This window comes from Chlorocebus sabaeus, chromosome 27, assembly GCF_047675955.1.
Source record: "Chlorocebus sabaeus isolate Y175 chromosome 27, mChlSab1.0.hap1, whole genome shotgun sequence".
In the NCBI taxonomy this organism is placed as follows: domain Eukaryota; kingdom Metazoa; phylum Chordata; class Mammalia; order Primates; family Cercopithecidae; genus Chlorocebus; species Chlorocebus sabaeus.
Genome location: NC_132930.1, coordinates 43685624 through 44822831, shown reverse-complemented (window position 1 = coordinate 44822831; position 1137208 = coordinate 43685624). Strand labels below are relative to the sequence as shown.

The window sequence follows — 1137208 nt, the reverse complement described above, 5'->3', positions numbered from 1 at the left end:
GATGGTGGATATGCTAATTATGCTGATCACATACATTACATATATTATAACATCACTGTGTGTACTCCATACATATGTACAGTACACAATTACGTGTCAATTAAAAAAGAAAAAGCTGAACTTAGATTGGAATGGCTATGAAGTAGCTAGCTTTTTCATATTTTTGATATAGACCCTAGGTATTTATTTTAAGTAAACTACCCTTGGCTTCAGGAGATGTGTAGTATTTGAATTTTAGCCTTGCATTTTATAATACAGAGAAGTAAAACTGTAGGCTTGCTTTAGATACAGTCACAGGGGTTTGCAGTGATGACTTTTTTATGTAATAAGGGGGAAATATACCTTAATTAATAGGCATACATGCTCATTTTTCTTCCTCTTACACATTTTTAGTTGTTGTCCAGGCATTGTGATACTTATGTAAACAGTATGCGATATCTTAGGTAGGAATCAGAATTTTAAGGTAAGAATACTTAGTGTTACATATTTTTCAGACTTTCAAACTGGACATTTTACGTGTCCATTATATAATTGTAATTAAAGTTTCACAAAGACAATACCTGTCTTAATATGGGTGATGCGCTAGCATTTTTTTTTTCTTTCTTTTTTTTTTTTTGGAGACAGGGTCTCACTGTATCCCAGGCTGGAGTGTAGTGGTGCGATCATGGCTCACTGCAGCCTCAGCCTCATAGGCTTAAGAGATCCTCCCACCTCAGCCTCCCAAGTAGCTGGGACCACAGGTGTACAACACCATGCCCAGCTAATGTTTAAAATTTTTTGCAGAGACAGGGCCTCCCTCTGTTGCTCAGGCTGGTCTGGAATTCCTGGGTTCAAGTGATTCTCTTGCTTCATCCTCCCAAAGTGCTGTGATTAGAGGCATGTGCCACTGCCTGGCCCCATATAAGTGGGATGATGACTTGAGCCTAGGAGTTCCAGACCAGCCTGGGTAACATGGCACAAGACCCTGTCTCGACAAAAACTAAAAAAATTAACGGGGCATGGTGGCACCTGCCTGTGGTCCCAGCTACTCCAGGAGGCTGAGGCAGGAGGATAACTTGAGCCCAGGAGTCGAGGCTGCAGTGAGCTCTGATCTTGTCATTGCGTTCCAACCTGGGTGACAGAGTGAGACCTTGTCTCTTAAAAAAATTACTGGCTACCTGATTATTCATAGAAAAAAAAACCTGAACTCTGATCTAAACCTCATACCTCATACAAAAATTAACTCAAAATGGATCAGGACTAAAATGTAAAATGCAAAATAAAGATGAAAAGAGGAGCTAGAGACTGGGAGAAACTATTTGCAAACCACATGTCTGATAAAGGACTCATATCTATAATTTATAAAGAACTATCAAAATTCAGCAGTGAAACCAAACCATCTACTTTGAAAAGACCTGAAGAGACATTTCAGATAACATATAAGCACATGAAAAGATGTTCAACATCATGAGCCATCAGAAAAATGCACACTAAAGCCATGTCACTATACACCTATCAGAATGGCTAAAATAAAAAGTAGTAACAAGACCAATGCTGGTGAGGATGCGGGGAAATGGGATCACTCACACTTGGCTGGTGGGAATGGAAGATGGCACAGCCATTCTGGAAAACAGTTTGACAGTTTCTTAAGAAACTAAACGTGCAATTGCCATAGGACGCAGCACTCACATTCATGGGCAGTTATCCCAGAGAAATGAAGACTTATGTTCACACAAAAGCCTATATGTATCTGTTCATAGCAGCATTATTTATAAAGGCTAGAAACTGGACACTGCCCGGAGACTGCTGAGCAGGTGAATGGTTAAACAAACTGGTGCACCCAGGCCCCAGACACCACTCTGCAGTAGTTAATGACATCCTCGTTCATCAGTCTTTCAAACTAGAAACCACCATCATGCTTACTCCCCTTTTTTCCATCCTGGGTCTGAGTGGACTTCATTTTGCATTTCTTTCCAATGCATTTTCCCTCTGTCCTTTCTGGTTGCGCCTCATGCCTCATTTGAACTGTTGTAAGAGCCCCCGAATTGTTTCTCTGCCTCATCATGGAATCCTTTCTACACTTCATGCCCTGCATTGCCATTGGAACAATCTTTCCAAAATATGAGCAAACTAGCTTAAAAGAAATATCCCAGGTAGCCTTCCAGATAAGAACAAGCTTTCTGTTAGAAGTTCTACTTCTTGTCTATAGGGAACCCCAGGACTGTAGAGAGACGGATTTGCTGTCTGCATTTTCAGATCAGGCAGAAATCCCTGGAGGGGCCTATGTGGAATAGTGGCATAAATACTGGTTCTAGAATCAGAAGTCTCATATCCTGGTTCTAACACTAGCTGGATGTTCTTGGGAAAGTTTTGGTTTCATAACCTCAGAAACTCCATTTCTTAAGAAATGGAGATGAGGACGCATACTCAACGGATCACACAAGGCTGCTGGGAGGAGCGGATGAGGGGCATGGTGAACATGCTGTGTAATCCGTGAAGCACGTCGCATGTGTGAGAAGTGGAGCTGTGTGGATAGCGGTTCTGGAATCATTGTATGAAAACGATGGAAAGGACATTCGTAGTTCTGCCTGATGATACCACTGGGCGCTTGTGCTGTACATGCCAGCCACAGGGGCGTGGCCCGGGTCAGTACAGCTCACAGTTTGGTTTTCATGCAGTTTGAAAGGCCCGAGAGGACCCTTCCCCCCTCCAGCTGTAGGAAGGAGGTGGCTGTCTCCTGCCTATATTTGGTGGGATTGTCTGTGGCTCCTTAGGGACAGGAATGCAGGGAGTGGGGGAAGAAAGGCGGCCTGACTGCTCGCTAGTCAGCCTTCCCCCAGGAGGAGTGGAGGGGTCATTTAATGGTAACTTGCCAAGTCTTTCTTCACCCATCTGCTTTTAGAAATGACCAGCATGACAAGTAAAAGACCCGTTATTGACAGATGGGCTGTGTGTCCTGTGCGTTTATGGCTTTGTGGCCTCAGAGCTGCCAGGACTCGTTAGCTTTCTGGGGAATGCTGGGTCAGCCAAGGGGCTGAAAATAGTGAGAGGAAGAAAATTCCCTCTCGCTGCTCTGGTCTGGGAGTGATTACTGAGGAGAGCGGCCTGGAGGGCCCAGCCATGGGGTCCCCTCTCAAGCACGCCCTCACCGCAGTGGGAATGCGGGTCTCAACCTCCCTAGGCCTCCGTGATTTTCGTCTGTCACGTACTCACCTCCAGCAGGGACGTCTATGGTGATGAGATGAGGGAGCATCCTAGCACATGTGGCACTTAGTAGGCTTGCTGTGAGTGGACGCTGGCGCCAGTGGAACAGGAGACTGGGCGCTGCGTGTGGACGCACTCACGTGCTGGTGGCATGGGTGGAGAGAGGAGAAAGGGACACTCTGCAGTTCTCCTGTTGGTCTGTCACCCCCGCTGTTGTGAACAGAATCCGTGAGTGTATTCTGTTGCCCCAGTCAACTTGGTAGGCTGATTGTTCAATTTTCTGCTTCCACTTTTGATTTCGTAAGAATGGGAAAAGGAATACTTCAGTTACTTTTCTGGTTGATGGCATACGTTCCTTGATATCACCTTAATGCTTTTTTAATGTCTCTATATTTTGGATGCTGGAGCTTGCCTAACATCTGTGTTTTTATGCCTTACCCTCTTGCGTAACTGTTGACCACACCAGGACCAGAGAGAAGTGACCAGACCGATTGGTAGCAGGGCTAGGACTGGAATTCCCCAGCCTTTTGGCGCCCAGCAGGCTCTGTTTTCTGCATTGCACTGCTCTTCTCTATTTCGGCCCCTGTTAGGACAGTGGATGTGAAATGTAGCTGGGCTTTTGGGGGTGTGCTAGGAGTGTGGCAGATGCCTCAGACTGGCATTTTCCCCTGATTCTGAATTCTCATGGCTCAGAGTCAGTCCCTACGCTACTGACCGGGAAGATACAGGAAGTTGTTTTGTATGGCAAACTATACCAGGGCATTTTTTTCACCCGGCAATTTATTTGGTTTGGACTGGAATAAATCTCTGATATTGGTTTCTTTGCCAATATTATTGGGGAGTGGAGCCTGACTTCCTGACTTGTCTTAGCCCGATTCGTAGTGCTTACAATCTCAGCGAGTGTGTGTTGAACTGAGCGGAAGTGTGAGAGCGTCTTGGACAGTGGTTTGCAAACCTAGCTGCATCTGGGGGGCTGTGAAAAAAGCATGCGTGCTTACTCTCGACTAGTTGAAATAGAATCTGCAGGAATGGAGCCTGGACAACTGTAGTGCTGTTAAAAACCCCCAGGTGGTTCTGATATACAGTAAAGGTTGAGATCCACTGATGCACAGTGAATTGGAGTTCTCGATCACAGACATGCCTTATGCTTTCACCAGCTTAGAATGGCCTTTGCGCTTCAGAACCATGAAAACTATGTTATGCAAACAAATGTGGAAATAGCCGAAGTGCCACATCCTGTTACTACCTGCCATGAAGTATATTTCCCAGTTATTCACTCTTTTTTGATCTCTACCCTTTCCACCTTTCCTTCATGGAACAATAATTTGACAGTTGGTTATGCAGAACCAGAGTAAGTCTAGTTTGATTGGCGGGAAACGATTTTGGGTATGAAGTACTCTTTAGGCATTTATTGAACTCTTGTTTGTACTACTGCTGTGCTGGACAGTTTATGAATATTTTTTAAGCAAGGCTTATGGAGTCAGGCTGCCTGGGTTTTGCTAACTAGCTGTGTCATTTGGGGCAAGGTTTTAGCCTATGTACACCTGACTTTCATCTATGAAATAGGATGACAAGGGGTCATTATCATCTCACAGGACTGTGCAAATGTGTGTGTAAAGTGCTTAGTTTGGTGCCTAACACATAGTAACTACTCAGTAAAGTTATTATTACACCATCATCATCATATTTAAATGTAAATATTAAGAGCTAATAAATTTGCAAAAGGTAGTATACCCTTGAACCAAAGACTACTTTTAATTTTAAGTGTTTGGGTTAATTTATCACTTAAATATTGGCTTCTTGAATACCTTGAATTTCAATTGAACGTAGCCAGAGGATTTCATAATTGGACCGTTGCAGCTAGAAGTTGGAGATTTGTTTGTTTGTTTGGTTTCACTTCCTACACTAAGCATGTGGCTGTGCGCACCTTTGCGGTGACTTGTGGTACTGGGGAATCAAAGCTTCATTAGCTTCTTTGGAGGAGATGATCTTACGCTATACGAAGCACTCAGACTTCGTTAACTATGTACCATCCAGGCAAGACCAGGTGCTTCCCACGGCAGCCTGTCCTTTTCTTAGCTCTCTCATCAGTCTAGCCTGTTCCTTCTATTCCTCTTTATACTAGAACTTCTCTTTGAACAAGGAATGTTGTTTTGTCACTGCTAGGTCCCCAGCAATTAGTAATGCCTAGCACATACTAGGTGCCTCCTAAATGTTAATAGGTGATAATCTAGCAGAACACAAGATAAATCTGCAGGTTGAGATCTAAGCTGTGTGGTATGAACACTGCATTGGCAAACTTATTAAATCAATTCTGTTAATACAAGTTTAACATGTCTTAGTAACTGACTTAGTTCAGTAGTCATTTACTGAGTGTCTTCTAGGCCAGACATTGGGGACAGAAAGGTAATAATATATGATCCCTGCCTCGTGTGCGGGAAGTCTAGTGTGATGGACAAACACGTGCCAATGGCTGCCATGAAATATGATGAGCATTAAGATAAAGGGGCACCCTGTGTGCCCTTGGAGCATAGAGCAGGGCTTGTGTTCTGGGAATATGGGCTCCATGTGAAAACACAATTTAAATTAATTTTTTTTTTTGGAGACAGAGTCTTGCTCTGTCATCCAGGCTAGAGTACAGTGCTGTGATCTCGGCTCACTGCAACGTGCTCCCCCCAGGTTCAAGCGATTCTCGTGTCTCAGCCTTCCGAGTAGCTGGGATTACAGGCATGCGCCACCACGCCCGGCTAATTTTTGCATTTTTAGTAGACATGGAGTTTCACCATGTTGGCCGGGCTGGTCTTGAACTCCTGACATCAGGTGATCCTCCTGCCTTGGCCTTCCAAAGTTCTGTGATTATAGGCATGTATGTATTCATCCTTTTAAATATCTGTGGGTAGCACTTAACTTTAAATGGGTACTAATTAAACTATTGAATGGCTTTAGTATAGATTGAATGGCTTTGCTGGGCCTTGTTTTTAATTTCCTTCATTAGAGGGAAAAAAAAATGCAGGTTAAATATCCGTTATCCAAACTGCTTGGAACCAGAAGTGTCTCAGATTTTTTTACATTTTTGGATTTTTGAATATTTGTATTGTACTTGCTGGTTGAGCATCCTGAATTCAAAAATCCAGAGTCTGAGCTGCTCCAATGAACATTTCGTTGAGCGTCACATCGGCACTCAAAAGTTGTGGATTTCGGAGTTTCTGGTTAGGGAGACTCATCCTGTATGGGTGCTGGGTTGTCGCAGGAGTTCCAGACCAGAGGTTAGGTGACGAGGCTTTGGTTTTCGCTTTGTTACTAAACAGGCTGTTTTCTTCCATAATCTCGGCTTTAGATCCCCCGGTTGTCAAAGAAGGGCCATCTGATGTTTAAGGCCTCTGTTAGTTCTGACTTGGAGACACCTGGCTTCAGTTCATCTTCCTTAGGAGTGGACAAAGAACATGGGAATTTTGAAATTGTTAGTCAACATTTACGGGGTCGTTGCAGGCTGGTTTTGGGTAAAGGTCATCTTTAGTGAGCCCAGGGAGAAACAGTGGTTTAGCTGTCAGCTGAGAGGGGTAAGTGGTCCTATTAATTTTCCTCTGTGTTAGTGAAAGCATTGTTAAGGGTCACAGCGTTAGTGGAGCTGGCTGGAAAGAGGAGGGGAACTCACTGTTACAGGTTAAATTGAATGTCTTTTCAGTCACTAAATGCTTTTTATGATGTGTTTTTCAGGATTTCAGTGTTGTATGATTTCTCTGTCTTAAGCACAGGAAATTTAACATCAGCAAAAAAGAATGCTCTTTTTTTTTTTTTTTTTTTTTTGAGATGGAGTTTCGCTCTTGTTGCCCAGCTGGAGTGCAGTGGCGTGATCTCAGCTCACTGCAACCTCGGCCTCCTGAGTTCAAGTGATTCTCCTGCCTCAGCCTCCCGAGTAGCTGGGATTACAGGTGCCCGCCAGCATGCCCAGCTAATTTTTGTATTTCTAGTAGAGACGGGGCTTCGCCATATTGGCCAGGCTGTTCTTGAACTTCTGACCACGGGTGATCCCCCCACCTCGGCTTCCCAAAGTGCTGGGATTACAGGCATGAGCCGCCATGCCTGGCCTTGAATGTTCTTTCTATGGGAATCTACAAAAGCCAGCTTTTGAGTCTAGTGGCAGAAAACCTCTTCTTCATTGTTGAGCTGTGCTGTGAGCTTGGAGGGCTTCAAGTCCGGCTGAAAAAGCTGTAGTGTTTTCTGTCAGTGGCTGTCTTGGAGAACTTCATGAGCACTGGGCTGGAGTGATACTGTCAGAGTTCATGAGCTGTTTGAGGCTCTCAAATCCTAGATACTGGGGTTGCCCGAATACATCGGCTGGTCTCACTATTTCTCTCGGGAGTCGGGGGTGGAAAATGCTGTGGTCTTAACTCTGCTCTTAATTTTACAGTGCTGTTATTAATGGTAAGAATGATTTCATACGTTTGTATTTTGCTTCATAATTCACAGAGAATTTTAAAATCCATTATCTGGTTTTATTCCCTCAGCAGTTCTGTGAAAAAGGCAGAGCAGTTGTCGTATCTTCTGTTTTCCCGTGATTCTCTTGTGGCTCACAGAAGCTAAGAACCTTCACCAAGCTCATAGGGTGAATGAGTCGCAGAGCTGGGAGTAGAGGCTCAGGCTTCTAGTGACCCTGTTTCTTCCTTGATAGCTTGCTCTGGTGGCCCTATGCTCAGATAACTGCGCATGCTCGGTTTGGTCTTTTGTAAATCCCTGCCTCATTTCGGGGGAGGTTCTTGGGAGGCCTCTATTCATTTTGGAGCATTTGGTATCTTGTCGTCTTTCCCTCCTCCCAGATATATGGGCATTTCTGCAGGCCCCAGGCTGGCCTTTGTGCATGGGGGCGTCTCCTGCCTCCATGTTGCGGGCATGCCCCCTTCTGAAGGTGCTCTTCCCCGCATGGAGCCCCCTCGTGCCTATCTCCACACTGCAGACTGTTTGGTAAATGTTACTGACTCAGCATCGTTGTGTTCTAGAAATGGGACGGGGTATGGATGCCAAGTTCTTTTCTGTGTGAAGGCTGCGATTGTATCATCTTGCCTTCCCCATGTGTGCTCCTTGAGGGTGTTGCTGTGCTGCAGTCATCTATGTTCCCTAGGGTGCCTCCTTTGGAGTCCTGGCCATAGCAGACATGCAGTCAGTGCTCATGGCCTAAATGAGAGGAAGGCCAACAGAGCCATTAAATCTGGAAAATGACAAGTGAGGGAAAGGAATTTTTATTTAAGGCATGTGAAAAAGAAATCTTTTTAGAAAAGTTGACTTGTTTCTCAACTGGAGTTGAATTTCAGCTCAGAAAAGCAGCTGTGTGCCCAGAGGGCTTTGGGATTTCAGTTTGTGACAGATGAATTTAATTTGTTGTTGTATGAATGTATTATCCTTTTGTGGTTTTATTAGACCTTTCTCCCAAATGGAATCGATTTTTCTATAAAAGTCACACTTCCTTTTTGAGAAGTGTAACACTAATTGTATGGGATGGTCTCCCAAAAGATTACCTGCCAGGAACCAAACGCACTGCCTCAGACTCACGGCCCCTGGTTTCTGCCTGTGCAGCTGCAGGGCAGAGAGGCACGCTGAGCTGAAATCAAGACGCATGTCTGCATCTTCTCTTTCTTGACTGCTGTTTCGTCTCTGAGCTGGCCTGCCTTCAACGTCTAGGAGCTTGGTGGGTGTAGACACATTACGGTATGGAGGAGGGATATGGTGTTGCCACAACCAGGAGACTCGCTGAAGTCTCTGTTCTCTTCCTGCTCACTGCTCTGACTTTGTATAAGTCACATTTGTAGGGCTGTGCACAGTGGCTCACACCTGTAATCCCAGGACTTCAGGAGGCCAACCTGGGAGGATCTCTTGAGCCCAGAGTTCGGAACCAGTCTGGGCAACGTGGTGAAACCCCATCCCTACAAAAAATAAAAATTAAAAAATTAGCCAGGTGTGGTGGCTCATGCCTGTAATCCCAGCTACTGGAGAGGCTGAGGTACGAGAATCACTGCAGTGAACCACCATCACGCCACTGCACTCCAGCCTGGTCAGAGCAAGACCCTGTCTCAAAAAAACCAAAAACAAACAAAAACCCATTTGTAATAGTGGCAGTCGTTAACTTTTGAAAGTTTGGAGAAAAGTTCCTAAACAACCTGTGACCATGGACAACTTACTTAGCCTTTCTATGCCTCAGTTTCCTCATCTATGAAAAATGAGAGAATATGGTACTGATCTTACAGGACTTCAACGAGAACTAAACGAGATCAAACTCAGAGCCTGGCACCTCGTAAGTGCACACTCAATGTTATTATTTCAACATTTTAGAGGAAAAAGAATGCTAATGGGTCATTATGGCTAAACACAGTCTATCACTGGCGTTACTCATGGTATTGGAAGGAACTTGAATTCCATATAGATAGTGTGATGGAGAAAGTATTTTGGGCATTGGCAGCATTTATTCAAAGAACAAAGGACGTGTCTGTCCTGTGTGGAGAGCCGTTTCCACTTGTTTCTTTAAATGCTATGGGAAAAGCAGTGGACCCTGTGCTCTCTGCCGGACAGCTTCAGTCTCCACATATTGATTTGGCCAGTTGTCGCTCGTTGTCATCATGGCAGCAGCAGTTGAAGGGACAGCTTGTCTTGATTTGCATTTTTGGGCGTTTGTGCTATTTATAGACAATTAAGAAAAGACATGGAAGCCTGTTTATGGCAAGCTGGCAAATTCAGCAAAACATGGAAAAATCTGTTAGCACAGTTTGCACGTGTGCAGGCACAGAGCAGCCAAATAAACACACATGTTTTCCTGTATTTTAAAAACTCTCTAAAAAAAAAAAAAAAAAAAAAGACATTAAACCATTGCCCAGATGGCTTATAGAGCTTTTTCCTTGAAGTACATGAGTATGGCTGTCAGACATCTGAAACCCGAAGCCATCTTAAAACAGCACCATCATTTTGATGCTACCCCCTACTCCCCCGCCTTTTTTCCATTTGTAAGTGACAAGGATCCAGGAAGGAAAGTATCAGCTTACAAAGGCTTTTGTTACAATTAATCTTTCATGTTCTTTCTTTTGGTATCTTATTCTCTGTTTACGTTTTATTTTTATTTTTACTTTTTTTTTTTTTGAGACAGAGTCTTCCTCTGTCTCCCAGGCTGGAGTGCAGTGGCGCGATCTCGGCTAACTCCAACCTCTGCCTCCCAGGTTCAAGTGATTCTTGTGCCTCAGCTTCCTGAGTAACTGGGATTACAGGTGTGCGCCACCACGCCCAGCTAATTTTTGTGTTTTTAGTAGAGACAGGGTTTTGCCGTGTTGGTCAGGCTGATCTTGAACTCCTGAACTCAGGTGATCTGCCTGCCTCAGCCTCCCAAAGAGCTGAGAGTACAGGTGTGAGCCACCGCGCCCGGCCGCTGTTTCCATTTTGTAACACTAGCATCACCCCAGTGTAGGGTGGCTAGGGGTATTCTTCTTTCCTGTTTCCTGGTGTATTTTCCTCTGCAGCATTGATGACTCTTTAACATACTTTTTGGTTGTCTGTCTCTACCTACAAAAATATATGTTCCCTGTTATATCACCAGTGCCTGGCACGTAGTCAGTCAATATTTGTTGAATGAATGAATGAATGGATGAATGAATGGGCTGAAAGAACCTTATTCTTCTGTCACTTCACACCAAATGCTTTTGGAAAATGCTATGTGAACAGGGATTGTAAGCAGGAGAGGTTACACGCATTGCTGTGGGATAGCCCATCATCCTCAGATACTTACTTGTCTGGAAGGAGGTGGAGTACTTGAGTAGAAATGATACAAGGTAACTTCTTCAGGAAATCAGACCCAGTGTCACAGCTTTTCAGATAGGCGTGTGATGTTTGCGTATGTGTGTATGAAGAGCTGTTGTGGCCTAGAATCACAGGCCTTTAGATCCCTTGTACAGATAGAAAAGTAAAGGCCGAGGCTCAGGAGCACTGCAGGCCACTGACGTAGAGTCCCTGTCTGCCCTTCTCAGTGCCCGGTCCCTTCTCACTGCACTCCCCTCTTTACTGCTAAAGCCACCTTCCCTGACTCTGAATGTGTAACCACGAGGGAGAAAATGTACTCCAGCCTCACAGTTTGTGGAGAAAAAGCCCAGCACCTAAAAATAATGTTCACAAAGTTGGTACCTAGAAAAAGTGGCCATTTCTATCATGTCTTTGAATTTCCCTGTTTCTCATACATTTTATAAACAAGACAGTAGAAGGAGATTCAGGAACAGCAACTTTAGAACAAGAGGGAAAAAATCAAACCTAGAGCATTCCAGTTTCTGTTTTCTTCTCAGTTTAGGGCTGAGGCACTTTAGCTTCCTGTCTAAGGGACTACTCAAATCTGATTAGAAGCCATTGTGGGCTGGTAATTATCCGTAATTTTAGGAAGACAGATGCAGCACCAACTCTGTTCTCTAATAGCAGGCTTATTAATTTTAAATTTGCATGGCAGGAGAAGCAGATGGCGAGGTGGGATAAGCGTTCAGATGTTTGGTCATTGATAGCTTTTTACTTCCACGGATCGCATGGGGATTTGGGACCCGGGAAGCCCACTGAGAACTGATGATTGTCTGTCCCCTAAGCAGCTGGGTTCTTTTTCATCCTGAGCTCAGAAAGATTGCTCCTACTGCAGCCAGGGAAGACAGGTTGTTGACTGGTTAGAAATCATGGCAGGTTATTTTCTCCACCTGCAGTTCGCAGTTGGAAAGCAGAGCTATCAAAAAGTTGTCTTCTCTATTGTATTTCAAATCTGGGTGTTTAAAAAATTATGTAAGTAAATTAAGCATTTCTTTAATGGTAGTTGTGTGTGTTCTTGATGCGAATGAGAGGTGCATTCCCTTGTAAAATCCCTGGGACTTAATAGGAAGATGTGAGCCTTAGAACAGAAGTTGGTTTTCTAGATGATCATGTAGACGTGATGCTGAGCACCAGACAAAGATGTTGATTGAAGCGATTTAAAAACATTTTGTCTGAGTTCAGATTTTACATCAATATTTAGAAAATCAGCAAAAGAACTTGGAAGAATGTTCTCAGGCATCCAGTTCAGCCCCCCACCCACATTGTCATAAAATCCGAGTGTGCGTACAGGGAGGTGCATTCCTTTCTGTTCTCATCACAGGTCCTTCCCTGGCTCTGCGCCTGCCCTCTTCCCTACCTTCCCTACCTTTTCCCTCCTGTGTGGTTCTCTCACAGAGTGAATGGCCTCAGCCACAGCTTCTCTGCAGCTGCATCAGACTGTGGCGACAGGAGTGGTGGCTGCTGCAGGGCCTGCTGTCCCCACGGAGCCCAGTCTTGCTTGCCGCTGCAGCCTGGGGATCATTTTGCACCGAAAGTATGTAATTCTACAGAACGAGAGCCCACATGCTGGGGATGGAGGCGTCTTTATCACGGTGCTCTGCATATTTTAATCTTGGGTGCAAAGGATGGAAAAGTATGGGATACATGTGGTTTGATGTCAGAAGGACGTTGTGAACTTGACGTGGACTGAGGATGTTCAGGTACAACGGGCACCCCTGGCTTCATTAAATGAGACTTCCCCATCTCCCTGCCAGGCACGCACAGGCATATGGCCACATCTTATGTGTTATCCTTACCTAGAGTGCGCCTTGGCGTCATGCTTAAAGTTACATGATGATATTCTTCCTCATAGAGTAGGTCCCAGACTGCATTCAACACAGAAATGTACTCTTGGTATTATACACAGAAAGTGCTTTCATATACCAAGTGGGAGAGCAGTCCTAAAACCTGGGCTGGAATCACAGAAGGAAGGCTTTGAGAAGCAACAGGTTCCCTAGTCCAAAGCTGGTTTTTGATGAGCCTAGAAACAGGACCAAGAGAAGTGAATTTGCCTAAGACCCTGACAGTGTCTCACCGTAGCATTTGAACCTAGCAGTTTCTTGACCTATTTCTTTAAATGATTAGCCATGCTTCCTCTGATTCCTATATAAACGTATTCCTCATTCATTCTTTTGTTTCAGTGAATTATCACAGTGCTACCACGTAACAGTATTTGAGTCAAAATGTGACAGTGTTTATCCCTTTCCAAGGTTTTTAGTTGCACAGTTTTTCTTTCTTTCTTTCTTTTTTTTTTTTGAGACAGAGTCTCTGTCACCCAGGCTGGAGTGCAGTGGCCGGATCTCAGCTCACTGCAAGCTCCGCCTCCCGGGTTCACGCCATTCTCCTTCCTCAGCTTCCCGAATAGCTGGGACTACAGGTGCCTGCCACCTTGCCCGGCTAGTTTTTTGTATTTTTTTTTAGTAGAGACGGGGTTTCACCGTGTTAGCCAGGATGGTCTCGATCTCCTGACCTCGTGATTCACCCGTCTTGGCCTCCCAAAGTGCTGGGATTACAGGCTTGAGCCACCGCGCCCAGCCTAGTTGCACAGTTTTTCAAAAAGTTGTGCTTACAGTTTCTTGTTGGTTGCAAGGTGTCCTTTCAGAAGCCAATTGTGTGGTGTATTTACGTTGATTGTTGGAGGTAGTTTGATTAGAACCTACTTTGAGTGGCTGGCGTGGGCCTGGGGGACAGTGACAGCTGCCTGCTTCGTGGGCAGAGATGAAGTAATTGCTTCCTAGGAAGTACCATCCTCCTGGCCACACTCTCCAGCCCATTTCGTTTGTGTTGGTTTCCTCACATCTGCATGTTTCTGGCTTCATGTGAGTCTCATTTATTTTAGCATATGACTTCAGGCTGTGGGGAAGAATGGCCATTTTAGCACAGAGATGCACAAATGAACAACTGGCTAAATGTGAGCGAAGACATTCTTGGGGGGGGGGGTTTCATTTCTTTAATTCTGTAACAGGCAGTCTGGGAAGCATTCTGGACATGTAGCCTGCACTGTCACAGTTCCTCCTTGCAGGATCGCAGATGTTTGGAGATTGTAGTGATAACTGTTATCATTGAGAATGTCATTCTTGCAGGCTCTAATAAGTCAGGGTTTATTCAGTGTTAATTTGTTAAAGACAACTGTATTTCTAGCCAAATCCATGTGAACTGTTTCTCCTGGCAGAGTTGCTGGGGGTATTCGCCGTGGCTTAGTCTCAGGGGAGCACACGCCTTTGAATACTGCTGAAGCTGTGAGTACCCAAAGCGCACCGGAGTACTTTTGCCATATGTGGTGTTAGTCACTGATACACGTCTCAGTCAGACCTGATGGATCCTTGACCCCTTCCTTTTTTACTTTTTTAGTTTTTATTTTTTAAGAGCACAACCCCTCAGGTGGCCACCGTGAATCTCTGGTGTTTTCAGTTGGCTGCAGCCTATTTGCCATCTCTGGTTCAAACATGTTCGAAGCCTGATGATGCTTCCCTCTGTTGTTCTGCTGTGTGACGTCCGCGCCTGCAGGGTTCAAGACGATCAGAGCTGGGAGCCACCTTCACAACTACCAGGGTTTCTGGAACCTCCTTTATCTAGCCCTGGGGATGGAAGAGATGTCATCAGAAACGGAGGCTTATTAGGTTTACATGCCATTGATAACGAACGAGGAGGTTTTCTTTTATATAAGGGGAGCTTCTTATAACGTGCTTTAGTAGGGTAAAGAAGCTTTTGAGGTTTGCTTTCTCTGGAAAGACAATTTGTGATCCTGCCCTTGCTTTCAACAAAAATATAATTTGCATACCAGTGCATGTTGTGTTACTGAGCACTGGCTGACAAACGGCTCTTAACCCGTCCTTCACTCCGCCACTGTTTCTTGAATGGCATATGTGTGCCAGCTGTAGTAGGAACTTGCTAGGCTCTAGGACTAACCCTTATGAAACGGGGGTCCTGGGGGAAGCAAATGCACATAACTATAAAAGTTCGTGAGGATATCAGTGGGGGTGCCTATAGCTGCAAAACTTAGTTCATTCATTATCCCATCTAGGAGGTTTTGTGTCTTAGCAGCGTGTTCCATAGCAACGCATCCCTCTGTCAAAATATTCATCATATTATTTTGAAATTCTCTGCTTAGGTATGTTTTTTTCCCACTAAGTTTAGAACTGGTTAAGGACAGGCTATGGGGTATGTATTATATATATACACACACACATATATTTTTATATATATATTTGTATATATACAATACCTTTGTAAATATACAATATATATTTACATATATACACACATATATATTTCTCTCTATACACACACCACACACACATATACACACACACACACATATATACATGAAATACACACACACACTGTTCTGCTGCCAAGCACAGAAAGACAAAACTAGGCAAGGGTTCTTTTTGTGTTCATGAAAAAATAGATGTGCTTAATTGAGAGCGTCCTTCAGTTCCCAGGGGAAAGACAGGATGGATTCACAAAGGGAGATGGAGAGAGTGTTTTTTGTTTTTTCTTTTTCTTTGTTTAACTCTTGAATTCCAAATAATTCAGACTTATGGAAAAGTTGCAAAAATAGTACAGAGAATTCCCGTATGCTCTTCCCTCAGATTCCCCAAACATGTCACCCCATTTGTACTTTCTCTTTCTCTCTCTGTGGATTAATTTTTTTTTTTCTGAAATGTTTGAGAGTGGAAGGTAGAATACAGGGCAGGGTGAAAGGCGGAAGGAGAGAGGTGGGTTGGGAGGTTTTTTTTTTTTGTTTTTTTCCTTCTGAGATGGAGTTTCACTCTTGTCACCCAGGCTGGAGTGCAATGGCATGATCTCGACTCACTGCAACCTCTGCCTTCTGAGTTCAAGTGATTCTCCTGCTTCAGCCTCCCAAATAGCTGGGATTACAGGTGCCCACCACCATGCTCGGTAATTTTTTGTATTTTTAGTAGAGGGGTTTCACCGTGTTGGCCAGGCTGGTCTCGAACTCCTGACCTCTGATGATCCACCCGCCTTGGCCTACAAAAGTACTGGGATTACAGGCGTGAGCCACTGTGCCTGGCGATTGGGAGGCTTTTGCAGTAACCCAGAGCGCTATGATGAGGGCTGGACCTGGTTGGAAATGATGAGGAAGGTGAGAAGTGGTTAGGTCTGGCACGTATTTTGAAAGGAGAGTTTAAATGGGTTGGATGAAAAGAGAGAGAAAAAGAAGTTTTAAGGATGATGTCAAGGATTTTGGCCTGAGTAACTGGAAGACTAGAGATGCTGTTATTGGGATGGGGAAGACTATGGGAGGAGTGGGTTATAGCAGGGGGAATCAAAAGTGTGTTTTGGGCATGCTAAATTTGAGGTCCAAAAAGAGATGTCAAGAAGTGTTGGCCGGGTGCGGTGGCTCACGCCTGTAATTCCAGCACTTTGGGAGGCCGAGGCAGGCAGATCACCTGAGGTCAAGAGTTCGAGACCAGCCTGGCCAACATGGTGAAACCCCATCTCCACTAAAAATACAAACATTGTACGTGGCAGCACACGCCTGTGGTCCCAGCTCCTCTGGAGGCTGAGATAGGCGAATCGCTTGAACCTAGGAGGCTGAGGTGCAGTGAGCCGAGATCACGCCACTACACTCCAGCCTGGGTGACAGAGTGAGACTCCATCTCAAAAAAACCCACAAAAACAAACAAACAAAACAAGTGTTGGGAAGAAAAAGCAGAATGCAAGAGACTCCAAAGAAGATGAGCAGTTTCCAAGATAGGACTCCGGATTCTATCATCAAGGAAAGCAGCATCTGAATGCACACAGGGCTAGCAAGAGGCTGCAGCTGTAGTTGTGTGTTCAGCTCCATTTATGTGGAATTGAGCCTGCAGTTCTTAACATGTTTTCCTACCGTTTGTTGGTAAACAGCAGATCCTCAGTTTGCATAACTGAATTTACTCTGATGTCCTGTTTTTCAAAATTCATCATCAGTAGCTTCCTTGGAGGTATATGTTCATTATTTTTCGTCACCTCTTTGACCCTCTGTAACATGAGATTGAGCTCAGCCTCCCCAAAGAAGGCAGTTGGAAATGGTTTAGAGTTGAGGGTAGAGGGCCAAACTGAAGATAAACATCATGGGATTAGAGGAAATCACCTTGGGAGTGGATAGAATTAGGAGAGGAAAAGTCTCTAGACCAGACTCCTTCAGAGGTTGGGAAGAGAAGGGGAGCCAGCAGAGACCAGCGGCATAGGTGACAAAACCACAGGAACTGTTTCCAGAAGAATGGGCGGTAGATACGCCGTGTCACACCGTGTCACATGCTTCCAGGCGTCATGTGCTGCCGGGCGCCTGGGGGCCTGGGCGGGGAGTGAGGACTGAGCCCTGGGTGTGGGGCGGGGAGTGAGGACTGAGCCCTGGGTGTGGGGCGGGGAGTGAGGACTGAGCCCTGGGTGTGGGGGGAGTGAGGACTGAGCCCTGGGTGTGGGGGGAGTGAGGACTGAGCCCTGGGTGTGGGGGGAGTGAGGACTGAGCCCTGGGTGTGGGGCGGGGAGTGAGGACTGAGCCCTGGGTGTGGGGGGAGTGAGGACTGAGCCCTGGGTGTGGGGCGGGGAGTGAGGACTGAGCCTTGGGAGTTGGAATGAGGACTGAGCCCTGGGTGTGGAGGGAGTGAGGACTGAGCCCTGGGTGTGGGGGGAGTGAGGACTGAGCCCTGGGTGTGGGGCGGGGAGTGAGGACTGAGCCCTGGGTGTTGGGGGGAGTGAGGACTGAGCCCTGGGTGTGGGGTGGGGAGTGAGGACTGAGCCCTGGGTGTGGGGCGGGGAGTGAGGACTGAGCCCTGGGTGTGGGGGGAGTGAGGACTGAGCCCTGGGAGTTGGGGGGAGTGAGGACTGAGCCCTGGGTGTTGGAGGGAGTGAGGACTGAGCCCTGGGTGTGGAGGGAGTGAGGACTGAGCCCTGGGTGTGGGGCGGGGAGTGAGGACTGAGCCCTGGGTGTTGGGGGGAGTGAGGACTGAGCCCTGGGTGTGGGGTGGGGAGTGAGGACTGAGCCCTGGGTGTGGGGCGGGGAGTGAGGACTGAGCCCTGGGTGTTGGGGGGAGTGAGGACTGAGCCCTGGGTGTTGGAGGGAGTGAGGACTGAGCCCTGGGTGTGGAGGGAGTGAGGACTGAGCCCTGGGTGTGGGGCGGGGAGTGAGGACTGAGCCCTGGGTGTTGGGGGGAGTGAGGACTGAGCCCTGGGTGTGGGGTGGGGAGTGAGGACTGAGCCCTGGGTGTGGGGCGGGGAGTGAGGACTGAGCCCTGGGTGTGGGGGGAGTGAGGACTGAGCCCTGGGTGTGGGGCGGGGAGTGAGGACTGAGCCTTGGGAGTTGGAATGAAGACTGAGCCCTGGGTGTGGAGGGAGTGAGGACTGAGCCCTGGGTGTGGGGGGAGTGAGGACTGAGCCCTGGGTGTTGGGGGAGTGAGGACTGAGCCCTGGGTGTGGGGCAGGGAGTGAGGACTGAGCCTTGGGAGTTGGAATGAGGACTGAGCTCTGGGTGTGGAGGGAGTGAGGACTGAGCCCTGGGTGTGGGGCGAGGAGTGAGGACTGAGCCTTGGGAGTTGGAATGAGGACTGAGCTCTGGGTGTGGAGGGAGTGAGGACTGAGCCCTGGGTGTTGGGGGGAGTGAGGACTGAGCCCTGGGTGTTGGGGGGAGTGAGGACTGAGCTTTGGGTGTGGGGGGAGTGAGGACTGAGCCCTGGGTGTGGGGGTAGTGAGGACTGAGCCCTGGGTGTGGGGCGGGGAGTGAGGACTGAGCCTTGGGAGTTGGAATGAGGACTGAGCTCTGGGTGTGGGGCGGGGAGTGAGGACTGAGCCCTGGGTGTTGGGGGGAGTGAGGACTGAGCCCTGGGTGTTGGGGGGAGTGAGGACTGAGCTTTGGGTGTGGGGGGAGTGAGGACTGAGCCCTGGGTATGGGGGTAGTGAGGACTGAGCCCTGGGTGTGGGGCGGGGAGTGAGGACTGAGCCTTGGGAGTTGGAATGAGGACTGAGCTCTGGGTGTGGAGGGAGTGAGGACTGAGCCCTGGGTGTGGGTGGAATGAGGACTGAGCCTTGATAGCTGGACTTGGCAACAGGGATGTCATCAAGTGACTTGAGAAGAGCTGTTTTACAGACCATGGGGAGGAGGAAGGAGTGGGCAGAGGTGGGAGGAAGGAAGTCAAGAGTGATCAGACCCCTCGTTGCAGGTGCTTGCTTTATTTTAGAAGGTTCATCGTGGTGGCGTTCAGTATTTAGTTTATCTTGTAACTTCTAAGTCCTCATTCTGGGGAGCACATTGACATTCCTTAGCTGGGCCAAAGGTGTATGTAAAAAGCCTCTTTTAATGGTGGGTTACACTGTGTTTTAGGCATGACAAAGAAAATTTTATCCATAGAAATTGGACCCTTTGGATTAGTTCTATAAAAAAATACTCCCTGGGCCAGGCATGGTGGCTCACGCCTGTAATCCCAGCACTTTGGGAGGCCGAGGCGGGCAGATCACCTGAAGTCGGGAGTTTGAGACCAGCCTGACCAATGTGGAGAAACCCTGTCTCTACTAAAAATACAAAAATTAGCCGGGTGTGGTGGCGCACGCCTGTAATACTCGGGAGGCTGAGGCAGGAGAATCACTTGAACCTGGGAGGCACAGAGGTTGCGGTGAGCCAAGATAGCGCCAGTGCACTCCAGCCTGGGCAACAAGAGTGAAACTCCCATCTTAAAAAAAAAAAACAAGAAACAACTTTCTGGAGAACACACGCTTTCATGTAGAAGTGGTAAAGTGAGAATGTGGTGTTTTTGCTTTTTTGAAGCAAAGATCATTGAGCTGCTAATTCCTAAAACTGCTGACATTTTTGGGTGGCGGCTGTCATTCACTGAGAAGACCTCGGTCTGTCATTCATTAGATTTGTGTCCTTGAGTCCTGAGAGTTAGTTTTCTCACCTATAAAATCATAGTATCTACACTGGGGACATTATTATTTTAAAAAAACTCGAGTGACTTGTTTGGAAAGTTGATTGGTATTGCTTGGAACAGGTAAGGGAGACTAGATTCGGTTTCTTTGGGGTGGGGAATAGCTGCAGGTTTTGTGTGTCTTGCTTGGGAGTAGGCAGAGTTACAGATTGTGTTTGGTTAATCCTCAGAACCACTCTTTAAGGAGGAGATTATCCTTTAAAACCTTGTTTTAAAAAAATTTTAACAGATAATAATTATACTGATAATGACTGTAGTAGTCAAAATTTACTGGCGACTTCTTATGAGCTAAGGACTGTGCTACATTTAAATTCTTCACATAATGACATTAAAAGAACCGACCGACAAGCCTCTGATCATCTTCATTTTGAGAGAGAGGTGAGGTAGCACAGCACTGTACTCAAGGCCATGCCTGGCGAGTGGTGGAGCAGAGTTCCAACCCCAACCCTTCACCACCGAAGTCTGTGTTCATTCATGGTGTCCATACAGTTCTATCATCACATCCTCCTGGAGTCTGGATCTCATCCATTCCCCGTGGCAGCCCCAGCCCTGCGAAGCTGGTGTGTGAGACCAACCATGCTCTTAATTTGCTTCCATTAGCACACTGACATATGTTACCCAGAGCTTGGTGCCACCTGCCCCTCCGCCTGTACCCACATGCATAGTGGTGGAGCCATCTGCCCGGGGAGCCAGGGGCAGAGAGGCAGCTGGCCTTTCAGCATCCCCCTCCCTGGAGATCAGCCCACGGCCCTTCCTTCCCCTCGTGGTTGGAGCTTCAATCCTAGGCCTCCTGTCGGGAGCCCTCGAGGCTTTTCCTCTTTGGCAGCAGAGCCTAGGGCCCCGCCTTTCCAGAGATGATGGCAGCCAGGTAACGCCAGAGCCTCTCTTCAGACCTCTTCATTGGTGGGTGGTGATGCGAAGGGTGGACGAAGAGAAGGGTGGTGACGCGGGTGTATAGAAGGAGCCGACACAGTTGTGGTGGTTGGAGGGGCAGACACAGATGGACCAGGCCGCCTCTGTCTCCCTGATTCTGCATTCTGAAAGGAGCGTGGTCACCCTTCACAAAGCGGGCTGGCCTCTCATGGCTAACGGAGTCCCTGGGTTGCCACCGTCACCAGGCTTGCCTTGACATGGACGTCTCTTCTGCCTCAGAATTCACGCTCCTCTGTTTGAATGCTTCTTCTGTGTTAGCATTCTATCCTTTGTCTTCAGGTTTTCCTTTTTCAAGTTTTGTCCCCTAAACTCGAAAGCCCCAGAACAGAGGTAAGCAAACTTTTTCTCTAACAGAGCAGAGAGTGCATACTGTAGGCTTTAGGCTCTTGCTGTGACACTCATCCCTGCTGTTGGAGCGTGAACACAGCCGTAGGTGATACGTAAATGAATGGACGTGGCTGTGTTCCAATAAAACATTGACAGAAATAGGCTTTGGGCCAGGCGTGGGCTGCAGTCTCCCCTGCTGTGGATGGTTGAGGATATGGGTGAACCTGTGCACCTTTTTAACCCCCACTGTTCCCAAGTCATTTCAGATCTGCTTGAACTTGACAGTGTGAACGTCAGCCAGAGGCCAAGCGCAGCGTTTGGGGGCGTTGTTCTGACTGCGCTGTCTCCCTTCTTGAGGGCTTTGCTGGTGATTTGAACTCAGCCTCTGTTGAAGCCTCCAGTGCTCGCTGAGGCTGTGGGTGGGAGGCGAGGGAGGCAGCAGCATTTGCGTTATTTCCTGAAGGAGCATTCTTGCTGGTCCCCTTCTGCACTGGAAACACCCTGCCACTGGTGCACTAAAGTCAGTGTGGCTTAGGACCTGGCTTCTCAAAGTGCGACCCATGGCCAGCAGTGTTGACACCACCCGGGAGCATGTTAGAACACAGATGATCAGGCTCGTCCCAGATCGAGTGAGTCACAGTCTGCCTCTCACAAGACCCCCGGTGGTGAGCTGTGTCCCCGGGAAAGGTTGAGAAGCACTGGTTTAGGTTTAGGGTGTTCCAAGCTGGAGGACAGAAAGTACTCTTTAAAAATCCTTTAATCCTTAGCTTTTTTGCGTTAAAAGTATAATGTAACTTTAGAGCGTGAAGGCAGTTTCATGTCTTTTTAGACATCTTACAAGAGTCATGATTCAACATGATTTTCCTGATGGAACGGGGATATTGCCGGTCACCGATTTGGAATAGCGTAAAAAGCCGTAGAGCAGTGAGAAGAGACCAGGCGAAACGGGGTGGCTTCTGCCACCCCTCGCCGTGGGACTGGGACAATCCCTGGATCTCCTTGGGTCTTCTTCATTTGCTCATGTAGAATATTAGATATCCTGAGAGGTAAGAGTTGAAGTTCTTATGGTTGAAATGCTCCAGTGTATCTTTTTCAGGCTGTGTGTTTTGATGTTCTCTTGATGGTCTTTTTCTTCATCTGCCCTCTGCCATCTCAAGGAGGGTATTTTCATCCACCTTTTTCCTATAGGGTCCCCCACCCTACTGCCCCCCACCACATCCCGCTTTTGACTCCTGGGCTGCAATTTCCTCCCAGCTGGCTGGGGTCAGGCTGCAGTCTCAGATGAGCTATGGAATAGTTTGGGGTGTTACCGATGATGGTGATTTGTTCGGTGGGAAAGGCTGAGTCTTGGGGGTTCGTGTTCTCAGCACCCTGGAAGCTGCTGTCTCCACTCCACCCACCAGATCCTGTATTATACTTCCGATGCCTTAATCAGGTTCAGTTTTTTATGTAAATCATGGCTGAGAGATGCCTATAATCAAGTTCAAGTGCGAAAAGATGGAGGTGAATGGGGAATATCTGTTCTCTCCGTTGCTGGACATGTGGCATCTCACAGCTGGCAGCATGCACGTCCAATGATTCCCACCTCCCCGTTTCTCTGGGCCCCCTCCCCCAGTGTCTCCTTGGGGAATGCAGAGGTCTGTGAACTGCCCTCAGTCTGGAACCTCCCGCGGCTCCTCTGCAGAGCCTGCTGTCCCTGTAGACCCCATCTGTCACTCTGGGCATCTGCAGAGCCTTAGGTGTTCTGACGGGGCAGCTGGCGGCTGGCCGGGTCGTCTTTCATTCCATGTCGAGAGGCCTGCGTAGTTCTTAAGTGATGCTTTTCTACTTAGAGATGGTGCTGGAGCCTCTTTTGTCCCCTGCTTCTTAAATTTGCCCATCCGTGCAGTGATTCAGGAGAAGTTTGCTCCTGACCTTCCTAGCCTGTGGTCTCTTCACCTCTAAACTTCGTTTACTTCACCCGTAAAGTAGCGTTGTCTGCTTTCTTTCTTTCTTTTTTTTTTTTTGAGTCGGAGTTTTGTTCTTGCTGCCCAGGCTAGAGTGCAATGGCACCGTCTCGGCTCACTGGAACCTCTGCCTCCCGGGTTCAAGCGATTCTTCTGCCTCAGCCTCCCGAGTAGCTGGGATTACAGGTGCCCGCCACCACACGTGGGTAATTTATTTTGTATTTTTAGTACAAATGGGGTTTCACCATGTTGGCCAGACTGGTCTTGTGAACTCCTAACTGCAGGTGATCCTCCCATCTTGGCATCCCAAAGTGCTGGGATTATAGGTGTAAGCCACCATGCCCGGCCCTTTTTTTTTTTTTTAAATAAGACCACCTTCCTTTTCTTTCCCCTTTGTTTGTTTTTATTCCTTCCCTTGGATTAGAAGACTTATTCATGAACATCAAGATGTAACACAGCTTTATGGTAATGAAGATAACACAATTCATTACAGCCTGTGATTAGGAATCCTGCTGTCCTCCTTATGAAAAACAGAATTAGCTCTTAATATGCTCAGCCCGTCTGATGCTGTTACTACCTAAGTTTAATACTGTTGTGTAGCAAAATCTCTTAAAATTTTATTTACCTAGGTCTAGTATTATCAGTTAGAATATACAGCGTTTCCTGTTGAATTTTACTTGACCTTGACCAGTTAGGTTTTCTCTCTGATCCTTGGTTCTCTACCTTTGATGTGCTTCCTCAGCCCACAGAATCCCAGTCCGTGAAGACGGAGAACATTCCCCACCCCGAATTCACTCACAGCCGCTGCTGTCAGTCCTCCCCTGGGACACAGATCCGGGCAACAGCTCCTCTGCTTCCTGGTCCTGCAGATTCCTTCGCTGGTTCTAGAATTTCACCAAAACGGGGTCACATAGCATGCCTTTTGGGTTGTGTTAGCTTCTTTTGCACGGCTTCTTTTGAGATTAATCTGGTTATGTGTGTGGGTGGTTTGTTTGTTTGTTTTTGGTAGTTTATGTTTCTTGCTGAAAAATATTCCATTGTGTGAACATACTGCAATCTGTTTATCCACATGCTTATTAATGGCTGCTTAGGCTGTGCTCAGTTTTGGGCTGTTATGAAGAAAGCTGCCACTATTTTTGTGTGGACACATGCAGTGATGTCTCGTGGGTAAATAGCCAGGAGTGGCATTGCTGGATCCCATGGTACGTGTACATTTAACTTGATAAAAAACTGCCAAACTGTGCCCTCCCACTAGGAAAGCAGGAGGATTCTAGTTGCTCTTCAGTTTTGCTAAGGCTTGAGATGATGAGTCATTTGAATTTTAATCATTCTGGTGGATGTATCAGGGCATCTTATTGTGATTTTAATTTGCATTCACCTAATGACTCATGATATTAGCATATTTTTATGTGCTTTTTGGCCATTCTTTCTTTTTTGTGTGAAATGTCTGCAACTACTTTGCCCATTTTTTATTAGATTGTTTGTCTTCATATGTTTTTGGTATTCAGTGTATTGTTACAAGTGCTATGTCATGAAATGTGTATTGCAGATATTTTTTTCTGATTTTCTTAAAGATTTCTTTAAAAAACTCAATTTATTTTCTTCTTATATATTAGTACTTCTGCTGTAAGAAATCTCAGCCTACTTCCAGAGTCATAAATATTTTTGCCTATGTTTTCTTTTTTTTTTTTTTTGAGACGGAGTCTCGCTCTGTCGCCCAGGCTGGAGTGCAGTGGCACGATCTCGGCTCACTGCAAGCTCCGCCTCCCGGGTTCACACCATTCTTCTGCCTCAGCCTCCCGAGAAGCTGGGACTACAGGTGCCCGCCACCAAGCCTGGCTAATTTTTTGTATTTTTAGTAGAGATGGGGTTTCATCGTGTTAGCCAGGATGGTCTCAATCTCCTGACCTCGTGATCCACCTGCCTTGGCCTCCCAAAGTGCTGGGATTACAGGCGTGAGCCACCACGCCCGGCCCTGAATATAGTATCTTTCTTTTTATTTATGGTCCTCCCACCAGACATAGACTGGTGTTTTCTTAACAACATCTCATAGTTGTCAGTTTATAGATCTTTTACATACTTTGTTAAATTTATCCTAATATATTTCACATATTTTAATACTACTGGAAGTGGTACTAGGTTGTTTTTTTCCTTTTCTTTCATTTTTCAGTTGTTCTTTTTTTAAAAAAGAAACACTTCATTAAGGTACAATTGATGTACAATAAACTTGACATATTTAAAGAATACAGTTTGAGTTGTAATTGTGAAATAATATGAAAAACTTTAGTTTTTATACATATGCCTTATTTTTATTATTATTTTTTTTTGAGGTGGAGTTTCACTCTGTTGCCCAGGCTGGAGTACAGTGGCGTGATCTCGGCTCACTGCAACCTCCGCCTCCTGGGTTCAAGCAATTCTCCTGCCTCAGCCTCCTCTCCCAAGTAGCTGGGACCACAGGCACGTGCCACCGTGCCTGGCTAATTTTTTGTAATTTTAGTAGAGATGGGGGTTTCACCATGTTAGCCAGGGTGGTCTCGATCTCCTGACCTCGTGATCCGCCCCTTTCGGCCTCCCAAAGTGCTGGGATTTTACAGACAGATGCCTTTTATTATATTTACTAGAAGACATTCCCCCATATTCCTCATTTTCATATCTGTTAATATGGTGAATTATACTTAATGATTTTCCAGTATTAAACCAACCTTGAATTCCAAGGGTAAACTCCACTTGGTCTTAATGTGTTATCCTTTTTGGATATTATTTAATTTAATTTGCTAAAGATTTTGTTAATGGCAGGCACAGTGGCTCATGCCTGTAATCCCAGCACGTTGGGAGTTGGAAGGCTGAGGCGGGCAGATCACCTGAGGTCAGGAGTTCGAGACCAGTCTGGACAACATGGCGAAACCCATCTCTACTAAAAAATACAAACATTAGATGAGTGTGGTGATGGGCACCTGTAATCCCAGCTACTTGGGAGGCTGAGTCTGGAGAATCTCTTGAACTTGGGAGGCGGAGGTTGCAGTGAGCCATCATGCCACTGCACTCTAGCCTGAGCAACAGACTGAGACTCTGTCTTAAAAAAAAAAAAAAAAAAAAAAAAAAATTAACGATTTTTCTGTCTGTGTTCATGAGGTGTGTTGGTCTGTTTTGGTTCCTTGTAATGTCTTTTTTCTGAGTTATTTGCTGGCCCTTCGCTTTAATTTTCTGCAAGAGTTTGTAGAAAATTGGTATTACCTCTCCTGAAATATTTGCTAGAATTCACTAGTGAAGCTGTCTGGGGCTGGAGTTTTCTTTAATATAGAGCTATTCAGATAGTCTGTTTCTTCTTTTCTGTTTCTGAAAGTTTGCATCTTTTAAGGAATTTGCCCATTTCATCTATGTTGTTGAATTTGTGGGCATAAAGCTCTTCATAATATTTCCTTATGGTCATGTTAATGTCTGTACCTGTGTAACCATGTCCCCTCTCTCGTTACTGATCCTTGTAAGAGGAGGAGTTCAGGATTTATTGGTGAGTAGCCTCCGAGCCACACATTCAGAGCAGGTGGAAACGTCTTTATAACAGAAGGAGGGAGGAGAGTTGCTGGGGAAGGAATAGCAGGTAAGAGACTTTGTGTTTTGGTGCATTTAGGTGAATCATAATGTCAGTCCTTTCTGTATATTAAATAATTTGTTTTTCTAAAATGTCACAATTTCATTCTGGAAAATCCAAGTTTTTGTGTCAAAGCATTCCTGAAATTAATAATTGTTCTTTACGGGGCTGGGCGCGGTGGCTCATGCCTGTAATCCCAGCACTTTGGGAGGCCGAGGTGGGCAGATCACTTGAGGCCAGGACTGAGAGACCAGCCTGGCCAACATGGTGACCCTGTCACTACCAAAAATACGAAACTTAGCCGGGCATGGTGGCACGTGCCTGTAATCCCAGCTACTCGGGAGGCTGAGGCAGGAGTATCGTTTGAACCTGTGAGACAGAGGTTACAGTGAACCGAGATTGTGCCATTGCACTCTAGCCTGGGCAATGGAGCGAGACTCCATCCCCAAAAAAAAAAAAAAAAAAAAATTATTCTTTATGAAATAAAAACAAATAGTATGACAATTTAAAAAACTATAATAGCATAATAGTACTGAGCCAGAAAAAAGACAGATTCCTCCTTTGTGTCTAAGAAAATACTGAAACCATGTGTTGCCCAGTAAGAGTATATGCATACGTGAATATTCTGAGTAAGTTTGCAGTGCTGGCAGCACTGATCCTTAAAATAGTAATATAAAATGATTTAAAGCCTCATAAATGCTCATTCCAAATGATTACATCATTATCCTATTTTTGGTTCAATTGGTTTTACATTTGAATACTTTTTAACAGTATTTTGGTGGCTTTGTTCCAACTTTGATTTATTTAAGCTTAATTGATTTGTAAGAGTAGAAAATCAAGGAATTTAAAAATTTGACATAACATTGTTGGTTAGATGCATTTTCCTATAACACCCATCATCATTTCTGCCTGTTTTTATTTATTCGCATACTGTTTGTCTCTAACTTGGGATCACGTTTGCTTTGCTTATTATTGGATACCCCACACTTAGATACCCAAATATTTTGCAGTGACTTCATTGTTCTTGTTTTTAGTGAATGTTCGAAATATCTGACAATAAATAGAATGTAAATTTGCATTTCCTCTTTCCGTTCTCCTGTTCCTATCATTCTTTGCCTTCTCTTGACTGGTGTGCCCCTTCCTACTCCAGTCTCCCACTCCACCAGTTGGCATCTTTAAAGCTGCCTCTGGAAGGATCTTTTCAAAAGTAGAGCTCCATCAATGCCATTTTTTCTAGAAACCTTTTGTGATTCTTCCTTTCCTAGAATAAGGGTTCTGTGAGTCCAGGTATGTGTCTGCTGTTCTAGGTTGTGAGTCCCTGGATGTCAGGGATAGCATCTCGCTTGTCTTTAAATTTTGAGTTCAGCGTCGTGAACATAGTGTTTAATAACTTGTTACTGAACTAAATTGACCTTGTCTAAATGGAATGGAAACACTGTGCTTTCAATAGCGTATTTAAAGCTTTTGTTAGCAACCAGCTTGGTTTATGTCAATAACCTTCTCCCAGCCTAGGCATCAGGATGTCTGGCTTCCGTAACCCATTATCAGGTTCTGTATAATTATTATGATGAGCAAAAGCATACCCAGATCTAGGTCCTGATTTTTGCCTTCTACGGAACAATAGAAGGATATTTTCCATCAGGGCTTGTATGTCCATCCGTTAATTAATCTGACTGTTAAGGGTCATGCTGATTTCCCGAAGTAATGTGTTCTGTGGAGTTCACACCAGCTCCTTTGAAGACTCTTTGCTGGCTCCTTATAATTCAGAAGGGAGCGTTCTCGGGACCCGGAATATACACACATGCACATATCCCTTTTATAAACACAGACTTTCCTTCGGGATATTGAGAAATCTTTCAAAGATCCAGCTTTCAGAGTCAGTGCTGAAACTGACTCAGTGTCAGTGATTGTCATAGGTTCTGTTCAGACACTGGAGAGCTATAAATAGATTTGATTTGCTTTCCCTTTTTAGATGCAAATTAAACTACTTAAATTGAGTGTCCCCAAAGTCAGAGGTTTTTATTTACAGCAGTCCTTGGATCTTCATTGCAGCCTTGGTAGGCACATAACTGTTATTATCCCCACATTATACATTAAGGAACTCGGAATCAAAGAAGTTTAATGACTTGTGTTTAGAGTCATCCAGTCGTTCAAATAATGGTCATCAAAAAGAATTTTAGATGCAGTCCAGCAGAGGGAAGCTTTCCAACCAGACAGTGCCTAAGGCTGTGCTGCTTTTTCTGAGATTTCTTAGATCTACCTTCAAGCAGCCCATTTGGATGATCTGTGGAGGCCTGTGGAAATAATTGGAAGAGTCTGCATGGAGAGTCTGAGCTGTAACCCTATAAGGGAAAATATGCAAGGACCATGCTCGAGCACAGCTCCTTTGCTTCAGTGCCACACAAGTTCTGATTCCCTTAGGATCACCGAGTATTCTCATACAGAGAGGGCCCTGAACAGGTGGTGATCAACTTGCTCGAGAAAAGGAACTCGTCAGAATTAGTCTTTCATCACTAATTTTTGTATGTTCTGAGACCGTCGCAAAAGACGTAGTTACTAAGTATGAGAGGACAATCCATGGCATCTTTCTCTGCAGTTTTCTCTTGAAAGCAGATCTCAGGAATGTTGTCTGTTACGGAGAACTGGAAACATAAAAGTGAATCAATTCACCAAACATATACTGAGTGTCGTGTTCTTGTTTCCACATAAGGCGTCGTGCTTGACATTCTGGGCAGAGAGAGAAGTCACACAGTGGTTCCTGCCTTCCAGCTGTCTACTGGCTAGTGGAGGAGATAGACAGATTGGCCCATGATTACAGCATAGTGGAAGAAATGTGATGGTCGGCCTGAGGTGGGGGTGACGCAGCTGAGTCTTAAAGAGTAGCACCTCCGTGAGACAGCCAGTTGAAGGAAGGTGTGGTAGTGATGTGTGTGAGGGACAAGGCAGGGACACACAGGGTTAAGCAGACCAGGCAGAGAGCAGTGGCACATGCAGAGACCTGGGGCAGAAGCAGGTGTGATATTTGTGGGAAACTGAGGGATTGAGAAGGGCTGAAGTGTGACACTTATTTATAAGCAGAGTGGAAAGAGACAATCTAGAAAATAAGCAGAGTCTAGGTGAATTAAGATTTTGATACAGGATCCGGAGAAGTCACTGAAAAGAATGTAGCAAACCAGGGTGATTTTTCTGAAAAGCAGGTTGGTCATGGTTTGGGAACTGTTTCTTAACTGGAGCCTGAAATCTAACAGTTCTCCAGCGTCCTGCCTTTGTCAAAGAAAGGTCTAACCATTGACCCAGCTTCTCCTCTGAAAGGAGTCAGCGTAAAGCACAGAGGTGTGGTGGGCCAAGAAGTTTAGGGAATGCACCGTGTGTATGAGTTCGGTGCTAGTCGGGGTGGGGGATAGGAGTCCGTAATCCATGTTTGTCATTCTCCAGGAGCTCATACTTTATGTAGGCACATTGATCTGACTTTTCTTTTTACATCTGATTTTGAGTCAGAATTAGAAAATCTTTTTCCACACCCAGGTTATAAAAGGATTCATCTGTTTCTTCCAGAACTTGAGTTGTTTCATTTTTTTCTGTTTCGATTCTCAAATATCTTTAGAGTTGTTCTGGTATATGTAAGGTAAGTATTGAGTTTCATCTTTTCTTTTTCCCAAATAGTTACCAGTTGTCCCAACTCCAGTTATTAAGACAACCATTTTTCTTATATTTCTGTGTGTATTTGGGTCTATTACTGGACTTTTTATTCTGTTCTGTGGGATCTGACCGGGAATGTAAATGTGTTAGTATCAAATTGTTTTAATGATGAGACTTTATATTATTTTTAAATAGTTGTCAGCGCTGGCTATTCTGTCTTCATTGTTCTTAGACATCTCTGCATTCTTATTTTTTCCATATGAAATCTAGAATCAATTTGTTTAGTTCAGAAACAAAACAAAACAAAATTTGTTGGCATATGGGTTAGGCCTGTCGTGCATTCCTATAAAGAAATACCTGAACTTGGGTAATTTCTAAAGAAAAGAAGTTTAATTGACTCATAGTTCTGCAGGCTTTGCAAGTATGGTGCCAACATTTGCTCGGCTTTTGGGAAGGCCTCAGGAAGCTTCCAATCGTGGTGGAAGGTGAAGGGGGAGCAGGCGTCTCACATGACAGAGCCGGAGCTAGAGAGGGAGTGGGGGAGGTGCCCCACACTTAAACAACCAGATCTCCTGAGTGGAACCCACTAACGATTGCAGGGACAGCACCAAGCCATGAGGGATCCGCCCCCATGACCCAGTACCTCCCACCAGGCCCCACCCCCAACACGGGGGGTTACATCTCAACATGAGATTTGGAGGGGACATCCCAACGATTTCAGTATATTATTGCTTTTGTCCTAAATATATTTGTTAACTTGGGGAGAATTGACATCTTTTTGATGTTAAGTTGTCCTGTCTAAAGGCAAGGGGACATCTTTGCATTTGTTCACATTTACTTCTTCATCTTTCAATCAAGTTTTCAGTTTTCCCTGTGTAAGTTTTGCACATTTCTTGCTAAATTATTTAAAGTAGTTTACTTTTTTATTGTTTTGTAAATGGGTGCTAGTCTTCCACGATGTCTTCTAGCTATTTATTGTTTGATATAAAATAAGCATGCAGAAAGCTATAGTTTTCATATGTCTTGCTTTGCCAAGTTTACTTTCACATCAGCTGCCAATAGAAATAATTTTTTTTTAAGTTTCTAATTGTTTTCTCTTTTCTTACTGTTTTGACTAACACTTCTCCTACAGTGTTAAAAGTAGTGGAGGAAATGGGCCTCTTTGATTTGATTCTGACCCTACTGGGAATTCTTGAAGTGTTTCCTCATTAAATAAGATGCTGGTTTTTGTGTGTGTGGGTGTTTTAATCTTAGTACATGTATTTTATCAAGTTAAGTGCCTATCAATTCCAAGTGTATTGACTTAAACATATCAGGAATGATTATTAAATTTTGTTGAAGGCTTTTTCATGACCTGTGGAACAGTTGCATTATTTTCTCATTAGATGTATTAATATGGTGAATATATCAGGAGATTTTCTTTCTGTCTTTTCTCCTTCTTCTTCTTCTTTTTTTTTTTTTTTTGAGATAGGGTCTCACTCTGTTGTCCAGGCTGTAGTGCAGTGATGTGATCATGGCTCACTGTACCTCAACCTCCCTGGGCTCAGGTGATCCTCCCACCTCAGCCTCCTAAGTAGCTGAGGCTACAGGTGTGGGCCGTCACATCTGGCTAATTTTTGTATTTTTTGTAGAGATGGAGTTTTACTGTGTTGTCCAGGCTGGTCTCAATCTCCCTGGCTCAAGCAATCTGCCTGACTAGGTCTCCCAGAGTGCTGGGATTACAGGTGTGAGTCACTGCGCCTGGCCTGTTAGTAGATTTTCTAGTATTGAATCAGCTTTGCATTTCTTTTTGAGATGGAGTTTCGCTGTGTCACCAGGCTGGAATACAGTGGCTCTATCTCGGCTCATTGCAGCCTCCGCCTCCCAAGTTCAAGAGATTCTCCTGCCTCAGACTCCTGAGTAGTTGGGATTACAAGCACGCGCCACCATGCCCAGCTAATTTTTGTATTTTTAGTAGAGATGGGGTTTTGCCATGTTGGCCAGGATGGTCTTGATCTCCTGACCTCGTGATCCGCCTGCCTCGGCCTCGGAAAGTGGTGAGATGACAGGCATGAGCCACCACGCCTGGCCTGCATTTCTAGAGTGAATCTCATTTGGTAAGGACATGGTATTAATGTGTTGGCTTCTGTTTGCTAATATTTTATTTAGGATATTTGCACTGATATAAGAAAAGTGGTCTTTGGTTTTCTTTTTTGTGCTATCTCTATTCAGTTTAGATATCACATTTATATTTGCTTCAAAAAAAAAGAAAGAATGTGGTTATTTTCTATGTATTTTATCCTCTGAAACAATTTATGCAGTAGCCTTGGTGTTTAAGGTTTGGTAGAATCCTCTTGTAAAACTACCTGGGTCTGGTGTTTTTTTTTTGTTTTTTTGTTTTTTTTTGTGAGGGTAATTCTGGTAAATTATTTTTTTCTTACAAAATTTCTTATGAAATTATCTATTTAACGTAGTTTCAAGCGTATCTGCATCGAGCTGCACAGAAGAGTCTGTCATGACTTTTCTTGTGGAGGGTGTGGGACTTACTTGAGGACTTCATAGTTTCATAGTTTTAGAGGACAAGAGGTATGGGGTCGTGTTTATTGACTGCATTCGTGGATCCCGTGTCTTAAAGTGAAGTTCTAACAAGATGAACATGTGCTAATAATGACGTTTGTAGTTACCACTGATGAAATGCTTGGCTATGCATGCGTGTTAGCTCATTTAGTCCTCCTGATGATACTGAGATATATAATATCCAGCTCGCTTTAAGGATAAGATAATTTGGTGGGGGCTACTTACCCAAGGTCACACAACTAGGAAGAATCAGCTGGGATGTGGATCCAGGTTTATGTGGTGACAGAGTCCAGGCTTCTTTTACGTTTTCTTTTTTTTTTTTTGAGATGGAGTCTCACTCTGTCACCCAGGCTGAAGTGCAGTGGCGTGATCTTGGCTCACTGCAGTCCACCACCCGGATTAAAGTGATTCTCCTGCCTCGGCCTCCCGAGTAGCTGGGACTACAGGTGTGTGCCACCACGACTGGCTAATTTTTGTATTTTTAGTAGAGATGGAGTTTTGCCGTCTTAGCCAGGCTGGTCTCGAACTCCTGACCTCAGGTGATCTGCCCACCTCGGCCTTCCAAAGTGTCGGGATTACAGGTGCGAGCCACCGTGCCTGGCCCAGAGTCCGGGTTTCTAAGGAGCCGCGGAGGATGAGGGCCACATGAGTGGCGTTGGCAGGGACAGAATGATCAGGGATGGCTTCACCAAGAGATGGGATGTGAGCTGTGCTCATTGGCATTGGCAGAATTCAGAGGGGTGAGGGGAGGTCAGGGAGGTGATGCCATGTGGGGGTGCCTGGCAGGAGAGGTGGCCTTGACTTAAGTGGAGGGCACTGTCAGAGGGTCACCCCATGAGGGCCAGCGGGTTGAAGTGCTGGGGGATGAGTGGTGTAGACTAGACAGGGGAGCGGGGACGTACAGAGGGCGCAGGAAAATTGGGAAAATGCAGATACTGTTCCCACCCTCCAGTTTAGATTAGATAATGGGGAGTTGCCTAGGTCTAGGTCCTGGGAGTTTCTGTCGTGCATTAGGAATTTGAAGGGAAGAACCATATGGGAAGGATCACAGATAAAAATAGAAAGGAAATAAAAAGGCCACCGGCAGCTGTCTTGGTTGTAGCAAGGCCCTTGAGTGTAATTCAGGATGCAAACAGCAGTATGTGTTCGCACATCAGCGCAGTGTGGAGACTGCGGGGAATATGGATGTGGCAGCCTCTGCAGAGCCTGTCGCCCGTGGCCACTTTCCCTGCGTTTCTCAGATGCAGCAGGAAGTGACGGGTGGTTAAGAGTGTTTTCTCAGAGCCAGTAACAGCAGACATTTCTTTCTCGGGTTTGTAGGAGAGCAGAGACAGAGGGTGCTTTAGGCTCCTCACTCTTGCAGTTCCTATGTGAGGAAGACAGTTCCGTGAACAGCAAGGAACCCTTTGACTGGCAGTCTGGTCACCCCATTCCCGACTCTTACCCCTTTACCAATGCTTTGTGACTTCAGGCCGCCTTTCTTCTCTGGGCCTCAGTTACCGCACTTGTGAAATAAAGGCATTTGGGGCCAGGCGTGGTGGCTCACACCTGGAATCCCAGCACTTTGGGGAGGCCTAGGTGGGCAGATCATCAGGTCAGGAGTTCCAGACCAGCCTGACCAATGTGGAGAAACCCCATCTCTACTAAAAATACAAAAATTAGCTGGGTGTGGTGGCAGGTGCCTGTAATCTCAGCTACTCAGGAGGCTGAGACAGGAGAATCGATTGAACCCGGGAGGCGGAGGTTGCGGTGAGCCGAGATTGCGCCACTGCACTCCAGCCTGGGAGACAGAGTGGAACTCCATCCCCCCGCCCAAAAAAAAAAAAAAAAAAGGCATTTGGGCTCCAGGGTCCCTCCTAGTTTTCAAATCCATGATTGAGTCATGAAGGTAAATAAAGAAAATTCCTTTAAAGTAGTTTTGGTTCCCACAAACCATAAGCCATTTCTTTGATTTTGTTGAACTCAATGAACTCACTGCCCAGCCTGAGCCAGAGATTTGCTGTAAATCGTGAAGGGATTGGTTAAGCAGGAAGTATGTTTGCTTTGTTGGATTCTTTGTCTCCTGGGATGTCTAGTTCTACTTCTTGTTTCCCTTGCTTATTTAGGGTTGTGGGGTACACTGCTTGAGTGAGAGAAAGCAGAAAGGCTGCGCGGCGCGGCGCACGCCTGGAATCCCAGCACTTTGGGAGGCCGAGGTAGGCGGATCAATGTAGCCCAGGAGTTCAAGACCAGTCTGGCAAATAGTGAGACCCTGTCTCTACAAAAAATTTAAAAAGTTAGCTGGGCGTGGTGGTGCGTGCCTGCAGTCCCAGCTGTTTGGGAGGGAGAGTGTGATATGTGATCACATCACTGTACTCCAGGCTGGGCAACAGAGAGGACCCTGTCTCACAAAAGGAAAAAAAGCAAGCAAGCAGAGATGATTAATTAGTCCAAAGAGGGCTTTTGCTAGGAGGAAGAGAGTTTTGCTTTTCAAATGCGTAAAATATATCCAGAAATGCCTCCAGGTAATTTTGCCGTTGCTTTGGGAATGCTACATTCTGTGGTGAGATCTTTTGTTTGGTGTGGGTGTTTGCGGAAAAACATTTATTTTCTGGAATTCAGTGATTTATTCCTGTGTCCATGGTGCCAGTCTGTGTTGGTGACCTCCCCATTCTGTCCAGAACAGGACAGCAGGTGTCAGGGCTGGGGTGTGGAACAGAGGAGGTGGTTTAAGTGTAGATATGGCTCTTGTTAGCTTGCTGCTTTGGGCCAGCCACATCACCTCTCTTCATTTGATTCCTACCGTCTGTAATATCTCAGCGATGATAAGATTGTGACGCTCAGCTGAGATAAAATGCAGACAGTTATTTTGGATATGGGAATGTGACTGCTTATTGTCCTGTGTGCAGAACCCTGTGGCCAGTCTCTGGGCTGTGTAGATGGGAGAGTTGAGTGGGCTGGGCCCTTGCTTCAGTCTTTCCAGTTCCCTGAGCCTCAGTTTCTCCTCAGTACATTGAGGAAGTTGGGTGAACGATCTACAGCTGTTCTTCCAATTCAGAGATTTCATTTTTTAATGTAAGAACTCTTAGTAAAATAATCATGTCAAACACCATTTGAGTAATGACCTTGAGGGATGTAGTGTGTGTAGCTCGCCTGTCCTGTGTGGTGGGAGATAGGTTATTTGAATGTAACCTATGAGGGATGTAACCTAAGAGGCATTAGGAGCTTCTTCCACTGAGAGTAAAATGGAGAGAGTCAGTGTTATGGTATAAAAAGTAATGACAGCTGGTGCTGATTTCCATTCTAGCTCTTATTTTTAACTGTGTGACCCTAGGCAAAAATGTAACCTTTCTTAGTACCAATTTTTCCACTTGTAAAATGGTGAAAACTGTCTATCTTGAAAAGTTACTATGAAGATGAGTCAAGACATCTGTAAAGCACTTAGCCTGTTGCCTGGTACACGGTCAGTACTTAACGGTAGCCAGAGCTTTCTGTTAAACATCGGTAAGGAGCTTCAGAGGCCACAGTACTTTCTAGGGGAAAATAGGAGAGCCTGTATTGTAAAGGGAGATTTGGCTGGAGGCCCTGGAGGAAAACAAGGGCACGTGTTGTACTTGATCTTGGAGAAGCAGCTCCTCCTCTTGATGGAAGGTTAGAGCCTGTGTCGGGCAGTGGAAGGTGGATGGTGAAGAGAAGTCTGGGGTGTCATAAGGGGAAGGCCACTCTCGGAGTACATCCACGGAAACTGGATCCGAATGCCTGGACTCCTGGATCTTCCAGAGAGCAGAGCTGGTAAGCAACAGCAATAGCTCTGGAGGGTGGAGAGGAGACGTGGGTGTCCCACACCTGCTGCGTGTCCACAGACCGGAGTACTACGATGCCACCCCCTGCTCAGGCACACATATTTCACCAGACCTTTATTTATAGGAAAATCTCCAGAGCGTGTGTTGGTTATTACCCTTAGATCTTAAGGGGAAACACACGTTTGTATTAACAGTTTAAAATGGAGAATTGGTTGCAAGAACTTCTTCCCTTCTTGCTTTGGCGCCGGAGTGAGCTTTTGGTACGCCATGCCCACCAGCCATGCGTGTTTGTGCTCACTGCTTCCATGTATGTCTTCTGAGCTCTTGGTTTATGTTGAACATTGTCAGGCACCGGCACGGATACAGAGATGCACCAGGAGCTGCACCTGCGTCCTGGGAACTGGCGATGTGGGGGAGCCAGGCAGCTCAACAAAGAATTGTGCTACTCTCTAAGGTTACTCTGTAGCCTATGTTGATATTACTTGTTCATTTTCCTAATTTTTTTGAGAACTAAATTTTATTTGGTCACACTATTGCTCTTTTTAAATACAAAATGGGTATAACAGCTCACCAGACTAGGGTTATCTCTGAACACAATCTGTGGAATTATTATTATGAAATGGTCAAAGCAGGACTTTTGGACTCAGGTTTGAGTTCAGATTCTTTTACTGTGTTATTGATGTTCTAGCTATATTATCACCTGGAGAGGCTTGGTGACCGTAGGCAACCTTTCTGTGTCTGCTTCCTCACCTGCAACATGGGATTAATAACAGTACCTGCCTTCTAGCAATGTTGTGAAGAGCACGTGAGTTCGTATGTGTAACGGGCTTAGAACAGTGCCTGGCACTTGTAATTGCTGTGTGAGGATTCACTTAAAGAAAAGCGAGCTAAAAGCTGACACTGGAGTTCTTATTCCTCTGCTGTAGATGGGGGTGCAGTGTGTCTTCGCCGTGTTCTTGTGAGAATCAAATGAGGTATCATATGTAGATGGCAGCACAATGCCTTTCACAGGATCGGTTGTCAGAAAATGGTCATTCTCCTCCTCTAGAAGTCACTGATTCGGAAACCTTTGCATGCTTTCAGTGTATAGTGTACTGCTAGGCTGCTGTCAGGTGTTTGGAGATAAACATAGGATGACACCTGCCTTTAACCAGTTGACTAGCTGCCTTGAGGGGGAAAAAAAAAAACCCCACAAAAACCCAAATAAACCTTAAGGTCACTAAGTATCCAGTAATCAGTGCAGCTGCTCAAAGAGGAATGGATTTTGGTAATTTAAGGAAGACTTCAGTGAGGGGCAGCCAACTGGGGTGTTTAATTAGAGAAGGCTGGAAGAAAGAGGGATGAGCATTAAGTATTTGGAAAAAGACTGTCAAGTAGAAAATATGGTTTATTTAGTCTGTGAAGATCCCAAAAAGGAGGAGCTTTTCTAACCATTACAACTCTGCTGTGGGAGCGTTTCGCTTTCTGAGGCGCTGGAGCTGTGTTTGGAGAATCTTTTGGTTACAGTTTCAGGTGAACAGAAAACCACACAGATTAGCTTAACAACAACACAGTGAAATGAAAATTTATTAGAAGGTACAAATATTTCTTGGAATTCAAGTGCAGTCCAGTTTTCCGAGTAGCTAACAACAGGCCCGGGAAAGCCTCAGGAGCATGGTCGGTGTCTGAGATACTTTCTCTTTCGCGGGGCTGCCTGCCTCTGAGTGTGCCAGCTTCTGAGGGTGTCACCTCTGTTTGTTTGTCCTCTGGTGCTGGCTTCTGTCCTTTGCACCTGTGTACTTGCAGTTGCCCTGGTTGCTGCCTTTCTACATTTTCAGTTCAAGAGACCACCCCAACCAAATCCTATTTCTTAGTCTTGAGGCAAAAGATAGAGGAATGGAAGATGTGACTGACCAGCTTGGAATTGGTCGGTCCAATGAACCATAACCTAGTAGTGGGCGGCGGTGTGCAGGGCCTTGCAGTATAGCAGTGCTTGCTGAGAGTCCCCCTTGTGGTTGAGGCTGCTGTTCTCATAGGAGAGGATGGGCAGGTACCTTGGCCGGGGCCATGACAAACCCCCAGGCTCTGGAGGGTTTTGCGCAGAGGCCTCATGGTCGCACTGTAGGGGGAGCTCAGGTTTTAGGTGGCGCGTTAGGATCTCTGGAGGGTTTGCCTCATGGTCGCACTGTAGGGGGAGCTCAGGTTTTAGGTGGCGGTTAGGATCGATGCATCCCTAGGTTCTTTTCACATATTTCCATGCTGTTAGGTGGAACCCAAGCGAAATCTCTTTCCTTTTTAAATTAAATATGCATAGCCTACATTTTACCTTTTGAACCCTTTTTGAGTCTAAAATGTAGTGTCATTAGGTATATTCACCATCCATTTCCAGAACATTTTCATCATCCCAAACTGTTAACCCTGAACCCGATTAAATAACCCTACCTTCTCCCCACCACTAGCCCCTGGTAATCACTGTTCTACTTTCTGTCTCTATGAATTTGACTACTCTAAGTACTTCATGTAAGCAGACTCGTAATATTTGCCTCTTTTTGTCTATTTTAACATAATATTTTCAAGGTTTGTTCGTGTTGCAGCATGTATCTGAATTTTATTCCTTTTAGTGGATAAATCGTATTTCACTGTATGTATATACCACATTTCATTTATCCATTCATTTGTTATTCATTTTCTACCTTTTGACTATTTTGAATAATGCTATCAGCCCCTCGTCCCAGCCCCCCGCCCCCATTTTTTTTGAGAGTCAGGGTCTGTATCATCCAGGCTGTAGTGCATTGACTCAGTCTTGGCTCATTGCAGCCTCGAACTCCTGGGCTCAAGTGATCCTCCCGCCTCAGCCTCTCAAAGTGCTGGGATTACAGGTGTGAGCCAACATGCCTGGTTCATTTTTAAAGTATAGATGAGATTGCTTAGAATCAAGAAATTGTTTGGTTAATGAAAAAGACCTTAATGAAAGGCGTACTCAGTCCAACTTCTTCATTTCAGAGAAGGGAAAATTGCCCAGCTGGGAAGAGTGAACTGCTGGTGCCACATCCACCTACTTTAAGCTCATTTATCATTTCTCTCCCCCTTACCTAAAATGATGAGAGTTTTGGCGGTAGACGGCAGCCTCAGTATGGATATTTAATCCTGAAGGATGTTACAGACTTACAGAATGTGGATTTGGCTGCTCTCAAACTTTTTTGCTTAGGTTTTTTGCATGAATCATTTTCATTATGCTTTTGTCGGTTGAGATGCATAACCTGTATGACTGACAATAGCTAAGTGATGAATACATGAATGAGGAGCTTAAAGTCATTGCCTACATCAGCAGATCTCAAACTTTTTGGTCCCAAAATATATTTTGAAGACCTTAAAGACCTTTATTTATATGATTATATCTGTAGGTACTTACCATACTAGAATTAAAATTGGCAAATTTTAAGATATTTATTCATTAAAAATATCAATAAACCTATTATATTAACATAAATAATATATATTTATGAAAAGTAACTGCATTTACCAAAACACGATAATTAGAAGAGTAGCATTGTTTTAGACTTTTGCAAGTATCTTTAGTATCTGGCTTAGAAGATAGCCGATTCTCATATTTACTTCTTCACTCAGACTGTGAGATATTACAGTGGAAGTACATGAAGAAAATCTGGGCTGGGCGCGGTGGCTCACGCCTGTATTCCCAGCACTTTAGGAGGCTGAGGCGGGCACATCACGAGGTCAGGAGATCGAGGCCATCCTGGCTAAAAATACAAAAAAAAAAAAAAAAAGAAAAAAAAAATTAGCCGGGCGTGGTGGCGGGTGCCTGTAGTCCCAGCTGCTCAGGAGGCTGAGGCAGGAGAATGGCGTAAACCCGGGAGGCGGAGCTCGCAGTGAGCCAAGATCACACCACTGCACTCTAGCCTGGGTGACAGAGCGAGACTCTGTCTCAAAAAAAAAAAAAAAAAAAGGAAAAAAGAAGAAAATCTGACCTCCCACAGATAGGCAGTTGGGAAATTTTTCAGTAGCCTTTTTAGAAAATTGTAGATGCTCTTCTTTGATATTACACCAAAACTTGACAAATGGCAGTTTCCTAACGGTTACTTGTGATGTGGCATCTGAAGCTGTGCCATCCTCTGTTACATTAGAATATTTTAGTTTATTTTGCACTTTAGGTGGATCTTTTACCCATATATGATTTCGTAACATCATGGTTCACTGAGTTGTGCAGATCTTCCAAATAAATGTCAGCATATGACATCATGCAATATAAATCACACTCCTTCATGTCACTGCTGATCTCATTAGAAAAACCTCAAGTATGAGGAGGCAGTAAGCGCCTATGGGGTGGATACAAAGTTTCAAAAATTCTTTTTTTTGCTTGGACACTCAACTTCTATTCTTGGCCACAAGTGCTGTCAGTTGTTTACCTTGAAGTGATGAGCTCATGTGTTCATTCTTGAGAACATGTCTGCCAGGTACTCAGGTCTCAGTCACTGCAGTTTGCAGTAAAGATAGTACTGAGTACAACAGGTGGCTTCGGGTAGCTTGGAACTCAAACACTCACAGAGTGATTTTTCTCTGGACGGCCGTGGGACTCCGTATGCAGGAGGGCTTCATGTGTGCTTCCCATGTCATTCAGTGGGACGTTAAAAAGGTGTGTCTTGGCCGGTGCGGTGGCTCATGCTTGTAATCCCAGCACTTTGGGAGGCCGAGGCGGGCGGATCACGAGGTCAGGAGATCAAGACCATCCTGGCTAACATGGTAAAACACCCCATCTCTACTAAAAATACAAAATATTAGCCGGGCGTGGTGGCGGGCGTCTGTAGTCCCAGCTACTTGGGAGGCTGAGGCAGGAGAGTGGCATGAACCCAGGAGGCAGACCTTGCAGTAAGCTAAGATTGCGCCACTGCACTCCAGCCTGGGCGACAGAGAAAGACTCCGTCTCAAAAAAAAAAAAAAAGGTGTGTCTTCAAAGGTTGAGATTTAAGAAGAGCGATGATTTTTTATTGCTTCGTCAAAGACGAAGGAGTTTTTTTTTTTTTTGGAAGGAGTCTCACTCTGTCTTCCAAGCTGGAGTGCAGTGGCGCGATCTCAGCTTACTACAACCTCTGCCACCTGAGTTCAAGTGATTCTTGTGCCCCAGCCTCCTGAGTAGCTGGGATTATAGGCACATGCCACCACGCCCGGCTAATATTTTGTATTTTTAGTAGAGATGGGGTGTTTCACCATGTTGGCCAGGGTGGTCTCGAACTCCTGACCTCAGGTGATCCACCTGCCTGGGTCTCCCAAAGTGCTGGGATTACAGACGTGAGCCACTGCACCCAGCCCAAGTAGTTTTTTTTTTACCAGAACAAAACTGTTATGGTGAAGGATATCATGACCACTAGGATAGTTTGGTGTCACTGCCTTGATTCGTGCTAAGATGCTAGCAGTTTTACCCTGGCATTTACACCATTAATGCAGAAAAAGGTGAATAATATCTTAGCATTCTGAAAATAGTTTGGGCCTTGCACCTTGGGCCTTGTGCCTTGGGCTTTGTGGGCTCCCTGAAAGGAGGAGTTTACATCCCCAGAGGCTAAGATCATCATCTACAAACTGCTGACCTAAGCCAGTATTCCAGTCTTGCGGGTATCAGAGGAAAAATCAAGTCGACCATCATCCTAGAAGGAAAAGTCATGGTGGGAAGTCAGCACCTGAATTTGTATTTACACCGGCCTGGCCTTGGCATCTGGCGTCCTTTATACTAACAGCATAAACATGCTCACAGTTGTCCTGGGCTGGAGCCAGCTTTACAAAAGCAGAGAGCTGGGTGTTGACTTTCTGAAGCCATGCCCTACTGGTTATTAGAAAACTCTTTGGCATTTTAAACTCCCTTCTCCTTCTTGACATTGAAATTTAATATCATGGAATTGACACCAAATGATGATGTCAGGCCTTTGGGTTGTGACACCATCTGTTGGCAGCCTGGCTTTGGAGCTTCTCCCAGTTGAATTTTGCTGCCTTAAAGCAGAAGGGAAGGCGTAGTGCATTTGTTAAGAAGAAGATGCTTGAATCTTTTAGTGGACCTGCTTTCAGCAAACTTGTTTTTCAGGTCAGAATACTATATCCAGTGATCAAGCCAAACATGAAATGCTTCGAGTAGGACTCAACATTCGTACTTAGATATTTGCAAATCACTGGGTCTAATAATACCCTTCTTCTCTTTTGTTGTCAGCAATGGAAGAGTTAATAGTTGAACTTCGTCTCTTTCTTGAACTCCTGGACCATGAATATCTAACCTCGACTGTCAGGGAGAAAAAGGCAGTGATAACCAACATTCTGCTGAGGATACAGTCATCCAAAGGTGAGTCTCATTCTGACGCCTGCTTTTTCTTCTTACAGTGTCTTGGCTTCTAAACCGTCTTTAATTTTACCATCTTTCTAAAATATATTTATTTGTTCTTTAACTTACAAACTTATTTCTTCATCAAGTTTTCATTGAGGGTTTACACTTGTGCCAAGTTCTTTGTTGGCCTCGAGGTGTAGAAAGATAAAGCTTTGAAGGAGCTAATGGAATCGTGTGTTGGGAGTCCCCAGGGCAACCCCAGCGTTTGGAGATTACCTGGAAGGACTCACCGGACGGGTTGTTCTTTCTCACGTGCAGGATGCACTGCAGCCGTAGTGAGGATGCACAGCCCGACGGGCAGATCGGAAGGGAGAAGACACAGGTGGAACGTGCAGGAACCTATAGGCCACAGCTTCTGTGTGTTCCGTCCCTCCCACGAGGGTCACACAGAGCACACTCTCTCTTCAGCAATAAAAACGCAGCAAGCTCTGAGTGACGTTTTTGTTCAGGCTTGTCAGAGACTCAGTGCCCAGGGTGTGTACTTGGGTCTGGTCCTCTAGGCACCCTCTGCCTAGCACACGCCAGAATTCCAGGACAGGCGGGGTTTCAGCACAACCGTGCTGTTTACATAAACAGTACAGGCACAGTGAACCACCCTTGTCCATCAGGGAATGGTGGGAGCACTTCAGAAATCCACGTTCCCAGAGGCCAGCCAGGGCCAGCCTTGCAAGCAGGCCCCTCGAGAGAGCAGCCTTGGGCCTGCTGTGTTAACTCTTTCATGCACAGTGAGTAGGACAAAAAAAACAGGCAATAAGAAATCCTGCTAAGTACTGCTGTGGAGAGCCCAGAGCCTCATGAGAGCGCCTGAGAAGTGAGTCCACAGCAGTTGAGTGAGAGACTGGGGTGTCGGAGGGTCCGAGGGGCAGTTCCTGGATGATGTGATGTGAGAATCTTGAGGACTCTGAGGGGATAATCTGCTGGATGAGATGGAGGATTTTTCTTTTCAGCCTCTTTATTGAGATGTGATTCACAGGCCATACACGTCACCATTTACAGTGTACCATTCATTTATACTTTTATATGAATTCTCTTAGTATATGAAGCCATGTATGACATGATTAGATTTGCATTCTGGAAAGCTCGCCTGGCCAGTCTGGAAGATGGGCTGAAGGATTTGGTAGAAGTTTGAACGTAGGTGGCTTGGGGAAACCTGGGTGGGCGATGGGGCCTGTTACTCAGATGAGAAAGCAGGATAGGGACCCTATTCTGAGGCAATATGAAATATTAACTTCTTTTTTTTCTTTGAGACAGGGTCTCACTGTCACGCAGGCTGGAGTGCAGTGGTGTGATCACTGCTCACTGCAGCATTGACCTCCCAGGCTCAGGTGATCCTCCCACTGCAGCCTCCCTAGTAGCTGGGACTACATGTGTGCACACCACAACACCCAGCTAGGTTATTTTTTTAGCTGAGTGTTTGCCATGTTGTCCACGCTGGTCTTGAACTCCTGGGCTCAAGCAGTCTGCCCGCCTTGGCCTCCAAAAGTGCTGGGATTATAGGCATGAGCCACTGCGCCTGGCCTGAAATGTTCACTTCTGAAGTAATTTTGTTACTTCCCTGCTCAGACTCTTTCATCTGTCAGCCTTTGCCTCTGGTCACAGTCAGACTCCTTCGGCCATCCTGCAAGGTCCTTTGTCATAGGTGGTTATGAGTATGAACTCCAAAGTTAAACTGGCTTTTTGATTCTGTCCCTACCTGTTACCAAACATGCAACCTTTCACAGGTTACTTACGCTTTTTTTTACTTTAGTTTCCTCCTTGTAGAAAAAGTGCTAATGGTATTGACCTTATGGGATGTTGTGCGGATTGAATGAGATGGTATCAAATATTTCAAAACAGTGCCTGATGCATAGTACATATGTCAGCTATTGATGACCATTTGCTTTCCCCTGATTTCCTGTCCTCTCTTCCCCTGCCAAGTGAGCTCCGGCACTGGTCTCTTCACGCTTCCTTCTGGATGAATCTCCTGATATCTTTCAATTCATGAATTCTTTCTTCAGCTCTTTAATTTGCTTTAAACTGATCTATTGATTTTGTGTATGCATGTGTCATTTATCCTTTTCCTTTCTTGCTTTTGTTTGCTTGTTTGTTTGCAGTTCTCTACCAAAGTTCTTTTCTCCATTGCAGCTCCTGGGGCTCAGACACTGGGTCTTTCCGTGTTTCAATTCCTGGCCTCTAGTGTAGTACTGAACCCATTATAAGTGGTCGTTGTTAAGTCAGTATTTTTACAGGCCTTTCCAAGTGAGTGTTAGGCGTATAAAGAGTACTGTGCCCAGATTAAAACTTGCTTCTCCCTTCTTCTTACCTGCACTGGTGTCGTGTTCATCACCTTTCCTAGTAGTTCATTGTGTATGTATTTGTCTTTCTAACTTGAATATGAGTGCCCAAGAGGTGTGAGCTTGTATCAGTCATGTCTTCCATAAAGTATGGCTGTTACAGTATCTGACTTTAAGAAGATACTTAATAAAAATTTATTGATTCCCAGGAAAGTGTCTATTCTGTTACTACATGGGTGAGTCCTGCCTGCCCTGAGCAGAAGCTGAGAGGGAGCAGCTTTCCCTTTGAGACGCAGCACGGCGCTGAGGGACATGTCCCCCATTTCCATCTATGAGTGCTTTCATTCGTTTCTTAGCTTCCCTTCCCCTTCCCTTTCCCTTTTCCCCTTCCCCTTCCCTTTCCCCTTCCCCTTCCCTTTCCCCTTCCCCTTCCCCTTCCCTTTCCCCTTCCCCTTCCCTTTCCCCTTCCCCTTCCCTTTCCCCTTCCCCTTCCCCCTTCCCCCTTCCCTTTCCCCTTCCCCTTCCCCTTCCCCCTTCCCCCTTCCCCTTCCCCCTTCCCCCCTTCCCCCTTCCCCGCTCCCCCCTTCCCTTTCCCCTTCCCCCTTCCCCCCTTTCCCCCTTCTCCCCTTTCCCCCTTCCCCCTTTCCTTTTCCCTTTCCCCTTCCCCCTTCCCCCCTTCCCTTTCCCCTTCCCCCTTCCCCCCTTCCCCTCTTCCCTTTCCCCTTCCCCTTCCCCCCTCCCCCCTTCCCTTTCCCCTTCCCCCTTCCCCCTTCCCCCCTTCCATTTCCCCTTCCCCCTTTCCCCTGTTCCCCTCCTCTCCTCTCCTCTCTTTTCTTTTCTTTTCGTTTTCTTTTCTTTCACTTTGTTTAAGCTGTCAGTTCTTTACCTGTAAAATGGAGAAGAATGATACCTAACCCTGCAAGACTGTTGTAAAGGATTAGAAAAAATAAATATTTGCAAAGTGTTCAACACAGGGTTCAGGAACTGATAGATGCTAGTGATACCATTCTCATCCCTATTCTCATCCCATTTTGTGGTTCTGGTTAATTCTTACAGGTTTCGATGTGAAAGACCATGCTCAGAAGCAGGAGACCGCTAGCAGCCTGCCGGCCCCTCCTCAGATGCCCCTGCCGGAGATCCCTCAGCCCTGGCTGGTGAGTCAAGGCCCCACCATCTCAGCGGTCTGTGCTGGAGGCCTGGGGGTACTTATGGGCTCCAGGGGCCTGTGATGGAAGCCCAGTGTGGAAGAATGGAGCTCTTATTTTGCTTGAGGCACTCCTTTGAGTCTGTTTCTAGGGCTGAGAAGCTGTTAGTGATAGCTAGTTGGTAGACTAAGTGTAGCCTCCCCTTAGGAAGCTAGCATTTCTTTGCACTGCCTCACACCACCATAAATTGTGTATAGCAGGAGCTACAAATCCATAGACATCTTATGTCAGATTAAGAAAAACAAAAATGAGGGATTTAACAGATCAAAGTATCTGTAGACCTTGTGGACTTGACCCTCTTCTGAGTTAATTCTGAAGTTGAATACCTTATTCTGAAACTTTAATAGTCATTGTTAGACTTCTGGGGTTAACTATCCATATTTTTTCCAAGAGAGAAAAATATGTACATATTTCAGGAATGTATACTTTAGTTTTATGCATTCAAATTCAAAATTTGTGTTTTCAAAAAGTCTGGCGACGCCCACAAACGCAAACTTTTATGTATCATTCAACTTTTTCTACATTTGGCCGTTTTCTAACTTGTTTACTCAGGGAATTCAGAGTGTCATTCAAAGTTAGGGCAAAATCAGTAGCAATTGTCATCCTGTGTTTGCTTTCAGTGTGAATCATCTGATGATCTCTCTGCCAGGATAGGAACGGTGGGAAGGCAGGGCTGTTTCTGTTCACCTCCGCTCTGCCTGGGGCTGGCGCAGTGCTCAGGAGTCTTGGAGGGACTCAGGGATTCTCACTGCAGTGGGTACAGAGGGAAACGAGCACTTACGGAGTGCCTGCCACACACCACCGTAAATTACAACTCATTAACTCCCACAACTCGGCCTCGAAGAACCCCTAGCACTTCTTACCAGGGGAAGCATATGTATACCCAATTTTTTTTTTTTTTTTTTTTTTTGAGACGGAGTCTCGCTCTGTCACTCAGGCTGGAGTGCAGGGGCCGGATCTCAGCTCACTGCAAGCTCCGCCTCCCGGGTTTACGCCATTCTCCTGCCTCAGCCTCCCGAGTAGCTGGGACTACAGGCGCCCGCCACCACGCCCAGCTAATTTTTTGTATTTTTAGTAGAGACGGGGTTTCACCATGTTCGCCAGGATGGTCTCGATCTCCTGACCTTGTGATCCGCCCACCTCTGCCTCCCAAAGTGCTGGGATTACAGGCGTGAGCCACCGCGCCCGGCCTTGAGGCTCAGTGAAGGTGTGTGGTTTACTTAACATCATAAAATAAGTAGAGAGGGCAGAGTTTGCAACATTTGTTTCAAATTCATGCTTTTCTCAGCAATACTAGTTCAGAGGTGTGGCCGCGAATCCGATGCAAGCGTGCTTCAGACAGGAAAGACTCTGAGCGTTGAGCCTGTCCACCGAAGCGGAGTCCAGGGAGGCCACAGGCCGCAGGGGCAGTTCAGGAGCAAGGCCGCCTGCTTCCCACTCCCACGCTGCCTCAGACTTCTCGTATGATTTGGGGAGATTAATGTAACCTCTGTGCCTCAGGATTGTCCAGGAGATGGAAAGAGCAAATATATCTCAAGTGCTTAGGATTTCTTTGTTTATTTATTTATTTATTTAGAGACAAGAGTTTTGCTCTGTCGCCCAAGCTGGAGTGCAGTGGCACATCTCGGCTCACTGCAAGCTCCACCTCCCGGGTTCACGCCATTCTGCTGCCTCAGCCTCCCAAGTAGCTGGGATTACAGGCGCCCGCCACCTCCCCTGGCTAATTTTTTATATTTTTAGTAGAGACGGGTTTTCACCGTGTTAGCCAGGAGGGTCCCGATCTCCTGACCTCGTGATCCACCTGCCTCGGCCTCCCAAAGTGCTGGGATTACAGGCGTGAGCCACCGCGCCCGGCCGCTTAGGATATATTTAAGTCCTGGACTCTAACCACTCCTTAGAGCAGCGCTTTTCAAACTTTAGCCTTCAGCTAACCAGCAGCCATCTTAAAGTGCAGATTCTGGTTCACCAGGTGTGGATGGGGCCTTTGATGCTGCCCTTTTCTCTTCCCTCCTCTCCCCTTTGCTACCCCCCTCCCCGCCTCCCCTCCCCTTCCCTTCCCCCTCCCCGCCTCCCCTCCCCTTCCCTTCCCCCTCCCCGCCTCCCCTCCCCTTCCCTTCCCCCTCCCCGCCTCCCCTCCCCTTCCCTTCCCCCTCCCCGCCTCCCCTCCCCTTCCCTTCCCCCTCCCCGCCTCCCCTCCCCTTCCCTTCCCCCTCCCCGCCTCCCCTCCCCTTCCCTTCCCCCTCCCCGCCTCCCCTCCCCTTCCCTTCCCCCTCCCCGCCTCCCCTCCCCTTCCCTTCCCCCCTCCCCTCCCCTTCCCTTCCCCCCTCCCCTCCCCTTCCCTTCCCCCCTCCCCTCTCCTCTCCTCCCCTCTCCTCCCCTCCCCGCCCCCCCCAACTCCCCTCCTCCCCTCCCCTCTTTCCTCTTTCCTCCACAGGATCTTGCCCTGTCACCCAGGCTGGAGTGCAGTGGCGCATCCATAGCTCACTGCAGCCTCAACATCTTGGACTCAAGCAATCCTCTCTCCTCAGCCTCCCAAGTAGCTGGGATTGCAGGTGTGAGCCACCATGCCCAGCCAAATGTTTAATTTTTTTTTTTTTTTAATTGAAAAAGGGTCTCACTGTGTTACTGTCTTGAACTCCAGGCCTTCAGTGATCCTCCTGCCTTGGTCTCCCAAAATGCTAGGATTACAGGTGTGACCCACCCCACCTGGCCACATTTGCTGTTTTTAGATATAATGTGATATTAAAGTCCAGAAATATGTAGTTGTTAATTTAAAAGATGAAGAGCTAGATGGGAAATCAGTAGTTCTTCCATTTTCTGGCTTCATCTTCTGGTTTATTTTCATTTTTTCTTTGTGAGATTGTCTGGAATCTCTGGCTCCCCTGTGATGGGTCTTATATTTCATGATCACATGTCATATTGGGAAAGATGTTCTGAGATGGAGCGGGAACTGAGAACAGTTAGAAGCAGCCGGGGCTGGGTGCGCTGGCTCACGCCTGTCATCCCAGCACTTTGGGAGGCCGAGGCGGGTGGATCGCCTGAGCTCAGGAGTTCAAGACTAGCCTGGGCAACACAGCAAAACTCCACCTCTACAAGAAATACAAAAATTTGCCAGGTGTGGTGGTGTGCAGCTGTGTGTGGTCCCAGCTACTTGGGAGGCTGAGGTGGGAGGATCACTTGAACCCAGGAGGTGGAGGTTGCCATAAGCCAAGATGGCACCACTGCACTCCAGCCTGGGAGACCGGGCGAGACTCCGTCTCAAACAAAAACCTGCTGGGCGTGGTGGCTCACACCTGTAATCCCAGCACTTTGGGAGGCCAAGGTGGGCGGATCACCTAAGGTCAGGAGTTTGAGACCAGCCTGGCCACCATGGTGAAACCCCGTCTCTACTAAAACCAAAAAATTAGCTGGACGTGGTGTTGGGTGCTTGTAGTCCCATCTACTTGGGAGGCTGAGGCAGGAGAATCGCTTGAACCCAGAAGGCGGAGGTTGCATTGAGTCGAGATCAAGCCACTGCACTCCAGCCTGCATAACAAGACCGAGACTCCATCTCAAAAAACAAAACAACACAAAACAAGACCACAAAACCAAAACAAAAGAAGCAGCTGGAAGAGTAGCAGTGGTCCTGTGACTGTCGTGGACTCTTCTCTAGTGCTGCTGCAGTACCCTCCCACCTGCTGCGGACCAAACTGCATGTCCCTGACATGCCAGCTGGGTGGAGCGGAGGGATGCCAGTTTCAGATGAAGAGTTCTCATGACTGCTCAGCATTTTCTACCATTTTCAACCATCAAATGATCGATTCGTTTCTGTGTTGTCTTCTTCCAATATAGTTTATTACTTATTCATTCATTCATCCTCTTTCTCCCTCTCTCATCTTCTCTCCTTATCTCTTGCTGTCCCCTGGCTTGTGATCTGCTCCTGCCTTTGGCAGGAAAATGGTTGTGGCAAACTAGCCTGGGTTAAGGTATTTATGAGGCCCTTCTGTTATAATCATAACTGATCATTCACAAATGTTGGTTAAGGTAAGAAAATTTTAAAAAGATATACATTACATGTGCTTTAAATATGTTAAGTTTAAATGAATGATTTAAATGTTGGAATTACAGGTGTGAGCTGGAGTGCAGTAGTGCGATCTCAGCTTACTGCAAGCTCCGCCTCCCAGATTCAGACCCTTCTCCTGCCTCAGCCTCTCAAGTAGCTGGGACTACAGGCACGCACCACCCTGCCCAGCTAATGTTTTGTATTTTTAGTAGAGACAGGGTTTTCACCATGTTGCCCAGGCTGGTTTCAAACTCCTGGGCTCAGGCAGTCCACACGCCCCGGCCTCCCAAAGTGTTAGGATTACAGGCGTGAGCCATCGCTCCTGGCCTGTGCTTTTCAAAAGATTCTCGTCCTTGTTTCAAGGGAGAGCTGTGCAGCTATCAGACTGATTGCATTTCATTTGCAGCAAGTGCTAAAAGAGCATTTGAAAAGGTGAGCCCCAGGTCCTGGGAAACAGATCCCATCTGTGCAGATGTCAGCTGCCTTCACCCACTGCCCAGCTTGCAAGCAGCCGGCTTGCTAAAGGGGTCTAACCGGATAAGCACCATTTCTGCTGCTCCCCCACCCTTCTTCAGCATAGCATATTGCACCTAAACATAGGGGTATCTCAGATCTTCACGGCTCAGGAGAAAAAAGAGCAAGCTAGGCTCCTTTTGGGGCTATGATGCAGTACATACAATTCTAGATCAAGGCATTTTCTGGACATATTTTCATTTGGTAAACAGCCTGAGGTTATATCATGTTTCAAGGGGTAGCAGGGAGCAACTTAATTCATTGGTATTTTAGGACCAGAGCTTATGTAAACGTGATACCTTTTTATGCCAGCAGATTATAGCGAAGTTTCCTTTTATTGTGGTAAAATACCCATAACATAACATTTACCATTTTAACCATTTTAAGTGTACAGTTCAATACACTTAAAATGACAGTTAAGTATCATGAAGTACATTCATAATATTGTGGAGCCATCACCACCATCCAGCTCCCTATTTTATCTCAAATGGAAACTCTGTCCTCCTTACACACTAACTTCCCATTCTCCCTTCACCCCCTACCTCCTGCCCCTGGCATCCACCGTCTCTAGGACACGGTGAAGTTTTTTGTTTGTTTTTTTGAGACAGGGTCTCATTCTGTTGCTCAGACTGGAGTGCAGTGGCATGATCACAGCTCACTGCAGCCTTGACTCCCAGGCTCAAGCGATCCTCTTACCTCAGCCTCCCTAGTAGCTGGGACTACAGAGGTACACTATCACACCTGGCTAATTTTTGTATTTTTTTTGTGGAGACGGGGTTTTGCCATGTTTCCCAGGCTAGTCTTGAACTTCTGGGCTTAAGTGATCCTCCGACCTCACCCTCCTGAGTAGCGGGTACTACAGATGTGAGCCACCACACTCGAAACAGTGAAGTTTTGATACCAGGCGTTACCATCTTCCCATCTATGCATTTCGCCCTTTCTCAGGTACTTTCACAGCAACCTTGTTATCTCTGTTTGACAGATGATATTATGAGGCTCTTTGAGATTATGTGACAAAGTTGGCTTTTTTACCAGTTGCAGAGTTGGGGCTAAAGCCCATGATTTAAAACAAGAAAATCATTCGTTTTCCCGTGGCGTAAGATGTGACCCTTTGGTGGATGTGAGCCATCTTGTTTGCCTTTTCCACCCGTCTTTCAGGAACCTCGGAGTTTTGGCTCCTGTATAATCCCAGTGGCATCTTTGTTTTCAATTCACTTTATGGCTGGATTCCACTCTATCCTGTTTCCGCCCCTGGTGGGCCGCCTCGCCTTCCATCTGGATGCCTGCCTGCTGGTGGAAAAGGGAGCGGAGATGACATGGCCCCACAGGGCTTTCATTCTTTGTCATGCATAAGTAAAAGGAGAGAAACTTGAAGAAAATATGTGAGACAATCTTCCCAGTGTTTACTCAAGCGCTGTGTGGAATGCAGACTTAACAGTGATCACAACGGATTGGCGTGTAATTTGGATAAAGACTTGCATTTTGCCAAGAAGAGTGTGTACTCAGAATTCTTAGTGTTAGGATTGAAACCATTTTTTCAGCATAAACTATAACATTTTATTATCCTCAGTTTCCCTCAGCAGCATGGATTCCTTCCTGCAGAGGAGCAGCGACACAGGAAGTTTAGATTATGGCACGAATGCCGTAGAGTGCTGCTAAAATACTCACGTCGGTGAGAAAAGGGTTTCGTCAATATGTGATAGAATTGGAACTTGAGCCCTGATTTTCTTATTTCAGATTGGCTGTTACTCTTAACAGATTGTAATCCCTTTTAGCAGAAAAACAGAATCTGGAGGTGTCACTGTATATTTAAAATTAAAGTCAGAAAGGGATTTCAAATGCTAGGTGTATATATTTCTCAGCTAAGATCAGCTCTTGTCATTTATTGGTGTTTTCCTGGAAAGGACTAAGCAACAGATCGGGGCAGGGGTAGGGAAGAAGGTGGGGAGCAGCAGACAGAGGGTGGAGTGCCTGCCACGCAGCAGGTGAGGCAAGCGGCAGCGGAAAGCGTGAAGGTGCTGGGTCTGCCTTGGGCGGGGAGGGGAGTCTTCCTTAGAAATGACGCCTCTGCTTGTGTTGTGTGATATGGGAGCAAAAGGTCTGGACCTGTGCAGTCTTGGTTGTTCGGGTTGTTGGTTCCTTCCTTACGTCTTGTCCGCTCGGCCCCCGCGGGGTAGGTGCTGAGGCTGCAGGAGCGCCGCGCTGTTGTGCCACAGCTTCCAGGTCAGCAGACTGACTTCTGTGGATGAGCATGTCCAGCCCCGGGCAGGGTCTTTAATCTCTTGAGTCTCGGTGTCCTCCTCTGTGAAATCACAGTTGACATGCTGACATCTGAGTGTTATTTTCTGAACGAGAGAAAATGTGTATCAAGCATCCCAGGACAGTGGCTGACACCTTGTAGGCGAGTGGTCAGTACAGGTTGAGCATCCTGAATCTGGAAATTTGAAATGGTCCAATGAACATATCCTTTGAGCATCATGTCAGTGCTAAAAAAAAGTTTTAGATTTTGGAGCATTCTGGATTTTGGATTTTTGGATTTGGGATGCTTAAGCAGTAAGTACATAATGCAAATATTCCAAAATCCCCCCTTCCCCCCAAAAAAATCAAAATCAGAAACATTTCTGGTCCCAAGCGTTTTGGAAAAGAGATCCTCAACCTGTAGTAATAACAGTAATAATTATTACTATATTTATAACATATCATTTTACAAACAATTATTTATTTACTTGAGATAGCATCTCACTCTGTCACCCAGGCTGGAGTGCAATGGCATGATCATGGCTCACTACAGCCTCAACCTCCCGGATTTGAGCAATCCTCCCACCTCAGCCTCCCTAGCAGCTGGGACTATAGGTGTGCACCGTCATGCCTGGCTAATTTTTGTATTTTTTTTTGTAAAGATGGGATTTTTGCCATGTTGCCCAGGCTGGTCTTGAACTCCTGGCTTCAAGCAATCCTCCTACCATGGCTATTATTATTATTATTGGAAAGATAATTCTCTGTGAATTCTTTTTTGTTTAAAGAATTTGCTTTTCCTTAAAGTAGCAAAGACAGATATCAATGGGCTTTCCTTTCTAAAAGATGGGAATTAAAGTTACGGCCAGTACTATAAGCCCACAAGCCTAGGTTATATTACCGTGCTGTTGTGTAAGTACTAGTTTTCTCTAATGCCAGATGGAGACCTTACAGCAGAAATTTACAATACCTGAAGGTAGATAAGATTTTCTGAACTAACAGGTTTGGGAGGTTTTACTTAAGTATTAATTTGAGGGAGAAATATTTTAGTGAATTTGAGAGTTACCTAGTCACTGGCACAGTGCCGGTTCTGTCTTATTTCTAGGGCACAGCAGGGGTGAAGATCAGTCCTTCTCTAAGGAAGGTAGTTTCTCATACTTCTTTTTAAGTGTCAAAAGATGCCATGGTAGTTAGAATTTGGACCCTTGTTTTCTTTTTTTTCGAGACGGAGTCTTGCTCTGTTACCCAGGCTGGAGTGCAGCGCAGCAATGTTGACTCACTGCAACCTCCACCTCCCAGGTTCAAGCAATTCTCTTGCCTCAGCCTCCTGAGTAGCTGGGATTACAGGAGCCCTGCCACCACGCCCAGCTAATTTTTGTATTTTTAGTAGAGACAGGATTTCATCATGTTGGCCAGGCTGGTCTCGAACTCTTGACCTCGTGATCTGCCCACCTAGGTCTCCCAAAGTGCTGGGATTACAGGCGTGAGCCACCGCGCCCGGCCCAAGGATCCTTGTTGCCGTAGCTTGTGTTTTGTGAGTGGCAGCCCAGGAAACAGTGGGGCCAGATGCAAGCCGTGTTAGGGGCATGTGCACGAACTGAGTCTCTCCTGATAGTGGAGGAGAGTTGAGTGACTCCACAGTGGTGTGTGGGGCTGCCACTCAATTGTACATTTGAGGGACTTGCTCTGCCCAGAGATTCACATGTCCTTTATCCTTTGAGAAGACACAGGGTAGGCTGCCAATGGAATTTTGGAAGAGGTAAAGTTGGCTTTGTTGTCTGTGGACCTGTAACTTTATAAGAATGCTGGAATTGGACTCTCAGAGCTGGGGTGGGCCCTGGAGGTTGTTCTGACACGATACCCTTGTTTTAGGTGAGGGAATGGGGACGTGGAGTCTTGGCAAGGTTGCAGAGGTGCAGGAACAAGCCGGCCTTGGATGTGAGTGGCTGTGCGCCTGCGTCTTCCTCCCTTCGCCAGACTCTCTTACTTCCTGCCTGGCTTCTGCTTCCCCGTGGCCCCTGTGGGAAACCTGCCTTCCCTGCTGTGTACTTTTTAGAATTCTGTTAATTGTGCTTTCAGTGAGTTCTTATATATTGGAAAGTATTGGAAAGACTTGATCCTCTGAAAGCAGTGGCGGTGACAGTTTGCTCATCTTTTCGCCCCTTCTCCTGTTTGACTTTAACAAGCCTGATGTGTCTGAAACCCCTGTGGTCGATTTCAAGGATAAGTGGTATTTGAGAGTGGAGCGACTCTTTAGCAGTATTATTTTCTGAGGGGGTATTATTTCAAAATGAAAGTGGTTTTATTTTTTAAAATGATTTTAAAAATGTCATCCTAGGCAGAAAAGGCAAGCGTTCCAGATTGCATATAGAAATTCCTAGAAAGAGCAACCACTAGGAGCACTCTTGGTGAAGGACCTTCTGCCTTTGTGCGTATGTAAGCACAGACGCTCACCTCTTATGTAGAGAGGTCATAGTACACCTGTGTTCTTTCATTCAGCAGTATCTCTTAGAGGTTAATAAAGTCAATGGCCATACACATGCGCTGGCCTTTTAAATGTCTATCTGGATGTAGCAGTACATCTAAGCATTCTTCTCTTGAACATTTAGATTGTTTTTAGATTTTACTAAACAAACTTTTTTTTTTTAAGGGCTTTTTTTTAATGTGATGTTTCTTTTTTTTTTAATACTTTAAGTTCTAGGGTACATGTGCACAATGTGCAGGTTTGTTACATATGTATACTTGTGCCATGTTGGTGTGCTGCACCCATCAACTCGTCAGCACCCATCAACTCGTCATTTACATCGGGTATAACTCCCAATGCCATCCCTCTCCCCCTCCCCTTCCCCATAATAGGCCCCGGTGTGTGATGTTCCCCTTCCCGAGTCCAAATGATCTCATTGTTCAGTTCCCACCTATGAGTGAGAACATACGGTGTTTGGTTTTCTGTTCTTGTGATAGTTTGCTGAGAATGATGGTTTCCAGCTGCATCCATGTCCCTACAAAGGACACAAACTCATCCTTTTTTATGGCTGCATAGTATTCCATGGTGTATACGTGCCACATTTTCTTAATCCAGTCACTGATGGACATTTGGGTTGATTCCAAGTCTTTGCTATTGTGAATAGTGCTGCAATAAACATACGTGTGCGTGTGTCTTTATAGCAGCATGATTTATAATCCTTTGGGTATATACCCAGTAATGGGATGGCTGGGTCATATGGTATTTCTAGTTCTAGATCCTTGAGGAATCACCATACTGTTTTCTACAATGGTTGAACCAGTTTACAATCCCACCAACAGTGTAAAAGTGTTCCTATTTCTCCACATCCTCCCCAGCACCTGTTGTTTCCTGACTTTTTAATGATTGCCATTCTAACTGGTGTGAGATGGTATCTCATTGTGGTTTTGATTTGCATTTCTCTGATGGCCAGTGATGACGAGCATTTTTTCATGTATCTGTTGGCCAACAAACTTCTATTGAACATCCTTATGTGGTTTTTTTCTCATGTGACCAATTGACTCTTTTGACATACGTTTCTAGAAGTGGAGTTATCGGATCTACTCAAAAGGCTGTGCCAAGTACATGACCCCCAATAGGGTTTGAAAGTGTCTACTCAGAACCCCATCGATTCAGAGAGTAAGTTCCTTGGGGCACTGAGGAAAGGAGTCTGACCTGTACTAGTTCACAAACGTTTGTTTGATTCAGCTATTTGTCATGCTTTTCCAGGACATGAGTGGTTTGATTGTTTGCCCATGCTAAAAGGAAGTTGGAATACGTGGCGTCTCAGGAATAAAAGATACTCAGTGAATCAAGCAGCTCTTTTCCAAAAGCAGCCAGCAGAGATTTTAACTTGGACGTGGACTCCTGTACAGACCTTGCCTGGTGCTGGGCCCCATGTGTCAGGTTCTGTTGCCTCTGTAGGAAGATATGAAGGACCTGGAGATGGTCCAGCCTAACGCCACACTATGATGACAGTTTGGGAAGCCAGCCTTCTGATAGGAGTGCAAAGGAATTGGAGTTCTTTAGCCTCGGGAACAAGGACTGGGAGCGGGAGGGAGGTAACTGTCTGTAAGTCCCTGAAGAAATGTTGTGCAGATGGTCTGGAGTGAGTTCTCTTCTTCATCTGGTGAGAGGAAGGAGTGGGTTGAGTCTGCAGTGGGTGATTAGTCATTCACAAAGGACTTCTTGGCTTCAGAGATGAGTTACATGGAAAGCGATGGAGTTGCACTTTCTGGAGAGTTTACGTTAAAAAAACACAACAGCCCCATACTTTCAATAGAACCTTGTTCTACTTGGAACTGTAACTGAGTAGATTTCAATTTGGGGCCTCTGCTCTGTTCCATTCCTTGTGACATACCTCTTCCCAGCTTGTTTACAGAATCTAGGTAGTGGGAAATTGTTGCATGCTGTTCATACGAAAAAGGGGGAGAGAGAGAATATGAATATTAAAAAGGTCTCTAACAGACAGACCTGGTGTTTGAAAACTCCAGCAGGCAGTTACTAGTGTCTGAGCAGATTTAGATTCTGAGCCGCAACGTCTGTATCTGTAAAATATAGTGTGATAGAATGCGTTGCCTGAAGGATTCCTGCATGGATAGATTGACGTTCCTGTGGCCATTGCAGAAGTGTCTAGCACAGTGCTGGGCAGATCGCAGATGCTGGGCGAATGCTGGCTTTCCTGCCATTCAGCCGCCTCTGTTGGCAGAAGAACCAGTGAGAGACACACCAACAAGTCCTGTAGATGGTCTTAGGAGGGAGAGGCCGGAGTGGTTCAGAGCCGTCAGGAACATTTAAGAAAAGAGGGGACCCGAGCAGAGTCCTAAAGGCCAGGTGGGATGTAGGTTGTCCCGAGGCATGGAGTGAGCCCCCAGCTTGTCCATATTCTAAGGCTGTGGCTTCACAACCAGAGAGTGTTTCAGTCTCTGAGTTTGTTAAAAAATTGTGATGGGCCAGGCACGGTGGCTCACGCCTGTAATCCCGGTACTTTGGGAGACTGAGGCAGACAGATCACGAGGTCAGGAGTTCAAGACCATCCTGGCTAACACTGTGAAACCCCGTCTCTACTAAAAATACAAAACTTAGTCGGGCGTGGTGGCGGGCGCCTGTAGTCCCAGCTACTCGGGAGGCTGAGGCAGGAGAATGGTGTGAACCCGGGAGGTGGAGCTTGCAGTGAGCCGAGATCGTGCCACTGCACTCCAGCCTGGGTGACAGAGCGAGACTCCAACTCAAAAAAAAAAAGAAAAAAAAAAGAAAAAAAAGTGACATGATTGGGTTTTAATAAGGAGTAGATTCCGTCTCTGGAGAATAACTTCTACTTTGTTTTAGAGAGTGGCTCCCAGGTGACTTTTTTTTTTTTTTGAAGTTTTCCTAGCACACAGTAGGGATATAGTGAGAATGTGGGCAGGCCTCACTCATGCACTCAGCCAGTGTGGCTCACCAGCTCACTCTGTGATGAGTGCTGGGTGCACCTGAGCATCTGTGTCCCAGGAGCCCACCGCCTGTGGCAGGGCCATGGAGTCCCAGAGTCTGCGTCTGAGGCCTGCGAGGGTTGGTGTGTGTGGAGTGTGTGGGGATAAAGGGGAATGCAGACACTGTCTCAGACCTCTGGGGCAGCTGCATCTGAACAGGCCCAGTCCTACGTGGGGGAAGGGGAATTCCGTGTCGTGGACACTCCAGTGAGACTGCTGCGCACGCTGAACCCGGAGATTTGGTGTGAACCGGACGGCATGTGGCCGGGGCTGGGGCATGAATGCACGCAGGAAAGTAAGAGAGACACATCAGGACCGGCCTTACAAGCCTCTTCGTAGGACGAGGTTCTCTTTTGCCGAAGACTTTACAAAGGAAAGAGGAAAAGACTGGCCACGTTCATTAATTGGAAATCCAGAAGTTCCTTCTGTCACGCTAATTTCTGTGTCGCTTTTCCTTTCTTCCTCAGCCTCCTGACAGTGGGCCTCCACCATTGCCAACGTCCTCCCTCCCAGAAGGTTATTATGAGGAAGCTGTGCCGCTGAGCCCCGGAAAAGCTCCGGAATACATCACATCAAGTGAGTGGCCAGCCCTGCCCAGCACGCTGCCTTTGTGATTGGCAGGACTGTTGCAGAGCCTGTCCCCTTTCTGGGTAGGAAGGGGAACAGGGCATTATAAACCACCATGGGCCAAGTACTTTTTGAACCCAGAGATTGTCAGTACAGGAAAGGTTTTGAGAAGGACACAGAGACTAAGGAAGGACACTCACATACAAGCCTCTGTTCCAATTGCTGTCTTCCTTGTGACTCAAAGGTAGTGAACGCTTATTGCTCTGGCAACAGGCATCATCTTTGCAGAAGAGAAATGGCAATTTGTGGTATATTTTTTGGTGTGTGCTACAGCCCCCACTTCCTTAGTCTTTGACCTTCTTGGGCTGCACCCATCCTGCCACAATTAGAGCAGTTTCCACCAGGCTGGCTATCGGGCTGGAAATAATTGGGTACAACACAAACAGGCATCTTGGTCATAGACTTTTGGTTTTTTCTTTTTTTGGGGTACAGATTCTATTAGATGATTTTTGCCTAAGCCCTGGTTCTCCTGGCCCCTGTTAGTGGCCTGTTGGTAGCACTCAGAAGTACCTGTTTGTTAGTACCCAGCTTCAAGTTCAGATGAAGCGTGACGTGCTGATGTTGAATCTCCGGAATTCATTTTTGAATTGGTGGCTCCGTGTCTCCTTTCAGTATCTGTCAGGCAGGGAGCTACCATCTCATAAGAAAGTTGAATACCTGAATGTATGTCAACTTTCGGAATCCAGCTTGCCTTTTAAAAACGAAAGGTAGGTAAGTGGAAAGTGACAGACTGATTGTACTCAGGAGGCTTCTGTGCGTGGTCTCCAGCCTTATCTGTCTCCCAAGGGAAATGCTCTCCTTTTCCCCAACGTTGTTATACTGTTACCCGCCACATAGAAACTTTGCATTTCAGATCTTTCTCTCCTCGGCAGTCTACGAGCGCAGCTATTCCACCAAAGCAGGATCTGTCTTGATGACTGGAAGGAGGTTGTTACAGGAGATTCCCCCGTTGGCATGCTTCTCTGAGTGTGGAGAAGGGCTGTGGAGAAGCCAGGCCAGCTGGACTGCGTGCGCCTGAGAGCGCCGGCTGCTCCTCCTCGCCTGTCTCCTTAGCTTCTGGAGCAGTCGAGGCATAGACTGGGCCGAGCGTCAATACATAGTTATTGTGCTCTGCATGAGAAGAGGGATAGTTCTGATAAGGCGGTCATGGATTTTTCGGTTTTGAGAATAATTTATCAACTCTTTAAGAAGACAGTAGCTTAATGAGAAAACAAATTAAATGTCTTGATACAACTCAGAACTTCACTGGGTTCCTTTCTTTGTAATGGCAGTGAGTAAAGACAAGTATGTTTTCTTCTTGAGGGTATTTTCTAGCATTTGGAACGTTTGTCTCTGGCCCTCCCCCTGCAGGGTACTTTCAAGGCTGGAAACAGGGATTGTTTGATTTTGGGGGCTGTTGGTCATTTTCATTCTGAGGAGCTGCACGTAGCTGGCGGATCACGGCCCCTTCAGGGGTGCTGTTCCTCAGCCGCTGAGTCCGGAAGAAGAGGGGACCGGGGAACTCAGGCCTGGGGAATGAGGAGACAGCAGTGATGGCGCACAGTGGCTTCTCCAATCACACGTCTGCCGTGGGACGCTCAGTTGATGGCCCCAGGACACAGCCGCCCCTCCCTTGCAGAGCAACAGCCAGGGGTTGACTTGTCAGCTCAGTTCAGGATCGTACGGCCCTCGGTTAGATATGAACTTTGAGATGGTTTTGTCGAACCTATGTGGGTTGTGGTCTCATCGGAGAAGCCAATCCGTTTCAAATGTCACGGAGGGAGGAGTGTATTGAAGGAAAGAGGCCGTGTGCAGCTGTGAGAACTTCTTCCTTGGAAGAAGCACAGGCAGTTTCTGCTGTGTCTGGTCAGGCTGGCAGCTGGGAAGAAAGCTGGATGAGGATTGGGGAAGAGGAGGGACAGACAGACGGGAGCCTGCGTCTCTCCTGATGGCACGGGTGACTGGCAACAGCCCACGTGAGCTGCAGCAGTCCCTGTCCCCGTGCCAACCTGCAGAATCTGGGGCCACTGCTTCCCTCTGCCCTCCACATCATTCCCAGATTTCTCTCAGGGCCACCCTAGCCCAGAATCATCTAAGAAAGGGAATTTTGGGAAGTGTGATTCCAGCCTTGCTAGGTTGATACAGTAGAAAACCACCACAGTTTATCTTTGGTCAGCTTGGTACCCATGCATACCTCTTTTAGCCACATTGAATTTCCAAGTAGAGACGAGCAGCGCATGCTTGAGCCTAACATAATTCACCATCACCCAGGTGACAGAAAATCCCCAACTCCCCACAGAGGAGACAGAGCCCCTTTGTCCAACATTTGGATGACATCCATTCTCTTCTAGAGCCTGTAAACCAGATTCCAAGATATTAATACAAGGTTGACTCCTGTTAGCGCTTCTTATGTGAGATGGTAGGGGCCTGGGAGAAGGAGGAAGAATAATTCATTTCTGTGTACACAGTTATATTCTTATGAAAACAAGGAAGAAAAGCCTAGAACAGGTTAAGTCTCCACACCTGGTCAGTGTTCATGGCTAGAATTGACCACTTCCTTCTACTGCCCCTTTCATATTCCCGCTGCCCTCAGCAAACCTCTTGGTTGGTCATGGTTTTTTTCTTGGTGGGTGATCTGACTTCCTTTCCTGAAAGGTCTGGACCTTCAGTAGCACTTCTGTATTGGATGGTCATGACTTTTCATTAACTTTAATCAGAGGGTGTGAGAACACAGAGGGGGCACTCAGGGGGTCTTCCAGGTCCCATGCATGTTCTTCCTTACTCCCACGGTGGGGTAATCCCACTGTGGGGTAACGGCTCCTCACGGTTGGGGTCCGTCACCTCAGCCACTGCCGGAGTCGCTTCTTTGCCTGTTGCTGACATGAGGAGCCCAGTGTGGCCAGGTAGCAGCTTCTGCTTCCAGTTTAATGGAACCATTGCCCTGTCTTGCCCTTAGACCAGTGCAGTCCAGCATTTTAGGGAAGGAAAGCAAACATTTTGTTAGTGGGTCACTGGGGGTGATAGGGAGAGGAGGCTCCTCGCGTTTCACCCCTCGATTCTTGGGCTGTGAATCTGGGCTGTGGGAGAAACAGTACCACCAAGTCAAAACCTATAGTGCCAGAAGATACTCTGAAGTCTGTTGCCCCCAAGCCCACAAGGTGTCACCAATTGGTTGGCACTCTAACTGGATATTAAAAATATATGTATTTTGACCTATTGGGCAAGCGACTTCAGGGTGCTGGAGACTGTGGCAAGATCAGTCAGTTTCCTGAGTACAGAGCCATTGTCGTGTACTTCGTTTGCTGTAAATGAGTTCCCTGGTCAGAAGCAATGGTGTGGGGATCCCATCGTGGAGAACAGGACATTCCCTAAGGCCCTGTGGACCCAGAAGGCAAATTTATTTTAATGATCTCTTCATGATGGCAGTGGACCAGTGATAACAACCTGCCATGAGGTGCCAGCCGATATCCCAGGGATGGTGTCAGGGCATGAGGGTGAGGTGGGGAGGTTGATGTTGGCATCTGCTGTTGGCAGGGAGGATACTCGGAAGTCCCTGGAGTCGGATTAATTTCCAGGAGTGAAGTCCATGTTGCTGAGTTCATGCATAACCTCTATTCCTGCCATCATGTCCACATGGACATGAGCCCATTTGGATAAGAAGACTGGGGAATGAGGCTGACCGATGTAGAAACAGTGGGTGGTGGTATTTACCCGAGTATGGAGAATGAGGCTGACCGATGTAGATACAGTGGGTGATGGTATTCACCTGAGTATGGAGAATGAGGCTGACTGATGTAGAAACAGTGGGTGATGGTATTCACCTGAGTATGGAGAATGAGGCTGACCGATGTAGATACAGTAGGTGGTGGTATTTACCCGAGTATGGAGAATGAGGCTGACTGATGTAGAAACAGTGGGTGGTGGTATTTACCCGAGTATGGGGAATGAGGCTGACTGATGTAGAAACAGTGGGTGGTGGTATTTACCCGAGTATGGGGAATGAGGCTGACTGATGTAGAAACAGTGGGTGATGGTATTTACCCGAGTATGGGGAATGAGGCTGACCGATGTAGATACAGTGGGTGGTGGTATTTACCTGAGTATCAAGATCCTCTTCTGCTGAGGTCTGTTTACATCATGTGCCCATTTGTGAAGGTCTGTTGACAGCATCTTCTGCAGACCAATTGTTTGTTACCTGTTTTTTAGTCATGTTTCTCTCCATTGTCAGTCATCCAACTAAACCATTGGGCAGCGTTCGTGAATGGTTGTTGAGGGAGGAGGCAGCTCTCAGGACTAAGGGCTCCTTGCTCGCTGGCGTCTTCTGGCGTGGATGGAGCCTGCTCTCACACACCGGCTTTGATTTGAGGCTGGAGTGCCCCTTCATGGGTCAGACAGCCTGTGGGCCATGCAGGGCGGCTTAGGTTTCCTCTTCTCTTGGTGCCCCATGGTGAAGCCTGACGTCTCTGCCAGGGCTTCGCTAGCCGAAAGTAGTTCCTCAGAACTAAGGTGGTTCTCTGTAAAGGATGGTGTAGCCGTGCTCCAAACGCCCAGAGGTCCACACTCACCTCCGCTGGGTGAGCCTGCCAGAGTGTCCATTACCAGCCTGCGGAGCGGTTAGGGTTCATCAGAAAGGCAGAACCATTACAATGTGGATAGAAGACTTATTCTAGATGAGCCTTGCACACTTGCAGAAGCTGTTGAAGTCTGTGGGTGACTGTGGCCTGAGCACCTGGTAGGACCCACCCTCTGGAAGGAAAGCTGGCCGTGAAGCACAGGAGGTCAAGGGTAAATGGAAACCCATGGGTCAAACTGCAACTCATCTATGAGTTCCTCCAGACTCAGTGACACGAGTGACCCACACAAGATGCAGGTACCCTTGGCTCTGGAGTTGTCCAAATCACCGAAGCAGGAGAGCCTGCAGCAAGCAGCGGGGGGACCTGAGCCCATGGCTGCCCCACACCAGCAGGGTGTGCAGCGTACCAGAGCTTCCGCAGGGCCTGGCGCCCTGTGCTGGCCTCAGAGATGGGCCTACTTGTTTCCTTCTTTCCTCCCAGGTCCCTCACAGCTTCTCTTGAGGCCAACCCTACCCCAGACCATACAGAGCAATGGAAGTGGCGTTCCAGTTAGCTACGCTGACATAGCATAAACTCACTACAACACTCGTTGGGTGTTTTGGTTTCAGATGTAGATTTCAGTTTTATTTTCAGCTTTCTGATTCCTCTGTTTTGCCCTCTTCCCTCTCCCTCCTCCAGGGGGATTGGTTGAAATGGCATGTCTGATGTTTTGGGGTGTGTGTGTGTGTGTGTGTGTGTGTGTATGTGTGTGAAATACATTGTGTAATGCCGCTGGTTTTTGGAGATGAGCACCCACTTCCTCAGGCCCCGATGTTGGATGGGCATGTGCACAAGTACGTGACACCTGCTTCTGGAGTTTTGGGTTCACAGGGAGCTATCCTGTGTCCCTCATTTTATCCTCACAATAACTCTCAGAGAGACAAGATTATCTTAAAGACACTGAGTTTCATATAAGTTAAATGACTTACTCTATTCCTCTAGAGTGAGATCTTGGACTTAGACTGGCCATTATCAAACATAAGTCAGATCTCTGCTCTATTCACAGCCTTCTCGTGGCTTCCCATCCCACTCAAAAGTTAAAGCCAGAGTTCTTCTAAGGGCTTCTCTCCTCATCCCTTTACCTACCACCCCTGCTCACTGCCCTCCACCGCCAACCCCAGCCCCTTTTATACCGTCCCAGCAGCATGAAAGAGCAGAACATCTGTAATGCAGAAGGATAGTCATTGTTCAAAACTTCGTGGCCCTTAAATAGCTCTTGTATTTTGATCCTGTAAGAATCTCAAGTAGAAAAGTGTTTAATGATATTGCCAAAGTGAGGATGTGGGATGGAGAACTTTTCTCTGCACTCCAAATGCCTTACCTTCCACAGAGTTGTGTGGGGCAGCTGGAAGGATCGAGGGGAAAGCCCTCTGTGAGTCTGAAAACGCTAGACACAGCTGCCAAGCACCGCCATCGTTCTCACGAAACGACATTGAGACCTGATGGAGCAGCTCCAGAAAGGAGCCGGACTTCAGCGTTGTGTTATTTGGACACATCCCTACTCTCCCATAGCCCGTTTGTCCTCTCTTTCCCCCTCACCCAAGTGTGAGAACAAAGAGGGCCAAGGCTTTTGTCTGCTTTGCATCTGGCAGGTAATATGTGCTCAATAAACACTTACTGATAGATGAAGGGCTGTGCTTTTTCCACTCCTTTCCTTTGTTCTGTTGATTTTTCTATGCTGAATTTCAATTCAAGTTTTTTTTTTTTTTTTTTTTTTTTAATTGTGAAACATCTAATATTGTGCTTGCTCAGCCTTGTGCCCAGAACTAGAACTCCAAGAGAAATGAGGGCCACAGCTCCTGCCCCAGAGGAGCCGTGTTTTCTGCCAGCCTCTCTCCGCTGCCTCTGAAAAGTGAGGTCAGAAACCAAGACAGAGGCCTGATGGGTCTCCTGCTTATGGCCTCAGCAAAACCAGTGCATTGAAACGAAAAGGCAGGGTCTCCATCCAGTCCCCTTGAGAACACCTGCTCATCACTTAACCTTTGTCTGTGGTTCGTGTGCCTTTTAAAGATAAATTCTTATGTAATTTGGGTGGAGAGAAGGCATGGCCCCTTAGAAAGCCGTGACACCCTAACCGCCTTCTCAGGGCACCGTTCCTGGCACTGATGTGCAGTGTGTATGGGATTGCCATTGCTTTTATGCAGGTTTTTTCTGGAATGAACATTTTATAGTTAAAAATAGTAGTTTACTGGAGTGTTCCTTAATTTCATCAGCACGACACTATGATAGCAATTCCTGCCCATGAAGCTAGTTTCTGGTGAAGAGTGTGGTGGTGCATTTGAGGTGTGAAGTTGACTAGATTAGGAGGACCTAGGGAACTGGTGAAGCATTATTTTTGGGTGGATCTGTGAGGTGTTTCCAGGGATCACTGGCGTGTGGGTCTGAGTGGCCCACACGGGGAAGACCAACCTCAGTGTGGACAGCACCGTCTGATAGGCTGGAGGCCCAGAGAGGACAGACACAGGAAAGCCGATGGGCCTCTCTTTTCCCTGAGCTGGGAGACATCTTTCTCCCTTGGACGTCAGAACTTCAGGCGTCCCGGCCTTGGGACCCCAGGACTTATACCAGCACCGCTGCCCTCCCCCACTTCCCCTCCTCCTGGATTCTCAGACCTTCATCTCAGACTGAGAGTTTCACCATCTGCCTCCCTGATGCTGAGGTTTTTGGACTCGGACTGAGCCATGCTACGAGCATCCTAGGGTCTCCAGCTGGTAGACGTCTTGTTATGGGATTTCTCAGTCTCTGTAATTACGTGAGCCATGCCCCCTAATAAATCACCTGCCTGCCTTCCTTCCTTCCTTCCTTCCTTCCTTCCTTCCTTCCTTCCCTCCCTCCCTCCCTCCCTCCCTCCCTCCCTCCCTCCCTCCCTTCTCTCCCTCGCTCCTTCCACCCACTCACCCATCACCTGTCCATCCATTCATAGATCCATCCATCTATCCACCTGAGCATCTGTCTATCCATCCATCTGTCTAATCTATCTATCTATCTCCTATGGCTTCTATTTCCCTGGAGAGTCCTGACTGCTTTCAACAGAGTTCACACGCTTCTGTTGTTGGCCCTTTGGTCTGCTGCCTTACTCTACACGAAGTGTAGACATCTGAATGGGATGGACCTGATGGTGTCTAATCAATGTCCCCTCTGAGTACCCCTGAAATAAGACCTTCCTGTTCATCTCTGTGAATACCTGTACCACTTACTACAAGACTAGAAGGCAATCAGGAATTCTTTTCCCTGCTCCCCATTTCTGAGTTTTTCATAATTTTTCACAAAGCGTTCATTACCTCTTAATGTAATCCAAAACCCCAGTCCCCCAGACGGTGAACTTCTCAAAGTCCTAGACTACAGCTCTGGCTGGTGGAGCTACCAAGCGATATCCTGAGTGAGAATCTCTTCTCTTGATTGGGTCATCGCTAAGCATACTTTCTGGAGAGTTCTCTTGATTGGGTCCTCGCTAAGCATACTTTCCAGAGAGTTCTCTTGACTGGTTCATCGCTAAGCATAGTTTCCGGAGAGTTCATTATCCTTTAGGCTCGGTGACTTCTGGCTGTTCCTTGTTTGCTGCTAAGTTGGCTGGTTTTTCTAAAAATCGGTCTGTTGTTTCTACACTTTTAGAAGAAGGCAAGACAATGAACTTAATTGTCTTTTTCATAGCTGTAGACCTCAACTCATTCCCAAGGATGAAAGGGCTGCTAGAACATAGTTTACTTTTTCCATTTAAAATCAGAAGGCCTGGGTTCACGTTTCAGTCCTGTCATTCACCAAGCCTGTGATCCTGGATGACTCTTGCAGTCTTTGAGCATTATTCTTCCTTTTCTCGGAGTAAGACTAATGTCTTATGTGCCCATCTCCAAGTGGCTGGGAGGTCCAGTGAGATGGTGGATGTGAGAAACCTTTGTAAATTTGGAGCAGGCCTGACTTTTCATGGCTTTATCCTGGCACCTGCTATGTAAATAGAGATCATTTTTAAAAAGTGCCTGGCATAGAGTAGAGCTCACAACATATTTGTCGAATGAGTGAAATAAAAGGTAGTTTTCCCATTTATAACTAATTGACTCATTAAATCTTTACTTCATTATTTACTGAACTTGATGTTCCAGCAAGTGGCCGAGCCCTGAGGGCTGTGTGGTCCTCCACGCCACGATGAGAATCTTTCTGAAATAAAGCTAGGATGATGTCCATGGCCCCTCCAGAACCCCTCAGTTTACGTTGGATCGTAGCACAGCACGCGATCTGCGGTCTGGCCTCTGCCCGTCTTCTCATTTCATGTTCCATCGTTTCCTTCCACATACCCTTGTTCTAGCCATGCTCGCTGTTTTAAAAACCCTGTTGTTGTAAAATCCATTTACCAGAAAGTGTATAAAATATGAGTATATGGTCAATGATTTATCATAAAGAAGCCATGTGTGTAACCACCATACACGTCAGGGGTAGAACCCCGTCAGCCCCAGAAGCCCCCTGCCCCTTCCTAGCACAGCCAAGGGTAACCATGGTAACCATGGACTTTGCTCTGTGGCCTCGCTCACGTCCTGTCCAGAAGCTGAGAGGGACCCACTGTGCCTTGGCAGCATCTAATGCTTGTCAGTGCCTTTGCTCATTGCGTTTCTCCTCAGACCTTTTCCTCTGGTTGGCAACAGCTTGTCTTGAGGCCTGGCTCTAAAGTGACATCTTCTCTGCCTGTGCCCCTGCGTGTGCTGCCCCTCGTTCCCGGCTCCATGACAGCTTGCATTTTGCCCTAGACTGTAAAGATCTTGCCCCTCCACCCCCATCCAGCAGAGCTTTGGCAGCAGGGGGAGCGTTTTTCCCCCGGGCCCCCAGTATCCACTTGACATGTGGGACTTGAATGAAAATTGAAATGTGAGTAGCCACCTGTGGCTGCCGTGTGAAGCGGGGGTGCTGGGTGGGTGTAGGTGCTGATGGGTGTGTGGGGTGAGTTGGAGGGGGATGTGGAGCCAGTGAGAACGACCCACCTGTGGGCGGAGGGGTGATGTGAAGCAGGGGGAGAATCGGGGAAGAGACCTGTGACCCAGACCAGGACGTTCTGTTTGCCTCCAACCTTTGAGTCAGCCCTCACTGCGTCCCTCATGGCCTCTGAGCTGCTCCTGTCTCTTACCTCGTCCCTTCTTCAGCCCATTCCTATTGCTGTTGCCAAAGTTACCTCTTCAGTCTCCTTAGTTTTTGCTTAAAATCCTTCCTGGACTTAAAAAAAAAAAGAGTCTTGTTCTGTTGCCCAGGCTGGAGTGCAGTGGCAGGATCCAGCTCACTGCAACCTCGGACTCCTGGGCTCAGATGATCCTCCTGCCTCAGCCTCTTGAGTAGCTGGGACCACAGGCGGGCCCTGCCATGCCCGGCCAGCTTTTTACTCTTTATAGAGATGGAGTCTCGCTATGTTGCCCAGGCTTGGTCTTGAAATCCTGGGCTCAAGCAATCCGCCCGCCTTGGCCTCCTAAAGTGCTGGGATTACAGGTGTGAGCCACCACACCTGGCCTCCTGGATGACTTTTCATTGTGGAAAATTCAATTTAAACCTTAAATCTTTCCATTCCTCCCTGTTCGTATTGAATCTTTGCAAGGAAATTATAAAACAAACATGATTACTGAGTACAACTTAAACTCCAGTTTCCAGCAAGTAAAGATATGTGTTCTCTTCTGTGTAGACTCTGCCCTTTTTGGCACTTGTGCTGCATTGCACAGCCAGCCGCATTGGCCATTGTTTTCCTTATCTCTCATTCATTTATCATTTAGGTGTTCATCCCTGAAGTATGTTTTGAAAAAGAAACGTGTTCCAGATGATTCTGGGGCCTGAGGGGAATTCAGAGATGAATCGGATCCTGTCTCAGGGAGCTTATCACCCAGCACAGCTGAAAGTAACGAGAGGAAAGACGGTCGCTGGTATTTAGGAAGCACTTTTACTATGCCATTCACCCTACCGAGGGCTTTGCCAGTATATTTTAAATACATTTAACAGTGCTTCCTTCTACAGTTACTTGGGTACTTGCCCTGTACTTTGTTAGGTGCTGGGGAGATCACCTCCAACGAGATGGTCTCCTTTTCTTCAGGAGGCTTACAGCCTGCAGTGGGGGTCAGTGTTGAGGTGTGCTGCCATCTGCTCTGTGGTGGGCCATGTGGAGACTCAGACTCGGGGCTTCCACAGCAGAAGCTCGTCAGTCCTGGAGTCTAGGTTAGACCGCCAGCACGGTTCGGTTCTGGTGAGGCCTCTTCCTGGCTTTTAGATGGCTAAATTCTCACTGTGTCCTCACATGGTGGGGACAGAGGTCTCTCTCTCTTCTTATAAGACCACCAGACCTGTGGGATTAGGACCCCACCCTTAAGACCTCATTTAACTTTAGTAACCTCCTAAAAGCCCTATCTCTACATACAGTCATTGAGGTTAGAGCTGCAACACTTGAATTTCCGGGGGGACACAGGTCAGTCCATAGCACCCAGCTTTGGTGATTCAGGGAGGGTTTGCTGGAGGAGGTATCAGGAAGTTAAACCCCGAAAGATGAGAGCACTTACCAGGCAAGGGCAGGAGGGCAAGTGGATGGACAGGAAGCTTGCTAGGGGGCGTGGCACATGCAGAGACCCTGAGGTGACGGAGGGGCGATATGTTTGGGAAACTGTCAGTCACAGCAGTATACATGCCAGTGTGTCACGGAGTGAGATGGGCATCATTAGAAGGACAGGCGTACATTTCTGTGAAAGTTCCCAGGATGCCCCAGAAGGGAGAGGTGGCCGTTGGTGGCATCTTGAGTGTCAGAGATGTTGTGCGTGTGGGGATGCCAGCAGGGAGAGGCAGATTGCAGCCTCAGGAGGACTGTGACATAAAGGTATGGACGCAGGAGGGCAAGGGACGTCCATGGGCAAGAGTTCCGTGTGGCGGAACACACTGCAGAATGAGGATGGCGCTCGTCCGGCAAGAATGTGGGGAGGAGTCTGTCAAGCCAGTGTCGCGTCAGCGTAGGGTCCGGTCCATATGAAACAGTCTAGAAACAGTTTTTATAAACACAGAATTTGTAGGCACTTCAACTTTTCGTTGAGTTTCCACTGCCCAAGTCTTAGCATTGTGGTTTTGTTATTACTGTTTTATCCCTTAAGGAGCAGAAGTCCCTTTTTCATTCAGTTACTTGGTGATTAAAAACATGATGCTGTGCTCTTGAGCCCAGGGGTAAACTTCAAGGTAAAAAAGTCCTTTTACCAGTGTATGTTTATTTTTTACAGATTATGATTCTGATGCGATGAGCAGCTCTTATGAATCGTATGATGAAGAGGAGGAGGATGGGAAGGGGAAGAAAACCCGGCACCAGTGGCCCTCCGAGGAGGCCTCCATGGACCTGGTCAAGGACGCCAAAATCTGCGCCTTCTTGTTGCGGAAGAAGCGGTTCGGCCAGTGGACCAAGTTGCTCTGCGTCATCAAAGACACCAAGCTGCTGGTAAGACATTTGGAATCACTTGCATTTTTGTAAGATTGCTACACTCAAAAGCCATGGAGTTTATATCCAGTCACCATTAACATCAACTGTGCAGGAAGGGCAGCACTCAGACCTCAGCCAGGTACCCTGAGCTCGCCGCAGTCCCACGCCGGGGGCTCCCACGCCGGGGGCCCCCACGCACTGTCAGGGAGCACCCACCCATGTTGTGTGTTCAAGGTTGCTGGTTTCCCAGCTCCAAAAGCAGCCAGCAGACAAAATCATTCCCATTCCCGGGCAGTGCCTGTGGTTTGCGTCTGTGGAAATGCACAAGATTTTAACTTGCCAGGAGTTGCAAGATGGATTTTCTCATTTGTAATGAGTCAGTGGATTCCTCAAAGCCAGCTCATAGAAGTGGGACGGGGAGCAGCCAGAAAGGAAATTCTTTTGGAAAGCTTGGGGCCAATTCTTTTTTTTTTAATCTGAGAGGCAGAACAGGAAGACAAGTAAGGAACAGAGAAGCAGGGAAGGGGAGAACCTGGACCTTGCTGTGGGGTTATTCTAGTGGAGGTCCCAGCAGGGAGGCTGCAGCCCAGGAGGACGCTGTGTGGCATCCCTCCCTCCTCCCTCCTCCCCACTCCCTCTCCACCTTGCCTTTTTGCCTCCTGCCTTTTTTTAGAAACCGTGGTTGGTTATTGGAATTATGAACTTTAAGAGTATGTTTTTGCCTTTTGTTCTTCCTTCAGATTAACCTTGGGGGAAACTTTGCTCAAGATTATATCATTAATTAGAAAACGAGAATTTATGTTTCTGTAGAGCACTCTAGTGGAACAGATAGTCCTTTTTTTTTTTTTTTTTTTTTTTTTTGGTAAATCCAGGCTTCGTCTTCAAATTGTGGGAATCTTTTTTTTTTTTTTTTTTAAACTAGGTTCCTAGGATATTATATATTTTTTAATGTTTTTGTTCAGTTTTTTAAACAGAGTACATATTTTTTCCACAAGTGTGGCCTGAATTTCTCCCAGATTTAGAATGTGCCAAAAATGATGCCATAGGGAATATTAAAAAATGAGAAAAAGAAGATTAATGTGGTCCTTATTTACAGTCTGATATAATGGCTACAAGATGTGGATATATTATATAAATGTTTTAGAAATGCATAATCAACTTTCATTTAAAAGAGAAGCTTCCAAATCCAGTGAGGGAAGCTTCGTGCTTGTGCGTAGGGATTAACGGTTTGGGGTTCTGAGTCCCTGGTCCCTCTCCCCTGCCTTCCTCTCCCTCATACCCTGACTTCTTCCCCCATCCCCTGCTTTGTCTTCTATTTGGGCTCCTACCAGCTTTCCCCTTCAAAACCAGGATGATAATACCTACGACTTAGAGTAGTTGTGAATATTTGAGAAGAAATTAGTGGACAAGCAGGTTAAAGCACTGTCTTTGGTCAAATGCAGAATCAAAGTTGTTTTTATGATGAAGCTTTTTTCCTTTCAAAAGTGACCTGTCATTCAGGGCCCAGATGACCCCCATCGGCATAAAAAATAATGAACAGTGATAAAAGCAAATGCTTTCCAAGTTTAAACAGCACAGAAAAGAAAAAGCCGTGTTCTTCCCCTAAACGTTCCCAGTCTGTCTTCCCACAAGTTACCGCCATTAACAGCTTTTTTTGTATCTCCTTCTGGAACTTGTTCCTTCTGTGCTCAGGTAGCTCTGGGGTGGGTACTGTGATGTACCCAGATTCCCGCTTCAGGACTGAAGGTCTCATTTCCTTGGCAGGACTGGTGAACCCACCTCGGGGACTGTCTGCATTGAAGAGGGGCCTAGAGACCAAGGCCAAGCTCCCTCCCCAGGGGTCTGCATTCAGTGTGTGTGTGTGGGAGGTACAGACCCAGACTCACTGGGCAGCTCTGATGGGGCCTTCCAGCCCCAGAGCTGTCATGGTGGTATCCATCCCTGAGGCCACTCAAACTGGGCATCTTTGCCCACCCCACTCCTCCCTCTCCTTGCTCCTGGTGTTGTCTTCAGGACGCCGGTTCATGAACCTCCTGCATGCTGCTGTCTGCTGTAGAGGCGGCTTCCCAGGAAATCCAGCCTGCTGGGACTGCCAGATTGCAGCTTGTCCTATTGCTTATAGCATATCTCTTGTGAGACGTTTAACTTAAGGAGGAATATGTTATAAAGTTCCCTTTCTGAAATAAGTGTTCGAGATGGTGGGCATGCTAATTACCCTAATCTGATCGCTAAACATTTTATGTATCAAAACGTCTCTCTGTACCCCATGGATACGTGCAGTTATTATGTGTCGATTACAAAGGTTTACACAATTCAAAATAAAAAAATAAAATTCCCTTTCCGATTCCTTCCATTGTACGATTAGTTGCCTTTCACCTTTCTTTTTATATGTACTCAAAATGCAAAAAATCTGAGGTTAGTTGAGGTATTTTTTTCTTCCTTTTCAGATCAGTTGAGTTTTTAAAAAGGAGATATATTTCTTATCTGTGTACTTCAAAGTACTGGATTTAGAACAGCAAAAGAGGAAGGCCAGGCACTGTGGCTCACCTGTAATCCCAGCACTTTGGGATGCTGAGGCAGGCGGATCATGAGGTTAGAAGTTTGAGACCAGCCTGGCCAATCTGCTGAAACCCTGTCTCTACTAAAAATACAAAAATTAGCCAGGTGTGGTGGCGCACGCCTGTAGTCCCAGTTACTCAGGAAGCTGAGGCAGGATAATTGCTTGAACCCCGGAGGCGGAGGTTGCAGTGAGCCAAGATTGTGCCACTGAACTCCAGTCTGGGCAACATAGTGAGACTCCGTCTCAACAAACAAACAAAAAAACAAAACACACACACACACGAAACAAACCAGGAAAGGACTCTAGAAATCCCTTCTGAAAATAGCTGTCTATTCATCATTCCTTCCTTCATCAGTGAATGTTTAGAGTCAAGATGCAGGCTCTGCACGTGCACAGTTGGGGCTGGAGTCCTGGTCTGTCGCTTTTCAGGTTGCCTGACTCTTCAGGCAGGTGACTTAACCAGCTGCACCCGGTTTCATAATCTGCAGAATGAGCCACCGTGCCGACTGAGGTGCTTGAAATGCCTCATATGATGTTGAAACTCAGCACTTGGTAGCAGATGTTATTGTTGCTGATGATTTAATAAAATAATAATAACAATAACTGCAAAACACGTTTTGCAAATGAGGAAACAGAAGTTTAAGAAACTCCCTGGGCCAGGCATGGTGGCTCACACCTGTAATCCCAGCACTTTGGGAGGCTGAGGCAGGTGGGTGGATCACGAGGTCAGGAGATCGAGACCATTCTGGCTAACACGGTGAAACCCTGTTTCTACTAAAAATACAAAAAATTAGCCGGGCATGGTGGCGTCGCCTGTAGTCCCAGCTACTCGGGAGGCTGAGGCAGGAGAATGGTGTGAACCCAGGAGGCGGAGCTTGCAGTGAGCCGAGATTGTGCCACTGCACTCCAGGACCCAGATCTGCCCTCTTGGACTGTTAGGAGGTATGCTTTGGCCCCAAGTAGTACAGGTAAACAAACGGGGGTAGGGAAAGCTTTGGGCAAGGATTTGATTTTCAGTTTTACAGATAAAGATTAAGCAAGACCCATTTAAGTCTCAGTTCTAATCTTACCAATCAAAATCTTTAGAGTGAATGTCCGTTGTGTAGATAGATCAGCTTTGTATACTATGTATTGATGTTATCCTCTTACTAAAATAATTTAAGTCTTTCAGAAAGAAGATGAGATAGGCAGATACCAAGCAATATCAGTTATTAAATAAAGTACCCGAATGATTACATTATCTCTCATTAGGGCTGTGGAGTTGCAACAAATCTAATAGTATATTTTATATATTATTCACATAAATATAAATGTATTCTACATATACATTTAAATAAACATGTTAAATATAGATTTATGTGTGCATGTTGGGTGTTTTGTTTTGTTTTGTTTTGTTTGTTTGAGACAGTCTCTCTCTGTCACCCAGGCTGGAGTGCAGTGGTGCCATTATGGCTCACTACAGCCTCAGGCTCCCAGGCTCAAGGGATCCTCCTGCCTCAGCCTCTCAAGCAGCTGGGAGTACAGGACCGCGCCACCATGCCTGGCTGATTTTTTGTGGTTTTGGTATAGATGGGGTTTCTTCATGTGGCCTAGGCTGATCTCGAATCCCTGGACTCAAGTGATCCACCTGCCTCAGCCTCCCAAAGTGTTGGGATTACAGGCGTGAGCCATCGTGCCCAGCCTATGTTTTTAGTTATGTAAATACATTCCTGTAATTCAATGGAGAAGCTCCACTGGATCATAAATGTATCAGAGGAGGGACTTTTGGTGTTTGTTGAATCCAGCGTTAGATGCTCAGTAAGCTTTTGTGAGTCAGTGAATGGGTGTGCTTCTTCACACTTGGAGGCGAAGTGTTGGTGAAGAGCACTGTGTGTGTGAACCTGCTCATCTGCAGATTCAGACCTTACGATGCCATGCCCACACTTACGTTTTCATGATGCTAGAGTTTCTTCAGCGTTTCTGTTTGAACTCCCTTGTAATATCAGTTGATTTGTTGTGTTGAATGCAGTGCTATAAAAGTTCCAAGGACCAGCAGCCTCAGATGGAACTGCCGCTGCAAGGCTGCAATATTACGTACATCCCGAAAGACAGCAAAAAGAAGAAGCACGAGCTGAAGATAACTCAGCAGGGCACGGACCCGCTGGTGCTTGCCGTCCAGAGCAAGGAGCAGGCCGAGCAGTGGCTGAAGGTAGGTTGTCTGCTGTGTTTCGCAGCCATTTCAGTACCACCTGCCTTTCTGAGATCCATTTTAATTATAATTTTTATTTTGTTCAAGCATAGGCAAGATGGATTAACTCAAAGAGTTTCATCTTTAATAGCTAAATATTCGGATGATGTGGAGGTTAATCAGAAACCCGTGTCACTTTCACTCTTATATTTAAAAGGCAGCTTGTCTCTGTAGGCTGCTTCTACGACTTTCTCTTTTACTTTTATTTTCTACAGCGTCACTTTATTGTGTCTGCATATGGATTCTTTTAAAATTTGATTCTGCTTGGGATTGGCTGGGCTTCTGAAATGTTGTGGATTGTTATCTTTCAAGTTTTGGGAAAAATTTTCAGCCATTTTCTTAAAATACAGCTTTTCCCCATTTCTCCTTCTTCCCTGAGAATACATTTAAATATATGTTAGACTTTCTCACTATATTTACTTCTATTCTCTTTTTGTATTTACCAACGTCTTTTCTTTGTTGAAACAAGGCTTGGCTCTGTTGCCCAGGCTGGAATGCAGTGGTATGATCTTGGATCACTACAACCTCTGCCTCCTGGGCTCAATCAATCCTCCCACCTCAGCCTCCTAAGTTAGGTTGGGTTACGTGCCACCATGCCTAGCTAATTTTTGTATCTTTTCTAGAGACAGCATTTCTGCATGTGGCCCAGGCTGGTCTCGAACTCATGAGCTCAAGCGATCCACTCACCTTGACCTCCCAAAGTGCTGGGATTACAAGCGTGAGCCATCGTGTCCAGCCCTACCATTCTTTTTTCTTCTTTAGCCTGGTTTATTTTTCTTGTTACTTTCCAGCCCATTATTTCTCTCTTTGGCTGCTTCTAATCTGCCATTAAATTTGTTCCTGTTCACTGGGTTCTTAATTTTGGTGATGGTAGTTGTCTTAGTCTATTTCGATTGCTCTGATGCATATGATAAACTGAGTTTATTTACATTATTTACATTACATTACAGAAATACATTATTTCATTATTACATTACATTACAGAAATACATTATTTACAACAAATGTATTTCTCACAGTTCTGGAGGCTGGGAAGTCCAAGATCAAGGGACCGTTCCATTCAGTGTCTGGTGAGGGCCTGCTTCCTGGTCCACAGATGGCACCTTCCATCTGTGTCCTCATGTGGTGGACGGGACAAGGCAGGTCTCTAGGGCCTCTTTTATAAGGGCACCAATCCCATTTGTGGGGGCTCTGCCCTCATGACCTATCACTTCCCAGAGGTTCTGCCTCGTAACACCATCCTCCTGAGGGTTAGGATTTCAGGATATGAATTTGGGGGAACACATTCCGTCCATGGCAGTAGTGTGCAGTCCTGGAATCTCTAATCTTTTTGGTTTTTTTTTTTTAGAGTTCGTTTTGGCTTTTATCTAGAATTTGTAGTTGTTTCTTCTTCAAGCCAGAAATACTATTTGTGCAGTTTTAAATTTCTTTTAGAAACGTTGACTTTTGTCTTCATGAATGTCATCATCATGGTGGTTTGACAGTGGTTGTGGTGGAGTTTGAACCTGGTTCTGTTGTCTGTTGTGGTGTTCTTGTTCAGGTCATGTTTGTCATCCTTGTGCCAGGTTATCGCAAGTTCACGCTAGGCATTATATTAGGGGAAAAATTATTGAAATAATTTTTTTATAATAGCTTTATTGAGGTATAATTCACATACCGTAAATTCACCCTTTTCAAGTCCAATTCAGTGTTTTTTTTGGGTGTATTCCCTGAGTTATGCAGCCATCACTATAATCTAGATTCTGAATTTCATCGCTCCCAAAAGAACGTTGTACTGGCTGGGCGCAGCAGCTCATGCCTGTAATCCCAGCCCTTTGGGAGCCAAGGTGGGCCGATTGCTTGAGCCTGGGAGTTTGAGACCAGCCTAGACAACATGCAGAAACCCTGTCTCTACTAAAAGATACAGAAAATCAGCCGGGCGTGGTGGCATGTGCCTGTAGTCCCAGCTACTCGGGGGACTGAGGTGGGAGAATCACCTGAGCTTGGGAGGTTGTGGCTGCAGTGAGCTGTGACTACACCACTGTACTCCAGCCTGGGTGATAGGAGTGAGACCCTGTCTCAACAACAAAGAACGCTGTACCCATTAGCAGTCACTGCCCTTTTACCACCGCCCCTGTCCATCTTAGGCAGCCACTTACCTGCTTCCTGTGCTGCCTGTTGTCAGCATTTCACAGAAGTGGCTCTTACAGTGCATGGGCTTCTGCGCCTGGCTTCTTTCACTTAGTGTCGTGTTTTCAAGGTCCGTCCATGTGGAAGCAGATTTCAGTTCTTCCTTGCTCTTTATTGCTTCTTGGGTCATATGTAAGAAATGATTACTTGATTCAGGGTCCTGAAGGTTTACATGTATACTTTATTCTGTTTACATGTATACTTTATTCTGAAAAGTTTACAGCGTTAGCTCTTACGTTTAGACTTTTGATCCACTTGGATTTAATATTTTGCCTACAGTGTGAAGTAGGGGTCCAACTTCATTCTTTTTCATGTGCGTCCCCAGTTGTTCCTATGGAAATAACTTGATTCCTAGAACTCTGCTTTCCATTACCAAGGAGCATTTTCCGTTGCCTCGCCCACATGCTTGGGGGTGTTAGCACTCCAGAATCAGTTTATTCTAAATTCAGGGTTTGAGGTTTTCAGAGCCACCCAGGTAACTTTAAGGCAGCCTGCAGTCTATTCAAGAGCCACCCAGGTAACTTCAAGGCAGCCTGCGGCCCATTCAAAGGTAGGTTTATATTTCTTTCAGTTCACTCTTAACTCCAAGTTACATTCCGTTGGGGTCTCCATCCTGCTTGTGGGTGTTTCGCCAGGGACCCCGTCCGTCCTTGGCATGCCCTGGACCACAACTTGGATCTCTCTTCCCACTCTACCTTGCCCCTCAGCTGCCCCCTTGGGATGGCAAGGCAGCCCCAGCTACCAGGCTTCCCTTCTGAATTTCCATCTTCTTCTGGATTTCGGCCCAGGCATTGCTCACTATCAGGCATTTGGGTTGGTTCCACATTTTTGCAGTTGTGGATTGTGCTGTTATAAACGTGTGTGCAAGTGTATTTTTCATATAATGCCTTCTTTTACTCTGGGTAGATACCCAGTAGTGGGATTGCTGAATCGAATGGTGGTTCTACTTTTAGTTCTTTTAAGAAACCTCCAGGTCGGGTGCGGTGGCTCATGCCTGTAATCCCAGCACTTTGGGAGGCCGAGGCAGGCAGATCACAAAGTCAGGAGATCGAGACCATCCTGGCTAACATGGTGAAACCCTGTCTCTACTAAAAATACAAAAATTAGCCAGGTGTAGTGGCAGGTGCCTGTAGTCCCAGCTGCTTGGGTGACTGAGGCAGGAGAATCGCTTGAACCTGAGAGGAGGAGGTTGCAGTGAGCCAAGATTGCACCACTGCACTCTGGCCTGGGTGACAGGGGGAGACTCCATCTCAAAAAAAAAAAAAAAAAAAAAAAAAGACATCTCCACACTGTTTTCCATAGTAGTTGTACTAGTTTACATTCCCACCAGCAGTGTAGAAGTGTTCCCTGCTCACCGCATGTACACCAGCATCTATTATTTTTTGATTCTGGTCATTCTTGCAGGAGTAAGGTGGTATCACATTGTGGTTTTGATTTGCTTCCCTGATCATTAGTGATATTGAGCATTTTTTTGTATGTTTGTTGGCCATTTGTGTAACTTCTTCTGAGAATTGTCTGTTCATGTTTTTAGCCCACTTTTGATGGGATTGTTTGGTTTCTTCTTGCTAATTTGAGTTTGTTGTAGATTCTGGATATTGGTCCTTTATCGGATGTATCAATGGTGAAGATTTTCTCTCACTCTGTTGGTTTTCTGTTTACTCGGCTGACTGGTTTTGCCGTGGAAAAGCTCTTTAGTTTAATTAAGTCCCAGCTATTTATCTTTGTTTTTAATCGCATTTGCTTTTGGGTTCTTGGTCATGAAGTCCTTGCCTAAGCCAATGTCTAGAAGGGTTTTTCTGATGTTATCTTCCAGAATTTTTATAGTTTCAGGTCTTAGGTTTAAGTCCTTCATCCATCTTGAGGTGATTCTTGTACAAGGTGAGACACGAGGATCCAGTCTTACTCTCCCACATGAGGCTAGCCAATGATCTCAGCACCATTTGTTGTACGGGGTGTCCTTTCCCCACTTTACGTTTTTGTTGGCTTTGTTGAAGGTCAGTTGACTGTAAGTATTTGGGTTTATTTCTGGGTTCTCTATTCTGTTCCCTTGGCCTATGTGCCTATTTTTATACCAGTACCATGCTGTTTTGGTAACTATGACCTTATAGTATAGTTTGAAATCAGGTGATGTGATGTCTTCTTTTGTTTGTTCTTTTTGCTTAGTGTTGCTTTGGCTATGTGGGCTCTTTTTTTTTTGGTACGAATTTTAGGATTGTTTTTTCTAGTTCTGTGAAGAATGATGGTTATCTTGCTTTTCTAAATTGTCTTCTTCAGGAAGATTGGCCCAACCCACCTAGTCCATCATTGCCGGCAAGTACCTGTTGTGAGAGAAGGGCTCAGGAGTGGGGTGGCGAAACACTTCATAGCAGCGGGTCTTATACCACACAGGTCTCCCTCCATCAACCTTCAGTCTCTTTCGCTGTCATCTGCAGGAAAGCATGTGGTTCAGACCCCATGATAAGACCAGTAGCTTCCACCACTGTCTTCCAGCTGCTCAGGACACACACATGCTTTCTTTTTCATGTTGTTGGCAGTGGCTGTGACTCTTCCCACATCTGTATCATATGGGAGATTGAGAAGAGCTTTTTTCCCCTCTGGACGATCCTTCTGGAAGTCCTGTGATCAGGAGTTTTTACTGTCGAGTTTACTTAGCCTTCCCAGCATAGAGCTTTAATATGTTATACATCAGCCACCACCATTACCAATTTCACTAAAGCTCTTTACACTCACAAGGAACTTCTCTGCCATCATTGTCTCTTAATCTCAGAACAGGTGTGTGTAGTGTCATTTATCAACTGACAGCCTGAGTCTCAGGTGGGCGAAGTGCTACCATGATCGATAAGTGATCAAGCAGGGGGTCCAAGTCAGATTTTCCTGGCTTCACATTTCATTCTCATTGTGTTGGGCCATCTGACAGTTTGCCATTCCCTCTTTTATTCCACATTTCTATGACCATAGTGCCATCCCTTCCGTAAGGTGGGAACGGCAATTATGGAATTCAGTGCGAAGCTTTCTGTATGGTTCTGTTTTCTTCGCCTGATCCCAGCTTTTGGTCACCTGTACCCATCCTTCTGCATTCCGTGCTTAGCTGTTCCTCAGTGGAAACCCAAGAAAGGCCGCTCTGAAACTTCAACTTTCTTCTTTTTCTCCTCTGTCCTTACAGTTAGTTAAGTATTTCCTGCCCACTGAAGAGCAGCTTCCTTCTTGCTGGTGCTGGTCTGACATGAAGTCATCTGGAGTGTCACTGGGAGAGGGGGTAGAGCCGACAGTGTACTGACAAACAGACCAGTAAAAACAAAAGTTTCTCAAGATGTCAGATGCTGATGGAGTGAAATAATCTTCTGTCACGTTTCACCAGATGGGAGCTACTTATAGATCAGAGGCACTTAGCTAATTAAAGAATGATGACTCTATTTATGAATGGAAGTAATTGCAAGATTTTTTTTTTTTTTTTTTTTTTTTAAGCATTTGCTGATTTTTCTTAAAAGGAAAGTAAATAATACAGGGTAAAGTATCTTTTCTAAAGAGTTTAAATTGTTCAGTTACTCTGTTTTTCATGTCTGTGCTGTTACTTCCATTACGTATAATGGTGCAGGAACCTAAGAAGTCTTGATTAGAAAGGAAAGTCAGATGACAAAACTAGTTTCAAGCCGTTACAGAATTATCTTAGGCCAGCAGAGACCTGAGATGGGCTAGTGTCGTTTCGTCCAGATACTGTCATTAGATCAGAAACACTTGGAGATGTAAAAAAACGTAGATTTCCAGTGATTCAGATTCATTAGGGACTTAAGAATATTTTTTCCCTTTTTATTTTGTGTCATTTTTATATCCTCTTAAGGTCTAAAATGCTGCAGATAGAATTGAAACATGCCTCCCCTAGTTAAGTCTCTCCCTCTTCCCAAAGGCGACTTTTGTCTGAATTTGACCTTTATTATTATCATCTTGGTATGCTTTTAAAAAAATACTTTCACTTCTGTAATCCCAGTGCTTTGGGAGGGCGAGGCGGGAGGATCACTTGAGGCCAGTTCACGACCAGCCTGGGAAAAAATAACAAGATGCCATCTCTATAAAACATTAAAAAATTAGCCAAGCATGGTGGCACAGCCTGTAGTCCCAGCTGCTTGGGAGGCTGAGGCAGGAGGATCGCTGAAGTCCCAGGAGTTTGAGGTTTCAGTGAGCCGTGATTGGGCCACTGTACTCCAGCCTGGGTGACAGAATGAGACCCTGTCTCTACAGATAAATAACAATAAAAAAACCTTTCACTTATATGTGTATACATCCATTCATAGTAAATGATACTTTATTCACGTTTATAGAATTTCTTTGTAAATGGCTTCAAACTCCACAGACCCTGCAACCGGTTTTTTTTTTTTTCCCCCACTCAGAATTGTTCTGCTTCCTTGTGTGCTCACGGGTGTTGCTGCTGCAGGCTGAGTTGCCGTGAGATCTTCCAGCACGCGTCCCACAGCCGCACGTTTTGTGTCTTGTCTGGGACACACCTGTTACATTGGAATTGCTGTAGTTAGTATGTGCACAGCTTCAGCATCACCAGACTCTGCCAGATTGTCTTCCAAGGTTATTTGTACAATTCTCCTCCCAGCAGTGCAGGAGAGGACTATTTTGTATGTATTGTTTCAGAGTTTCCTTGTACATAGGCAAGCAAATAGCAGTGCAGATTTCATCTGCCCCCCCCCCCCCCCCCCACCATAGAAAGGGTGCAGCATTTTGGACTTTTTTTTTTTTTTTTTTTTCACCTAAACAAAGTATCTTGGAGATTTTTTGCAATTTAGAGAATAGAGCACTTCCTCTTTCTTTGTTATAGGCTATGACATTTTATTGTGTGAATAGACCATACTTCAAAAAAATAGTCTGTCTCCCATTTATGGACGTTGGGTTGCTTTCAGTCTTTTGATATGACAGACAATTCTGTGTTAGATAACGTTATGCTTATCTCATCTCACACTTTTGCTGGTCTGTAGGCTAAATTCTCGGAAAGAGTAATCACTTGCATGAAGGTTATCGGCATTCGTATTATAATTCTGGTGTATAGCTAAGGCACTCTCCTAGGAGGTTTACCAATTTTCCCTCCCACCAACAATATATCGAGTGCCTTTTCTTCCTGCAGCCTTGCCAATAGAGTGTGTTAGCCAACATGTGTATTTTTGCTAGTCTGATGTAGAAGGATGACATCTCAGTCTAGTTTTAATGTGCACTTCTCTTATTATGAATGACATTGAGTATTTTTTTAATAGGGTTTAAGAGCCTACAGTTGTATTAGTATTTCTGTGAACTGTGTTTATATCCTTTGCTGTTTTTGTCTGTATTCTTTGCATATACTTCTCTGTTTAAGGAGTTCCCAGATGACTGAGGCAAAGCCAGGTTTGGTAATCACTACCCTTGCTCAGCGCCCCCATTTCCCTTTAAGAGGAGGCCTCCAGGAAGTGGTAGGATATCAGAGAAAATAAGTCTTTTTGTAGTCAGATAGGCAGTTAGGGTAAATGGCATTCCGCAACCCCTTTGAATAAAGTTTGACTTGATTTTTATAATTGCTTCTTAAGTTCAGCATAATATAACACAGCCAGGAAAAGGACTTGGGAGCCAGTATTGTGTTGAGAGATAGTGTATTAGTCTTCTCGTGCTGCTATGAAGAAATATCCGAGACTGGGTAATTTATAAAGGAAAGAGGTTACGTTGACTCACAGTTTCGTATGGCTGGGGAGGCCTCAGGAAACTTACAATCATGGCGGAAGAGGAAGCAAACACATCCTCCTTCACATGGCAGCAGGAGAGAAGTGCGGAGCAAAAGAGGGGGAAGCTCCTTATAAAACCATCAGGTCTCCTGAGAACGCAGTCACTATCATGGGAAGAGCATGAAGGTAACTGCCCCCGTGATTCAGTTACCTCCCACTTGGTCCCTCCCATGAGACATGGGGATTATGGGAACTACAATCCAAGATGAGATTTGGGGGTAGACACAGCTAAACCGTATCAGACAGTACAGGTAGAGCACAGACTGGAGTCAGACTCTTAGGACTGTGACCTGAGTCCCAGTCGTTAAGCACTATGTTTTTTGGACAAGCGACGTGACTTCTCAGTGCCTGTGTTTCCTCATCTGTAAAGGGGGGCATAATAATGGTATCTGCTTTCTAGAGCTATTGTAAGGACGAGATACTAAGACCCAGAGTGTTCGGAATGGCAGAAAGCATGTTATGAACCTTACATAAGTATAAGCTGCTGTTACCACTGTTGCTTTTCCTCTGCCACCACCTCTGCATCTCAGCAGGCTCTGCACACGCCCGCAGAGAACAGGCTGGACAGCTGATGACAGCAGGATGTTTCTGGGGTCAAGAACTGGACTTACATCACCACTTCCCACACTCCTTTGGCCAAACTGGGGGAGGTTGAGAGACAGACTCTTCCTGTGTCCGCTGAAAGAAGAAACAACGTGGTGAATAAGCTGCTCTCTCCTATTTCAAAATAAACCAAAACACCCTAAGACAACCATCTTAGGCAGTTTTGAAGAGGCTGCTTTCCTTTTCTTACCAGAATGTAGCAGAGTCCTGGTGCTGGTGGATCCCACACTCATGTAGCCAGCCGGGGGGTGTGGGAGCGACACTGTAGGGGTTTCTTAGCATCTTGTGGTTTCAAGCAGCCCTAGGTGAACACAGAGTGGCTTTAATTTGCTATGCCGGTACCATAGTGGCTTTGCCAAAGTTCTCTAGGAAGATCTCAATACGTTTACTATATCCATTGTCCTTGCAGAACCTGAATCCTGTGGACACACACGTTTGAAGCCACGTCTTTAATATTCACCTGGGTGAATTCACCTTCCATGTGCCCTTCCTTTCCTCCTGAAGATCTGGGCATTCAGTCAGTTTTATTTCCTTTTACCCCAAAGAAGTTATTAAAACAACATTTAAGAAAACCTTTTTTAATACAGCGAATCTTCTGGAAGTCAACTCTTGGGGCCTTGGCTGTCTGGAAGGGTGTTCATTTCTCCCTCACTCGGATGAGACGTCACCCTCCCTTTGTGCCCGCTGGTCCTCCGGGTGTGGAGTGTCCTTCCCCCCTCCCCGCCTCCTCTTAAGATTTGTTCTCCACATCTGGTTTTCAGCAGCGGATGTGATGTGTCTCGGTGCAGTGGTGTGGGGTTTTTTTTGTCTTTCTTGGGGTTGGTTATGCTTCTTTGTTTCATGGGTTGATGTCTCTCAAAAGCTTCACTTTGGGAAGCTTTTGGTTGTTCTCTCTTCACACAATTTTTTTGCCTTACTTCTTTTTCTCTCCTCTCTCTCTTTTTTTTTTTTTTGGAGACGGAGTTTCACTTTTGTTGTTCAGGCTGGAGTGCAATGGCACCATCTCGGCTCACCTCAACCTCCACCTCTGGGTTCAAGCGATTCTCCTGCCTCAGCCTCCTGAGTAGCTGGGATTACAGGCATGCACCACCACGTGTGGCTAATTTTGTATTTTTAGTAGAGAGGGGGTTTCTCCATGTTGGTCAGGCTGGTCTCAAACTCCTGGCCTAAGGTGGTCCGCCCACCTCAGCCTCCCAGAGTGCTGGGATGACAGGTGTGAGCCACCGTGCCCGGCCTCTCCTCTCCTTTTGAAGTTGCATCTGTAGGTGTGTTGGGTCCTTCCCGTAGATTGTGGATGCTCCGTTGTGGTTTCCTTCAGTCCTTCTGTGGCTCAGCCTGGGTGGACACTTCTGTTTACCTGTCCTCGGGCTTTTGGGTCCTCTCCTCTCCTGTGGGCTCTTCAGCCCACCTGATGAAGTCATCTTTTCTGAGATCCATTTTTCACTTCTGGCATTTCTTTCTTTCTTTTTAAAATCATTTCTGTCTCTGCTGAAACTCCCCATCTCTTTATGTCGCCTGCCTTTTCATGAGCTATTTCGGCATTTTTATTTTAGTTATTTTAACATCTTTGGTCATTCCAATGTCGGGCCCACCTCTTGGCCTGCCTCTGTTGAATTTATCTCAGCAGTTTCTATGACATTCCGTGCATTTTGTGTAGAAGAACAGCAGAGACTGACGAGAGTCGTATTTCCCTGGAGAAAGGTGTGCCCCCCCCCCCCCCCCCCCCCCCGTCCTGCTCCCCACTGGCAGCCTGTATCCGGCTCTCAGGTGGGGAGGGGCTGCACCTTGTTGCAGCCTCACCTTGCCTCACTCCACTACTGCCTTCCACACCGTTGATGTGTCGGATCAGGAGTTTCCTGTCGGCATGGCATGGCTTGGGACCCGAGACCCGTGGTGAAAATCTGAAGATCTCTTTTGTGTGCTACCGACAAGTGCCAGCTTTCTAAACCAGCGTGATTTTGTTTTTGGTTTTGGCCTACCAGCCAGCTTTGTGGCTTGCTAAGGTGGTCTCTTTTCTCTGCAGTCTTGCCTCTGGCTTTTTGTGCCTTGGGCGAAATCCCGCTGTGCTGTGCTCTGTCTCCAGCTGTGGATGCTCTGGAAACCCTGGGCCTCCTGGGCAGGGCTTCTCTCCACGGCCCTGCCTTCCCCTGTAGGGGGACTGCCTTGCACCTGGGAGAAGGGCTGTGTCTCTGGGGGCGGTGGGGCGGGGCAGGGAATCTCTGAACTCTGTTTCTTGGCGCCAGCTTCTGTGCTGTACCTGCATACCCAGTAAAGACCCTGGAGAGAGTTGGCAGGTGACTGCGGATTCATTCCGCCATCGGGGTGCCTTGAATGTCAACAGCTATGCCAGCCCACACAGTGAGAACTTGGCTGGCTTCTTCCCTGTCCCATATGTGGTAGGTTCCCACCTCACCCACCACCTACCAGTTACAAGGGGGCCTGTGGGTTACTGTTTTCCTACGAAGGACCCTTCACTGTTAGGATTTAGTTTGTTTTCATTTAGGGTTTTCGCATCTTCATTGCTCAGAGGGGTTCAGATGTACCAGAACTTTTTTTTAGCATATCTACTTGTTTTATTTGTCAGAGTGGGAGCGATGGTTTTGTGTGCTCTTCTGTGTGGTAACTGGAGGTGAAAATGCCCTGTGCCGCCTTTTCTTCTTCACAGTCTTGCCAGAAGTTATCACTTTTATTAGTTCTCTCAAAAAATATTTTTCTGGGCTATGTTAATTTTTTTTCCTGTAGTATGATTATTTTCTACTTTATTTAGTTCTCTTCTTTATTATTTTACTTCTACTTTTTTGGGGCTTAATTTGCTGTAATTATTGCAACTTCTTGAAATGTACACTTAGATAATTGAGTTTTTAGCCTTTTTTCCATATACATGCATTGAAGGCCTCATGTCTTATTCTACACAGTGTCAACGGCACCCTCTGTGTTTTGATATTTTGTACTTTTATTATTCAGCTCAAAATATTTTTAAATTTGTCTTGATTTCTTCTTTGACTAATGATTTATTTGGGAATATAGTGCTTATTTTCCAAATATTTGATGATTTTAAAATTATCCGTTGGTTTTTAATTTGAATGAAGTCAGCGTTATTATAACTCTTTATTTCACCTTGTAAAGGCCACATCTTTATGACCGAAGTAGATTTTTTTAAAAAACCAAAGAGCTGCAGCGTAAAGGGAACAACCCCCGGTGAGCTGGAAGGCAGCGCTGGAAGGCAGCGTGCTAGAGTGACGGAAAAGTGGGTAGAGAGTCTGGAAGCGTAGGGTACATTCCTGGAATACCATTAACTCGTTATGATATTTTGAGGCAATAAACCCTTTCCCATTTATCTATCAAGTGGAAATAATTATCAGAATTTACAAAGAGGTAGAAAGAGCATGATATAAATGCATTCTTAAAACTATAATAAACAGCAAAAATATGAATGATAATATTTGTGTTATCCCTTACAATGAACAAGTCTCTAACATGAATTGTTTTATCATACAAATGTCTTTTATTAATATAAACTGCTGTTATCCCATATTGTTCAAAACTAATGAACCAGACTTTCAGTCTTTTGAAACACAGCTTTGGAAAAAATCTGTATAAATTTTATATTCATAGATTGCATAGTGGTCAAATCAGGGATTTCAGGGTATCCGTCACGCAAATAATGTACACTGTAACCATTCCCCAGTTCCTCACCATCCTTCCTCCCCTTCCCTCAGTGTCCATTAACCAATTTCTCACCATCCTTCCTCCCGTTCCCTCAGTGTCCATTAACCAATTTCTCACCATCCCCCTTCCTCCCGTTCCCTCAGCCTTCCCGGCCTCCATTGCTGTCATTCTCCACTCTCCACTCATGTGTAGACATTATTCAGCACCCACATGAGTGAGAACATGTGAGATTTGACTTTCTGTGAAACATAATTTTAATGTAACCATTAAAAATCTTTAATGAAGTTGCACACGCCCTTTGTCAAGTCTAAAAAAAACATGAGAACTGTGTTTAACGGTGCATGACTTTGCACATACTCATGCAAGAATTACTGCCAAATTTGTTTCTGCTCTCTGTCTGCAATTTCCATTACTAGCAGTTCTTGACAGAATTAACTGACTCTCTCTGTGTGTGTGTGTGTGTGTGTGTGTGTGTGTGTGTGTACACAAATGCTGAAAACATGAGCCTTTGTGTAGGGGTCAAACAGAAGACAGGAGCCAATATTCCCAGAAACGGAGTGGTCAGATTTCCTTAAAAAATGTGCAGAGATTGTGTTTCTGGAGTTGAGGGCTCAAGTTAAAAGCAAACAAAATACCACAAAATATATAACAATTTGTTTTTTTGGAGGATTTGCGATTCTGAATTTGGATCCAGTTCTCTTAAATACACATTGAACCTCTCATAGGACATGACTCTTCAAGTTGAAATGTATTAATAGAAACCTCATTTATAGCTGTTCAAAGAATTGGATTGATCAGTGCTTTGCTTGTTACTTCTGACTTAACTCTGCAGGTGTAACTTGGCAATCAACAGAGATCCAAAGTAGAAAGACAGTTTCATGAAAAGAACCTGACCTCTCCAAGTGGTTGAAAAAAATTCGTGGGAATAAAGACTGGTTTATGCTGATGGATGTTTTTAGCAATGTCTTTTTTCGTACCTTGGACATAATTATTATGCCTAGGGGAAGATAGTTCCATGAAGCTGGGATGCCATGAGCGACCCACTTGCTGGGCCCCAGGTTGATCCTGGGCCTGCTCTGGGTTGCTGAATGCGATCCTCCCAAGTGCTGCTGGAGATGCTGTTATTTTCCCGGGGCAGTGTGAGTTCTAGCTGGGAGAGAAATTAATGATCAGAGAGCAAACGTGGATCATTTGTCTGTGTTCCCCATTCTAAGCAGAGTATATGGTTGGGTGTACCAGGAAAGGCTTCTTGGAAAGGCGATTCCGTGAGTTGCTTTGATGCTAGGCAGCCTCGTCTGTCTGCTAGAAAGTAGGAGCTGATGGGAGCAGGAGAGGGATGGGGACACTCCAGGGACCAGGCGAGTCTGCCAGGAGCTTAGGGTGTGTGTGTTAGGGTAGGGCTGAGTGGGGACGTGTATATGTGCCAGATGGCTTTTATCTACTTGCCTTTAAAAAACACTACACTTTTTCCTCTTGAGGATCTTAGAAGCCAGTGCCGAGGACTGGGGAAGTTTGGTCATGAGGCTACTTATTTTAGTAATGGCCTAAGTTTCTTTCCTTCTGTTTTTCTTTCCTTCTTTTTTTTTTCTTCATAGAAATCTTAATTCCAGTTTCTTTCTTCATTCCCGCATTGTTTTCCCTTTAATCAAACTTTTGGTTGCTATTTTGAAGGAGGCATTGGGAACAGTGACAAAAGCAAGGCCCAGCCCCTCCTATGAACACAAGCACAGCTTAGTAGGAGACACAGGCTTCTGTGGGCATGTGTGGAGCCGGAGCCGTGCCTCATGGACCACACAGAAGGGCCAGCGCAGGCTTCCTGAGACCTCAGCTGAATCTTGAAAGATGAGTTCTATTTAGCTGTGTAAAAAAAAGCACAACTCCTCCAGAAGACACCATTCACACAGCCAGCCTCTCCGCCCCGCCCGAGAGGCTGCTGGGAATAATTGGAGCGGTGCTGCCAAAGACGTTTGTAGATCCTTCCCCTGCTGGAAAAAAAAGAAGACAACCGTTTTTTTGTTTTTTTAAATAAAAACATTTGCCAGAGATCATGGGTTTTGGCAGGTTGTGTTTTATAGGGTACAGCCTTTTAGTGTAAAATGAAGAACATGTCGAGTTCAGGTGTGTTTGTATAATTGAAGCACATTTTCATTGATTTAACACTATTAAATAGAATCGTGGGAAGAGTTCAGGCTTCCTTAGTGCCTGTTAGGGGAGAAATGCTGGGCTGGATACTTCACATTTGTTTTAACGTTTAGTTTTCACAGTGAGCCCCTGAGGTATTATTCTGTGCGCGTTATTGAGGAAGGAAGCAAAGCTCTGAGAATAAATTGCTCAGCTTCACATAAACAGCAAGTGGTCCACCTGGGGTTTGAACCCAGGTGGGTTTGACGCAGAAGCTTAGGAGTTTTCCATTGTATGAACCTGCCTTCCCTAGGGAAAAGAAAAGGTCTTGTTCTCAAATCAAATAAAAATTTACCTTGTCATTTGGAGACCTAATAATCACCTTAGGGTAGATGAGGGAGTAAAGCCCAAAAAAGCAATCAGCATGAAAGCGAGAGAAACAAGAGAGATCCGACACACAGGTCACTGCACCGAGGCTCAGGCTTGCTCAGTGCTCCCACACCTCGGCATTAGCAGAGAGGGGAGAGGGGACCTGACAGCGAGCTCTCTGGGTTTCTTCTTTCATTTCTTTTTCTCTTTTGTAGTCTCAACTGTGGACATCACTCTGTTGTATAAAACCGCTGAGGAGCAAAATGGCTGGAAACACTATCCTGGTCTCTTGTCAGGCCTTGGATTTCGTCCCAGCGCCAGCACAAGCTGAGGGAATTTGGATCTGTCTGTGGGGGCCCAATTGCAAAATGACTACACACATATCTGGGACTTGGGTGTTTCTTCTTTGCCCAGAAGCAGCTTTCGTTTAACTGAAATTGCAGCTTAGTCCTAGAAAGAATAGAAGACATTTTGAAAAATCTGCCTGCTAACTTTTCAGTTTTAAGAATGTAAGTTTCGCAAGCGCTGGAACCTTGTCTGTCTGATTTGCTGCACATCCCCCCTGACCACAGTGGGCCTGGACGCTGAGGAGCTCAGTAGGAGTTGGAGAAACACGTAGTGACTGCACGCAGGGGACAGCTGGGAAAGCTCTCGTGCACGGAATTCTGACCTGCAGGCTCACCATCCCTGCGTCTGAAAGTCTGGTCCAGAATCATTTTCTGAGCTCTTATCATAGGTCATCAAAACGCTCACAGTAATAACAGTGTTGCTTTCATGGTTTGAACGTGCACCTGCCACATGCTGGCTTAGACTTCTTCCATAGCAGATCTCACTGTCTCAGTTTAACCATAGTCCTGCAAGACAGGTAATCCTGACACTCGTTCCCTTGCTAGGGAGGAAACTGAAGCTCCGAGAGATATTAAATACTTTCCCCCAAGGCCACACAACTGATAACAGATATATATATATATATTTTTGGAGATGGCGTTTCGCTCTTGTCGCCCAGGCTGCGGTGCAATGGTGCGATCTTGGCTCACCACAACCTCCGCCTCTCGGGTTCAAGCGATTCTCCTGCCTCAGCCTCCTGAGTTGCTGGGATTACAGGCTTGCACTACCACACCCGGCTAATTTTGTATTTTTAGTAGAGACAGGGCTTCTCCATGTTGGTCAGACAGGTCTCGAACTCCTGACCTCAGGTGATCCGCCCACCTCAGTCTCCCAAAGTGTTGGGATTACAGGTGTGAGCCAGTGCGCCTGGCCTGGTAACAGATAGTCTTACTGAGAAAGTGGATTCTCTCAGACAGGATGTGCTGGCCTCTCTGCCTTCTCCTTCTTCCCTCCACATCCTCACTCTGCCTTTTGTTAAAATGGAAGCATCCTTCAGCAGGAGAAGGAACACTTTGGAAACGCCTTCCTTTGCTCATCTCCTCCTCCACCCGGTTCCCCACTCCCAGTCTCTCCCAGTCTCTCTGCTTCCCTTAGGGAGTCACAGCTGTCTCTGTCTGTCTGTCTGTCTGTCTATCTCTCTCTCTGGGCTCATCTCCCTCCATGGAGCCGTCTTCTCCCTCTCCTTGGAGACTGTGCTCTCCTGGTTTTCTGCCTGCTTTCCCATGCCTTCCAGCTCAGTATCTTTTACCAGCTTCTCTCCTTTAACTCTACTCCTTAACGCCAGTGGGCTCCGGGTCCTTCTCCCTGATCTCTGTTCTTCTCTGTCTTGCCATCTTCCCTGGTAAACTCATCCAGTCCAAGGCTGTGAGCATCATCTTTTTGCCAGTGGTTCCCAGTTTTCTAGCCCTGACTAGAAGTTTGCTATTGACTTCAAACTGGCTTCTTTCCACCCAGCCTATTTCTCTGTCCAGTCTTCCTCTGAGTAAATAGTACCACCCGGTTGCTAAGAATCCAGGAGTCACCTTGGAGTCAGCTCTTTCCTTCAAGCCCCGTGTCCAATCCAACTGGGCCTGGCGATTCTCCCTCGGGTACCTCCTGACTCCCTTTCCTTCCTTCCGTCTTCACTGTGGTCACTCCAGCCCCTGCTGCCGCCTGCACAGCTACAGCAACGGCCTCTCACGGATTTCCCTATGCTTTTTTGTTGTTGTTCCTGTATAATTATTTCTTCTCACAGCAACTAGAGTGCTTTCTACAGCCTTTTAACAATTGAGTGCTGGTTATGCTTTAGGCCCCGTCTTGGCGCATTTAACCTTCAGAAGGTAGGCACTATTGCACCTGCACTTTTCAGATGAGGAAGCTGAAGCACAGAGCAGTTAATTGATTTGTTCAAGGTTAAAGCCAGGATGAATCCCAGGTGGCAGGTCCTAGTCAGTGCTGTTGAATCCAGTCCCTCCTTTCCTTGAAATGCTCCCAGGGCCTGTCTTCTCCTGGGCCTGAAGGCTCCTCCTGGCCTCCCGCCTCATCTCCTACCACATTCTCTCTCTCTCCTCCTGCCAGTTTGCACTCTGGGTTATTCCCAGACTCTTCACATCCACCGCAGGGCTTTTTCACCAGCTGTTCCTGCTGCCCAGAGCCCTTCCCCACCGCTTGTTCACAGGCTGGACCCTTCAATGTCATTGCATAAGGCCCCCCGGTCTCTTGATTTAAAGTAACCACCCACCATCTTGTATTCTTGGTGGCACTTACTGCTGCCTCATGTTGCCATCATTCTTTTGGTGACCCTTATTTTTCATGGTGATAAATAAATTACATGGAATGAAACTCCACACCAGCAGGAAACATAGATGCATGTTCCACGCCCTGTGTCGGTGCCAGCGTTGATAGACTTTGGGTGAATGAATGCGTGGGTAACTGAACAAATGCATACCTAGCATCCTGGAACTCAGAGCCGGGTGCTTTGAGCCCATCAGTTCCCCTACCGTGCCCTGTGGCTCTGTGTGTACAACTCACAGTTCAAGCTTTTAAGTGTCTCTGCCCTTGGTCATACTCACAAAGTGTCTCTGCTTTTTATAGGTGATCAAAGAAGCCTATAGTGGTTGTAGTGGCCCTGTGGATTCAGAGTGTCCTCCTCCACCGAGCTCCCCGGTGCACAAGGCAGAACTGGAGAAGGTAAGGGCATTGCTCTTGCTGGGTGGGGACAGTGACCTCGCAGTGGATTGGGGTCTCCTTCAGAGTTCGATAACATTCTCTGAGAATTTCAGCACTTCCACTTAAAAAAGAAAGAAAGAAAGAAAAAATGCAATTGTGCTTCCCATATTCGTAACTGCCTGCTTTGTGTAAGCTTGAATTAGTCGTTTTACAGACTGTGTAGTTAGTATTGTTATTCCCAGCTGCAGGTGAAGAAATGGATTTAAAGGCATGAGGGCCTTGTTCAAAGTCACATAGCTAGTAAATGGCAGAGCTGAAGTCTGAAGGCATTCCTGTCTACTTCTGGAATACAGCAGGTGCTTCATAAATGTACCTTCACAAAGGTCTCTTCCCAGCAGACCAGGATGTGTCTCCATCTCCCTTTGCTTTGCACTCTTGTTGCTTGTTGGAAGGCAGAGGAGCACCGCCGTGGGCGGGAATGACCTGTCATCTGTACACCTCTTTTTGCCAGAAATGTATGGAGCCCATCACCGTTATGCCACAGGCCCTGCTCTGCTTGCACTTTGTTTGTCTAAATCTAACTGATATTGTTTCCTTGGAGAACCCTGACTTCCTGCCATGAAACCTTCTGTTGGCAGCTTGTGTTCCCGGGGCTTTCTGAGCCCTCCCTCTCTAGCCTCCTGCCAGTGAAGAGACAGATCCCTTCTTGCCTGTCCTCATATGAGTCAGGATTCTCCAGAGGAACAGAATTAATGGGATGTATGTACGTAGAAGCATATTTCTTAGAAGGCATTGGTTCACGTAATGATGGAGGCTGCAAGTCTGAAACCTGCAGTGTGGCCCACAGGTGGAGACCCAGGAGAGCCGATGGTGCAGGTGAAGTGTGAAGGCGTCCACAGGAATTTAGGGAGATTTCACTGGCTCAGGGAGGATAGTGTTTTTGTTCCATTGAGGGCCCCAACTGATTGGATGAGGCCCACCCACATTACAGAGGGCAGGCTGCTTACTCAGAGCTCCCTAATTTAAACGTTAATCTAATCCCCAGATGCCCCCCACACTGACACATAAAATTAAACATCACAGTCCTCATCCTCACACCGTAATGGAACAGGCTGTTTTTTCCCCTGACTATAAAACCAATATCTGCTCACTTTAGAAAATTCAGAAAGCTCATAGAAACATAAACGGGATGAAAAAAGTCACTCATTACAACCGCACATAGAGGATACAGCTCCTCTTAACACTACTGATATATTAACCACTCTTTCCTGAGTTCAAGGGTTTCTCTTATGGCTTGGATAAGCTTATGTGTAAAATTTCTTATACTGCTTTTTTTTCCACTGAACCTTTATATTATTAGAAAATTTCCAGGTTTTTAACAACTCTTAAGCCACAAGCGTTTTTACATTTTCACATTATCATTAGCTTTAATGTCAAATTTGTATGACTCCACTATCACTTAGGTAACTGCCCCCTAGTACGTGTTTTGTCTTTTTTTAAAAATTATTTTGTGAAATGGAGTTTTGCTCTTGTCACCCAGGCTGGAGTGCAATGGTGCGATCCTGGCTCACTGCAACCTCCATCTCCTGGGTTCAAGCGATTCTCCTCTCTCAGCCTCCTGAGTAGCTAGGATTACAGGCACACACCACCAAGCCCAGCTAATTTTTGTATTTTTAGTAGAGATGGGGTTTCACCATGTTGGTCAGGCTGGTCTCGAATTCCTGACCTCGTGATCCACCCACCTCGGCCTCCCAAAGTGTTGGGATTACAGGCGTGAGCCACCGCACCTGGCCCGTTTTGCCCTTTTTTAGGCCATCTAAAATAAAATAGTACTTGACATATTTTGCATAATTTTTGCTGATTCTCTGCCTATTACCTGAGAATAGATTTCTGGAAGCTGAATTACTAGACCAAAGGATAGACCTCTTTTTCTTTTTTAAGATTTTGATTCATATTGAAAATCAAATTGCTTTCCCAAAAGGTTGATGCGATTTCATTTCCCATCAGACTGCATCCAAGTTCCTCATCCACACACTCACACCAGAATTGGCAATTCCGTTTTACTCATGTTGGTTTTTAAGGCAGTACCATGAGCACTTGGCTAGACCTGTTGCCCTGGATTCCCCGGGCTGTTCCTGGTGTGAGAGCCAGGGCGGTACCAGCTCTAGGTCATTGTATCCCTGGAACTCAGCTTCCCACTAAGTGGCACTCATTCCTTCACTGCAGCTCTTAGGGGATTGCCCCTCGAATTCCAGGTTGAACACATGTGTTCCTTTGTGCCTGGGAACTGCCCACACATCTCAAACGTGTCCCAGTCTCCCAGGCCCCCAGGCCCTGGTGGAAGGCACGGGATATGAGGACAGTGTTTGGACGCCACTCCCTCCACTGTGACCCCACAGGTTCTTGGGTGGCAATGGAAGGGGTCTAGCTGTAAACACTCTACCTCATTCAGAAACTAACGTGGAATCCTAATTACGCTCATTAAAGCCAGAGGTTAGGACTGAGATAGTGACAGTACTACCCCATCTGCCTCCAAGGGTTTTGATGGTAACCTTGCCTTCACTCTGTGTACATTCTGAGTGTATTTGTTACAAGCACGTACTAGACACTCACCCAATTAATTATTAGTGAATGACAGGAAGAAATTAAATGGACTATGGAATATTTACTTCAGCAAGGATAATATGGCTTGGTGAGGGAAATATTTTTTTGTAATCATAATATTTTTTCAAAATCATTTACAAGAAGTGATTCGAATGAAATAGGCATGAGACAGTATATATATAGGTTAGTATAATTATAGCCTCAGTGAGGTTCCCCCCCGACCCTCCCTCCCCACTCTGGATGTTTTTAAAGCGGCTATAGCCACCTAACCAGCCAGTCTTTGTTATAGTTAAGCTCTAACTACTTCTGGATTGCTATGAATTCGGCCCATGTTTTCTTTCACTTTCGAGATAACTTTTGGTTGATCCATCACACATCACTTGGTCCAAGTGACCACTGTAAGAATAACTTAATCCTTTTTCTCCTTACAGAAACTGTCTTCAGAGAGACCCAGCTCAGATGGGGAGGGCGTGGTAGAAAATGGAATTACCACATGTAATGGAAAGGAGCAAGGTAAGTTCCGCTTGTGCCAAAGATATATACACTTAAAAAAAAACCCACAGCCAGGTCTATAAAGTCCGATTGTACGAAACATGTGCTGGGTGATTCAGATGTGTAGATATCATCACCACTGCTGAGGATACCGACGGGAGTGCCTGGAAAACCCTTTGGTTAACATCAACCCTGCAGGTCTTCCTTTTCCATCCTGCCAGACCTTGGCCGAGGTTGCCATCTGTTGTCTTTTTCTGCCCTGCATATGTTTCGAACTTATGACTCCCAGCTGGTTATTTCTTCACTCGATCTATCACTGAGACAAATTTGCATTGGTGAACCGCTGGCGTGTTGCTTAGGGACCTGGTGTCCAGTGAAAAGAACTTTGGATAATGAGGCAAGAAACCCACTTTCTCATTCAAGCTCTGCCTTTGCTTAGCCCCATGATCTTGAGCAAGTACTCCCTCTTGATGAGCCTCAGTTTCCCCATCTTTAAAATGAGGAGGCCAGACCTGCAGATTTCTGAGATTCTTAAAATAGATTTTCTGAAAATGTCTTTATTTTGCCTTCATTTGAAACATTTTTAAAAAGTACATAATATAAAATACACCATATTAACCATGTCACAGCGTACAGTTCAGTGTGTTAAGTATATTTACGTTGTACTGTCATCACTGCCGTCAGTCTCCAGAACTCTTTTCATCTTGCGAGAGTGAAGCTCTGTCCCCTTTAAACACTGACTCCCCGTTCCCTCCCCCAACCCCTGGCACCCCCATTCTGCTTCCCGTCTCATGAATCTGACTCCTCTAGGGACCTCATCGAAGTGGAGTCCTGCAGGCCATGTCCTTCTGTAAGTGCTTATTCCACTTAGTTCCATGTGCTCAGGGTTCATCTGTAATGTGGCCTGGGTCAGAATTTCTTTCCTTTTTAAGGCTGCATAATATTCCATTGGATGGATGGACCACATTTTGTTTTCCCATTTATCTGTTGATGAATACGTGGGCGGCTTCCACCTTTTGGCTAGTGTGAATAATGCTGCCGTGAACGTGGGTGTGCAAATAACGAAGCCTCGATCTCTCTAGAGATAGAAATTAAATGCCGTAAAATTCACCCTGTGTGGCATACTGTTGGTGAGTTTTGACGAACGCTGGCAGGCACGTAACCATCACCACAATCAAGATCTGCAGATATTAGAGCATGGCTCTAACCCCGCAGCCCCCACCATGTTCCCTCTGCTCTTTCTCTTCCGTCTGCCTCTGCCTCTGCCTCTGCCTCAGGCCCTGGCAGCTGCTGATCCATTTCCTGTCCTTTACCAGAATGTCATAACGTGGAAGCATCTCGTTTGCAGACTTCTGAGTGTGGTGTCTTTCACTCAGCTGCGTTGGAGAGCCGTCCGTGTTTGTGGCTGGTGTCCGTCATTGGTTCTCGGCGCGCTGCATTGGAGAGCCGTCCGTGTTTGTGGCTGGTGTCCGTCGTTGGTTCTTTGCTGCTGCTGGCGGCATTATGTTGTGTGGAAGGACCACAGTCAGCCCATTCACTGCTTGAAGAACATTTGAGCTGTTTCCACTTTGGGGCGATTGCTTAAAAAAATCTGTTCTGTGCATTCAGAGACATATGGACATATGTTTGCGTGGACATATGTTTTCATTTTCCTTGGGTAAATACCTAGGAGTTTGTTTGGATTGTTTGGTCATAGCCTTCTCTCCAGCCTCGGTATTGTCACTTTTGTTTTGTTCTTTCTATTTGAGCCATTTTAATAGGGGTGTAGTGTATGCAGTTGTGTTTTAATTTGCATTTCCCTAATAACTAACAATGTTGAACATTTTTTAATATGCTTATGTGCCATCAGGGTATCCTCTTTGGTGAAATGTCTCTGGATCTTTTGCTCATATTTTTATTGGATTATTCGTGCTTATTGAGTTTTGAGAGTTCATTGTATTTTCTGAATACAAGTCCTTTATCAGATATGTTCTGTATGTATATTCTCCCAATCTGTGGCTGGACTTTAATTTCCGTAGCAGTGTGTGGACTGAGGTGAAGGGCAGGACTTGTGGTGGGAACGGAGAGCTCCCTCTGCAAAGCCAGACCGCCTGTGTGCTCATTGAACCTGTGACCTTGGCTGCTCAGCTGAGTAATCCGACCACCCGGGCCCACCTGCCCACTCCTGGAGGGAGCCAAGTCTTTCCCGTCTGTGGTGAAGTCACCTTAAACCAAGGAGCAATCCAGCCCACTGAGAGTCTCGGAGCTCAGAGAATCGGGACGGTTATGACATTACAAAGTTCACTCTCAGAGGTCATGATACCCACTTTTTCCATATGTGGTTTTTTGAGTCTGTCCTATCTGAGTGTAATTTTGGTTCTGTCCCTCGGAAGTTATTCAGTGGAAAGTATTATCTGTGTCTTCCACAGGGCACACATTATGTGTAATCAAAACCAGGAATGCTATCTTTAAGTTTTGCCCTGAAATAAAATCACATACAATCTCAATGTTCCTGCTTAGAAGCTGAGGCGCAGCAGACGTTGGTTTGGTTGGTTCATTTTCTGGTTTGCTATTTCTTCTCCCAATGCACCTATTAGGTTCTACAGAATAATATGTGTGTCTGGATGCACTTTTGAGCAAGTATATCTATATTTAAAATTCTCCTGTTTCCTCTTAACAAGAACAACCTTCTATACTTTGGAATTAAATGGTGGTGACCTTGGTTTACACATTTTCTTTTTGTCTGGCATGGTGCTTTGCAGATACAGACACTCAGTAGTTACTGGAGAAAGTTAAGGCTGAAGCACATTCTAACCTTCTCTCTTAGCTTTTGTCCTTGCCTCTCACTCTTGACCAATTTGCAACTGAGAGATTTCAGTTAAGCTCCTTTATCCCAGCTATATGGTAACTCAGCCACATTTCTCTGCGGGCTGCATAGAGAAAATCCTGAACTCATACAGGTTTTTCTTAGTGTTAGAATCTCAGATGAAGAAAGAGACAGTCCAGGCTCCATGCGGTCAAAGCCACAGAGAGTGACTCTGGAACACCTGTTTCTTCCCTCAGGGCGGAATCCCTCCTGTCTGATAAACTGACACAGTACGGTTGGTCCTGCAGCAGGTGCGAGGAGTGCGGGCTCAGGAGGTCCTGGGACCTTCTGTCTGGGAGCTGTGAGGCTTCTCAGCCCCACTTCACATCTGTAAGACGTGATCATTTGTGAATGTGTCTGTTGGTAGAAGTCACTGAGTACAAAGTCTGATGGTATTAATTCTCATGCCCCTATTCCTCCCGGTAGCCTAAATAATAAAAAGCGCCTGGATTCCCATTTCCATTGGTTACTGGGAGACTCTCTGGGTTTATGATACCTGTGGTTTTAGAGAGTGCCCTGTGTTAGCCTTGCTCCAGTGGCCTATGCCAGTGTGCCCACCTCACCGGCCAGTGTGTGCCCGGACTCTCCAGCTCTTCTACTCTCTGGCGGCAGAGGGTTGAGCGTTCTGCGTGTTGAGGTTTTCTTCCCGGTTCTGTGATCTGTGCTCATCTCTGCCTTTTGTTTGATACGTAGCAACAAGTAGTTCTTGATGCTTTTCTCCTCATGTTCCCATGTACTTGGACTTTTTCTCCCCAGGATTACCGTACATCTGCCTTTGTAAAAAACGAATCAGGGAGTATACAAGGAATTCCCAGTTTTAATTATAATCTCATTTCTTTGTAGTCAGAGTCGAGCAAACACTTTGTCGGTCAAGTTGGGCGTTCATCTGACACCCCAGCTCGCCACGATGGGCCGCATTGTGGGGGGGGTGGCGCATTGTCAGGGGGGCCGCATTGTGGGGGGCCCGCATTGTCAGGAGGAGGGGGGATGCCTCTTGCTCCTCCAGCCTTGCTCAGGGTGCCCCGGGCACTCGGACTGTCCTGGCAGCAGGTTATTCTTTGTGAAGCTCACGGGAATGGGGCTGTGGTGAAACATTGTCTTCTGGGTCTTCAGAAACAGCTGGGAGGGGCCGTCCACTGTTGCTGTGGCTCTTGGTTTGGTTGAAGTGACACTGAAGTGGTAACAGCTGTCCCAGCCGCACGCTCCCTGTCTGATGGTAGCTGGGAGGAGCGGCGTCCTCAGGCTCAGGGATCGAAAGCGAGTCTCGGCGCTTTGCTTTATTTTAAAACAGGGTGTGTACGTGTTGGGAGAGTGGAAGGAGGGGTGGGGGTGGCATTCCCGGGTTCTTTGTTTCTAATATCACATGAGGCCTAAGTCTGATTTGTTTAAAATAACACAGAAATGCTGGGCCTGTGTTGTTAGTCAGTTTGGGCTGCGATCACAGAATACCACAGACTGGGTGGCTGAAACAACATGCGTTCAGATGGTCCTGGAGGCTGCAAGTCCAAGACCCAGGTGTCGCCAGGGTTGGTGCCTGGTGAGGGCTGTCTTCTCCCACGGCCTTCACACAGCCTTTCTTCTGTGCCGTGCAGTCTCTTCTTATCTTCTGTGCCCGTGCAGTCTCTTCTTATCTTCTGTGCCGTGCAGTCTCTTCTTATCTTCTGTGCCCGTGCAGTCTCTTCTTATCTTCTGTGCCGTGCAGTCTCCTCTTAGAAGGACACTAGCGCTGTGGGACCAGGACCTGAGCGGGAGGGTGGAGCATGGGAGGGCAAGGCCCGGGGCAGGAGACACAGGGGTATGTTCTGCCGCCCTCATGTGTTTGGCTGTGGTGGGGCAGCAGGGTGGAGGTGGAAGGAGGACCACTGCCCGTTCCCCAGCAGAGAGAGACGGAGATTGGGAAGGATGAGGGGACTGCCTGTGTGAGTGTGTGTGTCTTTAGAGGAAGGGTTTAGGAGTTAGGCCAAGGTGTGTCGTCTGTGTCCCTGGCCGCTCTTCCTCTGCATTTCTCCCGCGGGATGTGTGTGGGTTCATTTGTCCCTGGGGTAGGAGGGTGGGAAGGAGTCCTTGACTCTCATCACCTTCTGAAAGGGTTTGTGATCTCCAAAGGATTACAGACAGTAGGTTGAGGGATTCATGTTGGAGATGAAGGGGAAAGGGTCTGGGCGCTGGGGTTTTGCCTGTGACACTGAGGGTCTCTCTGTCCCCTCAGCTCCAGTGAGCCCTGCAGTGCAGCTGAGTGCCAAGTGTCTCACTGGCCTCCCCTGAGCTCCAGTGCCGTGCACATAATGGCCCTCAGATGAGACGGGCAGACAGCTCACCTTCTCCGAGGGTCGCTCTCTGGCCAAAGAGTCTTGTCACTCAGTTCTGGTGCTGTCTCACATGCACGTTCTGGTTTCTTGTCTGATCCCTGCCCCTGTGATTCTGTCGGAGGTCACGGACAGAGCCCTTGGCAGTGGAGAGAGGTGCCAGTGATGGGATGGGGCAGACAAAGGATGCCGGCTGGCAGCCGACCCTGGACCTCCATGGTGGGAGACGGTGGGGAGTGATGAGAACCGCCCCGTGTTGTGCCTTGCTGGCCCATCTGCGTGGAGACTGCTTCTGTGGTCCTGCCGCTGTTGCTTGCCCACATGCAAGTCCAGAGTTGCTAGATCTTTCCATCTTTCAAAGGAAGCCAGGCATCAATTTTATGCAGAATGTGTATGAGTTTTATACATGAGGGGCTAGAAGGCAGGCCCCTGGTCTGAGAGCTCTGGACGGTGCCGAGCCGACTGAGTGTCTCACAGATAGACGAGGGGCTCCTGAAGAAGAACCAATCCCCTTCCCTTCCTGGGCCTCCCCTTGCCAGCCAGGCCGGAGCTGCACTAGCTGCCTTCTGTTCCTCAGACACTTGGGGCTGGCTTTTGCGTCAATGATGTTTTTCTTGCCTGGACGGTTCTTCTCTCTGAGATGTGCATGGCTAGTTATTAATTTAAGTCAACCCCTGGACAGGCTTTCTCTGCCTGCCCAGCTGCTCTTCCACATAACCCTATCTTAGATCTCCATGTGGTCTTTGTTACAAGCTTTCTACCAGCAGCCCTGTGTTCTGCTGGAATCTCAGCATCTAGACCGACAGCCAGCACACGGCAAGTGCTCGTTAAGTACAAGTTGAGGGAAAGCCTAAGTGCAGTGGCTCACACCTATAATCCTAGCACTTGGGGAGGCCAAGGTGTGTGGATCATTTGAGCCCGGGAGTTTGAGACCAGCCTGGGCAACATGGCGAAACCCCATTTCTACAAAAAGTACAAAAATTAACCAGGCGTGGTGGCACTCACCTGTGGTCCCAGCTACTCCCGAGGCCAAGATGGGAGGATCAGTTGTGCCCAGGAGCTCAAGGCTGTGATGAGCTGTGATCACAACACAGCACTCCAGCCAGGGGACAGAGTGAGACCCTGTCTTTAAAACAAGAAAAAAATGCCCAGGGAAAGAAGAAATGGGTTGTGATTTATGTTTTATTTTTTCAATTAATATCTACAATTAAAACATGCTTTTTTGCTGTTGTTATTCTCGACAGTGAAGAGGAAGAAAAGTTCCAAATCCGAGGCCAAGGGCACTGTGTCGAAAGTCACTGGGAAAAAAATCACCAAGATCATCAGTCTGGGAAAGAAGAAGCCATCCACAGACGAGCAGACCTCGTCGGCTGAGGAAGATGTTCCCACGTGCGGTAAGACTGTGCTTCCCAGAGACGAGCAGTGTGCACCCAAGCAGGTTTCCTTTTCTCCTGCAGTGTCGGTACCCCCAGTTCCTCCAAGGCTCATTAATTGGAGCTCTTTTGCATTGGACTTGAAATCGGAAAAAATTCAAATTTCAGTGTATTCAATGTATTCAATGTTTGCATTTTTACCTCTTATTCATACAAGACTTTGTAGGCGTTTGAGATGATCTCTAAGGTTCTTTCAAGGAAAGCAAATATTTCCCTTTGATCCTCTGAAGTTCCCCCAAATCCCCTGGAAGTGTTTTTAAAGGACAACATACGCAGGGGCTGCTGGTAAACAAAGGATTATGGGAAAACCTTTACAGAACTAAGGCCAGTCCTTTCCCTTGGGCAAAGTGATAAAACTAAGCTTCTTTATGACGTCACCAAGTTAGTCACTTTCCTGTTGCTGCCAAAGGAATGCCTGAGGCTGGGTAATTTATAAAGAGAGAGGTTTATCCGGCTCATGGTTCTGCAGGCTGTACAAGTATGGTGCCAGTGTCTGCACGGCTTGCGATGAGACCTCAGGAAGCTTTTACTCATGGCAGGGGCAGAGGCGACGCTGGTGTGTCACATGGCAGGAGAGAGAGGAGCAGGTGCCAGGATCCTTCAAACCATCAGATCTCGCAGGAACTACTGGTTTGAGAACTCCCTCATGACTACAGGGAAGGCAGCAAACCATTCATGCAGGATCCGCTGCCATGGTCCAAGCACCTCCCACCAGGCCGGCCCCCCACACTGGGGATCACATTTCAACATGAGATTTGGAGGGGAGAAATATCCAAACTATACCAATTACATTTCTCAAACCGAAGTTTCAAATCCAGTCTAACACACTGACCATCTCCGCGGTCCGTCTTTCATCCAATAAGTAAGATTTGAGCAGCTGCCTTTTGGTGACCACAACAGCCCTGGCCCCCCATGGCTTCCAGTCTGATAGCAAAAGATAAGTACAAGACCGGTTATCACAGAAACGTGTGTAATAACTGGCTCTGGTCAGCGATAGGAGGGAAAACCCAAGAGGCCATGAGAGGATCATAGGAACCTCAGTGGGCCAGGGGGAGCCAGCATTGTGGGGTGGTCTCCATGAAGACATGGGTGAGAGTTTCCATCCAGAATGCTTTCTAGACTGTCAGGTTCAGAAAAACCGTGCAGCTCTTCCTAGAAGGTGAACTTGATGAGCTACGTTTTTGAAGAATTAGGAATGTACCGACATTTTCCTTGTGTACTATTGCAGCTCACTCAGCTCCCCGCAGTGTGAGCCCATCATTCCTTCTATTTGAATAGTCATTCTAGTCACCCCCACCCCTTATCGAGCACCCGTTACGTCCAACGTGTTGGGTTTTATTTTGAGATGCCAAAAGATACCTCGTTCAGTTCCTGCCCCACAGCGCCTAAATGGCGCTGTACACACAAATGTATTCAACAGATCTCACGTCCCAGCGGTGTGAGCTCATGCTACGAGGATAGTACAGAGGGTGGGCCACGGTGGTCGGGAGGAGGAATGGATTGCAGGGGCAGATGAGAGGCGCTGCAGCGTGCACTGTCTTGAAGGAAAGATGGGCATAGTCTCCACTCCTCAGCAGCTTTCACAGTGTGAGCCAGGAAGTTCATGATACCGATTTCTGGGGGACACAGCGAAATTGTCTGGGCAGACAGCAGTGAAGGCCTCATGTGCTTGAAGGAGTCTTGCAGAGGGGTCCTGTTGAAACAGCTGCCTATGGGGTTGAGTTAGGAGGGAAGGCCATCACCATAAGGGAACCCGTGACCGAGGAGCCTGGCACATTCCAAGCTCCCTGAACTTGGTCAAATGGCAGTTGAGTCACAGAAGCAGGCCAGTTGGTACTGATGTTTTTCTACTACCCTCCCTTCCCTCCCTAAATAAGGCGAGAGCTGAAAGGGCAGCCACCCTGCTGAAATGCTGTCAGAGGAAACAGCTGTAGCACGGAATGGGGCGAGGGAATGTGTTGGTGCCCCAGTGCCGGGCCCCGTTGGCCTCTGCCTTTCTTGGAGCGCATGCAAGGTGGGACTGCCTCACATCAGCCCTTGAGAGTCAGCGATTAAAAACAGAAAGTGGGAATTAGGGATTAAATACAGGAGTTAGGGATTAAAAATAGAAATGGGGAATTAGGGATTAAGTACAGGAGTTAGGGATTAAAAACAGAAAGCGGGAATTAGGGATTAAGTACAGGAGTTAGGGATTAAAAACAGAAAGCGGGAATTAGGGATTAAATACAGGAGTTAGGGATTAAAAACAGAAAGCGGGAATTAGGGATTAAGTACAGGAGTTAGGGATTAAAAATAGCGGGAATTAGGGATTAAGTACAGGGATTAGGGATTAAAAATAGAAAGTGGGAATTAGCCGACAAGAAGGGAACTATTCTTTTTTTTTTTTTTTTTTTTAATGCTGTAGGTCAGTGGAGGAAATAGAAATTCTTCCTTGTAAAACAATTAAACATTAACATGAAAGGCAATTGCGAGACGTTGGCCCACACCCCTCCATTTACGAAGGAGAGCACTGAAGCTCAGAGAGCTTGTGTGGCTTGCTCGGAGCCACACAGCACGCTAGGAGCAGAGACAGCCTCTGACCCAACTCTGCTAGTTCCCCGTCCCACAGGCCTTCCCCTATCCCTTCCCCCAAAGATCTGAACCCTCCCGTGGCTCCTGATAAATAGCTGCGATTGTGCTCGTGATTAGACGCTGCGGTAAACCCTCCTCCTGGGCACTTTCTTGGAAGCCCAGTTGGTCACTCAGGGAGCAGCAGGAATACTGGATCCATAGCATCTCATTAGACGCATGGATTCCTATCAAACTGCTTAGTGGACGACTTTTGCTTCAATATTAACAGAACATCCTCTGTCCACAAGATTTTAAAGCTGTCATCCAGTTCTTTGCAGGGGAAAGGGGAGAGGGGAGGAGCTCTTACAAAAATAAAGGGGCAACAGTGACCATTTTCAGTTATTTTAGTACAGCTGCAAAGTTTCAGGCAGAAAAAAGGAGCTGGACAAAGGCCCGAGAGACTGAGCCTGCCAAGCTGAGTCTCTGCAGCTGCTGCTCTCTGCTCCAGGGAGTGAAGGGCCAAGCTGGACTGGCCGGAAGTGCAGTGCTGCTGAGCCCACAGGACAGAGCTCCCGGGAGCCACTGAAAGCGGAGTTCAAATCCCAGCCCCTCCACACAGTGCAGCTGGGTCAGCTGTGCCCCAAAATGCAGGAGCTGCTGTGAGGGCCTTGCTTGTGGAGGCAGGGGAGGGAAGGCCCTCTGCAGGTGCTTGCCAGCTGGAAAGGTTTTGGGGTGGTTTTGGGCCAAAGTCTCTCAATTGCCTTTCATATTAATATGACAAGGATTGCAGCCTGGCTGGCTGGGTCCGCCTGCCTAACCCTGCAATGCCTATTGAGTGGCGTTGAGTGACGCGTTTAGCATTGGGCAAGTCAGCTCAGCCCACAGCCACGTAAGTAATGTGATCTGAGACACGCGCAAAGGCCCCTGACCAAAATGTATCTCTTTTTTTTTTTTTGAGACAGAGTCTTGCTCTGTCGCCCAGACTGGAGTGCAGTGGCGCGATCTCAGCTCACTGCAAGCTCCACCTCCCAGGTTCACGCCATTCTCCTGCCTTAGCCTCCCAAGTAGCTGGGACTACAGACACCTGCCACCACGCCCGGCTAATTTGTTGTATTTTAGTAGAGACGGGGTTTCACCATGTTAGTCAGGATGGTCTCGATCTCCTGACTCTTGAGCCACCCGCTTCGGCCTCCCAAAGAGCTGGGATTACAGGTGTGAGCCACTGCGCCCGGCCCCAAAATGTATCTCTTATTTGTCCTTCTCCTGTGCTTACAAGTCCTGGAATTATTGTCATTTTATGAATTAAGCTGTCGTTACCAGGAAATGCATTTCCATCTTTCTCTCTCTTCCCCATCCCTATTTCCGCCTGTGGCTGGGACTGTGGCATCTTTTGACTGGCTCACCTCGTTCTACTCTGCGTCCCCCACCAGGCCACCAGATGGAAGTTTTGAAACGTTAAACTAATCGTATCACATTCTGTGTTGAGAAAAACCAAAAGTGCCTCCGTTGTTGCCAGTTCAGGGCCTCTAACAATGCCGTCCCCACTTCACTCTTCTACCTTCTACATGACTGGCGTAAGAACAGGGGCTGACTGGCTCACTGCCCGTGTCCACAGCACCATGCGGAGCTTGGCAGACGATATCAGCTCAGTACATACTTGTTGAATGCATGCATTCCTTTAAGCAAATTGCTTCACCTCTGGGAATCTCAGGCTCCTCCATCTATGAAATCACTCAATACTTCAATTCCTTGTTTTTCATAAAAACTGAGGATAAAATACATGAAACACTGAGCTCAGTGCCCAGCCCATCATTTATGCTCAGTACATGGTCACTGTGATTATCCATGTGTTCATCTGACATGTTTTTTTAAAAACATCACCTGAGCACACCGGACCTACCCAAGGCTCGGTAAATGCGACGTCAGACGAGTGAATCATGAGAAACGGAGAGGCTGAGAGAAAGGAAAGGCCACAGGGTGCAAGTTGGAGGCTTCCTGGAGCCTGGCTGTGTAGCCATTCCCAGGGTCCCTTTCACCTGAAATGTTCTGTGACTTTATGAAGCTCTTTCTTTTTCTTTTTTTTTTTTTTTTTTGAGACGGAGTCTCGCTCTGTCGCCCAGGCTGGAGTGCAGTGGCCCGATCTCAGCTCACTGCAAGCTCCGCCTCCCGGGTTCACGCCATTCTCCTGCCTCAGCCTCCCAAGTAGCTGGGACTACAGGCGCCCGCCACCTCGCCTGGCTAGTTTTTTGTATTTTTAAGTAGAGACGGGGTTTCACCGTGTTAGCCAGGATGGTCTCGATCTCCTGACCTCGTGATCTGCCCGTCTCGGCCTCCCAAAGTGCTGGGATTACAGGCTTGAGCTGCCGCGCCCGGCCTATGAAGCTCTTTCAATGGCAGGTTTTTTTCAGCAGACATTCAGGAAAGTTAGATACGTCTCAGTTGGTATCATAATCCACCTCCATGAAAACTAGACGAAGCCAGGCACTGTAGCATGCGGCTGGAATCCCCGCTACTCGGGAGGCCGAGGTGAGAGGATCGCTTGATGCCAGGAGTTTAAGACCAGCTTCAGCAACATAGCAAGGCCCCACTTTAACAAAAGAAATTAGACGAAGTCTGATAAAAGGGCAGGAAGGCATTCTTAGTCCAAGAGCCACCATGACAGGCTGTAGGTGTACCAGCTCCTCTGCCCCTGGCCTCGTAGAGGACACACTGCGAAGAGCAGGAAGGAGGCTTTGGCTTCGGCAGGCCCGTGATCAGCTGCCAGCAGTTTCCTGACATTTGGTTTCTCTAAAAGCTGCTTCTTGATGCCCCTCTTGCAGGCCCATCTCCTCCTGGCTGATCAAAAACAAATACTTGCCAAGATACAACGAACAGTTACATTGGGATGAAACGTCTCTCAAAAGTGTTGAACGTTTTGTCCACATGTAACCAAAGCACAGTAGCCCCTGGGGTGGGCAGGCACTATCATTTCCCTTCCTAAAGAGAATAAATCAATGGAAACTTGGCCACACTTCTAAAAGCCTTCGCCTGCCTGCTCTTCTGCAGCTGCCGGAATTTGAGAGCCACCTGGCACTGAGACCCGCGACGCCCCGTATCCGGAACAGCTGACCGGGAGGGTTTATATCTGTTCCCCTCCATCTGTATTTATTGTTTGTTTAATCTTCAGGCTGTAAAGTTAGTTTTATATTTTTAGTGAAATCTCCTCATACACTCTTGCCACAGTGTTGCAAGAAACTGCTCTTTCCTTCGAATTTGGTGCAGAAATCAGCTGAAAACATGAAACTCACAGATTTTTAAAGTTCAGTAACACCCTACCATAATATGGTAAGTGGGATTCAAAAATAAAATGACTTCTGTCTGGACCTACCTTGTTAAGTAGTTGAATCTTAAGACGCCCTGGGTGAGCCTTGAAGCTCCCGCCTGCAGTTCTTGCTGCAGGAGCCAAGTTGGCCCCATCCTGGCTGCACTCTAGCACCACCTGGTGGTGGATGTCGCTCCAGCGTAAATATTCCTGGAGATGACGGGGTCCTAGGCAGCACTGATTTCATCAGCCAGGCTAATATTGGGGGGTCCAGAGGACCCCCTGACTCTAGACTCCTTAGATGAGGTTGTCTGTCATTTCCTGTGTGGCCTCTTCATGTTCCCTACCCAGAAAGTAGGAACTTTGGGCCTCCCTATTTTGAGAAATGGGGGCAGGGGGCTGGACTGGGTAGGAGCAGGGGGTTGGACCAGGTAGGGGCAGTCCCTCAACACAGGTGATGGTGGAGCCACCTGCTGCTGTGAACAAGTCTGTTATCCCAGGGGATTTTTTTTGGAGGGGAAATTTGGGGGCATTATAACAATTTCATATAAAGTCATGTTCTAAATAAAATGTGATCTGTCCAATATAATCATCCCTTTTATGGCTGGAATGTCAAGAAATTCATAGTATCTGGTGGCTTTGGGCCAGATTCTGTCAGGGAAGGAGACACCATGAGAGTCCATGTTCCTCTTTGGGACCAGGTGCCCTGTGGCTGGGGATCGGGGCTGGGCCACCTGTGTTTGAGGATCGGGACCAGGCGCCCTGTGGTTGGGGATCGGGGCCGGGTCCCCTGTGGCTGGGGATCGGGGCCGGGCCACCTGTGGTTGGGGATCGGGACCAGGTGCCCTGTGACTGGGGATCGGGGCCGGGCCCCCTGTGGTTGGGAATTGCTGCCCCACTGCAGAGTCCATGCCCTCTTGGGGACTGGGTCCTCTGTGGTTGGGAATTGCTGCCCTGCTGCAGAGTCCGTGCCCTCTTGGGGACTGGGTCCTCTGTGGTTGGGAATCGGACTGGGTCCTCTGTGGTTGGGAATCGGACTGGGTCCTCTGTGTTTGGGAATTGCTGCCCCGCTGCACTGTACAGTCTCTGTCATTGAGGTCACTGGCATTTCAATTCTCGGTTTCTTCCACTCCTTCTCCGGGCCCCGTGGAGGGGTGCCTGGGCCCTGACCACACCAGAGCACGGGCTGTTTTCCTTGCTCTGTAGCTTACTACTCCTTTTCAGAAACCGTTTTGGGGCATGTTATCTTAATGCACTCAGTATGCGAAGTGATTTGAGGGGAATCCTTGCTCCCTTTTCCTTTTAGATACACCTTTACGTTTGTCAACTCATGCTCAAAACATACTTATGACAGTTGGCTGTCATTGTGTGAAAGTCTAAAAATGTAAAAATGTTGGCTTTCAGCATGAGTGGTTACTCTAGATGGTATCAGAGCCATGGCGAGCACGTGGTTCCCAGCGCTGGCACTCGGATGCTCAGATATGATAGTTGACCTCTCTTTAAGTAGAGGTTTCTTTTTTCTTTTTAAAGAATAAATGTATTGGCCGGTAATCCCAGCACTTTGGGAGGCCGAGGCGGGCGGATCACAAAGTCAGGAGATCGAGACCATCCTGGCTAACACGGTGAAACCCCGTCTCTACTAAAAATACAGAAAATTAGCTGGGCGTGGTGGCGGGCGCCTGTAGTCCCAGCTATTCAGGAGGCGGAGGCAGGAGAAGGGCCTGAACCCGGGAGGCGGAGCTTGCAGTGAGCCGAGATGGCACCACTGCACTCCAGCCTGGGCGACAGAGCGAGACTCCGTCTCAAAAAAAAAAAAGAAAAGAAAGAATAAATGTATTGAAACTGTGTCATTTACAAATAGCATTTTACAGAGCAAAAATAGTGATATAAGGCCTCCCATTGTATGCCTATTAACAGCTCTTTATCTGCCGTCTTTGACTCCCAACAGGGGTTCAGGTCTGGCTTTGCTGTGTGATCTTGGACAAGATACTTCACATTATCTGGGAGTTAACATCCTCCTTCAAGAAGTAAAGCCTCTGAGACTCTTTCCTACTTTGATTCTAGAGCCTGTTCACCTCCCTGCAGCCCTAAGTGTCCGAAGTACAAGGAGCTTGGATCGAGTGTAGTTTGCTCTCTGAACACAAGAGGGCGGCCACGGCACAGGCCTTGGAGCCTCAGCCTGGCGCCTCCTTTCTCTGTCACTCCCTAAGGACAGCAGCCCACACACCCCAGATGAAAGTTTTAGTTGCAGAAGAAGCAGTGTGCATTTCTCTTCAGTGTGTGTTGGTAGAAATGACGTCACATTCAGCCAATGAAAATTTAGACTTTATAAGTGTGTACCTAGTAAGCCACTGAACCAATATTTGTAAGTTATAAAGCATCATTCTGAGTCCTGAACATACCTCTCTCTCTTTTTTTTTTTTGGTCTTTATAGCATTTATCCATTGCTAATAAGGTGTGTAAGACTGAGAACATAAAAGCAGTAAGAAACATCCTCCAAAACCCTTTTGGAAAGGCATTTTAATTGATTTTTTTTTTTCTTTTTCTTTTTCTTTTTTTTTTTTTTTAGCAACAGGGTCTTACTGTGTTGCCCAGGCTGATCTTGAACTCCTAATCTCAGGTGATCTTACTACCCTGGCCTCACAAGTAGCTGGGACTACTATTGGCTGGAAAAGGAATCTAAAAAATCAGAATTGGAAAGGATGTATCTTGTTTTGTTTCTTAACGTTTTTGAGGCAGGGGTGTGTGTGTGTGTGCATGTGTGAACTAAAGGAGTAGCTGAACTTCAGTTGGGAGTCTGGTACTTCCTTTTCTCCCACTATCAACATTTTATATGCTATTTAACTCGCTTTCTAAATCTTAAAGGGGGCAGTGATTTACTAGCAATATGGTGTGGTCGGAAGGTACAGCCACCCTGATATCTATTTTTTCATGCCTTGTTATTTCTAGAAGAATCCATTTTATGTTTGTAACAAGTGAAAATGGTCCATTTCCTGTATTTGAGAAGGTTTTTTTTTTTTTTTTTTTTTTTTTAAATGAGGATAATAATTTTTCCTGTCACTCTGCCACTCCTGTCTCTGTGGTATACTGAAGATGTTGTGCCGTAGCAGAGACACAGATCACAAACTTTCATGTACATTCAGACTTTAGATTTCCTCCGGGCAGCTTCACCAGTCGCTTTGCAGTTTCAGGAGCCGAAAGGCGGCAGGTGCGTCCTCAGCCTTGGGTGGGAACCTGCTCCCGGGGCCTCTGCCATCGGTAGGCTTCTTCCAGCGCTGGGGATCTTAGTGCCTCCCAGGGCCTCCTATTTCTTGGAAAGTTTTCATTTTTAGATAGTTTTTGTTTCTTCATGTTAAGCCAAAAATCTGCCTGCCTGTGACTCTTACCCTACTTGTATCATTTGCAGCTCCTCAAAATAAATGAAATCCTTTTCCAGTTTGAAGGCAGCTGTTGTGCCCCCATCCCAGCCATCCGAAACCCGATGGCTTGTTCACTTCTCACGTGCTCTAGGTGAATTCCATAGTCCCACATCAACTAGACGTCCAGTAACTGGTTCTTCGCACGTGTTGAATTAGGGGCTTCCAGATACGGTCTATTGGTGCAATGAAAAGCCCCCAAAACTTGTGATGCTATAGCTCTCCTAGTTGATGTGAATTTGCATTTAAAGCTTGATCGATCATGTGAGGGACTTGTTTTATCCACACTCCCGTCCCTGGGCCTCCTCATTGCGACTCTAGACGTCTTCACCCCGCCTGGTCTTGTCCGAGGCGGCTGACGTGTGGCTTGTCTCCCCGCAGGCTATCTGAACGTGCTCTCCAACAGCCGCTGGCGGGAGCGCTGGTGCCGAGTGAAGGATAACAAACTCATTTTCCACAAGGACAGGACCGACCTGAAGACCCACATCGTGTCTATTCCCCTCCGTGGCTGCGAGGTGATCCCAGGTTTGGATTCTAAACATCCCCTGACGTTCCGGCTGCTGCGCAATGGCCAGGAGGTTGCAGTATTGGAGGTAGGGTGTTTCCCAGGGGCTACACTCCACAGAGGGACACACGCAGTGATTCTCCTTCCAAAAGCTGAACGCTGACTCCTCTGTCAAAATTCCTCCCATCTTGCTGACTGCAGCTCTTTTCGGCCCACCCCCTTTTCTCTTGCTGCCCAGTCTGGGAGTCTTTGCTTTGCTTCTTGCCTCAGTTTTTTTTCTGGGAGATACGACAATGCCGGGACCCCAGCACCACTTTCTCCCCATTTGCACACATCGAATTGGTTTGCCTCCTTGTCTGAGTTCCTCTTTATGCCTGTTTGCAGAGAAATTACATGCACAATCCCACAGAGGACATTGCTTCTCTAAAGCACCTGGAAAGTAACTTGTTTTAAAATTTCCAAGAAGGCTCTTTCCGCCATGTGAGCTCTTTGAAGTGGTGGTAAATGTTTCCTTTGCAATGTTCTTGACTTCTTTACAGATGGAAGACTTTTTGGGGCCATCTGAATGCCTTGTAGATGGCGGCCAGTGAGCCACATGACACAGAAACCGAAAGAGCACCTTTGCTGTTTCAGAGCCCCGGGCTTGGTGCACGCTTTGTTATTTGTTTGGCTGCTTCACTAGATTTCTTATTCATGAAAGCAGAAAAGACAGTTAAAACTTATAGCTACATCCTCAAAACTTTCATTATTGAAAGTTTTTAGTTTTTCATCATAGAAAACGTTCTGTTGATGTTTTCTGCCCTGTTTTAGACCTTTTTTTCCTGTGATTTTTCCCTTTATTTCTGAGTCTCCCCCCTCTTAGTGTTATTATGACCAAGATGCAAAGATACACACACACACACACACACACAGATAGATCCATGCATTCACATGTCAGATGGTCGCGTCCGTGTCAATGCACCTCATGCTGCAGAATCGATAGAAACCAGTTCACGTGAGGTGTGGTGGGTGGCTGGTGTGTGGCAGAAACTCACCTGGTGTGGAGCCTGCTCTAAATGCCTGCGCAGTGACGCTCATCGGCAGAGGGGAGAGTGCCAGGGGCTGCCGCCTAAACCTTGACGGCCCAGTCAGGCAATCTTTCCGAAGATCTTGAATTTCACACATAGGAGTTCATTGCAGGGACTATTTTCACAGAGGCTGCTTTTTTTGGTGGGGATGAAAAATAGATGAACACCATCTTTTTCCTGCAGGGCTCAGGAGGTAAGGGAAGGTCAGAAGCACGCACAGCTGCCCCCGTGGCTGGTTTTGCAGCAGTGTGATCTAACAGAGAGGGCTGGGCTCAGATGGGCTTGAGACAGCTGGGTTCCAGTCTCAGCTCTGTGCAGACCCTGACCATGGCCAAAGCTTTCGTTCTCTCTTGGCTTCTTTACCCACCGTAAAACATGAGTGCTGAGCTAGAGTCAGTGTACCTTGTAAACATTGATGTGGGCTGAAAACTGTAGGGTGGATGGCAGTGGAAAAAAGCTGAAGACTTAAACGAAGAAACTGTACTCTTGATGTCACAATGCGGGTCTCCCATGAGAGCTCTGGCAGCAGATCTGAGAAGGGTTGCCAGGAAAAGGAGGCATGAATTGGCACAGGTTAGATGCAGGAATGAAGAGGGAGACGCTGGGCTGAGTGCCGAGACAGAGAAGCTCAGGGTGGGGTGGGGTTGGGTGGAAGTTAGGAGCTGTTTGGTGAAGAAGTCACCTGCCCCGCCATTGCTGGGGGCACAGTAGCTGAGTGCCCCAAGTGCTGGAGAGAAAGTGGTAGCATTTCATACCTTCACCAATGCTTGGACCACTGAGGAAGGTGCTTATTCCTTGAGAGAGCTGAAGTAAGTAGACTCGGTTTCCTGAATGTCACGACAGCAAGAATTGGAAGTTTACCCAGTATCTCTTCATGTATGACCACTATTTTTACAGCTGAAAAGTGATTTTACTTACAAGTGACACATAAAACATCTACAGCCTTCCAACTTAAGCAAGAAGCCTGTCCTCATCAGTGGCGAAATGCCACGAGCCAGTCAGTAGAGGAGTTGCCATCTATACTTTTTCCAAGATCCTTTTATTTTAACTTTTGTTTTGAGATATCTTCAGAGTTACTGAAAAGTTGCAAGGATAGCACAAAGGGTGCCTGTGCACCCTTCATCCTTATCCGTCAAAGACCAATGTGCCCTGTGCTTGCTGTGCTGTTTCTTGCACAGCCCTGTGTGTGCACTCTCCCCGCCGCCCCTTTCTCTCTATATGTCTGTATGTCTTTGTGTAGGATTTTTTTTTTTTTTTTTTTTTTTTTTTTTGAGACAGAGTCTCGCTCTGTCACCCAGGCTGGAGTGCAGTGGCGTGATCTCGGCTCACTGCAAGCTCCGCCTCCTGGCTTCACGCCATTCTCCTGCCTCAGCCTCCCAAGTAGCTGGGACTACAGGCGCCCACCACCACGCCTGGCTAATTTTTTTGTATTTTTAGTAGAGATGGGGTTTCACCGTGTTAGCCAGGATGGTCTCGATCTCCTGACCTCATGGTACTCCCGCCTCAGCCTCCCAAAGTGCTGGGATTACAGGCGTGAGCTACCGCGCCCAGTCTAACCCATAGATTTTTAATCAGTGATTATATCCTTCAATGTTGTGACTTATTTTGATCAAACTCTCACAGATCTGGTCCGCAGGAGGCCCTCGGAGCTGGTTTTTTGTCCTTTGCCATGTCCCTGTAATAGAGAGATCACAGTCCATCATGCTTGGAGCACTTTCCTTACTCTATGGCACAAGGAGATGCCCCAGGCTCATCCTGTACTTTTCCCTGCTCCAGACCTGGAGTCAGCCTTTCCTCCAAAGCGTGCTGTTCCTTTTAGAGGAGAATGGCAGAGAACTGAGAAGCCAGGATCTGGGGGCCAGATGTGCTCACTTCTGCCAGCGGACCAGAGCGCCTGGGTCTTTTCAGTAGACAGACGCTAGAAACTGATGTGTGGATGTGGATCTGGATACATACACACACATTCACATATTTATATGTTATACATGCGACAGATACTTAACAAGTGTATGTATACATGTACATGCATATACACATACACGCACCCACACACGTCTCTCTGTCTACACCTATGTATTAACAGCTGTGAGAACTAATACCTCCAACACCACAGGATTATTTTTAAAAGCCTATGAGGAAATTTCATACAATGAACTATGAAGAAAGCAATTGGTAAACTCTAATGTAATAATATCAGTGACATCTTAGATATTAATTGTATGAAAACATTTAAAAAATGCTTTGATGCAATGGTTATACTGACATAGGAATAGACTAATCATGGATACATTCTCAATATAGATTTCGTTTTAGGAAGGACATGAGACCTGTGAAGAGAACACATTTGTGATTTTTTTTTAATCCAGGTATTCAAATCAATTTATTTTAATTTGGCAAACATAGATTCTGTTTTTACTCTCTGTAAGGTACTTAATGGGAATTCCTTCCCTTTGTCCTCATGGCCTCATTGTGTATGGTTAGTAATGATTTGCAGTACGGAAGATATCCCTAGCCAATTTCTCAACATAAAAAAATAGCTGCTTCTTTGTTAACAACCCTTCCTTTAAAGAAGCCTTTCTACATGGCGTGGACTATTTACAATTACTTATATTTTGATCGGTGTAAAACTTGCCAAGGTTATAATTATAAAACCCAATTTTCTTTAAGCTCAACTTAGAAAATCTTTATTTAAATTAGTAATTTTTATAAGCAATGAATTTGTTTTCTTCAACATTCAGTTAACTCATAAATTTGATAGCTTAATTTCTCCTAAACTTTTAACCATTATTTACTTATTTGATTAATCAAAATTTTTAAAGATTTCAAATACCATTAAAAATATAACTGATTTTCTAAATCACTTTAAAACAATGACGTAAAACTGGGCATGGTGGCTCGCACCTGTAATCCTAGCACTTTGGGAGGCTGAGGTAGGAGAATTGCTTGAGCCCGGGAGTTCGAGACCAGCCTGGGCAAGATGGCAAGACCCTGTCTCTACAAATAAAAAATTTAAAAAAATTAGCTAGGCTTGGTGGTGCGCACCTGTAGTCCCAGCTGCTTGGGTGGCTTAGGCAGGAGGATTGCTTGAGCCCAGGAGATGGAGGCTGCAGTGAGCTATGATCACACCACTGCACTCCAGCCTGGGTGACAGAGCGAGACCTTGTCTCAGAGAGAAAAAAAAAAAAAAGGATGACTTAAAAATTGAATGAACATAATCTTAAAGACATACTTCAGACTTGCAAATTAAGCAGACCAAATGGAGGAGATATCAGACATCTTAAAAAGTGGTGTGTCCAAAGCAGCCCAGTGATTACAGAGCATCGTTCCCCCATGGAAACACAATTAATATCAAAGGAAATTAGTTTTTATATCATCTAATCAAGAAACTAAGTGACCATTTCAGGCCCATGTAGGGGGGCTCACCCCAGGCTCCTGGATAAAAAAGTTGGAGACCAGTAAGGACCTAGCGCTTGGTCACGCTTTCCAAGTCAGGCAGCAGCAGCTGGGACGTGCTCCTTCTCTTGGTCAGGCGGTGTCGCCAGAGGTTCCTCAGCAAGTTCCTTCAGCTGGAATGTAATTAGTCCCATTAACTTTCCTGTCTTACACCTAGTGCCTTTCCCCATGATAATTGGAAGGCATTTTAGGACCTCAGAGTTTCATTCACCTTTGGTATAATTGGGATGCCGCTTCTTAAGACCTGCTGTGGGCCAGGCACGGTGGCTCAAGCCTGTAATCCCAGCACTTTGGGAGGCTGAGACGGGCGGATCACGAGGTCAGGAGATCGAGACCATCCTGGCTAACCCGGTGAAACCCCGTCTCTACTAAAAATACAAAAAATTAGCCAGGCGAGGTGGCGGGCACCTGTAGTCCCAGCTACTGGGGAGGCCAAGGCAGGAGAATGGCGTGAACCCAGGAGGCGGAGCTTGCAGTGAGCTGAGATCCGGCCACTGCACTCCAGCCTGGGTGACAGAGTGAGACTCTGTCTCAAAAAAAAAAAAAAAAAAAAAAAAAAAAAAAAGACCTGCTGTGAACGTGACGTTAATCCCATCGCTCAGCTAGTGGCTGCGTCTTCCTTCTCGTTTCTTCTTTGGGACATCACGTTCCATCGCCTTTCCTATTATATGGTCTCTTTATTGGATACATTTACGAAAACGTAAAAATCTTTAGTTAAATACAACCTACCCTTTTTCCCACTTCCACAGGCATCTTCTTCTGAGGACATGGGCAGGTGGATTGGGATTTTACTCGCAGAGACGGGGTCGTCCACAGACCCGGGGGCCCTGCACTATGACTACATCGATGTGGAGATGTCTGCCAGTGTCATTCAGACAGCCAAACAAACCTTCTGGTAAGACCCACTGCCGTGTGAAATGGCACCACAGTTCAAGAATTGTCTTTTCGCTAACTTAGTTTCACTTAGTTTTTGTGTGAGGATATAGTCTCCGAAGAAAAACGAAAGGCTTTCCCTTTTGCATTATCTTAATCCAAATTTTGCAGCAATGTTTTTGTCATGTCAAACCACTGGGTTTTCTATTCGAGCAGCATATGGCAAACTTGCATAAAGGACTAGATAGTAAATATTTTTTGTTTTATGGGCCAGACGATTCCTGTTAATAACCACTCAGCTCCCTTTCCAGCCAGACACCATACGTAAATGATGGGTGTGCCCGTGTTCTAATAAAACTTTATTTGTGAAAACAGGCAGTGGCCTGGATTTGGCCCATAGTTTGCTGACCCCTGTATTAGATGAACGGTTCTATGAAGCAGAAATGATTCTACATATTGCCGTAATGAGGACTGAGTTTTCAAAGGTATCCATCAAGTACTTTGTAAATTTAAATTGTGATTTTTTTAAAAAAATGCTGCAATCATGTATAAAAACGTCCTTTTGAACTGTGAACATTTCTTTAACATAATGATGGCAGACATATTTATAGCAGCAGTTCTTGGTATGGTCCAGAGATCCCCTGGGGATATTCCAGACCCTTTCTGGCAGTCTGTGGGGTTAAATTATTTTCATAAGACATTGTTTCCGTCTCCCACCGTTTGGACATCTGCATTAGTACCATTGGCTGGCAGCTTCGCACCAACAGTCGTCCTTCTCTGTATTAATAATCATTGTCACTGCCAGTGTAAATAGTCAAAGAATTTTACCATTTGCGATAGTAAAAGAAAATGCTGGTTTCACTTCAGATGTCCTTGAGGAAGCAATAAAAACGATGACTTTTTCTATAAAGGATCAGATAGTAGATATTTGCACAAAGGCTCTGAAGCCCGTGTGCTTTTCCTGTTCCGCGTGGCGTGATGAGAGGCCACGGAGAGCACGCAGGCATGTACAATGACAGTGGTCCTATTGAGGAACAGCTCAGACACGTGAGGTGCTCAGAGAACTAACTGCGTTAAATTTTGTTTCATTTTTACTTGAAAAAGCAACAGACAAACTGTGGTTATTCGCACGTAGGCATTTGCAGATGTTTCCTTGAGAATGAGCTAGCTACACCCATCATCATCTCTAGGCAAACAGTTGGCAGTATTTGTTGCTTACGCTACATTTAAGCTTTCCTTAGAAATTAGAATGCTGGAAAATTTGCATCTGCCATGGTGAGCTTGCCAGCTTCTCAGCACCCACAGACTCTTGCTGGGATCTGTAGTCATGTCAGTGAGCAGTTCTGTTGATGTCGTATAATGAAGGGTGTCAACGTTGGAAAGATCTGCAGAAGCCGTGCTTGGGAAAAGATCTATTCCTAGTGCAAGATAAACGACTGGATTTTAATGTGAGTCGATAGATCTGCTTTCCGACTCCATTGCAGTTGGCGGTAAGAGGCCACCACTTGCCGCGTTTTGGTGTAGTACTAAAGAAGCGCGGCTACAACTCGGAAAAAGCAATTAAAATGTGCCCCACTTGTCCAGCTTACATCTGTTTGAGGCTGGATTTTCTTCGCATACTTCAACCAAAAGCGCATTTGGTGACAGATTGAATGCAGAAGCAGGTGTGAGAATCCAGCTACCTTCTATTAAGCTGGACACTAACTAGGTTTACAGACGTGTGAACAGTGCCACTTGTTTGTTTGTTATTGGGGTTTTGTTGTTGTTGTTGTTGGTGGTGGTGGTGGTTTTTTTTTTGATTAAGGGTCTTGCTCGGTTGCCCAGGCTGGAGTGCAGTGGCACAATTATGACTCATTGCAGCCTCGACCTCCTGGGCTCAAGGGATCCTCCCATCCCAGCCTCCCAAGCAGTTGGGACTACAGGCATGTGCCACCATGCCTGGCTAATTTTTGTTGTTGTTGTTGGTAGAGACGGTGTCTTGTTATGTTGCCCGGGCTGGTCTCAAACTCCTGGACTCCTGGGCTCAGGTGATCTTCCTACCTTGGCCTCCCAAAGTGCTAGGATTACAGGCATGGCCCACGGTGGCACTTTTAAGTGAATAACAATGAACACATTTCTCAGATTTTCATTTCAAATACAGCAGGTAGTAGGTAGGGCATCTTGGCTTGGGTCCTGCTTTGGTACTTACTAATTAGAACAATTTGGACAAGCCATTCATTACCTGTTAGTACCTCTGCTGCCTTCTGTAGAACATAGAGAGGGTGGGCGACTTCATCTCTGAAACCTGCAGCTCCGGCGTCTTTCACCCCTTGACAGCTGCACATGTCTCTCTCCTCCTTAGAGAGTGGGGACTGGGGTGAGGGAGCGAATGAAAACAAAGCTGGTCATGAATTCCATCATCAGCAAGTGAGGGGAAACAGAGACAGCTGCTGGCGGACCCGCCAGTGCTGAGATGACGCGACCTTTCCAGTGTGGAGAAGATGGGCTCAGATGCCGGTGCTGTTGTGTCGTGCCTGTGTAATGTGAACACCACCCTCTAGTTTTTCCACACAGGTGCTCTCTGTGGGGAATTGGAGCAGTCTTCCTTTGCGTCTTCAGTGGTGAATGGACGTTCATTTAATGCTTAGCTAGGACATTCTGGGGCTAAGAAATAGTTTCCAAAGTGAAGATAACTTGGTCCATTTTAGGACTCAAACCACATGTTACATACACCCAACTAAGGTCAATAGCCTTGACAAGTGGAATTAGTTTTGCACAGATTGTCCATGAAATCCCCAGTAACACTGGAGGGTTTCTACAGTGCAGACTGGTCTCACCACTGTCCTTTTGTGTGGAAATCGGGATAGATGTAGTCTAGTACTTACCATTCTATTTGTACTCATTATTGTTTAATTATATTCTTTCTAATCAGCAAAATGTAGGTAAATTGTAATGATTCTATTTGTTAAGTACTATGCAGTAAATAAAGCACATTTAAAGTTTTTTAAAGAGTATAATATCCTTAAATCTAGTTTGGCAAAATCTGCCCAACTAGACTGACATAAAAGTGGTTATGGATGTTCACTATATTTGTTTAGCAGATACTAAATTTCCATAAAAACCTATCCTACGGCCACATGTAATTGCAAGTATAATCAGCAAACCAATAACCACATTTAAGAGAAATCCTGAATTAAAATAGTTGCCCTAGAATACAACTTGGCCTTTACTCTATAAATGACGAGAGTATTAATCTAAACCAAATGTGGCAAGGTCACATTTTTGAGAAAGGAATGTAGATTATAATACTAAAAATATTTATTAAAAATATGCATGTAATGAATTTATGGCTGCAGGCATCTTTTCTTCCTCATTAAAGTCTTTATAGGAGGTGTCAGTTAGCAACAAAGCTTATTTTCAAGTTTTCTGGCCAAACATTCCTGTAACAGTTAAGAGAGATGAGATGTGACAAGGAAGCAGTGTTCAAAATATGGTTGCTTGCCAGTGTGATGAATATTCTAAGATTAAATGTTTTGCTTTTATATAAACTGGCAGCCAGTTAATGAATCTTTTCAGGGTTCTTAGGAGAATTCTTTGTGCATTGTGTGTGACTGAGGAAGAGACAGCAGTAATATATTTTGAAAAGGGGAAAGTGTAAGATAATAATGGAGATTCTCCCAAGAAAAATAGGATATTTAGGAACTTTAGTTAATGGTAAACAATGAAAACGTATTTTCCTGAAAACCTATTTACAATGAGGTACATAGATTGTATAACACAGGAAAATACTCCAGAGTCTTCCTGAAACTCTCTTCAGGTCACACTCAGCTGGGAGCCCCTCAGGAAGCAGTGGTGAGGATGAAGAGGATGGAAAGCAGGGGTTGGTGCGGAGCGTGGGGAGATGCACGGATGGGGTGGTGAGGATGAAGAGGATGGAAAGCAGGGACTCGTGTGGGGAGTGGAGTGTGGGGAGATGCACGGATGGGAGGCAGTCCTCTTGGCCACCCTTTCCCCGGAGTCCCGGGAGGTTATTGTGAAATAGCTCCCCATGACTGTCTCCTAGTTTTGGTGTAACGAGTGGCATGTGGCCTCTTACTTCATTTCCACTTCTGTCTTTGGCTGCAAATCCTATTGTGTAGAGACACCCAGCGGAAGACTGAGGCCTCGTGTTTAGTCGGGTCCCCAGGCCCTGCCCTCTTGGGGGCCAGGCAGAGTTGTCCTCACTGGGCCAGGTCCCTCTCTATGGGGTGAAGGGTGACGAGCTCCTGGCTGAGGCCTCCTCCACCTAGGACATTCTGTGTGCCTATGACCCATAATCCCCATGCTCCCAGGTCCTGACAGGTGAGCCCGTCAGAGGCCTCCTGCAGTGACTCTTCCCAGCACAGAAGCAGGAGTGGAGCCACCAGGGCCTCTGTTCTGACCCCATCCTTTGTCCCTGCTGCAGCAGGGCGAGTGCAGGGCACATGCTCGAAACCGAAGATGCAAGCCCACGAGAGCCGTGCCTGCCGTTGGAAGAAGGACTGAAGGCAGTACGACCCAGGGCACAGGCGAGGGGGTGGTCCCCGTGGCCGGGCTTTATTCATTCCTCCATTTACTGCCTCTCACTGACAAAAAGTATACATAGCACTGTCTCCCCAAAAGCCCTCCAATGAGGCATTTAATTGGAAAACCTTAAATATGTATTTTTAAAAATCAAAATCTATTACTGCGAAACAAATGTTCAAGTTTTGCTGTGCCTTTCTTTCTTGTATGTTTTCTTCTTATTCATCTTATTTTCCTACATATACCTGTATGTATTTTAAGTTTAGTATAATTGTATTAATTTTTTATAAGCAAAGGAGAAAGTTTTAAAATTATAATTGAAGAATGTGTCCAGGCAGCAAGCCGCGCATGGCGTCCCTCCCCAGCAGGGGGCACACGCGCGCTCTGTGCGGAGCCATTTCCGCGGCCCGCGCTGCTGAAGCCCAGCCCCGATCCCCAAGCCGAGTTCCTCCCGCCACTCCCGAGGCTATGCTGCCGGACTTCTTATCAAAGAGGCAGGCTTCACTTGCCCCTGTGTTTCTCTCCCCAGTTTTCACCTACCCTGTGTTTTCCTCATCTGGTGATCACAGAAGCCCAGGATCCTGTGAAATACCCCTATTAGCAGGAAATGCTGTCGGGTAGTCCCTTCCCTGGGATTTACATTGTTAGTCCTGACCCGTGGCTTCGGAAGCCGGCCGAGCCTCTAGGCACCTGCACCTGCACCTGCACCTGCACCTGCGTGTGCCCGCGTGGTCCCCGCGCTCCTGAGGCCAACCCTCCAGAGGGGAGAGCAGGCAGATGACAGATGCAGAGCAGTGGCCCTGGGCCCGGAGGGGAGGGAGAGGCCGCTGTGGGGCTGCGGGGCGGGCCGCCTTCTAGGGGGCAGCACCCACACCCACGCGGAGACCGGGGTGCGAGGGGTGTCAGGAGAGGAGTTTGGCAGGCAGAGGGGCTGGGGAAGCTGAAAGAGCCAGGGGAGTGCCGGGGCACCCAGGAGACTGACGGAGCGCAGGAAGTCACGGCGCAGTGACGGAGCAGGAACCCAGTCCCTAGGAGCCCCGCGGCCCTGGGCAGCACCTTGCGACTTCAGAAGCCCCTGGGGGTGTTGGGTGGAGGCTGGCGTGGCCCGGCCTGCCCTCCTTAAAGGGGAGGGGGCCGTTCCCTCACCACAGGCTCCACACTGTTGGCCTCACCCCTGGCCACTAAATGGGCAGGTCTTTCCCGCGCCAAGCGCTTCTCTAGGTTTCTGTGGGCACCAGCTCGGTGTCCTCATACATGAACTCAATCCTCAGTGGTCTTCCAGGAGGCAGCATCAGGCCCTCCCAGTGCAGGGCCCAGTCCACAAAGCTGACTCCACTTCAGATGCCAGTCACAGGTCCAGGATGTCACCTGTGCATCTGACCAATGGGATGTGAGTTGGAGGTTCCCACGACCCCTCCCCTCCAGTTCAGTGATTGCTAGAACCCTCACAGAACATAGGAGGAGCTTGCTTACTGAATTAGCAGTTTACTGTAAAAGGACACAGCTCAGAAGCAGTGAGGGAAGAGGTGTGCCAGGCAAGGCATGTGGGGCACAGCACTCCTGTGCCCTCGCTGGGCACACCACACTCCCAGCACCGCCGCATGCACACAGCCCAGAAGCTCCGGGAACCCCATCCTTTTGGGTTTTTATGGAAAGTTCCAGCCCTAATCACAGGGTTGATTTCCCTGGCAACCAACCCTCATCCTGCTCTTCATGTAGGAAATTCCGAGAGTTTTAGGAGCCTTGACCAGGAACTTGGGACAAATACCAAAATATATATTTATTATGCCACAATAACACACCTTCTAAAGGATTTCTCAGGCCGCTGTCAGTGGCTCTTGGAAGTTGAGGAAATTTCAGGGAAGAGGTGAAGATGTGTGGGGTGGCAGTGGTGCTGATTGAGTACTAAGAACTCCATAAATACTTGGTGAATGAGTGTCCCAGAAAGCTTATAGAACAGAGATCCACGAACTTTTTCCAAGAAAAACCAGACAGTAACTTTCAGCTCTGCAGGCCATGTTGTCCTCTTGGAAGTAACACACTTGTGAAAGAGGCGTATGTTCCAGTAAAGCATTATTATGAACACAGGCTGTGAGAGGAGCTGGCCACTGTGAGAGACGGATGATAATCAAAACGCTTGGTATTTCTGAACACCTGTTATTTGCAGGCTTTGCTGTGTGTACCTAGCATTGGTTATTGGCGTTCTGTGCCGCGGTTCTGCAAATTATTTGCCGTCCTAATTTTATAGGACAGTCCTTCCAATGCATCTTCTCATTTCCGCCTATATTCTGTCTAGTATTTCTTCTCTGCCCCTGTGACCTCTGACATAGCCTTGGGAATAAAGTCAGAACTCATTAAAGACTTGACTCGTTGGAGTAAAAGGTGGTCAGGTTATGGATTTTAATGCATTTCCTTTCTTTCAGTTTCATGAACAGGCGTGTTATATCTGCTAACCCATATCTGGGGGGCACCTCCAATGGCTACGCCCACCCCAGCGGGACGGCGCTTCATTACGACGATGTCCCGTGCATCAACGGCTCGGTGAGTGCCCTTTTGCTGGAGTAATGGTTGGTTTTGTTAGACAGCTGTGAAAATTCTATGCTTCAGTTCCCCTGGTTTCAGGTCTGAATAAGGTCAGCTTTTTAATGCTCTGAAGCAGAGACTCCATCTCATCTCTGTTCTCCTGGTTTCTGACATGCTGTTCATCTGAATCTGCATTTGGACAAGTGGATAGTTTGAGACTAGTAGACAGTTTGTCATTTAATGTCACTGTCATTTTCCTGTTGGTGTTGAGGTAGGGTCCTCATCTGTTGCCCAGGCTGGAGCACAGTGGTGCAGTCACAACTTACTATAGCTCAACCTCCCCAGCTCAATCGATCCTCCTACCTCAGCCTCCCAAGTACCTGGGACCATAGGTGCACACCACCACATCCCACTCATTTGTTGGTTTTTAGTAGAGGCGGGATCTCCCTATATTGGCCAGGCCAGTCTTGAACTCCTGGGCTCAAGTGATCCTCCCACCTCAGACTTTCAAAGTGCTGGGATTACAGACGTGAGCCACTGTGCCTGGCCTAATGTCACTGTCACTAATTAAACGTGTCAGCCCACTAAAATAATGACTAAAGGAGAGCATGTTAGAGTAATACTTGGATAACTTATTAAATCAAAACATAACACAGTATAAGTTATCAATGAATAGTTATTTCCCGATGGGATTAAAATGCTGAGAAATCCCCTCAGGAAGGAAATGATAACATAGAGGAATGATCACATTACAAATTCGACAGCTTCCCTTGGGGTGGATTTGGAGCGGCCAGGCTCCTGGCTCCCGGCACAGCGCTATCTGTATATCCATATGTCCATCTAGCCATGCAGGAGTCTCCAGTCACAGCTTTGTGCTACACTGGCCTCCAGGGTGTGCCTGGCCTTAGGAGTTCTGAAGTCTGTTCTCAGCGTGTTATGTTATATGTGTCATCAGCAGGCCTCATCAACAAGTGCTGGTTCTACAGTGTCTGCCTGCTACTCATCTCACAACCACGTGTTGAGCATCCTGTCTGATCCAGGCACGGTGCCCGGCCCTGGGCGTTCAGAGATGAGGCCTTCACAGTTAGTGGATGAATGAAGGAGGCTTGTGAGAAACCACTATGCCATTTGTCTCCCAGTACTGGAAGGGTTTGAAATTGGCATCTATGTTAAGATAATTTTCAAAGGTAGACATAAAGTAAATGTATTGTTATGTTTTCCAGCCTTGGAAGGTATGTCAGACTTTTTTCTTACTGTTTTGCTTCTCCAGTCTTTTCCCTGATGTTCTGATGAATGTCCTCAATCAGCCCTGGCACCGTAAATTCATAGCTGCCTCACAGCAGGAACCAGGAGACAACAGCCTCCTTGAGGGAAGAGAGGGCCTGAGGACCCCCAGTGCTCAGGAGCATAAACAAACTGAAAGCAGGTTCTCGTGGCCGGGGTCAGAAGCGGGTGGCCCATCCCTCAGGAGCCACGATGAACGCGGTGTGTGTCCCTGGGGCTCGGTTGCCTTCCCATTGGCCACCGCCTCCTTTCTGCCGCTCTGGACCTGCCCTGGGGTTCCTGTCGGGGAGGCTGCCCTTGCTGTGCGAGGCCCCACCTGATTCTAAAAAGGGATCTTTTCGTCACTTCGTCTGTCCCCTTCCCTCCTCAGTCCTCTCTCCCTTGCCTCATTGGCTGGGTGTCTCCCAGGGGCCAGACTCTGTGCCAGTTGAAGAAGAAATGGCGAAGCGATTATCTTTGTCCTGAAAGGGCCTCTGAGTCTCGTGGGAGTGAGTGGACCTGGGAGGGAAACAGACATAGGAGCGGGGAGAGCTTCCTGGGCCCTGGGCAGCGCAGGGCCTGCTTGTAGGTCCCATGTTAGGATAGGGTGGCATGGGGCAAACAGAGCCACTTTTGGATCCCATCCTAGCTTCAGAGTCCATCCAGTAGAGCCCCCCATCTTAGGCAGAGGGGTATCAGGTCCAGTGAATCTCCTCCTCTCCCCCTCAGCCAATCCTCCCTGGGGTGTCTCTGGGTGTCCAGTCACCACAGCGCTCCACCCCTGGGCAGGTCTTGTGGCAAGTTCTTCCTGCTTAAGATGGTACCACAGTACCCTGTGAAGTAGGGCTCTCAGGCTAGTCCCTGCCCTCTATTCTGGCCTCTGAGTCCTTCTTGAGGTGGGACCCGCTCTTCTGCCTCCATTTGCCCTGTGTCACTCCAGCGTCTCTTGATAGCAGTCTTATCACTGGGTTTAGACTCCAGTTACCACAGTCATCTGCATCCTGAGAACCATCCACTTCTCTGAGCCTACATCTAGCCCGTCCCACCCAAAGACCCTTTCACACGCCTTTTCCTCAGATACGTTTCTTCCGTGTGCGCCTTACACACGTACCTGTGACTGTGAGCTGGATGCTGTCATCATCTGTGGAACCACGCACGTGATCGTCTGGCTCCACCCAGCACCTTGTTTTCAGACTATTAGGACACTCAACAGGCCAGCCCCAGGAGCGAGTGTTCCTTAAGTTATTCGCAGCTTAATCTGTTGTAGAAACAAAGGTCTGCCATTCCTAAAGGGCTCTGCACGTAGGAATTGTTTGTGTGTGTGTATTGCTGGGCTGGAGATAGCCACCTTTGCATAATATGCTGTATGTGTTTGTGGCTTCCTTGCTTATTAGGCCTTCCTCTGCTCAGGCCCTTCCTGAAACTGTTTTCTGTGTGTTCGGCTCTGTTACCAGCTCTTCTCTTTTTGGAGGGCCTCATTTCTAGGTTTTTAGAAGTTCATATTTATAGCCAGGCGTGATGGCTCAGGCCTGTAATCCCAGCACTTTGGGAGGCAGAGGTGGGCAGATCGCTTGAGCCCAGGAGTTCAAGACCATCCTGGCCAACATGGTGAAACCCCATCTCTACTAAAAATACAAAAATTAGCCGGGCATGGTGGTAGACGCCTGTAATCCCAGCTACTCAGGAGGCTGAGGCAGGAGAATTGCTTGAGCCTTGGAGGTGGAGGCTGTAGTGAGCTGAGATTGCACCACTGCACTGTAACCTGGGCAACAGAGCAAGACTGTGTCTCAAAAAAAAAAAAAAAAAAAAAAAAGTTCATTTTTATGACCTAATATCTGGGATCATAGCACTGTTTCAGCTTTAGTTATGTTTACCCATTCAGTGTTACCCCATGATGCTTAGACTGAGATGAAAGTATGTACACTCACACTTTAGAAACTTCTATGAGGTCGCTGTAGGTGTTTTTCTGAGTCTTCCATGTGACTTAATCTTTGATATTTTAGGAAAATGATAGTCTCGTCTAGACCGTTTTAATAACTCTGGACAAATATATGCTAGGTCGTCATTATGAAACTCTCATATCCGAGTTTATCTGCAGGGACCGTTATTTTTAGATCACAAAAATAGACACATTGAAGTGATTGCGGAGGAATACAGACACTCCTACTGCAGAATTTTAAGTCTTTTCTATTTTTATAACAAAAGGTTGTAATTACCGTCTGGCAGAAAGGACTGTGCAGGAAGACTAAACCGGGTAAAATGAATATAAGAGAGGAATTAATATTGCCTTTCTTGTCATGCCAGGCAATTTATAAAGACCTTTAACCCTGAAAAGGCCGTGGCTGTGGTTATCAGTTTTTGAGTTAACACTTTAATGCCCATGTTCTCAGATTCCTCTGTCCCATGCAGTGGCACGTAACTATTTTAGTCGTTGGTTAGAGATTTTCTGCTAAAATAATACCATTGTATCAGTTAGATTTGGAAGCATCTAATTTTCTATGAGGATTTGATTTCTCTTTTCACAGACCGTTTTGGTTGTGTTGGTTGTGGCACTTTCTTCAGTACAGAGTAGGGGACAGAGGATGTGTGTTGACAGTTCCCGTAAGACTTGGGTCACTGACTCCTGCACAGGGGCTTGGAGGAGCCTGCAGATGGTCTCACGTCCCCAGAAGGAGCGCGAGGCTTAGTGGCAGTACTGTGCTGGGATGAGCGCGCCCTTCCCTCCGCTCTGCCACTCACCGGCTCTAGGGCCTGTCTCTGCTTCCATTTCCCCCTCTATCCCCGGGTGACTGTGAGATGAAGTCAGCACCCAGGACGTGGAAAGTGCTGTGAAAAGCATCGAGTGCTCTGCTTGGCCCTCGTGTGTCTTCGTATAGACCCCAGAGCACCAGGACCCTAGTCCCGTGCTCGTTCCTCCCCTCACATCCACGTCCTGCACTGGGGGAATTTCTGAACCCCAGGTTCTCTAAAGAAGAAAATGCCAAATCAACATTGCTTCTTCTCTTTAAAAGACAGGACAAAACAAAAACTTCATAATCCGAGGGTTCTGGGAATGGTTTAAGGAAAAAAAGAAATTTTTCCATAAGGCTTCAGAAGTCCAGTCCTTTTGAATCAATCTGCAGGCTTGTGTTGGGTTTGTGTATGTGTGTGTATTGGGGGGTGCATGCCTCGTTGATAACAACTGCAGTCTGTGTGCAGAATGTTGGGGTACCATGCTATGCTAAATGCTATACTATTAATGAATGACATCTCACTGTGCTAAAAGCTGCTGTTTTCTGTGTCTGAGTCACTAACCACAAAGCTGTGTGTGTTGCAGTGGGAACCGGAAGACGGCTTTCCTGCTTCCTGCGGCAGAGGCTTGGGAGAAGAGGTGCTTTATGATAACGCAGGCCTGTACGATAACTTGCCGCCTCCGCAAATCTTTGCCCGCTACTCTTCTGCTGACAGAAAGGCCTCTAGGCTGTCTGCTGACAAGCTGTCCTCTAACCATTACAAATACCCTGCCTCCGCTCAGTCTGTCACTAATACCTCTTCTGTGGGGAGGGCGTCTCTCGGGCTCAACTCGCAGGTACGGCATCTTCTTCTGTAAGATTCTAGAACCACCTTCAAGTCACATTGCTCCAACAGAGTTTTGCAGCTTGTAGTAAATGGGACTCATCAAAGGCAAAGCGTAATGGTTTTTTTTTTTCCTCAACTAGGATATAATTTGCAGCCTGACTACCAAGGAACTGATGAGATATTTCTAACGAGCTCATGGTTTATCGGAGCGCTGTGTTTCTTTGCCCACATCTGGCTCTCTTTCTGTTCTTGGAAAATTCCCCAGTGAAATTTTGTGAATTATGTCAACTAAAGGAATAGAATTTAAAAGAAACGGGTAATAAAACCTTCCAGAAGATTCTTGAACGGCCAGTTTCTTTAGTATGTTTCCGTTACACGTAATGAGGAAGGGTTGACTCTGTGTAGTCATTGCTTTTGATCTTTAACCATGAAATAGATTATTCAGAGTATGGTAGTGTTTCTCCATGACAAGTCTAAAGGTATACTCCCCAAAACTAGACGATGATAATAAGGACTTTTGATGACCATTGAACAATAATAACCATGAGGTTGAACTGTTGTCCATTGCACACCCTGTATTTATGGCAAACAGTAACATTTCAGAGTAATTTTGTCGTGTTAGGCCTTTAAAAAAAAAAAAAAAAAAAGATGAAGTCTCACTATGTTGCCCAGGCAGGACTTGAACTGTGGGCTCAAGTGATCCTCCTGCCTTCGCCTCCCAAGTAGCTGGGACAGCAGGCACATGCCACTGTGCCCGGCTTATACATGTTAAACCTAAGAATTTTTTATGCTTTGCCTAAAGACCTAAGCCCATATGTAAGAATATGAACATACAGCAGATGGGCATGTTTTAAGTCTTTGTTTTTTTCTCCATTCTTTGGATAGTCTTAAGAAAATAATGAACCAGATAAAATTGTAGAATTGTAGATAGTAGTGACTGAGAACACTAACTCCCAATAGGTCGGCTTCATCAAAAGTCAAATGCGCGGGTTGGTGTTGGTTTTTGATTTTTCATGATGGTTGTTCAGATCCCATCCCTGGGGATTCCCGTTCAGTGAGTCTGAGGGGCCCTGAGCCAAGTGTAGTTGGGGGGCAGGGGTAGGGGAGCCGTTGGCCTCTTTTGAGGACTTAACGCCAAAAAGTTGGCAGGTTATGTGTTGTATTTACTGAGGGAATGTGTATCTGTCTACGTTTCTACCTATCTTTTTATTGGCATTAGAGTCGCCTTAGGTAAAACCCTGCCACAGTTGGCCATCTTGCACACTTGGATTGTCCCCCACATGGGTTGGGAATCATTCGATGTATGGTTCCCATGTGGAGTTTTTGTTATTATTGCTCCCTTTTGTTTTTGTTGAAATAGGAAACACTTTTGCAAGTTAAATTCCATGACCTCTGGGTTTCCTGTCCTCATTTGGTCATTTTAATGGGAGCCTATTGCTTAATGGCGAGACCTTGCACTTTTCTGAGCACTTACGTGCCATATGCTTCATCCATGTATGGCACACCATCTGATCTTTTTAGGAACCCTGTGGGGAGATATCTCTTTACGTTTTTAAATGATCAAATGGGAGCTCAGAAAGTTTAAAGAACTTGCTCAACATCTCCTAAATGATAGAGCCAGAATTTGGAGCTAGATCTCTCTGCCTCCCAAAAATTGAGGCCTGCAACAGAAGGAAACGTATCATGGAAAAAAGCATGGCGTGGATACTGGAGTGAGCCTTTGCCGTCATGCTGAATTAATCACACAACTAAGCTACACGTAAGGTCACTTCAGCAAAATGCAAAACGTGTTGGCCTGTATCAATCTCAGGGGTAGAGTACTGTTTCCCTGTTTCAGAAACCTGTGGTTAGTGGAAGTTTAGTTTCCCTATTATTGCTGCCGCGTCTGTGTTATGCTTCTTTTGCTTCCTTCCATGGACTCCGTCAGCAAGTAAGGCGGTCACTTACCCCATTAGGATGTCACTCAGTGTCAAAGCACTTGGAGCAGCAGAACTCACACTGCAGGGTCGTGCTCCTCTCCTAAAAAGCATCCCACTGAAATAAAAGCTGTTTATCCTCAGAAACACAAACTCCTCCTCTGAGCTGAGTGCTCTGGGGTCGTCAGCTGCCTGTGCCAGCTTGGTTAGCATTTGCGATCTGCCAGTAGAAAGGGGTCACGTCCGCAGCATTCCAGCGGAACGCATCCTACAGAGCCTCTGCCACACCCTCCTTAGCCATTCCCCAGAATCCCAGCAGCCCAGTGTTTGGAAACCATCTTGTTTTTTTTGTTTTTTTTTTTTTTTTTTTTGAGACGAAGTCTCGCTCTGTCACCCAGGCTGGAGTGCAGTGGCCGGATCTCAGCTCACTGCAAGCTCCACCTCCCGGGTTTACGTCATTCTCCTGCCTCAGCCTCCCGAGTAGCTGGGACTACAGGCACCCGCCACCTCGCCCGGGTTAGGCGCCCGCCACCTCGCCCGGCTAGTTTTTTTTTGTATTTTTTAGTAGAGACGGGGTTTCACCGGGTTAGCCAGGATGGTCTCGATCTCCTGACCTCATGATCCGCCCGTCTCAGCCTCCCAAAGTGCTGGGATTACAGGCTTGAGCCACCACGCCCGGCCTACCATCTTGGTTTTCTTTCACATTCATTTTTTTCCGCGTCGATACTAGTTTCTCTAATACTTAGAGTCAGAGACTGAAAGAAATGACTGCAGGAAAAAAAAAAAAAGACCAAGATTTGTTCGACTGTGTGTTTATTTTTCATGTTCTTATATGTGTATTTCAACAGCTCAAGGGTAAGAAGCCCCCCGTGGCATCTAATGGGGTCACAGGAAAAGGGAAGACTCTGAGCAGTCAGCCAAAAAAAGCGGATCCTGCGGCTGGTGTGAAAAGGACAGCTTCGAGTAAGTATACCGTCGGATGTCTTGCATTCTGGCTTCAAGTGCACTTGGTGGAGCCAGGCCTGTCTGAGCCTGCCCACTGGTGAGTGCCAGCTTGGGGTCAGCTGGAGAGACGGAGCAATGCGCACTGTCACCCTTCCTCATCGGCCACGTGGAAGGACAGTGGTGAATTCAACCCAGCTTTTCTGACTGTGCTTGTAAATTGAAGCCCAGAACTGGTTTGCTGCCTGGGGGATTGACTCAGCATTTTAAAATAGGAGGCAGTTGTGAGTGCAGGCTGCTTGCAGCTCCAGGTAGCCCTGGACTCCAGGTCAGGAGACCTCAACTCTGGTCCCTGATCTGTGGTTGACAAGCCGTGCAAACTCTAAACTCAGCATCTTTTTCTGTCAGACATAGACACGTGGCTCCTGTGGTTGGTGCAGCTGGGATAACTGAGGTAGTACACGGACCTCAAAGTACCAGAGCAGTACGAGGAGTTCTTTGGGATAACCGAGGTAGTACACGGACCTCAAGGTACCAGAGCAGTACGAGGAGTTCTGAGGAATGGTTAGTCCTGCGGTGCCTGTGTCCACAGCAAGCCATTCTTACGCAATCCGGTTTACTAAACACAGCCACTTTGTAAGCGTAGGCATTATCCTTTACCCCATCGTAGAAATGAGAAAAGAATAATCAAGAGAGTAAGCAGCTCTCCCGAGGGCTCGCAGCTGGTACATCACAGAGCCAGAGTGGGTGCCAGGCTTTCAGACTCCACATCCAGCTGAAAATAGATTGGGCAGAGAAGCATTAAGATATGAGAGAGACAGCCTGCCTGGACCCAGCACCCTCTTCCCTTGCCTCCACTAGATCCATCTGGGGTGATATGGCATCTCTTAAGTGTTTGTATTTGCATTAGTCCTCATGATGTTGGATGTCTAATCAGGGAGCCGGCCAAGCAGCATTTTTTCACTCAAGGGACTCAAAGATACACTAAAGTAGTTGCTGTCTAGCGGCTTCAGTCCAACAGACCCACACATGCAGACAAGCAAGTGGTAGGGCTGCAGTGTGGGGATTTACAGGTGAGGGCCTTCTGAGTCCATCTGGGCATGTCCAGGAAGATTTCTCAGAGGAAGAAGGTGGGAGTTAGGTGCAGATGTTGAGTTTGATGCGGTTACACGCCATCGCCCCTTGGGATTTGTACCTGAGATTTTCGAATCTGGATCTGTGCAACTGGTAGACCAGTCTCAGTGCTAATGAAGATGAGTCCGGCTAGCCCCAGCTGGTAACCCCCACGCCAGCTGCTGGAGAGAGAGACTCTCATACCGGCACGTGCCGACATCCCTTTGCCCTGTGGTTCTGTTTTTGGAGTCAGAGCATCCACATAGGGGAATGGAGAGGCTGGCAGTGTCCTTGGCCATGTTTGTGGACGAGGCTTGGAATCGCTCCGCAGGACCAGGCGGCGTCTGCCCCGAGGAAGTGTGTACATCCCTGACCTAAGCTTTTCTCCACCTCTGTTCACATGTTGACCAGATAGGTTGGAGCCATTTGGGCCAAATCCTCCCTCCTACCACCATTTGTTTAATGTACTAACTTCCTTTGACCTTATCTGGCAAATCTTATTTCCCGAATGTGTTGGGTGTTTTTACTTTCACCTCTTTTTGTGTTGTTTCTTTGGGGAGGGGCAGATGGGGGAGAGGAGCAGCTCACACCTGGAAAGGTTTATTAAAAGCAAAATCCGAATCCCACGGAATCTCATTCGCCATGGTGTTTCTCTGTCAGTACCTGTGCTGACTTTATTTTTTAGATGATTTATTCCTTTATTTTATGAGACCTTCTGTAGGGAGTTTTTATTAACTTTGGTGACATCTAATGGTGACAAAAGAGAAAAATAATGGCATTCCGTGTTTTTGCTGAATCCAGCCACTTGCATTATAGATTAGATGAGATTTATTACATGGGGACCAAAAGATGTGGAGATTTATAGGTTATTGCATTGCATTTGTTGGGAAAACAGCTTAGTTTAGAAATAAGTGAGTAGAGTTTGGACTTGGCCTTGTTTGCAAAATATGTCGTGATTTTAGCTGCGAACAGTGATCCTTTCGTTTCAGGTTGTTGAGTGCTTTGCCTCTCCTCGGGCTGCTGACCCTTTTGCTGTCATTCTGTGTGTTTCTTTTGGTTAGGGGAAAATTGACTGGGGAGTGATCACTTTTTATACCTTCATAAATGCAGTATTTCATTGAAATCATGATGGCTTACATTGCAAGAATTGGCAAATCCAGCATTTAGGACAGGTGCTAGAAATGGCTCCCTGCTATCCCTGAGAGGACAAGGCTCTGGGAATCACTTATCGCCGATATGGTAAGAATTGTCAGTCAGTGTCCACTACGTCAGGCATCATGTTATTTTGTTAGATTTTTTTCAGGTATATGTTTCTGATTTAAAACACACACACACTCACGTCTCATTTAAAACATGCACATGTGCACATGCATGCACACACACAGGATTCCTTCTCATTTCTGCTTTAGAGAGGGTGAAGCTGAGCTTCTCCAGAGGTTGCTTGCAGAGTCATGTAGCAAGAGAGGGTGGAGTGTGGGTTTCTAGCCACCTCCCTGAGTCCAGTGTTTTTATTCTTAACCATTATGCCACCCCTGTGGCTTCTACCTGAAGTAGTTTCTAGCCTTGCGAGGGAGTCAGACGCGTGGGGTGTGCGGTCAGGAAGGCCTGGGAGTTGCCATCAGGGTGATTGTTAGAAGCGACTGGGAGATCACGGAAGCTTTGAAATCGGTGATCCTCCATCTGAGTTTTGTTAGAACCTTCATTTCTTCCATGTGTCTTAACAAAGAGGTGTTGTCCTAAATTACTGTTATTAAAAGGCCAACATAATAAGAGGAAGAGAGCATGGGGTCAGGTTTTAAAAGCTGTTTTCACGGGTGGTGTGATGTTGCCAAGTCTATAAATTTTCCCTTCAGCTAGTTTCCTCTTCATTTATTCATTTTATGAAATAAGCATTTATGTATTGACCATTATTTTTGTGTTTGTTCTAAGTGCCTTATAAATATTTAATCCTCGCAACCACTCAGTGAATTACTATCCCCATTTCACAGATAAGGGAAACTGAGGCACAGAGGGCTTTCATGCCCTGTTCCAGGTCATGCAGCTACACGTACAAGCTGGGACTCCTTCCTAGACGGTCAGGCTCCAGATACTGCTCCTGGCTGCCTCTTCATGTATCTGCTGTTCATTTATTCACTGAACAAGCATTTATTGTGCCACACTCCGTGCCAGGTGCTGATCTCAGTGCTGGGGGTGTAGCAGCAATTCAGATGAATTCAGAGCCAGGCAGATGACGTGACCGTAAGGAACGGATACTTCAGGGTTATGGAGGTGTTTGAAGACGTAGAGAAGGAAGCAGATTTCAGACATTATTTTTGATAGTAACAGACTCCTGTGCCTATTATAGAATGTTCAGACTCCACCTTGTTGAGATTAATTATAAGCCATGTGCCTCAAAGGGAAGTGAGTTAAAGGAATCTCCTAATATTCTGTTTTTGTTTTTAAAAATTTGATTCAAAGAATATTGGAGAATTTGAACTAGTCGCTTTTCTGCTTAGTTCAAACCAGCCCTGTCGTTTTTCTTACTGAATTAGCACAGTAACTGGCTTTGTGTTTGTTTACTGAGTTGGCTGATTAAACAGGCTTTTTGAGTTCCCCCATTGTCTGCTTGAATAAACCTAATGTTTTTTTGACATGGGGTCTCACTGTCATCCAGGCTGGAGCACAGTGGCAGAATCACAGCTCACTGCAGCCTCAAACTCCCAGGCTCAAGCGATTCTCCCACCTCAGCCTCCTGAGTAGCTGGGACTACAGGCATGTGCCGCCACGCCTGGCTAATTTTGTATTTTTTGTAGAGAAGGGATTGTCCCATGTTTCCCAGGCTAGTAAACCTAATTTTTAATTGCTTTTTTTTCTTCTCGAGATGCTGCCCAGTACAAGTACGGCAAGAACCGGGTAGAAGCAGATGCCAAGCGGCTACAGACCAAAGAAGAGGAGCTGCTGAAGAGGAAAGAGGCCCTGCGGAATAGGCTGGCCCAGCTCCGCAAGGAAAGAAAGGACCTTCGAGCGGCCATTGAAGTGAACGCAGGTATGAAGGATGCGGGTGACTGCCCAGGGTGCATGTTTGTATTGGGAGACTGGAGATTTCATTCTGCTTTGCCCAAAGGACCTGTTGCTCACCAAGGCTGCCATTTTATTTAGTAAGAGTAGGTTATTTATTTGGTAAGAGTGAGTTATTTGGTAAGAATGGGTGGGTTGGTGAGAGTTAGTTGGTAAGAGTGGGTTAGTAAGTGCGTTAGTGGGTTAGTAAGTGGGTTGGTGAGAATGGGTAAGAGTGGGTGATTTGGTGAGAGTGAGTTGGTAAGAGTGGGTTAGTTGGTGAGAGTGGGTTAGTTAGAGTGGGTTATTTGGTGAGAGTGGGTTAGTTGGTGAGTGGGTGAGCGTGGGTTAGTGGGTTAGTTGGTGAGAGTGGGTTATTTAGTGAGAGTGGGTTAGTTGGTGAGAATGGGTTAGTTGGTGAGAGTGGGTTAGTGGGTGAGAGTAAGAATGGGTAAGAGTGGGTGAGTTGGTAAGAGTGGGTTAGTTGGTGAGAGTGGGTTATTTGGTAAGAGTGGGTTAGTGGGTGAGAGTGGGTTAGTTGGAGAGAGTGGGTTAGTAAGTGGGTTAGTTGGTGAGAGTGGGTTAGTGGGTGAGAGTGGGTTAGTTGGAGAGAGTGGGTTAGTAAGTGGGTTAGTTGGTGAGAGTGGGTTAGTGGGTGAGAGTGGGTTAGTTGGAGAGAGTGGGTTAGTAAGTGGGTTAGTTGGTGAGAGTGGGTTAGTGGGTGAGAGTAAGAGTGGGTGATTGGTGAGTGTGAGTTGGTAAGAGTGGGTTAGTTGGTGAGTGTGGGTTATTTGGTAAGAGTGGGTTAGAGTGGGTTATTTGGTGAGAGTGGGTGAGAGTGGGTGAGTGGGTTAGTGGGTGAAAGTGGGTTGGAGAGTGGGTTAGTTGGTGAGAGTGGGTTAGTGGGTGAGAGTAAGAGTGGGTGATTTGGTGAGTGTGAGTTGGTAAGAGTGGGTTAGTTGGTGAGTGTGGATTATTTGGTAAGAGTGGGTTAGTTAGAATGGGTTAGTTGGTGAGAGTGGGTTATTTGTGAGAGTGGGTTAGTTGGTGAGTGGGTTAGCAAGAGTGGGTTAGTTGGTGAGTGGGCTAGTGGGTGAGAGTGGGTGAGAGTGGGTTAGTTGGTGAGTGGGTTAGTGGGTGAGAGTGGGTTAGCGGGTAAGAGTGGGTTAGTAAGAGTGGGTTAGTGGGTGAGAGTGGATTAGTTAGTAAGAGTGGGTTAGTTGGTATGAGTGGGTTATTTGGTGACAGCAAGTTAGTAAGAGTGGGTTAGTCAGTGTGAGTGGGTGAGTGGGTTAGTAAGAGTGGGTTAGTTGGTGAAAGTGGGTTAATTAGTAAGAGTGGGTTAGTTGGTGTGAGTGGGTGAGAGTGGGTTAGTAAGAGTAGGTTAGTTGGTGAAAGTGGGTTAATTAGTAAGAATGGGTTAGTAAGAGTGGGTTAGTTGGTGTTAGTTGGGTTAGTGGGTGAGAGTGGGTTAGCGGGTGAGAGTGGGTAAGAGTGGGTTAGTAAGAGTGGGTTAGTGTGAGTGGGTTAGTTGGTGAGAGTGGGTTAATTAGTAAGAGTGGGTTAGTTGGTAAAAGTGGGTTAATTAGTAAGAGTGGGTTAGTAAGAGTGGATTAGTTGTGAGTGGGTTAGTGGGTGAGAGTGGATTATTTGGTGAGAGTTAAGAGTGGGTTAGTTGGTGTGAGTGGGTGAGTGGGTTAGTGGGTGAGAGTGGGTTAGTGGTTTATTTGTTGAGAGTGGGCTAGTTGAAGTGGGTTAATTAGTAAGAGTGGCTTAGTAAGAGTGGGTTAATTGGTGTGAGTGGGTCAGTGGGTGAGAGTGGGTTACTGGGTGAGAGTGGGTTAGTGGTTTATTTGGTGAGAGTGGGCTAGTAAAAGTGGGTTAGTTGGTGAAAGTGGGTTAATTAGTAAGAGTGGCTTAGTAAGAGTGGGTCAGTGGGTGAGAGTGGGTTAGTAAGAGTGGGTTGGTGTGAGTGCTTTAGTTGGTGAGAGTGGGTTAGTGGGTTATTTGGTGTGAGTGGGTTAGTTGGTAAGAGTGGGTTACTTGGTGTGAGTGGGAGTGGGTTAGTGGGTTATTTGGTAAGAGTGGGTTAGTAAGAGCAGGTTAGTTGGTGAGAGTGGGTGAGTTGGTGTGAGTGGGTTAGTGGATGAGAGTGGGTTATTTGGTGAGAGTGGATTAGTAAGAGTGGGTTAGTTGGTGTGAGTGGGAGTGGGTTAGTGGGTTATTTGGTAAGAGTGGGTTAGTAAGAGCAGGTTAGTTGGTGTGAGTGGGTGAGTTGGTGAGAGTGGGTGAGTTGGTGTGAGTGGGTTAGTGGATGAGAGTGGGTTATTTGGTGAGAGTGGATTAGTAAGAGTGGGTTAGTTGGTGTGAGTGGGAGTGGGTTAGTGGGTTATTTGGTAAGAGTGGGTTAGTAAGAGCAGGTTAGTTGGTGAGAGTGGGTGAGTTGGTGTGAGTGGGTTAGTGGATGAGAGTGGGTTATTTGGTGAGAGTGGATTAGTAAGAGTGGGTTAGTTGGTGTGAGTGGGAGTGGGTTAGTGGGTTATTTGGTAAGAGTGGGTTAGTAAGAGCAGGTTAGTTGGTGTGAGTGGGTGAGTTGGTGAGAGTGGGTGAGTTGGTGTGAGTGGGTTAGTGGATGAGAGTGGGTTATTTGGTGAGAGTGGATTAGTAAGAGTGGGTTAGTTGGTGTGAGTGGGAGTGGGTTAGTGGGTTATTTGGTAAGAGTGGGTTAGTAAGAGCAGGTTAGTTGGTGTGAGTGGGTGAGTTGGTGAGAGTGGGTGAGTTGGTGTGAGTGGGTTAGTGGATGAGAGTGGGTTATTTGGTGAGAGTGGATTAGTAAGAGTGGGTTAGTTGGTGTGAGTGGGTGGGAGTGCGTGAGAGTGGGTGAGTGGGTAGCAGTGGGTGAGTTGGTGAGAGTGGGTTAGTTGATGTGAATGGGTTAGTGGGTTATTTGGTGAGAGTGGGTTAATAAGAGTGGGTGAGAGTGGGTGAGTGGGTGGGAGTGGGTCAGTTGGTGAGAGTGGGTTAGTGGGTTATTTGGTAAGAGTGGGTTAGTAAGAGTGGGCTAGTGGGTGAGAGTGGGTGGGAGTGGGTCAGTTGGTGAGAGTGGGTTAGTGGGTTATTTGGTAAGAGTGGGTTAGTAAGAGTGGGCTAGTGGGTGAGAGTGGGTTAGTGGGTAAGAGTGGGTTAGTTGGTGAAAGTGGGTTAATAAGAGTGGGTTAGTAAGAGTGGGTTAGTTGGTGTGAGTGGGTTAGTGGGTTATTTGGTGAGAGTAAGAGTGGGTTAGTGGGTGAGAGTGGGCGAGAGTGGGTTAGTAAGAGTGGGTTATTTGGTGAGAGTGGGTTAGTGGATGAGAGTGGGTTAGTGGATGAGAGTGGGCTTGTAAGAGTGGGTTAGTTGGTGAAAGTGGGTTAATTAGTAAGAGTGGCTTAGTAAGAGTGGGTTAGTTGGTGTGAGTGGGTGAGAGTGGGTTAGTAAGAGTGGGTTAGTTGGTGTGAGTGGGTTAGTAAGAGTGGGTTACTTGGTGTGAGTGGGTTAGTGGGTGAGAGTGGGTTAGTGGGTGAGAGTGGGTAAGTGCGTGGGAGTGGGTTAGGCGGTGAGAGTTGGTGAGAGTGGGTGTGAGTGGGTCAATTGGTGAGAGTGGGTTAGTTGGTGTGAGTGGGTTAGTGGGTTATTTGGTGAGAGTGGGTTAGTTGGTGAAAGTGGGTTAGTAAGGGTGGGTTAGGGGGTGAGGGTGGGTTAGTAGGTGGGAGTGGGTTAGTAAGAGTGAGTTAGTGGGTGAGAGTGGGTTAGTAAGAGTGGGTTAGTGGATGAGCGTGGGTTATTTGGTGAGAGTAAGAGTGGGTTAGTGGGTGAGAGTGGGTTAGTGGGTTGAGAGTGGGTTAGTAAGAGTGGGTTAGTTGATGTGAGTGGGTTAGTGGGTGAGAGTGGGTTAGTGGGTGAGGGTGGGTAAGAGTGGGTTAGTGGGTGAGAGTGGGTTAGTAAGAGTGGGTTAGTTGATATGAGTGGGTTAGTGGGTGAGAGTGGGTTAGTGGGTGAGGGTGGGTTAGTAAGAGTGGGTTAGTGGGTGAGAGTGGGTTAGTGGGTGAGAGTGGGTAAGAGTGGGTTAGTAGGTGAGAGTGGGTTAGTGGGTGAGGGCGGGTTAGTAAGAGTGGATTAGTGTTCCAAGCTTGCAGGATAGTGAAGATGCAGGAAGGCCAGGGGTGCTTTTGGCTTTGAAAAAGAGAACCTCGCCTGCTGGCAGCACCGGCCCAGGCCCTGGGCACAAGTCCGTTCACCTCTTGGGATTGATGTTCTCATCTGTCCAGTGGGTGTGTCTTAGGTCACTGCAGCAAACCTCAAATAAAATAAGTGAACGTTCCTTAAAGAAATGTGTGCCATGTCTAGTAGAGATGCAAGCTGTGCTACTGTTCATTGCCTTGGGGGCAAATAAGATGACTGAGGGATCGGTGGAGCGTTAGGGAAGGACGGGGTTCACACCCCAATGCAGTGGCAGCTTCAGGAACTGTGGAGTTTAGGGTCCACATTTCAAAATGAGTACATTGAGTCCCAGAGCCAGGAGCTCCCAGCCTTGGTGAGAATCAGCGTCTCCCGTTGCCTGGTCCGAGTCCTCACAGCTACAGCAAAGGGAAGTGGTTGGAGAAGGACGCTGGTCCCTTAGAGAACTGCTGAATTTAAGTTTTGCAATGAGGACCTAAGTCAGGGGAGCTCAACCTCAAACGTTTTGTGGAAGTTCTTTTCGGGGACCAGGTGCCTTCTGTGTTGTTTGGAGAGCCTGTGCCGGCCGCGGGAGTAAGGGCGTTTCTGGGAATTCCAGGCAGGAAGCCACAGGCGATTCTGGAGGAGAAGCTGAAGCAGCTGGAGGAGGAGTGCCGGCAGAAGGAGGCGGAGCGCGTCAGCCTGGAGCTGGAGCTGACGGAGGTCAAGGAGAGCCTGAAGAAGGCACTGGCGGGCGGAGTCACCCTGGGGCTGGCCATCGAGCCCAAGTCAGGAACATCAAATCCACAGGTGTGTGTCCTGGCTCACGTTGGAGGCTGGCGCGGCCTTGTGTGACCAAGAGCCAGTGCACCCAGAGAGAATGTGGAGTGGCTCTGGGGCGTAGCTTGCTTGTGGCCCCTTAGCGTGCCCAGCAGAAGATAGTTCATGTGTTAGCATCAGACACTTTCATCAGCCAGGCCTATGTTCCCGACATGCTTTCTTACCTCTTGCTGAAATGTTAAAAGGCATGGAAACACTGAGTCTGTGCCTTTCCTCTTTGCACCATCTGTTTAGAACAGATCCAGTCCTCATGTCTCTTCTGAACCAGGTCCTAATTTGCCACCGCTTCATCAGATAGCCAGTCCTTATAGACCGTCGAGCATGTCTGAGAGTTCAGCCAGGTGCTGGGGAAACTGAAGTGAATGGCGCGGTCTGTGTCCTCTTAGAATCGAACAGAACAAAGCGGTCCCCTCTTCCCTCATGAGTCTTCCCCGTCCCTGGTTCCTCTTCACTCATTCGGCGCGGTCGCTGAGAACTTAGATGTCTTCTCCATTTGGTCATTCTGCTGAGTCTCCTGTCTTGTGAGTTGGATGCCGTCACTTCCACTGAGTGAGGGAGGCACTGGGCCCAGAGGAGTAAACACGCCTGCAGGGCAGACAGAACAGGCAGCCGGTGAGAGACGGCTGGACTTCAGCCCCTGTCCCAGCCGAAACACCGCGGGCGCCCCTGGGTCCCCACCCACTGCGTCCTGAATGCTTCCCTTCTAGGTCCTTCTTTCCCAACCCCTTGGTAAAACGCTGAACCTGGTTGAGCCCACCGCTGCTCCACGTGAGCCTTGGGCGGGTTTGTGGGGAAGACTGACACGCTTATGGGTTGACAACAGCCCTGAGTTTCAGTCACCTGCTGGCCCCTGCCAGGCACCCCCGTACGGCCTGCTGTTCCTTACTCTCCCCTTCTCTTCCGAGCCCCCCATCCCTGCACCAGGCTTCTGTGGCACCCCAGCCATCACCTCCAACCCAGAGGACAACCTCCCTCCTGCCTGCAGAGCTGAGCAAGCAGCGAGGTCACTGCTCTGTCCTCAAACCACAAACCCAGCCACTCGTGCACAGTTCTTTCGGGTGTTCAAGAGGCGGCTCTGGGGTCACACAGACCAGGGCTTAAAATCACTGGACTTCTCTAGGCCCTGAGTTTTTCATCTGTAAAATGGAGAAAATAATAATGGCCGCCGCACAGGACTGTGTGTGCAGAGGCTTTTGGAACAGCACTCACCGAAGCACCTGTGTTCGATCCCATCTTCCCAAACGTGCACATGCCTGCATTCATTCATTCCGCTCACCCGGCAATCGCTTGCTGATATCATCACATACATTATGTATTACATAAAATCATACAAATTCAACATTTATCTATTATATATAAAAATAGTTATTTATGCGAGATACATACTATTTCATATATAAAGGTGTGTGTGTACACACATATGTATATGCTGTGATCCTTCTTGAACTCCTGGGCTCAAGTGCTCCTCCCACCTCACCTCTTGAGTCGCTGTGGTTACCGGCGGGGGCCACCGTGCCCAGCCCATGTTCTGTTCTCCCTCTGTGTGCTACAAACGACTCCAGGCCTGCAGTTGTGAACAAGATAGGTGAGAATCCCCGTTTCATGGAGCTTATATTCTCGTGAGGGAGGCAAACCAATAAAATACGCTGGTGTCAGATGCGGACAGATCTGTGGCAACAGTGAAGCAGGGCTGAGGAGGAGGGGTGCAGGGGGAATTGGAATCCAAGGTGGGTGTCCCTAGCCCCTCAGCCAGCAGAAATGGGGACAAGAGCATGGTGGGGTCAGGTGCAGTGAGAGTGGCAGTGAAGCTGTGGGCATTGGCTGGGGTAGGGCAGGGGTCTTTGCCTGCTTCATGGAGCCCTGTGCCCCTCCGTCTGTGGTGATCTGAGGCAGGAGTACACACAGTCCCCTGTGCTGCTTGTCCTGTGTCCTGCGTGGAGGGTGGTGGCAGTGCAGGATGCTCTGAGGAGCTGTCCCGCCCCTGTCCTCTGGTCCTGTTTGAGTGGAGGGCTGGGCTTCCTGGACTCTGGTCAGTGCCTCGATCCGACCCTTCCTGACTTCCAGACACCTGGGAGGAGCCTTCTCCTGTATCTTCAGCTTTTCTGTCAGCTTTTGCCAAGCATTTCAGGATTCTCTAGTTGAATCCATCCTTACAAAAAGAAGGTTCCGCCTGGCCTGCTGCTCCTCCTGGTGACTGTCCCCTTGCCCTGTGTTCTTGCCTTTCCTTCCAAGGTGAGCTTCAGAAGTAGTTGTCCATGCTTGCAGTGTCCTCTGCCCCCTGACACCTCCACTTTCCGAGTGTGGCTTATTGCACCTGCTTTCGTCGTGGGGACCCCCAGCATTCCCCTCCAGCAGACATGTTAGTCCTCACTCCCCGATCCGGTGCCCTTTGGCACAGCTGCCCATTCTCTTCTGTGGTGGCTCCACGTTCTTCCACCCCCATCACCCGAGCTTCCCTCAGGCCCCTTTTCCAGCTCCTGCCTCGCCACCCCCCTCACTTTTCCTTTGGCCCAAGTATCCTTTGGGGGCCTGGGCCTGGCTTGCCGCCTCCGCTTCCCCTGTCCCAGTCCACCGTGCTTTGTGACTTCCCCTCTCTTTTGAGGGCGGATGTCCTTGGTGCCATCTTCTGTCCCAGCACCTGGGGAAGCACTCTGCACCGCTGCTGCCCAGACCGTGTCCTCGGGAGAGTGGCTTGTTCGGTGGACCCCTCTCAAGATGCAGGTCTTCGGGTCACCTGCCCCTTTTACTCACAGCCTGGCCTGGCCTCTGCCAGACAGAGATGTCCTCATCATCATTCCATTGTGTTCACTCACCACTACCCAGGCTTCCTCCCTGGCAGCCAGGGACTGCCACCGCGTAAGTCAAGTTGGCTGCCTGGGGGTTGTGGTCAGTAAAGCCCACAGGGGACCCTGAGCTGCCCATTTTCACGGTAATTGAAACACTGTTCTAAAACAGCATGCCATATACCCTGAGCAATATTTTTTACATAACACATTTTGGCAGGAATCCTAGGAAGCATCTCTTCCTTGGAGACTTCATTTGAGAGAAGGCTCAGCAGACTGTGGCATTTTTTTCCCAGAGAGCGGTTTGGGATCCCATATGGAAGAGCCAGCGATGGGGGCCTTGGCAGCTCAGGACACACGTTGTTCTATTTTGAGTCTTCCTGAACACCTCCTCCTTTGGCATATGTAAGCTGCCGTAAACACTCGGAAGGCCTCTGTGCTTATGGAGCCTGCTTTTCTCCCGCGAGCCCCACTCCGTGGGGCTGCCTCCCGGGAGCCAGTTCTGCCCCAAGTGATGGCGCTTTCTGCTACTTCAACATCTCTAGGACACTCACCCCAGAAAAACTCTGAAAACCATAAAGCCCTGCACAAAGGGACTGACTAGCCTGTGTGGAAGAGCCTCACTTTGAGTGCAAAAGATTCAGGCAGGAATCCCACCCTCACCGCTTCCCAGACATGGCTGGGAGTCGGAGCACCCCTTGGAGCCTCCACCAGCCCCTCAGAGCCTCTGCCCCCTGGCTGTGAATGTTGGGAGGCGCTCTGGGGGTGAGGCACTGACTGCCTAGCAGTCCTTCCTGCCGCTGCGATTTTTGCCCATTTCCAGAACTTACTTCTTCCTTGAAATAAATCATTTTCCTGCTGGATAATACCAGTGGCCTAGAAACCACTCCTCACATGGGGTTCTCTCTCTGTTAAGTCTCCAGTGTTCAGGCACCGGACCCTGGAGAACTCGCCTATCTCCAGCTGTGACACCAGTGACACCGAGGGCCCCGTGCCGGTGAACAGCGCGGCTGTCCTGAAGAAGAGCCAGGTGGCCCCGGGCAGCTCCCCCTGCCGAGGACATGTGCTGCGGAAGGCCAAGGTGAGCCCTGATTTCTGGGGGCACTGGTCTGGGGGTGTCGGGGATCTTTAACCTCCCAGCATTCTCAGGTGTGAATAGGGAGCCTATTCTTCTTCTGCTCCATCCACTTGGCACTCAGCCTTCAGTAGACATCTTGGAATGGGTGCTTATCGAGCTCTCACCACCCCGCAGATCCTGTTAGGAAGCGGGTTCTCAAAGGTGAACAGTGACCCAAAGGTGCTGACCATTTAGCCCCAGTGCCAACAGTCGGCTCCAGGGTCATCTCAGACGCAGGCAAGCCCTGGACTCCTCTGGACTAGTTTTCTCATTGGTGGGGTGGAGATTAGACCAGGCGACCCCTGAAGTCCTCTTCAGCACTTAGATGTGTTTCTTTAGAAAAACAAAGAAAAAGATCTACCAAGCAAATAGAAAACAAAAAAAAAGCAAGAGTTGCAATCCTAGTCTCTGATAAAACAAACTTTAAACCATCAAAGATCAAAAGAGACAAAGAAGGCCATTACATAATGGTAAAGGGATCAATTCATCAGGAAGAGCTAACTATCCTAAATATATATTCACCCAACACAGGAGCACCCAGATTCATAAAGCAAGTCCTTAGAGACTTACAAAGAGACTTAGGTTCCCATACAATAATAATGGGAGACTTTATTGTCAACATTAGACAGATAAACAAGACAGAAAGTCAACAAGGATATCTGGGAATTGAACTCAGCTCTGCTCCAAGTGGAACTAATAGACATCTACAGAACTCTCCACCCCAAATCAACAGAATATACATTCTTCTCAGCACCACATCGCACTTATTCCAAAATTGACCACATAGTTGGAAGTAAAGCACTCATCAGCAAATGTAAAAGAACAGAAATGATAACAAACTGTCTCTCAGACCACAGTGCAATCAAACTAGAACTCAGGACTAAGAAACTCAATCAAAACCACTCAACTACATGGAAACTGCACAACCTGCTCCTGAATGACTACTGGGTACATAACGAAATGAAGGCAGAAATAAAGATGTTCTTTGAAACCAGTGAGAACAAAGATACAACATACCAGAATCTCTGGGACACATTTAAAGCAGTGTGTAGAGGGAAATTTTTATAGCACTAAATGCCCATAGGAGAAAGCAGGAGAGATCTAAAATTGACACCCTAGCATCACAATTAAAAGAACCAGAGAAGCAAGAGCAAACACATTCAAAAGCTAGCAGAAGGCAAGAAATACCTAAGATCAGAGCAGAACTGAAGGAGATAGAGACACAAAAAACCCTCCAAAAAATCAGTGAATCCAGGAGCTGATTTTTTGAAAGGATCAACAAATTTGATAGACTGCTAGCAAGACTAATAAAGAATTAAAGAGAGAAGAATCAAATAGACGCAGTAAAAAATGATAAAGGGGATATCACGACCGACCCCACAGAAATACAAACTACCATCAGAGAATACTATAAACACCTCTACACAAATAAACTAGAAAACCTAGAAGAAATGGATAAATTCCTGGACACATACACTCTCCCAAGACTAAACCAGGAAGAAGTTGAGTCCCTGAATAGACCAATAGCGGGCTCTGAAATTGAGGCAATAATTAATAGCCTACCAACCAAAAAAAGTCCAGGACCAGACGGATTCACAGCCGAATTCTACCAGAGGTACAAGGAGGAGTTGGTACCATTTCTTCTGAAACTATTCCAATCAATAGAAAAAGAGGGAATCCTCCCTAACTCATTTTACGAGGCCAACATCATCCTGATACCAAAGCCTGACAGAGATACAACAAAAAAAGAGAATTTTAGACCAATATCCCTGATGAACATCGATGCAAAAATTCTCAATAAAATACTGGCAAACCGAATCCAGCAGCACATCAAAAAGCTTATCCACCATGATCAAGTGGGCTTCATCCCTGGGATGCAAGGCTGGTTCAACATATGCAAATCAATAAACGCAATCCAGCATATAAACAGAACCAAAGACAAAAACCACATGATTATCTCAATAGATGCAGAAAAGGCCTTTGACAAAGTTCAACAGTCCTTCATGCTAAAAACTCTCAATAAATTCGTTATTGATGGAACATATCTCAAAAGAATAAGAGCTATTTATGACAAAGCCAATATCATACTGAATGGGCAAAAACTGGAGGCATTCCCTTTGAAAACTAGCACAAGACAGGGATGCCCTTTCTCACCACTCCTATTCAACATAGTGTTGGAAGTTCTGACTAGGGCAGTCAGGCAAGAGAAAGAAATAAAGGGTATTCAGTTAGGAAAAGAAGAAATCAAATTGTCCCTGTTTGCAGATGACATGATTGTATATTTAGAAAACCCCATTGTCTCAGCCCAAAATCTCCTTAAGCTGATAAGCAACTTCAGCAAAGTCTCAGGATACAAAATCAATGTGCAAAAATCGCAAGCATTCGTATACACCAATAACAGACAGAGAGCCAAATCATCAATGAACTCCCATTCACAATAGCTTCAAAGAGAATAAAATACCTAGGAATCCAACTTACAAGGATGTAAAGGACCTCTTCAAGGAGAACTACAAACCTTGAAGTTTGTAGTGAAGTTTGAAGCTCAGTGAAGTAAAAGAGGACACAAACCATCCTCCTGGGTAGGAAGAATCAGTATTGTGAAAATGGACATACTGCCCAAGGAAATTTATAGATTCAATGCTATCCCCATTAAGCTACCAATGACTTTCTTCACAGAATTGGAAAAAACTGCTTTAAAGTTCATATGGAACCAAAAAAGACCCTGCATTGCCAAGACAATCCTAAGCCAAAAGAACAAAGCTGGAGGCATCACGTTACCTGACTTCAAACTATACTACAAGGCTACAGTAACCAAAACAGCATGGTACTGGTACCAAAACAGAGATATAGACCAATGGAACAGAACAGAAACCTCAGAAATAATACCACACATCTACAGCCATCTGGTCTTTGACAAACCTGAGAAAAACAAGAAATGGGGAAAGGATTCCCTATTTAATAAATGGTGCTGGGAAAATTGGCTAGCCATAAGTAGAAAGCTGAAACTGGATCCTTTCCTTACTCCTTATACGAAAATTAACTCGAGATGGATTAGAGACTTAAATGTTAGACCTAAAACCATAAAAACCCTAGAAGAAAACCTAGGTAATACCATTCAGGACATAGGCATGGGCAAAGACTTCATGTCTAAAACACCAAAAGCAACAACAACAAAAGCCAAAATTGACAAATGGGATCTAATTAAACTAAAGAGCTGCTGTACAGCAACAGAAACTACCATCAGAGTGAACAGGCTACCTACAGAATGAGAGAAAATTTTTGCAATCTACTCATCTGACAGAGGGCTAATATCCAGAACCTACAAAGAACTCAAACAAATTTACAAGAAAAAAGCAAACAACCCTATCAAAAAGTAGGCAAAGGATATGAACAGACACTTCTCAAAAGAAGACATTCATACAGCCAACAGACACATGAAAAAATGCTCATCATCACTCGCCGTCAGAGAAATGCAAATCAAAACCACAATGAGATGCCATCTCACACCAGTTAGAATGGCAGTCATTAAAAAATCAGGAAACAGGTGCTGGAGAGGATGTGGAGAAATAGGAACACTCTTACACTGTTGGTGGGACTGTAAGCTAGTTCAACCATTGTGGAAAACAGTATGGCGATTCCTCAAGGATCTAGAACTAGAAATACCATTTGACCCAGCCATCCCATTACTGGGGATATACCCAAAGGATTATAAGTCATGCTGCTATAAAGACACATGCACACGTATGTTTATTGCGGCACTATTCACAATAGCAAAGACTTGGAGTCAACCCAACTGTCCATCAATGACAGACTGGATTAAGAAAATGTGGCACATATACACCATGGAATACTATGCAGCCATAAAAAAGAATGAGTTTGTGTCCTTTGTAGGGACAGGGATGCAGCTAGAAACCATCATTCTCAGCAAACTGTCGTAAGAACAGAAAACCAAACACCGCATGTTCTCACTCATAGGTGGGAATTGAACAATGAGATCACTTGGACACAGGAAGGGGAACATCACACACCGGGTCCTATTGTGGGGAGGGGGGAGGGGGGAGGGATAGCATTAGGAGATACACCTAATGTAAATGACAAGTTAATGGGTGCAGCAAACCAACATGGCACATGTATACCTATGTAACAAACCTGCACATTGTACACATGTACCCTAGAACTTAAAGTATTATAAAAAAATAAAAAATTAGACAAAAAAAAAAAAGAAGAGAGCCCAGGAATAAACTTGCCTCCAGCCCCCTCCCCAGCACCGCCAGCTGCGTGAGTCAGGCTCTGAGGGCCTCGGAGGAACTTCTTTAGTCCCTCCTGAGGCAGCATCCAGTCTTCTCATGGGATTAGCCACTGGCACGTTTTGATGCTAAACTTTAAAACCTCAGAAATTTTTAAAACAGTCGTTGATCAAAGCAAACGGGTCCTGGCTGCAGCCGCAGAAAGTGCTGCGTGTGTGAAAGCGCACGGCTTATGATGGCATGAGCTGGGGAGCCGTAGGAGTGTGGTTTGCCCACCCCGAGGGGCTGGAACGCGGGAGCCCTCCCTGTACCGGCTCTGTGGGTTCCTCTCACTGCCGGAATTAACTTTTCTTTCTTTTTTTTTGAGGCAGGGCCTCACTCTGTGGCCCAGGCTGAATACAGTGGTGCCATCACAGCTCACCACAGCCTTGACCTCCTGGGCTCAGTTGATCCTCCCACCTCAGCCTCCCAAGTAGCTGGGACTACGGGTGTACACCAATATGCCCAGCTAATTTATTGTATTTTTTGTAGAGATGAGGTTTGGCAGTATCGCCCAGGCTGGTGTCGAACTCCTGGGCTCGGGTGATCCTCCTACCTCCCGAAGTGCTGGATTACAGGCGTGAGCCGCTGCGCCCAGCCGGGCATTCTTTGCGGCTTTTGGAGCGCACTCTGAGTTGGCAGGAATAGGTGCTTCCTGCGAGATGGGAATATGAGTACCGCCCACCTGCTGTGCTCTTTGGGGTGCTCACAGGAGGGCCCCTAAGAAACTTGGCTGTCCCCAGCTGTCCCCCAGAACAGCAGTCCTCCATGGCAGATCCATGTACTGAAGACCGTGTGTGTTGGTGAGTCTGGGGAAGGGAGGAATGACTGTCATCCCCGTTGCTTTTCTTCGTATTTGCCAAGTGTTCTCAGCTGGTGACCACTGGGCTCGCTGATGGAGGAATATGTTTTGCCTGGGGGGTGTTTAGACCTGAGCTGCCTGATGACATCCCGCTAAGGACCTGCAGATGAGAGATGCTGTAAATGGACTTCATCTATTTAGTTTCTTTATCATCGAAGAAATTGGACTGAAAATTCTGTGGTCCCGACCCTCGAAAGGGCTCCTGTCACTGTGTGCGCTTCCGTCGCGCAGAGGTTCAGGCGCCCCCTCCCTTCTGCTCCCTCTCGGTGAATGGGAAGCGGGTGATCCTGGGCCACCTCAGATGCACAGCCAGCTGTCCAGACGGGTCCCCACTGACAGGTCCAGAAAACAGCGGAAGCCCCTCTCGTCCCTCCAGCTGAGAATCTTGTTGCAGAAGTCGGAAGGGGACAGACTGAGCAGGGTTTCCCAGGATTTCTGAGAACAGTGACAAGGGACCCCTGGTTGGAGGTGGGGATTGTGGCGGAGCCCGTAGACGCTGAGAACTGAATGCATTTGGGTATCGTAAACTTGTCATCTGCCTCCTGCCTTTTTCTGAGGACCAAGGGGTCTGACGTATTCTGGCTGTGGGAAGCACTACTCAGCTGCGGTATTCCTGAAATACCTTCCAACTCTCGGTGCGGAGCACTGAGCACGAGAGAGGGTTCTAGAAAGTCAGACGGCTTCCAGTCCCATGCCCCAGGGCTTCCTGGCTCAGAACCACCCACCAAGCACAGCTGCGGCCAGGTGTCCCTTCCCTTCATCTGGGCAGGCCATGTGCCAAGGGACATCCAGGCATGGAAACTGTGGCTCCGCTCTGGGAGGTGCCTGAGGGGCAGGTGCTGAGCTGCTCCAGATTTCGTGCCACTCCCTCTAGTGACACATTCACCTGGAGATTCTGTTTCCTGCCCTGCTCTGAGTTGAGTGGAGTCTACAGGTTCTCATCCTTTCACTTATTCTGTGGCCAGTGTGACCTGGGCTTGGAAATGTCACTGTTTCCTAGACTTGTTTGTTAAACATATGTGGCACCATGTGGAGGTAACATGGGGTCTTCCCTCTCTCAAACCCCCACTGCCTGGGAGGAAATGGGGGATGTGTACGACAGAGGACTGCCCTTGAGCGCCGACCTCGTGACCTTGTCCCCTGGGCATCTTCTCTGCTTACAACAGCCCACATAGCTATCCCAGGGAGGCTGCTGAAGGGGCAAGAAGGCATGAGGCGTACCCAGCTAACCATCCTCCCCTCTGCAGAATACTTCCGCCAAGAGTCAGAGTGCCTCAGCATGGTTTTATCATCGCTGCGGTTTGGTGTTTATATCTGACAGATTTGCTAGCATTGTGCATTTAACCATGAGTTGAACTTGAGCTCTTGATTGAGAAAAGGTGAGAAATTGTTCAGTGTATGCAGCATGCAGAGACGTGCAGTGTACTCATGACCCAGTTAATGAGCTCCTGGAAAGAGAGTGGGAGTCAGGCATCTGCATCGCGGCACAGGGTCACTGGGCACAGAGAAGAAAGCCCGTGTTTGGTGGCCAGGCTCATGGTGTGCCGGCTGCTATGGGCGGGGCTTTCACAGAGCCTTTCTCCTTTGATCTTCCCAATCACGCTTTGAAGTCTTTGGTGGGACTCACATTGTACCAAGGCTCAGAGAGATGAAGCAACTTCTCCAACCCACCCCCCCCCCAGTGGCTGAGGCACAGAAAGTCTGGCCCTGGCATCTGTGCCTTCTGCTGTCTTCCTCCAGAGCCATCCATGCCAGGGAACTGAGGGCTTCTGTCCTGCATGGTGCTGCTGCTGCTCTGACCTGCGTCTGCTCTTCCGCCTCCTCTTTCTGGAACTCAATCCCATGACCAAACCCCATTTCAGATCCCCCCATTTCAAATCCACATAGCTCCAGAGACCAGGAGTAGCCCAGGCGTCTGCCTCTGTGCAGCTGCACTGGGTGTTGAGGACCCAAAGATGAGTGGCTGGAAAGGAAGAAGCGAGGAAGAACATGGAGGGTGTGTATCCGGTAGGGAGGGGCAGGTGCATTTATTGCTGTGACATGGCTTGTTGAAAAGCACAGAAACTGCACAGAAGATGGGAGCATTGCCTCCCTGAGTCAGGGCAGGAAGGGGCACAGGGTAGGGGGAAATCACTGAAGCCTAGTCCTCAGGATACATGAGGCTGGCCAGGTGACGTCAGGAGGAGAACGGGCATGGGTGTGTGTAGAGAGAAGCAGATATGAAAGCCAGAGTGTGGCCTGTTGGGAGGCAGCAGGGCAAAGTGGAGATGGGAGGCCTTTGCTGTGGAACAGTGGTTTGGGGGCCCAGCTTCATCACTTTGGACCTAAGGCAAGTCACTAAGCCTCTGTCTCCTTATCGATCGATTGAGACAGGGTCTTGCTCTGTTGACCAGGCTCGAGTGCAGTGACGGTCGTGGCTCACTGCAACCTCAAACTCCCGGGCTCAAGCAATCCTCTCGCCTCAGCCTACTGAGTAGCTGCGACTACGGGTGTGCGCCACCACACCCAGCTAATTTTTGTATTTTTTGTAGAGTTGGGGTCTCCCCGTGTTGCTCAGGCTGGTCTCACGCAATCCTCCCACCTCGCTCAGCCCCTCCAAGTGCTGGGGTTCCAGGCATGAGCCCCGCAGCTACCTGTCTCCTCACTTAGGAAGTGGGAGTACTGTCCACCTTGCAGGACTGTCATCAGACCAGACACAGCCGTGCCCAGTGCATAGCACAGTGCCTGCCCGGTGCCCACTGTCCCTGCTCTCGCTTTGCTGGCACTGCGTAGACCACAGCCATCCGCAACCAGCACGCAGGGCCTGTGGATGGAACAAGTCCAGCTGCTCCGCTGACTGGATTTAAGCATCCACGTATTTTTTAAAAAAACATTTTTCTATTATGGTAAAATAAACACAATGTAAAATTGACCATTTTAAGCATGTTTAAGTCTATAGTTCAGTGGCATTAAGCACATTCCCATTGTTGCACAGCCATCGCCACCATCCTTCTCCAGAACTTTCTCATCTTCCCAAACCGAAGCTCTGTCTCCATTAAACACTAACTCCCCAGTCCCCCCACCCCAGCCCTCCATACCCACTATTCCACTTCCTTTTTTGTTTTTATATTTTTTGAAATAGAGATGAGGTCTTGCCATGTTGCCCAGGCGGGTCTCAAAACTCCTAGCCTCATGCCATCCTCCTGTCTGTGCCTCCCGCAGTACTGGGATTCCAGGTGTGAGCCACTGCACGCGGCCCACTTTCTGTCCTGGTTAGACCTTTCCAGGTCCCTCATGTGAGTGAAATCATTACAGGATTTCTCCTTTTGTCACTGGCTTGTTTCTGATCATGTCCTCAAGGTCCATCCAGGCTGCAGCATGTGTGAGAAGCCCTTCCTTTTTAAGGCTGAATATGTGGCGGTGTCTGTACTCGCCATGTCTTATGTGTCTATCCATCGGTGGGTATTGGGCTGCCTCCGCCTCCTGTCTGGTGTGAGTCATGCGGCTGTGAACGGGGTGTGTGGTATCTGCTGGAGACCATGCTCTCCATTCTGATGGTAAATACCTAGCAGTGGAATTGCCGGGTCATTGGTCATTGATTGTGTTTAGTTTTCTGCAGTAGCCAAGCACCCACCTGCTCTGAGTCGAATGTGGATGGTGGGCGTGGCTTGTCCCAGCCTGATCCTCTTGCCCTGTCAACTTACAAGACTTTCCTTTTCTCTAGGAATGGGAATTGAAGAACGGGACATAGGGGACAGCAGGACTGCTCCAGCCTCAGAGACTGCACACCCCCTTGCCCGTGTCCTCATCTGTGTGACGGCAGGAAGCTCTGCCCAGAGTGGCCTCAGCTGCGCGACTCCAGAGGCTTCATGGCCGAACTCTGAGGCCAGCGCCTCTCACCCAGGCCCACTTGCATTCCTTCTACTGTATACTGGCGCCTTTAGAAAAGATGTAAGACTTTGGTCCCCAACTTTGTTAAAAAACAAAAACAGTGATGGAAAGGTGTTTGAAAGGATGCTATTAGGCAAAGTGACATCTTTCTGACCAGTTAAGCCATTGCTTTCACCGATTCCAGCCCAGCCCTGGACTGAGGATGGATGGTTCTGTGAGCCCCCAAGTGAAACCTTTCGACGGGGAAGAGCTTGGATCCTCGGCTGCCCTGGGCATGAGTGTGGCTGGCGCGTGGGCACTGGGCTCGCCTCGCACACCACCAGGAGGGCCAGGGGCTTACACAGCCCTGACGTGGACTCTGTGTCTCGGCATACCCTCCCCACGTGCCCGTCCCCCTTGTCATCAGAGGTAAAGGCATGAGAAAATCACGCTGTGAAACATTTTTTTGCTTTTTATTATTTTTTGGACAGATGCTTTTGTCACCAAGACATGAAAAGCTGCCATTCTTCTTAACCTGTTTTTTAAGAATCTTTTTTGTTGTGTGTCACACTTAGATCTAAGGATTTTTCAGAGGTTCCTTATTTTATTATTTGTGCTACTTTTGACAGGTAGCAGAGGGTTTTAATACTTCACTAACAGTGTGCCCTCCTCCCCCTTGGGCTGGCATCCCCAGCCCTTAGTCCACATCGGAGCCGGCAGGTGCTCCTCCCACCAGGAGCCTCTGGCTGCTTGCCACTGTACAGGACGTTTACTGCTGCGTGGGGCCAGGGCAGTCCTTTGAAAGGGAAGCAAGTTCTGGAACTTGTTCCCTCATGGAGCTATAACACCTTAGAGCACGAGGCAGGAATTCCAGGGCCTCCTGCCCCTCCCTCTCCCTTCCTCCAGCTTGTCAAGTTAAACCACTAATGCATGGTGGGTCTGGCCGTGCTGCCTCTCCTGAGTGGGGTGGGTGCGGGCAGGGCCCCTGTCCCAGCTTTCTTACTTGCCTTCTGTGCAATACCGCTTGGAGAATTCAGATGCCTAAGGCATAAAGGAAAAAAAGAGTTCGTGGTTTGAGCTGGTATCTACTCCCTGGGTTTAAAAGTCAGATTTAACTTCTTGGTCTCCCGGAGGCCACTGTCAGGAATTCTCCATTATGGGAAGATGCAGGCACTGATGACAAAATAAGTCGCCCCTGAAAGCCTCCGCAGGCGGATTCACGGAGACCAGTCCCAGCAGCGACCGCCCCTTCCCTGAGCAGAGAATAGAGAGGTGTCACACTTGGTGCAAGCCTTCTGCCCAGTGTCCAGAATGTCCTTTATCACGCAGAGGAAGAGACGGCAGGAAAACACTGACAACGAGTTTCCCCCAGACATGCTATCAGAGCGCCAGCCACGGGACTGTACGGTTAGGATTCATGTTGAAGGTCGTGGCGCCTGAGGACTGCAGGGGCCACGCTGGATTACTCGAGCGGAAAAGTGGTCTCCCCTGTATAAGAAAGTTTTACGAGAACTGGAAGCTGCTGGAGTCCACCTGAAACTTGAATTGATCGCAGAGCCATCTGCCGGGAGCGTGTTGGGTTCCTGAGCCGTCAGCCGGCGTTCCCCCCCGACGCACGTTCCTCCTGGGTAGTCCGTGGAGGCCCATTACACCAGCATCCGTGATGCCATCTTCCCACTAGGACATCCAGGCAGGTCGGGCGGGGACGCCACAGTCTCAGGGCCGGTCCGCTGCGTTGCCATAGAGGAGCCCTCCCTCCGGTGGGGACTTCCCACCGTTGCAGGCAGCTGGGACCAGTTCGTATCACACAAAATGCATTTTCTATAAAGGGGGAAAAGTTGGCTCCTCCAAAAGTTTTTGCTGCATTCGGGTCAGGTAGTTTCCCTGGTTGAGGCTCTTGGGCCATTCTGATTGGCAGCCTGCTTTGCCGAAGAGAACTGTGCGAGGTTTTGGTGGTTAGGAGGAAAAGCGGGAGATGGCCAGCCTGAAGTCTCAGTCCTGGCCCAGCACGGGTGGGGGGCAGCGGCCAGCCAGCAGGTGAAGCGCGAGCGGCACACGGTGTGTCCCGCGGGCCTGAGCTGTCACCCGCCAGCTTCCTCACCAGGTAAGGAGGCCCCAGAGCCTTAGCAGGGACTTGCCCAAGGGCACAGCTGATTGGTGCTCGACTCCCAGCATGCATATTTTGTTTTAAAAACCCAGGTTTGTAATTCACTGCCACAACCATAAGCCTTTTAAAGAGGAGGCAAACTTTCACGAATCCTATTGTGGTCCATGGAGCCTTTCAAAATGGGTGCCCTGGAAGGGGGCCCTGACATTGGATTCCCTCGATGCCAGATACTCCCTTGAAATTTCGCATTTGATCAGAAAGTTTAAAGCATTTACTTCAGAATAAGTTATTTATTTGTATATGTTCAATAAATAGTTTTTAATTTATATCTGTACATATTAGACACACACGAGCCATCTTGCCAGAATTCTGACAGTGATCTCATTTTATCACCCTCCCAAAACATGCCCCAGGAACAAGCACCCCTTGCCTCTGTGGCAGCTGCGTGTGTCTGATTTCATAATGAAGCCAGGCTGTGGGGGCAAGAGGCCCGACAGGCAGGGCAGGGTCCCCGGAGAAGCCAGAATAAGGGGTGCAGAGGCCCGACAGGCAGGCCAGGGTCCCCGGAGAAGCCAGGATGAGGGGTGCAGAGGCCCAACAGGCAGGCCATGGCTCCCTCTTCCCAGAATCTGGGGGGAACTAGGGCAAGGCCCATCTGTCTGCAAGGCCGGTAGCTCCCTCCCTCGGCTTCCAGAGTCCACAGCCGGTGCAAGGTAACCAGTGTGGGTCTGCTGAGTCACCCCAGGCACCAGACTTGACCCAGGAGCACGGGCCACTGTCCATGGGGCCTTCCTTGAGACCTTCCCTTGGGGCTGGCAGGTGGCCATTTACCAGCTGGGTCAGTCCCGTCTTGCCCTCTGTGCCTGTGCCCTGGCGTGGCCAGGCCTAACCTTCCCCTGTATCTTACTCGTCCCAAAGTTATTATTGGCCATTTCTAAATAGACAAAACTACCCTAAAAGGTGGAGATTTACTCCTTTTGAAAAGTCTGTTTCAAAAAGTATGTCCTCGGCTCTGGAGGCCACCCCCAGGAAGGAGTTTGAGATTCATTATCATTATGGCCACAATTTGGCGCTTGTGCACGGGATTCAAAGGGCAGTGTTGAAGCCAGGGTTAGATATAGGGTTGTGGGCAAAGCTCCCTTGTTTGTGGCCACCCCTTACCTTTCCAAAGAGGCTGTTAACTCTACTCACCCACTATTTGGGGGGATGTAAATTTTGCCCACAGACTTTGCTACCCAGGTGAGGTGCTCTGTTCATGCACCAAACTCTTGTCATTTGACACCATCCAAGGATGGGTAGCCTGTCGTGTGGCCGGTGACCCGCACCTAGAGAAAAGGCACCTCATGCCGCAGGGAAGGGCCGACACCCTGAGCTCACAGGTGGCCCCTGCAGTCAGGTGGATGTCCATCCTTGAAACAGCCACTTCTGGGAGCACAGCACTGGAGGTCTCAGGCGTCAGGGTTGCCTGGCAGGGCGCCCTGCAGCTTACATAAAGGTCGTGGCAATACTTCAATGTTAAATTATTGCCTTCCTCTTACTAAAATAATTTTCTAATGGGAACGGTAACTTCAAGTTCATGACATAGTTTGAAGGAGGATAATTCATTTTTTCCTGGTTGTCACTGTCTTGTCCCCATGATGGGCTGGGTTCATACTGTGAAATAAACTGAAGTGAAACCAAAACATTCATGCCGTAAACACATGGCACAGCACCGTGGAAAAAGCAAAGCCACCTCCTATTCGTGAGTCCCCAAGCCATAGCAGGCCACTCCATCGTCTGTAAAGGGAAGGAAACTGCGCCTGGGAAGTGGTGGGCTTCAGACGCATCCTTTTGCCCACAGTTCATGAAATAGTTCCAGCTTTGGTCTTCCAAAAAATCTCAACTTCACCGTGCACAAGTGTTACCCAGTCTTTTTAGTGTAGCCATGGAAGATACTTTCAAAAGGAGATCTTCAGATCATAATTCTTAGGGACCAAAGGTGTTTTTAATGAGATAATCTTTTTGATTTTCTAACAAGAAAGGAAATATTCACTTTAAATTTTAACATCAACTTTTAAATGATACTCAGAATTAATTGACCATGGCGATAGGTTGTAAAATGTTTTCATATTAAGAATGTAATTATTTCCTTATTGTATTTTTTAAAAGCTAAAGTCATATTTAAAATTCTCTTTGAAAGAAACAGGCAAAGAAACAGCAAAGATTTTTTTTAAATTAAATATGTTGGTAGTGCCCATTTTAAATGACTGTAAATATATTTTCACTGTTATTCAATGTATTTAATTCATAAAGTAAAAATTTTATGAAAAGCAACTTGCAAGGAAAATCCTAGTTTTCAGTCCGCTCGCCCCGTTTTGTAGCAGCTTCACTGAATTTCCTGCTTTCCTGGTTGATTTTTCTACTGTTTCACGTGGTGTAACCCTAGACTGGCGCCCTTGGCGTGCACCTTTGTGTATGAATAAACTTCTCTCCGCGAGCCCCGGTGTCTTGACTGCCCTTGGTGTGTGCTGCAGACTGAGAAGTGGCTGCATTTCCTGAAGTCCTTGCTGTCAGGTGGGTGGAGGGGGGGTCTCTCGCTGGCCTTGGGCCACCTACGGAGGGGAGAGGGGTCAGGAGTGACACGTGGAGGGAGGAAGTAGGCAGATGAAGGAACTGTGGTTTGTATTAAAAAGTAGTTTTGAGTCCACAGACCTGAACGTCCAGTTCAAGAGACGTTTTGTGCACCCACGGTGAGGCCGACTCTGTACCAGGTGCTGGAACTAGAAATGGGTCAGCTACAACTCCTGCCCTCAGGGAGCTTGCTCTGGGCAAGACGATACGGAAAGAGATCCCGGATGTGTCTTTTGTGTAGAGGACTGTATGAAGATTTCTGGAATCACAGAGCTGCTAAGTTTGAGGCTGTTGGGTAGGGTTTTTACAAAGGAGTGGGGGTTATTGGAGCTAGGCTGTTGTGTTTAAATAGGAGTTCTGCAAGGAGAGAAGTCATTTTCCAAGCACCCTCGGCCTGCCCTTTGACGCTGTGAGCGGCGTGTCCTCCCAGGCAGCGTCCAAGAAGGCTGAGCATCCCCTGCTGCACTGTTAATTATTCTGTGGTGGGCGGTTCATCATGCGGGCAGAGTCCGGTTAAAGCTTTTAATAGGCCATTTTTAAAGTAACGCTCCTTGCTGGCTTTTGAACAGAGGCCGTGCCCTGGTAGGCTGCCAAATGGAAAGGAAGGGCCTCTAATTTCCTTTCAAACTTAGCGAGAGGACACTGGGACTCCTGGCTTTGCTTTTTAACACCATGGAGAGTGCTCAGGGATATCCATGTGAGTTATAATTTCGGGAGCAGGCGACACGAAGCCCCGAGAATATAAATCAGGAGCCCAGCTCCTTAATGGGAAGCAGGGAAAACATGACCTGACGTCTGTGATTCAGAAATTTTATGATGGAAACTTCATCTGTTTTATGAGGCTGTTAAAAGTGGCTCTCCCTTCCTACAAAGGGACCGATCGGAAAGTAGGGCAGGAGACCTGGCAGGGTTGAAGGAAGGGGTGAGGCGTACCCACCTCCTGCACAGGGGGCGGAGACGGGGGCACATTCGACCCTGCCCTGCACTCGGAGGGTCTAGTGCATCTGGAACCCTCCCTGAGGGCAGGGTCTCCTCACAGCTGAGCCACTGCCCCCCTTCTTGGGGCATCGACCTCTGCCTCGGAGGGCTGCCCATAACATCGATTTTTCCTGATGCTCTAACATTGGACACCTTGCTGACCCTGGAGGGACAGCCCTCCCAGGGCTGGCCAATTCCTAGACGTAGTGACCCCTACCCTGGAACACACCTTATTCAAAACCCAGGCAGTCTAGAGCCACACCTGCCCACCTCACTAAGGGGGGCTTGGGGCTCTCACTCTGCAGCCAACTACACCCTGGCCCTAATCAGCCCAGGGCCAGGCAACAGACCACAAGACACAGCCAATGCCAGGAGCCCACAGAAGTGATTCAGGCTACTCAGCCCCAAGCCCTCTTCCCTGGCCTCAGCTGTTCCTTCCCGCAGAAACCACAGCAAAGGTTCCTGGCTTTGCCCACGCTTTCCCCTTGCTCCCTCGGCCTCTCAGCTGGCCTGCACTTCCCTGTGTGGCCTGGCATGGCCTGGTGTGGTGTGGTATGGCATGGCATGGCCAGTCCTCCTGAGAACCTTCACAGACTAGCTTGTCAGCGACTGTAGGGCCTCGCCATACCTGAAGGTTATTTGAACGGATGTTTCCAAATATCCCAGTCCTGTGGAAAGGGCACAGACCTTGGCACCAGCCTGTCTCAGGCCTGCATCCTGCCTGCTTTCCCACAGGACAGATAATGACAGCTCACAGGCTGTTCTGAGAATTCAGGGAGCTGTGTGAAATACCCAAAATGAGCCTGGCCCCGACAGGCAGGTGGAAGTCACCCCACGAGGGATGTGGCCTGGCTCCTCGGCGCAGTCCCCAAAGACACTGGGATGACAGTCCTGCCGCCACCCTGCTCTCAGGCACAGCGCTCGGGGCCTTCCTGAGTGTGCACAGGCCAAGCTAACCTTCTGGCCCTCGGGTCAGATCCTAAGTCGCAGCAGGAGGGCAGCACACAGCCGGCTGCCGTCATTTTTCAAACGAGACCCCAGGGAAAGTGACTGCCTCAGAGCAAGACCAAGAATGAGCGTGGCTGCCTCTTCCCACTGCCCCACTCCTCCCAGGGCAACTTCGTGCAGGACCTACTGCCTGGGACAGCTGCGACAGACAAGTTTGACAGCAAAGAGCAGGCAGAAAGCTGATGGGGCCTCCTGTGGAAAGCAGCAGAGCCACCGATGCCGTGGGTGCCACGGCCCCTGGGGTCACCGGGCTCCCTCCCTCCACAGGTCCTGACCTGCCAGCCCCAGAAGAGGGAGCAGCTGGGGCAGCAGGTGCTACATTTTGCTGTTATAGTTTTAGGCCCTGACATTATGCTGAAAATCACTACACAAATTATTCCCAAGCCCCTTCTCTCTGTCAGGCCCTAGAACACAAAAATGAATTCCACCTGCTCTGCCCTTGAGTTCACAGCCAGGCAATGGCCATTTAGAGCGAGAGAGCACATTTATTCACTCAGCAAACATTTACGGAGCACCTTCTCTGTGCTGAGAACGTTCTAGTGTGATCGTCACGTGTGTAAAACAGCGCTCTGGCTGCTGCTCCCCAGAGGAGGTGCAGGGGTGCAGGAAGTCAGCGCGGCCCAGGCACCCCCCCAGGCAGAGCCCCCGCTCTCCCAGCCCCTACCCTCTGACACCCTGAGCATGGCTTCCCGACCCCGACTCCTGGACCCCCACCCTGCCCGCCGCCAGGACGGTCTCATGCATTCCCAGGACTTCACTGTGTGGCTTCTGCCGAACCACGCAGGGGACGGAGCCCATCCAGAGCCACGCACCAATTGCCCCTTCCCAGGAAGGTGACTGCAGGGTGCAGCTCCTCCTCCAAGCCCTGAGGCTGAGCTGGGAAGCAGCCCTGGGCTGTGTAAGCCTGAGCTTCCATCAGGGCGCTGCCCAACGCGAGGGAAGGCGTTTGGGAACTGGGGTGGCTGCTGAAGGCAGGAAGCCAAGGCTGTGGGCAGGGGGCAGAGAGAAAGAGCAGGAGCTGGCGAAGCAGGGGTGAGGCCTGCGGGGCGGGCATAAGCCGGCCTGGGATGGGAGCTGCTGTGGGGCCTGGGCTGTTGGCTTTGGTGGGTTTTCCCAACTCCCAGGTATAACCTCAAAGTTTCAAAACCCTATTCTTAGGCACAACCCAAGAAGTCCAGTGAGGCCAGGCTCTGGCTCGTGTCCACCCAGACCTCTCTCTTCCTTCACCCAAGCATCTGCAGGTGCCCTCCACAGAGCTCATCAGGAGTCCCCTCCCCTCGCGACTGCCCAACGCAGAACTCCCCATCGACCTGCCCCTCCAGCCCCCACCCTGCTGCCCCGGCTAGCCTTGCTGCCACCCCCAGCCAGGCCCTGGCCACCTGAGAATCAGCCTTCAACGTCCTCTCCCTCAGCACAGTCGGCTGCGTCCCATTCAGCCCGCCTCCTCCTCATCTCTGGCCTCTGTCCACTCCCATCCCCACCGCCATTCCCGGGTTCAGGCTCCTGGTCCCCTACCCACCTCACTGCCCCAGTCTCTCCAGGGTGACCCAGCCTCGCAGGGAAGCCCATGGCAGTTTCTAAAACACAAATCTGACCATGTTCCTGGCATGCCCCGCACTCCTGGGAATGAGGGCCACGTCCGCAGCTGCATTCACCAGCCCAGCTTTACCTCCCTCCTTCCACCCTCCATACCTGCCTCTCCTCCTGTCTTACGTCTGTCAGCAGATCTAGACGCCTTGGGGACGGTTCTGGTGCTACCAGCCCTGTGCCTCCCCCGAGAGGTGTCTGGGCCTTTACAGTGGGTGGGACTCACTGCGCTGCGCGGACCCACTGCTCCCAGGGCGCCCCTGGGCCTTTGCATCCCACCTTAATGAGGCACCTTGGGGACGACCAGACCAGGTGGTCCTCCATGTTAAAGAAACAGTGGAAAGAGTGACACTGCCCCTCCCAACCTCCTCACCTTCCTCTTGGGCCTGACAGTTTTCCTGCCCAGGGCCCTGCGCAGAGCAGCTTCCCTCCTGCACTGTCTCGGAGCTCTCTGAACACTGCCCGTGAAACGGGGACAATGCACCTGGTTGGTATTACCCTCGGGGGATGCATTGCCAGGATTCACTGTGTGTCCCCTTCCTTTTTCCCTTTGACCAAGAATCAGCCGGGACAGCCCTGCTTCCCAGGTGTGCTGCGCAACTGCCTGCCCCGATTCCTCCTGTGTTAGCTTGTTTTCACGCTGCTGATAAAGACATACCCCAGACGTGGAAGAAAATAAAGGTTTAACTGGACTTACAGTTCCACATGGCTGGGGAGGCCTCAGAATCATGGCGGGAGGCGAGACACACGTTCTATATGGCAGCAGCAAGAGAAAATGAGGAAGAAGCAAACGTGGGAACCCTTGATAAACCCTCCAGATATCGTGAGACTTATTCACTATCATGAGAGCGACGGGAAAGACCAGCCCCCATGATTCAATCACCTCCCCCTGGGTCCCTCCCACAGTGCATGGGAATTCTGGGAGATATAATTCAAGTTGAGATTTGGATGGGGACACAGCCAAACCGTATCACCGCCTTCCCTGCACAGGTGCGTGTTCCCAGGCTGCTCTCCCTGCACAGGTGTGTGTCCCAACGCCCGTCTCCCTGCACAGGTGTGTGTTCTGATGCTGCTCTCCCTGCACAGGTGTGTGTCCCAACGCCAATCTCCCTGCACAGGTGTGTGTTCTGATGCTTCTCTCCCTGCACAGGTCTGCTTCTTCTGCAATCAATATGCACGATGCTTTCAGGTCCTATCGCTCTGGATGAATCCATCAGGAAAACCCTTCCCTTGCACTTTTCCTATGATATTACCCCTGGTTTTAAGCCTGTGTCACATTCCCAGAGACTGGGAGCTCTTTGGGGGCAGGCGCTGGCTGCCTGTTTCTGCATTGTTGCTGTCTAGCACTGGCTTGGCCCAGGAAGCTTTTCAGAAACACTAATTTAACCACAGCAGCAGCGCCGGATCCTCTCACGGCATCCTGTGCTCTGTGCCAGGCTTTGTTCCAGGTGCTTTCCATGAGTCAGCTCACCAGCCGAGCGTTCAAGGTCTGTTTTACACTCGTCAAGCAGGCACATACTGATCGTGACATATCCCACGACACCTGTAAGACTTGAATCGAGCTGACATCCTCTCTGTGGGTTATCTTTTCAGCTTTAGAGACTGTCCCATTTTCTGTGACTAATCATTCATTCACTTATTAATCCAGGAAATATTCATTGAACACCTACCAAGACTGAGGTGCTGGAGACACCATGGGAAAGAGAACAGTCAGCCCTGCCTGGTCGGGGTAGCTGGAGAAGGCTGGCTGTGGATGGAGGTGGATGTGAAGCCAGCGGCCTTGCTAATGAACATGTAATTATAAGTCATGGAGAGGACATGGAGAAGGACTTGGGCTTCTGGCTGTGGCCGATTGGGAAGTGAAGCAGGCCTCCCATGGACACATGGGGAGGAAACCGTCAGGCGCAGGGGGATGGGCGTGTCACGTGGGTCTGGTGGGCATGTGCTGCAGCCTCACCCTCTCTGTCATCATGCACTTGGAGGGCCCAGAGACACTCCCTTGGCTAAGGTGTTGGGAGACGTCCACTGGTTCTGGGATCTTTCTTGAAAAGCTCTGTGGTGACTGCTTTTTCAAGTCAGAGCAGAGAGCAGGAGCCGTCACCACTGAAACTGGGTTCTGGCATTCCATTGGGATAATGGCAACTCTTAATTTCCAGAGACAAAGTAGGCTTGTGTATTGGGATGGGAGACAAGAGCTTAGCCATAATCATCATGGTTGAACCCAGAGAGATGTCAGCGGTGATGAAGGGATCAAGGTGTCTCTGGGATGGAGGTCCCCACACAGGCCACTAAGGTCTTCCCTTGATCTGCACAAAGCAAACGGAGAAACAAACACACTCTGTCTGGATCTGGGAATTAGAGACCCTGCTTGAGTCACCACAAAACTTAGGGTCTTTATCAATCCATCCCCAGACCTGAGCCGGGTTGCAGACATGAAGGCCCTTGAATACAGGGGACTTATAGCCCCTTAGGCATGGTCCCGCCATGCATTTATAACAGAGATTTCCTCCTAACCTTCGGGTCTCCATCGGCAGACCCAAAGGCCCTTCAATACAGGGGATGTGACAGCCCGTTAGGCATGGTCCCCCCATGCATTTATAACAAAGATTTCCTCCTAACCTTCAGGTATCCATCTGCAGACCCAAAGGCCCTTCAATACAGGGGATGTGATAGCCTGTTAGGCGTGGTCCCCCCATGCATTTATAACAAAGATTTCCTCCTATCCTTCCCCAAAGACACTTACTGGAGTGACGTGCACCAAGGAAGACTCCTCACAGTTTGGGAGAATGAATGGACGCTATCTCTTACCTCGAGCAAATTCCTTGGGATCAACCAGACCATGTGGCTCACCAGTCAGAGTAAGGGTTTGTGGTGGTCAGGATATTGATGGGTTTTGGCCCCTGTCTGAGTTCCAGTGGGCCTGGCATGTTACTGAACCACCCTGTGATCATTCCCTCCACCTGAATGTGTAGGTGAGACACACACATGGCAACAGGCAGAATCCTCACATGACTTCCAGACACAATGGCTCAACGTGGTAGGAAGGGCCAAGTGGAAGGCCCCTGTGAATTCTTCTACCTACTAAAACAGTAAACAAAAGCAATATTGCAAGATCAGGAGAACTGCAGAGATTAGTGCCATGATCCAAGCAAGGCCTGAAGGATGCAGGGGTGGTGATATGGTTTGGATCTGTGTCCCCACCCAAATCTCATGTTCAGTTGTAATCTCCCGTGTTGGAGGTGGGGCCTGGTAGGAGGTGACTGGATTTGGTACATCCTCGTGATAATGAGTGAGTTCTTGTGAAATCTGGTTGTTTAAAAGTGTGCAGCACCTCCCCACCCCCTCTCTCTTGCTTTTTTTTCCTCCATGTGATGTGCCTGGTCCCCCTTTAACTTCTGCCATGATTAGAAGCTTCCTGAGGCCTCCCCAGAAGCAGATGCCACCATGAGTTCTGTACAGCCTGCTGAACCGTGAGCCCATTAAACCTCTTTCTTATAAATCACACAGTCTCAGATATTTCTTTATAGTAATGTGAGCACAGCCTAATACAGGTGGTGATTTCTATTGCATCTCCATAAACACTTGTTTCTCCTAGGTAAAAGACTGAGCTTGTGAACTTTGAAGGTGGTGATTGCAATGGCAGCTTCAGTTCCAGATGTGGTCAGTTTCACTGAAATAAACACAGTGCCTCGTGCCTGGTGTGCAGATCATCTGGTGAACACCTTTCAAGGTGTTCGGTGGTGATGAAGTATGATTCTCTACCGATTAGTAAGAACACCATAAGCAAGTTGCTTTCACCTGTCAAGAATAGCAGTGCACCTTTACGGCTGCTGCTCAGGTCAACATCAACGCTCCAGCTCTCTCAGTCTCCAGGGATGCCTGTCTCACTGTTACATAGAACACGATGCTGACCCACTACCTCCATAATATAACATCAATTGGGCCTGGTGAGGAGAAAACTGCCGATTCTCTAGAAGCCTTGGTAAGAGACAAATGTGCTAAATCCCAAATACTAAGTCAGCTTTGGTCAGGAATCTAGAAGCTGCTGTGGTTATTCCAACTAGGAACGACTTAATAAAGGGAATTCAAGGCTTACGCAACCATTGCAAGGGCTGGTGAAGGGAAGGGCTGGAGCGCTGCCATGAAGATCCTGTTCACTCACGAGGGTGCTCCCAACAACTTCACCAGAAGGGGCTGCAAATCTCAGGAACCGCTCGGAAATTTCCAGGAGACAGTTCAGTTTGTAACGGCAAAGTAAATGGTTCACAAGGGCTCTCCTGGAAGCTACATCCACCCTTGCTCCTGCCCACACGCCTATTTGTAACTGCCTCTGTGTACAGTGACCTCTCCTTCCTGTCTGCTGTTGGCATCGACATCGACGCCTCTGATTTGGCTGATTTTACTCCTGAAACACGGGGAAGTCGGTTCTGAGAAATAAAATTCTCAGGGTCTCCTTTGCATGAAGAGAACTTCAGTGGACACATAAGTAATGCTGAGTTGACAACAGACACAGCAGCATGCACGGTGAGAAATAAATGACCAGCAATCCTGCAGTCATCATTTGGGGATTTCTGGTCAGAAGCCATGTGGAATCCATATAATTACCTAAATCTCATCTTGCAGTTGTCTCAAAACAAGTATCAAACCTCTCTTTGGTTTTCAGAGCCGTGCACAGGGATTTTTCACTTTTGCTATATTTTACTCACACATTTATTTAGGTGAACACTGTTTAGCAGTGTTTATGCTACTACAATCCTTTCATACCCTCCAAATGCCCTATTACTGAAGTGCTTGCATTTGAATCACCCCTTGATGGATAAGAGGATATCTTTGAGGTTTTTTTTTCCTTTCTTGGGAGGTGCATGAATCATACATTTTTAAATGCATACAAATCCTTCTGTTTCCCTTACAAATGAGTAACAGAGACTGAAACTGAGCCACAGACTTTTCCTCTCCATATCCCTCTACAGTGGTCTTCTGGTAATTCAGAACAATGGAGGACCCTCAGCCCTACCTGCTATTCCCTCGTAAGCACTCTGTTTATTCTGCTTAGAAGCCTGTAGATTTTTAAATCTTTATCTTTCAAATTCTGGAATGTTTATAGGATGGACTTTCGCCTATTACCGTGTAAGCCTCTTTGATCTGCAAGCAGATATTTTTCAGCTCAGTTTATGTTGACTTATTCCCAAGGAATGCCTGGTTTTTACTGCTGAGCTCATGCAGTCTTTTACATATCTTTTGCTTTCTCTATTCTTCACTCCTCTGCTTGTCTTAGAGATATTTCATCAGTCTTACTTGATGGTGACACAGTTTTGCCTCGTCCTCTGTGCCGTCTCTTTCATGCACATTTTAATTCTGCTCCTACATTAGTGCTTTCCTTGCTCCTCTTGCTTCAATGACTTTCCTTTCTACTCAGCCTGCAGATTTGTACTATCTTGTTTCAAAGAGGGCATATTTTCTTACATTTTACATCAAGGCAAAATGCATATAATTTCCGAAATTCTCCCCAGCTGCCTTCAATGCACTCTTTTCCACACAGCGTGTCTTTTCTCCAGATCCACGGGGCAGACTTCCGGCTGCCTTAGACTGTAGGGTTATTTTCCGGGCCCCCCGGTACTGTGGTTGTTTTTCGTTCGAGCTGCTTATCCCCGAATGAGGAGGGCTCCCTTCAGACCTGGTGTTTTCCAGTTCACAGGCTGTGTCCTGTCTCCTGCCTGCTGCATTCGTAGAGCTGATCAAACCCTCTTTTCTGCTCTCATCTTGAAAGCAGCCTGGCATGCAAGGTCCCCGGACAAACCTCTGTATGCAGCAGGCTATGGCCCTGCATCTACCTCTGGGATTGAGACGGGGTCGTCCCCGATCCCACTATCTGATTTTAAACCCATGCCGCCTGAGATCCCTGGGATTGAGACAGGGCCATCCCTGATCCCACCATCTGATTTTAAACCCATGCCACCTGCGATCCCTGGGATTGAGACGGGGGGTCCCTGATCCCACCGTCTGGTTTTAAACCCATGTCACCGGAGCATGTATTTCTGGCTGCATTTTGTAGTTGTTCCTTGTCCCAAGTGCAGAGCCATGTGGTAGCCGTCTGTCACCTGGGCGCTGGCTGTCTTGCCTTCCTAGTCTATGTGTGGAAGCACTCTTCCTGTTTCTCAGCTGCCAGGGTGAGGCCCTACCTGTGGCTTAGAGGGTTGGGGGAGCATGTGATTTTAGAGTAAGACAGTGAGCCACAGGGATTCTTTCTGGGACGGCCATGTGACCTGATCAGTGTCTCTTTATGAGAAGATGATGTTGAGTCTGGAGCTGCTGCCGCGGTTCTGGGACCTGAGGACACCCACCTGCCCCTGTACCCGAGTGGTGGACTGTGGCTGGGAGAAACAGCCACACTGAAGGCTTTGCATTAAACCCTGTGACCCAAATCTCCAGTGGGGGCTTCACCCTGCGGCAATTTTATTACCTCCCTTGGTCTATCCATTTTCTCACTTTTCCTAATGACAATTTCACACCTCCTCCTGCTTCCTCAGGCCCCTCCCGCCTCACTTTCAGCAACGCTGGTGCTTCTCACTTTCCTGAGAACACAAGAGCCGTCTGAAGAGAAACCACTGACTCAGTGCTTCCTGGGCCACTGTTCTGAGGGATGCGGCCTCTGCTTGCACCTTCCTGGGCCTGTTCCGAGGGGTGCGGCCCTTGCCTCCACCTACCTGGGCCGGTTCCCAGGGATGCGGCCTCTGCTTCTGCCTTCCTGGGCCTGTTCCGAGGGATGCAGCTCCTGCTTCTGCCTTGGCCAGCCCCTCTGCTTGTTTGTGGGCTCTGTGCCACTGGCGCCTCCAGGACCTGCTCTGGGATAGGCCCGCCGCCTCCCGCACCACCTGTCTCTCCATGTCTACTGGGTCAGTCTCCTCCAACTCACCACTCTCTTCCCAAAACCATCCACATCCACACACTCCCAGCCGCTGCCCCAATTCTCTGCTCCTGAGTTATGAGAAACTTCTAGATAGTGTTATCATGTATGCTGGCTGTCTTCTCCCCCGCCTTCCCGATTCCCTCCACCCGCCCTGAGCCGTCTCTGTCCTCGTGCCCCCTGAAGGCCTCGTCTGGCCGGCTCATTCACGCAGCTTCTCTGCAGCCTGTGAACACCCCTCACTCAGCAGTGTGGCTTCACCGCCCCCTGGATGCCACATTCTCCCCTGGGCGCCCTCTCTGCAGGGTAGCTGCTCCTTCTCAGCTCGGACTTCTCCCCACCGAGGGCCACACTCACGCAGCCAATGGCTCTGGAGAACGTAGGCATCCGACAGCAGGTGCCCCCAGCTTAACGACTCCAAAAGAGAAGTTTTAATTTCTCACCCAGGCCTGCTCCTTCCCTGTTCTTGCCCGTGTCAGTTCACGGGGCCTCTGACCGCCCGGTTTCTCAGGCCCTGGACCAGGCAGTATGGCCCCAGGGGAGAATTGGCCTTGGGTCCTGGGCACACATTATTAAATGTCTGGGCTGGTGCCACTGAGAGCCTGGAACTGGCAAGTCTGAACTCACTCAACTGCAAAAAGCCCCCAGGCTGTGCGGGCTGCAGCAGATGTCCTGGTGGATGGGAACATGCCAGGCCCAGCAGAGGCTGGGGACAGCTGTGAAGTGCCATCGCCACCAAGCCCTGTTGGAAATGACAGTGCTTGGCAATCATTCCAGCAGCCCCAGGCTCATGCCACGTTTTCCTGCCTAAGGACTCTGGGTGTGGCTAGGATGGGTGGGGAAGTCAGGGACCCCCCTCCCCAAACCCACGTGTGCAGAGGTGGCTGCGTCTCCCCGGCTTTCCTTAGAGCTGCGCTTGGGCTGGCGTGGGCTTCCATCCGGCTGCTCCTGCTGCGTGGGTCTGCACTGCCCACGTACAGACACTGGCTCCTCCCCAGTGCCACCCCACCCCACTGAAAGAGGACTCTGTCAGTGCCTCCCAGCCTGGGACCCCCGGAGCTCACCTGTAGCAGAGCAAGCTGGGTTATCACTCAGTGCAGCGAGGAGAACCTGGGCGTGTCAGCGGGGTTAGAAGGGCCTGATGATTGTCAGGTGTGGGCAGTGGGAGGCGATTTGGCAGGGGACTCAAGGAAGCCGGGCTTGGCTCTGGATTGGGGGCTGTGAGGAGGCGGGGTCATGCTGGGATCTGGTGTCTCAATCAATCTTCTCTAGCTAGAGGGAGGGGTGACTCAGGGGAGGCAGGAGCCAGGCCAGTGGCACAGCAGCCTTCGCCCATCTCAGCAGGGAGCGGTGTCTACACATTTCTGAGGGGCTGGACGATGTTCCTGTGTGGTCTGATTGCACCGTGGTCTCACTTTTGTCTTGACTCATCTTCATCCTGGAGCGGCCTTGTCTTACGTTGGTGCTCGGTGACACTGTGTGTGTGGGATGGGGAAAAAGCCCAGGCACCGCTGGGAGTGCCCAGTGGCTCTGGATGCCAGCGGCCACTTCCTCTTGGCCACCAATCCTGATTTTGCACAAATCCCCGTGGAAATGGGTGCCGGTCTTGACAGCAGCCTCAGAAGCAGCGTCCTCACAGGGCCTTCTGGGGGCACATCCCTGCGTGCTGGGGCTGGAACTGCTGGGGGGTCCTCTGGAGAGGTCACGGGTGTGCCACAGAAAGGGGCCTCTGGGACCATGTGACTGAGAAATGAGGATGTTCATCCATCTCTCTCTCTCTCTCTCTCTCTCTCTCTCTCTAATCATGTAAGACAAGAGTGAGAAGAAAGAGTGTTCTTTTCCAGCTATTACAGTTGAAGTTTCAGAGAAGGTGTGGACACTCAGTCGCTAGCTATGGTGAACGCACAGTTTTTGAGGCTGAAGCATCAATTGGGATAGACAAGTCCCTGCCTCCTTCTGTCAACTCAAAGACTAAAGCAAACGGTATTTCAGAAATAAAGGAGTCCCATCAGATGTGGGACTGTGCTGCACCACCTCCAGGCCCTCAGCCTCTGGGGGTCTCTGCTTCTCTTCTGGAAAATTGGCCGACACTTCTGGTTCCCCTTCTGCTGGCTGCTGGCCTTGAGTGACAGAATGAGCCCATATGTGTGAAAGTGCTTGAGAGCCGACCAGGGAGATCATTACTTTGAAGGCCACTGCCATGTGCAGCCTCCCCCAACATCCCAACGTGTAGGGCCTGGTCCTTGTCCCTCGCACGAGGTCCTCAGCCACCTCACCTCTGGGACTATGATCCTAGGGGCCTGTGTGTGCGCCCACGTGCATTTTGGGAAGTGAGGAAAGTATCTTCACAATAAGGCAAAAGCTGATCAAATTCATTTAATCTTTGTTAAAAGCATCACAAATGATTCATCGATTTTTAAAAAGGGAAAATAAGAAGGAATGCATTGTCTTTTTGTTATGTGCATGGCAGCTGATGGCCTTGCTCCCAGGTGCCTGTGTCTACCTGAATGTCAAATATGCAGACCCTTGAATTTACAACCAAGGACAGCCACGGGCCCACGCCGCGATCTCCATGGGTACACAGACGGGAGCATATCAGACTGTATCAGATGCCACCTCCTTCCCAGGTGCTTGGGTCCACATGCCCAAAATGTTCTTAATAGAAATATTAACATAAAATACAGGAAAACCACAAATAACTAAGGGGAAAAACCCTACCCAAACAGCTGAGAGAATTAAACAAGTGGTCAAGGAAGGCCAGAGACCTAGAGTGGCTACCGCAGGCACTGTGAGCTAAGGGGGAGGGCGGTTCCCAGGGTTCCATGTTGCCTGTGGGCCCCAGGCCTGCGCTGTGCTCGCCATGGCTGTCCCTGTGTGCCTGACGCTAGCAGGCAGCCTGCTGGCCAGGGACAGGTGTGAGTGGGGTGGCCAGCAGGATGAAAGTCCCTGCAAAGGCGTCCTTGCAGACTGCAAGCAGGGGAGTGGGGGCTGTGGCAAGGTCCCAGAGAGTCATGGCCCATGTCCTGGATCCCATCTCCAGGAGGACCTTGAGGACAACTTGCAGGGCCACCTCTGGCGGGGGCGGGGGAGGTGGAGGGGGTGCAAGACCCCCAGGTGGGCAGGCAGGATGGGGAGAGAGCTTTGGGTCTGGGGGGCAGGTAGCATGGTTGGGGACACCTCCATGCCTGTGTAGCCCAGGGTGCTCCCCTTGTCCTGTGGCCTTGGACGTCCCCCAACCCAGGGACATGAGGCTCCAGTCTCCACAGGTGGTTTACTCAACAAGGAGCGGGCGCCTCCTCCCCACCGGGCACTGTTTGGGGCGTGAAGATTCAGCCCTGGGCTTTCCCCTCTAATGGAGCATGTTTCTTTTCTAGGGAAAATGGGGTAAAGCCCCCGAGCTCAGACATGGTACATGGGAGAACGTCTGCACCTTCATTCGGATTCACCCCCGGCCAGCGCGTGCCAGCCTGGGCTCTGGCGTTCTCCCCTTCTGAAGGGGAGGCCACGGTCATCTGAGAGCCCTGCCAGAGAGGAGGGGGAGGAGGGGGAGGAGGAAGGGGCTACTGACTTCTCATTTCAAGGCAAAAGGTGACCCCCCACCCCCCATATTCCTATGTGTAGACTTACACTAACATCCCTGATTCTAGGAAACTGAGGGGGCGGGGTATGGAGACCGCACGGCACTGGGGAGCAGAGAGCTGGGTTCAGGGCCACCTCTGCTGTGACCCTGCTGTGACCTTCAGTCACTCTCCTCCCTGGGCCTCAGTTTCCCCTTCTTGAAAATGAGGGGCACCCTGATGGCCCTTCCAACCCTGCCATCCTCAGCCTCTCCCAGCTGGGTTTCCACCGGGGTCCCTTCGCCTACAAGGAACTGCAGAAAACTCGTGCATCCAGAGCTGTCTCCACCACCCACCTTTCTGGGGGCTTCTGGCTCCTTCCAGAGCCCAGAACGGTGGGAGAAGAGCCATCAGGTGGGAGAAGCCTGCAGGATGGTGCTGCTTGCTGGCAGGAGTGAGGAACCATGGGCACAGGGCCCTGAGCCCACCCCACCCCATCTGCCCTGGGGAGAACCAGGGAGAGAGCTGCTGCCCCTCTGGGCAGAGGAGGTGCCCTGGGCACACAGGGAAAGGGGCTCCCGAGTACGGGGCTCTGACAGAGCAACCCCCGTGGCTACCACAGGCTATAAAGACAGAGAGTGAGACACCCCCACCACCGCCAACAGCTACCTAGAGAGGCATTTACACAGCTGCAGCTTCCAGCCGGAGGGCAGTGTGGTGGTAGGAGGGACTGGGCAGCCGCACAGGTGAGAGTGAAAAGCAAAGTCAGGAAGGCCCCGGCCTGTGCGGGGAAGGAGCCCGCAACACAGTGTGTGAACGGGTCCACAGCTCTTGCAGCCCGAGGTACTGGGCGGGGTCCAGGATGACCAGCCTCAGCCAAGAGAAGTCAGGCCTCGGCCTGAGTGACAGCACGTGGGGCGGCCGTGTGTGGGGTCTGGGGGCAGAACCTGCCCGAGTCAGGCCTGGTGTCCCATAGGGGCAGGGCCATGTCCGGGGGGTCCCGTGGGCCCCCGTGGGCCTGGGCGGGCTTCGACTTATCAGAGGGGGTGGTGCCTGTCGCCTGGTGTGGGGACGACTCAGGGAGGGGGCTTTCCGCAGGTCTCTGAGGGGCGCCGGTCCAGCCGCCGGCTTCACTGGTGGTTCTGTGCCCTCCGTGGGTGAAACGACGGATGCTGGGGCGGCATCAGCTCACCAGGTAGCTGTGCATCTCTCGGGAGTTGATGCTCAGGACCACGCCCGAGTGGTTGCCTAGGAAACAGAAGAGACGCAGGTCCAGTGAGCACAAGCCCTTGGCCGGGGCTGGAGATGGGGCCACGGGGGCCACGGTGGTGGCCTCAGCCAGCGCCTCGAGCCAACGTGCAGTGGGGCCTCCCTGGGTTCCTTCAGCCCGTGCAGGTGCAGGCGGGTCTCCGCGGTTCCTAGGTGGGTGCCTGAGGAATGGACTCTCTCGGTGCCATCACAAGCAGTGGGCCCCAGAGGGCCTGAGAGGTGAGGCCCAGGCCGGCCCCAGCCCGCCACAGCCACTGACCTGCGTGGGGGTCGCCCCCGGCATCGGCAGCAAGGGGGTGCGAGAAGGGCTGAGGCTCCGCCCCCTCCTGGCAGTGGGCGCTGCAGGGCGTAGAGTGGCGAGGCTCCCGGAGGCGAGAGTGGGAGAGAGGGGGGCATAGGGATGTCAGCGCCAAGGGGTGGTCTGGGCATCCCGGGTGGGGGCTGGTTAGGAGACAAGGGGATGGGTCGAGGACCCAGGACCCAGAGCTGCTCTGCCTCAAGGGCACCGGGAGACACGGCTGGGAGCACCCTCGGCACAGCCCGGCCACGCCTGAGTCCTCGTCTGAGTCCTCGCCCATCCTTCACCTGCCTGGCCCTTGACTTCGTCATCTCTAATGTGAGGGTCAACCGCACCCCTCAAAGGACTGTCGTGGGTTAGACGGGGAAGTGTGGCTGCTGCACTGGCAAGGGCGGCGTGGATCAAGGGCTTGGCTGCATGAATCTTACTACCCCACTAGCATTACTCTTTAGGGGCTTGGAAGCAAACAGCCGTCGGGGGCTGGGGAGCCGAGCCCTGTCTTCCTGAGACCCTGTGCCCTCTGTCCACTTGAGAAGGCCTGGGTTCTCTCAGGACCTCACAGCTGCCTCCATCACAGGGGTGAGCGTGGGGGTGACGCCGCCTGCAGGAGGGGGAGCTCCAAGACCACCTCCTGCCCTGGCAGGAGCAAGACCAGTGGAGGGGTCTTTAGAGTCGTAGGCCACTCACCCATGGCCTGGGGCCTTTGCGGGGCACACAGCTGTACAGCTACTGAGTCAGGCTTGAGCCCGGCTCCACCTCCTGTCACTAAGTGACCTGGGGAGGTTGAGTAACAGCTCTGAGCCTCAGCTTTCTCATCTGTGCAGTGGACGCAGTGTCGACGTCTGCCTCAGGGAAGTCAGATGGTGTCTAGGAGGCGCTGAGGTGGGGCCTGACACAGAGCGAGCCCTCAGTGAAGTACACGGTTCCTGTGATGTTTCCAAGGCTACAGATGCATCGCACCAAGAGGAACCCACCTGGGCTGGCGATGCTGGAGACAAGAGACCACCACCGAGGTTGGAGCAGACAGTCCTGGGGAGGGGCTGGAGACAGCGCAGGGGAGGCAGAGAGGGACCGTGGCCAGTCCATTCGGCTGCCCTGAGCCCTCTCAGGAGTGTGTGAAGGTCACAGGCTTTGGAGTCTGACTGGCCAGGATCTGGCTCCAAGGTCAGCCAGTGGTTGGCTGAGGCCGGGGTGAGCGACTTCTCCTTTTTGAGCCTCACTTTCAATAATTTGCACAGTAGGGACAGTGGTTTCCGCCGCTCACGTTCTGAGGACGTCCTGGATGCAGGGTGTGAGTGATGCTCCAAGCCGGATCATCAGAACAGCAGTGGCAGCAGCTGGGGGTGCCGAGACCTCTGTGGCTTCCTGTGTGTCGTCCTCTGCTCCGGAAGCTACCGCAGAACCCCCCAGCAATGGTGAGAGGTGTGTGCCGACATCATCATAAAATCAGGCCCAGACGGGGATTGTTAAAAGAGAATAGGAACCATAGGGGAGAAGCCGGGTCCCTGGGGTCTGCCAAGACGTGAGTTCCAGCTCTGTTCCCCACTAGCTGTGACCTTGGGCAAGGACAGTGCCTGTCCTCAGCCCTAGGGAAAAGCCCGCCTCCTTGGCTGCTCAGCTGAGACAGGCATGGAAAGTGCCCACACTGTCCGGCTGGACTTGACACGGCACACAGGGCTGGTGCCATGGCTCTAGCATAGGCTCCCAGGCCTCTGGCAAGTCTCAGAGCCTCCTGGGCCTCAGTTTACCCCCTCATCCAGAGGAACAGCTGTAGTGCCTGTTGTGCTGGATGGCATCATGCTCTGACTACAGCTGAGGGGTGGAGTCCGTGCCCCCTCCCCTCAAACGTGGACAGGGCAAGACACAAGTGACAGGGTATGACTTCAAGGCCAGGCCCTGAAGCGGGTGTGGCTCCTGCCTGGCCACCTCACTCCACATGCTCTTGGAAGTCAGCCGCCACGCTGGGAGGAAGCCCAAGCCACACGGCGAGACCATGTGCAGGTGTCCCGCTCGATGGCCCAGGTGAGGGATTAGCTGACTGCCTGCATGAATTGCCGGCCATCTGAGTGAGGCAGCCTTTGAAATGATCGCTGTACCAGCTACTGACTGCAGCCTCATGAGAGACCCTGACAGCGAGCAGCCGGGCTGAGCCCACTCAGCTCCCAGACACCAGAAGAGAAAACGGCCATAAACGATGCTACGGCTGAGGTGGGTGGTGTGTCATGCAGCCGTAGATGACTTGACTGGTCTTCTCGCCCTGGGCATGATCACATCCGTGGAAATGCTTCGTAAACTGTAAAGTGCGGTGCCGCAGGTCCAGGTGTGGGATGTTCCCTAAATCACCACCGCAGTGAAGGGGAGGACTGGGAGTGCTGAGGGAGCGGCTGTCTGGGAAAAGGCCTCCCACACCCTAGGGCCAGAGTCAGGCTTCCTTTCAAAGCCAGCCCTGTTTCCCGTCCTTTCCCTGCCTCGACTGGGCTGTCGGGGGCTGTTTGGTCATTGCCAGGCATGGGGCCCTCAGCGTCCACAGGTCTTGGATTTCATCTCTGGGGGCAGCCCTGAGAGGTCGCGTCATCCCCTCATCAGACGGAGGGACACAGTGGGCCCGACTGACCCAGCAAGGTCTGCTGGACTGGGGTCCTGTGCGTTTCGCTGGCCGCAGTGGCCCAGCGGGGTGGCCTGCAGGAGGGTGGGGTGGGTTTGGGGCGGACGTTACCTAGAGTCTGCGAGTCGAGATCATCATCTATAAACTCCTCACCCTGGACAGCGCCCTGGACGTCCTCACTGTGGCTCACAGGGCTGGTCATCTCCTGCTCCTTCTCGTTGTGCATTTGAGCGTACACGGTCCTGCCCGGCCGTTTCCTGCTGGACAGAGGTGAGGGTGGCTCAGATTGGGGCGGCTTCCCAGGCCGCCTGTCCCTGGGGCCTTCTGCTGGCTGCCTGGCCACATCGAGTGTGGTGCACGGTGCCCACAGCACTCCAGAGGTGCCTATCCCAGCCCCAAGTCTTGCCTCCTGCCCCATCTCTGCTCAAAGCCACTTCCTCCAGGAAGCCCTCCCTCCTGTGTGTTCCCTGGGCCCTGGGATTCCCTCTGCCCTGACACACTGGGTGATCACTGTGTATCTGTCGTCTCCCCTGAGAAGCGAAGCACCGGCGTGTTGCAGGGAAAGGGCCTTATATCCCCTTTCCCCCCAACCCCGACGCCTGGCCACCCTGCCACTGGACTGGGCACACATTCCCACAGGAGGCACGAGCCAGCCCAACTCTGAGAGGCACTTACTGAGCCCCGTCCAGGCGTCCTGGGGAAGTGCTGTCCTCGATTTCCCAGGGAGGAAAGGGAGAGGGTGGGCAGAGCCCCGCTGCCTCCACTGGGACCAGGCTCAGGACCCGCCGTGGGCCAGGCTCCTTCATGCACAGCACCCCACTTAGTCCAATCAAAACCCAGGGCCAGGGTCCCATTTCACAGATGAGGGGACTGAGACCCAGTGGGAGAGGGGACTTTCTCAGATGCAGTTGATGAACACCGCCAGCCCTCTGGAAACACTTTGACGGCAGGATGGGGCGGGGCGGGACCTGTGACTAGCTCTGAGGGTGACAGAAGGTGGCCAGTATCACCTACAGGCTGCAACACTTCACCACTGGATTAAAATGCTCAAAGCAGCCCTGCTCCCTCAGTCTAGAGCCTGGAGACACGAGGGCCCAGCCCCTGCTGGGCCCCAGGGACAGGTGGCTGACAGCTTTGACTGGGTTGTCAGTGCTGCCCAGCCCAGCCCGTGAGTAAGCCAGGAGCTCCGGGGGGTGCAGGCTGCACCAGAGCCTAAAGCCTCTGGCCGCTGGGGCTAAATGGGGTGTTGCTCTGTTGTGAGATGGAGCCTCGAAGTATATTGGGCACTTCTGCCTATGCCCAATACATTCAAGCTCCCAGAGCTTGGAGTCACAGCCCTGGGGCTTGTCAGCATCAACTTTCAGCTGCTTTTGTTTCCAGGGCAGTGAGGGGCCTGGCTTCAGGACCTGAAAGCCCGGGCTCAAAGGCCGCCCCTGCCACCTCCTTGCTGTGACAAACCCCACTTGCAGTGGCCATGGGATACAGGTTAGGGAGAGAGCACACGGGAAGGAGGTGGGATCCTGGCCTGGGCACCTGGCAGAGGACAGTGTCATTTGCTCAGCACCAGCTTTAGGGGAAGAGGATGCTGAGTTTGATTTGAATTTGCAGTGCCTATGGAACCGCTGCATACACCTGTTGGGAAGCCAGTGCCTCTCTGAGTTTGGAATTTGGGAAAGACCACAGGACAGACCTTATTCTACTTCTTTGCCCCACAAACTCCTATTCATCCTTCAGGATCCCCACCAGAACTCACTTCCTCAGGGAAGTCCTCCCCGATTCTCCAGTTCAGCTTTGAGTGCTGCAGGCTAACCCTTTGGGTGGAACTGAGTAATAAGGTGGGTAAGGAGCTCCTGGATGTGCTCCTAGACAGTCAGTGCTGTGTCCCAGTGCCTGGGTTAGCCTGTGGGGGGTACACATGAAACTACTACTTGAAAGACCCGCAGTACATAAAACAGTGAGACCCAGGGCAGGAGGAGGGGTTGGGGGAGTCCAGGGCCCATGAAAGCCTGGGGTTTGGTGTCGGGGAAGGGCTCAAGCCTCCAAATAAGCCAAAAGGAAGGGGTGAGCTGTAGCCTTTGATGGTCCTCAAGGGTGACCCCGATGGGGAGACTGAGGCCCCCGGAGCTGAACCATCAGGCAGGGGAGAAACAACAGGGCCAAATCTGGGAGCCATGTTTGCAGGGAAGGAGTCTGGGGATGCCGCTGTGTCACTTTGCTCATTCCAGGTTTATCGTCCAGGGAACTTCAGGTTGTACAGCCCCTGTAGGGTGGCCATGACATGTCCCAACGTGGGGGGATCACACCCATTTCACAGCCAGGGAACAGGCTCAGAAGGAAAGAGAGGTACGAAAGCCCCTCCCAATAAACACACACTGTTCTTGCCACCTCACCCCAGCGTTGGCACAAGCAGCTCCCTCATGGGGACAGCCAGAGCCCTACCCTACAGGAGCGCCTGGCAGGAAGCTCAGCAGCTCTCAAGCGCTCTCGAGGTGGGGGAAGGGATGGTTGGGCGGCCGGGGAAGCCTGGGATGCGGGCAGGCCTGGGTCAGGTCCCAGCTCTGAGACTGGCCGTCTGTGTGACCTTGGGCACACTGCTTAACCTCTCTGAGCTCAGTTTCCTCATCTGTGAGATGGGCAGTGTCCTCCCTTTGAGGTTGGTGGAGCTGAACGGGACGATGGCCGGGATGTCCCGGGCAGAGTGGAGGAGTAGGTGCGCGATACTCTCTGGGTTGCGAGTGGCTGCCGTCTCTTCCAGAGACCCCACAGGTGGTACAGAGCCAGGCAAGCACTTCCCACTGTAGCCCATCACAGGCACAAACTGTCACCACTCCCTTCTGAAGCCCTGCTGGGGCCTTTTCTAGATCTGCCTGAGTGAGTTGGGCCTGGCAGCCTAAGCCCCATGGTCAGAGCTCAGCAGATGAGGGCAGCCAAAGGCCTTGCCTTTTGAACTTGTAGAGGATGAATGCTCCTGCCGCGAAGAGCCCGATGACAAACAGCACCACTACCGCCCAGTAGCCACCGCTGCCGCCCAGCTGCTCAGCACCTGCAAGCAAAGCAGTTGTCAGTGGAGGGCCATGGGCACCACCCATCCTTGTCCCATCCCCAGCCCATCCCGTCTGTCCCCCGCCCTTCCCCAGCCTGTCCCCCGCCCATCCCCAGCTTGTCCCCTGCCTGTCCCTGGCCCCTTTCCTGCCTGTCTTCAGCCCATTCCCATTCCCTCCCCAGCCCTTCCCCAGCCCGTTCCCGGCTCAACCCCTGCCCATCCCCTGCCTGTCCCTGCCCGTCCCCTGCCTGTCCCTGCCTCTCCCTTGCCTGTCCCTGCCCCAGCCTCTTTGGTGTGGAGGCTGCTCCATGCCTGTGACCAGCACTCCTGATGTGGCTGAGAGGGGCCAGAGGCCATAAAAGACCAGGAGTGCGTCCTGTGTGGCCTTGGAGAAGTCCCTGCCTCTCGACCTGGCTCCCACTGGGGACGGAGGCTGTGGGCAGAGCTCCCCGGCCACGCTGATGCTGGTGTGGGGTGAACCTGCCAAGTTTCAAGGGCACGGTGTCTTTACAAAGCAGAGAAAAGCTCATCAGCTTCTGCAAAGGCTGTTGCCCCAAAGGGGAAAGGATGACTGACGGCCGAGGAGATAGCTCTGTGGGTCAGGAAAGGGGCAGAGATTATCTGAGACCCGAGGCGTGGGTGTCAGGTAAGAGCAGTGCTCCATGGGACATCCGCGGAGGAGAGTGGGGCCCTGGGTCTGACCTGGGTGGGTTCTCAGTTCCATCAGAGGCGAACACCCACCAGGAGGGGGATACGGGCCATCTGCCTGAGGGCCCTGCAGGGACATGCCTTCTCCAGGGCCTGGATGCCTCCTCCACCTGTTCTGCAGGGGAGCTCCCAGTGGCTCACCTGTGCCTGCGTCCCTCAGGGCCACCAGGACCCGGACCCCGCCTCGCAGGAGGAAGCTGATCTTCTGTGCATTCAGCACCTGCTGGATGGCGGCGAGCCTCTGCAAGCACAGAGGGGACAGTGAGGGGGGCCTCCATGAGGGGGTCCTCCGCCAAAAGGGGAGGGGTATGGGGTCCTCCTCCAGGAGGGGAGTGAGGGGTCTCCACGTGTTGGGGGGGTCTTCTACCGGGAGAAGAGTGAGGGAGTCCTCCATGGGGGGTGGGGGAGGGGTTTGCCATAGGTGTAAGGGGAAGAAGGGCCCTTCTCTGGTGGAGAGAGTGAGGGGGTGTCCTCCACCAGCGGGGAGGGGAGCAAGGTCTGCTGGGATCTACCAGAGGGGTGGGGAAAGGGAGGGGGATCTGGTGGGATCTATCAGAGGTAGGGGAGAGTTGGGGGGTGGCTCTGGGATCCACCAGAGGGAGATGGGAGAGCTGGGTGGACAGGTGTGAGTCCTGCTTGGACTCTCTGGAGCCATGGCGCTGGGTGAGCCACCTGGCCTCACTGAGCCTCGGTGTCCTCCTTTGTACCATGGGAATAATCACCCACAAGGGAACTTTCATCAAGAACCATGGACGGGACACAAAGGTGACCCAGACATGGCTCTGCCCTTCACGAGCTCTTGTTTTAGTTGGGAATGTAAAAGAGATACAGGCCACGGAGTGTGCCAAGTTGGGGAAACGCAGGGGTGCTCCAGGAGGCTCCATCCCCCAGTGGTGGTCAGGGGAAGGCTTCCTGGAGGTGGAAGACCAAGAAGAGAGTGAGACAGGGCAGGACAGGAGAATCAGCCCCCCTGTCTGAGGGAGGGATACCCCAGGAGGTGGTGCTGGGTTGTGGGGTGAGGGATGTAGGGTCAGGAGCACCTATAGCTGGAGAGGGCAGTGGCCAAAAGACAGTCAGCCTTGTGGGCCACCGGCATCCTCCTCCGGGGTCTGCGTGACGTGACAAATGTGTGAGGTGCCCGGCGCAGAGGAGCGCTCCCTCCTTGCCCCTCTCACTTCCTCCTGGCCCCCTCACTACCTCCTGGGTCTGAGTCATCACCCAGGGCTGGGTGGGCTCGGAGACCCGGCCGCCTTTCACAGCACTGGTCAGCTCTGCTATTTTGACAATAGCCATTCTAACAGGTGTGAGGCCATGTCTCACTGTGGCTTTAATGAACATTTCCCTGATGATTCGAGATGGTGAGCATGTTTTTCACATACCTGTTGGTCATTTGTGTGTCTCCCTTTGAGAAATATCTACTTGGCTCCTTTGCCTGTTTTTTAATCGGGTCACTTGTTTTCTGGCTATGGAGTTGCGTTTCTTACGTATTCTGGATGTGAACCCCTTGTCAGAGGTATGCTTCATGAATCTTTTCTCCGATTCTGTGGGTCATCTCTTCACTCTGCTGATAGTTTCTCTGGCTGTGCACGGGTCTCTTGGTTTGACATCCCGTTTGTCTGTTTTTGCCTTTGTTGCATGTACTTTTGGGATCATCTGCAAAACAGCATTGCTCAAACTGATGCATAGTTTTTCACTATGTTTTCTTTTGGTGTTTTTCCAGATTCAGGTCTTACATTTGTCTTTAATCCACTCTGAGCTGGATTTTGTAGAGGGTGTAAGAATCTAATTGCATTCTTCTCCATGTGGATATTCAGTATCCCAACAATATTTATGGAAGACATTCTCTTTTCTCCATTGTGTCTTCTTGACAGCTTTATTGGAAATCAATTGACTGTACATGTATGGATTTATTTCTGGGCTCTCTATTCTGTTCCATGGGTCTATGTGTCTGTTTTTATGCCAGTACCATGCTGTTTGGATTACTGTAATTTTGTAGTGCATTTTGAGGCCAGGGACTGTGATGCTTCCAGCTTTTTTCTTTTTGCTCAAAATGGCTTTGGCTATTTCCGGCCTTTTGTGGTTTCATACAAATTTTAGGATTTTTTTTTTTCTATTTCTGTGAAAAATCTCATTGAAATTTTGATAGATCTTGCATTAAATCTGTACATCAGTTTATGCAGTACGAACATCTTAATGATATAAATTCTTCTAATCCATGAACACAGGATATCTTTCCATCGATTTGTGTCTTCTTCAAATTCTTTCACTGGTGTTTTATGGTTTTTAGTGCACAAGCTTTTCACTTCCTTGGTTTAATTTGTTCCTAAGTTTTTCACAAGTTTTTCATGTCCTTGGTTCAATTTGTTCCTAAGTAGTTTATTTTACTTTTAATTTTTGATGCTATTGTTAGTGGGATTGTTTTCTTGATTTCTTTTCCAGGTAGCTTGCTGTTAGTGTGTAGAAGCGCTTCTGCTGTTTGATCGCCTCTGGTCCTTTCTGACAGTGGCCCTCACCAAGCCACACTTCTTGTGTCTGTAAAATGGGACGTGGCACCACGTGGCATGCTGGAGTGTGCACTGTCCTTCCCCTGCACTGGCCACGCCTTCCAGATCACCTGAGGGAGCGTCGGTCTCCATGATCAGTGCAGGCTATGTGAGCTTCTGGTTCATTTTTAGAAACTGATAGTAACATTTACTCTTTTAAAGTGTACAATTTAATGCATTTTAGTATATTCCCTAAGTTGTGCAAGCATTACCACTATCTAATTCCTGCACATTTTCATCCTCTCCCAAAGAATCCCCTAGCCTTAGCAGCAACTCCCCATGCACTCTCCCCCAGCCCCTGGCAACCATTCATCTATTTCTGTCTCTATGGATTTGCCTGTTCTGGGCATTTAATGTGAACGGAATCGCACACTACGTGGTCTTTTGCAACTGGCCTCTTTCACTTAGCATCATGTTTTCAAGGTTCGTTCATGCTGTCAGAGGTGTCAAGGGCTTCATTCCTTTTGGTGGTCAAAGAATATTCCATTGTAAGGTTGGACCACAATTTGTTTCTTCCGCAGCTGATGGGCACTTTTTGGCTGCGATGAGTAATGCTGCTGTGAATCCATGTACTGTGGATGTATGTTTCTGCTTCTCTTGGGTATATACCCACAAGTGGACTTGCTGGGTCATGTAGTAACTTAGGTATAACTTATTGAGGAACTTCCAGCCTGTTTTGTCCAGCAGCTGAACCCTTTCCACCAGCAACGTGAGAGGTTCCAAGTTCTCTGCTTCCTTGTCAATACTTGAAATTGTCTGCTTTTTAATTTTAGCCACCCTAGTGGGCGTGAAGGGATTCTGGTTCATCTTTGAGTCCCCTTCCCACACCTGTCACATGGGAGGTCTTTTATCCCCTCCATGAGGGCTATTTGGAAGCTGTCCTTTGCAATAAAGACATTTGCTAACTGCATGGGGGCTGACTTCTGCTTGGCCCTGAAACCCACATCCTCAGGTGTCTCCCTGACAGTGCTTACCCTCATTTCCCAGTGCCCCTGGCAGTCAGGTTGGGGCCATGTGACCATCTCCAGCCAATGACACGGGAAAGGAAGTGAGCGAGGCCCCCTGGGAGGTGGTGCAGCCTGTGCCCTCCCCCCAGCTACCACTGCTGCAGTGACCTTAGAGGCTGTGAGACTTCCAGAGGGTGTAGCCACAGGTGGACGAGGTCTAGCCACCCTGAGTCAGACTGTGATGCAGCGAGAAAGACACCTTTATGCCATGAGCCACTGAGACGTCCCTGCTTGTTGTAAATGGCCCGAGCCCTGGGCTGCGCAGGGAGGACCTGGGAGTCCAATGGCCACAGGACATACCTTATCACTCGAAAGGCTCCTCTTTCTCGTGGGCCTGGGAGGGGGCAGGAGCACGTAAAGGTCGGCCAAAGTGGGCAGCCCCGGCTTCAGCACGGTCACCAGCAGCTCCTGAGGGATGCTCGTCTCCTGCGGGGAGAGTTCAGCCACTTTGGTCCGCTTGTCTTCCTCATCCCCTGCCTCACCCTGGGGCCTCCAGGAACACCCTTTCTCCCTTCGTGGCCTGAGTCCTGGACAGCTGTCCCGCAGGCCATTCCTGACCCCTGCATGGCATGGGGATCGTTCCAGGGTCCCAGGGTGCCCTGAGCTACCTCCTGCACCCAGCTGCCCAGGGCCCTCAGCCCTGCTCTTCAGGCCCTGTGCCCTCACACTGGCCTACCCTCGGCCAGGCCTGGCCCTCAGTCCATTCTTCAGACCATGACTAGGGTGAGCCAGCACCTTCCTCCCTGGCTGATGTCCTCCATGACAAGGCTCTTGACCACACCATTCCAGGTCTATGACCTGGCCCCATTGACTCCGGCCACCTCCCCCTTCCCACTCCCCAACACCCCAGGCCCAGCCAGGGCCGCACACCCACAGAGAACGCTCTCAACCCATAGGCACTGCTCATGTAGGTGCCTCTGCCTCCTGGAAGTCCCGTTCCACACACTTCCATCTGGCAAACCCCTATTCATCCTTCAGTGCCCAGGACCCTTTTACCGGCATTCTTCACAGCGGGGAGTCTAGTTAGAGTAGGCCTCAGCCTGTGACAGCCTCAGATGGCTCTAGAGGACTGTTCCTCTCTCACAGCGGGGCCAAGGGCTGTGGGTGTGCTACAGCCCGCCCTGATGTCTGCCGCCCGGGAGCTCCCTGAGGGCAGTGAGCACACTGGGTCTCTGTTTCGTGTCTAGCCCAGAAGAGAAGTTCAGTGAATGAAGGAAAATTGCTTTAAAGAGACTCTGGGGCACTGGAGGATAGCAGTGGGGTCTCCCGCAAACGGCAGGTGATCCCTGGACTGTGTGTGTGGAGGGTGCCTGTGGTCCCTCTCCTGTGAGGTGGCGCTCCAGCTGCAGGTCCCCCTGAACGAGGGCAGTGCTGCCCGCCCCCCACCCACAGCTTTCAACACCCCCAGCTAGCCCAAAGGCCAGAGCATCGTGTGCGGGGGCAGTGCCACCCGCCTCTCCTTGCCCTGGGTGCCCCGGCGCCCTTGGGCTTCTCTGGATGCCAGAAGTGCTGCAGGGCTGGGGAGGCTCCAAGCTCTGGGTAGACACCTTGGAGAGCAGCCGGGTGACCACCAGGCCCACGTCTTCCCTCCACTCAGGCGTGTTGGGGTTGTAGGCATCCAGCTCCTTGGAAAACTGCAGAGGCATGACCTGAAATTGATCTGGAAAGAGGCAGAGAAGGGAGACTGTTCAGTCCTGAACAGCCTGGCTCAGACGGCTCCAGGGTGGGGGTCAGGGGCAGCCACATGCCCTGGATGGTCCCAGGAGGCCCTTGATTCAGATCCCAGGGCCCAGCAGCCCCATCATCTTCTCAAGCAGGCTGAGAGCAGCCCTGATTTTGTATTTGGAAACCAACTCCTTCCCTGGATGCCAGCAGTGGTGGTCTGTCCCAGACAGGACCCATGCCACTGGCTGCCATCTTATAACAGCAGCGACAAAGATGCCAGTGACGATGACAAAGACGCGCTGACCCAGGAGGGAGGCCTGGCGTGCGCCCAGCCTGCTCTGTGAGATTTGCCTCCTTGACTCACAAGGATGAACACACCCTATGTGGTCAACCTCTCATCCATCAGGGATCCATGGACTTCAACTGGCTGGTCCCTCCACCAGATTAAGAGTCCCTTGAGAGCAGGGGCCCTGTCTTCTTCTCCTTCTCCCACATTTCCCATGGTCCATGGCTCAGAGCCCATTTTTAAAGTCACCAGGGGCCTCAGAGCTAAATTTTAACCTCTCTACTTCTCAGGCCTCAGTTTTCTCACATGTAAAGTGGGAGGAGGCTGTGCAGGGCTGAGGCACTCAAGGGACAAGTGCTTTCAGAACTGCAAATCCAACATCTTACAGTGAGGGTGGTGATGGCCTTTGCAAAGCTCCCAGCCCAGCAATGAATGAAGAATAGCCAAGGGCAGCCTCCTCCAGGGTATGAGGGGCCTGTGTAGGCAGCCCAACCCTCTGTACACTTGTCCAACTAAATATTTAACTGATGGCTGCTGTCCACAGTAGAGGCTGTTCTTAAAGCAAAATGAGGGTTTATTGCTGTGATGATGGTGGCAATGAGATCTGCCTCCCTGACAAGGGTGGGGGGGGTCTCCTTCAGTCTTAGGACCAATTGGTATTGTAAATATCTCCCACAGATAAATAAGGATGCAGATTCAGAAAAGGAGGCTCAGTGCTTCTACAGACAGGAGTCCTCTTTATGCTGCATTCATGAGACAATGCTCAGGCTTGGCCGGAGGTGCCAAGAGGACAGAGGCCCTGGAGGCAGGCAGAGCCCGTGCCCAAAACTGGCTGTCTTGCTGCTGGGTGACCTTGTCCCTGGTGTGTTGTGTCCCATGAATGTCTTGGGACACAGGATTTATCAGTATTTATTTTACAGACGGGGAAACTGAGGCCAGAGAGACCGGGAGACTTTGCCCAGGCCACATAGCCAGGGCAGGGCTGTGTTTATCCAGCCCCTCCCTCCCCACCCCAGGGCCACCCAGGGTGACCAGCAAATTCATGGCTTATGAGAGCCACGTGGCCTGGCCTCCTGGACTGCAGCAGAGATGCAGAGGCCGTGCTGCCAGACCTCGGGAAGGACTCACCCAGCACACGGAGGACCCTGGAGTCCTGCAACACCGAGTTCCCACAGGCGGCCTGCACCGTCACACGCACGTCGCCCGTGTCCGAAAACCGCGTTGTCACAGAATTATCCAGGGAAAGGAGGGGCTGCAGGGACACAGCAGGGCTCAGGGGTGTGGCTGAGTGAGGCAGCGGCCATGGGGGACGCTGGCCTATGGTCGCTGCCTCACTGAGAGCATTGCTGTCCCCTTGTTCCCATCAGCAAATGGGCCTGTTATGGACGTCCTGTGGTGGCAGCACCCAGGGAGGTACGGGATGGGCAGCTGGTTCTTTTTTTTTTTTTTTTTTTTTTTGAGACGGAGTCTTGTTGTGTTGCCCAGGCTGGAGGGCAGTGGCACAATCTTGGCTCACTGCAACCTCCACCTCCTGGGTTCAAGTGTTCTCTCATCTCAGCCTCCCATGTAGCTGGGCCTACAGACATATGCACCACCATGCCCAGTTAATTTTTGTATTTTTAGTAGAGATAGGGTTTCACCATGTTAGCCAGGTTTGTCTCGAAACCCCGACCCCGTGGGCACCTGGTTGTAAGCCAACACAGCACGAACATGAGATCCCAGCACCCCCCTTCCTTCTCGACAGCTCTCCAGGCCCGCCCCCCGCAGGCATTTAGGAGGCCTGATGTGGCTGCGGGGCTGGGCCTTCACTCGCTGACCATGTGATCTTCCCATCCCCACATATGGCCACAGCTGTGTGGATGAGCCATGGCTCCGTCATCCATGGCACCAAGCCAGTGCCCAGCTCAGGACCCAGCTGTGGGGATGGCGCACACTCAGTGGGGGCGGGGGGGGCGCCATGTTGACGCAGAGACAGGAGAGTCCACCCCCATAGGTGTGGATGTGGAGGCGGAGGCTCTGCCAGGTGAAGTGACATGTATGGAGCATTCAGCTGGAAGTGGCAGAGCCGAGACTTGAACCCAGACCCTGAGCTCCTTCTCAGACCCTCCCCAGTCTAGAGAAACATAATCCAGAGCCCACAGCCCCTCCCCTTGCTGGGCCTCTGTGTCAGGGTGGTCAGTTGCTGGTAAGGGGCTTCCTGCCTGGTGGTGCTGGGCTGTTTGCTGAATGAGTGGAAGATGCCCCTCACTGGGTCTTGCCCCCAGTCCAGGCATTCTGCTAATTTGGACTCTCTCCTGCTCAAGGACTATCTGTGGCTCCCCACTGCAGACACGGTATAACCCAGGCCTCTCAGTGAGGCTTCTGAGCCCCCTTGACCTCTTCTTCTGTAAAGCTTTCCCTGAGCCTCTCACTGCAAATGCTCTCCTTTCCAGGAGCTCTCATGCAGCCCACCTACCCATCCGCATGACTTCTACCACCCCCAACTCAAGTCAGCCACCGTGTTCCCATCTCTTTCCCAGGAAAAGGCAGGGTCTAGTCTGACTCATCTGGCACCATTGAGCAGATGGGCCCTGAACAGGCACCCACAGGCGGTGTGTCCCTCTCAATTGCCCCAGGAGGGGCCCAAGGGTGAGGAGTGCACCCTACACTGGTTCCTTCTGCTGAAAACCCGGGGCCGTACTCTGCTTTACTGTGCACCTTGTGGGGAGCCGGCGGGAAGGAGGGCTGAGTGAGGGCAAAGCCAGCGCACCTGCAGGCTATGGCCGATCCACCAGTAGAAGACGGTGAGGTTGGGGTTCAAGGGAAGCAGCACAGCTGTGAGGTTCACCTCCTGGTTGATGCCAATGACAGGAACCACCTCCAGGTAGAGGGCCTGCAGGGGGGCTGTGGGGACCCAAAAAGGCCAGAGTTATTTCATTTCAGAGGCTGCTTAGTGATCACTGTCACCAGCAACTTCATTGCTACCACCACCGTCACCACCACCACTATCACCACCACCACCAACACCACCAGCATCACTACCACCACCATCACCATAACTACCACCACTGTCACCATTATCACCACCACCTCCACCACCATAATCACTGCCATCACCACCACCATAATCACTGCCATCACCACCACCAGTACCATCACCACCATCACCATCACCAGCACCATCACCACCATCACCATCCATCCTACCATTACTATCACCACCACCACCACCTATCCCAACCACTACTGTTACCATCATCACCACCACCCTATCACCACCATCATCACCATCACCACCATCACCATCACCAACACCACTACCATTATCACCATCACCACCACCACTGCCGCCATTATCACCACCACCTCCACCATCATCATCATCACCATCACCACCACCATCACCATCCTCACCACAATTATCACCACCATCATCACCAACACCACCACCATCACCACCACCACTGCCACCATTATCACCACCACAATCATCACCATCACCATCACCACTGCCACCATTATCACCACCACCTCCACCATCATCATCACTGCCATCACCACCATCACCACCACTATCACCATCATTATCACCATCCTCACCACAATTATCACCACCATCACCAACACCACCACCAATGTCACCATCATCACTACCACCTCCACTATAATCATCATGACTACCATCACCACCACCACCAGCACTGCTATCACCATCATCACCATCACCACCACCGTCACCACCATCACCACCTGTATCACCACTACCACCATCACCACCACCACTGCCACCGCTATCATCAACATCACCGCCAGCTCCCAGCACTGCCCTACTATTGTATGGGTCATTGGGGTGCGGGTTTGAGCCCAGCCTCCCTGCCTCCCTGCCCTTGGGCTCACCGTCCTGAGTACCAGGGACCTAGAGCAGTCCCGAGGGAGTCCCTGTGTTTCCCCCAAAGCCAGGTTCTCTGTCTCAAAGTGAGTGACCCTTGGCCTCAAAGGGGCGATAAACTTACAGTTGACCTGGACAAAGAGCACTGCCTCATCGTGGCCCGCCGTGTTCTCTGCTCTGACGGACACGCGGTAGATGCCGGGGCTCTCATAGCGGTGCCGGATGGGCTCCCCGGTCAGTGTAAGGTTCACATACATGGCCTTGAAGCCGTCCCCAAGGTCCACCTGGTACTTGGTGGTCAGGATGTCGCCCTGCAGGGGAACACCACGTAGCCACTCAGGAGTGGGCCTAGAAGCTGAGGGACCAGAGTGGTTCATTCACTCACTCACTTATTCATTCATTCCCGCCCTCCTTTCCTTGAAATGAGTGGGCTCTGGGGACCCACAGGGGAGCGGGCCTGGTTCTGCCCTGGAGATTCTGCCTGGAGTGTGGGGCTGGCCAAGGCAGTTGGTTTAACCAGGGGCTGTGGCCCAGGGGCATTTCAGAACAATCACCCAGTGGCAGAGAGGGAGAGGGAGAGGCCCAAGGGGGTCATCAGAGAGCAGCAAGGGGGCAGCCAGGGCCCCGGGGAGACCCTCTGAGGCCCATGCCAGCGATGGAGCCAGGGGGGTGAGGGGCCTCCCACAGCGTGGAGAGTTCCAGCAGGGGAGAGGTACACATCTGGAAGTGCCTAAGTGGCCTGCCTGGAAACCAAGCAGGATTTTCCCTTCTGGGAGACTGCGGTTCCTAATTTTCTCTTTCTCAGACCATGCAGTACCAGGGGTGATGCTGAGATGGGGCAGGGTGGGTGCAGAGAAGAGCTCCCACCAACTGCCATCTCTGTGTGGCACCGAGTCACCCACAGAGGCCTCTCCACCATCTCCTTCCACCTTCCAATGACCGCGTTTTCCTTGCCGAGTGGGAGATTGAGTGAAGGAAACAGGAACTTCTTCGACTTTACGGCTCATGATCACATTCTCCCTCCCTCCCTTCCTCCTCTCCTCCCCTTCCCTCTTCCTCCCTCATCAGTACCAGGGACACGAGGAAACCATTTCCTAGTGGTGATGATGGAACAGCATGATTACTACCACTTAGCCATCTTCTCAGTTTATACCAGCCAAATGTTGAAAGTTGACAGAAAACTTTTACGTAAATTCTGTTCACTTAACTTTCTCCAGACATGGTAAATTGGGTTGCTCAGTGTCTCCCCAAAATTCACGTCTACCAGGAACCTCAGAATGTGACCTCATTCGGAAATAGGGTCTTCACAGGTGTCATTAGCTAAGATGAGGTCATACTGGATTAGGGTGGGCCCTAAATCCAATGACAGGCATCTGTGTAAGAGAAAGGAGAGGGAGATTTGGGCACAGACGGAGGCTGTGTGGAGGTGGAGGCAAAGGCAGGAGTGACTCTGCCAGGGGTCAAGGAGTGCTGGGAGCCCCGGAAGATGGAGGAGGTGCAAATGGATTGTCCTTTGGAGCTTTGCATTGGTTCAGGCCACCCGGCATGAGGTCATTTGTTATGGGGTCCCCAGGAAAGAGGCTGCAGGGTGCTCTGTTCTCCCCATTTGACAGGTTAGAAGACTGAGGCTCTCCAAAGTCCAGGAGCCAGGAGGCTGCTCGCTGTTTAAGAGAGAACCAGGAGGTTCTCTCTGTTTAAAGGCAGCCTCTCGGGATGGGGCGGGGAATGAGGGGAAGTGCTCCAGTTTGAGCTGCTTCCACGGAGGGAGGGGTTTACTGTGCTAATCCTGGGAAGGAGAAGGCATGTGTGACCCAGAGTCAGGACCCGTGATCCGCTCACCCTGGGTGAGGCGCCAGCTCTCGGGGCCTTGCGTTTTTGCCTTTAAGTGCTGCACTGATGCACATTTAACTACTTAAACATTTTCCTTGGTTAAAATAACTTGTCCTTTTTCCTCCTCACCACACATTCTCAAGGTAGAAAAGAATATACCATAATAATATACTATAATACAAGGTAGTATATTCTCAAGGTAGAAAATAATATAAAATACAAATAGCAAATAAAAGAAAAAGAAAAAAACGAAATCTCACCATAATACCTGCCATTCACATCTTGGTATATTTCATTTAGATCCATCATTATTACTGGTGCTTAAAAAAATTAAGCATTTTCTTCTGAGATAATGGTAGGTTTCCACGTAGTTGTACGGAATGATACAGATCCACCCCGTGTGCCCCGTGCCCGGCTCTCCCCAAGGCTAACATCTTGCCAAACGATAGTATCACAACTAGGAGGTTGACATTGATACAGGAAGGAGACAGGACAATTCAGCGGCCACTAGGACCCCACCGGGTGCCCTTCGCAGACACACCCACTTCCCTGCATTAGCCCAACTCCATGGTAACCACTAATCTTTCTCCATGTCTATAATTTTGATGATAATTTCTATTCTCTTTCTCCATTTCTGTATTTGAAGAGTGTTATGTGAACGCATTGCACAGCAGGGGATCACGTGGGAGTGGCTTTTTTCACTTGGCATAATCCACCTGAGGCTCATCCAGGTTGTTGCACTTTTTTTTTTTTTTTTTTTTTTTTGAGATGGAGTCTCGCTCTGTCGCCCAGGCTGGAATGCAGTGGTGCGTTCTCGGCTCACTGCAAGCTCCACCTCCCGGGTTCACACCATTCTCCTGCCTCAGCCTCCCGAGTAGCTGGGACTACAGGCACCCGCCACCACGTCTGGCTAATTTTTTTGTATTTTTAGTAGAGACGGGGTTTCACCATGTTAGTCAGGAGGGTCTCGATCTCCTGACCTCGTAATCCGCCCGCCTCGGCCACCCAGAGTGTTGGGATTATAGGCACGAGCCACCACGCCTGGCCTTTTTTTTTTTTTTTAAGATAGTGTCTCACTCTGTTGCCCAGGCTGGAGTACAGTGGTGGAATCTTGGCTCACTGCAACTTCCAACTCCCAGGTTCAAGTGATTCTCGAGCCTCAGCCTCCCAAGTAGCTGGGATTACAGGCATGCACCACCACACCTGGCTAAGTTTTGTATTTTTAGTAGAGACAGGGTTTCGCCATGTTGGCCAGGCTGGTCTCGAACTCCTGACCTCAGCTGTTCCACCCACCTCGGCCTCCCAAACTGCTGTGATCACAGGCGTGAGCCACCGTGCTTGACCCTGCTGCAGGTATTAATAATGGATTCCTTCTCATTGCAGTGTGGTATCTCAGCATGGGTGCACCCCAGCCTGTGCAAACATTCGCCCATTGCAGGGCGTCTGGGTGGTTTGAGTTTCTGGCCTTTATGAATAACACTGCTATGAACAGACACATACAGGTTTTTGGGTGAAGAGAAGTCTTCATTTCTCTGGTATGACCGCCACGAGTGCAAGTGCTCAGTCCTCTGCTCCTTGCATGTTGAGTTCGTTAAGAAACTGCTGAAGTGTTTTCCAGAATACCTGTGGCATTCTCCAGTCTCCCCAGCCATGTGTGAGTGATCCAGTGCCCTTCCCTGCATCCTCACCAGTACTTCGTGTTGGCGCTGTTTTTAATGTCAGTCATTCTGATAGGTGTGCAGTGATGTCTGGCTGTGGGCTTCCCTGGTGGCTGATGGTGTTGACCCTCTTTTCGTGTGCTTACCTGTCATGTGTCCATTCTCCTGGTGAAACGTCTTTTCGGTTCTTCTGTTCATTTTCTAACTGGATGCTTTGTTTCCTTGCTGTTGAGTGTTCTTACTCTAGTCTAGGTACTGGTCCTTGTTGGATACGTGGTTTGCAAGTATTTTCTCTCACTCTGTAGCTTGCCTTTCATCTTCTTAACATGGCCGTTCCACAGAGCAAAAGTGGCTAATCCTGAGGAAGCCCAATTTATCAACTTTCCTTTTGACTGGCTTTGAGTGTGAAGTCTGAGGACTCTTCTTCCAGCCCTAGATATTCTCTCCTGTGGTTTTTCTAAAAGGTTTATGATTTTTACATGCCACATTTAAATCTAGGCAATTTTGAGTTCATTTTTCTGTTGGGCGTGAGGTTGAGGTTGAGGTTCATTATTATTGGATGAATAAGCCCTCCCCTCAGTGAGTTGTTTTCGCACCAACATCAAACATCCCTCGGACATATTTACATGGGTTTATTCCTGGGGCCTCTATCAGACCTTCTTTTTAATTCTTAAGATATTTACAAAAACTCAGACTCCCCTAAACCCAGTGCTGTTTGCAAGAGTAGGTTGGCCTGTGTGACAGAGTGTGTTTGAATGTGTACAAATCTGTCTGCGAGTTTGAGAGTGAATACATGAGCGTGTAAGCGTATGTGTGTCTGTGTGTGAGTTTGTGTGTATGTGTGAGCGTGTGTACCAGTGAGTGTGTATGTCCACCCTGGATTCCACACTCCCACCCGTTTCCCTAGCGTAGCGGGTGGCCTCTTCCTGACAGTAGGTGCACGGTGGGGTGGGGGTTGGCTCTCCCCACCAGGAGCATCTTTTGATCACTTTCCTCGCTTCCACCAACTCCAGTTCCTGCCCGCAGAACATCCCAGCAAGGGTCCGGGCCCCCTGGGCAGGTGGTAGACTGGCTCCCATAGAGACTGCAGATGCGACTGCACTGTGGAGACGCCAGGCTCTAGGGGGCAGCAGAGGGCCATTTTTCCTGGATGTCGGCCCTGGAGGGGCAGCCTCAGCGGAGTCCACTCTGAGGGTCCAGGCGGGGCAGCAGCTCTGTTCTCCTGCCTACCCGAGATGCTGCTGGGAACAGAGGCGCCCCAGGGCTGCCCCTGGCTCCGAGGAGTGTGGGTCCCAGGGCCCATCTCCATCAGCAGCCGCACTAGCACCAGGGAACGGCTCAGGTCTGGGGGCCCCCAGACTCGGTCTCTGTCCACGTAGAGTCTCAGGGCCAGGGACCCCAATGCCAGCCCTGCCACTCATTCCCGTGTGGCCTTGGGAGAGTGACTGCGCTGTCCGAGCCTCAGTTTCCCTAGCTATAAAGCAGGTTGGCAAGAGGATGCCACTTGAGGTGGTGCCAGGAGTACAGGCAGTGGCTGGTGCCCAGCGCCCGCCATGGAGGCACTTGGCAAGCACCGCTCTGCGTCCTCTTGGGCCTCAGTTTGCCTGTTTGCATTAGACCAGGCTCCCTGCTTTCCAGCTCCAAAGACCTTTGTCACCAACATCCCACCCCACCTATTTTGAAGGACATTTAAACAGGACACACATCATTGTGAAGCTACACTTGCTTCATCCCCCGTACCGTTCACCAAAGAACCAAGTGCCCAGGAAAGCTGCGTGCCAGGAGAGCGCCCAGGGTCCTAGGCACTCATCCTCCGGGTGCGACACGGAGGCATCGAACTCTCCTTTGCTCTTTTCTGTCATCTTGAATTTTCTGCAATGCTTGTAAATTTTTCTAGGTTTTGTTTTTGAATTTGCTACAATGAGCATCAGTTTATTCAACCATCAGAAAAATAAGCACGTTACAAATTAATTTAAAAAGACTAGAAGGAAATACAAAAAACTAACAGTTGTTACCATGGAGGACTGGGGGGCTTTTGGAGAGATATTTATACTCTTGATATTTTGTGTGTGTTTTCCAAATGTTCTACAATGAACATTCATTATTTTTAATGCCAGAAGAAAATATAACACTTGTTCTAAAGCAAAAAAAGCAAGCCTGGGAGGCTAGGAGGAAATTTCTATCTGTGTTTGTGTGAGTATTTATATCTGTATCTGTCCATGCACACACAGGATTTATTTTTGGTTGTGTAATTATAAGTAATAGTGTTTTTAACTTTCTGTTTTTCATAAGATCCCAAATTAACTAAATCGATATAATTACAGGCTTAAAAAATGTATTGCCACCCACAGGAATGAATACATTTTATACCAAGGCCAGTAACCACACACGCTCCCCCGATGTGTGAAACCACGTCTCCTTCTGCTCTATGGAGACCCTGATACCCCCTACATCCTGCTCTATTCTCCTCCATGTCTCTTTCACTGGTAAATGCTGGTCTGGACCCAGGAAGTAGATTTCCAACCCCCTGCTGCCTCCTGCAGTCTGGACAGCCTGGCTGATGGCGATGCCCTGAGCCATTCCTAGGCGGAGGAGACACCCTTCACCATGCCCTCTGCGTGCCCAGTTGGAGCCGCCCCTGCCCGACAGTCCTGGGAGCCCGCTGGGAGGTGCTCACTCACCTGCTCCTGCCGCACCACAAACAGGACGTCCTCTCCAGGCCGCACGGCCACCGCCTCGCCTTGGATGCTGACCTGCAGGCCCCGGGGCGGCGTGAGGGGGCACTGCAGCTGCGCCGGACTCTGCTGCAGGTCCACCCCACCCTCACACACGTTGGATACCACTTTCCGGTACCTGGATTGACAAGAGAGGGTCAGGGTCCACTTCAGACAGGTGGCGAAGGGTGGGGCCCCATAATCTGGGGAGGGACGTGCTTGCCACCCACAGGTGGCACTTGGCTTCCCACCCCTAGGGCTCTACTTGCTGACTCCCAGCCACCTCCTGACTCCACCTGATTGCTGTTACAGCCCCGTTTCAGAGATGAGAACACTGAGGCTCAGAGGAGGAGGGACCGATGGTGGCAGGATGTGCTTTGGTGGTGCTGGCATCTCTGTGGTCTGATCACATTACTCACAGTGATAGTAACGGCCCTGTTAGTGCTGCAGAGCGGGTGTTTAAGCAGCAGCTGGAATTTCATGGTCTTTCCGAGAAAGGTGGAGGACAGAGTGCCCGAGAGGGGCTGGGGTCCTACTTCCACTTGCCACCATTTCACAGTGTGGCCATGACCATGGGCACACACACCCCTCCTCCTGGGCTCCGTCTCCCTATTCTCTTGAGAGACCTGGATTGGGCGATTCATGACTCATCGCTGCATTCATGAGACACCTATTTACTGAGCATCTGTTATGGGCCAGGTACTGGGAATGGGGGAGTTTGCATGCAGCCCCTAGATGCTATGCAGAGCAGACCCTGTAGTGGAGAGGCAGAGGCGGACCTGAGCTGATCACGTCAGAGTGAAACCATAGCTGTGATGGCGCTGGCTAGGGCACCCCTGGGGACCTGGTTCCTAACAAAGGGGCTTTCAGCTGAGACTGGGAGGGTGAGCAGGAGAAGAAAGAGCATCCCAAGCCATTGAAACAGCATGTGCAAAGGCGCTAGGGTGGGTGCTGAGCCTGGAGGGGGAGCAGGTGTGGCATGAGGCTGGAGAGGGGCCCTGGGCAACCTTTTAGGAGACCGCTAAAAGGGGTGGCCTCATCCAGCTACTTGTGAAGCTCCCTCAGGCTACACTATGAGCCTGTGAAAGCGACGTTGCTGCCAAGGTGCTGGGGGTACCTGTCTCCCCAAGGCAGATCCCCCTCTTGCCCTCAGGGTCAAATTCTCCCAGATGGCTCAGCCGTTAAATAAGCATTCAGAAGTTGATCATGTACAAGCCCATTTGATTAGTGCTTTGAAAGAAAATACCCTTCTCTAAGGGCTACCCACCCATGGCACCTACAGTGTGCAGATGGTATGAGGTGAAATCCTTTGCCTTGATCAAGGTCCTGGCTCTGACACTTCAGACAAGAGTACCTGTTGTCAAGCCCTGGTGGATGTGCAACTGCTGAAGCTTCATGATACATGGGTGCATGGGTAGATAGATGGATAGATAAGTAGATTGATGGATTGATGTACGGTGAGTGAATGAATGGATACATGGTGGATGGATAGATGGATGGGTAGATGGATGAATGGATGATGGATGGATAGATAGGTGGGTGGATAGTGGATGAACTGATGGGTAGATAGAGGGATAGGTGAATGGATGGATGGATGGATTGATGGATGGTGAATGAATAGATGGATGGTAGATGGATAGATGAATGGATGGATGGGTACATGGATGGATAGATGGATGCATGGACAGTGGTTGAATGCCTGGGAGAATGGAAGGATGAATGGAAAGATGGATGGATGAATGAATGGATGGATGGATGGATGAATGGATGGATGAATGGATGGATGGATGGATGGATGAATGGATGAATGAATGGATGGATGGATGAATGGATGGATGAATGAATGGATGGATGAATGAATGGCTGGATGGATGAATGAATGGATGGATGGATGAATGAATGGATGGATGGATGAATGGATGGATGAATGAATGGATGGATGGATGGATGAATGGATGGATGAATGGATGGATGGATGGATGAATGAATGGATGGATGAATGAATGGATGGATGGATGAATGAATGGATGGATGAATGAATGGATGAATGAACAGATGATGGCTAACTGGATGATGGGTGGATAAATGGGTAGATGGGGGATGAATGAGTGATGCATGGATGGGTGGGTGGACGGCAGCAGATATGCTGGTGAGGCCAAAGCCTGCAATTTCTGGTCCTACCTCCTGTTTCCTAATGTTCCCTCAGGGGAAGTAATGGGGATTTTCTGACAAGCCCATGGGCTTTTCTCTTCGTCTCTGAAAATGTTCTCAAAGAGAAATGGGGAAATTGGGACTTCTGGATGGAGCATGTTTGGGACCTCCTAAAGATGAAGACTCACAGCTCTTATGTACCTAACATTTTACATGAACTGAATCCTTCATAGCAATATGCCCAGCCTCTGGTGGAGGAAAAGTATCGTAACTGCTTGCATTTGGTGATGCTGTCCCTTCATGAACAGCTTGTACTCAGTATACCACAGACTGAAGGAACACCTACTGTGTGTTGTGGAGCTTACAGTTCAGCAAGGAGGACAATTAGGTGAGTGATGACAATAACTGGGATTTGTGCTGTGACAGAGGCAAGCTTGGGGTCAGGGGTGGGTGGTCAGGGAAGGCTTCCTGGAGGAAGTGCCATTTAAGCTGAGACCTGCAGACAGCAGGAGCACCTCCAGCACCCAAGCCTTGGTGAATGTGGAGGGCCTGGTTTACTGGGCACTGGTAAATGGGGAAGGGTCCTAGCACTGCAGAGGCTCAGAAAGGCCAGGGGAAGACGTGCTGCAGCAGATGTGAGCCACGGGTGCCTTGGACCTTTTCTGTCTATTGTTCTCTGTCCGGAGCCAACTCAAGGCAGCTTTCTCCTGGCACTGGCCCACATGGGCTCAGATGGGACAACCCTATGGGCTCCTTTGGCCTGGGAGCTAAGGTCATTCACTCATGACGTCTGGTGACTCACATGAGCCCTGCGGCCAGGTTCTGTGCTGTGAGTGCGGGGTAACCTCAACTTTGACCTCTCTTTCCCCGACTCCACTTGGGAGCTGCAGGCACCAGCATGGTTTCGGGACTGTACCGCAGCTCTGCCCCCGGATTTAGGCAGGGAGAGGCCCGCACCCACACTCACCCAAGGCTGCTGGTGTAGGTCTGGCCCAGGGCACAGTCGTCAGGCGGGGACAATGGATTAAACCAGAAGTTGGCAGAGCACTTGTTGGTGTTGGACTCTGAGGAGGGGGAGCGCTCAAATCCGTAGTCGCTGGGAGGAGGGAAGAACAGTGGTAGGTGACAGGCACAGGTGGGAACAGGAGTCAGCCAGGGTTGGGGTGGAATCTGGGGGAGCTGGGAAGGGAACCTCATGCCAAGGGCCTGCTATGCACCCATCTGTGAGGACAGGAAGGAGCACCCACAGCCCCATCCCACAGGGCAACACAGGGTAACAAGGGAGGCAAAGGGATGCTGGGAACTCAGAGAAACCTGGAGGGCTGCCTGCAGGAGGTAAGCAAATCTCAAAGGATGGACAAAGACAGGTAGGGAAAGAGAGGGAGAGGCACTGCTGGCAGGGCCCAGCCTGAGCAGCACCAGTACAGGTGGAGGAGGCTGGAATGCCAGGGGGCAGGATGAGGAGGGGTGAGGTGGGTGGCAGGTGGGTGAGCTGTCAGCCAAATTGTCCTGTGGGCACTGGGCAGTCATAGGCAGCTTTTGAGAACAACAGGGGACAGGTCAGGTGGCTTTCAGCAGAGTCCTTGGATGGAGAAGGGCCGGGGTGGGTGCAGCATGTCCCCAAAACACCCTGACCTGTTCCTCACTTTCTCCTCCTGCCCGTGAGCAGCCACTGAGAGGGTTTAAAAATGCACCACAAATTCCTTAACGCTCCTTCCTGGAGTGAGGGCTGGTGTTGGTGACTCGGTTCTAACAGATAGAACGAGGCAGACGTGGCGGTGTGCGACTCTCACGCCAGGTTATAGAAGGCGCTGAGGCTTCCTCCCTCACTCTGGGGGAAGCGGCCGCCATACTGTGAGGATGCTCAAGCAGCACCTGAGGCCCCGCAGCGAGGAGTCCCTCGCTCACCACAGGAAGTCCGAGTCCCGGCACTCGCACACGCGGGACGTGAGCGCCGAGGTGAAGCTCCTCCCCTTGATGCACCAGGACGTGGACTTTCTCTTCCGGAAACTTCTCTGCTGGCCCATGATGCAGCGGTCGCCCTGCAGCAGGAACATCAGGGTGAGGAGTTGCCAGAGACAGGTCAACTGCTCTGCGCGGGCTTGTGCCGCTGAGCCCCCCAGAGCCTGAAGATGGCTGAGGGCTCAGGTTACAGATGGGGAAACTGAGGCCCCGAATGAGGCATGGCATGTCTGCGGTCAAGTTGGGGAAGCCTCCCTCTCATCCCAACCCACGGGCATTCACTGAGCCCCTCCTGTGTGCAGCCCTGGCTGGGCCCAAAGGGTCGCAGAGCTGCTGGAAGTACAGCCCCTTTGAGGTTCCCCTTGTCCCCTCAGGTGCTGTGCGGGAGCTGGGCTGAGCCACGGCCTTGAGGGCTCACAGCACACAGTGGGCCCTCAGGGGACAATGAGAACAGGACAGGCCCACCCCATCTCCCTGCAACAGCTGCTGTGGCAGTAATAGGGGCGGGGCCGGTGAGGATGCCCGGTGGCCTGTATTCAGGCTCCTAAACCTCCTCCTGGGCCCATCTGAGCACTTCCTTGTGAAATCCAGCTTCAGCAATGCACCCTGCTAAGGCAGTCTGGCAAGCACCGCCCACCCTCAATACCTGATCACCCTCCCTAGCCGACAGGCTTCCTCATCCCCTGCTGCCCCCCAGGTGATGTCAAATCCTCTGATGCCTGCTGTTTCCTCTTAGTCAGTTTCCACCCACTGACCTTGGCTCTGAACTCCCATTTGCCCACGCTGAATTCAAGTTGAGCCCAGTCTCTCCTTTGAGAGGGTCCCTGTACCCACCGTGATGGCCCTGAGTAAAGTCTTCCACCGCGTGCTTTAACAAGTGCCATTAAGTCATTTCTTCATCAGGGCCACCCACCCCCCAGCAGTTCCGGGCCCCCGCACTCTGAAATCCCAGGCTTCCCCACCACACCGCCAGCAGCACAGCCTGATTGGAACCACAGAGGCAGCACTGATGGCCTTTATACTCAGCTTAGTGTCCATATTACACATTTGCTGTAGAAACAGTTGTGTGTCTCGATTACAGGGTGGGCTCGGCCCAGACCCCACTCCACGCCCAGACCCCACTCCACGCCCAGACCCCACTGTCGTGTATGGGACAGGCCTGTGTTACCTTCCTAAGATCTGAACATCCTGAACCCCAAGCACACTGAACTCCACGGGCTGGGGTAGAGCCTGTGGCCCCACACTCCCCGAGTGTGGCTGAGGACCCTCAGCCCAGGTAGCTCCATGACCGAGAAGGGTCTAGAAAAGCCCACAGGAGGCCTGGATATCTAAAGGTGCTGGGGATTCCCGGAAGACTTCTTGGAGGCGGGGAGGTGCCCTGCGGCCTTGCCGGGGAGGACTTTGGCAGGCAGAGTGAGCCTGCACTTGCAGTGTGCACCCCACCTGCCCGATCCCAGCCTCATCCGGGCCCACCTGCAGGTTGGAGAGGTCCCAGGAGCTGTAGTCTTCCTCGCCACACTGCCTGGAGAATGAGGGCCGGAAGTCCACCTTGACCAGCTCCCAGTCGGAGCGGAAGCTGATGTGGCCAAAGACCCTGTGGTGGGAAGAGGAGGGAAGGGAGAGAAAACCACCTTCATTAGGCCTCGTCTACTGTGCAAATCATGTCCCCTCTGGACTCTATTCCTACCTGTACCATGAGCACAGAGACCCCTCTCCTGCCCTTGCTGGGGATCAGAGCGAGGCTGCCCCGGGCACCGAGCCTGGCCCTGCACAGGTACTCCGTGGGCTTTGGCGCGAATATTCCCACAACTATCACATGTGATCTATGACTTGTCAGCTGCACTGCCTGAGTCGCTGCGGTTGACCCACCATGGCCCATGTTGATGGACAGGGAAGGAGGCCCAGGTCCACAGCAGGGTTGGGAGCCCTTCCACAGCCCCCACACTGGTCCTTGCATTATGTTTTGCGGAATGATCTGTGGTCAGGTGGCTGCATCTGCGGCTGTCTGGCTTCTCCCTGGTTTTCCCCCAGCCTGACTGTGTGAGGGTTCCGCGCTACAGAAACCCAGCTTTTCATCCCTGGGCCACAGGGCGTTTGCTCCCTAGTACAGGTGACAACTCAGAAATAACGAGTCAGCAGGCCCAGCTCAGAGCCCACGGGATGAGCAAGGTTGGCCCGTCACAGCCTAGGTGGGTGGGGGAAGTGGCGGAAGAGAGAATAGGGAGGCTGGCCACTTAGGGCGCACCCATGTGTGCTGGAAGCTATGCATGCACAGCCTGGTAGGCCAGGTCCAACCCATTTTACAGAATGGAAAGCCAAGGCACAGGGAGGTTCAGTAACTTTCCCAAGGTCACACAGCTTGTTTGTGCTGTTCCTTCTCCCTCCTTGCAGTCAGCAGTCATTGCTGTGTGCCCATCACTCAGAATGGCACTCAGGTGCCCCACTTTCTCCCTCTCTGGGAGGGCTGCTGCCTGAGTGCCTTCAACTCCATCCCTCAGTACCACACACTTAGGCGCCAAAGACCACCCAGAAGGTGGGCCCAGCCTGCTCTTCCCTGGGCCTTCTCCAGTCCAGCTTGTGGTGCTCTGGCCATGTTACCAGAGGCCAAGCATCTGGGTGGGGGAGGTGATGCACGCTGCTCCAGTCTGGTCCCCGTCTGAGCACCCCCAACTGGGGCTGGATACTTGGGGGTGGCCCATCATGAGCTGAAAGGACAATCCCATTCTAGGGCGGTGTTGAGAAAGGTTTTGTAGGGTATTTCTGAGGACATGACAGCTGGGTCTGAGTGTCTGAGGCTGATATCTGAAGATTCGGCTCCACGGGGCACCTCTGAGCCAGGCGAGCCTGCGGTGGTCCATGCTTGAATTACATCTGTGACCTCGCGTTTGCCTCCACTCTCCGGAACAGTCCCAAGAGGCGGACACTATTGTCTTTGTTTGATGAAACCCTAAGCCTCTGCAGGCTGAGCATGGGGCCTCCCTCTGTCTGCCTGGACCTTCCCCCAGGGACCCTGCCTCCCTGTGCTCCCATAAGGCCCGCTCCTTGAGGGAGCAGCCAGGCCGGTTCCATCCTGCATTCCTGCCACGTCGCTGCCAGGCCTTCGTTCCAGCCAGGCCCCTGGTTCTGAGTTCACAATCCCATCTGCTTTCTTCTCTGCGCATGGGGGTCAGGAGCCCCAGGCCGTTCTTTCTCAGAGGAGTGGGGAAATGGGGCTTGAGCTCTCGGCCTGAGACCCCTCCTAGCTGCTAGTGGCAACACCCACCAAGGACAGGGGAAGGTCCCCAGGTACGACTGTGACTCTGCTGCGTCCGTCCACTTCTGCAGGCGCTGTTTCCAACAGAGGAATCTTGTGGGCCTGCATGGTGGCCCCGGCTGTGAGAGGTCTTGGCTCCAGGGCACCTGTGATTGGGATGAGGGTCTCACTTGCCGTCTGTCTCCTGATGGATGCCACTTGGACGGCCTCAACACTGGAGAGCTCCAACTCAACACACTGGGATCTTCCTTCAGCATCACTGTCCAGACTATGCCTGGTGCATTGTTCTCTTCAACAGCGGGTCTTCTCTCACTTAAGAAATGCCTTTTTAGGGGAAACTTCTGGATCCCTGAGAGCATCCTCACTCTCTCCTGTGACCTGTGGCATCATGAAAGGCACGGCAGCAGCAGCCACTGGTGTATACGGAGCACCCACTGCAGGCCAGGCCCAGGTGCGACCTTGTATTCCCCCATTTCCTCCTCGCCAAAGCCCCCTTTCACAGACAAGGAAACTGAGGCTGAGGCAAGGGACTCGCCTAGGGCAGCACAGCTTCAGGCCACCTCCTGGAGGGGCCGGCGTTGGAACCCGGGCTGGCGGCTCCGGAGCTGTGAGACTCTGCACAGAAACATGGCACTGGGGCTCCGTTGGCTGCAGAGACCCCTGGGAGGCCTCAGTCTCCCCGCTGTTCTGAGCTGGGGCAGAGCAGAGAGGCTGGTTTGGTTGATTAATTAACCCCCTCCATGTCCCTGAAGCCCTGCCTTTTATGAAACCTAAACCCTCAGCTGATACTACGAGAAATAGCTGCCATCTAGTTAATTCTGGGTCTTAGGAAAGACGTGCCAAAGGGGCCTAGATATTACTTTGCGGGTAATGAGGAAAAAATGGGCCATGCTGTGAGGGTGGAACCATGCAGCCGGGGAGCCCCCACTCCACCTCTCGCCCAAGCCCAGGACCTGGGGACCCCTCCCTGCTCTGAGGCTGCACTGTGGGGAAAGGGAGGCAAGTGAAAGTGACCTGGGGCCAGGAAAGTGTCCCAAAAGGTGCCTCTGGCTAGGTTAGAGGTGTCCTTTGGGCAGATTTGGACAAAACAGTTATCTGGGAAGGACAGGGTGGCCGACAGCTGAGCCTGTGGCTGTGGGACACTCCGGCAGGGCAGCTCCCGCACAGACCCCTGCAGTGGGACTTTGATTCTGACCTGCCGGCGTGCTCCCTCTCCTGCAGTTTCAATTATTTGTATGCCACTGGGATTGGGCAGCTGTCTGAAGATGCAGCACTGTGAACCAGGGGGGCTGGAGGAACTGTTCTGATGCTTTAAAAATAACTTAAAAGGTTATAGCACCTGGCTGTGAATTCTGCCATTATCCTTCTGGGATAAAATGCCCCACCTGTGGCCGGGGGTGGGGATGAAGGCTGGGTCATCTCTGGGGCCTAACCAAAGCTCGTGACAGCCGGGGTGAAGGGCTTGACACCCTGCAGAGAGAGGCTCGTTCAAGGCTCCCGGATGGACAGCGCTCCTATCTCTCGGCCGCGCAAGCTGAGGCCTGGAGAAGGCGCTTAACCTCTGTGTTAGGAGTAAGGGCCGCCCTCACCCCTGCACTGCTGCTCCCCCACTGCTCTGTGGGTTCTGGCCACATGCACACAAAGTGTCCAAACCACAAACAGAGTGCAGGCAGCATGCATGGTGGCCGGACTCCCTTCCTCCCTCGCTCCCCCTCCCCGTAAAGGCCACAGGAGGTCCTGCAGCTGTAGGAAAAGGCAGGACCATCCTGTTCTGTCCCAGACCACGGTCTCCGGGGGCATGAAAGTGGGCAAAAGTCATGAAGGATTTTATGCGTCCAGGGCCCAGCCGGAGCAGGAATCAACTGTGCAGGGAAAGCTGCAAACATCAGGACACTGAGAGAATAGGAAGGGTCATTCTCCCCACCCAATTTTTACAGGACAGGCTCCCAGGGTCCCCACCCTCCCACCACTCCCTCAGGGATGAATTCTTTGAGACATGTTGGCACCTCCAAAAATGGGGGAATAAATCAATCTGTCTGGATTTCTTATGAGAATGGCCTGAGGTCATGTATGAAAACAGCCCGTAGCATGCAGTGGGGCGCTCGCTAAAGTTGCATTGCAGCCCCTGTCGCAGGAGGCCATATTGGTAAAGACGGAGGGAGGACTTGGGGCAGAGGGTCCAGGAAGGGGAGGACGCCCCCTAGACTGCGGGAGGGGAAGGGGCTCACTGTTCTCCGGGGGTGCTGAAGGACAAGATCACCCAGGAGCGCCATCGCATGCCATCGAAAACACACGGATGCACGATCAAAGGTCGGCCGGCCGGTGGGACCCATCTGCAGCGGGTACTGGATATTCAGGAAGACCCGTGAAGGGGACCCTCGCCTTCTTGGGAATAATGCTCCCCCTCGCCCAGGACCCCAGGTGGGACGCAGAGCTGTCCAAGCATCCCCTCAATCCCACCACAGTGCACGGCCTGGGAAGGCCAGCCGGGATCTCTGTCTGCTGGGGAGCGGGCGGAAGCCGGGCGTCTATACTAGAATCAGAGTCTAAGCAGGCGATTTCTTGCTCATCACCCAGGAAGTGAGAAGGCCCCAAGCATCACTGGTGAGCATCAGTTGAGGGCTCGTTTGCGGCGACCTCGTGGGGTTTAAGTCCCCGCGTTACAGACAAGGAAGCCAAGGCCTCTGGAAGGGAAGTATCATTTTCCGAGCACAGACGTTCTGCTTCCCTGAATCCTCCTGACACCTCCTCAAGCCGACTCATTTCCCTATTTCAGGGCTGCGGAAGCCGAGGTGCAGCATGTGCGGTCCATTGTCCAGGGACACCGGCCTGGAGAGAAGCATCCTGATTTGGCACATAATAGGTGCTCAATAAATGCATGTTGGATGAAGGCAGAGCAGAGGCGCATCCTCGAAGGGGGTCCCATCTCTGCTCTGCCCGGAGAGGACAGGCTGCTGCCCACAGAGCTGCCCAGGAGAGCCTGTCTGAGTTGGACTAGGCCACAGTTGTTTCCTCCTGCAGCAAGGGCCAAGGTACCTCTCCTCTCCGAGCCTCGGTTTAATTGTTAAGCAGCAGAGTTGGTTGAGGGTGGGTGGGTGTGACGGGTGGTGGGCATGAAAGCAGCAGGGGTCAGTGGTGGTGTCTTCCAAGGCTGTGCTGCCAGTCCCAGCCACAGCAGCCAGGGGAGCTCAGGGGCGGCGTCTGCCCAAACTCCCTGACAAACGAGGGGACATGCTGGCCTTGCAGAGTCAAACCTCAACCCTGCCTGGGCAGAGCCCAGCCTCATCCCTGCCCAGGAGGAGCCCAGCTCATCCCTGCCCGGGCGGAGCCCAGCCTCATCCCTGCCCAGGAGGAGCTCAGCCTCATCCGTGTCCAGGCAGAGCCCAGCCTCATCCCTGCCCAGGCAGAGCCCAGCCTCATCCCTGCCCAGGAGGAGCCCAGACTCATCCCCGTCCAGGAGGAGCCCAGCCTCATCCCTGCCCGGGCGGAGCCCAGCCTCATCCCTGCCCAGGAGGAGCTCAGCCTCATCCGTGTCCAGGCGGAGCCCAGCCTCATCCCTGCCTGGGCGGAGCTCAGCCTCATCCCCGTCCAGGAGGAGCTCAGCCTCATCCGTGTCCAGGCAGAGCCCAGCCTCATCCCTGCCCAGGCAGAGCCCAGCCTCATCCCTGCCCAGGCAGAGCCCAGCCTCATCCCTGTCCAGGCAGAGCCCAGCCTGGACGGGGTTGGCAGCATCGTCCCAGCTGGGCAATTCTTTCCAAAACCAGGCCTGCTCCCCACAGCCTGGAGCTGTCCCCCCGTGGCCTCCTGGGAGCTGTGCTTGCCGGGTAGGGTGGCGCACACAGAGGGAGACAGAGGCTGGGGTCAGGCAATCTTGGGGGCCTATCCGTGTGGGCCCCTCTGGGGCATTCAGGGGCCAGTGGAAGAGCCAGTCAGGGTCGAGGGCGTGAAGGGCCATGGCCAGCTGGAAGGGAAAACTCAGGGTGTGAACTGGTGAATGAGCCAGGCCAGCACTTCGTGCTGAAGCCAGCCAGAGTCAGTCCCAGACCATAGATCCACACCTGCCACAGAGCACATGCCTACTCCAGCCAAGTGGGCAAAGGTGAGGGGCACAGTGCCCGGCTCTTCTGTGGGAAATGGGTAGGGCAGGGCCTGCCGGCTCTAGAAGGGACAGAGCAGAGGACAAGGTGTACAAAGTCCAGGTGTCCAATCTCCCTGTGCCTGGGCCTCGAGGTGGAGGAGCTGTGGCCTGTTGCGGCAGCTTCGTGGGGCTACTGTGGCCAATTACCATGAACTCTGCCGGCTTCAGTCAACACTCAGGTGCTCTCCCACACTGAAGCATTGTGCACGTGCTCTCTTAGTGCGCTGGAGGCCGGAAGACTGAAATCCAGGGGTTGGCAGGGCTGAGCTCCCTCCAGAGGCTCTAGAGGAGGAGGCTTCCTGCCCCTTCCAGCTCCTGGGGGCCCCGGGTGTTCCTGGGCTTGTAGCTGCACGGCTCTACTCCATGCCTCCTCCCTCCCCAGCCTCCTCCCCACAGGCCTCCTCCCCCCCCAGGCTCCTCCCTCCCCAGCCTCCTCCCCACAGGCCTCCTCCCCCCCCAGGCCTCCTCCCTCCCCGGCCTCCTCCCCACAGGCCTCCTCCCCTCCCAGGCCTCCTCCCCCGGGCCTGTGTCTCTGTGTCCTCTTATAAGGACAGTCATTGGATCAGGGTCTGCCCTGCTCCCTGGCCTCATCTTGGCTTGATTACACTGACAATGACTCTATTTCCAAATAAGGTCCCATCCATGGTTCCGGGGAAACGTGAATTTGGGACACACTATCCAGATATCTCAGGCATCGCCATGAGAGGCGGGAAGAGGGCGCGGGGGCCTCGCCGTGCGCTGCGCGGATCGCCATGAGAAGCGGGAAGAGGGCGCAGGGGGCCTCGCCGTGCGCTGCACGGATCGCCATGAGAGGGGGAAAGAGGGCGCGGGGGCCTCGCCATGCGCTGCGCGGATCGCCATGAGAAGCGGGAAGAGGGCGCAGGGGGCCTCGCCGTGCGCGGCGCGGGGTCGCCATGAAAGGCAGGAAGAGGGCGCGGTGGCCTCGCCATGCGCAGCGCAGGGTCGCAGGAGCCGTTAGACACGCAGGCCTCGCCCAACCTGTGAATCAGCTGGGCTGTCACAGGGGCCCATGTTCGAAGGCGCCCAGAGGGGCCTTCACTTACTGGTTTCTGGGGATGGCCTTCTCCCCCACCGTGGCTGCAGCGGTGCAGTCAAACCCTGCATGTCCCCGCTGTCCCCGCTCTCCTCTGCATCTCTGCTCCTGGGCCAGGCAGACTCTGAACGACAGAGGCTCCTGAGGCCCCTTTGCCCCTCATGATGCCTTGTTTGGCCCAAGCTGGGGCTGAGCAGAAGGAAGCCGGGCAGGGCCAGTGCTGCAGCCTCAGCCCCCCGAATGGGTGACAAGCAGTTCACAGCCAGCTCTGCCCTATGATGACCTGTCTGGGTGTCAGGCCTTAAGCCCTAAGACCTTCATGCCGTATGGCTGAGAAAGGTGCCAGTAGATAGTAATACTCATGATATCATCACCGGCTCAAGAGGTGCTGTGGCCGTGGTGGAGCTGGCCTGGAGCCTGTGTCCTGCCCTCACCAGCCAGGGGACCTGGGGCAGGTGGCAGATGTCCCTGATTCCCAGGTGGCAGCGGGGGTGAAGGACATAGCGGGCCCAGGGAGGCCCAGCATGGCCTACCTGGGGGAGGGCTCTGCCCTGCCACCCAGCGACTGCTCCCCGGTCCCAGCACTCACGTCATGACCAGCGTCTCGTCCCCCGGCTCGCTTAGCAGTCCGTCCACAAACACCGAGGTGCTGGTGAAGTTGTGCGTGCTCCAAGTGAGGCCCTCGTCCACACTGAACCTGCCGGGAGAAGGTCGTCAGCGTCTCCAGGGTGGGCTGGAGAGCTCCCTGTGTCTGGGACTCTGCCCCGCGGGTCCTGCTGGAGGGCTGGGTGCTGCACCAGCCGCCTTGCCAGCACAGGTGGCGTCACATCTGCTTATGTCACATCTGCTTATCCACATCGTGCTGCAAGTCCTGGGGGTGTTTTCTGGGGACCACACAGACACTTTGCATCCCCTGAATGGCCCCGCCCACGGCCTGAGCCTGGCCTAGGGGTTGCCAGGCCCATGGCAGGGCTGGTGTTGTAGTGCCACCATCTGGCAGTTGAGTAAGCTCTTTTTCAGACTACAGTGATACTGGCTTCCTGGCAGCTGCTCTGGCTGTGCCTTCTGGGTCCCGAGTTCCTGCCTGCCCTCTCTTCCCCATGAGGGCTTTCAGCTGCCAACCCTCTCACCTGGGCACATGCTGGCTTCCTTGTCTGGATTACCTGGTGCCAATCCCTGCACTTTACTAATTCCTCACCTCCTCAGGGAAGACCCTCTGTGCTCCCCAGCCTGCTCCCTCTGTGCCTGTCTCCTGAAGGCAGGACAAAGTCCACCTCGATGACTGTTCCGGAAGGGTTTTTGAGGTGTGCCCCAGCCCTAGTCTTTAGGATTTAGTGCTGTTGCCCTGTGATCTCGTGTCCCCGAGGGGAGGACATTCTGGGAAAGAGTCTGAGAGGGTTCCCAGGTGGAAAGAAAGAGCCCCAGCCGCCCCACAGCCTGCCCGCCCCACAGCCTGCCTGCCCCACAGCCTGCCTGCCCCACAGCCAGCCCGCCCAGCCCCCTGCCCACCCAGCCCTGGGGCTAGCAGATGCCATTACTTGAGGATCTTCAAGGGGATGGAGGTGTCTTTGATGGCCACGATCACGCCACCATGGTCCAGGTACAGGATGTGATGCTCTTCCTCGAACACCTGCAGGGGAGAGTGGTGTGGCTGAGGGCAGGGCCCTGAGAAGGTTGGAGGTCGTTCCAGGCTGAGCAGCTCCTGGGAGGCGGGTCATCAATGTGCAGCTGGGGGACCCTGGCAGAGGCCAGGGCCAGTCTGCGGGTTCCCTGCATGTCCCGGGCCATCCCCAAGCTTTCTCAGCCCACGAGGACTCAGCGCACCCTGGATGATTGAATGGCGGACAGCAACTTCTACCCTATCGACCTGAACAAGGAAACTCCAAATGAGCACGGCATGCAGCTCTCTTTATGTGAAAACCCAGGCACAAAGAGTGCAAGCAACACGAAGATGAGAAAGAAACAGAAAAACATTTACGATACTCAGCCTCGGTCAAAGCAAACCCCAATTTGATATGAAGACTCAGCTCAAGTGCCATTTCCTCCAGGAAGCCCTCCCTGATGCCAGGCTGAGTGGGGAATGGCCTCTGGGCTCCAAACCCCTGACCTAACACTTACTACGCTAATCTGTCATTGTCTCTTCCAGCCAAAGCTCCTCAAAGACAGGGCCGCTGTGAGCCTTCTGTACCCCACAGAGCTCAGCTCAGACCTTGGTGCCCAGGGAGTGTGTGTGGAATGAATAAGTGAACAAGTGAATGAATGACCGACCACCAGATCCCCAAGGGACAAAGGCTGAGTGGCCTGGACAGGCCTCACCCGGGAGGGGATATGGAGGTGGTCTTGCTTGTTGGCCGACAGCCTCAGGGTGGGGTCCCATTGTATACATGAGGACGCTGAGGCTCTGAGGGGTGGAGGGTACGCCAAGCCCTCACAACTGGAAGGTGGCAGAGTGGGGGATGGCTGCAAAGTCACACCAGGACACATGGGGCCTGCCCCGAATCTCCAGTGAACATGCATGTGTGGGCGGCCAGTACCTGTCTCAACATGCCCAGCAAGGGCACTGCCATCTCCGCCACATTGCTCTCGCCCCATACCGCCCCTCCTCGAAGGAGGCCCCCCTCGCCGTCCCATCCTCATCCATCTGTCTCCCAGGCCTGTGGCCCACAGCAGGACACAGGGAAGCCCAGGAGGGGACAGAGGACAGCCATCCCAGGCAGCCCCGACTAGGGCCAGCACGCTCATCCGTCTCAGTGTGCTCAGGGTCTCGTCGAGCCCTTGGGGACTATGGACATGTCCACCTGAACCAGGCTCCTGGGCCTCCCAGGAAGGTGCAGCTGTGCAGAGCTTCCAGGGACACGCATGCAGCAACTTCGTGCCATGTGGGGCGGGATAAGTAAGGAGGCTTGGCTGACCCCTTCCTAGCAGGTGCGGAGCCTAACAGGGCTGCATGTGCACTGTCCCCAGGGGGGCTGAGCTGGGGACACCCCAGGCTCCAGGGGGACATTCAAGGGCAGCTGGGGAACAATCACGGGGACGCTGGAAAGAGAACCATCTGCCTCTATCTTTGCTCTGCGCCTCCATGTGGAGTCTCCCTTGGAGTTTGAATGCTGGGTTTTCCAGGAGCCAGCAGAAGGCCCTGGGGAGGACACGGACTGAGGCCCCACATCACAGGAACATGAACCCCAGCAGACCTGGGTGGGGGCCAGCAGACCACACCCTTGGCCCTGGTGTCCAGCAGGTCTCCTGACCCCCATGCTCCTCAATCCCACCAGAACTTTCCAATGCTTCCGTGACCCTTAGAGTCGAGCCCAAATCCTACCATGGCCTCAGGGCCCTGAAGGAGGGGCCCCTGCCCACATTGCTTCCTTTCCCTGAACACACCCAGGCCCTCGGCACATGCCGTTACCCTCCCTGCAAAGCCCTTCCCCAGGCGTTTCTTCCTGGTTATCACAATCTGCTGGCAATTCCAACCATCCTAGGAATTCTCCAGGAAGCACTTTTGCCTTGGATAAAGAAGAGAGGCTCCTTATGAAAAACGATGGAGGGCGAGCAGCTGTGTCCCAAAACCTGCCCTCTCTCTTCCCGTCTCCCTCCCTCCCTCTTCTCTCCCCTCCCTTCCTCCCTCCCTCCTCTCTCTTTTTTTCTCTCTTTCCCTTCCCCTTTCTCTCCCTCTTCCCCTCTCCCTCCCTTCCTCCTTTCTCCTTCCTGTTTAGAGTGGGGGTCTGTCAGGTGAGGCCAAATGACACAGAAGGGTGGAGCCTCCAGGACCAAGCAGGACTGAGCCCCTCCCTGGTGGGGATGCTGCTGCCCGTCAGGGACTTGCAGGATCCAGGCAGCCACCTTGTGCCCGTGAGGTGTCCTGCACACAGGATGTCACTGAAGAGCAGCCAGGCTCACAGGTTATTTCCCCACTTTCCAGAGACACTGAGGCTCAGAGACACAGTGACTTGCCTGAGGCCACACAGCTGGTGACTGCCAGACACCAACCCCTGCCCCTTCCATGGGGACTGCCTCTGTGGGCATCTTGCCTCCACACAGGTGGGTACACACTCTCATGGGTGGTGGGGTCGCAGGCTGGAGTGGGGACTCAGAGTTAACCTGGGGGCTCCCCAGATGTCCCCCGACATTCTGTGCTCCCTCTGGGGTTCACAGTCCTGTCTGCCAGAGGGCGGAGCGGGGGCAGGGGAGTTGCCATGCCCAGATCCTCTGTCCTGACGCTAGCTCAGGAAAGTGCTTGGAGAAGCACATTGCCTATGGCTACATTCATAGAAATTGTTTCCTGGACAAGGGAGCTGACAGCCTGTAGGTTTTACGGTGTCACAGGCACAGATTTTAGGGGACTAGGAAGAAGAACTTTCCACAATTCTCCTCCCCATTGATCTACCCATCCGACAGACCCATTGGTCTGGGTCCTCTCTGTTGGGGGTGCCAGCATAGATGCAGGCCTGGCCCCGAGGGATTCATAGCCTAGGGAGAGACCCCCAAGGAAGCAGACCATCCCCACACAGGGACAGTGACTTGCCCACGGGGTACCAGCAACTAGAGAGGGGGCCCTGTCATCTTCACCCTTCAGGCCCTGCCACAGGACGAGGGGCTCAGCCATTGTTTTGTGGACAAATGACATCTTGTTTTAAGGAGAGTCCAGAGTTGAATCAGTGGGTAGCCCAGGGAGGGGTTCACAGGGCAAGTGGAGCTTGGGGAAACCTTCAGAGGCACAAGGGCATCACAGGCGGGAAACGGAGGGGCAAAGGCCTGGAGGTCAGGAGGGCAGCTGTGTCCAGGGAGCAGGAAGCATGTGGCTGGGGCGGGAGCCCTGGGGGCACACGGAGAGGCCCCAGGACAGATGGGCAGCTTGGAGGCCGGTGTGACACGCAAGGCTTGATCAGGGAGTGACAAGAGCACATTCCCTTTCAGAAGATTCCTTGGTTGCTGGGGGAGATGGACCAGAGGGGCAGGGGCTCGTGAGAGGCTCCCACAATGATTTAGGAGGAAAATGAATCCCCAAGCAACGGGCTCCCCTCCAGGAAGGAGGAAAATCCGAGGAGAAGCAAGGCTCCCTCACTAGGACAGCAATGGAACCCTTGCGTGGCCAGGCAGGTGGCGGAGACCACGCTGGGTCCTGTGAGGCTGGAGGAGAGGGGCCTCGTGGATAAGCGCACCCGCCATGCCTGAGCACGATTCCCCACCCTTCGAAGGTGTGGCTGCAGCCCCCTTCCCTGGCTCCACCGGGAGCCTAATCGGCTGCTTTGGGGGTCCCCTGAGGGAGATGGGGGTTGCTGAACAGCAGGGGGTGGTGCAGTGAGAGGACAGTGGGCTTCCCAGAGCCTGACAGTCCTGGAGTGCAGTTTCCCTTTGGTACCGAGCTGGCCCCCTGAGCTGGTGCGTGCCAGGGCTCTGCACTGGGACACCCGGATGCCTGCCCGGCCACCCTCCTCTCCAAGCGTGGGCAGGTAGGTGTTGCTGCATCCACCCACAGGGAGACGAACAGGGTGCCTCCCGGCCATCCTGGGAATGACATCTGCTCCCATTAGCTTGGGGCTCTGGGAAAAGGTGACTCCAGGGTTTTCCAAACTCCACCAGCAGGCTGCAGGGTCTTCAGACGTCCATTGCTGTGGTTTCCTGTGCCCTGAGCAAACAGCAGGGCCGGGTGGGGAGAGCAGAGTCCCTGTCTCCACTTCACCCTTTCCCTGCCTCCCCCACACACTGGGTTTCAGCCAGGGGCTCTGTAACGTTTTCTGGCTTTAAACAAAACATCCTAGGAAACTCGTGTTTTTGAAAGGTGATGTCGATTAAACCAGATGCACTCTGGCATTCCACATTCGTATTCTGAGTTCTCTCTCAGATGCATCTCACTGCATCCCTGACAACCTGGGCACGAGAGGAAGCCATGGAGACCGCCCTGGGCTCACCACCCTGCCCTCTCTGCCTCTGTCCCACTCTGCCCCTGCCTGGGCATTCTTCCTCCCCAGCCCACCCTAATAAACTAAGAAAAAAAATACCCACAGGAGCATCCCTCCCTCCCCTGCCACATGCATGCACAGGCCTGCCCCCTTGGGCTCCTGTCCCCCACCGCCAGCCAGGCAAATCCCTCTCCTTCCCTGCACCCCGCCGTCCTTTGGGAGGCACCAAGCACAGACCTGGCCAGGCCTCAGCTCAGCACTTTCCTAGATGCTCTCCCATTTAATTCTGATATTCCCAAGTTTGAAATCTAAGCAAATTGCTCAGCAAAAACGACGGCTACGACTATCTTGCAATCCGTTTCTATGAAATTAGAAAACCTTCTATTTCACCCTGTCTATTGAATCTCATACGGGGGAACCTTCTCTAACAAATAGACAGACGTGACCTTTAAGAAGCTTCAGACATGTTTCACTAGTTTTAGTGAAATAGAAATATTAAAATACAATAAATCGCCTTTGCCCTTTTGAAAATTCCATGTTTCTTGCATATTTTTAAAAAACGTCAAGGCCTTCAACCCAGGCTGCAGGTGAAGTCTGCACTTTGGGATTACCACGCGTGCCCAGAGCACTGCTGTGTGGGAGGGGGGCCGTGGCTGGGGTACTCGGGCGTGTAAAACACTGACCTCAAACAGAACGTCTTGTCTGGAAGGAGAGAGTCATATGTAAGTTTGATTGATTTCCCCAGTATGTAAAGCAGACACTGCCACTCCATGAGGTTGGCAGGCCAACTTCAGCTAGAAAGACCATGCTCCGCCTCCCAGAAAGAAACAACCAGTGTACAATGAGGCAGGGCCCCCTCCTGGGCTGGGGAGCTCAGGCTTGGATCCTAGAGCTGCCTGGACCACACAGGACACATGGCACCGGCTGGCATCCCTCCCTCAGCCTCGCTGTCTCTACACTCTGAGGGCCACCAGCACCATCGCCTCTAGTCTGAATATCTGAGGTCCGCGTAGAGCTGCACAGAGCACAGAAGGACCCTGCCCAGGCCGTCCTGTGCTGGTGGGAGTGGCTGCGTCCTACATAAGCGTGCACTTCCTCTCCACTCCTCACTTCCTTTCTCTTCTCGGGACCTGGGATAGCCTCCAGACACCCCAACCCAGACTCATGATGACCCCCACAACCTGTTCCTCCCCCTGTATTCTCTTCCACTGCTGTGTCCACAGCCCCTGCCAGGAACCTGGAGTCCCCTTTACTCCCCTCCTGGCCTCTCTCTAGGCTCCCGAAAGAGCCCAAGTCAAGCCCCAGAAGCGCCATGTGGCTTCCTGGCCGGGACTTCCTCCCTGTTCTGTTCCCTGGCATTTATCCCCATTTCTCAGATGTTTGCAGTGACATGTCCAACTGTGTGGAGACATTTCTCGCATCTGTCACTCCCCATCAGTGACCATGGGAAGAGCAGCTGGGTGGTCCAAGCCATCTGCCTGGACTTGCTTTTCAAATGCAGCAGATGCACATCTGCTGAAGTGAGCCCTGGCTCCAGCCACTTGGGCTGCAAGATGGGAGACATGGCTCAGAGCTTCTCCCACGGAGCCTCTGGAATGAATGGGATGACAGAAATGTCTACAGAGGGTCCTGGCTGGACGGGGTGGGGGTGCCAGGCACCTCCCGGCCAGCTTACCTGCCGCCAGGTGTGACCGCAGTCTGACGTGATGTACATTTCTTCTTTATATTCCACCAGCTGTGAGCCCAGGTTACCTGGTCCAAAAGAAAAGGGGCAGCACCACCCTTAGGATTGTCCAGCTTTCCCCCTTTAATAAGTCTGAGCCTGGAAAAATCCTCAAGCAACAGTGCCCTGGGTCTCCATCTCCCACACAGGCCTGCTGTGGCTGCTGGGCTGGGGCCCTGGGTCTGGTTCTCTGCAGTGAAGGGTCAGCCCTGCCCAAAGACAGCCGCATTGAGGGGACTCCAGCAGAGGCCCAGGGCAGGCAGAGCTCGGGCACCTCAGAGAATCCACTGGTGTGGTCCACAAATAAGCAGCATGGAGTGTGGTTAGGGACGGGTTGGAGAGGAACGTGGGCCGGGTGGGCCAATGTGGGCTCACGGGCAGCCCCTGTGGGGCTTGAAAGCAGGGCAGGACATGGCCAAGTTTGTGTTTAGAGACAGCTCCTAGGGACTGGGTGCAGGGGAGCCAGAGGCAGGAGAGAAGGCAGGTGGGCACACAGCAGGGTCTCACTAGCTGCTGGGTGGATATTTGGGAGGAAGGTGAGGTGGGCACCAAACCAACTGGGGGCGCAGAATGTGGTTTGGGTTTACTGGAGCCACAGCACTGGGCTGATTGGGTCCATCTCCAGCCTTGATGTCCACTCAGAGGGGCTCAGACTTAATGCTGTGGGCAGTGTCAGAATGGGAAGAACTCATGCCCAGCATCCAAGCCAATCTCATGTTACAGATGAGGCAGGTGAACCCACATGAGGCTCCTATAGAAAGAACAATGGCCATGCATAACAGCACGAGCACCAGGAAAATCATAGCAGCCTCTGGTGTTGTGTCCGGCCCACCCTAAACAGTATCCTGAAATGGTTCGAACAAACAGATTTCTGATGAGACAGATTTGGGGCTCCCACTGCACCCCATGGCTGTGGCAGAGAGAGGGGTCCAAATCTCCAGGATGATGGGGACCCTGATGATGGCATTGAAGCTGTTCTGGGGCCCCAGAACAGCTGAGTGACTTGTATATCACTTGCCCTTTGAAGCTTTATTTAGGTGGCACTTTCAGAAGTACTTTATCCAGGATCAAGTTTAGAAGTCACTGGAAAATTCCAAAGGGGATGGATTGTCCTCAAATAGATAAATTAAAAGTGAGTTCTAAGATTGGCAGGGTGTTTGTGTGCCTGTCTTCTCTGTTGAAATTCATTTACCTACCTACTCGTAAATCCACCCATCTACCGACTCATCCACCCATCTATTCATCCATCCATCCACCCATCTGCCCACCCACCCACCCGCCCACAAACCCGCCCATCCACTCACCCATTCACTCACCCATCCATCCATCCACCCACCCACCTACCAATCCATCCATCCATCCATCCATCCATCCATCCATCCATCCATCCACCCACCCATCCATCCATGCATCTATCCACCCACCCACCCACCCACCCATCCACTTACCCATCCGCTCACCCATCTACTCACCCATCCATCTATCCACCCACCCACCCATCCACCCATCCATCTATCCACCCACCCACCCACCCACCCATCCACCCATCCATCCATCCACCCACCCACTCACCCATCCATCCATCCACCAACCCATCCATCTAACCATCCACCCATCCACTCATCCATCCATCTATTCATCCTCCCATCCATCTTTTATTAATCTATTATCCATCCAGTTGATCATCCCTCTATCTACCTATTCTCTCAGCTCCACCACTCACTCTCTCCTGCAGGTATTCAATGGCATTTGCTAAGTGTCTACTCTCTGCTCAGTCCTGTGCTGAGCTCTGGGGAGCCTGAGCTGAATGAGCTGTGGCCTTGCTCCCCGAGGGCTCTGAATCTAGCAGACGAGGGCAGCTGCGCAGGTGCACACAGAGCCAGGACAGTGGACCCGTGAGGAGAGTCTCAAGGAGAGACTCAGGCAGGAAAGAGCCTCCGAGTGGAGCCTGGAGACCTGAACATGGTTGGCCCAGGGAAAGGGGGCCGGGTGTCCAAGGAAGAGGGAGCAGCCTGGGAAGAAACATGGACCTGGGCAGGTGCAAGACAGATAGGATGGATGAGGCAGAGGGGTAGGTGTGGAATCGGTACCGCTAGACCTGTCCCTTCTGTGCAGTGTGGTGCCTGGCAAACAAAAAGTGCTGAGCGATGGCTGCTGAATGAATGAAGTGAGTGAGGTGAATGAATGAACAGAACAAGCAGCAGGGAGGAGAGAAAGAAGGGGTGCCTTTTATGTTTCTGCTATCCCAGACACCAGCAGCTGCTCCAGGACACACACATCACAGGCAGAGCCGGGCGGGGAGTGTTGCTGCGTCAGCACACCGCACGGGCCAATTTGCAGTTTGTAATTTCAACCGCGCACACGTCTGTCTTTTAAGAAATGCTATCTGTTTTCCTTGCTCTGTCTACCAAAGCTGTCAGGCTGCCAGTCACCTAACAGTCTCGGGGGAAAGAAGGAGGGATTCACGGAACACATTGCAGGCTGTCAGAGTGGAAGGGCCTGCGGAAAGCTGAGGCTGACACCCTCATTTTGCGGATGGGAAACTGAGGTCCAGGGTGGCGGGAGGTGATGAGGGGAGAAGCTTCCCTGCTGCCTCCCTGCCTGGGTGTTCTGGTGTCTCCTTGGGCCTCCTCTCCCCAGGCCCAGGACCCCTGCCCTTCCTTGGTGCCAGCAGAGTCTGGTAGGAGTTAGTGCTCACTGAATGAAGGCATGCTTCCTCTCCATCCTTCCTCTGCCCCTGCAGCCAGAAAAATAGCAAAGCCACACACCAAAGTCTACCCCCACCCACACTTCACCAAGGAGGACTGCGGGGCAGTGCAAGAGAGAGGGAGCATCGGCGATCACTGAGACACAGCTGGGGCCCAAGTGAGTGGGCTGCCCCGTGGTCCTCCAGTTTCTGCTGATGCTCCCACCTTCAGAAGGGTCTGTTGAGCGTTCACAGGTCTGGTGGGGCTCAGGTCAGCTCCCAACCCCACCCAGGCCCCTCAGCCAGGCCAAGGGCTTCTCGCCCTCACATCTAGACACATCCTGACATTGATGGGCCCTTGACCGGCCAAGTCGCCAAAAAAGGGACTGCACTGGGGAGGGCTGGGCCTGCAAATGGCTCTGAGACTCAGTTCCCTGAGCCAAGCCAGCAGCACAGAGCAGGCTGTGGGGCTCCCAGCTCCCAAACAGCCCCCTCAAGGTTTTCTTGGCTAAATGCTACCATCACCTCTGCCAGGGCTAGGGACGGAGAAGTGTTCACCGGCCTCTGCTCTGTGTCGGGTCCTGAGGACGTCTGGATGATCAGCTGGGACACAGACCAGTGACCAGGATGGGGCAAAGGGCAGTACAGGGAGCGGACTCCATAACCACCTGGGGCACCCATGGTATCTGAGGAGCAGGTAGGGTTGGCACCCACTCTGCACTCTTTGGCTTTCTGGGGGAGGCACATGAGCTGGAGCAGGAACCCAGGGACCTGCCCTGGGCATGGAGAGTAGCCTCGGTGATGGGGGTGGTAGGAAGCAGCTGGCCACAGACCGTGCAGGGTCCGGGAACACTGGCTCGCTGGGAGCCCCGAAGGTGTGGAGCAGGAAGCATTGACCTCATAGGGTATAACTCAGCGTGAGGATTCCTGTCCTAGCCTATGGAAAGGAAGAAAGGATGAAGATGAGGAAGAAATGATGAAGATGAGGAAGAAAGGGTGAAGATGAGGAAGAAATGATGAAGATGAAGAAATGATGAAGATGAGGAAGAAAGGGTGAAGATGAGGAAGAACGGATGAAGATGATGTATCCTTCAGATGCCACTCAGTCCACCACAGGAGCACTCGGAAGGGAGCCAGCCCTTCAGTCGTGCGACATGCCCAGTCGGGAAGAACCCGCCACCAGCACCCTCAGCCACAGCTGGGTTGATTTCTGGGCTCAACATGGCTGATTCTCTACCGGGGGGTCAGAAGTCAAGTTTCTGTCTTTGCTTCTCAAATCCATCCTTTTAATAGTTGGAGCCACAGCCCTACTTTCTGGGTCCCTCTGCAGTCTGATCTCTGCAGGCTGGACCTGAGGATGGTCCCCAGAGACTAGAATGCATCTCCTTGAGCTTGAGACCCCAGCGTGGCACTCCCCCACCTCCACCCTGCCCACGTGGTGCCCTCTGCCTCAAGCGTCCTCCTCCCTGTGGGTCAGCTTGGCAGATGCCCATTTGTCCAGCAGGCTTAATCCAAACCCCAGGGCAGAATCGACTGCCCATACCCTACGTCCCTCTGGACCACCTTGTAGGAACTTGGCATCAGGATGCATCTGGCCCTGTGGTCATCATCCCTTTGCTCCTCTGCTCACCCCTGAGTGACGGAGTCTTAACTCCCTCATTCCCAGCACCCAGTGCGGTGCCTGGCATGCGGGCGGGAGTGTCCAGCGTCCCCTTGGATGAGAGGACAGCCTGGCAGAGCACAACTGCCTTGAAGGTTTCCTGTCTTACCCTGTCTCATTCTTACAGTGGAGGTTTTGTCGTCTCATTTTGCAGATGAGGAAACAGGCTCAGAGAAGTGCAGTGAAATCTCAGAGTCCTACAGCTGAGAGGCGTAGAGCCTGGGGCTTATCCCTCTTATCTGCCTGGCTCGGGGATGGAATTCAGGAATGAATGACAGGGCAGGCAGGGGAGCGACCCTGTGGAAACAGGTAGCCATCATCCCCAGCCACCTCCAACAGTACGGCCACATGGCCTCGGGACCTGTGCCAGGGCAGGCGGCCATGTCGGGCCAGCAGATGTGCAGCCAGCCCACACGCCTTTTCCTCCTGCTCTCAGCAGATGCTCAGGGCTGGAGAGGAGGATGGAAACAATGGACACATCAATTGGCCCACATTGCACAGCTGGCTCCATCTTCCAGGAAAGCCCTGCCCAAGACTGAACAGAAGTGGAATAAAATAGAAGTGTAGCCTCCTGCCCTTGTAGGGACAGTGTGTGGGGGGGCAGGCAGGGAGGGAGGAAGGCTGTGACTGGCTGTGACTGATACCCCCACAGAGTGAGGGGGGCTGCTCTCAGTGCTCTGTGTGACTCCTGCACAATTCAGGGATGCACTGAGAGATGGGGGGGGACCGGGATGCTCATTCTGGGCTCTCAGGGCCTTTGAGCGGCGGAAACATTGGAAATTATGCCTTTTGTATTTTGGTCAAGAATTTGGGGTTTCAGCCAATCGAGATAGTGCATTTTAAATACCCTGTCACTGAGAAGCCCAGGAAACCAAGTCCACAGGACTGGGGGCGTCTAACGTGGCTGGTGAGCCTGTCTGTGCGTGGAAGCTGATAGGCAGTGAGCGGCTTCACATTGACGCTGACGGGTCGCATTTTCATTGGTCATTGTGGGGGCAGACAGAGGCTGTCCAGATGGGCTGTCACTGCCTAGGACCCCGGGCATACAGAGCACACAGAGGAACTCCAGAAGCTGAAGGGCTTTGTTCACAATCCCCTCTCTTCCCAGCTGCAAAGCCCCAGCCTCCCCAGACAGGCCAGGTCTCTGCCGTCAGACCCAGCCCTGCACGTAGGCTTCACCTCCAGCCACTCCATTCACTCTGGTCTGGTCCTTTGGGGTCCCCATGTTCCCCCTTCCACCCAGAAGGCCATTCCTGCCATCACAACATGGCCACTCATTCACTTGTCCCGTCACTCACTCATTCACAAACAGCCTTGGAGGGCCCACCCTGGGCCAGGCCCCAGCTTGGTCCTGGGATATGGTGAAGGGCCAGATGTGTCCAGCTCAGAGTCTGGGGTCCACATCCATATGATCCTTGGCTGTTGGCCATACGGCCAACCCCTCTCTGTGGCAGATGGTACTGGGGGAAATGGAGGGAAGGGGTCCTGGGCTCAGGAAGTGTGAGCTTTGGGCCTGTGCCTCTGCTGTCCAGTGTCTGCAGGAGACGTTGCCTCTCTGACTGTCACAGATTCCATGTGCAAAGTCTTGCCCGGCTCTCCCACACACCAGCTGAGTGACCCCAGACAGGTGGCTCTACTTTGTATTTTGAATGGTTCTTCTAAAGCAAATCAACCTCATTTTATGGTATTATTTGATCAGCATACCAGGATTCTTGGATGTTCTAGTTTAGTGGAAGAGACAGACACAAAAATTATAATTTTGGGTTTTCAAAAAGTGCTAGTTGTATACTTGTTTTTCTCCCCCTACTAAACTAGAACTTTTTTCAGGGGCCAATAAATATCAACCATGATACAAATCATCCATCCATTTATCCACCTACCCATCTATCCATTTTTCTATCCATTTGTCATTCATTCATCATCCATCTATCCATTCACCCATCATCCATCACCCATCATCCATCCATCATCCACCCATCCACTCATCCATCCACTCACCCATCCACCTATCCACCAACCATCCACCATCATCCATTCATCATGCATCATCCATTCATTCATCTATCCATCCATCCATTCAGCATCTATCTATCATCCATCATCCACCCACCCACCCACCAACATCCATCCATCATGCATCATCCATCTATCAATTCAGCATCTATCCATCATCCATCCATCCACTCATCCATCTATCCCACACCCATCCACCCACCCATCCACCTATCCACCACCCATCCACCATCATCCATACATTCATCTATCCATCCATCCATTCAGCAACTATCCATCATCCATCATCCATCCATCAACTCAGCATCTATCCATCATCCATCCACCCACTCATCCATCCATCCACACACCAATCCACCCATCCATCCACCTATCCACCACCCATCCACCATCATCCATCCATCATGCATCATGCATCCATTCATCTATCCATCCATCTATTCAGCATCTATCCATCATGCATCATCCATCCATCAACTCAGCATCTATCCATCATCCATCCACCCACTCATCCATCCATCCACACACCAATCCACCCATCCATCCACCTATCCACCACCCATCCACCATCATCCATCCATCATGCATCATCCATCCATTCATCTATCCATCCATCCATTCAGCATCTATCCATCATCCATCATCCATTCACCCACTTGTCCATTCATCCACTCATCCATCCATCCACTCATCCATCTACCCACACACCCATCCATCCACCCACCCACCATCATCCATCCATCATGCATCATCCATCCATCATCCATCATCCATCCACCCATCCAACCATCCACACACCCATCTACCCACCCATCCACCTATCCACCACCCATCCACCATCATCCATCCATCCATCATGCATCATTCATCCATTCATCTATCCATCCATCAATTCAGGATCTATCCATCATCCATCATCCACCCACCCACCCACTCATCCATCCATTCACTCATCCATCCACCCACCCACCCATCTACCACCCATCTACCACCCATCCACCATCATCCATCCATCCATCATCCATCCATTCACCTATCCATCCTCCATCCATCCATTCACCATCTGTCCATCATCCAGCCAGCCATCATTCATCCAACATCTACCCATCCATCATCCATCATCTATCACTTCATCTATCCATCCATCCATTGATCAACTCTTCCATCTGTTCATCTTTCCATTCTGCTGACACATATCATATGCCCACCCTGGGCCATGCACTCACTTCTCAGAATTTGCCATGAGAGCTCAGCTTCCTGGAGATGCAGTGGTACTGCTTCCTAAGGGACATACTATGCCCTCAGGCCCATGACCATCCATTTTGACCCTTGAGATTGGAGGTACTCGTGGGCTGTAACGGCACCTGTCAGCTGCCCGTGATGGAAGTCACCTACCTGCCCCCATGATGAGGCCTGGGGCGGTGTCCTTGGTGTGCACGGTGCCTGATACATAGGGGTTGTCTGCCCAGCGCAGGTGCAGGTGCAGGTGACAGTCTGGCTGCAAGGAAGAGAAAGGAAGCAATTGTCAATACATGAGTAGGAGCATCCTTAGGAAAACTAGGCCCAATGACAAACCTGCCCCTGTGGCTTTTTGGGAGAGAAGGCTGGGCCAGGAGTGCCTTGGAGGAATGGATGGAGGATGGGAAGCAGGTGTGAGGCTGACCTCTAGGGAAAGGGTGGGAAGGACAAGGGAAGCTTCAGCAGATCCTGTGCTGACAGCCTGGGAGGTGGAAGCGGGCACAAGTGAGGCACCTGGAAGGATCTGTTGGTTCCCTGGTCTAGATTAGGGACCCCCACAGCATCTAGGTATGGTGAGACACCCAGGAGGATCTGTTGGTTCCCTGGTCTAGATTAGGGACCCCTGCAGCCCCTGGGTGTGGTGCCTCTGCTCACAGATGCAGCTGCTGGGGCTTCTCCCACTGAGGGCTCTTGGGAATGGGTCCCGGCAGGTGGGTTCACCAACACAGGTCCTGTGTGCAGTGCTGGGTTGTGGGATGTGATTCCTGGAGCCTGCATGGCCCAAGCTCATATTCATTCATTCACCTATGCAGAACTTTTATTGGGAGCCTCTTATGTGACCACAGTACCCCTGGCATCAGAGGATGTCACCCCGTAAGACTCTCCCACTTTGAGATACAGAGGAGTGGGTTAAGTGTGCAAGAGCCCCAGGGGGCTGGCTCCAGAGACCCCATTTCTCCTGATCTCCCTCTGGCAGCCTGAGATACTGGGTCTCAGAGGTCTGGCTGGCCGAGTCCTCCTTGGTGACATAGGTGCACCACCAGAGACCCCACTGAACCGACAGATGCCGAAAGGCTTTGTGGGGGAATGACTCTGGGCTCAGCCTTCCTAATTTCCCCAAGTCAGGGAACTCCACAGGGTGAAGTGAGGCAGGGCAGTCCTCAGGCTGGTCACAGAAAGGGCAGGGCTTGTACTCCTCGTACCTCCTCTAAATGGAGGTGTGGCCTTAGGAAAAATGCTTAGCTTCCCTGTGCCTTTCTTTCTTCTCTGTGAGATGGGACAATAACCTCTGCTTCACAGGATATTGGATTAATATGACACACCTCTGGGGTCCAGCCCTTCCCCTGGGCAAGGTACTGCCTAATTGTTTACTTATAAGAATGGTAAACATTGTATTTGCCACCTTAAAATTATTTTTCTTTTCTGTCAAAAATCTCCAGCTTAAAAATATCCTAGAACTGGGTGCCCAGAGATCCAAATTGTAACTTAAGAGGCACCACTAATTTTCTGGGCAGCCTCAGGGCTCAGTTTCCTCATCTGCAAAATGGAGACAGTGACGGTGAGGCCTGCTGACCCGCTCTGCAGGGCTCATTCCAGAATCCCCTCGTCATTGCGGTGTCATATCATCTACTAACATCCACGTCAGAGATAACCTCTCTCTTCATTTCATGTTATAATAACACTTTCTTCTGGCCCATGAATTGCTTACGTTTTACACAGGTGACCCTAACTTAAATGTTAAACCGTTCAGGAAATTGGATATTGACTTGGATAAGATGCGACCGGGTGGCGGCTGCAGTCGGCAGATGGCCTTTATTTGTCTGCTCTAGGATTTAACAGATGTACGGGCTGCACTATATGTTGTACGATTCATCCATGAGCCATGCCCGGAGCAGGGAATCTATAGAGCCAGGAATGGACAGGTGGTTGCCAGGGGCTGGAGGCTGATGGGGGATAGGGAGGTGACAGCTAAGGATCAGGGGCTTCTTTTTTGGGCGGTGAAAATGTCCTAAAAGGGACAGTGGTGATGGTGGCCTAACTCTGTGAATAGACTAAAAGCCACTGAACTTGCCCTTGAAAGGTGAACTATGTGGATGAGAGATCTCAACAAAGCTGTTTAAAAAAAAAAAAAAAAGAAAGGTTGCAAATTCAGCTGAAAGGTGCCCCATGACCATTGCAGACGCACATCCTGAAGATGTCTGAGGGACTGAGACCATCCCCAGGGGAACCCAGGGAGTCCGAGCTGAAGACCACAGGGCCCCGGGTGGCAGGAGCCTGGGCACTATGTCACCCCTGGAGAGCCACCTGAGGGTTCCAGAAACACCTGGATCGAATGGTGACAAATAGGCCCCACTGAACACCTGTGAGATGTTAAGACGTTGCCCGCTGCAATAGATTCTTCCGATTTCTTACAACGGAAAAGCAGGTCTGGCACCTTTCAGTCCTACCCTCCTGCTCCCCCAGATAGCTCAGGAAGGAAGACAGAGGCGGCTTGCTGGGGAAGGAGGCCGCTGTGATCCTGGTAGGCAGGGTTTGGCTTCCGCACTGCAGAAGGCAGCTCTAATCAGGAGAAGGAGCTCAGCAGGGGTGTGGTGCGGGAGTCCCCAGCAGCAGCATGCCTGGCAGAGGCCGCCCTGGCTCTGCCATGCTTTGATATTCTAGGTTTTCTAGAAGGCCAGAGCTCATGGGCTGGTCTCCATCAACCTCTCCCATTCCCCTGATGAGCTGTGCACATCTGGTCACTTGCTGCATGCACAGTGGGCAGAGTTGAATTAGAGGGTGCTGCTTCACAAACCCTAGCTACCTCTCCCCACCCCTCACCACTAGTGGCCTATCCTGGTTGCCTGGCACTCAGGCCAGAGAAGTGGAACCCTCCTCAGGGTTCCCTGTGGGGTGGCCAGTTATGGCCTGCAGGTCACTGGTGAACACAGGCAGCACTACGAACCCCTTTGCATTCACCTTGGGGCCTGCTGATGGCCAAACAGACGTCTCCCCCAGCTCCTGAGGCAGCTGCAGGCACCGTGCTGGTGTCTGACACACTCACTCCCACCCGAGCCTGGGCCACCAGGTGAAAGGAAGGGCAATGCCAGCAGGCCTGGAGGAGCCTGCCCACAGGGCACCAGGATGCCCTGCACAGGTGGCAGGCCAGTGTGCATCAGGAGCCCCAGAACTAGCCTTGGGTGCGTGTCGTCAGAGATGGGGCTTCTTCCGAGGCCACCCAGGACAAGGACAGGAGACCCCCAGGACAGGCTGTGGCCCTGGGAGTCTGTGCAGAATGCTGCAGTGTTGACTGAAGTGTGCCTGGGTTCCTGCAGGGCTGGAGGCAAGCCAAGCTGGGGGCTGATGCTGTCCCAGGACTCTCCCTTCTCTGCCTGTTTGGCACATAGGGGCCAGAGGGTGCCCTAAAGAAGTGTCTAGCAAATCATCAAAGACTACCAGATGGATCAGGACTGGGAGATGCAGCACCAGCCACCTGGATGCCTAGCACTCATCACAGCCTCACGCCTCAGAAGAGTGACCATGCACTGTGCAGTGAATGAAGTTTTATGCTGAATTCAAGATGCAAACAGATTCAAAACCACCTTCCAATGAAGCTGGATCATCCTAAAACATATCTGATCATGCCACTCCTCTGTTAAAGCCATCCCTGCATTTCCCCATTGAGGGAAGGAGGTATCCCCAGATAGGGCACAGGTCAAGTGGCCTGGGCAAAGATTTGTGACCCAGAGTCAAGAGAAAAACAGAGGGCTGAAAAATCACGCACATGCGTGATCCCCATGACGACTTCGTAACGTGTGTATGAGTGAAAAGATTGTAAAGAACAAAAATACCCAGTTACTAATTTTCTGGATGGTGTGATTCTGGTTATACCTTATTTCCCTTTTTATAACTTTCTGTATCTTCCAAGAATTCTGCAATAATCAGGCATCACTTTTATGAGTACTAAGTCCTCAGGTACAGTTTGCCTATTCATTGAGAGGCTGTGTGGCTGTAGGAGGGACATAGTCAGGAGGTCCTGTGAGTGGCCCAGTTTGTCCTGGCTCTGCACTTTCACCCTTGGAGATGCCATGGCCACACATACAGGATAGCCCAGGCCTTCTGAGCCATGCGGGTGTTTTTTATATATATATATGTATAATTTTTATTTATTTTTTTGAAACGGAATCTCACTCTGTTGCCTAGGCTGGAGTACAATGGCACGATCTTGGCTCACTGGAACCTCCACCTCCCAGGTTCAAGCGATTCTCCTGCCTCAGCCTTCCAAGTAGCTGGGATCACAGGCATGTGACACCATGCCTGGCTAATTTTTGTATTTTTAGTAGAGATGGGGTTTCGCCATGTTGGTCTGGTTGGTCTCAAACTCCCAATCTCAGGTGATCCGCCTGCCTCAGCCTCCCAAAATGCTGGGATTCCAGGTGTGAGCCACCGTGCCCAGCCCGTGAGGCTGTAGTTTGATGTCTGTTATGCCCCCGCGGGCTCCGTGCACTTGGCTCTACTTTCTCCCGTGCCCAGTCGGGTTCCCACTTGCCTGCCTGGGGCTGCACGCTCACCAGTTTGCTCCTATTTCATTGTTTCAAGGCCAAGACATAAATCTCACCGAGGTTATCTCCTCACTGAGCTGCATAATCGCAGACAAGAATCTATTCTTAGCAAAAACTTGCTTTGACAGATTAACATGGCTTAACTTTGCCGACGATGATACAAAAATTAGCCCTTTCACAGCAACTCTGTTCTGGGAAGCATTTTTACAAAGGGCAGGTAATTAATTCTCCACACAGGTCGACAGGTGTTATCAGCAGGAGTTGGGGGCTTAAGCAGAGGCGGACAGCAGGCTTCTGAGAGGTGAGTGTTCCCAAGTCAGAGCTCAAGCCTCAGCTTAGAGCGACGGGCTGCCCTGGGGGCCAGAGTCCCGCCCTGGCTCTGGGGTGAGGGCTGTCTGGGAGGAGGAACTGCTCGCCTCTTGGTGCCATGGCCTCCATGGGCCAACACTGGGGCCGGTGGCGGCAGCGGCTCACCATTTTCTAAGCCCTGCTGTGTGCCTGTGTGCCAGGTGGAATCCCAGGAAGACAGGGAATGTCTTTCGTTTTGTTGGTTTGTGTGTTCTGAGCCCGCAGAACAGTGCCTGGCACATAGCAAGTGTTCACGCAGATTTGCTGAATATAACCCTGTCAAACAGGTACTTTTGTTCTTTCTATTTTATACATGAGGAAGCTGAGGCAGAGAGATGGGTGGTTTCAGGTGTCCCCAGTGTGTAGTGTCTAAGAGATGCTTCTGGGTGGGAAACAGAAGCAGTGGGAAACAGAGAAGCAGTATGCCCAGGGAAGGCTCCTCAGTGGAGGGAACATGTGGGCAAGGTTTTCAGGTGTTAGTAGGAGCTTGCTAGATGAGGAAAAGGGAGGGGGCATTCTAGGCCTTGGGGACAGTGTAGAAAGAGGGAGAGCTTGGAAGGGACGAGATTCACTCTTCCTTGCAGCTTGCTCCATGCCAGGCATAGGCCGGTCTCTGCATTCTTTGATCTCATCCTCACCCCAGTGCCACAGGGATGTTTATCATCTTCCTCCCTTTTCAACAGAGGCTCAGAGTCACTGGTTGATGTAACCAAGATCACACAGTCAGGGGGCTAAGACAGCAGCTCTGTGCAGCTCCAACACTAGACCCTTCTCCCACCCTGAGTCGCCCAGCACCCAGAAAGGGGCAGGGATGCTGGTGGTGGTGAGCTCCCTGTGGTATGCAAGGAGAGAGGCCCCGGGAGAGGCCAGGTCTCATGGGGGTGTTGGAAGGGGAGTGAGAAGCTGGTCAGATTCTCTTGGCCCATTCAGCCTCTTCCTCCCTTGCATCCACTGGACCCTGGCAGCTGAGTGCTCACTTTAGCTAGGATCAGGGCTCCTTACAGCTCTATCTTTCCTTCCTCACCAGCATGGGCCTGTGCACCACCTGGATCCCTGGTAGCCACATCACAGCTGGCAAGAGTCCCAGCTACTTTGAGAGATCCCTCCCAACTCTAGGCAACCAAGGACTCAGGCAGTCGACACTTCTATTCACGTAGAAAGGTGTCCCTGGGATAGTGGGCCAGCTTTGGGGCTCATGATGTCTGAGCTCTGGCCCAACTCCATCACTTACTGACAGTATGATGGTACACTGCCTTCCATGGCAAATTAGAAGCAAGTGTCTGCTCTCCAGCCCTCATTCCCCTGGGCAGAGCACACTTCCCAGATCCTTGATGTTGACCAGTAAGCTTTAGCAGACTTTACCAGCAGGCTTGAAATGTACTTGCCTGTTTCTGTTTATCCTCTTGTACTTCTGGTATCACCATGAGAATTAAGCTGATTCCAGAAGAAGGATGCAAGATGTGCAGAGTGGAGACCAGCCTAAATCAGTCAATTCCCTGACATATGAGCAAGCCCAGACAAGATCAGCAGAGCTGCCCAGCTGAGCCCAGCCAAGATCAGCAGAACCACTCAGCTGAGCCCAGCCAAGGTCAGCAGAGCTGCCCAGCTGAGCCCAGGCAAGATCAGCAAAGCTACTCAGCTGAGCCCAGCCAAGGTCAGCAGAGCCGCCCAGCTGAGCCCAGACAAGATCAGTAGAGCTGCCCAGCTGAGCCCAGACAAGATCAGCAGAGCTGCCCAGCCAAGGTTGGCAAAGCCACTCAGCTGAGCCCACCTGTAGATCTGGGAAATAAATGTTGTTGTTTTGGGGTGGCTTATTGCACAGCAATTCTGTGTGAAAAACTGATGCACTTCCCTCTCTGACCTCCAATTAACTTTTCTGTAAAACAAGGAGTTTCATTTGACCCTCTCTACCACGCCCAGCAGAAATAGGTGGTTCATGTGTCTCAGATGGTCCTTCTCAGACATACCACCTCTGACCTTTTTGATTACTGAAGCTATATCTAGCATCCACCCCATGGATGGTATGTGATGTGAGCCGAGGTACTTACAGGCTTGCAGTTGGTTGGTTTTCCATTCATGTCCATGCTGGGTGGCCTCAGGTAATCCCAGTCGCGGCCCTTGTTGTAGGTTATAAGTGTCATCACTTTCCCATCAATTTTTTGGTTTGCCAGGAAGACTCCTTTCACCCCTCTGACCTGGGACAAAAATACAAGAAGGACTGCAACCTTACACTGGAGCACTCTGATGACCATGTATCCACCGTGCTCCAGCCCACATGTGGCCTCATTTCACACTCACAATGGCCAGCAGCTGAGACACATTCTAGAGGTGAGTGAGGTTTAGAGGGACCAGGGATCCAAGACTCCAGCCCCAGCTTTAATGGGAAGCTAGTTTGGTCTAGCTCTGAAGCCTGAATGATCTTCATGGTGCTGAGCTGTTCTCCCAGGTCCAGACACCAACCATCAGATGGCAAGTGGGGTTCTGGACCCCTGACCTGCCTGTCCCTCAAACTCACCCCATCCTTGCCTCAGAGGTCCTGATTCAGAGCTCAGATCCCCCCAGTGCCTCTTGTTTCTATTGGACCATGCATCCTGGACCAATAGAATTGCCCCTGGGCTTGCCTCTGGGGACCCCCAGCTCAATCCACATACAAACATGCCAAGGAATGAAGACAGGAGGGTCCATGCTTCCACTAGAACACCCAGGACAGGGCTCCACTTGCCTTCAGTGCTCAGAGCTAACCTGGTCCCTTTCTCAAGGTTTCCTAAGAGGCCCATGGCAGTGACCCAAACGTCCAAGAGTGGTTACTAAGTTGACCTATAAGAAACGTGCAACTGTCAGCAACTTCACATAGTTCAACCGAATGGTTTGCTCCCAGAGAGGGTCTTTTCCTGCAAGTTCCTTATTTCATGGAGGGTTTTGACTCATATTTATCAAGATCCACTAGTGTGGTGTGAAGAGGCACAAGAATGCCCACCACTTGTCAAGGCCTCCTGTGTTCCAGGTCAGAAACTATTTCTACACCTGTATATGCAGCCTGCACCATGGGAAACTGAGGCTCAGAGGGGGTGCCACCTGCCCAAAGGCCCATAGCCAAAGATTCTAGTTAGGATAGTAATGGCATACAGTTATTAAGTGCTTCTATGTTACAGGCACTGAGCTTAATACATGTCCTCTCACTGAATTCTCACAACTCCAGCAGGTCCTCAAGGGGAGAAGAACAGCAGCCATGATGATGATGAAACCAGAGGACCGGGGTCTGAGCTTCCTGCAGCTGCTATAAGAGATGGTCACAAACCCAGTGGCTTCAGACAACACACATGTATTCTCCCACAGCTCTGGAGGGCAGAAGCCTAGCATGTGGCCACAGTCAAGTGTCAGTAGAATCACATTCCTTTCTGGAGGCTCCAAAGGAGCATCCCTTTCCTTGTCTTTTCCAGCTTCTAGAGGCACCGGCATTCCTTGGCTAATGGCTCCTTCTTTTGTCTTCAAAGCCAGCAATGCTGCATCTCTCTGACCATGTTTCCACCATCACATCTTCTCTATCTCCTGCCTACCTCTTCCAAGGTTAAGGACCTGTGTGCTGACCCTAGGCCCCTCCAGATAACCCAGGTCATCTTCCTGTCTGCTGACAAGCAGCCTTAATTCCATCTGCAACCTCATTCCTCCTCTACCACATAAGGTAACATACATGCATGTTCTGGGGCTCGTGATGTGGCCATCTTTGAGGGGGCACTATTCTCTCTAGCACAGTCCCTCCTCTGACCCCCAAGGACACACATCAGTCTTCAAGCAAAATACATTCACCCCATCAAGGTTCCCAAAGTTCTCATCTCATTACAGCATTAATTCAAAGTCAAAAGTCTCCTCTAAATATCACCAGATCAAAAGCTCCAAATCTTCCCATCTAAGTCATCTAAACCAGATGTGGGTGAGCTCTGGGTAAAATCCATCTGTGGAGCTGGGAAACTAGCAAACGAGTTGTCTGTTTCAAAGTGCAAGGTTGGGGCAGGCATAGGGTGGTAGCTACAGATCTTTTGCCTCCCACTGATGGCTGTGGCTGGTTTAGGTTACCCTCGGAGTTGGCTCTCAGAGACTCAGGGCTGCCTTCACTGGATGTGGGAGTTGGGGGGCAGGACAGGCTCTTTGCCTTGGGACCCACCGGGTCTTATCAACACAGGCAGGCAGAGTTAGGAGCCAAGTGGATCACACTGTGAGTATCTTCCCAGAATTTCTAGGGAACGTCATACATGTGGCAAATCCACGCACAGAGCATTCAGCTGCCAGTATTATCTGCATAGGATGCTGTGGTCTAGGGGGTAGCCTTCCTCTCTGCAGAGGAAGCTTCATCAATGGTCCTGCTGGGCGGACAGTCTCAGAGGCTAGGATGAGCCAGCTCCTTCTTGCCCATGTGGCATCACTCTGTCTCCTGTTCACTCGACTTGATGACTGCAGATGGGGTCCCTGGCCCAGAGTCCAGCTTCTTTGTGAGATGCGGTACCAACTGCAGGCCCTGCAGAAACCCAGGACTCCATGTCACAGGCGTCTTGAGTTCCCTCCAGACTCTGGGCTTGGTCTGCAGGAGATGAGCTGCCGGGGGCTGGGAGAGGGCAGAGCGTGTGCATGTGTGTGAGCCTGTGTCTGTGTGTGTGAGTGTGAGTGTTGGCTATAGATTGGCCGCAGACAGGTCCCTCTGTGCTAGACTTCGGACCAGCCGCACACCCACCAAATGGCTGCACATCCTTTGCTGTGTGGTCTGGTGCTGAAGGGAGGCCCGGGGAACGTGCCGCAAGTCTTTGTGTCTTACAAGCTCATAGAACCCCGACAAGGCAGGCAGGACGGGGACCCAGGGACATCACCCAGAGGGCTTCTGCCCTGCCCATTGCTTGGTGGAAATGCTTTTCTGCTGTCCTCCGGGCAGGTAGAAGGCTGATTTGCCCATGATGGTTTTTGTTATTGGGTAATTGCCATTTTATATCCCAGCTGGGTGTCCATGAAAACGCTCAGCAATAAAGAACGTGGATCCAGATATAGGCCAAGGCCCCTGGGTGGGTCTGACTGGCGGAGCATTAGCTCAGAATATCAGTGTGTCGTTGCATAACTGCCCATATCACAGCTGTATTCATTCCTGTGTCTGCTGTGAAAAAAAGTCCCACAAGTTGTTTGGCTTCAAACAACAGAAATTCATTCTCTTGGAGGCCAGAGTCCAAAGTCAAGGCATGGGCAGGGCTGTGCTCCCTCTGCAGACCCCAGGGAAGGATCCTTCCTGCCTCTTCCAGCTCCGCGCCTCTAGCCCTCCCTGGCCTGCGGCTGCAGTCTCTGCTTCTGTCCCCACGGGGCCACTCTGTGAGCCTGTGGCTCCTCTCCTGTCTCAGATAAGGACACTTGTGATTGCATTTAGGGCCCCTTGGATAATTCGGGATGATGTCTGCTTGAGTCTTTCACTTCATGACGCTGCAAAAATCTCTTTTTCAAATAAGGTCACATTGCAGGGCCTGGGTATTAGGATGTGGGCCACCATTTCCATGCCTATTTCGGGGTTGCCATTCAGCCCATTGAGATGCCTGCTGCCAGGGCTCCTTGGGGGTAGGGGACAGGGCTATGTTCCCTAAGTCCCCATTCATAACCCAAGCTCCAGCACAAGAGGAGTCCAGGAAAGATCTGCTGTCTTGCCTCGAACCTAGGTTGTGCCCTGCAGGGGAAGAGATCCCCACAGCCTTCTGAGGCAGTACCTGGCTGTGTCATCTGCACCAAACATTTTTCCTGGATGTGCTGCTGGGTGCACAACAACCACGACAGCAACAGTACTGGCTGTGTGCAGTGAGACTCAGGGGTCAGCCCCCACTCATTAATTATCCCTGATCCCCAGAAAGGGCAAATGCTTGGCAAACAAAGTGAGTCCTCACTTGGAACCAGGCGCTGCTCTGCCTATTCATAGGAATGACAGCCGTAAAACTCACGGCAACCCTGTGAGGAAGGTGCTGCTACCATCCCTGTTGTACATAGGGAAGCACAGAGAGGTTAAGAAACCCACCTACGGCCACAGAGCAAATACATACCAGTTCATGGACCTGACCCCAGGCAGTCAGGCTCCAGAGTTGTGCTTGTAACAACCAGCTGTGACCCATGTTTGATGGTTTTCAGAGAAAGGATATCCCTTGGGAGGGCACCCAGGTGGTGGAGAGTGGGAGTCACCTTTGGACCGGGCCACTGCAAACCTCTTCTGGCTCCTTGCTTCCTCTTGCCTTGAGGTTTCTGTGTGTGGCCCTGAGCTCCTTCTGCACCTGGCTAACTCCTGCTCAGCCTCTTCCAGGAAGCACTCCCTGACTTCTGCCCCAGGCTGGCCAACTGCCTCTGTGCTATGTCTTCAGGCCCCGGCACTCTCAGTCAGAACTACAGCTGGGAGCCGTCTTCCTGCTTCATGAGGGGTAAATGGTGCATGTCATATCCAGCCTGCGTCCCAAGGGCAGGGCCCAGAACATGGCATGCGGTGGTGCAGGCATCACAGATGCCTATGGACAGGACAACTGTGGAGCCCCACCCCACCCTGTTCTTGGCCCCCTTCCCATCCCATCATCACCTACCCACTGCCTTCCAGAGCCACGTTTGTGCTGGACCCAGTCCCCTCCTAGAGGCTCACAGGGCAAGGCCTTTGGGACACTAGGGGTGGGGATGGGCGCTGCCTGCAGGGGGCTTTTGGCAGCGAGGCTGTATCTGCATCGTCCGCTGGGGAGGTAAACCCTGACAAATGGGTTATCATTGCAAACAAATGATTCCATTTGTGACTTTCCTGAGGACCACAGTTCTGCTACTTCTGGCAAGGGAGGGATGAATGCTGAGCCTGGTGCCTCCCACTCACAAGCCCATCAATGCCACTGCCTGCCCAGGGTCTACTGGCCACCCACAGGACACTCCCCCAGCCTGCGTCAATGGGCCATTTGGGGGTGTCCCCACAGGCAAGAGGAAGGAGCTTGGAGGTGAACAACTGAGAGGTGTCCCAAGAGGAGGGCACCAGGCTCAGAGCAGACAGGCCTGGGCTGGTCCTGGTTTTCCTGCTTACGTCTGGGTCTGCCTGGGCGGGCCATTTGCCTTCTCTGAGCCTCAGTTTTCTGACCTGTAAATGGGCCTGGCCGGAGCAGGGCTGTTGCAGGGATCCAGGTGGAAATGGAGCAACAGTGGTGCGATGTACGGGGCATTCTCTGGGGTCAGTGGAGGCTTATGCTGGAGGCCCAGCGGGAACCCAGGAGGGCAGCAAGGAAGGCTCCCATCCAAGCTCGGATGGCAACCCAGCAGGGGAGGCCAGAGCTTCATATGTGGTGAGAGAAGTGACAGGAGGGAGGCTGGAGGGCTGGATTCCAGGGAGACAGAGAGAGCGAGAGCGAGAGAGAGGAAGCAAGAGAGAGCAAGCGAGACAGAGAGAGAGAGAGAGAGAGAGGAAAGGCCAACTTCAGACACAGAGAGGGAGAGGAAGAAGAAGATGAAGGGGCTGGGGTAGGGAGAGAGAGAAAGAGAGAGAGAGGAAGGCAGACTTCAGACACAGAGAGGGAAAAGGAGATGAAAGGGCTGGGGTAGAGAGAGAGAGGGAGAGAGGGAGAGAGAGACGGGGCACTCAGAGAGAAGCGCTGCCCTCAGGGGTGACCCCAGCCCAGGACTTCTGATGAGGGCTTGTGAGGGAGTTGGCAGAGAACACTCAGGCTGAACGGAAGTCAGTAAAATGTTATTCCCTCAAAGAATTCCATTCTTCTCATGACAAAAACTTGTACTCGATGATCATTGTACTTCAAATTTCCTCAAGAAGGAAATTCTCTTCCTCTAAAAATACTTATATAATAGCCTCTTGGCCTACAAAGCTTAAAATATTTGGCTGTTTACAGAAGACGTGTGCAGACCCTTAAGACAGCATTAGAGACAGGCAGGAGGGGAGGGAGGAGGAGGAGGTGGGGCGAGAGGGCAGGGGGTTGGCGGCAGACCCCGCCCACAGCCACACCAGACCCACCTCCAGGATGTCGATGAGCACGCTCTCCTCCGCCTGCCGCGAACTGCGCACGTCCTGCAGGACCAGTGCGTAGCGCACGCCGCGCGGGTCCGACTGGTACAGGTTGTAGGTGTCCATCTGGTACCACTCCTGCACCGCCACGAACACCTGACTCTCGTCCGTGCTGATGATCTGCAGATCCTGCGGGGATGTGCGGGGAACGCAGGGTCAGGGCCAGGCTGGGGGCTGCGCGTGGGAGGAAGAAGGCAGCTGCACAAGCCTTGAGGGTGGGGAAGGCCTCGGGCTCTCCTGGAGCCAGTCTGGCCTGGATTTGCCTCCTGGCTCGGCTGCTCTGGGGTCTGTGGCCTTGGATAAGTCTCCTCACCTCCCTGGGCCTCCATTTCCCCATCTCTAATATGGGGATGGCGTTGGGATGCTCTAAGCTGGGTTATGGGAGGGTGGCCTGGGGACACCTCCTCCTGGTCCCACATCAGGCTGTCCATCCATCCATCCAACAGTGGGGAGGCGGAGTTCTTCCTCCATGCACCCCCAGATGGTTGATTCTGGGGGTGAGGGCTGGAGCCCCTCCCTCTCTTCCTATCCACAGGAACAGGTGAGTCTCTGCTCCCTCCTTCATTCAACACACATTTGGGAAGCACCCACTCCATACCAGAAACTTTCCGGCCACTGGATACCTGGAAAGGCCCTGAGTGCAGTGGGGAGCCAGGTGTGGCCCTGTCCTCTGCGACCCGCAGGGAGGTATCTGTGGGTTCATCCACTAAAGCTTCGCTGTCCAGGGACACTATCCCCACCTGTACACGCTCCAGCCTTCCTCCTGGTCCCTCTGTGCTGGTCCCTGCCAGCCCTGAGCCCTGGGGGCACAGTCTGGAGGGGGAGGCAGAGAAGGAGCCCCACCAGGACCCCATAAGGTGGTCTCAGAAGGTGAAAGGGCAGCCAGGGCAAAGTGCCTCGCCTCAGTTTCCATTCGGAAGCAGGTGTGTTGGGCAGCTCTGGAGTGGGCCCAGGGCAGTGGTCTTTGGGTTCAGTCCCAGGTTTTTAAACTCAGAAAGCAGCCAAAACCCAATGGAATAAAAAGGAAAACCAGGAATACCTCAGTTTCTTGTTTTCTTTTCTTGCCCAGCCAGCACCAAATGCATGTGGGAGACATGAGTAAAGGGGTCTGGACAGGCCCATTTTGAAGCCCTAAACAGCTTCCCTCCCACCGCTGTTCCTTTGCCTTCTCTCACTCTGGAACTTTATTGCCCTCTGAGAAGACATTGCCAAGTTCCAGGGGCAGAGGACAGGTGACAGAGGGGCCTCGGCTGGCCCCACCTATGGAGTCACCCCTCCCAACTATGGTGTGGCTGTGGCTGGGACGCTTGGGGATGTCTCCCTTCACATGTTCTCATCTAATGGGAGGGCCTAGGAAAGGAGTTTATTTATTTATTTTTTTTCTGAATAATAGATCAAATCCAGATTCTGCCTAGTGGAGCTCAGTTTTCAGTGGAGAGTGAGGAAGAAGCTGCCTTAGCAGGTGGCTCAGGGTCGGGCTGGACTCCTGAACGCTGAGGCCTAGCCCCTTCCCCTCACTGCCCTGCCTGTTCCCTGTGCTGTGCAGCCCCAAGGACTGTGCAGAAAAGGAGAGTAATGCTATTTTGCAGCTACCATGCAGCCCACAGGCAGAGAGGACCCCACAGTGGCAGGAGCTGTAGTCCTGTGTCTATGGACTGAAATTCAACACACAGAAATGACTGGCACCGAGAGACACAGAACCAGGGAAGGATGATAGGGCAAGGTGCCAGGGCCTGGCTGTCCCCACGTGTGAAGTGGGACCATAGGTGATGCAGCGCCCACGGAGGCACGCGAAGTGCCCGGAGGCAGCAGGCTTGTGGCTGCTCTGTCCTCCTCACGTCAGCTCCCTGTTCCTCCCCACTCAGGACCATGGGCCAAAATGCACTCTGTCATCCAGGCATTGGTCATTCTGCTGCCCAACTAGGGGAAGCCTTGTCCACCAGCCCGGGCTGTGGCAGGGAATTAGACTGTGCAGTCAGATTGTCAGGTAGCATGTGAGACTCCTGCAGGGGTGGCGGGCGGGACTGCGATTATGGGTGCTTTGAGCTCAGGGGACTTGACGTCAACCATGTCATCAGGATTCAGTATTTACCATGATTGCAGCAACTTACAGTGTGCCTCCTATGCCCCTGGGTAAATGTTTACATAACCTGGGTAAATGCATTGGGTAAATGTTTTCCACATCTAGGAAACAAAGAAAAATGCATGAAGTGACTCGAGGTTACGAGCAGTGCCCCCTAGAGAGACCTGACACCAGCGTGTTCAAATGTTTACGTTTGGGCTTTCTCTCAAGTGTGATGCACATATTTTTTTCATGTGTAGTGTATAGTTTGCCCCTTTACGTCACAGGCAGAGCACTGTGTCTGCCATTAAAATGATCTATAAACAGCACTTTTAATGACTGCATGATATTCCATTTTGTGGACGGGCCGTATTCCACTGAGCTGCTTCCCTACTGGGAAACCATCCGCATTCTCAACATAACAGGGAGATGGTCCTGAACGTTTCTAGACACAGATCTCTGGCTCTCTCGTTATTTCCTTGACATAAACTCCTAAGAAGGGAAATTGCCCCATCGCAACATTTCGAAAGCTCTTGTTACCTGTTGTTAAATTGCTATCCTGAAAGTTTACATTAGTTCCTTCCCCACCAGCAGGAGTAGAGAGCACTTATTTTGTTTTACATATGCCAGTATTGAGAGTGGTCTTTTTAAAATATTTGCTGATTAGAGATTTATAAATAACAGGCAATTTTTGCTTCCTATTGCATTTACTGTCTTCTCTGAGAAAAGATAGTAGAGACATTTTGATATTTTTAAAGGAAGGATGTGAGACACATTCAAATATACATCTAGTATGTATGATTGTACATATTTGTATGACCTGGAGAAATATGCGGAAGGAAACACCAACCTTGCCAATATTTGTTATTAGGTAGAATTAGGTTCGCTTGTGAGTAACAGAAACAGGAAAAAACTCTCTTTATTAGAGAGCTCTAAGAAGCCACACAGGACAACTCCACTAGCATCTCACTGGCTAGATTTTAGAAGCATTGACCACATGTAGTTGCAAAGGAAGCTGGGAAATGCAGTCTTTTAGCTGGAAAGCAATGTACTAGCCAAAGTCTGTGGTTTGTTGAACTAAGATGAAGGGGCAGAATGGATATGAGGGGTATCCAGGACTTTCAACAATACCTCCTTGAGGAATGAGGAAATGAGACGGTCAGGGAAGGGAGGACTGGAGAGGCAAGCAGGTAGAAAGGGTATCTATGCATATACATAGTATTGTTAATTATGTACATAGTATTGTCTATTATGTTGTATTATAAGGTAAATAAATGTATTCTTCCATTAGTTGTAGTGAATGCATTTTAAATAAGTAATTTTGGAAAAGTTTAAAAACATTTTTAATAGACATGATGGGAAATTTCTCCATAGATGTTTATATGAAATTCATGAAACAGTCTAATGAACCAACACCTTCATCAAATTCTTACAGCACTTTGAATGTATCAGCTCACTGCCTGCTGAACTCTGGGGTTCCTGATGAGACATCTGTTGATAATCATATTGATTATTGCTTATATGTAACAAGTCATTTTTCTCTTGCTACTTTCAAGATTCTCTCTTAAGAGTTTCGATTTTTGGCCAGGCATGGTGGATCACGGCTGTAATCCTAGCACTTTGGGAGGCCAAGGCAGGTAGATCACTTGAGGTCAGGAGTTCTAGACCAGCCTAGCCAATATGGTGAAACCCTGTCTCTATTAAAAATATAAAATTAGCTGGGTGTGGTGGCAGACACTTGTAATCCCAATTACTCAGGAGGCTGAGGCAGGATAATTGCTTGAACACAGAAGGTGGGGGTTGCAGTGAGCTGAGATTGTACCACTGAACTCTACCCTGGGCAACAGAGGGAGATTCTGTCTCAAAAAAAAAAAAAAAAAAAAAAAAGGGTTTCCGTCTTTTGACAATTTGGTTATGTGTCTTGGTGTGGATCTCTTTGTGTTTATCCTTCTTAGAGTTTGAATTTTTAGGTATTTATATTCATGTTTTTCATCAATATAAATTGATGGGGGAGTTTTGGGCCATTATTTCTTCAAATAGTCTCTCTGCCTTTATCTCTCTTCTGTTCCTTCTGGGACTCCCACAATCATATGTTGGTTTGCTTGATGATGTCCAAAAGCTCCCATAGACTGTGTTCACTTTCAATCCTTATTCTTTCTGCTCCTCAGCTTGATAATTTTAATTGTCTTATCTTTAAGTTCTCAGATTCCTTCTTCTGCCTTTCAGTTCTGTTTTCAAATCTCTTTAGTATTCTTTTCAATTATTCTTTTTAGCTCCAGAATTTTTTTTGGTTCCTTTTTATTTTTTCTATCTCTTTATTGCTATTTCCATTTTGTCCATACATCATTTTCTTGTTTTTCTCTATTTTTCCCTTCAGTTATTTGAGCCTCTGTAAGACACTCATATTAAAGTCTTTGTCTAGTAGATCTGCCATCTGGTCTTTCTCAGGGAAGGTTTCTGTTTATTTATTTTTTTCCTTTGAATGAATCATACTTTCCTGTTTCTTTGGATACCTCGTAACTTTTTTATGTCAAAAACTGGACAATTGAGTCTAACGTCCAATTAGATTGGACAATAATATGGTAACTCTGGAAATTAGCTTGTCCCCTTTCCATAGAGCTTGCCATGTTTTGTTCTTATTTTTGATGGTTGTAGGCTATATCTTTACCAAGGATCAGCTATACATGTAAGCTTAACATCTTCCTAGGCCTTTTCTGAGCCTCTGCTTTTCCCTGGGCATGCATAGTGATTTTCTAAATTCTCCCATATATACAGTTGCTTTTGAATGTCTGACTCCCAAAAGGGAAAAGGGGGAAAAATAAAAGAGAGTAAAACAGGCTGTGACCCTTTAAATCTCCTGGAAGCTGTTTCAACTCATGGTGGTTGCAACAGTGGTTGCCGTCTGGGTATCTGCACGTCTGTCGTCAGAAGCAGTCAGTAGTCAGAGCACAGATCCTCAGTATTTGGAAGACAAGGTCCTTATAGCACCCCTGCGCCCTCCAGCTCCTTCAAGCTCTGTGCCTGCTGCTCTGGGGATACATGCACATTTGCCTGCCATGAGGCTGGAGGAGTGGGGGATGGGAAGCCTCTACCAGGCTAAGAGCTGACATTATCCAAATTGACTTTGATATGCCATCCATGCCTTGCCCTGGAAAATGCAGGCTCTAAAATACACTTGAGAATTCCAAAGCAGTTACACTGGATGGGTTCTGCCAGTGCCATTGCTGTCTAGGTGGGAAGATGGATTCCTGGGGCGTCCTGCTCTGCCATCTTATCTGATGTCACTTCTTTCTTTATTAATATGGTTTCAAAATTTTATTTTACTTTAAATACATTTATGGCAAATACAGGAATATTTCCCTTTAAATTTGCATTTACTCATTGTTATGAATGCCTTTATATAATTGATAGTGATTTGGATTTTTCTTCTCTTTTGTCTGTTTATAGCTTTGGCCTATTGTTTACCTCTGTTAGGGAAACTGAATATTTTTTTTTTAAAAATGATGACACATAAATAAGCAAAGGATATTGACAAATATAAAAATGGCCCACCCTTTACAGTTTTCATAGACAGGTAAATTAAAACAGCAGGATGGTATCATTTATACCCTTTAACATAGAAGGAAAATAGAAAACAATGGTAAAGCTATGTTGAAGCTGATCTGTTCCAACTTTGTTGGTGACAGCAGCCCAGCTTGCCCAAGCAACTAAGCTACACAAATATTTATATCCTTTGTTCTGAAGTTCTTCTTAGACTTTAACTTGAGAAAATTAAAAAGAAGTACCTGTGGGCACACAGAGATTCATTGCAGCACTGTTTATAATTATAAAAAAATGGAAACAACCCAAATCTCCAAGCAACAAGAATCTGGCTTAGCTCAACGAAGTACAGTCTCCTCAGTAGAAAGCTTCACAGTCATTTAAAGTAGATATCGTACATCATTCAAGAAATAGTCTCATGTGAGACTTTCACAGTCTATAGTGTCCTGTGAAAGCAGGCTGGAGACCCAGGACTACAGCTACGTAAAAAGCTACGTAAAAGCCCTTTTGCATAGGGCTGAGGAATGCGGGGAGACCAAGAATTGGTGGGGGAGACATCGGGTGCAGGGGGTGAGAGGTTTGCAGGTGAGCCCCCTGCTCCAATGTCTATGATTTTCATAATGTTAATTAAGCAATTAAAAATATATATATATAAAAAAGAGGGGGGTTGAGTCTGTGGGAAGAGGAAACAGGCAAGTTACAAATTCACCATAAAACAACAACATCTGATGAGGAAATTCAATTAGCCACTTCTACAAGTTGTTGATAGGAAACACTGGGCAGGCTGCTGTCCTGACCTGGGTGGAGAGGAAGCAGGCTGGCTGGCTGGGCAAAGGTCTCAGCTACATGAGATGTGGTCTTGAAGACCCTGGAGGGCTCTGGGGGCCCCGTTCTCCTGACAGCAGCCCAGCTTGCCCACTTCTTGATGAGGAAGTGACCATTATCTTCAACTGCTGGTTACTGGGTCCTGTGTATGGACCCCTGAGGGAGGACACTGACAGTCACAGCACATGCCACCTGCCCTGGATGAGTCCCTGGTCTTCCCTTGAAACTTAATGACATGAGGCTGGGTGTGTGCCTGTCACTGCTGTGAGAGCCTCTTGATTCTTTTCAATGACCTCCAATTTCCGTAGAAATGGAGGAAGAAGAAAATCAGGGTAAAATGCACACCGTTAAGGGTCCACAGCAGGAGACACGACCTGATGCTTCCTGCAGATCTCACTGACATCACATCTGCAGATCTAGGGAGCAGAGGTCCAGGGAGCCATCGCTCAAGGTCACAGAGGTCATGACTTACAGCCATAGGCTCCTGAGAGCACCCTTGGCAGCAGGCTGACTTCTGGCCCAGCCACCCCAGCCTCCAATGCTAGAGGGGAGCAGAGAGGGTCCCTGTATGGGCCTAATTCTGGGCTGTGCACTTTCCTCTCCCCAACACCAGGACAAAGAGCCCAGGACACAGGAGCTTCTAATGCTGTAGCCCTCAAAAATCAAAGGAAGGCTTCTCAGATGCTGAAAAGGTCCCTCACTCCAGAGGGACAGACACCTAGTGCCTTTGCCTGAAATGAAACCATTAGCTTTTAATTTACATACTCAGCCAAGCCTGGCGTTCAGTCTATTAAACTCACTCCTTTTTTCCTTTTCTTTATTTTCCTTTTATTTTTTTTCTTGTTTTTTTTTTTTTTTTTTTTTTTTTTTTTTTTGAGGCGGAGTCTCGCTCTGTCGCCCAGGCTGGAGTGCAGTGGCCGGATCTCAGCTCACTGCAAGCTCCGCTTCCCGGGTTTACGCCATTCTCCTGCCTCAGCCTCCCGAGTAGCTGGGACTACAGGCGCCCGCCACCTCGCCCGGCTAGTTTTTTGTATTTCTTAGTAGAGACGGGGTTTCACCGGGTTAGCCAGGATGGTCTCGATCTCCTGACCTTGTGATCCGCCTGTCTCGGCCTCCCAAAGTGCTGGGATTACAGGCGTGAGCCACCGCGCCTGGCCTTTTTTCTTGTTTTTTAAAGAGAAGTTTTTAAAAGCCCTCCTAGACTTTTCCCATTTCTGGCTCAGGAGAGGTCTGAGGGTGCCCAGCGCAGAAGCTCCCATGGCCAAGCACTTTACAACAAGCCACAGCCTGGGCTTGGGGGGCCCAGAGCCATCAGCCCCCTCCCACTCCACTCTCACTCTCTACCCCAGGGTCTTAGCTCCTGCTCTGCCCTCCTCCCGAATGACTTTCTCCCTTGCTGTCCTCAGAGCTGCCTTGGAGCTTCGGATAAAGAGTCCCTCCCACTCCCAGCCCCAGAGGGGCCTCCATAGCTGCCTGGCCTAAATCAGTCACACACATGAGCACGCCCACACCCACAAACACGTGAGGATACACACACACACGCACATACACACTCATACACATGCCCTCCATCACTCTCTGTCTCTCCCTCTTGTTCCCTTCTTAGCACAAACCACAACCTGCAATTATTTTATGCATTTGTCTGTCTACGGGATCTCCTGCCTGTTCTCTGTCTGCAAAGCCCACGGGAGCAGGAGCCTGGGGCTTCCGATTCACAGCATGGCCTCCTGGCACACATCCTGGTTTATATTTGGTGCTCAGTAAATACATGTGGAGGAAGGGAAGGTTCATCTGCTTCTCAGCTATGCATGTGGGACAGAGACCTTCAGAAGGTGTCATCCCAGTGTCCTCAGGAGGGAGGTGTGGCATGAGGCTGGGCTGGCTCACCCGGACCTCAGTTTGAGATCTGCCTTTGTTTCTAACTAGCTGTGTGATCTCAGACAGGTTACTGACTCTCTGAACTTCCATCACCTCCTCTGGTAGGTGGGAATAATATATTAACAGCAGGGAGAGAGGCCTCAAGGCAGGGGCAGGGGCAGAGTTGGGCAGTTCCCAGCTCCCCTGGTCCCCCTTCTTTGCCTTCCGAAGCAAGGGAAAGGCAATAGCATTAACTGAGCACCTACTGTATGCCAGGCAGCATACTAGGTGGCTGGAATGCAGAGGTGAGTACAGCAGAGATCATCTCCACCCCAGCAATGTCAGAGGAGAGCAGGAGATGGACACGGGATGGAGGCGTCCCTGGCACCCTGGGCACCAGCAAGGAGAAGAGTGGGATGGGACCAGAAGACAGAGGCCTGGGCTTGCCTGGGGGGCCATTAGCAAGCAATATTTCTCCTGAAATACCACATGTGCAAGAGTTCCGGGGAAAGATGAACCAGGCAGAGGGAAGAAGCTGGCAGAGGCCTAGGATGAAGCTGGGCACAGCTGAGTCTGGAAGGGCTGGGTGGGCTGGAATGGAGCGTGTGAGGGGCGAGTGGCTGGAGGAAGCGTGGCCACACTGTTCTTGTCCATCCTGACCTGGAACCGCCAAGCACCTGTGTGTGAGTCCTACTGCCCCACAAGTCAGGATAGGCTTAGGGCCTGGCACAGGGCCAGGCAGAGTGGGGAGCACCTTACCTTTGGCAATGCATACTTCGGCAGCTTCATCAGGACAAATTCATTGCGGCGATAAGAGACATAGTATTTTGTCCGGTTTGCTGATGTTACCTAACCAGGGGAAGAAACACATTTTTGAGAGGCTTGATTCCCTCTCCAGCCAGAGTCTCATGAATGAAAAACTACATATTATATTCAGCAAGTGAAAATGCCCTTTTACTTTGCTTATACCTGTTCTGCTTGAAATGAGCAGACTCCTATTCATCCTTCAAAGCCCCACATTAATACCCCTCCTCTGGGAAGTCATCCTCTGCTTCCTTCAGTCAGAACTAACTTCTTTCCCCATGCTCTCTCTTTGCCTTGTTTCTCTGCATCCAACTTATGGAACAAGGTGGAAAAAGTTCCGATGGAGAAGGAGACAGGCCAAAGATGAGCTCATCACCAAAGGTGACCACTGAACTTCGAGGCATGACAAACAAAGCCGGCACCATCCTGAGTGCTTTTCCCGGGCAGCTCATTTGATCCCATAACAATCAACCCCATTAACTGTGGCCGTGGACGTCTGTTCCCAGAGACAGAAAGGCCCTTCAGGACAGGACTGTGGCAGGTCTCTGATCACAGAGGCCACGGATCCTCACTGCCACAGAACCGGAGGTGCAGCCTCCTGAGCCACCAGCACTGCCACCTTGTTGGTGGTGAGGTGGGGCTGGAATGGCTGAGGTTTCTCGCATCCTAGCACAGGCTCCTGGATCCTCTGAGAAGCAGGGTGGGAGGAGGGAGGAAGGGAGAGAGCAGGGGAGGCTGGGGCTGGGGCAGGGAGAGCTTTCCTCTGCAGTTGTTGAGAAAGATGGAAACCAGGGTAGAAACTGGATGGAGCCAGTGGCCCCCCTTCTCCTGCTCCTCACAAACAATGTCACGAGCACCAACACCAGACAAGCTCACTGTGACCTTGTGCAGAATGAGACCACCTGAGACTACCCCACGATCGAGTCCGAACACAGACCAGACGTGAATGTCATTTAAACCTCCAAGATGCCCAGACACCCACCCTGGCTGAGACAAGCGAGGGCTGCTGCTCCACAGCCCAGCTCCTGCCTCCCCTGAGGCTCCCGCTCCCCCGAGTCTCCCGCCCCTCCGAGTCTCCTGCCTCCCCTGAGTCACCCCTCCCTCTAGAGAAGACTGAGACGCCCAATCCTAGCAGGACCTCATGTCCTCACATCCCCCAATCCAGAGTCACACCCGGCTTCCTTGCAGCCCCCACAAATCACCTCCTGCAGCCCACACCTGACAATCAGGCCCTTCTACCCCCTTGGAGACGCTCAGGTTCCCGAGGGCATGTGTTCCCCCTTGCTGCACTGAGTGACAACCAAGCCTGCTCCTCCATAGGTGACCTCCGGGGGTCTCAGGCTGCAGGGCTTTGACAGGTCAGCGGGTCTAATGTTTAGAAACCACTCAACATGGGAGATGGTTGCCCAGAGAACCAACACTGTCCTTGCTCTAGTACTTAGTGAACATCCGCAGAAATGTAATGCTAGGCGCTGGGAAAGCAGGTGGTGGGTTCGGACCTAGAAGCCAGCCTCAGCTTGCCTGAGTCAGGTGTAGGGACAAAAGGAGTAAATGGTACGGAATGACACAGTGGGGCCTGGGCTGTGACGGAGGAAGGCACAGGGCTGGGGGTCCTCAGAGGAGGCACCAGTGAGCCTGAAGTGGAGGCAGAAGACTTCCTGGAGGAGGAAATGCATGACTGAGTCTTCGAGAAGGAGCAGGAATCAGCCCGCGGAGAAGCAAGGCACAGCACAGGGAACAGTGCAAGCAAACGCACAGACTGAGGATCAAAAGCCAGGGGCTGGGCTCAGCAGAGAGCAGTGGAGACGGGGCAGGGCTGGAGGTCAGTGCTGGTGGCGGCAGAAGCCTCTTGTCTGGCCTGCTTTAACGGTGGGGGCTGGGATGCCCATGCCTGCCCTGGCACCTAAGTCCATGGTGGCCCTTGGCACAGAGCGTAGAGTGGGGAGCTAGGGTGATCAAGTGTGGCTGAGACAGGGCAAGGAGGTGGCTGGGGAGCACGCCACAAATCACCTCCTGCAGCCCACACCTGACAATCAGGCCCTTCTAACCCCTCTGAGATGCTCAGGTTCCCCAGGGCACGTGTTCCCCCTTGCTGCACTGAGTGATAACCCAGCCTGCTCCTCCATAGGTGGAGGGCCTTCTGGGGAGAGGGCACCCAGCAGCTGCCCTCAAGGGGCTTTCTTTGGGGAAACTTTGGACTTGTTTTTACAGGATCCCAGAGGGCAGAACTGACCCAGTGGATGGGAGTCCGATGAAGCAGACTCTGTCTCAGGGCCAGAAGAAACAGGCCAGTGACTGGGGCTACTCAGCAGAGGGCTAGGCTGTTTCAGGGATGCTGAGTTGCGCATCCATGAAGGTGAAGAAAAGCTGGATGGATTGGTTGTGTGCTAGAGTTTCTGAATTAGCTGGGACCACGTGGCTGCTGAGGGTGGGCCCACTTGTGACCTGAGGGCACAGGCAGCAGGGTCCTGGTCACAGGGCTGTGGACAGCCGGTGCCTGGCGGCCAAGAGCCGGGACCAGAAGCAGTCCTGGTCAGTTCCAAAGTCACTGATAAAGCCAAATGGGGCTAAATGGGCTTAGGTTTGGGGACCCCGAGTGGCTGGGAGGTTCATGGTGGCCAGAAGGAAGGTGGAGCCTCCGTGTCCCTGAGCCCCATTGCTGGGTTTGTGGGGGCTTCTGTGGATGCCTGTAGCCACAGCTATGGTCAGAAATCGTGACCTGCAAAGTAGCACTCGAAAGAGAAATACCCATTTTATTGCCTCTTTTCTGAGCGATTCCATTTTGGCTGCAGGCGGCTCATCCGCCACGTCGCCTATTGCCAATTTCCCAAAGTTCCGGAAGCAACCTTACCTTAAAGAAGATGTAATCGTCCTGCACGGTCAGAGACCCGTGGTCAATGGGGCCTGCGAACGGGGCTGCCGGCAGCTTCTCGGAGCAGTTGTGGATCGGGCAGGTGACGTACCGAAAACCTACAGGAGAGAGGCGCCGGCCCAGGCAGTCAGACTCCAGCCGGAGCCAGAGACAGCCTGAGACATGTGCTGGGCTCCATCCTCCTCCAGCACCACTGCGGTGCGGCTTCGTGGGTTGAATTCTAAAGGCCACGGCGATGACACCTGCGGCCGAGGGTGTCATCCTGGACTGTGGGCCACCTGCACTCTGACATGAGCTCCTTCAACCCTCAGGAAGGTGTTCGTGCTACTCTGGAGCCTGCCGTCCCCTGCAGGAGGGGTCAGCACAGCTGACGGTGGGCACCTCACCATGCCCAGACATGCACGGCCCCCACACCCTCCCGGTCTCTCACACCTGAGCAGGGGTGAGGGTGGGTGGGGCTCAAGGGTTCTTTTCCCCAAAATTTTAAGCACATGCTTCTACCCTTTTCCACATGTTTATGGTTGAGCAATACTGAATGCATGCTTTGCCAGGGAGCTGCTGATTTTAAGTCCTTCTGTTTCCCCAGGGCAAATTTATGTGGAGGGGCTGGAGCCTGGAGGCCTCAGGAAACTCTGCGTTCCAGCTTGTGAGCCAGGAGCAAGATTTATCGAAAGGGACCAAGGGAAGGGCACCTCCTCCTCCTCTTCTCCGTTTTCCTCCCCCTCCTCCTCTACCTCTTCCTCCTCCTCCTGACTCTGGCCCTGGGTGATCCGGCAGCATGGAGAATGGTTAAGGGAAGGGGTTTAGGAACCAGAAAGGCCTACCCCTAAGCTCAGCCTCAGGTTTCTGCACTGAACAATGGGGTAGGCCTACCTGTTTAGGCTGTTCCAAGGAGGCGGAAGGCAGTGTACACAGAGGGTACGTGGGCAGCAGCGCTAGGCCACTGCCAAGCCCTCCTGAGCCATGCCCATGTTCCCTTGAAACTGCCTGGTGTGCCCTGCGCTCAACACTGAACTTCCTACAGCTGGAGATGCAGCGAAATGACTAGCTCAGGGACATGCTCAGTTGACAATCTACTCACTCACTCACTCATTCACCTGCTCACTCACTCATTCACTCGCTCACTCATTTACCCACTCACTCAATCACCTACTCACTCATTCACCCACTCACTCACTCATTCACCTACTCACTCACTCACTCATTCACCCACTCACTCATTCACCTACTCACTCACTCACTCATTCACCTACTCACTCACTCACTCATTCACCTACTCACTCACTCACTCATTCACCTACTCACTCACTCATTCACCCACTCACTCATTCACCTGCTCACTCACTCACTCATTCACTCACTCATTCACCCGCTCACTCACTCATTCACCTGCTCACTCATTCATTCATGTGCTCACTCTCACTCATTCACTTGCTTACTCACTCGTTTGCTCACTCATTCACTCATTCAATCACTCCTTCACTCACTCATTCACTCACTCACTCATTCACTCATTCACCCGCTCACTCACTCACTCATTCACTCGCTCACTCATTCACCCACTCACTCACTCATTCACCTACTCACTCACTCATTCACTCACTCATTCACCCACTCACTCACTCATTCACCTACTCACTCACTCATTCACTCATTCACCCACTCACTCACTCATTCACCTACTCACTCACTCATTCACCTGCTCACTCATTCATTCACACACTCACTCATTCACTCACTTACTCGCTTGCTCACTCACTCGCTCACTCACTCATTCAATCACTCCTTCGCTCATTTACTAACTCATTCACTCACTCATTCACTCACTCATTCACTTGCTCACTCACTCACTCACTCATTCACCCACTCACTCATTCACCTACTCACTCACTCACTCACTCATTCACCTGCTCACTCATTCACCTACTCACTCACTCACTCATTCACTCACTCATTCATCTGCTCACTCATTCACCTGCTCACTCACTCATTCACCTGCTCACTCATTCATTCACCTGCTCACTCACTCATTCACTCGCTTACTCACTCACTTGCTCACTCATTCACTCACTCATTCAATCACTCCTTCACTCATTTACTAACTCATTCACTCACTCACTCATTCACCCACTCACTCATTCACTCATCCTTTCAATTACTCACTTATTCAACTACTCATTCAATCACTCATTCACTCACTCACTCATTCACTCAATCATTCCTCACTCACTCACCTATTCACTCACTCGCTCCTCCCTTCACTCACTCACTCACCTATTCTTTCATTCATTCCCTCACTCACTCACTCATTCATCCATCCCACCATGGTTAGGCTCTCAGTGTTCCAGGCCTAGAGCCAACACAACAAACTAGGGCCACCTCTCAGGCTGATGGGTTGTATGCTGGGTATAGTAGCCCTGATGATAGTGCTTGCCAATTTCTGTGGTATAAACACTCCCACATGGGCATTCAGGAGCCACTTAGATGAAATTGGTGAACATGGAGTTGAAAAGAGCTGTGAACAGTGGGCCAGCTGAAGCTCTGGAAAGGGCAGATAGCTAACCCTGACAATGTGGTGTGATGCGGGCAGTGAGTCCTTCTCTCTGTAGCACATGTTATTTTGCAACATTTTGCCCAGTGGGCTACTCAGGGGCAACCCTGGCATCTGGCTTATTCATTCAGCAGCCTTACTGGGGAGACAGGTGATCAGTAGCCCCAACTGGTACTCAAGGAGCTCCAGGCCCTGGAGAGTGTGCAGAGCTGGGATGATGGAGCCCAGCAGAGGTGGCTGGCAGAGTGTGTGAGGTCAAAAGTAAGAAATTCCAAAAGGAAGAAGCATTCCCAGTAGGGATGGAGAGAGGTGCACCAGCCAGGACCTTGTGACCCCAGGCAAACCTGGACTGCCTCTGAGCTGTGTTGTCCTGGTTATCAACACAGAACAGTAATAGTACTGGCCCCGCCTGCCTGAGTGTGGCAGGGTGGGGGTGGGGAGGGGTGAAGGCCATGCCTAGCAGCTGACCCTGCCCCTGAAAGCTTAGCCATGGGGATCACACCCAGCAGCTGACCCTGCCCCCAAAAGCTTGGCCGTGATGACCCCGTGTTGAGAACTCTGCATTCACTTATTTCATATCACAATTTATTTCACAGGCCAGGAGACTGGGGTGACTGGCCTTGGGCCCTGAGGTTGGCCAGTCGCAGGACTGAGAGCTGACGCCTGCATTTCTGTTCTAATGGTGACACATCCTGGCTCAGGTGATCCTGCACAGAGGATGTCTCTGCGGGGACTCAGCTGCTCTGCCCTCCTCAGAGCACCCTCCTGTCACACAGCATGCACGGCCCTGGGCAGGAAGTTGGCTGGGTCCAGGTGGGCAGGCCCGTACCCCCACCCCTGCTCCCGACCTCCACACTTTGCACTTGCCAGGGGTCAGGGGCTGAGTGAGTGGGAAACACTCAATGCTCAGGAGCCAGAACAAATTGCCCTCTTAATAGACTTTTCCACTGGAGTGGAGCTCCTTGACTTCCATTCATCCCCAGCTGGAAAACAAGCACATTTAAAATCATGCCACATCGAGACGCAGTGAGGCCGGCTGTGTAGGGCCAGCCACTGGGGACAAGCGACTGAACACAGGCGCTGCCGAGCTGTGTCGGGCGCGAGGTGACTCAGGGATACCTGGTGCCCGTGCACTGCCCGACTTACCTCCACCGAGGTCCTGGGCTTCCATGTGGACCAAGTCAGGGTCAGCGTCCACCCCAGACACAGCCCTGGAAAAGAAGAGCCGAGACTGGGGTCGGGAATGGAGTCACTGTGCCCACCCCCCAACGGCTCCCCACACCCCATGCAGCCACGTGGCCTCCCTGGTTCTGAAGCCACACTTGCTGTTTGGGTCCGGAGGGCGTCACCTCCCCGGGACCCCACCTGCTCCTGGGATGCTTGGAGTCTCTGTGTCTTCCTTGCATGAGCTGAGGGGGTTGGGTTTCTTCCTGTCATGGAAGTGTTTGTAAAAGGCTTTCTCCTTCATAAAAGATTTTCACATTGCCTTTTCATTGTTGTTTGTTTTATTTTGATCATCTAAAATGACTGCAGGAGGCAGGTAGGCCTGGGACTCCCATCCTATCCTAATTTTATAAATACGGAAATTGTGGCTCAGAGAAGCAAAATGACTCTCCCAAAGCCATGCAGTGGTAAGGGCTGACCTGGGATTCAAGCCAGGCTCACCTGAGCTGTTGCTCCGTCTCCTGCTTCCCATGACCTGGTCAAGTGTGCCCTTGGGAAGATTCCTCTCTCAGCCATCGGCTCTCCCCTAGTGCTGCCTCCAGGGACTGGCCTGAATCCTTTCATGAGGGGGCAAAGGCTCCAGCAAGAGGAACGCACTCCCTACCCCGTCACTTGACAGTTTGCACCAGGCTGTCCCCACACACGGGCCTGGACCATGCGTTGTGAGGCAGGTGCCTTCATCTGCATTCATAGGTGACCCCACTAGGGCCAGGATGGGCCTCTGACTTGCCTGAGGCAACATGGCTCAGACCAGGGCAGTCCCAGGCTCCTGCTCAGGTCTGCTTGATCCCAAAATACATGCTCTCCTCAGACCCCACACACTGCCCTGCTCACAACTAAGGCCTTCTCCTAATGCCACGAGTCCAGATGTCCCATCAGTTATGGGACTCTGCCTCCTTTGGGGGTGGTCCCAGCTTCAGAGAAGTCGTGATGGAAATGTGGGAGTTTTGCCAAGTGGCTGAGTTCCATAGACATCTCTAAGAGCCCGGTGGGACAAACCTACTGTGTAAAAGGCCCGCTGCAGGCCCTGGGGACAGAGATAAAGGAGACACTGCGGTTGCTCTGTGAGCTCCTGGGTCAGGATACTCAGGCTGGGGCTGTGGTTCTCCCACTCCACCCTCAATCCACCCACACCTCATCCCTGCCCGACTCCTCTCCCCACTTCACTGCCCTGCTGGGTGAAGTCTTTAACTGGGTGGGAGGGGAGGGAGGAAGCTTCTGTCTTTAGAGGCAAAAGTCAGGTCCTGAGTCTGTGCTGCACACAGCATGTCACTTGAACTCATTTAATAGCTCCATTTAGTGGCAGGTGCTCAGGTACAGGGAATGTCCTAAGTGCCGTAGTTGCCTTATCTCACTTACCTTGAATCATCTCAAATGGTTTGGTTATACCCATTTTACAGATGAGGAAACCAAGGCCCAGACAGGTGAAAACAGATCAAAGCTCATACAGCTAGCAGAGCAAGAGCCACTACCCCGGTGCTACCACTCCCAAAGCAACATCTTTTCATCACACAGGTTGCTTCCTGGCTTTATACAGCATTGTGCACGAAATAATGCAGTGAAGGGATAGTGGTGGGGAGGAGGAGTACAGTTGCCCCACCCTCAGTCCAGAATCTCAGCTGGAGTCTACACCTGCCCTGGCCCCTTTGTCCAAGGCCCTCCCCTGTGCTGTCACAGACTGTCCACTGCATGGGACTGGTTGGAGGTGGACAGCCTCACTTGCCCTCTTGGACACTCTCCCCTGGCTGTTCCAGTCATTACTCTGGCAGCAATTCTGCCTTGAATTTATACAGTACTTGTCCTCTCAGTGCTGAAGAGCCAGGACAAGGCCGGGTTGGCAAGTCTGAAAGCCTCGCCTTTGAGGGACATCCAGCCATCCATTCACCACCTGGCTCACAGGAGTTCTGTGAGGGGCCAAGCCTATGAAGCACCTGGAATGAGGCCTGAGAAGGGACAGAAGACATGTCCCATGGTCGCAGCTCCACAGGCTGGTCCTCCAGGGAAGGCAGGGATGGGGTCCAATTTTGGTGCCACATCCAGCATATGCCTGGCTTCCAGGAGGGGAGTGCAGATTTTTTTTTTTTTTTAAATGAAAGGAACTTTAGTGAGGATCTAGATGGTCCAGGGTTTCTCAAACCAAGCATCACATCCCATCTCCCAGATTTCACCATCTCCATGTGCCCACTGAACTGTCATCTACCTGCCACTTTCTTCATACTAAAAACTGCCACCTGCTTTAGCCTTCTGCGAAGCAAGACTCCCTGGGATCTCCTGGATTTGGCGGCTGGTTATGTTTGTTATCACACACATTCCAACTAATATGACTGTTAAAGTCGCTTACCCATTTACCACACCAGTCCCTCTCATGGACCCTTTGCCCAAGAGCAAACTGAGCCTCAAGATGAGGAAGTCACTTCCTGGTGTCAGTGGCCACTCAGCGCTGGGGGCAGGAGCACCCTCATAACTGGCTTGCAAGTCGTGGAGATGTCTCAGGCAGAGTGCCCAGTGCCCCCATGGCCTCTCCCCATCACTGACAGTTTCCCACCCAGACTTGGCCCCATTTGCTTCCCAAACTTGCTCCCAACCTGCCTGGCACCAGGATCCCCATTTGCTTCACCTTCTCCAGGGACCAGGTCCACCCAAGTGGCCCCAGGTGGACAGGGGACATCCATAAATGGGTTTGAATGGTACGGACCCCACAGATGTGCCATGTGGCGGGAGCCAGCTAGGACTCCCCCGTAGTCTCTTGAGATTTCAAACACAGGGGCACCAGCATCAATCATTCTGACCCTAGGTAAAGAGATCTCCCTTTCAAGGCGGAGTGTTGATTTCGGCTTTTGTGAATAGACCGTTTGTAAGCTCCTTGGAAAGGAGGTCTCAGGCCTGACATTGCTCTCTCCTGAATACAGACAGGCATTGTTCCCTTCAGCAGCAGACCCTCCACCAGCAATATGGAATTTTAGCCTCATCATCCATCATCTGTGAAGCAGGGCAATGACACCTGGGGCACAGGCTCCCTCTGCCCTCACTCATTCACTCACCCACTCACCCAATCACAGACTCACTCACTCACCCGCTCACTCATTCAGTCATTCACTCACCCAATCATAGACTCACTCACCCGCTCACTCATTCACTCAGTCACTCACTCAGTCACTCAATCACAGACTCGCTCAGTCACCCACTCACTCATTCACTCACTCACTCATTCACTTACTCACTCAATCACAGACTCACTCATTCACTCACTCAGTCACAGACTCATTCACTCACCCACTCACTCATTCACTTACTCAGTCACAGACTCACTCATTCATTTAACCACTCAGTCACAGACTTACTCACTCACCCACTCACTCATTCACTTACTCACTCACTCACTCACTCACTCACTCATTTGCTCAATCACAGACTCACTCATTCACTCAGTCAGTCACAGACTCATTCACTCACCCACTCACTCATTCACTCAGTCAGTCACTCACTCACCCAATCATAGACTCACTCGCTCACCCGCTTACTCATTCACTCAGTCAGTCACTCACTCAGTCACTCAATCACAGACTCACTCACTCACTCACTCACTCATTCACTCAGTCACATTCACTTACTCAGTCACGGACTCACTCATTCCAACTACTCAGTCACAGACACACTCACTCACCCACTCACTCATTCACTCACACACTCACTCACCCACTCACTCAGTCACTCACTGAGTCACTCACTCATTCACTCAGTCACTCACTCAGTCACAGACTCACTCACCCAGTCACTCATTCACTCACCCAGTCACAGACTCACTCACTCAGCCACTCACTCATTCACTCAATCAGACTCACTCAGTCACTCATTCACTCACTCATTCAGTGACTCACTCATGCACCCACCCACTCATTCACTCACTCATTCATTCACTCACTCATTCAGTCACTCACTCATTCAGTCACTCTTTCATTCTCTCAGTCACACACTCAGCTATTTACTCATTTATTTACTCATTTACTCATTCATTCATTCTCTCACCTACTCATTTATTCACTCACTCATTTATTACTTCACTAACTCATCACTCACTCAGTCACTCATTCATTCCCTCACACTCAGTTATTTACTCATTCATTTACTCACTCAGTTGTTACTCATTCACTCATTCATTCATTCATTACCTCACTAACTCATCATTCACTCAGTCATTTACTCATTCATTTCCTCAGCCACTCACCCTATACATTCATTCATTTACCATGTTTGTTCCTTTAGTCTTTGCTCTGAGCACTTCCCACAGCCATTTCTCAGTGTACTGGCGAAGGCCCTGGGCTAGACACTGGTGTACAGGTGGCCTGAGGCCTGGTCCCTGCTCCAGGCCCTTCAGTCATGGGTTTTGAAGACTCTCTTAGACTCTGTACTTACAACATCTCAGATAGAGCCCCACTCCCCGCAGGAAATGGCGAGCCTGACACACAGGCCTTCTTGCTCATCAAGGTCTCCACTGCTTAGAAACAGCAGGCCTGTGAGATGGCCCGGGGCAGGCAGTCCTCAGAGAGTGAGTGTTTTGGGGGAGGTGGGAACTGACTTTCACCCCATTTGTGCTGAGGGCAGCTCCAGTGCAAATAGTTCTGTTAAGCCCTGAAAGGTGTGATAACCACGGCTGTAGTGGGGAGACCTCCACCTCTTCCTTCTATAGACAGAGGCCCTGCCACCCCCGTGCCCTGCACCAGGGCCAGGCTCTGGAGCTAACGGAGAGGGAAGCTGAGGCTTCCCCTGGGTGAGTGTGGGGCTGAGCAAGGAGGCAGATGCAGGAACACCCGGTGAAGCCCAGGCAGCCAGACCACCCAGTAGAGTGGGTAAGGGCCACAGGCCACAGCCAGAGGTGGACCGAGGCTCAGGGCTGCAGCTTGGGGGCAGCAGGACCTAGAATGTGGGCCCGAGCCTATCCGAGCCTCACTTCCCTGCTGTGACATGAGACCTAGATGCGTGCCTGAGCCTCAGTTCTTCCCTGTGACATGAGGGGGACCCTCACGGGCTGCTGTGGGGATGCCATGGAACGGTGCGTTCAGAGCCTCCATGCGCTGCCCAGGGGACACTCAGTATTCAAAGCAGGGTGGCTGCGGGACAGCTGCTGTTATGATTCTGTTCTGGGGCGTGGAGAGACTGAGGGCGGGTTCGGTGGTGGGGAGCAGGCGCCCGAAGCCCTATTCAGAAGGCAGCAGGTATCAGGGCACCTGGAGCTGCTCCCTCCCGCTTGCAGGCCCCTCTAATGAGCTTGCTGTATAGCCTCGCAAAACGTTAATGAGGCTGAGCTCAGACAGAACACGGGGCTTTGGCAATTCCCGCTGTCAGTTCAAGGACAAAGAGCTCCTTGGAAATGCTGTCCAAAACAGCATTATCCACCGCTTACAAGGGGAGGGGGGCATCCCCACCACTGTCACCACGCTCCAGGAGAGATCCCGGGGCCATAGCGGCCAGTGTCTGCTGGGATTCCCTCGAATAACAGCAGGGAAACTTGGGGGAGGAAACAATTGGATTTGCCTGAGATAATAACACGTTTGAATTATCGCCAGTTTCCCTCTGGGCGCCGTGGGTCGGTGACTTTCTCTGGCTGGAGAGCTGTCCATGAACCCGGCCTGGCCTGGGAGTGAACAGAGCTCTGCCAATTCCCCAGAGCGACCCGGCTCCGAAGTCCCCCCTCCTGGCTCTGCTCCCCACCTCTGTGAGTGCTTAGGCCCAGGCATCCCACCGCAGGGCAGCTCTGGCTCCTGACAGTTGACAGCAATGACAAGGCCAGTGATGGATGGCGGTGCTCTGGTTTCCAAGGGAAGAACCAGGCCCTCCTGTGGGGAGCCCGCAGACAGACAGCCGTCGCCTCTCCCCATGAGCCAATGGTGTATACACCAGCAGTTGGCATTCCAGAGGAAAAAGCCTTCTTTCAGCCTGTGGGGTGGCCAGGATGCCAGTCTCCTGCCACGGTCTACATGACATTATAAACAGCCCTTGCCCACTCTGCAGCCAGCAACTTGAACTTCTTAATAATTCTGTCTTTAATTGGAGCTTTGGAAGGGAAGGCTGAGGGGCAAGAGAGCATATATAGGGCTGATAGCCCGGGTTCCCTCTCCAGCCCTGTGCCCTCGGGACAGGTAGGAAGCCCTTTCCATGTGTTTTCCTGTTGGAGAGACTGGGCTGTGGCCTGCGCAGGAGCCTGTGCAATGGTCTGTTCCACACGTGGAATAAGAGAAAGGCTAGCACTGTGTGTGTGTGTGTGTGTGTGTGTGTGTGTGTGTGTACACACACAAGAAAGAGGGATGCCATGGAATCAGCACATGAAGGAGCAGCGTGTGTCTGGAAAGGCAGTGTGACCAAAAGGACGGGCCGTGGCCCCAGCAGGAGAGGGGCGAGCTTGACCTCTGAGCAGCTGCACTGGCTCCTGGCCCCGCGCTGCCACCTGTGACCTCGGGCAAGCCCTCCTCTTCCGCAGCCCTCATGAACACATCCCACAGACATTTCTCAAGGAAAGCCGAGTGCCCCCCGTGCAGTGAGGCTAGGGTGCTGCCCAGGTGGCACACTGAGGCTCCCCTGAGGATGCACTCAAGAGGCCAGTACCCACCGTCTGAACTCAGAGGTCCCAGTGGCCCTTTGCCTGGGATGGGAGTCTCCTTTCTCTGGTCTGGCTCCCCGGGGTGGGGGCTTGTCTGGGGTACGACCCCAAACTTATCCTGCTCATTGGCACCCAGCAGGCGCCAGGAAGGGTGACAGGTTCAGCAATGGGAGGGAGCCCAGGCGTGGATAAACAGGAGAGCAGAGCCGAGGCAGGCCGGGTCAGCACCCACGGGGTCTGTTAGTCAGGGGCTGAGTTGGGGCCTGGGGTTGGGTGGGGAGCACAGAGCGGTGGGCCGGGAACATGTGTATGTTAGCACCTCTCTCCACTGGGGAGGCTGTGAGGCTCAGGGAGGGAACAGCAGTGGCACAGGGCCACATAGTTGGTTCGTGAGTAAAAACGTGGCCTGAGGGACACCAACCCCTGGACTCTACCATTTCTGATACCACCCACTGCAGAGCAGGAAGAATGACTAGGGGGGTCCCCTGGGAGGAGGAGGCTATGGGGCTGCAGAAAGAGGCAGTGGATGGCGGGGACCCAGTCCCGGGCTGGGGAGGATCCAGAGGAGGAAAGGGAGCTGCAGACCTCTGTGGGGCTCCCAAGGATTTGGGGGCAGTGCTCTCACGGGAGCTGCGGGCCCCATGGGTTCAGGGTGGGGCAGTGCTCTCACCGGAGCTACGGGCCCCAGGGGTTCGGGGTGGGGCAGTGCTCTCACTGGAGCTGCGGGCCCCACGGGTTCAGGGTGGGGCAGTGCTCCCACGGGAGCTGCGGGCCCCATGGGTTCAGGGTGGGGCAGTGCTCTCACCGAAGCCATGGGCCCCATGAGTTCGGGGTGGGGCAGTGCTCTCACCAGAGCCGCGGGCCCCACGGGTTTGGGGTGGGGCAGTGCTCTCACCAGAACACGTGGTCTTTGGTCACTCGCTCTTGCAGAAGTGTCCACTTTTTCCCCAAGTCAGATGACACGTAGAGCTTTAGGGCAGAAAAAGGAGAAACAAAAACTTGGTCAGGACGTCAGGAATAAGCTGCTTTTGAGAGACGGAGATGTCCCTGACACAGTGCATCCCCCAGGAGAAGTCAGCCTTGTCCAGCGGACACGCGGAGGCGCTGTGCTCATGTTGGGGGTACAGACCGAACCCCACTGCCTCCAGGAGGAACCATTCCTGTCCCCAGCCCAGCTGGCAGGACCCGGGAGATGAGGCTCCCCAGGATGAAATCCAGAGCGGTCTCACGGAGGAGGTGTGTCTGAGCCTCGAAGCTGGGAGGGGCTTTATAATCCTGTGTGAGGATACGAGGAAGGGCGTTTGGGAGGAAGGAGCCACGTGTCGCCAGGGCTGGAGCAGTGAACGGACGGCAGAACAGGACACAGCAGTGGCCCCGGGCAGGGGTGTGGCATCTGCTGCAGGGGTCAGTGCAGGTGCAGGTGGGCTGGGGCCTGACACCAGGGCCGGCCTCACAGCGTGTGACCAGTGCCACAGCCCAGGGACCTTGCTCAGAAGGGCCCCACACCTGGGGCTTAATTCTCTGCAGCCGCCGACTTGAACTTCTTAATAATTGTGTCTTTAATTGGAGCTTTGGAAGTGAAGGCTGAGGGGGCAACAGAGCGTGTGTAGCGCTGATGGCCTGGGCTTCCTCTCTAGCCCTGTGCCCTCGGGATGAGTTCTCAGCCGCCTGTGCCCATGGTCCTATCTCCACACAGTGACCACCACGGTCCTTGTCCCTGGTGAGTGCCAGGGCCAGGCCTGGGCCCAGGAAGGGGCAGGGGTGGGTGCCCTGAGCACTGTCTTGAGGCCAGCCCTGGGGGCCTGGGAGGGTGTCCCTGTGAGCCGGGGAGCACCATGTTAAATGGCTCATAAAGAATATGGTGACAGGCCCAGAAAGAGAGCACAGAAGAAAGGAAAAGCACTTTACCTGATAGTCAACATTTTTCACTTTACACTGTACCCCGCAAATGACACAGCTGGCCCTGCCCAAAACCACTGGCCAAGGCTGTATAAGATGAGGCGCTCAGGAGCTCTGTGGCCAGACAGTGTTTCAGAGAGCCCACACCAGAGGCCGTGGGTGGAGGCAGGGAGCCCTGAGGAGGCCAGGCCTGGGCCCAGCTGGGGGCGGCGGGAGGATGGAGAGGAGGACAGGGCTTGAGAGAGGCCTGTGCAGGCCGCTTGACAGGTCCTCTGAGGGTGAGCAGAGCAAAGAGGGTGAGAAGGTCCTTGGATCTGTGCCCTGGAACCTGGGAGGAGTGAATGGGGTCAGGGGTACTCAGGTCTGTGCCCTAGACCTGGGAGGAGTGGACAGGGCCAGGGATACTCAGGGAGCCTACTCTTAGACCTGGGAGGAGTGAGCAGGGACAGGGGCGTCCTCGGGTCAGTGTCCCAGGCCTGGGAGGAGTGAATGGAGTCAGGGGGTCCTCGGGTCAGTGCCCCAGGCCTGGGGAGAAGGGAAGGGGCCAGCTGGTCCTCGGGTTCACAGCCAGGGCTCTGGTCTGGGGATCTCAGGTGGAGACAGGACCTTGATCAAGCTATGAGTTTTGGAAATGCCAGGTGAAGTTGCCAGGGCCACGGGCAAGGCCCAGAGCTTCTCCCCTTTCCATGACGGCCCTTGGGAAAGGGCCTCCCCCTCCTTCATGGAACAGACAGTCCTGGAGGGAGCCGAGATCTGCTCTGGCAGGAGGGAAGCCAGCTCTCCGGCATAGCGGCGTGCGGGGTGGCGAGGACATCTCTATCAGGGCGCTCCTCTTGGCCACACCAAGCCCCACCATGCCAGGGGGGTGGGACTTCATAGCTCCATTCTCCATAGGAGAAACTGGCTATGGGTGCTGGAAGTGCTACCCCAAATGTGAGATCTTGGAAACTGAGAAAACAGCAGAAGCAGGAAGCCTATTCTCCGTTCCCTCCCCTTTCTTCCCTGAAACAGCCCCTAAACCGAGGAAGGGCATCCCCCGACCTTCTCCCACCCTCTCCCAGAAGACCCTCACGTGACAGGTGTCCTGCTCGAGGCCCAGGGAAGGAATGCCGCACCAGGATGCTGAGAAGACGCTAGACACACAGCTTTGCTAAGCCCCACTCCCTTCCCCGCTGCCGCTCATCTGATCACACCCCTTTCCCTCCCATTGCACTTCTCCAGGACCAGCCCCTGTCCATCAAACCTAAGCATAAAGCATGAACTTCCTGTCTCTTTGGGTCTTCATTTCGAACACTGCCATGTCACAGGAGACGTAAATTACATGAATGTGTTGTGCTTCTGTCTGGCTCCTGTCTTTTGCAATGGAGGCCTCAGCCATGAACCTTGAGATGGGTAGGAAAGGAGCTTCCTTTTCTCCCTCCACTGGAGCTCAGCGAGCAGGGGTGCTCTCTGAGGCGGTGGTGCTGGGTGCGTAGCTGCCCATGACCATGATGGGCGCCATAGGCAGCTGCCACACTCCGGAGGCCAAGAGGAGGCAGGGTCCTATGTGTCATCTGACACAGGAGAGCCGGGGCGGGTCCAGCAGGACAGGCAGGGGCCCAGGGGTCAGGAGCTGTGACTGTGCCCGGGCCACCTGGGCACTTGGGCCCTGCAGCCTGGGCTGGCAGCTGCTGTGTGTGCAGCCACTCCTGGTGGACCTGCCTGCCTTGCGTGCTGCTCCAGCCCTTCCAGTGCCTCCTGTGTTCAACTCCCCCAGTGGAAGTTCTGGATGGGCCCCTGGTTTCTTCCCCCACTGACTCACTGTCTGGCATCAGGCCAGCATCTGAGGGTTGTGGGGGTTTCGGCAGCCGCAGGAAGCCAGAGGCCGTTCCAGGAGGAGGGATCAACCGAACACAGGCCCTGCAGCCGGAGGTGCTGAGCACACAGTGGGACTGGCTTCAGGGTGCCGGCCCCCTATGGTGCCAAGGCCAGTGTCACCAGCAGGCTGGGCTGATGCTGGGGGAGGGGACAGAGCTCTGACTTCATCCCTTAGGGCTAGGGAGTTAGAGAAGGGTTTTAAGCAGGCGGCAAGAGCTTCCCTCCCTGGTGTATGGCAGAGGCACGTGACAGCTGTCACCGAAGCACGCCTGAGAGTGATCCCACCGCCTAAGAAGAATGTGCCTTCCGAATTCCCAGCTAAGGAATCCGGGAGTGGCCAACCCCAAGACTCAGCCTTACCCATGAGGAACAGGCCCCGGCCCATCCCTTGGAATGCAGGCCCTGCGGGGGGTCGAGTTCCTCTGTTCTGGGTTGGGTGGAGGTTGCTAGGGGGAGAGTGCGGAGGGAAAAAGCTACATAAGCTGCAGGCTTCTTACAAACGAGAGCAGCTCTCCTGTCCAGCCCACTGCCACCAGACTGTCCCTGCATGTAACTTCCTCCAACAAACCTGTGTCTCATTCGCTGTTTCTGGGTCCCTTCTGTGGCCTCTTGGGCACAGTGCCATCCCTGCTGGAGTCAACAGGGGCCTGGCACAGCAACTGGGAAAGGCCTCTGCCCACTCCGGAGGAGATGAACGGGACGGCAGAGGGGCCTCCTGGAGCCAGTCTGACCTCCTCTTCTCTCTCCAGAGTGGCCAGGACAATCTCCTAACAGCAATGCCAGGAAGCCTGGGCTCCCGTCCTCACCTGGAACCAGCTACCTGGGCAGGCCTAAACTGGCTGACAATCCTCATCCTCACTCAGAAGGTTGGGATGATTCAACTGGATCACATGCTTTGGAAGAGTCCAGCCCGTGTCTGACACGCAGTCCATCCACAACATGCATTTGCCTTTCCCCCGTCCCGGACAACAGGAGACTCTGTTCCCTTTCCCTTGCCTCTCCTCTGACTCCGGCTCAGTGTTCATTTGCATTTCAATACGTTTCATCCCTAACTCCCAGGTGATGAGTGATCACAGACATTGGGGCTGGGCCAGCGATTCTATAACTGATGTCCCCAGTTCATCTTTGATTTGCGTTATGTTTTTGCCAGCTGCCTCTCTGGGGGTAGGGGCTGTATTGGTGCAATACGGCCCACACTGCATTTATCAGGGGAGGATGGACCACGTGGGGTTTAGGGGATCCTTTGCACCCCAGTAGCATCTTACGCTGAAATCCTTGTTATTGAAGCAAAGCTCAGAGCCCACCGTGTTTTGTTGCAGATTCAGGCTGGACCAGGAGAGGGCGTTGGCCGCCGCACAGCTGTGGCTGATGGACGAGGCGGGCAGGGCTGGGCTGGGCTGGGCTGGGCTGGGAGGGGAGAGAGGGCTGGACAGGGAAGTGGGGACCCGGGTCTGCGGAGCTGGCATCTGCCTCCGTGTCATGGCTGCTGAGTCAGTTCCTTGCCTCAGTTTCCCCATCTATAAAATGATGCCCCAGCTGTAGCGTTTCAAAGGGGAGAGTCTGTGAGTCTAGGGTTCTTGGGCTCCAGCGGGCCTGGCTCCACTAGCACCCACCGTACACAGTGGGAGACCTTGCGTGCGTTCCAACGCTGTTCCGAGCCTCAGTTTCACCACTTCTTAAAACGAGAATCGGCCTCCTGCTTTGAGGGATGTTGTGGGATCATCCAGGCACGTGGCAAAGCAGTTGCACTTGCCACGCACACAGCACGTTCTGTCGTGATCACTGCCTGATAACACCCGTAATAGCAGGATCCGCTCCACGTGCGAGCACCAGCCGGGCCCTTTGCCTCTTGAGGCGCCCCTACAACATGGCTAGGAAGTAGATGCTTCTAAAAATACCTCGTGCAGACGGAAGATGGAGGCTCGCAGCAATTGAGTGATTCGCCCAGGGTCACCCCTGTCAGACCTGCACTTGAATTATCTGTGGTTTGAACACACTTCTCTTTATTCCTTCTGTGATCAGGGTCTGTCTAGAATGAATCGTTTGAGCACAGCAATTTCCATCACTGGCCCAGGAAGGAAGGCAGGCTCAAGTCAACCACTCTACCCAGATTCTCCATCTGCATAACGGGTACAACATTCACATTAATAGCGGCCACATCTGCTGGATCAGATGCCGGCATGACTGACTTCTTCTGTGCCACGTGCTCCTTTTCTGTGTCCACGTGTCCTTGTCATGGATGCTGTGTTATGAGGAACAAATGACATCACGGATGTCACTGCTGCTGCAGACACCGCTGCTGCCACTGCTGTTCATCAAAGAAGGATGTGCAGAATCTCAGAAGGGAAACGGGTGATCAAGCCCAACCCTGTGCAGCCCTGCCTCTCAGCACAGGCAGGTGTGCCCCCTCCTCCTGGAAGCCCACCTGGGCCTAATCACCCTCTGCTCCTGACCCAGCCTCCAAGCCCAGTGCCCAGGGCCTTTTCCTCTCTGGGTTCCTGTCCTCGCCTTCCTGCAGCCATGTCTAATAAGTCACCATGCTTCAGACGCAGTTGTGTACCCTGCACCAGCTGCACGCTGCACCCCTCTCCACCCAGGGCCATGGCCCCGCTGGGCCACACTGTCTCCAGGGACCCCTGCTCCCAGCCCTTGGTCCTGCAGCTGCAGAGTACACCTGGTCCGCCACTCTCCACACAGACCTTCCAGGAGAGGCGTGGCCTCCAAAAAAGCCCACGCCCTCACGTGATCACACAGCTCTCCCGAGGCCATCGGACCCCCCTCTGGCTGCCATCCTGCTCACTCCCTGCATGCCCCCACCCCAGGCACACTCGGCTCGGGGCTCACTCCCACTTGTGGCGCTAATGTGTGCACAGGGTCCTCTGAGCATCTGCACCTGCTGTGCCCTCTGCCTGGAATGCCCTTCCTCATCCCCGGCCGGTGTTCAAGACGCAGTTTAAAGTCACCCTCTGGATCAGGCATTGCTAAGGCCACTGGCTCAGAGGCCCTGCTCCTTCTATTGCAAAGCCAGGGTTAGAGCTCTGTCTGTGAAGTCAGAGTCTGTGCCTAGGGCCCAGGTGCCAGAGAGGACGGGGCTGCAGTGCCTTTGTCTACCCCACCCTCATGTCCTGGTGCCAGCGCCAGCGCCAAGTGGGACTCGGGGAGGGATCCCCAGGCGTGTCCCCTCGTGCTATGCTCAGAACCCTGGCTCTCTGGCCTCCAGCTCCTCAGATCCAGGACATCCTGTGTCTCCCAGTCCACTCCCATTGCTCCCCAGGGCTGCCCTGGTGCCTGTCCCTGGTTTCTAGCCTCTCTTCCTCCACCATGGCAGACCCAAGCTCACATTCTGGGCTCTCCCACCATGCAGAGGCAAGTCCCTTGGCAGCCCCCTCACTCCCCGCTTGCCCTCAGTAGACTCAGCAGTTTCTAACCCGTCCCTCATCACCTGCTCTGCGCCCCCGTCTTCATCTAGGAAGGAGACCCCGCGAGGGCAGGAGCTGGTCTGTTTTGTTCTCAGCGGTTGCCCCAGCTCCTGAAACCTAGGAGGCCCTCTACAAATTCTCCCAGGCAGAGGAAGGCGGGGTCTCAGTTCCGAGGTCACTGCTGCCTGGGGGCGGCATCAGGCCCACTTTGAGGCTCATGCCACACATCCCCCTTCCAGGATCCTCTCCTGCCAGGAAGTCTCAGGCCCCATTTCTGCCCTGATGACCCCTGATTCCTTGACACCCTCTCCACGTCACTTCCTGCCTGCACCACCCCCAGCTTAGCAGGGCCCAGCAGGAACTGGCTCCTGTCTCAACCAGCCCTGCTCTCCCAGCCTCCATGTCTTCCTCCTCCTCCTCTTTGGTCTCAATAAATGGCCTCCCTCCTTCCCACCATCCACCAGGTCCTCCAACCATAATCCCAGAAGTGCCCACCACCCCACCTGCCCCACCGTAAGCAGAGCCCTCAGGGGCTGGAACCCATCCCATCTCAGGCCACCCCACTTCCCCACCCCACCTCGACTGCTCCTGCCTCCCCCAGTCTCCCATCTCGGAAACTTCGGCGATGAGACACTATGCAAGCTACCGCAGTGAAGCTCAAATGCTCAAGCTGCCAATTAGCCGGTCCTGTAGCAGCAAGGCTTTGCCACGGTTCACGCTTCAGAGCCAAGATGAACACACCCGGAGCGCTCATGCAGGCTGCCCATGGCAGGGTCCCCACGGATGAGCAGATCAGAAGAGCCAGCCGAGGGCTGAGCCCACTGTAAGACTGGCCAGGATGTTGCCCAAGGAACCACGGCCAGGAGAATGCAGGTGTGAAACATAGCAAACCCTGGGTGGCCGGCGACCCCCCGTCCTCGTCACATCAGAACTGGATCTTCCTCACACAGCCTTTATTCTCTTACCAACAGTGGATGAATTCCTGAGCTCGCCTTGAAAACTACAGACCCCACCACTGTCGCAAGTGCAATTGCAGCAAATGTCCCCTCCCACCCTCTTCCCCGCAGCTGGAGAAAAGCAGACAGGGCCCTGTATCATGGAACTGTCCCGGCAAAGGTGCCTCCACAGTGTCTTCAGGGATGAAGGCTGCGCCCGTGACCCTGACCATGAGTGATGAGAAAGGCGGCTGTCTGTGTGGTTGTCTGGCAATACTTTGCGTTCCGGGTACCACGAGTGAAATCATCTCTGTCTTCAACAAGCCTGGGAGTTCACTTTGTTAGGCCACCCTCCTTTGCCGCCACCCACTTGGAGAAAGCACCCACGATTGCTAAATTGTCCTAAAGAAAGAGGTTGAGAGTCTGTCTTGCTCAGCCCATCTAAACCCCAGCTAACCCGACTCCCACGGTTGCCCAAGCCCAGCCATTTGGATTGGGGGCCCCTTCCCCAGATTCCTCCCACCCTGGGCTTTGGCTCTATTGAACTATGCACTGTGATCTAAATCTGCTTTTTCGCTCTCTCGCCTCCAGGCCTTTGTGCAAACCATGCCCTCTGCCTGGAACATCCCTACATCCCTCTCATCCCCTGACTACCTCCTGTTTTTCAGGGCAGCCTCATTCCTAGCTTCACATCTCTACAGGTAAGAGTCTGGGTCACCCAGCCTGATAGCTGAGGCCCTGAGTGATTGCCCTGGGCCCTGTTCCCACCAAACCCCCTCTGGTGTAGCATAAGTCACACTCCCCCAACAGGATGCACCCTGATCCCGAAACACACATGTGCCTCCTGCCCTGGGTTTTTGTCCAGAATGTTCTCTTCACACGGGATACTGTATTAGCCGATGCGGGCTTCCATAACAACATGCCCCAGAGGGTGCGGCTTAAACCACAGAAACAGATTCGCACACCGTTCTGAGGCCAGAAGTCCAAGATCAAGGTATCGGCAGGGTTGGTTTCTCCCTCCTTGGCTTGCAAATGCCACGTTCTCCCTCGTCTTTATGTGGTCTTCCCTCTGCCTGTCTTTTTTTCTGTGTAGTTTTTGATTTTTTGAAAGAGTCTTGCTCCGTCACCCAGGCTGGAACGCAGTGGTGCAACTGTATCTCTCTGCAGCCCTGAAACTCCTGGGCTCAATCGATCTTCCTGCCTGGGAGTATCGGTGTGCGACAGCACTCATGGCTGTCTGTCCTGATCTCTTCTTATAAGGACACCAGTCAAATGGATTGGAGCCCACCCTAATAGTCTAATGTTTACTTAAGGGCCCTATCTCCAAATATGGCCACATTCTTTCGTACCAGGGGTTAGAACTTCAACACAGGAATTTTGGGGGACACAATCCAGCCATATGGAGGCACATCTTTCACCCCCACCCCTAAAGTCCTCCCAGCCCAGTTCCAGCTCCAGCTCAGCTGCCTACATCTTGGGGGCGCTGTCCCCAGCCTTCCAGCCCTGTGTGCACTGTGGGGAGCTCATGCCTGCATGGCTGTTTGCTGACTTCCTTGCGTCCTGGGTGTTTATCTCCTGCTGCTCTGCTAAGCCACTCACAGCTCGTGGGCACACACCTGCCTTGCTCACCTGAGGCCCCAGCGGTAGCCCAGAATCCATGGCAAGGCCCATTTGCTGACTGAATGATCACGTTTGACTCTAGGGCAGGGGCTGGTAAATGCGCTCTGTAAAGGGCCAGGTAGTAAATATTTTCAGCCACAGGGGCCGTGTGGTCTCTGTAGCAACCACTCACCGTGGCCTTGGGAGCAGGAAGGCAGCCAGAGACAGTGGTACACAGAAACGGTGTGCCATACACCCTGCAGCAGGTGTCAGCAAACCATGGGCTGTCACCTGGGTTTGTAAATGGAGCATCACTGGCACACAGCTGTGGTAAGAAGCCATCACCTTTCCTATTCAGAAAGGACTTTTTAAAGAACGTGTTCATCCCCTAGAACATAAGCTTCATGAGGGCAAGGAGTCTTTACTAAGCTTGTGGGGCAATGCCTGCATGCAGTATGTGTTCAGTAAATACCTGCAGCTCCAGCCATTGGTTGTACTTCTTTTTCTATCTGGGCCTCAGTGAGAGAGGCTGGAAGCAGCTGTGGCCTTTCATGGAGCCGGGCACTGAGCTGTGCTTGTTGAATGCCGCCTCACTTCACACTCCACACACACACACACACACACGAACACATACACACATGTACACACACACATGCATGTACACATTCACAAACACACCCATAAGATAGCAATTTTCCCTTTTGACAAATGAACTAACTGAAGCTCAGAGAGGTTAGGTAAGTTACTCAAGGTAACACAGTACTCCCTTATGTCAGCAATTCCCATCTCACAGACTTGAGCTCACAGGACTGTACCAGGGGCTGAGGAGTCACCCCTGCCTTCAAGAAGGATGGCCGGTCACCTCCAGCCCTTTCTCTGTGTCATCTGAGTGACTCAGGCCAGGCACCCTTCTATCTCATGGCTCAGTTTACCCATCTGCAAATCGGGAGGGCACTGCTCATACCCACAGTCAATACGTGCATAAAAAGCCATGGGTTCCTGTGAACAAGGCAATAAAGCCTCCACATTAACGGATGGCATTATCATTGTCATCATTGCCTCATGCACTTGCGTTTATAACACCCGCCCTGGAGCTTTATGAAGCCTTTCCAACTCACTCTCCTGGGAGGCACTTTTACTATCCACCATCAATTGCTGCAGAAATAGAACATTTCTGCTTAATAAAAGACAAACACCAGCAAATAAACAAGAATAAACACATCCAGGACAGCCCAGTCACTGCAGCTGAAACCTGCATGGGTACATCCTGTGGAAGGGTGAATTTCATCCCTTGACACCTCAGAAAGCAGTGGAGGTGGTAAGCAAGGACACGCCTCCTACTCTCATATAAAGATAAAAAGATAAAAAGTCAGAGTGAAGCAGGACAGGAGGGAGGGAAAAGAGCAGCTTGAGGGCCCAGGAAGGGCACACAGAAGAGTGTGCCAGTGTCTCCCATGGTTTCTGGAGGTGCTTCAAGTCTGCCCTGGACTGTTAGTGGGAGTTGGATGTGATTGGTGGCACTCAACATGCTTTCATCCCTCACTCCAGGGTGCCTTGTTGTACTGCAGAGGCCTGAAAGCTGCAGCCCAGCATTGCATGGACTCCCTTGCAGCTAGATTTCTGGGTCAGGTGGGTGCACTCGTGCCAGGTTTGGAAGGTGAATGTGAGGCAGAGGCTTTTTCTTGCCCCACTGGGTCCTGTCTGCTGCCAGCAAGGTCACAGGACATGCTGCTATGTCCACCCTCCAGCTCTGGAGGGTGGAGAGGTGGGGTGGTGAAGGCAGCAGCTGGACTCCACATTCTGGTGTCCAGTCGCTGGCTTTGTGGAAGTTACCAGGTGCAGGCTGTGGCAATGACAACATCAGCTGCACCAATCACATGTTTTTGAGCTTGATAAGTCTGGGAGGTTCTGGTCCCCACATTCCTGATAGGCAGAGGTAGAAGCTTCCTAGTGGGTCTACACTGCAGGCTTTCAGGAGGCATCCTGGGGAGGGGGGTCCAGTCTAAAACCCCCTCCCTATCTCCCAACAATTTAGAAAGCACTGATCCCTCCTGTTAAATCCCTTTTCTTGCTTACATATCCAGAGGGGAGTAGTGTTCCTGCCCTGAGCCCCAGCAGATGAAAATTCTTAGAGCAAAATGAACACATGCTGAGTGAGGGCTTCTCATTGCTGAGAGAATTGTTCTGTTACTCAAGAGACGCCCAATCTCCTCCCTGTTCTGAAGTCTGAGGTCAGAGTGAGCCATCAACGTGGTGTCGAAGCTTGTAGCTCTGCTGGGCAGCTCATGAACCTGCGGATATTCACAGCAGCCACTGTGAAGGCTGCACCTCTGTTCACTCCATATTAGGGCTCTCCTCACACCCACTGCCAGCACTTTCTACTATTTCTTTAATATGGATCGATGCAAACACTGCTTTACTTAAGGCTGGGGGACTGTGAAGGTTTTTCTTTTTCTTGTCATAGGTGATCATCTTTATTGCTCTGAAGATGTATTAAAAAATAAAGATACATTCTGTGTATTAAAAAATAAAGATACATCCTGATCCATTTTTTAAGACCCTGTTTGAACATTCCTCCTCCAGGAAGTCTTCCCTGATTGCCTACCCAAAGGTGTCTTCTCTGCCTTACTAAGTTTCTGAAAGGCAATCCTGGGCTCAGATCAATTTCTCACAGTGCTGGGAAGCAGAAGTGCTTGACGGGGAATAAAATTCAAGAAAATATAAAAGTGAGTTTATGCTTTTAGAAGTAAGTGCCCAGGGTTCTGCTTCGGCAAGCAGGTCTGAGGACCAAGCACGGAGGAAACAGGCTGGTCAGTTTCATGTCAGCACTCCCCAGGGAAGCTGGCATGGGAAGGGACTACTGGGCTCTCACGTCCTACCAATCCCAAGGACCTACTGCAGTTGGCTGAGCCTTGGAAGAAATGCATACTATGCTGTCACCCAGGAAGGCTGCTCAGGCTCCAAGTAAAGTAGCCTCAGAGTGACCCAAATTATAATGAGGATAAGGGAAGCATCGTAAAGTCATGGAACAGGGCACTCTGAGGGTAGGTGGATAGGTGTTTTCCGGAGGCAGGGCTGGCATCTGGGAAGGAAGAGGTAGGGAAGGAAAGGGAGGCAAGCCTGTGGCTTTGCACAAATCTGCAACCCTTAGAATGGAGCAATTGTGTCCACTCGATTGACTCTGAGCTTGGCATGTGACTTGCTTTGGCCGATGCTGTGTGAGCAGATGTGATGTTTTCCAGGTCAAAGCTGTTACGCTAAAGTTGCTCATGTGGTTTGCTCTGCAACCCCTGGAGCCTCTGCTCCCCCATCATGAGAATAGCCTGCTCTCAGCATAAGAGTCCTATGGGGACGTGAACTCCACCAGTAACCAGGAGCCTCATATAGCCAATCCCAGCAAAGCCCAGCAGAGCCGCCGGGCAACCCACAGAGCCCCAGGAAAAATAAATAATGCTTGTTTCTGTAAGCCATTGAGGCTCGGGGCTGTGTGTTACTCAGTATGATTGTTGCAGATACCTGCCTAACACACCAGATTTGTTGGAGTCAAGGCTCGTGTTGTTCCACCACACCACCCTACTTCTTCGGAATTAGAGCTTTGAAAAACCTCATAGCCCCTCAAAAACTAAAGCCCTGTTGTCATTGTTATTAATTTACTCAAATTCCTCATTCCTTTTACAATTGCAACTAAGCCTTTTTCTTCCCCTTTTCTTTCCTTATCGTCACAGAAAAGAACCAAAGCAAATAACTGAGATTTCAGCTCCATTAATTTTTCAGGGCACCATAAATTAAAGAGCAATTGCAATGCAGTCAATTTCTGCGGGAAAATAAGTCTCCGTGATTGTGCTTTAGTCTAATTACATGGAAGGCTAAGTAGCGCTATTAATACCCAGAAGCACAAACTATTACCAAGGAAGGTACCAGGAGCAAAGAGGCAGCCCAGGAGGCTGAGAAATGCAGGGACGCCAGTCAGGGAAGACCAGACCTTGGCAAAGAGGCCAGGTCCTGTCGACAACCATGGCAAAGGACAGCCAGGAATCTCCATTTGGAGGTCCCTGACCTGGACAGTCCCTGATGGTAGAAATTTATCATTTATTCATCTAACCAACAGTCTGCCATCCATCCATCACCCATCCATCCACCATCCACCCATCCATCCACCATTCATCCATCCATCATCTATCCATCCACCCATCTATCTGTCCACCCATCTGTCTACCCATCCATCCATCACCCATCTGTCCACCATCCACCCATCCATCCACCATCCATCCATCCATCCATCCATCCATCATCTATCCATCCACCCATCTATCTGTCCATCCACCCATCTATCTGTCCACCCATCTGTCTACCCATCTATCTATCACCCATCCATCTACCATCCACCCATCCATCCACCATCCATCCATACATCCATCCATCAACTGTCTATCCACTCATCTATCTGTCTACCCATCCATCTGTCCACCCATCCATCCATCCCCATCCATCCACCCACCCACCTTTCCATCCATTCATCCCCATCCACCCATCCACCTATCCATCCATCCATCCATCCATCCATCCATCCACTCATCCATCCATCCATTCTTCCATCATCCATTCATCCATCATCCATCCATCCATCTACCCATCATCCATCATCAATACATCCATCCATCCACCCACCATCCATCCATCCACCCATTCATCTATCCACCCATCCATCATTCATCCATCCATCCATCCATCCATCCATCCATCCATCATCCATTTATCTATCCATCATCTACCCACCCATCCACCCATCCATCTATCCATCTATCCATCTATCCATCCCCATTCATCCATTTATCCATTCATCCATCCATCCCTATCCATCCATTTATCCATCCATCCATCCATCTACCCATCATCTATACATCTATTCATCCATTCATTCATGTGTCCATCCCTCCTCACCCATCCATCCACCCACTCATCCTCGATCTGTCCATCTAACTAATATTTTCAGCCAGGCAGGCACTTTAGATTAAAATGGTGAAAAAGACCAGACACCTTCCCTGCCCTCAAGGAACTTACCCCAAGTGTATGTATTGTGTGTAGGCAATAACTAAATGACTGCACAAATATATAGTTACCTGACATGGTTTGGCTCTGTGTTCTCACCCAAATCTCATCTCAAATTGTAATCCCCACATGTGGAGGGAGGAACCTGGTGGGAGGTGATTGGATCACGGGGGCAGTTTCCCCCATGCCGTTGTTGTGTGATAATGAGTGAATTCTCATGAGATCTGATGGTTTAAAAGTATTTTGCATTTCCCGACTTGTGCTCTCTCTCTCCTGATGCCTTGTGAAGATGACGCCTGCTTCCCCTTCGCCTCCCACCGTGACTGTAAGTTTCCTGAGGCCTCCCCATCCATGCAGAACTTTGAGTCAATTAAACCTCTTTCTTTATAAATTAATCAGTTTCAGGTAGTTCTTTAGAGCAGTGTGAAAACGGACTAATAGATACCCATTGTGATCAGTGTTGAGAAAGAGAAGCACAGGAATATGGAAGAGTGTGAAATACTGGGGCTCAAGCTGACCTGGGGTGGCACAGGGAAGGCTGCTGACTTGGGCAGCTTGTGTTTGCCTTCCAGGTCCATGATGTCTCTTTCCAACCCTTCTCTGATCCTGGGAGCTGACCTATGTAGACAGATCCTCCCTTCTCTGGCCCTGAGACTGACGTGTGTAGACAGATCCACAGCCTCTTTCCTTTAGCCTCTGATTGGATTCTGCCTGTGGGAAGCCTCAGTGCATTGGAGAGAGAGAGCCATGTGCTATTCCTCTCGTTCCCTGACTGTTCAGCCACAGTTTGGTTCAGTTGCTCTTCTCAGAGCCAGGCCTCCTACTGGGACCCTTCCTGCACCTGTGGAGCCCACACCTCCTGTTGGGCAGAGGTGCTAGGTTCAGAGTGGCCTCTAAAACGTACCCACGTCCTAATCCTTAGAACCTGGGACCATTACCTCACAGGGCAGGAAGGGAGCCTGCAGATGGGATTGCTGAGGTCTCCAGATGTGAAGATCACCCCAGGCTATCTGTGTGGGCCCTAAACGAAAGCCCCTGAGTCCTTACAGAAAGCAGGGGCAGAGGAAGATTCACACACACCCACACACGTCCACATACACTCACACACTCACGCTCACACACACCCACATATGCTCATGTACACTCACACAAACACACACTCACATAGGCTCTCACACACACCCACACACACTCACACCCTCACACACACACACGTTCACATAGGTTCTCACACCCACACACGCGCATACCCCCCCACTCATCTACACTCACACAAACACACATGTTCCCATAGCTTCTCTCACACACAACCTCCACACACGCACACGCTGACATGCTCACAGTTTCACACTCATAAACACCCACACACTCACATACACTCTCACAATGCACATTTACGTACACACCTCCCCACACATGCACTTTCACACTCACACGCACATGTGCTAACACCCACACCCACACTCACATTCACACCTACACTCACACATTCTCACAAACACACCCACACACCCACGAACTCACATACACCCTACACACACTCATACAATCACACACACCCCCTAACTCACACCCACAATTTACACACTCAAATACACCCTCACACCCACTCACACTCAAACACCTCACCCACACACATACCCACACACTCACATACACTCTCACAATGCACATTTACGTACACACCTCCCCACACATGCACTTTCACACTCACACGCACATGTGCTAACACCCACACCCACACTCACATTCACACCTACACTCACACATTCTCACAAACACACCCACACACCCACGAACTCACATACACCCTACACACACTCATACAATCACACATACCCCCAACTCACACCCACAATTTACACACTCAAATACACCCTCACACCCACTCACACTCAAACACCTCACCCACACACATACCCACACACTCACATACACTCTCACAATGCACATTTACGTACACACCTCCCCACACATGCACTTTCACACTCACATGCACATGCGCTAACACCCACACCCACACTCACATTCACACCTACACTCACACATTCTCACAAACACACCCACACACCCACGAACTCACATACACCCTACACACACTCATACAATCACACACACCCCCTAACTCACACCCACAATTTACACACTCAAATACACCCTCACACCCACTCACACTCAAACACCTCACCCACACACATACCCACACATTCACATACACGTTCACATCCACATACACTCATACATTCACACTCACAGTCTCACACCCACCCACACACTCACATGCACTCACATACATGTGTACACACACACACAGACACACACACACACACACACACACACACACAGTAGGCAGTGTGGAGATGGGGCAGTGGAGATTTGAAGCCTGAAGGTATGGAGATGCGGCCACAACCAGGAGATACTGGCAGCTGGAAGAGGCAGGGTTGGACTCCTCCCTAGAGTCCAGGTGGAACACGGCCCCACTGACACCTTGATCTTGGCCCAGCGATGCTGGTTTTGGAATGTGGACCTCCAGAATTGTGGGAGAATAAGTTTCTGTTGCTTAAACCATAGCCTGTGGCCATCTGTTCCCACGGCTGCAGGAAAGGAACAAAGTCCTTTCCTCCAGTCCTTTCCTACTGGGCCCTTCCCAGCCCCCGGGCCCTCTCCCTCCCCAGCCTCAGAACCCAGGTGGACCCCTCCCTGCAGATGCAGCCCAGTGCTCCCCACCAGGCTGGACCCCCGCTCTCCCACTCACCCAGGGACAAGGCCTCAGTTCCCTACTGAGCCCCACAGACACAGTTCCCAGAGGAGGAGATGCTGATTTGGGGAAGAACAAGTCTCTGCTCTCAGCGAGGGTAGAAGAGCATTCCAGACTGAGGGAAAGGCCTAGTGAGGTGTGATGAGAGTGTGGGGAATGTTCCGGAAGTGGAGAAAGGCCCTTGTGACTGGTGTGCAGAGAGGGATGGCGAGTGGCATGATCCTAATCGCCTGGTACTCACTGGTTCCTCTCTTGAGCCTCCGAGCCCGGTGCACTGCCCACCTGACCACTTCACTCAGCTCCCACACCACGGCCAAGTGAGTGCGGTCCCTTGAGGGGGCACTAAGGAGAGGGCAATGGCGGGGTCCGGCATCCCAGCCCCCAGCCCCGGGAGGCTCCTCTGCAGCCAGCCCAGGGGTTCCGGGTCCGCTCCACGTGGGCACTCGCCTCCAGGTGGGTCAAGCAGACCCCAGCCCCACACGTCAGGCGAGAGGCATCCATACAGCTTACCTTGCTCTCCTTTGTGTAGGCGAGCACCTTGTCCTCCTCCTTAGGGTGGAAAATCAGAGTATCCACGAAGAAGGGAATGGGCTGCTTCTGAAAGGTGGCGCCTTCGTCCACACTGAGGAATAGGCTCTGGTCCCGGTCACTGAGTGAGGAGCTGACAAGGATGACCTGAAACACAAAGCGGGTTGTGAGGCCCGGGCCAGGTGCGCCTCTCCCCCAACATCTGAAAGGGGGTTGTGAGGCCTGGGCTGGGTGTGCCTCTCCCCTCTAACCCCTGACACCAGGGAGGAGTGCCCAGAAATGACGGGCCCGCCCCCAGCCCAACCAGCTCAGCCTAACTATAGCCATCCATTCATGGAGTCTCGGGACCAGCCCCTCACCCCTGCACACCAGGGAGGAGATGTCCAGAAACGGCGGGTCCACCCCCAACCTGACCGGTTCAGCATGAATCACAGCCATTCACTCATCTCTCTACTCATTCATGGGGTGCCTGGGCTGGGTGTCTCCACACACCAGGGAGGGGTGCCCAGAAATGGTGGGTCCACCCTCAACCTGGCCGGCTCAATGCAAATCATAGCCATTCACTCATTCATTTATTCATTCATGGAGTGCCTGGGTCAAGTTTCTCCTTACACCAGGGAGGGGTGCCCAGAAATGGCGGGTCCACCCCCAACTCAGCCGTCTCAGCCTAACTGTAGCCACACATTTAGGCATTTATTCATTCACTCATTCATTCATTCATGAGTGCCTGGGCTGGGGCCCCCACACGCCAGGGAGGGGGTGCTGCAGAAATGGCAGGTTTCCCCCAAACCCAGGTGGCTCAGCGCTAATCATAGCCATTCATTCATTCGTTCATTCAGTCATGGAGTGCAGGTCACTGTTCTGGGCCCCGAGGCTCCACTGTAAATGCAGGGTTCACAGCTTCTGCCATGAATTCGAATCCATTCCTGAGAGCCAAGACAGGTGAGCACTCGAAAACCCTGTCTAAAATTCCGTTTCAGGGAAAACTGCCCCAAAGCAGGACCAGGGATGGACGGGGAGGGAGTGACTGAGTGGGGCCCACTATCTTCAGCAGAGGAGATCCCTGAGCTGGGGGTGCCCGGGGAACTCAGGGGCAGGCCTGAGGGGCTGATGAAGGGAACTGAGCGGGAGGCAGACATGGGGCTGGAGCAGCAGCCGGGGGGTTGGGTCTGCAAAGCCTTGGACAGTGGCACAGTGGATTGTATGGTGACCCCACAAAGATCCGTCAACATCCCTACGCCCAGCACCTGGGACTGTGATCTTACTTGGAAATAGGGTGTTTGGAGATGTGGCTAAGCATCTCAGGATGAAGCCACCTGGATTTAGGGTAAACCCTAAATTCAACAACTGGTGTCCTTACCTGGAGAGGGTAGGCAGGGACGCAGAGAGAAGGTGACACACAGGCAGAGACAGGGGACGCACCTGGACGTCACCACGGCCATGAACTGCCGGCAGCCCGGGACGCTGAGAGAGGTACAGAGACGGGGGACGTACCTGGACGTCACCACGGCCATGAACTGCCGGCAGCCCGGGACGCTGGGAGAGGTACAGAGACGGGGGACGCACCTGGACGTCACCACGGCCATGAACTGCTGGCAGCCTGGGACGCTGGGAGAGGTACAGAGACGGGGGACGCACCTGGACGTCACCATGGCCATGAACTGCCGGCAGCCCGGGATGCTGGGAGTGGCACAGAATGAAGAGTCCTTCTGAGCCCCTAGAAGTTACCAGCCCGGCCAACACCTTGGACTCCCGGTATCCATACTGTCAGAGGATACATTGCTGCTGCTTTCAGCCCCCTGGTTTGTGGGTCTTTGCAATAGCAACCCCAGGAAACACACACAAGAGCTCTGCCAACCGGGGATCCTGTTATTTGGGGTGGGAGGTCTCTAGAGAGGCATGATGAAGGGATGGGTGGCCTGGTTTAGGTTTTCAAAGGGGCCCACACAGGAGTGGGTCATTTAGGAGGAGATCCCCTTATCCCAGCTGGGTTTGGTGGCTTGGTCAGATTCGGGACATCGCATCTCTACATTCAGAATGACAGACACCCAGACACTCACAGGTGGCCCCGGGGCCATTTTGTTTTGCAATTAGCAGACAAGGAGGCAGACAAAACTTACCTGAGGTCACACAGCCATGGAATTTGAACCAGGTTACCCAGAGACTGAGTGTGCACCCCTCGCTCTGATCCTACAAGCACACAGTGTTCGTTTGTTTTTTCGTTTGTTCCTTCCTTCCTTCATTCATTCCCTCATTCATTCACTCATTCATTCCCTCATTCATTCATTCATTCCCTCATTCATTCATTCCCTCATTCTTTCATTCATTCATTCCCTCATTCAACAAACATGTACAGTCCTGGCTTACCCAGGCACTGGGTACTGCAGGGATGGGGGTGAGGCACGGGAGCAGTTGTGGCTGTGTTGGACATGGTTCGCATCCTAACAGGGGACCCAAAGCCAGTCCCAAAGGAAGTCTCCCTTTGGAGCCAAGCGTTTGACTCCAGAGCCCTGTTCTTAGCCACACACTGCAGGGTGCGCCCATGTAGGATGGGGTGTTTAAGCTGGGCCTCGTGTGGGGCTGGGTAGGACCAGCCCTGCTGAAGATGAGCACAGCTTTCTTCCTGGGGAGGGCAGTGGGCAATGGCACGAGGTGACTATGGTGGCCTTGCCAGACCCCAGAATATCTCCAGAAGACAATTAAACTCATGGAGCCAAAATCAATAGGCTGCCTGGGGTGCCTGCCTTTAAGTGAATGAATGATCCCATAGATCCTTTCTTTCCAGGGAAGACTTCATGAACTTCCCCGCTATGGTCACTAATCTCCACTAACACAAAACCCTGCTCTCCCAGCACACCAAGGGCCTGACGGAGAACGACGTGGCCTCCATGGAGAGCGATTCCTTGGACGACTTTGGTCCCCAAAATGCAGACGAAAGTGTGTACTCAGAGCTGTGCCTCTTGGTGTGGTTTATCCGTAAGAAAAAAAAAAAAAAAAACAAGGAAGAACTGAGGGGAGCCTTCGATTACATAAGAACACATAACGACTGGGGAGCTTATGTACTCATGAAAAACAGCAGGGTGCAAAATTACAAGGAAGTACGCTTACTGTACACACCACATTGACACGGTGATAACGCGGTCTGTTAGGATTCTGTTAATGACGAGTGAGTGGGTAAGCAGGTATATTTTTATCAATGGGAAATGGCCAGAAATCAGAATGGAAGGCAGCTTGGTGGGATGTAAGAATGATTGGTCTTAAGTGGTAGAGCTAGAAGGAATTTACTTTTTTACTTTGATAGAATAGTTTCAGATTTACGGAAAAGTTGCAGAGATAGCCGAGCGAGTTCCTGCTTGCTAGACGGGGACAGTGAGGCACAGGGAAGTCACACAGATGGTCAGGATAGAGCCGAGGTCAGGAGCCGAGTGTTTGACTCCAGAGCCCTGTTCTTAGCCACACCCTGCAGGATGCTTCCATACAGGATGGGGCATTTTAGCTGAGCCTCACGGTTCCTGTCTACGCTATGTGCAGTTCCCGTTATTAACACCTTGCGTTAGCCTGGGACATTCACCACAAGGAGGATGCCAGCATCAGCACGTTAGTGTTCTCCAAACGCCATGCTTTGTTCAGCTTCCACCAGTATTTCCTTTTCCTGTCCCAGGATCCCACCAGGACACCACAGTACATCTTAGGCTGGGACAGTGTGGTCACTTTGCTTGTGTTGGATGACCTTGTGAGCTCTGAGGAGGGCTGGCCAGGCATGCTGGAGGATGCCTCTGAACGTGGGTCTGTCGGATGATTTTCTGGGCACCAGACGGGGTTGTGGGTTCTTGGGAGGAGGGCTGCAGGGGTGAGTGACGGACATCAGACCAAGCACAGACTTGTCACCGATGGCACTGCCCTTCCTTCCCAGCCAGGGTCCTGCATGTCAGACCCTCCCTGGTGGAGTCACTCTTCTCCTTTCTGCACTGTTCTCTTGGAAGGAAATCACCGCGCACAGCCCACGCTTGAGGGGTGGAAGTTACCCTCCTCCAAGATGGAAGAGCCACATCTATGATTTGGAATTCATTAGCATGGGAGACGTTTGTCTCTTCCCCTTCATTATTTACTCATTCAATCATTTATTTATATCACTGTGAGCTTATAAATATTTATTTTATACTTCAGTTGTAATTGCAGACTGTTCTGATATTTTGTTGCTCAAATAGCTCCAGCTCTGGCCTCAGGGAACCCTTTCAGCTGGGACTTGTGTCTCTATGACATGCCCTCATCATCCTTCTCCCTCCCAAGGTTCTTCTTGGTTTTTTTTTGTTTTTGTTTTTTTTTTTGAGACAGAGTCTCGCTCTGTTGCCCAGGCTGGAGTGCAGCAGCACGATCTCGGCTCACCATAACCTCTGCCTCCCGGGTTGAAGCGATTCTTTTGCCTCAGCCTCCTGAGTAGCAGGAATTACAGGCGCCCGCCACCACACCTGGCTAATTTTTGTATTTTTAGTACAGATGGGGTTTCACCATGTCAGCCAGGCTGGTCAAGAACTCCTGACCTCAGGTGATCCACACACCTTGGCCTCCCAAAGTGCTGGGATTAAGGCGTAAGCCACCGTGCCTGGCCTGCCCCTCCCAAAGTTCTGCACACACTGCACGTGGATTCCCTGGATAACCAGGAAAAGGGAAGGAAGTCCTCAGGACTTCTTGGCTCATCCATCATCCTTTCAACGTTGACCCACACGTCTGTGCCATTTGGCCAGGGAAGCCCAAATTCCCCTCATTAAAGCACTTTTTCCATGATACAGTTCTTCAAATGTTCTTATGAGGCAACTATGTGTCCACCATCCTCACTGGCCCGTGTGCCATTTTTGTACCTCGAGCAAAACAGGACTGACACGGAGCTGGCTGTTAATCCCACCCGATGGACACATGAAGGAGTGCATGCAGGAATGAGCGAATGAGCAATGCCATCTCAGTCTGCGACCCCTGTGTGTTTGCTTTTCGCCTCTGGGAGGAAAACAGCCCTTATGAACATTTAAGTAACCTAGAGAGCAAATCTCATAGAAAAAAGCTCATCCCCTTATTCATCTTCGCCACTCAAAGCTTTGCACATGAATGAAGGCTCATTCATTCATTCATTCATTCTTCCACATCGCAAGACCACATGGTCCAAGCAAGGATTCAGGTAAACGTGGGGCACTGCGGGAGCACAGAAGAAGGAAAATGGCACCCAGGTGTTGGGCAGGTACAAAGGCAGGTAGGAGGACTTCCTGGAGGTGGTGACACCCAGATGAGCCCTGAAAAATGGACGGAAATTTGACTGGTAGACCTGGGGGATGGGGCTTCAGGCAGAGAGGACAGCACGACCCCAGAGGTAAGTAGGTGGGGGTCCCTGCCCTGCCTCTCCTCCAGTCTCACCTCCCACCATTCAGGCTCCTGGCATCAGCCACGGCAAACTCCTTGTGTGTCTCCAGTTAGTAGAGGCCATTTACATCCTGACAACCACTTCTGTGTGTACTGTTCCCTCTGCGTGGAATGCACAGTGGGACCAAGACACCCCCACCCCTGCCACTGGTGACTCAGAACCAAACCTTCAGTTTTCAAAATGACACAAAATCCACGAGTGATCAAATCAAAATAGCTTCTTTCAGATTTTCTGAGTACAAAATTCTGAACATCGTCAACCAACCTAAATGTTTCTCCTTTACACATGTGAGCCTGTTTTGATGATAAGATGCCCTTCCCCTTGTTATCTGCTTGTTATCACCCTGTTCTGCAAGACTCATTTGAAAGCTCGCCTCTTCCGGGAAGCCCTCTATGATAGGGAGTTATTCCACTCCTTCCTCTGCCCCCTCCAGCATCTTGTGCATACACAGGCTACAGCCTGGTGACCCTGGTGTCCTCTTGGTGGGTCTGCTTCTGCGGCCAGCCTCCCAGCCTGGCAGTGCTCATGTCTTCAGCACTGCCACTCCCCCCAGCACTGTGATCCCAATGAGTGGGCACTGGCATTATTCACACACAGCCAGGGGGGCTCTGGGTACAGGCCTTGCTTCTCCATCACAGCCCCTTTCTGCACAGTCCACACCCTCCCTTAGGCCCAAGGCTCTCACAGAGGCAAGCGGAGAAAAAGCCGGAGGAAGTGATTCCAACCTGGGGCCCGGCAATCTGGGCCGGGGTTATTTTTGGTGCGGAGTTGGGAGAGTGAGCCAGGAAAGAAGGGGGAGAAGAAGGTGCTGACAGGAAAGGATTATTGGAGCAAAGAAAACAAATCAATTAGCATCATGCCAGGCGGAGCTGGCAGTGGTTCCTCCAAATTGGGAACCAGCCTCTATTTTAAATGGTGTATTTTTACCACTTATATTCTGGGGGAGACATATGGTACCTGCACTGGGTTCTGGGGGCTCAGGAGGCTGGTTTTTTCAAATTAGAGGCGACATTCTAAAACATGGTAAAGAGAAATGCTTGACAGAGTCATATGACTAACGGCCAGTTATTCGAAGACTAATTCTAAGAAATGGGTGCACAGCTTACCAGGCCCAGCACATGGTCGGGGGCAGACACAGGGTCAGGCGAGTCCCTTATTTTATTAAATATCCACAGCATACCTGCTAGGTAGGTGCGATTATGCCCATTTCTCAGGTGGGAAAACTGAGGCCAGAGAGCCTGTGTGCCCAGTAGGAGATCGCACAGACCGCTTTTTCTCCCCTGATGTCTGTGTCACCTCTATAAGCACCTCGGCCAATGGTATCCTTGCACCTGCCCAGAAGGCAGCTGGTCAACACGGGGGTCCTGATGCAACAGGCTTGGAAGAGTCTAGAGAGATCCCTCCTACCCTCAAAGACTGGAAATGGCTTCCAGAAGTCTGCAGCGGCAGGTCCGTCCAGGGCTTTCGCGATGGATTTCCAACCCTGTGAAGAGGGAAGTGGGTGGGGGCTGGGAGGGAGGGACTCCCATTCCTTCTTCCCTCTTGGCCCCTCAGCCCATTCTGGAGGGGACTGACTGACTCATTCAGTCCATCTGTGCGGAACCCTGGGCTAGGAGCTGAACCCCATGGGATTCCTGCCCCCCCGGGGGGATCACAGCAGAGAGAAACATCACCGAGTAGGTCTGAGAGGTGTACTAATCAGGGCAGCCCCGGGCAGAGAGGGCCCCTCACCCAGGCTGGGCCAAAGTGGAGGAAAGGCTGTCCATCAGGAGCATTTCTGCAGATGAGACACAGCTCACACAGGGTGGGCCAGAGTCGACACTGTGCAAAAAGATGCCCCAGAGAGACCAAGGGCAGACACTGGGAGACGCTGAGCTGGCCCTGCCATCCCCTCCCTGCCTGGCCAGGGGGTCCGCCTGAAGCCGAGGCCTGAATACCCTTCTCTGGCTCTTCACAATGAGTCCACACCTCCTGCCTCCCTGACCTGCATCCCACCTGGTTTCCTGCTTGGACCTGCTTGTCAGAAGCACCCCTGTGACTGAGCCCTGCAGAAGCCAGCGGTGACTCTACCCCAGCCCACAGGATGCTGCCAAGTTCCCTTCCCTGGTCTGCATTATCTTCCTCCAGCAGGGCTCCAACCCATCTCCTCCAAAAGGTGGTGCCAATGTCCCAGTCTGCCTGGCAGCTAAGCTCATCACATCCTAACTCTCAACTCTCCAAGTTAAAAAAAAAAAAAAAAGGAAAACAAACAGCATCCAGAAACTACTTCTCGCCTCTGCTAGAGCTCTGGTTCACACTCGCCTCTGCAGAACTCTGGTTTCCATTCACAAATCTCTGTCCCAGGGAGTATACTTTTAATCTGCCCTTTACCAAGTTTAGCCCTAAAGATTGGTGTCATTTGGGTTTGCCTTTCTATTTAAAACCCAGTTGCCCGGTCTACTTCTGGCCAGACAGATGCGCCCAGCTCAGGGTACACAATTTGGCTTTGACGCTGAGAGAGGCAAACAGTGGAGGCGAACAAACACTGCAGCCTCCACCCCGGATCTGAAATTAGAACCTTCCCAGAGTGTCTCATCCAAGCCTGTGTGAGTCAGAACGAGCAGAAAGCATTCTCCCACCCAGTGCTTCCCCTGTGGCTGAACGCACACAGCTCGCTGGATGTTCAGCACACACTCCAGCGGCTAGTTTGGTGTTTTAGGAGAAAGTCACTCCCGTGATGGTCGTGTTTGGCTGACCCTGAGGGCTGTAGAGGTCCCAGGATACAGAGTCCAACTGAGATGTGGCCTTGGCCAAGTCCGTCTCCTCACCTTCAAATTGGAGATAATCTCTTCTGTGCTGAGGTTCCCAATGAGGCAAAACATTTGCAAGTGTTGTAGAAATATGGAGGGTCTTCATTCTACTTGTTGCTTTCTTCAACCAGAAAGAAAGATCTACTCTTGAAGAAATCACAGGTGGTCTGCAGGTTCATTCCTGCTGGGGCCCTTCAGGGTCTCCCAGGTGCTCCTGGGATTCAAGACTCATTCCTATCCTCACCTGCGGACGTGGCTCCCACGCATCCTGAGCTCCAGTAGTCCTGGGCTGTGTCCAGGTCCCGGAGGCCTATCATACCCTCGTAGTCTGCGTATGAACGGGTCTTACTTTGTTGGATGCCTTGGCCAACTTCTGACTGCCTGCAGGGTAGGGCCCAGGGGGGCATGCCGGTGGCTGCTGTGGTGGTTAACCAGGTGAGATAACATGGTGACCTGGCCTTGGGCAGAGGGTAGGAGAACTGGAGGGGAGAGGGCAGATGTCAAGGACATCTTGGAGGTACAATTCAGAGGCTTTGCTGGGGAATAAATGAAATGGGGAAATGCTAAGTTTTTTCCCTAAATAAATGAAATGGGGAAAGAGCATGCTAAGTTTCAGGCTTGGGTCAAAGGGTGGCTGACGGTGCTTTGCAGAGATGGGGATGCAAGAGGAAGAACTGGTTTGGGGGAGATGAAGCTGAGGTCAGTTTGAGCTGCGGAGGTTCCTGAGGTACCCCTGATTGGAGGGACGGATGGGGTTTGATATATGGGGCTGGGATCGGAGAGGAAATCTGCATGGTGGGTAGGCATTCGGAAGCTCTGTGCACAGACTCCTGGCTGGGGTCCCCGGAGAGGATGAGCTCATCCAGGCATGGCAGGAAGTGGGAAAAAGAACTGGCCTGGGATGGAGATCAGAGGGACCCTGCAGAGATAGCCGGTGGGGAGCGAGGGGCGGCGGGAGGGGCCGCTGGAGAGTGGTGATGGGTGAGGGGCTTCAGCAGGCCAGGAGGAGAGAGCTCGGCCTTCCCACCTCCTGACTCCCAGCTCCTCCTTCCCTCACCTCTCAGCTGGGGCTGCCCTGCCACAGCCTCTCTGACTTGTTTCATACCCGTTTGTTCCACATCCATGGTCCCTCTCAAGTGGCTCTGGCCATCCCAGCCTCAGGCTCACTCTATGTTCTGGCTCCGGGGAGCCCCTTCCCAGAGGCTGTGTGGCTGGCTCCCTCTTTTTAAAAATTTATTTTTATTTTTATTAATATCATTTCTAACGGACCAATCATAATTGTATACATTTGTGGGTACGATGTGCTATTTTGATACATGTGTGTGACACACACACACACACACAAATACACAACATGCAATGATTAAATCAAGCTAATCAACACAGCTGTCGCCTCACCCACTTGCTTTCTGAGATGAGACATTTGAAATTTTGAAACAGAGAGAGAAGCGAACTCCAGATGACCGGCTCCTCCTAACCCACAGCTGGCAGCTCCAAGACCACGTCTCAGAGGCCCTTCCTGAGCACACCATCTAAATGGGCCCTGCCTCCTGGTTATCCTTTGTCTTAAAAAGCAATTATTAAGCCTCTCTGAAAACATCCTTTTATACTATTATTTCTGATTGTGGCAAAATAGACATACCATAAAATTTCCTTTGTGAGCCCTTCTCGAGTGTACAGTTCGGTGGTGTTAGGCTTCCACACTGCCCTAGAACCATCACCACCGTCCTTCTCCGGAGCTTTTCCATCACCCCAAACTGCAGCTCCCCCAGCAGGAAGCCCAGCTCCCGACCCCCTCCCTTCGTGTTATTGTGCTCACTTCCTGGCCGATCCCCCACGAGGCCGCGTGGTCGGGGAACAGGGTTGTCTTGTTCGCTGTCGAATCCCAAGCCCCACCTGGCACGTAGTCGGTGCTCAGGCCACGAGTTCAGTGCTGCTGAGCATGCTGATGGGATGTATTTAACTCTCACTTCCGGTGAACTTTTAACATTTAAGGGAGGTGGTGTTCTGTTCTGTTCCGTTCCGTTGTGTTCTGTTTTGTTGTGCGCTGATGTCTCAAACCTTCCAAGCCCCACCTGAAACCCAGGAGCCTGGAAGCCTGGATACCACATGCCCCCGCCTCCCTTAGACTCTACCCCCAAGCTGCCTTCACATGAACGCTGACAGGTACAAGAGTGGAGGCACCTTGTTCTCCAGCAGCTGCTGCAGGCAGGTCCAGGGCTGTGCCAGGGTCTCCAGCATCCTCTCCAGGCCCACCCGCTTGGGTGCAGCAGGAGCTGAGAATTGGCAGCTGTTTTTCGAGGTTCCTGCGCGCCTGACCTCCTGATATTTTCAGTGTCTACTGTGTAAGGAAGCCTCTAAGTCCTTGTGTCAGACCCCTTCCTCCCCTAGATACCGAAACTGGTTTCTAACCAGCGCCTGTGAATCACTGGATCTAGAACTATTTTACCAAATAAAATGAGTTGATCTGAAACCTTCTCTTGTGTGGACCGAGGGCATGCCTTCATGCCAGCCTGCCCGAGGTCTTGAGACTGCCTATCCTCTTCCCTGCCAAGACCCAGGAATTTTGCTAGGGCATTTTTCGTGGCTCCTCAGCCCAACAGAGGCACATCATGAGTTAATGAGAGCTTTGCCCCTCAAATAAAAGCTCTCGGCCAAATGGGAATCGGGGCAGGGCCAAGGTGGAGAGATCTGTCAGCATTCATGGTTTCTAACTAGGTGGGCGAGGGCCCCATTTGCCCCCCATGGCATGGGAGTTCATGCACAATTCTGAGAAACATGTTGGGAGCCAAGCAGATGTTGCCAGGGCTTGGGCAGCAGTATCACCCATCCCTCCTGAGTAGGGATATGTAAGGCCTGGCATACTCAGCAGGACGCCTCCCACTGTCCTCTGCTTAGCTGAGGGAATTTTGAAAAACCCATGAAAAGGCTGGGTGCAGAGGCACACACCTGTAATCCCAGCATTTTGAGAGGCCAAGGTGGGTGGATCGCTTGAGTCCAGGAGTTTGAGACCAGCCTGGGCATCAAGGTGAAACTCTCTCTCTCCAAGTACAGAAAAATTAGCCTGGCATGGTGGCATGCACCTGTAGTCCCAGCTACTTGAGGGGCTGAGGCAGGAGGATCTCTTGAGCCTTGGAGGCAGAGTTTGCAGTGAGCTGAGATCGTGCCACTGCGCTCCAGCCTGGATGAAAGAACCAGACCCTGTCTCAAAAAATAAAATAAAATAAAATAAATGAATAAATAAAAAATAAATAAAATCCTACAAAGGAGAAAAGTCAAGAGAAAAATTTTCATCGAGGATGAGGACGAGGAATAGTAACATAGGTGGGACTCGAATTTTTCATTCATTAAGCCAGCACCTAGGCACTGAGCACCAGGGACTGTATTACTTGTTGGGTTATGACTGTGGATAGGACAGGGCAGGACAGGACAGAACAGGACAGGACAAAATCACCCTCCCATGGGCTTATAGCTGAGTGCAAAAGACAGGAAAACAAATGCAGGAACATGATCATTTCAGATGGTAGTGGGTTCCATGAACAAGAGAGAATCAGGTAATTCAATGACTAATGTGCATGTGTATATGTGTACATGCATTCATACACAAATACATACACACATATGATACACACAAATGTATGTATGTGCTATAGAAAGAGATGTACATATGTAGGAACAAACCTATAGTGACAGAGGCATGAAGCAGGCCAGAAGGTTAACAGCACTGTTTGTTTCTGGGTGATGAGACGATGGTACTTTTTTGTTTCTTCGGAGAATGTTTCTGGCTACACTTCCTAGTCTGTACCGCATAGCCTAGTGTGAAACACCTATGGCATGATTAAATACACTTTTGTAAGTCAGTATTTTAAAATGAATGTGTTACATTTGTAATTAGGAAAAAATCCAATAAGTAACAGACTTTTATGAAAGAGGAATGTGTTTATAAGCAAAAGCCTAAGAAAGTCTGTTAGCAAGACTCTTGCTACGAACTAAGATTTCCTGCTAGGTCATCTGTGAATGGTCAGTATTCGATACTTTATTTATTTATTTATTTATTTATTTTGAGACAGGGTCTTGCCCTGTCACCCAGGCTGGAGTGCAGTGGTGTGATCTCGGCTCACTGCAGCCTCTGCCTCCCGGACTTAAGCCACCCTCCCGCCTCAGACTTCCGAGTAGCTGGGAACCACAGGCGCGTGTGTACCACCATGCCTGGCTAATGTTGTTTAATTTTTTTGTAGCGACAGGGTCTCTCTCTATTGCCCAGGCTGGTCTTGAACTCCTGGGCCCAAGCGATCCGCCTGCCTTGGCCTCCCACAGTGCTGGGATCACAGATGTGAGCCACCGCGCCCAGCCTATCAATACTTTCAATCCAACTGTCTTTCTTTTCCACTCTCCTCCCCTCCTCCCTCCCTTCCTCTTTTCCTCCCTTCCTCCCTCATTTCCTCCTTCCCTCCTTTCTTTCTTCCTTCTCTCCTTCCTTTATCTCACCCCTCCATCCGTCCTTCCATCCATCCATCCACTGGGGAGTGACTGTAAGGTGCATGAAGAGAGTAGTGCTGGGTGCTTTGAGTCCAGTGACCATTGTGGCCACCTGCTGTAACCATCTCCATGCAACCCAGCTCCTGCACCTACCTCCTTGGCATGGGTGCCAGTGGCTTCTGGCTCCCGGGCTCATCTCTGCTTGAACTTGAACTCCTTCTAGTGGGGTGAGAGACGCTGACTGTTCCTGGCTCTGTGCTAGGCACTAGCTCCCACAGTCCTCATTTTATTCTCACAATGGCTACACGTGGGAGATATTCTTGTCTCTCTTTTACAGACAAAGAAACAGAAGCTTGGAACGGTGAGATGACCCACTTAAGACCACACAACTTGTGAGCCACGATGCTGGCACGAGACCCAGCTCTCTCTGACTCGGAGCCGGCGTCCAGCCTCTGCACCGAGGCTTGAGCTGACAAGCATCCAACATAATTTAGTAAAACACCCACTCAAACACGATTACAGAATTGACTGTCAGGAAAGGGCTGGTTCTGTTTTAATTACTGACCTGACAATTGCTAAAATGCCAGGAAACATCCTTGAGAACATTTGTAAATGTAATGGCAAGGCAAACCTTTTCTCTTTGGCCAGAAGGCTGACTTGGAAAATCTCGGATTTGATCGATAATAACTAAATAAGGCAAACACATTTCAGAGCATAAAAAAAAACTCATCATCGATACTTTGTAGCCTTGATTTATTAATCATCTTGTGTGTAGCATTTGTGAGAACCAGAGCCCCTGCCGTGCTCCTCCTCCATGATCATTGATGATCTCAGTTCTCTTAAGGGGCTTTGCACTGAGGCTCTGGAGTGAATACAGTTTAATCGTGTTTTGTTTGCCTGTCTGAGGACATTTTGCAGACAATGCTAAAAGCCTGTTTGCTTGGGCAAAGTGCGGTGGATGGCTAATTCTCTGGAGTGATGGTGTTTTGGAAGATTGTCTTTTATCAGGACGGTTGCGTTAACTATGTATGGTTGGACATGTGAACAATTTGTTCATTTATCTGCCCCCTAATTGAACAGTGGAAGGCAAGGGAATGTATCTTGGTAGCTTTGTGTTAGGCCTTTTCAACAGCGGTGCTGGCAGCCTCCTGGGTGAAGACGACAGCTTTCGGAAATAACTGTGGAATCTCCTAAGACTTTCTTTTCAAATATTTGTGACAAGAAGCCAAGATAGTATTGTGGCTGCTGGTCAAATTGGTTAAAATCTTGCATCAGCTTCAACTAGAAGCCATTCTTAGCATTTTCTTATCATTTCCTTATCGTTCCCATGAAGCAGATGTCTGAAGCCAAAAAGTGAGCCAAGGTCTGCGTTGAATGGCCAAGGTCATGGTCATCCATTTAGGGACCAATTTGTATTCCATGGTCATAGACTCCCATAAGGACAGAGCTGAAAAGCCCGTGAATGTAAGCTCCTCATAGTTGGGAGCGGAAGCTACACTTCTGTCTGGAGAAGCCCCAGTCAGGGTCTGCAGGTGATAGCAGCTTGAATCATGGTCGGCATGAATGAAGAACTTCTGCATTGCATGGAGTATACAGCAATACTGGTAACAGATAGTTGTGCATAGCATTTATTGAGCACTTCTGTATGCTGGACACGAGACCAAATGCTTTCTTCATATTTTCAACCACCCTCTGATGAAGTCGTTGTTATTATTATCCTCGTTGAATGACCCCAAGCAAGTGAGCCCCAGAGAGGGCAGTCACCAGGTCACTGCTCAGTGGCTTAGGGGTTGATGGGGTGGAGCCCTGACCGCTGCTGCAAAGGTGGATATGGGACGCACGCCGCTCTTCCTCCGCTCTTGATTTCAGCCTCCATTGAACCTGTGTGAACCAGTGCTGGGGGTGGAGGACGGAACAACCTTGTCGTCTTTGGCTCCATGGAGCACACAGTCTAGTGAAGAGGCAAAGACTGACAAAACATGTAAGCGGCAGCTATGCACCCCAGCAAGGGCTCGGTCACTGAACAAGAGGGGAAGTGGGGCAAGACCACAGAGATAGCGAGGTGGGCCAGGTGACCCATCCAGCAGGAAGGGAACGAGGAGGCCATGGGATGGAGAGGAGGAGATGACTGCAGGAGATGTGAAAAGGTGGAAGGAGCAGGACTGGATGCCACGGGTGGGGCAACAGGGAGTTTGGAAGGCCCCAGCTCCTATCTTGGGCACTGGGGGAAAAACAGTGAACCAAAGACACCTGGTGCCTTCCTCGTGGCTGAGAAGAGACTGAGAAGGAGTGACCGGAGAGGTAGGAGGAAGACCAGAGAGCACAGTGCTGCAGAAGTCATGGGACAGTCACCGAGAGCTCAAGCATGGTGCGCTTTCAAAGCCCCACTGATTGACAAAGACGGGGTACTGGTGTCTCTGAGTGCCACTGATTGTCGATGGTGGGAAATAGATGTCCCCAGACATCAGTAATCGCCAATGGCAGGAATACTGGTGTCTCCCCAAGGTACTATTGATTGTCAAAGGTGGGGTATCAGTGTCTCTCAGTGTCACTGATTGTAAAAGGCAGGGCACTGGTGTACCTGAGTACTACTGATTGTCAGCGATGGGGTATCACTGTCCCCAGGCACCACTGGCTGCCAATGGGGGGCTAATGGTCCCTAGGAAGGGATGGGGTGGGAGGTAGCACCATCTTCTGTCCTTCATCTGCCCTCTAACCATATGCCATCGGTCATCAGTCAGTCCTAGCGTTTCCACTCCTCAGTGGCAGGGAGTGGCTTTTGGTCTGGGCAGGGCTGACCCCAGAGCAGATGCATCATGAGCGGTGGGTGAACCCAACAAAGGCATAGCGGGAAAGATGAGTATCTCTTTTGTCAAGTTACTCTCCTCCTTCCTACCACAGATGAAGGATGATTTAATTAAGGTTCTTGGGGAAAGAGCTCTGGAATGGGAGATTTCCCAGGGGCTCTCTGCAATCTTGTGGAGGCCAATGTGACCCAAAGCTCTGGTTTCCTGTGAGAAGCATCAGTGCTGGTGCTTCCAGATCTGGAAGAACGGACATCCATCCTGCATGAAGCCTCCTGGGACCCTGTGCCAGAGCACTCACGACAGAGGCCGGCAGGGCCCCCTCCCACAGGCAAAGAGCAAGGTGGGCAGGGAAGGCAGGGCACTGCAGTCCAGCCCCTTCCTGAGACTCCAGACATGGTGACACCTGGAAGCAGGAGGCAGCAGCAGAGGGGCCGGCTGGACCAGCACACCTTCTGATGCTGGATTCACTGCAGTTGTGCCCCGGCCTCTCTGCTTGGATACCTCCGGTGGCAACAGACTCCCTATCTCACTGCCTGTGCAAGTGTTTTCTTTATAACAAGTTCAACCCTGGAAGACACAGAAGAAAAGGCTTCAGAATTCACCTACAATGAATTTTGGCCATGCACACATAGTGGCGAGACCGCGAGTCAGTTCTGCAGTCTCTGGGATCCTCGATCCTGCCCCTTTTGAAGTGGGTCACCCTCCTCCTTCTTGCTCCCTCTCTTCCTTCCACCCGAGCTACAGGTTGGAGTAGGGGCTGGGTGAGGGGAGGAAGAGGTGCCTCGGGCCTGCTGAGGAACGCGGGGATCCTGGCTTTTCTGAGGCTGCTTTGTAGCATCTCCGCCGGGGGCCGTGCTCTGGAGCAGGATGCGGGCATTACTCAGACCAGAATGTCATTAAAGTCACAGATGGACATCAGTCCTGAGAGTACTGATTAATAACTCATAGCGCTGTCGTGACAAGCAGATAGAGCTCACCAAGCCAGGCAGCGATCATCGCAACCACTATAGCTGGGCAGCAGCACCAGCAGGCTCTTGCCAGGCCAGACACCACCCCAGAGGCCGGGCTGCTGCCAGCCCCGCTTTTCAGAGAGGTGAATGTCTCACCCAGAGGTCGCCTGGTTCAAACAGAGCCAAGCAGGTGACAGGGAAGCTCGATGGACAGCGTGCCACACCCCACCAGTCCGTAGCCCTGGCAGCCTGTCTTTGATTAGATTTATTGACTGGGTTTCTGTGTAGGATTTTGTTCAGCAAAAGTGTTTTCATGTTTAAAAAAAAATGTTTCACCACCTTTGATTTCGTCTGATCAGCACCACCCCAAATATACACACACATAGACACACACACATAGACATACCCATAGACACACACACTTGCAGATGCAGGGAAGGGCGTGAGATGCCAGGAGGGAGTGGGAGAGCAAGGCTTCAGAACCCAGGAAAGACCCCTGTGCCCCTAGTTCCCGCATGCCACCCCAGGCAGGGCTCAGGGCTTGGCAGGCTGCCACATCTCCGCCGGGCCTGGTCACACTGCCCAGGATGGACATGACCTACCCCCAGCAGGGGCGGTGCCTGAGGTCAAGAGGCCCTGGGAAGTCCCTCCTTGTGGTCAGCAGTCATGGGTCTCAGAGCCGGCTGGGACCCCATGGCCGGTGACCTCCCATGCCTGCCAGTCGCTGCCTCCCTGGGCCTCTTGGTGGTGGGTTAACATGGGGATCACAGCAGGAGAAGGGCACCTGGGGGACATTCGGGGGCCTGGAATACACAGGGCTGGCCTCGTGGCTGAGGGGCAGGAGAACAGAGGAGACTGATGCCCACCTGCCCAGGTCAGAGAAAATGCCCTGAGTGCAGGGAAGACCCCCCACTGTGAGACCCTCAGCACCTCCCCCACTGGCCCCGGCCTCAGCTTCAGCTTCAGTTTCTAGTCTGCAAGAAGAAGGCAAAGAGTTCCTGCCCCGTAGCCTTCCAGGCCAACCTATGGGGAGCTGCACAAACCCAGCTTTGTCAGGGGCATGGAGTGTGTGTACCCAACCCCCACCGCCTCCATAGTGACGGTGCCTGGAGCCTGGCATTGTGGCCGCTGGACACCCTGCTACTGTTTTTGTTGGTTGCCCAGAACTCAGCTGCCCGCTTCCCCAGGAATCTGCTTCGGTTGACAGGAGCCCCTTGCCTGGGAAGTTGACCCTCCCCCAGGCAGTCCAGAGATGGACAGATGCCCAATGGATGTGGGAGTGAAGGACCAGGGCTGTATCTCCAGGGTTTGGTACACAGCAGGGTGGGACTCCATAGCATGGGCTGCAGGCAGGAGTGGGATATCTTGTGAAAGCCGGGACCCTACAAAGCTGAGAGATTGCCACAGACTCACAGCCACACATGGGCCACATCCACGTAACACAGCAAGATGCCTTGTTCCCAACAAAGCCCGACTGTGGGTCTCCTATTTTTAGACCAAAGAAAACAATACATGGTGATATTGTGGGAGGGATGGCTGATTAGGGAAACCTGTAAGAACCCCGTATTGTTCTGCTCCAACAAGATCACAGTCTGCAGAAGAGGTGCTGCAGGTGTGCAGGAGAAACGTCCAGCGGTCCCCAGCCCAGCAGATGAAGGAAGAAGAGGAGGAAGAGGAAGAAGGAGGAGAAGGAGGAGGAGGAAGAGAACGATGAGGACGAGGAGGATGAGGAGGAGGAGGAGGAGGAGGAGGAGGAGAAAAAAGAGGCATAACTAGATGCTGCTGTTTCCAGAGTGGGAGAGACCAGGTGCCTGGGGACGGGGCAGGGGCAGGGGCTGACGAATCTGCTGAGACCCTCTTTATTCCTCATGGTAACATCCTGGCGTTTCACGTCACACACACATGAACACGTGCATAGATGAGCACATGCCTGTGCTCCTAGAGGCTGTCCCTTCCCACCTGGGCACTATGCCATGTGAGTATCAGCCTGATACCTGTGTGCTGGGCTCATGGCAGAGCCTCCAGGCCCCCTTGAGAGGGAAGGCAGGAAACCCACTGATGCTGGGCTCATGGCAAGAGCCTCCAGGCCCCCTTGAGAGGGAAGGCAGGAAACCCACTGATGCTGGGCTCATGGCAGAGCCTCCAGGCCCCCTTGAGAAGGAAGGCAGGGAAACCCACTGAAGGCTCTTGTCATAAGGACTTGGGAGAGGGAGGGCACATCAAGTCCAACCTCCGTCAGGACACTAGCACCCAAGGAGGCGAGGCCGCTTCTCCAGGGCCCACACTCCTTGGGGACCAAGCTGGGACCCCTGGCTGCCTGATGCCAATTCCAGGGCAGAAGACCCCGCACATCTGGAAACTGTCCCTCATGTTCCTGAGTGTGGACTGAAGAGGTGGCCAGCGTGGAGTGGGCAGGGTAGAGTGAGGTTTTACTGGCCAGAAGCTTCCGGGCTACTTTAAGGGAAATGTCTGGGGAGGCCATGCTCCTCACAGAGGACGTACCAGCCTTCCGCTCCCTGGACTTACTGGATAAACTTCCCAGTAAAAATGCTCCAAGATGCCTTGCCCTGATGGAGGGAAACAAAGTTGGATTTTCCCAGACTGGCCAGATGAATCCCTTACACCTGGCTGTCGTTAGCTGCCACTGGCTTAAGGGTAGCTACTAAGTATTGGGCAGCCTCTATTAGCCAGGTGCTGAGTGGCACATGCATCTTGTCTCATGAATCCCCACAGCTGATCCTCTAGAGGGGTGGTGGCTTCCTAGAGCTCTGAGAGGCTCACCAACTTGCCCAGAGACACATAGCACAGGTGCAGGACCTGGGTGCACATCACAGATTGTGTATCTGTCACCTGTACCTTTCAGAGAAAAGCATCTACTCTCACATTTGCCGGTTAGAAACTTCAGGTGCTTCTGAGGACCTGTGGGTGCCAGCAGTCTCCCCCCCACTGTGCACACAGGCATGGATGGCACAGGTGAGCTTTCTGCCACCTGAGGCTTCCAGGACAGTGGTGTGTGTGTGTGTGTGGCTCAGACAATAAGAAAAAGCAATAATATACTCTCAAATAGAGAAAAAAGTCACTGCAAATATAAAGCAAGGTAAGAAGATACAAGTCCTAGGGTGGGGTGGAGGTTGTGACTTGGGAAAGGAGGGTAAGGAAACATTCCTGAGGCAGAAAAGCCTCCTAGGCACAGGGGAGGGCACATGCTAGGGAGAGTGGCAGCACGCACAAAGGTCCTGAGGCACCAAACTTGGCATTTGGAAGAACCACAGGAGTCCTGAAGCTGGAGGCATGAGAGAGCAAGCGGAACGTGCTGTGGGCGGAGAGGCAGCCAGCGTGCGGGCCTGGGAGCCCCACGAGGAGTCTGATTGCAACGTGGGCCGGGGAACCTTGGGGGCCTTGAGCAGAGGAGATATAACCTGATTTCCCTGGTGAACACCCCTACGGGTGCAGCATGGAGTGCAGACAGACGGGCCGGGGTCCTGGAAAAAGCCCTGGAAGATGGGCATGACTTGGGCCCTGGGCTGAAATGTGGACAAAGGTCTCGTGGTTTGGAGAACTCACTTGCAGCACAGAACTCACTAGTGCATCTGAGGTGGAGTGAGGGGATAGAGGGGGAAAGGATGGCCCCTGAGCTTTCAGCGTGAGGGGGAATGGGACCACTTCCTGAGAGAAGCCTAAGGAGGAGGCTTCTGTGAAGCAGGTGGAAGAGTTCTGACAGCAATGTGATGAATCAGGGATGCCTGTCCACCCTCTGAGGCGGGTGTCATGGAGCAGCAGGAGATCTGAGTTTGGACTTTGACTGAGGCATCAGGGCTGGGGAGTAGTGGGGGTGCAGACATGATATCTGAAGCCATGACACTGGGTAGGATCACGGAGGAAGAGGGAAAAACTGAGGGGTGGATGAGCATCCCACTCCTGACTGCAAATCCCAGAGAGAAAGCCCCAGCTGGAAGGTGAGGTAGAGCTGGGGGGCCCCGGTAGGTGGCTCAGAGGAAGAACACTTCTCCCCACTTCTCCGCCTTTCTCAGAAGAGGAAACTGAGCTCCAAAGACACCAAGCCTTGTCCCTATAAACACAGCCTATGACGGGCAAGCCAGATTCTGAGCTTCAGGATTTTGAACTTGAACTAAAAGTTGCTCAGAATGTCTGACCCTTCTTCCACATGACCAACTCCTGTACATTCTCCAAAGGCCAACTCAAATGTCTCCTCCTCTATGAAGCACTCCTTGCTCCATGCTTGTGTCCAATCCCCCACCATGGTTCCATGGCCGTTTCTACACACCTCCACTTAGAACCTTTTCTATGTCAGGATAGTAGTTTCACAATCTCACTGGCTGTGAACTCCTTGACGTCAGAGAGAGGAGTCTACACACCCTACACCCCTGCTTGCCCAGAAACTAGGCATATGAGGAGCTCTATAAAGCCTTTCTGGATGGATGGAAGGAAAGGGTATATGCATGCACCAGTGGGTGAGTGGATGGGTAGGTGCTTATAATGATGGATAACCAATGGAGAGATGAATACCATATAGATAAATGGCACATGGATGGGTGGGTGGATGGATAATTGGGTGAGTGGGTGTATGTATAGATAGATGGATGGATGGGTGAGTAGGTGGATGGATAGATGAGATAACCAATGGATAGATAAATATATAGATCAATGGCACTTGACTAGATGGATAGTGGGTGGTGGATGGATGGATAGAAGGTGACAGGATTTGTAGTCAAAATATTCAGAATTCTGCCCTGGCCACACTTTGGACTAGCTGCTGGACCAGGCACCACGAGGTCCATATTGCTGAGCCCTGGGCTCCTCACCTTTGATTTGGAGAGAAGGGTAACTAATTGTCCACCTGCTGGAGCCCTGCAAAGCTCAGAAGGGCCAAGAGATGGCTCAGGGGCCTTGTGGGGCTGTGTAAATGTCAGGCAGCCCCAGGGAGCCTGGAGCAATCTGCACCATCGCAGAGTTCTCTGCCAGGAATCACCTCCAAATGTCCATCGAGGGAACATAATTTCCACATGGCTGGTTTTAAAATGAAGTAATTAAATAGTTTTATAGTCAGTTTTTAAAACAAGCTCTTTAAGTTATGAGTATAAAGCATGTCTCTGTAATAATCAAGTTGTTCTGTTTTGTGATTTCTATTGCAATGTATTTCTATAATTAGGCAGAAAAAACGTCCATTCGGGGCTGAGGCCACTTTATTTCACTCACTTTTGAGCTTGTTGTGACCCAACCAACCCACAGAGATCAGGGCTCCTCAGGGTCTGTCTGTCTGGGTCCTTGTGGGAGGAGATCACTTTGAGGGAGGCGGTTGTCTGACAAGGACACATGACGACCCCACTTGGATGAAGGGAAGCCCAGGGGCTAGAGGATGGATGAATGGATGGTAGATGGGTGGATGGATGGATGGTGGATAAGTGGATGGGTGGATGGGTAGATGGATTATGGATGAGCGGATGGTGAATGGGTAGATAGGTGGATGAATAGGTGGATGGTGGATGGGTGAATGGATAGATGACAGATGGATAGATGGATGGATGGATGGGTGGGTGGGTGGGCGGATGGATGGATGGATGGGTGGGTGGGTGGGTGGATGGATGGATGGATGGATGGGTGGGTGGGTGGATGGATGGATGGATAGATGGATGGATGGATGGATGATGGATGGATGGATGGATGGATGGATGGGTGGATGGATGGATGGATGGATGGATGGATGAATGGATGGGTGGATGGATGGGTGGATGGATGGGTGGATGGATGGATGGATGGATGGAAGGATGGATGGGTGGATAGATGTGTGTATATGTATATGTGAGTGGGTTGGCTGGGGGCACTCAGAGGAGGCACCTTTTTCAGCCAGGAGTGAGAGGATCAAAGAAGCCTCCAGATGAAGGTAATTCTTTGGCTAGGTGTGAGATGTGGGGGGCTCAGGGAGATTCCAGCTATATTGGCTTTGGGGCCACCTGCCAGGTTCCATCCCTTATTAAAAACCTGTTCCTAGAGGCTAGAGTCCAGCTGAAGCTAGGGATGCCAGAAAATATAGGACATCCAGTTACATTTGAATTTCCATTAAGTGAGTAACTTTTTAAAGTAAGTATTATGCCCCAAACATCACATAATTTTAGTATAAGTATGCAATATTTGTGATACACTAAAATAACTGGTTGATATATGAAATTCACATTTAACTGTGCGTCTGTTAAAAAGTTCTTTGTTTAAGCTGGCAGCCCTATGAGGGAATGGAGCCACTGAAGCGGGTTTGGAGGCTGCTGGTCACCTCTGGTCAGCAGTGAGGCCAGCAGAGGCTCCTTGCTCTCTACTGTAAGTGATGAGCACCGTGAAGAGGGAAGCTCAGGTCTGCGGGAGCACAGAGGAGCCGACTAGTCCCCAGGGATCTGTAGTTTCCTGAAAGTGTCACCGGAAGGATGAAGAATAGTTGGGGAAAGCTACTGTGGGAGGAAGTTATTTCAGGTGATGGAAAAGCAAGAGCAGGCACAGGAACACCTGATATGGCAAGAGTGGAGGTGAAGGTGGTGGGACTGGAGAGGGGGCAGGTATATAACTATATCCCTCTTAGATCACCCCAGAGTGCAACAGAGCTGCTGCTCTCCTGGTCGAAGACTTTACCTACATTTTAAAAGGCACCCCTCTCTCCCTGGCACATGCCTGGAGAATGGTTAACCCCTTCATACCAGGAAAAAGACTTTTCTTTCTCCAGGCCAAGGCAGCTCACTCCATAGCCCCATTTGTCCTCAGCTAATTGCTCCTGTGCAATGTACAATTTGCCTAATGCTCTTACTTCAAGCTTAAATTCCAGATAGGAGGGTCATTGTCTTTCTCGCTCACTTCTATATCTCCAGAACCTACAGCAGTGCCAGGTAAATCTCTGATAAATCAGTATGGAGTGAAGGATGAATAAATGAGTGAATGGATGGCAGATGGATGAATAGATGAATGGACAATGGATGAGTGGATGAATGGATGGATGGATGGATGGATGGGTAGATGGAGAGATGGTAGATGGATGAATAGGTAGATGGATGAGTAAATTGATGGATGAATGAATAAGCAGATGAACAGATACATGGAGCACTGGCCTGAGAGCCAGTCCCTGGATTATGGGTAAATGGACGGTGAATGGGTAGATAGGTGGATGAACAGGTGGATGGATGAATGGATTGATGGGTGGATGGTGGATGGGTAGATGGATGGATGGGATGAACGGACAGTAGATAAGAGGATGGATGAATGGATGTTGATGGGTGGGTGGATGAATGGATGGTGGTTGGTGGATAGGTAGATGGATAAATGGATTATGGGTGAATGATGGTGAATGGGTGTATGGTTGATGAATAGATGGATGGATAGATGGATTAGATGGGTGGGTGGTAGATGGGTGGATAATGAATGAATGAATGGATGTTGGATGAGTGGATAGGAGGATGGATGGATGGTGAATGAATGGATGGTGAACGGATATATGGGTAGATGGCAGATGAATGAGTGGATGGGTGGATGGATAAATGGATGGAAAGATGGATTGGTGGATGCGTGGTAGATGGGTGGATGGATGAACTGCAAGTGTAAGGATGGTAGGGCTTAGGCTGGCCATCCAGGACCTCATACCTGGGCATTCAGTAGCAGCTTACACTAGGAAATCGATGACAGAGTGTGGAATCGGTTGTCCAGTGCAGGAGATATCTCCACAAGCAGTGTCTCTGTGGGTCATTTTTGGTGATCCATGTGAGGTGCATGTGTTTCTTTGGTCGTTAGTGGGCCACTTTTTCCGAGGCTAACTTTGGAGTTATCCTCACATAGGGCCCAGAGGGCTCCTTAGTTACTAGTCATGCCTTATTACACACCAGTGAGTGGGGACTTATTGCCTCTGGGTGGAGGGCGGCCCAGGCCTACCCTGCTGCACTTGACATTCTCAGCTGGGTCCCTGCAGTGCTAGCAGCTTCCTGGAACCTGAGCTACCAGGGGCTACAAGGGACAGTGCTCAGGGAACCACTGGGCCACGCAGAGCCCCGCTGAACAGACAGTACCCGCGACTCTTCCTCACTCTCCCATCCTTTGTCTCATTCATTGGTTTATTGGGCCTCCTTACATTTCCTTTCTGCAGATGTAGAGTATCAATAAACGTATTTTAATTTCTCAGTGGGAACCAGAAAGACCTATTTTGAGGCAGCAGACCCAGGCTGGGATGTTCTGATGCTTGTTCAGCCCTTCACCAAACGCTCCCTCTGCCTGGAAGGCTGTCACCTCCTTCAGAGGAGAGATGTCTGCAAGCTCCGCAGGTCTACAGACCTGGGAACTCAAATTCCTGGTAGGCAGAGCCTGTGGCTCCTCCCCGCAGAAAGAGGTGGAGAGAGAGGGGCTTGCAGCCAGCTGGGGCGAGCAGTGGCCTGAAGGCCAGTCCCTGCGGTTGGCCTTGTCCCTCACCCAGCTTGAAGAATGGCATCTCCTCCCCCAACCCTTCTCCTTGTTCCCCTCCCATCTCCTCCCGCTCCCTGTCCCCTCCAAAGCTAAGCAGTCACTTTTCAGGTGCCTGCCATGGGCCAGGCTTTGTAGCAGGCCTTACGTTCGTTCTCTCCCGTGTCCTGGAATCTCCCGTGGGGTGGGATTATACAGCATAATGGAGTGCACATGGATTGGAATTCTCTGCGGCAACATGAACGGTTGTTATTGACATTGATCCCTTCCAGCAGAGCGGGTCCTGGACAGAAGGCTGAGGCAGGTGGCAAGAGCTCCTGCAGGAGCTGAGCACACCCAGCTGAGTCACTGCATGGGGCCCGGGGGAGCAGGGCAGGCTGGGGTCTTAGTGGGTTCAAGTAAAGGCTCCTGGTGGGCTGGGGACTTGTTCCTCCAGCCCAAGCCTGGCCATACCCCATGCAGTGGCACCAGTGAATCAGGCAGAGGCCTGTCCTTGAGGAGATGGAGATGAACCAGATCCCTGTCCCCCATCATGGCCAGGACGGAGGGAGCAGGCAGCCGGAGGGCACAGCAGGGTGCCCGGATGTGGCAGAGGCATGTATCCTCGCCCTGCTGGGAGAGTTGTCCCACACTGTCTCCGTGCCCTTCTCCTTCCTCCCAGACCCAAGCCACCTTCCTTTCACCCCTGTGGCCTCCATAAAACCATTTTGGATTCCTGTTGTGTCCTGTCTAGGTGACCTCATCGTTTTCAGGATGAAACTCCCATATCCTGGCCAGTGACGCTCAGTTTTAACTCCCCAGCCTTCTGAGCTCTGGAAACTCGGCCTGTCAGCCTCCAGCACCTCCACCCACACACCATAACTCCTCCCACAGCCCCTGCAAAGCTACACGTGTCACCTTCCGCTGTCCTCTTCTGTCCCACGCCACATTCCCTATCACATCAGATGAAAGCAGAACCTAGGGCAGAGCCCAGAGCTGGGCACGGGGCCGACCCTTCCTCCTGCCTCACTGGCATCTCAGCATGGATCCACAGAGCCTGAGGCCAGGGCTCAGCAAGCCTGTCTGGAGAGGACCAGCTTTGCAGGCCGTATGGCCTCTGTCCTAACAGCACCGGTGCAGCCCCTGGCAATGTGTAAGCAAGTGCACGAGGCTGTGCCAGCAAGAGGCATTCATGGGCACTGAAACTGAGTTCCACGTCGTTTTCATGTGCCATGAAGGATTCCTCTTCTTCTCATTTTTTCAACCATTGAATTTTTTCCCAACCATTTAAAAACCTAGCAACCAGTTTTACCTGTGGCTACACAGAAACAAACCCTGATGTACTGGAAAGTGGACAAAGCCATGAGGGCCCCCGCTTCCTGGGGCTCACCTTCTAGGGGGCCCTGAAGGCTGACGCCTTGGGTGATGTTTTAGATAGACATGAACAATGGATGACAAACCAGAGACCTGCTCCCAACAGCTCCTGGGCTGAGCACCGTGCTGGGCAGTCTCAGGGTGCTGGCCAGCTGGTTTCCCTTGGGGCTGAGAGGGTGGAAGGAATCTGTGTGCAGGCAGGTCCCATGACTGTCCAGCTGCAGCCAACCCCACTCATCTCAGCCAGGACTTGAGCCCGGTTCTCTGGCTTCATGGTCTACACTCCTTGGATTTTGCTAACTTCCAAGCTACAGCTTCATCCAACACTCAAAAGAAGGCCAGGAAGCCCCATGGTTTTTGCCTTTATCAAAGAGCTGTCACTCACTCCACGTGGGCTTCTGTTTTTCACAGCCTCAGTAGCTGCAGTGGCGCCCATGTAGGCGTGTCGGTGCTGGGCTGCATGGTGGCTGCAGGCCATCCTGCTTAGTTCTGTGGTGCCAGATGGGCAGTGCCACCCTCCTTTCTCAGTGTCTCTGTGTCTGCACATGTGCGAGAGTGGGCTGATGCCTGGAGATGTTGAATGGCCAGTAACTAAATGAATGAATCTGAAAGTCCCTGGCACCAAGACCTGCCCATCACGGGGAGCCCCTGCTTGGAAATCCTCCCTGCCTTCCCCTTCCCCATCCCTGTCCACAGGACCGGGGCTGCTCTTCCGCCCGCCCTGGCTCCCAGGACTTTGTCAATCATAGCACTGACTGCACCGGACTGTCCTCTACTCACCTGTTGGCTCCTTTGTTAGATCAATCGCTCTTGACTCTTTTGGTTCTAAACCCTTTAAGAATCTGATGGAACCAACAGATTTACTGCCTAGAAAAACTGAGCACTGAATATGCCCCTTCCACACCACTCTGGCTACATTTTTAAGGCACTTAAGGACCCCCCCACCCCACTCCCCACCTCCAGTGGAAAGACCTTAGCTATGGCCCGGCTGTTTCTTGAGACAAGGGCAGGTCTGCTCATCTGCATCCCTGGCCCGGTGTTGGCTCTGCCAACGTGCCATGCAATGAACCCGGGGGCCTGGTGCAAGCTCCGCTGGAGTGACAGTGGAGGTGTGCAGAGACAGAGGTGGGCTGGGGGCCCTGGTGGAGGACAGGCTCCCACGGAGATAAGGAAACACCAGTCCTCTGGAGCTCAGCCCACGTCCTCATCCCCCACGAGTGTCCTCATTTAACTGGCAACTTGGCACCAGCATCTCTCATGTGGGGAGGGCACGTGTGGTGGGGAGGGGTGGGCGTGACTCCCACAGAGTCCCGTTCCAACAATTTCCCATCCCAACCATGGCTAATTGCATCTTCTGAACGCATTTACCATTCAGTAATTTCAGAGCTGGTAAGATTTCCCCTCAATTCCCTGGCACTGTGAACTTTACTCAGTGCGTCTTGCAGTAATTAGTCTGGGGGCCCCAAGGAGACTGTCCGGGGAGAAGGTGTTAGTGAGCTAATCATCCACCTCATGATTGAAAACTGGCCTGTGGATGATTACGGTCAGACATTCACCGGCGCTGTCCGCCCCGAGCACAACTGCCAAGGAATGAAGGAAAACAGGGTGCTCGGCTGCATTTGCTAAAAATAAAATGCAAAGTGCAGGGCAGATGGCGTTGGAGTTTGGGGTCAGGCAGACTCCATGTGCTGGGCAGACGGGCTGACCAGTGATACACAAGAGACAAGTCACCATGAGAGAGTGCAGCGGAGACCCGTGTCATCCCAAGGCCCATCCTGAGCTCTCAGGTCACGGGGGTGGTGGGGGTGGGTGGCATGAATAGTTCCTGAACCGCTCTCTGGAGCTCACGTCCATCTTCCCCGTCACCCTGGCCCTGGGACCCTTCCATTCTTGTCATTTATGTGCCAGGCCCTAGGCCAAGGACACACAGCAGGATGTGTCCCCTGCCTTCCGCGAGACTCAGTCTGGAGGAGGAGGAAACCCTTTCTCACATGGCAGGGAGAGGACTGACCAAGAAGAAACCACAGGGGCTGGGCGGGGGAGGGCACAGAGGAGGGTCTGAGTTGGCAGCGAGTCCAGGAAGGCTTCCTGAGGAGGTGACGCCTGAGCTGCATCTTAAAGGGCAGACCTTCCCAGGGAAGGTGGAGGAGGCAGAGGGCCTGATGGTGACGGGCACATGGGCGACGCAGGGCATGGCAGGGGTGTTCTCCAGGAGGCCTTGGACCAACCCGGTCTCCTCTCTTTCTCCCTTGTGATTCCCACACAGAACCGTGGAATGTGCTGGGAATGCAGCATCATGAGATGAGGGGGGACTGTCCCAGGCCTGCCCTAGAAACACGCCGAACCTCAGTGCTTTTGCTTAGTGAATCACATTGTCCCCGGGGCATAAAACCAGGGTCGGACTGCTTCTCGGGGTCCCTTGTCCACAGTGCACATGGCGCACGTACAGTTAGACTTGGGTAGCTTTCATGGGCCTCGGGGGTTCGGCCCATATGAATCCTCAGCTTCTGTTGTCCCTCGCTGCCCGTCTGCGAGTACCAAACCCGCTCGTGTGACCCACTGCGTGTGAGTGCGTCCTGTCACCTGGACTCAGACAGGACGGTAACCAGTGCACAGCGAGCCACCTCCATGCCTCCGCAGGCACACGGGCAGGTCTGCAGGGCTGGAGAGGGACCCTGCTCCCCGGCTTTGAGACTTCGCGGTATAGTGATCACCATTGACAAAATTATAAATGTGAGATCCACACCAGATTACTGCCTTTTATTTTTCCAAGGGAGATTAGTAAAAGAAAAGAATCAGAACCTTCAACCACCAATTCATAAAGAAAGGATGCTTTAATTATCTCAAAGGAGGAAGGTCCCACCCTCAAAGGAACGGACAGATTTTTCCAGGGAAAGGCCAGTGACAGCCCTCAGATGCACCAGTTCCCACCCAGCAGCCTCGTTTGGAAAGCACCAGCGAGGGGGGTCAGTCCAGTGTGCTCCACAATTAGGAGTGACTGCTATGTTCTGGAGTTCTGAATACATGGAGACCTGGATGTGTGTCGCCTGATGCTTTATGAGGGGCCACCACCTTCAGAGACCCAAGGCCGGACAGAGGCCTAAGCCAGCCCCGCTCACCGGTCTCTTGGCTGGCTGGAAAAAAAACCAGGTTGCACGGCAGAGGCAGTTAAAGGGAAGCGAGAACAAGCCCCTCCTGTGCCCTCGGCCGCTGTGGTCAGCCTGCAGCTGCTCGCTGCTTCGAGGGTACGGGACAGGGCGCTGGCAGTAGCAGAGAGGAAGAACCACATAGTTGTGGTTCTGGAACCTTCTCCAGATTTGCGGCTCTGGTTGAGCATGGGATGCCTGGTCCCAAAACCACCCCTAGAATGTGTTTGTTTCATGCAAGTTTGAGTGCTGGGCCAGGGCCCGCTATGAGTCACTGTGGAGATGGGGCAGGCTGGGCACACAGAGCCTGGCAAGGGCAGCCTGTGCTCCCCTCCCCTCCCCTCGCCTCCTCTTCCCTCCCCTCTCCCCCTCCCTTTCCCTCCCCTGCCCTCTTCCCCTCCACTCCCCTCCCCTCCCCACTCTTCCCTGCTGAGCCATATTGGAGCCTCAGGCCAAAGGAAACACACACACGTTGCTATACACTTATCAAAATATCCATCCAGGCTCTGAACCAAGTGAAAAAGTTAATAAGAGCACAATCAAACCCATGCCCCCCTGTGCAGCCTGCCCCACCAGACCTGTTCTCAGCCATCCTCAGCCCTCGTAAACTGCCTGCTGGGACGCGAGGTCTGCGTGGCCGGGACTGTTCCTGGCACACTGTGAGACAGGGCCATAAAACAGCAGCCTAGCTCTACTTAAAATGTTGATACTTTGTTCATCCTGACCTTTTTCGCATTAACTTTGCTTTTTTAAAGTGCCTTAAAATAATATTTACCTCGATGACTGTGGTTTTTGGCACCCCCTTCCATTTTGCACCCAAAATGAGATCCTTGCTCTCCTCATTTTAATCGGGGCCTGGCCTCCTCCTTCCTTCTGCAGACACTCAGGGCCCACTGCTCCTTGACTGCCACACTGATCCACAGGGCAGTGCCTCCAGGAAGTATGGAGCTATTAGGCAGAGAAACAGTGCTAGCAGAAACCTTGGCTGGTTTAGAACTTACTGTGTGTAAGGCACTGAAAGATTTTAACCAATGTATTCCTTTCAAAGCCCTGCAAGGCAAGGATTGTTACTCACCTTGAAAAGGAAAAACAAACAAACAAACACAAAGCCAAGTTCAGAGAAGTTAAGTATCAGAGCACAAGCCCACACAGCCAGTGAGTAGAGTCTGACCCCACACCTGTGCCCTTAACCCTTCACCAGCCCCTTATGCAGCCTGAGTGTTAGTGCTTTTAGTGGGACTGCCTGGGACTCCCTGGGACTGCTCCGAACCTCATGTTCACCCCTATTGTCCACTGCAGGCCTGGGCATAGAGGGATTTGGGAAGTGACTTTGGAAAGGATGACTAGTGCTTGGCTGGTGCCTGATGCTGGCCCTGGTGTGTTCATATATGAGCGGCTCCCTTTGAGTGGAAGCTCCTTAAGGGTAGCACTGTGACAAATCCTGCCCAGCCCCAGGCAGAATCTGGTACAGATCAGGTGCTCAGTAAATGCTGAGCGACAGACAACAGAAGGTGTGCAAGCCCAGTTGAGATGATGTCCCTGGAGCAGGGAGCCTGTGGGCATGACCAGAGGGCAGCCCACAGACAGCACAGAAGCCTGGTGTCAGGCCCTGGGGACTGGAGCTGCCAGTGGGCACCTCCAGGTGCTGGCTGCCTCTGTCCCAATCACTGAGTGCCCTGTCCCTGGCTGGCAAGCATCTCGAACACCTCTTTCTGGGAACCCTCATGGGATGCCCACTTCCCTCATGTTTGTCAGGAAGGATCTGGGCTTCTGCTGAACTGGTATTTTTCAGTGACAGCTACATGCCAGGTGTTGTCCAGGGAAACAAGGGGCTCAGCAAGTAAGTGACAGAGATGGCCCCTGGTGTGTGGAGCTTGAGTTCTCTGTCAATAAGCCAGGACACGGTAATGAGCAAGGTAGCTTCAGGAGGTCAAAGGTCTCCAATGATGATGAAACTGAGTGGCATGGTCTGGAGATCCTGGGGTATGCAATCTGGCAGCCTTCTCTGAGGAGTGACGATTGAACTTTATCATTTCCATTTCCTGCCAGCCCCAGTGCCATCTGCCAGGTGGCAGTTCTGCCAGGGAGCATGGCAGGCAGGAAGTGACAAGGGAGTCTGGTGTGTAAACACCCCCACTCCCCGCTCTGGTGGGACAACCACGTGTGCCATACACTGGCTCCCAGGGGTGCCCAGAGGGACTGAGTGCTGGGTATTGGCCACTGTGGAGGCCTCGTTCTCTTCTCGGTGCCACTTCCAACTCCCTTGCCATGCCATGCCCTGGGAGTCTTCTCCTAAACATGATACTTGTCTGCACATCCTCGTTTCAGGGTCTGCTTCTGTGAGAGCCCAAACCAAAGCCCAGGGGAACCCCAACAAACTCACGGCCAGCCGGGGACTGTGACTTTGAGGATGCCACCAAGACACTCTGGGGTGCAGGCTGATGTGGTAGAGAGCCCTGGGGCTGGGGGCTGAGGAGCACCCATCTCTGCTACTCATTGGCCATGTGATCCTGGGAACGCAACTTTCCTCTTGAACCCTGACCCCCTCATCAACAAGCATGGGAGCTATGCTGCTCTGAGATTCCATCTGCTCTGAAATCCTGGGTGGCCCAGGGAAGAGAGCCAGAGAGACTTGGCAGGATTCTCAGGACCACCCCTGATTGGATGCAGTTGCCTTGGGGAAAAAGCTGCTTCCTTCTATGAACCCCAATCTTGTCCGTGAGATGGACAAAATTGTTATTAATGATTGACACACAGGGCTGTTGTAAGGATGAGATGGGCCATTGCTGTAACACCAGGCACCCAGGAAGCGCTCAGTGACAAGCAGGTGGGGCGGCAGGTCAGAGAGGGCTCATGAGAGCTTCACGGAGGAAGAGTGGTAGGTGTTGAATCTGGAAGGCGGCGGGGCAGGCTGCAGAATAAAAATTCCCCAATGCGCCCTCTCCATCTCCCCAGGAGGATCCACATGACTTCAGGACAGAGTAAGTCTCCAGAAGTGTCTGTGTGGAGCATCTGTCTCAGATCCAAGTATTGAAATGCTGGACACATTTTTATTTTCATGATTAAAAGGCCAAGGAGAGACAAATGATATCACAAGAAAGACAGAGAGATCAATTTTGAAGGTGGGAACCTGCAGCTTCATAAGCATAAGTCTTGTGGCCAGACCATGAAGTCAATGAAATACTAAAAGTTGATATCCATCGTCAGGGTTTTATGTCGGCAAACAGGTGACAGAAAAATTGATGGGGGCTTTCTGCCTCTGAGCTGAAGGCTGGTAGTGAAATCGCTTCAGAGAAAAAGCTTCATATAAAGTGTTGGACTTGGCAGGTGACAAATTCAGAAATAGCTGTTGTCCCCGCCCTGTTTATCCAGGAATGAAGTCAAAGGATCCTCAACAGCTCGGGGCCCCGTGACACTATTAGGTTGGTGCAAAAGTAATTATGGGTACATTATTATAATAATTGCATGTCCACGGGTGCTACCCCTGGGGTCATCCACAGGGGCTCTGCCCTCGCTTCCTGATGACATCACCACCTGCCCTCCTCTCCTTGAAGAACAGAACTCCCAATACAGCCACACGCAATAGAGACCACACCGTCTAGCCTCCCCTGAAGCTCAGGGTGAACATATGTCCAAGTGCACAGGATGGTACAGACCCAAATGGGGCAAGTCCAGCCAGAACACACAGAGGTGGCCCTCGAGGCCACAGGACGCACCTCCCTGTTCCTGAGGAGGTTCAGGAGCTACATGTTCTTAGCAGCCTGACATCTGATAGAGGAGCTCTCAGAACTTCTGAGAGGAACAAGTGAATCTTACAGGTCTGGGAGGTGACCATTTCCAGCAAAAAGCGAAGGATGAGGAGTCGGAATGAGAAGCCAGGAGACTGTGCAACTGTTTCAACAGTGGAATCAAAGCTGCAGGAGTCTGACGGCCACAGAGACGATCGTTTCATAGGTATTTAAGAATGCAATCCACAGTCACATGGGCTTGAGTGCATATTCTCCATCGCTAAAAACAACTCTAGCTCTATTCTCTAGCAGGTTGTAAAGAGCAAATTGTTATTTACAGCAGCTCCTCACCGCAATAACTCTCCTGCAGCTCACCTTCAAAGAGCTGTCAGGTAAGATATTTCCATCTAAGGCACTGAAACTCAGTCTTAAAGAGTAAATTATGATCAAGAAGGGACGGTTCATGGGAGCAGAAATGTTCAATGATCAGAATTCAAGGAGTCCCCATCCCCACTCATGCAACCGGCCAGAGCACCTATCCCTGACTTGGTGTCCCCACACTCTGGCGGCTCTTCTGTTTCCCCATGTGGTTGCACGTGCATCTTTTCAGCATTTGTTACTTCACTGGTGCAGGTCCTGGGGGTCACCTTCACAGAGACCACCACCTGGGGGACTGTCTGTGGGCTTTGGAGGGTGTTCTCTGCTGCAGCCTCCACTGGGGTGGGTCTCTGCAATCCAGCTGTTCTCCCTGCTCCCCACCCCCAAGACCCACCCCCCCAGGACCAGCACCGAGCCACAGGTGTGTGACCAATGTGTGGGGGAATGAAATGGAACAGAGAGCAGAGGCAGATGTGAAACAGCAAGGGATCCCAAAACATCCACCAGGGAGACGGCCTCTTTCTGGCAATATGGTGGCCTAAATACCATGCAGATCCTTCCCATGGGAAACAACAATAAAGCTGAATTAAACACACCTTAAGATACTTCAAGGTGCACTGTTAAGCTTGCAAGAAAACAGGATTCTTTGGAGGCCAAAACCCCAAGTGGATGCGGAAATCCAGAGAGCTGAGCTAGCCCTGGGCCAATGTCCTCTCCCTGTACCCCTGGAGTGGCAGGTGGCAGTTGTCTCCCAACACCCATCCTCTCTTTGAAGAACAGAGCTCCCAATACAGCCACGCAGAATAGAGACTACACCATCTAACCTCCCCCAAAGCTCGGGGTGAACATACACTCAATGTGACCGAAGAATGCAAGCAGGAGTTGTGTGTGAAACACCTGAGAAGCGTCCTCAAAACCACTATACTCAATGTGACCGAAGAATGCAAGCAGGAGTTGTGTGTGAAACACCTGAGAAGCGTCCTCAAAACCACTATACTCAATGTGACCGAAGAATGCAACCAGGAGTTGTGTGTGAAACACCTGAGAAGTGTCCTCAAAACCACCACCATGCCTTTCTTCACCTCTTTTCCCCCCTTCCAACAACTAGGATATGTAGACAATGGCTGGCATAGCTGCAGCTACTCTGGACCTTGTTGGAAGTGGAAGCCAGGCAGAGTGAAGTATAAAGAAGAAACGTGGCCGGGCGCGGTGGCTCAAGCCTGTAATCCCAGCACTTTGGGAGGCCGAGACGGGCAGATCACGAGGTCAGGAGATCGAGACCATCCTGGCTAGCATGGCGAAACCCCGTCTCTATTAAAAATATAAAAAAATTAGCCGGGCGAGGTGGTGGGCGCCTGTAGTCCCAGCTACTCGGGAGGCTGAGACATGGCGTAAACCCAGGAGGCAGAGCTTGCAGTGAGCCGAGATTTCACCACTGTACTCCAGAATGGGCGACAGAGCGAGACTCCGTCTCAAAAAAAAAAAAAAAAAAAAAAAAGAAGAAACGTGGATCCCTCACATGGAGGAACATCATCAAACCAGTTCTACGCTGACCTCCTCCAGATTTCTGGATCCTGAGAGAGAAACACGCTTCTATCCTGATTAAGTCACTCTAGTTTGGGATTTTACGTTATTCGTGGCTGAAATGAATCCTAACTCAGCGGGATATCTTGAACCTCTGTTTTGACATCTGCATGAGGCGTAGGGGTCAAGAGACAAGTCCAAGGAGAGGAGCCAGCTAAGAAGAATCCCTCTGCCTGAAGCTGGGACCCCAGAGGATGACATCTTTGTTGTAAGGATGAACTGGCCTTGTATTAGTCTGTTCTCACACTGCTGTAAAGAAATACCCTTGACTGAGTAATTTACAAAGGAAAAAGTTTTAATTGACTCACAGCTCTGCACGGCTGGGAAGGCCTCAGGAAACTTACAGTCACAGTAGGAGGGGAAGCAGGCACCTTATTCACAAGGCAACAGGAGAGAGAATGAATTCGAGCACAGGAACAATGGTTGCTTTTAAAACCACCACCATAGTGATCTCATGAGACTCACTACCACGGGGGGGGAACCACCCACCCCCACGATCCAATCACTTCCCTCCCTCGACACGTGGGGATTCCAGGTTGAGATGAGATTTGGGTGGGGACCCAGAGCCAAACCATAGCAATCCCTAAAGCCACCCTGTGGCTGAAGACCTGCCCATCTCTGCCTTGTTCGTGGTAGGAGGAGAAAAGTACACACGACACACACACAGCGGTCACACACACCGTACAAGTCACACACAACACACAACATAGACACAACAGAGTCACACGCAACATAGTCGCACGTACGAATTTTACTAAAACTTAATACATTTTTATTTATTAAAACTAAAAATATCTCCCAGAGATGTGTAAACTCAAGGCAGCCTTCTTACAGCTGCATGTGAGATCTAAAAACACCAGGTTAGGAATTCTGCCTACCGGACCCCTGGTTAGCAATGCTCCCAGACTTCCCCAGAGGAGCATAGGTGTGACCCAGGCCTCAGAGAATCCCCGCAGATCAGGTTTCAAACAGCATGATGACTTCACTATGAAAAATGACAAAATATACCGAGAAATGAGGCTCTGTAAGCAAGAAGCACAGAAACAATAGAGAGAGGAATTAATTAGGCCCCGAAAGACTTTAAATATTGGAATTATCAGATAAAGATAATGATGTTCACATGTTTAAAGAAATAAAGATGAGAATAAAATATGAATAGGAACCAAAGACTTGAAAATAAACAGCTCTGAAAAAGAGTCAAATATTGTTTCTAAAAATTAAGGACATCATAATTGCGGTTGAAAACGAAGGACACTAGGGAGAATTCTTGAGTGATATCATACGGCTGAAGACGTAACCAAGAATCACAGCACAGAAAACAGACTGAGAAAATCGGTCCACAAATCAGAACAGAGGATTTACCATTTCAGAACCTCATTACAATCAATTTCAAACATTAAAGGAAACTTTAACAGAAAGATATCTGCATACAAGAAGGAACAGGGAGAAAAGGTGTTAGGAAATATGGAGTGATCTAAACAAACACTGAGTTACGCATCAATAACAATGAGTTTTAATTTGGGAAGTTTAAAAAAAGATACAACTAAAATCCTAGGCAAAACAACATCTAAATCAAGACCAGTTATTCGGAGTTAAAATATTCTAAGGGAGGTCTTTGCATTATTTAAGAGGAAGATAAAGATATGTATTCACTCCAAACGTCATTAAGCAGTCTGTTAAAACTTCTAGGATAAAACTAAAAGACTAGGTCGGGAGTTCAAGACCAGCCTGGCCAACATGGTGAAACCCTGTCTCTGCTAAAAATACAAAAATTAGCCAGGTATGGTGGTGGGCACCTGTAATCCCAGTTACTCAGGAGGCTAGGGCAGGAGGATCTCTTGAACCTGGAAAGTGGAGGTTGCAGTGAGCCAAGACTGCGCCACTGCCCTCCAGCCTAGGCAACAAGAAGGAAACGCAAAAAAAACAAAAACAAAAACAAAAAACCTGTTAATTAGAGCAAACCTGAAATATAAGGACAGAGGAACATTAAAAATAAAGATAGGGAAAGTTATACCAGGCAGAAACTAACCAAAGTAAGCTAGCATATCTCCATAAGTCTCATACGAGATTTGAAGGCAAAATATTTGCTAGGGAGATAAAGGTTACTAATATAATGATAAAAGATTCCATTTACAAGAAAAAAATAATAAATAGCATTCTAATCTTGTGTGTGTACATGTGTATATGTACATATATACACATACATATATATACATATATGAAAATCGGTCCACAAATCAGAACAGAGAATTTACCATTTCAGAACCTCATTACAATCAATTTCAAAAGTTACATATATTTATATATCTCATCCTAATCTAAAAACTCCAGACTAGGAATTCCCTCTATTGGACCCCCGGTTCGCAATGTTCCCAGGCTTCCCCAGAGGAGCACAGCTGTGACCCGGGCCTCTGCTTCCCCTGCCAGCTGCGACTGGGAGCTGACTGGTGTGGCCCCTCCTCAACCTGTGTCCCAAGATCAACATCCGCGCAGAGCACAGCGGGCTTGGGCGGGGAGGTGCTATTTCTGGGGCGCACAGAAGCACTCATGCCAAGTGCCTGGCACGTGGATCATTGCCACTTCAGATTAGTATAATATATAACACCCTGATCTCCTAAAAGATAGCCTCAAAATAAAAGCTGATAGAACTACAAGTAAAAATATGATGTATCAGCTATTCAATAGAAATGTTCTTATACCTCTCTCAGCAACTCATGGTCAAGCATGCACAAATCAGTGAGAAAACAGAAGATTTGAACAACAGTCTCAACAAGCTTGATTCAGTGACCTCCTTGGGGCATTTTGGCCAGTGACTGAGAACACAGGGTTCGTTCGAGCACTCACAGAACGTTCAGAATGATTCAGGATGCACTCTGTCACAAAGCAAGTTTCTATTGATTTCAAAGGGCTTGTATTGGACCGGTCACATCCTCTGGCTACCTGTGAGGTGTCCAGAATCATGGCCCCCTAAAGCTGTCCACGTCCCAATTCCCAGAACCTGCAACTGCCACCTCATGTGGCATAAGGGTCTTGGTAGATGGGATGAAGCAGAGGACCCAGATAGGGGTAGGTGGTCGTGGATTACCTGGGTAGGTCTGATGAGAGCACAGAGGTCGTTAGGAGAGGCAGGCAGGGGGGTCTGTCTGTCAGAGAAAGAGGCATGACGATGGAAGCAGAAAGAGGGGTTGAGAATGTGGACCTGCTGGCTTTGAAGATGGGCAAGGGGTGCCCAGCCAAGGACTGCAACTTGAGAAGCTGGAAAAGGTGGGGCCACAGGTTCTGCCCAAGGGCTTTTAGACGGAAGCCTCCACGCTGTGGGGGCTCCACGTGCTGTAGCAGTGACACCTTGATTTTGGCCCAGTGACACCCATTTTGGACAATTGACTCCAGCATGGTAAGATAAATGCGTGTTGTTTCAAGCCCCTAAGCTTGTGGTAAGCTGTGACAGCAACTGGTTCAACCTTTGATCCAATCAGAAGCTAAAGAAAGAGGGTTACACAAACACCCCTCATGCTTGTAAACCTTTAGAAAACCTACCCCACAGGGCGAGGTGTGGTGGCTCATGGCTGTAATTCCAGCACTTTGGGAGGCCGAGATGGGTGGATCACTTGAGGTCAGGAGTTCAAGACCAGCCTGGTCAACATGATGAAACCATCTCTACTAAATACAAAAATTAGCTGGTTATGGTTGCACAGACCTGTAACTCCAGCTACTTGGGAGACTAAGGCACGAGAATTGCTTGAACTCAGGAGGCAGAGGCTGCAGTGAGCCAATATGCTACTTCACTCCAGCCTGGGTGACACAGCAAGACTCTGTCTCAATAACAAAAAAAAAAGAGAAAATCCACCACACAGTTCTTAGGATGAAGCTCTGGGCAAAGATCCCACACCAGGCACACCCAGCCCACACCTGCCCTCCGATGTCACCTCTACAGCCCCTCGTCATCCATGCTCTGTTCCAGGGACACTCAGAGGGAGGCGAGACCTGCCCCCAGGCTGTGCCAGAATCACAGGGAGAGACGCCTGAATGGAACCGGGCATGTAGGACACGTGTACAGTTTGCAGGGAAGCAGGGACAGACGTCAACAGCAGCCAAGGGGTCTGTGGTGTCAGGAGCTGGCTTCGTGATCCAGGCGTGGGGCCTGGGGTTATCCAACTTCCCCTTTGAAGGCACCAGCGGCCACCTGTGTCTGCACGACAGTACCACCTCCTAAACCTGTCTCCCAAGGTCAACGTCTGCACGGAGCACGGCGGCCTTGGGTGGGGATGGTGCTGTTTCTGAGGCTGCACAGAACCACTTGTGCCAAGCACCTGGCATGTGGATCACTGCCACTTCAGTCCTCAGGCGTGCTCCAGGGGAAACCACACCAATCGGCTCCCAGTACCGGCTGGCAGGGGAGCAGAGGCTGAAGGGCAGAAGGGACCTTGTGGAGTCAGGCTGACTCCACTCAGCAACTCAAGAGCTGTGTAGGCCTCGGGTGAGCCGGGGCCGCCATCTTGCAGGGCGGCCGTGAGAAGTCTGCGGAAGGAAGGCCTTATTCCCTCTTGACTTAACAGGCCTTGTTCCCTCTTGACTTAACAGCCCTTGTGTTCTTGGAGGATGGGTCTCAACAAGGCTCCACTCAAGCAAGGAACCTCTCGTCGCCCCACTTCTCCTGGCTGCCTCCTCAAGAGCCCTTGCTTCAACCCTGCTGCCTGCAAGGACACTGGCACCGTGCAATGGAAAACAACAGCCAGGCTATGGCCAGCAAGGCCCCCATGGCACGCTGCAGGGCCCCTTGTGCTGCAGCAGAGACACCTTAACCACAGGACACAGAGCTCAGCATGAGCACGGCCTAGGGGAGAACGCAGCTCCTGTCCCCACCCCCAACACCGTCACCTACGTGTGGATTATGGTGGCCTTCACACTCCACTCCTGGAGGCTGAAGAACAATTGTGTCTATTGGAAGACAGAAGCCATTGCGTGAGGTTTTCACGGGGAAAGCTTAGGTAAGATTGGCAAGAAGGAGGTTTCTATGGCAGAAAAGCACAAGCGAGGGGCACACAAGCACCACCCTTTCCCTGTGCCTCCCGCATTGCCCCACACAGCCACCGTGCCCTGCCCACGGTAGGAGTTTTCCATGCATGTCTATCCATCCACCCACAGGTGGAGTTTCCCACATGTGGAGTTTGTGACGCATGACCACAGCGGGGGGAGGAGGGGCTCATCAGCTCCTCCATCAATGCAGGGAGGAGATAAAGACATGACCCCACTGTGACCTTACTGCTTTGGCAGCAAGGTGAGCCCCTCAGAAGCTCCTTCCTCTCAGAAGGACAGAACCTCTCTGGGACATTTTTGGGCAGCCTAGGACAAGGCCAGCCCCAGCCCTCCACCTCCTCACTCTATTTCATAAAAGATTAGCTGGCCTGGCACGGCGGCTCATGCCTGTAATCCCAGCACTTCAGGAGGCCGAGGTGGGCAGATCATGAGGTCAGGAGTCCGAGACCAGCCTGGCCAACATGGTGAAACCCTGTCTCTTCTAAAAATACAAAAATTAGCCAGGCAGGGTGGCTTACACCTGTAATCCCAGCTACGCAGAAGGCTGAGGCAGGAGAATCATCTGAACCTGGGAGGCAGAGGTTGCAGTGAGCCAAGATCGCGCCATTGCACTCTAGCCTGGGCAACAGGGCGAGACTCCATCTCAAAAAAAGAAAAAGATTGGCTGAACTGTCATCCCCACTGACCAGTCTGGACACCAGTTCCCCTCCTCAATGGCCCTTCCTGGGAATCCGCTGACCACAGAGCAGAACACAGCTCTCACCCCTCCTCCCTCACCAGCTCCATGGAGCTTTCTGTTCCTGAGCAAAGAAAATCCCTTTCTGCCTGACCATTGAGCTGCTTACAGATCTCAATGTCGAATGTTCCTCATATTGCAATAGCCCCCTCTTCCATTGCAGTAGCTTCTCCCTCCTTGCAGTCTCCTCCTTCCCATTGTGTAGCCCCTCCCTCTATGGCATAGCCCCTTCCCATTGCAATAGCTCTCTTCCCTGTTACAATAACCCCCTGCCCCAGTTGCAAAAGCCCCTCCCCTATTGCAATAGCCCTCTCTTTCTGTTGCAATAGCCCCCCCATTGTGTAGCCTCTCCTATTGCCTATCCTCCTCCCCTATTGCAATAGCCCCCTCTTCTATTGTAATAGTCCTCTTCCCTGTAGCAGTAACCTCCTCCCCATTGCAATAGCCCTCTCCTGTTGCAATAGCCCCTCCTCTTGTGTATAGCCTCTCCTATTGCACAGCCCCCTCTCTCATTGCAATAGTCCCCTTCCCTATTACAATAGTCCCTTCCCCATTGCAAGAGCCCCCTCTCCGATTGCAATTGCGCCCCCTCTATTGCATAGTCCCTCCCCCTAACGCATAGCCTCCTTCCCTATTGCAATAGGTCCCTCTCCCATTGTAATAGCCCCTCCCCTACTATAATAACCTCCACCCCTGTTGCAGTAGCCTCCTCCCTTATTGCAACAGTTCTTTCAAGTCCTTCCTTACCTAAGCCTGCATTGATTTTTTTATCTCACAGAGGAAACCAGCCCCTGGGCACAGAGAAGTGGCACTTTCACCAGTGCACAACCACATCATGGCTCTTGGTGGTTTTCTAATCAGCAGCTTTTTCCAGATTCAAAGAGCTGAGCCCCTCACTCTTTCGCCCCCCACCCCAGGGTTTCCTGTGAGACCTTCATGATCTGAATGTGGCTGCTTTCTAGGTCTCTCCACTGAAATCCCCCACCTGTTCACTGTGTGGCCTGAACAGTCCAAGCCCCTCCTAGGCTCCATTTCCTGAAACATGAAAGCCCCTTGCACCTTGAGGGTACCTGGTGGGTGCTCAGAGAATGGAGAGGTGCTAAAGGAAGCTGGCTCTTGACCGATTTCCAAAGGAATGCAGATTTCTCCCGGAACGTCCTTTGCAAATTACATTAAAAGACATTAACTAGCTTGTCTGAGGGGGATGGAAATGGGTTTTAGCACAAAAGAAGAGAAAATTTGAAAGAATAGTTTCTTCTAGCCCAATTTCACTCATAATTGGGTATCTTTTTGAGCCTGCTAATTAAACAGCGTTTTCTCCGAGTCAAAAAAATGGAGTCTTGGCACCCGAAGGGCACTCTGCAGACAGAATCTGACATGCAGGTCTAGCAAGTCCCTATAAAAAGCAACATGAGTCAAAAGCACACTGTCTGCACTTCAACCAGAAAATGAAGCTCTCTTTGCAGAGGGGAGCCGCTAACCACACCGTCTACCGTGCCAGCCAAGCTGGCCATTGTGAATCTCACCGGAATCTTCAAAGCTCTCTTCCCTATTTTTGGACATCCTAGATTGCATGTCTCTGTACACGACTCACAAATCTATTCTATCATGTACTTATTTCTGCCTCACACCGTGTGACATTGTCTTATGTCTTCCGACAGCAGCAGACACTGGATCAAAAGACACAACAGGATGCTGAGTCAGGTTTGTGAGGATGAGTGCTGCCTCATGCCAGCTAGAACCACGGTTTGTGAGGATCCAGTCTTAATGAGAAACTGCGGGTTGCTGCAGCAGGAATGCAGGATGGGGAAAGGGCAAGGGCAGCTGTCAGGCATTTTCACATTCCCCATGGGGCCAGGGAAATGTGGATCCCAGACCATGAGCCCTGCTGAGATCAGAGTCTGCGTCAGGCTTGTCCACCATGGAATACTCAGGTGATGGTGCCTGGCGCCTAGAAAGTGCTTGAGAAACATTCTTAATGCGTTAATACTAGAGTCAGAACCACTGTCCCTACCCATCCAGGTCAATGAAATCACAGAACCAGGGTAGCAAATCTGAACTGAACACTGAGTAGGTGGCAGGCCCTGTGCGCAGGACATTCCTGTCCTGAGGCAAAAGAAGAAATAGATATTTGGTATCTGTCCCGGTTCCTGGCACACAGCTCCTAAGACCCTTGGAATATCCAGAATGACAAGAATGTCTTTCGTATGGTAATAAAGTGGCTGGTGCAGGGCGGGGATGGGGAGTGGCGTAGACAGCTTTGGCATGGGGATTGGTAGCCAGAAGGACCAAGGCAGGGTTCGAGTTTTGGGGCTTTCAGCCCTAACCCCTGACCTCTGGGGAGGGAAGAGGGGCTGGAGATGGAGTTAGTCACCAATGGCCAGTGATTTAATCCACCGTGCCTACGTAGTGAAGCCCCCACAAACCCCCTAGGTGATGGGGTTGGAGAGCTTCTGGGTTGGTGAACACAGACGTGCTTCGAGGGTGGCACAGCTGGAGAGGGTGTGGAAGCTGTCACCCCACGCCCTGCCTCGTGCCTCTCTTCCTCTGTTCCTGAGTTGTATCCATAATAAACCGGTAATAGCAAGGAAACTGCTCTCCTGAGTTCTGTGTGGCAAATTACCATACACGACGAGGCCGTGAAACCCCCTGAGTTTCTACCCAATCCAGCAGAAGTGCCAGTCTGGACTCGTGGCTGGCATCTGCAGTGGGAACAGTTGTGGGAGACCAAGCCTCGATCTGATGGTAACTCCAGGTGGATGGCGTTAGAATTGAACTGAGCTGTGGGACACCCAGCTGGCATTGCAGAGGCGGAGACGTGTTGCAAAAGACATTTTGGTATCAGAGTGCTGTGAGTAAAAACAGTGCAGGTACCACCTCCTTTCAAGTTCAGAGCAGATCAGTGGATTTGCTACTACTGTTATGCTGGTTTACAGATGAGGAAATTGAGGCACACCGAGGCTGTGACCCTCGCCCCATTGTGGATGAGCATTGAACAGCATTGGAAGCATGGTGTGGACCCAGATGCTGAACTCCAAGACACCCACTCGTAGACATGAAGACTCTGCCCCAAACACCTATGTGTGGCCAGAGTTGAAGCCCCTCTTGATGCTGTAAATTAGGGGTTTCCTAAATTAGGGAGGGAGGAAGAGAAGGAGGGAGGGCGCTGAGCCCAGAGTCCTAGAGCCAGGGTGCACCCTGGGCAGGTCTGTTTGCTGTGGGTCCCATCCTATGGGTCTCTGATCTCACACCCACCCTGGAGCAGGCAGGACAGTGCCAAGGAGGAGAGCAGGCCCACCTGGGGCTTCCAGCCAAGCAAGAAGCCTGCCCTTCCTTGGGCGGCAGCTGCCTGCTGGCTATGTGTGTGTGCTGAGGGAGACGGGAAGACCTCCATCCATTCTGTAATTTCCAAAAATTGTATTCCCATTTATTTCCCACTCCAGGCCACTTGCAGACACTGTGGCACACACTGTGGCAGGTGACAAGCTTTTACGATCGCGGGCCTTGCCACAGCCACAGAGGTAGATGATGGCCCTTATCCCATAGACAGGGATACTCTGAGGCCAGAGCACTTCCAGAGTCCAGGAATTGGGTGTTTTCACTTTGGTATCACCAGACCTAGCCCAGGTCCTGGCAGACAGACGTGCTCAAGAGAGTCTGAATAAATGAACTAACTAAAAATGTCCTCCCAGTGGAGGCTGTCAGGATGGATTTCAATAAATGCCCATTTGGTCTTCATTTCCCATAACAAGAGCACTTTGGTTGATGAGTAATGAGTCTCCGAGTGGCGACTTCTTCTGCCGGGGCTCCCGAGAGGGGCAGAGGTATCGCTGGAGTTGATGAGTCTAACCATAATGACAATATTATTCATTCGAAATTGGGCAATTTCTGTAAAATAAGTTACAGCCGTTCAGCTACAGTGCTCCTGTGCTAGCTGGCAAGTGACACCCCTGCCTGTAACTGCCAACATCTGCTCTGGCTTCCCATTACCTGCCTGGGGCCACCCCCGCCCCGGCCCCCAGGTTGGCCAGGTTTTCGGCTGGGCTCTGAGCAGCAGCAGCACCGCTTGGAATACAGCGGCCACTGAGGTTCAGCCAGGCACGAAGATGGAAGAGCCACTGCCTGGAGCATGAAAGTGTGGGGACAGAGGAGGAAGAGCCTTGGAAGGGGAGCAGGACACTCGGGTCTCTCATGGCCCTTGTTGGACGAAGAGTCCCTCTGCCAGGAGGCAGTCCTGTCCTTTGACTGCAGGCACCTGTCACAGCCTGCTTTCCAATGAACACTGCAACAGTATGTCCCGCCTCATCTGCTCTGCTGCACGTGACCTCGCTGCTCCTGTTAAATGGCGGAGTCTATATTTCCATTCCAGATTCTAGGCTGGTCTTAGCTACTTCCTTGGCCAAAGGATCGCAGCAGAAAGTGATGCCCTGGGACTCCCAAGGCTCCACTGGCCATAAGAAACCTTGCACTTCTACCTGACCCTCTTGGTTTTCTTTGTTTTTTGAAATGGGGCCTTGCTCTGTTGCCCAGGCTGGAGTGCAGGGGTGCAATCATGGCTCACTGAAACCTCAACCTCCTGACTGCCACCATATGTAAGACCCCAAGCAAAAGCTTTCCAGCTGAGCCCTATCAATCCATAAGTTATATAGGCTTTAACAACAAATTGGTGTTTCAAGCCAGTAGGGTTTGGGGTGTTTGCCACACACACAGCAGATCAACCCAAGCAGCACCTCCCTGGCATGCACCTTCAGGTGGAGAAATTATTAGCATTTGCTTTACACCTACTATGAGCTAGGCATTCTGGTTGGTGGTTTATGCCATTCATTCATTCATCCATTCATTCATTCAACAAACCTCAATGTTGTGAGGTAGGGATTACATTTTAGAATGCATAGGATAGGTTTTGCTGCCAATCCACCCTGAAGTCTCAGTAACCCATCACCACAATGGCTTCTGTCTCACTCATGCTATTTGTCCATAGTGGGTTGGTACAGCCCTGCTCCACACAGTCATTCTGGGACCCCATGTAACAGAAGCTCCATCTCAAATGTTGAGATGGGGAGAGAGACCGCAGATTTGCACGTGGACTTTTCATGGTCCTAGCCTGAAGTGACTCTCACCACTTGCTCCCCCATGGCACTGGCCAGAGCTAGCCACATGGCTATGCCTGACTGTAAGGGGGCTGGGGAGGACAGTTGTTCAGATAGCCAGAAAGAAGGGAGCTGGGTGCTGGGAGGCACTGGTCGTGCTCTCCAGTGAGCCCTTCTCCCGTTTTTTGAATGAGGACACCCACACTCAGAGCCTAAGCCTAAGCTCATTACTGTAATCACCAGGGGTAGTAAGGAAACTGTAGAACCGGCCTGTTTGGTTCCAAAATACCAGTGTGCCCAGATCCAGCCTGGATTTGTTTAAAAAAAAAAAAAATAGAGCAGCAGCTGTGGATGAAAATGGGTAGTTGGGGGAGCCTCCAAAAATAATGACCAGGCAAGGCCTCTGTAAACAACGGAGCCTTGAATAAAATGAAAGGGGCTTTGTTGAGAGGGATAAACTCGAAGCGTATCTTTTTCAAGTATAAAGGGGAGAAGCTCAGGGCTGCATGCGGTGCTTAAAAGCCCCCAAATGAAAGCCTCAGCGCTTTCCTAGCTGCTCTGCCAATTTAAAGGGAGATTTTTTTTTTCCTCATCTGCAACCTGCTGGGATTTTCTGTTGGTCCGCTGAAATGGCCCCATATAATCCTTTGAGGAGGTCCCCAATGTCCCCTGGAGTCTGACACACAAGCACTGAAAAGCGTAATCCCAGATAAGCACAGACACTGCAGAGCGTAGGCAACGGGGCTCAAGGAAACCCGTCCATCCGTGCGGCGGGCACCCCTGATGACAGCCCTGCCGGGGTCAGAGGCCTCCGCCAGGATTCATCACTGCCATGGGGCAGTTTAGAAAGCTCTCCGGGGCTCTACGGGGGCGATGGGGAAGGATCGGGATTTTCTTCAAAGCGAACACCCCCCTCGTCATCTTTAATCCTCGTGAGCCGGAATTCCAAAGAGCTACTGCCAAGAGCCGGAGAGAGTGCCCAGGGTTGAGCGTGCTGGGTGTCTGACCCCGTGACCGCCTGAGACAGCACGAGCATCGGCTCTGCCACGGCCAGAAGCCCACACTTCCCATTTAGTGGATCAGGCTCCACCTGTCTCCCCAAAACCCTTCCCAGGGCCCCCTTGGTCCACCCTGGATGGCCTGATGGAGCTGGCAGGGGGTAGCACCAGGCTTGGAGGGAGGCAGCCCTGGCTCTGGCCCTAATCCAACCCCTCCCAGCCCTGGGATTCTGGCAGGGCAGCTGGTAGGTTTCAGCTGTAAAACGGGACCATAACTGATGGGAGGGGTGAGACACCTCCTTAGGAAGGAGAGAGGAGGCGGCAGCAGGTGGAGGGGAGAGCCTGAGGAGGCTGAGCATGAGAGAAGAAGGAAGAGAAGGCGGGAGGAGGAAGGGGAAATGGAAGGAGAAGGACACAGAAAGAAGCAGGAAGAGTGAGCCAAGGATGCACGCGCTGGCCCGGCGCCCGCTTCATCCCATCTGCTAGGCACTGTGAGCGTCAGTTTCCTCAACTGAGACCCGTGGAGTGTGCTGTGGGGAGATGACAGTCGTACAGCCACATGGCCACCACACCTGCAAATCCCTTTCCTGACTGGAAGCTGCCAGCAAACCTACAAAGAAGGTGTTTTCTACATTTTAAGGACAAGAAAGCTCAACCCTATATAGATATGGTGATGCGTGGTTTTCTATGGTTTCTGTAACAAATTACCACAACCCCCGTGGTCTAACACAAGACACATCTGTCCTCTTACAATTCTGGAGGCCAGAATTCTCACATGGATCTTACTGGGCTAAAATCAAGGTGTCAGCAGTAGCCGACGCGGTGGCTCACGCCTGAACTTTATGACTCTTAGGAATGAAGTATCCCAGGAGCAGGGATGGGACCATGGGTGGGCCCAGCCCCATTCCCTATTAGCCATTGTGACCTTGCCCCTTTGTCTCTGGGCCTCAGTTTCCACATCTCAAAAATGGAGACATCTACCTCCATCCTCACCCACAGAGCTTTTGAGGCTTGGATTTGACAAAGCACGTGAGAATGCTTCCTGACACCCAACATCCCAGCCCAGCTCCCGAGGGGAGAAGTCCACTGCTAGGCTCTCCAGCCAGAGCTCATTCTTGCCCTGGAGGCGTTTCTCCCCCCCACCCTGGGAGAGGACCTGAGAAGCCAGGCCACCTTCACAGTCTACACAAACCCTTTCCCTCTTCAAGTCAGCAAATAACTGAGGACCCGATTGTCAAGATGAAAGCGCAGCTATGAATATGCATGACTCATTCAGTCATCAAACACCCCAACCCTTTCCAGAGGAAGGGATCGGAGCCATCATTTTCCGCCACATACTTAAATTCAAACTAGTCATTATTTAATGTTGGGACAAATCGCCGGAGGTCATGTTTTCAGTTTACTGTTTCTTCTTCGTAAACAAGGCAGGTCCCTGGCACCGTGTCTGTGCTGCCGGAACACACTAGCTTCCTTCTCTTATTCGACTCAGGTTTTAAGAGACAGACCTTTGCAACAGCAATAAATAGCCATTCCCCTTCTCGGTTGTCTTTTATAAATGCCTCCTCCAGCCCTTTCTCTTTCATGTCTCCTTGCTGCTCCAAGAGCCCCGCCATTCCATGCCCCAGGCAGTCACCTTGGTTCACACACAGACCTGCTGAGTCTCCATATTTGTGCTGCTCTAGATATCAGACAGATGTAGGTGTCTAGGTTTAAATTTGGCTCTGCTGTTTCCCCTGCTGTGTGACCTCAGACATGTTACTTAACCTCTCTGAGCCTCAGGTTCCTCTCTGTAGAATGGGGATTAAAATAGTTCCTACCGCATATATCCTCATGTGTATTACTACACACAGGGCACTTAGAACGGGGCTTAGCTGGCAGAGTGCGGTGGCTCATGCCTATAATTCCAACACTTTGGGAGGCTCAGGTGGGCAGATCACAAGGTCAGGAGGTCGAGAACAGCCTGACCAATATGGTGAAACCCCTTCTCTACTAAAAATACAAAAGTTAGTTGGGCGTGGTGGCAGGCACCTATAGTCCCAGCTACTTGGGAGGCTGAGGCAGAAGAATCGCTTGAACCCAGGAGGCAGAGGTTGCAGTAAGTTGAGATCATGCCACTGCACTCCAGCCTGGGCCACAGAGCAAGACTCCATTTCAAAAAAAAAAAAAAAAAAAAAAAGCAAAAAAAACAAAAAGAAAAAAACAAAAACAAAAACAACCAAAACACAGGTCTCAGCCAAGAGGGCACGCCCATAAAGGTCATTATTATTCTCACTACTGCTGCTGTTGGTATCGCTAACAACCAACCACCAAATACCCTATGTTCTTTGCCTGAAGTCTCTCCCAAACCTGACCTCTCCTTCCATTCTCACTGTTGATGCCGTTTTTCACCTCTGGGTTGCTGCAAGGGTCTCCTAACTGGCCTCCCAGATAGACTTCGCAGGCTCCTACCAGGAAAAGCCAAACTCTTGGCACTGCATCTGAGAGCACTCAGAACCAAATCCGAGCCTGCTGAACCCCTTCCCCCACACCTCCTGTGCACCAGGGCCACCCGGCGGCTTGCTGTGTCCCCAGTAGGCTGTGCTCTCTCTCAGTCCACTGTGTCTATGCACGTGCTGTTCCCCGGGCCCGCAGCCCTTATCCACTTTTCTCTGAATTGCCCAAAATCCCTATAAAATCAACTTGATGTCCATGTCTTCTGGAAAGTGGTTCCAATAGTAGCCACCTGCTCTGTGCTTAGAAAAATAACCAAACCACCGGGCGCAGTGACTCAAGTCTGTAATCCCAGCACTTTGGGAGGCCGAGACAGGTGGATCACGAGGTCAGGAGATCGGGACCATCCTGGCTAACACAGTGAAACCCTATCTCTACTAAAAAATACAAAAAAACTAGCCGGGCGTGGTGGCGGGCGCCTGTAGTCCCAGCTACTCCGGAGGCTGAGGCAGGAGAATGGCGTGAATCCGGGAGGCGGAGCTTGCAGTGAGCCAAGGTCACACCACTGCACTCCAACTTGGGTGACAGAGCCAGACTCTGTCTCAAAAAATAATAATAATAATAATAATAACCAAACCAAATCAAAGCAAAAAAGCAAAATATACCAAAAATGTCTTGCTCATACCGTGATATGAGCATTCACTGCACTATATTGTGAATGAATGAATGAATGAATGAATGAATGTCAGTGTTCTCTCCCAGTTCCCTTCCTCTTCCAGGACAGGAACCCCAACTAGTTTTCCCTTGAAAGTATGTCCAACTCGTTTTCCAGGAAGGATACAAAATGCCTTTACAAGGACGCTTAGATCCCAGTTGCCACAGTGCGTCTGCTGGTAAGTCCAGCCAACGCGATTCCCCTGAACTGAGGTCAGAACGGGGCTCTTTAACCTCAGAGGGAACTTGATTCTCCTAGTGCCATTCAGCAGATTCAAAACTGGGTCTCTGGCTGTGGCTTCCCTGACCTTCAATGCTCCAAAGGCCGGTTCCCCAGGTCCTCCTCCAATGTGGCCTTGGCAGAAGCCCAGCCCCCCAGGACAAATGCAGGGATTTCCACTTACAAGAGGACACCTACCCAGACACCAGGTGAAAATACAGCCTTTCCTCCTCATCCAAAACAAAACCAACAGCCGCATGTTCCGTCAGCCTCAAGAAAACCAAGGGCAGCTTCGTGGGAGACATTTCACAGCCCAAAGCCGGCTCCAATGTGACACTTGAGAAATGGGCTCTCAATGCGGTTTGGCGGCGGAGAGGAAAGAAAGGATTTGCCGACCGCAGAAGATGTTCTGGTTAACAAGCCATTTGCTTATTCAGAGGGACTCAGACGGGTGTTTCTCACTTTAATGCCCGCTGATCTCCTCTCTCCAGGGACCCAGGGACTGGAGGACCAAGGACACTGTGGGCTGTCAAACAGACAAAAAACTCTGCCCCCAGGCACTGATGAATCCTCTGAGACCACTTTTTACAGTTAGAGAAACTGGTTTTAAAGGCCCGATAAGTGCATTCTGTTGTCACAGGAAAGCAATCTATCCTTTTGTTGTTGCTACAGAGAAGACAAATGGAGTCTGAAAACAAATTCCCTGGATGGGCCGGCCTAGCAGGGCGCTCCAGAGGCAGGGCCAGGACTGGGGAGGCGGCTGGCATCCTGGCAGACCCTGCGGCTGGAAGGACGGGGCAAACAGTCCCTGACAGGCCAGTTGATATTTTTCAAGTGAAGGGAGGTGGGCAGACATGCCTGGGCCAAGCCTGCAGCTGTGCCCCCTACCTCCCCTGGGAGGTGAAGACACTGCCGTGGGTGCCAGGGTTGTGGACTACAGAGGCAACTCCAGGTGGCCTGGTCTCTACGGAAACCCCATGGGCCTTTCTGCTACCAGACCCTGGGCCCTCCTTGGGCCTAATCAAGGCTCTGCCCAGAACCAAGCACAATCATCGGTCTCATCTCCAACCCTGACGACAGTCTCCTGCCAGAATGCAAACTCCTAGGAGCCTGGTTCTTCTCTGGCCTGTCTCACTGTATTCCCAGGACAGGGTGGCAGGTGTGCGAGGACCAATGAAAAAGCCAGCCTGGCCATGTAGGCACTACGGTCCCCGACTGTCAGAAGAGGGGACTCAGGCTCGGCCGACGTCACAGAGCTGCAGAGCAGAGTGGTAGCCAGGCTGTGGCTCAGCGCAGGATCTGAGTGGCCAGATATTACCTAAAACTCCTCAACTCTCCTCCTCTTCTAATCCAGACTGGCACCAAGATCTAGAAACTCCACATCGGAGAACTGAAGGGCATCCAAGGCAGGACAGACTGCAATTATGTTCTTCCTGCTGGTTGTCTGGCTCCTGCTTGCACACCTCTCACGACAGGGAGCTCACTACCTCCCAGGGCAGCCCTGCCCATCTCCGATCAACTGTAGCTGCTACGAGGTTGTTCTTAAGTTTTAGCTGAAGTCTGCTTCTCTGTCACTCCCCTGTATTTACTCTGAGTTCTACAGTCCAACACAGAGCATCTAAGCAGAAAAGAACAGTATCCCAAAGACTCAGCGAAAGATGTCATCTCTGGAAAGGACTTGCCTCCAGCACCTGGAGAAGATGTAAACTCTGGCTGATCTCCTGAGGAGTATGTAAGAAGATACAGGTTTCAAGGACAAAAGATTGAAAGAAAAATATCAGAGTAAAAGTGGCATTAAAATTGTCATTGGCATGGAATCAAACCAAATGCCCATCCATGATAGACTGGGTAAAGAAAATGTGGTACATATATACCATGGAATACTATGCAGCCATAAAAAAGGAATGAGTTAATGTCCTTTGCAGGGACATGGATGGAGTTGGAAGCCATTATCCTCAGCAAACTAACACAGGAACAGAAAACCAAACACCACATGTTCTCACTTACAAGGAGGAGCTGAATCATGAGAACACATGGACACAGTGTGGGGGAAACAACACACACTAAGGCCTGTTGGGGGTATGGGGACAGGGAGAGCATCAGGAAAAATAGCTAATGGATGCTGGGCTTAATACCTGGGTGATGGGTTCATTTGTGCTGCAAACCACTATGGCACACATTTACCCATGTAACAAACCTGTACATCTTGCACATGTACCTTGGAATTTAAAATAAATATTGAAGAAGAAACATCGTCACTGGGGGCAGTGAAAGGCAGAATGAAAATGTAGAAACAGAATCTGGGACCGGACAGACAGACTTGCAAAGCTCTCCCAGAAAGTGGCAGAAGGAGGCAAATCAGTCAATTAATAGGTGTGAAAAAATGGCCCTGAAGATGAGAGCACAGATATCCAGCCCCAAGTCATAGGAGTTGCCAACAGAGAAGCCAGAACAATTGGAACAGAGTAGCCACCAAAGACAGAGTGATGCCTTCAGAGTGAGGCAGCTCAGCATGTCCAAGACTGAAGGTCAACATGAAAAAGAGGCAAACATCAGACCCACCCCAATGAAAATATTTAACTATAAGGAGGAAGAAAACCAGGCGAGATAAATGAACTCTCAGATTAGCACAGGTCCCTCTATAAGGCTAAGCATTAAGCAAACAGAGCAACCCCTTCGGATGTCTGTGAGGAAGAGAGATGACTCAGAAAGCTCACCTTCACTCAAGCTGTCCTTCAACAGGGATGGAGTCAATAAAAGGAAAATCCTAGGGGCGAGGCCGCTCCCCCACATGCATCCTCCCAGACAGTCCTTGGAGATGTACCCTAGCCAGCTGAGAGGTGAATCAGAATTACTAACGCAAGGATGGAGCAGGCTGTGAGCATTGAAACCATCCTCATAAAACAATGAAAATGGTGCAGTTAGTTCATGAACACAAAAGGTACAGGATGAAACGGTGGTAAGTTAGTAAGTAGTCTGTAAGTTGTTTCTACAATACCTTGAAGTGGTAGACGAGAGACATCCCAGTCCCCTGATAGTCCTGTGATTTGTTCTGCGGTTTCAGCAAGGTGAGGCCACAGGTGGATTTCAGAAATGTGGCAGGAGGGACTTGCCTGACGTAGGGGACCAGGCCGCCTCCTGAGGGCCCCAGAGACAGCCTCAGGCTGGGTTCCCTTTTTTGGTGTACTTCAGTGATCCACACTCCCCTCCTACACCGCGGCCCAAACCACCCCTTTGAAGTCCGGCGGGTTTTGAGATACTGGTGCAGGAATGCAGGCCACACTAGAGCTGACGGTTCTAGCCCAACTCATTCTTCCTGAGATAGCTCAGGCCCCGATGGACCTGCTTCAGGGAGATACAAGAGCCTTCCCCGACCATCATGCCCATTCCCCACTATAGAAAATAAGTCCCAGAGAGGAAATCATATCTTCAGTTTTATATGCTTGTCTCAGATCTTTTCTCCTTCCCCCTCTTCCTCCTGTCCATCCAACATAGCAATTTCTGAGACCCTCTGACATGTCAGACAGGACGGCTGCTGTTTCTCTCCCTCTCAGGGCATGCATGTTGAGAAATGCAGTCACGCCAGGAATCACAACAAGAGATTCCCATCACCCGCTGCAACCCCCTTCGTGTTTTGCAATGTGCTTGCTTTGTTTTGACATCCCCCAGAGCCTAGCATGGGAGTCTATAAACACAGCCCACATAATTAGGCTAATGACATCGATATTCTCAGTTCAACTGGGTAATGGGAGCATTTATTTCACTTTGGAAATCTTACACACAGTCTGGTGAGGGCTGCAGAATTATGACGCTCTTGGAACTGTGCCTGCAAAACTGCTCAATCTCAGATGCAACTTTCCCCCAGCCGAGCCCTGCTATGGTTTAGGCTCTGAATTGGGAGGGGATGAAGGTGCAAGACCTCCTCTGCACATGTTTATCTACTGTGGAGGCAGCCTGGTTTCTTAGAGTGAGAGTAGTAGAGAGACTTGTCACTCAGAAAAACCTTTGTCCCTATTTCTGTCATGGTGCTACCTTGGGCAAGTTCCTTGCATTCACCAGACCTCAGGTGTCTTCCCTGTGAGGTGGAGGAGTCTCACTAGAGAGTGTCTGAGTTCCTTTCCAGACCTAAATGTCTACTAAGTATCTGTGCCTTCAGCCCATCATGGAAGCAACTTTTTCTTAAATGTACTCTTTCAGTTTCCAAAGCACAGCCAGTACTGGGCACAGACCCAACTGTAGAGTCAAGAAACTGGGCCTCTGGGGTTCCCAACTCTCTGTTCTACCCACATTTCCTCCCTGCCCCAATTCAGAGGCCACTGGGATTCCCATGTGCTTGGACTCTTTTCCTCTTACCCATGACAATTATTTGTTACTATTAATAATAATGGTTTAGCAAACCAGCATTTATGGAACACCTGCTATGCAACAGATTCTATATTAGGATCCAACATGTGGACTGTGAATGAAGATGAAGATGCTGTCCTCATATAAAACCTTATGTTAGTATCCGCAAGACACAGCCACATGCATCATCTCAGTCTTCAAAGGGTCTAGCCTCTGGGAGCAGGTCTTATTCATCCTATTTTACAGATGAAGAAATTGAGACAACAAGGGGTAAAGGCTGCATATAAGACATAGCATATTAGAGGCAGAACTCTGGTCTTCCTGGCCCCAGACCTAAGTGCTCTGTGCTATGCTGAAGCTGGGAATAAAACTGAACCACATTTGAGCTTCATGGGTGTAAAGAGCTCATATGTATTAAGTCTGTTTTCGTGCTGCTGATAAAGACATGCTAGAGACTGGGTAATTTATAAAGAAAAAGAGATTTAATGGACTCACAGTTCTGCATGGCTGGGGAGGCCTCCCAATCATGGCAGAAGTTGAAAAGTACATTTTACATGGCAGCAGATGAGAGAATGAGAGCCAAGTGAAAGGGGTTTCCACTTATCAAACCATCAGATCTTGTGAGACTTATTCACTACCACGAGAACAGTATGGGGAAACCGCCCCCATGATTCAGTTCTCTCCCACTGGGTCCCTCCCACAACATGAGGGAATTATGGGAGCTACAATTAAAGATGAGATTTGGGTGGGGACACAGCCACACCACATCTGAGGATAAACCTGGGTGGGAGGCCTACTTTGTTATTAGGAGGTAGTATGACTTGGGTAAGCTGAGTTCCTGTTTTAGCTCCAGGGTATTTTTCTAGAGACTGTAGAGGGGTTGGAATACATGATCCTTAAGGTCTTTTCTGGAGCAAACCATCAGTGACGTCTGCCCTCTCTCAAAAGCGGGCATGCCTTCTAATGGTGCCTTTAAGGTCATGAGAAAAGGAACACTGGATGCTTGGCAATTTTTTCAAGCACTAGAAGGCACCTGAAATGGGGTCAGAAAGACAAAGGCAGGTGCAGTAGAACTTTTCTGCAACCCCCACTTCCTCCCACAGAGGTGGCTGCTGTCCCAGGCTGACCTGGGCAGGGCCTTTTCTGGGCAATTTTCTAGAGTTGGGTTTCAGCCAGTTCACCAAAGTCCTCAGGAACACTGACCCAATTTTCTTCTTTTCAACAAATGTGAATTGAACAGCTACTATGTGCCAAGTCCTGGGAAGCCACAGCCCTGTGTTCAAGGAATAAGCCCATGATGGGTGGGGACCTGACCCAAGAGAAGCCAATCAGTAGGGAGGGCAGTGATGAGTGACATGATGGGCATGGCCAGCTGGGCCAATCAGGCTGCCGGCAGGTTAAAACTGCTACAGCGGCTGCTAAGGGAACTGGTGACCCAGGTGGAAGGAGGCATTCAAGTAGAGGCAGATGCTCTTGCTGGATGTGGTGTGGCCAAAGAGAAAGACGTTGCAAGACACTGATTATGTCTCAGGGGTCTCCCAATCTCCATTTTTAAAATATCCTTTAATTGTTAACAACCTTGTATTTGACAATGTAAAATCATCTAGACGTTCAACTACCTGGTGAAGGGTCAGTGAAGTGTGAGATAACTGTGATGTATTTAATCATTTCACACAAAGGTCTTTGGGAGACAGTGCAGTGGTGAGATCATGGTCTTTGTCATCAGACATCCATTGATTCAAAACCATCTTTGCCCCTATTGTCCTGTATGGCTTTGGGCAACTTAACCTCGCTGAGTTTCGGTTTCAGCATCTGTGAAACTGGCAATAATAACACTTTCATTTCTTAGTTCTTTTGCATATTGGAATTACTGGAGATAAATGGCATAAAATTCTCAGAATATCATATGTCTCCCAAAAGTGGTAGGTGACCACAAAAATGGTCAAATCATCATTATCTAAATCATAGACTATTTTGAAGCCACTAAAATGATGCTTACAAACCACTCATGATAATGTGGGTAGATACTTATATGACAAAAATTCAGAGTATAAAAATGTCTCGACTCTATAAGAAAGATATATAGAAAAAGACAAGAAGGAGCTATATTAAGACATTTAAAAAGAGCATTTCCAGGTAGTAAATTTACAGGTGAGTAACCTGCTTTTTGATATTTTAGTTGGCTGTAATGAGCAAGCACTGGGGCAGAGCTAGGGCCCAGCATCCAGACTCTGGATGGGTTTCTGGCAGCAAGAGTACACACTGTGTACCGGACGGCTGAAATAGAGCTATGGAGGACACTAAGCAACCTGAGAGGCATAGCTAGGTCAGCACCACGGACAGCACCCACAGCAGCCAAGACCCAAACCTGTATGAGCGCTCTTGGCCTGGATGGAGTTTGCCGGGCCTCAAGCGACCAGGCCTGGCTACAAGTAGGTGCCCCCGCCCCCACCACCATACTTGCAATGGGGGGCTCCTCCATCCCAGATGTCATTGCAGGCACATGCATAACATATGCTTTCATTTTTTTCTAGGATGGGGTCTACTGTGGTCTGTGATCGAAAGGACATGGACTTTTTGTTTTAAAAATAACAGCAATATATGCAATAAGATGAATAGAAGCATGCTCATTTCCTTATATCCTCACCAAACTGGATACTGTTATTATCGTTATCTTAGTATTTTTTGCCAATGTAAGAAGTAAAAATGACATATAGTTGTTTTTCATTCAGAGTGAGGCTGAGCCTCTTTTCATGTGTTAATTAGAATGTATATTATAATTTATATTTTTCTGTACATAGTTTTAATACCCTTTGCCATTAAAAAACTTACTGTGGTTTTTTTTTTTTTAAATTAAGGGCATATACAGGTTTTTGAATTAGACATATCAGCTTCCAATTCTCAGGTCCACCATTTCTAGCTTGATAAACGTGGGCAAATCGCTTTTCTTCTCTGAGCCTCAGTTTCCTCATCTGTAAAATGATGACATCATATCTTCCTTATAAGATTGTTGAAAGGATTTTAGAAAATGTATATAAAACAAAGAATAAACACCCTAGGGCATATCTATAATGTGGGGGAGGCCTCCCAGTAACTTTTGTCAGACTCTTACTCCTCCTTTGATTTTCACCCCCTAAAACTTAGATGCACATTCTGACTAGTCTAACTGTTACACGGTGGAAGAAATTCTCCCTACTCAAGGGTTCAGGATTCATATTCTTGCCACACCTGGTTCCTGCACAACTCTTCCCACATCTCCCCTAAGGACAGCTCCACTGTTCTCGGGGGATGCTTGCTGCTGCCCATAGTAGCTCCCAAACAGGTAGACGTGAAACACTGTTTGTGGAGTGTTGTTACTGTAAGAATATTGTTACCATTAATACATCCCTGAAACTTTCTGTGAGAGGAATTTTAAATGGCCAAGAAATACTTTCTAGAAAAGTAGATAACTATGCAAAGCAACTTCTTTTCTTTTCTTTTTTTTTTTTTTTTTTTTGAGTCTTGCTGTGTCACCCAGGTTGGAGTGTGGTGGCATGATCTCTGCTCATTGCAACCTCTGCCTCCCAGGTTCAAGCGATTCTCATGACTCAGCCTCCTGAGTAGCTAGGATTACAGGCCTGCGCCGCCATGCCTGGCTATTTTTTAGTTTTTAGTAGAGATGGGATTTCACCACATTGGCCAGGCTGGTCTCAAACTCCTGGCCTCAAGTTATCTGTCCCCCTTGGCCTCCCAAAGTGCTGCAGTTACAGGCATGAGCCACCACACCCATTTGTGGGAAGTAATTTCTATCAGTTAATAAAAGTATTGTATCATCTATTCGTGTAGAAAATGACAAGCTACTATAGGAATTGGAAAGGTTTTGCAGAAAGCCTGGGTTTTGCCTACATAGCCTGTACGGTGATTGCTTTAGCCAAATACCCATTTACAATTTATATACCCTCATAAACACACACATCTACTTGCAGACTCCAAGCACGTCCCCACTTCCTTGCCTCTGCTCACATGCTTGCCTCTGCCTGGGTTCATTCCACTCTGCTCCTGCATGAACACATCATGCCCAGCTCTTAACTGTGAGCACGGTTGCCTCTTCTTCCAGGAAGCCTTCCTGGATCCCTCTAGGTACATTTATTTCTATGTCTATAATTTCCTGGCATTTTGTGTCTTCACGTGCTAGGAGCCCCAGATGTGCATAGGATTTTTTTTTTTTTTTTTTTTTTTTTTTTTATCTCTGACAGAAGTCGAGCTCCTTAACACAGGACAGAACTCATCCACCTCTGCACATCGAATGCTTCACACAAGGCCCAGAGCAGAACAAGCACTTGCTGAAAGTACATTCAGTGTCAGTGTTAAAGAAGACAGCACAAGAGGCTTGATTCCATGTCTTACTGGCCCTGAGGCCTCAGAGATACTTGAATCAGGCCCTACAAGATGAGTAGAATCCAGGAGAGCAGCCAAAGGAGGTTGGAGGACCAAGGGGAGGGCTCCAGTCCTGGTTGCTCCACTTGATGTGCATGGAACCTTGGGGAGAATCAGTTCTCTGAGCCTCAGTTTGCTCAGCTATACATGGATTTAATAACACCTACCTGCTAATATTGTCAGAATACAGTGAAATTGCACACACGTGCACGCACACAGACACACACAGGTGGGTGTGGCCTAGCCCAGTGCATGGGATTTTGTAGGTACTCAGCTACTCAGTATATGGTTACTATGAAATAGAATTAAAATAATCATCATAATACAAATATATATTAAAATGATCCATGCATCATTATTTATGGATGGGAAAAATAACAACAGATTAAGAGACTTCCTCATTGAAGAAACACACAAGTATGTGATATATAGCCTAGGATCCAAGGCAGCCCCATGTGTGAGTCTGCGGATTGATGGGTTTGTGTTGGGGGTAACTAGAAAGAGGACATGTGGGCATTACCAGGCTCCATAAAAACTGAAATGAGATTATAGCCATCTGCCCATTCACTCATCCCAGCCTGTGTGGAGGGGGCATCATGGGAAGGCAAGTGGAGGCTTCCTGACATCCACCCACAGCCAGACTTTGGAAGTAGTGAGAAGTAGTAAACTTAGGGATAAGGTGGGCTTCTATCCAGCAAACAGAAAGCTTTAAATCACTCACATTTTGCAGAAATGAAATTGAGTCAAATTCCAAAACTGGGAGAAACTGTAAGATCAAATCCTCCAGGTGTTTTATTTTATAGATGGGGAAACTGAGTCCCAGAGAGGTCATGTGACCTGTCAAAGCCATCAAGTCGGGGTGGGAATAAGCCTGTCATGAAACTGGAACTGCAGTCCAGGCACTCAACACTCATTCTCGGCTCTGTTTGCTGTTAGACACACTTCACATGTAAAAGAAGTAAATGTTCCCTTGAGCATATGATCAAAATTAAGGAAACTCATCAACCAGCTCAGGCTTAGCAGGACAAATTAACTGGAAGTAATTGTGATGGATAATTTGGTTGTAATTCACAGGGACAGACACAAGCTGCTGGCAGGTTACCAGAAAAACTTTCAAAGGACTTCAGGTCAAGAGTCCCTTCATTTGCCCACCTGACTTCACCTGTCTACCCAACTGTCTCAGTCCATTTTGTGTTGCCATAAATAGAGTATCTGAGACTGGGTAATTTATTAAGGAAAGAGATTTATTTGGCTCATGATTATGGTGACTGGAAAATCCAAAATCAGGCAGCCCATCTGGTAAGGGTCTCATGCTACTTCAACTCATGGTGGAAACAGAAGTAGAAATGATTGTTCACAAACGGACCAAACATGAAAGGTACAACCTGCTCTCATGGTAACCAATCCAGTTCTGAGAGAGCGAGAACTCAATCCTGAGAGGGCGTTAATCTATTCAGAAGGGATCCACCCTCATGAGTCAAACATCTCCCACTAGGCCTCCCTCCCAACATGGCCACTTTGGTCACCAAATGTCAACACGAGTTTTGGCAGGGACAAATCATCTCCAAGCCATAGCACTAGCTGACTTTGCCTGTGTGCTGCATGACTTCTCCAAGCCACAGCACTAGCTGACTTCGCCTGTGTGCTGCATGACTTCTCCAAGCCATGGCACTAGCTGACTTCGCCTGTGTGCTATATGACTTCTCCAAACCGTGGCACTAGCTGACTTCGCCTGTGTGCTGCATGACTTCTCCAAACCGTGGCACTAGCTGACTTTGCCTGTGTGCTATATGACTTCATCTATAGACCCACCTGACTATGCCTGTATCACCTGCCCTCACCTGTCTCCCCACCTGCCTTCACCTGTCTCCCCACCAGGGAACTGGTGCTGGGAGACGTGCCTTGTCTTTAGGGAACCCTCTCCTTACTTCCATCAGTTTCATCCTCTCTCCCCTCCCTGCTCTGAACAAACATCACACTCCCTTATGTGGACCCACCTCCAGCTCTCATCCTCCCCTTGAGCGTTCTTGTCACAGTAGCTGTGATCTCTCTAAAACAGGAACTCAACTCTGACGGGACTGTGCCTAAACCTCTCCTGACCGAATTCTAATGAACATGGCAGAGGGGTGGCCAGAAGACCACATCTGTCCTCATAGGGATTCAACAACCATGAAATTTCACGTGATATCCACCCTGCTAATTTCCCGTGCAATCTCAGAAGACTGCGATAACCCAGCCCCATTTCCAGATGGTAAAATTGAATAGAACTGAGTTGCTGTGGTCTGTTGGGTGGAGCACACATGGGTTCATGTGCCATAAGCCAGGCCGGCTCCAGTTATTACAGCACCTGCCTGGGCCCTGCGGCCACCTGAGCAGGCAGCCCCTTGCTGTCTATGACAGACTCTCAACCTCCTACCATGGCATTCCAGGAACCTCCTCGCCCACAGTCGCTCCATTTTCCACACTCCATTCTCCCTCACCACCTCTCCACATCCACACCTTCCACACGTGTCCCTCTGTCACCACATCTTAGATCAATGGGCCTCTGAGCACCAGCTCTTTGGGTCTTTTCCCAGCCAACTCCTATTCACTCCTCAATACCCAACACAAATGTCACCTTTGGTAGTAAGACGCACACAGGGGTGAATTCAGCCCCTTATCAGTACCACAGGGCTTGGCTCTAGCAGGCACTTGATGGCTGTTGTGACTTGCTTTGTCCTTTCCTAATGCTTTCTTTTCCTAAATCCAAAGATATGCTATTAGTTAATGCGATCAGCTCATTTTTGAAAAAGGTCTTCTAAAAGTGATGGCTGGAAGGATGCCCATATCTTTAGGATGCAATTGCTCATTAGTAGATCTCTACGGACTTTTGACTTTACACAGTCAACTCATGCCTCCTGATGACTCCTGGGGTCAGGAAACATGGCTTTTTCTTTGCTGAAACAGCAATTCAGCTGAGCACGTGGCTTTGGTCAGAAGGAGAATGTTAGCGGTGTTGACCTCTCTCTCCCTCGCATGCTAATTAATCCTGCTTTCTAAGAACACTCTGCCGTTGGAGCTCTTCCTCGTCCTCATACACAGCTGTGCACCAGTCACTGAAGTCTTGTTTGTTCACTGATATGTGACTTCTGCTAGAAAGCTGACAGTCCCAACTTCATCAATTCAAGAATCAACCGAGCTTTCCAAAAAACTAATTTCTTAATTATGAACTCAGATCATTCATTTGTCAAAGTACTGAACAGAAACAGAAACAAGAGATAATTCACCTTCCTTCACCCACTACAAATATTGGACCATAAACCTCTCATAGCCAGACACAGACCTTCTGCTGGGCCCAACTTAGAAAAGAAGAAACAACAAGAACATCTGTTAACCTCTCTGATCCTGATGTGTAAACACACTGGTCAGCACTAAGCCATGGGCAGACAAGGACACGGGAGCAACTGTCCAGTCCAGCGGCTCCCAGCCACATGCAGTCATCAAGTCCTCAAAGTGTGACTGGGGTACTCACATTCTAGTTTGATTTAGTTTAAATTAATTTAAATTTAATTTTAAAAACTGATACTTAACTCTGTTATTGCGAAACTTAAGTGTCTTTGGAACGATGTGCGTATGTGAACCTACTTTTACAACTGTCAATTGTATGAAATCTGAATATAGAACAAGTAATTCCCAATAAAAATGTAGCAGTTGAATTCAGAGCTATATGTATCTCTACATATAGATGCATCTAAATTATACACTGGATTTCAAAAACTTAGTATGGAAAAAAGGACATAAAAGATCTCAATAATTTTCACGTTAATTATTTGCTGACATGATAATATTTTTGATATACTGGGTTAAATAAAATATACTGTTAAAATCAACTTTGGCTGTTTCACCTTACTTTTTGAATAGGGCTAATGAACATTTAAAATTACATACATGGCTCATATATTTCTGTGGAACTGAGCCCAGAGAGTGCCAGGATGGGTGAAGTAGGAGGAGAGTCTCATTTGAGGACTGAACAGGCTGTGGCCAGGTTCTAGGGATGCCAACTACAGCAACGAAGCCCAGAGGGCCACATGGAGCCCCAGGTCTCCAGTCGCCAGTCCCCGGATCTTCACCAAGTGACCTCACAGCAGAGACCCCCTTGTCTTCTGAAGATACCTCTCTGTCCCTCTGTCCCCTTCACTGAGGTCAGACAATGGGGCTCCCAGGCATCTGGTGTGCTCTTGCAGGAGGGCCCAGGAGTCAGGACATGGCGACTTCTCTCCCCTGCAGAAGGGGCGGTGTAAAGAGGAGTCGGGCAAATGGACACAGAGGCCTTGCTGACTGGTGCCTTCACTCAAGTCACCTCTAGGGACAGCATGCCACACACCATCTTTCAGATGAATGAGGCAGCCCCACAGATGCAGTCAGAGGAGCTGCCCTTTCTCCTGCTGATGGGGGTAGACCTAAAAGGCCCTGCCCTGGTGACTTTCTTATGATTTTCACTCCAATTCCTTAGTAAATACTCAGCCATCTCCTCTCTCTCCCTCCCTTCCTCCCTTCTCTCCTTTTTTCTTTCCTCCCTCCTTGCCTCCCTGCCTCTCTCCTTCCCTCCTTTCCCTCTCTTCCTCCTCCCCCCTCTCTCTCTCCTTTAATGAGGCATGGTCACACCCACTGCCCTGCCCTGACATTCTGCATAACACACACGTAGCTAAAATGGCAGGCAATGTCATGCCAAGCAAGGCAGGGGCGAGAGCTGGAAGAGCATGTCATCACTCTCTAAGACATGGCTGTAAACAATCACTGTTTTCTATGTTAAAAAATGCACCTGGCTGTAAACATGCAAGCTGTTCTCAGGGAGGACCTCTCTTCACTGCAGTCCATCTCTGTGATGGGGGAAGCCAGTCATCAAGGTGATCCCTCAGGAGAAGGGACCACACCCTCGCTGCACCTCACCTCCGAGGGTGGGGAACACAGTCCTGTCCTGGGGCCGCAAAGGCGCTCAGGACCCAACCCGCTTCTCTGAGCTGATGCTCCAGCTTCTGGGGGGAACTGAGAACAAGGAAACATACAAATAAGGTAATTTTGAAAATGACAAGAGCTGTGAAGAGAATAAAGCAATGCTAAAGGACTCGGGAGAAACAAGGGAGGAGGGTACGGTTCTAGACAGTGCACAAGGACCGCCTTCTGAGAAGGTGATATTCAGGAAAGACATGAAGAGCCAAGGATTTCTGGGACCAAGTGCCCCGGGTGAACGGATACACCAGCAAGAACAGGCCTGCTGCTTCCCAAGCACAGTGAGGAGGCCGGGGAGGCAGTGGGTGCCGGACAGCCACTTGAAATTCATCCTGCACGGGCGAGCCCCTAAAGTTAAGGACTGAAGGCACAGGGTCCACTGTGTACCCTAACGATGCTCAAAGGGGAGTAGCCTGGTGGGGCTCTGGCCTCTGACCCCAGTCCTATGCGCTGCATAAAGATTTTCCCCCTTCACCGCTTCTTTTGTCCTAATTCCTTAAAGCAGCGTGCGGTGGTGCGTGCTTGTAATCCCAGCTACTCGGGACGCTGAGGCAGGAGAATCACTTGAGCCTGGGAAGCGGAGGTTGCACCGTTGCACTCCAGCCTGGGCGACAAAGCGAGATGCTGTCTCAAAAAAAAAAAAAAAAAAAAATGCTAATAGAACTCTATTTACGCCTCTATTTTATCGGAAAAATAAGGAAACCTTTGCCTTTGCTTTTACTTAGGAACCAGACTGACATTGGCACCCTCTACCTGTATTGCCACATAGTAACTGAGGTCTTGCCACTGGGTCCTGTCATTTGTATGCAAAGGGATGTCCCTGGAGTGGCTAATTTTATGAAGACAACATCTTTCAACAGGAGACTTTTAAAATGAGATGGGCATCGCCGCAGGGATCTCATGTGCTTGTTGAAGCTGGAGGAGTATCTCATAAACCATATACTTTCAAGAGCTGTTGAACTCAAAGGTGAATGACGCATTTTTCTTTTACCAAAAGACGCAAGTTCTGAATGGGAACTGAAGGCAGGCTGTTCTCATGTCTGCCTCTCAGCTTACGTTTTCAAAAAGCAGCAACACACGCAGCTTGTCCCTTCAAGATCAACAGTCACTTTGGTAATAAGTGAGAAACAGCTCTCCTTTCCAAAGGGATCTAGGCTATGACGGGGCACTTTAGAAACGGATGTTTGGAAATATTCCCAATGTTATGAAATGTCCGTCGCTTATAAAATCTCTCGAACGTGCAGTCCTTAAAATCCTGGAAATAAAAATGTATTAGCCTTTTTAAAAATCTTCCAAACCAAGGGGCTTCAGATGTGTTAGCCAATGTGCTAAAAATATTAAAAATGCAACACCTTTCCGTGAGTTTGCAAGAAAATTGATTGACAATTGAGGGAGATGTAGCAGCCGAACTTCAACATAAAATTTTGCAGTCCTGTTAAATGAAATTGAAAAATGAGGCTGATGATTTAGGAAGTGATGGTAACAAGCCCTTCCTCCCACAAACCTTACACATCTTTGTGCAGAACGCTTTTCATCTTTGAAGACCATGAGCATCAAGCATTGAAGCAAGCCGACATGGGCTCAGTCTTGCTGTGGCACAAAGAACGAAAGTTTTCAAAAACAAGGCAGTATTCAATATCTTGTTGCTCTCACTAATATGCCTTAATATTACAGTTTAAATTCCAAAAATATTCACGTAAAGAAACTTGGATTAAAACGATTTCATCTTGAGCTCATTTTTAAAAAATGTGTAAATTGTGTATGTGTGTGTTTACAAAGATTATACTAGCAGAGTATGTTAATATCATATATACGTAAATAAAGAAACAGTAGGGGTGCATACCCCGTATTTTTTAGTAATGGGGCAGGTGACTGAAAAAGCTCGGGGCCTCAGCCTCAGTTTCGGAAGCCCTGTGCTGCATTCTTGCACCTTGTATGTTTGGCCCCAAGGAAGACCCAGCTCACAGGGAACTGACGCGCTTCAGGAGCAGGAGGCTCCTTGGATTTCACGAAGCCTGAGCTGGCAGAGAGAAGACGAGGATGCTCTGATCAAACCAAGCAGCTGCCCCCAGACGTATGTGGGGACAAAGCACAGACTGTCAGGTTCTTCCTGCAGGCCCAGGACAGAGCCCGGTGCCTGGTGGACAGGCAACTGGCAGGGCACGTTTGCGGAGTTGAGCGGATGACACTGTCAGCAGCTAACTGTCAGCTCTGGCATCACAAGGGGGTCGGCGAGTCCCAGGAAGCTAACGAGCTGGACTTGTTACTGGGATGTGTTTGTCCTTTTCCATTGCTGATGATAATCACCATGATTAACACTGAATGACATCCATAATTCAACGTCGCTTGGTGCTGAGGCCTTGAAGCTACTGGCCTTGGCCCGTTTTCCTGGTGACATGCTCTGCTAGCACAGGCCCCCAATTTCTTGGGGCTCCCTCCCTCTCAGCCGCAGTCCCTGCCCTAGTACCCTTCCACTTGCTCAGGGAATGGGCTGACCACCTCTGCCCACTGTCACCTCCTCCAGGAAGCCTTCCATGACCCACTTTCCATTCTCATAGTAGTCCCACGGGACTGCCCAGGTAGATTTTTGCGGGTCCCTCATCTCATCCCCTCAGAGTCTACCCCACCCACATGGGGCATGGCAAGAGCCACACTCATCAAACACTGGGGGAGTGAACTCAATTTCCCGTCCCCAACCCATCTGGGGTCCTGCCATGTGGTTTCCCACCTCTGAGTCTTTGCCCTTGTCATATCCACCGCCCAGGATGCCCTTTCCCTTCTTCTCTACCGGGCACACAGGATCTGCTTCTCCAGCCAGCCCTCTGCTAAGGCTGGGCCATGTCTGGCCAGACTCTGCGGCTGCAGCACCCAACACAAGGCTTGGCCCAGGGGCAATGTGCAGAGAGCATCTGCGGAAAAACCTAATGAGTAAATGCTGCCCAGGTTCACTGCGTGCTATATGCTTCTTGAACAAACGCCAGCATGAGAGGTATCCAGGGCTGGGGGCCACTGTACCTGATTCATTATTTTAATAAATCCAGGATGCTCCGCCTGGGGAGATGGGGACAGTGTGATGGGGTTCTCACTAAAGCCGCGGGCAGGGGTTTCCCTGGAGAGCAGCTGCGCCTCTGAAGTCTCCGTGGGCTGCAGTGGGCTGGAAAAGGGGCAGAACAGCAAAGCCAGCAGGCAGGAGACGTGGCCCCTCCCCCAGCTGGTTGGATGACAATGAACTCATGGTGTTATTTTCTCAAATTCACAGCTGTCAGGAATTTAGTTTTGTATCACTGTCTCCCTCCCACCCCCCATCCCTGCCAATATTTGAGCCCTGGACCCCGGCTTCGGACACTGATTAAAACCCTCCCCTCTGGATGAGAACTGGGGGCTCCTAGAGATGAAAAGGTTTGCTGACAATACGTGGCAGATGGGGTCTGGCAGGGAGGGAAGGGGACAAAAGCAGAACCAGGAAGCCACTTTCCAAGTCACAATGCCTCCCTGGGTGCTCTCACTTCATCCCTGGGCCCCACCTCCCATTTCCGTGGGCACCGCCCTCTGTGCAGGGTGGCGGATCTGCAGGGCGGTGTGGGAGGAGATTGGCTTCCCTTTGACAATGGTGATACGGAGATGGGGACACACACCAAGGTCCTGTTAGCTGCTGGGGGCGCGTCCGGCCTGCAGGGCAGAGCACCCAGGGGACCCTCACTGACTAGTGACAGGGCCCACCCGGAAGCAGCCTCTGGCATCGGGAGAGGGAGGGTCTGAGTCCCAGGAGGCTCTGGCCAGGAGGCGCCGTCGTGCGTGGAGGTTGCCTCGAGGCTGTGAGCACAAAGTGGGACGCAGGCTCAGCTGCTTGTCTGTGCGTGGGATCCACCGGCCACTGCTTTATGGGCCTACAAATCAGAACTCCACAGCAGACGAGCTGTGTTCTAATCTATCACTCACTGCCCTCCCCTCCGCAGCCACCGAAATCCAAAAGAATGAATCTCCTCGCTCCCCTCTCCGGCTCTATCAATAACACCTTAGACCAAGCAGTTAGCATTTAGAGCCAGGATCCGATGTCGGGGGGCCCTGCTCTTAGCTGCAGTGGATTACGCCTCCTCTCTTTGGAAACGCTGGGAGCTCTCGTCCCCTGCCCAACAGAGCTGAAGAACAAAGCACCTCATCTAGTCACTACCAGAGCAGCCCCGAGTGTCTCTAAAAGCCACATCCATGGGGGTGGGGAGGAGGAAGTTCCGGAGAGGCCACATCCACCCAGTGGCTCTGGAGGACATTTACTTGGGCTGAGGACACTTAGTGTCTCACAGTTTTGCAGAAGCCTCTATTTCACACTGCACCTCACTGCATTCATCAGACGTGTGTGTTGTACATACATGTACATGTTGTATTATGTGTGTATAGAACACATACACCCATAAGCAGACAGCCCCGCCCTGTGGTGGCTGAACTTAGGATTCCATGTCTCGATAAACCCATGGCGAAATCACAGAGCATCTGCACCCGCGCCCTACACACACGCATGTTCTCTGCACATAGAATACGCTATTGTAAAATGGGCATATTGTGCATACACAGCACTATCCTCCTTCTGTAGATATTTCTTTTTTCCTTTTTTTTTTTTTTGAGATGGAGTCTTGCCCTGTCTATCACTCAGGCTAGAGTGAAGTGGCGTGATCTCAGCTCACCACAACATCTGCCTCCCAGGTTCAAGCAGTTCTCCTGCCCCAGTCTCCCAAGTAGCTGGGATTATAGGTGTGTGCCACTACACCCAGCTAATTTTTTGTATCTTTAGTAGAGATGCGGTTTCACCATGTTTGACAGACTGGTCTCGAACTCCTGACCTCATGATCTGCCCGCCTCAGCTTCCCAAAGTGCTGGGATCACAGGCGTGAGCCACCACGCCTAGCTTCTGTGGATATTTCTCAAGGCTCTTCAAAGTACAGGCCTTCTCACCTCTCACTTCCTGCTGTAATCATTTCTGCCTGGGAGGTAGCCCAAGAGCTGGGCAACAGCAATGGCACAGTCCTAGAAAACACCATGGAAATGGGAGCAGCTTCCAGAGCTCCTGCAGCTTGGTACACAGCTACAGATACAGACATCCCCAAGAAACACAGATCCCCCACAGGATGGCAGGAGTTGACACAGATCCAAGACAGGTGAGGTGGGAGTTCTGAGCCAAGCTGGAGTCCAGCCTTGGTGAGCTGTTCCCATACCACCTTTGAGATTCTGAGGAACAGGCCTAGGAAGGGTTTGTATCTGGTTCCATGCTCATGCCTGACCCCTATGGGAAGAAATGAACTAGATCAGTCACTTTCTAGGGAATTCCTTCCCACTACCTTTTAATAGCAACAGACTTCTACTGGATAGCACTACAGTTCCCAAACTGTGGGTTGAGGCATCCTAGCCATACTCAACTCACAGGAATGTGGTGGGATATTTTAAGTTTTTGAGGGAAACACAGTGACCAACATTTCTTGGATCCTGCACCAGCTACCAGTCAGGTTGTTCATGGTTTCCACCTTAGATCATGCCACATCCGTCTCAGTGATACCAACTCTTTGCAAAGTCAGGTTTTCGGTGGTTGCTGTGATAAAAAGGAAAATCAATGTGGAACATGAAATGAGGATGGAAGCATCTAACTGGGTCTGGTTCCAAGGTTTGGGGAGGGTATGTAGTACATCGCAAGTGCACAGGCTGTCAATAAGCAATGGCGAAGAATGAAAGAAAAACACTATTTTCCTCTTGATTTATGTGTACCATTTTAAAAGAATACCTATGCTAGTAGGTATCAGGACATAAATACTTACGCTATTAGGACATAAATACTTATTAAGTTGTTTGAAACTAATTGCTTCATAAGTGAAGCTTTTAGGTATTTGTTGTTGCTGTTGTCTCTTGTTTGGCCTAAGTGTACTGCGAAAGATTTTTGAGCCACAAAGGGAACTGTGAGCTGAGAAAGTTTGGAACCTCTGGTGTAGTGGGGAAAATTAGGGGTGCTGCCTAGCATCCTGACCTTGGTTTCTAATACCATTCTCCAATAAAAGCAGTCAGAGCTCCTTGGAGAAATGGTTGATGCTTGGACTGGGTAGGAAATATATTAGATGAGCCTGGAGCATCTTGTAAGGCCAGAAAGCAAGGATGTGCTTACAAACAAAATCAAAATCACAGTGATCGGAATTTGTCAAAGAGACACAGCAGCCGACTGAAAGTGCTCCCAATGACCAAAGTTGGAATGGCTTAAACAATAAAGTACTATTGGATTATAGCTGAAAGGAGAAAATAAATAGTCATGAGTTCATCCTCAAATAAATACATGACTGAGTAAACAAATAAATGGGGGGAAGAGACAAACCTCCCACACAGAGGAATTCCAAATAATTTATAGAAGTCCTCTGCTCTCAAGGGGAGGGAGACGCACTCCTTAAATGCGGGCTGCCCATAGCGACCTCCTTCCAAAGAGGGCAAAAGGAGCCAAAGAGAAACTCCATGGTGGAGAAGCCTGGCAAACACCCCTCAGCCAGTGACCAGGGTCAGGACCAACAGTGGTAAGTCCTATTGGCAGGGTGTGGCCTTGGTGCGATGTGATGGGGATGGCACTGCACCTCTGTGGTCTTCCTCCCAGGAACCCATAATAATCCCAGTGCAACCATGAGGAAAACACTAGACAAATTCCAACAGACGAACATTCTTTAAAAAACACCTGACCAGCACTCTTCAAAAATGTCAAAGTTATCACAAACAAGGGAAGTCTGAGAAACTGTCACAGCCAGGCGGAGCCAAAGCAGACACAACGACTACATGTAACGTGGAGTCCTGGGTGGGATCCCGAGACTGATGAAGGCATTAGGTAAAGACTAAGGAAATCTGAATACAGTTTGCACTTGTAACATTAATGCATCCATATTGGTTCCTTAGTTATGGCAAATGTACATACCAATGTCAGATGTTAATAACAAGGGAAATTGGGGGCAAGGGATATAGAAACTCTATACTATGTTCACAAGTTTTCTGTAAACCTAAAAATGTCATAAAATTTTAAACTATTTTAAAATGCACTTGAAAAATAAATATAAAAATCAATATGGGTGTTGGAGTCAGCAGACCTATGTCCAAATCTAAGCTCAGGCCCTTCCTAACTGGGTGGCAGAGAGCACTCACCAAATACCCAGGTGCCCCCTCTGCATTTCCCAGCCTCCACTGAGGTAAGCCAGGTCATGTGACTAGCTCTAGCCAGTTGTAAGCACTCACCAGATACCATGTGCCCCCTCTGCATTTCCCAGCCTCCACTGAGGTAAGCCAGGCCATGTGACTAGCTCTAGCCAGTTAGCTGTGAGCAAGAGCAATGCATGTCACTTCCTAGGGGAGCTCAGAACCAGAGTGTCACCTCTAAGCTAAAGTGGGGACCACCAGCAGCCCTGGGGTTTCCCTGAGTGAGAAGTAATCTTGTGTTGTGTTGAACAACTGAGATTTGGAGTTTTGCCTGTCACTGCAGCTGGCATGAATTACTCCAACTCTAACCTGCTGTGTGGCCTCTGATAGTCAGTTTCCTCATTAGTAAAGTGGTGATAAAAATAAGAATGTTATGTGGCATCCATTAGAGGCTCAGTAAATATTAACTGTGACGGCCATCACTATCTTCATAATCAACCCATCATCTTCATCTTTAGCAGCAGCAGTAGCAGAGTCATCATCATCATCATCATCATTACTATTACCACCGCCATCATGATCACCTCATCATCACATCACCACCATCACCATTATCACTATCATCACCATCATCATTAACACATTATCATCATCTCTATCATCACCACCATCATCACCATCACCATTACCATTATCACATTATCAACATCTCTGTCATCACTACCATCATTACCATCATCATCACCATCGCCATCGCCATCATCACTATCATTATCACCACCATCATCACCATTACCGCCATTATCATCACCATCATCACAGCATCACCATCACTACCATCACCATCACCACCATCACTATCATTGCCATCATCCCCATCACCATCATCACTATCACCACCATCATCACTATCATTATCATCACCATCATCACAGCATCACCATCACCACCATCACCACCATCATCACCATCATATCACCACCATCATCATAACCATCATCACTATCACCATCATCACTATCACCACCATCATCACCATCACCATCATCACCATCATCATTTCCATCATCACATCGTCACCATCACCATCATCACCATCACCATGATCACTATCACGACCATCACCATCACCATCATCATCATCTCCATCATCATGTCGTCACCACTGCCACCATCACCATTACTCTCACATCATCATCACCATCACCATCACAGCACCATCACCACCATCATCATCATAAACATCACTATCATCAGGTCATCAGCATCACCACCATCATCACCATCATTATCACCATTATCATATCATCATCGTCACCATCACCATCATCATCATGATTGGCCTTATCATCATCACATCACCATCATCTTATTTATCACAATCATTATCTTTATCATCATGCTAATCATATTTTCCTAATCATTTTCATCATCCTTATTATAGCATCATTATATCATCCTAATCACTATGATCTTCTTTATCATCATCTTCACCTTCATAATTCTAATCACCATACTACTATCAGTACAACATTACCATCTACATTGTCCTCATCATCTTCTAGTAAGAATAGAACCCACAGCTTTTATCCCAAGAGCAGAATAATCCTCTCACTTCTGAGCCCAGGAGGAGGGCGGGAGTTTCTGTCTCAGGGTCAGCCGGGGAAGCTGTTTGGAAACAGCACTTCTTCTGGGACTAGTTATTTATTTTAAAAATCATGTCTCATCGATCCTCGGTCAGAGGAAACAAATGCAGCCTGAGCGAGTGGCGTCTCCACAGAATCCAGAAATGCCAGGCAGCCCTTGCTCCCCCTCCCTCTGAGCACCTTGGGCTCGAGGTAGCTAACACACAAGCCTCAATAGTGACAGGAGGAGGAGCATCCGGTGAAGGAAATTAATTTCCAAAGCCTGCCGGTGCACCACATCTCATTCAGGATGGCCAGCGGCCACTTCTGAAGTTCAGCTCCTGCAGTGAGGTCAGAAGAAGTAAGCCTGTTGATACAGGTAACTCAGGCAAGCGATGACAAAAAAAGCCAGACAGCTGCCTAGAAATCGGGGCACTTTCTCTGAATTATGGGCACCATTTGTTTCTTTTCTTTCTTGAATAAAATGTTTGTAATACTCATCGTAACAGTGACTGTGGCATGTGGCCTGTCTTCTGTAGAGCTTTTGCGCTGTGGCTGCCGTGGAAACAAGCGCAGCCTGAAAGCTGGGATGGACGCTGGGTTCAAATCCCAGCACAGCGGCCACCTCCCAGCTGGTGAGCTCGAGCCCAGCTCCTTGTCGCTCCCAGAGCTGCTTTCCTTCCATGTGAAGCAGGTATGCCACCGCCCAGGACACTGGGAGCAATGTGCCCAGACTCACATTCTGAGTTGTAACCTCCACTCCCTCAGAACATGACCCTATTTGCAGTCTTTGTAGTGGTAACTGAGTAAACGAGGTCATCGGAGTGGGCCTCAATCCAACATGACTGGTGTCCTTACAGAAAGGGGAAATTTGGACACAGAGACACACACGGGGCTGACACCATGTGACATGAAGGCAGAGAGCTCTCAGGAGAGGAAGGGCAGGGACAGTCAGTCAATCATCAGAACCAGGAGAGGCAAGGAAGGGCTTTGCCCTAGAGGGGGCCACAGGGGCAGCGTGGCTGGAGAAGTAGAGATAATGCAAATCTCCATTTCATAGAGGGACAAATGGCCTCAGTGTGTGTGTGACAGTAGAAAAGCAGAGACGTGAAGCTGGGCCTGCAGCCTCATGGCCCAGAAGCCAACCTCTCAGTGAAGCCGGGAGACACCTGTCCCTCCATCCCCATGAGAAACATCCTCCTGGGTTGAAGCTAACAACTGTGCAATTTCCCTGGCAGGCTTCTTTTGTGGAAATGCAAAAATACCCAATGTGAAACAAGCCAAGGAGGAATGTGTTCTCACATAAATTAACCTGACATCTTATGTGTCATAAAGTAATTTCTAACAAGGGCCATTTCCCTGGAATTAGGTTGTTTACATTTTAGCCAAATTGTTCTCACTTATGTTGCTTAGCAATAGTCAAAAGCAACAAGGCCCTCGGAATTCACAGCAATTAAAGAATGACTAGACCAGTTTGAATTCTAGAACACATGACATAAACAAGTTTGATTCTCTGGTTATGCCTGGAGAGGGAATAAACTCCATCTGTGTAATCTGGAACCTACAGGATGGAGCTTCCCAGCTGAGCTGTGCATTAGAGTCAGTGAGGCTCCCATCAGTGGAGGTATGTAAGCAGAGGTAGAAGGCATCTGGTCAAGGAACGTGCTCCCAGAAAGGGAGCTGGGCCAGATTTCCCTCCAAACCCCAGAGTTCTGAGATGACACTCCTCTCATTCAGCCACGACCATCTAGTGGCATGGGAAGAGTCCAAGTGGCAGGGAAAATAATCCCCTCCATGAAACTCCTGCTTGATTTGCGAATGTGGGAAATTCTGGCAGACAGAGAGATGGTTGTTGCACTAGACTTGCCCTGGGCAGGTCGCTTACTCCCCTGAGTTTTATTTCCAGGAAAATGGAAATGAAGGATGAAGTCTTCCTGAGGGCCTCTTGCTCGTGATGTTAACTGCTACACACCCAAGACCAAGAACAGGCCCTGGCCCACGGAGGTGGCATGCAGTCATTGTTTGAAGAGTCCCTCAGCAAAGGAAGAGAAGAGTTCTGCACATCTGGGCATGCCTGGTGTGGGACCTTCTCCTTTTCCTCCCCACTCTGCCATCTCAGCCTTCACCCCCAGCCAATGCAGAGGGAGGACCAGGGGTCAGCAGACTCCCATCCACAGAACAGATTTTGGTATGACTGGGGAACTAGGAACTTCTTTGTACATTTTTAAAGCATGGCATATTGGGTTAAATGGTACCCCACATATGCAAATTTATGCTCACCTGGAACCTCAGAATGTAACCTTATTTGGGAATAGGGACTTTGCAGATGTAATTAGTGAAGATAAGGTCATCCTGGAATGGGCTAGACCTTAAATCCAATGGCTGTGTTCTTATAAGAAGGAGGAAACTTGGACAAACACACACAGAGAAGTCCATATGAAGAGGCAGATGCAGAGATGGAGCTGTGTGGCTAAGAATACGCCAAGGACTGCCAGTAACCATCAGAGGCTGGAAGAGGCAAGGAAGGAACCTGCCCCGGGCTTGTGGCCTGCCCACACCTTGATGTCAGACTCTGGTCTCCAGAGCAGTGCGAGAACACATTTCTGTTACTTTAAGCCACCCAATCTGTGGTCCTTCATTATGGCAGCCACGGGACACAGGTGCAGGTTGTATATTAAAGCAAGCTTCTGACCTTGATGTCCTAAAGCTATGGAGAGGAGGTGACATCAAAAGACACAGCACCAGAGGGTCTGGGGTCAGGTCGAGATGTCCCAACCAAACACCAAACAAAATGAAACAAAACCAAGTAGAACATGCAACAGAGACAGTGTTTGCTACTAAAGCTAAAAGTATGTACCATCTAGCCCTTTACAGAAAATGTTTGCCAACCCGTTCTTGAGTAGAATCCAAACTCCCTATCACTATCCCAGCATTCACAGCCTACTGTCTTCCTAGCCTCATCCCAGGCCATCCCTCCTTCTTGTAGCCACAACTCCTGCCATGCTCAGTCTCACGCACTGACCATCCACCTTTTTTTGCCCCAGGGCCTTTGTGTACACAGCTGATCACAGCTCATGCACCACTTCCTCAGGGCAACCTCTTTCCCATCTCCCCACAGCCTGGGTCGAGCACATTGTGACTCTACTTCAGAGAACGCTGACCTCCCTTTTCCCAACACAATCATGGGGTAATTAAGTACAATTAATAGTTAGTGGTAATGAATTATAACCAATAGATAAGTGTAATTAACTGGGTGATCATTCACCTACTGCTTGCCCCCACACTAAGTTGTGGCTAAGTCACCAGTAAGCACCACAATGCTTTGTACAGATCAAGTACATCCTCTAAAAATATTTGTGGGATGGATGGGTAGATGGATAAATGAATAGATGGATTAAGAGGTAGATGGATAGATGGATGGATAGGTAGATGGATGCATGAGTAGATTGATGGATAGGTAGATGGATGAATGGATGAGTAGATTGATGGATGGGTAGATGGACGGATGGATGGGTGGGTATATGAATGGATGTATAGATGGGTGGACAGATGGGCAAACGGAGGGATAGACAGATGGATGGAGGGATAGATGGGTGGATGAGTAGGTGGATGAATGGATAGATGGATGGGTAGATGAATGGATGGTAGATAAATGGATGGGTAGATAGATGGATAGATGGATGAATAGGTAGATGGCTAGATGGGTAGATAGATGGGTAGATGGAAGAATGAATAGATGGATGGATTGGTAGGTAGATGAATAGGTAGATGGATGAACGGATACATGGATGGATGGGTAGATGATGTATGGATGAAAAATCTAATTTCAGGAGCTCCCCAGGCTAGCCTGGACTTCCAGCCTCTCCCCTCCACGTCTGTAGTTAGTCCTAGGTTCCTACCTGGCCTGGAGTCCCACCTAGACCTTGGCTCCAATACACAAAAGTGATTCTCTTGTTCCCATGTCTCAGTAGCCCTGAATGACAAATTAAAAACTGAGTGGGTTTGAATAAAGAGTCATGAAGCTCCCATTTGGGCCCAGATCTATACTGAGTAGGACTCTAGACACCCAGGGATGAATGAGATTCAGCTTCTGATCTTGATCTCCTAAAGCTATGGAGAGGAGGTGACATTGAAAGATACAGCATCAGAGGACCTGGGGTCAAGTCAAGATGCCCCAACTGCTGCCCCTATCCATTAACTACAGTCCCCAAATATGGCAGCCAGCTCCATCTTGCTTCTACAGCCATGGACAAGAGTGGCTGTCACCTGTCCCATCTTGCTTGGCAGATCTCATTTTCCTACCTCCCAAGGCAACATTTGCATCCACAGGAACCTCTGTCGATAGGGAAATAAGTGTATAACTCTCAGAGTTTATCAACATGCTAATGGAGATCTCATTACCCAGCCTTACAAGAATCAATATCCAAAGAAGAATCGAATGTTGGGCAAAGCTCCCTCTCCCCCTTTCCAGCAGGCTTGAGGATGGGTAAGAAGACAACAGCGTGAGGGTTTCAGGTGCTGAGTGGTCCTGGCAGCTGAGCCCCATGCACCCGGAGCCGTCCCTATTTCTTTACTATCCTTCGAAGATGGCAGTGCAGGGGCCAGGGGTGGAAGAGCCTGTGGTTTGCTGGGGGCGCACCTTGCGCTGGCACGGTCTCAGACGTCCTATGAGCACTCCTCCTATGCTCTTCCATGTGGTTCCCGGGGGGCAGCACTGTCACCTCCTCCTTAGAGATGGCTGCTGTCACCTGCCCAAGCCATTGAGAGACAAAGCACAGCCGCTGTCTAGCTGACAGTGGGGTCTGTCTTCTTTCTTTCCACCACCACCTGCCTCCAGTAGAGGAATGCCTCAGAAATGACCTTCCAGGTAAAAATCCATTCATCCCTCACCCTCCATCCCACCCCATAATACAGTGTGTTCTCTGAGGCTCTTTTTAGGAGCTGAGTTAATAAAGACTGTCAAACCCCGAGAGTCTGCCGGAAGCTTCCCGGCCCCAGCCACCTCGGATAGGAATGAGTGAGACAGAACAAACAGATCAATAAAGGTAATTACAAGCCATTTCTGTGGCCTTGGCAGCCGGCATTTTTCCTGTGCTCCTAAGCTGCGAGGATGGGAGCATTTGTTCAGACCGTCGCCTGTCCCCAGAATTCAGGCCAGGGCCTCCACAGAAGCCTCCCCACCTTTAATCCAGCAGGTGGCCACCAGCACACATCTAAAGGACAGTGGTTCGGGTAGGTCCCCTCCCTGCTCCCAAACCAGAATAGTGAGAAATAAAGTCTCAACTCCATAGCGCCTGGCTCCAGCCCTGCAGTATGATTGCAGGTCATGCCTCCCAACGGGCGACAATGGTGACGCCAATGGGTATTTGCGAGTGGTCAGTGGGCACCTGTGCTGGGCTATGCCCTTGTGGAGAGTAGCTTGTTCATCTTGTACAGCCACCCGGAGGGGGAACTACTGTCATCCTATTTCCCAGGTGAGGAGATTGAGGCGTGGAGCGGGATGAGGACTTGCCCCAGATGGCACAGTGGGCAGGTGCAGCACAGGCTCAGACCCAGGCCCCTTTGGACCTGTGCCTTCTCCAGCTGATGCCTCAATCCCAGCCACGTTTGTTGCTCCAGCAGCTGGAGCTCCTGATACAGGTCAGGACTGCCCAACCTGGGCCCCCACTGGCACCACTCCCTAGAGCCTCCGATGCCCCCATCAGCTCCTGTTCATCCAAGAGCACACACCCACCAATGGGATCGGCCTCCATGACATCTTGCAGAATTTCTCAGCTGGGAGGGCTCTGGGCCTCCTCCAGATGCGCCCTGACCTCTGTGTGCCCATGTCACCATCGGTCCCCTAGAGTGGCTCAGGATGCTTCAATCCAGCTTCAAAGAGCTGGGCCCGGCCCGAGATAAACCACGTGTGGCTGTGTCTGTGGGGAACTTGTAGGGGCTGCACAGTCCCACACAAAAAGCCATGGAAGCCCGAGGCACTGCGGGCATAGGGGCCACAGCCCTCATGGAGTGGGGCACGCGGCTGCTCGGAGGCCAGGGCAGAGTGCAGCAGCAGGTGATGGGAGAAGGCCATTCCAGGCAGAGGGAGCCCCTCCCTGGGAAAGTGAGGGCTGGGCCAGAGTACCAGGGACTCACCTCCCAACAAGAGCAAATGACGCAGAGGAAGCGAGTAGTGGCTCAAAACACACAGAAAAGACCAGGAATGCTGAGGCCCGGTAGGGGCAGGAGTGACATCGGGCAGGGCAAAAGCCAACAGGAGACAAGGCAGGGCAGAGGAAGACAAAAAAGGTCCTTGGAGGTTAGCCATGTGGGGGCCTGGGAAGGTGAGTCACGGCTCTAGGGGCTGGCTCTGGGGTAAAGCCAGAGGTCCCTGGACTAGAGGCCCTAGGGTGAGGCGGGGGGAAGGGACAGCCCCTCTTGGGAAATCTGAGCCTGAGTGGGTGTATGAGTTGGCCTCCTGGGCCAAGCCAAAAGTCCCCTGGGTTAGGCACCAGGTGAACTTGCAGACCCACCATGCAGGCACAGGACAGTGGTGCAGGACGTGGGTGTCCCTGTGCCAGGCATAGGCTTGGCACATCACTCATGTCAGCTCATGTGCGTGGGAATGAACTGCCCAGGCAGCACGGTCAGATGCTCAAGGTCACCGTACCAGCACAGGGGGAACTGGCATCTCACCTGTAGTTATGACCCAAGCCAGGTTCTTCCTCTGTTACAGGAGAGTGGGGCCCCAATCACCTGGGGCAGGATCATCTGGGTCTTCCTTAGCCCAAAGTGGTGGTTTTCCACCCCAGTAGGTTTTGCCCCCAAGGGACACTTGGCAATATCTGGGTACATTTTTGGTTGTCACAACTGATGGAGGGGTACTATTGGCATCTAGTGGGCCAAGGCCAAGGTCACCCTACAATGCATAGGATAGCCTCGTCCCACAACACAGAATCCCTCAGCCCCAAATGTTAACAGGGCCAAAGTCAAGAGAGCCTGGTATAAGAGAATCTGTTTCCCAAACGGAGTCAGTTGTGTGTTCTTCTCCCATACAAGTGTTTCTGGACACCTTGGCCAGTTGAAGAAGAGGTGACTGATCACAGGACCCCAAAGCAGCTCTGGAGATGCAGTGGGCAGTGACAGAGCTCCAGGACCCCTCCTCACTCAACACCCCCTCCTGCTCTAGTGTTGCAGGAAACCTCAGAGGTTTCGCTGTGAACCCCATCTGGCTGGATCCTGAGTCCACGTCTTGTCTTCTCGGTGTCTGTGAATAGGTCACTCTGCCTCTCTGAGCCTCCTTTTCTTCATCTGCGAAGCTGGTGTTAGAGCATGAAATGTGCTGGTGGGTGCGGGTTGTTTGGAACGTGGGTGCAGGGCTGCTCTTCGTGTCGGCATGGGGCACTGTGCCCCCACTTCCATTTCCTCCCCAAGGAAGGCATCACATCAGGGCAGGCCAAGTCTCAGCTCAAACTATTGCCCCTTTCAGAGGCTCTGGGGATTGCCTGTGTGCCTTTTCCTGGGGCATTTGCAAAGCAAAGTGCTTCAAATGACTCATACCTAGGAATGATCCTTTTTAAAGGCACTGGACATGGAAAAGCACTGGGTAAAAACTCATCAGATGAATCAGCGATGATCACTATGATAACAGAATCTAATCCAGAGCAGTTAATCCAATTGTCAGTCTCCACAGTTGGTTATTCATCTCTATCTACTTAGAAAGTGTGATAAAGAGAGCGAATTCTTGTGTTGCTAGGACACTCTGCAGTCTATAAAGCACACAATCATCTTCAAAGCCTTTTCTTATCCTTATGTAATTGGGATCTCACAATAACCAGATGCCAGTGTAGTGTCACCAACCCCAATTTACAGATGAAGTAATTGAGGCTCAGATATGAGAAGCCATTTGCCACTCTCCCTCATCTGCCCGTGCCGCCCCCACGTCCCCGCCACCATCCCTCCACCCAACTGGGTGATGAAGCTAAGGCCACTGTAAGAGAAAGGAAGAGGAAAAGACCTTGGGAACTTTCTTGGTTGATTGAACAAAGGTAAATTCAACTGCCCTTTCCTCAGTGTTCCCATGGGAAGCATTTGCATTGTGACAACAACTGCCCTCCTTGTGTGTGTGTTTTACATACTTGTCTTCCCACTGAGAGGAGAGGGTATCAATGGTATGCCTGGTACAGGGGAAGAAAGTAAAGGGATGGACAGATGAGTGGACGGATGGATGCATAAATGGATAGATGAATGGATGAACAGGTGGGTGGCTGGATGGATGGCTATGTGAGCGAGTGGGTGGATGGATGAATGGATGGTGGGTGGGTGGGTGGATGGATAGATGGATGATGGGGGGTGGGTGGACAGATGGGTGGTAGGGGATGGATGGGTAGATGGATGGATGGTGGGTGGGTGGGTAGATGGATGGATGGTAGATGGGTAGGTGGGTGGATGGATGGATGGATGGTAGATGGGTAGGTGGGTGGTTGGATGGATGGTGAGTGGGTGGGTAGATGGATGGATGGTGGGTGGGTGGGTAGGTGGTGGGTGAATGGGTAGTAGGTAGATAGGTGGACACATGGATGGTGGGTGGGTGGATGAATGGTGGATGGGTGGGTGGAAGGGTGGGTGGGTGATTGGAGGGATGGAGGGATGGGCAGACGGGTATATGGAAAAACATCTAGATCCTAGTTATATGACTACATGTTTCAAGCATACATATACTCATGAAAAGTGAACTTTGTGCAGATTTTTCATGAGCCCAAGACTGGGTCTCAGCCTCCTGGGTCTTCCCACGTGTCCAGCTCAGTCCCTACCAGTGATAGGACCAGTCCTCCTTCTCTTTTTGCTCCCCGTATCCCCTCTGAGTGGCCTCCTCTGGGCCCAGGTTACAGCCACAGAGGCTGCGCAAGTGTCTCCAGCCCAGCCCCTCCCGGAGCTCTTTGCGGATATACGGAATGTCAGCTCTCCACTCAGATGCCTCGAGGCACCTTCAAAATCAGCATCCTCAGAGGAAACTCATTATGGGTCCCCACAAGCCCATTCTTCCTCCAGTGTCTCCGGCTTCAGGAAGAAGGACGGGAACCCCTCTCTCCCCATTGCCAAAACCCAGCCTCACTGTCCAGACCCCCAGTAGGGCCTGGTAATGGAGGCAGTGGACTCCAGCAGGTCCCCTCCTACCCAGCCATAGAGGATTATTTCAAACACAACCCTAACATTGGCATCCTGTGTTTAAAATCCTTTACTGGCTCCCCATTTCTGCCAGGAGTCAATGAGCATCATGACGTGAGTTTTGTGTTGAATATCAGCACTGTTTCCAGGACTCTTACCCAGTGCAGAAGCACCCTGTGCTGGACTAGTGGGCACTTGTTATGCCAGCTCCACACCTTTTCGTCTGTCCCTATGAACAGCTTCCCTGGGGGCTCTGCCTCTGCCGCCTGCTGTCACACTGACCTTCTCCAGGTCTCTCCAGCCTCAGGACCTTTGCATCTGCTCCCTTCACCTATGTAGCTGTTACCTTCAGGTTTAGGCTCAAATGCCACTTTTGCAGGGAAAACCCCCCATGACCCCCTTCTAGAGCAACTTTTAAACCCATGCCTTTTCCTGACACTTCGCACATTTCCTTCACCCAACCAAGGTTTGCAATTTGATGCATTTGTTTTTTTAATCAACGTCAGTTTCCCTCAGGGAATGAGAGCAGGGGCTATGACTGTTTTCATCAGATACCCAACCCTGACACTAAATAGTTGCATGGGTAAATGAAGAAATGAGGGCTTCTCCTCAGTTGTGGTTGTGGGTGTGGGGTGGAGAGATGAGCTGAGGCACCAGGGCCTGGGCTGTGTCTCAGATGCCTCATCATCCCTCTGCCAGCAAGGGCTAGTGGAGGGCATTTGTGTTCCTGCACAGGCTACATGGGCTCACATAGGTGGGTAGGGATCATGACTGGAGGTGTCTTTGGAAATGGCCCCTGCCAGAAAGTGCCCTGAGGATGCTGCCTGCTTTTAGCTACTTGCAGGCACTTTCAGACCGATTGCACCTAACTGCTCTTTGGGAAAGTGGCCGTTAAAACAAGACAGTTTAATAGCAACTGGTTTACACAGCCAGAGGTTCTGGAATGGTCCATCTCATGCAATTACCATCATTTTCACATAAAGTGTTTACCCTGAAGAGGTCTTTGGAGGTTGTCTGCGTAGGTTAGACCTGAACTCCGGTTTCCAGAGAGAAACCTGAACAAGGACACCTTGTGGTCAATGCTGCTCCCATCCTCATGAGTTCTGCCAGGTGAACGGCCGGGCTGAGCAGCTGATTCCAGACACAATTTCAACTGTGATGACTTTGATGCACTTGCACCTGAGCCTCCGTGCCTTGGACTTCACCTGCCCCATGTCCTCAGCTCTCCTGAGAACTCTGCCCTAGTGCTCTGGAGGCAGGTGTTCCGATATGCCTTTACATTTGGAGCCAGCATGTTTCTCATGGGGTCCTCTGTGCACCCCTTCCTGCTATCCTGTGCGTTGCTGTCTCTGGAGGGTTTGGCCCACACAGCATTTCTCTTTGGGGACATTCCTCCTCGGGGCTCCAGCTGTGCTCTACAAATCTCAATACTGGCACTCCTGTTATCTTGCAGAATCTTATGCATCTCTGCCAGGCATCAAAGATGCCCTGAGCACAAGGAAGTCATCTTTTTCATCTTTCTACCTCCACATATTCTAAACACTTCACCTCCAAACAGTTCAATGGTGTTTGCTGAATTTATCGGGGTACTTAATATCCTAATGGTGGGCTGCCTAGCACCAGGACTGTCTCATAGGGAAGGTATTCTTGGTCAGGAGTAGGGGGTCTGGGGAAGGGCCAATGGGTGTCAGCGCAGAGAGGGCATGGGAGCAGAAGAGGAAGGTCCCACAGGTAGTCTCTCAAAGTGTATCATGATGTCATTCACTGATGTGGTCTACACTCGTGGGTGGCCTCCTCCTGAATAATAAACAACTCTCCTATGTTACAGCTTGCAAAGCACTTTTGGGTTCATCACAGTCAATCCTGCAGCATTGGGAATGCATTCCGCCAGACTCTGGGGAGGATTTGAAAGTGGGTGCAGCTCCCCTCTAGCACCATCCTCCCTGATCCTGTCCTCCCCAGGATACATAGTGCCCCCTTAGGAGACTGAGGCAAGGAATTAGCATCTCCTTATGGTCATCAGTGATTTTTTTGGCCTTGCATTTGTTCCCTCATTTCATGAACATTCTGATTTGTGGCACTTCCTGGTTGTTTCGTAGGCCCTGAGTCTCTTGCCCATGGCTGTTTTCCTCACATGTTCTTCTCCAGCCATGTGGGCGATGAACCTCCTCATTGGATTTAACTAAAGATTGTTTGGGATTTCTCAAAATATTCCTCAACTTCAACTTCACATCAACTAATGTGATAAAGTGGTGCCTCTGACAGCCCTCTGTATCAGGAAACGGGCCCAGCTGCCTCTCCGCCCACCTTCACCTTCCTCTCCCCTTCCTGGACATCACGATCTTGATTGACATAAACCAGGTTTGAGACAATAGCTTTTCTTTTCCAGAAACATGTTTTTGATATGTGTGCTCGGCTTCTATCCATTCTCACAACAACAGCTGTTGAAGCTGAACTTGGTACTTACTTGGCCTCCGTCCATACCTGGGTTCGTACACCTGCACCTTCCCCACATGGAGCCTCACTCATCTCTCTGCTGGCAAAAGATGTTTTCCAGGCAGTCTCCTTTGAAGACAAGTCCCTGGGCATACAGTTCATGATGTTCTGCTATCTGAAGTTGCATTTATCTCAGCCTGCAGAGGACAGCTTAGCTGGGTATAAAATTCTGAAATCAGTCTTCTTCTACACCTATCTATAGGCATTCAACTCCATTTTATCATTTTGAAATTCAGTATTGAAAATATGTTTGTAATGATGCATTTTTATATTTTATACAGAATGTTTTCTTTTTTGAGGAAAAAGTACAAGGTGTTTTTTTTCCCCCCTCATAATTAAAGAAAAAAAATCAGAAGGTGAGGATTGGCTTAACCAGGGCTTTGTTCCCCTTCAGGAACTCTCCCCTGATCACCCCACCACCCACACATCTGTGACTTGGTCTGGATCTCCCTAGGACCCTGTGGTTCTCAGGCTGGCTCTGTTGCCCTCCCAGCCTGGCATCTTCTTACTGCCACCTGGCCATCCAGACCCCTTCTCAGCCCTTCCTCTGCATCACTGACTCCTTTTTCCTGCAGTGTCCATTCTGTGCTCTCAGACTTCCAAAATGACCTCTTGTTCCGTGGTTGAACCTTTCATTGTCTTACAATTGCTCCACCCCCATCTTCACTCCCTTCCTAGTTCTGCCTTCTTCCCTGAGAGCTGCCTCTCCACTTCATCCATTTTTCTAACCTTCCATCCATTCTCCTCACCACTGTACTTCTACAGAGACCGCACACTGCAGGGAATAAGCCTTCTCCAGAGGCCCGTCCATACCCCTGTTCCTGCCTTATAGACGGCACAAATACAGAGCTCAGGGGTGCTGGAGTGGGGAGGCGGGAAGGTGGGGAGGAAAAGCCATCTAGTTGTCCCGGGAGCAGTGCGCGTGAGTGAGGAGATGCCCACTCCCCTGAGTGCAGCCATGGCCATGGCAGGAGGATGAAGTGCTATTCCTGCTCCCTGCAATGGGCCAGGGTGTCCCAGCTCCATAAGCTTTCTCTACCTACCCAGCAGGAGGCCTCAGCTGCTGGCATGGTCTCTCTCTTTGTTTCTGGCTATTTTATGCTCTGTCTTCGTCGTCAGTTTAGAGGGAACCTGGGGAAGCTTGGACGGGGGCCAATGCTTTTTTGTCAGAGAAATCAGGGTTACTCTCTAGTAGAGCCCTGTGTGGGCAGCCCTCCACGTCCTGGTCCAGATTTTAGGGCCGAGCCACCCTCTTTGCCCTGCCGAAAGTGCTGGTACCCCAGGGGACAGAGACACCTTCCTGGGATTCTTTCTCTTCCAACCATGACCAGGAATATAGTCATTGTTGAGGTCAGAGATCCCAAAGATACCACAGCCAAGGACCCTCAGCAATGCACCTGCCCCACTTTGCGTGGGCCCTGGATCTTGGGAAACAGGTTTTCATTTTCCTGTCAGGGAGGGAGAGAGCCACATTTTGTTCAAAGCGTAGTGGGACTTTGGAGGATGTGTAATGGCTAATTGATATGGGACAAATAACTATTTAATTGCCCTCTAATTACATGACAATTAGGATTCATATCGCGGCCGCATCCTTAGGCATCTATTTATGAGCTGCCTGGAACACAGTGATGCGGCTGCAACCGTTAAGGACGTCATGATTTGCGGAGCAGGCAATGCTGCCGATTATGACGCATAATTACCCATTTAATTATTCTCTTAAACCAGAGTAATTACACGGTGGCATTATTTGTATATTACAATTTGTTCATATACCTAGTCAAAGTCTCCTTTCACAAACTGGGACCCAGCCCAGGAGGCGCTGATCAATGTTTTTAAATAATATTAAAGTCATTGATAAAGAGCTTGGCTTGCAGGCTGCCTGGAGTTTGATGCTGAATGGAGAGCCAGGGAAGGTTCTGGGTGAGGGTGTTGTGGACACATGCCTCACCTCATGGCCCTGACAGCAGAGAAGACCCAGCTTATGTCACTGGGACAGTAAGAAACCATCACAGCGACACTCAGAGCTGTCCCCACTTCAGTGGGCTCTTTGCGGCTCTCCTGGGGCAGCAGCCTCAGCCCAGGGCATCACCTCCTTTGCGTCGGTTTGGGTCAGTCAAGGCCTCTGTGCATGTCGCAGCCCTTGACTGCCCTCTGGCTCAGCATGCACGGCCGATGTGGCACAAGGATCACCCATTTTCTTGCCTGTCTTCCCTACTGGACTTTGAATTTCTCTAAGCTGGTCCTTATTTCTACAGTAGCACAAGCGAGCGGATGCCAAGCCAGAAGAGGGGCTCAGGAAATGTCTGCTGAACCAAACTGGAAGAAGAAGCCCCAAGGAACTCTGGCCTGAGGATGACAGTGATGAAGCAATCCTTTTATTTGCAGTGAGATGGGGAGGAGGCTCCGCTGAGAGACCCTGACCAACATTATCAACCCGATTTTCCCTTAAGAATTTCAATCACATTGGAAACTATAGCTCCAGCATATTTTGCCATGACAAATAGCAAGCAATCAATGGGCTAGGCAGAACTTCTAGGAACGAAGTGGCCTTCTCTGGACAAATTCAGGGCAGGAAAGACCAGGCCAAGTCACTAGTGGTCACTACCCCTTTGTGCAGTAAACCAAGCCCAGCTTTGAAATGAGACGGGCTTAACAAAAAGGTAACTGCAGGAAAGACAAGCTCAGCTGGTTCACAGCCCTGGGAGAGAAGCAAAGGCCAAGACAGCAGATGAGCAGGTGAGACAGACGGACAAAGGGCTCAGACACTTGGACGCTTTGTTTTACCCCAAGTGGTAATGAACATACGAGCACTGAGCACACACTCCCCGCTTTGTCTGGTAAAACTACTCCATTTTCCTCATGAAGGATAACCTCTCCCCTACAGTGGATTGTCCTGTTGGAAGAGTCCATCAAGTTTCCTGCCTTCATAATGGACAAGTCCATGATCTACCAGAGACACAGGGTGGGCAGTCATTGCGTTCTTTGTAACAGCAGCTGTGTGGTTACTAAGATTCCTGCAGCCTCTGGGTCCCCTGCCCTCTGCCAGCCAGGTTCCCCAGACACCTCCCTGTTTTCAATTCTATCTGACATCTTGCCAAGAAAACCCCTTTCTGCAGCTGTGAGTCTGTGTTGGTGTCTGCTGATCCCCACCAAAGCCACCTGGCTACCCACCACACAAAGCAGTGGTGCCAGAGCGCCTTGGAGTCCCAGGAGGCTCCATTTCCTTTTGCAGAAGCAGAAACTGAGGCCCTGGGAAATGTCGTCCTCTGCAGATGGTCCCCAGCAGGAGCAAGCAGGGACAGGCCCAGAACTCAGGCCCCCAGTTACTTGCTGGGCACCCTCATCTTTGCCCAGGGAGACATACTCCCTGACAGCACAGTCTCAGGGCGGTTCACAGCCAGGAAGGCAACTGCAGTTGACCATCGAACATCTGCAGCCTCAGCTGCTTGAAATACACACACACGGCCTGGTGTGGTGGCTCACGTCTGTACTCCCAGCACTTTGGGAGGACGAGGCGGGCAGATGACAAGGTCAGGAGATCAAGACCATCCTGGCTAACACCGTGAAACCCCGTCTCTACTAAAACTACAAAAAATTAGCTGGGTGTGGCAGCGTGCACCTGTAGTCCCACCTACTTGGGAATCTGAGGCAGGAGAATGGCGTGAACCTGGGAGGCGGAGCTTGCAGCGAGACGAGATTGCGCCACTGCACTCCAGCCTGGGTGAGAGGGCAAGACTCTGTCTCAAAAAAAAAAAAAAAAGAAATACACACACACACACACACACACACACACACACGGAAAAAAAAACACACCAGCTCCCGGCAGGTGTGAAGAGAAGCTGCTATTTCCAGTTGCCACCAGCCCTCCCTGGCCCTGCTCTGTTCATCTGCCAATGGATTCATATTTTAGTTACATCGAATTCCTTCCAGTCTTTGGGAGCAAATATGAGAGCTCATCTCCCTCTGCCCTAACCCATCCCACTGCCTAGGGTGAGCTTTCGCAGGCCCTCTGGCACGATGCGGGGGCTCATGTGTTTCATTCTAGTGAATTCACTGGTACTGTTATATGGTTGCCCTTGGTGTATCCTGAGGGCAAAGAGGGATAAGATAAGGTGCTGGTCCCCAAGGGGTTCATACTCATTCAGGAGAGAAGTTGTGAGATAAGGAGGAACTTTGCGTGTGTGTAGCGGCCTGTGGGCAGGCAGAAAGGAGCAAGAATTAACTGAGCACCTACTATGTGCTTGCACCAGTGCTGGGTTCATCACAAGCATTATCAAATTTCTCCCTTTCTGTGCAGAAACCATCCACGTCCCAATAAGAACACAGAGTTCTGGAGAAGCCCAGTGACCCATGGCCAGCAGGTGAAGGAGAAGGAGGTCAGCCCTTAGGTGACCAGTGACTAGTGGATTATCAGTGCCCTGTAGTCTGGTCTGGGCTCAGGGGCCTCTGACTTGGGGAATCCATTCCCTGCCCCAGTCCCCCACCCAATGCCCCACCACATCAACGAAAGGCCAACATCTAGAATGTTGTCCAAGCTGGGACATCTCCCCAGGAAAGCAGGTGGGTTGAAAAGACAGGCTGGGAGTTCCTTTCAAGCTTCAAATCGATAGATTTGCTGCTGAGTTGAAAGAAGCAGGAAGGAGTTGGAGATTTTTTTAAAGTCCTAAAATAAGGAATGCTTTCTTATAAAAAAAAGCAATAGTGATAGAAGAAATGTACCAAGAGCATCATTAGTTGCTGGACTTCTCTGTGGATGGAGGGACGCAAGCTGCTCTCATTCTACCACCTGCCTTTGCTGGGGGCATGCTCCTGCCCACCACCAGGCTTGGGGAACCCTCCTCCCTTGACTCCCGCCATGGCCATGTGGGTGGATGGACCCTGCCCCTATGGAGAACATGTGACCCAGGCCCAGCCAATCAGAGGATCAGCTCCCCAGGCTATGCTGATGCCTTTTGGAATGGGGCATCTTGGCTCAGAAAGTGACCTGCTGGGTGTTAAAGGCCGGCTCTCTTGTCAACCTGGCAGAGACCAGGATTTTAGGCTATTTCCTTCCTCAGTGTCTCATGTTAGATGTGGTTGCTCTTTGCTTGTCTGGTGAAAAATGGCAGCAGAAAGGCACCTGATTGCCTCCTCCCTGGGTCACTGTGGACACTCACCAGCCCACTGGGTGTGACCGTTCCTGTTGCTGTGCCCTCTCTGCTTGGACACAGGGCCCTTGCCTCACACCCGCCATTCCAGGGTGAGGCACATTGTCACGTGACTGTGAGACACTCTCTGGCACAAGATGCCCAGGGTTCAAAGCCCAGTTCCCTTCTGTGTCACCAAAGGAGACGCTTCCCTGTGCTGGGCCCCACTTTGTCTGTAGGTGGGGATGATCATGCTTGTATGTCACCAATCCCCCTGGCAGGAAGCACTCCACAGAGTGCCTAGCTTCAGCTTCCAGCAGGCACTTAGTACATAGCAGCTCTCATTACAGAGTTCCATGATGACTTCAGCTCTGTGATGAGGAAGGACCCCACCTTGTACCAAAGTGGATGGCAGACATCAGACCCGGCCAGAGCATCCGAGGAATGGGAATCACTGCCCATGAGGCCAAGGATTAGCCATGCACAGACTCCTTACCTGTAAAATCAAAGGTGACTTCCCAGTGTATTTCAGACAAGTGGTCGCGGGGGCATTCCTCTCTGCTGGTGATAGGGGTCACTTTGGAAAAGCAAGGTGGTAATACGTGTTAGAGCCCTCAAAGGCTTTCCTCTTTCAGCCCAGCAATTCTAACCAAGGAATGTATCTGGAGGAATGTTCTCCTCCTTGCTTTCAGAAAATATAATTACTATTCCTGGCACAAAGGAGTGTGATCCTACATTGCTTATGATGAAAAAAATCAGGAAGAAAGTTCACTGCCTAAAGCAGAATCCACAGATGTTGGCCTGCAGTGAACATTTCAGACACGTGGGCCATAGCCTGTAGAGACTGGGTTTCATTAATGATTGCTTTTTAATCAGTTTGTTCGTGCATGCGTTTGTTTGTTCAAAATGATGTTCCAGGCAGGGTGCCAGGTGCCGGTGGACAGAAAGGCAAGAGACAGAATTCCTGCTCTGGGGTACATCTGTGGGGTAAGGAAGACAGATGCACGGCCCCAGACAGACACATGCAGGTCTCACTGCAAACTGGTCTGTGCGTGCGGGGAACCGCAGAGAGATGCCGTGACTGGGGTCCTGAGCTGATCTGGGGTTGGGAGGGAGGTGGGTGGAAGGAGACAGGATCTGAACCCAGAGCTTCAGGGTAAACAGGAATTGACCACAAAGAATGGGGTAGGAAAGGTGGGGCCAGATGTGTCCCAGCATGGGAGGAGCATGGGCCAAGGCCCCAGTTTGGAAAGGACCCACCTCTAATGGCTGGTTGGTCAGCAGGCACAGGCCTGCAGGCATGGAGATGAGTTTGCAGAGGTGAGCAGGCACAGCTCAGGCAGCCTGGATTTTGCAGTAACTGACATCAGAAGGCTGGCAAAAGGCTCTAAGTATGTGACCAGGGATGGCAGTGGCCCAGGCAGAGCTGGGCTCTGAAAGTGGAGGAAAGTGGGCTAGGGAGGACCAGGGTGACCATGGGGAGGCTGCTGGAGTCAGCTTGGTGAGAGGAGACAGTAGTGAAGGTAGTGTGGGCTGGGGGCAGTGAGGAAATGGAGAGGGGCCCAGTATTAAGACTCCTGGGTGTCCAGGATGGATGAGATTTAGAGGGCAGTGCTGAAGCCCTATGTCCCCATGTAGATGTGGCACCGTTCATGTGATAAACGCCTGGAGAAGCCCAGTTTTATGAGCCTGGGGATGAGTGGATTTGCAGTGCTGGGGTGGTGTTTCTCAGCACCAGAAAGCAGGGGCTGTCAGCAAAAACAGGCAGCAGCTGCTGGAACTACCCTTGTCCCAACCAAGGCCTCCCTGGACCTGGGGATTCCCCACTACAGAAATCACTTGGGAATTTAAGCTACTTTTACTGGGCAATGATCTTTCGGGCTTTGTAAGAGCCCCTACTGCACAAGGGATAAGAAAGTGATTTGTCACTATTTTCTAATATGTGTTTTTGCAGGGAAGAGGGATGAAATTCTGGCTACGGCAAGCACAGCCTATCAGAGGGAGCTCCCTTAAATCCCACTTCTTGCTTAACAGGGAAGCTGCGTGACTACAGTGTTGGAAAATGGAACGAGGCTACATGTGCTCTTGTGGGAAGCCCATGGCAGCGTCCCCACGAGGAGGCAGGGGCCCACCATCACTGGCTGCACCTGTGACCTTTGATGACCTCTGAGGCCAGGTGTCATGGTCACCCTGCACATGTGGGTCCCTCAGTTGCTCTCAGGAGCAAGGTAACGAACCTGTTGCCTCGTCTCCCACTTGTAGGACAGCACCGTGTATTATTTACTGTGGGCTGAGACAGCTGGGGATTACTCGCTGCGATGGAACCCACATGCAATATTGAGGCAAAGATGGCAGGAAGGTGGGGGATGGTGCAGAGGAGAAGAGGAGAGAGCCCCCTCCCCCCAACCCACAGCAGGCCTCCCTCTGGGCAGGCTGAGTTTGCCGCTAAGCAAGCCCCACCCGTGCCAGGGAAGGGGAGAAGAGGCAGGACTGGAGGGAGGCCTTGCTGAATTGAGCCTTGGCTCTGCTGGGTGACCCAGGCTTGGTCCCTGGATGCCTCTGAGCTGCTGCTGGAACGTGACCTCCCACCTCCCGTGAGAGAAGAAAGGTGGTCTGGACAAGGAGGCTACAATGGACTGAATGTTGTATTCCTCCCCAATTCACAGGCGGAACCCCTAATCCCAAGGTGATGGGATTTGGAGGTGGGACCTTCGGGAGGAATTAGGTCCTGAGGGTGGAGCCCTCGTGATGAGATTGGTGCCCTTGTAAGAAGGGGCCAGAGAGCTGGCTAGCTCTCTTTCTGCCGCGTGAGGATAACGAGAAGGCGGCCACCTGTAAACTAGGAGGACAGCCCTCACCAGAACCTGACCTTGCTGGAACCTTGATCTTGGACTTCCAAACCCCAGAGCTATGAGAAATAAATGTCTGTTGTTTAAGTCACCCAGTTTGGAGTGTTTTGTGAGAGCCATCTGAGCTGACGGAGGCAGAGGGTGCACTCTGGTTTTCCCTGAAGACAGAGGCAGCAGCAGGTTTAGTTTAGAAATCACAGAAAGGCAGGCAGGTGCCCACAAACACCAGGCTCTCCGGGGCCTATGGGGTGAGATTAGAGTCTGCTGATGTAGCGGGGTGGGTCTGGGTTTGGGTCTCAGAGAGCCGTGGGTCTGAATCTCACTCATCACCCAGTCCCTTGCTGACTTGGGGTCCTGGATGGGTCCCCGAGCCTCTGTGAGACTGTTTCCTTGTCTCTAACATGGTGGTCACAGTCACTGTCCTGGGGGATGCTGCTTATGCCCATGGGCAGGTCCCTGTCTCTCTTAGGTCCCCCCGTCACTCCCTCCGGCCCTGATGGATGACACAGGTGAAAAGTCATTGAGCTCAGCACCCAGCACATGGGGAGTCTCCATCAGGAGGGTCCCCGGAGCCCTTGAGGAAGAGGCTGGAGCCCCCCCGCTGCTGTGTGTGTGCCCCTGAGCCTGGGGCATTTGCACTTTCTATGTTTTGGCTCCAGTGTTTCGGTTCGGTTCTGCATGCTCTTCAGAAGAGGGAGGAACTCCAGAGTCCCTTCCTTTCTCCGCTTTATTAGTTCCAGGAGCAGGAGACCCAGGAGACTTGTTTTCTGAAAAGCTCGAGTTTTTTTTTTTTTTTTTCTTTTCCCTCCTCTCCTACAATAATCTATTGACTTTAAGAGGGAATAATTTTCCATGCATTAGAGCTGAAGCTTCCAGGGTTCACTCTATTTCTGAGACAAAACTCTGTATAGCGACAAGCCCAATTGAGCCATTTTTCTCCGGCACGGGGGATGCTGCCTGGTGATCAAGGGAAATGGAGAACATCGCTGATTGGAAGGGATGGCCCATTTAGCCCCAGCTCTGTTTCCTAGCCCTCCTCAGGGCTCCACACTCAGGCTTCTGTTCCCACCAGGCAGGGGCTCCCACCCCTCACAGTAACAGCCCTCAGAGGAACCAGCCACGCCCTGAGAGTTCAGCCATGGGGGAGACGTGGGACAGCAAGAGACTTCCAGGAGCCCGGCTTTGTTCTCAGGGAGCTGTGGATGCTCAGGGCCTGCAAGGGCCCTGAACTAGCTCACCAGTAGCTAGGGGTCAATACCCCAGCTCCCTCTGTCTCTTGTTCTGTGCTGAGCTGACCAGAGAATTCAGGGTGGAACCAGGAAAGAGAGCAGGGAGGCTGTCCCAGGCTGGAGGAAGCATCCCCTGAGAGCTCACCCCTGGAATCTACAATGGCAGGGGCCCCATGCAGCTCTTCTTACTGCTGGCCTTGACCATGCACCAGCACCCATTTGGCCGCCCTGAGCCTGTGGGATGTTGCCTCAGATGCCCCAGGCTGGTGAACTCTGCCTGTCCCATCCTGGAGCCTCCATGCTCCCACTAAGCTCTGCCACCTCTCCAGGGCTCCCCATCTCAGGAAACAGCATCCCCTTCACCCACAGCTAACACATCACCTAATCAACAAGGAACATCCTAACCCTGTCCCTGCCTACCAATTCATCATCTCTCACCTAGATGTCACCTCACAGCTGTCAGCAGCAGCATAGATGGCCATGGGATAGATATCAGTTGAATGAATAAATAAGTTGATGCATAATGAATGCACGAGTGGATGGATGGATGGATGAAGGGATAGAGGATAGGTGGGTGGGTGGGTGGATGGATGGATGGCTGTATGGGTGGGTTGGGTGGGTGGCTGGCTGGATGGGTGGGTGGATGGATGAATGGATGGCTGGGTGGATGGATAAGTGGATAGATGAATGAATGAATGAATTAGTGGGCTGATGAATGAATGAGTCAACAGCTGAATGGAGGGATGCTTTTGGATGGGTAACCCTCCCTGCCTCTCACTCTCCCTCACCCCGTTTGTCTCCCAAGTGCAGCAAGTGGACTTTCTTAAAAGGCAAACCAACCAACCAGCACATCTGATCCCATCACCCCCGACATGGAAGCCTCTGGAGCTCTGTGCCATCCTGTGTCCTTCAGCCTGGTTTCCAAGGCCCCCCAAAACCTGGGCTGTCCACTGCCATGTGCTGGCCACTGACACGTGCTAGCCAGCCTGGCCCTCCTTGTCCATGTAGGCCACTCCCCCATCAAGAGGGCCATCTTCTCCCTCCTGCAAATGGCCTGGCCCTGTGGGTCGCTGGGCTGGGTGAGGGTCTGAAGGGGCCTGGCATCTCCTGCTTTCATCCCTCCTAAGAGGGAAGAGGAAGTATGGGTGGAGCGTGGGAGGCAGTGCTGTGCTCACAGGCAGGAAGCTGGATCCCCACCCACCCACCCTGAGCAAATCGCTCAGCCCCAGTGAGCCTTGTTCTCCCCATCTGCAAAACTGGGCAACCACCATGCTGGCCATTGCTCTGAGGATCATGTGAGACAAAGTGCCTTCGAACAGCGGAAATGTGTCCTTTTAAAATTCAGGAGACTGTGAGTTCAAAATGAAGGTGTCAGCAGTGCTTCCCTATGGTTCTGGGACAGAATCCATTCCAGGCTTTCCTTTTAACTTTCAGTGTTGTGGGCTCCCAGGTGCCCCCATCCTGCAGCTCCCTCACTCCCCTCTGCCTCTGTCATCCTGGCCCTCTCCTCTTCCCCGTATGTCTTCATGTCACCTGCCCTCTGTCTTGTCTGTCTCTGAGTCTCCTCTCCTTTTCTTATAAAAATACCAGTCATGTTGGAAATGACCTCATCTTACCTTGATCACAGCTGCAAAGACCCTATTCCCAAAGGACACATTGGCAGGGATGAGGAGTTAGGAAACGAACATATCTTTTTGAGGGGTACAATTCAGCCCAAAGCACTGCGGGCAGCCCCAGGAGCAGGGCTGTCATGACAATTGACAATCACTAATTGTTTAAGATAGTGCAGGCAGGGCAGAGATCCCCCCCCCAAACACCCCCCCCATGAGGGGTGAGGAGGAGGGGCTTCCAATGGGCCCTTTGGTTTGGCCGAAGCAGGCAAAGCTCCTTCTCTCTGGAGCTCTCCTGGTCTTGGAGCTCTGCTGGGCAATTGCCTTGCCTTCACCCCTGTTACAAAAGGGGAATGGGGCCAAAAAGTGGGGAGCTGGCAGGTGGTCCTGCACATGGCTGGGGAGCCAGAAGCACCCAAAGTGTGCCCGCTGGTGAGCTGCTTTGCTGCTGGCCACGCTTGGACCTTCAAGCTGGAGTCCTGGAATTAAAACAGTTGACTCCAGCTTTCCTGTTGGTTTCTAACTGCGTTTTTCTTTGGTGTAGCTGCACCATCATGTCCACAAGCCCCGTGTGCTGCATATTTAAGGCCGAAACTAGGGGGCTCCGTGTGGAGGCGTTGACCCTGCACACTCCTCCCACCTCCCAGCCTAGCTGTGTCTCTGGTCTGCAACATGATGCTTAAAAGGTGGCCTTTCAGCCATGTCCACAGATGCTTCTGATGTCCACTCCTCAAGAAAAAGGGCAAACAACTTGAGGGAGAGGCCTGGCTGGCTGGGCACCCCCCAACAAGACCCTGGCCACCGCTGTGAGCCACTGCCCATGAGCAAGCCTGGTTCAGGGCTCCTGAGTGATCGCCCCTCCTGAGGAGGCTAGGGATGCCCCTCCACTGATGGCCAGTCTTGCCCGGAGACCATCATCAGAGAATGATCACAGTTTGCAAATGTTTGCATGGCCATTCAGAGCACCGGGAATCCTCCCTGGCAGCCCAGATCACTAGCAGAAAGGAAAGTTAGCAATGCTTCCCCTGCGAGTGGCTGCCCCAGCCTGTGCCCAGGTCCTGGGGTCCCACAAGGCACCCTGAGCTTAAGCACCGTGGATGAGACTCTGTACGAGGGTGCACACTGGTGCCCACACCCCTACGCCACCAGAGGCCACAGATGCACGCATGGCAGCCCTGCCGCAGCTCAGGCCCAGGCATGGCACCCTTTGACTCCCCTCCTGAAGCATAATGCCAGTCTCACCCTCATTTCCCATCACGGGGAGACCGAAAGGATGGGCTGGCTTTCAGGAGTGTCAGTCCATGGTCATGGCAGATGACAGACAGGTCCAGGAGAAGACACAGAAGGGATAGTTTGGTCCTGTCTGAGCCCCAGCTGTGTGCCTGGCATTGTACCCTCACGCCTCCCACACTGGCTCTGACCTGAGTGCAGCCTCCTGGGTGGGGCGCTGGCCGGTTCCCTTGGCCATTTTACAACACTGATTGCCAGGGCCAGGCCTGTGCTGCTGAGTCAGGCCTCCTCCCATTTAATAGTCCACAGGACCGGATGATTTGGGTAATGTTCATCCCCACTTCACACCTGGGATACAGAGGTCGGAGGACCAGGAAATGGGGAACCTGGGGTTGAGTCTCCATAAAGCCCGTTCTCCCCACTCTGTCCCCCTGCCCTCGCTCATGACTCACTCTTCATCAGATGTGTGGCCGGGGAGCGGGTGATGCTGGCCAGACCCTCTGCAGGAAGAACTGCACAGCAGGACGCAGCACAGCGCGAAAGCATCTCGGCACCATGGGACCATGCAGCGTGGCTCCCGCTGCTCAGAAGGCCTTAAGGTCAAAGCCGTGAAGTGCAAGCGCAGATTCTGGGGCTTCCCAAGCTTCTGCACACAGAGTGGGGGTCCCACAAAACACAAGCAGTGGCAAAGCAGCCACGGGGTGCTGCCATCCCCTGCTGGACACAGTACATGACTCACAGGGGTCCGAGCCACAGAAGGCTGGGGTCCTATGTCCACGGGACCCGGGCTAATCTCGGCTGCCTCTGAGCACCACCATGCACAGCTCAGGTCCAGAAGGAGAGGAAAGAAAACCCTGGCGGGTCTAAGAGGTCAGCAGTTGGCAGGAAGGAGAGGCAGGGGCAGGGAAGGGAAGGGGCAGGGAGGGGCAAGGCCCTCACAGCAGGGAGAGGGTGGGGCCTTCACAGCAGAAAGCTGGCGGGGCCTCCTTAACGGGAGGGGCGGGGCCTCCACAAGAGGGTGGGGTGGGGCCACCACAGCAGGGAGGGGCCTCCACAGCAGAAAGGGGGCGGGGCCTCCACAACAGGGAGGGGCTGGGCCACCACAGCAGGAAGGAGGTGGGGCCTCAACAACAGGGGCGGGCCCCTGCACTGGGAAGGAGTTTGTAGGGCTGAAGGCAGGGGTTTGGAGTGGAGGGAAGAGAGACAGAGAGTGTGAGAGACAAAGAGAAGGAAGACGACAAGAAGGGAGGGTGAGCCGTTAGAGCCCAGTGTGGTGGGGAAGCAAGCGGCCACCCTACACATGGGTGGGAGACAGACCCACAGACAAAGAGCAGAACAAAGTACTGTACTTCTATGTTCTCGCAGGCACTCAGAGAGTCCACGGGAAGCGGACATGGGCACAGCCTCAAGAGGAGCCTGGGACTCGGCTCGGCCTGAATGGCACAGTCCCATGAAGCTGGGGCCTGGAGAGCAGGCAGTACCACCACCCTGTGTTCCTGGTGAGGACTCTGAGGTCCAGAGAACTTGGGAACCTGTATTCGGGGATCCACAGCTCCAGAGCCTGTGCCCCACCCCTCAGGTTTCCCCTGGGGGCAGGGCCCTGTGCCCAAAGCACAGGTTTTTGGTGTCTGTACAGAGCTGCTGGAAGGCTTTGGGGGGTAGTGACAGGGCAGCACTGATAGGGGCCCTTAGACCTGGGGCACGTCATGACTCGACAGCCCACCCGCCATGGGGCCTGGGGGAAGCAACTTGGCCTCTCTGGGCCTCGATTTCTTTCGCCTGTGCGATGGCCCATGAGCATCCTTACCCTGCAGGGCTGCTGTAGGGATTGGAGACCATGGCTGAACTTTCATAACAGGCCTTTCATAACAGGCCTTCAGGACACAGGGCCATTCTTTATCATGACCACACCGCCTCTGCTGAGTGGAAGTTTTCGCTTTCTGCAACACTTTGAGCTTCTTAAAAACAAAATTTTCACTTGATTCATTGCTCAATCCTGAGTGCTTGGCACGTGGCAGTTCCCCCACGAAGACACGGGCACGTGAGTGGGATGAGGGAAGAGGTGAACTCATGGGGATTTTGTCCTAACCCTGTGCTTCTCATATCTGGGGTCAAGGGCCCAGGTGATATGGTGCATGGGCCAGGGTGCCCCAGGACTTGGCCTTCTCCCAGATCACCAGCTTAACATAAAGATTTTTTGGTGAAAATGTGTGCATGTGATTTTAATATTCAAGCCAACACTGATATATAATGGAGTAAGATGCAAATTCACATAAATTTTTCATATAAAACACGATGCTTGGAAGAAATTCCATGCCTGGGCCAGCTCCTCTGGGCCATGCCTTCACACTTCCCCGTGCCACAGGGTTCCTGGGGCCAAGTCGGAAGGAAACATACTGTTGGCCCAAAGCTGATGTGAGCACTGCAGGGAATGTGTGGGATCTTCAGGGCCCCCAGGGTCTCGGGTCCGGCCATGACAATAGTAGGATGCCTGGCCAGGAGCAGCAAGGCCAGGGAGTGCTGATTCTACTGCAGGTGAGACAAAAATAAAAGGGAATTCATTTCCTAAGACAGGTTGCAAAGTGGTCTCCAAGAAGCTATAAAGTGCTGCTCCGCCTGTAATTGTTGCTAAATGGACTCCTAATAGTATACACATCTTCCTGAAAAACCTATCCGTTATCCAATAACAGAGAGGCGGACCTGGCACGGCACGCACTCCTGTAAACAAAGTGATCTTTTCCCAATCAGAGTCACCCGGGTCAATACTCTATTGGCTAAAGGCTGACTTTGCCCCCTTTTCTTCCTTTTGAGACAGTGTCTCACTTTGTCACCCAAGCTGGAGTGTAGTGGCGGGATCATAGATCCCAGCAGCCTCAACCTCTTGGGCTCAATCCATCTTCCCACCTCAGCCTCCTGAGTAGCTGGGACCATACATGCCAGGCCTGGCTACTTTTTATTTTTATTTTTTTATGTTGTCCAGGCTGGTCTCAAACTCCTGGGCTCAAGCGATGCTCCAGCCTCAGCTCCCAAAGTGCTGGGATCACAGGCGTGAGACACTGCATCTGGCCACCCTTTTCTCATTCTTTCTATAAACGTGCAGCAGGGAGATTCAGTTTCTTAGGGCCCCACCAGACCCTCAGAGGCTCTAGAAGGTTAGAGCTGTTTGTCCAGTTCACCTTTGCTCCCCAGTGCCCAGCAAGGGATCCAGTGCATAGTAGATACCTAATCTGTGTCTGCTCTCTTTAAGACTGGACAAAGGGAAGGCTCTCTCTAGCACCAAGCACACAGCCCAGCACCTAGTAGGGCCTCAGCCCCATATCTGTTGAATGGGTGTGTGTGAGTGCTGGGAGGGGCTTAGAGACCCCGTTCAAGCTGCCCTCTCACCATGGAGATGGCCAGGGCACGGGCATCCCCTTTCATGGCTGCTACTCTTCCCAGAGGATTGCCCTGGGAGGAGACCAGGAGAGGCTAGGATAGTGGAGCTAGATCAGTTCAGCTGCCTCATCTAAGGGACGGGGAAATGGAGGCCTAGAGAGGAAATGGGATCTGCCCAGAGTTACACAGTTCGGCAGCCCTCAGACTGCGCCCGGTGTGCAGTAAGCAGCTGCTGATTTCTAGCCTCTAGCCAAGTGGGCCGGGCTGTGCTCGCACAGACACAGCAAGCCCCACCAGCTCGCGAGAACTTAGCTGCAAGGGTGCCTGGGGAGCCCGGAGCATGACGAGGGGTACTGTAGGGGCCGGCAGACCTGGGTTCAAGCACCATGTGTCAGTGATTGTTTTTGTTCTGTCTACGGGCTGGGTGACCTTGGACGACTCTTCCAGCTTCCGTGAGCCTCCATTTTCTGCTTTGGGTAATAGAAGTGAACAAATCGTGACCCCGAGGTGGGTCCTGCCCCTGCCCACACATCTGAGTATGGGGATGTCTGCTTCCAGCCGAAAGTCTGATACACCGAAAATGATCACCGAGAGGGTAGCAGAAGGGATCAAGAAACTCCAAGTGGATAAGTTTCATGCAATGATAAAGGCCATTTTTGCTTCATATTACATGGAAATATCTTTCCCAGACGCGCCCCAGCCCAGCCCATCACATCCTTCTCTCCTGAGTTCCGTTTGAGTGCCAGGGGCTGTGCACGGCTGAGGAGTAGGGAGGAATCACGCCTGGCCTCTGCCCCAGTCATGGGCTGCTCTTGTTCCCCAGGACCACCATGCAGGTGTCTGAAGACCAGCCCTGTACCCCCTGAGTCTCTTTTTCTGCTTTAACCAGCTTCTCTGGCTTGCCCCACTCCTTACTTGACATGTAAAGTCAAATTCGTTTTATGTGGAATTGTAACTGTGACTTTTCTGCCTCTAAATGCATTTAAAACCAAATCAGCCTGAGTTCCCACTTGTTACAAGACCACTATCAAACTGTGTGCCAGGCTTGATTCTAGGTACCGTATATGCATTAACCCAAGTAATCTTTATTCACCATCACGACCCCACTTTACAGACAAGGAACTGAGGCGCAGGCAGATTAGGAACTTGCCTACAGTTTGTACCACTAGAGAAGGAGCAGCAGAGCCTGCTGCCTGGAGCTCGGGCCCTCTGCTGCCCTCAGCCTCTGAGTCCACACGCTCTCTGGCCCCGCCGACCTCTGTCCCCAGCCCCACTCAGCACGTGGCCCGTCCCACCTCTGCAGACAGGAGCCAATGTTTCATTCTCCCAAGGCAGAAGCGCTCTGCCAGGAGCATCACAGGGAAGCACATGCCTCCCTGTTAGTTAGACAACAAATCGCTGCCCTGGTTCCCATCACTGAGAATTAATGTGTTCTGTAAACACAGAGGTGTGGGCAGGCCATGCCAAGAGCAAGCAGCCTGACCCAGGTGCAGATAAGCAGGGCCAGGGCAATGCCCCCCATGCCTGGCACAGCCACCCGGACACCTCTGCTGCATGGCCACGTCTGGTCCCTCCAATAGACACAGCCCACCGGGGCCACACGTGTGAGGCTTTGTCACCCTGCAGCCAGTTCCTAACCTAAAGTCTCAGATGGCTGGCCAGGAGGGCCTCAGTGTTTCCCTCTAAGGATAACAGTGGGTTATCCTTAGAGGAATAACGAGTAACTCGTGGGGCCTTCCCTTGGGCCAGGCCCTGATCGGAGTACTTGACAAGGAGCACCTCATTACTTCCATCAGCCTTACAGTGTAGACACTGCTACTATCCCCATTTCGCCAATAGGAAGCCCGGAACAAGGGTGGTTAACACTTACTCAAGGTCTCAGAGCGGGTAGGCTGCAGGGCCAGACTCAGACCCAGACAGAGGCCCCTATGCCCCAGCCAGAAAAGCCAGGGCATTGACCTCGGGGCAGCCTCTCATCCCATTCCCCTGCCACTCCCCGGTGCCCCGCGTCCACTGCACTCTTGGCCCTGCACCGTTACTGCTCTGCCTGCCTCTGAGATAGCAGTTCCTGCAGCATCAGGGGCTCTGGAAGCAACAAGTTCAGATTGACCGAGGCCCTTGGTGGGGCTCCCAGTGCCTCCAACCTAGGGGACCATGGCCTTCCCAAGAGAGGGTCAGTTTTGTCCTGTGGTGAGGAGGTAGGTGGGGAGAGGTGAGAACAGTCCCAAACCAGGGCATCCAGAAGCCCAGCCCTGTCTGCACCTGTGACTCTGCTCCTGCCACCTGGGGCCCAACAGGAATCAGGATCCATGTGTCAGCAGGAGGAGGAGGGCCCACGGGAGGCCAGTTCCATCTGGGGGGCTGTGGGGTGGGCAGAACAGTGTGGGTGAGTGGAGAGCAGGAGCCCCGGCCTCCCCACTCCCAGCCCCACCCCTGCAGCTCCTCCTCAAAACAGTGGCTGTATCAGCCTCCTGTGGCTGCTGCAACAAATCACCACACACTCCGTGGCTTGAAACAACAGAAATTCATTCTCTTCTGGCCATGGAGGGCACAAAGCTAAAGGCAAGGTGTTGGCAGGGCTGGTTCCTCCGGAGGCTCCGGTGGCAAGTCCATTTCCTGGGCTTTTCCAACTTCTTTCCAGAGGTGCCTGCTTTCCTTGGCTTGTGGCCCCATCCAGGCCCTGCCCCAGCCTCTGCTCCATCTGCCAGCTCCCCCTGCAGCCCTAGCCCTCCTGCCACCCTCCACAAGGACCCTGTGATGACACTGAGCTGAGCCCATCCAGACAACCCAGGAGAACCTTCCCATCACAACATCCTCCACTTAATCCCATTTGCAAAGTCCCTTTTGCCATAGAAGGTGACATTCACAGGTTGCAGGGGTCAGGACTGGGACATCTTTCGGGGCTTCTCTTCAGCTGATAGCAAATGGCAATTTTGAGTAAGGCTCTGCCAGGCGCTCACCTGTCAAGCCCACCCTTGATCACTGTCCCTTTTACAGGTAAGACATCTGCAGCTCCCTGATGGGGGGCACCTGGCAGAGTTGAACTGAGTACGGGGAATCCCCAGTGCTGGCACCGTCCTCTATACCACCCTGCAAATGCAGTGTGTGCACCCAGGCAAACCCGATGCGGCTACAGCATCTGCTGGGCAGCACACACTGCTGTTTGTGACACTCATTCACTCATTCATTCATCCCATGCCTTTAAAGTCAGCTGAGCCTCTGTGCTGGGCGCCAGGCTGCCAACAGACTCAATCCTGTACCCACAGTGATATTTCTAGGCTAAACGTCCAAACTGTTCTGGCTCTGGAATCCAGCCTGTGCCCAGGGACTCAAATAACCTGTCTCAGGGTTTGTCTGCTTTCAAGACTGCAGATGCCTCCCCAGTGCCGCCTGCAGAGGAAGTTCTGCTGAGTACCCCAAAACGGAGCCCCAGCCTTTGGCCTGCACAGAAGGTCTGGTGCCGCCTAGAAACCCCTCTGCTGACCCCATGCACATTCTATGTATCATCTCATGGGTCCTCCCACCCGCCTGCTTTACAGGCCAGGAAACTGAGGCTCAGCGGAGGCCATGGCCATGTCCCCAGGTTGCTCCATGTGGAAGATGCTCTCTCTGACCTCGTGCTGTCTGGCCCAGTCTCCATGTGACACCTTCCCTGACCTCAGGCCTCAGAGTCTGTCTTGGTTCCGTTACTGCCCCTGTTGCCTTGCTCTTCACATTTCCAAACATAGACGTGGCCTGCGGGGCTGACCCTGAAGATACCATCACATCCCAGACACCTGTGGACTCTCCTAGCTGGTGACTAGATGGACAGGAGCGGAGTGTCCCCTGCATGGAGTGGAGAAGGGTAGCCGCTGGAAGACCACCAGGACTGGATTGGATGGAGGGACAGGAACTCAGGCCTGGGCCAAGAGGTGGGGGGCGTGACCTCCTCCACTGCCAGCTGGTATCTGGGGTTGGTGTGGACCCTCACCTGGGTCAGTGCCAGCCCCAAGCCACTCATCTTTGCCTCAAATTTGAATGACAGCAATCCCAGGAGGAAGGGGTGACGGCCGGGCCGGAAGGCAGAGTGTCTGCCTCTGCTCCCATACGATTTGGGTTTTCCAGCCGGTGCAGGCCTCGCCGCTGCCAAGCCTGGACAATGCCCTCCACCCTCAGCTTTGGGCTCGGGGAAGCTGGGTCCAGATCCGGCACCCTGCCCCACCAGGTATGAGACTGAGCAAATCTCACCTCTTGTCCAATGTCCTGCCCTGGAAAGGGGGATAATGATGGCTCCCTCTTTGGGCCACTGTGGGATGGAAAGAGATCAGGTGTGTGAATCCCCAGGGCTGGGGCCAGGAAAAAGCAGGGGCTGGCTCAGGTCAAACCACCCCTCTTCCCTACATGCCAAGACATGGCCTTCTAGCAGGTGCCTCTTGTGTCCCCAGGGCCAGGTCTCCCTGGCCTCCCCTCTGCAACCCTCCCCACCTCTGCATTCCAAGTCTGTCCAACTGGAAGCTCCTACAGTAGAAATCAAGAAGTGAAAACAAACAAAACCAAACCAAACCAGCAAAGCAACCTGCTTTAGGAAGAGGGAGGACATCCCATGAACAAACATGGCTGAGACCACCGAGATGGCCCAATCAAGGCTGCACTCATCTCAGGCCCCCTGTTCCATGGACTGCTGCAGCCAGGCCTGTGGTCTCAGCAGAAGCTGCTAAGCGCCAGTGCGCCCAGCTCCTCTGAACCCCTGTGAACCTGCCACCAGCACAACCATCAAAACACTCCAGTACCCTTGGAATCATCACCATCCCACACGACTCCCTTTCTGGATGTTCTGTTGATTTACGGGCCTTCTCACGGACTCCAAGCTGCTCAGATCTCTCCTTCAAAGTCACCATTAGAGCTGGGCCCAGGGGCCTAAGTGCCCACCTCATGCCGAGCACCATGCAGGAGCTCTGGGTGCCTGATCCTAGAGCTCACGATTCCCTGCACGAGAGGTGGGTGATATCCCATTTGAGGAAACTGAGGCACAGAGAGGGGAGCCGGGATGCAAACACTGGTCTGAGTCCCTTTCTGTGACCGTGAACTGCTTTGCTGAATGGAGTCAGATTCGCAGAACGGCTTTGCCCTGGTGCCTCTGCCGGCCTGGATCTGGGCTCGGGGTGGGCCAGGACACAGACACATGTTCGCAGGAGGGGGGCTTCTCACGGAACCCATGGTGGGTAGCCTCGGAAAGACCCCTCTCTCCTACTGTACAGCCAGCCAGAGAACAAAGTCAGGAAGCTCCCCCGGACCCAGGAAACAGCAAGGAGAGCTCAGGTGGAAATCACAGCCTAATCAAAACCAGATCAACAACTAACTTCCGAAGAACTGGCCTGCTCAGCACTGCCTTCCGAGGGCTCCCAACCCAAGAGAGCTGCCTCTCTCTCTGTTTCCAGACTTGCAGCTCCTCCCTGCTGTGCCCTGATGGATGTGTGCCCCCCCCCCAACCGGGGGGAAGACAAACGTGCCCCAGGTATGCAGGCAGCACCTTCGTCCAAAGCCTGGCCTCTGGCTTAAAGCACAGAATGGTGTCAGGTGGCACTGGGAAGGGTGGCGGCGAGAGCCGGGAGGGAAACATCTCACGCTCCGGCCTGGTCCAAAGTAGGAGATAGCAGGCAGGGCAGCAGCTTCCTTGCCCTGCAGAGTGAGCGGCGCAAGGCGAGAGCCAGAGCTGCAGCTGGAGCGGTGGCCACCCCCAGACAGCACCTACCTTCCTTTTGTTGGTCGGGCAGATGTAGAAGTTGTCGATGACGGTGGTGACGCCAGGCTGGAGGGTGAGCTTGGTGTAGGACGTCCCGAAATCCGACGACCTGGGGGAAAAGGGGGACAGCTATCAGCCACGTGCCCTCCAGGTGCGGCCTTCATCAGCCCACACGGTGTCCAGCCCCTGCCCTGTGACCGTGTGGGCAGAGTGCCCCAGACACCTTGAGTGCAGTCCTGGGCACTCTGCCTGGGGGCAGTGCATCCCGACAAGGCAGGAGAGGAGACTGGGCTCTCTCAGGAACACTGAGGACTCACGCAGGTGTGGAGCTTAGGTCCAGAGCTAGGATCCAAAGCCAGGTCCTTCTGACTCCAAATCCCAGCCAGTCATTCCTCCCCAGTGCTTCCTATGTGCCGGGCAGCTCTAGGTTACCGTAGGCATCTCACAGCTGACCAGAGGAGCCTCCAAAGGGATAGTTCTCTGCCTGAAATCACTTAGTTAATAAGTGGCTGACTCAGGATTTGACACTGGCCCGTCTGATTTCAGGCCGATGGCTGTGCTGAGGCATTCTTGTGGCCTGTCTGCTTGCCTCTTTCCCTCTCTGGACTCTGAACTCCTCCAGGGAGCCCCATCCTCTATCCTGACCACCACCTGCAGCACAGGATGGTAGGGCGACCGCACGCAGGTACCAGAGCTCGGGCAGCTGCTGGAAATCAGACCCAAAGCACTGTGCCCGCCCTGGAGTGGCGTCTGCTGGGCTCATCTGGGAGACAGGGCTGTCCACTCAGTACCTCCCTGGGCAAGGCCCTCCTGGCCAAGTGAGAATCTGAGAGTACACTGAGCTTTAAAGCGCCTTGGCTCCCCAGCAAGGAGAGGGAGATAAGCCACAAAGGCAACTTCATATCTGTTGTTCGGAAGCCGTCCATGCATCAGGACATGGAATTAATTCTCCATTGAAGATTAAGTCCCAGAGACCCTGAAACCAACACCTCTTATCATCACCTGTTAAAATACACTGGGATTGCAGAATACGCCCTGACTCTACTGGAGAGGATCAGAGAGGTGCTCGGGGAAGCATTTCCCATCTCACCCCTGCTCCATTGATGCAGATCCCAGACACAGACCCGCGGTGGGGAGAGGAACAGGGGTGGAACGCACGACCCTGGCGCTCCTGTCATGGGCAGCATGCCTTGCAGGGCCTCCCCGTGTCCGACCACTGCCAAGATATGCTGCGGGGAGCTGAGCTCGGGGGACTGGGGGCAACTCCCCAGCTTGGGCGAGGAGGCCTTGGGCTGGAACCACGCTTCAGTGCTCCTGCCTCAGACCCCAGCACCTGGCTCCGAGCCCGGCCTGGGCTGATGTGTGTGGCCCGACTGTGAGGCCAGTGCTTCTCAGACTCACCCAGTTTGTCCCTTGGGGGCTGAGGGGACAGGCCTGGAGCTGCTTTAGCATAAAGGCCCCACCCACTGGGAGCTATTTCATGCCCTTCTACAACACATCCTTGGTGGTTTCTCCATGGAGACATTTCCTACATCTTCAAGTGAACCTGAGGCTCCAGAAAAGTGGACTGTTTGTCATCTCTGGGCATGCTGGCCACGTGGCCACAGGTCCCCAGAATGTGTGTCCCTCACAGGCCTCAGACCCACAAGGTTCCTCCTAGACCAGGACAAAGAGCAGACCCCCAACCCCCAGCCCTCTAACTCCCAGGGGCCAGCCCCTCCCCAGGATGGCAAGGGGCCTCAGGACCCGTCTGGCCTCTGTCTGCCCCTGGCCTCCCCAGGGAGGACCAGGCTGGAGCGAACAAAGAAGCCCGGTGGAGGTGTAATTAGGACGCACTTACTCTCAAACCTCAGAGAATTGATTTTCTTTGGGAAGGATGCAGAGAGAGGCCCATTAGCAGAGGATCGATCTGATCCAGAGACCCAGAAAATTCCAGGGCCCTTGCAGAAACAAATGGTGTTGACGAGCCTGACACAGGGGAAGCCTCCCCTTCCTTCCCCACCCTGCTGAGCCATCTCCAAGCCCTGCCTATCGATCCTGCCTCCCAAATACCTCTCAGTCCTCTCTTCCCTTCACTACCGGCACTGCTCGTCTTAGCCCAGCATCCAGCCGGCCTCAGTCCTGCTCCCCGCCCTGGGCCAGAAGAGCCTGCTTACACCCGCAAACTCCAGAGCTCCTGCCAGGCGTGGCCTGCAGAAAGGGCCCATGAGCAAAGCCCCTGCTCTCTACGAAGGGGCTCTTCTAGGACGGGAGATGGAGGGAGGCAGATGGACAATAAGGAAAGAAGCAAAAATACGACAGCATCAAATTCGATGAGGGTGGGAAGAAGAATCAACAGTGTGGGGGTGCAGGCAGATGGTGAGGGAGGGGCGGTGGGGCCACTGGGTTGCAGACAAGAGTGGTAGAAGGGCTCCTTGGACAAGGTGATGTTTGCGCAGAGCCCGGAAGGAAGAAGAGAGGTTGTGCCTGGCTGGGGAAAGGCACTTGGACAGGCTTGAGTAGTGTTCCCCAATTCCTGTGCACCCGGAACCCATGAGTGTGGCCTAATTTGGAAACAGCATCTCTGCAGATGCAGTTAGTTAAGATGAGGTCGTGCTGGATGAGGGTGGGCCCTGAGTCCTGTATGGCTGGTGTTATAAGAATTTGGAAATTGGGACACAGATATACAGAGAAGGCCGTGCGCAGACGGAGGCAGAGAGGGGGGTGATGCTGCCACGGGTCGAGGGTACCAAGGACCCAGGCGGCCATGCTGGAATGAGAGGCAGAGAGCAGAGGCTCCCTCAGAGCCTCCGGAAAAAACACTCTCAGACTTCTGACCTCCAGGACCCCAAGAGAAAGATCACCACCGTGGTACTTTGTGATGGCAGCTGCATTCCAGGTACAAGGGCCCTGAGGACAGGGAAGGCGGGTCCATTTAAAGCACAGTCCCCGCTGGGCACGGTGCCTCATGCCTGTAATCCCAGCACTTTGGGAGGCCGAGGCATGAGGTCAGGAGTTCGAGACCAGACTGGCCAACATGGTGAAACCCCCGTCTCTACTAAAAATACAAAAATTGGCCGGGTAAGGTGGCAGGTGCCTGTAATCCCAGGTACTTAGGAGACTGAGGCATGAGAATCTCTTGAACATAGGAGGTGCAGGTTGCAGTGAGCTGAGATCGCACCACTGCACTCCAGCCTGGGTGACAGAGCAAGATTCCATCTAAAAAATAAAAATAAAAGAAAAAACCTAGCAGCTGCCAGTGCCTAGGAAACCCCTCGCCCTGCAGGCAATGCAAAGCCAATTCCTCAGACATCCATGACTCCCAAGTCCAACTCCTGCAGATACGAGGAACATCGATCCACCCACTCACCCATTCATTCCCTCTCTTTGTTTAACGTTTTATGCTTTAAGGCCCATACTACGGGCCTAGGAATCCAGATTCACCCCCTCATTCAAATCTTTCATATGAAGTGTGCATGTTGAGTTCCTGCTGTGTCCCATCACTACACTGCGACTGGAATCCATGGGCAGCACGGGCACTGTCCCCTGTGCTCATGGGGGTGACAGGCTGGCTGGTGTTGTGGGGAGAGAGAGCGAGCAAGAGCACAAGCAGACAGACCCTGCAGCCAGGAGCAGCGATGCTAACAGGCACATCCAGAGAGTCCTGGGAGACACTAAGGGGGACATCAAACTGAGGGGGTCTGGGTGCCATCCTCAGCCCCCCAGGCTGCCCCCACTGCCAGGTCTAATCCATCACTGACCCGCTGACTTTTCCTCCTAAAGCTTTTAAATTCCATCCCTACATCTCCCTGCCCACCTTAGTCCAGGTCCCCTTCCTCTCCCGGCTGTGCATGAGGAACACCTGGCATGAGGGCCCCAGGCTCAGCGGAGGGGGCGCAAACACCGGCAAGCTGACTACACCTGGGGGGCCTGTGAGATTCCCATGGCTGCTGTAACAAAGGCCCGCATCTCAGTGGCTGCAAACATTCATTATCTACAGTTCCGGAGGGCAGGAGTCTGCAGGGGGTCTATAGAGGGCTAATCAAGGTGTGGGCACCTCCTGGAAGCTCCAGGGGAGAACCCATGCCCTGCCTCTCCCGCCTGCTAGCGACCTCCTGCAGTCCTCGCTCTGAGGCCCGTCACTCCACTCTGCTTCCCATCACAGCACTGACTACCACAGTCTCATGTCCCTCTGGTTCCCTACTTGTGATTACAAAGACCCCACGAGGATAATGCAGGATAATCCCAAGATCCTTCATTTAATCCATCTGCAAAGTCCCTTTTGCCGTGTAAGGTAGCACAGTCACCGTTTCCGGGGATTAGGACGTGGACATCTGTGGGAGGCGTTGCTCTGCCGACCACAAGTGGGCATTTGAGCCGGGTCCAAGGTATGTGTAGGAGCTGGTTCGGGAGCAGTGTCCCTGCGTGAGCTGTGACAGACAACAGGGCGGCTGGAGGTGGGTGGGGTGGGCGGTCCCCAGGGCCACAGAGAGAGCTGGACCCGCATTGTCGGGCAGCACCACTGACCCGCAGGCTGCCTAGCACTAGAAATATGGTGAATTCTTTTGAATGGAGATGCCCTGGGACTGTGAAATATAAACTGATTTCAAAGACTTAGCATTCAAAAGAATGTAAAATATTTCATTATAATGTTTATATTGATTACATGTTGACATAATCTTTTGGATACACGGAGTTAATTAAAAGCTGCGATTAACATTAATTTCACCTGTTCTTTATTTTAACCCACAGGTTTTATTTCTTAAAGCGGTTTTAGATTCACAGCAAATGGAGTGGAAATGAGAGCTTTCCCGTACACCTTCTGCCCCCACCGTCAGTGCCCAACCGGAGAGACTCGCTGGTACAATCGGTGAGCCGCCCTGAGGCGTGGTTGCCACCAGAGTGCAGAGTTTGGGTCAGGGCCAGCCCTGGGGCTCCTGCACTCTATGGGTCTGGGCACCTGTAGGATGACAGGGCCCCTACACTGTGGTATCACACGGAGCAGCATCACTGCCCCAAGAATCCTCTGTTCTCCACCAATTCATCCCCCCGCCCCCTGCCTCCTGGCAACCACCGATCCTTTTACCATCGCCATAGTTATGCCTTTTCCAGAAGGTGACCACTTGGAATCCTGGAGTTCACAGCCTTTTCGTGTGGTTCCTTGCACTTAGTGATATGCACTTAAGGTCCGTCCATGCTTTTCCACATCACCTGTTTCTCTTCACTTTTTAGTGTGGCCACTAGAACATTTAGAAAGACCCGCATGGCTGCAGTTATATTCCTAAGGGACACGCCGGTCTGGACAACATGCCAAGGCGGTGGGTGTCTTCGGAAGGTGTGGGGCTCTGCAGTGGACGGGCACGTGACCCCTGGAAAATGTGGTCCCAGCAGATGAGCAAGTGACCGTGTGGAACCTGCCTGAATGGTGCCTGGGTCGTGGCACATGCGAAGCAGGGCTCATCATTACTGCTGTTTGGGAAGAGTGCTGCAGCTGCAGGTGGGGACAGGTGACTGAGGAGGGGACAGGTGACTGCAGGGGGCAGGTGACTAAGGAGAGGACAGGTGACTGCGGGAGAGGACAGGTGACTGAGGAGGGGACAGGTGATTGCAGGAGAAGACAGGTGACTGAGGTGGAGACAGATGACTGCAAAAGGGGACAGGTGACTGCAGGAGGGGACAGGTGACTGCAGGAGGGGACAGGTGACTGAGGTGGGGACAGGTGACTGTAGGAGGGAACAGGTGACTGAGGAGGGGACAGGTGACTGTAGGAGGGAACAGGTGACTGGGGAGGGGACAGGTGACTAAGGAGGGGACAGGTGACTGAGGTGAGGACAGGTGACTGAGGAGGGGACAAGTGACTGTGGTGGGGACAGGTGACCGAGGGGACAGGTGAGAATGGGACAGGTGACTGCAGGAGGGGACAGGTGACTGTAGGGACAAATGACTGAGGTGGGGACAGGTGACTGCAGGTGAGGACAGGTGACTGAGGAGGTGGAGGAGTGAGAGGAAGGATAGGGTGTAGGCCCAGGAAGTGGAGTTGGCGTGACTTGGGGCTGCCCGAGGTGTCAGGCTGAAGGAGGGGACACCAGGTGACATGGAAGATGAGGTGACACTGCTCAGGTGCCATGCTGCTTGGAGGAAAGTGGAGGGCTGGGCTGGGAGTCAGGATGGCCCCTGGGTGAAGCACCGTTGGGGAGTCTGGGCTCATGTCCACCTACTGCTGCTCCCTGGGCAGCCCACTATGGATTTTAGCATTAGTTTTCTTTCTTGAGGCATCAGAGGATTGGAATCAGGCATCTCCGGGGTCCCCATCAACAAAAAAGGCTGTGACCACACACCCTTAACCTGCACGTACCCCGCAAGTGTCCCTGTTATCCGGCCTCCGAGAACCCCTTTCGAGAGACCCGAAAGGGATCCGTTCTCCCCAGAAGCCTCTTGCCCTGACTGCATTTTCCTGGTGGGCAACTCAAGAGTCTCTCTCTCACCGCATTATTTCCTCTGAGCATCTGCTTCTCAGATAAGTAAGTGTAGCTATGATGATATCTAATGATGAAGATTTATTGCAAGGAACAAAGCTGGAGAACGCCCAGCGGGCTTGCCCGGCCTTTGCCTCTCCCCGCAGCTGTGTCAGAAAAAAGGAGGACCCGAGTTAAGCTCTCGCTCTCTGGAACATGCCAGGTTTCTGTTGCAGACCAGGGGTGCTTGGGGGACAGGATCCTCAATGATGGATGGCCTTGTCTCTCTACAGTGAGCACGTTTCGCTCTGCAGTGCACTCGCCAAGCTTGGACTCTCGGAAGAGTTCAGACTCTTGGATCGTGGTTAGAAAACCTGAAACTGGCTGGCGAGCAGTGGCGGCAGGGTGGGGAGGGGGACCGCCCGACTCCATCAGACAGCTCAGGGTGCTGGGAAGGCCAGGCCGGTGGGAAGAGAGATGTGGTTAGGAGGTGCTGCTGCACCCCACTTCCTGGGGAAAGAACAAGGGCGGTGGCACTGCTTGCCTGGCCATTATTCTAAACTCTAAACATCATTCCTTCAAAGAACGTGGAAAAAAAGAAAACCCACACCAGCGTGTTGACCTCTTGCTGTGTGTTTTCAATGTTGTGCAAGCAACAAGACTCAACCAGACAATGCAGTGCTAGACGTGTGCTGGGGAGGGCAGGGCCAGGGCGTGAGTTGAGGTGATGGGCTAGGGTCCCAGGCTGTGTGCAAATACCACAATCCAGGTGGCTTGTCCCCTCACAGTTCTGGAGGTCAGAAGTGCAAAGCCAAGGTGCTGGCAGGGCCCCGAGCTCCCTCTGGAGTCTCCCGGGGAGGATCCTCCTGCCTCTTCCAGCTGCTGAGGGCTCCAGGCGTCCCTTGGATTGAGGCTGCATTGCGCCACTCTCTACCTCAATTTCACGTTAGGTGTAGGGCCCACCCTAAAGCCAGGCTGATTTCACCTCTATCCTTAGCTAATTACATCTGTGAAGGCCCTGGGTCCGATAGGGTCACCCCTGAAGTTCCTGGTGGACACAGATCTTGGGGGCGACTCCATTCATCCCTCTATGGGTAGTTGCACTGACTGTCTATTCTACATGAGGAAGACTCTGCGTTGGCACCTCACCTGCCTACTTCATTAAATCTCCCTGCAACCCCTGGGGAGCTCCTGGTTTTCAATGAAGAAATGGAGACAGGCAGCATGTCACCCCCAGGAAGAGTTTGAGGCCAGTGGGCAGCCCCAAGGGCCCAAGGAGGGAGGGGGCCTCTGGCTGGGACCACCGGAGGGCCTGGTAGGATTTAAGTGTATGGCTTCGAGGAACATGGTGCAGCAGTGAGGGGCCCGTGTGACCCCCAGTGATGGGCTGAGTGTCTGCAGGGTGCCGGGCTCAGTGCTGGGTGCTGGACGCAGCTAGGAGTCGAGAGTCCAACCACGTAACAGCGGCCTGTGGGCAGGGGACACTGAGGGCTGGTCAGCAGGGACAGCGTGATGGAGGCTGTGGCCCACTCAGTCGCTGCCCCGGCTCATGGTGGACTGAGCAGAGGGAGGGAAGGGGTGCTGCCAGCACCCCACATCAGATAGCTGGGCCTGTCTCTTAGCAGACTGCCAGAGCACAGAACCCTCACATCAACTCCAAACCCAATACTACCCCCTCCTGAAGCCCACGCAGATCTCCCGGCCAGAGTGGGGATGCAAGCCTCTACTGGCCAGGCACACAGCTGGCACTCAATAAATCCTTGCTGGATTCCTTTGGAGGTGCTCTGGGTGCCAGACCTGAAGGCGGTGTGACCTCAGGTGAACAGGTTTCCCTCCCTAGGCCACAGTTTCCCACTGAACATATGGGAACTGGATTTGAGTATTTGAGTCTAAGCACTAGCACTGCCACTTGTGGATCGAATTCCTGTACATCTTCCTTAGCAGTCCCAGTGGCTCCTGAGCCTGCCCTTCTGGGGAATAATTATCCCTAGAATCTCTGGACGGTGTCAGAATCCCTGGGAGAGCTCAGCCTGTCTGGAAGGAAGGAAGGGAGGAGGCAGAGGGAAGAGGAAGGAAAGGAGAGAGAAAGGGAGGAAGGAGGGAGGAGGGAGGAGGGAGGGAAGAGGGAGGGAGGGAAAAAGAGGTAAGAGTGGGAGGAAGGAGAGGAAAGAATGGAAGGAAGGAGGGAAAAAGGGAAAAGGGGAAGGATGGGGGAAGAGGGAGGAAGGAAGAGGGAGGAGGGAAGAGGGGAGAAAGGGAGGGAAAAGGAGGAGGAGGGAGAGAGGTGGGAGGAGGGAGGGAGGAGAGAGAAAGGGGGAGAAAAGGGAGGAGGAGGGAGGGAGGGAAGAGGAAGAGGAGGGAGAGGAAAGAAAGGAAGGAAGGAGGGAAAAAGGGAGAAGGGAAAGGATGGGAGAAAAGGGAGGGGGAAGAGGGAAGAAATGGAGGAAGGAAGAAGGAGGGAGAAAGGGTGGGAGAAGGAGGGAGGAGGGAGGGAAAAAGGGAAGGGGAAGAGGCGGGAGGGGAGGAGGACCACAGTGCTCACTGAGCACCTCTCCTCTCTGTGCCTGGTGCCGTCCCCCAGGGCACCTCCCCAGCATTCAGTAGCCACACCATCACCAAGTTCTTTAACTGCACCCAGCAACTCAGGAGGTGATCATTCCAGTCTATATTTATTCCAATTAAAAATAAAAAACCAGAGTCTAAAAACGGGCAAACAGAAACATGGAAGGCAAGCACAGTTGGAAAACTGCTGTCTGCAAATCGGCTGCTTAATTGCTGAGTGTTTGTACATACTCACTTTTAAAAAATGATTTAATGAAGCCATTTTCCTCCCCTATAATTACTCCATTGGCAGGGACATATGTGCAGTGCCCACCCCTCCTCCTCAGGGTGAGGAGCCCCTGCTTGCCCCACTCCCACTTGAGAACACGGAAGCCACGCGCAGGTGTGAAAGGCAGCACCCACCTGCAAGCTCTGGCCTTGGGCAAGGCTTACACCTTTCTGAGACTTAGGTGTCTTTTATCTGAACAAAGGGTTAATGAAGCGGACCTCCTGTGCCTGTCCTGAGGATTCCAGAGGTGTGTGTAGGACACGCATGAAGTAGGAACGGAGTGGTGGGCAGGTGGCACTGCCTGTGTCACTGTGCCACTTAAGGGAAGCCGGTGTGCTCTGGCTTGTCCCCTGCTTACAGCGTGGACCACCCCTTGTTTGAAGGCACAGCCGCTGTGGACATGTGTGTCCCTAACAGCCACGAGGCTTGCATTTGGCAGCTGCAAGGGCCCTCGAGTGGACCCCAGAACCCCTCTCGCGGGTACGTGTATGCACGCCTGCACTTTATATATGGGGAAACTGAGGCCCAGTAGGAAAGGGACTTGCCCAAAGGGAGCCTCAGACTGGAACCTCGGTCTCAGCAGAGGCGATGGGTGCTGCAGATGTGTCTTCCCAGTGGAAGTCATTCTTCGGTCGCGTTCCAGGTCAGGCTCGGTCTGTGCTGTGAGATGAGAAGACACACGGGCTGCTGTGGCGCCCAGGACCTGATGGCTCCACAGAACCCGCAAAGAGGAGGCTTTGATCTGCTACCCAGACTTTCTAACAAACCCTCCCAGGATCAGAGAGGAAGAGGGAACTAAGGTGACACAGGGCAATTGTGGGGCAGTGAAGTCGTTCAAGAAACTTCCAGAAGGCACTCTAGATTCTGAGTGTGAAAGGGGGCATTGGGTGCCAGCGAGGTGGGTGAACGGAGGGAAAGGAAATGCAGCCTGGTCCTGAGGGGGTGCCAAGTGTTGGGGGCGAGGAGACCCTGCCAGCAAGTCACCCAAATACGCGGCAGCGAAGGCAGCAGGATCTGAACCCACGACCCACAGAGATACGGGGAGAGAGCAGGATGCCCTTCGGCACGAAAGCTGTGTGGGGAGGAGTTAGCAAGACTGGTGCCCACCACGCCCTGGACACCAGCAGAGGACAGAGTGAAGGGAACCTCACTGAGACCTCACAATTATGTCAGAACAGGAGAACGCCTTCCCATTTCACTGACCAGGAAACTGAGTCCCAAGGAACATTAAGTAACTGGCCCAAGATTATAGCAACATCAGAAAACTCAGTGTTGGGCCACGCGGTGGCTCCAAGCTTGTTTTCTCTGAGCTTCCCAGGCTGTCCCCTGATCTGTGCACCGTGCCCCAGAGGGGTTGGTGTGGCGTGACACTTGCCCTGCATGTCCTGGGCACCTCTGACATCCTCCAATGCCAGCAGCTGGACGCTGACTGCAGCCCGACCCAGTGCAAGAGCCGTGTCATTTCAGCTGTGAGTTACCCTTGGGCTTAGTGCATCTCCTTAACTCCACCTCAGCCCCGGACTGGCAGTGTGCCCTGTGGGTGGAGAGGGCTGGCGGCAGCAGAGGCAGCTGATTTTCTGTGTCTGAACCCACAAGGGCAGCACCCCCATGGCCACCCCCGGTGCCTGTGCCCACCTCTCTGCATCCATGCCCTGAGCCGCATCTCCCGACCAGCCCTTCCACACGTGGGTTCAGCTGCCTGCCATGGCTTGCTGGTATTCTGAGCCCACTGGTACTGGAGGCTGTGACACTCACTAGCAGATCGTTCCAGAACAAACCGGGGCTGGGCCTAATCTCAGAGGACCCCTCCTCCACTGTCAGTGCCCCTGCCTGCAGTTTTTACTGACACCTTAGGGATGGAAATGGGGGCATGACCTCGAATATGACCTACGGAAAACCAGCGCACACCTCCCCACTTTACTCCTGGCCAGCTGTGTCTCGTTGACTGAATCCCTCGCTGTCTGTAAACTCCTGTGGTAACTGAACCCCTCCCGTGCCAGAGTTCCTTTCCAGACTTCTCCTGACCACCGACGCGGTGCCAGGCTGAGTCCAGACCAGGCGTGCACATGGCTGGGCAGGGAACTTCTGCAGCCAGCGGTGCCAGTGCAACTGTACGAGCGGCTCAAACTGGGAAGTGAGTCCACACTGGTCAGCCAACAGTGCCACTCCACCGCCCCCGAGGGCCCTCATCACCAGGGCCCTCCTCCTCCAGACTGCCCCCTGCACCTCCTCAGGGACCAGCACTGAAGGGGGTAAGCCTGGCAGAGCAGGACCCCGGGGCCTAACTTTAGGCTGCCCCAGCTCCTTTATGAGTGACTGATGTTCCCTGCCCTGCTGCTGAACAGGGGAGCCCAGGATCCTGTGGGGCTGAGAGCAGGCACAGAGGCCACTGAAACGCAGCTGCTGCTCTCGCACCGCAGGAGCCCCTACGTGCACCCTGTGGGAGGCCCGGCCAAGGAGCTGCAGGAGCTGAGGGGGAAGGAGGGGCAGAGTGGGTCAGACCAAGAGGTGTGGGTGCTGCAGGGAACTCCCCTGAGATCCGCCAGTGCTGGCTAAGGAAGCAGGTTGCTCCACGCCAGCAGCAATGAAGGGATGAAGGCAGAAGTTCTAGAAAGGCAATGAGCAGCCAAGTTTCACAGGCACAGAGAGCAGTGCTGGAAGGCGAAAATGGCAGGCACAGCTTCACCGTGGCCGCCACGTGCTGGGTCTCTTCCAGACATTGGCTGGGTTGCTTCCTTAATCCTCACTCCAGGCTCTTCCTGTGCAGACAGGGAGACTGAGACTCATGACGTGAAGTCACTCGTCCGGGGTCAGAAAGGACGAAGCGAGACTCTATTTGACTCGAGTTCCAAATTGTGCATCTGCTCTGGGCTTCCAGCTCTGTGGGAGGGAAGCGGCACTGTGGTTCTGCCTGGTTTTATGTCTGGAGGTCTTTTTTTTTTTTTTTTCTTTTAAGACAGAGTCGTGCTTTGTCACCCAGGCTATAGTGCAGTGACAAGGTCTTGGCTCACTGCAAGCTCTGCCTCCCGGGTTCACGCCATTCTCCTGCCTCAGCCTCCCGAGTAGCCAGGTCTACAGGCGCCGCCACCACGCCTGGCTAATTTTTTGTATTTTTAGTAGAGACGGGGTTTCACCGTGGTCTCGATCTCCTGACCTCATGATCCGCCCCCCTCGGTCTCCCAAAGTTCCGGGATTACAGGCGTGAGTCACCGTGCCCGGCATCTGGAGGTCTTAAAATAGCACAAGGTGGGATGTTTGCAATGGCTCTTGTCCCAATGGATGGAGTCTTTAGAATTTGGTATGACCATCCAGGGTGAATGAGGCCCGAACTCCTGGAAGTGCCCCAGTCACGCTCCTGGCACAGGCACAGCTGCCTGTGCTCCCCTCGGCATGCAGGGCCTTGTCAGCCTCCAGCAGATACGCCTGCTCTACAGCTGCTCTGCAAGCCCTCCGCCGGGCATACTTCCAAGAGCCATGGTGGGTGACGGAGCCACCCTCCAGCCCCATGCCAGCCAGCTGGGAGGCCAGAGCCTGCAAACCCGAGGCTGCCAGCAGCAGCCCGTGTGAGGGGAGGAGGTGCCAGTTACCTTGGCAGCTCCCACAGGCAGTAGGTGCAAGGCTGCCACTGTACTTGACACTGTGTTGTGCCTCAATGTGAAGCAGCCATCCGATGATCCGGACACAGCCCGTGACTTCTGGGTTAACTGGGGAAGTGGCGTTTGATGGGGGGCTGGAGGGGGCAGGCTGAGTTTATGGCCAGGTAGAGGTGAGTCTCTGGCCCTCCTGACATGGTGGAGGGCACACAGGGGCTGGGAGAAAACCATCGCTTGCCTATCGCTTTGCATTTGGTCAGGAAGGACACACGAGCACCTCCTGTGAATGGACCAGGGTAGTTACCTCTCTCTCCCGCTGCTGGGCATGAGTCACACTGGCCCCACATTGTCCCCAGGAACCCACCTATTTGGGAGGATGGAAACCACTCTAAACCCCAGAGTGTTACTTCAAACAGGAACACCCAAACAGAATGAGGCAAAGAACAACACAATGGAATTAGCTGGACTCCGCAGACCCCACGAGACACACAGCGAAAAAGCTTCTGCACCCAGCAGCTGCCTTCTGTGGAGGGGACTTGCCTAGGAATTCCCAGCAGGAGTGACGCGGGATGGGCTGAAGGACAGGGCAGAGCTGGAAGGAAGCCCAAAGAGGGTGCGTGTGAGCCGCCAAGTCAGAGACCAGAGACTGGGCTTGGGATCAAGTCCAGTGGGTTAATCTACCCTGTGACCTGGAATCTATCTTAGGAAAATTTCCTGAAATGTAGCAATCCACATATGATCAAATAAAAGCCCTTCCTGATACGCTAACGCATCCTCAATTCTTCTTGGAATCCTTTAAGAATAGTGAAACAATTGAGAACAACAACGCTAACCAGAAGAAAAGAAGCTGCCCCTTAGCCATCCACCAGGTCCACTGCCTCCTCTGTTCCTGTCTAGCCCTGGTCCCTGTGTGAACATATTTACAGAATTCCAGTTACAAGGTACGCACAGACCTATGCTCTGATTTTATCACAAAATGCGCAGCATGTTCTGCCTGCTGTGTAATATTCCATCCAGTGTGTGGCGTTACTGACAGGTCATTCCTCAGGATGAACTTTTTCCAATCTGTTCTGCAAACAGAGTGCCTGCCACGTGCTGTGTGTGGTGGAAATCCACTTTTTTCTCTTGATTGCTGTGACAAGCAATGATGCCCTTCAGGAACAACATTGTCATTATTTTAACTCCTCCCCAGCCTCTGTGTCCTGGGTAATTTCCCAGCGTGAAGCTCTAGGAGGTAGGCTCCTCAGTGAGATGCTCTGAGCCTCCGTGTGGCTTTTTAAAAAATGTCTTCTTAGATCCAAGAAACTCTTACAACTCAATATTTTTAAAACGAGAGCCTCCATGTGCTCTTAGGGGGTCCTGGAACAAAATGATAACATTTTCGCATGCCAGTTCCCAGATTATAGAATCTGACACTCTAAATTGATTTTTCGAGGCACTGTTGACTGTATTCGGTTTCTGCTGAAGGCAGTCCAAATGCTGTACTGAGTGTTTTCAAAGAGAAGGAAAAAAATGCCCAAGACATGAGCAGATGAGGACAGAGCCATCTGAAAGGGAATTCTGCTTTAAAACGTGCATGATAATATTTACATACAAGATACAAAAATTCATTAGGAAGTAAGACGCAATTAACACAAACAACTCCCCCTCTCCGGAAAGCTCAGAGGATGCTTCGAGTCGTGCGATTGTGGAAACCGGCTGAAAGTTTTGAGTGGGCAGATGTTACGGAATCGAAAACAAGGGATAAGTCAATAGCAACAGTGACTAGCTAATACTGATAGTGACCCACAGACATCGCCACCATACGTGTCCTCAGTGTGTCTGATTAGAAAACTCTTTTTTTTTTTTTTTTTTTTTTGAGACGGAGTCTCACTCTGTCGCCCAGGCTGGAGTGCAGTGGCCGGATCTCAGCTCACTGCAAGCTCCGCCTCCCGGGTTCACGCCATTCTCCTGCCTCAGCCTCCGGAGTAACTGGGACTACAGGCGCCCGCCACCTCGCCCGGCTAGTTTTTTTGTATTTTTTAGTAGAGACGGGATTTCACCGTGTTCGCCAGGATGGTCTCGATCTCCTGACCTCGTGATCCGCCCGTCTCGGCCTCCCAAAGTGCTGGGATTACAGACTTGAGCCACCGCGCCCGGTCTGAAAACTCTTAAAGACAGCAGTAAATCGGGCGGCTATACTAGTAATGACAAACCCCCTCAGTCACACCTGTGCCGACTTCCAAGTGCTGGGCGTGCTGGACATGTTAGTTCGTTGAGTCCCTTCAACGCCCAGCCGGGGGGACTAGCACACTCCCACCTACCAGAGGAGGAGGTAGCAGGTGGAGGGGCTGAGTTTGAACACCATGGCCTGGCTCCCGAGCTGTGCATGGGGTCCCCACAACATGCGGCCCTCACTCATCAGTAGTAGCTGCTGCCTGAAGGGGATGATGGGGGAGGAGACTGCTCACACCTGTACCTGCAAAGGTGGCAGACAGTGACAATTCAACCCCAGCTAGGACCATGCCGAGAAGGGGAGGCTCCCTTCCCGGTTCAGCTGAGAGTGCGGGATGAGTGTGGCGCAATTCCTTCCGGGAACTTCATGCCGTGTTCCGAGAAAACACCCTCTCCCCACAGTCCCAGACTCCGTGCAGCCCTGACGCCTGTCCTGCGTAAAAAGGCCAGGGCATTCCACCAAGGAAAAGCAGCACTGCCCCTGCCCCCCCAGGTCCCTGCCCACATGGAACTGTTTTGCAAGTGGATAAAATCTGCAAACGCAACAGCAAAACACCCGCCGTTCTCTGTTCCTCCACCCACTCTAGTTGCCTCTCCTCCCACATGGTGCAAATCAGCCTCTGAACAACCTGCAGTGTCCCAGCACTTTCAGGATGAAGCCGGAGCCCCTCACAACAGGCCAGATGGGAGGAAAGGGAGGTTCAGAGAGGAGGGGCAGAGCCTTAGGAAGGCGAAAACAAGAGTGAGAGGCCTGCCGTCCCTCCCCACGCCCCGCCGGGCCTTCTCACTCCCTTTCTGCATGCCCGAAGTGACCTGTGACACCTGTCTCATCAATGATGGATTTCCTCTCCTTGGAGCTGCCTGTGAGCTCCCCGAGGGCCAGGACTGCATCTGACCAGCTCTCTAGCCACCTCTCAGCCCAACGCCCAGCATGGAGTGTGTACCGGTAAATGCGGGTTGAATGAATGACCGGTAAATGTGGGTTGAATGAATAAATGAATGAACAACGCAGTGCCCACCCAGAAACCATCGTGGGTACTGCTAATGCCACTTGAGGTCCCAGCCGCTAAACCCTGCTACAAGAGCCGAGAGCGCCCTTGAGACCTCCAGGCCTCCACTGGACCCCTCCCATGAGTGAGGATACAGGCCCAGAGAAGTGGAGTCACTTGCTCGAGGTCACACAGCAACCAAGCAGCCCAGCAGACGATCTTAACTGAGGTCTCCTGGCCCTGAGGTCAGCGTTTCTTTGCCAGGGCTACTCCAGGCTGCATTAGGCAGAGAGCTGCAGGGCAGATGTGAAAATCATTCCCTATTGTGACCTATGGTCAAGATTAAACAGACTGAGCCCCTCCCACCTTGCATGCAACAGAAACTGGTCCGTGAATGCTGCTGGAGAGAAAAGCAATCGAAAGTGAAGGCTTACATCTGCAGGGCACAGGTGGGTTCCGAGCGGCAGCATCTGCCCCACACCCTGGGAAGTCAGCAGGATGGACGATGTCTAGGCCTCCTCCTCAATGTGCAGAGGAAGCTGCTCCTCCTCCTCCACCCAGCTGCCCACTGAGCACTCGTACCAGGCTCTGGGAGGGCCCAGGGCCAAGGCTATAGCTCTGAGAAGGCACTGGCTTGCTCAAGGCCACCCAGCAGAGCTCGCTGACCTGCTCCAGTGCCCTGTCCAGCCCCAGCAGGTGGCCAGCCCTAGGGAAGGCCTCATCCTCCCTTGACCCAGTCTCCCACTGGATGCCTCCACGGTTAACGCCATAACTCCAAGACAGCTGTGTGTGCCCATGGCCCGTGTCAGGCTCTCATGGAGGAGGTGTGGTGACAAGCTATGTGACCTTGAGCTGGCCACTCCACGCACTGGACCTCAGGTGTCCCTTCTGTACAGTGAAGGGAGCCATGCCTTCCACCCAGAGTTATCTCCAGGGTCAGACGAAGGGAGCCTCCCCACACAGTGACTGGCTGGGATGTGGCGGGTCCCCTCCCTGCCCATCCCTCCCAGAAGCAAAAGGCCTTTGGCAGCTGAGCAATAAAGGGTTAACTAAGCCACAAGTCTGGGTTGTCCATGTCCTTCACATTCCAAAAGCTGACTGGCCCTTGATCATTCCTGGGATGTGACCTCTGAGTCCTTGGAACATCCTACCAGTTAAGAGTGGCTTTGCTTACCAGGGCTCCAGGTCATGTGGACAGTGTATGCCAACAGTCCCATTGATGGTGGGACCCCTGGGCCGCCTGGCATGCAGCCTCACCCTGGGACTGAGATCAAGATCAGCCACCTGGGCCTGCGTGACTGAACTGACCTAGAAACCCTGACACCAAGGCTCGCAGGGGTGTCCCTGGTTGGCAGGCACCTCATGGTGTTGTCAACATCGCTGCTTCAAGTTCAGCACTGTCCGTGGTACACCCCAGGAAATGACCTCCACACAGGGTCCCACCTCAGGGCCTTTGCCTGTGCTCCTCTCCTCCCCAGACCCCCCACAGGGAGCCCCTCACTGCATGCCAGTGTCTGCCCTGCCATGGCCCTATGAGCAGCCTCGCCATGGCCCTATGACCAGCCCCGCCATGGCTCCGTGACCAGCCCCGCCATGGCTCTATGACCAGCCCCGCCATGGCCCTGTGACCAGCCCGGCCATGGCTCCGTGACCAGCCGCGCCATGGCTCCGTGACCAGCCCCGCCATGGCTCTATGACCAGCCCCACCATGGCCCTATGAGCAGCCCCGCCATGGCTCTATCAGGGATTCTGCTTGGTTTCTATTCATAGCACATATTGCTACCTGACAACAGGCATGGATTTTGTTTTGCTATTGTCTGTCTGCCCCTCTACAGTGTCAGGTTCCCAGGGACAGGAGTGCTGGTGTCTGGTCACCCCACACCCCAGGAAGCAGCAGCAGCCTCTTCCTGCCCTGAAGGACCAATTCCTGACAGCCCCCTTTTGGTTTTGTATAAGGTGTGAGCCAGGCCCACCCAAGGGTGCCTGAAGCACCTAGTCAAGTCTTCCTTCCCTCAATGCTGTACGCAGCAACCCTGGTCACAAGTCAGGTGCCCATTGCTGTGGCCTGGTCTGGACCTGCTGAGTGGCCCCTGCTTCATGCCATGGAGCTGTTGGCTCCAGCTTCCAACATCAGCCACCCCTTGTGGCTTGCGGGTCTGTGCACCTGCCCCGCCTGTGTCCTTGGCTCCCAGCCCAAGCAGCCAGAGAAAGTTTGCTGAAATGCATGAACGATGCCCAAACAGGTTCCATAAAGGCAACAAGTGACAGTAAATGTACGGGGAAAGCCACCCACATTCCACCGCCCTGATTCAGTCTCTGCACGGCTACGTCACCCGCCTCCAGCCACAGCACCATCATAACTTAATGCGCTCTGCTCTCCAGGCAAGCAAACCAAAGGCAGGGAAATTGGCAGAACGTATTTCTCCAATTCCTAAGAATCCCATTTGAGAGTTAAATAATGACAAGATGCCTTTAAGCGCTTGAAAATTATGAGTTAAGCCGTTCCCAAGGAAGGCTGTCATTTAGCAAGCACACAGAATTGATTGTTCCAGCCACAGATCTGAGGATCTGGGACAGGTGGGAGGCCGAACGCTGGGTTTGGGGTATTGCGGGGATCCATCTCCCTGGAAGCACGTGGGAGTCCTCAGGGCCAGGGAACCTCATTCTACCAGCAGGACCCGCCCCCTTTCTGCTGAGTGGGTCTCTGTTGACTCCCCAGCACCCAGGCTGTGGGCTGACCTCCACATGGGGGTCAGCAATCCCGGCTCGGGCTTGGCTTAGGAGCCAAGTGTCCCGGCTGGGCTGCAGGTGAATCCTAAACTCCAGGCCTTGCCAAGCCCTCACTCCTGAGTCCAAGGTGAAGCCCCGTTTTCCCTCTGGGGAGCTTCTTCCAGCAGCCCCACCTCTGCAGGGTTGGGGGCAGGTACTTTGCCACCTGTTGACCAGTGAGCTAGGAGGCTGTGGCTATGGCTCCCCCTCATCCACGGCAATAACCCGGTCTAACGTGTAACTGACACTCGCAGCGCACGGTATTTTCTGTGTGCTGTCTCACGTTGTGGCCACATACGGTCCCATTTTAGAGATTCAAAAACTGAGGCTCAGAGAGGTGAAGGGACTTGCACAGAATCTCTCCACGAGTAGTGTGAGGCGGGGGCACCCGGGTCTGTCTGATTCTTCAGGCTGTGACCTTCCCCTTCTGCCCTCAGAGAAGGCAGTGGTTATGGTCCTTTGAGCACCTCCTGTGTTCCAGGAACAGTGACGTGGGCTTTTCCTACAGCCTTTCCTTTCTCCTGCAGCCTGGAGGGAGGCGTGAAAATCTGCCAAGAAAAAGGAAGAAATACGGCTCCAAGGCCATGGAGCGGCAGTGCCTGCAGGGCAGCCTGGGCTTTGGAAGGAAGCTGCCCTCCTCAGGGTTTCTGGCCTTACAGAGATGAAGGAGCCCACGTGTCCCCTGGTGGGGCTCACACAAGGACAGTCACACCTGAGGGAGTGGAGCCAAGCAGAGGTCTCCACAGTGACGAGGTGGCTGACTCCTCCCACAAGGACAGGAGTGAGGAGGGGAGGGGACTGAGCAGGCGGGGAGGGGTACTTACGGTGTGGAGGGGCAGGCCTTCTCTCCTGTCCTGCCTGTTGAAAGTCCGAGGGAAGTAAGGGTTAAGGATGGAGTCTGGGGACCTGAGGTTGAGGGAGGGGCCTAATCCTGAGGATCTATGCTGTAGACCAGTGTGTAGCGCCTGTGACACTCAGGGTTCCTTTCTGGTTGGCCACTCCAGCCCTCTCGGGACACTTCCTACCTGCTTCCTTCAATGACTGTCCTCCCTCTCCTCACCACTCCCCCCTCCCTCCCTCCCTTGCTTCCCTCCTTCCTTCCTTCTTCCCTCCTTCCTCTCTCCCTCCCTCCCTTCTTCTCACCTTCCTTCCTTCCTTCCCGCCCTCCCTCCTTCCACTCCTTCCTTTCTTTCTTCCAACCATTGATCAAACTCAAACCCCACCATTACTAGGTAGCTACTATGTGCCTGGCCCTGGGCTGGACTTTGAGATGCGGCCACGGAGATGCCTTGGGCACGGCTGATGGGTTGATGAGTGCCTGAGTGAGCCTCTCAGATGCTCTCCCTTAATGACACTGCCCGGAGAGCTGCTCACCTCTGATACCTGCTTCTGCCATGACTTGGTCTCCTAGATCCCAGGACCTGTTATTGGGTTGATTCCAGAATGTGACTCAACTTTTCTATTCTAAAGGCACCAGTGTGCTGTCTGTGTGTGGCGCAGGAACAGACCCGCGGTGTCCACACTGCGCCTCCTGGGGAGGGCACCGCGTCTCCCGCAGCAGCGTGTGCCTCTCCAGGACCTACTACAGGAGAAAGGGTGGGATGTGGGCCCTGGGTAATGCCAGTTCTGTTTTCCTTTCCATTAGGAACATTTCCCACCTGAAGACAGAGTCTTAACTGGAAACAGGCCAGGCCAAAGCTTGTCTGAATTTTCTGCATCTCAGAGTCTGGGTGGGCAGCAGACAGCTAACAGGCTGGAATTCCAGACAGGGAAGTCAGAGGAGCTGCTTTCTCAGCAACAGGAGGAAACAGGCTGCAGCAGCCTTCACCCAGCCCTGTCCCCACCTGTCCCCAGCCCCCAGAGGTACCACAGGCCTTTGCTGGGGCACTCCCAGGCCAGCTCTGCAGAAACACGCACCCAGGGTCCACAGCCAGAATGACCCCAGGCTCACTCTCTCCTCAACCTCCCGGTCCTCTGTCTGTCTCTGTCTCTCTGTTACTCCATCTCTTTCTCTGTTTCTCTGTCTCTCTCCATCCTTCCTCCTCAGTTGTGTGTGTGTGTGTGTGTGTGTGTGTGTGAGTGTGTGTGTCTCCCCACTCCTCTCCCTCCCCCTCTCTCTCTGCAGGGATCTCTGGCTTTTTGTGTGCACCTCTCATTCTCTCTCTCTCTCTGTGTCCCTCCCTCTCTCTAATTGTGTATGTGTTTGTGTCTCCCCTCCCAACCCTCTCTCACTCCTTCTCTCTCTCTCTCTCCCCCCCTCTCTCTCTGCACAGACTTGGCTCTCTGTCTGGCCTGTCATTCTGTCCCTGTACTTCTCCATGTCCGTGTCTCTGGGCGTGTCATTCCTCCGTCTCACTGTGACTTGGAGGGCTCTGCATGGATGCGGTCTGTCATTGTCTCTCTGGATCTGTCCTTTCCCACACATCTCTGAGTTTCTGTGTGAGCCATTCTCTCCCTCACTCATCCTCTTCCACCCTGAGACAGTGTCAAGAGTGGACGTCCCACAACAGAAAGGTCTGGAGACCGTGTGCGGCCTTCTCTTCCCCACCACGGGGAAAGCAGGGGACCTAGTTCCGGCCTCGAACCTCCCTGGTGGGTAACCAGACGCCAGCTCCTGCTCCCTGGGAGTTGCCCACCACGGGACAGTCAGATGCTAGAAAGGAGGAAAGTGTGAAGTCGGGTGGCCAATGTGCTGTGAATACAGGAGGAGGACGGAGCGTGATGGGGGTGCAGAGTGGCCCGGACACTCCACTCAGTGAGCTGACGTTGAGCAGAGACCTGGATGCAGCAAGCATCCGTCCACGCGGGTATCTAGGAAGGCGAACGGCACGTGTCCAGGCCCCGGGGCTGCATTTCCTGGGCACGCCCCACAGAGAACAAGGCACCGCCCATCCCTGGCTGCACTGCCCATGGCCGCTGGCCTCTGGGGACCTGGAACTGGCCAAAACCATGAAGCCAGGCGCACTTCAGATTTTAACCTCAGCTGTCCTGGCCAACTTGGTGCGTGAGGAGTGCTCTTCCCTGACGGCCGGGTGACAGGGCAGGGCGCCCTCCCGGAGTATGCCAGCTCGGAGGACACCACACGGACAAGGCTGCCCACAGCTGGGGAGGGCAGGGCGCTCACTTTGAATCTGGGGTCCGCGCAGGCCTCTCTGGTGCAGGACCCACCCGGACACTCAGCAGAGGGGGCCTCAGTCCCACCGGCCGCTCCACCCCACGGGAATGGAAGGTATTTGCATCCACATCATTTTTAATCTGGGACTGCGGACACAGTAATGCCACAACCCGCGCTGGTCAAAACCCACTTCGCAAGACATCACCACACTTTCCTCAATCATCGAGTCCATTCTAACGAGGCAAATAAACATGGCATTTAAAGATCAGAGGCAGCACAGTTACAGTCTATTAAATTAAATTCACCGTCAAGGGTGAGAGAGAAGATAGAGTGGGATTATTAGAGTCATGGCAATTAGAAGAAAGAAAGAGGTATTTTCAGAGAGATGTAATTTCGCGTCCGTGAAGCAGCTGCCTTCGGACCTTGTGGTTTGGACGGCTGGGGCAAGGGGGCCACCCCCGCCTCCTATGTCAGGGCCCCTCCTGAGACAGGAGCCAGAGCCTATCCTCAGTGTGTCCCCGAGCCCCAGAACACAGCCCGGGTGGGCGGCGGAGGCTGAACCACCCCAGCCTTCTCTCCAGAGCCCAGATGGGGCATGGCCTGGCAGCAGCATGGCTTCCCCTTAACACCAGCTCCTTCCATCCTACTCTACGTGGCCTTCCTCGCCCCACAAGGCCCCTTCTTCCTGGTGGTTCACTCCAGCCCCCTGGGGGCTGTGCACTTCCCATCTGGAAAGCGGGGATGATGGAGGCCCCGGCGTCGACCTCAGAATCCTCTGTGAGTGGTGAGTGCGGGTGAGAATGGATGTGGAAATGCCTCCTGGACAACACCTGGGCCCTGGCTGTGCTGTCATCCCCCTGCTGCCCCCAGCCCATTCTGTACTCCAGCTCTGCTGAGCGCTGGGAGGCGGCCCCTATGGCTGCCTGGCCCCGGCCGTGGCCTGCAGCTGCCCACTGGACTCCACAATCGGGGACTCCACAATCGGGGACTCCACAATCGGAGGCTCCAGCAGGAGGAAGAGAGGCTCTGGCTATCCCTTCCTCTCTCCCTCTGCATCCCCTCTGTGGCCCACATGATTCTGGTTCCTGTTAGGTGGCCCGGGTCCCCAGGCTGCAGGGACCTCACCATCTCCCTTTGTCCCCCTGCTCCCAGCTCTAATGTGGGCTGCCTCACTGTCCCGGGCTGCCCCAGGGTCTCCTCCGCCACGTGTAACTGACGCTCTGTTCTATGGACAGAAGCAGGTACCGATTTTCTGTTTGGGCCCCGAAATTTGCTCTCTGCACGCAGATGAATGGTTACCCAGGAAAGGTCACTGTGCCGAGGCAGCGTGACCCAGTGGCCCCGGTCTCCGCACGGTTCACAGTGTGGCTGCATCTCCCGAGACACACTCGTCCCCAAGGAAAGCAGCTTGCAGCCGGGCCCCCTGCAGAACTTCTGCTCACTCCCTCCAGATTTCAGCCTTCCCTTTTTGGGTCCATTTTATTTTCTTTTCACAGTATTCTTTGCCCCTATTTATCAATATTGAGTTTAGTTTCAGTCCTCTGGGCCTCTCCTCTGAGCACTGATGCATGCTACAGCCACTTTTTAAAATGCAATGAAAATAGCTCTGTGGCTTTATTTCTGATTATATAAGCACGTGCGTGCACTGTAAAAGCCTGAGTAATGAATAAACATAGAAGACAAGTAAGTATACAGAGTCTGAGGCCAGGCATGGTGGCTCACGCCTGTAATCCCAGCACTTTGGGAGGCCAAGGCGGATGGATCACCTGAGGTCAGGAGTTTGAGACCAGCCTGGCCAGCATGGTGAAGCCCCATCTCTACTAAAAATACAAAGATTAGCAGGTGTCAGTAGTCCCAGCTACTGGGGAAACTGAGTCAGGAGAATCACTTGAACCCAGAGGTGGAGGTTGCAGTCAGCCAAGATCACACCACTGTACTCCAACCTGAGCCAGAGTGAGACTGTGTCTCCAAAAAAAAAAAGCCTGAAATCTCAGCACCCTTAGTAACCATTGTCACAGATAAGTGGGAAAGCAGTGACTGGGTGCTGGGGCCACCCTCTGTTTTTCCCTCTCCCCTCTCCCTCCCTCCCGACCTTCATCCCTCCTCACCCCCTTCCCTCCCTCCTTCTTCCCCTTTCCTCCCTCCCTCCCTTCCTACATGCTTTATTAAAATTCAATCTTATTTTTTCCCATAAAGTTTCTCCCACCCACTCCCAGGTAGCTAAACCGAACCAAACACCCCAGCCGGGACCACTTCCTCTAGGATCGCAGACACGCAACACGGACACCTGCACCTGAACCTGTCATGAGTCCATTTTATCCACTGATTTTTGTATATAGTGTTTTTGCCTTACAAACAGTTATGTTTTACACCTCAAAAGTGGCCACATTTTCTTTCGGCAGCTGTGAGCTTCTTGTCGCTGAAGTGGTTACATATATTCTCATTTTTCTAATAATATTTGGATTTTTAAAATGTTTATTTCTTAGATCTGCCTAAAATCTATTTTGGTGCATGGCTTGAACCCAGAGATCCAACTGCGTGTTCCCAGCCAGCTCCCTCATGAGAGACACAGCATGCCTTAATTTTTTCCCCCCCCATTGGAAGTACAAAATGAACCACTGACATTTTTCTCTACTGATTGGAAAAACCACCTTTCTCATGATTCCTTCCCAGGGTCTGTCCATCAGTGTGTGTGTCACGGTGCTGAGCGGACTCACTCCACTGATTCACCGTCTACTTTCATGCCACTTGGTTTAGAGCACATTTAGTGGCTTCTAAGGCAAGTTCCCATTCTTTGGTTTTTCTATTTTTAGAAAATTTTTCTATTCTTAGACACTTATTCTTCTACACAAACTTTAAAAGAATTTATCGGCCAGGCACAGTGGCTCACGCCTGTAATCCTAGCACTTTGGGAGGCTGAGGGAGGTGGACCTAGGAGGTCAGAAGATCAAGACCGTTCTGGCCAGAATAGTGAAACCCCATCTCTACTAAAATACAAAAAATTAGCCTGGCATATTGGCACGCACCTGTAATCCCAGCTACTCAGGAGGTTGAGGCAAGGGAATCACTTGAACCCGGGAGGCAGAGGCTGCAGTAAGCCGAGATCGAATCATTGTACTCCAGCCTGGCCACAGAGTGAGACTCCTTCTCAAAAAAAAAAAAAAAAAAAGAAAAGAAAAAGAGAATGTATCCCCTTTCATTTTTATACATGTAAATATCTAAACCTAAGGTTAAATAAAGGTTGGGTCTAAAATGCCACAATTCTGGATGAAGCCAATAAATGCTCAGAAACAATTTGAACAGTCACGACCTCCTGCCAGTATCACTGCAGGGATTCCTGTGACAGTCAGCTGCAGACTCATTCACTGGCTCAAGGGGTCTAGTAAAAACCAGCTGACCTTTTTGGCAATCTTCCTACTCTCTCTCTACATGTCTTAATAGGTTGGTATCATTTTAAATTTATGGCACTTACCTATGCTGCTTTGTTTCATTTGTTATTTTGTGTCTGTGTATTGGGGGACAAGTATCTAATTATCCCCTTGACCTCTGTTTCAGGGTGTGCTACCTCCAGGAAGCCCTCCCTGACTACATCAAGTCTCCAGCAATGTTTATTGGGCTACTAGTCAATGCACAGCCATGTCCTTTAAAAATGTTTAATCTATGCCTCCCCACAGCCCTACCAGTTCAGTGACAAGGACCTGCCCTTTAGGGAAAGAAGCACTGAGGCCCAGAGGAGGGGGAATGACAAGCCAAGGGCCATGCAGCCAGTTTGTGGCTTAGGGGTTCCACTGTTCATCTTGCTTCCCTAACAGAGTAGATCTCAGGATGTCAGCTAATGAACAAATGAACGAATAAATGGGTGGGTGGGTAGGTGGGTGGGTAGGTGGGTGGGTGAGTGGGTGGGTGGATGGATGGATGGATGGATGGACAGGCAGACTTAGCAATTCTGCCTGCAGCTGCTGGCAACTTCTAAGTGGAGAACGACAAATCCATCACCATGGCAAACAGAGAGTTATTTTTTCCCCCAATGGAGCAAATATAACCTTGCCAAATGGAGCTGGACGCCAAATATTTACCACAAGCAGCAGCCTCCACTGTTGACAGATTTAGGCCTCATTAAGCCCAGACTATGGCAGCTCCCGAGCCCTGGCAGAGGAGGCCCACTCAGACTAAAAGAAGTTCCTTTTCTCACGCACTGTTCCCTGGGACTCTCCCACACAGGACGCTGCGGCTGTCAGCAGACACAGACCCTGGGGTGTCCCTACCGCCGAGATCGCCGTGCTAGTTCCTGCTGGCTTCCACAGCCTCCCCACGCCAAATGAGTGCCCCATGTAGAGAGAGGGACTGAACCCCTCACTAGGCTACTGCACGCCGTGCGTGCCCCCTGCCGGGGCTCCTCGCAATGACTCTGGGAGTTGGGTGTTTTATAGCCAGGGAAACGGAGGCACAGAAGGCTAAGAGCTTGGCACGTCCCACACCAGGCCTGATTCTCAGTGTTGTCCATCGACTGCCACTGAATCTTCACTCCAGCTCTACGAGGGCAGCACGACAATTATCCCAATTTATCCCATGGGGAAACTGAGGCTCGTGGGGTTCACCACTCTCGAAGATCGAAGGGTCAGGAAGAGGAAGGGCCAGGCTTCTCACTGGCACTGCCCAGCTCTGGGGCCTTGCTGCTGCGTTCTCGTGTCCCCACTGGCAGAGCCAGGCTCTCGGGGTATCTGAGTACCAGGCTTTGTCAGACCCTGGGTGCACGCTGCTTTGTACGTGTGACTTCTCTGTCCCCACAACGCCCATGAGGAGGGCATCAATATCACTAGTATGCAAAAGGAGAGACAGTGAGAGGGCTCCAATGCCACCCAGACTCACTGGGGGAGCCCCGGATTTCTCTGGGCTCAGCTTCCATGCCTGTGAGTTGGAGCCATCCTCCCATCTCAGGGGTGGTCCCACCCCCTGATGTGGGGACTGAGGTGTCTCTGTGCACACACAGAGCTCTCCTGAGCTGTTCTCGGGGTCACTGAGACAATCCGGTGAGACCTTCTGAGAATAGCTCCCAGCCCTGTGCCTGGCTCCCCACCGGCCACCTATTTCCCTCCGTGGAAGCCCCAGCTGCCCCACTGGATCTCCCTATACCACATCCACACCCCTTTCCCATCACAAAGCATTTTCCACGGATGCTCCAAGCTTATTTTAAAATTCAGAAGCCATAGTGCTAGGCTGGTCACCCATCCCGCCCTGGAGGGCTCCGTGATATCAGCCTTTCTTGGAACATTTGACTCATCTGTTCCACCATGGGCTGCACAGTCCTGCTCCCCATCCCTCCTGGCGCTCCAGGTTTCCATCCTTTTCACCCCATTGACTTTAGTTTACCAGGAGGAGGTGGAGGGTTCGCTCCCCCGGCTCAGAGGTGGACTTTTTCTAGTTCAAGAAGCATCGTGCATGACAGGTTGGCGGGGGGGCATCGGCTCCCATGGCCATCAGACGGCTGCCTCGCTTCTCTGCTCACCATGGACCTTTGGTGGCCCCCGAGAGTCAGGTCCCAGCTAGACCACAGCAGGAAGGCGCTAAATTGTGGCAGAAATACCATGGTTCAGGACTGGGTATGTCATTGGTGAGGCCCAAGACAAAATGAAATGCGGTCCCCGTCTTCAAGCTTCCTGGTTTGCACTTACTACTCATGATAACGACAGCATATAGCATTTAACAAGCGTGGAGCCCTCCTGAATGTGGCCCTGTGTGGCCGACTGCCCAGGCCACATGGCTGGGAAGCCAGCCCTGGGGTCCAGAGCCAGATGGATGTGGGTTCAAATACCACCACAGCCGTGGGCGAACTGAGTGACATTGGCACCGCTTCACCTCTCTGAGTTTGGTTTCCTAGCTTATAAAATGAACAGTATTTAAGGATTCTTACTGAGAGGAAACGAATTCCTCTGCCTCCAAGGGCCCAGTGCAGTGCCCAGCACCCAGGAGGGACTTCACACCTCTCCACTCTCAGGCTCCGCAAAGTCACAGGCGCTCTGGGGGTGCTGAGCTGAATGCCAAAACCACCCGGTCCTCTGGGTTCCACACTCCTGTTCTCCAGGCAAAGGCATTTGAGTCTGAATCACCGCGATGGCCTCCAGATGTCCGTTTCAGTTGTACACACAGGAGAAAAAGGCTTGAGCTGGGAATGAGGACCCCAGTGTGTGATTCCCAAGGGTCCCAGAGCAAGGAGCTTCTGAGAGCACAGCCATGAGCTGCAGCAGAGGTCCTGGCCCTACTCCTGGCACCCGAACTGCAGTGAGTGATCAGGGTGAGGCTTGCAAGGGTTGGAGGTCAGGAGTGGGAGAGCACAAGCTCCTCCTCTCTGCTCCAGGCCTACTCTCTGGGTGGAGTTGGGCGGGGGAGCAGGTTACCTACAGACCAAGTCTGACAGAGAGGGGCTGGCAGAGGAAAGCCCTTCTCCTCCAGGCCACCAGAACCTCAGCACCCCCATGCTGCCAACCCAGAGGCTGCTTATGCGTGGCGTCCAGCCTGTGGTTCTTGGTGAAGTTTCCAACGAGAAAGATTGAAATGAGACAGCCAGCAAGCCAGGGGCCAGCGGTCTCCTTTGTTCAATACATGTTGCAGGAACATCATTCTGGGCCTCCATTAGCCTCTGGGGAGCACACAGCCCATCAGTCTGCATCAGCATCTGCATGTCTGTTTCTAGCTGTGTCTCCGTCCATCTGCACCCCCACCTCCACATGCACCCTCACCTCCATCTGCACCCCCACCTCCACATGCACCCCCACCTCCATCTGCACCCCCACCTCCATGTGCACCCCACCTCCATGTGCACCCCCACCTCCATCTGCACCCCACCTCCATGTGCACCCCCACCTCCATGTGCACCCCACCTCCATCTGCACCCCCACCTCCATGTGCACCCCACCTCCATGTGCACCCCCACCTCCATCTGCACCCCACCTCCATGTGCACCCCCACCTCCATGTGCAACCCCACCTCCATCTGCACCCCCACCTCCATGTGTACCCCCACCTCCATCTGCACCCCTACCTCCATGTGCACCCCCACTTCCATCTGCACCCCCACTTCCAATTGCACCCCACCTCCATCTGCACCCCCACCTCCACCTGCACCCCCACCTCCATCTGCACCCGACCTCCACCTGCACCCCCACCTCCACCTGCACCCCCACCTCCATCTGCACCCGACCTCCACCTGCACCCCCACCTCCACCTGCACCCCCACCTCCATGTGCACCCCACCTCCATGTGCACCCCCACCTCCATGTGCACTCCCACTTCCATCTGCACCCCCACCTCCATCTGCACCCCACCTCCATCTGCACCCCCACCTCCACCTGCACCCCCACCTCCATCTGCACCCGACCTCCACCTGCACCCACACCTCCATCTGCACCCACACCTCCATCTGCACCCCACCTCCATGTGCACCCCCACTTCCATGTGCACCCCCACTTCCATCTGCACCCCCACCTCCATGTGCACCCCCACTTCCATGTGCACCCCCACTTCCATCTGCACCCCCACCTCCATCTGCACCCGACCTCCATCTGCACCCCTACCTCCACCTGCACCCCACCTCCATCTGCACCCCCACCTCCACCTGCACCCCACCTCCACGTGTTCCCCCACCTCCACGTGTTCCCCCACCTCCACCTGCACCCCCACCTCCACGTGTTCCCCCACCTCCACGTGCACCCCCACCTCCATCTGCACCCCACCTCCATCTGCACCCCCACCTCCATGTGCACCCCCACCTCCATGTGCACCCCCACCTCCACCTGCACCCCACCTCCACCTGCACTTGCGCCTCTCCCTGCATCCTAAGTATACCCTCTCCAGCTGCTACTGTTTCTGCGGTGTATCTGTGTCTCCATCAGCATAGGGATCTCCAGCTCCTGCTCTATCTCTGCCTCTGTGTCTCTATGTCTCTGTCTCTCTGTGTCTCCATCTCTGTCTCTCTATCTGTCTCTCTATGTCTCTGTCTCCATCTCAGTCTCTAGCTCATCTCCATGCGGTTGAAGCTGAAGATGGTGTGTAGCAGATGTGAGTCAAGGTCACTGCCAGCCTCAAACTTCTAGGAGATAAACTTTTTACAGACAACTCTGGTACTCATTTCTAACTCGGCAGCCTCACCACTTTCTTTAACTAGGCCAGGAGCTCCAGGGCCGTGAGTGTAGGTGACATACATATGTGTGGCTTTTTCCCTTTTGAGTTTAGATTTTGAATGCTCTATGAAGGAACACTTTCCCTATTTGGGACTCCTGGAAAGATGACACATATATACACATACAGACAGATATATTTTAGGCCCCTGATATATATTCCCCAGATATCTTCCCCAGCCCCTGTGCACCTATGCTCCCGGAGGCAGGATGCAACCGCTGGCAGGGCCTCTCTGCTCGGCTGGTTAATTTTAAAACGTGAAATCAGGTGGAACTTGTCCAGTAAATGCACCAAGAGATAAAGGAGTAGACAGATTCTTAAAAGAAGTGAAATGGCATTTAAATCAGTCCCACTTTCCCTGGGTCACTGACACCCTAATGGTTTTGTGTGTGTGTGTGTGTGTGTGTGTGTGTGTGTGTGTGTGTGTTTTGAGCCAGAGTCTTGCTCTGTTGCCCAGGCTGGAGTGCAGTGGCGCGATCTCAGCTCACTGCAAGCTCCACCTCCCGGGTTCACGCCATTCTCCTGCTTCAGCCTCCCAGGTAGCTGGGACTACAGGTGCCCACCACCACGCCTGGCTAATTTTTTGTATTTTTAGTAGAGACGGGGTTTCACAGTGTTAGCCAGGATGGTCTCGATCTCCTGACCTCGTGATCCACCTGCCTCGGCCTCCCAAAGTGCTGGGATTACAGGTGTGAGTCACCGCGCCCGGCCCTAATGGGTTTATAATATTCTCCTCTCCCTCGGTCACCACAGCGGAATAAATGAATCTGGTGTGCAGCGTGGAAGTGGGCGTGCCGCGGGGGCAAGGCTGGCTTCCCTGCTCCCCACACAGTGGTCTCCGAGCACGAGGTCATATTGGCAGATGGGGCATCGTGAGACCTGGCTTTAGATTGGAACCTTGCAGCTTCTGGCCGTGTGGCCTTAAGCAAGTTGCTCCTATTCTCTGCAACTCATGTTCTCATGTGTACTCCTGTCCCAGACAGATGGAAAGTGGGAGTTATGGGAAGGGACAAGGTGATCATGGGAGCCAGGACATCAAGAGGAGGAGCAACAAAGGCTGCTGGGGATGAGGCCCACAGTCAGACCAAGCATGTCCACATGGCTCCTTTTTATAAATAGTAGTAGTCGCTCTGACCAGACCCTCGAATGTCTCCATCTCCACCGTTTGATGACTTTCCTTTGCATTCACACAAATTATCACCTTGAGAACAGAGATCATTGCCCAGCCCAGGGGGAAGAATCATTAATCAGCCCCATGAGGACCACCACAACCACAGAATCCTCTTCCCCCACCAGGGAGGTGTCACCCTCAGACAGTGGTGCGGAGCCTGGCGAAGCCTTGTGCTGCTTCCAAGGACTTCTTCCCTATGAAGCCCTCCGGCTCTCATGGGGCACATTCCTTGTTTCAATGGACAGGTAGATCTTGAGCACCAGAGGCCATCTAGAGGCCACCTCCTCCCTTCTGATGGCCCCAGTCATGAAATGAGACAACTATCCCAGCCACTCCAGGGTGTCCCTGTGACAGACGCGCCCTTCCCTCCCTGCCTGGGCACATGTGACTGACACTCAGGAAGCCTTGGTTGAACAGAGAAGAACTGCACTGCAGGGGCAGGACCAGGACTCACTCAGCGTCCCCAGAAGCTGGGAGTGCGCCCACAAGTCTGCAGAGGGGGAGCTTCACGGCAGGTGCCTCCAACGCTGTGCTCGTTGTGGGAACCCTCCTTCCAGAGAAATCAGGGGTGACTGCTCTTCCAAGGTAATTACAGTGGAAATTAAGAAAATCGCTCATCCTGCTCTCAGGTACATAATTAATTCAGGAAACTTGATTGTGTCTTAGTGGGAAAGTATTTCCCCGGACGAGACGCATTTTAAAAAGAGAGAGCGGGAGAAGGAAAAATACACCTGCCGATTCCTTCAGTCTCCAGGCACACAGGGACAGTGAGACCAACGCAAAGGGCAGCAACAGCAGCGTGTTGAGCGCCCTGCCTTGTACACAGGAAGACCGGGCGCAGGAAGCCTCTGCCTTGCCAGGGTTCAGTTTGACGTATTTGGCATGAAGCGAAGTGCGGAGCCAGGAGCTGAGGGAGGCCCATTCTCAGTTACCAGCGCCAGCCCTGGTGCCTTCGCCTTGGAACTGGATCCTCAAACCACATAAATCCTGTCCCCGGGAGCTCATGGCACCATGTCCTACAGTAAGTAGCGCTACTGACTTGAAGGGGACTGGATCGGCACGAACGTCTGGTTATGTCATCACGGATGTGCACTGCTTCCGTTTTTCACTCCAAGAAAGAGAACAATAGAAAGATCAGGACTGACTGCAACTAAGGAACCAAGAGCAGAGCAAGGTTCTTTGTAAGGAGAGTCGCGCTTTGCTGGCCCATGAGGCCGTGGGACAGAGCGGGTGTTGGGAGCAGGGCTGTGGGGCGGACACTGCAGGGATGGGGACAGTGTCCAAACAGGGAGTGCTGAGGCAGCTGGGTGGGGTGGGGCAAGATTCCTCTCACCAGCACCTTCACAGGTCAGCACCCTGAGAAAAATGCAGGTGCTTTTTCTAGGGCTCAGGGTCCCAAGATGAAATAATCTGCACGAGTTGCCACAGCTGCAGCGGCTCAGAAGGCACGTGGGTTGGAGCCGGATCCATGCCGGCTTGGGCAGAGCTCCCTGGGAAGGCCAAGCCTCCCAGCGGAATCACCGGAGTCGGGGCGATGGAGCCTGGGGCTCTGTCCCTGGTTTCATCCTGCTGGGGCTGCCCACAGGCTGGCGCCCAGCGACGAGGTGAGAGGCAACTTGCAGCCCTTGGGAGTGTGGGGAGGTCCCTGAGGCCCCCACTCATTACGGCCCTCCAGCAGCCAGGGCCTCCCTGAGTTACAGTCTCAGCTCAGAGAGGTCCTCTTGGACACGCCATGTAAAAGCCGGTTCCTCTCTATCACACCCAGTCTCCAGCCAGCACACTGGCACTGTCTATGGTTATTTCTCCATCTGGCACACTGATACTCTCTGTGGTTATTTCTTAACTTGAATACTGTCTGTCTCCTCAGATCTGAGGCCCAGACCACCCAGAAGCAGATGAGGCCTTCAGTGTGGGTAGCACCCATAGAAAAGCAGGACATTAGGACAGAGGAGGGAAGCCCCCATTCCAGGGCCGGTTTGTAGGAGGTCCTCAAGGCAGGCAGAGGGTTCAGCACTGCCAGGGACCTCCAAGAGCTGCCACAGAGCATGCGTGGGAGCGAGGAAGGTGGGTATTGATCTACCTCATCCTGTCCACCCCTGCTCAGGGCTCCTCCAGGTGTGACCTCCCCCACTCCTGGGGGCTCCATGGGCAGGCTGGGCAGCTCGTGCATGGGACTGAGAGTGGAGGGAGCTGACAGTTGGGAGCTGGATGTGCCACTGGGCAGGGGTACACTCCAGGTGATGGTGGAGTGGGTTACAGGCAGGATGGGGGTGCCAGAAGCTGGAAAGAAAGCTCATGAGGTCAGAGCTCGTGTCCATCTGGGTCCCCACAGTGCTGGGTGCACAGCGCACACTCACGACTGTCCAGTGAATAGACCGAATGAAGCGGCCTAGAAACCAGGATTCCAAGGAGGACAGCTAGCTCCCCAGCCGCCTGCCTCCCTGGGACCTGACACACCCAGCACCCTCTTCCCCATGGCCCTTCGCCACTGCGCGCTGCCCGGGAGGTGTCCACCCGCCGGCTCGGCCCCCATGTGTTTGCTCTCAGCATCGCCGCAGCGTGAACCCCGCCAAGCGGTGATTTAGTGACTTGCGGGCTTTCTCTCCAGATGCCAGTGTTTGAGGAGCGAGGAAGGCAGACCAGAGGATCGTGCCAGGAAGGGTCTCCCGGGGCATGGCTCAGCTGGGGCAAAATGAGGGTGGATGGCCAATGTCCCTCTGTGATTCCCCATCTTGGAGAACAGAGCCCAGCCCCATGGCCTGTCTCCCGTGCCTACACCCCGCCCCAGCCAGTGTCAAGTTCCAGGATACCACCTGCTACCCTCCTCTCAAAACTATCCTTTTCAGTCCACCCCACGCTGTCTCCCCTGACCAGGCCCCTCACCTCTGGGCCCACCTCCTCACTGGTGCCCCTGCGGCGGCATCCCTGGAACCTCTCCTCCATGCAACTCCCACAGAGTCCTTGGGAAAGAACAAGTCTGGGCCCTCCCCTGAACAAGCACCTTCCATAGCTCCCCATGGCCTCCAGCATCAAACTCCCTCCTGAGTCAGGCTCCTGTGTCGTCCAGAGTCCGGCTTCATCTCACTGTCCCCGACCTGCCCCATGTGGTGCACACTGCAGACATGCCACTCCTGGGGGTGACACGCACACACTCAAACACACGTACACACACATGCATACACATACATGCACTCACACACACACATACTTGTGTTACATTTGCCCACTCATACACACTCAAATACACACACACGCACATACTCCCACATATGCACATGTGATTGTGCGCACACACGTACCCTGTGCCGTGTCCTTCCCCACTGTCTCCGCGGTGCTGCCCTGTCCCCTTTCCCCGGCCTCAGCCAGCTCCCTCTTGTAGCCTTCAAGATACTGGCCCAGGAGCTGCCCTCCAGGAAACCACTTCATGCTCAGCTTCACATATTCCCCTGCCGGGGGTGACAGGGCTCTGGGCTCCCTGACACTCATCCCTCTCCTCCATGGCGCTGCACTCCCGAGTACATGCGTAGAGGGAGGGCCAGGGGTTGCTCATGCTGGCATTCCCAGCTCCCAGGCAGCCCCGACACCCAGCAGGCGCTCTGTGGTGTAGACACCTCTGCTCCAGGCATCAACCTTAGTCCATGTGGCTTCATTTCCTCCTCATATGATCTTGGGGCCAGGGGCTTAGAGCAATGAGGCCAGCAGTGGTGCTGGTCCCCTGCTGCCCAGGTCCTGAGTCCCTAGGAGGCGGGGCCTCACCCAGCTCTGCCTGGCCACCTTGGCAGAGCGCATTCTCGGCACCCTTTCTAGAGCTAGGGAGGGGCTGGGATTTTGGCACATGGGTCCCAACTTCGTGGCAGAGTGGCTCTGCACCAGCACTCAGAGTGTCGTCACCCAGCACTGATTTGCCGCTGGCGTCTTGCCTGTACGTTCTGGAAACTGTTCTCTATGTAATTTAAGTTACTTAAGGAACACAGCCTCTGGACAGATGCTCCCACTCTGGGCCTCCCCTTTACCTGTAGCACTGGGTTGTGATCCCCACCATGAGCCAAGGCAGGGGACTGGGTCACCCATGTCCACAGAACCTCTGAGTGCTGGGCGTGAGAGGCTGGCCCACGGTCATCAGGGGTCCGTATCTCACTGATGTCCTCAGCCTCACAAAGCTAAGGGAGGGCTAGGAGGAACCCCAATCCTTTCCTTTCCAGGACTCCGGACTCATCCTGGCCCCCCACAAGTGCAGTCATTTGAAATGTGGGTACATGGGCGTCATCCAGGAAGAGGGCCCCAAAACGGGGGCCTGGTCAAACTGCAGGAGATGAATCTCCAAGCCCAGGGAAACAGGCTATGGGCACCAGCACCTTCCTGCTCCATCACCCACTTCTAGTGAAACGCATTTCTTAAATATGTTCCTTCCACCATGCCCATCAGTCGGCCTTTTCTACAAAGCTCCTGCTGGTCCTCTGGCTTTGGCATTTTAGGCCACGGATTTTCTGGAAAGGGGACAGTATCTGGGTCCAGGCCTGGTTCTCCCACAAGGGAGTCACCTTGGGCAACTCACTCACCCTTGTGGATCCTCCGTTTCCTGACCCGTGCAGTGGGGACCATGACAGCACCCACCCCACTGGGTCATGTGGAGATGAAGCGAGTGAAACATGCAGTTCCTCCTGCAGGAGCAAGCACAGAGCTGGTGCTCTCAACATACAGCAGGGGCCAGAATTACAAACTCCTGGGGAAGTCCTAACTGTGGGCTCCTTTGAGGGTGGTGGTGTGACTTGCCTGACCCCTGGCTCAGCCCGCGCCAGGCGAGGAGTTTCCACAGGTCCATCTCTTGCCAAGGAGCTGGGTTGCTCCTGGGACGAGGAGGCACGAGACAGCCTCACCCTTCACTGAGTGGGCCGGGGAGGGGCCGGGATCTAGAAGCTGCATAGTCCTGGGCAAGCTCCCCCCCTCCCAGAGCCCCAGTCCTCCTCTGGCAACAGCAGCAACCCTGCTGCACTGTGCTGTGGGGAAGGCTGAATGAGGCCCTCCTCGGGGGAGGCCCCGGCCTGGTGAGAGGCACACAGTGGGTCTCCTGACACATTCCTTTTTCTGCAGCCCTTAAATGCACCAAGACCAGAGTGTGGCAGGGACAGGGAAGAGAGCACCATTCAGATCCTCCAGCCTGAGGCTTCAGCCACTGCCACCACCCACCTGACCCTGGCCGTCTCTCTTCGCCACTCTGACCCTCAGTTTCCTCTTCTGCAGAATGGCCAACATCCATCCACAACACTATTGTTTGGAGTCAATTAGCCCATGTGTATCAGCTCAAGAGCCCCCACTCCAGCTTCATCCTGCCCTCCTACATGCCAGGCAATCACAGAAGCCTAAACCTCTGTGCGGGCACTGGGTTGCTGACACAGGGCACCTGGCCTTGCCTGGAGAAGCAGCTCTGTCTTCTTTGATAAGCCGAGTTGTGCCTGAAGCCCTTGCGGTCCCCAGTCGCTCACCCCCTTCTTGGATGGGAAGGTCCTTTGTTTTGTCATCTCCCGCCTGGTGAAGGCGCCTCGGATTCCACCGCGGCCTTTCCTACCCACGCCTCGCTCCTTTCTGTAGCTTTGGCCTTTTCAGATGTGGCCCATGAATAATGAATCCCTGTTATAAATTTAGAAACCGTCCTTTCTCCCGTCCACTCTCCTTTCTCTTTATTTTTATCATGCTGGTTTGTAAGAAAACTAATCCCTTGAAAACACATTTTCCCCTCAACTGATTTCCTGACACCCAAAATTAAGTTGCTAATTTTACAGCCTCCATGCAGAGTGCTACTGGCTCACTGCCCTGAGACGGGGGATGGGGAAGGGGTGGGGAGTGGGGGGGGGGCTCCAGTAGCTTTCCAGAAAGTTCTAATTCCTGGGGGCTGGGTGGTGTGGTAGGAAGCGCAAGGGCCTTGGAGTCAAACTCAGGTGCAAATCCTCATTCCTCTCCAGCTTGAGCAGCCGGAGCTTGGATCTCACTTCTCCCGGCTTCTAGCTCCTCATCTACGCAGCAGGGAGGACAGAAGTTCTTTGCAGGTTCCAGGACGGTGTTGTGAGATGAGGGTGATAGACGGGCAGTCAGGTTGCTTTGGTCTCCTCCCTCCCTTCCCAAGACACACTTCATGAGTCACCAGAAGAACCTTCCGGAAGCAGGACAGGTTCACTCTCAACAGAGCTCCAAATCCCCACCCACGTCCAATCTCTTCTGCACCACTTTGGAACTGACAGCCAGCCTGGCCTTCTAAGTTCTCTGTGGCCAAGCCTCCCCATCCTTCCACCCTCGGCCCACATTCTGTCCCTCACCCAGGCAACATTCCCGACAGTCTTGCTAGGCCAGGCCGGCAGGTGCCTCCCTGTTTCTCTGGGTGGCCCAGGTAAAGCATGCAGGCTCCCTGGGCCTCAGCTCCTCCCTGGGTGGGTGGGGGCTGCGGCCCCCGGTCTGGAGCTCCTCTGCAGGGTCGCCAGGCAGCTCAGATGCAATCAGGGAGCTGAGGGAGACGTGCAGAGGGCCTGCGTTGTTCAAGAGCCTCAGCCCAGGCATCAGGATCATGGAGACGAGAGGCCGCTCCCTTCTTGGTGACCTCAGTTTCCCCATCTGCACAATGAGGTGACTGACGTCCACGGCCCTGCCAGCTGTGAGATGACATGAGCCCGTGAGCTCTAGGACAACTGCTCATTTCCATGATGTACAACGAGGCCCCAGGCTTGGGGTCTGACGAGGGTGCCGAGGAGAAAATCGTCACCAGTGGAGCCTGTGCTGACGTCACAACAATGCTCTGTGGAAGGAGCTCTGTTCTCACTGATGGATGCGGAAACTGAGGCCCAGAGAACATAGGAGAGCTGCTGGAGGACCCAGCTGGCAGGGCAGGCAGAGATTTGCACCCAGTTCTTCCTTGGCACACATGGATTAAGCAGAACCTTCAAAAGGCAACCCTGGGCTCAGCTCTGCAGGGGCTCAGCTCTGCGGCTGCGTCCTCTCCGGCTTCCATGCCCAGGGGCTTTTCATTCCTGCCTCTGTCTGCTCACACTTGCTGGGTGTGCCCTGTGTGATCTCGCATGATTCTTTTAAGGTGAGAACCTGTCCCCAAACCCCTGTGGGCTGACTGTGAGGCCTGGCACCTCAGGAGGGGGGCTCCGAGCTCGCTCCACTCCCCTAAGCAGGGCAGCTGCCTCTCTCTTCTGTGTGCTGTGGATGCTGAGCTGCTGCGTTTGTGGCCGGTTGTGCTCAGAAGTCCAGGAGGAAGGCAGATCTTCTGACACCATGAATGTGGTGACCTGAGCAGGCAGCCTGGGGCCTGGGAGGCAAAGACCTTTGAGGCAGGTTGACGTCAGCTTGAATTCAGTTCTGCTGCGAGGCAGCTGTGTGACCTTGGACAAGTCACCCACCCTCCCTGCACCTCAAGACATTTCTTCTAGGCTGAGGGGGGAGGGCTTGGCACGTTGCAGGTTCTCAGTAAATGAGAGTTTCCTTTCCTGCAGGAAAGGCGGGCCAGCCTTGTCACTCCTGGTTTGTAGATGAAGGTCCTGAGGTTCCAGCAGGAGCACTGACTTGCCCAGGCCCCCAGCTGGTCAGGGCTAGAGAGGGACTTATACTTGGGTTGGTGGTGGGGGGAGGGAACTCCAGACACCAAGTTCAGCCATCTAGGGTCGGTGGGCACATTCCCAGTAACCAGCTGGGAGTGGGGAGCGGGAGCACCAGGAGGGAGGGCCCCCCGAAGAGGGTAGCCTCAGAGAAGGCTGGAGGAGGCCATGGCCCACCACACCTGCCATGCCAGGAAGCAGACCCACTTGGAAGCCCTCCTACCCCAACCCCAGCTGACTGTCTGCCCCATCTCCTCGGGTGGGCGGAAGATTAGCTTTAGAAGACACAAGTACGGAGCCAGCGTGTTCATGAGTGGAGGGGACAAGAAGTAACACCTTCCAAGCACAGGTGATGTGCTGGGCATCTCCCCCAGGGCACTTCAATGTCCTGTGAGTGAAATGTGACAGTCCCCATTTTGCAGATGAGGAAAGTGAGTCTCAGAGAAGCAGGGAGGCTTGCACAGAAAAGAGGAAGATGTCCATTAGAACCCAGCCTGGCCTCGCTTTCTGTCGTAGCCTCCTTTAGCCAGCGTGGGTCCCCAGGACAGGCTCTGGAGCCTGAGTTGATGCAGCTCCAAGGGGAGGCGGAATTCTGGCAAATTAGTCTCCCCCAGCAATTAGTCTGGGGCAAGCGAGGCTGTGATGCTGAGGCTGCAGTGATGGCCACACGGTTTCTAAGCTGACTGCAGTACCAGCGCCGCGGACAGGCACCATTGCTAAAGAACAATCCATTTCAAGGTCGCAGGGCCCTGCTCTGCCTCTCTCTTCCTTTAGCTCTTCGTTACCAAAGCCAGACTAGGCCAAGGACCCAGGAAAAAATGCTGTGTTCACAACTGCTCCACTCTGCCCCCAGCCAGGCAGCTCCAAGCCCAGGGAAACAGGCTGTGGGCACCAGCACCTTCCTGCTCCATCACCCACTTCCAGTTCAGAGCGGGAGAGATGAGCTGGAGCCCAAAGCTCCAATCCCCTGCTCCTTGCTGCAGAAGTCACAAGCTGTAGACCTGATGACACCCCTTACACCAACCACTGCATGTCTAAGGATGTGGTTTAAGGAAACGGCCCAGAAATCAGGCAGGGACTGATGTCCAAAGCTGTTCCCTGTTTCATGGACTGAATGTAGCCTCCCAGAATGCACACACTGAGGTCCTAACCCCCGATTTAATGATATTTGGAGATGGGGCCTTTGGGAGGTGATTAGGTTTGGATGAGGTCATGAGGGTGGGGCCCTGGCCCAAGGTGATCAGTGCCCTTATAAAAGGAGACTCCAGAGAGTTTTCTCTCTCTCTCTCTACACCATGAGAGGACACAGCGAGGAGGCAGACATCTGCAAGCCAGGAAGAGGCCCTCGCCAGAACCTGACCTTGATCTTGGACTTCCAATCTCCAGAATTAAGAAACAAATGGCTGTTGGTTAAGCCTTGCAGTCTGCAGTATTTTGTTATAGCAGCTCACATGGACTAAGCCATTCACCATAAGATTGCTTAAAGGACTAAAACATGGAAACCACACAGATTATATAAACACCAGGAAACAGTTGGACCAGTCACCACAGGCTCATGGCATGGACCACTCACGGGGAAGCTCATGCAAAGTCTGTCATCGTATGGGAAATGATGCCAAGGAGAGCAGGTTACAAAACTATATTTGTACAAAAGATACAAACTATATGTGGAGCAAGATCTCAGCTATGGAAATACACTCACGTGCATCCAGGCATTTGTCCGTATGTGAACGTGTGAGTGTGTGTGTGAGTGTATGAGTGTATGTGAGTGTGTGTCTGTGTGTGTGAATACATGTGTGAGCATGTGAGTGTATGAGTGTGTGTCTGTGTGTGTGAAAGTGTGTGAGTGTGTGTCTGTGTGTGAATGTGGTGAGTGTATGAGTGTATGTGAGTGTGTGTCTGTGTGTGTGAATACATGTGTGAGCATGTGAGTGTATGAGTGTGTGTCTGTGTGTGTGAAAGTGTGTGAGTGTGTGTGTGTGAATGTGGTGAGTGAGTGTATGTGAGTGTGTGTGTGTGAATACATGTGTGAGCATGTGAGTGTATGAGTGTGTGTCTGTGTGTGTGAAAGTGTGTGAGTGTGTGTCTGTGTGTGAATGTGGTGAGTGTATGAGTGTATGTGAGTGTGTGTGTGTGAATACATGTGTGAGCATGTGAGTGTATGAGTGTGTGTCTGTGTGTGTGAAAGTGTGTGAGTGTGTGTCTGTGTGTGAATATGTGTGTGTGTGCGTGTCTGTGTGTGTGTGAATGTGTGAGTATGTGTGAGCATGTGAGTGTGTCTGTGTGTGAATGTGTGTATGTCTGTGTGTCTGTGTGTGTGAATGTGTGAGTATATGTGTGCACGTGTGTGTGTGTGTGTGTCTGTGTGTGAATGTGTGAGTATATGCGTGAGCGTGTGTGTATGTATGTGTGTCTGTGTGTGAATGTGTGTCCCTGTGTGTCTGTGTATGTGTGTCTGTGTGTGAATGTGTGAGTATATGTGTGAGCGTGTGTGTATGTATGTCTGTGTGGGAATGTGTGTGTGTGAATGTCTGAGTATATGTGTGAGCATGTGAGTGTATGAGTGTGTGTGAATGTGTGTCTGTGTGTGTGTGTGTGAATGTATGAACATATGTGTGAGTGTGAGTGTATGAGTGTAGGTCTGTGTGTGAATGTGTGTGTGACAGTGTGTGAGTGTATGTGTCTGTATGTGTGTATCTGTGTGTGAATGTATGTGTGTGTGAATGTGTGAGCATATGTGTGAGCATGTGAGTGTATGTGTGTGTGAATGTCTGTGTGTGAATGTGTGAGTAAATGTGTGTGTGAGTGTATGAGTGTGTGTCTGTGTGTGAATGTGTGTGTGTAACTCTTGCTGTCTGTGTGTAAATGGGCACTGAACAGAATATGCCAGATGGAAAGTAAAAGGCTTATGTCCCAGTGTTAACACACTTTTACTTTCTGGTTTGAGGGTGTATTGTGTCATTTAATGTCCATACAATGGATATGCATTACTATTAAAATCATAAAAAGGACCATTTTTTAAAATGACATCTAGCTAGACCCATCCAGGCTGAGCAGTGGTGTCTTCTATATGGCACTGTGTCCACTTTCCAGACACAGCCCCATGTGTTTTCTCCCTGACGGGCTGGAGCCCAGCCCTACTGGAACACACACACGCACCCACAAGAGCTCAGGTCACCCTGGGCAGAGCTCAGCGAGGGTACAGCAGGGTAGCCAGCTGGTAATCGGAGGTTATCTGGTCCAACCACTTTATGCTCCAGTTGGGGAAACCGAAATCCAAGGCAGCGACTTAGAAAGTTGAACCATGACCACCAGCAGATCCAAAACTGTGACTCGGATGTGCCCACAGAGACACCCACAGTCACAAGCAGCTGCTAAGACACCAAGAGTCAGGCAGATCCAGTAGGATCCAGGCCTTGGGAAGCTGTTGTGCCCCTCCATGAACCTCTTTTGTTTCCTGAAGAATCAGAAGGAAAATCTGGGAAGAGACCGCATGGGATTCCCCAGCCCATCTCCTCTCGTCTCTAGGCTGCCACAGCTGATTGCATTTTTCTAAACTCCACTAAACTTAGGTCCTGAGACTGGGTCGGTCCCATCCAGGGTCATGTGCACAGAAATGGTATGTGCTACTTCCAGGCTGGGCCCCAAATCCTCCCACCTGAGATTCTCATCCTGTTTCCCCTCTACCAGTACAGATGGGTGCTTTGAAACACTCATTTGTTTCTTAATTCTGGATGGGCACGAGAAGGCAGGAGCACAGCCACGCCCCAGATGGAAAGAGCCTGGGTCCCTGAGTCGCTGCCTGGAGGACAGGCTGCTGCCGAGGAGCATCACTTAGACTTTATGCGAGTGAGAAATGAACTTGTGTTACCTTTGAGTGATTATATATTTGGGGGGCTTATATGTTGCAGTAGCTAGTATTGCTTTCCTAAGAAAATACGGGAGATGAGGAGTCTGGGCCTGCCCTGGGGTCAGAGGCTCCGCAGGTGCACGGGAAATGGCACCTCCTTCCTCCTGGTGCTACATCTCCCGGAAGCCCAGCTGTACTCCGAAGAAAGCATTTTGACTTCCGTATGAAATAAAACATTCATTTACATTTTTAAAACCATTCCCTTCCGGTCTGCTTGTCAGGAGCTGGTCTCCCAGGGGCTGGGGAAGGACTCGTCGGTTAATTATTTACAGAACGACAGCCACTGTGGAAAATAGTACAGACGTTCCTCAAAGTTAGAAATGGAACTATTATAAAATCCAGCAACCCCACTGTTGGGTACATATTCAGAGGAAATAAAATCAGAATGCGGAAGAGGTCCCGGCACTCTCATGTTCATCCGGAATCCTCCTGGGGATCACCAACAGATGGTGCCTAAAGAACCCTGGTGTATCCGCACCGTGGAATCCTAGTCAGCCCTGACAAAGAAGGAACCATCCCTGTCACTCCCAGCGACATGGATGGGCCTGGCGGACATGGTGCTAAGTGAAACAAGCCAGGCACAGAAAGACAAATACCGCACGACCTCATAGATTCAACTTCTTAAAGAGCGGAACCCATAGAAGCAGAGAGTAAAACGGTAGTTACCGGGGGCTAGGCGGGGCAGGGAGGACTCGGGAGATGTCAAGAAAAATCACGTATTTACAGGCCACGGAAGGTGGGCAGCCCTGCTCTGGAAGGAGGGCCAGGCTGTCGGGCCTGCCAGGAGCAGCAGTGTGAACCTGTCTCTCAAGAGGGACCCAATTCCTTGCCCATGGGGCTCAGCCTGGGACGCATCTGGAGGCAGAAGATAGGCCAGAAAAGGAGGGAGGAGGGAAAGGCCCTGGTTCTTCAGCCCCTGCCCTGCCCAGCCTCCAGGAGGCAAAGACTGGATGGAAAGGGTGGCTGCAAACACTCGTGGTGCTCAGGCACTGCACTGGGCTTGCTCTAGGCAGCCCCTGCTGTCTGCCTTCCCACAGCTGGGAGCACAGCCCTGGACAGCCACTGTGGCATCTGCACCAGCTCTACCCCTCCTGACTTGATGGGCACCCCGAGCCAGCCCTCACCCTCCCAGGGCTCCCTGCACTTACCTGACAAATGGGGATCAAGCCACAGCTGCCTTAATGGGGGGTGGGGGGGTGGGCTGCTGCACAGAGGGGCTCAGAGAAGCGTGGGTCATGCAGACTTAAAGGTTTCATAACCACAAGCCCTGACTGCTATCACCTCCTGTTACGAACGAGATCACGGAAGCTTGGAGAGGTCAAGGGACCTGCCGGCCAGGTGGTCAATGTGAAGAAGTCAATCCAGAGAGGTCCTAGCCAAGGTGTTCCCTCTGCATGGATTCAGTCAGCAGCGTGAAATGAGCAGCTGCTTGTGCTATGCCACGTGCTGGTGCCATGCCGCGTGCTGGTGCCCGGGCATCTTGGGACACCAGCGTGAAAAGTGCAGCTGCTGTACCTGCCTGCAGAGATGGCATGCTCATGCAAGGCCCTGGAGACCGGGGCTCCATGACAGGGGTGTAGAACTGCCACAGGAGCAGGGGTGAGGTGCCCCAGCACAGTGCAGCCTCAGGGCCACAGCACCACAAACGGCCCCCTGGAGGATGGGTCAGTTACGAGTAATCCGTGCTGGAGGCTGAGCATGGGTTACTCGGGTGAGAGGGCAAAGGGAATAGCATGTGCTAAGGCCTAGAAGGGAAAACCAGTGCCCTGTGTTCAGAGGACATCAGGAAGGCTCAGGGTACAGGGAACTTAGAACTGGAGGAGTGGAGAGGAGAGAGATGGCAGGAGATCCGGGGAGTGGATTTGATTTATGTCTCAAGGGAGGACAAAGGGAAAACAGCAGAATGTCTCAGGAAGCCACAAGAAGGGCGGCAGGGTGGGAGGACAGAGAAGAGGGGCAAGACCAGCTGCTGGGTAGCTGATAAGAACAAAGACCAGCCTTTGTGGAGCCTTTGCGCTGTGCCAGGTACGTCCTTAGGAGGAGATGGTGGCCTGGGGGCTAAGGCACGGGCAGAGGGCACAGAGGAAGCAGGGCAGAGCCCAGGGAGAAGCAGGCCTGGGAGGAGCGCAGCAGGGACACCCCAAGGGAGATGACCTGGGGCACTGAGGTGCCAGCTGGCCGGAGAGAGGGCCTCACAGGCACAGCCACTACACACACTGGCCGGTGTTCACCTGCAAACAACCTGCCCCTGTTTCACCGGATCCCCCTGCTGGGGCCAGGACGGACGGCACATGGAACTGGGAACTGAGCTGTTTGAGGAGTCATCTGTCCGTCTGTCATCTCCGCACGTCTGCCAGCCTCACCCCCGCCGGTCCTCCCTCTCCCTCCTTCAAGGAAAGGTGGTCTCTAAGCTCCAAGGCAGCCTCCCTCCCTGGCAGGGGCAATTCTGGGACGCTAGCATAGTCCCTACAACAAAGGCTCTAAAAGACCAAAGCCTCCAGGGCAGAGCCCTTTCCTGTGGGTGAGCTCCGTGATCTACGGGAGCCCTCAGCTCTGCCCATCCCACGAGGAAGGCTGCCCATGACAGCCTCACCCCCTACACTGGACCAGGCCTGGCAGAGGGGGGCAGGCTGGGACCCCCGACTGTCCTGAGCTGTGTTGGGCTCCCCTCCCAGGCCGAGTCAGAAGGGAGATGGTCTTTTCCACAAGAGGAGGGTGAAGAAGGAGCTCCCCAAGCCGCCCCAGAGGCAGGCAACGCTCAGAGCATCGAGAAGCTGGGAGAGGCCCCTGGGCCCTGCTGTAGAAGGCAACAAGGCCAGCACCCTTCCCCAGCCAGCCAGGCCCCCGGGGTCTCAGCCCAGGGCCCTCCCACTGATCTCCAGGCCTGTGATCTTGTGTCCTTTTATCAGGCTCCTCCTGCTGCCAGGGGATCTTTCTAGACCTGAAATATAACACCAGCCTCCTGTTTCAACCCTCCACCTATAGATAGAGAACCCAGCCTGGCATGCACCCTCCACCTAACCACAGGCCACCCTGCTCTGCTGGAATGCCCCTCCTCGTGGCTCCAGAGCCCTGTCAGTGTCCCGGTCACCACTCACCCAGCCCCAGTCACACCAGAGAACGGGAACCACAGCTCACAAGTGTTTTCTTGATGAACAGGGCTTTTGACAGGGATCTGTGAGGCATTTGTGTTTTCCAAAACACAGACTCTGTGAACACCAGAAATGCAGCATTTACCTAAATTATGTGCGATTATTTTGATTCAGAAATTACACGCATTGATTTTCATGCACAGACAGGATTTCCAAACTCTAAATAACGGACTTGTCACGTTGTTTGCATTAGAACACTGTCTGGGACAATATAAAATACAGGTATCCAGATACCAGGTAATATCTGCAGGGGCCGGGAGGGCCGGCGACAATTTACATGGATTATTTACCACCAAGACATCTCGAGAAATTATTCACACCTTCAAGAGATCGTTTGAAATTGTAAATGCTGCCGAGACACCAGCAATGACCGAGAACTCAAGCAGTCGAGGAACTCGAAAAGCAACACAGGGAGCGGCAAATCAATTCAAGAAGGCACCAGCGACGATGCAGCCACAAATTAGGAAGTCAGTTTAGGGTGCTTGGAAATGGCAGCATCTGAAAGAGCGGAAGGAATTTAAGGAGGAAGAGCCCAGAGCGCATGACTCTAGGCAACCAGTTCCAGCTTTCTGCCACCCAGCACCCAGAGAGAGAAGGTTAAGGAGCCAAATGAGAGGGTCCAGAGAACCAGCTTTTGGTTCCGGCATTGCATGGATTTCAGCCTCCATCTTGCTGCCTGTGCAGCCGTTTGGTTAACGCCCATATGCCCAACTGGAATGTGGGTTCGTGAAGGTATCCCAGCCTTAGCATGCTGCTGACCATGAAGGAGATGCTCCTTAAATGGTTAGTAAACATTGAATGAATGAATGAATGAAAAAGCATGAATACATAAACGTAGCTAGTGACCATTCATGGCAGTCCAAGCAAGTGCGGGCCTGTCAAATGGCACAGGGGGCCTTAGCTGCCTCAGAAGTTTGAGCATCTAAACTGGGCTCATTTATGAAACAGCTTCATAAACTAATTTAAGATGCAAGGATCTCATCTCATCCAAGCGCTCAGAAGACAGGAGCAACAGGAAGCAGTCAGGATGTATTTGACTGTGGCACAATTGGGCGGCCATGTCTGCCGTGGCCAGTGACGGACACGTGCCTGTCTTGGCTCAGACACTCGTGGGTCCCTCCCCCTCATGGAGCCCCCATTTCCACACCAGTCAATGAGACGGTCGTTTCTGTCCTGGTGAGTGGAAGGAAGCCATGGGGACAGAGGCAGGGAAGGTCTGGGCAAGTGGCTGTGGAGGATGCTCTGGGAAATGTGGCAGAGGGTCTGCAGGAGGCAGGGTCTGCACCAGCGAGAGTGGGTGTGTCCAGCCCATGTAGAGGGGGCATCTGCACCACATGCAGTAGCCAGGCAGCGCTCATGGGGACAACTGCTCCTTCTTTGACCTCATCCCTCAGCCTGAGACTGAGGTGGATCCCCAGGATCTCAGTCCCTGACCCAGCTCAGAGTTCCCTGTTTGCCAGGAGCAGGACCCTCTCCACAGACTGCACAACTGCGGCTGCTATTCTGAACCTCATTGAGCTTTTCTGGGCTGGAAGCAATGCCTTGGCAATGGCAAAACAGGACAGCAGAACTGAAGGACTCGACTGGGGAGGGCAGTCAGCCGGCCCGCGGGAGCCCGGCCCTCGCCTGAGACCATGGCAGACTGGTCACTAGTTGATGACCACACTCCTGGTTGCCAAGATCACCTTAATTTCCGAATCTCTCCTAGCACAGGGCTCAGGTACCAGGAGATGTACATTACCTTAAATGCTAAAACCGACTGGCCATCACCAGGCTACGCTGCTGGAGGTGGTGATGGGGAAGAAAGCCTAGCACTTGCTGATGAGCGAGCAGCTCTGCCCTGGATTCCTACTTCCTTTGTTCCTTTGTAGAATCAGGCTTTGCCTGATGTCTACAAAGGAAAATTTTAATAGAATCATGGCAAGCCTGGGAAATAATACCGTTCGCAGTGACCCCTAATTAAAGCACAGAGAGCACACAGCCAGAGCCCTCGGTACCGTAGCTGCTGGGGATTAATTGAGAGAAAGAGATGCAGAGAAGAGGCCGGCCAGACAGCATGGGGCTGGGGGTGGGGGAGGCAAGTCCCACCAAGGCGGCTCTGAGGTCCTCAGAAGAGGCCCTGTCTATCACCGCTATGCGAGTCTAGGGGAAGCTGAGATTAGCACGCAGCCTCCCTGTAGGCTGGTGATCCCCAGACGGTGGAAGTACAGAGGCCAGGTGCATGCAGCGTGCTCTCTCTGGTGCAGGCAAAGGAGAGAGAATTTAAACAGCTCCATGTCATATTTTTCCTTACAATTTACATTGCATTCAACAAGCCACCACCCAGGTGTCCATGCTAGAGGCAATTCCGAGGGCAGCCCAGACAACAGGAGGGGGAAGTGGAGGTCTGGGCTCCACTCCCCAACAGGGAGTCACAGCCTCATCCAGGAGCCACCCCTTCTGCTGTATGACGGGGATAACACAGCCCACTTCAGGATCTTCCGGCCATTGTGGGCTGAGGGAATGTAACAGACAGCTTGTGAAAACAGAACTTCGATTTATCATCTAGAGAAGCCTTCCATAGCTGTTCAATACCAGTGGCTTTGCAGGTCTCCTTAGGGTGGGCTTCTCGGTGCAGGGAGGGGTCCTGCAGGGGCCCCCTGAGCACACACATGGAGGGTGAGTCACGTCGTTACCACCTGGGAGGGTGGGCTTTGTGCTCTCCAGGGCTGGCCCTCGGAGAGACAGGAGACAGGGCTGCACTGGGGCTGGGAACACCCGGTAGACAGCCTGCAAATGCAGCCGCTTCCCACTGAGGTCGGTAAAGGGTTCAATAGTGACCCACCCAAAAGATGTGTCCACATCCCAGTCGGAGCTTCTGAATGTGACCTTATTTGGAAAAACGGTCTTAGCAGATGTAATTAAGTTAAAGGTCTTAATGATGAGATCATATCACGGACTATCCAAGTGGGCACTAAATCCAAGCACACGTGTCCTCACGAGAGACAGATCCAGGAAGATGATGCCATGGGAGGGCAGGTGCAGAGACTGGGGGGACGCACACCTGGAGCCACTAGAAGCCGGAAGAGCCGGGGGGATCCTCCTTTGGAGGCTCGAGGGGGAGCATGCCCTGCAGACACTGTGATTGCTGACTTCCAGGCATCTGGGAGAGAAGAAGTCTCTACTGTTTGAAGCTGTCAGGTCTGGGGTCATCTGTTCTGGCAGCCCCAGGAAGCTACCACAGGCTCCACGTTATCAGCGCCCTCAGCTGGGGTATAAGGGGATATAGTTCAGCCTCGGATCCTGCAGGAACAGGCATCAGGGTCCCTGAATGGGACCTTCTCGCGAGACATGGGACTCGGACCCAGTGACCCTGTCTAGAGCCGGGGGTCGTGGAGGCCGCATCCTGCCCTGTGTGTGATGGAGGCTGGAAGACCCCTCCATCTGGCCGCCCTGGTTCTACAAAGTGGCCCAGCCAGGCTGTGGGAGCTCCCTTCAACAGCAACAGTGAGGACCCAGCTGACTGTGGGGTGGCCCTCAGGTTGGGCTGTGACCTGGGCCAGGAGGGCAGGGCCACCGGAGAGCCCCTCCCATGAGACAGGGCTTGTTTCCAACAGCAGAAGCAGCTTTGGGAGGGCCTCAGGAGGCAGGTGCTGCGGGTCCCCGTCAGGCGCACGAGGGGCTCCAGCAACCACCAGGGAGACAAAGGGATGCTTCAGTTGGGAGCTGCTGTCCCCAGGCTGTGCTGCGGGTGACATCTGTGGGCTTCTGTGTGCAGGGCCTGATGTCAGGCTCAAGCTTACAGGCCACCACAGTGAGGGTGCCAGGATGCAGGCGTGGGGTGCCCCCGACCCACTGGGTTTAGGGCATTTCCCTGTGGCCAGCAGAGGAAGCCCTGTATTGCCGCATCCCAGAGCTTGTCTCCCCGCCCTGAGCCTCCCTACTCATTTCTTTCTTTCCCAGGTTCCTTTCACCCCGGCACCCTCCCCTCACGTCTCTCCCTCCTGCCTCTGGGAGCCTCATCAGGCTCCCCTGGGCCCACAGCGGGCACCTGCTAGCGGCATCTAGCCTCCCTCAGGGAATCTGCCCTTCCAGGGGTGCCAGGCCTGAGCCTCAGTTCCCACCCTCTGCTGGGTCCACACGGCCTGACTGGTACAACCTGAAGCCACCTGACCCCACAACCTCCGCTTCCTTCCTGTGTTTTCCATTGTTAGGAAAAATAACAAGAGTGTGCTGGGAGATTCCAGGGAAGAGCTAGAGGAGATGGCTTCCCGTGCGGCTCCAAAGTCAGACACGAGGCCTGGCAGGGGGCCCTGGGGCTCTGGGTTGCGGGGGGCAGGGGGGCGCGGGGTGGCAGAACCAACCTGGTGTGGGTGGAGTGGCCTCAGCAGAGCCTGAGCCAGCCCTGGTGTGATGGGATAGTTATGGGGGCAGCTCCCGGGCCTTGGCTGGGATGGCCCAGGGGCTCTGCCTGGGAACTGTCCACCCTACGCAGCACGCTCCTGGTAACGTGGAGTCCGAGTGACTGAGACACAGCCGCCCACAGTGACGGGAGGGGCATGCTTGGTTAGACTAGACCTGGATCTCATCTGGGGACCAAAGGCTGCAGGGGGCCTCACGAGGGCTGTGACGCCCTGGAAGGTGAGCAAACAAAAGTGGGAGTGTGTGCTGTGTGGAGTGAGACCCTCAGGAGGGTGTGTGGGCACAGGACAGGTGACCAAATTACATCTCTCATTCATTCACTCAACAAACGCCCCCTGAGGATGAACGGACAGCCTACCCTGCAGGAATCAGCCAGAAGTCCTGACATATCGGGGAGGGCCTGGGCAGCAGGGACAGCAGGCAATGCACAGGGGTGCAAATAAATGAAAAAGAAGGAAAGCCAGGAGGCCCAAAGGAGGCAGGCTGTGTGGAGGGGGCGGGCTGGGAGCAAGAGGTGAGCTGCGTGCAAGAAGTAGGCTGCGTGCAGAAGGTGGGCTGGATGCAGGAGACAGACCGCATGGAGGAGGCGGGCTGCGTGGAGGAGGTGGACTGGGTATAGGAGACAGGCTGCATGGAGGAGGCGGGCTGGGTACAGGAGACAGGCTGCATGGAGGAGGCTGGCTGGGTATAGGAGACAGGCTGCATGGAGGAGGCGGGCTGGGTATAGGAGACAGGCTGCGTGGAGGAGGCGGGCTGCATGGAGGAGGCGGGCTGGGTACAGGAGCGGGGCTGGGTGCAGGAAGTGGTGTGTGTAGTGAAACCTCAGGCTGTCATTTAACTTGTAAATGCCCGCCCAGCTCAGAGTTCTCTAAAGAGAGGATCATTTTGTTTTTTTCCTTTTAAACTGGGATCAGAACGGAGGAGTTTAGAAAGGAGAGGAATCGCTTGTAGAGCTCCCCAAGTGCAGAGGCCTTCGTGTTCCTGGTATTTCCACACTGGAGTCGGCACCTTCTGGCCAAAACCCTTTCTATCCTTATAAGCCCAGCCTCCTCTCTGTTCCACAAATCTCGCTAAAGCCTGGCTGCCCTGGACCGTGTTCCTTCCCACGGCAACACCACCTTGATCCCCAGCAGGCCGCTCCGGCTGGGCCCTGTGACAAAGGAATTCATAAAATATGAGGAAGATAAACTTGATACCACGCAGGTCACGTTGGTTCCCCGAATGAAGAAATGTGAAAATGTAAAAGTCGGGTGACACAGTGGCCTTTTGTGGGAAGACAGAGATGTCATTCTCAGCACACGTAAACCCATCACCTCGGAACATACGTTCGGACGCAGCGGCGATCTGTGGACGCAGGGACCCAGGCTGCCGGAAGGTTTCTGAGAGTGGATTACAGGGGCCGCTGGGATGGATAACTTGAAGCTGCCTCCCATCGTATGTGATTTTTATTGCACTGTGTTTTCTAGGAAACACCAGGCGAGCAAAGCAAGGTAAAAACATTTAAATGTTCAAAGAAAGTAAGTCAGAATGTAACATCTATAGATCCAGGACAGCCTGGGCTTTGAAGATGTGCATTTGAATTTCAAATTGGCTACTTTCTGAAGGACTCCAATTTTTTTTTTTTTTTTTACTTTAAGTTCTGGGATACATGTGCAGAACGTGCAGGTTTGTTACATAGGTATACATGTGCCATGGTAGTTTCCTGCACCCATCAATCCATCATCTAGGATTTAAGCCCTGCAGACATTAGGAATTTGTCCTCATGCTCTCCCTCCCCTGGCCCCCCACCCCCTGGGGACTCTAATTCTTTTGGCCTCAGTTTCCCAAGAGGGCACGGAAACACAGGAATGCTCCCTCCCAGGACGTTGTGAGCCCCTTAGAAGACACGTGGGCATTGCTGGCCTGGGACCCCGTGTACAAGAGGTGCTTGTTTCAGTCCCTCAGGCTGAAATAACAAAGCGCCCTGTGCTGTGTGGCGTATAAACAGTGGGCATTTATTCTCTCTCAGTTCAGGAGATGGAAGTCCCAGATCGAGGCATCGACAGTACGACGGGCCTCCCGGAGGCTCCAGGGGAGTTTGTTCATGCTTTCTTTTAGCATCCGGCATGGCAGGCGATCCCCTGCGTTCTTTGGCTGGCAGCTGCCTCACTCTACTCTCTGCCTGCTTTATCCGCCATGTGGCTTTCTCTTCACTGTCTCTCCTTTTTTTATAAGGACATCAGTCATTGGATTTAGGGCCCACCCTACTCCAGTAGGACCTGCCCTTAATTCCATCCACAAAGACCCTACTTCCAAAGAAGGTCCCTTTCTGAGGTTCCCGGTGGTGTGAATTTCAGAGGGAGCCTCTCCAACCCAGCACATCAGCCAGGTGTGTCCGCAGTGCGGACGGAGGTCTGAACAGCTTCAAGTGGTTGACGGGGGAGAGGCAGAATCATCCACTGTGATAAAGGTCACCATGGCCAACATTCTCTCTCATTACTGGGCACACTCTCCTCTGCTCTGGCAGCATCCAGCATCTCCCTGGGTTCTCTCCCAGGACACCCAGCTCTGTGTTCCCACAAGGATGTAAGTTTCTCCGTAGTTCCCTCCCCACCATTGCGGCTCAGGAGACCCTTCCCTACGGCTCCAGGGAAGCCCCGAATGCTGGTCCGAAGTTAAATGTTCGAATATGGACATCAGAGCCTCAGCAGGCTCCTCGCTGGCTCACCAATGGTCAAGGTTACATTCAGGACCATCCCTCTCGGCTCCCCGACCTCTCCAAACTCTGCAGAGCCCAAGCTCCCTGCCCGATGCCGACTCCCCATGTCCACATCTCCCCGATCCCTCCCAGCTCTCCTGGGTCCCCCGGCTGACCTGCACCTAGAGGCCACTGTTCTCCAGGAAGAATCCCACCACCCAGCTCTTTCCTTCCCTGCTGACCGAGCCCAGCCCTGCCTGGCAGTCTTTCTCGTGCCCTAGCTCCCTCCAGGGGCTGTGCCATCCCATGCAGCGAAGGCCCCTGTGTGGTGAACACAATGAGTGGACTATTCATTCTGTAAACGGAGTGCAGGCTCCTGTTCTCAAGGCCGCAGACACCATGTCCCAGCCCTTTCCTTGCCACGTCTGTCACTCAGGCAAGTCCGTGGCTCCCACTCAGGTGCATGCTGGGTAAAGAGGAGGCCATGTGTGGCCAAGACTTGGCTCAGAGGGCTCTCCGGGCAGCGCCACTGGAATGCCTCTTAGGGGTACTTAGCAAGAGTCAGGTGGGCTCTCTGGATTTCAAAGAAAGGGGACTGGACAGTAGATCTAGGAGGAAAAGACCCTCAGGATGTCGCCACCTCTCCCGTCACCTCCGCAGGCCTATCTTTTCTGTTTTTCTTCCTAAAAACCCCACATATCACCTGTTTATCCAGAAAGGGGAACACTCATTTCATTAATGAAGTATCAAGACTGTGAGCCCACCCGGGGAGGCCACGCTGTGGGGGACACCTGCTCCGAACTCCTGTCCCAGCCAAGACTTCGAGGCACCCAGCCAAGACTGTGGCCCTGGTGAGCTGGGGTGCCTGGAGCGGGTGGAGGGGACGCGTCTGCAGGGCCAGTGCCTTCCCCACAACTCCAGGTGGACTCACAACTGCCACAATATCACACATAGTTCTGGCCGCGGCTCTGGGCTACTCGGGGTGCCTGCCATCCCAGTTTCACTGTGCCACGTGGAACTGTGTCCTCACTCTGTTGAGGCCAACGACAGCCTGAGGGTGGAGCAGGGGCTGGGTCCCCTCCCATCACTCCCTTGGCGGGTGCCTGTTCTGGATACAGCCTGAACTCCCAACACGCTGCCCAGCCTCACAGCATGGTCTCCCACCTGCATTGGGTCAGGTTCCTCCATCTCCTGGGCTGTATTTTGTGAACTGCTGCGCTGGCTCTGTGGGTACCAGAGGGGAAGGAGTGGGAAGAGTTTGGGAATGTCACTTCTCCATGTCCATCTCTAGTGTAAATAATGGAGCCACAGGCCTCTCTCAAGCACCAGCATCCATCCTCTCTGCACACAGTGCCAGGTGCTGCAGTCACTCCGCAGCCCACGTGCCATCAGAAACTCTCGGGCTCAACACCTAGTCACAGACATGTCCCTGCTTCAGGGCAAAGCCCAGAATTCCACCACACTTCAGACCCTTGTGAGCCACGGCTGCTCCATTCCAGGCCCACCCTGAGCCATCTGCAGCAGGCAGGAGGCCTCCTGCCCAAAGGAGGGATTCACTCACAGGTCAGACTCAGCTCAGGCTCAGCCACATGGCGTGGCTGGCAGGTGCCTAAGCGGACCCTGAGCTTCTCCCAGCAGCATTCACCACCAGGTATGATGGAATAAACGGTGCCCAGGGCTGGCCACTGGGGGACACGGCTGCCTCTGTCTTGTGCATCACAGCATTCCCAGTCCTAACACAGCACACATGGGTACCAGATAATTGCTCATTAAAATGGTGAGTCAGCCTCTGCTCACTGCACCCACCACTGGACGTTCACATTCACGTTCATTCGCAGAGCATCTGTGTCCTAGAACCATGCAGAGTTGGGGCTCAGCGTCATGAGGTCTGTCCCAAGAGCTCACAGCGAGGAGGAGAAGAGGGACACGTCCCCCCTGATGTGAACACTGCCAGGGTCGGTGGGGCCCTGGACAAGGAATGAGGGCAGCCCAGCAGAGGCCCAAGCCCTGCCCGGCCAAGCATGCACAGCTGGGGTAGGCGGGCTCCAGGGCAGAGCCCCCTCCCTGGCAATGGAGTACAGAAGGGGCTAATGCCACAGGGCTGGGTTGTCCAAACTCTGCACATTGCAAAGAAAGGTTTGGCCCTTGATTCATTTCTGGGAGTGATCTCTAAGCCTTAGGATGTCCTGTCTAATTGGAGCAGTTCTGTTTATCTGGGGACTTTAGGGCAAGTGGTCTCTGCTTGGCCTCTGGAGGGCTGGAGGTACAGGGCGGCCACGTGGACAGTCAGTCACACTGATGTGGCTGAGCCAGGGAAAGGCCCAGACACTGAGGCTCAGCTGAGCTTCCCTGGTTGGCAACATGTCCTGTGTCCCGTGTGCAGTCACATACCCTTGCCCAGAGAAGGAAACGGCACCCGCAGAAGTCTGCCAAGAGAGAGGGCAGCTGGGCGTTGGCGCTCGGCTCCTGACTCTGCCCTGTGCGCCTTTGTCCCTTTACTGATCCTAACCTGTCACCTTTCCTGGTAATGAGCCATTGCCATGAGGAACACAGTTTATCAGACTTCTGTGGAGGCTCGTGGAGAACCCTTGGAAGCCATTCTTATTGGGTGACACAAAGCTCTCAGGAGAGCCTGTCAGGAGAGGAGAAACCGGGCCATGGAGGCTTTGAGCGACTTGGCCGAGGCCCCCTGACAACACAGAGCCGAAGGGCCCCCCGACCCGGGCCTCAGTGCCCAGATGTGTGAGAGGTCTCCCCTCTCATGGGCCAAGCACCTATGCCATGTGCCCACTCCGTCCCCTTCCCAGTGATCACAGAAAGCAGGGACCCCCACACCCCTTACTCCATGTTATAGACACTCTTATTCATTGGCCAAATATTGATCAGGCACCCACACTCAGGAAGCCACGTGCAAAGTTCAGGGGATGCAGTGGCGGCCAGGTCAGAGCAGGCGACGCTCAGGGGGAGGCCCAGATGGCTCAATCATTCGGGAACAGGTGCTGGGGGCTGTCAGGCGCCAGGCTCTGTCCTAGCTCTGGAGACTCAGCGGAGGACACGACAGACTCCACCCCTGCCTCACGGGAAAGAGTAATGGACAGTGAATAGCTGAATTACAGGGTTCAGCAGGGGTCGGGGCCAGGAGAGAGAGGCGGCCGAGGTATGGGTGGGGATGGTGAGGGTGGGGGTGAGGGTACTATTTTAAATAAGGGAATGTGGGAGGCCTCACCTGGAAGGCACATTTCAACACAGCCCTGGAGAAGGGGGAGCTAGTCACGCCGACCATGAGGCGGGGTCTCCCGGGCTGCCCATAGCCCCTGAGAGGAAGTGAGCCTCCTTTGCAGGCTGAGTGTTACACCTTCTTGCTGCCTGCCACCCCCACATCACTGCATACTCACTGCAGCCTACACGCCTGGCCTTTCTCACATTGCCTCGCTGGGCAAATGGCTCCTGTTATGGTGGACTTCTGGGGGACCCCAGCCTCTGGAGGTGCTGCTTAACACATTGTCCCTTTGCCACACCCTGTGTCTAACTTTCTAAGGGCTCAAGAGGCCCCCGGTGGCTGGGGATGGGCTCCAGCAGCCTAGAAGCAGGAACAAGTGTCCCAGGCGCCATTCTGAGACACACATCTGAGGGCAGGTGTGCACGATAGTCAACACGATGACTTTGTGCGTCAGTTTACCTCACCATGAAATGGGTGCAATGGCCACCACCCTCCACTCAGGGACTCTGGAAGGGAAAGTGACCCAGGTCATCCAGGAACTAAGCCCAGTCTGTTCCATGCTTATCTCGCTCATTTGGAGACAGAATTCTGGGGCGGATCTTCATGGTCCTACACACATTTTCTCTTCGGCTTTACTGGGCTCCATGCAGTGGGGCAGGAAATCTCATCTCATGGCCATTTGTCTCTATCCGTGTCCTCCCGCCTTCTGAGCCTCCTCAGAAATAGACTCCAGTTGTTGACAGTGAGCTCTGCTCTGGGGGCCAGATAAGCAGAGGGGAGCCCTGGACCCTAGCTTTGCAGAGCTCTTAGCCAGTCCGACTGTGAACATGTGGGGGCTGGAAGAGCATTGGATCTGGAATGGGAGCCAGCTCACTGGGCACTCTGCTCTCCTGCCAGGAAGCCCTTGCCCCTGGTCAGCCCTGGTCAGCCCCGGTCAGCCATGGTCAGCCACGGCCAGCCCCGGTCAGCCCCGGTCAGCCCCGGTCAGCCACGGTCAGCCATGGTCATCCCCGGTCAGCCCCAGTCAGCCACGGTCATCCCCAGTCAGCCACGGTCAGCAATGGTCAGCCCTGGTTAGTCATTGTCAGCAGTGGTCAGCCATGGTCAGCCCCAGTCACCTGTGGTCAGTCCTGGACAGCCCCAGTCAGCCATGGTCAACCTCAGTCAGCCGTGGTCAGCCACGGTCAGCCCACTGAAATCCCACTGTTACCCATAAGTCTGTCCTAGAAGCTGTCCCCATAGCCAGCAGGATGACTCCGAATGACTCAGGCTATTCCCAAGATTTGGACCTGCCTTGATGCCAGAGGCCACATCTCATCTAGAGACCTGTCCACAGCACTGCCTTGCCACAGACTTAACCCCACAGAGCCCCCTCCCCATGGCCCAGGCAGAACCCTGCGGGCTGTTCCTCCTCCACTGAAGTCATTGACAGCTGCAAGGCCTTGCGTGGGAGGAGTCAGAACCTGGCCATGGCTGCAGCTGGGGCCCTGGGGGTGGCATAAAGGAGGCTGATAATTTCAGAGCACCTTGGGGAATTTGCCTGGACAGCGCAGGAGCTCAGCAGGTGTGTTTCTTAGCCCACTTAGCACTGAGATGGAGATTCGGACCTGGCTGTCTAAGGAAGACCTGCCCCTTCTGGTAAGAGACACAGATAGTAGGCAATGCCCATGGGATAGGATGTCAAGTCATGACCAGAGTCAGGGAGGAAATGGAAGCAGAGGGAGAGCACAGAGCAGATGCTGGGCCATGTCCCTGCTTAGACAGGTGTGGCAGGGGAGGGCTCGTGATTGGAGACGGGACTTCTGGCGGGAGGCATGGCCACCCTGCTGACTTGGGGACTGCTGCTGGCCCAGTGCTGTTCTTCTTGGGGGCATTTTCTACTTGGCTTTTCATCAGGAAAAGGTCCCTGTCACCTTTATTGGCAGGGAAAGGTGATGGGTTTTATGTGTCAACCTGTCTAGGCTACGGTCCCCAGTGATCCAGTCAAGCAGTCATCCAGGTTCTGCCGCGGAGGGCTGTGGAGGGCTTTGGCGCTGTGGTTCCCTTCGGCAGCCTGCTGACTTTAGGTAAAGGAGAACACCCAAAATGACACGGGGGCCTTATCCAATCCATTGAAGGCCTTGAGAGCAAACACCGATGCATCCCAGAGAAGAAGAAACTCTGCCCCACTCAGCCCCTGTCAGCCGTGGGCTGCACCCACTCCTGCCTCAGTTACCAGCCTGCAGGCCTGACCTACAGGTTCCTGATTTATAAACCCCAACAACGGCATGAGCCAAGTTCTTAAATGTATCAATCTGTGTCTGTGTGTGTATCTGTGTATCGACCTCGACCTCCCGATGTCTGTATCTCTCCTTGAGCACCTGTGGTCTAGCTAGCTGGCTAGCTCCTCACCATTCACTTCCTGTGGTTCTGTTTCCCCGGAGCACATTGGCTGGCACATGGCTGAGCCCACCAGCCTGTGGCACTCAGGAGAGAGAAGTGCCTGGGTATCGGCCAGCAAGAGCCTTCAGCCCCTGCCTGCCTTCCTTCCGCTTGGGGCCACAGGGCTCACTCACTCTCCTAGGCAGCCAAGGGAAGCCCCCAGCCCCAGCCATGGAGACTGGAGTCCCTCATCACAGCCTAAAGGACAAGCACATGGATGACAATGGCACCAGATCCAAGAACCCAGTGTCCTTCAGACTGGTATCTTCAGACAGTGGAGGCCTGGCCTGAGTGTGCTCTCTGACTTTGAGTCTGTCACTGGACATGCAGTCTTCTAAAGGCCTGGGCCAGACCCCAAACCACAGCACCACAGTAAGAGCGGGGAGCAGGGGTCATGTATGTGTGCATGTGTGTTTATGTGTGTTGTCTGTGAACATGAGCATGCATGAATGCATGTGTGCACATGTGTAGGTACACACACAGTAATGAGTTCTGATTCCCCTTCAGATGTGCTCTTCGTGTCTGCAGCCACAGGGAAGTGGCTCCAGGATCCTGGGTTCCCTGGGAGACAAGTGGCAGGAGCTCGGGCAGCTGGGCTGGCCATGCTCCGTCTCAGCCTCCTGCTCGCTCTGCTCCCAGACTGGGACACTCTTGTGGCTGCTGCACCGGGAGAACGCTCAGGCCCTCGTGGGGCCGGCTGAGCCTGCCACATGCAGGATGGACCTCAGAGGCATCTGGGCCTCCTCACATTTGGACTTCCTCCTTGCTCACACCCTCACCCTTGTGGCAGGTGTTCCACACATTGATCTGTCCTTGTCTTCCCACCATGACTAGCTCTCCATGGTCCCCACTGTCCCTACTCCTTGGCCTGTCATCCAGGTCCTTCCTGCCTGGGCCTTTCCACCTGCCCAGCCCCAGTCACTGCGGCACCCTCTGCCCCCAACCTCCAGCCATCAGGATCCACTTCCCAAAGGAAGGTTGTGGGTGGAATCGGGTGACCCGAAAATGTATGTTTAAGGCCTTACACCTGGCATTGGCAAATGGAAACAGAGTCTTTGCAGATGGAACCAAGTTAAGAGGAGGCCAGAGAGGGTAAAGTGGGCCCTAAGTCCAAGGCCAGGTGTCCTTATAAGAAAGTCATGTGGACAAAGACACACAGAGGGGGGACAGTCATGTGAAGATGGAGACAGTGACTGGGGGAGGCGTCTGTAAGCCACGGACTGTCGGGGCCACCAGGAGGTGGGGCAGCCAGAAGGGTCCTCCCCAGGAGCCCACAGAGGGAGCCTGGCCCTGCAGACCCTTTGGTTCCAGGCCTCGGGCTCCCGCAGCTGTAGAGGATAAGTGTCTGTTGCTTTAAGCTCCCGGCTGGCGGTCATTTGTTACAGCGGCCCCAGGAAGCAAAGACAGAGACTTCTGGAATTTCCAGACCCCAGTCTCGCTCCACAAGGCTCCCCAGGGTGTTCGTCCACACTCTCCCTTGTCTGCTGACTCTGTTCCCGGCTACCTTCTTGGTGACACTGTGGACTGGGCTTCCCACCTGGGCCCACCCAGCACCCCACGCAGAATTTACAGAGCTGGGGACTCTGTGGCACTTGCTCCAAGCCTCCTGCTGGCCCGTGCCCTCCTGTAGCCAGGGACCAAGCTACGCACACCAGCCCCCAGGGCTGGCCCGGAGTCTTCACCTGGTAAAGACGTGTCCAATACCTGAAGAGTGGGGTTTTGTCATTTGCATAAGAGCTCCCTGACATTGAAGGGATGGATGCCTGTGAGCCCATCAAGCCATAATGAGAGGCAGAGAGGGGACAGGAGCCACTCAGGCAGAGGGGGCTCTGCCCGCTGACCTCACTGCCTGGCCTGCTGTTTCTGGAGATGTTGCCTCCAACCCATTTTCAAATCTGGCCCTTCCCACATTCATTCATTAATTCATCCATCCACCCATTCATTCATCCAACACCCATCTACTGAGCACTGAGCAGGTGCCAGGCTCTGGGAGGCCCTGGAGACTCGGGGGCGAGCAAAGACAACCACAGAGGCCCCAGCCCCGAGGGGGAGGCCATCAGCAGACTGGGGAGCAGACACAGGGCCAAGGCACAGAGCTTCACTGGGAGCTTCAGGTGGGTGCAGCAGAGGACACTGGATGAAGTTTTTAAAGCCGGGTAATGATATCACCAATGAGCTGCTTTCGAAACACCCTCTGGCTGCCGTGTGCAGAATGCACTGGAAGGAGGTGAAGTGGGCACGGGGAACCCCTCTCCCCCGAGACCCCGCCAGAGCCAGACCTCTTCAATCCTGCCCAGCAGTGACGGCAGTAGCCTCCGGGTCCCTGGTGACCCATGCCAGGACCGTGCCCACCTCCCACCTCCCCACCGCCAAGCCACAGCCTCCCAGCCAGGAGTGGTTCCTCCCAAAAGGCCCTTCTAGACCTGCTACTGCCCAGCCATCATCACTGCCTCCGGGGTGACGGACACGCCTCTGCCTGGCATTCGGGGCCCTCTGTGACCCGATTCTGTCTTGGGTTTCCAGTCTCATCCCCACACCAGGATTCTCAGGCTTCCACCTGCCAAGCTGCTAGAAGGTTCCGTGGGCATCCTGCCTCTAAATGTCTGCATCTCCTGCTGCCTCTGCCTGGGGTGCACCTCCGCCAGCCCTTCCTGACCCCTGGGGTGGAGCCCCTTTTCTGGAGCCACTCCCTCTAAGGAGGTCAGCTCTCCTGATGGTCATCCCTGTACCCAATCCCACGTTGCCAGGGTCCCTGTAGGCATCCAATCACCCCTGGCTGAGGCTCCCTGGGAACACGCCGTCTCCCTCTCCTCTCCTCTCAGCCCCTCCGGCACAGGCAGACCCACCCCTCAGGCTCCCGGCTGCAGCCCGAGCCCTTATGTTCAACTCAGCAAACATATTTGTGCATGTTTTATTGATGGGATGTTTGTTCTGGAAGCAGTTTCTGATGTTTGGTCATTAGTATTTGTGTTCCCAAGAATATTCCCTCTTTTGATGCTTTAACATTACAAAAATTAATAATCAATGGCCACAAGGAAGGTCGGCCGACATCCCGAGCAAATTCTACCGTGTCTAGCATACAAAACCCCACAGGCCAGGGGCTCCATACCATTTTTGTTAAAGGAGTCAATGAAATAAAATGTAGAATTGACAATAACGGTCTTCAGGGCTTTTTTTTTTTTTTTTTTTAATGATGAATGCTTTGGCCCCATCCACTCAGGCCGTGAATGCTTCTTCATGATCTGAGCTAACGCAGTTTTATTCTGTTAATTCCGCCCTCGGCCCAATCAAACCAGGTCCTAGAGTGGGAGCCTCACAGCGGGGAGTCAATTACAAGCATAATGAGGCCCCTCCAGCGGCAACCAGTCTCAGCGGAGCCTCCTCTTAATGGGATGGGGCCAGCGGGATGTGACCAGACCCCCTTGCCGCCTCCCACTTCTTCCAGCTTCAGTCTGCCCTCCCGTGTCCTTCCCAGAAGCGCGGTGTGTGTGAAAGAAACATTCGGTGGGGGGCAGGAGGGAGAGGGTCTTCGTCTACTCCTGCCCAGGACCCTCCAGGAGGGCAGCGGCCGTGCATTTAAGCGTCAAAGCCACAGTCCTTTGTGATCTTGTCCCCCTCTTGCTACAACCCACTAGGCCTGCAATGCCTGTCCCTGACCAGCTGCGGGCTCTCTGGACACTCCACACTATCCCCTCATCCCCCTGAGGCGGGGAACACGCCGTCCACTTCGCCTGGCCCCCGCTCCTCTGCCCTTCCCCTCCTAGTGAACTTCTGCTCAGCTGTCGCCTCCTCCTAGAAGCCTGCCCCAAATCCTCCCCAACCCAGAAGGTGGGGAAAGTGGCCCTGTGCAGCCAGCCCCAGGCCCTTCCCTCTGTCCCGATGCATCCATGGACCTGTCTGTCCCTGCCACTCTTTGGGTCTGAGGCCCCTCTGTGCCTGCAGCAGCCTGCCCAGGGCAGTGCTGGGGACATAAGCTAACAGCACAGAGCATTCCTGAGTGTCCTGGGCCACAGGCTCCCAGTGCAGGGAACACTCATCCCTGCAGCATAGACCCCATCTCAGAGAGGTCAGGGTCCAAGCACTAGGGAGTGATGCCACTGAATCGGGTCCTGGGCCTTTCTCCCAAAGGAGGCCAGGTTCTAATCCACGAGGCTGCAGGGCTTGGAAGGGCAGCTGGGGCCAGTGCTGCGACTGCTTGGACCTAGACCAGTGCAGCGGAGACTCCAGCAAAGCCTGTGCAGAGGCTGCCCCACTATGGGAGACTCCGCCTGGGCGTCCTGAAGATTGCGTTCTACAGACATCACCTCTACAGCAGGGGGGCTTCCAGTCCCAGAGACAAGGGCCTGATCGCCAGCCAGGGCCAGCAGCACCGAGGGCCCTCTTTTCCACACCCACCCACTCCCGGAACAGGCCTTCACTCGGAACCTGGGCTCTGGGTGGGAGAGACGCACCTAGCTCCACACTCTCCAGCATCCCGGCCAGTTCGCTCTGTGATGAGTCCAGGAACCGAGAACAGGGTAGGGGTGGCAAGCGTCCCTGGAGGGCCACTGCTGATCTTCATTCTGTCCCTCTTCCCTGGAACGAAGGGGACATGGCCCAGCTGCCCGGCCTGCGTCGTATCATTTAAAATTGCCATTTAGAGCAAATTAGGTCCCGGACAGCCACCGTGGGTCTGCAGGCTTTTCTTATGAATTTATAAATGGTGCCCTGGCCATGTCTGAGGATTTAATTGAAAAGATAATCACAGGGGAGCACAGAGCCACTGTCTCCTCATGAGGGGAGAAGGCCACAACATTGCCCTTTGAGAGTGGAAATGTGTTCCGTGAAATCTGAAGATGGCATTGCGTGAGGCAGGAGCTGAGCGGAGTGGGGAGGCGGGGCTGGCGAGGAAGGATGCAGGATGCTGGCCCCGATAGCCGGCGGGTGCAACACTGACCTGTTCCTATCCCGTCTGTCCCTGCAGGAGCCCTGTCCTGGGGTGATAAAAAGATGCCTTCACCTTTCCCTAGCTGTTCCCTCCACCTAGAAATCTCCTCCCTTGGGTTCTCACAGGCAGCCCTCTCATCTAGGGCTCAGCTCAGACTGTTGCTCCCAGTAGAGACCCCACGACCACTCCGTCTGACATGGCACCTCTTGTCACTACCCCCACCCACTCTCACCTGCCTCCTCCTCATCACTCTGACATCACCTCCCTGCAAGCGTGAGATGTTTGCAGAGAACCCTCCAGGTCCTGAGCACTGTTTTAGGTGAGGATGCAGCAATGAGCTCGTGCAGGTGAAACAGTGGGTGGTCAGTGCGTCACAGGCCTGCCTCCCACTGGCTTGTGAGCTCCATGCAGGCTGGGGCTGGGGCCAGGGCTCTGTCTGTCCCCAAGCTCAGTCCTGACTGTTCTTCCACTAAGTTGTTCCTCAGAGCCCTGTCTCTCCAATCATCGCCCAGACCATCATCTGTGTCTCTCCAATCATCACCCAGACCATCACAGCAGCTACCAGGTTCTCCTTCCTAGAGTGGCTCACATGGGTCTCCTTGGCCACAAGGCAGAGCCAACCTCTTGCCTGGCAGTTAAAGCCTCCATGAAGAACCCATGCAGTTGTCCATCCCTATCCCATCTGGATGAATGGATGAGTGAAATGATGGGAGGACGGCTGGATGGCTGGCTGGCTGGAAGGATGGATGGAAGGATGGATGGATAAATAGATAAGTGAGAGGATGGATGTGTGGGTGGATGGGAAGGTGGGAGAATATGTAGATGGACGGAAGGGAGGATGGAAGCATGGATGGGTGGATGGATGAATAGATGGATGGATGGGAGGATGAGAGGATGGATAGCTATAGGGAGGATGGATGGAGGGATGAGAGGATGTGAGGTCAGATGGGTGGGTGGGTGGGAAGGTGTGAGGATAGATAGATGAATGGATGGGAGAATGGGAAGGTGAATGGATGGGAGGATGGATGTGTGTGTGGATGGGAAGGTGGGAGAATATGTAGATGGATGGAAGGGAGGATGGGAGGATGGGTGGGTGGATGAATGGGAGGATGAGAGGATGGATAGATATATGAGGATGGATGGAGGAATGGGAGGATGTGAGGATGGATGTGTGGATGGACGAGAAGGTGGGTGGGTGGATGGATGGATAGATGGATGGATGGATGGATAGATAAGTGAGAGGATTAATGGATGGGAAGTTGGGAGAATATATAGATGGATGGAAGGGAGGATGGGAGGATGGATGGGTAGATGGATGCATAGGAGGATGAAAGGATGGATAGATAAATGAGAGGGTGGATAGAGGGATGGGAGGATGGGAGGATGGATGGGTAGATGGATGGATGGATGGATGGGAGGATAAGAAGACAGATAGATATATGAGAGGATGGATGGAGGGATGGGAAGATGTGAGGATGAATGGGTGGGTGTGGGAAGGTGGGAGGATAGATGGATGGGAGAGAATGGGAAGGTGAATGGATGTGTGCATGAATGGGAAGGTGGGAGAATATGTAGATGGATGGAAGGGAGGATGGGAGGATGGATGGGTGGATGGAAGGACGGATAGATGGGAGGATGAGAGGATGGATAGATATATGAGAGGATGGATAGAGGGATGGGAGGATGGGAGGATGGATGGGTGGGTGGGTGGGAAGGTGGAAGGATAGATAGATGGATGGATGGAAGAATGGGAAGGCAAATGGATGGGAGGATGGATGGATAGATGGGGAGATGGGAGGATGAATGGATGGGTGGATAGATGTAGTAACTCACTGTGTGACCCTGGACAGTTCAATGAAACAATCTGGGCCCCCTTTCCTCATTTATTAGAAAATGCTCAAGAAGGAGGAGAGTTTTCCCTCGGCCATGAATTTCCCTGGAGGACACTGGACCTGCTGGCCCAGTGACTTCAGTCCATCTTTGTGGCCTTTGGCCTCCACTCTTCTTTCTTTTTAAGAGTGCTGAGCATGAAGACCCATTGTTTGATAACAATTGCCTTCCGATCTCTGGTGACAAACTGAGGAGACCACTCACTGAGCCACTAATCTCAGAAACGTGTTCACCTGCCCACTAGATGCTGGGCAGTGATTGTTTTTCAACAGCCCTGCAATGAGAAGGAATGAAATTCTTTGCAGGGGTTCTCAGACTTGGCTGCAGATTGGAATCACCTGGGGAGCTTTTAGAGCCGACACAGGGGCTCCACTCCAACCCAATTTAATCAGAATCTCTGGAGGTGGGGTCCAGGCTTCATAATCTGTAGACCTGCCCAGGAGACTTATGTGCAGCTAAGACTGGGGATCTGTTGGCGAGAGACTTGGAAGTCTCAGCAGGGCTGGAAGGAAGCTACAGACTCAGGCAGACATTTTGAGAGCAGGCTCTGCCTGGATAAACAGGGCTCCTTTTGGAGGTTCTGATACATCACCGCCTGCTCTTAGCCTGCCAGGGAGCCCGAGGGAAGATAAATGAACTGCACATTCTAACCACAGATTGGAATTAGGGTTTGCACAAAAGCAACCAATGCATTCCCAAAGCACTGAATTTCAGGGAGAAAGAACTTTTGTGAGCACTGTCTCTGCATTCAATTTTCCAGTCCCTTGCTATGAGGTACATGATTGTCATCATCACCATCATCATCATCATCACTAACACCACCATCACCATCATCACCATCACCATCACTATCACCATGACCACACCATCATCACCATTACCATCACCTCCATCACCATCATCACTATCACCACCACCATCAACAGCATCATCACCACCGCCACCATCATTGGCATCACCACCATCACCAGCACCATCATCATCACCACCATGACCACTATCAGCACCATCACTACCACCACCATCACCATCACTATCACCATGACCACACCATAACCATTACCATCACCTCCATCACCATCATCACTATCACCACCACCATCAACAGCACCATCACCACTGCCACTAGGACCATCACCACCACTATCATCACCACCATGACCACTATCAGCACCATCACCACCACCACCATCACCGCCAGCCTCACTATAATCATCAGCACGTCTTAACTCATTGTCAGGCTCTGTGTTAAGCGCTTTAGGAATGCTCCTCATTTCTACCATCATGACAACTCTTCAGAGTAGCGCTGTTCATTTTTCCTATTTTACAAATCAGCACACTGCAGTTCAGAGAGGCTAAGTGACTTGTCCAAGGTCACACAGCCACAAGATGTGGAGTGGGGAGTGAAACACGGAGCTGCCTGACAACAGATATGGTGTTTTGGATGGGAAGGGGAAGATCAAATGCAACGTCCAGACCCAAACCCTTGAATGTCAGAGAACATCTTCGCCCTTCAAAAACCTAATCTTCCCGACACAATGCTGACAATAAGAATCTGTCAACAGATGAAAGAGATGGTTAGGATCTAAAACAAGTAGCTGGGACTAGAGAGTGCCTTTCAAGTGATCAAGATGAAGCTGAGTGGAGTGCAATGCAAGGCCTTGCTGCTGCACTGTGAAAGCACAAGAGCACTCATTCATCCACTCTATGCATTAATGCATTCAACGAACCTTTCCGAGAGCCCCCACTGCACCCAGAACCATGAGGCTTCTTGGCTCTCACACAGACAGAAAGTAACCCCCACCCTCGATGCTACGCACACATATTTTTTCAGTGTATTCTTCTAAAATAGATAGTCCCAGGCAACAGACATATTCCAGGCCCTGGGCTGATCCCATGGGTACTGCAAGGACAGAGACATAGCATGAAGGGGATGGGAGCAACTGAGTTACAGCCATGTATATGAGGCTTTGGGTGCTGCAGGACTCAGTCACCATCAACAAGGTTGCGACCCATGGTGATGTTAATAGTGGTAGCTCCATACCTGGAAGGAGGATGGTGGAGTCCTTCTTAGACCTGGGGCTATTCACACAGAAGCCTTGTGATCAGTACTTAGGGAGAACAAGGAGAACCAGAGCCTGCTCAGAAGAGGGTGGCAGAGTGAAGTGGGGACAGAGAACACCTGTGTTTTGCAGGAGACAGTTGAGATGGAAACAGATGTGGGAGCTGGGAGCACTGAAGGAGAACCCGCTGCCATCCGCATACCTCAGTGTGGCTCCATGGGGCAGAAAGGCACAGACCTTGCTTCTGAAGCCAGGAGGACAGAGCCAGCCCCTTGGGCAGGAGCCCAGTCAAACTCAACCCGGCAGCTATCTCCTGTGATAAAGGGGCCAAGGGACTTGAGCCTCCCAGGGACCCCCCAGCAGAACAACTTCTTGAGAGGTAGAAAAGCAGCCAGGAAAACACAGAGGAACCCTTGTGCTGCGGCTGGTCCGGGAGCCATGGCAGCCAGGGCTAAAGAGTACTTTGGGATGCAGCCCCTCATTTTGTGACGGTGGCCGCTGAGACCAAGAGCTGGGTGGCATCTCCCCCAGAGGCCAGAGCTGGGACTGGAGCCCAGGGCTGAGGGAGCCAGAGCCCTGGCTCCTTCAATATTCAGGAGGCCTCTGAAGCTTAGTGCAGGCCCTGCTGAGCTGTGAGGAGCAGGCAGCCCCTGAGTGGCACAGACTGCCCAGGCCCGCACTCAGGAGCTGGGGGGCTCCGGGCCAGCCGCCCTCTGACTTCTGTCACCTTATGAATGAGATGTCACTTGACTCGGAGGCCAGAGTGATGATGACAGTTGTGAGGACAAGGTGACCTGGCAGTCACCACCTCCTTGATCACCCAACCTAGAGGCCAAGCGAAGGCCCCAGGGTGAGCTCCTCATCCCGGACCCCAAGAAGAAAGGACAGTCAATCTGAGTGGGAGCCCTAAGGGCTCTTCCACCCTCTGCTGCTGTCCTGGCCACAGTGGATGTGGACAAAGGCAGCAGCATGGGGACTGTGGATGACATGTCATTCGCCCATGTCTGGCAGCTTCCAACAGCAGCACACAGGCCTTGCTGTCTCCTGGACATCCAGGGGATCACTTGTGACATGCTCTGGTCAGGTGAACTGCGGCTGCCAAATGCCCGGGGGGACACCAGGCTGGACCGTGGTGAGGGCTTTAGATGCTGAGGTGAAACCACGCAATGCTTCAGTGTCTTCCCTCCAAACACTCTGCCTCTGTGTGGGCTGTTTGCTCCAAGCCACGGAGCCACGGAGCCATGGAGCCACCTGCCTCCATACAAGCCCCACCCATCTCCAAAGAGAAAGGCAGCAGGGTGCCTCCCCTGGCATTTAGGTCCTTTCTCATCCCAGCCCTGTCTAAGCACATGGCAAATAGAGGTCAAGTGACAGCATCCAACCAGGTTCTGGGACCTCCCAAGCGCCACTGCCTCCCAGCACCCCTGGCCCGATTTTGGAACCACTTAGGGAATCGCCCAGCCAGAAAGCTGGGAGTCTGCCTAGATTTGCCCTCTTCTGTACCCTGTATATAGTGGGTCACCCACTGGTTCTGCCTCCCACCTGTATTCCCTGCTCCCCGGGCTCAGCTACTGCCTGGGCCAAGGTACCCACCCCCTATAAGACCCTGTGTTTCCAGGCTGCCCCTTTCCACATGTTTCCACTGCAGCCAGAGGGAGAATGGGGTATGGACGGACATGAGGCCAGGTGAGTGTGTGCCTGTGTTAGAGACGACGTGGTCTCCAGAACTGGTTCACTAAACTGCTTCTCTCCATGCACCCCCCACCCCTATACCAAGACCACATTTCCCAGCCTCCTCTGAGTGGGGCGTGGCCATGTGACTGAGCTCTGGCCAGTTGAATGTGGGCAGAGTCCTGGGTGCCACAGTGGACTGGCCCATAACACTCTCCTCTGTGGAATCCTGCCAACCTCTCCTTGCCCCCCGGATCTGCAGGAGGGCAGAGCCACAAGGAGGCAGGAACCTGGGCCCCTGAGTGACTGCAGGGGAGTGAACTAGATGTACTCTCACCTCCACCTGCCCTGAGGTTCTCATCAGACTGGGACAAGATCAGGAAACACTTTTTGGTTTGGGGACGTTTGTTCCAGCAGAAACCATTTAGAGAATGCTTGCATATTCATATCCCTTTGTGTGGAAGAAATTTGGAGAAATGAACACCTGTCATGTGGATAGCAATAGTCTTCGAGCTGTGAGATTTGGGGCAGTTAACAAAAAATTTCTATCAAGTTGGAGCCCTGGGTTCCCACCCTGGCCCTGCCCCAGGCCTTCTGCCTTGCATGGTTCCTTGGCTTGTCTGCCATCTCCGTTTCCTCGTCTGCAAAATGGTGATGATGAGAGAACCCACTTCCCAGGGTCATCGTGGTTTACTCCTGTAAACCCTTAGCCCCGCACTAAACAACAGCAGCTGCTAACAAGTCACACCTTTGTCTGGGCTTGTGTTCTAGTCACCATCTTGACGGAGATTACATATTAACCTCTTGTACATGCATAACTATCAGAAAGGGGGAAGCCTTAGTGTCCTTGGTGAGTAGGACCACGTATGAATTTTTTTCTTTTCTACATGTTCTAGAATGTCTATGTATCTTTATAAAGGAGAAAAAATGAACTTAAAAGAAAAGTGCATGCATATCTCCAGCACAAGCCCCTGCAGAGGGGGACACACATTACTATAAACACCAAAACCAGCAGAAAGGAGACGGCTCCAGCTCCTGGCTCCTCACAATGCCTGTGCCCACCCTGGCACCTCACACAGGGAAACCTGTCACCTCCTGCCACTGGGAAAAGCCCACTCACCCTGCCTTCCCGGCCAGCTCCCACAGCAGCTGGGATGAAGCCTGAATACCACAAATTTTACATGTAAAGAAACTCTCAATATCTATGCCGTGCTGCTAAATTAAAAAGGAAAAATAGTATTAACAGTGCAAAGACAAATGGCAACTGCTGAGATTAAATATTCATGCCCTGGCGGCTGCTGAGGGCTAAATGCGGGAGAACGTTGCCGGGCAGCAGACGCCTCCTGCTCGCGGTGCCTGGTCCGTGCACGCATCGCCTGGCCCCAGCGGAGCATCCTGGGCCTTCTTTTGCCCAGCGGCCCTGGATATCATTCACCCACGAAAAGCTAATACTGTCCTCACTTCACCACGAAAACCCTGCAAGGGGCATGCTTTGTCATCCTCATTTTCTAGAGAGGTGACATAACCTGGGCAGAACCCCCAGCACTGTGGGCAAAGGGCAGGACCCCACGCGGCCTCGGGCTGTATGGAGGAGCCACAGTGGAGCCCAGGCTGTGCTGGCAGGACCCACGACCGGAGCCGCCGGCTTTTAGAAGGAAAACAGCACTGCCCACCTCGCCCCATCTGCGTTTCTCGGGCCCCTCCTCTGTGCTAGGCACTACCCCGATGCCCAGCACACACCAGTACATTCCATAGTGCCGGAAGTTCAGAAAGTCTGGACTGTGGAAGAAATTCGGGGTGAGCTTTCTCTGTTTTTTATTTGTCATTGATACCAATGGAAATGGTCGCAGTACACCGGTTTTTGGAATCCCCGAAAGTGCAGCGGCCCCCAGTCCTGCCTTTGCATGGGTACAAACTCTCATCCTCAAAGAATTCATTCTTGATGCAACACACACCTTCCTAGACTACAAACCTAACCACATAGCCCTTCTTTGCTGCAAATCCCTCCGCAGCGCGCTTCCCCTCCGGGCTCAGTCCAACCTAGTTAGGGCAGCATTCCAGGCCCTGCATCCACCAACCACCCATTCCCACCAGCTCTCCACAGGCTGCGGCTCCCATTTCCCTGAATAGACCACAGCGCCTCCCTCAGGGCATCCAGAGCTCAGACTGTCGCCTCTCCCAGAGTGCCTTCTTTTTCTCCCGGTGAACTTCTATTCATCCCTCAATGCCCATCACAAAAGATCCCACCTGTTCCACCCCCATGGAGCCTTCTCTGGCTTCTCCAGCTAGAGTTAGGGGGTCACTCATGGATGGTTGGGTGGGTTCTGCAGGTTGAATCCCAGCACTGTGACATCGCCTGATGGTGAAGCTGCCTGGCCCATTTTGTTCCTCTACGATGGAAAGTTCCAGGCTGACCAGGTGTGTTCAGTCCACCGCAGCATCCAACTCTTAGCTCACTGCCAGCCCAGAGTAGAAACTCAACACACGCTTCCTGGGTGAATGAGTTAATGAATACTTTGGTTCACAGTCAGTTTCAAAAACCAAATAAAGAAAGGAGCCACTCTTGCCAATTCTCGATCCAACATACCAGACTCACCAGTGTGGGGGCTCAGTGATGCCTGTTTGAAATCGCTGGCCTCCGCACCTGCCCAGTCTCTGCTGTGACACCTGAGGCCTTCTGCCTTGCATGGTTCCTTGGTTCCCAGTGTGACAACTGAGAAACCAATTCCATGCCAGTCCGGCAGGCATCAGTACGCAGGCGGCGCAGGGCTCCTGCTGAAACACTAATCAGGGCCGTTGTGTGCGCTGCGCGGCACTCCGGAACTGTGGAGGAGAGTGGCACCACCGTCTCCCCCAGCCCGCCCAACTTTCCTCCCTACTATTTCCAAATTCAGCAAGCACAAATCACTGATCTTATTTTTCCACTAAAGTTAAGCAACAAATTGCTTTGCCAGCCTCCAGCGTTGATTGTTTTAACAGAGACGTGGAGAAGGATAAGGCCTTTTCCAAGGCTAGGGGTCTGTTCCTGGAGGCCCTGGAGTCGAGAGCTTCTGCACCCCCACCCACAGTGATTTTCAACAACTAAAACTCACACCTCCACTCTGGGAAGGAAACATTCGCTAAGTGCCTACTATGCGCTGGAGTCTCCTTTTTAAATCCCCTTTTCAGAATATGTGAGCGAAGCTTCAGGGAAGCCAAATAACCATTCCCTTCCTATCCCCAAGCTCACACAGCTGGACTATATCCAGTTTCAGAACCGGGTCTGATATCACAGCCCCATTTTCTGAGTAACAGGCTATGCAGCAAATCCTGTAACATGAACCAAATCCAGCAGCGCCCCTCTTAATCCTGCAGTCATTCATTCAGGAGGCTTCTGAGCAGAGTGGTCAGCACCAGACTTCGGGACCAGGTTCCCTGGCCCACTGCCCCTTGATCCCTGGGCTCTAGACAGCCAGTGACTCAGTTTCCTCAACTGTACAATGAGGATGATAACAAGAAAACCGAACTGGAGGGGTTGCGGTGGGCCTGTCGTCACCCTGGGAGCTGAGATACGGTGGCAGAGACCAGGGAGGTGCAGCGGTCGGTGATCTCAAACAGGCACTCCTGAGCCCCCACATTGGTGAGACTGGTACATGGGATGGGGAATTGGCGAGAGTGGTTCATTTCTTTATTTGTTTTTTGGAACTCACTGGGAAATGGTAATAGCATGTTGTGAGCGCTCCCTCTGGCGAGTGCACTGTGACAGCAGATAGTGAGTGCTCACAACACGCTATTGTTATTCATTCACTCTGCAAGCGTGCACCAGCTTCTTCTATGCACAGGCACTGGGGCCCCGCTGGCCTCCTTTATTCACTTAGCTCCTCCTGGGTGCCAGACCCAGAGCTGGGGACTGAGGTCGCCAGGATGAACAAGAGGCTCCATCCCTGGAAAAGGTCACTCTGACAGCAGAGGGCACTCTAGAAACAGATGATGGTGCCATGTATGCTTGGAGTGTGTGTGGCCTCCAGGTGCACTAGGAGGGGAGGAACCCAGGCCTTAGAGACAACCCCTCTGGAGTACACTGAGGGCACTGCCTATTTTTTCTTTTCTTTTCTTTCTTTTTTTTTTTTTGAGACGGAGTCTCGCTCTGTTGCCCAGGCTGGAGTGCAGTGGCACGATCTCGGCTCACTGCAAACTCCACCCCCCCAGGTTCACGCCATTCTCCTGCCTCAGCCTCCCGAGTAGCTGGGACTATAGGTGCCCGCCACCACACCCAGCTAATTTTTTTTTTTGTATTTTTAGTAGAGACGGGGTTTCACCGTGTTAGCCAGGATGGTCTCGATCTCCTGACCTCATGATCCACCCGTCTCGGCCTCCCAAAGTGCTGGGATTACAGGCATCAGCCACCGCGCCCGGCCAGCACTGCCTATTTTTATCTGGGCTCCTGCACATCAGGGACCCCTGGCCTACAATGGGTCCATAAGAAGGATAAAACAAAGGCCAACGTTCTTAGTCCCGCTCCCAGCCTCCCGAAACCTGTCTTTAGATCCTTCGTGCTGCCCTTTGCCCCATTCTATAGATGAACAAGCTGAAGCTCATGAAGATATGTGATTTGCTCACATCTCCCACTCATGGGTGAGAGATTTGGGATTAAAGTCCCAGACTGACTCCAAAGTCTCCCATCCACCTGCCCCCATGTGAAGCACCGGGCAGGAGAGCTGGCACCCAGCACAGCCTTAACAAACATCAGCTCGCCTCCCCACCTCGGAGCCCAGGGAAGAGCAGAGCACACAGGCCAGGCTCCAAGGCACTCTGGGTGGCTCCCTGGGTGTCCTCTCCCCGACACTGACTTGCGCTGTGGCTTCTCTTGACAGTTCCATTAATTCCTTAGAAATTTGGGCACAGAGACAGGTGAGCCTGATGCAGTGCCTTTCAGATGCCAGCTGTGTCCAGCTGCCACGGGACAACAGAGACGCTGAAGCCTGCAGGGCAGCACCTCCCAGGTGTGCCTGGGAGCTCCAGGGGTCTTGTTAATATACAGATGACAGGTGGGCAGATGTGGGGCGGGGCTTGATGTGTGGATTCCCAGGCCATATTTTGGGCAGCAGGGGTTGGGGAGCTAAGAAGGGGTCAGAGGTGAGGCACCCCGAATGCCCTGCCCCAGCCTCTTGGCTGTATCCCGAGGATGGCCGCAGACCAGGGGAGAGAGCTCCTCACTGGGTTTTCTCTGTCACCCCAACAGCGAGGCCGCTGCTACGCTCCTCGGATCATGCAAACGTGAGGAGCGCCACTTCGTTTCTCATCTTGTCCTTGGAAATGTTCTGTCTGGGATGTGATTTTGTCACGTGCATGAAAATCCCAGCACAGTGCGGCAGGAGTCCACGAACACATGTTGCTCGCGGGGGTGCCACGTTTCCCCACTGATCACACGGAGTGTGCGGCCACCATGCAGAGGAGGCCTTGGCGCGGCCAGGCTGACAGCCCAGAGGTCAAGCTGGAAGCTCGGCCATCCCCCAGCGGGTGAGGCGGGACCTGGGGGGAAGAAGGTAAAGGCAGAGGGAAGGAGGGCGGGGGCTCCAGCTCCAGAGGCTGCAGATGCTCACAGAGCGTCTCTCATGTTCAGAGATGGAAGCAAGTTCTGTTACAGCGGAGGGAAAGAGCGAAGGCAGTAATTATTTTATTAAGGACCAGGAAATGATGAATAATTTAATTTGGGGAGAGAGCGCACCAGTGATGGAATCACCGCATCCTCAGTCCTGACATGGCCTCCTCTCTAATGTCCCATGACGTGTGTGGCAGGGCATCTTGAAGAAGCTTCCAGCAAGTTTCAGGTCTGCCTGCAGCCTGGCATTTCTGACACTCCTCGGGCGGCAGGTGGCGAGGAGCAGCACGAGGATGACGGAAAGAGACGGGGGAGAAATGAAATCCTCGATGGAAAATGGGCGCCTGTGTTGAGTGTGGTCCCATGAAAAATTCAAGCTGCGAGCTTGGCCGTGTGTAGCCAATGCACGGCCCAGGCTTCAGGAGGCGACTGCGAGTTCACGGCAGGGTCACGGCCACAGATGTGAAAATGCAACATCGGGCTGTCAGGTGACCACTGAAAAGTGACCTCGTGGGACACCAAGGATTAGGCAGCGCGTTGAGTTACTCCCCAGATCTGAATATCCAGCCAGGTCCTATTCCCTTTCCCTCCAAATTCCCACCTACGAGAAAGTAACGTCGCCAAATCTCGATTACACAGCTCTCGGCATGCAATTCCGACAGGCCTGCAGCTGTTCCCACAGACACGGATGCCGCTCCAGCCATGGAAATGCACCGTGGGGTCTAAGCAGCCAGAGGGCCTTGGAGCGGCTCTAGACACAATGGCGCGAGGTGGGCTTGGGAAAGTCGAGGGGGTACACTGGAATTTCCTGAGGCTGGGACTCCAGGCTGCCTTTTGACCACAGGGCTGTTCTGAAGCTGGGGGAGTCTGGCACCCCAAATGTCTGGGGCGCAGAAGTGTGCAGGGGCCCCTGGAGGCTGCGTTGGCCACCGACTGGGGTTGGCTGGTTAGTGCCCAGGTGGGCCCCTGGGAACAGGGACATGTGGGATGATTTCGCTTTCATTTATTTGCTCATCAAACTTGACCTGAGTGTCCTTTCTCTAAGGCCTAGGCTGGACAGGAGACTCAGGCAACCGAGACAAGGTCCTGGCCAGGAGGAGCCCATTGTCCTGTGGAACAGCCTGGGGCTTAGGCTGCCCCAACGGGATCCTGGGACACAGGAAGATGGCAGCATCGGGGACCATGTCTTCTGGGGCTTAGGGCATGGCATCGCTCAGTGTGAGGACCCCAAGGTACCATTGCCTTATTTCCCTTGGGCCCGCCCAGGATTCTACTCGCTGGCACGGGGGACAGGGGGGCGGGGGTCCTCTCACCCCATTGGCTGGCTCAGACCCTCAAATAGCACTGGGCACATATGGGGAGTGGGGGCTGCTGGGTCACCTGACAAGGTAGAGGAGCGCCCCCACAGCAGCTCAACCTCCCTAAACGCCCCTCGCCTACCAGGTTGGATAGTCAGGGCCACTGGACTCTGCAAGGGTGGCCCTGGATAACATGAAGGACGTGGTCCCCCCTGCCACCCACTCTGCCAGTGCTCCCAGCTGCTCCTTGCCTCTCTCCCTCCCTGCCAATTGGGGGCAGAGGCCACCTGCTCAGGCGCTTCTCCCCAAAGTGGACGGCCCTGGCTAGTGCCCTCAATGTGACCGGCCTGGCTTCACAGGACCCCCAAGGCTCCTGAACCCAACCAGAGGGTGATGGGAGCAGGGCTGGCCCTGGAGAGGCTTGTCCAGAGATGGGACACCTGAGACCATGCTGGGAAGTGTTCCTGAGCACTCTGAGACCAGAGACCGGTGGCCTGGACACTCCAGGCTGGGCCAGGACAGATGCCTGGGAAATTCAGAGCTCTGAGAGGCGGCTGCCTCACTTCCCGGGGCCAGGCATCGTGACATCATCATCATGGGCCTCCCTAACTACCACAGGGCCCGGCCGTCATGGGTGTCACCTTATTCAATTCTCACGTGCACCTGGGAGACAGGAACTGAAATGGTAAAGCCCATTTTACAGATGAGGAAACTGAGCCAGGAAGGGCCTCAAACTCAGGAGCTGGGCTCAAGCCCGCAGCCTCAACACCGCCGCCTTTCCGTGCCTTCCCCCCACCTCGTGTCTCCCTAGTATGAGGCCTGCTATGTGCTTGGGGTCGGGAGAGATGCCTTCTTCATAACAACACTTGGGGGTGCATAGGATCCCCCATTCTACAGTTGAGGAAACAGAGACTCGGAGAAGGGTGGAGAGACTCACCAGGGTCCCATGGTGGGGCGGAGAGGGCTCGGATCTGAGCTCTGTGTGGCTGGAGGAGTCCAAAGCCACAAGGTCTTCACCTCAGGGCCGCAACTTGGTGCATACAGAAGAGCGAGCTGCCTAGGCCAGGGAGCAACATCAGGGGAGTGCGTGGCCTTTGCCATGCACCTTAGGAGGCCGGCAGGCTTCTCTCTGACCCTTCCATGCACCCCCTGCCGGCCCCCACACTCCACCAGGCCCAAGCCCAGGCCCCGCAGCCTGGACATGAGCCTTTGCACACGTGGTCCCTCAGCCAGTTATGCCCTTTCTCCTGGTCCCAAACGCCAACTTCTGCTCATTCCTTAGGGCTCCATGAAGCATTGCCTCCACCAAGAAGCCTCCCCTGGCCCCTGGGGACACCTCCACTGCTCCTGCTGTGGTGCCCGGGATCCCCTTGGGGCAGCCTAAGCCCCAGGCTGTCCCACAGGACAGTGGGCTCCTCCTGGCCGGGACCTTGTCTCGGTCACCTGAGTCTCCTGTCCAGCCTAGGCCCTAGAGAAAGGACACTCAGGTCGAGTTTGATGAGCAAATAAATGAAAATGAAATCATCCCACATCAATCTCATTAGGGAAAGTGTTTAATAAGTTTTGAGCAGCAGGAAGTTTTGTCCAAAATGAAGTCTAACCTGGAAGCATGATGTAGAAGAAGTGAAGCATGCACGTCAGGCTGCTTGGTTCGGGGAATGGGCATCATGGGGGAATTCCCCATGGTTTCCCCACATCCTCCTTAGTTCAGGGGCCCCCAAAGGGCTCAGGGGAGCACAGCGGGAAAACTACTAGCGTTAACACACAAGACCAGACCTGCCCCCAGCCCTGCTCCGCTGAGGCACAGCCCTCCCCCTGCTCAACAACACTCAATGTCTCCCTAGTACCTATAGAAGCGGGTACCGTCTCCCTGCCTCCAATCTACAGCCTGTGCCAGCCTCTGACGTCAAACTTCCCTGCCAGCCCCGCCTCCCTCACCCCACAGGAGGAGGTCTCAGCACTGCCTTGCCAGGCCTCAGTGCTGCTCACAAGATCTTCTCTCTTCCTGGAAGACCCTTCCCTCCCTCGAACTTTTCTCAGAAGTACTGTGTCACCCATGGCACCCCTGAGGGGAGCTGGGCACCCACTCAACCAGGTCAATGGGCAGTTTTGTTTTGGGGTAACCAAGGCATCGCAGGAGCTGCAGGCCAGATGCCCCTGCCCTGTGGCCTCTCGGGCTAACAGTGTAGATGCCTCTGCCCTGCAACCTCTCGGGCTAGCTGTGTGGACAGCCCCGCTCTGTGGCCATCCTGACATCTCCAGAGGCCCAACAGGCAGCTGTGTCAGCTCAAAAAACTAAAACCCCCAGGGCCTTCCAGTTTCCCTTTCTGGCCTCTTCCCCAGAGGCCATGAAGCAGAGCAGCTCAGGCAGAGACACAAAAGGAAAACGCCCCTGATGCCGGCCCTGGTGTGAACCAGGCCCTCTGGCCGCAGCTCACATCTGTCAGCTTGCGATGTTCACTGGGGCACTTGGCTCCCTGGCTGAAAGCCACTCGGGGCCCGGGCACTGTTGTTGTCCCCCAGCCTGTGGCCCCGGCCTCTGCCTCCAGGCCTGGCTGCGTGTCCTTTCAGGAATAAAGTCACTTCACCCAGCACTGAGGCCATCTATGCGGAGATGACAGGCTGGGATTCAGGCCCAGCGCACAGGGGCTGGGAACACAGAATACCCTTCAGGAAAAGCTAACAGGTGGCAGGGAATCTGTCCCAGGGCCTGCGGTGTGCTGTTCACTCCGTCAGTCAATCAGTATGCATTTCTGACACCTACTGTGTGCTGGGTCCTGAGGAGTGCTGGAATGTCAAGGAGCAGGGATGGACAGAAAGGTCTCTGCCTGCACCACGCCCAGCGCCAGGCTCGGCCTTCACCCTGACCTCCTCTACTCACCCCTCACCACAACCCTGGAGGTGGCTGTGTGCACCCAACCAGGGGTGAAATGGAGCCCAGAGCAGTGAAGCCTTGCCCAGGGCCAACCACTCCTAAATGCCAGGGTAGAGTGGGGTGGGGTGGAGTTCTGCAGGCCCCCAAACCTGCAATCCTCCCCTCCATACTGGTCATCGAGAGATGACCCTCCACCCCCCTACCCCTGCCACAGGAGGACAAGCAGCAGGCACCCAACGTCTGTCTCACAGCCGCTGAGCAGCAGGCCTCTGTTCAGATCTCCTCTGCGCCCAGAGCAAAAAGCCAAGGGTTTGCTCTTGACAGCCCCTTCCTGCGTTACCCTCTCTCCCAGGTGGGGACAGCTGCTGGTCACAGAAGCCACCCTCTTCCCCAAGCATCTCCCGAGCTGCTGATCACAGAAGCCACCCTCTTCCCCAAGCAACCCCCGAGCTCCAGACACCACTGTTGTCCTCAGCTGGGGAGAGACAACAGTCCCTGGGCCATTTTATGTTGCTGTCCTCAAAAGGAGGCCCTCCCCTCCCACCCTTCAAGCTTATGGGTGGGAAACAGGAAAACAAATGCACGTAAAGGTGGATGGGCAGCTGGTCCTGAATGTGAAACAGAGACCAGCTCTTTGGTGGCTGCGATTTCCCTCAGCAGAAGGGAAATGCCTCATCTGCATAATTTCATTCATTCATTCGTTCATTCATTCATTCACATCACAAACATCAGTGAGCTCCTGTCATGGGCAGAATTGTGTCCACCTGAAATGCCTGTGTTGAAGCCCAGCACCTGATATGACTGTAATTGGAACTAGGACACAGCCACCTCCAGGGTTGTGGTGAGTAACTAAAGTAACTAAGGTTAAATGAGGACATCTGGGTGGCCCCCTAGTCCAACTGGACTGATGTCCTTATAAGAAGAGGAAATGAGGATACACACACAGAGGGACGACCACGTGAGGACACGGGGAGATGGCGGCCGCCTGCAAGCCGGGCAGGGAGGCCTCAGGAGAAACTAACCCTGCTGACACCTTGGTCTCAAGCTTTTGGCCTCCAGAACTGTGAGAAAATGAATTACTCTTGTTGAAGCCCCTAGTCCCAGGTATTTTGTTTTGGCAGCCTGAGTGGACTAACACAGCATCTGACGCTAACAAAGAACCTCACTCCAACCTGGTGCCTGACCCTAAATTGGCACCTGACCCCAACACAGAGCCTGACCCCAACACAGTGCTTGACCCCAACACGGAGCGTGAACCCAACACAGCACATGACCCCAACATGGAGCCTGAACCCATCATGGTGCCTGACCCCAACACAGAGCCTGACACTAACGTATCCAAGTTCTTATACTCTGCTGGGCGCTGCTCGCCTCATCCTTCTGGCAATCCTAGGAGCTGAGTCCTGCTACCGACACGTTTTACAGAGGCAGAAACTGAAGCACAGAGCGGTAAGCCAGTTGCTGGGCATGGGGCTAGAGAGAGGCTGGGATATCGCCCATGTCCTCAGGGGTCCAGGTCCTCTGGTCCATGAGTCAGCAGGTGAGCACATAGCTTGCAGAAGTCTGGGGCAGGGCGCCTGGAAAACTAGACACAGTTGCCGGTGATGTGTGTTTGGGCTGAAAGTGGAAAAGCATCATAGACGTTGGCCAGCAGAGAAGAGGGGGAACAGAAGAATCTTCCAGGCCGGGCGCAGTGACTCACGCCTGTAATCCCAGCACTTTGGGAAGCTGAGGCGGGCGAATCACCTGAGGTCAGGAGTTAGAGACCAGCCTGGCCAATGTGGTGAAACCCCATCTCTACTAAAAAATACAAAAACTAGCCAGGCATAGTGGCACATGCCTATAATCCCAGCTACTCAGGAGGCTGAGGCAGGCGAATTGCTTGAACCTAGGAGGCAGAGGTTACACTGAGCCAAGATCGCGCCACTGCACTCCAGCCTGGGTGACAGAGCAAGACTCCATCTCAAAAAAAAGAAAAGAAAAGAAAAGAGCCTTCCAGATGGAAGGCAGAGCGGGAGCCGAGGGTCAGTGATGTCGGGTGTGTAGCACGAGGAGGAAAATTCATGGTGCTGAGGGGAGGGCTGTGCCGAGCAGGAGGAGCCGGGCAGCTGGGGAGAGAAGGCACAGAACACAGCCCGGGTCACACTGTGAAGGATGCTTCCTGCCTTGGCCAAATGTGCATTCGAGCAAGCACTTCAGGGGATCTCGCTCCTGTCCCGGAAGGAGGAAGGTGCTGCCCACCAGGTGTCGGGGAGTGTTCAGATCCAGCCTTGGCCCTGAGAAGCCTGCAGGGGCTTCAGCACGCTCTCTGAGCTCCCTGCCTCAGTCTGGCCCTCACTCCTCTGCAATCCTGCACCAGTGGGGTCTGGGACTCACAAAGCCAGCCTGGCACGTTCCTGCTCTGAACACTTCTATAGTCCCCCCAGCACCCCAGCAGCGAAGCCCAGACTCCCTATGGTGGCAGTTGAGGGTCTGAATCCCACCCGTGTCCATGGGCAGACTACATCCCACTCAGGCGTGCCCTACCCTGTGTGCCCACGTGCATGGCTCAGTGGGGGAGTGTCGGGTGTGTGGAAGGCTGGTCCCCCATGTCACCACCGTGCACTCTTCAGGAGCGGGGATGGGTCTGAGAGCTGGGTATTCCCAGCACCCAGCACTGGGCTGACACAGAGGTGTGCCCCATGGATAGCTGTCAGCTGTTGAGAGGGTAGAATCTGGAAACTATTTCCCCATCCCTTGATGGGAAACTGAGGCCCAGGGAGGGCAGTGGCTTGGCCTCAGGACTCCCAGCTGGGGTGTGGCAGGCCCTCCTAGAGACCAGGCCCCACTGCTGCTGCTGCTGCTGCTAAAGACCCAGGCCCAGGCCCCAGGCTACTTCATTCATTCACTTACTCATTTACTCATTCATTCATTCACTCACTCTATCATGCATGCATTCATTCACTCATTGCTTGCTGACTCACTCATTCTTTCACTCCCTCACTCACTCATTCCCTCACTTCCTCATTCATTCACTCCCTCACTCATTCCCTCACTTTCTCATTCATTCATTCACTCCCTCACTCATTCACCTACTCAGTCACTCATGCATTCACTCACTCCCATCCATTCATTCACTCACTTATTCACTCACTCACTCATTCCCTCATTCCTTCATTCACTCATTCACTCACTCATTCACTCATTCACTCACTCATTCCCTCACTTCCTCATTCATTCACTCCCTCACTCATTCACCCAGTCACTCATGCATTTACTCACTCTCTCCCATCCATTCATTCACTCATTCCTCATTCCTTCACTCACTCACTCATTCACTCACTCATTCCCTCATTCCTTCATTCACTCATTCGCTCATTCATTCCCTCATTCACTCATTCATTCATTTCCTCATTCACTCTCTCATTTACTCACTCTCTCACTCATTCATTCATTCAGTCACTCATTCATGCACTCCCTCATTCACTCACTCAGATTCATTCAGTCTACTGCGGATGGACACCTCCCATGTGCCAGGCCTCATCCAGGTGCTGGAGCTCAGGGCAGGAGAGCCCTGGACAGCTGCAGAACACATGTGTGTGAGAGACAGGCACGGATGCATCCTTACACAGAGTACCTACAGCCGTGGTGAGTCCTGCGGGGCGAGGTTGGGAGCCTCACCTGGAGTGGGGGCCTTGGCATGTGGCTCGCAGTTACCCAGAGGCTGCTGAGCAGACATAAAGATGATGGGGCCTTGCCTGAGACTCAACCGTGATGGCTGACAACTTTTGGGGGGCCTGGGGGGCCCAAGAAAGGGCTGGGGAGCAGGTGTGGGGGCTACAGCTGTCCCCTCCAGCCTGGCAGCCAAGTGATTATTTCCCTGGGTCCTTTAATTCCTCCCGCAGCCTAGAGGGTCACACACGGTGTCACTCCAGAGAGCCCGGCACCATCAGGCAGAGCTCATGAGTCACAGACAGGGGGTCAGTCCTTAAATACCCTCCCAGGAGTACCCCAGGAACAGATGAGAACACAGGCCAAGGCACTGGGGGCCACCGGAGGCCACACGCAGTCTGCAGAGCCCAGGTCCAGAAGACACCAAGGGCCTTGCCCACATCCATCCCGGGACCCTCCTTTCTGGAGAAACCCTGAACAGACACAGGAAAATGCACAGCCCCACGCGTCCCAGGGGCCCCATTCTTCAGATTGTTGGAGGGTAAGCAGGAGAGCAAACGTTATTTGTTTAACTAATTTCAAGGATTGAGAATTTCCAGATGTCTCCCCAGCTCCCACCCCTCCCACCAGCCCCAGGTACCTTCCTCATGAACCTCTCTGGGAGGGAGGGGCGGCTCCTAGGGACCCTGGGTGTGGAGGAATGTCTGGCTGGGGGGCTGCCATTGGATTTCGGGAACACTGGAGCGATTTTCCAGGCCAACGATGACTGGAGACAGCACAGACCCTGTCTTCTGAGAAGCTGCTTCCCTCCAGGGCCAACGTGGAAGAGGAGGATATGGGGGCTCCAGAGGACCCTGCACAGAGCCAAGCCCACCCCACGTGACTCCATGAACAAATGCATGGCAGCCCCCAGCATCTACCAAGTGCCAGGTGCATCCTGCACATGGTGCTGGGTCATGGAAGCCCTGTCAGGCAGGAAGTGTCATCCCCATCTCACAGGCAGGGAGACCAAAGGCACAATGTCACATGGTAACTTGCCCAAGTTCACCCATAGGTAGGAAGAAAAGCAAGGGTTTGTTTCCTGGTCAGTCTGTACGTTCCATCTTGGGCTATTGTGAAGGTGCTGGGAGGGAGGGAGGGGAGAGAAAGGAAGGAAGAAAGGGAGGGAAGAAGGAAGGAAGAGAGAAGGAAGAAAGGAAGGAAGGGAGGGAGGGAAAAGAGAGGAAGGGAGGGAAAAGAGAAGAAGGGAGGGAGAGAGGAAAAAGAGAGGAAGGGAGGGAGGGATGAAGGGGAGAGAAAGTAAGGAAGGGAGGGAGGAAGAAGGGAGGGGAGAGAAAGGAAAGGAGGGAGAGGGGGAGAGGAAGTAAGGAAGGGAGGGAGGATGAAGGGAGGGGAGAGGAAGGCAGGGAGAGAAAGGAAGGGAGAGAGGAAGGCAGGGAGGGAGGAAGGCAGGGATGGAGGAAGTCAGGGAAGGCAGGCAAGAAGAAGGAAGAAAGGAAGGGAGGGAGAGAGAGAGGCAGAGAGGGAGGGAGGGAAGGATGGAGGGAGGGATAGAGGAAGGAAGCAATGGAGGGAGGAAGAGAGGGAAAGGAGAGGAAGGAAGGGAGGGAGGGGAGAGAAAGGGAGGGAGGGGAGAGAAAGGGAGGGAGGGGAGGGAGGGAGGGGAGAGAAAGGGAGGGAGGGGAGAGAAAGGGAGGGAGGGAGATGGAAAGGAAAGGAGACATGGAAGGAGGAAGGAAGGGAGAGAGGGAGGGAAGGAGAGCAGGAAGGGGAGAAGAGAAGGAATGAAGGAGGGAGGGAGTGAAGAGGAAGGAAGGGAGGAAGACAGGCAAAACCCTTCCTTGGACTACAGGAACCCAGAGCCCAGCACTCCTCTCTGTGCCTGGCTGGCACAGGGCTCTGAGCACGCCTTGACCACACTGAGTGACGAGGGAGATGCCCCTTGCCCTGCGCCGCAGTCCCACCTCCAGGCGCCACACCCCAGCTGCTCTTCCCGCTGGCTTGCACACCACAGGGCCCAGAGCAGCAGGACAGTGCGGGGCACAAAACACAATTGTGCCTCAGAAAGAAAGTAGCCACACTGCTGGTTCTTTCTACAGTGGACTCTCACCTACCTACAGGGATGCGTTTTCTGGACATAACAGAGTGAAGAAGAGCAAGCCTCTGCCGGCCCCCAGCGTGAGCTGCTCACACACATTCGAGGCCGGCGACACAGCGGTATATGTGGCGAAACCGAGCAGGTGTGGATGGGAAGCATCAGCCTGCGTGTGGAGGTCACGTCTGCGGGGCAGAGGAAGGGGATAAACACCTCTGCTGTATCTGCAGTGCTTCACTTCTCTCAACAACCCGAGACGCACATGCAGAATGCTCCCATCTCTGGGACATCCTGGGATGCACAGGCTCCGTTCCATCCTGGGTCACAGTTTGTTTCATAATTCCAGTTTCGAAATGCCAGGCTCCATCTTCCAAGAACAGGAGCCTCCTCAGGGTCCTGCCCCGAGCCTGTCCCCATGGCTACTGAGCCTGGAGGACCCCAGTGCTCTGGCAGCCAAATTTTGAGGTCCACAGTCCCAATGCGTGGATGGACTTATTTGTGAGCTGTGTATCTATCTTTCCCTGTAAAACAGAACCCTTTCAGAATGGGAGTAAAATCCAAATAGAAATCATGGATCTACAATGATCCGTGTGCACATACTGGCTTCATCGGACATGTAAATTCAGGTCAACCCTGGCTCTGAACTTCCCTAAGCCTCAGTGTTCCCATCTGTAAAATGGACACTATATTGAGGGTTTACCAGGTGCAAGGGACTTAGCCAGATGTTCTAACTTTTAACTTTTGTCAGGTACTAGTAGGATCCTTTCTTTACACATAAGGCAAGGCATGGAAGCAGGAGTCAGCTCACTCAGGGGATGCCCAGGATGACACGCTCCACTCTCAGTCGCCTGGGCCTAAGCACCCTTCCCCTCAGCAACCCAGTAACCTCCTTGCAGGGAGTTACAAGCAGGATGCAACCACTTTCACAGCCTCGGAAGGAACCAACCCTGCCCATACCTTGATCTAGGACTTCCAGCCCCCAGAAATGAGCACACGGGGTCCTTTTGGGACCCACTTCTACAAGAAAAGTACTTGTCAGTAAAGGTGACATGGCTTCTCCGAGCTCCTCTGTGCCAGGAGAGCCAGCCCCGGGTGTATCTCAGCTCAGTGGGGTGAGAAGGTGAGCCAGGCTCAGAGACAGCCCGGCTGACGGTGAGGGAGACCTTAGTCCTGCAGCAGGCTGCCATGACCTGGGGTGAGCCTCAGTTTCCGCAATGCGAAATGCGGCTAACCCTGCAGACTTGACATGCACAGTGCCTTGGTGGTTTCCCCAGGTAGGACACAGGTCCTATCTCCATGTCACGGGGTTTCCCCACGACACTGCATGTACAATCGCCCCTGGTGGCCACTGCTAAGGGATACCTGGCACAGCTGGCACTAACACTAGGATGCACCCCTTATAGGCCAGGAACAGGGGCTCAAAGAAGGCATGGCCCCTGCGCTCAAGCCCCAACTCCAGGCCTGGATCCCAGCCATCGTCACCTCAACAAGGCTGCTCAGGGTCATGCTGGGGCCAGAGGAGCAGGCTCAGTCCCTCCCGAGGGCTCAGGAAAGGCCAGCGACAGGGGCGGCCCCTCAGCAGCATCCCAGGCATCTGAGCTGATTGGAACAATCCTACAGTACCCCAGCAGGTACCCCAATACTCACAAATAGTGATGACCCTATGGGTAGAATTGTGTCCCCTAAAATTCATACATTGAAGCCCTAATCCCCAGTGAAGCCACCTGCAGCCCCTGATGCTTCGGAGGCCGCCGCGAGGAGCCATGGTTGGGGGGGCAGGGGCGGTGCTGAAAGCCACCCACAGTTCCTGGGGTGGGCAGGGCATGAGGCCGAGTGCTTGTGTCCCTCCGACTCACTGTGCGACATCAGAGGCTTACTGATGCTCAGCTCTGCTGGGAAATAAAGTTCTTTTCTTCCCTCTCCTCCCCTTCCCACCTCCTTCCTTTATCCCCATCCCTCCAACCCCCAGTCTGACCTCTCTCATTGTCTTTAAGCTCAACCAAAAGGGAAGGGAAAAGGGAAGACAGGGAGGAAGGAAGGAGGGGGGAAGAAATGAAAGGAAAGGAATGAAAGAAGGAGAGAAGGGAGGAAAAAAGAAAGAAAAGAAAAAGGAAAGAAAGCAGCTTCAAGGCATTTGGCTCTGGCCTGAGGAACTGTGCACATGTGAGGGGTGGGTCTGGGTAGGTGGGCACCTGTCCCCCATCCCTCTACTCTCAGGGCCACTGGAGATGCTGCCTGTGGCCCCAGGGATGACAGCTCCAACCAGGAAAAGCAGCTGGCTGTCCCTGGGCCCCTCTGGAGTCCTGCGCTTCCCAACATATCCAGCTCCCAGCAACCCAGGAGGGTTGGGTCTGCCACAACCCTGACAAAGGGTAGCCTGACAGGTGAGTGACTGGCCCAGGGCCACAACATCATGAGCAGTGCAGCTTAGAGAAGCGTTTAGGCCCTTGCCTCCTCCTCTGGCCTCCCTGCAGCCCCCATCCTGGCCTCCATCCCACCCTGTTCTGCCTTCAGTGCCCAGCTCCTGAACAGAAGCCGATGAGTCCAGCCCTGGTGCTTCCCCTCGGTCCCGCTCCAACCACAGGACCTGCTGCTGCGCCCCAGGCCTTCTTCCACTCATGGAGGGCAGCTGTGACTCAAAATCACCCAAATTCCTCCCTGGCAGGAGGCCTCATGCTCTTCCAACGATGCCCTCCCACATCTTAGGCTGTGAATCCAGCAGCCTCTCCAGACCCGGCTCTCCCCCATCAACCCTGGCTCCTCTCCCCCCACTCTCCCCCTGGATGTCCCCAGCCTCAGAACCTCAAACACCAGCCAGAGCCTGTGATTTCTGTACTTTCTCCTTGGGTCTGGTCCTTACTGCCAAGTCACAAGTATCTGTTGAAGGGCACCTCTGCAGGCATGTCCCACAAACTCTCGCCCTCACCATGTTGGCACTGAGGTCCCCATCTGCCTCCTGCAATCCAGTCCTGACCTCTGGGAGAAGAGACAGCCAGCCCATCTCGCAAGTCTGGACCTCCCCCGACTCCTCCCTCTCACCACCCACAGCAATGGGCCAGTCCTCTATCCCTCCCCACCCACCCTCTGCTCCCCGCCCTGGATCAGGCCACCTGGGTGTTGTAACCACAGCCCAACAGGTCTGCCTGCCTGGGTCCCCTCCTCCTGTTCATTGTCCAAGCGGCCCAGGCCAAACGTTTGGTGTGTCCCTGACTCTTCTCTTTCTCGCACATGCCACATTCGAACCATCAGCAAATCCTGTTGACTGGCTCTAACTTCAAGCAGATGCTGAATCTGCAGCCTGTCACCTACCGTCGTCACCTGAGGCCCTGTGGCTTCTCTTCCAGATCACCACAGTCGCCTCCGACTCCTCCTCGGCATGCTCCCTGCTTCCACCCTGGCCCCAGATCCTGGTGGCCGCCGCTAAGGGATACCTGGCACAGCTGGCACTAATGCTAGGGTGCACCCCTTATATGCTAGTAACAGGGGCTCGAAAGAGGCGTGGCCCCTGCACTTAAGCCCAACATAGTGCTTTTAGAAGCATCATGGGATCATGTCAGCTCTCTGCTTAAAACCCTGCTCTGGCTCCCCACTGCCCTCGGAGGAAGAGCCAGACTCCACTCACAGGATCGCTGTGACCACGGCGCCTTCTGCTCCCGCCCCCATCACTCCGCTCAAGTCTCCTGGCCTCTGTTCTTCCTGCACCCACCTGCCACAGGACCTTTGCACAGGCTGGCCTCGCTGCTTGGTGCACAGACACTGACCTGTCTCTCTCACAGCTCCTCCAAGTGTACACTCAGATGTTTTGTTGAGCCACAGAGGCCTTCCCTGAACACACATGCTCCTGTTTCCAGTCTCCTTACAACCTATACAATGTCTCCACCCCACTCACCACTTTCCTCCGTATTGTAACACTTATGATATGTGTTGTTTCATTTCTGCTTCCTCCGCTAGAATAGAAGTTCCAGGAGTGCAGGGTTTCTGTCTGTTTTGTTAACTTAAATATTCCCAGCACCTAGAATAGCACTCAGCACATAGAAGGCTCTTAGTAAATAATTGCCGAATACGTGTATGAAAATAAAGACCAATAAACATGGTGCAAGTGTACAAGTGTTTGCTTCGAGGGTCTGCTTAGTCCCGTCTTCTAACAGGGAAAGAGGGATTCTGCACATTTCACCAGCCCTCAGCCTTCACCTGTGGGGATGAGCCAGCCCCTTTACCTGTGGGGGAGGCACTCCCAGCTTGCTCAAGGAGCTTCTGGGGGCAGGTGGGCGTGTGGGGCCTGTTGTGTTAAGATGGGCTGGCAGCCGCAGTCAGGCCAGGGAGGTGGAGGCTGGCATGCCCACACTGGGGAGGACCCCTGTGGGAACCCACCTGCGGGCCTTCTGATGCTGTGGGAGGAGCCACAGACTCAGGAGCGAGGAAGCCAGGCTGCCCAAGGCGCTGGCGCATGGGAGATGCTTGGCCAGTCCAGCATTCTGTACTTGTCCCTCTAACACCAAGGTGCTGAGACTCCGGAAAGAAGGTCTCCGGCTCTGGAGGTGTGACCTCAAGGCCCCAAAGTCCTGAGTCTCAACACCTAAGTTTCTGTGGTCTCTGGTCCTTATGTCACAGACCCTGGGTCTCTGCACCTTATGACAAGGCTAAGCTTTATGACGGAGCTTCTAAGTGCCGGGAGTTGGGGCCACTGTGGCTGGATGTTTCAGCGCCTCTCAAGGTTTCAGGTTGTAGGGACTAAGGAACCGGGGTTCTGGCTCCCAAAGCTCCCTGTGTCTCAGGCCTGTGTGGTCTTAGGGAGTTGAGGTTCCAATGGTGGCCACGTGCTCAGAGGGCAGCAGCCAGAGACTGGTGAGTGCTAGGTGCTCCACAAACACTCAGGTGCCTGCCCTAACCCCAGACGCTCTGCACCACAGGGGGCCTCCCTGCTCCAGACTTCTCAGGGCCAAGGCTGGATCTGAACCACAGTCGAGTTTAACGTCAAGGTCACCAGTGCCCAGAACCCATCAGTTGTGAGTTGAATTGTGCCCTCTTCCTCCCAAAAAAGGTACATTCAAGTCCTAACCCTGCTACCTGTGATCTGCTAGTTTGGAGCTAGGGTTTTTGCAGATGTAATTAGTTGAGATGAGGTCATATTCAATTCGGGTGGTCCCTAAATCCAATGACTAGTATTCTCATAGGAAGAAGGAAATCTGGACACAGAGACACAGAGAAGAAAGCCACAAGGGAGGCAGAGGCTACAGCAATGCAGCTGCAAACCTGGCGGGCAGCAATGCAGCTGCAAACCTGGCGGGGATCGCTGGACCCCGCCAGAACCTGGGAGGAGGCAGGAAGGAGCCACCCCGCAGCCTTCAGAGGGAGCACGACCCTGCCGACACCCTGATTTCAGACGTCAGACTCCCAGATCTGCGAAAGGAGTTCCTGTTGTTTTCAGCCACCCCGTCTATGTACATTGTTTTGTCGGCCTGAGGAACCTCCATACTGTTCAGAGGAGTTCCAGGGCGCCTGCTAAAGGCCACGTGCTGGGGCTGGGCTGCAGGTGCTGCTCTCTGCTTTGTTGATATCATGAAACAGGGCTGAAACCACGGCCTCAGAGTTGACCTCTGCAGTGGGGCTATCCCAGGTAGGGGTATCAGGTCAGCGGGGAGCAGGAGAGGCCCCAGGAGGAGTGAGGGGGTCCTCGTCCTCCTCACCACAGCACTCACCTGTGAAAGGGCCAGAGCCCCCAGCAGCCCCTAACTCGCTCAAGCACCACTTTTCCCTCCCTCCAGGAGTCACTGGGTCCCTGCTTGAGAGGAGGGGACCTGAAGGAGGAGGTGGATGGCAAGCTGGGCTGGGGGAGGGGGTGCAGGGTGATTTGGGCTGGGGGAGGAAGTGGAGGGTGATTTGGGTTTGGGGGAGGATGGTGATCTGGGCTGGGGGAGGGGGTGGAGGGTGACCTGGGCTGGGGGAGGGGGTGGAGGGTGATCTGGGCTGAGGGAGGAGGTGGAGGGTGACCTGGGCTGGGGGAGGAGGTGGAGGGTGATCTGGGCTGGGGGAGGAGGTGGAGGGTGATCTGGGCTGGGGGAGGGGATAGAGGGAGGGCTGGGGGAAGAGGTGGCGGGTGATCTGGGCTGGGGGAGGAGATGGATGGTGATCTGGGCTGGGGGAGGAGGTGGAGGGTGATCTTGGTTGGGGGAGGAGATGGATGGTGATCTGGGCTGGGGGAGGAGGTGGAGGGTGATCTGGGCTGGGGGAGGGGGTGGATGGTGATCTGGGGGAGGTGGAGGGTGATCTGGGCTGGGCAGCTCCCAGGTTCTACCCTTCCCTGGCTTCTCGAATCTCTGACTGGGAAGGGGCTGTGGCAAGGGCGCTTCCCTCTCATGCCAGCCTGCACCTCCCCTGCACCCTGCCTGGACCTCGGCACCCACACTCGGCTCAGGTATGAGTCAGGGCCTCCCACTCAGCCTCTAGCCACCCTCACCCAGCTCACCAGGCTGCCCCTACTTGCTGCCCAGCTCTGCCAGGCAGGAGCAGGCCTCTGTGTGCAGCACCTTTCCCACAACTGGTGCTCACTTGGAAGCAGCCCCGACCCTGGCCTCAGGCTGCCCCTCACCTGGGGTGTGACTCTTTCCAGCTTTCACAAAGGCGGTATTTGGGAAATGTCACCTCTACCTTCCCAGAAGCAGCCAACAACTCCTTCCAGCCTCACTCTTCACCTGCCCTCTGACCCTCCCCTCCACCTACATCCACCCCCTGCCACGTCCCTGCTACTCAATTAGCAGCTCGTGCCCACACTGGGGCCTTTGCCCTTGGTGAGTCCCCCTCCTGGGGTGCTTTCCCCTGGGTGCCCACTTCATCCCCGTGCTGAGCTCACACCTGCTTCCCAGGGACCGATACTTCTCTCCAAATCTCCCCAATTTCTCCAAATCTCACCGCTCCCCAAATCTCCACCTTCCCCCACGGTCTCACCCCACGGAACTCCCTTCTGCCTGCCATTTGAGTGGTCACTTCATGTTCACTCGTTCATGGTCTGTCTCCCCACCCCAAAGAGCCACTCCTCATCTATCTTCATCCCCATTGAGCCCCTAGTACCCAGCAGCCCCCACCCCACAACTCACAGCAGGGCTTGGAAAATGTTTGTGAAATGAGTGACCCATGATTCCCACCCTCGAGGCCCCATGTGGCCGGGCAATGAAGCTGGGCCCCAGAGAGGGACAGGAGGGTCACCCAGGAGACTTGGGAAGGGCAGAGGGGAGGAGAGGAAGCATGGGAGTGGGCAGAGAGCAAGTGACAGCAGCTGGTGACCAGGTAGAGGGGATGGAGGGCAGGGAAGGTGGCGCTATCTGGGTCCCAAGTTCCACAGCAGGCTGGGCAAGCCCCACTGGGCTTCAGGAGAAGGAGGCAACTCCATTACCCTGCACCTCCTCATTCAGAGAGAGGAACAGTAACACATGGCACTGTGTACACAGGGTAACCCTTCCATTCTGCATGGCAGGACCACAAGGGCCAATGGTGAAATGGGGGTGAAAGGGCCAAAGCCTCAGAAATCGGAGGCAAGCATGTTATTCCCATTCATGCTCTCCCTTGGTCAGCATCAAAGCCTCCCTCATTCTCTCTGAAAGATGCCTCTCCATGAAGCAAGCCGCAAGCAGTGTTCCCTCAGAACACTTATTTGGGGAGAGAGCCCTCTTCTTTGTTCCCTCCTTCCTGGCCCCAGGCTCCAGGTCAGGGTCTTACCCACAAGGCGGCCTCCTCCCACCCTCCCTAACTCCATTGCAGCAAGGCTCATCTTTACTTGGGGAGAAAACGCGAATACCTTGCACGTAACTTTTTGAAACAAATGGGGTTTACAAAAAAATAAAATAAAATACAGCCAATGGTAGCATTTGTTAAAGTGTGGGTGGAGGATGAATGTCTGTGATACCATTCTCTGCACTTTCTGAAGGAGTGAAATCAGAGCCACATGCAGCAACCAGCACCAGCAACACGGGTGGGTGACAGCAGCTGGTGTGGCCACTTCGGAGAAGTCCTGGGGAATCTGTTCAGCACACACCCACCTGCCCGCACAGATGCACACCCTCCAGAAACATTCTGCACACCATCCGACGTCACCAAGTTGTTCAGAGCAGTCATGTTTGAATAACCCCAAACTGCAAACCACCCCACGCCAGCTCAGGGTGGATGAACAGAGTGTGGGAAAGCCACACAACGAAGCACTGCCCAGCAAGGTGAAGGAACAGCCTATAGTCATGGGAACAACATGCCTGGATCTCATAACATCAAGCAAAAGAGGCAGGCACAGAGGACATCCTTTCCCTCCTGTTCAACTCCACCAATACGAGGTTCAAGAACAGGCAAAATTAATCTGTGGAAGAAAAGTGTTTGCTCTCATTGAAAAGTAACTGGGAAGGAGCACGAGGGACCATTCCGCCCCTTGACTGGGGTGTGCGTTCTGCAGGTGTGTGAAGATGTATGCGTTTAGCTGTATGCGAAATTTATCTCAACAGAATAAAGAGGAATGTGTAGCAAGAAAGAGCTGTAGTTAGCAGGGTTTGCATTTCACAGTGGTGTTTCTAAAATGGCTTGGTTATAGTCTAGGGTTCAGTAAGGGGTAAATAGGTTAAAGATCATGGGAGCCAAGCCTCTCACTCTTGGGCAGGGGAGTTACACTGCCCTGAGTGTTGGAAGTAACAGTGTGAACTCGTAGTCTTGTTAAGATGGATGGATGAATATGCTACATATACACGTGTGTGTGTATATATATATATATTGTTTCTATGTCTGTGAATGTTTCTGTATTTCTCCCTGTGCACACCATCCCTCCCTCCTTCCTCTTTCACCCCATGTCAGGAAGAGGTAAGGTTTTCACTCAGAGGGCCTAAAACGCATGGCAGCACAGGAGCAATGAGCACATTTCATATCCAGATATTGGTTTCTAAACACCATGATCCCTGGAGAACAGGCTGATTTCAGGGCTGGTTCAAAGAATGAAAAAGATGAGCCTGGAATATGTCTTGTGCCGGAAAGTACGGAAGTGCCAAAGAATGATGCCTGAGGGGACTCCCATAGATCACATCTGGGACAATTTTGGCATCAAAAGCAATGAATGATATGAAAAAAGTACATGCAAATATATACATGTGTAGGAACAGTTGGGTAGGTGGTTAGGTAGGTGGACAGGTGAGAGGAAAGGAGGGAGGGGTGGTGAGAACCTCGAAGCAAGTGAGACAGGTGCGTTGGGTTATAGTCTACTAAATAAACTTAAAAAAAATAAGAAAGTAAAAAATAATTCTGAGTCTTTTAAAAAAGAAAAAAGGAAAGAGGAAGGAAGGAAAAAGAGAGGCAGGGAGGGAGGGAGGAGAAGGGAACAGAAGGAAGGAGAGAGGAAGGGGAGATAAAGCTTTTTTTATTCACAAAAGAATACAAACTAATTAACATAGGAGGAAGACAGGGCTAGAAAATGATGGGCAGGTGTTCAAATAAATGCACAAACATTTCATGAGGAATAAGATCGTTACATATTTTCAAGATACCTTTCTAAATTCGCTTATTAATTACAAGCAGGAAATAACTTTACAGAGAAGGAAACTGGTATATCTTCTCCAGGTGATCAAAGATCATGCATGTTGATAAATCAACAATGCCTCCCCATACAATGCATGACCTGGGTCTGGTCATGAGGAAAGCCCAGCCAGACCTGCAGGGAGGGACATTCTACAAAATAACCAGCTGGTTCCCCAGTGCTACAAAAGAAAACACAAAGCTGCCATCAGCCCTCGATGGAAGGCCACTGAGGCACCATGACCAGGGTGCCTGGACTGGGGCTAGACCTGGGAAATCAATGCCACATGGGGCAGCACTAGGGCTGCTGGTAAAGCTGAACTGGGCTGTGGGTTAAATTCTAGTATTGTATCCACACTACAGTTCTTTATTTTCATAAATGCACCCTGGTTATGAGAGAATGTCCTGGTCCTTAGGAAATAGGCACCAAAGTAACTGGGGTAAAGAGATACAATGTCTCCACCTACGCCCAAAGGTTATAAAAACAAATATGTGCAAATACATACGTGTGTGGACCGACAGGTAGGTGGCTAGGTAGGTGGACAGACAGGTGAGAGGAAAGGAGGGAGGAGCAGTGAGAACCTTGAAGCAAGTGGGGCAGGGGCGTCTGGGCAAAGGTACTTGGGAGTGCCTTGCACCGTTCTTGCAGCCATCTTTAAGTAATCCAGCATCATCCCCCACACCCCATATTAAAAAAAATGTGTTTGGTTTTGTCCCCACTTTCTGGCACAGAGCTCCAACCCTTGGAATTTGCTGAGTGACAGAAGTGTATTTTGTTATTCATAACGACCCCCTCTGACCACACCTGAGTTTATGCTAACAAGGTGACCTAGGGTGGGGTCCCTAGATGGTCTCTGATGGGGCTGGTCACCAGAAAGACCAAGCCACTCGAGGACTGGAATGTCTAGCCCCACCCCCTGGCCTCTGGGAAGGAGTGGGGGTTGCTGGAGATTAAACCCTCGAAAATCTCTTGGACAATGAAGTTTGATGAGCTTCCTGGTTGGTGAACACATGGGGGCGTGAGGAGGGTGGCACACCCAGAGGCTGTGGGAGTCCTGCACCCCTGCCCCTAGTCCTTGCCTTGTGCATGGCCTCTTGAGTCATATCTTTCATGATAAATAAGAAATGTAAGCAAAGGGCCTCCTGAATTCTGTGAGCCACCCTAGAGAACTATCAAACCCAAGGAGGGGGTTGCAGGACCCCAATTTATAGCCACTTCATCAGAAGTACAGGTGCCAACCTTGGACCTGTGATTATAGCTTCTAAAGCGGGGGCTGAACCCTTACCCTGTGGGGCTGGTGCTAACTCCGGGTAGTTGGTGTCAGAACTGAAAGGAATTACAGAGCACCCAGTTGGCGTCTGTAAGAAGCGGTCGTTGGCGTTGGAAAACACCCCACTCCCCGAAACAAAACAGACATGGAGCAATCGGAATTCCTCAAATGCTGCTGAGGGGAGTGGGAACGGGCACAACCACTTTGGAAATCAATCCAGCAGTATCTGCTCAGCACACACGCACTACGCATGCCCAATCCGTGCCGCTCCCCGGTAATACCCAACAGAGAAGGGAAGACACGTGTGCATCCAAGACATACACAGAAGCGTTCGGGGCAGCATTACTCCTACTAGCTCCCAAGTGGAACTGGCCCAAAGGCCAATCAAGGATAGAGTAGACAAATCCGCCGTAGTGGTGCACTGACCTAATTGATACACACCCAGGACCCAGTGGGGCATTCCACCTGCCCAGTGGAATTCTACCCAGAAACAAGAATGTCGGCTCTACAGATAAACACAGCAGTGTGGGGCAATCTTATAAAGACAAGGCTGAGCCAAGAAGCCCTTCATTATTGGGGTGTTGTGCTAGGCTCAAGGGATGTCAGGATGAGGAGGACATTCTGGCCTCCTGGATGGCACCCCCTCAGTGCAAGAGACCAAGGCAGCGCAGTGGGGGCTGGGTCTGGAGGGACTCGCAGGAAGTCTGGCATGCAGCTCTGTTCGCGCCCAGGGGCAGGGCCTTCTGTTTGCTTCAGCCTGGTGCCCAAAGTCCTGGTGGGATGTGAGTGGGTGCCCTGGAAATGTCAGGCCACGGACTGAATGAATGGCAGGCCCACCATAAGCCCATAGAAATGCATCAACACACACTTGGCTGAGTCAAGTCTAGATAAGGACACCCACGTACGTCTCCAGCCCCACCTGGGGTATGACCTGGAGGTGCTGGCCAGCTGCCATCCTGCAGCTAAGGACACCCAGACTCGCCTGTTCCCTAAGACCGTCCCCTCCACCGGTCCCCAGCAACCAGAGTCCTTGGAAGTCACTGCAAGAACTCAGTAAATCCTATTTTCCGTCTTCTCTTCCTGACGCCTGCACCCAGCAGGAGGGCTGGCGGGAAGCACCCTGCACTACTGCATTCCTCATGAGTGGCTGCTGCAATTTCAGGCCAGGCTGCCTGACCCACATAACTGGGAAGTGTGTTCCTATGGAGCACCCAAGCCCAGGAAGCGGAGCTGAGGACACCCACATGGGGGGCTAGGGGAGCCCCTGCTGTCAAACCTCTGGCCTACCCACTCCTTGACTGTGTGGCGATTAGGCCAGAGGTGAGGCTGACTCCAGAATTCTCCATTTAATGAACAGGACCTGACACAAAGCGCGTGTGCGTGCCCACCCAGCTGACTCTCTCGCCTAAGAACTATTTTAAAAACTAAGGAAGAAGAAAAAGATAAGATAACAGATGACACAGAAATGCAACAAACACCTTCTGTGTGTGTGTGCCTTCAACAAACATTTAATCCACACCTACCACAGACCAGCCCACACTCAACCTTTGATTGACATTTCTAGAATGAAAACACCGGCTGGGCTCAGGACCTGGGTTTGCAAGTGGCTTTTGTGGCGTGGCAGTGAGGTCCACAGCTCTCCTAGTCCACAGGTGAAGACCTGAAGCTCAAAGAGACGAACTCCTCGAACAGCACAGCCAGTGGGTGCCACATCCAGGGGCAGAACCTCAGCTAGGCACATGGCCCTGAGGTCACATTAGAAAACAGTGGCATCCAGGGGGTGGCCAGTCATTGGCATCACTCAATCTTCAGCAAATATAAGGCAGAGGATCCCTTTCTGTACCTCCCAGAATGGGGGCAGAGACTCCTTGGGGGACCTCACATTCCAGGAGAGCACCCAGGCCACACAAACAAGCCAGGAGAGGACAGTGAGCCACAGGGAAGGGAACCCCAGGAACTACGGCAGCAGGGGGAGGCGGGGACGCAGCCCAGCCAGGAGGATTTCCTAGGAGCTGAGCTTCATTCACATATCAACTAGGCTCAGAAAACTGGTAAGAGTTTGTCTTATCCAAGGGAAAAGAGGGGAGGGATAGTGTTCCGGGCACTGCAAGAGCAAAGGCCAAGAGGCCCGGAACCCCCGGGCACAGGGTGTGTGTCAGGCTGTGGGAGTGGCCAGGAGGTGGGGCCGCCCTTCTGCACCTCCTCTGGGGCCAGACAGGAGAGCCGGGTTTATAGCAGCAGCCACTGCTGGGTGCTCTGGAGCCGGAGAGTCCCTGGGCAGCATGCTGTGTGCCCTGCTCCTCCTTCCCAGTCTCCTGGGGGCCACCAGGGCCAGCCCCACCTCAGGCCCCCAGGAGTGTGCAAAGGGCTCCATGGTGTGGTGCCAGGATCTGCAGGCAGCTGCCAGGTGTGGAGCCGTGGGGTACTGCCAAGGGGCCGTATGGAACAAACCCCCCGTGAAGTCTCTGCCCTGTGACGTATGCCAGGACATAGCAGCTGCCGCTGGCAACGGGCTGACCCCTGACGCCACGGAGTCTGACATCCTGGCTTTGGTGATGAAGACCTGTGAGTGGCTCCCCAGCCAGGAGTCTTCAGCCGGATGCAAGTGGATGGTGGATGCCCACAGTTCAGCCATCCTCAGCATGCTCCACGGGGACCCAGACAGCGCCCCGGCACAGGTGTGCACAGCGCTCACCCTCTGTGAGCCGCTGCAGAGGCACCTGGCCACCCTGGGGCCACTCTCCAAAGGGGACACCTCTGAGGCTGTGGCTCCATTCATGGCCAATGGGCCCCTTAGGTTCCACCCTCCCCAGGTGCCTGAAGGAGCTCTGTGCCAAGACTGTGTACGGCAGGTCTACCGACTCCAAGAGGCTGTCCGGTCCAACTTGACCTTGGCAGACTTGAACATCCAGGAGCAGTGTGAGTCCTTGGGGCCTGGCCTGGCTGTCCTCTGCAAGAACTACCTCCGTCAGTTTTTTGTCCCTGCTGAGCAAGCACTGAGCCTTCTCCCCGCGCAGGAGCTCTGCAGGAAGGGGGGATTCTGTGAGGAGCTAGGGGCACCTGCCCACTTGACTCAAGCAGTGGCCATGGACGGGGTCCCCTCCCTGGAGCTGGGGTTGCCAAGGAAACAGAGCGAGATGCAGATGAAGGCCGGAGTGACCTGTGAGGTGTGCATGAGCGTGGTGCAGAAGCTGGACCACTGGCTCATGTCCAACAGCTCTGAGCTCATGATCATCCACGCCCTGGAGCGCGTGTGCTCGGTAATGCCTGCCTCTATCAGGAAGGAGTGCATCATCTTGGTGGACACCTACAGCCCCTCCTTGGTGCAGCTTGTGGCCAAAATCACCCCAGAGAAGGTGTGCAGGTTCATCCGTCTGTGTGGCAACCGGAGGTGGTCCCGAGCACTCCCTGACGCCTATGCAGTCGTGCCGTCCCCAGAGTGGGACGCGGAGAACCAGGGCAGCTTCTGCAATGGTTGCAAGAGGCTGCTCACGGTGTCCTCCCACAACCTGGAGAGCAAGAGCACCAAGCGAGACATCCTGATGGCCTTCAAGGGTGCCTGCAGCATCCTGCCGCTGCCCTACATGATCCAGTGCAAGCACTTCGTCACCCAGTATGAGCCTGTGCTCATTGAGAGTCTCAAGGACATGGTGGACCCTGTGACTGTGTGCAAGAAGGTGGGGGCCTGCCACGGCCCCAGGACCCCACTGCTGGGCACTGACCAGTGTGCCCTGGGCCCAAGCTTCTGGTGCAGGAGCCACGAGGCCGCCAAGCTGTGCAACACTGTGCAGCACTGCCAGAAGCACGTATGGAAAGAGACGCCCCTCCACACCGGGGAACACGCATGACCGTGGCCGCCAGAGACCCAGAGCCTGCTAGCCAGGCCCCAGGAGGTTCCTGTACCCCACAGGAGCCCCATGAGGTGGGTGCTTTCCCATCCCCATCTCACAAATGAAAAACTGAGGCTCGGAGGAGGGAGGCTGGGAAGGAGCAGAGCCGAAGTTCAAAGCCAGGTATTCCTGACCCCCAAGGGCTCTCTCTTTAACAACTGTGCTGCCTCGAAAGCATCTTACTGGACCAGAGCAAACTCATGTGCCCTGTTCCTCGACCCAGCCAAGGCTGCCCCTTCATCTCCAAGGCTGTGCTGTTGCCGGTGGTTCCATGAGAGCCTGCCCATGGCCTCGGGTGCCCCTTTACCTTCTGCTGGATGGATGTCCAGCTGTGAGCCAGGCTGGGGTCGTGGCCGGGGTGGGCAGAGGCAGAGGCAGAGGCAGATGGAGGCGTGGAGGGCCTGTCTCTAGTGGGGTCATTACCTCTTGTCAACAGCTGGGGGTGGCTCAGGCCAGAGCTTCTCAACCTGGAGTCCCTGGGGATGGCTGCCAAAGGTGTGTGTGAGAGACACGTGTCCCTGGACTTTTCTTGGGGGAGGTCTGGGACTTTGGCCACATTCTCCAAGGGCTGCTGGGCTTCGGAGCAGTTCCCCCCATGTCTCGGCCACCCCAGGGCCCCTCTCTCTCCTTGTGCCCCAGACCCTCTGCTGCCCTGGTAATGAGCAGAAGGAAAGTCTTGGGGTGTGCTCAAAATCAGGAGAGCAAAACATGCCAGGCAAAACCCCCGGGAAAAGCCGGAGGAGTCTGGGGCGACCAGCGGGGTGTGGAGCAGCAAGGGCAAAGACAATGATCACAGCCCTCCAGTTGTCTGAACCTCAGTTTTCCAATCTGTAGAATGGGGATGATCATACCTGCCTCACAAGAATGTTGAGACAATTCACAGAAATGTTCTGGAGCCCCATCCCCCTGTGACCGGCATTCATGAGTCTGCTGGGACCAGAAAACCCATCTCAGGGGGTCAGCGGGGCACCCAGGAGAATCTGGCTGTGCACGTGCTGTATAAACCACAAGCGTTCTCCACATGCTGTGTGCCGCGTTCTTATTCTCAGGGAAGGCGCAGGTCCCAGAGCTGCTACAACAGCCCCCACCTTGCCCTGGTGCCTCCACCTCACCCTGTTGCCCCCTCTGGCAGAAAGCCTCTGGGGGCTTCATGCTGGGTTCAAGTGCTCCTGTGGTTTCTGTTCCTGCTGTGTGGCCCCCCTAAGACACTGTGCCCCCTCCAGGGGAGTCCCTGGGCATGAGCCTGCCGTGTCCTTGCAGCTGGCCCAGCACCCACGCGCAGCAGGTGCTCACACATCTGGGAGCCACACACACGAGTCCCGGGGGAGGAAGCTGGCATTTCACCTGAGGCCCATGGATTAATTCTCCTCTTGAGCAAGAGGTACGCCAGGCCTGGATGGACAGGATGTGAGCGGGTACTGTTTTCCAAGAGGCCACACCTGAGCTCTTAAGTAAACGTCCCAGGCCTGGGCCACCGCCCCAGGAACACAGGCACACTTGGCCTGAGATTCTGGATGCCTCAAAAGTGGCCCCTGTTGGCTGATCAGGCCTGGGCCCGCTGGGCAGTCCCACAAAAGATGAGGCCAGCAAGGGGTGGCGGTCATACCTGGCCACCGGATGGGCCAGGAAGGCAGATGTGCACCAGACTCCAAAACAGAGGGCCTGAAGTTGGGGGCCTCTGTATCTGCCTCTTCCCCTGAGACCACCCGCCCTCTCCAGGAGCAGTCCCAGAGGCTCTTGGTCTGCCTGCCAGTCGGTGTCCCCGCCGGACACACCCTCTGGGACAGGATGGAGCCACAGGCCCTCCTCTGGCTTGGCTGTGAGTTGGGAGGATGTGTGTGACATGACCTGAAATCCCCCAACAGGTCACCTGGGAGAGGCCGGGAGAGGGCAAGCGCCACACCTGCCAGGCGGCCCAGCTCAGCGCACCTGCCCCAGTTCAGCGCACCTGCCCCAGTTCAGCGCACCTGCCCCCACCCCAGAGCTACCTACGGCGGGTGGTCAGGGTGAGCTGTCTCCACGCCCTCTTCCCCACCCACCCCCCAGGCCCAGGTACCAGCTCCTCCCACAGAGCCACTCACCAAATGCGTCCCCACTAGATGGCTGCCCATGATGAACCGAGCTCACTGGTCATGATCCCACAGGCCCAGCTGCACACCCAGGTCATGAGCACAGCCCTGCCCCACCCCCACAGGGGCCCTCTGACCCCTCCACTCACTCATCCGCCACCAAAGTGGCAAGGTCCCAGTCACCTCCATCCCTTGTGCCTGGCACCAAGCCCAGAACACAGGAGGTGCTCTGCAAGGGTCTGCGCGGGGTGGCTGCCTTGGGGGCTAAAGGCAGAGAGGCAAGAGGAGCAACGGACGGGCCCTCTGGTGCTGATGGCAGCACCACCATTCAGCACTGAGACTGAGGCTTAAGGAGTCCATCCAAACGACTCCATAGCATAGCCACTGCGTTCAGACTGGAAAAGGCTTTTCAGGAGAAGGCCCTGTAACTGCCCGGCTGTGGGAGAGGAGACGCCAGCCCAGGAGAAGAACAATTAGCCCTACTGGGCCTAGAAGTTTGGAAGACCCATCCCAACAAGGATAGGAAATCAAGACAGATGCTGAGCATGGATCTCCCAGAGGCGGTGACTGCACCACACAGAGGAGCGTCTCTGCCCGGGAGGAGGGAGAGGGCTCCCGCCCGGCTGCCAGAGCTGGGCAGGTACCCACGCCTTCAGCCAGACACACGCCGGGCATTCTTCAGATGCCGTCGTGAGGCAGAGATCTGGGACGCCCCAGAACACCTACAGATGCTGCCCCTCGTGCTTTCTCAGCCACACCAGGGTGTAGAGGGGCTGGGGGAGCCGGGAAAAGGGTTTGGTGGTCCAGAGGTTTTTTTTGTTTTTGGCTTGGGGCTTTTCTTAGAAGTGATGTGTTGCTAGAAACTTCAAACCAGATACAAATACACCCAATGATGTTCTCTCTCTCTCTCTTTTTTTGGTGAATAATTTATACAAACTCAGGGCTCTCCTGGAAAGCATGGAAGAGCAGTCCGTGGGCACAGCCACCTTCAATGTGGGAACGGTGAGCCCTGTGCCCAGGAGGGACATGTCAGGGACAGCCCATGCTGTCCACGCTCCCTCCCCCACTTTCACCTCCCGGGATGAACTTTAAATCCTATTCCTTACAACGAGAAGCGGGCCCAGAAAAGCTTCCCCTGCACACCTGAGTGCCATGTACCACAGGGCCCAGGACAGTGGCCCCTGTGCACCGGACGGGGGTTGCCAGCCTGCTGGGCATGGCTCCAGGAGCTGTGCCGGCTTCACTCATGCTCCCCCGCCCCACAGCCACCATGAGACAGACTATTCTTATTCTATTCCTCAGAGGTGGATGCTGAAGCTGGAGAAGTAACTTGCCCAAGGCCACACAGCCAGTAAGTGGAGGGGGCAGCAGGCTCAGGGCCTGTGTTCTCTGTCCTCACACCCGCGACACACAAGGCATCCATGTGTAAGCCCTGATCCCACCACTCTGGGGCCTGGGTTCAGAGTCCTCATCCCTAACCAGGGTGACCCCACCTCTCCGGGTTCCTGCGCAGGACTGAGGGTGCCCTGTGGGAGGGGCCCGCTGGGTGCCTGCACAGAGGAAGGGGCTTTGCCAGGCACGTCCTTCCACGACACCTCTGTCTTTTCTGTTTTTCCAGCTGGTCTCTTAAAATACATTTTCAGTGTTACATTTTTGCAGATCTTTAAGTGACACTGATTTCCAGGTCTGGTAAGGCAGATTCACTTTCCCAGAGTACCGTAACCACTCCCTGCTGCTGTTTTCTTCATGTCTCCCTCACCAAATGCCCTTAGAGTGGAAGAGGCGACGGGACCTGGTAAATTAGTCAAATGCTGATGCCAAGGCCCTGAGAGTGCGCAGGGCTGCAGGGACGTCCAGCTGCTGTGAGCCCCCAGCCACGTCTCTGGGGAGCTGTGGTGGAATACAGCGGCATCTAGGAAGCTCATGCTCAACTCCAGCCATGCCGCAGGGGCCTCGTGATGTCACAAGGCACTTTCCCCAAGGCCCCAGGCAGGGGGTGTGCAGGCCCGACCTCATGCACACATGCACGCATGTGCCTCAATGTAGACAGTTCTGTGCCAGGTCAAAAGTCACCAACTCTGCCACCCCTGACCCAACTCTTGCATTCTCTTCTCCTCAATTTCCTCATCTGTGAAATGGTCACAGCAGCCCCACGTGCCTATCCAACAGCATAGTTACAGGTTACAGTGACAACGAATCCTGCTAGTGGACACATCCTGTGAGCCAGCCACTTGGCTCACTCAGACTGGTGAAGAGGTGCCTTCCTGGGGTCCGGGTTCCCACACCCCACCGCCCCCTCCTGTCTAGTCTCATCACAGCCGTGATCTTGACAAAATCTAAGTCCAGGCCAGCTCACAGCCTCCTCAACTCCCAGTAAAAGCAGATACAAGCTGAGGCCCTCACCAACCCTGCGGCACTGTCGGCCGGGTGGACCCCACCAGGGCGCAGCCCAGCCCCTCCCCTTGCTCCTTCCTCTCCAGCCACCCCGGCCTCACATACCCCTCAGGCCCACCCCAGGGCCTTTGCTTGGCCCTAGACATGCGCCTCTCAGTCCCTCCTGCGGTTCCAGCCTTCCCTGCAGAACTCTGCCCAGCATCACCTCCAGCCCCCACCTGCTGTTCCCACCACTCCACACTTGTCTTAGTCTCTGCTGCCCTCACTGCCCTCGGCCCCAGAGCTGACGACTCGGCTATCTGGCTGCGGCCTGGCTTCCCTTGGAATGCGAGCTGCAGGAGGCAGGAGTTCACCTCAGTGGTCTCCGTCACAGTCCTGTCACCAAGACAGAGCCCGGCGTAGAACAGGCTCCATGAGCAGGGCAAGAGCGAATGAGCACGGACTCTTCTGGGACCACCTGCAGCCCTCTGGCCTGCCCTTTGTGCTGACGCCGCCCTGGGGTCGCAGGTTTCTCAGAAGGCCTAGCCGTGGCCATACCTTCCAGTTATAGGATACAGAACCCGTCTTTCAATCAATGAAGATGAATCCGTTCTGCTCGGTTCCAGCAGCCGCCCCAGGGACGCTATGCAAAACAAGGCTATTCTCCATGGCCCAGGCGAAGGTACGGGCAGATGGGCCCCACCCCAGGACCCACAGATGATGGCTGGATGGGGCCTGGGTGTGGAAACCCAGGGAGATGCATGTCCCCAGAAGAGCCCACACAGCAGACCCCAGGTGGGTGAGCCTATTCCTGCCCTCTGGCTGCATCTCAACCTCCATTCCTCCGCCCTCAGGGGTGGTGATACGGTTCGGGTGCCTGCCCCCTCCAAAGCTCGTGTTGAAATGTGATTCCCAGCGTTGCAGTGGGACCTGGTGGGGGGTGTGGGATGTGGGGGTGGGGCCCTCAGGAATGGCTCTCCATGCCATCCCCTGGTGATGAATGAATCCTCCCTCAGTTCACGTGAGATCTGCCTCCCACTCTCTTGCCCCCTCTCTCCATGTGACACTCCTGCTCCCTCGTTACCTTCCGCCATGACTACAAGCTTCCCGAGGCTCACATGAGGGCCTGTGGTGAGCAGGTGCCCAACTCCACACCTCCTGGGGTGTCCTGCATAACCAGTGAAACCCAGACTCGGGCATTTCCTTATAGCAACCCAAGAACGCACTCACACAGATGGTCAGCCGCCACAGGCAGGAGGAGGCACGCTCCGAGTCCCAGGCGCACCCCAGCTCCGCGGCCCCTGCCACTGTCTCGTCCCGTCCCCGTCAGGCGCTCTGGCCCATCCTCCCACTGCTGAAGCTCAGGAGTGAAGTCGGGGACAGGAGGCTCCCCTCTCTTTCCAAACCTCTGCAGCCCAGGGAGGGACGGAGCTCTTGCCCGAGGCCCCAGGCCCATGCTTAGATCACATTTAGGGTCTGGCTCCAAATAAAGGGATGGGGTAAAAACAGCCACGTTCAGTGACTCAAAGCCCCCCAAGAGCCCGAGTCCAGCCACACAAGACTTTGCTCTTCTCCTACCGAGAGGCCGCCTAGGTCACCCTCCATGCACCCGCAGTAGATATGCTGCCATTAATGCTGCCTCGGCCCTCCGGCTGCGCCAGGATTCTCCCCGGCACATCTAAACTATCCAGATCCAGGCTGTCGCCCCGGCAGGCCGTGGCTGAGGGCAGGCGAGTGCTGGACAGAAGCAGCGCACTTCCCCTGCGCCCTTCACCACTGACCCCTTCCTTGCGGGGAGGGGCCCAGCCTCCATGGCTGCCACCAGGAAGCCTGTCCCAGGGCCCCATCGCTCCAAACACGTCCCCCACTGTTATCCGGGTGCAGGCCCCGCTGGGCACAACTGGGCATTGCTGGAGCAGATGTGGATCCTGGGAGGCCACAGTAACGCAGACAAACACGGGCTTCACCGCCGGGGCGGGAGGGCCTCGCCTCGCCACTCGCTACCTGTGTGACCCTGGGAAAGCCACTGACCGGCCCACAGCCTCAGGCACCCCATAAGGACACACAGATGGTAAAGGTCCCCTCTCTTGTGGGTGTGTCCAGGGAGGAAATGAGGTGACCGCACTGAGCACACCCGAGGGCCCGGCACATACAAGACACCCAGTACACGTGCTATTCTCATAGAGGGTTAGCTGGTGACAGCAACCCTCCCTGAGCTTCCTAGCGAGGAAGAATGCTGGAGGGTCCAGCTCAGGCTGCTCTCAAATTCCTGGCTTCAACCAATCCTCCTGCTTCAGCTTCCCAAAGTATTGGGATTACAAGTGTGAGCCACACCTGGCCCACGACACTTTGCAATATGGTTCTTAGTAATGGGCCCCCAGGAGCCACCCTCAGCAGGGCAGTGTGCGCTGGGAAGGCCTCTTCAAGAGCTGCACGGTCTCCCTGGCCTGCAAAGCCAGCAAAGCCATCCTGGGGCCTCCCCTGGCTCACAGCTACCAGCCCCGGGATCCAATGGGCCACTCATTGAGGTTGGGAAAAAATGTTTCAGGAACAGCAGACCCAGGGCTTTCCCCACCCCAGGTAAAACACAGTCCCTGGCCTGCAACTCCCGCCCTCCCCACCTTCTCTGGGTCCACAGCCACAGGGCAGCCTTGTGAGTACATCTCTTTCTGGAGGACACACGCTGATGAACAGCAAGCGATGGAGAATGAAAACCACAACACCTTCCACACCTGTGCCCCGGGGGAGAAGACCCAGGGGCTGGCCCTCCCGAGACCCGTGCTCCGGGTCTAACTCCCCAGGACTGGATCATGACGCCTTCATGCCTCAGTTTCCCTTCTGTAACCAGAAGAGGCCAGACGAGATTGGGACACAAGCTCAAAGAGTCCCAGGACCCGGAAGTGTGGATGAGGCAGAGCCTAGGCCCCATCCGGTGGGCCGTCCCTGCCTCAGGGGGACGTCAAGGCCCCACGAGAATGCTGGCCTGCTGCCGCCCCTTCCTCGTTTCTTCAGCGAGGTGGGGACCCCAGGCTGCTCATGTGAGAACTCGCATTGCTAAATGCTGACAGCTTGGTCCACTGCGGGCTGGGCCAAACCAAACCCACCGGAAGACTCAGCTGGGCCCTCTGCAGGCCTTGAATTTCCTGCTGTAAAATGAGTGTGATTTGGTGCCTGGGCCTCCTGACAACCATTTGATGGCTCAGAAGCCTCTGATGTTTCTTTGTGAGACCCAGGAAGGGAGCAGAGCCGCTCAGGTGTCAGGTTCCTAAACCGGGAGGGGTTAGGTATCATTTATTTAGGACAGTGGGAGTAACTGCAAAATGAAGGGGAAAGTCTCGCCACTCCCAAACCAGTTTCTCAGACTGATATTCCCAGGACATGCGGGAAACCGAAACCAGGACAGCAGAAGTGAAGGCGCCTTCCACAGGCAAAGGCCCTTTATCAGGGTCATCTCATCTCAAGGGGACGTCTCTTGCCCAGGCTGTGGCTATGGAGACAGAGAGCAGGTGCTTGCCGAAGGCCAAGTCACACAGGCCAGTCCTGGGGTCTCCGGAACCCAGGGTCACCCCACAGCGATCAAGGATCAGGGATTTGGGGCATTCAGCAAAACCGAAAATGGAGTCCCCTGCATGGTGTGCTGTTCCTAGCGGATTCTGGTGTGGGAGAATCTGAGGCTCTGGGTCATGAGAGGCTGGAGAGAGCAGGAGGGAGGGGGTGCCCCTGCAGCCTGTGGAATCCGGCACCTCCCAGAACTGCACCAATATCTTGCATCCCTGAGCTGGGCCCACAGATGGGGCAAGGTCACAGAAGGCCAGGGATCCATTCTGCCTTTCTGCTGACCCCGCAGCCCTCCAGGACACAGCACCCATGCCAGTGTCCTGGGAGCAGAGTGCCTGCCCCTCGGGAGGTGCTGCCAGGCCCTGTGTGGGTCCAGCGTCCCTCAAGCCTCGATTTTAGGGCAGGACCCAACACGCACGCACTGGGCAGCCTTGCTTGAGCATGTGGGGGTCTGTGGGTGCTGAAGGCATGGCAGGGTGGGCTTAAGGAGGTCTCCCATGCAGAACGCCCACCACGCTGCCCGCACACCCTCCCTGCTCTGTCCTGCTGAGAGCCCTGGCACAGGGTCTCTGGGCTGGGGAGCTGCTGTGAGCCCTGTGGAGGGCGGGGATCATACATCACGTTAGCAGAGGGGGGTGCCCCTGCCGCCATGAGGAGGTGAGGAGCGGCAAAGAGGAGGGCTCTGCTACCCATACACTGGGTGACTTGGGACAGCCTCTAGATCTTTCCAAGCCTCCATTTCCTCCCCCAATTCAGAGGACTGTGTGGACCCGGATTTTATAGCCAAGGGGCCGGACACAGTGTCCACACTGGGTGGACAGAGGCAGTGATGCCAGAGGGACAATGGGATGTTTCCACGGTCACACAGAGCTCAGGCCCAGAGAGCCCAGGCTGGAGACAGAGTTTGCCAGTCCTTCCTGCCCGCCACTGCCTGCCATCGTGGGGTTTCCTGAAAGATCTACAATGACCACCCCACCCTACCCTTCAGACGAGGAAACAGAGGCTCAGAGGGGGCTTAGAGCTTGCCTGGAGTCACACAGCTAATGATGGCAGAGCCCCCACGCTGGGTCAAGCCTGCAGCTCTGTCCCACCACCCGCTCCTCACACATGGCCAGGAACAATGTGAGACCCAGGGTGATGGGCCAAGGGCCAAGGTCCTGGGAAAAGCTGGCAATATCCCACTCTCCGCTGGCAAGCAACATCTCCCAGCCGTGCACAGAACCACGGATGCCAGGACACGGAGCGCCCTGCCATCCTCCTAAGCCACTGCACGCCGGGGCCCTTGCTGAGGAGAGAGGAGCGTGCCTCTTCCCAACGCCACATGTGATGGTGTCACTCGGGCAGCTTGACGTTGGCCGCCATGGGGGGAGAACTTACACCACGAAAACTGGCCAACATTACAAATCAGTGCTGCTGTTTTCTTTTTTGTTTGTTTGTTTGTTTGTTTGTTTGTTTTCCCCAGAGTGATGGTTGTTCGACATTCACCACCACACCACTGTTTCTAAAGAAACAAGCCAAAGAAAGTCATCCACCCCAGAGATCACCACGGGGCAGTCTGGGTCTCCCTGAGCACCAACTCATGCCAGGTGCTAGGCCAGGGCAGGGCTGGTCCCAGGCACGAAACTGACCTGTTCCCCAAAAAGTGATCGTAGGCCAGCATCTCAGGCCAAATGAAATGTCCAGTCTCAGCTGGGCGTGGTGGTGCACACCTGTAACGCCAGCACTTAGAGAGGCTGGGATGGGAGCACTGCTTGGGGCCAGGAGTTCGAGCCTCCAATGAGTTATAAGCATCACCGCACTCCAGCCTGGGCGACAGAGTGAGACCCTGTCTCTAGAAAGCAAAATCCTCCAGCCCCTGCTTTCCGCTCCACGGGAGGGCTCTAGGCACCGGAATCCAACAGCGAACCACACAGCCAGGGATGCCGCTCCGAGCCTGTCACCTACTGGAGCAGACACACAGGCCACAGATACAGAAATAATAACAATCATAAAGTTCTAACAGGAAACTGCATTAAAATAGTATCATCATCAATAATGCATTTAAGTCCTGGGCGGTTATGATCAGTGCGATGAAGAGAAAACAGCATGGAGCCAGAGCCTCCAACGGGGAGGGCACCCTAGACTGGATGGGTGAGGGGAGTGGCTCAGAGGAGGTGGCCTTCAGCTGGCATCGGAGGAATCAGAGCCAGCAGATCAGGAGCAGTTCCCCGGGAGGGATGAGCTAGGTGAAGGCTGGGAAGTGGAGAGAGTGGCGGGGGTGGGGGAGGAATGGCAGGTGCTGGGGCCAGTACATACTAGGGCCTTTAGAGAACCGGCCATGGAGACGGGCCGTGGTCTGCGGATCCCCGTGGGGTGCCCTGGGGGCTGCATGGACCTCCGGGTGTGCTGAGAAGCCCTGGGTTCGTTATCAGCAGGCAGTGACGAGGCCTCTGTGCTCTCTGAAAGTTCACTTTGGTGTTGGAATGGACTCTCAGGGGCAAGGGCAGGCGCAGGGAGACCTGGCTTGTGGCGTCCAGGGGAGAGACGGCAGTGCCACAGTATGGGAGAGGAGGCCCCTGTTCCGGGACATCCTGGAGGAATTGCGGATGGATAAGATGAGGGAGACACTAAGGAATGTGTGGGTCTGAGAGATGGCCTGGATGGTGACCTGGCCCAGCACTCACACATAAGGGGATTAGGGCAGGAGCACTGAGGGGGCCTGGGGCCACCCCACCTCTGCTGCCAGCTCTGACCTGCACTGCAGGGGGCCTCAAACTTGAGTGTGGACCCCAGCCCCTACATGCCAGCCCGGTCCACACACCTCCCTCCCTAGGCAGCCATCGTGGGCCCATGGGCAGTGTCCATGGACAGGAAGGCCAGGGGAGGGGTCTGCCCAGGCTGTAGAAGCAGGCAGGGCATCCAGAACCTAGAGGAGGCTGCAGGCTCTGGGGAGCACATTCCCCCCGCCTGGGCGCCCCTTGTCCCAGAGAACGGCATGGCCCGAGGAGACCGAGCTGGGCTCTGAGACGAAGCAGCCCAGGTGGCCCACTCAAAAGGGCGGTTAAAGAAGGTCAGAGGACGGATAGTGACGGAGACTCAGGTTCTAACATGCTGAACCCAGGCGGTGTGTCTGACCGCGTTAGGTGGGTGATGATTAACCCATACAAGGTGGTGGACTTGGTTTTCCAAAATGCAGGGCCCATGGAGGAAGGGAAGGTGGGTGGGGTGAGGAGGAGGAGGAGGAAGAAGTGACAGCATAACTGGTAAGAGCCTCTGGCTGATGGCACCTGACACAGGCCGAGTGCCTGGTAAGTGCTTCATAAACATCTGATGAGCCAGACACCACCAGCCATGAAGCTCCACTGCCCCCAGGGCCCCTCTAGCCTTCTGCTGGCTCACTCTTATGTTTTCTGTGGCATCAACTGAAAACTTGTTCCCCTTGGTGGGGCTGCTCCCCCTCACCCTTCACGTGCCCTGGGAGCCTTCGTTGCCCCATCCCTACTGGGGCTGGCTCAGGGGCCTCCTCCTCTCACTCCCCATTGAATTGAAAAGGGCGACTCAACTCTCTGCATCTTCTGCAGATGGGAGAGGTGGGAGAGGCCTGATGCAGGGACCATAGAGTGCACGCCTGGGCAAGCCGAGGCCCAGCAGGGTCAGGGGTAGTGATAGAGGCCAAGGGCCATGTTCCGGGAAGAGCAGGTCCCACAGTCACTGAAGACCTCACAAAACACCTTTGCCCCATCTCAGCAGACCCGTTTTAAAGGTGGGAGAACAGGATTAGAAACAGCAAAGGACTTGCCCAAGGTCACTCATAAATGGCAGAGCTGGAACTTCCAGAATTAGGGTGCCCATGCTTCTCCCAAACTCAGACAAACACTCGCTTTTACCCCCAAACTAACATCCGTAGCATAATAAAAATTGGTGCCTGTGTTAGCCCCTGTGCTAAGCAAACTCCATCCAGAGTGGCCCATGCAATCCTGTCAGCTCTCATTTTGTGGACAGGAAAAGCAGGGCTCCAAGAAAGGCAGGACTTGGGCTTCCTGGCGCTGCCATCTCTTAGCCACTCCACAAGGACCCTTATAAAAAGAGCATCATACCTCGAAAAGTCTAGCTCGCCCTCCATGCCACTCGGCCGCCAGCACCATCCCCAGATGCTGCTTGCCCTGTAAACAGGTTTATGGCTCCATCCTTCAGTGCTCACTCAAGCAAGGTTTACTACATAACAGAAAACAAAGACAGTTTTCTCGTGTTTCCTACCCTGCGGTAGGGGAGGGGTGGGGGGTTTCATTAAAATGCAGCACACCTTCAGGGCAGAGTGTGACCTTAATGCAAAGAGCAGGAGACCCAGTTCTGCTCTTCTGCAGACCACAGGCAAAGGCATGGGTGTGTGGGTGTGTGTGTGTTGAATGTGTCAGTGTGTCTGCACAAGTGTGTGTGTGCATGCATGTGTGTGCGTGTGTGTGTCTGTGTGTATGCAAGTATGAGTATGTGTGCATGCATGTGTGTGTCTGAGTGTGTGCACAAGTGTGTGTGTGCATGCATGTGTGTCTGTGTGTACAAATGTGAGTCTGTGTGCATGCATGTGTGTGCTTGTGTGTGACTGTGTCCACATGTGTGTCTCTGTGTGTGCACCCAAGTGTGAGCGTGTGTCTGCATGTGTGTGTGTGCATGTGCATGCACAAGTCTAGGCGTGTGTGTGTCAGTATGGAGGAGCAAGCATATGTGTCTGCGTGAGTGTGCATTAGTGTGTGTATGCAGTGCACTCAGGATGACAGTGAGAGTCGGGGAACGCAAAGTCCTGAGTCCTGCCCCTGACTCAGCCCCTCCAGGAACACACGTGCTAGGACTTTGCATTCAACTGTGTCCTGGAGGGCGAGGAGGGGGAGCTCAGTGGGCCAGGTACCCTATCGAATACCACGCCTCCTTTGTCCACTGGCTGAAAAAGCATCTCCCTAAACCCTGCAATTTCCTCCTCCCTGTCCCCTCCAAACGTTGCGGCCAAATGTGTGCTCCGGTCCACAAGCCTAACTTATTGAAATCCCAGGCCTAACTCCTCATCACCTACAGAATAGAGTCCAGGCCCCTCTGGCCAGCACACGAGGCCTCCTTAATCCAACCCTGGCTAGATCACCAGTGGACTCCCCCGCCACCCTCCTCCCACCTCACGCTTTAGCCGCTCTAAACTCCCTAGGGTCCCTCTACACCAGGCTGCCTCATGCCTCTGTGTTTCTTCACATCATGTTTCCCTTGTCTGCCTGAAAATTCCTATCCATCCTTCAAAGCCCCGTTCAGACATCATCTCTGAAGTGCCCAATTGCCCTCTTCTGCAGGGCTCTCAACAATGGATGTTGGGCCCCTATCCATCCCTTCCTCATTGTCAAGGTGGGTCAATCCTAAGACCTGGCAAAGTGCCTAGCACAGAGGGGATGTTCAAGAATGTTTACAAAATTAGGTTATCGAGAAACGATTCTTCACATCTTGTGTTCAATCTTGGTGCCCCAGCCAGGCCTTCAACTGACAACTTCTGGCCACCATTCTAGGTGTCTTCATGCCTGTGCGCTCAACAGAAGAAATTCCCCCAAAACAGGGCCACATCCTAATGCTCAGAGCATGAGCATATTACCTTTCCTGGCCAACGGGACTTCGTAGGTCTGATTAAGGACCTAGAAATGGGAAATCATCCTAGATTATCCAGGTGGGCCCAGTGTCAGCCCAGGGGTCCTTAAAAGGGGGTCCTTAAAAGGGAGTCACCCCAGGGGTCCTTTTCTGGCTGTGGTCAGAGAACAATGTGGGACAACAAAAAAAAGGGTCAGAGGGAGGTGACGCTGCTGGCTTGGGAGGGAAGGCCTGAGCCATGGACGGCAGGCAGCCTCTGCATTCCAACTGTAGAAGCTGGAAAAGGCAAGAGAATGGATTGTTTCCTAGAGCTCTGGGAGAGAAATGACCTGGTCCACATCTTGGCTGGAGCCCAGTGAGACCTGGTTGAGCTTGTGGCATCCAGAGCTGTAAGACGACACACCTGTGTTGCTTCAGGTCCTACATCTGTGGTCCTTTTTATAGCAGCCTGGAAAACAGGACATCCTGGCCACCAGCCTATGCACTTACCAGGGCGTGCCCCAAAACCCGGACAGTTCCCAGCCTCCAAGCCATTGCCCCACTGCTCCCACTGCCTAGACTGTCTTCCTCTGTTCCACTTGCCCTTCTCTGCCTGGAAAACTTCTATTCACCCCTCAGAAGCTACTTCCAAAGTCCCTCCTAGGGGAACCTATCCCAGCATGCCCAGGGGTAGGACGGGACTCCATGCCACCTGAGTGCAGCCAGGCCTTGCCATGTGCAACTGTGGGCTACCACCCGGGGTCCTCTGTTCTCCTGCTGGTTGGCAGGATCCTGCTTGGCTGGCCCCAGTGTTCTGTGCAGTCTGAATTGTTGATGCCCAAAGCAGTGCCTGCATCCGTTAATGGGATTTACAGAACAGCAAGCATATCCTTGTCTTGCCTTGTCCAGCTTTCCTTTAGCTGGAGACATATTCACACGAGGAAAGGAGGCCGGTCTCACATGTCCTTACTACTACCTCTTCCCTAAATGGCCCTTTAGTCTCTACATCCTCCAGTAACATCAGTAACAGCCTCAGAGACAGGCCCTCCACACACCCAAAGCCATGGCAGAATGCCAGCACCCTGCAATCCGATATGCAGGAGGAAAAGGGCACACAGAAGAACTTAGCCTAAGAACATAGAGACGTGGGGCAGTGTATGTACAAGGACACTCACCACAGCTCCCTTTACATCTCGGCGTTAGTGAATATCAGAAATGACTCAGAGGTCTAAAAACAAGGACTTGGTTAAGTAAACAATACCTCCTTCAGATGAGAGTACATTATACACCCATTAAAAAACAGCAGTTGTGGGTCAGGTGCAGTGGCTCACACCTGTAATCCCAGCACTTTGGAAGGCCGAGGCAGGCAGATTACCTGAGGCCGGGAGTTTGAGACCAGCCTGGCCAACATGGCGAAACCCCATCTCCACTAAAAATACAAAAATTAGCCAGGCATGGTGGCGGGCGCATATAGTTCCAGCTACTCGGGAGGCTGAGACAGGGGAATCACTTGAACCTAGGAGGCAGAGGTTGCAGTGAGCCAAGATCACACCACTGAACTCCAGCCTGGGCAACACAACGAGACTCTGTCTCAGGATAAAAAAAAAAAAAAAAAAAAAAAAGCAGTTGTGAAAATATGGAGGATCATAAGAAAATGTTTAATACATAATTCAATTGGAATTCAAAATGTATAAATCACTTATCTATTTGCATCTTAAGACTAGTGAGACTATTCATCTCAAATATGAATAGTTTGAATCTCATGAAGTGGGGTTAACACAGGGGATTGTTTTCACGTCTTATTTATGATGATCGCAAATTATAATTACAATATTTGAAGATGTGGTACTTTTTGAAGGAGAATTTTTCTGGAGAGGAATTTGGCACTGCCCATATTAACAATCTTTAACTTTAAGAAGGTTACTAGCATTACCCAGTACCTTGGTTTGAGGAAATGGGAGGAGGTTATCACTGAAATTCACGCACAATGCCTCGTGGATGCAGATTCCACTCTGAAAGCCCCCGGGTTCATAGCGGTTCTGGAGCTTCTGCCAGGTTCAGAGAACACAAAAACCCAGACCCTAGAGACATGGAGGTGCCTGCCATGGCAGGGACAGGATGGGGACTGTGGCAGAGGCCCTGGGAGAGCCCAGGGGTGGGGCAAGACAAAGCCTGGGCGGGAGGAGGGATCCAAAAGGGCTCCCATGGGGAAAGGACGGCTGAGCCCAGGGGGACAGGTGAAGCAGCAAGCGTGCTTGGGGAGACCCAGCAGGAGGAGCAAGACCTGCAGGGAGGGCCCCCACCCCGGGGGTGGGGAGAGGCTGATGGGAAAACTCTGGAGGGAGAATCCTCAAGAGCTGGGAAGACCAACCCTGAGAGAGGATTCTCGGCTGAGCACAGGTGCAGAATCAAATCATCACCCTACATTTCAGGCTCCCCCTCCCCACTGAGCATCTGTCCCCCAGTTCTGAAAAAAGCATCTGAGACAATCCTACAGGCTGGGAAGCCGGCTGTGAGCTCAGAATGCACGGGGTCATCTGGATGGGCAGGGCTGTCACCCAGCCAGGGAGAGAAGCCAGACCCCTATGCACACACTATCAGAAAGCTAAATTCAGAACAAACGTTCTGGCTGGGGCAGAAGCTGCCAGCCTCACTCAGAAGAAGCTGAGACCCCTTTCTGTCCCAGTTTGCTTTTTCCCTGAGAACTAGCACCAGGGGGTGGCCATTGGCCTGCAGAAGCAAGGCCGAGTGAGCAGGATGCAGGGGAGGAAAGGAGAGCGACACGCGGGTGGCACACAATGCCAGGGTGAACCCCAATGGGCCGCGACACACTCAGGGCAGCTCCTACAGCAGAAGCTGGGACCCAGGCCCAGCCAGAGTACAGAGCGGGCAGAGTGTCCCTACCACCTCCTGGGCCAGCAGCTGCACTTCTGTCATGCAGCCTAGGATTACAGAAGGATGGCTGGCATCTGCTACACAGACTTGATAGACCTTGGCAGGATACGTGCTAGGGATGGTGGGGGTGTGCTGGGCCAGGAACAGACACAAAGAGCCATTGTGGCTGTAGCAGTGTTGAAAGCACTATGTATGGAGGGCAGCTTTAAGAGAAGGGAGGCTGTAGTGTGGGGACCAGGGGCGAATCTTCTTCCAGGAAGTCTTCCCTGACTACCACTTCCTCTGCTCCAATGAAGTAGGGGTGTCTGAGGCTTCCTTGGTTCTTTCAGCCCCGTTGTACAGTAGATTACATGCCACTGTCATGGATTCGTTCCTTGTCTGTATCTCCTACTAAACTCTGAGACTTAGACATCAGTTATCATAGCTCACTCCACGCCGGAGCCTAAATGGATGGAGGGAGGAAAGGTAGGTAGGTGGATGGAGAGGTGGATGATGGGTGAACAGTTAAGATGATGGATGAGTGAATGAAGAAATGGATGGGTGGATGGACAGCAGATGGATGGAAGAACGAGAAGGAGGGAGAGAGAAACAAAGGTGGGAAGGTTGGATAGAAATGAGGAGAGAAGATAGAGGAATGGGAGGAAGGAAGAAAGCGTTGATGGTTGATCAGATAGGTGGATGGATACATGGGAAGAGGAAGCAAGAGAAGGAAGAAAGCAGAAGGAAAGAGAGGAAAGAGAAAAAGAAGGAAAGTCAGTAGGTAGAGAAGCTAAAAACAGTGACAGAGGGGTCCTTGGAGCCAGGACCCAAGGGAGGGCAGGTATTAAAGTCAAGATGGAGAGAACAGGCCGGGCGCAGTGGCTCACGCCTACAATCCCAGCACTTTGGGAGGCCAAGGTGGGTGGATCATGAGATCAAGAGACAGAGACCATCCTGGCCAACATGGTGAAACCCTGTCTCTACTAAAAATATAAAAATTAGCTGGGCGTGGTGATGCATGCCTGTATCCCAGCTACTCGGGAGGCTGAGGCGGGAGAATCACTTGAACCCAGCAGGCAGAGGTTGCAGTGAGTCGAGATCGCACCACTGCACTCCGGCCCAGCGACAGAGTGAGACTCCGTCTCAAAAAAGAAAAAAAAAAAGAAAAGAAAAAGAAAAAAAGGATGGAGACAAGAGGCTGCTGGGGCCAGGGGCTAGGAATGCTGAGAAATTTCCTCAAATTCTCATGATTTCTCAGTCACCTCAGATCTTGTCCCAGAACATTTTAAAGGCACCTCAAGGCCTCTCAGCCTAACCTCATCAAACCATTGATTCACAGTGAATTATTTATTGAACAGACTGTAACCCCGAAAGCTTTATAGTCAGGGCCTCTCTCTCGATCCCTATCTGCTGTGATTCTTGTTTAAATCAAACTCAGATCTCCATGGTGATGTTAAAGCAAACACTGAGGGAGACTGGCCTGGGAGCAAAAATGCAGCTGGTGAAAAGCCAATGGGACATTTTAAGGTAACGGGAGAAGGAAGGAAACAGACCTCTGACATCTACTAAGGACCCAGCGTTTTACACGCATTATCTGCTGTCATCTTCATAAGGGCCCCCGAGGTCTACAATGAGGTGTGAATGTTTAGGCTCATTTTACAGAGGAGACTCAGAGAGGTCACCAAGAAGGGAAATATGGAGCCAGAATGGAAACAAAGGCCTGTCTGTGTGCACAGAGGACTTTCCGTGCTTCTCATCACCTTAAGGGTACAGCTCCCTTTACAGTGTAAGACTGTTTCTCTCTGAAGTCCCCCTCTTTCTGGATGACCAAAGGGCAAAGCATATAATCTCTTAAATTTTCCCATCTGAAAACTGGCTATGAACTCTCAGCATTATCTACCAAGAACGGCCTAATCAGCACGACAGCTCTTTGTTTGCTCCAACATTAGGGGACACAGAGAGGAATGTTGTGGTACCCAGGACAACCCATAGGCTGGTAAGACACTCTGCAGAAGGCTTTGTCAATTTCAGCATGGTCACACCATGGGGATGTCCCCCAAGGCCATCACTGGCCTCTTCAGAGAAGGACTTTGATGCTTCTTTCCATCAGTGAGTGTCAGAGGATGCTGCATTGCTGTTGGACTCCACTGCTCAAATTCCTCAGACTGCATTCACAACATACGTTAAAATTCTATACATTAAAAGACAGAAGAAACAAGGAGACTTTTGGTTCCAAAATAATAGCATAGAAGCAACCTGGCTTCACTCTCACCTGCAGAAAACCAAAAACAAATATACAACACTGAGATGATCACCAGCAATATTTCAGAATGCAAATATGAAGATGAGACCATTCCCAGAGCCACAGAGAAGTGAAAAGACTCAGAGCAGATGGTAAGAAAATTGGACTTCCATGTCCTTGATGCCTCTCTCCCCATCCTGCCTGGCATCGAGCCTGCAGAAAACTTACTGCCAACTCACTGTTTCTGCCCTGGAAAAAGTGGGATTGAGGTGGACAACCAGCTTCCCATCATCTTGGGTTCTCTGGTGGGAGACTGTTCTGGCCGTGATCCACAGAAAACGTTTCAAGTGCTGAAGGGAGAAATATCCCTGAGGACATTAGAGACAAAGAAGGGAGGAAGGACTACTAAGTCCAGCCCTGAAAACTCTGCTCTGGAATTTGGCCAAAGGAGACTCCAAATCAGAGTGTCTGTTCAGCAGCACCATGGTGTTGGAGATTTATTCCACAGGTCCCCTGGGCATGAACCCCTAGCTACCATCCCCACACTGTCCAGAAATCCCCTTTGATACCTCCCCCATTTGGAAAGGGCAGCACTCCAGTCCTTTACAACAGCCAAGGAGAACCTGGGCTTAAGGCACCACTTAGAGTCAAAAAGGAAGCAGTGGCCTAGCAGTAAAGAATTTTTAACCAAAACAAGTCAGACAGAGAAGACTGTAATAAATAATGAATCCTTTAATGCAAAGACACTGACATACATCCACAAGAAACAATAGCAAACAGGGAACCATGATCTCCCAAAATGGACAAAGTAAGAAAACAGTAACTGACTCCAATGAGATGATATGTGAGCTCCCTGACCAAGAATTAAAAACTGCATTTTTAAGAAAACTTCAAGATAACACAGAAAAGCAATTCAGAAATTTATCAGAGTAATTTAACAAAGAGAAATCTTGGAACTGAGAAAAACACCTGTGGAACTGAAAATTTCACTAGAGGCTCTCAATAGCAGAATGGATCAAGCAGAGTAAAGAATCAGTGAGCTTAAAGACAGCCTATTTGAAAATATAGTCAGAGGAGAAAAAAGAAAAAAAGAATAAAAAGGAACAAAGATCACCTGCAAATATAGAAAATTACCTCAAAGAGCAAATGTAAGGATTATCGGTGTTCAGGAGAAAGTAGAGGAAGAGCAAGAGGTAGGAATCTTATTCAAAGAAATAATAACAGAAAACTTTCCAAAACTTGAAAAAGATATAAATATCCACGTACAGGAAGGTCAGAGAACACCAAACAGATTCAACCCAAATAAGACTGCCCCCAAGGCATATAATAATCAAACTCTCAAAGGTCAAGGACAAAGAGAGGATTTAAAAAGCAGCAAGAGAAAAGAAGCAAATAACCCATAAGGAGCGTCAATTCATCTGGCAACAGACTTCTCAAAGGAAACCATACAGGCCAGGAGGGAGTGGAAAGACATTTTCAAAGTGCTAAAAGAAAAAAACTGTCATCCAAGAATTCTTTAGTTAGCAAAGTTATCCTTCAAATATGAAAGACAGATACCATCTTTTCTAGACAAACAAAAGCTGAGGGAATTCACCACCACCACATCTGTCTTAGAAGAAAGGTTAAAGGGAGTTCTTCAATCTGAAAGGAAAAAAAAAAAAAAACAAAAAACACTAGCATGCAAAAAATAAATAAAAAATTAAAAACACCCTGAAAGTTTAGAGTCCATTGTTAAAATTAGGGACATGGACAAACCCAGAATACTCTAATACTGTAATTGTAATACACAATCCACTCATAACTCTAGTATGAAGCCCAGAAGATAAATCTATTAAAAACAGTAATAGCTAAAACAACTTGCTAAGAAATAGGTAAAATAGAAATATGTAAACTGAAACAACTAAAAGTAAAAATATGGGGGAGATGAGGATAAAGGGTATAATTTTTGTTTGTTTGTTTCTATTCTTTCCTTTCTTTGTGATCTAAATTATCATCACTTTAAAATAACATGCTATATCTATAAGATGTTTTTATAAGCCTCCTGATAACCACAATGCAAAAACCTATAATAGATTTAATAAAAATAAGTATCAATAAATTTGAACATACACCTAGAGAAAATCACTTAACCACAAAGAAAAATAGTAAGAAAGGAAGAGGGGATATACAAAATAAACAGAAAACAAGCAACAAAATGGCAATAGTAAGTCCTTACTTATGAATAATAGTACTGAATGTAAATGACCTTGATTTTCCAATGAAAAGGCATAGAGTGATTGAATAGATAAAGAAACAAATCTCAACTATAGCATGCCTACAAGAAACCCACTTCACCTATAATGACACATAGACTGAAAGTGATGGGCTGGAAAAAGTTATTCCATGCAACTTGAAACCAAAAAAGAGCAGGAGTAGCTCTATTTATATCCAATAAAATAGGCTGCAAATCAAAGGCTGTAAAAAGAGACAAAGCAGGTCACTATATAATGATAAAGGGGTCAATGCAGCATGAGGATATAACAATTCTAAATACCTATGCCCTCAATACGAATCTCCCAAGTCTATAAAGCAAACATTAATAAATCTAAAGAAAGAGATAGACTGAAATACAATAACAGTAAGAGACTTTAACACTCCTCTCTCAGTTATGAACAGTTATGGACAGATCATCCAGACAGAAAATCAACAAAGGAACATCAGAGTTAAACTACACACTAGGCCTAATAGGCCTAACTGGCATTTATGGAACATTTCACCCAAATGCTATAGAATTCATCAGCACACAGAGCATTCGCCAGAATAGACCATATCTTAGGTCACAAAACAGGTCTGAACAAATTTTTAAAAGCAGAAATCATATCAAGTATCTTTTCTGACCACAAATAAATAAAACTAGAAATCAATTACAAGAAGAACCTCAGAAACTCCACAAACACATGGAAATTAAACAACATGCTCCTGAATGGCCAATGAGTCAATAAAGAAATTGAGAAAGAAATTATAAAATTTCTTGAAACAAACTAAAATTGAAACACAACACAGCAAAATCTATGGGATACAGCAAAGGAAGTACTAAGAGGAAAGTTTATAGCAATAAACATCTATTTCAAAAGAGAGAAAATATTTAAATAAACAGCCTAATGATATGCCTCAAGGAACTAGAAAAAACATATCAAATCCAAAATTAATAGAAAGAAAGAAATAATAATTATTAGAGCAGAAATAAATGAAATTGAGACCAGAAAACTGTACAGAAAATCAACAAAATGAAAAGTTGGTCTTTTGAAAAGATAAAATCAACAAACTAGACTAAGAAAAGAAGAAAGAAAACTCAAAATAAATAAAATCAGAAATGGAAAAGAGACATAACAACTGAGACCACAGAAGTACAAAGAGTTACTAGGACTAGTACGAACAACTATATGCCAACAAATTGAAAAACCTGGAAAAAAATGGATAAATTCTTGGACACATACAACCCACCAAGATTGAACCATGAGAAAATAGAAAACCTCAATAAATCAACAATTAGTAATGAGATCAAAGCTGTCATAAAGTCTCCTATCCAAAAAAAAAAAAAAAAAAGCCTAGGACCCAGTGGTTTCACCACTGATTTCTACCAAACATCTAAGAAGAACTGATACCAATCCTACTCAAACTGCTCAAAAATAACTGAAGAGGAGGGAATACTTCCAAACTCATTCTCTGAAGCCAGCATTGCCCTGATATCAAAACCAGACAAGGACACAACAAAAAAAACTACAGGCCAATATCACTGATGAATAATGATCCAGAAATCCTCAACATAATGCTAGCAAACTGAATCCAACAACACATCACAAAGATAATACACCACGATCAAGTGGATTTTGTACTAAGCATGCAATGATGGTTTAACATATGCAAATCAATAAATGTGATACATCACGTACAAACTAGGCATAGAAGGAATATACTTCAAAATATTAAAGCCATATACAACAAACCCACAGCCAACATTATACCAAATGGGGAAAAGTTGGAAGTATTTCCTCTAAGAACTGGAGCAAGACCAAGATGCTCACTTTCACCACTCCTATTCAACATAGTACTGGAAGTCTTGGCCACAGCAATCAGCCAAGAGAGAAATGAAAGGCATCCAAATTGGAAAACAGAAAGTAAAATTATACCTGTTGACTCAAGACATGATCTTATAGCTGGAAAAACTAAAGACTCCATGAAAAAACAGATTTGATAAATGAAAGTTAAAATTAAGACTAAAGACTAGTCTTTATTTTAAAAACTAAAGACTCCATGAAAAAACAGATTTGATAAATGATAAAATAAAGTTACAGGATACAAAATCAAGGAACAAAAATCAGCAGTGTTTCTTTACACCAATAATGATCTAGCTAAGAATGAAATCAAGAAGGCAAAACCATTTAAAACTGCTACCAGAAAAATACCTACAAATAAATTTAACCAAGGAAGTGAAAGATCTCTACAAGGAAAACTACAAAACACCTCTTCAGAAATTGTAGATGACACAAATGAAAACACATTTCGTACTTATGGATTAGAAGAATTAACACTGTTAAAATGACCATACATTCCAAAGCAATCTACAGGTTCAATGCAATTCCTAACAAAATATCAACATCATTTTTCACAGAATTAGAACAAATAACCCTAAATTCAAATGGAACCCAAAAAGAGCCCACATAGCAAAAGAAATCCTAAGCAAGAAGAACAAAGCTGGAGGCACCACATTACCTGACTTCAAATTATATTACAAGGCTACAGTAACCAAAACAGCATGGTACTGTTATAAAAACAGACACATAAACCAATGCAACAGAATGTAGAACCTAGAAATAAGGCCACATATTTACAGCCAACTCATCTTTGCCAAAGCTGACAAAAACATAATTAGGAAAAACACACACTCTTCAATAAATGGTGCTGGGAAAATTGAATTGTCCTACGCAGAAGAATGAAAAAGGGCCCCGATCTCTCACCACATACAAAAATCAACTCAAGATGGATTAAAGATTTTAATGTAATGTCCAAAACTATAAAAATGCTAGAAGAAAACCTAGGGAAAGCCCTTCTGAATATTTGTCTAGGCAAATAATTTATGACTCAGACCACAAAAGCACAGGCAAATAAAACAAAAATAGGCAAACAGGCCTTAATTAAACTAAAAAGCTTCCACACAGCAAAAGAAATAACCAACAGTGTGAACAGACAACCTACAGAATGGGAGAAAATATTTGCAAACTATTCATCCAACAGGGGATTAATATCCAGACTTTATAAGGAACTCAAACAACTCAACAACAACGACGACAACAAACAAATAATCATATTTAAAAGTGAGCAAAGGACACAAATAGACATTTTTCAAAAGAAGACATACACGTGGTCGATGGGCAGATGAAAAAATGCTCAACATCACCAATCATCAGAGAAATGCAAATTAGATCCACAATAAGATTTCATCTTACACCAGTCAGAAGGGTATTAATAAAAAGACAAAAAATAACAGATGTTGGTGAGGATGTGGAACAGTGCAACTCTTGTACACTGTTCATGGAAATATAAGTTAGTACAGCCTCTATGGAAAACAGTTTGGAGATTGCTCAAATACCTAAAAATAGAATTACCATTAGATCCAGCAATCCCACTACTAGGTATCTACCCAGAGGAAACGGGAAAAGAAATTAGGATATCAAAAAGATACCTGTACTCATGTTTATCGCAGCACTATTCACAATAGAAAAGATGTGGAATCAAGTCAAGTGTCTATCAGTGGATTACTGGATAAAGAAAATGTGGCGTAAATACAAAATGGAAGACTACTCAGCCATGAACATGAATGAGATCATGTCTTCTGCAGCAACATAAATAGAAATGGAGGTTGTTATCTTAAGTGAAACGAGGCAGACCCAGAAAGATAAATACCACATGTCCTCATTCATAAATGGGTACTAAAAAATATATACATATGGAGGCAGAGAGAATGACAGACAGTGGAGACTTGGAATTGTAAAGGGGTATGGAGGGGTGGATTATCCAAAATTACTTCATGTGTGCAGTTCACAGTATTCGGGTGATGAACACTCTAAAAGCCCTGACTTCACCATTATGCAATCTACACATGTAACAAAATTGTACTTGTACCTTGTAAATTTATATAAACAAAAATAATATTTAAATAAAAATTAAAGATTACAGAATTAAATGAGACTGAGAAATGTTGTATAACCTTCTCCTGGAGAAGTATAATGTGTACTAGTGTATCAGAGACCTTAACAAATCCTACTATAAGTAAATCTGAAACTTTCTTCCCTAAAATATATTTATCAAATATGACCACACAATATGTATTTTCTGGAAACAGTGATTTCTTGAAATACCTTAAATTACCATTCAGGAAGCATTTCCTTCCCTCCATCCCACCAACCTCCTCAAACTGTACTCCCCCCCACCGCCCCACCGATGTTGAACCTGACCATAGGGCTGTGGCAAATGGAACCCTAGGAAATACGATGTGAGCAGAAGTCTTAAAATGTGCTTGTGTGGTTGAGCTTGGCTCCTGAGCTCTGGTGTTCGGCATGAGAAGAACATGTCCTGGTGGCCTGTGTCCTGTTCCTGTCAACTTTGGTCCAAGCACAGACAGATATGAAGCAGACCCAAGCCCACCAACCAGCAGCCTGAACACCCAGCCAAACCTTGACCAAAGCAACCAAACCACAGTCAACACAGGGCTGTGAGAATAAATGCTGAGTGCATGCCACTGGGTTTGGAGGTGGCTTGTTACACAGCATTATGGTTATAAGAGCTGACTAATACACCATCCATCAGAATCGCTATTCTAACAATTGCACTTTGAGACATAAATGTGGCATGGTAAAACATTCTTAGGAGGAAACCTTCCTTAGAAGGAAAGAATGAATGGCACCTGGCAGGAGTTCAAGATACATTTGGAGGGCATATCTTAAAAGTAAGGGGCCTGGAAATGACACAGGCTTTTTAGAGTGGAGAGGTAGGGGTCAAGAAAAAGTTAAGCAATCCAAGTGTAAAAAGACAGGCATGAGATATGAGCAGATGAGTCACAGAGGAGGAGAACCAAAAAGTCAATAAACAGAAAAATATGTTCAATCTTTCCAGGTATCAGGAAGATGCAAAATAACAAGATTAAGCTATAATCTCACACCCACTTGAGTGTAAACATGGAAAGTCTGATAACTCCAAGGTGTGGAGCAATGAGTCACCTCACAGATAAGTTAGCAATAGGTAGAGAAAAAGGAAGTTGCCCACACACCTTCCACCCTATCCAAGCATCTGACTGGAGACGTGTTCACAGATGCTTGCTGCAGCCCTGATTGGAGTGGCAAAAATCTCAGGATAGAAATCCTAGTATCCCACAGCAGGGGAAAATGTAAATCAAATAGATTACACGTGCTACATGTACAAATTACTTACACAAAGTTGGGCAGATAAAGCAGACTTCAAAAGGCAAAGTAATGTCATTCTTTGCAAAACAAGCTAAGCAGTAGAACATATCGATTGCAGGTAGACATACATATATACATACAGACGACAATCAAGATAAATTATGATTTGTATATTGTGTTTTATGTTTTTAATATAAAAGGGGGATGATCCACATCAATTTCAGGGTAGAGGTTACTTCCAGGTGGGTGGCGAGGATGGGTGTGAGAGGATGGAGGAGAGAGTTGAACTTCATCAGAATCTATCTTAGTGTATTTCTTTGAGAGAGAGCGATTCGAAACATATATGGAAAAAATTGACATTGATGACAGCTAGATTATAGGCATTGAGCTGGACTGGGCTCTGGTGTGGTAAAAACTGAGGCCCTAAATTTCAGTGGCACCCACATTATTCCTGCTCACCATCCACTGGCCCGCACTAATCATGCGACCCCAAACTAACCACAAGGGAGACTGGGACGAAGGGAATTATGGATTATTTAGTGAACACTCACTTGGCTCTCTTTCGTGGGTACCTGGGCATGTGTCCTACCATGGTCTGTACTTTTCAGGATATGTTCAAGATTTATTAATTAAAGTGAAGATAAAGAAAAAGAATCACTTCCTATCCCTAACAAAAAGGAGAGGATTCAACTAAGTCATCCTATAGAAAACCTGGGACCAGTTCCACTCCCAATTATCCTGAGACTGCCCCTGGATGAAGGTCCTGCTTGAAGTCAAATGCACCCAGGAAGTGGTAGGGTTGGCCCACCATTAGTGTGGTCCTGGTTCAGGGATGGCACAGGAACAGAATCCCCTGGTCTATAGGACTGTCCCTCTGTTTCAAATCCACTCTGCCCAACAGCCGTGCTCAGTGTGAAGCAAGGGTGATCCCTGAGGCTGCATCACAGCAGGAGGCAGGGCATAGGGAGCAGTCCAAAGTAAGCTTTCTCTCTAGCTCAGAATGCTTGCAGAACTCTCTTCCTCCTCCTGACAGAATAAGAGCCAACTCTAATTTCCTGGCTTCCACAGCATCCCCTAAGATGACCTTGTAAATGTAAAGGGTCTTCTAGGTCTCAGCAGTGTTTCCCAAAAACCACACCACCATCCATCCTTTCTTCCATTCACCCATCCATCTGTCCATCCATCCACCCACCCATCCATCCATATATCCATCTGTTCATCTATCTATCTGTCAGTCCATTCATCCATCTGTCCATCTATCAGTCCATCCATTTATCCATCCATTCATCCGCCCATGTATCCATACATTCATCCATCCATCAGTGCATTTATTCATCTGTCCATCTGTCCATCCATCCATCCATCTGTCCATTATTTCATCTATTCATCTATTAATCCATTCATCTATCTGTCCATTCATCCATCCATGCTTCCATTCATCTATCCATCTATCCATTCATCCATTTGTCCATCCATCCATCCATCCATCCATCCATCCATCCATCTATCCATCCATTCATCCATCCATCTATTCATCTATCCATCTATTCTTCCATCATTCATCCATCTGTCCATCCATCCATCTGCCCATCCATCCACCCATCCATTCTTCCATCCATGTATCAATCCTTTCATCCATCTGTCCATCCATCCATCCATTCATTCATCTATCAATCCATTCATACATTTGTCCATCCATCCATCCATCCATCTGTCCATCCATCTATCAATCCATTCATCCATCTGTCCATCCATCTATCCATCTATCCATCCATCCATCCATCCATCCATCCGTCAATCCATTCATCCAATGCCCACCTTGTATCTCCCGTGCCAGATCTGAGTTTGGTTCCAGGGATCTAGTGATCAATAAGATAAACCTGGCAGGTCTCCATGCTCACATCCTCAACCAGCCTATGTTCTAGGGGTGGTGGTGTGGGGGCAGGGGGGCAAACCATAAACAGGAACTCCCACACTTCAATGAGAGAGGTTGTGAAGAATGCCTGGGGGCCTCTTTGCACTGAGTAGTGAGGGAAGCTTCTTTGAAGAAAAGAGGTTTATGGGGAGACTGAATGGGGGACAGGATCCAGTACCTGGGGTTGGTGCCACGTGCACTCCAGGCAGCAGCCATAGCATGCACAGACCCTTACAAGGACTGAGCTCGGTGTAGTCCAGGGTCAGCCAAGAGGCTACTGTCACTGGACACTGAACAGTAAGAGGTGCAGTGGGAGGAGCTGAGACTGGGGATGGGGTAGGAGCCAGGGGTGGGGTCTTTGCAGGGGATATGGCTTGTATGTCATTTCAAATACCCTGGAAGGATTTTAAACCTCGGTCCTAACCAGCCCAACCTCTGGCTACTTGAAGTGTGGTCCCCAGACCAGCAGTATGGGCAGCACTCGGGAGCTTGTTGGAAATTCAAAGTCTTGGGTCACCCTGGAAACCAGTGGAGTCTGACCATGTGCTCCTTGCAGGAAGATCCCAGGAACCCCGAGTGCCTCTGGAACCTGAGAAGTGCTGCACTAGATCTGCTGTTCCCGTGCTCCTCCCCCGGAAAACCTCTGGGAGGACCTACCCTGAACCCACATCTTCCCTGGCTGGCCCAAGCTGCAGCACTTTTTAAGGGCTTTTCTAAGTGACTTCTTTGTGCCTCTGCTAAGACCCCACAGTCTACACATCGGGCTTTGCTCAACCCTCTGTGGCTTCTGTGGCTCGTGTGAGCGAGACCACGTGGAGGAGCATGCCCTGCACACTTCAAACCTGACGCCAACCAGGGGCTTTCCAGGGAAGAGTGGCGCTCCCCTCCTCACCCCCAGCCTTTTGCACTGATTCAAGGGGGCCTGGGATTGAGCAGAAGACCCCCATCACCACCACAAGAAGAAAAGGGCAGAGCACTGGATCATCATGGAAGCCAGGAGGGGGTGCCACTGACGCGGGGCCGGTTAAATGTAGGACAATTAAAAACACATTCAGCTTAGATTTCAGAGAGCCACTTCCAGAATGAAAACACCGTACCTGTCATTAACAGTGTATCTATTGCAATTACACAGAAGGATTCTTAGGAGACGCAGTGCACATTCATTAATTGTGTCTTTAATAGCCCTATTTAATATGTGCTCTCCAGACGAGGGCACCGCCAGCCTTCCATCCACAGGGGCCTGAAACACAGACACAGGGCGGGGGCGGGAGGAGGCCAATGGCAGGCTCTCAACTCTCAACACCAACTTCCTGCATGAGTCCCAAAACAGAGGGTGAGGACAGGAGCAGGTAATGTGCAAAGGAGAAAATGCCAGTAGTAATTAACACAGAAAACTGCTCCTCCCCATTAGGAAACAAAAACTAAAATGCAAATTAAAGCAATGATGCCGTCCGCTTCCTGCCCTCGGCTCCTCCTGTCAAATGAGCAGGAGTTAGAAAAGTCGCTGGCAGGACGCGGGGCACTGCCCGGGTGGGAATGCACATTCGTCTTGAGGAAGAATTGAAAGCCACCGCACAGCAGCTGTAAATCCACTCATACTCCCTGGTTCAGTCCTGTAACTGATTCATCCCAGCGAACAAAATGAAAAGGAAAACTACCTGCTTAAATTTTTTATGGCAGCATCAATAAGCGGACAGCTAAGTATTAGAGTGAACCAACTCCAGGGGCTCATACCAGCCATAAAAGAAATGACGACGCAGACCCTGTCACTACACGGAAAAACGAGAAACATATTTTATAAATGATAAAAAAAAAAAAAAAAAGCCTGCATTCTGTGTCTCTACCTATATAAACATGTTAGCATCAGAAAAGACAATATAAACAAAGAAAGGAACGGCTCCGACGGGTAGGGATGTGGATGAACTTTGGTGAGATGACTAACGTCTCCGCATGCATTTTTAATAACGGCAAAGAAATATCTGGTGATGAGAGACGGGGATGAGAAGGGAACATGGAAAATTAAAATCTGTCCATTTGCTTCGGAGAAAAACTGAATTCAGATCATGCACTGTTCTAGGGACATTTCACACATTTCCTCATTCGGTTCTCACAACTTCCCCTCGGAGCATCTTATCCCCATTTAACAGATATGGACGGAGGCTCTCCGGAGGAGAAGGAAGCCCCCATTACCTGGCCCTTGGAGCAGCTGTGAGTGGGTGGTTTGACCTCTCGGCTGCCACCTGCTTCTGAGGAATCCTGTCTGGAGCCTGTAAGTGAGGGGTCTTGGGTCCTATGCCAGACACAGTCAGTCCCACCCCACCCCCACCGCACAAGGACTCCAGCAAACGTGAACTAAGCCAGCAACTCTGTCGTATAAATGCAGATCACTCCAGGAAAGATCGCTCCCTGTTCAGACGACACACCAGGAAAGATCGCTCCCTGTTCAGACGACGCTTCAGACAGTCTCACTGCCTCCACGTCCAGCCACACTGAGAGGCTGCAGTGAGGGGAGGGAAGCAGGTGCTCTGGAAACTTCTGAGGTGGGTAGCCCCAGGCAGATCCCTCCATGCCAAGGAGGGCTGCGGCCCAGTGCTTGACAGCCGTGCTGGAGTTGGGACGAATCAGGTAACTGAGGGCCTTTGCTGGAAGGAGGAGAAGACTTGACCCTCTCCATCTGCTTTGTCACCGAGGAACCCGCCCTGAGACCCCCTGCCCAGCAGCGAGGGCACCCTCCCTCGGCTTTCCCTGTCCAGGAGTGTTGGCCCCAAAACTGGCCTTGGAACTTACATTTTCAAAGAGCAGCAATGAGATTTCACAGGGCCCACAGAGCTTACAGTTTTCTGCTCTTGTCTGGAAGTAGTGAACACCACCTTGCCCAGCACTGGAGGAACGAGACATTTTCAAAGCAACCCACCAGTACATAAAGCAACGGGGGGCCGTGGCAGGGAACATCCGTCGTCCTCTACACAGAGACGCCGCCCATCACTCACCCCCCGTTTTCTGGTGGTGACGATGGAATTAGAGGAGACCAGTGGGTCTGGGAGGTGAAGCCACACTGAGAGGAGCTTCTAGGAAACGTGTTTCTGCTGGGGGAGCAGGTGAGGACCACTCAGGGGACTGTGAGAGTCTTAACCCCTGAGTTTGGCTTCATTAGCAGCACAGATGACCAGGCCCGTGGGCTCCAGGCGATGTCATTCCTTCTACAGCAAAGAAAGAACCCAACTCAAGACACCGTTTCAATAACTTCCCAGCGCATCGCAGAAATCCCTCAGTAAGAACCCACAGAATGAATCACCAAACCCCTTAGCTAAAAGCAAAGCCAAAATGGAAAATAAACCAACTCAAGGTCCTGATCAGCAGGGATAGGCATCTTTTTATGGATTTCAAATAGAAAAATGAATTAATCATTACTTGAGAAACATATGTTGGAAAGCAAAACGGTTTCACACCCAGAGAACATGGAGGTGGTAATCGGTGCATGGAAGAAAGAGAATCTTTTGCGGGAGAAAAGTTTTGAAACCACAGCCCAGAGGCTGGGAACCATCTGTACCCTTCCTGGGTGAGTGGATGTAAATATTGAAGAGGATGATAACCAAAATGGGTTCTCAAAACCTCCTTCTTCCTCATCTCATTTAAAACATCTCATTTAAAACATCTCATTTAAAACATCTCATTTAGAACATCAACCTAATGTTCCTGGACTGGATTCACATTTCACACATAAAGAGATATCCCCCATCGCCAGCAGCTTATTTATTTACCAAGCTCTTTGGCTAAGCCTGGAAGAAAGAAAAGTGTCCAAACAATGAGCATAATCAGAGCCTTTGGTGGACTCCAGGAGCTGCGTGTGAAGTTCTGAGCACAAGCGAAGGGAAATTGTGCACTGACCTGAATTCACAATGCAAACCCTCCTCCTCCGGGGAGGAAAGAAAGGAAGCGGGGAGAAAAACAGAAAGAAAAGAGAAGAAAGCCAAGATGCTTTCTGAACAGTTGTCTATTCTGCAGTGCAATTTACACCCACTGCCCAAACTGTGAAGCTACTTTCAACTTTTCCCTTATGCATTTTCTAGCCAAAGAAAAGTTGCGAGGCCACCGACTCACAGGGGCTACGACAGCGAGGTGTTTGGATCTCAGTCCTCAGCGGAGAGCCTGGGAAGACGGCGCGCAGGTGCATAAGAGAAAGGCCTGCCATCGGGCCGACTTACCGCCACAGCGAACTTTCCAGAACCTTCCCCATGTCTGCGTGGTAGTACTTCGTCAGGATCAAGATCACCTGTGGTGTTAACAGAAAGTAAAAGGCAGAAATCAGTGGGTTCCAAGGTTCTCAAAGAGAGGTACAGCGACACCACTCCCTGCCAGAATTTGGGGTCTCTAAACATCAGCTGCCGAGGGGCCTCTCTCAGTCAGTATCCCCGGGAGGCTCTGGGCCAACCTGCATGAGAGCCCTTAGATGTGGGCTTATCTCTGCTCTGAGGACTGGCTTGTGCTCTGCAGAATGACTTTGGGAACATCTGAATCCAGTGAAATCCACACAGTAGCTGCCATTTGTTGGAAATAATTCAAATCCAGCCCTGGAAAATCCCAAGCTGTGGCAAAGGGAGTGCCAGGGCAGTGGTCCCTGTGTGAGGACGGAGTGTGTTTGGCAAGGCTTCTGGAGACGGGGCTTTGTCTCCACCAGCACATTAGAGGATCTCCCGAGCCTGCTGGAAACAGCTGCCAGGGCTGCAATCTAAGACCAGAGCAGGTCCCTGTGGTCCGTCTGTCGTTACTTGTTCTGGAGTGGTGTCTGTGGAGGCACAGCCAAGACGCTTGGGGGCCCAGGAGTCCTCGGTGGTACACACCTGTGTTTGTGGTTGAGAGCATTCATTCATTCATCACACATTCATTCATTCATTCATCACACATTCATTCATTCATTCATTTATCACATACAGGGCCCTACCTGACCACGCTGTTCGCATTTCAGGCCTGTGCAGAAAATGCAACTATTAAATGAAAATAAAAGTGTTTAGGAGCATCTAATTGTTTTTTGAAACAACTGTGTAAACAAAAAAAGGGTAGGGGTGGGGAGTAAGGATGCACCAGCCCTGACGGGAAAAAGATTTTCCCAATTACTGCACCGGCCACTGCGTTTTCATATACATCAAATTTCATTTCACTCACTGCCAGTCTCCATTAGCTGTTCCTAACACTCCCGTGGCCAGGGAAGCCCCCAGGAGGTAAGATGGGAACAGCCTTGGGTTTTGGAGAGGCTGTTCGCCTGGTTATTTGGGGTCACCACCCTGGTCATCCCCAACGGTCGGGCTCCTCCATGGAAGCAGAGCTCTCTGTGCTCGGCCCTAAGGTGCTGTTTCCACAGATAGCAGCTGGGCTGACCTGTCTTTCTTTCCCTGGTGATTGGAGCAGGGAAGACACGAGGAGGGGCTGTTCCCCGAGATGGGACAGGGTGCATCTTCCAGGCAGCGATGATTTTAAAAAGCAAGGCCTTGTCAATCAGGGCCAGGTTGGCTACGCCATGCTCAGGAACAAAGCGATTTTCTCTTGTCAGCTCACAGCCTACCATCGGAGCCGGGTCCCTCTGAGGAGTGGGGAGCTGACAGGGTGTGGACTTGAACCCACTGATTCATATTTGATATAGTCACGCTGTTCCCAGAGGGGATTCTGTGCAGCCAGAGTGTGGCAGCTGGAAGGGACCTCAAAGTCTGTTTGATCCGGCCTCATCCAGGAGGAAATCCCTGCCCCAATCTGATCTTGGAGCAGTGAGATCCAGGCTCTGCCCTGGCCTCGAGGGGTGGAGCTCGGCTCTGGAGGGCACCCTGCCGTTCTGCAGACTGCTGGGTTTGGGGCACACCCTGCTGTGAGGCTGGCTCCACGTCCCCGTCCCTCCTGCCTGTACATTCTAGCTCTGCCGCTGTGGACAGTCACCCAATCACCCAGCACGACTGCTTCCTCCTCCCCATCCCTTAAGGGGAGAGTCCCCACCAGCCCACCCCCTCATTCTAAACCCCAACATTTGGGGCCTTTGCACAAGGCGTTCCTCATCCTGGGATGCTCTTCTCCAAACTCCCCAGCCCTATTTCCTCAGTGAATTCCTGCTCAACCTTCAGATCTCAGCCTGACCCACACCACCCCCAGGAAGGCCCCCCACACTGGGCTCAATGCCCCCTCCACATACCCTCTCCAGCCCCACTGGACTCCCTGCAACCCCGCACAGCTCACAGGGTCTGCGTCCACTGCTGAGTAATAAACTGTTAAGACCTTGTTTATCTCCCCAGTGTGGGGCACAGCACCTGCCGTATAACAAGCACTCACACCACTCACTGAGAGAAATACAGGTGACTTTGCCCAAAGGAAGGATCATGTATGCAGTGAAGTTGGGCAGAGGCCAGTGCCTCACTCCCCACCACCACCACCACCACACTCCTTCCACTCTGTCCTGGGGACAGAATCGCTCTACTGGCTTCAACCGGCCCGACTGAATGGGACTTTGGGTACCTGTGGGGGTTGTCTTTGCCCGGGGCTGAAACAAGGAGATCGCCCAGGAAGGGCCAGTGCTGGAGGAGCCAGACAGCAAGGCAGCCCCACCACAACCTGACTCTGCAATCGTCAAGGAGAAGAATGCTGATGTGAGGTCCGACCACCCGGGTTCCACACTTGGCTCTGCACTAGCGGACACTCAACTTCAACACTTCTCAGTTTTCCAGTCTACGATGATGCCATGGTGATGATTAAATATTCAGTAGCAAACGCGAAATGACCCACAAGTCATGGGGCTGTCGCCGTTAAGAATAACGATAGCTAAGAACCACAGGTTTCTGCGATGAGCCCCACAGTTACAGCACCCCCCAATGCCCCAGGGAGGCCGAAGACGTGCTGCCCCCCCGCCCCACGCCCCCAGGAGCCCCGTGTTATGATCTCTGTTTTACAGATGAAGAATCTAAAGCAGAGAGTGCTTCAACATTTTGCCAAAAGCTACACACTCAGCAAGTGGCAGAGTTAGAATTTGATCCCAAGCAATTCAACGTCAAGCTCGGATTCTTTGCTGCCACGCTGAAAGCCTGTGTTTTCAGAAGAAACTTCTATTAAAAGTGGTTTCGAAGAACCAAAACTTACGACATGCCCTTCTGGGGCCCTCGGCTAACAGCTTTGGAAATGAAATATCCCCGGGACAGTTTTTTCAGTGGCTGGTGTGTTAGCTTTGGGGCTCTTTGATCTGGGTGGGAGAAAAATCGGGAATGTGAGTCAGGGCCACACAGCCCCGGCCGTTGCCAAGGGTCTCCTCCCATCCAGAGGCTGCCTGAGCCCGCAGCCCACAGGGATCTTTCCCAGACGGCCAGGAATGTCCAAGCAGAAGACGAAGAAAGAAGAGCTACTGCTGCCCGCAAGAGGTTAGCTGCTGCCACCGCTCATTATTTCAAAGTCTCCTCAGGATGCACACATCACCCTGCGTCTCATCCTCTCACGTCCCGTCCTCCCGGCTGTGGGGTAGGCAGTGCACAAATCTGTTCCTATTCTCCCAACGTCATTTTATCAAATGGGCCAGGGAGCCAGGGTGCTGGGATCCCAATCTGTGCCGGCTCAGCCTGTGACAGCATCGACTCATCCACTCTTTCGCAGCCCCCATCCCCCGACTGGGAGGGGCTGATATTACTGTACTCACATTACGGCTGAGGAAACTGAGGCACAGAACCACCAAGTGACCTGCCTGGCATCGCACACAGCAGAGCCAGGAGCTCTTGTGCCCAGGCCCAGGGCTTTTATGGGTCTCCACTTCATTGCTGCCCTCACGCCTCTGTGATGCCTGCCTCGTAAGCACGAGCCAAGGAGATGCCCAGGGTTCCTCTGAGGCACCACCACCCAGGTCCAGCCCAGCCGCCCTGGCAGAGACGTCAGCCTCTTTGGAATTCCCGAACCTACCTGCCCGCCCCTGAGGCTGCTAGGCAGTAAGCTCCATGACGGGGGGGACTCTCCCACCCCTCAACCCCTGTGGGCCTAGCACTGAGCAGAAAAACCCATCAATCTTTCCTTGAGTAAATCAATGAGTGGGTGAGTCCATGAGGACATGGATGAGCATCCGTACAGCAGCTGATGCAGACAGGAGGCAGAACCTGTCCTTCAGGCCCAGTCCCAGCCAACCCCAAAGCCCCTGATGTCTGGGGGCTCCTGGCAGAGTCCATCACCCGCTCCTCCTGACACCTAAGGGTAGGGAACACGCCCTGTCCTGGAGGCCCAGGGCTCCCTCACAGTGATGCCCGTCCTAACCCTCAGGGGAGGGGCTCCAGAACCCTGGGAGACACGAGGTTTCATCTTCCTTGGCCCAGTGAGAGCCCACAGAGGAGTTCCCCAGCGTGGAGTGTTCCAGATAGCCGGGGCCGGGCGACTGGCCTGCGACCTGCACAGCCACGAAGCCCCTGAGCTTGGTTTCAGGCTCTGCTATTGCCGTCTTGAAATTCTTGAGAATGTCTGAATGGGGGCCCTGCGCTTTCACTTTGCGCTGAGCCCTGCAATAATGGAGCCGGTCCTGCAGCCGCTGCCACTCCACTGCATCTGCGAGTTTCAGCGCCTCCCCAGCCCCGCTAATGGTTAAGGACTGTGTGTCTGCAGAGCACCCCGATTTTATTCACCCATTGTGCACCTACCTCCCGTGCAAGTGAGGGCGGATCTGGTGAGGGGCTGGAAGGAGGTGTGTCAGATTCAACAACAGAGCTCACAGGAACTCAGGATGCCATCACCACTGCTTCACTTTAGAAACAGGGAAACTAAGGTTCAGAGAAAAGGAAGGGCACGGCGGGGACAGACCCTGGTCCTGGTAGGTCCACATCCACAGCCTGGCCCCCGTGTCCACTGCCTCTGGCTTTATTCCAGGGAAGGGCCTGCTCCCTCCCTGAGAGGGACTGAGGGTACCCTTCCCCAGAAGGAAAAGAACCCTGAAGTCCACACTCAGTTCCTAGAGAGACCCTAGGCCGGCCATGGTGTCCCCACCCTGATCACCATAGCCAGCCCCGACCTCCACCATACAACTCAACGCCAAGCCCTGTGCTGGGCTCACAGGAGGGTCCTCTGCTCTGCCCTGAGCCGTCCAACTTGCCTGGAGAGGAGGATCCTCCGCTCTGCCCTGAGCCGTCCAACTTGCCTGGAGATGAGGGGCCTGGGCTACGTCTCAAAACTCTGGCAGTGGGAGGGAGCGGAGGCTAACCAGCCTCGGACCCACAATGGCATTAACTGGACTTTCTGCTGCTCTGGGGAATGGGGGCTGGCACAGAGGAAGTCTCAGCTTCAGGGTTGATGGGCCAGGAGCAAAGTCGTCAGCGTCTTCACCTGTGAACAGCATGAACTGGAAGTCAATGCTGTCTTTACCAGGTGGCCCTGGCAGAGTGGGCACTTCTCAGACGGACTAAAATAAAACAAAGCGGGTGTGAGGCAGAGTGGCCAGGCTCGCTGAGCCTCAGTTTCCTGATCTGAGAAATGGTGCTAACTGGGAGATGCGGGAGGGTCTCCCCATCTTTTTGCATCTATCCACACAAACTTAGACCAGAAACCAGAACACAGACGCCTGACGCTCAGCCCCTCCTCCCTGAGTGGCCACTGGCACGTTTCCAAGTCCGCAGAGTTTGCAGTTTCTCCACCTGTCAAATGGAGAGGTTGCTCCCTTCCAAAAACTAGAGCCAATCGATGGCTTTAGAACCCCCAAACATCATGAAATCTGTTCCATTCCAAACAACCTAATAATTAGCCCTGGGAGTTTCTAAAAGGCCATTTTCATAAACTGCTCCACCAAATCCTTCCCCAAATGTAACCAGCATCCACCAGGAACGAGGTCAGCTGTTCCATAATCCAGGGGTCAGGTTCACCATTTACCATCCAAGGGAAGTTCACTGGGCCTCCTCTGAGACCCTGGGCCACTTTCCTCTGCTCTTGTGCAGCAGGGCCTGACTCAGCAGCACGGCAATGGTCCCAGGTACAAACTCCTTATGGAGAGACACGCAATAATCCCTTCGGAGAGACGCACAGCGAGCTTTTCTGAGCCAGCCTGAACCCTGGCCCTGCACGAGTGCCCGGTTCCCCCAAGCTTTGTTTGCTCTTCAGGAGCGCTCGTCATCGCCTCCTCAAATGCGCTGCTCTTAGGACAAGAAGCGAGAAACGTTCTGAGCACCTCCAATTTAGGACACTGAGCCTTCCAAACAGCCAGTGGGAAATGATCGTGAAGCAGCCTTACACGTGGTTGCCTTTGGGGGGCTCAAGAATAATAAAAAAGACAGACTCGGGCCCAATTCAGTTGCCAATCAATACACATAAAGCACCAAATACTACTACTAATAGTAAAAGACTGCAAGAACTTAGTGTTGATGGCAAACTCCAAAATCCACACCCCACTGAAAAAGGGAGAAATTGAGGTCAGCGTCCAAGGCCCCTGAAGGCCCCCAGCATCACTGAGGTCTCCCTGGCTAAGCCGCACAGCCGTGGGCCTCCTCCTCACAGCGGGGACTGGCTTCCCGGGAGCTCCTGGAAATGCAGACCCCCAGGCAGCCCCACCCCAGGCCTGCACAAGCTTCATTTCATTGCTCACATTTGAGGGGCTGCCCTGGCAAGGTGTCCCCAGGAGGGAGGCCCGCACCCCTGCTCACTGTCCATCAGCCTCATCAGGAAGCTGGGGCCCCTCCTGTCACTCAGCAGCCTTGTTCCCTCCACTCTCACTGCCGCGGACTCCGCTCCAAACACACCCCCTCGGCCACGAGCTCGCACCTTGACTCTGTCACCACCCCCAGGCCTTTGCATATTTGGATTGCTGTGCTCTTCCCCTTCTCACTTCTGTACTGTCTCCCTCCTGCTCATTCTCAAGGCCACCGCCTCCTAGAAGCCTTCCCTGACCACCCTGTGCACCCCAGGAGGGGAGGAGCCGTGTCAGCCTCAGACACCTCCACCTCCTGAGTCTCGCCAGGGCTGGCACACAGGGAGCGTCTGAATCATCATTGCTGAGTGAATTCATCAGCAGCAGGCTGACTCAGAAAAGCCAAGACCCGCTCCTGGTGAGGCCTTTCCTCATCCCCACCCCACCTGTGTACTCGCCCAGGTGTGGACATGGGCTCTGGAGTCTGTAAGAAATCCCATCAGTGGGGTTCATGGGCAGTGGCCCGCCTGAGTCTCAGACGTGCCTCGCTGGTACAGGTCACATCACTCAGGCCCAACTCAGACCCTCATCTGTCCTGGGATCACACAAGATTTGGCCAAATTCACTCCACATCACTCACTCCACACCCACCAACTGGAGCTGTTCTTAAAGAGTTACTGGTCCGGAGACCACCTCACCCGCCAGGTAAGGTGGACGAAGACCTCCAACCAGACAAGCTCTGCTGCCAGGGACTGGGGGGAAGAGCCGCAGGCAGGATGGGCAGGAACAGAATTTGTTCACCAATGAGCCGCTTTCCAAGACCTTCACACGCACTGCCCGTGGGGGAAGGAATGATCCACCCGCAGTGGGGCATGGGCAGAACCGCCAAGGTAAGCACAAGCCCGTGTGTCCTTTGGCCTGGAGATCCCCCTTCAGGGAAGCTGTTCCATTGAAGTGCTATGCATGGGAAATGAGGGGTGCCCAAAGTCCTTTACCACAGCACAACAACCAGAGACCAGAAACAACCCACGCACCCACCAGCAGGGCCTGGGAGGATCGCCGGGGGTGCTCACCACTCAAGGCAGCCCAGGGCACCTGTGGCTGGGTGGATGAAAAAGGATGCGTCAGAGCCGATGCAGGGAGATCTCCCGTGCCCACTCTTATGTTCACGAGCGGGAGAGGTGAAGGCCACTTCCAAATGGCTAAAGGGGTGAGTTTTGTGTTACATGAATTTTATCTCAATTTAAAAACAATCTGTATTCACCTCTGCTTGAAGATACACGGTGACATGCTGAAAGGAAACACAGGAAATGTGATCAGGTGGACACCTGTGGTTGGGGAAGCGGGCAGGGATAACAGGAGGGAGACTGGGAGATTTTAACTAGAGACCCTTTAGCAGTCGTGATGTTTGGAACCATTTGGCTGTATTACCTATTTCAAAAACATTTTTCGAATAAAATAAAAGAGATTCCTCCTTTCAAAGCCCCCATTTCCCCTCCTCCATCGGGCAGGTCCCAGAATGCAGGTGGGTTTTCTCATCTGGCCAAAACCACCCAGGACCAGCTCTCTGCTGGTTAAGATTCCACCAAGAGCAGCCGGAGGGGATTCAGGCTGAGTCTGTCGTTGGGGTTTAGTTTATTCTCCGAGTCGCTGCAGCTGCTCTAGTTAGGAGAAGGAGCCAGGCCAACATGCAGCCAACTTCTGCAGGCCGTCTGCCTGTCTCCCAGCTTCAGGTGTGGGGGCATCTGTGTGCGTCTGTGTGCACATGTGTCTGTGTGTGCATGTGTGTGCATGTGTGCGTGTGTATCTGTGTAACTGCATGTGCATGTGTGTGCACGTGTGCATATCTATCTGTATCTGTGTGTGTGCTCATGTGTGCACGTATCTCTGTGTATCTGTATGTGCGCATGTGTGTGTGTGCCTGTATGTGTGTGCATGTGTATCTTTGTGTACCTGTATGTGTGTGCATGTGTACATGTGTCTCTGTGTGTCTGTGTGTGTGTGCATGTGTGGGTGTGCACGTGTGCATATCTCTGTGTACCTGTATATGTGTGCATATGTGTAAATGTGTATCTCTGTGTATCTGTATGTGTGTGCATGTGTGTACATGTGTATCTCTGTGTATCTGTATGTGTGTGCATGTGTGTGTGCATGTGTGCACATCTCTGTGTGCCTGTATGTGTGTGCATGTGTATCTCCATGTACCTGTATGTGTGTGCATGTGTGTACATGTATGACTGTGTATCTGTGTGTGTGCATGTGTGCATATGTGTATCTGTGTACGTGTGTGTGCATATGTGTATGTGTGTGCATGTATATCTCTGTAACCGTATGTGTGTGCATGTCTGTGCATGTGTGCATGTGTGTACCTGTATGTGTGTGTGCATGTGTGTATCTCTGTGTATCTGTATGTGTGTACCTGTATGTGTGTGTGCATGTGTGTATCTCTGTGTATCTGTATGTGTGTGCATGTGTGCATGTGTATGTGTGGGCATGTGTGTATGCATGTGTGTGTGCATGTATGTGTGCATGTGCACATGTGTATCTCTGTGTACCTGTATGTGTGTGCATGTGTGTATGTGTGTGCATGTGTGTGTGCTGCAGGCAACAGAGCCACTCCAAGGTGTGGCTGCTCCACTGGGCAAAGTGGGCATCCACCAGTCTGGTCACAGCCTCCCTCCTTTCTGGCCTCCAAAACATGAAGAAGATGCTCATTTTCATGCCAGTGGGGCTGGTACGCATGGCAAAGGGGAAGACTAGATGCTGATGGAAGCATTCAGTCGGTGCTCAATTCGTGTGCATTTCCTTTCTCCCCTAACAAGGGCCACTTCAGACATCTGGTCCCAATCAAGGCGGGTGGCCTAGGCTGGCTTGGCAGTGCCCTGCCCTTTGGGTGGTACCAAACAAGGGTTGGATCAGTGATGATGCCCTGAGGCAGGAGCCCGGGAGCTGGTGTCTGTCCCTCACCACATGGGAACAGTGGTGGCTCAAGCTGCCCACCTCTCAGGATGGTCACCCTCACCCAGGCCCAGCTTTGCTTCCTAATGTGGGGCAGGGCATCGGACCCCATGGAGGAGCAGGGGCCTTCCTCCCGAGTGCAGAGTGGCACTCTTCAAGCTCCAGCTGCGCTCGACTCAAACCACATCAGCCTGAGGCCAAGACCAGCCCCCTGAAAAAAAAAAATTGGACCAGCGCCCTGGGGAGCTAGGACTGCAGCCTCGGAAGCTCTCTCCAGCCCGTATGAAAGACAATCCTTCCTGTGGGGCCCCTTCCCTTCAACTGTGCTGCCTGCACCGGCCCATCCTGTGCTCCCTGAGGAAGCACATCCTCAGGAATGTGCATCCCAAGATGCATCCTCTACGAAGAAGTCAATTCCATTTCAAATAAATGGATCCTGCATTTATTCACCAGGGAGAGGAGTATTGTTTCTTTCTACTAAAGACCCCTGAGGGGAAGGGTGGGTATCCCATCAGGCTCAGAAAGCCACAGGAGGTGCTGGCTCTCCAAGAGATGCGGCCTCACTCAACGCTGCCCACCCTGCAGACCCTAGGGCTCAGTCCTACCCATACACCCTGAGTGCCACCCACCCTGGCCCCTGCTCCACAGAGCCCTCCTGGATTCTCCAAGCTTGGGATCCACAAACGCCTGCAGAGCATCCCTGAAGGCTCCCCCTCCAAAGTGAGACTATTAGAGCTGCAGTGAGCACAGGCCTTTCCCTCTAAGAATCTTCTGCTGATGCTGAGCCATCGAGCCTGGGCCCTCACCTGTCTGATTCCTCCTCAAATGCAGTGTCCCGGGCCCCCTGCCCTCAGGCACCTCCGCAAAGGGCTTTCCTCTGAGTCCTGGCCCTTCTACATGCCCGTGCCTCCTGGGCCCTCCTGGGCAAGCCACTGAGCCCCTCAGACCTGAGGCAAGGATGCAGGGAGTTAGCCGTGCAGCGTGTCCAGAGGGAGCAACCTGTGCAGGGTGAGGGTCAGCCATGATGCCAGGCTCGGGGGTGGGGCGGACTAGAGGTTAGAGTTGGGAATGAAGTTGGGGTTAGGTTTGGTGTGGGGTTAAGCACAGGGCTAGAGTTGATGTTAGAGCTAGTGTTAGGTGTAGAGTGAGGTTTACAGTGAATGCTGAACGAGAGTTACGGTTAGTCTCAGGCTTTGGTTAAAGTTAGGGTCAGGCTTAAGCTTTGTGTGAGATAGGACTGCAGTAAGCGTTGGATTGTGCTTGGTTTTCGGGTGGGGTTGATGCTGCTGCGCCATTCGGTGCTGTCTTTGTGAGGCTGCTTTAGCTGGCAGGCTTGGGTTCTGCTTAGTGACATACGTGAGACACACTGTGGTCACAGTCCAGTCTGGTCTATGCTACTGTGCATGGGAGAACTCTCAGCAAGTGTCTGTTGTATGTGTCAATCAATCAGTGAACCATGCACCTCCCACCACCACACACAGCTGCCCGCCTCTAACTAAGCCTGTCCTCCTTTCTCTCTGGCACAGACCCTTCCTCTCTCCACCCACTCAGGTAGTAAACCTTCTCCTTCTTCTTATTTCTTATTGGAGATGGGGTCTCACTATGTTGCCCAGGCAACCATGGAACTCCTGGGCACAAGTGCTCCTCCTGCCTCATTCCCCCAAAGTGCTAGGATTATAAGTGTGAGCCACCGTGCCTGGCTTCAGGTAGTAAACCTCTTTACTGGGCCAGCCTAGATACTACCACCTCCGGGAAGCCTTCTGGTGTGTCTCCAGTCCAGGTTGCTGGTGTTTGAGTATACCCACATTTCCCTCAGCAGGCATGAGCTGGAGCATACCGACAGAGTGTCCCTGGGTCCCCTGCCCTGCCCTGCACAGCCTCAGAGCCCATCCCACTCATGTGAGTGCCCCTGCTGTGCGGCTTCTCCTCGCTCTAGCATCGTGGCCTCACTGGCAACAATGGAGGGTAAGGATCCCAGATCCCGGGGTGGCTGAATGAATGTGACACGCATGCAGGGGAGGGCTCCACAGATGCCACAGATGAGAGTCCCCTTCCTCCCTCAGTGGTGAGGGTGAGAGATGGCCGAGGCTGCCATCAACAGAGAAGCAGGTGCAGGCCTCCCTGGGTGATGTCATGCCCCACTCTGAGTTCCCCAGGCCACAAAGCTGTCCCCTCACCTGGCCACTCTGTCCTGGCAGCCAGGAGCCCAGCGGCAGACCAGCTGCAGGAACAGATGTCAGGGTCGCCCAGTGCACCTGCGCTGGACCTGGTTCCATCTCACTGGCAGCCCCTACACGGCCTCCTCCCCTCCCCTCCCCTCCCCTCCCACCATGCTTAAGGAAGGCAGGGGCAGATGCAGGCAGGGAACGCTGGGACTGCTCTCTGCAGGTGAATATGCCCCCACACCAGGAAGGGCCTCATTTCAGAAGCTGCTGCCAAGACAATAAGACGAGTCCGGAACAGGGTTTTGGCAGCCCCAGAGAGGAGAGGAGAGGGTCTGATAAGGGTGGGGCTGAGGGCACTCACGCCTCTCCCTCTCGGAAGGAATGTTGTGCAGAAGACATGGAAGGGTGCCGGGCCACACGGGACACAGGGCCGCCGGGATCTGAGCTGCCATGGCAGATGGATGACTCGCTCTCTGCAAAAGGCGGGGTGAGGCCAGTGTCCTGGTTTTGACAGTGTACTATGGCTATGTGGCCTGGTATCGCTGGAGAAAGCTGCAGGGGACTTTCCGTACAATTTTTGCAACTTACTATTTTCAAAGTAGAAAGTTATAATAAAGAGAGTGACTTGATAGACAGTCAGATGCAAAATTTACAAAGTTTGAGAAAATGCAAGCCTCTTATCTCACTGCCTCCCTCCCACCCCGCTGTGGACTTTGGGACACACCCACCCAGGGGGGCTCCAGAGGCTGTGGCCAGGCCCAGGCCTGACCCAGCCAGCCCTGACCCAGCCAGCCCCGTGATGAAGACTAAGGCTGTCCCCCACACCCACGGAACAGCCAGAAGGGTGGGCCTCCTTCCCACACGGGAGGCCTGCCCAGGTGTCACTGGCACTTGGGGACCAGAACCGGGCCAGGCTATAAAAGAGAAGAGAGGAGGAAGAAAGAGGAACAGCTCTTGTGAGCCATGGCCTTGAACCCGTGACCCCACCCACTAGGGATCATGGCCCATCCTCGCTGGGAGAGGCCAGGAAGGAGATGGGAACCCAGAATACACTGTCTCCCAAGAAGGGTCTTGGGTGGAGCCAGATGTTCAGCTGGGTTGGGAGATGTCCTCTAGCCCTGCGGTGGTTCGCCTTAAGTCACCTCACTGACACCTGTTACCCAGCGCGACTGAGGTGGAGACATTTGCAGGGCTCCATGTGCACATCCTAACTCCATCTCCTTCCCACAGCCAGCCCCAGCACCCCCAAGGTCTGGCCTGCAATGGGGGTGCACTGCAGGCAGGCAGAATGCCTCACCCAAGATGCCTGGGTCAGAAAAGCCGCCACTTCTCGTCACCGTCTCATTAAAATAAATGACTTCCTCTGCCCTGAGCCGCATGCTGAGCACTCTACAGATGTTATCTCATTTAATCCCCCCACAGGCCTTGTCCCTGGGAACCATGTTGTCCCCACCGGGGGGGAGTTGAGGCACAGAAAGGCATTACCTGTCCCAAGTCTCGCCACTCACACAAGGAGGGCTGGATGGCAGCTGGGGCCTCTGACTCCACCAAGCAGCCCTTGGGTCTCCACTAAGAGCCTCCGCAGGGACTATGGGCACACACAGGCGCATTTCCTGCTGCCCCCAGACCTTCCTGCTAAACCTCAGCCTCCAGCCCTGCACTATACACAGGGACCAGCGCGGCTCTGCTCACCGGCACTCCAGCTCCGGGACCCCAGTGCTGGCCGGCGGCCCACACATGGGCAGGGTCAGCCCTGGAGACCCCACCAAGGCTGGCCTTCTCTTGACCTCTGAGGATTTTGCCCTGTGAGCCAGTTGGTTAGGGCCACACTTGAGGCTGCAGGTAAATGTCACCCCTTGCCTGGCCTCGATCCTGTGCTGTGAAACTGAACAGCCCCTACCAGGTCCCAGGGCCGCCTGCCACTGGCTCTGCCTAAGGATGCTTTGCGGTTCCCATTTCAGATCACGCCGCGGCCATATCTCACCACTCCCGAGAGCCCCTGTCCAACCCAAAAGCTACTCGGAGCGTGATTTATCTACAAGGGCTCAAAACCACCAAAAATGTGGGCCTGGAGGGTTGGGCCAGGCAAGGATCACTGCTGGACCGCCCCCTGCGCGGCACTGAGAGTCCCGTGAAAGGTAGATGGGCCTCGGGTGCATGCGGGCCCCTTCCCTGGTTCTCCGGGGCAGGGTCTCCTGTACTTGCCTTTGCAGCCGGCACTGGGCAAGGTCTGTGGAATGAATGAATGCGTCATGCCTGACGATGGTAGCTCACCTGGAAGGCACCAGCCCTCCACACCTTCAGCACTTTCCCAATAGCTGCTTTTATCTACCAGCCTGCAGGTTGCATCCTCTGCCCCTCCCAGCACATCCGCACTCCTCACCGTTCCTCCTGTCTGGGAATGAACCTGCCCCCGACCTCTAGTCAAGGGTGGCGCTTTCTCTGGAGTCCCATAGACCCTGGATGGAGCAGGTGGAGCTGTGGCCCCCAAAGATGGGTGCAACCAGAACTTGCCAATGGGACCGTACTTGGAAAAAGGGTCTTTGGGGCTACAATTAAGTTTAGGACCATGAGATGAGATCACCCTAGATTTGGCCCTAAATTCAATGGCAGGCATCCTTGGAAGAGACACGCAGAGGGGGAGGCCAGGTGGAGACGGGGGCAGATATGGAGTGATGCTTCTACAAGCCAAGGAAAGCCAAGGACTGCGGAAGCCACCAGGACGAGGAGAGAGGCCTGGGACAGAATCTCCCTCAGAGCCTCCTGCAGAATCCAACCCTGCCGACACCTCGTTTTCAGACACCTGGACTCCAGAATGGTGAGACAATACATTGCTGCTGTTTGAGCAACTCACTTTGTGGTGTCTTGTTATGGCAATCTTAGCAAACCTATGCCAGCACTGGCCCATTGTACAGGTGAGGACACTGAGGCTCAGCTTGCCAGAGGTGACACAGCTGGAAACTGTCAGGGCTGGGGTCACCATGGGGCCCTGCTTGACCCTTTCAAAGGCTCCAGAAGGGCAGACTGGGAGGTTCCTCCAAACCCCAGCTCCCTGGGGACCCCACTTTCTCCCTCCCCAAGTTCTGCCTCCTGAAATGTTGGGGTCCTGCCTCGGGCTGTGCTGGCGTAGAGAACACGGGGCACTGAGCCCCTCCACCCATCAGACACCTTCACAGGCACGAAACCCAGTGTTTGAAAAAAAAGAGAGCTGAGAATGAAGCTAAGAAAGGGCCTCATAAATCAAAATCAGTCAGCAGCAAGTAAATGGACGGGCGCTGCTGATCTGTGGAAAATTGCATTTTTACATTAAATCTGTTTAAGGGATAATGTGTATTTTAATAGGTGGGTCTTGGTAGACTTTTCCACCTCAGCTATCCTTTGAAAATATTATTTACTCTCCATTTCTCATAACCTGATTGAATTTTAATTCCACCCATCACTCCTTTTTAATAGTCACTGTAAGTAAAATTATTAATGAAATTACAAGCTGCTTTTTTGGTGAGGTTTTTTTTTTTTTTTTTTTTTTTTTTTTTTTGTCGTTGCTGTTCAAAATGTGCTTCTACCTGGAAGGGCTGGCATTTCTCGGGTCTATTTATGGCAATAAAAGGTAATTGGATAAGCTGTGATGTTGTTACTGCTGAGCGTCTTTCAACATAAAAAGTGCCCGGGGTGTCTCCGGGAGGTGGCTGGAAACTGCTGATCCTGTTTTTAAAGCAGAAATCCTTCCCCAGGCTCCAGTGCTCTCCCCCTCCCTGCTGGTGCCCAGCCAGACAACCATATGTTCATTACCTCCAAGAATTTCTCTTTAGAAACAACGCTGTCGTGTCTGCACAGAGGTGCCACGCACAAAGCAAGCGCTGCCTCTTGCAGGGGGAGGAGGGGCGGGTGGAAGAAGTCACTGCCTGCATCCAGCTGCGAAGACCCAGATTTGGGCACAGCAGCCCCTGAACAAGGTCCCTTGGCCTTAGGAAGCCCAAGCAGGCTGTGGACCTCTAAAGGCCCACCCCTCAGAATCGTCAGGAAGGTTGGAGGTTCTGATGCCAGCTTGGGAAGAAGCCACTAAGAACCCTCTGAGCTACGCACCAAATTATCTACTCAAGAAAGCTGCTGAGAGACGCATCCGTGACACAAGGCCCTGTTTTGAAATCCGCCCCTCAGCAGCCCCGCGGGGCATGAGGACTCCACGGGATCGAAGCACTGGAGTCTTCGTGGCCTTTTCCTCCATTAAAAAATTATAAGAATGTATATTTTATGGCTGTGTTGTTATTAAAAAATAGCATATCTTCATATTACAGATCAAAGCATTTTCTCGACCTAAAAGTTCATTTTTCTTCTTCTGATTTTAAAGGAAATTATAACATGTTTGTGGACCCCTCAGTGTTGTGTGGGCCCTGGCACGGAGCCCTGTGCCAGCAGGAGGCGTGGGTCCTGCAGCCGTTCGCACCCACCGTCCCTAGTTCTGGCCCCTTCTTCTCTCCCTGGGCCACTGGACAGCCCCAGCCCTGCCCCCTAGACCTGCAGACTGTCTCCTCCAGCCACCGTACACTGATTCTCAAATGGAAACGGATCATGATGCCCCTCCCCTAACTCAGGGCAGGAGTTTTGTCATTTTCTCCAGGTGTAGACCCTGTTAAGAATTTCAGGAAAGTACTAAACATACAGGCATGTCAGCGTAATTTCCTACCCCCCTTCAGGATTTGCAGTCCAGTCTGGGACCCAACCTGTCCATGGGTTCAATAAGGCCTTCCCGGCTCCCTGGCAGGGAGGACTGACAATCCGTTTTAAACTCAATGCAGGGATCTGGTCCAGTCTTGGGACTGTCTCAGGAGGGGTCTGATCTCTGCACCTACAGGGGCATTAACCCAGGGGCAGTCGGAGATGTCACCTGGGAACTCACTTTACAACCAGGGATGTTATATAAATACCAGCGAGGATGATGGTGACATCACTCCCAGGTTCAAACACGATCAGGGTCTCCCACTGCCCAGAGGCTAAAGTCCAAACCCCATCCCTGCAGTCAAGACCCTTGGAGACCGAGGCCCCCATCGCTCCCTGTTCAGCTCCAGGCACCATCAGCTTTGCCCTGCTCTGAAGGCTGGCTCACCCCACACCCAACCCAAAATGCCTCCCCACTCCACCAGCGGTGCCACCAGCCCTTCAAGGTCCTTCTGGAGGCCTTGGAGCCCCTCATACCTGGGACATTCCCCAATGAGATCCCATCTTTGACCTGACTCCCTTCCTTCCTTGTGTCCCTGGTCCTGTTCCCCTGCCTGTTTCCTCTGGAGACTCCACAGGCCTGGCCCAGAGAGGCTAGTGGAACGGAGGGCTTGGTGCCTGGTCATTCTGCTGTCTGCCTGCTCTGATGGTTGAAGGCTGTGGCCTGTCCCCTCTGCACTGCACCTCCTGGAGCCTAAGGCCCTCTGGCCCTGGCTCCCAGCACCTGGCACGCGGTGGCCTTCAGGCTGCATATGGCTGCAGCACAGGGTTTGTGCACTGGGGCTGGAATGTCCATGGGCTGGGTGGGGGCAGTGGTCAGGAATGACCCTGCCCCTTGCAGAGGACATCTGGGGAGGCTTGGGATTAGAAGTGCCTGCCCTGCTGGGAAAATCTTTCAAAGAGAAGGTTTACATCGTTCTCTGAGTAAGAGAGTTGGCTGCCTGAGGGGCTCCTCTTCTCCATCCACACCTGCACAGCCACCCTCCCTCCGCCAGGGATACCACACTCACTGGGGACAGCCCTCACCAGGGAGGAGGAGGAAGAGCCTTTGGGAAAGTGGGCTTCCTGCAGGGAGGGACTTTTTCAGGGGCAGCCCCCACAGGGCAGCCTCTGATGTCAGCTTCAGGCTTAGCCTCTAACATTGTGTGGCTTTGGGCACAGTGCGCTCTTCTTCTAGGGCTGCACCCTCCAGCTCTCTGCTCCATGTGTCTAACTGGCAGCCCTGTGCTGGAATGCTCTCTCAGCGGGACCTGCGGGTCAAAGTGGCCATCGCCTCCAAAGAGAGCCATTGTCATCTCATTGACCAAACAGCTCAAGAAACCCAACATCTGATCATTCAGGGACTATCTTCAATATCTGATCATTCAGGGACTATCTTCAATATCTGATCATTCAGGGACTATCTTCAATGTCTGATCATTCAGGGACTATCTTCAATGTCTGATCATTCAGGGACTATCTTCAATATCTGATCATTCAGGGACTATCTTCAAACATCTGCACCAGAATCGCCCACCAGGAGGATACATCATGAAGCTGTCATTGTTAATTAACCCACTTGATTTTTTTTTTTTTTTTTTTTTTAGACAGAGTCTCACTCTGTCACCCAGGCTGGAGTGCAGTGGCACGATCTCGGCTCACTGAAACCTCTGCCTCCTGGGTTCAAGCCATTCTCCTGCCTCAGCCTCCTGAGTAGCTGGGACTACAGATGCCTGCCACCACACCTGGCTAATTTTTGTATTTTTAGTAGAGACGGGGTTTCACCATGTTGGCCAGGCTGGCCTTGATCTCTTGACGCTGTGATCCGCCCGCCTTGGCCTCCCAAAGTGCTGGGATTACAGGCGTGAGCCACCGTACCCAATTAACTCACTTCTTTCACACAAGTAAGCAAGTTTCACATCACGGCCATAAATAGACAACAAACATTACTTGTCATCCATAGAAGGTAACTATAAAAATAAATAGCAATAGCTTGCCTAAGACATGCTTGAGGCCTATGGCCCGCCCTGACTTTACTAAGGAGGAACGAGGGAGCTGCCACAGGCAGTCTAGCCATGGGTCAGCAGAGGACGACGGAAACCACATTGACGTCCTCGCCCTGGGCTTTAAAGCCATCAGATGCTCTGTCCCAGCCTCTCCTCAGCAGCAGAACTACCTTACTTTGGAAAACACTCAGCTTCTCTTGAATTCAGAATCTCCAACACCAGCTTCCTCACCAGTCCCCAGTAATAGCCCAGGAATCTGGTGACAGGGAGCTCACTGCCTGTCCAGTGCAACTCCAACATGGCAGGAAACAGCTGTGAGACCGTTCGCAGGACTCAGTACCTTCAGCTTCTCTATGAAACCACAAAAGCCTGTCCCCTATGAACGCTACTTGTTTAAAGCCAAACACCTCTGGGGCACCCAGACAAGATCCCTATGCTCAGACAGCAGAGATCTCAGAACCAGGCTCCCATGTAGGCTTCGGGTGAGCCCCAAATCCCAGGCTGGGGCTGAGCACGTCTTTGACAGCAGCGCCCCATGGCCTCTGTCTACCCATCTCTGGGCTTTCTGAGGCATGAGCAGCCATAACCCAGGCCATCTTGAAGACCGTCGCCCGTGCCACTTGGAGGGAGATTCTCTACCTCGCCCAGTTTCTGGAAATGGCCATTGCTGAGCAACCTTTGGGGACCTGTGACTCTTCCAAGCCTGTCCTTAGTCAGGCTCTGGGCACTGGGAAAGCAGAAGGGAACCAGCAGACGGGATGGGGAGCCAGGGACTGGGAGGAGACAAATCATCACACTCACGCACTGAATGTCTGAGATGAAGTATTTTAAGAAAAGCTTTTTAAAAATAGCATTTGGTGATGTCTAAAAAGCAAGTTTCTACAGCCGCCTTCAGCGTATTTTCTAGGCACGCCACAGCCTGAAGGAATACGGGCCTTTCATAGAGGTTTTGGTATAAATCCGACAAACAAAGCAACATATTTCCCAGTGAGTCCCTTGCCTCTGCTTAGAGAATGAATCTAAAAAGCCACAGGGTCTGGAAGGTTCTCCCTCATTTGGGCTATATGGCTTTGGGCAGGTTACCCGTCCCTCTGCAATCATCCCGTCTGCAAAATGGACACCCATAGTATCCGCACGCCCATCGTGAAGGGTGTTTAGTGGGGGAAGTGACAACACAAGAAACCCATTCGTGGATGGGGAAACCTCAGCCATACATCACCGTAACTGCGGCAGCCCAGCCAACAGCCTTTCCATGTGCACACCTCACATGATGGGGCGCCCACCTCCCAGAGGCCCTCCTCATGCTGAGCTGAATGTACCTCCACCCCAGCTCTGCCTGGTGTGACCTCACAGGCTGTGTTTGCTCCCCAAGGCAGCTCTGCAGATGCCCAATGGTGAATCTGCCCTCCCTCCTGTCCTCCCAAGGCTCAGAATGCCCCAACTCTTGCTGAACCTGCTGCACCCTGGGGAGTCAACCGCAGCACAGGTGTGATTTCTGAGAGAATCCTCCTTTTAAAGGCAGGCCCACATGGAGAGCTGGCCATACTCCGATGTACCTCCCTCCAACCTGGTATCCTGAGCCACATCCCAAGCACAGGATCTAGGAGGCAACAGAATCTCACAGTAACCCAGCACATCTGCTTTAGATGCATGTGATCAGCATGTAAATCACACGGATAAAACAAAAGCTGGGGTATGCATTTAAGCCGAAAATGAAGGGGCATCTGGGGAGAGGCTCTCTTTTGCTGTCCGTCCCACTCAGCCAAGGTCAATTAAAAAGGCCAAGAATGAATCCGTGTCCATGGTGGCCAATAGGACAAGAAGAGGAAATGTGGTCTTTCCTCTAATTCAGGGTCACAGAATGGGCCCAGACCTGGTGGGGACAGACCTGGGATAACTCTCGGCTGCCCACAGTGGTCTGAGGGAGGTGGGCAGGGGTGGAGATGGGGAGCAATGCCTCAGGGATGCCACATGTAAAGCCTGGCACACAGGTGTCCTGGTAGCAGTGTCGGGGGGAGGAACCTGATATGGTTGGGCTCTGTGTCCCCACCTAAATCTCACCTTGAATTGTAATAATCCCCACATGTCAGGGCGGGACCAGGTGGAGATAATTGAATCACGGGGGTGGTTTGCCCCATGCCGTTCTCATGATAGGTGATAGTGAGTGAGTTCCCATGAGAGCTGATGGTTTTATAAGGGGCTTCGCCCTTCGCTTGGCACTTCTCTCTCCTGATGCCATATGAAGAAGGACATGTTTGCTTCCCCTTCCGCCATGATTATAAGTTTCCTGAGGCCTCCCCAGCCATGTGGAACTGTACCATCCCTCTTTTCTTTATAAATTACCTAGTCTCAGGTATTTCTTCATAGCAGCATGAGAACGGACTCATACAGAACCCTATAAAGGTGTCCTAAATTATCTGAATGGACCCCTCCAATGATACACATTAGCTTGAAGAGAAGCAATAGAGTCCATTTCAACAGAGATGTTAGTCTCACCCAAGGTTACTTTCAGAGACCAAATTCATTTCATTTTCATGGCAATGAAGAGTCATGAGCCCGTCCACCCCATTTGTATTTGATATAAATATGCCTGTAACAAATAAATGCAGCTTTAGCTTCTCCATGTAGTTCAGCTACTCTAATTATAACTAAAAGCAGAGGAAAAAAACCATATATCCTTCTTCATGAAAATCGGGGTATATTGTGACTTATTTGGAGAGAAGAAAATCATGGAAGGGTTAAGTTTCTGGACACAAAAAACAAGATCTTCATTTTTGAAATCTAATTTAAAAGATCTCCCCAGGGTGAACTCAATGTATCTTCCGTGGAAGGACGAGGACGGGAACGATCCTGCTGGGACCCAAACATATGGCTGAATTCTGCCTTAAGTATATCAAATAGAAGGCTCCCTTCACTGGCGCGACTTGTTATAAAACAGACCTGTCAAATCAGGCTCCCCATGTAAACTTCCTGAGCTGATTGAGCTAAATCACACGCCTGGCATTTCATTACCAGCTGTGGCGGAGGGCATTCTGCCATTCCGGGTGAAGGAGAGCCCTGCCGCCATTACATCAGGGCTAAAAACAGAGCCATCTCCATCAACTTGACAAAGACAAAAAACTTGAATTAAGAGCCCTGTCTAAAATTAACAGTGATTGAAAGTTAATGATGGAACAAATTTGGCAGAACTATTTAAACATGCATCAAGATGTGGTCTCGGCTTTCAGAGGGGAAGCTGAAATGATGAATGTCTATTGAGCGCCTGCTGGGAGCGTGGCATGTGGCTTCATGCGGTTCTCCCCTTCCACCAGAATCACACCCTTGGCAGAAGGTCTGATCTGTCCCCCTGTCACAGCTCCAGTTCCGGGACTGGGCGAACACATCTGCCTGTCAACATTCGAAGTTGTATCTATGTGCTTGTCAGCACTATTTGTTTATAACAAGCCAGAAACAACCCCTATTGGGGAACGGTTCCATAAACCATAGCATAACCATTTCATTCAATCAACGATACAAATCAGGAGGAAAGAAAAAGACAAACAATGATCTGAGAAAATACCCATGGTACAATGTGACATGAACAAATATTTGAAATTGTAGACACAGCGTGTCCTCCCTGTACTTCCACATGCATACAGAAAATATATTGTTTAGATGCCTGTTTCCTCTATGAGAATATAAACTCTTTGCAGGCACAAACCACTCTCACAGCCCGAATCCTAGGGCAGAGCTGGTCTTCAGGCTGCACGTGACTGCAGGCCAGGGTTTGTGCACTGAGGCTGAAATGTCCGTGGGTTGGGTGGGAGCGGGGGTCAGGAATGACCCTGCCCCTTCCAGAGGACATCTGGGGAGGCTTGAGATTAGAAGTACCTGCTGTTCTGGGAAATTCTAGACACTAGATGGGCAGCAAATCCCTGTTTAACTCGATTGGAGTGTTGGTCATGATCCCTTCTTTGTAAGTCTCAAAAAGTTTATTCAGGCATACCTATGTATAAACCCACAAAGACATGCATATAGACACATAGACATGTGCAGAAAATGAACCAGAAAAAAATATGCCTGAGTGAGAAAATAATGACCTCTGGGTATTAGTGAATTGTTTTCATTTGTTTTTGTTTTGAGACAGAGTCTTGCTCTGTCACCCAGGCTGGAGTACAGTGGTGCAATCTTGGCTCACTGCAACCTCCACCTCCTGGGTTCAAGCGATTCTCCTCCCTCAGCCTCCCAAGTAGCTGGGATTACAGGTGTGCACCACCACACCTGGCTGTTGTATTTTTAGTAGAGACAGGGTTTCACCATGTTGGCCAGGCTGCTCTCAAAGTCCTGACCTCAAATGATCCGCCAGCCTCGGCCTCCCAAAGTGCTGGGATTACAGGTGTGAGCCACCATGCTCAGTCAGTTTTTTGTTGTTGTTGTTTTGTTTTGTTTTGTTTTCACTCTTTGCATGTTTTCCAGCTTTTCTATAATAAGCATGCTTTATATTTACAACTGGGGGGAAATTATACTACAAAAGAGATCCTGTTTATTCCCACTGCACACAGATGCAGAGTCCTGCCCAGACAGGCTTCAACGTGAACTGAGATGCAGAGTTCAATTGTCACCAACTGCCCTCCTACCATGTGCCAAGAACTGCTTCCAGACCTGCCTGCATTTGATTCTCACAGTCACCTGGCTTGTGTGTTTGCATCACAAGCATTTACCTAGAACTTTCTAAGCTATAAGCATTCACCTCATTTAATCTCCATAACAACCTCTGATTAGGTATTTTTATCCTCATTTGCAGCTGAGGCCCAGAGAGGCAAGTAACCTGCGCACGGATAACAAGCGGCCTGTGATAGGGAAAGTGACTTGAATGAGATGGACGAAGAAGCCACGTCCACTCAACACAAACCCGAGACATTTGTCCTTGTCCACTCCTCTGTGGACACACAGCGCCGGCAGCCAATAATCCCCACAGTCACTTCTAATAGGCTTTGGGGTGGGTGTGTATTGCAGTATCGCACATGCATTTTTGTTTTGGTTTCTCTTTTTTAACTGTTTTCAGCTGCTATTACGAGTGACACAAAGCTGGCTCAGGCTGGTTCTGGGCAGTCAAGCCTGAACTCAGATGTTCCTCCACGCAGTCGAGGAAGTGCAGTTTGGCAACTCACCCACGCACATGAGCATGGATCCCATGACTGGACATGTGTGAGAAAAGGCTTCTCACTGGTTGGCCCCAGCCATACCACATCCTGCTTCAGAAATTCCACCGCAGTATCCTGCTGATGGCCCCGCAATGCTGCAAGGCCCAGGGAACTGAGCTCTCTCACCCAACACAGGACGTAGCATGAGCGTTTCCACGCCCAGAGACAGAGGCGCATGGAGTTGCCTTGATGATTCTAGAATTTCCATTTATCATCTGAATGAGACACCGATACAAATGTCCAACAGCCTTGTTCAATGATTCCGTATCCCCATGCCTGACTCAAGGGACTAGGAAAGGACACAGAGGTTCTGTCGGAGGCGGACCTTCCCTTTGATCAGAGTAGGGAGCTCCACTACATGGGGGTGGCGGCGGTCCAAGCAGAACCTGGGAACAACCCGGACAGGGCGTGGCAGGGGAAAGTCCCGGAAGCCAGACTTAGACAAGGTAGCCTCAAAGTCCCTCTCTCCTCGAATCACCATGATTTACCCTGCACATTCCACTCCCTCGTCACTATGCCAGGGACCCCAGGGATCAACGGATTTGTTCGGACATTGTCCTCTGAGGATACAAATGTCAATTTGTCTGGAACAAAGTCCCAACCCCAACAGCAAAGTCTCCACTGTAAAGGTGAGCTCCAGCCCAGCTCCCGGCCTTGCCCGCAAGCCCATGCAGACCACACACCCAGCACGGGGCCAACTGCAGCAGAAAAGCCTCCCCTCCCCACAGTACACCCAGGCAGAGAGGCTGGAAGGAGCACCGGATGGTTGTGGGGCCGGATGACACTGTGGGACTCCAAGCCTGAGCCTGCCAGGGAGGTGACCTAGACACTGTACAAGCCGCCTCTGAATAGTTCCTGCAAATGTGTGGGCTGTTCAGCCATCGTGGACCCCAGCTCTTGGTGGTTACCAAGAAAGCAATTTTGGCTTAGGGAAGGAGGGGGGCAGGGCCTGGCCATGGCACAGACAAAGGTGAATTTGGCCAGATGGTGTGAATCAAGTAGAAGTGGGCAGGCCAAGCCACTGTACCTGGAAAAGCAACACACAAGGTCTGGGGAATGTCCCAGTGCTCCTGCCACTGCTGCCAGCGTGGCACCCGATTTTCATCGTGGTGGGAGAAATCCACCTTGCTCACGAAGTGAGCGTGCCACTTTCAGACTCAGGCTGGTAGGAGCTCAGCTTTGCACTGCCCTTCTCCCTCTCTCACATAGGGGAGGAGCATTTCCCCACCACAAGCCTTGCTGGGCCCACTCAGTCCCTCTCCCAAGAAATTCTCCCACATCTTTTTCCAATACCTTAGTCATTATAGTGGTTCCCACAAATGGTGCTGATCAATTGAATGTCTCTTTGGAAAGAAAAAGAAAAAGAAAAAGATGCTGGGCGCGGTGGCTCACACCTGTAATCCCAGCACTTTGGGAGGCTGAGGCGGGCAGATCACGAGGTCAGGAGATCGAGACCATCCTGGCAAACACGGTGAAACCCCGTCTCTACTAAAAACACACAAAAAAATTAGCTGGGTGTGGTGCCGGGTGCCTGTAGTCCCAGCTTCTCGGGAGGCTGAGGCAGGAGAATGGCGTGAACCCGGGAGGCGGTGGAGCTTGCAGTGAGCAGAGATCGCGCCACTGCACTCCAGCCTGGGCGACAGAGCGAGACTCCATCTCAAAAAAAAAAAAAAAAGAAAAAGAAAAAGAAAGAATCTCAATCCTAACTTTGTACCACAGACAAAAATCAACTTGAAAGGGATCCTAGACCTAACTGTAGATTCTGAAACTGTAAAACTTCTAGAAGAAAACAAGGGAGGAAAAAATCTTTGTGCCTTTGGATTAGTCAAAAATTCTTAGATAAGGCATAAAAGCAGGAATCATGAAAAATATTAATCTATAGATAAATGGAATTAATCAACATTTAAAACTTAGGTTCTAAGGACACTAAGAAATGGAAAAGCCACAGACTGGGAGGAAATTTTTGCAAAATACACATCCAGCAATGGATCTGTAGTCAGAATATATAAAGGGGCCAGGCGTGGTGGTTCACGCCTGTCATCCCAGCATTTTGGGAGGCCAAGGCGAGAGGATTGCCTGAGGTCAGGAGTTTGAGACCAGCCTGGCCAACATGGTGAAACCCCATCTCTACTAAAACAAAAATTAGTTGGGTGTGGTGGTGGGTGCCTGTAATCCCAGGTACTCGGGAGGCTGAGGCAGGAGAATGGCTTAAACCCAGGGAGCGGAGGTTGCAGTGAGCTAAGATCACCCCACTGTACTCCAGCCTGGGCAACAAGAGCGAAACTATCTTAAAAACAAAAACAAAAAGTGAATTTTACTACATGTAATTTATACCTCAATAAACCTAGCTTTAAAGAAAACTTAATCATTATTATTGCATTCAACCACTGACTTACAAACACCCAACTTATAAACACCAGATTCACACGTGTCTTCTGAATACCTTCTGGTTTCTGAGGTGCCCAGATCCAAAGCCAACTGACCCATACCAGCGAGGGCTGCAGTGAAAGGACCCATGTCCTGCCTGTTTCTAGACTGAATATCGCAAGACACCCTTGGTTCACCCTGTCCACGCAAGTGGCCCGTACCACTCTCGTCCTTTCCTCTCCACTTTGCCCAGCTGCCAGGATGGGCATCTTCCCTCACTCCCCCGCCGGCCCCACAAGCTTCCTGCCAGAGCCAACACAGCCTTTCTAGAGGCCACCAGCATGTGGGTGTCCTCTTTCTCTCAGCTGTGGCCATCATGGCTGCATGGAAACCGAGGCGCGAAGTGAAGTCCAATACAGCACCTCCATCAGAGGCCTGGGCGTGCAGCTACTGAGAGACCCACAGGGAGCTGACACCAAAGCTCAGCTCCCGACACACACCCGCCTCCACGTGGCTCCCGGGGTCGTGTGTAGGTGGCTATGTGGCAGCTCAGTTCATCCACGAGTAATTAAAACCGACAGCTCCAGAACCCACATGTACCACAGGGAATTCCAGATCACGACGCCGGCATGTCACAGTGTGCTGGCTCCTCGGACACAGCAATCCTTGGGCTCTGGGAAAAAGAAAGAACCTATATGCTCTGACTCATTCGTTTTTTTCTGTGCCAGATAATAAATGAAGAGTGTCCTACCAACACAACGAAATGTGGAAGCAGAACAAGGCGGAGTGTGAGCCCTAAGTATGAAATAATGAATGTATAATCCCTCTGAAGAGCAGTCGGAATGGGAAACGGACATTGCCATGGAAACCAGGGGAGCGGGGCAAGGTTCTCAAGAAGGGCCCGGCAGAGTCACTTCAGATGTGCTCCAGGTTGGAAGCAGAGGCTGATCCACCACCACAGAGGGCACAGGCAGCCGCGGGACAGGCAGGATGCTCTCAGACCTGCCACGGGTACACGTGTGGGCACCATTCCCACAGACCTTCGCAGGAATGCAGCAGGAAGGTCGAGGGGACACCTGCACCCACGTTTCCACCTCTGGACAAACATCCTGTGCCCCAACTCTCTACATGAAGTGCTTCCTCCACTCAACAGGGACCTGGTCCTGATGTGGCACTGAGGAGACCTCAGCTCTGCCGTCCAGGGGCCCTGAGAGCCGGGGAGAAAGGCAAGATCACACGCCGTGCTATGGGACCCAGCGGGGACCCACATTAGACTGGGGTCCAGGGCAGGTTCCTAGACAGGAGGACCCCATAGGCAAGTCTTCAAGAATCAGCAGCAGCTGCCTAGGGGACTGGGGGAATGTGCTAGGCAGGCAGCCGGGGATAAAAGAGCAAAGCAAAAGCCGGTAAGAATGGAAGCCACAGGCTACTGTGTGCAAAGGCAGGGACCAGAGAGGACCAGTAAAGGGGGCCCAGTCCCTCCACCCAGAGAAATGTCACACAGGACCAAGACACAGGAGGGTGTTGTCAGGGCCATGGAGCCTTGTGGGGACACCAGCTCGGGACAGCACCCAGCAGGAAGGGGCCACGCCAAGGGAAGAGCCCCACGAGGATGACGGGCAACATTATTTCTCTTTGGAAGATCATTGAACATGTTGATGTGTAATTTTTCAATAAAATATTAGCCAAGCTGCCAAGGACCTTAATTTTAAATAAAGTCTTAGTTGAGTTGTTAATTCTCTACTCAGCTTTGCTGCAACTAATTATGAAGAACTATAACGATGACGATCCCAGATGGACCTGGCTGTCCTCTGAATACAAACTTCTCTCCTCCTCCTGTTCTTGCTCCTCTGCAGAGCTGAGCTGCACGCTTAGAGCAGGTAGCCCGGGGCCCAGCACTCCTCTGCCCCGCCCCTGCCCAGGCTCCGACAACCAAACAGAAGGATAGTCCTGAGCAGCTCTCAGCCCTTTTGGTGCCGTGAGCAGAGCCTGGGCTGGAGGTCAGGGAGCCCAAGCACCCTGCCCAGCCTAGTGGTTATGCCCTCTCTGGGCACAGTCTCCCCGAGAAAGAGCCCAGGGATTAAGCAAAAAAACGGCCTCACCTGGGTCCCCTGCACACACTCCATCCAGAAGCAGAGCTGCAAACAGCTAAGCTGGGGGCACTGAGACCATTCCTACATGATCCCAGCACTCAAATGGCTGCTTCTTATCCCTATTTTATCAAGGAGGAAACTGAGGCTCAGAGAGGGAGAGTAACTTACCCAAGGTCACACAGCTCCTATTTCCTGCCTTCCAGAAGGGAAGGGGGCAGGAACATGGGGAGGGGGAGCTGGAGGAGACAATGTGCAAAAGCTCCGGAACTGTGTGAGAGATGATGTGTGTGAGCATCGGGGTAGGGAGGCTGCCCTGCCACGTGCCCATGGTGGGGAGGCTGAAGATGCGCTGATGGAGGCTGAAGATGCACAGGTGGATCTGCTCCATGGGGAGGGAGAACCTGCAAAGCTGACCGGAGGCGTGTGGGAGGGGCTGGCCAGGACCTCCAGGGCTAATGCTCCAGGAGAGCACTCAGCAAAGCTGCGGCCAGGCCACTCCCCCAGTTCTGCTGTGTCAGCTTCCCAGTCCGAGCACTCCAAACTGAACTCTCCATCTCAGAAATTCCAAACAGGGTCTCCGGGGTAGACACGTCCCCAAGTCAAGCCTCTGGAGCCTGTGTGGCTTAGCAAACAAATACAGTTCTCTCTGTGCCTCAGTTTGCTCATCCGTGCATGGGACTGCCGCAGGGAACTGATATATACCTAGGAGAGACCAGCTCATAGTGGACACTTCCTTATTGTATTCATCCACTTTCACGCTGCTGATAAAGACATACCCGAGATTGGGCAATTTATAAAAGAAAGAGGTTTTTGGTGTTTTGTTTTGGTTTGGTTTTGAGACAGAGTCTGGCTCTGTTGCCCAGGCTGGAATGCAGCAGCATGATCTTGGATCACTGCAACCTCCACCTTCCAGGTTCAAGCGATTCTCCTGCCTCAGCTTCCCAAGTAGCTGGAATTACAGGTGCACACCACCACTTCCGGCTAATTTTTAAAATATTTTTTAGTGGAGACAGGGTTTCCCTATGTTGGCCAGGCTGGTCTTGAACTCCTGACCTCAGGTGATCCACCCGCCTCGGCCTCCCAAAGTACTGGGATTACAGGCGTGAGCCATTACACCAGCCTAAGAAATAGGTTTAATGGACTCACAGTTCCACATGGCTGGGGAGGCCTTACCATGATAACAGAAAGCTCATATGATGCACACAGAGAAGAGCACGTGCAAGGGAAACTCCAGTTTTTAAAACCCTCAAATCTCGTGAGACTCTCACTATCACGAGAACAATGCAGGAAAGACCTGCCCCCATAATTCAATCACTTCCCACCCGGTTTCTCCCAGGACACCTGGGAATTGTGGGAGTTCCCTTCAAGATGAGATTTGGGTGAGGGCACAGCCAAACCACATCACTTATGCATTCGTTCTCATGATACTCTTGGCCGATTTCAAGCTTAAAACTGCTTCCAGGGACTGAGCCACTCAGGGAACATGAACTGGTCCCTCCCATGAACCAGGGAGGTGGTCCTCCACGGGGCAGGCCTCTCTAGGAGTTGCACCTGGGGTTGCCACCACGACCAGCCCCTAAAGGGCAGTGGGCTGGGCCTGCAGCTCCTGGCACCTAGCATGGTGATGAGGTGCACTGGCTGCTGGGAGGACCCAGTGGATTGGCAGGTGTGACCCTGAAGGCCAGGACTCACGGCAGGCGGCAGGTCCGGGCAGTCAAGGTGGAAGATGTGCACCTAGGTGGCGACCAGGTCTGTGGGAGGGTGGGTTGAGAGATTTTCACTGATACAACTTGGCAGCCCTTCTCTTGGGCTTTATTAGTTAATATGCTGTTGGCCACACTGCTTTTTTCATTGCCCAGGAATTCACTGCTATTGATTGCTGATACCAGCTCCAGCCTCCCTGGAGCGTCTGGCTCACTTTGGAGCACACCAGGGTGGGTCCCCTTCATCTGTGTCCACTCTTCATGGCCACCCAGCTTTGGAACAAGATTCCAGCACATTCATCACCCCAAGTCCCACCAACCGCCTCACCACCACACGTGAACAGGGGTGCATGGAGTAAGGGTCGTAAGTCCTCTGTAAAAACAGGAGCTTATGGTATTTAAGCAGTGCTCCAATCCCCTAAGTCTCCATTAAACCCAGCGCTGAGGGCTTAGGGGCACGGGAAGCCCACGCACTCAGAGGCAGAGCTGAAACCCTAGGCTGACGCACAGCCCTGGCCCGGGTGGCAGGAGGGCTGGGGGCTGTCTCCACCTGCGCCCCTGAGCTGGGATTTGGGGTCAGGTTTTGGGCCCCTGCCAAAGTCTTTCTTACACTCGGAGAACATTCTTTTTAAGTTGTCTCTTTTTGTTTTCCCACTTCCCCAAATTTATTTAAAATTAAACTGCGTGAATTCAATGCACACTTTCACAGACCCATAATAAGCAATTTCCGAGGGAGAATCGGAGCCAACACGGGCTCCTGAGCGTGCAAGTGCCAGGCCTGGCAGGGGCTTCCCCATGGGGGCAAACCCACCAACACAGAGCGCAGCCTGAACAGCCCAGCCCTGAGCGAGAAGAGCCGGCATCCTGGCAACCATAGCTCTAGCTCTGGCAACCCAGGCGCCGCTGCTGCGTGAACCGCCTTGACTGTGGTCCTCTGTTTAATGCTCCCACAACCACCCTGCGGCACCCACAGGCTCACATTCCCACTTTACAGAGGAGGAACTGGAGACCCAGAGAGGTTGCATGACTTGCCTACAGTCACACAGCCAGCAAGTGGCAGAGCAGGAACTCAAGCCCAGGTTGTGAGGGTCCAAACCGCCTGTGCTTCCCCACTCTGTTTGACATGAATTTGCCAGGTCACCATTCTCTGGACACACTCAAGTTTGTTGCTGCTGCTTGTGAAGTAGTGTGACCTCACTGAACAGTGTTCCAAGTGTGGCCAAGTCATTGCCAAGTACAAGACTATCCCCTCCCTTGCCACAGACTCTATACTTCTGTTAATGCAGCCAAGGTGATAATGTCATTGCTGGGGCCACATCATGGGGCTCCCCTTTGGGGATCTTGTACTCTGAGGAGACCCAGAGACTATTCTAACATCCACCACCGCTGGGAAAACACTTGGTGCCTTCTGGGGCAACCGGCTTGGGAAGCTCACTGCACTAGCCTACATCCATCTGATAAGATTGCTCCGGTGACTTTAAGTCCTACCAACCTGACCTCTCAGGGGTGGGCGCTCAGTACACCTGAGAGAATAAATGAATGAATAAAGGAGCAAAGGAATATGCCTTCACTCAACAACGACTTCCTGAGAACCTGCCATGCACCTAGCTCTGTGCCAGAGACACACTTGAGGAGGAAGTAGGCAGGCCCCTGCCCTGTGAAGCTGTTGGGGTCGGGAGTAGACATGAAACACATGTGGTGAGCACATAGACCATCTGATGGTGACAAACATTATGGAGGTGCTGGGGCAGGGGACATGGAAAGTCTCCCAGAAGAGGTGACAAGAGACTGAGACCTCGAAGCCGCTGCATGAGAGGCTGGAGGAGGAGGAGGTTCCAGACAGAGGGAACTGCCAGTGCAAAGACAGAAACTAGCAAGGTTGATGAGGATGGAGGAGGGGGCGAGGCTGGAGGGGAGGGGAGGGAAGGGAGGGAGGAGGGGAAGGCTGGAGGAGCGTTGTGAGAGAGAGGGGAGGGGCACGCTAAAGGGGGCACCCACTGTGAGGACTGTCCTATGGGATGGAAACGCCTCCTGTGCTGAGCCCAGGGTGCAGGATCCGCCCCCAGGCTGCCGGGGAGCAGGGGACTGCACTCTGCTGCAGCTACAGCCGCCACACACTCGCCGCGAGGCCAGGTGGAGCCACTACTGTCCATGCAGGTTTAAAAAAGGGACAGGGGCAGGACTGAGAGAGAGAGAAAGAAAGGGAAGGAGGGAAGGGAGGAGAGGGAAGAGAGGGAGGAAGGAAGGATTCCAGCCTTTCCTTCCTAACCTTCGAGATGACGGGGCCTGCCAAGGAGGAGTAGGTGGCAGGGGTATGCAAGGAGCCTTTGCCACCCCTGACTCGCACCCCGGCACTCCTCCTGCGTTTGCCTCTGGGACAGAACTGAGGGGCCTGCGCTGATGGATGTCACTGTGACACATAAAAACAGGGGACAGAGATCCCAGTTGTTGCACCTGTCAAGGACACCCCACACTGTCTTCCCGGACTCGTTTTACTGGGTGCTGTTTTGTTTTCATGGGGGGCAGGGGCAGCCCAGTCCTGGCAATGACATCCCTGGTCCCTGCCAAGTAAGACAGATGGTGGTGGCTGTGAGTTTATCTGACTCTTTGCAAAGAAGGTGCCTGGCTCACTACCCAAGGAGGCTCAGCGAAATGACACACATGCTGTTTATTATCATTAGCACAGCCCTGGCAAAAGGCGTGACCATAAATTGCAGGTGTGCCAGATTCAACAGGCACAAAGCCTGCACACCAGGGTGCCCACTGCCTGCACCAACCCTGAGTGTCAGCACCCGTTGGGCAGGCAGGCGGGCAGTGTCTCTTCTTCCATGCTGATGGCAGGGACCCCACATGTCTCTGTTTTACACATCAGGGTGCTGTCTGATGATCCTGTTTTGAAAAATTGTTCTGGGTTGTAAAAACATTTGAAAGCAACAACCACCACATACAAAACTGAACTCTTAATAGTGCTGGTGGACACCCCAGACCTGGCTTTTATCCCAGCTCCCCATCTGAGCTGGCACCCCAACCCTCCTGGTCCTCCAAACAAAATCCTAGGGGTCCTCCTCGCGACACACCCCTTCCCCACCCACCTGCATGCCTAAGTGACCACCAAGCCTGGCGCCCTCCCGGACTACTCATACACCCTGCACTGCCCTCCAGCTCTGCTGACGGCACTCCAGCCGCCTCTCCTTCCTCCATCCTCCGTGCTGCAGCCAGGGCCATGTTTTCAAAATGCCAGTCCCATCAGCCCACCTCCACGGCCTCTCACTGCTGCTAGCACAGGCGGCAAAGCCCCGACCTTCTGGACGCACTCAGCTCTCTAACAATACAAATCACAGCTAACGCCAAGAACCCTGGTGATGGGCTGGCCACAGCACTCCGCGCTGGACAAGAATCCACTCATTTGGGCCTGAAAGCAACTCTGTGAAGCAGGGGCCAGCCTTACCTACACTCCACAGATGAGATCCTGGAGACACAAAGGGTTATGAAGCTTCCAGCTGGGACGTGGCAGAGCTGGGTCCTGAACCCAGGTAGGCTAGCTCCTTGAGCTGCATGCAGGAGCTCCAATGCCTCCATTATGAATGCTTTTTGAACACAGGCTCTGTCATCCGTGCACTCTGTGATGTCAGGCAAGGTTCCTGGGCTCTGGGAGCTAAAGTTTTCTCTTCTGTGACATGGAGCTAACACCCATAGCCTTGGATAGTCACTGCCAGGGTGACATGAAGTCCTCACAACAGCTCCTGGCACCTGCCAAGTTCTCAAGCCAATGTTAGCTTGCTCCCTGACTTGCATTCTGTTTTGTGGAGGGAATTAAACAAAAACCACTCTCAAAGGAAGAGAGTGCCACTGCCAAGACCCTTTACCTCCTCCTGACCCACGAGCTAGGTCTCTGTGCATTGCCCCAAGGAAGGAGGAGACTGCCCAGAACAGGCCTCCTGTAGGAGTACACCCCACCGAAGCCCCCGAAGCCCACAGTTGCCCACTGCCACCCCCACAACAGCCTTGCTAAGTCATATTTGCAAGAACTCTGGATCCAGCCCAGAGAGAAAATGTCAGTCACATTGCTTTTTATCACATTGAGAGAAACAAGAACAAGATGTCACCGAAAAGACAGGTGCATTTCCCTGTCCAAAGACAACTCAGAACCTTCTCACTTGGAAAGAAAGCTGCCTGAGAGTGGATTCAGTTCACTTCAGACTATCCAGAGTGGGTTGGGTCCTTACTGCCAACAAGACCTGGGATGGACCTGGATTCTAATCCCCAGCCTGTGCATATGGCTTCACAAATTATATAGACAATGATGACGACGATGATGATGATGATGATTATGATGATGATATGGTGGTGGTGGTGGTGGTGATGATGGTAGTAACAATGGTGGTGATGGTGATGGTGTTGATGGTGATGGTAATAATGATGGTGATAGTGGTGATAGTAATGGTGGTGGTGGTGATGGTATTGATGGTGATGGTGATGGTAGTAATGATGGCAGTGATGGTGATGATGGTGGTGGTGGTGGTAGTGATAATGATGATGGTAGTAATATAGGTGGTGATGGTGATGATGATGGTGATGACAGTGATGGTGATGGTAGCAATGATGGTGAAGTTGATGGTGAGAGTGGTGATAGTAATGATGGTGGTGGTGGTGATAGTATTGATGGTGATGGTAGTAATAATGGCAGTGATGGTGGTGGTGCTAATGATGATAATGATCATGGTAATGATAGTAATGATGGTGGTGATTGTGATGATGGTGATGCTGGTGATGATGGTAGTAATCGTGGTGGCGGTGGTGGTGTTGATGGTGATGGTTATGATGGTGATGGTGATGATGATGATGATGTATGATGGTAGTAATGGTGGTGGTGGTAGTGATGATGTTAATGATGGTTATGGTGATGGTGATGATGATGTATGATGGTAGTAATGACGGTGGTGGTAGTGACAATGTTAATGATGGTTATAGTGATGGTGATGGTTATGATGATGATGGTGATGGTGATGATGATGATGATGATGTATGATGTTAGTAATGATGGTGGTGGTAGTGATGATGTTAATGATGGTTATGGTGATGGTGATGGTGATGATGATGATGATGTATGATGGTAGTAATGATGGTGGTGGTAGTGACAATGTTAATGATGGTTATAGTGATGGTGATGGTTATGATGGTGACGGTGATGGTGATGATGATGATGTATGACGTTAGTAATGATGGTGGTGGTAGTGATGATGTTAATGATGGTTATGGTGATGGTTATGATGGTGATGGTGATGATGATGATGTATGATGGTAGTAATGGTGGTGGTGGTAGTGATGATGTTAATGATGGTTATGGTGATGGTGATGGTTATGATGGTGATGGTGATGGTGATGATGATGATGTATGATGTTAGTAATGATGGTGGTGGTAGTGATGATGTTAATGATGGTTATGGTGATGGTGATGGTGATGATGGTGATGATGTATGATGGTAGTAATGATGGTGGTGGTAGTGATGATGTTAATGATGGTTATGGTGATGGTGATGGTTATGATGGTGATGGTGATGATGATGATGTATGATGGAAGTAATGATGGTGGTGGTAGTGATGATGTTAATGATGGTTATGGTGATGGTGATGGTGATGATGATGATGATGTATGATGGTAGTAATGACGGTGGTGGTAGTGACCATGTTAATGATGGTTATAGTGATGGTGATGGTTATGATGGTGATGGTGATGGTGATGATGATGATGTATGATGTTAGTAATGATGGTGGTGGTAGTGATGATGTTAATGATGGTTATGGTGATGGTGATGGTTATGATGGTGATGGTGATGGTGATGATGATGATGTATGATGGAAGTAATGATGGTGGTGGTAGTGATGATGTTAATGATGGTTATGGTGATGGTGATGATGGTGATGATGTATGATGGTAGTAATGATGGTGGTGTTAGTGATGATGTTAATGATGGTTATGGTGATGGTGATGGTTATGATGGTGATGGTGATGATGATGATGTATGATGGAAGTAATGATGGTGGTGGTAGTGATGATGTTAATGATGGTTATGGTGATGGTGATGATGATAGTAGTAGGATGGTAGTCATGGTAACAGTGGTGATGATTGCAGTAATGATGATGATGATGGTAATGGTGGTGGTGGTGATGGTGATGGTGATGATGATAGTAATAGTAGTAGTAATGATGGTAGTAATGGTAGTAATGATGGTAGAGGTGGTGATGGTGATGGTAATAGTGATGATGGTAGTAATGATGGTAGAGGTGGTGATGGTGGTGGTGATGATGGTGATAGTGATGACGGTAGTAATGATGGTGGTGCTGGTGGTAATGATGGTGATGGGATGATGGTAATAGTCCTGGTAGTAACGATGGTGGAGGTGCTGATGGTGGTGATGGTGGTGATGATGGTGATAGTGCTGGTGTTAATGATAGTGGAGATGGTGATGGCAGTGATGGTGGTGATAGTGCTGGTGGTAATGATGGTGGAGATGGTGATGGTGGTGATGGTGGTGATAGTGCTGGTGGTAATGATGGTGGAGATGGTGATGGTAGTCATGGTAGCGCTGCCCATACCCTGCCATAGGCAAAGTCAGCCTCCCTGGTCAGGTTCCCCCTGGAACTGCAGCTTTCCAGGGGCAGGGCCCTCTTCCTGGGGTCTAGGCCTCCAGCACAAACACATTTGTCTAGAAGCCTAGGCACTGGTCCAATGGCCAGATGGGTGTTGAGCACATAACACCAGCTCAGTGAGTGCCTAGCAATGGATTCATCTTGAAAAGTCAAATACAGCAGAAAGTGCTGGCGACAACTTTTCCAGGGCTTGAGATCAGGGCCTGAGATCCTCCACTAGGTAGGTAAAATTATCTGCCTGGAAGAGGTATGAGGGTGAGGTAGGATGTGGCGTGTAAGGATTCTATTATGTAGGGATGCCTGATTCTTAGCAAGCCTTGAAGCTCGTCTAAGAAAACACCAGGGATCCTTATGTCACCTGGCTTAGGCATTCAGAGGGTGACTGGCAGCTATGGATATTTGGGATACAAGTTTGTTCCACCTCAAATCCCATTTTGCCGTCTTGTTCTCTCATAGCCGCCTGCCTTTGCACAGGCTGTTCCCTAGGCCCTTCCACGCTCTCTCCCTGGAGCAAGATCACAGAGCCCATCTCAGAGGTAAGGACAAATTCACACTTCCTGGCCCCAAGTTTGCTGTCCTTTGTCCCCACCACTTTACTCCACCTTTCAAACATGAGAATAGATTGTCAAAACCAAGAGAAGTGAGCATGCACCCTCCTGGGGTGGGAACCTCCCCCACCGCCCTCCCCGCGTCCTCCCTCCCACCACTTCTCGCTGTGCTCTGTGTTCTGCTCTGCGCCTGCCCAGGGCCACACTCAGAAGATTCTCTGAGCACCTGGAGGCCCAGAGGCTGCTTTAGCCTTGCCCAGCATTAGCATTCCACCTGCGTTGGTTGTTTCTTTTCTTCCTTAGCCACTGTGTGAAGGTCAGTTTAATAAAAGCCTTACAGCTGCCTGCAGTGGGGTCCCCCAGCCCTCCCCGGGGCCCCCACACCCCTTCTCTCCCTGTGGGCGTGTCTCCTGCTGGAGTGTTGGAGTCAGGCAAGCAGGCTCTATTTTTTCCCTTTATAAAAGAGTGTTATTCACCATCACTGACTCCCAGGGATTATGATAACAGTGGCAGGGGGCCTGCAGCTGCTATTACAGTGTCCAGCCCATGTCGAGTGGCCCAGCATGAGGAGCCCAGATCCTCTCTCTCCCGGCGGCTGCACTGAGGCCAGGGCTGCCAAGTCGTGCTCCCAAGGAGGAGCTGCTAATTTAGGCAACAGCTGTAGGCGTTCACTTTCCAAGGCGTATGCTGACACCAAATCAGATCTCGCTGCCTTGCCCCTCTCCTTCTTGTCAAGGGATGACATTAATGGGGGAAGCAGCATCAGGGACACAGACTCATTTTCAAAGTCATTGCCTTGACAATATTTCCACCAGGAGTGTCATGCACAAGCATCATTGAAAAATCCACTTGGCATCTATGTGGCACAATTAGGCATAATGAAGTTACCTCCAAATTATGTATTTTGTTAACTAAATAATGAAGCTACTGATAGGGCCTACGTGGGGAAGACAGGGAAGTGGTGGAGGATGAGGCTGCCGTGCAGAGCTTGATAAAAACGCTAAGGAGAAAGAAACAGAAGAGGTTCCTCAAAGCAGCATGGCTGTCACAGAAGCTCCAGGGAGCTTCAAATTGCAAGAGGAGCGTGAAGCCTGATGCAAGAGCCACAGGGGAGGAGGCAGGCGAACCCAGCATGGCCAAGACATGTGGTCCTGCCTCCAAAGGGGAGTAAAAAATGCATGAAGAAGGGACTGGGTGGGCTGGGCAGTGGCTGTAATCCTAGCACTTTAGGAGGCGGAGGCAGGAGCATCACTTGAGCTCAGGAGTTCGAGACCAGCTTTGGCAACATGGTGAAACCCTGTCTCTATAAAAAATACAAAAATTAGCCGAGTGTGGTGGTATGTGCCTGTGGTCCCAGCTACTAGTAAGGCTGAGGTGGAAGGATTGCTTGAGCCTGCGAGGTTGAAGCAATAGTGAGCCATAATCGTACCACTGCACTCCAGCCTGGGAGACAGAATGAGACCCTGTCTCAAAGAAAAAAAAAAAAAAGTGACTGGGAGGGTATTTAGGGAAGTAGCACAGTGCAGGATGCCACAGAACCTGGACTGGGACTCAGAGGGGCAGCAGCAAGAGCCACAGCCTCAGGGAGAGCCATCCCAGGACAGAATGGCTCACAGGGGCCCAAGCTCCGGTCATGGGAGGTAGGACCTGCCGGGGTGTGGCAAAGGACCTCCCAGGAGAAACAGCAGTGTTTCGTGTCAGGCAGGGTTGGGACCCCTTCCCTGCCACCGTCCTGCTGTGAAATTTGGGGTATGTCACTTCACCACTCTGAGTCTCAGTTTCCTTATCTGCAAAATGGAAAGAATCCCTCTTCAACAATAACATGATATGATTACGAAGACTGTACAAGCGAATGCAGAAAGAAAACCTGCCTGGCATTCTGTGGGGCACAGAGTAGGCAGATCAATGACGTTTAATATTAGATCAATGATGGCAACATTAAGAAGATAATTATCTCCCTCAGGGGCCTTCGTTAAAACAATAAAATACTATAAGGATTCATTAAAATAATGCATGTAATTGTTTTAGGGCATGACTGCAACCGGGCAAGCTCTCAGAACGACAGTGACTATGACCTCTACTACTCTGCTGTGATTATTACCATGGGGTTCCTTTCCCAGTGAAGAGCAATAGGAGACCCTCCCTTGCCCCAGGCTGCCCTCCTCACTTGTCCCTGGGCCACTTCCTGCAGTGCCAGCTGCTTGAGATCACCCTCTCGAGATCCAAAGGGCTGCCTTTTAGCGGCCCGTCTGTATTCTTCAGGTTAAAGGGCTATTTACTTTCAATCCTGTTGACCTGATTTTAATCCCAGCTACATTAATGCCTACAGCCACAAAATGGAATACATTCAGCAGGAAAATAAATTCACTCTCGCAGAATGATGCTCTGACAGCAGCAGGCAAAGGTCAAAGACAGAATGCATTGGCGGCACGCTGCCAGGATCTCGAGAGCGAATCGTTGGAACCTCCACGGGGCCTCTGGATGCGGGGTGCAGACAAGGAAGTCGGCCCGGGAATTTTTAGATCCCGCCACGGCTTCTGCTTACACAAAGTCAATTAAACAAACAGCAGCTCCCCTGAGCACATTTCCTGAATGACTTTTCCTAAAAATAAATTACTTGGGTCAGGCACGGTGGCTCATGTCTGTAATTTCAGCACTTTGGGAGGCAAAGGTGGGAGGATCACTTGAGACCAGGAGTTTGAGACCAGGAGTTTGAGACTAGTCTGGGCAACATGGTGAAACCCTGTCTCTACAATAAGTAAAAAAATTAGCTGGGTAGGGTGGTATGCACCTGTGGTCCAAGCTACTCTGGAGGCTGAGGTCGGAGGATCACTTGAGCCCGGGAGGTGAAGGCTGCAGTGCACTGAGATCACGCCACTGCACTCCAGCCTGGCCAACAGAGTGAGACCTTGTCTCAAACAACAACAATAAAAGCAAAAAACAAAAAACAGAAAATCATGACCAGAGTTGTAGAGCCTGGCGTTTGTGGGCGCCAGCAATTGTTGAGTAAAATGAGGTTGTGACATGTGCTTGCAACAGGGGACTCTGCAACAGGACACCTCAAGTCTAAGCTTTTGACTCCCCGATTCCTCATCATCCTCACCCTGGAACCAGATGTGTCGTTGTGATTAATAATCACGACAGCCGACTGAGTACTTGCCATGTATCCTGCACAGTTCAGTGCTCACCAAGGATTGCCTCGTGTTAGCCCCATCATCATCCCACGAGTGGGAATTCCGTGGACTTCATCAACGAAGCAATGGAGCCTCCTGGAGGTCTTGGCTGGAGGTCACCTGCTAGGTCATGGGACAGACCCTAGAGGCTGCATCTTCAACCGGGGTCCCAAATGTCACCAACAGTAATGCATCAAGGGACAGGGAGACACCATAGGCGAGGTGTCCGGACTCAGGCCAGCCGATGGAGGCTGCAGAAGACGCTGTCTGACCAGGCTGGGCCTTTAAATACTAAAGCCCAGACTGTGAAGCCAAAGATCCCACTTTGTAAAAGGTGGTAAATGTGATAGATTGAATTGTGTCCCCACCAAACTCATACATTGAATCCTAACCCCTGGTGACTCAGAATGGGATTGCATGTGGGAGACACTGCTTTTTCAAAGCAGAGATGAGGCTATGAGGGCAAACCTTGATCTGGTCTGACTGGGGTTCTTATAAGAAGAGCATTTTAGGACACAGACATGTACAGAGGGATGACCCTGTGAGGACACAGTGAGGAGATGGCATCTGCAAGCCAAGGAGAGAGGCTTCAAGGGAAACCAACCCTGCTGACCCCTCGATCTTGGACTTCCAGCCTCCAGAACTATGAAACAGCCAGTTTCTGTTGTTTAAGCACCACATCTGTGGGACTTGGTTTTGGCAGCTCTGGCAGCCTAACATGCATGTCTGAAGCCCTGTGTGAGCCTAACAAGCAGCACTGTGGTCTGGGTTCGGCCTGTAGGTCCTGGAGCTCAAACACGCCACTCAACTTGTCTGAATCTCAGATACATACCCCTGCAAAGCTGACAACATCTACCTTGTAGGATTGTGGCAGAGGTATCACGATGAAAAAGGCATCTGCTTTATTTTGTGTACTTCTGTGCATTTCCAAAATGTTCTGCAGTGAGTACCTACTGTCTGTATTTCCATAAAATAAGCATCAAGCCCAATGTCTGGCACGTGGCAGGCACTTGGTAAATGCATTTTACATGCTAACAGTGTAACTTACAAGAAAGATACAATAGTTAGGAATAAGCTGTTACCAAATTAACACAGCATTAGCATTCATTAAACAGAAACTGGTATAGATGCAAGAAGAAATAGAAGGGCGTTTGTAGTGGAATCCTTTAATTTCTTGCTCTCAAGTTGTAACAGATGAAGAAAAGAGAAAACAGGTAAAGACCCAAAAGACCTAAACAATATTATTTATTATTTTTTTATTATTGTTATTATTATTATTATTATTTTTAGATGGAGTCTCACTCTGTCGCCCAGGCTGGAGTGCAGTGGCACGATCTCGGCTCACTGCAATCTCCGTCTCCCGGGTTCATGCCATTCTCCTGCCTCAGCCTCCCAAGTAGCTGGGACTACAGGCGCCCACCACCACGCCTGGCTAATTTTTTGTATTTTTAGTAGAGACGGGGTTTCACCGTGTTACCCAGGATGGTCTCCATCTCCTGACCTCGTGATCCGCCCGCCTCGGCCTCCCAAAGGGCTGGGATTCCAGGCGTGAGCCACCGCGCCCAGGCTCTACAACTCTGGTCATGATTTTCTGTTTTTTGTTTTTTGCTTTTATTGTTGTTGTTTGAGACAAGGTCTCACTCTGTTGGCCAGGCTGGAGTGCAGTGGCGTGATCTCAGTGCACTGCAGCCTTCACCTCCCGGGCTCAGCTGAGGACAGTGGCTCATCCCTGTAATCCCAGCACTTTGGGAGGCCCAGGTGGGAGGATCACTTGAGGCCAGGAGTCTGAGACCAGCCTAGGTGACAGAGCAAGACTCTTTCTTTTTTTTTTTTTTTTTTTTGAGACAGTCTTGCTCTGTCGCCCAGGCTGGAGTGCAATGGCGCCATCTTGGCTCACTGCAATCTCCCCCTCCTGGGTTCAAGCAATTCTCCTGCCTCAGCCTCCCGAGTAGCTGGGACTACAGGCACCTGCCACCACACTTGGCTAGTTTTTGCATTTTTAGTAGAGGTGGGTTTCGCCATGTTGTCCAGGTTGGTCTTGAACCCCTAACCTCAGATGATCCACCTGCCTTGGCCTCCCAAAGTGCTGGGATTACAGCCATTGCGCCCAGCTAAAAAAATTTTTTTGATTAGCCAAGTGTTGTGGTGTGTGCCTGTAGTCCCAGCTATTCAGGAGGTTTGGGTAGAAGGATCACTTGAGCCCAGGAGTTTGAGACTGCAGTGAGCTATGATTACATCACTGCACTCCAGCCTGGGTGACAGAGTGAAACACGGTCTCTAAAACAAATAAATAAACATAAAAAATAAAAACATAGTGCTAATCTATAACTGAGAGCAAAACAAATCATCTTTTCTATTGCCCGTGGGACATTCCCCAGAATTGCTCAGGAAGAAAATCTCAACATATTCCAAAAACTGTACTGAGAAAAATTAATTTCACTATTTTCAAGCTGATCCCCACACTCAGCAGATGGTCAGATTGAGATCCACATCTGTGACGTAAATAGAATTGCTACTTAGAGGACACGAGTCATGCATGGTGGGTCAAAGGTGCAACACTTCAAGAGTTGAAAGTTAGACTGTGAGTCACCATCCGGACAGGAATGCATCCAGCTACAGGAGCTCATGGGCACGTGGGCCTGGCAAGCTTGGTACCTGCACATCCCAATTTCCTCTACTGTGAAATGGAACAATTATCATCATCATCACAAGAATGCCAGCCTCTCAGGAGGGTGACTTTGGGAACTAACGCTAACCTCTCTGAGCCTCAATTTCTGCACCAATAAAATAAGGTTAATGGTATCACTGACAGCAGCCTAGGAGGCTACTGTTAGGATCAGTGATCATTCAAGCAAGTGCCTGGCATGCAGCAGGTGCCCTGCAAATGTCCATCAGCGGCCCTTCTTCTTAACCAGGTTAAACCAGTTGCCTCTTCACCCACACTATGGGCATGCACTCTGGGCAGCTCTGAAATCACACTGGTGTTAGGAAACATTCATTCTCTGTGCCCTTTCCTGTGAAAACAGATTCCACATCCATGAGACTGGGTGTATTATCTTCTCTCCAGCCACTCTTGGAAACCTGAGCCGGTGCGCTCCTCTCCTTGGAACGGGGGCGGGTACACAAATATTTTCAGGAGGAAGCATGCACAGAGGTGCAGACCCCAGAGGCCCACCTGCAAATGGCCTCAAACCAGAGGAACCACGTTCCTCTGCTCCTTTTATTTGAACCATGTTTAGACAGACAGAATCTGCTGCTTTCAGACTGGAGTGTGCACAGAAGCCCCCACCCACCCCAAAGACAGGGCAGGACGGGGAGAAGGCCCGAGGCCCTCAGGGATTGAAATGAGAAATCTCCCCCCATCCCGGCATCCACTCCCCGGCCAGTCCCCGAGTGGGTGAGTGTGTAGCAGGCATCACGCCAAAATGAAACCTCTCCTTTCCACCAAGAAAGGTATTTGACTTCTCTCCATTTCCCCCAATAGAGCTTGTATTATCTCACGTAATCTTCCTAAAAGCCTGGGCCTCTGACAGGTTAAATCACCTTGAAAGGGCAGAATTATCACTCAATTAGCACTGTTGAAGATTAGCAATTATTACCGCGTGAACTGCATAATCAACGCCTCCTGAAACTTAGTCCATTAGCAGACGCCTCCATCCCCACAGCTCCAGCAGCCAGGCTGCTCCACCAACATGGGGACCTGTAGGCCAATGTTCCCACAGTCTCAGACAAACTGCTGGTGCCTATGAGTCTGTTATCTATTCTCTCCCTTCATTAGAAAAAATCCAAATTCTCATAGCTGGGATTAGGAATCACTGGTCATGTCGATCTGGTCATATTTCATATTTTTTATTGGATTTTTTTCAAATAAAGGAGCAAAGGTCGAGCGCTGGAGGCAGAGTTGAGCTGGTCCCTCCCGAGTCCCCGGGACAGGCATCAGAGACACACGGCTGGAGACACCCGAGCTGTACGCCCAAGGTCACAGGTGGAGGAGGAAGCGTGGCTGCACCATCTGGGCCCAGCAAGGGCTCCAGCCAGACACCAGGCCACAGTGAGCGGGGAAGGAGACAGGGTTCAAGGCCAGCTCTAGCCCCTCCCTGCAGCCTACCATCCTCAGCTCTGCAGTGAGACGTCCCCTGCTCTGCTCATTGGGAAGGCTGGATGAGAAAAGGGGAGATAAAAGGTCTGGCCGAGCACTCAGCATGTGTTTCTGCAGAGTAAGTGGCTGGCCAGTCACCCCAGGACAACCCTGGCCCCAGCCAGCAGGTCAGGCCTGGAGCCCTCTCCAGAGATCCGGGGATCATTCATTCATCAACGTGTTCATTCATTCAACAGACAGTCACCAGGCGCCAGGTGCCCTGTGAGGCTCTGGAGACGTGGCTTTGAACAGGACAGCCAGGCTCTCTGCCCTTATGAAGCCTATGTGACAGCACACAGAGAGGGGCTGCTGCGGACTGATGTCAGTGTCCCCTGACCCAAATCCACATGTTGAAGTCCTAATTCCCAGCGTAATGGTATTTGGACTGAGGGCTTTGTGGGGTGAGTGGGTACAGAAGCAGTCACGAGGGTAGGGGCCTCACAGTGGATTTGTGCTCTCATAAGTGGAGGAAGAGATCAATCTGTCTCTCTCTCTCCGTGCGCACACACTAAGCCAACACCATGTGAGGATATGGTGAGAAGACAGCCATCTGCAAGCCAGGAAATAGAGCCCTCACCAGAAACCAGAAACTCAACCAGAGCCTTGACCTTGGACTTCCCAGTCCCAAACACATGTCTGTTGTTGAAGCCCTCTGTCTGTGATACTCTGTTACAGCAGCGGAGGCAAACTAACACAGGGGCCGAGACAGAAAACAAACCAAATAAGGCAGCAAAATGCATACTGCATCTGGTGGTAAGAAGTCGCAGGGACAAATACAGCTGAGAAGGGGGAACCGTCCTGGGTGAGTGGCCCCGAGGGCTGGGGGCAGGAGAAAGAGCCTCTCTGACAGGTGATCATTGAGACCTACAGGGAGGATCCAGCCATGTGAAGATGGGGAACAGTGCTCCAAACAGCTGGTGCAAAGGCCCTGGGGCAGCAACAAGCATGGGCATCTCGAAGGACAGAAAGAGGGCCAGAGTGGCTGCAGCCGAGAAACCCAGGGGAGGGTGGAGGGAAGGGAAGGCAGAAGGCAGGTGGAACATTGCAGGATTCCAGCCAAGGAAGCTTTGCCTCCTGCCAGCGGGCCTGCCGTCAGCCAGGAAGCCCCACGGCCCTTGATTTCTGGATTTCACTCAGAAAAGCAGCGCAGCACATTTGGAAGCAAAGAAATTCTGTGCGTTCCACAGAGGCGCTTCCTGTTCCTCGGGCTCACAGCAAGACGGCGTTTCCCAGCACCGCTGAAGTCAAGTTCACGTTTTCCCCATTTACCCGAGGCTCCACGCGCTCTGGGGGCCCAGACCCTGGGCTCCAAAGCTGCCATCAACTCAGTCTTTGGCTTCCTTGTTGCAAACCTCCTCAACCCTCCACGCTGTCTCCCTCCCACCCATACAGGGGAAGTGAAGGACTCTGAGGCACTTAGGGACAGCAGAGCCACACAGTGAAGGCACCTGGGGCCCTGCGTCACCACCTGCAGGAGATCCACCCACCAGGACCCTCCACTCTGACTGACTGCATCAACAAAAATAAGTAAATATTTATAGCATAAGCCATTAACTTTGGGGGGATTTTTGTTGCAGCAGTTAGCCGCCTCTGACAAATACAGGTTGCGTATCAAAAGTATTTGTCTAAAGAGGTTCTAAGATTATCTCAAGCCAGAGAGATCTGTGCGATGGTGGGGCAGGCTGGGGTGCCACAAACCCAGAAGGGCACAGAGGGGTTAGGCTAAAATCAGATGGAGAAGAAGAGGGGAGAGTGAAGGGGACCATCTCGCTGGTGCTGGTGCCTGGGCTCCAGATCATGAGGGCAGAGTGGGGATTCAGGCCCAGTTTCCTCCCAGCGAGCCCAGGGTTCCTTCCACAAATCCAGAATTATGCAAACAAATGAACAACGTATCATTAGCTGGACCGACACACAGAACAGATTGGGTGTTGTCAGTAAAATGTGGGTTTTTTTTTTTTTTTTTCTGTGTATGTATGTGTTTTTCTATCACTTGATATTGTTTGGAAACAAAAGATGAGATCAGGATAAACAAAATATTGATGAAAGCCACCTAATGTTTTATGAAATATAAGAAGTGCTGAATATCATCACGGATAAACCTTCCTTATCATGTAAAAGAGTACACCCATGGGGTGGTCAAGAAATCACGTCAAGTCTGGGTTTCACTTACTTTGGGGTTCAGATTTTCAGTGCAGAGCCCCAGAGCTCCTCGTGCTGTGGGGACCAGGCCCCCAGTTTCAGAGATGCCCCCTATGCTGCTCTCCTCTCTCTCTCTCTCCCTCTCCCCTTCTCACTTTTCCACCCCACACTAGCAGAGCTCTCTTAGTTAATTAGTGCCCTTCCCCACTTTGGTTTGCAGAAGCTCCCAGATGACCTCTGGTGCCTTTGCAGAGGTGACAAGAAGAGAAACCCAGAAAGAGGACACAAGCTCAGAGATGTGTGGGCCTTAGCTGGGGCTGCACAGTGGCCCTGAGCAGGGCTGGGACTCACCCCAATCTCCTGAATCCTATGCTGGTGCTTACCCCGGCACATCGCTGTCTCTCTGGGAGCCAGAAGGCAGCGCTGGGCAGGTCCTCTTGCCTTACCATGGGGTGATACTTCCAAGGTGAGTGCTCACATTGAGGTGAGTGTGTCCTGTCCTCCTACTGGACCCTCTCTCTGCCCTGGCCTTTCCCCGAGCGATGTTGGACCAGGACAGGCTAAGCAGAAACCAGGGACTCTTTCCAAGGTCATTGCAATGCCACAGGGTGGGGCCCGTGCAGAGAACAAAACAGAAGAAAGAGACCTCAACTCATGCTCGCAACGTGGCACAAAGCCAGTGCTGAGAACTGTTCTTACATTTCAGAGAGAGAGAGAGAGAGAGAAAGAGAGAGAAGTGGTGCGGGTAAAGGCGGTGCACACTTCTCAGGCTGCCAGTAGGGAACAGGGAGGGGCTTCTTGCCAGGAAGCTGTGATTGGCATCCTTGAGTTTTAAATATTTATCTGATGAAATCATTACACTTTCCCAAGGAGACCTTCACCAGTGCTGGGCTTCCCCACTAATGAAAAATTCATCACCGAAAGTCCTGCTAAAATAACATAAGGGTCAGACTTAAACTGCTCAAACCCCTGTCTAGTTCCATCAGTCCCACCCCTAGCCAGCCAGCCCCAGGCTCCCTGACAAACACGACCCAGAAGAGCCATAAAGCAGTCAGGGCCGTCCTTTCACCTGTGCCACTGAAGCAAAGAGAGCACAGCTCAGGGCAGGAGGCCCAGGGAACAGATTGGAGGTAGACACTCGCACCCATCTTCTGCCCCAGAGTCCACAGTGATTTACTGAGCATCTACTAAGTGCCAGGCCTCGTGCTGGGCCATGGACTGTCATCACAGAGCCCCACTGCCAGGCCCTGCAGACCCTTCACACAGGGACCCACACACCAGGCTGAGCCTCCCACCTCTGAGTGCCTGTCTGCTTCTAACCCTAGGCTCAGCTTGGAACCAAGTGCTCCTAGTAGCTGACTACGGGTCCCACGTGGAGCCATGGCTGGAAGTGGACTTTCCTCTGGGCCCTGAGAGAAGCCCTGCCAGCCCACTTGGGTCCCAGCATCCTGGGGACCTGCCATGAGACACCCCCACTTTTTTGCCTTAGTGCTCACCGCACCTCCCACACCACCTCTGCAGGGATGGCCCTGCCCTCGCTGGCAGTCACTCTCTGGGCCCCCAGATTTTGGCCCCCACCTCTGGTGGCTGACTCCATCCTCCTCTACCCCCTCCCAGTGAGAACCATTGCACAGTCCCTGTGTCACAGAGCTGGGTGATGACCTCTAGAACCAGGGAGACAGGACCTCAGACACAACCTCGGATTGAGCAAGAGGCCTCATCTCTCTGAGCCTCCATTTCCTAATCTGGTACATTGTGATTTCTCCCCACCCTTGCCCAGGGTGTTGGGAGGCTCCAAGGAACCATGGTTATAAGATTCAGCCACCTACGTGGGGATCAAACTCATATGTACCCCAGGATGACAAAGGCCGTGACTTCACCAAAGTTTTCTTTCTGAAACACGGTCCCTGGCCCATAAGAACGTGCAGCCTCTCCCTCCCTGTTGACAGCTCCAAAGACTCCCCTTCTTGCCATTCCAACTGCAGCAGGTGTGAGGCTGTGAGGTGTCCTCTGAGGATGTGGTGCCAAGTGAGCTCACTAAGTGAGCATGCAACGCAGAGCCTGGAGCCCGAGCAGATGTGCCCAGCGCTGCCTTCCACTCCCAGCTTCAGAGACCGCCAGACACCTGCTGAGAGCTCAGCCCACTGGCTTTCTCCACCAGCACTAAGCCTAAGGAAGATCTCCTGCAACACACACCCAACCCCAGCTCACAATTTGAGAGACAGCAAGACGCAGGGGTAAGCTCCAAAATGGCATCCAGGAGACTGGGGTGAGTCCTCACACTGCCCAAAGCCACTGTGTAGCACTGGCTAAGGCCCACACACCTCTGAGCTCATGTCCTCATTGTAAAGCTGAATGACTGAACTAGGTCATTGCCTCATTCATTCGTTCATTCATTCCAACTTGAATGTGTTGGAAACCTACAATATGCCAGGCACCTCAGTTCTCAGTATTGAGAGATAAAGAAGACCCAGCCCAAGCTCTGGAAGCTTCACAATCCCATGAGGAAGGCAGAGCTGCAGAGAACACTTCACAGTTTAGAGGGATGAAAATTCTGAAAGATGGATACACAGAGGCTTCTGTGAGCCCAGAAGAAGCAACTAACCCCACCTGACTTGTCCATCACCACATCCCAGCACCTACACAGAGCAAGCATTGGGTGGGTGGACGGGTAGATAAATGGATTAATGGATTAAGGGGTGGATGGGTAACTGGTGGATGAATAGATGGAGAGGGAGTAGGCAAATAGATGGGTGAATGAATGGATAAATGAGTGTCTGAGTAGGTAGATGGAGAGTAGATAGTTGGGTAGACAAGTGGGTGAATGGATGGGGGATGAATGGATTAATGAGTGGGGGTGGATAGGTGAATGGGTAGATGATGGATGAATGGATGATGATGGATAAATGGATGGATGGTAAATGGGTGGGTGGATGAGTGCATGGATTGGGGAGAGAGAAAGGAATAGATGGGAAAATGGATGGGTAGAAGATGGATGAATGGATGGATGGATGGACGGAAGAGAGGGAGAGGAAGGGATGGGAGGAAGGACAAGGGCCTCTGATCTTTCAGAGGAGCATGAACTATCCCCTTTTCGGTATCCCTATAAAAGCTCACTCAAGCCAACAAGGGCCCGACCCAGAGAACTGTTGTCCAGAAACCAATTAACAAGAGAGACAGAAGGACAGAGATAAGCCAAGGACAGAAAGAAAGGAGAGAAGGATGTGATGAGAAGAGACAGAGGAAGACAGTGTGGAGAAGACCCTGTCAGGCAGACAGAGCAGAGCTGGAAGGAGAGCAGAGAACGGGCAAGCGCCAGCCATGGGGGTGGGGAGAGGAGGGAGAAAGGCTAAGGCAGGGGTCGGGATGAACACGAAGGGAGCTATAACACCCGCTGTGACAAGGTTCCGTTGTGAGCAGGTCTCTGTTCTGCCGCTTTATGAAGATGTGTCAGTAAACAGCAGATGTGAAGTCCCTGTGCTCACAATCACACTGCAGTGACAGTGACTCAGGTAGCAGAAGGCCAGGGGCTTCCAGCAGCCAATGGGCAAGTGGCTGAGGGACTAAGTGGGGGCGTGCAGCCTGTGTTGGTCACCCTTGCAGCCTGGTCCGTGGAGCAGGACAAGCACGGTAGCCGTGAGCACAGCGGAACAATATGGGTAGCCTGATTTGTAAATCAGGCTGATTTGTAGCCAGCTTTCGACACCCCAACCCCAACCACGTGTGCCCCAGGGAGCCCATTCCTTCCCTCGTCCTAACCCTAGACAGCAGCACAGGGAAGAGAAAATGAAGCTGTGTGGGCCCCTGTGTCCCAAGCAGCCACGAAGAGTGGACACAGATGAAGGGGACCCGCCCTGGTGTGCTCCAAAGTGAGCCAGACTCTTCAGGGAGGCTGGAGCTGGTATCAGCAATCAATTGCAGTGAATACCTAGACAATGCAAAAAGCAGTGTTGCCAACAGCATGTTCATTAATAAAGCCCAAGAGAAGGGCTGTCAAGTGGTATCAGTGAAAATCTCTCAAGCCCACCCTCCCACAGACCTGGTCACCGCCCAGGTGCACATCTCCCATCTTGACTGCCCGGACCCACCACCTGCTGGGAGTCCTGGCCTTCAGGATCATGTCTGCCAATCCACTGGATCCCCCCAGCAGCCAGCGCACCCCATCACGCTAGGTGCCAGGAACTGCGAACTGCAGGACCAGCCATGCTGCCCTTTGGGAGTATCTCATCTAGCAGGATTTTGGACATCAAAGGTCAAAATTCCTAAGCAGTGCACCCGAAGCCCTCCCCAGATCCAGTTGTCTATGTATTGCTAAGTTCTGTTCCACACTGGCCTTCAAAATTGTAATATTTGATGATTTAACATCGTTCATAACAGGAGGTGGCCAGATTGACTTGAACTGTAGCCCCACTCTGGAACTCTGACATTGTCTCCTCATTGTGGATGCTGAAATAACATTGCTGCAAACACCCGCCTATGGGGAGTGCTTTCCTGGTTGGAAGGACAGATTACCTTAAGAAATTCACAGAGTGGGTTCCGCAGCCACGGGGTGGGTTGTGCTTCTTAAAACAAGAGTTGTGTCCATTTACAACACTGGCAGAAAAATGCATGAAAATGCCCTTTTCACCAGACTTTGACTAGCGTTGGACACTACCTTTTGTTCATGGCTCTTTTTTTTGAATGTCCCAGATATTTCTTGGTGACAACCAGGGCCAGGGATAAAACAGAATCCTAACTGATTCCTGGGGACTGAACTTGTCCAGTGGTGGGAAAAACAGGAGAAGAGCAGATCAGTGTCTGCTGGGAACACCAAACACTTGAGAGAGTTGGAAATGCAGCTCCAGGGGCGTCATGTCCAGTTAGAATGAAGGTCACGGCTGAGCCGTAAAGAAACAACAGAGCATTCAGTCCAACGGTTCTCCAGCCCATGCACTGATACCCAGCAAGGAATGCCAACAAAAGGCCAGGCCTGGGTCTCCGCAGCACCCTGGGCACTGGTGTGGCCCAAAAGCCACCCACTGGGTGAACCTCACGTCCCTCCGGCTTGAGGTCTGCTCACTTTGTCCAAGCCCTCACTGGGCGGCCAAGGACACGCCACAGCAGGGTAGGCAGGGGGGCCCATCTGCTTGCTCTGCTTGACTGCTCCTTCTACCACATTGCCCAGCCCCCAGCTCAGCCAGCCCCCTGCCCTATGACCCTGTGACCTCCTGGGCCTCCCTAGGGCCTGGGGATAAAGTCTAGGGTCTCACTCTGCAGCCTGGCACAGGACGCCTAGCCCACACCCACCCCACTGGCCCTGTGCTCCAGTGGCAGCCCCCGGAAGCCCCCACACCTTGACTCAGCAAGATGTTTACAATGAGAATGCTGAGACATCTGCAGAACTGACCCACAGCCATCCAGAATCATCACTGGGGCAGAGGGGCCCTCCGCTCCCCATGGCAGGAGTGGACAGGGCATGAGGGTTGCAATGAGACAGACTGGAGTTCTAGCCCCAGCCATGCTGACCCTGGCCCCCAGCTTCCTCATCAGCGCCCACCCCAAACCTTGCTATGACAATGAAGTATGCTAACATATTGCAAGCACTAAGCTCAGTGACTGGCATGTGAGGTAGGTGTGCAATTAAGTTGAATTCCCCCTTGGTAGCTGTCAATCAACGTCAAATAAGTGCATGGAAGACGGGGGGTGGGGGAGGGGTATCTCCATCTTTTCTGTCTGTAACCAAGGAGAATGCTGCTATCATGTTCCAAATGTGTTTCCAACAAGGTGAGGCCACTCATATGATGGGTCGCTTTCCAACAGCAAAAAGGTAGAAAACACAGTCATTAAAAATACAAGATTCGGCCAGGTGCAATGGCTTACGCCTGTAATCCCTGCACTTTGGGAGACCAAGGTGGGTGGATCACCTGAGGTCAGGAGTTCAAGACCAGCCCGACCAACATGGTGAAACCCCATCTCTATTAAAAATACAAAATATTAGCCCGACATGGTGGTGCATGCCTGTAATCCCAGCTACTTGTGAGGCTGAGGCAGGAGAATCGCTTGAACCCGGGAGGCGGAGGTTGCAGCGAGCCAAGATTGTGCCACTGCACTCCAGCCTGGGCAACAAGAATGAAACTCCGTCTCAAAAAAAAAAAAAAAAAAAAACACACACACACAAGATTGAAATTTGTTCCTAATGAGACACATGGTCTTAGCCAGGATGCTTACCATCCTCAAACCTCAGTTTCATCATCTGTAAAGTGGAGGCTGATGACAGTAGCTGGGCCATTGTGGAGGAGCAAGTGAACAAATGCATGCCACAAGAAAGAGCCTCTAAGTTGAGTGCTTATGTTGCGGTGTCCGACGCAACATAAGCACTCAAGAAATCACAGTTGTTTTTATCATTCTTCAAGTTCACAGAACAGTTTCCTCGCACGATATGCTTTCTCTGACTGAACTCTAATTTCATAATCTTTGCGAGAAAGCTGGCAGCGCTGGAAGAATGAAGTGCCCGAAGGACATAGAGTTAATGGTGAGTAATTTTCCCAGGAATTCCGAAAGGGCGACCCAGGGAGAAATTCACAGGATGACGTGTCTCACATCGGCTCCTCCCGCTCCTTGGCCCGACGCGAGGGACTCTCTTAATTAACTCTGTCTTTACTGCTAATCTTAGTAAATCATTAGACAAGATTATCCTCAGAAATCATCCTCAATTTCGTTCATCAAAGTTGTGGTTGCCTCTGCCTATTCATTTCATGTGATTCACAGAAAGGTGTCCTTTTGAACTATCATGGTTTGTGGGTATTAATCGCAAGTCTATTAGTGCAGACACTGTAATAATGAATTGAAATTTACATTGTGTGCAATCTTATTAATTGTGTGATCATATCAGGTCTGACAGTTTTAATGCATTACTAAGGGAAAATAGTCTAATACATGACATTAAAGATGTTATCAAGGTTAATTTGCCTTAAAATGTAGTAACTACAGAAATTTTCCCCTTTCCTTTGAGATATTGTGGTTTAAACACATGGTGTTTTAATCTGGGAGGAAAGTGTCCACACAAATCCACAGAATCGGAATGGTATCCCTCACCTCTCTGGGGAGAAGGGAGGAGTGGAGATAGGTGTGGGATTTGGAACCACTGAGGTGAGTTTTTCAGCTCTATCACTTAAGTGCTATGTGATCTTGAACAAACTGCTTAGCCTCCCTGGGCCTCACTCGAGTTCTTTGTCTGCAAGGAGCCTATGGGAGTCCCTACATCTCGCTGGGTTATCACGAGGCTAAAACAGGCATATAGAGGGCCCAGCAAAATGCCTGGCACACAGTAGGTGCTTCTTATTCTTAGTCACTGATATGTCCTTGACATCCAGCACGAGGTGTGGCCCATGGGAAGTCCATCATAAATTGATCCAGGGTTGCCAAGGAGAATGCTTGCAGAGAAACAGGTGGACAATATCAACATATGAGCCAATGCCAGATCCAATCCAAAGAGAAGGTAGGACTGGCACAGGTGCCCCACCTGAGACAAGTGACCCTGTGTGGTCCCAAACACAAAGGCCTGAAGGAGCTGCCTGACAGCTTCCCTCGGGTAAAGGCATTGTCCTAATGCAATTATGTTCAGAAATCCTGATATGGCACCCAGGCGGGCTGGGTCATAGCCATCCTCAAGCACTAAATTTTTTAAATAACCACTAATAATATAATTCATAGATATGACCTTATTCTTCATCCAACCAGCAAATATTTACAGAGCACCTACTACTATGTATGTATGGTCTTTGTGTTAGGTGCTGACCATAAAGAGTTGAACAGGCTTGACATGCTCCCTGAACTCATGAAATTTTCAAACAATTATAATACAGTTCGATGAATGTTATGATGGACCTTAAGACACTCTGGGAACTCATGGTACAAGAAACTAGCATTGTCTGACATGAGGGAAGACTGCTTTAAGTGAGACTGAAGAAAGAGAAGGAAGATCAATCCTTCAGGAAGATATAACAAGTACAAATATATATGCACCTAACAACACAGCCCTAAAGAACATGAAGCAAAATGGACAGAATTGAAAGGAGAAAAGACAATTCTACATCTGCAGTTGAAGATTCCAGTGTCCTACTCTCAATAATTGTTAGAGCAAGTAGGTGGAAGATCAGCAGCTCTTGTGTTGAGCAACATTATCAACTGACTTAACCTAATTGACATTTACAAAATACTCCACCCAATAACAACAGAGTACACATTATTTTCAAGTGTACATAAAACATTCTCCTGGATAGATCACATGCTAAGCTATAAAACAAGTCTCAATAAATATTAAAGGGTTGGAATCATGCTAAATATGATCATAACGGAGCCAAATTGGAAATCAATAATAGAAAGAAATTTGAGAAAGTCTCAAATATTTGAAAAATAAACAAAAGATTTCCAAATAATCCATGGCTCAAAGAAGAAATCACTAAGGAAATTAGAAAATATCTTAAACTGAATAAAACTGAAACACAACATATCATAATGCAGCTAAAGCAGTGCAAAGAGGGGAATTTATAGCTTTAAATGCTGGTATTAAAAAGGAAGAAAAACCTAACATCAATGATCTAAGCTCCACCTCAAGAAGCTAGAAAAAGAAAAATAAACCCAGAGTAAGTAGAAGGAAGGAAATCATAAAGATCAGAGCAGAAATAAATGAAATAGATGACACAAAAATAAATGGAACCAAGAGTTGGTTCTTTGAGAAAATCAACAGAAATGGGAGACCTCTTGGCTAGACTGAGCATGAAGGAGGAGAAGAAGTTGGCCAGAGACAAGATGGCAGACGAGGAAGAAAGTGTTCTACGGGGAGGTACCCACCGGAGGGAAAACTCAGAGACAAGAGAGGACAGGGGACACAGAGGCACTCCAGAAACTGGAGCATGGAGTTGGGGAGAGAGGGCAGCGGGAAGAAAGAAGGGTTGCCAAAGACCTTGTGAGCTTTGCTGATGTGCTGGGTTCCACCCCAGGAGCATTAAGCCATCACTAGAAGATTGTAAGCAGAAAAGAGATACTATGATCTAAGGTTTTAAAGGTCATTGCACCTCACAGACAGGAAACGGAGGCTTAGAGAGGTCCTAGGACTTGTCTAGGTGACGCAGCTAGCCAGCAGCATTGCTGGACTGATACTCAGCTATTTTCATCAAAATAGCCTGGAAGAGCACTGGGGGGAAGCCAGGAGACCCCCAAGTTACTCCCCCTCACTGAGGACCATGACCTCGTTTGTAAACTGATGGAACCATTTGTAAAGCTCCTGCAATCCCTTCTAACAACAGCATGAAGGATTCTAAACAAAGAGACAAGTTAAGGTCCTTCAGCTGTCCTGAAGTCATACCTCATGTGCACTTTCTATGCTTAATATTGGTCTCACGAGTTCAGCACTGCTCAGTCTGTCTTGTGCCCCAACATTAAGAATTTTTCAGATTTCATAGCAGACACCGAGAAGACGTAAATAACACAGCCAGCCTCCGCTCTCTGGAACAAGCTTCTACCGCTCCAAAGTTTTTCTTTGAAAATTGGGGTCCAGCACAGTACGAGCGACATTTTCATCACAAGGTAAAATCCCCACCCTTCCCCCTCTAATCCATCCAAGTCCCTGGGAGGAAACTTGTGGCAAACAGCCTACCCTTCCAGCCGGCAGCAGGAGGGACAACAGGCCAAGGCTCCCCAGGTCTTATTGGTGAGTCAAAAGCAGCCTGAAGGGGCCTGGAGAATGAGACTGGGGTCTGGGTGGCCCCCAGAGCTGCAGGGCAGAGCCAAAAGCTTCCAGACTCCCCCTCCGATCCATCGTCCTCCTCACACAGACTTCTGGCCGTGCTGCCTGCTGTTTTTGAGGATAAACAGTGAGTCAGTATACGGGGGAATCAGGGGTGAGGTGAGGGAGGGGGTTTACTTGCTTTCCCATTTAGGCCTCTGTCCCCAAAACCAACCCATTCACCCAGCTTCCCATCCAGCATGGTGCTTCCTCTTTGCCTCCTGCCCCAGCGTGGGAGGACTCGGCTGGTCCCAGGTATGTTTCTGCCCCTCACCTCAGTGTCCCCTCTCTGCTCAAACTGCCCTGTCCTCTCCCACACAAGAAAACTCCCCACTGCCCTACCCGCTTCCTGAATTCCCAGCCCCTGATGGGGACGCACATTGCCCTCCAGTGGGTCTCACTACAGCTGTTCTGTGGATCCAGGTGATGAAGGAGCTGAGCAGAGGCTGCAAGGAAACAGCACATAGACCCAGCCCTCCGTCCATCCGTCTCCCTTCCAGCCAGCAGTGAAGGCCTGGGTGCTGGGCAGGGTGCCTGGTTTCCTGTCATTTCTGGAAGGTTCCATGGGATAAGCTAGTCCTGGCTCCTGGGGACCTGTGACCCTCCTCATCTGGACAACTGCTCAGCATCTGCAAAGAAGGCTCCATGACATGGGACTCAGTGGATGAGGACCCCACTGAGACCTTCCATCCCAGGTCCTGTACTGGGGGCATGGTGGGGGCTAATGGCACTGCTTGATAGTTCATTAAGTCAAAGGACAGCAGACACGTGCACCTTTAGGTGTGTAGGCAGAGCAGGGTGTCAGTTTCCATGTCCACACTGCACCCACCCCATACCTCCATGTCAGTATTCACTTGCTGGCCAAGGAGAAAGGACATCCTGGGGCAACTTGGGTCGGTACCAGGGCCTAGAAGCCAACTAATCCTCCCAACCACTCATCATGGCCATGCCTTACAGGGAAGCACAGGAAGCCCCCCCAGCACTGCCACCTCCCAGCTGCAGGGCCTCGGGCCACTCACAGAACCTGGAAACTTCAAGGTCCCCTCCAACAGGGCCTGTCCACCTTCCTCATTGAGCAGAGCTAGAAGGAAGTCAGGTGCTTTGGGAGTGGAGAGCCGCCCCCGTCTTGAGGACTTATTCTATGCCATGCACCAACCCACTCGACACTAGGTGGGTGCTATTGGTGACCCCATCTGCCATAGTGCTTCCTCTTGACCTCCTAAGGGCTATTTTCCAGATGGGGAACCTGAGGCAGGCAGGGTCACCCAGCTAGAAAGCAGCCACACTGGGTCTGAAGCCAGGCATCTGCCCCAGAGCCTGAGCTCTCAGTGGCTGAGCTTCCCGCCTGCGCTGATGGAGGTCAAGGCTCTGTGCAAAGGATGGGGAGATCCACTCATCAAAGCCCTTCCTGTGCCGAACCCAGGGCTGTGCGTGCCACCTGCACCAAGCCTGCCCTGTCCAGGGACAGGGACGCCGACCTTACATGTGAAGAAGCTGAGGCTCAGATGTGTCATCGGCTTTGCCCAGTGTCACTCACTGAGCGAGTGGTCAGGCAGGAAGCTGAACCCAAACCCAGCTGGTTCCAATGTCCCAGGCCCTCACTTTGGCATGACACCCAAACGCGGGAGGCCCTGGCGACGATGTGGTATGGGCCCTTGTGACACCCTAAGCCCATGCTGCCAACCAGCCCACCTCATGTCTGAGGGCGACTGGCATGTTTGCCAATGTTGCAGACAGGAGGACCCAGATGTCTGCCTTCCTAATGCCCCTGTTGCTGTGACCAGAAGAACGTAGGCAGAGGATCATGAGCCGCTTGGGGCCTACACGGTCAGGGACTATGTCAACATTGCTCTGTCCCCTTCTTCACCCTCCCCTTCCCAGGCCTGTCTGCAGTCACCCTACGTCCCTCAGTTCCAGGCACCTCCAAACGCCACACAGCCAGGACAGAGATCTTGGCCAGCACCCAGGGAAGCTGGCGTCACCACCTTCAAGGGAATGACTGCTTCCTTCCACCTTGGCAACTGCAATTTACAACAGAAGAGATCAAATCAGTCCCATCTGCCTGCTCACAGCTCTGTGGGTTAACGACTGTTATAATTACCGCCCACGCCAGCGGCCAATTACCCCTCTCAGGCCATTCTTTAAGGCAGATTATTTTATACGAAACTTTATAGGGGACACACCATTACCCTGGCCTCGGAAATCCTGAAGACAGGGCTGCTGGAAGCTTTGTAGGGCTTCTTCCCTGTGTTTAGCTGGGGGTGCGAGCAGGCCGGGCACCAAGGTCCCTGCAAGGTTCACCTCCACCTCCCTTTCACACCGCATCTCCAAGGGTGAAAGGACACATCTTGGCCCACAGGACAGCCCCAAGTGACCCCTCCTGCCCTGAAGAAAGAAAGAAGAAAGGTAGGAGGGTATGCTTCCCCCTCAGATTCACCACGGCAGGCTGTGGAATCTGCAAAGCTAAATGCCAAATGAAACGTGGGCCCTCATTCAGAAATGACTAAGAAGGGAAAGCAGCAATAAACCCAGCACAGGCCCTTCTGAGCACAGGGCCAGGAGCAACATCAGAGGCAGCTAGCTCTCCACCGACAGAGGGTCAGGATGCAGTGAGTAGCTCAGGGGAGGAGGCAGACTTATGTCCACATTACTGTTCCTGGCCCTTAGGAGCTGCAGCCCCTTGTTCCCAGCACTAGAATAGCTTGGCACCCAGTGGGCACTCAGTCCTTGAATGGGTGAGGCCTTCCCCAAATACCCCAGATGGACAACACAATTGTTCATCAACAGATGAAGGAATACACAAGATGTGGTCTATTCACACCATGGAATATTACTCAACCATGAAAAAGGAATGGGATATTGACACATGCTGTGACGTGACTGGGCCTTGAAAATATCGTGCTTTGTAAAGGAAGGCAGAAGCAAAAGACCACATCATACATGATTCTATCAGTATAAAATATCTAGACTAGGCAAACCCATAGAGACAGAAAGCAGATTGGTGGTTGCCAGGGGCTAGAAGGACAAATGGGACGTGCCTAATAGGTCTGGGGTTTCCTTTTGGGGAGATGAAAATGCTTTAGACCAGGCTGAGGTGGTGGCTGCACACACTGTGAATGCACTAAATACCACTCACTGAAGCCACACTTCAAAATGATTGATTGTATGCTATGTGAATTTCATGTCAATAAAGAAGAAAAGCTGCCTGGAAGATTAAATGGTGTCATGCACGTGTGGTCCCTGGCCCTTCATGGGCCCTCAGGAAATGGTGGCTGGGTCATCACAGAGCCCTCTGGCCTCACACTTCAGAAAACAGTTCCTGGTCCCTTGATCATCCAGGTGGCATGGGCACCTCCTGCTGCCAGGCCTCTTACAGGCTGAAGGGCAGAGAGAAAAATGAGCAAAGAGAGCTCAGAATCCAGCCAGGAAAGCCAACCTGTCCACAAACAGCCAACACAAGACGAGGAGAGGGACAAAGCCCCGCAGGGTTCAGGGCTGCGAAGATCACTCCATTTGCAGGACCAGGAAGACTTTCTGGAGGAGGAGCTTGGAGCTGGGCCTTGGACAGGCCGAGGGGGAAGGGCACCCCAGAGAGAAAGAACAGCGTGTGCAAAGGCCCGGGGGCTGGAACAGAGCAGTGTGTGCAGAAGGTTCTTCAGCTCCCCACAGATACTCCCACCGTCTACTCCACACCATTGTTACGCTTCCATCCGCCAACATTTCCTGCACGCAGACCTTGGGCCAGACCTACAGCCAGGAACTGAGACGCTACAGTCAACAAGACCATCCTCCCTACTGTGCATGTCTGTGTCTTCCTTTCTGAGAGGTGGCACGCTTCCTGCTCACTTCTCACACTTTCTTTGCTGCTCATGCTGTGGCCTGCAGGCAGGGTTTGTTCCAGCTGCTCTGGCCATGCAGCAGGGATGGCTGCAATTGTCCAGCCTGGCCAGTGATGGGGCTCAGGGATGAGGGAGGAGCAATTCCTCCCGGCTGCAGACCTAGAACCACCCTTGCCAATAGTAAAGCCGACCTTTGTTCTCTAATGTTTGGCTTGTGCGTCTTATTTCTTGATGGGTCCCAAGCGCAGGATGGGAATAGGGGGCGTCACTCAATGTCCCCTGGTGCCCCGTGTGTCCCCTTGACTGACAGCTTCTCTTTTCCTCGGTCTTGCCCTCTAGCTCCAAGTGAGGCCGGCAGCCGGAGCTCAGGGAGTTTCCACCCACAGGTGTGCAAGTTCCAGTGTGCACAAGCACAAGAGTGCAGAGGAGTATTCAAAGCCACTTCCTCAGAAAGAGGCTGTTTCAGACCCAGCAGTGAGGGAGGGGCCCGGCGCAGACTGTGGCAGGCAGCCTCAGCTGATTCACAGAACCCACTCGGGGGATGCCTTTCCTGGAGGAAGCCGGCACCTTCCAGGGCTGGCCAGGATCCAGGCTGCCCTCCACAAACGCCAGGACATGCAGAGGCTCTGCCTCGCTACAGTGACCAGCTGTCTCTGTCTGCCTGGACTGTCTTGGTTTTAGCAGCAAACAGTTCACATCCTGACACCCACTCAGTCCCAGCCCCTGCCCAGCCTTTCTGCCCTCCCCCCATGCAGAATGGCATAGCCGCTCTCCATCACTTGGGACAGGGCCATGGTCAGTGGAGTGTGGGGGTTGTGCAGGCTTAAGTTGTGGCACTGGCACGACCTCTTACTAACTGTGGGGCCTCAGGCCTTGCAAATCCGCTTCTCCCAGCCTCATTGTCCACATGTGTAGGAAGAAGGTAAGACCACGCATCTTGTGGGCCCTTCTGGGTCCTGAACATGCGGCCTGGAAGCCCCAGCACCCAGGCCAGCACCCCATAGGCCCTTTATACGTGGCCTCCTAATTATCACCATCTCTGGCCCTGGGTGGGCCCCCAACCTCTCCTCACCTCAGGGTCCTCATCTGTAAAGTGGGGCAAGGCCTCGTGGAAAGCAGCCCTGATGCATGGCAGCTGCTGCTTGGTGGAGCCTGGGTCGGGGCCTCCCCCCTTGGCATCTTCCTGGAGACCCTCCCTTTTAGGAGACACTCCTCCCAGGACTTTCCAAACCCAGGATTTGCAAATATGAACGTGTCTGAGCTGGTTCTTGGCTATCTCCCTCTTATGGGTTGAACTGTGCTCCTCCAAATTCCTGTGTGGAAGTCCTAACCCCCAGGACCTGCGGATGTGCCCTTATTTGGAGACAGGGCCTCTACAGAAGGGATCAGGGCAAAATGAGGTCATTCGGTGAGCCCACTGTGACTGGGTGTCTTTACAAAAACGGCCACAGAGACACAGTTGGGGAGAACACCGCGTGAAGATGCAGGCAGAGACCAGGGTGGGGCGTCTACAGGCCATGCACACCAAGGATGGTCAGCAGCCCCCAGAAGTTGCAGAGCAGCCTGGAACAGATGCCCCCACCCAGCTGCAGATGAACCCAGCTAACCTTGTAGGCACCTTGATCTCAGGCTTCTCGCCTCCAGAACTGCCCTCAGTACTTTGTTACGCAGCCATCACTGACTCATACAACTTTCCTGCACCAGCTGTTGCATTGCGGTCAGGAGTCCTCCTTCCTGCACACATCCTTGGATCAAGTGACAGCTGCTTGTCACTCACACTGGTGCCTCCTGTCCCACAGATGGCCACTTCTCAAAGAGAAAGCCTTGGTTCCTACCCAAGAGTAGCTGTGCACACGGAGGGGTGAGAAAAAGGGCCGCACTCCATGGGCTGATTTTCTCCTTAACAAAGCAGCCCTCCTGCCCCCAACCTCAGGGCCACAGTTCACATCCAGACCACAGTTCACATCCGGGCCACAGTTCACATCCAGGCCACAGTTCACATCCGGGCCACAGTTCACATCCAGGCCACGGCAAAATGGCAGGTGATACCACATCTGTGTGAATTTCCAGCAGAACGGAAAAGCCCGTCTCAGCCAAGAGGTGCAGTGCCCCTGGCAGGCTCTGCCCTACCAGAAGTGTGTCAGGGGGTTGCTGGATATCCCGGGGTTTACTGTAGAGACCAACAGCTCCCTGGAGCAGGCATGGCTTCATGACCCCAGCATGACCATGCGCCTTCCACGGTACTGCCGTCCACAGAGCCTTCGAGGCCCAGGAGCAACAGCTTTGGAACAGGCCTCTGGGCCAGAAGAATTATAACAATTACGGCAGCTATCTGGTGTCCTGCCACTTGGGATTAATTAAATGGTTTCCAACTGTGATGGAGGCACCACATAAAATACTTTTAAATTAATTTTTAAAGAATATATGAGAGCATTAACATTTTATGCACTAGCTGAGGGATGGGGACAGGAGTGTGGGCAAAACTGGGGAGGGCAGGAGACTGAACAGAAGGAGCACTGCACCAAGAGTCCCAGAGCCCCTTGGCCAGCCCCACCCTGGCCCTGCTGGGTGACTCTGGGCCTCAGTTTGCCCACCAATACAGAGAGACAGGGACAGATGACCTCTTCATCTATGGGCTCTGTTCAGCCTTAGGTAGGCAGCCTGGCAGGCCATCCATCCATCCATCTATCCATCCAACCAACATTCATCCATCCATCCATCCATCCATCCATCCATCCATCCAACATCCATCCATCCATCCATCCATCTATCCATCCAACCAACATCCATCCATCCATCCATCTAGCCAGTCAGCCAACGTCTTCTAGGTGCCAGACCTGATGCCATCACCATTGAGCTCAAAACCCAGTGGGGATGCAATGCCCAGGTGATAGGGATGCAGCAGCAGGGTTAGGGCATCTGCAGGGACCACAGACAGGGCAGCAGGTCTGCAGGGGAACCCTGGGCTTGCAGGGCAGGGCTGGGTGTTTCCAGCAAGGGGGCAGCATGTGGGAGCAGGTGTGGGTGGCAGGCTTGCTCTGGAAGCTCTGCAAGAGCTAGGAGTGACAGCGGGGAAGCTGAAGGTCGGGGGCACACGGCCAGCTTGCGGGTGGCCAGGCAAACCCTGGTAGGGAATGAGGACTTCACTGTACGCATTGGCTGAGGGCAGCTGGGATTCCTCGTCTTCCATTAGACTCTGCAGCCAGGGAGCAACGCTGCCCCAGCATGTGGGTGTAGAGCTCTCCCCACCTTCCCACCATCTTCAACATCCAACCCTCTGGCCGTGGCTGCAAGGCCCACATGGCCTTCTACCACCAGCCTTGCCTTGTCAGCCACCTGACCTCCTGTCAGCTCCTCCAACAAGCCAGGTCTCCGCTGCCCTCAGGGCCGGTGCACCTGCGCTCCCTGCTACCTGGAACTCTCCCCGACCTTTGCCTCAACTTCCGCTGAGTATGAGTCTAAAGGTCGCCTGCTCAGGAAGGCCTCCTGATCCAGTGCCAGCACCTTCTCCCAGCATGAAGCCCGACCACTCCTGCCCCCTGACAACCACCCAGGCCGTTATTTGCTGAGTGCTTCTCTCGGCCAGCAGACTGCACATTGCAGGTGGGCTGGGACACATCCCTCCCCATCAGGTCTCCCCATAAGGCCCCGCACACAGTAGGTGTTTCATCAATCGTCATGAGTAATTGAACACAGGGATCAATGAATGGATTCACTCTAAAATCCCTTCCAGCCCTACCTTCTGCAATTCTAGACTAAACATCTGCCCTTGCGGGGACTCAAAAGGGGAGTGGGGCATGACGCGGACTCTGACACACAGAACTGGACCTCGGCACAAAGAGCCAGCCAGCCTCTCTCTTCTCGGCCATGACTGGGTGTGATTCCCAGTGCGTGCCCAGCACTCTGATGTAACTCAGCTCAATCCATCCTCCCACCGCGCTGAAAGGAGAGTCATGATTCTCACTCTCAGATGAGAACTTGGGGCTCAGGGCAGCTCAGGGACAAGTCCAGGATCACACAGAACCTGGACTCAGACCCAGGGCCTTCTATTCTCAGCTCCATGGGGACACAACCTCTGCCAACTGGGCCCTGAGCCCAAATGTGCCAATTCCAATAACCTCTGGAGCCTGCCACCCACGCTGCTCAGGGATCGCGTCTGGGCTCACCCAAGGTGCTCCTGGCACTTCCACCAAGATGTGAAGAGGAGGTCCCGTGACCCTGGAAACCACATCCTTGGAGACAAGAGTCCTTCATCCATCTGCTCGCATTGATCTCAGCCCGGGCCAAGGACCTCCGGGCACTGAGGAATTGGGGGTCTCCAGGCCCAGGAGGACGGCAGTCGCAGACTCAGAGCTCTCCACTGGGGGGACACTGCCATCCAGGAGCCAGCAACATCCCCAAGCTGCCCAATGGATGCTTCTCCTCCCTTCAGCAGAGCAGATGGCTCCCTGAAATCCCAGTGAGGAAGAGAAGGGGCCATCTCCACCAGGAGCAATCAACCAGGACGCAGGGCAGGGGCAGTGGGGCCTCAGCTATCAGTGCCCTCCTTCCTTCCAACACCCTTGAATCACAGCACACCTGGGGACGCGGAAGCTGACAACTGTCACCTGACACTCCAGGAGAGCAAGTGAGCCCCTGCACACAGCCCTTATGGTGACGGGAAGTCACCTTACCATCGTCTCCCAAGTCACAAAGGACAGACCCAGGTGCATGCCAAGCCCCAGCCAGGAGGGGGCAGAGCTGAGACATGAGCTGGGTCTGTGCCCAAACCCTGGCAGCTCAGGTCACCGGCAGGCCCTGCCAGGCCAGCCCAGGCCTCCAAGCCTCACCCCGCGCCCGCACTCCATGCCAGGCACCCTCCTTGCAGCAGAGGATCTAAGCCACTTGGCCCTGTTCCAATCGCCACGCCACACCCCCCAGCCGGGAGCCGGAGCAAGTCTTTCAACCTCCTTGAGCTTCAACCTCCTCGAAGGTAAAACGGGCCAGACGCCACTCCTGAGAGCAGTGGGTGAGCTCAGAAAGCCAGAAGGAGCTGCGTGCATGGAGGCATGGGGGTCGCCAGTGAACAGCCCTGGAAAACCTCCCCATCCCGCCTCCAGCCAAGACGGCAGCTACCTCCTGAACTGGCTGTCCTTGGGCGCCCCGAAAGATGAGGCCTCGGGCCAGAGCAACAGGCAGGGCAGGGTGAGTCCCGCCCAGAGAGAAAGAAAAGGCGTCCTGGGAAGGCAGTGCTCAGCACGTGTGGGGTCTGTCGGGCCTGGAGGAATTCCTCTCCCATGTTTGGGTTCTCTGCAAAATGTTTGGGTTATCAAAGCATCTCCCCTCCCCATAAAATTCCCTTCACTCCCAAGGGAGGGCCCAGAACAGAAACACTTTCTCTTTTTTCTGATTTCCCAGACTAAGTGGAGACTTGTACATAGACAATGAAAAACAAGACATCTCGCCCTGTGGTTGGAACTTGAAGAGGTGAAAACTTGAATGTAGAGAGGAAAACTAGGGGTGTGTCCTGGACAAGGATACTCAGAATTTCTAACGTAAACTTGGATCTGACCACGGCACAGATTCCCAGCTCTGGGCTGGGTGCTGCAGAATGGGAGCTGAAGGGACGCCAATGCCCTTTGTGTAAAACCCTCCATGGCTCCCCACTGCTACTAAGATCAGGTTCAAAGCCCACGGCCCAGCCCATTGCATCTCCGTCCATCCCTTTAGCTTTATTTCTCTCCCTCCCTCCAAACCCATCTCCTAACCCCCAGCCTCAGAGAACTTCCCTTCGCTCCCAGAAGATGCCTGATACTGACACTAGCTGTTCTCGCCAAGAACTCCTACCCCGCCAGCTCCACAGGCCAACTCCTATCATCCTACAGGGCCTGCTCATATGTCACCTCTTCCATGAAGCCTTCCCAGGGCGGCCAGGAAGAGGCGTCCCCCATGTCTGGGCCCAGGCACTTTGTCCGTGGCACCCTCCCCACTTGATCATCGTGGGCTGCCTTGGGCTGGTCGGTGACCACAGGAAGGCAGTGACCGTGTCCACCTCCCGTGTCCTCAGCACCTGTGCACACTCCCTGCCTCTGAATCCCTGTTGCTCAGGAACTGAGGAGGTCCAGGTGACCCTACTGTCTGCTCCCAATTACCCACAAACAAAAGCTCAGCCGTCGCCCCCCCCCCCCCCAGCATGTTCACTGAGCACCCCTAGGTGCCAGGTTCTGTGCTAGGCCTGGCCCTCGGAGCTCACTGTCTGGGGTTGGCAGACACAACAAGGAATGGGAGGGTGGACCAGCCCCTGGGGGGCTGTGGGATCTGGGGAAGGAGGGGTGGGTGAGGGGACTGGCCAGGGCTCAGGGAGGAGTGTGGGGGAGTGCCAGGAGGTGGGGAAGGAAGGAGGCTGGGGAAGGAGGAGGTCCAGGGTGGTTGCTGCAGGGAGGGGCTGAGAGCAGCGCCAGGACCGGGGGTGCACAAAGTTGGGGAAGAGCCTCACTGCCAGGCCCAGCCCCGTACTCGACATGTCTGTGTGGGCACCTTCTTAAACTCTGCACCCTGGACGTTTCACTTGTGCCGCCCTCGCGGGCTCCTGAGAGGAGGGCAAGGGACTGGGGTACTAAGTTTGGGAGGAGCTTGGTTGTCAGCCCAAAGCAGGAAGCTGAGGCTGGACAGGGTCCCAGTCAGCTCTGGCAGCGGGGTACGCTGCCCGAGGCTGAGTATGGAGGCTGGGCCCACGGGGCAGAGATGGGAGAAGGGGGATCGGGGCCAGCCCTGCCTTCTTCCTGCCTTCTTAGGCAGCAGCCAGCTCCCACGGTGAGTTCTGGCTGGAGAAGTGTGGCTTCCCTGGCCCCTCTCCCCAGCCCAGCTCAGCGAGGCAAAACGTTTTGACAGAAAGCACTGACCACAAGATACAACTTCATGTTAAACGCGTCTCACCCGGAGCTGCCTCCTTACATCTTTCAGATGGTTGGAAATAACAGGCTTGGAACCTGCGGGGAGACCTGGGGCCCTGGGCATGGGCTCAGTCGAGGTCTCGGGGAAGTGACAGCACACGTAGTCAGGGGCCTGGCCAGTCCCCAGGTGAGGCAGGGAGGTGGACCACTGGGGCCCTGGGCATCCGGTGGCCCCTCTCTGGGCATCAGTCTCCCGATCTTGAATCTCAGAGGCTGGGTCAGAAAGTCCCCCGAGTCAGCCCCTCCTGCAGGCTGGGCCCTGTGCAGTTTAGGGAGCATGTCCCGCCCAGACACCCCCACAACAGAGCAGAAGAGGATGTCCCATCTGGGCCTCCACACTGGCCAACGTCGCACATGGGAAGACATTTAACACCTTCAGCAGCTTCACGGGTAACTGCAGCAGGTCCCATCAGCCAGCTAGGCAGAAGGTATGAGGGGACTCAGCCAGGAAGTCACTCCAGCCCTGGGGCAGAGGAAGCAACACCCAACCCAAGAAGCAGGTGTGGGCACCAGGGTCCTGCCTCGGCTACTCCTCTGAAACTCAGCCAGTCAGAAATGGGATGCCCTAGTGGGGTGGGGTCAGAGGGAGAGGTGGGGCAGGCTGCCTTCCTGCCCGCACGGCCGCACCGCCTTGTCCCGTCCACTTGCTGTCCTGCTGTGATGACCACAGTCAACAGGCTATACTCTCCATGAATAAAGACCAGCCCCCAGGCACCTGTTCCGTGCCAGGTGCCTTCCAGGTGGAACACGTATTCTAGCCCTCCTCGAAACTCCACTGGGTAAATACGGCTCTCCCGGTTTTGCTGATGCGGAAACTGAGACTGGTCCAAAGCCACATCTGGTAAAAGGCTGAGCTGGGACTTAAGCCTGGGTGTGGCAGAGTCCACATCCCACCCTCCTGCTGCCTCACCCACACTCTGCCCCATCTCCAGTGGCCAGGCCCCCATGTCCCCATCAGAGGCTGAGGTCGCGTCATCCACAGGCAGCACTGGGAGCCAAGAGAGGCTTGTACTCACACGGGTTCATTTGGATCTGGAGGCTCCAGCCCTACACAGGATGACTTCCCCATCTGCCTCTAGACAGGTGGCCCAGTGGATGGGGTGAGTTTTGAGTCCTTCAGGGTGGGCACCCCTCATATGCTTCTAGATGTTTTGCCTTGTGGGGCTGAAGTCTGCCTTCAGCATGCCCAGCCCAGAGAGTGTTTCCCAGGCCAGGGCCGGGGGTCACAGTGGGTGGGGGGAAGCCGATTTCTCCAGGCTCAGTGTGACTCCTCCATCCTCCCCTGGGCAGAAGCCGAGGCAGTTGTATCATGGGAGCTGGCTGTGGGCCGCCACATTTCTACCTGGAGAACATCCAGCGTCTGCAGGAGCCCGGGTGCCTCTGTGGTCCTGTTCTCAGAGAGCAAACGGCCTCAGAGGAGCTGGGACGTGGACGGAGCCTGTGGACAGGGCCCCCAGGATTGCCTGCAAGTGGCAAAGCATCCCGTACCCAGCTGGCACTTCTTGGTCACCTTGGCCTGGCTGAGAGCCCCCCACATCAGGGCAGCAGGCCCTTCCTGAGCTCCCAGCACTGAAGGAGCAAAGATAAGGATGCTCTCCTGTAGCAGGGACAAAGCAAGTGCCAGGCACGTAGTTGGTGCTCATTAAACATGCGTTCCCTCCCTCTCCTCTGAGCCCTGGCCGGCCTGTGGACGTTTCTTCATTAACAAACCGTACCCCCAATCTCACCCCCAGGAAGAACCTTAGCTGGGAGTCTCCTGCTCTCAGGACGGCCTGGCAGAGGGCGGACACTGGATACAGACCCGGGCTCCAGCCCTGTATGTAGTCATACCCTGTAGGAATGCCTGCAACGTCTCAGATAGTACCTTTCCCTCTTGCAGCCTCAGCGTCCCCACCTGTCACTTGGGGCTCCTGCTGTCCTCCCGGCAGGGGTCCAGGGCTCACAGGAGATAAAGACTGAAGCCACTGAGCCCTGCCTCCCAAGACGCTCTGCAGACCAGCTTTGTCAGCCACCTGGGAGCTCGTTAGAAACACTCTTCTGCTTCACCCCAACTCATCGAATCAGAACCTACATTTTAACAAGACCCTGGGGGCATAGGCGTTCGGGAGACCTGCTGTTGCAGAGGATCTTAAAGACAGGCCTTTCCCTCCTACACCCCGCTGGGTTTTTCAATCCCTCGCTGGCTCTGGCTCCAAAGCCCTTTCCTCCCACCTGTGGCTGAACTGAGGCATCAGCTCTGCCAGGGTCTCTCTGGAGCCCCAGTCCATACCTCCTTCCCGCACAGGTACTGTCACTCCCGGCTTCATGAAGACACACGGTGTGGGGTCCACACCCGCAGGCAGGGCCGATCACCCACCCACACCCCTGCCTTGCTGTAGGGCTACTCCAAGCTGTCTCGGCCGACCATCACCCTACCAAGAGTGATGACCTGCACCCCAACCACCCCAGCCCCAAAAACCTGCCCCAGCCCAGGCCCAGGTTACACTAGGTGCATGCCGAGGCCCCCAGCGGTCTCCAGCCCAAGGAGAATGAAACGCAGACTCCTCCCTGGGCGTGAAGGCCTCCACCATGTGGTGAGCCTCCTCCTCACCAGTTCCTCCACCCTGTCCCCACCCCGGTCCCTGGCCCTCCCTGGCCCCGGAGCACACCAAGCGCAGGTTCCCTCAGGCCTCTGCTTCTGCCATTCCTTCTGCCTGGAGCCCTCGCCCTGGATCTTCTCACCCCCAGCCTCAGCACCCACATTCCTCTCCCTCACAGGAGGGTGAGCGCCTGCAGGCTGTGGCAGCGAGCCTTGTTCACAGATGTGCCAGCATCCCGTCCGTGAGGACAGCGTCCCATCCATGGCGGCCCTGAGTCCTGTGGACACACATGGTGGGAGAGGCACTGGGGGAAGCCCTAGGGGGCAACCTAGCTTGCCAAGGGCTTGCTGGGAGACCTCAGGAATGTTCCTTCCCTGGAAGTCTCTGTTTCCTCGGTCACCTGAGCAAAGGCAGACATCCTGTCTCTCAGGGCAGGTGCGAGGTGAGCATGGACGTAAATTGCACTGCAGAGCACAGCGGGCATTGACTTTCCCTTCTAAATTCTAGCCATTGTTTCTAAATGTCCATTTCATTTCTAAATTCCAGAGGCGCCATGCCAAGCAGAAGGAGCCAGGAGAGCTGAGGACTTGCCCCAGTCACAAGCCCCGGGGTGACACCGACTCGCTCTTTCCCCATCAGTCAGGCAGCATTGGACTTGGACGTCAGGGGTGTGCATGGGGGTGGATGGTAGGAATCGCAGCTCAACCTGACTCATCCTTCAGAGAGGATGCAGGCATCTTTGGGCACAGCTGCCCTGACCTGAAATTTGCCAAGAAGCTCTTTGTGGTAGACTGAATCACAGCCCCTAAAAGGTGTCCATGTCCTAATCCCCTAAACCTTCGAACATCGCCTCACGTGGTCAAAGGGCTTTTGCAGATGTGATTACGTGAAGGCTCTTGGGATGGGGAGATTATCCTGGATTATCCAGATGGCCCTAATGCAATCACACTTGTCCCTGTGGAGTAGGAGGAAGAGTGAGATTTGACAACCAAGTAGGAGCCAGGACAGGTGGCTATGGAAGCAGGAGGCTGGAGTGATGTGAGGGACGGGGTTGGAACGCCGGCGGCCCCTAAGGAGCTGGGGGAGGCAAGGGACCAGATTCTCCCCTAGAGCCTCCAGATGGAACCGCACCTGCCAACACGTTGATCTTAGTCCCTTAAGACTCATCTCAGCCTTCTGAACTCCCAAAGTTTAAGACCAAACAGGTGCTCCTCGACGCCTGATGGGGCCACATCCAGATAAATGCAATGTAACTTGAAAAAACCCTGAGTGAAAAATGCATTTACTACCCTTAACCATCTAACACCGTGGCTGAGCCTGGCTGACCTGGAATCATTGTATGGGTACTCGAAGTACAGCTCCTGCGGGGGGTGTCACTTTCACACTATTGTGAAGTCAAAACCCGTTAAGTTGAGCCATCGTAAGTTGGGGGCTGTCTGTACATTTGTGCTGTCTCAAGCCAGTAAGTTTGAGGACGTTTGTTACAGCAATGGTGGGAAACTTACATATGCTTCTTCGTGTTTCTCTCCTGCAATGTGTTTGGCCGGAGAACTGGGCTGAAGGTCTTTACCAAAGAAACGTGCCATAAACAGGCCTCTCCCCTAGACTGAGCTACCTGCGGCTGCTGTGTGTTCAGGGTAGGGGCCATGTCCAGCATCTCAGGGGACTCCTCAGTGACACACATGACTATCAACGCAGACACTCACCATTGCCACCGTGGCTCAGGGTGGTTGGCCTGGGAGGTGTCCTCCATGGGTGGGAAGAGTCTTCTCTGATGACGTTTGCTCTGCCTGAAGCTCCTCCTGGCTTCCACACACCCAGAGACTGGTGGCTGTCCTCTTGCTAAGTGTGAATGCTGCTGGGCTCACGTGGACAGCCTGACACCACGCCCTCCCAGCTCCGGGCCCGCCTGCAAGCCAGGGCTCTATGGGCCGTTCAGAGCCCCTACGAGTGGAGGAAGCTGGCCCTGTGCTCCCGGCTTGGGAGCTCTGAGTCACTGGACTTGGAGAATGCCTGTGGATTCTTTCCCAGGGCTGGGGCACAGGCTTGGCAGGGATTCAGAGTGATAGTCGCCTCCGTGTGGCCTTCACGCATGGCCTTCCTGCGCAAGGGCTCTGAGTGGGCCTGGACTCGGCGGGCCACGCACCTCACCTGACCAGCTGCTGTCAGCCAAGAGCAGTTTGTGGAGGGTGCTTGGGGTTCGGGAGCCCAGTCCCTCCCCTGAGCTAACTGGCAAGGGTGCCAGCGAGCAGGGCTGCTGAACGTGGATGCTCATCCTCAGGCTGGAAGGGGTGGTAGAGATCAGCTGGCTGAGGCGACTCTGCCTGCAAGTGCTGGGGGTAGCCCCTAGTCGGGGTCACAGAAAGGGTGAGTGTCAAGACCAGGACCTGGTCTGCAGGGCCCCTTGCAGCTGTGAGGAGCAGGGAAGCATCTGTCTTGCTTCTCTGACAGATCTAAGTCCATGAGGCCAGGGCAGGGCTGTCGGAGGCCAGGGCAGGGCTGTCGGTGGCCAGTTACGTCCCTGAGGCAGAGGTGCTCCAGAAACACTTCTTGTATGAATCAATGGATGGGTGAATGAACGAACTCCACTCTTGCTACCTGGGGCTTGTACCTGGGCAGCCCTCAAGGACCCCTCACTAAAGCAGACCTGTGTAGGTCTGCACCTCAGTCCCAGCTCCGAAGCCCTGGCCAAGTTTTAACCTCTAGGTGCCTCCGTTTACTCTCCTGCAAATGGAAATGGTCACAGTTCCTGCCTCCCAGAGGGGCCCTGAGGATTCAACAACAAACATCTATCAAAATCGTAGCATGGGCCAAGTGTGGTGGCTCACGCCTGTAAACCCAGCACTTTGGGAAGCCAAGGCAGGTGGATCACTTGAAGCCAGGAGTTCAAGACCAGCCTGGCCAACATGGTATAAACCCCAACTCTACTTAAAAAAAAAAAAAAAAAAAAAAAAAAAAAAGGCCAGGCGTGGTGGTGGGCGCCTGTAATCCCAGCTATTCAGGAGGTGGAGGTGGGAGAAAGAGAAGAGCTTGAGCCTGGGAGGTGGAGGTTGAAGTGAGCTGAGATCACGCCACTGCACTCCAGCCTGGGCGATAGAAGAGACTTGGTCTCAAAAAAAAAAAAAAAAAAAAAGCCTAGCATGAGGCTCAGCACACAGTATGTTCTCTGAGGATGAGGAAGGGAAGGAAGTTCCTGAGACATGTCATAATAGAGTCCCCAACCTCAGGAGCCCTTGGTCTAGAGGGGACAAGAACAGGCATCAAATGACCTGGCCAGGACACTGCGGTCAGCAGCCCCAGAGCAGCCAAAGCGACGTTGCCAGTGGGGGAGGGTGAGCAGCTGTCACAGGAGCGGAGCCCTCATGCACTCGGGAAAGGAAAATAGGCTGCTTGGGGAAACCCCAGGGAGGCTGGGCCTTGAAGGACACCAAAGGGTCTGATGGGCCTGCAGGAGACAGACAAACAGGAGACGTCCTGGGAGGGACTGCAGGGGAAAAGGCCTGGAGGGACCCAGAAAGCATGAGCACAGGACAGTTCCGGGGCAGGGACGCACGCTGGGGCAGAAGCAGCCGCGCAGCCGGGAGACCAGCGGGGGCTCTGGCCAGGAGCTGAGTGCAGGGTGGCACCTACCATCCATCCAGGGCCTCAAAACATGACCTTACTTGGAAACGGGGTCTTTGCAGATGTAACCACATAAAGATGAGCTCATACTACATTAGAATGGACCCTAATCCCATCCCTGTGTCTTTAGACAAGACAGGAGCGAAGGTCTGGACTCTGACACACACAGGGAGAGGCCCTGTGATGAGGGAGCTAGACGGAGGGATGCAGTGCAAGCCAAGGAGCACGGAGCCTTGCTGGAGCCATCGGAGGTGGTAGAGGTGAGAAGATCCTCCCCTAAAGCCTCCTGACTCCTGGGAGGCCGGGTGGCCCAACAACTCCCTGGACTGTAGACTTCTGCCTCCAGAACAGGGAGAGGATGCATTTCTGTTGTTTGACGCCCCCAGCTCGGTGGAACGTTGTGGTAGCAGCCACAGGAGGCTGATCGAGCACCTAACTCTGCAGGCCTGCCAGCCCCCCGTGAAGCAGGTCAGAATGGGGACAGGGGAGAGCTGGCTCCAGGTCACAGTGACACAGCCTGGGAGGACTTGCCAAGCTGCTGTGGGCAGGGGTGGAGGCCCAGAGGCCCTCAGCTACGGGTGACCAGGGGACAACAAGAGGCCACTACACCCTGACTGCCCGCTGCCTGCCCATCAATGGGGCCGTTCAGCAGCAAGGGTGTGCTGGCCTCATGCCAGCCTCTCCCCGGCCCCGGAGCTGCCCTGTCTTTCCACCTCCGGCCGGCAGCGCTTCCTGCCCCGGACACTGGGCCTGCGGAAGCTCGGCTGGCCCCTGACCAGGGCCCGGGTCACAGCGCCTCCGGCCTCTCTGCTGTCCCAGGCTTGGGAGGGTGACAAGAGGGTGACGAGGACATCAGGCCCTGGTGGCGAGGTTGTCATCACTGTGGCGTGCACCCAGCACCAGGCCGGGGTCCCTGCTGAGCCTCCACACCCCTTGGGTGCTTGGCACCAGCTCCAAATCGACCTGGACAAAGAGATTCCCCGATGTTCGGCTCAGGGGACGAGTGTGCCTAAGAAAACATATCTCAGCAAGGCTCCCATGCCGGCAGCCATATGCTTCACGCTTAGGTTTGGGGAGGGGAAGACAGATCCACGCCGGGGTGGCAGGGCTCTGGGTGCCAGGCCGAGTGCTGCCTCACCCTTGCAGTCTCACAACCAAGAGGGGGGCACTGCTGTACCCACTTCACAGACGAGACAGAAGCAAGGAGCCACCTGATGCCAAGGTCACACTATGACCTGTGGACTGAAGGACTCTGTGAACTAGATCCTGACAGCCCTGCTGAGCACGCCCACACCCTCCTGCCGGCAGGACAGAACCCTCCGTCTTAGGCCCTCAGCGATCCTAACTCTCCTGGAGCCTCCCATCCCCACTATTTATCTTGTGATGTGGTCAAACCCCTCCCCAGAAGCTCCCAGAACACAGTCCCTCATCACCTGCCTCTGAGCCTCTGTTAATGCTGATCTCTTCATCCTGACACCCTTCCCTGCTGCCCCATTCCCTGAAATCCACTGGAACATCAAAGACCCTTCCCATAAGAAGCCCTCCCTGCTCACTCCCATGCCCTCCACTCAGGGGCATTGAGGTTCCCACACTCTCGGCTCCCCCTGTACCGCGCACCAACCTCCGCCCCCACCGGCCCGCCACCAGTACATGGATCCCATTGGGTCGTCACTGCCTATGTCTGGTGCTCAACAGATGCTTAGAGGTTGGTAACAGGTGTCTCTGTGCCTGAAGAGCAAGAAGACCCAAGTTGGGGAGGTGTCGGCGGGGGAAGGTCCTAGAGCTCAGGCTGCAGGGAAATTTCATGGTTACTGGATTCCCCCATCTGAGAAAGACCAGGCCTGGAAAAGCCCTGCCTAGGGGCCTTCCAGAGCTCCGTGCATGCCCCCAAGGTATAGTGAACTCATTACCTCACAGCAAAGCGCAGTCTAGATCCATAGAATTAAAACCATTGAGTTCCATAGAGCTGCCCCCAGCCCCAATTAGGCCCTTAGGGTACCCAGTTAAAGCCCTGCAGATGTGTGAGACCAACAGTTTTCCCCAAATTTCTCCTTCCAGCGATAAAGGTAACCAGCTAGCTTTTCCAGCTGTTCCTTCTTGCCTGCTTTCATTCATTCATTCATTCATTCATTTCCTAGGGGTCTGTGATGTGCTGGGCACCACAGGAGGTAGGTTTTTGCCAATATGTAATTTAAACCTCAAAGCAGTTACCCTCATTTAACAGACGCAGACACTGAGGCTCATGGAGGCAGGCTCTGACTGGCAGGTGTTGGAGCCACAACTGAAGTGCCTTTGTCCAGAGGGAAGGAGCCAAGGTGAAAAGTCCCCTGCACCTCCTCATCTGCAGGTGGGACTAACACCCGCCCCACCTGAGGGAGCCTGGGGAGATGATGCAGACGAGCTTGGTGCCTGCACTCAGCAGCAGGCTGGCAGCCTCGCCTGCAGCCCGAGGTCCTGTGTGCCACCCACATCCCCACTGCCCTCTGCCCTCCCATCTCACAGAAAGGTTGAGAGATTCCTCCCAGGCCAGGCCACTCAGCAGAACCAGAGTCAAATCCGGGAACCGCCGCCAGCTTCTGTGGGCTCAACCGGCACCCCACGCTGCCACCAGCAGCATCGACTGGGGAAGTGACAAAGCCGCCCTCCGGTTGAAAGGAAAATGACAGCTCTTGTGCCTCCATTTACACATGATGGGTTTCGTGTCTTTTTCACCCCTGGCTTCCCCACCTCACACCCACACTTTCCGTCTGCTTTAAAAGCACATGGAACTCAAGGTGGAGGTTTTTGTTTTGTTTTTTGCAGGGTGGAAGGGGTCTCCTGGCAAAGAGCCCATTGCCTGGCCTGGTGGCCTAGGCACAGTATCCAGCCACCTTGGCCAAGGGGCCCAGAGGACAAGCCCAGGGGCCACAGGACCAGTCTCTCCCCTGCTTTTCACTGTAATTAAAGTGTGCCAGAGAGTGAGCGCGGCAGAGGCGAATCACGGTCCCACCTGTCAAGGACTAACCCCGCGCAGCTCCCACATCTTCTCATGACAGCTGGGCTGGGTGGGGGTGGTGATGCCGGCAGACAGTCCCTCCCCCCGCCTGTTGCCCAGTCGGAGCTGCAGGGGCACCTGCTAGATTCCAGGTGGGGAGCATTTAGGAATCCTGTGCATCCACCCCAAGAGGCTCTGGCACTCCAAATCCCTCCTCCAACTGCAGCCCTGTCTCAGTTCCCTGCAGCCACCTGCCTCACCACCAGCTACGTGAGAGGCCACCATTGCAAGACACCCAGGTGGGAGAAGAAGCAGAGCAAAACCCAAAGCCATCTCACCAGGGAGGCTGCCGAGGCAGCCTGGCTTAGTGGAAAGGGAATGGGCTTTAGAGCCAGACTGCCTGGGTTTGAATCCCAGCCCCACCACCTGCTGGTTGTGGGATCTGGGCACCCTCCTACCCAAGCCTGCAGGACCCCGGCTGGGAAACAGGAGATCCCTGTGGGAGACCCGTCACACAAAGATGGCGTGGGCCTCAGATCCTAGGACCCAGGTAGCCCATGTGGTACACAGTGGGGTCTCTGCAAATGTTAGTCCCTGTCCCCTCCCATGAGATGTGTGGTGTATACCAGTGTCAAGAGGGCAGTCCTTCAAATAACTGAAGCTGGAATGACGTGCCCAGCTCTCCTGGGGCTTGGAATAAGTTCTCCCTCCCAGGATTCCTGGGGGGGGGGTTCTGCTCTCATTTCTTGGGGGTTGGGGGGAAACTGGGAAATGGGGAGAATCCAGGGTAGAGAGAGAGTGGCAAACCAGGACCTGACCCCAGGAGGGACAGGGAAAGATGGGGCTGACTCCGAATGCCACCCTCTACCCCTAGCCACGTGGCAGTGGGCCTGCCTGTGACTGAAGGGATTCCTGAGTGGGAATCCAGCCCTCAGCCCCCACAGACTGAGTGGGCAAGGGCACAATTGCCACCTCCTAAGAGCCTCCCCACATCCTCCCAGCCCTCCTGGTGCTCTGACCCCCTAAGAGCCATGAGTGTGGGAGTCTGAATGTGGTTTCCTCAAGGTCACAGTCTACCTCTTGGTTCCTTAGGCCAGCAGGACATTACTGTGCAGTTTTACACAAGCCCCTAAGGAGGCCCGTGGGCTGTATTTCACTCAATCCCAGCATCCATAGAAAGTCACGATTCTCCTGGGAAACCAGCTTGCTTTATCTCTGGGTTGCAGGACTACTTAACCAATCCAGTTCTCCTTTTCGCTTTGGCTGCTAGGATGCTCCTCATCCTACATTTAGTTTTGTTCTTTTCCTATCATTATGTGCCCTTCGTGCTAATTCCCTCAACTATTTATTATCTTAGTGAAGTATAAGTACACAAGTAAGCTACCTAAGGCCATTTGCAAAACTGGCAGTTATGAATACATAAATAATATTGGACCCCATTGCTGAGTGATAATTATGTAATAATGCACAGTTCATAAAGACATTTCCTGTGTGTGATAATACCCATTGAGGGCAGAACTGGGAACTATAGCTACTGGAATATTGAAAAAGACAGAAAGGGCAGGGCCGTCCTCAAGGCCCTAGATTTCAGCAGAAACCGAAACAGTGTGGATGGGGGTGGGGAGGCAGGCTCCAGGCAGGCAGGGGCTGAGGAGCTGCAGCTGGTCAGTGCTCTTGAAGCCCCGGCCATCCCTGCAGAGGGCACTGGAATTTTAGCCCCTCCTCTCAGCGCCTCATTTGAAAGTCAAATAGGTCCTCCCCCATCTGAATCCAAAGCACAAACTCTCTGGAGAAGAAAACCTCTTTGCCAAGCTTGTAGTCCATGGAGGGTGTGCAGCCCGGGGAGGGCCTGGCCGCTGAGACTCTTGAGCGGCTGGACAAGGGGATTGGGCTATCCCGGCCTCTCAGGGTGTCTGCGCCCCTCCTCCTGTGTTTCCAACATCTGTTCTGTGTGAGTCAATCAACAGCATTCACCCAGTGAACCCCCTGGGCACAAACTACTTTGCCAGCCCTGCCAGGCCCGTGGTAGAACTGAGATGAGGCCAACTCTGGCCTTCCCGTGCAGCGGGACACAGCACACCTTAGGCCCCAGTGCATGAGGCCCCGGGAAGGTGAGAGCAGGCTCAGTAATTGCAGCTGGGCTGGGCGGGGAGGCAAAGAGTGGGAGCACATTGTGTCCAGAGACAGCAGCTGCGTGCCAGAGCCAGGACAGAGGGGGCGTGGCCACTACAAGGCTCCTCCTTCATCCTCACCACCCCCTTTGCTCCCACTCTCAGGTCCGGGCACCCACTCCATCCCTGCCCCTAGGACAAGCACTAGGTCTCCAGGCCCTGGCCATCCAGGGGTGGGGCTTGGCCCACATCTCGGCCCCCTCTGGTCAAGCAGCATCTGGTCTAATGAGCACACCATTGGACAGCCTGCTGTAAACCCCCCTGTCTGACGGCAGAGGCCCTCTATGAGCCTCATGGCTCAGGGGGAACAAGCCTGTTTCTTGGAGGAGCCTCACTAGACCAAGTCAACCAGCCCCAGCTGCTATGGAAGGAACATGGTCAACACGGCCACCTGGGCTAAATGTATACCAAGCCATGCCATCTCCCCGATGGCCGCCCCTTGCAGGGAAAGTAAAATCGAACACCTCTCCAGGGAATCGGAACCATCCTCAGGCCCCGGCTCATTTCATGCCCCTTCACGGGGCACTTGACTCCACAAAGCACATTCCCACCTCAGAGATACGCCCCAGCTGTCCTCCGCCCAGAATGTTCTTCCCCCAGGTGGCTCAACCACACCATCCAAAAACACATGCCCATCACCCTCCCTACCAGCCCGGCCCTCTTTAGGCCTGGAGCCCGCCTGGTCTTGTGCCTCCTGGGAATTCTCTTGTTCCCTGGCCTGTCTCCTTCGGTCCTGTCCACTCCGCTGCGAGATGTCAGCTGCATGAGAGCAGGCATCTTCTTTCATCCACCGCTGTCTTCCCAGTGCCAGGAAGAGTCCCGGGACTGAGTTCTTGATTTGATTCTCAGCCTGGGCATTGTTGGTGTACAGCAGTGGTACTGATTTGTGGACATTGGTTTTATAACCTGAGACTTCACTGAATTCATTTATCAAATCTAGGAGTCTGTTGGTGGAGTCTTTAAGGTTTTCTAACCACCCTAAGTACCCATCAACCAATGAGTGAATAAAGAAAATATGGTATACACACACCATGGAATACTACTCAGCCATAAAAAGGAATAAAATCATGTATTTTGCAGCAACTTGGATGGAGCCAGAGGCCACTATTCTAAGCGAAGTAACTTAGGAACAGAAAACCAAATACTCTAGGTTCTCACTTACAAGTGGGAGCTAAGCTATGAGTAGGCAAAGGCATGCAGAGTAGTATCATGGACATTAAAGAGGGAGACGGGAGGGAGGGGCTTGAGGGACAAAAAATGACATATTGGATACAATGTCCACTACTCGGGTGAGGGATGCTGCTAAAATCTCAGACTTCCCCACTATACAATTCATCCATGTAACCAAAAACCACTTGTACCCCAAAAGCTATTTCAATTTTATATATATAAGGAAAGAGAAAGGAGAAAGGAGAAAGAAGAAGGGAGGGAGGGAGGGGAGGGGAGGGAAGAGAAGGAGGGGAGGGGAGGGAAGAGAAGGAAGGGAGGGAGGGAAGGGGAGAGGAGGGGAGGGAAGGGGAGAGAAGGGGAGAGGAGGGGAGAGAAGGAGAGGAGGGGAGGGGAGGGGAGGGGAGGAAGAGAGGGTGGATCCTATCACCTTCTTTAAGTGAATGCGTGAACTGAGCGAGTGTGAATGACAAAGGAGTAGGAGCCTCCTGGCTCTCCAGTCACGCTCTTCATCTCACCCTTGACCTTTCCCCAGCCTTCCAAGGACAGCTGAGAGTGACAGGAAGGGCCCCTCCTCCAAGGTGTACAGAATGACTCTGGCCAGTCTCATCAAAGAGTCACGGGGCCCTGCCTTCCACTGGGAAACAGCCTCCTTCCAGACGTGTGGCTGTGTTTGTGTTTCTAAACCCCCACTTGCAGCCGTCTGGCAGACATCAGCTGTCACACCAGCCACCTGGCAACAGACTCAGAAAGCTGCGTCCTCAAAGTAAAATGTCAAATGTGAATCTTCCCAGCAGGTAATATCACTCCCCAGGTGGACGTAAGAAAACCTGGCCTCTTCTACGTTCATCCTTTCTAGACATCAATACAATGCCGTCTTCTCTGTGGGGATCCATTGTCCATCCTTAAAACCACATCTCTGGATGGTAGAAGGCACACGTTCACCTATGCTATTCACACCATCTAGAAAAGCAAGCCTTTCTCTGAGCTCACTTTTATGAAAAGTAGTGTTCCCCAGCGTTTAATTTTTTTGATTATCAGTTTAATTCTAACCATTGAGGTAGAAATATATATATATATATATATATATTTTTTTTTTTTTTTTTTTTTTTTTTTTGAGACGGAGTCTCGCTCTGTCACCCAGGCTGGGGTGCAGTGGCCGGATCTCAGCTCACTGCAAGCTCCGCCTCCCGGGTTTATGCCATTCTCCTGCCTCAGCCTCCCAAGCAGCTGGGACTACCGGCACCCGCCACCTCGCCCGGCTAGTTTTTTTGTATTTTTCAGTAGAGACGGGGTTTCACTGTGTTAGCCAGGATGGTCTCGATCTCCTGACCTCGTGATCCGCCCGTCTCGGCCTCCCAAAGTGCTGGGATTACAGGCTTGAGCCACCGCGCCCAGCCAGAAATATATTTTTAAGTGATGCATATATTTCCCTGTCTTTTTTAAATTTTATTTTCATTTTTTTGTAGAAACAAGGTCTTGCTATGTTTCCCAGGCTGGTGTTGAACTCCTAGCCTCAAGGGATATACCCTCCTCGGCCTCCCAAAATGCTGCGATTACAGGCATAGGCCACCATACCTGTACCTCCCTATCTTTTCAGAAAAGAGTACACTGAATATCACTCAGTATCTCCACACCACCAACTCAACCATGTGTAAGAACCAGGAAAATAACATAAAGGAAAGAGGCAGGGTGGGGGGAAGCATTAAGGAGTAGTGGAGCCTGCAGAAAAGCAGAGTACAGGCCCCGGCCAAGGTGGGCAGTCACTTGTCCATAAAAGCCAACTGCTAACATGTGTAACAGAACCACCAGTGATGGTAAAACTTTTATTTTTCTAAAGAAGCCATTCCATATTTTAGGTTAAATGTCATGTGTTTTTGTTTTTTTTAGACATGGGGCCTTACTTTGTTGCCCAGGCTGGAGGACAGTGGCATGATCATGGTTCACTGCAGCCTCAATCTTCTGGACTCAAGAGTTCCTCCTGCCTCAGCCTTCAGAGTAGCTAGGACCACAAGCATGCACCACTATGCCTAGTTGTTTTGTTTTTTGTTTTTGTTTCAAATGTAGAGATGGGATCTCACTATGTTGTCCAGACTGGTCTCAAACTCCTGGTCTCGAGCAATCTTCCTGCCTTGGCCTCCCAAAGTGCTAGGATTACAGATGTGAGCCACCGTGCCCAGCCTCATACTTTTATATGATGGAAAATGCCATGTAAATCAGATGAGACAAATCAGAGGGTCCAATTTGGTCCTTAGGCAACAAAAGCCAAACCTAGCTCGATTCATGATTAGAAGGACTGAACTTGACATACCCAGAGCCTGATGAAAGAGGAAGCAGGCCTATTTCCAGGCATAAGACTATTTATAGCTCTTCTATACACAATGTCCAACAATCAACCAAAAATTACAAGACATGTTAAAAAAAAAAAATACACCTCATTTATAATCACCAAAAACTGGAAACAACCTAAATGCTGAATATGAAAATACAAACTGTGGTTTATTCATACAATGGAATACTGCTCCTCAGGAAAAAAGAACAAACGACTGACCCACACTACAACATGGATGAATCGCAAATGCATTATGCTAAGTGGAAGACGCCAGACCCAAAAGGCTCTAGGCTATATGATTCCCCTTACCTGGCATCCTGGAAAAGGCAAAACTATACAGACCAAAACCAGATCAGTAGTTGTCAGAGATAAAGATGGGAGGAGAAGACTGGCTACTAAGGCATGCAACGGATTCTGGGGAGTGCTAAAATTATTCTATATCTTGATGGTGATGGTATTGATGTGATTATATAAGTTTGTCAAAATTCATAGTATTGTACACCTAAAAACGGCACATTTTCTGGTATGGCAATTCAACCTCAATAAACCTGGAAGGGAAAAAAGAATGGTCAGGCTGTGGATAAGGGGCTGTGTAGGTAACAGCTGAGTAGCCACTATGATTGAGAAAGTACTAGCCATGCACCAGTTACTGAACTAATGGCTTAGCTCATTTAATTCTTCTCCCAACATAGGCATAGATGCCATAGACATTTTACCAACAAAACTGGGCATTGAAGAGGTAAAGTGAGTTGCACAGGCAAGTGGGAGAGCCAGGTTCGCTCAGGTGTGTCTGACTCCCAGTGTGTGCTCTGGATAAAGTGACACCAGGCCCTAGGGTTTGCAATGTGAAGTCTGTGGGCCCCTGAGGGCAGGATGGGGTTCCCCATCAAGTCTCTGGCATCCAGTATGGTGCCTTGGCCTTGCAAGGAGCTGCACACCAACAGTCCCACCCAGCTAGAACCATATTTGAGCACTAGCACCTCGGAACGAGGTGACCAGGGTGTAGCACCTAGCTCTGCCACCTCTTAGCTGGATAATCTTTAGGGACTTATCTCCCTGAGCCTCAGGTTCCCTCTCTGTAAAGTGCAGATCCCTACCAACAGGATCACAAGAGGACCAAACGAAGTATATAGGCAAAATGACCGCCAATGTGTGGCACATAGTAGGTACTCAATAAATGAGGTTCCAGTTATGGCTGCTGCTGTTTCATCTTGCACAATCCTAGACTGTTTGTCTGCCCTATGTCCTTCACATCAAACAGGCTGGAGAGCTATATGAACACTCTGTGCTCGTGGTTCCTGCCTCCAGACCTTTGCTGGAAGTTTCTGTCACATTCTGAAGTGCTAGGGGTTAGGGCTTCAACATATAAATTCCGGGGGCAGGGGCACCTGCTCAGCATTTAATGGGCCTTCCTGTGGTCCTCACTGGGCTCTCGGGTTTCTGTACATTTGTAGAATCAGCTGAACGGTGGAGGTGGCCTGTGACTGTCTGAAGCCCCTTCTCACCTTCAGACGGTACTCCTGGAAACCTGGAAGTGATATGGGTGAAATTCATATGTCACTGCCTCACAGCTGGTTTGAGACAAGACTTGGGTCCCCAAGTCCTAAACCTCAGTCCTGGAAAACAGAGGTGAAGAAGCTTTGATTCCTCTGGTGGGACAGGAAGGCAGACTGAGCCAGAGGTGCTGCAGGCCCATGGAGAAGAGGAAGGGCTAGCTCGGAGGGAGGCAGGGGCTGTGATGGCAGAGGAAGAAGCGGCCAACTGGGCTCAGGAGCAAAAAGCACAGGGCGGTGGCAGGCCCGCCCAGATTGGACATGCCTGGAACATCACACCGATCACTGTGCCAGGCATGGAACAAGACCCATACCTGCTCTGAGGATGCCTCCATTGACACAGAGGTACCCTTGAGGGCATATCTAGCCTTATGCACAGGCCCACACCCTGTCAGCTCCTTATTCATCCTTTGGGTCTTGGTTTAACAGCTCCTTCCGTGCCCCCAGGCTGGGAACCTCATCTGGACTCCTGTAGCCCCCAGCACTCTGTATTATTACTATAGTCACTGGCAGCTTTGTCACTGTTGGGTCCCCATCCTCCAGCACTACACCAGGCACACCATGGCCATTTATTAATGTTGATGGAGCAAGCTGTTGATCTGTACACATTGACTCTTCTGGACACTGGGGACCTTGAAGCTGTGCTCTGATGCCCCAGCAGTCTCTGTCTCTGTGGCTGCTTGGAGAGAGTAACAGAGTCTCCATGAGACCTCCTGACCCCAGGGGCTTGCATACAGAACTTGTGGAAGTCTGTCTGCTTTCAGGGGAGATGGTTCTGGTAACAAAACCAGAAGCCACAAGAGACTCAAATCCCCTCACTCAAAAACTCAGGAGCTCAAGAGTAGTCACCAGCCCCTAGGGTCTCCCTTCTTCCCCAGGAGGTGTCAATATGCCTCTAGTCAGCTATGATTCCTCCACAGGGGAGCGTGGGCTAGTGCTTTTGGTAACACATTCGGAATGGCTGGGAACTGTGCAAGAACTCAGCCTTCCAGTCCCCATTTATTTCTACAATGAACAGAACATTTCTGCGCTCTTCCATAATTTACCCTTGTCATCCTTAATAGCTAATAATAAGAGTTAACATTTTCTAAGCCAAGCACTTTAAATTCGTTATCACATTTAATCCGTGTAAAGGCGTGGGAAGGTCAGACAACTTGTCCAGGGTCCTGTTGCCAGTAATAATAGGACATGAGAGCCAGCTCTTGCAGAGCACGTACCGGGTACCATCCTGAGCCCTTCGTTCATATCCACTTACTTATCCCAGACCTTTTGTGCTTGGGCTGAGGCTAAACTGGCATATAGAAGATGCTCAATGGAAGTTCATGGAATGAAATCCTTTCTGTGCCCTTTCCTATATCCCAGACACACAGCACAGTGTCTGGGATATTAGAGATGTCCAAAAAAAATTTGTTATTTGCTTGGATGGATACATGAATGGAAGGATGGATGCATAAATGAATGGATGGATGGATGAATGGATGGATGGATGGATGGATGGATGGATGGATGGATGGATAGATGGAAAGCTAGCTGGATGGTTGGGTGGATGAATGGGTGGATAGGAGGGATAGATGGATGTATGAATGGATGGATGAATAAATGGATGGTAGATAGAAGGAAAAAAGGATGGATGGATGGATGGATGGATGGATGGATGGACGGATGGACAGACAGATAGAAGGAATGAAAGCTAGCTGGATGGTTGGGTGGATGAATGGGTGGATAGGAGGGATAGATGGATGTATGAATGGATGGATGAATAAATGGATGGTAGATAGAAGGAAAAAAAGATGGATGGATGGACGGATGGATGGATGGATGGATGGATGGATGGATGGACAGACAGAAGGAAGGAAAGCTAGCTGGATGGTTGGATGGATGAATGGGTGGATAGAAGGGATAGATGTATGTATGAATGGATGGATGGATAGATAAATAGATGAGTAGATGGAAGGCAGAAAGGATGGATGGGTGGATGAACAGATGGTGACAGATGGAGGCAAAAATGGTAAGTTGGATGACGTGTGCCAGGCTCCTCCCCTCTTCTTCCCCAACTCCCCCACACTGCTGGGGGAGAGAAAGAGGTAGAGACCCGGAGCCCACAGCTAGTCACTGGGGAGAAAAGCTACGGACATAAGTAACCAGAGCAGCTGGCAGAAACAGCCAAGGACCTTCAGAGGTGAGAGAGTCCTCATAGGCAGAAAGGAAGGCTTCATGGAAGAGGTGACATTTGGGCTGCCCTTGCAAAAATCACCATGGGAGGGGCAGGGAGGCTCCTCCTGGGAAGAAAGAGGACATGAGCAAATCACAGGGTGGGAGAGAGGCGGCCACCACAGCAAAGTCCTCACGTTCCTGGTCTGTGTCTCCCCAGACCCTGGGTTATTCTAGGTGCAGGACTAGCAGTGGTCCTCTCCTCTCCTCCACTGCACCAGCCCAGGCCTGCCCCGGAGCAGACAGCCAGTCAGCCCGCATTGATTCAGGCCATGCTGCCTGGCCACTGGCCAGAGCCAAGAATGTGAGTGGCAAGAATGGAAATGAGAATAAGCATGTATTGAGCACCTACTACACACCAAGCACGGGGGACACGCATGATCTCAGGAACCTTGTGGCCAACCGATCGTGGTCAGACCTGACATTTCACAAACAGGGAGGCCCACCTGGCCATCATCACCCAGCCAGGGGCTACAGAGGCTGGGTTGGAACCTGGGGAGGCTCACTCAAAGTTCAGGGCCCTCCACAGTGGAGGGGAGAGGTACAAGAAGAACAGTGGGCAAGGCTAGGTGTGGTGGCTCATGCCTGTAATCCCAGCACTTTGGTAGGCCGAGGCCAGTGGATCGCCGAAGGTCAGAAGTTCGAGACCAGCCTGGCCAACACAGTGAAACCCTGTCTCCACTAAAATTACAAAAAATTAGCTGGGCGTGGTGGTGAGCACCTGTAATCCCAGCTACTGGGGAGCTTAGGAGGCTGAGGCAGGAGAATCGCTTAAACCCTGGAGGCAGAGGTTGCAGTGAGCTGAGATTGCACCACTGCACTCCAACCTGGGTAACAAGAGCAAAACTTTGTCTCAATAAATAAATAAACAAACAAGCAAGCAAACAAACAGAACAGTGGGCAGGCTCCTGGGATCCCAGCTATGCCCTGGGTCTTCACACCTGTCCTGTGTGGTCACAGCAAAGCCAAGTGACAAGACCTGGTCCCTGCTTGCTCTCCACTTCACATTTCTTAACCATTAATCAATTAATCCAGATGTATTAAGAAAGTCCATGATTGGCCAGGTGCAGTGGCTCATGCCTGTAATCCCAGTACTTTGGGGTGGATCACGAGGTCAGGAGATCGAGACCATCCTGGTTAACATGGTGAAACCCTGTCTCTACTAATAATACAAAAAATATTAGCCAGGTGTGGTGGCAGGCGCCTGTAATCCCAGCTACTTGGGAGGCTGAGGCAGGAGAATGGCGTGAACCCAGGAGGCGGAGCTTGCAGTGAGCTGAGATCGTGCCACTGCACTCCAGCCTGGGCAATTGAGCAGGACTTCGTCTCAAAAAAAAAAAAAGGAAAAAAAGAAAGTCCATGATTTTCTTAGGAACTCTGGGGAGAGTCCATGTGAATGTGGAGCCCTGCATCTCATATCCTGTGCCTCGTTCTCCATGTGCTACTGTGGAGTGGAGTTTGAGAGCAAGGTGGCCCTGCCCAGCCTCTCCTCCGACCCCACCCGGCTTGGCAGCTGGCACCCCCTCACCACACGGCACAGAGGCAGGGAGGATCCCAACTCCAGGCAAAAAAGAGAAGCGGATGTGCTGCTGGAAGTACCACGGGACAGGGATCTGGGGGCTCCAGCCTCTGGGAAAGTTTCTGGAAGCTTCCTGGACAAAATCCCAGCTGCCACGCAGGCACGTCCCCAAATGTCACTCCTGTACGCTGAGCACCTGCGGCATGGTGGGCTCTGGGGTCTGCAGCAGATGAAGATGCCACCACTCCTGCCCTCAATGGGATACGGCCTCTCAGGCTAAGGGAACAGAAGAGACAGGGCACCTGAAAACAGGATGGGCCAAGTCACAGAGGCTGGGATTTGATCTCACCACACAGGGGAGCTGCTGGAGGGTTCTGAGCACGGAGGGGGATGACATCATCCAGTTCATCTCTGAACTCATCCTTCAGGGCCAGCATTACTGTCAGATCAGAGACAAGGGGAGGCAAGAGGCAGTGAAGCCGGCGGTGCGGCCATCCAAAACAAATAGACAAGGCCGGGCAAGTTTCTGGAAAAGAGACATTGTCCAGGCCAGTTTCATCTACCACCCTTCCACAATCCCTGGCATGGCCCAAAGAGGTCTTTCTGTCTGTCCCCGGGCTCAGCCCCTCTTTCCTCCCCCTGCGTGGAACACCCGCTTCCTGACCTCCACTCCTCCTCCCTTCACCCTCTCATTCTTCTCTTGCGCAACCCAGACAGCAGCCTGACATTTGCATTCCCCTCTTCTGGGCCTGTCTTCCCCCAGACGGTGAGGGCTTTAGGGGGAGGACTGAGCCTTCCCTGCCGTGTGTCCCCAGAGCCCAGCACTCAGGAGGCACTCTGTGATTTTCCAACAACTGAATGAATGATGCATGAGCATCCAAACCAGATCATACCCACAGCGCATGTTTAGCTGAATCCATCGTATTTGTATTCCCAATGCTTTCCTACACGTTGGTGCACAATGAATGCATCGGAAATGGAATCCATCATCAAGGTAACTCATTCGCTTGGGTGAAATTAGCCATGTTTTACTCCCATAGTCTGGACCCTGAGCACAGCAGGCAATCTATATACACAGGCTGACTCTCAGGGGTCCTAGAGGACCCCCAGTCCTGGCCGACCTCAGCTACACATGCTGTTCCCAAGGCCTTGGAAGATCAGCAGGCCCCCTGGAGCCAGCTATGCAGGACAGTCACTGCTCTGCCAGCTGCAGCTCTGCAGGGAACCCTGGAGATCCACGGAGCCCTTCCGCTGGTTTAGAAGTCCCATCACACCCAATTACACAGAACACACTTCATGTTGCAAAGAAAAGGCCCCTGACCTACAGAGCAGCCAGCTCAGAGAGCTGGGGACCCCCTCCTGAACTGCAGTGAAAGCCAGAGCTCCTCTGTAAGCAGGGGTGTGACATTTACTCCTTCTTGGCCCCAGGTACTCTGCAACGTGCCTGGCACACAGGAGGGCAACCCCAAGGTAATGGACAGGAGCCCTTTCTGCATAGCCTGGCTCCACAAATGTCCACACTCGCAGCACAGGAAGGAGGACAAGCTTGACGTGGGAGGGAGGGCAGAGGATGCTGGCCCATGCTAGAAACTGAGAGACCCAGAAAGACGCTCCGAGCCTTGCTAACACCAGAGACAGGTAGGTACTTGAGAAGGGGGAGCCAGGATGAGAAAGAGAACAGAAAGGGGGCCAAGGGAGAAACGGGCAGAGGCATCAGAGGGTCCCTGACCCAAGGAAACCCCATGAGGGGCATCCCAGCTTGGGTGCAGAGCCAGGACAAGATCAACAGACCGGATTGGGAGCTTCTCAGGGTCCAGTTCAGGGCTGATCAGTGCTTGAGTGTGAGAAGATTTCTTAGCTATAACACCAAATGCACAATGCACAAACAAAAACATTGATAAATTACACTTCACCAAACGAAGTACCAGCAGCCAGTTAAGAGAATGAAAAAGATGGCCGGGTGCGGTGGCTCACGCCTATAATCCCAGCACTTTGGGAGTCCCAGGCTGGTGGATCACAGGGTCAAGATATAGAGACCATCCTGGCCAATATGGTGAAACCCCGTCTCTACTAAAAATACAAAAAATTAGCTGGGTGTGGTGGCACGCACCTGTAGTCCCAGCTACTCAGAAGGCTGAGGTAGGAGAATCGCTTGAACCCGGGAGGTGGAGGTTGCAGTGAGCCAAGATTGCACCCTTGCACTCCAGCCTGGTGACAGAGTGAGACTCCGTCTAAAAAAAATAAAAATAAAAATAAAATAAAAAGAGAATGAAAAAGACAAGCCACAGACTGGGAGAAAATATTTGCAAATCACATATATGATAAAGGATGCGTATCCTGCATGTATAAAAAATTATCAAAATGCTATAACAATGACAAAAGCAACCATTTTTAAAATGAGAAAAGGTTCTAATAGACATTTCACCAAAGAATATGCATGGATGGCAAATGAGCCCCCATAAAGAAGCTCAACATCATTCATCATCAGGGAAATGGAAACCAAAACCATAATGAGATCCACTCCACACCTGCTGGGGGACTAAAATTAAAAACACGATTGTAAAGTCTTCACGAGGACACCGAGGAATTGAAACTCCCATTCATTGCTGGGTGGAAATATAAAAGGGTAAGTTTGGCAGTCTTTGAAAAACCTAAACATATCCCTAAGAGGATTCATCCATTCCACTCCCAGATATTTACCCAAGAGAAATGAAGACACGCATCTCCACGAAGGCTCATATAGGAGTGTTCGCAACAGTTTCATTTGTAATAACCAAAGCCTAGAAACATCCCAGACAGCCATCAACAAGCAAATGGATAAGCCAATTGTGGTCTGTAGAAAGGATGGAATAAAAGGGAATGGACTGCTGATTGATTAATGTGACAACGTGCCTGAATCTGGAAACAGAGATGCTGAGTAGAAGAGGCCAGACCAGGAGGGGGATGTTGCAGAGACGAAACTCTAGGAAAGGCCAACTGATCTATAGTGGTGGGAAGGAGACAGTGGGTGTCTGGGAGGATGCTGAGGAGGGAGGGAAGGCAGAGATAATCAAGGGGAAAGAGGAGACTTTTATGGGTAATGAACATGGCGCCTACCTATTGTGGCTAAAGTTTCAAGAGAAATAAACATACGTCAAAATTCAGCACGTCGTGCACTTTGAATCTGTGTGATTTATTATATCTCTAGTATACCTCAATAAAACCGTTCTTTTGAAACCCTGCAGAAAGCTGGCATGTTGCTCTAGCTGATGGTGAGTATTTTGCACTGAAATACACTGAGCTGCGTTACTGAGTCATGGGAGCGGCTTCATTCACATCTTTCTCTTTGCAGATTGGCCAAGATTTGCTAATAAAATTCTATCTATCTTTGCAGCCTAAAATCTTCATGGATAAACTCAAATCCAAGGTCGGAACCGTGGAAGACTCTGCAGACTCAGCTCCAGCTCCCATCTCCCTTGAGCCCCTGCCCCAGGGTGTGTGCATCAGGCTGAACAGGTCTCTGGGCTACATTTTGGCGTTTCTGGAAGTGGAACTCGATCCCGTCGGACAGGGCCTCACGGGGCAACTAGTCCGGTGGTTCACCATTTTTGGTTGTAATAAAGTACGACTTCATTATACTTCACGAGCTGGTCTTTTGTAAAAGCCAATTCGCAAAGTATACTGAAGTCGTACTTTATTATTATGCAAATGTATTTAATAAATGCCATTTTTAAAGTCGGTCAATGTGGATAGGGAGGCTGCTCTGAGGAACACACACCTCTGGCCCTGCTGGTGTCACTCCCGACATTCAGGGCTGTGTGACCTTGGACAACTGTCTTAACTTCTCTGAGACTGAGTTTCCTCATTTCTAAACTGGGGGTGATGATAGTGTCCACCTCCATGAGTTGTGGAGGAGGTTAAACATAATGACGCAGTTATGCTGCTTCGCAGAGGCCCAGCTGGGGCAGGACTCCAGAGCCGTCAGCTCTCCAAGCACAAGCATGACTTCTGGCTCTCCATCTCCCAGGGTCTTCCCTGTTGCTCCTGTTCCCGGAAGCCCTTTCTCCCAGTTCCAAATTCCCCAAATCCACTCATTCCTTATCCTTCTCTAAGAAGCCTTCCAGAATGGAAAACCCATAGCCTTTGAGTTTGAATCCCCCCATTTCCCAGCACCTCCTCCTTGAACCCCCATTCTGAGCCCTGCCCACCGCGGGGGACACCCCGGCTTGCAGAGCTGCTCCAGAGAGGGCACAAGCTCGCAGAATATCCAGCTGGCACCTACCAAGGCCTGGCAACCACAGCACTCACTGGGTATCTCCTCTCCTGGCGGGCTACGCAGGCCTCGGGCTCTCTCCCCAGCCTGGGCACAGCTACACAAGAGCACAGCTGGGCCAACTCTCATCCCTGCCCACCCTTGACCCCAGCAGGTAGCCCAGAGCCTTGAGGAAAGAAGGTGTATGGTAACCACTTATTAAACCGAATTCCATTCCCACTGCATGGCAGCTCCATTTCAGAAGCACTAAAAAAGCTGAAAATACCTCAAAAACCTTTAGCAGCAAGTCAAAGCCACACGCCTGTGTGGAGGGCAGGTTCTCACTCCCCCATTTCAAATGCTTCGGACAAAGAGCCCATCATCTGTGTCGCCCGGTGTCAACCAGGCCCGTCTGCTCAAGTCCAAACTAGCTTTTGATCGGGACGGCCGCAAGGGAGAGGCCTCAGCATTCTCACGCTTGCTAAAGATAGATTTGGCTGCCAGACGGGCTGAAGCTCCCGTGTGGTTTACAGGTACATAAAAAGAGCTCTGGGTCCCTGAGTCCCGCGTTGCTAGGAAACGAGACCAGAAGTCAGGAAGCCTGAGCTTTTCCATCACCAGTGGCATCTCCGATTCACTGGGCGACCTAGGGCCAGTCACTTAACCTCTCCGGGGCTTCCACACTTGCACACAGGAGAGGAAACACCTGCAGCGCAGGAGGTGCCACAGAAGTGCCAGCGGGCACCTGGTGATTTAGACCCTTCCAAGTGCTGACAACCCTGACAACCAAGGGGCTCCCAGCCGGCCCGGTGCTAGCCCCAGACGCCGCGGTCTGGTGCGCAGGGCAGGACAGGAAGTTGCAAAGGAGGGAGAATTCTACCCCAGGCTCTGAAAAGCTCCAAAATATCGGAACCATGGGCCCCAGAACTCTTCTCAGTAGGAGACGGCCAGAGAGCAGGAGGTCTTGGCGCGGAGGGTGCCACACCAGGGCACGTGTGGCTGCTGCTGCTGCTGAGCACTGGCAGGGTCTGTGGCTTTCTCCTGGGGAGGCACAAGGAAGAGCAGAAAGAGGACAGACAGGGTGCTGGAGAGAGAGGACGGAGTGCTGGAGAGAAAGGGCAGGGTGCTGAAGACAGAGAGGACAGGGTGCTGGAGAGAGAAGACGGGGTGCTGAAGAGAGAGGACAGGGTGCTGAAGACAGAGGACAGGGGGCTGGAGAGAGAAGACAGGGTGCTGGAGAGAGAGGACAGGGGGCTGGAGAGAGAAGACGGGGTGCTGGAGAGAGAGGATGGAGGGCTGGAGAGAAAGGACAGGGGGCTGAAGAGAGAGGACAGGGTGCTGGAGAGAGAGGACGGGGTGCTGGAGAGAGAAGGGTGCTGGAGAGAGAAGACAGGGTGCTGGAGAGAGAAGACGGGGTACTGGAGAGGATGGGGTGCTGGAGAGAGAGGACAGGGTGCCGGAGAGCGAAGGGTGCTAGAGAGAGAGGACAGGAGGCTGGAGAGAGAGGACGGGGTGCTGGAGAGAGAAGGGTGCTGGAGAGAGAGGACAGGGTGCTGGAGAGAGAAGACTGGGTGCTGGAGAGGATGGGGTGCTGGAGAGAAAGGACAGGGTGTTGGAGAGAGAAGGGTGCTGGAGAGAGAGGACGGGGTGCTGAAGAGAGAGGACGGGGTGCTGGAGAGAGAAGGGTGCTGGAGAGAGAGGATGGGGTGCTGGAGAGAGAAGACGGGGTGCTGGAGAGGATGGGGTGCTGGAGAGAGAGGACGGGGTGCTGGAGAGAGAGGATAGGGTGCTGGAGAGAGAGGACAGGGTGCTGGAGAGAGAGGATACCGTGCTGGAGAGAGAGGACGGGGTGCTGGAGACAGAAGATGGGGTACTGGAGAGAGAAGGGTGCTGGAGAGAGAGGACGGGGTACTGGAGAGAGAAGACGGGGTGCTGGAGAGAGAAGGGTGCTGGAGAGAGAGGACAGGGTGCTGGAAAGAGAAGACGGGGTGCTGGAGAGGACGGGGTGCTGGAGAGAGAGGACGGGGTGCTGGAGAGAGAAGACAGGGTGCTGGAGAGAGAGGGCAGGGTGCTGGTGGGAAGGGGGGGTGAAGAGGAGATGTGCGGGGGTGGGCAAGGAGCTGCGGGTGGCCTGTGGGCATCTTTAGGAACTGCCCTGAGGTTGCTGCATGGATGAAAGCAGCTGAGGGCTCCCAACACCTCTGACTTGGAACAGGTTTCCAGGCATCCTGACTGTACCAGCAGCACAAACAGAGGGACCGTAGGGAGCCAAAGATGGCCTCTAGAAAAAGACAGTGGGCAGGAGCCCACCTGCCACTCTGTGCACACACACAGGCCTGGGCACACACACACACACTGTGTACACATACCACCCCGTGCACGCACACTCAGGCACATGCACACTCATGCACAGACATATACACAAACCCATGCACATACACGCACTCATGCACACACACTGCACACATACACAGGACTGTGCATGCACTCATATACACACTATGCACACACACTCATGCACATACACAAACCCATGCACATACGCTTATGCACACACTCATGCACACACACACTCATGCACAAACTCATGGGCACACACACTCATGAACATACACACCACTCAGAGCTTCTCAGTCTGCCCCTGCAAACCCCACTGAAGCCCTGTTCTCCCTCAGTGCTTACAGAATACTTGTCAGCACCCACCCTCAGCCACTTCCCTCTGATGGAAAATACCGGAAATAATGACCTCAGCCCAGAAGGAAGGAATTGCTGCCAAGCTCGACAGGCGTGGCAGCTGAGCCCTGACCTGCCCCAGCCCGGCTCTGCTGCCCTTCCCCACCCCCAAGCGGCCAGGGCAGGCATTTGCTCCTCCTCTCTGAGCCTCTGTTTCCCCATCTGTAAAATGAGGGACAGCCTCCCCCGGCCTGGATGGACCACGGTAGGAAAGAAGGGACAGGATGCTGTACACATCCAAGGGGCTGCTTTTCTTCTTTTCTGGAAGAATCATTTATGAAAGGAACTTCCAGGCGGCTCAGAAGTGAAGGAGAGGAGAGTCATGCATGGAATCTTCCAGAATCCCCTCCCAGGACCTGTGAGTTATCCCTCCCGGGCACAGGAGTACCTTTGTCTGGCTCTGAACGTCCCCTGGGGAGAGGGGAGAGAAGAGAATGTGAGGGCCGATGAGGCTGGTGTCCCCTTCAGGGTTGTCCAGCACGGGCTTCTAGTCCAGGCACAGAGGCTCTTAGTCTCTCCCCAGCCTCGGTTTCTCCCAATCACAGCAGGGCCCCTTGAGAACTGGATGTCTCGAGAAACCTGCAGAGCTGTGCACTGTGGACCTGCAGACTCTCCCAGGCACCGAAACCACTCCGGGCCACACGGCAGGGGAGACCCTTCTTTGTCAAATAACTAATTCTAGGTGCTCTGCATGGAGATGTCACCCAGTCCAGCCCTCCAGCCCCATTTTAGGGGGTCCCCCACAGCGCCTCCTGCCTGCTGTCCCACTGACCCCACAAGCAGCATGTGCTGCTTGCCACTTGTGCCCGCACCCCTCCAGGAATGGGGCCACACTCCAGCCTCTGGGCAGCTCTGCACGGTGCACTGCGTGGAGATCCGTCCACAGGAACGGTCCCCTACCAGCCTCCAGCCAGCAACTGGGGAGCACAGAGCACTTCCCACCCTCCTTCCCCAGGACCAGCTTTGGGAACTGAAGGAGATTCCCAGGCGTGCCTAGCCCCACAGGAACCGCCCTTCTGTGGCCTGAGAGCCATATTCCTCAGAGTGTTGCTTGGACAAGAGTTTCACACCCTCAACCCAGACCCTCTGTTCTGAACTCCCTCTGCTCCAACGGCCATCCTCAGAACAAAATGCAGCAGCCACACCACAAACCCTCAGACACAGCAGGACCACAGCCACCCTCATCCTCTCCAATCCCCTTCCCCTGCTCTGGCTTCTTCAGACCCAATCCTGCTACGCATCCACCCCCACCAGAAGCCAGAACTCTGGACTTCCTTCCAGATGGCACCCTCCCCCTCCACCCCCGGGCCATCAACAAGCCTACCCTGGAGCCCACTGCCCCAGCATAGTGCCCTGAGCCAGCCAGCCGACTGTGGGCTCTGCAGGGGAGCCTGGGCTGAGGTATCTATGCCCCCAGCGCCCAATGCTGCACCTGCTTCCAACCCCATATGCAGCTGTCTGGAGATACTCAATTTCAGGGAGCGTGGGACAGGGACAAGGTGGAACAGAGCACCGGGATCCCACCACCAGCCTCTCTGCAGCTCACATCAAGCCCAGGACTGTGTTGAGGGAGGGAGTGACTACAGGCAGGGGCACACCAAGCGGCCCTGGGAGCCACCGTGCCCTCCTCCTCGGCCATCCTGCGCAGGCCGCACGGGATCTTCTGCCTCACTGTTTCAGCAGCATAGCCCCCAGCCTCACCCTCTGTGTTTGCGCCCATAAGTGTCTGTCCAGTGAACTGGAGGATGTAGTGAGTTGCCGGAGGCAGCAGCTTGGGGGATAGTCAGGGAGGGGACGGGGCTCCAGGCAGGGGAGTGTGGGCATGCCCGGGCCCAGCCCAGGGACACCTCTGAATGATTCTGCATACACCTATCTTCCACTGTCCACCAAGCGGCATCAAGAAGGATCCCCTAGACCTGGGGGTGGGCGGAGCCCAGGGTTTTGGACCACCTTGGAAGCCACCCGTTGAACCCCAGTTGTGACCATTCACATGAGCAGGAAAAGCTTCTCTCACACTAAGCCCCTGAGATGCTGGGGGAACTTAGAGCCACGAGCGTTTTCCATGATAAATGTATCCCCCAACCTCATCCACCACCTGCTAGGCCACTGCAAGGAGCAGACGACAGAGAGGGGAGCTGAGCGCCATGTGGGAGGATGGGTGAGGGCCGCGTCACGTCTCTATTTTTAGCACTGGCCAGGCACCCCTGCTTCTCACATTGTATTCCATAGAAATAATGTTCCAAGAAAAAAAAAAAAAACTAAAGTAGAAATGGGACAAGAAGAGCCAGAATGTTGGCCTGAGTAAGGAACAACTCTGGACCGACAGCAATGGTAGTGTCACTCCACCAGAAGCCCTTGCAAGCAGGAACTGGGGTGCCTCCAGCATGAAGCCTCATGGTGTTGCCCACAGGAAACCCCAGCCCCAAACATTGGAAATGCTCTGACTTCACGGTGAGTTTCTTCTTAGGAAGAAGAAGAGGGAGCAGGAAGCAATGAGTGGGACTTGATTCTGCAGCTGGAGCCCTTTGCTGCAGGCCTGAGGCCCCCCACCAAGCTCTGCACACACCAGGTCCCTGCCAGCCTCTAAGCTCTTGTTCAGCGGAGCCGCCTGTCAGGAGCTCCAGGCCTGTTCACCTCCACAGCTTCCACTCCCTCCACCCAGCTCAAGGTGCAGCTCTGAGAGGAAGAATCGAGGGCTAAGAGGGGACATATGTTTACTGAGCACTGATGAGGCTCATGAATGCCACCTGGCTCTCGCAGACCCAGAGAAGAGCAGGGAGCCCAGGCTCAATGCACATGTGTTCAACAAACACATCAGATGGGGATGGACGGGAGGGAGGAGGGCTGCCGGACCCACCCGCATCTGCCTCTTCTCCATTAATTCTCCTGCAAGAGAGATGCTAAATAGATGCTTGTGGATGATGCATAAAAGCAGGGAAGGAAGCAGAAAAGAGGGAGGGAAGGGCAGAGGGACAGACAGAGGGAGCACCAACCATCACCTGCCCCCGTCGCTAATGAGAAAGGGCGTTTTGAGCCTGACAGACCCACGTCTGTTGAGCTGTTTGTTACTCCTCATCCTCTCTGGGTTTGTATCTGTCTCCGCGACTCCGAGGCAAGAACATAAGGCCAGAAGGAAAGAGCGAAGACTCAGGGTTTGGTCTTTTGCTCTTTGCTGTTATCTCCAGCATGGGAACCACGCACGCCTGGCACATATAGGCATCAACAAATATGGGTTAAATAAATGAATGATATGAAGGTGTGGAAAAGAAACTCCACATCAGGCTTCCATCTGTAAATTGAGGCTGACAATGGCACCTGCCTCTCACAGTTCTTCGGAGGATCCCACAAAATCACACATGTGCAGGGTCTGGTAAACGGGCACACAGCCGTGGTGATCCCTTGGCCCCTCCGGCCTCCGCCATCCTTTCTCTCCCCACACTCTTGGGACAGGTCCACAGCGAACATTGCTCTCTCCTGCCTGGACAGTGAGCTCTGCGGCAGCCGGACAGAGACGCACCAAGGTCTGTGTCCTTTGCTCTGACTTGGCCTTAGAAGGTATTTTCCTTCGCCCACGATTCAGCAAGTGATGACTGAGTACCCACTGTGTGTTGCCTCTGAGACCCCAGAAATGGGGAGCAGGCTGGTGGGCAGCTCGCCAACTCAACAGATACCCTGATATTCAGCACCACACACCTCAGCTCCCAGAATCGTTTGCAAGGTGCCAAGACCATCACCAAACGCCAAAATTCACTTCCTTTAAGCTCTAGGTCACTCAAGCGTAGATAAAAACACGAAAAGAAAGAACAAGAGTTGACTGAGAGCATTTGATTGCATCTCAGATGAAGTCAATTCACACTTAGTGCATCTCAAGCACTAAAAAGGGGCGTAGAGGAATTCTGAAACAGCAAAAAGGGATGAGACGGGTTTCTTTTTAGAAACGGGAGGACTGGAAATGCATAAAAAAACAAAACATTCACTGTCATCGTCACCAGCAGAGAGCATCCATGAATAACTCTCTCAAAGCTGAGTTCCCGACACAATTAAAAAGTTGCCATCCTTTATTTAATGAAGCAGGAACGCCTCAGTGGTTTGGATATTGGGCTTCCCTCGGGAGTTTACTTCCCGCGCCGTGGCTGTCTCCCGGCTGACCCCATGCCGGCTTCTTTTTAAAAAGGTCCTCTGGGGGCACTAATTTTGAAAAATCAAATTAGGTTTGCTTTTTATTACCTCGTCTGAGCTCTGTTTTGTGCGCATGGAGGAGTGGTCCAGAGCGCCGGTCACATTAACATTCCACTGTGGGCACAGCACCCCAGGGGCACAGAGACCCTCCACGGAGGCTTGGAGGTGAAACCGCCGCTTGGCTGGGGCCCCCACGCAGCTAGGGGCACACAAACCTAAATTATTAATGTGTGATCAGGGGAAGTTGGAGGTGCTAATTAGATGACATTCTTGTTTATTGATACCATAAAATGCTATACAATATCCTTGTGTGTAAAAGAGTATATAGGAGAACACACCTACAAACACACACACACACACACGGACTGCCTACTAGATGCCAGACACTGCTCTCAAAGCTGGGGGCACAGCAGTGAATAAATGGACAAAATGAGCTTAGCTTTACTGAGAAGACAGATGAGAAACAAAATAAATAGGGAAAATACATGGTTAGGTCCAACTATGGTCATTGCCATGGAAAAAAACAGGTCTAAGTCAGGGCACAGGGCATGCAGGGAGGGCCCTGGGTTGCAATTTTAAATAAGGCGGTCGGTCGGGGAGGCCTCACTGGAAAGTGGGGACCATGCAGCTCCTGAAGAAGGGGCAGAGAGCCAGGCAGACGTCTGGCTGCAGGGAGGACGTTCTGGGCGACGAAATGGCAAGCGCAAAGGCCCTGAGGCAGGAGCGTGCGCACGGCCATGGACCAGCACGGAGGATCTGGTCGTGACCTTGGCTTTTCTTCTGAGTGAGATGGGAACCCCTGCACAGCCACTAGTCACTTACCTGTCATTTCCCCAGCAACGTCCAAGCTACTTGAGGGTGGGCACTGCATCTGACTCCTGTCTGCACCTGGCATCCCTGCAAACACCTGCCCCACAAATCTTGGAGATACAAGACGGTGCCTGCCTGTGAGGATCTCACCATCAGACCAAGAGCTCAGCTCTCACGGATGAGATCAGAGACAAGAACTATTGAGCAAAATAAAATGCTGTGTCATCAAGTACTAAGCCAGGCAAGCCGGGCTGCAGGCAAGGACACTTTGGCCTGCCCACCCACTGCCCAACCAGGAGGGAAGTTGCCTGTGCATCCTGGTGGGACACAGAGGCCACTGCAGGGGACAGTGATTTTCATAGAGGACGTAGGAGTGCAGGCACAAGAGCTGGAAGGGATGCAGAGGCGCCACTGCACTGATGTGCTTCTCTGTATACTGAATGTATCCGAGAAAGAGCCCTGCAGGAGAACGGAACCCAGGTGTTCACCCCATCCTTCCAGTTCAGGAGAATGTAATCCAGAAATGTGCAGAGCGACACTGTCTGGGAGGCCGGGGCAGGGCAGCACCGTCTGGGAGGCCGGGGCAGGGCGCCACCATTAGGGAGGCCAGCGCAGTTAGTGGAAAAAGGAGAGAAATTGATCATCTTCACCTCATTTTGGTGGTTTCAGGAAATGCATTTTCTGCTGGGACCACAAAGATTCACAACCGTCAGTCTGGGTTGCTGAGGAAGGCAGAGGGTTCGGGCTGCCCGGCTTCCAACTGGCAGCAGGCACCAGCCTAGGCCTCTGCCCTGTGGGGAGAAGGGTCAAGCGTGCTCTGCCTGCTGTGCTTCTGTCACCATCCTCAGGGGTCGGTCTAGCCCCCTGAACCCTGGACTCAGTTCTCTGGTACATAAAGACAGCTGCTAAGAACTTTGTGTGATATTGATCTGAGATCATTCCTTCACCCATTCTTTCAACCACACAGGTGCACTGGCTGCCCTCGTCCCTCCCTGGGCCTGTGCTGAGGGTGGGTGGGCTTCAGCACTTCCTCGACAGCTCCCCCACCAGGCTGTGGCTCCATGAGGGTGGCTGTGTTTCTGTTTCCATAGCTGCTGTGTCTTCAACGTCTAGCACAGTGACTGGCACACAGTAGGTGCTAAGCAAACCCTGGCAGAATGAAACAAGGAAATGAGTGGTGGAACAGTGACTGCCAAGATCGGGGCTGTGTTGTGGGATCCAGAGGCAGCTAGAAGGGCCTGAGCAGGGACGGAAGGAAACAGTCCTGGCAGGGCTGGGCTGAGGAAACAAGGAGAAGGCGGGGCCCACAGCGGTGCTGCTCAACCAGCTCTGGAAGACTGAGGCTTGACCTTAGACTGAGCACCTCACAGATAGCTGGGCCACACAGAAGAGGCAGGACGGCATGGAGGCAGACAGGAGACAACCGGGACATGCAACAGGACCCTGAGGGGCTGAGTGGCCAGACACAAATGGCTCTCAAACAGGGCTCTTCCACAGGACTGGCTCAGATCCCCATGCCAGGTCAAGGCTGGCTGCAGAGAGAAATCAAGCAAGTCCTGGAGATGAGGAAGGCCAGCGGGAGGAGGGTCTCGAGAGGGTAGCCTCAGGCTATGGCAGCATTGCCTGTGGTGGCTGAAGGGCATGGATGCTGGACCAGGGGAACTCACAGACTGGCAAGTTCTTTCCCCACTCTCTGCCCCAGTGTCCTCATCTGCCAAATGGGCATAATGACAGTACCTCCTCCAAAGGTCGCTGTAAGAACCTACTGTGTCCATGTGTGCACGGCGCTTACAATAGTGCTGTGGTGGTGGGGACTAATGCCACCACTTCATCACTGAAAGCAGAGGCAGGGGTGCCTCACGTCACAGCAGAGGCTCAGCAGCGCTTGGTGAGAGCGGTGCAGAAGCTAGAGAGGCAAAGAACACCTGCCTGCATCACCACACGCTGAGTTCGCAGAAGTCCTTCGCTTTCTTTTTCTCTCTGCCCTGGACTCTGCTGGGTTCCCAGAAAAGTACCCCCCACCCTCTGCCCGCTTTTCTACCCAGAGTACTTCCCACCCCATCCCCGGGGAGAGACCCTCACTTCTCCCTCCGGACCTCTCACTCCTGGGCCGCGTCCTCCAGGAAGCTCTGCTGGCAGTGACTGTGCCTTCACTGCAGCCTCAGTGCAAGAACCCAGCTCGGCTCCTGCATCGCCCACTTATCAGTGGCTACAAAGGATGGGACGATGCCTGTTCCACCTCCTGGTCCTCAGCAGACGGAGGGCACGCCATCCTCTTTCGTCCTGATTCTGCCAGGCTTTAGTTGTCTTATCAACCCCCAAGGACAAAGAGCAGCTTTGACCAAGCCCTGACTCCTGCCTGTCACAGCTCGGCAGGGGCTTGAATTTGGCTGCCTCAGCTTAGAAGTCAGCTGCAGTTGGAGCAGGGTTGAGTGTCCAGGGGGCTCTGGGAGAAGGACAAGCAGAGGCCAACGCCAGCTTTCCTGCCTTCATGCCTGGCTGGACGGTAAGATGGGAACACACAGAGCTCAGGGGTCCGTTGCAGAGCTTGAAGTCCCAGGAAACAGAAACGCCCCACAGGCAGCAGGCCACAGGAAAATGGGATGGGAAGTCGGAGGGGGGCTGCCGGGAAGACGCAGGCCTGGACCATGGCTTCCCCAACTCCCTTGTTTTCAGATGATAGGATAATTAGGGTGAGCACAGCCTTTCAGGGATGAGATGTGCTCCCTTCCCATACACCTTTAAGAAGAAAGGACAACAGAAACCAACCAAGTAGAAAATGCCCCAGGATCTAACATGCTCTTGCTTCCTAGAAGTGTGGGTGCTTTCGCTTTGTTTTTTAAAAGGAAGGGGAAAGCAGATATTTCCAGCTGTTCTTTGATGTTCCAGGCCAGATGGTCTCCGAGAGATTTATCCGAGGCCATGCGATCCATACGGAAAGGAACTTAGCACTGCTGAGAGGCAGAGCCATCTGAGGGGAAGACAAGCGGTGGAGAGCTGATTGGGATCCAGGGCCCTGGGCTGCTCAGTGGGCCGTGCCTGATTGGCAGCACCGATTTCTCATTAGGGCACAGCCCGCCATCCACTCAGATGCATTCCACACCCGCTCACAGCCTCGGCCCCCACCTCGCCCGGCTCTGGCTGCCAGGGGGCCCACCCCCAGCCCCGGACAGGCCGCCCTGGTTGCAAAGCATCCCTATTCATCCCACCTCATGCTAATTCCTCCTACTTTCCTCCCCCAGCCAGTCTCACCACCACCCCCGAGTTGGGGGACCCAAGGGGGAGCGGCGGGGCCAGAACAGCCCTTTGTGAGGCCTCCCGCTAATGCCCCACTAATCCTGCAATTTGCACAACTCTGCGATGCTGGGTCACTTTTAATTATCTTCCCTCCAGCCTTGTCCCAGAAGAGGACAAACACTCGTTTGAATGGAGGCGGGCTTGCGGGCCGATTCCACCAGGCTCTGCAGCGGAGTACCAGATGCAGCATGAGGATCTCAAGGATGTGGGCAGGACAGGGGCCCAGCACCTGGCCTGGGCACAGCCAGGCCCGGGGACCTCAGGCTCACAAATGTTTGCTCAGGTCTTTGGTTAGCATAGACATGAGCCCCTTTCCCTACACTACGGCGGGAGTGCTGACTTCCTCCTCGTCCACGACACCAGCAGCACGAGCAGAAGCTGGAGATCAGACGGGCAGGCCTCTCCCGTCACCGTGGCAGCGGCAGAAACCTGGGTCCTTCACAGCCACCAGTGGCTCCAAGAAACATGCTGTCCACGAAGAAGCCTGCTCTGAAGCTGCCAGGGTGCCCTGATCAGTAGTTCTACCCTCGCCTGGGTCGCTGACCGATCAGAGGCCAAAGGAAGCTCCCGGCACCCTCTCCAGAAAAGTCTGCACTGTCGCTTGTGATGTCAGGGCACCCTGGCCTCTGAAATTACTCCAGAAACCAAAGACCCCAAGAAAGACAAGGCCCCCCTCTAACTTCCCATACTCCCTTTCCAATACCCCAACCCTTCCTCACTCACCCCTGCTGGGGTGCCTTGCCCTCATATGTGCAGAGTCCCGAAAGTACAAATGGATGTCCCCAAACTGCCCCTTTCTCTTCTCACCATGGTCCTGTCCCGGACCCCAGGGGGTCTTGCATGCCCGCGGTACACATGGCCTCCAAGGGCATGCTCTGTGCCCCTCTGCCCCCAGCCCCGTCGACTCCTTGGCCCAACCCTGGGACTCCAAGTGCACACACTGGCTGTGTGGCCCACTCTGGGAGGATGGACCTGGGGAAGAGGCAGCTCAGGCCCTGGAAACAAGCTCAGGCCAGCAGGGCACAGAACTACAGGGTCCTGGGTATCCAGATGTGGCCTACAAGGCAGATGCCAGCCCCAGGGGGCTCTGTCTCGGCTCCACAGACTCTCTGGCCCTTGCAGAGAGTCATGGCCAGAGGACAGACAGGGCTGGGCCCTCTGGAGGGCGGGACTGCACAAAGCCCAGGACACCTGGCCTCCAGGCAGTGCCATGCCCCCAGGTGGCACCATGGGCCCAAAAGTGTCACCTGAGGCTGGCCTGAGTGTGAGTTAGCCTTACTCCTGGAGTTGCACGAGACATGTCTAAGACCCTTCTACACGGAAGCTCTTTCGTCTCAGGCTGGGAACCACACGGCATGGTTCTCATTTTACAAAAGCCTCAGACAAGGATCTAGGAACAGGAGCCCTTGAAATTGGGAACAGGAAGGGACCTTACAGTCATTGAGCACAGCCCTCCCTGCCCCACGTCCACCCAGGGAGACTCAGCAGGGGGCAGGGAGCTTACGGTCACTGAGCACAGGCCTCTCCGCCCCCAGTTCACCCAGGGAGACCCAGCAGGGGGCAGGGCATGGCCAGGGCCCAGGCTGTCTGGACAGAAGGAGCAGAATCGGTTTCCCAACCCCCAGAGCTCTTCCGATCCCCCACCCAGCAAGATCCCTGGGGTGGGGTTGGGGGAGGGGCGGGGGCCTGCAGAACAAATACAAAAGTGGCATTCATGCAGGGGACAGGGCGGCAGACTGAGGACAGGCAGAGGCAGAAGTGGGTGTGGCTCTTCCCTCCAGCCCCACCCCACCAACTCTGGGGGCTCATTCACCAATTCCTCCCTTAGGCACTGAGCGCATTGTGGAACCCCAAGCTGGGAGTGCTGGGGCGACTCAGACGGAGCCTCTGCCCTCCAGGAAGGGAAGGGGGATACTGAGGAATCCCAGTCCCCTCCACCTAACACAGAGGACATGCCCAGAGAGGGAACCCATGGGCATCCAGGGGAGGCAGGGAGGATCCCCCAGGCACTCCGAGGAGACAGGTCAACTGAGTCTTGAGACAGAAGACAGAGGCGCATGAGTGTTCCAGGTGTTCGGCTACAAGTGCAAATCCCCGGAGGCCTGAAGATGCTGGTGTCTGGGGAGGGGGACTACAAAGCTGGCCTGGGCACCTCGGACACCAGGCCGGGCACACGGACCTTAGCCAGTTGGGACTGGGGAGTCGAGGCACCCATGCGTCTTCTGTCCCCAATAGCCAAGGGTTACCGAGCGATAGAGGGAAGCCACACAGAGTGTGTGTGTGTAGGGGGCGGGGAGTCACCCTTCCGGAAGAGTCTGATGTCTCCTCTGCTGACCTGCAAAGAACAGGCCTGGTGCTGGTCCCGTGTTAGTGAATATTAACTTGTTCATCCCTCCCCACAGTTCTCAGTGGCTGGGGCTACTCCGATTCCCAAATGACAGGGAGGGAAACTGGGGCTTGGAGTGATGAGGTTGCTCCCTAAGGTCCATGCTTGTAGCCACCCCCTCCATCTGTGGCTCGCAGGAGCAAGTGGCCTCAACCAGGACTGAACCCTATGTCCTTGGTGGGGTGGGAAGAGGACAGGTGGGGTCCCGCAGAGGGCCAAAACGCTCTCTGTCCCTGCCACCCTGCCCATGATTTGGGTTGTGCCTGAAGCACCCCAGGAGTCCCAGCTCAGGGTCTTTGGAGAGGAGGCAGAGCTTGCCGCCAGCAAGCCCAGCCTCGGCTCATAAAACCCTGCTAAGGCATGAGCCTGCCCGCTAACACAAGCTCATCACTGAAGCCAGAGAGAAAATCAGGGTGCACAGCGCCTGCCCCAGGAAAAAGACACTTCCAACTGCTGGAGGCTGCGAGGGCAGGAGGCAGGGGTTCCTGGGTGTTTTCATGGATGTCCAGGAAGATGGGGGCACCCCAGAGCAAGCACCCCAAGGAGCCACAGAAACAAGGTCAATGTGGGGTGACCAGCAGGTGTCACTGCAGCCAAGAGGAAGAGGCCAGGCAGGCTGGCAGGTGCTGGGTTCCAATTCTCTGCATCTCATTTCTCCTTGTGGCCCCCAGCACGGACCCCCAGCCACACACACAGTCATGACACAGCTCCCACAGGACTCTGCTCCGGGACAACCCCAGAGAAGCCCCTGGGACGGGCTTCTCCATTAGCCCTGGCCATGGGACAGCCGCCGTCTTGGCGTTCTCCACACTGATCGCCTACTGTGTGCTGGGCATGCTGCTCCATCAGCCCGGCCCATCCCAGGTGGGAGAGGGGTGAGAATGTCCACTGGACAGGTGAGGAAACCGAGGCTCCGTCCCAGGAGACCACGCCTCAAATGGTGGGTACCATATCCAATGCTGGGCATGTCCCCACCCCACACAGTGGCAACAATCCCATTCACACCAGTAACCCTACACATGCCTACGGTAAGGCTGCCCTCCAGGGCTCCCAGGCACAAGGCCAGAGGACGAGGACGTGAGGCTGGAGTCCAGCCCCCACCAGCACTTCCCATCCACAGACCCCGGGCGAGGGTTCCGGCCCCTCTCGGCTGCTCCCAGGCCTCGGGGACTCGAGCCAATGACCAGGCTCCACTGCCGGCCCCATCTCCCCACCCTATTGCCAAGGAACAGGGCGCCCAGCCAGGGGCTCTTCATCCCCCGACAAAGCCCAGTAGCAACGCACCCGGCCGGCCAGCGGAGCTCAGGGTGCTGCCCGCTGCGGTCCTGGCTGGGAGTCTGATTATTCATGAAAATCAGGCCTCCACCATGTTTCTGGGCTCAGAGGGGGTGCTGTGCACAATCGTCTCATTGTGTGGGCGGCCATAATGGTGTCCTCTGGAGGGGAAGGAGGAGAGAGAGAGAGAGGAGGTGCAGGGGGAAGGAGAGGGGGCTGGGGCTAGAGGGGGGAGAAAATAAAAGGGAGGCGAAGGAGAGAGAGGATGAGGGGGAGGAGGAGGAGGGATAGGGAGAAGGATGGGGGGAGGGGGAGGGAGGGGGAGGGGGAGGGAAGGTGAACTAGGAGGATTTGCCCATGGCAAGTACTGGCTGGGCCCAGAAGACAAAAGCAGTCCTCTCTCCAGAGTCCCAGAGCACCCCCTGCACCCCCCGGGCATAGAGGAGGCGCTCCCTGGGGCAGGTGCTCTGTGCACTGTCAGAGGCCTCTCTGATGATCTGAAGGTCTGCAGGCCCTAGCTCCCCGAAGGTCGGCTGTGGGGAGACACGGCTTCCTGCCTTACCTCCGGCCTCCCCGTCCTTCCACCCCTGCACCCCCTAGCCCTGTTCTGGTTACACCAGAGAATGCCCGTTCTTACATCTGTCCCCCAAATAGGCCTTGGCCCCAGTTTTACCCTCTATTAGAAATTGCCCCACCCCAAATCTGCCCACAGAAACCCTCCTCTCCCCCATGCCCCGGCACTGCCTCATCATGGGGTCTTCCCTAATTGCCAGGCATCAGCGGTGCATGTGCACGTAGGACGCTCAGAACCTCTCGGCTGATGAGACATAATTAACCAGAAGCCACTCCTTCCCCAGCCTCTGAGGCAACTTTGGCTGCAGCCATACCTGACCTTCCAGAAGGCAGAACACACCACTAGAGCCATGGGGAGTCTCAGGGAGCGAGGATAAAAATAAAAGGAAAAGGGAATGGCAATAATTTGGATACACCAACATGCTCTTGGTGGAAAGGGGAAATTCCAGCAAGCAATACCATCGAAATGTACCCTGCTGGACGGCGCCTCGGAATAGCCAAGTCCTGGCTGAAAAGTTATCACCAAAAGCACTAAAAAGAGAGACGCTTGTTTGGAAGGAGCCAATACAGGCATGCCCTAATGCCCTACTGTGACCAAAGGAAGCCTTTAGGCTCCCCCAGGCAGCTGCCCATCGCTGGGGACCACGCTCTGAGACGCCCTCTACGTAGGGACCGCCAGTAGGGAATCCAAGGCACTGACTGTATCCACCAGCCTGGGGAGACCTCTGTGTCCCCCAGCACAGCCCACCTGTCTGTGCCATCCCTGCCTACAGAAAGCAAGAGGTTGGCTTTACCCAGGTCCCCAAAACCATTCACCACCTTTGACGAATGACTCCACTGCCATGTATCTCTCCTAGGGAAAGGATCTTAAACTCTGCAAACGGTGCATTCACACTCACAGGGAGCTGAAAATAACCAACAGCACAGGGACCACCGGAGACATGCTGGGACATCCACTCCAGGGAGATGTAGGCCGCTATACAAAGCCATGTCTACAAGGACCGCAGGAGGCCGTGAGATTGTGTATGACAGAAGCCAAGAGAGAAGTCGATCAGGGGACAAAGGTGGTGGCTGGGACATCTCAAGTACCATTTTCAAAGTCACAGACTCCTCAATAGAGAAAGAGACAAAGGAAATCAGCAGAGGTAACCCAGCAGACGCTATCTGCATGGACCACTCTTCTTCTCTCTGCTTTTCCATATGTTCTAATAAGCATGGGCTGTTTTTCCTTTTTAATTAATAAGTGCCTTCTGGAAAAGAAATTCAGCACACTGTCCAAATTCACGGCAAGAAGTGCGATCCGTGCTCATGGCAGCTTCATCAAGGGCACCACGGCAACTTCTCCAAAACAGCAGGGAATTCCCGACCAGGTCCCCAGCCCTACCCTGCCTGACTCTAGCCATCCCAGCTGGACACAGGCAGACAGATGTCACCAAAGCCCCTAGAACCTTTAGATTTGCTCCCAGTCAGGGATCCAGGGCTTCTCTCCTTTTAACAGCCAGCAGCCAGTGTTAAAAGAGTAAATAAATAAAGGAGAACCCCAAACAAATACAACCTTTTTCTCCTGTGCACCCTGAAGTTACATTGATTCTCCCCGCCCAGGCCAAGCCCAGGTCCCCGGAGCACACTAACTGTGAACACAACACCACCACGGTCCACACCAGTGCATCTGCCTGAGATCCAGTGCCTGGATCAGCCCTCTGGATTCTTCTTATCTCCCCAGCACTTAATGCAGTGACAGGAGCTGCCGAGGGGGAAGCCTCCTTGGTGAACGGACTGCAAAGCGGCGACCCAGCTTTTCTCCCCTGGAGATCAGCAGGAGAGAGCTGAGATCCAGGCCGAGCTCAGTAGCTGTGTGGCTGGTCTGGTTTCCCATGATGGTCCCCTCCAGGGCCAGCCCCAGGGAACCCTCCCCCAGACAACAGGCACAGTTAGGAGCACCATCTCCCTACACCATCTCCTACCATCCCTGCCTTGGCACCATGAGACCTGTGTGGCTGCCTCCCCAGTTTTACTGCGGGGACGTTTACGGTTGAGGGGCTTGTCCCACTTGAATGGCAACAAGTTGTGTCATTTATGAGCTAGGTGACCTTGGAAAACCCTGGATAACTTCCTCTTGGCATATCGGCTTCCGTGTCCATAAAGATGCATTCTCTGGTGAGAATCACAAGGGAGGAGGGAGGGAGAGATGAGATGTAAGACAGGGATGGGCCCACAGGACTTGCTGGTGGCATCTCAGTCCCCTTCCTTGGTTTCTCCTGTCTCAGAGACTCTTTCACACACCAGGCTCCCCTGGCGGGCAGCCCTGACCCAGCCGTGCAATTGACCGAGCACTGACGCTCACGCTGAGGCATTTCTGCTGCTGTAGAAGAAACACTGGCCTGGATCCCACAGCCCAGGGCCCGAAATGCCATGTGATCTCTCTCTCCCAGGAAGGGCACCACCGGCCACCACCGAGCCAGAACCCTGGGAGTCCTCATGGTGAACGCCTTCTCGCTCACAGCACCACCAGCCCCTCGCTGGCCCGACCACCAGCACTGATGTGGACAGCAGAGGCCTCCCATGGGCCGGGCGTGGGCTCCTCCCTGGCTCCGCTGCCCGTCTGCACCTGCAGTCATGGAGCTCTTGTGAAAAGCAAACGACCACACCCCTGTCCTGCTTTTAAACCCTCTCCTGGCCTCCCATGGCTGTTCAGTTAAAGTCCCTCTCACCAGCTATGTAGCCTGAGCTCTGCCCCCACTGCTGCCTCGTCCGAGCCCTTTCTCCCACCTCTATTCATGTCACAGGTGCCTCTGCCTTGGACACCCAGGGTCCCTCCCACCTCAGGACCTTTGCACATGCTGTCCCCACTGCTCCATGCCCTATGCTCCACTTAGCCATCTCCCTAAGATGTCCCCACCTCAGAGAAGCCTTCCCCAACCCCTGAGTGAAACATGCTCCCAGGACTGTCTCCCTTCTAGCAGTGATCAGGTTGGGGTAATTAAATAAAGAACAGTAGAATTCATTCTTTAACTATGGCTTCTCCAGCCAGTCAGCCAGCCAGCCAGGGACTACGTCTGTCCCATTCCTCACTGTCTCCTCAGCCCTGCCTGGAGCATAGCAGGCCCTCAACCTACATTCACTGAATGAATGAATGAATGAATGAATGAATGAATGCAGCCTCTGCAGTCATTACAGTCAACAAATCAACTGAGAGCTAGCCCTGCCCTCCATTCCCCAACACACATACACACATCCGCACACGCACATGCACACGTAATGCACATGTGTGCACACATGGATGAGGGGCAGGAGGAACACTCCCTGGGAGCTCCCAGACCTGGATTCAAGTCTCCATGCTCCGACTGAGTATGGTTCACTGCAAATCCTTTTCCTTTCTAGGCCTCAATTTCCTCACCTGGGCAATGGGTGTAAAGACCTGGAGAAACGAACGGAGGATTCTGTCGGCAGCATGGAGGAGGGAGAAAAAATCCCGGAAGGGAAAAATCAACTGGGTTCCCCTGCGAGTCACACCAGAAGAACCTGGATTTGGGGGGACAGTCAAAGCCCTGAGCACCCTGTGGGGTCATCTGTGTTTCCTTCCTGTCCACACACTGAAGTTAAGGTGACACATGGTGGCACTCACAGCTGAAGGGGTCCAGATGGCAGATCACTACTCAGAGAGCAGTCGGCCCATTGAGAGCCAGGTAGACGGGCGCTCTTGTTAGACACCGAGATGTGTTTGTTACGAGGGCTGCCATGGGTTGTCCTGACTAATACATAAGGGCGCTGGGCCATGTGGTGTGAACCCACCTCCCCTGGGGTCAGCCATCAGCTTCCTGCCAGCCCGGGGTCACTCAGCTGCTTGCAGTCTCCCTCACGTGAGTCCCCTGGGGCAGAGCCCCTCAGAGGCAGCAACGGTCTCCCCAGCCCTCCTGTGCGGTGTTCTCCCTCACAGACTGGCAGTGCCAGGGCCAACTCAAAGGACGGCTTTTCAGGCCATCGGAAGGGGACTCTTGTCCTTGTCCTCTGGCTGCAATCAGGGTGCTGCAGGTGACAATGGCGATGCAGAATGTCTTAGGGCCCTTTGAAGGCATAAGCAAGGGTGAGGCCCTGCAGCATCTCGGGAGGATGGGCCGCAAGCCGACCGCCGTCTCTATTTGGGATGTGCAAATAGCCTGTGTTTGTTCACCCACCTCCGCCTCTGCAGCTCACAGCTTCTAGCCTCGAAGCGCTGCTGATAGGAGAGTCTGAAAAATGCTAATGCTGGAGGAAACTCCCCGCAGAGTTTTAATGAAAAGCTTTCCATAAATTGTGATATTTTACCTGTGCCCCGGGTCTGGGAGGGCTTTATTAACTGCAGCTCGGTCTCTGTAGCAGCTGCTGCCAATCCGCAGTGCTGACTTCCATGAATTCAATTCATCAAACATTTATCACGTGCCCCCAGCATCCAGCACTGTTCCAGGCACTAGGAGCCTGTATTCCATCAGCAGATATTGATTGAGCACCCACTCAGTGCTAGGCAGGGTAGGAGGCTCTGCAAAACAATGGGGATGACAGCCAGGCCTTGCCTACAAGGGCCCAAACACAGATATGTGATGTCAGAGATGGCACAGTGGGCTCCAAGCTGTGAAATCCAGGAAGCCTTCCTGGAGGAGGAAACCCCAGACTGATTCCCGGGAGAAGAAGTGAGCCAGACAAAGGCAAAAGAGGATCTTCCAAGTAGAGACCTCCATCTGCAGAGGACAGAGGGAAGGAACCTCAGTCATAACCCTGAAAGCACTCAACTGCTGGAATAATGCTTCCTCGACTGTATCTGGGCTCCCTGGATGACAGACATCCATATGTCACCTACACCGGGATGAACTGAACAGGTGTTTTCCATTGCTAGCTCCGCCAAAATCTAGTGCCAAGCCTGGGGGGAGGGATGGTTGATCAATAGAGTTAACCTAGAAGGCTGTGACCCAGGGCACCATGACACAGACACCATGGAAACCCAAAGGAAAGACAGGAAGGCTTCCTGGAGGAAGTGGCACAGACACCATGGAAACCCAGAGGAGAGACAGGAAGGCTTCCTGGAGGAAGTGGCACAGACACCATGGAAACCCAGAGGAGAGACAGGAAGGCTTCCTGGAGGAAGTGATACCTAGTCAGGGCAGCAGCCACCTCAAACAAAAAGGGCGCATGCTGAGGACGGACTGAACTGTGCCCTACCCCCGCTCCTGCACGAATTCCTGTATTGATGCCCTCACTGCCAATGTGACTGTATCTGGAGACAGGGACTGTAACGAGGTGATTAAGGTTAAAGAAGTCACAGGAGTAGGAACTTAATCCAATAGGACTGTGGCCTTGGAAGAAGGGGAAGTGGGACACGTTCTCTCTCTCTCTCCTCTCCCCTCTCTCCTCTGTCTTCTCCTCCTCCTCCCCTCCTCCCCCACCCCCCAGGTGAAGAGGCTGCCATCTACAAGCCAGGAAGCTGTCCTCCCCAGACGCCAGTTCTGCCTCTCCCTGATCTTGGACATCCAGCCTCCAGGACCGCGAGAAATACATTTCTGTTGTTGAAGCCGCCTGGTCTGTGGTGTTTCCTTACAGTAGCCCCAGTTGACAAATACAGAGCCCCTCACTCCCCTCTTGGCCTCTATAGCTTCCAAAATGAAAGACGTTCACCATGGAGGTGGGACCACGGGGCCCCCACATCTCGGCAAGGCACCGAATTTCAGACCGCAGTGTGGCGTGAGGTTCAAGTGCTCGTGGTCCAGCTGGCCTGCTCCTCCAGGTGCTCATCCTGAGGACGTGGGTGGCAGTTCTGGCTGAGTCACCGCACGTCCCACAGATTAACTCCTTCGTTAAGCAGCCGAGCTCTTAAGTGTTTAAACCCTGCATCAAAATCCCGGGGACCCCCATCTGAAATCACCAGAGGAGGCCACATGGCATGAACTGGCTTTCAGGACGCCTCCTGCCATCGAGGGAGGGGTCAGCAATGCCATCAACGGGCTCTGCCATCCCAGAGGGGCTGGTGAAGCTGTCAGACGAGGCTCAGAGCGTGGGCTCCAATCGGCCTACATGTGGAGGGTTTACACACTTTTTCTCCAAACCAGAAAACAGTTTTTACCGTAGCGGAAGAAACAGCCTTTCCTTCAAAGTAAAAGCCACCTTTACACAAACCGAGTCTGTCCGTGGCACTGCATTCCCTCAGACAGGAAGTCGCAGACCCATGCCCACACACGACACGGGATCAGTACACCAGAGGCACCAAGGAGCTGGGCTGTTCTCTCAGTCAAATGTCAAATTAAAGATGCTCAATGCCAGCATTGTTGTCTCCTTTTAAAATAAAAGACACAAACAATCCGCTGGCTGAACTCTAAACTTGTAAAATTAGACTTTCCTTCCCGAGGACGGCACAAAGCCCCTGCCCCAAGTCCGAACGTGCTCCCTCCTGCTAAACGCAAGTGGCCATGAAGTAGGGGCTCCTGCTGCCAAAAGAGACAAGGTTCCCAACTCCCTACCCATCCAGCCTGGGGGCCGTGGCAACGGTGATGTGCCCCCACACCCAACTCCCAGTAGGAACGGTTTCCCTTCCTGGCTCCAACCTTTCTGGGAGAGACTGCCAGACTGAGAACGCGTTGGGGTGCACCTAGATGGGAGGACCCAGGAGGGCCAGGGTACAGCTGCCTGGGGGCCTCAGAGCCTCTCAGACACCCCACCTTTCCCAGGGCCTCGCCTTGTGGTCTGCTACGCAAGGTCTGTGGCACCTAGAGCCTTCTCTTCTTCCCAAGTGGGTCCTTGATCTTTCTTATCTGGGATTTTCCAGTTGGTCGGTCATTAAGGACACTTTGCACCCCTCACTGGGCAAGGCAGGAGACCCCCAAGGGAACCCCAAATCCTGCCCTCAGGGAGTGCACAGATGAAGTCAACACAGAAGGCTGTGACCCAGGGCAGCACAGGGAGCCCTGGAAACCCAGAAGAAAGGAAGGCTTCCTGGAGGAGGTGGCAACTCCCAGGTTGGGCTGCAGCCACCTCATGCAAGAAGGGTTTGTGCCAGTGGTCCTGGTCCCTCTCTCTGCCTCTGCTGACTTGTGTCTCCTCACTCAGACGCACTTTCAGCTACTGCAGCTCTGTCAGGACACTCTCCTCTTGGGACCTTCCATAGCTCCTGTACCCTGAAAAGCAGCACCCAGGCTCCACGGTCTGAGATGCAAGATGCCTCCCAGTCTGCCTCAATTATCATCTGCTCTGGTTAACTGAAGCCTGTGAACATGTGCGACCTCTGAGGCATTGTGGGGAAAGAGCCAGGCCGGAAGGCAGGAGGCCCAGGGTCGAGTCCCAGCTCTCTCTCACCCTGGCAACCGTGAGCACCTCTCTGCCCTGGGCCTGTGTCCTCCATTAGTAAGATACGGGGCCTGGCCTGGGACTGAATGTTCCTTCTGGTCCTGGGACCGACCCCAGCTCCAGCGCCAGGCCCAGCCAGCCTGCCGCTCTTTGTCTTGGAAACCTCAGAAGAGAAACAGGGCCGAGAGGATGGTGCATCTCCAACATCAGGCCTTGTGGCTGCCTTCCAGGATGTCTCCCTCCGCCTGTACCCTGCTCCATCCTGGCCCAAGTGGGTGGCTCCCCCACTTGGCCCCAGGGCCACCCCAGGCTCTTCCGCTGCTCCCACAACAGGCCCTCTCTCCCCAGCAGCGGCTCTGGCTGGCCAGGCTCCCACATCCTCTATCTCCCCCTTTCTACGGAGGCACCGTGAGGCTGTGCCTACTTCCCACACGAGGAGACTCAGGGTCCAAGTCGTGCAGTGAGGACCAGCACAGGCCTGGGGACCCAGCTGGTGACTCTAGGAGACTGTTTACCAAGCTCATCAGGGGACTGAGGGGGACAGGAAGGATGGTGACAGTTACACCCACCACAAAGAGGCACCAGGAAGATGGATGGGAGGCAGGCAGGGAGCCTCCAGTGGGGCAGCTGGCTCTCGGCAGGGCACAGAGCACGGTGCTGGCCGCCGTGCTGATTAATGGTGGCGCTGGTCCCAGCACTGGGTCTCCATGCTGCACTGCAGCCCCAGGCTGTCGGCCCCACGCCAGGCTCCTAAATCAGGGCTGCACCGGGCATCAGAGAATGGCCCCCTCAGCAGGAGCATCTGAACTCACTCTGCGTTAACAGCCCAGAGCCCCCACATGTACGCACCCTCAGACTCAGCAGCCCACACCAGACTAAAAGAACCAGGGATCTGACTCAGCCCAGAGTGCTCCGGAAGCTTCTGCTGGCGGTCTTGTCCTCCAGTGAGAAGGAAGGACGAGGTCCCAGGAAAATCCTCCTGGGAGCATAGGCGCCTCCCCATCCCCTCTGCCAGCTGTCTGGAGGGCAGGGCTGGAAGCCAAATGGCAGAAAGCATGGGGAGAGAGAGGCTCGCGTCTCGGCTGGTGGAAGCCATGTCTGCCATGAAGGAAAACCATGCACTCAACAGAAAATTAAAACCAACCACCCACTGCGACCAGGCACTCCATGCAGTGGTGGGTGGAGCATGAGATAGTGAACAGTGTGGAGGACTGTGTGGTGGCCTCCTACGTGACAGGTCCACATCCTAATGTCCACACTCTGCCTTGTGGCCTTATCTAGAAAAAGCATCTTTGAAGCTGTAATGAAGGAATGTCAAGATGAGGAGATGGGGCCAGGCGTGGTGGCTCCTGCCTGTAACCCCAGCACTTTGGGAGGCCGAGGTGGATGGATCACCTGAGGTCAGGAGTTCGAGACCAGCCTCGCCAACATGGTGAAACCCCATCTCTACTAAACATACAAAAATTATCCGGATGTGGTGGCAGGTGCCTGTAATCTCAGTTACTTGGGAGGCTGAGGCAGGAGAATCGCTTGAAACCAGGAGGTGGAGGTTGCAGTGAGCCAAGATCTTGCCACTGTACTTCAGTCTGGGCAACAAGAGTGAAGCTCCATCTCAAAAAAAAAGAAAGAAAGAAAGAAAATATGAGGAGATGGTCCCAGGTGAGCCAGGTAGGCCTTAAATCCAATGACAGGCGTCCTGATAAGACACACACAGGGAAGAAGCCCACGTGGAGACAAAGGCAGAGAGCGAAGCGACGCAGCCACAAGCCAAGAGATGCCCGGGGCCACCAGAAGCCAGAAGAATCTCCCCCCGGAGCCTGCAGAGGGAGCAGAGCCATGTGGACCCCTGAATTTTAGACTTCTGGCCCCCAGGACCATGAGATAATACATTTCCACTGTTTTAAGCCACCCAGGTTGTAGCAATTTGTTATGGTGGGCAGGAGCCAGCTGACCTGAGTTCTAGAACCACCTCTGCCATAAACAGCCTGTAGGATCTCCAAGGCATGGCACCTTCTAGACTTCAGAACATGAGTGGACATGGAGACATGACCCCTTCAGGCCTCTGTGTCAAACGCTGTCCTCACCTCGTGGAGCACCTGCTGAGGGATGGACTGAGGGTCATGGAGCTGCCAGGTCATAACCTTGAGCTCTCCTGGGGTCCTCACAGCAAGAAAGTCCTGGGTTCCCACAGTGAATGGCTGCCATTTCTTGAGCACCTACTATGTGCAGGCACTGTACTGAAGGCATGCACGGCTTGCTTCACTTCACAGGCATGGAAACAGGCTCAGGGAGGTTGATGAAGTGGCTCAAAGCCAAGGAGTGGGTGTGCAGGGAAGCCAGGACCTGAACACAGACCGTCTGATCCCAGCCTCAGCTCTGTCCCTTCACACCTCCAAGACTCCGGAGAAAGAAATAACTGGATGAGGAAATTGTACATCCATCCTCAGTAGGATGCCCTCCTGCCCTGTCCCAGTTGAAAATGGCCGGGGAAGGAGCTTCATGCTTGAGTGAAGGGGACATGGTCTTCCCCCTCTGTGGCTGTTCACAGGCTCCCTGGGTGCGATCCTGCAAGTTGATCCTCTGACCTTGTGATGCCTCAAAATGGTGCACTTCAGGTCTCCCCAGATCAGATGCTGTAGCGACGCTGTACATCCCCATCCCTGGTGATCCCATCAGGGCTACCAGTGAAGGATGCTACAAACTCAGGTTCCTAGAGGCCAAGGGGCAAGATCAAAACGCAAAGGATCCTTTACTTCTATGGACCAAGTCCTTAAGCGGCTCGCAGCACCGACACAAGAAGCCAAAAATGCCCAAGGCTCCCCGAGTTCTGGTCCTGCCCCCTCCTCCATCTCCTCTCTCCCCAGGACCCTCTCACCTGGATGCTGTAGCCAGACCCAACTCCTCCCAACTCCTGCATGGGCCCCACCTATGTTTGGTGGAAACCCTGGCCTTGAACTGCCCACTGCACAGTGCTTTTCTGAGCTGCTGTGCTGCAGAAACATCAACCCAATGTCACCCCACAAGGGCAGGCACAGTAGGTGGTCAGAGACCACTGTGCAAAACTCTAAGCAGTGGCCAAAATCAAACGATCCCAGAGAAGGGGGACACCATTCCTGGAGTAAATGGCTGAGACTCCGAATCCAGCGGCTGGGAAACCTGAAGTCACTCCAGACCCCCACCCTGAGGCTCTGCAGCAGTTTCAAGCACTCTCCATTCAATCCACAAACACCTACCAAAGCACCTCTGAGTGTCAGGTACTTTGCCTCAGCCTTGCTTCCAGCCAAGCAGCCCTTGCTCCCCTGCAAAACAGCCCAGGAAAGAACTGCCTAAATTCGAGTCTCCTTTTCCTCAGGTCACTCTCTCCCCGACCCTCTCCTGCAGGGAAACTGTCCTCTAACTTCCTCCAACTCTCAGCCGCTTTATGTCATATCACACGTGCATGCTCAGTATCTGTCTCCCCCACTGGACACGAAGCCCAAAGAGTCAGGGACCCAGTCTTGCTCGCCATGGTATCCCAGAAAGGTGCCTGGAACATGGTGGATACTCCACAAATGTTTCAGGAGGGAGGGAGTGAATGAGTGAAGAAATGAGTGAATGAATGAATGAAGGAAGGAATGAGTGAGTGAATGAATGGGTGAATGAATGGATGGATGAATGAATGAATGAGTGAAGGAGTGAAGGAATGAATGGGTGAATGAGTGAATTAATGGATGAATAAAAGAATAAGTGAAAGAGTGAAGGAATGAATGGGTGAATGAGTGAATTAATGAGTGTGAATGAATCAGTGAATGAGTAAATTCTTACCTAGACTTCCCTCCCCAGATGCTGAAACCCCCCCTTCCCAGCCATCCTGGTACAGACAAGCATCTTAGTGGATGGTGTCTGCTGACAAAAGCCCTGGGTTCCCTAAGACGAGACCCCGCAGCGTGTGAATCCCAACGCCACCACCTGCCGCTGGGTGAGCCTGGCAGTGAGACTATCACACCACTCTCAGCCCCAGCTTCCTTCCTCACCTGTGTGTTGTGCACCAAACACCTCCAACCTAGGGGCCTACAGCCACTGGCCTGACGGGCACCACCCGAAGACCGGCCGTGCTACCCTTTCCCTCCGGCTCCCACCCAGGCTCACCCCATGATTAGTGGGGAGCTAAGAATAGATTCTCAGATCTAGGCTGCTTTGGTGATCCTTATAATATACAGCTACATCCTCATTAAGTCAGAACAGCATATGGCACGAAACAGTCCAACAATCCAAACTGAGTTGATTTATACCCTGTGATCCTGAGCTCTTTGCATTCAGAATGAATAAGGTATTCTAGAGGCTTATGCATTGAAACCATGAGATTTTCCCAAACATCACAATGTGATCTACTTTTTAAAGGGGTGGAGGAAAAGATCCTGTCTTAAAAACATGTCTATCACTCTGGTGAACCCTCAAGGAAGTCCTCGAATCACGGCATGTTGATATTTAAATATCGTTAGGGAGCAAAGCCCCCAGAGGCCAGGGAGACAGTAACAGCAGCAGCCGGTACTGACAGTATCTTCCGCTCTGTAATGACAGCCTCCCTCCCCGGGAACCAGAACCGAGCCATGAAGGTGGCCCGGGCTGAGTTCCATGGGAAAGACCACACTAGAAACCAGGTCCTGTGGTCAGAATGAGTCTGGAGCAAAGTAGGGGCCCAAGTAAGGTTCCGTTTCCCCTCAGGAGCTCCACGAGGCAGAGCGGCAAGGGAAGCAATTTCAGGAGTGGGTGCATGGAGTTTCCACCGCACACTGGCATGTGCCCGGGCAGCTGGGAGTGCAAGCCAGCCACCACGTCATGAGTCCTGGAAAATGCGGTCCCTCGGCACTCATCTCTGACATGCAAAGGACTAAGAAGGAACCCAGTCCCCACCCACAGAGGACACTGAAACCTCAGAGACCCCGGCTGTGATTAGCACGCAGGATCAAACCAGAAGGGAAGGGCACGAGGTGAGAGGAAGGATGGACTGCAGCACAATTATTCTCACGGAGGAGCCTGCAGCCCCTGGGCTGCCATCAAGGTTGGGGTTTGGCCACTCACTGCCCACACAAATGGCCCAATGGAGGCTTGCAGGTTCGTCTGGTTTGCAAGACGAACTGGTCACTGCCACGCACACTCATGTCATTGCCATCTGGTTCTTGCAGAGGATGGAACAGTCTTGTTTGGCTCTAGAATAAGAGCAGGACAACTGGACCCACCCACAGCCCAGCGGCAGGACAGAAAGGCCCACATGCTGGAGGCAGAGGGGACGCAGCAGGCGCGAGAAAGGGCAAGGTCTCCAGAGCACAGCTGCAGGACACAGCCCCTCGTGAGTTAGATGCCTGGAGGAGGGACGCTCCGATTGATGGGGCTACGAGATATGAGTGAGTTTTGCCAACGTGTCAGCCACCATTACTGACAAGCAGAGATGGGCAAAATGGTCCGCCCGAGAGAACGATTTCTCGCTGAAACAGCAGCCCCTTCTCAAGAACGCGGCTGTGGCAAGTGACCCCATGCTCTGCTTCCATCAGTGAGCCTCACAAGAAAAACTTCTGTGCAGCATGAATAACGCGGAAGGCCTCCAGGTGTCTTCTGCCGGGTTTTATCATAGCTCTCCTTTTACAAGGCTGTGCTTCAAAAATTTAGAGATACGTGGGCAGGGCACACTCAGACACATGACTCGCATTTGTGGTGCGGCAGGGCTGTACTTAACTAATTAAGTCCTCACACTGGGCTCTTTGGGCAATGGGAGAAAGGGCTTCGAGTATTCATTCACACATTAACTCCCTTGTGTGGCTTGGCATCGTGCCTACTGGGTGCTGGATAATGACACTTCCTAATCCTCACCGGGTACCAGGTGCTGGCTGAGCACTGTACTTAGGTTATTCAATCATTCATTCATTCATTCATTGTAGTGCATCTATCCCTTGCTACAATCATCGTATGCAGTACTAGTCATCTCTGTGTTTTACAAAAGGGGAAACTGAGGCAGAGCACTGCAAACACAAAATGCTGGCGAGAACGTGGAGCAAGAAGAACTGTCATTCACTGACAGGAGGAATTGAAATCAGTACAGCCACTTTGGAAGACAGTTTGGCAGTTCCTTGCAGAGCTAAGGATATTCTTACCACACCATCCAAACACTGGCCTTCCCAGAATGACATGCAGTACTTCCTCCCATGAGTGAACGATGATGGGGTTATCCTTCTGTAAGAAGTAAAAAAGAGGGGCTCCCCAAATGCTCACCTTGCCATGGTTTAAATAAGAAGGAATGCCCTCTTTCACATAACAACAGTTTCAAAACCCCTGGAATTTTCCAAAGGTCAAGTCTGGTCCAGTCCTCCCATCCTCACCTCTCCAGAGTGCATATTTTTAAATGGCTGATAAAAGCCCCGGGAGAGACCCAGTGCCTCTCTTCCTACTGGAGCACAGAAATCCACGTGTGATTTCCTGTGTGTTGAGCCCCTCTTTCTCTGTGGGTACCCGAGATGAAGTTGCAGTAGAAGATGTGACCAGGTAGGGGCTGCTTTGCCTGAGTTTTGACTTTTTTGTCCTTAGGAAATACGAGTCACACCACCCAAGAAGGAGACAGAGAGGCCTGAATTCCAGACTGATAACTTCATAGCACCGTGAATGCTCCCAAGTTATCAGAAGCTGCAGCCGACACCATTTGATCGGAGTCCAGTTTTTGGAAAGAGAGCTTTGAGGTCTGAAGTTTAAGGTCAGTGGGAGTTGGGATGTAACTGGAAGGGTCTCCCGAGTGATGATGACACCTTTGCCTGAGAGTTGCAAAAATGTAACACAGTGGATTAATTGGGGGGTGGGGGAGGGGAGGTGTATCCAGAAATAGATATTTCGCCCAAATTTATAGTTTGTCCTGTTAGCTGTAAATACAAATGTTACCTACAACAGGTACAAAATGTTCCCTTGGTCTGTTTCTGCAAACGCAGCAGACCTATGAATGGGCTCCACCCTCCTTCCCACGCACCTCCCTGTAATTCCACAGCTGGATGCTAATCTCGTACTTCCTGCTTTACAGAGTCAAACCTAAGGGCTGCGCCGTGCCTTGATAATGCAGGGAAGAGTGCCCTTGAACCGGCTGTCGTGGTTACTGTGAGAGGCATCTTAGTGAACTAGGCTTGGGGATGAAGCCATCACACTGCATTTTGAGCCATTATAAGTAACAGCAAAATGGAACTGACCACTGCATTTATTGTAAGAGTATGGGATCAGCCCCCTGGTCGTTGACATCACCATCCAGTTCAGGAAAGCTCTCCTGAGCAACTGGTTTACTTTGACCTCTTCATCTTTTCCTCTTTACTTCAGCTGTGGGGAAGCTCAGAAACAAATTTTGTCCCACGTTTAGCAACACAGTAAGCATTTTATGTACTGAGCCTGTCCCTAGCTCCATCTGATTTTTTTCCTTTTTTTCTTGCTGATTTTATTTTTACACGGTTTTTACATCTTTGTAAGTCACTCAATTCCTCTTTTTGAACAACAACCAAAAAAAGGGAGGAGGGGTGTATCAATACAGAAAAATGTGTAAACTATATTTCCAGAACTCCCTTGCAAACAGCTAGGATCACAGCTGATTTCAGTTCTCCCATAGGAAGCACTGGAGCAAAACTTAAATTAGGTGGTGGGTGGGGTATTCATTTTGCAGGGGTAGATGGTGACTTCAAGGGTCGTTCCCTGGACAAGGACTTGCAATGGCTGGCCTCCTGACTGTGGCCAGCTCTGCGGGGGTTTCTGGAAGCCCAGTCTAGGAGATCCAGGCTTCAGCTTGCTCCTCAAGCTTTTCTAAGGGTTTTGAGAGCATGTCATTCCTGTGTCAGATCCCTTCTGGGTAAGCCAGCTAGAGGGGTCTCCTTTATCTGCACCTGCATCCCGACTGACCCATTTTGCTTGAAAACAGGGAGCATTTGGTGGCAGCAACCACAGAACACAAAGTAAGTCTGCTCTCTGTGCTGGATGTGCCTGTCCCGTCCGAGGACAGCTGGTCCCATGAATGCACGTGCTGGGCCCACACATCAGAGGCGCTCGGAGACGCCTGCTGAAGGCAGGCCAGGAGGAATGTCCCCGGGTCTATGAAACAGATGTACACTGGGCGCGTTAACACTGCAGAGCCTGCACCTTGCCCTGTGTCAACATCACCCAACAGACAGAGCTGGACCTGTGGGCAAGGGAGGGCTAAGCAGACCCTGGGCTGTTTGTGCTGTGCGGAAATTGCCTTCCTCATGAACAACTCTTGGGACATCGCAATAGTCTGCCCCCCGCCCCCTCTCACAAAATAGAGGCAAAGCCCTGTGATGCCTGAGGAGTTCATGACGAAGAAGAATGAAGACCCCGTCACGCTCAGTGAACTCATCCCAACCAGGTAGACATCAGTGCTGGCAATGTGCTTAGACTCCAGGCTGCTCAGAGGAGAGAGGGATGCCTGTGTAAGAGGCTGTGATGCCCATGCAGCACCCCCTACCAGGTGGGGACTTACACGCTATTGATAAACAAGATCCTGCTGGGCCCAGGGTGCAGCGTGGGGCTGTAGATGAAGAAGAGGGCACCAGGGAGCCACCGGATAGGGACCTGGCTCTGCTGCTGCTCTGCAATCTTCAGCCAATTGCTGAACCTCTCTGTGCCTCAATTTCTTCATCTATCACAGGCATAATGATCAGGCCCACTACCAATGACAAGGTACCCACAAGCCAAGCCAAGGCATGCTCAGACGCTCTCCTGCACACCGCAATGTCCAGGGCCATGGGTACAGCCTCCCCCAGTGCTGTCCCTGAACTCTGCAGAGCTGCAGAATCTCCCACTAGGCACTCCCAGCCACCATCAGGTCCAAAGCCCCAGTGCACGGACGAGGAGCTTCCGGCAGATGAATGTCTGCACCCAGCGCTCTGAGGACGGGCACGGTGGGCAGGCTGGCTCTGAGCATCCCAGGATGGGGCCTCCAGAGGCTGACTGGCCAGGGTGGGCGGCCACCCCCAAACCATTTTGCTCCCAGAAGCTCAGAGTCGGAGGGAGTCCTGTTCAGAGCACAGGCAGCAATTCATCCTCCCCAATCTAATCCAATCATCTCTCTCCCTCACTTTCAAGCAAATCGACAGTTTCTGCCGGCACATCATGAAACTTCAGCTTGCCCCAGAAATTCCCAAGCCCAAAGGACCTCGCTGACCCTTGAAGTTCTACTCTCTCCCCAGGACTCCTGGTTACCTTACTGGGGCCATGTTTCTCGTCTTCTTCACAGAAAGCCCGTCTGTATTGGGGAGAGGCTGCACACCCACTCATCCCTGCTATGGTGTGGGACACACGCAGGCAGAGACCCCCGCTCAGCGAGGTGGGGATGGGGAGGACCATTTGCAGCCAGGGTCACAGAAACCTTTGGCTTAAAGCTCCTTCTCCTCCATGGAATAGTGGTACTTAAGGAAATGAACCCCCTTCTCTCCTCTGCCGTCACCGCCTCTCCCGCTCCTCCCGCCCCTGCCTCCTTCCTCACAGCAGGAAAGTTTACACTGAGCTTTTGGAAGCAAAAAAGAATCCCCACCCACCCACCCCACCCATACACAGCCAAAGGAGCCCAGGAGAGACCCTCTCAGGCCTTGGGGGCAGGGAGAGCCTCCTGAAGGAGATTTCTCCTGTCCCAGGGCTGGACAGTTAACATAGTCAAGGTGTTTAAAAGCCCAGAAGCAGGAAACAGCCACAGGGTCACTCTAGTGTGGATGGAACAGCCCACTGGTCATGAGATTTAGAGCCACATGGCTTCCCTTCCAATCCTGGCCCCACCACTGGGAGGAGCTCTGTGCCTCAGTTTCCCCACGGGGTCGGCTGCACCCACGCATATCAACTCTGAGCACAGGGTCTGGCGTGTGATGAATGGAAGCTCTTCTGCTCCACTGGGTGTGGCTGGAGAGAAAGTTCCAGAGGGGAAGTAGATGGAGATGAGGTCAGCTCTGGCCCGCCTTCTAAGGCAGGTTCAGGAGCTTGGATTTCATCTGGAAGTCTGGGAGGGCTGGAAGCTTTCAAGCGGGGAAGTGGTTTTAGGAAGCTCCCTGGGTGCAAAGTGCTGTAGGCCAAGAATTAGGCCCACCTGAGTTTCCAGCACATTTCCTGGGGCCTGGAGCGGGGGAGGCAGGAAGCGGCAGCAGTAAGGGGCTCACAGCCCTCTCAGATACAGGGGCCTCCTCTACATCAGGACAAGAGGGCTGGCCAGGAGACAGCTTGGTTTTGCAGGCTGAACAGAACAGACAGAACATGAAGCCCGTTCCAGCGAGTGGAAGGACGCCTGCCTGGAGGTGGAGCTGGGGACTTGCCTTGTCTGCCGGAGGGAACAGCTTGAGATGGGGGTCCCAGGCCTCCCGCACTCCAGGCACTCCCTCAGCACAGGGCGCGGGCAGGCTGCCTTCCCAGGAAGAGCAATCTCTTCCACAGCCCAGACATCTCAGCAGCACCCAGAGGATTATCCCCGCACTGACCTGCAACATGGACTGAAGGCGACAGCCCCCAAGCCAGGGCTTCTATGGAGCCACAGAGGCTGTGAGCGGGGCTGGTGGCTGGAAGGGAACTTGGAACAGTGGCTGCTCAGCTCACACAGAGGGACCTGTGTTACCTTCCAGTAACTGGCAGAAACTGCCCCCGTGACACATGATGAACAGAACGATTCCCCACTGAGCCCGAAGTTTTTACTCTGCCGTCTCATCCTCTCCAAGCCTCCGTCCAGGCCCTTGCCTGGATGCATTTGATCTTGCGTTCTTTTTTCGGGGACTAGGAATCCCAGGTTTTTGACACAGAGTGTGTACTCAATATACATTTGATGAATAAATGGTTGAATAAATGAGACAGGCAAGAGTCAGACCCTCCATGGAAGCACAGTAGCATCACGATACCACACATCAAAGCTCATGCACCTTGCTGGAGAACTGCCTCCACCGTTTACTCTTAGTCTGCTTGCAACACTAGTAAGAACAGCAATCCAGGTTTCTGGACCACAGGAGAACAGAAGCATAGAATCAACAGAGGAAGAAATTCTAGAGCCAGGTACACAAGCAGCAACAGAAGTAGCGGCTGAAAGTCTGGCCTCTAAATTCTAAAGGAAAGGAGATCTGCAAACCGCATCCACGATGTCCCAAGACCTCTCAGCCTGGGGACATTCGGCCTCTACAAAGTCGTCCCTTTACCCAGTCCAGTCTCCTCTGGCAACGTCGCAGAGCAGACACGGGTGATTCCAGGCACCATCCACTGTCCAGCCCTGAGCCGGACATATGATAGGTACTCTATCAGGGATCAATAAATTGATTGCTCAGGTTTATCTGGATACATTTGATGGGAAACTACTCTGTGATCAGATCTATCTGCAGAGCCCTTATCCCTACAGCTCTGTCCTCATACTCTTGACCATGACTCCGAGTCATGGAGAAACGTAACAATCCTATTTGTTTTCCAAGCAGGTGCCTGCTGGATGCAGCTACATCGTCTTTCTAATGCCTCCAGCAACCCACAAACTAGAGACACTTATGCCCAACTAGGACACACTTGGCAACCACGAAGATGCCCCTTTACTCCCGGAAAATTATATGATGCATTTTGGAGAGAGTCTCATCAAAAATCATTAAAAGAAAAGGCAACGCATTGGCAGTAAAATGTGTCAGGCTTAGGTGGTGACAGCCCAGGTGCTGATACGTGCACCATCTTGTTAAACACACAGACCACGCCACAGAGCACATGTTGTGGGCACGCCACATTGGAAACACGGGCGCCGCGGCTCTCAGAGTCAGGAAGCACCACGTGATGGGGGAGCAGGGAGTTGAACCCCAGACTCCCCATCTCCCTTTGAGTCAGCCTGACAGCCCTTCCCCTGGAAGACACTGATGTGGGATACACCAGGCCCACACAGAGCAGGCTCCACACACACAATTTTAGAATGAACAAATGAACAAACAAACCTGCTTGATATGGTTTGGATCTGTGTCCCCACCCAAATCTCACATTGAAATGTAATCCCCAATGATGGAGGTGGGGCCTGGGGGGAGCTGATTGGATCATGGGGACGGAGTTCCCTGTTGCTGCTGTTCTTGTGATAGTGAGTGAGTTCTCATACAATCTGGTTGTTTAAAAGTGTGTAGCACCACTGTCTACTCTTCCTCTTCCTCCCGCTGCACCCATGTGAGGTGCTGGCTCCCTGTTTGCCTTCCACCATGACTGTACGTTTCCTGAGGCCTCCCCAGAAGCCAAGCAGATGCCGGCATCATGCTTCCTATACAGCCTGCAGAACCCTTAGCCAATTAAACCTCTTTTCTTTACAAATTACCCAGCCTCAGGCATTTCCTTACAGCAGCACTGGAAAGGACTAATATACTTCCCTCATCCATGATGGATAAATGAGGTGGAGCTCTCTTCCAACAATTCCAAACCAGTGCACCCAAAGTTCCCCACTGTAGTATTTTCAATACTTCACAGCATCTGCCTATGGGGAAAGGGGTTCCCAGTCTAATGTCTATCCAGCCAGATCTGTTTTGGGGCTGGATGAACAGATTGGATGCCAGGAAGAAAGGAGAGAGGGTGAAAGGTCACAGGAGGGAACATTGCCAAGTTCATAAAATCCAGGCCAAGGACAGGAGAAAGAGATCCACGTGTGTTTGCAAACCGAGAGTCCGGGATGTTAAAATGCAGTGTCCAAGGCAGAGGGAGGGGTCTGTGCTGCCTTTGAGGGATGTTGGAGGCCACATTGTCTCCATGTCAGAGCCCCCAGCATGATACCCTTGACACCCCAACCCACATAACAAGCTCACTTCTGAACCAATCCCTGGGGTACTAAATGCATCCAAGCAGCCTGGGGGAGGGAGAGCACGGCCTCCAAGCTTCATTCCCAGCTGGGCACATCGAGGTTCAATGCCACAGAGCTTTCAAATGACAGAGCCAGCTTTTACCCCGGACATCCAGTTCCAAATCCACATTGAAGCCACAGTCTGCGTTCATTCTTCAGGATGCTGTCTCCTGCAGACTGCATGCCTCCTGGAAATCCCTGGCCAGCCCCATTCCTTTCCGGAAGCTTCAGGGGTGCAGAGGTGGAAGGATGGGGTCCTCCCTGTCCACTTACCCCAGACATCCACCCCCACATGCTGAGGGCTATTACTGGGCACACATAAGTCTCTCTCTCTGCCTCAACCTCCTTTCTGGCCATGGAGGCATCCTCAGCCCACTCCTGGCAGACACCCATGTTCCACAAGTAGCCCTTCAGCAAGGTGATGGATACAAGTGACTTTCAGCTGGGTTATGCCATGGTCCCCAAGACAGAGGGAGGACTGAGACAAGGATTGAGGTGCTTCCTGCTGGGCACACCAGGCAAAGAAGGCTAGTCTTTCTCCTCTCCATCCACCTTCCTCAGCCTTCCATTGACAGGTCCTCTCTCCCTGATTGGGGTAAGATTGTCAGTTACTCTTCGTTTTCCTTGATATGTATTTGTGTCTGTGTTGTGTCTTTGTAAATATTCATAAGGGATGCTGAGGGGCCTCATTGGAAGCTGCTAGCCAGATGCTGTTGAAAACTAGAAGTCCTTCCCCACCTCTGCAAGCTCATGTTCTAAAGCCCACTGAGGCACATGAAGAGGTAGCAGCCCCCTACCCAGAAACAACCCTGCGGCCTCCTGCTCCGTAGCTCTGTTCCACGTGGCAAATCCCTGAACTCCACCACATGGGTCCAGGGCCCACTGCGGGGGAATCACCAGCCCTCAGGGGTGAGAAGAAATGATTACAGAGCAAAGAAGGTCTTGGAGAGTCCGTGCTGGTGGGGGAAGTTGGAGCAGGAATGCTCTGGAAACTTTTGTAGGGTTCTATTTGAAGAAACATTCCTTTCCACCTCCACCAGAGTTCAGCTTACGCCCTGAAGCGCAAGATCTGACTGCGATTATCGAAGGCTGCAACGCCGCAGATGGTATTGTTCCTTCGCAAATTGTCCATCCCCTGGAAACTCCCAAGCTCCATCTCTTGCTGGTGGGGTGCCCCACTCCCCCGCAAGATGCTTCCCAGGCCAGCTCTCCAGAGTGAGCTGGAAGGTTTCACCTCTGAGGAAGCCTGCATGGGCACGTGCCGAGTGATTTACAGCAGGTCCTAGCCCGTTTCACTTAAGCCCCCAGAACATAAATTTGACTGGATGCATTTACAAAAAGAAACTGGCGTGCTATGGCACATATCTGCACATTCCATTATTACCATATTTCATTGATTCTAATACCTCCATTTATTTTCCACAACTTAACATCTCTAAAATCAGAGTGTGGCTTATAATCAATGCCATTCTTCAGGGGTGGATAAAGTAATGATGCAACTTAGAGTGCATCCAAGAGAGTTTTTAGATGAGATGAAATATGCGCTTTGAAATTTTTAAAGACAGCAAAGCAAAGATGGCACCTCTTTATCGTGGTCATTCTACCTCTCCTAGCCGGAGAAACTTGCCGCAGCCTTTTGATACTATCTTATCGTAATGAGAATGGAGTCCTTCAAGATGAATTTGCACTAGAGGTAAGAAATTGTGCTCAGCAGTTAATCAAGTTATCCAGGATGAGTCTCATGAGTCCTCAAAAGCACCTCCCATTGGCAACCCCATCCACATTACCCCGTGGAGGCACATAAGTGTGCACACACACACTTCCCGTATGCCAGTCATGTTGTTTCTCTTCTTAAATAGCCCACAGAGCTCCCTGCTGCCCCTGGCTGAGGACAGGACTCCTTAACGAACCCCCAGGGCTCATCGCCCACTGGGACCTGCCTCTGCATCCTGGGGCTCCCAACCAGGGTTCATCCTTCATGCCCCCAAACACCCACTCTCTCTGCTGTCTCAGGCCCCTGCACAGGCCATACTTGCAGCTCTTCTCCACCTGGAAAACTCTTATTCATCCTCCAAGACCTTGGGTGGCCCACTCATGCCATCATTGTGGACTTAGCTCCTGCCACACACACTGAATTCCATCCCAGGCACTGAGGACACCACAGCAAACAAGACACACCCCTCCTGTGGCCGAGGGGAGCCACAAAATGGACAGGATGACGAAGTGGATGGCGTTTTAGATAACAGGTGCCCTACAGGGAAATGTCATTGGGAAGAAAAGTGAGAAAGGGCTGGGAGTGTTGACATCTTAGATGAACAGCCGGGGAGGCCTCCCTGCGAAGGCGGCATTAGAGTATAGACCTGAAGGAAGTGGGGAAGGGCATTCCAGGCAAGGGGTACAGCAGGCACAAAAGGCACCACGGCTGGAGCACGCCTAGCAGGTTCAAGGGGCAGCAGGGAGGCCGACACAGCTGGGAGGGAGAGAGGAACAGGAGACGAGGCTGAATTGTTAGGGCCTTGTGGGCCACCGGGATCATTAGACTCTTTCTCTGAGAGCACTGGAGAGTGGTGAGAGGGCTCAGAGTGGAGGAGCGACATCCCCAGGGCAGAGGGTGATGTTTTGACAGGGTCCTTCTGGCTGCTGCTGGGGACAGAGGAGACAGAAGCAGCCGGGTGGGAGCAGGGGGCCAGCGGGGAGGTCATCCAAGTACCACCTACCTCCATGATCAAACTTCCTACAGTAGCCTCATCGCTTGGGGGGCTGACCTGTGGTCGTCATGGAAACGTCCCCTTCCCTTAGCAAGAGCTGTGCTCCACTCTTTCATACGCCGCCCAGTGCATACAGCAGCGTCAAGCATGGGCATGAATGAATGAATGAACCAACAATCGAACAAGAGAGAATGTTAAGTATCCTAAACAACCCCTCGTTTCATTTTAGTGGAGCTGGGTTTCTAACCAGGAACTTGACTCCCCAGTGGGAGGCGTGGTTCTAACTCAGAAAATAAAGTCTTTTTTTTTTTCCTTGATGTTCTTTAAGTCCTGAAATTTCTATTTATTCCACATTTGGTAAATGCTTCACAAAAAGAAAACAAAATCTGTATTTCGGTCTTCACCTGCTTGACAGTGGCTTGAAGGGCAACGGATGGATCTAGGAGGGATCTTTTTTTAGCGGGAAGGCACATTTTAATTTTAGGTTAAGTGTTCTAAGCGACAATCTTCTTAGCAACAATTAGTCCCCAGACATGACTTTTCAAACATTCAGCTTCAGGGGGATGTGGTGGCGGGACCTGTCGCTGCAGAGGCAAATCCCTCCAAGCTCCCTCAGAGGAAGGGTCCTGCCAGCGCTGGAGGGAACCGGACCCCAGGCCAGATCCAAACTGTAATCAGGTGGTGCGAACAGAAGGGCCAGCCAGGTGGCTTCCTGGAGCCGGGGTTTAGACAGGACCAGCACAGCTCCCCCTGCAAGGGTGAATGCAGCCGTGGAGGGCTGCCACTCGCCGTTTATTTCTGGAACACGGCACACTGGCAGGTGCTGCACCCACGCGCGTGCTCTCAGCTCCCGGTGCTGCCTGCTCTGCGGCCCTGTTCACAGGTAGCATCCCCGAGCATCACAGATGCCTCTGGATGAGATTTAAAAGCCACATCATGAACACGGTGACTCATGCCTGTGATCCCAGCACGGATCACTTGAGGCCAGGGGTTCAAGACCAGCCCGGCCAACACAGTAAAACCTGTGTCTACTGACAAATACAAAAATTAGCCGGGCACGGTGGCTCACGCCTGTAATCCCAGCACTTTGGGAGGCCAAGGCGGGAGGATCACAAGGTCAGGAGATCGAGACCACGGTGAAACCCCGTCTCTACTGAAAATACAAAAAACTAGCCGGGCGCGGTGGCGGGCGCCTGTAGTCCCAGCTACTCAGGAGGCTGAGCAGGAGAATGGCGTGAACCCGGGAGGCGGAGATTGCAGTGAGCCGAGATCACGCCACTGCACTCCAGCTTGGGCGACAGAGCGAGACTCCGTCTCAAAAAAAAAAAAAATTAGCTGGGCGTGGTGGCAGGCACCTGTAATCCCAGCCACTTGGGAGGCTGAGGCAGGAAAATCTCTTGATCCCGGGAGGTAGAGGTTGTAGTGAGCCGAGATCTTACCACTGCACTCCAGCCTGGGTGACAAAGTGAAACTTTGTCTCAAAAATAAAAAATAAATAGTAAAATCCATGTCATATTCATTTTCCAGGCTGCCCTACAAATCACCACACAGGGCATGGCTTACAGCAACAAACATTTATTTTCATCACAGTTCTGGGCACCAGAGGTCCGAAATCAGTATCACTGGGCTGAGATTAAGGTGTTGGGGGCTGCAGGGTTGGTTCCTTCTGGAGGCTCAGAGACAAAGCCGTTCAGACCTCTCACCCTGGCTTCTGGTGGCTCCCAGCCATTGTTGGCGCACCTTGGCTTGGGGACGCACCGCTCTGATCTGGCCTGTCTTCACACAGCCTTCTCCTCCATGTGACCAGTGTCTCAGAGCTCCCTTTCCTTTCCCTCATAAGGCTCAAGCCATTGGATTTAGGGCCCACCCTAAATCCAGGATGATCTTATCACGAGATCCTTCACCAGGATGACATCCATAAAGATCCGATTTCAAATAAGGTCACATTCAAAGATACCAGGAGGGGTGAGGACATGGATATCTCTTTTCGGAGGACACCACTAAACAAACCCCCAACACACATCACCTGGCCGCGTGTCATGGTGCAACCGGGGGCCCTGGCAGCCCTGCACAACGGCAGCTCCCCTCCTGCCGGTCACCTGCCTGTCTCACTCAGGACCTTTGCCGTTCCAGAGAATGACAGTGCCATCCTCCCGGGACACCACCAGCACCCTGGCATCACCGGCCCTCATCCCAGCACCCTGGCATCACCAGCCCTCATCCCAGCACTGGAACGTAAGCTCCACCAGGCCCTCAGGCCTCTTGCCCAGCCCAGCCCAGCACAGGGCCTGGCAGAGGTGACGCCCTGCGACGCTGATACTGAATCAGCTGCCTGTGGGGCTCCTAGACCTACTCCCCTCAACCTCAACCTCCCCTCTGCCAACCACCAGGCCCCAGCCCATGTGCTTCTAGAATTCTCCCTCCCAGGCCAGGCCTCCTCCCCGGAGCCCGGGTCTCCAGTCCTGCCACCTCCCTCCTTCCCTCTGCCTTACGAATGCCCCCTCAATCCTAAAATGCCCTGAGTATCAGCTGCCTCCACCTGTGGCCTCTCACTCATGCCCTAGGCTGAGGTCCCCTCCAGGCCCTCTCCCTGGGATGTCCATAAGCCTGCTACCTGCTACACCTGCTTTCAGATGGAAGCGGTTCCAGCATTACCTCCTTCTGGAAGCCCTTCCTGCTCCTCCTCCACTCCCTGGCCAGGGTGGTGTCTCCTTTATGCTCCCACCACCCTGGGCACTCCCTTCACTCACAGGTGGTCACCCACTCACCTGTGCAGAGCCCCACAGGCTGCCCTGGGTGTCGGTGTCTGCATGGCCCCTGATAAGCAGCAGGACACACGTGGGCCCTCAGACATTTGCAGTTACCACTAATAACAGCAGTGCCTGATCCTGGCAGCCTCATGAACGATGGCACCTGATCCGGGGTGGCCGTCGGCACAGCTTCCTTCAGTCTGACGACCCCGTTGCATGCCGGGTGACAAGGGATGGGAGAGGGATCGACTGACTGTCAAGTGGCCGACAGGAAGTGCCCTGGCTCCTTCCTTGTCAATTACTTTCCAGGAAAAGGCCTTTGCCAACTCCCCACGTGCTCCCCACTAAGGTCAAGGGTTGAAAAACTCAAGGAAGCATCCTTTAGACAATATGGCAGGATCCACAGGGATGTTTACTGAAGGACAGAAACCTTCATCTCTTCACTCCCACTCATAGCTCCCTCTCACAGATGCAATGAATTCAGCCCGGAGGGTCCTCTGAATCCAGGGGTCCTCCAAGGCCATGGACTGCCCCATAGCGGGAGAAGGGAGATCCAGGGGCCCGGGCCCGCCACTCAGTTCACACCTCAGGCTGTGTAGACAATCAGAACCCCACCCACAAACCCCAAACCCCACACAGCCGGCACCAGTGGGCCTGCATCTTCTGGCTCCAACTTCCTCAAGGCATGTAGACATCCCTGAGCATAAAGGTCACCTACCTGTGCCATTGTCACCAAGACAAGCTTTCTACAACAGGAGCTGCTCCTCTCATCACTCACTGACGAACTGACTAACAGTCCCCTCGCTGACCCAGACGAGCTGGTATTTTCTTTTCTTGAGACAGAGTCTCGCTTTGTTGCCCAGGCTGGAGTGCAGTGGCATGATCTCAGCTCACTACAATCTCTGCCTCCCAGGTTCAAGCAATTCTCCCTGACTCGGCCTACCGAATAGCTGGGATTACAGGCGCCCACCACCACACCTGGATAATTTTTGTATTTTTAGTAGAGACGGGGTTTCACTATGTTGGCCAGGCTGGTCTCGAACTCCTGACCTCAGGTGATCTGCCTGCCTCAGCCTCCCAAAGTGCTGGGACTACAGGTGTGAGCCATGGCACCCAGCTAGCTGAGCTGGTATTTTCATCCATTCCATCTTTCCTCCATGTATCCAGCAAGTTCTGCTTACAGGCCAGGGCTGGGGTGACCAGGAGGAGACCTGCAGAGGCCTCACCCCAGCCTACTTGGGTAGGGGCGAGGAGATAGACGTCCTGCTCGACCCACCCTCAGAGCTGCGGCAAGCCCTTACTCCACCACCACAGGTGCTTCTTCAGGACCTCCCAGGCTCTGCCCTCAAGTAAGCAGGTGTTTTGTGCTAAGAATCGAAAATCAGCATCCACGAATTTAACGCTTAGGTAAAACGGGGAAGAAGTAGTTATACCAGAAGAGTAAGAAAGGCTTAGGAGAAAGGAAAATGCCTACTCATCTCTAATCATCACTCCGTCTGTCCCATCCCTGGTGGTTACAGTGTTTCTGCTGAATTAGAAAGTTTGATTCACTGATTCATGCAATAAATATTTATTGAGAAACTGTTTCGTGCTTTGTGGGGGCTGCAGAGATCCAGGCTGGTACCAATACCAGCCTGCACTCAGAGGGCTTCCCTCCCTCTCTGTGGCCCTCCCCTGATACACCTCGCCCACCCGCCCCCACACTGATTCTTCCAGACTGCCCAAAAAGCTGGCACTGTGATGAGCCATTGTCTGCAGGGGACACATGCTGGGAGGCAGTCATGGCCTTGCAACAGGCGGCTTAGCTGGGACCCAAGCCCAGCAGCCCGACCCTGGTGTTTTAGGCTTAGCACAGCAATGCTGGACCCACCGAGGCAGAACGTGGCCAGAGTCTTAGCCGAGGTCCAAAGCAGCAGAGTGGAAGGGAGAGTTCCCACAGGTGTTGGGCAATCAGAGAGGGCCTCCTGGGGGAGGAGGCATCTGAGCTGGCCTTGCAGAAATGGTGAGGGCAGGGCTGAGTCTGCTTCATCCTCACACTGTGGGAAACCACCTAGGTGCTTGATGAATGAATGGATGAATCACAGCTAACGGGCTATGGAGAGAGCAAAGACAGGGGGGCTCCAGACGCGTTGGGTAGGAACTACTGTTTCCAAATGATCTTCAGAAAACCCCTGGAGATGATCTGAGACATCCCGGGAAAGCTCAGAGCACAGAAGGAGCCACAGGGAAGGTGTTCAATGGGTTTCCTGAAAGAAGGGAGGAGGGCAGGGCAGAAATGAGGGGTGCTTCAGCCCTCCACTCCCTTCTCAGCCGTTCCTGAAACTGAGGCCGGGGCTCGGGCAGGAAGCTCCGACACTTCATCGGAGGAGTCCAGCGTCTTCCCCCAGCTCCCACGGAGGATCTTGAGTTGCTCCCACCAAGCTGTGCCCTCCCAGACCAGGCCACCCACGGGCCTGCCCAGGTCTGTTGGCTGGGAGCTCATGATTTGGGGTGAGCTGGACCCAGCTTTTCTGAGGGACAGAAAAGGGTCCTTCAGCTCTGCGGCACCAGGCCCCGGGCAAGAAACACCCTGGGCTCCACAAAAAGGGGGAAATTCAGGGTCAGGTCTGAGCCTTGTGGAAGTGCAGGGCCGGGAGAGGGGAGGATGATACGGAGGAAGAGGAGGAGGCTGGGGAAGTGGAGAGGAGTGGGAGGAGGAGGAAGAGGAGGAGGATGAGCCAGAGGCTGTTTTTCGACAAACAACTTCAGCCTGAGCCCTGGTCCTGGGCTGGACTTGGGGATGGCAAACAGAGAGCAGAGCCAACCCCTCCCTTTGCAGGGAGGGAATGAGGCCCAGCAGTGGACAGCACCACAACCCCCGGAAGAGATGTCCATATCCTGCCATCTGCCCCTGCAAACGTGGCCTCATTTGGAAAAGGGGTCTTTGCAGCTGTGATTAAAGATCTCCAGATGAGGCCGGGCGCGGTGGCTCACACCTGTAATCCCAGCACTTGGGGAGGCCAAGGCAGGCGGATCATGAGGTCAGGAGATCGAGACCATCCTGGCTAAAACGGTGAAATACCATCCGTACTAAAATCAGGGCGTGATGGCGGGCGCCTGTAGTCCCAGCTACTCAGGAGGCTGAGGCAGGGGAATGGCATGAACCCGGGAGGCAGAGCTTGCAGTGAGCCAAGATGACGCCACTGCACTGCAGCCTGGGCGACAGAGCGAGACTCCCGTCTCAAAAAAAAAAAAAAATCTTCAGATACAATCACGCTGGATTACCCCCGGTGGACCTAACACGAAGGATCAATGTCTTCATAGGAGACACAAACAAGAAGACAGGTAAGGAGGCCGTGTGACCACAGGGCAGAGACTGGGACGATGCCGCTGCAGCCTGAGAACATCTGGAGCCTCCAGAAGCTGGGAGAGGCAGGAGCCTCCTCCGGAGCCTTCATGGGGAACCAGCCCTGCCCACACCTTGCTTTCTGACTTCCAGCCTCCAGAACTGTGGGAGAATAAAGTTCTGTTGGGGCATCAGGGAAGCCTGGCGCCAGGGCGGCATGGGAGCTGGTGTCAGGGCCTGGGAAGGACTCTGACGGGCAGCGACGCTGGAGGAGCAGCCAGGCAGGAACAATGGCATGAGGCAGGCACTGCAGGGGAATGAGCAGCTTCAGGCTGGGGTCTGGCACGGCAGGGTGAGGGCAGGACTGGCCATCGCCGGGCAGCAGGGCTGCCTGGAGGGGATGTGTCTCCCCTACACCCTTGGGGTCTGCAGCTGGAAGGGAGTGGGGGTCAGGACTGCAGAGAGCAGACCCACGTGTGGTGAGGGGCTTTCCACAGGGAGGCCAGCCCCCGCCTGCTCCCAGCACCCGATGCCCCAGGGCCGGCAAGAGCCCGGCCTAGTTTCAATCACAGGAGAACAGCACCCTCAATTAAATGGGCCACACAGCACCTTCCCAAGAAGGACACCACCTCACCATCACTCCACGGAGACGCCTTCCCAGACCGGGGCCGAGCGCTCGCCTGTGATTTGCTGTGGATAGCCGGTGGTCGGGAGACACTTGACGGGATCCAGGCAGCAGTGGTGGCAGCTTGGTGCTTTCGGGGACACCTAAGGCCAGGCCAGCTAAGGGACGGATGCCCACACCTGCAGTCACTCATCCCATGCCCTTGGACAGGCATGAGAGGGCCAGGGTCTAGATCAGGGCATCCAACCCCTCACTGCACAGACAGGCACCCAGGCGCCGTGGGAGCTGCGGGACATGGGCTGCACAGAGCCAGGTCTGTTCCCTTCTCACTCTGCTGGAAAAACACCTGCCCTCCGATGACTGACATCGGCCAAAACCTGCCCCCTCATCACATCTCTTAGGCAGGGGACTTAGGGATTTCACCTCTGAGTCTCGCAGTCTCCACTGCTTCCCGTAACCTCAGCGCGGTGACCCTGTGTGGTCACTGTCTCTCTACTTCTCTGCTCCCATCCAAAGGGAGCGGGGCCTCTGTGACCTCAGGACCCGGCACTCGGCCTGGCACTGCACTGGATCTTCAGGACACGTGAGGAGAGGGAGTGAATGAATGGGTCAGTGAGTGAGTGAGTGAGTGAGTGAATGACGTTCCCCAGCTTGCCAACACCATGGCCCACAGTGGGAACGAGACACCAAGATCCAGGGTGCCCAGCACGCTCCGTGGATGAACCCGTGTCCACATCGGGGTGGAACTTGACCATGAAGGAACTGGCCCAGCCCTGGCTTTTTTGAGACACCATGAGTTGGGTGTCCACAGTGGAGTCTTGCCAGCCCCACATCAGCAGGGAGGAGGAGGCTGCCAAGCAGCAGTCCCCAGGAGAGTCATTAGCCTTGCTGGACAGCCCTGTGCCCCAGCCACCTCGACATACAGGCAGCAGAGACTTCGCTGAAGCCAGCTGCTGAACAAGGCTTCTTGGCCAAATGCAGGGGAACCTGGAGCCAGGAAGGAGTCCGTGGGAACTCCACACCAAGTTCACACAGACAGCAGGTTCGCAGTCAGGTCGGACACGCCCGGCTCCTTCCCAGGACAATGAGGCAGACGATGATAAACACCCGGCCAGCGTCCTGCCCAGCCTGTGCCACCAGCATCACAGAACCAGAACGACGGGTGCTTTCTTTGACAAGGTGCTTCCTGCTCCTCCAGGCTGGGCTTTTTCACAGGCGAGTTCAGGGAAACCAGGCAGGGGACAGGACTCCTTGGCCTCCCAACTCTCAGTCCATTTTCCTCCCATTACGCCATGTGATCTCTCTACAGATTTCAACAATGACTCAAAGTCCTCTCGTTACTAACACAACTGTCATTCATTGAGGATTTAAAGCAATCTGGTTACTTCCCTCACCTGCATTTGCCCATGAGGGGGTGGGGGGTGGCACTGTGCCCGTGTCACAGGTAAAGACACCAAGGCTCACTGGGGTGACATAATTCCAGATTTCATCGCAGGTCTCTGGTTCCAAAGCCCCTGTTCTTCCCTCTGCAGTAGTCCGGGAGCAGAAGGCAGGCATATAAACTGTTAGGACAAGTCCCTGAGACCAAACTGGGCAGAGACCTCAGTCGTGGGATTCCCAGAGCTCCTCAAACCTGAATGACGAGGTCCCACATTGGCCATCTGAGCTCTGTAGTGATTTTCCCAAGAATGTCTGGGCTGTGGCCTGAGTCCCTACACCTTCCCCAGACACAGCCTAAAGAAAAAGCAGTGCCTAAATCCCGGCTGAAAGGCACACAAGACCCAGGATGCACGGACAGGGAGTCCCTGCTGAGGGCTGTGTGGAGGTCGCTGTCAGTGTGCCCAGTGGTCCCCCATGGGAACCCTCAGCAGGATGGCTGCACACTCCCAGCCTCCTCCTCAGAGGCCCTCCTTGAACGCCTCACCAAAGTGCCCCTGGTCAGCTTCTTGCCGATCACCTTGTGTATATTTCCCTAACAGAACCTATCACTACAAGCAATTACCTGGGAATCATATTTGTTGATTTGCTTCTCATCTGGTGTCCTCCACACTACATTGGAAGCTCTGAGAGGACAGGCACCTATGTCTGTCTTGTTACCATGCTATCCCAGTGCTTAAGAAATGGCCACAGGAATAGGCCATGGATGGATGGATGGATGGATAGATGGATGGATGGGTGGGTGGATGGATGGATGGGTGGGTGGGTGGGTGGATGGATGGATGGATAGATGGATGGATGGATGGATGGATAGATGGATAGGTGGGTGGATGGATAGGTAGGTGGGTAGGTGGGTGGGTGGGTGGATGGATGGATGGATAGGTGGGTGGGTGGATGGATGGATGGATGGATGGGTGGGTAGGTGGGTGGATGGATGGGTGGGTGGGTGGGTAAATGGATGGGTGGGTGGGTGGTTGGATCGATGGATGGATGGATGAGTGGATAGGTGGGTAGACGGATGGATGGATATGTAGATTGATGGGTGGGTGGGTGGGTGGGTGGGTGAATGGATGGGTAGATGGGCAGATCAGATCCTTCATTTCTGCTGACACCTTTTGGTACCTCCATTATCTTCCCCCTGTCTGAATGCCATGTTTACAAAGCTAATTTCATCACATACACTTCCACTCCCAGAACCCCCATATCTTACTCAAATCTATTTTGTATATACATAAAATGTATTTATCAGTATTGTTCAGGGTTTTCCTTAGAATGAAATGCAAATTGCAAATTTCATACATAATGCAAATTTCCCAATCGACACAAATCAAATGGAAAGGATCCTCAGTCAGCTGGCTCACTAATTTCTTTACAGTCAGAAGGCATCACGGACCATGCCCACAGGGCCCCTGCCCCAGGCAAAGCCCGGGGCACAGCCTCTGAGCTCTCTCACCAGCAGGGAACACTGGTGGAAAGGCTGGTTCTGAGGTGTTTTCTCCTTTTATTATTACTCAATCCAGTGCCTCAGGCAGCTTGCCGAGAAGCCCGATTCCCGATCCGCTGTAATTGAATAATCAATTGCGGCTTCCTTCATAACTGAATTTATTAAATGTAGGATATGTACAGCTGATCATTCAAGGAACTAATTTGCAAGCCAGGGTTTTTGAGGGATTGTTTAAAGAGAGGATCCATATGTTTCATAAATCTGGGCTGGAGAGAAAGGAAGAAGTAAACAGCAAGGCAGAGAAATAAATGTCCGTGGTAAGATTTGCATTCAATAAATATAATCTCATGCCTCGGCCACGCAGGCATGGCAGACAAACAGCACATTTCCTAACGAAGCAACACCGTCTGCCTGGCCACAGAGCTACATATGACACATTTATGGCCGTCGCAGAGCCCTGTCTGGGCTGCCTTGGGAGACCCATCTCCTCCCTTTGAAGGGTGTCCAAATTCTCTCGAGATAATCACCAGCCCCCCTGGCCTCCGTAAGCTGGATCAAATGCCTGCCTGCCAAAATGTAATGTTAGACAACAGAGCAGTTGACATTTGCCAATTATACAAGGTCATAAGGGGACAGAAAGCAAGAGAATTCCCAGGCTGGCTCCAGCACCCATCACAGTGTCCGACCATACGGAGGGAAGCCAGCGTGACCATGAGTTAGAACTTCAATTCTCTGAGACAGCTGTTCCCACACAGCATCCAACCGATGTTGACGAGTGCTCTAAGGTAAAAAACAACAACAAAACAGGGATCCGTGATCAAGTAAGTTCAGCGCTATGAGTGCCTCAAGGATGACTCTCCACCTCTCTGAGCCTCGGTGACCCGTGAAAGGGCTTACAGACCCTGCTTGGGGGAGGTTGTAAGGACAGAAGGAGCAGCATGAGAAAGAGGGTCACACCATGTCTTCCCAGCTTTCACCACTGCATCTCCAGCACTAGTGGGCCTTCAAGACCCTGCTGAAATGCTACCTTCTCCAGGAAGTCTCTGGTTCTGCCCTCCTTACCACCCTGAGTTGCCACTGACCTTCCCACCCGCGAAGCTGCCCCTTCACTCTGTGTCTCTTAAGAGGCAGAGAGCTTCCCTACCTGGTTTAAGTTCCTATATTTGGCATGTCACCTCCAACACAGCCCATGATCATTTGGGGTAGTAACCATCACAACTCCTGTCCACACATTCATTCATTCATTCATTCAAGCCACAAACAACTGTTAAAAGCCCACAGGCCCAGGGTCAGTAAAGCAAATGACATGTGTGTTGAGTGACTCCTAGACCAGTCAATCAATCAATCCACTGATGGATCAATCATAGCAATTTGTTGCTCAACATTCCTGGGAGTGGGGAGGTGGGAGGAGGCTTGGAGGCAGATAGAGGAGCCCAGGCAGAGGGTAAGTGTGGCTCCTCTGACCCTCCTATGATAAACCCACACAGCAGACCGCTTCGAGTGGCCACAGAGATGAGGAAATCCAGCCCTTCAAGGGGCAACTGGCCAGAAGGTTCTGGGCATCCAGGGTGGCTGCCCCCTCCCCATTCTTTGGCTGCTCAGTCCCCTTGCACCCACAGGGAAAAGAAAAGTTCCCACGCATGGGTTCTCACTTGGTTGCCAAGTCCTGACAGGGAAAAGGGGAGAAGGTGGCTCTATTCTGCCCTTCCCCAACCCAGGCCTGGGAGGGCAGGAGAGGGGAGGGAGGGGGTATGGTGGGCAGCAGGGCAGGAGAGGGGAGTGACAGGGGTGTGGTGGGCAACAGCACAGATGCAGGAGCTTCTGTCATTCCCCCAAATCACCCTCAGCCCCTGCCTGCACCAGCCTGGGCTGCCAGAGGAAACTCTGTCCTGTCCAACAGGCTGGGTGGCCCAATGGTGAACACACAGGCTTTGGAGTCAGCCCCACACATGAACAAATCTCCACTCCTCCCTTTCATCCACAGCAATGCAGGGAACTGGCTCCTCTTCTCAGAGTCTTGGGTCCTCATCTATAAGATGGGGAGATGCTATGAACCCCAAGGGCATGTGAAGTGTGAATGAGATGATGACTAGGAGAGAAACAGGAAATGCAAGACAGCATGGGGCCTACAACCACCTCCTCCTCAGGCAGAGCCAGGGTAGGGAGGGAGGCAGGAGGGGAGGCAGGTACAGCTACATCAAAGGATGGGCTGGCCTGGACAGGGCGTGAGGAGCAAGAGGGCTCCTGGGGGGAGCTGCACCAAGGGCCACCCCTGGGCCTGATGTCAGAGACAGCTCCTGTTCCAGGGAAAGCACAGTGCTCTCCCCAGGAAGAGTGGCCTCAGCACAGCAACCATTTCTCAAACACCTGCCACATGCCCTGGGCCTACGAGTACAGAGTACAACCCCTGTTAGCCCCATGACTCTATCTGTGCTTGAGAATGTGGATTCTGAGGAGATCCTGAGTCCCACAGCCTGGGTTCAAATCCCCCAGTCATAGAATTGAACTCCGTGGACCTCAGCTTCCACGTCTGTAAAATGAGGATGATTGCATCACTTTTTAATTGAATATGGTAAGGATTAAATAAGATACATCTGTGTCAGCCAGGGTCAGCACAAGAAACCACACAGTTAACAAAATTTAAACAAAGGGTGGCAACAAAAGCCAAAATAGACAAAAGGGATCTAATTAAACTAAAGAGGTTTTTCACAGCAAAAGAAACTATCATCAGAGTGAACAGGCAACCTACAGAATAGGAGAAAATGTTTGCAATCTATCCATCTTACAAAGGGCTAATATCCAGAATCTACAAAGAATGTAAACAAATTTATAAGAAAAAAACAACCCCATCAAAAAGTGGGCGAAGGATATGAACAGACACTTCTCAAAAGAAGACATTTATGCAGCCAACAAAGGTATGAAAAAATGCTCACCATCACTGGTCACCAGAGAAATGCAAATCAAAATCACAATGAGATACCATCTCACACCAGTTAGAATGGCGATCATTAAAATGTCAGGAAACAGATGCTGGAAAGGATGTGGAGAAATAGGAACACTTTTACACTGTTGGTGGGAGTGTAAATTAGTTCAATCATTGTGGGAGACAGTGTGGCAATTTCTCAAGGACCTAGAACTAGAAATACCATTTGACCCAGCAATCCCATTACTGGGGATATATCCAAAGGATTATCCATTCTACTATAAAGACACAAGCACACATATGTTTATTGTGGCACTATTCAAAATAGCAAAGACTTGGAACCAACCCAAATGCCCATCAATGATAGACTGGATAAAGATAATGTGGCACATGTACACCACGGAATACTATGCAGCCATAAAAAAAGATGAGTTCATGTCATTGCAGGGACATGGATGAAGCTGGAAATCATCATCCTCAGCAAACTAACACAGGAACAGAAAACCAAACACCACATGTTCTCACTCATAAGTGGGAACTGAACAGTGAGAACACACGGACACAGGGAGGGGAACATCACACACCCCACCTGTTGAGGGATGGGGGCTAGGGGAGGGATAGCATTAGGAGATATACCTAATGTAGATGACGGGTTGATGGGTGCAGCAAACCACCATGGCACATGTATACCTATGTAACAAACCTGTACGTTCTGCACATGTACCCCAGAACTTAAAGTATAATAAAAAAAGATTTAAAAAAAGAAAGAGGTGTGGACAGAGCCAAGGAGTCAGGAGTGGATGCAGTGGAAGCGCCCTGAGCCCACTGGAAGCCACCACTCCCCCAACACTGAAGGAGGAAGAGGACAGAGCAGAGGTACCTGGGTGAGTGAGAGCTGTAACCATGGGCCAGGGCTGACCCGGGGAGCTATGGACAGAGGAACACAGCAAACAGGGCAACCCCAGGCCTCAAAGAGAAAGTTGCAGGAACCCATCCCCCATCCTCTCCTTCCTCCCATCTCCTGTTAGCGCCTCCCATTGACTGAACCCAATGGGAGGCCAGGGCCAGGGAAGCCAGGTGAGCAAGCTATAGACTCACCTCCAGGGCACAGAGCAGGCAGAGAAGGACAAGGGGCTGGGATAAGCCAGAGGAGAGTGGGCACACATGGGGTAGAGCACGTGGCACCTTTTGGGAGCTTCCCACCTGTGCACCTCTCTTCCTGTCGCCACCGTTTACAGGTGACAAGCCTGGAGCTCAGGAAGGTGAAGGGACTTGTCAAGGATACACTCTCAGTCAGTGTGCAGGGCACAAGCTATTTTAACATCTGGGAGACCTGTGGGGCACGAAAGGGAGAAGGGGTATTAAAATGTGCAAATCTTGACCGGGCTCCTTGCCAGGAACAGCCACTCTGTGACCATGGCGATGCGGAGAGGCTCTCCCTGCCCTGCCGCCTCTCAGGGTCCACACTTACACTGGTTTCTCCTGGAGCCCCTGGGAGTTCCCCACCCCCACTACCCCCAGGGCCTGGGTCTCCCTGCCCTCACACAGCCTTCTCCAAGGTCAGTGCTGAGCAAAACCAGCCCCTCACCCGTTTAGGGTTCTTGGTGGGCACTCCTGGCACAGGGCACACGAGCCTGACCTCACCGCCGATCCGTCCTGCTGGCTTGCAGAGGCCTGGGGAGGCCACCATCTGCATGAAACATCACTTCTGTCCTCTGGCCACCTGCCTGCTCCAGGGCCTGAGGAAGCCCGACCAAGATTCGCACATTCTAATAATATCCCTTCGCCCTCTCCTGCCCCACAGGTCTCCCAGATGTTAAAATAGCAAAACTTGTTCTGTTCTAGAAAGACTGAGAAGTACCTCCTGAGCTTCTCGAATCACCAGCAAATGCCCGGGAACCATAAATCAATGACCCCTGAGTCTCTCCCGATGACACCTATATCCAAGGGATGCGAGGAACGGGTGACTAGGGCCAGTGCCCACACTCTGCCTGGAGATTCAATTCACTTGGATCCCAAACCCCTCCAGCCCTACCTGGCTCTGCCAGACCAAGCTCCCCACTCTTCCCCCAACAGACCTCACACTCTGCCCCCAGCATGTCTGCTCATCCTGGACACCCCCTTTCCCGACATCCCCACAGTCCCAACCCCCTATCATGCAAGACACAGCTGATTTCTGCCAGGCCCAGCTGTCACAGCTCCCCCGCCTATTCATGGTAACCACATTACCTTTGCATCCGAGATTTGGGGTTTTCCTGCTGCCCAGGCTCCGAGCTGGAGGCCATAATCCATTTCCAGTTCAGCTCTGTAACCCCCCAGTGCCTAGCAAGGGCCTTCGCATTTATGGGTATTCAATGAATCAATGAGTGAGTGAATGAATGACTGAATATATCCCCACAGTTTAGAGTTCCTGCCAGAGGATGCAAACTGCCATCTGAGGGGCCAAGCCTGGGCCACAGGTGGCTTTTATTTGTCACACATGGTTTTTTTTTTTTTTAATTTTTAATTGATTGTCAACATTTAAACCAGGAAAGCCCCCTACAATACAGACTTCCAGATTCTCTAGAAGAATCAAAAGATCTGGAAACGCCGCTCCCTGGTCCCTCGCGGCGGCCCTGGCTGGAGCAGAGAAGCGCTGCCACCTCTGAGCGGGCACGTGCTCACCAGGCTGCTCTCCCCACTCTCCAGGGCCTCTCCCTGCCCCAGGGCTGTTCCTCAGGACACTTGCCCCTGACACCCATGGCCTCCTGGCAGCTGAAGAGGACTGAGTTTGTAGACCCTAGGCAAGCAGGGAGGCAGAGACCCAGAGACACAGCACGATCAGCCCAGCAAGGCCAGCCCCAGTAGGGCCAGGCCCAGGGCCCCACGCTCCAGCCCCGGGGCTCCACACTCCAACCCCAGGTCCCCACGCTCCAACCCCAGGACCCCACGCTCCAACCCCGGGTCCCCACGCTCCAACCCCAGATCCCCACGCTCCAACCCGGGGACCCACGCTCCAACCCCGGGGTCCCACGCTCCAACCCCAGGTCCCCACGCTCCAACCCCGGGGACCCACACTCCAACCCCGGGGACCCACACTCCAATCCCGGAGACCCACACTCCAACCCCAGGTCCCCACACTCCAACCCCGGAGACCCATACTCCAACCCCAGGTCCCCACACTCCAACCCCGGGGACCCACACTTCAACCCCGAGTCCCCACGCTCCAACCCCAGGTCCCCACGCTCCAACCCTGAGTCGCCACGCTCCAACCCCAGGTCCCCACGCTCCAACCCCAGGACCCACACTCCAACCCCAGGGACCCACACTCCATCCCCGGGGACCCACACTCCATCCCCGGGGACCCACACTCCAACCCCGGGTGCCCACACTCCAACCCCGGGTGCCCACACTCCAACCCCGGGGACCCACACTCCAACCCCAGGTCCCCACACTCCAACCCCAGGGACCCACACTCCATCCCCGAGTCCCCACGCTTCAACCCGGGGACCCCACGCTCCAACCCCAGGTCCCCACGCTCCAACCCCAGGGCTCCCCTGGCCCCACTGCACAGCCGCTCTGCCCAGGGCATGCCCTGGCCTGTCTGTGGCAGGTGGACAGATAATACCACAGGACTAGTTAGACGAAAGATTAGAACAAACAGATGGTTTCTCAGTTATGGCTGTGAGCAGAAGCTCCCCAGGAGCCGGTCCCCGCCCGACCTCTGATCCAAGCCTGAGCGGACAAGGCTAACCAGCTTCTTGAGTCCCGGAATTCAGGCCTGTCTCTGGACCACTTGGACAGGGAGAAGGCATCAGGCTTCAGGCTCAAGCAATCCATCTACTCAGAGGGGCTGGCCCCCATCACGGCCGCCTCCCCAGCACACCGTCTCCAACACCATCTCCCATTCCTCCCTCCCACACTCCCTGACAACTTGCTCCAACTCACTTCCGTTCTATTTCTCTGAGCCCATTCATACTGAGGCTTCTGCGTCTGCCAGGAACTACAGCACAATATGAAGATGAACAAGGATCTCCCTTTAGGTCCCAGCTGAAAGCCGCCTCCTCCAGGAAGCTCTCCCTGCTTAGCCTCCTGTTAGATTCTCCCAGGGCCCACGGGAACTGCCCAGGAAGCACTGGTTACACTGAGAACAGCTTACCTTCTTCTGCATGGGACTGTCACCTCCGCTAGGGCAGGAACCTGACCTGACCACTCCGTGCCTTGCCGAGTGAAGGGGTGGGTGAATGGAGGCCTGAGATGCCAATTCCTGCCTTCCGGACTGTCACACTCTCTCATGCACACTCACACACTCACGCTCACACGCATGCTCACATACTCATCTGTGCACAGCAGACACCTCCCACCCATGCTCTTCCCGGCTGCAGATGTAATATCAGATCCCCTGGGACCTCATGGGAACACAGCCGGCCCAAACCTGCTGAGTCAGATCTGCGCTCTGACTGGTCCCCGGGGGCCTGTGCGCATGGAGATGTGAGAGATGCTGCTCTCAACAGTGCTACACATTGTTATTAGAATCCTCCTGATGCAGAACCTGAGGTCCAAGGAGGCCCAGTCACCGGCCCAAGCCCATACAGCCAGCACTGCTCAGGACATCCAAATCCACATCCATGGAATTCCCAAGGCCCTGGGTATCAGCCCACCCCTCTTTTTTTCCTTTTTATTTGTACAGATTTATAGGGCACATGTGCAATTTTGTGATACACATAGATGGTATAGTGTGCATATCCATTACCCAAATAATGTACATTATACCCATCAACCAACTTGTCATGATGCTCCCGCCACCCACCCGAGTCTCCACTGTCTATCACTCCACACTCGTAAGTCCATGGACACACACTTCTTCGTACCCACTTATGAGTGAGAGCATGCAACAGCTGACTCTCTGTACCTTGCTTGTTTCACTTAAGATAATGACTTCCAGTTCCATCTATGTTGCTGCAAAAGATATGCTTTCATACTTTTTTTACGGCAGAATAGTATTCTATAGTGTGCCTAGACCACATTTCCTTTATCCATTCATCATACATGGACACTTAGTTTGATCTATAGCTTTGCTGCTATGAACAGTGCTGCAATACACATACGAATAGGCATCTTTTTGATGCACTGATTCCTTTCCTTTGGGTAGATACCAAATAGTAGCATTGCTGGATCTAATGATCATTCTATTTTTAGCTCTTTGAGAAATCCCCATACTGTTTTCCACAGTGGCTGAACTAATTTACATTCCCACCAACAGTGCCTAAGAGTTCCCTCTTCTCTGCATCCATGCCAACATCTGTTGTTTTTTGTCTTTTTAACACTAGCTATTCTGACTGGGGTGAGACGATATTTCATTGTGGTTTTGATTTGCATTTCTCTGATGAAGAGCAATGCTGAGCTTTTTTCCATGTAACTCTTACCCTGAGAACAAAGCTGCCTGGAACCCGGGTCACCAGGAACCAGCACCCAGTTATGGGAAGAGGCGAATTCCATCCCTGGAACCCCGAGACTTCTTCTGGAGGCGGGTTCAGGGCATGCACCCTCCTGCAGGGCAGGGACCTCCTGCCCACTTGGAGGGGCTGCCTTGCCAGGGTGTCCTCCCTGGCCCCTCAGGAGGTGGGCACCTGTCACCATAGAACACTGCCTTCACAGCCTGGATCATGTCACCTCCTCCCCAGTGTCCCTGTGGGCCCCTGAATCCTTCCTATGACACCACCTCATCTGGGAGGGAGCTGGTGCGCCCTGGCCACCTGCCCCCTGGCCACCTCTTCCACCCCGGTGCTCAGTGGGGGCTTAACACACACCTGCAGAACAAAGGCAGGCACCGGAGGGGTCCTCGTGCGCCCCTGCAGGGAGCGCCATTCCTCTTCTGTAGCGCTTTTGCTGGGCCTGGAATGAGCTACAGATCCCTAAAGAGAACAGGGGGACGGCCCGTGTCACTACTCAGAATAAACTGAATATGTCATCGGCAGGGGGCCAGAGGCAGGCAGGGATACAGGGCCACGGAATCAGGACGGAGCCCAGAGCTGCCCCAGGGTCCCTCCTCCCCTGCAAGGCTCAGGTCATCCCTGCAGCAAAGCTTGTCAGGAGGGCTCCTGGGGACAAGGGAGCCTGAGGCAGGGATGGCGATAAGATAAGAGCTGGCATCCTTAGCCCGGCTGCTCGGGAGAGCTCAAAGGCCGGGACGGCCAGGCTTTGTGATCACCAGGACACCCTCCATCCTCCAGGTGCCTCTTGAATTGGGAAAAAACAGCCATGGGGTGCTGAGCCCAACTGGGGGATTCAGGGGCTGAGTCCAGGCAGTGTCAGGGGTCCAAGCTGTGGTCTCCATCCCAAGTGCTGGGCCTGAGCTGGGACCAGTCATGCAGCTTCCTGAGGCTCCAGCTGGGGAACAGAGATAATGCCACGTACCCAGCCAGCTAACGGGGATTTTCCATTCGACAGTTTCCATTTTTTCTAAACGAAATACAATAATGATTTTGGATTGCCACTCATGAGGAACGAGGCTGGTTGGAAATTTTCATCTATAATAATTTTTAGAAGCCTCATCAGTTTGGGGTTTAGGTGAGAAAGGGCCCTCCATGCATGCAACAGTCCCGGTTGATGCGTGTCAGACCGGCACAGTGCCAATCCCTCCCACACCCCCAGGCCCTCTCAGAAGCGTCCTGGTTTGGGTGATGAATTGCGCGGTCACTCGGGGCTTGTGAAGGTGGAACTAATGAAGAGGAGCTGTCTGGTGCAAAAACATTTGGGGAAGTATGTAGAGCCTTTATCTTCAAAAGTCAAATCACTCTTTTGCATTATAAAAGTAATACATGTTCAATGAAAAAGTTCAACCATCACAGGAACATTCCAAAAAAAGAGGAGGCGGTGAGGAGCACGGATCACCCTCCTGACCAGCCCCCAGTGTCTTGCAGTTTGCTCTAAGTCCATGCACTCCTGGCCCCTGAGCTCCGCCCTGCCCCACCCAGGCCCGTGCTGCCCACATCTGGCCCCATCATGCCCTCCCTCCCAGCCACGCTGGCCCCTCAGTTCCTGGAGTTTCGTCCCCCGGGGCCCCTGCTCACCCTCTGTCTGGAAGACCCTGCCCTCCCACTCTCCTGCCTCAGGTTCCCTTGGTGGTTCCCCAGCCTCCACAAGTGCTGGGGGCTCCCAGCTGCCAGGTGGTATCTCAGCTCTGCGATGTGACTCAGGCCAGGGGCGAGGGGCTTACTGCTGAGGGTGGTACTGCAGGGGTCAGGGACGTGGGTGACTCAAGGCCTTCCCAGACCCTTTTCCACCTTGCGAGTGATATGACTGGCACCCTATGTTTAGAGGAGGCTCAGCCAGAGGGGTGCGTGTCGTAAGTACTGGCCGCTGTCATCATTAGCTCCTGCCCCCAGACTGTGGGCGGCCCAGTTCCTGCTCTCCCCTTTCTCCTTGCCACACAAACCCAATTCTGTCCCGAGGGCAATGTGCTCAGCTGAGACGCCTTCTTCCTGGACTCCAAGGGAGCTGTAGAGGTAGCCATGTCATCCGGTTGTGACCAATAAGACATAAGCAAAGTCACAGGGTGGAGGTTCTGGGACTGCTTTTTAAAAAGCCTCGGTCTTTGTAGGACTTCTCACCTCTCCATCCCCTTCTTCCTGCCTGGAATGCCGACCTGATGCCTGGGGTGTGGCAGATCCTATCATACCCATTTACCCAAAGGAACACTGAGGCTTAGGCAGGAACGCACTCCCGCCCAAAGTCACAGAACCTGTGAAAGTGTCAGAGCCAAGGTCAGAATCCTGGTCATCTGGATCCAATGCTTTCTTGCTATCGTGTTGAAATAACTCCTAGTCTTGAGAACAGCATGTTACAGCTTACAGTGAGCCAGTGAGCCCTCCTACACTACGATGTGAGATGTTCTAACAACCGGACAAGGTGAAAATCAGTCCTGGTCCCCCCAACCCAATTTCCGTGTTTTGAATATTCATATGTATATTTGTTTCAATAAAAAAAAAACTTGCTTGTTCAATTCCCTAATAAAATGTGATGATAACTCCTTACTACCTCCAGAGCAAATCCCTTTGCAGAGACCAGAGAGCAAGAAAAGAGGCAGAGCTCAGAAGGCATTGTTTGAGCCCCTGGAACAAGCCACTCCTGAAGCTGGCCACTACCCTTGAAACTTTCCATGATGCAAAGTCATACAGTCCCCTCCTTTTCTCTCATGCTTCTTTGAATTGGGCTTCAGTCACCTGCAAATCAAAAACTCTTACCCCAATGCCCCCATTTTACAGACAAGGATACTGGGATCCACAGAGCTCTGTCTTAGCCCAAGTCACCCAGTCTTTGGCAGGAGACAGGGACAAGAATTCTGCCCTCCTAATGCCCACTCCAGCGTCCTCAACAGAATTCCATGTTACCTCTGGTGGCTGGCCCTGTGCCCACTGGCCAGCCTGCCCTGGTGTCGTGGCGGTTCCGGCAACGAGTCCATATTAAAAGACCCCGTTCTTCTCGCCTTCAGTGAAAGCCTGGGTTTCTCCTATTGAGTAACAAAGTGAAAGGGAACCCACTGTTCTTGGCAGACACAGTCCACTTTCAAACAGCCCCAGCCGCAGCCGTGAAAGTGCTGCTTGCCCAGCTGTTCCTCGGCCTCGCCTCTTTGTACCCCGACACCTCACGCTTCCCAAATACATGAAAGACCCCAAGGCCAGTTAAGTCTGTCCTTTTACTATTTCATACACAAATAGCCTCAACATCTGCCTCTCAGTCGGGGAGACCTGCAGAATATCAGGGGACGCTGGGAAGATAATTATTCCACAGGATCCAACGATATGTCTTGGGGACATAAATCTTGGGAAGTCTCTATGGAAACACACAAAAATGCATGTTGTTTTTATTAATACTCACAACGAAATGTCTCTGGAATAAGCCGGCTGACTTGAAACCACACCAGAAGAGCCAGTGTGTTTCCCGTTAAAGGGGATCCATGGGTTTTTTTTTTTAAATGATGCATAGAGCAGCCTGCAGAAAAGAAACCTTCAAAGACAAAGAGGCCCAGGTGGTGGGAGAATTGCTGGTGGAAGCAGCAGGACTTCGCCTCTCTTTCTTTCTTTCTTTCTTTTTTTTTTTAGACAGTCTCGCTCGATTGCCCAGGCTGGAGTGCAGTGGCATGATCTCAGCAACCTCTGCCTCCTAGGTTCAAGTGATTCTCCTGCCTCAGCCTCCTGAGTAGCTGGGACAACAGGTGCATGCCATCACGCCTGGCTAATTATTGTATTTTTAGTAGAGATGGGGTTTCATCATGTTGGCCAGACTGGTCTTGAACTCCTGGCCTCAAGTGATCTGCCCGCCTCGGCCTCCCAAAGTGTTAAGATTACAGGTGCGAGCCACCGTGTCTAGCCCACCCCTCTTTCTTAGAGAAGACTCACTCCTGCCTCAGCCTGCTGAGGATATGCTCACACACACCATGGGCCCTGCTCAGGGGCTACGGAGAGCAAATCTGAGTGGACAGATCCAGCTTTTACCAGACAGAGGAAATCTGCGGCTCCTGGCGTCTTGTTTGTTGCAGTCTGTACTGCACAGGTCAACACTGCAGCAGAGGAAGGGAGTTCTGTGTTTGAATCTGGCTGTGCCACATACTTCGTGTGAGGGCTTCAGCAAGTTACTTCCCCCTCCACCTTTAGTTCCTCATCTGTAAAATGGGGACTGTGATAGTCCCATCTCCCAGGATGTCATTGAGGCATGAATGAAGTGACACAGAAAAGCCCCTAGACAAGGACCTGGTACCCTATAAACCCTCACAAATGACAGTGGCACAGTAGGGATGGCCACAAATTATCTGACACTCCTCCCATCAAAAGGTGAATGTGTCCCCCTCCCCTTGAACCTGGGCTTGCTCTGCAGCTTCTCAGCCCGTAGAAAACAGCTGAAGGGACACTGTGCCGGCTTCTGGTTTCAGCCTTGAGACACGGGTGGCTTCCACTTTTTTTTTCCACTTCCACTCTTGGAACAGTCACTCTTGGGACCACCATGCTGTGAGGAAGCCCAAGCCACATGAAGAGGCTGCAGGAGAGAGAGTGACACCAGCCCGTCCCAAGCTCTTCCAGCCATTCCAGCCCAGGTACTCAAAATGTCAGTGAAGAAACCAGCTTGGACACCCAGTCTGGCTGAGCCTCAAAGGATTCCAGTGCCAGCCACCATCTGACCACAAGCAAGCAAGAACTATGCAGGGGATCCAGTTAACCCATATAACCATGAGACAATAGAACACGATTCTTTTAAGCCACTGAGATTTGGGGCTGTTTGTTACTACAGCACTATCTATCTATCCTGACTGATACAAACTGCATAATCCCACATACCAGTGCCAAACTGATTTACAATACAAACCAAGGGGCCCATGATGCTTCCAGAGATGGCCAAAACCCTGCTGACCTAATCCAATGGCTCATCAAGTCCCCATCCCTCCAGTGCCAGACAGAAGCTCTCAGGGCTCCCACCCCCTGAGCTATCCTCACACCCTGGCCTAACACAGACGCCAGCCTTTCTCAGGCCACGAGCAGAATTCTCCATCTCTGGAACATTTGTCTCTCTGAAGGTGATCAGTTATTTTTGCCAAAGTTGGATTAAAGCATTGGGCTTCAAATGTTATGATGGCTAAAAAAGTAGTGTACACTTGGAAAGAGGAATAAAATCAAATAAAGAACAAAGACCTTTAAAAATCGACAAGTCAAATTCTGTCCTTTCACAGATGAGAAAACTGAGAATGAGACAAGACAGGCACACGGCCGAGGGTCACACGCCATGACAGTGATCATCACTACTGTTATGGAAGGCTGCTGGCAGGCCAGGCCCTTCACAGATGCTGTCTTCAATTCTCACAGGACAGCAGCACGGAAAGGTCATCATCTTCTTTATTACAGATGAGGACTTGGAGGTCCAGAGAGGTTAAGTAACTTGACCAAAGTCACACAGCTAAGATACGCACCTGGTGTGGTGATTACGAAGGCTGAATCCATCCCGGGGCCCTTCCACCGCGACCTGTACACTTGCAGAAGGAAGAGCTGGCCTGGAACCTTAGCGGGTGTCGAGTGCTCTCCAACTGACAAACACCCTCCATGCACAGCCTCTCAGCGGAGCCCACCAGGACCCCAGGTGATCATGGAATCACCAGCTTTCCTGAGAGCAGCCTGGGGTTGTGCAGCCTCCCTCGGTAGGGGGGCCACACACAGTCAGCAGCTGAGCTGGGATCCAGGCTCAGGCCCGGCCAGGCCTTTCACAAAGCCCGTGGCCCCGGGGCTGTGTGCGCGATGGGGCTCGGTTCTCAGGTGGGGAGGACACCCTGCTCTCTTGACGCCCCTTCCCAGGGCTGTCCCGTCCCCAGAGGGACTCTTCCTGTCATACATGGAGTAAGGAGTTTGGGGGAATCCCATGGCTGACAGGACAGAGTCGCACCCTCCTAGGATGTGAGTGGGCGCTGTCATCAGGGTGCAGGCCTTCCGCCTCTGCTCAGCACTTTCCCACCGACCAGCTTATCTGACCACACAGTGGTCCTCCAGGGCGGCTTCCCCAGGAAACATCACCTACACCCCCAGTTCAAAGATCAGGAGCTAAGGCTCAGCAAAGAAGCAGCCCTGCCCATGCCCCTCGCCAGGGTCCCCGGGTCCCCCAGGCCGCACCCTGCTGCCCACCTCCAGCACTCTCGTGGCCTTGGCTTTGACATCCACACTCACACAAAAAAAAGCGCAGCCCCTCCCGCCCCTCCAGGAATCCTAACATGCCCTGTTTATGTTCCAAATCCTCTAAGGAAAATGCACAGGAATCGTCCTCATGAAGATTAACAAATTTGCTTCTTTGCTTTGTTTTATGACGCCGTTTATGGTTGGCCAAACCACCAAAACACTGCCAGCATTGATGAAATGTTTTTCATCATATTTTAAAGGAATGTTTAGGTACAAATATTGCATTGTTTATTCATTTCAATAATTTTATCTTCTAAGTATTCCACGGAAAACCAGATAATGGATTTCATTACCCAGAAACAGTAAAGCCTCCAACAAATGCAAAAAAAAAAAAAAAAAAATTAAAGACAGAAACATCCATTTATAGTATATAATTCTTAGTCACATTGGGCTGCAATGAAAACACGTCACGGGTGGGTGAAGCCTTCCTAATTCTGTACTCAGCCACACCACACCACACTCCCGTGCTCCTACCTGCCACACCGGGGGTCTCGTTGGTGACCCCCGGGCTCAGAAAGCAACTGCGGACATGTGAAGGCCTAATCAGGTCAGGTGGGCCCACTGCTCCCCTCACCAAACACCTCACTGGCCTTCCCCCCTTGGCTTGTGCAGACACTTCCTGAGCCCCTGTAAAGGCAGGGAGGGCAAGGAGGGAAAGGAATCCACTTCTAGCTGGGGGATAAGGAAGGGCCCCCTGGAGGAGAAGGCAAGTGGGTAGAGCCTAGAGGGAGGGAGGACTGTGCCTCCGGAGATGGCAGGAGGCTGTGGGGAGGTGGACAGTTGCTGAGCCACAGCGAAAGAGTTCCAGGCCCTCATCAAGGCCATCGTGTGCACGCTCCACCTCCAAAGCGCTTGCTCACAGCTCATGAGGAGCATCTCTCACCAGGGAAGGGAAGGCTCGGATCTCAGAGCGCAGATTCCCCAGCCCCATCTCCCTCCAGAGGCTGCCTGGCTTCCCACCACTGCTCCTTGGATTAGAGCAGCAAAGGCCTAAGCCAACATGAGAACAGGAACCCCACTCCCTGGCATTAGTGCTTTGGCTTCAAGCCACCGACAAGATCTGTGGTTCATTTAAGCCCCGGATGAGATCTGCGGGTTCATTTAAATCCCGGGTGAGATCTGCGGGTTCATTTAAACCCCGGGTGAGATCTGCAGGTTCACTTAAACCCCGGGTGAGATCTGTGGGTTCATTTAAACCCCAGCTGAGATCTGTGGGTTCATTTAAACCCCGGCTGAGATCTGTGGGTTCATTTAAACCCCGGCTGAGATCTGTGGGTTCATTTAAGCCATAACGCCACCCTGGAGGGGCCCAGATGTGTTTGGTCTGAGTGTCAAAGGGCACAGGTGGATGGGGGTTCCTTACATGGACGTAGTCAGGTACCCAGAATCCAGGGGGATGTGTGCTGGGACACAGAGGACCCAGGCCATAGAATGATCCGGCACTCATGTGCGCATTTTCTGCACGGCTGTGGCTGCCGTCAGTACTCACCCGGGACTGAAATTGCATAGTGTGGAATGACTACTAAGTTGCATGAAGCCCCCTCAAACTGGAATCTCAGGGAATTCCCAGATACTCAGGGATTTGGCACAATCCCTTTCTGACTGACAGAACCAGGCATCAAGGCAAAATGCACCCCGGGAGTGTCACGGCAAGGCTGGGTACCCAACGCCACAGTCCGTGGCATGCAACATTGCATTTACTCTTAGCACGAGCCCAGCTGTGCAACCCTGGACAAGTCAGTTGCCATCTCTGAAAGTCAGTTTCCTCATCGGTAAAGTGGGGGTGGTCCTGCCTGCCCTTCAGTCCTCACGGCAGGGACAGCACCCATGTCCCTAAACCCCAGGCTGGGAGTCACCTTTCCACCCAGCAAAGCGTCACTGATTTTGGCTCCACACTCACCAAGCACTTGCCCCACCTCAGGCCCCGCTCTGGGCACTGGAGCTGGGGGCAACCATAACACCACCACCACCACTAACAGCAATGGCTGACACTCGCGCATCTGTGCACAGTTGAAATCCTCACCACGACCTTGCACCGGGAGGCACTAACATTGTTCCCACTTCACAGATGGAGAAACCAAAGACTCCGGAGAATCGTCCGAGGCCACGCAACCAGCGAGAGCCAGAGTGGAATCCAGGTCTTTCTGACTCTAAAGCCCAAATTATTTCAGAAAGAAATTACATCAGACTGTGCTAACCTAATTGTTCCACAACAAAAATTCCATATCAGCCCTGAAACCGGCGTCCAGAGGAGCAAGGAGCTCCAGGCCGCCTCCCGTGTGCAGCAGGGATGAGAAGCGCTTGTCCACGTCCTTGGCGCACCAGGTCCAGGTAAGCCAAGCTGGGGTGAAGGGAGGGCCCCTGTAACTTTGCCTGTTTTCTACCCAAAGAGACTGTTTGACGAGGTAACCAGCTGGGGAGGGTAGGAAGGTGACTAGGACCAGAAGAGACCTGCGTCCAGGCTCCTGCAGCTTCCGGGGGGAGGGGAAGAAGCGGCCCAGCCTCCCGCCCATTCTCACTGTCCACATCCCATTGGTTTGCCAGGAGACAGGACCCACGTCCCCATCCACGCCTGCTGGACCCTGAGCTCACTGGGCCCAGGTAGGCAGCCACCTTGGGTTCCCATGGCAGCTTACTCCACCCTCCTCCAGGGAGCACCCCCGCCAACAGCCCACTTCTCAGCCAATTGGCCAAGGAGGGGGCGGCGGGCTGGGCTGGGTACTCAGGTCTGGCCTCGCCAACTGGCATATTAAGCACACGCTCCCTCACCAAGATTCAGAAAACCCTGCTCTTGAGCAGAACAAAAGCTGCTGAGGAGCCTGTCCCGGCTGCAGCTGCCTTTTCCTAACGGCCGAAAAGAGTTCTCCCCTAATTGTTTAAACAAGAATTGGGGGAGGCAGGTGGGAGTCAGGGTAGGAGTGGGTAAGGGTGTCAGAGTAGGGGCAACCACAGAGTGGGGTCTGTTGGGCCCTCAGTCTTCCCAGGAGGATTCTAGGGGGCCCTCAGTGCTTGGAACCAGGGGTGCAGTGCCAAAGCCAACCCGCACCACGCCTGCTTCACGCTTTTCATCTCCCCTGAGAACACATGGGCCCTGAAAAGGCCTTGGCAGGCCTGCCTGGCTCCCGGCACTTAATATGCAGCAGCGGCCGAGGAACAAGGATGGAGCAGCAGCGATGTGGCGGCGAAGACGGAACGGCATCAACTCCTGCAGGAGCAGCGCCGCGTTCCACCAGGCAGGCTGGCGTCTGTGGGGAATAGGAGGCCACTGAAAGCCCTTGCCTATGAATCTTCGGAACAACTTTGGGGATAAATAACCACTCGGGGTGAGTGCATGAGCTGGAGAAACTCACCCCCCAAGCTGGTTCCAAGTGGAGGAGCCTTCGCAGTGCTGCTGGGGTTTAGCCAAGCTGGGCGTTGTCAGCTCCAAGAACAGAGATTGGCAGGCTCTGGAGGCTGGGAGGAGCATGGCCCCTGTTCCCAGGGGAGCCGCCCCTTCCCATGTGGTTGAGAAGTGGGGACCCTCCTTCCCATTCCATGCAGGAAAGGCTGTGGTGAGTCAACGGCAAATCGGGGCAAAGAGACAGAGATGACTCCACTGAGCAAAGAGGAGTGGAACAGGGCAAGAACAGGGCAAGCACTTCCTTCTGGCCATGGCCCTCCCGGCCTACCCGGTGCACACCCAGCTCCACCGGAATCCCATCATCGGGCCAGGCCTGCTGCGTGCCGGGGAGAGGGGAATGTATGTGAAGACAGAGAGCAGGGCAGGGTTTGGCCTGATGCCCTGGTGAGGTGCTGACCCGGAGGCCGGCCTGCCCTCGCAGGGAAGCTACCTGCTCGCCTGGCATCTGTGAACTTGGGTTTAGGGGCGGATCCCCCCCCCCGCGACCAACTGAGAAGCAGGACTCAGCGTGCCTTTGCTGTTTGTGCAAACCACACGATTCATGCCAATGACCACCCACTGGCCTTCTGAGAATCTGGAGTTTTTGGGGTGTGTCAGGTGAGGGTGCCTGAGCGGCCAGTTCCTTCCCTGGTAGATGGTGTTTCACAGGCGTCATGATGAGATGCCGGAGGAATTAGGCATGTGCCATGTGGCTCTGCCGGGAGAGGGTTCTGGAAGCTGGAGCCCGGGCTCCTCCAGCCTTCACTCCCCACACCTTTCCCTCTGCTACTTTGGCCTTGCCTCTTTCTTCTCACTGCCAAGGCCTGGGAGTTCCCCTAGCAAATCCCCACTCCTAGGGGTGGTCTTAGAGACCATCACACAGAGGACAAATCACACCACTTTCTCTGAACCTCAGTTCTCAGCTTAGCCTGTCAGGGAGGAGGATGGCCAAGATCCCCTCAACCCTAGCCCCACCTTTACCCGAAAGCCAAGACCTACCTCCTAAATCCAGTCCTTGCTATTTCTATAGCTCAGAGTGCGTCTCAATGCTGGCGAGACCATAACATCCCATGTGACAACTAACTGCAATCTCTCAGAGCTTGTGCGTGGATGGGGAGGGGGAACTCACACCCCTCATGGAGAAAGAAAGCCCCTGGGGTGGGGTCAGCACCTCACCAGGATGCCGAGCCAACCCTCAACCCCCAGGGGCCCTGCAGCCAATGACGCAGTCAAGGAGGACCAGGGCTGATGGTCCTCTGGAAACTCACCACCATGTGCCGCTGCTAGCCCGCTGTGGGCACCTCAGTGCCTCCCATCCAACCAGCATTTTCCCAGTGCTGAGCCCTGGGCCAAGTGATTGTGAGGACAACTTGGAAATGATAAGGTGTGATCCCTGCCCACTGCAGGCGACAAGCTGGGGTGCTCACAGACATATTTGCAACTAACTCTGGTACAAGACTGACCGAGCATCAGCTCAAATCCTGGGGGAAGTAATGGCCGTGGAGTCTGGAAGGGGAGGGAAAAGGCACTTTGGAGTGGGCTGGGGAAAGCATTACCCAAAAGCTAACGTTTGAACTGGGCCTGGAAGTGTGGGCGGGCTTGGGAAAGCAGGATGAAGGGGGAGAAATTCACTCCAGAAAGAGAGAGCAAAGGACGTGATAGCCCAGGTGGCCAGCAAAGGTGGGGAGGAAGGGGAAGAGATGGGATTGGGGAGGATGCACAGTGAGCTAAAGATTCAGCGGTTGATTCAGAAGACCAGGACAGTGGCTCACACTATAATCCCAGCACTTTGGGAGGCTGGAGTGGGAGGACTGCTTGAGCCCAGGAGTTCGAGACCAGCCTGGGCAACATAGTGAGATCCCATCTCTACAAAAATAAAATTTAAAAAAAAAAATTATCCAAGTGTGGTGGTGCATGCCTGTAGTTGCAGCTACTCGGGAGGCTGAGTTGGATAATCCCTTGAGCCTAGGAGTCCAAGGCTGCAGTGATTTGTGACCCTGCCACTGCACTCTTGGATGACAGAATGAGACCCTGTCAGAAGAAGACAACGGGGGCCTCAAAGGCTCCGAGGGAACACCCAGGTGACCCTCATGCAGCCGCTTTCCTAAGGACCAGCCACAGAGGAAAGGTGGCCCTAAGGACCAGCCACAGCAGGTGGAAGGCCCTGCTGAATCAGTGTGGCAGCCGGGGTGGGTCTGGGGGTCCCGAAGCTGCCTAGGTGATATAATAACTGAGAAGCAGGTAGCTTCCTCACCAGTCAAACGGCAGCCGCTGCCCGGTACCCCCAACAGTCAAGCTGCACTTGGCTGCAGCCAGGGATACAGTGAACTCCACCTGTTCCTGCATCCCCACAGCCAGACACGGTGTAGACACTCAACACCATCAGCTAAACAGCCTGGGGAGCAACCATCCCAGCATCCCAGCACCCAGCGAGGCCACACACACGCGCAAAGAGATATTCGCTCGTTTCCCCACGCACGCACTCAGTCGCTCCGCAGCACTTTCAGCAAAGGGACGTGAGGCATTCGGAAGCACCCAGAATGGGAATGGAAAATAAAATGAAAACCACTTTAACCAGGGAGAGACTAGGGAATGGCATCATGTGCTGGCGACTGTCAGAGTCCTCAGTGCGTCTCCTGCGGATTCGTTTGTTTCTCACTGCAAATGGCCTCCTCCAACCAAACCATGCGTCCCAGAAGGGCAGGGAGGGGCGGCATCTGATGCCGTCACTGCCATGCGCCGGGCCCGTCACAGTGCCTGGCATGGAAGAGTATGCAGTAAGGGAAAAACCGAGAGAACAGGAGGGACTCGGGCCGGACCCTCGTTCCACGTCCAGGTGAAGAAAAGGAGGAGAAATGTGGTCTGTAGGGCCGCTGGGAACGTTCATGCTGGATCACGCAAAACCAGGGCCCATGTCCCACTGCTTCTCCACAGCACTGACCAGGGACACAGAGGGCAGTGAGCCTGGACAAGCCAGGACCTTAAAACACTGGGTGTCCTCTGCCCACCAGCCAAGCCCCACCAGCCCCCCAGGAAATGGCAGACTCTAGATAGAACTCTGAGGCTGACAGGGGCTCATGAGAAGAGTGGGGTAGAGGGGACCTTAGGGTGAGCTGAGAATCTTCTGACTAGGAATGCATATGGGGTCCTATCTGCACCGGATCCGGGCCCTCACTACCTTCCACCACCCTAGGAAGTCAGTGCAGCCGTAACTATCATGATCTGTCACATGGAGGAAGGACAGAGAACCGAGGGTTATGGAACCACCCAAGGTCCCAGGCCACTAAGGGCAGGGCTGCAGATTTAGTAAATATGAACATAGAATGCACACTTAAATCTGGAAACAGATTATTCAGATCTTTTTTTTTTTTTTGGTGTAAGTATGTCCCATTATAATATCTGAATTATTATATTTGAATTTGAATTTTGAATAAGCAATGAATAATTTTTAGTATAAGTATGTCCCATGCAATATTTGGGACATACTTATACTCAAAAATTAGGCCAGGTGTGGTGGCTCACACCTGTAATCCCAGCACTTTGGGAGGCCAAGGCAGGCAGATCATGTGAGGTCAGGAGTTTGAAACCAGCCTGGCCAACATGGTGAAACCCTGTCTCTACTAAAAATACAAAAAAAAAAAAATGAGCCAGGCGTGGTGCCACAAGCCTGTAATCCCAGCTACGCGGGAGACTGAGGCAGGAGAATCTCTTGATCCCGGGAGGCGGAGGTTGCAGTGAGCCGAGACTGCGCCACTGTACTCCAGCCTGGGCAACAAGAATGGGACCCTGCCTCCAAAAAATAATACATTTTTCATTGCTTCTCTGAAATTCAAATTGAGCTGAGAATCCTACATTTTATCTGGCAACTGCAAGATAAAGAGGGTCCAGGGGGGTGTAAACCACCCAACGTCAGCCGCCAGCCCAACTCTCAGGGTGCTTTGGAGATAACACCACAGCAGGCAGATGCTCTTACTGTCCCTGTCGTGGTAAAGGGACAGTACCACGGTTTTCTGGTTTGAATTTTCCTGACCCCAGGCCCTTCCCTGGGTGAAAGTTGCTGTCACCAGGCGACTTTCTCTCGCTGCCCCTTCAGGGGGAGGTTTACAAGTTGCAGCTTCAAGATTCCAACAGGATCTGGGGCTAGAAAGTGAAGGCCATTTTCAAAGACAGCCCTTCAACACGCAGACACGGCCCAGCCCAGAAAACAAGGACAGGACCAAGCTCTCAGGGCGGCTGGGCCTCAGGGCAGTCACAACCTTTCCCAGCATCGCGCAGTTCCCACCTCCACCAGGAGGACGGGGAATATTCGGCAGAATTGGAGGAAGATAATCACTTCTAATTACCGTCACTCCAGCCTCCAAGCTCCCCGGCAAATTAAAGTGTATCTTTCATTCCAGCTGACACCCTGGATGGCCCCGCGTTACGTAGCAAACAAATTACGAATCCCCAGGAAGGACTCATCGAGGTAATTTGCTGGTGAAACATTTTTTACAGAAGTAAAACCTGATGAGAACGAAGCTCAGCAGTGTTCTCCACTTCTCTCTCCTTCCGGAGCAGGCGACAAGGTGGTACGTGCAAGCGACACCTACCAGTACCTGGTGCTTTGTTCTCTGCCCCCGCAGCAAGCTCCCCTGTACCATCTCCTTCCGGGATCACGACGGTCCCGTGGGGCCGGGGTCATCACAGCCCAGAACACGGAGGCCCAGCAACGTCAGGCGGACTCTTCCAGGCCCCAGCTATGAAGGGCGAGAGCTGAAATGAGAACCCAGGTCTACAGCGAGGAAGCTCGGATTCCCTTCTGTGGACAGCAGAGCCTTCCCGTGCTCCCCACAGACAAGAAGCCACCGGGAGACACTCAGGGCTGTGCTTGCCAAACAGATGGCACAAGATTCCGACCATTCCAGGAACAATGTCCACCTTCCCCAAAGCAGTTTCAACAAAGATGAAGGCAGCTCTGGGCTGTTCACCCTCTTTGACAAAGTCTTGGGCTTTTATCTTCAAAGATAAAGAAATCAAAGTTAGTTCTTTTCTCTTTTATTCTCTTCCCTAATGGCAAAATCTGAAATGGCAAAAGTGGTCTTTTCAGAACTTTTCGGCCAGAAGTCCTGCTTTTTGTTTTACACGAAGGAAATGACCCATAAGAGGCTTATCCTGGGGACCAAGTGCGAGTCTAGAGTCTCACCCAGCGACCCAGCAAGGCTGGCCCCAGCACCCCGGGGGCCCTTTAGCAAACAAACCAGCCCTCCCTAACGTCCTTCTCCAGATCCCAGGCTCACAGTCAGTTGCCTGGTGACAGCAACTTTCACCCAGGGAAGGGCCTGGGGCCAGGAAGATTCAAACAGGAAAATCAAAACTGTCCAGGAAAACGAGAGAGGAAGAGGAGGGCAGCTGAGCATGGTTACGGGAGCCACTGTCCCGGCCACGGGGGCTCCAGCCAGGCATGAGGACCAGCAGGGGAGCTGCTCCTGGCAGCCCAAAGGAGGTCGGGGGCCCTCACGGCCACAGCCCTGCCCCAGGTCGCTCAGTGCTGGGCCCCGGCCTTTCTGCAGAAGCCCAGAAGCTGGCAACATAGCCACAGGCAGCCCGTGAGTGAGGAGGAGAAGGTCCCCCTTCAACTGACAGCAGCATCCTGGGCACAAAGGAACCTTCTGCAGAGAGTGGCAGGAGCAGAGAGCAGTGAGGAGGAAGGAGGGACAGGGACTTCGAAGGAGGCTCTGGGGAGCAAAGGAAGGAGCCATAGAGGCCAAGAGGATGGGGGAGTCTCCTGCTGAGGCCAGTGCTGTGCCCAGCTCCCCGCTGAACTCCACAGGGACATGGGCCATGCCTAGTGCTCCCAGTGGTGGAGCCACTGGGACAGAGGTCACCACGGACGGCCCAGATGAAGAGGCTGCAGTGAGGGCACAGGGTGATGGGGTGATGGGCTGGCAGCGGTAAAGAGCACCACAGCCACGTGGCCGGGACAGACCTCAGAGGGCTCACTGGCCCAGCCCAACCTAGGGAGACGGTGTGCACCTGGAGCTGGGGGACAGGGGTCAGCCACAGACTCCAGAGAAGGAGCAGAGGCAAAAACAGAAGCACCAAGCTAGTGACAGGAGGAGCTGGATTCAAACCCAGACATGGGCAGGACAGCAGCTCACGCTCCTAATCACACCACGGTTTAACACAAACACAACCACATGAGGGTGCAGACCCGGCTTCCACCCTCCCCACTGATGCCACCTGCACACACACACATGCACACACGTGAGCACGCACGCACAGGCCCCTCACTCCCGAGAGCAACCAAGCTGCTCTGGGCTCACAGTGCCACCCAGTGACCAGTGAGAACTGTCTGGCTTATGGCCACTACCGGCCATCTTCCCAGCTGGGCAAGGCCCTGGGAGCCCTACCAGCAGCATGGCTGCTATGCCTGAAAAACAATGGAATGACAGCCTCAGTCTGGATTCAACTTTATGCAAGCAAGAGCATCACTAACAACACACAAAGCTGTATGCAGTACCAGCGACCCCTCCAGACGCCCTCTACCTCCACAGCCTCTTCCAATTAAATCTGTTGTTCCTCAAGCACCAGCATCCAAAATTAATAAAATCATTGTTTATTCTTTTGAGTACATCTGGTTCACGGAAGAGTTGGATTACAGTCATGTCATTCGGCCTCTGCAAACGTGGCCTCTTCATTCCCACCATGAGTCAAACAGAATGCCGTCTCCTCCTGCCAGTGCATCAAAAAAACATTGATTCCAAAAGAAGATGCACTTCACGTCGCAGATGACAACCATCCAACAGCAACCCTGGACCACGGTCCGCTGGCATCCCAAGAACCCCTGGCACGCTGGCACTGTGCTCCTTTGCTTGATCTCTAATTCAGAAGCAAAAAGAAAACGGCACACACATTTCAGATGGATCGTGGTACAAATCCTAGAGAAACCACACTCGAAAAAACATCCACAATAGAGCATGTCAAGCAGAAGGGGAAAACGAAACTCCCCGCCTTGGGCCCATCGTTCCGCCTGTTCCAAAGAGCTTTGTCAACCAGGATCTGACGTAAGCTCACGGCCCTCCCTGCTGGGCAGTATTATTCCCACTTTATGGACGGGATACAGAGGCCCAGAGAGGCTGAAACATAAGACTTAACATTCCAGGACATAGAATCCTGTCTGCTTTCCTCAATAAGGCACCCGTTGCACCAAGCTCAATACCTGATCCATAGTAGGTCCTTTTCAAAAGATGCTGAATAAATAAATAAATAGACAGATACATAAAAGTATTACACGCTAGAGTCAGCCCCTAGTCTTGTGGCCCAGGGTTCACTCCCAGGGTGCAGCTATATTGAGAAGGATGTGAACAGGGTCCCCTTGGGAGGAGTCACTGTGGGTCACTGTGGCCACCTGAGACCGGCAGCCAAAAGGGGTCCCTTCTGAAAAGAGCAGCCCAGTGGACACAGATCAGAAGGCCACCAGAAGCATAAAGCCTTTCTTCAAATAACAAGATAAAGATTGTTTTGAGCAGGAATCCCTTTAGCTTAGGAGGTTTTCCTGGGCATCTTGAAAAGGCTGTCTATTTGTATTGCAATCAATTTTGTTAAAGTTGAATTTACTATAGAAGATGAAAATTGCCCATGTTATCTGCTGCTTGTCAGAAACTTCACATTACTATTATGGACCTGAGGCCCCAAACGCCTCCCGTAGCACTGCCAGGAACTAAAAATAGTTGCCAGTGACCATGTGCGCAGGTCAGAGAGGCCCAGCATCTCAGGATGGCTATCTCAGAGCCTCACCCAACCAGTCTTCCCCAGGTGAGCCTAACAGAGCCCTGGGACTCCCCCAGGGCCAGGTCTCCATCTGGAAAATAACAGAAGCTTCTCGCTTCTATGAGATGAGACAGCATTAAAACAATAAAACTGACCGGGTGCGGTGGCTCAGGCCTGTAATCCCAGCACTCTGGGAGATCACCTGAGGTCAGGAGTTCGAGACCAGCCTGGTCAACATGGTGAAACCCTGTCTCTAATAAAATACAAAAATTAGCCAGGCATGGTGGTACATGCCTGGAGTCCCAGCTACTCAGGAGGCTGAGGCAAGAGAATCGCTTAAACCCAGGAGGCAGAAGTTGCAGTGAGCCAAGATTGTGCCACTGCACTCCAGCCTGGATAACAGAGTGAGACTCCACCTCAAAAAAAATAAACAAATAAATAAACAAACAAATAAACCACAGTAAGAAACCGGTAACAGTGGCTCTGCTAGGCAGCAACGCAGTACAGCGGCAGAGAACATTCTCTCCAATGCCCCTCACCTACGCCATTAACCCCTCCTGCCCCAGCACCTCCTGTCTTTTCTCCTGTGACTCTCAGACCCCCTCACTCTCCTGCTGCCAACAGACACGCTCCCAGTCCTCAGCCTGGCGACACACCCTTGCCCCAGGGCCCCTGCGCTGGCCGTTCTGCTGCCTGGAGGGCTCAGGCCTCAGACACCCACGTGGCTCCTACCCTCACTTCCCTCCCAGAATCTCTCAAAAGTCACGGTGAGTGCTCCTCTGGCCACCCCACCTAAAATGCCAAGCTCCTCCATTTCCAGACCCTTCATATTCCCCTTCTCCATTTGTTTTCTCCATTGCACACGCACCTACATGAATGCATTTCTGTGCAGGTCTGTGGACCCACGTGAATGTCCATACACGCAAGTGTCTGAAGGCCGATAGGCACGTGTTTACCCATCGGAAGCTATCACATGCCTCCTCGCCACTAGAATGCCAGTGGGCAGGGATTCTCAGTTTCTTCATTTTCTGCTCCATCCTCAGCATCTACACATGTGTGGAGCCTCTTTCAGGGCTTGGCAACCCTTGCACTTGTACCTAGAGTTTCACGGTGCTCACGCCTGTCTACATGGAATTGCAGCACTAGCAACATCGCCTGCCACGATAAGCTGCCTGGGAATCCAGGAGGAGGCATCTCACCTTTGCAGCAAACGGAACCAGCGCTCTCCTGCTCTTCCAAGCCTCTCTACCCACTAAGTGCTCATCGGAGCGGGCACGGACCGACTCGGGCGGTACAGTCCGTCCCTGCTCACAATCAAGGCCCGGCTTCTCAACGGCCACGCAGACAGCCAGAATGGGCCCCAAGTGCACGGGGCACTCTACCCCAGTGCCCATCACCACCTCCCCAGGAAGCCACCCCCTCAGGGGCCAGGTTACAAACACCTCCCCACTAATCACCCTCAGAGGGGCTCCCCATCCACCCACTCTGTGTTCTCTGCAGCCACAGAAACCTGGGGGGGCCTAGAGCCAAGACACAGTCCCTCAAGGCTAAGGGGACCAGGACTGGACCCTCTGTGTGACCTCAGGCCAGTGACTATGCCTTTCTGAGCCTCCATTTCTTGCTCTGGAAAATGGGGTCTTACCAGTTCCTGCCCCGAAGATCTGCTGCAGGGAAGAAGGTAGAGGCTGCCTGAGAAGGAGGAGCCTGGCAACGAAGCCATGCCCAGTTTCCCTGCCCCAGCTGAGCCTGGCACAGGTAGCAGCAGGGTCGGGTAATAACTGGTGTGGCTGCACAGGGCGCCCTCGTGCAAGCCGGCACAGTACTGTGTGCTCGCCACTGGCTGACGGGCGGCTCCTCCCGCCTATCTGCTGTGAGTACCATTCACGGGCAAGGACACCGAGGCTCCAGGAGGGGAAATCACTGAGAACACCAGATAGACGCAGCGTTCAGACACTCACGGGATGCACTGCAGAGCCCAGCTCCAGATGCTCAGCCTCAGTTTCCACCCTGTGCCCAACTCTCTCCTGCTTTGCCCTCCCCAGGGCTAAGATCCCCCGCCACACACGCCACAAGACTTCAGGCCCAGCCTAGCTCCTGTCCCCTCAGCGAGGCCTTCCCCGGCCTCCCAGCCCGAGCACTGGCTGCCCCTGAGTCTGTCTCCTGAACTGTGGCAGCCATGGACGGGCTGCCTCGAGGGGCACAGCCTGGAGCGGCTATCATCAGACACCTGGAGAGTCCTGTCAGGGCCTGAGAACAGCAGAGCTCTCCAAGCATGTGCTGAGCTCCTACTGTATGCCAGGCACTGTGACAGCAAAGACGGGGCCCTACCTGAGCTGCTGGGAGCCAGCCAAGGAGACAGATCCTAGAGGATGATGGCCAGGGAGGCCACCTAGACCTGCAGAGCCCAGGGCTGGAACTGAAGCCAGATCTCCTCCAAGCTCAGGGACCCAAGGGCGAGAGCATCAGCCTCCCAGCCCTGGGCAATGTGGCCACATCGGCCGCACAGTGATACCCCAGAGAGGCCACCATGCCGGGTCACTGGGCCACACAGTGTTCCTGGAAGTCCTCGGACCAACAACCCTTGCGCAGCACAGGATGCAATTCAAAATAATACCTGCTTCCTAAAAGTAATGAAAGACCAATAGCATGGCAACGACTGGAAACTTCTGGGATCACTCAGGGCCCTTGTTTCTGCAGCAGCAGAACAGGCAGCGGGGGGTGGAGAAGGCAGCGCCCCACAACTGCAAAGCCCACGCTACCATTCTCGGCCCCAGGCAGCTCGGCCCCAGCACGTCTCGAAATCAAGGTGTCAAAAGAATGAATACATTTCAGGGTGATGGAAGAACCTGCCACTGTGATGACAGCCCCCATCCCAGGCATCTTTCTGGCAGGGGATCAAGGTCCTTGTCCTAGTAACTCCAGCACCTGGGGAGATGCGGCTTCCAGGCTCAAGGGCTCGGTGGGAGTGACCGGTCCATTAACGCCTGTGCCTGCACCGATGCATGGGCTCCCGGGAGAGGCTCGGGGATACAGTCCTCCCCCACCCCTTTCCATGTTGCTCCTGAGCCCAACGGCCTCCTTTTACAGATGCAGAAACTGAGACCAGAGAAGGGGATGGGACAGTGGACAGGACAGTGTATTACAAATGCAAACCTCAGACTCCTCCCCATCACCCTCTGATGTTTGCCCCACGGCACCCATTTTACAGACGGGAAAACTGAGGCACTCAGGAGTACAGACTCGCCTGAGGCCCAGATGGACAGAGCCAGGGACAAGACTCAGACGCAGGATGGCCTGGCTCTGACACTCAGAAGTCCACCCTGCAGTGTCAGACGGGGGGCCAGGCCGGTATTGCCTGGGGGCTTTAGAACTCCCCACCTGAGAAGCACTGCACTGCACGGTGACTGCCAGCCTCATTCCTGAGTCCTCGTTCTGGCCACCCCCCGTCCACCCACCGCCACAGCTGCCAGTGCCTGCTCACCCTGAACCCAGCAAGGGTCTGCTCACACTGATCCCAGCGAGGGTCTGTACTGCGCCGTGGCCCAGTGTCCAGGCCCCTGGATGGAAACAGGATGGCAGCCTGCAGGCTGCTGTGGAGGCTGTGGAGGACGTGATGAGGGCTATGTCTACCCTGGAGCAGGTGCTCAGCAGTGGCCAGGAGACATCGTCATCGTGACACCCTGGATGTGCTCCTGGCCTCACTGTGGCTTCTGCAGGCCTAGTCCACAGTTGGCGTCTGGGTCCCGCACCACACTTCCAAGCTCTGGGGGCTGGACGATGCCTCCCCCTTCTCCGACAGGCTCCCTCTGCCGTGCCATTCCTGCTGCCTGCAGTGGCAGTGCCTGGCCTCCCTCAGGCGCCTGGGGACCCCGCCTGCACCCAGCCCAGCCTCCTCCATCAGGGAGGCAGTAGTTGAACGTGTAGGCGCTGAAGCCTGACTCCTGGGCTCAGCTGACCGGTGCCCCAGCAGGCCTCGGGGAAGTGCCTGGTGCAGAGGAGCGGGGAGCTTTGGTGACAGCCGTCCTACACTGCGCCTGTCACTGACGCCTTGTCTCTGACAGTGCAGCAGTGTCCCCATGGCACCAAACACTCTCCAAGGGCAGGGGTCCCCCAGTACCTTACCAAATCTTAACTTTGAGACCATGCTCGGCCCCCAGAAGCTGACACATGACAGTCTGTTGGGCAGAATTGAACCGGGTGCCCTGGGCACCCCCACAGCATCCTTGTCCACAGAGTGGGACCCACAGCATCCCTGCCTCCCAAGGGGGCCCAGGGCAGCTCCCAGCAGGGTGGGGGAGGGGCACGCATCGACACAGTGTGGCATCCTCCACAGAAATGGCGCAGCTGGCGCAGTCGGTCAGGAGGCCCCACATTATGCAAAGCCCCAGCTCCGAGGGCTCAGATTGAAATGTAGGAGCTGAGCGGGAGTCTAAAGGTCATGGACCATGAGGCTTGGCAGGGAAGCAAATGAAGAGCTTGGGCCCAGAACCCCGGGGGGCTGTAGAGATGATGAAAAGAATAAATCCGCCATCCTGGGCTGCCGTGGGGGGTGACATAATGAGGCTGGCACACCATGCCTCGCTCGCTAACTAGCGCTCTCCGGTGTACAGGTGCCGGGCCCTGGGTCCTAGGAGTCTGGCAGCACCAGGAGCAGAGCCCACGGGGAATGGGCACTGGGCTGGCTCAGACCTCAGCAGCCTCCCCAGGAAAAGGCCGCAGGGTCACTGGGGTGTCCCCCTTCCTCCTGGCCGCCAGGCAGCTTTCCCCTCATCCATCCTGCTGGAGCCCAGGCCTCCCCACTGCTCCCCTAAGATGCTGCTCACCATAGCCCATGGTTCCCCCAGGGCCTACAGCCTCCATCCCCTTAATCCTGCTCCACGCTGTGCCCCAAGCTATGCAAGACAGTGACTCTCCCACCACCCTCCACAGAGGCCACCCGCAGCTCCGTCATCTCAGCTCTGCTGCTCAGATGTCGGCATTCCCAGCAATCACAGGGCCCTTGTCAGAATGCGGCTCCAGGATGGGCCAGGACATCTGTATCTCCAGCAGCACCCAAGTGCTGTGGATGCCATGGGTCACTGGGCACCCTGTGAGTGACCCTCCATGATCCAGCCCAAATCACACCCCAGTCTCATCCCCACCCCGAGAGCCTGGGTCTCTCCCAATCCCCCCACGTGCCACACTTATCTCCTTGTCCTCATGCCCTCAGTCTGGAAAGCCTCCTCTGCTGACTATGCACACCATGGCAGTCACATTCATTCTTAAAGTGCAAAGGCCACCTCCATCATGGAGTCTTCCCAAATCCTCCCCCTAAAAAGAATGACCCTCTCCTCTATGTCCCCAGTGGATGCTGCCTGGCCCCTGGTGCAGGATGGTCCACTTTCTGCTTCAGCAGGCTGCCCCGTTCACCTGGGGGTCCCCAGTGCACAATACAGTGTAGAGTTCCATAAACATTTGCTAAGTGGATGAACAAATGAGTGGATGGATGGATGGATGGATGGACAGATGCAGACAAATGGATGAGTGATGGGTGGATGGGTGGATGGTATTACCAGGTGTGATGGTTAATTTCATGTGTCAACTTGACTGGGCCTTGGGGTGCCCAGATATTTGGTCACACATTATTCTGGGTGTTTCTGCAGGGATGTGTTTGAATGAGATTAATGTATAAATCAGGAAACTGAGTGAAGCACATTGCCCTCCACAATGTAGGCCGGCCTCATCTAATCAGTTAAAGGTCTGAATATAAGAGAAGGCTGACCTTTCCCCCAGTTAAAAGAGAATTCTCTTGCTGACAGCCTTCAACCTGGAGCATCAACTCTTCCAGGCCCTACAGCAGCCTGCCAGCCTTCAGATCAAACTGGGACATTGGCTTTGCAGATTCTGGACCGCCCAGCCTCCATCTTTAGGTGAGCCAGTTCCTTATGACAAATTTCTGTCATAGCTATGAAAATATATACACGAAAATCTCTAGATATAGACAGACACAGATATGGATATGGATATAGATACAGAGAGAGATCTAGACACACACTTCCTACTGGCTCTGTTTCTCTGGAGAACCCTGACCAATGCACTGGGTGTCTTCATCTCCTTCATACATGAGCACACAACACTGCTCCTTCCCAAAGACATCACAGACTTGACCATGAGAACACCACGCAGATCGAACACCCATGACCTTGCAACACCCTGTGGTGGAAGCTCTTAGGCCCTTTTTCGGCCTCTGAATGACCTCAGCCCTCTGTGCCCTGGGCATGAGCCAAGTAAGGTTTGGTCCAGATCATGATGGGAGGGAGTCCAGGCAAGCTACAAAAGGAGGAAATTCAGACGATCGGTGCCGGAAGCCTGGGTGCTCTCCAGCAAGGACTCTCCCTGGGACGGAAGGCCAACTTTACAAGACAGAGGTTCTCTTTCTGGAAAGGTCCTAGAGCCGTTGGAGCAAGGAAAGAGGACGGAGTCCTTAGACCCTCTTGATTCCCAGTCCTGGGGGCTAAGAAATTGGCACCAAGAACCTCCCAGGGAGAGGGGCTCCAATCAGCTGGTGGCAGGGACATTCTTTAATGGGTCATGGCATGGCAGGGTTGGAAATCTTTCACCGTGTGAGAATTATGGGGGAAGGAGATGTTCTGGGGGAGGAAACAGGGTACGTGGAGACGGGGCCGCCCTTGGAGGAGAGGCTCCCACCTGTGGGTTCCGAGCACGGCAAGCTGCCCCTATACCCAAAAGTAGAAAGGACGCCCTCACAGGCAGACCCAGAACGGGGCCCAGGGAATAGCAAGAGGAACAAAATCAAAAGGGCCCCCGTGTGCGGGGACCTCCCACACAGACCAGGCCGCACAGCAGAGCAAGGCGCGGCAGGCCTCACGCGAGTCCACTTGGGGCCAGGACGGGGCAGCCTGGCCACAGCAACGGGCTCTTCCAGCCCCAGCCCGGCCAGCAGGACTGGGTTCCCATGCAGTCCATCCAGGGACACCGGCCGGCTGCTGACGCCGTGGAGGAACACTGGGTTCCCACGCAGTCCATCCAGGGGGCACCAGCCGGCTGCTGACGCCGTGGAGGAACACTGGGTTCCCACACAGTCCATCCAGGGGCACCGGCCGGCTGCTGACGCCGTGGAGGAACACTGGGTTCCCACGCAGTCCATCCAGGGGGCACCAGCCGGCTGCTGACACCGTGGAGGAACACTACGGGGCACTCCCCTCTTAGATGGTAGCCCTGGTCACATGGGCCGAAGGCCCTAGGGGGTGGGCTCAGCCACCCAGCCCCACGCCACAGCGGCCCCAATGCAGCTGGACAGAGTCGTAGGCCCCAAGCCCTGACCACAGAGCAGCGCTGAGGGTCCTGGAGTGGATCCAGGAGTGCCTCAGGTCCTGAGTGCCCTCAGCTCCCACAGCTGGACCTGGAGATGGCCCCTTCTCCACTCCTCACCATGCAGGGGCCAGGCCAAGTCCATGTCCTCTGCATAATTCTCACCATGAGCCTGTGTAGGCAGAATGATCACCTTCATCTTCAAGAGAGAACAGAGAAGGCAAGGAATATGCCAAGTTTTAGGACTAGTAGAGACTGGAGAGAGAATCTGCACCGCATCCACCCTTGCTGAGATTCTGCTTTTAGGCACTGAGCTTCGGGCCTCCCCACAGCACCTGACACATGCAGGTGACTGTCACATGTTGAACTGTGTCCCCTCCAAACCCACCTGTGGAAGGCCTAATTAACATCCTGCACCCCAGAATGTGTGTATTTATTTGGACACAGGATCTTTAAATGGGGTGATTACATTAAAATAAGGGAGTCAGCATGGCCCTGACCCAGTGTGACCGGTGTCTTCACAGGAAGAGGAAATTAGGACACAGGAACAGACGAGGATGCCGGGAGGAGACAGCATCTGCGAGCCAAGGAGAGGGGCCTCGGTAGAAAACCAACCCTGCCGACACCTTGTCTCAGCCTTCCAGCCTCCAGGACTGAGGAATCAGCCTCTGCTGTGGAAGCCCCTGGCCTGCAGTCCTTTGTCACGGCAGCCCAGGCAAAGGACATTATGGCCAAGAAATGCCACCCGTGAGCTCCCGCCTCCTCCCATCCGGTCATCCTCAGCTCTCGCCACCCCCTGCCTCACAGCTGGATGAGGAGCCCCAAAGAAGGAGAAAGCAGACGCCCACACCCTCCCCAGCACCCTGAGCCTACGGTGCCTCCAGGGAGGGAGCAGGGCAAGGCACCGCAGGCCTCACGCAAGTCCACTTGGGGCCAGGATGGGGCAGCCTGGCCACAGGAATGGGCCCTTCCAGTCCTGGCCTGGCCAGCAGGACTGGGATCCCATGCAGTCCAACCAGGGGGCACCAGCCAGCCCTGGGAAAACCCCGACAGGAAGGTTTTGGAAGAGGGGACAGCAGGCACTGCAGCCACAAAACAGGGTTCAGCCACTGTGCCTGAGGACCCAGAGGGTTTGGTTTCGCTGCTCTTGGGGCCTGGGGAGAAGAAATAGAACAGAGAGATGAAAGGCAAGGAAGGAGGGAGGAAGCAGAGCAGTGGGTGAGGCCGGGAAACGACTCCCTGGCAATGGGGCTGGAAGGAACTCTTCACCCCAGGCCACCATGCAGAGGGGCGCCAGGTGTGTCTGCCTGGAAGGGATGCAATGTGCCCCCTGCCACCTTTTACCAAATCTCAAGAAAGCCCACCTCACTCTCAAGGCCCCATAAGAACACAGGATCGCAACCTGCGGGCTGCTGGGGAGGCTGTGTAGGACAAGATGAGGGCTTCGTCTGCCCCGGAGCAGGCACTCGGCAGTTTTCCAGAGAAGTTGAGAAGAAAGTGGCTCCCTCACCTTGGTTAACGCAGAGAGGATCAGAGCCAGAGCACGGGGAACCCAGGCTCAGCGGTGATGAGCACAGACGCGGGGGACACACAGACCTCGGGGAGGCCCTCAGGCTGTAAGGCGGGTGTGGAGCCAGGCTGGAGCCAATCCTGGCTAGGTCTCGAGAGGCCTGAAGCACCGCCGGCCTCTGGGTTCCATCCTAGAATTGCTCAAGCTGATGTTTCGTCCTGCCCCGCAGGGCCTCCCGCGTGTGTGTGAGCACGCACATGAACATGGCACAAGTGCACAAGAGCAGGTGCGGTGTGTGGACGAAATGCGAGGGGTGCTGTGACCTGCTGGTGGCGCCATCAGGGATGTCCCCGTTGCCTTTCAGCTGCCCAGGATGCGCCGAGGAACTCACTCACTAGCCAGGCATCATTCAATTCGTGCGCGTGACCCTGGAGACGAGGAGACCCAGAAGGGAGAAAACGAAAACAGAAACAGGCCACGCCCGGGTACTTCCTGGCTGTGCTTGAAGATATGGCCTGGGGAGCAGGTGTGCCCCCCCATCCCCCACTGACGGAGCAGGGTCTGCCCGTGAGCTCTGGCACAGTGACAGCTCCACACTGAGCTGCTGCAGGGCCACTGCATCTTAACCTCAGCGGTGACTCTGAGGGAGGTGGCCTGTGAAAGCTGGGGACAGATGGCAGTCTGGATTAGTGGCCTCGGGGGAAGGGGCCAGGCTTTTCTTTGTCTCGCATGGCTTGTGTCAGTGTGCCTGGAAGAAACAGCCCCTCAGCCCTCCGCCTGTTTGGGATGAGTCCCCTCATACATTCACCCCACCCCCACTCGCCTGGCTGTCACAGACGTCTGGACTTAACCCTGGAGCAAACAGAATGGCACTGACTGTGAGCTATGGGGCGCGCACTGCAGCTCAACAGGGCTCCATCAGCTCCTGCCCTGGAAGGACATGCGGAGGCCCAGCAAGGCCAGGCTTGGGGCCAGACAGGCCCAGGTTCTGATCCAGGCTCTGCTCCTTGGGCTCTGTGACCTCAGGCTGGCCACATACCTCTCCAAGCCTCAGTCCCAAAGGGGCTCAGTGAGGCTACCTCCCAGGTCTGGGAGCAGAAAAGGTAATGCATGCCTGGTGCCTGCCACCATGGACACTCCCTCAGTGGTGGCATTGCAGCTTCCAGCCCTCCCAGCAGCAAGGAAAACCATCACTGGACAATTAGAGTCCCCCCAGGCTATGGAGGCTGGTTTGGGGGTCCAGAACCTCCAGAGCCATGTTTTCTCATGGTGGCAGAGTTCAAACACAGCCCCAAGTACTTTGACTTTGCTCTCAGTGAGAGACAGGGCCTTTGTTCCCTCCCCTTGAACCCAGGCAGTCTTCTGACAGGTTGACTGTGGAAGTGATACTCTGTGGATTTCAAGGCTGGGACCCAAAAGGGCACACAGCCTCTGCCTTCTCTGCAGGAACCCCCTCGCTGCAGCCCAGGCTTCATGGCAGCAGTTCCACTGCTGTACGGGCACCACGCTGGAAGGAAGCCCCAACTGGTCCATAGCAGAGAACAACCACAGGGGCCCTGAGAGCACAAGAGGAGAGAGACAGATGTCTGTGTGCAGCCTGGTGGGCCAGCTCACAGGATGTGGATAGAGACATCCATGCAGCCCCCAGGCACCACTCCAGCTCAGTCTAGCAGCAACCACAGGGGGAGCTCAAGTGGAGATCACCCTCAACCCCTAGCTGGGCCTGAACCACAGAGTGAGCAGGGGTGAGCCCCGGTCCCAGCCCCTTCACAGGTCTGCAGCCATCACCAAGCATTGGCCATGCCATGCTGGTTCAGAACAACTGAGAGAGGAGAAGCCGGAGGAAGTTCAACGAGATGATGCAGTAAACATTTCTGTCATGCTTAAGATTTGGCAAAATGCTGTTCTCAGTGCTCCTTTGCATTCAACAGAGAATGATTCTGGTCTGCTCTGAGCCAAGAGCAGGGCTGGGTACAGCACACAAAGACAAAGAGGCCTTGGTCCCTCCACTCACAGTTCACGGTCCAGTGGGCTGCATGCAGGCATCCAGGAGCCACGACTATAGCCATGATCACAGTGCCCACAGTTCCTGCCATAAATAAAAGCTCCCTGAGGCTTCCCCTGAAGCAGAAATGTGTGTGCAGCACAGCACAGGTAGGGGAAGATGTGAGTAACCCTGTAACTCTGTCAGGGTAATCAGGAAAGTCTACATGGAGGAGGTAATACTGCATTAGGGTTTTGAAGGATCAATAGGAGTCTGCCAACATATTTTGTATAATTGGATCATATTCTTTCTCTCTCCCTTTGAAGCATTTTATGGAACATACATTGCATACATCACTCCCCATGAGGTAGAAGGAAGACTGGTCTGTTTACACCAAAGCAAAAATGTCACAGATGAAATGTCCTTGGCAAAAACAACTCATAATTAATGAAGTTCGGGGTCCTCCAGGCCCATTCAGCCCCCAGTGAGCTCATGAGAGAGGACCAAGCCCCAGGACTGTCCTGTCCTGGAAGGGGAAGGGTCAGAGGGAGTGGGAGGTCCACAGGAGCCCCTGATCCCTCCCGAGTGCCACACCTGCTGCTCCTTGTTACAGTTTGACTCTGTCCTCACCCAAGCCTCACTGTAATCTCTAGTGTTGGTGGTGGGGCCTCGGGGGGGGTCACGGGGATGGAGTTCTCATGAATGGTTTAGTACCACCCTCCTTTGCACTGTACAGGAAGTGAGTTCTCACAAGATCTGGTTGTTTAAAAGTGTGTAGCACCTCCTTTTTCTCTCTCTTTCTCTCCCTCTCTCTCTCCCTCTCCTGCTCTTGCCAGGTAAGACACCTGCAGGCTTCCCGCCATGAATAAAAGCTCCCTGAGGCCTCCCCTGAAGCAGGTGCCGCGATGCTTCCTACACAGCCTGTGGCACCACGAGCCAATCAAACATCTTTTCTTTATAAATTACCCAGTCTCGGGTATTTCTTTTTTTCTTTTTTTTTTTTTTTTTTTTTTTTGAGATGGAGTCTCGCTCTGTCGCTCAGGCTGGAGTGCAGTGGCCGGATCTCAGCTCACTGCAAGCTCTGCCTCCTGGGTTCACGCCATTCTCCTGCCTCAGCCTCCCGAGTAGCTGGGACTACAGGCGCCCGCCACCTTGCCCAGCTAGTTTTTTGCATTTTTTAGTAGAGACAGGGTTTCGCCGTGTTCACCAGGATGGTCTCGATCTCCTGACCTAGTGATCCGCCCGTCTTGGCCTTCGGGTATTTCTTTAAAGCAATGTAAGAACGGATTAACACACTCCCCCAGCCATGGGCCACCATAGGTCATGAGGTGTGGGCAGAAGCAGCAGCTGACCAAAGCAAAGGGCCAGAATTCCAGAAGGCGAGGTTTCTGAGACCACAGAACACGACTCGGCCGAATCCTGCTGCTGCAGCTTCCCAGGGGCTACAGTCCCAGCCCCGCCTCCTCTCACCCTTCACACTCATCACAAATTATCAAGAAGCCATTCCACCTTCCCTGTTTGGTGCCTTAATGGTGCATTTGTCTTCACACTCGAGGAGGATTAAGCAAGAGGCTGATTTCAAGGAGAAAAATTAAATGTTGTCAGACCAGCCTGGCTCAGCCACGCTCCCCGGGCTGCCCCTTGGTGCTCAGCCCTGCAAGGTTCCCAAGCCACCTGGGCAGAGCCAAGCTTCCTGGGGACTTCCCAGAAGATGGATCCCGCAGTGCCTAGCGGGGCCCTGGAAACCAGCATGTCAGGCCACACAGCCTTTCCCCACCAGCCCTGGGACCCCCAGCTCACGCAGCAGCCCCACCCTCTTTGCATCGCTATTTTAATTTGCTACTACAATTAATAAAACGCAACAGCCATTGAGTTCCTACCCTATGCCTGGTAGGTATCAGTCATCCCTCTGAACAGATGAGAAAACTGAGGCCCAGAGGAGTGAACTCACCTCATGTGCCACTTGACAGCATGGACTTCAGAATGAGGCACCCAGGGTCAGATTCCAGGGGTGGACAACTGCACAGGTGACAGGTGTGGGCCACAGGCAAGACCAGGCATCTTCTGAGATGCCCTTCCCAAGCCCAGCCCTTCCCAGGAAGGCACCAGGAAGCCCCTGAGGCGCCTGCACTGGGGGCGTAAGCACACACGGGTCATGCTGTGATTCCTGGGTACCTTGGTGGACATGTCTAGAGAACATCCGCATGGGCACCGAGTACACGCCCCATTCCTGACTTTTGGCCCCATGACTTCATTTCAGAGAGAATTCATCCTAGGAAACCACCAGACACACGGATAAAGAGTTACGTCCAAGGGTATTAATTGGGTTAATGCATGTCAGCATAATTATTTATAATGTAAAAATGAGCATCATTCCAAGGACACAGTGATAGAAAAATAAAGAAATGACCGTGTGGCCACCTGTCCTTTCCAAAGGATTTTCACCAAGGTAGGAAAATGCATATAATATAACATCAGGTGCACAAAGAAAAATTCCAAACTCTGTGTGTGAGTGTGTGTGTGTGTGTCTGTGTATACACACTAAGGTCCTTATCTTTACACAGAAGAAAAATGGGATGGGAAGGCACCAAAAAGCTGGCCATTGGTATCTGTGAGGAATGAGAATGTGGGTCATGTCCAGTTTCTTTTCCTTAGGCCTTTCGTCTTGCAAAGTCTAAAACGAGCATGAGTCCTGTCCTTCATCAGAACACGAGTCTGGGTTTTTTGTTGCTTGGTTGGTCGTTGTTTTTATTACAATACAAATCTTGGCAAATTCAAGGCTCAGGAAGTCTGGGATTTCAGCGTCCTGGGGTCCAGTTAGGATCCAGGCAGAGAAGCCCTCCCTCCACCAACCCAGCCAGGGCCTGCCTGAAAAAAGCAAAGGAGCCTTTGCGTGTTCTTGAGTGAATGAGTTGAGGAGGGGTGGAGGGAGAAGAGGAATGGTCTCCAGCCTCCCTGCAGCTCTTCTGCAGAAACCGCTCCCCACGCCGGCCCCATGACCACCCTAGGGAGACCACAGCTGCCGTGCCCAGTGCTCACACCCCACACAGGTGTGTACGCCCCGGCCCTCCCCACACCTGCCCTTTCCAGATCCTCCCGTTCTCTCCCGCCACGGCCTGGGGAGCCCGACCACAGCACGGGGCCTCCCTCCCTGCACCAGCCCTCTGCCCTGGTTGCACTACCCTTGTTTTTAAACAGCTCCACTAGAATCACATTTGCGTGCCAGACGGTGCACCAAGCCAGTGGCTGTTAGCATATTCACAGATCCCCACACACACCACCAGTCCATTTTAGAGAACTTCCATCACCATGCCCGTTAGCTACCACCCCCGTGCCCACTGCCACCCGTCCCAAGCAACCACTGACCTGCTTTCCGTCTCTGTGGCTGTCTCTATTCTAGACACTCCATAGACATGCAGCCATATAGTATGTGGCTATTCGTGGCTGACTTCTTTGACTGAGTGTCCTGTTTTCAAGGTCCATCACGTATCAGGTGTCGGGGCTCCATTCCTGTCTGTGGCTGAGTAATAGTCCACCGTGTGGACGAGCCACATTTGGTTTCTCCGTGTCTGTTGCTGGACATTTGGGTGGTCTCACCTTTGGGTACCGTGAATCTTGCCATAGTGGGGACACAGGTTTTCATCTCTCTGGGGTTTATACCTAGGAGGGGATTACTGAGTCACAAGACACTTTCTGTCCCTCAAACATGCCCAGTTCATTCCATCATCTGAGGTCCCAAAACACCTTTTCCCCTTGCCTGGGGGGCTCCAAAGCCATCCTGATCACCCTGGCCCCGGTGGATCATCACTCGCTCCATTTTCTCCATAGCACTTAGCCCCATCTGAACTTATTTCACTGTTTTTAGGTTTTTGGTCTCTCTCCCATGCTAAAAAATATAAGCTCCGCGAAGGTAAGGATCCGAATGGTTTGGTCCGTATTGAACCACTGCCTCCTACCACAGGGCCAAACACTCAGAATATACTCAATAAACATATGCTTAACTTAATATCTTCCTCCAAGAGTCAGCGAAGTGCTTCCTTTTCCAGGAAGCCTGCCTGGGCCTCCTACAGAATGAGCTGTCCACTCCACAGCCCAGCAGCTGTAGAAGATGAGTGTTGGGTTTTGCTTCCCCTCCCTGGACTGTGGGCTTCAGGAGGGAAAGCCTCTGTCTTTCCTTCCCTGTTCCCCTATGCCCTCGCAGGCCCAAAGCATGTTAAGGGCTGGATGGCTTTTGCCAAACCACTGTCCCACCCGACATCCCTGTGGTTGCAAAGTTCTGCTCAGTGGTGGGTGACTTGGGGTAATCCGAACCTGCCCCCAATTCAATTCCAGCTCTCGCACACCTTGAACAAGAAGAGCGCCAAGGGTATTCCCAGCCACACAGGAGGTCACTACGGAGCTCTCTGGTTCTGCTGGTCACACAGCCTGAAAAAGGCTCACCCGAGGACATATGCATGTAATACGCAGAGAGCTCATTCAAACTGCAGACGCTGGGCCCACGCACAGGCCCGGGGTCTGGTGGGGCCAGGATGTTTGCAGTGAGCTCCCATCTCTGCCTTTACAACAAGTCCTCAGGAGATTCTGATACACACCAAAGTCTGGGAATAACTCCTCAAGGACATCAGTTCAAAAACTCAGGGGGAAGAAAGGTGATAATATTTGCCCACAAGAATGTGGGGACATCTGGTCAACCCACAGGGACATGGTCGGCTCTGTGAGTATGAAGGGCAAAGTCAACATGATTAGATGTTTAATTGGGTGCCGTCACTGAGCAGACGCATTTGCCCACATAAATAATTATGATTTATTAAATAGCATTCTGCTTATTAAAGCTTTCTTCCCTCTCTCTCTGACAAACCATTGGGGCATTACTTTGTTTTGAAAAATCATTCCTTTTTTAAACAACCTGTGTGGGTGCTGCTTAATTAATCATGCAACTTGGAGACATAAAAGGAATTAAACGTGGGGGGTGTTCGAAATTTCTCGCAAATTCATCCCCAAGTCACTTCCCACTGCTCGGTGACCAAGCTTGGCCTTGGGAAGGAGCTGGAAAGTGTCATGTTTCACACATGGGATGCACCTGGCAAGGCCACCCCACAGCATGCAAAACAGGGCTGGAAATAGGAGCCACAGGCACTTGTTCAGGTCCCCACACATGGAACTTTCCAAAACTGGGGAAATATCAATTGGCCCCACTCCCTCTGAGCTAGACAGCAACCTCTTGCCTGAATCAACCTCACCCACCTAAACCAATGCTTACTAGATATTTCCAGAAAATAAGCTTGGAAATCATACAAGCCCCTGGTTCCAACTGGCCCTGCTTGGCATCAGGAATTAGGAGAATGGCATCTTCCTTCTCCCTCTGCTAGGCCTTCATCCACCCATTCCTTTTGTTTCCATTACCCCACCACGCCTTAAATCCAACAGTGGGGTACAGAGAAGATTCAGACAAGGCCCGTGGACTCCACATTGCACACTCAGTGGCAGGAGCTCACCCGTAAGCAATTCATGCCACACACCAGGGAGAGGGTGGCCATCCCCCCACCAACCACCAAGCCTTGGTTTTTGCCTCGGGAGGCTGGGAGGACAGCTCCTCGCTGGGCCCCACGGCACCCAGCGGGCTCCCTCCGTGCAGGGCCACATCGCACATCAGAGCTGCCTGCCACCAGCCTGGCACACAGACAGCTCAGGCCTCGGAATCTGAAGTCTCAGTCCAACTCCAGTAAAATGAAGGCCTCTGCTTTGAGCGGTCAATGAACAGCTGTTGTTCTAAACTGTATACACACTTGGCAGAACTAGTTCTGAAATCCATGACACAAATTCCTGGCCTCTTAAATCCAGCAAACCCAACACTCCTTTATTTTCACGACGACGTGGAGTCATCACAGTGGAACACGAGAGTGCAGAAGACGGGGGTGCAAGTGTGAGGGTCTCACCGTGCGGCTGCTGCAGGCAAGGTCTCTACCCTGCACAACAGGGTCCTGCCTGCTCTGCGGGCCATCCACAGGCCCTCCAAATTTCCAGCCTGATATGCGTTGGCTGTGTCCCCACCCAAATCTCATCTTGTAGTTCCCATGATCCCCCCATGTCATGGGAGGGACCCAGTGGGAAGTGGTTGGATCGTGGGGGGTGGTTCCCCCATGCTGTTCTCAGATCAGTGAGTTCTCACAAGATCTGATGGTTTTAGAAGCATCTGGCATTTCCCCTGCTGCGCTTCTTCCTGCCACCTTGTGAAGAAGGTGCCTTGCTCCCCCTTCCCCTTCCACCATGATTGTAAGTTTCCTGAGGCCTCCCCAGCCATGCCGAACTGTGAGTCAATTAAACCTCTTTCCTTTATAAATGACCTAGTCTTGGGTAAGTCCTTATAGCAGCATGTGAACAGACTCATGCACAGCCTTCAACAGTGAATCATCTGGGTGCCCAGGCCGCAGGCCAGACCCATTAAACCCGGCTCCCAGCATGGGACCCAGACAGCAGATATTCTAACGCCAAGTTAGAGAACCCAGAGTCTGGGTTCGGGGGACACGGACACAGCCTGTCCCATGGGTTACCTCAAAGTGAACATGGTCCTGAAGTCTGACATTGTCTCTGCCTTCGGAAAGCTGTTATTTCTCACAGACACGGACACACACACACGCAGCATAAATAGACAAAAAGATCAGCTAAAACCAATGTGCAGAATATAATTAAGGAAACAAGCAGGAGGCAGAGATGGTACAGAGACATAGTGGTCCCCAAAATGAGGAGCCAGCTATGCATGCCAGGCAGAGGAAGTCACCCAGGCACAGGCTCTGAGGTAGGAAGGGCCTAGCATGTTCTGGAAGCTACAAGAACACAGCATGGCAGAGTGCACGGGAGCACTGTGTTCCAGGGCAGAGTGCCTGGGGGCAGTACAGTAAGATTTGTGGAATGAAAAAGGGCCAGAGAAAGAATCTGGGTTTTATCTTAAGTGTGCTGGGAAAGCCATAGGACAGCGTTTCCCGGACATGAACGTGGGTGGCGTAGTACAGGCATCATAGAGGCAAGTCCTGACATTCCTATTGGGATTCGTCGTTATGATATTGAAGCGTTGCCTTCTTGCCCTTTGCCCTCAAATTCCCACTGGCTTCAGAGATCTGAAAACACATGTAGCCTGGAATCAACCTTTTGTTAAATGCAGAAAAGGTGTCTAATGATGCTCACATCCCCAATCTCCTGTTTCCATCCCATATACTGAGCATAAATAGAGACAAAGAATATGCATTAGGTTTTGTAAGGACTATATTTTTAAATGCCTTTAATCTCTTGAAAGAGGAATTACTTCAGTGGGCTAAAGCCAATATCTATAATTAATATCTATGAAAAGTTAAACCCAAGGAAAAAACTTTTCAGGCAAAAATCCTCACGCGATTTCCAGGTAATTAACAGTTTGGTCTCCGCCACGGTAAAAATAGGCTTCCACCTGAAACTAATTTCCTTTATGGCTACCGAGGCCATTCTTGAAGTGATGGAGGAGAAGAAGGTGATTAGAATCCATTTACGCAGCACAAATAGGAGGTGACACCTGCCTGGATGGGAAGTGAGCTGCCCAAGTGCAGTGAGGAATGTAGGATCTCCTCACTGGGGATTTCTCTAATTGCTTAATCTGACCTTCTACTTGGGCCAAGTCCGCCCACTCAGAAACCTCCAAAGATAAACTCTGGTTTCAGGAGGGCCCCTCCTGACCCCCAACCCACCCAGCAGCTCTGCCCACCCTGGTCATTCATGCACATGTCTGAAGAGCCCTCCCCGCACAACTGGGGAAGCCGGGCCACGGAGATGCAATGGCCTGTCCAACGTCACCCAGCTGTACAGGGGGAGGCAGCCTGGGACCCTGTGCACTGTGACCCCGGCCGGCACAGCTGTCCCCTCTCCTGGACTCTTAACCCTCGCCACACTAAAAATAGACAATCCCTTCAAGAACCCTGCCCCTGTGAGCCAAGCTTAGGTCCCCACAGCTCCCACAGGTCAGAGCTCCACCCCCCAGGCTTCCCACGTGGCTTCATCCTCACACTGTATTTAACAGTTGGAGACTTTTCCTCTTTGTGTGTGCATGTTGTCACACACCCCCACACACAGCTACATAACGAGTCAGGGAAAGCCGAAGGCCCCGGCCGTGGGCATTTTTATGGAGGGTGTGGTGGCCACACCGCTCTGCCCCACCCTGGGGAATTGCCTTCCACTCGCAGATGCTCAGTAAATATTTGCTGATTTGAGAGTGGTGGAAGTTTTGCCAAATTTTGCTTCCAAGTGCCTTTAAAACCTTCATTCTAAGTAAAAGCACATGGCCTGTGAGCCTCCTGCTGCAGGCTCTGGCCCCTGGAACCGGCAGGCAGGATGGACTGAGATGCCATGTGCCAGGCGAGTCGGTTACATGTGCTTTAAAAATAACTTTCCTTTGTCTGCAGCTCAGTGTCCACTCATCCATCCACTCATCCACCCCACAGACATCACTGAGCACTGTGATGCCCGAGGGCCAGAGCACCAGCAAGCTGCGGGGTCCTCGGGCCTCATGGAGGGGTGGCAATGGGGCAAGGGCCAAGAAGGCAGGAGTGAGATGGAAGTTTCCAGACCGGGCGAAGGGAGCTGACAAGGAGGGGACCCAGCAAGCAGCCAGCATGGAGTAGGTGAAGGGGAAAAAGGAGCCCCATGGAGCAAGGCCAGACTTGCTCTGAAAGACTAAGCTAAGAAGTGAGGCCAGATCCAAGCATCCAAAGACGCGCAGCTGCAGTGTGGATGGAGGGTCAGAAGAGCCACAGGAACCGCCATGCAACGTGGACGGAGGATTGGAAGAGTCACTCAGGCTTCTGCATTCCCGGGAGGGGAACCACGGAAACCACTATCTCATCTCTTTGGCTTTGCTGCTGGAGGGCGGGGCAGGCTGATCTCAGCCCCCAAGAAGACACCCCCATCCAAATCCCAGAACCTGTGCATGGGTTCCCTTGTAGAAATGTTGCAGGTGTGATTAAGGCTCTAGGGAAGGGAGAGGTGCCTGTATTGTCTGGTGGCCCTAATGTCATTACGAGCGAGGGTCCTTATAAGAGGGAGGCGGGAGGGTCAGAGCCAGAGAAGGAGACGCGAAGGCAGAGATTGGAGGGATGCAAGGAAAGAGCATGAGGCAAGGCATGTGGGCACCTCTGGATGTTGAAAAAGGCAAGGACACGGAATCTCCCCAGGAGCCTCCTGAAGGAGCCAGTCCCGCCGACACCTTGACATTAACCCGTGCTGCTGAGTTTGGACTTCTGGCCTCCAGAACCATAAGAGAATGAAGCTGTGTTGCTTCAAGCCACTGAGTTTGTGCAGTTTGTTACAGCAGCCACAGGATTAAAACAGGGAGATGTGGCCTTGAGTGAATGGCCCGTGGCCATGGACCCCGCCGTCTACCACTGCAGACCCCAGGTGGAGCAGTGCTGGGTTGGACGGTGGAGCTCACCATTTCCACCTACAAGGCAAGCCCATCTCCCCTCACTGCTGCTTTCTAAAGATTACCCTGGAATAAAGCAAAGTTGGCACCACCTGGCACTACCCCCACAAACCCACTGTCCCTCAAGTTCGTGAGCAGAACAGACCCACAGCCTGGAAACAACAGCAAAGACAGGCGTCCTTCGTGGCCACCAGAAAAGCAGCCCCGCTGGCAGCCTCATCGCCTTTCCACAGCCTCAGCTGTGTGCTGACCTCACTAGTTCTCTGCAGAAACCAGACATGCTGGAATGTGCTGTCTCTACAAGGGGCGAGCCTCCCATCACTAGAGGTATCCCAACTGGAACACAGTGACCTCTGAGCACCCTGAGAACTGAGCTCCTGTGAGTCTATCCCAGGACCACTCCTTAGCAACCTTCCTGCACACAGTCAGTGCCATGTGGAATTTTGGCACTGGGCTAAATGAATCTGCCCAGCCTCTGCCTTAGACCTCTTTCTGTAACAGAATACCACAGACTGAGTAATTCATAAAAAACAGAAGTTTATTTGGTTCTGGAGGCTGGGAAGTTCAAGAGCACGGTGCTGGCGTCTGGCGAGGATCATCCCATGGTGGGAGGCAGAAAGGCTAGGGTGAGAAAGAGGAAAAGGGGAGCTGAAATTCATCCCCTCATCAGGATGCCACTCCCATGAGAACTAACCCACTCCTGAAATAACAGCATTAATCCGTTCCCCAGGGCAGAGCTCTCATGACCTAATCACTTCTCAAAGGTCCTACCTCCCAACACTGTCACACTGGCAATTAAATTTCAGCATGAGTTTAGGAGGGTTTCAAGCCATAGCAGCCTCCCCGCCCACCAGCTGTCCCTGCAGTGGGGAGAGCTGCAAGCAAAGGCCGGCTTCCTTTTTGGAAGACAAGAGGAGCCCCAACTGTGACTCACCTTCTCTCTCACAATTCCTGTAAACAAACACCCCAGACCTGGAGGCTGGAGGCAAATGCATAAAAACAAGCACTCCAAGTTGACTTCCTGGCAGAAGGAAACCAACCCGTACCCATGGCTCACTGCTGTGCATGGGTTCCCTCGTAGGGAACCTCACAGCTCTGGGGCAGGGATGTGGAAGAAAGCTCCAAGAAGCCAGCTTCCAGCCCAGCCCAGCTCCTGGAGACATGTGGCTGAGTCCACTATAGCCAGGGCTGGCTCGTGGCATCCAGGTGCCTTTCCAGGGATGGGCCATTGGGAGACTCTCTAGATCTCCATCTGGAAAGGGGACTGGCCTGAGAATACTAAGACCTGGCTCTAGACCCAGCTCTGCCATTCCCAGGGAGAGAACTCTGCCCAACCCACTCACCTCCTGGGCCTCAGCTTTCTCATCTGTAAAATGAGAACCCAGCCAGGCTCCTGAAGTCCTTGCAATGCCAGCAGTCCCTGACTTAACACAGCGATTCTTGGCTTATTTGGGTTGAGATTGGGGCAGCAAGCTTGAGGGCACCAGAAGACTCAGATCAACACTGAATGAGTGTGGCCACAGAACACCTCCGCATCCACGGCTACGACAGCCACCTTCAGTGGTCTGCACCATTTCCCTGACTGCCTTCAGTCCACAGCACCATGTGATGGGGCCATCTCCGGTCCTCCCCAGGCTGCCCTCCATACCCTGGACACAACGATCCCAGCTGTCCCAAGACGGCTTGCCTTTGCTGGTGTGGCATGTCACCTCCCAGTGCCCTCCATCCCATAACCTGTCACTGCAGTGGCTCCACAGAGCACAGTGGCTACAAATGGCACAAGCACCCACGGAGGAGGTGCCGCAGCCCACGGGCGAGATGGCGGTGGGACCTCATGCCAGGGGTTGCGTTTACTCGGGAGCCAGATCACCGTGGATGTGACTCAAGCAGAGCAGAGGACTGAGGATCCACCAGACAGCAAACCACAAAAGCAGAAGGAGGGGACGAGCGTGGCCCTGCCACATGAATGGCAGTGGCTCTGTCACCTTTTCCAGTGGAAGTCACACCGCCCAGAGCTGACACCTCTGAAGACCCAGGCAGCACAAGGTGGGGAGGGCATTGTCCAGTGGCCACAGGTTGGCAGATGACCCCCCCGTGACAAGGCCAGAAGAGGTTCAAGACTGCTGCTAAGCCCTCCTCACCCTGCCCTCCGTGGGCTCCTGCCCAGAACCTGCACTCTCTTCTTCCAGTAACAGCTCTTGATCTTCATCTGGAGCCCAAACTCCTCCTCCAGGCTCCGTCTGCCTGACTCCAGGGTTGGGTGTGTGGGCCTAGCCAGGCAATCAAAGCGCTTCAGCTCCCTGGCCAACATGAAGGGTTTGGCTTCCTAAGGGAAGCCTTAGTTCTGGCTTCCCTTAGGAGCAGGGACAAACAACAGCACTCTTTAGCCCGTTGCCCATGGACCAGGACCTGGAAGGGCTGCCTGAGAAGGAAGCCACATGCAATGAAAACAGAACCCAGAGATGGAGACAGATAAGGAACCAAACCTGGTGCCTACGTTAGAACCCCTGGAGCCAGCCATGCCTGAAGCCAGCCCCCTGGACATACTGATTCTGTGAACTTAGGAATTCCCATTTTTCACTTCAGCTAGTTGGAGTGAGGTTTCTGTGACCTGTCACCAAGAGTTCTGCTTAACACATCCTTTTGTACACGGCATTACAGGAGATATAAAGGCAGAGATAGGAAACAGGAACGTGTTCTCCGCCCCCCAGTAACTTTAAACCAACAGGGAAGTCTGCCCAACCAGCCAGTGCACAACCACATGCTGACCTGTGCAGTGTGGGCTACAATTTCCGCAGGGTCTGGGAAGAGAGGAGCACCCCAGAGGGCCAGGTGAGAGGAGGCAACTTCCAAAGGTGGAGCCAAGGAAAGATGCCCCCTGCAGGCCTCCTGCACTCTGCTCCCATCTTCTCTTTTCAGAAGAATACCTCTCCCCATCCTCTGGATCAACAGGCACCTGGGCCGAGGCAGCCACAGAAATTCAGGCCACCGAAGGGGATTTAGCCACACAGATGACTGGGAACATTCCTGATAGAATTATGCAGAAACAGACACCAGATAACATTCACGGTCTCCTTCTACTACTACAACAAACACTTTTATGGCATTTTCCTCCAGGTGGGGAGACAGTAAAAGGGATGAGGGATTAGCCGACAGAGTGAGGCCTGCTCCCACCCCTCCTCTCACAGGGGCCCCCACCTTCTCACACCTGCTTCTTCCCTAATGGTCTGCATATCCTTGATGGAACTTCACGTGGACGATCTGTCCTTAAAAGGGGTCCTAGGCCGGACGTGGTGGCTCACACCCGTAATCCCAGCACTTTGGGAGGCCGAGGCGGGGGGATCACTTGAGGTCAGGAGTTCAAGACCAGCCTGGCCAATATAGTGAAACCCCATCTCTACTACAAATACAAAAAGTAGCTAGGTGTGGTGGTAGGTGCTAGTAATCCCAGCTACCAGGAGGCTGAGTCAGGAGAATTGCTTGAACCCAGGAGGCGGAGGTTGCAGCAAGCCGAGACCGCACTATTGCACTCCAGCCTGGGCAACAGAGTGAGACTCCGTCTCAAAAAATAAATTAATTAATTAATAATCAGTGGCGTCCTGACAAATGTTAGGGAGTGACCATCCCAGTGCCACCACCTGCCCCACCCCCCGGACACTCCCTCCTGGCTCTTCTTGCCGTCCCCGAACTCTGCTGCAGCTCTGGTCTGCACCCTGGCGATGCCTCCCTCCCTCCCGCTCTCCTGCTCCTCCTGCCACCTCTGAGAAGCCTTTCCAAATTTCTCCAGACAGCAAGGTTTAAGGGAAATTTTTGCTTCCTGCAGTAGAATGAGAACTCAAAGTCAGAATTTATTGACTTAAGAAAAAAATGCAGAAATGCAAAAATTTCTTGCACAAGTGATTTTGTGGCCATGACTCAGCCCTGCTTACAAACCCTCAGGCGTGCCGAGGAGCAGTGGAGCCTGGGCCCACTCCACCCAGGCCAGGTCACAGCTCCACTCCCAGAAGAGCCCTGTGGGGTCACCGAGGTACTAGCTGGCTGACTACCCTCCGCCTGCCTCTCCCAAAAGCTTCTCTCGTTGGGGGCTCAGGAATGACCACTGGGGGTTGGTAGGTGATGGATGTCTGGGCCTCCTTCCTGGAATAAGAGAAGCGGACACTGCTTAGTGCAAGCTTGGAACCCAGCACTTTTGCCCTCATTGTATCACAGCTGCAACAGTCTCATCAGGTGGGCACCATACACCTGCATTTTGCAGGGGAAGACGACTCCGAGAGCATAGGCAATGGGCCTAGGGCAGGCAGCCGTTAGCGGCAGAGTTGGGATGTCACTGACTGGCCACCTGCAGCCAACCATCCTGGGCACTGCATCAAGGTCAAGCATTTGATCTGGGCATGGTGGCTCACACCTGTAATCCCAGCGCTTTGGCAGGCCAAGGTGGAGAGATCCCTTGAGCCCAGGAATTCAGTACCAGCCTGGGCAACACAGCAAGATTTCATCTCCACAAAAAAAATTAAAATTAGCCGGGCATGGTAGTAGCGCATGCCTATAGCCCTAGTTACTCGGAAGGCCAAGGCAGGAGGAGGGCATGAGCCCAGCAGTTGGAGGTTGCAGGGAGCCAAGATCGCAGCATTGCAGTCCAGCCTGGGTGGCAGAGAAGCCCCGCCTCTATTTTAAATAATGGTGATAATAAGGATCAAGGGTAGAAAGTCCAGCCCTCAGCACACAAAGGAAGTGACTGGGTAGGCGCCGAAGACGACTGGGGGCCCAGCCTTCACATTATCCGCAAACGCCCCCACCCACCTGGCACTACGCAAAGCTGATGACGTCCTTTTCTGGGGAATGCCACCTCCTCTGAGAGACCCTCCCTGATGTCACCCCAGTCAGAGGCCCCCATCACACATGCATGCTTCAGAGCATCCCCCCAGGGGCTCCTGCCCCGAGGTCACCACCTGCCCCCACCCCAGAGGGCTGTAACCTCACCAGGACATGGACCATGCTTGGTCCCAGCCATGGACGTCACCCCTTCCCCAGGCAGAGGTTCTGGCCCAGAGTCATAGCTCAAGGCTAAATGCATGAGCCGTTCCAAGTACACCTCCCAAAATGCTCTCTGGGGCAAACACAAATTTGGGCCAAACCCCGGTAGATGTCAGCAATCCTGATGTCAACAACAACTCATGGATTAGCTGGTCAGTGGGTTCTGCCTGGTCTTCGTCCCTTCTCTGATTATGCCGAAAACCAGACCCCACAGCAGGGAGGTGAGTGAGAAGACATTAAAAAAAAAAAAAAAAAAAAAAAAACAGATTGGAAGTGATCTCAAAATTCAAAGATCAGCGCCTGCACTTCAGGAACTCTGTCCCTGACTGCTCCAAACACGCAGTCGAGAAGGGGCCAAGGCCACCGAAAACAGTCTAGGAGCGGGGCAGGCTTCAGCACCATGGAGCCGGTCACAGAAGCCGGCCTCATGCTGGGGTCCTGGCAGGGGCTGTTTCCAGCAGGGTAGGCTGGGAGCTTCCTAAAGAGGGGGGTGCCTGGCCTGACTCTCTACACGGCCTCCCAAGTCCTTGCACCCCAGAGGCCACAAGTATCTCAAGACCCCAGGATGGGCCAGGCCACCCCGAAACTGGGATGGAGTCAGAGCCCGGGACACAAAGATATGAAAGATACGGAGGCAAGCAAGGCCCAGGTGAGGGGCACAGCAGCAAGTCCTCAGAGACGGGGGTGGGGGCATGCTCTCGGGCCCTAAAGGACAAGGTGACAGAGCCAGCTGAGGAGGGGCATCTGAGCAGATGCTGGCTGTCCAGCACCAGACCACAACCTCCACATGTGATGTGCTCCCATCTACAAGGCCAGGTCAGTGTCCTTTCCCTACTAGGGAAGAGAAAGATGAAGTTCCACGAGGTCTGCAGCTTGCAGGGCCACATGAAGCCAGGAGGCAGCAGAGCAGAGGGGCTGCCTCCATGGAGGGCAGAAGTATGGTCAGGGGTGAGGGACGCAGGCAGGGGCCCCCTGGGGCAGGCCAGGCTGTCTGCTGGAAAGGTGGGGCCCTTCACACGCTGTCCACCCCCGGCCAGGGTTAGGTGAGCCAGGTTGGCAGCACACAGACCAGGCTGGCCTCGAAAACGGGTCGCGCAGCCTCTCAGAGTCCCTCTGTGTGCTCAGAAGACTTGGACCAGCGCCCAGGGCAGAGGCAGCTCTCTGCAGGGTTACCCTATAGGACTAGAGAGAGGGGGTGCCTGGTGAGCAAGAGATGAGGCAGTGCACCCCCTAGAAAAACTTGGGGGACCCTAGGCAAGAGAGGGCTGAGGGAGACACAACCAGGGCCAAGCCAAACCCCGGCATCCCACTGGGACTGGGACTGGGACAGAGAGAGGATGGAGCTGCAACCTCTCGCCCTTGAAACAGCCATGGTCATCCCTTGCCTGTGGCTGCCGGGGTGTAGAGAGGAAATCATTCACTAGTCTGTCCAGTGTGCCTAGCACACAGTCTGGCACACAGGGGGCCTTAGGAAATGTGTCTGCAGAGAAAGAAAGGGCAGAGGGCAAAAGACCAGCCCTGCCTCCCTCCCCTCCCTGCCAAGCCCCTGCCTGCCAATAATCCTCGAAGTCTTCAGCACACAGTACCCACCGGAGGCCGTTTGGAAAGGCCGTAGGAAGCAGAAACCCTGTGGGGGCTGGAGGGCTGGGGGCAATGTGCGTCCTGTCCCAACATGCTCCTTGGACGGTCTCCAACCCCCACCTGCCCCAGCTCAGAAGCCAAGGTGACCAGCACCAACTCCCTTCTGCATGTCCTGGGGCATGAGGAGACCAGGCCAGGGAGGGAGCTGGGGGCCGCTTTGGTGGTCTTCTTTGCCTTCCTGAGTCAGGAAGGTAGACCCCAGCTGTGCCTTCATGGGCCAGGCTGGCTCCCACCTGGGGCCAAGGGACACTGCGGGAGGTGGGATCCTGGAAAAAGCCGCCCAAAAGCTCCCTTCCCACTCCTGACAAGTCCCAGAAGTTCCCAGGTTTTGGATTTCCCCATCACTGCCCAGCCCTCTGCTCGGCCACGGGCGAGATGGAAATTCCGACTTGATCTTAGAGGTGAGAATTCCAAGCAATAATTCATATCAGGAAACTTGTGAAAAACCAGATGTCAACGAGAAATACTTTCTTTAAAAGTAAACTGGAGGAGCTGAATGTTCATGAAATACGCCGGGCTTTGTTCCACTTTAGCAAACTATTCAGGAAATGGGAAGAAGTTGGAACCACATAAAATCCCCCTAGAGAAAGAAGGCACATTCTGATTAGGGGCCGCGATGCAGTCTTCCCTGGGACTGGAGAAGCTCGTTCCCGCATTGCTAGACATCCTCCCCGCTCCCTGTACGTTTACCTCCATGGGGAGGGGTCCTGCCAGCCCCAGGGTGGATGAGGGAACCCAGGCCTAGGGGACTGGGGAGCTGGCCCCAGCTCAGTGCTCAGAGCAGCCCGCTGAACCTTCCCGCCTCCAGGAGCCCACACCGTCTGGCCACGGTGGCCGCCACACTCCAGCCCAGCAGCTGGGCCCTGGCCAGGTGCTGGGTGAATGCAGAGAGCAGCCCAGTGACTCACATAGGCTCCCAGCCCAGGCTGTGTGGGCGGGAGGGGCTCGGCGGGGCCAGCAGTAAGTCTTCCCAGCCGCAGCTCAGCACTGCACCTTCCCAGCCGCAGCTCAGCACTGCACCTTCCCAGCCTCAGCTCAGCACTGCACCTTCCCAGCCGCAGCTCAGCACTGCACCTTCCCAGCCGCAGCTCAGCACTGCACCTTCCCACCCTCCTCAAAGGGACGTGTTGACGTTAATTAGAAGAAAACAGTCACGGACACAGAATGAAAAGTGAGGCCCCACACGTGGACAAAGGCCATTTTCAGGGCTCCCTCCATAGAACGCCCCCCGAGAACTCAGAAACTGGTGATTCCTCCGAAGCTGGCCCAGAGGGAAGGCTCAGGACAGGGCTGGCATGTGTAGATGGATGAGCGAGTGAGCAGTGGGTGATGCTGGGCACGGGGCTGGTGCGTAGATGGATGAATGAGTGAGCGAGCAGGTGGGTGATGCTGCAAAGGCATTTCCATCAGAAAGCCCAGGTTTCTCCAAACCTGCTGTCCCCTGGGGAAACCTCCCATGGTTCAACCTACCCCCAAGTCCTCTGTCTTTGTTGAAAGCTGAGCAAACCCATCTTGTGGGTTTCTTGTTTTGTCTTGTTTTGTTTTGTTATGCTGGGTGAGATGAGGCTGGGATCATCAAGGATGCTATTTAAATGCCCCAATTCAATTTGGGAATGGGTGTTTTCTCACCACGGAGTACCCTGGCTCCTGGCTGACCCAGTGGCCCCGCCATGGAGGCGTGGGCGTCACCAGAGCCTGGCTGCATACTCGCGACCGTGAGTCAGCAGCTGCTAGACTGCTTCCCCTCTGCCCAGGACTCCTCTCAGGCAAGAGACAAATCTGTCTGTCTCTCTGGCAGCCAGCTCTCTTCTCTGCAGATATGTGCCATAATCCCCACCCCACGGGGTGGAGATTAATTAGTGCGTTAAAGAGCTTCCCAGGTTACTCGTGGAGCCAGCAGTGGGCCAAGGAGCCCAGCTCCTCACTCACCAGCTTTGCGAGGACTCGACTCTCCCCAAATTCCCCAGCAGGGAAACTAGGCCTCTGAGCTTCAGGACCCATGACCTCCTCCTAGCTCCTCCTTTCAGAAGTCTCCAGATGTTTACTGAGCATCTACTAAGCACCAGGCGCTTGGGGAGCAACAGGGAATGAAACAAACCAAAGCCCCTGAGCCGCTAGAGTCCATACCCTTAGTGGGTGGGGGCGACCAGACAGGAGGCCTGGGGAAGACGGGGACACTGGCGCACGGCAGAGAGGACAGGACTGCATCATTCCCATGGGATCCATCTGTCCCCATCGCATCCCTCCAGCCGAGTCCTACCTCACATGGTGTTTTTGTTTTTTGGCTTTTTGTATTTGTTTGTTTGTTTGAGACGGAGTCTCATTCTGTCACCCAGGTTGGAGTACAGTGGCGTGATCTCAGCTCACTGCAACCTCCACCTCCCAGGTTCAAGTGATTCTCCTGCCTCAGCCTCCAGGATAGTTGGGATTACAGGCGTGTGCCACCATGTCCAGCTAATTTCTTTGTATTTTTAGTGGAAACAGGGCTTCACCATGTTGCCCAGGCTGGTCTCGAACTTCCTGACCTCAGGTGATCCACCCGCCTCTGCCTCCCAAAGTGCTGGGATTGTGGGCGTGAGCCACCGCGTCCAGCCTCGTGGTGTTATTTCTACATGTTCCCGATTCTCTCTGCTTGCTCTTTCTTCAAGGACCCATGAACTTGGATGGAGAAACAATGGCCTCTTTATTTTCAACCAGCCCCAGCTGAAATTAGGCTTTTCCTTCCATTCTGAAGCAGGCAACAAGTCACAAATGTATCATCAGTACCTGGGTGTCACCAACAGAAATCACAGATATCTCCAAGGCCAGATCACAGTTCTTATCGATCTCAAAGTATTGCTTACACTCAGCACAACTTCAAAACTATGGAAATCATCACACCTGCTGCAAGTTCTTATGGAAGTGTTACTGAAGAAATTAGTTTTAGTATTTTGATAACTTCATTGCCATGAAATTGGTTTCCTCTGGATCTATCCTTTGTTTTATGCTAATTATAAAATCCTCATTCTGAGAAAGTTTCATGAGCTTCTCCAGGATTGGGGTGGACAGGAGTCTAGGGCACAGAGAGAGCTAAGAGCCCCCGTGCCAGTTTGGGGTCCTCAAAGCCAGAAAACCCCTGGGTGTGTGTCCTTGGTCCACCCAAGGAGCCTAGCACAGCCAGGTACACAGCAGCCGCCTGACATCATAGCTTCTGCAGGACCCAAAGTGGATGCCCAGAAGGCCTATCTGATGGTCAAATGAAGAATCAGAAAACAAACTTGGCTGGGGTTACGCGGTATTGATGGGAATAAATTGAGAAAAACATAGGGTTTTTATTGAGTGCTTGATTTTTACAGAGTGAAAATTGAATTACTTAACTAGTCAATGAGGTAGTCAATTGGGAAAAGTGCCTAAAAGCAGAGGAGGAGAAATGGGCTTGAACTTGGAAGGCAAATGGTTACCCTTAGCAAGAGCAGCAATGCCAAGCAATGCCTCCAGGAATGGTTTCCTTTTCCACCCTTGGCCCGGCACCGAACCACCCTATTTCTGACTTCCCCAGGCTGACAGATCTGGGTTTCCTGGGCTCAGAGAGATACCCCTCCTTGGGTCACAAGTAGCAGAATTCAGAGGTTATGAGAACCGAACAGAGAAAGGTGACTCCCACAACGCAGCCTTGCCACTGTGTCCCTTCTAGACACCGGATTGTCCTCAAGCCACGTATGTTTCTCCTCCTGTGGATTTCCTTGGGGGTTGCAATTATGCTACTGACCAGCAAGTGGGTACGAGGCAGCCACAAGGGTGATTTCTGATGCAGATAAAAACTCAGGCTTGATCAAAAACTTAACATAAGCCAGGCACAGTGGCTCACGCCTATAATCCCAACACTTTTGGAGGCTGAGGCGGGTGGATTGCTTGAGCTTAGGAATTCAAGACCAGCTCAGGCAATACAGCAAAACCCCCATCTCTATTAAAAAACACAAAAATTAGCCACGTGTGGTGGTGTGCACCTGTAGTCCCAGCTATTTGGGAGGGTGAGGTGAGAGAATCACTTAATCGGGGGAGGTTGAGGCTGCAGTGAGCTGTGACCGCATCACTGCACTCCAGCCTGGGCAACAGAGCAAGACCCGGTCTCAAGAAGAAAAAAAAATTGACCTAGAATTACCATATGATCCAGCAATCCCACTTCTGGGCATTTACCCAAAAGGACTGAAAGCAGGGACTCGAAAAAATATCTGCACACCCATGTTCACAGCAGCCTAATTCACACCAGCCAAAAGGTGGAAACAACGCAAACGTCCATCCGCAGACACACGAAGGCAGGAAAATGTGTTCTGTCCAGACGGTGGAATAGTACTCAGCCATAAAAAAGGAAGGAAATTCTGGCACCTGCCACAGCCTGGGCGAACCTTCCGGACATGATGCTGAGTGAAATAAAGCAGACACAAAATGACAAATGTGTATGGTTCCACCTATATGAGGTCATTAGAGCATCAAATTCATAGAGACAGAAAGTAGACTGTGAGTGGCAGGAGCTAGCGGAGGGGTGATGGGGGTTAGTGTTTAAGAGGGGCAGAGTTTCCATTTGGGAAGATGAGAACGTTCTGGGGAAGAATGGTGGTGACAGGTGCGTGACAATATGAATGAATTAAATGCCCCTAGAACCATACACTTAAAAAGTATTAAGACAGTGAATTTATGTTACATATATTTTATCACAATTTTAAAAACAGTAATAAAGTAAAAAGAATTTTTTTTTTTTTTTGAGGCAGAGTCTTGCTCTGTCACCCAGGCCAGAGTGCAGTGGCATGATCTCAGCTCACTGCAATCTTCATCTCCCGGGTTCAAGTGATTCTCCTGCCTCAGCCTCCTGAGTAGCTGGGATTACAGGCGCCCGCCACCTGGCCCGGCTAATTTTGTATTTTTACAAATTTTCACCATGTTGGCCAGGCTGGTCTCAAACTCCTGACCTCAGGTAATCCGCCTGCCTCGGCCTCCCAAAATATTGGAATAACAGGCATGAGCCACCGCGCCCGGCCAGAAAAAAGAATTTTAAAAAGAACTCGGGCTCAAGAGCAAAGGAATTCAAACCACATCTCGGGTCCCCACTAGCTGTGTGACTAGGGGCAAGTCCTCCCACCGTGCCGAGCCTTATTTTCCACAGCCGTAAAATGCATATAATCATGGTATCTACTGTGTAGGTCTCTCTTTAGGAGCAAATAAAACAAGTGGGTGTGACATGCCTGACACAGCATTCGGCACCTAGATGGGGGCTGTGATTTGTTTTTTGTTTTTTTTTTTTTGAGACGGAGTCTCACTCTGTCGCCCAGGCTGGAGGTCAGTGGTGTAATCTGGGCTCACTGCAAGCTCCACCTCCCGGGTTCACGCCATTCGCCATTCTCCTGCCTCAGGCCTCCGAGTAGCTGGGACTACAGGCGCGCACCACCACGCCCGGCTAAGTTTTTGCATTTTTAGTAGAGACGGGGTTTCACCGTGTTAGCCAGGATGGTCTCGATCTCCTGACCTCGTGATCCGCCCGCCTCAGGCTCCCAAAGTGCTGGGATTACAGGTATGAGCCACCGCGCCCGGCAGGGCTGTGATTTTTAACTTTATTATTACTAATCAGCAGTTCCATGTAAATAGTGAGGGATTATTATTCTAAGTTAAATTACATCAGAAGCAGAAGCTGGGAGGTGATCCTAACTGCCGGATCTCCCCGGCTGAGGCCTGGGAGATGCTATCTCTACTTCTGATGCTTCAGAAATATGCACGGCGAAAAAGCCTCATAAAGAATTCTTTCTGAATTAAAATTGATCTGAATGGAAGCGGCCACACTCTGCCTGGCTCTTTTCTTTCTCTAATTTGAACTTCATTTATCTGAGCATTGGGAAATGGTGACTTGCAAGTGATGTGCTCGGTATGAGTGAAGGCAAGCTCAACATTGCAGGAAATGATCTGCTTTTGCAAGAAAATTACTAAGGAAAGAGAGTGCTGTTATTTTAAGATCTTCGAGCTGGTGTGAGAAGAAACTAATTAAATGATTGTAATTTTCTGTGCAAATACAGTAACTGACTGCTACAGAAATGCAAAATAAGAAGGAGCTTTTCCACCTCAAAAGGACACTGGAGTTTTACATTTTTTTTCCAGTCTTTCCAGGAGAGTCCTCACTCACTCAAGTATCCCTATTCCATTTTTTAATGACAAATGGAGCTTAACTGGAATACAGGTGACGAGCACCATATGCCTACTGGGAAGCTGTCCAAGTCATGGGCTGAATGGAAAAGACGTTGCTGCTGCCCTCAGCGGGCTGTATATCAATCAGCAGCGAGCCAGTTGCCTAAGTCTGTGTTTTACAACCTTGCAGAGCAGGTCAGGGATGGTCCGTGGGAACCTGCTGGGAGCAGGGAGAGTGGTACAGGGCATTCCCACCCCCACCATCCACTTAGACTGACAGACCCAAGTCTGCACTTCTTTTACACCCAGAATCCAAGCTCACATCCAGGACGGGGCTTTCCAAGAAAAAGCAGGATGTGAAGCAATGCAGAACACATGCCTTCACCTTCCAATGCTACAGACCTTGCCCTCCCGGTGGCCAGAGCCAGGGATCTCTGCTCCCTGGACTTCCAAAAGGGGAAGACGTTGGTCAGGAACAGCAGCTGCAGCCACAGCCAGGCTTCTCAGTTCATCAGCATCCCTGCAATCCATACAGCACCCACCCAAACTAGGAACGAAGGAGGGGCGAGGACAAAGTGGGCCGTTGGCAAGAACCTATAAACAACTTATCCTTTAGAGTACGAAAAAAAGAAAGACAAGGCAGCCCCCAGAGAGGAGGCAACGTACAAGCTTCCCCTCCGTTTCTTCCTGCACCAGAAAAGGCACAGGGATTCTCTGCAGCGTCCCAGCTGATCTGCCCGTCACTCCAGCCTGCCCTCCTTCGAATCATCTGCACAAGTCTTAGCCTGACTCTGAAAAATCACCATAAAATAAAGTAATGGCTACGCCGAGAGGCCCACGCAAGCTCTGGGCTGCCTTCTCATCTGAGGGGCGTGCCGAGGAATGAGGCTAATTTATGACCTCTTTAGAATACTCTCAGGAACCTCCATGCAACTACAAATTAAATCGCCCTTTATTAAAGTAAAAGTGGATTTGTGAAATGTGCTCAGGAACTTTATTAACAGGGCTGTCTCCATGCCTTCGAGCCAGGCTTCTTGATCAACAGCCGAGTCTCTCCTCTGCCCATGGGCGCTCCAAGCTGCTCCAGCCCCCAGGCCTCTCCTTCAGCCTTAATATTCTCACCATCCCAACCTGCTCCTCAGCCCGGGATCTACTCATCCTGCGGAGCAGCTCCATCTTCACCTCCTCCAGGAAACCTTCCCAGACTTCCCCAGCGCAGACTCACACAGCACGTAGAATGCGCTGGGATGAATTCCTGTCCAGACCAAACATGTCACCCGGGCAGGCTCACTGTATCCTCAGCACCTAACAGCGCTAGGCACACAGAAGCTCGGTAAAGAGCTAAGGCCAACAGCTACCACGAGCTGGGCCTTAAGCTAGTTTCAAGAAGACAGTGAAGATGCAAGTGAGGTCAACACTCTTAGGAAACAAGATGAAGGAGGACATTGGTGGGTCTGCTGGCCAGGCCCCCATCTATGGAGCGCGTGGCCCCAGCACTGGCCTGACACACAGAAACCATTATCCTCATTTGATAAATTAGGAAAAAGGCTCAGAGAGGTTCAGTCCTCATCCAAGCATGAACAGCAGGCTCGGGTGAGACCAGCCGTTCCTGAAGTTCAACTCTCATGGAAATCTGCCTCCTTCGTGACTACTTGAAAGAGGCTGTAGTGAGGTTCTTGGGCTGGGCATTCCAAAGTCTCTTCTACTTCATTCCTGTCTCCATTCATATAAATAAAATACAAATAAATCAGCAAATGTGTACTACACATAGACAACGTCCGGGTTGGTAGTGACCTTGGAGATGGTCTAGTCCTGACGCTCATCTTACAGATGGGGAAACTGATGCCTGGGGAAGAGTGGGTACGTGGGTGGCCAGCATGATGGGAAGGGAGGGGTGAGCGCCCAGCTGAGCGATGCAGGGAGATAACCCAGGATTCGCCAGGGAGGAGAGGGAAAGCAGCACCAGCATGTTGGAGGGCAGGGGAGGGACCCAGGGGTCAGAGCCAGAGGCAACAGAGCAGCATGGACCGCACCCCTGGGTCCAGCTGGGATCTAGGCTCACAACCACAACTCTGGACCCCTCAGTCAGCCACTGGTGGTCCCGCTTCCCCCGCAAGCCGAAAGCCCCTGCAGTGGCCTGCAGCATGGACATGGAGCCTCCTTTTGAGCACTTCTAGCGAGGAGGGATCAGGGCCTCCAGAGCAGCACGAGAGCCCATCCACATCGCTGCCCTGCACGTGGGGCAGCTGAAGACAATCCAGCCGCCCCCAGCTCTGCGCTTCCCCACTGTGCACCAGAGGGGTGGGAAAGCTGGGTTTCTATCCCATCACCCCTCCTGCTCACATTCCCAGGAGCGCTGGCCCCTCAGGCAAGGACCCAGCGAGGCAGGGTAACTTAGGTCAGGTGAACTGATTGCAGGAGTGGGAGAGTGGGTTTGGGAGCTTCTCAGGGGTCCTCAGAAGCGACAGGAACAGACCAGCACTTGAGGGGGTACACAAGAGAGGACAGAACGTGGGGGATCCACAGTCAAGGTCTCACCTGCTAAACTTGGATGAGAACACAAACAAAGGCAGTTCCCCATCCCTGAGCAGGCCCGCACCACCCAGGCCACGGAGTGGGTCTGTGCAAGCCAGACCACAGCAAAAGCCTCCCTCGGACCCCAGCCAGGAAACACCGTGGGCAGGAGCCCCACTCAGACAGCCCCTGCTTCACGGCACAGGCAATGGCCACGGGCAGCCCCTCCACCAGCCCACCTGCTCTCTGCAGCCCAGAGATCTCTGCTGCCCCCCTCAGTCCCACCTCCCCAGCCTTGTCAGCCATCCTCATCCTCCTCCACCTGTGGCCCATGTGACCGCTCCCCAGGTGAACTGAGCTTCCCCGCCCCGCCTTGTCCTCCCCGTACCTGTGCCTCCACACCGGCCCCACCTCACTCCTCCTGAATTGCATCCCTGGGGCTCTCTGCCCCACCCCACCCCCACTTTGGGCCACAAGCACTTCAAGAGAAGGAGTCCATCCACTGGCTCCAGGCCCTTCCTCTGCACCCCAGGGCTGACACCTGAAACACGATGACCAAACGAGGGCCCAAGTCGAGAGAGAGCAGAGAGAGAGCACGGCTCCCCATCCTCGTGGCTCAGAGGAGAATCAGAAGGACAGGGACTTCTGCGCAGTGCACTCAGCAGACCCCATGGGTAAGCACCCAGGAAACGAGGCCTGCGGCTGCTTCTTACCTTTGCCCTAAAAGCAGCTGATTTGGAGGCAAATGTGAGGCCACGTGGAGGGTTCTGGGCACAACACCCTCCCATTCCTGCTGGGAGCTCTCAACCCACGCTCTGAATGTCCAGTGACTGGGGCGAGGGCAGAAGCCCTGGGTCAACTTTCGAGCCTGCGGTTTGCACGCTGAGACTTCCCTAGACTCAGCCCGCCCTCTGCATGTCCCCATGTGCTGCTGCCTCTCTCCACACAGAGTCCCTGGCTCCCTCATGGTTCTTCATCCAGCCGCCAGGCCCAGGGTCCCGGACAGGCTTGCCCCGCCAGCAGCCAGCTCCTGGCAGCAAGTATGACAGGCACTCAGCCCTGGTCACCACATCCCTTGACCTCTGCCTACTTCTGTCTCTCTCCAGGTGGCCGCTGGACACCCTCGGTGATGAGCTGTCACGACAGAGATGCACTGCCTCTAGACGGAGGCCCAGTACTCACAGGCTGACCAGCCACAGCTCAGCCACCAGGGGCCACACCTCGGGCTCCAATCCAGCCCCCACCCCTAGTGCTGGGAGGCCCACACCATGGGGGCCTAGAATTCCATGGTAACGCATGGCAAGTTCAGCAGACTTAAATGCAAAACCCCGCGCTTGGAGCCACCAAGCTGTCCTCTAAGGTGGACTGGAGTTGACATCACAAAACCACAAGCATCAGACACAAGACTACAGGTCAGCTTTGTCATGGATTTGAACCCGCTCATTTAAGAACTCACATGGTCTCTGCACTCTGGAGGTTGGTCTGGAGCCTAGAAGCCCAGCACCACTCAGGACAGAGAGAGGCCTGCAGAGCCAAGGCAGCCACATCCTCTGCATCCAGCCACGCACCTCTCCCCAATCCACTGTCCTCTCCCTCAGCCCCCTCCACAGCCCCGGTCCACGCCTCCCCCTGGCAGCAGCTCCTCCCTGAGCCTCTGTCCAGATGTCTCACCCTGCAGCCCTTACCAGCCCCATCCCCCACCCTGCCTCAGGGCTCTTTCTTGATGTCATTTGCTGAGCTCCTGCTGTGGGCCAGTCTCTGATCTGAGCGTTTCACATGGAAGATCTCACTTCACCTGCACCGCAAACCTGTGAGCCTTACTTCTCCCATTTTCAAGATATGGTCACTGAAGTCCAGAGGATTTAGTCCATTTGCCTGGATCCCAGAGCCAGAGAGCAGCAGGGCCAGGATACAGACCCGGGCAGGCTGTCTCTGAAGCCATTGCAATGTCCACCACACCTCACCACCACATTGACTCTTCAGCCTCACATCTGGGGTCCGTCGGGAGCTTTTGAATCTGTTTTTTCCAAACTTCTTTTCTCTGATTTGTCTCCATGCATAATGCATTCACTCTCACTTTATATAACACACACACACCTTCAAAATTCCTACCCCCCAGACCTTGCTCAAGTTGGAATGTTGTTTTTCTGGAATGTTCTCCATCTCCTATATACTTCACCTACTCATTCTTTAGGCCAGCCTTGATGCCGCCTCTTCCATGCAGTCTTCCCTGATTTTGCCATCAGCATTATCAGGGGAGGGTGACACTCGCCCCCTCATATCCTAGCAGTTCATGTTCATCTCCCACTAGACTACTCCAAGATCCACTACTAAACTCAGGGGATGCAAAGGAAGCTAAGACCTCTTCCCTGCTATCAGGGTCTGAACTGTGTCCCCCCACCAAAATACATACGTTGAAGTCCTAATCCCTAGCACTTCAAAATGTGACTGTATTTGGAAGCAGAGCCTTTAAAGAGATAACTAAGTTAAAATGAGGTGGTTAGAACAAGCCCTGATCCAGTATGACTGGTGCTCTTACAAGAAAAGGAGATGAGGGCACAGACACACACAGAAGTAAGACCATGTGGAGACACGGGAGAAGGCGGCATGGCAAGGCCAGGAGAGAGGCCTCAGAAGGAACCAACCTGAACAATACCTTGATCTCTGATGTCCAGCCTCCAGGACTGCAAGAAAATACATTTCTGTTGTTTCAGTCACAGAGTCTGTGGCACTTTGCCCTGGCAGCCCTAGAAAGAGAATTCACCTGCCCTCACGGAACTCGACACCTGGCAGATGTCATGACGGAAATCTCACGCAAACCTGGGGAGAGGCCACAGGTACTATAGTAGAAGATGCTGCCACAGACCGCTAGTTCTTGACCTCTTAACTCAGAGAAACAAGTTTGAGAAGCTCTTCTGACGTGTAGCTCTAGCTCTCTGGGTATAAAGTATACACAAATATCGGGTTCATCAAGATTGCAGAACAGAGAGTATGGGTAATCTGCTCAGAATCACCTCAGCATTCAACTGCCTTGGATAGCACCAACCATGTGGCACAGCACAGAGCAGATTTGGGAAATGGGCAGAGGGAAGGGAGGGAGAAGGAAGCACGAGGGGAGGGGAAGAGAGGGAGGGGAGGGGAAGAGAGGGAGGGGAGGGGAAGAGAGGGAGGGGAGGGGAAGAGAGGGAGGGGAGGGGAGAGAGGGGAGGGAGAGGAGGGGAGGGGAGAGAGGGGAGGGAGGGGAGGGAGGGGAGAGAGGGGAGGGAGGGGAGGGAGGAGAGGGAGGGGGGAGGGGAGGGAGGAGAGAGAGGGGAGGGAGGGGAGGGAGGGGGGAGGGGAGGGAGGAGAGGAGAGGGAGGGGGAGGGGAGAGAGGAGAGAGAGGGGAGGGAGGGGAGGGAGGGGGGAGGGGAGGGAGGAGAGGAGAGGGAGGGGGGAGGGGAGAGAGGAGAGGGGAGAGAGGGGAGGGAGGGGAGGGAGGGGGGAGGGGAGAGAGGGGAGGGAGGGGAGGGAGGGGAGGGAGGGGAGGGAAGGGAGGGAGGGGAGTGAGGGGACGGGACAGGAGACAGGGGATGGGAGGGGGGAGGGGAAAGAGGAGAGGGGAGGGAGGTACTGATCTTCTTGGGGAACAATGACAGAGGTGAACAAACTGGACCAGGCTGCAGGAAGCTCACGTTCAAGTCAAATGATACATTCAGCTTCAAAGTTGAGGATCAAGTGCCTTGTGGGAAGGAGCCCAGGTGAGCTGTGCTTAAAATAAGCACAATAAGCCCACGATTTCCCAGAAACATTAAGAACAGGACGGGGCACAGTACATTCCCCATAGGAATAACATGAAACCACAACCCCAGAGGCTGAGAGCCACACTCTGTAATATTTATCCACCTTCAAATAGCACCGCTGCCTCCAAGGGCAGCTCCGGAGATGCAAAACCCGGAGCTGTGTGTGCACAGCCCACTCTAGATCCATAAAAACGCAATGTTTCAATGAAACATTAATTTTACACATAACAATTTGTTTCTATAGCTAAACATCAGACAGGGAGGCAGTGTTTGAACTTGCAAGCAAGTCCCCTTCTCTATCGCCATGGGAGCAGGCAGAACCAAGCCGTTGGAAGGAAAACCCACATAATGTTAACGCAGCTGCAGCGATGGGGGCTTAAATCCTGGAACTCCTTCTTGCGGGATGCTCTCAAATGCCATGTTTTAAAGTCCATCCCCCTCATCAAATGGTCCTTTTAATTTTGAAGAACACCTGATATGGTAAAGTAAACACGCTCTCTGTTCATGTTGACCACATCTGCAGAGGGCGGTGAGCAAGTTAAAGGAAATAAAACGTTAGGAAGACTGCTCGGCAAACCAGCTGTGTGAGTTTCTGTCTGGTTGTAGCTTTCAAAGATGGTGCTTTCAAGCAGACGTGAAACCCACTGCCAAATCCCGGCTACAATCTTTAGTCCTGTGGTTGCAAGATGAGACTAGAGGGAGCAGAGTACATTTCTAAGACACGTCGTGTGCTGAAAAAACAATACTACGCACGCAACAGGCACTAAGGCAGTGATTTTTTTCTTTTAAAGCAGTTTTACTTAGTTAGCTCGAGGTAACGGGCTGCTTGCCTCTTCTGAGTTTTCTCAGGCGAGGTAAAATTCCTGCAGGATCCCAAGGTGCAGGATGATAAGGTCTTCCGTGACTGCCCAGTCCGGAGAACGGGTGTGTGGGAGAGGCAGGAGTGGAAGGTGCTGAAGCCCAATGCCTGGTCCAGCATCTGACCCCACAGACACCCACACCCACTACTCACAATGAGGGTGTCCTGGCTTCTACTTCCCGAGTGTTTGCTAAGTGTCAGGCTATGCCCCGTGTGCCACACCTCACCCCTGCCCCTCGCCTCATGCTGGCCAGAGGACATCCATCCCTTAAAACTCCTCTCTGGTTCCTTGGACTTTCTGTCCTCGCGAAAGAGAAGCCAACATTGCCCCCCACTCAGGACCGCCCACCCCAAGACACACACACACCTGCCAGCAGTGAGGACGCAAGCCCACCCAGTCACAGAGGAGTCACCCAACCCAGCTGCCGCCCTCAAGGAGCAAAGCCACACAGGCTCCTCTGACTGCCCCCCCACCCCCAGGACCCCATCCCTGCTGGCCCAAGCTCCCTCCTCAACTCCCTCCCAGGCAGCTGCCCTGCACCGGGACTGTGAGGTCAGGTCAGAGGCAGGCTGGGTGTCAGCCTATCCCAAAGACAGCTAGCCTGCCCCCTCCCATGGGGCTCCTCCACCCCCTCCCCAGGAAGCTAAACGACAAAGGGGCAGGAGCAAGCTTCAGGATCAACCACCTCGGCAGATGGGGTAGGGCATTAGAGCTTTCTGGCCCTGCGGGATTTGCTTTTTGTGTTTATTTGGTCCTTTGAGCTCTCAGTTTCTGGGTTACCTTTCCACCTGAGTTAGAGCTGATGGTACAGCAGACACCGTTTGTTCACAAGGACACCTGGCATCTGACCCCTCTCTCAAGGTGCAGGTGGAGAGAACACTCCCAGTGCTCTTCTAGGGAGGTGGCACCTGCCACCTCTGCAAGGCACCCCAGCCGGCACCCTGACTGCCCCCTGCTGGCCCACTGCACCCAGGGAGCCAGCTCTGCCCTCGAAGGGCTGCTAGTCAGGCTGGAGATGCCACGAATGACCCAAGACCAGACACTTGGCACCTGCACCCTGATAGACGCTGGCTGGTTGGGGAGCTGGGTTCTAGGCTGACTAAATTCATTCAATGCTGCCCCTACCCCTACCCCAACATATTCATCTGCCCACCTCGTCCCTCCTCCAGCACAAATCACAGCTGCCTGGGAATAGCCCAGCAAAGCCGGACAGAGGAGATGGGCACGAGTGACTGCCCAAATTATGCCCTTTCCTGGCTCCAGAGGCCAGTGTTCCCCACCCAGGCCACAGCCAATGCATATAGGAACCCTGGCCCTTGGGGAAGCAAGAAGAGGTCTCCTAGGGGACCCCAGGAGATAGCAAGGCACAGGAATGAGGGGAGGCTCCCGTCTCCCCTCCGCATACAAATGTATCATCCTCTGGGGATTCATGGTTGCCACCTCCCTACCCCCATCCTTCTCTGGAAACTGCAAAACCAGAGACCCACAGAGCTGCCCCAGGGTGACTTCAGAGTGGCCCTCGGCCCTTTTGGGGGTGAGGGGGAGTGAGGCTGAGGCAGCCCCCAGGAGAATAATCTAAAGGGACCCTCTGCCTCCTGCACGCACCAACAAAGGCCAGAGGAGGCAGGATCTGGGAAGGGTGGGAGCCCCAGGCTGTGGGTGGAGGAACAGGAGGTCCCCAACAGAGGTGGCAAACTTCCAGCTGGAGCAAAGCCAGAGTAGCCGGGAACGTGGGGGGAGGGCAGGGAGTTTGCCGTGCCAGCCTCACACAGGTCCCCAGCACAATGTGGGGATGAACCCAAGGGGGTACGCGGACCCCAGTGCATCCAGGCGGGGCGACCGGCAGCAGGAGCTCAAGACAGCCGCGGGTCGCACTAGGGAACCCCAGGGAGAGGGGTAACCCAGAAATCCCAGAGTCCTAGAATAGGATTCGAGCTGACCGGGGAAGTCCCAGAGCCTGCGGAGGCGCCACCGCGGAGTCCCGGGTAGACCAGGGAGGGAAGGATCCCGGAACGCGAGGCTCAGCTGGCGGAGCCTGGGCGCGAGAGAGGTAACGCCGAGCTGGGGTGACCCTCGAGGACCTGCAGGCTCCCGAAGCCCCTGGCGACCTCCCCCATAACCCAGGACCTGGAGGCCAGCGGGGGAGTATCGGAGGTGGCCCAGGATCCCGAAATCTGTGGGAATGTCCCCTGCGGTGAGACAAGCGCAAGAATCTGAGGACCTCTCCCCAAGTAACCGGTGACCAGAGGCCAGTAGGGGCGCCGCCGAGGTGACCCAAGTGCCCAAGTCGCCAAGAACGCCCCTGATGACCACAGGGGGGTCTGGGTGGGGGCCGTGGCGGTCCCGGCGGGGCGTCCCGTGGTGTCCCGGGTAGGGGCCGCGGCGAGCGCGTGGAGGTCACTTACGCTGCTGTTCTCGCCCGTCCAGTGCACCATCGCCTGGTTGTGCGTCGCGTCCCCCTTGAGCACGAACGACGTGCTGATGAGCGAGACCTGAGCCCGGGAAGCCACTCCGGCCAGCGGCGCCGCCCGCTCCCAGCGCCGGTAGCCCGTGGCGGTGGCGCCGTCCTCCTCACCGGGACCCGGAGCAGGACCTGGACTTGGACCCGGGGCCCCGGGCTCCGTGCCGCGCGCCTGCCGGTCCTCGCTGCCACCGGGCTCCGCGCGTCCCGCGGGAGGGCTCCGTGGCGCCCGGGTCAGTTCGGCATGAGGACCCAGGCGCCCGGGCTCGGGGGAGCGCCACGCCGCCCCGCAAGTGCCCAGCAGCAGCAGCAGCAGCAGGAGCGGCCGCAAGCGCGGCGAGCGCAGCGGCGGCGGAGCCCCAGGACTCGGGGCTCGGGCGGTGGGGCCGCCGGTGCCCTTCGGGGCGCGCGAGGGCCCCCAGTGCGCCATGGTCGCCAGGGGCGGCGGCGGAGCCGGCGGCGGGGCGGCGCAGACGAGGGGACCGCGGCCGGGAGAGCGGGAGGGCGCTGGGGAGCGCGAGCAAGAGCGCAGAGAAAGGAGCCGGTGAGGGGAGGGAGCGGCGGGAGGAGGGGACTCGGCGGGCCCAGCGCCACCCGCGACGCCGAGCGCGCACCGCCACCTGCCGGCCGGTCCGCCGCCCAGAAGCTCGTGGGAAGCCCGGGGTTCTGGAGCGCGGCCCCACCTCCAGGCCAGGATCCCCTTCCTAGCTCGGTGGTTCCTCCTTCCCGGCTCTCCCACCTCTTGCCGTCCTCCCTCGTCCCTCTCTCCAGGTCCAGCCACGGTTCTGGGGCTCTGGACTCCCGCTGGGAACAGCCAGGTCCCCGTCCAGGAGCTGACAGCCTGAGGGAGACAGACCACCCCAACAGCACACATTTATAGGCAAAAGAACCCTAAACTAGAACCAGGGCTCCTGGCGCAGATTATAAACGGTTCTCAAGGGGTCTCTGAAGAGATGGCAGTGGAGAGGTTGAGGCCCATGAAGGTCCCTGGGGAGACCTGCTAGGCAGCGGGAGGGGAGTGTGGGGGCAGTGCAGAGGCTCCTAAGGTGTCCTCAGCAGAACTGCCCCAAGGACAGCCAGGCCTCTGACTCAGACATCAGGATGTGCAGTGGCTTCATCTTCCAACCCAGGGGCCACGAGGGAGCTACCCTGAACAGGACAAGCCCCTGTGTAGGGAGGCGTCAGGAGGGGGCAGTGGGCGAGGTCCTAAGGACCTGGCAGGTGCAGTGAGGAATGTGGAAACTGAGGCTCAGAGCACAGCAAGTCCCCACCCAAGGTCCCGTGGCCACTTTAGTTTAGTAGAGATAAAAATGACTTCACAGAGCACCCACCCTGAGTGTCAGACAGGCCTCCAGGAACAAGCAGGGCAGGCGTTTCCCAAGGCCAGGGACAGAGCCTCTGCCAGGCCAGGGCCACCCTGACCCCTGCCTTCCCCCAGAGGCCCTGCGCCAGATAGGAGCCCTTAGGCCGGGGTCCCTGTCACACCCCACCTCCCAGCTGGGTCTCTTGGCTCCAGAGAGAGCCTATGGGGCAGAGGGGCAAAGCCTCGAACATTTGGGAAAGATGGAGAATTGGGGGTTCCCTCTGGCTCTCCAAGAATTGGAGCACCCAGCGCCCTCCCCAGGAAATCATATCCCAAAGCACTGGGCACAGGCTACCTGCCTTCACTCTGTGCCCAGCACTGGGAGTTGGGGAGGGGGAGGTCTGGCCAGATGCCCAAGAAGGTCCCACACTCCGAATGTGCCCTCCTCTTTCACCCCACCATGTAAATCCTGAACCTGTCAGGTTCAAACCCAGTGGGAAGAGGGAAGGGAGGACTCTGCAGCTGTGGGAACATCTGGTCTCACACAGGAAGCAGAGAAGATCAGAGCAGGGTCAGTGGAGGGTGGAGGGGAGGGGAGATGAGGAAAAGGGGACCAAAAGAGGCCTGCAGACCGTGGCTGGCAGGAGAGCACTGCACATGGAGTCAGAGAAGAGACCGTTCGGTTCCACCCCAGCTTAGACAGGAACCACCATGGGGCCTTCCCCAAACACCCAAGCCTCCGTTTTGCCAACTGTAAAGGAAGAGGCTGTACAATCTCTGGGGTCTCTCTCAGTGTTAACTGTTGTTGTTTTGTTTTAAATAAAGGAGGCCTCCAAGTACTACCCTCAAGAAACTTGGCCGGGTGCAGTGGCTCACACTTGTAATCCCAACACTGTGGGGGGCTAAGTTGGGAGGAATGCTTGAGGCCAGGAGTCAGAGACCAGCCTGGGCAACACAGTGAGACCCCATCTCTATAAAAAACATTTAAAATATTATCTGAGTGTGGGCCAAACTACTTGGGAAGCTGAAGTTAAAGGAGGTCAAGGCTGTGGTGAGCCAAGATCATGCCACTGCACTCCAGTGTGGGAGAAAGAACAGAAAGAAGGAAGGAAGGAAGGAGATGGAGGGAGGAAGGGAAGGAAGGAAGGAAGGAGAGAAAGAAGAGAAAGAGGAAGAAAGGAAGAAAGGAAGAAAGAAAAGAAAGAAAAAGAAAAAGAAAGAGAAAGAGAGAAAGAGAGAAAGAAAGAAAGAAAGAAAAGAAAGAAAGAAAGAAAGAAAGAAAGAAAGAAAGAAAGAAAGAAAGAAAGAAAGAAAGAAAGAAAGAAAGAAAAGAAAGAAAAGAAAGAAAAAGAGAAAGAGAGGAGGGAAAGAAGAAAGGAAGGAAGGAAGGAGGGAACTGGGGAGAGGGTCCCGAGCAGGAATACAGTTGGTGTGACACCTAGCTACTGATCTTTCCAGAATAATCGCTGCCTCTGCCCTAAATGAGGCTGCAAGACATTGGAAAGAGCAAGGCTGATTCTCCCCTTCTGTGGGTCTGAGTTCAGAGCCACTTTGACTGTCCTAGACCACTCAGTCCCCACCTGCTGGACACGTGGATACAGTGATGAGGGAGACAGACAAGGTTCCCACACTCACAAGGAGCCTCTGTCCTAGTGGGGAAAACTAATTTCAGTTAGAATTAAGTGCTCAGGAGAGAACAGTGCGGCCATCCGAGAAGAGGGAGGGGTGCTCAGGGGTCGGGGAAGCCCTGCTCCCTTCAGAAGTGACATTGAGCTGAGGATCGAGGACCCACCCAGGCATCGCAGGAAGAGCTGGGATGGTGACCCTGATGCAGGAGCTGATGTGTTCAGGGAGGAGCAGGTGCTGGGCTTGATTTGTACTCACAGTCGGATGGAAAGTCGCTGGGGTGCTTTAAGCAGTGGGCTGAGGTTATCAGCATGTTTACAGCCATCATTCTGGCCACAGTGAGGACAGGTGTGTGAAGCCACTTAGGAGGCTACTCCTGCCAGGTCCAGAGAGAGGCTGTGGTGGCTGGGAGCTGGCAGGTGACAGAGGAGGAGAGAATGGAGGGAAACCTGCAGGAACCCATCTGCCACTCCTAGGCGCCTCACCAGCCTTGCACTCACCCTCTTTCGTGACCCACATCAGTGACTCAGGGGCTCCAGTGCCAGGGAAAGACATAGGAGAGTGTAGACAGTCTCTTTTGCTGGCTACACTGTGACCCCTCCTGGCCTGCCTTCATGGAGGAAGAGCGCATGGGACGTCTTCAGAAGCCAGAGTTGGTGTCGGCGGCGCTCACTGAGGAAGCCAAAGGCTCAGAAGGCATGGGGGCATGAGCGGCTGATGGAGTCACTGTGTGTGAGGCTCCCACAGGTGCTGCAAGACTGACGGGGCCACGTGCAGATGCCTGGGCTCAGCATCCGACACTCGGGTGCATCAGGTCAATAGTGAACACTGTCCAGGGCTAAGAAACCTGCCAATTGTTCACAAAGCCAGGACCCTCAGCACGCCCCGCCTTGCTCCCTCATCTCCTTCCCTTCTCCCAGCTCCAGGCCGGGCACTGGGCCTCAGCCTGAATCATACCTGGTGCCTGTTCTTGGGGACTTCACAACGTGATAGGGGAGGCACACAGGTGAACAGAGAGTGACATTAGGGAAACAGGTGCTCCCAGAGAGGTGCCTGGAGCTAAGGGAAGGGAGATCTGCTGTCTGGGGCTGAGGGAGGAAGTCTGCCCGGAGGACACCCTTCAACTATCCTGCCAGGTAATAGAGACAGCAATGATCATAAATGCTACTGAACGCCTACCATGGGCTAGGCACTGTTCTGGATGGAAGGACTCGCTGAACTTCACAACATCTATATAGAGTAGGTATTATTTTCCCCAAGTTAAAGATAGAGAAGGTGAAGGCACAAAGGGATTGAGTAAATTACCTCGAGAATTCAAAGCCTCCTCTCCCATGTGCTGGCTGTGAGGCCCTTCAGCTTCACCCTCACCTCTCTGTTTCTCAAATTGCCTACCTGAGAAATGGGACCAGCACCATCTGCCTTAATGAGAACTGATTCCACATGCTGATTCCTGGGCCCTACCCAGACCAGAAACTCTGCGGTAAGACCCAGGCATCTGTTTTAACATGCCCTCCTGTGCTTCTGGTACACCCCCAAGTTTGAGAAGCACTGGGCTAACCCTGTGGTTCCAGGCCCAGGCTGCCCAGCAGAATCACCTGAGGACATTTAGAAAACTCCTGCTTCCTGGGTCCACTTCTGCCTCAGGCTCAGTGCGGGTGGAGCCCCGTTATTCCATCTTCTCTAAACTCCCCCGTGATGCCAATCACGTGATGCCAATGCGTGACCAGCAGGGCATGCTGCCCCATGGCATGGTTTTTCATCAGGATTCATGAGAAGAAATGCCGAACACCCAGCACATAGTAGGACTCCAATACCTGGTGCGGCCAGGTGAGCCCCAGTCCGAGCCTCTTGGCTTCAAGAGCCGCACTTGCCTCCCCATTGCATGGCAAGCCTCCTAATCCAAAAAGGGATACTTTGTCTTTCCAACTTTTAATCATACCACTTGCTCATTAAAATCCCAGGTTTTCTAAATTACTGAAGGTCTCTAGTGATCATATTTTAATTTATCTTTATACATGTGACAAAGCTCCAATTGTGTAGCTCCCTAAGCAGGGCCTGCCTCAGAGATGTCAAGGATCCGTGATGAGGTTCACTGGAAATGCCGCGGGCCTGGCAGGAGGGAGCGCTGCAGGGACGGGCTGGTGGTCTGCTGGGCTCTCCAGAGGGGAAGCCTCTGGGCCAGCCCTGAGCAAGATTCGTAAGTTTTATACCTGCTGTCAGGGCAGGAGGACAGTAATGACCTGCAGAGAAATCTCCTAATGACTTTAGCAAACAGCAAGGGGTGAGAGGGGATAGCTTTGAGCGAGAAGGATCAAGCTGACAATCTCGTTATCAGGTTGTCAGGAGAAACAGAGCCAGACAGTGGCTTTGGCCGGTCAGGACTTTAACTCAGGCCAGGAGCACAAGTCTGATGTGGAGACCAAAGGGAAGCGTATCCACATGTGGAGGAAGGAAAGGCACCCACAGGGAAACAGAAGAGGTCACCGGCTGCGTCCAACCAGAAGACAGAGGGCAGGAGGGGAGGAAGGCTCAGAAGTTCTTCTTAGAGGGGTTGTTGTGTTTTAATGGATGCAAGGAATTCTTATCCCTTGGACATCGTCTCTGTGGACCAGCCGGACCCCTGATGTGTGAGAGGGGCAGTTAATGCACCACAAAAGGGTCGGTTCCTTTCTTCCATTTACTAAATGTTTACTGAGCACCTACTATGTGCCTGGCACTGTTCTAGGCCCTGGGGAGATGGCAGGGAACAAACTCGACCAGATCCCTGCCCTCATGGACTCACGCCATGGTGGGGACACAGACAAAAGGCAAGGAGAAGCAGCTCTAGCAGCCTCCAGCTGGACAGGCGCCCCAAGATGGGATTGCAGGCAGCAGGACCCCAGAGAGGCATGAGTAACCTAGACGGTCACTGGAAGCTTACCCAAGAAAGTCGCCTCGGAAGCTGAACCTAGGAGGACAGGCAGTGTTTAAGGAATTGGGGAAGAGATGGTGGAGGGGGTTGAAAACCAGCCGGTGCAAAACACGCAGAGACAGACGGCACAGGGGCCTTTGAGGAACTGGAGAGCGAGCCGCAGGGCGGCAGAGTTCAGCACGTGGAAGCAGGTAGTGAACACCAAGCCTCCCCAGGTCTGCCCAGCGTCCACTGAGGCGTCAGGGGTCCCAGGCCCTGTGGCAGGCACTTGGAAGCCAGGAGGTGATCAGAACCAGTCCCCATCCTCTGGGAGGTTAACACCAGGTGATGGGGACTGGCAGGTCAGTATGACGCCACAGGGGGGCAGCAGAGATGGCGATGCCTCTCCAACGTGGGCCTGCCAGGGGCCAGCTCCGCTCCCGGTGCCACGGTGCTATGTCGCCGCCTCTCCCGATGCGGGGGGGAGTGGGGCTGGGTGGGTGGGTTGCATCATCACCTCCTTCTTATAGAAAAAGAAACCAAGGCACAGCACCAAAAGGCAAGGGGACTTGCTCAAGGTCCCAAAACCAGCAAGGGGCATCAGCGGGCCCTGAACCCGTCCATCCAGCTGAAGAACCCCTGCGCTTCCCCGATACACCCACAGGCTCCTGAGGGCTGACATGGGCCTGGGTGACAAGTGGCCTGAGCCCTGCTCCATGCCAGGGCCCCTGCCTCAACTTTCTCATGCATTAATCCTCACCCCACCCCACAGGGCTAGGTTATTACCACCACCACCACCTGGGGAGACTGAGGCAGAGCTCCGACTGTGATCTACCAGCTCTGCAGCACATAGCATGGGCCCACCCTGAACCCCACTGCTGCCCAGCCCCCTATGCACACATATAAAGTGCCATGGGAACGGAGAGCAGGGGCAGCAGCCAGCTCTGGCCAGTGTGGGTTGGCGGCAGGGAGTGATGTCTTCTCCTCCCACCAATCAGACATTCCTATTGTCACTGGGCGGGAGCATGCTCTTTCTTAGAGGAAACCCTCACCACGTTGAAGCCTGGACCACACGTGGTCCTCTCCTGATGGGCACTGGGGGAGGTCTGGGAAAGTGGCCCATGGCTGAAAGGGGCAAATATTTAGGATGAGAGTGCTGACTGCACCCTTCCAGGTGGTCCTGAGGGGAGATAACAACAGCTGCCTAGAGGCGGCTGTAAGGGCTGCAACAAAATACCACAGACTGGGTAATTATAAAGAACAGGCCAGGTGCAGTGGCTCACGCTTGTAATCCTAGCATTTTGGGAGGCTGAGGTGGGAGGATCACTTTAGTCTAGGAGTTCAAGACCAGCCTAGGCAACATGGCAAGACCCCATTTTATATTTTTCAATATAAAATATTTTTTAAAAAATTAGCTAGATGTGGTGGTGCATGCCTGTAGTTGCGGCTACTGAGGAGGCTGAAGGGGGAGGATCTCCTCGAGCCTGGGAGGTTGAGACTGCAGTAAGCCACGACTGTGGCACTGCACTCCAACCTGGGCAAGAGAGACCCTGTCTCAAAAAACACCCCAGACATTTATTTCTCATGGTTCTGGAGGCTGGGAAGTCCCAGATCGAGGTGCCAGCAGGACTGGTGTCTGGTGAGGGCTGCTTCCTGCTTCCAGGATAGTGCCTCTGGAGGGACAAACACAGTGTCCTCACTTGGCAGAAGAGAAGGAAAGGTTGGAAGGGCAAGAAAGTCCACCTTTCCACTTCGAGCCCTTAATAAGAGCGCTAATTCCATTATCATCGCCTCCCAAAGGCCACTTTGCATTGCGTTGGAGATTTCATTTCAGCATGAATTTTGGAAGGGACACTCTATCATTCAACCATAGCAGAGCGGGTAGTGAGGGCAGTAATGACACCTGCCTACAAAGTGGTTGTTCTGTAGGTGAAAGCGCCCATCACAGTCAGTGTGTCATAAGTATTTTTTTTTTTTTTTAATGAGCTCACAGAGATGGTCGAGACAGACTGAACTCAGGTCCTGGCCCTGCAGGAAATGAATCACCGAATGTCTCTGTGCCTCAGTTTCCTCATCTGTTCAATGAGAATGATGATGGTTCCTGGGTTGTAGGTTGCCATGCAGATAAATGAGTGTCTATGTAATGCTCAGAAGAACACCTGGAAGGCATTGACTGTGTTGTGTGCTGCAGAGGGGGTCTTCACATGGACTCATGATGAGATAACCCACAGTAAATCCCCGTTGCCTCACACAACCTCATCTATGTGATGACAGTCCATGGGGTCTATTCTGAAGTCTCATGCCAGTCCCCTGAAATGCCTCGCTGGGGTACAGTGCATATTCATTCACAAGGCAAATGCTTCCCAAGGCTGGGAGCTGAGCACTGAGTCCCTCACCTGCCCGAAGAGCAGCCACCCGGCAGGCACACTTCACCTCCTCAACCCACTCTCCCAGCTGGCTCCACTTGGCCACTCCCAGCTATGTAATCCAGGCCTCAGTTTCCCCTTCTCTCAAGTGAGAGGGCAGGTTACATTAGGACTTCCATGGAACGTTAGCCTTAGGAGGTGCTCTCTAGAAATGCGCTGTGTTAGGAAGGACCATGGGCTCCATCATACCTTTTTTTTTTTTTGAGACGGAGTCTCGCTCTGTCGCCCAGGCTGGGGTGCAGTGGCGGGATCTCAGCTCACTGCAAGCTCCGCCTCCTGGGTTTAGGCCATTCTCTTGCCTCAGCCTCCCGAGTAGCTGGGACTACAGGCGCCCGCCACCTCGCCCGGCTAGTTTTTTGGATTTCTTAGTAGAGACGGGGTTTCTCCATGTTAGCCAGGATGGTCTCGATCTCCTAACCTCGTGATCCGCCCGTCTCAGCCTCCCAAAGTGCTGGGATTACAGGCTTGAGCCACCGCGCCCGGCCTCCATCATACCTTTTACAGAGTCGTGTGATGCTTGCATATTAAGGCCTGCAAAGTTCTGCAATTTAAAAACCTGTTTGACTTTGATTAATTCCATTGTCCCTCAACTCTTTGACCCTGTGGTTTTTATTTCTGCTTAACAGCTAGTTACACCCCAGAGAACATAAGCCATTATGGAAATATGTGCTGAGTATGGTAGAAGGAAGACAGAGGGAAGAATTTATTCACCTGACATGTTGGCATCAGAGAAAAATACATAGGAGCAGGTCTTGGATGGCGAGTAGGATCCCAGGTGAGGTGAAACAGAGAGTGCAGCACACACAGGGACAAAGGCATAAAGGCGTGTGGTCCACACAGGGAGTGGCAAGTGGCCCCGCTGTGTGGGGCCAAGCCGTGGCCTTGAGACTAGAGGGAGGCAGGCCCAAAGGCCACAGGTCTTGGGTGCTAAAGGGTTTGTGCTTTGTTCTAAGTTCAAAGAGGACCTTCTAGGGATTTTAAGAAAAGGAATGGCATGGTCAGGTTTGTGTTTTTAAAAGTTAATGCTGTCAGCTTCTGAAAGCTGGGAGGCCATGGGGAGGTGTGGAGACGAGGAGACAGAAATGGGTCCCCAGAACCACTTCTTGTGCAAAGTGAGAAGCAGAGGAGTCAAATACAACCCAGAAGTGGTAGGAGGAACAATGATGCCACTTCCCTAGGTCAGGAACACGTAAAGGAGAAAGTTCCTGGTGCAACTTTGAACATGTGGCCTCTGAGGTATCTGTGGGACATCCTGGAGGTATGAGTCAGGATAGGCCAGGCTGGGCTGCAGTAGTAGATTAACCCCAAATCTCAGTGGTGTAACCCAAGCAAGGTTCATTTCACTCATTCACAAAGTCTGATGCAAATGTAAAGTCAGGTGGCCTCCTCCATCCTGTAGCTTTGCAATCTGGAACAAGAGGCCTCTAAAGTCACGTAACAGGAGAAGAGAGAGCTAGAGAATCACACAGGATGTTTTACAAGGATGGGTCCTAGAAGTCGCTCCATCCCTCACATCCCAGTGGCCAGACCCAGGTTCACAGCCTCTACCTACAAGCAAGGGTGGGACATCTCCTAGCATCTGGACATTTGGTGAGCCCTAGCGACCACACACCATTATGGAAATATGTGCTGAGTAAGGCAGAAGGAAGAGAGAGGGAAGAATTTATTCATGAACGAATTTGCCTAAAATGTTGCCTTGCTATCACAGAAGCTTGGGAGGCCTTTGGAAATGGTGACCAGGAGATTTTAAGGGCTTGGGATACAGATTTGGGCATGATTGTTGAATGAGATCACCCAGGAAGAAAACAGAGAAGGATGGGATAAAATGGGTAACACCATAACTTCCTCTGAGGTTGTATTTAGAAATTTCCAGAGGATGACTCAAAATTTAGTTAAAAAAGAAATTCTTGTTTCCAAATATCTGATTATTTGTTGTCATATAGAAAAGGCATCCAGATTTTTGCTGAATTTTTCAGTTTCCATATGGTTGCTTGGCATAGCATAGGAAGCTAGCAGTAATTGGCAAGTGTTTAAGTATCAGGCCACTCCATAGCATTCTCACCGTGAAGGGCCAATGGCCTCATGATGATAGGTTTCTCTCAAGGAGAGATTTTCAAAGCCCTCAAGTTTAACAGACATTTTGAAAGAGACCTCACAGTATTCTTGCCCTTGAGATCCATTTTGGAAATCAACATTTTTGCTACCAAACTCTTGACTATGAAATTGATTTTTTATTTAAATGTGTTGCATATTTGCAATTTTTCACAGAGAAAATTTTGGTTGAAAATCATGGTTTGAGACATTTCAGCTTGGGAGTCAATTAAAACTCAGTTTTCCCTGGAAAGAGCTATATCCTTAATCAACACTAACAAATCAGCATGAGACATTTCTTCATACTAGCTCTTGCAAGGCCCTTTCTGGCAACTGAAGTGTCCCCAATCTGAGACTATAAGGGTCCTGAGCCCTGGGACTGTGTTTTCATTTACCTCTGTATTGCCAGAGCTGCATGCAATGCTGGGCACACAGTGGGAACTCAGTCAGTATTTGTTGGATGGATGCATGGATGGATGCATGGATGGGTGGATGGGTGGATGGGTGGATGGGTGGGTGGGTGGATGAATGCGTGGATGGGTGGGTGGGTGGGTGGATGGATGCATGGATGGATGCATGCATGGATGCATGCATGGATGTATGGATAGATGGATGGATGAATGGGTGGATGGATGAATGGGTAGACGGATGAATGGATGGGTGGGTGGGTGGGTGGGTGGATGGATGGATGGATGGATGGATGGATGGATGAATGGGTGGATGGATGAATGGGTGGATGGATGAATGGATGGGTGAGTGGGTGGATGGATAGATGGATGGATGAATTGGTGGATGGATGAATGGATGGGTGGGTGGGTGGATGGGTGGGTGGATGGATGAATGGGTGGATGGATGAATGGGTGGATGGATGAATGGATGGGTGAGTGGGTGGATGGATAGATGGATGGATGAATTGGTGGATGGGTGAATGAGTGGGTGGGTGGATGGATGAATGGATGGGTGTGTGGGTGGATGGATGGATGGGTGGGTGGGTTGGTGGGTGGATGGAGGGATGGGTGGGTGGGTTGGTGGGTGGATGGCTGGATGGATGAATTGGTGGATGGATGAATTGGTGGATGAATGAATGGATGGACTGGTGATGAATGAATGAATGAATGGGCGGATGGATGGATGGATGGATCAATGGATGTGCCTGTCATACTGAAAACTGGATGTGGACTTCTAAACTACAATTACTAATGCAATTTGGTGGATGGGGGGAAAGCAATTGATTGGGAGTCAGGAGATCCAAGTTCCAGTGTCATCTCTCCATTGACTGAGGTTTGAGAACTTGGGAAAATCCCTTTCCCCAAGGGTGCTACCTCTTTTCTCCTCTACTAAATGAGGTTTCATCCAGCCCCAGGCAATCTTTTCAGCCTCATATCCAACCACTTCTCCGCTACCCTATCCTGCCAAGGACGTTCATCTTGCCCACCACATTTCCCAATCAGGAATGTACTTCTGGATTCCCAGCTATGGCCAAGCGAGGAGGTTAACAAATCCTCTCCACAAAAGTCAAGTATACAGCTGCATAAAATTGACCAAAAAACCCAGCCATTTCCACACTCTGAAAATCATCCAACAGCATTCACCAATCCGAGAAGTGCTTATTCTTGAAAACTGCTGAATTTCAGTTAGAAACAGTGGGAGTTTGTAAAATTCTGACCCAGGGCTGCTCCCATACTGCCCTCCCAGATGGATAGACCTAGAGATTCTATAGGGCAGGACAGGCCCTGAGGACCAGCAGCTGGTGGGCCACAGTTGACAGGAATCACACAATTTGAAACAATGGGTAATGCTCACGCCTAATGGCATTGTCAGCAAAAGTGGCAATCTGACAGGCTGTGTGGAATGGCCGGGGTTGTGTCTATACATAATGGAGACTGGAAAGGATCCAAGCCAGCCATGATTTCTAGCTAGCTGACCCTAAGGCCACGTGCACACACACAGGAAACATGAACAGCCTAGTAAAAAGTAAAAGCCAGGCAGACTTGGAAATGGCCAGAATTATGAATGTGCTCCCCTACCTGTGTACAGGTCTTTAACAGAATACAGAAGCCTTATTAGCTTGAGGTGTTTGAGAATAACCTCTGATCAAACACCGGCTGACCTCTATACTATGGACACACGGGGGAACAAAAGCCAGGCTTTAAAAAAAATAAAGATATATATATGGCTAAAATATATACATATTTTATATATAGCTTATTTTTTTTTTTTTTTTTTTGAGATCAACTCTCACTTGTCACCCAGGCTGGAGTGCAATGGCGCGATCTTGGCTCACTGCAACCTCCACCTCCTAGTTCAAGTGATTCTGCTGCCTCAGCCTCCTAAGTAACTGGGACTATAGGTGCGTGCCACCACGCCCAGCTAATTTTTGTATTTTTAGTAGAGAGAGGGTTTCATCATGTTGGCCAGGCTGGTCTAGAACTTCTGACCTCAAATGATCTGCCCGCCTTGGCCTCCCAAAGTGCTGGGATTATAGGCATGAGCCACCACACCTAGCCAGAAATACACATTTTTCTAAAATCTGAGCATCAGCAGCTATACACAGCAAGGAAAATGAATTTCCTAGATTTAGCACAGGCAAGTTGCTAAACAAATGAACAAGCAACAAACAGTAACGAGCTTCTTGGGGAAAATCAAAATCCAAAGTTGATACAATATGTTACCTAAAATTTCCAGTTTTCAATTAAAAAAAAAAAGAAATGCAAAAAAAAAAAAAAGGAATATATGACCTATACTCCAGGGGTCACAGGGAGGGAAAAGTAGTCTCTGGGGGTCTCCAGAAGTTAGATTTGGTAGTGAAAAACTTCAAAGCAACTATTATAAACATAGTCAAATAATTAACAGAAAGTATGACAATAAGAAATCAATAAATAGAGAATCTGAATAAAGGGGTAGAAATAATATTTTTAAACCAAATGAAAATTCCAGAGTTGAAGAGTACACGAATGGGAAAAATTCACCAGAAGAGCTCCATGGCAGATTTGAGATAGTAGAAGAATCAATGAGCCTGATAACAGAGCAATAAAAATTAACCAATATGAAGAACAAAGAGAACAAAAGGGTGAAGAAAAATGAATAGAGCCTCAACAGCCTGTAGCGCATCAAGCATATCAATATGCATTTAACAGGAGTTCCAGAGGAGAGGAGAGAGAGAAAGGGGCTACAAAAAATACTTGAAGGAATAATGGCCAAAACGTTTCCAAAACTGATGAAAAATTTTAATCCAAACATTTGAAAAACTTAACAACTCCAAGTAGGTTAAATACATAGAGATATATACCTAGACACATCATAATCACGTGGCTAAAAGACAAGGAGAAAATTGTGAAAGAAACAAGATAAAAACAATTCATCATGTATTAGGGGACAACAATGTGACAAGCAGCTGACTTCTCATCACAGAAGAAAACAGAGGGCAGAAGGCAGTAGAATGACATATTCAAAATGAAAAAAAAAAAGTCATCCAATAATTCTATATCCAGCAAAACTATCCTCCAAAAGCGAAAGTGAAATAATGACATTCTCAGATAAATAAATATTGGAATTCATTGCTAGCAGGCTTGCCTTTCAAGAAATACCAAAGGAAGCCCATGAGGCTGAAAGGAGATGATAGCAGATGAATGGAAACTTAAATTCACAAGAAGAAATTAAAAGCATTAGAAATGTTAAATATTAGACCAGTCGCAGTGGCTCATACCTGTAATCCCAGCACTTTGAGAGGCCAAAGTGAACAGATCACTTGAGGCCAGGAGTTTGAGACCACCCTGGCCAACATGGTGAAAACCTGTCTCTACTAAAAGTACAAAAATGAGCTGGGCGTGGTGGCACGTGCCTATAGTCCCAGCTACTTGGGAGGCTGAGGCATGAGAATCGCTTGAACCTGGGAGGTGAAGGTTGCAGTGAGCCAAGATTGTTTCACTGCACTCCAGCCTGGGCGACAGGGTGAAACCCTGTCTCAAAAAAAAAAAAAAGGTAAATATTACAGTTAATATGAAATACTCTGTAAATATATTTTTCTCTTAAATTCTTTAAAAGACTTGAGTAATAATTATAACACTACACTGTTGGGTTTATAAGAAAAATATATAGATACAGATATTTAGATAATATATATGTAATATATGCGTGACAGTAATAGTACAAGGGGAAAAGAGTGAAGCTGTATTGAAGCAAACTTCCTGTATTTCGTCAGAAGTAAGTTAGTATTAATCTGAAGTAGATTATGACAAGTTAAACATATTTTGTAGTCCTTAAAGCAACCATTAAGAAAATAACTCAAAATACACGGTTTTTAAAAAAAAAAAAAAACAAAAAAAAACAGGAATTAAAATGGGATACTAAAAGTATTTATTTAAAAGAAACAAAAGTAATGAAGAAGGAACAAAGGAAAAAGGTAACAACAACAATAACAAAGAGATGTATAGAAAACCCAAAATGGTAAATGTAAGCATAAGGTAATATAAAGTACATTAAGTGTACATTAAATGTACATTAAATGTGAATAGTCTACACAGGCCAATCAAAAGCAGAGATTGCCAGACTGCATAAACAAGTGATGTGACTATATACTATCAACAAGAGACATATCTTAGATTCAAAAATGAAAGTAAAAGGACTGGACAATAATATACCATGAAAAAATAAACTGTAAGAGAGCTGGGAGTGGTCATTTTAATATTAAACAAAAGAAACTTGTAGACAAGAAATATTGCTAGAGACAAAGAAGAACATTTCACAATGATAAAAGAGTTAACACATCAGGAAGATATAAGAATTATAAATGTATACACTCCTAATAACAGTGCTTCAAAATATGTGACACAAAAACTAATGAAATTAAAAGGACAATAGTTGGAGATTTCAAATACCACTCTCAATCACCAATGGAACCAGTAGGCTAAGAATCAGCAAATCATATAGAAGATTTAAACACATTATTGACCAAACCAACGTAACTAGCCTAATGACTGCAGGATACACTTTTTTTCCAAGCACACATAGACCATTCTCCAGGAGAGAACATTGCTAGGCATTAAAATGAACCTCATTAATGTCAACAGACTGAAATCACACAAAGCATGGTCCCTAGCCACAATGAAATTAAATCACATATTAACAAAAGTCTATGAAAGCCCAAATATTTCAAAAATGAGCAGCACATTTCTAAATAACTCCAGGGTCAAAGAAGAAATTACCCGAGAAATTACAAAATATTTTGAAGTGGATGAAAAATGCTAACAATATATGAAAATGCATGGCACACAGCTAAGCAGTACGTAGAGGGGAATTTATACCTTTTAACACCTATGTCAGAAAAAAAGAAAGGTCTTAAATAGCTTAAGCATCTATCTAAAGGAGCTAGAAAAAGAAGAGCAAACTAAACAAAAAGCAAGCAGAAGAAAAGAAATAGGATAGATTAGAATAAAATCAGCAAAACAGAAAAGTGAAAGAGAAAATCAATGAAACCCAAAGGTGGGTCTTTAAAGAGATAACAAAACTTTTAGCTAGATGAGCCAAAAAAAAAGGAGGAAAAAAGATACAAATGGCCAAAATCAGGCATGAAAAAAGGAACATCATTGCCAATCATATGAAATTAATGGTTTATAAGAGAATACTGTAAACAATGCAATACCAACACATGAGACAACTTAGATAAATGAACACATTCCTGGAAATGCACAGATTACAAAAACTGACTCAAGATAAAATACAAAATCTGAACAGACTTGCAACAATATAAATGAATTGAGTTAATAATTAAAAATCTCTCCACAATGAAAAGCCAGATCCACATAGCTTCACTGGTGAATCCTAACAAATATTTAAAGATGAAATAATACCAATCCCTCCCAGATTCTTTTAGAAAATAGAGGAGGAGGGAACACTTCTCATTCATTGTATGAAGCTAGTATTGTCCTAACCAAAGCCAGGCGAAAACATGAGAAGAAAACCACAGACCAATGTTCATCATTAAACAAATGCTAAAATTCTTAACAAACTATTAGCAAGCTGAATCCAGCAACATATAAAAAGCACTAGACACTAGGACCAAGTGGGATTTACCCTGGAAATGCAAGCCTAGTTTAACATCCAAATATCAATTAATCTAATACATCGTATTAATAGAACAAAGCGGGAAAAAAACACACGATTATCTCAAAGAAAATGTATTTTTTAAAATTCAGTACCTACTGATTTTTTAAAACTCTCAACAAACTAGAAATAGAAGGGAACTTTCTCAGCCTGGAAAAGGGCATTTACAAAAAACCCACGGCTAAGATCACACTCAATGATGAAAAAAACACAAAGCTTTCCCCACATGACCAGGGACAAGGCAAGGATGTCCACTCTCACCACTTTTATTCAACCAACTACTAGAGGTTTAACTAGGGCAATCTGGCAAAATAATAAAAAGTATCAAGATTCAAAGTGAAGAAATAAACTATTTTAACTCACAGATGACATGATCCTTAACATAGAAAATCCCAAGAGATTCATTTAAAAACTCATAGGATAAACAAGTTTAGCAAGATTCTACAATACAAGATCAATATGCAAAAACCAATTGTATTTCTACATACTAGCAACAAACAATCCAAAAATAAAGTTAAGAAAACAATTCCATTCACAATAGCATCAGAAAGAATAAAATGCTTAGGAATAAATTTAACAAAAGTGCAAGATCTTCACTGAAATCTACCAAACATTGTTGAGAGAAATTAAAGATGACATAAATAAATGGAAGAACATTCCATGTTCATGGATTGGAATATATTCAATATCATCTAGATAGCAAATTCTCCACAAAGTGACCTATAAATTCAGTGTGATCCCTATCAAAATACTATGGAACCTTTTTGTAGAAGCTGATAAGCTGATCCTAAGTTTTATATGGAAAGGCAAAGGACATGGAAGAGTTATATTCCCTGATTTCAATCTTAATATTATGCCTTAATAATCAAGACAGCGGAGCATTCACGGAAGGATAGATGTATAGATCGGCCGAACAGAATTGTAACAGAATTACAAACATTATGGGTAATTAGTTTTCGAAAAAAGTGCCAAAACAATTCAATGGGAAAAGGATACACCTGTATCCAGAATATTTGGGAGGCCGAGACGGGTGGATCACGAGGTCAGGAGATTGAGACCATCCTGGCTAATACGGCAAAACCCCGTCTCTACTAAAAATACAAAAAACTAGCTGGGTGAGTTGGCGGGCGCCTGTAATCCCAGCTACTCGGGAGGCTGAGGCAGGAGAATGGCGTGAACCCAGGAGGCGGAGCTTGCAGTGAGCTGAGATCTGGCCACTGCACTCCAGCCTGGGCGACAGAGCGAGACTCCGTCTCAAAAAAAAAAAAAAAAAAAAAAAAAAAAAAGAACTCGTAGAACTTAAGAAGATATCTCCCTGAAGTAGACCTATGTAAATGACTACTAAGCACAGGAAAAGATCCTCAACGTTGTTGGTCATTAGGGAAACGCAAATTAAAACCAAAATAAGTTGCTATCATACATCCACTAAGGTGACTACAATGAAAAAGACAGACGTGAAAAAGATACAGAGAAACTAGAAGTTCATATGTGGCTGGTGGGAATGTACAATGGCACAGCCACACTGGGAAAAAACTTAGATTCTAGGTCAGGCGCGGTGGCTCATACCTGTAATCCCAGCACTTGGGAGGCCAAGGTGGGCGGATCACTTGAGGTCAGAAGTTCAAGACTAGCCTGGCCAACATGGTGAAATCCCATCTCTACTAAAAATATAAAAATTAGCTGGGCGAGAGTTGTGTGCACCTGTAATCCCAGCTACTTGGGAGGCTGAGGCAGGAGAATCGCTTGAGCCCGGGAGGCAGAGATTTCGGTGAGCAAAGGCCACGCCACTGTACTCCAATCTGGGCAACAAAATGAGACCTTGTCTTAAAAAACAAAATTAAAAAATAAAAAATAAACTTAGTTGCTTAAAAAGTTAACTTGAACTTTGCACAATATATCCAACACCTCTGATTTTTAATTATTTTTTTGAGACAGGGTCTGGCTCTGTCGCCCAGGCAGGAGTGCAGTCGCACAATCCTGGCTCACTGCAGCTTTGACCTCCCAGACTCAAGCAATCCTCCCACCTCAGCCTCCTGAGTAGCTGGGACTACAGGTATGTGCCACCATACCCAGATAATTTTTCTTATTTTCTGTAGAGACAGGGTCTCACTATGTTGCCCAGGATGGTCTTGAACTCTTTTACTCAAGCAGTCCTCCCGCCTCAGCCTCCCAAAGTGCTGGGATTACAGGTGTGAGCCACCCTACTCAACATCTCAAGCCTTACTCTCCTCATCTGTGAAATGGCATGATGATAATAGTACCATATCGCAGGGATGTGAAAGCAGTTTCACTCTTAAGAACCTACCCAAGAGAAACAAAACATGCATCCCCACACAGACCTGCATGTGAACGCTCATAGCAATACGATTCACAGCAGCCAAAAACTGAAAACCATCCAAATGCCATCAGCTGAGCAATGGGTAAATAAAAAGTGGCAGATGGATACAATGAAATTCTATTTATCAATCAAAAGAAATGAGTAACTGATCCATGCTACAGTACAAGTCAACCTCAAAAACATTTTGCCACATAAAAGAAAACCAGCCACAGAATACTACTCCATTTATTTGAAATGTTGTGTGACTCCATTGATTTGAAATGCCCAGAAAAGGCAAATTTACAGAAACAGGAAGCAGGTCAATGGTTCCCTGGGGGTGGGCATGGGAACTGTGAGTGGCAGCAAGGATACAAACTGGAGTGATGGATGTGTTCCAAAACTGGACGTCAGGAGGGGTGCGCAAATCCGTAAACTGACTAGAAACCATTGAATGATACACTGAAAATGAGTGATTTCATGGTGCATAACTTGCACCTCAATAAAGCTGCCTTTTTCAAAAAAAAAAAAAAAAAAGCAATGTGCTTTAGGCTTTTATTGTTTGTTGGTTCAACTGCCATTTCTTGAGCCTCTAGGCTGCACCAGCTCCATGCTAGCAGCTGGGGGTACAACGCTGAAATAATACTGCAAGTGACTAATGATGGCTGAAAGGTCACTGTGTCTCTGTTTTCCGTCCTTTACCCTCGTCAGCACTCATCTCCCTGTGAAGTGGGAATGATCGCTGTCATTCCATTTCACAGGTGAGAAGAGTAAGGCTCCATGGTGTCAAGATGTTGTCCAAAGTCACGAGCTGCTACATGTAAGAGTTGAGCTTTGAACTCCACATCCCACAGCCCCGTCCACCCTTCTGACCCCCCATCCTAACCCAGCTCATGACCACAGAGTCGGCCCAGATGCCCCTGCCGCAGGAGCTCGCCCTCGCCCTGCCATGCGCAGAGGCAGAAGAGCCGTCCTTGAGCCACGGTGCCGTCTCACACCCCCTGTGCCCTGCAGCACGGCTCCTCTCACTCCACCTCCCCACTTCCCACCTGTCTTCAGGACTCAGTTCTGATACCTGCTCCTGTGTTGAGCTTCCTGCCCCCTGCTCAGAGGCACACACCTTCTCTGCCTTGGCTTGGTTATTGGGGTGCCCTAAATCCAATGACACATTTCCTTACAAGAGACAGAAAATACGATGCAGAGAGGAGGGCCGTGTGAGGACAGACGCCTAGACTGGAGTGACACATCTAGAAGCCAAGGAACATCAAGATTGCCAGAAACTGCCAGGATAGGGTCCTGGAGCAGATTCCCCTCCCAGCCTCAGAAGTTGCTGATCTAGCCAACACCTTGACTTTGGACCTCCGGCCTCCTGAACTGTGAGAGAGTGAATTTGTGTTCTTTTAAGCTGCCCAGTTTGTGGTCTCGTGCTACGGCAGCCCCAGGAAACAGATACAGGGTCTATGCCCAGTTCATGCCTGTTCCCCAACCCAGGACTGGCCCCATAAGGGTTCAGCACAAACTGGTTCTGTTCAGATGAACCAGATTTGTGTTTGAGCCAAAACCTCATTGTCTCCCCAATTAATCAACTGGAGACCCCTCTCTGAGTCAGCCAGAGGCGTTTGGTGGATGGTTTTATGTTTTCTAGAAAATCAGACATTATACCATTGACCTGCTGGCCCCCAACTGCCCTTTCTTAACTGCAAGCTCCTTGCCTTTTTTATAACAAGAGGCTCCTATTACATGAGCAAAACCAGTAACAGGAGAAAGGCCACTTAGAGTGAATCTGCTCAGAACAGAAATCAAAATGTCATGGTAAATATTGGGGGGAAAGGTGTGGTGGACTTTATGTTAAAAATAAAACAACAGAGGCCAGGTGCAGTGGCTCACACCTGTAATCCCAGCACTTTGGGAGGCTGAGGCGGGTGGATCACCTGAGGTCAGGAGTCTGAGACCAGCCTGACCAACATGGTGAAATCCCATCTCTACTAAAAATACAAAAAAAAATTATCAGGGCTTGGTGGCGGGCACCTGTGATCCCAGCTACTTGGGAGGCTAAGACAGGAGAATCACTGGAACCCAGGAGGTGGAGGTTGCAGTGAGCTGAAATCAAAGCACTTCACTCCAGCCTGGCCAACAGAGCGAGACCCCATCAAAAGAGAGAGAGAGAAAGGAAGGAAGGAAGGAAAGAAGGAAGGAAGGAAGGGAGGGAGGGAGGGAGGGAGGGGGGAGAGAGAGAGAGAGAGAGAGAGAGAGAGAGAGAAAGAAAGAAAGAAAAAAGAAAGAAAGAAAGAAAGAAAGAAAGAAAGAAAGAAAGAAAGAAAGAAAGAAAGAAAGAAAGAGAGAGAGAGAGAGAGAAAGAGAGAGAGAAGAAGGAAGGAAGGAAGGAAGGAAGGAAGGAAGGAAGGAAGGAAGGAAGGAAGGAAGGAAGGAAGGAAGGAAGGAAGGGAGGGAGGGAGGGAGGGAGGGAGGGAGGGAGGGAGGGAAAAAAGAAACAACAAACTTGGCACTATGGCTCATGCCTATAATCTCAGCACTTTGGGAGGCTGAGGCAGGCAAATCACTTGAGCCCAGGAGTTCTAGACCAACCTGGGCAACTTGGCAAAACCTGTCTCTGCAAAATATATAAAAATTAGCTGGGTGTAGTGGTGTGCACCTACAGTCCCAGCTACTCAGGCGGCTGAGGTGGGAGAATAGCTCAATCCCAAGAGGCAGAGGTTGCAGTGAGCTGTGATCTCACCACTGCACTCCAGCCTGGGTGGCACAGCGAGACTCTGTCTAAAAAAAAAAAAAGAAGAAGAAGAAACAACAAAAGAGAGAAAGCAGGGCTTTTGGAAGCTGAATAGTTTCCTCTTCATCATCTCCATCTCTACCATGGATTCAGGCCTAGATGGCTAATAGTTTCCACCCATGCAGTGACTATGATCCATTGGGAATGTCTGCCTGGAGCTCCCTGTCAAAAATAAGCCTTTGTGGAAAACTGTGCCTGATCAATTAGCAATGTCTGCCCTAGGCTTGGAAATGTCAGCATCTGTATGGCATAGTTACAGTCCTGGTTTAAGGTGTTCAGCCTCTCAGAGACATTTGACTTTAGTGGAAGGCTTGGGGGTTGCATGCCGGGTGGGTAAATTTCTAGCACTGTATATAACAGACAGAGTTATTTTGGGGAGGGACAGGAGGAGAGAGGAGATAGAACTTTTACGGAGCCCCCACCTGAAACTACAATGCTGATTTCCAATTCCACATAGACATCAGGTCTGCAATGGAATCCTCCATCAGCCTGCAGGACATCTGATTTTCCATGCAGAATCACAGGTAATTTTCCCTGCTCCCTTTCCAAATCGATGAAATCAAATATAGTTTGAATGGAGAAAAGGATTGCTGAGCTGTCAAGGCAAGTTCAATTTCAGTAATCACATGGAGATCTGTTAGATAACTGTGCCAAGAGGTGAGTGACCATATGATTGAAATACATTTATACTAAAAATATTTTAAAAGCCCTTCTCTTGATTTATACCCAAAAGAAAATATTGCAAAGGAGAATGAGTTTTCATCTCAAGTAGCACTTATTCCTGATCTAACTAAATTAACTCTTATGAACAGATAGTTTTGCTCGGGTGCCCATAATAAAAATAACAATAATGTGCATTTAGAAAGTGTTTTATCCTCTCCAAAGCACAGATCTTTTGCAGTGTGCAATTCCCCTCATCCATGCTGGAGACCAGCATGACAGGGAAGGAGGGAGAGGACGGAGTCGAGGACATGCGCGTCCCTGTGGCTGATCACATTTGGTAAAATCAGCAAATTTCAAATACACGAGAAAGCTGATTTCATGGTGCTCTGAAAGGCCTAGAGGCAAACGAGCCAGAAGCTGGGTCTTCCCTTCTGTTATAGACTGAATATTTGTGGCCCCTAAAGTTCATATACTGAAATCCTAACCCAAATACCCAAGGGGATGGTGTTTGGAAATGGGGCCTTTGGGAGGTGATTAGGGTTAGAAGAGGTCGTGAGGGTGAGGTCCTGATCTGATGGGATTGCTACCTCATATGAAAAGACTCCAGAGAGCTTACTCATGCTCTCTCACTTTTTGTCACTCTCTCTCTGTTTCTCTACCATGTGAAGATGCAGCAAGAAGGTAGCTGTCTGCAAGACAGGAAGGGAGCCCTCACCGGAACCTGACCATGCTGGTGGCCTGATCTCGTACTTCCAGCCCCCAGAACTGTAATAAATACATGTCAGTTGTTTAAACCACTCCATCAGTGGGTTTTGTTATGGCAGCCCTGGGAGACTAAGACAATCCAAAGTTTGAATCTGGGGCTGTTTGCTCAGCCTGCCATAGAGGCAACTGGAGAGGTGGCTTCTAGTCTCAATCCTGCCCTAACCTAACCATGGGTGGCCTCAGGACGCTTTCTTTTTTTTTTTTTTTTTTTTTTTTGGCGGGGGAGGGGGGGGCAGACTCTCACTCTGTCACCCAGGCTGGAGTGCAGTGGCACCATCTCAATTCACTGCAAGCTCAGCCTCCCGGGTTCATGCCATTCTCCCGCCTCAGCCTCCCAAGTAGCTGGGACTATAGGCGCCCTCCACCACACCCAGCTAATTTTGTTTTTGTATTTTTAGTAGAGACGGGGTTTCACCATGTTAGCCAGGATGGTCTCGATCTCCTGACCTTGTGATCCGCCCGCCTCGGCCTCCCAAAGTGCTGGGATTACAGGCATGAGCCACTGCGCCCGGCCAGGAAGCTTTCTTTCTCAACTAGAGAACGTTACCCATTCTCTGATCTGCTCACCTGAAAGTTGTACAGGTAAAAAGAAGTGACTTGTCCAACACCAAAGTGCTGAGGTTCCCACCATCCGTCTCCCACTGCCTCCACGTCCTGCAGTAGTTCTTGGGCAATTATTTTATTCACATTGTCCTGTTCTTTTGCCCTGTTTAATTCCTCCCTACTCTCCTTTTAAAAGTGATGCTCATTCAACATCACTTCCTCCAGGAAGTCTGCCCTGACCACCCACATCCTGACCAGGTTCACCCTTCTCCCCATCACCACCACTTCCTGCAAACTCCTGCAGGTCCCATCTCTCTACGTTGTCACTGTCTGTTTGCACGTCTGTCTCTCCCACTGGACCATGAGCTGCTCCAGGGCATAGCCTGGGAGTTATCCCCCTTCATAACCACACAGAATAGCCTTCATAGATGCTTATGGAACTGAGTTCAGCATGGGGGTCTCTGGCTGCCACCTGCAAGTTCGGCCCCATCATAGGCTCTGGGAACAGGTAGGAACAGACCATCTCTTAAGTCCAGGGGGACTGGAGGAGACTGAAATCTAGCTAAGCGCATTATCATTAGTTCATAGCCCAACCTCCAGTTCAAGGATCTTACTATCTATCACGACTTTGCAAAGCAAGTCCCCACCCTAAAATCTGCCCCAAGACAGACACAGGAGTCGCGCTCTACCACCAAACACCAGCCCTAAAATCACAACAAGAACCATTGATTGAGTGAATCCTGTGTGCTGGCCTTCAAGCCAGCTCTTGACACCAGTGACCTCCTTGGTTCTTGCGTGACAGGCATCAGCACCACCATTTCACAGATGAAGAGACTGAGGTTCCAAGAGGGACTGACTCAAGGTCCCATTGCTCCCAAGTGACAGAGCTGGGGTTGGATCCCACGCCTGCCTGACTCCAAATCTAGGGGTTCTCACCGGGGTCTGGCCCACCAAGAAGGTAGTCGGATGAGTAGGGGCATTGGGCAGCCATAGACAGCCAGGCATCGTCCCTGATTCCAGAACTCAGGTCCCAGAGCCAGTGTCTTCCCTGTGGAAGCTCTTGGTCACCCACTCACAAATGAGTGAGCTGTTCTTTCTTTTACCCTTGACATTTTTCTTTATGTTAAGTTTAATTGCAAGAGGTAGCCTCACAAGCTGAGCCCACAGCACAGACAAAGGCACAGGGGTGGAACAGCACAATAAATTTAGGAAACCATAAATAATTTAGGGAGGGGTTTGCTGTGCAGTGGGCAGGGAGTGGCACAGTGGGTGTGAGGTTGGTGAGATGGGCTGGGAGGGTTCTGAGGGCTTCAAGCCTTACTCTAAAGGCAGTGGGGAACCACAGTGGGTTCTTGAGGCAGGGAGAGGCTCGCCCCCAGTGGCCTTCAAAAAGGGTCTCTGGTGGCTGCTCACCTGGCACATTGGTGGGTGACTGTGCCCTCGCAGCCTCCATCACCACCTCATTCCTCTTCTCTCCAAGAAGTGTCACCTCCTAGGCCAATGCCAGGAGTAGCTGCCTGCAATCCACCCCAACCCTGCAACATTCTGGGAAGCCAAACCCAGACTCACTCTTTTCCCTTGGGTTTCCAGGCATTTTTATCCTCAGGTAGATTTTGCCTCAACCCTACTCATGATCATATAGAAAAATGCCAGTAAAGAAAGCTCAGGCCAGGCCATGAGAGGGCATTTGCTCTCATTACAGAAAACAAACAAGACTCCAGAAAGCCAGGGAGGCCATGCCAGCTGCAACTCCAAGACTCCCCACGTGAATCACATACCTTTGCACTTTTTAAATGCTCTAATCCAAAGGACCTCAGGCCCTTTGAAAATCTTGAATTGGATTCAGGGAACATTGGTTGCATACTTTCGCTCTAAGCCAAGCACCAAGCTGGGCGCTGGGTAATTCCAGAATCATCGCGCACTGAGGAAAAACCCGCAAGGCTGCCTGTGTGCCTCACTCAGAGGGGCAAGGGAGACGGTTCAAGGGATGGACTTTGACCCATGTGGGCTGGCTTCCACGAAGCCTCAAAGGCAGGTGAAGCTGCCCAGGTCAGCAGGAGGAGATGTCACCTCTTCCAGGCCTGAAGGAACAAAGGGAGGGGCCTGTTCGTGGAAAATAGGGTAATCTGTTGCTATAGGAGGGGCCGCCGGACGGGAGCTGCAGGCCAAGAAGAAGTGCAAGCCAGGAGTGAAGCCTTCCTCGCAGCCCTCCACAGGGACCAACCTTGCTGTCACCACGAATTGAGGCTTCTGGCTTCCAAACCTACAGGAAAATAAATTCCTGTTGTTCTAGACCCCGGGTCTGTGGGGCTTAGTGTGGCAGCCGCAGGAAACTGACATGAAGGAACTTGTCAGGAGCAGCATAGTCAGCAAGGGTGAGCTGGGACAGAAGCCAGGTCCTTCTCCCTTCAGGACCTGCATCCAGGCCGGGCCACCAACCGTGCTGCTGCCCCAGCCGAGGAGTGCGGGGATATCCGGGCTGAGCCAGCAATGCCTGAACGCTGCAAGGTAATAGACCACTGTGCACGACACTATGAGGTGGCTGCCACCATCACAGCCCATGTTGAGGGCCTGATGGACTCCCAGCCGGACCAGGCAAGTCTCATTCCCACTGCTCCATAAAAGGCCCTTATTAAGAACTTTGCTTAATGCCCTGCGAGACACAGTCTGTGCCACCCCTTGTGTCACTGGGGGCTGCTGAGACAGCAGCCTCAAATTCCCCAGATCAGAACTCCAGGGCATGGGGTAAGCCTGAGCCAGGACTCACCAGTGGGTCACGAGGGTCCCTTCTACTCCCTCGTGGCCTTTCCCTCAGGAGCAAAGCTTTTTTTCGGAGCTTCACAGACCAAAAGAGGTGGTTGAGAGAATGACCCAGGACATTTGGGTTTGGGGCCTGGGTTCCACTGTCCACCCTATTTAAATCAAAGTACCTGGCCTGAGACTTGAATACAAGACATTTTATGTATCCTGAAGTCACTGTAACAAAGTCCCACAGCCTTGGTGGCTTCAACATCAGAAACGTATTCTCTCACAGCTCTGGAGGCCAGAAGTCCGAGATCCAGGTGTGGGCAGGGCTGATTCCATCTGAGGCTATGGGAGGACTCTGTCCCAGGCCTCTCCCCTGGCTTCAGGTGCTTTGGGGGCCGCCCTTGGAGTTCCTTGGCTTGTGGAAGCCTCACCCCACCCCTGCCTTCACCTGCACACGGCATTCTCCGTGTGTGTCTCTGTGTGCAAAGTCTGCCTTTTTCTAAGGATGCCAGGCATACTGGATTGAGCCTGCCCTAATGACTTTAACTTGATCATCTGTAAAGACTGTGTCTCCAGATAAGGTCACATGCTGAGGTGCTGGGTGTCAGGACTTTAACACATGAATCTGGGGGTGAGGAGACGACATCTGAACCCACAACACAATATAATACACACACAAAAATGCACATGAGACAGACATGCCCAGCTTCCCAATGACTGTGAAGCATTGGCCCACACAGCCAGGACCACCAGCCAGATCCAGAAACAGCCTCCCCCGCCCCAGAGCCCCAGATGCGCCTCCTGTTCCTCAGCCCTAGAGGGGACCAGCCCCTGGCTGTGATGCTGTGACTGCCTTGCTATGCCTTGTAGTTTTACACCCCAGTGTGCACCTGAGCCCAGAGCTCAGCTGGGCCTGTCGCCATGGAGGTTCTCACTCAACATCCCACCTGGGAGGTAGGGTCCCACCACCCTGCACAGCTCAGTTGGCATCCATTTGCCCTGTATGAGCACAGACTGTGCTACAGGGGGCAGGTGTGGGGGTTCTTCTGCTGGGGCCATTACAGGCGGGGCAGCCAGGGCCTCCAGAGCCGGACTTGCAAGCCTGTGTCTCTGCCCAAGGAGGAGGAGGGCATCGGGCGAGATGGCTGGATCACAGAGGCCAAAATTTGCACTCAGGACGTTCCTGCAGAAGGGCACATTGTTTTCCAGCTGGCAGTAGCCACAGAAGGCAAGTTTCAGACAGAGGAAGCAAAGTTAAAGCTCTCTTCTCAAGGGCATGCTTTCAGTGTCAGAGGGAAGACCGGCTATCTCTGGATGCCATCTCTGAGGCACCCATTAGTCAAACTGCGCTGGAGTCACCTCCTCACAGCCTTCACATCGGCCTCACCCGGAGTCACCTCCCCACCGCCTTCACATCGGCCTCACCCAGAGTCACCTCCTCACAGTCCTCATGTCGCCCTCACCCGGAGTCACCTCCTCACAGCCCTCAGGTCGCCCTCACCCAGAGTCACCTCCTCACAGCCCTCACATCACCCTCAGCTGGAGTCACCTCCTCACAGCCCCTCACAGCCCTCACCTGGAGTCACCTCCTCACAGCCTTCAGGTCACCTTCACCTGGAGTCACCTCCTCACAGCCCCTCACAGCCCTCACATCACCTTCACCCGGAGTCACCTCCTCACAGCCCTCAGGTCACCCTCACCTGGAGTCACCTCCTCACAGCCCTCAGGTCACCCTCACCTGGAGTCACCTCCTCACAGCCCTCAGGTCACCCTCACCCGGAGTCACCTCCTCACAGCCCTCACGTCACCTTCACCTGGAGTCACCTCCTCACAGTCCTCAGGTCACCCTCACCCGGAGTCACCTCCTCACAGCCCCTCACAGCCCTCAGGTCGCCCTCACCTGGAGTCACCTCCTCACAGCCAGCCTTCACATCACCCTCACCCGGAGTCACCTCCTCACAGCCCTCAGGTCGCCATCACCTGGAGTCACCTCCTCACAGCCAGCCTTCACATCACCCTCACCCGGAGTCACCTCCTCACAGCCCTCAGGTCGCCCTCACCTGGAGTCACCTCCTCACAGCCAGCCTTCACATCACCCTCACCCGGAGTCACCTCCTCACAGCCCTCAGGTCGCCCTCACCTGGAGTCACCTCCTCACAGCCCTTGGGTCACCCTCACCTGGAGTCACCTCCTCACAGCCCTCAGGTCGCCCTCACCTGGAGTCACCTCCTCACAGCCCTTGGGTCACCCTCACCTGGAGTCACCTCCTCACAGCCAGCCTTCACATCACCCTCACCCGGAGTCACCTCCTCACAGTTCTCAGGTCACCCTCACCCGGAGTCACCTCCTCACAGCCCCTCACAGCCCTCAGGTCGCCCTCACCTGGAGTCACCTCCTCACAGCCCTCAGGTCACCCTCACCTGGAGTCACCTCCTCACAGCCCTCAGGTCACCCTCACCCGGAGTCACCTCCTCACAGCCCTCAGGTCGCCCTCACCCGGAGTCACCTCCTCACAGCCCCTCACAGCCCTCACGTCACCCTCACCCGGAGTCACCTCCTCACAGCCCTCAGGTCGCCCTCACCCGGAGTCACCTCCTCACAGCCCTCAGGTCGCCCTCACCCGGAGTCACCTCCTCACAGCCCTCACATCACCCTCACCCGGAGTCACCTCCTCACAGCCCTCGGGTCGCCCTCACCCGGAGTCACCTCCTCACAGCCCTCGGGTCGCCCTCACCCGGAGTCACCTCCTCACAGCCCTCGGGTCGCCCTCACCCGGAGTCACCTCCTCACAGCCCTCACATCACCCTCACCCGGAGTCACCTCCTCACAGCCCTTGGGTCGCCCTCACCCTGAGTCACCTCCTCACAGCCCTCGGGTCGCCCTCACCCGGAGTCACCTCCTCACAGCCCTCGGGTCACCCTCACCCGGAGTCACCTCCTCACAGCCCTCAGGTCGCCCTCACCCGGAGTCACCTCCTCACAGCCCCTCACAGCCCTCACGTCACCCTCACCCGGAGTCACCTCCTCACAGCCCTCAGGTCGCCCTCACCCGGAGTCACCTCCTCACAGCCCTCAGGTCGCCCTCACCCGGAGTCACCTCCTCACAGCCCTCACATCACCCTCACCCGGAGTCACCTCCTCACAGCCCTCGGGTCGCCCTCACCCGGAGTCACCTCCTCACAGCCCTCGGGTCGCCCTCACCCGGAGTCACCTCCTCACAGCCCTCGGGTCGCCCTCACCCGGAGTCACCTCCTCACAGCCCTCAGGTCGCCCTCACCCGGAGTCACCTCCTCACAGCCCTCACATCACCCTCACCCGGAGTCACCTCCTCACAGCCCTCGGGTCGCCCTCACCCGGAGTCACCTCCTCACAGCCCTCGGGTCGCCCTCACCCGGAGTCACCTCCTCACAGCCCTCATCAGCTGTTGTCCAAGGTCCCCACCTCACAGGTGCAAAGTGAGAACATTTGGTAACTTGCCCTTCAAGTCACAGAGCAGGTCCGAGATTGGACCTCAGACCTGTTCAACTCCAAACCACATCCAAATATGAAAGAAATGCACAGAAGGCCAACAGGCAGTGAGAAGCTTTCCAATCCAACCCTCTTGTCCCAGGAGAAAGCCAGGAAGGAAATACTGGACAGCAGCCCAGGAAGGAAACATGCTCCAAGCAGGCAAAGCATTGCCTCCTTCCTCGTCACCCAGAAGCCCTCGCACTCTTAGCCCCTGGGCAGTAGGGAATCGATGTTCCTTTTCTGTTGTATTTAATTGGCACATAGTGGGGTACGGAGCGATGTTTTGCTATACATATATAACACGTGATGATCAAATCAGGGGATATATCATAGCCAGCACCTCATATGTTTATCCATTTCTTTGTGGTGAGAACATTCATAACCCTCTTTCCATTATTTTGAAATATGATTATAATATTGCCAGCTACGGTCACCCTGCCGTGCTGCGGAACACAAGAACTTGGCCAGATGTGGTGGCTCACACCTGAATCCCAGCACTTCGAGAGGCCGAGGCAGCCAGATCGCTTGAGCCCAGGAGTTCCAGACCAGCCTGGGTAACATGGCAAAATCCCATCTCTACAAAAATGTAACAATTAGCTAAGCATGGTGGTGTGCACTTGTAGTCCCAGCTATTCGGGAGGCTGAGGTGGACTGCACTCCAGCCTGGGCGACACAGCAAGACCCTGTCCCCAACAAAAAGAAAAAAGGAACACCAGAACGTATTCCTCCTAACTGGAATTTTGTACCCATTAACAAATCTCTTCCCATCACCCTCTCCCCTACCTCTAGTGACCACTTTTCTGCTACTTCAGCTTGTTTTTTGTTTTGTTTTGCCTGTTTTTGTTTTTCGAGACAGAGTCTCACTCTGTTGCCCAGGCTGGAGTACAGTGGTGTGATCTTGGCTCACTGCAACCTCTGCCTCCTGGGTTCAAGCAATTCTCCTGCCTCAGCCTCCTGAGTAGCTGGGATTACAGGCACGTGCCACCACACCCAGCTAATTTTTGTATTTTTAATAGAGATGGGATTTCGCCCTGTTGGTCAGGCTGGTCTCAAACTCCTGACCTTGTGATCCACCCGCCTCGGCCTCTGAAAGTGCTGGGATTACAGGCGTAAGCCACCACACCCAGCCTTCCACTTGTTTAGCTCCCACATATGAGTGGCGTCATGCAGCACTTGTCTTTCTGTGCCCGACTTATTTCACTTCACATGTCCTCCAGCACATAATGTCCTTCATCTGTTACCAAAAGTGACAAGATTTTATTCTTTTTTCATGGCTAATATTCCATTGTGTATTAGACTACAAGTCCTTTGTCCATTCGTCTGTTGATGGGCACTCGGGTTAGTTGCATATCTTGGCTGTTGTTCAGAATGCTGCCATGGGCATGGAAGTGCAGACCTGTCTTCAACATACTGATTTCATTGTCTTGGCAGAAACAGCCAGTAGTGGAATTGCTGAATCATGTGATAGTTCTACTTTTAATTTTTTTTTTTTTTCTTTTTTTTGAGACAGAGTCTCGCTCTGTCGCCCAGGCTGGAGTGCAGTGGCCAGATCTCAGCTCACTGCAAGCTCCGCCTCCCGAGTTTATGCCACTTTCCTGCCTCAGCCTCGCAAGTAGCTGGCACTATAGGTGCCCGCCACCACACCCGGCTAGTTTTTTTTGCATTTTTTTTAGTAGAGACGGGGTTTCACCATGTTAGCCAGGATGGTCTCGATCTCCTGACCTCGTGATCCACCCGTCTCGGCCTCCCAAAGTGCTGGGATTACAGGCTTGAGCCACTGCGCCCGGCTCTACTTTTAATTTTTTAAAGAACCTCTATACTTCTTTCTATAATTTACCTTCTCACCAACAGAGTATGAGTGCTCCCTCTCACCCACATCCATGCCAGCCTTTATGTGTTGTCTTTTTTATCTTAGCCGGTCTAACTGGGATTCAGTGGTATCTCATTCTGCTTTTTATTTGCTTTTCCCTGATGGTTAGTGATGTCAAGCATTTTTCCACGTACTTTTGCCCATGTGTATGTTTTCTTTTGAGAGGTACCTATTCCCCTTCACTCATTTTTTAATCAAATTATTTGTTTTTCTTGCAATTAAGTTGTTGGGCACTTTATGTATTTGGGGTTTTTGTTTTTGTTTTGAGACAGTCTCACTCTGTGGCCCAGGCTGGAGTGCAGTGCGCTTTCTCGGCTCACTGAAACCTCTGCCTCCCGGGTTCAACCAATTCTCCTGCCTCAGCCTCCCGAGTAGCTGGGATTATAGGCACTCATCACCACGCCCAGCTTATTTTTGTATTTTTAGTAGAGACAGGGTTTCCCCATGTTGACCAGGCTGGTCTTGAACTCCCGACCTCAAGTGATCCACCCACTTTGGCCTCCAAAAGTGCTGGGATTACAGGCATGAGCCACAACGCCCAGCCGTCACCTTATGTATTTTGGATATTAACCTTTTATCAGATGTACAGTTTGCAAGTGTTCTCTCTCATTCTGTAGGTTATCCCATCACTCTGTTGATTGTTTCCTCTGCTGTGCAGCTTTTTAGTTTGATGTCACCCCGCTTGTCTATTTTTGCTTTTGTAGCCTGTGCTTTCCAGTTCCTATCCAAAAAAACCCTTGCCCAGACCAATGTCATGAAGCATTTCCCCTGTTTTCTTCTAGTAGTTTCTTCTAGTTGTAGTTTCACGTCTTACATGTAAGTCTTTTAATCCGTTGTGAGTTGATTTTTGTGTACGGTGGGTGTCGTTTTGTGTTTCCGCATGTAGATATCCAGTTTTCCCGGCAGGGAATCCGTGTTCTGACTCCAGCACGCTGCCTCAGGTGTGGGAAACCCTCAGGACCACTTCAGTGTGTTTCGTGTGCCATGAGTTATAGATGAGGCCCCTAAGGAGCCCGGTCATGCAACTGCAGCAGGCACAGTAACACAGGAACAGTGGTGTGAGTTACTTCTGGTCTACACAGCAAGTGGACCACACCTCTCTGTTCTGGAAACCTTTGAGGATCTGTTCTCACCAGAGACAGCTCAGAGAATTTATTCTTAGGCAGAATGTGGGCTTTGCCCTCCTGGTTTCCTGATCATCTCTCCTGCAGTCATTCTTAAAACTGTTCTCAGAGACAAAACTGTGCTGATGTTTAATCCAAAACAGAGTCCCCCAGGAAGAGCTTTCAGCACCAGTCATTAGTACCCTGGTAAAACCATGAACACAAGCTAAGCACTTCCCCTTCCTCGCAACTGGGGCCTCCCCTTACAAGGCTGTGGTGGCCGTCAACCCAGAATCAGTGCTGTGCAGGTCACAAAGCCCATCCACGATCGTGTGGATGCCCGGGGCTGTCACGGGGAGAGGACAGCAGGAATTGCTGTGGGCTCCATGCTCCCAGCGAGAAAAACGAGTGTCAGGGAGGCCAAGCCTTCCTGGGCACGGAGCTAAAAACAGGCCTGAGCTGGGGCCCTCGGCTCACCCTTCTTCCTCCACTCCCTGAGAGGCCTCAGCATGGCACCAAGGATATCCTTCCTTCCCAGTCTCCACAGACGGTCGGCATGGCGGGATGGAAATGCTAATGAAGCAGTGAGGTTAAAAATAATAACCGGCCAGCCAGCCGCAGTGGCTCATGCCTGTAATCCCAGCACTTTGGAAGGCCAACGTAGCCAATCGCTTGAGCTCAGGAGTTCGCGACGTGCGTGGCCAACAAACGTGGCGAAACCCTGTCTCTACTAAAAATACAAAAGTTAGCCAGGCATAGCAGCACACGCCTGTAGACCCAGCTACTTGGGAGGCTGAGGCAAGAGGATCGCTTGAGCCTGGGAGTCAGAAGTTGCAGTGAACCAAGATGACACCACTGCACTCCAGCCTGGGCGACAAAGCCAGATCCTATCTCAAAATAATAATAATAATTGCCTGTTGTGGGTTGAACTGTGTACCCCCAAAATCCATATGCTAAAGCACTAAGCCCTGGTACTGCAGCATGGAACCTTATTTGGAAATAGAATCGTGGCAGATGTAATGAGTTAAGGTGAGGTCACCCTGGAGGAGGGTGGCCCCTAATCCGACAGGACAGGTGCCCTGATAAAAAGGGGGTAGCTGGACACAGATACACACACAGGGAGAGCGCCGTGTGAAGAGCGAGGCACGGGTCAGGGAGACAGAAGCCACAGAGCGCCAGGGATTGCCAGCAACCACGAACGGCCAGGAGAGAAGCCTGGAAAAGGCTCTCTCCCTAACCACACTCCAGCCAGGCCCTCCAAAGCCTCTTCTCAAGCAGCCTTCAGCCTTGGCCAACAACAACATAACCTCCCACGTGGTTTCTGACAGCTCAAGGCCACATTCCTAGGATGGCGCCAGCTCCCTGAAAGTGCCTGCCTGAGAAACTCGAAGCTGCCAGAGGAATCTGCTGTTGGCTCCTGCCATGCCCAGAGATACAGCCCCATCCCCCAGCCCCTTGGGAGGGCAGGAGCCTGACTTCAGTGGGCACCAGCTTGCAGACTCAGGCGGGTTTCACAGGGACTGACCCCTTCTGCTTTCTGTAATGTGTCACTCTCTGGCTCTGCTGAGCTCTGCTCACCCTCTCCCATCCCATCATTCTCCCTTTAAAATGCCCAGGTGGCCGTGTGCGGTAGCTCAGGCCTGTAATCCCAGCACTTTGGAAGGCCAAGGTGGGAGGATCGCTTGAGCCCAGGAGTTTGAGACCAGCCTAGATAACACAGTGAGACCCCATCTCTACCAAAAAAAAAAATTATTATAGCTAGAACTGGTGGCAAAGCTCACGGCCCTACTGCTGGGGCTCACTGCATCCTTGACCTCCCAGGCTCAGGCGATCCTCCTACCTCAGCCTCCCGAGTAGCTGGAAGTACAGGCGCTTTGCTGGGGCAGGGCTAACCCATGCACCAAGCACCGCCCTGGGCTGGCCTTTCCACGCCTCATCTCATTTACTGCCCCCACCACCCAGACCAGTGACAAATCCGCTCCTGGGCACAGCTTCCCCTCCTCTGAGCCGCCGCCTCATCTCCCTGCTCACACCCCTCCTCCCACATTGGACTCTCTGACTCCATAAAGACTCAGTTCAGCTGCCACCTCCTCCAGGAAGTCCACCCTGGTTCCTGAGTCTTGATTCCCTGTCCTGAGTGCAGACAGAGGTCGCTGAGCCCCTGCCCTCTAGAACAGCTGGCCTGGGCATTGCCACCAGGTGGGAGACTGGCACCCACTGAACGGCTCTGGGCACTTCCCATTTGCAAGTCTATCTCCCCCACTAGCCTGGGAGTCCCCTGAGAGCAGGGGCCATGTCTTATGCATCCCTCACTCATGGTGCCCATTACAGGGCTCGGTGCAAAGTAGGTCTTCAGGGATTGAAGAATGAATGAATGAACAAAGGCATGAAGTGACTCGTCCAGGGTCATACACATAGTTAACAGCCCCAGTACTTCTGACTGCAAGGGCACATCACCAATCTGGCAGCAGCCACTCTAGAGATATGTGCCAGTTCCCTGGGAACAGGTGTCCTGGATTCTCTACATCCAGCCTTGTGCCAGCCTGCAACACTGTCATCGTTCAGCAGGAGCAGCTACGGAGTGGTAAGGCTGGCAGTGATCCACCTGTGCTGACTAGAAAGCAAGCTCTGGCTCCAGCCAGCCTCCCTCTGGGGCAGCACCCCCAGCCCCTGAGATGCAGCAGCCCCAAGGCAGGTCCGGCCGGGCCACTCTGCCCTGAGCTTCTCTGCAGTCTCTGACTCCAGGGCCTGGATTGGCCTCAGAACTGACATTGACTCTTCCAGATCTTCAAATTGGGCTTTTCTTTTCTATTTAAAAACAAAATACTTAATGTAAAAGGAATGCATGCTTGTTAGAAAAGAACCCTGACAATATAGAGGTATATAAAGAAACGTGTAAAGTAAAAACTTAAAGTGCCCCCACTCCCCAGTCCAGCCACTGTGAACCTGTGAGTGTTGATCCTCCCAGACGTTTAACCCCCCCACACACACACGGACACACTGATTTATTTTACAACCTCTCGGTTAAACACTCACACTCTGCCTTCTAATTCCAGTGAAGTCTTGTGTACTTTGTCTAGGAGGAGATTCTAAGCCATGGAACCCAGCACATGGCGCTCATCAGGATACAGTTAAATTAATGTTCTGCAGTGCACAGAACCCAGAAATGGCAGCCAGGTGTGTTGGCTCACACCTGTAAAATTTGGGAGGCCAAGGCAGGAAGATCACTTGAGGCCAGGAGTTCGAGACCAGCCTAGGCAACATAGCAAGACCTCATCTCTACCAAAAAAGAAAAAAAAATTAATTAGTCAGGCGTGATAGTGCATACGCGTAGTCCCAGCTACTCTGAAGGCTGAGGCGGGAGGATGAATCGAGCACGGTAGTTCGAGGCTGCAGTGAGCTACGATTGCACCACTGTACTCCAGCCTGGGAGACAGAGCAAGACCCTGTCTCCAAAAAAGAAAAAGAAATAACATTAGACTCATAGAGAAAAACACGTAATCCTACAGCACTGACACTGCTGTTCCAAAAAAGGAGCGTCCGTCGCAGAGTCCTCTTTCATTTTTTCACTGAGCAGGTATTTCTCGAGTGCCGGGGACATGTCAAGCACGGTCATAACCACAGGGAATGAGGCCGTGAATACAGCAGAAACTGAGCAGTGTGGGGAGAGGGACAATCAATGGAGAATCAATAAAACCCTAAGCATGTCAGACCCCAGGTTCTAAGCCGAAAAGCGGGTAAGGAAGGTGGTGGGGGGCAGGGTGGGAGTGGGGTGAAGGCGGCTGGGTCTCTAATTCCCTGGCCTGTCTCCTCCCTCTCTCTCAGTTGACACCCACCTGTGTCGCCCTGCACTTGCACACTTGGATAAAACATCACACCCACTGCCTGCCGAAGGGCCAGCCAGGAGCTGGAGAAAATACCCCGGCCTGCGGGTGAACGTGCTCCCTGCAGGTGAAACTTGACCAGTGAGAAACAGGAGATGACAGAGCTGGACAGAGGCATCCCCTGCCGTGTGCTGTCACCTGTGGACGCCTCCCAAATATGATCCCTGCCTGCGAACACCTGCAGGATTCCTGCGTGCTGCAGACCCGGCGGCCGAGTGCTTTGGGGACGGCCATCGCGGTCATTATACAACTGGGAACGTGTGGGTCCCCTCCTCGTCATCCTCACCACCTGGGGCTTGCACCTCCCAAATGAAGCATTAACACCCCAATCCCAGCCTCAGACTCTGCTTTCTGGAGGAGCTCAAACAAGAAGTCATTATAAACATTCTGAGAAGGCAGCAACCCCGTGAAGACAGGGCATTTGGCAAAGACCTCAAAGAGTAGAGAGGAGAAGCCATGTGGCTATTTGGAGAAAGAGTGTTTTAGACAGATGTCTTAGTCTCTTCAGACTGTTACAACAAAATACTATAAAGTGGGCAGCTTATAAACAAGATACACTTATTCTTTACAATGCTGGAGGCTGGGAAGTGTAAGTTCAGGGTGCCAGCATGGTCTCGTTCTTATGAGGACCCCTCTCCCAGGCTGCGGACTGCTGACTTCTCACTGTGTCCCCTGCATGGTGATGCAAACCCAGAACATCTGAGACAAGTCTCAGTTAATTTAGAAAGTTTATTTGCCAAGGTTGAGACACACCCGTGACACAACTTCAGGAGGTCCTGACGACATGCGCCCAAGGAGGTCGGGCACAGCGTGGTTTTATACATTTTAGGGAGACAGGAGACATCAATCAATATATGTAAGAAGTCCATTGGTTCGGTCAGGAAAGGTGGGGCAACTTGAAGTAAAGACAGGAAGACTCCAAGCTGGGAGGGGCTTCCAGGTCACAGGTAGGCGAGACACAAAGGGTTGGGTTCTTTTGAGCTTGTTATTAGCCTTTCCAAAGGAGGCAATCAGATATGCATCTATCTCAGTGAGCAGAGGAATCACTTTGAGTAGATGGGAGGCAGGTTTGCCCTAAGCACTTTCCAGCTTGACTTTTCTTAGTGATTTGAGGGGCCCAAGATATTTTCCGTTCACAGTGGAAAGGGCCAATGCACCCCCTCAGGCTGCTTTTATAAGGACACTGATCCCATCAGTGAGAGCTCTGTCCTCACGACCTCCTCCCTCCCAAAGGCCCCACTCCTAAAACCATCACCTTGGGCCTAGGATTTCAACACCTGAATTTGGGGAAGACACAGACTTTCATCCACTGCAGCAGAGGAGGCAGCAGGTACAAAGGCCCTGAGATGGGAACATTGCTTGGTTCGTAAGAACAGCAAGGAGGCCACCGTGGCTGGAGCAAGTGAGCAAGGAGGAGGGGAATAGGAGACGCTATCAAGAGGAGGCTGGAGAGGGAGCCACGTAGGGCCTTGGAAACCATCACGGACTTGGGCTTTTGGTCTGAGTGCAGTGGGAAGCCGTTTCCAGGCAGATTCTAGGCAGATGTCTTTGTCCATACCCCACATTTTGAGGTCTTCAGCAGTGGAATGACGTGGTCTGACTTCAGTTTTAAAAAGATCACTCTGGCTGCTGACTTGAAAACAGACTAGAGGACAGTGATGGTGGAGGCAGGGAGGCCAGGGAGGCTGTCTCAGTAATCCAGCTATCAGAGGGCAGGGGCTTAAATCAGGGTGGAATTAACAAGAAAAGAGAGACTAGAAGAGGGTACATTTGGATGGCCCCCTGTGCTGACATTCTGACTGTGGGGCATGGGAGGAAGATGCCATTCCAGGATGACTCCAAGGCCTTTGCTCCGAGCAAGTGTTCTGATGTCATCTCTGTCTGCTGGTGGCCTGGGGCACTGGCTATCCAGGATGGCCTCACTACAACTTCACCAGTTAAGATGATTTGCCACAGTGCAGTATCTGCAAGGATCTGGCCACTTCTGGCTCACTCTCACTGGTGTGGTCCAGCCCCTCGGGGTTCCAGCTCATGGCAGGTTTCCCAGGACAGTTTCCCAGGAAGGGTCCTTGCATTGGCTTCCCCTGGCTGCTCTAACAAACCACTGCACACTTGGCAGCTTAAAGCAACACATGTTCACTTTCCTATAGTTCTGGAAGCTAGAAATTCAACATCCCTTTCACTGGGCCAAAGCCAAGGAGCGGGCAGGGCTGCACTTCCTCGGGAGGCCCCAGGGAGAATCTGTCTCCTTGCCTTTCCCAGCTTCCAGAGACGGCCACATTCCTTGGCTCGTGGCCCTCCCTCCGCCTTCAAAGCCAGCAGCACTGCATCCGACTGCGGTGGTCATGTGGCTTCCCTCTGGCAGGTCCAGTCCCCCTCTGACCCTCTCACAAGGAGCCTGTCACAACATACGGGGCTCACACAGCTGATCGAGATGTTCTTCCATCTCAAGACCCCTCATCACAGCTGCAAAGTCCCTCCTGCCTTGCGAGCTAACAGTCTAGTTTCCAAAGACCAGGACCTGATATCGTCAGGGTCCAGCCTACCACAGCCCTGGACTCCCATCCCTTAGCCATACGATGCTGTCAAAGCCCCCGGCCAGGGTCTCAGAAAGCGTGCTCTAGAGAATCACAGTACCCCAAATGCTGCCCCGACCCCCCGAGCCTCTCTCCTCCCTGGATCCTGCCCCACCATTTCCTCACTGTCTCGTTACTTCTCCAACACCCCCACACAGAGGTCCCCGTTATTATGGATATTACATTCTCTAGCTGTCCTTGGAGGGAGGGTCCGTCCCACTCTGACAGGAAACAGAAGTGCATCTTACTCTTTCTGTGCTGAAGTGGCCATGGGTGGGAGTCAGGTCCCGAGTGAAAGCCTCCCAGGACTGACCATTAGGTTTTCTATGTGCCAGCATTGACAGTAGACTCCTGTTAGTCCCCATGGTTTTAATTTAAAAATCAACAACTCATCGTAATTACAGCCACTTTAGGGCTGATAATCATTACCCCATTTGGTAATACTTAGAGCCATTATTTATTAATTACAAAAATAGGTGACAGATTCCGGGCAGGCCCTTTCCCAGTTTATTCTCTCTTTTAACTCTTACACTAAGCCTGTGGTGTCAAGACCATCATCATCACCCTGAAATGGAGAAACTGAAGCTCAACGAGCTTGGGTAGGCCGCCAGGGCGGCACAGCCAGCGAGCGGCAGAGCCACGGTTTGGAGCGTTTCTGACCCTGCAGCCTTCACCTGCGTGACACTGTGCCTAAGAACTCGAACTCAGGAGAAACTGAGCAGGGCCACACAGCACGTGCGCTGCAGAGCCCGGGCTCCTCAGGTCACATGCTGCCCCCCCTCCCCGGTAGTTCTTTCCTTTTCAAATGCTTTCTCCAGCTCAAGCAAGTCAGCGGTCCTGGAACTCAGAAACAAGGTCATTTCAAGCCACCTTAGAGGAAGAATTGTTCTTCCCATGAGTCTTCAGAAAACTTGGCTCACACAAAACAACCCCGGCCTCCCTGAGCAAGAGGGAATTCTCCCGGAAACGCCCCCAGACTCCACCCGCACCATCGGCTCTCCTGGGTCTCTGCCTGTGGCCCACACTGCAGATCTCAGACCTGCAGGCTCCATACTCATGTGAGCCTATGCCTTATAATAAATCTGTTTCTACGTATCTACACATCCTACTGGTTGTGTTTCTCTAAGAACCTGACTAACACAATTGTGTTGTGACTGGACAGGAGAACATCCTTGCTTCTGAGGTGCAGGCTGCAGCATTTGGGGATTAAACATCATGATGTCTGCAACTCACTTTCAAATGGCTCAGCAAACCAAACTGTGTGTGTGTGTGCATGTGTGTGCACACGTGTGGGCATGTGTGCATGTATTATAGATACTATTCCATGTGTATATGCCCACAGAATATAGAATATATACACACATATACATATAACATGTGTGCATGTATATCCTATGTATATATGTGTATATATTCTGCATTTTTTTCTATGTATGTATGTACTAGAGAGAGCGGGAACAACCACGGTTAAATGCTGAAGTTGCTAGACCGAGGGAAAAGCATACAGATTAACATGATTCTATGTTGTCAAACTTTCTCTAGATTTTCCATGTTCCAAAATAAAAATACAGGGTGGGGGCTGTCTGACCCCTTTCCCTGCCTCTCAGGATCAAGTCAAGACTCAGAGCCTGCTCTGGGAGCAGCTGGGTGTTGGAAGGGATCCAATAAGCTGCCCCCACTTTCCTGCCCTGATTCTGAACCAGTTGAGACACAGAACGAAGGAGCCAGCAGATGGGAACAAAAAGTCACCTTGAAGATGGGCGACACTGGGGCTGGAAGGAATGGGGATTAAGCGTCATACCCAGCCTAGACCGAAGCAGCCTGCCCCTGAACAGTTTGCTTCTGCACCCTCGGCTCCGCTTCCTGCAACACTGGACCAGGTAGAGCAGAAAGGAGAGCAGATCCAAAGATCCCCCTACCCCACGCCCTGGACCTTTGGTATCCAGAAACGTGGAGCCAAGAGAACCAGCCAACTTGCAGGTAACCGCCCCATCCCTGGGGGGGAGTCAGGGACAGAGCAAGGAGTGGGCAGCCCCAAGGAAAACCCCAGCTCAAGGAAGCCAAGGTGCACCCCTGAGGCCCTGCGGCTCTGCCCACCTCACATCTGACTTTGCCCACCCTCTGCTCCCTCCTGAGCCTCTTAGGGACCCCAGACCCACCATGGCCTCAGCTGGGATTCTCGTCCTTCCAGTCTCTGCTGCTGTCACTGGCTCTCTGGGGCCTGTGTGCCATTTACACAGGGGTGGGTCCCTCCCCCAACCCCCAGCTCCCGGGGTCACTGCTGGTGGCATCCTTGCCTGTCCAACTGCCTTGGAAAGGGAACCTGAGAGGTGGCTCAAGCCCAGCCACCTTCCATGATGGGGACAGGGACACAGAAAACTCACCATCATTGGCATAGCAGACTCCTGCTGTGACTGCTGCTAAAATAAGCATGAAGGCCAAGCTAGATACCAGATAGAGCTGGATACGAGTGTAAGGTGAGTGTGAACAGACCTGGGCATGAGATGAGCACGCAAGACGGATCAGCACTGCTGCTACACCAGGGGCTCCTTACCTCCAGCCTCGCCATCCACACCTCCCTCTAGTATGTGGTTTCCACTTCCGCTTAACAGGAGAAGCTCCATCCAGCACCTATGGTGTGGCTGGACCCCAATCATCATCCCCCAATGTAGGGACACAGAGAAGGCTGCTCACTGCTGAAGCCACCAGAACCAGAGTGAAGCAGCCAAGGCGGCTACCCTGAGACCTGCTCAGCCCTGGTCGTACGTACCAGAGAAAACCACACACTGGATGGGGAGGGGACTGGGTGAGGACCCTGTAACTCTGCAGCGTTATTCAGGGTGGTAGGAGTTGGAGATGGCCTGGGATCCTTTCCTGGCACGCAAGGTGGGTTAGACTACAGGGTGCCCTGCAGTCTCTGGAGGCAGCAGAGATGCCCCTGAAGTTAATACGGATGCAGCTTTAAAACACGAACCCAGTGAAAGCAAGTAACTGGGAGCTGTACAGTACAACGCCACTGACGTGGGTATAACTTACATGCCTATGCAGGTGTTTACCAAGAGCCACATATACATATCAGGTACAGCAGCACCATGCCTGATAGCCCCAAACCAGAAACAACCAGTACCCATCCTCTGTAGAACAAATAGTTTGGGGAAGGAGGAGCAAGGGGGGTCTTCACAGATGCTGGTGACATTGTTTTTCCAACTGGGTGCTGATCACACAGGCTAGTCCATTTCATGAAAATCCTTCCAGCTGTGCACATGACCTGTGCCCTTTTCTGTATGTATTCGCTATATGTATGTTATTCTTCAATTAAAAGTTCACTCAAAATACATGCACATTATTAGAGATCAATATACACTTTACAACTGGGCACAGTGGCTCTTGCCTGTAATCCCAGCACTTTGGGAGGCCGCACTGGGAGGATCACTTGAGTCCAGGAGGTTGAGGCTGCAGTGAACTGAGACTGCACTACTGCACTCCAGCCTGGGTGACAGAACAAGACTCTGTCCCAAAAATACATGCATCTAGATTTATACACACGCACACCGTACATAAGCAAAAATGCACATTAAACAACCTGAAGAAAAGTGAATGGAGAGAGGGGTAAAATAAAGGTGAACACCCAGGTAGACGTGATGTGTGAGAGGCCCATGGGAAGTGTGTGCCATGAACCAAGGTGGATGACAGACTCAACAGTTGGCCACTGATGACAGAACAGGGGAATCAAGGGGATGAGGTGAAAGGGACATAACAGGGCAGAAGCAGTCCCCAGGCCACCATGGCCAGACTGGGTTACAAAAAGAGCCAGTGCCTTCCCTTGTCGGATAGGTGGGAATTTAAAAGGCTGCCAGTGCTCAGCATCACAAAAGTGTGGGAAAATTGGGACTTTTGTGCCTTGTGCAATGGGACTCTAATTGGAACGGCCCTTTGCGGTCATTTCGACAATCCCTATGGAAGCTTTAAATATGTGACTTCGTTGACCCAGAAATTCTGCTTCTAGAAAAATACTTGGTTGAAGACGTGCAGGCACACACAAGCATGATGTCCCCCGACGGTGAGGCGGCGATATGTGTGCTAGCCAGAAAACTGGAAAACACGAAAGTGTCTCTCCACATCGGACTTGTGAAATAAGTGGAGGGTCGATCCGATGGAGACGGACCCCACAGCCACTAAAGAATGAGGCAGCTTTGTGCAAACTTACACTGGAAAAGCCATTGACAGAGTGAGCAGGAGAGCCAGGTGCCAAACCACAAGCCCCACACCCTCCTGTCTCTGGAACGTAGAATTATGATTTAATACCTCATGCATTCGCAGCACATCTCAAGGACTCCATCAAACTCTAAAGAGTGGTCACTGCTGGAGTGGAGTCAGGCAGCCAGGGGTGTTCTTTTTATACCCGTCTAACGTTTACATTCTCTACAGAAGGCACACACCATTTCTGCAATTTTTTAATGAAATCTGGGTATAAAAGATCCTCCCATATGGTTTACATCTGCTGGGACAGAGTTAGTCTAAAGCTATATTTCAATTCCCTATCATGAGATGCAACAGGGTAAAACCCTTCATGACCGTCAGTTCTGTTCGCGTATTGAGAAAGTTTGCAAGCTGGGAGCGGGAAGGTCAGTTCCCAGTCCCGGAGGAACGAACCGGGCCCTCAGGTTTGCTAGCAGATTGCAGTTCGAGGAGCCGGACAAGATCATTTTCAACTTCCCCTCCAGAATCTTGTTCTAGCAGCCATCCCTTCTCCCGGACACCTCCTCAGCTCAGCCCCTGCACCTGGCCCTCATAACCTGCAGCCCAGCCCCAGAAAGACTGTGGTTTTATCACCCGCTGGAGGGCCGTGACCTCCGAGAATGCAGCGAAGGCTGAACGAGATCCAGCGCTCAGTGTTGCCTGCTGAGCTGGGATGACAGGGCTTCTTGGTTTCCTGCTCTAACCTTTGCCCTCACAGCTCCCCTTGGGGTGAAGAACACACCTCGGCCCCAGTTGCTGCTCCTTCCCTCCCGGATGGCTTCTTGTCACCCTTCAGAACTGAGCTGAGATGCCATGGGGCTGGAGGTGGGAGCCCGTCACCACCAGACCATCCCTCCGGCTCTTAGTCATCTGTCTTGTCATTAGCAAGTTACTTGTCAGTTACACCCACAGGTCTGGGGGCCACTGAGGTTTGCAAAGGTGTCAACTCATCTCTTTTTTTATCCTTCAACTTTTAAGTTCAAGGCACATGTGCAGAATACACAGGTTTGTTACACAGGTAAACGTGTGCCATGGTGGTTTGCTGCACAGATCACCCCATCACCCAGGTAGCTCAGATATGGTTATGGGAGGAAGGGAGGGAGTTGCCTGACTGCCACGACCACTTCTCTCCCCCTTCTCTCGGGGCCTCCACTGGTTAGTCCCTGTTTGCCCTGTGGATACCCCACCTTTCTGACCTTCGAGGACCCCACCCCCACCTCCCCTGCCCTCTGGCTTCCAGGTGGGCTCAGCAAATGGGAGACTGGAGGCAGGAAGGTGGGGTGGAAGATTTGCTCCCCACAACGTTCCCCACTTCTGGCCCTGGCGCTGGGATCTGCAGCCACTGTGCTCCTCTTCTGCCCACAGCCTCACTGCTCGGGTCACAGCCTCCCATCCTCGGCCTCCTCAGGCCAGCGCCTCCCCTACCTGGACCCCTCAGCCTCACCACGCCTCCAGTCTTTCATTAGTCCCTTTTCCATCGAGCCCCTCTGGAGGGGGTCCCTAATCCCCAGAACCTGTGATTGTGACCTTCTCTGGAAATAGGGTCTTTGCAGATATAGCTCAGGCTCTCTGGATGAGATAGTCCTAGCTGAGGTAGACCCTAAACCCACAATGACTGGTGCTCTTCTCAGAAAGAGGAGACGGGAGACAGACAGAGACACAGGGGGAGGCCGTGCAAAGACAGAGCAGAGGCTGGAGTGCAGCAGCCACAAGCCAAGCAGTGTGGAGGATGGCCCACAGCCACCAGAAGGCCGGCAAGAGTCGTGATTCAGACCCGCCCTCAGTCCCGGGCAGGGGCAACCCTGCCCACACCTGGACTTTGGACTCCTGGTTTCCAGAACTGTGAGAACTGTCATTTGAGGGCAGCCAGTTTATGGTGACTTGGTTCTCCCACCTTAGGAGACAGAAGCTCCCCCTCGTGGGCTGTCTGCTCCCCTCTGGGGCCCGGGCGACCGTAGGGCTAAGGGAGCAATGTTGACAGCTGATGGCCTCCCCTGCCCTGAGTCCCCCATCCCGGGAGAAACCCAGCATCGTTCAGCAACCACCTTGTTTTCCCCGAGCTGCTGCACTGGAGCGTGGATGGCAGACACCCACCCAGTGGAACCCATCTCTAAGGACAAAGCCGCGGCACAAGGGGAAGAAGCCAGGGGATCTGCAAATCTGCCTCCGATGAACGTCCGCACTTCACATGGTGTGTGACGAGACCACGTCCTCCGTCACAGCCCTGCTGGAGCCACCTTGGAGAGAGGCTGTTGGAAGCCCGTGGCCCAGGTCAGGGACGAGTCCCACCAACCCTTGTTTCTGAAGGGGCCATCCTGTGGTGCATCAGCCCCACCCTGCCAGGTTCCAAGCAGCTTCTCCTCGCAGCTCTCAGAAACATCAGTGTGGCCAGAGCTTAGGGCGGATTCCCCAGGCCTCATACCAAAACGTAAATCTTGGCGACCCCAGTTTTCCCACTGGCCTTTAGCTGCTCAGAACTGCATGGCACTGCTTCTGGACACACACGTGGCAAAAGCAAACGTTCACCAGGGGTCTTTCTCATCAAGAGGAAAAATGGCAGAAGCGTCCTCCGTTCAGTCACTGTGGTGCCCTTGTCTTTCTTCTCCTCTCCGTGGGTCTGCTCCTGAGCCCCACTGTCCTCTGTGTTTAGCTAATCCCAAGGCTTCATGGGGTTCATCTTTTGTCTTCATTTGCTCAAGGGCAGCAGTCCCTGCCAAAGACAGGCTCTTCCAACAGACAGCCTCCTCCTTCCCCAAGGTTCACCCCAGTAAGAATCCCAGCCCTAACCTGGCTGGGCACCTGCCCAGGGCACACTGGGGCCTCTGTGGTGAAGCTGAACTTTCATGCTTAGTTCAGCTCAGCTGGAAACCCCAAGCAGACCAGAGCACGAGCAGGCAGCAGGGCCGAGAGGCCTTCACTCTCACACCCCTTAACGTGCGCTCCCAGTGTGTACTGGCCTTCCCCAGCAAGACTCCACCTGACGGGTTTACATGAAGCCTGGGGACCCCAGTGAGTGCAGAGAGCCAGGCCCATGTGAAACAGCAGCAGGGGAAGGTGGCTTGAGGCCCCTGGACACAGACACCAAGTTCCCCCAATGCCAACCAGGACCTCCCCCGCAGATGTCAGATGTGTTCCTGTGAGGCTCTGACCCACCCAGAAAAGCCATCTCCCATGCCAAGTCAGGAAACGTAACCTAATCGTGTGTCCTAATCGCTTTCCATAAGGATGCCAGTCCTATCGGATCAGGCTCCACCCTAAAAACCTCATTCTACCTTAATGACCTTTTTTTTATTTTTTATTTTCTTTGAGACAAAGTCTCACTCTGTTACCCAGGCTGGAACACAGTGGTGTCATCTTGGCTCACCACAATGTCCACCTCCCAGGTTCAAGCAATTCTCCTGCCTCAGCCTCCAGAGTAGCTGGGATTACAGGTGCACACCACCACACCGGGCTAATTTTTGTATTTATAGTGGAGACAGGGTTTCACCATGTTGGCCAGGCTGGTCTCAAACTCCTGACCTCAAGTGATCCTCCCGCCTCGGCCTCCCAGAGTGCTGGGATCACAGGCTTGAGCCGCCGCGCCCGGCCTGGACTTAATGACCTCTTTAAAGGCTCTGCCTCCAAATGCAGTCTCATTCTGAGGTCCTGGGAGTTAGGGCTTCAGTACTGGAATTTGTGGGGGATACAAGTCAGTCCACAGCACTGAGCATCTCCATTCACTCAGCAGAGTGAGAACCCCCAGGTATTTCTGGGGGGTTCCTTTGACGGAAGCTGTGAAGCTCAGAACATTCTCCCGGTGGCAGAGTCCATCCAGGTCCATTGTTTCCTTCTCCCCTCCCCTTTCCAGGCCAAGACGAGCAGCACCTCCCAGCCCCCCTTGCATCTGGGTAGGGCCGTGGACCTCGGTCTACCCCCTCCTCCAGTGTGGGGAAATGTGAGGTGCACCACTCAGACCCAACCAGAGCATCCCAGGGGTCACCCCTGCTCCCCGGTCCACCTCCATTCCCCACGGAAGCTGTGAGGGAGGGCGCCCCGGTCCAGGGCCACTGCTTGGAGAGAGTTACCAGGAAGGCCAGTGCCAGGAGCTCCCACGCCGGGCTCCTTGGTGCCAGGCCCTGAGCTCTCGGGTTATTTGTTACCGCAGCACATCCTTGTGTCCCTCACATTCCCATGGGCCAATCACTCGTCACCCCATGGCAATGCCAGCAGCAGCCATTCACCAACTCATACAATCCTCTCTCGTGCTCCAAACAAACGTCTCCTGGGCACTGGCACGCCAGGCTCTGCAGCTGAGTCCCGGGGTGAGAATCAAACTGACTCGTGACACAGGGGAGATAGGGAAGCCCGGGAGGGGCACCGACCAGGAACCTGGGACAAGGGAAGCCCCGAGTATCCTGGTTAAACAGGCAGATGCTGGCTTCAGACAGGCCTGGTTTCAAATCTCAGCTCCACCTTGTGCTAGCTGTGAGACCTAGGCCATTCCCTTAAACCTTCTGAGCCTGTTTTCCCACATGTGAATTGGGGCCCAAAGTCACAGCAATCCCACAGGGTGGTGTTGTGGATCGAGACAATGAATGGCAAGAGCTTACTTAGCTCTGCTCCCGGCCCAGTGGAAGAGAGCAATGAACACGGGCAATCATTGTCACTATTGCTATTGTTTTGCCATAAGCTGAAACCTGAAACCTGAACCAGGAAAGGCAGTGTCCTGTGCTCAGGCACAGAGGCGAGAGGGAGGGCAGCAACATACCCAGATCGCAGGAGCTGAAGGGCTGGAGCTGGGGTGCCGGGGTGCCTGGGTGAACGTGGCCAAGACAGCCCTGCAGAGCCAGGCTACAGACCTGGGCCCTCTGGACCCGCAGAGCTGCAGGGTCAGGCTTGCCTGTGATGGACTCACCCCCACTAAAGTGTGAAGGCCACACAGAGGCCAGCGACAAAGGAGGAGGCTCTGGAGATCCAAGTATGGGATGGGGGCCCCAGGCCTGGGCAGGGACAAGGGAGGATGCCACAGAGGTGAGAGCTCTTTAGAAGGGAGAAACAAGAACCGGCACCTGTTGCAGCAGGCGGGATGAGGCCGAGGGTGGGGTGGAAGTGTCCACGCCATCTTTCGCCATCCACGGCCATCTGGAGGTTCAACTTTCGCCCTATGGAGCACTCAGGCCGCCAATGCACGAGGCCACTGAGCGCCAAGGAGACGTGGGAGTTGGGTGTTGGGAGGCAGATCCCTGCACCCACTGAGCTTCCAGACCCTCTCGCAGTCTGAACTCACAGGATGACAGTTCTCATCTGTGCGCACAAGCGAAGATAATCAATCTCTATTTGGGGCAGGAAAGGGGGATAAGCGTTGTTACCCACGGGAGACATAGAACGATGGCTCCGAGACACAAACATGATGAATAACCGGGGGTGTGATTGATAAGGGGAGATTCAAGAAACCAAAGCTGGATAGCCAGAGGGGGAAACTGTCAGAACGGAGGTGCGCGGAGGGGAGGAACACTGGCTCCGAGAAATTCCACTGCGGGGCTGATCCATCGGGTGACACCAGGAGAAAAGGTGACAAATGAACAAGCAGTCTATAAGAAATGACTTTTTAATGTCTAGAAGAGATTGCCTGCTAGGTAGCAGAGAAATGCCCCATGAGAAGCAGAGACAAGCAGCCCCAGGCACAGGATGGCAGTTAACATGGGGCCTGCCCACGTGTGGGAAGCCAGGCCCTTGGTGCCCAGAACTGGCACGCACAGTGGGGGACGCAGGACTCTGCCACTGACAGAGGGGCTGATGGTCCTGGGATCTGGCCCTCAAACGAGCCTGTAGTAGTCAGGGCTCTCCAGAGGAACGGAACAGAACCAGAATGGGGAGTAGAGGGACTGGTTATTTTTAAGAAATTGGCTCACCTAACTGTAGTGCCTGGCCAGTCCAAAATCTGCAGGGCAGGCTGGAGACCCAGAGAAGAGCTGATGGAGCAGATGTCACAGCTTGAGTCCTGAGCTGCCCACGGACAGAATTCCCTCCCCCTTGAGGTGGTCAGGCTTTTCCTCTTAAAGTCATCAACAGATTATATGAGGCCCACCCACATGTGGAGGGTCCTCAACGTTATTCAGAGCCCAGTGATTTAAATATTACTCTTGTTTTAAAAAATTACCTCCATAGCAATATCCAGATGGGTGTTTGACTACATGTCTGGGTAGCGTGGCCCCGCCAAGCTGACACATTCCATTAACCATCGAGCGCCCCCGTTGGGGCATATTTGTCCTTAGGGGCTCCTGTGTGCCCCGCCCGGTGGGGGGATGTGGTTCAGAGGACACAGTACCACCCTCAGGAGCCCACGGTGAGATGTGCAGGAGGATAAACAGCCCCTCTCCTCTCGGCCCACACTCCTGTCCAGCCGAGAGCCCGACGCAGGGTTCACACTCTCCTAGCTCAGAGTGTGCGCTTTGTTACAATTAGGCCAGGATGAAAGAAGGGGCTCCTTGTTGCTCTACCCCAGAATGAAACTCACTCAGCAGGGCTGAACCACCACGGGCCTCCTCCATTCACCCCAGCGGCTGAGGGCAGTCCAAAGCTCACCCTCTTTCTCTCTCCCTCTCCAGGCAGATCCCGGAGAACCTTGATAACAGATACCTACTCTATGCCAGGCACCGTTCTAAGTCCGGTAAGTAATAATTCTCAGAACCCTCTCAAGAGTGCAATGCCCATTTCATAGATAAGTAAACCAAGGTGGGGAGGTGAGGTAAGTTGCCCAAGGTCGCAGCCAGGATTTGGACCCAGATGGTCAGGCACTCGCCCCCAACCCTGCAGACTGCCTTTCAGCAGGAAAGCAGGGAAGGGGCTGAGCATGCCATCCTCCCCGCCAGACTCACTATCTGGGAGTCCCTCCTGCTTCCCAAGGGAGGTGAAAAAGGGCTGGGGAGAGAGGCACAGCGGGGCGCGCACTGGATGTCAGTCCAGCACAGGGTTGCCAGATACAACCGGGATGCCCAGCTAAACTTGAGTTTCAGATAAGCAACAAATAATTTTTCAGCATATCCCAAATGTTGCATGAGACATACACTGAAAAATTGTTCATTGTGAATCTGAAATTCAGGTTGAGCTGGGAGCCCTGTGTTTCTGAGTACCGAATCTGACCCTGCTTCGCCAGGATTCCCTCCACGTGGACATGGTGGGTACATGGGCTCATGCTCCTGCTGACAGCCATCAGTGTCCATTAGAAGGGAGCCCCAGGGCTGTGGGAGTCTGAGGGGACATCCTTGCAGGGAGTAGATCTCAGGGGTGTTACCCTCATCCATCATCCCCCCATGCTGGGCCCCCACTCAGCGCCAGGCTCAGGCATGGGTGCTGGGACACAGACAGGCTTGTGAGGCACACACTGAATCACAGGGTTGGTGACAAGGGCAGGCCCATGGACTTCGTGGAGGAGGCTTAGCTGCCCAGGGGCAGCAGAGGAGTGACACCAGGCTGGAGACTTGAGAGACTCTGACACATCTGCATGGGCATGGCTGGGCCTCCATTTCCTCACCTGGAGTGATAACCCCTCTTCATAGTGGAGCGAGGCACGTCCCTGCTCTTGGGGAGCTCAGGGCTGGCCCCATCCTAGGCATCCATGCTAGGGAACCACAGGGGATGAACAGATGCCTCCTCAGGCAATCGCCAAGGTCATGGGGGAAGATGGGAGGCCGGGAAGGCCTGAACCTTCCCTCTGGGACCAGGGACTGTGTTGGGGCTGAGGGAAGCCAGGTGGGACAGGCAGGGAAGACAGCAAGGTCTCCCAGGGAGGCCAGTGCTCAAAGGGCAGCAAGGACAGGAGCAGGAGGGCTGAGAACTTACAGGTGAGGAGACATCGGGATGGGGTGGGCGCTGGGGAAGTGGAGAAACCCGGGTCAGGCAGACCCAGCCACCAGTAGGGAGCGAAGGCAGGTGTGGCCAGCTCTGGTCAGCCCAGGAGAATCTGGGCTCTGAGCCGGCGGCAGGTGGCCTCGAAGCTCCCACTCCTGCTGGGGGGTTGGACCTCCACTCCGCCACTTACTAGCTGTGTGACCTCAGGCGAGCCACTGGACTCAGTTTCCTCATCAGTAAATGGAGACAGTAACAGGGCTTGCCAGTAGGAATGTTGTGTGACTTCCACGAGATCACGGGAAGAAAAGCACGCAGGCCTCACCTGGCTGGAAATGAACCACCTCTTGCCCTCACACTAACAAGGCCACCCCAAGGCACCTGCTTTCTTAAATTAGGTCTAAAATATGACACCTTGGGAAACATAAGGCAGTAACTACTAACAACTGGACACGCCCTGATACCATTTTGGTCCATTTCTTCAGGATGATTTTTCTTCATATTTTTTTCATGTATGGATCCTATGGTATGCCTAATTCTGTTTTGCTTTTTTCACTTAAAAAGTAACCATAAGTATTTTTCTGTGTTACTAAATTTTTCCATCACCATTTTTATTAAAATGATATAAAATGTTCTAACATTTAAATATATAATTAATTATACCCTATTGTTTGGAGAATTCTGATAAAAATATTTCAATAAATATCAGAATATTGCTTCTGATAAATATCTTTTCTCTTGCTTTTGTCCAAATTCTCTTTCTTCCCTTAATTCCCCAAAGTGGAATTTCTAAGCCAAACAGAAAAGCTCTCGAGAAACAGTGACAAATCACCTTCCAAAAGCTTGTTTCAATGTGGCTGCCTAAAAGCTGGGTGACGGCCTCTCTGCAGCCTCAGGACTCCACAGTGCGCGCTTCTAGGGGCTACTATCAGCCTTGGCTTTATTTTGGCTCTATTTTCCCTTACTCAACTCCCACACAGCAGCAGTATTGAAAACCGCCCCAGACGGGCAGAGCAACGCAGCACACACCTGGCTACTTACAGTTGCCTGAGATCTTTTTTTTTTTTTTAACTTTTTATTGTATTTTATGTTTTATTTTTGTCTCCAGCCTCTCAGAGGAGAGATCTTTTTATTATAAGGAATAAAACATGGCTACAACAGACCTGCTCCGTGCTCTTCCGAGGGCACTGTCCTTCCTCCCTCCTCCCAGACAACGATTACGGGAAGCTGGTACACAGCCATCAGTGTTTCACTGTTTTTACTTTTGCTACTTATATGTCCATAAAAAAAATAGAGAATTATGTTGTTTTTAAAATGCACTTAAATGACTTAAATCATAACTCCGCAATTTGCTCCTTCTCTCGACATTGCATTAATCCAAGCTAAAAAACAAAGCAAACAAAACAAAAAATGCCTTCTCCGAGGCCTCTTAACAGCCCCGACGGGACCTGTGAGTCACCGGCACCAGAAACTTCACTTCCCCACTGTTTCTCTCGTCCAGAAAACAAAGTTCGTCACGGTTCAAGGGAATACATGGATGTTTCCTAATTCCTTGAATCATATGGTAAGGGGGAAATGCTACATATCAAAACTTGCGGAGCACAACAGAAGTTGTTCTAAGGGGGAAATTTGTAGCCTTAATATTTTGTTTGTTTGCTTGAGACAGAGTCTCGCTCTGTCGCCAGGCTGGAGTGCAATGGCGTGATCTTGGCTCACTGCAATCTCCGCCTCCCGGGTTCACGCCATTCTCCTGCCTCAGCCTCCCGAGTAGCTGGGACTACAGGCACCTGCCACCACGCCCAGCTAATTTTTTTGTATTTTGATAGAGACGGGGTTTCACCATGTCGGCCAGGATGGTCTCTGACTCTGCCCGCCTCGGCCTCTCAAAGTGCTGGGATTACAGGCATGAGACACCACGCCTGGCCATCTTAATATTTTATATTAGAAAAGAAAGGCTGAAAACTAATAAGCCAAGTAGCCAATAAAATAAAAATAACAACTACAGAAACCCAAAGAAAGTAGAAGATGATACATAAATGAAACAGAAAACAAAGAAACAATAGGAAAAATCAACGCCAATGTTTGTTATTTGGGGAGACTGATAAATACGTATACTAATCTCTGGCAAGAGCTGTCAAGAAAAAATTAGAGAATGCAAAAATAAACTATATTTGGAGTAAAAACATGAACATGAGTACAGATATACTAGAGATTAAAATACTAATAATATGATAAGCATCTTAATACATTTTAAATGTAAAAATGAAATAGGCATTTTTCTAAAAATAACTGTAATAACTGAACTGACTCATAAAGAAATTAAAAATTTGAAGAACTCCACTATTTAAAACAAAATATGCAAACCAATAGTTTCTCATAAGGGGCCAGGCACGGTGGCTCATGCCTATAATCCTAACACTTTGGGAAGCTGAGGCGGGTGGATCACTTGAGGTCAAGAGTTCGAGATCGGCCTGGGCAACATGGCAAATTCCCATCTCTACTAAAAATACAAAAAAAAAAAAGTATATAGCTGAGTGTGGTGGTGCGCGCCTGTAATCCCAGCTACTCAGGAGGCTGAGACAGAAGAATCACTTGAACCTGGGAGGTAGAGTGATTGATATCGCGCCATTGCACTCCAGCCTGAGCAACAGAGCGAGACTCCATCTCAAAAAAAAAAAGAAAGAAAGAAAGAGAGAGAGAGAAAGAAAAAAGAAAAAAAATCTAAGAAACATATGTAAAACCTTTATGAAGAATTTTTTAATGGAGGTATAATACATACACAGTGAAGCTCACCTTTTTTAGTGTATAGTTTTATGAGTTTTAACAAATCTGTATAGTCATGGAGCCACCATGATCAGGATAAGGAACATTTCCATCAGCCCAAAAGGTTTGCCCTGAAGCTGTCACGTGTGGCAAACATCCTGTGTACCCAGTGGAATGTGTACGATACACAGAAAATTCTGTCCTGCTCCAAGGGGCTGAACCAGGGCTGGGTCAGTGGTGATAGGCACAGGACAGATGGGAGACCTTCTGCTAACATGACTCTGGTTAAAACTAAGGGTTTCAGGCATGAAGGAGTTGGACTTTCTGTACAGCGGAGCCATAGCCCTCCCCACCCCGTGGGTTTCTCTGACCCTGAGACCTGATGTACAGAGCGGTTAGGAGTCACACAGCCCATGAGCAACAGAAGTCCCAGCAATTCTGCCCCTCAATCTGCCCATCGCAGTCACTTCCTCCCAACCGTGGACTCTTCTTCCTGGCCTTTCCCTTCAAGCTGGAGGCCCAGAAGCATGCAGAGGACAGTGAGGGACCTCAAGTGTGGACATCACACGAGTACTGAAGAAGGACCCCCTAGTTCTTCCGTGAAATGAGGCCTCCAATTGCAAAGCTGCTTTCTATCAGATGAGGTCATGGACAGTAGCGAGGGATGGCAGTGAGGTGAGTGGGAGGGAAATGGTCTGATCTGCTGGAGACTTGGCCACTGGGTGTCCGCAATGCCAGCCTCTACCACTAAAGCATTCATGTTCCCGACAGAAGGGGTGCCTGGCTGCCGACCCACCCCACCCAGGACGAGGCAGCCCCCAGCAGAATGAAGGGCTCTGTGCCTGTGCTGTCTGGGGCCTTGGCACCAGGTCCTCAGCAGCTGGGCCAGCCCTGCTAGTCCTTCGTCCTGGAAGAGCCCCAGAGAATAGGGGCCATGCCCACACTCACTGTGTCCCCAGCACTGCACGCAGGCTGGCGTACAGCAGCCACAGGACTCAGGTGCAGGGTGAGTGGGGCTCCAGGGAAAGTGGGCACCCTCAGGCCTCGGCACACGGAGGCTTCCTGCCCCCACCTCCTGGGAGGCTGCCCAGTCAGGCTCCTACCTGGGTTTCCAGTGCTCCCCTGGGATCCTACAGCCCTGCGTGGTGACAGGCGCACTCCTCTTATCTTCCCCGCTAGCTTTGAATGTCTCCAAGACAAGACACAGCTAGGGCCAGATCCTGTCTTCCTTCCCCACTTACTCGCTCTGTGACCTTAAGCAAGTCACAACACCTGTGTGCCTGTTTCCTCATTTGGAAAATGAAGTTAATAAAAGCACCTTATATGTGTTAACTATGGAAGATTAAATGAATTCATACCAAAAAAAAAAAAAAATGTTGTTTCCATCTCTATTTCCAGTGTCTGGGGTCTCAGAATTGCTTGCTGAATAGATGGCTGCCTGGACAAAGGACTTTGTCCCTCTGGCCCCCTCATGTGGACTCTCTCTGGTAATAAGGCCATTGCTGACCAGCGATGAGAAGCTGAGGAGCATAGACGGGCACCTGCCTGGGTTCAGATGCCAGCTGCCCCGCTCCTTGCTGTGTGATATTGGGTGCTCCTTCAGCCTCTCTCTTTCTGCTGTGTGAGGATGGCTGTGCTCCTGCCTCCCTGCAGAACTGTTGGCAGGTGAAGCAGGCAACACTTAGGAGGTGCACTGTGGGCCCTCATGCAGATTTGAATAAAAATAACTCCCTTCCCCTCGGCGTCCCCTTCCTCCCTCTAAAGGCTGATAAAGAAAAGCAGGGAGGAGCGCATTTGGAAGCTGGGAGCACGGGAGAGTCATGAGGCCATGATCGGCACTGTCAGGAGGGACTGACAAACGGAGCAAACCCAGAAAAGGTTCAGCCTGCCCCCGAGTCAGCCATAAAGAAAGCGCTGGACCGTGGGAGGGAGGTGCCATGCAGAGAGACGATTATAGTGACACATGACCCGCTGGCCCCTCCCGAGGGCAGCCAGGGCCCTGCTGAGGCTCACAGCACCACACCGGGCCACCAGATAGCCGAGCAGGAGGGGGGCCCAGGAGACCTGCCCCAGATCAGAGCAACCCCACCATGTCCTGGGTCATGTCTTTGAGGGACTTGACTACAGGCAGGTCAGTGGGCCCCAGAAGAGCAGGGAGGTGGGGGCAGAACCAGGGACCACCCTGAAGGCAGCAGTCCCAGCCCAGGTGGCATCTGAAGGCTACAGGAGGAAGGGGACATGAACCAGGTGGGGGCTGGTTCTGTGCGCACATGCCAGAGGTCCAGGCACTGCAGTTCCAAAGGCAGCCAGGTGCCAACTGCACCCTGCCCACAGCCCAGACGCCACATGGGGACTCACAGCTGCCTTCTGGTCCCACCCTGGGCAGGTTAAGTCGAATCAAGGGTGACTCTGGGAAATGTTCATTGACCTACTCAGTAACCAGCACCCACCACATTCCAGGCTCTGGCAGGTGCTGCGGACACCGTGGGAAACCAGGCAGACCCTGATCCTGGTCCCTGCTTCGTGGAGCCCGCAAGATACAAACAGATGCTTCTTCCAACACAGTCCTCCTCGTATTTTCCAAATGGTCCAATGATAATAGGCACATGCAATCTATTGTAAGCAGCACTGGGCGAGGCTGAAGCCACCTTGAGACCCCTGATTCCAGGGAGGGAGGGAGAACCCGGGGTGTGAAGCTTACAGCAGCCCCAGTGACCCATTTGCAGGAAGCCACTCCAGAACCCATGGGGTACAGCAGACCGTGATCACTGATGAAACGAGGGAACCCCAGTGGCTGTCGGGGCAACAGCTGAAAGGTGCAATCTCGCATAAACACATCTCCCCAAAAGTATCTCCTAAAAAACTACCCAAGTAAGGGATGCTCTGACTCCATGACCCTGCCCAGCTCTGGCTGAGTCTCCTGAGAAACTGTTAGCACTTGGTGCACATTTTCAGTCACGCACGTAACAAATATTTATCAAAAGCCTGCCATATCCAGGACTGTGCTCCAGGCAGCAGCCATGCGGCAGCGGCGAAGCCCACGGGCCCAGGTCTCACGGGGCTGCCATGCGAGAAGGCGCTCCTGGTGGATGTCTCCTCCCAACAACCCGGGAAGGGCCCAGCTCCTGCCTCCACCATGGCCGGCACAAAGTAGGTGCTTCAATAAAGAGACAATTGAATCAATAAAGTTGAATCAATAAAGAAACAAGTGGAAACTAAGGTAAGCTTTGTAGAAACAATTTGCTGGATATGAATAAAGTAACTCAGATACAGATAATCAGAGACACAGTGGCAGCCCAGAGGCGCCGGCAACCCCAGCCCTGTGCGAGATTCACTTTCTATTCTCGAAACTGACTCTCTCCCATGGGTCTCCTCTTCTCCTTGGCAGAGTTGCTGATTTCATAAAAACACAGGATGCCCAGTTAAATCTGAATTTCAGGTAAACAAATAATTTTTTAGTCTAAGTGTGTCTCATGCATTATTTGGGATATACTTATATTTAAAATATTCATTGTTTGTCTGGAATTCAAATATAACTGGGCATCCTGCGCTTTACCTGGCAACCCTATTTCCTAGCAAAGTCAAGAGGACTGGGCTAGTGACTGTAGGATGAGGGGAAGCCCGAAACTCTGACCATGGCTGCCCACCAGGAAAAGCATGGGCTCTCTCCCGCTACCCCTCCCTCCTCCTGGACTCCCTTCCCCCAGGAACCCCTCAGTTACCTCGCTCTCTCCTCCTCCCTTGGCTCTCATACCTCTCTGAGGAAGCTGGTCCCTACCTGAAGCCCCAGCACCAGGACCCCATTCCCCTGCCCTCCCCTTCCTCTCTGCACCACTGTGTCCCCTGGCATAGGAGGCGATAAGCTTGTTTATTGTTTGCTGTCACTCCCCACCCCCCGACACACACACACACACACACACACACACACACACACACACACACACACACATCATAAGGGCGGGGCTTCTGCCTGTTTTGTTTTCAGCTGTATCCCCAGCACCTAAAACAGGGCCAGCACCTCGCCAGAGCTTAAAACCTATTTGGGAGATGGAGACACGTGGGGTGGGTTGGCGGGAATGGAAAGCAGGTTCCTGACCCCCCACAGAAGAGGGGCCATGACTAGCAGCCTCAGAAAGTGCCATGAACAAAACAGGTGCTGTGGATCTGAAGGTCAGGCTGATGCCTCCCCTCGACTCCCACAGGCACACGCACAGCAGAAACGAAGTCTGGCTCCCTCCCCGCACAGTCCCCACCCAGACCAGTGAGGAGCACCACAGCCTTGTTCCCTCCCTGCACAGTCCCCACCCAGACCAGTGAGGAGCACCACAGCCTTGTTCCCTCCCTGCACAGTCCCCACCCAGACCAGTGAGGAGCACCACAGCCTTGTTCCCTCCCTGCACAGTCCCCACCCAGACCAGTGAGGAGCACCACAGCCTTGTTCCCTCCCTGCACAGTCCCTACCCAGACCAGTGAGGAGCACCACAGCCCTCGCTGGTTCTGGAGCAGAACCCTCTGCACCCCCCGAGTCCTCCCTTGCCTACCCTGACACGGCATCTCCAAGCCAGGTTTCCTACCCTCTTCCCTCCCTTGCTGCAGGCCCGGGCCGCAGAGCATCAGCTTCCCAAAGACTTGAGGTTTTTGCAGAAGCCAAGGAAAGCCCCCAGCAGCCAGCAACTCTGCAAAAGTCCCTGCAGGGAGGGGCTGCTGGGGCCCGAGCCACCCTGTAGAAGAGTGGGCCAGAGGAAAAAAGGCGATTGATCCCCCCCACATTGACTCCATCTCTCGGGTTGTAAAGCGCTCTCGTGGGTGTTATTTTTATTTCAGCCTCACCACAGTGAGCTGGGCAGGACTATTCCCATGTCGCTGGTGTGGAGGCCACTCACAAACCACAGGCCAGCAGCCCCCGCGTTCCGGCTGCAGGTCCCGGGCACCCTTCCCCAGCAGCACATCCACCCGGATGCACATTGCGGGCAGGGCCAGCGGGTGACATGGAGGAAAAGAACAGGAGGGCTGCCTGCTCTGAAAAGTTGGCAGACGACTGCATCCACAATAAAAGACCAAGTTAAAATATTGAACCAAAAAACATGAAAGGTTTTCATACAGAAATCCCTTTGGATGCTAAACTTTCACAAGGTACTTGAAAAGGCAGCTATGTTGACTTCAATCAATTTGCAGAGTGGGTTCCCACACAAAGAAGATGAAAAGCGTGTGGGGTTCTGCTGCCCGTAATAGACTCTTTGCTCCTGTTCCATTCTCGTCTGGGCTCCGTGCCCCAGCTCTCCTCACCCTGTGGGGAAAGCCATGCCTTTCTTGCCAGGCCGCTTCTCCGCCCTGACCCTGGGGCCTGCCCAGTGCCTCCCAACTAACCCACATCTGCTCAGCTCCTTGACTGGTTCGTGTGAGCCTGGCCACCACCCTGGGTCTGAAAGAGTGTCTCTTAGAATCTGCTGCACAGGCCCGGGAAGGGGTGGGGCAGGTGTTGGGGCTTGCTCTGCTCTGGGATCTGAGTCCTGAGGGCCGCAGAGACCCAGCTTGCTGGCAGTCAGCTTCCCCAGTTGCGTGGAAGAATTGCAAACTGAAGCCAAGGCAGAGGGGATAGCAGACGCAGGAGGTGGAGAGAGACGCAAGAAAACAGCCCCGGGCCCCAGACCCGGCAGAGCCCACAGCCAGCCCGACCCCTGGATGTCCCAATCACCTGAGCATCTGTCCCTCTCTGCTAGAACAGGCATGAGCTGCTTTTGGGCACCTGCATTTGCAGGCTTGTGCCAAAAATGTCCAAAAACCAGCTGCCTGCAGGGCTTACTTGAGACTACTTCCATGGATTGGGCTCCATTGACCTGAATTCTGGCACTAGTTTTACAACTAACTGCCCAGGGGAGCTTAGCCAAGGCATTGCATCTTCCTGTGACTCTGTTTCCCCACTATAAAATGGATTAAATAACAGGTGAGAGCACGTTGAAGTCAAAAGCGCTGTGCAGATGGATGCATTGGTGTCTCCACACCCCAGGGTCTCTCCCTCCAGACCAAGGCTTCTGAGGAAGAGGAACCTCATCCTCACCTCCTTACCCTCAACACCTAACACCAGACCTGGCCCTCACAGAGTGCTTTAAAAGAATTCTGGATGGATGTAAACTCCAAATGATTGAAAGGTGGTCTCACAGAAACGTGCACACCTGTGGGCATCGCAGGATTCTTCACAATAGCCAAGAGGTGGCAGCAAGGCAGGGTGAGGTGGTTCACGCCTGTAATCCCAGCACTTTGGGAGGCCGAGGAGGGCGGATCACGAGGTCAGGAGTTCGAGACCAGCCTGACCAACATGGTGAAACTCCGATTCTACTAAAAATACAAAAATTAGCCGGGCGTGGTGGCGTGTGCCTGTAATCCCAGCTACTCAGGAGGCTGAGGCAGGAGAATTGCTTGAACCCAGGAGGCGGAGGTTGCAGTGAGCCGAGATTGCACCACTGCACTCCAGCCTGGTGACAGAGCGAGACTGTCTCAAAAAAAAAAAAAAAAAAAAGCCGGGTGCGGTGGCTGAAGCCTGTAATCCCAGCACTTTGGGAGGCTGAGGCGGGCGGATCACAAGGTCAGGAGATCGAGACCATCCTGGCTAACACGGTGAAACCCCGTCTCTACTAAAAATACAAAAAAAATTAGCCGGGCGAGGTGGCGGGCACCCGTAGTCCCAGCTACTCGGGAGGCTGAGGCAGGAGAATGGCGTGAACCCGGGAGGCGGAGCTGGAAGTGAGTTGAGATCACGTCACTGCACTCCAGCCTGGGCGACAGAGCGAGACTCTGCTTCAAAAAAAAGAAAAAGAAAAAGAAAAAGATGAAAATTCTGACACATGCTACAGCATGGACATCGTGACATTGAGGACATTACACTAAGAAATAAGCTGCCACCAAAGGACACATACTCTGTGATCCCGCTGACATGAGGCCTCTAGGGCAGTCACACTCACAGAGCAGAAAGTGGAATGGTGAGTGCCAGGGGCTGGGAGGCGGATGGGGAGTTGTTGGGTTGTTCGGGGTGTTAGTTTGTTTTGAGATGGAGTCTGGCTGTGCCACCCAGGCTGGAGTGCAGTGGCACGATCTCGGCTCACTGCAACCTCCACCTCCCAGGTTCAAGTGATTCCTCCTGCCTCAGCCTCCTGAGTAGCTGGGATTACAGGCACGTGCCACCATGCCCAGCTAATTTTTGTATTTTTAGTAGAGACGGGGTTTCACCATGTTGGCCAGGCTGGTCTCGAACTCCTGACCTCAGGTGATCCACCCGCCTCGGCCTCCCAAAGTGCTGGGATTACAGGCGTGAGCCACGGCACCTGGCCTGGGGAGTTGTTATTCAACAGGGACAGATTTCAGTTTGGGAAGATGGACAGAGTTCTAGAGAAAAATGGTGCTGATCACTGCATAACATCATGAATGTATTTAATTTCACTGAACTATACACTTACAAATGGTTAAGATGGTAAATTTTATGTTAGGTGTTTTACCACAATTTAAAACAGAAACCTGGAAAGCATGAGCTTGAAATATATGGCACGGGAAACATCCGGCGACTTCAGCAAACAAAACTGTGAAGCCCAATACGCTTGGCTTATTTGCCGTGGAAATTGCTCTTGGAATCATGACAGGAATCCTTTGGCCTTTGCAAAAATAATAGTCATGACTGAAGTCGGCTCAGCAAAATATCTCCCTCACTTTGAAACCACAGCTGTGGGCCCAGCGGCACTGCCTGAGTACTCACCCTCACCGAGCCAGGCGACGAGATCACTCAACCTTCACGAAGGCAGTGAGGTGGGGCCGTTCTCCTCCCTACCGTAAGTGTGACACCGGTGAGGCCTCAATCACTCCCGTGACTTGCCCAGAACGCACAGCCAGTGAGTAGAGGCAGGCCAGGACCGGCCCAGCCACCCCAGCCGAGCCTCCTTGCCTTTTAGCTGTTTCTGCATTTGCAGAGGTTACAGAGTTAATAGCAACAGTCTTCGAGGTTCAGAGTGAGCCCTTCCACGTTATGTTTTATCAACTTATACGTGGTTCGGAGGTAGGAGATGGGACTCAACTCCAGAGGGGCTTGGGCACAAGACCAGATTGAGGACTGGCTGAAATAGACTGGGCCAAAGCAGCTTTCAATCAGGCACACCCACCGGTAGGTGATAGCGATTTACCGTTGCCATGGCAACACCCAGCCGTTACCACCCCTTTTCACAGCAATGACCCAACGATTACTACCCCTTCCCTAGAAGTTTCTGCATGAACTGCCCCTTAATCAGTTCCCTTAATCGCCTACCCTACGTTGGTTCCAGTTTCTTCAATGCATGTGTTTCAGTTTTGCAATCTAAAAAAAAAAAAAAAAGTTTCAACAGGAATATTCATTTACACAAGGAGGTAGGATTCAACAAGGCAACATTCAGTACAGGTTTTTATTATTTACAAAGATCTTAGCAATTAAAAGTGGGTATAGGTGGGGCACAGTGGCTCAGGCCTGTAGTCCCAACACTTTGAGAGGTGGATCATCAGGTCAGGAGTTCAAGATCAGCCTGGCCAAGATGGTGAAACCCCATCTCCACTAAATATACAAAAATTAGCCGGGCGTGGTGGTGGGCGCCTGTAATCCCAGCTACTCGGGAGGCTGAGGCAGGAGAATCGCTTGAACCTGGGAGACGGAGGTTGCAGTGAGCCGAGACCGCGCCATTGCACTCCAGCCTGGGTGACACCAGGCTGGAAAAAAAAAAAAAGGTAGGTATAAATATGGCTGCTACTCTCTGCCCACGGGTAGCCCTGCTCTGCGGGAGCAGTCACGGAGCTGTAACACTGCCACTTCAGTAAAGCTGTTTTCTACCACCTCTGGCTGTCCTTGAAGTATTTCCTGAGCAAAGCCAGGAACACTCACAGGCCAGGCTCCACTTTGGGGCTCGCCTGCCCTGTGTTGGTTCCAGTTTTTTCAATGCATGTGTTTCAGTTTTGCAATCTAAAAAAAAAAAAAGTTTCAACAGAAACATCCATTTACACAAGGAGGTAGGAGTCAACAAGGCAACGGTCAGCACAGGTTTTTGTTATTTACAAGGATCTTAGCAGCTGTCTTATTTGGTCTTCAGAACAACCTGGCAGGTACATAGTGGCCCATTTTGGAGATGGGGATGGAGTACGGATGAGATTTATTTCACTGTCCAACTAAAAAGTAATAAATCTGGCACGAACCTGGGGCTTCCACCTTCCAGATTCAGCAGAGCCCAGAGCTCAGCAGCTGAGCCTCCTAATTACGTGAGCCAGGAACTCTTCCTCCCACCTGGCGGCCTCTCCCCCTCCAGGCTCCTTTCACACCCAGGTCATCACACACCTCTGGCGCCCTGCTTTGGAATTGGAATGACCTCCTACGTAAAGGCAGGGTGGTGATCCATTCACCTCCGAACCCTGAGCACCTGACGCTAAAACCAGGGGCTTAAAAATATACTGAAGGAGCAGAGGGAAGAAACGGGGAGGGAGGAAGGAAGAAAAGAAAGGAGACTGGGGGACAATTGTTGGCATATCAACCAAAGGGAGACTACTGGGCTGGAGAGTCCCAGCAGGGGTACTGTCTTTTCCATGAATCTCTTGTGATTTTGTATTGTAGCTATTTCAGAAGCATCCAGGTTAGTATCAGTAAAACAATTGTCTGTGAACGACACACCCACAAAGCAGCCAAGGTTGAAGATTAGATAAGAGTTCTCTCCGCTGAGAGTGGTGGCTCACACCTGTAATTCCAGCATTTTGGGAGGCCAAGGCAGGCAGATCACCTGAGCTCAGGAGTTTGAGACCACCCTGGCCAACACTGTGAAACCCTGTCTCTAGTAAAAATACAAAAAAATAGCCGGGCATGGCGGGCACCTGTAATCCCAGCTACTCAGCAGGCTGAGGCAGAATTGCTTGAACCAGGGAGGCAGAGGTTGCAGTGAGCCAAGATCATGCCACTGCACTCCAGCCTGGGCGACACAGCAAGACTCCATCTCAAAAAAATAAAAAAAGGAAAAAGAAAAAAAAGAGTTCTCTCTGCCCAGAGCCTGCCACCTGTGTCTTTGTGCAGGGCAGGCTGGGCATGCCGGGGAGTTGTCACCTCTGGGACCAGCCCCCAGGCTGTGATGGGCAGGGCTATTCCCAGCTTTCTTGCCCCTGGGCAGTGCAACTCCAAGGCAGGTTCCACATAGTGGGAGTGAGTCCAGTGACCCACAGTGGTCACCTGCCCCAGAGAAGGCGCCCCTGCTTGGCTTCTTCCCCTCCCTCTCCCCGGTGACCCACAGTGGTCACCTGCCCTGGAGAAGGCGTCCCTGTTTGACTTCCTTCCTCTCCCTCTCTCATTCCTCCACTTTCCTACTGGCACTTCCCGGGATCGTCTCCCAAGTAACCTACTTGCACGCAAAGCTTTATCTCAAGGTTGGCTTTTGGGAACCCAAAGACAAAAAGCCAGGCCCCTCCAGGCCCATGAGGGGCGCTGAAGTTGAGCAAGAAATAGGCCTTTGCTTCAAGCCCCTGGTTGGAGGTTGGCATCACCTGTGGCAGCAGCATGACTTGTGGAGCTGGGGGTTAGGAGCCTCATTCGGAGGTGAAGGCATCATGGCCCAGGGAGGCAGAATAGGTCGCCTGAGGCCACAGGCCGGGAAATGGCAGGCTGGGATGGCCCTCGGAGCTGTCTCACTCTGGAGCACAAGCTCTTAACCACCTACTCCACTGCAGCAAGGAGGGAGGGAGGGAGAAGGACAGAACACGGAGGGAGAAAGGGGACCTCCCCCAACCTTAAAGGCTCCCTGCAGCTTGTGCCTCACAGCAGGGACCAGGCCGTGGCCTGTGGTGGGGGCTCTGGCTGCACCATGAGCCAGCCAAGGGCACACTAAGCCTGCCCAGCCCCTCCGTGTCCTAGGGCCTCTGCTTGCCTTCATTTCTTGCCCCTGCCGTCCGTCAGAGCTGGGGACACAGCCCTCACCTTGGCAGGGTCTAGGAGAAATGGTGATGCTCAGAGTCTCCCAGCACAGCAGCACCCCCTTCTCAGGTGTCTCAGGAGAAAGCGGGCTGCCCTCTGCATGCAGGCACCCCGCTGAGGATGGCCTTGGCACCCCCTCCTCAGGGGACGTTCCTGGGGACGGGGCTCTGTCTGTGGGGGGTCGGGAGGGAGGTGGAGGCCTGGATCTTTGCTCGGACACTCCCTTGGGTGAGTTGAAGGAGCCCCGCCACTGGCTTGGGGTTTGCTTTCCAGAGGCTGTGGTTTCCCTGGCAGCTCAGCACAGGCCCTGGAAATTCACAACGTGGCTTTGGGTTTGTTTTTTTTTTTTTTTTTTTTTCCAGAATCTCGCATAGCTTGAGAGAGAGAAATGACAGAGAGAGAGAGAAAAAAAAAGAGGAGACAGCAGGGAGAGAGAGACACACCTTCTGAAGACCTCTACGGTCCTATTCACTCCTTGCTCCAAGCCTGGGGGGCTCAGGGAGGCTGCAGAGGCTCCCGCTCCGCCTGTGTGCCCAGCAGGAGGCCCTGTCCACAACTGGACAGCATGAGGGCAGGGGCTGGACGAGCCGGCCATGGCTGGCAGGCCTCATTCCTCTGAGCTCTTTCTCTCGGCGCGTGGACCAGAGCCTGAAGTGCACTCAAGACTCTCCAGTCTGAATTTCCATTGTGGTTGCTTTCCAGTGGCCCCAGGGACTGTGAGGTCCTCCAAGGCGGGCAGGGCCTCCCGGTGCCCACCGTGCCTGGTGCGGGCGAGTGAGGAACAGAGCTGAGCTGGGAGCCACGCACCCTTGCTCCAGGCCCCAGCTCTTCCCTGGCCTGGCCATTCCAGGCTCGGCTCCCGCCCCACTCACTCCCCACTCTGCCAGGAGGAATCTGCAGGGCCTGGGACCGTGGCCTACAGGGAGCAGTGGGACGACCCAGGGCCTTTCCTGAAGGAGACCTGACTCATAAGGATGGTGGGAGCAGCCTTCTGCCATGTGAAAGGCCACCGTGTTGAGGAGAATGGCCACCACATGAAAAGCCACCACGGTGAGGAGAATGGCCAGGGAGGGCCCATCACTGACAGGTGGACCCTATGGAGCCAGAATTCAGTTCAGTCCAAAGAAAAACTTTCTGACAGGCCCGAGCCTCCAAGCCTGGGCAGATGGAGAGTTCCCCGTCACTGGAGGTATGCAAGCAAGGGTGCCCACCCACAGAGTGTTTAATGGGGGTAATGAAAACAGGGTTGGAGGCCTAAATCAGGTCGTGTGTGTCACATGCTTTGCCCAGGGTGGGTAGAGTGGCAGGTGCTGTCCTTTGCCTCCCCAGTAGCCACCACCCATCCTGCTTTCCAAACCCCAAACTGTCAGGAAACCCCCAGAGATTTCCACATCGCAAGGAAGGTAAGGTCCACCCCCAGTGAAAGGGGGTGAATCCTGATTGGTCCACATCAGCCCTGGTAACTGCTCATCGTCCATGATTGGTCAAAAGGCAGGCATATGACCCAGTTGTAACCAGTGAGGTATAAGGGAAATCTGCTGGGAGGAGCTTTCCCTCCTGAAGGCAAAAGCAAAGACCTCAAGAGGAAAACGGCCTTTTCCTGTCCTCCATCTTCCTGCCTGGGACGTGGATGTGATGTCCGGAGACACAGCAGCCTCAGCCCTGGTGGCATGATGGAGCAGCCCAACCCTCCAGACTTTGTGTTGCGGGAGAAACAAGAATTCCTGTGGGTTCAAACCTAACAGGCAGGTTTTCTGTTACTTGCAGCTAAAGTCATTTTCTACGTTACCTACAAATGGTCAGCTCAGACCCAGTGACTATAACCACCCCCACCCCTGTGCACCCAGAAGCCAGAACCACAAGGAGGGGGCTCTATATACACAGCCTGTTTTCCTGTCCCACGTCTTCATTCTTCCCTCTTTCCTCCTCCCAGGCCTCTCTGACTTCCCACAGCTACCCAATGCCTGTACCCAGCCTCCCTCCTGTTCCCAGAGCTCCCACTCATCCCTCAGACCTGAGGCAGATTTCAGGAGCTGCACACCAGGTCCACACCCCAACCACATCAAGGGGGAGCAGTGTTTCTGCAGACCCCACACAATTCATCCTACAGTCCCCAAAATGTGGTGGGCACGCCATTTGCTTACAACAGGGACAAGGGTGCAGGAGGGGCAACCACCCCGCTGATGGATCACCACACACGCTCTGGACGCCAGGCTTCCTCTGTCCCTCAGCATCTTCCCCAAGGCGGCCGGGAGCCATCTGTGGGGCTGGGCAGGACCTCGGCTCTGCAAACGGCTGATCCCAGTGTGTGCTTCTTGCTTCGCTGACTTCCTCTCGGTGCTGAAAGGTGCAGCCTTGACTGTGCTCTGATAATATTTTGATTTATAAAATGTGCCTGGGTTATAAACCCTCAGAAACTGCTGACCTTCAGAGTGTGAAGGCTAAGTGATAGCACAACTCAAACCATCACCACTGCAATTTTCCTCTCCGTTACTGAAGCAAAACACCCGACTTGCGCTGCATCCTGGGAGCTAATCAGCTGCAGCCCTGGGAGGAAGAGGGAAGATGAGCTTTCTGAAGAAGACCCCAGCTTTACCCCACGTCCTCTGCCAGGGGGACGGCAACTTCACATGACTGCACTTTATTCTTGGTCTCTTTCTCCCACAGAACCACACGATTCTGCAGATGAGGAAACTGAGGCTCAGAGCAAATAAGCAATCTCTCCAAGGTCACACAGTTAAGTAGAGCCTGTTTCAAGTAAAGCAACCAAGCCAGCCTTCTCCTTGCCATCTGTATTGCCTGCCCCAGGCTCAGGAAGTTGCCAAATTTAGGAGCTGGAAGCGCAACAGGAGTCTAGCACAAGACTGCATGCTCACCCTGAGAACCTGGGACCAGAGGAGCCACGCTGGCATCAAATCCCTAAGGCCTCCTGTGGAAGATGGTGGAGGGGACTTGGGGCAACCAAAAAACCCTCAAGAGACCAGGACTTAGACATTCAAAGAAAGGGAAGGGCAGAAGTGAAAGAAGGGTAGGATGACTCCGCTAAATGAAATGTAAACCTGAGACTGGAGAGAGCACATTCCCACAGAGACTTGCCAACAAAATGTGCTGAACTCAAGCAGCCTTCCATCCATCCATATAACCATGCATCCATGCATCCTTCCATCCCTCCATCCCTCCATCCACCATTCCTCAGTCCATTCTTCCATCCATCCATCCTTCCATCCACCCACTCACCAACCCATCCGTCATCCATCCATCCACTCATCCATTTACTCATCCATCATCCATGCATTTATCCATCCAATATCCCCCATCCCTCCATCCATTCAGCCACTCTCCATCTAAACATTCATCCATCCATCCATCCTTCCATCCACCCACTCACCAACCCATTCATCCATCATTCATCATCCATCCATCCACTCATCCATCCACTCATTCATCATCCATGCATTTATCCATCCAATATCCCTCCATCCCTCCATCCATCCATCCACCATCCATCTAAACATTCCTTCATCCATCCATCCTTCCATCTACCCACCAATCAACTCACCCACCCATCATCCATCTGTCTCCCATCCATCTCTCCATTCCTCATCCATCCATTCTTCCATCCGCCCACCCACCAACCCACCTATCCATCATTCACCCATCCATTCACTCATCCATCATCCATGCATCTATCCACCCAATATCCACCCCTCCCTCCATCTATCCATCCACTCACCATCCACCTATCCATCCACCCACCCAACAACCCACCCATCCATCACCCATCTATCCTCCATCCATCCATTAATCCATCATCTATCCATGTATCCATCTATCCATCCAATATCCATCCATCCCTCTGTACTTTTGTCTGTCCATCCTCTCAACAAGCATTTACTTATTCTGTGTTGGGCACCACCCTCAAGAAAGTCAGTCCAACAAAACAGAAGCACAGAAACAACCTTGGTAAAAGTTAATAGGGCTGTGACAGAAAGAAGCACTGAGGTCTAAGGAGACCCAGGAGGCACCCAGCCCACACAAGGATTGTCTAGGAAGGCTTCCTGGAGTGGGTAGCACCAGATCCAAATCTCAGAGGATGAATATGGCACCCAAGCAAAAGAAAATGGGCATTTCACACCAAGAGGAAAAACAGGGCACTGCAAAACTGCTTGTTGTGTTCGAGGGACTAAAGGTGGGTCCATGTGGGCTGCAGGGAAGGGCATCTGTGCAGGGGTGGGGAGAGAGAGGGTTGAAGAAAAGGGCTGTGATGGGGAGTTAAGCTCCCCTTTGAGAATCTTGATGTAGAACTGAAATCTGGGGAAAACGTGGTCCCCAACTTTGGGGAGATAAGCACCAGGGGCAACCAGTGTGGCCCTTAGTGAAGAAGACCAGAGAGAGGAGCTTAGAGCCACAGCCACCAAAGATGCGGGAGAGGCATGAAGGCCGCCCACCCCTAGCTGGGAAGAAAGAGCAGGGCTTGTGCTTCTAGCCACGGCCAGGTGAGGGCTGGAACTCCAAGACCCCCATCATCAGTGTCTCCTTACCCCACCACTGGAGGTCCCAACCAAGGACAAACCAAGACTTGGATGTGTTTCACTGAGTCAGCCCCATCTTTTTAAAAACGTTAATCTGAATGTCTTTAGTCAGGGGCGAAATCAGAAATCGTTAATAACTGCAACAGCCCAGCACCAACCGATCAGAGTGGACTTGAGCCTTGATACTGGAGCAGGTTCCAGAAGGCCCTGCTGGCGAGGGGCTGGCCCTTTAGCTGCTGAGTCCAGAGGGGTTCCCAGGGGTCCAGGGCAGCAGAAGTGCAATCAGAGGCTAAGGGCCACAGCTTCTGACCACCCAGTGCAGAAGCATTTGATCATCTTGACAGCTGGTGTGGCCATGTCAGTGCATGCAGGTCGTGTATCAGTCCTGCCTTTGAACGGGGTCTGCAGGCTCCACCCAGTCGGCCACAGTCCCCATGACGCCCTGTCGTCTTACACCTGGCAGATGACGTGTTTGGGTTCTTAATACTCCATCTTACAGAGCCCAGAGAAGCCACATCAGTGGCCAATGCCCCCTAGACCACAAGCTGCAGGGTCCAGATAAAAGGACGGCTGACACCAGCAACACGTGTCCTTGGCACAAACTACAGGCAGCCTCTCAGTGTGTGCACGTTCCTGGAACAGGTGTCCACATCTTCAGCCCAGTACGGTGCCCTTTCAGGGGCAATACTGACAACCGTGCCCACTATCACTGAGTGTGCACTATGAGCCCCTTGCAGGGCTGTAGCTCCCTGAACCCACGCAATGTCCTGGGGGCCTGTGGTGTCCCCCATTGTGTTTAGGTGAGGAAGTGGAGGCTAAGAGGTGTGGGGAAGTGAGCTGCCCCTGGCCACACAGCCCAGTGGGGGTTAAAACCTGGGTCCATCAAACTCCAACACTGGTGCCCTTGCCCCCTGCCCCAGACATCCCCAGAGAAGTCTTCAGGTAACAGAGCCCGAGGTGCAACCTGTGACAGCAGCGAGGGGCCAAGAAGCCACTAGGGTCACCAGCCATGCAGAGCGAAGAAGCAGGATAGATGGGGAAGTCCCAGGTGACATCACACTCACCTGCTCCTCTCAGAAGTGATTCGGCCGCTACGATGACCCTGGAGCTCGGCTTGCCAGCTCGGTGGATTCTCCCACAGCCCAGAGGGAAGCCTGGTGAGCCCCATCTCCTAGGCGGAATATAGGCCCAAGTCACATGGCAGAAGGTGGTGGAAGCAGGGCTGGGACCACAATATGCCCCCATGGCTCTTCCTCATCCCCTCCACATCACCTCCACACTGCCCTCATGTCACCTCCTCGGCATCTGCACGTCGTCCCCTCCACATCCCCTATCCAATGCCTTCATGTCACCTCCACGTCACCTCCACAGCATCACAGTGACATCCCCTCGCCTCCATGACACTGTCACATCACCTGTACGTCACCACCACGGTATCTCCACATCCCCTCCACAGCAGCTCCGCGTGCCTCCCCCTCACCTCCGTAACACCTCCACACCGCCTGAGCTTTACTCCACAGCAGCTCCGCGTGCCTCCTCCTCACCTCTGTAACACCTCCACACCGCCTGAGCTTTACTCCACAGCGCCTCCACGTTGTCATCAATATTGCCCTCTCTGGCTTATATCTTCTTTCCATCTTTTTTTCGTTTCGTATTTAATAATTCTTTTTTTTTTTTTTTTGACACAGAATCTCACTCTCTTGCCCAGGCTGGAGTGCAATGGCACAATCTTGGCTCACTGCAACCTCCACCTCCTGGGTTCAAGCAATTCTCCTGCCTTAGCCTCCTAGTAGCTAGGACTACAGGCGTGCACCACCACGCCCAGCTACTTTCTGTATTTTTAGTAGAGATGGGGTTTCACCATGTTGGCCAGGCTGGTCTCAAACTCCTGACCTCAGGTGAAGAGTTTGGCCTAACTCGCCTTGGCCTAGTAATTCTTTCTATTTTTCTGACTTCATTTTTTCTGATCGCACTAAGTCCCCCAAATATCATCGTCACCCCTTGGACTTTTAGCTCCTCCCTTGCGGGGATTCCTCGGTGCCTTTGTTCATGTCATTGCCTCACCAAAGGGCTCAGGGCCCAAGAGGGCATGGGGCCTCCACCAAGAAATGATATTAATAATTAGATAATTGATCATTAATCATTGTGCTCCATAATAGACAACGCATAACGCATATTTGCCGTGGCAACAGGAACATCACCCAGACCTGGCAGAACAGCCAGAGGAGGCTGAAAGTGCAGGGCTAGCCCTGCCGATGTCTCAGGGAACGGGCAGGTGGACGTGGCTCTGCACTTGGTGAGCAGGGGAAGGGGGCAAGAATCCCCAACTCTACTCTCCCCATGGGAAAGTTCACTTCCTGTCTATGGCTCTTTTTTTTTTTTAAAATCAATTAATAAGCGAGCCTTCTTAGCACTTTGGGAGGCTGAGACGGGTGGATCACGAGGTCAGGAGATCGAGACCACCCTGGCTAACACGGTGAAACCACGTCTCTACTAAAAAATACAAAAAACCAGCCAGGCGAGGTGGCGGCGCCTGTAGTCACAGCTACTCGGGAGGCTGAGGCAGGAGAATGGCATGAACCTGGGAGGCGGAGCTTGCAGTGAGCTGAGATCCGGCCACTGCACTCCAGCCTGTGCGACAAAGTGAGACTCCGTCTCAAAAAAAAAAAAAAAAAAATTCATCTTGGCCAGGTGTGTGGGCTCTCACCTGTAACCCCAGCACTTTGGGAGGCCAAGGCTTGAGGCCAGGAGTTTTGAGACCAGCCTGGGCAACATAATGAGACCTCATCTCTATAAGTAATAAAAAGAATTAGCCAGGTAAAGTGGCAGTATACACCTGTGGTCCTAGCTACTCAGGAGGCTGAGGTGGGAGGATCCCTTGAGCCCAGGAGTTAGAAGTTGCACTGAACCATGATGGCACCACTGCACTCCAGTGTGGGTGACAGAATGAGACCTTGTCTCAAAAAAAAAAAAAAATTGAGTCTCTGTAATGATGTTTGTGCAAAATACATAACAACCAACATAAAAAGTAAATAAATAAGCCAGATGCAGTGGCTCAGGCCTATAATCCCAGCAACTCAGGAGGCCGAGGCAGGAGGATCCCTTAGGTCAGAAGTTCAAGACCAGCCTGGGCAACATAGTGATACCCCGTCTCTTGAAAAAATTGTTTAATTAGCCAGTTGTGGTGGTGCACTCCTGTGGTCTCAGTTACTCAGGGGGCTGAGGCGGGAGGATGGCTGGAGCCCAGGAGCTCGAGGCTGCACTGAGCTGTGATGGCACCACTGCACTCCGGCCTGGGTGACAGAGGAAGACTCCAACTCTAAGAAAAATAAGTAAAATTAATTAATTAAAATGAAACCTTCAACAACAAAAAAAACTCCTATTTCAGGCCCACATCTAATGCCACCTCCTCGGAGAAGCCTTCCATGATACGCCCCTGCTCAAAATTCTCCCTCCTCCTCTGATCTGCAGCCTCTGATAGCTTCCCGCGGTGGGGTCCAGGGTGGCTGTGCAGGCCGTGACTCATGCTTGTTGAGGACCCTCGCATGACGCCCTCCATTAAGGTGGGATCAGGGGCAGAACAAGGGCCAGTGCCGGAGCTGTGGGAGGGGTGGTTGGCTCAGTCTCAGGGAGAGCTTGCTCTCAGAGTTGTCCACAAGGCCTCCTGGTCAGGCAAGGAGCTCCCTGTTCCTGGGATGGGCAAGCCAGGCGGGAGGGGGACCGGTCCTCCTGTGCAGCCGTAACAAAGCCCTGCAGACCACGGGGCACAAACAACAGAAATGGTTTCCTCATGCTTCTGGAGGCTGGGGGTCCAAAGTCAGCGTGCCAGCAGGGCTGGTTCCTTCTGAGGCCTCGCTCCTTGGCCTCCGTCCTCACAGGGTCTTCCCTCTGTGTGTGTCTGTCCTACTCTCCTCTTCCTATAAAGACACCAGTCAGATTGGACTGAGGCCCACCCAAATGACCTCACTTTGCCTTAATTATCTCCTTCAAGACCCTCATTCCAAATGATCCTGAGGGCGATCTGGCTGCAACATTGATTGCTAGGGTCGATTCGGCTGATCTTGCTGGCCAGACTGCCTCACTGCTTCACGTGCGTCCCTCCCAAAGCTGCACGCTGCGTCGACCATCCCTGACAGAGGAGGACCAGTCTTCGGTCAAGGGTATATGAGTAGCTGCACTCCCCTGCTAGTACCTCCAAACAAGCTCTCAAGATCCAAATGACACTGGGGATTAGGGTTTCAACACAGGAATTTGGGGTGCCCAGTGCAACCCATAAGCTATGGCCTCCCGTGGGATGGGGCAGAGACTTCAACCATTACAGCTGCAACTTCCAGCTGGAAGCCACGACCTGTCTTTTGTGGCTACCCTGGAGGTTGGGAGACCTGGGCCCTCATCCCAGCCCCTTTGTGCCTGTGCTTTGGGGCCTTGGCTGAGTCTCTGCTTCCATGAGCCCCTTGTCCTCCCCATTCTGTCAGGATATGTGGTCCAAGGCCCATTGTGGCCCAGGAAAGGGAGGGTGTCCACCCAGCACCTTCATGGCCAGCTCCAGGGCTGGCAGAGCTGGAGCAAAGCCACTCCTGGTCCCCGAAGATGCGGGGACAGAAGGCCAGGAGGGCCTCCCCCTTCACCACTGCTGCCATACTGGCCACCGCTTGGTGATTCCACAACAGTCATGCATCACAGACGACCATTCGAGCCACTCTGCCTCAGTCCACTGGCCCTGCCTCAGAAGGCCAAGGCATTGCTAAGGTCATGGTTCCCTCACCGCTGGGTGGAGGCCTGAACCACGCCATGGTAGACAGACCCATGGTGCTGCCTGGTTTGCTAATACTGCTTATCATTCCATCCTTATCAGAAAAACAAAGCAGCAAAGGTTCATTGCGGAAAATTTAGAAAATGCAGAAATGAACAGAATTAAAGTCACCTGCCATCCCCATGCCCAGCAAAATGACATCTTGGCATCCTCACCTCTCTCTTGCTTTGTGCAAAAATGGCCCGATGGCAGCTGGCCCACCAGCCTTGGGCTCCCCAGCCACAGAGCATGGCCTGGTACCAGGGACCTTGCTGCAGGTTCTGCAGGAGCCTGGGAAGTCGAGGCATCCACTGCCACACCCACGACAAGCCTCGTGACAGCCTGTCCCCTCAGAGATCACCTTCTCCGAGGTCTCCCTTGGCCACACCATCCCCCAGGGCTGCCATCCTTCTCTGTCTTTGCCCCACCCCACGTCCAGCCCCCTTGTTCCCTCCTCTGCAGGGTCCTCAGAATCCGGCCGTAGCCACACTCTCATCAGGCAGCTTGGCACACGTCCCTCCCCGATCAGAAGCCAGCTTTCATCAAGCGAATCCAGCTCAACTCTCATTAGTCCAGCAGCTGCCAGGTGCCAGACCCTGCATCAGTGCTAGGGATACACAGGGCAACAGAGTCCTCAGCCTTAAGGACCCTGTAGTCTGAGGGTCAGGGTTGGAATGAACCCATGGAAAGGGGCAGGCACGGCATGTGATGGGCCACTCTGCAGAGGAGATTGGCTTAGAAAGTGCCTGTCTAGCCATGGACAGTAAGCACCGTGAGGGCAGGGGCAGGCTCGTCCTCCTGCCCCCTCCAGGCCCCTTCACGGTGGTGCCCAGCCCAGAGTGGCCCCCATCCTAGGCTCAGCACTGGCTAAGAGCTGCCCCCAGCGTGCACTCATTCCAGGCACTGGCGGCCGCTGTGCACATGGACAACAGGGCTCTGGAAGCCCCGGCGTGGCCCCAGAAGAGACTCAGGTGCTGGCCAGGAGACCCGAGGACTTGTGTACAGAGCCCTCTGCTCCACGCCCTGAGATAGTCCCTCCGTCTCGTTCCTTGATTTTCTACAAAATTAGAATTTTGCTGTATAAACATCTCCTATTTTGCCTTTTTGGAAAGTATAACCCATGATGTGTTCTGTCCAATTTAGAATGTTCCCACCCAGGGCTGCAGGACGCACTTAGCTGCTTCTCTCTGGCCAATGTCCAGGTGTCGCATTCGTCCATTTTCACGCTGTTGATAAAGACATACCCGAGACCGGGCAATTTACCAAAGAAAGGGGATTAATGGACTCACAGTTTCATAAGGCTGGGGAGGCCTCACAATCATGATGGAAGGTGAAAGTCACTTCTTGCATGGCAGCAGCAAGAGAGAGAACTTGTGCAGGGAAACTCCCATTTTGAAGACCATCAGATCTCTTGAGACTCATTCACTATCACAAAACAGCACAGGAAACACCCACCCCCATAAATTCAATCACCTCCCACCGGGTTCCTCCCACGACACATGGGAACTGTGGGAGTTACAATTCAAGATGAGATTTGAGTGGGGACACAGCCGAACCACAGCAGGTGTTTTGTTTTGTTTTGTTTCTCCTGTTGGGATGGCCTCAAGGCATGGAGAAGCATCCTGGCCCCCACCTAAGCTCAGTGCCCTGAAGGCTGAGCTGCTCTGGGATCGACAGTGTCCAGCTCCTGCCTTGTGTGTCCCCATTCAGTGACAGGAGCCCTGTGGCCGACCTCCTGCCCCCCATCCCCATCCCCAGTTAATGGAAGAAGTGAAGAGATTCAGGGAGAAGCCTGGGGCCCAAGGCAAGCTGGCAGCAAGGCCTGCTCCCTTGGAGTCTAGAGCAGACGCAAACGATTTGTATCTGCCAAGGGCTCCGAGGACTAGGAGGGAGAGGGTCCCCTCCCAGGGCACACAGCAAGGGTCTCGGCCCCCCCCCGATAGCTGCCTCCACCTTCCACCTAACCCTGCTCAGAGGATGGAGAGCTCAGATGACTAAATTAAGGAGGCAGCAGCCCCTCTGGCCTGGATTCTGCTCGGCCAGTGGCATGGGTGGGTGCACCTCCTTCCGTAAAACCTCTCTTCTGCCAGCCTAGGGCTTCTGTCTTTATGGGGAGGAACCCCCAGCATGGGAAGACAGGAGCAGGCTCGGGGTGTCAGCAAGAGCCTAGAGTAGGGTAGGGATTGGGGCCTGGCAAGGAGCACCTGGAGAGAGTCACTCATTCATTCATTCATTCATTCATTCATTCATTCATTCATTCCCTCCCTCACCAAGTGAGTGGCACTTACACCAGCCAGGTTCTGTCTAGGTGCTGGGGACACAACAGTGGCCAAGTCCCCACCCTCATGAGCTGATGCTCCAGTGAGGGAGGAGGAGACAATAAGCCTGTGCCAGATATAAAATTCAGTCGCTGATGAAGACAGAGAAAAGCAGGCCCCGATCCCAGAAATCATCTAACACCTGCAGGGTTTGGCCTGGCCCTGGAGGAAGCGGGGGCAGGGATGGCTGGAAATGAGAGAGAGCCAGTTCCACCTGCGATCTAAAAGCCTTCTCTGGAAGAGACAGACAGAGACATATTGGAGGAGGTGCCAAGACCAGGCAGGAGGCAGCTGTAATAACCCAGGGAGAGAGGCTGGTGGGCTGGCCCTGGCAGCTCATGGGGCAGACAGGAGGGGTGGGTGGAGGAAGCAGCCAGGGCCAGGTGACTGGCAGGCGCTGCTGCACACCCGCACCAGGGAGCAGGCAGTGAGCTGGCCCTTGAAGTCAGACACCACCCACCGCTGCTGCCCGGGGGACAGCCCCTGGCAAACCTCGTGTCAAAGGTCAAGGTTTTGAGCAGAAAAATTCACCAAAGAATAAGGATCTGGTGGGGGGAAACAGGAACATGATTGCCTCTGCTTGGTGGATTCCATGCTGCTTTAAATAAGGGGCTGAAATGCGCATGACTCTGTGTTAGGAGACGGGAGATCTGCACACAGTCACAGTCAGTCCTGGGGAGGGGGTGTCCACAGGGGTCACGCCAGCTTAAAGAGGGGAGGACAAGGGCCGAGGCATGGTAGGGGTGGCTGGAGCAGAGCCCAGTGGGTCCGGCAGTAAGAACCGCGTGCCTCTCAGGTGCTGCCCTGTGTGTCGGGGAGGAGGGCAGGGGGAGTCCGAGGCTGGACAGGAAATGCCCCTCCTGTGACCTGGGAACCCCAGCAATGGTGCCATTCTCATCCTTGCTGTCAACAGGACAGGCGCTGTTCTCACCCCACACTAAGCAATGCATGTCATCCTCTCTTCCACTCTGCCAGGGAGGAGCCATTCATCCCCCGTTTACAGATGAGGAAACTGAGGCCCAGGCTACTTAAATAACTTGTCCAAGTTGTGGTTTGTGAGTCACAGACCCAGGACCCAACCTCAGCCCACCCTCGAGCTGATCAGGGCAACCCCTGCCTCCTAGGCTCGGAGGCATGAGGGCAGCCTATGTGAGCTGTCTGCGCCCTGTGGTCCAAAGAGGCGCGCCCACTTCTCCCCATCAGATTGGCGAGTCCTGAGTGGAACCCTGGCACGTCCACGGGGATTCAGAGGAGACTCTGATACGACCACACATGTGCATACACACACTCACATACAGACACACACACTCACACCACACCACACTCACATACAGACACACACACTCACACCACACCACACTCACATACAGACACACACACTCACACCACACACACACTCACACCACACACACACTCACATACAGACACACACACTCACACCACACACACACTCACATACAGACACACACACTCACACCACACACACTCACAGACACACACACTCACACCACACCACACTCACATACAGACACACTCACACCACACCACACTCACATACAGACACACACACTCACACCACACCACACTCACATACAGACACACACACTCACACCACACACACACTCACATACAGACACACACACTCACACCACACACACTCACAGACACACACACTCACACCACACCACACTCACATACAGACACACACTCACACCACACACACACTCACATACAGACACACACACTCACACCACACACACACTCACATACAGACACACACTCACACCACACACACACTCACATACAGACACACACACTCACACCACACACACATACAGACACACACACTCACACCACACACACACCACACCACACTCACATACAGACACACACACTCACATACAGACACACACACTCACACCACACACACACTCACATACAGACACACACACACACCACACACACACATACAGACACACACACTCACAGACACACACACTCACACCACACCACACTCACACCACACACTCACACCACACACACACTCACATACAGACACACACACTCACACCACACACACACTCACACCACACACACACTCACATACAGACACACACACTCACACCACACACACACTCACATACAGACACACACACTCACACCACACACACTCACATACAGACACACACTCACACCACACACACACTCACACCACACACACACTCACATACAGACACACACACTCACACCACACACACACTCACACCACACACACACTCACATACAGACACACACTCACACCACACACACACTCACACCACACACACACTCACATACAGACACACACACTCACACCACACACACACTCACATACAGACACACACACTCACACCACACACACACACACCACACACACACTCACACCACACACACACTCACAGACACACACACTCACACCACACACACACTCACACCACACACACACTCACATACAGACACACACTCACACCACACACACACTCACACCACACACACAGACTCTAAACCAGAGAAACAGTAGCTTCAGCCACTGAGTGGCCACGAAGGTGTCTCCGCTGGGGAGATGGTCTGAGTTAGTCTTTGACTTCCCTGTGGATTGAAAGCCAAGACAGAGAAAAGGGAGTTTGGCTGGGAAAAGGAATGAGGGCTGGTGGGAAGTTCCGGGAAGCCACTTCCTATCCTGGGACACCAGGCCCCAGGAGTCCCCAAAGCCCAGGGCCACAGGTGCCCTCTCCATGGCACTCCCCAGCCCTGGGACAGGAGGCCCCTCTGCCTGCCTCCCCTGAAGCCTGTGCTTGCCCCTCTCGGGCTCCCATCACAGGATGCCCCCTTGTCTCTAGGCACCCACCAGAGCCCACGCCAGATCCATTGAGTCACCAGTGTCTCAGAAAGCTGGAAGGACCCTGCCCACAGGGGAGGTCATCTTCTCGGGGCCTTCTAGGGGATCAGAGGGGCATTTAAGAGGAAAGGAAACCCGCCCTGAGCTATCAAACGAAAGCAGGGGCAGCTGCTCACCCCATGCAGGGAGCCCCAGGCTGGGCACTGTCCTGGAAGGTCAGATGTCCAGCCCTCATATCTGCCTTAATGCCCACAAGCCCAGAAGAGGTCTGGCCAGAGGAGGCCAGTGAATGCTCTCAGCTCAGAGTCTAGATGATGGGTTCCGGAAGAGCCAGGGCCAGCAGGAATCCGGATGGGGCCCTGGGGGATCATATATGGGGGTGTGCATTTGATCATCACCTTCTGTGGCTCCTGGGAGCTAGAGAGCTCTAACAGCATGGAGTGCCGAGGCCCAGAGTGAGGGGTCTTGTCCGAGTCACAACACAAGGTCTCCAGGTGCCATTGCCAAGCCCAGGGATAGGGGAGTGTGTGAAGGGGGATTTTTTTCTTTTTTTTTTTTTTGAGACAGTGTTTCGCTCTTGTTGCCCAGGAGTGCAATGGTGCAATCTCAGCTCACTGCAACCTCTGCCTCCCAGGTTCAAACATTTCTCCTCCCTCAGCCTCCTAAGTAGCTGGGATTACAGGCAGGCTCCACCACACCCAGCTAATTTTGTATTTTTTAGTAGAGACAGGGTTTTACCATGTTGGTCAGGCTGGTCTCGAACTCCTGACCTCAAGTGATCCACCCGCCTTGACCTCCCAAAGTGCTGAGATTACAGGAGTGAGCCACCGCGCCAAGCCAACAACAGTTAGTTGTTTGTTTGTTTGTTTGTTTGTTTGTTTGTTTTTGAGACAGGGTCTCACTCTGTTGCCCAGGCTGGAGTGCAGTGATGCAGTCTTGGCTCACTGCAGCCTCGACCTCCAGGGCTCAGCTGATTCTCCCACCTCAGCCTACTGAGTAGTTGGGACTATAGGCGCATGCCATCACATTCAGGTAACTTTTATATTTTTAGTAGAGATGGGGTTTCACCATGTTGCCCAGGCTGGTCTGGAATCCCTGGACAGAAGCAACCTGCCCACCTTGGCCTCCCAAAGTGCTGAGATTATAGGGGTGAGCCACCTCACCCGGCCAGGAAGGGGGATTTCTACCTCACCCTGCCCCATGGCTGCTCTGCCAGCCTCAGAGATGGCGGGGTTCCCCACCAGCCCAGGCTGAATGCAGAGCCCCAGAGAGCAGGTAATTCAGGGCACACATATTCACATAGTTCCCTCAAAACACTCCTGGGCCAATGAATGCAAATGTGTTTGCCCAGTGGCACAAAACAGTCAAAACTTGGCCAGGCGCGATGGCTCAGGCCTGTAATCCCAACACTTTGGGAGGCCGAGGTGGGTGGATCACCAGACAGGAGTTCCAGACCAGCCTGGCCAACGTGGCGAAACCCCGTCTCTACTAAAAAATACAAAAATTAGCCGGGCGTGGTGGCGGGCACCTGTTGTCCCAGCTCCTCAGGAGGCTGAGGCAAGAGAATCGCTTGAACTCGGGAGGTGGAGGTTGCGGTGAGCCAAGATCACGCCACTGCACCCTAGCCTGGGCGACAAGGTAAGACTCCTGATCAAAAAAAAAAAAAAAAAAAAAGTCAAAACTCCTGCTCCGCCTGGGCTTTCTGAGGACAAATCTCCCAAGGCCACCAGCCACTGTCAGGGAGGATGTGGCTACCACACGGTGTCTTCTTTGACAGTGGGAATAAAAAAGCAGGGACAAGAATAATCCCACCTTCTCTAGCTAAGGAGCATATTGCACACAGTTTGTTGCACTGATTTTTTTCAAAAACATAAATAGCATGTGCAAGATATTTCCAAAAACAAAGACAAAATGGGGGGAACGTATTTCAGTCCTCTGTCTTGGCTGAACTCTTTGCAGAGTCAGGGGAAGGCGCATGGTGGCTCATAGCCAAACAATGTGTGCTGGCTCAGGGCCAAGCCCAGCAAACCTCGTTCATCACCTCGAAGCAAACCACTTGCTTCCAGACGGGGCCAGACACCTGGCAAATGGGCCCGACGTGTCCCATAATTCAAGGCTGGTGTGGAGGAAGTGAAGGCAAGGAGGGCCCAGAGAGAAGGCTGGACTCCAAGGGGGTCAGGGGCTTGAAGGAGGCCCCTCTGCCGCTGGGTCATTAACCCCAGTGTGTCAGGAATCAAGAGTATAGGAGGGGCCGGGCGCGGTGGCTCACGCCTGTAATCCCAGCACTTTAGGAGGTTGAGGCGGGCGGATCACGAGCTCAGGAGATCGAGACCATCCTGTTAGCAACACGGTGAAACCCTATCTCTACTAAAAATACAACAAATTAGCCAGGCGTGGTAGCAGTGCCTGTAGTCCCAGCTACTCGGGAGGCTGAGGCAGGAGAATGATGTGAAACTGGGAGGCGGAGCTTGCAGTGAGCCAAGACTGCACCACTGCACTCCAGGCTGGGCGACAGAGCCAGACTCTGTCTCAAAAAAAAAAAGAGTATAGGAGTGTGGCCGGGCGCAGTGGTTCATGCCTGTAATCCCAACACTTTGGGAGGCCGAGGCAGGCAGATCACTTGAGATCGGGAGTTGGAGACCAGCCTGGCCAATATGGTGAAACCCCATCTCTACTAAAATTACAAAAATTAGCAGGGCCTGTTGGCGTGCGCCTGTAATCCCAGCTACTCGGGAAGGTGAGGCAGGAGAATCACTTGAACCCGGGAGGCGGAGGTTGCAGTGAGCCAAGATCACACCACTGTGCTCCACCCAGCCTGGACAAGAGTGAGACTTTGTCTCAAAAAAAAGAGTATAGGAGGTGAATGAAGACAACGAGGGACAGGCAGGGGCAGTGACGGGGGAGGAAAGGAGAAAAAGAGTTCCCTCAGACCTCCCGGGGCACCTGCTAGCTCTGGATCACCGTTCTGCCCAACAGCCCTGACAGGCCCTTCTCCTCAGCCCAAGAGGCAAAGACCTCCCACTGTGGCCAGGACGCTGATGGAGAAAGGCACAGAGGCGATGCCTAAAGCAGCTTGGGCAATCCAGGAATGCTTCCTGGGGGAGGTGACAACCAGGTTGGGACCTGAGTCAAAAGATAGCTATTAACTAGGCAATGAGCTTGGGTTGGGGTGTTCAAGAGGGGAGGAAGGAACATTCCAGGTAAGACAGCAGAATCTTCAAAGGCCAGTGCAGCAAAGTAGAGGGTCTGCAGGAGCTCAATGTGGCAGACGGCTGGGGTGCAGGCAGAAGGTTGAGGCTGGGGTGGGCAGGGGTGCATGGGGCCAGCTATCCTAGGGATGTGAACTTCATCCCATTGGCAGCAGGGAGCCACCCAGGACGGTGAGAGGAACCACCTGACTGGACACATGGAGTGGCCAGCCAACAGCACCTCTCCTGTGTTCCAAGCCAGGGGAGAAACCACACACGGGACAGGTTCTAACTCTGATTCTATCACAAAACACTGCACCCAAAGCAACCATGCAGCTTCCGAAGACCTCATATGTGCCCCGCCATTTCCTGGGTGCTGGGGATACAGACATGAAAAGAAAAATAAAAGACTCAGCCCTGCCTCCAGGAGCTTACCGTCCCGCTGACGGTTTAGTCCTCTCCTCTCTCCGGGCCTCACTGCCCCCATCTGGGAGATTGACAGATTGGACTATCATGACCCGTCTCGCCGCTGCTGAGGAGCTGCCCCTGGATCACGCCCCTGCCTCTACGGCCCTGGACAGGGCTCAGGGCCCTGTCCCCCCAAAATTGCTCAGGGTGAGGTTGAATGGATCGACCATAGCAACGGTCACCTCACAGCAGGAGACAGGGAAACTGAGTCCCAGAGAGTCAAGAGAGTGCTTCCCTGAGACCTGGGTAATACTGGAAGCTGGGCTTCCTTCCACCAAGAGCTCTTACCTCCTTTTTTTTTTTAATTATTTTTATTTTTTGTTTTTGTTTTTTGAGACAGAGCCTCGCTCTGTCGCTCAGGCTGGAGTGCAGTGGTGCAATCTCAGCTCACTGCAACCTCCACCTCCCGGATTTAAGCGATTCTCATGCCTCAGCTTCCCAAGTGGCTGGGATTACAGGCATGTGCCACCACACCCAGCTAATATTTGAATTTTTTGTAGAGAAGAGGTTTCACCATGTTGGCCACGCTGGTCTCGAGCTCTTGACCTCAAGTAATCCACCTTCCTTGGCTTCCCAAAGTGTTGCAGTTACCAGCGTAAGCCACTATGCCCAGCCCAAGAGCTCTTTGCCTTCTGAGAGCAGCGTCCTGCGGAGGCAGATACAGGTATTTGCCCTCTCCAAGCCTGACTTCTCACCGGCTTCCCCCAACAATCTAACTGCAGGTTCCGCAGGCTTTTCCTTCCTTTCCTTCTTTGTCCTGTCCCCTCCCTTCCCACAGCTCTGGGATGGCAGCCTTTACCCCGGCTGTCTGAGCTCCTGGTTGCTCCCCAGAGACAGTGGCCTGGCTATGTACTGGCATCCACAGAATGTGATAAGGGCTATGGGATTTGGGCGACCTGGAGGGTGAGGAAAGGAAAGGTGCCCATGTGAGGACCAGGCTTCTGGAGAGAGGGACTGGCAGGAGGACGTGCTGCCCCAAGGGGCGGGACAGGGCTCTGGAAAACCACAAGATGCTTGTGAACAGCCAATGCCGCTGCTGTCCAAGCTGTTATCCTGTGAGATGCCTGGGCGGTGCCCTGAAGTTTTGGAAGGTGGAAGATGAGTTCTCTGCAAGGAGGGTCTTCCTCGGTGGGACAGAGGCCTCACCCAGAGCCCGAGGGCAGCACAACACCCCTCGCAGGCCACCTGTCTGCACAGTTCACCCTCCTCGGCCTCCTCTCTCCCTCCTCCCACCAAGGTGGGCCCTTTGTTCTCCATCTGACTCACCAGGGCTCCTTCCCCCATCCTTTCCCACATCAGCCCTGCCTCAAGCTGGAGGGGACATGCTGGGGGAGCGGGGGAGTTGGTTTGGGTCCTGCTTCTGAGAGGCGAGAGCTCCAAAGGACCCCTCCCTGCCCAGCCTGTTTAATCCCCAGATTGTTAGAGCTGACACAGGGTCTGCCTAACTAAATCCCACTCCCCTACCCCTCCACTCACCCCTGCCCCCAACACACACACACACACACACACACACACTCCCCTACCCCTCCACTCACCCCTGCCCCCAACACACACACACACACTCCCCTACCCCTCCACTCACCCCTGCCCCCAACACACACACACACTCCCCTACCCCTCCACTCACCCCTGCCCCCAACACACACACACACACTCCCCTACCCCTCCACTCACCCCTGCCCCCAACACACACACACACTCCCCTACCCCTCCACTCACCCCTGCCCCCAACACACACACACACACACACACACACACAGGCTCCAGCTGTCCTCAAGGGCCCAATGCCCTCTGGACACCATCACAGGACAGCCCCTCTAAGTCTGCCAGTAGCTACCATACCCCTCCCTCCTTCTCCAAGCTAAATGGCCTCTGTTCCCTCAAAAACAAAGAACTAAAGGCAAGCGCTAGAATGATGACGCTCTTAGAAGCAACAGAGGGCTGCGTCTCCAGGACCTCATGGAGGCAAGGGCCTCTTAGCCTTGACACCAAAGCATGAGCAACAAAAGGAAGAAGAAAGAAATTGGATTTCAGCAGATTCAAAACAGCTGTGCTCCCAAGGACACTATCAAGAAAGTAGGCTGGGTGCAGTGGCTCATGCCTGTCATCCCAATCACTTGAGGCCAGGAGTTTGAGATCAGCCTGACCAACATGGCAAAACCCTGCCTCTACAAAAAAATATAAAAATTAGCCAGATGTGATGGTGTGTGCCTGTAGTCCCAGCTACTCAGGAGGCTGGGGTGCAAGGACTGCTTGAACCTGGGAGGTAGAGGTTGCAGTGAGCCAAGATTGCGCCATTGCACTCCAGCCTGGGCAAAAGAGTGAGACCCTGTCTCAAAAAAAAAAAAAAAAAAAAAGTAAGTTAGTAAAAAGATAACCAACCAGATGGGAGAGAATATTTTCAAATCTTATTTCTAAGAAGGGCTTTGTATCCAGAATATGTAAAGAACTCAGGTAACTCGACAATAAAAAGACAACCCAATTTAAAAATGGGCAAAGGATCTAAGCAGACGTTCTTCCAAAGAAAATACACAGATGGCCACCAAACACATGAAGACACCCTAGACATTATTAGTCACCAGGGAAATGCAAATCAAGACCACAAGGAAATGTCATTTCACATTCATTGAATGGCTAGAATCAAAGTCAGGGGGAAAAAGAGGCAGATAAGTGTGGGTGAAGGTGTGCAGAAATAAGAACCTGATACACCGCTGGTGGGAAGGTAAAATGCTGTAGCTGCTCTGGAAAACAGTCTGGTAGTTCTTCACAGGTGAAACACAGAGCTACGATAGAACCCCACAATTCCTTCTCTAGGTACACACCCCACAGACGTGAAAACAGGCTGAGCGTGGTGGCTCACACCTGTAATCCCAGCACTCTGGGAGGCCAAGGTGGGCAGATCATGAGGTCAGGAGTTCGAGACCAGCCTGGCCAACATGGTGAACCCCTGTCTCTACTAAAAATACAAAAAGTAGCTGCGCATGGTGCCGGGCACCTGTAATCCCAGCTACTCAGGAGGCTGAGGTAGGAGAATCATTTGAACCCCAGAGGTGGAGGTTGCAGTGAGCCAAGATCATGCCACTGCACTCCAGCCTGGGCAAAAGGGCAAAACTCCATCTCCAAAAAAAAAAAAAAAAAAAAGGAAACATACGTCCACACAAAATGTACATGTAAATGTTCATGGCAGCATTATTCATAATAGCCAAAAGGGAGAAACAACCCAGATGTCCATCCAATGGTGAATGGATAAACACAGCATGGTCTACCCACACAATGGAGCATTATTTGGCCATAAAAGCAAGGAGGCCCGGACACAGCATGAACGAACCTTGAAAACATTATGCTCAGTGAAGGAAGCTACACACAAAAGATCATATATGATTCCACTTATAGGAAATGTCCAGAACAGGGACAACTACAGACACAGAAAGTCGACTATAGGTTGCCAGGAGCTGGGGGAAGGAGAAATTTGAAGTCATGAATATAGGTTTCTTTTTGGGGTGAAGAAAATGTTCTAAAATTAATTTTAGTGGTGGTTGAACTTGTCTAAGAATATACTACCAGTGACTTACATACTTTGAAAGGGCGAATTGTATGTGAAGTATATAAAGCTGTTTTTAAAACAATTTTTTTTTTAAGATGGAGTCTCATTCTGTCACCCAGGCTGGAGTGCAGTGGTGCAATCTCAGCTCAGTGCAACCTCTACTTCCTGGGTTCAAGCGATTCTCCTGCCTCAGCCTCCTGAGTAGCTGGGATTAGAGGTACACCACCATGCCTAGCTAATTTTTGTATTTTTAGTAGAGATGGGGTTTCACCATGTTGACCGGGCTGGTCTCGAACTCCTGACCTCAAGTGATCTGCCTGCCTCAGCCTCCCAAAGTGCTGGGATTACAGGTGTGAGCCATCACACTCAGCTAAAACATATATATATATATTTTTTGAGACAGAGTTTCATTATTGTTGCCCAGGCTGGAGTGCAATGGCAGAATCTTGGCTCACTGCAACCTCCACCTCCCAGGTTCAAGTGATTCTTCCACCTCAGCCTCCCAAGTAGCTGGGATTACAGGCACCCACCACTACGCCCGGCTAATTTTGTATTTTTAGTAGAGACAGGGTTTCACTATGTTGGCCAGGCTGGTCTCAAACACCTCACCTCAAGTGATCAGCCCACCTCGGCCTCCCTAAGTGCTGGGATTACAGGCATAAACCACCACACCTGGCGAACAAATTTTTAAGGAAAAGAAGAAAGGCAAATTATTGACCTCAGCTTTCACCTTAACAAACTAGAAAAATAAGACCAAATGAAACCTGAAATAAAAAGGAGAAAAGAAATAATAAAAATCAGAGTTGAAATCAATGAAACAGAACAGAAAATAATAGAGAACATCAATGAAAGGGAATGTTAGTTCTTGAGAAAATTGTTAAATTTATAAATTCTAGTTAGATTGATCAGGAACAAAAGAGAAAATAAGAATGACCATTATCATAAATGAAATGGATAACTTTATTACAGATTCTACAGATATTTTTAAAGTCTGAGGCACAGACCTTTAATATAAAAACAGTTTTTAGTTCTGTCTAGGGAGGTAAGATCTCAGGAAAAAGAAACGAAACATCAATAAAAGCACTTTTGCTCTGTTTTACAAAATTGAAAATCAATCCTGTGCCTTGTCCGGGTTGTTTTAGGGACGCGAGTGTAAAACGGTATGGTACCCACTGTAATAGATGAAGCCCAGCTGTATACTGTATGCTGATCATGTGCTTATGTTTTCATCTGTGGGGTCCCCAGGACCCCTGCACACAGTAGGTGTGCACTAAACGTTGAGGAAGTCAAGACAGTTGGCACTGTCCTCCTAATGTGCACTAGACTTCTGTAATGACACAAGTCACCACCTGGAGTCCACGTGGGGTTCTGTATCCACCACCAAATCTTCACCAACCACTCCTCTGTGCAAGGCCTGAAACAACAGAGGAGGACAGAGATGTGGGACTCTGAGTTACTAATGGGAGTTAGATGAGATTTTGGACTCAGAGTTGACCCTAGAAGACTGAAGACCTTGGGGAATGTTAGGATGGGGTGAAGGCATTTCGCCCGGGGGAAGGACATGAATTTGGAGGAACCCGAGTGTGGACTGTTATGGACTGACTAGGATCCTCAAAACCGATGTTAAAGTCCTAGCCCTCGCTACCTGTCCTTCTGACCATATTTGGGAACGGGGCTGTGCAGACGTCATGATTTAAGATGAGATCACACTGGAGATCATGGCAAGCCCTAAGCCAATATGAGGGGTGTCGTTATGAGCAGAGGGAAATCCGAACACAATACAGGGAAAGGGAAAATCTTTCTGGTGTTTTATTTACTTGTATTAGCTTCTAAGGCTGCTGTAACAAAGTACCACCAACTGGGTGGCTTCAACAACAGAAATTTACCATCTCACAGTTTTGGAGGCTGCAAGTTCCAAATCAAGATGCTGGCAGCGAGGGTTCCTTCTAGGGGCGCCGGGAGGAAATCTGTTGCGAGGCTTCTCTTCCAGCTTCTGGAGGCGGTTTTTGCTCACAAGCCTGGGCAGTCTTTGGCTTGTGAAAGCATCTCCCCGGTTTCTGCCTTCATCTTCATGTGGCACTTTCCCGGTGTGTGTCTCTCCAAATCGCTCCTCTTTATAAGGACACCAGTCCTGCTGGATTAAGGCCCACCCTAATGACTTCCTTTTCAGTTGACTGTCTCAGCAAAGGCCCCATCTCCAAATCAGGTCACATTCTGGGATGCTGGGAGTTTGAATTTCAACACACGAATTTTGGGGGACAAAATTCAACTTGTCTCCCCAGTTCAGGTGGCCAGAATTGGTTTATTTCCCATCTTAATTGTAGATTTACAATGTAAATGAGCCATAAATTGTGCCAATTTTGTTTTGGGGAGAAGCATTTAATTTGTTGGTCTTACATATTTTACTACTTACAAGAAATTAAAATTGCCTAAGTACGAGTTCTCAAAGAGGTTTAATTGATTTCCATTCCTGGCTCTCTGCCCAGATTCTCCTAAACACATCCATTCCTGTTTCTGGCAGAACTTTTGCAAACCCATCCCAGGTATGTTTTTACATTATTAATTTTTTTAATTGCAGCAAACTATATCTAACATAAAATTTGCCATCTTAGCCACTTTCAGGTGCATAGTTCAGAGGCATTAAGCAACTCACATTGCTATCCATCACCAGAATGTTCTCGTCTTCCCAAACAGAAACTCTATCCCCATTAAACACTAACTCCCGGCCGCCCTCCCCCAGCCCCGACACCCACCATTCTACTTTCTGTCTCTATGTAAGACCTGCCTAGTCTGGATATTTCATACCAGCGGAACCACACAATCGTTGCCTTTTTGTGTCGGGCTTATTTCACTGAGTGTAATCTCCTCAACGCTCATCCATGTTGCAGAACGTGTCAGAATTTCATTCTTTTTTAAGGCTGAATAATATTCCATTGTATGTCTAGAGTACGTTTTGTGTGTCCGTTCATCACTGCTGGCCATCTGGGTTGTTTTCACCTCCTGGATAGTGTGAACCGTGCTGTCGTGAACACCAGCAAAGACGTGTCTGCTCAAGTCCCTACTTTCAGCTCCTTTGGGTAGATGCCCAGGAGTACAATGGCCCATCAAAACCGAAAAAGCAATTTTAACGTTCAGACATCTTTAGCATGGTACACTTGGATTTCACCTGATTATCTAATAAATTAGTGGAGACCAAAAAAATCTCCTCATTGATTTCTAACCTGAGTCTCTTCAAACCTCAGGCCTGTTTCTTGGAGAAACTGATTCAGGGCTGCCAGGCTTCGCTCCTGCATCTTTCCCGGCGTTGCTCGGCTCTGTCATTTCTCAGTTAGGGAGGCACAAGGTCAAAACGATGACAGCCCGGATGCTTCTAAATGAGGCAGCTCCTGAGGACTCCCATGCCTCAGGTTTACAATCCAGCTGTTCCACCAATATCAGAACCAGCTCACACTTCCTGTGTGCAGACTGTGTTCAGCGGGGATAAAAGCTCTGCTAGAATGTATTGAGAAAAGAATCCCGGGGTTAAAAACCAGCAGTCGAAAAATCATGGAGGGAAATCAGATGTCGCTTATATTTGAAAAATAACACCAGGATTGAGGCTTCCAGTGCCAAGGCATGCACACACATGCGCGCACACACACACACATGCAGAGACACACATACACAGAGACACACACGTGCACACAGAGGAAAGGGCTCCTCGTGGGAGTGAAGATGAGGGCCGAACCATGGAGCAGGAGGAGCAAAAGCATCGTGTTCTCTGCCCTCTGGGAGCTTAGTGTCTAGCACCGGGGATGCCGCCAGGTGGCAAGGCCACCACCATGCCTGGCTGTGGCTGAGACAGCCATCGGGCTCCCCCAGCAGTGAGGGGGCTGTGGCCAGCTCTGGCAAGTGGGCCTTGAGTGCCGGCAACATGTGCTCCTTCTATGGGAGTGGCCTCTCCTCAGAGGCACCTGCTGCAATGGCCACCCTGTCTACTGAGTCCTGGGTGACCACCCCCACAGACACAAACAGGAGCAACAAATAAACCGCAGTGGGAGTGAGCTGTGAAGACGCTGTACCCTGCCTAAAGTGGCAGCGAGCCCCAGTGGTCCTCCCCGGCACACAGGGCACTGTCTCACCTCCAGGAGCATCTCCCGTGTTTGCAAGTGGGGGTGAAAATCCTCACGACAATGTGGGGACAAAGGGGTGGCCATGGCCACAGCCGGCGTCATGGCACTCCCCTTCCTGCCCCCGAGACCACACACAGTGGGAGGCTAGAAAACTCCTCCGAGAGCCTGCCAGCTGCGCGAGAACTGCCCCTCCGTGTGGCTGGGATGCACTGTCATCATGGGTGGGGATGTGCTTGCACTTTCTCTTTTTCTCTTTTTCTTTTGAGATAGAGTTTTGCTCTTGTCACCCAGGCTGGAGCACAATGGCACGATCTCAGCTTCTCAGCTCACTGCAACCTCCACCTCCCAAGTTCAAGCAATTCCCCTACCTCAGCCTCCTGAGTAGCTGGGATTACATAGGTGCCCGCCACCACACCCGGCTAATTTTTTGTTGTTGTTGTATTTTTAGTAGAGACGGGGTTTCACCACGTTGGCCAGGCTGGTCTCAAACTCCTGACCTCAGGTGATCCACCTGCCTCAGCCTCCCAAAGTGCTGGGATTACAAGCGTGAGCCACTGCCCCAGTCAGGGCTTGCACTTCTCAACAGCTTGCGGTCATGTGGCTGCTGCCGAGAAAGAGATTCTGTAAAAGGAAGCCAAACTCAAGGGCAAGCGCCTGCCCTTGCCTTTGGAATTTTCCTCTGAAGGATGACTGTGTCGTTATGTTGACGAGGTTTAAGGCCAGGGCGATTTTTCCAGGTGGAAGCCCCCTTGGATATTATGCTGCATTTTAAGGGGGAACAGTCTTATAGAAAGCGCAAAGTGAAACCACTTGGTGTGGGGTTTCCAAAGCCTGTTCAGCTCTGTCCCCCAATCGTTGTTCTGTTTAGCTTGGTGTGGATATCCTGGTAATTGGTTTTAAAGGTCAGGCCCGAGTCTTCATGACATGCTGGTGAGGTGCTGCATTTTCTGGCGTGCCAGCTTCTTCCCAGATAAAATGTCTTTCCTCTCTTACAGTTGGATGCAGCAACATCAGAGGGGTGATTACCCCGAACGGCCACAGAGGTTTCCAGCGCTGGAAGGAAATTTGGAGATCAAGGCCGAGTTGGCCTCAGCCAAGTGAAATGGGAATCAGGACCATTACGAAGAAATTCAATTAAAATAAAAGGCACATCATAAACTTTGACTGGAAAACTCCAAATGGAACTAATATTACCTTGGTCAAATTACCTAGATAATTACTTTCATTTTTCACTGCATATTGATAGAAAGGACCATGCTACTTTAAAATGAGTCCCAAAATGTAACCATTTCATCTTCTCAATGACTCCTAAAACCCTCTCCAAATGACCAGATGCATTAGCTAGCTATTGCCACATAACAAATTATCCCAAAACCTAACAGCTCAAAACAACAATAAACGTCCTCCCCAACTTTTGATATTTGCTGTCTTTTTCACTTCAGGCTTGGGCTGGGCGGGGGTGTAGTGATTTCACCTTGCTGTTTTAATTTGCATCTTCCTAATGACCAGCACAATTGAACACTTCTTCCATGATGGCTGACAATTTAGCTCTCCTCTTCTGTGAAGTATCCCCACAGGGTTGTCTCTCTTTTCCTTCACAAGCTCTAGTTCTCTGTATTGGCTGAATACAAGTCCTGTTTGGGATATGCATATATATTGCAACTATCCTTCCCACTCTCTTGACAGTGTCTGCTGATGAACAGAACTTCTTGTTTTCAATACAGTTCTATGTATCAATTTCTCGGTTAGCACTTTTGAGCACTGTTTTAAGAAATCTTTTAGGCCGGGCGTGATGGCTCACGCCTGTAATCCCAGCACTTTTTTTTTTGGGAGGCCAAGGCAGGCAGACCACAAGGTCAGGAGTTTGAGACCAGCCTGGCCAACATAGTGAAACCCCATCTCTACTAAAAATACAAAAAATTAGCTGGCGGTGGTGGCGGGTGCCTGTAATCCCAGCTACTTGGGAGGCCGAGGCCAGAGAATCGCTTGAACCCGGGAGTGCGGAGGTTGCCATAAGCCAAGACCACGCCATTACACGCCAGCCTGGTGGCAGAGTGAGACTCCGTCTCAAAAAAAAAAAAAAGAAAAAACAAAAAGAAATCTTTATTTCCTCCAAGGATACAAAGACGTCCTCCTGTATTTTCCTCTAAAAGCTTGATTTGTTTTCACTTTTCACACTTAGCTCTGCAGTCCATATGGAATGGGTTTTTTGGTATGGTGGGAGGTGGATCAAGACAAGCCCTTCCCATACAAATCTCTAGTTCACCCAGAATTATTTATCAAAAAGACCAGTCCCCCCTTCCCCCCATGAGATATGCTTCCTGTTACTTTTGTTGTTGCTAGAAGTGGATTTTGGATTACTAGAAGTGATTACGACAATCTGACATCCCTTTAGTGATTGACACATGTATACACATCCACACTTATTAAGACGTGTGCTAAAGATTAGAAACATTTAAATGTCCACATACGGAGTCAGATGAAATTACGATTACACTGAGATAACAGACCACCATGAAGCCATTGAAAAGCCTGAGTAGATCTGTGCACATAGATATGAACAGTCTTGGGTTGTATTAGTTACATTTTAAAAATAGGGTTGGGCCAGGTGTGGTGGTTCACACCTGTAATCCCAGCACTTTGGGAGGCCGAGGCAGGTGGATCACTTTAGGTCAAGAGTTTGAGACCAGCCTGGCCAACATGGTGAAACCTTGTCTCTACTAAAAATACCAAAATTAGCCAGGCATGGTGGCGCATGCCTGTAATCCCAGCTACTCGGGAGGCTGAGGCAGAAGAATTGCTTGAACCTGGGAGGCCGAGGTTGCAGTGAGCCAAGATTGCCCCACTGCACTCTAGCCTGGGCAACAATAGCGAAACTCCATCTCAAAAATAATAATAAAGTAAAAATAGGCCGAGTGCAGTGGCTCACGTCTGTAATTCCAGCACTTTGGGAGGCCAAGGCAGGTGGATCACCTGAGGTCAGGAGTTTCAGACTAGCCTGACCAACATAGTTAAACACCGTCTCTACTAAATACAAAAAAAATTAGCTGGGCATGGTGGTAGGTGCCTGTAATCCCAGCTACTCAGGAGGCTGAGGCAGGAGAATGGCTTGAATGCAGGACGCAGAGGTTGTGGTGAGCCGAGATTGCACCACTGCACTCCAGCTTGGTAAACAAGAGTGAAACTCCATCTCAAAAAAAATGAAAAAAATAAAAATAAATAAATAAAAATTAAAAATAGAGCTAAGTTCTCATGTAGAAAAAATAAAAGGGACAGAAAATGAGGAGCAGAAGAGCCTGAATAAAAGGCAACATTTGGGAAAAAACGTGGGCGTTGTATACATATTCATGACTGTTATATAAAATATCTCCACAGGCACCCACAGGAAATGATAGTGACAGTTGCCCTGAAAGAAATTTAGAGACAGGCACAGGAGGGAAACTGTCCTGCAGATGTATTTTTATTTTTATTTTATTATTATTATTATTATTTTGAGATGGAGTCTTGCTCTGTCACCCAGGCTGGAGTACAGTGGCGAGATCTCAGCTCACTGCAACCTCCGCCTCCTGGGGTTCATGCCATTCTCCTGCCTCAGCCTCCTGAGTAGCTGGGACTACAGGTGCCTGCCACCACACCTGGCTAACTTTTTTGTATTTTTAGTAGAGACGGGGTTTCACTGTGTGAGCTGGGGTGGTCTCGATCTCCTGACCTCGTGATCTGCCCACCTCGGCCTCCCAAAGTGCTGGGATTACAGGCATGAGCCACCGCGCCCAGCCAGATGTATTTTTATATGGTTTCAATTCTTTTTTCCCAGGTGCATGTATTTCAGATTTTTATGTACTAATGTACATATTTATGTATGTAATGTACATATTATATATTAATGCGCATATACATTTAATATATTATACCTTAAAATACCTTTTCATTAAAGTCAGATAAACTTTTTTTAAAAAGTTAACGTATGCTCGTTATTAAAAAAAAAAAAAGTTGGACAAAATAGTAAAGTGCAAAGAAGAAAATAAAATTAGCCCAGATCCCAATCCCCACAAGTGACCACTAGCAACCTTTCAGTGTCTGTTCTCCCAGGCTCTTGTATGTCATTGAACTTGTGGTGTAGGAACACTCTTGTATCCCACAAGTTTCACAAAACCATACCAAAGATTTTCTGTGTCATTAAACCTCCTGCCCCAGCAGGCTCTGTAATGCCGGCTGTTTCAAGTCCTTGCTGTAAGTGACAATGCGCTTGTCAGAGGCGTGTGAACCAGAGCAACTCCATCTTGAATAGGAGCTGGGTGAAATGAGGCTGAAACCCACTGGGCTGCATTCCCAGATGACCAAGGCATTCTAAGTCACAGGATGAGATAGGAAGTTGGCACAAAACACAGGTCATAAAGACCTCGCTGATAAAACTGTTTGCAGTAAAGCAGCTGGCCAAAGTCCACCAAAACCAAAATGGCAATGACAGTGACCTCTGGTCGTCCTCACTGCTGTTCTCCACCAGCACCATGACAGTTTACAGATGCCATGGCAATGTCAGGAAGGGGAGGCATGAATAACCCCCCACCCTTGTTTCACGTATCATCAAGAAACAGCCATAAAAATGGGCAACCAGCAGCCCTCAGAACTGCTCTGTCCATGGAGTAGCCATTCTTTTATTCCTTCACTAACAAACTTGCTTTCACTTTGCACTGTGGACTTGCCCGGAATTCTTTCTTGTGCGAGCTCCAAGAACCCTCTCTTGGGGTCTGCATTAGGTCCCCTTTCCTGTAACATCTTTCTAATGACCACGAAGGGACGATACTGCAGAAACCCCTGATCCAAAAGCTAACTCTGGGTAAGTGGTGGGGTCCAGTAACATCTTTCTCACCAACCACAAAAGGGACAACACTGAGGAGACCCCTGACCCAAAGGAAATACACTGCAGCACTGATTGGACGACTTTGGGTAAGTGGTGGGTACCTGGGTAAAGAATGGGATGGGGTTAGAGGCCCAAATTAAGAGGATTAGAGTCCCGTCTAAGATTTAGGGGCTTGGAGGGCTAGAGTCCCTTCTAAGATTTAGGGGCTTGGAGGGTTAGAGTCTAAGATTTAGGAGGTTGGAGGGTTAGAGTCCCTTCTAAGATTTAGGGGATTAAAGATTCTCAGTAAAGTCCCTCTCAGCTAAGAACAGGTTTGGCACTATGAGATGTTAAAAGCTGTTCTCTTTGGATTGATCTGCCTTGCACTTTGTTGCTGGCTGTGGGTGACAGGGTTAGGCGTGTACAGGATCCTGGGACGTGGGGAGCTTTTTCCTCCCTAAACGGGGAAACTGGAGCGCTATGGGACAGCTGGAAAAGATTCCTTTGCTAGCGACAAGCTGCAGCCTGAATTTTTCATTGTCGGCTGCAACGAGTGGGTCTTTTCTGGCCTCCCTAAGCTCTTCCCCTTCCCTGCCCAGCCTCAGGCAATATTTTCCCTCTCTACTTTTCCTTTCCTATTTTTTCTGTTACTCAGGGCAACCGTCTTGTCCAGAGACCACATGTTGAAACTCCAAGTTGGAAGTTGGACTAAAGATGACGGGGCCCATCTGGGGGCAAGTTTAAGCCTTGCCAGTTTGATATTGTGTGCTAAGCAGAGTGGCTAATGTCTATGTTTGATCACATGTATTCTGCTCTGGCCAGAACAAAAAATAATAATGTCCTTTATAATGTGGCTTGGCCGCCAGGGCAATGGTGCCACAAGCCAGATCACTAGGGCTGCTCAGGGAAAGGGAACCCAGAAGTCTGGCACATCAGCAAAAGGGTAAGAATTTCTTACCAGTCAGATTTCTGGCTTCTCTCTTTGTGCAAATGGTTGAATGAATGGGGAGAGAAACAAACAAACAAATAAAAAAACAGTGTTTATCTCATCTGTCAAGTTTTGATTAATGAGAAAAAGAATTCTAAGGCCAGGCTGGGCGTGGTGGCTCATGCCTATAATCCCAGCACTTTGGGAGGCCGAGTCGGGCGGATCACCAGGTCAGGAGATTGAGACCATCCTGGCTAACACAGTGAAACCCCGTCTGTACTCAAAATACAAAAAATTAGCTGGGCATGGTGGCGGGCGCCTGTAGTCCCAGCTACTCCGGAGGCTGAGGCAAGAGAATGGCGTGAACCCGGGAGGCGGAGCTTGCAGTGAGCCGAGATCGAGCCACTGCACTCCAGTCTGGGCAACAGAGCGAGATTCCATCCCAAAAAAAAAACAAACAAACAAACAAAATAAGAAGAATTCTAAGGTTGGCCTTAAGCTGTTGTATTTTGTGTTGTGAATTCATTTTTCTGTGTTGAGGGGTACTTCAGGATAAAACATGACCTTAAAACACCGGTAAGCCCACTTTTCAAGACAGCCCCGCAAGCTGGTCAGTAACAAACTTGGCTGCAGGTCCCTGAAACAAACAAAAAAACTGGATGAAGTCTCCACCTTGTTTTATGTCCTTAGGAGCTTGACTTTGTAACCACATGGCAGTACTTTTGGTCTCCGCCTTCCAAGGAAAAGGAATTTTAGGGTTCATGCCATAGTTAGCTCTCAAAATCATATTAAATAAAAAGCCTTTGCAAGTTCAAAATTAGCTATTGTAGACTCCTTCTGGGAAGGGAAATGTAACACTCCTCCTTTCCCCGTTTAGGTCTATTGTAGACCCCATGCTAGAGCTCAGTAGCTAAGGTTTTGCACTTTCACAGTCACGGTCCTGGTTCAATTCCCCACCTAGGAAGTAAGTCCTTTCTGGTTTAATACCTGCGTGGCCTTGTCTATTTTCTCCGCCTCTGCGGACTGTCTTAAATTTTCCTTTCTCTAAGCCCCTGGGAGGTTACCTTCGGTAAAGTTCAAAGGCCAGAAATGTTGGCTGTTTGGCATAAGAAATTCTAGAAGGACTTTATTAAAGAGTACTATGGTTAAAACCAGTTTAATTAAAAGTGGATATTCAAGCTCTAACAGCCTGGACTCCTTGAGAAAAACAAGAGGCACCAGAGACCCCTTTCCTGGCCCTGTTCCTCCAAGGGCTCCCCCAAAAAGCCAGTCATCCAATTAAGAAACTTAAAAACTGGCAAATGAAAAATCTTACAACTACTGCAGTAATCTTCTTCTGTCTTTCTGTGTAGCTATATATGTGTTCTGTGTAATGTTTATATAAAAGGCTCTAATTAATTAGCTTAAACAAAAATAAGCACTTAAATATTTTGAAGGCAAAATGAAAACTGCAATGCCTTTTAGTTCATGTAACTTTAGTAATCTTTGGGAAATAAAAACAGCTTTAAAAATTATTGATAAAAACATTTAGTCTAAATTATGCAGGTCAGATATTAAGTTTGCTAAATGCTTTAAGGTCATAAACTGCTTCTTTAACTTTGAAAACTTGTTCAATTTACCTACCTTAAAGCTATTCGGTTCTAGATAGGCCCGGGGACATGTGGAATTAGCCATGCTTCCTAGCCACACAAAGATTATAAAGAAAGAGATTTTCTATAAGAAAGGATCTTAGGCCAGGCCTGGTGGCTCACGCCTATAATCCTAGCACTTTGGGAGGCCGAGGCAGGTGGCTCACCTAAGGTCAGGAGTTTGAGACCAGCCTGACCAACATGGTGAAACCCCATCTCTACTAGAAAATACATAATCAGCTAGGTATGTTGTCACATGCCTATGATCCCAGCTACTTGGGAGCTGAGGCAGGAGAATTGCTTGAACCCTGAAGGTAGAGGTTGCAGAAAGCCGAGATCGCGCCATTCCAATCCAGCCTGGGCAACAGGAGTGAAACTCCATCTCAAAAAAAAAAAAAAAAGAAATAAATAAAAGAAAGGATCTTGTATGGTCAATTCTTGTCCTAGGCCGGGCACGGTAGCTCATGCCTGTAATCCCAGCACTTTGGAAGGCCAAGGTGGGCAGATAATCCTGAGGTCAGGAGTTTGAGACCAACCTGACCAACATGGTGAAACCTCACCTCTACTAAAAATTACAAAAATTAGTGGGGCATGGTGGCATGAGCCTGTAATCCCAGCTACTCAGGAGGCTGAGGCAGGAGAATTGCTTGAACCTGGGAGGTGGAGGTTGCGGTGAGCTGAGATTGCGCCACTGCACTCCAGCCTGGGCAACAGAGCAAGACTCCATCTCAAAAAAAAAAAATTGTCCTAAAGTAAAATGACTGGTTGTTTAAAAGGAGAAATGTTTAGGGCAAGTCAGAAAGTCCAAGAATGTCTCAGGTCATTTAAGTAGTGAAAGGATTTGTGAAAAGGAATTTATGCAAGAAATGTTGTACAATTCAAGGGTTGTTAGGCCTTCTAAATGCTTCATAAAATGTCACTATGACTCTTACTGTACAACTTGCCTGCTTTACAGCTAGGTAAGGCCTGGGGACATGCGGAGTTAGCCACGCCCCCTAGCTATGCTAGAGTCACCTCTAAATCTGCGCTTCTGCCTGGTATGTCCTAGGCAGGCTCCACACCTAGTACCTAATTAAAATCTCAAACTTACCAAGGTTTTTGCCAAAAATAAAAGTTGAAAATGTGTTTTTAGTGAAAGACTGTAAGATCTGGTATAACTGGTATATGTTCCAAAGTTATGGGAAACTCCTATAATTATAATATGACTTAGTGTAGTTATTAATAATCGTTATGTAAAAATTTTTGTGCCACAGAAATAACCAGATTTCCTTATTAACTGTGGCTTTAATAGTGACTATCCTAAAACTTTTTATCATCTACAGATAATCATTGTCTTATTTTAATCCTCTTTAGAAGGTGGCTTATAATCAACTATAAAACTCTAACAGGTGTTCTTAAATGCAGGTTTCTAATAACTTTGGAAATTGTAATATTAGAATAGAGGAAACAACTTTCAGAACTCTCATGAAGAGCTGGAATGTTCATGAATATCAAATAGAACAGGAGTTAACTGAATTAACTGAACCAACAGAAAACTGAAGTAATCTTTTTAACTTTGCTTAAAATGCTGCTGATTCCTTGTTTTGCTTTTCAGAGTGAAGGAAACTTTTGAGCTATTTACAGCTTTTAGCAATTGAGTAAACTATACTCCTGTGAACAAAATTTGGAGAATATTTGTTTCTCTCTACCTGATTTCTCCAAAATTTAGAAACTATTTGTGAGTACTCTTAAATTATGGCAATATAGGTTTTTGCATAAGTGCAATAACAATCTATTTTCTGGCCTGGGCTCAGTGGCTCATTTCTGTAATCCCAGCACTTGGAGAAACCGAGGTGGGCAGATCACTTGAGGTCAGGAGTTCGAGACAAGCCTGGCCAAAAAGGCAAAACCCCATCTCTACTAAAAATATAAAAATTAGCCAGGTGTGGCAGCACACACCTGTAATCTCAACTATTAGGGAGGCTGAGGCAGGAGAATTACTTGAATCCAGGGGGCGGAGGTTGCAGTGAGCTGAGATCGAGCCACTGCATTCCAGCCTGTGCAACAGCGCAAGACTCCATCTCAAAAAAAAAAAAAAAAAAAAAACCACACAGGGGTAGGGAGTGAGAATCTGTTTTCTTTTGTAACAGGACACAATTGGAGAAATTTTACCAAGGCTTTAACTGGCATGTTGTGCTTTCATTTAAGGAATCAAACTTAACTTGTAAAACCAATAAAAGACCCTTGGAGAATTGGTCTGACCTTGTCTGCAATAGTCCCTGTATAGGGTTTCTGATCTGTGGTAAGTAAAGAATGTCACTTTCTGATAGGTCCAGGAGCCCCAAGTTATCTTGGGACCCCAAGAGGATAATTTATTCAACTCGTAGGTATTTGAGGGTACAAACCTATGGCTGAGCTTGGCTTTAAAAAGTCTTATCTAAAATTCCTTCTACAGAACAGAGTTCCAGCAAAGCCAATTTTAAAAGAGCCTACGTGAAAAATAATTATTCTGCACTTTATACAAATAATCAGGCCAAGTATAACAAAGCAAATCAGTCTTACCATGATTTGTCTTTAGTAAAAACGAGAAACTGGAGAGAGAAATTTCAAGAACTATGGTACACTTGTTATTAAATTCTAGTCTCATTAGTTGTTTTTAAGTTTGTTTCTGCAATTTAGGCTAACCCTGCTTATTCCTGTAAACCAACCAGTGATCTCTGTCTGCTGCTCAGAAGAAACAAGAGGGATGGGTAATGTAAAAATCTGGTTCAGTATTCCAATTCTGGACACATTACAATCAACTAACAACCCATGTCAGCTTAGTTCCAGCAGTTGCCCAGTTCATGAAAAGCCTTCTAATTTAGTTTACTTGGAATAACTTGACTTATTTTGCTTTACTCTTATGGAATATATTGTTGTTATACTCTTTGTGTAGGAATACAGGACAAGCTTACTGAATGTTTTCTTAAACACTTATTAATCTTCCAGATATCATCTTTTGTCAAAACTCAAGAGTTGTGAATGTACCCTACCATACCAAAGCTTTCCAACTGAGCTCTTCTCTACCCTGCATGCAAGAGACCCTCAGAGTTAGGCAGGAACATCATTACCCCTATTCAGCCTGAAGAAGTTACAGAAGATGGACCTTCATCCCTCTGCAACCCTTAGGATTAAAGGTTCTCTCATAAAAGGGATGGGGGAAATGTCAGAGGTGTGTGAACCAGAGCAACTCCATCTTGAATATGAGCTGGGTAAAATGAGGCTGAGACCTACTGGCCTGCATTCCCAGATGTTAGGTAGTCTAAGTCATGGGATGAGATAGGAGGTCAGCACAAAATACAGGTCAGAAACACCTTGCTGATAAAACAGGTTGCAGTAAAGGAGCCAACCAAAACCCAGCCGAGAGTGACCTCTGGTCGTCCTCACCGCTACACTCCCACCAGCGCCATGACAGTTACAAATGCCATGACAACGTCAGGAAGTTACCCTATATGGTGTAAAAAGGGGAGGCATGAATAATCCACCCCTTGTTTAGCATATCATCAGAAATAACCATAAAAATGGACAACCAACAGCCCTCGGGGCTGCTCTGTGGGTAGCCATTCTTTTCTTCCTTTACTTCTCTAATAAGCTTGCTTTCACTTTACTCCATGGACTTGCCCTGAATTCTTTCTTGCGTGAGATCCAAGAACCCTCTCTTGGGGTCTGGATCAGGACCCCCTTCCTGTAACACTCTGAAGAGTGTTTGTGTCCTGTCTGAGCATTTCCTCAGTGTACACTTCAGGAGGTGGAAGTGTCCATTGTTAAGGTCCTGTGTGCACACTGGCAGGTTTCCCTTCACAAAAGTCACACCAATCTGCACTGCCGCCAGACAGAATCTCCTCTGATGACACACTCAGGCGGCATGTGCACCCCCTTGTTCTCTGCCCCAGCCATACTAGGAGAGACATGACCGGTGGGACTTCTCAGAAAGCTGACCCGTGGAGCAGCGTGGGAAGCACACTCCTGCTGCTAACGTGCACAACGGGGCACAAGCTAAGCTACTTTAGTCAAGAGGAGCAGCCCCACCTGGGACCTGGGGACTCAGCCTAGAAGCAGACATAAAACTCTGAAAAAGCTATAATCCCAGCTACTCAGGAAGCTGAGGTGGGAGGATGGATTGAGCTAAGGAGTTCAGGCTGCAGTGAGCTGTGATCACACCAGTGCACTCCAGCCTGGGTGACACAGCAAGACTCAGACTATAAAAAAAAAAAATAAGCATGATCATAAAAAATCTGAAAAAAAAATTCTGGAGCAGGAAGGGCAGCAAAATACAGCCCACTGGTCAAACAGGCCCACCATTTGTTTTTATAAATAAAGCTTTATTGGCACACAGCCACAGCCATTCATTTATATGTTGTCCACAGCTGCTTTGGTGTTATAACAGTGGAGTGGTAACATAGATCATAAGGACTGAAAAAAACTAAAGTATTTACTCTCTGGCCAGGGACATTTGCTGACCCCTGATCTAGAGTGTATGTAGCTAAATTAGCATTCAAGGGTAAGGGTGAAAGAATGTTATTTTCAGATGTCCAAGCAGTGTACTCCCCACAGATCTCACTGAAGACATTGCTACTGCACTTCAGCAAGCACGTTAAAGCCAGGAGGAAATAGTAAAATGTGAAGTATAACGGGGACCACGTAATCACCCACCTCAGCTGCAAGCTCAGCATCCCCCTTCCAAAGCCGCCTGCATCCGGTGACTGAGGGAGGTGGGGGATGGAAGCCCAGCCCTCTCAGTCCCATGGGGATGCTCTGATGGGTCTTCACTCCAGATGCCACCCTGCCCCTGGGCTGGCAGAGACATGAATCTCTTCCTCTGCCCAAGCCTGCTTCACTTCCCTTCCCTCCGCAATGGATAATCCGCGGTAACAGCTTGCAACCCAAGCCCCATCTCGGCAGCCACCCTTGGGGAACCTATCCTGCAGCACACACTGTTGAAGTCTTCGGTAAAGCGAATTTGGGTTTTATTCTTGGTGTGATGCAAAGCCACTAGCAGGCTTTGGGCAAAAAAAAGAGCCATGATCTGATTTATTATTTTGTAAGACAACTTGAGCTGCTTTGTAGAGAATCAATTGGGAGGTACAGAAAGTTCAAGGGTGGAAGTAGGGGGAAGAGATAAGAGCTTAGTGTACTCATCCAAGTGAGATGTATTGGTGGTGTGGGGTAAGGTAGTCGATATCGATATGACAGGAAATGAGGTGTATTGGATATATTTTGAGCAGAGTGCCCTTGAATACTGGGAGCCTGCTGCAAGCAACGTACTAAATACCAAAACTTTCAAGTCAACCTCATTAAAGACAGGAACAAGGGGCTGAGCTCCGTGGCTCACACCAGTAATCCCAGCACTTTGGGACGCCGAGGCGGGTGGATCACTTGAGGTCAGGAGTTCGAGACAAGCCTGGCAACATGGTGAAACCCTGTCTCTATTAAAAATACAAAAATTAGCCGGGGGTGGTGGTGGGCACCTGTAATCCCAGATACTCGGGAAGCTGAGGCAAGAGAATGGCTTGAACCCGGGAGGCGGAGGTTGCAGTGAGCTGAGATCGTGTCACTGCACTCCAACCTGGGCAACAGAGGGAGACTCCATCTCAAAAAAATGAATAAATAAATAAAATAAAAATAAATAAAGACAGGAACAAGGCAACAAGGGCCACCATCACTGCTAAAATTCAACACTAAGTCAAGGCAAATGCAACAAGACAAGAAAATGAAACGTGAATAACAGAAAAGAAGATGCAGAAAAGCCACAACTGACTGTGCAGTCCCTGAAAAATAACATTATGTTGATTGAACACAATTTGAAATAAGAAGAGAATTCGGCAAGGTCTGGCAAGACTGGGAATTTCAGGGCTGATTAAGGAAGAGGTATGACCACCAGGTGGCGCTGGCACACCGTGCGCTTCCCGTGGGCTACTTTTTGACAGCTGGGACACTTTCCAGTGAACACAGCACTGGGCCACACCCAGAAGGGAGGGAGGGCAAGGGGACTCCGGGAGAAGAGACTCTGTGAGGGGCTTACCTATCTAGGTGAACCTCTGGGTCAGAAACCTCCAAAGGGCAGCAGCCATTTGAAGTCTTGACCTCTCTGTAGCCCCAGGGTTCATCTTATCTGTGGCTGACAGACGTTGGGTGCAGTTTGGTGGAGTGGGGCAGGCTGTACAAAGCAGGCAGGCTCTAAGTGGCTAACAATATGCTTCTCTGGACTATATTTAATGCAAATGGATGTGTGAAAATTTGAGTTTGGTGCTGGCTGGCTTTGAGCTAATAACCCCAGTCTGTGAAGAAGTGAAAACATGGGGCCAATATGCAGGACCCACTTTACCCCTTGGATATAACAGAAGGTGACCAGGTATAAAGTCAGCATATAAATACCAAAAGGGTTCCGACACCCAAGCAATGGCCAGCTTGAAACGTAATGGAGCATCCCATTCACCAAAGTCACAAAACGCACAGAATAGCCAGGATAACTCTAAAGAAAACTATGTGCAAGAAGACAGCAAAGCCTTTTCTAAAAACCTTCTCAGAAGACAGGAATGAAAGGAAATGATGTCACTTTTCTGGAAGAGATGATTTGATATTATAAAGGTGCTAATGCTCCCCCATTAATCTATACGTTTAATCCTATCACAGTCAAAATTCCAACCGATGTTCATGGTAGTAAGAAGCCAACCCTAAAGTTCACCCAAAAGAGAAAAAGGAATTTAAGATTTGTTCAAGTGGGGGGACACGGTGGCTCACACCTGTAATCCTAGCACTTCGGGAGGCTGAGGTGGGCAGATCACGAAGTCAGGAGATTGAGACCATCCTGGCTAACACGGTGAAACCCCGTCTCTACTAAAAATACAAAAAATTAGCCAGGCGTGGTGGCGGGCGCCTGTAGTCCCAGCTACTCGGGAGGCTGAGGCAGGAGAATGGCGTGAACCCGGGAGGCGGAGCTTGCAGTGAGTCGAAATTGTGCCACTGCACACCAGCCTGGGCGACAGAGCAAGACTCCATCTCAAAAAAAAAACAAAAAAGATTTGTTCAAGGCAGAAAAAAAAAGAGAGAAGACAAGTAAACAGAACCAAGAAACTTGGTTTTAATGACGAAAAAGGAAACAACCCAGATAAGTTCATCAATAGGGAAATGGTTAAATTAACAGCTTGCCATTAAAGAAAGTATTCACCAGGCACGGTGGCCCACACCTTAATCCCAGCATTCTGTAAGGCCAAGGCTGGAGGATCCCTCGAGCCTAGGAGTTCAAGATCAGCCTGAGCAACAGAACAAGACCCCTTCTCTTCAAAAAATTTAAAAACTATGGCTGGAAGCAGAGAGCCAAATCATGAATGAACTTCCATTCACAATTGCTACAAAGAGAATAAAATACCTAGGAATACAGCTAACTAGGGATGTGAATGACCTCTTCAAGGAGAACTACAAACCACCCCTCAAGGACATCAGAGAGGACACAAATGGAAAAATATTCCATGCTCATGGATCATGCTCATGGATAGGAAGAATCAATATCGTGAAAATGCCCATACTGCCAAAAATAATTTATAGATTCAATGCCATTTTCATTAAACTGCCATTGACATTCTTCACAGAATTAGGAAAAAACTATTCTAAAATTCATATGGAACCAAAAAAAGAGCCCAAATAGCCAAGACTAAACAAAAAGAACAAAGCTGGAGGCATTACGCTATCTGACTTCAAACTATACTACAAGGCTACAGTAACCAAACTATACTACAAGGCTACAGTAACTTCAAACTATACTACAAGGCTACAGTAACCAAAACAGCATGGTAGTGGTAACCAAAACAGACACATAGACCTATGGAACAGAATAGAGAACTCAGAAATAAGACCATACATCTACAATCATCTTACCTTCAACAAACCTGACAAAAACAAGTAATAGGGAAAGGATTCCCTATTGAATAAATGGTGGTGAGACAACTGGCTAGTCGTATCAGAAAATTGAAACTAGATCTTTTCCTTACACCTTATACAAAAATTAACTCAAGATGGGTTAAAGACTTAAATGTAAAACCTGAAACTATAAACACTCTAGAAGAATATCTAGGGAATACCATTCAGCACATAGGCATGGGCAAAGATTTTATGATGAAAATGCCAAAAACAATTGCAACAAAAACAAAAAATGACAAATGAGATCTAATTAAATTAAAGAGCTTCTGCACAGCAAAAGAAACTATGATCAGAGTGAAAGGCAGCCCATAGAATGGGAGAAAATTTTTACAATCTATCCATCTGACAGAGGTCTAATATCCAGAGTCTACGAGGAACTTAAACAATTTACAAGAAAAAAACAACCCCATCAAAAAGTGGGCAAAGGACATGAACAGATACTTTTCAAAAGAAAACATTCATGCAGCCAACAAACATATGAAAAAACAGCTCAACATCACTGATCATTAGAGAAATGCAAATGAAAACCACACAAACTACTATCTCATGCCAGTCAGAATGGCAATTGTTAAAAAGTCAAGAAACAACAGATGCCGGTGAGGCTGCAGAGAAGAAGGAACACTTTTACACTGTTGTGGGAGTGTGGATTACATCAACCATTGTGGAAGACAGTGTGGCGATTCCTCAAAGATCTAGAACCAGAAATACCATTTGACCCAGCAATCCTATTACTGGGTATATACCCAAAGGAATAGAAATCATTCTATTATACAGATACATGCACGTGTATGTTCACTGCAGCACTGTTCACAATAGCAAAGACATGGGATCAACCCAAATGCCCATCAATGATAGGCTGGGTAAAGAGAATGTAGTACATATATACCATGGAATACTATGCAGCCATAAAAAGGAACAATATCATGTCCTTTGCAGGACCATAGATGGAGCTGGAAGCCATTATCCTCAGCAAACTAACACAGAAACAGAAAACCAAACACCACACGTTCTCACTTATAAGTGGGAGCTGAATGATGAAAACACATGGACACAGGGAGAGGAACAACGCACACTGGGGCCTGTCGGGGCGGGGGAGCAAAGGAAGGGACAGCATCAGGAACAATAGCTAATGGATGCTGGGCTTAATACTTAGGTGGTGGGTTGATCTATGCAGCAAGCCACCATGGTAGACATTTACATATGTAACAAACCTGCACTTCTTACACATGTACCACGGAACTTAAAGTAAAAGTTGAAGAAAAAAACTACAGCAGCTAATTACTTCCTAAGCAATTTGAAAAAACTATCAAATGAAACTAAAAACTTTCAAAAAAGAAAAGAAAACTATGGCTGGGTCAGGTGGCTCATGTCTGTAATCCCAGCACTTTGGGAGGCCAAGGAGTGCAGATTGCTAAGTACCTGGAACTCGAGACCAGCCTGGCCAACATGGCAAAACCTCACCCTGTCTCAACTAAAAATACAAAAATTAGACAGGCGTGGTGGCGCACGCCTGCAATTCCAGCTACCTGAAGGCTGAGGCAGGAGAACTGCTTGAACCTGGGAGACTACAGTAAGCAAAGATCATGCCACTAGACTCCAGTCTGGGTGACACAGCAAGACTCTGTCTAAAAAAAAAAAAAAAAAAATTGGCCGGGCACAATGGCTCAGGCCTGTAATCCCAGCACTTCGGGAGGCCGAGGTGGGTGGATCACTTGAGGTCAGGAGTTCGATCCCAGCCTGGCCAACATAGTGAAACCCCGTCTCTACTAAAAATACAAAAAAAATTAGCTGGGTGTGGTGGCCCATGCCTGTAGTCCTAGCTACTCAGGAGGCTGAGGCAGGAGAATTGCTTAAACCCAGAAAGCAGAGGTTGCAGTGAGCCATGATCACGCCACTGCACTCCAGCCTGAGTGACAGAGCAAGATTCTGTCTCAAAAAGAGAAAAGAAATTTTTTTAATTTAAAAAAATTAAAATTCTTAAAATAAAAAAAAATACTTAAAATTAGCCAGGCATGGTGGCGCACATCTGTGGTCCCAGCTACTCAGGAGGCTGTTGTGGGAGGATCCCTTGAGCCCAGGAGGTCAAGGCTGCAGTGAACCAAGATCATGCCACTGCATTCCAGCCTGGGCAACAGAGCAAGATCCTGTCTCTTAAAAAAAAAAAAAAAAAAGTCTATGGAAATAAGTTTTTTAGACAGCAACTGTAGAACACTGAAATAACAGAAAGCCATTTTTATTACTTGGACAATTAGAACTGTCTTTCTGAATAATGCAGAAGATTCTGCCCTGGCCCTAATATGGCTGGTCTTTCTAACAGACCTGCCCAGCCATGGCAGGAGGGCAAGACACACAACGTTTTCTTCCCATCTCTTTCCACTCTATGCGGTGGGACCGTAACCGCTCCCCTCACCTCGCTGACACCTTGGTGACATACCTGGCTGACACTCCACCCATCCCTGTCTGCAGAGGGTGATGAAGCCCTACCTCACACCCCAGTCCCACCACCCGCTTGCAGAGCTGCGGCAGGGCTGAGAGCACGAACCTGAAGGGCTCAGCCCAGGGCCCAGCAAGCAAACCCGGCTCCACTCGTACAGACTGCTCCTCTCACTTGGGCCACTGTTGCTGAAGTTACCACCGTCACCTCACGCAAGGTAATTGTGAGATTCGAGGGGCTGCAGTTCACAGGCAGTGTGGTGTTTGTGGGTGCCCCGATCTCTGTCACCGCCCACTGATGCTCGGCAGCTCATTCATCTGCCCGTGTGCCCTCCTGCACACAGGTGAGCTGGATCCTCCTCGGTGCCTGCAGCCTGGGTGGTGGGTGGTACCGGGTGTGGGGCCAGCCCAGCCCGGCCGTCCACAGCTGTGCATCCTCCGGCCACAGCTCTGGTTCACCCCCTCGTCTAGAAAACCCTTGCAGGGACCCAGTGCAACAGGCCTACTGTGGGTGGCAGTGTGCTGCAATGACATGAGGGACAGGAAAGTCAGAACTGGAAAGAGCCTGGGGCCTGACCCCACCACCCACCTTAGTCTGTCAACTGGGGTTACGATGCCTGCCGCAGGGGTGGCCGTTAAGACTTATTTTGGTGAAGGCCATCAGCTGTAAGTGACAGAAGCTCAACTCCAACCAAGGGAAGCAAATGAAGCCAATCTGTAGTAGGTTTTTCAGTGCTGGGGCGGAGCTGGAGGCGCCTTGCAGGAGTGGAGCAGAGGCTGGCAGAGCCAAGGGCTTGGTACTGGAACCGGCACTGAGACTTCCAGGGTGTGTCTGCAGGACCCTTTGTCTTGTCTCCCCTGCCTTTCAGCAGCAGCCAGGCTCCCTCTGTCGGGGAGGAGGCAGAGAATACGGGGGCATTGGGGGTGCCCTTCCCACCCAGGGGACCATGGCAGGGACAGCTGCTCTTCCCAGCCTCCACATAGCCTTTCCAGGGAAGGACCCAACTGGCCCTGCCCAGGTCACGTGCGCAGACCTGGTGTCAATCACTGTCACCAAAGGCTGGGCTTCCCTAAAAGGCCTGGGTCCCAGGCACAGCCCTCAGCGGAGGCGGGCACAGCCTGTCACAAGAGGAAGGGAATCGAAGCACATGCTGGGGAGTGAAAGCACATTAACAAAACCAAGCAAAACAATGACTAACGACTGAAAACGGCCACGCTGGCTGCAAGACCCACTGCACTAGGGCATGTGATGCCTGGAAGAGGCCCGGGCACACAGTAGGTCTCAACAATGCAGACCGGCGTTGTGATAGAGAACTGGCAAATGGCCCCCACTGCCACCACCGTCACCACTCACCAGCAGTAAATTGTCCTCAAAAATGCTTTAAAACATTAGTCATGTTTTCCAACCCAACTTTTGAGAAACAGTATTTGGGCCGTGAGTGTGTGCTGCATGCTCCAGGTGCTTCCGCTCGCACATGTGGGGTTTGGAGCCGCCCACCGTGCAGCACACCGTGGGGCAGCACACAGGGGCCAGCACACAGTGGGGCAGCACACGGTGGGGCGACACACTGGGGCAGCGCACAGGGGCCAGCACACAGTGGGGCAGCGCGTGGTGGGGCAGCGCATGGGGGCAGCACACAGGGGCCAGCACACAGTGGGGCAGCGCATGGAGGCCAGCACACAGTGGGGCAGCGCACAGGGCAGGGGAGCACACAGCGCAGAAGCAGAGTCAGGCTCTGGGCTTCTCGGATGAGCGACAGGGCTGAAGGTCAGCCACAGGGTGGGTGGAGGGGCCTCTCCCTGGAGGCCTGGGTCAACTTCCAATTTGCCTCTCTGTGGGGTGTCTGGTTTTGCTTCTGTTGCAAGGGAAACCTTTCATTCGGAAAATTCCCTTAGAGGGTGAGTTTTCCAGGTTGCCTAAGAGGAAGCAGTCAAATCCGGGACACAGCTATCACCGGAAACCAGGGCGGTGAGGGGCGAAGCTTGGATCTCGTCTGCACAGACCTCCAGAGGCCCGCCCTCACATGCTTGCTCATTTGGCAGCCGGAGCCACTGAGACAGTGGAGGACAGAGCGGACCCCTGCCCCGTGCTGCTGATCCTCCACACACCAGCCGCTGGGGAGATCATCCACAGTGACACTCTCCACCATGGAGAGGAGTGGCAGGTGGAGAAAGGGCCGGGTTGTGGGCACAGTCTGGGGGGAAGTGCCCATCACACACCCTGGCCACAAAATCCTCCAGCACAGAGATGGCATCTAAAATTCCCCGAGCCCAGAAGACTCCCCAACTTGGGGATGCACAGAAATGAGGGTCTGGAAGACATGGCCCAGGGTCCACGCCACCGTAGCAGGGGGCAGGTGCTATGGTAACGAGGAAGCCTGTTCTCATCCCGCTCCCTTCAAATGTGGGGAAAAGAAAGAGAGATCAGACTGTTACTGTGTCTATATAGAAAGAAGTAAACATAAGAGACTCCATTTTGTTCTGTATTTGAGATGCTGTTAATCTGTGACCCTACCCCCAACCTTGTCCTTGCAGGAGACATGTGCTGTGGTTTAAACTCAAGGTTTAACAGATGTTGGGCTGTGCAGGGTGTGCTTTGTTAAACAAGTGCACGAAGGCAGTATGCTTGTGAAAAGTCATCACCATTCTCTTAATCTCAAGTACCCAGGGACACATACACTGCCAAAGGTCATACACTGCCAAAGGTCGCAGGGACCTCTGCCTAGGAAATCTAGGTATTGTCCGAGGTTTCTCCCCATGTCTGAAATATGGCCTTGTGGGAAGGGAAAGACCTGATCGTCCCCCAGCCTGACACCCGCGAAGGGTCTGTGCTGAGGAGGACTAGTATAAGAGGAAAGAAGGCCTCTTGGCAGTTGAGATAGAGAAAAGCATCTGTCTCCTGCCTGTCCCTGGGCAATGGAACATCTAGGTGTAAAACCCGATTGTACGTTCTGTTTACTGAGAAAGAAGGAAACTGCCTTAGGGCGAAAGGTGGGACTTGCTAGCAATGCTGCTCTTTACGCACTAAAAAGGTTTATGGAAATGCCTGCATATGCATATCAAGGCACAGCACTTTTCCTTAAACTTATTCATGTCACAGAGATCTTTATTCATATGTCTTACTGCTGACCTTCTCCCTGCGATGATCCTATTATCCTGCCACTTCCCTTTTTCGAAGATGGTAAAGATAATGATCAATAAATACTGAGAGAACTCAGAGACCGGTGCGGCGCGGGTCCTCTGTATGCTGAGCGCTGGTCCCCTGGGCCCACTTTTTCTCTCTCTATACTTTGTCTCTGTGTCTCATTTCTTTTCTCAAGTCTCTCGTTCCACCTAAGGAGAAACACCCACAGTTGTGGAGGGGCAGGCCACCCCTTCATTCAAATACACTTTTGCCAATCCAAGACACACAAAGATGCTTTAAGATGCCTAGAAATTGCAAAAGGCAAGGGAACAGATTCTCCCCTGAAGCCTCCAGAAGAAGCCAGCCCTGCCAACACCTTGACGTTAGCCCAGTGAGGCCGATTTCAGACTTTGACCTGCGGAACCATGAGAGGATAAAATGTTTATTGCTCTGAGCCTCGGTGTGCTCATCTGTTATGGCAGCCATGGAGGCTCCCATGTGGCCGCGTCTCTGCACTGCGGATGCTGCAGGTGGGGCTGGCGCTGACTTGGGTTCGAACCCTGGCTCCAGCACTTGCTGGCTGTGGACGACAATGGCTCAGGTCACCTTTCTGCACCTCAGTTTACTGACAGTGAGGTGGGGAAAATAAGCACCAGGCCCCCTAGACTATGGGGATGTCAGATAAGTGAACAGATCCCCCAGTCTCATGGGCTGCTGAGGGAAGGCAATGAGATCCTAATAGTGAAGAGGCCCAGGGAAGCGGGGGTAGAAGGGCCATAGAGGCTTAGGGAGGAGCTGTTGCTAGTGTCCCCAAGCATTCTTTCTCCTATCATCTGCAGGAACAGAATTGTCAGCAGGAAGTGGACCCTTGGGAATAAAGACTACATTTCCCAGCATCCTTTGCAGTCAGGTGTGGCATGTGACCACATTTTGGCCAATAGGATATAAGGAGACAGCTGCAGTGCATCCCTGCCCTTCTGCCCGCTCCTGTCTGGGATGTCCCTGGAGCTCCCCTCTCACAGTGAGGTGCAGGCCACACCCTGAGGAGGACAGAGCTGAAGGCTGGAAGGAGCCTGGGTCCCTGATGACCTGAGGCCACAGAGCCATCATGGGAGCCATGGACTGCCGACCCCTGGACTTTTGCACATTAGAGAAATAAACGTCTCTGGCTGAAGCTACTGTTGATGTGGTTCCCTATCCAGAGGGGCTTAGGAACTAGAGTAGCAGCAGGTGTGCCCGCTGCTCCCATGTCGTCCTGTGGGGCCCTGCATCAGCGTCCAAGATTCCTGACAGCCACCCCCAGGCCTCCAGTGGCAAGGGAAGGGGCAGAGGGTCAGGAGGCCTATAAGCACCCCCGGCCTCGGACCCAGGGAGCCCCTCTGCCCTCAAGCACAGCTCCTGAGAAAGCGCCACACACTGCAAGCCTGCCATAGCACCCACTCCCTGAACACCCGCAATGGTGGTGACCGACGTCACTGACAGCGGTAAGCATCTGGAAAAAGTGCGACAATAACACAAGTGTACTGGCCCACTGTACCAATGAAGAGACCAGGATTCAGAGAGGCTCCCTTCATCTCTGCCCACCGGCAGCCCACACGGTCAGAGCTGTCACCTCATGATGCCTTTGGCTCCAGTTGTCGGTTTGCGATCAATCCAAGGGCAAGGTCAAGGGAAGGCAGCGAGTGCCCCACCCCCCACTTCCTAAACAGGGACAAGAGAGAGGAACCAGGGGGGAGAAGGGAACCAGAGGGGAGAAGGGCTAATGTTCTTAAATGATCCTATCATTCAGTTTCCAACATTTCTATAAGCATCTATTATTTCGATAATGAGAAACGCTGCCTCCCACCAATCCTCACCCACAGTGCTTTTCACAGTTCTGACTTTTTTCCTGCCTAATGACTGATTCGACCCACACACAAGAGGGCTCAAATCACAGTAGGCTTCTAAGGAACGACTTAATCAGCTTTTGATTCCACTTAGCTCTCACGTCCATGGGCTTTTAAGATCTCCTCGAGCTCCATGAAGTTTGCTTCCTCCTTCCTTCCCTGTCCTTCAGGCCAGCCCAGGCCCCCCTCACGCCCGCCTCTGTGGCTGCCCTGGCTGCAACAGGCAAGAAATGACCACGCCAGCGGCAGGCACCTGAGTCACACCTGGGTTCCACAAGGTCCAGACAGCCATCTTTCTCCTTCGATTAGTCTCAAGGAAATGACTGTTAATTAACTTTGCATTTGCTCATTCCCCGTGCAACTCATTATCCCAATTAAACTACCTCTCGTGAAGTCTGGCTCTTTTTGCAGAAAGTTATTTCTAATTATTTCAACTCGAACGTCTGTGGCCCCTTATGCTGCTATTTTTCTTACCCAGAACATCATTTTCGGTTTGGAACCAGCACGCGAGGGGGAAGGAGCGGTGGCTCTGCTGCCAAGCTGTCAGTTAACACTTTTCCAGGCAAGTCTCTTAACCTGGGAGCCTCGGTTTCTTCTGCGTGATGGGTCCAGGGACGTTGATTGTAGCAACGAAACAAACAGAAGCAGGCCAAGAACAGGGCAGGCATGAAGGTGAGAATGGGAACCAAAGGTTTATGATGAATCTATTCTGGGTACCAAAGTCCAAAATAAAGACAAAATGGTGAGAAAAAAAGTAATGCCTGCCCCACAGGGTTATTATATGGCTTAAGTGATTTAAACTGGGTTCTCCACTCCAGGTCTTACAAGGTCTAAATCAAGGTGGTGGCGGGGATGAGCTCTTACCTGGAGGCTCTGGGGGAGAATCTGCTTCCAGGTGCATTCAGGTGGCCCTGAAAGTCCAGCTCCTGGTGGCCACAGGCCTGGGGTCCTCATTCCATGGCTGGGGGCCACTCCCTGCTCCTATAAGTCACCCACACACCTTCTCACACAACCCCTTCCTCCTTCAAACCAGCAATGTTAATTCCAGTCTTTCTCACACCTTCCTTTCTGCTGACAGCTGGAAAAACTCCCTGCTTTCATTAAGCTCAGGTGGCCAAGCCCACCAGATCATCTCTGATCTCGAAGTCAGATGGCTTGGGACTTTCATTCCTTCGTCAAAGTCCCTGCACAGCAGCATCTAGGCTAGTGTTTAACTGAACAGCCAGGGCTACGAGTCAGTGGGCCCACCTTTAGCATTCTGTCTGCCACGCCCATTATATTCGTATCTTTCTAAATTTGTTTCTTTCAAAGTTGAATACAAGGATGAAAATCCATGCCCTCACTGAGGGATCACAGCTATGCAGCTGCATGTCCAGTGCTGGACACATGTGGGTTCTGTCTTCAGTCCAGACGCAAAATCTGGGGTCAGGAGAAATACACAAGAGTTCTGCCTTCCTTTCACCCACATGACCTTGTGCAAGTCACATCTAACCTGGCTGAGCCCGGTCCCCTCCTCGCCACAGATGGGCTGATCCACAAGAGGACATCTTTGAAGCACCCAGCACACAGCCTGGTACCCCGGCAATGCTCAGCTGCTATGAGCACCATGCCCACGGTCGACAGGCTGTCAGACCATCTGCACGACCTTTTTTTCTTTTTAACCACCACCCAATCCTTGCTAGGGGCACCACGTGCTGTACAGTCGGCTCTTCCGGCACCCCAAGTCCCTGGCTAGGCCACTCATGCCCATTGCTGGACATGTGCTCAGACGACTGATCCAAGAGTCTTCCATACAGGCAGCTTCACCGCCACGTGAAGATAACTTGCAGTGTGCTGCGGTTCCAGACCTCAGCGAGCTACCTAAGCAGGTAGGTTCCCAAGAGCAGACTGCCTTTGGAGCAGTTCCTGAAGCGGCCACGAGGTGGCAGGCCTTTCCCTGGCGGATCAGAGAAATCCCGCAGTTCGGGATACAGACACAGGGCATGGCCTGGCCTCAGCGGAGGTTCACAGTCCCCAAGGTGGCATCCCCACTGGGACGACCTGTGCTTATCTGTCTTGAGGCACAGCAGCTACAATTCTTCATCAGGCTCGGAGCTGCAAGACGCCCATCGGATTCCTTCTGAGCCCCAAAGAGGAAGGTAATGAACATGTTTCTCTTTTTAAAACTCACAACAAATAATAAGGTCTCAGTTTTACAGGTGAGCAGATCAAGGTTGAAAGCAACGAAGTTACTTGGTCACAGCCAATAAGAAACATGAGATACTGTTTTGGTTTTGTTTGTTTGTTTTTTGAGATGGAGTCTTGCTGTCATCCAGGCTGGAGTGCAGTGGTGAGATCTCAGCTGACTGCAACCTCCGCCTCCTGGGTTCAAGCGATTCTCCTGCCTCAGCCTCCCCAGTAGCTGGGATTACAGGTGCCTGCCACCATGCCCAGCTATTTTTGTTTTGTTTTGTTTTGTTTTTTAGTAGAAACGGGGTTTCACCATGTTGGCCAGGCTGGTTTCAAATTCCTGACCTCTGATGATCCACCTGCCTCGGCCTCCCAAAGTGCCAGGATGACAGGAGTGAGCCACCGGGCCCGGCCGAGACACTGTTTTAAATTTTATTGCAGAAAGGCTGGCCGTGGTGGCTCACGCCTGTAATCCTAGCACTTTGGGAGGCTGACGACGCCGGACTGCGTGAACTCAGGAGTTCGAGATCAGCCTGGGCAACATAGTGAAACCCCATCTCTACTAAAAAGACAAAAAATTAGCCAAGCATGGTAGCATACACCTGTAGTGCCAGCTATTAGGGAGGCTGAGGCATGAGAATCACTTGGACCGGGAGGCAGAGTTTGCAGTGAGCCGAGATCGTGCCACTGCACTCCAGCCTGGGCAACAGAATAAGACTCTGTCTCAAAAAATATATATATAAAATAAAATAAATTGTATCGCAGAAAACTACAAACACATGCAAAAGAAAATCATCATACTCCTGTGGCATTCATCACCCAGCTTCAACCATTACTAACAGTTGCCACTTATGTTTCACCTGTCCTTGAATTTGTTTTCATGGAGAATTTACAAAGTGAATACCAGACATAGGGGCAATTTACTGTAAATACTTCCGTTTGCATCTCTAAAGGTTAGGACATTTTACCCACCAGCCGTTACTGCTCCCTACCAAAAGTATCGATAACTCCCAGTTTTCATCTAATACCCGGTTTATATTCCAATTTCCCCCACCTATCTCTCAAATGCCTCGTTTAAGCTGGTTTGTTGTGTCATGATCCAAATAAGTTCCACACATTCAATTCAATGGCATCTTTTAAGCTCATTTATTCTCTAATAGTTCAGTTCCACTTTCTTTTTTTTCCTCCAGGCTCCAATTAATTATATTATCATCATAATTATACTATTATCTTAATTACTGGTATTAATTGACAAGGTCATTTGTCCTGTACAACATCCCACATTTGGGGTTTAGTTTTTTGCGTCTTTCTGCAAGGGGCATATTACCTGGCAAACAGTAGGTGTTAATCAGCATGGGTTGAATGGTTTCAATGGGAGAAAAGCAAAAGAATAAAGGTTTGGTCCTTTACTCAAATGGTCCTACTTTCACTAATGTAACAAGCAGGCAACACTCCACTTGAGAAGCCACCAACTCGCGCCCTGGGATCCTGGGGAGGCCATGGGCTCTAAGTCTGGGATCCTGGGGAGAGCATGGGCTCCCCCGCGGGATCCCGGGAAGGGCACAGGATCCAGCCCTGGAATCCCGGGGAGGGCAGGGACTCTTAAGTCTGGGATCCTGGGGAGGGCACGGGCTCCAGTCCTCAGATCTTGGCAGTCAGAACTGCACTCCAGGCCACGCTGTGCTGAAGCGGGAGCCAGGCCCTATCTCCCACGGGAATCCCGCTTGGGGGCCGGCACCTGGACCATAAGAACACGCCGCCCCTGCTCTTCCAGCACCTCTGTTCTTGGGGGTATGCGCTACAGCAGCACGGACCTCGGTCAGGTTATGAAGACGTGTGCATTTATGAGCTTTAGTTGTGCCCCAATGTTTTCTATACGCTGTTCTTAGTCTGTTTTTCGTGTTTTGAGAAAACCGAAGATAACAGAAAGGTACAAAACACACGCCCATATGCCCATCATCCAGCATCAAAACCGCCAACATTTTGTCCCATTTGCTTCCTGGGTTTTGTTTCCCGTTTCACCAGAACTCACTGGTAGAGACGGTCTTGAGACCCCAGCGCCTTCTCCTCTCCGCCTCGGGCGCCCGGAGAAGCAGCGTCGGGGTGGGGGCGCCTTCCCAAGCGGTTGCCTCCGCGGTTATTTCTCAAGCACCTGCGCCGCCGTTTGGGTGGCGCTCGCGCCGAGGCTTCAGTTTCATTTAGCAAACATGGAGTGCTCCGCGCCCATCTGGAGCCAGGGTGTGAGGGTGAATAGTGCTCCCCACGCTCATTCCCAGAGCAAAGGGAGGCCCGGAGTGTTAGCGCAGTGCCGCGTGCAGGCCGGGAAACGGGAAACTGGCACTGGGTTCCTACGCAAAACCCGGCTCCGAAGTCCCTCCCGGCTCGCAAGGCGCACGCCCCAACCCCGGCTCTGGGCCCACCCCCTCACGCTGCCTCCTCATTGGCTCCTCCCGGCGTCGCCACGCCTACTGGAGGCTCCTCCCAATGCTCACTTCACCTTTCACCTCTTCGCGGCCGCCGGTGAGCCTCAGGCCCCGCCCATGGGGGGGTGGAAATGCTCTTCCGTGACCCGCAATTATTGGTGACTATTGCCTGTCCATAACAGGAAAAGCGGTTACGGATTGGCTGAGACGAAGTAGTAGGGCGGAAAAGTGGGTATAGCTGCCTGCACGCACGCCTGGTGCGTGCGCGGCGACGGCGGCGGCAGGCAGTGGCAGTCATGGCGGCTCAGTGCGTGAGGCTGGCGCGGCGCAGTCTTCCGGCTCTGGCGTTGTCTCTCAGGTAAGGGGCACTTGGCCTCCCTAAGCTGAGGTGGGAGCGCGACCTCCCGCTCCGATGGGGACCTTTCCTGGCCCCGGGGCCTCCTCCCCGGCCCCGGAGCTGGGCATCTCCGGGCTCGCGGTTCCCTGCTGCGGGACGCGGATCGCCCCGCTGGGGCCTGCTCTGCGGCCAGGCTCTCCATTCGGGGTTCTGGAGAGGCCGAGCATGGCCGCCTGGGCTGGAAGGGTGGAGTGGGCGGGCGCCGTGTCAGGAGAGTACCGCAGCACGGGGGCGTCTGGCTCGGAAGGTACTGTGGTCCACGTGCGCGTGTGGTCCAGGGCCAGCGGCGACGCCTCGCGCGCGTTCACGACCTCGGCGCTCACGGGCGCAGAGGCAGCTGCAATTTGTGCGGTTGAAAAAGCGACCAAAGAAGCGCGAGACTTGTCCAAGGTCACGCAGCGAGGCCGAGCCCGGCCGGGTGTGCCCTAGGCAGGAGCTGTTGTTACTCATTTCCGTGCGGCGGCTCGAGGCCGGGGCCACAGCGGTGATCGGGAAACTTCGTGTCACAAGGTGCGTGTTGCCGGTTCATGGGCTTTTTCCACTCGGCCTCGAATTCCTTCACTCCACCTTCTCCAGCGTCTGAGATCAAAAGAGCAGTCGAGCCTGTGCCGCTGCTGGACGAAGAGTTTGTTGAGACAAGCGCACATTTCGGGACTGAAGGCCACGAGAGTCAGTGCCCTTTTTTTTTCAAACCTGCTGCTTCTACTTTTTAAAAGTTCTACCTCAGAAGTTAGTATGGCAAGTACTTGCTGGAGGAGCTGCCTAGAACCAAGTTATTGATTAGAGAAGCCACTGAGGGCCAAATTGGCCAAAAGCTGGGCAGTGAGATGCGGTTTTTCCCTGAAAGACAGCAGGTAGGTGAGGTGAAGATCACTTTCAGTCGAGGTGATTAAGGGATAAGTGCGAGCTTAATAAATTATATCTTAAAAACATAGGAGCCAAGAGCAGCGACCCACGTGGAATACTTGAGTAAAAAGATTTTGGTAAAGTAATTGGTGGTTTTGTATTGGAATTAATTGCCAGGAAAGCGACCACCGAGTCAGCCTCATTTCTGTCTCTAGAATGGTAGTTTTGTGGAAAGATGCTCAACTAGGGAAAGGGAGGAGAGCTGACTGGTAGTCATAGCTCTCAGAGTAGTTAACTAGGCTTTCTGAGACTCAGTTTCCCTCTGCAGAACGAGATGGCCCTGGGTGTGGGTCGTGTTGCATTCCTGGCCACACTTCGTGTTGGCTGTGCTTTGGAAAGGGGTCAGTGCAGAGCTGACCTGCAGAAAGGCTGGTGGCTGACACACCCCCAGGCAGAACAGCTGGAGAGGGAGGTGGGCTTCACAACAGTACACTCAGTTTTTATTTAAATTCTTAGTTTTTTTAATTCACAAGAGTAAAAATATAAAATGGTCATCGCTCTCCACCCCCATGGCAAGACTGTAATGGATTCTTCCACTCCACTTCTTTCCACAGATCTGAGATAATAATAAGTACACAGGATTTCTAGTTTGTCTTTACAAAAATAGGATCCTGTTTTGTGTATTTTTCTGTAAGTTACATTTCTTAACAGAACACCCAAAGTGTATCCAATAAATAGCAGTTTAACCCATTTTTAGGAGCTGCATAATATTCCAGATTGTGTTAGCAAGTTTATTCAGCCATTTCCTCACTGGCAAACATTGTTTCCAACTTGTCGCTTCCGCAGTGCTGCAATAAACAACCTTGACTGTAAGTTCTGTGTGCTGGCAGCCTTCCTATTCGTTGAAGCAGTTTTAATCTGGGAAGAAAATTGAATGTAGCTTATTCTCAGATTGGACTGGCCTAATTTAAAAAGAAGTCCTGGCCGGGTGTGGTGGCTCACACCTGTAATCCCAGCACTTTGGGAGGCCGAGGCGGGCAGATCACGCGGTCAGGAGATCGTAGACCATCCTGGCTAACATGGTGAAACCCCATCTCTACTAAAAAGAAAATAACAAAATTAGCCAGGCGTATTGGTGGACGCCTGTAGTCCCAGCTACTCCCAGTACTGGGGTGAGAGGGGTCTCGGGCTTGTGAACGTGGGGTTAAGGCGGGCAGATCACGAAGGGAGGAGATTGAGGCCATCCTGGCTAACACGGTGAAACCCCGTCTCTACTAAAAATACATACACAAAAGTAGCTGAGTATGGTGGCGGTCGCTTGTAATCCCAGCTACTCCGAGGCTGAGGCAGGAGAATGGTGTGAACCCGGGAGGCGGAGCTTGCAGTGAGCCAAGATGGCGCCACTGCACTTCAGCCTGGGCAACAGAGCAAGACTCCATCTCAAAAAAAGAAAAAAAAAAAAAAAAAAGAGGTTCTCTGGTCCTGGTGAAGAAATCTAGGTTTTAAGACTTTATCATTCGTTAATGGCTTTGTGACCTGGGCTTATCACTTGGTTCTAGTTCACTGTACATACCCAGTGCTTTCCTGTCTTCATGCCTTTGTCCAAGCAGTTTACTCTTCCTGACGCTGCATCTATCCCGTCATTCCTCCTCTGATCCCTTTTGTGTAACTCTTAGACGGAATTTTCCTCTTGTTGCCTAGGCTGGAGTGCAGTGGCGAGATCTTGGCTCACCACAACCTCCGCCTCCCGGGTTCAAGCGATTCTCCTGCTTCAGCCTCCCAAGTAGCTGGGATTACAGGCATGCACCACCACGACCAGCTAATCTTGTAGTTTTAGTAGAGACGGGGTTTCTCCATGTTGGTCAGGCTGGTCTCGAACTCCTGACCTCAGGTGATCCACCTGCTTTGGCCTCCCAAAGTGCTGGGATTACAGGCGTGAGCCACCGAGCCTGTCTTAATCACTTTTAAATCCCAAATTACAGTTCTTTGTGTTTAGATACCTTTTTTTTTTTTTTTTTTTGCAAGATCTCTGCTGGGTCTATCTTTGTTATCAGGATCAGCAATAGGCCGGCCTCACTCTAGTAGTAGCTATTCCATAAGTAGGTGGTTAGGTCTGGGCAGACTGTCTCAGTCACCTTAGAATGGAAAGAGAAGGAGGTTAGTACTGTTGGGTACCAAGTACTGTAACTTGGCACATTGACATGTAAGTTTAGGCATGTACTACAGAAGATCTTATAAAAATAAAAAAGACAGGCACAGTGGCTCATGCCTGTAATCCCAGCACTCTGGGAGACTGAGCGGGGAGGATCACTTAAGCCCAGGAGTTCGGGGTTACAGTGAGTTATGATTGTACCACCGTACTCTAGTTTGGGTGACAGCGAGACTCTGTCTCTAAAAATACATAAGAGAGGCCAGGCGCGGGGGCTCACGCCTGTAATCCTAGCACTTTGGGAGGACAAGGCGGGCAGATCACTTAAGGTCAGGAGTACAAGACCAGCCTGGCCAACATAGTGAAACCCCATCTCTACTAAAAATACAAAAAATTAGCCGGGTGTGGTGACAAGCGACTGTAGTCCCAGCTACTCAGGCGGTTGAGGTGGGAGTATCCCTTGAACCCAGGAGACAGGTTGCAGTCTGGATGACAGAGCAAGACTCTCTCTCTCTCAAAAAAAAAAATATATATATATATAGAGAGAGAGAGAGAGAGAGAGAGACAGCAACCCTGTCTCTAATATATATATATGTTTATCATAGATCTAATAAAGGCACACTGTATATGACTTATAGCTTTTATATTTACTGTTTACTAGTATAGCTTCTATATGTCAAGTACAGTGTGCCTTTATTAGATCTAAAAGAAATGTTTTCTCCCCAAGTAATAGTAAATAGTTTGAAGCTATTTTAAGTTTCTAAAATCATACATCTGACTGTAATAAACACAAAAACAAAGTCTTCGTTTCTCACATGTGGACTTCCTGTAGGCCATCTCCCCGGTTGTTGTGCACAGCCACGAAACAAAAGAACAGTGGCCAGAACCTGGAAGAGGACGTGGGTCAGAGTGAACAGAAGGCAGATCCTCCTGCTACAGAGAAGACCCTCCTGGAAGAGAAGGTTAAGTTGGAGGAGCAGCTGAAGGAGACTGTGGTGAGGACTGTCAGGCTCCTGTGGGAGGGGGCTCGGCTGAACTGTTTCTCTCCTGGGCCACATAAAGGTTCCAGGCTTCATTGGTGACAGACTAAAGCCAGAGTTAAGCCGTTGTCCACGGCCTGCAGTGGGCCCAGGTGGCAAGTTACTGCCAAAGCAAAGACTAGAACCCAAATCCTGTGTGGCTGTGGTTCTGGCAAGAGAATGATCTTTACATGCTGTTATTTGTCATTGAATTAAAACTTAAAATCATCTTTACAAATGAGGAATGCTGAGTATGGTGGTTTAGGTTGGGACTTAGGAGGCAGAAAATTTCAAGTACAGGAGTTGGGAGCTGGAGTATGGTTTTATGTCATGCTCTCATAGGCAGGTAGGAGGTTTGTGAACTAGGAACATGAATTATTACTCCATGTGAAAACCAATGGGTGGCACAAATCAAGTTCTTTAAGGATTTGAGAATGATGACAAACCCTGAGTGCTGGCACCATTCCAAACCCGTTACATATGTTAATCCTGGCTGCCAGGTGCGGAGCCAGGACTTGAACCAGGACCATCTGGACTTGGAGCTCTTACTCCTTGCCACCGCACAGTGATTACCTGAAGACTGAAAATGGATGCAGTCTAGAGGCCCCCACAGAGCAATTTAGTAAATGTTAAAAAGAGAAAAGCTAGCTGGGCGCAGTGGCTTACCCCTCTGATAGCACTTTGGAAGGTTGAGGCAAGAGGATTGCTTGAGCCCAGGTGTTCAAGACCAGCCTGGGCAACATAGTGAGACTCCATCTCTAAAAAAATATTAAAATTTAGCTGGGTGTGGTAATGCACTCCTGTAGTCCCAGCAACCCAGGTGGCTGAGGTGGGAGAATTGCTTGATCCCAGGAGGTTGAGGCTGCAGTGAGCCAAGATTACACCACTTCACTCCAGCCTGGGCAATAGCGCAATACCCTGTCTCAAAAAAAAGAAAAGCTCAGATGAGTGAGCTTATAGGAAGGTGGTGAGACATGAGGAATATACTAGAACTCAGATGATGATTACACAAGGAGTGTTTGAACTGAGCCACCTCTGGGTAACATTGAACATAGCAAAAGATCATGAGTGCAGCTTTTATTAAGCTTTCGTTAAGCTACCCTCCTTAGTCATATTTCAAAGGCACTGATACTACTTCTGTTTTGACTTGCAGTTAGTTATACAGCCATTTTCCAATCAAGCTCGCTTTCCTATGACTTTGTTCCATATTAATATAAATCTCCCAGCCGGGCGTGGTAGCTCACACCTGTAATCCCAGCACTTTGGGAGGCTGAGGCGGGCAGATCACAAGGTCAGGAGATGAAGACCATCCTGGCTAACACGGTGAAACCCCATCTCTTCTAAAAATACAAAAAATTAGCCAGGCATGGTGGCGGGCACCTGTAGTCCCAGCTATTTGGGAGGCCGAGGCAGGAGAATGGCATGAACCTGGGAAGCGGAGCTTGCAGTGAGCCGAGATCGCACCACTGCACTCCAGCCTGGGCGACAGACAGAGCAAGACTCTGTCTCAAAAAAAAAATAAAAAAATATTTAAAATATATGTATATATGTAAATATATATATAAATTTCCCTTTTTTTTTTATTTTAGGAAAAATATAAACGAGCTTTGGCAGACACTGAGAACTTGCGGCAGAGGAGCCAGAAATTGGTAGAGGAGGCAAAATTATATGGTACGTTCAACATAACATGGTGTTGATTCTGAAAAGAAAATAATGGGGTGGGGAAGGGGAAGGCCAGGCATATGGAAGTGTCAGAGAGCGAGGCTGTGGGGCGGGGGGCCCAGCAGTTGCATCCCCTGCATTTTTTTTTTTTTATGATGGCCCAACAGCAAAGGTGTCTGGAGAAGCAGAAATAAGTAGCTGAGACTAGCATGAAGAATTGTAAATAAGTGTGTCCTGCCCCACACAGAGACCTCAGTGGGAACCTGCAGCAGGTCAGCCTCTGATGCCCATCCCCTTAGCCCTCCGGAAGTAACACTGGCATCACTTCAGAACTCCCAGCATGCTATATGCATTGTCACCTTTGGATGTTTTTGTCACTATTCTTCCCATTTTTACAGTTGAGATCATTGCGGTTTAGTCACCTGCCACACATCACAGAGCTGGTACATAACCCAGGCTCCCAACTCCACAGGCTGGTGTTTGAGTGCTGGCTGTGGGTCTCTGCATGACTGACAGTGGGTATTAGAGATGTGGAACCTAAGGCTCAGTGGAGGGTAAATGGCTTGCCCCGGGTCAGACAGGGTGAGAGGCTACGTGGAAACTAAGAACCAGAGTCTGTGCCGCATTCACAGAGATTGAAGCGCTCCTTGAAACACTTTTTTCCTGGATGCTGTGGCCTGTTTCTTGGTATTCTGCCTCTCTTTGTGGTAATGTGCTTTGTTGGTTCTTACCCTTTCTGACCTGTAAATGTCTGGGCTCTTGGGACTCAGTACCAGGCCTAGGTTCTCTCCCCTTGCTGTGCTCCCTGGGTGACTTACACACTCTTATGGGCTTAATGGCATCCACACACAAGTCTCGGCTTCAAACTCGGATCTTCTGAGTTCCAGTCCTCTGTATCTTACTGCTTACTTGACATCTGGGCTTGGATGTCTCAAGGGTATTTTCCCCTCTACTGCACTCCTTTCTTCACATTTTAGTAAATTCTAAATTTAGTAGATTCTGGGTCTCATCCCACAAATAGCTTTTGAGGGTTTTGTGTTGTTGAAGTTCCTGAGCTATTGGAATTCTGAGGCAACTGATTTGACAAGTTATTAAATAGCCTCCACATCAGGTCAGCAGTGCTCAGGTTGGAATTGCCCTGTGCAGTTGGTATGGAGTGCAAATGATCTTCTTTAACTTCAGGCATTCAAGCCTTCTGCAAGGACTTGTTGGAGGTGGCAGACGTTCTGGAGAAGGCAACACAGTGTGTTCCTAAAGAAGAAATTAAAGACGATAACCCTCACCTGAAGAACCTCTATGAGGGGCTGGTCATGACTGAAGTCCAGATCCAGAAGGTGTTCACAAAGCATGGCTTGCTCAAATTGAACCCTGTCGGAGCCAAGTTCGACCCGTATGAACATGAGGCCTTGTTCCACACGCCCGTTGAGGGGAAGGAGCCGGGCACAGTGGCCCTAGTTAGCAAAGTGGGGTACAAGCTGCATGGGCGCACTCTGAGACCCGCCCTGGTGGGGGTGGTGAAGGAAGCTTAGCTGCTATTGATGGGGTGGGTGTTTTTAAACTCACTTGCTGTAACTCTTAAGGCTGGTTCATTGTTTCTCATCTTTGAGTACATGTGACCTTTTCCCAAACCTTATTGGAAACCTTAAGTAACCAGTGGCTAAACAGAAAAGGAAGCGGGTTGCATAACTGCATTAATGAACTGTAATTCGGGAGTCTGTTCCCTTTTAGTGCCACACGTTTAATAGTTCCACATACTTAGAAGAGCTCAGCGGGGCTCTGCCAGGTCTCCTGAGCATCATGAGTAATGTGTCTGCTCAGACTCTGCTGACACCAAAGTATTTTAAACAAATAAAAGGTCTTGGGGAATTCTGTTTGGCTACCTGGACGCGCCAGTCTGCACCGTGTGTCCCTGCAGCTCACTGCGGCTCATGAGTGACTGGCATATTTAGCCCATCACATTTCATTCGCTGAAGGAAAGGCAAGAGTTGAAACATTTTCCATACAAAAAATTATCTTTGTGAAGAACATAGTGAGTTCGTTTGTCATCAGTCAACAGCGGCTGAAAATGGGCGTGGGCACTGACAATTCTCAGCACCATTATGTGGCCAGGAATTTGAGCTTGGCTTCGCAAAGGTCCTTTTACCCTGTTCTGTTCATCTAAATGCAGACATATTTAAATCATATTCAACTAGTTACTAATGACCTCAAGGTGTATTCCCTGGCAAAATGGACTTTCTCAAAATAGGACTGCACGCTTGGTATACTTTAAATGTTAATGTTTAATTTAAAAATTTTATTTAAGAGGATTAAAGCCCTAATGTTTATTTTCCTACTTTCTGATAACAATTTTGTGTCCTCTCGTGGAGATCCTTGCCACTGAGGCAAGCATGGCTTAGCCTTCCCATTCTCTGCTCCAGCCCTGAAGCTGTCAGCTTGACGTGTGTGCGTGCACTCACATACACACATGTACACGCTTCTGCACGGAAAGGGAGAGCCATACTTGCCCAGTGCAGCTGCAGCCTGTCATGGTAAGAATATGAAACACCCAGGAGCCACAGCAAGGGCACAGGATTTGCAAAACCGTCTTGCCAAAGGACTGTTCCTCATTTACGTGGTCATCTAGCGCTTAGAAAAAGGCTGAATGATTGGAGTCCCTTATGAAAAAGAAAAGAACCTTTCGCTGCCTTTGCTTCTAGGATTGAAGATACTGGTGAAAGCCATTTGCTGCCTAGAAAAGATGGGGCACAGTTTATTTCACTTCTAATTTTAAAAGATGCAGGTAATGGTCCCATACTACTTCAGCCTGGGATACCATTCCCAACATGTTCCACCTTTAAGATGCCTTCCATTAACGTGGTCAGAAACAACTAAAGGCAGCATGTATATTGGAGAAAACATGACTGGGAGCTCCAGCGCTGCCTGTGTTCACACTGTGGGGTTGTGAGTGCATCATCACCCCTGGAGCTCCAGAGTAAAATGGAGGCTAAGAAAAGTAATTATCAACTCATTTCTGTGAATATTTGCAGTCTCCTCCCTTCTCAGCTAGAGCTCCAGTTGCTAAAAAGCATTTAACTCATAACCTAGAGGCAATATAGCTTCATATGGTAAAATATTTTTTATAGTAACCTTCAGGCATCCACAGTCATACAGTAAGTTGGGTATCATCTGAAATGCTTAGAACCAGAATTGTTTCAAACTTGGGGGTTTTTCGGATTTTGGAATATAGTCAAGCATGGCTTAACCACAGGGATATGTTCTGAGAAATAAGTCATCAGGCAGTTTCTTCCTGTGAACACCACATGTACCTACATGTACCTAAAAAACACAGGTGGTGTAGCCTACTCCACACCTAGGCTATACGGTGTAGCCTATTGCTCCTAAATTGGAAAGCAGTTACTATACTGATACTGTAGGCATCTGTTAACACAATGGAATCTGTGTATCTGAACATAACATACTAAAGGTACAATGAGAACAGTGTTGTAATATGTGGCCCCTCATTGACTGAAAGGAGATTTCTCTGCTTGACTAGCATTATACTTGCTAGTTAAGTGTCCCCAATCCCGAAATCCAAAATGCTCGAAATGAGCATCTCCTTTGAGTGTCACGTAGGCACTTAGAAAGTTTCCGATTTTGCAGCATTTCAGATTCAGGGATACTCAACCTGTAATAGGAAAATGTCTTTTAATTATGTATATATTTACAGTAGAAATTAGATTTGTTCAGCTACATTCTAGTAGTTACTGGATTTAGCATAATTGCAGCATGAGTCAAGTGTATGTGTGGACAGTCAAAACCAGAACTGGAAGTCTCAGAGGCATCTGCAAGTCAGTCTGGATTCCTGAAAGACTCAGACCCATTTGGCTTTCTCTGGTTGTACTGCTGCTTTGAGGGAGGAGAGCAACTGGCACGAAAGAGTTTCTGCTTAAGAGAAAGCAATATTAGGTCGGGTGCAGTGGTTCACGCCTGTAATCCCAGCACATTGGGAGGCCGAGGTGGGTGAATCGCCTGAGGTCAGGGGTTTAAGACCAGCCTGGCCGACATGGTGAAAAACCGTCTCTACTAAAAATACAAAAAATTAGCTGGGCGTGGTGGTGGGTGCCTGTTAATCCCAGCTACTTGGGAGGCTGAGGCAAGGAGAATCGCTTGAATCCAGGAGGAAGAGGTTGCAGTGAGCCAAGATTGTGCCATTGAACTCCAGCCTGAGCAACAAGCACGACACTCCATCCGTCTCAAAAAAAGACAAAGCAACTTTAATCTTCTGGAGGAAAAACTGGTTTGATACAAAGTACCAAACTTTGAAGTATGTCATGTGACAGTCTGTATCTGTGTTTGAACTGTGGCTCACCCCTAGCTCTGTGTGGCTCAGAGAAGACACATCTGACTTCAGAACCAGAGGTAAGAAGCAAGCGGTGACACTTTTGTTCTCAATGTGTTTAATATGGAAAAAGGTCATCAAAACGGTAGGCAGGGTTGCTGTTTTTAATACATTCTTGGGATGTTGGCCGTTCAGACAGCATTATTTAAAATAGATGAGTTAATCCAACTTTTTTGACTCAAAGATAGTTTGCTTAATTTTTTTTTTTTTTTTTTTGAGACGGAGTCTCGCTCTGTCACCAGGCTGGAGTGTAGTGGTGCAATCTCAGCTTACTGCAACCTCTGCCTCCTGGGTTCAAGCAATTCTCCTACCTCAGCCTCCCGAGTAGCTTGGACTACAGGTGTGCACCACCACACCCAGCTAATTTTTGTATTTTTAGTAGACACAGGATTTCACCATGTTGGCCAGGATGGTATTAATCTCTTCACCTTGTGATCAGCCCACCTCGGCCTCCCAAAGTGCTGGGATTACAGGTGTGAGCCACCGTGCCTGGCCTAGATTTTAACAAGACCTAATTCCATGGGATTATGGTGGCTAATTTATCATCAGAATTAAATATAAAAATGTGGAGGCTCTGAGCTGCCGACAGAGGTAAGGACTACCATGATGGGAATAGTCGATGGGCTAAGAGGCAGCCAATCACAACATTACCATTCCCTTGTGACAAGGGGTTATTACTTTAACATAAATTAATTATACATTCATTATGGTGTTTTAAAACAGTCAAGCCTAAATAAATTCTTCATACCATCAAAAAGATACACATACTAAAAACCTGCTTAAGCACAAAGTTTTTCATTTGACAGCTCTTGGCCTGGGCCATACACATTAACAGGGATCTTCTGCTTCTTCAAGCTTAATATAATAAGTCTGGCAATCATTTTATATAAAAATAAGATTAAATTTAAAACCTCACCAAACTAGGATCCTGGCATTGTAGAAAATCAGGGAGACACCAGAATAGCTAAAACCCATGGTTCCCAAACAAGCTTCCATCCAGTCACCTGGAGGGCTTGTGAAAACCGCTTGCTGAACCCCGCCACACACCACTTTGATGCAGGAGGCCGGGTGGGGCCTGTGCATCTGCATTCTAACAGGTTCCTAGGGGATGCTGCTGCTGGGCCAGGAACCCCACTTTGAGGACCACTGGGGCTAAGACAACTGTAACAACTTAGCACCATCTCCATCACTGTTCAGTGGTGGACAGCATCAGCTTTCTGTCATCTGCATTTCTTCTGCAGGGGACAATGTGGAGGTGGCCCTCGTGATACCACTGCTCAGTACTTTATTGTCAAAAGAGAAGTTCTGGGCTTAGCTAAAAGAGCACTTCTCTGTCAGCATGCAGTATAGTTTACAACTAAAGCCATATACAATATATTTGAAATGTTTTATTTAATGCTGAAAATTTTACCCTAAGGGACAGAAGGATGTGTAAAAAGAAAGGAAAAGGCACAGTAATTAAGTCATCCTTAGAAATGATGAGGTTTTCTTTCTTTCAAATAACTTCACTTTAATGTAACTTCAAGCCCAAACATTCTGGGAGGTAAACAGTCTCTTGGTACCTATGGGGCCCGAGAGGCAAGTCAACCTCCTTGAAGAATGGAGCGCTGGAGTCTGAGCACTCCACAGACTCTTTTTAAAGCAGGGTCTTGGACCGGAGAACCCTGAGCAGCTGGAAGACAAAAGACTTCCTCAAGTTTCAGGAGGAAGGTACCGTGGACATCCTTGAAAGAGGGCCCCAGAGAAAAACTTGTAGGCAGGGCTGTGAAGAAGCCATTTCTGAGTCTGATTCAAGACAGTGAACAGGGAGCAGCTCGAGGCTCAGGGACACCACCCGGGCTCCCTCGTGCTCAGCCAGAACCACCGCCAACCAACCGGTCAGACGGCTCTCGCCTGGCTAGTCTGAGGCCTCAGCTGGCACAGGCCTGGCGACACTCTTAAAGATGCCTAGCCAGGCGGGCATGCTCACATTTTCAGTGGAAAGGTACTTGCAACTGAAGAAAATCCTGAGGAAGCTGACGCCAGAATTCAGAACTCTCAGCCTTGAACTTTATACAATGGGTTCTTCCAAGTGAAATGCACTGCACATCTAACAGCAGCACCGAGCAGCCCCAGGAAAAGGGTTGAGAGGGCCTGGCGGTCCACACGTGTCCTACGTCCCTCCCACTAACGTGCTTTCCCATTCGTGGGGACGTGGCCACTATGGGAGCCTGCCCAAGGGGCACGGCTCTACCCAAAGTGAACCAGCAGGCTCTGGCCGTAATCAAATGAGGCGCGGGGTCAGCTTTGGGGTTTGGGAAGTGCAGGCTGAAACTGCTGCCGCGGGTGAAATGGAAGGTCATCTGGTTGCTGTATTCAACAGATTCCTCTTCAGTTCCCAACAAAATGCCAGCCTATTGTCCTCTGGCCTGATTTTCCTCATCTGCTACAAGGCGGAGGAGTCTGGGCCCAAGCTGCTTCCATGTAAAGTGCCGCGTGCCCGGGGCTGCGCTGGGGTCAGCTGTGGGCAGCGTGGGCTCAGAAAAGGGGAGCCTGCAGGCAGCCCCGCCTGAGAAGAGCTTGCATCACCAGGAAATAGCTGGTGGCTTGTCGGTCCAGCAGGAAAACACTGCTCCTGTCACCCACAATAGCTTTTGTACCAAAGGGAAGAACACTCAAAAGGAAATTATCCAATCTCACAATAAGCTCCGAACTGAACAGGTAAAGGCAGAGCATCATCTCAGTGTACGACTTGCAGAACGAAGTTAAAATAGACACATTTGCCTCCCCCATGATCCAATATAAGATTGTTACTATTGCTTCTTTCAGAGGACCATGAAAAGAATTTGTCTTAAAAAAAAAGGAACTCCATTTGTTTAAAAAAGAGCAACAATGGGGGAGCGGCTCCCCTCCACCAAGTCTTTTGGCTGGCGCGCCGTCTGAGCATCACTCTGGCTTTCAAAGCGTCTCAGCTTCAAGACGCGTCCCTGGAGATCCAGCCACTTTCTGTGAGGAAATTCAAAATCCTTTTCTTTAGGACTTTGTCCAGGTAGCTAGGAAGGCGGCTTTTCGAGGGGATTCCTTGCCGCTTCTGGAGGTGGTCTTTAATTATAATAGTCTTCACAGTCACGTAGCGGGCCGGACTCAAGTTTAAAGAGCTGCAGAGCACCTTCTCGCGATCCGACAGGAGCTCGAAGCCCGGAAGGTTCTCAATGGCGGCGAACTCGCCGTCTTTGCCGTCCTCCTTTCCCCGTTTGGAGCCCGCTAGGTTTTTGTTCTCCTTCCTCTTCTCCCGTTTATGCCGCGCTGCCTCGTACTCTGCCGACTCTTCCATCTTGGTGATCCCATTTCGCCGGTACCGCTGCAGTTCTCGGATCTTGGCCCGGAGCATTTTTTCTTTGTGCATGTTTTCAAAAAGGTCATCAAACTCCTTGCATGACATGAACTGGTACAGCGGCCTCAGCTTCAGGCGCAGCTCCTTCTCCTCCTTGGTGATCTTGCGCTTCAGCGCCTTTTCCTTCTCCTTCTTGTCCTTCCCCAGGAAGGCTGGCACCAGATTGTAGTCACGGGCGATGTTCTTCCGCCGCTGTCTCTCTTTCAGCTTCCGCACGTACATGTCCACGTGGGCGCGCTTCAGCTCGATCTCCACGTCGTCGTCGTCATAGTTCACAGAGAGCCCGCTAATGAGCGTCTCAGCATCCTGGTCGTACTCGATCTCGTAGTCGTCCCGCAGCGGCATGTAGCCCAGCTGCTGCTGCTCCGCCACGGAGATGTCCAGTGGCGGCAGCGGCGTGGTGAGGCTGGGGGAGAGGGGGCCTCCGCTGGGACAGGTGTGGTCTGTCACACGGTTGGGGATGGTGTCAGGGATGCAGGCCTTCCCCAGGTTCCCGTGGATGTACATGCTCACGTAATGCTCCATCACCTCTTGGGGAGTCCGGGAAGCACCGACGTGTGCAGCCATATCTTCCTACGATGACAAAGGGCAGAGGTTACTTCCAGCGTCAGGGTGTCAGATTTAGGTTCTGCACAGATTCTCTTCAGGTTTTTACAAAGGTTGACCTAGAGTACTTCCTACAGCACCGTTACCCACCCTCCCCAAAGGCATTCGGTCACACACTCTCTCATGAGCTGGGCTCAGGGGAGAGATGACAATGTTGGAAGCAACACACGTTGTTTCTCTACATGAAGAAGTGAAGACCCAGAGAGGCACAAGCTGGCACAAGGTCTTGGGGTGAGCTGGTGGCAGAGCTGAGGCCAGAACCCCTGGCTGCGGTCTGGACTTTGTTCTCGTTCCCCACCTGGGACCAGAGGAGCACATCTGGTGCTGCTATTTTGCATCGCCATAAACCCTGGACTCAGGGGCTGTCGCGCTGAATGTCCCAGGACACAGCTGGGCAGGCCAGGGAATGCTGGGCTCGCCTCATTCAGACTAGAAAACGGGCTTGTCCCAGGGTGTGAGGCCAGGCCAAGTCCACGGCACTGCAGGAGGGGACCCACTTCTACCATGTTGCCGCCTCCTGGAATAGAAAGGGCCAGGACACTTCTGTGACACTTGTCCTGGCCGCACACCCATCCTGGCCTTCATGCCCGGGGGGCTGGCATGGCCCTTTCCTAGGCAGTGACTGTGGATGACGGGCCTGTGGCTCTTCAAGGGAGCAGGCCTTCATTTCTAGCACCTTCCACGGTTAGCAGCTGGCTGGGAGTCTGCCACCGGCTGAAAGCATTCATCATTCCTACAAGAGGGTAACCCATAAATATAAGGTTTAATGGGAGGAAACTGTATAACTCCCTCAATCTTTTCCTTCTGCCGAGAGGCCTCTTCCTCAAAGTCAACCGCTAAAGCCACTTCAGAAAGTAACTGCCCAAAATGCGCACTCATTCCCTGGCCACCGCCTCTCAGCCACCCAGCCCCCACCTGCCTCTGCCCGCCTGGGTGTGGAACCAGCGCTGCAGCGCTGCCTGCAGCACAGCCAGAGGCCCAGCTGGAACCGGAGGGACCCGCGCCCCACCAGGCTGATGACTATGAGCTGGAGTCGGGGAGAGAAGTGCTCTGGGCTCCAGGAACGGACCCCACAGCTGGGGCTTCCTCTGGCACACGTGCCTGGAGCCGAGGTGCTGGGACCCCTCCCCCTGCCACCTTGGGGCCAGGAATGCCCAGGACTGTGACTACAGAAGGCAATGCCAAAACTCAACTGTGGGGCCTCTTTGAGACTCATAAAGTAAAAATATTCGAGCTAAATGTTGATTGTGCTCTTAGAGGGCACTGACTGCTTCTTTTAGAAACATCACTGTTTGCAGCAAATCTGTTCATTTTCTTTCCCCAGGAGACATTTGGCCTAAAACAAAACACAAAACCAAGTCACAACTATCTCCAGCACCTGCTGCCACTCTGTGGGACCCAGGCTGGTCACTGCCCATCTCTGAGCTCCAGGTGTGTCACTGCCAGAAGAGGGGATATGTGCAGCCCCACGCACCTCACATGGGTGAGAAAAGGCTTCGGGGCCAGAGTGGGCCCCACGTGGCGAGCGCGAGTCCCCTCTCATGGAGCAGCCGGGGCAGAGGCCACCGGGAGCTCGTGCTCTTCCCCTACAACCTTGGGGCCAGGGAGCCCCAGGATCCGCAGTGGCCTCTGAAACAGGTAACTACCAGCCGTGTCTACCTAATGGAAAAACAGTCCCTAACGCCCGCCCTTTAGGAAGGAAAGGGTCCTGTTGGGTGGAAACCCTGGGTGAACATCCTGGGGTACCTGTAGGGTGGGAATTTCCATCCCAACGCCTCACGTCTGTGCTTCCACCCCAGCAGGCACGCAGCAGGGGCAGAGCCGACCTTGGCCTGTGCAGCTTCTCCAGCCCTGGGCACCAGCTCCTGTCCGAGGCTGCGGAGGGGCTGCTTCGTACACAGCCAAGTCAAGACGCCAGTTTCCAGGAGGCTCCGATGGCTGCTGCACCAGGTTCCCAGGCACGTGAGGCTGGGTGTCCCCTTGCCCCAGAGGCTCTGTGGTGCCGGGCTGCTTACCCAAGGTCACAAGGTGAGCCAGTGGGGCCCCCTGGCATTGGCCCTGGTCTCTCCAGCCAGTGAGACCAGCAGGAAGAGGCCTGCAGACTTCTCACTTGCAGAGATGTTTGTAAAATCTCTTTCTTACTTGGCAAATTTTCAAGTTAGCAACACTAGGTCAGCCTCCAAAATCCTTCAGAAATCTGGAAGTCTGGGAGCATGAACCCATCAGCGTCAGCCGGACTCCTGAGTGTGCCCCGCAGGGTCTACAGCTGTCCCTGGCTCCTGCCTCACACCTCTCAGGAGCTTCCCAGCACCCAGCCAGACACTGCAGGCCTGGCAGCGCCCACCCTGCTGGAGGTGCCCTTTGCTCCTCATGCCCAGACTCAGGGCCGGGGCCCACCTGGTAGGGCGGTGAGGAGGCAGGTGCGGCCACAGCGTGTGCTCCGTCTCGGCAGCTTTCCCCAGCACTGGATGCTGTCAGCTTCCCTCCCACAACTTCCCTTTATCCCTCAAGACCAGGCCGCCGGGTCCAGGAAGCCTTCAGTGACCCCCAGGGCCAGGCTCAACTGTTCCATCACTTGCGGTCCCTCTCAGCTTGTTTCCTGACCTGCCATCCCTCCTTTTGCAGGTTTTACCAATACAATTTAAAACAACAACAGATAACTACGTCTACACCCATCATCCCACTCAGTCCTGCGTTTCCCACAGAGGAGGAGTGTTGTTACTGCCCTACGGTTTTCAGATAAGGAAAGTAAACCTGAGGGTGAGCCCCCACCAAGGGCACGAGGCCAGTGAACACTGAGCCACTTCAACACCAGGCAATGTGGCTGGGAGCATACACCCCTCACCACGCGCCCCCCACCATCCCGCGATGCAGCGCACACCACAAGGGGCTCCTAGCCGCTTCCTGATGTTGTGGTAAGAGGCAGAGCAAAGCCGGACCACTGGGCTTCTGCTCTTCTTTCTGGAACAAGCGTGTTGGAGAGGTGCCACAGCTCAGGCTGACCCTGCCCCCGTGATGTGCAGTGAAGCTCAGGCCTTTGCACCCGGCGTCGTGCCCGAGGCTGCCAGCCCTGCAGGCTCCGGAGCATCTCCTGTCCCAGGCGATGCTGCGAAGCCCTGTGGCCCTGCTGTCCCTCGGTGGCCCCACTGCTGTCCTTCCTCACCCCCATCTGGTCTGTGAAGGGTGAGGCAGAGGACAGCTCATCCCGGCCCCAGGCTGGGCTCCCCCCCCGGGGTTTGGGGCCAGGCGTCGTCTCCAAAGGGAGGTGCAGCTCCAGCTCCTTTGGCTCCAAATAAAGAGGCTCAAAAAGCCAGGAAGGCTCAGTTCCCCAGGGAGCTGGGTGTAAGGCAGCAGGTCCCACCAGGGAAGGGCATTCTGTGGGCAGAGCGCTTAAGGAGCAGCTGGGTACACTGGTGGCCCCTGCAGGGCCAGGAGGAAATGGAATCCGTGGGACAGGGGACTGAACCATGTCCTAAAGGACAGGAGGGAAGAGAGCAAGGTAAGAAACACACCAGCCACAGGCCACAGGTGGCAGCACAGGAGGGCTCCAAGCCAAGCCCATGCATGCATTTCCCATCTGCACAGGTCAGAGAGCCCTGACATGTCACCTGCTGGCCATTCCACAGAAGCCTGCAGACATGGGAGGGCCCCACCTGCCACCCAGGCCATCAGCCCCTCTTAGGAGCTCCATGCCCCACGGGCTCCAGGCTGACTAGGCTGTCCTCATCACCTTCCACAGCAAAGTCACTCCAGCACCTCCAGTCTCAGCTCAGCCTCAGACACTGGGCCGACGACTAGGGCCACCTGCAGCTGGCGGCAGGACAGAGCGGCCGGGCAAAGGTAGGCGTGGATGCCAACAGCCCTCGGAGCTGGCACACCAACTCCGTCACAGCCATGTGGTGACCCCTGGCTCTTCCCTCTTCTAGCCTTGTCTGTCACATTTAGAGAGATGACTTGAGGACACCGGGTCTCCCTGTCTCTTCCCCTTCCCTCCTCCCTGCTCCAGCAGCTCAACTCTCAGCACAAGCATCCCTCTGATGCCGGAGGCGGGGGACTCGCGGGCTTTGCAGCCTGTGCTTCCAGGTGTCAGACCTTTCGGAGACCCCACTGTCCCTGGCCACTGCCCCCAGCCTGTTCCAGTGGGAAGCCCTGTAAGCCTCAGTTCTAGGTCTCTCTGAACTCAGAGACCTCAGTGACTTAGAGTTGTCTTTGGCCCTCAAGGTGACTGACACCTTCAGGTCAGATAAAGCTACCTGTGACAGAGATTTCGAAAGTGGCATTCCTCACTGTGGAAAACAGCAGGGTGGTTCCTCAAAGAGCACACACAAGGCCAGGCGTGGGGGCTTAGCCTAACCCCAGCACTTTGGGGGGCTGAGGCAGGAGGATCACTTGAGCCCAGAAGTTCAGCCTGAAAGACATGGCAAGACCCTGTCTCTACAAATAATTTAAAAATTAGGCGGCTGTGGTGATACATGACTGTAGTCCCAGCTACTTGAGAGGCTGAGGTAGGAGGATCACTTGAGCCCAAGAGATGGAGGCTACAGTGAGCCATGATTGTGCCACTGCACTCCAGCCTGGGTGACAGAGCGAAACCCTAACAAAAAAAAAAATTACACACAGAACCTAATCTAGCAATTCCACTTTTATTTACCCAGAAGAACTGAGAGCAGGATCTTGAAGACATCCCTGAACACCATGTTCATAGCAGCCTTATTCACATTCGCCAAGAGGTGGAGGCAACCGAATGTCCATCACAGATACGGAGACAAACACAAAATGCCACAGAGACGACACTGGATCGTTCAGCCATGAGAGCAAGGCCGTGCCAACACATGCCACAACACAGATGATCCTTGAGGACATGATGCAAAGTGAGATATGCCAGTCGGAAAAGGGCAAATCCCGCAGGACCCACTTATATGAGGTCCCTAGCACCACAGACAGGAGGTAGAATGGGGGTGCCAGGGGCTGGGGGAGGGGGAGTGAGTGTTGAATGGGGACAGAGTTTTAGGCTGGCAAGATGAGAAAGTTCTGGAGGTGGCTGGTGGTGATGGCTGCACAACACTGTGAGTGGACTTAATGCTTCCAGACCTGAACACTTAAAAAGGGTTAAAATGGTAAATTTTATGTTACACATATTGTACCACAATAAAAATCAATATATTTTTAAATAATTTTGAAGTTTTATAAAGTGACATGTCTTACCACTCTACCCCAGTGGTTCTTAAAGTGAGGTCCCACAGTGGCCGCATCAGCAGCACCTACGAGGTTGTTAGAAATGCAGATTCTAAGCCCCACCCCTGACTCAGCAACTTGGGAGGTGGGGGTGACTCATGTGAGCCAGGCCTCCTGGGTGTCCCGCTGCGGGCTGGAGTTGGAGACCCCCTCTGCGTGCCCTGCCCCTCCCAGCCACTCTCCCATCCGGGCTCTCCCTCCCGCTCCCGCCATCCTTAATGGCGATCCCTGGAACCCCAGCAGGACGATCAGGCTGGGGCTGACGCACAGTGGAGCCTTCTGCCCTGTAGCGGAAGGTAGGGTCCCCCTTCCCATGGTTTCCAACCGCACCTCACAGCTCCCTTGGGTTCTTTCCATCCATCCAAATTTCTAGACCTCGGTCTCAGAGGTGACAATCCCGCAGATCTAGGGGGATCCCTGGGAATCCTAGTGGATCCTGCAGCACGGCTGGTGAACAATGAAACGGATGGTTCTAGGCATGCAGTCAGAAGCCTTGGGTTGAAATTCCATGTTCCCACATCACCCACAGTTGTTTCCTCATTTGTAAAAGCGGGGAGCACCTGTCTCGGGGATTAGGGGACGGGGAGATGGTGAGGGGTGCGTGTCAAAGCACCTGCTCAGGGCCTGGCACTGGCAAGCAGCCACTGGGTGATCACAGAGCCTGAGCCGACTTCAAACCCCAGTAACGCTCTCGCACCCGGCACCCAGGGCTTTTCACCAGCTTCCTCCATCACCCCAAGCTGGCTTTTGCCTGGCCCTGAATACACCAGACTCTTAAAACACAAAACCCTTCCTTCCTCCACACTCTCCTCTAACTGCACAGCCATCTTATGTCCTTCCCTCCGCAGGACATCCTGAGGCCCACTTGCCCACACAGCACCTGCCAGGTGAGGCAGCCGTCTTCCTCCTAGCCTGTTCTCACCACAGGGGCTGGTCTGTACCAGGCCCCGAGGCAGTGCTAACTGAATGAATGAGAGAATGAATGCACACACAAGGCAGTGATCATCGATGTGTCTGGCCTTCTCCCACCTCCTGGGTGTCCATCATCATCTCAAAGGGTGCAGCTCTACTCAGGACACCCCACCTGGCTCCAGGAAGGAGCCTGAGTGTTGACGTGTGTGCACGAGGCCTTCCATGGTTCACAGAGAACTTTACACACTCATCTGATTCAAAACCACAAGGGCCAGCTTGAACCCCACTTCGCCATCAAATCCCTCCTGACCACCACCTGCAGAGGTGCACTGGCCCTCCTCAAGCTCCTCAGTGTCAGTCCGATTTCTTTGGCAACCAATCAACAGCTTCGGCTCCTCTGCCACAGCTGCGACTTGCCCTCAGCTGTCACCTGTGTTTGTGTCTGTGTTCCTGTGCTCCAGCAGGGCCTGCATCCTCTAACTCTTGGAATCCTGCACAGAACCATCTAGAGACGCCAAACCCCGCTGATCTGACTCTGGGTCACTGCTTGCCAACTCTTTCCCATTGTCGCCAAGGTCCTTTAACCTGTTCTCTCTGCCCCTCACTATGAAACACACACGCCAGCACACAGGTTGTCCCTAAGCCCCCAGCTGTCACTGTAAACCCTGCTCAGCTACATCTCGTCCCCTTCAGGCCCCATCCCCCAGCCCTGGTACAAAGTGTGACCACAAAGCTGCCAGGTTTGGCCACAACCCACCCTCTCCCATGAATCCCACATGCAGTAGTACAACCCCCAGGCCAGGTGTCACCAATTGACATCTGAAAGTAGAACTCAACAAGTCTCAACTTTCTTTACATCACTGTCCCCAGCCCCCACACCATCTCCTTCCACACTCACAGTCGCAGCCCAGGAGCCCAGGCCCTGCCCCCACACTAATCTCCAGTGAATCAGGTCAAGCCCTTCCACTCCATCCACTCCTGCGGTGGCACCGACGGCCTCCCAGCCTGTGACCCACATTGCCTAATGCTCTCACCCATGGGTTAGGGCCTGGGCTTTGGAATCACACAGGCCGGCATTCATTTGTGGCTCTATCACATGAATGCCATGAAATCCCTGACAAGGCGCTTAGTTTCTTAGAGCTGCTGTTCTTCAACTGTAAGAATAAGAACCCAACCCCCAGGGCTGCTAGGAAGATCCCACAAGACACGTATGGGAAGAGCCTGGCCCAGAAGAGCCTGGCCCAGAGCGGACAGAGGCAGTGGGACATGCCAGCTCTGTACACACAGCTGGATACATGCTCAGAAGAGCACCGCCCATCTCAGAGCTGCAGAACAGCCTCAGAGGAAGAAAAATAAAGTCCCAGGGGTTAGCACAACGAGGCTCTGCCAGGGAGATGGCAGCATGACTGAATACTGGTACCTCACCACTCCGGGGGAGGGGGCGGGGGTCACGGGCCGGCGCACCCCCTGCACCCTGGCTGCAATGCAGGCTCTCAGGCCTCGCCGTGGCCTGGCGCTGGTGCAGTGGGAGAACGCCCTGACCGCAGCCTGGCCAGGCCCCCTGTGCACCAAGCCCAAGCCCAAGCCCCATGCCCTTCCTCTCCTGGCTCTGTCTCCTCTAACAGCTGAGTCAGAATCTGCATTTTCACCAGCTCCCCAGGTGGTCTGTGTGCACATTAGTTTGGAAAGTATTGTTTTACAAGACAGGCCTCTCCACTTCTAGCCTGGTTTCTTCCAAAACCAAATAAATGTTTTTGTTCCCCAGGTATTGTGTTCTGTGTATTTTCCACAGTACCGCAGGGAAGGCAGTGCAGACAGTGTAGTTAAGAGTACAGGCTCTGAAGTCAAACTGGTCCATCCAAAGCCAACTGCCAAGGGCTGTCGGGAAAATGTCCTGAGATACGCACAGATATGCCAGCAAGGCTCTGCACCTCCTTAGCTGCTAACATAGAGATAATTGCTGGGATGGTGAAGGGAAGAGCCCTTTGAGGCACTGATACGTAAGTGGAAAGATCAATCCTGGGCCATGATTTTGGGGGAGAGCACTCTAGGTAGAAGAAATATAAAACGATCAAGGGAGGTAACAGATGAGATCTCATTGCTCAACACTTCTAAGGCCACCTTAACTGAAGTAAAAGCCACTGAGGCCGGTGTGAGGCGCTCTGTGCTTCCAAAGCTCGCTCTGGTTATGGTGTGTGGAATGGGGGAATGGGGTGCAGGGGGAATAACGAACAAGGAGGCTCCCAAAGTGGTCAAGGCAAGAAGTAAACATCAGCCGGGACTACGGCTGTAAGAAGTAGTTTGTTCTGGATGTACTGTGAGGGGACAGCTGATAAACTGGATCAGGAACTTAGTGGAACAAGGAACTAAGGAGTAAGTCAAGAGGACACTGAGAGGCAGATAGGACAGGGAGGTGGCTGGACATGGATGGCTGTTGCTAGTGAGGAGCTCTGGGCCCAGGACCAAGTCAGTACCACACTTTAGGCTCCCTGAATGGAGGGATAAAGGCTTCTCTTTTCTTCAGAGTCCTCCGCCACTGTAGAATCTGCACGGAACACAAGCTCAGTGCATATCCACAAACAGCATGGAAGGACAAGATGGGCCAGAGTTTCTGAAAAATGGCGATCCCAATGCTGGTGGCCATTAGGTAAGGATTTGTAAAGGACCATCTTCTCTAAGGAGCTGGGAGGAGAATCAAGATTCCAGAGCTTCAGAATGGGTATATGAGGCGGTCCTGAGACTCCTTCAGGAAAGGAAAGCAAAAGGCAATCAAAGCAGCCCAGGCAGGACTGCTGGAGACGTGGCAGCAGATGGATGCTGTTCCGAGAAGCAGGCACCTGGTGTAGCAGGGGAAGACTCTGCAAAGCTAAGGGCGCTGGGGTGTCTCACTCCCCTCCCTCTCAGGGTGCCTGGGGATGGCCACATGTCTTTGGTGGTTATGAGTGGGAATACGGCTAGAGATTTTCTCCTTTCTAACACGGATGCAAGCTTCCAGAGTGAAAGGAGAGCTGAGAAACCGCCCAGAGAGAACAACCATGTTCCTCTCTCAAGGACAGAACCTAGCACACGATGTTGCTAGCGTAAGTGGATCCAGTCCAGCTCTCACCGCTCCCCACACAGAGCTGTCTCTACAAAACCTCAAACGTAAAGAGGGCAAAACCCAAGCCCCAGGCCTCCCAGGCCAGGCCTCTTTGTTCATTCTTTACTGACCACTCGCACAATGTCCTGGGTTGTGGAGACCCAAGCATAAACCAGGCAGGCTACCCACAAAGAATCTGTGCACTGGCACACTACACAGGGCACATGCATACAATGACAGAAAGCAAACGGGGCCGCCCCAGAGACCCCGAGACAAGCGGCAGGGCGCCCACCGTTCTCCCTCCCTGGTGCTCCCACCGCTTTCTGTCGAGTCTGTGGGCCTGCCTGACTCCACGAACTCAGGTAAGGCACCGCGTCTCGCCCAACGTCTGCACTCCGCAAACGCCTGTGAAGGCGTCCCTGAAGGTGAGGGAAATGGCTCTACTGTCAGTAACCAGCGTTCAAAGCCCCACTTGGCCCCGTCTCGGCTATGTGACCTTGGGCGCGTCACAGCCTCTCGGAGCATAGGTTCCGACAGGTGCCCGACTATAAACCGGCAGCGTCGCCCTCCCCACCTCCGGGGCCTTCCGGGGTGCCGAGCGGAGCGAGCAGGTCCAGTGCTGCCTGCGCGCCCGATACAGGAGAGGCGCGGGCCTTCCTGTGCCCTAGCCGGGACCCGGCCCCTGTCGCGCCGCTCACCCAGTTTCCGAAGCCGAACTGCTCGATGGCGTCCAGCAGCAGCTGCTCCTCGCGACTGGTCCAGCCGCCCTCGGCCTCGGGCCCCCAGAGCGTGAAGCGCCCGCCGTCCACCAGCTGGTAGCCGTGGTAGCGGCGGTGGTGGCCGATCTCGGCGCCGGCCGAAAAGCACTCGGGGCACAGCTCGATGTCCTGGCACTCGGTGCAGCGGAAGCGCAGCGGGCTCACCTCGGCCAGGCAGTACACGCAGTACTTCTTCCCCAGCTCCGCCATCTTCCCCCGCTCGCCGCCCGCCGCCCGGCCCGCCGCAGCCGCCGCGCCCCCGGCCGTCAGCGCCCCGCCGCCCGCGGGACCCGCCGCCGCCGCCGCGCACAAGCAACCGCCGCCCGTCGCCGCGGCTGCCGCCACCGCGGCCCCAGCCCAGCAGCCGCCGGAGCCAGCCAGCCGGGCCGCGTCCCGCCTCAGTACGCAGGCGCCGTCCGGCCCGGCCCGGCAGCCGCCGCCGCGGCCGCTGTCGCCCCGCCGCATCGCGCAGGCGCCCCGCGGGCGCCACCTTGCGGACGCCCAGCCCACCGCTCTGCGCCTGCGCGCACCCCGCACCGGCCGCCGCCGCCTTTCCCAGAGCCTCCTGAACGCCCCGCCCCAGGCCCAGCGGTGGGAAATGGGCAGGCAGAAAGCCCGGCGGGGACGCCACGCCCCTCGCGGCGAGCGCCCACGGCCGCTTCCAATCAATCTCGCCTATCGCCAGCTCGCGGCCTCCCATTGGCTTGCTCTCCGGGGAGAAGAGGCTGGACGACGGCCTGTCGCCTGGCCAATCGCCGGGCCCAGCGCTCGCGCCCTCGGTTGCCCCGGGAAACCTAACAGCATGCTGCCGGGGTCTGCTGCGCTGGCAGAACCGGGCAGAGATGGACGGCGGGTCTGAGCACACTAAGGACCCCGGCGGGGAAGGCGGAGATGGGGAAAGCCTGGCCGCGCGGCCGTCCAAGATCAAGGCCAGCTCTGGCCCTCCGACCCCTCCAGAACCCGGGGAGCTGGAGTCGGAGCCAGAGGAGGAGGAGGAGGAAGAGGAGGCTTCGCAGGGAGGCACCGCCGCGGACGAGCAGGCCAAGGCCCCGAAAGAGCTAACGGCAGCCGAGGCTGCGGGCGAGGAGGGGCCTGGAGAGCCGGGGAGGCCGGCCAAGCCCCAGCCCGAACCCGAAGAGCCGGCCGAGGCCGGGGCTGAGGAGCCCGCCCAGCCGAAGTCCGGAGCCGGGCCCGAGGAACTAGATGCGGAGGCGAGGGCGGAGGAGCTGGAGCAGGCGGCGGAGGGCAAGGAAGTCCGGTCCCAGGCCTCTCTGCCGCTGACCAGGATCGGCGAGGAAGAGGCTGCTGCAGCTCCGGAGGCCGAGACAGAGGGGGAGGAGGAGGACGAGGAGGAGACACGGAGAGACGGCGCGGAGAGCGAGGGGAGGGCTGGGGAAGGACGCCCGGCCAAAAGCCAGGAAGAGGGGAAGCCCCTCGGTGGAAGGGACGAGTTTGAGGACCTCGAGTGGTCCGAGGAGGTCCAGAAGCTACAGGAGCAGCAGCTGCGCAGCGACCTCCTGGACCAGTACCGTTCCCTGCTGGTGGAGCGGAACCGCTCCCAGCGCTATAACCTGTACCTGCAGCACAAGATCTTCGAGGCGCTGCGCAAAAAGAAGGGCCTGGAGGCCGCGGAGGTGCCTGACCGGGGCGCAGAGGCAGAGGCCCCCGAGAAAGAGCAAGCGTACCTGCGCCATCTGGGCATGCTGGAGGACCTGAAGAAGCAGCAGGCAGACGACCTGCAGTGGTACCACCAGGAGCTGGGCCAGTTGAAGCAGCAGTGCCAGGAGAAGCTCTCAAGGGTGGAGAAGGAGTGGCGGCGCTTCCAGGCACTCAAGAAGCAGGTGGTGATGCAGGCCATGGGCAGCTGTCGGATGAGGGGCGGGCGCCAGGCTGCTCTGCGAGAGGTGGAGCAGATCCTGGCGTTGGAGGATAAAAAGGAGAAGGAGATGAGCGCCGTGCGGCTGGAGAACGTGCAACTGAAGCAGAGCCTGGTGCATTTTGAAACCAGGATGAGGACCCAGGAGGACCAGACCCAGGGTCTGCTTCTTATTGACTTTGAACAGCTGAAGATTGAGAACCAGACCTTCAATGAGAAAATTGAGGAACGAAATGAGGAACTTTTAAAACTTCGCAACAAGGTGACCAACAGTGTGCAAGTAATAACCCACATGAAGGAAAAGCTGCACTTCATGAACACGGAGAACGCGTGCAAAAAGACACAGCTGGCAGAAATCGAGGCCCAGGTCGCCCTAGGAAGAGATATCCTGACCAAGACGAAGCAAGCCCGAGAGGGGCTGCGGACAGACAACATCAGGCTGAATCAGAAGTGCGGGCTTCTAGGCAAGGACTCACTTCTTCGGGACTTGGAAGAAAAAGTGGACAAGACCCAACTGCTCCACCAGCGCCTGGAATCCCTGAAGCGCCACCACGCTGGGCTCACTTTGTCCTGCAGAGGCGTGAGGCAAAAGATCAGGGAGGCCAAAGCCTTTCTCCCCTCCTGACCAGATCGATGAGAAGAGTCTGCAAAACACTTCATCCTCAGGACATGCTGTCCTGCTTTATTTACCTTTGTTGCTATTCTTAAAAAGGCCTGTGTCCTTTGGGACGGGACTATATTTTGTATTTATCTCAAAACGTTTTAGCTTCCAAATCAGTGCTGAGCCCAAAACTGGGTTAGGAGTTTTATTTGGGATTGAGCAAAAATAGGTCCAGAAAAGCAAACAAAGCGTGATTTAATGTAACTGACTTCTCATGAAAAACTGTGGAAAGTCTCAAGTCTGAGCAATTCCATAATTTCAATGACTTAATACTAAGGAGTCCTGTTCCTCTTTCGTGTGTAGGAGGGTTTAAAAGTTCAGTGAATGGGCAAGGTACACAAAAACCCTGTGCATTAAGCTAATTGTTAAATTATTTGGATGTATTAAACTGTGTAGTCCTGACACACTGTTTCAGTTAGAAGCTCACTAATCCCCTTAGATTAATCGTAAATTGTTTTATATGTGACTAGCACGAGTTTAGGGGGCAATACATATATCCAGGAAACAGGAGAAATGATAAACAGGAGAGAAGTTGGTGTTTCCTCATCGTCCCTTTTTCAATGAAAGGGAGTTCAGTTTACTCACTGTTGATGTTTGTTTCTGCTTCAATGACAGCCTTCAATTATTATTATTATTATTTTCCTTGAGACAGGGTCTCTGTTGCCCAGGCTGGAGTGCAGTGACAGGATCTCGGCTCACTGCAACCTCTGCCTCCCATGTTCAAGCGATTCTCCCACCTTAACCTCCCAAGTAGCAGGGATTACAGGCATGGGCCACACACCCAGCTCATTTTTGTATTTTTAGTAGAGATGAGGTTTCACCGTGTTGGCCGGGCTGGTCTCGAACTCCTGGCCTCAAGTGATACACCCACCTCGGCCTCCCAAAGTGCTGGTATTACAGGCATGAGCCACCGTGCCCAGCCTGACAGTCTTCAATTCGAATGAAACATGTTCTTGGATCCTCTGAAGAAATGCATTAATCTGCACCAAAAAATGAAATTTTGTTTTCCAGTGAAAACAAAATGACAGTTGTATTGCATGCTTTGCAAGATGTAAAATACATGACACAGTGGCCGCTGGCATCACAGGAGACAGAACCTTCTGTATCAGCTGGTATTTCAGATCTCGACAACAGGACCCTTGCTATACACGAGTTCACTGAGTATCAAATAGTAAAATGCCTCTTTTTCCTTGTGTTAAAAATACCTGATAGGTCTATTTCCCTAATGCAATATCAGTGATTATCTTGGAGCTGGGGGGCTTGTTTTCATTTTTTCTTAATCCTAGATTGAATTTTGAGATGTGCAGATTTGGGGTTAAACATATTCTCCCACTCCTAAACTTAAGTGAGTCATAAAAAAATGCAACACGGTTTTTGGTGCTGGATACCTCTGAAGAACAGTGGGAACCCTGGGCAGGGGACTTAGTCATGAACTTTATCTTTGGATGCCATGATTTTGTTTTTTCTTTTTTTTTTTTCTTTTTTTTTTTTTTTTTTGAGATGGAGTCTGACTCTGTCGCCCAGGCTGGAGTGCAGTGGCATGATCTCAGCTCACTGCCACCTCCACCTCTCGGGTTCAAGCGATTCTCTTGGCTTAGCCTCCTGAGTAGCTGGGATTACAGGCGCCCACCACCACACCTGGCTAATTTTTTATATTTTTTAGTAGAAACGGGGTTTCACCATATTGCCAGGCTAGTCGTCTCAAACTCCTGACCTCATGATCTGGCTGCCTCGGCCTCCCAAAGTGCTGAGATTTACAGGCCATGAGCCACCGCGCCTCGTCCATAATTTTTCTAAAACCTGCTCCCTTGGAAGCCAATGAGGGTTGATTAAAATTCCTTTTCTAACTTTCATGACTCAAATACACTTTTTTATATCAAACCACTCAAAAGTAGTAATGAGTTAAATAAAAAAGCTTTAGGCTGGTTGCCATGGCTCACACCTGTAATTCCAACATGTTGGGAGGTCGAGGCAGATGGACTACTTGAGCCCAGGAGTTTGAAACCAGCCCGAGAAACATCGTAAAACCCCATCTCTATAAAAATACAAAAAGATTAGCCGGGTGTGGTGGCACATGCCTGTGGTCCCAGCTCCTCAGGAGGCTGAGGCTGAGGTGGGAGGATCAACTGAGCCCAGGGTGTGGAGGCTGCTGTGAGTAGTGGTCATGCCACTGTACTCCAGACTGGGTAACACAGTGAGACCCTGTCTCCAAAAGCTTTGACTTCTGCTCCCATTCTCACTCACTTACTCACTGACACTTTAGTCTTCCCTCTTCGCTTTTCTTCAAAGCCAAAGCAAATCACTGGCAAACAGAACTTCCTGTGTGCCTCAAACTAAAAGCAGGATAGGCCCACTGGGTTCTTCTGTAGTTGGGGAGGCCTCAAGTGGAACTGGCAATGATGCTCCGAGACCTGACCAAGCATGTGGCTTTTGTGATAATGACGTCCTTTATCTCTGGTTTGCTACGGGGAGAATAAGTATTTTCAGCTGGTTTTGACCCACCAGCAATTATCCAGATCCAAGCAAACACTCCCTCACCAGCCTTGAACCCAGTAACAAGCAGATCTCAGAGCACAAAGATACAAAGGAGTTTGCCATTGCTTTAAGCTGCAAAGCAAACCTGTCTGAAGTGACTGCATAGTGAGTTACCAATGTTCTCTCAAATTATAGTACCTTATGCTGGAGATGTTACAATTAATTAGAAGATAATCTTCTGCTAATTATCTCCCACCGCAGTTCTTTCCAATTGTAGGAGAGTGGTTAATCATGAAATAGCAACACACTGACAAATTGATAATGACTGAGGAATTCTACAGACCCTAACACAGCTTATCCCCAAAGTCTCATTGAAGAGCTATTAGTGCCTCCAAAGCAGCCTGTGTGCAGCCCCAGCTCAGCCTTTGATCTCCTGCTTAGTGATGGTGTACTTAGGCACCTGTTCCCCCGTGAGACAAAATCCCTAGAAGGCAAAGACTGTTGGTTCATCACCCTCCCTAGAGGCCAGCACAGTACCTGGCATATAAATGGTACTCAGTACATGTGTTGGATTAATACATTAATATAATGCCCATCTCACTCATTTTCTGAAAATAAGTATTACTTGAATGCTTATCATGTGTCGGGCACTGGTAAGTCCTATGTTGGATTCAAAAATAATTCTAGGCAAAAAGAGGATCTCGCAAGACATAGAATAGCAGAATGGCAGACTTGTAGTCAAAGTAGGAAGACACTACGGGTAAAGAGAGTTGTTCACGCCAGCAGGGAATGCAGCTGCTCTAAATGCAGCAGCTGGGCTAGAAACCGCTAAGACATGATGATTTTTTAAAAGACTGTCATCTCCTCATCAAAAAGTATAGGACCCAGAAAACGCTGGCACTGAATACATTTTGAGTGAGATGTTATATAAAATTAGACCTTTCTTGAAAAAATAGGTATGAATCAAAACTGAGACACTGAGGTCTGTCCCCTTCCGTGTCACAGGAAGCTTTGTTTTTTAGGAGCAGTAGCAAGAGTAAACCAGACACCTAACTCGACAGAGCCCGAGGCATCTGAAAAGAAAACACTTTCATTGGTAAATGAAAATCATTTTTGCCGACTTAACACATTTGAGATTTAAAACTTATCTAAGTAGAGACATATGCTTTCTTCTTTTATAAGTTCATCTGTAGCCATAATTTAGATTTTGTTCTCCACTGGCATGGGGTGCCTGTCCATAAAATATCAGAGTTAATGCACCTAAAGTTGGTGCTTTTCGTGCTTTGAACTTTCAGATAGTCTTAATGTCAGAGTGATGAATCGCACAAATGCTATGAATGGAAAGGGCTGCAGGAGGCCATTTCAGCTGACTGCATGCCTCCTACTTCCATGCAATATTCCCTCCAGAGGATTGTCTAGTTTTAAATCACCAATGATTAAATATGTACAAATTAAATTTTACATTGAATTTTTTTTTTTTTTGAGACGAAGTCTTACTCTGTCACCCAGGCTGGAGTGCAGTGGCGCGATCTCCGCTCACTGCAACCTCTGCCTCCCGGGTTCAAGCAATTCTCCTGCCTCAGTCTCCCAAGCAGCTGGGATTACAGGTACTCACCACCAAGCCTGGCTAATTTTTGTATTTTTAGTTGAGATGGTGTTTCACCATGTCAGCCAGGTTGGTGTCGAACTCCTGACCTCAGGTGATCCGCCCACCTTGGCCTCCCAGAGTGCTGGGATGATAGGCGTGAGCCACTGTGCCCAGCTAAATATGTACATATTTTAATGAATAAAATTACACCCTCCCTAATTTTTAAATTGATGATGTATTCTAACATTTCACCCACAGGACGCCAAGGATGAATACAAGGATCTATCTAGAAGATACAGCTTGTTCCTAAGACCTTGGAATCAGGCTGGATTCAGTTCTCTTCTGACTGGGACCTGGGACAAAATACTTCAGCTTTCTAAGCCTCAATGTACTCACTTGTAAAATGGGAAAATTTTACTTATAGGAAAAAAAGATCAGAACTTAAAAACAGTATCTTTTCTCTAGGTGGTACAATTAAAAACAACTGTCTTCATGCTTTTCTGAATTTCCAAATTGTATACAATAAACATGTACTTAATTTAGGAGGAAAATCCCAAAAGTATAAGATACTAACGGTTTACATGTGAAGGGCATGAGTCTGCCAACCCATGGCAACGTTTCTGTGCGTGTTTTTTAAAAATATAATTAGTAGTTCAGCTTGTTTTTGTTTAATCTTCACAAGCCAGTGGACAGGGCTGGGTACCCTTTTTAACCTTTGGTCACAGAAAAGAAAAATCAGGCTTAGGGAATTCCAGAAAATTCCCCAAGGTCAGAGTTCCTAAATGGTAATGATTGGCTACAAGATTTATCTCCAGGGCCCTGTCCTAACCTCTGGCCAGACTGCACGTTAAACTTGGGTTTATTTTTGGTTGGAGCAGTTTCTACCAGCAGCTCCAGCGCCGGGCAAGAAGCTGGAGGAACAATGTTTGAGGACTTGGTGAGGTTCTGGAGTCCAGAGTGATGCTTCCAAGTTTACAAGTAACTTATTTTGTTATAATGCTTGGGGAGAAGGCAGTTCCCCTCACTCCACACAGAACCCCAGGCAGCTCAGGCATCCGGGAAAACGGGGCTTTGGCAGTGAGTCCTGGAAAACAGTGCCTTGGCGTGGCCCTGGCCGGTGCAGCCAGAGGAGGCTGGCTGCAGGCGATGCTCACAGGAGCCCGTGTGGGCAGGCCAGCACTCTGGGTCTGAAAGACCTATCTGGCCACTCTAGTTCGTGGCCAGGTTCCTGGGTAGGCAGGCAAGGGCCTGAGTCACATCAGCAAATATCTGAGCACATTTGAACCGTGCAAAGCAGATCCACTGGTTTCCCTGGGAACCCCGACAAGCCCCTCCAGGTCCTAACGTGGGCCCATCTGAGGACTGGCCCTTGGCTCTGAGGCTTCCATCTGCTGGCCAGGCCCTTCCCTTGGCTCCCTGGTGACCCACAGCTGGTCTCAAGGTCCACACTGCCTCTTCACACTGCACTGCTGCAGCGTTCCGTTCTCTTTGTGCCTTCCTGCCTGGCAGGCTCCACATCTCGGGGGTGGTTTTTAAACTATCAGCCCCCTCTCCCCTGGGCTGTAGCGCTCAGGAGAGCATCCCGGCCCCTTTCATTTTTGCACATACGAGGCACCTCTGCCACCTCTGGGCCAGATGTCCCCCAGCTCCTGCCACCACAGCCCATGCTTGGCCCATGAGCCCTGTTGGCCCCATCTCTTCCTCTGCAGGTGGTGACTGCACACTGGAGGCGCTCAAATAAGTAAGTCTAGGCCCCACCCCAGACCTTGCACTTGGAGTTGAGGTCAGCCCTACAAGAACAAGGCTCTCAAAGGCCTCTTCCCCTAGAGGGTGTTCCTGAAAAGGGCTTGGGAGTCACAAGGCTGGAGTGTGAAATCCAGTTCTGACCGCTGTCCCGGTCTACGCACATCCTTCCCTGCGTCTCATCTTTTTTTTTTTTTCTTGAGACCGAGCATTGCTCTGTTGCCAGGCTGGAGTGCAGTGGCACGATCTCCAACCTCTGCCTCCTGGGTTCAGGCGATTCTCCTGCCTCAGCCTTGCAAGTAGCTGGGATTACAGGCATGCGTCACTACGCCCGGCTAATTTTTTTTTTTTTTTTTTTTTTTACAGAGTGCAGTGGCCGGATCTCAGCTCGCTGCAAGCTCCGCCTCCCGGGTTTACGCCATTCTCCTGCCTCAGCCTCCCGAGTAGCTGGGACTACAGGCGCCCGCCACCACGCCCGGCTAATTTTTTTTTTGTTTTTTTAGTAGAGACAGGGTTTCACCGCATTAGCTAGGATGGTCTCGATCTCCTGACCTCGTGATCCGCCCGCCTCGGCCTCCCAAAGTGCTGGGATTACAGGCGTGAGTGAGCCACCGCGCCTGGCCGTGTCTCATCTTTGAAATGGGGCAGTAGCCCTCTCTTCCACAGAGCAGCTGCAGGATGAGATCACTCACAGGCAGCACTCGGCCCAGCGCCTGGCGTGGCTGTGACTGCTGCCACCATCATGCCTGTGGCCTGTCCTCTCACCACGGCTTGCAGAGAACGCAGAGGAGTTAACCGTGGAGGAGAGCAGTCACTGAGGGAGAGGCTAGAGCGTAAGCAGCCGCATCTGCTCCAAGGAGAGTGCTGTGGAGCACATGTAAGGATTCTCTGGGAGCAAGGGGCCAGAAGAGAAAGCTGCCCTAGGCTCTGCCGCGCCAGCCGGGAGCCTCCTGCCTCAGGAAGCGGAGCGATGCCCACCCACACGGCGGGCCCTGCACTGCCCAGTTCTCAGCGGCTTCATGGAGCCTTCCACCGCACAGCCACGGTCGCCTGAGACTACATCACTTACCCGCACCTCATGCCACCCCACTGCCCGCTGGGGAGACAGACCTCAGTGCCTGGTTCACGGGCTTCTGAGAAGGTTGTGAAGGGAACATGGAGAGCCCCTGGTCCTGTGGCTGGCACAGAGTAAGCACCAGCTGCATGCCAGGAAGGGTGCTGCAGGACCAGGAAGGAGCAGTGGGTAGGGGCTGGCTCAAGATGGGGTGCAAGGGTGCGGCTCCCTCCAACCTGCAAGGGGCACACTCAACTCTCTAATCCCCTCACTCAGCGACCACTGCACCATCCTGTTGCTAAGCAGCCTGACAAGTGGAGCTTAGGATATTCAAACAGCAGCATCGTGCTCGAAGTGAGAACTTCGACTAAACAAACGATGGTGAACGTAAGTAACAATTTTACATTGACTTTTATTTAATAAAACCACATATTTACAATTCAAAAAAGTCCTACTTTGATACACTTTACTAAATAAAATTAAAGGTTAACTGTACAAGCAATTAAAACATGATATGTAGTAGCAAGTGTTACCAGGAGTTTTCAGCAAACTATTTAAAATAGTCAAAAATTGAGCAGTTAAAAAGTACCTTCTGAAGTGAACGCCGTTTCTAAATGGGATCCCAAGGCCTGGTGGGAGAGGCAGCCTCACTCTACCGGGCAGGCTGGACAAAGGTCCCCGCCCGGCAGTCTTAGACTGAGAGTCAACAGCATGTGAAGCGGAGCATGCAGACCTCTGGAGGGCAGCATGTCAGTATCTCGTTTCCAGTTTACCTAAACCACACACAGGAGCAGCCTCTGCACTCGTCAGCAGCCTCTGTGGCAAGGTGCTAAGTGACCCTGGTTGGGGACTCAGAACTTTAGAACTTTCTGGCCTCTGAAGGACTCACGAAATTGGCGAGACCTCACATGACCCCTGAACAGGTCATACAATCGTCTTCTGAACTAAGATTGGGAAGGTGCTCCACACTGGCATGGGATCCTGTTCAGAAGCGGAATGCATGGTAGTGCTATCCGGAGAGATTCATGTGAAACTGCTTCACCAGGAACACAAAGGGCTGGGTGCTGAAGACACAGGAAGATTCCCCAGTGGCAATCTGAACACACTGCACAAGGCCCTTTGCCGCGTCACCTTCTGTACGACTTAAGGAACATGTCTATGTACAGTAAGAAAATATATACATCTTTAAGGAATGGAACGCCCATATCATGGAACAAAAATAAGTACATCTGCGAGGACAACAACACGCAGGCCTCAGGCGGCCTCTCCCACGGGCCCAGCTCAGTCCAGATTACATTCAACATCTTGATGTCAGGAAATGGCTCTGTCTGGAGGCCACCGGGACCCCCGTGAAGACAGGAAGCCTCCTCCGAGAGGAGGTGAGTCAGCATTTAAAGGCCGAGGCAGGACGTGGTCTCCATGATGCTCTGCAGCCTCCCTGGAGATTCAGCTGAGATGTAAGGGCAGAGTCCAGGAAACAGGACACGTGGTAGTGCTGGGAAGGAGGGCACGGGACAGCCACTGGCTCAGCAACTTGCTCCTGCACGTAGAGGAGCATTAGCGGGTATGGCAGACACAGAAAGTCCAGAAAACGAATGCCAGCTCGGCTTTCCTTCCCCAGCCCCCAGCCCAAGGCTCCTGCTACAAGCTATACAGACAGAGCCAAAGAGCCCTCAACATCAGAAATGAGATCAGCCTGGGGCATCCCCTGGGGTGGGAAGTGTGGCTGAGAAGGGCCGTGGAGTACAGGCCAACCGAAGGCACCAACCACACAGGTACGCATGACTAACCAAGCCTGTGACGGGGTCCGCAGAATGCTCCCCAGGACCAGCCTGCCAGCAGACCGCCACGTGGGCCCTGCTTCCAGACACTGGTCTGTCCTTTAGACTGCTGCAGCTGCGAAACGGTTCACTTCTGTGATTTTGGATCACCAAAGTCCTCACACAAAGTTCTACAATTAGTCAAGGAAAAGACAGAACAAAAACTTTGCCAGTGACCCTGGGAAAGTCAGCTAACATGGGGAGGCTGATGGTACAGTATGAGCATCTGATGAGATTGTCTGGGCTGTTAGACGTGTTCGCTCGCTTCTCCGTCTGTACAACGGGTCATGAAGCACACGTTCTAAAGTCAAAGTGTGAGGGACTCACTGGCACTTAGGATGGGTCCAGCTGTGCAGGGCTCAAAGGCAGAGAGGAGCCACTGCTGGCACAAGGGGCCACCTCCCCCACATGTGCTGTTCTGGGCTGCTGCCCTGGCCTCCACTCAACAGGCCGGTGGGAGAGGGGCCAGCCACACATCTCTCTCTCCCCTTTTACTTACAGGGGGCCGATTCCACTTGGTGTTCTCTCTGCTTTTAAGCCTGTCTCTATTGCCACAGGGCTTCCTCGCAAATAGCTCCTCCTCTCGAACTTTCCACCTCTGTGGGACAGATGCCAGGAAGCGGTCTCCCGGAGCGCAGTCCCACTGGAGCCCACGTGTGCACCTGCAGCCTGTGCACTGTGACTGTCTCAAGGCAACATGGCCCAGTGCTCACCTGCAGGCTGGGTCGATGCCCAGGTATCCACGAGCACACATCAGTGGCTATCCTCAGAGAACCCCTGTTCCTTTAATGCTATCTTTGGTAGGTGAGTTTTAGAAACGTGACCCCTAGCTCTGGAAAGATTATCTCAATAACTCAATCAGTGATCCCTTTCTTACCGAAAACACGTAAATACGAGCCAAAGCATCTCAAGTCTCTCAAATAACATTTCTCATGCATCCTGGCTAAGACTGTAACATACTTCCCAGTAGTTGAATAGAAGCATTACAATTTAATTAGCTTTTGCTGAAATAAAGGAGTGGGGGTGAGCCACTGCCCGTCGTTCAACCGTGCAGCAGATGCAGTGGCTGGCTGTGGTCCACGGTAGTTCATCCTTCCACTGAGCTGCTTAAGGCTAAGCCTTGGTTTAATTCTTTAAAAGTTTTTGTGTTTGTTTTGTTTAAGGCCAACTCCAGTGTTAGGAATCAAACTTAAAGAGTGCCTGCTCTTCTCGGCTGCCCGGGTGTCAGTCTGAAACAACAGAGGGGCGGCGGTGTGGGGCTCTGCTTGGTGCCGAGTGCGAGTTCCCGCTGCGGCCTCAGTGTCGGAGGGATGGACTTCCCTTCTCCATTTCCCGGCTGTCTTTCTGCAGTGCAGTCAGTACCTAGGATTCACGGGGAAGACAGCTGAGGTTAACTGACCACACACACAGATCCTGATGGCAGTGATGCAGAGAGAGCAGCAGCCTCCTAACAGGGCCCCCCGGCTCCCCACTTCCACAGCCTCCAGCCCTCTGGGGTCTTCCACACCTGCATCTGGCGTGGTCTCTCCAACATGGACACCTGACCATGCCCTCTGGCCTAGTGAGCTAGCTACACTCCTTCCAGCCAGCCACAGAATCCACGTCAACGCAGAGCAGTGGGCCTCACTGGGGTCTTGCAGTAGCCACCCAGGAAGCCCAGGCCTGAACGCTAGGATGCTAATGAGCCCCGTGCCCATCCCGCTGCACTCCTGCCACCCTGTTCCTCCTCTACCAGGAAGCCTCCCTCCTGTGAAGGCCTCAAGGCGCTGGCTCCTCTTGCCTGCCTTCCTGAGCTGGCCCAGAGCCTGCTCCCTCCTCTGTTCTCACAGTTCTTGGTCAACACCCTTCTTTTCCTTTTTTTTTGATGGAGTCTCGCTCTGTCACCCAGGCTGGAGTAGAGTGGCGCCATCTCAGCTTACTGTAATCTCCGACCCCCAGGTCCAAGAGATTCTTCTGCCTCAGCCTCCTGAGTAGCTGGGACTACAGAGGTGTGCCACCACACCCGGCTAACTTTTGTATTTTTAGTAGAGACAGGGTTTCACCATATTGGCCAGAGTGGTCTTCAACTCCTGACCTCGTGATCCACCCGCCTTGGCCTCCCAAAGTGCTGGGATTACAGACTTGAGCCACTACGCCAGGCCAACACCCTTCTTTTAAAAAATATTCCACGCCATCGTGGCTACCTAGCAATTACAGCAATACTAACAGGCTCCACGCCAAGCAGAGCACACTGCCAGCGCTTCACACACAGCGCCCGCTTAGCCCACGCGACAAACGCCGGAAGGCTAATGCCCCAATGTAAGGGGCCTGAACAACGGATGTGTACGGAAGTGACGTGCTCAAAGTCCAAGAGCGAAACCAAAAGAATCTTGGGAACACAGTGCTACCTGCCTGGGGCCAGGAACTATGCCACTTTGAGTCACTAATTTAAAAGTAAGACATTTTGGTTTCAAGTAAGGTGCAGAAAAGGAATAATGGCAGATAAAATCCCCTGCATCTCGAAGTAAATGGGGTTGCTGGCTCAACATAAACATTTCGTCATTTTGAAAAAGCTCAAGGCTGGGCATGGTGGCTCATGCCTGCAATCCCAGCACTTTGGCAGGCCAAGCCAGGAAGATCACCTGGGCCCAGGAGTTTGAGACCAACCTCAGCAACAAAAAAGCAAACAAATCTCTACAAAAACAAACAAACAAACAAACAAACATTGGTCGGGTGTCATGGTACATGCCTGCAGTCCCAGCTACTTGGGAGACTGAGGTGGAAAAATTGCTTGAGACCCGGAGGTTGAGGCTGCAGTGAGCTGTGATTGCACCACTGCACTCCAGTCTCAGCAATGGGAGTGAGACTGTCTCAAAAAAAAAAAAAAAAAAAAAAGAAGGAAAAAGAAAAAGAAAGCTCACCAGTGTCTTAAGCTTAAGCACAGGATTTGACAGAAATGTGCATGGACCACAAGTCCCACGAGACCTGGAACTGTATAAAAGTCACTGATGCCTGGGCCGGGCACGGTGGCTCACGCCTGTAATCCCAGCACTTTGGGAGGCTAAGGCAGGTGGATCACGAGGTCAGGAGTTCGAGACCAGCCTGGCCAACATGGTGAAACCCTGTCTCTACTAAAAATACAAAAATTAGCATGGAGGCATGCGCCTGTAATCTCAGCTACTTAGGAGGCCGAGGCAAGAGAATCCCTTGAACCCGGGAGGTGGAGGTTGCAGTGAGCTGAGATCGCGCCACTGCACTCTAGCTTGGGCAATAGGGTGAGACTCCGTCTCAAAAAAAAAAAAAAAAGCACGTTACTGATGCCCAAAACCGCCACCCCACATCCATCATCAGACTAACTCCTATCATCATCCCATTAATAACAATGTCCTACGGTCAAATAATCTGACCCAGTTTTAACCAATAGTTTTTACCTAGTCCCTAAAATGCAAATATCAAAATGGCTGATCTGGGTTTAATCCTTTCCTGTGTATATGGGTATGCAGTGTGTGGATGTGCACAGAGTGACCTGCACCTGTACATGGGTGTGTATGTGCATGTGGGGTGAGTGTGCGTGTGGGTGTGATGTGTGGGCTGATGTGAGGGTGTGATGTGTGGGTTGATGTGAGGGTGTGATGTGTGCGTGTGGGTGTGATGTGAGGGTGGCGTGTGTGTGGGGCTGTGATAGTTGTATGTGAAGGGTGACCTGTAGGTGTGTGTGTGGGTATGCAATGTGTAGGTGTGTGACATGTGCATGTATGTGTGGGTGTGTGGGGGGGTGATGTGTAAGGGTTGATCTATGTGTTGGGGGTGGGCAATGTGTGTGTGGGGGGTGATCTGTGTATGTGTGAGATTGTGGGTGACTGTGTGGGTGGGCAATGTGTGTGCATGGGGGTGATCTGTGCGGGTATGACTGTGTGGGGTGACTGTGTATTTATGGGTGTGTGATGTGTGTGGGGGGTGAGTCTGTGGGGGTGTGATGTGTGGGGGAGTGATTGTGTGTGGGGGTGTGATGTGTGTGGGGTGATTGTGTGGGTGTGTGACGTGTGTGGGGTGATTGGGTGTGGGTGTGTGATGTGTGTAGGGTGATTGGGTGTGGGGGTGTGGTGTGTGGGGTGATTGGGTGTGGGTGTGTGATGTGTGTAGGGTGATTGGGTGTGGGGGTGTGGTGTGTGGGGTGATTGTGTGTGGGGGTGTGATGTGTGTGGGGTGACTGTGCGGGTGTGATGTGTGTGGGGTGATTGTGGGGGTGTGATGTGTGTGGGGTGATTGTGTGCGGGGGTGTGATGTGTGTGGGGTGATTGTGTGCGGGGGTGTGATTGTGGGGGTGTGATGTGTGTGGGGTGACTGTGCGGGGGTGTGATTGTTGGGGTGTGATGTGTGTGGGGTGACTGTGCGGGGGTGTGATGTGTGTGGGGTGATTGTGTGTGGAGGTGTGATGTGTGTGGGGTGATTGTGTGTGGGGGTGTGATGTGTGTGGGGTGATTGGGGGTGTGATGTGTGTGGGGTGACTGTGTGTGGGGGTGTGGTGTGTGAGGTGATTGTAGGTGATGTGTGTGGGGTGATTGTGTGCGGGTGTGTGATGTGTGTGGGGTGATTGTGGGGGTGTGATGTGTGTGGGGTGATTGTGTGCGGGGGTGTGATGTGTGCAGGGTGATTGGGTGTGGGGGTGTGATGTGTGTGGGGTGATTGTGTGCGGGGGTGTGATGTGTGCAGGGTGATTGGGTGTGGAGGTGTGATGTGTGTGGGGTGACTGTGTGTGGGGGTGTGATGTGTGTGGGGTGACTGTGTGTGGGGGTGTGGTGTGTGTGGGGTGACTGTGTGTGGGGGTGTGGTGTGTGAGGTGATTGTAGGTGTGTGATGTGTGTGGGGTGATTGTGTGCGGGTGTGATGTGTGTGGGGTGATTGTGGGGGTGTGATGTGTGTGGGGTGATTGTGTGCGGGGGTGTGATGTGTGCAGGGTGATTGTGTGCGGGGGTGTGATGTGTGTGGGGTGATTGTGTGTGGGGGTGTGATGTGTGTGGGGTGATTGTGTGTGGGGGTGTGATGTGTGTGGGGTGATTGTGTGTGGGGGTGTGATGTGTGTGGGGTGATTGTGTGCGGGGGTGTGATGTGTGTGGGGTGATTGTGTGCGGGGGTGTGATGTGTGTGGGGTGATTGTGTGCGGGGGTGTGATGTGTGTGGGGTGATTGTGTGCGGGGGTGTGATGTGTGTGGGGTGATTGTGTGTGGGGGTGTGATGTGTGTGGGGTGATTGTGTGCGGGGGTGTGATGTGTGTGGGGTGATTGTGTGCGGGGGTGTGATGTGTGTGGGGTGACTGTGCGGGTGTGTGGTGTGTGGGGTGATTGTGGGGGTGTGATGTGTGTGGGGTGATTGTGTGCGGGGGTGTGATGTGTGTGGGGTGATTGTGTGCGGGGGTGTGATGTGTGTGGGGTGACTGCAGGTGTGGGGTGTGTGGGGTGATTGTGGGGGTGTGATGTGTGTGGGGTGATTGTGGGGGTGTGATGTGTGTGGGGTGATTGTGTGTGGAGGTGTGACGTGTGTGGGGTGATTGTGGGGGTGTGATGTGTGTGGGGTGATTGTGTGTGGGGCTGTGATGTGTGTGGGGTGACTGTGGGGGTGTGGTGTGTGAGGTGATTGTAGGTGATGTGTGTGGGGTGATTGTGTGCGGGTGTGTGATGTGTGTGGGGTGATTGTGGGGGTGTGATGTGTGTGGGGTGATTGTGTGTGGGTGTGTGATGTGTGTGGGGTGATTGTGTGTGGGTGTGTGATGTGTGCGGGGTGATTGTGTGTGGGGGTGTGATGTGTGCGGGGTGATTGTGTGTGTGGGGTGAGATTGTGGGGGTGTGATGTGTGTGGGGTGACTGTGCGGGGGTGTGATGTGTGTGGGGTGATTGTGTGTGGAGGTGTGATGTGTGTGGGGTGATTGCGGGGGTGTGATGTATGTGGGGTGATTGTGTGTGGGGGTGTGATGTGTGTGGGGTGACTGTGTGGGGGTGTGGTGTGTGAGGTGATTGTAGGTGATGTGTGTGGGGTGATTGTGTGCGGGTGTGTGATGTGTGTGGGGTGATTGTGGGGGTGTGATGTGTGTGGGGTGATTGTGTGCGGGGGTGTGGTGTGTGCGGGGTGATTGTGTGTGGGGGTGTGATGTGTGTGGGGTGATTGTGTGCGGGGGTGTGATGTGTGTGGGGTGATTGTGTGCGGGGGTGTGATGTGTGTGGGGTGGTTGTGTGCGGGGGTGTGATGTGTGTGGGGTGATTGTGTGCGGGGGTGTGATGTGTGTGGGGTGATTGTGTGCGGGGGTGTGATGTGTGTGGGGTGATTGTGTGCGGGGGTGTGGTGTGTGGGGTGATTGTGTGCGGGGGTGTGATGTGTGTGGGGTGATTGTGTGTGGGGGTGTGATGTGTGTGGGGTGATTGTGTGTGGGGGTGTGATGTGTGTGGGGTGATTGTGGGGGTGTGATGTGTGTGGGGTGATTGCGTGTGGGGGTGTGATGTGTGTGGGGTGATTGTGGAGGTGTGATGTGTGTGGGGTGATTGTGTGTGGAGGTGTGATGTGTGTGGGGTGATTGTGTGTGGGTGTGTGATGTGTGCGGGGTGATTGTGTGTGGGGGTGTGATGTGTGCGGGGTGATTGTGTGCGGGGGTGTGATGTGTGCGGGGTGATTGTGTGCGGGGGTGTGATGTGTGTGGGGTGATTGTGTTCGGGGGTGTGATGTGTGTGGGGTGATTGTGTGTGGAGGTGTGATGTGTGTGGGGTGATTGTGGGGGTGTGATGTGTGTGGGGTGATTGTGTGTGGGGGTGTGATGTGTGTGGGGTGATTGTGGGGGTGTGTGGTGTGTGGGGTGATTGTGTGAGGGTGTGATGTGTGTGGGGTGATTGTGTGTGGAGGTGTGATGTGTGTGGGGTGATTGTGGGGGTGTGGTGTGTGGGGTGATTGTGTGTGGGTGTGTGATGTGTGTGGGGTGATTGTGTGTGGGGGTGTGATGTGTGTGGGGTGATTGTGTGTGGGGGTGTGATGTGTGTGGGGTGATTGTGGGGGTGTGATGTGTGTGGGGTGATTGCGTGTGGGGGTGTGATGTGTGTGGGGTGATTGTGGAGGTGTGATGTGTGTGGGGTGATTGTGTGTGGAGGTGTGATGTGTGTGGGGTGATTGTGTGTGGGTGTGTGATGTGTGCGGGGTGATTGTGTGTGGGGGTGTGATGTGTGCGGGGTGATTGTGTGCGGGGGTGTGATGTGTGCGGGGTGATTGTGTGCGGGGGTGTGATGTGTGTGGGGTGATTGTGTTCGGGGGTGTGATGTGTGTGGGGTGATTGTGTGTGGAGGTGTGATGTGTGTGGGGTGATTGTGGGGGTGTGATGTGTGTGGGGTGATTGTGTGTGGGGGTGTGATGTGTGTGGGGTGATTGTGGGGGTGTGTGGTGTGTGGGGTGATTGTGTGAGGGTGTGATGTGTGTGGGGTGATTGTGTGTGGAGGTGTGATGTGTGTGGGGTGATTGTGGGGGTGTGGTGTGTGGGGTGATTGTGTGTGGGTGTGTGATGTGTGTGGGGTGATTGTGCGGGTGTGTGGTGTGTGGGGTGGTTGTGTGCAGGTGTGTGGTGTGTGGGGTGATTGTGTGCGGGGGTGTGATGTGTGTGTGGTGACTGTGGGGGTGTGATGTGTGTGGGGGTGTGATGTGTGTGGGGTGATTGTGTGCGGGTGTGGCGTGTGGGGTGGTTGTGTGCAGGTGTGTGGTGTGTGGCGTGGTTGTGTGCAGGTGTGTGGTGTGTGGTGTGTGGGGTGATTGTGTGCGGGTGTGGTGTGTGGGGTGATTGTGTGCGGGGGTGTGATGTGTGTGGGGTGATTGTGTGCGGGGGTGTGATGTGTGTGTGGTGACTGTGGGGGTGTGATGTGTGTGGGGGTGTGATGTGTGTGGGGTGATTGTGTGCGGGTGTGTGGTGTGTGTGATTGTGGGTGTGTGATGTGTGTGGGTGTGTGATGTGTGTGGGGTGATTGTGTGGGGGTGTGATGTGTGGGGTGATTGCGGGTGTGTGGGGTGATTGTGGGTGTTTAATTGTGGGGTGACTGTGGGTGTGTGATGTGTGTGGGGTGACTGTGTGATGTGTGTGGGGTGATTGTGTGCAGGTGTGTGATGTGTGAGGTGATTGTGTGATGTGTGTGAGGTGACTGCGGGTGTGACTGCATGGGGTGAATGTGTCTGTGGTGATGATGTATGTGTGAGTCTGCGATGTGTGTGGGATGACTGGGTGTGTGAGGTGTCGGGAGTGACTGTGACAAACTATAAAGCCATTTATGACATCTGAATTTGACAACTGGATATCGGATGACAGGAAGGAGTTAGGAGCTGAGCGGTGACACTATTGCAGTTATGTTAAAAGAGGCCATATGGTTCAGCGATCGCTAACACCAACAGGTGACAAGGTGCGTGGGACTCACTTTAACAGGGTGGGAAGGGGAGAGGTGGCAAGCAGCTCCAACAGCGGCTGCGCCTCCACAGTCACTGACGCTGGAGGGCAGGCGTGTGGGGTGCGTTATTTTATGTATAATAAAATACATAAATTTTATTTATGTATTCTATTTTTGTAAATATTTTAAATCTTCCATTAATTAAAAAAAAAAAGTTAAATCAAGAACAGACATTTGGGGGGCTGAGGTGGGATGGTCACTTGAGCCTGGGAGGCAGAGGCTGCACCCCAGCCTGGATGACACAGCGAGACTCTGCCTCAAAACAAAGAAATCCCCCAGGCATGGTGTAACACATACAGAAAAGTAAAAGTCTTCATAGATGTCAATCAACAAGGACTTCAAACTAATGCTGAGCATATGCAGGATCAAGAACCCAGACTGTTTTTTATTCCTTTTTAGTATGACGAAGACTTGGAACAGAAAATGCAGGGCAATCCCCCTGGGGACAGGACACAGGAGGGATGCCTGGAGGGCAGCCGAGGGACATGGACTGTCTGCACCGCTGCTCAGGGCACAGTCCAGAGAGGGCACAGCAGTGCATGGGAAGGCCCAGGAGGGACCCGTGCCCTCCGCTCTGGGCCTCCCTTTGTTGTAAGAGGGGCATAACCCCACTTCCCTCTCGAGGGCACACACAAAAGCCTGCCACAGGGCATGGCCACGGGGCTAAGTGGGTCCAATCTGCTTTCTGTCTCTGGCATTATTTTTTTAAAAAGTGGGGGACGTGGCTTATAAAATACTTTCTAACATGTAAAGAGTGCCGTAATGGTAAAAGCGCTGACCCTCCCAACACCACTGCAGAAGAGGTGGGAAGGCTTTCATTATCCACACCCCATCCAGTTGACAGAAACCCGAAGAGGAGGCGACCTGCCAAGATGCCCTGTGGCACAGCCACGTCTCCACCCAGCCCCCCTCACTTCCAGCCCGGGACCTCCTTCAAAGGGGCTACGTCCTCAGACAGCACTTTATGTAGGGTCCTCCCTGAGCACGCCACTTGCCAGCTACGCTGTGGGAAGCCAAGAACACAAAGCCCGCTGACCTGAGCCCACTTTTTGTTTCGGCTTTGCATCTGGATCGTGGCGATGGAGGCAAACAGTTCCTCGGCAGGCAGGTCCTCGGGCAGCCGGGTCAGGAACTGGGCCATGTGGATGAAGTCCATCTTGGTCAGGATGTCCTCGAACAGCTTCAGGATGCCCAGGGCCGTGCGGAACAGGAACTCTTCCCCATCGCGACAGAACACGTCCCAGATACGACAGGCCAAGTCGAGGGGCAGAGATTTACTATATAAGGTAAAGATCCTAGGGGGAAAATTTGGAATTTTTCAGATTTTGAATCTTAACAAAGAAAGAACACTGAATTCCAGTCGGAGGCCATGAAAAACACTCCCCTAGTCACTTTCAGGCAACAGCTGGGGCCGGGGCCAGGCCTGCACTCACACTGAAGGGCAATTCAGACATCGCATAGGACACAGCACCATCAGCTTCCACACAGAATCATGCAGCACACAGCTTCCCAACGACTGACAGCAATGACTCCTGCCTGTGAGGAATATGTGCTGAGCCCCTACTGTGTGCTCACGCTGTGGGGCAGGCATCCTGTCTCAGGGACCGCTGTACCCTGCGCCCCCCACAGAGCAAACATCCGGCAGGTGCTCCTCCTGGCTATGGGGCTCAACTCAGGCACCACTGCACAGGTTCCCCTCGCCCTGGGAGCAGGCATGAGGCTCCTTCCTCCTCTGGGCGCCCACAGGCTCCTGGTCCCCAGCCTGGTGCTCACCACGGCACACCCCAACTCCACATCTGGTGCCCTGTCTGGTAATCGCTGCTGAATTCCAACGTCCTGTCGGCGGCAGGACTTCCCAGACGCTCCTGGCTCTCAAAACCTGCCCAACACCGACGGTGCTCGGTACAGGTGGGGATCCCCAGCCGGGTGGGGGCCATCTGCACTCCTCCTGGAGGACCCCTCTTCCGGGGTTCAGCAGTTCCTGTGCTGGCACAGAGACAGTGCTGGGCCCATGCGGCCCCTGAACTGCAGGCACTGGACTCGGCCTGAGGGGCTGACTCGGTCAGGAGGTCAGACCACTAAAGCTTCCACGGTGTGACGCTGACTTTTCCATAGCAGATTCCACAGAAAACCCCGCACACTCGTCAATCTGCTCACAAGTCTCAGGGGCATGGGTTTCTGTCCACAGTGGACTCTGTCCGAGGGGGTGCTCCGCTAGACGCAGCCTGTCCTCCAGGTCCCAAGGACCTGCAGTTGTGGACGTGCACTGCACAGAGCCTGCAGCTCCTAGATGAGAACAGGAGTGTTCTGGGCTGTCCCTTGTCAGAACCTTCTAACAGTAGGAGTCGAGGAAGGCCTAAAAATCTAGACTTCATTCAACTCAGAGGAGGGAACGGAGAGCCGGATGCCAGGGAAAACTCACACCCGGAGGAACAACAGAAGCTGGGGGCGCACCGGGTGCTGTGTGCTATGCAGGCCCCTCTGGAAGGACACCCCCTGCGCCAGGAAATGCCCGGGAGAGGGGCTCTCTCACCTCACTACACCTGAGGGAGCCACACCTCAGGATAACAGCTAAATGGACCCAGGTCTCACCACCAGTAAGTCCAGAGCCAGACTCTGAACCTGACTCCAACGCCCACGTTCTGATGTCTGAGCCTCAGCACATACCGTAAGGAAGCAACACCGTCATGGGCTTGGTAGGAAGCTTGATTCTAAAATCACAAGCCTTTCGCCCAAGCTTCTTGCTATTTTCAAAACCAGAAAACCCTTTCACCACCTGGGCTAGAAGGTGCAGTTCAAGAAAGAGCAAAGAGACCTTTTGTTTCCTTAGTCTAGAGAATATTCTCAATTGTACCTGGAGAGCAGGCTTGCCAAAGGGAAAGCACAGGCGAGCCCACCCTGCACGGCCCAGGCCTGCACGGCTATCTCTGTGTGCCCGCTCACACACGGAAACCAGACTCCCCCTACATCTGCTAAAAAGCAGAGTCCTGAGAAAAAAACAGATGGGGAAAGACGACAATGTTTTGTTTTTTTCCTTGAGACAGGGTCTCGCTCTGTCGCCCAGGCTGGAGTGCAGTGGTGGCGTCATTTCGGCTCACTGCAACCTCTACCTCCCAAGGTTCAAGCAATTCTCTGCCTCAGCCTCCCAAGTAGCTAGGATTACAGGCACCCGCCACCACACCCGGCTAATTTTTGTATTTCTAGTAGAGATGGGGTTTCACCATCTTGGCCAGGCTGGTCTTGAACTCCTGACCACGTGATCCACCCACCTTGGCCTCCCAAAGTGCTGGGATTACAGACGTGAGCCACCACGCCCGGTCAAAACGATAGTTTTCATATAGTTTATACACATACATATTTTATATATATACATATATATATATAGTCAGATAGTTTTTATAGCAAAGAAGAGAGCAAAAAGAACAAAAGAAATTTCTACAACGTAATATTCTTTCCCCCCTCGCCCAAGCCCAAATTGTTCTTTTATTTAACATAATATTCTTAAGCTGAGATTTATGTGTGAGTCTCCATAAATTACTCTAGACAGGTGATGAACTTTATAAAATTAAGTCACCACTGGAATGACCCAGAATGCCATTCACGACGCCCACGATGCCCCCTGCTCTGCATTCCCACGAGACAAATCCATTTCCAACCCCATGAGCTTCCACCTCCTGGCCGCGCTCACTGCTGATGCCATGCTGCGACCATGCTTGGCTCCTCACTGCAGCCTCTGTCCCCTGCAGGCTCTTCCCACATGCTGTGTGTCACTATTTCTTGGAAGGTCGTTTCCTGACCCTCAGGCTGGACCGTTTCCTTGAAACATTCCCGCTGCACTGCACGCACCCCCCTTCATGAGGCCCTGGCATTCTTCATCTTCCTTTACACTGAGCCAGTGAAGGGACACTCCTGATACTCCTGGACACTCTCCTCTGCCTCGCACACCCTCCTGCATCTTCTGGGCCTTGCAGGCTCTGGCCGGCGTCTCAGCAGGCAGCTCCCAGACCCTCTGCCCCAGTCAGAGCTGCCCCATGGCCTCTCCAGCCCCTGGGCTCCTCTCCAAGAGCTCCGGACTGTCCTCAGCCACCTCTGTCCCCTGCTCCAGGTTGCAAGTGCCTCAAGGGCAGAGACCCCGCCCCACAGTCTTGAACTGAGGCTCCTCTTCTCCCATTCTCTCCTCCCACTGCTCAGAGGTGCTCCCACCTCATTACCAGGAGCTTCCAAATACGGGCTGTATTTAAATTTAGATTCGAAAGCCAGCCGTGAACAGGCCACTGAAGGGGGACACCAGGCTCTGTTCTGGCCCCACAGAAGCCCTGCCATGGGATCAGAACCGCTTGGAACAAGGGGTCTACTGTCCACACAGCCCTCCTGGTTCAAGCTCTCCTGGTTCAAGCTCCACGTTCCCCTGCTGCCCTCAGGCTCAGAGAGGCAGGACGGGAAGGGCCCCTTGGCCTTCCCAGAGACAGTTCAGTGCTCCTGCCATGGTAGGAAGAGAGAATTCCTGGGTTTTTCTCTCCCAAAAGATGTTTATGTTTTCCCTCCAACTGCTGCATATTATCACATTGTAGATCAAAAATGGTATTTTTTTTTTAAGTAAAAAATAAAAGTATGCTTTTAAAATTTTTAAAAAAGTAATTTCAAGTACAACTTCAACTAATGCAAAATAACATAATTCTTCTCCTTTTTTTGTTAAGACAGGGTCTCATTGTGTCGCCCAGGCCAGAGTGCAGTTGCACAATCACGGCTCACTGCAACCTAGCTCAGGTGATCCTCCGACCTCAGTCTCCTGAGTAGCTGGGACTACAGGCACACACCACCACACTGGCTAATTTTTCATTTATTTGTAGAGATAGGGTCTCGCTATGTTGCCCAGACTAGTCTTGAACTCCTGGGCTGAAATGATCCCGTCACCTCAGCCTCCCAAAGTGCTAGGACTACAGGCATCAGCCACCACACCCAGCCCAAAATGATATATTTTTATGTTACTAAACAAATGAAGCGTCTGAAGCGTCTGAAGCGTCTCTCAGCTTAGAAAAGACCCCAGACAAAAGCTGCGTATCTATTTCCCTCATGATACGCGCAGGAGGAAAGGGGCAGTTTTTGCTGATGTGTCTTCACAACTTCCAGAAACTTCTTACCTAGCCGGGTCTGTTCCACCTGCTTATCTGTGCTTGCTGGAGGCAAGGAAGCGCCATGGGGAAAGGAAGAGGGCAGTTCAGGACTGTTGTGAAGAAGGAAGACAGCATCCATGGAACAGAACTATCCTCTGCCCTGTCTACTAGTGAGGGCCTGGGCTGCACACAACAGCAAGTGCTCGCTTCATATGTTTTTACAGGAACTATTCAACTGAATCCTTGTTACAACCCCAAGAGGAGGTACAATCGTCTTTTCCAGAGTCCTCCCCACCCTGAGCCCAGTGGGGTTCACACACCCACCTCTGTGTCCCAGGGTCCTCCCCACGCTGAGCCCAGCAGGGTTCCCTGTCCACCTCTGTGTCCCAGGGTCCTCCCCACGCTGAGCCCAGCAGGGTTCCCTGTCCACCTCTGTGTCCCAGGGTCCTCCCCACGCTGAGCCCAGCAGGGTTCCCTGTCCACCTCTGTGTCCCAGGGTCCTCCCCACGCTGAGCCCAGCAGGGTTCCCTGTCCACCTCTGTGTCCCAGGGTCCTCCCCACGCTGAGCCCAGCAGGGTTCCCTGTCCACCTCTGTGTCCCAGAGTCCTCCCCACCCTGAGCCCAGCAGGGTTCACATACCCACCTCTGTGTCCCGGAGTCCTCCCCACCCTGAGCCCAGCGGGGTTCACTATCCACCTCTGTGTCCCGGAGTCCTCCCCACCCTGAGTCCAGCAGGGTTCACATACACACCTCTGTGTCCCGGAGTCCTCCCCACCCTGAGCCCAGAGGGGTTCACTATCCACCTCTGTGTCCCACAGCCCTCCCCACCCTGAGCCCAGCGGGGTTCACTATCCTCCTCTGTGTCCCGGAGTTCCCCCACCCTGAGCCCAGCGGGGTTCACTATCCTTCTCTGTGTCCCAGAGTCCCCCCACCCTGAGCCCAGCGGGGTTCACTATCCACCTCTGTGTCCCACAGTCCTCCCCACCCTGAGCCCAGCGGGGTTCACTATCCACCTCTGTGTCCCGGAGTCCTTCCCACCCTGAGCCCAGCGGGGTTCACTATCCACCTCTGTGTCCCGGAGGCCTTCCCACCCTGAGCCCAGCAGGGTTCACTATCCACCTCTGTGTCCCGGAGTCCTTCCCACCCTGAGCCCAGCGGGGTTCACTATCCTCCTCTGTGTCCCGGAGTCCTCCCCACCCTGAGCCCAGAGGGGTTCCAGTCTTTCCATCCCAGCACTTGGCAGGGGTCAGCAGACGTGAAGTAAATATCGTGAGCACCACGTTGAGAATGCAGGCTCCCACTTCAGCCAGGCCAGGGTGTGCCCACAACACACAGGCTATGCCCTTCCCTGCAGGTCCCCAGCGTAGGCAGATGACGCTCCTCCCTCCTCCAGAGGCCCATGAAGACCCAGCCTACGCCAGATGTGCTCAGCAAGATGCTCCCGGCTTCTAAGGCACTCTTGGGGCAACCTGTACCCCAGAAGTGAAGAGCCAGAGATGACCCAAGTATAAGAGGCAGTGGAAACGGAAACCTCCCGACAGTCACTCCCTTTTGAACCTTTCCTTTAAGGTAGAAACTTGAGGCAGTAACAGGATCTCCAAGGATCATTAAACATCATTTCAGAAGTGCTAACCAGAACGTGGAATGCAGTCCCTGGTTCTTCTGCTAGCTCGAGATTGCTTATTATAAAGCCCACTCACCCCTCTAGCTAATTCTGCCGCTGGACGGCAATGGGAAGTATTTTCAGAAGTGAAATGACCTAAAGTCAGTCCTCCTACAAAATGTAGATCCTTGACAGTCGAAACACTGAAAACTCCATAGGAAGACGAGACAGCTGAGGGTCCCTGCTCTGACCGTGTGCCTCATCGTGGGAGTGGCAAGCCACAACTAAAGAAGGGCCAGGAAGGTGGTGTTGGCAAGGAAAGCGAATCCTCAGCCCTGACTCCTCACGAGCTACTGGTTAGGCAGCGTACAGGGTACACCCGAGGAGGGACAGGCACCCGACTTTAAGCCCAGGAAGGCGACCCTCAGGCACAGACACATTCTTTGACCTAGGACACTGAGCCGGGCATGGGGCCAGGCACTGGGAACACAGAGATCACTCTTGAAGCTTTACCACAGGGACAGCAGCCAACAGTGGGCACCCTCAGAGTGTGGGTGGAGCTGGGGCAGTGGGAAGCAAGCTTGGTTTGCAGACAGTGGGGCAGGACAGGAGATTTTTCTGACCCCAGGTGTAGCCATTTTAATGTACCCACTCAGCCCACCCAGGAGGCTGAGCTGGCCACACCCACAGGCCCCTCAGTCCCTACTGCGAGCAGGAGGAAGGCTCTCTTGCTCAGGCAGTTAGCTGCTGAGCCCTGGAACTTAGCATGCTTTATACCCCCCAGGCACAGTGCAGCCCCACAATGTGGAGGCAGGCCCGGCTGTGATGGGTGTGGATGTGGCTTTGGGAAAGGTGGCCTGATGCAGCAGAAAAAGCAAAGGCCCGAAGGCAGACCGACCTGGACCTCACACCATGGCTGTGACATTGAAAAGTGGGTCTCAGTGACTTCTTCTGTGCCCAGAAATAGGTACACCTGCTCCTGAACACTGAAGACCACAGTGACCAGTGCTTCTGAAATGGCAGCTTCTAGGACAGATCCTACGTAAAGTCTGTTCTTCCCCTTTGCTTCCTCCCCACTGCCCATTCTATTTCTGATCTGACCTTTCACCTAACTGTCAGCACCCAACAAGGAGCCTGAATCACTGCGGACCACCAATAAATGCTGACTCAGGGAATAAATCATGAATACGTGGCATTCCTGTGCTTAGCTCAACTTAAATATTTACTAAGGCCTTTCTATACGCCTAGCCCTGTACTGGAACTGCAAATACAGACTGTATCCTAGCTGGTGCTTATCCTAGAACACAGTCAGCACTTTTAGAATAAGGCCTGTAGAGGCTTCATCAAAGCACAGTGGACAGCATTCACAAGGCCTTGGGCACCAACCAGCTCACAGCACAAAGGCCTCAGCAGTGAAGAACCCTTACCGCTTCCTTTTCATTTACTCTGCCCCACTGCTTATTAGACAGTCCAACCCGTGTTCTACACTCAACATGATGGTCTTGTCTCTGGAACCTGAACTATGGGACCCATCTTATGGGTGACACTGCCTTACACAAACCCCCTTAGAAAGGACTCTAAGGGAAAGTGCACAGCTCTAGAGCTGGGTAGACCTGTGTCTGAACTCCAGCTCTGCATTTGGCTGGCATCAGGACCTTGGCCAAGGCACTCTGCCTCTCTGAGCCTGTTTTATTTTTTTGTTTTGGAGAGAGAGGCTCACTCTGTCACCCAGGCTGGAGTGCAGTGGTGTGATCTTGGTTCACTGCAACCTCTGCCTCCTGGGTTGAAATGCTTCTTGTGCCTCCACCTCCTGAGTAGCTGGGATTACAGGAACGCGCCACCATGCCCGGCCAATTATTGTATTTTAGTAGAGACGGGGTTTCGCCCTATTGGTCAGGCTGGTCTTGAACTCCTGACCTCAAGTGATCTGCCCGCCTCAGCCTCCCAAAGTGCTGGAATTACAGGCATGAGCCAGTGCACCCGGCCCTGAGCCTCAGTTTTTTTCATCTAAAAAACACAAGTGTTACACTGCGCTTGGAGAGGTTGTTCCAAGGGTTCAACGACAGCATGTGTGAGAAGCACTCAAGTCAATAAATGTGGGTGCCCTTTGTCTTTGCCCCTACATGGATTACAACCATCTTCAGGCTGAGACAGAAGCAGACAGCAATATTCTCCAGGCCTGTACTTTTCACACTGCCAGGCATGACCCAGCCAACAGCCAGTGGATTGTGGAGGCAACAAAAGCAGATTATCCCCAGCATTTTTTGGAATAAATAGAACAGAGTACAGTATTTCGGAAGGCTTCACACAGGAAGGGTTAGGTACTGGGTCATGAAACCACTGTTCCCAGCACATATACGTGTTAAGTTTCTGCACACATTGGGTCACAATTTAAAACACATTTCCTTTTGCGAGTAAAGGTGGGAAAAGTTTGAAAGACACTACTGACTTTCGGCCTAGAATCCTAAGAAGCTAATCAGAAGCCCTAAAACAGATAAGGGAGAAGCTGAAGGCTCAGGTCCTGCCTGGATGCTCTCCCGTCCTCCAGTACCGCAGGCTCCGGCCAGGAATCTGAGGGGCAGGGCTCACAGTCAAATGAACACAGTGGGGCGGCCTGTGCAGGAGCTTCGTGTTCACAGGTGTGAAGAAAATCACCATTTGCTGAAAAAAGGTGTCCTTTGAAGCGGGCCCTAAACACTTCTACCCAGCACAGTCAGGCAGGCCAGCCCAGCATCCCCGCCAGGGCTGCTCACGGCCCCACGTTCCCTGTCCTCAGTCACCAGCGCCTTGTGGCGTCAGCTACAAGATTCAACCTCCAAACCCCTAGGCCTTCACGGCAAAGGTCAGCAGAGTGAGAACTGTCCAGGGTTTAGGACTGAAGCAACACACCAAAAATCCCAAAGGCATACTCTTAAGGGCACAGACAAGTCTGCTTCAGCTAAAGGGTCAGCTTCCTTTCAAATGATACTTGAATTTTACCTTCCCTTCTGCTGAAGAAAGTGGACAATGACAAAACCAGACCAGCCGGCTCTCTGTCCACAGTGGCCGTACATTTACCGTACGATTTAGTGGAACATGCCTTTCTGGTCAAACAGTACTTTCTTTGCTTCTGCGGAGCCCCTTCTGAGTCGGGTGGCGCCGTACGGTCACCCAGCAGCACATTGTGGGGCGAATCACTGCGGTCTCCAGATAAGGAACTAGGAGCTCAGAAGGGCTTCACAGCCTTCCCCAAGGCCACAAGGCAATAATGGGAGAAGCTGGGTTTGGGCTGGGCTGCTGGATCCCGGAGGCACCCTCTTCCCACCGCGTGACCTGAGAGGCTGCTCCCTTCCACGCACAGGTCTCCCAGCCCTCTTACCTGGCCCTCAAACACGGTGCTCTCTGGGCTAACAGCCACACCCATCCTCAGCAGCCCCTTTCACCACGGCATGAAGACTGCCTGGCCTACTGCTGCTGCGTAGACCTCTCAGGAGCCTCGTATCTGTCTGTCTCAGGATGCCTCTACTTACAGGTCCCACAGGCACCTCAAAATCACCCGTCTGAAGACAAATCCACTAACTGCCCTGGCCAAGTCTTCTCCCTTTGTCTTTGGTCTCAGCTGAAGGCATCAGCAAACCCCTCTCCCAACCCGCAGTCAGGAACTGACCAGATTCTCAACATACCCACAATATTTCCACGGGGCCTTCTCTCCACCTACTTCGGCTTTTTCCCCCTTAATTTGTCTCTCTGTTCCCAGGCTCTCCTGCTTCCCAGGTAACTTAGAACTCACAGCTGGATCTGCCCCACCCTCACCACAAGCAGCAGCCCCTGCCACTCCCCCGGCCCCGCAATCCTGCCCAAGCTCCAGAGCTCATGTCTAAGAGCCACCGTGACCTGGCCTCCCAACCTCACGCCTGCGGTCCTCTGTCCTCTACTTTCAGCCTCTACCCCACTGGACCTGGCTAGCGCCCGCTGACTCTGGAATGGCACATGTGCTGGTCACCTTCGCTCCGTGTACTCCGACCCCTGCACTGGGTCCGGGACCTCCTGCCTTCCAAGACAGCACTCATCTCACATGGACAGTGCCCACGGACACACGTGTCTCCCACAAGCCAGGAGCTCCTGACAGGCAAGTGCTGGCCTTGCTCCTCAGGCCACCTCTATACCCGGCAAGAGCCTGCACAGACCTGGTGCTTGGTCCTTTTAAGGAATGGACAGCACTCTGGAAACAAACAGGCCCAAGATACCATCTCTCCCCTTGAGGGAATTCAGGAGGGCCAGGCGGAGGCACTGACGGAAATAAAACACAGGGGCAGGGACATCAGGGAAGGCTGGAGAGCAGGACATGAGAACTCAGCCGGGCCGTGAAGAAGTTGGCAGAGAAGAGAGTGAAGAACAGGCAAGGGCTGAGAAATGCTGTGAAAACACAGGGAAAAGCCAGTCTTACCAATCAATTAGGTAGATATCTGGAGTTAGGTTGTTCTTCTTGAAATGGGCAAACAGTTTTGGCAAATTTTCTTCAAAGAATACCTCAAATGCAGCAAAATAAGTCAACATCTAGGGAGATAATATGAAATTTACTCAGAAACTATCTGCACAAGTTTCCAGTTTACAAAAAAAGTCAATATATGTATATCTTTAGATTCTAACAATTACCTTTTTACGTAACTAATACATTTTGAATGGCAACTTACTGTAGATACTATACAAATTATAAACAAGCACTATTTCTAATCTTCACAATGACATCAATGGCTACACCTCATCTTCTTCAATTCATAGAAAAGGGAACTGAAGCCCAAAGCAGTTACAGAACTTGCCAAATAAGGGCACAGGCTTCGTTCATGGTAAAACTGGGAATGAATTTGTGCCTGCCCTGCTACAAAGGTGGAGCCTGTACAGACTCACTCTATCCTAAAAACTAGGAATGTATGAACTGTGGAAAAGTATCTGGAAAGGCACGCACACCCCGTCCAACCCCTAGCACTTCCAGGGGGCTGCACGACTCATGTCTGAGTCAAGGGCAGCACCGCTCCAGCGGACAGATGCACACCTTTGAATGCAACGAGGGAGAAACGCTACAGGGAAAGGAGGAAAGGAGGGCGTTACAGCCCGTAGTTTACGGAACTTGCTTTTCAACGGTTGACAGTTTTTTAAGGAAACGAAACATACAAAGCTGGGAAGCAGTGCTGACAGCAGAAAGAACTCCGACTGGACTGGGGGCAGCACCCGTCTGATGGTGGCCCAGTTCTGCTCCAGGGCTCGCCAGCTGGGCACCTGGGGGCAGCACCCGTCTGATGGTGGCCCAGTTCTGCTCCAGGGCTCGCCACCTGGGCGCCTGGGGGCAGATCACAACTCTGGTGTCTGCGCATCTGAAGGAGGGGCTGTACTGTAGACAGTGGATCCCAAAAGGGAGTGGTCTTGCCTCTAAGGGAACATTGGTCAATGTCTGGAGATACTTCTGGTCGTCACAACTGGGGGCAGGTGCTGCTGGCACGGGGATGTGGAGGCTGGGAAGCTGCTCAGCATCCTCCAGCGCACAGGACATCCCCGGCAGAGTTACACAGCCCTAAGCTCAGTGGGGCTGCCAGGGAGAAAACCTGCTGCTGTCATGAAGACCCCACTCAACATTACGACTCCATGGTTTCTCCTTAAAAATACAAGCCATGATTTCTAAGCAGTTTCTATCACGTTTCCAAAGAGAAAGCTGGGGTCTTATCTTCAAAATCAGCAGAAATTTAGATGGAAATCATTTATTTATAAAAAGATAAAATTAAATTTACATGCAGGAATTATTTCCAGGAATTAGTATCACAAGCAACATAAGGCAAGTATATACTGTGTCAATGAGTTATTTCAAGAGTAAGAACGCTTCCTCAAGATTTATTTTCCGTTTCTGACCATTACTTTTCGTGGAAAGGTAAGTTTTTACCTGATTATGAAAGTCGTACCTGTAAACATTCACTGTAGAAAACTTAGGAAACACATAAACACTATTAATCTATCATTCAACAATCCATAAACACTAGTAATTCTGTGGCCTCTTTCCTCTTATTGTCAAATACAATAGTCTCTACAGTTTATGTTTTATCTCACATACACTGAAGAAATTAACATCTTGAACACTTCCTCACAATGCAGTTCTTTGCAAGCATCACTACTGATCACTTACCAAATTTAATTGACCATTCTGCATTCTCCTAACCCCATTTTCAGCGATTCTCACATTTACAATCGTAAATAAGTGTCATGACTATCTTTGTGCATAATGCTTTGTCCACATTTATGACTTTCTTAGAAGTGATTCTTATGAGCAGAACTGCACACCAATGCTATTTACAGCTATTGATACTTAATACCAAGTTGTCTTTCAAAAGGACTCTGCCAATTTACAGTTCCAGTAACAGCTACCAAATTTACCAACAGCTTCTAAATACTTTATGTACGTACTATCTGAGCAAGACATACTCAGTAAACCTTAAGATATCAAGGAAGAAATACTCTCTAGATGATCTAAACTAGTAGATCATTTTAGTCTTGAAGTACTGGTAATCATTATCAGCAAATCAAGACAACGATGGACGGGCACGGTGGCTCACGCCTGTAATCCCAGCACTTTGGGAGGCCAAGGCGGATGGATCACTTGAGGTCAGGAGTTCAAGACCAGCCTGGCCAACAGGGCAAAACCCCATCTCTACTAAAAATACAAAAAATTAGCTGGGCATGGTGACAGACACCTGTAATCCCAGCTACTAGGGAGGTTGAGACATGAGAATCGCTGGAACCCAGAAAGCGGAGGTTGCAGTGAACTGAGATTGCACCACTGCACTCCAGCCTGGGCGACAGAGCAAGACTCTGCCAAAAAAAAAAAAAAAAAAAAAACTGATGGGCTTGTTAAATTGGTGAAGTCTATGCTACAGAAAGAACAAAGGCTTAGGAACCAGAACGGATTCACATCTCAGCTCCTCCATTTACCAGATGCATGCCTTGAACGAGTCCCTTCACTCTGAGCTTCATCTCCTCACTGGAACAGTGCAGAGGGCTTATCTGGGAGGCACGTAAGCCCCACCCCCCACTGTCACCACCTCCCACTTATGCAGTATCATAAAGACTAGAACAGTCCACTAAACAAATGGCTGCCTTTCAAAAACTAAAGGAGTATGGTCTTCAACGTGTCTCCTTTCTCCTGAGTGTGGGCATGCTTCACAAAGCAGGGTGACGATGAGCAGCAACATAGCTCGGTTACAACGTTTTCTACCTCACAGGTCCAAACGTGGGCACTGCCAGCAAGCTGTGACTTTGACACCAAGTGTGTGTGCTTAAGCAGGAGCCACATTCTTCCTTCACTGAAAGAATACATTTTCCAAAATCCAGGTACTGTTTTTCTGAGAGAACGTATTAAGAAACCCAGACGTATGGCTACTAACCATGTCTTTTTAAGCTTCCATGCAATACACTGCTCAAAATCACCCTCCATCTTGCAGTGCTGCTTACTCTAAACATCTCTCCACAGAGGGAAAATAAATTCTGTTTTTCCACTGAAAACACAGACGAGTAAGCAACTCTTGACATTTAAACACACACAGCACCCAGGGCCCGAACACAGAGGATACTCACAAGGCCATGGTCCACTCTGAAAAACGCCATTTGACAGGGTTTATTCAAAAGGTTAGAAAAAGCAATAAAGGCATCTGCAGTATCTAAGTTCAAGATCAACACTGCCGCTATGAAGGACATGCCCTGGACCTGAGAAAGGAAAGGCACATTAAAATCACAGTGGACACAAGGGCACCGCAGCACGCTCATTTTAGCAAAGACAAACCTACCACCCTCATACTAGAAGGGTCCCCTAAGCCGCCCCACTCCCTGACCACCCAGTGCTGAACTGCCCTCACTCAGAACCACCACTCTGCCACCCCAGCCACCTGGCCTGCTCTCCTTCAGTCCCCACCCTTGCTCCTATCCCCCAAATAGAAAACCCTAAACCTGCCCTCTTAGGCCCACAGCATCTGAAATACTGCTCTTTCCTGTGTCCAGTGTCCTGGTGCTGTACACACGTGTATCTATCTCAATAAGCTTAAGACCAAACCATGCGTGCGCACACACATCCGCGAAGCCACAGAAGTATCAGCAGTGTTTTAATGGTTGCTGCTTTTAACATGGTTAAGTCTTCTTTGATTTAATGTTGGAAAAAAGTCCACATGCCAAAAATAAAAATTGCATTCGATTAAAATGTGATTAATGCCCCAGAGCAGCGATGACAACTCAATTTCTTTAAGAGGGAACTGTGTCAACTCACTTACCACGAGACTTTTCATTCTCCTCGGCAAAAACGAAGGCACTGGGTTGACATTTGCAGCTAACATGCGCTGGACAATATCTGACTTTCCTTTTAGACAATAATATTATAAAATACTGAGAAACTTCACTTACATAACCCACATCTGGTCGGTAACAAGTATAAGCGCCCAAAATACTGTGCAACATGTCATGATATGGACCACCCTAAAAGGATCAACACAGCAAAAACAACACATGCATAAGGATTGTTAGTGCTCACAAGAACATCCGATACTACTACTGCTGCCACTGCCACTCCTGCTATTTTCAGCATTATGAAATACGCCAAGCATGATGCCAGCAGCTCTATATGCATATGGAATTTAACAAATTACCCATTCACAGCTAGGGAAGTCTGCAGCTCACGCTATGAAACTGCACTGAAAAGAAGCTGGAGGACCAGGCAGGAGCACCACCCCAAATATCCTTTATTTGGCTCCTGCTGTATAACTGTGTTCCCTTTCAAAGTCCACCAGGAGAGCTAGGTATACAGGGGCTCTTCAAGGCAGGTGACTGCTCAGTGTCACTCAGGTCGTCTCCCACTGTGCCCCACATCTTGACTATCCTTTCTGCCTCTCTTCCCAGGCTTATCACTCTCCTTGTTTCTGTTGGTTTTCTGAATGGCAAGTTGAGGAAATATACTCTTCTAAGTCCTGGTGGCTACCATTTTGTTTAAACATTCTCCCAGCTCTTCCATCCCTCTAACATTTCCACTTGCTCTTATAACTGCTTCCAAAAATTAAAGTGTTGGAATTTTTTTCCCAATGGAGCACGTAAGAAAGTGCAGAGATGCCTCATGCTGAAGTTAGCATGTAAGAAGATACTACAAAAGGACAGGTTCAGTCCCAAATACTTATGGTCTATGTCTACCAGGCACCTACATTTAACACAAGGAATAAAAATCACACACAGTGAGAGATAAGAAGTCACTCCACAGGTGACCACAGGTGGCTTACAAAAGAATGCCATGGCCCAGACCACCATATTCTAGCATGTGAAAAGAGCTAAGTAAAAGAAGAGACAGTTCCACATCACAGAGGGACAAAAGGAAAAACAGCAATGAGAGGGTGAAAATGACAACATCCAGGGCTAGGGTGGGGGTGAGGGTCTGCAGTGGCACCAAATGCCAGTCTAAGGACTAGTGTGACTGTAATAAAGTTTTATCCAGGCCAAGGCTAAATAAGAAAATAAGAGCATCACAATGAACTTCTCTTAAATCTAAATGTTTTTAACTTCAAAGGTTTTCTACCATTGTAATTTTGATCCTTCCATCTCACTTTGGTGCTAAATGTCATTTCTTAAATGAAAAAAATGATGCAGCCGGGCGCCGTGGCTCACACCTAAGTATTTCCAGCCCTTTGGGAGGCTGAGGTGGGCTGATCATGAGGTCAGGAGTTCGAGACCAGCCTGGCCAACATGGTGAAACCCCTTCTCTCCCCAAAATACAAAAATTGGCCAGGCATGGTGGTGGGCAACCTGTAATCCCAGCTACTCGGGAGGCTGAGGCAAGAGAATCGCTTGAACCCAGGAGGTGCAGTGAGCCAAGATGGTGCCACTCCACCCCAGCCTGGGCAACAAGCGAAACTCCGTCTCAAAAAAGAAGAAATAATAAATGACCTTAACTGCTTTTGGACATCTCAGTTCCCCCGCTCTTCCCCTCAACTGTTCTTTGCTTTCTTTTTAGCAAACTCGATCTCTGCTCATTAGAAAGGTTACTAAGCTACTTTCTACCAGGGCTGAGAGGTCCCTACATTGGACCTGGAAAGAAACTTCTTTGGCCTCTACCCACCACCTCTTCCATCACACACTTCTGCCGCCACCTGGTAGGATATGGCTCTTTGACCTCTGGTTGGATTTAGTTCTTTTAGTTTCAAATTACGTTCAAAGAGATTTAATAACAACAAGCACTGTTATCTGCCAAGTACTGTCAACGGCCCTGTTAGGCTGGTATGATCATCCTATGTTACAGATGAACAAACCAAGGCTCAAAAAGATGGATCTGCCCAAAGCTAGTGAAAAGGCATTCTGTGATTAAAGCCCAAATTGTTTGAAATCAAAGGTGAAACTCCTTTCTAGAAAGCTGCCTCTCCTGGACAGCGGGGTGAGGGGCACGTGAACCGTGGGTGGAGGGTGGGGAAGGGCCTTTTGGGCTGGGGGGAAGAAAGCCTTTCCCCTCCAAGGGCAAGAAACAGGAGCAGCTCCAAGAGAGCGATGCAGGGGCCGCAAAGCATGGAGTGCACTGAGGCCTATGGCGACGAACTGGGGGAAAAGGGCAGAGAAGCTGAAATCTGCCCTGTGGGAGAAGCAGGGTTCCAGGAAACAGGCTCCTAGCTAGTCAACTAGCTACTGCAAGCCAGTGGGGTGCTCATCGGGCTCATGCACCAGACACCAGGACCAAGGCTGCTGGTAGCTTTGTAGATTCCCTGTTTCCTCTTCTGAAAAAATTTCTGAAGACCCACATGGAAATCCACAAAGACGAGAACCTGACTGAGTAAAGGCAGTGAGAACAGATGAGGGACAGGCGCAGAGGTATTCTGCAAGAACTGCCCCCCTGCCGCAAAACCCGTTATAGACAAGAAAGGGGTCAAAAGACCCCCAGATCAATGTCTGCTGGCTCAAAGAATAGAAGGTCTCTAAATAGAGTTCAGTTCAGATAACCCCACAACCTACCGCTAGCAGCCCTGTCCTGCGCTCAGATGCCCACAAGGAGGTTCCACTCTGCTCTTCCTGCCACCCAAGGAGCCTGTCTTATCTCCCACAGCCGGCTTCTGTCCCTCAGCTGTACTGTTCTCCTGGTCCACCTGCTCAGAAACCTGTCACCCTGGCTTGGCCACCCACCTTGGATGCCAGAGATTTCCCTTTCTCACACAGGCTCACTGCACTGGGCTCATCTGAGCCGAAGCCCATCACACCGCCATGGCCTTGCTGAGCACAGACTGCTACACACAGTCCTGAGAGCAGAGGAGTGTCCAGGAAAGCACCAGGAGACAGAGCCAGAGCCACCCATGGCCACCCTCTCAGACCAGAGGGCCCCGAGACATGTATCTCAAGAGGAAGACAGAATCGTCTTTTGGAGCACAAGTATGGACATAGTAAATATTTGTTGGAAAGGATCACTTACTTATTTTAAAAAGTCTAAATGTATTTAACAGTAACATCCACCCTACCTCCTAACACCCACAAAAACCCAAGTACCTTTCAAACTTGACAACAAATATACGCAGTTCAGCATCTATGAATTTTAGACAAAACGTATTTGAAAGCAACAAGTCACCACCTACTTACTTGCTGGAAAATGCAGAGATTAGGAAACGTTCTAGAAATGTCCAGTTTAATAAGCTCCAGACTGGCTTCTCTGTCTGCTGCTGAAAAACCAGCATCTGTCAAAAGATGCCAAAAATCATTACATTCCTCAAGGGCACGAATGTAGGACAATTATGAGCCTCTGAAGTTTTACAAGAACGAAAGACGCAAAAAGGTTCTTCAGAAGCACACTGACGTAATCACATCTTGACTCACAGTGCAGCCTCAGAGTATTTAACAGATTGCAGGGTTTCTTAGAGAACACAGCACCAGCTAATTCTAGATTAGATATCAGGTATTCATTAGGTGTTTTCTAGCATCTGATATCAAAATCTGACATAATACCTCTCACCAATAACAATCAGTAGAAAGCAAGGACAAGTAGGAGAATAAACACAAAGAAACTCCAAGCATAAACACACATGCACACACACGTCACACATCTTTAACATCTTCAGTGTAAACCCACTAGATGCAGAAACGAATGCAGTATTATACTCGTGTGATATTTCTTTTTTCTTTTATCTTTTTGTAGAGACAGGGTCTTTCTTTGTTGCCCAGGCTGGTTTTGAACTCCTGGCCTTAAGTGATTTGCCCACCTCAGCCTCCCAAAGTGCTAGGATTATAGGCACGAGTCACTGTGCCCAGCCAGTGTATAATATTTCTAACAAGTAATCATAAATAATTTGTTTTATACTTTTTTGAATTCTAATACCACATAGACTATAAAAATGATCAGTAAAATCATGTACTTCGTAACCAACAGAATAACCAACAGAAGTAATCATTCTTGTGTGTTATGGAAAATGCTAAAGGCATAATCTAGCAAACATGCAGTGTTCTTGTCTCTGTAATTCTGAGCTCCTCTATAAGACAGTATTCAACTAATCCCAGACACCAGGCTACTGGAAGTCACATGAACAACTTTAAAGGGAGTGACACTGGTTATGACCGGCCCTCCAGCATGTTAGGACACAAATACCTCTCAGGAACTGGGATGTTCTAATTCATTCTTTCTCTTTTTTTTTTTTTTTTTTTTTTTTTTTTAAGAGGGAGTCTTGCTCTGTCACCCAGGCTGGAGTGCAGTGGTGAGATCTTGGCTGACTGCAACCTCCACCTCCAGCGTTCAAGCGATTCTCCTGCCTCAGCCTCCCAAATAGCTGGGATTACAGGTGCACACCACCAAGCCCAGCTAATTTTTGTTTTTTCTTGAGACAGAGTCTCACTCTTATCACCCAGGCTGGAATGCAGTGGCGCGATCTTGGCTCACTGCAACCTTCACCTCCCGGGTTCAAGTGATTCTCCTGCCTCAGCCTCCAGAGTAGCTGGAATTACAGGCACCCACCACCATGCCTGGCTAATTTTTTTTTTTTTTTTTTTTTTTTTTTTTTTGAGACGGAGTCTTGCTCTGTAGCCCGGGCTGGAGGGCAGTGGCCGGATCTCAGCTCACTGCAAGCTCCGCCTCCCGGGTTCACGCCATTCTCCTGCCTCAGCCTCCGGAGTAGCTGGGACTACAGGTGCCCGCCACCTCGCCCGGCTAGTTTTTTGTATTTTTAGTAGAGACGGGGTTTCACCGTGTTAGCCAGGATGGTCTCGATCTCCTGACCTCGTGATCCGCCCGTCTCGGCCTCCCAAAGTGCTGGGATTACAGGCTTGAGCCACCGCGCCCGGCTAATTTTTATATTTTTAGTAGAGACGAGGTCTCACCATGTTGACCAGGCTGGTCGTGAACTCCTGACCTCGTGATCCACCCACCTCAGCCTCCCAAAGTGCTGGGATTACAGGCGTGAGCCCTTGCACCCAGCCTAATTTTTGTATTTTTAGTACAGACAGGGTTTCGCCATGTTGGCCAGGCTGGTCTCGAACTCCTGACCTCAGGTGATCCATCCACCTTGGCCTCCCAAAGTGCATGAGCCACCACACTCGGCCAATTTCTTATGAAAGCTTTTTACCTTTAATTTTTGCTTAAAAAAAAAAAAAGAACCCTTTTCTCGTGGAGCTTTTTATGAATCCACATCACAACCGTAAAGTCAATTTTCTTCACTATGTAATAAAGAATGACAAACACAATTGACCACAGCAGCTCGCTGGTTTTAGAAGAGACTCTACCTTCATTCTCCACTTCAGAGCCTCCCGTGCTAAGGGACCGCCACCTCTCCTTGGCTCGGGCAAGACAGATGTCAAAGAGCTCTGGAAGAAAAGCCTCTGGGTAAGTGTTATGTGCACATGTGAGTATTTTTCATCAAAACACCACAGAACATAGTACTATTTCCTTCAAATACTTAAGTTCAACTACAATAGGCTTAATGCACACTTCATAGGTTACTTAAACAATTCCCCCCAACGTGGCCTGAAAGTAATTTTATTGTTTAAAGACACAGCCTTAAACAAAGAAAGATTAAACACATCACCACTGTTTACTTCTATGACACAACCCAACCACAAAACTGCCTTGTTTTGGTCTTTGTGACTTGTCTACTGCCTCTCCCAGACCGCAAGATCCCTGGGGCAAGACGGTGAAGCTCTCTCCCTCCCTCTGTATCCAAAACACACAGCACTGGAACTGACACAGAGCAACTCAATCAATGAATGTCTCCCTGACCGAGGGAGGGAAGGAGGGACCAGCAGAGAATCATCTGGTTTCAAGTAAGGACATGATGCAATTGCCCCCACCTGGCACAGGCCTCCTCGTCTTGCTGCCTGGCAGTGGAGCAGGGGTGGGGGAGATCCCAGGAATACACAGAAGCTGCAAAACACAGGACTCTTGCTGGCAGAGAAGGCTCATGACAGCCTCCAAACCCCCATATTTACAACTTATTTTTGTGACAGCCTCTTTGGGTGGTTTGGTAATAGTTAAACAAGGCGACTTCACTAGCATACACAGACCTCCATGGGTATATCCATGCTCCCTTCTGCTTTCAAGGACAAGTGTGAAGGCTGAACCCACAGAGCTCCTTCTCAGTGCCCTGTTCCCCGACACAGCCCAGTCTCAGGTGCTTCCTGGTTGTCTGGCTTTTTCTTTTTTTCCCCGAGATGGAGTCTTGCTCTGTCACCCAGGCTGGAGTGCAGTGGCGCGATCTCGGCTCACTGCAACCTCTGCCTCCTGGATTCAAGCGATTTTCTTGACTCAGCCTCCTGAATAGGTGGGATTACAGGTGCACACCACCGTGCCCAGTGAATTTTTTTTTTTTTTTTTTTTTTAGTAGAGGTGGGATTTGGCTGTGTTGGTCAGGCTGGTCTCAAACTCCTGACCTCAGGTGATTTCCCCACCACAACCTCCTCAAGTGATGGGATGACAAGCGTGAGCCGCTGCACCTGCCACCACTCTGGCTCTGATGGTCCTGATCAGCTCCCAGATGTCTCAGGTTACACGCAATCACTAGTCTATCACTGAGACTTTAATTGCAGCTACCCATGGAATTTTGAGCACTTTATTTTTCCCATGATTACTTTTGGAAAATACAGCAGAGCACATCTGCCTTCTGGGCAGTGTACACTATTTTATTAAAATGTAATCCAAATTCTAGTTTCACTATTATAGTACCAGTGTCCAAAGGAGTAAGTAAGCATGTATGCTCCCAGGACAATCCCACACTGCTCTGCGCGGGTGCCTCATGCACCTGGTGGCACTTCCACCTGCTGTCAGCCTCTAGGAGGCAGGCCAAGCTTTGGTCATTTTGGCCAAAGGTGGATGAATACCATTGTGTGGCCATGGCCACCAGGGAATCACTTCCCAAGTGAGAAGTTTGACAGTTAAGTCACACAGGCTACCAGCCTCGGGGTTCAATGGTCAAAGTGTCAAGAGTTTTAGGATTCTCCCCCATGGTTTTACTGGTGTGTATCTGGGGAATGCTGGAGGCTGGATGGCTACCACACCTTATTCCCAGACCCCCTGCTCCAATGTCAAAGCACAAGACTGACTGAGGCCCTAAAAGTGAAGTTTTAATAGTACTATTAGGTTGACTTTCACTAAGTTTCCAATTGTACAACCACAAGAGCAAAACCTTGGGGCTCTCCAAGTCAGAACACGGGCTTTAGGATTAGCCTGGGCTAGGATCAGAGTCCTGGGCACAGTCCCAGCCTTTCCAGGATGCTGAGCCTTCTCTAGAGGAAAATGAGGTCAAGGTCGCACTGTTGATATTAAATAAGATCCATAAGTAAAAAACCTAATATGATTCTTGGTACTCAGCAATCAAGTTTGTGTTCTTACACTGGCTTGGAGATGTAGTAAAACCGAGATTAAGCAGGACCCAATAAGGCGGCATTCATTCACATGGCAGGCGTTTCTTAAGGGCCTGCCACATGCAGAGACCTAGGCTGGGTGAGGGTGAAAAGGCAGAGAGCACAGTAGGTGAGGGCCCAGCTTCCTGAGCACCAGTGCTAGTGGGGGCCACTGACACTGCCCGGCTCACAATACAAGACGGACACAATGAACACAAATCGAGCCAATACCAAGGTTCGGACAAATGTCTAAGACTCGTGTCTAAACATGTAACTGATTCATCAGCGGTTTTGCCCAATCCAAAACAATATGGTCCATAGGTTTTAATTTAAATAAAATCCACCCAGGCATCCGTGAGAAACACAAATTAAACACACACACAAAGGACTGTGCATTCCATCCAATCTGCAGAGACAGAGTTTAGAAATAAATGCTCAGTACTTTCTCCAAACCTCAACTTCTGAGGATGCTTTCAAAAATCCATTTCCACAAGTTAAATGTTATTCATCTTCTGACACAGACAAGTTAAAACAAAGTTTTGGTAGGTATGGATTTAGCCGAAAGAGGAAGTTCTGGGCCCCCACGTTCCTCTGTAGGACTGCACCGCACAGAAGCCAGTCACCAGCCAGCCGGCTGATGCTCCACGAGGGGAGACCCTGCCTGGGATGAGGCTAAGCTGGCCTGTCAAGATAAGAACAACAATCAAAACCCCAACTAGAGAGCGAAGATACCAACCAACTGTTTAAACTCGAGGCCTTCATGAGCATAAAAACCACATCATCAACTTCCCAGGCAGGTCCTAGGCCCCAGAAACAGCAGGAGGGCAGCCCCGTCTTTCCACAACTCAGAATGCAGGCATGGAGGCAGAAGTGAAAAGAATGGCTGCCAGTATTAATCACTTAATTTGAAGACTGTGGGCTCACGGCACCTATTACACACTGGACACGCTGCAGAGTGCTCGGGACATGTGGGGAAGCGAATTCAGTCTGAGGGAGGAGGTGTACATGCAAACTGAGTAGATGCAATTCAGCGAGAGATCACTGAGCATGGTTTTCACCCAGCTGACAAACCCCCAGAGCCCCAAGGACCCCAGTCCCAGAACAGTATGTTGTCCCCTCCAAGGCTGCCTGAAATAAATCCCACAAAATACCAACAGACACCCCAGTACAACAAACACCCTCACAGCAAGAACCACCTGCCCCTTCCACACTCACTTCCTAGTCAAGCCTTGCCTTCCTAGGACTTGGATCCGTGAAGCTCAGGCACCTCCCCAATGCTCTGAGCCCCGTCTTCCACGCTTCCTCTACTCAAGGGCTCCTGCACTGAGCTTTCAGGTAACTGGAGTGCACAGCACTAAACGCAGGCCTCTCGCCTGCCCCTCTCTCCTGAAGGATACAGTCTCCTGGTCTCTCAAAAGACACAGATTCATGGCAATGGTTGCCTTTCTTTCCAACAGGGCAAAAGGGAGAGAAGACACAGGGCCTGGGGTGGACTCCCCAGGATCATGCAGGCCACTCACCGTGGGTGATATTTAACTCGTTGCCAATGGCTAAGCTCCAGACTTTGCCTCTCACACTTGGAGGGATTCCCTGCCACCATAAATCTCGAACTTTTCTAGAGCACCACCTGGACAAAAATGGAAGCAAGAGTTTGAGTTTGTTCTACACAGACATTTGCCTACCTGCGTGCCTAGCCCCGAAGCACCAAGAGCTGGGATGCACCGTTATTAGCAAGCACAGCCCCTGCCCTCAGAAAGCTGAGAGTTTAAGGCTCTGTAAAGATCAAATCAACAATCTCCTTCTGCTGGGCAGCTGCCGTGGCAGGTATGGAAGAGCACAGCACAGCACGGGACACCACGAACCGGAGGCCCAGGCACACTCTAGAGCCAAGTTCTGACTGACCTGGGCACATGAAGGATGGGAAGGACTTTCTGAGCAGAAAACACAGGAAAGAGCAATGGCCTGGCCTCCTACAGGAACAGCACATAGCTGAGAGTAGGTGAGGAGTGCCAGGCGGCACTGCGGCAGCACTGGAGACAGAAGCAGACCCCAGCAGAGTCAGCAGACGGCTGCCGCACCGCCAATACAGGCCCAGCGCCCAGATGTGAGCTGGCACGCTCTAACTGCAGAGAAGAACTGCTGACTCAGAACATTCTGGACTGTACAGATTCCTTCAGCTCTGCTGGGACAAGGAACACACAGCCTGGGCAACAGCCTGGGCAAACCAGGCCCACGTGGTGCCTCTGAACGCAGCATCGTGGGGAGCACAGACGTGAAGCTGCAGAGAGCAGGCTGCATCCTAACTCCATTTTTACCTGTGGAATCTGGACAAATCATCTGTCCTCTCTAAACCTACACCATCCTCTCGAAAGTCAAGATGATGAAACCTACACCCAAGGGCTACTGTGAGGATGAAGTGAGATAAAGTACAAAAGCACCCAGAACAGTGCCAGGCAGCGTCTGTGTGCAGTCAGCGGGAGCTGCTGCGGGTCTGTACGCAATGCATTCAGACCACATCCAACCCAGAGCCCTGTAGGATGGACCAGAGTGGTCTCCCTCGGTGGGAGCAGTAAGCATTCTGAGAACCTCTGTTCTTGTTACTAGATCCCCTGTGAGAACGGGTATAAAGCGTTTCCTGACAGCATCAATCCTTTTGAGGACACTGCCTTAAAAAGCCTGCTCTGAGCATATTTTCCTAGTGGAGACCCTGAGAAGGGCCGTGTGACCCCTGCAGTGCTGACATGTGGGACGAGAGTAGAAGAGAAGCCGGCATCCAAGCTCCCCAAATGCCTCTGTGTGCAGCCCTGGGACTTCCGCCTGCACACTGGCCCCCACCGTTCTGAACACGAGAATAAAAACAAGATCCACAGCTGCCCCTCAGATGTAAAGAGGGCAGCAGCTGCCAGACTCTGCCAGGTGCACTCTACTGGACACTGGAGTCACTATCCTCAAAGAGAGGAACACAGCGGCCTAAACAGACAGCTGTGTGCACAGAGAACCACAGGGCCCTAGAGCCAGGGTAGGTGCAGCAAGGTCTTCCCTGAGCTTTGGAGAGCACACAGGAGTTAGCTGGCTGAGGAGGTACAGGACAAGAGCATTCTGGGCACAGGGCCTGGAACATGTGAGGCCCCAGGTTTAAAAGCAGTAACACCTATGGAGGGCTCCCTAGGGAGAGGGCTCTGTCCAAGTGGAGGAGAGGCATCCGAGGGTGAGGCTGCTGAGGAAGGAAGGCCACCTCACTAAGGGTGTTGCCCGCTAAGCTAAGGGTTCAAACTGTGTACTGAGAGTCACAGGAAGTTACTGAAATTCTAGGTTAAGGGAGGTGACACCAACTCATGCTTTAGAAGCTGGCTCAGGAGATGAGAAGAAGGTGAACTGGAAGGGAGGAGAAGAGATTATCACAGTCTCCAAGCAAGGGATGGCGCGGGCTGAGCCAGGGTAGAGGGAAGGAAGATGACGCAACTTCAACTCGCTGCATCCAGGGTGTCACTGCTGGCTATGACGACTACGGCTGTGGCCCACAGATTCTAGACAGAAATGCTCTGCAGTTCAGCCGCACCCAGAGCCATGTCTTACATTGTTTCCCAGTTAGGTAAGATCTCATTATTCCAGGTGAGCACAGCGTTTCCAATGCTTTCCTCGACTCTACATCTTTCTTCCAGCTGCTTCTTCCTCCGCTGGGCTTCTTTCAGCTCTAGAAATCACAATTTAGAAAAACAACGATCTACTAACTGATATGGACCATTTCCAGGCAAGGTGATTTTCCTGTCACACTGCAAACACACCAGGAAAACGGCCCTGAAGCAGAGCGAGCATCAGCTCCAGGGCTCACTTTGCACCAGATGGACTCCAGAAGGTCAGGCATTATCCACCCTTTAGTAAGCCTGCAAAGTGTAACATCTATACAGGAAAGTACACAAAGAAGAATATGATTCAGTTGACTGGGCACGGGGGCTCACGCCTGTAATCCCAGCACTTTGGGAAGCCAAGAAGGGCGGGTCACCTGAGGTCAGGAGTTCGAGACCAGCCTGGCCAAAGTGGTAAAATCCCATCTCTACTAAAAATGCAAACATTAGCTGGGCGTGATGGCAGGGGCCTGTAGTCCCAGCTACCTGGGAGGCTGAGGTAGGAGAACTGCTTGAACCCAGGTGACAGAGGTTGCAGTGAGGTGAGATAGCATCATTGCACTTCAGCCTGGGCAACAGAGCGAGACTCTCTCTCAAAAAAAAAGAAAAAAAGAAAAAAAAGAACATGATTCAGTTACTACAAAACAGAAAAATCCCTGAAACTACCATCCTGATCAAAACAACCGCACATTACTAGAAGCCCCTCCTGTGCTCCCAGCCCTATCCCCTTCCAAATGCAGGCTCCATGCTGACTCCAACAGCTCGAACATTACTGGTTTTTTTTTTTTTTTTTTTTTGACGTCTTGTTCTGTCACCCAGGGTGCGGTGCAGCGAACACAATCTTGGCTCACTGAAACCTCCGCCTCCTAGGTTCAAGTGATTCTCTTGCCTCAGCCTCCTGAGTAGCTGGGATTACAGGCACCCACCACCACACCCAGGTAATTTTTGTATTTTTAGTAGAGATGGGGTTTTATCATGTTGGTCAGGCTGGTCTCAAACCCCTGACCGCCTGCCTTGGCCTCCCAAAGTACTGGGATTACAGGTGTGAGCCACCACGCCCAGCCTTGAGCATTACTCTTAATCTACAAATAGCAACTTTGAGAAATACCATGCATTTAGTTTACATATACTCTTTTTGTGTGTGGTCAAATTTACCATTTTAACTATACAGTTCAGTGGCATTAAGAACATTCCGACTGCACAACCACACCACCATCCATCACCAGAACTTTCTCATTGGCCCAAATGAAACTGTCCCCATCAAACACTAACTCCCCACTCCCTGTCTCCCCAGCCCCTGGCACCCACCATTCGACCCTCTGTCTGTGAGTTGGACTGCTCTAGGGGCCTCACAGAGGTGGATCACACATCATTTGTCCTGTTTGGATTGACTGGTTTCACTTAGGGTATCTTCAAGATTCCTTCATGTGGCCGCATGTGCCAGAATTTCCTTCCTTTTTAAGGTCAAATATTATTCCACTGTACATATACACCACATTGTTATATATTTTTATTTATTTATTTTTTCAGACAGAGTCTTGCTCTGTCGCTCAGGCTGGAGTGCAGTGGCATGATCTCGGCTCACTGCAACCTCCACCTCCCGGGTTTGGGTTCAAGAGATTCTCCTGCCTCAGCCGCCTGAGTAGCTGGGACTACAGGCATGCTACACCACACCTGGCTAATTTTTTATTTTTAGTAGAGACAGGGTTTCTCCATGTTGGTCAGGCTGGTCTCGAACTCCCGACCTCAGGTGATCCACCCTCCTTGGCCCTCCAAAGTGCCATGATTACAGGCGTGAGCTACCGTGCCTGGTCTTTTTTATTTTTATTTTTAGAAAGGCAGACTGCCACATGCAGTGCCTCATTTGGATGTGTCTGGAGTCTTGGAAGCCTGACGACTGTACATTTTCTTACAAATGGAGCCTGTCTGGAGGCTCCAGCAGGGGAGTGCAGCTACTCATACACCCTGACTGAAGACCGGTCCTCTATCGGGGATGGTCATTCTCTTTGACCAAACACACAGCTTCAGGAGGGACCCACATGGAGTGCCAGTGGGGAAGGGGACACCAGGCTAGCCAGCAGATCAGCCAAATCAACCCTGGTGATCAATGGAGTGACAGATATGACAGCCAGAATGCCCTCACATCCATGTTATATATTTTTAAAATCTCCTAGAAAAAGAGTTTAAGTGTTGCAAGGAATTTTATCAAAACATCTTCTTGGAAACTTAAAAAACAACCCAGAGAGGGAAATAAATGTACATACCATTGATGGCTGAAACGTTCTGTAGTCTAGTATTTCTTTCTTACACAGTCACTTTTCTCACGTCAGTTCAAAGTGCTTTTCTCTTGAATAAAGCTACCAGGAATGGATAGTAACCTTCCACGCAAGACACAGGCGCCCTGCTCCAAAGCCTGGGGCTTTACAGCCCACCCAGGACAGCCTCGGGGGGCTTCTGGGATGAGAGAGGTCTCCTTGGGAGGCTCCCAGCAAATCCTGCGGTCTCACTGCTTCTCCTCTTAGCCTGCCTCAACGTCCCCGAGTCCCTGTGGCCCGCCCATGCCACCCTGCGGCCCCGTTTTCACTTGTGGGGGCCTTCCACATGCATTTTTTTCTTTTTGGAAGATTACAAATTTCAAGGACTGAAGTTCAGGTTCTATGACTCTAAATAGTAAAAAGAAAATAACCAGAAAGACACAAATCCTGTGCTGCCCGATTTAACCCAGCAAGTGTGAACCCCATTACCTCGCTTTTTGGCCTGAACCACCATTTCTTCATACTGCTGTCTGTGCTTCTGAGCTTCTTCAGCTGGTTTTGCTGGGAGATTTCTTGATAGGAAAGAAATGAGTTTTCACCATTATAAATACCACATAAAAGTCTCTGAGAAAAAAACCTGAAACATAATTTCCTAAAACATAGAAAGCTCAAACACTAAAAACTCATTTTTTTAAGATTACACAGTTCTTTCACAAGCTTTTATAATACTTTCTTACAAAAACAAGTTCACTATAAAACAAATGAATGGGCTAGGCATAGTGGCTCACGCCTGCGATCCCAGCACTTTGGGAGGCCAAGGCGGGCATATCACGAGGTCAGGAGATCAAGACCATCCTGACTAACACAGTGAAACCCTGTCTCTACTAAAAAATACAAAAATTAGCCGGGTAAGGTGGCACGTGCCTTTAGTCCCAGCTACGCGGGAGGCTGAGGCAGGAGAATCGCTTGAACCCAGGAGGCAGAGGTTGCAGTGAGCCAAGATCACGCCACCGCACTCCAGCCTGGGCAACAGAGTGAGATTCCGTCTCAAAAGAAAAAGAAAAAAAGAAAAAAAAAGAATGATAAAGATTAGCAGGAAGAAAGTAACAATTATCCACAACTGCAACAGTAATAAACACTTAATCTTTTGGTATACTTTCACCCCACACTCCAAAGAAACTTTGATTTGACTGCAATACCCTAATAACTGTCAACACTTAATTCTTGAAGCAGGGCGCTCTAACAGCATTTGTTACATGTATGTATGACGACATTTCCTGACCAGATTTTTAAAGTGAACAGATTTTGTACTAGCTACATGGTTCATTTGTCTTTTTACATATACACAGATGTGCACCTTAGTTCTAAGCACCTTGGTATACCTTCAAAACCCATTAAAAAATGCAATTCGTGCTCTCTTTCAGAAGCGTGCTTGTGACTGTACTGACACTGGGGTAAAGGGAGGGCAGGAGTGTCTGGCTGCCTGTGTCCCTCACACGACAGGATCCACATTCACTGGGACATTTTAAACAACCATCACTTGCTGCAGGAGAGTCCGCCCGTTCACCTTTCAGAGCATGAAAACGACTGGTCTTCAAAGGGCAGACTCTTTTCCTGATGGCTTCTAACTTTCCAGTCCTCTATTTCTCTCCCCAACACAAATTTTCAAGGATAAGAATTAACAGTAGAAGACACCTTGTTTCTTTTTTTTTTTTTTGAGATGGAGTTTTGCTCTTGCTGCCTAGGCTGGAGTGGATCTCGGTTCACCACAACCTCTGCCTCCCAGTTCAAGTGATTCTCCTGCCTCAGCCTCCCGAGTAGCTGGGATTACAGGCGCCCGCCACCACACCTGGCTACTCTTTGTATTTTTAGTAGAGACAGGGCTTCACCATGTTGGCCAGGCTGGTCTCAAACTCCAGACCTCAAGTGATCCACCCGCCTCGGCCTCCCAAAGTGCTAGGATTACAGGTGTAAGCCACTGGGCCCAGCCGACAACTTATTTTTAAATGCTAAAGTAAAAAAGAAAAATCACCTGCATGGAAAATCCTGGTCAAAACTTCTATGCTACAGGACAGTTTTCCAAATTGGCCATTTACTATCATTACAGAACACATGTTAATATAGGGAGTAAGAAGTAATTCTGGCTTATTCGTCTTCCCTTTCTGACCCTAGTTCTTCTCTAACAAAAAGGTGCTTAGCAAGCTGTACTTATTTCCTGAAGCAAACACTCTACAGAGATTCTTCTTAAACTCACGCTGGTCTGTCCTCGAGGATGAGTGCGGTGGTGGAAAGTGGTTCAAAGTCAAGATTCTTCCTCACATTCTGCTTTGGAGATGGTGGCTTGCTAGGTCTTCCAGCCTTGTCTTCATATTCCTAGGACAAAGAAACCAGGATGACTCCAGGTCCATTCAGACAGAATGAAGTCCTCAGAACGCGAGAAAGTTGTTCTGTCGTGAAACTCTTTTAAGCCAATTTCGAGGACAATTCACCGAAAATCTTTCCTGCTATTCAGAAGGAAAAGCCGCTGACTAAAGGGGTCTTTTTGGAGATGGAGTCTCGCTCTGTCGCCCAGGCTGGAGTGCAGTGGCGTGATCCTGGCTCACTGCAACCTCCACCTCCTCGGTTCAAGCGATTCTCCTGCCTCAGCTTCCCAAGTAGCTGGGAACAGAGGCGCCCACCACAACGGCTGGCTAATTTTTTGTATTTTTAGTACAGATGGGTTTTCACCATGTTGGCCAGGCTAGTCTTGAACTCCTGACCTCAGGTGATCCACCTGCTTCAGCCTCCCAAAGTGGTGGGATTACGGGGTGAGCCACTGCGCCCAACCTAAAGGGGTCTTAGAGTTCCAAAGTTGAGACCACTGCTTCATGACATGACTGTGCGCTTCCCTCACTGGTGGGGAAATAATAAAGGATCTCATCATCAAACGCTGTCTCCTGTCTCAGGTCTCCTGTCTCCTGGGTAAGAGGCATGTTTTCTGTCTTCTGGACACTGTAAATTTTAACTGATTATTATCATGGCCACTGGGAAGCCACCAATGCAAATTGTTACGTAAATAGTTTTGCCATGGCCTGGAAATCTAAGAGCAGCCGCCACACCACTGGGTCACCGGTTCACCCACGCACTGCAACCACAAGAGCTGGGTCACACCTGGTGACCCACATTCCAAACGCCCAGCCAGAAGAACTCAGGAGAGCCGAACAAGTTGGTGCTTCTGAAATAACATGTGGGTACTTTGCTCTGTGCAAAATCAAAACCACAATCATTTAAGATAATTATAGAAAACTAACAAGATATTACAGACAAGGCTCTCAGGACTGCCCCTGAAGGGAAGATAATCTCATTGAGAAGACAGGACAAAGAAAGGTGGCGTTAACCTAAGATTTCATGTTTGTCATGAGGTGGTAAGAAATTGCTAAAAGAATTTCAGGGACACTAGCTGTCAAGAGGGGTGTTATCGGTGAAATTATGCAGCAAGCAATTATTCTCTTAGCCAGAGAGGCCTCTAAAAAGTAAAAAGAAATAGATTATTTCCTCAAAATACACAGGCTATGAGAAGGATGTGCACCAAGCAGCAGTTGGGAGGGGCGGTTTCTGTACACCTGGATGTACATGGTCACATGTCTTAACACTGTCTACTGTGGCTTAACATGGTTTCATTACAATTCTAAAATTACTTCCACTTACCAGAAACTGAAAACATGGACTCATTCCTTGCTGGATTCAAGCATCTGAGCATCTACGCTGTACGGGGTACACAGTCGTGACCTAACACAACACTGGCCCTCATGAAGCTTCAAGTCTAGCACCTGAATGTCAAAGTCACCAATTTCATAGGAAATCAGTCAAAAGCTGTGTGTTAAGATTCTGAGGCCTGCTGCATTTTAACAAGAATTAGCAACACATACCCCATGAGGTGCTACTTATCTGCTGAGCCTGGTCTGGTGAACTGTATACCAAGGCCAGAGATGTTGGGCCCAAAATCAGCCGTGGCAGGATGTGGATGCCCATGTCTGTCGGCTTCTGTGTGCTCTGTGCGTGTGGACTCATTTTGTCTTCACAGCAATCTGCTTGGTAAGTGTCACCCATTTTATAGACAGCGTAACTGAGGTTCAAAGTGAAGTGACTTGCCTGAAGCATACAGCCAGCAAGGCTGGGCCTGCAGGACTCCTTCCAGTCTGCCGCCCTGAGCAGGCCCAACATCATCTGTGAATACACTCAAACCCACAGGTGTGCAGTTTTAGAGGGGAAAGCCTGAGTCCTACACGGCTTAGGTGTGGCCTCTGCAGCCAAACAGCTCTGGAAGCAAATTCAGATCCACCAACCACCAGCGATGACCTCGGGCAAGGTACTCACTTCAAATCCCTCAGCCTTCTTTCCACATCTGCAAAATGGGAAACCCCGCCTGCCCCACCCCGTGAGGGCAGCTGGAAGGAATGAGGCGACGTCACAGCCTCTGGTGCACAGGGACTGCCAGGGAAGGACAGCCCTTGTTACTCTGCGCCACTAGCTTTCTCTCCCCTCAGACCTGAAACCACGGAAAAGGCAGAAAACCACGCTCCAGTGCCAAAGAACAAACCAGGAGCCCTGCCAAGTTGCCAACGGCACAGATACAAAAAGTAGGAGTAAAAGGAAGTAAAAGACTTGAGTCATGACCAGAAACGTCAGATCGCTTCAGTCAGAGCTTCTTACTATTACCAACAAACAGCGGCAGCGGCTGACGCTAACAAGCCCAGCACTTCCGAGTGCTTTACGCGCGCACGCTGGTTTAACTCCATCTCCCTCCACACCCGCCCCCCGAAGGGGCTACCCCACCCCCAGACCATGCTGGTTTAACTCCATCTCCCTCCACACCAGCCCCCCGAAGGGGCTACCCCACCCCCAGACCATGCTGGTTTAACTCCATCTCCCTCCACACCAGCCCCCCAAAGGGGCTACCCCACCCCCAGACCACATTGGGCTAACTCCCTCTCCCTCCACACCAGCCCCCCGAAGGGGCTGCCCCACCCCAGACCAAGCCAACAAGGCAGCTGCACAAGGACACGCTGTACCTCACCAGCGCGAAGCTGTGGCTGTGGTCAGATGGCCCAACAAAGGTTCAAGAAAAAAAAAAGCAGGGATGCAGGCTACCTGAGGCAGGCACGGTTTTCTGCCTTTTCCAGTGGTTTCAGGTCTGAGGAGAAGAAAAAGCAAGTGCCACAGACCAACAAGGGCTGCCGTTTCTCCAGCACTCCCTGTGCACCAAAGGGATGTGGGGACCCAGAGGTGTCCGTGACTCGCCCAGCGGGCAAGCGAGGAAGCTGGGTCACAGGCCACGCACTGGGGTTCCGCAGCCACATTCCTCATAACAGAATTCACACAAGCCTCTCGCAGGCATGCATCAGAAATAATCCGTCATTCAGATTCAATCTCAGTAGTTTTCACAACCATGACCGAAACCTCAAATACTGAATTAAGTGCACAGATTAGCAGAGATGTAGGGTCAGATGCTTATGTTTTAATCACAGACCAAGACATGATTAAAATAACAAAGTGATAGAGGGGGCCTGGCCTGCTCATACTTGAAATCCCAGGCAAATGCCCTTTCCAAAACGTCAGGCAGCCTTTTAGAAGAGAAACGGCGTTGGAAATGGTGACAGGTCCTGCTCTAGACCTGGTTCTCCCAGGGCAACCTGGAAGTGACAACAGTAAGCTCACTGTCCAGGCCAGACAAACCAACTTTAGAAACAAGAAAGAGGACTGTTCACTCCCAGGATCCCGGAGGGGAAGAAACAGCACCTGGAGAAAGAACACTCAGTTGTGGATTATCAGACCTAGGGTCGGGCTAGCAAGGGCTAAGGCTTGGGAAATAAAACCAGAGTTCTAGGTACTGGCTTGGGTGAGTCGTCTTGTCTCTCAACCTGCTCTCGGCTATAAAACAATAGCAACTGTACAGACCACTGTGGTGGTCAAATGAGATAACATATGTAAAATGGCTGGCCACTCACTCCCTCAAGTGCCAAGCCCTTTCTGGGTGCCAGGTAAGTACTGGTGTGGTCCACCTCGGTCCAACTTTTCATTCCCAAGCTCCGTCTCCACATGGGACCAAGTTTTGAAGTCTCTTGGTTTAAACCAAGTAATAATGCCTGTCTTGCTGTGCTCGTCAGAAGCCCTGCAGCCTAACAGGTAAAATAAACTGCCCAATTAAGTGACAGCTGCCACCCTGGACAACCCTAGAAGAAATTTATTTATTTTTGAGGAGTCTCATTCTGTCACCCAGGCTGAAGTGCAGTGGCACAATCTTGGCTTACTGCAACCTCTGCCTCCCAGGTTCAAGTGATTGTCCTGCCTCAGCCCCCCCGAGTAGCTGGGATTACAGGCGTGCACCACCAGGGCCAGCTAATTTTTGTATTTTTAGTAGAGACGGGGTGTCGTCATGTTGGCCAGGCTGGTCTTGTACTCCTGATCTCAAGTGATCCACCTGCCTCAGCCTCCCAAAGTGCTCGGATTACGGGTGTGAGCCACTGCACCCAGCCCCCAGAAGCAATTTAGAACAAGGTTCTTCAAAGTTCTAGCAGCAGATCAGTTTGATTGGTCATAACAGCATTTAAAAAAAAATAAAACAATAAAACACGGTACATAAAGACAGTTAGCTTCAGCTTTACACCTAGTTATGTCAGTACAATGAGTCTCAATTTAAAGTGTCTAACTGGGGATAATTTCAAAAAAGTTTGCAGGCTGCCAGTTTAGAAGCACAGTTGCTCAAAGTCCCTGCTCTAGGCAGCTTATAAGGAATCACGCTGGGAAAGACGAGACCATACCAACATGGCAGGCGCACCTCACTAGCAGCCAACTTGTGGGGTGTGGTCTGATGACCCAGCTAAGGCTGAAGAAAAAAAGCACGGAGGCAGGGTGCTGAGCAGAGCCCCAGTCTCATGCAGAGGCCATGTGCAAGAGACTCAGCAAGCAGGGCAAGAGGGAAGGGGCCATGTGGAAAAGAGGAAGCTAATCTGGAAGGGACCACGTGGGCCTGGCACTTTAGGAGACCCTCAACCTCGAACCCAGCAGGGCTCACTCCACAGGGGTAATACGATGCAGGCAGAGGCTTCCACACAGGTGAGACCGTGAGGCATGCCAGGAGGGGCGAGCCACACACTGTGGGAGGAAGGGCACGACGCCTGAGGCCAGGAGGACATGGGAAGCTTCCACAAAGGAGCCACTTGAGTGGACAGACAAGTAAGATGTGGGCTAGAGGCCAAGAGGAAGAGGCACTCTGATGGCAGAAGCAGTGGCCAGGAGACGCCCACAAGCAGGCTTCTTCATGTTAGCACCAGGACTTGAACCGGGAATGGTGCAGAGTCAAAGTTGTTTTGCTCCAGAAACACGCTACCCAGAGGTGTTGGGACAAGCCCCAGGAGACAGGGGAGAGCCAGATGAGAGACTGTGAGATATGGGGAGCCCCTGAGACGCATCCAGGGACAGGGTCTACATTCCACGTGTGATCTGCCCAGTGCTAAAGACAAGAAGAGCACGAGACTCCTGAATTAGGTTTAACATTAGTTTAAAAAGGGGGGGGGGGAAGCCTGCTTCAATGCACATTTGTCTTAAGAGGGAAAAGAAAGGATCATGATTCTCAAACAATGAAAAAGCATTCCTGAGCCTGGCACAGAGGTGCTGTGTCTGTGGTCCCAACTACTCAAGAGGCTGAGACAAGGGTCACTTGAACCCAGGAGTTCAAGGTTGCAGTAAGCCATGACTGCACCAGGGCAACATGGCAAGACCCTGTCTCAAAAAAAAAAAAAAAAAAGAAGAAGAAAAAAGAAAGTATTCCTGGTAGAAAGACAAGAAGGGTCATCAATGCTACTTATGAACTGGAGGAACACCACAAAATATAGCCAGTGATGTCAATAACCTGCTAGTAGAAGCTCCCTGACTTCCAGGAAGGTGGCCTCTGGCTCCCTGGAAATCTATTTTAGCTAGAAGAAGAAAGGGTCATCAGTCAAATCCTGTGCTTAAATCTCCGACTCCACTGTCTCCAGTATCAAGATTAACCCGTGAAAATAACCTGAGAATTTGGCAGTGCACCTGGAATAAAGCTGCCAAGGCAGGCCGGCCACCCGAGTGGTACCTATCAAAAGACTTGAACTAATGCCGCGACAGCACGGCCACCACATCTGCAGAGGCTGAGGACCTGGGGAAGCACTGGGGGACAGCAGCAGGCCTGGTCTGAGCCAGCACCACCAGCAGCATGACCTTGAGCTCCTCCTCCATCCCCAAGCCTGTTTCCTCATCTGTTACAACTGAAGATTAAATGAGAACGAGCATAAGGTGCACAGCCAAAGCAGGTGCCCAAAAATGACAGGAGTATGAGTGTCACTATATACTATGAAATTACTCTTCACAACATTCCACTCTAAGAGGGCTGCTTGTGGAAAAGGGCATGAGACTGAAAGTGTCCACAACACGGCTGGTCTCACACTTGGCCATTTGTAAAAGCAATTGTCTGGGAGTGGGGAGCCTAATTTAGAATCTGGGAGGGGCTCCGTTTTGCCATTTTGAGGGGGTATAATGGCCTGCACAGGTCTTACAAAGGTCCCACCTTCCAAAAGGTAGCCCCGGGTAACCCCTGAAGCCTGACCTCACGGTAAGTAAAACCGCTGAGAACACCTGAGTGGTTCCTCTGGCCTGGATTCTTTAACCAGCTGCAGTCCCCTCCTGGAAAGCGTCCTCTATGTTACTGGGAATGTTGGCATTCTGGGAAGCACTCTCAGGAGTCCTTTTCTAATAGTCATATTCCTCCCACAGCATCGAGAACACAAAAGTTAATATGCGGACTGGTGAATGAAACATATTCAAAGGAACTAGGTTTTAACACGCCTGGTTGCTGTTGCAACCTGACCACCTCATTGGGCTCCAGAGCTCGGAGCACAGTCTCATCTCCATACAAAGGCTCATCGGATCGCAGGCGAGGCCCTTTTGGCCTCTAAGGGGGCTGCTGGGCCTGGCCCGGCTCTGAAAACAGGGTAAGGAGGACTCAAAGGACGTGCTCGCTCGCGCTGGCTCTCGTCGTCCCAGTAAACGTGAACCCAAGAAGGAAATAATGTGGAAGCACAGACACAAAGAGTGCCAGGGAGGAGAGCGCATCAGCAGCGTGCACAGCAAGCTTCGGGCTGCTGAGGACAGATGCACGTGATGCTCGCACACCCGCACAACCGCACACATGCACACTCGCACACTCCACCTGCGCGGGGCCGCAGGGCTGGCAGGCCCCGGACAGGACAGGCCCCCGGGACCGGGCAGGCCTGGGGCGCAGGCAGAGGCACCGGCCCGCACCCCGACTCACCATGAACGCCGGGGCCTTAGAGGCGCGCGGCCGGAGGCTCCATGCCCAGCGAGCGGAGGGCCGGCCTCCCTCCCTCCCTCCCGGACCGCTGGCGGGCCGGCGGACGCGGCGGCTCCTCAGGCTGGCGGGGCGGGGCGGGGCGGCAGGCCGCTCAATCGCGCGCAGACGCAGCGAGGCGATCCGTGCTGCCGGCTCGGCGCGTCAGGCCTGGCTGGAACCTCCCACGGGGGCGGGGCTGGGGCGTCCCCATGGTACGGCCCCACCTGCCGTGAGCACCGGGAAACACGCGCGCCGACCGGTGGAGAGCGAGCTTCTGCCTTAAACATCACCCGAGAGCTGAGAAACGTGTTGCCAAAAGAAATTACATAAAAATATTCGCACTGGTGAGCTCTGGGTGGCGGGGTGACAGTGAGCAGTTTTTACAGGCTACCGTGGCTCCTACGGTTTTTCACAAAGTAGTAACAGGTACCTGAGTTTGAAACGTCAGGGAGCACACAAAACACTTGGAGAAGCCGACCGGGCGCCCCGGGGCTGCCGGAGGGGGACGGAAGCTGGCGGGACCGGTGAAACCTCCGGTTTTTAAAAACAGTCTTTAAACTTTGACCCTACACCGTAGGGACTATGTCGGGTCAAAATTACGTCTGGTCAGCCGCGGGCCCCACGTCCCAGGGCTGAACAAGCCCGGTCTGCGGCAACACGAGGCTCTCCCGTGACAGGGCCTCGCCCAAGGCTCCCCCAGCAGATCTCCTGGGATTCAGAACTACCAAATCGCCGGCAGACACGTCGCCATCAGAGGAAGCCTGTGACATCCGCCAGGATAAAATCAAAAGGGCAATGGTAAGTGATAGCAAAGAGGTAGAGAAGCTGGAATTCTCCTAAATCCTTGGTAGGAGTGTAAAATGGTGCAGCTTCTATAATTCAACATCCCCCTACCATACTCCCAGGAACCCACCCAAGAGAAATACGACCAGAGAGATTTGCGTGCAAACATTCACAACAGCATTGTTCACACCAACCAGAATGTCCACCAACCGCGGGGGCATGAGCAGCAAGGAAACGCCTATGAAAAGACAGAAACTGCTGAGACATGGGCCTACGTGGATGAACCTCAAAAACGCTAGGCCAGATGAAAGATGCCAGACAAGAAAATCCCATGATTCCATTTATGTGACACTTCTTAAAAAGGTAAATCTCTAGAGAGAAAGCAAATTCATGTTTGCCTGGGGGTGGGATCAACTGCAAACAGGCACGAAGGAACTTTTTTGGGTGATGAAAAATAAAACTTTGGATGTCGAACATATTTTAAAACTAGATTGCAATGATAGTTGCATAACTGTATACATTTATTAAAATCGTGGGACACTTACAATGAGTGGATCTCATGGTATATTATTTATGCCTCAAGCCATTTTTAAAAAGGAATAGGACGATAAAAGGGAAAGAGGCTGATTCTGGCTGGAAAGATTAGGGAACGCCTTAAGACAATTATCCAGAATTTGAAAATAAGGCAAAAGCAGGAGTAAGCATTATTCTTTCAATTAATTCCTGGGCCCTTTTTAGCATGGCGGCCTAAAGATTATTTAATTCTCTAGGACACTGACCCTGTGCTATTTATTACTCCATTCAAGCCCAGATACTGTGAAGTTACATACTAACTTGTAGATAATGTCCAAAAGAAAAGATAACCCCAAAGATTATGTTTTATTGTCACCAGTTTGTTCGTTGAAATCTAACCTAGCCATCTTACTCTAGTTCTTTTTGGGTTTTATGCATATTTATGTGTGTATAAACACACACACCCCTAATTCCTCAAATGCTCTTGGCATAAGTTTTACCATCTTACTGGTCTCCTCAAGGCGTTACATAAATCTTTGACCTATGATCATTTTAATTTTTAAAAAGGTAAAAGTCATGAGAAAAATGAGTGTTTTATGTGAAGAGAATAAAGGGACATATAACTAAGGCAATACACAAACCTGACTGAATCCTGGTTCAAAAACAGCTTGATACAACTGAGGAAATGAGAACGTGCTCTGGGGTATCAGATGCTACTATGGAATTCCCCATCATTCTCCTGGGTGTGGTAACAGTCATGGTTATGTAGGAGAATGTCTTTACTCTTAAAAGCTGTGTGCTGAAGTATTTAGCAGTAAGATATCATAATACTGCAAATGGTTCAATTTTTTTTTTAAATAAAGGCACAATAAAGTAAATATGGCAAAATGTCAACAGCTGCTCCATCTAAGTGGGGCACATTAACACATTAAATTGCCCAGGCGAGGGCAAATGCATTCGAAAGCTCCCAGGGGCATCTCTCTTGGTATTTCTGGGAAGCGGCATCAGTTAAGCTGCACCATCTCTTCAGCGTTCACAATAGTACACAATGGGCCACCCGCCTGCCTGCAGACACCACTGCTGAGTCCAAGGTCAGCCAGAAATCAGACTTACAACACAGAGTGTCCTCTCCTTACAATCACAGGCTACTACAGCTTGAAGTCATGTGTTTAACAAGCTTCTTAAGCACCCCACACATATCAGAGAGAAGGTGCTCAAAGAACTCAGTCTGCAATTACATCATGTAAATGTATTTGTGTGGATGAAATTTACACATACATAATTTGTCTCAGAGAAAGGCCTGTGAGGGCAGACATGAAACCATCAGAGACTCCTGTGACAGGGACTGTGAAGTCTCAGGGAAAAGGATTTTCCCATCTTGCATCTATCATTTGAACATTTGACAGTGTTTTTTCATAAATTGTATTTAAAGTTTTCAAAAATAATTTTTCTTTTTTTTTTTTTTTTTTTGAGATGGAGTCTCGCTGTGTCGCCCGGGCTGGAGTGCAGTGGCCGGATCTCAGCTCACTGCAAGCTCCGCCTCCTGGGTTTACGCCATTCTCCTGCCTCAGCCTCCCGAGTAGCTGGGACTACAGGCGCCCGCCACCTCGCCCAGCTAGTTTTTTGTATTTTTAGTAGAGACGGGGTTTCACCGTGTTAGCCAGGATGGTCTCGATCTCCTGACCTCGTGATCCGCCCGTCTCGGCCTCCCAAAGTGCTGGGATTACAGGCTTGAGCCACCGTGCCCGACCCAAAAATAATTTCTAAGCTAATTCAGATGACATCAAAAATCGATTTCACCAACTGCAATTTCCAACCACACTGAATTATTACTTCAGCAAGGTTGTTTTTGGGTCTGTTGCTGGCTTTTTTCTGTTCACACAAGACTGAGGGTCTAGCCATGGCAGGAGACCACAATGAGGGGTCCTGACCATGCCGGAGCTCCCATGGGATGCGTGATGCCAGCCACTGCTCCACGACCCCATGTTTCCAGAGCTCCCATGGGATGCCAGCCGCTACTCCACGACCTCACGTTTCTGGAGCGCCCACAGGATGCCAGGATGCCAGCCACTGGTCCACGATCCCACACTCCATCGTACTTCACCCTCATGAGCACAGGCAATGTGAGCACTGCCTCTGCAGAGGATACTGAGGCTGAGAGGCAAAGTCATGGGCTTAAGTCCACACGACTGAGTGTAAATGACAGAACCAAGGTGCACACTCCGGCTTTTTTTTTTTTTTTTGAGATGGAGTCTTGCTCTGTCGACCAGGCTGGAGTGCGGTGGCCTGACCTCGGCTCACTGCAAGCTCCACTTCCCGGGTTCACGCCATTCTCCTGCCTCAGCCTCCCAAGTAGCTGGGATTACAGGCGCCCGTCACCACACCCGGCTAATTTTTTTTTTTTTTGTATTTTTAGTAGAGACGAGGTTTCACCGTGTTAGCCAGGATGGTCTCAATCTCCTGCTCTCGTGATCCGCCCGCCTCAACCCCACGTTCATAGGCCCGAGACCCCTCTCACCCCAGTACTGTGAAATGCTCCAGTGAAGAGCTGTGAAAGAACAAATGTGTTTCCTGTTCCTGAATTCCTATTATTTCTGGGGAGACGCACCCGTACGACTAAACACAAGATCTGAAACAAGAGTGTTTGCACCAAAGAAAGGGTGCTCTGAACACTACCCTCTCCAACTAGCAGGGAAACATCACTTCCACATTAGGAAAAATAAGCAAATCTTAGGAAGCACTAAGCATTACATAGGAATTTCAGTCTTTATTGTTAAAAGGCACTGGGGATAAAGAATTTATACTTCTCAGAATAAATAAACTGTTACCAGGATAACAGAAGACTAAAAGTAAAGTGCAAATTAAACAACCATGCTGCCATTTCCCCTGTAGAAACTTAAGATCGCTTCCTTCTTTCTCGCTTTTGGCATCATGTGGAAGAACCTGCTGCTTCTCTAAACCCCAACATTAATGGGGATGAATGAGGATTCGACATTTTATGGGATAATCTCCTGATAGACCTGTTCGCCACCAAAAGATCCCAGTACCATACAAACATGATATCTACCACCTTGACAAGCCAAAACTTCCAGAGTAGGTTCAGCTTTCAACTCTGGGTCACCAGCTGTATAATGTTTCCCTCTTTGCTCTGGCCACTGGAAAGCTCAGTGTAAAATTTGTAGCACTCCTCTAGGAGTTACATGAGATTCTGTGAGTTGTGTCTTGGGGCATCCACTGACCTCTGGTTTCATCATTTCCTCAACAATTTTTCTGTCATTCTACACACTTAAAAAAATTATTTTAAAGGCTGGGCGCGGTGGCTCACGCCTGTAATCCCAGCACTCTGGGAGGCTGAGGTGGGCAGATCACTTGAGGTCAGGAGTTCAAGACCAGCCTGGCCAACATGATGAAACCCTGTCTCCACTAAAAATACAAAAATTAGCCAGAAATCGCTTGAACCCAGGAGGCAGAGGTTGTAGTGAGCCGAGATCGTGCCACTGCACTCCAGTCCGGGCAACAGAACAAGACTCCATCTCAAAAAATATATATATATATTATTTTCAGTAGACGTACATAGAACGAAATACAAAAGGTACAAAAGTGTATCCAGTGGGAAGCAGGTCTCTCCTATCTCCCACATACCCGGTTTGTCTCCTCGCCAAAGAAATTCCACTATTAGCTATTTTTTAAGTATCCTTCCAAATATGGTCTCTGCATTTACAAGGATGTGCGTGTATCTTTATCCACATAGAGCACACTATACAAATGGTGATCCATCTTCTTTGTGAGGTCGGTGCAGTATTTCATGTAGGATTTCACCAATTCCCTGCCAAACATTTAGATAGCTTCCAATCACTTGTGCTGCAATCAATACCCTTATACAACTGTCATTTCACCCATATGCGAATTCATCTGTATGAGAAATTATCAGAAATGAAAATGCTGGGTCAAAAGAACCCTCAATGATTCATTAACTCATGTTAGTTTACTTTTTGAATAAACATACAGTTAGCTTTTTGGTGTATGTAATCCTATGACTTCTAAAATGTTGCCTTTAGCCACCATTATGACAATCAAGAAATAAAACAGTTCTATCACTCCCAAAACCTCCTTTGTGTTAGCCCTCGGTAGTCACACCCTACCCCACCCCTGGCACTGTGAATCTCCATCACTACAACTTTGTCTTTTCAAGTATGTGATACAAATGAAATCACAGCATGCAAGCTTTCGAGACTGACTTTCTACCTTCAGATAATGCCCGAGGTTCACCCAAGGTGTTAGGTGAGTTTATTACTGAGTCATATTTCATTGTATGGGATGTACCACCATTCATCCATTCATTGAAAGGCATTTGGGGTGTTTCCATTTCTTGAAGATTATGAAAAGAGCTGCTATAAACATGTACAGATTTTTGTGCAAACGCAAGTTTTCATTTGTCAATGGCAAATACCTAAGAGTGGGATTGCTGGGCTAACTGTAAGTATATGTTTCACCTCTAAGAAACCTCCCAACTGGTTTTCCAGAATGGCTGTACCATTGTGCATTCCCACGAGCAAGGTACCAGCTAAAACTTCCGATACGATGTTGAACAGGAATAGTAAGAGTGGACATCCTTGTCTTGTTTTCAGTGTTAAGGGAAGGCCTTCAGTCTTTCTCCATTAAGCATGTTAGCTGTAGCTGTTTCCTGTAGATGCTCTTTCTCAGGTGGGGGAAGTTCTCTTCCATTTCTTCTTTGCTGAGAGTTTTTATGAGGAATGGACACTGAATTCTATCAAATGCTTTTTCTGCACCAACTGATAGGATCATGTGGTTTTCTTTAAATTGGTAGTATGGTAGCTTAGACTGATCGATTTTCAAACACTGACCCAGCTTCGTGTTCCTGGGCTAAATGTCACTTTGTCATGGTTATAACTTTTTAATACATTATGGGATTCAATTTGTTAATACTGTGTTGAGAATTTTTTGGTGTGTCTTCACAAGGGATATTTGCCTGTAGTTTTTTTGGTACTGGATTCATCTGGTTTTGATATCAGGGTAGTACTGGCCTTTAAAATGAGTCAGGAAGTACTCTCTCTTCTTCTCAAATTGGTGTTTTCTTTAAATGTTCAGTAGGATTCATCAGTGAAACCATCTGGTCCTTCTTTAATAAATTCCAGGATGATTCAGGTCATCTATTTCATCTTGGATGAATGTTGGTGATTTGCAATTTTCAAGAAAATGGACCGTTTCATCTAAATTATCAAATTTATGTGGCTGGTGCAGTACCTCACACCTGTAATCCCAGCACTTTGGGAAGCTGAGGCAGGTGGATCACTTGAGGCCAGGAATTCTAGACCAGCCTGGCCAACATGGCAAAACCCTGTCTCTACTAAAAATTCAAAAATTAGCTGGGCATGGTGGCACATGCCTATAATCCCAGCTACTCTGGTGGCTGAGGCACGAGAATCACTTGAACCTGGGAGGCACGGTTGCAGTGAGCTGAGATCGCACCACTGCACTCCAGCCTGAGCAACAGAGCAAGACTCTGTCTTTAAAAAAAAAAAAAAAAAAAAAAAGACAAGTTATTTATAACATTCTATTGTCTTATTTTTGTGGAGTCTGTAATGGTATCCCCTTTTTTCATTCCTTTTGCTAATTTTATTCTCTTTGTGTCAGTTTTGCTAGAGTTTAATCAATTTTGTTCATCATTTCAAAGCACCAGCCTTCAGTTTCACTATCATTTTTCTGTTTTTAATTGTATGGTTATCTGTTCTCACATTTATTATTTGCTTCCTTTTGCTTGCTTTGGGTTTATTTGCTCTGTTTATACTTCCTTAAAGTAGAAACTTTGATTACTGATCTGAGACCTTTTTTCTTTTCTATGTGAGCATTTTCATGCTATACATTTCCCCCTAAGCAACTGCAACCTACAAATTTTGGTATGTTGTGCTTTCGTTTGCTTCAAAATATTTTCTGATTTTCCTTATGACTTCCTCATGGACCCATGATTAATTTAAAAGTATGCTACTTGTTTAATGTGCAAGTTTGGGGAGACAATTATTTTTCTGTCACTGCTTTCTAGTCTAATATCACTCTGGTCAGAACATATTTTGTATAATTTTAATCCTTTTGAAAGCTTTAAGCTTCTTTTCTATCCCAGAATATGGTCTGTCTTGGTGAATGTTCCATGTACATTTGAAAAAACTGTGTATTCTGCTCTCGCTGGAGGGTGCTGTGTTGTATAAATTGCGAATTAGATCAGGCTGGTTGATGGTGTTCATTTCTATGTCCTGGCTGATTCTGTCTACAGTTCTATCAATTACTGTTTAGTGAGGACTGTTGACACTCCCATTATAAATGTGGACGTGCCCATTTGTTTCAGATCTGATAGATTTTGCTTCATGTATTTTGCAGCTCTGTTATGAAGTGCAAATACATTTAGAATCATTATGTCTTCATTAGGTAATGTCCTACTTTATCTCTGATATTTGTTCTGAAGTCTACTTTTTATAATATTAATAGGTGTATCTTAATTTTGATATTAATAGACCTATCTTAATTTTGATTTGTGTTTTCATGGTATATCTTTTTCTATCTTTTCATTTTAACCTACATATTTTATATTTGAAGTGAGTTTCTTGCAGACAACATATACATAGTTGGGTCTATGGTTCTGTGTTTTTTTGAGATAGGGTCTCACTCTGTCACTCAGGCTAGCATGCAGCGGTATAATCAGTTCACTGGAACCTCAAACTCCTGGGCTCAAGTGATCCTCCTGCCTCAGTCTCTTGACCAGCTAGGACTCCAGGTGTGCATCACCATGCCCAGCTAAATTTTTTCAATAGAGACAGGGTCTCACTATGCTGACGAGGCTGGTCTGGAACTCCTGGCTTCAAGTAATTGTCTGCCTCAGCCTCCCAAAGTGCTGGGATTACAGGTGCAAGCCACCACACCCAGCCCATTTTTTTTTTCCCCATTCTGACAATCTGTCAGAACTGAGTATTGAGACATACAACTGGTGTGCTCAGACCATTTACATTAAATGCAGTTGTTGATATGTTTGAATTTAGGTCGACCATCTCGTTTGTTTTCTTTTTTTCTTCCTCTATGTCTTCTTTCCTGTCTTGATTCAAGTTTTCTGAACTTTTTTTAGGACTCCAATTTGAGGCCGGGCGCGGTGGCTCAAGTCTGTAATCCCAGCACTTTGGGAGGCCGAGACGGGCGGATCACGAGGTCGGGAGATCGAGACCATCCTGGCTAACACGGTGAAATCCTATCTCTACTAAAAAATACAAAAAACTAGCCGGGCGAGGTGGCGGGTGCCTGTAGTCCCAGCTACTCAGGAGGTTGAGGCAGGAGAATGGCGTAAACCCGGGAGGCAGAGCTTGCAGTGAGCTGAGATCCGGCCACTGCACTCCAGCCTGGGCGACAAAGCGAGACTCCGTCTCAAAAATAAATAAATAAATAAAAAATAAAAAGAACTCCAATTTGATTTCTCTATTGTGTTTTTTTGCCATCTCTTTGTATAGTTTAGTGGTTGGTCTAGGGATTACAATATACATATTAATTGTTCACAGTCTACTTAGAATCACTATTTTACTACTTCAAGTGGAAAGCAGAAACTTTACACCATACCCTGTCCCCTTTTGTATGTCACTTGTCTTACATATTCCATCCACATACACTGTAAACCCCAGATGTTATAACTTTTGCTTTCAAACGTCTTTTTAAATAACGCATTAAGAAAATACTCTCTATTGATTTGAAAATGTTCCCCAAATCAATCTCAATAGGAATAAGAACCCCATGCACACGTCATTTCATTTTCTAGATTCTTTTCATAACTTACTATGTGCCCTAATTTCCTCCCCAGGATTTACAGTCCACTGGGGAACTCAACGATTTATTTAAAATTGTGTTTCCCAGGAAATGAGAGTTATGTATATTCAACTGTGGTTTTGTGAATGTCTTTATATTTATGGTGTTTTAACTCATCAACTTTGCATTATAATTATACGGCAAATTGTTTATTGCTCTTTCTACTCTAATCATGTTGTAGCGCATGTAAGATTGTTATTGTTACTGTATATTTAAAGGCAACATCTACTTGCTCTTAGTTAAAACAGAAAGAAAATAGTCTACTGTATTTATCCAGATACTGTTTCTGTTCCCCTTCTTTCTTGATGTTCCAAGTCTCCTCCTCGTATAATGACCCTTCTATCTGAACAACTTCTTTTAGCAATTTTTTTTGCAGCCAGTCTGCTGGCAACAAATTCTTAGTTTTTCATCACCTGAGAATACCTTTATTTCACTTTCATTCCTGAAGGGTATTTTTGCTGGATACAGAATTTGGGTTGACAGTTCTTTTCAGCACTCTAATAATACTGTTTTACTTTTTCTGGCCTCCACGGTTTCTGATGAGAAATTCGGTCAAATTGTTATTTCCCAATAAGTATGACATTGTTCTTTTCTGGTTGCTTATAAGATTTTTTGTCTTTATTTTCAGCAGTTTGGTTATGATGTGTCTGGGCATGGACTTCTTACTTTTTAGAGTTTATTTTGTCTGGTGGCCACTGAATTTCCTGAATTTAAAAGTTTCTATCTTTTGCTAAATGTGAGAGATATTCAGCCATCATTTACTCCAATGATTTTCTGCATCGTACTGTTTCTCCTCTCCTTCTGACACTCCAGTGACCGTGTTATACTTTTTAGTACCGCCCCACATGTTCCTAAGGCTCTGTTCATTTTTTTAACTCATTTATTCTCTGTACTATTCAGATTGGATAATTTTTTATTTTGTTTTGAGACAGAATGCTCTGTCACCCAGGATGGAGTGCAGTGGTGTGATCTCGGCTTACTGCAACCTCCGGCTCCTGGGATCAAGCGATTCTCCTGTCTCAGCCTCCCAAGTAGCTGGGATTACAGTCACCTGCCACCACACCTGGCTAACTTTTTGTATTTTTAGTAGAGATGGGGTTTCACCATGTTGGTCAGACTGGTCTCAAACTCCTGAGCTCAGGTGATCTACCTGCCTCAGCCTCACACAGTTCTGGGATTACAGGCGTGAGCCACTGCACCCAGCCTGGATTGGGTAATTTCTATTGATCTTAAAATTCACTCACTCTTTCCTCTATCATCTCCATTCTGCTATTGAGCCTGTCTGGTTAGTTTATTTCAGTTAGTGTATTTTTCAGTTACAAAATTTCCACTTAATTCTTTTTATAGTTTCTTTTCTTTTACTGATACTTTGTTTTCCCATCTCAAAAGTCTTCACCCTTACTTGCTGGAGCATTTTTATAATGATTGCTTTAAAGTCTATTGAATAATTCCAACATCTGTGTTATCTCGGCAGTGGTGTCTTGATTATCAAAAGATGATCCTGGCAGGCACAGTGGCTCACACCTATAATCCCAGCACTTTGGGAAATCACTTGAATCCAGGAGTTCAAGACCAGCCTGGGCAACATGGCAAAACCTAGTCCCTACAAAAAACATAAAAAATTAGCCAGGTATGCTGGCACATGCCTGTAGTCCCAGCTACTCACGAGGCTGAGATGGGAAGATCGCTTGAGCCCGGAAGGCAGATATTGCGGTGAGCTGAGATGTGCCACTGCACTCCAGCCCGGGTGTCAAAGCAAGACCCTATCTCAAAAACAAAAAACAGGCCGGCTGCGGTGGCTCATGCCTGTAATCCTAGCACTTTGGGAGGCCGAGACAGGCAGATTTGAGGTTAGGAGTTCCAAACCAGCCTGGCCAACATGGTGAAACCCTGTCTCTACTAAAAATACAAAAAAATTAGCCAGGCATAGGGACGGGCACCTGTAATCTTAGCTACTTGGGAAGCTGAGGCAGGAGAATCGCTTGAACTTGGGAGGCAGAGGTTGCAGTGAGCTGAGATCACACCACTGCACTCTAGCCTGAGTGACAGAGCGAGACTCTGTCTCAAAAAAAAAAAAAAAAAAGACAAACAAGAAAAAAAAGATGATCCTACTTGAACCTATTCTGATTCAGAGGAAATTTTTTTTAAGATGATTCTAGTTCTTCTTAAGCCAACTAATTCTGAACTGCATTCTAGACATTTTGAATATTGTGTTAAGAAACTCTGGATTTTCTCTCAATCCTTGGGAGAATGTTGACATTTTCATCTTAGTAAGCAATTTACCCAGTTGGATTCCGCACACAAGTTCCAGCCAGCCTTCTGTGAGTTGTGGTTCCAAAGTCAGCTGTTTGCAAAGCCTTTGAAGCGCTTTTTGGATCCATCCTGCATGTGCACCATCCAGTGGCCAGTTAGGGAACTGCATAGTGGTCTATCCCAAAGATCAGTTCTCAAAGTCTATGTAAGCTACTTAAGAGTCAGACCTGTTGGCCGGGCGCGGTGGCTCAAGCCTGTAATCCCAGCACTTTGGGAGGCCGAGTCGGGCGGATCACGAGGTCAGGAGATCGAGACCATCCTGGCTAACACGGTGAAACCCCGTCTCTACTAAAAATACAAAAAACTAGCCGGGCGAGGTGGCGGCGCCTGTAGTCCCAGCTACTCGGGAGGCTGAGCCAGGAGAATGGCGTGAACCCGGGAGGCGGAGCTTGCAGTGAGCTGAGATCCGGCCACTGCCCTCCAGCCTGGGCGACAGAGCAAGACTCCGTCTCAAAAAAAAAAAAAAAAAAAAAAAAAAAAAGAGTCAGACCTGTGTACCCACAACATGAGGAGAAGTCTGGGAGTTCATCAACCACCTTAAAGGGTCACCTTCCTGAGCACCTCCTCTCTGCACTCCCCCGAGTACTTTCTAGTTTCCTGGGTCTCCCCTTTTCTGGTTCTGTAGCCACACGCTTCCCACAACTGCATCCACATCTGGGCCAGGTAATGGGGAGAGAGAGAGAATAAAGCATCAGGGGTTCCACTCTATCCCTTGGAAACAAAACTCTTCTAATCAGCTTCCCTTTCCAGCTTCCCTTTCCTGGGAGTTTCAGGCTCCCACCAGCTGCTGCTGTCATAAGAATGTCTGAGGGCTGGGATGCAAGAGAATAGAGAAAAAAACAAAACTAGGGCCGGGTGCAGTGGCTCATGCCTGTAATCCCAGCACTCTGGGAGGCCAAGGCAGGTGGATCACCTGAGGTCAGGAGTTCAAGACCAGCCTGACCAACATGGTGAAACCCCATCTCTACTAAAAACACAAAAATGAGCTGGGACTGGTTGCACGCACCTATAGTCCCAGCTACTCGGGAGGCTGAGGCAGCGAATCACTTGAACCCAGGAGGCGGAGGTTGCAGTGAGCCAAGATTGTGCCACTGCACTCTAGCCTGGGTGACAGAGTGAGACTCTGTCTCAAAATAAAAATAAATAAAACTTAAAAATAGGGTTTCGGAATTGTAAGTGTTAGAGACTAACCATTTGGCACGCCAGAAGTACAGAGCTTCTCCTGGTGCCCTCCATCCACATTAAGACCCTATTTCTGGGTTTGGGGCTGCCTGAGCAGGCTGAGGAATATTGGAAGGGGAAACAAAATCGGTAAACTCAGTACTAATTCAGTGCTACTTCAAATTCTGGTCGTCTTCCCCAACTCACCTGCCACTGTTTACTTTCCAGAATCTCAAATAGCTGCTCTGTGCTTTCTGTTCAGGTTTTAGATCTGCATTCATTGGGTGACACAGGGTGGAATGTGTTTATTCTGTCCAACCTGGGACCAGGACCTGTTTACTTCTGTAAGTTTGTTTAAACCCATTTTGCAAAGGCATAAGGGATAATGAATGGGAAGGTTTTTCTTGTTATTTTAGAATTTGCCTGTAGGCCTGCAGCCAATTACTTCCACTGACCATCAAGACCTACCCTTGCTGCAATCTGCAATGTTGTGAGACTTTCAGAGTACCCCAGACTTCTCAGAGGTGAGGAAAGAAAATATCACCATCCTGGATCTGCCCTCTTCTGGGATTCTTGCTTTAAAATCTAAGAGCTAACAGGAAATTCCAGAAGGCCATCCAAGACATTCCAGGTTATACAAACGCAAAGACAACAGGCCATGTCCTCATCGGTGCTCACATGACAGTGTTTCATCCAGGACACAAACCTACAAGCCTATCCTTCCTGCAGCTATCGTTCCCACAATCAGCAGCACCCTCAGAGTCCAACCAGGACGTTAACTTTCTGCTCAACCTCATTTCTAACAATGACATCAATTCCTACAGCCTATTTACACAGTGTTATGTCAGAAAGAGTTACCAAGTCTGTTCTAAAGCATCCCCACGTTTTCAGCCCTGAGCCTCTGACACCTGCTCAAATTACAAAGCATCACTTTTACTTTTTAAATGGTCAATTTTGGGCAGCTCACTGCAACATCTGTCTTCCGGGCTCAAGCGATCTTCCCATCTCAACCTCGTGAGTAGCTGGGACTATGGCACGTGCCACCATACCTGGCTAATTTTTGGCAGGAGGTACGTCCCAACTGGAAACAGGGTGACAGCCTGACCTCTGAAGCTTCGAATCCAGTTGAGATGCCCCAGGGGTGTCCAAGGGAGAGAATACAGTCATGGGTTCTTAGTTTCTGTTTCTGGTTGGGCCAGTAAAGCCTCATCCCTCTTTTCCGTTTCTAGAGACAGAAACCAAAAACATGCCTTCAGGCTGCTAAAAGCCTCAACAAAGCAGAGCAACAACAAAATAAGGCAGGTTGGACAAGCTTGCCCTAGAGGGTGATGGTGGACAGGGAAGGGCCTTCCAGGCACTCTAACATTTAGAGGATGGGGAAGATGAGGGACCTAGCAAAGGAAACCAAAAAGGTGGGCGAACGGGCTGCCTGGAAGCCGAGGCAAGAAAGTCGCTCAAGGAGCTGAGGTAATGCTGCAGAGGGCCAAGGAAGACGAGGGCTGAGAACAGACGCTTGCATTTGGCAGCTGGCAGATGGCAGTCACTTGAAACAGGTGACCTCAGCGATAAGAACTGCTTATCACGGCAATTCTTCACAACATTCGTCACAACTGTAATTATGTGTCGAGTTATTCGTTTAAATCTGTCTTTTCTTTGACCCATGGTAAATTCCAACAAAGGCAAGAGCCACAGAAGTCTTGCCCTTTATTGTAATCTCAGGATGGATCTACGCAGAGGCTCAAATATGTGAAACAAACAAAAGGGCCATGGAATCCAAGAAAGCAGGTTCCCCTTTATTCACAAGGCAAAGGACTGCACTTCTGAGGCAGTATCACCATCCATGCTGACCTGGCCAGAGCCCAGCCCATACAAAGCCAGCAACCAGAGGCCTAAAGGCAGCTCTCTCCAAATACGTGCTCCCATCTTTATCCACAAGAGCCTCTCTGATTCACCAGCAGTACTGGAATTTGCCTGGCTGGTGTGCTTTGGGCCCTTTATTTAACTGGCTGTGGCAAAGATGGCTATTTCCTTCCAATAGCTGACATTCTCTCCCTGCATACCAATAGTTCTTAAGTTCTAGCATGCATTAGAATGACCTGCAGCTTCTGTTAAAACTTGTTGGGCCCAGTCCCAGAACTTGTTTCAATGTGTCTGGACTAAGGCCCGAGAACGTGTATTTCTAGCAAATGCCCGGGTGATACTGATGTGACTACTCCGGGGACCGCACCTTGACAGCCACTGTTATATTGTTATTCTCCTACCCGTGGTCATTTTTGTTTCTCCTAGTAAGAAAATCTCTCTCAAACTACCACTGAGGTTAACAAAAAATATGACTTAATTTTCAAAAAAAATTTTTTTTTTTTTTTTTTGAGACGGAGTCTCGCTCTGTCGCCCAGGCTGGAGTGCAGTGGCCGGATCTCAGCTCACTGCAAGCTCCGCCTCCTGGGTTTACGCCATTCTCCTGCCTCAGCCTCCCTAGTAGCTGGGACTACAGGCGCCCGCCACCTCGCCCGGCTAGATTTTTGTATTTTTTAGTAGAGACAGGGTTTCACCGTGTTAGCCAGGATGGTCTCGATCTCCTGACCTCATGATCTACCCGTCTCGGCCTCCCAAAGTGCTGGGATTACAGGCTTGAGCCACCGCGCCCGGCCTAATTTTCAAAATTTTTATGAAATTTGAAAAGATAACTAAAAGTTAACATTTCAATATTTCCCCAAAATAGTAATATACAAGGCCCAAGCCAAGAGAATGCAGCCCAGTTAGAATAAAATCCAATGGGCAAATGTCCTGGGCAAAGCACATATAGGACCGACACCACAAATCGGACCTATTGATTAAAAGTCAAGACATCCATTCCTTGACTAACACTGGGCTGAGTGACTCACTATGTTCAACCCTGGGCAAAAATATACCACATGCGCGTTATCCCTTAGTTTAGAACAACTAAGCAAGTAGATATCACAATGCCCATTTAGCAGATGAGGAAACTGATAAGTAGTCATTGGCTCAATAGAGACAAAAAGTGGTGAAGCCAGAAACCAAACCCAAGCCTGCAAGTCCGAAGCTCCTGGCCAGTGTGCACACCTGACCCCAGCTCAGCCACAGGCTCCTTGAGGCAGGTCCAAAGCTCCTAGCCAGTGTGCACACCTGACCCCGGCTCAGCCACAGGCTCCTTGAGGCAGGTCAACCCAACTGCTCTTGGGCGCCCAGTGCCCAGCACAAGACCTGGCCTCAACATGGTTCAGTACTTGTTGGCCAAGCAGATGAAGAATGCACTGAAGAGCTCAGGCTCATTCTCTCGCACTGTGTTCTGTCGTTCCATTTCCTGTTGTTCAAGGTTGACTTGTCATAAGAAAGAAACAACGGTAACAGCAAACACTTTCACAGCACTTTCTACATTCACTACTATTCTGAGTGCATGTGTGTATTCACCCATTTAATTCTCACCACCTGGGAGGCGGGTGCTACTATTCTTCATACTGTAGAGATGAGGAAAATGAGGCTCAGAAAGGTTAAATAACTTGCCCAAAGTCATACAACCAAACTGTAGCACAGCTGCAATACAAACCCAGGCAGTCTGACTCCCAAGCCCATGTTCTTATGTCACCACGTGATGCTGCTCTCTCAAGTAATAAGAAAAATTCCAGAGAAGGAAAAGGAATTTCCTCAACACCTTCTCTAGGCTTCAGCTCTAACTGGAGTTATTGTCACCATCCTGGATCACAAGTCTAGGTTGTCACAGCCCCAGCGCCTGCCTCTCCCCAGTGCAGGCTGTGTGGGCCGACGCCTGTGACAGCAGCCAGCCCCAGCCTGCAGCCCAGAGGCCTCCCCACAGTGCTGAGTCCCTGACCCTGAGCCCCTCCCAGGCTTCCCCAAGTCCCTTGGATTGGGAGATGAGCGATGGATGAGAGGGCCAGAGACAAGCAAGCAGGTCCCGGGCAGGATTGAATGACTCGCGCAGGTAAGTTACATTCTTCATTATTGATGATGGAAGCAGATGGTCCTCCTCTTGGCAGTATTGTATTACCACATAATGAGCTGGCCTAGTCATTTCAGTTCACAGAAAAAAAAAAATCCTCTAAGGTCAAGAACATAATCCATGCTCTCCTTAAAAAACAACAGGGTCAGGCCGGGCACGGTGGCTCACGCCTGTAATCCTAGCACTTTGGGAGGCCGAGGCGGGTGGATCACAAGGTCAGGAGATCGAGACCATCCTGGGTAACACGGTGAAACCCCATCTCTACTAAAAATACAAAAAATTAGCCGGGTGCAGTGGCGGGCGCCTGTAGTCCCAGCTACTAGGGAGGCTGAGGCAGGAGAATGGCGTGAACCCGGGCGGCGGAGCTTGCAGTGAGCCGAGATCGTACTACTGCACTCCAGCCTGGGCGACCGAGCAAGAATCCATCTCAAAAAAAAACAAAAACAAAAACAGGGTCTTAAAGAGACAAAGAAGTTCAAACATGACGTAAGTGACATTAAGTGCCATGGGAAGATCTATTTCTTTTTAATGTAATTGTTGCTTTTTTAAAGTGATTTACTAAAAAACTTTATAACAGCTTGGCTATTTAATTTCCCAAGAAATTTATAGCTGAGCTTTGCATACAAACTCATCACACTTTAATTGTATGCTATTTTAATAAGCCTACACAATAAGTGATTCAAATTCAAAATGTAATAATCAACAAGCAGAGAATGGCAGACGACACTCAAACCAAATTCAACTTGCCGGCGCATGAAGAATGTGGCATGTGGAAACCCACTTTGTTGCCCAGGAGCCTCAACATTGTGCTCCAGCCTCACCCCCCACAAACCGCTCCCCACACTTAACAGGTCACCAGCAAGTCACTCCCCATCCATTTAGCACTTAAAGGGGCATCCTCTGTAACCCAACAACACAGCACTGGGCCAGACCCCACTTTCTCTTGCCTGGGCTGGCCCAAGAGCCATATTCTTACCCAGGGTGATGCCATCACTCCTTACCTAAGTAAACACTCAGAGGCTCTGCAAAGTCTTGGGGTTGGAGGCAGGCTACCGGGCACAGCACACGGGCCCCATGGCCAGCCTCCTCCTGGCAGTCTCCTGGGCTCAGCTGCACATCGTCCTTATCTCGTGCTGTCCCCACTGCCTGCCTGGCCCTGCCTGCGAAAGGGGTCCTGGAACCCCACTGTCTGGGGCCAGTTTCCAGCTCTGCTACTTACTAGCGATGTGACCCTGCACGTCAAGTCACTCAGCCTCTGTGTCTCAGCGCTTCTTTGGTAAACTGAGTTTAATAATACTATCTTCTTCACCAGGTTGTTGCGAGTTTTAAAGGAACTAGAAACACGAGTGCTGAATCAGAACTAGCACACAGTAATCACCCAGTACATGATCCCCATAGCAATTAATTTCCTGTCACACCTTTAACCTCAATTGTTCGTGCCACGCCACTCCTCCTGTACCTGCCCTGGAATCTTCCCACAGGGACGCTGTTGGGCATGGGTACTGTGTCCCTTCCAACCCCGGTGCCAAGCATGAGGCCTGGCGCTTAGTGGAGCTTCAGGAGTGTTTACTGGACAAATGTCAATGAATATAAAACTCAGGTTGGAGGAGCGAGGGTGCTGGGGGCAATGTCACGGCGCTGGGGACAGACAGCAGACTCTTAGGATGCCGAGCCAGCTGATGCCGAGACTCAGGGCCTAGGAGAAGCTGCAGGCAGCAACAGTCAGGGCTGCCTGGGCCGTGGACTTGCTGTGTCCGTGCACAAGCAAGCATCCAGCAGAGGCATCTCTCCCATCGTAAGGAGCAAGGCAGCCCAGTGGTGAGGACATGCAGGCCTGGCCTGACCGTGAACCCTACCCCCACCCCAAAAGTAGGCAGCCTCAGAGGGAGCAAGGGAGCGGCGTCCCAGCAGAGCCGGGGAATGACGGCCCTCGCCTTCCTGTCCCAGAGCAGCACAGGAAGGATGTGAGCTCCAAGAAACCCACGGGAGAAACGTTTAATATCAAACAATACAAATTTGATGATAAACACATTTGCAACTATTAACACTGATTAAATACAGTTATAAACATCTAGAACCCAGCTCTGTCTAAATGCCGTTATCAACATCTAGAGCCCACCTCTGTCACATGGTCTCTCCTATGTGCATGTTACAAGCTATAAGAAATGAAGGTTAAATTCATCCACATTCTGAATACAGACTTAAATTTGAGGAACGTGGCATGCAGATAATACAAAGCGATTTCCAGTTTCAGACTCAATATGGTCATTTTTGCAAGGTTCATGAATATATGCTGAACACATCCAACAGCCTATTTCTGTGATTTCAGATCTTGTGTACCTTCTGTATTCTCTTTGAATCCTTCTGAGCATTCTCTCGGAGTGACGCTTTCCCAAATAACTTCCATCCCAGGTCGCTGTGTTTGTCAAGTCTTGCACTTTGTTTTCTAGCAAGCAAATTCCTATAGGAAGAAAATAACAAGGTTAGGGCATTTCTGGGTAATTAAAGAAACAGCAGGACAGCAGAACCACTCCAATAAAAACAAGTCAACTTTCCTCTGAGAACCATGTACTTTAATTCTTCAGATTTTATTTTCATACACACACTGAATTATGCAGCAAGAGAAAGACCTTAAGCCAGAAATAAACTTTTTGTTGGTCAGGCATGGTGGCTCAGGCCTGTACTCCCAGCACTTCGGGAGGCCGAGGTGGGTGGATCACGAGGTCAGGAGATCGAGACCATCCTGGTTAACACGGTGAAAGGCCGTTTCTACTAAAAATACAAAGAATCAGCCGGGCATGGTGGCAGGGGCCTGCAGTCCCAGCTACTAGGGAGGCTGAGGCAGGAGAATGACATGAACCCGGGAGGCGGAGCTTGCAGTGAGCAGAGATCACGCCACTGCACTCCAGCCTGGGTGACAGAGCAAGACTCCGTCTCAAAAACAAACAAACAAAAAACCTTTTCGTTATTCAACTAATTCTATAATTTGGAGTAAGAAAATGTGTTATATCATAACAAAGGGTATCAGAAAAAGTAAGCTTTGAAGTCAGACTAAACTGAATTGAAACCCTGGCTCAACCATTCATTAGCCACATGACACTGGACCAGTATATTAACCTCTCTGAGCCTGTTTCCTGTGTTTAACAAGGGCACACTGCCCCATGTTCTACAAGGTTGTTACACAAATTAAAATTTCAAGTACACAGTTAGTGTTTAAGAGTAACAGCTGCTTCAGTACGTAACCTCTAGCTTAAATTATGTACAAGGTAAATCTGTATTACCTATTTATAACGAGTATTCACATACCATAAAAAAAAAATTACTCATGAGATGGTCACAAGGTCTTCTCTCCAAAGAACATGTGAACAGAAGTTCCAAATAACACAAATAAATCCCAACTGGTAGTATTCAAACAAAATAAACTGTTTGGAATGCACTGTATCAATGCATTCATTAAAAACAAATGGCTTCCAGCAGTTACCAGAAAGTACAAGATGAGCCTGCAGCATCTTGCCGGACTAGAAACAAAGTTCTCAAAGAAATACTGGGACATGTCTAAAAGAAACAGTAGCCAGCCTGAATAGGCTCCCACTGGCTCAATCTGGAACAATTTAATCATCCAAATAATGAGAACAATGGATTATAACTCAATGAATAAAAGAGAAATCCACTAGTCCATATAGGTACCAATAAACAAACACAGAAATTAATGGAGGAGGAGGGAAGCTCTTGGGAAGCCACCTAGTAAGGAGAGAAAGACCGATGGAGCTAGGAAATGATCGACGGATGCTTACACCAGTGGGGAAAGCTGCATGAGGAGTGGATTTTTACACAGTTTGAAAGTGTCTCCTACAAATTCCTTATTCATTACATGAAGCAAAATAACCTTTTGCTGGAGAAACCTGAGGGACACCACCTCAGCCAAGTGACCAAAGCTAACACCACCAGCCAGGAGTGGTGGCTCACACCTACAATCTCAGCACTCTGGGAGGCCAAGGCAGGAGGATGGCTTGAGGCCAAGAGTTTGAGACCCACCTGGGCAACGGAGTGAGACTCTGTCTCTACAAATAATCTTTTTAAATTAGCCGGGTACGGTGGCATGTATCAGCAGCCCTAGCTACTGGGGAGGCTAAGGCCAGATCACTGGAACCCAGGAGTTCAAGGTTACAGTGAGCTATGATTACACCACCAGTCTGAGTGACAGAGCAAGACATTTGTCTCTATTTCAAAAAAAGCCAGGACAGATGGCACAGGACACCTGATCTGATGCACGGGGAACAACACACCAAGTCGATGGCGCTGATGCCCAAGAATGCACGACCTGCATCCAATCATGAAGAGAAGCAGACACACCCAGACTGAGACAATCTATACAATCATGGACCCGTAAACTCTCAAAATGTCACTATCATGAAAACAAAGGAAGGCTGAAAAACTGTTTCAGATTAAAAGGACACGAAAGAGGGCCAGGCACGGTGACTCATGCTACTCGGGAGGCTGAGGCAGGAGAATCACTTGAACCCAGGAGGCGGAGGCTGCAGTGAGCCAGGATCGCACCACTGCACTCCAGCCTGGGAGACAGAGCGAGACTCTATCTCAAAAAACAAACAAAAAGATTATTGGGACAACTGATGAAGTTTGATTACAGACTGTGGATTTGACAACAGCATTAGATTAATGTTGTTTCCTCACTTTGACAACTGTTCTATGGTTACATAAGGGAATACCCTTGTTCTTAGGAAATATGCTGATATATTTAAGGGTAAAACAGACATGGTATCTCAAACTTACTCTTCTAATGGCGCAGGAAAAAATATGCATATATACCATCATATATAAAGAGAAGCAGAACAAACGGAGCCAAATATAGTCGGTAAATCTGCTAAAGAATATATCGGAGTTCCGGGGGTTTTTTGCAATTTTTTAGTAAATTTGAAATTTTATCAAAATAAAGTTACAGAAACTTTCAAAAAAAAGAAAACAAATAGTTTCACGGTTTCCTTTCTTTTCTGTGGTGGTTATAATCATTTCGGAAATAGTTTCATAGCTCAAGGCAATTTCTATTTATAAGAAATGGACTTTCACTATGATCACGCCACTGCACTCCAGCCTGGGCGACAGAGCAAGACCTTGTTTCAAAAAAAGAAAGAAAAAGAAAATGAACTTTGAACTGTCTGAGATCCAATCCATTGAACATCTAAGATTTCACCATCAGTGAAGGACTTAAACAATTAAACCAGGTTAAAACTTCAGGCAGTAGAAGATACTAAGAACCTGGCATCCAGAACTTGGGTTCACTAAGGGTGTACATTTTGCTGAAGAGGCATTGTCCGTCTCCGGGAAACTACAGTCAGGAAGGGGAAGGCACCAGGATTCGGGACAGGCCTCTTTACTCTGGAGGGACAGGAGCTGCAGAGGGTCTAAGGAATGGACAGGAGAATTGCACAGAAGCCGCAGGGTGTGGGGATGTGCGGAAAGGAGAAGTCTGGGTGAGCGGCTCCCAGATTCACAGTCTGGAAGGTTGAGCACAAGCTGGAGTGTTATTCACTGAAACAGGGGCTGGCAGGAGGGCGACTAAGAGGAACAGAAACCATGGTTTTTCAGGTCTCAGCTAACACTGTTATTAGTCTGTACAAAGGTACTGCAGATAAAAATTAATGTCAAAAATCAAAGTTGTGGCCAGGCACAGTGGCTTACGCCTGTAATCCCAGCACTTGGGGAGGTGGATTGCTTGAGCCAGGAGTTTGAGACCAGCCTGGGCAACATGGCGAAACCCGTCTCTATTAAAAATACAGGCCGGGCATGGTTGCTCACGCCTGTAATCCCAGCACTTTGGGAGGCCGAGGCGGGCGGATCACGAGGTCAGGAGATCGAGACCATCCTGGCTAACACGGTGAAACCTCGTCTCTACTAAAAATACAAAAAATTAGCCGGGTGTGGTGACAGGCGCCTGTAGTCCCAGATACTCAGGAGGCTGAGGCACGAACTGGGAGGCCGAGCTTGCAGTGAGCCGGGATCACACTACTGCACTCCAGCCTGGGTAACAGAGTGAGACTCAGTCTCAAAAAAAATCAAAGTTGTATGATTATTTTTAACATACGAGCTTAGGATCACACGATAAGCCATGACTTTTGAAAAGCTCATAAAAAGCATGTTTTTTTTTTTTTGTTTTTTGTTTTTTTTGTGGGTTAAGAGGCAGAAATGCAACCCCAAAACAAGTCACTACAAGTGAAAAGATGCTGCAGCCTGGGCTCTGGGCTGAAAGGACGTCCTCCTTTCTGGTGGGCGAGGCATCGGGAGCCCTGGCGTAGCTGTGGCTGGGCCCGGGAGGCCAAGGGGGAGCCAAGGACATGCACCTGCTCATCACATGACCAAACATCGCTCTCAGGTCAGGTGCAGTGAGAGGACACAGCCGGCCAGGAGCGAGCCTGTGACATCGCCCTCAGGTCAGGTGCAGTGAGAGGACACAGCCGGGCAGGAGCGAGCCTGGGACATCGCTCTCAGGTCAGGTGCAGTGAGAGGACACAGCCGGCCAGGAGCGAGCCTGGGACATCGCTCTCAGGTCAGGTGCAGTGAGAGGACACAGCCGGCCAGGAGCGAGCCTGGGACATCGCTCTCAGGTCAGGTGCAGTGAGACGACACAGCCGGCCAGGAGCGGGCCTGGGGCATCGCTCTCAGGTCAGGTGCAGTGAGACAACACAGCCGGGCAGGAGCGAGCCTGGGCACTGCAGAGCCCATCTGCTCTGTCCCTTCAACACCTATGCTGTCTGCCCGACAGGGAGCCCACACTGGTGCTGCTGGTCCGGAGTCCAGCAGTCCGTCAGCTGCTGCTTCATGGGCTGTGTGGCCCAGTGAGTCAGCCCACCCCTTGGCCTTCAGATGCTGAGCACACAGTGGCTACAGCCACCATCTCTGACACTCACAGGAGACAGAACAGAGGGGCTGCTGGCTCCTAGCTTCCTCTTTTCACTATTTCAAATGCACCTGTCCCACGCCCCCCCCCACCGACTACCCACCCCCCACCCCCAGCATTGGAAGTCCTAACACTTGCCGTCGGGGCATTTTGCAGAGCCCTCCCAGACCAGCTGCCCGGGCCTGGGCTCCCCTGCTTCTGTTTCCAGAGCACAGGGCATTCCCTTCATTCTGTGCTTATGGGATGGACTCCATCCCCTCTCCTCTCCACATGTCTTTGCCTTCGGTGGGGTCTCCCGGAGGGCAGGGTAGAGTCACCTCTGCATCCCCAGGATCTACCCAGCACGCAGTAGGTGTCTGCTGGCAAATGGAGCAGCCATCGTGTGTGTTTGCAGGGGAGGCAAATGTAGGGCGATGAGGAGGTAGGACTGACATGCAAGGCACAGGGGTCAGGTAAGGGGAGTGCAACCCAGACGAATCAAGGCCCGAGACTGAGAACTCAACAGAGGTTTAACCTCTCGGCAGGAAGGAGTCCCCCTGGAAAGAAGGGGTCATGGGTGGTGGGGGGCTGGGAGAGAGCAGGTGAGGAGTGTAGACCACCACAGCCTCCCTGGAGGGGGCTGGGAGCCGGGGGGCGGCCAGCAGGGGGTGAGGGCCATTTGCCAACCCTGCCCGAGAGAACGCTGGACTCCTTTTGTTTTGCATCCCCAGTAAAGGGCCCTTCAGTGGGAAGAAGAAACTCCTTTGTCCCATGGAGCAAAAGCACTCACTCTACTAGCAGCGTTAAGGACAGGCAGCTGTTGGCCTCCAAGCTGTCTCAGCTGCCGTGCGGACACAGAGCACTCATTAACCCTGGTGAGACCCACCTGCAGCTGCCGCAACCCCACCACCAAGGGCACGGCAAGTAAACAATCGGTATCTGTAGGTGCCCTGCCTCCAACCCACACACGGTCGGTGTCACCCGTGCTGTCGCAGCGGGGTTCCCTGAGAGCCCCGGACTCTAGTTCATGAGTCCTGCCCCACACTACCCCGACGTGTACACGTGCTAGCGCATGGATGTGGTGCCTCTCCCGCCACCGTCCGTACCGGCACAGCACCTGGGTGCTGGCATATCTCACCTCCTACCTAGCCCCTTCATCCAGGGTGCAGACTCAGATCCCTCCTCCTGCAGCAGGTGGGAGAGGAGACCTGAGAACGTCCGCAAAGATGAGGGAACCATTTCTTCTTTCTAAAAGGCTGATATCTCGTGTTAAAAGCCCCATCAATCAGCCTTGGCTCAGATGCGCCTCTGCAGTCAGGAGGCCAGAGCAAGACACTCTCTCTCAGCCCTTGGCCGCATTCATTCAGACACTGACCAACAGAAACAGGAGTCGTATGTGCTCTAAACCCTCCAGTCTTCCAGGTTAACACCAGGGCTCCACTGCCCAGCCTCCTTGTCCTCCTGCCTTTTTTCAGCTGCACACACCCCACAGACAGATGCCAGTCGCGCTCCAGCTGTGCCTGCCTTGCCCCTCCTTCAGGCACCCCACAGGTGCAGTTCCACACCAAACCCTAGACCCCAGCAACACTCTCTACCAGGGCCATCTTCTATAAGCACAAGTGGACCACGCCAGCCCTGCCACAAATCCCGCCAAGGACTTGCACCTGTTTTTGTGGTAATGGCATCGTGGCTCCAATTGCCTACCTCAGGCCTGCCACACAGGCTGCTCCCTCTGCCCACAAGTGCCCCCGAGAGAAGACCCAGGATTAAATGAGGGGGTCCAGCTCGGCCATGCACACGCAGCCCTGCCACCAGGCACAGCTCCTCGTGGACTGGGCACTGCAGAGAAATTCTTCCTCACTCAACTCCTCAGCAGGGCCAGCTCGGCTCCCCCATGGCACAGAGAGATTTGGGGGGCCACAGTTGACAAGAATGGGGAGTGCCCATCAAAGGGTGCCCTGAAAGGTGCTGGCCCCACCAGGATTTGTCCACACAGGCTGCTCAGTGTCATTTTAAAGCCATACGGCAGAGCCTGGGAGACACACTGGGGGCTGTCAGGGATCAGGCCACACCCGGCTGTGGGAAGGGCCTGCCTGTAAGCCAGAGAGAGGCAGAAGCACTTCTGCACAGGGAAAAGGGCCCAGTGCTTCCCTGGGGCACTTCTCCAATGACTTGCAAAGTAATGAGGAAAAGACAGGGGACACCAACAAAGTATGTTAAAAATAATGGCATGTCCGTTTTTCTGTGAAGGCAGAGATCCCAGGTCCAGGAGTGCCAGACCCCAGGACGCTGCGTCCTGATAATTAGGAGCGAAGTCCACAGCTCACACATTTAACTAGGACAAAACGGACGTTCAGAAGTCCCCTTCCCAACAAGAGTAGTCAGGTACGCGCTGGGCACCGATTCTGGCCTCTCTCGGCCTCCTCCACACTGTTACCAGGCTCTTTCACAGGCCTGTGCAGTGCACCCGATTAGGCTGGAAGGGCAACACCTGAAGAGAGGCAGCAGGGCTGAAAACAGCAAACTGCCTGGAGGCTCCAACACCCCTCACCTTCTGACAACAGGTTGGGGCCTGTGCTGTCCCATACGGGAGCCACTGGACACGCCAAAGGTGCAGCTCATCACGCTGAAAGATGCTGGCTGACCTAAAATATATTATATTATTTTTTCATGTCAGATAAAGTCTGGAAACAATCCAAGAGTTCCTGATACACTCACAGGCAGCTTTCAGGAGGCCGACAGGCATTTTTTTGAAGGGAAAAATGCAGGGTACATAATCATACAAGGCATGCCAAGTAACACCTGCATCTGCATTTGCCTGTACAGGCGCAGACTCTCTGGAAGAACACAAAAACTGCTTATATTCATTGCTTCTGGGGCAGGATATTGGGTAGCAAAAGGCACGGGGTAGGCCAGGCACAGTGGCTCACACCTGTTATCCCAGCATTTTGGGAGGCAGGGGTGGGCGGATCACTTGAGCTCAGGAGTTTGAGACCAGCCTGGACAACACGGCAAAACCTTGTCTCTATAAAAAATACAAAAAAAAAAAAAAAAACAAAAAAAAAAACAGCCAGGCGTGGTGATGTACATCTGTAGTCCCAGCTACTTGGTAGATTAAAGTGGGAAGATCACCTGAGCCCGGGAGGCGGAGGTTGCAGTGAGTTGAGATCGCACCATTGCACTCCAGCCTGGGCAACAGAGTCAGACTATGTCTCAAAAAAAAAAAAAAAAGAAAAAGAAAAAAGAAAAGGCACAAGTTAGAAAGTCAACTTTTCACCCATATACTATCTTGTACTTTTTGATTTCTGAGCCATGCAAACGTATTGCTGATGGAAAAAAGTTCATAAAAAATTTAAAAGCCACTGCAAAACTAGGTATTTCTGACATTAGAAAATGAAATGCTTTGTACCACCCCCACCCCATCCTTCAAATCATCCTTCATCACACCCCAAAAAAGTACAGCATTTTTCTGTACTCCTAGCAACACAACTTGGCAAGATGGGGCCACTCCTGTTCCATTAGGTAGGAAGTGACAGCAAGCAAAAGGCCAAAGAAATGCAAGTACTCAGTGATGCGCTGCTGGTACCAAAAAACAAGGCCTTTGGAAGAGACATGAAAATGTTTATTTCACAGCCTAAGTACAATCGCCATGCTTACTATGCCTCAAAAACAGATCCTGAGAGGGTTCCAGAGAAGGGGCTGCGTGGAGAGCTGAGCCCGTGACGCCCCCTTGTTCCCACTCAGCAGCTCTGCACAAACCCCTGCCCACAATGTTCTTCCCAGAGGCCAAGGCCCCGCCGGAAACAGCAGCAGCCGGCTGAGAGCCTGGAGGAGGACCACAGCCTTCACACCAGCCCGGGGGAAGGCCCAGCGGGGACCAAGGGCTTCAGAGAAGCAGGCAGAGCTGTGTCTGCCCCCGACTTTACCTCTTGGCAGGCATTGCTTCTGAGCCTCATTTCTACCTCCCACGATTAAATACGATAAAAAGAAAGCCAGGAAAGCACCCAGCACCTACTGCGGGGCCTGGAACCCTGCATATTCCATTCAGTGACACACACTCTTAAGTAAGTACCTATTGTCTCCAAGGCCCAGACTATAAAACAAACAGGTGAGTTAATAAGGCTACCATCCTCAAGAAGCTGACCAATAAACTGGCCAACGAGACAGGGGTAGGGACACCGTGAGAACCAAGAGGAGTGTCCAGCCTTGAAGGGTGAGAGAAAGAAGATTGAAGGGTGAGAGCATTCCAGGGAAGGGCAGTAAGAAGACTGTTCAAGCTAGGCCCGGTGGCTCATGCCTATAATCCCAGCACTTTCGGAGGCCAAGGTGGGTGAATCGCTTGAGGCCAGGAGTTTGAGAATAGCCTGGGCAAGATAGTAAGACCTCGTGTCTACAAAACATGTGAAAAAAAAAGTTAGCCAGGCGTGGTGGTGCACACCTATGGTCTCAGTTACTTGGGAGGTTGAGGTGAGGGGATCGCTTGAGCCCAGGAGTTAGAAGATACAACAAGCTGAGTGAGCTCCCTGCACTCCAGCCTGGGTGACAGAGCGACACCCTCTCTCAAAAAATAAAGCATAAAAAGATTGTTCAGTAATATCTCTGTGTGTGTGTGTGTGTGTGTGTGTGTGTGTGTGTGTGTGTATAGGTGGGGATCACCTGTATCACCTTTACCCCATCACCCACCTCCTAGACCCACTGAAGTCAGGATGCTCCATAACCCGCTCCACCCCCAGTATGAAGCAGTTAAGGCCGCTGGAAAGGTGGCTGGCCAGGCAACTGCAGACTCCGGCTGTAACTGCAGGTCTGTGTTGCGGGCTGGCCACCTGGAGCAGTCATCTGGAGAGCGACTTGACTCACCCCTGACCCGCACCTGGCGCTGTGTTCAGCTGCTGAGTGGGACACAGAGCACAGTAAGCAGTGCCATCCCTGGGGAGCTGAGAACCTGGGAGCAGGGTGAGCCTGGCCCAGGCTAAAGGGCTGAGTTATATTTCTAGGCAGCACTGTGGGCTTAACCTCCTCAAGAGGGTTGGGATATCCCAACAAGGGGATGATAAAACCAGCCCATTAAAAAAAAGCCAGCACCCCCTTTTATTTATTTATTTATTTATTTTTTTGAGAGTCTCGCTTTGTCACCCAGGCTGGAATGCAGTGGTGTGAACACAGCTCACTACAGCCTCAACCTCCTGGGCTCGAGCAGTCCTCCCACCTCAGCCTCTCAAGCAGCTGGAACTACAGGCTTATCCCACTACACTCGGCTAATTTTTGTACAGACAGGGTCTCACCATGTGGCCCAGGCTGGTCTCGAACTCCTGGGCTCAAGCCATCCTCCTGCCTTGGCCTCCTCTCTCTAACTTTCTAAGATAAAACCTAAAAGACATGTTCTCTTCCCAGGAACATAGCAAGAAGTGCCCAGTCACCAGCCCAAATTCCTCTGCTGGCAATACCAGAGGAGACCAGTAAGCAAAAGCGAGAGGCGAGCCCTGCGTGTGTAAAGGAGAGGAAGCGTGCCCATGACTTCAGAACACAGAAACAAAAGACCTTCACACAGCAAGGAGACGCCATACCAGGCCGGCAACTTTCACCTCCATCTGTCCAAGTATTTCTTGACCTAAATATTTACTTGTTCAAATGTATGTTGACTCTAAGTCAGACACTGTTTCAGGCATGGAGCACCTGCTCCCATGGAATTTACTGTAAACATCACCCACTGCTTGAGCGTGAGATTGGTGATAGCGTTCCAAGGAAAATAGCCTACACGTTAGGTCAGTTCTCAAGGTCACCCACCTGGGACTCAAACTCAGGCCGTTCCAGGCCTCCCCAGGCAAGCACCGGTGGACACATGGAGTCTGCCTTCCCAGTACAGGCCACAAGTTTCTTCACTTTCCTCCCAGTACAAATGAAGAACGGCGGGCCGGCGCTACCCTCAAGAGGAACACACAGCAAGCGATGTGGCTCCCAGCACCATGCAACCATGCTCCTGCTCCACTGCCAGACTTTTCCTAAGAAAGGCAAAGCTGTGGGGCCTGGTGGAGGAGACACCAATCAATGGTAAAAAGGCAAATATAACCAAGTAGCCGGAAGCAGCTTACTCGCTGTCCATCCCACTCCCGGAGCCACCTTCGTTTGCTTCTAGCAAATGGAGCGGTGAGGAACCGCGGCCCTCCTGGTGAGAAGGCCCCCACACCAGAGCCCGGCCACAGACCCAGTGCTCCTTCCCTGCCCAGGCAGCTCAGGCACCCATCTGCATCTAGAAAGCCACAAGGTGGGAGGTGACCTCGTGTCACCTGCATTGGCTAAGCAGTGAGGCACAGGAGGCTTTGGGGAGACCGACCAGGGGCTATGCCAGCCCTGCCCTTCCACAGAGAAGCAGCCCCGGGCAAGCGACCCTGGTCCCTGGGTCTCCTTTCATCTGCAATTAGAGATCATGCCAACTTCCTCCTAGGGCCAGGTGAGAGTGAAGGGGGACCGGGCTTATCAGTCATTCCACACGCTCTCGGCATTCAATGGCAGGTCTGTGTAGGCGCGTGTGCAGGTGCCCTCAGCAGGGATGACATGTTGGTAGCCTGTGTTTTCTGTCAACGCCATGTTCTACAGTTTGATTTGTTCAATGCTTTTAAACATCACAAAAAAACCTGGGTTTCCAGCTTCTCTTGGAATAGAAGATCTAGCCACAGTGAGCCAGAGCTGCTCAGGAGCCTCTGGCCAGGGGTGGTCTGTCCTGTGCAATCCCCTCCACTCCGCCACACTCCACCACACCTGCTACTTCGGCACTTCCATCATCTGTTCGCAGGGGCGGATCTAGGTTTGGAGGGCCTTGAAGCTTACACAGTTTGGGGGATTCTCTTTAAGAAAAAAACTTTATTACGAACACAAAGTCCAAGTCGGGGGGCTATGATCTGTCTCCTTCAGCAGAATGTAAAGCTCATGGAAGTGGGTACCACCTCTTCTAATTACCGCTCCGTCTCTAGTGCCTACTGAGTACTGTAGTAACAGTGTACTGAGTACTGTAGTAACAGTGTACTGAGTACTGTAGTAACTCAGTAACAGTACTGAGTACTGTTCCTGGCACTGAGTAAAACACTCAGATTACTGAATGAAAGCTTTTTTCAATTAATTTTTATAAAGATTACATGAGAATTATTATCGCACTTAGCCAAGAGGAAGGTAGGAGGCTGGGAAGACGGGCCCAGACTCGTCCACCTAAGCAACACAGAGCTGCGACTCAGACTTACCTGTCCCTGAAGGCAGAGGACAGCAGGGGAGGCAGGACGCAATCTTCCCTGACCTGGTGGGGCAGGTTCCACAAGCCGCAGACACTCATCAGAGCTTTCTCAAAGCCTCTCAAGTCTTAAGAAATAAACCCAAAGTCCCCCTCCCTCAAGATACTGTACACTTCAATGCTTGTTTGCACTTCAGCAGTCACTCAGGGCTTCTCGCTCTTTCCCTCCTTTGTCTGTCAACCGAAACTGCTGGCAACTTCCGATTCCAAAGCAGTCGGAACCCAGCTGAGCCATGCAGCACTCGGCTCCCACAGAGACTGCCTGGCCCAGGAGGGCATCTTTGCCACCACTTTCTGAATCATAGTTACCTGGGGCAGGGCACTACCAGGTGCCTGCCTAGTGCTGCACCAGGCCCTTTCCCTGTGTTTTACATCCTCCTCCCATAACCCTACAAGAAAGGTATTACAGCCGCCACCGTACGGACAGGACACTGAGGCCCGGCGAGGCTAAGACGCTTCCTCCTGAAGGGACATAGCAATCCTGTTATTCACCAAGGTTAGAGAAGGCAACACCTAAATGCTTCCTCGAAATCCCACTTCCGAGGTATACGTTCCAGATCTCCACCCCCCAAAAACTGACATCGCTACACAGGCCTCTGACTCTCCTTTGAAAATGCAAGGGAAAAGGGCCGGTCCTCTCAGCTGTCAGAGAGACAGGAAAAGCAACGCAGCCTCTTTCCAAGCAAACCTCCGATGTAACAAAATCCTATCTCCTCCACAGGAAACATGAAGAAAGAAAGTGAGGTTCCACTACCATGATCAATCACCGTGCTCAAAATTCCTAGTTCCACACACAATCCAAAGTACCCAAGAGGTGGAAACACTTGGAGCCACTCTTCTTTCAGAAAATGCTACTCAAGTAGCATCTGATACTAAAAAGTTAACCCCAGCCAGGGACGGCTGCTCACGCCTGTAATCACAGCACTTTGGGAGGCCAAGGCGGGCGGATCACTTCAGGCCAGGAGTTCAAGACCAGCCTGGCCAACATGGCAAAAACCCCATCTCTACTAAAAAAATACAAAAATTAGCCGGGCATAGTGGCACACGTTTGCAGTCCCAGCTACTCGGGAGGCTGAGGCAGGAGAATCGCATGAACCCGGGAGGCAGAGGCTGCAGTGAGCCAAGATCATGCCACTGCACTCCAGCCTGGGCAACAGAACCAGACTCTGTCTCAAAAAAAAAAAGCTACTCCTTAAAAACAGAATATCCAAGTCAAAGGAGTGCAGGGGGCATGAGATACATATGAGCACAAACACTGGCGCAGGGAGCTCCGGCACTTAGAGATGCTGCCTGGATAGAAAGGATCACCTGCATTTCACACCGGGAGACCCACAGAAACACCTCAGCCCAACCAAGGCCGAGGGTCACATGCTATCAAAGCTACACACACGGGAAAGACCCAGTTTCCAGTTCAGTCTCCAGTTCCACCAGCAAAAAGGCAAGAAAGCAGCCACAAACCTGTCCATGAGCAGGAGCACAGGGGAGAGGGCCATCATGTCTACTGTGACCTCGCAGCTCCGAAGGGCTGGCCGCAGAAGCTCAGACTCTCCCCACACCGCATTCCTGGCACGCCAGAGCCACAGTCCCAGGAAACACCACGGGTGCACTTGGAGCCCCACCCCTCGCGTCTGCAAGGTGAAGGCAATTGGACTGAGAAGGCTGGTGGAAAGGCGGGGGTGGCAGGGCGGGCCTCCCCAGTCACAGGGAGGGAGGGGTGCATGCAAAGGCTGGGAAGCAAAGCCTGAGTGACGGGGTTCTCAGGCCTGGGACAGGGCTCTGCACCACATGCTGTGGCAAGGCAAGCTACCAGGCATAAAACCCACCGGGACCTCGGACCTGGAAAAGCGCCAAGCACACAGCGCTTCCTGAGCATCTGCGGTGTGCCAGGCACCGTGCCTTGTGAAGCAGCGGCCAGGTCTGCCGGTGGGTCACAAGCACAGAGGCATGAAATTCATCCAAATACCTACACTAGAACCATCGCTCCGGATGCCCCTCACTCACTTCAAATGCTGTTGAAGACAAAAACGAAAACCCAGAGATAACTAACCACCTCATGTCCCCCTAAACTGATCTATTCTTATGGCTGGGTGTGGTGGCTCACAACTGTAATCCCAGCACTTTGGGAGGCCAAGGTCGGTGGACCTGAGGTCAGGAGTTCAAAACCAGCCTGGTCAAGATGGTGAAACTCCATCTCTACTAAAAATATAAAAATTAGCTGGGCATCGTGGTGAGTGCCTGTGATCCCAACCACTTGGAAGGCTGAGGCAGAGAACTGCCTGAACCCAGAAGGCAGAGGTTGCAGTAAGCCGAGATTGTGCCACTGTACTCCAGCCTGGGCAACAGAGTGAGACTCTGTCTCAAAAAAAAAAAAAAAAAAAGTTAGCTGGGCATGATGGTGGGTGCCTGTAATCCTAGCTACTTGGGAGGCTGAGGCAGGAGAATCACTGCGGAGGTGAAGATTGCAGTGAGCCAAGATCACACCAACGCACTCCAGTCTGGGCAACAGAGAGAGAATCCATCTCAAAAAAACAGAAGAAAAACAAAAAAACAAAAATGGATCTATTCTAAACCACAAGCATGCACTATGGGTTGGTTCCCCTTGGAACCAATGCCATTCAGTTATATCAACAACTAGCCCCTGTAGAATCATCCTCCTCAAGCCCCAGCCAGCATTCTCTAACAGTCAGCTCCGTTGTCCCTTAAAAAAGAAAGCACCTGTCTGTGTGTTTGTATGTATGCAAAGGCACCAAAGAAGTCTGCTGAGAGGCACAGGATGAGGAGCAGAAAAGGGAATTTTACTTTTATTTTATGGATGTCTGCACTGTTATTTAAAAAATCGAACAAGCACATATTACTTTTGCAATTAAAAAAACCCTGGGCAATCAAGTACAGGAGCTGGCCTGGCAGAGAGTGGTCCTGAGCACCTAGTCTGTGCCTGGCCCAGGGGACCAGAGGGAATGAAACTGACAAAATCCCTGCCCCAGGGCAGCCAACATTCAATGCGGGGAAGGGGCCCATTAATGAATACGATCAAATCCTGTGGTTCTCAAGTGGGGAATCTGGACCAGCAGCGGCATCGCCTGGCCACTGGCTAGAAATACAAACTATTGAGCCCCACCCAGACCTACGGAACCATAAACCCCGGGAGGGGCCCAGCAATCTCTGGTTCAACCAGCCCTGCAGTGGCTCCAATGCACACTTGGATCTGAGAACCACTGTTCTGAATGGCCGCATGCACTCAGAAAGGCGATTCCTGCTGTCCTACTTAACACTTCTCATCAGTTCCCACTACCCAGGGAGTTTCAAACCACATCTGGTCTAGCACATCAGCTATGGGTGGGGCCCAGAGCAGTCACTCCACAAAGGGGCATAACCACAATGACAGCCTATCAGCCAAAGCCGTCCCAGCCCTGCTGCCTCATCACCAGTCTCTTTCCCAAATACAGACCCTGCAGCCTCGTGTTCCCACGCCTCTCCAAATTCTTCCTCAACCCTCAGCAGTCACATTTTATATATTATACCTCAACAACAACAACAACAAAATTAAGTCAATAATTTAGAAACTCACAAAGAAAACTCCAGGTTGGTGGCCGGGCGCGGTGGCTCACGCCTGTAATCCCAGCACTTTGAGAGGCCAAGGAGGGCGGATCATAAGGTCAGGAGATCGAGACGAGCCTGGTTAACACAGTGAAACCCTGTCTCTACTAAAAAAAAGATACAAAAAAATTAGCCGGGCATGGTGGCGGGCGCCTGTAGTCCCAGCTGCTCGGGAGGCTGACGCAGGAGAATGGCGTGAACCTGGGAGGCAGAGCTTGCAGTTAGCCGAGATCACGTCACTGCACTCCAGCCTGGGCGACAGCGCGAGACTCCGTCTCAAAAAAAAAAAAAACCAAAAAAACAAAAAAAACTCCAGGTCCCAGATGGCCTTACTGGTGAAGTCTTCCAAACATTAAGGAAGAAATACACACACTCAGAGAACAGACCTTTCACCCCCTGGGGAAATGTATTAGATCATTCAAAAAATATATTTATTGGCATCACTTACTCAGAAACAGACTTATTCAACAAGGACTTTCTGATGTACCTCTGAGGATCATCTGACATAAAGTTTGTGAGGGAGGGGATATAAGTGAGTACATGAACACATTTTTTAAAATTCCCTTGTGAAAGTGTTTTATTATCTTTTTAATTTTGTTGTTGTTGCTGTTGTTAATGAAAATGAGGTCTCACTACATTGCCCAGGCTGGACTCCAACTCCTGGGCTCAAAAAATCCTCCCCCATCAGCCTCCGGAATAGCTGGGATTGCAGGCCACCACAACCAGCTATTATTATGTTTCAGTTCATATACAATAAAATGGACTTTTTTGTGTGCAGTTCTATGAGGTTTGTTGTTGTTGTTGCTGTTGTTTATTTTTTTTTTTTTTTGAGATGGAGTCTTGCTCTGCCACCCAGGCTGGAGTGCAGTGGTATGATCCCGGCTCACTGCAATCTCCATCTCTTGGGTTCAAGCGATCCTCCTGCCTCAGCCTCCTGAGTAGCTGGGATTACAGGCGCCTGCCACTACGCCCCGCTAATTTTTGTATTTTTAGTAGAGATGGGGTGTTTCACCACGTTGGCCAGGCTGGTCTCAAACTCCAGACCTCAGCTGATCCGCCCGCATCGGTCTCCCAAAGTGCTGGGATTACAGGCATGAGCCACTGCGCCCGCTCAGTTATACGAGTTTTAACACATTGGTAGGTTCACATAATCACTAGAGAAAAATCGTATAGCAACTGTCTGAGAAAACAGAAAGTAGAACTCTCCCAACCCATTTTATAAGGCCAGCATAATTTTGATATCAAAACCAAAAGGAAAATTACAGCCCATACCCTTATAAAGTCCCAAGCAAAATATGCAAATCAAATCAATGATAAATGTAAAGTACAATATATTATGAACAAGTTGGGATTATTCTAAGAATGCAAAGTTAATTTTACATTAGAAAAACACGTCATTTACCATGTAAAGGAGAAAACATATATATAACTATCAATAGATGCAGGAAAAAAGCATTTAATAAAATACAACAGTCATAATTTTTTAAAAACACCTTTACTAGGACTAAGAGGAAACTTCCTTAATCTAATAGAGGTATCTAATAAAGAGTACAGTATCCGATAAAAGGTATCCTATGGCAAACATCACACTTAACGAGGAAATAATGAAAGCTTTCCCAGAGACCAAGACCCAGACTAGGATTTCTGCCAGCCCCACTTCAATTCAGCACTAAATGGGAGAGCCTGGCCATACAATAAGACAAGAAAACAAAATGAAAGGTGTAAGAGTTGAAAGAAAGAAACTCATTCACAGACAGGACGATTTTCTACAGAGAGGATCCAAATGAACTACAGATAAACTATTAGAATTAGTAACAAGTTAGCAAGGCCTATACACAAAAACTCACTGCATTAGCCATAAAAAATAATGAGTTCACGTCCTTTGCAGGGACATGGATGAAGCTGGAATCCATCATTCTCAGCAAAGTAACACAGGAACAGAAAACCAAACACCGCATGTTCTCACTCATAAGGGGGAGTTGAACAATGAGAACACATGGACACAGGGAGGGGAACATCACACAACAGGGCCTGTTAGAGTGGGGGAGCATGGGGAGAGGGAGCATTAGGACAAATGCCTAATGCATGCGGGGCTTGAAACCTAGATAACAGGTTGATACGTGCAGCAAACATCCATGGCACATGCATACCTATGTCAACAAACCTGCATGTTCTGCACATGTATCCTAGAACTTAAAGTAAAATAAAAAATAAAAAATTCACTGCATTTACAACAAACACTACCCAACTAGTCAAATTTACATTTCGTAAAACCATCCCGAAATAACAGTATCTAGGAATAAATTTAATGAAAGAAACATAAGACCTTTACATTAAAAAAAAGAAAAAACTACGAAATGTGGAGAAATGAAAGAAAACCTACATAGAGGGAAGAACATACATACCATAATCAAGAATTCAAATGTTTTGTTTTGTTTTGTTTTGAGACTTGCTCTGTCACCCAGGCTGGAGTGCAGTAGCATGATCTCAGCTCACTGCAAGCTCCACCTCATGGGTTCAAGTGATTCTCCTGCCTCAGCCTCCCAAGTAGCTGGGATTACAGGCGCCTGCTACCATATCCAGCTAATTTTTGTATTTTTAATAGAGATGAAGTTTTGCCATGTTGGCCAGGCTGGTCTCCAACTCCTGACCTCAGGTGATACGCCCGCCTCGGCTTCCCAAAGTGCTGGGATTATAGGCGTGAGCCACCGTGCCCGGCCAAGAATTAGAAGTCTTCATGTAATAAACATTGATCTATAAATTCAATGCAATCCCAAACCAAACCCTTCTTTGTACAGTCTGCCAAACTGATTGTAAAATCTATATGGAAATGAAAAAGACGAAGACTAACCAAGACAACCTTCCAGAACAAAATAGAAGGGCTTACTCAAGCCATCAAGACCTACTCCATAGCTCTAATAATTAAAAGAATGTGGGTGAAATTAGTAAGTAGATACACAGAACAATGCAGTACCTATGGTCACATGCCTTAGTTCAGAGGTTCGGTGGCAAGGATGGCCTTTACAATAAATAAACTTTAACTGCTCCCTCACACCATACATAAGATTCATTCCAGGTGAATCAATGCTCTAGTTGGTAACAGCAAAACAATAAAACTTCTAAAAGGTTATATAGTACTTCTTAAGCAGGACACAAAGAAGTGCTAACCATAAAAAAAGATTAAGAAATTCTGTTCATTTGGAAAACAAAACAAACAAAAAGCATGAAGAGAAAGAAGGGTAAGCAGAAGATATTTGCAGTACGCATGCCTGACAAAAGACTCTTATCCCAAATATATAAAATATACCTACAAATCAGTAAGACAACTCCAAATAGGCACTTCACAAAAGATGATTCCAAATGCATAAGATATGAAGAGGTTCATCATCTCATTAGTCATCAGGGAGATGCAATTTTTTTTTTTGAGACAGTGTCTCGCTCTGTTGCCCTGGCTGGAGTGCAGTTGCAAGATCTCAGCTCACCGCAACCACCACCTCCCAGGTTCAAGCAATTTTCCTGCCGCAGCCTCCCGAGTAGCTTGGATTACAGGCGTGCGCCACCACACCCGGCTAATTTTTTGTATTTTTAGTAGAGACGGGGTTTCACCATGTTGGCCAGGTGATCCACTCGCCTTGGCCTCCCAAAGTGCAGGGATTAGAGGTGTGAGCCACCACGCCCGGCCAGGAGATGCAAATTAAAACCAAGATACCCCCTACCTTGTCACCGGAATAACAAAAAGAAAAATAAACAGAAAATACCACCTTTTGGAAGGATCAAGAGAAGCCGGCGTCACCATACACCACGAATAGGACCCACGGGAGACCCACCTGTCTCACCCCAGGCGCACGCACGCCAGTGACATCCGTGAGAACACCGTGATGAGCATTACCTATAACCATCGGACCCTGAACAAATCCAGCCTCCACACACAGGAGAACAAAGAGTGGGATACCCATACAGCCGAAAACCAGACGGCACGGAATGGATGCTACTGCTATGCAAAACCTCCCAGGGTCAGCCTGCCAATGTTGAGCAAAGAGAGCCAGAACAAGAGTGCAGAATGGATGAGTCCATTTATCTAAAGTTCAAAAGAAGGCAGAGCTCATGTGCGGTGACAGAGGCAGAACAGTGGTTACCCGGGGCGAGCGAGGTGCTGACAGGGAAGGAACCCGAAGGAGACTTCCGGGGGTTCCAGTCACAGTCTCTGTACTGATCGAGCTGGCAGACACGCGAGTGTGTTCACTTCATGCACTTAAGATCTGCACGCTTTGCTCTCCTTTACATAAAATTTCAATGCATGCTAACTCAGCTCAAACCACTCTCCTGTGCAGCCTTCCTGGGCTCACATGTCCACTCCCCATGCAGTCCCTCCTCTGTGCTCCCAAAGCACATCCACGTTCATCTCTGACAGAGAGCTGGGAGTACTGAATCTTTGTTATTTGCACCTCACCTCCCACTGCATTCTGAAGGTGGACGGGCTTCCTACTTGGTCTTTGTATCCCCAAGGTCTGGCATTAAACCTGCCAGATATAGTACTGCATTAAAAGGTATTCATTAACTAACCCTGAAATGACTCCGCCACGGACGTCTCCACTGATAAGTCACTGAGTCCACTGCAAGACCTAGTGTTCTCCCTGAAGTCATACTCTCCTTGAAATCTCCTTCAAACACTCTCTAATATTTAAACACAGGAGGGGAAAACTAAACAGGGATCCACTCTTTAACATCAGCTTCTATTTTTCTTTCTTTTTTTTTTTTTTTTGAGATAGAGTCGGCCAGGCGCGGTGGCTCAAGCCTGTAATCCCAGCACTTTGGGAGGCCGAGGCAGGTGGATCATGAGGTCAGGAGATCAAGACCATCCTGGCTAACATGGTGAAACCCCGTCTCTACTAAAAATACAAAAAACTAGCCGGGCGTGGTGGCAGGCGCCTATAGTTCTCAGCTACTCGGAGGCTGAGGCGGCAGAATGGCATGAACCCGCGAGGCGGAGCTTGCAGTGAGCCGAGATCGCACCACTGCACTCCAGCCTGGGTGACACAGTGAGACTCCGTAACAAAAAAAAAAAAAAAGAGATGGAGTCTCACTCTGTCACCCAAGCGGGAGCACAGTGGCACGATCTCGGTTCACTACAACTTCCGCCTCCTGGGTTCAAGCGATTCTCCTGCCTCAGCCTCCCAAGTAGCTAGGATTACAGGCAACCACCACCAGGCCCAGCTAATTTTTTTATTTTTAGTAGCAACAGGGTCTCACCTTGTTGGCCAGGCTGGTCTTGAACTCCTGAACTCAAGTGATCCGCCCGCTTCGGCCTCCCAAAGTGCTGGGATTACAGGTGTGACCCACCGCACCAGCGTAGCTTAGATTTTTACAAAGAGAAAGAGACGGCCGAGCAGAAATGCCCATGTAACTTAGTACAAAACAGTACTAAGAAAAATACTAATTTATTCTTAATCTCCACCTGAATAGTAAGGAAAAGCGGAAAGGAAGGGTTAACAATAAGTCTGTAAGTATCACAAATTATGAGGGGTCTAGGGATTGCATTTCAGGGAAGGAATGACATTACTATGTTCCTTCCATATTAGAGATCTTAAGGAGTAAGATCTGACCTAAGGTGGGTGGGGTGTACGTGGGATTTAGACTCATGTAGGTCAGGAGCTCAAATCCCAGCTTTGTAACAAGCTGCCTGACTTTAGGCAAGAAATGAACTTCTCTAGCCTCAGTTTTTCCATCTGTAGAATGGAGATATCATCGGTCAGTTACCATCAGGGTTTATGTCTGTTAATTGTGCTTATAAATAAATAACACTAAGGGGCTGGACGCAGTGGCTCACGCCTGGAATCCCATGGTGAAACCCCGTCTCTACTAAAAAAATACAAAAATTAGCTGGGCCTGGTGGCACGTGCCTGTAATCCCAGCTACTCAGGAGAATCGCCTGAACCCAGGAGGCAGAGGTTGCAGTTAGCCAAGATTGCACCACTACACTCCAGCCTGGGAGACAGAGCGAGACTACATCTCAAAAATAATAATAATAATAAATAAATAAATAAATAAATAACACTAAGGGCAGTCTGTTAATTATTTAGGGCCAAGCATCTCCTCTCATTTAATCCTAACCATCTTCATCCATGTCATTTTTTTCATTCAACAGATACATACTGAGAACCAACTATGTTCTAAGTACTATGCCGAGTACTGGGAATATAGTCCCTGATGACCGGAAACGGAGGTCCCCATCCTCATGGGGCTTGTCTTGAAGAAGAAAAAATTCAGAGACAGAATCTTGCCTAAGGTCATGCAGTAAAGTGCCTACATTTGGGCTGAAGTCTGAATCAAAAGTACATTCTTCCTACTGGTGGCTCTGAACCCTGCTGCGTGCTAGAATCACCCAGGGAGTTTTAAAGCCGCCTGAAGTACAGGTTTCACCCCAAACCAATGAGAATCAACCTCTGAGGGTAGAATGCGCATATTAATTTTTCTTAAGTTTCCCAGATAATCCTATTGTGCAGCGAGGACTGAGAACTTTGTGCCTTAATGAGTCTTTCCCTTCCCATGCTATCTCATTTCTTTAATTAATGCTTTCTTTAATCTATGTGAATTTAAGATAACTCCTTTCCAGCAGTTTCCCCGAACAGTGAATTACTTCAGATTTTGTTTTGAGCTACTCCAACATTTCTACTCACTCAAGAACAATCAAACCATAAACACCTGCCTTACAGCACAAACCTTCCTAGTATCTTCTCGCCTCGTGTTTTCATTGATCCAGGCTGCGTGCTGATTCCTAACCCAGGAGCCTTCTCAAGCTCAGAGGCGTGTGCCCCGCCCCACGCCCCAGCAAATCTAGGCCATTTCTCCTGGAACCCTTGTCTCCTTTCACATGGAAAATGCCAAGCCCAGAACCTGACACAACGGAGCCCCTGCCCATGAGGATTCAAACCTCCCACTCTCATACCAGCTCCAGGAACCTGACTCTACACGGCACTAGTGGATAGAACCAAGCCACATTCTGCTAGTGTCCCAGGGCCAATCAGGAACATGAGCTCGGGTTAGCTGGGGATTGGGGATGACTGAGACCCAGGCCCTGTCCTTAAGGAGCTCCAGTAAGAGCAAGACACCTGAAACACCACTGGACTAAAAGGAGGCTGCCGAGAAGACAGAAGAGCACGCACACCCTGAAGGCCCCCTCTGCCCCAGGGACGGTAAGAAGGTTCCTAGAAGGGTGTCAGCTGTGCTAGGAACCAGTGATGCTGTGCCCAGCCAGTCCCATGGAACCAGTGCAGGGATGAGAAGGACAGGAGAAACCCGGACATCCCCACATTAACCAGGACCTGAGGAGGACGAATCCTCCCACACCTCAATTTACAGGAACCAGAAGCCAGAGCCACGGTGAATTCCAACCACCCATCAGTCACTGCTTGGAGCATGCTCGTTTGTAAAACAGAGGCTGAGCTCTCACTACCAGTGAACTCCATCCGCCAAGGACAGAGGGCTCCCGGAAGGGCCATCACCCCAAGGAGGACAGACCAGAACTGACAGGGGCCCGAGACGCTGGTCATGAAGCAGCAAGCCCCAGGGATTCAGTCCTAAGGAAATTATCTGAAAGGCGGGCACCGCACTCTGAAGCACACAGGGAATTCCATCATAAAAACACAAGACGCAAAAAGTCATTTCCTTATTGCTGGGCAAGTAAATGATTCACAGGATGAAATCCTACAAAGACATTAATAAGTGTACGAACATGTAATTATGCTGAGAAATGTTTCCTCTAAGTAAAAAAGCAGGACACCAAACGATAGAAACAGCACCCATTTTTATCTGTTTAAAATTCAAAGTCTGCAAGGAAATAAAAAAAGAAGGAAAAATCAGGGGTAGGTGTTAAAAAGGACAAAAAATAGAACGACGCCAAAGTTTTCCTGCGTATTTTTAAACAAAGAGAAGCTTTAAGAAACAAATCTAAGCTAAAAAGATCTATCACGAAAAAAAAAAAACACACAAAAAAAACACCAAACCCCCAGCCAAACGCGCCAGCTTCACAGACACTGCAGATGGGTGCTGCGCCCGCGATCTGAAACTCAAGCGGCTGCGACCCCATATGGGAGGCTGAATTGCTGGGGAAGTCTGCTCTCAAGACCCAGAACAATCATAGAATGTAAAAGAAACATATTTAGATTTAAAAGTTAAGGGTGCCAGATCTCTTTATTACTTTTTTTAGATTCATATTCACTTAAGGTTATCTGCTGACCACCTGCACCAGCTCGGAAAACCACAGGAGGATGGCGTGGCCCCGGCTCTCCGGAAGCTCAAGGTTCCAGGAGGGGGCGGGAGTGGGCTAGTGCGGTTTCAAAGAAGTCCAGGGGGCCGGGCGCGGTGGCTCAAGCCTGTAATCCCAGCACTTTGGGAGGCCGAGACGGGCGGATCACGAGGTCAGGAGATCGAGACCATCCTGGCTAACACGGTGAAACCCCGTCTCTACTTAAAAAAAAAAAAATACAAAAAACTAGCTGGGCGCTGTGGCGGGCGCCTGTAGTCCCAGCTACTCGGGAGGCTGAGGCAGGAGAATGGCGTAAACCCGGGAGGCGGAGCTTGCAGTGAGCAGAGATCCAGCCACTGCACTCCAGCCTGGGCGACAGAGCGAGCCTCCGTCTCAAAAAAAAAAAAAAAAAAAAAAAAAGAAGTCCAGGGACTGCGGGATCCACATGAGAGGTCTGGAAGGGGTTGGGGTGATCAAAGAAGGCTTCCTAAAGGAGGTGTCACTTCAGCTGAATCCTAAAGGACAAACAAGAATTTCACTTAAGCTGAATTCTAAAGGACAAACAAGAATTTGCCCGGGAGGGCCGGGCGCGGTGGCTCAAGCCTGTAATCCCAGCACTTTGGGAGGCCGAGGCGGGCGGATCACGAGGTCAGGAGATCAAGACCATCCTGGCTAACATGGTGAAACCCCGTCTCTACTAAAAATACAAAAAAAATTAGCCAGGCGAGGTGGCGGGCGCCTGTAGTCCCAGCTACTCGGGAGGCTGAGGCGGGAGAATGGCGTGAACCCGGGAGGTGGAGCTTGCAGTAAGCTGAGAATCCGGCCATTGCACTCCAGCCTGGGAGACAGAGCAAGACTCCCTCTCAAAAAAAAAAAAAAGAATTTGCCCGGGAGAGGCAGTGGAACATGCAAGGTGCAGAGGCAGGGTGTCACTGGCTCTGAGCACTGGCACCACTGGTGGCCAGAGATGTAGGCAGCGGCCAGATCCTGCATGCCCCATAGGCCACACCAAGTGGTCTGGAATTCATCCTCCAGGTGGTGGGAACCACCACTTGGGCAAGAGAATGACAGGGGCATTCAACTAATCGGCTTCAGGCATTTAATTCTCATAAAGAAGCGAGAGGGGCAGAGGGAGGAAGGAAAAGACATCAGAAGCTCCCAGTTATTCGCCAAACCCATTTCCTCGTTGTCCTGGGCGCAGTCCTCTTTCCTGGCTTCCCTCACAGGTAGGGGCACTCCAGCCAATTAACTCTGAGTGGAGTGGTGTGTGCTGCTTCAGGCACGGCTGGCCCTCAGAACTCCCACACTGGTCCCTACACACGCTCTCCCCTGCTTTGATACCAAGAACCCAGCAAGCTTGTGCTGAAAATGATGGGGCCACAGGACAGAAGGAACCTGGGGGAGCATGGCCTGGAAATCAACGTCCGTTGTGTTTGAAGCTTTAAATGTATTTCAAGTTTGTTACAGCAGCGAACATTTATCCACCTAACTAGATATTAATGTGTTTGTCCCAGGAATTTTGCCTGCCACTCAGTTTCTTCTGCTTTAAAAATAACTGCTCTCAAACAAACCTCTAAAAGGGATAAAATCGGCCCATTCCAGGCAAAAACTTACAGTGAATGAACAGCCAGGTATTAGGGCAAGGGTGACCCAGAAGACAAGGTTCCTCATTCCACCCACTGGCCCCTCACTTTGCTTCTTCCTCATGCATGGATGTGGGGGTGGGGACAGGAGAGTCCACTCTTTTTGACCCGCTTTCCCCTCTCACTCCTCCCACCATAGAAAATGTGTTTAACACCCAGATCTGAAACCTAAAAGGATGTTAGAACTTACAGCTAACCTCTAACTTTCAAACGCCTATAAACATGTACCTGTAACACTTGGTACACAGAGCCTGGGTTGTAAAAGCCTCTTGCTAGAGGCAAGGGGGAATGAACAGGAAAACTGGACTGCTGTGAGGCCCACAGGGGCTATTCTGCAACTCTGGATGACTCACCATTCTTCCATATATAGAATCTTACAGGAATCTTGAGATAAACCACAGCTATTCACAACAAAGAATCAGCAAAACTGGAGCCGAAACAGCTCACACTTACAAACCCAGCTCACTCAACATAAACAGGAACTGATTTGATGTGGCAATCGAGTAAGATGTGTGCGCATGAAAAATACAGAAGGCATGAAATAATTCAGTGTCACGTGTACTGAATAAAAAAGATGTGTAAATATTTTAAATAATCTCCTATTTAAGATAGGAAATAGGAGGAAATGTTTAATTACTGCATTATTCTATGATACTATCCACTAACATCTGAAAAGCAGAACAGATTCTATACCCATCTGGGCAACGGGAAGTTAATTTATGAGTAAGTAGAAAGTGGCTGATGGCTGAAGAACTGCTTTGCAGGAATGGGCCTGCCCATGGGTTTCTCAAAGCCTGTGTATTCCTGTGGTCCCACACCAGTTCTCCTGCATTTCATACTGAATCGCCACCTCCTAGGCTGAACCTAACTTCACCTAGGGCAGAAGGAAGGTGGTCTGGCAAGAGACCTAAACACACACGTGGAGCCTCCAGGAAGACGGCCGTACTGTTTCCTGAGGCTGCCAGCGAGCCTGAGAGAGTTCCATGAACACAGGAGGTCTGACGTATCTGCAGCAAATTCATTCTCCTTTTCCCCCAGCCCACAAAACCACCTTGCCCTCCGTGCAGTTTCTAAGGATATCAACGCCTTCCAGAAACTGGGGCGGAAACACTGCCTTGGCTATGGGACAAGTCACAGGAACAGATGCGCAAGTTGAGGAAGGTCTTTTTTGGTTCAGTTCATGCCATTCCTGAATGTTACTGACACTCCACAGCTCCACAGCAAGTGTCTGCCTTCCCTACGGGGAGACGATGTCAGTAGCAACATAAAACGGTAAGAACTTAAAAAGCGATTTTCAGCCAGGCACAGGGGCTCATGCCAGGAATCCCAGCACTTTGGGAGGCCAAGACAGCGGATCACCTGAGATCCAGAGTTCAAGACCAGCCTGGCTAACATGGTGAAACGCTGTATTTACTAAAAATGCAAAAATTAGCTGGGCGTGGTGGCGGGCGCCTGTAGTCCCAGCTACCCAGGAGGCTGAGGCAGGAGAATGGCGTGAACCCGGGAGGTGGAGCTTGCAGTGAGTCAAGACTGCGCCACTGCACTGCAACCTGGGCGACAGAGCGAGACTGCATCTCAAAAAAAAAAAAAAGAAAGAAAGAAAAGCTGCTTTCCTCAGATACAGGCAAGTTTCCCAGTCTACCAACAGAAGGAAACAGACCACCAAACCCAGGTGGGATTCAGAACAAACATCTCCACCACTGGTGGGTCACGGAACAGCCAACCTGCTTTCATCAGGTCATTAATAGCCAAGATAAATCGCTCATGTTTACCCTCCAGAACTGACTCAATTTTTTTTCTCCATTTTCTCTTTCCTACAGCGCCTCCCTTAGGCTAGTCCGCACTACCATTCATTCGTTCATTCATTCGTTCATTCATGCGATAAGCCGGGATGTGGCGATCCCTAACACCTGTTACTAAGTGCTGCACTGACTGCTGTAACAGGCACTTCCCAAGCACGGCCTCCTGGCCGCCAGCTCGGAGGCAGGTAAGGCGACAGGTAAGGCACAGGAACATAGAGCACCGTGTCCAGCCGCACAGCCAGCAGGGCAGAGCAGACCTTCAGATCTTTGGCTCTATGACTGCACTCTCTGAATCTCCACCAGGTTCTCTGTCCCCTCACTGGAGGGCACAACAGGCACCTTCAGAATACACCTCTGAGGGGTGTAGGCTCCTCCCCCACTACCCTGTCATCTCCCATATTTAAATGTGCACGAGAGTTCACGGGGAGGGTCAAACACGCCTTCAGGCGAGAACCTCAACCCCAACAAGGCTGACTCCAGGCAGGGCCCTCCTCGCTATACCTGTCTGACCAGCACCCCACCTGCCACCTGGCCTCGGTTTCCTTCCCCTTCCCCGGAGCCCTGAGGGTGGTTCTCTCTGCAGACCTCTCTGGGCTACATACACTCCATTATGGATTTGCGGATTTGCTCATTTCACACCCACTGTGTGCTGCTGTTACACATCAAGGAGAACAACAAAGGTCCAAGTCACAGAATGACCCAGAGACCAGGGCTGAACAACAGAACTTCCTGCATGGTGGAAATGTACTAATCTGAGCCGCCCAACAGGGAGGCCACAAGCCACACGTGGCTACTGAGCGCCTGACTGGGCAGAGTGACTAAGAAACTGAATTTTCCATTTCAGGTAATTTTAACTCAATTGAAATAGCTACATGGGGCTAGTGGCTAACACATTGGACAGCAGTGTGATATTCTAGTAACTAAAGCACCAACTGTGCCCCAATATACGACTCCAGGCAGCCACAAGGGATGACTTTGCTGAGCATGCATGAGGTGCTGTGGAAGCCAGGGGCACGGGCCGCTGGTGCCCATTTCTCAAGAAGCTTCGTGTAGGTCGTGAGGCCTGAAAAGCAAGGCCAGTCCCTGCCAGCCTCAGGGCCTTCGTCTCCACTGTGTCCTTCGGAAGAACACGCTTCACCTACACACCACTCAAATCTTTGATCAAACGCTGCTTTCCCAGCAAGGTCCTCCCTGACTGCCCTGTGGAAAGTGGAGCCTCTCCCAGCTTTCCCACACCCCAACCCACCCCTCTCCTCAGGAACTCCACCACAGGCCTCACAGCCTGGCACACAGCATCCCTTACCAGTCTCTGCAGTGTGGTGGTCTCAGTTGACTACCGTGCCACTGGGTGCTTTGATCTGGGAGAAGTGGGTGTGTTGACCGTGACATCCCCAGGACTGAAGCGGGCATGCTGACCACCACATCCCCAGGACTGAAGCGGGCATGCTGACCACCACATCCCCAGGACTGAAGCGGGCATGCTGACCACCACATCCCCAGGACTGAAGCGGGCATGCTGACCACCACATCCCCAGGACTGGGTCCTTGGGGAGATAATCTCTAAGGAAAGGGATGACGTCTGAATTCAACCATGTGGCAAGCACTTACTGAGTCCTAACCAGGCACCAGCATAAAATGAGCAAGAGGCAGTCCCTCGAGGGGTGCGCAGGCTGCCGGGGGGACCAGGTCGGGTGGCACTGCGCATGAGAGGCGCCCCGGCCAGAGCTGGGAGCTGACACGCAGCACAGGGGGTCACTCTTCCTGGGGGGCTCCTGTGGGTTCTTCTCATTTATGCAGCAGGAAGAGGCAGGCAGGAAAACCATTCCAGGAGGGGTCTCCAGGCCTGCAGGAGGACAGCAGGGGCTACTGCTGATTCCAGAAGGTTCTTCCCGCTGGAAGATGCCGAGACCGCCTGACACAACTCTGCATTTCACACGTGGGAAAGCTGTGTCTGCAAAGCGACTCGCCCCAGATGCAGAGGGAGTGGGTGGCAGAGCCAGGACGCCGTCCACTGCTGATGAGGAAGAGGCCACCGACTGAGCCAGCGAGGGTTTCACTAGCATCTCTTCCCTGTGGTGTCCACGGCACTTTCCCATGCAGCACTCAGGCCAGCCCACAGAGCCCAGGGGATGGCGCAGCTGCTGCACTACTGCACAACCAGGTCTCCACTCCTGCAGCCGGGATGGACACTCTTCAGAGTGCGGCTGTAGGGGAGGAACCCAGAGACCTGAAACAATGGAACATGGGGCCCCCAGGAGGCCAGCCAGGGCCACAGCCCCTGCACAGCTGTGGTGACATGCAGGCTCGCCCCAGCATCTCTCCTGTGCCCCCGGGGAATATGGGATCCACGGGGCACACAGAAGGCCTGCGAGGCGAGGCTGGTCCTTGAGGCGAGGCTGGTCCTTGCACGGAGGCTGGAGAAGGCTTCCCGGCAGTGGCTAAGCATCTGCAGAAATGATCTAGGGATGCGGATCCTCAGAGAAGCAGGGAGAAGGCGTCCCTGAGTGAGCGAGCCCCACCTCTCTGCAGACCTGGTCCAGGGGAGGGGGAGCTGCCAGGCTGGTGCTTGGTGGGAAGGCCAAGGGGACACCTGCTGTGGGCAGCCAGCTGCGAGTGAGGCTGGGGACCCCTGGGGAAGGCCAAGGACTGAAGAAGAGGAAGTGGTGCCTCACGCTCGCGTGACCACGGTCCATGTTCCTCCCAGACGTTTCCTCTTGGCATTGACTTCCCCCCTTGCTATCCTGGCCTGGCTCTCTCCACAGGAGCATGTGAGGTTATATCCACCCAAGGGTAGGGTGGCCAAGCATGGCACCACTGTCTCATGCAGCTTCTAACAATGGGGCCACCAGGCAGCCCCTAGAAGAGGGATCTGCGCAGCCAACATTCAGGGCTGGTCCCCACAGTCCTCCCCCAGACAAGCTTTCCCTGAGGATGGGGTGCTGTTCACAAATGGGGAGGCTCTTATACCATGGGAAGAAGCTCTGTCTCAGCAAGGCCAGTCCAGCAAAGCAGCGCCCACCACCACAACGCCCGGGACGGCACTGCTGCCTCCCTCTCCCGACCCAGCACACGAGAGGAGTCGAATAAAGACCTCCACTTCCTTTCTTCAACACTCCTGGGCCAGGCTCACCAGATGCAGCTCAAACAGCAATGCGATGGCCCCGGGGGGAGCCTACGTCAAACGGGGTGTACACTGACCCTGCAGGCTGCACTCCCAGCCGGCTGTGTGACTGGAGCCTCCCTGCCCACATGATGAAGACCCCACTACTCTCCAGGCTTCAGGGTCTCCATCCCGCTCCTCTAATCCACCCTCCTTCCACCGCCCGGAGAATCCACGCCCCACTGTAATCGCCCTCACACGTCCCTGAGCCCTGCCTCTCTCTCTCTTCCCTGTACACACTTAGCTCAAAGACAAGCCTGCCCTGCACGCGTACCTGTGCAAAAAACATGGCTGGAGAAAGACACGCAGCACGCTGACTGGTCCTTGGTCTCCTGGCAGGGCCCTTGCTGCCTCCTGGCAACGCTTCCTTCCCTCTCCATCCATTCTCCCACACACCTTGATGGCTTTCACACTGCTTCCAACCCAGCACACCATCCCCACTGCTATAGCCCCAGGGTTTGTGCCCCCACTCAATTCACATGTTGAAATCCTAACCCTCAGGTTGACAGTATTAGGAAGTGAAGCCTTTGGGAGGTCACTAGATCATGAGGGTGGAGCCCTCCCCAGTGGGATTAGTGCCCTTATAAAAGACATGTTCAACAGCTCACCAGACACTGAACCTGCTGGCACCTTGATCTTACGCCTCCCAGCCTCCAGAACTGTGGGAAACAAATTTCTGTTGTTTATAAGCCACCTCGTCTACAATATTATGTTTAAAAATTTTAAGAAGGCCCGGCGTGGTGGCTCACACCTGTAATCCCAATACTCTGGGAGGCTGAGGCAGGCAGATCACCTGAGGTCGGGAGTTTGAGACCAGCCCGACCAATATAGAGAAACCCCATCTCTACTAAAAATACAAAATTAGCCAGGCGTGGTGGCACATGCCTGTAATCCCAGCTACTAGGGAGGCTGAGGCAGGAGAATCGCTTGAACCCAGAAGGCAGAGGTTGTGGCGAGCCGAGATTGCGCCATTGCACTCTTGCCTGGGCAACAAGAGCGAAACTCTGTCTCAAAAAATAAATAAGTAAGTAAAAAAAAAAAAAAAAAGCTCAAAGGGACTAAGACACCCATCCTCCGGACCTTGCTTCCTACTTCACCAAAAACAAAACAAAACAAAACAAAAACCAGAGCAATCGAACAGGAACTTCTACGAACAACAGCAAATGCTGGGGGAGGAAGGATGTGGAGCAACAGAAACTCTCATTCATTGTTGGGGGGAGTCAAACGGTACCACCCCTTTGGAAGACAGTTTGCTGGTTTCTTACAAAACTAAACATACTCTTACCGTATAATCTAGCCACGGCACGTCTTGATATTTACCCAAAGGAGCTGAAAACTTATGTCCACACAAAACTTTGCACACAGATGATTATGGCAGTTTCATTCACAATTGCCAACACTTGGAAGCAACCAAGATGTCCTTCAGCAGTGAATGGATCAACCATGGTGCATACACACAGTGCAGTACCACTGAGTGCTAAAAAGAAATGAGCTATCGAGACATGAAGAGACTCAGATTCACACTACTAAGGAAAGAAGTCAATCTGAAAATGATTTCCACCTGTATGGCATTCTGGAAAAGGCAAAACGATGGAGACAGTAAAAAGATCAGTAGTTTCCAGGGGTGAGGAGAAAAAGAGAGATGGGTAGGTGGATCACAGAGGATTTGGGGGCAGAGAAACTCCTCAGTGTAATACGGTCATGGTAGATATACGTCATTATACATCTATCCAAACCCACAGAGTGCACAGCACCCAGGGTGGCCCCTGATGTAGACTCTGGACTCCTGGTGATAATGATGTATCAGTCAGTGTGGGCTCATCGATGGTAAAAATGGACTCCTCCAGTGTGGGCTCCTGACGAGAGGGGAGGCTTGTGCACATGAGGGTAAAAAGGAGATACACGGAATTCTATCCTCTCTGCTTAATTTTGCTGTAAACCTACAACTGCTCTAAAAAATAAAGTCTATTTTTTAAAAAAGTAAATATGTTGAAATTAAAAATCTATATTCAGGCCAGGCACGGTGGCTCATGCCTGTAATTCCAGCACTTCGGGAGGCCGAGGCGAGTGGATCACTTGAGGTCATGAATTCAAGACCAGCGTTGCCCAACACGGTGAAACCTCATCTTTACTAAAACTACAAAAATTAGCTGGGTGTGGCGGCACGTGCCTGTAATCCCAGCTACTCAGGAGGCTGAGGCAGGAGAATCGCTTGAACCCAGGAGGTAGAAATTGCAGTGAGCCGAGATCACACCACTGCACTCCAGCCTGGGCAATAGAATGAGACTCCATCTCACAAAAAAAAAAAAAAAAAAAAAAAAAATGTACATTCGCACACAAACAATGAAGCAACACTACAAACAAAAGTAGACTACAAGCATGGAAGGGGGAGAGAGGGAGAGGTAAAGGAAGAGAGGGGGTGAGAGAGGGAAGGAGAGGGAGACAGCACACAAGAGAGAGCACCTGCAAGAGCAAGCTCCCTCCCCCAGACCCCTCCTCCTCATCTACCTGTGCCCCATTCTCTCCCAGGCGCCTGCTATGCTGGACTCTCCCCAGCTGAAGCCACTTCTCTGTTGAACTCTAGATCCCGCTCCTTCAGATGCAACTCAAAGACAATGCTCCAGTGATTATCTCCTCTCCCAGGTATGTTCACCTCTTATTCTTTTACTCGGTTGTTTTCAAAGTAAAAAAAACAAACAAACAATAAACCCCTGTATTTCTCCAATCTTAAAAAAGGAAAAATAAATCACACCACTTCTGCCTCCAGCTATCACCCTATCTTCTCTGCTCCCCTCTGGGGCAAACCCACTGAAAGAATCATCTGCTCACTGTTTCCAACTTCTCTTCTCCTAGTCTCTTTGGGTCTCACTCTGCTACCCAGGCTGGAATGCAGTGGCGCCATCACTGCAGTGGACCAATGCAGCAGACTCCTGGTGATACCATGTGCAGCTCACTGCAGCCTCGACCTCCAGGGTCAAGTGATCCTCCCACCTCAGCCTCCCAAGTAGCTGGGATTGTAGGTGCACATCACCACACCCGGATGATGTTTTCTATTTTTTGTAGAGATGGGGTCTCACCATTTTGCCCAGGCTAATCTCAAACTCCCAGTTTAAAGTGACCCACCCACCCTGGCCTCCCAAAGTGCTGGGATTATAGGTGTGAGGCCACCATGCTGGCCCCATTCTCTTAAATATTTACTCCAGTTTCACTTTTGCTTGCACCACTGCACTAAAACAGCTCTGGTCAAAGGTCACTGATGGCCTCCTCATTACTAAACAGCCAATTCTTTTCATTTTCCCTTTTTTTTTTTTTTCTTTTTTTTGAGACAAGAGTCTCCCTCCGTCGTCCATGCTGGAGTGCAGTGGCGCAATTTCGGCTCACTGCAAGCTCCACCTCCCAGGTTCAAGTGATTGTGATTCTCAAGCCTCAGCCTCCCAAGTAGCTGGTATTACAGGCACCCGCCACCACACCCAAATAATTTTTGTATTTTTAGTAGAGACGTGGTTTTGCCACGTTGGCCAGGCTGGTCTCGAACTCCTGACTTGCCTTGGCCTCCCAAAGTGCTTAAACAGTCAATTCTGAGTCCTCATCTGCCCTGCCCTCTCAGCAACCTCTGCCCAGTTGCCCCTCCCCTTGTTGACGCCCATGCTCACCGGGCCCGGACCCGGCTTCCAGACCCCACACTTGTGCCCTCCCAGCTCACCGGCCCTGCCTTCTCGCACTTGCTGCTTCTTCTCCTCCTCCCAGATCTCGTGGTGCCAACAGGCCTCAGGGTCACTCTTTGGTCCTCTTCTCTGTCCGCTGGTTTCCAAGGAGACCTCACCTGGTTTCAAATCACCTCCAATGCCAACAAGTCAATGTATACCTCCCATCCAGCCCCACTCCTGCCAGGATCCTCTGTAGTCACCTACTCCACCTCCTTTCTGTAAATGTCTAAGATGTCTCAAACACCACCTCTCATCTTCTCTCCATCTTGGCAACTCTATTTTCCACTGGCTGAAGCCAAAAGTCTTAGAGTCATCTTTGACTCCTTTCTTTTCTCCATACCCACATCCATTCTTCAAATCGCACCCTCCCCGCAGCTGCCACCGAGGCGAAGCCATCATCACTTCTTGTCCGGACTCCTGCAACAGCCTCCTCGGACTCCCTGCTCTGCTCTTCCCCTTCCCAGAACCTCTCTCGGTACAGCACCTCAGGGCATTCTGTTTAGGACTCAATGAAATCGCTACTCCTATGGCAGGCAGACTTCTGAGATTCCCTTTCCCTGATGTTCATACCCCGTAAAATTCCTCCCTTTGAACATGGGCGTAAACTGTGAATATGATGGGACGGTCACTCTGTGATCAGGTTACATCAAACGGCACAGATGACTTTAAGAAAGAGAGGTAGGCCAAGCACAGCAGGTCATGGTGGCTCAATCCACCTTGGGGAAGCCAAGGCAGGAGGATCCCTTGAGGCTAGGAGTTCAAGACCAGCCTGGGCAACAAAGTGAGACCATGTCTCCACAAAAATTTTTAAAATTAGCTGTGTGTGATGGCACATGTCTGTGATCCTAGTTGTTCTGGAGGCTGAGGTGCAAGGATGGCTTGAGCCTGGGAGTTTGAGGCTGCAGTGAGCTATGATGGCACCAGTGAAATCCAGCCTGGGGGAACAAAGTGAGACTCTGTCTCTAGAAAAAGAAAAGGGGAGGGGAAGGAAGAGGTGGGGAGGGGTGGGAAGGGGAGGGGAGGGGAGGGGATTCTCAATGAGCCTTACTCGATTTCAGGGAGCCCTTAAAAGCAATCAGTGTTCTCTCTGGGAAGAGATGTGGAGCGTGAGACGGACTCGACAAAAGAGAATCCTTTGTGTTGGTTTTCAATATGGAGGGGCCACACAGCAAGGAATTTGGGTGACTTCTAGGAGCTGCAAGTGACCCTCAGCTGACAGCAATCAGGGAAATGAGGAGCTCCGTTTACAGCCACAATGAGCTCTGCCAACAGCCTGAGTGAGCCTGGAAGCAGACAATTCCTTAGCCAAGCCTGGGACACGGACGCAGCCGCCAACACGCTGTTTCATCCTGATAAGCACCCGAGGGGAACCCAGCCACACCATGACGGACAGCCATGTTGTTTCCAGCCACCAAATGTGTGGTGCAAGGATGGCTTGAGCCCAGGAATTCGAGGCTGCAGTGAGCTATGATGGCACCAGTGAAATCCAGCCTGGGCGACAAAGTGAGACAGTCTCACTTTGTCTGCTGTTAGGCAGCAGCAAAAAACCAGGACGACTCCTCCGCTCAAAATTCTGCAGAGGAGCCAGGCACAGTGGCGTGGTAGGCCTAGCTACTCTGAAGCTGAGGCAGGATGACCATTTGAGCCCAGGAGTTCAAGGCCACACTGCACTATGGCTGCACCTGTGAATGGCCACTGCACTCCTGGCTAGCCAATGCAGAAAGACTCCATCTCAAAAAGACAAAAATTCTTCAGTGGCTCCCCACTGACTCTAAGTCAAACCCACCACCATACAATGGCCTGTGTGCCCATACGGAATCTGGTCCTACTGACCCTAGCCCTTCCTTCTCTCAGTCCCCACCAGGGCCTCTGTGCTCAAATGCAACAGGCCTGCCTGCGTCCTTCTCCCTTGCTGGATCACTCTCCTCCCAGGCACGCACTTGGTTAACTTCGTGACTGACATCTTCACGTTTTTTTCTTTCTTTGTTTCCAGACGGAGTCTTGCTCTGTCGCCCAGGCCAGAGTGCAGTGGCGCGACCTCAGCTCGCTGCAAACTCCGCCATGGTTCAAGCCCGAATGATTCAAGCAATTCTTCTACCTCAGCCTTCCTGGTAGCTGGGTTTACAGGCGCACGCCACCACGCCCAGCTAATTTTTGTATTTTTAGTAGAGACAGGGTTTCACACCCTGTTGGCCAGGCTGGTCTTGAACTCCCAACGTCAGGTGATCTGCCCACCTTGGTCTCCCAAAGTGCTGGGATTACAGACAGGTGTGAGCCGCCCACCTGGCCAAGGCTTTGCTTCAATCTCTCCTTCTCCTTCAGGCCTATCCTGACCAGTCTATTCATTGTGTAACCTGCCTTCCCCGTTCCTCCCAGGACCTTTTACCACCTCTGCTTGCTGGCTTTCTCCGTAGCTCTTAAGTCTGCCAGCACATACCCTCCATCTACTCACTGTGTTTATCATCAGTGCCCTCTGCTAGCACATAGCTCTGCAAGGACAGGGGCTTTGTTTTGTTCACAAATGAACCCCAAGCACCTAGAACAGTGCCTTGACATATGGCAGGTGCTCAGGCAATATTTTTTTTACAGAATATATAATGAGAAACATATTTAAGAATCTAGCACAGTGCTTGGTACATAGCAGCCACGCAAAAAAATGATCGTTATGGTTGTGATTTGCTGCCAAGAGAAAACAAAGCCCAGCAAAGCACAGGGAAGTGGCACACCCTTACAGGCCCAGCTGTTCTTTCTGAACGTGGCTGGACCACTGGCAGGTCTGCAAACAGCATCTGCAGCAGTAACCAGACAACCTCCTGTGTGTGTCCAGCACACACACACACACAGATGGCGTCCTATGGCTCCTTTCAGCCATGTGAGCAGTGACACTATCAGCTGCACGTCTCCAGACACGAACCGCAACCTCAAACTGAAGCTCACCCAGATTTAAAGAAACGTCTCGGGTCAAGGTTACCAGTGACCTCCCAGGTGCTGAATCAATGCTTGGTAAGAAACCAGCTATGTAAACCAGTGGCTGGAAAAGAAGTGCAGACGTTCTGCAATCGAGAGGTAGTCGAGCTGCTGAACGTCCACCTGGTACAAGAACGCACAACCAGGGAACTTAAACCCTTGGGATGGGGGAATCCAAACACTGTCCGAAGACCCAGAGTAAGGCTGCGCGCCGTGGCTCACGCCTGTAATCCCAGCACTTTGGGAGGCTAAGGCGGGCAGATCACGAGGTCAGAAGTTCGAGACCAGCCTGGCTAACATGGTGAAACCCTGTCCCTACTCAAAATACAAAACTTAGCCGGGTGTGGTAGTGTGCAGCTGTAATCCCAGCTACTCAGGAGGCTGAGGCAGGAGAATCGCTTGAACCCGGGAGGCAGAGGTTGCAGTGAGCCGAGATCACACCACTGCATTCTAGCCTAGGCGACAGAGCAAGATTCCATCTCAAAAACATTTTAAAAATAAATAAATAAAAAAGAAGACCCGAGTAAGTGTGTGCCTGTGCAAACACTTAAACGCCAGTTTCCGAAATCACTGAGACCCCTCACAGGTTTTTTTTGTTTATTTTTTGTTTTTTTGAGATGGAATCTCGCTCTGTCACCCAAGCTGGCGTGCAGTAGCACTATCTCAGCTCACTGCGACCAGCACCTCTCAGATTCACGCCATTCTCCTGCCTCAGCCTCCCACCATGATGCCCAGCTAATTTTTGTATTTTTAGTAAAGATGGAGTTTCGCCATGTTATCCAGGCTGGCTGGTCTACCCAACTCCTGACCTCAAGTGATCTGCCCACCTCAGCCTCCCAAAGTGCTGGGATTACAGGTGTGAGCCACCGCGCTTGGCCCCCTCACAGATTTTTAGTGAGGAATAATCGAAACCATCCTACGAGTTCCTTGCTTGCTAAAATCCTTTCTGCTTCTCTCGGGCTCAAGGCCTCCAGGAAGCACCTGCAGTGATTCTGCTATATCTCCCTCCCCTGTCGATGGCCAGCCCACAAAGGCCACCAACCCAGCAGCAGGCCTCGTGACAAACAGCTGACTCCAGCCTCACTCCCACACTTTCAAATGCCTGGAGTAACTGGAGGAGGAAGAGGCATTCTCGTCCTGCTGGCCCGCGATGGCTCAAGAAGCAATTCTCCAACCGTCTTCCCACTGAGGAGCTTCAGTGCCCTGACAGATGCCACCCAGCTAGCCTCCCTGACCCGGCTTAGAGCTCTGCTCACTTCCTCCCTTTTGCAGAGGATCACAGTTCCATCACTGCCCTGCAAAATCGCCACAGAACCTCTGATTTCCCGTTCATCTCCTTTTGCTCTCCCAGCCCCGCATGTCCCCCTTTCTGATCATGTTACACGTGTTGTAAGAGATGGGGTGGTGTCTTTTGTAGAAACAGCACGGACTTTGGAGTTAACAAGTGAATGTTCAAATCGCAGCTCTGCAGTCTGTGCAGTTAGCCTTTCTGAGCCTGTCTCCAGTGAGCTGTGAAATGCTTTAGAAAGCGACTGAAGAGCCTGGCCCAGAAGCTGAGCTCAGAACAGGGCAACTGCCTCCTCCAAAGGGAGCTGCTCATCTCGACCCTATCAAGCTAACAGTTCAACTCATTCTCATCAAGGCAGCACATCAGCTCCTGTGCAGACTTTCATCTTACCCCGTCTGGCTGTGACAGGCTTTGAGTCTTGAGACTAAATGTCGTCCTCAAAGTCCTGCCCCATCTGGGCGTCCACCATCTCTCTGGGCTCCTCTCCTACCCCTGCCCCTCCTGAGCACCTCATGCTACGGCACCTTCCTAGAAAGGCTGGGCTCTCTCCTGCTCCCATGACTTTGCACGAGCTGATCCCTCACCATCTCCACCCTCATGCGGGTGGACAGCACTTTCAAAGGCCGGCCGACATCTCAGCCCTGTTATTTCTTTCTGGGCTGTCAACGGGCTTTGCTGCTTTGTTCACATCTCTCTCCAGATCCTCATCACACAGTAGAGGGACTGACCCAGTGGCCTCCAGCACTAGTCTGCCCATCTTTGAATCTTCTTGCTTCCCTACTGCCTGGCACTTGCAGCCCAACACCTTGATCAGAATGGTCCTTTCATTGTGGCAACTCTAATGTAAAGTACGTACCCCTCAGCTCGTTTTGCAAACAAGGACACTGAGCCCCAGAGAGAATGATTACCTGCCTTACCCAAGACCACACACCAGCAAACAGTGACATCAAGAGACCAGCACCCAGCACTCCCTCTCAGGATCACAGCAACACACAAGCTCATACACACCAGCAGCAACACAGGCACACAGTAGGTGCCAACTGTATATCCATAATGCCACGGCAAAGTCACCAGCCATATTAACAAACTGTTTGCACAGAAAAGGCATAGTTACAATGTTCCATCTCAGTTCACTAGAGCTAATTCTAAGACAGCCAAATCAGGAATAAATTACAGTCAGGCAACATAAAAACAAAGACTAGACATTAATGTGCCTGCAATGTGCCCAGTGTGTCACATCTATGTACACTCCCTCCCATTTAATCACAACAACCCTTAGAAGCATAAACTTATTCCTGTTTCCCTGTATCCTTGGGCAAACCACTTAACCACCCCTTGCCTCAGTTTCCTCACATGTAAATGAAAATTCACGGTACTTACTTGAATTAGTCAGCTTTCGGTGCAGGATACAGAAACCCGGCTAATTTTTGTATTTTTAGTAGAAACGAGGTTTCACCATGTTGGCCAGGTTGGTCTCAAAGTCCTGACTTCAGGTGATCCACCCGCCTCGGCCTCCCAAAGTGCTGGGATTACAGGCGTAAGTCACCGCACTCGGCCCCCTCACATTAACTCTTTACAAGAGGAGCCATTAACCCCATGTCACTCAAGTACACACTGGCGATTGCAGAGGCTAACTGACTTTCTCAAGATCACACAGTACAAAAATGGCAGAGCTGAGGTTCAAACTTGGGTCAGAGCAGCCCCCGCTCTCAACCACCAATATTGTTCTCTGCCTGTGAATTACTCTTGGTGCCACAGTGAACCAGACACAGGCTCGGCCCCCAAGGAGCTCCCAGCCAGGTCGGGAAGTGGTCTGGAAAAATCCATCATTCCAGTTCTTTAAACACAGCCAGGTGCCCCCACCTCCCAGCCTGCCATAAGCTGTTCCCTCTGCCCTGCACCTTCACTGGGCAAGCCCCCGATCCTTCAATGCAGTTCAGACACCTCTCCTCAGCAACGGGCACTCAGATCATCTGAGAGCTCCATAAAGGGGCTACACAAGAGACGATGTACTTGGTCAAAGCTAATTCTCAACTTCCAGACCAATGTGGATTAGGAGATTGAACCCCTGGCTTCACAGAGCCCAACCCTATCTCCTGTGGAAAATAAACCCGTCCCAAGCATGTTACTGACTTTCTCTTACACTTGCTGTCCGGGTTTCTAGATAAATACTCCTAATCTACACTGGACTCATATGATCCCTTAACCCGGTCCCACTCTTCTATACAAATGAAAATCGTCCTCAAATTACTTGAGTAAATGTCCTTCAAAGCAGCAAATCCCAGCACTTATTCTCAAAGGCTGGGTGAGTCTGCCAGCCCCTCCCTGGGGTATCTGGCAATGTCTGGAGACATTTTGAGCTGTCACAACTGGGGGAGTGCCGCTGGCATCTCGTGGGTGGAGGCCAGGGAAACTGCAAGGCATCTCCAATGCACAGGACAGCCGCCCACAACAAAGACGCATCTACTCCAAAACATCGGCCAGCAGGAGAGGCCCTGCTGACTTCTTCAGCAACAGGTTGACACAATTCAGCACAATATGGGAGAACTAGAGAAAGCTTTAAAAAAACTTATTTTTTAGAAATGAGAATATTTCTGTTAGAACCACAGAAAACTACTACTTCCGGAGTGCCAAGACGTTAAATGCCCTATTTGATCTCTAACCTTATACAGTAGTTTTATCCCCTACTTAAGGCTCAGAGAGGTAACTTGCACAAGGCCCACGGCGATTCAACAGGAGGGCTCACGATGAAGCCAGGCGGCATGAACTCCTGAACTAGCACTCGTGGCTGCAGTGCCACCCCCTCCCCACCCATAGTAACAGCACTCGTGCCCACCCCCATAGCCTGTGAAATGCCTTGTGTGTCTACCCCATCAGACTGCGAGCTCCATAAAGGCAGGGGCTCTCTTTAAAGCTCAGGCTGGAGTCTCAGACACAGGTGCTCATTAGTGTGGGGGAAGGACAAAAGCAAGCCAGGCCTGCAGCTTCTGGGAGGCTGTGGTCAGGCCTGGCCAGCCCTCCTGTCACTCCCCTCCTCCCATCTCACCCGGGCCACCTCATCAAGCAGCCAAGGTCATCATCCCTGCCTGTCTCTACCCTTCCCTCCGAGCATGTTCTCCTAGACTACACTGTCCACACGTCCTTCCCTAACCCAGAAACCGATTCACTGAGGACAAGGAAACTAGAAGGCAAGAGAGTGAGGGGACAAAGTGGGGAAACAGGATGGCTCAGAAGCCAGGGCTGGGAACCTCAGAGGACCAGCTCTAGCCCCAGCCCTGCCCTCCACAAAGACTCACAATGACCACAGTCCTCTGGGTACCTGCTGGGGGCCAGGCCCTGGGCTGAGTGGATGAACATTGGCTGTAACTCCATTTACTCACCTATAAAATGTTTAGTGAGCTCTAAAGATTCTGAAACAGAAACCCTTTCCCCGCAAAGGAACTCTAGATGGAAACTCTTCTCTAACATTTTTAAAACTCTAGAACAACAACAACAACAAAAAATCCTAGACTCTGTCCATGTCATCACTTGTTTTGAGTCATTTTTCATTATATTCCATTATCTTCCCAAAGGTAGTTCAGAGAGGCTCACAATAACAATGTCACAGCCATTACAAGGATAAGGAGACAGGAACCAAGGAATAAAATAAGAGACACTTGTTTCCTGCAGCGCAAAGCTGAGTATGATTTTCAAGAAATAGTAGCTTTAGAAATGATCTAGAAATTGCATAACCAACTATGCTTCCTTTCAAAGGGGAAGAGGATTCAACACACACAGCTCAGTCAGCTGAATCACAACGGCGGCAGACACAGCAACGTGGCCATGATCGCCACAAGCAACTGATACTTAAAAGTTTACTGCGTGTCTGGATCTGCGTTAAATTTCTCACATGCTAACCCATTTAATCCCCACTGCCACGGAAGGAAGGGTTCATTATCCCCACTTCTTAGGTGAGGCAGAGGAGACAGAACACGCAAGGACAAAGGTGAGCGTGTGGCGTTCATCAACAGCATAATGGGCACACGTGCCACGCTCCTCCACTCACAGTTTTAGGGGTGAGAAAACTGACTGGGAGGTGAAGGAACTTGCTCAAGGCCACAGAGCTGGACACGGTGCAGGTCAGTTGAATTCCAAAGCCACACTCCTTCCACCATGCTGTTTCCCGGCCAACCCCATTTCGAGCAAGGTTTCCCAGATTTGCCAAGAAGCCCAGGTGATTCTGAAAACCCATCCTCAGGCCCTTCTCGCTGAGCTTCTGATTCTGTATGTTCTGGATGGATCGTGAGGACCGCGTGGAACAGGTACCAGGTGTTGTTCATAAGCGGGGACAGTTGAACACACTCATCTGAGCACAGGGAAGTTCCGCCACACAAATCTAACCACAGCAACACCGTGATACGGCTACAGCCTCAGAAGGGATTGTGACAAGATCTCCCCCAAAGTTCCCGGGTTCCTCCCACTGAGGGCAATCGCTTACTGTGTTCTGAAACCAGGAACTGTGCTCATGGTACCAAGATACCTATCTGTCAGCACATTCGAGAAGGTTTCCCGACAAAACCACAGGCCACACCACAGACCATCTCACTCAGAACTGGGCTTAGGCTTGTCTGAGATGATCCTCTTTAGTTGATGAAGCAACTGAGGCAGTGATAAGTTAATGTGTTGGCCACAGTCAGAGTCTCCAGCTGACTCCAGCTGGCACACCACACCATCTCAAAGGGACACCCAGTACTGCAGTGTCTGACGTGGGTTCTGCTAGAGACGCACACACACGGGGCAGCCAGAGTCAACTGCAGAAATGCTCCCACCTGTCAAGCCCTGGCCCCAGAGCCCTCCAAAGAGCAGCTGTGGAGCAGATCACAATTTTTTGGTTTGTTCTTTTGAGATGGAGTCTTGTTCTGTCACCCAGGCTGGAGTGCAGTGGTGTGATCTCGGCTCCCCGCAACCTCTGCCTCAACCTCCCCAGTAGCTGGGATTACAGGTGTGCACCACCATGCCTGGCTAATTTTTGTATTTTTAATAGAGACGGGGTTTTGCCATGTTGGCCAGACTGGTCTTGAACTCCTGACCTCAGGCGTTCCACTCACCTCAGCCTCCCAAAGTGTTGAGATTACAGGAGTGTCCCACCGCACCTGGCCACAGATCTCGATTCTCCACATATTCTCCACATATTCTCCACAGCCCCCGTGCCCTTCCTCCCAGCACGCCACAGTTCAGGAGTTCACATATGCTTGTGTGATGAAGGCGTCCACTCCCACCGCCCCCAGGCCACAAGCCCACCCTAAGTCATTACCCAACATCGTTTCTCTCACCATATTACCCCACATGACCAGCCTAGAACAGGGCCTAGGAAATAGGCACTTGTTGAACAAAAGCCTGAGAGCACAAATGAGAGGCAGAAGCTGAAGGCGCAGGCCCCACAGGGCTTCAGGGAGACACAGGAACTCCAGCACCCGGGTGACAAGGCCCCACAGGGACGGGGTGCATGGCCGGGTCCAGCACGGTGGGAATGCACGGGGCTGTAGTGCAGCGGGGCACACACCTCCACAGCAGGGGCAGGGCCAGCGCACGCACACAAGAGCACAGACATCCAGGAGCACGGGGACACGGCCAGGACACCCGGCATGACAGCACTGCACTACGCCAGTGGGGGCTGGCACTAGAAATGGGAGTTACTCACAGGCGTCACCCTCACCACTGCCATCTGCTTGGCCCAAAAAAAGTTCATGAGTGCACAGGGCCCCGCAGAGGCTCAGGCTGCCGATTTGGTAATGCTGGCCACCTGTGGGACAGCCACAGCAGGTCAGAGGCAGAGAAGTGACAACAGACTGCAAATGAGCCAGGGACAGTGAAGAGCAGAATCTCCAACAGACCAGTCCTTACAATTCCACAGGACTCCGGGCTTCCGGGAAAAGGCCCAGTTATCTGTGTGAGACAGTGCCTGCCTACCACCACAGAGAACACACAACACATGTGAGACAGGAACAAGGAGACTGGTCCGGGCTCAACCACCACGCTCTTCTAGAGGGCAAAGATGGCATTACCTTGCGAAGAAGCTACTAAACGGCCCCAATATTTTCAATTTACTCCCCTCCTCAGCTTCATGAATACAGCCCTGCTGGTGTAAGCCACTGGTTTCCTTGACAGAGCTCAAGGTGACGCTGGTAAACTGTGGGTCATCGTCATTCTCCAGGGTCACAATGGCACTGGAGCTGCTCGTGACCACAAGGTCCAAGATGTCCTCATTGCTGACAGACAGCGTGGTGGACAGCTCTGTCCCAAGACTGGACACGCTGCAGACAGAGACGTCATCGCTGCGGGTCAGGGCTTTGGAGGTCGGGCTGTAGAGCTTTACCGAGTCATAGCCTGTCCTGGGAAACGTGGAGGATTTGCGCACGCTCTGTTCCCGCTCCGCGCTGCTTGGAGCTGGTGGCGCACAGGATGGCAGTGCGCAGGCGCTCTGGAAGGCCCGCTCGGGGATAAGGTCGGAGTCGGACTGCTTCCTCCTCACGTGGACCGCGCTGCAGGGCACAGGCTCCGGGTTCCCGATCTCCAGGGTAGGAATCCCCGAGTCCACGGACTGGAGGCTGTGCCGGTCTTCTAAAGCCCTGAGTTTCAGCTTGGGCCCGTACTCAGGCGCTGAGAGGAGTCGGGGCGCCTTGAGATTGACGTGTTGCAGGTTCTGAAGGGGGTTTCCTGGTCGACCATCCAGAATGCCCATCAAGGCTACGCCATTTGTAGAGGTGGAGAGTTTTCCATCAGTCATCTTGGTCCAAGGAGAAACTAGAAAAAACACAAACATGGAAACTAAAGTCGATATAAAATTCAAAGATGCCACACCTCTGACACACAGCTGAAATGGTCTCATCTCCCGCTTAAAGAAGAAAGCCTTGAAAAGGTTCCACATACCCAAGTTTTGATGTAAGTCCAGAAGCTAGAGGTGGTTTTTGTTTTTTGACACAGTCTCACTCTGTCGCCCAGGTTGGAGTGCAGTGGCGCCATCTCGGCTCACTGCAAACCTCTGCCTCCCGGGTTCAAGCGATTCTTGTGCCTCAGCCTCCCAAGTAGCTGGGATTATAGGCGTGCGCTACCAAGCCCAGCTAATTTTTGTATTTTTAGTAGAGACAGGGTTTCCTTATGTTGGCCAGGCTGGTCTCAAACTCCTGACCTCAAGCAATCCGCCCACCTTGGCCTCCCAAAGTGCTGGGATTATGGGCATGAGCCACCACGCCTGGCCCAGAAGCTGGAGTTTTAACATACATTGTCATGATATAACATAGCGGGAAGATAACCCAAACGAAGGATGTACCCGAGGTAAAAATAATCATCACTGCCCCTAGCAGTCACATCTTCATCCCCAGGACAGCACGGGGAGCGTGAGAACTGGACTTGGGGGATGGCGGTGTGAATCCATAAACCATACGTATCTCAAAGATCTACTTGTTCTGAGACAGCATTAAAATCCTAAGATATCTTCATTAAGACGGAAAACAACAACAAAATAAATTATGCATGCCATCTGCAGCAGCCAGGCCTCTCCACAAATGTTTCAGTCACGCTTACATGCATCTACAAGGCTGGGCACAGTATCCCCTTTACCACGGAAGAAACCGAGGCTTGGCCAGACTAAGAAACGGGTCTAAGATCACCCTGCTGTTCAACCGCAGAGCTGGGATCTACAGGACCCCAAAGGAGACCACATGTAGGTTAGAAAGGCTTGGTTTAGGATTACACAAACCCAGGTCAGAAGGCCAGCTCAGTGAAGATAATTAATAAAAGAGAGTCAAGACCACAACCTCTGAGGTTTGAGTGAGTAGAGTCAAAACGGTCAGTGCAGCCTGGGCAACATAACAAGACCATGTCTCTACAAAACACTAAAAAAAATCAGCTGAGGGTGGTGGCACATGCCTGTAGTGCAAGCTACTCTGGAGACTGAGGTCAGAGGATCACTTGAGCCTGGGAAGTTTTAGGCTGTGGTGAGCCATGATTACACCGCTGCACTCTGGCCTGGGTAACAGAGAAAGACCCCATCTCTAAAAAAACAAAATCTGTTAATCACACGCACACATCTAAGGCCATGTCTAAAGTTCTCTGGCAAGGCCAGGTGTGGTGGCTCACACCTTTAATCACAACACTTTGGGAGGCCGAGGCGGGCAGATCACTTGAGGTCGGGAGTTCGAGAGCAGCCTGGCCAACATGGTGAAACCCCATCTCTACTAAAAATACAAAAATTAGCCAGGCATGCTGGCATGTGCCTGTAATCTCAGCTACTAGGAGGCTGAGGCAGGAGAATTGCTTGAACCCAGGAGGCGGAGGTTGCAGTGAGCCAAGATTATGCCACTGCACTCCAGCCTGGGCAACAGAGCAAGCCTCTGTCTCAAAAAAAAAAAAAAAAAAATTAGCCAGGTGTGGTGGTACATGCCTATAATCTCAGCTACTCAGGGAGGCTGAGGCAGGAAAATCACTTGAACCCAGGAGGTGGAGGTTGCAGTGGGCCAAGATCATGCCACTGCACTCCAGCCTGGGTGACAGGGCGAGGTTTCATTTCAAAAAATAAAAAAATAAAAAATAAAGTTCTCTGGCCTAACCAGGCATGGTGGCTCATGCCTGTGATCCCAGCACTTTGGGAGGTAGAGGCAGGAGGATCGCTAGGAACTCAAGAGCAAGCCTGGGCAACAATGGGAGACCTTGTCTTTAAAAAAAATTTAAAAATTAGCTGAGTGTGGTGGCACATGTCTGTGGTCCTCGCTACTTGAAAGGCTAAGGTGGGAGGATCACTTGAGCCCGCCCAGGAGGTCAAGACTACAGTGAACCCTGATAACACCACTGCACTCCAGCCTGAAGGACAGAATGAGACCGTGTCTCAAAAATAAATAAATTAAAAATAAAGTTCTCTGGCCTCAGACAAATGAGGAAGGGAGGGTATGCGGCACACCAGCCTGGAGAGCACAGTCCCAGCACACTGAGAACCCTGGCATCAACTGCTACCTTTGTTTTCCTTTAAAATGGCCAGGGGCAGTGGCTCATGCCTGAAATCCCAGCGCTTTGAGAGGCCGAGGCAGGTGGATCACCTGAGATCAGGAGTTCCAGACCAGCCTGGCCGACATGGTGAAACCCTGTCTCTACTAAAAATACAAAAAATTAGCTGCGCGTGGTGGCAGATGCCTGTAACCCCGGTTACTCAGGAGGCTGAGGAAGGAGAATTGCTTGAACTCGGGAGGTAGAGGTACAGTGAGCAGAGATCGCGCCACTGCACTCCAGCCTGGGCAACAAGAGCAAAACTCCGTCTCAAAGTAAAAAAGAAATCAGGTGGTGCGTTTAAATCTGGTCCATACAAGAGAACAACATAAATAACAGGGCTTTGGACTCAGACGTTCCTGGGCTCTATATTGCCTTGGGAGAATTAAGTACCACAAGAAAAGCATTTAATAGTCACCTGGCCCCCAACAGGCACTTTGTTGGTAGCTGCTATCATCAAACAGAGAGGAGCTGAAGGTTTTCAAGCACAGAAGAAAGAATGATAACCACTCCTGCTTGGGTGTCAGCTTTTGTAAGGCGCCTACATGCTCCTAATTAGGAAGCCTGGCCTGCCTCTCAGTGTCAACACAGCAAAAGCAAATTAATTAAAAGAAGAAAAAGGGGAGCCAGGTGCAGTGGCTCATGTCTGTAGTCCCAGTTACTCAGGAGGCTGGGGCAGGAGAACCACTTGGAGCCCAGGAGTTCAAGGCTGCAATGAGCTATGATCACCATTGCACTCCAGCCTGGGCAACAGGGCACAATCCTGTCTCCAGAAAAACAAAGGAGAGACAGGGAGGGGAGTAATCTCCCTCCTTCCCAGAAACTGAAGGAGCCAGTAAGAGTGCAGCGCTGAGGCAAAAATAGAAATGTGAAGGAATGAAATGAAATGCAGAATTCAGAAATAGACTCAACTACATATAAATATCTGATTCAGCCTGGGCAACACAGTGAGGTCCCCCATCTCTACCAAAAGTAAAAATTAGCCAGGCATGGTAGTGCACAACTGTAGTCTCAGCTACTGAGTAGGCTGAGGCAGGAAGATCTCTTGAGTCCAGGAGTTCAAGACTGTTGTAAGCTATGACAGCGCCATGGCACTCCAGCCTGGGCAACACAACAAGACCCTGTTTCAAAATAAATAAATAGGCCAGGTGCAGTGGCTCATGCCTGTAATCCCAGTACTTTGGGAGACCAAGGCCGGCAGATCACGAGGTCAGGAGTTCGAGACCAGCCTGACCAACATGGTGAAACCCCCACCTCTACTAAAAATACAAAATTAGCTGGGCGTGGTGGCACACACCTGTAATCCCAGCTACTCAGGAGGCTGAGGCAGGAGAATCACTTGAACCCGGGAGGCGGAGGTTGCAGTGAGCCAAGATAGCACCACTGCACTCCAGCCTGGGTGACAGAGCGAGACTCCATCTCAAAATAAATAAATAAATAAATAAATAAATATAAAGAAATATAAAAAATAAAAACTTGAAATACGACACAGTGAGTAAGGGAGGATTACTTAATCACAGTGTTACAGTAACTGATAATCAACTTTTCTTAGAAATTAGAACCACACCGTACTACACTAAGGCCAAAATACAGACAAAAGCAGAGTTCAATACAAAAGTGAAATTATAGGCCAGCATGGTGGCTCATGCCTGTAATCCCAGCACTTTGGGAGGTTGAGGCGGGCGGATCACCTGAGGTCAGGAGTTCGAGACCAGCCTGACCAACATGGTGAAACCCCATCTCTACTAAAAATACAAAATTAGCCAGGCATGGTGGTGCATGCCTGTAATCCTAGCTACTTGGGAAGCTGAGGCAGGAGAATAACTGGAACCCGAGAGGTGGAGGTTGCAGTGAGCTGAAATCATGCCACTGCACTCCAGTCTGTGCAACAAGAGCGAAACTCCGTCTAAAAAAAAAAAAAAAAAAGGTGAAATTATCCAGGTGTTGCAAAAAATAAAATGTTTCTCCAACCTATAGAGCAAAAACTCAGGGCATGATCTGAAAGAATCCGGACATCACCCCCCCACACACAAACACATTTTCAGTGTTTCACAGCCGTCCCTGCTCTTCCCCAGAGCCATGAGCCCTCCAAGGCAGGGCCACTGCAGACCCTCTGTGTGTCCCCTGCTCAGGAAGAATCCCTCAAGTTTCTATGTTAGGAAACAACAGAATTCACAAAAGTAAGATATAATCCAGGTTGATTCAAACGTATACCAATTTAGAAGTTCTACGTGCACTTTAATTAAAAGGAAAATAGAATAAGAAACATTTTCAGCACACAGAGCTCATCTTTGACAATGTCAAGGTCATTCGAATTATCAAAACACCATCAACACTCTAACAGATCAAACTGGCAAAAAGCCACACACGTAAGAGGAAATCCTCACGTTAAACAGAGCTGAGGGCCTCTCACAGGCCCCGCTGAAATTCTGGCTCTGCCACCTGCCAGGTAAGGCGACCTCAAATGAGGTGCTTAACCCTTCTGAGCCTCAACTTCCCTCTTTCTCAGCAGTAAAATGGGACAATACCCTATAGCTCACAGGCTGGTCTGAGGACAAAAGAAATGAGAAGGTCTGGTGAAGGCACCGGCAAATCCAGCCCCTAACTGACACACAGTAGGTGCCCAGTGAACGTGCCGCTTCCCTTTATTTCCTAGTACAGCAAAACACAAATGTAAGCCACAAAAGAGACGCAGGTTAGAATGCAAATTCTGATGATAGAATAGACAGGAACACAAAAAAGTATATCCTTCCTAGGAAAATCAGTGCCTGGGTAAACAGAAGGCATCACTCACGTCTGGAATTGGAAACCATTTTGGTGAAACTATAGGATTTCATTCATGGCAATCCAAGGACCCTTCCCTGAATTGCCGCCAAGAAGAAAGCACAGGAAGAAGGAAGGAAGGTCTGGCAGAGCCCAAAGCCATCTGGCTTTAAGTCGAGAAAGAAAACCTTTCTCTACTCCTCTCCTCTGCCATGGGGGGGCCAGGGACAGCAGCCCGAGGGCCTCTCCTATGGAGAAGTTGAGCCAACTTTGAGGTCTTTGTTGGTCCCAAGTCCAGTTAAGTTTCTTAAACCTCAGAACAGGGCGTCAGTCTTCAGGGAAATAAGCCTAAAAGGGAAAATGTACTTCCGCTTGCAACACACTTTAAAACCAAACTCTGCAAGGGCCAAGGCCACCTGTCCTCAAGCACTTCCGCCTGGTGCCACTAGGGCAGAAGCTGCACTCCAGGCCACCTGCCACCTGATAGTACCCTTCATACAGGAAGTTGTACAAACAAGGTGTGTGCTTCTGAGACAAGGCTAATGGGTGGACTCTGGACGCTGGCCAGGAGACCAACTGCAGATGGCCTGCCTCCAAGTCCACATTTATAGAAGACAAACTAAGCCTGACTTCCCCAAGCCAGCACACAGGGCCCTCCTGATCCGTCTCTGCCTGTATCTCCAGCCTTGTGCAGCTGCACCCGGCCACTTACCTGCCCCCACCACCAGCCCACTCAGCCCTACTCACCACCACCTGGGGTGCCCTCCTCAGGTAGGCCATCAGGGGCCTCAGAGCCCCGGTAGGGTGTGGCACAAGGAGACACTCAATTGGTGTTTTCAAAAGCCACCTCCTCTGAAAAGCCTTCCCTGCCTCTCCCAGAAAGCTGCCAGGCCTCCTTCCTCCTAGATTCCTTTTGGCCACACCCTGCCTGAAACAGCTATCTCACGGCTGTTCTCAGGTGGCTCTCCTCACTGGATTCTACGCTTCAGGCAGGCACAGCTCTAATCATTTCTGGGAACTATTCTCTGGTTAAATGCCTGGCATGGATTAAGGTTTCAAAAATCTACTTGCTGAATTAATTACTACTAACAACTGAGGTCTTAAGTGGGCAGATTTCAGGGACAGTCCCATCCAAGAAACATCTGCTGAGAGCTGGATTATGTTCCAAGAACTCGGTGAGAGCTGGAGGTAAGACTACGAGGAAGAAATCCCCTGCCACCAAGTTCCCGGACAGTGCACACCAGCAGCTGAGCAGTGACCAGCCTACACACTGGTTAGAGGCTAGACCAGATGGTGAGGAACGCTGTCAACACATGATGGTCAGGAAAAGTGAAAATTCCTCCCTTGACAGGTGTTTTCCAAAGTCTCAATCACTAACGTCCTAGTGACAGCATCCCCCTGCAGCAGTGACCACTGCAGTACGCACCCCTAGGTAGGCACAGGAGGAACGGACCCAGCGCCTGGCCCAGCACCCTGCCGTGGTAGGCACTGAACCCAAGTCAAATGGTGATGAGTCATCACTTTCCGGCCAACAGAAAGACAAGATATGAAGTATGGATAAGAGAAAGACTGTTTCCATTCCATGCAGCAAGGCCATCTGAATTGTATTTACCTGTCACCAGACTCAGTTCCGCAGGAAGCAAAGAGGACAGCTGCCCCCAAGGGATTCAATCAACTGTCACTCCACCAGAGCCACAATCCTCACTTCAGTACGAGTCAGAAAGTGGAGGGTAGCTCTGCCAGTGACTCTGCACGGGGCTTTGGAAAACAATCCCGTCTAGAAGCAACTGCTTGATTTTCTCCTCCTTAAAAAGCAGTGGGAACGGTCTTGACCCAAGTCTTCATAAATAAAAGCAACTGTTTACAAAGGCCAAACCAAACGATCTAGGTGTGTTCCCACGGGGGAAAACATCCATTTAGCGGCTTCAGGGAGAAGTCATGCTGCCGTCTGTGTAGACATCCGTGGGCAGCCTCTTCCCAGGGCTGGAGCACGAGGCCCTCCCTGTCCCGGATCCTCTCTGGACGCTCCACAGGACAGCTGCCTCTTCAAACCCCAGTGGCAAGGGGGCACTGTCCTATCTGATCCTCAAAGGGCAGTGTGTTCACCTTTACTGCCAAGCCTGCCACCATTAACCCAGCTCTGGCCACTGACTTCTGGATTCTTTTTTTTTTTTTGAGACTGAGTCTCACTCTGTTGCCCAGGCTGGAGTGCAGTGGCGCAATCTCGGCTCACTGCAAGCTCCGCCTCCCAGGTTTACACCATTCTCCTGCCTCAGCCTCCCGAGTAGCTGGGACTACAGGTGCCCACCACCACGCCTGGCTAATTTTTTTTTTTTTTTTGTATTTTTTAGTAGAGACGGGGCTTCACCGTGTTAGCCAGGATGGTCTCGATCTCCTGACCTCATGATCCGCCCGCCTCAGCCTCACAAAGTGCTGGGATTACAGGCGTGAGCCACTGCGCCCGGTGACTTCTGGATTATATTATTATTATTATTATTTTTTCCTGAGACGGAGCTTCACTCTTATTGCCCAGGCTGGAGTGCAGTGACACAATCTTGGCTCACTGCCACCTCCGCCACCCGGGTTCAAGCAATTCTCCTGCTTTAGCCTCCTGAGTAGCTGGGATTACGGGCGCCCACCACCACATCTGGCTAATTTTTTGCATTTTTATTTTCTTTTAGTAGAGATGGGGTTTCACCATGTTGGCCAGACTGGTTTCGAACTCCTGACCTCAAGTGATCCGCCCACCTCGGCCTCCCAGAGTCCTGGGATTACAGGCGCCCGCCATCACGCCCGGCTAATTTTTGTATTTTTAGTAGAGCCAGGGTTTCACCATGTTGGCCAGGCTGGTCTCAAACTCTTGACCTCAAGTAATCTGCCCACCTCAGCCTCCCAAAGTGCTGGGATTACAGATATGAACCATTGAGCCTGGCCTCTTTCTCTGTTTTAATTCAAGTCCCGGCTCTGGCAGAAAGGACTGGACGCTCCAGGCTCACGAACATGAGCAGCTGCCTCCGCTCCCCAAGCGCAGATGACACATCAGGCACCGCGTTCCATGTCTACATCCACTAGTTCTGTCACCTCCACAACCATCCAAAGAGCTGACAGAAGACGGAGGTCTAAAGGGTGCTGCGTAGTAACAGAGCTGTGCTGGGCTAGCCTGAGTAGCTGGGGCACTTACTCTTTCCACTGCTACACACACGGCCTAAAACAATGGATTGATTTGCATTATGTAAAATGGAAAAGGCCATTATAAAAGTAGTTTGGCTTTTAAATGGGTGATTCTTTAGAATAAAAGTAGTACTGAAAAAAATTTCCTAGAAGCTCACATATTCCTCCAGAGGGTGAGTGGCAACTTTCAGACACCTGGAACTTAACACAACGCTGTTTAAGTTTCAGCCCATGTATGTTTCAGCAAACCAGGCAGAAACTGGGGTTATTGTTCAGGGTCCTCAAAGGCCCCTTCACAACCCTAAGGAGCTCTTAACTTACACTGACCACTGGTTATGATTAAAGGCACAGGTGGAACTTTTTTTTTTTTGAGATGGGGTCTCTGTCACCCAGGCTGGAGTGCAGTTGTATGATCTTAGTTCACTGCAACCTCTGCCTCCCAGGCTCAAGCGAGCCTCCCACCTCAGCATCCCAAGTGGCTGGGACCACAAGGCGCACGCCACCACACCCACCCAGCTAATTTTTTGTTGGTTTTTTTTTTTTTTTTGGTAGGGTTTCACCATGTTGCCAGGCTGGTTTTGAACTCCTGAGCTCAAGTGATCCACCCCCCTCAACCTCCCAAACTGCTGGGATTAGAGGCATGAGCCATGGGCGCCTGGCCGGGCCATTTTAAACTAAAGACATTCAATGCAAAATGTTTCAGCTTCACTTAGTGATTTGGTAAATTACTAATTAACTAATTTTCCTGAGTACTTGTGAAGTGACTCGGAGGCAAATGATACATTGGGAAGATATTTAGACTACTTAAAGCCAGTATAGTTTATAATCTCAATTATTAATAAGAGAAATCATTTACTGAGCATTTAGCATGCACCAAACATGCGGGGAGCCCTCACATGCTCTAATAATCACAAGCCTACCAAGGGCACTGAAGAAACTATGAGATTCAGAGAGGCTAAGTTACGCACCCAAGGTCACACAGCAACAGAAACTGAGTTCAAACCGGATCTGACATCAAAGTTCATACATGGCCTGCTGGCATACTTATGAATACAGTCCCTAAACTTTATCCCCCTTCCTCTCAGCTCCTTTAATGGTGCCAAAAGGTGTATTCACCCAATAACCCTGATCATTGATAAGCTGAACACTTAACCATTCTCACACTTCCGTGTATGTATGTTAGGCTTCATATGAAGTTTTAAAAATAAAATAGGCCAGGCGTGGTGGCTCACGCCTGTAATCCCAGCACTTTGGGAGGCCGAAGCAGGTGGATCACCTGAAGTCAGAGGTTCAAAACCAGCCTGGCCAATATGGCAAAATCCCACTATGGCGAATCCCCACTAAAAATACAAAATTAGCCAGGCCTGGTGGCACATGCCTGTAATTCCAGCTACTCTAGAGGCTGAGGCAGGAGAATCACTTGAACCTGGGAGGCAAAGGTTGCAGTGAGCTGAGATCACGCCATTGCACTCCAGCCTGGTCGACAAGAGCGAAATGCCGTCTCAAAAATAGGATAGAATAGAACAGAACAGAACAGAACAAAACAAAAAAAAAGAAACAAACAGGAGGGAAAAAATAATGCAGGTTCCAGCAGCAGGCTGCCTGGGTTCAAGTCCCAGCTCCTTTGCTCACTAGCTGTGTGAGCTTGGACTCATTTCTTAACTTCCCTGCACCTTGGTTTCTTTCCTTGCAGTAAAATGAAGACAATAAGAGACCCTATTGGGTTAGGCAGTTGACAGGATTAGGGGAAGAAATCCACATAAAGTCCTTAAAATCGTGCCTGGCACAGGGTAAGCCTTAGAAAATGTTGGCTGCTGTTATTCTTTCCTGGACACTGATAGGGCCAGCCAACTCAGCCCCACTATTTTAGCAACCATTTGCATAAGCAAGGCCAGACACAGCCAGTCTGTGTCTACAAGGCCACAAAGTACAGCTTCTTCCTGTCACCAGTCTCTCTCCTCACACCTGCTGTGTGATACTGACAGGGCTCTGGGCCTCAACTTCCCTATCTTTAAAATCAAGTGACTAGTCAAGCAGAACAGTCCCTGAGAGCCTTCCAGATGGACAATCAAGAATTCTAAACCACCGGGGCCCAAGAAACTTTCTTTCTTTCTTTTTTTTTTTTGAGACGGAGTCTAGTTCTGTCACTAGGCTGGAGTGCAGTGGTACGATCTTGGCTCACTGCAACCTCCATCTCCTGGGTTCAAGTAATTCTCCTGCCTCAGCCTACCGAGTAGCTAGGATTACAGGCACGCATTGCCACACCCAGCTAATTTTTGTATTTTTAGTATAGATGGGGTTTCACCATGTTGGCCAGGATGGTCTCAATCTCCTGACCTTGTGATCCACCCACCTCAGCCTCCCAAAGTGCTGGGATTACAGGCATTAGCCACTGCGCCCGGCCAAAACTTTATTTATACACAGTCCTAAAACACACGTTCAGCTGGTCATGGAGGTGCGTTCCTGTAACCGCAGCTACTCGGGAGGATCGCTTGAGCCCAGGAGTTCAGATCCAGTCTGGACAACATAGCATGACCTCATCTCTAAAAAAAAAAATTTTTTAAGTTAACAAACACATACTCACTTTCCTAAAATCCTCTTGTATTCTCTATGTATTAATGTTTATACTGACAATAAATCTTTTCCAAGGTCTCAAAGACTCCCCAAGCCACCACTGACCTGCAGGGCAGGCATCCCGTGCTGAGGCTGGGACTCAAGGTTAGAAGCTCTGACCAGTGGGGGAGAGAGATTCAAACAAACTGCTCTGACTCTGAGAGAGGCCTTCTACAGTGCACCAGCTAAGGAATCAACCCAGAGTAGAGGTGGGAAGGTGGAGGCATGCAAGACAGGAATTCACTCACTAAACGGGGAGTGGGGCGGAGACAGTACACCCAATGCTGGGGAACTGCAGGGGCTAAAGGAGCACAGGGGAACAGGGGAAGCCAGGTGAGGCAGAGCCCAGGCTGAATGTGAGAGGGTAGGCTGGGGGCAGACGGTGAAAACTCAGTTGTACAAACAGGAATCAAGCCCGGCTCAGTGCAAAGAGCTGGGACAGCGGAGGACACCAAGGTGAGCAGAGCCTGGCCCAGTAGCCTGCCTCACTTTGAATCCCATCTCTGCCTCTCCCCATCTGGGTGGCTCCAAGCCAGTTACTCTGTCTCCCTTAGTCTCAGCTGACACCCTTGATGTTTCCCAAAAGGTGTTTTCGCCCAATGACCCTGAGCACCAAGTTCATGCCAGGTTCTCAGTAGGACTGGAGATCTCATTAGGATTGTGGAGCCCACAATCTCAAGGGGTCAAACACACAGCAAAGAAGCAGTAAGAGGGTTGGTCGGAGGGGGGAAGCCATACCCAAACTGACATATGGGTTGGTACTGGCCAGATAAACTGGGCAACAGGAAGTGTTCTAAGACTGCTGTAAGGACTAGCCCAGTCCAGGCAAAGCGACTGCCAGTTTCCAACAGGCAACCTACCTCTATAAAAGCCAGACAAGACAGTAACTAGGTGCTAACATCCTACAATACTGGGGGCAAGACAGTGAGCATTTTGTCCCCAAGACCCCACCACGACTACCCTCCTCAGCTAGCCTCACTGTGTGAAATAACCAAGGTGATGCCCAGAGGCCTCCAGTAGGGGCAAAATGCACCAGTGCCTATAAAACCTTTCCAAGCAAAACTTCCAATTCCACGCTGGGGAAAACGGCGTCCTATGCAACTTTAAGACAAAAACGACCTCACGTGGCCTGGTCAGGCGCGGTCACTCTGGGACCCGCAGGGTCATTCCCCTATCCTCCTGACCAGCCGTTCCCATCAGGGCCGGGCCCCACAGCCTAGAGAGACTCCTGGCGGGAGGGGCCAGGAGTCCCTGGACTCACTCCTCAAGGCAGCTACCCCGGCCCCGAAAGGGTCCCCGGGCCAGGGTCTCAGCGGCCCGGAAATGGGAGTCTCCGAAGCGGAGGCAGGGGGATTCCCTAGCCCAGGGACAGAGGGTTCGCGTGGGGTGGAGGTCCAAGGAGGTCTGGACTCCGAGATGAAAGGGGATTCCGTGGATCAGGGACTCCAGGGGTAGAGGCGTCCGAGATGAAAGGGGGGTCAGGGGCGCCAAGGAGGAGGGTCCGCTGCCCGGGGACTGAGCGTCCGAGGTGGAAGGGGACTCCGGGGTCGGGGTCTGGCGCACCCAGCCGCCTCCTCTCAGGCCGGGAGCCTCGCGTCGGAGGAGGAAAACTTTTCGTCAAGTTCCGGGAAAGGAGCGGGACACAGCGCGCGCCTCCGCGAGGGCCGCCGAGTCCCGAGTGTCGCCCCAGCCCCGGAGGCCCCGCGACGGCACCCCGGGCGCCACGCACGCGCTGCCCTGACGTGCAGTAGCCGCGGCCGCGCGGCGAGGGACACCCAGCAGGACCCGCGCCCGGCGACCCGCCTCGCCCCGGCCGCTCCCCGCCTCGGCCGGCGCTGCAGCAGGTGGCGGCCCCGCGCGCCCTGCCCTCCCTCGCGGCCCACGGCCCGCGGCCAGTCCCCCGCGGGAGGCTCTCAGTACCGGAGTTAGCGCGGCTCCGACGCCATCCCCGGGACCCGCGGGCCCGCAGCCCAGGCCCCGCAGGACCCGCAACTCGCGCTGCGAAGACGCCGGGCGCGCGGTAGGCAGCGGGTCCGGCCCGCAGGTGCGCGCGAGCAGCCCGCGGCGAACAGCGGCGCGCACCCTTGCTTCGCCCCGCCCCCTCGCCCGCCCCCTGGACACGCCCCCCACGCACTTGCGCCCCGCCCCTGCCGGCCCGCGCCCGCTCTTCCGCCCGTGCCGCCGCGTCTAGAGCTCGGCGCTCGCCCGACTGTCCCTCTTCCGGGGGCCGCCCGGCGCGGGCCTCCGGAGCGGCGTCGCCAGCCCTTTTTTCTCCCGAGAACCAACCAGAGTGGCGAGGGACTGCCTTGAGCGGGCCTTTGTGCCCGCAGACCCCCCGCGGACATCCGACAGAGGCCCCCTTACCTGGTCGGCTGCACCCGCAGCCATCTTGGAAGTGGGAAGCGGCCGGGAGGGGGAAGGGGCTCGAGCGGGCAGGGCTCAGGCGTAGAGAGCCGAGCGGCTGAGCGCATCGATGGGGCGCCCCTGTCCCGGCCGGTGTGCGGGAGACGGCCCGGGCCCCGCCGCGGAAGGGAAGGTCTGCGTGACACCGGAGCTCAGGCCCCGCCGCGGTGGTCTTGGGAGCGGCGCCGTGGCGTCCTCCCAGCCGGCCTCAGTGTCAATCTATAAAGGGCTTTTCCGAACGTTCTCTTTTACCGCGCTGTCACACGGTGCCTGGCGCTGTAGTTCCCAAACTGGTCTGCACTTTAGCATTGCCTGCAGAGCTCTTAATATTCCGAAGCCCAGGCCGATTAAGTCACAGTCTCTGAAGATGAGATGGAAGCATCATCAGTTTGGGAAGCTGTGTAATGTGCACGCAGATTTGGAAGCCACTGGCCTGGCGTTATCTGCTTATTTGGCCTCAACATTGCACAAACTCCAGAGACGGGATCTATGATCAGAGCCATTGTACAAAGCGGGAAACGAACTCAGAGATGAAGCCCTCCGCCCAAGGACCCGGTGGGTCAGTAGCTGAGAGGGGCAGAAACCGGGTTCCCTGCCCCAGGGCCCTCCACGAGCTGGTAGACAGTGAGAAGCCCCTGTTGACGGGCACAGGGTCTTCATTCCCCTTCTAGACTCTGGGTTCCATGAGAAAAGCCGGGATTATCTTGTTTACTGCTATTTTCCCTGGACCTGGCAAATAGTAGATATTTGACTGTTTATTGGGTTGTCCTTAGATTCTGGGGACTTGAGGGCAAGAGGAGAGACCCAGCGCTGGGAGCCAGGAGGCCTGGATTTCCACTTGGCTTTGGCTCCTGCCAACCGGGAGCCCTGAGGGTTATCATTGGCAGATAAATTACCAGAGAGGAACCCCGGGAGAGACTGACTACAGCCCAATCTAACGGAAGACTCAGCCACTCAGAAAGGTCAAGGGCAGGAGGAGTTTTCCCATTACAGGAAGCATCTGGAAGCATGAAATGGAAGATCTGTCTTTGCTGCGGTCTTTAGGGATGGGCTAGGGAACCCCGAACTTGGGTCTCCCCTCCAGCTCGTGGCTGTTAAAACCCTCACCGTCTATGAGATATGACGCAGAAGCAAGAGGGATTTTTAAAGGCCATCTCTTGAAAGCAAACATTAACATCACTCGCAGTGCTGCATCACAGAAGCTTTATAAATGCTTAAATTTCTGGGGGTTTTAAGTAAAAATAATACGAGGCCTCCTTCATACCTCTTAAAACAAGGCCTCCCCAGCTTTTTCTAAGTAAACCCTAGTGGAAAAGTACAGACTGCTTCAGTCGTGACTTAATTAGCAATTTAATGCGTTGGATTAATAGATCTGCTTGGGGCTCCCAAATCCCTTCCAGCCCTAATTCTGAGTCTTAGGGTCTAAAGCCGTACAATGACAAGGAACCATTGTTCTGTATCCAGAACCAAAGTCTGTGGTCCTGCAGATTTGCACCTGGCGCCCTCTGCCTGCCTTTTCCTCACTGGTCATCCTGCTGTGCCCACTCCTTCTCTCCTGGAGCCTGTCATCACCTGCACCCGCAGCGTGATTTGACCCATGCCTTACCTGTTGCCCTCAGCGCCCAGACATGTTCTAGACAAATCTTCATTGCAACTTGAGTCTAACAAAATTAAGAACACGGCGAACAGGATTTAGCCATGTGGCTGTGGGTGGCCACTTCACCTCTTAGCACCTCCCTCCCCTTCATCTCTGATGTGCAGGTAATCCCGGGATCAGGGCAGTAAGCCCTGGATCTCAGCTCTGCTGGCTGCTCAACTGGTCCTTGGACGTCGACCCCCATCATAACTGGCTAGATGAAGCCATCTCATTCCCCATGCAGACTCTACCTGAGGTTTCCAGAAGGATTATCTCCCCCAAGTAAAGCCATCGCTTAGTGTGGACAAAAGCCAGGCGTCTTAGCGCCCTCTCATCCGTTCCAGGCAAAGGACCTCCGCATGGGAGCCCCCGGGCTGGCTAACTCCTCAAGTCTCCAGGAAACCTTCCGTGCTCCGCCCCAACCCTCCCATATGTACAAGAAACATGGCGTCTCCACCTCCCAAGTGGAGTTGTAGTGAGGTTTAAACAAGTCTAAATTAAATGACAGTATCTAGCATGTTTGGAGAACTCTTAGCACGCCCCCCCTCTCCTCAGACACCCCATTGAGAGACCTTTTCCAGCCTGACCTCGGAGCCTCCCGAAGCTTGCTAGGCAGGAGGGGCCAGCTCACCTTGGAGTTGGGGAGGGGAATGCCTTTCCCAGGGTGTTCAGTGTCCATGGAAGACAGCCCTGAGCACCCACTCGGTGTCCGCTCGTGCTGGGTGCTAGGGACACCAGGGTGACCCACAGCCCACAACTCCTGCTGTTTTAGGGCTTCCAGGACAGACAGACAGGTGGCATCTTGAAAATGCAGCCTTGGCCCAGCACTGTGGCTCATGCCTGTAATCCCAGCCCTTTGGGAGGCCAGGGTGGGCAGATATCTTGAGTCCAGGAGTTCAAGACCAGCCTGGGTGACATGGCAAAACCCCCCATCTACCAAAAAATAAAAATAAAAAATAAAAAAATTAGCTGGGCTTGGTGGCACACACCTGTAGTCCCAGCTACTTGGGAGACTGAGGCAGGAGGATCGCTTGAGCTGAGGAGGCGGAGGTTGCAGGGAGCCAAGATCACACCACTGCACTCCAGCTTGGGTGACAGAGCGAGACCCTGTCTCAAAAAAAAAAAGAAAAGAAAAATGCAGCCTTGTCCCCTTGCAAGGAAAATGGTTATCTGACTAGAGGCATGTCTCAGGAGAGTCATCACCAGGTGTGAGAGCTGGCAGGACCCTTAGAGAACATCAGGTCCCCTCTGACTATTCAGAGGGAGAACTGAGGCCCACAGAGAGGTGTGCGGAATGGCCCAAGCTCGGGCGGTGGGAGGCGAGCACACAATAAGGCCAGAGGCTTCCTGCCCTGCTGAGCCCGCCTGCGTCTCAGGAGATACCGGGGATCCATCTAGTTTCCCCAACACACATTTTTGTCCCAGCTCTTCCTCAGCCCCTAGATGTGAGCTCCATTGTGGAATGGATCCGTGACTCCTGCTGGTACCTGTGTCTCTACCTGGAGTCATCCCAGGTGCCCTGGACTGTGCTGGCTGATTCATCTCTATTATCACAGTTGATCCACACAAGCTGCCAAGCTGGCACCTGGATTCTCCTTTTCCAGGCAAGGAAACAGGCACCAGGCAGTGAGGTCACTTAGCCCAGGGCTCCCAGCTCGACCCCCACGTGCAGAAGCTGCTGCCCAGTCTCCATCCTCCTTCCCAATCCCCTTGCCCCAGCTCCTGTTCAGAGTCACCAAGGGCGACAGCATGAATGAAAGTAACAGCAGCTGTGATGCCACACAAGGAGCTCAACTGGGCAATGCGCCCATCCCTATGGGGCAGGGGCAGATTGAGAAGCATTAATTTCTTTCCAAAGAGCTTCCTGTTGGCCCACGGGCTCTCAGGAGTCCATGAAGAAGCAGATCCTTTCTGCCTCCATAACTTGGAGTGTCATCTCCTTCACCATGGAGACAGGACTTCTCATTTTTAGGACACAATGCCTGGAATTAAGGTTTCTCTTGTTGGTTCTGGAAATTGAGCAGTATGAGAAAAAAAAAAAGCAAAGGCAGGAATAGCCCAGATGGCTAGAGATCAGCAACCTCAGACACACAGAAGACAGCAAGAGCCACAGAAATGGCAAAGTGCCAAGTAAGCAGGGGAGCCTCGGAGAACCTCTGCACTTGGTGGCAAGCAGCAGCACTCAGGCCCGCACACCAGAGCCCAGCCGCTGGCGTCTCATAGTTAACAAAGGCAGTTACCTGTGTCCTAGCTTGCAGTCCATTCTGAGCAGCAAATTCAGGGAGCCGGAACTCCTAGTAGCCGCACATTCACCACAGGGCAAAGGCATGGGTACCACAAAAGGAGGCACGAACAAAACATTCTAACACACAGAATTCCTTCGATCTCATAACAGAACTGAAGGGAGCCATCCTTATATAAAATTATCCCCAAACTGAGGCAGACTGTCGTCAAAAAATGTTCACCACAGTTTTACCATTCATAAAATGGGAGCAGTCTCATGTTACAAAAGTCACATGGACATAATGTACATGTCCAGCAATGAGGGAAGGGAATGGAGTAACTCAAAAGGAGCCATCAGAAAAATCTTTAAAGAATTGGGCTGGGCGTGGTGGCTCATGCCTGTAATCCCAGCACTTTGGGAGGCCGAGGCAGGTGGATCACGAGGTCAAGAGTTCAAGACCAACCTGGCCAACATGGTGAAACCCCATCTCTACTAAAAATACAAAAATTAGCCAGGTGTGGTGGCGGACGCCTGTAATCCCAGCTACTCAGGAGGCTGAGGTGGGAGAGTCCCTTGAACCCTGGAGGCAGAGGTTGCAGTGAGCCGAGATCGCGCCACAGCACTCCAGCCTGGCAACAAAGCGAGACTCCATCTCAAAAAAAAAAAAAAAAAAAAAAAAAAAAGGAATTGACAACACAGAGGAAATGCGGAAATGTGGAAGCTAAAAGAGTCACCCTCGAGTGTAATCAAAGTATGTGAATGCACTCCATTCACAGCAATCAAAGAAGATGAGAAGAAACACCAACATGGGCATCGCAGTTCAGGCAAGTATCTGCTGCCTGCGGGCTTTTTCCGTTGTTGCTGTGTTTGAGACAGGGTCTGGCTCTGTCACCCAGGCTGGAGTGCAGTGGCACAATCACAGCTCATTGCAGCCTTGAACTCCAGGGCTCACACAATCCTCCCGCCTCAGCCTCGCCAGTAGGTGAGACTACAGAGGCACACCACCGTGCCTAGTTAATGTTTTATTTTTTGTAAAGATCAGGCCTGCCTTTGTTGCCCAGGCTGGTCTCAAACTCCCCAGCTAAAGCCATTCTCCTACCTCGGCCTCCCAGAGTGCTGGGATTGCAGGCGTGAGCCACCGTGCCTGGCCTAGGGAATGTTTTCTAAGCTCCTTTTCAGAGATGAGAAAACTGAAGCGCAGAGAGGTTGCTGCACCACTCATCAGCCGCAGATCAGGAAGCTCCAAAGCTCCAACTCATGATGCGTATAACGTGGAAAACAATGACTGAAAGGAAGTGTACCCATATTTCAGTGGTTACCTCTAGAAAGCAGTGTTACAAGTACAATGTAGTTTCTTTTTTGGACACATCTGAATTTGCCATTTTTGTTGTTGTTTTTGAGACAGGGTCTTGCTCTGTCGCCCAGGCTGGAGTGCAGTGCTCACTGCAACCTCTGCCTCCCAGGCTCAAGTGATCCTCCCACCTCAGCCTCCCAAGTAGCTGGGACTACAGATGTGCCCCACCACACCTGGCTAATTATTATTATTTTTTTGTTTCAGATGGAGTCTTGCTTTGTCACCCAGGCTGGCGTGCAATGGTGAGATCTCAGCTCCCTGCAACCTCTGGCTCCAGGTTCAGGCGATTCTCCTGCCTCAGCCTCCCAAGTAGGTGGGGTTACAGATGTGCACCACTACACCTGGCTAATTTTTATGTTTTTAGTAGAGACAGGGTTTCATCATGTTGACCAGGTTGGTCTTGAACTCCTGACCTCAGGTGATCCACCTGCTTTAGCCTCCCAAAGTATTCGGATTACAAGCGTGAGCCACCGCGCCCGGCCTATTTTTTGTTTTTGTTTTTTTTGTAGAGACAGGGTTTTGCTGCGTTGCTCAGAGTAATTTCAAACTCCTGAACTTAAGTGATCCACCCACCTTGGCCTCCCAAAGTGCTAGGATTACAGGCAATAGTTACCGTGCCCAGCCTGCTTATATTTTTTTACTCTTAAATTTGCTCCCAACAAACATATGCTGTATTTATGCTATATGCTATACTCACTGATGGGTAACCAGCAGGCCTAGAGAAGCACAGGAACCTGGGGCCATCAGACAAGGGTTCCCAGCCGTCTCCCCAAGGCCGAGAGAAGCAAGACAAGTACTGCTTCTATTTTATGAATGGGAACACTCAAGCTCCAGGAGGTTAAGGAATCGATACCGGCCAAACAACCCTCGCCGTTACTGGGAGTGAGGACAGTACAGCTGTGCGTCTGCTGGGCCGTGTGACCTGCCCTCTTCCGCAGTATCTCAGCCCCGACGCCTCCATTGTACTGGGGGCGCTTGAATCCAGGTAGATCTGGCTCAAAACCTAAGACCACTCATTCCCAGAGCACCCGAAGTAATTGATTAGAAGAAATCAGTGTGTTTTTGTTTTGTTTTGTTTTTTATGAGACGGAGTTTCGCTCTTGTTGCGCGGGCTAGAGTGCAATGGCGCAATCTTGGCTCACCGCAACCTCCACCTCCCAGGTTCAAGTGATTCTCCTGCCTCAGCCTCCCGAGTAGCTGGGATTACAGGCATGCGCCACCATGCCCAGCTAATTTTGTATTTTTAGTAGAGACGGGGTTTCTCCACGTTGGTCAGGCTGGTCTCAAACTCCCGACTCCAGGTGATCTGCCCGCCTCGGCCTCCCAAAGTGCTGGGATTACAGGTATAAGCCACTGCACCTGCCTGGCTAGAAAGAAGTTTTTTTGTTTGTTTGTTTGGGTTTGTTTCTGAAATGGAGTCTCGCACTGCCGCCCAGGCTGGAGTGCAGTGGCCGGATCTCAGCTCACTGCAAGCTCTGCCTTCCGGGTCCACACCATTCTCCTGCCTCAGCCTCCAGAGTAGCTGGGACTACAGGCGCCCGCCACTACGCCCGGCTAATTTTCTGTATTTTTAGTAGAGACGGGGTTTCACCGTGTTAGCCAGGATGGTTTCGATCTCCTGACCTCGTGATCTGCCCGCCTCGGCCTCCCACAGTGCTGGGATTACAGGCGTGAGCCACCGAGCTGGCCCAGAGAGAAGTTTTAATGAAACAATGGGTCCTGCAAAGACTGCAGCCCATGGCCTGAGGTTGGGGAGGAGACTTGGGGGATCCCCTGAAGCCATGGCTTAGTGATTCCTAAGAGGCACCCAGTGCTGGAGGCCATGAGGCTCTAGGTGCTAAGAAAACAGAAAGCGCTTGGGAACGGGGCTCCATGTGACAGCACACCAAAGTGGAATTTTCCAAATAGCCTTATTTTTAAAGGCATCACCCAGTTGCCTGCTGCCGCCACCATCACAAAGCAAAGCCCGATTTAGAAGCAGGCAGGAGTCAGGGCTCACGTGGAGCTGCGTGGGGGTTGAAGAGAAGAGGCGGGCAGGGGATGCAGGCCCAGCTCCTTCCCACTCCTGCTGGTCCTCTGAGGGGACTCCCCCACCACACGTGAGGCCCTTTGTCACCAGGCCTGAGGTCTCCCCAGGCCCACAGAACCACCCGGGGATCCCCAGAAGTTCCTGGAACTCTCTGGAATCCCTGCATTTGCACCCGCTGTGCCCTGATCTGCAGCCCCACCGCGACCCCCATCCCCCTCTCACCCCTACTTCCTTCAGTGCTTGGCTGGTTCCCCCAGGTGCTCTGACCCTTGGGAAATCATTCCTGACCCTCACCTGCCTCCCCACCCCCTGGCTGCCCCGGGGTCCCGCAGCCCCTCCCCGCGTTCTTGAATGCCTTCATGTTCCTGGACCCTGGCAGGCAGCCCAGGGCCCCCACAGGATGGAACGGCAGCAAAGCCTTGCTGAGCCCTGCGTGGTGTGTGCGTCAGCCCTCTTCACCGTCATACCCACCCGAGGGGCAGAAGGGACACTTAGGCACCGTCATACCCACCCGAGGGGCAGAAGGGACACTTAGGCTCACACAGGGAAACCTCCCTGCCCGCAGCCCCACGGCGGCCTGTCCTTTCTCCCCGCTGCAGCTGGCCGTTCTCAGATCCCACGGAAACCTCCCTGCCCGCAGCCCCACGGCGGCCTGTCTTTTCTCCCCGCTGCAGCTGGCCGTTCTCAGATCCCAGGGAAACACTCTTGGGTGCCTTCTTGCCTGTCTCCCTCCAGAGCCGCTGCCCTTCCTCTTCAAGGTGGGAGCAGCCTCAGCTTCCTCATCCCCGCCCCAGGGGCTTCACTGGAGCCCCAGTCCTGGGGACCTCCTTCTCGGCCACAATCACCTGCCAGCAGACGCCCCCCGCAGCTGCCCATGTGCCCACAGATGTTCTAAGCCTCCCCCGTGCCAGGCATTGTGCACAGAGTGGTTGGAGGGTAGGGTCTGTTCTTGTTTTAATGGTGGTGCGAGGGGATGTGAAGGGGAGGGAATTCCCGAGACAGGCCTGGAAGGGTGAGGGGGAGTTGGCCAGACAGGAGCAAGGCAGGGGCCACCCAGTGTCCCAGGAGGAGGTACCTTGTATTTCTGGGGCAGGCTGGGGCGACACAGTAGATGGAAACACATCCACCTCCAATGCCACTTCATTTCCACCCACCAAGGCCACCAGGATGTTCTGTGGGGCCATCAGCCCCGATCCTTCCTGTACCTCCTCCCAAATCTGACTCCAGTCTAACCTTGCAACCCCATCCTTCACTCTCCCACCCCGTCTGATGTGCAGTTTCCAAGCACATCAGTCATGGATGCGCCAGTCCAAGCTTCCCCTGTCCTGTTCCCCTGCCTGGACCTCCCTCCTACCTTCTCCAGCCATCACAACAACTGTGCCCCCACCACGTACCTCCCCACCCTTCCCCTGACTGCCCATGCCTGGCACAGCCCACCACTCCCTCCAGAGGGGCCTCCAAGGCCCCTCGCGAGTTTCCAGACCCCTCTGCAGCTGGAGGCAGCAGCAGAGTTCGGGGCTCCCAGCCCTGCGCAGCACGACCGGGGAAGGTCTCAGTAGGAAATGTCTGCTGAATGACCAGTCCTCCTCCTCCCACACCACAGGGAGCGGGTGGGACTGCCTTTGAACTCCAAAACAGGCCAAGAGGTTTGCCAAGGAGCACACCATGAAGGGTGCTGTCTGGAGGTGTGGGTGGGGCCGGGGCCTGGCCCTGCGGTCGCCAGACTTTTCCAAGAGTGTCCCTCTCCTAGCCCTTAGACATTTGCCTCCCCCAGTCCCACTCCATGGCCTCTAGCACTCTCTGTCCCTCTGCGTCCCCCATTAGACTGTGAGCCCACCCTGGCACACAGGAGCTCAGGACAGGTGGAGGCTGGTGGGTCCAGGTTACAGGATCTCATCTCCAGACACTCCCACAGACATTCCCAGGCCTGGGGGCCTGGCCCTCCTGGAAGATCCCAGCTTCACACAGCAAACGCAGAATCATCCTCCCCGCAAGGTGGAAACCCAGAACAGGTGGGCCTGGGGTGGGAAACATAGTGGGGCTGGGGTTCAGGGCAGGGAAAGAAGGAGCCACTCACCTCGCCTCCTCCCTCAGGGTCCACCCAGCCCTGTCCCTGGAGGCCCAGGGAACGGCAGGCTCCTCACACTCACGGCCAGCCCAGCGTCCAGCTTCCGCCCCCGAAGCTCAGGCCTCTCCTCATCACCAGCACCTGCCTTCAGCCTAGAATCAGACTCAGCCGCCCCTGCCAGGAGGAGAAAACCCCTCCAGGGCTTATTCCTAGTGGCCTGCCAGCTGCGCCCACTTCTCTCCAACCCCACACGGTCAAGCTTCCAGAAAGAGTGGTCTACACACACCGGTCTACCCTGCCTCCCACCCTTTGTCACAGCGTTTTTTTTTTTCTGTTGTCCAGGCTGGAGTGCAGTGGTGCCATCACGGCTCACTGCAGCCTCAACCTCCAGGCTCAGGTGATCCTCCCACCTCAGCCTCCCAAGTAGCTGGGACCATAGGTGCATGCCACCATGCCCAGCTACATTTTTTTTTTTTTTTTTTTTTAGAGATGGGATCTCACTATGTTGCCCAAGCTGGTCTCAAACTCCTAGGCTCAAGTAATCCTCCTACCTCCGTCTCCCAAAGTCCTGGAATTATAGGTGTGAGCCACCATGCCTGGCCCACACCATTTTTTTTAATGGAGAGCCAGACCCCCTCACTGTGGCTCCCCCAGAATAGGGGAGGGTTTGGAGACACCTGTCTGACATGGGCTCATCTTCTGTTTTTTTTGTTGTTGTTGTTGTTGAGATGGAGTCTCTCACTCTGTCACCCAGGCTGGAGTGCAGTGACACCGTCTCTACTCGCTCATTGCTACCTCCCAGATTCAAGCGATTCTCCTGCCTCAGCCTCCCGAGTAGCTGGAATTACAGGTGCCCGCCACCACATCCGGCTAATTTTTGTATTTTTAGTGGAGACGGAATTTCACCATGTTGGCCAGGCTGGTCTCGAACACATGATCTCAAGTGATCTGCCCGCCTTGGCCTCCCAAAGTGCTGGGATTACAAGCGTGAGCCACCATGCCTGGCTCATTGGCTCATCTTGACTTTGCCCCTAAGCCTCAGTTTCCTCATCTGTAAAATGGGCATGACCATTGCCACCTCCCCACGCTTTCAGAAGGAATTGGGAGATGTGGTCTCTGGGAAGAAGAGGGCTGGAGTTGGCTCAGGCAGTGGCAGGATGGGGGTTTTCGTGTGGGACAAGGATTTGTGGCACCTCCCCAGAGGATGTGATCAGGTAGGTTCTAGGGACACCAGATCGGGTCCGCATTTTGGTAGTATGGCCTGAGCTGTCTCTCCCAATGGGGACACCGAAGCCACCAAGCCTGCTGCAGCTCCCCATCCACCTGTTACCCAGCTGTCCCCCCGGGAGATGGACAGGGTCTTAAAAGCAGAGGCAGCAGCCGCTCTATGAGAGATGCCAGCTCCTTGACTGACAGATATGAGTGTTGCTGCTTTACAGAAGAAGAAGCTGTGATCTGGGGGACTTGCCACTGTGCACAGGTCACATATCCAGAGAGTGGCAGACTGCTGCCCAGCAGTGGCAGCTACCTGCCCAGTCCAGGGTTGCCACGTCCCTTGCACTGCATGCTTTGAAGTGGGTCGTGTTAGACCGTGGTCTGTCACAGGGCCCAGGCAGTCTGGGCTCCTCATGAACTGATTTATGGCATGAGTTTTGCTCTTTGGGTACTTTTCACAGGTTAAAAAATTTTGCTTTTATTATTATTGAAATACCAAAGTCTCTCGCGTGTGCTAGGTCCTGTGGGAGATGTTAAGGACCCAGAAATGACTTGGAAACTAGTCCTCCTCAGGCCAGGCACAGTGCCTCAGGCTTGTATTCCCAGCACTTTGGGAGGCTGAGGGGGGACGATCGCTTGAGCCCAGGGGTTTGAAACCAACCTGGGCAACATGGCAAGACCCTGTCTCTACCAAAAATAATAATAATTAAGAAAATAATTAGCCGGGTGTAGTCCCAGCTACTTGGGAGGCTGAAGTGGGAGGATTTTGTGTGCCCAAGGGTTTAAGGTTAAATAGAGCTATGATCACACCACTGTGCTCCAGCCTGGGTGACAGAGCAAGACCCTGTCTCTAAAAACAAACAAACAAACCAACAAGAAACCTAGGCATTCTCGGTTTACAGGGGAGCTGAATGTATAAAAAGGTATTTTATTTTTGAAAAACAACTTTTAGTTTTTTCTTCCGTATTAAAGTAATTCATACCCATTTGTAAAACATCTGGGGCTGGGCCGGACTAGGCACAGTGGCTCACGGCTGTAATCCCAGCACTTTGGGAAGTTGAGGCAGGTGGACTGCTTGAGCTCAGGAATTCGAGAGCAGCCTGGGCAACATGGCAAGATCCTTGTCTACTACGGGTGTGCACCACCATGCCCAGCTAATTTTGATTTTTATTGTTTTTTTTTTTTTTTTTTTTTTTGTAGAGACAGGGATCTCACTGTGTTGCCCAGGCTGGTCTCAAACTCCTGGACTCAAGCAATCCTCCTACCTCCGTCTCTCAAAGTGCTGGAATTATAGGTCTGATCCATCACACCTGGCCTACAGCATCTTTTTAATGGAGGGCCAAGCCCCCTCACCTCAGCTCCCCGAAATACAGTAAATTAGCTGGGTATGGTGGTGCATGCCTGTAGTCCCAGCTACTTGGGAGGCTGAGGTGGGAGGATCACTTGAACCCCCGGACGCAGAGGTTGCAGTGAGTCGAGAGCCGTGGAGGCACAAACCCACCCACGTCCTTTAGGTGAGAGATTTTATTACTTATCAATTTTAATTTTTTTTTTTTGAGACAGAGTCTCGCTCTGTTGCCCAGGCTGGAGTGCAGTGGCACCATCTCAGCTCACTGCAAGCTCTGCCTCCTGGGTTCACGCCATTCTCCTGCCTCAGCCTCCAGAGTAGCTGAGACTACAGGCGCCCACCACCATGCCCAGCTAATTGCATTTTTAGTAGAGACAGGGTTTCACCACACTAACCAGGATGGTCTAAATCTCCTGACCTCATGATCCGCCCGCCTCGGCCACCCAAAGTGCTGCGATTAAAGGCGTGAGCCACCGCGCCCGGCCTATTTTAATTTTTTAATTTTTTTTTTTTTTTTTTTGAGATGGAGTTTCACTCTTGTTGCCCAGGCTGGAGTACAAGGGCACAATCTCGGCTCACTGCAACCTCTGCCTCCCGGGTTCAAGAGATTCTCCTGCCTCAGCCTCCTGAGTTGCTGGGATTACAGGCGCCTGCCACCACATCTGGCTAATTTTTTGTATTTTTAGTATAGATGGGGTTTCACCATGTTGGGCAGGCTGGTCTCGAACTCCTGACTGCAGGTGATCTACCCGCCTCAGCCTCTCAAAGTGCTGGGATTATAGGTGTGACCCACCATGCCCAGCCTAATTTTTTAATTTGTTTGAGACGGAGTCTAACTCTGTTGCCCAGGCTGGAGTGCAGTGGCTCTATCTTGGCTTGCTGCAACCTCCGCCTTCCAGGTTCAAGCAATTCTCTTGCCTCAGCCTCCCAAATAGCTGGGATTACAGGTGTGCACCACCACACCTAGCCAATTTCTGTATTTTTAGTAGGGATGGAGTTTCGCCATGTTGGGCAGGCTGGTCTCGAATTCCTGACCTCAGGTAATCCACTCACCTCAGCCTCCCAAAGTACTAGGATTACAGGTATGACCCACTGTGCCGGGCCAAGATTTTAGAATATCTGTTTTTTGTTTGTTTGCTTGTTTGTTTTGAGACGGAGTCTTGCTCTGTTGCCCAGGCTGGAGTGCAGTGGTGAGATCTCGGCTCACTGCAAGCTCCGCCTCCCGGGTTCACGCCATTCTCCTGCTTCAGCCTCCCGAGTAGCTGGGACTACAGGCGCCCACCACCACACCCGGCTAATTTTTGTATTTTTAGTAGAGACACGGTTTCACCATGTTAGCCAGGATGGTCTCAATCTCCTGACCTCGTGATCCGCCCACCTCGGCCTCCCAAAGTGCTAGGATTACAGGCGTGAGCCACCACGCCCGGCCAAGATTTTAGAATGTCTTACTGGCATGAATGGCATGAGTTGTTTAACTCTGTGACCTTTTCTCACAGAGTAAGATGTAAAATCAAATCTAAGGCATGCTGTCAGTTGTGAAAAATGTCCACAGAAAACAGCCTGTAGTAGAGTTTTTAGCATGTTTACTTTACACTTTTTATTAATTTTCAAATTTTCTATCATCTTATTATATCCTTTACAATCAAACACTTCCACTAAAACAAGGTGGTTCAGGAGAACAGAATACCAGGTTTGCAGGGAGAACACGTTCACCCATTCACAAGTTCTTAGGGCTGGGCACAAGGAGAGCAAATACAGATGGAGGGCGCCTGTAATCCAAGCTATTCGGGAGGCTGGAGCAGAGAATTGCTTGAACCCGGGAGGTGGAGGTTGCAGTGAACCAAGATCATGCCACTACACTCCAGCCTAGGTGACAGAGTGAGACTTTGTCTCAAAAAAAAAAATGGAGGTGGAGTCTCACCCTTGTGGAAGTCTGTGATCTCGGGGGAAAGGGAGACACTGATCAAATATTCACATGAATCAGAAAGATACTGCAGCTGTGACAAACGTTATAAAAACATACACTGGGGGCTTGGGAGATGGTTGCCTGACATGGTTTGGCTGTGTCTCCACCCAGGTCTCATCTTGAATTGTAGTTCCCCTAATCCCCATGTGTCATGGGAGGGACCTGGTGGGAGGTAATAGCATCACGGGGGTGGTTACCCTTGTGTTGTTCTCATGATAGTGAGTTCTCATGAGATCTGATGGTTTTATAAGGGGCTTTCCCCCTTTTATTCATTCTACTTCTCCTTGCTGCTGCCATGTGAAGAAGGACGTGTTTGCTTTCCCTTCTGCCGTGATTGTAAGTTTCCTGAGGCCTCCTGAGCCGTGCTGAACTATGAGTCAATTAAACCTCTTTCCTTTATAAATTACCCAGTCGCAGGTATGTCTTTATTAGCAGTGTGACAGCAGACTATAATCTATTGGCCCCATAAGGGAAGCTGAGACCTGAAGGCTGGTTGGCATTAGTCAGGGGGATTGAAGAGGAAAGACACCCTTGGCAGCAAAAACAGGGTGTGCAAAGGCCCTGAGGTGCTGGTGTGTCTTAGTCCATGTGGGCTGCCATAACACAATACTGTACACTGGGGAGCTTATCAACAACCAAAATGTATTTCTCACTATTCTGGAGTCTGGAAGTCCAAGATCAAAGTACCAGCAGATTGGGTGTCTGGTGAGGGCTAACTTCCTGGTTCCTAGATGGTGCCTTCTCATTGTGTCCTCACACGGTGGAGGGGGTGAGGGGCCCGTCTGGAGTCTCTTTTATAAGGACACTAATCCCGTCTATGAGGGCTCCACCCTCATGACCTCGTCACCACCCCAAAGCCCCACCTCCTAACACTAGCGCAGTGAGGGTTAGGATTTCAACATATAAATTTGGTGGGAGGTGGGGTGGATTAGACATTCAGGCCATAGCAGCAGGGAGCAACACTGGGGAGGACCCATCTGCTTGGAGCTGAGGGAGGTAGATGGGAGGGGATGAGATCAGATTTGCATTTTGCAAAGATCATCCTGACTGCAGGGCAGAGAGCAGCTGAGCGCCTTGAAAACTCAGGAATTCCAGTTTCCAAATGCCCAGAGCTCCTGTGAGTGGCAGCAGTGGGGGCTCAGCCTGCAGCGGGGTTATCCGCTGTACCCAGCGTGTAACTGTCTAGCTTCTCAATGAGGCATCTTTAGAGGAAGGAGAGTGTCTGTCTGCCTCCCAGAATGTTCTTAAATACCATGGCAAGGGAAAGCATTCAAGGGAAACCTCATGATTCCTTTTTTTTTTTCTTTTTTTTTTTTGAGATGGAATCTTGCTCTTGTCACCCAGGCTGGAGTGCAATGTCGCGATCTTGGTTCACTGCAACCTCCACCTCCCTGGTTCAAGCCATTCTCCTGCCACAGCCTCCCGAGTAGCTGGGATTACAGTTGCCCGCCACCATGTCCAGCTAATTTTGTTGTATTTTTAGTAGAGATGGGGTTTCACCATGTTGGCCAGGCTGGTCTCAAACTCCTGACCTCAGATGATCTGCCAGTCTTAGCTTCCCGAAGTGCTGAGATTACAGGCATGAGCCACTGCACCTGGTCTTTCTTTTCTTTTTTCTTTTTTAAGAGTCTTGCTCTGTTGCCCAGGCTGAAGTGCAATGGTACAATCTCGGCTCACTGCAACCTCTGCCTCCTAGGTGCAGGTGATTCACCTGCCTCGCCTCTCGAGTAGCTGGGACTACAGGCGTGCACCACCACACCCCGCTAATTTTTGTATTTTTAGTAGAGATGGGATTTCACCACGTTGGCCAGGCTGGTCTCGTACTCCTGACCTCAAGTGATCCACCTGCCCTGCCGTCCCAAAGTGCTAGGATTACAGGCATGAGCCACCACACCCAGCCAATTCTTTTTTTAATGAGATGATCTAGTATTGCTAACTGAGGTTGGGGTTAAATCAGAAATGGATGGCAGGCATTGATTTTCAGCTTTGACAGGCAAGGAGGAAGTCATCCATAAAGGAGCTAAGCTGCACCCCAACGGATACAGGATGGCGCAGGGAAGTGAGGCTCTGGTGGCAAGAGGAGACCCGTGCAGATCAGATCCGTGGAGCCCTCAGCTGCCTCTCTGCAGGAGCTCAGGGGCTGGTGGGAGGCCCAAGCTCTGAAAAGGTGGGAGAGGTGCCTCTACCACACTTGCCCAGCTGGTAAGTTAAGTTCAGCAAGGTGTCCGGCAACCCGGGGAGGGGCGTGGATGCTGAGTTTACACTCCGCCTGAAGTGGAGGCCTTTTATTGGGAAGCATTGATGGAGAATCCTCCCCGGTCCATCTGCCTCTGGGAGAGGGGTTGCCCTGCGTGCTCGGCACCCCACAGCCTGGGGATTGTTGTGGGATCCTGGAGAACTCACCAGGGCTTCCGAGGCAGTGGGTACCAGCAACGTCCCTGTCTCCTCCCTCCCCTAGATGACCACCAGGCTATGAGGGGTGAGAATGAGATCCAAGCATCTGCTGCAACTTTTCCTTCTGATTCTACCTGGGGTCTCCAGAATTATGCTCCATTGCTGGCCAGAAAACCTATTTCCATCTCTAACATTTTAAAAATCTTTTTTTTTTTTTTTTTTTTTTTTTAAGACAAGGTCTTGCTCTGTCACCCAGATTGGAGTCCAGTGGTGCACTCATAGCTCACTGAAGCCTTGAACTCCTGGGCTGGAGTGATCGTCCCGCCTCAGCCTTCTGAGCCACCATGTCCGCCTAATGTTTTCTTTTTTTTCTTTTTTTTTTGTAGAGATGGGAGTCTCACTATGTTGCCCAGGTTGGTCTTGAATTCCTAGCCTCAACAGATCTTCCAGCCTTAGACTCCGAAAGCCGTTTAAAAAAATCTTTTAAAACAACTTTTATTATGGAAAATGTATATATTATGGAAAATATATACGCAGTAGAGAGAACAGTATAATGAATCCCTGATGCCTACCCCAACAGTGATCAATATTCTGCTTTTCTCATCTCCTCCCCATATTCTTCCTATTGTAAATTTCCCTGGATTCCTTTAGAGTATATCTCAGATATGTCAGTTCACATGAAGATGCTTCAGCTTGTTCTATACATGTCTCTAGAAGTAAGACTTTTGGAAGCATAGTCATAATACTGCCAGCATATCTAACAACACTGACAATTCCTCAATATCTTCCACTAGCCCAGTGTTTCTCTAACAGTGTCTTTTTACAGTTTGTTAAATCTGAGTCCAAAGGCCACATGGTGCACTGGTTTGTATTGTGGTTGCACAATGGTGAGACCTGGTATTTTTTTTCAGTGTGCAGCAATGATGACTTTGCTAATTCCTCGTGTACAGTTACAAAGGGCCTTCCCTTCCGTGAATGAATAACCAAACTCACTGCCACGCTGAAGCTGGGGGTGGGGTGATCTCCATTTTCTCCAGACGAGGAGACTCAGGTCAGAGGAGGGCAGTGGCCTGCAGAGGACCCCAGCTCAGCCATCCCTGCACCAGGCCAAGCCCATGCCGGGTCAGCAGCCCAATGCTCCATTCACATTTGTACACTGAGCTCATCCAACTGTGAGGAGGGAGAAAATACCGTGGTGATCTTCTTTGAAAAGCTGCAGAAGTTCTAGCAGATTCTCTGCGTGCATCAGTAGAATTTTTTTCCCAGACCTGTTCAACAGGAAGTATTTTTTTTAATCATGATTTTTAAAAATTTTTATTTATTTAGAGACAGGGTCTCACTCTGTCCCCCAGGCTGGAGTGCAGAATCTCTCACGGCTCACTGCAGCCTTGACTTTCTGGGCTCAGGTGATCCTCCCACTTCAGCCGCCCAAGTAGCTGCGACTACAGGCATGTGCCACCGTGCCCAGCTAATTTTTTTTTTTTTTGTATTTTTTTGTAGAGATGGGATTTTGCCATGTTGCCCAGGCTGGTCTCCAACGTGTGGGCTCAAGCGATCTTCCTGCCTCAGCCTCCCAAAGTGCTGGGATTACAGGTGTGAGCCACGGCACCCAGACTGCACCAGCAGATTGTAAAATCCCTACCCTCGGAGACCACTGCTTGCTCAGGACACAAATGGTGCCCCTGCTTACAACGTTTTTGTGCCCCTTGCTGCCTCCAGGGCGAAATCCAGATGCCCCTAGGAAGCATTCAAGGTGCCCCTGCCATCCCTCTATTCTCATTTCTTCCCACATCGCAATACCCATCCTGGCCAAACCCAACTGTGACACTGAAGTTCATATTCTGATAAACCACTAGAGACTTCCGGTATGGCTTGAGCAACTGATTTTAGGGGCCACTGAGGAAGAAACTGGCACATGTGGAGCACCCATGTGTGCCAGGCCCCTCACTCCTGGGTGCTAAAACTCCAGTTTTACAGAGGACAAAACTGCGGCTTAGAGAGGGCGAATCACCTGCCAAAGGCCACACAGGGGGAACCAAGATTAATTTCGAGCCAGGCACTCTGGCCCTACACACTTCCTGCTCCCTCCTCCCACAGGGCTGGGAGTGGGGCTTGACCCTGGAAATGGGGAGAGGGTGCATTTCTGTCGGCCAGGGCTCCTCCCACCACGCAGTGTTCAGCTTCACAGTCCCCGGGAGGCTGTGGCCCCCAGAGGTTTCTGCTGCTTGCTTTGATCTGCAGCCACTTGTGGGAGAGCTGGACACTGCCAAGAAAGAAACCACACTGTCAGCGGCCCATCTGCAGAGTCACGGCGTGGACACGGACCCTGCTGTGTCTCCTCCACATGAAACGCGTAACTTATTCTGCAGGAAGGGCTGCACCCCCTGAGTGTATAAACCCTGACTGTGCCTCCCTCCTTGCCCACCCTGCCCCACGCTGCTGGTCAGGACAGAGCTGGGACCAGCCCGCTGACTGCATAAGGTTCCTGGGGGGCCACCAGGCTGGGGAATTTGGGGGCAAGATAATGACACATCTGCTCATGCAGGGAGTGGAACTTCAACCCAAATCCTTCAAACTCCTGAGAAGCTGAGAAAGCGGGTGGAGCAGGCAGACTGCGGAGGCCCTCTGGAGTTTATCTAGGAGAGGTTAAAGAGGAACTTGCGATATCATCATTGGCAGAGAACTAGAGCCGAGGGAGGGTGACTGATTCAGAAAAATAAAATGGACTACCAGCATCAGGGTTAGGGCCTAGTACGTAGTAGGTCCTTGATACATGTTGTTGAATAAAGGAAGGTTTCCAGCCCCTATTTGCAACAGCTTAGGGCCTAACCCTGGAGAGTGGCTATGGTGACTGCCTCATTCTTCTAAATACTTTCAAACTGGGCCATGAAACTCCTTGCTGCCTCATCAGCAAACTAAAAGCAAAACCTTAGTAACACAGCCTCTGGACGACGGTAAGAGTTTGGGTATTTGTTCCTGCCCAGACCTCTTGTTGAATTGTAGTCCCTAGTCTTGGAGGTGGGGCCTAATGGGAGGTGTTTGGGTCATGGAGGTGGATCCTTCGTGGCTTGGTGCCATCTCTGCAATAGTTAGTTCTAGTGACATCTAGTTGTTTAAAAGTGTGTGGCACATCCCCTGCCCCCACTTCCTCCTGCTCCGGCCATGTAAGACATGCCTACTTTAGGCTGGGCACAGTGGCTCACGTCTGTGATCCTAGCACTTTGGGAGGCCGAGGTGGGCAGATCACCTGAGGTCGGGAGTTCGAGACCAGCCTGACCAACATGGAGAAACTCCGTCTCTACTAAAAATACAAAAATTAGCTAGGCATGCTGGTACACGCCTGCAATCCCAGCTACTCAGGAGGCTGAGGCAGAAGAATCGCTTGAACCTGGGAGGCGGAGGTTGCAGTGAGCTGAGATCGTGCTGCTGCACTCTAGCCTGGGCAACAAGAGCGAACCTCTGTCTCAAAAAAACCCAACAAAACACACGCTTGCTTCCCTTTCCCCTTCCGCCATGATTGTAAGTTTCCTGAGGCCTCCCCAAAGGCCGAGCAGATGCCAGCATCACGCTTCCTGTACAGCCTGTGGAACTATGAGGCAATTAAGCCTCTTTTCTTTGTAAATTACCCGGTCTCAGGTATTTTTTTTGTAGCAGTGTGAGAATGGCCTAATACAGGGTGGCACTCTCTTGAATCGGGGGGACATCCCCTCATTGTTTGAATGACGTTTACTCCAGGTGGGAGTAGTCCCATGGCATCCCTGGGTACCAGCATCATTTGTTCCATAAATGCTGGATGCCACCAGTTGCCAGGTCCAGTGCCCCAGCCCAGAAACCACCCCATGAGCTTTCACTTTGTCCCTGCTGAGGGAGGCCTCTCTGAAGTGGCAGTGGCCCACCCACAAATTTTGCAGTTGAGGAGACCAAGACCCAGAGACTTCCTTTTCTTCCTAATTACCAGGTTAATGCCAAGATGAAGACAACCTGTATTAGTCCATTTTCATACTGCTATAAAGATATAACTGAGACTGGATAATTTTTGGAAAAAAAAAAAAGAGGTTTAATTGACTGACAGTTCTGCAGGTTGTACAGGAAGCATGGCTGGGAAAGCCTTAGGAAACTTAAAATCATGGCAGAAGGTGAAGGGGAAGCAGGTACGTCTTCACATGGCCAGCAGGAGAGACAGTGAAGTGGGAGGTGCTTTCAACAACCAGATCTCCTGAGAACTCTATCACAAAACAGCACTAGGAGGATGGTGCTAAACCATTAGAGAGCACTCCCAAGGCCCAATCACCTCCCACCAGGCCCCACATCCAACACTGGGGGTCACAATTCAACATGAGATTTGGGTGGGGACACAGAGTCAAACTATATCACAAACAACCCCAACCTGTCCCCATTCCCACTGTGTTGACTCTGGAAGGTCAAGGCACAGGTCAGCAGGAGAACGAGGTCTCCTGCTCCCATGCGTGATGCCACCAACCCTGGGACGAGGCGGGAACCTGTCTGCAGGTGGAGGAATATTGAGTTCCGTAGGAGGAAGTCAGTCACCCGGAGGCCCAGGCTCTCCAGTTCCTCCCCAGCTTGGGAAGAGGCAGCAGCAGGTGGTTGGTGGGGCTGGAGAAGGAGAGGCAGGGACGTGGGCAGCAAAGGCTCCCTTGAGGTGTGTGCAGAACACCTGTGCGTCATGGCAGAGAAGGGCCGGGCTCACCTCATATCCCTGGTAAGGCCTTATGGGGCAGCAAGGGCTGCAGCAGGATCTCCAGGCGAGGGGTGTGGCACTAAGATCGGTGAGGGCATGGGGGCGGCGACCAGCTGCATGAATGCAGTGCAGCGCTCTAGCTTAAGAGCCAGGACCTGCAAGTTCGTTTTGTCACCCTTGCGGAGTCCACAGTCTGTCTGAGCAATTCCCCTGTCCATCAGTCTAGGGTGGTGGTAAGGCCTGAGCAGAGAGCCCGGGGAAAGCCACCAGCGTGTGCCAGGGCAGGCCAGGGTGGGAGCTCTGGCGAGTGCGGCCACTTCTGTTATCAGGGACTCGCAGCTGGCAGTTTGTGGGAGGTCGAAGTGGTGATGTCTGACATTTGTGATCACCAGGAATTGCATCTAGAGTAGAGCTACAAATGGTGCCCTCAGGCCCCCCGGGGTCCAGCCCATCGCTGCACAGGAGCTGACAGGCAGGCCCAGGAGAGGGTCAGGGCTCACTCAATCCCCCAGTGAGAACTGGGGTGCCCCGGCCTTGAGTCTGCGGTCGTAGCGCCCAGTCCAGGGTTCTCGCAATGCTGCCTCCTCTTCACTGAAGAGTGCTCCTGGCTTCGCGCACAAAGTGCAGGCAGCCTACACTGTCGCCCCCGGGTCCCCAGCTTGCAGCCTCCTGGAGGACAGGCCTGTGCCAACCACATGTACGGGTGAATCCTGAGCGCCCCAAGGGGGGTTCCCAGACTTTAGTTCTGTGGTGGCTTCCAGCTCCCATCTTGAGGGAGTGAAGATGCGGGACTTGGCCCCCTGGGAGTGGCACAGGTAGCGGGGGCACAACGCTGGTTTGTGGAGGCCACAGTAGTGTGAAAGCAGTTCTGCATCTGGGAATCAGATGAGCCATTGGCGGACCCTGGCTCACCACCTCCACCGGGTGCTCCTGGGCCAGACCTTCCGGCTCTCAGCCTCGGTGACAGACACCCTGGGACTGCTGGGAAGGACCCAGAGATGCTGGACCACACGCAGATCTGCTCTACCCATAGCAGCTGGTCAGAGCGGGGTAGACCCGAGGGCTCCAGGAACTCCGGGAGCGGGGACTGACCTGTCTCCCTGCCCAGTCCCAGGACTCAGGTCTTCCTCCTCCCTCGAGGGCCCGGGGCAGGAGGGACAGCACTGCTGGTGCGCACCGTGAGGGCTGGGAGGGACCACGTGGGGACAGCAAGGAACCCTCAGGAGGGAGCCTGTATTCTATTCAGGGAAACAAGCAGACCCTTTGCCTGCCAGTTCTCCTCTCCTAGCCCTGGGGTGGAGGAGGGTCCCATCTCACAGTTAAGAGAGCCACTGGCTCAGAGTCACAGCTCACGAGGAGGGGACTCTTCCTATCACCCCTCCTCAGGGGCAACGTCCCCATACAAACTCACACATCAGGGGCTCCTGGCCTCAGCACCGCCGGGGACCCACATTTCATGTGCTCCTCAGCCTCCAAATGTAGCCTCACCTGGAAGCGGAGGGTCACTGTCCCCACCTGTGACTGTGATAGCAAGTGGCAGACCGTGTGCCTGTCCCCTCGCTGCAAGGCCAGGGCCCTCCCCAACGTCTTACCCGACAGACGTGGTGGCCAGAGCCCCTCGGCCCCAGTGGGTGCACTTGGCTCTGCTGCTGCCCTGGCCCCCGCCCTCTGGTTCAGCCACCACTGGGAGCCAGGGACAGCCAGAGGAGTTGGTCCCCGTCTTGAAGGGATAGTGTGACCTCCCTTCAGGGCGAGATGATGGTGACAGCACTGTGGTCAGCACTCAGGGATGAATGGCCTCTGTGGGGCTGCCCTGCTGCCCCCGGCCAACGGCTCCACTCGCCACGCAGGCCTGGAGCTGCAGACCCAGCAAAGGCCCTCAGAGGGCTTTGCTGGCACAGGGGGAGGGCAGGGAGTCAGAGGCCGTCTGCAAAGAGGTGATTTTCTCCTTAGTTACGGGACTCGGTGCCGCAGCTTCTGTTCTGCATTTCCGTTTTTGCTTTTTTTTGTGTCCAGTGTGAAAGGAAAATAAAAACTTGGGACTGTAATTCACTGTGCTAAAAGGAAATAGTTAAGATGAGAATAGAGTCATGCAAGAAGCTGCGTTTCCTTATGTTCTTAAGCAGACAGCTAGAGAGAAAGGGCCAGACAGGCCAGGCGCGGTGGCTCACGCCTGTAATCCCAGCACTTTGAAAAGCCGAGGTGGAAGCACTGCTTGAGCCCAAGAGTTTGAGACCAGCCTGGGCAACATGGTGAAACCTCTGTCTACAAAAAATACAAAAATTAGCTGGGTGTGGTGGCACACACCTGTGGTTCCAGCTACTCGGGAGGCTGAGGCTGTAGTGAGCCAAGATCAAGATCACACCACTGCACTCCATCCTGGGTAAGTGTGAGATCCTGTCCAAAAAAAAAAAAAGGCCAGCTATCTCCACAGGTAGCTATGTTCACTCTATCTTACGTAAAGTGAGGATTTACTGAGTACAAGTCAAATACCTAATTGACTATTCCCCTACCTGCACCTTTTCTCTCGCAACCTGTGGATTCAGTCATGTGACCACACCCTCCCTCTTTCCCCTCTGGCCCGCGTTTCTCCTTTAAATACAGAAGCCCTCAAAATCATCTTTGGAGAAAGGCACAGACCTCTCTCTTGGGTGTGTCCTGAGTCTTGGCAAAATACACCTCTAAATTAATTTGAGGTCTGTCTCAGGTACTTTTTGGTTTGCACTCTAGTATTTATGCAGCTGGCCTATTTCATGTTTATAACCAACCCTAGGAGAGATACCAGTTATGATCTCCATTTACATCTATAGATACCAAGGTGTGAGACTGAATAACCTACCCAAGGACACACAGCCAGGGCTGACAGAGCAGGACTCCCTGCAAGTACGCAGACAAAAATACATAACTGTTTTTTTTCGAGATGGAGTCTTGCTCTGTCACCCAGGCTGGAGTGCAGTGGTGCCATCTCAGATCACCACAGCCTCTGCCTCCTGGGTTCAAGTGATTCTCCTGCCTCAGCCTCCCCAGTGGCTGGGATTACAGGCACCTGCCATGATGCCTGGCTAATTTTTGTAGTTTTAGTAGAGGTGGGGTTTCGCCATGTTGGCCAGGTTGGTCTCGAACTACTGACCTCAGGTGATCCGCCCACCTCGGCCTTCCAAAGTGCTGGGGTAACAGGCACGAGCCACCGCACCCAGAGACAATACATAACTTATAATGAGTGGGCTTTTGTGAGATGGAGGTTTCAGTGTTAAATGGACTCTGCAGGCACTGAGAATCTGCAGGCAAGGTGAGTCCGGGCTCCAGCATCCACCACGTGTGAGACTGCAAGTGCCTAATACCCCACCGTGCCTCAGTTTTCTCACCTGTAAAACAGGGCAGCTGGGGCTCCCTCATAGGGTTGCTAGTTAACACTCAGTGCTTAGAATGCATGGCAGCCAGTGAGCCCTGTGTCAGCTGTTACTATGATTAGCACGGACAATAGCAACGCCAATCAAACGTTAGGTGGCAGCGTCATTACCAGCTTGATAATCGAGGCAACTGTCCCTAAAAATGCTATTAATTAACCACACCAGTGGCATAAGGCCAGCTGTGGGCTCTGAAACGGCAGCTCATTTCCCAATCCGTGTTCACAGCAGTGCCCAGCCTGTGACGCCATCTGACTGGCTACTTTCAAGAGGAACCAGGGACGGGGGCTTGCTTTCTGTTCCTGGACTGCTGGTAGATACAGGCCTCCTGGGCATGTGTACAGAACCTGCCAGGGTGGCATCTGTAGTGGCAGCAGCAGCAGCAGTCACATGGCAATGGCCAGAGCATTGTAAGTGAAATAGGCAAAGAGGCCTTTACACCCCACCCCGGGGTTGTTCTGACAACACTTAACTGTGATGTCAGAATTCCTGGCCTGAGATAGGAGGATTGCCTGAGCTCCAGGAGGTGGAGGCTGCAGTGAGCCAAGATGACACCACTGCACTCCCTCACATTAGTGGGGTAAGGACTTTAAAAATGGTATTGGGGTGGTGGGACAACAGCATCCTTTAGGGCCTATGCTATTATTGCCAGGTGCAATGGCTCAGGCCTGTAATCCCAGCACTTTGGGAGACTGAGGTGGGGAGGATGGATTGGGGCCAAGTAATTGAGACCAATCTGGGCAACCCTGTTCCCACAAAAAATTTAAAAATGGGCTGGGCATGGTGAGGTGTGCTTCAAGTCCCAGCTATTAGGGAGGCTGAGGCAGGAGGATCACTTGAGCCCAGGAGTTTGAGATTAGTGATCACGCCACTGCACTCCAGCCTCAGTGACACAGTGAGACTGTCTCCAAAAAATAGCTATGCACAGATTTCAAAATTTTTTTGCACAAAAATAAACTTGTACCAACTTCTTATAACATGTCTTAACAAGATCTAGTTTGAGGCACTAAGAAGAGTACGACTGTTTGAAGAGAGCAGCTATCAGAGCAACATGAATTCTGCTACAGATTGAAGCAAGAACATCAAACCTATGGTGATACTTGGGTGGAAGAATGGTGAAATCAATGATTTCTTTTTTTTGAAACGGAGTCTTGCTCTGTTGCTTAGGCTGGAGTGCAGTGGCGCAATCTCGGCTCACTGCAGCCTCCGTCTCCCAGGTTCAAGCAATTCTCTTGCCTCAGCCTCCTGAGTAGCTGGGATCACAGGCGCCCGCCACCACGCCTGGCTAAATTTTTTTTTTGTATTTTTAATAGAGACAGGGTTTCACCATGTTGGCCAGGATGGTCTCGATCTCCTGACTTCATGATCCGCCCACCTCGGCCTCCCAAAGTGCTGGAAATACAGGCATGAGCCACCTCACCTGGCCTGAAATCTTTTTTTTACAAAAAAGCTTATGGGGACAATGCCCCTGCCCCCAGCCAAAATCAGGTGTGCCAGTGGGTAACTTGTTTTAAGAAGGGATGAGACAATGGTAAAGACGAGACCTCCTCATCAATTTGTGAGGAAAAAATTAATCTCATTCATGCCTGAACCAAAGAGGACAATGATTAACAGCAGAAACAACAGCCAACACCATTGACACGTCACATGGTTCAGCTTACACAATCTGACTGAAAAGTTCACCTTGAGCACACTTGCCACTCAATGGTTACCAAACCATTGCACTCAGATCAGCTGGAGACAGGAGCAGAGCTTTCAAGGGAAATTTTCAACAAGAGGAATCAAGATCCTAAAGCATTTCCTCTGAGAACTATAACAGGAGATGGAACATGGCTTTACCAGCACAATCCTGAAGGCAACATGATTGTGATCACAGCACTGGCTACCAAGAGGTGGGAGGGGTCTCCTCGTAGCAAATGCAGACTGGTCAAAAGCAGAAGCCGGGCAACAGTTTTCTGGGATGCTCAAGGCACTGTGTGTGTGTGTGTGTGTGTGTGTGTGCTGACTTTCTAGATGCCCAAAGAGTGTTTTGAGATTATGAGTGTTTTGAGAAAGTTAACCAAAGCCGTGGCAGAACAATGCCTAGGGAAGTTTCACCAGAGTCCTTTTCCACCACGACAGTGCTCCTGCTCATTCCTCTCAGCAAATTAGAGCCATTTGCCAAGCGTTTCCATGGGAAATCATAAGGCATCCACTTTACAGTCCTGACTGGGCTTCTTCTGACTTTGTTTCCTAATCTGGAAAGTCTGTAAAGGGCACCCATTTTTCTTCAGTTCACAACATAGAGACTGCACTGCCATGGTGAAATTTCCAGGACCCTCAGTTCTTTAGGGATAGACTAATGGTTGCTATTATGGTATTATGTCTTATAGTCGTATCTTGAACTTGATGGAACTTATGTTGAGAAATAAAAGTTTATATTTTTTTACTTTTCTTTTAATTCCATTTTCCATGAACTTTTAAAAGTCCCCTCAAACATGTTTACGGATGTCCATAGAAACGTTATTCAGATACTGAATAAACAACCAAAAAAACATTGTTTTATCAATGAGGAACCTGTTAAGTCTACATAATACAGCTATAAAAATAATTATGTAGTTCTATAATTCCTGACATGAAAAGACATCTGAGTAAAAACCTATTTCTGATGTTATAGAAGAACAAGTATAGTATACTCTTTAATGTACATTTCTCTCTGTATGCATTCATATATACTGTACATTCACCAGCCTGGAAAGGGGCTTGCACAGATGTTACCAGCGAATGTCTCAGAGGACAGAAGGACATACGAGTTTTCCTTTTCCCTTAGACTTCTTTAAAAACACACTGATTTTTTTCCACAATGAATATCAATCATATTAACATATGAAGATTTACTTTTTCCCCAGAAGAAAACAAAAAGATGGAGCTTTGTGTACCCTCTACGGACAAAAATGCTCTGTGTTTTGCAGACTCTGGCAGCAGTCCCTGCGTGTGCCGGGCTGAGATGGGGAGGGTTACTCATTTCTCAGCAGGTCACACCACTTTCTCCCCTAGCAAAGCTGCACAATGTGTTCAGCAGCGTCTGCAAGGAGAGCTAAATGACCTCCATCTAGAACAAATGTAACCTGGGCCCTCACTCTTCCACGGATGCTCATGAGTGAAAGGAAGCTGGAGTTTTTTACAAAAGAAGCTTTGCTATGAGAAATAAAAACAACAAACTGTTTTTTACAATTTTTATTTGGTGTTAACTCCACAAGAAAACAAAAAGAATCAGTTACTCTGGTGAACGTGAAATCAGAACAATACAACCACGGGGAAAGCAATCTCAGCCCAGGAATGGAAACTGGTGCTGCAGTGCTAATGGAAATGCAATGCGCTTCATACCACAGTGCGTTTCAGCGTTTGCCAACTTTTTAAAAATGCTTTTTCTTTGTGATCATCCATTCACAAAACTAAAAAACCACACTTTCATCTCTGTTGCTGAAAGCCTCTGAGCTTCAGCTACTTAACTATGAAAACAAATAAATACATAATTTGTGAATCCCTTTGCTCACTTCGAATCCGTCCCATTCACCTGTGGAAGGTGCGACATCTTCTCACGCGCATCTGAGGAAGTGTGCACCTTCGCCACCTGGAGCCCTTTCCTAATAAACAGCAGCTGTCCAAAATCAACTGTGCTCAAGGTTGTGTCTGAAATCGATTTATTTGGTCTTTGCTACATAAGCAACGATTTCTAGAATAATCGTCACTGTAGTGATATGAGGAATTTACAACTTTCAATCCTTTTTTATCTTTGCTGTTAAATTATATTTCAGTGCAGATGCTTATCAATTTTTAGGAAGCTCCAGAAGAATGAAAAATACATAAAAACATATCTGAAGTTTGTAAATAAATAACAGCAACATAAAACCTTACACATGCACACACACACACACACACACACCCACCTTAAAGTGTCAAAAGATGTGTTGTATAAAAATAAACCCTAACATGTGGGAAGATCAACCCGGCGGGCACACCAGGTCCCTCTCCGTGAGGACACACAGAACCTCAATGACTCCACAGTCTTTGATGGTACTTTCTGTGTTATCAATTAAGAAGAAGGCAACAAAACCCAAATGTTCAAAGCAAATCATAGATTTCACAGCCAGTTCAGCTCCCAGCTAATAAATTATATGTGTGTTTACTGCCTGCCAAAATTAGTGGTGAAGCTGTCTAGACCGTATCAGACTTCTCTGCCATTCCTGATGTTCCGGACATGCTACATTGATTTCACAGATTAGGTTTTTTTTTTGTTTTTTTTTTTTTAAACAATGAGTTGGTTAAAAAAGAAAAACAATGTAAAATGTTTAGGTTTTGCACATACTGCTCCTCCTGGCTTCAGCCTGTGGCACAATGCCATGAGAGCTGGAGGAGCGGATCGCCATGCACAGACACGACTCACAAGATGCGCCGGCTCCCCGGGCTCACCAAGGAGAACTGGGAGCCAGTCCCACAGAGCGACAGTCCGCACGGCCACCACACAGGGACGTGGAAAACTCATGACTCTACCCGCCCCAACCCACCACACACAGAACTTGCCCAGAACATTCTCTCAAACACAAAATGAGATCGAAGCTATACTACATCACAGCCAAGGAGCGGCTAGCTGCAGCAGCCAAAGATTTCTCTGGGTGATGAGGTGGCCTTTACTGCATGTTAAATGTTCACAATTTCAAGTTTTGGGGGCTTCAATGCAACATAGGTCACTAGAAAATAACAATCTGCAACTAAGGTCCTTACCACATATGTGGTACTCACCACACAGAACCCTGCATGGGGTTTTGGTGTAAATGTAACTGCAGTATGAGAACAGGTAAGGGGTGGGGTGCGCACCCTTACCCCACTGTGTCTTGCAGACGACCCCACACCCAAATCCTTGGCTTCTTCAGTTAGCAAGAAAAGTCACAAACCATAGTATCTTCCATGATACTTTAGGGTAAAAGAAATCCTAAGATAGAAAACACAGTATTTTGTGAGTCTCGAAAAGCACACCCTTGTGGTTCCTACTTCAAATATACATGAGGTTTTGCTGAATGGAGACCACCGCTGAGTCACCCACACTTCCCTCTCGCCTTCAGAAAGGCATCGAGCCACCGCAGGGTGAGAATGGATATCCCAGTTCTTGGAGAACAAAGCCTCAATGCTCCAAAGCTGAAGTCTCTGAAGAGCAGAAGTGGTTGTTGACACTGCAATGCTAATAAGGTCAGAGTGATTAACCGCAGTTAGAAGGAAAATTAACTGCAGTTAAGATGCAAAAAGCAGTGATACTTCTAAGACAAGCACATGCACACCCATTCTTGATTTGACAACACAATCTAGTCTATTTCAAATAGCCAAGAATTTAACAGCTGGGAAAAAAAAAAAATCTTTTAACAGGATAGCTGTCCTCAACTCTAAAATAAGCAAGAAGAGAAAGATAATTATTACCGATCTGAATCAGTTAATTGGAGAGGAAATCTAAGTTGGTGTTTTAGATTAACAGGTCTCACTGAAGAGTAATTTTCCATCACATATCATTTTTAAACAATAATTTGTACTATTTTGCAGGTTTAGAGATGAGTTCGAGAAAAGAGCTCCTCTTCGCTAGGGCCCACCCACTCGCCTCCGCCTTCCGAGCCTGTCTCTTCCGAGGTGGAGCTGGCGCTGGAGCACATCTTTCTGCGGAAGCCATCTGACTGTGCTCCAGAATTTCTCTCTCCTGTACATCTTGCTTCATAAACAGAAGACACCTAAGATTAAAACAATTTTCAACAGATCAAAAAGACTTTTTTTTTTTCAAAAGGGTGAGATACTGTATTTATATACAGAGAAGAAATAACAAATCATCGATGTTTTCCTGTGGAGTTAGAAAAATGCAGACTTTCACTGTTTCAGAGCAAAACCGCCTCTCTCCTCTGATCCATACAGGATCCAAAATCCTAACTGCACATGTTCAGTCACTTGGACAAAATGTTGGGCATGCTAGGGGAGGATAAAGAACGCTTTCATTTGCAGAAGTCCTTGAGTACCTGCTCCGCACCAGGAGCTTTACTGGGCACAGGGACCCCAGCAGTGCAAGGGACATGCCAGGCCCGCCGGGGAGATGAACGAGCAAACCAACACGCGCCAGCTGCAGTGACACAGTTCAGATGGTGAGGGGGGCACCGCAGATGGGTGTGGCTGGGAAGGGATTCTGCAGTGACAGTTCAGATGGTGAGGGGGGCACTGCGGACAGGTGTGGCTGGGAAGGGATTCTGCAGTGACATGGTACAGATGGCGAGGGGGGCACCGCGGACGGGTGTGGCTGGGAAGGGATTCTGCAGTGACACAGTTCAGATGGCGAGGGGGGCACTGCGGATGGGTGTGGCTGGGAAGGGATTCTGCAGTGACACAGTTCAGATGGCGAGGGGGGCACTGAGGATGGGTGTGGCTGGGAAGGGATTCTGCAGTGACACAGTTCAGATGGCGAGGGGGGCACTGCGGATGGGTGTGGCTGGGAAGGGAGTTCTTTTGAGAAGAGGCCTGCTCAGCTGAGAAGCCAGCCATGCAGAGGTGCCAACACTCTGTTGTGTGGGACTGTCCCCCCTACACCAGACGGTCAGCATCTCTGGACCCCAGGACACTAGACGCAGTGGTAGCCCCTCCCCAGTCACAGTCATTACCAAAGCTCCCCTCACCGTGCCATAGTAACTAGCAGCACTGCCACCTCATTTCCACATGGCAGTACTGCCCCTGGTTGAGAACCCCTGAGGCAGAAGCACCGAAAAGCCACACAGACCAAGGGGAGAGCAGAGGCAGATGAGGTCAAAGGCAGATGGGGGCAAATCATACAGGGCTGTAGAGGTGTGGCGGGGAGTTTGGATCTGTCTCAAATGCAACAGCAAAGCGACATCATGGTTAGCAGTACGGGTCCTACAGGCAGACTGCTGAGGTTGAGCTCCGGTCCACATTGAATCTGTGGCTCTCTGACCTTGGATACACGGCGCTTGATGTTTTTGTGCTTCAGTTTCCTATTTTGCAGCACAGGCATGACTACAGTACCTACCTCACAGGGTTGCTATGAGGACTAAACAAGCTACTGCTCGTGAGGTCAGTCTGTCTACTGTGTGGAGAGAAGGCTGGAAAGCATGACGGAAGCAGGAAGGACAACGAAAATACCATGGCAGCTGTTGAGGAGCAGGGACAGTGGCTTGAACAAAGCGGTAATGATGGAGAGGAGAAGTGGGAGGATGTGAAGCGGCTGAGAGGTGGAACGGTCAGGACTGGCAGGCGGACTGTGTGTGGAAGATGAGAGAGAGGACTGGGGAACACGTCTTGGTTTGGGGTTTGAGGCTGGGAGGATGATGTGAACTAGTCACTGAGGAGAGAGCTGGTGGGGGCCTCAAACGTCTGCCTTGACGTGTGGAGCCGGACAGGTCAGCGGGCAGCAGGACGTGGACAGCGATGCTACAGGTGCTTGGGCAGTGAGTTCTCACAGGACCTGAATGGACACTGACTGGTGGTTAATACTGAGTGTCCACTGGATCACGTGCCCTGTGATTAAAGTTAATGAGAAACTACAACAGCCCCATCCAGACAGGATACAAACGGCCCAGACTCTTCAGGAATGAAGGTTTAGGTCACTCCACCAGGAAAAAACCACGACCTGCTGAGGTGCTTGCTGAAGGTAAAGGGAATACAGAACGGGTAGTAGAAGAAGGTAGGCATCAATACCAGCTACGACCATGTGACCAGCTGCAGAAACCGGGACTGTAATTGTCTTCAGTATTTCCTCCTTCTTTTGTTAAAAACATGTTTGTGCATGTATACACTTGTACTAGGAAAATCTCATTTTGTTTTGTCCTTTATAATGTGACACGATTTATGTATGTATGTATGTGTATGTGTGTGTGTGCATGTGTGTATGTATGTATGAATGATGGAGTTTTGCTCTGTCACCCAGGCTGGAGTGCAGTGGCGCAATCTCAGCTCACTGCAATCTCCACCTCCCGGGTTCAAGCAATTCTCCTGCTTCAGCCTCCCAAGTAGCTGGGATTACAGGCATGCACCACCATGCCCAGCTAATTTTTCTATTTTTAGTAGAGATGGGGTTTTGCCATGTTGGCCAGGCTGGTCTTGAACTCCTGACCTCAGGTGATCCGCCCACCTTAACCTCCCAAAGTGTTGGGATTACAAGTGTGAGCCACTGTGCCCAGCTGACATAAGATTTATTGACTTCATATCAGCATTTAAGTATTAACTCTATGTAATAGTATTTGGGTTTGGGATTGGTGCTTTTCTGGTTGTATGAAGGATAGCTGTATTATGTTAGGTATAATTATGACCTTATTATTGTCTTTATTTGAAGATTATGTATAATTTCAGGAGACGGGTTCACACTGACAAGGGGTGGGCGTGTGATGGTGAATACTGAGTCTCAACTTGATTGAACTGAAGGATGCAAAGTATTGATCCTGGGTGTGTCTGTGAGGGTGCTGCCAAAGGAGATTAACACTTGAGTCAGTGGACTGGGAAAGCCAGACCCACCCTCAATCTGGGTGGGCACCATCTAATCAGCTGCCAGCACAGCTAGAATATAAAGCAGGCAGAAAAACGTGAAAAGACTAGACTGGCCTAGCCTCCCAGCCTACATCTTTCTCCTGTGCTGGATGCTTCCTGCCCTCGAACGTTGGACTCCACGTTCTTCAGCTCTGGGACTCGGACTGGCTCTCTTTGCTCCTCAGCTTGCAGATGACCTATTGTGGGACCTTGTGACTGTGCGAGTTAATACTTAATAAACTCCCTTTTATACATATACCTATTCCATTAGTTCTGTCCCTCTGGAGAACCCTAATACACTGACAATTCATACTAAAGAAAAAGAATTTTCCTTAGGTTCATTTGCCTGCCTGCCTGCTTAATTGGGGAAGGTCTAAGACTAGACTAAACCAGGCACAGGCCCTGCACCCGCCTTCACGGTGCCCAGGGGCTTGTGGAAGAGACAGACATGCAGAAATTGAACGCAGGAAAATGCTCTGGCTGCAACAAGAAGAGCTGTGCACAGAGTGCAGCAAGGACACCGACGGGGCAGGATGGTTCTGCAGAAGCCAGGACAGCGGCAAGAAGCACACTGGCAAGGCTGCCTCCGGCTGCGCTTTTCAAAGACGACAAGGCTGGGTCTCCCACTTATTAGGTAAACAAAAAAGAAAAAGAAAGATGAAAAGAGTGCCCACCCAAGGAGCAAGAGGGCCAGCTCTGCATTCGTAATACAACGCCTCTGGCAGTAGTGTGGAGCCAAGACTGGCGAGAGAGCTGGCGATTCTTCAGGAAGCGCTGGCAGCCAACAGTCAAGGGGGTTGGCGGGGATCATGCAGACTCAAAACAAAGGCCAGAGAAGAGGAAGTCTGCACCCGCAGACCTGGCTGGTTCCTGGGAGGTGGGGTCCACTCACATGACTCCCAGGTTTTTGACTAGAGGGACAAGTGGAGGTGGTGGCTGTTTGTAAGTTAATGAGGAGGAGGAGGACAGTCCACTTACCCTATTAAAATCTAACAGGCGCTCTTCATTACTGGGTGTCTCTTTAGCATCTGGACATTCTTCTAAACCACTCTCTCCCTTGGCATTTGTGTAACATTCTTAATCATTTTGAATGGAGAAGGGAAAAGAGGGAAAGGGGGAAATTCCATTAAGACACAGTTATGAAACATACATTCTTGTTTCATTTTCACTAAAAAGTTAGATCAGTTAGGTCTCCCAACCCTTCGGAGATTTTAAGTCATCACTGAAAGCACAGCCAGGCAGGTGTGTAAGAGAAAAAAACGCTACACTGACAAAAATTCTTGGTTTAGTGAGTTAAAAAAAAAAAAAAAAAAAAAAAAATAGGCCAGCATAACCATATACTCCTGTTATTCTACCAGGAGACATTCATTGGACAAGCTTCTATTCACATCTGTAATGTGATCAGCCCTGGGAACATAGGACAGAGAGACCCACAGGGCCCATGCTCTCCACAACAAATGGGAAGAGGAGACAGATGGTGCATCGTAGCACGTTCATAGAACAGAAGAACAAAGGCAGCTCAGACAGGAGGGAACGCAATGGAGAAACAACACAGGGTCACGTCCTTGTGTGTTCTTCCTCAACTCAACAACATACTGAACCATGTATCTCATCTATGACTAGGGAAAAGAAATGGTGCCAGTGATTCCATCAGGCAAACGGCCCACAAAACGGGAAAGAAACTGGGATGAGAAGAAATCAAATAAATCCAATGAGCCCAGTGGTTCTCAACCCTGGCTGCATATTCTCATCATCCGGGGGCTTTAGAGAGGCTTAGACTCCTGCCAGATTCCAAATGAACTGTCCCGGGCAGGGGCTGGGCACTTTCTGAAAGGCAGAACGGCTCCCAAGCAATTCGAATGCACTGAGAACTGCTGGTCTTCATCCAGAACAGCCTCTTACTCCCCTTACCTCCATGAGAAACACAGCTGGGGCAGAGGCACAGTGCAGAGGAAAAGGAGGAACTTGGCCAGGGTTTTGGACTCTGGGTTTGACATTCATGGTGCAAAAGTCCTTTAACACCCTTGAGCATCTACATCCTCAAAAGCAGATCACAGCCCCCATCCCCTGCCATAAGAGTTACCACAAGGCAGTTCAATAAGATGGCATGCCTACCCCTTGCACAACACCCCAAAGGACAAGGCTGGAGCAAGTGACTGCTGTGCCCTTCTACCCTGGCACTGGGTAGCGAGGCTGTGCCAAGGGTAAGACCACCTGGACCCCGCTGGGCTGCTGCCTGCAGCTGCACTGGCCACATGGAAGACTCTCCACAAGCTTCTGTTCACTCTGATGGCTTCAAGAATTCCAAGTTACTAGTTGAGGTTCATGAGAATACCCCAGGCTCTGGGGTTAGACAGACTTCAGTCAATTCCAGGTCACGCTATTTACTTGTGATGTAACTTTGTGCAAATTATTTAACCTCTTTGAGCCCTAGTATCCTCATCTCTAAGATGAGAACATCACCATTTTCCCTCCTACATTTCTGTGCAAATTCAAAGAGGTGAAACCTCAAGCACAGTGCCTGCCACACACATTGCACCTATGACCACTGCTGATCAAAGCCACAGGCTTGGAGGCATGGTCACCCTAGGGCAGCTGGGGAGGGTGCCCTGTGTCCTCTGCTGAGGCTGGCTTCATCTCTCCTAAGGAGGCATCTTTTCCTTGGCTGACCTCTCACTCCATGGCCCACTCCATTTGGCCACCACTTATACTGGTTGAGGGGCATGGAGTGGGGAGGACATGGTTTCCTTGATGAGGATATGCTCAGAGACAGGCAGGCCCATTTCCACACGCCACTCCTTCATTTTCTCTTCCTGCTTTAGGAATTCTGTACATATAAGAGGGTTTTATTGTGCCACAGGGTACTTGGAAAAGGTGATGCTGAACTGCTGTTGACAGTTTTCATGATGCTCAAGTTGACCGCCACCCTGTTTCAGGCTATGATGACATGCCAGGCATTGTTCTAGGCACTTTACTCTACAATGAAGGCATTCCTCTAGCCTCCTTTTATACATACAGACTACAGAGGCACAGAAAGGTTCAGTCAGCACCCAAAGCCTAACAGCTGGGGAAAGAGACTCTGGATTCCAATACAGTTCTCAATCCTGAGCCCTTCACCGACTGTCTATACTGTTTCCCTGCAGGACTCTCTGTCTTTAATGCTAAAATCATCCAGACACTTACATTACTTGAGTCTTGAAAGCATTGAAAATCCAGGGCCGTGAGCTGTGGAGACTGCTGTTTGGGACAGCACTGCTGGTGCACACAGTCTATACGGCCCTCTGTGGTCTGGCTCCCAGCTGCCTGGCTGGCCTCATCCCCACCACACTCCCATGCCATCCCCTCTTTGCCAGTCATGCTGGGGCATACCCAATGCATTCCTGCCCCTGCACAAGCCACTGCTGCCTGGCACCTCTCCCTGCAGGCAGCCCCAGCTGTCACATGGTCTGTGCCCTATTTCCTTAAGTCCCTGTTGAGAAGGTACCTGAGCAGGAGGAGGACAGGGACACGATCTGTCTGCCTATGCATCCCCAGAGTCTAGAACAGTGCCTAACCCAAGTGCTGAATGGATGCACACACGAATACACAGCAAGGCCAGCAGGTGGCAGACTGCAAAAAACTTGGGCTTTCTTATATGGGTACCTCAATAAGCTGCCTCTTTTCTGAGCCTCTTGTCCGCCTTACTGTAAAGGGGACAATGCTACTCTTCCTTTCCAGAGATGCTGTGAGCTCCCAGGTCAACTCCTGGCTCAGAGCAGCACCTGCTTGTGACGAACCATATGCAACGTTAGAAGCATCAGGAGTCCCCACCACTTCTGCTGAGTGGGTAAGTGACTACCTGTTTTCTTGGCTATCCTTCTGAGACTACATACCCCAACCCACATAAGCTAAAGAAGGATGCTTCATGATGCTACAGGGCAAATATGCAGGGACTTAACTCACACTGCGAGCTAAAGGTCATTCAAAAGAAATAACTACCAGCATTTATGCACTCAAGAGTCTCTCTATATACCACTTCACCGTAAAAACAAAAGTATTACGTACAAACACCAGTATCTTCTAAGAGATGTACAGATAACCAGGAACCTAGAGCTAAGAGTTGGAACTGGATTCTTTACTAACTAATGACAGAAAACTGGACTAAGGGTGCCAAGGTTGCCCTTTATAAAGAAACATGAACTCTGTTTTGAAAATCATCCTATGCCACTGCAAGGAATTGGTTCTTCGCCACAAAGTGGCATCCTGCTCTCCCTGCTAGCTCTTCCTCAGAGGCCCTCTGTGGCCCAGCTCTGGCCACATCCCGCCTGCATTCCATTAACTGTGTCTGTGTCTTACACTTGCCCAGTTTACCAGACTGGACACACATGAAGGGAAGGTCTGTGCTCCTACTGCCCTGGCATCTACCTTGGTACCAAGTGCAGGCAGCTGCTGTACAGGGCAAAACTTCCGGACCACAAGAACCACAACCTAGATTCTAGCCCATGCTTAATAGTTAACTGTGATTTCGGGCAAATTACAGTACTCAACTTGAGACTCAGCTTCCTCATCTGAAAACCAGCGGAGGGCATCTCCTGAGGTTCTTGTGGGAATTATATAGAAGCTTGCGAGCGCCTTGCGCGCCATCAAGGCTGTCCAGATATGAGCCAACAGTAGGGCAGCAGCAGGACTGGGCCTTTAATAAATGCTGTTCAATCAACAAAGACGTTAACAGTGAAGACTCAGCTCTACACTCTCCTTATGCCCCAGCTGAACCTCTGGGAAGGAGGAAGGCAGGGTCTTGGGAAGCTGTCTGTGGCTACGGACCGGAGAATCGCACACGCTCCACTCCTAGAGTCAACCTGGCCGATCTGGCCTTCCATCCCATCAGTACAGCTCATGCTGCCGAGGAGTGCCAGGAAAGCTTTCCGAGGACAGCACAGGCATGTGCAGGGCGTCCTAGCTAGTGAGAGAAGTCACTTGGCTCCACACTAACTACAAATTACCTGAGGGCATGTGACAAACGTGAACCCGTAAATTTAAAAGCAAGAGATTTGCATAACCCCTTCAGGGCTCTGACAGGAGGCTGTTGTTGAATAAATGTGGTAGCCAACAGAAGCCCAGGAGACCACAATCTGGACAAGCTGAACTTCCTGAGCTAATCAATTCTAGTTGCATCCTTAGTTCCTACTTCTCCCAAAATTTCAAGTCAGGGTTTCTTAATAACTTCTGGGAGTCTACCTGGAAGGCCTCACAGACTGCCCATTCAAAAAATACCCTACACTAAAATCTTCCTCACCGTATCAGCGCCCACTCCTGTCTCCCTCTCTACCTACACTCCCATAACTACTCCTCACAGAAAGTCATCCAACAAGCTCCTCTTCTACAAAACCTCTCGGTCCTGTTTCCTTTTCTCTGTCCCCGTGATTATTACCTCAGTCCAGCCCTTTAGCTTATGGCTCCCAAACTACTGCAAGAGCCTAAAACCCTGGCCAATACCCTTCAGTTTTTCAATTCCATTTCCACTCTGTTACTAGAATTGTTCTCAACAACATCGGACCTTGACGACCTCCAATTTAAATTCTGTGGACGGCGTTCCCTTCCTGCATGTTAGATGCTACCTAACCTAGCCAAGCCCTCAAACCTTCTGACAGCCTCCTGCCCTGTCTCTCCGGACCTAACCTAGCCAAGCCCTCACACCTTCTGACAGCCTCCTGCCGTGTCTGTCTCTCCTGCCTCAGCTAAGCCATGGGGCCCTGTGCTTTCCCCTGGCTGCGACCCTCCTGCCTCTGTGCAGGCAACTCTCTTCACAGGGACTGCCTGCTATTTCCTCCTCTGTGACTCAGTGGTGGCTTATACACATCTCATCCATGGTCAGTAATGCTTGGATGTATTTCTATGCCTTTCCCCTCCATCAGGTTGTGGCTGTTTCAGAGCAGGACCCAGTTCTCATTCGTCTGTGTCCCAGTGCATGACACAGTGCCACCCACACAGAAACCTCTTGGAAAATGTTTCTTGGACTGATGTTCATAGAAAAAGAAATTATTGCTCTTAATAAATTACAAATTGGAATGAATAAATGAACTAAAGAGGTCTCCTTACCTTCACACTCTGATGCAGGAAAAAGAGGAGAGTACAAGGCTTTTTCCCACCAGGTCTGTTTTTCTTGACTTCTATTCATTCCTTGTATATCAGTGTTCAATACAGGGAACTGTTTAGATTAAACCAAATATAAAAAAAGCGTATAAACTCTCAAGTTAGAGGAAGAATATTCAAGCATTATTTATAGATTATAAACCCAGAACTTTTACATTGGTGAGGTTTTTTGACTTTTCTTTCTTTCTTTTTGAGCTAGGGTCTGGGTCTGTCACCCAGGCTGGAGTGTAGTGGCACGATCTTGGCTCACTGCAACCTCCACCTCCAGGGTTCAAGTGATCCTCCCACCTCAGCCTTGCAAGTAGCTGGGACTACAGGTGGGCATCACCATGCCCGGCTCATTTTTTGTGCTTTTTGTAGAAACAGGGTTTCGCCATGTTGGTCAGGCTGGTCTCGAACTCCTGAGCTCAAGCAATCTTCCCAGCTTGGCCTCCCAAAGTGCTGGGATTACCGGCATGAGCCACCATGCCCAGTCAACTGGTGAGTTTTTATACAATTCTGAAAAAGGTACATTTTAAAAGCCAGCGTGTTCAGAGTGTATAAAGAAAGTATTGCTTAAGAAGTACTTAGATGGGAAGCGACTTGAAAATCTTAACCAAAAAAACTCTTACAAGCCAAAAATCTAATGTAATAAAAACGCTCCTAGGTAAGGCAAACTTCTAGGTTCCACAAGTGCACAGAGATAACGGGGAAGCCCTGAGCCTTTACTGGCAGGAGGTGCTCTGAAGAGAACAGGGGGAACCCTCTTCTCTCTCATATACTCAGGCAGAAGTCAGTCAAAGAAGAAATGGAATAAAAGAAAATTCTTTTTTTTTTTTTTTCGAGACAGAGTCTCACTCTGTCACCCAGGCTGGAATGCAGTGGTGCGATCTCAGCTCACTGCAAATTTTGCCTCCAGTGTTCAAAGGATTCTCGTGCCTTAGCTTCCCGAGTAGCTGGGACTACAGGCATGTACCACCACCCTGGCTAATTTTTGTATTTTTGGTAGAGACAACGTTTTGCCATGTTGGCCAGGCTGGTCTCGAACTTGTGACCTCAGGTGATCTGCCTGCCTTGGCCTCCCAAAGTGCTGGGATTACAGGCATGAGCCACCACCCCTGGCCCAACGGAAATTCTTATAGGCAGACTTATTGACCTAAATGTCTTAAAATTATCTCGCTTAGGTGCGAACCAGAAGGAAACTAAAGTTAAAACCAAATTACAAATTCAAATTCCATGATTCAAATTTAAATAGGAGACAGCCAACCACATGAGATGAGAGCGACTCCTGAGAGCAGGAGAGACTCACATCCTTCACATCTGGAAGTTGTCCAGGCCCAGAAGAGGGACCCAGCCTGAACCCAGGATCCATCCTTTCCCAGTGGGATTCTCAAGTCCTGGCTGGGCCCCACCTGCTTGGCCAGTGAGAACTGGATAGTGTGGCCAATGGCAGACAGACAACAGCTATCACTGGTGACCAAGGACAGTCCTTGTAGTGTGGTCAATAGAAGACTTGTGGCAGCTTCAGTCACCATGTATACCTGGCATGCTAGCAGTCAGGGCAACCCCCTTCTGTGTGCCTTCCTCACTGTGCCTGAGAGGGTGAGCCTGCCACCAGCTCGCTCGCCCAGGGTGAGGCTTGGCCACTGTATCTTTCTACCACCCACATCCCCTAATGCTGCGTTCCCAGTAGACACCTGCTCAGTGGAGAGGCCTGTGAACACTGCACCCATCTTCACTGCTTTGAAAGACATTTCACTATGTGTTCAAGTTTAAAATCTAAAGTGTTTTAGAAACAAATGGATCATCAATTTCCTAATAAGATTTTGTTACACTTTTAACCTAATTATTTATGGGTCTAAAACTGTTCAATTCAGTAATGAGTATTTGTCATGTAACTAAAAGGGAAACACTTCCAACTTTTGTTTTCACTTAACTTTTTGGAAACACTCCTAAGTCAGAAACTGAAGGAGAATTGTACTGTCTACCCAGAGAAGTCAAGTTAACCTTTGCTATTCTCTCCTACAGCTTATCCTAATAAAAACTGGGATAAACAGATGCTAGGTCCAGGGGAATGCACAGGGCTGGGCTTTCTGCAAACAAGGCGGCACCACGCAAGGCCTGCAGTTCTTTCAAGGTGGCTAACAGCACCTGGCATGCAATTCCCTACACTCTAAGACCTCTTAGAAAGGTCTAGCCTGTCCTGTGAGATTCCTTAGTGCTACTCAGGGGGAGCAAGGAAGGTGCCCCAGTCAGAACTCTCTCCATCAGCTCCCTAAGGTGCTATTGAAGATAAATGGATTTAGAGGTTAACAGGCTCTTATTTGAGAAAGAAAAGGCTCTTTGCAGGAATGATCAGTTTAAATATACTGCTTATCTTTTCATCCTTTCTGGAGGATTAACATCAAGAAAGGGAGTGAGTTCATGGTGGGCGATGGGACAGGTCAGGGAAAGCAGGCTGGAGGGGCCAGGCACCTGGGGAGCAGGGGCAGCATGAACCAAGAGGAGTTTAGATCCCAGCAGAACCCGACTGTAAGCTTCCTGAGGCGCGGGACCATGTCTTCTTCATCTTTGCATCTCCAAGGACAGGGCCCCCGCACAAAGTAGATACTCAGTGTCTGCTGATGTAAAGAAAAGTCTCCCCAGGCCAACAGTCTCTGACTATCTCATACATCATTTCTTCTCTCTCTCTTGCTGAAACCACTGTGAAGAGCACACCAGTTTCTACCATAAATTTGGGGGTCTTTTTTCTGCATCTTCCATTTGAATGTCAGTTCCTATGGCAGGGACTTATTTGTCCCGTTTTATACTTCAGTAAACATATTCAAGGAATATGCATCTTGTCATGACATCTCTCCTCTCAGTCATTTGTAACTTCTAGGCTGGATCATGCTATGTTCATCTAATACACCATCTAATGTATTAATTCAACTTCTGGTGTAGCTGGGAATGAAAAGAATGAAGAGACAATGGAGGAAGCTGAAAGCAGATCAGAACGTCGCTGTCATGGACAGGCAGGCACAGCAGCGGCCTCAGTGCTGCCCTCCCTCTCCTGCCAGGCATCTTCTCGGCTCACTCTCTTACCTCTAAGTATTTCCTTAAATTGCACCTTGGCAAGGAAGCCTGTTCTCATACTGCCCGTAACACAGCAAACTCCTGCAATCACTCCCAACCCCAATGCCCCTCGTCCCGCTCTCCTCCTTTCCAACAGCATTTATATTGTAATACACTATATAACTTAACATGTTTATTGTCAGCTCCCCAACGTGGGATGTGACTCCACCAGCACCGATAGCTTTGTTACTTATTTCCAGCACCAAGAATAGTACCTGGCCAAGCAGGTACATAAGAAATAGTTGATGAATGAATGAAACAGTGAAAAGAAGACATAAACTTAATCCAAAAAGCCTAACCAGAAATGTTTTTAGCAACAGAAGTAAAATTCAGAAATTCTTTAGAAGGTAGAAGCTGGGTGAAGGAAACAAAGGCTCCAAGCTTTACATTCTCACAAAATACTCCTAGTTTGGGTAATAAGAAAGGTGCCTGGTTTTAGTTTGATTCTGGGAATCTTGCCCCTTTGCCACAATCAGCTCTCATTTGGGTCACACCAGGAGAAGCAAGACTTCCATGTACCTTGTTCTCTGGGAAGGAAGAAAAGAAACATCAGTGAAGAGATGCTGAGTGCAACAGAGACAAATGAAACGCAGAACTGCTGGTGTGAGCTTTCCTCAGTTCACAGAGGTGCGGAGTGGCGGAAAATGCGTGGCCTGCCCCTCACACTGGGATGTGGGGCAGCTGTCTCACCTGTTAGAGCCTATGTGTCTTCCGAAGTGGGGAAAATCACCTACCGCATGAGGTCTACATAGGCATCCAGTAGGATAGTGGTGACAGAGGCCTCAACATCGATGGGCTGGGTGGCACATCACCAGGAAGACCCCTGAGCCCCACTCCTTCTTTACTCATCAGAGCCTTTCTGTCCCTCCAGACCTGCTGACCTCCACAGCACAGTGAGCTCCTCTCCTGAGTAGACTGAAATTCCCTGAAGACAGCAAGTAAGTCTTTTGCTTATTTTCTGTGCCTCAAGGTGCTTGGTACTAAGTTGGCAACCAAGGAAACAAGAAGAACATTTTCACCACCAATGTATGTACAGATACCAAGGCGCACTGTGCTTCATCTGTGCTACTCTTAACTGTACGGTTTATACTCCAGAGACCATGAGAGAACTGTTCACAGCTGCCCTGCACACATCAGCAGATTCAAATCTCTTTACCCTTGCTTCTGCTGTTCCTTCTGCCAGGACTGCCCTGCCTCCTTCCTTCTACTCTGGACACTCAGGTATGCTCAAGAAGCCTTCCTCAACCTTCACAGGCTAGGAGGGTTCTCCTGCAGGTTCCCACAGCATTCTGTGCTCCCCTCCACCATTCTACCTACAGCACCTAAAACTGCATTGGTCAAATGCCCTAAAAGATAAAGAACTGACTAGGCAGATTATGGTATATCCATACAATGGAATAGTATGCAGAAAATAAAAAAAGGAAGGGTGATTACAATAAAGTACTATTTCAGTAAAAAGAAAAAATAGGAAGAAATACATGTGAACATTTATTTGTTTATACGTGCAAAAACTATCCTTGGCGAATACATCAGACCTCACACTAGTGGCTGCTGCCGGGGAGGGAGCCTTTCACTGTGTATGTACATATACACTTGTAACTTCTGAATTTGAACCACACGAATAAATTACCTGCTTCAATTAAAAGAAGTAGTAACATGGTACAAGTTGGTCATCTTCACTACGCTGAATTCTGTATGGGCAAGGACAAAGTCTCATTCACCCAGAACACCTACGTTAGCAACAGGCATGTAAACAGCTATTCACTAAATGTTTGCTGAATTGAACTACACTAAACTTTGGAAAATAATCATATTTCATGCTCTTAGACACCAGTTCTATTGGAAATCCTACAGTTTCATCGTCTAGGTCTGAAATAGATGGGGTTCTACTGATCTTCAAACACACCTCCCAGATTGCTTTCTGAAAAGACCGGACTGACTCAGGAAAAGGGTCGGAAGCACATCCTCTTAAAAGCACCTTTAAAACTGACCAAACAATGTGACAGAACAGAAAGATACAGGTTCTAGTACCAGGCTGGCCCCAAACTGTCCCTTCAGGTCACTCTCTCAGCCTCTTCCATATCTCAGATGAATCTATGAAGTAAGCTTGAACCCGGCTTCTGAACTGTAACAACGCTGCCGAGAGAGCAGTGCTGGCAACATCTAAACTATCAGACCATCCCAAAATGTCCTCTGCAAATGTTTTTGGCGGCTAAGACCTTTCAAGGAAACCCAGAATTCTGATAACACATAAATACATCAACATACTAGAAAGCGAAGGAATATGGTAGTGGTATGTAGAATCTTGCTTCTTTCCTCTTTTTCTTTCTTCCCAATCTGGAACCAGGTGAAATACAAAGTACATGAAGGAATATTTAAGGATGAAAAATGGGGCAATAAACAAACAGATAAAGGCTAACAACATTACTGGGTTTTTTCTTAGCAGGGCTTCAATAGGATTAAATTCATCCTCTACGGGTCTCTAGGTAGCTGATTAGAGCAATGACTCTCAAGTCTCCTGGGGGCTTCCTAGAATCCCAGGCAAGCAGCCCCACACCTGGGCACTCTGGCGGACAAATGAGTAAGGTCCACAGCCACAAGGAGCTTACAGTCCAGGATATAAATAACTCATGAGAAATGGAAAATGCAATCAAAAAGAGGCATACAGTGCATGAAAATTAAGAGAGGGGCAAAATTGATTCTGATGCAGAGTGGGGCTGGAGCAGGGGAGAGAGGGAATTAGGAAAAGTGTCAGTGAAGGAGGTGGCATATGAAGGAAGTCTCACGGTATGGGTAGGATTTGGATGTACAATCCAAAATTGTACATTTTGGGTGTACAGGAGAGGGGAGGGTGTGCAGGACAGTTGGGAGGAAGGGCAACACTCATCTGCTCTCCGGCCACAGGTAACATGACTTCTAAACACCTCCATCTCTTTTTTTCAATAAGCTGGGCCGGACGTGGCGGCTCACGCCTGTAATCCCAACACTTTGGGAGGCCAAGGCAGGTGGATCACTTGAAGTCAGGAGTTCAAGACCAGCCTGGTCAACCTGGTGAAACCCTGTCTCTACTAAAAATACAAATAATTTGCCAGGCGTGGTGGTGCATGCCTTTAATGCCAGCTACTTAGGAGGCTGAGGCAGGAGAATCACTTGAACCTGGGAGGTGGAGGTTGCAGTGAGCTGAGATCGCACCACTGCACTGAAGCCTGGGCGACAGAGTGACACGTCCCCAAAACAAAACAAGAACAAAAACAAAAACAAAATTAAATAAGCTGTTTCTGGAGAAAGGCCAGGCACTCACATATCGAAAACAGTGGAAAAGTGGGCAGACTGCTACGCTTTTTTTTGTGAAACAGGTTATTGTCTTAAGTGTTATTTCTTGTACAATCAGTTTAACCTCAAGCCATTTCTTGGGCATACAGTGGAGGGGTACAACGACTCTCATTAACAAAACTTAGTATTATCCTCATTCCATAGGGGTAACATATAACCCGCACAGCTTCTGGAATATGTACTTTGTATAAAGCAAGATACTTCTTTATAGGTTCTTTAGAAGCAATTTTGTTGCATTTGGGGTGTGGGTGAATTTCTACATGTACCACAATGTATTTTTGAGAACTCCATAGAGATATAATTTGTTTTACATGGAAAACACAAGTTTTGATAAAATGATCAACTTCTAAGAGTCAGTTAGACAGGCTTGCTACACTTTAATAGCAGCCACTTCCTGATTCATCAACTTTGAATGTTGGAACATTTATATGTTAGGTTTTTGCTTTAAGTATAACACATGGTTTTTGTTTTTTTGTTTTTTTTTTTTTTGAGACAAGAGTCTCACCCTCTCACCCAGGCTGGAGTGCAGAATGCAATCTCAGCTCACTGCAACCTTTGCCTCTCGGGTTCAAGCAATTCTCCTGCCTCAGCCTCCCAAGTAGCTGGCATTACAGGTGTCCACCACCACGCCTGGGTAATTTTTGTATTTTTAGTAGAGATGGGGTCTCACCATGTTGGCCAAGGTGGTCTTGAACTCCTGACTTCAAATGATCCACCCGCTTTGGCCTCCCAAAGTGCTGGAATTACAGGCGTGAGCCACTGCACCCGGCCAATAACATGTATCTTAAGACAACACATAGGAATCTTACATCCTGTGATTTTTAAAAGCTTTTTCTCTCCAGAAAAACTCTACTGTCTAGTTCAAATTTATAAATATCAAATCCATTTTAAGTCCTTACATGTAAAATTAGAACAATTTAAGTTTTAAGACATTTATGCTAACTTCCCGATAATTTAACCCCATCTTTCATTGCCTGACATGTCTGTTCTTCGGTTAAACTCTGATCAAATCCTTTTGTCAAATACCAATACGCAGACACATACCTCTTCCAGCTGTCCCGAAGAAAGTGGATTATCTTCATAAGCAGGAAACTGACAACCTGCTTTGCAACCACAAAAATTATTAATTTCTTCCTCGCATTGTGCCATTATTTTACAATTTGCTTCTGAACTTTCTAAATCTATTTCCAGGGATTCATTCATGCTACATTCCAAACACTGATTTTGCTTTCCTACTGACAGAATCCCAGTTGATTCCTCCTGGGAATCCAGTGATGTCTGAGCACTCTTTTCCATCCCAGATTTTTTTAACCTGGGAAGGAATTTTCCAGACTCAAGCTCTGATTTTCCATAGTAATGGCCTTCTTTCTCTGCATCTTCTTCCAGAGGTTTGAGATCTGCCTGCGGATCTTCAAATATATCCACTTGAGAAGGAATGGGAATATTTGCTTCATCTTTCTCAGATTCAAATTCTGACTCGCTTCCTCCTCCTGGGGACAGTTCGGATGCAGAAATTGGGCGAAAGTGAGTCCTAGGAGAGATCCGAATAGCCCTGTATTGTGTTCTGTCAACACCACATATCCTGGGGTGCAACACTTCACTGTCTGAATCAGAACAGAGGATTGATTTCGGTTTAAAACTGGGGCTGAAAGATGCAATCCCTTCAGGTTCAAATGAGCATTCTACATGAAGAACTTGTGAAAATGGATTGCTTAAGTCAAAGGAAGAAAACGAGTATTCAAGTCCAGGATCTTCGACTTGAAAGTTGCCACAAGCTCCTAGTAAGTCTTCATGGAAGATAAAAGAAAATCCCTTATTTAACCCATTTTCCCCACTCTTCGGCTGATCATTCTGTTCAAATGACACGAAGGGTTTCCATAACTGCCTGTGCCCAGGAGCAAAACTGTTTCCCGGGGTCATAAAGACATCTGTACCAGCTATCGTCACTACATCAGAAGCTGCACACTGTAACAGGCTTCCTTTTGTGTGGCTGGGTGGTACGACTGCCCATTCCCCATCACTGTTAAAGGTTTTGAGTTCTCCATAAACTCCTCCAAGAATGAATGTGTTCTCTTTATCTTGGGCTACATCCCAGGGTTTAGAGGGTGTTGTATAATCACCACCATCCACGTTGGATAGCTCACTAGAAGCAAATGCTCTTTTCTCCAGGCTCTCTTTCTGTCCCTCCCACAGATGGTACTCTGACCTCCGCACAGCCTTATCAGGCTCCTGAAGGGTCTCCAGTTCAGCTTCAGCATCTAGACAGCAGCAGTAGTTATTTACATCTGCCGAAAACAACTCAGCATCAGTTCTTTCTATTTCTACTGTGGCCATAGAATTTGTGTCTGCCATCTTTGTCCAAATGTCTTTAATAACCCCTGAGCTGTAGCCATCTCCATGTGGACTTTCATTACATACTTGTGTAGTTTCAAAATTTTTGTTTTCTATTTTTTGTTCTAGCTGAATACCACAGACGGATTCTAGTTTAGATGTTTTTTTGAAAACTAATGCAGGAATCTCACCTAAAGTTCTACTGTTTTGCTGGCAAGTTTCATCTTGCAAAAAATCTAGAAGTTCTTCATCTACATAATTTGACGAGACTCTAGGAACTACATAATTAATATCTTCGGCATTAAACTGTGTGGATTCTTCAAACTGAATATTTAATGTTTCATTGTCTGAACGTGTTTCTTCTGAATGGGACCATGGACTACAAGTTCTTGTTGAAAGATTAGAACAGTGTTCATTTTCTTCAAAGGCACTATTTTTGGTCCATATTAGCAATCTAGACTGTGTTTTCCCAAGCATATTAGCACTAGAATCTGTATTTTCATTTCCCAAGTTGAGTGTTTCAAAAGAAAATGGTAAAACAGAATTACTGCATTGCACTTCAAACACTGAAAAACAAGAGTTTATACCAGATCCTTCATTAATATCTGAAAAGAGCTCTTGATTGCCAGCAAGCAGGTGTGAATTGAGCACTGTGCTGTCTAAGATGGGAGAGAGTCTAACTGGAGAGTCTCCTCCAAAACTCTCCCCATCCGCATCACCAGAGCTGGATGAACAGCACTCCCAAAACTGAGCCAGATTGCCAAGGTCCTGCAGGAATAAGCCCTCAGCACCCACGGAGCTGGTAGAATCTGTCCATATTGCACGTTCCCCTTGCAACTCCATACCATCTAACACTATGCAACATTCTGCCTCAAAATCTGTGTTCTCTTTGCTTTTTTGTCGAATCATATTCAAAATCCGACTTTCTCCTTGCATTGTTTCTGAGGCACCAGGATCCAACATGGATTGATCAATATCCACTTCATAGAAGTGCGTTAATTCTGACAGATGAATATCATCCAGGTATTTATTGTCCTCTGGTAGAGAACATAATGAGGTCCCAGTGAGGTCAATATCCTCATTTATAACTGCAGGCATTTCTACAAAATGACCATCAATGAAAGTACCTGCTGCGAGGTATGTTTTATGAAGATTATTGTTGCTGATACAAAGACCATGCACTGATTCAGACAATTCTTCCACTGCCTCTGATGTCAGATCACTTGTGTCTTGTCTGTTTCGGTATGTGGTCTCTAGTTTACTTTTTCTGCTCAGAGGAACAAAATATTCAGCAATTGGCTCGGTGTACCACAAGGGCTCCTCTTTATACTCTGTGTCGTTTCTGTTCTCCATGTACAGGTCTTTTCCTTCAGTGCTCCCAGGATCTTTTCTCCCTGTTTCTTTTAAAGGTCTCTTACCCCGCTTGCACAGCTGTTTGACAGAACCACTGCTGCTACTGCTACTACTTCCAGTATGAATGTTTCTTTCAGCCTTTTCACCATGCTTCAAAGAAAGCCTGCTTTGCCCATTCCGCCCTTTTTTGTTTCGAATCTCTCGTGCCTTGTGTCTTACTTTAACATACTTCATGGATGCTTTTAATTCTCCCTGATTCCCACTGGAACTTGAGCCTGCTTCACTGGAGCCAGAAGACCATGAGCGAGGGCGAATCTTTCCTTCAGGTTTATGTCGGATTTGCTTTTTGTACAAAGCAGGCTTTTCTTCAATTGTGCCATTACTAAATTTGTTTTCCTTCTCGTTTTTACTTTTGCTCTGGGTTTTCTCATGCACAGTGGTGGGCACTTCACTGCTTCTTTCCTTGGTGACTTCACTTTCACTGTTGCAGTCCTTAGGAGAGGAAGTATCTGTGCTAGCTGGTGGGGCTGTGGATGATGAAGAAGAGCTAGAGTAAGAACAGACTTTAGACTTGTTCCACACCGTCATGATTTCTTGCAGGCAAACTGGTTTCTCAGAAAGCGGTGGAAATGCTTCATAATACCTAAAAAACAGAGTAAAGAGTTAAAAAAATGAGTATACAGATTTTTTAGTTACAGTAAAACAACACTACCAACCAAAATAATGGAATATTTCATTTTAGCAGTATCAACATTCACACCATCCAAGAATCATTAACTTTACAATAATTTATAATACAGTAAAATATGCTTAAGATTAGTCCCATGCATCAAGCACCATTTTGCTCAGCACTGTGATACGCACTGTTAAGAATACTGAGAAAATATGTAAGATGATAGTTTTTATCTTCAAAGTTTGCATTTTAATTAAGAAGTCAAAAAGGACAAATAATAGAAGAAAGAATGCAGTCTCTTCAGTAAGCAATATCTGAATTTGAATCTCAGCTAAGTCACTATTGCTTGTGACTTTAAGCTCATTATTTACTGCTTTGGACTATTTCTTCAACTGCAAAATGATGATCCTATGACTTACCTCATGAAGTTACTGTGAGCATTGAAAATATATGCAGTTGAAAAGCTCGGTAGCAAATCAGTCAAGAGTATGAGCTCTAAAGCCACATTCTCTGAGGTCAAATCCTGGCTCTGCCTACTTTACTAGCTGTGTGACCTTCGGCATGTTACTTAACCTCTCCATAGCTCAGTTTCCTCACCTAAAAAATAGAGCTAGTAATATTTACCTCTCTGAGTTCTGAGGAGTAAAGGAAATAATATGCAAAATGAGTCGGAAAAGCAGCTTCTTAACCGGTAGCATACTGCCTGGCATTGAAGCAGGCCCTCAGAAACGGTAGGAATGACCACATTCAAGTATTCAGAAAGAGGATATTGGTGAGGCCTAAAACAGTTAAAGTGGGCCACAACTAAGCCTCGGAATTCCAGATTTATTCCGCAAGTTTAGTGAGTACTACCTGTGAGGCCTGAGAACGTGTGTGAGGACACGAAGACACACGTTATGCTCACAGAATGGAGAATTAATTAGAGCAGAGATCACTAGAAACGCAGGGTGCAAAAAGCCAGGGAGGCTGGTTTCAGGGGGCTTGAAAATGAGAAAGTGTTTTTGATTTTCTAGGAAACTGGGAGCCACCAAAGATTTCAGAGCAGAACAGACTGCGAAAGGAAGAATTTAATGTCACATTGGCTACTGAGGGGACTGTTGTTTCAGAGGCAATGCTCAAGGTCACACATGTAGTGGTAAAAGGCCATGTTTTCAAAGGGCCTGAACTTGATTCTCTTTCTCAGTCTACATCAAGAATTGACCAAGAGAAATGTATTTTGAGCTTCATAGGTAATTTTAAGTGTTCTAGCAGGCACATTAAAAACATAAGAAACAGGTGAAATTCACTCCAGTAATATATTTCATTTAACTAAACTCCTGATATTATCATTTCAACATGTAATCAGTATTTTAAAATGTTTACTACTTTACATTCTTTTTTATATACAGTCTTTGAAATCCAATGAGAATTGTCCACTGACAGCACATCACGGTTTGAACCTGCCCCATGTCAAGTGCTCGGCAGTCACACATGGCTTGCAGCTACTGTGCTGGACAATACAGGTCTATACAAACAAAGGAAATGCCATTTTTTTCTTAGGTTTCAGAGGTTCAGAAGATTAAAATAAAATGTATAATAGGGAAGTCTGTTTATAATACAGATTATTTTAAGACTAATTATTTACAAAGAAAAAAGAAAAGTATCTTTAGGAAGCAGGTTTGGCAGGTCAAGGATTTGCCTATGTTCCCTTTGCAGTAAACAGTGGGAACTCAGTGTTCTTGCTTGTGAACATGGACAATCACTTCTTTTCTTTCTTTCTTTTCTTTTCTTTTTTTTTTTTTTTATAAGACACAGTCTTGCTCTATCACCCAGGCTGGAATGCAATAGCACAATCTCAGCTTACTGCAACCTCTGCCTCCTGGGTTCCAGCAATTCTCCTGCCTCAGTCTCCCGAGTAGCTGGGATTACAGGCGTGTACCACCATGCCTGACTAATTTTTGAGACAGGGTTTCACCATGTTGACCAGGCTGGTCTCGAACTCCTGACCTCAGGTGATCCACCCGTCTTGGCTTCCCAAAGTGTTAGGATTACTGGCGTGAACCACTGTGCCTGGCTGATAATCGTAATTTCTTACAGCTGTTTCAAAGGGCTGTTGTGAATATTAAAGGTAATAGTACATACATAGACTTAGCAAATAATAATTTTCTTTGTTTCACTCATTTGTTCCACAAATATTTATTGAATATGCACACCAAGGATAGAACCATCTTATTTCACCTTTGAATTCTCAGTGTCAAGCACATAAGCGCTTGATAAATGTGTCTTAAATTATATATAATGAAACTAAACAAGATGACAAACAGAAAATGGAAACCATGTAGCAGTTATTCATTTGATTTTAACAAATGCACACTTTATTACTGAATACAATCTTACATACATTTCCACTTGATCCTTTGCTGGAGGGGATAATTCTGCCTCTGGAGAGGGAGACCCCTCTAACTTTTTGTGAATCTTCTCTTCTGTTATGAAACAAAAATTCAGAAAGATTTGTCTTATATCTAGTTAATAAATGCCCATGTATTTCAAAGTTTCTCAACTAATTCTAACAAGAAATAGAGACTTTGGTGTTTAAAAGGCAAACTCAAGACCAGTCTGTCTGTTTAATAAAAATCTATTTTTTCAGTGTGCCAGAGGGAATTCTCCGGTTAACCACATTAGCATTAGGCCAAGAGGTGAGAGCTGTTCATCTCGTCACTGATACAGTGCTCTAGAGGCACTTAATTAAGAGATTGAAGTCCCCTGTGTACTTATTAATTAGACCAGAAGGACAGAACATCTGTTTAGATTCCAAAAATATTTTTTACAAAATTCTACACTCATAGACTTTACATTGACTCATCTTGACTAAAATTAATCTGTAAAGAATATTCTTTCTTACAATTTGCTCTATTACTTAACATGTAGGTGAGCAAGGGCTATTTCAACTAAAATAGGAAAAAGGGCTTTAGCTTTAGTTTAGCCTAGGATACTGTCTTAGGTTACAAACAAACTGTGCCCTTAAGAGGCAGGCTCAAGGCTTGGTGGGCAGCAAAATGACCACGAAGAGGGTAAGGAAACAAGGATCCTTACCCTTAATATGAAGGTCTCATTCTTAGAGATTGCAGAAAAGTTAGAAAAAGTATGAGGAGGGTTCATATATCGAAATGACTAAATAAACTTGCCAAGTCTGTGTTTCCAAAAAAGTTGAGTCAAAACAGAAGTCCCTTCCAAACCTGAAGTAATTCATGTCTTAACATCTTAATTTAATGTCTTAATTTAGCAGTCCTAACATCAACAGGCAGATATTAACAGAGGGGCAAAGATGGCGAAAGGAAAGAGACAATATTGTTCCTGATCTCTGAGCTTCAACTTGAAGCCAACAACAACAACAAAAAACCCAAAAAACAGAAAACATGAAGTGTTTCCTATCTCTGAGGGCGCCTGTGGACTAAGTCCCTCCCTTGGTTGCAGGACTCTCTCTGAGTGACTGCTGGAACTGACACAGAAGCCACTAACATTGCTGCAGATGGAGCATGAGGCTGGCCTAGTGACACACACTGGACACAAAGACTTTGTTCTGGTTTTCTTTTCTGATCAATTCTAAGATTTTCCCCAATCCAGATTCCTCAGGAATGTAATCCTGGCATGTGTGTGCACAGCGCTTTTGACCTCACCTTGCTTACTCTGAAGGTCTTTCAGTCTGGAGCAGAGCTCCTCCACTAAAGTCTCGATACCAGAGCTCTGCATGACAACAAAAAGACACATGAGGTTACAGCCAGGTATGTACAAATCAGGTATTTGTATACTTTTGTTTTAATACATAGGTTTTACAAATCATCCATGTTCCAAAATAAATACATTACCAATATTTACGTGAATACTACAGTTTAAAAATTACAGGTTTGTAGATACAAATTAGTATACATGCTTATTACTAATAAAGCATACTAAATGAAACTTAGTGATAAAACGTGAACATATTCATGTACCTCCCAGAATAGCTTCTGCTTTTCCAAAGGTGTGTCCATCTTGTTCATGGGGCAGATTTAAGGGCCTAAATGTCCATCATATGACCAAAAGTCAGTCACCATCAAAAAGAGCATTCAATATTTATGTGAGCAAGGTCTTATACTAGACTTAAAACGAAGGAAAATCACAAAACCTCATCTTAGTTCTCTAGGAGCTCACACTCTGAAAAAAACAAGGCGATTTTTTCTTTTTCTGTTTTAAAGAAACATGAACAACAACAACAAAGGTCCAGAAAACGAAGCCAATATTGCAAGTGTGAAAGCTTTGTCTCCTTTTCAGCATCTGGATCAGATTATCGACTTCTATACAAAGCTTGGGAGTTTAAAATTTAAGGAGAGTACATAGAAGAGTCTGGATTTGGGAGGGTAAAAATAAGAGTCAACCTTCAAAGAAAAATGAATGTTGAAAACACGCACAAGCAAATAACCTTTCACTATGTAGACTTTAACTTTTAAGAGTCTCAATTTCTCACAGGAAGAAAAAAAATTTTTTTACAGTGGACAAAAAACGTGAACTTATTTCTCAAAAACTTTAGATTTACTCAGTGAGCAAAGTCCTATTTAAACTGGAATCAAGTCTTTATTGGTGGGCATAACCCAAACAGATGCGCGTGATGGAGAGTTCTGCTAAGCCAGTGCCCTCACTAGGCCTTGACGGGCTAAAAATAGAACTTTACCGCATTCACTTAACTCAAAATGACTCAGCACAAATATTACAGATATCCTACATAAGAAATCCCACAGTTGCACAGTTTGAGTAGCAAGAAACAGATTACAATGAAAACAGTTAATTGTAAACATCTAGAGTTACATTCTGTCCACGTCATACCACAGTTTTTAATAGGAAGATAGAAAAATAGGCCAGACAAGAGTTGCCTTTTCCTTTAGAAACACTCTTAAAAACCATGGCAGATATTAGTCATAAACACTGTTCAACTACAAACAGTTGCACCAGAAAGCATCTGCTTACCATAATGCTCAAGGTGTGACAAGGACGGCAATTATATTCCATTTCCTTCGGATCGTGAAACCAACACCGGTGTCAGCTGACACACTGCATACTGTTCTGTACAGCAAGCCTATGTCACTAGGTTTTTAAACCTAGGGCTAGTCTCCAATGCAGAACACTGAACCTCTAGGGATCGCTTATTAAATGTTTTCCAATACTCTAAAATGGGGTCCCATTTAATCAGAATGGTCATTACAACCTGGTTACTGCATATTTTTTCATGCTTTGTCTTAGAAATTAATTATATATATACACATATTTATTAATATCTGAGTAAATATGTATACTATATGAGTGATATATATATTTGCTGTCATATATAAACATATATATATATATATTTTTGCTCTCATGTTTAAACAGCAAAATAAACTAAGAGCTTACACCTTACTCTCTGTGTAAAAGCAAGCTCTATCAACCAGGTTTTTTTGTTCTTTTGACTACCTGTAGCATCTTATATTTTTTTTAAAAATCGGCTGGGCACAGTGGCTCACACCTGTAATCCCAGGCTCATACCTGTAATCCCAGCACTTTGAGAGGCCAAGGTGGGTGGATCACTTGAGGTCAGGAGTTCAAGACTAGCCTGGTGAACATGGTGAACATGGTGAAACCCTATCTCTACTAAAAATACGAAAAATTAGCTGGGCGTGGTGGCGGGCACTTGTAATCCCAGCTTCTTCGGCAGCTGAGGCAGGAGAACTGCTTAAACCCAGGAGGCGGAGGTTGCAGTGAGCCGAGATCATGCCATTGCACTTTAGCCTGGGTGACAGAGCGAGATTCCATCTCAAATAAATAAATAAATAATAAATAAATCAATAAAAAATAAAAAATCATGAGAACCCCAGGTCACCATCACAGCAAGCTGGGAAGCATAGAGGCACAGCAAAAGCTGTCATCGCCCTTTGTTGTCTCCTGGCAGGCGTTCCAAAGTGTTAATTTACAGCTTTAATGAGAAATTTTTATTCACTTTCCCAATTATATAAACCATTAGAAAATATTAATAATCAAATTTCAGTAATATAGCATATCCATAAGGCCATTCAAGAATATTTTGAGAGCATACAGTATCTTAAAAAACAAAGAAAGATTAAGTTATATATTAATAACAACTCTAAGAGAGCACAAACTGTAGGTGAACAAAATGCTACCACTCCACCACTGAACTCATGAATTGCTTCTCCTAACTGTAAAATGGATAATAATCACCCACCTTCCAGTATCCAACGCATGTAAAACACTCTGCAAACTGTAAGAGCACTCTAGAATCCAAATTATACTACTCCAAACCTGCAAAGTGGCGAGCCACACACAGACACTGGCAAGTTTCAGGACACGCTCAGTGAGCAACCTTCCGAATGCATGGCCAGCCAGCCACTAGTTTACCATAAACTGGCTCATTCACATACCCAGTAAACAAACGGTTATGAGGACCCCTGTCCTCCTGCAATTTACATGATAACCACTCCAATTTCTCTGAGAAGAGGACTCAGTGGAATGTATTTGGGTTTGGGGTTTGGAGTCATGCTGGCCTGGGTCTGAATTCTTGCCCTGCTATATTCACCGGGCAGCAAAGGACACGTGTGCCACTTCCTCTCTTTAGACCCAAGAATGCCAGCACTTCTCTCCGAAGATTCAGTAGGAAAAGCTAACATGACACACGTGAGGCACCCAGAGTCCCTGTCATCTTAGTCACTTAAATGTTGGTGTCATTTCTATATTTCGTACGTTTTTAATTTTCTACAATCTTGTTTTTTGATTTATCACTTCAAAAATGCCTCTAATTTTTGCTATGATTTGATTTGGAGGTTGGAGGAGTAAGAAGATAATTAACCTAATGCATACCACCCAAACCCCTCAGGATTCTCCCTGGACTTCATGGCCTGCTCCTTCTGTCTCTGACCAACACACTAGGTTCTTGCCACTGCTGTGCTCTCTGCTCCTGGCTGCGGGGTGGGGTTGAAGGGTTACATGATGATGGAGACTGAGCCTCGGTCAAACACAGCAACTGGTGTCCTATTACTTCATGAGGGTCTTATTTGTTCCCTGACAAACTCCTATCACTTCCCATCCCTACAACATTTCCAGTATTTCTCCATCTTCTAAATACTTCCCATCCTTCTCAACTTGGACCTTAGCTAGTAAGTGTAAAGTAAAAGAAAGGCAATTTGACTTATTCTGCTTCACCTCTCCTCTCCATACTCAAAGGTTTCTGTGCCATATTACTCACCTTACAGGTTTATCTTTTATGGAGGGTTCATTTAGACTGGATAGTCCCTAAATGCCAGACAGGTGTGATTACTAACATACATGATACTCAGTGTTAACTGCCTGTTCCATTTGCACATGGCTCAATGGAGTCAGAGAGATCTGGTTCTAAATTTCACCCTAGGGTCAACCACATGACCCTACATAAATCATTTACCTATCAAAGCCTCAGTTTCTACATCTGGAAAAGGGTGCGAGTATTATGGACACATTTCCTAATAGCTGGTTACTGAATTTCCTGTACTGGTCCCCTAATTTCTTTTGTCTCCTGTTCACCATTTCTTCATCTTTTTGTTCTACTTTCTGGAAGATTTCCAGCGCTGTCTTCCAAACCGTCTATTGAGTTTTTCATTTCTATTATCATGGTTATAATTTTTTTTTTTTTTTTTTTTTTAGTAGAGACGGGGTTTCACCATGTTAGCCAGGATGGTCTCGATCTCCTGACCTCATGATCCGCCCGTCTCGGCCTCCCAAAGTGCTGGGATTACAGGCTTGAGCCACCTGGTTATAATTTTTAAAAGATCATCTCGTCCCTCAAATGTTTCTTTTTTTTTTTTTTTTTTTGAGACGGAGTCTCGCTCTGTTGCCCAGGCTGGAGTGCAGTGGCCGGATCTCAGCTCACTGCAAGCTCCGCCTCCCGAGTTTACGCCATTCTCCTGCCTCAGCCTCCGGAGTAGCTGGGACTACAGGCGCCCGCCACCTCGCCTGGCTAATTTTTTTTTTTTTTTTGTATTTTTTAGTAGAGATGGGGTTTCACTGGGTTAGCCAGGATGGTCTCGATCTCCTGACCTTGTGATCCGCCCGTCTCGGCCTCCCAAAGGGCTGGGATTAGGCTTGCGCCACCGCGCCCGGCCTCAAATGTTTCTTCTTTACAGTAACCACTTCCTTGTTAAGAAATCTTCCACACTTCTATCTTTGGAATATAAACCTATTTGTCAGTCAGGTACCAGAAAGGGAAGGGGGAATCACTCAGTCCCCAATTTTCATTATGGTGTCTCATGCTTTCCCTCAGGGGTGCCTGGTATCCCAAAGTCCAAAACCTGTCTACTCAATTTCTCCAGAAAGTAACTGTCAAAGGAAAGGCTGTTACTGTAGTGCCCCCAATGAACTGCACCTCCCAGCACTTGCCTCTAGGTTGGGCCCCTCCCACGGTGACTGGGTTTCACAATAAGATGTTGCCGAGTGTGACAGATGCCCTCCTGGAATGCTACCTTCTGAGTGTTCTCCATCTGCCATGTGGGGAGAGGTCACAGCTCCCAGCCATGCTTGCTGAAGCACCAGTCACATGAGGAGGGCAATCCTGGATGTTTCAGCTCCACGTGCCCTCACAGACCCCAAGCAAGAACAGCAGAAGAACCTCCCAGCTGAGCCATAGCTAACTCACAGAATTATGAGTAAATAAAATAGTTGTTTCAAGCCACTAAGTTTTGGGGTACTTAGTTATGCAGCAATAACTGAAGCACAGGCTTTCAAACACTCCTGTTTTCAGCCCAACCCTGCACATGTGGCTCTTTTACAGTTTTTCAGATCTTAGTCTTCAGTTTTAAAGCAGAGTTAGAAGATTAGTGGTAGGAAACCCAACTAGATACTGACAGAATGACTACTGGTGATCACAGTAATCATTTTACTGGAAAGTAAAGGATCAATTCCATACTTTAATGACTAGAAGTTTCAAAAACCCTTTTACAATTTAGAACTAAGTTAATGTTAAGCAAATAAACAAAAGAGCACCAAGTGAGAAGGCTGAGAATATGTACCAGGGTTCACAAACTCATGCCTTCAATAGCCAGAGAAGTAACACAAAGTTAAAAAAAACTCCCCCAAATAAAAAGCTGTTTCTGCCAAGGCCCCTGTATGAGAGCTGAGATTCCTATCCTTGAACACCAAATGGTCTACAAAAATTGGCCTGCCTCCAGCTCTCATGCACATTTGCTCTCTAGAAAATGATACAGAGTAGGAGAGAAGTATCCAATGGACAAATATCTTCAAACATGATCTAGGGCACAGATTATGTACTCTTTAGAATGCTGAAAAAAATCTGCAACGAAAAGTAGAGGATAGCAAACTGTTATAATGATTAAATAACGTGATCAATCGAGGCTTAGAAAAAGGTAGCCCTGCTCTTTAGCAGGGTGATGTAACATAAAGGGAACATGATCTAGACTCATGAGACCTGCTGTGCTATGTGAAGCTGGACAAGTTATTTAACTTCTCTGAGCCTCCATTTCATCATTTTACAAAAAGAGGAAAATACTTCAGCTTAAGTCCTTCAAGTTTCCCAGTTCATTATAGCATCTTACTGATTTAGGCAAACCCCTCCCCGTTTTTTGTTTTTGTTTTTTTAATTTTTGAGATAGGATCTTGCTCTGTCACCCAGTCGGGAGTGCAGTGGTGCGATCACAGCTCACCACATCCTTGACCTAAAGGACTCATCTCCCACCTTCTCAGCCTCCCAAGTAGCTGGAACTCAGGCGTGTGCCACCACACCTGGCTTCCTTTTTCTTTCTTTCTTTTCTTTTTGCAGAGACGTGATTTCTGCAAAACCCCATCTCAAACTGGTTTCAAACTGCCAGGCTCAAGCGATCCACCTGCCTCAGCCTCCCAAAGTGCTGGGATTACAGGCATGAGCCATCGCCCAGGCAAACCCTATTTTTTATTATATGCAAAAAAAGTCCTGTTTCTTACTTTCATATGGAGATGGCAGTTTCTTTTCCCTTTAGATATCTAACAAGTAAACTGCCTGAAGGACATTTGGCTATAGAAGCTCAGAAAGCTATGAGTTGAATATCTGGATATTATTTGTTTCACCTCATGGTTCAATTAAGAATAGTCAGAATTTAGACCAGTTATTTTTAATCTAGGAAGCATGAGCTCTTAAGGAGGCCACTAGTGGGCATGTAACAAAGTAATTCATACAAGAAAAGTTTAAGTATAACATTCTGGTTAGGTCCATAGCTTTCATCACATACTCCAGTCTATAAGGGTGTAACAGTTTAAAAAAAAACCACTGACTTCAATCTAGTAATCTAATGCCTAAGTATACATGCAAGAAAAAGTACTGTACACACACACAAGGATAAGCGTATAACAATGTTCCTTTCGGTGGGGCGCGGTGGCTCACACCTGTAATCCCAGCACTTTGGGAGGCCGAGGTGGGTGGATCACGAGGTCAAGAAATTGAGACCATCCTGGCCAACGTGGTGAAACCCTGTCTCTATTAAGAATACAAAAATTAGCTGGGCATAGTGTTGTGTGCCTGTAGTCCCAGCTAATCGGGAGGCTGAGGCAGAGAATCGCTTGAACCCGGGAGGCGGAGGCTGCAGTGAGCTGAGATCACGCCACTGCACTCCAGCCTGGTACAGAGCGAGACTCCGTCTAAAAAACAAAAAACAAGAATGTTCCTTTCTATATTCTTCATAACAGCCCCAAATGAGAAGCAATTAAAAGGCCCATTACCGGGAGAATAAACAGTGTTATATAGTTCACAATGCACAACTATTTAGGAATGAAGACATTATAAGATCATGTTATCAATATAGATAAAATTTTAAAACTTTTAACTAAAAGAAGTTACAAAAACATATAGAGTATGGTATAATTTATAGAAAATTTAAGTACATGCAAAATCATGCTATGAGTATTTGTGTACATCTTCAAACAATATTTAGTCAACATACAAAAACAAGCATGGGAAAGACAAACACTCAGCTGGGTATAGTGGTAACCTGAGAGGGACGAGGAGGAAAGTCATGAGGAAAGGGTACATGGGTCTCCAGCTGTGATCCCAACACCTGGCTTCTTCAACTTCAGTGGACACACAGGGATTCACTGGGCCGTCATTTGGCCCCTTCTGCTCCTCAAACTCTCAATCTGTTTTCATACCCCAGCCCTTAACCCCACACGTGTCTATTTTATAGTGTCTCCCTCTCAAATTTTTACAGCAGCCCCTTCCACTTCTGTGTCTGTTCTCATATTCTCACTTCTCAACATCTGAAAGATCAGAAAATTTCCTGTAAAAAAATCCCAATTTTCTACCTTTTCTAAAAAGAGATCAGAAGAATTGGGCTAGATAAACAAAAAGAAAATGGTCTATTTCATGCCTGGTCCTCATAAACCACTCTACCCCACCAACCCTAGACATGCATATTCAGTTTATTCCGCTGCCTGTTCAAAAATCTCCACTTAGCTATCTCCTAGGAGGCATCTCATAGGTTAATCCTTATTCATACCACAAAGTAGTTCCTTTCCTAGGTTCCTTTTCCTTAGTAAATGAAAATTACTTTTTTTTTTGGAGACCGAGTCTCGTTCTGCCACCTGGGCTGGAGTGCAGTGGCACGATCCTGGCTCCACCTCCCAGTTCAAGCGATTCTCCCACCTCAGCCTCCTAAGTAGCTGGGACTACAGGCATGCACCAACACACCCAGATAATTTTTTGTTTGTTTGTTTGAGATGGAGTCTTGCTCTGTCGCCCAGGCTGCAGTGCAGTGGTGCGATCTCGGCTCAAGGCAACCTCTGCCTCCTGGGTTCAAGTGATTCTCTTGTCTCAGCCTCCCAGGTAGCTGGGATTATGGACGGGTGCCACCATGTCCAGCTAATTTTTGTATTTTTAGTAGAGAGGGGGTTTTGCCATGTTGGCCAGGCTGATCTCGAATTCCTGACCTCAAGTGATCTGCCTGCCTCCCAAAGTGCTGGGATTACAGGCATGAGCCACTGTGCCCGGCTGGGAATGACATTCTTGCAGTTGCTCAGATCAAAACCCTTGGGTGTCTTTCTTGTCTCCTCCTCTTATCTCTACCCCACATCCAATCCTGTGAGTTTCATCTTCAAAAACAGATGCAGAATCCTCCAGCCATCTGCCTTCTGGAGCCCTGCAATTGCATTTTCACTGAGGGCTTGCAATCTGCCCTCTGTCCCTCCAGCACAGCTCACTTACCCTGTGTAGTTAGTCTCAGTGCAGCAACCAGTATGCTCTCTGATCAGTATCTGATTGGCAAGTAAGTCAGGTTGCACTACTCCTCTCCAAACCCTAACACTTCACAGCTGCTCGGGGAAAAAGCCCAAGTCCCTAGTATGGCCCGTGAGTTTCCTCAAATGCTCCAGCTCCACTGCCATCTACATACCCAAAGAGATAGGACTTAGGCTTCCTCAGGCAGGACTGGCTGTGATCACACAACTGTGAGTGTTCACAGCTCTAGTAATCGCTGGCTTCTTCTGAGGGGTTCTGGTCTGTAGAGAGCACAGCATCACTTCTTGCAATGTACATAATGCATTCAGACAGGCACCTCACACATTGTAAGCGCTCAATAAATGTTATCATTGTATGACGCTCTTAGTATTACCCAGAAAAGGTTGGGCTCAACAGTCCATGTGTCAAGACACAGTATATAGTCATCCCTATATTGAGTTGGTTCCAGGACCCCCTGAGGATACCAAAATCTGTAGATGTTCAAGTTCCTTATATAAAATGGCATAATATTTGCATATAACCTACACACATCCTCCTCTATATTTTAAATTATTTCTAAATGACACGTAATACCTAATACAATGTAAATGCTATGGGTGTAGTTGTTATACTGCATTTTTTAGGGAATGACAGGAAAAACGTCTATACATGTTCAGCACAGACACAATCATCCATTTTTTCCCAAATATCTTTGATCAACTGTTGGTTACCTCCACAGATGTAGAACTCATGGGTATGAAGGGCCAACTGTATACGGTCAAAATTAACCTCGAAGGTAAACACTGCCATGATATACTTTCAATGGTTTTTTGTACATATAACCCTGTACAGCATATAAATAATGCATATGCAAAATACTAAGATATACTCTGTACTTTTACTGGCAAAAAGAATTTTACTGGTAGACTTAGCTCAATGTGAGAATATAAACAAGTGAATGTTAGGACTCCACCCTACTTAGGGTGTAAGTCCTCTCTAAGGCTCTTTAAATAACAATGGGGCTGGTCAGCTCCCCAGGGTAAGCTGCAGTGCTGCTACTTTCAAAACTAACAACCCCAGAAGAATGGTATTATGAAAGAGTTATTGCATTTTAACTTTATTCACTCCTCAAACAGGACCTCATTAAGTTTCTAATCTTCTAACCACCCTCAAAGTGGGAGATAAAGTACTAGTTCTGATTCAGTGTTAAGTGGCTCAGTAAAACAAATATAAGTAGTTATTTTTTTAAAGGGGGAAACGAAGAGAGGTTTGCATACATTTAACAAATATCAGGTATATGCCAGGTCCACTGATAACAGGAATGAAACAGACAGCTTAGGATAATCACCTAAAAAATATACATCTAGGGGAGGGCTGAATTGCCTATGACTGATTCATAATACCATTCCTCTTTACAGACCCCATTACTAACTGCAATCAAAGCATATGCAAAATATTTTAACGAAAAGGAACATCCAGAGACATGCATGTTATTTGCATATGTAAATGAAAGGGAATTAGCCAAGGCAGTTTTCAGTGGGACCTAACAACCAATAAAGCCCATCAAAGGTCATGATTCCCTGGAGAAATAAATCTTCAATTGCTCAGCCAACCTTTACACGGGGACAGCCACATTTTAATCAATGTATAAAATTACATTCTGATGCAACTGAATTGCCCTCTGTTTTGGCAATGTCTCTCATAAAATAATGAGCTGAGCAGGGCAAGAGAAGTGCTATAATGTGGGGTACAACTTGTTACAAGGATAAAGTGGAGGCACAGTGTAGTATTACAAGCATGTAAGTGGAGCCAGAGAAGTAAGCCATTCTCCTTAAACCATGACACCAGTGAATAGTCTGATAACTATGGATGCTTTTACAGAAACAGTTCACACTGTAACTATAATAGTCACATACACATATAATAGTCACATACACATGAGAAAATAATTCACCTCACATGTAATGCATAACATCACTACTTCCTACCTACACTTATATCTAATACAATAATATAACCTACATCATTGTCTTTTATTTGCCATTAACATTTTAATCTACTAGATTATAAACTTGAATTGTTAGTGGTTTTTGATTGCGACCAATTGGTAGTGACTGTCTAAAGAGCTGTACTTAAAAGCGCTTTTAAGAGGGCATTTGGACTGGATGGGAAAGCATAGCACACACAATACCATAAACTCAACCATCCTCAGGAAATTAGCATACTTAATATGCAAACACTCATGACAAAAACATAAAATAAAATTTTGCATTATAATTTTCGATGGAGGTCCTCTTTGCTCCTTTCTTTCCATTGAAGCCAATAGACAGATTATAAAAAGAAACCCAGGGGACACACAGATGGCCTACCATTCCTAAACTACCACACATTGATTCTTTCTATTGCAGTAGGCAATAATTAAAGAGGGTTCTTTTCACTGGCTCCCCAAGAGGCGGGTGAGCTGGTTTAAGGCAGTGGTGCCCAATCTTTCTGGCACCAGGGACTGGTTTCGTGGAAGACAATTATTCCACAGACCCAGCAGGTAGGCTTGGGGTTCAGGATGAAACTTCCACCCCAGGCATTAGATTCTCATAAGGAGCATTCACCCTAGATCCCTCACCTGCTCAGTCCACAATAGGGTTTGTGCTTCTATGAGAATCTAAGGCCACCGCTGCAGATCTCACAAGAGGCGGACCTCAGGCAGTAAAGCTTGCTAAAGCTTGCTCGCTGTTCACCGCCTGCTATGCAGCCCAGCTCCTAACAGGCTATGGACCTGTACCTGTCCATGGCCCGGGGGCTGGGGACACCTGGTTTAAAGGGTCTATAGATTGATGCACAAACAACAGCACACGGCTCTGGAGCAGGGACTGGGACTTGAAGACTCTCCTCATTCATTCCATAAGTAATTACTGAGCATTTGGTTATGCCTGGCACATTCACTTCCTCAGCTAATTTTAATTTGGTAAGATTTTAAAAAAATCATTGTAAAGAAAAAGGAATCCGACTTTTTTTTTTAAATAAAATGAGAAGGAAAGAGCAAGGAAGTACAAACATGCTTTATTGGGGTTGAAAATAAAAATCCCGCCTATGACAGCCAGGCAAAGGAAAGCATTTTCCCAAAGCAATAACCTAAAGAATCAAAGATCTCTGTAAGCCACAACTATTCCCTTGCACTGTTTCTACCTCATACTAAGTTCTTCACCTCACACAACATACTCGGTTAGTATGAATTACACGCAAATTCAACAAGCTACAGGAGAAGGGTCTTGCATTACTCATACAAGGTTTTTATACTCTTCATCTTTTCACAGCTGATTTCAGCTGCCCTTGTCATTTCCTCAGCTTAACCATGAGTCAAAGGCTAGGCTCATTTCTCAGCAACTTCGGTCCAGAGAAGAAATAAGATCCTTTCTCAGTTTGAAACTGCACTACCCATATTTTCTTTCCAATTACAACTCAGCAGTTTCTTTGGATTTTACTCAAATAATTTACCTGAATTAACTTCTCACTTGTTTAAAAAAAAAAAAAAAAAACTGCGTTCTGAATTCCTTTAAAAGCTCTAAATTACTTTACCAATCTACAAATTATCAATTTACTCCCCTTCAGTGTCATAAAGAAAACGCCATTTTGGCCCGGCATGGTGGCTCAGGCCTGTAATCTCTGCAGTTTGGGAGGCCGAGGCAGGAGGATGTCTTGAGCCCAGGAGTTCAAGATCAGCCTGGGCAACACAGGGAGACCCTGTCCCTATATTTTTTTAAATTAAAAGAAAAAAACAAAAAACCCACTACTTTAACCACAAAGTTTTCTCTGCAGAGTTTTCTCTGGGCACGTCACTCACAGTCCCTGCTGAAGTGATGAACCTCCAGGCAGCCCTGCCCCCTCAACCAGGGCTTATCAAATCAGGCTGGCTCAAGCCTGATCAAGCCTAGGCTCAATCACCCGGCTCAAGCCCAGCCAATCAGATTCTCTCTCTAGATGAATGGTGTTGGACAGTAGAGTTCCATGGTCACGCTGGGCTGGAAGCTGGAATGGCCATTCTTCACTATGTGCTAAAGCAGAGAAAACCAGAGTTTGGACAGAGAGGGAATGACCCCAACTCAGGTACAGAAGGAAATGAGAGATTGCAGGTTGGTTGTTACTGAAAGTGACTTTGTCTATCACATAATTCCCAGTTCAGCTCTCTCTTGAGGCTGCTATACTTCTAGCACTTGGCTTCAGTAAGACATCCCTGTATCCTATACATATATTTCTATTTTTCCTTAAACCAGGTTAATTATGTTCCTAATCGTTGTAATGAAATGGTGCCTAAGATAGCTGTATGTATAAGTGGTAACTTCCAAACTCCTATTCCATGCTGTATGAAGCAGCAACTTTAAGAAATTAAGAAGTTGGCCAGGCGCGGTGGCTCACGCCTGTAATCCCAGCACTTCGGGAGGCGGAAGCAGGTGGATCACCTGAGGTCAGGAGTTCGAGACCAGCCTGGCCAACATGGTAAAACCCCATCTCTACTAAAAATACCAAAATTAGCTGGGCATGGTAGTGCATGCCTGTAATCCCAGCTACTTGGGAGGCTGAGGCAGGAGAATCACTTGAACCCAGGAGGTGGAGGCTGCAGTGAGCCAGGACTGTGCCACTGCATTCCAGTCTGGGTGACAGAGTAAGACTCTGTCGTCTCAAAAAAAAAAAAAAAGAAATTAAGAAGTTAAAGTTAAAAAATCAGAGGTGGGGGAGAAGAAAACAGCAGAGAAGAGAAAAAATAATCGGATGAAAGGGTAGGCTTTTAAAAAATAAATGTTAGATTCATTTAAAAACATCAGTACCTTTCATATGATAAGCACTGACTGTGCTAGGCGGTAGGAGATAAAAAAAGATGGGGAACTCGCGGTCCTTGCGCCCAGTGAGCACAGTCAAATGAGTAATTGCAATTCAGGATGTGAGGCCATGTTATTTGAGGTCTACACAATGTATCATGAGTATATGGCCAGGGGAGGCAAGCATTCAGAGACAGTTCTTTTTTTTATTTTTTTGAGACACAGTCTCCCTCTGTCGCCCAGGTTGGAGTATGGTGGCGCGATCCTGGCTCATTGTAACCTCTGCCTCCCAGGTTCAAGCGATTCTCCTGCCTCAGCCTGCCAAGTAGCTGGGATTACAGCATGCACTACCATGCCCAGGTAATTTTTTGAATTTTTAGTAGAGATGGGGTTTCACTATGTTGGACCAGGCTGGTCTCGAACTTCTGACCTCAGGTGATCCTCTTGCCTTGGCCTTCCCAAGTGCTGGGATTACAGGTGTTGAGTCACTGTTCCTAGCCTCAGAGATAATCTGGAGTTGGATGAGAACAGAAAGGTGGGAAACACTAAACAAATAAGCGTTAAAAACCATTTGCATCAGTGGCAGCCAGACAGAATAAACTTCTGCAGATTGCAAAGATAACAAAGCCAACGATGGCAACACTAGACCATTCAACAATTAGTTCAGGAAGGAAGTTTCTGGAGGTCGGAGTCCGCTCAATTTGGCCTTGCATCATAAAGGTACTTAAACCATACTATCTCAAACAGCATGGTCAAAGCAAAATAATTCTTTCAGTAGTCATGATCTCACAGATTACATCTTAGAGTGAATAATAAAATAAGAATTCATAATATTAACTGTAAAAGATATTTTGTTATTTCAGGAAACTGAAAGACATGAGAAATATTTTATATGAAATGTTAAAAGAATAAAATAAAATAATCTTGTAATATTTTCTAAAAACAAAAAAATACATAAATCATATGCCAATATAGTACTTTTTTTTTTTTTTTTTTTGAGACGGAGTCTCGCTCTGTCTCCAGGCTGGAGTGCAGTGGCTGGATCTCAGCTCACTGCAAGCTCCGCCTCCCGGGTTCACGCCATTCTCCTGCCTCAGCCTCCCGAGTAGCTGGGACTACAGGCGCCCGCCACCACGCCCGGCTAATTTTTTTTTGTATTTTTAGTAGAGACGGGGTTTCACCGTGTTAGTCAGGATGGTCTCGATCTCCTGACCTCGTGATCCGCCCGTCTCGGCCTCCCAAAGTGCTGGGATTACAGGCGTGAGCCACCGCGCCCGGCCAATATACTACTTTTGAAGTGTCTGAACTGCTATTCCCTTCTAGGAATGTATTCAAATGTAGTAATACAGACCACAGAAAAATCCCACATAAAATATTTTAGACAGCATAACAAAAAAAATCAAGAGCAGGCCGGGCGTGATGGCTCATGCCTGTAATCTCAGCACTTTGGGAGGCCACGGCAGGCAGATCACCTGAGATCAGGAGTTCAAGACCAGCCTGGCCAACATGGTGAAACCCCATCTCTACTAAAAAATGTAAAAAAATTAGCCAGGCATGGTGGCACATGCCTGTAATTCTGCCTACTCAGGAGGCTGAATTGCTTAAACCTGTGAGGCGGAGGTTGTGGTGGAGCGAGATCACACCACTGCATTCCAGCCTGGGCGACAGAGTGAGACGCTGTCTTAAACCAAAACAAAACAAAAAATCAAGAGCAAGGTAAACATCCAGTAGTAAAGATTATAATATTATACTGTTGTTGAAATACCATTTGATGAAATGCATCTTAGCCACTAAAAAGAATAAAGACAATGTAATAACAGGATGAAATAGTCAAGTCGGAAAAAGGATATAAAATTTTGTGTATACTCTTAATTAGAGTAGCACATATAAAAGAAAAGCTTATAAAACTTCAGAAAATATGGAAAAATACTATAAAGGAAAAGTGGTAATGTTCACGTTACTTTGTAAGATAAATAAGTAGTTTGTTTTCCCAATTTTTGGAGGTCAAGTTGTCCTATCTGTAAACTTAAAACACCCCTTCTTTTATTCTCTTAAGTGTTAGAAATAAAATGTAAACTTACTTCATCAGAAGCAGATCGAAGACACTGGACAGCAGCCTGTTTTTTCATTTCTTCTAGAGTTAGATCTGAACATTTTTTCTTACTCTTTCCCCATTTCTTATAAGCTCCTTTTTCCCAGCCCAGGAAGATGTCATTCTCCTGCAATGAAATTGCACCAGGTTAAATGACCAGGGCTAATGTGGACACTACTATATTCCACCTACCACACATACTCAGTCACAAAAAGGCCTCTTGCATTTCCATACGAATTTTAGGATCAGCTTGTCTATTTCTGCGATGAAGGGAGCTGGGATTTCAAGAGGGATTGTACTGATTCTGTAAAACACCTTGGGGTGTACTGCCATCTTAACAGTATTATTTTCTGATGACAAACATGGGATGTTTTCTATTTATTTAGGTCTTCTTTGATTTCTTTCAAAGATGCTTTATAGTTTCTGGTGCACAAGTCTTGCACTTTTGTCAAATTTTTTCTTAAGCATTATATTCTTTTTTATACTACTGCAAATGGAGTTTTTTCTTAATTTCATTCCTTAGGATTTTCTCTATATTCTATACAAGATCATGTCATATGTGACTAGAGTCTTACTTCTTCCTTTTCAATTTGGATGTCTTTTCCTTACCTAACTGCCCTGTTAATGCTGATTTATAATAAAAGTTTATGTATTTCATCTTTGAAAATGTCTTCACACAAATAGAAATTGCCAAATGCTGGTATTAATCCACAAGCATGAGTTTAACTGAACATAATTTGGTTAGAAGGCATTTAGAGAATTCTTTTAAATTCGTATCTTGGTATTTGCCTTCTAGCATGTCAGTATATTGTAGATTAATACTAAGGAATGAAAGTCAATGAAAGCTCCTTGCTAACTTAAGTAGGCAAACAGATTCTGAGATAAAGAAATTTCCTTTGCACTGTGTATCAAGGTATGAAAAGTGCTGCTGGAACAGCAGTTGGAGCCTGGACAACTTATTCATGATAAATTTGTGTGGGGATGGAGATTTCACTTCTTGTTTTAACTTTTGACAGAATTAAAAAAGTATGAAGCAGTCTGACATTTTTATGATTCAAACAATGTTAGAGTGACTTTATCACATTATAAATTTTGTATACAAGTTCTGTTTTGCCTTGTAATTTTAGGTTGAATTAAGAAACATCAAATCTTTAGCAAAAGTTACATAAACAATAGTATATTACACACACTTGTTTGCATTCTATTATTTATACTTATATTTGAGAGGTCCCTCATGCTATTTTTTTTCTGGCTTAAGGTACTGTGTTAATGTATCATAACTTAACCAAAATTTAACAGCACTGAATTGTTAATCACAGTTTAAAGACATGACTATAAAAAGAGCCGAGATGTTTCTATTTCACTTATTGTTATCCTTGTAGTCTCCTATCCTGTACTATTAAAAGTCTACTTATGGCTGGGGGCGATGGCTCATGCCTGTAATCCCAGCACTTTGGGAGGCAGAGGTGGGTGGATCACAAGGTCAGGAGTGTCTCAAAAAAAAAAAGAGTCTGCTTATACATAAACATAAAATATGAGACATTTCTCAAATAGTTACTCAGAAAGTCCTAATCTTAAAGAAAGAACATAATTATCAAGTACCAAAAGCGGATACAACTAAAGAACTCCCCAGCATGAGAGTCTATTATCAGGTACTTTTCTAGACACTACAGGGAGGTCACGTAAGGCTAGAGTTCTGGTTGACTTTCCCATGCTGTCTGTATCAAAAGGGAGACTGGGAACTGGGGGAGAAAAAGCACACGCCACTTGGAAATCCATCAGCAGTCACTGGAGGCTCGCTGCTGAGCGTACGCCCCTGCCTAGCAGTGCCTAAATGACCAAAACCACAATGTGTCCGCATGGGATTAACACTACCCCCATCATCCCTTGGGCCACAAAGATTGGCCCAGAGAGAGGCACGTGGCCAATCAGAAATGCACATTTCATGGTTCTTGCTGGGAATGTAGGGAACATGACCTCTGGACAGTGTGTGAGAATATGATCCCAGAAACATGCTCATTGTCACTGCCCTTTACCCTATAAGAAGCTGGTTGCAAAACCAAGCTGACAAAAAGTGGTAGGCAGAGAGGCAGAGCAGAAGCCTGAATGACACTGGGAAGCTCTGAATCAAACCTAGCAGGGGCCAGCCCAACGTCTGGACTTTCAGTTATTTAAGCCTTTTTTCCCCTTCAGCCAATTTCAGCAAAACTTTTGGTGACTTGTGAATTAGATACAGTCAGATTCTGAGAGCATTCAGTAATAATATGCTGATATATTACTCAAAAGAACCCCTATTTGCCCCTAAAAGATGAGCCACTCCAATCAAACAAGCATAATTTCAGGTTAACTATATTCCTGTTTTTTCCTACTAGGTCTTTAGCCCACAGTGATGACCTCCTCACTGACCTCCCTGCCTTCAGTGGCCCAAGCCCGTCTGCCCACTGCTATGCCATTAAGTCCTGCTGGCTAAATAGATCTACAGGTCTTTTGTCTCTAGGACATAACTAGAAATGCCCTCGCACAGCACATCAGTCTCTTCAGGGTCTGTTTCCCGCGGGCCTGCCCCACTCTGACCTTCAACTACCCACTCCTGACCTTACAGCACCAGGCCCCTCCTACTTCTGTGTCTTTGTACACACTATTCCTTTATTTTTCCTTCAAGGTGATTCCTACACTGGTAGTTGTCACTCAGGGACCATCCCTAGTTTTCTCTGTATTGATGCATTCACATTTGCACATAAAAGCAGAAATGTCAGTTTTAAAACATGGAATATTTATATTCAAAACTCTATTCCATGAGAACATTTTACACACACACGAAGTGTTAATGGTGTCTTGGGAAGTATATGAATTTGTGTACCAATCGTTAGCACCAATTCTCACTCTGAAATTATTTTCATATTCCTTATGTGTAAAATTTTATATATTTTCCTCTGCCTAACGTAAGTGCTAATGCAAAATCCAAACCTGATGGCGATGGGAAAAAAATTTAATCAATTTTCATATAAGAAATAAAAGTAATCTTATTAATCAAGGTCATTCCTAAAAGCTTGAGAGGAAGAATTCTTAGTTTTATTTTTTATTTCTGAGACAGAGTCTTGCTCTGTAACCCAGGATGGAGTGCAGTGGTGTGATCTTGGTTCATTGCAACCTCTGCTTCCCAGGTTCAAGAGATTCTCCTGCCTCAGCCTGAGTAGCTGGGACTGCAGGCGTGCACCATCACATCTGGCTAATTTCTGTATTTTTAGTGGAGATGGGGTTTCGCCACGTTGGCCGGGCTGGTCTTGAACTCCTGGTTTCAAGTGATCCGTATGCCTCGGTCTCCCAAAGTGCTAGGATTACAGGTGTGAGCCACCTCACCTGGCCAGCTTTATTTTAAATGTATCAATTCATTACTATCAAAAACATGTATTAGCTTCAAGCAACCTTTATAACAATTTTGAAATGGACTTTGTCTCAAAAAAAAAAAAAGCTGCTTTGAAAGTACAAGTCAGTTCCACCCCAACATCAAACATCAATCCTCAGGGGTAACTATTGTCAACAGTTGGCATATATCTTAACAGATTTATTGATTTATTTATTTATTTAGAGACGGAGTCTCTGTCGCTCAGGCTGGAGTGCAGTGGCGCCATCTCGGCTCACTGCAAGCTCCGCCTCCAGGGTTCACACCATTCTCCTGCCTCAGCCTCCAGAGTAGCTGGGACTACGGGTGCCCGCCAGCACGCCCAGCTAACTTTTTGTATTTTTAGTAGAGACGGGGTTTCACCGTGTTAGCCAGGATGGTCTCGATCTCCTTAGCTATGATCCGCCGCCTCAGCCTCCCAAAGTGCTGGGATTACAGGTGTGAGCCACCGCACCCGGCCAACAGATTTATTTTAAATGTGGAATTCATCCCACATAGCAGAGCATATACAATGTAAATGTACAGTTTTAAGAATAATAATATCTCTATCAGGTAACAGTCAGACCTAGAATACTCCCAGCAAGCTTAGAAGCCTCACGTGTCAAAAGCTATCTTTAGGCTGGGCATGGTGGCTCACGCCTATAATCCTAGCAATTTGGGAGGCAGAGGTGGGCAGATCACTTGAGCCCAGGAGTTTGAGAACAGCCTGGCCAACATGGCGAAACTCTGACTCCACAAAAAATACAAAAATTAGCTGGGCATGGTGGTGCGCACCTGTAGTCCCAGCTACTGGGGAGGCTGAGGTGAGAGGACTGCTTGAGCCTGGGAGGTGGAGGCTGCAGTGAACAGAGATCAGGCCACTGTGCTCCAGTCTGGGTGACAGAGTAAGACCCTCTCTCAAAAAAAAAAGAAAAAAAAAAAGCTATCTTTGTTATCCTAATACTTACTAGTTTGGGTAAGATCTTTTAGAATGGAGATAATTTTTCTCAGAATCTGAAAGGTATTGCTCCATATACTCTCAAATGCAACACTGTAAGTTAGAAATCCTAATTCTACAGAATGGGAGAAAATTTCTGCAATCTACCCATCTGACAAAGGGCTAATATCCAGAATCTACAAAGAACTCAGATTTACAAGAAAAAAACAACCCCATCGAAAAGTGGGCAAAGGGTATCAACAGATACTTCTCAAAAGAAGACATTTATGCAGCCAACAGATACATGAAAAAATGCTCATCATCACTGGCCATCAGATAAATGTAAATCAAAACCACAATGAGATACTATCTCACACCAGTTAGAATGGCGATCATTTAAAAGTCAGGAAACAACAGATGCTGGAGAGGATGTGGAGAAATAGGAACACTTTTACACTATTGGTGGGACTGTAAACTAGTTCAACCATTGTGGAAGACAGTGTGGTGATCCCTCAAGGATCTAGAACTAGAAATACCATTTGACCCAGCCATCCCATTACTGGGGATGTACCCAAAGGATTATAAGTCATGCTGCTATAAAGACACACACACACGTATGTTTATTGCAGCACTGTTCACAACAGCAAAGACTTGGAACCAATCCAAATGCCCATCAATGACAGACCGGATTAAGAAAATGTGGCACACATACACCATGGAATACTATGCGGCCATAAAAAAGGATGAGTTCATGTCCTTTGTAGGGACATGGATGAAGCTGGAAACCATCATTCTCAGCAAAATATCACAAGGACAGAAAACCAAACACCACATGTTCTCACTCATCAGTGGGAGTTGAACAATGAGAACACATGGACACAGGGAGGGGAACATCACACACTGGGGCCTGTTGAGGGGTGTGGGGCTGGGGGAGGGATAGCATTAGAGATATACCTAATGTAATGACAAGTTGATGGGTGCAGCAAACCAACATGGTACATGTATACCTAAGAAACAAACCTGCATGTTGTGCACATGTACCCTAAAACTTAAAAGTATACTACTAATAAAAACAAATCCTAATTCGTTGGGCAAGGCTTGTTTTCTCTTTGGAAAAATCATAGCTGTTTCTTTGTCCTTGCTGGTCTAAAATTTCAAAACCAAGCACCTTGACAGAGTGGTGGTTCTACCATCAAGAGAGTGATGCTTCTTCCCCTTGAACTTGTGTGGGCTCCAGTCGGCTCAACTAACAGAGTGCAATGGAAGTGATTCTAAGTGACTTTCAAGGCTGGGTAGTAAAAAGGTCTTAAGCTTCTACGTGATTCTCTTGGGCTACTTGCTCTGAGGGACCCAGCCAACCACATAAGCCTAGCTACCTCCTGACCCACATGAAGAGGCTCTGGTCAACAATCCCAGCTGCATCCAGCCCTCCAGCACACCTGCCAAAGTGACAGACATGTCAGTAAAGCTATCTTGGGCCTTCTAGCTCAGCCCATCTGTCAGCTGAGTACCAATGAGTGACTTTGGGTGAATCACCCAACTGAGCCCTGCCCAAATTCCTTACTTACAGATTCTGTCATGTGATAGTAGTGGTGTTGTTGTTTTAATGCTACTAAGTTTTGGGGTAGTTTCTTAGGCAACAACACTCTTATCACAAATAAAAGTATTTCTTTTGTACTAAACAACTCTCTTTTAAACTCAAGAGAATTACCCCTAGCCCTCCCATTATACCTTTCACAGTGAATAAATCCAGGTTCATTCTATCTATATGCACCATCAAAAGATTTTTACTTTAGTTTCCTAAAATTTGTTTTTTAAACCTGGTCATCATGTCACAAAAAATAACAGTAATTGCCACTGGAATTTGTCAGTCTTAAAGAATACCCTTTCAAGGGACCCAATTGCGTCAAAGGTAATAATTACATCCAGAAATACTATAGTGACCATGTTTGTTGAACACATAATTAGGATATATGGCAGGGCCAAATATTTCAAATTGAGATTGTTAGGGTAAATGTTGGAAATACCGTATCAGCAGCTTATCTCTGCCTCTAATAAATGCATTAGCCTACCTGCTAGAAGAGGAGTAGTTAATAGGAAAATAACTATTTGAAGGAAAGGTTTGTATGAATAGTATGAATAGCAATAATAATAGCAATAGTTGTCAATATTTACTGAGCACTTACTTTACGTCTAGTATTCCTCTAACTATATTATTGGTACATAAAATGATGCCTGGCACCTATATGGTCAATAAATGAATCTTCTTTAATCCTCAGTAATATCACATATGCACGTAATTTGTACAATTTATAAATGAAAAGACAGCTGTAGTGCCAGCTACTTGGAAGGCTGAGACAGGAGGACCCTTGAGGCCAAGAGTTCAAGGCTGCAGTGGGCTCTGAGAGACTCTGCACTCCAGCCTGGGTGAAAGAGCAAGACCCTATCTCTAAAATAATAATAATAACAATAATAATAATAATAATAATAATAATAATAATAATAAAGAAATGGAGAGTCAGGCACAGAGATGTTAACTTGTCCAAGTCAGTGGTCTAAGTTGGAAAATAAAGAAGGTGGGGTTAGAACAGGTCTTCAGACTCCATCCAAGGCCTACATTCTTAACAATGTGATACTGACTTACAGTAAGGGGGGGAATCTCAAAAGGGAGAGAGAGAACAGGAGGCTGGGGGTCTGACAGTCGCTTGGGATAAAAGTCAAGGTGCTATTAAAGGAAATTTTGGTCTGGGTCAGTGGTACAAGTTTTTTCACCCTATAACCCTTCTGATACCTTCTGCTTAATTCTTCATGAATTATTCAGTAATGTACACGCTATTTCATACCCACCACCCAGAATGGTTTTGTCACTATGGGAGTCAAAGCGAATACTGGCATGTATACATTCTTCCGTCAGTAGCATGGGCATATTCTTTTTCTTTTCTTTTTTTTTTGAGATGGAGTCTCACTCTGTTGCCTAGGCTGGAGTGCCGTGGCACAATCATGGCTCACTGCAGCCTCGACCTCCCCGGGCTCAGGTGATCCTCCCACCTCAGACTCCCAAGTAGCTGAGACTACAGGCACACACCACCATGCCTGGCTAATTTTTGTATTATTTGTAGAGACAGGGCTTCTACATGTTGCCCAGGCTAGTTTCAAACTCCTGGGCTCAAGCAATAGCATGGAATAATTCTCAGGAAGTTTTCAGGGATAGGGAAGGTTCTAGAAAGATACTCCTGGCTTCCTTCCTGGTGCTCTGAAATGCTGATTTGAAATAAGAGAATAAAAATAGGAAGTGTTGTTTAAATGCAAACAACCATGCTTGTGATGTAGAAGGTATTTAATTAAAGTCTGTTGAATAAATGTTTGTTGAAATACAGTGTATGCAGTGACACACACGAGAAGCGCTTTATGGTCAGACTTTTATAGTTCCTATAGTTAAAGATTCTAATAAACTCTAACAGGAAACACCGCAGATGCTAGCTTTCCAAAAAGCGAAACGCTGAACAGGACACACTACAGGAGTGTGTTACAAATAGGCTGAAGGAGCAAATGAGCTTTGCTGAGTGAAAAGGGGATGAGTCTCGCCTAGCAATCAGGGCTGGGATTATTATTATACAACCTGTGGGCAAGTACAGATAATGTAATCATCCAGTTACGTTTCTAGAAGGATGGACTCTGAGCTAGAAGATACAATTTGATTAGGGGATTTAAAACCAGCAACAGTAACTTCTCTGCAGGGCAGGCCCCAGTATGTGATTATGGGGTCTACACCCACTCCTAGCATGCTTCCCTCCTATGCATAAGTCACTGCCTGAGAAAGAAGCATATGGCTATCCATTTGTCTAATACGTATCTGAGCCTCTTGTATATTCCAGGAACTGTTTTAAGGGCTGGGAATCCAAAAGAAAACAGCAGAAAAGGTCCCCAACTTTGGCTGGGCGTGTGGCCCACTTCTGTAATCCCAGCACTTTGGGAGGCCAAGGCAGGCGGATCACTTGAGGTCAGGAGTTGGAGATCAGCCTAGCCAACATGGTGAAACCCCATCTCTACTAAAAATATAAAAATTAGCTGGGCATGGTGGCGGGCACCTGTAATGGCAGCTAATCGTGTGGCTGAGGCAGAAGAATCGCCTGAACCCAGGAGGTAGAGGCTGCAGTGAGCCAAGATCACGCCACCACACTCTAGCCTGGGTGACAGAGCAAGAGTCCCTCTCCAAAAAAAAAATTACATAATTACATATGCCAGTAGGAGAGACATAGTTAAATCACAAGTAATCATATAATTTCAGGTAATAAAAAATGTCATGAAGAAAAATAAAGCAGGTAAGAGGGTTAAGAATGGGAGGCTTCTATTTTAAATACAGTGGATCAGGGAAAGACTGAGGATAAGACAAAATACATATCAAAACCAAACTATGCCATTAAACAAAGAAATACTCTCTGTTAAAAAGTAATTGGTGGCAGCACAACTCTCTTGCCCAGATTAACTAGAAAAGCCAGTAGCGACACAAAGCCAAACCAAACCCACATCACCTGCTCCAGGGCATCAGAGCCCTGCTGAGGTGCCAGGCCTTGAGAAGACAGTGAATGCCAACGGCAGGGTAGGTGTGGGCACAGGGCACTGACATCTGCAGCTGCTTCCTTCCTGGGGAAATGTGCTGACCTCGGTCCAGGCCAAGAGGCTGAGAAAAAGGTGGCCCTTCAAAGAGACAAAGCAGCAGAAGAGGGAGAGCGCCGGAGACACAGACGCCAGGAACCAAGGAAGAAGAAGGGGTCGGAAGCAGAGGCCACTCTGCCAGACTCCTCTCTGAACACGCGAGGAATTCTGAAGCTGTGTGGGACACGAGGTGGGCTTCTGGGTTGCCAGTCATCTTCTATTTCTGTGTGTGGTTATAGTTACAGGGATATGATCTTTGCGAAAATTCATCAAGTTGTACATTTTTCTGTATGCATTTTATGCCTCAATAAAAAGTTTGGGGAAAAAAATCCTCTTATTCTCGTACAGAATCCATGGTTGTTCTCTATCTGGAACAGTTAGTAAAGTTCTGGGAGTCCTAAGATCTAAAAAAGAAAATGTAACAGTCCAACAACACCTAAAGCCATCACTCAGATGGAGGGGCCATCACGAAAGGATAATTTTTGAGGCGATCTGCAAAAAAAACTCCTAGAGAAAGAGAACAAAATCGGCCGGGCGCAGAGGCTCACGCCTGTAATCCCAGCACTTTGGGAGGCCGAGGCGGGTGGATCACGAGCTCAGGAGATCAAGACCATCCTGGGTAACACGGTGAAATCCCACCTCTACTAAAAATACAAAAAATTAGCAGGGCGTGGTGGCGGGCGCCTGTAGTCCCAGCTACTCGTGAGGCTGAGGCAGGAGAATCGCGCGAACCTGGGAGGCGGAGCTTGCAGTGAACTGAGATGGCGCCACTGCACTCCAGCCTGGGTGACAGAGCAAGACTCCATCTCAAAAAAAAAAAAAAAGAAAAAAGAAAAAAAGAAAGAAAGACAACAAAATCATTAGAAGGGATAATACTAGAAAATAGTTTATTTGAAGACTGTATCTTAGAATGTAGTACAATCAGGGAATACATCCTACAACTTAGAAAAACTAGTAATAGATTAGACAAAGAAAGTACTGCTAACCTGGGCAGCAAAGTAAGACCTCATCTCTACAAAAAAAAAATTAGCTGGGCATGGTGGTGCACACCTATAGTCCCAGCTACTTGGGAGGCTGAGGTGGGAGGACTGCTTGAACCCTGGAATTTGATGAGCAATGATTGTGCCACTGCACTGCAGCCTGGGCAACAGACTGAGATTCTTTCTTTAAAAAAAAAAAGAGAGAGCTGGGCATGGTGGCTCACGCCTGTAATCCTATCACTTTGGAAGGCCAAGGCAGGCGGATCATGAGGTCAAGATTTCGAGACCAGCCTGACCAACACAGTGAAACCCCGTCTCTACTAGTAAATACAAAAATTAGCTGGGCATAGTGGCGCACGCCTGTAATCCCAGCTACTTGGGAGGCTGAAGCAGGAGAATTGGTTGAACCCGGGAGGCGGAAGTTGCAGTGAGCCGAGATCACACCACTGCATTCCAGCCTGGGCGACAGGGTAAGACTCTGTCTCACAAATGAAAGCAAAGAAGGAGAGGAGAGGGAGGGGAGAAGGAGGGGAGAGGGAGGAGAGAGGGAGGGGAGAGGGGGGAGGGGGGGAGGGGGAGGGGGAGGGGAGGGGGGAGGGGAGGGGAGAAGAGGGAGGGAGGGAGGGAGGGAGGAAGGAAGGAAGGAAGGAAGGAAGGAAGGAAGGAAAAGAAACAAACAAAGCACTACTTTGTACAAAGGTAGTTAGACAGGACTTTTTTGGGGTGGTTCAGCACAGTATTCTATATTTCCCTTGGAGAATCATCCTCTCCAATTCTTAGTCCTTGTGGTCCCAGGTGCTTGTACCCTAGCCACCCAAGTCTTGTCACCGCAGTGGTCAGGTCAGGAACAGCTCCACAGCAAAGCTGACCTATTAGGATGAGAAGCCTGCTCTTTCTGCTGGACACACACACACAAAAAAGGGTGTGAGTCTGAGCTCACAGCAGGCAGGGTAGAGGTGAAGCTTGAGAATAAAGAAAACAGGCCAGGCATGGCAGCTCACAACCATAATCCCAGCACTTTGGGAGGCCAAGGTGGGTGGATCACTTGAGGCCAGGAGTTCAAGACTAGCCTGACCAACATGGTGAAACCCTGTGTCTACTAAAAATATAAAATTTAGCCAGGCGTGGTAATGCATGCCTGTAATCCAGCTACTCAGGAGCCTGAGGCAGGAGAATCACCTGAACCCAGGAGGTGGAGGCTGCAGTGAGCCGAGGTTGCCTCTGCACTCTAGCCTGGGCAACAGAGTGAGTGCTCCATCTCAAAAAAGAAAAAAAAAAAAAAAAAAAGACAACAGAGAAGGCAAGCTAAAAGATGGGGTACTGATTTTACTGTAGGTCCTGGATCAAGTTGCCACTGGGGTCAGCGCTGATTCCCAGATATTTCAGTAAATGCTCCAAAATTGACTAGCTGTGTGGCCTTGGGCAAGCTACTTAACCACTGTCAGTATCTCCATCTATGAAATACAGATAATAACAGGATGGTGTAAGGAGGATTAAATGAGTTACTGTGAATGGAAAATGAGTCCCTGCAACAGCAGCTGGCACACAGCACGTGATATACATGTGTTTGCTTTTACTATTACTTCTGTTTAAGCCAGACCGAGCTGGGTTTTCTGTTATCATCACAGACTCCTAATAAGAATAATAAACAAAGAATGCATTATGCTGAGAACATCAATGTATAGCAATACAAGAAAAGGTTTAATAAACTCTCAACTGGTAGTTTAATTAGCTATGAAGGAAACGAAAGCATATTTGGGGTTATAAGAACAATAGTGAAAGCCACCCTTATCTGCTAGTGTATCCCTTCCCACCTGTGACAGATCATGGGGAGATATGCTGCCGACTATCAATCTAGCACAACCTCTAGGCAGGAAAAGTTAACTCCATTCAAAGTTATAATGTTACTGAAGTTCTCCTTTTAGTCATTTTTGAGTAAGAATGAAAAATGTCTTAAACTAATGTAACAGATGTGTTGTAAGATGTACAGGATCTAGGCTTAATGCTCCAGGTCACCAGTCAATGCACATTGCCATGCCATTCACTTTCAGGCTGTGGGAGCTTAATACTTACTTTTGAGGTTTGACTTGCAGACTGAACAAGGCAATCCTTATATATGAAGTGGCTGGCGCTGCATCTTACATGCTGTAATGTTCCTTATGTGACTAGGCTACTGATTTTTAAAAGATGGAAGGCACTGTAGTAGAATGTCAACTACTAAATGTAGAGGGGAAAACTGAGTTAGAAAAATCACCATTTTTCAACCACCTAACTAATAACTGCTTCAGGCAAGGACATCAATGGATGGTAAAAGTATCAAAGTCGCCCTGCACAGATCGCTTATTCATTACAAGGAGAAACCTGGTGGACACCATCTGAACCATGAGGAACCAAATCAGCGTCTCCAAGAATGAAAAAGACTGTTGTCACTGGCCCTCTGATGTGATATGCAGAAAAGAAGGAAATATCATTATGCAATGCTACTACCAGAAACGCACAAGCCAACTCTAAACACGAAGAAATACCCAAAAAACCTAAATTAAGGGATGTTTTGCAAAACTGGCCTGGACTCTCCAAAAGTGTCAATGTCATGAGACACAAAGGACAAACAAGGAATTATTCCAGATGAAAGGAGATTAAGGAGATGTGGCCATTAAAGTCGATGCATAATCTCAAACTAGATATTAGATGAGGGAGAAAACTGCAGTGAGAAACAATATCAGGACAGGTGACAAAAACTGAATACTGACTGTATATCTGACAATAAAGTTTTATCAATCCTAATTTTCCTGAATTTTGTAATTGTAATATGACCAAGGGAAAGTCTTTGATCTTAAAAAGTACATGCTAGTTTACTCAGAGAGGTCAGCATGAAGAGAAGACAGAAATAAAGCAAAAGTGGAAGATGAAGAGAAGTGGGTTAAAGAGTACAAACGGTACAAACATACAGTTAAACCGAAGGAGTCACTTCTAGTATTCAACAGTATGATAGGGAGACTATAGCTAACCATATTTATTGTATATTTCAAAATAGCTAGAAAAGAATTGGACTATTTCCAACACAAAGAAAAGATAAATGTTTAAGGAGATAGGTTATAACTCAAATACCCTGACTTGATCATAACATCTTATATACGTGCAGCAAAACATTACAATACTCCACAAATACATACAACTATTATATATCAATAAAAAAGAAAGCAAACGTGTGAAAATACTAACAATTGGTGACTGAAGAGAACATGAGAGTTCTCTGTACTATCCTAGCTGTACTTCTGAGGTCTGAAATTATTTTATTTTAAAAAGTTACATTTATTTATTTTTTAAGAGACAGGGTCTCGCTCTGTTTCCCAGGCTGGAGTGCAGCGTCACAATCACTGCTCACTGCAGCCTCCAACCCCCAGGCTCAAGTGATCCTCCCACCTCAGCCTCCCAAGTTGCTGGGACTACAGGTAAACCCCACTGCATCTACCTAATATTTTTTTAAGAGATGGGGGTCTCATTATGTCGCCCAGGCTGGTTAAACTTTTTTAAAAAGATTAATATATGATTTCTACCCATAAGGATGTTATAACCTACTGAGAAACAGAATACATTCCTGTAACGATAATGAAAAGCTTTACAGTAAAATATTATCAAGTTTGGTAAAAGACATTGCTTTCATCAGAAATTATCAGAAAAAGTTTCAGAGACAGGTGACCTGGGCTTTGAAAGATGGGGAAGAAAAGCGGTTATATAAAATAAAAATGGTATGTAGTGATTTTCTGATTATTTGAGAATATACTTCCCAGAGTAATCACGACAAAAAAAAAAAAAGAAGAAACATTTGTGGAAATAAAACTATAAAACTACTGGCACAGTGATGATATCTCCATATTACAAGGCAGTTGTTCTCTGGAACTACATTGTAACCAGTCCACCACCACAACTGTGTTTAAACCCTGCCCAAATTAGAGGTTTATACATGACTCAGGCTTAAACAAGACTAGGATCTGATCAGCTTTACTTCCTTATCATCCTGCACAGCTGAGACCAAACTGAGGCATCCAATCTGTTTCAGAACTCAAGAGCACTGTGTGTCTGCTTTAGCCTAAACCAGGAAAAGTGAGGGGTCTTAAAACTGGCCGCTCAAGGCTAGACTAACTCAAGGACGAAGGGGTGAGAGAAGATGTGAGGAAATGAACACCCAGGAGTAGAGTGGTTTGGCCTCCACTTGAGGCGCTGTGTTATCACAAGCATGAGCCAGAGATCAGGAAAGGTGGCACACACCTTCACCCAGGTCTGTCAGCCTTGCTGTTAGCTGGAGTTCTGAATGACAGAAGCTAAGGGCCCTTCCACTCTCCTTACTCTTGCTAGAAGAGAACCATCCTTGGCTTCTGCATCCTCTGCCTGGGGAAACAGTAAGCACATCCTCCCTTTGAGTCAGGCATCTGGCTTTTGCCACCTTTAATGAGGGACTGTAACTTCACGGAAAAGTAATGTAGGGGATAAAGGATTCTCAAGTCATGTCTTACTAAAACAGGCATCATTTAAAATTTGACCTTCTTCATCGGCATGGGACTTGGCACACGCTGCTGTTACTCTGGACCAAGTAGAAAAGTATTTTAGGGCCTTTTATTTCCCTATGGATTCTCCTTGTAACTCCAGACATGTTATGCTTTCCCTAACCTTTATCTGTCCTGTGTCCTGAGGAATGAACCAGAACTCTGGAGGGAGGATCAAATACAGCTGCAGATACTGATAGTTCATCTTATCTCTGATCACAACCCCCTAGAGCTAGTAAAGAAACCAGAGGATTCACAAGTCTGATCAGAGATGTGATTCACTATAATCTTATTAACATCTGGCCTGTTTTATCCTGTATGTCCTATAGCACCCAGAATATACTTTGTGCTAGTAAATGTATTGGTGTTGATTAAATATTCTGGACTGATATTGCTGACATACAACTCTAAGAAATGGGAAGTTCAAGACCTACTAAAAAACTATTCTTTCCAGCCTAGGTAAGAGAGAGAGACATAGTTTTTAAAAAATTAGCTGGGTGGGGTGCCACACACATGTGGTCCCAGCTACTCAGAAGACAGAGGCAGGAAGATCGCTTGAGCCCAGGAGGTTAAGACTGCAGTGAGCTATGATCACGCCACTGCACTCCAGCCTGGGCAATTAGAGCAAGACCCTGTCTCAAAAAAAAAAAATCATTTCCTATGAGTACATGCTTACAATGAAGTACGTAATTTTTGAATGATGAGAAATATTTTCCTCATTTCTGGAAATGAAAGTCCTTCCATGTTTGTAGATTTAACGTCTTACTTGCCTGTAAAGGAGTATATTTGACATTTACCAGAAAGATGATGGCAAATAACAGAGCTCTGGTAAGGAAATTATACAAAATACTGACCACCAAAATAACACAGTTGCTGATTATTAGGTTGTAAGTTAATCGCTTCAAAACCTTACTGGATCTACTGCCAGCCAAGGCAGCAAGCAACCTGGAAGCATGACACGTCCACCATGTCCAGCTAGACACGACGGGAAACCCTCTCATCAAACATGTCCAGCTAGACACGACGGGAAACCCTCTCATCAAACATGCTCTGTACAACTCAATGTTAAGCTGACTGGAAACAGTAGCTCCCATCTGTAATGCCAGCACTTTGGGAGGCTGAGGTGGGAGGACGGCTGGAGCCCAGGAGTTCAAGGCTTCAGTGAGCTATGATCACACCAATGCACTCCAGCCTGGGTGACAGAGCAAGACCCTGTCTCAAAAAAAAAAAAAAAAAAAAAAAAAAAAAAAGCATCTTGGTGAAATCCTCTGTATTTATAGGACTTTGAGGCTTTTTTGTGTGGTTTGGAGGGGCAAAGTCAATTTCTTCTGACAATGAAACTCTTCCTGCTTTGCTTTCAGTGTGGGTAACAATGGTTTAAAACAGCAACAAAAACTGCCCACAAAATACCTCCTTCTTTTTACTGTCTATAAAAACCAAACGACTTTACGTGAAATTTGTACACAGAAGTCACCCAGAGTCCATTTATTCACTACTGATGACTCTGGTTCCCTCTGGCAGGCCTCACTTTCAGTAGCTTCTCTTAAGAATGAGACTGAGGTTAAGATTTTTTTCAAGAACCTGTATTTGGTTTCTCTTTTCTTTTTCTTTCTCTCTCTCTCTCTCTCTCTCTCTCTCTCGTGTATGCATGTGAGAGAGACTGGGTGTTGCTCTGTTGCTAAGGCTGGAGCGCAGTGGCGCAATCATGGCTCACTGCAGCCTTGACTTCCTGGGCTCAAGCGATCCTCCCACCTCAGCCTCCTGAGTAGCTACAGACTACAGGCACGTGCCACCATGCCTGGCTAATTTTTTAATACTTTTTTAGAAACTGGGTTCTATGTTACCAAGGCTGGTCTCAAACTCCCAGTTTAAAGGGATCCTCCCACCTCGGCCTCCCAAAGTGTTGGGATTATAAGTGTGAACCACCACACCCAGCCCAATTTCTCACTACAAATTCAGCAGCAAAGTCAAGTAAAATGTGTAATGACCAGCTTACAAGGTGACACACACTGACTTATGGCAAAACTGTGTGCTTTACTGAAGTTAAAGTCTACTGATTTGTTATACATACTGACTAATAAGCAGTTAAATATCTTTCTTGCAGATAAAATACAATATTAAATTTGGAATGGTAAGAAGTATAATAGATACAATGTTTAAATATCTATTCATAATGTGTGAGTTTTCTAAATAGTAGAAATTAACATTCTAGAGCACTGCTACTTAAAGGTAGCAGGTCATCAAACTATGACCAATCTATGACAAGATCTGGAGTCTATGCCAAAACGTAATCAACAGTGAGAAAGTCTAACCATGAATAAAATAACTGCACTTAACAGGGTGCTCAGTGACACAGGCTGATTGACACTCCAAGGCAATCTTACCATCTGGTCACTGACAGGTTAAATGTTTGCAGACACACATGAATAGCCCAGTTTTAAAGTATGAAAGTGCTTGTTTAAGAGGAACGTATACATACAGATACAATCGGTTTTCACAAAACACTTAAAATATGTAAATACCTGTTCCTGCAGGTCGTAGTCATAGCTGTCATGCAGCAGAAGACTGAGGACATACCGAGTGTAAATCATGGCATCAATGCCACATTTCTCGAGCTCTTGTCCCAGCCAGGTCTGCACTGGACCCAAAGCATGAAGCAGAGACATTTCAGAAACAGACACAGGGCCTGGATAAGAACTTGAGGAGCTTTCAGATGGCAAACCATCCACAACAACTGTACAGATAGGGTACATGAATTTAGGTTGCCGACATCCTTAAAATGTGAAGCATTTTCTGCAGTTGATATTCTGTTGGTATCTGGAGGGGATTTTCACTCCAGTAAAAAGGAGAGATGCTTGACATGTAGGATAAGCATTTATTTTTGCTGGTAGTCAGCCACCTAAAACAGACTTTCCCTCTTCAGGCATGACTAATGAATCAACATCCTGATAGCAACATACATGTAGATGTGATTTGCTACTTTAATTTCACATTGAGGCCAAATGGAAGTCTCCGGCAGAACCTACAAAAATGAGAGAGGAAAAAAAAATATGCATTATATATAAATAATAAATTATTGACCTTTTGAGAATAAAAATCAAATGAATCAAATGTCCCTCTTTATTAAAACATTTTTGGTTTCTTAGAACACTGATTTCCCCACCTACAATCTTTGACATTTTAAACTTCTAAAATGAATCCAGGCACTGTGGTACCTTCCTGTACGCCAGCAAGTTGGAAGGCTGCAGCAGGAAGACTGCTCGAACCCAGGAGTTCCAGGCTGTCCTGCACCATGACTGTACCTATGAATAACCCCTGCAATCCAGCGTGGGGAACATACTGAGATCGTGTCTTTATAAATAAATTTTTAAAAAACTTGAAACAACATTGTGAACTTTTAAAAAGCTGAGTATCATTTAAAACAAATAAAAATTCAGAAGTTGATGCTCTCCTTCTGCTCAATTATACCAATTTTTTTTTTTTTTTTTGCTATCTCAAGAGATTGGACTAGTAAAATTTTGTCTCTGTAACATTGAAAAACTTAACTAGTAAATCAGTAGTTCATATCTAAGTATAACAGAAATCAGTAGATGAAGAGTAATTTCATTGAAATATGGGTAAAAAAAGTAGTTCTTTATGTTTTATACAGGTAATTAATTACTTTGTAAGGCTCGAAACTTTAGGACTGGTCATCTCTGATTTCATACAAATAAAGGTGGAGCACCAGTCTGTGTTACAGCCAGGCTATACTCTTATACCTATTGCAACTTTTCTTCTTATATACCTAGGTTGCATTTCTTAGCTTTTACGACAGATGAAACACTTTTAGTTTAATAGCTTCCCCCCAAATTAACATACTTTCAATATGTGAAAGTAATCTAACAATGGCTTTATTAAATCATAATATTCTTTATATTAGAGTTCCGGCTAATTTACAAACCACTAGAAAATGAAAACTAATGTAATGAAAGGTAAACCTCCTAAACTCAACTTTTGCATGAATTTTAACAGACAATAAGAGGGTTATCAAAAATTACTTTCAAAGTATTGTTAATAAATGTTAGTAAAAGCATCAAGTCAGAAACACAAATACTATTACCCAAAGATTTAAGACTGAGTTTCTTAAATTTATCTATCGCTATATAGTAAATTTTACACACATTAAATATAAAGACAGCAGTTTTAAGTTCACCACAGGACTAAATTACTACATTAATGTGTCACTAATATATGTTTTGCCACTTTTGAAATCCTCTCTACTATACTCTTATCTGAATTATGACAACTAGATAAATTAAAGCAAAGATCTTCTGTAACTTTCACGAGCTGAACTTTTCCAACTGACTTTCAAAACATTCCATAATTCATTTAACATTTGGATCTCAGGATGCCAGAGAGACTGCCAATTAAATAATACACTCAATTCTGGAGATGTGCAAGAAATATGAAGAAAATGACCCCTAGAACACTATAATAAAATTACCCAAACTTGTGATAAACAGAAAATTTTTAAAGCACTCAGAGAAAAAAGAAACATTAAATATAGCAAACAAAAGATAAGTATGACATCAGTTTTCTTGTTGGAAACAATGCAAGTGAGCAGATAATGGAGCAAAAACTTTAAAGTACTAAAAGAAAAAAAACTGTCAACCTAGAATTCTATACTCACTGAAAGTGTCTTTCAAAAAGATACTTGCACACGCATATTTATAGCAGCACAATTTGCTATTGCAAAAATATGGAACCAGCCCAAATGCCCATCAATCAATGAGGGGATAAAGAAATCGTAGTGTGGGTGTATATATGTACACACACACATACACAATGGACTACTACTCAGTCACAAAAAGGAATGAAATAATAGCATTTGCAGTGACCGTGATGAAACTAGAGACCATTATTCTAAGTGAAGTAATATAGTAATAGAAAACCAAACACTGTATGTTCTCACTCACAAGTGGGAGCCAAGCTATGGGGATACAAAGGCATGCTACCAGCGGACTTTGGGAACTCGCGGGGGAAAGGGAGAGACAGGTAAGGGATAAAAGACTACAAACTAGGTAGAGTGTATGCTGCTCAGGTGACAGGTGCACCAAAATCTCAGAAATCACCACTAAAGAACTTATTCATGTAACCAAACACCACCTGTTCCCCAAAAACCTACGGAAATAAAAAATAAAAATAAAAAGCAAAAAATTAAAAACTTTCAAAATGAAAGTGAAACAAAGACTTTTTCTAATATGCAAAAACTGAAGGAATTTATTGCCAGCAAATGCTATGATTTAAATATCACCTCCAAGCCTCATGTCGAAATTTAACTGCTATTGTGATAGTATTAACAGGTAAGACCTTTAAGAGGTCATGAGGGTTCCAACCTCATATCACAGGAGTGGGTTCCTGATAAAAGGATAAGTTCAGCCCCATTTCTCTTGGCATAAAGCACTCTCGCCTGCTCTTATCCTCTTCCTCATGTGATGCTTTCTGCCACAGCATGACCCTCACTACATGCCAGTGCCATGCTTTTGGACTTCCCGGCCTCCAGGAACTGTGAGTCAAATAAACTATTCTTTATAAATACCTAATCTATGTCATTCTGTTATAGCAACAGAAAACAGACTAAGACAGAACAAAATGTGGATCCATTCAAGGGAACAAAGAGCACCAGAAATAACATTTGTCTTATTATTTAAATATCTTTAAAAGATAATTGTTTAAACAAAAATAATACAAAACATTGTAGAGCTTTTATTTAATAACATACATATAAGTAAAATGTAAGCCAACAGTAGCATAAAGGCCAGGAGTGGACAAATGTAAGAATACTATTACAAGGTTCTTGTATGAAATGGTATATCTACTATCACTTGAAGACAAATTCTGATAACTGTTAATAATAATGAATGTAAATAACCTAAACACATCAATTAAAAGGCAGAGATAGACAGAATTTTAAAACAGCAAGACCTAATTATATGCTGCTTATTTAAAAAACCCTCCACTTAATTCTTTCCATAGAATTCAAATTTATTTTCCTAAATGTCAATCCGGTAGATGTAGCTTAAACATGCCAGCTTTTCCCCAAACTTCTCTACCTGCTCTACCCAAGTAAGATACGGCTTCTTTTTTTTCCCTTTTTAACCTTTATTTTAGATTCAGGGGATACATGTGCAAGTTTGTTACCTGGGTATGTTGCATGATGCTGAGGTTTGGGGTATGAATTATTCCATTGCCCAAGTACTGGTACAAAAATAGATATGTAGACCAATGGAACAGAATAGAGAACCCAGAAATAAAGGTGTACACCTGTAGCCATCGAAAACTACCCAACAGTTTTTTTCAACACCTACCGCCTCCCCCCATCATCACTATAGCCGTCTTCAGTGTCTACTGCTGTCACCTTTACATCCACGAGTAACTGATGTTTAACTCCCACTTCTAAGTGAGAACATGCAGTATTCAATTTTCTGTTCCTACGTTAATTCACTTAGGATATTATCCTCCAGCTGCATCCACGTTGCTGCAAAGGACAGATTTCATTCTTTTATTTTAATGGCTGTATAGTATTCCATGGTGTGTATGTACCACATTTTATTTATGCAATCCACTGTTGATGGGCACCTAGGTTGATTCCATATCTTCGTTAGTGTGAATAGTGCTGTGATGAACATATGAGTATATGTGTCTTTTTGGAAGAATAATTTCTTTTCTGAGATGTACCCAGTAATGGGATTGCTGGGTCAAATGGTAGTTCTGTTTCAAGTTCTTTGAGAAATCTCCAAACTGTTTTCCACGGTTGCAGAACTAATTTACATTCCCACCAACAGTACATAAGTGTTCTCTTTTCTCTGCAGCCTCATTACCATCTGTTTTTTAACTTCTAATAACAGCCATTCTGACTGATGCGAGATGGTAACTCATTGTGGTTTTGATTTGCATCTCTCTGATAATAAGCGATGTGGAACTTTTTTTATACGTTTGTTGGCTGCTTGCTTGTATGTCTTCTTTTGAAAACTGTCTATTCATGTCTTTTGCCCACTTTTTATGGGGTTTTTTCTTGTTTAATTGTTTAAGTTTCCAATAGATTCTGGATATTGGACCTGTGTCAGATGCAGTTTGCAAATATTTTCTCCTATTCTGTAGGTGGTCTGTATATGAAATGGTGTATCTATTAATATGGTACACTGTTTACTCTGTTGATAATTTCTTTTGCTGTACATAAGCTCTTTAGCTTAATTAGATCTCATTTGTCAATGTTTTTGTTGCAATTGCTTTTGAGGACTTAGTTACAAATTCCTTCCTAAGGCCAGAATGGTGTTTCCAAGTTTTTTCCCTAGGGTTTTTATAGTTTGAGGTCTTACATTTAAATATCTATAATCCATCTTGGGTCAATTTTTATATATGCTGAAAGGCAGGGGTCCATTTTCATTCCTCTGCATATGGCTAGTAATTTATTCCAGGAACATTTATTCAACAGGGAGTCCTTTTCCTGTTGCTTATTTTTGTCAGCTTTGTTGAAGATTCGATGGCTACAGGTGTACACCTTTATTTCTGGGTTCTCTATTCTGTTCCATTGGTCTACCTATCTATTTTTGTACCAGTACCATGCTGTTTTGGTTATTGTAGCCTTATGGTATAGTTTGAAGTCAGGTAACATGAAACCACTGGTTTTGTTCTTTTTGCTTAGGATTGCTTTGCTTATTCGGGCTGTTTTTTGGTTCCGTATTAATTTTAGAATAGTTTTTTTCTTCCAATTCTGTGAAAAATGACATTAGTAGTTTGATGGGAACAGTGTTTAACATGTAGACTGCTTTGGGCTGTATGGCCATTGTAACAATATCAATTCTTCCAGTCCATGAACATGAAATATTTTTCCATTAGTTTGTGTTATCTATGATTTTATCATTCTTCTGAGATCTTTCACCTCCTTCATTAGATGTATTCCTAGGTTGTGTGTGTGTGTGTGTGCACGTGCGCGTGTCTATTGTAAATGGAAGTGTTCTCTGTTGAAGGAACCACTGAGCTACTGTCAGTACAGGGAGAGACGGAGTCTTGCTCTGTCACCCAGGCTGGTGTGCACTAGTGTGATTTTGGCTCACTGCAACCTCTGCCTCCTGGGTTCCAGCAATTCTCTGACTCAGCCTCCCAAGTAGCTGGGATTACAGGCGCCCGCCACCATGCCCAGCTAATTTTTGTATTTTTAGTAGAGACGGGGTTTCACCATCGTGGCCAAGCTGGTCTTAAACTCCTGACCTCGTGATCCACCTGCCTTGGCCTCCTAAAGTGCTGGGATCACAGGCGTGAGTCACTGTGCCCAGCCTGGGAATGTATTCTTGATTTGGTTCTTGGTCTGAATGTTATAAGTGTATAAAATCCACTTTAAATATAAAGACACAAATAGGTTAAAAGTAAAAGGATAGAAAAAATACTACACTAACATTAATGAAAAGAAAGCTAGGGTGTCTACATCACTTTCTGACAAAAGTAAATTTCAGTGCAAAAAATACTAACAGAGATAAAGAAGGTCAACTCATAATGATAAAGGGATGGATATACCAAAAGGACGTACCAGTCCTTTGTATTATACATCTAATAGCATATTTGCAAAATATATGAAACAAAAATTGATAGAACTGCAAAGATAAACAAGTCCACAATTACACTAGATTTCAAAACCTGTTTGTCAGTCACTGCAAGAAGAAATACACAAAAAAATCCATAAGGATATAGAGAGAACAACATTATCAACCAACTTGACCTAAGATAAACTATCTTTGGCCACAGAAAAGGTGCAGTAAGTTTAAAAGAATTCAATCATACATGCATGTTCTCTGACCACACGGAATTATAATTAGTAACATCAAGATGTCTGGAAAAGCCTCCAAATATGTGAGAACTAAAAACATATTTCTAAACAATAGGGGAGGCCAGGCGTGGTGACTCACGCCTGTAATCCCAGCACTTTGGGAAGCCAAGGCGGGTGGATCACGAGGTCAGAAGGTCAAGACCATCCTGGCTAACACGGTGAAACCCCGCCTCTACTAAAAATACAAAAAATTAGCAGGGCGTGGTGGCGGGCGCCTGTAGTCCCAGCTACTCGGGAGGCTGAGGCAAGATAATCGCTTGAACCTGGGAGGCGGAGGCTGCAGTGGGCCGAGATGACACCACTGCACTCCAGCCTGGGCAACAGAGCGAGACTCCATCTCAAAAAAAAAAAAAAAAAAAAGGCAGCGGGGGGGAAAGAAGAAATTTGAGAAATTAGTAAGTACTGTATTTTGAACTGAATGTAAATGAAAACACAACCTATCAATATTTTTAGGATGCCACAAAAGCAGTACTGAGAAAGAAATGCAGAACACTGTCTATATTAGAAAAGGTCTTAAATCAACGATCTCAGTTTTCACCTTAAGAAGCTAGTAAAAGAAGAGCAAACGAAGCCTAAACTAAGCAGAAAAAAGAAAAAAGATCAGAGCAGAAACCAATGAGATAGAAAGCAGAAAAACAATAAAACCAAAAACAGGTTCTTTAACCTCTAGCCAGACTGATCAGGAAAGAGAGACGACATAGATTACCAACATCAGGAATGAGAGAAGTGAGATCACTACAGATTCTATAGGTATAAAAATGAGAATAAGAGATACTAGAAAAACTTTATACCAATAAATTCAATAACTTAAATGAAATGGAAAAATTCCTTGAAAGATACAAACTACCAAAGCTTACTCAAGAAGAAACAGAATGAATAGTCCTGTATCTATAAAGGGAACTGAATTTATAGTTTAAAACTCACAAAGAAATCGCTAAGCCCATATAGCTTCAAAGGCGAATTCTACCAAATATTTAAGAAAAGCATAATTCCAATTCTATACAAACTCTCCCAATACTTCTCAAATCATGTTATGAAGACAGCATTAAGCTGATACCAAAAGCCAATAAAAATATTACAAGAAACAGGCCGGGCGCGGTGACTCATGCCTGTAATCCCAGCACATTGGGAGGCCGAGGCGGGCGGATCACAGGTCAGGAGATCGAGACCATCCTGGCTAACACGGTGAAATCCCGTCTTCACTAAAAGTACAAAAAACTTAGCTGGGCGTGACCGGGTGTGGTGGCTCATGCCTGTAATCCCAGCACTCTGGGAGACCGAGGCGTGCAGATCACGAGCTCAGGAGATCGAGACGATCCTGGCTAACACAGTGAAACCCCATCTCTACTAAAAATACAAAAAATTATCAGGGCGTGGTGGCGGCGCCTGTAGTCCCAGCTACTCAGGAGGCTGAGGCAGGAGAATGGCGTGAACCCGGGAGGCGGAGTTTGCAGTGAACCGAGATCGCGCCACTGCACTCCAGCCTGGGCGACACAGCGAGACTCCATCTCAAAAAAATAAAAAATAATAATAATAAAAATAAACAGATCAAAGTACTTAAACTATTATATAAGTAAATACTTTTCCAAGAAGCAGACCAAACATAATGCCACACTTCACACAAGTAATTTAATAATGAAGGCTTTTTTGGAGCAGTGAGCACTTGTTTTGAAGAAGTTCACAAATCTTCCCAAAATCTCATCCCTCATGTAATAATATTCCAGGAAACATGGCACCAACTTTTTATACTCTGTATGACATATATTACTAAAAATAATTCAAATTACAACTCCCATTGGTATTCATAATTATTTATAAGCTATAAGTGACATATTATCTATAGATCAGTTTCTTTAATGTTCAAGTACAGCAGACATATGGCCAAGTTAATTAAATATTAAGGTATTTCCCTTTTTCGTAATACACTATAAATAATTTTAGGTGTGATTACAATATACGAAAATGATTTCAAAAAGCATACTCTCTTTTGAACACGGCTGCATAAATACTATTTGCGGACTGTTCTCTCAATTTACTTTTGTTACAGCTCAACTGATCAAAAACAGCACCAGACAGTCAACAGTTACAAACTGGGCTTCTCTGGACAAAATGTAAAATGTGGATGTTGTGGAGAAAAATCTGGGCAGTTCTATTCAACCGATATATTTACTTGCTGAAGTGGTCTTTATTAGTACCACAGCACTTCTTTCTTTCTTATGTTTATCATATATGCCTTTTATTAGCAAAGTTTTAAAGTATTTTTAAAATATAAAAATAGAAACACACACTCATACATAATTTCAGCACCTAATATTCACTGTTAGTATTTTGGTGTGTTTATTATTAGTGTTTTTTCCTTTGGGTAGAACTTTAAATTTATTATTTCTATATATTAAATAATAACATACATATACTTTCGTATTCTGCCTTTTTCACCTGGCATTATGTCATCCCCATGGTGTTCTAAGACCCTTACCGCACTGACCAATATAGTAGCCACTAGTCACATGTGGCTATTTTAAACTAAAAGTCAGTTCCTCAGTCACACTAGCTACAGTTCAAGTGCTCAACAGCCACATGTAGCTAGTGTGCAAATATAGGACATTTCCATAATCACAGAAGTTCTACTAAACGACACGGGTTTTGACTCTCTCCTCTCTAGCAAATGACTACGTTGAGCTTAACAAACACTCATTAGCTCTGTCAACAGAGCTATACCCCCCCGCACGTTCCCGTAGATTGTCCAAGACACTACCTGGAAGAAAGGCTACTAATCACAGCTACTCTGAAATAACACAATGAGCTCAGAAAGAACTGTCTGAGAGAACTGGAAAACATCTACTTTATGTTTGATAGGTATCAAATTTCAAAAGGTCATATTTCTTACATTTCAATGTAATCATGGAAGGTTCAATGACAAAGTCAGACTGTATGGAACAACAAGAACAACTAAAGCTTATTGACAAAACAAAGAGAGAACTGAGAATAATTAGGATAAGTGGTCAAGAACAAACTGAGGGAAAAGGTTAAAAATAGGGTAGATTATGCAACAAAAACAATTCCCAAATTACAGTAGCCTAACACAAAGGTTTATATCTTAAAAAAAAAAAGAAAGAAAAGTTAGGCCAGGCACAGTGGCTCACACCTATAATCCCAGCACTTTGGGTGGCCGAGGCAGGGAGATTGCTTGAGCTCAGGAGTTCAAGACCAGCCTGGGCAACACGGTGAGACCCCATCTCTACAAAAAAAAACCACAAATATCAGCCAGGCATGGTGGCTCACGCCTGGAGTCCCAGCTACTCGGGAGGCTGAGGTGGGAGGATCACTGGAGCTCAGGAGGCAGAGGGTGCAGTGAGCCGAGATAGTGCCAATGCACTCCAGCCTAGGTGACAGAGACCCTGTTTCAGAAAGAAAAAGAAAAATTTATAGGGTACATGGGCAATTTTGTTACATGCATAGATTGCACAGTAAGTCAGGGTTTACGCAGTATCTGGCTATGTCTGGCTTGTGCCTTATCACTTAAGATAATGACCTCCAGTTCCATCAACGTTGCTGCAAAAGACATGATTTCACTCTTTTTTTATGTCTGAATAGCATTCTATAGTGTGTACAGACCACATTTTCTTTACCCATTTATTCACCGATGGACACTTAGGTTGATTCTACATCTTTGCTATTGTGAATAGTGCTGCAATAAACATATGGGTACAGGTATCTTTCTGATGTGTTCTTTTCCTTTGAGTTTCTACTTTGGGTAGATACCCTACAGTGGGAATGCTGAATCGAATGCTCATTCCATTTTTAGTTCTTTGAGAAATCTCCATACTCTTTTCCACAGAAGCTATACTAATTTACATTCCCACCAAAAATGCTTAAGAATTTCCCTTTCTCTGTATCCGTGCAAATATCTGGTTTTTGGTGGTTTTTTTGTTTTGTTTTGTTTTGTTTTGTCTTTTTAATACTAGCCATTCTGACTGGGGTAACATGACAACTCATTCTGGTTTTGGTCTGCATTTCTCTGATGACTGGTGATGCCGCGCTTTTCTTCATATACATGTAAGGCCATGCGTATGTCTTCTTTTTTAAAAAAAAAAAAGTCTATTCATGTCTTTGCCCACTTTTTAATGGGATCTTTTTGTTTTTGCTGTTGAAGTGTCTGAATTCCTTGTATATTCTGGATATTAGTTCCCTATCAGATAGTTTGCAAACATTTTCTCTCATTCTACAGGCTGTCTCTTCAATCTGCTAATGATTTCTTTTGCTCTGCTGAAGCTTTTTAGTTTCATTAAGTTCCATTTGCCTATTTCTGCTTTAGTTGCCTGTGTTTTTGAGGTCTTAGTCACAGATTCTTTGCCTATATTAATGTCCAGAAGAGTTTTCCCTAGGTTTTCTTCTAGTATTTTTATAGTTTCAGGTCTTACGTTTAGGTCTTTAATCCATCTTGAGTTGATTTTTTGTATATGGTGAGAGACTGGGGTCCAGTTTCGTTCTTATGCATAGGGCAATCCAATTTTTCCAGCACCATTTCTTTAAGAGGGTGTCTTTCTCTGATGCATGTTGTTGTTAGCGTTGTCAAAGATCAGTTGGCTATAAATATGCGGCTTAATTTCTGGATTCTCTATTCTGTTCCATTGTCCATACATCTATTTTCACACCAGTACCATGCTGTTTTGGTTACTATACTCTTGTAATATAATTTGAAGTCAGGTAATGTGATACCCCCAGCTTTGTTCATTTGGTCAGGATTGCTTTGGCTATTAGGGCTCTTTTTTGATTTCGTATGAATTTTAGGACTTTTTTTTCTAATTCTGTAAAACATGACATTAGTATTTTGATAGGGGTTACATTGAATCTGTAGATTGCTTTGGAGAGTATGGTCACTTTAATGATATTAATTCTTCCAATTCATGAGCATGGGATGTTTTTCCATTTATTTGTCATCTACAATTTCTTTTATCGGTGTTTTGTGGTCTTCCTTGTAGAGATCTTTCACCTCCGTGGTTAAATGTATTCCTAGGTACCTTGTTTTTTTATAGCTATTGTAAATGGAACTGCCTTCTTGATTTCTTTCTCAGCTAGATCGTTATTGGTATATAGAAACATTACTGATTTTTGTATGCCGATTTTCTATCCTGCAACTTTACTGAATTGCTTTATTAAATCTAGGAGGTTTTTGGTGGAGTCTTTAGGTTCTTCTAGATATAAGAGCATATCAATGGCAAATAGGGATATAATTTGACCTCCTCTTTTCCGATTCGGATGCCTTTTATGTCTTTCTCTTGCTTAATTTCTCTTGCTAGGACTTCCACAAAGGTTTATATCCTTCTCATACTATGTGTTCATCACATAGTATGAGAAATGCTCAGGGTAATCACTCATTATAATCATTCTGGGACATAGGGTGACAAAATGGCCATCATCTTGAACCCTGCTAGTCCAGGGGGCCAGAGAAAATAAGATCTGGACCAAAGCTGGCACTGGTACTTCGAAAGCTTCCTCTTGGAAGTGAGCTACTCACATTTTATGAGTCAAAGCAAGTCTCTTAGCCTCACTTCACTTCAACAGGGCAGGTATCACTAGCCCTAATGACCACTTCAAGGGGTAGAATATGGGGCTGTTAATAGGAAACAACTCTGAAATCTAACATTATTGAAACTAACATTCTGGTAAACATAAACAAACTATCAGGGACAAAAGTAACAGGATCATAAAAGTTTCAGAAAGCACAGACATGGCTGAAACACCAACACCCAACTGGCAATGGAATCATTCCCGCCCTGCCTTTCTGAAGAAGCCCTTTCTAATTATTTAAGGGTATACCACGGTCTTCCTCCCAACACTTACAGAGTGCTGGCTGTCCTCATGGCCTCCTGCCTTGTGATGATGTCCTTTTATACTATTTTCTAACTGCCTCCTGGGAATGGGTTCCTTATCAAATAAGGCTTACAGTTCTTCAGGTCAAACTGTGACATACTCCACATGTACTATGTAGTAGAATGCTTAGGCCTTGGCAGGTGATCAAAACTGTGCTGAACTAACTACTTCCCAAATCTCAATGGAGAATAAATTCTGAAAAAGAGAAGTTTGATAAATAAAATGATATTCGTAATACTAGGAGGTGGGAGGAAAAAACCCAACTCTGATCACATTCTGAGTCCACAGGCAGGGACTAACTAACATAGGAATTTTAACTCATTCTCTCACAATCCCATGTACTAGAGGTTTCTTGTGTACAAGGCACTGTGCATGGTGTCAGTGATATCGAGACAATCACAACCCTCTCGGGATTTTCCTTTAGGTATTTACCATCCTATATTAGCAGGCTTTCACCTTAGGTAAAGCAACTTGTACTCTTCCCACTGAAGCCCTCTACCATTCCCTTTGATCTAGTACGGTACTTCTGCAAGTCATGCTTCAACTCTATTTTTAACTGGTCCTTTCTCACTACAAAGTTCGTACTCACATTGTTGATGTGCTCGGTACCCAAGACTCAGCATTACCTGCAACTGTCTTTTCATAATTATTCAATTTGGGTGTTTATAGGACTTTCACACAAGGAAAAGCCTTGAGGGAGAAGGCATAAAGGATATATAACATAAAGTAAAAGAAAGACTATAGAAAAGAGAATAAAGAAAAACAGACATTTGAAATATTAAGACTCTGGCTTTTGGACTCTATTACTTTTCACCAAAATCCTAAATAATATTTGCCTGCAGTGCGAACATACAATTAAGTAGTTATACATTTATAAATAATTCTTGCCTGTTATTTTCTTTTTTCTCTTTTTTGAGACATAGTCTCACTCTGTTGCCCAGGCTAGAGTGCAGTAGCATGATGTCAGCTCACTGAAACCTCCGCCTCCCAGGTTCAAGCGACTCTCCTGCCTTAGCCTCCTGAGTAGCTGCGACTACAGGTACACGTCACCACACCTAGCTAATTTTTGTATTTTTGGTAGAGATGGGGTTTCACCATGTTGGCCAGTCTGGTCTCCTGACCTCAAGTGATCCACTCGCGCTGGCCTCCCAAAGTGCTGGGATTACAGGCATGAGTCATGTGCCTGGCCTTGTCTGTTATTTTCTGATCTCAGCACATGAATTTGGAACCCAAGATAATGCTTATTCTTTTTAGTAGGTAGCATGGCTCCAAAGCCAATCTACAGCCAGAAAAGAAAATCCATAAAGAATCTACAACCCAAACTGGAATTCAAGCATTGAAAACAGGAACCAAGGGCTATAAACTAAATTATGTAAACTGGTTTACCCTAGGTTTCTGAAAAGCTATGTAGAAATGGACAATCAGACCTACAGTTTTCTTCCCCATTCTAGAAGTGTGTCAAGTCCCAGGAAATGAATAAGGTTTTTAAAAAAGTAAGGTAATCAACAAAACTAGTGTGAGACTTGAGTTCTTTCTATGAAAAGAGGAAAAACTGCATAAAGATTGAGAAATTCCATCCTTACTAGTCATCAGAAATAAACACATAAGTAATATTCTCCAGTGACAATTAAAATGAATTAATATTTTCATAAACAGGATTGTTCTTACAGACAAGATTACTACTCAATAGCAAGAGAACTAGGAAATGTTTTCATAAATTGCAAGCCTGTAACACATTTGGTTAATCTTTATGTTTAAAAGGAAGAAAAGCTGAACACTGTAGTGTATGCCTATAATCCTAGCTACTGGAGAGGCTGAGGCAGGAACATCACTTGAGCCCAGGTGTAGAGGCCAACCTGGGCAACATAGGAGGACCCTGTCTTAAATAAATAAATAAATAGATACATATATAAAAAGGAAAAACCAATTATATGATGATAAAGTGTAGGTGAAAGCAATCAGTTCTACATAGATTCACAGGTACTAAACAGACTTCTATTAAAACAAAACAAATGAGAGTGTAATTTGACTAGTGTGTAATGAGACTAAATAAAAGGGAAAAGCTTTCTATGCAACCTGGATAAACTTTCCTCTACTGACCATGCTACTGTCAAATGCTGACAGACCTGAAAATTTTGATCAGCCTGTATGTTCTTATTGTTCTAATTCTTTTTTTTTTTTTGAGACAGAGTCTCGCTCTGTTGCCCAGGCTGGAGTGCAGTGGCGCGATCTCTTGGCTCACTGCAAGCTCCGCCTCCCGGGTTCACGCCATTCTCCTGCCTCAGCCTCCTGAGTAGCTGGGACTACAGGCGCCCGCTACCACACCCGGCTAATTTTTTGTATTTTTAATAGAGATGGGGTTTCACCGTGTTAGCCAGGATGGTCTCAATCCACTGACCTCGTGATCTACCTGCCTCAGCCTTCCAAAATGCTGGGATTACAGGTGTGAGCCACTGCGCCCAGCCTCTTATTGCTTTAATTCTTACTGTTTGAACTTATTGTTTAATTGTACTATGGAGACGAACTGCTTATGCAAAGTTACATTGTTTTATGTCTAATTTTTACTTGATTCCAGTTATTTGATGATTCTTATTCGTCTGTTAATATTTCTGGTTTGAAAAGCTAGACTGCCATATTAATTTTTTTTTTTTACAGGTTATCAAATTAAAATAACCAATATAGACATTTAGTTCATTTAGACCAATTAGATGTCAAAATTCTTTACCAGGGCTACAAAATGGCAGTTTTTATGCCTTCAAAAGGTTATGGAGATTTACAAAAATGCCTTTTTTACCTAGCAGGGGTAAACCTCACATCAGACACTTCACAGGACAAAGGATAAAACACTTGGGCCCAAGGGGAAGGGGAAAATGTATATACTTACAACTGAAGCAAATCCTCCTCCTTCCTTGCAAAAGATAACAAAATAGCTACCAAACAAAATGCAAAAACAAGATAAAACAACATTATTATGAAATTCTAAAAGCTTTTAGATAAATTGTTGGAAAAGGGATGAAACAACTAAATTTTAGAAATTTAAAAATTTCAATTAGCAGAACCTGAAACATCTACACATTAATAAATGCAAAATTTCAAAAACCCTAAGCTTACTTGGAAAAAAACTAAAATAAATAATTTTTACACTTTTTGAAAATGCAAAAAGCTCCAGCATGATGAAACCCACTTTGTCAACGTTGAAACATTTCATCATATAAAATACTAGATCACAGTGTATCAAAATAATTTTACAATGTGATACTGTTGGTCCTCAAAATGTCTGGGCATATAAATTCTATAGCTTTCAACTACTAAACTGAAAACCACAAATATCTTCTGAGTTTCAATGAGTGGGGGAAAGGTAGCATGAAATTCTGTAACTCACTGGTAAGACAGTGAGTTAACTTTTTAAAATTACTATAAAAGCCATAGCCAAGTAATACAAATTACAGTTCTCCAAAATGGACTTAGGTAAGAAGCAATACTTCAATAATGTGTTTATATCTGTCAATAATCCAATTCTATATGAAAAGTTTATATGGATTATCTGATTCATATCCTAATAGTTAAAAATTTTAAAGAGTCCAAATAAAATTTTGTTTATGCAAAAAGATATACACTAGAGAACTCAGAATAGGATCAAAGTAGTACATATGTTCATTTCTCATCCATTAATTGTATGCTTCCAACATTAAATCAAGTCTTTAGATATGGTTCTGAAGATAACTATAGTAATTCTTCTGGACCTTAGGAAGATATTTAAATAAACAGTGTCATCATTTAAAGGATAACTTGCTACAGTTTCCCCAAAGTATATTCTGGGTGATACAAAAATACATTCCTGGACGGGTGCAGTGGCTCAAGCCTGTAATCCCAGCACTTTGGGAGGCCGAGGCGGGTGGATCACTAGGTCAGGAGATCGAGACCATCCTGGCTAACACGATGAAACCCCATCTCTACCAAAAATACAAAAAAATTAGCCGGGCGTGGTGGTGGGCGCCTGTAGTCCCAGCTACTCAGGAGGCTGAGGCAGGAGAATGGTGTGAACCCGGGAGGCGGAGCTTGCAGTGAGAGGAGATCGCGCCACTGCATTCCAGCCTGGGGTACAGAGCAAGACTCCGTCTCAAAAAAAAAAAAAAAAAAAAATACATATACACATACATACATATATACATATATATATTCCTTTGCTATAAACTTCTTCATTTTGCATAAATTAGGGAAATACCAAAGCTGAAACAAGAGCAGGTTTATTTCAGGACATCTTGAAACCTTTAATAGGTTAATATGCACTCGGAACCTCCAAGAAGGAAACAAAGTAGTGGAGAACATTCATTCATTCATTCATTGACCCCTTTTGCTCCCTTGGAACACAGTTTGGGAAACAGGAGACATTCTAATCAGAAAGAATTTTCCCCAAGGCCCAAGTTATTAATATAAGCAAGGTACAGATCACCTGACCTGAGGTCTTTAAATCCTGAATTCCCAGGATTAAAAAGTTAAACTGAAGATGTAATTTACGAATAAGATCATTAATTATATCCCTCTCCTTTTCTTTCCTTTAAATAACTTGCATAAATTGTACTATTCTATACAGCAAATCAATTAGTATTCCCTTTTAAATGGTATCAGAAACTTCTACATTTTTCCATTTCCCACATACACTTAGGGACTTACTGGTTGTCTTCATTCTCAATGCATTCTCTGGAATGGTTACAAGGGCAGAGTCCACCGCGCCCTACCTGTATCAGTGCACACTACCTACACAACAGTGAAGCAGGCATTTTAGTATAGAAAATGTATTTACTATCATTAAAATGATCTTAGGTTTCTTTATACTTTACAAAGCAATCACAGTTTTTAATGGACTAAAAGACAGCTGTCTGACAATGGGATGTTAATGGCAGAGCTTCCACTAGGTAATGAACCCAACTGGTCAGTGGCTCTAAACTGAGGGTGGCAGAGTATGGCACACTGGGGTTCATGGACCAGAACAAGAGGGAGCACTCCAGGGGCTGGTGGAGGGAGGCCCGCTAGAGCAGGAATACCTGTATTTAACAAACATTTGCTAAGTATTAGGCACAGCTACTAAAAGTGTTAGAAATGCTACCAAATTTAATTGTACTTTAAGGCATCCTTGAATCTGGGAAACACATTGAGAATTCCTGCTAGCTGTGATGTTGATCTTACAGAACTCTCCCTAAATTAATAAAATAGATATATTTCTCAAAACCTCAAATACAAATACTTTAAAGACAGGTTAACATGTAATATTCTCAAAAACACATTTTAAATACTCAGCAAAGTACCATACTTAACAAAGGTGATACATCTTGGATTGGAATTTTATGTTAATTAAAACCTTTCCCCTCAAAAATGACTATCTGTAGAGCCCTACAAGGATACCTCCTTAAAATTTCAGATATGTTCAAATCCAAATACTATGTTACAAGTAAATGTAAAGGAAGAAAATAGGTAGGAAAAATACACACTGTATGGCTCAGAAAAGCAAAAACAAACATGGAAGAAAAATAGCTAACAATCCAAACATTAAACATAAAAATCCACTTCCAAATGACTCATGTCAAATATAAAATTGGTTATTCCTTTTTTATAAATTCTGGTCAAGTTCTCTAACATGAAATACTTGATTCTGAGGTTAGTAAAAAGCATTCTCTGTAAAGGAATATGAAATTAGACAACTCTAGAAAGAAAGAAATTATTATATTTGAAATTTTAATCAGGGTAATGTTATGCAAATGAATCTTTCAAATATTTTCTAACTACCAGTAACTACATAACTATTGGAATCTTCCAACTATTACCTAACTACCAGTAACTATATAACTTGAGAGCTGTGTTGCAGGCCCTGGAACATTCATGTTTCAGTGTCTGACATTCATGTTTGATAACGTCAAACATTTGTGTAATGTATAAAAAGTCACCCCCTACAAATCTTTCTCTTACCTTGTCTTCTCAGTCTATATTTCCAAGTACTCATGGAATATTTCCATTTGAACTTAAGGGATCTGGGCTTCAATTTATATGAGAAAGTCCGCATATATATATATGCACTCATTCTTATTTTTTTCAAGAGATAAGGTATTCTTCTGTTATCCAGGTTGGGCGTGCAGTGGTACAATCATAGCTTACTACAGCCTAGAACTCCTGGGTTTAAGTGATCCTCCCACCTCACCCACCACAGTAGCTGGGACTACAGGTGTGCACCCACCAAACCTGGCTAAATTTTTTTTTTTTTTTGGTCGAGATGGAGTATGTTGCTCAAGTATGCCAGCCTAGGCTGGTCTTGAACTCTTGACCTCAAGTGATCCTTCCATCTCAGCCACCTAAAGTGCTGGGATTATAAGCATGAGCCACTGTTCCCAGCTATACGCACTCATATTTGACTATTACTCTTCTTTCCACCTTCTGTCATTCTTTCCTTCCTTGAGAGAACTTCATACCAATTAATTTCATTCTTCTGTGCTCCTTACATCACCAACATACCACACCTTGCTCTACACCTGAATCACCACTCTGTATTCTATGTTACAGCAAAATCCCCTTTCTGTTTTTATGTCCTTGGGGAAGAGGTAAAGATGAAGCATTCTGGTTGGAGTCAGCTTCCACCAGAAGAAAAGGCTAATTGTGCACTGTAACTCTGTTCATACAAAAGACACACACACACATAGTTATTTAGTAAGTAGGGAGGTGGAGTGGGGGAGTCGAGAAGAGTCACAGAGAAAGAGGAAGAGACTTACCCCATATTTCTCCAGAAGGTCAACCAATGCGTCAAATGAAATCAATCAAAGAAATTTCTAAGAAAAATATTGTCCAACTGTGGCACGCTGTGATGTACAACCCAGACCCTCAACTGAAGGACCCAGACTGCTCCGTCAGCCCCTTCAAGTACTGCTGTGGCTACAGAGAACTGCCTCACCCGACATCTTGCCCTCTTCCAGGCAAGGCATCCTGACTGACAGAGAGAGTGTACAGGCTTGGCTATCCAGCCCAACCCAGGACAGCTCCAAAGGGCTATTCTAACGAGGTTGGCCAAGGCCATGCTATAATTGGGCATGCAAGGTAGCTCAGCTTCTCCATTCCCTGAGTCTGGACCCTACAGACAAGCCCTAATCAACATTCTGCATGCTAAACTGTCTGCATCTGCTTCCCAAAGTTCCAGCCTTCCCAGAGAACCCAACTTGTGACACTCACGAAGGAACTAACAGCCCTCTCAGGATCAAGGGCCCCTTTACTGCATATAAACAGCAGAAACCACCAGCATTTAGTGGGTATTTACTATGTGCAATACACAGTGAGGGACACAAACTTAATCTGGAAGGTAATGGTGGCATGTTTACAAATAACTTCCAAAGCTAAAAGAATGTGATTTCAGCACATGCACAAAATGACCATCCTTGAAGGCCCTGTATTTTTCTTTGTACTGCAAATAAACCAGAATCCACATTTCTACTTTATGAAAACCCTATGTTCTACATTTAAAAACGTGGATATGCTAATTAAAGTCCTAAGCACTATAAGCTACTTAATAGCACCTTTCTTTTTTTCCCTTTTGTCCTGTCACCCAGTCTGGAGTACAGTAGAGTGATCATAGCTCACTGCAGCTTGGAACTCCTGGGCTCAAGCAATCCTCCCACCTCAGCCTCCAGAGTAGCTACGACGACAAGTGTGTGGCCATCAAGTCCAGCTTTTTTCTTTGGTAAAGACAGGGTTGCACTACGTTGCTCAGGCTGGTCACGAACTCCTAGGCTCAAGCAATCCTCCTACCTCAGCCTCCCAAAGGGCCAGAATTACAAGCATGAGCCACCACGCCTGGCCTAGTAGCATCTTTTCAGTCTCTTACAACCACTATCCACTTATTCTTTGAACAAAGGTGAATTGAACAAAAGTGAACTGAATCTCTAGAACTGCACTGTCCAATGAATATGGTAGCCACTAGTGACTATTTACATTTAAAATAATTAAAATTAAATAAAATTGAAAATTCAGTTTTTTAATGGCACAAGCCACATTTCAAGTGTTAATGGCCCCATGTAGCCAGTGCATACTGAAGAGAAAAGACAGTGAACATTTCCATTATCAAACAAAGTTCTACTGGACACAACAGGTCTAACACATCAAGATTTGGGGAAATGGTGACAATTCCACATCCTGGTTCAATACCCAGCTGCTGAACTTAATTTTCTACAAACTAAGAAAATTACAAATTATCCTATGACCAAATTATCAAGAACTCTGTCTATATTTATATTTGTATTCCCACTATACTCCATGTTAATAAGCTGTTGGAAAAGCACTGCTGAACTGAACAAACCCTTAAGAACCTGCCTGCCCTTCCTAACGGGGCTCTTGGTATCACCCCTCTCACATAACCTTTCACAGTGATGAGCCCAGGAGCCAACCTGGCTCTGCATCTTCTGTGTGACCCAAAACTATATAAAATGTTACCAAATGACATTTCTGCCATTCTGCTTACTTCATTTACAGAATTCAAACAAATATAATGAGCGAGGTCTTTTCCTCCAAATTTTCTTTTCTTTTTTTTTTTTTTTGAGACGGAGTCTCCCTCTGTCGCCCAGGCTGGAATGCAGTGGCATGATCTCGGCTCACCACAAACTCCACTTCCTGGGTTCAAGCGATTCTCCTGCCTCAGCCTCCTGAGTAGCTGGGATTACAGGTGTGCGCCACCACGCCCAGCTAATTTTGTATTTTTAGTAGAGATGGGGTTTCTCCATGTTGGTCAGGCTGGTCTTGAACTCCCGACCTCAGGTGATCCGCCCACCTTGGCCTCCCAAAGTGCTGGGATTACAGGCATGAACCACCACACCCGGCCCCAAATTTTCAAATATAATAAAATCAGAACACATCAAGAAAATAGAGCATATGTAAGTCCAGGCACGATGGTTCAGCACTTTAGGAAGCCAAGGCAGGCGGATCACCTGAGGTCAGGAGTTCGAGACCAGCCTGGCAAACATGGTGAAATTCCATCTCTACTAAAAATACAAAAATTAGCAGAATATGGTGGCGGGCACCTGTAATGCCAGCTACTCAGGAGGCTGAGGCAGGAGAATCACTTGAACTCGGGAGATGGAGGTTGCAGTGAGCCGAGATCATGCCATTGCACTCTAGCCGGGGCAACAGAGTGAGACTCCATCTCAAAAAAAAAAAAAAAAAAAAAAGAAAGAAAAAGAAAACAGAGCATATGCAAAACAAAAGCCAGTCAGGCGGAGTGGCTCATGCCTGTAATCCAAGTACTTTGGGAGGCCAAGGTGGGGGGATCATGAGGTCAGGAGAAGGAGACTATCCTGGCCAACATGGTGATACCCCGTCTCTACTAAAAATACAAAAATTAGCCAGGTGTGGTGACAGGCACCTGTAGTCCCAGCTACTTGGGAGACTGAGGCAGGAGAACAGCATGTACCTGGGAGGCAGAGGTTGCAGTGAGTCGAGATCACACCACTTCACTCCAGCCTGGCAACAGAGCGAGGCTCCGTCTCAAAAAACAAACAAACTAAAAAGAAACAACTAATCTCAAAGCAAAAACCCGATGTGTAAAAAACAGAATTCTTAGTCTCTATAAGAGTCTTTCTAATAGTTATATAGTCTAAGGTGATGCCATCCACCATTTTAACTTGAGGCCAAATCGATACTTCCTAGTAGACATGAATTTTTGGTTTGTTTCATCCCAATTCCTCTGACAGACCTGGCTCTAATGAAAAGAGATGAATTTGAGGAAATGAGTCACAATTTTTTTTTTTTTTTTTTTGAGACGGAGTCTCGCTCTGTTGCCCAGGCTGGAGTGCAGTGGCGCGATCTCTTGGCTCACTGCAAGCTCCGCCTCCTGGGTTCACGCCATTCTCCTGCCTCAGTCTCCCGAGTAGCTGGGACTACAGGCGCCCGCCACCATGCCCGGCTAATTTTTTTTTTGTATTTTTAGTAGAGACGGAGTTTCACCATGTTAGCCAGGATGGTCTCAATCTCCTGACCTTGTGATCCGCCCGCCTCAGCCTCCCAAAGTGCTGGGATTACAGGCGTGAGCTACTGCGCCCGGCCATGAGTCACAATTTTTAAGACATTGTTTACCCCCAACTTTAACACCTGCTGTGGACTGAACTGTTTCCTCCAAAAAGGATATGTTCAAGTCCTTACTCCATCACCTGTGAACACTACCTTATTTGAAAATAGTGTCTGCGAAAATGTAATGAAGTTAAAATGAGGTCATACTGGATTATGAGCCACCTAAATTGGATGAGAGACTCAAATTCATTGATCTGATGTCCTTATAAGAAGAGGAAAATTCACACAGAGACACACAGGGGAGAATCCCACATGAAGACAAATGCGAGGACTGCAGTAATATACCAATGCAAACCAAGAAATGCCAAGTATTGCCAATAACCACCAGACGCTAAGAGAGGGGCATAGACCAAGTTCTCTCTCAGAACCTCCGGAAGGAATCAGCCCTGCCAACACTTGGATTTTGGACTTCTGGCCTCCAGAACTGTGAGAAGATACACTTCTGTTGTTATAAGCCATCCATCAAAGTTTGTGGTACTTCGTTATAGCATCCCTAGGAAACAAACACAGCACCTCTGACTTCCTCCCCTACACCTGAAGAAACTGCATTTATTCTCGTGCAACTTTTATCTTAGTAAACAGGACACAGAAGCTGGGCATCATGGCTCTCCCAGCATTTTGGGACGCTGAGGCAGGAGGATGGCTTGAGCCCAGGAGTTTGAGACCAACCTGGACAACACAGGGAGACTCCATCTCTACAAAAAAATAATTAATCAATCTGGCATAATGTCACATGCTTGTAGTCCAAGAGACTCAGAAGGTTGAGGTGGGAGGCTCATTTGAGCCCTGGAGGTCAAGGGTGCAGTGAGCGATGATCATGCCCCCAGACTTCAGCCTGTGTGACAGCGAGACCCTGTCTCAAAAATAAAGCACGTAAGTGAGAAGAAAGAGAAGGGTTGGTGTCAGCATCAAAAGCATGACATATTTAAGCTTAGAAAGAGATCATCTAATCTAGTGTTGTTCAAACATGTCTTAAAGTAGTAGATGCCAATGCTACGCTACACAGGTGAAGGTGGGACAGGTGAGGAGCAGGGGTGGCCAATACCCATCTTCCCATCACCTTGATCCCTGGCTCATGCCTGAAGTGCCTAGGCTCTCTATAATTATTTTACTCCTTGTTCATTTAATCAACATCTGAGCACCTACTCAGCATCAAACGCTGCTTTCACATAAAAAAGCATGAATTAAGCCAAACCTTCCATTTCATGGATTAAGAAATTTAGACAGGTATTCAGGGTCCCGTGGAGAGTCAAAACCAGGGCCACCAGGTATGTGCCCTATCTCCAAAGCTGGTGCCCTTTCCATCATACTATTCACTCCTCGTCTAACTTGTAGCCTTTCCTTCACACAATTTTCTTTCTTTTTCTTTTTCTTTTTTTTTTTTTTTTTGAGAGGCACAGTCTGGCTCTGTCACCCAGGCTAGCTGGAGCACAGTAGTGCAATCATGGCTCACTGTAGCCTAGAATTCCTGGGCTGAAGCAATCCTCCCACCTCAGCCCCCCAGGTAGCTGGGACTATAGGCATACACCACTACACCCAGCTAAGCTTTTGGTTTTTTTTTAAGAAATGGGATCTTGCTATGTTGCCCAGGCCGGTCCCGAACTCCTGGACTCAAGCGATCCTCCCATCTTGGCCTCCCAAAGTGCTGGGATTATGGATGTGAGCCATCACACCCGGCCCTCTTTATACATTTGCTGAGGGTTAAAGCAAAGCCTTTTTCCCTGCATTTAGCCTATAATACCCTTAAAGTTTTTAGTTTGGCCATTACTATTCACTGTCCCAACAGGCCTGGAGGCATTTTAAGAAGATGACAGGCCTGAACCTCAAGACAGAGAGAAAATGGCAACCAGCTCTGACCCCACTTTAGCCAACGGCAAAACGCAGGGTGCTACCTGGTCCTTTCCAACGTCATCTTTTGCCCACCCTGGAAAGGCCCATGCAAGTTCCACTCAGAGGAGCTTCAGTTTCCACGACAGTTTCTATCTCATGGCTTGGGAAAAAACTGTTAAAACACTGCTCTTAAATGTGCAAGTGTGTTTTTTGGGAAATGAAATAATAAAATACAGAGGAAAAAAGTATAATGTCTAAAGAAAAAAAACATCTGCCTGACACTACACGGATATAGCGACCAACATATTAAAAAGAAGCCGCCGTGCTGCATGAGGAAGGCTCTCCAACTGACCGCTGTCAGTAAATGTCCCTAAGTCTGTTCCTGTACTCTATGAGATAATCAGGACAGAAGGCAGTGCCAAAGGATGCTGACTAACGTAACCACGTGACCAACATATAAACCAGAAAACCAAGAATGAAAACAAAGCCCTCCTATCATGGTAGCTAAGTCCACTCAAGGAGCCTACTTGAACATTCTCAAAGAAACCCTATGAGCTCAGAAATGGCAAAAGGAAGGTAAGATATTCTCATGGTAGTTATTACTAAGTGAAGATTACAAGATGAAAGAAAACCCTGTGACCAAAGTTTTAAGGGCTGTAAGAGTCACCTTCTTGCACTGTGTCAAATCTTATAAATGTGTGCTTTCTTTTCTACTATCATGATTGATTCCTCAGTTAGGCTACGTTAGAGCTTTCTTTAAACAAGTGGCATGAAAATCACTTAAAAAAGAAAAATATGGTCAGGTGCAGTGGTTCACGCCTGCAATCCCAGCACTTTGGGAGGCCAAGGCAGGCAGATTACCTGAGGTCAGGAGTTTGAGGCCAGCCTGACCAACATGGCAAAATGCTGTCTCTATTAAAAATACAAAAATTAGCCAGGGGTGGTGGCACACGCCTGTAGTCCCAGTGACTCGGGAGGCTGAGACATAAGAATCGCTTGAACCCAGGAGGCAGAGGCTGCAGTGAGCTGAGGCTGTGCCACTGCACTCCAACCTGGATGACAGAGTAAGACTCTGTCTCTAAAAAAAAAACAAACAAAACAAAACAAAACAAAACAAAACAAAACACAATATAGGGAAGGATCCCGACCCTATCCTGATCCTACAGACCATCTCCAGGACTCATTCACTTCTACGAATAACCAATTCCACATACTACATATTAAGTAGACCTAGTTTCTGATACTTTCCTTCCTTTTACCCAAGTTCTAAAGAACTTTTAGTGCAGCTCACTTACACAGCAACCACACCTCTCATCATCCTCTCCTCACCGGGTCCACACCCTCTCTGGCTCCTCTGCTGGCTGCTCCTCCCCCTCCCAGCTTTCCAGGCTCTGTCCTTGGACTTCTCTATTTCCATTCACTTCCTCCACCAGTGCCTCCAACAGCAAAATAATGCCAGTCATGTATGTAATTAAAATTTTCTAGGCCAAGTGCAGTGGTTCATTCCTGTAATCCCAGCACTTGGGGAGGCCAAGGCAGGCAGATTGCATGAGACCAGGAGTTCAAGCTCAGCCTGGGCAACATAGTGAGACCCAGTCTCAACAAAAAAGTAAATTAGCTGGATGCAGCGGCGCATGCCTATAGTCCCAGCTACTCAGGAGGCTGAAGTGAGAGGACTACTTGAGCCTGGGAGACCAAGGCTGCAAGAAGCTGTGAATGTACCACCAAACTCCAGCCTAGGTGACAGAGTGATGCCTTAGCTCAAAAATAAATAAATATATTTTCTAGTAGCTATATTAAAAAAGAAACAGGTGAAATTAACTTTAATAATATGTTTGCTTTAACCCAATATTTCCAAAATAATATCACTCCAAATATAATGAAGGTAAAAGATTAATGATATATTTTACATTATAATTTCTCATACTGTCTTCGGCATCTGGTGTGTATTTGACACAGCACATCTCAATTCAGATTAGCCACATGCAAAGTTCAAAAGCCACATGTGGCTTGTGTCTGCCTTATTTAACAGCACAATCCTGGCTTACCTCTTCTAGTCCCATGATTATAAATGCCACCTATGCAGACACTGCTCCACCCTTTCCCTCTACCCTGCTTCTTTCTCCTTAATTCCAGAATTCTAACGCTACTAAGCTACTAGACAAGCAGGTATCTAACTGGCATCTCAAACTTATAACTTGTCTAAAGCCAAACAACACAACCCGGATTTCTCACCACCATTACCCTTGCCATGACCTTCCTCATGTCAGTAAAGGGCAACTCCACACTACGATGGCTCCTCCTCTCACATCCCACATCTCAGCCATCAGCAAACCCTCTTAGGTGTACCTTCATCATGGAGGCAGAACCAAGGGCTTTCACTTGCTCCCCCTTACCCCTTGAAATGCTCTGCTCCTCAGGTGTCTCCACATCTTTCTTTCTTACTCTTCAGGTCTCTGCTCAAGAGTCAACAGAGGCTTTCCTTGTCCACCACATACAATGCAACACCCCATCTTCTGCTCTGTTTTTCCCCTTAGCACTAATTTTTCACTTCATATATCCATCTACTTGCTTATTTGTACTATCAGTCTTTCTACCCAAACACACCAGGACAGGACCGTGTGCAGCTACTGTGAGGGTGCCCTGCTCAGATCGCCCTTCAAGAGAAGCTGCCACAGGAAACCAAGCTGACAGCCTCAAGTTGCTACATGTTCAGAGTCGCAACAGCACTGACACCAAGCCATGCTTCCATCAGGCTGCCCCCAACTAATGGTTTAATCCAAAAGGGATAACAGACTCAGGCCTTTCTGCCTGGAGAAGGATGCATGGCTTCAGCATGAGAATTCCCTATCAGCTTGGTCAAGACTTTCTCAGAACTGTACAGTGATCTGAGGCTGTTCCTAGCCACTATTCTTTTCCTCTCTCCTTTCACAGGAATCAGACCGAGTGGAAGTCAAAAGGCTTTTACTACATACTACTCCTGCTTCCTCTCACCTTACCCTTATTCCCCAGTAAACTTCCTGGATGTCTAATCCATCCTGGCATCTGTACCTAGCCCACTGTAGGCAGTCAACCAATATTTTGTGAATGAATAAATCTCTAGGTAGAGTAGGGCAGTGGAAAGAACATGAACTTTAAGTTGGAAGGACGGAAGTCTGGGCTCCTGCTCTGCCATATGTTACCTGTGACCACAGGGAAGTTTTTTGGGATCTCTCTGAGTTGTAGATTCCTCATTTGTAAAATGACAATCATCCCATCTCCCTCAGAGTTGTTAGGAGGCTTAAATGAAATGGTTTATCTAAGCTCCCTAACACCATGCCCTAACAGATAGAACTGTTAACCAGTGTTAGCTCACTCTCCTCTTATCCATTTTCTGCAGCTACTTCTAAGAATCCTTAGCCCTTTTACTTCACCAAGAATTCTAACCACTTTTTAAGACAGCACCAAATAATCCTGGCGAATCCCTTTTTCAACTGAACCTGATTGATGAACAAACTTTATTTTCATTCCTGACTCACCTATGATGAGCTTAAGGTTTTACTTCATTTTAGAAGGTGAAATCTCAGAGATAGCTATCTTAACACTGAAACTTAGGCTGTTTCGCTAAAGCTTCAAGTTAAGCATACTTTTTCAAAAACAAACCAAAATCTAAAACTACAGTTCAGTATCAACTTCTTAAGGCTAAGTTTTTTAGAGTCTCTATTTTCTGAAAGTCTGTAGTATTCTTGATCCATTATGGAGTGTTTCAGGAAAATACACACTGACTCTTTGTGAATTTCAAATAAATAGTTTTTTCTTTTTTTTAATGGCTCAAGTATAATATGCAATGTTGTTTATACACACATTCTAAAAAGTCCCCAAGTGGATTAACTAACGGTAATTAGTTAATTAGTTAACATTAGGTAATGTTAATGGTAGTCACTCACAGGGAATGGGGTAGGAGGTGAGAGGATGAGGGGTTCTTACTACGAGTTTTTATGAAGTCGTTATAGGACTGGCTACAAAATTTGTGGGACCCAATGCAGAACAATAATGTGGGTTCTGAGTTCAACAATAACTAAGAACAGCCGGGCGTGGTGGCTCATGCCTGTAATCCCAGCACTTTGGGAGGCTGAGGCAGGTGGATCACAAGGTCAGGAGATGGAAACCATTCTGGCTAACACAGTGAAACCCCGTCTCTACTAAAAATGCAAAAACATTAGCCTGGTGTGGTGGCGGGCACCTGTGGTCCCAGCTACTCGGGAGGCTAAGGCGGGAGAATGGCGTGAACCCAGGAGGTGGAGCTTGCTGTGAGCCCAGATTGTGCCACTGCAGTACAGCCTGGGTGACAGAGCGAGACTCCGTCTCAAAAAAAAAAAAACAGAAAAAACCAAAAAAACAAAGAATATCAAGACTACAACTACAACAGCAGATCATTGAACCAAGCAAGGGCCCTGTATGATACAATTACAGGCTCATAAAACCAACCCTGTGCCTTTATAAACTTTATGAACCTAATATTCTATGTGCAATATAAAAAATCTGGGCTTCCTTATTTGTATGAAATTATATCACAGGACTACTTCAGAGAACAAAAGATCCAGCCTTAATGAAAGTAGTAAAACTAATATAGCTACCAAGAAAATTTTTAACATGACAAATGATTATTCAGAGCAGTTAGAAACTTGTTGGTCAATTTTCTTTAAGGCTGCTGAGGGTAAGGTGGTTACTCATGAAAGTTCACTATGACATATGTACAAAAATGTTTACTGTAGCACTGTGTTACAAATAACAAAAACCTGGAAACTTTTCATATCAACTAATTAAATAAATTCAGGCACCTTCTCACAAGGTAATACTAGGCACATTAAAAAAAGAACATGGTAAAGCAAATCTGTACCTGAAGTAGATCTGGGTATTAGTCTGTTTTCACACTGCTGATAAAGACATACCCAAGACTGGGTAATTTAGAAAGGAAAGAGGATTAATTGACTTATAGTTCCACATGGCTAGGGAGGCCTCACAATCATGGCGGAAGGCAAAGAGGAGCAAAGTCACATCTTACATGGATGGTGACAGTCAAAAGAGGAGAGTTTATGCAGGGAAACTCCCCTTTTTAAAACCATCAAATCTCATGAGACTTATTCATTATCATGAGAACAGCATGGGAAAGACCTGCCCTCATGATTCAGTCACTTCCCACCGGGTCCCTCCCACAACATGTGGGAATTCAAGATGAGATTTGGGTGGGGACACAGCCAACCCATATCAATCTGTATGTCTGATATGGAAAGCATTCCAAGATACAAAGGTCAGTGTTTGTTTAAATAATGACATAAAAACACTCTTTACCATGATTCCATTTTTTACAATTTATCTGTGGTCTTCAAGGGAAGATGAGTACAGGATGGGAAGGGAGATGAAGAAAAAGACTTAATGTTCATGTTAAAAAATTGACTTGAGTCCAGGCATAGTGGTTTACGCCTGTAATCTCAGCATTTTGGGAGGTGGAGGCAGGAGCACTGCTTGAGTTCAGGAGTTCCAGAACAGCCTGGGTAACGTGTTAAAACCTCATCTCTACAAAAAATTTAAAAATTAGCTGGGTGTGGTGGCGCACAACTGTAGTCTCAGTTACTCGGGAAGCTGAGGTGGGAGGATCAATTGAGCCTGGGAGGCCAAGGCTACAGTGAGCCATAAATGTGCTACTGCACTCTGGTCTGGGTGACAGAATGAGACCCTGTCTTGGAAAAAAAAAAAGGCTTTATAACAGCTCTTTATATTCCAATGTTTTGGCAAATCATATAAAATATACTTTAACAAATTTAATTTAAACTAATTTAAACTTTAAAGTATATAAAAACAGGCCAGGCACAGTGGCTTACGCCTGTAATCCCACACTTTGGGAGGCCAAGGCGGGCAGACTGCCTGAGCTCAGGAGTTTGAGACCAGCCTGGGCAACATGGCAAAAACCCATCTCTACTAAAAATACAAAAGATTATCTGGGCATGGTGGCACATACCTGTAGTCCCAGGTACTCAGGAGGCTGAGGCAGGAGAATCGCTTGAACCCGGGAGGTGGAGGTTAGAGTGAGCCAAGATTGTGCCTCCAGCCTGGGTGACAGAGCAAGACTGCCTCAAAAAAAAAAAAAGTATATAAAAAAAGAAAAAGAAACTCCTTCAGATGGTACTGGCAAAAGATTAAGAAAAATACAATCAGGACTCAATTATCTATGATGGTAACCAAAGAAAGCAGTGGCAAGGAAAACAACCAAAGAAAGAATTAAAAACGTGTCTACTCTATTTCAACTTTCTCTCCATTAAAATATTCAGGGAAAATGCTAGCAAGGAGCAACATATTAATCAGACATCTAAGAAAATTAAGGGCTTGCCTGGGCATGGTGGCTCATACCCACAGTCCCAGCACTTTGAGAGGTCAAGGCAGGAGGATTGCTTGAGGCCACGAGTTTGAGATCAGCCTGGGCAACATAGCAATACCCTGTCTCTACAAAAGAAGAAGAAAAATTAGCCAGGAGTGGTGGCATGAGCGTGCAGTCCCAGCTGAGGCCGGAGGACCACTTGAGCCCAGGAGGTCCTGGCTGCAGTGAGCTGTGATCGCGCCACTGCACTCCAGCCTGGGTGACAGAGTCAGACTCTGTCTCAAAAAAACAAAAAACAAAAAACAAAAAACTTAAAAAAAAAAAAAATTAAATTAAAAAAGGAAGGGCTTCAAAAAATCTCCAAACTGGGCAAACAATTTTGAAATAATTATAGCTGGTTTTCCTTATCTTCTCCCTATTCAACTAGGGGCAACGTTGAGGAAGAGACAGATATGGAGAAAGCCTAGCAACATGGAAGCACTTGGGGAAGATGTCAGAAACAGAATTTCAACAGTCATTCCAAACACCAAACAGGAGGGTCCTACTGCTTAATGTATAGAACAAGATGTAAGATTAAAGTGAAAACATTAACTTTCCTGAAAATAACATACTGTATACTGTAAAATTTGACAATTTCTATTTTCCACTTTTTTTTTTTTTTTTTTTTAAAGACAGGGTCTCGCTCAGTCACCCAGGCTGGAGTCCAGTGGTGCAATCATGGCTCACTGAAGCCTTGATCTCCTGGGCTCAAGTGATCCTCCTGCCTCAGCCTCCTAGTAGCTGGGACTACAGACATGTGCCACCACACCTGGCTAATTTTTAAAATTTTTTTGTAGAAACAGGGTTTTACCATGTTGCCCAGGCACATCTCAAACTCCCAGGCTCAAGCAATCCTCCCACCTTGCTTTCCCAAAGTGCTGCAATTACAGGCGAGCCAGCATGCCTGGCCAATTCTCCAGACTTTCTTAAGCCATATGCAAAAAACCTGCTCATCTACAGACAGGTTTGCCTATCTTCAGAATAATTTAGGACCACCATCATGAATCTGTTTATGCAAAAGCCCTCTCCAACTTACTCACAAAATTAATGAAAGAACATAGGTACAAGTTGAAAATGAGATGACTGGCCAGGCGTGGTGGCTCAACACCTGTAATCCCAGCACTTTGGGAGGCCAAGATGGGCAGATCATGAGGTCAGGAGTTCAAGACCAGCCTGGCCAACATGGTGAAACCCGTCTCTACTAAAAAATACAAAAATTAGCTGGGTATGGTGGCACGCGCTTGTAATCCCAGCTACTGGGCAGTCTGAGGCAGGAGAATCACTTGAACCCACGAGGCGGAAGTTACAGTGAGCCAAGATCATGCCACTGCATTCCAGCCTGGGCGACGGAGCAAGACTTGGTCTCAAAAGAAAAAAAAAAACAAAGGCCGGGTGCGGTGACTAAGGCCTGTAATCTCAGCTCTTTGGGAGGCCAAGGTGGGTGGATCACGAGGTCAGGAGATCGAAACCATCTTGGCTAACATGGTGAAACCCTGTCTCTACTAAAAATACAAAAAATTAGCTGGGCGTGGTGGCAAGCGCCTGTACTCCCAGCTACTCAGGAGGCTGAGGCAGAAGAATGGCGTGAACCCGGGAGGCGGAGCTTGCAGTGAGCCAAGACTGCGCCACTGCACTCCAGCCTGGGCGACAGAACGAGATTCTGTCTCAAAATAAAAATTAAAAAAAGAAAGAAAGAAAATGAGATTTTTTTTTATTTACACACACACCAGAAATAAGTATGTGGACACTGTCATAATAAACTAGCATATACAATCAACCAATGTATCCAACCACTAGTGTTCTCTCCACCTGTTCAAATTAATAGCTAAAAGCTGCCACTTACTGAGCACTTACTATATGCTGGGCCCTGTTCTGAGTATGTCATGTGGATTCACGAAGTTCTCATACAAAGTTATTCCAACTCTATCCTCCTCCTCCTGAAATCAGAGACTGTAAATTCTGAGTTAATTCAGTCAAACATTTAACAAATGAGTACTATGTAAAAGACTATGTTGCACACTAGAGGAAATCAGCAATGATTAAGATTTTCCTCTATATCTCTCGAGGAGCTTATAAACCAAGAAAAACCTTCATGTATATAAACAAGAGTGTCATAAGGAAAAAACAGATAAGTAGAGGTATCCGGCTAGCACTGTGAGAGAGAAAAATAATGAGTTAATTCTGAAAATCAGATTACAGAAGTAGAGTTAGCAGCATTTAAGCCAAGACTCCAAGATTCAGAAAGAGAGAGAAAGGTGGAAAGGATATTTCAGAGTAGTCTGCCAATAGTGGCCAGAGGTCTTGTGTTGAAATATAAGGTGACAAGAAGAGATGCAGGCTGGGCATGGTGGTTCACGCCTATAATCCCGGTACGTTGGGAGGCCAAGGCGGGCAGATTGCTTGAGGCCAGGAGTTCGAGGCCAGTCTGGGCAACAGAGCAAAACCCCATCTCTACAAAAAATACAAACATTAGCCAGGCATGGTGTTACATGCCCGTAGTCCCAGCTACTAAGGAGGCCAAGGCAGGAGAAGGAAGGGAGGTGGAAGTTGCAGTGAGCCAAGAGGGCACCACTGCACTCCAGCATGAGTAACAGAGCAAGACCCTGTCTCAAACACACAAAAACGAAAAAAAAGAGATCCAATAAAAGGTTAAGCTAAAAGTAAGAATTAGCCCAGACAGCAAAGATCTTAGAGTATTTCCTAACTCTTTAACATTAATGCTCAACCAGGGGAGGAGGGTGGTAGCACTTCCAAGGTAAAAATCTTCGCAGGAGAAAGCCCATACATAACCTTACCAACAAAACTGCCATATGCCTCAGGTGTGATGGAACAGGGGAAAATGTTGAGAACCTCTGGTGTATTCTTGGGAGAGGAGCCATGATATGATTTGATTTGCATATTAAATAATTCTGACAACAGAACAGAGGAGGAGAGACCAGAAAAAAGAGAGGCCAGTTGGAGGATTACAGTAACTATCTTCAAAAGGAGTAAGAGCTTCAGGGAGGGTAGGGGCAGAGGAAACAGGAAAGGAAAGAGTCAAGAGAAAGACTGATGGAAAAGACTTGTGGAAGCAAACCTGGTAAAAATCTGGTCAAGAAAGGAAACCTCTAAAGATTTCCAGGCTGGGTAACAAGCAGGACAAAAATGCTATAAAGCAAAATACCTTGTTACCTTATATCTGTGTAAGGATGTGCAGTACACAAAGCATAGCCACTTTAAATGTACTACAGAGCAAAAGGAGTAACTGTTCTCAGTTCACAAATGAAGACTGACTTCCAAGAGAGATTTAACAAACGTGTCCACGGCCAAGAACAAACCTGAGTCTTTCAAATCCAGTTCTAATATTCTTTTAAGAAGCCCTCTCAAACACAATCACTTTTGATGCATACAATAAATCTCCAAAAAAAAATTTTTTTTAAAGAAAAAACATGTAATCTCTTGGGAATTAAATTATACTTCAAATATAAGGAACTTTTTTTTTTTTTTTTTGAGAGTCTTGCTCTGTCGCCAGGCTGGAGTCCAGTAGCACCATCTTCGCTCACTGCAACCTCTACTTCCCCGGTTCAAGAGATTCTCCTGCCTCAGCCTCCCAAGTAGCTGGGACTATAATCGTGCTCCACCACACCCAGATAATTTTTGCATTTTTAGTAGAGATGGGGTTTCACCATATTGGCCAGGATGGTCTCAATCTCTTGACCTCATGATCTGCCCACCTCGGCCTCCCAAAGTGCTGGAATTACAGGCGTGAGCCACTGTGCCCGGCCAATATAAGGAATATTTTGAACGTTGTGCTCTGGTTCCCCCTACCCAAAAAACGGGCCGATGACAATGCAGGCGCTGAGTCTATGTCATTAGACCCTACAAGTTTAGATACAGATGGGAAAGATGACAGTTTTTACTTTGTATAAAATACCACTTATTATGTGATTATGTGAAAGGCCAAAAATACTGTAAAGAAATATTCTAAATAGTAACTACATTCAACATAGTAAAACTACATTTTCTAATGTTGTTGTTGGCAATGATGTTTATTAAAAATACTTCATCTGGGTCTTGTGCGGTGGCTCATGCTTGTAATCCCAGCACTTTGAGAGGTTGAGGTGGGAGGATTGTTTGAGCCCAGGAGTTCGAGATCAGCCTGGGCAACACAGGGAGACCCCCATTTCTATAAATAAAAATTGTTTTAATTAGCTGAGCATGGTGGTACATGCCTGTGGTCCCAGCTGCTCAGGAGGCTGAGGTGTGAGGATCACTTGAGCCTGGGAGGTTGAGGCTACAGTGAGCCGTGATCACACCACTGCACTCCAAGCCTGGGTAACAGAGCAAGATCCTGTCTCAAAAATAAACAAACAAAAAACTGCATGTGGAGACTTAACCCAGGGTCAGAAAACATAAAAATAAATATACTCTATAATATTAACATACTCTTTAAGATTGAGTGGGAGTGAGACAGGACATTCCAATAAGAGAAAAGAATATAAGCAAAGAAGGTCTGAAATAGCTTGGCATGTTCAGAGAACCAAGAGCAGTCTTGGTTTCACACTGGACAGTGTGGAAAGGGGACAAAGAGGACAAGATAAAGTACAGAGATGACTGGGGTCCAGACTGCGAGCAGCCTGCATTGTGATGCTGGTATCTCTGAATTCTAAGGTCCAAACCACAGGCAGTCTTAGAAGCTTGCTGAGCCAGAGGCTGACAAGATCTGAGCTCAGGAAAGATGATTCTGGCAGTCAGGCAAAGCATGGATAGCAAGGGGTGGGGAGGAGCCTGAAAACAAAGTTAAAAGCTTCCAGCCAAGCAAGCAATCTGAGGTTTTAACAATTACACTAGTCGAGTATTTTAAAAGGGTTGGAGTGTTGACGAAATTTCACATCTTCCCTCCTGTGATCATCCCAACTATTCTGTGAAACAGGTGTCATCAATCTTCCCATTTTACAGATGAGGAAACTAGCTCACAAGCCATTAACTGCCAAATCAAATGCTACAAAAATAAGGACAAAGCCCAGGCTCAGTACTTTTCCACACAATGAAAAATAAAGAACCAGAACAATCTAATTTCTTTTGAAGAGTGCTACCGTACAATAAAGCACAGAGCAGGCTAGCTATATTACCCTATATTATCACTGGAAGTGTTAAAAATTCATCTAATTGGCCGGTAATCCTGTAATCCCAGCACTTCGGGAGGCTGAGGCAGGCGGATCAGGAGGTCAGGAGATGGAGACCATCCTGGTTAACATGGTGAAACTCCCTCTCTACTAAGAATACAAAAAATGAGCCGGGTGTGGTGGCACGCACCTGTAGTCCCAGCGACTCGGGAGGCTGAAGCAGGAGACTCGCTTGTACCCGGGAGGCAGAGGTTGCAGTGAACCGAGATCGTGCCACTGCACTCCAGCCTGGGCGACAGAACGAGACTCTGTCTAAAAAGAAAAAATCATCTAATCTTCTTAAATGTTTGCAACTTGTAAAACGAGCTAATTATCCTTAAAACAGTTAGATTTGACTTACGTTAATGTCGTTAAAGAACTATACTTTTTCTTTAAAGCAAACAAAAAAGCACCTGCACTTTGAATTCTACTTCCCATGGACCTAAGTAATATTCTCCCCTCCCCTCAATGTTTAAAAACTGGCATATCACTGATGTAACGGGCTTACATAAAAACCATTACACCCAAAATGGAAGCCGTAAACTACTTTTTGATTAAAAATGCATTATTTGGAAAGTACAGCAACTGAATCTGAGTTATAAGATGTATTAATTGAAAGGAGCTTCTATAGGTATGCAAAGGCACAATTTAGGAAACAGGCTCCGTCATAAGGAAGCGACATGGAGATTCTGAGACCTATTTAAGAATGGTTCAATCCGAAATAACTGATGGAAGAATATCTGACCTTGAGGATGCAGTGACAGATTTCCCCCCTCCCCTCCCCCTGCCTTTAAATTCTAAGTCCATGAAATGGTCAAAGTGTTCTGGAACGGGTCTTATTTTGCACACGAAGAATCTACCTTGGGCATTTTGCTGTACAGTTTTATCCACAGCATCGCCTGTTATCAAAACTACTTGTCCCTACTCCCTCACAAGCTTTCTAACAGTTTTTAAAACAAGACCCGGAAATGTAAAATCCCTTCTTAGGAACTTGAGCAGTAAGTCAAAGTATCCAACCCAGGTAATTATTAGCAAGAACCACATTTATGTACTTTTTTCCAAAGAATCTCGCATGTCTCCTCTCTGCTGAATCTCCCTCCCGTTTTTAACTGCGTTAAGTCTTCATGGCTTGCCTATAGAAGACAAAAACAGAAAGGTGGCAAAAAAGAAATCAAGACAGTTCTGCCATGAATTAGGGGTCTGTACCAAGAGTTCGGCAGGTCCTGTCATCTGCGCACCACAAGATGCAAGCTGAATTCTAGGGCAACACGAAGCATTCCAACACGACACACACTGGTTTCTCCAGGGGGAAGAAGCAGAGCTCTAGAAATGCCGGCGGGAGACGCGTATTGTTGGAAAGGAGGCAGATCAGGCCCCGCAGCAACTCGGGGCGCTCCTTGCGCCGGGGTCTGCCGGGCGGCGCACGGGTGACCGTGGGCCTGTCACTCCTAGCTTCAGCTGTAACCTTCGCCAAACCTTGCGCCGCAAGGCCCCGCCCGCCAGGCCCGCCCCCCGCGCCGCGCTCCGCGCCATAGGCCGACGCGCCAGTCGCTCAGCCGGCCTCCCGGCCCCGCCCGCCTGCTGCCCTCCTCCCCCGCCCCGCGGTTTTCCCTTCCCGGGGCCCCAAAAGGACAATGCTGGAGGGGAGGGGAACGGAGGGGACGCGAGCGAGCGGCCCAGTCTGCCTGCCTGACCCCGCTGCCGGGGACGCCGGGCGCCTCCCGCCGGCCGAAGCCTTCCTCCCGCGCCCGCTTTCGGGGCTCCGCGTCCTATCCTCAAGTCTAAGCACCCCCGCCTCGTCTCCCTCAAAAGAGCCGCCCCGGCGCGGCGACACCTGCACCAGGCAGAAGGCAGCCGACGGCAACCCATTGTGCGGACTCATCGTCCGCTGCCCACCTGGGCGCACGAGCCGCAAGCCGGGGTCCCGGCGTCCTGGGGTCGAGGCGGGGGTCCCAGGGCCCACAGCTCACCCGCACGCCTGGGAACCACCAGGGTCGGAGCCGGTCAGGCCTCCCTCGGCTGACCCCGGAGCCATCAGCAGCGGCCCGGTCTCCCTTAGGCTGGCCCCGGAGCCATCAGCGGCGGCCCGACCTCCCTTAGGCTGCCCCCGGAGCCCCCGGCGGCGGCCCGGTCTCCCTCAGGCTGGTCCCCAAGCCATCGGCTGCGGCCCGGCCTCCCTTAGGCTGGTCCCGGAGCCCCCGGTGGCGGCCCGGTCTCCCTCGGGCTGGCCCCGAAGCCTTCGGCGGCGGCCCGGCCTCCCTCGGGCTGGCCCCGGAGCCCCACGGCGGCGAGCGTCCGGCCTGCCTGGGCCCGCGCCCACCCGGCCGAGGGGCTGCCCCGCGCCCTCCCTCCCCGCCTCCTGCCCGCGGTACCTGCCGAGGCTGCCGGGCGGCGCGGCGGCCGGCGGGGGCGCCTCTCCTCTGGATCCGAGGGGCTGCGGGCGGCTGCCGAGCGCAGGGCGGCCCTGGCCTGCGCCTTACGTAAAGCGGCGGCGGCGGCGGCGGCGGCGGCCCCAGCGCCACTCGGCGGAGGGCGGGAGGAGGCGCGCCGGGAGCCGCTCCGCTCCGTTACCCGGCAACTGGCCTCAGCGCCCCGCCAACCAGGGGCGCGCTCCATATCCTTCCGCCCGGGTGCCGGGATTACATCAGCGCCGGCCGGGCCCCTCCCCTGCCCCTCCCTCCGGCTGGGCCGCGGGCGCGCGCGGGCGGTGGATCGCGGGCTGAAGACTCCGGGGGACACGCAGGGGCTGGTGCCTGGTGCGTGGGGGTCTAGGGCCCGGGACGCGCCGTGCAGCCTGGCGGGGGCGGCGGAAGCCGCTGGGAGGTGAGAGGGCAGGCAGGAAGCGGGAGCCCACCCGTGTGCTGGGCGTCGGAGAGGAGACGCTTCCCGCAGAGGGGCACGTGGGACTGCCCTCGGCAGAAGCCCCCGAACTCCGCCGCCGCGCCCCGCCCCCGGCCCGCGCTGGGGAAGTGGGGCTTGGAGTGCACGGCCCCGCCCGCGGCCCGGTGCAGCCCCCGCCTTCCCGGGCACGCGCGCCACCTGTCCGCGCCCCCTCCTCGCCGTGTCCTGGGATGGCTGGAGTAGGCGGTTTAAAATAAAGACTTTAGTTTTTTGTTGTTGTTGTTAAGGAACCCAGAACACAAGCTAAAGAAATGTCACATGGCTCTTTTTTTATTAAGTAAGCAAAAATAAATTCTGGAAGATTCGAAAGTGGAAACCAAAAATGTGCATTAACCTTTTAATCAAAGTGTCTTCACACCCACCTACCTTCCCTAAATGTGACTCCTAGGCCTGTTCTAAAAAAGCAGATAAGTATCATGGACCTGGAAACGGAAGGGAGATTACTTAGAGGAAACAAGTCCAGGGGGAGGAGTGACTTACCTGGGCTCATTTGTTCATTTATGGAGCACCCACTAGGTGCCAGGCACTACGCTTTTCTGTTCAGAACCTGTAGGAGAAGATGCTGAAACACTGGAAGGAGGTCATCTGCTGGGTTGGCTGGATGCTCCATACATCCATGGAAGGACAAACCGAGGAACTGTCACTTACATACTATCTACAGAGTGTTTTTCTGCAAACATATCTTTTTGTTCTTTACAAAAATCGTGGGACAAAGCTTTGTCATCCCCATTTAACTGGTGAGGAAGCTGAGACTCAAAGAAAGTGATTTCACCCAAGCCTGACTGCTGCTGAGTGGACAGGGCCTTCTGACCCTGCTAAACCACCTCTTGCAGGAGACAGAATGTGAACCCAGGCTCCTGGCTCTGACATATGGGGTTTCGTTTCCTTTACCCTACGGTCTCCCTTCACCAGTTTGCTCCTAATTGGATTCTCTGAGCATTCTCTCAGGTGAATGTATATCATCATAAATCACGCGTTCAGTCAATGTCTTCTGAGTGCTTGCTGTGGACCTGGCTTAGTGCCAGGAACGCACAGTCCCAGTGCCCCCTGGAACTCAAACTCTAAAAACAGAGAAGAGAATGGAAAGGGTATGGGAAATCCAGGGCCACTTGGGAGTAAAGGAGGGAAGAGTAGCAGAGCTTCAGAGCCTAGTTCACAGATGCCCCCAGGCTCCAGGATTTCACAGACCAAAGTATGGGGGATTTGCAAAGGATGGTCAACTTTTGATTTTTGCTACATTGGTGACATGTCATCTACATCGTATTTTACAAAACAGTATTAACAGCAAAATTTTTTGAAAAGTAGTAACAGTATATCTCATTCTCTGAAGAAAGGAAACACAGTTGGCACCTGTATAGTGACACACACACACATTTTATTGACCTTTGTTTTATTTTGCCACAGACCAGTTTTTATACTGGTTCTACCATAAACTAGTAGAACCTAAAGGCTTCTTGGAAGAAGAGGTGTTTAAGTAGGAATTATCTTGTATTAATAGGATTTGGAGCTGGTGGGGAAAGATGACAGATTAGGGAAAGAAAGTGTCTGGTTTACTTTGTTTTCTTAACGAAATAGCCCCCTGTCCTCCAAATTATTTTGATAAAAATCCTAGGAGTCTCAGCTGACTTCCAGCCTTAGGGCCTCTGCATCTGCTGATTTCTTTGAGGAACTCCCTCCCCAGAGCCCGTAGCTGGTTCCTTCATGTTAAGGGCCCAGATACAATGTCACCTGCCCAGAGACATCTAGATGCCCAATTTGGAGTAGCCAACCTTCCTAGTCATCATGTCGCTGCTCTGTTTTGTTTCTTTATTCACAGCTCTTATCAGTATCTGAGATTATCTCGTTTGTATGTGTCCTCATTCATCTCAGCCTCCTCACTCAAGACCTGTATCTTACAAGAGCAGGCATCTTGCCTGTGGTGCTTATTTTCATATGCCCAGAGCCCAGCACGGGGCCTGCCAGTTTGTAGGTGTAGGACTGAACTATCATCTGTGATATAGTCAAGAGTGGACATCAGGGAGAAAACAATCCCACCTTCCCTTCAGCAATCAGGAACAGGCCTCTTCTGCATGAGCCCCTGACCCCCCTAGTGTGCCACACTGCCCATGACCTTCCTTAAAGCTCCCGGGTAGAGATCAGCCAACTTAAACACAGGAGAACACTAGCTTTCTCCCTCTTGTGGGCTAAGATCCCTTGGGTATGCAAATGAGGCCAGAGGACTCCTTCGTTAAGGCACGGTTGGTGTGGAGGCGGTAGACTCCCCCTTCAGCATTTTCTAAGAAGAAACCATTGTCTCCTGTGTATGTCTGAGATCATTCATTTCATTTCTCCAGTCTCAGGAGCACCTGCCACAGCTTTTTAGCCCCTACAGCCAGGTGAGGCAATGCTGGAGAAAGCTGACGACTCTGAGTGCCCTCTGACTTGGATGTTCAATGCCAGCGAGGATTCTGGCAACTGCCATCTGGGGCAGTGATTGTGTAATGTGCATGCTTAGTGAACAGCAGGGATGAGGCTGGGTTCAGGACGCTTTGTGATGTTGTGTGGCACACGGACTGAAGGCAGGCACGGGCCAGGCCTCTTTGACTCTGTGATCTTGGGTACATAATCTCCGTCTCTGGGCCTCAGTTTCCCCATCTACACAACAAGGGACTTGGGCAGGAAGATTTCAGATATCTCCTTTGTTCTGTGCCTGTGTGTGTGAGAGAGATTTAGAAACAAAATTTCAATGAAGCTACACTTTGATAAAAGATGTACAAACCCTCACCTGTCACCTGACACGAACAATGCCAGCTCCTGTTTACTGACCCCCAGGTGCATGCCAAGTGCTCTGCTCACATTGTCCTGAACTCCCACAATCCCAGGCAGGGAAGAGATAATCCCCATTTTGCAGCCACAGAAGCCAAGGCTTCTCTGGAGATTTTAGATGGCTTGCCCAGGCCACACTGCTACTGAAAGGCAGCACCAGGATTTCATTTTAGCCCTGTGCTTGCTGCTGGGCCACACAGTATCATTAAACTCCATCATGAGACAACTTTTAAATGAATGAGGCCAAGATAAAACCACGACCAGATAATCTCTCCACAGCCTCCCCATGGGACCGAGACCCTCACTTGGGATACTAACTGGGCATCTCAGCTTAGATGCTGTCAGTCAAGGTGGCCCACGTCATGGCCTTCTCTCTTGACCACCCCAGGCCTGCACCTGCATCCTGGCAGCCTCTCCTCTCAGTGGCTTTCCATTCCTCTTAGGGGTAGTAACATCATTCCAGGCCTAAAGAGTTGAGTTCAAGCCTCTGGCATAGCCTCATGGTGTGACGTTGAGCAAGCCCCTGACCTTCTGAGGGCTTTGGCTTCCTAGTGCAGGAAATGACAGAGGAATAACGCCTGTTCCGCTTGCCTGTCCCTGCAGGGCCAAACCAGATCAGAGGTGTGGTTGTCTCCTGCTTCCAAATTTGTTCCTCACTTCTATCCCTCCACCCACTCCATGGAAAATCAACAATGTCATCAGCAACCTTCTATCCCAGAAGTAGGGGAGCCTGGTGATGAAGCACACTGGCCGATCAGCTCACTGACATGGGCAAATTACGTAGCCTCTCAGTTTCCTCATCTGTAAAGTCGGCATCATAATAACAGTATCTGCCTCAGAGGGTTGTGGTGAAGGGGTAAGTGAATCCACACAGAGGGTACCCGGCGCACAGCAAACACTCAGTAAATACCAGCATCCGTGACCATCCCTCCTTGAAGCCCCCACTACTTAGCTCTGACTGCCCATCTCCAGGTCCTTCTCTTCCTCTGTCCCTCCCATTCCCTCCTTTCTGATCGCTCTGCATGCCACTAGGGCAGTCTCCTCCACTCCAGTAGCCGTTAAGTAACATGAAGATGGAAGGGACACCTAGTATCTCTCCCCTACCCCGGCCTTTCTCCAAGACCCAGAACTGCCTCTTGGGCTTGTCCGCCTTGCTGGTGGGACCCTCCCCAGGCCCCAGTATGTTCATGGCTGACTCACTGCCTTCCCTCCCAGGTGCCCCTTCCCTCATCGCTGTATTTACAGCCTCAGCCTCTCCCTGGCTGCCTGAGCCAGAGCCCTAGTGCACTGACCTGGTGAATTTGTCTCCGAAATGACCTTACCGTCATACTGAGCTCAAACAGACCTGGGTTTGAGTCCCGCACGGCCATGTGGCACAGTGAAACCTTGAACAAGTCACTTCCTCTCTCCGAGCTGGCTCGCATCTCTCTAAAATGCACACAGTGGGAGCACCCTCCAGCAGTGAACACTCATCTTTTAATCCATCTGCAAGTATACGAAGCCCCTTCCTATGTTTGGTGAATCCCTGTCCCTTTTGGGATTTGCCCAAGCAAAGAAGGCTTCTCTCCACAGAGCCTGAAGGCCAGACCCCGACCCGACCTCCCTCTTGGCTTCCGACTTACTGTCATCATTATAACCACACAAACCGTTCACAAGGCTTCCTCTGCATTGCCCAGAAGTACCCTGCGTCTGGACAATTAGCATGCGAAGGAATTGGAAATGATTATTTATTTATAGGTGTGAGCCCCTGCACCCAGCCAGGAATGATTTTTTTAATCAATATATAGACATATGTTTTGGCGGCCAACATTCAACCCACTATACTTAAAAATCTTCTGTGGTAATAAAATAGTATAACACCTACCCCTCTGTGTCACCTGACTCATTCCTTCCCTCCCTCCCTCTCTCCCTCCCTCCCTTCCTTCCTTCCTTCCTTCCTTCCTTTCTTTCTTCTTGCTTTTTTTCTTATGCTCTCTCTCTCTCTCTCTCTTTTTCTTTGACAGGGTCTCACTCTGCACCACATTGGAGAGCAGTGGTACAATCATAGCTCACTGAAGCCTTGTAGTCCTGGGTTCGAGTAATCTTCCTGCCTCAGCCTCCAGAGTAGCTGGGACTATAAGTGTGCCACCACACCCAGCTAATTTTTAAAAATTCTTTTAGAGAAGCGGGTAGGGGGTCGGAGGCACCGGGAGTGTGGTCTCCCTCTGTTGCCCAGGCTGGTTTTGAACTCCTGGCCTCAAGCAGTGTTCTCACTTTGGCCTCCCAAGGTGCTGGAATTGCTGGCATGCACCACTATGCCCACCTGATTTTTTTCTTCTTAGCACTAATCAACACATGCTGTGTCATATATGTATTTACCTATGGCTTTGCACACCCTCTAACTGTAAGTTCCAGGAAGACAGGCAGGGCTGTGTTTACTTTGTTCGCTGCTGCCTCCTCAGCTCCTAGAACAGGACCTCACACACAGCAGGCGCTCAAAATTCATATACATTGAATGAATAAATAAAGATCAGACAGTGCTGAAGATTTACAGCCCTATTTGGGTCGTTCCTAAAACACAGGATTGCTAGTAACAGCTGATGATGCCACAGGGTTTACAGGGGAAACAGATATAAATGATAGCTATTAAAATGGGTATTATATTTATGTTGACATGCCATAATGATTTCATAGTCTGATGGCCATGGCAGGAAGCTGGCATCTTCCAGGAAGAAGTGACTGGGAGAAGACCCCTCAGGGAAAGCTCCTGGCATGGAGCCTGCCTATAGCAAGCACCAGGTCCAAGGCAGGCGAATTGCTTCTCAGAGTCTCCATTTCCCGCATGGAAAAGTTGGACTGGGTGGCAGATCCCTGAGGTGCCTTCAGTTCAGACTGGGAGACCTTGGTGGTCAGAATGTCCACCTGCCCTACCTCTCCTGATGAGAGGCAGCTTCGCCGCCACCAGGATTTGGGATCTCTGAAACACAGCAGCCCCCTCAAGGTCCCTAGCCTTGGGTAGGAATTTCACTCATCCTTGGACACCAAATTCAGAAACGGAAGGTCCCCCAAAATGTGACATTCAGGATGGGGGGGCTTTAGATGGATTGGGTTGAGATGGTTAGAGTGTGGGGACTGGTGGGCTCCCTGTGGAGTACTGAGGTCCCAGAGGGGGATTCTCTATAAGAGCGGTGGGTAGCCAATGTACAGCCAGGGGGCAGACCCAGAGTACAATGGAGGCAGTTCACTTCGCTCCCCATCTGTGTCCTCTTGATGCCATGTGATCCAGCAGTGCAGAACTGGGGAGGAACAAGAGGCCCTACACCATTCAATACTGAAAAGTACTCGCAAAAAGTAACACCCCTTACCAGGTGGCATTATTACTCTCCTTCATTGAGAAAATTAGGAAACCTGCCTTCAGAGAAGCTAATGCTTTATTCAGAGCCACCTGCATACAAACCTGTCAGTCGACCCCAAAGCCCTCAGTCGCACCAAACCTCTGCCGCACACCCTCGCGCCTTCACACCGGCTGTTCCCCAAGCCTGGGGCACACTTCCCAGCTCTGAGAAATGTATTCATCCTCACAAGTCCCGCTCACGTGTCCTTTTCAACAGGAAAATCTCCCATGAGATGCTGCGCCGTCCCCATCTCTCCTGCCCCATAGCTTAGGCAGACTCCATGGTGGCGAGTCCTGGGCGGTGCTGTGATGTGTTGGCTGCCATGTCTGTCTTCCCCACAACGATGGGCCCATGAATTCTCTGTCTCTAGCACCTGTGCTCAGTAAAGGCTTGGGGAACCAGGCTCAAAGCCTGGTTCAGATGCCACCTCTTCCAGGGTGCCTTCCAGGGGCCACCAACCAGAGTGCAGCCTTCTCCTCCCCCAGGAACTCTTGCAGCCCCACCCCGAGCACCTGCACCCCTTTACCCATCTTTGTTTCTATTCCTGTTTGCTTACTTCTCTATTGCCTTTCCTCCCCAGCAGGATGTCGGCCTCAGAGCAGAAGCCTAGCCTAGGACAGAGCTTGGTACATGGTAGGTGCTCAGCCAACACTTGCCAATTGGTATTTGTCTGTAATTTGTCCCTCCCCTCCAACTGTGGGCTCTCCAAGGATCCTGGGATGGGGTGAGTACTCATGCCTAGTGGAGCTCTCACAACATGCCTGGGCATCCCATCTCACCCCACCCTAGACCTTAGAGATGAAAGGCCCTGGATGCCCTCCCAACCTAACCTTTATATAAGAGTGGAGACCCAAAGCCCAGGGAGGGTGAGTGGTGTGCCAAAGTCACACAGCGGAAGCAGCCTGACACCCATTCTCCTGGCTTCATGCCTACTGATCTCTCATCTCTATCTGTCTCCGCTTGTCTTCCCTTGGTAAAGTATTTTCTTTCCTGAAGCCACCCGCTTCTGCTAAATTTTACCCATCTGATAGATAGAAGGCAAGGGGCTTTCATGTTGGGTAGTCACTCAAACTTGGGTCTAAATTCTGCTTTTCATACCTCCCAGAAGAGGGACCTGGGCCAGTTCCTTTCCTTTCTCCTTTCTCCTTTCCTTTCCTTTCCTTTCCTTTCCTTTCCTTTCCTTTCCTTTCCTTTCCTTTCCTTTCCTTTCCTTTCCTTTCCTTTCCTTTCCTTTCCTTTCCTCTCCCTTCTCCCTTCTCCCTTCTCCCTTCTCCCTTCTCCCTTCTCCCTTCTCCCTTCTCCTTTTTCTTTTTTGTCGGATCCTGGCTCACTACAACCTCCGCTTCCCAGGTTCAAGCAATTCTCCTGCCTCAGCCTCCCAAGTAGCTGAGATTACAGGCCTGCGCCATCACGCCCGGCTAATTTTTGTACTTTTAGTAGAGACAGGGTTTCACCATGTTGGACAGGCTGGTCTTTAACTCCTGAACTCAAGTGATCCACACACCTCGTCCTCCCAAAGTGCTGGGATTACTGGCATGTGCCACTGCACCCAGTCGAGTTGGTTCATTTCTTTTAAATTGTTAATTGTGATGAAATACACATAACATAAAATTTACCATCTCAACCCTTTCTAAGTGTATAGTTCAGTGTCAAGGACATTAACATCGTTGTGCAACCATCACCACCGTCCGTCTCCAGGACTTTCATCTTGCATAACTGAAACTCTATTCCTGTTAAACATTCACCCCCCGTTCCCCTCCCCGCTCCCTCCCTGGCAACCACCGTTCTACTTTCTGTTTCAATGAATTTGACTCCTCTAAGGACCTCGTACAAGCATAATCACGCAGTCTTTGTCCTTTTGTGACCGGCTTGTTTCAGTTGGTATAAGGTCCTCAGAGATCATCCACATTTCAACATGTGTCAGACTTCCCTTCCTTTTCAAAGCTGAATGATATTTCATTGTAGGATAGACCACATTTTGTGTATACATTCTTCCATCAATGACACTTCGGTTGCCTCCACCTGTCGGCTTCTAGGCATCATGTTGCTACTGTTTGTTTCTACTTTTCTTTTTTTGGCAGTGGGGGCAGAGTCTTTATCGTCCCCCAGGCCGGCGTGCAGTAGTGCAATCCCAGCTCACTGCAGCCTGGACCTCCTGAGCTTAGGAGATTCTTCTGCCTCAGCCTGGGAGTAGCTGGGACTACAGGCACGCACCACCGTGCCCAGCTAATGTTTATATATTTTTTTTTATCGACATGGGGTCTCACTGTGTTGCCCAGGCTGGTCTCCAACTCCTGGGCTCAAGTGATCCTCCCACTTCAGTCTCCCAAACTGTTGGGGTTGCAGGTGTGAGCCACCACTCCCGGCCTGGTTCTTTTTTTCTTAAGCCTTATTCCTCACTTGCAAAATGGTGTTCCTGTCCTCAGATGTATAGTGATTCACTTTGCCTGTCGTCTGCTTAACAAGGGGCTTTATCAGCAGAGGCAAATTACTAACATTTGCTGGGTGCCCACTGTGTGCCAGGTGACCTTCTACAGACTACCTGTACTTATGCATCGAACTGTCACTGCCTGATGAAGTGGGTGCCATTGTTATCCCATCTTATGGAAGCAGAGAGAAATACCAACCTTGTGACCTGCCTGCAGGTCACAAAGCCAGGAAGTGGCAGAGCTGGGGCAACAAGTCAGGCCACTGGCTCCAAAGCCTGGCCGCCCAACCACATACTCTCCATATGACTGGGCTTCTTGTATCCAGAGCACCTAACGTGTGCTCGTGAGTTCACGGGGGAGCATTCTGCCAGCCCACAGCCCGAGCCTGTGCTGCTGGTTGTCTCTGCTGTTCCCAGTGGGGAGAGTCAGCCACCCCAGGGGCGAGTTCCGGCTGCCCTGGGGAGATGATGAAGGAAAGCACTAGAAGGCTCTGCAGTTCCTGTCTCGGCTTTTGGAAAACAAACACCACCGCCACCAAAACCTGTTCAGGAATTATGTGAAAATTCCTATTTCGCACATCTTTTTTTTGAAAAACAAATGCTAGAAAAACACAGTCTGTCTAGTTGACACGATCAAGAAGAATATCAAACAGCATTCACAGGGAATCCATTTCATTCAACGCAAAGAACCGCCACCATCCATCATTTCATTTATTTCTGCCGTCAAATGGAGGGGAGGCTGGCTGTGACGACGCGGAGGCCCTGCCTTAGGGAGAAATTGCTGTCAAGTCACCACACCTCCAGTCTGTGGCTAGATTTATAGCATTTCAGGGACTATTGGAATTTCTGCCTTGAAACCATCTGGCCTAATTACTCCTGTGGCTGGCATGGGGCCTGGTATTGTTCTTGATTTTGAGGTGAAGGTGCTGGTGGCTCCTTAAAAGAGCCCTTTCCGGTGCCACCCCAAAACTTCAGCCACCTTCTAGGCAGCATCAGTGTAGGCTGGGACAATTTCAGCCAGCGCCAGGCTTGGAGAAATCAACAGATTCTCTGCATCCAGGAAACAAATAAACAAAACAAACTTCTTTGCCCCTAGGAGGGTTGGTAGGTCAGGGTGACAGCACAGCGTGTAATTATGATGATTATTTTCTGCACAGGGGAAGGAAACAAAGGGCTAGAACTACCTGGTAACTGACAACAGCTCTTATTTCTGGAGCACCTACTATGTGCCAGGCACTTATTGACTCTCTAACCTGCTTAGTAATCTCTTGGGGGCACTTATTGACTCTTTAACCTGCTTAGTAATCTCTTGGGCCCCTTACCCCCTTTGTCAGATGAGGAAACCAAGGCTCTGAAAGAGACCAGTGAGGTGCCCAAGGTCACAGATCAAGTAAGCAGCAGAGGCAGGATTTGAACCCAGCTCTGCCTATTTAAAGAATGACCTGCCAAGATTTTTGGAGGGGCTGAGCCAAGGATCCGGAGCCGGGGTCCGTGACGGGGAGCCCAGGGACCAGAATTAAGGTTGGGAATATCTTAGTTTGGAGTCCCTAGAAGCCTTTGGACGAGGATTCAGGGCAGTTTATTAGAGAAACAGGGTCTGCAGAATATGCCCCCCAAAGAAGTGTACCTCCTAATCCCTGGAACCAGTGCCTATGTTACTTTATCTGGCAAAAGGGACTTTGCTGATGGGATTAAGGCTATGGATCTTGAGAAGGAGAGACCGTGACCCCGTGTTTCATAACCTCTCTTGGCTCCCCATTGTCCCCACAGTCCCAGGCTCCCAGCTTTCCTAGCCTGACCCTGCATCCTGCCCCTATAGGCACCCCAGCCTCCGGATGTACCCAGGTACTTACACTTCTCTCAATGTGCCGTGCTTGTCACACCTCTCTGCCTTTGCAAACGCTGGTCCCACTACCTGGAATGCCCCCCTCCCCACCACTCTGCTTAACAACTGTTTTCTCCAGTGGGTCCTCTTTCTGGAAGCTTACCTTGTGGCCCTCCAGGTGGGTGAGGGGTCTCTCTTGCATGCTGCCCTGCTAGCCCTCTCGGGCCCCCACCCCAAGGTGCCGTGCTGGACAAATCTGTCCTACCCACCAAGCTCTGGGCTGCTCTGGAGAGCAGCTTTGCCTGCTGTGACTCTGCTTCTCAGGCGCCCAGCCCAGGGCCTGGCACACGGGGCGGCTCAGGGAAGGCCTGTGCTCTGCAGAGCAGGAGTCACGGGAAAGGCAGGCACTGCTGCCCGCGGCCCAGCCACTGCCCTCTCAGACCTGGCTATTTTTATTTCTTTTCCCTGCAGAGCTCCAGCCTGTGGGGTAGGTTCTCAGACCAAGCAAGTGAGACCTGCCAGATGGACTGAAGACATTTGCTGGTGCTGCCCCAGCCAAAGGCCTGCAGGAGTGGCCGTAGGGGCTCCTCCTCTAGGGCACAGCCCCAGACCTCAGCCAGGGAGCTAGCTACAGGCTCAGAGCCATCAGGCACTGCAGGCGCCAATGCATCCAATGCTCAGGTCCCGCTTTGCCATGTTCTTGCTGTGTGCCCAGAAGTAAATCACGTCACCTTCTTGTCTTCTTGTCTTGGCACATAGTAGGTGCTTGTAGGTGGCACTTTCTAGGCTGGACCCTCTATCCTCATCAGCTTCATGATTCTCAGCTTCAGTGACTGTGCCTACGTAATTGAGCAGCTGCTAGGCACCGTGCTAGGTTCCCCATTTTATGAATGAGGCAATGGAGGCTTAGAGAGGCTAAGTAACTTGGTCGGGGTCACACAGCTGGCTGGTTCCAGAGCCAGGAGTTAACCCTGGGTCTTTGGAACCCACAGCCCATGCTCAGAGCCAGTTGGCTTCACGACTATGGCGCCTGTGATGATCCAACCCCAAGGAAGCTGCAGCCTTGTTCCAAGTCCCCCCCAGGCTGCAGTGTGACAGGTGCGCAGAACGCCCCCCCGGGCTGCAGTGTGACAGGTGCACAGAACTGGCTCCTTGAGATCCCCTTATTTTGTGGACAAGCCGTAGGGAGGAATGTGGCTACTCATCTGAGAGGGCTCCTGCCTTCCTCCTGGAGCCACCTGGAGTCACCATACCAGGCAGCTCATCCCTGCCTGGTGACCCAATGTACAGAGAGAGCAGAACCTTGTCCTAAGTTACACAGCATGAGAGTGACACGGCCAGAACGGGAACACAGGCCAGCCCTGTCCTGCCCTGCCATACAAGAAAGGTGGCCTGCCTGCACCTTGTCAGAAAACCCCAAAGCATTGCTGAAATTCCAGTTCCTAGATCTAATACTTGTTCATCTCTATGGTTCCATCCCCACCACTGCAACCCCCAGGATCCTAGGACAAGGTCTGGAACAAGGTTGGAAAAATATATGGAAGAATTCTTCAACTCCTCCGACACTGGGTTACTACTGATTTGAATCTGGACTCATAAAGTAAGGACATTCAGAATGTCTG

The 1137208-nt window shown here is 50.8% G+C and overlaps 8 protein-coding genes and 5 long non-coding RNA genes across 29 annotated transcripts in view; 7 read left to right on the top strand and 6 right to left on the bottom strand.

Moving 5' to 3' along the window:
• Positions 1–160199, top strand: part of AFAP1 (actin filament associated protein 1) — a 187692-nt gene extending 27493 nt beyond the window's left edge. For 2 of the 5 annotated variants that reach the window (XM_008018009.3, XM_073012530.1), the window contains exons 2-17: positions 42924–43052; positions 46424–46521; positions 59302–59410; positions 71271–71482; positions 76033–76212; positions 93894–93989; positions 97004–97085; positions 103460–103609; positions 113297–113508; positions 118690–118835; positions 125758–125875; positions 133443–133557; positions 137510–137674; positions 142499–142689; positions 146419–146583; positions 155471–160199. In XM_008018009.3, the coding sequence (XP_008016200.1) occupies positions 42926–43052; positions 46424–46521; positions 59302–59410; positions 71271–71482; positions 76033–76212; positions 93894–93989; positions 97004–97085; positions 103460–103609; positions 113297–113508; positions 118690–118835; positions 125758–125875; positions 133443–133557; positions 137510–137674; positions 142499–142689; positions 146419–146583; positions 155471–155497 (2193 nt within the window). In that variant the 5' untranslated portion in view covers positions 42924–42925 and the 3' untranslated portion in view covers positions 155498–160199. Of the gene's footprint in view, positions 1–32385; positions 32492–42778; positions 42801–42923; positions 43053–46423; positions 46522–59301; positions 59411–71270; positions 71483–76032; positions 76213–93893; positions 93990–97003; positions 97086–103459; positions 103610–113296; positions 113509–118689; positions 118836–125757; positions 125876–130436; positions 130689–133442; positions 133558–137509; positions 137675–142498; positions 142690–146418; positions 146584–155470 lie in introns of those variants that run through there. The other 3 variants (XM_008018005.3, XM_073012532.1, XM_073012531.1) reach the window with 3 other exon arrangements.
• A 12972-nt stretch (positions 160200–173171) lies between these two features.
• Positions 173172–723963, bottom strand: SORCS2 (sortilin related VPS10 domain containing receptor 2). Of its 4 annotated transcripts, none has more exons than XM_073012526.1 (27): positions 723364–723963; positions 516200–516267; positions 384552–384651; positions 278933–279097; positions 261802–261875; positions 254234–254298; positions 250516–250634; positions 247620–247709; positions 238526–238705; positions 232578–232724; positions 225797–225899; positions 217995–218071; positions 211958–212049; positions 211009–211116; positions 203448–203568; positions 201921–202054; positions 200980–201108; positions 197829–198000; positions 191784–191970; positions 190541–190674; positions 188920–189043; positions 187388–187500; positions 186141–186266; positions 182432–182531; positions 181480–181582; positions 178651–178799; positions 173172–175615 (listed from the first exon to the last, which is right to left on the bottom strand). In XM_073012526.1, the coding sequence occupies exons 1-27, from the start codon at positions 723847–723849 to the stop codon at positions 175551–175553; spliced, it is 3531 nt and encodes a 1176-aa protein (XP_072868627.1). In that variant the 5' UTR covers positions 723850–723963; the 3' UTR covers positions 173172–175550. The 4 variants fall into 4 exon arrangements, with proteins under 4 accessions (XP_072868627.1, XP_072868629.1, XP_072868628.1 ...); XM_073012528.1 differs by having other exon boundaries at positions 178693–178799; positions 723364–723962; XM_073012527.1 differs by having other exon boundaries at positions 178651–178796; positions 723364–723962.
• PSAPL1 (prosaposin like 1) lies at positions 482328–484835 on the top strand. Its single transcript, XM_008018002.3, has one exon. The coding sequence runs from the start codon at positions 482343–482345 to the stop codon at positions 483906–483908; it is 1566 nt and encodes a 521-aa protein (XP_008016193.3). The 5' UTR covers positions 482328–482342; the 3' UTR covers positions 483909–484835.
• Positions 723964–785855: 61892 nt separating the features above from the next.
• Positions 785856–795226, bottom strand: LOC140710571 (uncharacterized). Its single transcript, XR_012091643.1, has 2 exons — positions 793997–795226; positions 785856–790947 (listed from the first exon to the last, which is right to left on the bottom strand). It is a non-coding gene; the product is annotated as an uncharacterized lncRNA (long non-coding RNA).
• An 18528-nt stretch (positions 795227–813754) lies between these two features.
• LOC140710570 (uncharacterized) lies at positions 813755–815650 on the top strand. Its single transcript, XR_012091642.1, has 2 exons — positions 813755–815134; positions 815228–815650. It is a non-coding gene; the product is annotated as an uncharacterized lncRNA (long non-coding RNA).
• Positions 815651–841666: 26016 nt separating this feature from the next.
• On the top strand, positions 841667–850003 carry GRPEL1 (GrpE like 1, mitochondrial). 2 transcript variants are annotated; one of them, XM_073012525.1, is made up of 4 exons: positions 841667–841956; positions 845823–845982; positions 847599–847680; positions 848854–850003. In XM_073012525.1, exons 1-4 carry the CDS (start codon positions 841895–841897, stop codon positions 849198–849200), a joined length of 651 nt encoding a protein of 216 aa, XP_072868626.1. In that variant the 5' UTR covers positions 841667–841894; the 3' UTR covers positions 849201–850003. The 2 variants fall into 2 exon arrangements, with proteins under 2 accessions (XP_072868626.1, XP_008016191.3); XM_008018000.3 differs by having other exon boundaries at positions 845823–845985.
• A 3419-nt stretch (positions 850004–853422) lies between these two features.
• TADA2B (transcriptional adaptor 2B) lies at positions 853423–866435 on the bottom strand. The gene is made up of 2 exons (XM_008018001.3): positions 865953–866435; positions 853423–855995 (listed from the first exon to the last, which is right to left on the bottom strand). The coding sequence occupies exons 1-2, from the start codon at positions 866220–866222 to the stop codon at positions 855003–855005; spliced, it is 1263 nt and encodes a 420-aa protein (XP_008016192.1). The 5' UTR covers positions 866223–866435; the 3' UTR covers positions 853423–855002.
• Positions 857560–858760, top strand: LOC119627738 (uncharacterized). Its single transcript, XR_012091640.1, has 3 exons — positions 857560–857666; positions 857828–857986; positions 858654–858760. It is a non-coding gene; the product is annotated as an uncharacterized lncRNA (long non-coding RNA).
• Positions 861084–865934, bottom strand: LOC140710569 (uncharacterized). Its single transcript, XR_012091641.1, has 3 exons — positions 861594–865934; positions 861234–861289; positions 861084–861126 (listed from the first exon to the last, which is right to left on the bottom strand). It is a non-coding gene; the product is annotated as an uncharacterized lncRNA (long non-coding RNA).
• Positions 866436–866520: 85 nt separating the features above from the next.
• On the top strand, positions 866521–870030 carry CFAP184 (cilia and flagella associated protein 184). The gene has a single exon (XM_008017997.3). The coding sequence runs from the start codon at positions 866855–866857 to the stop codon at positions 868511–868513; it is 1659 nt and encodes a 552-aa protein (XP_008016188.1). The 5' UTR covers positions 866521–866854; the 3' UTR covers positions 868514–870030.
• A 5771-nt stretch (positions 870031–875801) lies between these two features.
• TBC1D14 (TBC1 domain family member 14) lies at positions 875802–1000673 on the bottom strand. 5 transcript variants are annotated; one of them, XM_008017992.3, is made up of 14 exons: positions 1000588–1000673; positions 986703–987441; positions 942419–942539; positions 916366–916484; positions 914601–914683; positions 911807–911924; positions 909751–909857; positions 906119–906199; positions 903992–904086; positions 900800–900871; positions 899984–900112; positions 896814–896923; positions 886707–886965; positions 875802–878591 (listed from the first exon to the last, which is right to left on the bottom strand). In XM_008017992.3, exons 2-14 carry the CDS (start codon positions 987422–987424, stop codon positions 878526–878528), a joined length of 2082 nt encoding a protein of 693 aa, XP_008016183.2. In that variant the 5' UTR covers positions 987425–987441; positions 1000588–1000673; the 3' UTR covers positions 875802–878525. The 5 variants fall into 5 exon arrangements, with proteins under 5 accessions (XP_008016183.2, XP_008016181.2, XP_072868624.1 ...); XM_008017990.3 differs by lacking the exon at positions 1000588–1000673 and adding an exon at positions 1000144–1000301; XM_073012523.1 differs by lacking the exons at positions 900800–900871; positions 1000588–1000673 and adding an exon at positions 1000144–1000293.
• Positions 923671–932239, top strand: LOC119627737 (uncharacterized). 2 transcript variants are annotated; one of them, XR_005243983.2, is made up of 3 exons: positions 923671–924270; positions 924378–924618; positions 926242–930840. It is a non-coding gene; the product is annotated as an uncharacterized lncRNA (long non-coding RNA). The 2 variants fall into 2 exon arrangements; XR_005243982.2 differs by lacking the exon at positions 926242–930840 and adding an exon at positions 931901–932239 and having other exon boundaries at positions 923673–924270.
• A 27494-nt stretch (positions 1000674–1028167) lies between the features above and the next one.
• On the bottom strand, positions 1028168–1124789 carry KIAA0232 (KIAA0232 ortholog). Of its 4 annotated transcripts, XM_073012520.1 has the most exons (10): positions 1124626–1124788; positions 1086576–1087075; positions 1069544–1069681; positions 1054079–1054145; positions 1052803–1052884; positions 1047110–1050392; positions 1045001–1045069; positions 1039586–1039694; positions 1034486–1034583; positions 1028168–1030719 (listed from the first exon to the last, which is right to left on the bottom strand). In XM_073012520.1, the coding sequence occupies exons 2-10, from the start codon at positions 1086804–1086806 to the stop codon at positions 1030540–1030542; spliced, it is 4257 nt and encodes a 1418-aa protein (XP_072868621.1). In that variant the 5' UTR covers positions 1086807–1087075; positions 1124626–1124788; the 3' UTR covers positions 1028168–1030539. The 4 variants fall into 4 exon arrangements, with proteins under 4 accessions (XP_072868621.1, XP_008016172.3, XP_072868623.1 ...); XM_008017981.3 differs by lacking the exon at positions 1045001–1045069 and having other exon boundaries at positions 1124626–1124787; XM_073012522.1 differs by lacking the exons at positions 1086576–1087075; positions 1124626–1124788 and adding an exon at positions 1054394–1054458 and having other exon boundaries at positions 1069544–1069606.
• Between the last annotated feature and the right edge of the window lie 12419 nt (positions 1124790–1137208).

What these genes read in the sequence shown, in the direction of transcription:
- TADA2B (XM_008018001.3), bottom strand. Translation starts at nt 866,222, where the DNA reads ATGGCGGAGCTGGGGAAGAAGTACTGCGTGTACTGCCTGGCCGAGGTG. An exon ending in AGTTCGGCTTCGGAAACTGG is followed by an intron (nt 855,996 to 865,952) that starts GTGAGCGGCGCG and finishes TTGTCATCGTAG; the next exon opens with GAAGATATGGCTGCACACGT.
- CFAP184 (XM_008017997.3), top strand. Translation starts at nt 866,855, where the DNA reads ATGGACGGCGGGTCTGAGCACACTAAGGACCCCGGCGGGGAAGGCGGA.
- PSAPL1 (XM_008018002.3), top strand. Translation starts at nt 482,343, where the DNA reads ATGCTGTGTGCCCTGCTCCTCCTTCCCAGTCTCCTGGGGGCCACCAGG.
- GRPEL1 (XM_008018000.3), top strand. Translation starts at nt 841,895, where the DNA reads ATGGCGGCTCAGTGCGTGAGGCTGGCGCGGCGCAGTCTTCCGGCTCTG. An exon ending in GCTCTGGCGTTGTCTCTCAG is followed by an intron (nt 841,957 to 845,822) that starts GTAAGGGGCACT and finishes GACTTCCTGTAG; the next exon opens with GCCATCTCCCCGGTTGTTGT. An exon ending in AGAGGAGGCAAAATTATATG is followed by an intron (nt 847,681 to 848,853) that starts GTACGTTCAACA and finishes CTTTAACTTCAG; the next exon opens with GCATTCAAGCCTTCTGCAAG.
- TBC1D14 (XM_008017992.3), bottom strand. Translation starts at nt 987,424, where the DNA reads ATGACTGATGGAAAACTCTCCACCTCTACAAATGGCGTAGCCTTGATG. An exon ending in TTTAGTAGCTTCTTCGCAAG is followed by an intron (nt 942,540 to 986,702) that starts GTAATGCCATCT and finishes TTCTTCCTATAG; the next exon opens with GAATTTGCTTGCTAGAAAAC. An exon ending in ATTCAAAGAGAATACAGAAG is followed by an intron (nt 916,485 to 942,418) that starts GTACACAAGATC and finishes TCTTTGTCCTAG; the next exon opens with GAATATGAAGACAAGGCTGG.
- KIAA0232 (XM_073012520.1), bottom strand. Translation starts at nt 1,086,806, where the DNA reads ATGTACCCTATCTGTACAGTTGTTGTGGATGGTTTGCCATCTGAAAGC. An exon ending in CCATATTCCTTCGCTTTCTA is followed by an intron (nt 1,039,695 to 1,045,000) that starts GTATGTTGATGT and finishes TAATCTAAACAG; the next exon opens with TTCCCTGTATTGAACACTGA. An exon ending in TCCTGCATCAGAGTGTGAAG is followed by an intron (nt 1,034,584 to 1,039,585) that starts GTAAGGAGACCT and finishes AAAATGATTAAG; the next exon opens with AATGTTACACAAATGCCAAG.
- SORCS2 (XM_073012526.1), bottom strand. Translation starts at nt 723,849, where the DNA reads ATGGCGCACTGGGGGCCCTCGCGCGCCCCGAAGGGCACCGGCGGCCCC. An exon ending in TGCTCATCGACATCCTGGAG is followed by an intron (nt 232,725 to 238,525) that starts GTGGGTCTGGTG and finishes TTTTTGTCCCAG; the next exon opens with GTCAGAGGGGTGAAAGGAGT. An exon ending in CCTGAGGGACGCAGGCACAG is followed by an intron (nt 181,583 to 182,431) that starts GTGAGCCACTGG and finishes CTTTGCTTGCAG; the next exon opens with GTGCTGAGCAGCTGGGCGGC.